The 921,422-nt window shown below is 39.8% G+C and overlaps 2 protein-coding genes, 3 long non-coding RNA genes and 1 pseudogene across 25 annotated transcripts; 4 read left to right on the forward strand and 2 right to left on the reverse strand.

Moving 5' to 3' along the window:
• The first annotated feature begins 66,086 nt into the window (after nucleotides 1-66,086).
• LOC309864039 lies at nucleotides 66,087-80,965 on the forward strand. Its single transcript, XR_014311350.1, has 2 exons — nucleotides 66,087-66,137; nucleotides 80,644-80,965. It is a non-coding gene; the product is annotated as an uncharacterized lncRNA (long non-coding RNA).
• A 9,278-nt stretch (nucleotides 80,966-90,243) lies between these two features.
• On the forward strand, nucleotides 90,244-94,849 carry LOC309864038. The gene is made up of 2 exons (XR_014311349.1): nucleotides 90,244-90,281; nucleotides 94,637-94,849. It is a non-coding gene; the product is annotated as an uncharacterized lncRNA (long non-coding RNA).
• A 214,658-nt stretch (nucleotides 94,850-309,507) lies between these two features.
• PKHD1 (PKHD1 ciliary IPT domain containing fibrocystin/polyductin) lies at nucleotides 309,508-795,309 on the reverse strand. Of its 20 annotated transcripts, none has more exons than XM_082729339.1 (70): nucleotides 795,142-795,309; nucleotides 787,893-788,117; nucleotides 787,010-787,136; nucleotides 785,367-785,444; nucleotides 784,605-784,749; nucleotides 781,414-781,522; nucleotides 776,970-777,027; nucleotides 773,027-773,105; nucleotides 771,693-771,767; nucleotides 769,116-769,180; nucleotides 768,561-768,600; nucleotides 767,592-767,662; nucleotides 764,115-764,216; nucleotides 763,168-763,263; nucleotides 760,457-760,598; nucleotides 756,941-757,055; nucleotides 755,660-755,938; nucleotides 754,358-754,447; nucleotides 754,165-754,255; nucleotides 753,328-753,470; nucleotides 751,599-751,729; nucleotides 750,414-750,589; nucleotides 747,685-747,823; nucleotides 744,571-744,698; nucleotides 742,140-742,324; nucleotides 741,129-741,251; nucleotides 739,835-739,949; nucleotides 738,841-739,116; nucleotides 727,206-727,336; nucleotides 725,118-725,253; nucleotides 720,657-720,852; nucleotides 719,873-719,940; nucleotides 716,878-718,485; nucleotides 714,134-714,277; nucleotides 708,482-708,701; nucleotides 701,279-701,429; nucleotides 653,647-653,803; nucleotides 635,140-635,352; nucleotides 611,175-611,385; nucleotides 610,634-610,791; nucleotides 608,114-608,305; nucleotides 604,908-605,033; nucleotides 602,685-602,741; nucleotides 602,311-602,432; nucleotides 592,622-592,734; nucleotides 591,251-591,356; nucleotides 586,806-586,940; nucleotides 573,861-573,996; nucleotides 571,564-571,810; nucleotides 559,015-559,192; nucleotides 557,449-557,644; nucleotides 546,679-546,744; nucleotides 540,492-540,620; nucleotides 512,177-512,254; nucleotides 505,953-506,090; nucleotides 488,570-488,683; nucleotides 486,042-486,129; nucleotides 467,221-467,375; nucleotides 465,649-465,801; nucleotides 457,546-458,424; nucleotides 456,694-456,862; nucleotides 454,538-454,695; nucleotides 375,128-376,139; nucleotides 364,394-364,529; nucleotides 363,375-363,462; nucleotides 355,908-356,015; nucleotides 349,560-349,718; nucleotides 345,065-345,184; nucleotides 320,699-320,775; nucleotides 309,508-311,158 (listed from the first exon to the last, which is right to left on the reverse strand). In XM_082729339.1, the coding sequence occupies exons 3-70, from the start codon at nucleotides 787,059-787,061 to the stop codon at nucleotides 311,129-311,131; spliced, it is 11,961 nt and encodes a 3,986-aa protein (XP_082585465.1). In that variant the 5' UTR covers nucleotides 787,062-787,136; nucleotides 787,893-788,117; nucleotides 795,142-795,309; the 3' UTR covers nucleotides 309,508-311,128. The 20 variants fall into 20 exon arrangements, with proteins under 20 accessions (XP_082585465.1, XP_082585467.1, XP_082585466.1 ...); XM_082729341.1 differs by having other exon boundaries at nucleotides 309,508-311,710; XM_082729340.1 differs by having other exon boundaries at nucleotides 309,508-313,523.
• Nucleotides 395,564-410,744, forward strand: LOC309864035. Its single transcript, XR_014311347.1, has 3 exons — nucleotides 395,564-395,883; nucleotides 397,366-397,493; nucleotides 410,607-410,744. It is a non-coding gene; the product is annotated as an uncharacterized lncRNA (long non-coding RNA).
• A 72,455-nt stretch (nucleotides 795,310-867,764) lies between the features above and the next one.
• On the reverse strand, nucleotides 867,765-868,777 carry LOC309864130 (olfactory receptor-like protein OLF4; annotated as a pseudogene). The gene has a single exon. The product of its transcript is annotated as an olfactory receptor-like protein OLF4 (transcript).
• A 21,194-nt stretch (nucleotides 868,778-889,971) lies between these two features.
• On the forward strand, nucleotides 889,972-894,006 carry IL17A (interleukin 17A). Its single transcript, XM_082732141.1, has 3 exons — nucleotides 889,972-890,107; nucleotides 891,540-891,736; nucleotides 892,929-894,006. The coding sequence occupies exons 1-3, from the start codon at nucleotides 890,081-890,083 to the stop codon at nucleotides 893,164-893,166; spliced, it is 462 nt and encodes a 153-aa protein (XP_082588267.1). The 5' UTR covers nucleotides 889,972-890,080; the 3' UTR covers nucleotides 893,167-894,006.
• Nucleotides 894,007-921,422: the final 27,416 nt, after the last annotated feature.

Consider the following 921,422-nt stretch of genomic DNA (forward strand, 5'->3'; position numbering starts at 1 on the left):
ATTCCAGTGAGGATATATTTCCACTACGTAAAGTACCTCTTGAGGAGTTCTTGGTCTTGTGATACGCCATGACTCCCTTGATCATTCTTCAGAATGAGAGAAGTTGCATTTCTTCCAGTCTGCCAAATGCAGAGCTGTGGAGTGGTGTCCTGATCCAGACCCACGACACTCTTCCTATTGTAGACTGTGCCTGCAATCACAGAAAGAGCAATAGTGTTGCATTGTTCACCTCAGGTATTGATCGAGCAAATCAATTAGATAAATAGTAACCTTTTTTTTAATGTGCATCCTGGGTCTTAGGAATATTTGGAATGGTTGGAAGTATGAACTCAGAAAAGCAAAGTCATTGACTTAGAGCAAACTCATTTTTCTTAGCTAGATTTTCAAATGGTGATCTCTGATGGTGTAGCTTTTATTGATGTTGTCTGGAAAAACATGGGTGAATAACCTGAAAAAAAAAAACAACACAAAATTTATATAGGTTACAGAAGACCCTAAGAAGCAGGTGTTTTGGTAATATTATACTATTGAAAGTATGTCTTGACTCCTATCTTATTGGTATGCCTGTGTTTGAGAAAGAAGGAAAAGAAAGGAAAGGAGGGAGGGAAGAGAAGGAAAGGGAAGGAAAGAAGTAATTGCTGCAAATAATAAACAGATTTACATTTCCACAGTTCCTTAGCCTATCAAAATATTTTCATAAGCGTAATTTCCTTTTATCCTTAAAAATAATGTGTGAATTAGCAAACATAAGCTTTGTTATCCTCAGAAGTAGATGGGAAAGGTAAAAAGTCATGGATTTGGGAGTTCTATAGGTCTTGTTTTGAATCCGGACTCTATCACTTAGTGATTTGGGTCTTTGGATAATTTATTTAAGCTTTTTGGATTTTACATTTTTCATTTGTAAAATGTGGAATACAAATCCCTACCATATAGGATTATAGCGAGAATAAAATGAGATAAAGGAAGAAAAGTGTCAGATAATACAGCAGGTGGTCCATAAACGCTAGTTCTCTTCCTTATCCAGCGTCACCCAGCTGCGGTGGAACTGATTATACTTTAGGACTTTGCTGCTTTTAAGCAGGCAAGTAGAAAGATGTTAAACTAAGAAGAATCCTTCATTCATAGACTAAATCTAGAGTATTCAAACAAGAAAAGGTATTTTCCAACTCCCAATGAAGACTTGCTGTTTTGATAAGAGTGAGTACAAGACGTAGTTCATGCATGGATGTATTTTTTTAAGATTTGATTGACTGATTGATTGATTGATTGATTGTTTTAGAGAGCTCAAGTGGGGGGGGAGGGGCAAAGGGAGAAAGAATCCCAAGCAAACGACCATCAGCATGGACTGACACTGGGCTTGATCTCACAACCCCGAGATCATGACCCGAGCCGAAATCAGAAGTCAGACGCCTAAGCTGACTGAGCCACCCAGGTGCCCCTGAATGTATTTTTTAAATAACTTCACCCATATTTGTTGTTTGCTACTGCTTACCTCTCCTCCCTCAACATTTATGTTTTAGTTTTAATTGTTTTTGAAAGCTCTCATTGGGCAGGGAGATATGCACCAGAAGTTTCTTTGAGGGTGGAAGCCTAAGAACAGGCCACCTCTTACCTGGTATCAGAACACTTCAGTTCATGTGAGGAATTGCTTCAAGCTGACACAGAAAGACAGTACCTAGAAGAATCAGAAATATTTTAAAATTCTTTTTCATCATTTATATTGAAAGATGAAAGAAGTAAGAGAAAGAAAGAAAGAAAGAAAGAAAGAAAGAAAGAAAGAAAGAAAGAAAGAAAACAACCCAAACAAACACTGAACAAGACACTGAAGTGCTTTTGTTTTCCCAAGGATTGTTTTCTATACAGAGAAACACTTCATGAAATGATAAGCATCTTTTGGGGTTTGATTCAGAGAAGAGTGGTAGTCTCAACTCCTCACCATGAATCCCTGTGCTCTTCCCAGAGACATCAAGGACACGCACCTGACTATGTGTGTGAGAGTTATTAAAACCATCCAGGGACCAAGAAGTGGTTTCACTGAACTAGTCCTGGAAGAGCAGAGCAGACCTTGTCCTCAAGACACAAAGGTGCCTCACCAGCCTCTCAGGTACAAGATCCCAAATGTTGTTGATCATGTTGACCCACTTGGTCCACTTGCCAGTGATGAAGAGACTTGAGGAGGAGCAAATTTTAAAAAAGGAAATAAGGCTACATAGCAATTATCCATAAACAAAATGTTAAATTATAAGATAAGATATGGTAAAACTGATAAAAGGTAAAATGTTCACAGGAAGTCTGTGATCTTTTTCAGCATAATAACAGCTGTAATAGAAAAGTATGTCTGTTCAGGATTTCAAACTGTTCTTCACCCAAAGTTTGTGTCCTTCTCATGAATAAAGGAGCCATGCAAATAGGTGAGCAATGATTGGTAATCTGAGGTTTTAGCAGAAGGCTGCATGAGGAACTTAATAAGCCTGAGTCATGTGTTAATTCAGGTTTTTGAAAAGCAAATTTTAACAGCACATAATAGCTTACTTAATAGGTTAGTAATAGTTAGCCCTGTATTGTATGGAAAAATTAAAACCTACGAAATTGAACTGTCTGCAAGAATTATTAAAGAAGTCCCATTTTAAAAAATCAGAACTTATCAGGAGAACCTTAACAATCCCCTAGTGGGCCACAGATCACACTCAATACTATTAACCTTAACAGTATTAACATTGACTATGTGCATTAGCACGATTTGTATAATAAGATACGTTTCATGTGTCTATATTTTATTTAGTACAGTATGTGCATATTTCAAGACTACAGACCTAATGACAGCAATGCCTCTTTAGCAGAAAAGAGCAACAGAATGTCTAATTAACATGCATGTTTGTACTTCTGTTTCTAAAGCCAATCATTTGTTTAATTCAAGGTGGATGTTTTCTTCATACATACACAGTCCAGTTGGGAAAAAGCCATCTTAAAAAATGCCCCCCAATACAGGACATCCAAGAATTAGTACCAAACAAGCTGTAGACATTTGTAAAGAAGTGATATTATCCTGAGGTAAGTTAATATCTTTGGGAAAAAAAGTTTGTGTCCTTCTCATGAAGGACATGTTTCTGAGGAAACACTCAGAAGAGAGGAGAAGTTGGAAAATCAGGGAATTATGCAGTCAGAGGACAGACAAAACAGTGGAAATTTTCCACCTCATGTTTCCAAGAAGCTAAAAACAATGAAAAATTCACGTTTGAAATTAAATGGTTAAGGAGTAGGAATTGAAGGCAAAAAATCCAGAGGGCAACGTGCAGATTGCTGGACATTAAGGATAGAAGGATTGTCAAACTGCAAATAGCACCATTTGCTAGAAAAGCTTCTGAGTGTGGATGAGATGAGATGAAGAAAGGTGTATTTTTTGGAGCTTTATTGATGTTGTACCCCATCCCCCCCACGTTGAACTTGAATCTCTCTAAATCTGTTTGCACTTAATGAATCTATGCTTTATTATTTTAGAAAAACATTTCTAAGCTTGTCTGATCACAAGATTTGCTGGGCAGGTATTAAAAATATAGATTCCCAGGCCACCCCTTAATGGAGTGAACTGGAAGCTCCCATGACAGGTCCTGGAAATGTGTATTTTTATAAAAGAGATGCAGGTAATTCTCATGACTAAGTTTGAGAAATATTATATTAATCCATGAAGTGATATCAAAAGGGTGCCTTTTCTACTATTTAATTAAGAATTTAAGTGTATATAATTTGTATCGAGTTTATATAAAGAGTATATAATTTGTTAAGAGTAGATAATTTAAGAATTATACAATTCTTGTGGAAATAGATTGGGCCTTATATTTTTTTGTATGCCATAGGACAGTTATAATGTCATATTAAAATAGAGGGACATAACTGAAGCATGTTGATTAGTTGAATTTCATCACATAGAAGTCTATATTATTTATCACATCAGTGATTCCGTAATGGAGGTTTTTGAGCCTATCTGTATCACTGATTCCTTATAAATTCAGTATGGTAAGAACTATGTCGCTTCCTGATGGCTCTAATATTCTATGAAAATCTTCGTATGAATTATGTGATGAGATTGTGAGAGTGAACTAGAAGACAAGCCCTCTCAGAGTTGGGCACTCAATCTATTTTTGCCAGGGAGTTAATCCCTGCTTCTGCTTCTGGGAGGAAAAAAGCCAGATTTGGAAATGTGTTTTTTCCATATTATCCAGATGCACTGATTATACTGATCAGATCCCTGAGGCAATTATTCAGCTATGCACAGCCCCCCTTCCCCTGTTTACATGTGTCTGTTCAGGTGAAGGAGGGTATTATTACTCTTAGCACAACTCACCCTGCAGAAAATTTACAATACTCTGTGATCTCTCTGTTTTCCTTCACTCAGCACATATTTACTGAGAAACTATTATGTTCCAGGCATATTCCTAGGTATGAGAAAGAGAGCAGGGAGCAAAAGAGACAGAGTGCTGGTTGTCATAGAACTCACATTCTGGGTGGAGAGATCGTCAGTAAACCCACAACTGAACAACGACAGTGTGCTAAAGGAACAAAAACAGGGTAGGGGCAGAGAGAACGAGGAGGGCTCTTCTAGATGACACAGTCAAGGAAGACCTCTGTAAGCAGATACCTGAGTGAGTACAGTTCCACAGCCTTGAAGAGCCCTGGGGGAGGAACAATCTGGCAAAAACAGATAGAAGTACAACTATTTTAGGCTGGGAGGGTGCTGGACCTGGAGAGCAGTGAGTGATTTGGAGATAGGAGCGAGATGATTCCAGAAGGGAAATGGGGTGAAAAAACAATATTAAGGGCTTAAAAATAATAGATGACATTTATATCTCAGGTAGTTCAAAGAATTCCTTAGATGTTTAGTTATTCCACACTAGCAACAGCTCTATGAGTGTGCGCTACTGTTAATCTTGATTTCAGTGATGAGGTGCCAGAGAGTTCATTTCCTTGGCTAAGGTTACGGTAGCTAAGTTTACACAGACAGTAAATGTTTCGGTTGGGATTCGAAGCCCCAGCTGCACCTCATTTATTCTACTGGCCTTCAAATAGTATTGAAGGTATTTGTACCCCCTTTCCCATTCTACCCTTGCTAGTAGAAAGTAAATAGAGATAACATATGTAAAGAAATAAGGTATCTAGATATTTTTTACAAGATCTCATCCTCCTTATCAACTCTCAATCTTACTGGGAAGATTGGAAAGATCAAGGAAACTGGATTTTTGTGGTGTGTCCCAATGTCAAGTTTCAGGCTACAGAAATGTTATTTTCTTTCATTTTCCTTATGCATTGCCTCCCTTACTTTCTATTTGATTATTGATCTGGAGTCCATGACTTAGGTGCTCTGAAGATAGAATTTATGTATTGATTTAGCCTGAGAGACACGTACCTTCAACACATTACTTCTGAGAGGGGTTATTATGGTCAACGGGGCATGGGAGCTTTACCCACAGCCATTTCTTTGATCCCTTTTGGAGACAATTCATGTTCCTTGTCAGTCCAGTCCTGCCGCTGCAGATGATAGTATTAAGAGAAGCATCTACAGATGTAGCTGCAAGTAAGGAGCCTCTTATCCCATAATGTCTCCACAGTTTGTATTTTCAGGGGTAAAAAACAGAATTTACTAGAGAGGGAGGGGGCTGGAATTTCTTATCAACTCAAATGTTTATAAAGAATCTCAAGTATCTCCTGCTTCTTCTTGGAAGATAACTAGAATCTGCTCACTGGAATGAAAATAGAGGAACATGATTGAGGGTACGGTATTGGAGGGCATTGGTTGGAGAAGGACAGAGATAGTGACAAAGATCACCCATTCTTCTATGGCACAGCATACCTAGGAGACAGAGAAAAGAATTTGAAAAGTTCGGGGTGTCTGGGTGGCTCAATCACTTAAGTGTCTGACTCTTGATTTCAGCTCAGGTCATGATCTTAGGGTCTTGAGACTTAGCCCACATCAGGTTCTGGGCTTGGTGTGGAGCCTTTATAAGATTTTCTCTCTCCCTCTGTCCCTTCCCCACCCTTCTCTCCCCCCTAAAAAAGGAAGAAAGAAAGAGAGAGAGAGAGAGAGAAGAGGAGGAGGAAGGGAGGGAAGAGTGGGGAAGGAAGGAAGAAAGGAAGGGAGGGTGGGAGACAGGAAGGAAGGAAGGAAGGAGAGAAGGGTCCAAAATGTCTGAGAATAGAAAACAGAATAAGGAGGAACATTCCTTTGTTCCTTGGTACCTATGGGTCCAAAATGTCTGAGAATAGAAAACAGAATAAGGAGGAACATTCCTTTGTTCCTTGGTACCTAAAAGAAATGGAGTGGAAACCGGAGTGGAAACCAACTGGATGACCTTACATAAGTTGTTTAGATGTGTGGGCTCACTATAGCTAGGACCGTAGGCAAAGTACCTCATCTTTCTGTGACTTAGTCTTTTCATCTATAAATGTCAGTAATAATAGCATCTAACTTTGGACACCTGCTTAGCTCTTTCATCCTGCTTTCCTTGCATTCAGAGATGTTTTCCTTATTATTTTTGTTTTGTTTTGTTTATTCAGAGAAGTCCTTCTTTTGTTTCAAAAAAAATGTTATCTTTAGTAATAGCTCTTTTCCTGGTATGGCTTCCCTATCTAAATTTTTTTAGGCAGTTAGTGGGAGGTTAAAAGCTCCTCTCGAGTTTGTTTCGCCTTGATTGTCTTTGGTTTAAAATAATCCATGTGCCAAATTAGCACATTCTGGGTGGCCTCCCTTGAACCCCATTGGTTCACTCCTCTAAAACTTCCATGGAACTTTCACATATTAAAATCTGATACATTTCTCTATAAATACTTGAGTTGATCACTTAGTCTTGAAAATATGTCAGTTCTACTAAATGGCTTTGTCTCATTTAAGGAAGCAGTGATATAGCTGGGCTCCCAAAGTTAGCCCTGAATTCTATAAGGAATCAGCTATTTAATAAGCCATTTCTATGGAAATAAAAGAAAAATGATGGTTAGTGATTGAAGCAAATTACCAACCAGTTTCTGAGCTCTAAAGGTAGCCAGTTGAGAAGATTTCTAGATGTCAGACCAAGCATCTTCAGATGGAGTGAGGGCAGGCAGTGGTAATCTGAGAGATTTTCCTGTTTTGCAATTTGATTATCCCTGGATCTTTCTGAGTGGTCCACACAGCAATACATGGAGACTGTCTAGACAGGAGCTGTTGTAGTGATTTTTCTCAAGTTTATATCAAACTTCAGAAAAGCTTGCATGGCTTTGGGAAAGGTCAGATTTAGTTCTCAATGTTTCTATGGTGAGACAAATATTGGAAATGTTAATTTAGAGAGTTGAACCAAATATTGGAGACAACTGGGAGAATTCAGTATCTAGTTCAGTTTACAGGTCGGAAACAAACCCCAAAGTCAATTAGCAGAACTAGAATCTAATCTCCACAAATGTGTATTATAATTTCTACTGAAACATAATTTAGTCTTTACCATCACCCTCATTTCTATCAAAGGTAACTGTAGTAAGGCTAATTTGTTTGCAAATTAAAATCAGTTTCAATAAACCTGGCTTGATTATTTACATAAGTACAGGAGGAATAACATTTGACTATATAGAATTTTTAATCTGCTGGAGCATTTTGTAAGGAATTTCAGTTTGGACTTTTAAAAGTCTTTTGAGACCAAGAAGCCAAGAACTTGCCCTTAGACTTCACCTATAGTTCCACTAGACTTGGGTTAATTCCTCTCTTCTCAAGGTCTCCAAAGTATATGGAGATTCCTGCACCTGCTAGGAAGTGAACTTCAGCTGCTGGGAACCCTTCAAGCAAGGTACCAAGCTGGTTTTGCCAAGGAGCTTTATTGGTTGCATAACGTCAACCTCAGTTCCTCAAAGCTGTTCAGTCATCTCTGAGTCTATGCATGTCTCTCTCAAATATGACAGTCCATTCAAAGCCTTGATAATATAGCCAATATTTCCAATTGTGTCCTGTTATAAGAACAGATTTTTAGTGAACATTTTCAAGTGACTGTATTGCCGTAAAATAAGAATATTCACCAAGAGTTTCTGAATTCTGGAGGGATCAGGTAGTGAGAAAAAGATAAATGTCTCTCTTTTATTCACAAAGAAATATTTCACCAAATTTCTCTAAGTTATAGGTAGCTTAAGATAAAGGAAAAAATGTTTCTTTAATCTGGAAAAAAAAACATTAAAAAAATCAGCAGTATTTTTTAAAAAGTCATAAAAATTATAATTATCTTCCTTACTTCATTCAACCCTATGTATTTGTTCTGATTGAATTCAATTTTTCCACTAGCTCTGAAAATTCCTACTCAGTTTAGTTTTTGTTTTGTTTTGTTTTACTTAAAGTTATCAGAATTGAATACCTACCACGATCTTCTTGAAGATGAAGCCATTTTGTAAATCCTTTGTAAAATCATCAGAGTAAATTAATAACTGTTTGTAAATGACAAAAGGCTTGAAAATGGCCAGGATTAAAGATCTGAAGAGAGTTCATTGCAATGCAATTAACAAGAAAGTTTGCTTATTTCTGTGACACATACATAACCTTTTAAAATAACTGAAATTATGACTGACAACATTATTACCAGGACATATTACATTTCAAGGAATTTCACAGAACACTTACACTTATTTCACAGAACATATAACATAGAACATAAAGAAGGCTTAGTATTACTTTTCATTTGACAATCTTTCCCTTGTAATATAATATGTCAAATAAACATAATTAGTTTAACACATCCTATTAAATAAAGAAAGAGAAAAAAAAGCTTTGAATTATGATAGGGACCCTCTGGAAAATCCCAAAATTAGTTCAGGGGCAAAAAAGACTATTTAGAATTTGATTTTTGAGATTTTTTAAAAATATCAAAAGGCTTTAAAACATTCAAATAAGATTATAGGTCACTAAAAGACAATACTTTTTCATTTAACTATTGTGACAATTAAAGACTTTGTAGGCAAATTTAGAAATTAAATAGTTGTAACACACACACACACCCCTTAGCTCTTTTAATAGAGAAGACTCAGCTTTTTTAAGTAATCAAGACTTGATAAAGAAATTATTTTGAGAGGACATAAAGTCTTTGTTTTCTAGGCGGATTATTTTAAAGCATATGTTTGATAATTAATGCCTTAGTATTTTATTATTTGGAAATGATCTAGGTATTTAATGACTTTTCATCATTTAATTTAACTTAGCAGAATTATAAGGGTGGAAGTTACCAAAGAAATTTGGGAAACTATTTTTTAAGTAGACACATTATAAAGAAAAATGTTTTATAATCTTTTATCAAGAACAGATAGTTTAAGAAAAATCTTTTCCTTTTAACTAAGAAAAACACAAATTCTAATTTTACATTTATTTTGATATTAAAATTCATTTAACTTAATAAATTTATTATAATCTTAATAAACTTGACTACCATATTAAAATGTCTTTTCAAAGAATCATTTCTCTAAATCCTTCTAGAACTTTCTATTTTATTTCAGATTTTGTCCTGTGTTTTCCCTCTTTCCTGTTTTGAAATAATTGGCCTTCCTTTAGGACAAAGTTACTTTCCTTTCCTTCAACGAAAATGCATTTCCATTCCTCATACCTTCTTTTGCTGAAAACACACATTCTGCTTTCTATACATTCAGAGATGTTTTCCTTATTATTTCTCGTGGCTTTAATTATATATTAGAATTTAACCCTTAAAAACCTTAATCTTTAGTGAAACCAAGGACATAAACAATTATGAACTTTCTTTTATATTAGCATTCTGTGGCTTGGCGAATTTATATGTATATATTTTTTTAATTTCTAGAAACATGTTTTCCCAAAGCAAATTTTTCCGTATGGCATGGGACATTTTTACCAATGGACCAAATATCTTTGGTTCCTTTGTAAAAGGAAATGTATGTTTAATAATTAATGCTTTAGTATTTTATCTTATTTGGAAATGATCTAGATTCTTAATGATGTCCCATCATTTAATTTAACTTAGCAAAATTATAAAGGTGGAAGTTACCAAAGAAATTTGGGAAACTGTTTTTTAAGCAGACATACTATAAAACAATCACTGAAAAATTCACCTAAAAATTTTTATCCCACTTACATGTACTTAATTTATTTCTTTTCAACAATCATATTTAGATTACTCATGAAAATTTCATGAGACATGAAACTCACCATTATCGTAAGTTATTTTTCTTGCTGATAAATTTTTAAGAGAGATAGCATAAGCTTATTTGACTTTTCAATAAACCTATGTAAAATAAAATGATTATACTTAATGACAATAACGCTAAAGACATGCCTGTTTTAATTAAGCCAACAAACTTAAACTAGCTTTTATTCACCAGAAATACCCTGGATTGTGTGAACTTGAGAAACATTGAGTTAGTTTTGCTGATATTTCTGAGACTTACAAATACTTAATTCCTAAGTGCTTGTTTTTAAGCCTATTAAATAGAGCTCTTTTACAAATTTATTTTGGCACCACCATCTGGGGGTAGAAAAATACCCTAGTGATAATATACATATATAGACATACATAAACATACAGAGCGACACAAACAGCGATTCAGAGTTTTCATCCCAAAATTTTCAACACGACTCAGGTGCAATACAAGACTTGCTAGTTTATAAATAACTGTGTTTGGAAAATGGGAAAACTTAAGGTGAACTGCTTAAAAGCTTTTTGCTGATATTTGTGGAGAAGACTTTTAAGATTTGTCTTTGTCCTTGACCAATCTTGAAGAGGCTGGGTTCTAGAGTTTGGGTAGGGGTGCCTTGATGGCAGTTTTGTTTGTTTGTTTTTTTAAGCAGTTGGTATTTTTAAAAGCCCTCCCCTTTTTAACTGTCTTGAGCCCCTGTTTTAGTTATCTCCTGGGGGGGAGGGAGTTACATTTCAAAGACATGGCAAGATTTACATCTTTAATGGACAGAGGAAAGTGTAGGTTTTCTCCTAGGAGTTTTGGGTTTATTTCTCTGTCATCTGAAGTCTAAAGTAATCAGTATTGAAATTTTTTCCTTCCTTTTTTTGAGTGCAGGACAAATGTACTTTCAGTGTCCTGGTTTTTCACAATATCTTTAGATATCTAGAGGCAAATAGGAAAGGCCATGAACAGACTTTAAGTTGCTCTCTGAGGTATGCTTTTGTTTCTCTAAAGATTTAAGTTGCAAATCAAGTTTAATTCTCTCTCTCTCTCTCTTTTTCTCCCTGTATTCTTACAAGTTATCCTCAGAGTTGAGGAGCTACTTTTGTTCTAACACTCATAGGCTGACTACCCATTGAACTACATTATTTTGAATTTGCCTCTTTCTAAAAGAGAGAAAATATCCTACTACGGCAGAAGTTAAGATTCCTGTGCTCTGGAGCTTCTGGATTTAGTGTAGTATGCCTTAGAAAAAGTTGTATAAAGCATTCAACGAGGCCTTTGGACACTATTCTTCTCAGTGCATAATTCATCCTTACACCAGTTCACTTTGAGGGGAAAGCCTTTCATACCTCCCCCAATAAGACTTGATTATAGGCCTCCAGGGGAGCCATTTCCTGATCATTTGCAGGAGGGGCTGGGAGAACTTCTGGCCATCTGTTTTTTCTGGTAGGGGTGTGTCTTCTAGGGGCAGTCTAGCTTGTATCATAACTCACAGCATAATCTTGGGAGGGAAGAACACCTCAAAGGAGGTCTCTGTGAATGAGGTTGTGGATGGCCATTGATCTTTCTAATTCCTCTCTAAATTTGGTAGGATCTCCTAAAAGTGGAAGTAAAAGGGCTTTATACTTTAAAAGATCTGCTCTGCCCAGGAGACGTGAATTCTTTGTGGTAGGGTCCAATATACCCAGAAAGGATATTATATATGAAGGCCTACAGCTGGCAGGGCCTGATTACAGAGTCCTGGAAGGGAGTAGGAGTTACAAGGGACAGTAAAGTGAGCCTTACCGCATGTCCCAGGTGCTTCTGTTAAATTCACTTCCTGGCATTCAGCATTTATGTAAGGAACCTATATAACCCAGGCCTAGAAGTGAGGCCAGAGTGTTTCCTGTACATCTTGCAGGGAAATGGAAGCTAAAACAGGTCACTGGGTGTTTAACGGACTTTTCTGGGGAAGTTGGAGTTGTTTTGAAAACTAAGGGAATTTGCTGAGGCATGGAACCTGTGTTTGGGGAAAGGAAATTTATGCTGGAGGTGAACTTTAATTTTTGTTCTAATTCTTTTTCTCCTTAATCTTGTTAAGGTGGTCCCTAAGGCTAGACTTCTTTGTAGCCACCTTTTAATTTACTCTTTCCATAGATACCAATAAGACAGTTGTTTAGGATGAGAGCTCTCTAAAACAAATTTTGTTTTTCAAATACAGAATTTTTTTTTCTAGTTTGTCTTGGACTCCCAGTCTATTTGACTGGTTACCAGATGCACACCAGGGTATGCACCTTCTGGATGGCAGAAGCCAGAGAGACTATTCTCATTGGTGATAAAGCCAAGCTCTTAAGACATAGAACGAGATGGAAGGAATACCTCATTTGTTTTTTTAAATTTATTTATTTATTTGTTTTTAAGATTTTTATTTATTTATTCGACAGAGATCATAAGTAGACAGAGAGAGAGAGGAAAGCAGGCTCCCCGCTGAGCAGAGAGCCCAATGCAGGGCTAGATCCCAGGACTCTGAGATTATGACCTGAGCCAAAGGCAGAGGCTTAACCCACTGAGCCACCCAGGCGCCCCCTCATCTGTTTTTTAAATAGGGGACTACAGCAGTTTGTCTCACCCTGAACTCCCCAGTCTGTGAGGCTGTCTCAAATGATAGGCTTAACAGAACCTATGCCTATGTTCTACCCTGTCATAGGGTTTTTCCTCCTCAAGTCCAATGACACACAAAAAAACAAAGACAAAAGAAAACGATGATCAGCTCTTGGAGGAACAAGATCAATAGAAATCAATAGTACTCATAACAAACCTTTACCAAAGTTGCTATACCCAAGGAACTCGTTCACACAGGTATTTTCTCCTGCTAATTTAAATGGAGAAAAAGAAAGGGATTCTCAACGATTTTTGCTTCTAACAGCCCCTATAGGCAAAGATTCAGGAGGCTGATATAAGAATCTGAGCTTCTGTGTCCCTGCAGCTGCCTGGGTCTAGATAGTGTCCAGGCAGTGCAGAGCCCATACTGGCACCAAAACTACAGGGAAGGAAAACTTTCTCCCCTTCCCTTCTAGGTTCCTGGCTGGCCTAATAATTAAACTGACATAAAAACAGATTAACAAGAGAGAAACAAATTGAATCATTACATATGGGAGCACCACAAAGATGTTAGAAGCTCAATGACCTTCAAACATTTGAGGCTTACATGTCATCCTGAGCTAAGGAGTAGGGAGTAGAGGTCTGAGGCTTCAAAGGAAGGAAGACAATTCACAGGAAGATGAGAAGAGCAAATATTTGGTAAACAATGTTTGCTATGTCACATGGAAAAGTCTTTCTTATGTTAAAAAAAAAGTTCTCTTTGGTAATTGTTCTATTTGTGATACAGACGCCCTATCTGAATTCTTTTTTTTTTTTTTAAAGATTTTTTATTTATTTATTTGAGAGTTTGAGAGAGAGAGACAGTGAGAGAGAGCATGAGAAGCGAGAAGGTCAGAGGGAGAAGCAGACTCCCCATGGAGCTGGGAGCCTGATGCGGGACTCGATCCCGGGACTCCGGGAACGTGACCTGAGCCGAAGGCAGTTGTTTAACCAACTGAGCCACCCAGGCACCCCTGAATTCTTTTAGACAGTTAACTAGAGGGTAAAATCTCTTCTTGAGTCTCTTGGGCATTAATCACCTTTAGCTCAAAATAATCCATGTGCCAAGGTGTCACATTCTGGCATGGCCTGTCCTGAACTACCTATCACTTTATAAAATGGAAAAGAGCAGCATGAAATGAAAAAGCAAATTCTTCCTTAAATTGTATTTAAGAGATAAATGAGGAGATGGATTAAACGTTTCAATTTGATATCACACAGTTATGGAGTATTTCTTTGAAATTAGTAATCTGTGAAGAATCTGATTTTTTTTCCTCTCTTTTCTTTCTTTTTTTTTTTTTTCAAGATTTTGCTTATTTATCTGAGAGAAAGAGAACAGAGGGAGAGAGAGAGAAGCAGATTCCCCACTGAGCAGTGAGCCTGATATGATGCGGCACTCAATCCCAGGACCCTGGGATCATGACCTGAGCCAAAGGCAGTCGCTTCACCACTGAGCCACCCAGGCACCCCAAGAATCTGATTTTCCCCGACCTGTAGTTTCCCTTACTACAGGGGGAGCTGGGAACTGCATTTAAATCTGATAGATATAAATCCATCCTTGGTAGGTATTTATGGACTACTGTTATGCATTTGACCCCATTCTGAGTGGAAATGGAGGCTAGAGGAAATGTATAAGATACTGATCCTGTCCTCAAGGTGCTTATAATTATGTCCTCTAAAGTAGGTCAAAGAAATAGAGCCAGCATACATAACTCAGTACTTGTTAGAATATGTTGTTTTGCTAAATTATGTGATGCAAAGTACTGAAGGAGTTTCAAGGAAGGGAGTTAAAGGAAAGCCAGTGGTAGAAGGAAAGGATAGGTGTGATTCGGCCAAGGGAAGGGAATGCCAGGCAAAGAGAAAAACAAATGTGAAACCCCTGAAACAAAAATAAGCTTGGGGTATTTGTCTGAGGGCAGCAGACACCAGCCTGCAATGTGGCCTTGCTGGGGGGAAGGGAGAAATCAGGGTGAGTAGGTTTCATGGGAGAAAACTATGAAAGAGATTGCTTAAAATCCTTCAAGTCTTTTCCAAAAAATACCATTCTATTCTGTGATTTGGAGTAGCACGTAACCATTTGATCCCTGATTATTTAAACAGAAGTTTTAACACTTTGCACGGGCAAACTAGTCCTATCTTAGCATAGTTTTTCAATTTCCTTTGTTCAATCATTAACCTGACCTTTTGCCGCAAGGAGGTGACTCTCTCACATGGGCACCACCCATGCCTGGGCCTGAGCAGGGGACACAGATAGAAAGCAATTGTCCCATTTGGGCAGTGGGTCATCAGTCATCAGTGCAGCCTCTAGCAGGATATCTAAATGCAGTGCCCGGAAACAGCTTTTTCAGAGCCCTGGGATCTCGAACACTGGGATGATAACCAAGGATCCAGGATGGAGGAGGAGGAGAAGAAGATTCCTCTCCCTGTGAAACCTTCTATAGGCTAAGAAAAGAATTGGGAAGTCTATTCCATCTTTAAAGGCATATGCCTCAGACTGTATTTTCCCCCAACTTTTTCGTTGACTAAAGAGCAATTGGGCTTTCTACATCAACTGCCCACTTGCTGCTAATACTGCCAGTGTAAGTCAGTTTCATACCTTCAAGGAGACTATGTGTACTTGGGGGTGTTTATGTGTGCTAATGGACCTGTGTTTGTTTCAGGTAGAGCAATGAGCAAAACAGGCAGGACCTTTACCCTTGTGGAGCTTATGGTCTATCAGAAGAATAAGACATTTAGCAATGAGCTGTTCACCTATAAATTTAATAGGGTCTTTAGAGAAATATAGTGTATGAAGGGAGTTTGCCAAAATGTAGACAATGCTCTGGGCACACCCCATAGCAAAGCTAATTGATAAGTATAAATGAATGGGGGTTTTGATTTCATACCTCAGTTTCCTAACCATGTTTATGAACTGGTCCTTAAAAGAGGGAATAGCTCACCACGCAGATGTGATTGGAGGTAATAGTAGGATATGCCCTCCCATAGGGCTTCTTGGGAAGTGGCCATGCTTCTTTTCCTGGGCTCAACTTCTTCAAGTGCAGCAGATGAATCAGCCCTTTCTCTCCGTATCTGTACTTATGAATGAGGAAAGAGAGTTAATGTGCTTCCAAAAAACTACTGCCAACAAAAGTTAAGAAAGTATTTCTGGTCAAATAAATTAATTTTAACATTCAGATAACCAACGTCTACTTTTCTCTCAATATTTTGGTTGACTTTGGCTGAATCACTTCAAAGTATTGGTCCCCTGAAGAGAGTGGTGACTGAATAATTTCAGGATTAAGGAGACATGAATTTTTTTCTCGTTATTAAAATTCAATGATTTTTTTTTTCTAAAGCCATACTTTTCTTATAAAGAAGTTGGAAGAGTTGAATCTTTGTCTATGAAATTAATATTCTATCAGGAAATTTGATAAAATGACCAGAAAGGATTCATCTTTCAAACTAGTTCTGAATGTTGCCTGTGAATATCATTATTAAACATCGAAATGTTGCCCCTTCCTTGATAGCAAAGTGCTATCTCTTTCTAGAGATGATACAACATTTGAAGAAGGGTTTCACTTGTTGCTGAAGTGTCATTTTAGCTGACTTTAGTAAAAGGTTAGTTGGAAGACTTGGCATTACAAAACACATAGGTTTTTATTTTTTATTTATTTTTTATATTAAATTAAATTTTTCCGGTGTTCCAAAATTCATTGTTTATGTACCACACCCTGTGGTCCATGCAATACATGCCTCCTTAATACCCACCACCAGGTTCACCCAACCCCCCATCCCTCTCCCCTCTAAAACCCTCAGTTTGTTTCTGAGTCCACAGTCTCTCATCATTTGTCTCCCCCTCAGATTCCCTGCAACTCACTTCTCCTCTCCATCTCCCCATGTCTTCTGTGTTATTCCTTATGCTCCACAAATAAGTGAAACCATATGATAATTGACTCTCTCTCTGCTTGACTTATTTCACTCAGCAGAATCTCCTCCAGTCCCGTCCATGTTGATACAAAAGTTGGGTATTCATCCTTTTGGATGGAGGCATAATATCCCATTGTATATATTTATAGAAGACAGCACAAATCCAAAAAATATATATTATAATTGGCTGCAGCCAAGAGGCAACCTTCTTTGACTTGGATCACGTTAAACATAATTTGGAGACAAAAATTAACTCTTGGGTTGGGGTGTGTGCTCTTTGGTCTTCCTCCTCTCCACTCCATCCACTCATCCATATTGGACTTTATTTCCTTATGTTTTCTGTGGCTACAGAAATAAATTATCACAAATTAAGAGGATTAAAACAACAGAAATTTATTCTCTCACAGCCCTAAAAACCAGAAGTCTGAAATCAAGGTGTCAGCCGGCCCACACTCCCTCTGGAGGCTATAGGAGGCATCATATTCCTTGCCTCTCCCAGCTTCTGGTGATTGCTGCATTCCTTGGTTTGAGGCTACATCACTGCAATCTCTGCCACATCTTCACATTGTTTCCTCTTCTGTGTCTTCTCCTCAATGTGCCAGTCTGTTCCTCTTAAGGATGCATGTGATGGCATGTAGGGCCCACCTGAGATAACCCAAAATTATCTCCTCATTTCAAGATCTTCAACTTAATCACACCTGCAAAGACTTTTTTTCCAAAGAAGGTAATATTCATAAGTTCTAGGATTTTATGTGGACTTCTTTGGGGGACATTTCTCCACTTGTCACACCCACTACCAGGAGTTGATCCTCTTTTATGTGGGTATATATATAGTTCCTACAAGAATGGCAACTTCTAGATATTAGAGAGAAATACATTTTTTTAATCCTTTGTTGCACCTTGTACAATATTGAGCCCATACCGAAGAGTTAATTCTTGCTATATGGTAGTCAATATTTGAAATTACATTAGATTACATATGAAGAAAATTGACTTTTGGAGGAAAAGAAAGTTGCTCATGACTACAAGTCCAAGAACAAGTTGCCAGAATCAATCATCTAGGCTACATATAGCATCATCACCAACCTGTACCAGAAATGAGGTGCCAAGATATTCAAACGCAGTGGATAGAACTGAACTGTCCTTATTCCAGCCATGTTGCTTCTCCCAGTTCCCCAGCCACTGCCCCTCATTCTAGAGTGAATCCATCTTCCCATTCAAATGAACTTTCTGCCCTGGGCTCATCACATCTATGTACCCCACCACTGAAACTTATCTAACCTGACTCTTGGCTGCTTATATCTCAATTAGCTAATGTAATAAGCTAGTCTTTCAGAACATCTCATTGATCCCACTAATCAGCTTTGTTAATAGGAGCTTCCAAGTAACATATGCTTTTTAATTGTGCCCAACTTGGAATAATAGTGCTCTAATGTTGAAATCGGGGCTCAGAGGCTCAATGGCAATGGAGTGTCTTAAATGGGTTTCCTAAAATACATGTCTAATAAATGGCAGAACTGGGGCATGGGTCTATTGATGCCAAATCTCATCCTTTTTCCGCTTTAGTGCAACTATTTCTAACCCATCAGCACCTCAGAGGGTGACATTAATCTTTTCCCAGACCCGACCACATTTACCCCTAAATTAGCAGATGGTCCTACTTCCAAATTTGGGGACATTTAATTTTTTTGACTCAAATCTATTTTCTTCTTTCTTTAGGGGATTTTAAAATTTGAATTGGACATGGCTCTGTTTCTTTCCTTTGGCTTTTCAAGTATAGAGGAGAAGAAATGGAGTTGGACTCCCGCATCAGTGGTAAGGACCTTTATCACCACACAGTTTCCGTAATCTTAGACTTTAGAAGTACAAGAGGGAAACTTTTAAAAGTTTATTTTATGACATTTTATCCTTTTCAGTCATATAACTTTAAAAATGCTCCAACCAATTTATTTATTTAAAAAAAAAGAGTAGTAGAAAATTCCCTTCTGGACTTATTTTCCATGTGCCGAGTTAGAGCCTGGAGCACATTTTTACTGCTGGAAATAGGGGGTTATAATGAAAATGCTGACACAACCTCAACCATAGAGGTGCTAGCAGGCACGGCTGTAATAAATAATGTGGGAAATATTTTACACTTCAAGGCAATTACATGTTCAGCCATCTTTAGGATAGCTGGCCCATGAAGGGTAGGGATTAGGTTTCTGTGACAAGTGTAAAAGACCCATGACTCATGAATGCCGGGAGGTACGAATGAATTACAAGAGCTGAGTGAAAGCCACATAATCACCTATCATAGGTAAAAAATATTCTGTTTATTTGCAGGGGACAAGAATAGCAAAATCCAGCCCCGGGAATGTCTGCCAAGTTTGGGCTCTGACCAATGAGGCTGGAGGTGCCAAAGTTTGGGCCATGCTCTCTATGAACTCAGTGGGCACTGCCATGTGCACAAAGAAGCTGATTTTTATTCTTAACCTTCCCTGCATATAAATATATGTCCAGTGGACAGGCAAGTGATGACTTATGCTCCTGGAAGGATGAGAGTGTCTCTGTACCTACAGATAGTAAGGTGGCCTGAGAGGCACTGGAGATCGTGATGGGGCGTTCACTCCCCCAGTTCTGCTCAGTCTGTGTTCTCATCAGCGTGCCTGGTCTTGTCTCTGGATTGCTACATTCTTTCCTTCCCCTGTAGCTGAGCATAATGGCAGCTGCTGTACAGGTGCTTCTTCCCAGGGGCTATTCACCTGTAGGTACGGGAAGTTTGCTTTTACTTCTCTTCCTCTCTAAGTGCCCTAAACAAATCTGGGGGTAATGAATGAGGTGGCAGGAATTACGAGTTCCTCTGTGTCCTGGGGTCTGTGTTAGGCACTCCATAACAGTACCTAATTCCCCAACCATTCACTTAGTGCACTGTATTTTCACCGCTTGTTGCTTGAATGCATCTTTTCTTTAGACTATAAGCTTTATGAGGATAGAAATTGCATCTATCTCCTTTGGGGCTGTACTCCCAAAGCCTCACACCCTGCCCAGCACATGGTAGATTAATTAAACAAAGCCTTATGGGTTAAGGCATTTCCTATAGCCATCCATTTAACAAACAGTAGTGTGCCTGATCCAATGTGCAGGCATTGATTTAGTCGTGTTGGTGTAAGTGAATCATACTCCTTGCCCTAGGGGGGCTCCCATTTTAGGAGGGAGCTTAACTGAGTGAGTAATCGCAGTATAGACAAAGACTATAGAACAGTGGCACAGACCAGTCTTAGAGCTGGCAAGAGGGAAAAGGGACTGGTTCAGCATATATCACTTACTAACTGCAGAATCGGAGAATAGTTGGCCTTGCATTAATTGTTTTCAGCTTACTTATGTGTTCGATTACTGCAAATAATCATCAAGTGTATCTCCCACATATGTGTAACTTCTTCAATACTTTGTACGGAACTTGTTCTGTCCAGATAATTACTGAATAGGACATTGTGATAAGAGTAGACAGACTGAGAACAGCAGTCAACAACAATCCTCAGCTACTGAGGATTGGATATCTTGCTACTAACTGGCTTGCAACCAGGCGCTCGTTGTTAAGCCTTTGTTACACCTTTCTAAGCATCAGTCTCCTTGTCTATAAAATGGTATCCCACAGTTCTGTTTTGAGAATTGGACAAATAGTAACTCAATTTCATATGTTTAGTAAATGTGGTTTTTCCTTTTGCATCTAAATAAATACCTGTCAGTTTGTGGATGGTCATGAGATAAATGCTGAACGAAAAATATAGATGGTTAGAAATTGTGCATGGGGGGATTTCCTTGAAATGGACTAGAATTTTAGGGCATTCTGTAGGTTAGCAGTGCTTAGTTGAGGTTGCATCATGTCACAGAATAAATTTTGCTTAGCTCCAGTATCCATGGGTTTATTTGGGTGTGTCTTTGCATGTCATTGTGTCTCAGCAAAACTGCCCAACTTATACTTTAAATATCGACTAAAAGCTGTTGGAGTGCAGTAAGAGTGGAAAGTCATCACCGTCCCTCATCACTTTGCTTCCATTATTTTTTGTTCTTCCCAGGTGGGAAAGTGTAGATAATGCCAAGGCAAAAGAGAGAGCTCTCATTTCACTGACCAAATTCTTTAAAATATCTGGTCAGATTTCAGCTTCTGTGTCCACGTTTCCAATGGAAGAGCAAGTGGGAACTGGGCACTTGTGTACCTATGTGTGTGCCTGTGTGTGTGTGTGTAATTGACAGTAGCCAGAGCACTTGCAGTGAATAAGAAGTTACTACAATAGCTTCAACAACATATTTTACTCTGCGTATCACTTTGGGTCACATGACTCTAGGACTTTTTCATTCTGGGCCATGCAGGTGGAAACTGACCCAGCCGATCCCTCATGAGAGCCATTTTGTGTTCAAGCTTGTCCACTCTGGCAAAGAATAAGAGAAAGCCTTGGGACCACAAATTTATGTTTATTATATTTTAAATTTTAACTTTAAATTTTAACTTGGATAAATGTGGTACCCAATTTTGACTAAAATTTGATCAAATAATTGCCAAGTAGTTGCTTTGACACACAGATTTCCCAGAATGTACTACTTTTGATACTAGAGACCTCAGTGAAATTAAATTATTTTAAACCCATCCTTCTGCTGTCTGAGATGTGAGTAGATACCTTTATAAATACTGTATTTAATTTTTGCTTAATAAAAATGTAAAAGTGAGCCACAGTATCTCAGAGAGGTTCTCTTTAAATATTTGCAAGGCTATATTAAGGAACATAATAAAGTACACGTATTATTGCATATGTATACATTTTTCATTCCCAGACAAAGCCATGATTATTCAAGAGGTTTAAAATAACATGCACTAATTTATTGTCACTGGTTATAAAGACTTTAGAAGGGTGCACTGAACATTATGTTAACATTGATGTGTCAATCTTTTAGTTGAAGGATGGCACATCTGAATCCCAGAACAGCCTTAATTAACAGAAAATAATTAGCATCATTTCCCCAGCAGAGAATATGAGGGTTTTTTTTTTTTTTTCCAACAGAATCCATTGATTGATAATTAAGGAGGAGTTAGTTGTAATAAAACTCCCAGTATTGCAATTTCTAATTGGCCTTTCAGGACATTTTACAGTTACAGTTACTTTGTTCCAGGCATTTTCTGCCTTTTGAAGAGTTTTAATAAGAATCTTTCCTCTCCAAAGCCAAGGCTCTGCAGGTGATGAAGAAAAGGATGTGGTGACACACAGGCATGCATTAGTGTCAGGTGGGCAAAGGGGTGGCTGGAGCTCTTCATTTCCTTTTAAGTTCTCATGGACACCATACTTTCCCCCTTCAGGGCTAAACTTGTTGGTGGCACAGGTGGGATCTGCCTGAGGGTTTCTCTCTGCAGGAAGTGTTCTGCAGTCTGAGACTGTTTCTTCCTTCTACATGATGCAGAAATCTCTGATCATCTCCTCTTAAAGCACTTACAGCTTTTCCTGAGGACATAAGCTTGATTAAAGCCTCCTATCCCACCACTATGAAATCCCCCTTTTTGTTAATTTCCTAACTTTCTATCTGTTTGCTTTTTTGTATGCAGGATACAGAGAGGAACAATTCTGATGTGCACAGTGTAGGAGGATTGGAAACTATAGCAAACTAAAGAAGAAAATAAAAATGCATTCTGCTGAAGGTACTTTGATATAACCGCTATAATTTGGGGGTAATTACAAGTGGTCATTTTTTTTTTCTATGCACTTTTTTTTTTTTTTTTTTTAACTTTTTATTTTTTATAAACATATATTTTTATCCCCAGGGGTACATGTCTGTGAATCACCTCTATGCACTTTCTTAATTTTTTAGGAAACATGCATTTCTAAAATTTTAGTTTTGTTTTCTTCAAAACTTGCAAAGCTGTGCTAATTTCTGGACTGAGTCGAATTAGCTATTTGCTGTTCTAATTTATTATTTGATGACTTACTTGGTTGAGTGTTAAGAATACTGCTTTCCTTTCAGACAATATTTTTATATTTATTTGCCTTTATTTTTGATATAAGAATGAAATTAGCCCTCACTTTTTCAGTAGTATAGCCTGTAATTTAGAAGAATAAATTAATCAAGTTAGATAAATTACAGGAAGAACTATGACAGATTAAATAATAGTAAATATTTGTTGTTCATTCGAACTAAAATACAGACATGTGATGTAACAAGCCATAGATTTTTTTTCTTTCCTTTGTGAATATTGAATCACCCTTGCATCCCTGGAATAAATCCCACTTGGTTGTGGTGAATAGTGTTCTGGTTTTTTTTAAATGTATTTTTAGTTTCAGTTAGCTAATATTTTATCTAGGATTTTTGCATCTTGTGCATTAGAAATATTGGCCTGTACTAGTCTTTTTTTGGTAATGTGTGTAGCTGGGTTTGTATCAGGGTAATGCTGGCCTCATAGAATGAATTTGGAAGCTTTCCTTCCTCGTCTGTTTTTTTGAATAGTTTGAGAAGACTAGGTATTTACTTTTCTTTAAATGTTTGGTAGAATGTACCTGTGGAGCCATCTGGTCCTGGACTTTTGTTTGTTGGCAAGCCATAGATCATTTTAGTGACTTTTGAAAAGATAATAATCATTCCACAGAAAGCAACTGAAAAGAAGGAAAAAAGAAATTTTAAACTTTTGCTACTTTGCTTGAAGATATATTTATTCATAAAGCTTCCCACAGGTTACAGCAGATGTTCACTTTAAAGAAAACCAGATGAGAATAGGCATTTCTGTTTTTTATTTTTTTAAAATTTTATTTATTGATTTGAGAGAGAGACAGAGAAAGAAAAAGCAGGGGGGAGAGGGAGAAGCAGACTTCCCACGAGCAGGGAGTCTGATGTGGGGCTCGATCCCAGAACCCTGGGATCATGACCTGAGCCAAAGGCAGACGCTTAACTGACTGAGCCATCCAGGAGCCCCAAGAATAGGCATTTTTAAAATCAGAAGAAATATGCACTAAACAAACAAAATGTAAAATAAATATATTCACTTAGTATATTTGGTTACATTTGCATTGCTTTCTATAAATATTAACAAACATGGGAAATATTAAGTGAACATAAATTGGAAGATTTCTATAAAATGGAAGATATGAATACAATGAATGTCCAATGTTTTTATTTTATTAGTTTTATAAATAAAATACAGTTCAACAGAATGTTGATTAGAGTGTTCAGTTTGAGACACAAAATATCACTAAAAATGTTTAAATGTCTACTGAATTAAGAATGCACGTGTATTACTTGAGTCCTATTCCCCTGCTTCTTTCAATACCTCCTATGTAGTATTGAGGGTTTTTTCCCCTACACGTTAATAAGTAGTTGATATCTCCAGAAATATACATAGTGGGGTACGGGAACATGGTTTGATTTAGGGCAATATTCATTAGGATGGTGTTAGCAATTGTTCTCTGGAGCCACAGAGACATCACAGTAATTTTCCTTTACGGTACTAGCCTCGAGTTGCACAACTTCTTGCTGAATCTACAGAGCGAATTGATCACAAAAAGTATCCCCATACAATTGAATGAACTTACTGACCATCATTAAATAGGAATCAGTTGCATTTTAGAGAGCACACTTACCCTCCAAGTACCAGATCATTGTAGTCATTTCTACTGACTCTTATTTTTGGAGTCTCAGCTAACTTCCCATCTCTGTTACCCAGAGTCAAGAGAATTAAAACTTAGGTGTTGGTTTTACCATTTAGATTAGGAAGAAGTGATTAGAAAGACAGGAAAAATAATTATAAAGTTCCTTTATTTTAACATTAGTATATATTACTATCTCATTTAAGGTGTTCTTAAAAATGTATTTGTGCAATGTGTGAGTGCACATGTACACAGACACACACACACACAGAGACACTACACTACAGAGCACTATTCTGATAATGTTTCCTGCTGTCAGTATAAACCAAGCTGACAAGAGTTGGCCTTCTTAGAACATAGAATTCTCAGGTCAAATCTGGTGAGTTTCTCGGTTGCAGTCTTCCAGCTGGTGAGCACTAGACCTCAGTATCTGATTTCTGAATGATCCCCTTCTGTAGCTTCTTGTCTTTTTGCCCTTTGTTTCAGTTATGTCAGCTACCTCAGACCATAGGATTGGCATAATTTTGCATGTAACAGTTTGAGCCCTGCCCTGTATTTCTTAGGGCTCGGTTGCCCAGTGTTGGAAAACTCAAAATCATAGAAATTTAAATAAGACAGAGTTTAATTTGTTCTCATGTGAAATTACAGAGGTGTGCTGTCCAAGGCTGATTTCACATGCTTTTTTTTTTTTTTTTTTTTTTTTTTGAACAAAGTCTTCATACTCTGGACTCTGTTTATCCTCTCCCTCTGTCATCCCTGGAGTGTGGGTTTCGTCCTCCTCACTCAGGATGGTGACCCCATTCTAGGCAGCAGACTGGGTAAAGGAAGGAAGAACAGGGGCAAACAAGGCACACATCTAGAAAGAAAGTTAACTCCCTGAATCTACCAAAGACATCTCTGTTTATTTCCCACGAAACAGAAGTGAGTCTCACAGACTTATCAAGCCTGCATGGGAGGCTGGGGAGTGTAACTGTTCTAGGAGGCCATATCCCCGGATAAAAGTAAGGGAGAATGGGGCTTTGGGGGCAACAAAATGCTTCAAAGAAACAAAGGAAGATACTTATCTTAGATCAGATTCTTTAGCAACAGAGCTGAAAATAGGCTTTCGTGAGCATTATGATTAGTACAGTGAACACTTGCAGGAGAAACGGGTAGGAGATGAGATGAACAGGACAGGCGAGGAAAAGAGCTGCAGCGAAGTGTGGTTTCACAGCACACTGACACATAGGGGAGCTTGGCAGCATGCGTTGGCTGCCCATCTCTCCCACCTAAAACAAAGATAAGGAAACAAGGGAGAGGAGCTTTTGGAATCCCACTGCAGATGCTCAGTGGTCATGGGCCACTGCTTATTTTTCCTTCCTCTCATTTATAACAAATTAATTGGCTTTCCCATATTTGGTGGTGCCATCGGGGAGGGGAGGAAGGAAGATTGGGAGGGTAGGATATGGCTGGGTAGAGGTCTCTTCGTTTTTTGGAATTATAACATCTATATCAGAAATTTGAGATTACTTACTCCGTTAGTTATTTGATTATATAATCTAGAGAAAAATCTATTTACCATAGCATCTCCACACATTTACCTTAAGTATGAACAAATGAACAGTCTGCTATAAGAGTTTCAAAAACAGCTTCTGGCAAGAAGATTTTGAAACAACTGATGATCTCTTGGGAAAAATAAATACACTTGAGTATGTGTAGTGTTTGGTATCTTTCCGTCTTCTTTTTTTTTTTTTTTTTAACCCCTCTGTGTTTGCTTGTTTGCCTTATCTTTGATGCCCACTTAAAAAAGAAGAGCTCAAATGGTTTATAACTGTTAGAATTTTTTCCCCTCAAAACAAAATAGAAGAATAGTACTCTTGTCCATAAGGCCATCAAAAACCAGTAGGAACATTTGGTGCCATCAATCTATTACAAACCAATTTTATAGCTATATAATGAGATCTAATTGCTGCTTTATTAGTCTGGCTAATATTAAAAGTGTCAGTAATTGCTTTGCATTTAAGTTGGTTTTCCGATTTAAATTGCATGTCCAATACATTACCATTAACTTATGTACTTCTTTTATTTAATAGATTTTTTCCTTTCTGGTCCACATTTATAGGGTTTCCTCTTTATAACTAATTCAAGTGGGGAAAGGAGAGAAAAGAGACGAATGGTAGTTTTATATAGTAAATGCTTATATTTTTGAGATGCTATAATATATTTTTCATACCACTAACCCAAATGGGGTTCAGACAGTCTGAAGTGTCTCTCTGGCCATTGTCCCAACAGTATGCAAAGAAAAGCTGAACAAATGAACTGTTTAATCATGGAGCATACAAAATGCTACTATTAATTGAAATAACTAGATTAGCCATTTCTAATTCTTTTCATTCAAGCATATGAATTGATAGATCAAGGTATTATTTATTGAAGTCACTCAGTGATTGGTTATTGAGGGAAGTCAAACAGATCAAAGGGAATCAAATAGATCATTTATGCAGTTATTATAAACCACTGTGGCAATGTAGCCTATACCCTGAATGCCAATCATCAAATTCTGTGACTTTACACATTGCAAAAATCTTTATTTTCTAAAAACAATGTGTATTTACTTTATTGGTCCATACCACCTTGAGATCAATTATGTGAGCTTTCTGTGGTAATCACCAAAAGCCTAGTGCTAATTGTGGAGAAAATTTTGTTTCATGAAATTCACTGAATGTGAATTTTTACATCAAAGACTGTGAACCAAAAAACAAAAGTCAACCAAGGACGGAGAACAAACCCGGCTCCTGTGAGCTGTAAGTTTGAGGCAGAAGGGCTAATGGATTCCTCTCCTTTCTCCACTGTGAGATCAGTCTCGTCCCAAATATCTCTCTCTCTAGCACATGTGTCTGTGGGAAATAGGTCAGACTTGAGACTGAACTCTATAGTCACTACTGATGTACTATTTATTGTGATCTGAATGTGGTGGACATTAAAAAAATGAGTGTTACTTGTTACATTCTGAAAGCCTAGCACTGTGCCTGGCAATTTTAGATACTCAGTTATATTTGTTGAAGTCATCATTAATTAAGGCAGAGAATAAATTTATGTGTGGAATGGAGACCGTTTACGTTGGAACACCAGCAGTTTACTCGAATTGTAGCATCACTGTTCTCTCTTACCCCAAACAGTGGTGACTGAAACCAATATGAGAGGTTAGAAGATCAATATTTTTCATTTTTTTCTTATTCTGGTCTTCTAAATGCCTTTATCATTGAAAAAAGCCACAGAGAAGAATCAAGGATGGTTAAAACTGCACATTGAAGATAATTAGATTCTTTCTCTCTTGACTCCATCATCCGCTGGGTCCTTGGAGTCTGTCAATGGGGAGAATCTAGAAAGAAATGGAGATTTTAAAAGAGTTACTTGGCTTCATGCAGAATTTTGAAAGCAACAATTTGGGGCTTTTTTTCCTCTTTTTTCTCTGCCTGGTCTGGGCTCGAATCTCCATCCAACATGCTGTGATGCTGGTAATTTGTTAAGTATCGTGCAGATCTTCAGCTCTGAGGGAGGTTTTATATCTTGCACATGTTGGGTAGTAATTGGGGATTTGTACTTTCCATGAGGAAATTTATCTGAGTAGTGAGGTTTGTTTCTTTTTTATGAAAATAATGCTTTTCTTTTCTTTTTCGTTCTTTCTTTCTTTTTTTTTTCCTGGATTGGCTGTTGTGAACTCAGATTTTTTTTATAGGGGATGACCTGTGCCCCCTCAGTATGGTGATTTTGAGTTCTAATGCTGATGATTTGTTGCTTCGGGCAAGGGATGCCAGGGTTTTGCCCTCCAGAAAGGAACATTTCAGGGACCTTAAGAAAGTGAAGTTTTGGCTTTTATATAGCCTCAAACTAGAAAGAAGTAGACTGGTCTTCTTTGTAATAATTCTTGGAGAAAAAAAATAAATACTTATATAATTATTTTTTAAATGTTCATCTTCCTTGCTAGACTTTAAGTTTTTTTGAAAGGGCCAAGTCTTATTAAGAATGCAGTATGTGCCTGGATGCTTAGAAAAAGAAAAAATCCACATCCTTCTTTTGGCTCAAATTCAGGCCTCCCTGACTTGGCTACAGGAGGTTCTCAAAGAGAGGATCCTGGCCCACATTTCCCATTCCCCAAAAGGAAAGACAGAGGCAAAGGATTTTGTTCAGGTGGTTTATTTGAAACTGATACCAAGGAATAGAAGTGAATGACAAGGAAAGAAGAATGGGGGAAGGCAGGAAAACTACTGTAGGAATGCATTGTTGAATTGACTACTGCTGTGGGTAGCTGGTACCCATTGCCTTGGGACCACCTGAGAAATAGTAGGGAATGTATTTCACATTAGTCAGTCCAGGATCAAAAGGAAAATGAATTTATGCCCTGCCATGCTCCGTTGGCAGAGGGTTGCCAAGTTCAAGTGCCCTGTAGTTAAAAATTGTGCACATGCAGATGCCAAATGGGTTTCAACAGGTGGTGTTCCAGATGGGAGTGAGAGTCCCATTGTTCTTTTTAGAGACAGATACCGTGTCTGTGCATCTAGAAGATATGTGTACAGAACCATTTACTTGTTATGACGAAGCTAAGAGAAATGTGAGGTAGTGCAAGACATGTTGCTTGATGACAATAATCACTCTTTCCATCTAGACAAGTGCGTCAATGTAGAAGCGAGACCACATATGGCCTGTGAGTTGATGGTTCTCATGTCTGCCTGATATACACGGTGTTAGCCTGCTTCTATTTAACAAGAATAACCACAAAGGATTAATTCAATCCCACATTCCGGCATGTTAGGATGGTCTTGTCCATCGGTATGGGACTGGAATTTCTTAGTTCCATAACTTCCATGGAACCCAAAGTAGGAAGATGCCCAGTGCTGTGCAGATAAATACAGGGAAAAATAAAGCCCTGATTTGTGGTCTAGCCCATTTCCACAGTATAAATACTTAGACTGTGACCAGTTTTGCAACCAATGTGATGTCACTTAATGAAAATTGGGAAGAAACATGAACAATCGGCTCCTGAGAGTTAATACCACTCCACTCCAGAGCACCAATGAGGGGGTCATAGGTACCCAGTTAATCAGAGCAGGAGATGCTATAGCAAAGTGGTTAAAATCATAGGAATTAATACCTGAACACAGGTTTAAGTTCTGACTCTATTACTTTGTGCAACTTGAGAAAATTTCCTATACTCTCCATGCCTTGATTTTCCTTCTTTTAAATGGGCACAATAAAGTAGCATCTCAGAGTTGCTGTGCAGAATGAGACTACCCAGAGGAAGCATTATCCATTTATCCTGGAGTAGTTGGCATGTGGTGGGGGACAGAAGAGGTGGTGTGGACACATAAATGAGTTGCCAAGTAACAGGGAGGAGTTTAAATGACATTTTTTGCTTGCAAATAATAAAAGTAACTGAGAATAGTTTAGAAATATTGTAACTCTAGTCTTCTATTCCACTGACACTGGGCAGAGTATAAAATTAAAAATCCCTTCTGTAAAATGTCTTTATATTTAAAAAGGGGCAAAGAAAACTTACACTCAATTTGTAGGAATATTATACTATACACTATAATGTAATCAAACTAATATAAAATTTTTCTATGGGTCATCTTCTAAAGACCAGGATAATATTTTGTTCTGAGACAGTTTTGTAAGGCTTTTATGGATATGTCAGCAGTATTTTTTTTATCAAGAAAACAATAAAGAAAGCAAAAACATAAGCTTGTTTAATAGTGGAATTATTTAGTAGTCTCGTTTGCATTTAAACAGTGGAAATACTCATCTTAATATATGTATTTATTAGTACTTCTGTAAGAGTCCTTAATACAGGCAATACTTCCTTCTATTAAGAGCTTAGTACTTGTCAACTTACTCTATGAACTTGTTTTACTAAAATTATATTTTCTTCAAAACACCCTTTTTAATTGAGACTTTTCTTTAATTCAAAATAGTCTCACGACACTTAATTTGCCCTAATTAAGGTTTTATTATGTGACATGCCACATAAAGAGATAGTATGTAGAGTCTATAGCCTTCTAACTAAGCACATTTTTCAAAAATGATCCAACAATGATTTTAACCCTAACAATCTCATTTTCTCTAGTAAGTTTGGAACCTTGAATCAGTCTTGGTTCCTCCCTTGTTCTCTACAGTTAATCTCTATAACCAATTCGGTTGATCTTAAATATTGCTTCCCTCATAAGCTTGTTGTGAGCATTAAATTAAAAAGTACTCATAGGGTTTAGAATAGTGCTGACACGTTGTAAGCTCACTTGTTATCTCTCTATCTACCTATCCATCTCTCTAGCCTTCTATCCATCTCCGTTATTATAATGGGCACCATCATAATGCCTATTGTGTGCAGCTCTTTGTGTTTTCACTGAGCTCCACCCTTTTCTTTTTAGTCTGGAGTACTCCATGAACCTTAAACTTGTATACCTGGCTACAATTCCTGTCCTCTACAGGCTGCAAGTGAAAGATAAGGATTCAGTGTTTTCTACCATCTAGCCTTAAACTGACATTTTGGCCCATCTCCCGTGATGTGACTTGTCAAGTAATTCTCAAGATCATTACCTTCCGCTTTTGTGATTTTTTTTTCTTTTTTACATGATACTTTACAAACAGGCTAGAGGAAATGTAAGGATTAACTAGAGAAGGAGAAAAATAAAGACTAAAGAAACAGTAAAGAACATGGCTTGTTTTTTTCCCCCACAGTTCACTGGCAGAACAGTTTGAAATATCTAGGGGAATCTAATATCAAGGGGAAACAATTTCTTTTGATAGATCTTTTTCAAGACACAGGGCACTATACCTACTAGGTAAGGGAAGTACATGTATACGATGATTGGGGTAAGGGCCTAGAAGTCTAAATGTTAGGTTCCCTTGCCTTATCTGCTCCAAATGCAGGGAGGGAGACTGAGAAAATGAGTTGCCACTAACTGAAAAGAGCTTTTTTATCTGACGGTAAAATGCAAGCTCATTTAGACCATAATCTTATCCAAAAATGAGGACTTAGCTAAAATCCAAACATAATGCTTAATTAAAAAAAAAAAAAAAAAGACTGAGTATTCCTTTGAGTCAGTTTTCAACTGGCATCTGTGTATTCAAATATTTTGGAAGTATTGTGGATTTCGGTATGGTATCCTATAAAGAACTGAGACAAAACACCATTATCCTGTAACCAGTAAATAAACCATCTGACACCGGTAGAACAAGTTATTTGGATTTTTAAAAGGAACTGGAGTAACCTACCTCTCCCAGCATACATTCTGTATAAATTATTACACGTCCTAGAAAACCAACGTTAAACATGAATATTTTTGAGGCAGTCTGAGAAATTTAGTGAATACACTTAAATGCTTAGAAATTCTTCTTTTTTTTTTTTTTTGAGTAGAGTATAAATAGCTTAGAAATTCTTAAGTAGTATGAAAATAATGTTATGAAGGTGTCAATGCCCTCCCCAATACAGACTCAAAAAAAAAAAAGTGGTGTAACTAGCAGGATTATTTTGGATCATGGGAATACAGATGTTGAAATGGGGGTTTTTAGGTTTCTAAGGGAAAAAGAGATTTTTCTATTACTCAGTGTATGGGGGAGCACTTTGTGTTTGATAGCAGGCACTTGGCATTCGGTTAGCCCCAGTTTTTGCTCTGGAGTAAAACCATATTGAGTAAGTTGACCCTCTTACCTTAAAGGTTACTATTGCTTAACACATTGCAGATTTTTAACCTGGGGCCACAGCATGAGCTGGAAGAAGGATTTCAAAACCTGTGCCCAACAATACAATCAGCTCCATTATGTGCTGTGTTTCATGTTACATCCATGCTTTATTGAGTCCTGCTCCTGACACATTCGTTTTAAAGGGATTTGTGTGTTTGCTTGCTGTTTCTCCCCTCAGAAGGGGATATACGTGTTTCAGAAATAGTTATTTTCCTCCTCTCTAACGCATAGATCGATCTGGAGAAGTTGATTTTCTGAGCACCAACATAGTGTTAACTTTGAATTGTTGAAGGCCAATTAGAATTCAGAAAACTTAAAAAATCCAGAGCCCACAGAACGATTCCCTCTTTAGGAGAGGATGAGATGCTTTGGGAGAAAGATCGAGTTGGTGAAAGTGACACAAACCATTTTGTTCATAAGTCTATGCAAGTGATTATAGCATTCTCTGCCTGACTCCCATCTAGCTGTGAGATTCTTGACGGCAGAATCCAATTATTATCCATCTCTGCATCCTCAGCCATTCACCTGGCACACAGAGGGTGATCAATAAATGTGTGAGTGGATAAAAGAAGTATAAATTACTTGACCTCCCCTTTTGAGCTCTCAAGAATACAGCAGCACACATCTTCGTGGAAGGTGTCCATTTCTGTTCAATAACCCCCACTCCAACGAGTTACAAGAGTGTTATCACTAAGCAAGGCTCCCTTTTATAAACATTAATCAATGATTCCCAAACCCTTGAGCCCATAAAGCAATGGAAAAGCTGAAGCCTATAGTGCTGTACAAACAAGGTGTGTAGCCTCCAAGAAATGCCTCCATTTTCTTGCCAAGAACATAAGCTGGTATCAAAGTGAGGCACCCTTGGTAGCCATCTAACGTAAGAGATGACCTGGGGCCACTGTGGTGCCTAGAACATCCTTGAGAAGTAACTCTTCAATTATTCATGCAGTGAACAAACACATATTGGCTATTGGGCATTATGCTAAGTACTAGAGAAGACACAAATTAAAATAAAAACATGTTCTCTGCCCTCAAGAGGTCCACAGTTGAGTGCAAAACATTTAGACTTTTGTTTCACCAATACTATAAATGAATTCACCAGTAAAATAAATAAACATTAATTAATGTTACAGTTAACACACGTTGGGCATGACTCCAATGAGCATCAAATTTGCGTCCTAGTCCTAGAGACTTTGATGTTTATTTGCACTTTTTAAATTCAGTGTTTAAGGTGTTTTTGTCACTGTCGGTATAAAAATGAAAATGATCTTTGCCTTCAAGGTCTCACAAGGTATTGGAATCATCAGCATAAAACACCCAAGCAAGGTCTACCAAGACCCTGATGTGGAAAGTGATTAGAGAAAGGAGAATGGATCAAGAGAAGTGGACATTAGAACTGGGTCTTTCCAAACACCATGTATTTATTACTTCAATTAGTTCAGTGTGGTTCCTTAATAGGGACAAATATAATTTTCTTCACAAAAAGCTTCTTGTGGGCAGAGAAGAATGTTCTGACTCCACCAGTCACTGGCTGTATGATCATGGGTAAATATCATCTGTCTGATTTTTACTTGAGGTAGAGCAACTCTAAGGCATTTTGAAATTCTAATGATAGGCCAGAATTCATGGACACATCATCAAATAACCCTGGAACCACGCAGAACAGAATGTAATGAAATCCTAAAGTGACGCTCAGATCCTGGAATGAAGCCCAGACTCAGAATCTCAGATAACGTCCGTGATATAAGCCAAATTGAACTTTGACAAAAGAACATGTTAACTCAAGGATATTACTCTGTATAATTTCTTGATGAGATACTTAATTCAGGAGAAAGCACAGGTAATGTTAGGGTACCAACTTTTGCAATTTTCCTTAGATGTGAATCAACATTTAGTGCATTCCATTCTGAGGATTTGGAAAGCATAAGAACCATTATATCTCTAAGTTGTGTGGAGAATCACCTTTTTTTTTACACACATGGCTTCTTTTTTTGGGGGGGGGGTTAGAGATTACTTATTTATTTATTTGACAGAGATCACAAGTAGGCAGAGAGGCAGGCAGAGAGAGAGAGGAGGAAGCAGGCTCCCTGGTGAGCAGAGAGCCCGATGCGGGGCTTGATCCCAGGACCCTGAGATCATGACCTGAGCTGAAGGCAGAGGCTTTAACCTACTGAGCTGTTAACATTGTGCATTAACCTGTAAGTAACACAGGATCTGCAAAGAAAAGAGAGTTAGCAGTGCCAATTCTATGGCATTTTCCTTCCCAAGAATTGTCTCCTAAGCTCTTACGTACTCCATGTAGTTTTGGTTTGGGATGTTTTTCCTCCCCTTGCTTAAAGCAATAAAGGTTTGACAGATTATTTAGTACAAAAGAAGTTTCTGTGTTCTAAGTAACCTCCATTTCTTGTCCCCATACCCCAAATAAAAGGGGTCCTGAACTGCATTGTTTGAGTATCTACAGACTTGTCAGGTTATTATCAATCACTGGGAAAAAAATGCTCAATTTACTCTCAGTCTACCTACTTGACACCTTTACTTTAAGCCTTTTCCACCCTCTCCTCAGAAAGTAAGAAAAAAATTATAGTGACTTTGCATTTAGTATGAGAATATCTTCCACACTTGCCTGGCCTAACGATACTCACCTGGCCAACGATACTCACCTGACGATGCTAACACTTAGCCTAGTAACTTGATGGACCAAGACATTGAGGGTTGTTGGAAGGATGTGTTTTCTGTGAATTTCAGCTTACATGCCTTTGGTTAATTGTGCCAAAATTGTGCCAAGGATTGAGGCCATGTTTAATGAATTATACTTTCCAGAATTATCTTTCTCTTCTCTGTGAGCCTTAGGTGAGTATTTGGCTCTTTTCAGTTTATAAATAGAGTTTATGATGGAATCACAATGGTCACAAATGTTTTTAGGCCTTTAAATGAAAATTCTGGTGTTCAAACACTATCTGCCACATAGACTATAAATTTTAGAGGATGAGGGTGAGAAAATGCAAGCAGTTGGTAATCTGCAAATTTACTGCTTTGCTCTCGGGGCCTTTACCCACCCTGATCCTGTGGCTCAGTTTTCTCCCTCCCTACCTCCTCCACTATCTCCCCATGTACATGAGGAAATTTACTCACCTTTCAAGTTTCCACTTGAGCTGCTTGATTTATCCCCAAAATAAATTTCCTACTCCCATCCCTATGTGCCCTATTATACTCTGTAAATACCAATAATCTGGAACTTTTAATACCTTTTCAGTCAAACTTGTTTATACATCTAATACCTCAGCCCAGCCCATCTAATTCTGTGAGCTTGATTAGACCAGTAAACTTGGTTTTCCTAAGAAGACATGGAAAAAGAAAGACAGAGATGAAGTCTGTTTTCTCAGAGTCACAGTATCTAACACATAGAAGGCAGTAAAACTTATTAAATGAAATTAGTGAAATTCCGCCTCAATACCCATGCAGCCAAGATCCAATAAATACTATAATCTAGCTGCTGTCTTTTCCTTCATTCTCTTCACCTGAGTAAGTAGGAGTAACATTAACTTTCTGAAGGTGATAGAGACATAAATGATACAGACCCTAGATTTGACAATGACACTGCATTTTAAACTGTGTCAGGGATCTGAGCCCAGAGGAACCCTGTCTGCTTCCAAGTGGTCACCTTGGAGAGTTCGACATTTGGCCCAAAACTGTTGCCATTGTTCAAAACAACAGTTTTCAAACTTCTTCTTCGCAAAATTGTTCTTCCAACCTAGATGTCCATCAACAGATGAATGGATAAAGAAGAAGTGGCATATATATATACACACACAAACACACACAATGTATATTGTGTGTATACACACACACACACACAATGGAATACTATGCAGCCATCAAAAGAAATGAAATCTTGCTATTTGCGATGATGTGGATGGAACTGGAGGGTATTATGCTTAGTGAAATAAGTCAATCAGAGAAAGACAATTATCATATGACCTTCCTGATATGAGGAAATGGAGATGCCATATGGGGGGCTTGGGGTAGGAAAAGAAAAAATGAAACAAGATGGGATCAGGAGGGAGACAAACCTTAAGAGACTCTTAATCTCACAAAACAAACTGAGGGTTGCCGGGGGAAGGGGGGTAGGGAGAGGGTGGTGGGGTTATGGACACTGAGGAAGGTATGTGCTATGGTGAGTGCTGTGAAGTGTGTAAACCTGGGGATTCACAGACCTGTACCCCTGGGGATAATAATACATTATATGTTAATAAAAAAAAAAAACTTTAGAAAATTGTTCTTCCAGTCCTTTTTGAAGATCTTCCACAGGGCAGATATTTATTTTGGAGGTCAAATTAGATGTCTAGAATTAGTCATAAATTTTGGGCGCCAGGGTTGGCTGAAGATGGGAACACACAAGCCATGTCATGTCATTTTGGTCTGTGTTGGTATACCCAGCTTCAGAGAAAGGTGCCTTTTATAATTTTAAGTTGCCTCCACTGGGGAATAATACAACAGATGGCTCGCTTCCTCTCCTCTTCAGAATTCCATCTTGTGTGGTCTGCTGTGCATTGACTGACCTGTTTCTACAGAGTTAGTTAGTAAACAATTGCTTTTCATGTTACTTTTTTATGATTAGAAGATTCTAATACACACACACACACACACACCCCTCTGTCTTATTCATGGAAGTCTGCTCTTCATGCTCAGGATGGCAGCCCTGCTATTTACTAGCTATGAACCTTTGGGTTAGTGACTGAGCCTCAGTTCACTTAACTGTAAAATGTACGTTGTTATCGAGGGCCTACATGTCTCAAAGAATGGTTGGAAGAGTGTGCGGGAAAGGGAATGTGAAGGCACTGTGGTCCACTGTGTATGTGCAGAGCCTGTAAGGCCACATGACGATGTAGATGAGATTCCCTACACTGGTATCTCTTTCTGACCTTGGTAAGATCCCATGTTTATCTTTAAAATCACTCCCTGAAATCACCTGCCAGGTAAAGACAACGCTAGCATCCTGATGAAACCCAAATATTACACCCGGTACTTAATTAAGCAACAGGTTATTTCTGGAGAACAGCACAAGACCCAGAAGCCTGAGCTCATACTTTCCATATCCTATTGTTCTGTCCTTTACCCTTCTAAATGCCACAATGCAATTTGTAGATGAAAACAATTCTTCAAAGCCGATTAAAAAAAAAAAAAGCCAATGGTTTCTACATTTTTCCACCTTTGAAAGGACCAAAGTCTTATTTGAATATAGACCATGTCTGTATTCAAATGTTGCCTCTTCCCCCACACTGCCTTTGGTGAGAGAGAGAGAGAGAGAGAGAATAAGGGCAGAGGGAGAGAGAATCCCAAGTAGGCTCCACCTAGGGCAAAATTGACATGGGGCTTGAGCTCACGACCCTGAAATCATGACTGAGCTGAAATCAAGAGTTGGATGCTTAACCTCAGATACTCCTCAAATGTTGCCTCTTTATTAATAGGAATGAGGTGTGTCTGCATTTTTTAAAGACCAGTCCCATTCCTGGGCTTAAGGTCCTACACCATCTAACATTCTTCAGATCTTCCTTTAGCGACCATCATCAGTTTCTCCCTCTCTACAGTATCTTATCTGACAGCAAATCAACTTACTATTTCATCTACAGCTTAAAAAATTTCTCTGTTCATCCACATCTCCTTCCAACCACCTCTTATTTCTTTACTCCTCATTCACTACAAAACTTACTGAAAGAGGGGTGCCTTGGTGGTTCAGTTAAGGGTATGCCTTTGGCTCAGGTCATGATCCCAGGGTCCTGGGAACCAGCCCCACACGAGGCTCCCTGCTGAGCAGGGAGTCTGTTTCTCCCTCTGCCTCTGCTCCCCCTGCTCCTGCGTGTGCGCTTCTCTCTCTCTCTCTCAAATGAATTTCTGGAAAGATTGTCTGCAGTCACCAAACCTACTTCCATACCTGTCTCTCTACATCTGACTTAGGCTGGGCTAATCATAGTCATCACTGTGTTGCCAGTCTCTTCTCTTTTTAATTCTACTTCTTCTCTACTAGTCTTTCTAAACAGTTGACATCCCCTCATTTTTAATTCCTGTGGGTTTTTTGTTTTGTTTGTTTTGTTTTGTTTTTGATTCTATGATACTATATTTTCCTGGTTTTGTTCCTACCTCATTGGCTATTCCTTTTCTAACTCCTTTGCTGCTTTTTCCTCCTACACTTATCTATTAGTGTTCCAGATTGTAACCAGGGCCTTCAGTTTTCCAATTACATGACTAGACATTGTAGTTTTTGTTTTTGTTTTTAAGATTTTATTTATTTATTTGACAGATCACAAGTAGGTAGAGAGGCAGGCAGAGAGAGAGAGAGCGAGAGAGAGAGGAAAAGAAGCAGGCTCCCCGCTGAACAGACACCCTGATGTGGGGCTTGATCCCAGGACCCCGGGATCCTGACCCGAGCCAAAGGCAGAGTCTTTAACCCACTGAGCCGCACAGGTGCCCCGATAATGTAGTTTTTAAACTCCTCTCCCTCAACACAGTTTTTTCCCTTGTTTTCAATGTTTTTATTGCAGTAATATACTTATAACAGAATGTGACATTTAACCATTTTCAGGTGTACAATTCAGGGAAATTAATTACATTCACAATGTCTGTGACCATCATTACTATTTCCAAAATTTTTAAAATTTTAATTCCAGTGTGATTAACATATAGTGTTTTATTAGTTTCAGGTGTACAAGGTAGTGATTCAGCAATTCTATAAACATTTCTAAACATTACCATTAATCCCCATCATGGACTTTACCCATCCCCCCACCTCCCCACCTCCCAGCACTTTTTTTTTTGGTAACTTGAATTGTGAAAGCAAAAACTGTAACTATAAAGTCCCTCTAAGAGATCGGGAAACTCTAGTTTTCGTTTTACTATGTTGTGCTCCACCTTTTCCATCTTTACAAAATGGAGAAAACACTTTGTTTGCAGAGTACTTTGAGGTCAGGAGTGAAGGATCTGCTAAATCTATGGCGTTACAAGTACAATGTGTTTAAAGTGGCCTAAGCTGTTTGCACAAGACAATAACGTTCTAATCCATATAAGGTGCTTTGTAAGTAGTACTATCTCATGCTTAATCCACCTCCTTATGCCTAGGTAGTGAAGCATAGAGGGTTTTAGGTACCTACAATTACTGACTGATAAGGTACACTGACTACCAAAAGACTGATTAGGCACCAGCAGTTTGAAGAAAGCACGTCCACCCTGTGATCCATCACGTGACACAGAGAGGGCTGGGATGGGCGGGGCATATGCTGAGATCATACAACTTAGTATAGAGTCTGGTCTGAACTTGCCTAAATTGCCCATAAGACCAAGCCACCAAATAGGCTAGGTTCATGATTTGCACTGAGTGTTAGGCATTATGGAAGCTCCCAGACACTCGAGCCAGAAATTTGTCTTTTCAGGTGTTCATTACACACCTACTAAGTTAATTTTTCTCAGTCTTACAACCCTCAAAGAACTGCCCCAAATATTTTATGTCCAAGGCCTCTGTCTGGTGTTTAGCATCCATCTGGTATGTTCTATCTATTTAAAACACAAAGCACCCCTGATCCTGTCCTGGATCAAGCTGGAAGAACTCTTATTCCTTAGGATCTGTCCAGTGATTGACTTAGGGTGTTGGCCAGCGACTCCACAGTGACAGTCCCACTGGATGCATCTGGAACACAGACAATACAATGAGATAAACTCAGTTCTGCATGTCCAACAGGTTACTGGGCCTTCTACCTGCATGTATGTGCTACCATTTTCCTTTGTAAATTCCAAACCAGTCAATATTCTCTATGAGATGCAAGGAACCTTCAAATGTAACTAGTAGTTATTATCTCCTTGCAAAGAAATCTATGAGGAACAATAGGAAATTATTTGCTGGTTATCTTGACCATTTTGTTTGTGTTTTACTTTTTTAAAAATAATTTGTTACAATCCAGTCAGCATAAGGTCTGTATAGACCACTGGTTACTTTTTGTTGTTGTTGGCTTTTAAAGAAATATTTTAAGGTATTAATTAAAAACTTTACGTGGTAGTCATCAAGTATGGCCATCCAATATTTGTTAGTTTATTGTTATATATTTCATAGAATGTACTCAAAATTTAATGTGAAGATTTTGTAAAGGTAGGATTAAATTTTCTCATGTCTTGGCATCTGAAGAAAGAGTGAGTGAATTATGGGCTGTCATATTTTATTGCAGATAGGAATTTTTAAGACCTTATAAGTTGTTTCACTGATTTGGTATCTTGTATAACTCAACATTTCCAATTCTGAAGTTTGAGTTTTCTCCACATTCTCCAACTTTGAAGTGTTTGCTTGTCAAGTTGAGTACGTAAATAAGATTGTAGACCAATGATTATTGTTAATTAAACTGTGGTCTTTTACTGATTTCCCATGAGACTGGGAGTGCCACTTCTTGGGAGGTGAACGATGTTTAGTCTGAGTTACTCTTTGCCTTGTGTGTTTGAATGAAATGTGGTGTAACGTGATTCAGACTTTATATGCATGTGTGGTAAGGAAGGACGTTAGTTTAATTTAATACTCACACACATAATAGGAATACTATGAAAGATTTTTGATGCCACAAAAACTTTTCAGGTGTGGTCACTTAAGATGTTCAGGTTCTCCAGTTGGGGACGTGGGGGTATTCTTGGTGAGTATGAGGAACAGACATAGGTAGTACGTATGTGTGTATGTGTATATGCATGTATATTTATTTATTGTTTATTTTTATTATTTTAGGAATCCTTACAGCAAAGTTTTTATAGTAGTAAAACTGGATTTGAACAGTTTTATGGCCTTCTTCTAAACCTCCTGGATTCTGGCATTCACATAGGAGGGATTTTATTCACCTTCCAAAACTTCCTATCCTAGTTCTTGGGGCATCTCATCCTTATAAGGTAAGTGTACTATTATGTTTAGGAGTGTAAATGCATAGTGGGATTGGGTGCATTAGTATTCCACTTCCCCATTAGGGGGCTCCTTTCTGTCCTGCCAAACTTCTTGGGTATACGCATGCACACCAATGCTTTTCCACGGTTATCGGGAGCTTCCCTAAAAAGGAAGCTAATCTGGGCAGGGTCATTTGCTCCATATTTCCTATTTCTCATTCCCAGAAAATGTCTGTTTTATGTCTCATATCTTACCATTAGCTAAATTCGTAATTACATCCAAAGAGATGTTAGGAAGTTCTAGGCTGTGATGCTTCTCCTCCTCCTGATAGTGTATATTTTAACAAGGACCTTGTAGAGACAATGGCAGGGGGTTGATGTGACAGGATAGACTGGTGAAGAGATCTTTTGATCTCTTCTAGCTCTCACAGCACACCATGTGGAAATGGGACACCGCAGGTTAGACGTCAGCCTGGGAAAAGTCACGGTTTTGTCCTGAATGGGTGCCATTAAGAACAGAAAGTACTTACAGAGGGCAGAGGTGAGTTCCGGGTGGGATATACACTTCCTTCTAGATCCTGGTAATTGTTTTTAACCAAGGCTAATTGGACTGGAATTGACACTGCATTCATAATGGAAGACAGAATGACAGTAATAGGATGAAATTCGGCAAGAATGTAGGGGGATTGATGAGATGGTCATTGTTAGGAATTTAAGCAGTGCAAGTTGCTGTGAGAGCAGTGTGTCCCTTGTTCTCAAATTTGTGGTTTTTTATTCTGCTCACAACTTCTTTCTTGTGCTTCATTATATCTTAGCCTTAGTTCAATCAAAGAAATGTTTAAGTGTTACATACCAGTGGGCTGCATCCTGGTAAAGCACATTTTGATAAGGAGTTTCTGTAGGCAGTTGCCTTCACTGCGATATTTTTTATACTTTATACCATGAGGGTAAAGTTTTCATGAACATAGGAGGTTGGTAAAAGATCTATTTGAGGTCAGAGCCTTATGCTACCCTCATATCACACTGTGTTGGAATGGGGCAGGTGAGTTTGGTAGTGGGGCCGGGCAAATAGTCTGTCCCGAGTGAGTACCATTTTCAGCACACAGCACTTCACAGAGGCACGGATGCGGCAGCTACAATTCTTAGAGGTGGTGCTAACGTACAAGGAGTACCAGGCTAGGGCTGCCATTGTACTCATAGTGCTAATCAGTGACTCTGGGAGATGATCAGCAAGAACTTGGAGTCCAATGGGTAGTGACCATTGGTGGTTATCTGTGCAGCGCAAGTCATGAGGAGGGAGTATCTTGAGTTTAGGTCAAGCTGGACAATCATGGGAGGGCCATGATATGCCTTGCTCTTCACAACCTGTGATAGGGTGGGGACATTAGCAAGTCTCTTGTCAGTCCACTTCTATGGCAGAGTCACAACACACCTATGGGAATGGCCAGGGCATGGTTCCTGGTGCACAGTTACAGTGATAATGATCAGCTGGCTGATTATGGAACTAAACTCTGAGAAGCCAATATACATGCCAAAAAAAAAAAAAAAAAAACAACAAACCAACTACTCATCAACTTAATAGACAGTGCAATATGCTGCTTTTATGGACTAGACTCCTCACCACAGGGAGGTGGTGGTGGTGAAGCGCTTATCCTTCGGTAAGCAAATAAATGGAAATGTCCAGATCACTCTGATTAGCAAAGTTTCCCTTTTATGTCTATAATGTGGAATGGTATTGTTATAGTAAGCTATTACAGAGTTCCCTTGCAAGCTTATTTTTGTCTCCAGTATTATTGCAATTTCAATTTACGGTACATTAGCATAAATGATTATATTATAAGAGAGAGACATACTGTTTAGCTATTGTCCTACACTTAATTATCCTTTAATTAGGCTGGAAACCACCATACTATTATTAGTACAATTAAAAAAACATTAAATGAATGTTTTAGATTTTCAGCATTAAAATATACAAGATATTTTGGGATGGAGTTTTCATATTATCTCTTGGTTTGAAGTGTATTTTAGGGCGTGCCTAAGATTGTGTGGAAGAATATCAGAAGTAGTTCATGTTTGTATTTCCCGAGTTTTCCCATTTTCTGTAATGGTGTTTTCCCCCTCCACGGAACGTGCTATCTGAAGGGCAGTTTTACAGATGGTGGCAAAAGCCTGTGGCAGTCGTTAGATTTGATTTGTGTATCTAAAATAAAAGGAAAGGATAAAAGAAAAACGTGAAGCTATTAATACCATCAGAAGAATAATACCCTTAGGTTAAGGAAATTTTAAATAAACACAAATGTTTAATAAGATGGAATGCGGGCATAGAATGTGGTACTCGTAAGCCAATGAGCACTCACTCTATAAAGTTTATGACGATAGAAAAAAGTTAAGATGGCATCACTTCCATTTGGAACTTTCCATGCTGAACTTGAAAGGACCTCCCAAACTTTCTAGGTTTTGGGGGAAGGGGGATTAAAACTTGATACTGTTCTATCCAATATTTTAAAATTTACATTATGACTGCTGTGACTTATATCACCTGTCTAAGAAAAATTATTGTATTTGAAAGTAGTTTTAATCCTCTATAATTTTTTTTTTCAAAAGCCTTCAAGAGCTTATACTTTTCTGTAAATTGACAAGGGGGAATATATGGAATAACTAAGGGACTTACACTCTATTTTTACCCACTTAAGGTACTGGGAAGATGTAAACTACCCTGTTTTTTTCCTAATCCATTTGAAAAATATCTGAAAATAAACATATTTCTGTTGGCTGATGTGTAAATTCTAAATCTGTTACCAAAAACAGATAGATGTTATCTAGAAATGTTAAAAATATCCATATTACTATGACCCACAAGAAATTGCACTTCAAGATGTATATAACCTACAGCAATTTTTCTCAAACTTCAGTGTACATCCAGATCACCTGGGGATCTTGTTAAAATTAAAATTCTAGGAACACCGCAGTGGCTCAGTCAGGTAAGCCTCAGCCTTCGGCTCAGGTCATGATCCAGGGTCCTGAAACTGAGTCCTGCATTGGGCTCCTTTCTCAGTGGGGAGCTGCTTCTCCCTCTCCCTCTGCCTGCTGCTCTCCCTGCTTGTGCTCTCTCTCTCTCTGACAAATAAATAAAATATTTAAACATACATACATACATACATAAAATTTAATTCAATGGATTTGTGGTGGGGTCTGAAATTCTGTATTTCTAGGGGTAGAATTCTATCTCCTTGGTGACACCTTTGATGCTGGTCCATGGACCAACTTTGAGTAGCAAGAGCCAGAGCAGTGGTTCTCAAAGTGTATTTCCCAGACAAGTGGCCTGGCATCACCTCAGGAATTAGAAATGTAAATGCTTGGGCCCCACCACAGGCCTAACTGAATCAGAAACTCTGAGGTCCAGAGATTTGTGTTTTAAAAAATCCTCCCTGTGATACTGATATGTGTTTAGGTATATTAGGGAACACATAGAAGAATGCTGATAACAGCACTGCTTTTAAAAGCTCAAACCAGAAAAAAATAAAACATCTACCAGAAATTGATTAAATAATTTATGATATTGTTATATAATGGAATACTACGCAGCAATGAAAAGAAACAAATTCCAGTTATCTATGATATGAATGAATATTTGTCAACAAATTGAGCATAAGAAGCAAAGAATGAAAGAATATACATGTATTGTTCCACCTATGTAAAGTTCAAAAGCAGTTACCATAATTTTAGGAATGCTTGTACCAGGGTAAAGTTATAAAGAAAGTGAGAAAGGGGTCACCTTGAAAGTCAGGGAAATATTACCTCTAGTTAAAGTGAGGGGGTGGTTTTGTCATGATGGGTGGACCTCTGCAGGTCCTACAGAGCTGGCCATATAGTATGTTTTGACCTCATGGTGATTATATTAGTAGTTGTATGAATTCTTGTTTTGTAATTATTAATTCACATAATTTATGTTATATGCCCTTCTAAAATTTGCATAAAATATAGGAAAATAATAAAGCATATTTCTACCCAGATGTATTTTACAATGATGATTTTCATTGTGAATGACTGAGGAAGTACTCTGATGAGAATTACTCTGTTGTCCACAAAAAGTTATTCTTATAGCAAATAGAAATTCAGTCTCATGTCTCAGGGTATAACATAGAAAAGATATATTTATGGGTTGAACAAACTTACCTGTAACATTTTACTATAGAATACATACTGTTTGGTAGCAATTGATTATAATATTAGAGGTAGTTTTGTTTCTTTATATGCTTCTATCCTTGGTTAAAAAAAAAATTTGAGTAGGGGCACAATTTACTTGTTAAAGTCAGTATAGGATGTTTGCCTAACTGTTTCTTTTCTGTGTGAGAACTGTGTCCTTCCCATGTGGTTCAGGTGAGACTGACATTCCCAGTGCCATCCTACCCTTACGAAGGTGGTCATGTGATCTAGACCTGCCCAATCATGGGGCCTTGTTTTTCCTGTCCACAGTGATGAATCCCTAGGCAGGTCTCATCTTTCTGTTAACTGTGTTACATGGGGAAGTCGAGTTCTTTCTGTGTGTCAGGGTTAATGATTTTAAGGACTACGGAAGACTGAAACCCTGATGGGCATTTTCCTTCCACTTGGAAAGAAGAGACTTGACAATGCAGTGCACAACAAAGAAACTGAGTTGAATGCTGTTAGAAATAGAAGGGCGATTTTTTTTTTTTTTTTTGAGTATGTGGACCAAGCCATACTTCAATCCTGTAAGTATCTATTTACTATAAGTAAATTATCTTCGCCTTGTATTTTGTTGCTTGAACTACTTTGAGTTTAGTTCCTAGTACTTACAATGGAGAAAGTCCTGCATAATTTATAAACACAGTTTAAAATATTTCCAGGATTCACAGCTGAAAATTGCAACATCTCTTTTTTTTTTAAATTTAATTTAATTTATTTATTTTCAGCATAACAGTATTCATTATTTTTTCACCACACCCGGTACTCCATGCAATCCGAAAATTGCAACATTTCTTTGGGTGCTTTGGCCTTTTGGTCCACTTTTTTGAATAACAGAGTTAACTCACAATTACCTGGGCTAATGTAGGTCCTAAAATATGAGGTGGTTGCTTCCTGGGTGACTGACCACAAAGCTTGGCTATGGCTGTTGGGTCCCAGGAATTGCTTTCTCTGCACTAATACCAAATTGGAGAGAGATTAAAGCAAGAAGGTCTGCCCTAGCGCATAATGAGGGGACGTCTTCAGAAGGTTTCCTTTGCTCTCACTCCATAAACTTTGACGATGTTCACTAGTCAGTCTCATCAACTGAAAGGCTGATCCATGGCACAGGAAATGAACACACCGAGTCCGGATGTGCAACCTCACGCCACTCGTGTCTCCATGGTCACAAGCGTGTTGTGAGGAAAGCTTCACCCAGAAGGACTGTAAAGAAGTGACTGCATATTTAATCACCTGGAGAACTTTATGAAATATAAACACTTGGGTCTCACCTGAGAGAGAGATTGATTTTCTGGTCTAGGGTATGACCATGGCATCAGGATTTCAGCCCTCCCCCCCACCAAGTGATTCTGCTGTACGAAGTTGAGAAATGCTACCATGACGAGACCGCGGAGCATGCGCGGCCTGATGTGTAGTGAAGTCTTGGTCTCAGGTCATCCACTGTGAAGGATTTGGACTAGTTAGTGTCAATGGAGAGACTGGGAGAAGCAAAGAGCCCTATCTTTTGGAAGATTTGGGGGTTCTTCTCAGATGGCTCACACCACAGTGGCCTTGCGTGACTTGGGGTGCCTTACCTTGATATTCAATCCTTACAAGGTCCCCAGAGTGTGCTTCTCAGCTAATCACAGGGAATCATGCCTGGGCCTACTCTCATTTACAGCTTGCTGCTGAAATCACTCCCCACAGATTTCAAACGCCTTCCCTCAGAGCTCCTTATTCCTTCCTGCTCGTTAGAAAAACAACAGCAAAAAGCAGAAACCAGAGAAAGCTACATGGGAAGTTCTTAGCCAAAGATTCAGAGACCCTCATCCGCAGATGTGATCAATTTAGGAGAAGCTTATTTGTGAAGACTTTTTAAAAAATATTGTCTTCCCATTCCTCCGTATCCAGTATCTATCTATTGCTTCAGACTCAGGTAATTTCCATAGGTGATTCTGATAAGGCCTACCTGGTAGAACATTCCACTGATAACATGGTGCCTGGATGGATGTCAAGAGCTTCATGGACTATGCCCTCCCTGCAAATGGAAAGGAACCCTTAAAGCTTGTGACTTTAGTTTGTGTATAGAATTAAAACATTTAAAAATTAGATTATCAAATGGGCCTATAGCCTTTCTTGTATTTAAGAATCCTTTCAATACACTAATAATATAAATCTTGTTAAAAGATTATTTATTTTTACTTTTCTCATAGAGAAGGTGATACAGTGCTAGCTAGCCCTTATCAACAAGACCTTCTAAGTAGATGAAGCTTGAAATTTACTTTTAAAAATTTTGCTTCAGTTTAATAATTAGACATTAATCAATACCAGTCATTTGTCACACATTTCTCTATAGGTCTGAGAGGACACGGCTGTCTTGGTATTTAGGAACTTTCAGTACTTTAGGTTTAATTCAGTTTAGCCATAATTCCCTCAATGTTTTATTAGAACTCAATTTTGAATTTTTTTACAAAAATGTACTTGTAAAATAATTTTCTACTTCCTCTATTCCCATTCCCTAGAGATGGGCACTATGAATAGTGTTGTACTATCAGACAAGTATGAATACATACTAACTAGTGCACGTGTGTGTGTGCAAGTGTGTGTGGCGTGACTGTGTAACCTTTAACTCATGCAACTATGTAATTCCACTTGCTTTTCTCACTTAGCAGTAGATCTTGGATATTTTTCCAGGGTGCAAAACTGCTTTTGAAGGAGTATGCGGAGTTATTTTCTGAAAGCATTAGGTTCTCTTATAAGGAGCATCCTTTCTGTCAAATGGAAATGGAAATAGAATCTTTGAATGTCAAAGTCAACCGTTTTCATCAAAGCAGCCCTTCTCTTCACCTGCACACACTCCGCTCTCTGCGGCCCCTCACCCTCTTTCACTCACGTGGGTGAGGACAGAGCCCTGCTCCTGCTCACCCTGGAGTCACATATTCTGAAATGTGAAAGGATGTGAAAGTCACATCCTTTCAGAACCCATTCGAAGACTCTGAGGAGATTCATGCATAAGTTTGCTTCTTTGAATACAGATTTCATTCAGAACCCATTCTGTCAAACACTGCATGTTTCCCATTGTGAGCAAAGAAAAATAGATTTAGCGCTAAAATATACCATCTGTGTCAATAGGTGCTGGCGTAGATTTAAATCTGAGCACATTTGTTGGCTTTCATTCCAAAGCATCAAGCTCTGCAGTCATCGTTTCCTGTAGCCCTCAAAAAGAAGGATCTTCCTAGGGTCACCCAATCCTTTCTTAGAAGTCAGGTCAAAACATCTGCCGAGAAAGACCTCTCTTGGGTAGAAGCTACTAGAACTTTCTGGCTGGGCTTGTTCCTTGAGGCTTTTTCACCAGAAACAGCCCTGGGTGAAAGGCCTTTGAGAAAACAGTTAAAAGTGGACTCTTTTTATCTTCCACACCGCAAATCCTCTCTCGGTTGCCTCATGCTTTACATTATACCTTGTTGCAACACAAACATTGAAGATTAGTTTTGTACCTCCTTTCCGCCCCCACATTGAAAAGGTTCTTCCTACTTGGAGCCAGGATACCAAGAATGTGGAAAAGCCAGTGAAGTTTTAATTGGATTAAACTCTGTGTGTCCTTCTACCCCCAACCTCCTCACTGGTAACTTTCTTGACAGCTTAACTAACAAGAGAATACGCAACAAAGAGATGTAGCCTTCAGCTGGGCCTCTTGCCTTCCCTGGGGGGAAGACACCTGGGCCTGCTGGGAGTCGCAACACAAGAACAGGTAACTGACAGCAGCCCCTGTTCTGATACTGTCACCAGCTCCCAGGCTTTGTGCATTTCTGAGATGAAATTCAAACCTGAAATTTTAGCTGCTCGGAGTGATTGGATTCAGCCAGGCCCCTTCTGAATTTGTGGCGGAAGTGCCAGAGGGGGGAGCCAAGCCACTTTCCTGGTCTTTAATTCCCTCAGCCAAGAAAAATCAAAATCTGTCCACTTGGCACGTTTGCGAGGGAAAAGGGGCAATACAAATTTTCCTTAATAAAATAATGCTGGCTATTAAAGAGCAGTCTTGCTGATGTCCCTTGACGCCCTTCTCCCACAGGGCTGGCAGGCAAGAGGCCAGGGTGTGGGGACTTGCAATTGGAGACATTAGTCACACCACCTTAGGTATGGTAGCAAAATAATATTTGATAAATGAAAATAAATCCAGGCAGATACAATTTCCAAATAGTTTTTAGAAGTACCTGTCACTTCCAGACTCTCTTCTTAAGCGTAACCCTTGGTGAGCGAATCCATTTTACTGCTTCTTCCAGGCAGAAAATTTCAGCGTGCCCTAAAAGGATTCAGTGTTTCCAGAGGACAGTGACAGTCACATTTTCATGAGACTTGGGGACTCTCTGAGAAGGTCTTACCTGAAACTTGGAGTAGGGGGGTGGTGGGGAGCCTGTGCTCCCATTTCAGAAGTCCTGGGAAGAATCAGATGGCAGTCCCCACCAAGGTATTGCCCCCCACTATCAGAAGAGTTGATATATCTAATATCTTTCGCAAGAAGATATGCCATTATTAAAGTAAAAAGGTGAATGCCCTTGAGAGGGGTAGATGGACTTCAGAATCCCCACTAAGGTGTAAAGGGCTTCTAATTGATGCCACCCTAAGAGCAGGTTTTGACACTGGAGAAGATAAAAGGGTGAGGCATAAAAGGAAGGGGTGAGCTGGGGATCCAAAGATAAACATTCAGTCTTAACTGGGTTTTTTACTTATGTGCAATAGTCCTGACAATTTGGGGAATACTGAACCCAGAGTTCTAGTGACTAATAGAGGAGGAGGCAGAAAACAAAGATATTAAAATAAATTTAAAATGACCTCAGAGGGTCTAATTTGACATAGTTAGGGACAGCATAATCTTTTGACTTTTCTATGTTATAGGCTCACTGTACCCAGTAATTCTGAGGCCAATTATTGCATATGTTCTGGAAAACCTGATTGCATTGTCAGAAGTGGCACAGTGGAAAGGGGCCAGGATCCCTGGGTTCCAGGTTTAGTCTCATAATTATGAGAGCTTTGATTCAACAGTTAAAATAGGGAAAGTGCCTGCTACATTGTGGACACCAAATTATGAACTTCCAAATATTCATTCTGTCAGTCCATGTGGGAGGGTGCATGTCATGCGGTAAACAGCAATCAGTAATCAATTTTATCAGGGACTAACCCTGAATTATTCGATTATGTCTAAACACACTGCATTCTGGTAGGAACTGGGTGTAAGAGGATGGGGCTCGTCACTATACCTTATTTTCACGTTGGTCTTTAAGTGTAGGAATTTGGTCTTAAGATCACCTTCAAGGACAAGACACAGTATGAGAAGCAGCGATGGATGAAGAAGCATCCTGCTCCACTGAGGCAGCTGGTGACATGGTTCATCCTGACACAGGCTATGGGCAGGAACAACTGGTCACCCTTGTGCTATTGAAAAACTGCCCCAACTCTCAGCTGCTGGGCTGGCCTACTGCCATCTTAAGAAAACAAGCTCAGACAGTTCTGCTTTGGACTGCCCGAAGAGCTTCGTGTCACACACACACACATACACACACATACAGACACTGTCCAACCAGGAAAAAACAAACAAACAAACAAACAAACAAAATGAAAACAATCTTCAGCCCTTGAAGAACAAACCTGAAACAAGATCTGTTTTCATTGACGGTTCTCAAGTCTAGAAAGCCAGACCTTAGTAGAAGGCAAGGAAAGGGTAGTTCATTGTTACCTCACACTGTGAACTTTTAAAAAATTAACCGAGATGCCAGGAGTCTGATCGATAACAGTTAATATAAAGAAAGAAAAAATACTTAGAATTATTTACCCAAGTCCGTGAACTCACAGCAGGCCCATGGACTGAGACTTCCAAAGGGTTAAGAACCCTGGATTAGAGAACAGTACACTTAGGTTTATAAATAAGGATGGTTATCTTTTTTATCTTCATGTTGCACAAGAAAGTTCCAGAGGGCCCATATAATAACTCAGTATCTTGGCAAGAGAGACACTAAATCTCCCTTTCTTGAGAGCCAACAGGAAGTAAGGGAGTAGGAGGTGCCCCAGGTCCTGGCCATGGCTGCAGAGTGTGACTTGCTTTGCTTGGGTTAACTGACTGTCAGAGCTGTCTGGGGCAAATCATCCAAGAGTGGCCATAAGTTTAACCTGAATGTGATCGGGATTCTCAGAATCTCTCCCTTTTCCATCAGAACACATGCCCCCACCCCACCGCCACCCACACCGCCACCTTGTACTTGCAGAGGAAGCCACTGGTTTAAAGTTTTCTTTCAGTTCATGTCTGAACTTGAGACACATTTTGTCTGCCCCTCTCCGTTGGTCCCCAAGAAGCTGGAGTAACTCTGTGAATGGCTCCTCATAACCCTCTCCCATCCTGGAGACCCACCAGGAGCAAGTGAGGAAGGACATACTTTATGCAAAGTGGCTTATGCTGGAGACAGCATGGAAAGCCTTCCTTCATATTCAGATCTCTCATTAGCAGAGGTTACGTTGATCATGCCAAGACTCTGCAAAACACTCTACAGACATTTTCCATTTTATCCCTATAACACCACTGTAAGATTGGTATAATTATCAGTTTGCAGACAAGTGAATTAGGGCTCAGAGAAGTTAACTTGAAATGCATGCCACGGTGTGTATAACTTCAGAGCTCAGGCTCTTAAGTACTATTCTGTGATAATAAGTTATTTCTATTAGATTGTAAAGTATCCTACAGTTTTGCTTATCTGGTTTATTTTGAACAAAAGTACAAATGTTTGGTTTGAAAGTATCTTCCCTGAACACAGGCTGCCTGCATGTTCCCTTGATTGAAGAAATCAATCCTTCTGCACCTCTCCATTGTGAGTTACGAGCATAGGTACCCAAAGGTAGGAAACATCAGTGAACAAAGCAGGCTGGATGGTACTGGGAAATGCTGGCACAGATGCTCTTTGTATCAGCTGGAATCATATTTAACAGACAACAGAATAGCTGAGAGTCTGCAACCTAAGTAAGCAAGGCCTTGTATTTTCATGCTTAACAAAATGTAGGCAGGTAACCCATGGTAGGTATAATAGCTCAGATTTGCCATCAGAAACAAGCCTCCTTCTGTCTTCCTGTTTCACCATCCTCAGCCTCTGGTTTCTGTCCTCATGTTCATAAAATGATGGCTGTACCTCCAGCCATTATTTTCAGTATAAGAAGGAAGGGCAAAATGCAAAAAGAGCACAGAGTGCACGCAAGACCAGTCGTCCCTAGACCCACTTACATGGCAACTCCTGGCCTAGGAAAACTAGGAAGGTGAATAATGGTGTGAGCACATCACTATTCCAAACAAAGTTGATGCTCTGTCAGTGAGGAAGAAGGGGAGTAGACCTACTGGATAGACAATGATGGGAGCAGCAGCATTTCACAAAGGGGAATGGCCTCAAGGCTCCCATTTGCCATAGATGCAAGTCAGTGTCACATGAGGTCCATCACTTCACACTACATACCCTAGAGGAAAGCCTAGCTGGGATCTGAATATTTTATGGCCCCAGGTTTCTGTTGTATGCTGTGCCAGATAGAAGGAATTTGCTCAAGAAACTTGGCTCAGTGTGATACAACTGTGAAAGCAAGGGCTTGAGTTTAGAAGACCCAAGTTCAAGTCCCTCAACTGCAATGTGCCTAGATGACCACAGGCAAGTTATTAACTTCAAGTTCTTTATGTTAAAGTCTGTCTAAGACATGGGCTACTGTGAGGTTTAAATGGTATGATGCATGTGGTTACTATGGTTTTCCATTGATTGGCACTCTTTGGTTACTTAATTTGTTTTGTAATGAAAGTCATTTCATTTTGACACACTTAACATTTAAGTCTTTCCTGGCCACAAAGCATTGTTCTATGCACTGATGCTGTTGGGAGAGGAATCTGTGGACTTGTAGTGAGCGTCCTTGGAGAGCTTGCAGCTCCCAGTGCTGACCTTCCCTTCAGATATGCCCAGCCCCATCTTCTCCTTGGAACAATTCTTCGGAACTCAACTCAGAAGCATCTACTTCTGGGGCTTTCCCAAGTCCTCTGTGGTCCTTCCACTCCACTGGCTTCCATGACATTGCACCTTCCTGATTCTTTGCTAATTATTCTTCCTTCTTACTTTTGTTTTCCCTTTCGTCTCTTTCATGCCCCCCCCCACTAGTGCCTGGAATATTGAGATTCCCAGATTTGGGCTGGGTCTCTGGCTTAATAAATCTACTTCATGGATTATTTTCAACTGTATGTGTCATTTTCTCCATTTCAGTGTGCTCACGAATCTGTATGTGGGGTTTAAACTGTCTCACACTTCAGACCATACACCCTATGGCTTCCTGGACATGTCTCCAGCAGGTGTTCTAAACCACTGCAAATGTAAAATATTCAAAATAGAGCTCTTCCTCATCATGTGGACTCTGTCCTCCCTCTATATTCTCTATTTCAGGTAGCCCCACAGTTTACCCAGCCATATAAGCTAGCAAACTCCTGAGTCCTTGTCCCTTTCTATCTTCTCTCCTACCTGCAATCACTTACAAAGTCTCTCCCGAGCTCTAGTTTTTTTTTTTTTCTTTTCTCTCTCTCTCTCTCTCTCTTCTTCACCATAATCACCTCTATTGGTTTGAAAACTCTGACTCCCTGCTGTCTAGAATGCCTTAACAGCTTCCTACTTCACTCCCACTGGTGTTCGACTAACCACAGTTTCAGGAGGAAGAGTAAATAACTAAAAAGAAATTGATCAAGTCACTTAAAACCCTTTGACAGCCTCTTGTGGTGTCTACTACTCACCATGTCCACTACTCACTGTCCACTGCAGAAACTTTAAACTCAGGGCATCCATGACTTGTGTGGGAGTTCATCTAATGTGGGACCTCTCTCTCTGTGGCTTATGTGCAGGCATATATCAGAGATCCAATGTCCCACAGCCTCACAACATCTCCCTTCCTTGGTCTAGGGCTCAGTCTAACAGGCCACACTCAATATTCCATATGTATTTTTGTCAGATGGTTTAGATTGATTATTTTCATCCAACAGTTAAAATAGTCAGTAGCATGTTTAACACTTAAATGATTTCACTGAAGTCAAAGTTTGTGAAGACTGGGTCTTTCTGTCACTCATATTCTGTAAACCCTGAGTAACACTCCAATGTCCAACCAGGCAAGGACATGACAATTAGGAGCTTGATCAGAATTCCTGAGCCTCCATCAAGATTTTTTTTTCTCTCACTGATGTAGGAGAACCCATTAATATGGAAGCACCTGAACAGTTAAAATTAGTCACTCTTCAAGATTGTGGGTAGGAAAGTAGGCCTTTTGATGTTAACCTTGCTGAAAGGCACAGATACCCTAACTACAAGTATGGTGACATCACCCCTTTGTGTTTGTGTAAATGGGCCAGATTAAGAAGATTAAGAAGGGAGTTGGTCAGAGGTAAAAATGATTGAATGGCGGTGGAGAGGAGGTAGCAAATCCCTCCCATTCTCCGAAAACCACCATCACTCATGTCTGTACATGCACTGAGGGCAGAAAAGAAAGTAGATTTCTGAATCATCACCTCTGCTCTGGGATCTGAGTTCAGTTTTTAGCTCTGACTCCAGCAAACTGAGGACAAGACTCGTGACCACATGGGGGTCTTGTTTACTTTTCAGTCAAAGAGGAAGGAGAACCTTAAGGCCCTTCTCATAAGATGACCTAATAAAGCTTATCAAATGCCTTTGCATATAGTGAGGGGGAAAAGACTGAGGCCCCCTAAGCTTAATGATTAAGGCATGATGTATTAATTCATCCTCCTGTGACAGTGACAGGACTGACATGCTAATGGATAGTTCTAGCTTTTTTTTTTTTTAAATTTTAATAAAGATTGTATTTGTTTATTTGTCAGAGAGAGAGAGAAGGTCTGAGAACACAAGGAGGGGGAACTGCAGAGGCAGAGGGAGAAGCAGACACCCTGCTAAGCAAGGAGCCTGAAACAGGGTTCCATTCAAGGACCCTGTGATCATGGCCCAAGTGGAAGTCAGATGCTTAACCACCTGAGCCACCCAGGCATCCCAGATAGTTCTAGCTTTCATTTCAGGTTTTTCGATACCTAGGGCAAAAGGATATGCATTCCATAGAGTCTATAAGAATGTCAGCTTTAATTATGATGTTTTCTAACGTTTAAGAAGTTACCAGAATTTATGGATGTCCCTTTCCTCAATAGAAGTGTTCCTGTCCAGTTCTCGGTTCATTACTACAGCCAGTATGAGCCATCAAAAACTCTATCCATTGGGGCACCTGGGTGGCTCAGTGGGTTAAGCCTCTGCCTTCAGCTCAGGTCATGATCTCAGGGTCCTGGGATTGAGAACCACATCAGGCTCTTTGCTCAGTGAGGAGCCTGCTTCTCCCTCTCTCTCTGCCTGCCTCTCTGCCTACTTGTGATCTCTGTCTGTCAAATAAATAAATAAAATCTTAAAAAAAAAAAATCTATCCATAGCATTCTCTGATTTGAAACCTGTCAGTATCTATAGGATGAGTTCCAAACCTGATGTATGAAATCCCTTACCCTCTGGGCTCTGAGTATATCTGTCTACACTTACTTCTCCCTCATACCCAATTTTTTGTCTATACCACATACAAACTGTCTACACACACACATGCAAAGGCACCTACACACACAGGCATGTGCACATGGGCACACACCTCACCCAAGGAAACACACTGTATGTGCACACATATCCAGAAGGACCTATATACACACATAGGTAAACATAGAAGACACACGTGGGCACACATATAAGACCCACAGATACATATAAAAGCCCATGCACACAAGCATGTACACAGGCACATATACAAGGGTGTGTATATACACACGCACATACATGGACATACCAGAAATGCACACAAGCACACAGAAGGATACATGTGTACACACAAATATATACACACACGGGCAAGTATTCATACACAGGTGTGCATACACCCGTGGGTCACATAGAAGGACGTACACGTGGATATGTACACACACACAGACACAGACACACACACACACACACACACATATACCGAGTTGGGTGGATGTCCAAAGACACACCCCCGATACTCCACCTCATGCGAATCAATTCCAGCAAGGTGGCATAGGCTTTCATTTGGTTCATGAATGAATCAGGCTTCTTTTTGTTCCCAAAAGCACATTAACGTTACCCTCATTTTAGCTGATTCCTAAAACAACTGGCTCTTTGTCTCAGCAACCACATATAAATCCTCTAAACAGACATTTGTCAAGAAGCATTGTTTAAACTCTCCACTATTCAGAAAAGGTCTTCATGGATGATTATCTCTAACCTTATGTAGCCTATACGTTCTTCTGGATTGGGGATGTCCAAAAGAAATACAAGAGCCACAGGTGTGAGGCACACATGTAATTTAAACGTTCCTAGTAGCTGTGTTGAAAAATAAAAAATAAAAAAGAGCAAGTAAAATAAATTTGGTAATGTATTTTATTTCATCTATCATAAAATATTATTGCAACATGTAATAATTATAAAACTATTAGTGAGAATTTTACCTTATTTTTTGTGTGTATGCTGGTCCTTGAAAATTAGTGTGTATTTTATACTTAGCAATTTGGACTAACTGCATTTCATGTATCACAGTTGCGTGGGGCTAGTGACTACCATATTTTACACTGCAGCAGAGACTTTGCAGAATCCTCTCTGGATCCCATCAGACCAGTAGAAAGCCAGGCGTTGAAAAGGCTAGGAAGCTTGCAGACAAATGTGTGGCCGTTTCTAGAACATCTTTGTGTGGAACTTTAAGGCATGCCTTACATAAACCTAATACCAGCATTGACCGTGTTTCCTCTCTGCTTAATTTTTAGAAGTTGTTTTTCATGTATTTTTCTCTGCTGTATTAAATACATTTTTATAAACCATTTCCAGTCCTTTTTTGCTTGTTGTTGTTCTTCTCATGAGACAAGTTGAAAAGAACGGAAGAAGGAGAGACTCGTGTCCTTCCACACTGCAGTGATTCTCCACATTTGTCTGTGTGGAAGGCCATTCCTGCACCTTCTCTTCTCTCCCCCAGGGCAGGAGCTCCTCTTTATGCCCTCAGGGGCTAGCTCTTCAGTCCATTCTTCAATAATGCTATGTATGTTCCCCTAACAATCACTATGCTAGGCAAAAAAATCAAGCTATGAAAGCCATACGATTTACAGGGACTGTGGGATTAGGGACAGGGCCCGAACTTGAAGTTCATGAAACTTGAACTTGAAGTGACGCATCAATACAAAAACAAACAAAAAAAGAGACTGAATGAAAACAGCAGAGCAGTTCTACAGTTGTAAAATGGTTAAGAGATACATAAATACTGCAGTAAATATGGCACTTGACCTTGAATGAGACTCAAAGTTTGTTGGTGGAAGTGGGGGTCAGAAGGGCTCAGCTTGGGACGTCTGTGTGACTCAGTCAGTTAAGAGTCTGACTTTTAGTTTTGGGTCATGTCTTCATCTCATGGGTCATGGGACTGAGCCCTGTGTCAGGCTCTGTGTTCGGCAGGGTGTGGTTCTGCTTGGATAGTCCCTCCCTGTGCCCCTCCCTCGCTCACTCTCTCTCTCAAATAAATAAATATTTAAAAAAAAAAAAAAGAGAAAGAAAGGAAGGAAAAAGGAAAAAAAAGGAAGGTTCAGCTTGTAAATTGGTGTGAGGAAGGGAACTGAAAGCTGAAGGATTATCGTAATACCAGAGATGGTATGTGGGGCCCGGGACCCACTCAGTGAGCTGCGGGGAAGGATGTGTAGGTGTGTGTGATTGTGCATGCGCGTTATGTTTTGGATATTCCTACACGGCTCAGTTCATCTGGGTGCCGTTTTCTCCATTCGCCTAGTGTTTCCTGCAGGTGAAGTGCATATAATCAGATGCAAAATTCACATGATGCTCAAATCATTCCCGAATATAACAAACGTTAGAATAAATTTGTGTTTTTTGAAAATAAGCATTATAGCATAACTGCCTGTGGTTATTTCTATTATCACCACATTTGCATCTGTTTATTTTGGGTTGCTTTCACATGGGTCCTCGGCTCTCTGGTCTGACTGTAAACTAACTTGAAGTAAGAGGCCTCTCATCTGTGTATCATCTGTCCTCCAGAGCCCAGTACCTGACACACAGAGGTACGTACTCATGGTATCATTCAGATTGTGTTTATCTAAGGTATAGTGGGCAGCCTTGTATCAACTTTTGAATCCCTCAAGGGCAAAGACCACACCTTACATACATCTTCAAACCACCTTTCTGTTTGAAACTTAAGTTCAGAATGGAGTGGAGGATAGAAGCACGTGCAGTGGGTACACTCTGGTGCCTGGACCCTCTCCTCCACCACCCTCTGCCATGCCCTTATCTCTGGGAGACTTAGCCTGTCCTAAGAAAATGTCAATGGTTTAGTCAATGGGTTCAGTGTCTTTATAGAGCAGACTAATGGGAGCCAAAGCAGCCTAAGGAAACAATAGTCAGCGTTGTTTTTCCAGTCCTTCTCTGTTCCCTCCCCCAGCGTGGAAACTCTTCCAAGCTGCTTTCCAGATTAGGACCAAGCCCTCACTGGCCCCGTGGAAATGCTTTTGCGCATGATCGTGGTAATAAAACCAGTGAAAACAGAATTTTTTTCACAATGGCTAGGCCAGGATCATTCCTCACCGTGGGTAAATGGGCAAGTGGAAGTTTGAATAGAACACCGGGTCACTGAACCACACTGGAAACACCCAGTGGAGTCGGAGGTCCTTTCTACACATATAAATTGTATAGACACAGCAGTAAGAGATGAAAGAAGCAGCTAAATACAGAAAAGTCACTTTATTTTGTTTGCATAATACCAAAGTGTGTCTCACTTTTTAATTTATGGTTGGGGAGTCTTCCAAAAGAATCTGAATATCATCCATGTGTGTCATTGCCCTCTACTGGATAAATTGGGCAACGTTGTTGTTTCACTTGGGTCCATATATTATAGAAATGTTTCAAATAAAAGCTCAGACTTGCCTAGCATTTGGTCTTTTTATTTTTTAATATGTGCTCACCTATAGCATTTTAACTTATTCTGATAATAATGCTTTGAAATAACTGAACTGTTTTTATTCCCATTTTACAGATGAAAAAACTGAGGCCAAGAGTTAATTTACTCATTCAACATAGATACTTTCAAGAAGCTATATGCAAAGAACTATGCTAGGCAATTTACAAAGATGGATAAGATAGGATCTTTGCTCTGGGAGCTTATGCTGTATTATAGACAAAAAATATATATACACATAACTATAATGAAAATGAAAATTGTGATATATGAATAAGTGAAAATAGGATTTACTGATTGCGCACTCTATGCCAGGTGTTCATATATATGTTATCTTAATTTTTCTTCGTAATCAGTATATATTATGTGTCCTGTTGTGCAAATGACAAAATTTAGGTTGAGGGCTTCTTTGCCAGATGCTCACAGCAAAGAAAACCACAGGAAATGGGGAGAAAGAATTTACAACTGTTGCAATCTGAACAAGTCTTTGTGAAGGTGGTGGTGTTTGATGGAGGGCTTGAAAGATGGGTAGAAGCAGGCAGATGTTTCGGGGAAGCTGTGAGCCAAGTGTGGGGCTTATTTGGGGGTGACAAGTCCTGCAGAGAAAGAGAGAGAGAGAGAGAGATTAGGCTGCCAGAAAGGAGCTATTTCTGGTACAGAATGTATATCCAAAGGAAGGCTGCCAGGAGTGAGCGTTAAAGCCACGGCAGCTCTGTGTCTGGTCCACGGGGTGGTGAGGACAGGACCTGGGAGTGAGGATCCTGGCGCTGGCCCCGTGCTGGCAGGAGGTGGCCATGCCTGTCTGCATGGGCCGTGAGGCTGCGGGTCGTGGGGCCCGGCCTCTGCTGCTTATGGATGTGGTCACAGGTCAGTGGGAGGCTGGTGTGGGAAGCTTGAGCAGGCTATGACAGGGTGTGCTCCTGGGAGTCAGTAAGGAGTGTCACCTGACAAGGGAAAATCGAAAAATCATTCACTTTCATGTTACAAGTTTCAGAACTGTGGCACCTTCTCTTTCCTTCAGCAACCCCGAGCAACCTAAAAGAGCAGCATGTAAAAAAGAACAAACAAACAAACAAAAAACCCAACCAACTGAAGAAACTGTAGCAAATTAAACAGGGCTCTCTTTGTCCTTTGAACGTGATGACAAGCCTCATTTAGTAGAGGACGTGGGTGATTTTTGCCTTGTGTTTTCCTTTTATGCCCAACAATTTCTCAAGCAAGCCCTCCAGAGTAAATCCTAACCACCTTCCCCGTATTCTGTTCCTGGTGGCTTACTAGAGTCTCTCAGGAACAGAATAGATGACATGGACCACAGAGGGTTCTCAGTGCCTACTGGGCCACGGCCCTCCTGCCAGAGGACTGAAGGGGTTGGGTCTGGGTGCGGGAAAAGGAACACAAAGAATGGAAAAGCTAAGCCATGTTACAGGAATAGGTCTGTCCTTTGACAAAGGAAGTACTAAGTTAGGATTTTTTTTTTTTCCTCTGAAACTCTTCTGACTCCTTCATGTCACTGAGAAAGGCAGCCAGAAAGACAGGAGGGAGGGAAGAAGGGGGTAGGGGAGAGAGACCTAGAGACAGATAAGTAGGTGGGGTAGGTAGATAACAGATATACCTACACAGACAGACGGAGACAGAGATGAGAGAGACAGATGTATAGACTAAAAGGAACCTTGAATAATCATGACACGACTACAACTTTTTCTAAAGAAAGGGCAGCACGTATTGTCTCAGTTTTGACCCTGAAATAATGCACTGGACCAAGACAGTATGTTCAGTACTTTATGTCATGCATAATTTTAAAAATAAGATTTTATTTATTTATTTATTTGAGAGAGAGAGAGCATGATCGGGGTGGGTCAGAGGGAGAAGCAGACTCCCGACTGAGCAAGGAGCCCAATGCGAGACTCAATCCTGGGTTCATGACCCGAGCTACACGCAGACACTTAACCGACTGAACCACCCAGGCAACCCTATTCCATGCATACTTACTGGAAGCCTACTGTACCTCTCTCTTTATTTATCTGTTTATCAAGAAGCTCTTATGTGCCGACTCGGTGCCCTAACTGTGTTGGAAGTGGGGGATATAAAGGCAAATAAGCAAGATCTTTCCCCTTAACTAGCCCAGAGCCTCTGTCTCACTGGGGCCACACGTCCAACGTGTTGAGGTGTTTGACAAATGTTGGATTGGGTTGTTGCCTGGTGTTGCCTCCTCTCCAGGAGGGCTGGCACCTGGGATTACCAGTTCTGCCGCTTCACTGGCATTACCAAGACAACACACAACCACAAGTCAGATGATATTATGTGACTCTTTGTCCTTGTTAGGATCTATCCAAAGCTTCGAGTTTGGGAGAGGGAAACATGCTACTGGCATAAAAGATGTTATGGCAGGAAAGTCCAGGTTCTTGCCTCTCTGGGAGAGCAATAAACTTTTCTCACCTGCAGTTCGCCACCGTCATTCCTATCACTGCTCTGTCTTTACTATTAGCCAGACCCGCACAGTGACTGTCTCTCGTGTGACTTCCGTCTCTTCCCCGTTGCTGATAGAGGTCCAACCTTCCTCTCTCTGTCCTGCCTGATACATGTTTTGGGAGAAGTGAACATGGAGCTAACTGGGGACATTGAGGCAGGAGACCATGCAGCCTTACATCATCAGGAAAGGCAAACTGAGTGGAGGGGTCTGTGTTTTTCCTTTAAAGTAGAAAAATAAATGCCTTTGGAGAAATAGTCCTTTCCTGTTGGTGCACTTACTTCACCAACACTTTTGTCTTGTTTTCATTGAAGCGGCTTTCATTCTTCACCTCATGTAAGATGTCTAAAGGGGATTAAGTTACAGGGAGGTCACAAAATGGGGTATTTTCCCATGGCTTGAGCAATTTGCTTAGAAAATGTGGAGGGAGGGGTGTTGGAAAAGAGTATAGAACTAAAACTGGGGAGATGCTATAAGCTAAAAAAAAAGGCAAAAAGCTTCCAGAATTTTGTTTGTCCTTTAAAAAATCTGCTGAAAGTCGGTAGCATTTTTTTGTATCCCCAAATTCTGTGCACAGACCGAGATCAAATTGTCTGTCCAATGAGTACTTCCCAGACCTTAGGTTTCAAACACTGTGTAAAAGAAAAATTCCAAACAGTATACAAGGAACTGACACAGAGCCCCAATTTTGAGTTTTATTTTCTAGAACAAAAAGAATTTGGAAAGTCATAATGCTGCCATCCACTGGCACTATCGTTTTCCAAATGGGTGTTTAATAGCAGAAAAAGAAGAAAGGAGACAACTTCATATATAAACATGGTCCCTTCAGCCTAATCCATATCTAGTTATGAAAAGCTCCCAAGATTGTCTTTGTGTTTTTCATTTTGTCCAGGAGCCAGGGATGGGCATCACAGACCAGCTGTGGGCCAGCCTGTGGCCACCCCTGGCCTGAATTACAAGTTCAGTGGTTTCAGAGAAGGCAGTCTGGTGTGACGAACAGCCCTACATGGGTCTCCTTAGATAGAATCCTGATCTAGCAGCAGGGGAAATGTATCAGGTTCCTCATTTGCAAAATGAGGTGCTGCTTTTGCCTTGGGAACTATTATGATTGTTCCATCAGTTGTGGGCTACAGTGCTGAACAGAAGGCTTTGTCTCAGGCCCCAAACGAGATTATTTCCCTAATCTTCTTCCCCTTCTTTACAACATGACCTGAACCTTACTCCTTTTATCTCCTGAGACAGCTGGCAGAGGGCCCTGAAGTTAGGAGGTACTCAATAAAGGTTTGCTGAATTGAATTTGTATGATATGACTCATAACATAGCATTCGTTACAAGTCACCTTATTTAGTAATTGCTCCTTGTCCTGCCTCTTTTCCAAATTCTGTACACCTTTTTTGGGTTAGGAGTAGTACTGTCCATTTTTCTACTATTCCTCTCTTCCCACAGTGCCCAGGACAGCACAAGTTACATGCTAAAGGCTCTGTAAATACTTGGTAGCCCATCACTGATGAAAGCAGACAGCCTACCCCCTTCTCTGGCTGCACTGAAAATCTCTAAGTAGTGTGTGTGTATGTGTATGAATGTGTGTGTGTATGTGTGTGTGTGCATGTTCCCATTCTCATGGGCCTTTTATTTCTAGAAATCTCAGACCACCTTGGAACTCCAGCGATAATTCTGAGTTTACAGACATTCAGCAAGGATGATCAGATTGCACTTTTGGAAAAATCTATTTCAAGCGTGATAGCTTATGTGCCAAGGGCAAGGGTTCTTTCTTTTGCTACTAATAACTCAACAGGGACAGCAGGCAGTAGCCCTGCTTACAGGTTCTTCATTCTTCACAGGTGGAGCAGAATTACCCTGGATAGGCAACTACATTTTACTTACTTAGTGGTGATCTGATTACCTTGATCTTAAGCATTTTAACTTTGTGCTATCCTTGCCCACAGAGAGTTGGGCAAAATGAGAAGGGCCTGTGGAAATACACATCTAATTTCATATTGCAGTTGTGTTGGTAATTGCAGCTTAACCAGCTTTCCTGCTAGTTCTGGAGGGAAGTAAAATTACATGCAATAATAAGATTTTTGGAGAAATGGATATGATACGTAACACAAGAGCCTTTCTTGATGAAATAGCTAATACTAAGTACATATATGGAAGTCTAATAAATAAGGGTTTTATTAAGGATAATTTGTTCAGTAGTCAATAACAAAGTAACTAGGAAGGACCATCCAGGGAGAATGTGCTATGTCTCTACTTCTTTCTGAATTAAAATGGTGTCTTTCCCTTTAGTGTATCTTTGGGGGAAGGGTTCATAGAGACTGTGATGGGAGGGAGAAGGAAAACTTAATATACTTCTGTAGACCTTCAGGACTGACAGTCTTCATAGCAACCTGTACCAAATCAAGTCAATACTAGGAAATGCTTAGGGAACGATCCCATGATATTGGTAAACTGAACTTGGTATTAAGATCAGCATGTTCTTTTTTAATCATCTCGGATACCTTAGTTTGATCAAGAAGTTTTGGACAAACAAGTTCAGTGATTTATAGCACGGGTGTTGAATCATATGAGGCCCACTGCATTTATGAAAGTGTCTTCTGTGGTCCACGGGAAAAGTAACCACATTTTCCATCTTCCAGTTTATGGTTCTGTACTATTTACAAAGTGTCAGTTATGTCCTAGGTACATCTTGATTTACTGTTACTAATCTCAAAGGCTTAGCCCTAGTGCCCAATTCTCATTCAACATAAAAGGGGATCAAAATACAAGTAAAAAAGTAAAGTGTGTGTGTGTGTGTGTGTGTGTCTATGTGCAGATGGAAGCAGCCAATGAAATCTGACTAATTCCAATTAACCCCTCATTCAGCTCTCAGTCTTGGGACTAAAGCACCTTTCAGGAGGAGAGGACAGTTTTCCCTCATGCAAAAATGATGGATGTGCCCTGAACCAGTTTAATTTGCTATTAACAATTTGTTATGCAGCTCTCATCTTTGAATTTATCTAAGCCCTTCCTGCTCCTATTTTTACTTTCAGCTCATATAAATAATTGGCATAATAAATTCCACATGTTATTTCATTTGCAGTTAAGAACTTCCTCTCAAACTTCAAGAATGTTCCTCTAAATTCACTCTCATGGGATGGAGGGGAAGATACTTCTAATCATTAACCCATCTTGATTTCCATCACTTTCAAATTGTAGCTTTATACTCTTCAAAGCCAGCTCAGCATTGAAAACAACAATAACAACAATACTTCACAGGGACTTTGCCTTAAAAGATAGCATTTTCTAAATGCTCAACTCAGCCGTTACTCACGGTGTTGATACTGGCGGCTAGGCAAGGAGATGCAAAGTAGAATAAAATGTAGCTCCTGTCTTCCGGGAGCTCTCAGTTGAGCCGGAGAGACCAGACTATAAACTGGTGAGTATAATGCAAACATGATTGAGTTATTTAAAATGTTATGGATGGTAACACAGTTGGGGGAGAAATTGATCCTGAGAGACAGTCTTCCGTGAAACCTGCCCCATAGAACAGACACTTGCATTTTAAAGGGAGAGGAAGCCTTCTCTAAAAAGTAACAGGTAAAAAGCAATAAATACAGGGATTAAGAACACGGAGTTTGCAGTCAAAGAGAGCTGGATTTGACTCATTTTTTTCCCGTTGCTTCATAGATGTGTGACCTTGGGCAAATTGCTTTACCTTTTAAAAACCAGGTTTCCTGTGAAATAAAATGAAGCTAATGTAGCCGCGCTCCCCCTTGGAGCGTTATCATAAGGGTCCCCTGCTAGATTGCGTGTCCAGCCCTTGGCACAGTGCCTGGTACACTGGGAGCATTTATGTGGTGACTGCCGTGCTTCTGATCATCCTAATAGAGATCTGGGTTGGGGCTTCATCCTGTCTTCAGAGAAGCATCCAGGTGTTCTTTCCCCTTTGAGGATCCAAAGAAAGCCTGTCTAGAGTCTTGGCTTTGTGAAAGGTGTTATTGAGGCATGGCGGCAGGGTGAAAGAGCCGGGGTAAAGAAAACACTAGAAAGCTGCCACAGAATGTGGTGCTTGAAGTGTAGGTTATGGACCCTATATCTATAAATCACTTGTTCAGATGCAAACTCATGGAGAAACCCCTTGCTCCTACTAACTGGGGATAAATTTCAGCATTTCTATTTTATAGGCTTTCTAGGGGGTTGTGAATATACACTAGCATATGGAAATCCCTTCCTCTGCTGATTCAGCACCAGTCTGCGGAAGGTTCTGCCCTCCAGGTTTCCTCAAAAGCTCTGGCATTCCTTTCCCCCCAGCTCGTCAGCATAACTTCCTGCCCGCTCCATTTCGAACTGCGGACAGTCTCCCTGGAGTACTCCCCCCCCCCACTAATTTGATGATTTAATTATGTAATTTTTAATATACATTAAAATAAGTGCATATTAAAATAAAACCATGAGGAGCACCTCTAAAGTAATTACTACTATTCCTTTAATTAAAAAAAATTTTTTTTTTAAATTTCTTTCTGGCGTAACAGTATTCATTGTTCCCTGGAGTACTTCACTACCCTCCGCGACAGGTCAGTCTGAGGGAGATTTCGAATATGTACACAGTACATAGTCTGCTTTGTTTCACACGTGTACGCATCCAGCTCAGCCCCTGTCTACTTCTCATTTCCCGGTTCCTCCTTTTATCTCCCCCCACCCCATAGTCTTAACTGAAAAAATGCAGGAAGTCATGGATATGGACATGGAAAAGCTGGCTAGATGCTGACCATCCTAGCCTTCCACTTGACCCTTTCTATATTAGGGACTGATTATTGGCCAGATATTTGAAGATTTACATCCAATCCATTTGTATTGGATTTGGCTTGATGGATGCTTAGACTGAGAGGTATTAATATTTCTGAGGGAATGAAATAAAAATGTGTAAAATAAATAGGCACAGGTACAAAATCCAAGACATCAACTTTGAAGGCCTTGGGAGGGGAAACCAAGAGGTGTAGTAAAAGAGATTTGAATCAGAATCAAGAGACTAGAGTGCAAGTGTGGCTTCTCCTCTAATTAGCTGGGAATGAATTGAATTCATTCTGCATTTCAGGGCATCAGAGTGTCATGTCTGTACGTCAGGAGTTGGACCAGATAGTGTTTAAGATTCTTTCCAGCTTTATCATTCTTTGTTTCTACAAGTTTATAATTCCTCCTTAAAACATTCTGGGATTTGAATGTCATGGTATTTTGGTTGAGGGACACATTCTTAGTATGCATCCTCAAATTGCTGTCTATGATTTTATATGTAGTATAATAATAAATAATAATATATGTTTTGCATCATATTTATATATCACTATATAGCTTTTTACATTTTTACATACACTGTGTCATGATCAAAACAACTCTCTGAGACGTATTTTGCACAAGTTATTGTCTATTTTTCAAATGAGGACATGGAAGCTAAGAAAGTTAGATGATTCATCCCAAGCCACATTGTTACTACATGACAGAGATGGAACTTAATTCAGTACTTTTCCCCATAATCCACAAGCCGCTCATATTTAAATAGAGAAAATAACTTTTCTGTGAGCCTTAAGTAAGCTTAATAACTGTGAAACCAAAACTTTACCCCAAGCAGCACCTCAATGAACCATAGGACCTAATGATGTTAAACAGTAACTGTGACAATCCATGGCTCTCAGGAAGATGAACATATCTCTTTGGGCTACTGGTTTGTGAGATGAAAATGAAAAGATCTACTATTTGTATATAGCTTTATCGTTTTCTTAAGACCAATGTTTTACTATAGAAATATTTTTTTGAAGACAGGTTAAATTATAAAAGATGGGAAACTGAAGGCAGGTCAGATAGATGCCATCAGATAAAGAGCAACAGAATCAGATCAGATCCAGCTTTTCTAAGTCCTAGACCCAGTTCCAACTCCGCCAGATAGCACCCTATCTGAGCTGCTGTCCTGGTTTGCCTGAGCCTAACCGAGTTCCTAGGTTATGAAACTTTCAACATTATAACTGTAAAATTTGCAGGCAAACTGGGATAAATTGGTCCCTTTACCACCATGTTGCTCAAGTTCTGTTGCCCATGTTGCCACAATTCTGATTTTGTCACCAGGCAATCAATGGTTAAGTCAACAGGTCTCTGGGATCACTAAGTGACCCATCTTGTTATCAAGATGAAATGGGAATAATAATGATAATTGTGTAACCAAGATCTTGATTATGATACTAATCAAAACATTTGCCATAACAATGTCAATTATCATTAAATAGCATTTCCTTACTTACAGTATGGGAACCAAGCCAACAATATAATAAACCACCCACGATGGAGTGCAGGGATCTTGCCTTTGTTCTAGAAAAGGACCACATAAAATAAACTCTGTAGAATTATTTATAAACTGATGCGATAATTTGTTGTTTTTTTTTTTCGTTGTTGTTGTTAAATCCTATAAGTGCACTTTTGTTAATCCCAAAACAGGAAAGTGTCTTTCACCAGAACAGTAATTGATTATAAAATACAACATTTAAAGAAATGGTACTCTCTTCAGTCATAAATAGAAAACAACCACGTAGCATTCTTATTTCTGTTACTTCACTCATGGTGTTCTATGTAGTTACCAAATGCTTTAGAACTACCATCAGGCTGTGGTTGTATTTTTGTTGTAGTCTGATTCTGATATCACTGGTGAATTCATTCCAGTACTGAGCTCTTTTTACTCCTGTCAACTTAGATTACATCAAATTAGTTCTCATTTCAATATTGACCAAGATTTTGTTTGACAGCAAGAATGACCTCTGGTTTCCTCCCAAGGACATCTTATCTATAGCATGAATCATAAACTCTGAGAGGATGACTGAAACATGGATGTGTTTCTATTCAAAGTGAGTCAGGGTTCAAAAGGGAAAGGGTTTAAAATCACGGTGTGGGACATCCACGTTAGACAAAAGGAAGGGCTGCCTGGTTTAATATTTGGGGAACCCTGGGACTTATTCCTGTAAGTCAAGGAGTCCCTGTAAGTGGAAACTTTGAAGGAAATGTATAACTAGGTTGATTTCAAAACAGTTCTGACCCAGGTTATAATGAGTGATAAAGTTTGGTGGGAAGGTGAACAGTGAAGTAGGGATAAGATGCTTTATGAGAAGAGGAGGGCGTGTCCTCCCTTGTAAGGAAGGGTTATGATGCCATGAATCCATTTCTGTTGTGAATCTAGACTCCTAAAGCTGGAAGGCATCTCTAATACAGCTTCTTTCAGTCAGGCGGCTGAATTTGTTAGCTTTTGTATCTTTTATAGGAGATAATTTTCCTTCTGGTTCTTTAAGACAATATAACATGTAAGTGAAAAGAGTGATGGGTATTAACAAGCTGAATGTCTTTCTTTTACAGCTGAGGCGGCTTAGGCTCAGAAACGTCAAGGGATTTGCCCAAAGCAACACAACTGGGAATTTGCAGGGTATCCTAGAATATAGGCTTCTTGCCTCCTCTTTCCGTGCTTATTCACTGCTCCTTTCGTCCAGCTCATCTGCTACATTTAAGAGGTATTTTCCTTTCACTGTGTGGTAGTCTAAGCTTCTACAAGTACTCTGGCAGGTTGGTGAACTAAAAAGAAGCTAAGTCATCTGTCCCTACATGTTTCCTGTTCTAGGTTGGAGTCCCGAGCAATGCTCAACCCAATGGTTCTGCCTCTCTAGTCTGTCAGATCCTTGATGCCACTGCCAATGTTCACGTCATTTCATTTGATGTCAGAGTGAGGGGACCACTTTGTACTTCAAGGCCATTTATTCAGGAAATAAAATGTGTGCCCTAAAATAAGGCTATGAAGCATATTGTGTAAACAGATATAAAGTGTGACCATAACATAATAAAATTGACTTCTAAAGAGATACAACAGCAGGTAAAGGTTTTTAAAGAAACATTATTCTATGTATCTATTCTAATGAGGTTTGACACATTTCTGGAGCTCCACTCTAGAGGAGGTCCTCAGTTTCACTTTTTTTAAGGCACCTGGGACTGTCAGTTTGAGAAATATAGTCACATGTAAATTTTAGCAAAGAAATTTGTTATCCACAAGGATCATCCATCTTTTTGCAAATTTTTTTCTTCCTTGTCATCTCTATCCTGTCACAAGATGTGACCAATGTATTTTTTATCTAATTCAATCAAATCGAATGTTACAGACTGAGAGCTGACTCTAGACCACTCCTCACAGAGGGTACATTTGAAGGTATTGAAAGGAATGTACCAGGTTCTGGAAACATTTGCAGAGAGGAATGGCAAATGTATCTGAAATAAGAGGGACATATTATTGGAATGCGTGTGTCAACTTCAGAATGATGATTTTAGAAGGTAGTATTTTGTGATGTGAAAGTTCTGGTGTATTTGTTGAAACCTCAGACTGTAGGGTCTGCATGAGATCATTTACCAATCATTTGTATAAAAATGTGATGGTTTTGGTATCAGAGTTAGAGACATGTTACCAAGCTCATTAGAATAATTCTAGCAATGACTACTAATTAAAGATTTTGTGAGATTCTCTTGTTTTCGATTCAGATATTCTTAATAATGGGGATAGATATATTTGATTAAATAAACTCAGACAAATGAACTGTTTCTTAATTAATACTTTATTTGCTAGGCAGAAATCATCCACCTCTAGAGTTGAATCACCACGCTTTTCTAAAGGGTGTGTGTAAGTGCTTGGGGAAGATGAATTTTTTCTGGGCAGAGCTGTCCCATGCATTGCATGATGTGTGGCATGTGTGGCTACAAACTAAAAACCAGAGGCACTCAGGCAAATGTCTATAAAATAGAAATGCTTCACACATTTCCAAATGCTCCTTGGGGGTAGGAAAGGAGGTGTTGCCTGTGGTTGGAAACTTCGGATCAGATAAAAATAATATAAGTAGTGATAAAAAGAAAGTAGAGCTTATTAGCTGTGTGGCCCAGAGCAAATTACTTATCCCTGGGCCTCAGTTTCTTCGTTTGTGTAATGAAAGTTATAATAAGGAAAGTCATAAGATTATCGTTAATGTGATTATAATTAATGAATGTAATAATGCATATGAAGTTCCTAGTGAATCACCTCATGAATGGTAGGAAACAGTCTGTAATTAGCTTCTATTCATTCTTTCTCTACTTAATATAAAATTTTCCTTTCATCAGAAGGGCTGGACTTGATTTCTGGACAACCAAGGCTATTGTGATGGAGATGTCTGGCCATGAAACAAAGGACCTCAGAAAATCTGTGTGGGGTTGTAAATATTCCAGAAATGGAATATAATATGTAGTGCAGAGTTGAGGATCTCACTTGGTTCCAACTTACAAGCATAGTTCACTTACCTGAACATTTAATTTTCACTTCAGTAATAAATTTGTCACATTGTCCAGCAAATCAATTTCCTATGAATGAGTTTTATCTGTTGCCGACCAGCCTGTGACTAGCAGGAACCTCTAAGGAGTAGAGGTGACTCTCAAATTTTCTCATTTCAGACAATGGATAGGTTACCAATCATTTTCCTGAAAAGTTGGCTTCTGGAGAACCAGAAAGCATTTTCTCTAAGTCTCCCCTATGTTGGTTACTTTGAAGCATTGTATATCCTGGATTCTCTCCAACTCTCCATGTGTTTCTAAAGTACAGTATCATATACTGGACATCCTGGAAATATCTTTTTTTCAATGTCATTTAGTTTGTTGTAACTTTTTAACCTGAAAGCAAGCTCGTCCCAGAGAATCCAAAGTGTTTATAATTCCAGTGCCCCAATTCTTTACTTCTCTTGAAATGCAAGTCCATAAAAAAGTTGAAATGGAATTTTACACCACACCCAGCTTTCAGTGTCTCCCTCCTTGGAAATGGGCAGCTTCCCAGAAAAGAGAATGTTCAGTACAAGACCTATTGTTCCCAAGATTAAGTAAAACTTACCTGAAAACCCACTAGTGCTAGTCCAGGGCCAGAGAGACTGAAACTGAGTAGCATGGACAGTCTAATGACATAGATTAAGGGTAATAATAACAATGGCTGCAACAGTAATGTTTATTGATTCAAATGTTCTAGGTAGTGTTTGAGAACATTAAAAGTATTAACTAATTTAACTCTCATAATAATTCTATGAAAAGTCACTATTATTGTCTCTTTTTTACAGAGACAGGAAATTTGAGGCTTAGAAGAGTATCATGGCAGACAACCAGTGAATGGCGGAGCCAGTGTTAGAATCCAGGCTACCTGGCTCAAAACTGTAGCTCAGAGAAGGGCATGCTTCACTGTCTGGAAGACTAGAGGAAAAGACTTCACAGAACAGCTGTCTTTGGAGCCACGTGTCAAAAGATAAATGGGTGTTCTCCAGGCCGGTAAGGCAGGGAATGGTTTGCTAGGCAGAGAGAATAAAATCTGAATGGGCTTAAAAGCTTTTAACACTAAGTATGATATGACATAGTCAAAATGGATAATTTTAGAAGTTGAATATAGAGACAAATTTAATAGCATGAGTGAAGTTTAAGGAAACCAATAAGGGGTGGGCCGAGCTATTAATGTCAGGATATTATTCCCACCCCAAGGCCTACAAGAGGCAAAGGAGTGAGGTGAGGGCATGACGATCCAGGGCCATATAAAGTAACCACAAGGAAATAGGATTAGGACAGGAGTCTTTGGTAGAGGGATGTAGCCAGCCTACAGCAACTTAGCATAAATGGAGCAGGGGATGCATTCCCAGATTCATGTTCGTCTCACCCTCTCAGCTTATACCTCTGCTGCACTTGGGCTGAAACCAGCTAAAAAGCCCTAGGGCAAATGAATTCATGGATGCCGTCCAGAATGGTCAGCCTCCCCGGGTACAGAGAAGACTGGGAATATTGGACAGTAGGTCCAGAGGGGCAAATGGACAATCTCCAGAACACAGAACCAATACATTATGAAAGAGTTTTGGCATACTTCTGAATGGTTTTGGACAAACTTAACTTTTGAGTCATTTCCAAAGATCAAGTATGCTGACAGTAGGATACCTATCTCTTTCCCTAGAGAAAGAAGATCATAAAGCCATGGTTATATTTGATGGGAATCTTTTCCCAGATGTTTCTGAAACCTGACCCCACACGAATACAGTAGTAACTTAATACCGGTTTGCATTGAGCAGGCTCAGAAGTCACTTTTTTCAATTGCTCCTAACTTAATTAATATTTTCATAATTAGCCAGGAGACTTCCTGAGTGAGGATGAGGTACTTGGATACTTTCAGCTATTAGTGAATTATCTGGGCACAAAAACAACCCTATATTTCTTTCAGGCAGAAAAATAAAATAAGTTACTTTCATCTGCTTCTAATTCAAAAGTAGACAGAGTGAATTTGATTCAACATTACAAAAAAAAAAAAATCACCTTTTGGCTGAGATCATGCATGGAAAAATTCAACCCCAAAGGACAGAATTTTGGAACATAATACTCAAACAAGAAAGTGAGTTGGGTAAAAAGGAAGGAAGAATATTCTAGTTGAAATCTGTGGATAAGATGAGCTTACCTGTTAATGTTCACTTTTGCAAATAATCTAAGAGAAGGATTATAGTGCCTACCACCAAGGAAGACAGAATACCCACTCCTGTGGAGAAACTGAGCAGGGTCAGGATAATTGAACTGTTTAGTAATAATTATTAACATTTGTATTTATCCAGCACTGTAATAAGTATACCTATTTAATCCTTTCTCTATAAGGTAACTTTTGTTATTAGGTTCATTTTACATATAAATAAACTAAGAGTTTTAGAGGCTAGATGATCTTTTCAAGGTTCTGTATCCAATCAGTGACTTGGTTGAGGCATGGAGTGGGGTCTTCTTGATTCTATAGGCCAACATCGTTGTGTTTTAAAAAGAGTAAATGTCAAGATAACGCTGCAATAGGCATACTAGTTTCCAATGATTCAAATTAATTGATTACAATATCTGGTAAACTTGAAAAAGAGCTGATGACCTATGACTCTGTGGGTAGATGTACAGGGTCTTTCTTCACTTTATTTGTGAATTCCTTAAGTTTCCAGAATAGAGCTCAGACCACTCTAAACCTTTAGAGCTGTTAAGATACCAAAGCTAGGCCAAAGCACAGAATATTCTTCTATAAAGGATATATGAGCAGCCATGACTAGTCCAAGGCTGACCTTGGCCTCCTTTGTGTTTCGGAGAAAGGTGCCTCAGGAACTTTGTGCAGTAGGATCTGTGTTTGTCCTGTGGGCTAATAGCATCATAGGTTGGTATTATTCCCTGGGATGCCTGTTCTTAAAAAAATGGTGCTCTATCAATTGATACAGGTAAAAATGTATATATATTCAGTAGCTTTGGAATCAATCAACACAGGTAAAATATGTGTTAAGTCTATTAGATTTTCTGACTAGCCCATCTCTTAAGATTTGTGTATTTACATTTATTGATGTTTCTAAAACTAGGAATTTTATGTATTGGCTTTTCTGGGATCAGGTACATAAGTCAGGCATGTAAAAACCCCTCAACGAGTTATTCACTTCCATGAGATAAATGTTTCCATGCTCGCGCCAAACGTATTTTTATAATGGTTGGCCTCAATTAGCTTCCCATTTAATTTCTATCTTTGTATATTGAAAAATACTTATTAACACAGAAAGGATTTCCGTGCCAATAAAGTGACACGTGAATCTCTCCTCTTCCCCACTTCTGCTCTGGGATCTGTATGACTGCTCTTGGTAATGGAGGCAGAGGTAAGGCTGCAGTCTGTGAAGTGGGATTGTGGTACATAATTATTTAGCACACTTATATTAAGAGGGTCTGGAGAGGCACATGGACAACCTGTCAGAGATCTAACCTCACCAGGAAATGCTGGCAGAGAAGGAGGGAGCATCCTATTCCCAACAGGTCATATTCCTGGAACCTTCCTAGGTTCATACATTGAGGCAAAGCCCCCTCTCCCTGTCTAGGGAGGGTGAGGCAGTGTAGGATGCAAGGGAATCCTTTGGCCCTGACCTTGGGTCTACTGGGCTGCCTTGCTATGTTTTCTATTGTATTACATGAAAATCCACCTTTGGGAATTTGAAAAGCAGAGGTATTATCTCCAGATGATCCCTCACTGGAAAGCACACAGTGTTACCTGGGAAAGAAAGATGGATCTATGGTCTCTCAGCAAATATGAGGTGCTTTTTTTCAGTTTTATGCACAGTGCCTCAGGTCTAGGAGCTTGGGAGTAGGGCGGAGTCCTTGCCTTGGGGGCTTGGGGCTGCCTTGATGGAGACAAGTGGAAACTGTGGAGGGAGCTGAGGCTGGCATAGGACAAAGCCTTCAGACAAAGAAACAAACGTAGTGGTTGTGGGCATGGAGGCTTTGCACCATAGTTTAGAAAATAGAAAAGGAATGAATTAAGGGAAGATCTGGGTGATGTGACCAGACCGGGGAAGATCCCCAAAGAATAATTAAACCGTTGCCAGTTTACCTCTTGGTCAGCTCTAACTGTAAGGGCAATGTGGCCTGTAGTAATTTACGACTATGTGTTTCTTTACCCAATATTATATATTTATGCAAGGAGGTTGACGTAAAGAGACAGGAACTCAAGCGCTATTTTATTTCTGTCAGTAATTTTAGGACTTTGAGTTTGATCACTGTCTCTACCTACACCTTTTTAAATTAAGTTTAACATCTGTCCTACCTCAATTTTGCAATGGTTAAAATCTTAAGTGACTTTGAGAAATATGAAATGTTAGATCAGTGTAGTAATAGGTATGATAAAAAATTATTCTTCAAAATCTTTTATGATTTATTTAGGACTATATGATCACCATACATAGATTTCTAATTCTATATATATGTGCATGTTATCTGCATATATATATATCTGTATATATATATATATATATATCTGTATATGTATATCTGTGTATATACACAGATATATATATCTATCTGTATATGTATATCTGTGTGTATATATATATCTGTATATGTATATCTATATCTATATCTATATATCTGTATGAATACAGATATACATAAGCATTTAGCTTCCTCTTTCTTCTCATTTTATAAATCATTGTTACCAACTTATAGAAAAATACCAGAAAAACATTTTGTAAGATGTCAAGTAACAAGATGTAGAAAAGTGAAAAGATAATGTATGAAAATAAAATAAACCATGAAAGAATTTTTTTGTAAATAAGAAACTAATTAGCAGAGCAAGTATTGTTAACATGTCTCTTCTACCCAAAGCAATCTATAGATTCAATGCAATCCCTACCAAAATACCAACAATATCTTTCACATATCTAGAACGAACAATTCTAAAATTTGTATGGATCCACAAAAGACAACAAATAGCCAAAACAATCTTGAAAAAGAAGAACAAAACTGGGGGTATCACAATCCCAGTTTTCAAGATATACTACAAAGCTGTAGTCATCAGAACAGTGTGTTCCTGGAACAAAAATAGACACATTGTTCAGTAAAACGGAGTAGAGATCTTAGAAGTAAATCCACAATTACATTGTCAGTTAATCTTTGATGAAAGAGGCACTGATATACAAAGGGAAAAAGACAGTCTCTTCAACAACGGATGCTGGGAAAACTGAATAGCAACATGCAAAGGGATGAACCTGGACCACTGTCTTACATCCTACACAAACATAAGCTCAAAACAGGTTGAAGACCTAAGTGTGAGACCTGAAACCATAAATGTCCTAGAACAGAACACAGGTGGTAATTTCTCTGATGTTGGCCATAGCAACATTTTTGTAGATTTGTCTCCTGTGACAAAGGAAACAAAATCAGAAATAAACTGTTGGGTCTACATCAAAATAAAATCTTATGCACAACAATAGAAACAATCAATAAAACAAGACAACCTATTTAATGGGAGAAGATATTTGTAAGTCACATATCTGATGAAGGGTTAATATCCAAAATCTATAAAGAACTTATTCAAATTCAACACCTAAAAAACAAATGGGCAGAAGACATGAACACACATTCCTCTAAAGAAGACTAATGGTTAAACAGACACATGAAGATGTTCAACATCCCTCATCATCGAGGACATGCAAATCAAAGCCACAATAAGATATCACTTTATGCCAGTTAGAATGACTAAAATCAAAAACACAAGAAAGAACAAGTGTTGGCAAGGATGTGGAGAAAAAGAACCCCCTGTACACAGTTGGTCGGAATGTAAACTGGTGCAACCAGTGTGGAAGACAGTATGGATATTCCTCAAAATATTCAAAATAGAATTAGTATATGATCTAATAACCCCACTACTGGGTATTCACTCAAAGAATACAAAACACTGATATGAAAATATATATGCACCCTTGTGTTTATTGTAGCTTTATATATTATAGCTAAGGTATGGAAGCAATCCAAGTGTCCATCAGTAGATGAATGGGTAAAAAAGATGTGAGTGTATATATAATGAAATATTACTCGACCATAAAAAAGAATGAAACCTTGTGATTCACAACAACAGAATGGATCTAGAAGGTTCAAAGCTAAGTGAACTAAGTCAAGCAGAGAAAGACAAATACATGATTTCATTCATATGAGGAATTTAAGAAACCAAACAAATGATAATAGGGAAAAATAGAGGCAAGACAAGAAACATACTTTTTTTTTTCATTAACATATAATGTATTATTTGCCCCAGGGTTACTGGTCTGTGAATCATCAGGCTTATACATTTCACAGCACTCACCATAGCACATACCCTCCCCAATGTCCATAATTCGACCACCCTCTCCATATCGCCCTCCCCCAGGCAACCCTCTGTTTTGTGAGATTAAGAGACTCTTATGGAAGAAACAGACTCTTAACTATAGAGAACAAACTGACGGTTAGCAGAGGGGAGGTGGGGGGGATGGGTGAAATAGGGGATGGGGCTGAAGGAGTGTACTTGCTATTCGGGTGTTGTATGGAAGTGTGGAATCATGATATTGTACACCTGACGCTAACATAACACTGTTAGTTAAAACAGAATTAAAATGAAAAAATTGACTTTTTTAATTAAAAAAGACAAAAATTTGCAGAAATTACATTATGTTTATACCTAAAAAACAAAATAAAGAACTGAAACCTAAGGCACTTATAAGGTATTTACTTTGATGTTTTAGAGTGGACAACTTAGGAAAGTTTCTTTTTTCACTTAATTTCTCATAGCATCTCTATATAGGAAATAATTTGGTCAGCCTAGAGATTATCTTTTCTGTAGATTCAAGACTCTTCTGTTAAGTCTGTAGGAAAACTGTCTCACCAGCAAACTATGAATAACCACTTGGATTTTCCTCACTATGATCTGTTCCTTACCGCAAGCTCATGTAGTATCACATGTGGAAGCAACGGTTGGCTTAGATAAAATTGGAGAGGCAGGGAGCTAACCCACCTCACCCAGTCTCAACCTGCTGGCTCTCAGCAGTCCTGTACCCATGTATGGTGTTTTAGAGAAGCTCCCTCAGAAATGATGTAAAATGATTTGAGTAAAATAGGGTGTGTGCAAGGAGTTTTTCTTTGAAGAAAGTAAAGCAATTAATAGCACGGGCATGAATTTTTTAAAAAGACTTAATTGAAGTTAGAATTAGAAATAATCTATTATAAATTTGGTATCTGGAGTTGGGAAAATAATAATATGCTTCTAGAGATGAAGTGTTCCAATAAGAAAGCAAGTGCCTAGGGAATGATGAAGCTGAGAGAGTAAGGAAGGTAGGCGTTCAAGAAAAGGAGCAACTATAGAGTAGCTGGGAGACCCCTGCAGGTGCAGAACCTAAGGCTGGGTGTGTATTTATGTATACTCAATACATAAATTAGCTCTCCAAAACAGAAGTCTTTGGGGGACCAGGACTCTCAATTAAATAACACTATGACCTGGCTAATGGGACTGCCCTTTAATTGGGTAAGCTTATTGGACTTCAATATAATAGGCTTACGACACCCTCTTCAAGTTGAATTGGCTATGCATACTGTTAGGTTAGCTCTACATACGTGGTTAGCTGTGCATACTTAAAGGTTGGGAGAATTACTCATGTCTTGGCAGCTGCACTGTTGAACGCCAGGCAACCCTTGATAGGCGTCAACACTCTAGCCAACTGGCCCTATACCTAGAGAGGCTCCAATGTCAATGGGACCCTTCACCAGTCCATGTACTAATAGTGTGTGGCTGACCCCTGTTGATGACAGCATTGTTCCTCTCCTGCTGGGAGAGAAAAAAAATATATAATTTGTTAGGACGCATAAGATTCCAGATGAATGCTACATCCTTTTCTACCATATTAAGTATACTTTCCTGCAGAAAGACAAGTGACGGTAATTCCTTATTTCCTTTTATGGTAGTGATCCTTCCCCATTTTTCCCTACTAGATCTTAGGAACCCGAAGGTGACATTAATGCTTGTGGTTTTCTGCCCTTACATTGTCCAACTTTGTGTACAGTCACAGTTATTCAAAGGAAAAGAATCTGCTTGTAAATCTGTCTCTGGATTAGAAAGTTAATGCATGCCCTGCTAAAGTATATTTATCAATTGGTTACACTGTAGAAACTGAACCATTGCTTTAGGAGATTAAAACTAGCATTTTGCTACGCCATCACTATTCAGTGTTATTGGGGATCCTGTGGTAGGAATTTTCATGCTATATTGGAGTTGGCTTTTGGCAGATTTAGGTTCCACTATTTATTTTTTCTTTGGCAAGTCATTTAACCTAAGCTGGACTGTGGATTCATCAGAGTTACGGGAATGATAATAATAGGTATTATATCAGGAGTTCTCTTGGGAATCTGTGTGGTGCTAGTGAATTTGTTTTGTTAGCTCTGAAGGCCTCTTAAGCAGAAAAGTCATTCTAAAATGACCTCAGTGATTTTGTTCCCCTTAAATGCATAATATCAATCAAGGTTTGCACAATTTATATGTCATAAAACAAAAATGTTTGTAGCTCAGCTCCTCCTGTGTTATTTATCTTCACAGATTGTCTAGAACCATTCAGTTCTTTTAACTGTAGTTTTAACAGCCTTTTTAAACACACATTAGATATTGTGTGCCAGATAAAGCTATGAATGCCTCTGATGGTTCCATTTTGACAAGTCCCACTGGCAGCACATAATGAATGCTCAGTGAGTATGTTCTGAGGAAATTCTGGGAACACAGCAACTAGAACATATGGATATGGCTCTCATTCCTTGCTATTTTAGTCTGTAGCATGGGGCATCAATGAGGGGGAGCTGGTAGACCTGGAGGGTTTTAGATTTCATTTATAGGGAAAGAGCAGGTCCAGGATTAGTTCTATCTAGGAAAGAGTCAGGGTACCATTGTAGAGGAAATCTTCTTTGTCCCTGAGGACTGAAGCGAAGTCTACAATTTTGTACCTGCCAGACTGGTCAGCTGACATTTCTTCAACATTTTCTTCAGCATTTTCTTCAGCAAATGTTGCACCATTCAATTTTCTGTCATCTCGGAAAGGCTTGCCTCATCCAGCTGGCCCTGGAGGACAAGGGTTGGAGCAGTTACACGGGTGCATGGAGTTGCTCCCAGTTCCTGAGTTTCAGAGAGAGCTGTTACATGTTGCTAGGTGGTCCAGGAGCAGAAAGCCTTGGCAAAGGGTGAACTAGTTGCCATTTTCTGACTTTTTATTCTTCAAAAGAACTTACAGCTTAATTGGACTTCCCAAAACATACTGAGACAAAGAGAGGTTACAACTCAAAGACATTAGCAATCTGAGAGGGGAAAACCAATCTGATTGTCTGGAACAAGCAGCCCTCATTGAGGTAGGGATAATAAAAAATGTCAATTAAGATCTTTCATAAAAAGCACTAGGCTCTCAAGTGAGTAAAGTTGGAACACAAGAAAGGACTTCTGTTTTGAATTTAGGAAACATGGTCCATGACTTAAAAAGTCCAATAAAGGATTTGAAAAAGAAGATAGACCCTGTTGAAGGCACCTGGGTGGCTAAATTGGTTAAAGCGTCCGACTCTTGGTTTTGGCTCAGGTCATGATCTTAGGGTCATGGTCTCAGGGTCATGAGATCGATTCCTTGTATGGGGCTCTGTGCTCAGTGGAAGTCTGCTTGACACTCTCTCTTTGATCTCTCCCCCCACATAAATAAATAGGTCTAAAGAAGAAGAGGAGAAGGAAGAGGATGAGGAAGATAATAGACCCTGTTGGAAACAGAAGTGTGGGAGTGGAAGATCAGCTAAAGAAACAGCTCATCCCGCAAATAGGCAAGATACAGAAGCCAGAAGGGGAAAGCAGGAGGTAGAAAGGGCAGCTTCAGGACCAACGTGCAATCAGCGGGAGTTCCAGAGACAGGAAAAGGGTTACTTACCTAGACCACAGAAGAAAATGTCTCTGAGTTCAGCAGAATTTGAATGAGGAGATGAACTGAGCTGATGTAGTCTCAAGCAGAATTAAATAAAAGACACACCTCTAAAGGATAAAGAGAATGTACATAAGTTTCTACCCAAAAAGAACAATTCACTTACATAGAGGAAGGGATTCTAGTAGTATAAGAGTTCTTATTTATAGTTCTGGAAGCCCAAAGATCATGAAATAACAGTGAACAAAAAGAGAAGCACAAAAGGAGAAAAATTAAATGAAGATCTCATTTACCTAGGGAAAAATACACAAAAATATTTTAAGTAATCAATGATTAATTTGTGATGACAAAGCAAAAATGGAGAAAAGTGAAAATTTTGTTAACCAGCAAATCATACAATATGTAAGTTAATATAAATGGCTGAGAAGTGTCTCAGAAAAAAATGTATTTGTTAAAGATTTTTCTTTTTTTTTAAACAGAAGAGGCATTCTGTTGTGGAAGAAAACAAAGCCAATAGCCTAGAACTAAGGTTTATCTCAACAAAATCTAAGAGTTGGGAGTAAGGATGGGTCATAGGAAAATGACTCTGGAGGGAATATTTGATCTTGTTGAGCTGCAGCACAATAGGAAGAATTAGAAGATTACTTCCCAAACTCAAATATAATAATAGAAGAATAAAAGTTTGCTATTGTAGGAATGAGAAAATAATAACTATTCACATTAAAAAGCAATTTCCAAATTATTAACAGAGAGGAAGGAAATGAATGGAGACTTAAGCCAAAAAGATATTAAGAACGGGAAAAGAGGAAATGATCACAAACCACAACACACATTAAACATAACACGGAGGGAGTAAAATCACTCAGTTAGTTATTCCATTAAATGTGAATGGGATGAAATCCTCTCTCCCAGTATAGGTTGCAGGAAGAGTGGTCAAGGAATATTGATCTCCTACAATGAAGATAAGGACATAAATATTTTGTCAAATGAATAAGTTTATATGTGCAATTTTCTAGATTTATTGTCTCAGTTTAATGAATATATTCGCTCTGTGATACAACTCCTTTTGTGAGTGTAGCTAAATATTTCTGTTGTGTGTCATCTCAATAGCAGGGGTCAGCCCTTTGTGGTAGACCTTATTCTCTGGGTCAGCCCTTTGTGGTGGACCTTATTCTCCCTGCACCAGTCCACAAGTGGGCCTAGGGGCCATTGGGCACAGGTATCACACATGAATTATGGGGTCAGGCCTCAGTTCCAATTCTGTCTGTGCCCTCCTCCTGTTGTGTAGTTCTAGGAGAGTGACTTCACCTTGGTGAGGTTGGGTTTCCTTACCCAGTGATGCAAACATTGATCTTGAACAGTCATCATGAGTCTTACATTTGTTGGTATATGTAGAATTCTTTGGAAATTTCTGGCAGCACATAGCAGGTGCTCAGTGAATATCAACTATTTTCTTTTTCTTTTTTTCTGTCCTCTAGACTCAATGTGATACATCTTCCCAAACAAAATTCACAGAGTGGGGTGAGCCATGTAATTCAGGCTTGGCATAGCCAGGAAAAGTAAGGAAAGACAGAGGATCATAGAGATTCCAGAAATCTTCCCACACCATAGGTTGTTGTGGCTCTGGTGATGCAAGGGATAGCAGAAAGTGCACCTGTTAAAACAATGAAAGCCATGCCAAATCAAATGTATCCAAGGACAAAATATCCAATTCAGTAGTATCTGTTTAGACTACCTTTAACGTTCACCGGAATATTCTGTTTGGTAGCCACCTGAACTCCATTTTTAAGTATAGCTTTGACAATAATTTATAGCTTGTAGTTTTATTTCCTACACGCCATTACTTAAGATCAGTGAATAATTCAAGTTCATCCATCTCTCTCTCCTTTGCTGTGTCTTTCAAAATTGTCATTTTGAATAAATCCTTAAAAAGCCTGTTTTAGAATTTCAATTTAGAGTATTTCCATAAATATTTAGAAGATGTTTATTTGGCATTGGACCCTACACAGAGCAGGCTTTCTTTTTTCTTTCTTTCTTTTTTTTTTTTTTTAGATTTATTTGGCAGACAGAGATCACAAGTAGGCAGAGAGGCAGGCAGAGAGAGAGGAAGGAAAGCAGACTCCCTGCTGAGCAGAGAGCCTGATGTAGGGCTCGATTCCAGGACCCTGGGATCATGATCTGAGCCAAAAGCAGAGGCTTCAACCCACTGAGCCATCCAGGCGCCCCCAGAGGAGGCTTTCAAAGGCAAATGAAGCTTGCTCCCTGACCTCACAAAACTCAGCATATAATGAGAACATAAGCAAGTAAATAAACAAATCAGGTATAGGAGGTACTAACATGCATAGACAGGAACCTGCCATTCCAGGAGAACAGGAAGGAGAAGGCTTTCCCTCAGACATGAAGAGTTAGGGAGAGTGATCTGTGAGCCTCGTCTTAAAAGAGGGTTAGACTCAGGACAGTAGATTAAGCGCAGTAAAATGGAGGCCATCAGAGGAGTGACGAAGGAGAGCAAAGGCAAGGTAGGCATTAGCAACACTGAAATCGTGGAACCAAAAGGCCAGGGGTCATAGAGAGCTCTGTCAAATGAGTGCCTGTGAACATTGACTAAAGAAATAATACTAACAACCTTTACTAGAACTTCATGGCAATGCTTATCACAAAGACATGGGCTCTGTGATTCCTTGACTCCTTCTTAACCAGATTGTGTGATTCTGATTCCACCTGACAAAGTTCCTGAGGATTTTGTTGTTCAGACATATGTTCTCCTGAATAGAGACTATTAGAATCTCTGGAATGGGTAGAAGCACATGAAGTTTTGCCAGCATCATGTTGTTATTCTCTCCATTGAGAATCACTGCAGTAAACGGAGGTGTCAGGGTTCCTCCCCCTCTGCCTTCAAAACCAATTACTGAATCGATCCAAATCCTCCAGGCGTCCAGAGGTTGTCTCTTTGCAGGAGTCAATAGACAACCCCCTTCTAATTTCCTGGATCCACTCTCTCAGCCACCTTCCAGTTCCGAAAATCTCCACTCTGTGAGCACCATGGAAAAACTCTTGTTTTTATTTGTCACATAGTTTCTAGCCCAAATTTCTACACTTCTGCAAAAACTCATTCACGGACATAAGAGACTTTTTTAGGCTTTTAGACCACCTGTCACGATCAGAAGGAACAAGATAGTTATGCAATCAAAACACTCATGGTTTGTCTTTATTTTGAGGTGTCAATACCAGTTTATTTAGGGGTGAAGTTTTTAAAGTGGCAGGGAAGGAAGAACATAAAAGTGAATTTCAAAAAAATTTTTTTTTTAGTAAGTGGATTTCATTAAGCTGGTAATTTTGCTAAAACTATATGTGCTTTTATGCAAAGACAATGTAATTTTTGTACACAGAAAGTATCCATTAAAGTGTGTACGTGTGTGTAACGCACGCGCACGCGCACGCATACACACACACACACACACAAACACACACGCACACATGCCCCAGAGTGAAAAAATGAGCAAACTCTTCTAATATCAGACAACATTCAAAGTACAGAAGTATTGTGTGGGTTTTAGAAATCACCCATAGATTATTTTTAAAAAGAAAAAACTTTGCTCTTTTTAAAGTTAAAATTTAGGATCTTAATATGTATCTAAATTTAATTATGTAGCTCTTACAGTAGTATTCTCTTTGTGGGAGGAACCCACAATTTCTCCCTTTGTCTTAGGTATTTTAGCAATGGTTCACATGCCCTGAAGCATCAGAACTCTTATCAAATACATTTTTGCATAAGACCAGAGTCAATTTCATCATAGTTGGGGAAAAGAATTTTGTTGTTGTTTTGGTAGAGTCTGTCCCCCTGTTATTTCTTTCATCTCTTTAATCTGATTCTAGTGAAGTCTGTAAGGCCAATCCATTAGCGTTCTCTCCTACAAAGTCCTGGGAGCAGGGCTGGTAAATTCTTTTATTTTCCATTGAGTTGTGTTGTGATTTGATAAAATGGGAGATTTGTTTCTTTACTCATCCTGGCTACAGGAAAGAAAAGGCAGGAGCACTGAAATTCCAATTCCAAAGGCCTATTTTTTTTTCCTTTTTATGCCTCCATTTCTCCTGGTTTTTAATCTTCCAGCATTCATCTCCCCCTCCCTCTGAAAACCCTGTGTTTACTTTTGAACAATGATCAGCCAGTAAAATCTTAAACTTGGCAGCAGATCAAGCTGTCCCTAAATGAGCAGGGCAGCTCTCCACAACCCAAAGAGGGGCAGGTGGCTCTTACAGGGACACTTCTCATAGGCTTTACAGGAGATTATAACTTTATAGATCGGCATTAGGCCTGTAAAGCAATGATGATTCCCAGAAGTTGGAAAAAAAGAATGGGGAAGTATGTTGAATAAGCCTGGATTGTTGCCACTTTGAATGAAGCCTTCTTAAATTCAGAGCCCAGCAGCTCTCTTGTCGTTTTGAGATTCCTATCAGTGAAGATGATGTGGTTATACTGATCAATGATAAAACAAGATTTCAGGGTAGAAATGGTTCTTATTGAAAAAGGGGTGTTTTGGGAATTGAACTCTTCAAAGCCCTCCTACCTTGTCAAATAAATAAACAAATAAATAAATGAATGAATAAGAAAACATTCTGGTTGAAGGGCAATTCAGTCAAGTTACCCTAACATAGCCTGTATTTTTGTCTATTCAAATGTGTTTGCCCTGGAGCCAAACAGCCAGCTGTGTTCTGTTGGGTGATGTATGAAGCAGAAAGAACACTGTCTAATTTTTATATCCAGTTGAGCCTGAAGTACCTTGAGATGGGGAGGGAAGTAGCACATCTCACTCCCACTCAGGAATTATTATTCATGCAAGAATCACTCATCAGCTATCCTGGTAGTCCTCCCTAATTCCATTAACCCCTCAACCACTGGGAGGTAAGCAGGAGGGGCTTGTGGTCTAATTAAAATTAATTGGTTGCATGTTGATTAAGGAGGAGCTTTCTGAGTTTTTTTTTTTTTTTTGGAGGGGCTGGCTGTGTTTTGTTTATTTAACATTTCCTTTTTAGACAGTGGTGGTAAATACCCTCTAGCTCTCTTCCCATATATTTCTTTCACTTTTAATTTCTTTGGGAAGAGTCACCAACTTCACTGGGGTTAAGTGTTTATGCAAATAAAGGAATGTCACAGACTACTTATTCAGTGATCTCCTCTGGTAGAAATTCTCATTGGAAGGTCTCTGAACTTGGGCAGTTTAGCTCAGTTAATATCTCTTGGTTTTTATGTGATTCTGAGATGTTATTGTTTAGATGTTTACTTTCCCAATGACTCCACAAAATATCTATCTAGAACCATCTAGAAATGATTTCAGAAATGAAACCAAGTGCACAAGGAAATGAACAGAGGACTCCTTGCTTTTGACAAAGACCTAACAGAGAATTGGATACAGAATTATCTGGCTAAACTCTAGATAATTATTATTTTCATAGTACCTTTACTTGTGCAGCTCACTGAAATTAGATCAAAAGTTGTAGCATTTGTAGAGTTAAAAGGAAGACTGAGTATATCTAACCTGTGAAATAAATTAAAATTCCAGCCCAGTTGTTACAGTGTACTTAGGCTGCTAAACCAATAAATAGGATTGCAGTATGCTTGCTCTGGTTGTGATGCAAGGTATTAAAGATTGCATAAAATACTTAATAGGTACTAAAAAAGTCTGTAAATTTCATAGCCATCTGTAGATAAGAACTTGTGGAAACTCAGATGTTAAAAGAAAAGTGACATATGGGTTTCAAAACGACACTGCTGCTTTCCAGCTCATCAGCCACCAGGATCACAGCGTGTCTGAGACACGCCTCCCACCATATCAGGAGGTGATGGTGAGAAGGAAGAGTGTGCCACATTCCAGCTTTTTTGGGGATGCCACACACCACTTATAGAAATGACAAGTTCTTCACGTGCAGTTGTAGTTCCAAATAGACTTTATTTGCTGCATTAGGAAACTCTATCAGCTAAGGGCATGGATTTCGGAGCCAGGCTGATTATGTGTGTCCATCCCTGTGTGACCTTCAGCCAATAGCTTAACCTCTCTGTGCTCCACTATCACCACCAGTAAAATCATGACAGCAATGGCACCTATCTCATACAGTTACCCTGTGGCTTCAGCGAGTTAATATTTGTAAGGAAACTTGTACACAGTAATACTATTTTTTACACTTTTTATTTTGGAAGTAGTAATGCCCTTTTAAGAACTGGGTATATCTTGTTTTGTTGTTGTTATTGCTGTTGCTGATTTTAAGTCAATGTTTTATACTCAGTGAAATGCCTCTAGTTCAAGACACATCTCTTTTGTAAAGAAGTCCCCAGTCAATCTATACCCCGTTGATCTCCCATGTCTCTGACCTGGAAAGGGAATGAACATTTGCTGAGTACTCACATCATGCTTACATTATATGTATATTACATCTGTCCCTTTCACAATAAACCTACAAGGTATATATGATTAGTTCCGTTTGGTAGATGAGCAAACTGAGGAAAACCTAATGTTACCTCTTCTCTTAGTCTTAGTTTGAGCATATATAAAATGAGGAGATTAATCATTCCGTCTCAGAAAATCCAACTAAAGTGACCCATAAGCCATAAAATCCTATGACTTTGTAGTTCTGAGAAGGAAATATCACTGTTTTTGTGAAAAAGTTAGTCTAAGAAAAAAGAAAAGTCTAGCCTTGTGGAGGGTCTCTGATTCAAATAAGCTACAACAGTTCCTACATGTAGAAGATATATATAATACATGGCATATGCCCTTTCCGGCGCCCAGTTGGTCAGAGCAGGTCAAAGCATAATTAGTTGCCAAGGGCTGCCATGGTGCTCTTCTCGGCAGCAACCTCTCTACAGAGTTAGCGCTGCCTCATGGCTTCTCTGCAGTGATCACAAGAGTAGCCCCCAAAGGATCTCTGTCCTTAGGCAAAGAAAGTTGTTAGAGGATAGAGTGGTGTGATAATCGTAGTTCTGTTTCCCAAATATTTCCAGTCCTCCTCTCTAGCATGTGGTAGGATTAGTACCTGCACTCTTGAGGTGAGGCGTGGCCAGGGGACCCTCTTTGGACCATGGAAATTGATACATGTCACCACGATGACAGTCATGTGGACGAGAAGGAAGAAATCTGGTTGTTTTAGGCCACTTACTTTTGGGTTTCTGTCAGTACAGGTTAACCCAACCTATCCTGACTGACACAAATGAGAAACGAGGTCTTCAATTAGGTGTACTTGGAAGTTTTTATACTATGAGAGTAGTTACTTTTGAGATCTGCCAGTCTGGGCTGTAGCAGTGGTTGGAGACAGGAAAATAGAAAGGAGAGACAAGAGGAAACAAAGTGTTCCACGGCACCCTGCCAGGTCTGTAGTGGCCACTCTGGCTTGAAATGAGGTGCTGTTTCTTTGACAAGCATTTGCCTTTGATGCATAGCTGGGAGCTTGCCCGGGAAGCCACCTACTCTCTTGCGTCCCCCTTTTTTACTACTAGCACAGCATTTGGAAGAATGAATGCAGGGCATGTGGTGGGCAGTGAGGACACGATGAAACACGAGGCCTCATTTCAGTCTGGTCACAGTGAAAGAGAGACCTAGGATAGGATTGCTTCAAATCACTATTGCCAAAAGATTGATCTCAGGGAGTAGCAGAGCACTTCAGAGTGTCAAAGGAGCCAGTGTTATTTAAGAGAGATTGTTGAATGTCCCTTACCTCTCATTTTCCCCATTGTGTCAGAGTTAGCTAAACCTTTAAATATATAATGGAGCTGTAAAGAAAAGAAAAGAGGAAAGAAAGGAATGGAAAAAGAAAGCGAGCAAGAGAATGAAAGAAAGAAATGCCCTTTGTGTCACAAATGGAAAGGGAAATGAAAGCCAGAACACAAATCTCATGAACTGATGTCATCAGTGTTAAGAGGGATATCAGATTGGAGAGGGGCTTTAAGGCCAAAGGAACTGGGTTTGAACACCCAAATAAGGCCAAGAGATGTGGCCTTAGGCCTGTGTGAGGTAGAGAAGTTGAACTAACATAAAGTCAGAGCCCTTAAGTAATAGCACTAGAAGGATTCTTCCCACCAGCACCGGGGAGTGACCTGAATGTATTTTTCTGCCTTGGGCTATGGGTGGATAAAAAGTCTTCTATGAGAAATTTAAAAACTAGGCTTGCCTGCACAAGCTGTGGGTGTGGGCTATAATTTTCACTACATGCATTTTCACTACAGGACTTTTCTCTGGGGTATAAATTAATGTAAAATGGATCCTGGACCAGAGAAATTCCTAGAGCGCCAGCAAGAAACACTTGCAAAGTTCTCCATGGCAAGACTACCACAATTTCCACCTTCCCAGGAGGGAATAAAACCTGGTAAGGTAAGCTCACAATAAAAATTATAAATCACATGAGGAAATGATGGATCCTAAAATATCGAGATAGTGGGATAATCCAAAGAGACTTTAAATAAGGATGTTTTAAATAATTAAAATAGCATGGAAGCCATAGGGAAGAGAACCCATTATGAACTAGAAGAGGGATATTTGAAAAAGATCCAAATAGAATTTCTAAAAACAAAAAGTACAGTCTTTAAAATCATATAAAACCTAATTTGATATGTTAAATATATGGATTAAACTTAGATAAAGCATTAATGAACAGAAAGACATAGTTTGGTAATTATTCAAAATGCAGCATGGAGGGGCACCTATGTCGCTCAGTCGGTTGGGCTTCCAACTCTTGGTATTTGGCTCAGGTCATGATCCCAGGGTCATGAGATGAGCCCTGCATTGGACTCTGTGCTCAGTGGGGAGATTGCTTGAGATTCCTTCTCCCTCTGCCCACTTCCCTCCAGGTCATGCTCTCTCTCCCAAATAAATAAATAAATCTTAAAAACAAAACAACAAACAAACAAAAACCCCAAATGCAGCAGAGAGAGAGAAATACAGAATGATATAGAAGCTGAGGCATAAAATGAGAAGAATCAGAAACAGAAAATAAAGGTAGTGATCAGACCACATTTAATTGAGTCAATAATGAGTGAAAATTTACCAAAGCAGATGACAAAATGAACTTTAAGTACCACAATGAGAAGAAAAAAAAAAAAAAAGAACCACAATGAGTACCAAGCAGGATAAATAAAAATACATCCATACAAAGACTTACCTTGGAAAAATTGCAAAACACCAAATATGAAGTAAAGAAGGATCTAGGAAGGAGCATTTATATGTAGAAAGGATTTCTCATCAATAACATGAGGGCAAGAGGATAATAAGAGGAATATATTCATAGAATTGGGTGGGGGAAAAAAGGGCATCTTTAGAAATCCATTTAGACAAAGACTGGGTGGTGCCCATTCACAGAATGTTGCTGAATGAGATATTCTAAAGTAGGTCAGTAGGAAATTAAACCCAGAAGGAAACAGATCAAGATGCAGTGGTGAACCAGGAACTGGTAAGCAGTGAGCCAGATGACTATCTTGCCTGAGATGTGAGGCTGGGATCATGACCTGAGCCAAATACCAACTGACCAACCTCAGGTCAGTCTCCATCTCTCAGAGGAGAAGATCTGAACATGTAGGGCACAGGGAGCTCAGTTATTCTGCAAGGGATATCCTCTTCAATTTTCAAGAGGATTTTTAATTTAATTTTGAAAGGTCAACTTTTAAGCCTTGATATGCAATAAACACTAATTTGCTGGAGGTCTCAATGCTCAGCCTTCTGATCTCTTTACTTTGCTTTGAGTTGTGTCTGTATGAGGAAGAGACCCCATGTCACATTCTTTTTTCTGGATCCTGGATCAATAAGACCTTGGACAACAAACCAGTCCTTACAAAATTGTGCATCCTGTCTTGTCTCTTTAACATTCCCTGCCTGTCTTAGTTGCCAGTAATCTCTAGACCTTGGGTTCTTGATATTTCATCTGTTTGGTTTGGGCCATGCATTTGCCCATACGCAGCTCCTGACCTTGACTCATTCCCACCTGGATTCACTTTCTTCATGCTTAACTCCCCACCCCCACTTTCACCAGCCCTCTTCTCCTCAAATCCACAATTTGATCCTGGCCTTTCCATTTGTTACCTGTTATTCCAGATTGGGCACTGGCATCCCAAATGACCCAACTACAACACTTCACACTCTTTGCTTATCCACCTCCCTGCCATAAGTTCTCTCTTCGTTCTCATTGGTTTAGGGCAATCATAATCATATTTAGGACACATGAGAATCCCATGGAAGAATAGTTAAAACAGATTGGTAGGCCACATCCTAGAGTTCCAGATTCAGTAAATCTGGAATGGGGCCAAAGAATTTGCATTTTAACAAGTACCCAGTTAATGCTGATGCTGCTGGTCCAAGAGCCACTGGGAGTCCCTATTCTGCTGTATTCCCAGTTTGCCCTTTTTTTATGCTTCCTCAATATTTTGTTTATACTGTTATTGTGGTGTTATATTATATTTTTAAAACATAACTTGTGGGAGGTATTTGCCAATACCTTCTTCCAGAGAACAGTCCTTTATCTAGGTATATCCAGGTATTTTACAAGGATGAGTCATGTCCTTTAATTTTTATTCAAATAATTTGCAACCTAGTGTCTAGCTGCTGGGGCTATAGGCCTGAGGTAGAGATTTTGTTAAGGAAGCTACTACCTAAAGGCCTCACAGATGATAAGTCATGTAATCACAACTGAAAGCCTGGTAGGAATAAACTCAATGTCCATGGTCTTGGCCATCATGCTGTCTTGTCTCCACCTCCTTGTCATTTCATAAAACTCCATTGGGAAGAGTCACCATGTGACTAGTCATTGGCCACACATACTGGCCACTCCTGGAAAGATGAGGTTCTATCAGGCATAGGGGTCAAAGTAAGGCATCAAGATGATGATTGGAATACATACTACCCTCTACTTTACTCAGAAGAGTGCGCAGCTAGTGACCTTCAAGGATAGGATGTGACTAGTCACACCCATTATCCATTAAACTCTCAGTGAGGAAGAATGTTTGGGCTTCTCAGAAGATGATGTCTTTCTAGAAGACTGCATAATTTTTGTAGCTAGTATATACCAGGACGCAAGTGGTTTCTGCAAGTGGTTATGAAGAAATGTTAATGCACTTTAATCACCCCGAGTTATTGTCTTTGGTGAAAACATCCCCCTTGGTGTCAGTTCCAAAGGAATCTACTGTGTATCTTTCTTGGCCTGGTTTATATTAAGGCACTGTGAGGTCCAGCTCTGTCCACCAATATGCATAACTGCTAAGTGATTTCTTTTTTTTTTTTTTAAGATTTTATTTATTTATTTGACAGACAGAGATCACAAGTTGGCAGAGAGGCAGACACAGAGAGAGAGGGGGAAGCAGGCTCCCTGCTGAGCAGAGAGCCTGATGCGGGGCTCGATCCCAGGACCCCGAGATCATGACCTGAGCATGACCTGAGCCGAAGGCAGAGGCTTAACCCACTGAGCCATCCAGGCGCCCCTGCTAAGTGATTTCTGACAGAATTGAGAAATAATTTTTGACTTGAAACAAAGGAATTTCCATTTCCCCAGGAAAATTGCTGCATGCATCGTTCTCTGTATTTCTCTTCTCTTCCCTTCTCTTCATTTCTCTCTCTGTGTGTCTCCAACCAACCAACCAACCAACCAACCTTTCTGCCTTCCTTCCCTCCTTTTCTCCTTCCTTCCTTCCTCTCCTGTTCTTATTAGTTTTCACCTGCAATTTTTTTTTTTTTTTAAATTAGAGAACCTCCCGTGAGTTTCTTTTACATTAATTCAGCCTCACTTAACCTCTTCTCAAAGGCAGGGGGAGAGTTATCTAATCAAATAGTGTTGATACAAACCATATGTTGAAGAAGTTGAGCTCTCACCCATTAGTTAGAGAATTAGATAAGGCTGGTCTTTATATCAATAGTTAACAGCTTAAGGAATAGCAAGAGTCCCGTCTCTCAGATTGCTAACACTTGACATTTCTTTAAGGCAATGGTTGTAAACCCTGCTTGTTCATAGAATCACATGAGCTGCTTAAAAAACAAACAAACAAACAAACAAGAACAATTAATGCCCAGTACTTGCCCTCTTCTCCAAATTCTAATTAAGTTAGTCTGGACTGGGATGTGGAAATCAGTATTTTAAAAAAAACAAATTAAAACAAACAAACAATAGAAAAAGTATTCTAGATGATTACAACTATCTTTTTCTTATCCAAAACACTTGTGATAACCAAAAAACTTGTGATAAATGAGACACTGACCTGAGGACTCATGAGTTTCACAGAAGTCAGGATAGGGTGTGGACCAGAATAGCTTAGCCCAATGGTTCTCAATGTGGTCCCTGGACCAACAGCATCAGCATTGTCTGAAAACTTGTTGGAAATACAAATTCTTGGGCCTGACCCTACAACTCTGGGAAGGGACAAGCAATCTGTATCTTAACAAGCCCTTTAGGGCATTCTGATACTCAGTGACGTTTGAGAACCATTATGTTGGGGCCTTATGACTAGTGTGCTCCAATCTGGGCATCATGTCAGAGCTTGTTCAGAAATGCAGCAAGTCAGACCCTCCTCTAGACTTACCAAATGAGAACCAACATTTTAACAGGACCCCTGATCAATTTTATATATTAAAGTTTGAGAAGCACTGTATTAGAGAAAGTATATGTATTTTTAAAATTTCCACTGATCCCTTTTTAAGATGGATTTATGAAGACAACCCTAGCCGTTAGGATGGATAAATACAGAACTCTGTGGCTAAACATAACATAAACTTATTTCTTGTCCAACTTAAGGTCTGGTCAGTGATGGAGGGGAGCTATGTTCACGCAGTCAGGGAGAGGCTATGACAGAGACTACTCTTTTCAAACTGGGCTCCCAAAGTTACTCTGAGTATATCAGCATCCAGTGGAAAAGTGGGGAGGAAAGAGTGGAGGGTCTGCGGGAGGTTTTCTGGGTCCTGGCTTGGAAGTGCCATGCATCATATCCCCCCACATTCCACTGGTCAGCCCCCAACCATAGTGTTTTGCCAAGATAAAAGACTGGGCTGAAAAATTTAATCCCAGGCCCAGGCTGCTATCCAACCGCACCTCCACCCCACGCAAGGGAAGTCTGGGTCTGTAGCAATGAGTTACCAACCTTTGCCACATGATGGGTCCCAAAACTGACCACCTAGGAAGAGAAATGGGGGGCTGATCCCACTTACCCAGAATCACTCTTGAGGGGAAAACTCCATCCTTTTGAATTACTTATACATACTTTGGTATGGATTATAGACAACTTCCCCTGGTTTTTAAGTTTAAGTCTCCTTAGATATTGGATTCAGAAAGTAATTATCATAGAGATTTAGGTCTAATGAAAATATGGGTAGAAGAATATGTAGGATACAAAGAAAAGGGGAGAATGGATTGACCAATAATGTTCACTGAGATTAGTGTTTACAAAGCACGTTCATGTTTATTATCTTTTAGAGGCAACAACCTTATTAACTCAGTATTATTGTCTATAGTTTTCATGAGTCCTAGAGAGGTTAAGAAACTTTTCTGGGGTTATAAAACCAGTAGATCTGAAGCTTTCATGTTCAAAGTGTATCTCTATAGTGAAATATTACACAGTCATGACAGACAGACCTGAAGGTGCCCTCCATCATTTCTGACTCTTGGTGTTCGAGAGCTTGCATAAATCACTCTCCTTGAGTGTGGGCAATACTTGCAATTTACATACAAGTAACAGAAAATAGCAAAGGTGATGGGATTATGCTATGTTATAGAGACTGTCTTGCTGGAAGACTTGCTGAAGAGTGTCTCTCTCTCCATTGCTGGCTCTGAAGAATCAAGCTGTCTCGCACATCGCAGACACAGAGAAATAGAATCTGCCATTGAACATGGGGAGCACAGAGGGGGCCTTCTCCAGTTAAGTCTCTGGTGAGATCCCACACCTGCCTGCCTTTTGCGCCTCTGCAGAGGACATAGCTTTGCTATGCCACGACTTCTGAATCACAAAAACTGTGAGGTAATAAAAGTGTGGTTTTTTTAAGCCACTACATTTTTAATGTTCAGCTTTCAAATGCTTTTGTAGTTTTAGGTACTTTAGGTGCACGTGGCTTTTGTATGGCCCAATGAACTAACCTGACAGTTACTTCCCCACTCACACTATATATATGCAGTAACCTTTTCTGCGTCCAGTTATTTGGAAAGCATGCAAAATGACAGCTCAAGAGTGGATAACTCAATGGATTTTTTCCAGTTGCTATATCTCTAATAACCCAGGTATCTGGCATTTCTTCAACAGGGGAAAAGGATGCCCTGATATCCTTTATTACAGTTTCTTGGCTCAAATTTTCAACAAACCCAAAGAAATTAGTAGAATTATCTTCTGGGAGTAGATTCTGACTCTTGGATGCTGTTGTCCAGTTCATTTTGATCTCGTCAATCAGAAACATTGGTTCATTTGTAGCAGCTCCTGTAGCAGCAGCATCTTTGTATGCATAAAATTTCATGGAATGTTATGGGTCATTCCCTGTGTGCTCTGTTATTATTGTAGAGCCTTGATAGGATCCTTTTGACTGAATAATTGAAGTATAAGGGCTTTGCTCCCATCATCTGAGACTTTCCCTACATAAAGAGTTCATTACTTCTCCGTCTTGGAGGCTGTGAAGAAACCACGAGGAAGGGCAGGACCATGCAGGACACGGGGAGGGCAAAGAAGGATGAAGAGTTCAGAGCTCCAGCTGGAATCAGAGAAAAGGGGGCACAACCCTCTTTAGACTCCTTTCCTCCAGCCTACTCTGGATATTTTGCTGTACCTAGAAGGAGGACCCTGAGAAGGATGGATGAAATTAATCATGCTCTTTTAAGATAGAAGACAAAGTCTTCTATTTTCTGCCGTCAATCACCTCTAAGCCGAAGACAATACTGAGGCAGTACATATTTGTTTAAATGTCTATAAAAATGTACTTATTTTTAATAGTCTATTTCCTTTGTTGCAAGTTTCCATTTTAGGGTTCCCTTAAAGAGTATCTACCTCAGCATACAGGTAATTTTTTTTTTTTGCATATAAAAATCAAAAAGTAAATTTCATTTTTTTAAGTTACTATAAGTTTAATTAATGGGGTGCTATCTGAGCCAAGTATGGCACTAAGATTAAGATTGGGGTCTTGTTCCAGATTGTTCATTCATGCATTATTTCATTCATCCAGCTGCTATTTGTGGAGTGCTTCCTATCTGCTACCTGCTACCAACATGCCTTAGAATGGGGACTTGAAAACTATAGTCCACAGGCCAAATATAGTCTGCTACCTTGCTTCTGTGTATAAAGTTTTATTGGACCACAGTCACATATTATTTGTGGCTGTCTCTTTCACTAGAGACCGCATGGACCACAAGGCCAAAAACATTCACTAACTGACCGTTCAGAAAATGTCTGTGACCTCTGGCCTAGAGAATCAAGGATATTTTCCCTGGCTTATTTTCCTGATCTGAATATTAAGGCCATAAATGTCTACCTTGTCTGACTTAACAATGTTCTTATGTGTGTAGAAAAGTGGTCTTTAAACTATGAAGTAACCATAGCTATTGTTTATGGCAATTCATCGTGAGTCAGGTGTTTAGCTCAGCCCTTTATAGGGGCCATCTCCCTGAATCCTCAGAAGGTCGTCCCTCTCATGGGTTCCATGCGACAAATGAGGAAAGCAGGACCTCAAGACCTTGGTTAACAAGGCTTGAGTGACAAGGCCAGCAAGTGCTAAGCCTGGCTTCCAGCTCTGGAAGATCTGTTCTCAGATCCCTTGTCTGTCTGGTGAGGATCAAGCTCCTCTCTCAGCAGGGCTGGAGTTCAGACTGGATGCCATGCGGAAGACCGTGTGAAAGGCTGGCACAGTGACGCGATCATACTAGATGGTTTTAGAAAAATCATCATTAAGGCTTATTTCACCAGAGCTCCCCAACAAATGCACTTAAATGTATTTAAACACTTACTCACTTTGAGCCTATTGATTGTTCCGAGCATTTAGTTCTGGTGATATAAAGAGCCTTAGAAAGTATATGTAAATGATGTTAATTCATATACTGTTGGCTGTAGCATTTGGAGGTCACAAATTCAGTGACTTCCCACATCCTGCCGCATGCGTCTAACCAAGTATTGAAGGCTACGCACTTTCTGAAGAATGCTCAATGTTAAATGCTCCGCTTTACACGTTCTGTACATCTTAAAATGCCATTTTCCCTCTGTGGAGAAGGAAGCAGGTAGGTAAGTAACCACCCTAAACGATGAATCACTGTGTGTTTCACTGCTGTTCCGTTAATTTAAGTGACATTTTGACAATAGCATGCTGTCAGTCCAATGGTTTGACCTATACAACAACCTCTAATTATTACTAATTAAATAATTAATTATTCATAGAAGCGCATCCCATTAGCATAGTAGAGATGTGTTGGAATATGAGTTATATGTGGTTTATGAATCTTCAGAAAATAGATTCTTTAATAAATTAATAAAGGGGCTCTGGGGTTTCATTAAAAGGTGGCTGGAGGGTGTGCTTGCCTGTTTCCAAGGAGACCACAGGTGGTTCGTTGCTTTTTTTTTTTTTTTTAAGTTAAACTTGTTTGGGCTAGATGATTTTTTTTCACCCTTTTCTCACTGCTCTGTCCTCAGGCAGAGTACGGAACATTTTAATGAAACCCCTGTTGTCTTCATATCACTTTGATCCCCCTGTGTTCTCTCCAGTCTACACATTGGCCAGTCGGATGAAGGGTTTCAGATTTTCCCCCTAGTATTAAAAACTGTGGCATGCCCTCCATGAATAAACAACATTTCGGTGGAGACCCAGTGAACAGAAAGGCAGAGCAAACAAAGGGATGAAGGAAAATGCATAAATTCAAATGACACGGGCCTCATTTACCTACTTAATTACCCTGACTCCTGACTCTGTTAGCCACTGCGATTATTTTTCCAGTTAAGCCTGATTTAAAGAACTTAGAGAAAAATAGGCTCATCCATTTTCTTCCCCCTCGACAATCTCTTTGCCACATGGAGTTCCACATCTTCGTTATCTCACTGTAATAATGATCATGGTAATATTAATATCTTCCAGCACTGCTCACTAAATAGCGATAAAAATAGTAATATTAATGTTTTCTAACATCCATTTTTGATGCTCTGAGGCGCATTATAAATTCTGTCTTTGTTTAAGCAGTGGGGAATCCACAAAATATCATTACAGTTATCATTAGAACTCAAGGGCACTCTCTGAATCTGAAACCTAAGTGGGGCGATGTCAGCAAGCATTCCAGGACCATGGATGGAACAAAAAAATGAATAAAATAGAATTTTTTATACTGTCTCAACATTTGACCTCTTTTGGAAGAGATTACTTTTTTTTTTTTTTTTTTTTTTTAAATATCTGCTGATTATTCTCACCAAAGATAGAGGAACTTGTTTTTCTGAAACTAGCCACATTCAGCCCTTCAAAATCACCAAGGCTCAATGCCCCCGGGTTTGATTTTTCTTCTACTCCCTGGTCCCGTCTTCTACAAACAGGAGGAGAAATGGGTTCCCCCACCCCACCCGCAGCACCGGCGACCTGCTCTGTAGGAACCACACTACTCTTTCCCCGGGTGGTGGCCTGCAGTTCAGGTGAGGAAAGGCAGAGAGAAAAGGAAACCTCCCAGGACTGAACCATGAAGGCCAAAGGGGAAATGCAGAATACGTTTTCATTACTAATGGGGCCTGCTAAATGAGAAAAAAAGCTTTCCCTGGAAACCTATAAACGAAAACACCCTTCAGTAGCGGGATTAATTTTCTGACATTTCCTTTTACCTTCATCTCCCTGATATGAAGAACCAGCTGTGGGCTTTAGCCTGGCTCAACCACTCTGCTGATGGCCATTAGTCACCAGGAGACCAGAGAGCCCCCTTCTGCACATGTGGGGCCTGATGTTAGCCAACCCTGACCTCTGTCCAACACCGTGTGGCTTTCTTCTCCTTTCCCAGCTCCTGGCTTTGATGGGATTTTATTTGACTTGCATGCCTGCCTACCTGCCTACCTGCCTCCCTCCCTTCCTCCCTTCCCCCCTTCTCTCTCTCTCTCTCTCTCTCTCATTTTAAATTCTCTTCCTTTTCTTCTCAGCTCGAAGGTATCTGCTAAACAAGCAACTATATTTGGCTTTCTTTTTTTCTTTAAACTCAGTAAAATGTATAGATGGCTCCATTTACAAGTATCTGGACTGGAACCTACAATCAAGAAAGGTAAAATAATATCAAGCCATTAAAGTTAATTACTAACACAAACGGATGTTTACTGATACTTATGCGAATACGAACAATTTTAGGAAAATATTATCAAGCCCATAGGCATCCAAGAGCTCCACCCCTCTTTCTAAAAAAATGGACTCAGGGATGATTAAAGCCTTAATTAAACACATACTTTATTTCTGTAGTTAGTTTTCACGAACGACATCTTTTTAATATGAAACTGACATTCTGGCTCACTCACATGCCCAGGAAAGTCAGATAATCAACAACAGTTTATAATAACATTGCACCAGAGTAATTAATAACGTCTGAAGTATAATGAAAAGAAATGTATGTTCCCCAATAACACAATGAGGAGACATTCGTTTTCATGTGCGATATTTAGAAGGTTTGAAGCTCGGGAAATTAGAGGAAGAAATTAAGTATTTGAGGGCTTGCCCTAACTTTGCCCACTCTATCCATTTTCGTTTTTTATCTTTCTTTAATATAGATTATATTTTTTATTTTATTTTTGCTTAATTTTTAAGTAATCTGTACACCCAACACAGGGCCCAAACTCACGCCCCGGAGGTCAAGAGTTGCATGCTGCACTGATCGAGCCCATCAGGTGTCCCAGTTTCCTATCTTTCTTAACTCTTGTTCTACTTTCTCCCCCTCCTCCCCCCATTTCACTAGATGAGATTTGGCTCTTACATGTGCCGGTTTTCAAAAGTACACAGATCCTGTAGCAAATCTGAACCATGTTAACATCAAGAGAAAAATGCTGGTTTTCTATGTTATAGTCTAATGCTTATTTACATTCTTAAATATAGATAATTGTCTATTAGATCCAGCTTCATAAAAAGAATGGACTAGGTGATCTATTGAATTCTTTGCAGGCTTTTGCGTCCATGATGAACTTACCGGCCCCATGGTAATGTCTGTGCAAGCCCACAGACATTTGATTTTTCTATAAAAATCAAAGCAAGAGATTAGTACCTCCAAGTCCAAGTGTCAAAAACACTAAGTGAGGGACGCCTGGGTGGCTCAGTTGGTTAAGCAGCTGCCTTCGGCTCAGGTCATGATCCCAGGGTCCTGGGATCGAGTCCCACATTGGGCTCCTTGCTTGGCAGGGAGCCTGCTTCTCCCTCTGCCTCTGCCTGCCTCTTGGTCTGCCTGTGCTCGCTTGCTCTCTCTCCGTCTCTTACAAATAAATAAATAAATAAAATCTTTAAAAAAAAAGAACAAAAACACTAAGTGAGCTTTTAGAGTCACTGTCCTTTTTTATCTAAGGCGGTTACTAATATTAATTAGAAATCCTGATTATAGCTTTTTTATCCATTGATCCATCCATTAAAACTTTACAAAGTGTTGCGAGAAAGTCAACATTCTGAATCCTATTTGTGGACCTAGAAAATGGTAGTGGAACTTAAAGATGAGAGCATTGTATGGTTTAGAATGCTTTGCTGAGAGGCAACTTCGAAGGATCTTAACCTTGGCCTTGAAACGTTGTCACCAACCTGCTCTTTAAAGCAGAGTCCCCTGGCTCTTCTTAAGGCCAGATATTCTGTGTGTTGTCTTCGTGCCCCCATGTTGCCACAAGCAGAGGGCTGATGGGAAGTCGAGTTCCACGGCTCAGATTTCCCTCTGGCATGAGTATGAATCTTTCAGCTACCTCAACTCCTGCCCCTTTCCCCTCCCCATTTTCGTTTTCTGTCTCCTTACCACAAGCACACATGCTCTCTGCTGTGCTAGAGCAATTCTGGAGAGTAGGGACTGTGTTGCATTTTATTTCTAAAATGTCCACATTTAACATGTTGATGAACACATAACAGTAAACTTTTGTTGTTGAATAAATGGGTCAAATCAAGATGAATAAACAACACAGAACAGGAACATGTGGGTGGAACAGAGGGGGTTTTATGGGCTGTTACGAAGATATTACCCTTGCCAAGGACAGACCCAGATAAAATATTAGATGCATTTTATTTCTGACCCCAATATCCTCATTTTTGTGTTCTTTTCTTTAAATTACTCCTTCACATCCCCCCTCCCCCAGCTTCTAGGTTTTCTGTTTTCATAACTTGGGAATCTCTTCTGTTCTCATTCCTCACCTTCCCCGGCCATGACCGTGTTCCACTTTCCTCAAGGTGATCTGATCATGGTGATCCATACCATCAGGTATGTTCCAGATCACATTCCTCCAGGAGCCTACTCCAAGGCATTTACCTCTCTGAAAAAGATGTTTACTACTCTTGTAGTGAATCTTATTAATAACAGTGATGGTTTACAGTTATACATTCATCAACCTCTCTCTATGGTGCTAATAACTGGTAGGTGTTAATGCACTTACTTTCTCAGAGGCATTTGCCTTTTAATAGAGTATTACCTTTATGAAAATGAACTGTGTAATAGTGCTGTTTCACACATAGCAGGGGAGATATTTTTTGACAGGGAAGTTTCCACTGTCCCTCAAATTTTGCACATACTGGTTTTTTTCTTGGCCCTGTCAGGTACTGTGTGATTGATCATTATATCCCAACTGAGGGAGAAGATCCTTGGACTGGATCCCAAAGAGGATTTGTATTGTGTTATTAGTTTCCTGTTGCTGTCATGAAAATTTTCACAAACTTAGTAGCTTAAAACAACACAACTTGCTTCTCTTACAGTTCTGTAGGTCAGAGGTTCAACAGAGTTGTCACAAGGCTGAAGTCAAAGTGTCTCTGAAGACTCTAGGGAGGGACACAGTCCCTTGCATTTTCCAGCATCTAGAGGCCACCCAGAGTCTCACAGCCTCTTTCCTCAATTTTCAAAGCCAGCAATGTTGCATATCTGTGACCTCTCTTCCATAGTTACATGTCCCTCTGAACACAGCCTGGAAAGGTTCTCTGCTCTTTAAAACCCATGTGGTTATATAGGGCCGATCCAAATAATGAAATGTCCTCATCTCAGTGTCTGTATCCTTAATCGAATCTGCAAAGCCCCTCTGCCATGTCAGGTAAGATGTTCATAGATTCTGTGGATTAGGGCTAGACACGTTTGGGGGCCATTGCTCTGCCTACCATAATCATTATACTGATGAAATATTTCACAAAGACAATATCGTTTAAAAAAAAAAGAGAAGATCAGAGGCATGGATACTATATCATTGGGGTTGAAACAGAAGGAGACGGCACACACAAGCTACAATGGAGGTTAATTTAATACAGACTATTTGAAGAGATGAGAGGAGGAATAGAAATACTACAGCCCTTCATGGCCAAGTAAGAGCAGGGGGCCATTACCAACCTTCAGCTGAATGAGCGAGAGAAGCGATCAGTTACCAGAACCTACAGAGAAGACAGCATGACAGACACTGCAGCTTTTGGTATATGCAGGAAGTCAACCTGGCGTGATTTAGCAGGAAGAGAACTGGGGGAACAAACGCCCAAACACCACTCTCCTCCCACCCTCCCATCCACCTTCAGTCCCCTGCCAGAACGACTCCAATCCACGCCCCTGCCTCCACCTATGTTGCCCGAATTCAACCAGCAGAAGCCAGAAAGTAAGCCCACTGATGTAGTCGTTGGGCAGCGAAGGATGGATAGGAGTGAAAATTGGACTTGGAATGGCCAACGGAAAACAAGACATCATGTGGAATGATCTGGGCACAACTGGAGAAGATGAGGATATTCAGAGGCAAAAACAAAGATTCAGCTACAAATGATAAAAATAAATGTTTACAGGCACTTATTCTAACATCAGTGACCACACTCACTTAAATCACATATGTCCCTGGTTCCAATGGGAAAAACAGGTCCTTAGTAACCTAAAGTCCTACCAGACCAAAGTCATGCTTGATGAATATTGCACTGAAATCTGCATATTTCTTTGGCCAGGTTTGGCCATTTCCCTAGATTCCATCAGGTCCTAAGTTGATGAGGCACTGATTGGGCATTAATATTTATTGAGCACCTTCTATGAGTTTGGCATTTTGTGTATTTTATAATACAAAATGCTCATATAAAGCCGAGGGTGGTGTTATTGTCCCCATTTTACTGATGAAGAAATGGAGGCTTAGTGACATTCAGTCATCTACTCACATGTTCATTCAGACTAGAACTGTTTATTGAGTGAGTGCCTATGGATAGACAGGTACTCCATGGAAGTTTTTGCATACAAAATTAAGGCACAGTCTCTGTTTCTGTTCTGTCTTAAGCAGAAAGAAACATTTTGACAGACAATTTCTACAAAACACAGAACACAAGAAGGAAACGTATGTGAAACCCACCTGGATCCTTCCTTTCCCTAGGGTTCATGCTCTCACCATGTGGAGTATCAGCCCCAAGCCCCTGCATGTGGTTCGCCCAGCCATGTCCACCTCTGGCAGCAGGAGTGTCTTCCACAGGCACACATTGCCATGTGAACCAGGAGACCTCTAGGTAACAGAATTAGAATCCAGTCAGACAATAACATATGATATGTGTTTCAATTTTGTTTATTTATATCCTCTCTCTGAGTAAAGAAAAATGAAAAGGTGCTATCCTTATATATCATATATAAGGTTATATGATATTAGTTTCAGAATATTATGTCAACACGCACACACACCCACACATGCACCTCTACACAGCTTGAGTCTAGGTTCAGGCTTCTAATCCTTCTCAGCTGAGTTACAGGCAGCCATTTCCAGGAGGTCAAAGTAGTCTGTGAAAAGCATTTAGACTAATGCAGAGTCATGGAACAGTTGGAACTACACAGGTGAATGCTAGGACTTTAATATGGTCATGATGTGCTCATAAGGGTAGGATCTCTGGCTTTCAGTAAAATGTCAAAGAACTTGTTGATACCTTTTGCTGTATCCCTTCTCTTTGGACCCCTCATTCCCAATTTGACTGCCTGGAAGACCAAATGTGAGTGATCTAAGGATTTGACATCCTCTAAAGGTTTGATCATTTCAGGTTAATGATTAATCATCCAGCTTCAGCAGTTCTTAATAATGTTTTCCTCGCTCTGCCTGGGTCACTCGGTTGGTTAAGCATCTGACTCTTGATCTCAGCTCAAGTGTTGATCTCAGGTTGATGATGAGTTCAAGCCCCATGTTGGGCTCTACTCTGGATGTACAGCTGACATAAAAATAGTAATAATGTCTTTCTCCTCAGGCTCCTTGCTGTGGTCACCTCTAAGCAAGGATATCTTTGAACGCCAGGATAATAGGAGGGTAGAATACAACCTAGAAGCCCTCCCTAAGCCTTTGAGTTGCAAAATCTCTACTTAGTTAAGGCTAAGAGTCAAGGCAAAAGAATAGGTCTAGGCCTAAATGTATCTTATAGCTTTGACTCGGCTGCGACTTGACTCATTCAAAGACTTCCTCAGCCTTAGTGATCTGCCTAGAAATCCTATTTTCTAACTGTTACCAGATGAAGCCTGAGAGGACAATTTATAGCCAACCTCGGGGCTAACTTATGGAGGAGAATTATTGGTCCGCTGGATGGTCTAAAAGCTGAGTCACACTTAGCATCAAGCCTCATGAACAGGAATTAGTTTCTTGTATATGATAATGCAGTGACTTATATGCCAAGATAAGGAGGTGGGAGATCCACATGGTGTCTGTCAATTGGCAGAATTTCTGAGGAGATTGGGAGCCAGACTCTGTATAAGCTCGCACTCCCACGAGGGCTTCTGGGCCTGTTCCACCTCTAGTATATTTCAATGAATTTATATCTCTAATTTCTCTAACTCTTGCTCTTTCACTGTGTCTTTGGGCACTTCTAATGCTAGCCTTAGCTGGATATAAGAAATTGAATTATGTGCAAATATGAAAATGCAAATGAGAGTCATGGATATTTCTGGGCCTTTTGCCTCTGGCTCATACCTACAAATGGGAAAGGATGGGATGTAAGCAAACCAGCTAGAATGTTCTAGTTTCCAACGCGGCTTTGGTCATGTTAATGCTGATGAATCAGTAAGTACTGTATTACCTCATTCATATAATTGCTGTTTTTTTCTTCTCAAATATTTCTAGACTTGTTGAATCTCATTTGAAGTATACTCTGAAAATACAATGGGTTTGCCCATTTGAGGGAGTGATTAGATTAAATAAACATCACAGCAATGCCTCTCCAGATATTTATCTTCACAAAAAAAAAATGTTCTAGATATTCTTCCCTTTATGTTATATAATATGTGAAAGATGAATATAATATAGGAAACATATGTAACATGAAGGTAGAAAGCACTTATACTCATAAACATGCACATGTATGAGGCATACAACATGTGTGTATTTAAATAATCAGTCACAGACCTGTATGGCACATGTGTGCATGCTAACTCACACACACATGTAAAATGCATGCAACAGGCATGACATGCATATGATATATATCCTTGTGCATTATAAGATGTGTACATGGTGCACAAATATATGCATAATATAACATGTTTATGTGTGTAGTTAAGCATATAACATGTAACAAATGACTTGCCATGTGCACATAATATGCGTGATTATATATGGCTTATTTACCTGTAACATGTAACATATGGACCTAATACTATATGATTTATATATAAGGCATAAAAATATATAATATATGAAATATAAGACATTTCAGAACCCACATTTATGACACATATGACAATATTATAAAATGTTTTTATAATATGTGTATAATATGTTTTAGAACACTACATCAAAAACTAATGATATGCTGTATGATGACTAACATAACATTAAAAAATATTATAAGTATGCTCTTCTTTTAATTGTAAATTAAAATTCATAAATATAAAACATGACTTTTCATATAATTTAAATATTTAATAAAATGTCCTTTCTGAAGGAGAAATAGAAAGAAAGCAATTGATAATAAAATAATGGGTATTTCAGTTTGAAAAATCTTGGACATGACTATACTAGAAGTTGTGATGATGAATTAGGGTTTTTTTACCCACTTAAAATGACTAGCTCTGGATTAAGAGCTGTAAAAAGATCAGAAGCCATTCCAGTTAAGCTACACAGGAAAATGAAAGAACAGAGGTATAAGCAAAGACTAAACTAAAAACTAGCATTAGGCAACATAATAACAGACAAGATTTATTAGCATATTATAGCAGGAAGAAGGAAATAATTCTAGCTCATGTAGGAATAACATGCCAATCACATTACCAGATCTTTGTATATATGGATGTCCAGTGGGATACAAAAAAACATCATGAGGGATGTAGGACAAATTTTCATTGTGTCAGATTGTCCACCCAATGCAGGGTGTTAACAATCTTAGATCTCATCCACTAAATTCCAGTAGCACACTCAATCACTGGGCAAACAAAATTACCCCTGCAAACTTCCAAAGCATATTCAGGGGTTGGACCTTTCTCATTGACAGCCACTACCGTGGAATTGGACTAAATATTGTTCTTATTCATGTCTTCACACTCCAATTAATGGATTTGAATGAGCGGTAGTGTGCTATTTAAAACTTGTTGCTCTGAGATTCCTCTTTTTTTTTTTTTTCTATCCACATTTAAAACAACTTTATAGGTTCCCATATGATGATACTTTTTTAGCTTTCATTTCAAATATGTAATAATTTAGATGGTTTTAACACATTTGGTACGTTCGGTCTTCTCAAGGCAATCTAAAAACATGTGAGCAGTACAAGGGGTTAGCCCTTCCATCCATGAGATAACTTGAGCTCTAAGGACATGACCACAGTAGTATATATAGATCTTTTTGCACAGAAAGCAGCCTCAATAAGTAACATCCTTGTAGTATTCAATCTCGTGACTGATGAGGTTCACCATGGCATGATAAACATTTGTACTTATGGAAAGTACATAAAAAATAAAAGAAAGGACGACTTTCAAAAGGAAAAACTCACTAAAGCTTAATCCATAATCTCAGGGATGTCAACAAAGAATAATCTTTCATCTTTGCTTGGTGATTTTGGGGTGAAATTCATAGAACGATGATGAATGATTCACAGACCTTTTATTAAGACTCATTTGCTTTCCCTCAAGGTCATTGACCAGATGTTACCAAAATTCCAAAAAATGGGTACTGGAGTGACCATCCTGATTCACTGTCTCCTTACCATAACTTTGATTAAACAGCAGAAAGAGTGAATAAAGATTTCATGACTGGTACCTTTGTCTCCAGCCTTGGTGACAAGTTACATTCAAATGCTTCAAGGTCATAGAATAGACTGTATGATTTACATTTTGTTCTGAACAAAATTTTAGGATTTATGTAAAGGGAGAAACTCATGTTCAGAACTACTACATGTCTTATCTGCTTGTGGAATATCTTAGGTGACAATGTATGGGGAGATGCTGGCGCTCCAGTTGATAGTGATTCTTTGATAAGAACACCAAGCATTTTTTGAGCACTAATGAGGTGCCAGCCACTCTTTACCTTTAATCTTACCAACATTTAAAACATTTAATCTTCCCAACATTATTCCATGGTACTTTGCAATATTATTTCCAAGTTATATATGAGACACAGAGGCTCAGAGAGGTCAAATAACTTCCTCAAGTTTACACATTAGTGAATGATAGAGCTAATCTAAATCTATGAGGTCTGTTTCCCGGGTCTTCTGTTTTAACCAACATACTCTCCTGACTCCTTAACTCATTTTTTCCTCTCCTTGAAATGTATCGGCTGCGTTTTAAGAATTAAAGAGAAAAATTTGGTGATTGGCCAATCTGGTGTTGATGCCTGATTGTAGAAAGATAACTGTAAGAATTGTCCAGAATCTTCCCCTAAAGGAATTTCAAACTATCTCATTAGCCTTTAAAAAACATTTGTTTAAGATCAGCCGATTGCCCATCTTATGAAATGTCTACCTTGTGTAACGGCAGAGAAGTTCATTCTACTGCTGCTCAGGAAAACTAAAGCTAATTGGCATAATATCTTTGTGCTAAAGACTATAGAAAAATGTGTTCTTTTGGTCACCCAATCTGGTGTTCTGTTTGCATCGCTCATCACCCTGCCTATTTGTTTGACTCCCAAAGATATTAGAAAGTAGAAGCCTTGCACACTAAATCTATCTTCTCTTTTATATCCCCCACCTTTCCCCTGTAGATAACATTAACTATGGGGAGATTTCATTAGAGATTTTCCAAGTGGCTGGGCAGGTTGATCCACTGGGCCTTTCCTTAGTCAACCCAGCTCCTCCCCTCCTTCTCCTCCTCCTGCTTCCCTCATGATGGAACACACCACACCCCTCATCTTTTTGATTGTGTGTACTTTTCCTTTTCATTGCTGCTAAAGGCTCTGAATGGACCGCTTGTGTGGAAGGAGAGACAATGGTCCTCATTTAGTGAGATTATTTACAATCTCAAAAATAGCTTTAAAAAGAGAATGCAGGAGAGATATTTCCAGCGAGAGGCCTGTCTGTGAAGCCACTCCTTATGAGAAGTCTGGCACCCTCTGCACCTTTTCCAGGCCATCTGCCGAGCTCTCCTCCACAAGAGAGTGGCCCTTGCATTTTGGTATGATTTCTGTATGATGTTGCAGCAGCAGCCAGGCTCTGTGGAGTGACTCATTTCCGCAACGGGAGGGCTCCGGTACATTAACAGCTCTGTCTTCTTTGATCAAGTGACATCAGGGCATCCGTTCCCGTGGCCAGCGTTTTCAGATGATTAGTCTTTTCCTGGGCATTCTGCCTGGAGACCAGAGCTCTGGCTGTAGATGAGAGGGCTTAGCCTGACTCTGTAGGCTGAATGTGTGCTGGACACGTGAAGAAGCAGAAGCTTAGGCCCAGGGAGGGCTCTTAGGAGAATTGGAGAATCCTGGCCTCTGCAGGCCATTAGATTAGAAAAAGCTGCCTCCTCCCAATGGCCATAGCCCTCCTTCCCCATGCTGGGGTTCACAGATCACAAATCCAGAGCCTTGTGGGACAGCTTGAACAGGCTGTGATACCTCTATCAGACGTTTGAGAGAAAGTTGATGTGAGTGGAAGGGAGTATAATTACAGGGGTCATGACTACACAGCCACACTGCATTGGGAATTTGAGTCTTGGGTTTATTGTTCATGAGCTGTGCAGTTCTGTTACCCTGGACAAGATATTTAAATGTCTTGGTTTCTTCATCTGTGAAGTGGCTATGCAGTAATGGCATCTATCAGAAGTCATTCGGAGGATTAAGTGAGAAAATTCATAGCATGTGAAACAGTATCCAGCAAAAATGAAGCTTTCATGAAATGTTGCCTGATACTATTTATTTATAGCAGAGTGCTAAGGTCACCTCAGCAAACATAGAAAAGAACTAGTGTGGCCTCTAAGATTTCTAGCCTCCTCCTTCTGCACATTTTCTCTTAGTCTTGAGAATTCTCCCCACTGTTGAGTAAAAACCTATAATGTTAATAATGACTGACTTTTATTGTACACTTATCATATTTCAGGCCTTGTGTTTAGTACTTTGCAAATATGATATTGTTTAATCATCCCAACATCTTTCTAAAATAGATTTCTCCTTTAACTCCACTTTTTAGATGAAGAACCTGGTGCTGACTGATGCTAAGCAACTTGTTCGAAGTTTAAAAGCCAGCAAGTAATTCTGGGGACATTTGGGAAAACCTCTTATCTCAGGACCCTAACTACTCTCCTCGCTACTGATATCTGCTTTAATCTGCATAAATTCATTACCCCAGTCTGTCTTTCCTTTCCCCTTTTCATGTCCTTAAAATGTATATATATTTTCATGTCCCTGCTGACTTCATTCTGGAAGAAGAGATCATGATATTATGGGCACTTGAGAGGTCATACGAACAGATTGGTACAACTGCCTTATTTATAAGCAAAATGGAAGTGATGAACTTACACATAAAAAAAATCCTGTCCATCCTATCTAACTTAAAAATAAAGCACAATGTATTGTCCCTCCCAAGGGGTAACTTAGCAGAGGATAGAGGAATCAATCATGTCCTCTCAAATGCCAGTGAGGCTGTTGAAGATGGGGTGGGCTCTGGGGGACATCCCAGTATCCCAAGTGCCCTTGAAATCACAACATCATCAGCTGCAACTAATTTTATCTATTTTTTTAAGTCTGGTTCTGTCCTGTGTACTGGCTAGCTTCTCAAATGATGCACTATTATTATTATTATTATTGTTACTATTATTATGTTTAATGTCAATGACTTTGCTAATAGACTAATTTTTTTCCTCATTCCTTTCTTGAACTATTGTTTCATTTGTCTCCTCTTTATTTTATTTATTCAATTTTCTTCAAATTGCACCGTTTGTTACTTGGCCTCAGGGAACCCTGGCTATTAAAACTACACTAATAATTTTAATTGACTTAAAATGATGTAAGAATAGCACAACTGCCAAGAAATACAGGGCCTCCAAGTAGGTGCTCCAGCAGGAAGGAGACATTAAATAAAGCAAGGTGCTTGCTTCATCTCTGAACCCCAAATTCAGCAGGATGTTACCAAAGAAGTGATGTTCTCATCAGGAAGCCCATGTGGGTCCCATTACAATGCAGCTCTGCTCCTACTTCGGTACACATTATACTAGAAAATGTGAGTTTCCAGAACAAATCATTGGGGGTCGGAGGTGCCATGAGGTATAATTATTCACTGTACAGAAGTCTTCTCTATTGAATAGGCCTTTAGTGTATTTAAAATGGGGTTAAAAGGACTCTTCATATATAAGCATTCAAATGCCTATCTTTGTCAGAGCATGAGATGAGTCTATACTTACCTTACCCCCAACCAGTCCTTTTCCAGCATCAGAGCCAACAAAGAGATTTAAAAAGGAAAAAGAAAAGAAAGCAGAAGTGGTTGGCCAGCATCTATTTCAGAAAAGTAGATTCTACCTGGGCCCTTGAGAAGCAGTGGAAAAGAGAGTTGCCTTTTAAGGGGTATTGGGTGACAGTCATGGCCTCTGTTTTCTCTTCTAAAAACATGAGAACATGGCTAGCCGCTCCCGCTGGCTGTGCAAGTGGAAAGAGATGAGCGTGAGAGAGAATTCTGACAGTCACGACACACGCACGATGCAGTTATGAGTAATTACATGGCCACGCTTTGGGGGAAGTGTGTTAGGGTCAGCTCCCAGGAAGTGGAGTCCCCCAGCAGGATAACCTCAGCCCACAGGAGGTAATCCTAGCCATGCGGTGGTGGCGGCCCTTTGTGCTGCTTTAAAATTAGGCCAGAGAGAAGTAGTCATACAGCCTACTAGAAATCTTAGAGATTATCACATCCAACTCCTTGTTTTACACTAGGAAAAAGCCAGAGATTCCCAGAAAAGTAGTTATCCACTGAAGATCACCACCTAATTCTAGGCAGAGGGAGTACTAGAGCTCCTGTCTCTCAGTGACTCCTCATGTGGACTTCCTTGCACTTATCACCGTCACCACTTACAAGTTGTGTGAAGATCCCACTCCCTCACATTGCCTCCTCCCTCTACCCCCCAACCCAGTTCTATTGTCGTTGAGACTTATTTGCTGCTTTCCTTTAGAGGGCGCAGTTCATTCGTGTGCTGTGTCCATCAACGGGGTAGTCATTTCATTCAGAATACGGGCTCAATTGCATTGTAGCCTAGTAAAGAACGGGTACCTATGGGCTTCTCAGAGATAACTGATATCACAGAAGTGCAATACTTTTGGATTTAGGTTTCAGTCCTGACTCTGTTACTACTTTCCAATCTCAGTCCTCATGGAAAAGTCCCACATTCTCCTTCCTAATGTCATTCAGCAGGCAGGTAGAGCTCTCCTGCTTCACTCAGTATCTCCATCAGGTCTGCAGCTAAGATTTATTATTGTGTCTCTGAATACCAGCACAGAGGCTGAGATCTAATAGGTACTGAATAGGGAAAGAACTAATGAATGAATGGACTGACTCGGGAGCTCTGGCCTCTTGTCTGGGATTGAGGTGGGATATAAGTCTTGGAAGGTCATGGTGAATCACAGAGGTCTGGATCAGTCCAAATTACTGGCTGAGGTTGGGGGATTGATCACACATGGCAACACGGTAAGATGGACTGGGGAGTCACAATCAGGCATGACCAAGTCCAGACACTGGAGGTTGGGGACAAGAGATTTCCTCAACTCCTCTCCTGACTTTTAATTTGTAGGAAATTTTCCATAAAAAACATTTCCAAACAAGGTTTGGTTTGGTTTTGTATCTGAGAAACTAGGTTTATAGAGAGATTAGAGCCAGAGTAGCAAACCATGCTAAATTTGGGGGTTAACTCCATGCTATGGCAGTGCCAGGAAGAGGTCCCTGTCACAGCTGGTGCTTCTCTAGGAGTTGGTCATGGAGACATGCTGGTATTTGGAGGACCCTTGAGGATTCCCCTATTGACTCTTGGGCCTGTGAACATAGTCTTCTTCTTATTTGGAGGCTCAGGCTTGTTAGGATGAGTCCTGCTCCTCTACTCCAGTGCTTTCCTCTCACCTCCATCCCTTATAGTTTTGTATCCATTGGGTCCAAGAGTCATAGATGCTCTGGGCGGGCTGGGGGCTTAAGGTTAGAAGATTGGTTTCTCTTGAGTTGGATAAGGAATTTTGCTTCTTTCTGCGGAACCTTCTTTATTCAACTCTTTCTTCCAAGGACCCTTCCTAGGGCGTTGAGAACTGAACTCTTGGTTAGAGCCTTGGTAACAACTGGCTGCTGATACATGACTTTAGGAAGATGACTCTGCCTTTGTGGTGCCCAACTCATTGTCTTAAAAATAAATTATCTGAATCAGATTTGAAGTTCCAGAGACATGTCTCTACTCCTCCCTGTGCCAGTGCAGACTGAGCTAATCAATCTTGCTATTTTTGATGCAGAGTGCAGATTTTATTTGAAGATTCTTCTCAAAAGCAATGTGACAATCAGTAACAGTTGGCCCTCCATCACATAATTTTGAATTTCTCTTAAATGAGTATGGTAAAAACCAAGTGTATAAATTCTTACTTCTTATGTCTTACAGATTTGCCTTTGGTCACAAAATCAGGTGACTGAAATTAGACTATTTTTCAATATAACTTCAGGCTTGAAATGATTATATCTGGTTTTCTACATTTAAAATTGAAAGCATGCCATACAGTCTGTCAAAGTTATCTATTCATTCAGACATTAGTTTAATGAATATTTAACTGTATTGCGTCCACCCATTTGCTGGGTATATAAAAAACTGAATTGGCCAAACACCTTGCCCTTTTGGAGCTTTCAGTCTGGTAGGGGATATAAGGGATGTTATGTAGGCAGGATGTGATAAATGAAACAGCTGAGGCACAGATTAAATGTAAGTTTAGGAAAAAAGAAAAAAAAAAGTCCTGGGTGTCAAGTATGAAAAAAAAAAAAAAAGTAGACATCAAGAAATCTATCAGAAGCTCTTTTTTCCCTGGATGATCTAAGAACTGGCTTTCACAAATGACAACAAGAGTCTACCATTAGTCAAGGAGAGTGATTTGATGGTCTACACCAAGCCTGGAAATGTACTACTGACTTTCCTCCTGTTTCCCATAAACTCAGAGGGACAAAGCTATGTGAATGACCTGTTGTGCAAGGTTACTTGCTACAGCTTGAATTTTATGGGAGTTGGCATTAGAATACAGAGTAAGCCATATAGCTGAGAAGCAGTGAAATGTGGTACATTTGTCTTGGCCTCTAATAGGCATGCAGCAATGGAAGTGGTGGGCATTTCGAGGCGGGGGACTGGGTGTTTTTGTTCTTTCTGCCACTGAAAGGATTAATGCCAGATTCAGTCTGACACTTCTGTAGTACTTCTATCATTAAAACATCAAAACTTCTATTACTGTGCCATTTGAGAAACTTGACATAAGCTTTATCCTTTCAATGAATACACATACAGAGAAATCAGATGTATTTTCTTAATCAGATGCTTACATTTCATAGGACATCTTGGACCAGAAAGCATAATCCTCAATCTTCCAAACTATCACAGTCATAATTTCTACTCTTAATTAGTTTTGTCTTTTCATTAGCTTAATTCATCCACCGTCCTCCACCACCACCTGACCCAAATCCTTCGGACTCTGTGGAAAACCTTGTTCAACAATTACTGATCAAGCCACATTGTAAAACGACATAATACGCATAAGCATTAGAAGAATTGTGCCAGAGCCAAATCTGTTATTTTGACTTGTGCTATCTTTCCCCACCTAGAAAGTGTCAATTATAGAGTGTTTCAAAGGGGGCCCCATAATAGTGCTATTAACAGGTTGATGATTGGCTGTACTAAACTGAAGGTTACTTAGGGACTATTTGAAATTGCTTTCTGTATGCAGTGAACAGGGTAAGACCTAACTAGATTGCTAGAAGACTGCTTCTGTTTTCATTTTCTTTAAAAAGGGAGGAAAGCACCGTGTTAGCAATGTTTTTGAAGAGATATAGTTTCTTGAAAATTAGTATCTATCTCTTCCCTTTAAAGTAAAAACTTTTCTTGCCAGTAACATCTCTACGTGTTGGAGATGGATATCACATCCAATTTCTCTATGCCTATGAAAGACACCTCCAGATACACACACACCAAAGAGATACAATTTCACAAATGTAGATCAATCTACATAGATATGAAAGGGAGAGAATTTACAATTATAAAAATACATGGATAGATTACCTCTTTTGTTAGGGATAGCATAGAATTCTATAGATTGCACCTGGTGCCTTTTTTCTGCACCTGCAACCCACAGACTGAGCAAGAAAAAAATGCAAATGAACAAGAGGAGGAGGAGAGGGTGTGGCAGAAAAAGAAGTGTAAAAATGCCTGATTTCATGCCTGTGCTCTAAATAACTCCAGTTTCAGTCTTTTCTTAACATATTAGACAATGGTGACATTTCTGGAAAAGCACATATGTTTGGGCCTGAACTAATAAAATTACTGTGTGTAAAAGGAAGAGGCCAGTGTGTTCTTAGCCCCTTGACATTTTCTCCCAATGTCCTAATTCCCTACTGTTCTCTTTTTTACTTTGTGGCCATTTAAATTGATCCAATTCAGTAAGTATTTACTGAGAGTGTGTGTGTGTGTGTGTGTGTGTGTGTGTGTGTGTGTGGTGTTGGACTTGGTAATAATAATCTAGAAATTAACAAGATGACATCCATGCTTCCAAGAAGCTCAGTTGTATGAAGAGACAAGTCTTACCTTGCTGTAGTGCAGCTAAGAATGGAAACCTAATCCAGGGGCGCCTAGGTGGCTCGGTGTGTTAAGCCTCTGCCTTCGGCTCAGGTCATGATCTCCTGGGATCAAGTCCCACATCAGGCTCTCTGCTCAGCGGGGAACCTGCTTTCCCCTCCCTCTCTGCCTACCTCTCTGCCTACTTGTAGTCTCTCTCTCTGTGTCAAATAAGTAAATAAAATCTTCAAAAAAAAAAAAAAAAGAAAGAAAGAAAGAAAGAAAGAAGAAAAAGAAACCTAATCCAGAAGGGGTTGGAAATAGGAAGTGGAAACAGTTGTTAGTGTCAATGTTTCCAGACAGGCAGATATATGAAATAGGTGTTCAGGGATGGCAGATACTTAATGGGAGGAACAGGGAGCCAAGTGCATTCCAGAAAGGTAGAAAGTAGGGAGAGAATCTAATTTTCAAAAGGATATATAAGTAATCCAGTGAAGCCATAATGTAGATTTTAAGGCCACAGATGCCAAATGATGAGCAGAGAGAGGAATAGGGGATCAAAAAAAAATGAATAGAACAATAATTTTGAAAGGTAGTGAGACTCTACCTTTCCTATCTTCTTTCTTTAAGCCCTCTGTCCTTAGTTTCCTAAAGACCATATTCGATTAGAAAAAGAGAAGGGCAGAAAAATATTTTGTTTTATTTTGGGTACATAACAGAAAGAAAGCCACAGGCTATTAGAGATGACTCTTGAATAGATGAGAGGTAAAAAAGTAAGTTAGTGAATATGACTCTCTTCCGTCTAGATTATATCTCATGTGAATGGTCACAGGTCCAATTGAAGGTTGAATGGATTATACATATGACTCATATAACTTTTAAGGATGTTTAGGTTATTTATAATTACAATTAATTAAAAAGAAAAATTGAGCATGGCCTACACCTTTATTCATACATTCAACAAATACGTATTGGACATCACCATGTGTCAGACCCTCTTCTGGGGATATGGAAGTGGGTAAGATTGATAAGGCCACTGCTCTAATGGGAATCAGAGTCTGGTGCTGGCACCCCAAACTAAACAGACCAATGGACAAGATAGTTTCAGATAGTGATGACGTGGTGATCAGTGAGTAGATCATAGTGTGTGATCAATTAAAGGGGGTGGCTAAAGAATGTCCTCTCTGCAGAGACATTTTCAGAGAAACTTGCATGAAGTGAAGGAATATGAGATGTGTAAAGATAAGGGTGGGCAGGTATAGGCAGTAGAAATTGACAAGGCTATAAGACGGGCATGAGCCTGGATTGTTGGAAGAAAAACAAAAAAGTCAACATGGCTGTAGCAAAGCGAGAAAGGAAAAGATTGTAAGGAAAGGAGGTCAGAGAAGCTGGAATGGAGCAAACCATAGAGGGCTCTGCACACTGTGAGAAGTGTGAATTTTTTTCTCAGTGTAATGGAAGCATTGGTTACTTTTAAATGGTTAGGTGGCATGATCTCATTTTTATATTCCCTTTGAGATCATAATTTGTGGCCACATCAATGTGCATGGAATCCGCACCCATTATGAAGGATCTACAGACTGTATTTAGCACACTCAAGACCGAAACAGTGACTTTGTGGGAGTTGCAAAGATGATTAGCATCAGTTCCTTTCTTCTTCACGTGTACTTGCTGCTTCATGTCCAGATAGAGTCCTCAATTCGCCTTGAATTGAGACTGGACTTAGTAACTTGCTTGAACAATACAGTGTGGCAGAGGTGATGATTTGGTACTTCATGTGCTAGGTCATTAGATTTCTTAGTCTTCCCCTGAAACTCTTGAAATGTTGCTTATTGGAATGTTCCCTCTAAAATCCCAGCCACCACACAACGTGAAGCCAAAGCTACGGAGAGAAGTCATGTGGAGCTACCAGCTAGGAGGGAGCCGCCCTGGACGGCCGATCTAGTTAACACTGGAGGTAACTGTAGTCCCAGCCAATATCCAATTGGAATTTCATGGAAATCCCTAAATAAGAGTCTTGATGAGTACTGTCAGTTTATGGAAGTGTGGTACAGAACAAATTCTTGTAAGCCTCAAAGTTTGGGGAGGCTCACAATGCAGAGTAGTGAACCACAACAGTCTCTTTTGGCAAAATGTCTGCTGTCTCTTACAACCATTTTCCTGGTGCCAAACTGGGTATATTAGGAATCACTGATCACTCACTTATTGTTGGTTTTTCTCTTTGCATTTTCCTAAATTTAAGGTCCCCCCCCCCTTCCTTCCTTCCTTCCCTCCTTTCTTCCTCTTTTTCTTTTCTTTCTTTTGTTTTCTTTCATTTGTTGTTGTTTTTGCAGAATAGAAGCAGGCACAGTTCCCACCATACACTTGGCTCAAGTTCAAGAATAAGTCACCTCATACAGTTCTGGATGTTCCAGAGCTGAGCTCAGTGATCTCTCCTAAGAGCTATGAAGGATGCCTGATCAAGCATTATCTTCTACACCTCTCTCTGTCAATGCTTGCCTTCCTTTTTGCAGTTTTCAGGCATTTTCATATTAGTATTTTCTTGTTGCTGTTAATCAAGAAAATGAGTTTCATCTTATTAGCAGACAGTTGGTGACTGCTTTCTTAGGTCACCATAATTCTGTAGATATGTATGTTACATCTAGGTTAGTTAGCTATTCATGACTGTAAGACATGTGATAGTTCATTGATTAATTGATCATTGCAGAGTGAGGGCCCTTTTTCTTAAAAGGCCAGAATGACCTTAGTTTCATTGTCTCATTCATTACATACACATTAATTTTGGCAATAGTGCATATTCAATATTAGGTCATTGCTTACTGCTTGAGTATCTGGTAGCAAAAACTGTGGCTCTTTAATCTTATTCTGAATGAGCAAGACAGTAAGTTTATAGATAAGCATGGCTATGAATCTAGGTCTTTTCACATGAATAAACATGAATAAAGAAAGGATTATGTTGAACAGAAAATAAAATAATACCCCTGACTTCATCTAACATTAAAATCTTTTTAGAGTAAGGGAAGAAATATAGAATGGATGTCCTGTGGAACCTTCATGCCCATCAATTCAAGGAAGTAAAAGGCCGAAACTATGGAAAACATTTTGACTTGGAATTACAGTGACTTAGTTTAAGTAAACAATTAGCGCCAGTAGTCTCTTGGCTCAACCACCAATGTGGAAGTCAATCCTGAGAAATTATTTTCCATGATCTTTTTAATCTTATACAAAGTAACTCTTTATTATCTAACTAGGTTTTTTTTTTTTAAGGCTCTAAATAGCTATCAATTAACTTTCTATTTCCTGTTACAAAACGTGAACATTACAAAACTTTTGAGTCACCCGTAGACTCAGGGAAAAAATCACTTCAGTCATACGACCTCCTTTCTTTCCATGGGGCATAAATGTAGTCTTTATATGTTATTAATCATAAACACAATGGAACTAATAACATTCTGATACCAAGTTTAAATTGAGGAATTAGAAGAGTGCTTTTTATTTTCAGTCTTCGGAAATCTTGCACAACCAAGAAATTACTAAGAGAAAGTCTTCTTTCAAGGGACTGGTTCTGGCAGGAATGAGTCTGTGGAAGGGGCCTTCTGTGCTTGATAATGCTCTTGTGTTGTTTCACATGTTGCTTTTGGAAAATATTGAAGTTTTTTTTTTTTTAATTATTTTTCCTAATGATGAAAAACAGCTGAAATTCATGAATGTTGTAAATTTAAATAGCATCACACCATTAGTCATAAATATCTCAATAATAAAGCAGCATACTACCATTAACATTTAAAATGATCAACAAACTGCTCAGGCTACGTTTGTTTCACTGGACAAATTTATCATTATGAGGTTGGCTCCTGTCATTGTGCCTTGTCAATCCATTTCATTTGGCTGCAAGATACATGGACATATTTTGTTGTGAATAACTGCTGCTTTTTATGCAGTGATCTATTTGGGAAGGAGGTGGCCAGAGGGAGGTATGGGGAAATCAAGTTAACCTAATTACAATATAATGTTGTTGTTGTTTTTTCTTTTTAGTAATTTATGCAGGATGTCTTGAGCTGTCTCTTTTTGTAAATGTAATGTCATAAATGTAAAGAAAATGTAGGTTTTTCTTTATCAGGACAAAGTAAATGAAGATGTTGATTGATTTGAAACAAAATTATTTGGGTTCATTTTCCTTTTTGATGTTTGGAGGAATCGTGTTCTTATTCACACACAAATGGCACAAATCTATCTGTTAAGACTATTTTGGTTAAGCCATCTAAGTTTTACAAAGAAGGCTGGGTCCTAGGAGGCCTTGCAGAAAACGCAGGGACTAGTGTTTCCCTGAGGCTGTGACCACTGTGAGTTTCTCTGCCTGATTTCCCTTCCCCCATTTGACTCCTTGGGCAAGAACTTCCCTCCCTTCTGTCAGCATCTGCTCAGAAGCAAATGCCTGTGTGAAACCTTCCCTGATATGTTAAGGTTTTCAGCTCCCAAAGTCCCTGTAGCATATCTCTAATAGTCTGCTCCTCTCATAGTGTTTACATATCTTTATCAAATGCCATCTACTTTTCTGACCAAAAAAAAAGAAGAAAAAGAAGAAGAAAAGACCGCAGCTTTCCTCATGTAGAGGTTATATCCTATTCCTCATGGTAATCCATGGGCTTGGGACCTAGTATCTCATGGGCATAGACAATAGTACTGGCTGATGCCAAGCCAAAGTGCTGTCCCTAAGTCAATGCCATTATAGAAGCAGGATTCTCGTTCAAACGTTACAGTAATGCCAAGAAAGTCCTGAAGTGTCTTATCTTTTAAACCAATAATTGATTTGGTTCTCTTGTCTGTAGTGGTTAACGTTGGTCCGCGAGATTAAAAGGTTTTAGTGCCCATGAGATGCATGAGTTTCCTAAAATAGTGAGTCTCTCCTCCCTCAGGTTGAGGGAACAGAATAGTTCCAAACAGGTAAATACTAGTTCTACTTCTTTGGTTACAGGTGCAGGAAAGCACTCATAGTTATTTAAAATAAGGAATGGTGTAGGTAAGGTGTTCTTTTGTGTGTGGCAAGGTGGCTGAAAACTTATTAAAAACACAAATTCTGATTTATCAGATCTTGGGTGGAGCTCTGGCATCAACAGGTATTTTTGGGGTTTTTGTTTGTTTGTTTGTTTGTTTAATTGAAGTCTAGTTGACAATGTTCCATCAGTTTCAGGTATATAGCACGGTGACCTGATAACTCCATGCATTATTTTGTGCTCACCACTCTTGTCACCACATGATACTGTTTCAGTACCATTGACTGTATTCCCTATGCTGTGCCTTGTGACTTACTCATTCCAGAATACAAGCTGAGGTTTCAACAAGATTGAAGAGGCACTGCTGTAGATGTAGAGATCAATTTCCTAAGAACCAGCTTTCACTGGGGTATCTGGAGGGCTCAGTCAGTAGAGCCTGTGGATCTCAAGATTATGAGTTCAAGCCCTGTGTTGGGTGTAGAGATTACCTAAAAGTAAAAAATCTTAAAAAAAAAAAAAAAAAAGAACCAGTTTTCACATATCTTTCCATGTATGTCTACATGATCTTTTTTTTTATTTTTTTCCCTCACTTAGAATATAGCATCAAATGCCTGGCCTTTGGCTTTTTTTACTCCATTGCACTGAATATAGTGTCCTACCCTCATGGTGTTATCAGAGCAGGCTAGACAGACTCTCATTCCTGTTTTCAGTTCCTAAGAGGCTAGGAGAAAGGGTGGAAACTGCGGTGGCTAACAAGGCACAGAGGGCTTCACTTTTATCAGTTGTTGTGTGGATATTTTTGATCTTTAATATCTGTGCATACCAACAGGGCAAAGAACAGCAAGTCTTTGGGAGTCAACATACACTAGTACCTATCATCATCAAATGCTCCCACCTCAGTCAACCACTACATTTCTTGATCCAACATCAACCCACTGATGTTCATCACTGTCCTGCTTAAAGGCTGGCATGGCTCAACCTACCTCTAGGAATGAGTTTAACCCTGAACCTGACTTTTAGACTCCTCATGAGCTGGCTCCTATCTTCCTTTCCAGAGTCCTCCATATCATCTATCTCAGATACATGGCACTCCAGCTGATAGGGCTACTTGGAGTTTCCCTAAGGTTGTAATAGGCTGTTTCACAATTTCCACATACATGTCATCTCCTGTCTAGAACACCTTCATACCTTTGACTTTCTGGTTAATGCCCGCTCAGTCTTTAATATCCAGCTCAGCTATCTATCATCTCTGATGGGAAATCTAGAGTGACAAAGCCAGCTAGTCTAATGTATTTAATTTCTCTGTTTTCATAGGTTCATCAACTTCATAAAACAAAAGGCTAACATGAGCTACCTCAAGTATATTGAGGTTAATGAGCATACATACTCATTTAATCATTTTAGCATTTAATCACTTGACAAACCTATGAGGCATTTTCCCATTTTATTTTATTTTTAAATTATTTTTAAAAATATTTTCTTTATTTTTTTGACAGAGAGAGCACATAAGCAGGAGGAGCAACAGGCAGAGGAAAAGGGAAAGCAGGCTCCCCACTGAGCCAGGAGCCCAATGCAGGACTGGATCCCGGGACCCTGGTGACCTGAGCTAAAGGCAGATGCTTTACTGATGGAGTGACCCAAGCACCCCACATTTTCCCATTTTATAGTTCAGAGAACCAAGGACCTGAGAGGGGAAGTAACCTGTCCAAATTCACTCCATTAGTAACTGGAAGCATTATCCTCTCTCTCGTTGCATGCTCTGAGCCTTTACACCATAACCAAGCAGCCTTTTACTCATAGATTAGGAATTCCTTGAACACAGGAGCCATGTTCCCTGGATTCTACTTTGCTAACAAACTGCCCAGTCCACAGTAGATATTCAGTTAACATATGACTGGGTAATTTCTTTCCTGGGATGACAGGTCTTTGCCTTGACAAAGGTTTCAGGAATAGTGGAAGCCAGAAAAAAGACCCACCTAATTGAACCATCCAACCAGAGCCCATTAAAAACTCCCAATTATAGCTGTAGGGACTACATAAGGATTTTTGCTTTCTACATCAAGCTAGAAATTAGTTAAATGCAACAAAATGCAGCGATGATTTATTTGCAGTTAACTTCTGGAGACAGAGATGTGAGTTAAGGATGACTTGTTCTTTCGGTCTCCTGTAGCTATTTCGGGATTTCTTTGTGGCAAGGGACATTAGTTTCACCTCATGTGGTGTGGGGCAGTGATGGGCCCAGTGATCAAAGTGCCCATGGTGCTTCGTGCTCAGGGGCCTCTGACTATCTCTCCTTCCTGTCTGTGTTCCCAGATAGCACAGACCAACTGAACTGTGGAGCAGTTTTGAGCACGTGCCTAATCTTGAAGGTGTTTTATTAGTTGTCCCATGACCTGACCAATGTCAACCTTAGCCAAGCACATACTCTATACTTTGGGTTCAGACAAACCTGCATTCAAGTCACATCTTTACTTTTTTTTTTTTTTTTTAATCATAAATGATTTCAGACAATGTGTTTGACTCTCTAAGCTATAGTTTCTTCCTCTCTAAAATGGGATGAATAAGAGTACCCACTGAATAGGGTCATGATGAGGATTCAGTGGCAAAATGTGTATCAAGAATTACCATCATTTGTCTCCTGAAGCTGGGTTCAGGAAACGGGTTCTGGTCCTCTGATTCCAGAGCCTGAACTCCCAGCCATTGGCTTCTCAAAGACATGCTCCATTTGCTCGGATATTCCCTTTCTTTACTCATCTGCCCTTTCACTACTGCTAGCCTATGGGAAAGAGTACCGGAGGAGTGCCAGGGAAACATTCTGCCTACCAGGCCCCAAAGTGACACACGTCACCTCAGACCCCATTCTGTAGTTAGATAGACTAATGGTGGTCAGATAAAGAAAAGAGGAGAATGTGGACTTTTCTTAGCTAGCACCAACTTTCTGTCACATCTAGGGAAGAAAGTCAAAACTGCTGTTAACTTAAAATTTCTCTAGTACAAGGGCCGTGTTCCTTTCCAGCCCTTTCTTGAACCATTGCTGCAATTTCCCACCGCACTGCCTCTGCCTTACCAGACTGTCCATTCTGACTAAAGGCTCAAAATCGCTCCCTTTCACATCAAAAACCCTTTCAGGCAAGGCACAATGTAACCTCTTTCCCTAGATTTCTCCCACCCTTCCTCTCAGAAGACAGAGGACAAAGGTGACAGCAAACTCTTGTGACTTTAGATCACCTGAGATCAAAACACAGAAGGCTGACGCAGAAAGAGGCCCCAAGAATGCTTAGTCCAGAGTTTTCTTTGTATGGAAGCAGAAGGTAAGAAGATCTAGGGAAAGGAAGGCATTGATCAGGGCTGAAACCTAGTTCATCAGATTCCACTCCTTTCTCTATCAGTACCTCAGGGTACCTCTTCTATGATAAAGAACCAGCCTCACAGGACAGTTTAATTCTTCATTATTTTGAAAATTTCTCCAATGAACCCAATGTGCATATTTTTTAAAATTTATTCATTAAATTTATTCATTAATCATAACAAGTCAGATTATAAAACCATTCTTTTTTTAATTTATTTTTTATCTTCAGCATAACAGTATTCATTATTTTTGTACCACACCCAGTGCTCCATGCAATCCGTGCCCTCAATAATACCCCCAACCTGGTACCCCGACCTCCCACCCCCCGCCCCTTCAAAACCCTCAGATTGTTTTTCAGAGTCCATAGTCTTTCATAGTTCACCTCCCCTTCCAATTTCTCCCAACTCCCTTCTCCTCTCTAACTCCCCATGTCCTCCATGCCATTTGTTATGCTCATATTAAAAGAAATATAGTTTTAGGACTTAAAAAATTAATGCCAGGAAATCTTTGTTGTATGGACTGACAGATTAAAAATATTTTTCGTAGTCCTGTTTCAGAATCCTGTAAGGTTTGAAAATCACTTAGTTTTTTCCTAGTGATTGTTCAAATTTGAGCAACAAGCTATATATATATATCTTAACTCTTGGCAGTTAAGTCTAGTGATAATTGTTTTTGTGCATTAGTCATAATCACTTTTTAAGCAGCAAAGCCTATTACTGTTCCAGAGTGAGTTTCAGATGCCCTGCAGATTTGAGTAATTTTGGGTAATGCAGCTGTGTGTGGTAAAAAGATTTTACAACGCCTATAAAATGTTGCCTCATGACATGTTCAGCAGTGAATCTGTGGCACCATATAGCAATTTCAGTGCTTTTCATTAAATACCAGAGACCATTTACATGGTACAGTTTTTAAACAAGAGCCATCCTCCGAGATCAGAAGGGTCTGCGGATTGCAAGGCATGTGGGAGTCCCGGTCCAGGTGGGAGGGTCTGAGTCAGTCTTCTGGAGACAAACACAAAACAACAAGCAAACAAGCAAAAAATGTTGCACAAGCGGGATTTGCATCTGATCTACATTGGTCTTTGCTTCATTTAGGAGTGTTTGTACCTCTCCCCGCTCCTCTCATCTTCCCACCAAAAAATGAGGAGATCTGACTTGCAGCAAACAGTTTGCATGAAAATGCAGTTTCCCATGAAAACAGAAGAAAATAAGGAAACCACAGTGAGCTGTGTTACAGTTCGTGTTACTTGGAATCACCGCTCTTCAAAAGAGAGATAGGAGGGCTTCAAAAGCCTTTTCTTGTTGTTATTATTGTGATTGCAGCTAAGAGAACAGATATAATTATTAAGCGCAGGCATTTATTCATTCAAACAACTTACACTTACTTTGCCCTGATATATGCCAGGAAAACGGAGAGGGGTCCAGCATAAAAGATGGCTACGAGAAAACAGGATGAATTTTTAAAAATAGTTTTTCTCTCTAAGAGATCACAGTGCTATAGCTTGAAGCTCTGGTTTCTTACCTAAATAGGGGACCCAACTGATTGTTTACACTTGGATATTCTAGTATCTCCTAAATGCAATCAGTACGAATCGAAATTCATCATTTTTGTCTAAACCAGCTTTTATCTTTGACTAAAGGAAATTCCTGTGTTCTGTAGCAGCAAATCACCATGCAAAGTGTTTTCTTTGTGTTAGAATTATTCTCTGCATTGGTAATTATCTCAGAAACACACAAAAATATGGTTTTGGGTGCATCAACCTTCTGGTTCCCAAGTTCTGTCAAATAGCCCAGCCTAAGATCATCCTTTCTGGAAGGTTAGGCTTGTCTCTCAGTGTCTGCTGCCTTCATTAGTCTGTCTTCCCTTCTAATCTGGTCATTATTCTTTCCTGTGCTGTCCAGTTTCTCGGGCGCTGTGGTGTCATTACAACTAGGTCATAGACTCTCGGAATTCAGAGCCTGTATCTTAAGCCTCTCTTCTCAGATGTGATAATGACTGAGCCCAAGTTTGGATCCAAATCATGAGTTCAAACCCAGGTCCTGACATTTAACCAGCTGTTGCAACCCAGTGAAATGTAAACGACTTTCAAACCTCAGTTTTCTCCTTTGTAACACCAATAGACAAATAAGGCCCAACTCACAGAGTTGTACTGAAAATTAAAGAGAAAGTAAACAAATACTCGAGTCATTGTAAGTATAAACCCAAATGTAAATCATTATTATTATTCCCCACAGTCCCTGGTTCAGCACAATACATATGAGTAGATTAATTTATTTGTTGATACTAAGTGAGTTTCCTGAATGTACTAAGACCGTAGAACATTTAATACCAAACATTTGCTTTTATAATTTGAGGATAAACCTTTGCAGCCAGTCCTTTTGCTTTCTGAACAGTGTGTTCCCTGGAGAGAAACTCAAGATTCACAGCATGCATAAGCCTGATGAGGCTTTCGCCATGTGTTTCCTCGAGTTTTGCATTGGATACCATACTCATAATGCTGAGAGTTCGTTTTAGAGCTCGGTTAGGTTGCAGGACATAGGAGAAGGAGCATTGGGCTTCATTCCTTTTTACATCCACTTGACTAGAATTTGCTGAAGGTTTATGTAGGTGTATGCAGTGTAATGATAGACCTTGGGGATGCACAGGTAACTTGGATCCATGATCCATGTCCTCGGGAGCATCCAGTCTGGTGGAAGGCAGGCAGGCAGGAAAATTAAAGTTGCAGCCTTCCTGGCCTCCATAGGCCTTCTTTACATTACATGCCATGTGTGATATGCATGTCGCTTTAATGCTCTGAACCGAAAATTGCTTTAATTGTTAAATGTGGTCTCTTTGTAGAGCTAGCCGTGTGTCTGATACACGGTATCAATTCTTTTTCTTCCTACCTAATTCCATGTTAGTTAGGCCCAAACTACACACTACTACTACTTCCAAACTAGTAGGCCCAAACCACTCCCAGTTTGGAGGAAGAACATGGCCAAGAATTCAGGCACCATTCTAACAAAGGGCACAGTTTTATCCTTGGTTCATGGTGTCCCCAGTGAGATCATGTCTACCATTCATTGACTAAATGGTGTGTTAGGGGTTTTACACAGGATCTTTTATTTGTGTGATAAGCCCAACATGTAGAGATTATCTACATTTTTGCAGGTGACAAAAGGGACTTGGAGAGCTTATGCACAGGTAGGGGAGGGAGTGGGCTATAAAGGCAGAGCTGCTCAGGTAGGAAGCCCCGTAGTGCCCTTGCTTGCTATGGGACTAACCTTGGGTGAGGTTTTTTTGTTTGTTTGTTTTTTTGTTCTTCCCTTAGTCTTAATTTGTTCACCTGTAAAATGGGAATAATAATAGTTCCTTCTTCCAGACAAGAATAGTCTTCCATTTATTTATTGAATTGCTGTTAAACGGTGACACTTCTAAAAACTACCAGCTAGACAAGACTTGTGTTCTTCTGAGTTCTTACTTTGTGAAAAATGTAGGTGATACATACATAAGCACATTAATAAGAATTTTAGAGAGGGAAAAGTGATATGAAGAAGGAAAAAAATGTTGAGCACTTCTCATGATTGGAGAGTTCCTCAAGCCTCATCTAACTGATTGACATTAAAACCTAAGCTGATATACTTTCCCAATCATCTCACCCCCACTGAGGTTCTAAAGATTTGTTGAATAATTTCCCAACCAAAGTGTTTACAATTATTCAAAGTAAATTTTATTTAATCTTTTAAAAAAGTAGGCCAGTCCTATAATATAATGATTTCGTTTTACAGATAATTAAAAGGGAAAAGCCTCCTTCTGCCCAGATGATCTATGTAAACCAATAAAAGTCACTTTAGGGCCTAGATAATTATCTGGATAATTATCTCAACCCTTTTAACTCTGCTGTTCTGAGATCATAGCAGACATTCGATGGGAACTTGTTGACTGATTTGCTTTTGACTATGAAGACTTGGCCCAATAATTCTTTTCTTTCCCCCATATTTAAATGAGTCTTTCTTTTAATTTAATGATATTGTACAATTAAAATTTTTATATATTTATGGTTTACAGTTGGATGATTTGATATACATGTACTTTGCAAAATGGTCACCAAAGCGAAGCTAATTCACATCCCTGTTCCCATAAATGATAGTTGCTATGTGTGTGTTAAGAACACTTAAGATTTATCCTCTTAGCATATTTCAAGTATACAAGAAACTATTGTTTACTATAGTTACATTGTCATACATTAGGTTATCGACTGAATCATTTTACAAAACTGAAATGTTGTACCCTTTGACCAGCATCTCGCATGTCTCATTTCTTCCCCTCTACCCCCTGCTGGCTCCTGGTAACCAACATTCTACACTCTGCTTTATGAGTTCAACTATTTTAAATTAAACGTATAAGTGAGACCATGCAGTATTTGTATTTTTGTGTTTGGTTTATTTAACTTAGCATAACACCCCTGATGTTCATCTATGTTGTTGTAAAATGGCAGGATTTGTTTCTTTTAAAGGCCATTTTATAAGTATATCTTTGTAATAATTTACACATATATGTGTAATTTGTATATAAATTAATAATTTATGTTACACACACACATAAACTCTGACCTAATGATTCTGAAGGCCACATGCCTTGAGTATTAAAGAAAAATATATTTATTTGTCCTTATTTATGTTAGAATCATAAAACTCTATAGAGATTAAAAACTGCTCTAATCACTTTTTTTAAAATGAAATAAGGTACACATTTACCCAGTTCAGAGTGATGTGGAAAGACACTATACTTGCTATGGTAATAATTTCTGTTGTCTTACATGCCAGTGGATCAAAAGTTCTCTTTTATGCATATCCCCAGAAAACACTTAATATGATTACTATTCTCTGGTTGGTACATTTAAAGTTTGACATTCTCCTTACCCCCCATTGACAAATATAAAGAGAAATGAGTTTTTATCTTCTGCTGATATGTTTAGAAGTTCACAATGGTTCATAATACTTTGGATTTTAAGGATGTAAAGAAGAGGTGATATCTATTTTGAATTAAATTAGAGATGTAAGGATATGTGCTCTCTTTGAAATTTCTAATGGTGCATGAGGCAAATTCTTTGGTATGTCCATTTTGGACATTAGACTTCAATTCACTTGGTGGTGGCAATTGATGTGAAAAGTTAGCATTTCATTTCAAAAAAAAAAAAAAACCTTAGTAGAAATAATCATACCTTATTTTTCAGTGTAATTTTGAGGCATCATTTACATACTATAGAGTAAACAGATTTTAAGTGCTTACCTAGATGTTGATACATATTTTCTTTAATGAAAAAGTTCCCTGTGCCTTTTTCCAGCCAATTTTTAACTCTTCAGTGCTAACCATATTTTAGTTTTGACTTCCACAAGCCATTTCGCCTGTTCCTGGACATCATATGAATCTAATCTTACAGTATCAAAGCCCTCCTTCTGCACTTAAAATTTACAAAGCACTTGTACCTTCATTACTCCTTGCAGCCACAGATTGAAGATCCCACGACATAAATTTTTACAGATGGAAACACCAAAGCTCAGGAAGTTTTTATGACTTGCTTAAAGTCACACAGAAGAAGGTTTCAGAGGCAGAATTCCGTGTTCTGATTCTGGGTCCAGGATTCCTTGCGTTGAATTCTAGTGGATCCTGGAAAAATACCTGGCCTCATCATCATCATAACAACAGTGATTAGTTGACCACCCAGTTGAAGGTCCATGACTGGGCTCTCTGTTCTGTTCCATTGATTTATGTGTCTGTTTTTGTCCCAGTGTTATCCTGTCTTGATGACCACAGCTTTGTAATAGAGCTTGAAGTCGGAATTGTGATGCCACCAGCTTTGGTTTTCTTTTTCAACACTCCTTTGGCTATTTGGGGCCTTTTCTGGTTCCATACAAATTTCAGGATTATTTGTTCCATTTCTTTTTAAGAAGTTGATGGTATTTTGATGGAGATTGCTTTAAGTGTGTAGATTGCTCTAGGTAGCATAGACATTTTAACAATATTTGTTCTTCCAATCCATGAGCATGGAACGTTTTTCCATTCCTTTGTGTCTTCCTCAATTTCTTTCATGACTGTTCTATAGTTTTCTGAGTACAGGTTCTTTGCCTCTTTGGTTAGATTTATTCCTAGGTATCTTATGGTTTGGGGTGCAATTGTAAATGGGATTGACTCCAAATTGCCATTCCTTCTGTGCATAATTTTCAGTATGTTATTTGATTCTTTTCAGGCTCAGTTATGTCATCTGTAACTTAAAGATTATTAATATCCTCATACCTGGACCTGACACTCTTTTTTATACTCCAAGACTAAGTATTTCTTCACTCTTTCTGTTGGAGGCCCAATGTTGAGGTGTAAAGTGCAAAATGGTAAGCTCCTTGGAAATAGCGGCCAGTTCTTGTACACTGCTATTTCTCAAGTGTTAGTACACTGTCCATCCCAGGAGTGATGTGTGCTGTAAATTCACTGAATCTGTTACAAGTAATGGGAAATAAGGACAGGCCAAAATCTTTTAGAGAAAGGGCTGGCTTCTGCCTTTTTTGTCATCACTCAGACTTGCCGGAGTGGGTCTCCCCAGATGGAAACCATGTATCTGTGACTTATGTAAATAGCACTGCACCTTTCAGGGGAAAATTCTTGGGCTCAATATTTAATAAAAGGATATGAAAAATACAATGAGTTTATTTGTATGACCATGTTAAAAATATTAAAGCACTGCGTAAATCTCCAAGTCACTGAATTCTAAAGTAAATCAACAGGATCCATTACCTTTTGGAGTCCAATCCCTTTAAAGGCTGGGGAAGGACCACTCTGCCTAGTGCATACTTCCTCAGCTCACCACCTACTAATTCCCTAGCGCTGCCTTTTGCCAGCTACCTATTGTTAACTGCAGTGCTGTGGTGGCATTAAGGGAAACAATAATGTCTGCTAATGCTGTCAACACCTTGGCAATATCTGCCTTTCTTCAATTACTTTTGTTTACAAATTACTCCTAATTTTGTTCTTAAAAGCTAGTTAAGAACAAATGCTGCTAGGATTGATGGGAAGCTAACTGCATGATTAAGTAATTACGTTTTTAAAGCTTGCCTTACACTAGGACTAATGATATGTCACCCAGTAGCAGAAACCCCAGATAATGAATGAGAAATGTTTATATGTACTTAGTTGCTTTTAAATCTCCCTTCACGCTAGAGCTGGTGCTATGCATGGGGTACAGGAATGAAGAAAGGGAGTGACAGCTCAGCCTCTGAAGCTTTTGTGCAGAACCAAAAACTCCCACCAAGGGCTCTTTTCTATCCTCGTTGATGCTTTATTTTTTGCAGGGCTGATTGTTCAATTGGTTCACTGATGAAAATGCTACATCGTTTCATTGAATAAAGAGCTGAATGAATTTAACTAGTAGGTGGTTGTCCTTTCACTGTAGGGATCAGATTTAGAGCTGATCTTTTGAGTATGTAGAATAGAATTAGTGTCAGGCCGTAGGGTCTCTCTCATCCCTCCTCTAACTGGGGGCTTATACCAAGAGAGTGTTGGAGAGGTGGGTGCTGGTTGAGCAGGGAGCAAGGGATGGGAGAAAGGAGTTCCTTTTATACCTGGGGCCTCTCAGGTCATTCTTAGGGATGCATAGCTTCTAGACTGTAGATGACCACTCTACTTTAGGGCTACAATCTTGGAGGTGGAGTCAGAACTCATTTGCAGTGAGGGGGTAATGTTTCCTCCGCTATAACATAGGTTCTCCAACTGCCCAGCAGTTTCTTTTCTAGGTAAGGACCATGGGAAAATAATTTTGTATCTGCATGCATGTATAATATAATTATCTTAATTTATTTCATATGTAATTTTATGGGTAGATGATATATGTGAATGCATTTATATATAATTTATATTTATATATTATTTAATAATGTTTATATGTAGTTATGTGTAATACTTGCTTACAAAAAGCATAGCACAAGGATTAAATATGATGCTATAATTTTATGTATACATTTGTTGCTATAATGCATGTATATATCTCATGCATAGCAAGCATAGAGGTATATAATAGCTGTATTTGCCCACAATACCCACAATAGGGATATGGACATACTGCATATCTATACACATATTCTCAGAAATATACAATTCAGCAATAATGTCAGAAAATGCATGAGTTGGGACGCCTGGGTGGCTCAGTTGGTTAAGCAGCTGCCTTCGGCTCAGGTCATGATCCCAGCGTCCTGGGATCGAGTCCCACATCGGGCTCCTTGCTCAGCAGGGAGCCTGCTTCTCCCTCTGCCTGCCATTCTGTCTGCCTGTGCTCGCTCGCTCCCCCCCCCTCTCTCTCTGATAAATAAATAAAATCTTAAAAAAAAAAAAAAGAAAATGCATGAGTTAATGGATCTTCTCTAGTGTGATAAGTTATCATCCATTGGCTTACACTGAATGGTGAGAGATCAGTTCTGAGTACAGATCTAGGCTCACGCTGGCCAGTTACTTTGCTTTCTTAATATCTTTCTCAGTATCCTGTACTGTAATGTGTGCATTTTGAATACCAACCTTACAGGTCACTGTGAAGAGTAAATGAGACCATAAAGAGGATTCATCCAACTGTCTTGCACATAGTAGGTACTCAAGAAAAATTAATTTCATTTAATAAGAGCTGCAATTTCTTTTATTCAAACATTGACTAATAGTGACCCCTGAGAGAAGCAACAGACTATGCAATTTTCTCTACTTGTGAAATTCAAACTAGTTATCTCTTACTGCCAAGTAATAATGACTGTAATAAACTGAGGAGATTTCCGTTTAAATAAGTGGATGATTTTAGCTGACTCTGGAAATGTAAATGGACCCTAATTAACGAATGCCTTAATCGTTCTTCCTGTTTCTTCTTTATAGACACATTATTTCCTGCCCAGGGGTGAATATATTCAGTGTACATACGTTCAGATATGAATACACATATGCATATACGTTTTCAAGGTACCAGCTTTAATGGAGAAGAACAAAGGCTATCCATTAATTAGGGCTACAGAAATTTCTTCAAGCACTTCTATTTGCATCAGAATAAAGTCTATCTTCCTTAGTCTAGCATTCAAGGTCTTCTGAATCTGACTTCAACTCTGTTTCATGAGATGCTCCATTTTCCCCAAGAAACTAGCTCTCTCTCTTCTGAATTTCCAGAGGACACATACCCAATTCTAATCACTTGCCATTTTATCATTTTATGGCTCTATTTAAAAAGTTTTTGGTATCTCACTTCTCAGAGCAAGGAAACGATTGAATTTAGCTGGTGAAGAATTTTCCTATTACTTAGATATACATATAATTTTTTTTTCACTATAAAATGCTACCAGCTTGTGATAGAAAATTAAAAGAAGTAGCATGGTAGAAAAAAAAATGACCTAGGATTCCATCACAGACATATTGCTTGACAACACCACACGGGATACTGGTTAAGTTCCATTCAGGATTTTCCCCCACTTGAAGAATAAAATAGATCAGGCTCAGATTATTTATATACATATTTCATGTAGTTTTTTACAATTTAGGATTGTTTTATGTATATATATATATTTTTATTTTGCATTATCATTAATATGGATGCTTTTATAATTTTATAAGATATTACCTAGAAATATTTTTTAAAGATTTTATTTATTTATTTGACAGACACAGATCACAAGTAGGCAGAGAGGCAGGCAGAGAGAGAGGAGGAAGCAGGTCCCTTGCTAAACAGAGAGCCCAAGGAAGGCCTCAATCCTAGGACCTCGAGATCATGACCTGAGTCAAAGGCAGAGGCTTTAACCCACTGAGCCACCCAGGTGTCCCTACCTAGAAATATTTTTAATAACTCTATGCAAACCTTATAGGAAAAAGTAGCATAGTTCATTTATCCCATCCATTAATTTTTGGTTATTTTCAGTTATCACACTTTTTTTTTCTTTAACTAACCATGATGAGCTCCCTCTCTTTATACCCAAATCTGGTCTTAAACTCTGATTCCACACTCAAGGTAGATTTTTTTCTAAGTTTAATCTAAAGTTTTAAAAGTCTTGACATATAAATGAAATTGTTTTCCAAAATAGTTTACACCGCCTCCAACAATATTGAGTACCTCTCTCGTTGTCACTGTAAACTTTGGGAAGCCTTGTTTTTAAAATATTTTTTGGCAACATATTTCATTATAAACTTCATCTCTCTGTTTACTAGTAACACAGAATATTTTTTAAAAGAGAACTTTTTCAGTCAGAGAGAGAAATCTGAGATTAACCTAAAGTCATTTATTTCTTTTTTTCTTTGGCACTGAGGAAAAGTCAGTTTTCCTTAGATATATCTCTTTTCTCAGTGATTTTACTCTGCAGATTCTCACTCAGGGGAGGTGATTATTAGTCAAGGATATTTAAAAAGTAATCTGTGGTCTCCTTTTGCTAGATATCTCATTAGAGCTCTCCCATTGTCTTTCCTGCCTCTGTCCCATCTCAGCTGGATGCACATTTCAGGAGGCTGGCTAGGAGTATTCATGACATTTCACTCCTGATCAGCACAGGTTACATGTCAGAGTCTCTCAAAGAGGGACCACAACAGAGGTCCTGATGGCACTGGAAACAGAGGACTCAAGAGGGAAGTCGACATTTCTGAGCCACCTGAATCAGTGGATCAGTCCCAAGCTAATTTGTTGATAGTAGAGCCTGGTTCTCTGACATAAGTAAATTTGGGCGGTGTGGGCAAGTATGAAGGACAGGCACTGAAGGCTTGTTTAATCCTTTACCATCTCTTACCTGTTTAGCTGAATTACTTTGCTTTATAAGTTTTGACATGAGCTGGTGACCAAGATTATCCATGCAGTAGTTGAGTAGAATTCTTCCACAAAATTGGTCTGATGAAAAATTTGTGATATTACTTATTGTTCTGTTTTCACAGGTAGATGAAAATGAATAAGGTACATATTTCTAATCATGACCTAGGTATATCTTAAGCAAAAAACTTTTATATTTGGGAAAACCTTTTATATTTGGAGAGTATCTCAGTGGCAATTATGTTTCTCAACTTAACTTGTCGGTCCCCACAAGTAAGAAGTAAGATGGCCATTCTACCTAGAATAAATAGCCTATTTCATTATTCACGTTTTAAAATTATTATTATTAAAAAATACAAAGCAGAAATTATGGTTTGTTGATGTTTAACTCTTGAGTTATAATTTTGCTTTCAATTCCTAACACATTAACACATGGTTTCACTTGTATGTCCCTGTAGCCATTACTATTGGGCAGGTTCCTTAAGGTGGAGAGTTGCTTAAGGAATCGGTTATAGTGAAATGATTTGAAGTCCCTTAACCCACCTTGACCTTGTGCACATATCTTTTCTCTCCTGGCCTGTAAAGCCACACAGAAGGAAGATGTAAGTTTTAGTTTTCATTGTTATTCCACTGTGTTCAGAGCTACTGAAAGATAGCTACCTGCATTGTGGAACTCCATGGGGCACCCCAAACAATGAAAAGTTCATCTATCTATCTTTACCAGTTTATTAATTTAGTTACCACCTGTCATATCCATCTAACCTACTTACTGTATTTGTAACCTCATTTCCCATGTCTGCATTATTTTCAGTCTACATGAGAGATAATGTTTGAAATGTAAATAACCCTAGGAAAAGTTAAGGTTAATAAAGTTTTGCTAAGGGAACAACATCTCTTGGATCCTTCTAGGAGACAGGTTTTTTTTTTTTTTTTTAATTTATTTTTTATTTTCAGCATAACAGTATTCATTATTTTTCACCCCACCCAGTGCTCCATGCAATTCGTGCCCTTTATAATACCCACCACCTAGTACCCCAAACTCCCACCCCCCACCCCTTCAAAATCCTCAGATTGTTTTTCAGAGTCCATAGTCTCTCATGGTTCACCTCCCCTTCCAATTTCCCCCAACTCCCTTCTCCTCTCTAACTCCCCATGTCCTCCATGCTATTTGTTATGCTCCACAAATAAGTGAAACCATATGATAATTGACTCTCTCTGCTTGACTTATTTCACTCAGCATAATAATCTCTTCCAGTCCCGTCCATGCTGCTACAAAAGTTGGGTATTTGTCCTTTCTTTTTTTTTTTTTTTTTTTTTTTTAATAAACATATATTTTCATCCCCAGGGGTACAGGTCTGTGAATCACCAGGTTTACACACTTCACAGCACTCACCAAAGCACATACCCTCCCCAATGTCCATAATCCCACCCCCTTCTCCCAAACCCCCTCCCCCCAGCAACCCTCAGTTTGTTTTGTGAGATTAAGAGTCACTTATGGTTTGTCTCCCTCCCAATCCCATCTTGTTTCATTTATTCTTCTCCTACCCACTTAAGCCTCCATGTTGCATCACCACTTCCTCATATCAGGGAGATCATATGATAGTTGTCTTTCTCTGCTTGACTTATTTCGCTAAGCATGATACGCTCTAGTTCCATCCATGTTGTCGCAAATGGCAAGATTTCATTTCTTTTGATGGCTGCATAGTATTCCATTGTGTATATATACCACATCTTCTTGATCCATTCATCTGTGGATGGACATCTAGGTTCTTTCCATAGTTTGGCTATTGTGGACATTGCTGCTATAAACATTCGGGTGCATGTGCCCCTTTGGATCACTACATTTGTATCTTTAGGGTAAATACCCAATAGTGCAATTGCTGGGTCATAGGGCAGTTCTATTTTCAACATTTTGAGGAACCTCCATGCTGTTTTCCAGAGTGGCTGCACCAGCTTGCATTCCCACCAACAGTGTAGGAGGGTTCCCCTTTCTCCACATCCTTGCCAGCATCTGTCATTTCCTGACTTGTTGATTTTAGCCATTCTGACTGGTGTGAGGTGATATCTCATTGTGGTTTTGATTTGTATTTCCCTGATGCCGAGTGATATGGAGCACTTTTTCATGTGTCTGTTGGCCATCTGGATGTCTTCTTTGCAGAAATGTCTGTTCATGTCCTCTGCCCATTTCTTGATTGGATTATTTGTTCTTTGGGTGTTGAGTTTGCTAAGTTCTTTATAGATTCTGGACACTAGTCCTTTATCTGATATGTCATTTGCAAATATCTTCTCCCATTCTGTCAGTTGTCTTTTGATTTTGTTAACTGTTTCCTTTGCTGTGCAAAAGCTTTTGATCTTGATGAAATCCCAATAGTTCATTTTTTCCCTTGCTTCCCTTGCCTTTTGCGTTGTTCCTAGGAAGATGTTGCTGCGGCAGAGGTCGAAGAGGTTGCTGCCTGTGTTCTCCTCAAGGATTTTGATGGATTCCTTTCGCACATTGAGGTCCTTCATCCATTTTGAGTCTATTTTTGTGTGTGGTGTAAGGAAATGGTCCAATTTCATTTTTCTGCATGTGGCTGTCCAATTTTCCCAACACCATTTATTGAAGAGGCTGTCTTTTTTCCATTGGACATTCTTTCCTGCTTTGTCGAAGATGAGTTGACCATAGATTTGAGGGTCTATTTCTGGGCTCTCTATTCTGTTCCATTGATCTATGTGTCTGTTTTTGTGCCAATACCATGCTGTCTTGATGATGACAGCTTTGTAATAGAGCTTGAAGTCCGGAATTGTGATGCCACCAACGTTGGCTTTCTTTTTCAATATCCCTTTGGCTATTCGAGGTCTTTTCTGGTTCCATATAAATTTTAACATTATTTGTTCCATTTCTTTGAAAAAGATGGATGGTACTTTGATAGGAATTGCATTAAATGTGTAGATTGCTTTAGGTAGCATAGACATTTTCACAATATTTATTCTTCCAATCCAGGAGCATGGAACATTTTTCCATTTCTTTGTGTCTTCCTCAATTTCTTTCATGAGTACTTTATAGTTTTCTGAGTATAGATTCTGTGTCTCTTTGGTTAGGTTTATTCCTAGGTATCTTATGGTTTTGGATGCAATTGTAAATGGGATTGACTCCTTAATATCTCTTTCTTCTGTCTTGCTGTTGGTGTAGAGAAATGCAACTGATTTCTGTGCATTGATTTTATATCCTGACACTTTACTGAATTCCTGTATAAGTTCTAGCAGTTTTGGAGTGGAGTCTTTTGGGTTTTCCACATATAGTATCATATCATCTGCGAAGAGTGATAATTTGACTTCTTCTTTGCCGATTTGGATGCCTTTAATTTCCTTTTGTTGTCTGATTGCTGAGGCTAGGACCTCTAGTACTATGTTGAATAGCAGTGGTGATAATGGACATCCCTGCCGTGTTCCTGACCTTAGTGGAAAAGCTTTCAGTTTTTCTCCATTGAGAATGATATTTGCGGTGGGTTTTTCATAGATGGCTTTGATGATATTGAGGTATGTGCCCTCTATCCCTACACTTTGAAGAGTTTTGATCAGGAAGGGATGCTGTACTTTGTCAAATGCTTTTTCAGCATCTATTGAAAGTATCATATGGTTCTTGTTCTTTCTTTTATTGATGTGTTGTATCACATTGACTGATTTGCGGATGTTGAACCAACCTTGCAGCCCTGGAATAAATCCCACTTGGTCGTGGTGAATAATCTTTTTAATGTACTGTTGAATCCTATTGGCTAGTATTTTGTTGAGTATTTTCGCATCTGTGTTCATCAAGGATATCGGTCTATAGCTCTCTTTTTTGGTGGGATCCTTGTCTGGTTTTGGGATCAAGGTGATGCTGGCCTCATAAAATGAGTTTGGAAGTTTTCCTTCCATTTCTATTTTTTGGAACAGTTTCAGGAGAATAGGAATTAGTTCTTCTTTAAATGTTTGGTAGAATTCCCCCGGGAAGCCATCTGGCCCTGGGCTTTTGTTTGTTTGGAGATTTTTAATGACTGTTTCAATCTCCTTACTGGTTATGGGTCTGTTCAGGCTTTCTATTTCTTCCTGGGTCAGTTGTGGTAGTTTATATGTTTCTAGGAATGCATCCATTTCTTCCAGATTGTCAAATTTGTTGCCGTAGAGTTGCTCATAGTATGTTCTTATAATAGTTTGTATTTTTTTGGTGTTAGTTGTGATCTCTCCTCTTTCATTCATGATTTTATTTATTTGGGTCCTTTCTCTTTTCTTTTTGATAAGTCGGGCCAGGGGTTTATCAATTTTATTAATTCTTTCAAAGAACCAGCTCCTACTTTCGTTGATTTTTTCTATTGTTTTTTTGGTTTCTATTTCATTGATTTCTGCTCTGATCTTTATGATTTCTCTTCTCCTGCTGGGCTTAGGGTTTCTTTCTTGTTCTTTCTCCAGCTCCTTTAGGTGTAGGGTTAGGTTGTGTACCTGAGACCTTTCTTGTTTCTTGAGAAAGGCTTGTACCGCTATATATTTTCCTCTCAGGACTGCCTTTATTGTGTCCCACAGATTTTGAACCGTTGTATTTTCATTATCATTTGTTTCCATGATTTTTTTCAATTCTTCTTTAATTTCCCGGTTGACCCATTCATTCTTTAGAAGGATACTGTTTAGTCTCCATGCATTTGGGTTCTTTCCAAACTTCCTTTTGTGGTTGAGTTCTAGCTTTAGAGCATTGTGGTCTGAAAATATGCAGGGAATGATCCCAATCTTTTGATACCGGTTGAGTCCTGATGTAGGACCGAGGATGTGATCTATTCTGGAGAATGTTCCATGTGCACTAGAGAAGAATGTGTATTCTGTTGCTTTGGGATGAAATGTTCTGAATATATCTGTGATGTCCATCTGGTCCAGTGTGTCGTTTAAGGCCTTTATTTCCTTGCTGATCTTTTGCTTGGATGACCTGTCTATTTCAGTGAGGGGAGTGTTAAAGTCCCCTACTATTATTGTATTGTTGTTGATGTGTTTCTTTGATTTTGTTATTAATTGGTTTATATAGTTGGCTGCTCCCACGTTGGGGGCATAGATATTTAAAATTGTTAAATCTTCTTGTTGGACAGACCCTTTGAGTATGATATAGTGTCCTTCCTCATCTCTTATTATAGTCTTTGGCTTAAAATCTAATTGATCTGATATAAGGATTGCCACTCCTGCTTTCTTCTGATGTCCATTAGCATGGTAAATTCTTTTCCACCCCCTCACTTTAAATCTGGAGGTGTCTTCGGGCTTAAAATGAGTTTCTTGGAGGCAGCATATAGATGGGTTTTGTTTTTTTATCCATTCTGATACCCTGTGTCTTTTGACAGGGGCATTTAGCCCATTCACATTCAGGGTAACTATTGAGAGATATGAATTTAGTGCCATTGTATTGCCTGTAAGGTGACTGTTATTGTATATGGTCTCTGTTCCTTTCTGATCTACCACTTGTAGGCTCTCTCTTTGCTTAGAGGACCCCTTTCAATATTTCCTGTAGAGCTGGTTTGGTATTTGCAAATTCTTTCAGTTGTTGTTTGTCCTGGAAGCTTTTAATCTCTCCTTCTATTTTCAATGATAGCCTAGCTGGATATAGTATTCTGGGCTGCATGTTTTTCTCGTTTAGTGCTCTAAAAATATCATGCCAGCTCTTTCTGGCCTGCCAGGTCTCTGTGGATAAGTCAGCTGCCAATCTAATATTTTTACCATTGTATGTTACAGACTTCTTTTCCCGGGCTGCTTTCAGGATTTTCTCTTTGTCACTGAGACTTGTAAATTTTACTATTAGGTGACGGGGTGTGGGCCTATTCTTATTGATTTTGAGGGGCGTTCTCTGAACCTCCTGAATTTTGATGCTCGTTCCCTTTGCCATATTGGGGAAATTCTCCCCAATAATTCTCTCCAGTATACCTTCTGCTCCCCTCTCTCTTTCTTCTTCTTCTGGAATCCCAATTATTCTAATGTTGTTTCGTCTTATGGTGTCACTTAATTCTCGAATTCTCCCCTCGTGGTCCAGTAGCTGTTTGTCCCTCTTTTGCTCAGTTTCTTTATTCTCTGTCATTTGGTCTTCTATATCACTAATTCTTTCTTCTGCCTCATTTATCCTAGCAGTTAGAGCCTCCATTTTTGATTGCACCTCATTAATAGCTTTTTTGATTTCAACTTGGTTAGATTTTAGTTCTTTTATTTCTCCAGAAAGGGCTTTTATATCTCTCGAGAGGGTTTCTCTAATATCTTCCATGCCTTTTTCGAGCCCGGCTAGAACCTTGAGAATTGTCATTCTGAACTCTAGATCTGACATATTACCGATGTCTGTATTGATTAGGTCCCTAGCCTTTGGTACTGCCTCTTGTTCTTTTTTTTGCGTTGAATTTTTACGTCTTGTCATTTTGGCCAGATAAGAGTAAATGAAGGGGCAAGTAAAATACTAAAAGGGTGGCAACAACCCCAGGAAAATATGCTTTAACTAAATTAGAAGAGATCCAAAATCGTGAGTGGGGAGAAAGGGGATAAAAAGAGGTTCAAAAAGGAAGAAAGAAAAAAAAAAGAAAAGAAAAAAATTTTTTTTTAAAAAAAGAAAACACCTGAGAAAAATGTAAAAAAGAAAAAATATATATATTAGATAAACTAGTAAAAAATCGTTAAAAAAGAAAAAGGTAACAGTTAAAAAATAAAAAAATTTACCCGAAGGCGAGAAGCAAAAGAAAAAAAGAAAAAAAAAATGAAAAAGAAAAAATTAAATTAACTGCAAGACTAAAAAAAATCACAGGAAAAAAGCCATGAGTTCCGTGCTTGGCTTTCTCCTCCTCTGGAATTCTGCTGCTCTCCTTGGTATTGAAACCGCACTCCTTGGTAGGTGAACTTGGTCTCGGCTGGATTTCTTGTTGATCTTCTGGGGGAGGGGCCTGTTGTAGTGATTCTCAAGTGTCTTTGCCCCAGGCGGAATTACATCGCCCTTACCCGGGGCCAGGGTGAGTAATCCGCTCAGGTTTGCTTTCAGGAGCTTTTGTTCCCTGAGCGCTTTCCGTAGAGTTCCGGAGGACGGGAACACAAATGGCGGCCTCCTGGTCTCCGGCCTGGAGGAGCCGAGAGCCCAGGGCCCCACTCCTCAGTGCGTCCTCAGAGAACAGCGCCCAGTTACTCCCGTCTGCCTGACCTCCGGCCGCGCTCAGAGCTCACCGAGCCTGCGATCGGTTCAAGGTAACACCGAGCTGTGAGCTTACTGTCGGCTCTGTCTCTGTAGCCGGCTTTCCCGTTCCAATACCCGCAAGCTCTGCGACACTCAGACACCCCCGATCCTTCTGTGACCCTGCGGGACCTGAGGCCACGCTGACCCCGCGTGGGCTTCGCCCCGGTTTAGCCTCTGGACTGATGTCCCTCAGCGGAACAGACTTTTAAAAGTCCTGATTTTGTGCGCGGTTGCTCCGCCGCTTGCCGGGAGCCGGCCCCTCCCCCCGGGGTCTATCTTCCCGTCGCTTTGGATTCACTTCTCCGCCGGTCCTACCTTTCAGAAAGTGGTTGTTTTTCTGTTTCCAGAATTGCTGTTCTTCTTCTCTTCGGTCTGCCGATGGATTTGCAGGTGTTTGCAATCTTTAGATAAGCTATCTAGCTGATCTCCGGCTAGCTGAAGCAGTCTCAGCTTGCTACTTCTCCGCCATCTTGACTCCTCCTAGGAGACAGGTTTTGAGGTGTGGACTCAATCCTACATGAGAGATCGAGGCCATGGGAGTGGAAAGAATGAACTCACTTTGGTCTTTGTCATAATCTTGATCCACCGCACCCGCAACCTTCTGCACCCCTGAGTTAGAAAATGTAAATCCAAACAAGGAAAAAGTGGGAACTCCTGCCTCCGTTAAAATGGAAATTAGACATTAGAAGGTACCTGCCATTTTTAACATCTGTGGGTCTGGATCACCTCCACATGAAAAGGGCAGCATGTTGGTATTATTGATTAAACAGCTCTAGGGCACCTTTCCTCTCAGATGCCCCAAGTTCAAATTGGGCGAGGGTCAAAGTAACCCTTGTTTGGCGTTAATATTAACCTCCAGCTCAAGGTTAAGGGTATTAGAGAGGAAGGGGGTGAAATGTGTGTCAGAACCAAGTGACTTGTTGGATGAAACGAGATAATTCTTTTTTTGTTTGTTTGTTTTGTTAAGATTTTATTTATTTATTTGTCAGAGAGAGAGAGACAGCACAAGCAGACAAAGTGGCAGGCAGAGGCACAGAGAGAAGCAGGCTCCCCACCAAGCAAGGAGCCTGATATGGAGCTCAATCCCAGGACCCTGGGATCATGACCTGAGCCGAAGGCAGTGACCTAACCGACTGAGCCACCCAGGCATCCCCAAGATAATTCTTTTAACCTTGCTTACCTATAATAAAATAAGGTTTGAGCTCCTTGGACAATATAGATTTATAGTGTTATTATGGTAAAAATTATACCCATTTTCCAGGGTCTTCATTTTCAATCCTCTCCTGCAGGGGTTCTCAATAACTGCTGTATATCCGAATCCCCTGCAGAGACTTTAGGCCTTGTTGATGCCCCTATGACCACCACCCCGCCCCCTCGTACCCATCCCTCCCAGCGTGCCAGGCCATATATGCTCAGGTGATTCTACTGTGAAGTCAGGGTCAAGAATCCCTATTCCAGTGGTACACAATGCCAGTGATTTTGTAACTTCTATTAAATTGGGGTGGGCATGCTTGGGGAGGGGGTAGTTTTCCCAATCCATGACTCCCAGCTAGCTCAGTCTCTTTGCACAAAGGGCATCTTTAAACAGAAATCAAGTAAAGTCAGCATGAGTCCCCTGTCATTTCTCTGGCCATTATAAGTGACATATCTGTGCCTGGTATTTCAATCCCACACATGTCCCTGTTTTCATGTCATGACTCTATTCCATGTTGCAGGGATCACTCCTGTCCACTCCCATTCATCTGGAAGGGTCAGGCCCACACGTAGAACCGGAGGGCCCGAGACTGCTTCCGACAAGCTCTGTCACAAAGCGGCTGTCACCAGGCCTAGCACACATGGGCTTCAGTCTCCTGCCACTTCAGACCATGGTCAGTTGGTTGTTAGGATTTCACCTTATCAGCCACTTCATCTGACACTAGACTAAAAATAAATGGCAAAGTAAATCACTTGGGGGAATTGAGAGACTGTTGGACTTTTGGCCAAGTCACCCAGAGGTGATTTATAAGTTTATCTTGGCTCTACCAGATCATCTCCAAGGGATAAAGCATAGACACAGAAGGGCTGATAGAGAATCTTTAAAGTAGTCTTGCAGAAATGTTCGAAAAATCCCTTGGCTGTTTATTTTCCCAGGTAGGTAGTAAAAGTGGAACTTGGGAAAGGATCCCGGGGTTGGAGCAGAAGCCATGCCTAGAGGTGTGTACACTGGCATCCTCTTCTCTGTCTTGTTTCCCTCTAGTGGGGATGGGAGAAGTGGAAGGTATTTAAGAAGGTAAGCAATGACTGTGCATTGTTTTCTATTTAATCATCTTGTTTTCACAATGCCCATAGGAGGTGATTACAAGTAGAAAGTAAGGAAATAGTATGGATACTTACAGATCATCAGGGTACTGTTTAATGTTCTGTTTGGAAATGATCTCGTTGTACATGAAATTACATGGGGAAAGTTGGGACTCACTTTGAGAACAATGCCAAGTTCTGTCTCCCACAGCATGCCAGTCCAAATCACACATTCCAACAGCTTAGAGAAGGGTAACAGTGGAAGAGTCACCCAAGATTGCCCTCTACTGAATTCTCAAAGATAAGATTATCCTCTACATTGAATTCCAGTTTAAGGATACTTGTTGTCAGTGAAGCAGGTGCTGATGCCTCCCAAGGTTTATAGAAAGTAGAGAACCACGATAGGAGGAACAGTAACACTTTGTAATATCTGAGAAATTAGAGAATAAAAATTTTCCATTGACTTTTTCAGTCTAATGTTGTCAGAACTGCAGACTTGATAGGCAAATCCCATGAAGTCCAACAGATCTCCAGGGACATAGTAATACATGTATACTCCTGAGGGAATATCTTGAGTTCATGTGAGTTATCCAGTTGTCTGCCTACTACCTGGCATATTTATTAAGAAGATAAAATCCGCAAAGGCAATATACTAATAAAGCAGAATGCACTTGGAGTGGAAAGTCAGAAATTTTATTGTGTTTTTCCTTACTAATTTCCACATGGGAAAGTTTCTCTAAAATCGCCGTGAAAGTCAATGGCAATATGTGATCCTATATACAACCTTATCTTTACTCATTCATTTTTTTCAGGAAAAATAGACCTTGAATGTCATGATCTATATAAGGATATACTCACCATCTCAAATAAATTAAACCCACTAAAAAGCCTGAATTCAAAGTGTAGATATATAAAAAATACTCCTTAGCTTCTGAGTAAGTCGTTAGATTTTCAGAGAACAGATCAATGTCTTGTTACTTGACTTAATGATCATATACAGTAAAATTCCCATTCTTCTAATGATTGCTCCTTTCTCAACTAGGCAACTACTTGGGATGGCATCATATAATCTACATGTTCCAATACACTGTGCACAACAAATTCACTTGAATGGCTACTCATTGCGACACATACACAATTTCCGTTACCTTCTTTTGGGAGATATATTAAAGGGAAATTTAAACTATCCATAATAATAGAAACTGGAAATTGAGAAGTTGAGTATTCAAACCTTGTGAACACCAAAGACCAAACACACTTAGAATGCATGTACCTGGCATACCAGGGTTTCTCGTTGGGGAGAGAGCTGACCCCTCCTCATAGTCCCTCGTGTTCTCTGGGCAGACCCAGATTTCTCACTTGTCACACAGTGTTCAGAAACACTTAAACAAGTGTCTTTCTAAGGGCCATGGAGCTCCAAGAGTAAATACTTGAGTCTTGACCACCACTGAAGTTTAAATGTACACACATGTCAGCCCATCTCAGCAGGAGGTGGGAGGATTGATTGAATCCAGAATGCAGTGGGATAATAGAGGAGTCAAGAGGGAAAAAATATCCACTCCTTGGCACCGTGTATCTGCAAAGTGCTTTAGACTCAGTAGCAGAGTCAGAGGATGGGGACAGACAAATGATTCAGGATGTATGTGATCAGGGAAGACTTCTGACCCTTCCTCATCCAGCCCCTTCCCTCATAAATATGTACTGTGCTAAGACTGTGTGCTGGAACATACTGAAAGATCTGATGACTAGGGACCCTAGAACTTCTGCTGTGAGCATCCCTTCTGAAGGGGCTGAGTACTAGAAGAGAGTGTGGTTGCCAAGGAAAAGGGGAGCATTGGAGACCTGGAGACACCCAAGAGGTGGCAAGGAGTTCCATAGAGTGACAGCAGAGAAATGAAGAGACTAGAATGATGCTGGCCAGCAGATTATGAAGCATCGGAGTCCTACTTTGGGCTGATCCCACTGGGTGAGCAGAAAAAGTGGGCAATTAAGCCTCGAAAATCTATAGCAAGATGGCTTCCTCGAAGGCATACAACAGAACCGCTGTGGCCAAGGCTGAGCGTGGAGACTGTCTGTGGCCTCTCTCCTCTCCCATGCCCTTCCCCTTTAAGGGCCTGGAGACTGAGGACAGCTGGTATTGGGGAAAGCTGCTGAACTGTCACATGGTCGATGGAAATGTTGATCAGCACACCTGTAGACAAACCGTGAAAGTGACCTTGCCTTGGAATGTAGGGAGTGGGGCCTAGAAAACATTTGGCTTATCTTGCTGGCATGGGGAACTTCTACAGGCCTAACACAAACACCTGCCATGTTTAATTAGCAGCTTATTTTCCAGTGTCTCCAAAATCCACGTAAAAATTCCTCATGTAAATAATATGCAAGCGTTCTGTCACCAGGTTAGAGACTCCCTAGACTGTCAAGTGCAGGTACCGTGCCTTCTGGGTCACTGTGTCCTCAGTCACCTGCATGCACACGAGAGTGCTCAAGAAATACATAGAAAGAATAAATAAATGAATAGACTCAATGAATGACTAAGTAACCCATCAGTTTCTGCCTGGAATGAAGATCCACAGAGCTACATATGGAAATAGGCAATATTTGGCACACAGCTTGTGCAGCATAGATCAAGGAGTACATTTGATTAATTTCAAAATTACACATGTATTTATGGATGGGTTTCTCAGTAGTCGAAAAGCATTTGCCTTGAATGCTTTATTAGGGAGCTGTTCCTTTTCACTAGCCAGTGCTAATGCATGGAAATAGATGGAGGCTGCATGAGTTACCTGCAATTGTCAGTGGCCCATTAGGAGTGTGCAAGTGATGTGAAACCAGAAATCCTTCAACTGTCTTCCTCAAGATTCCAAAACAAGTACAAGATGGTTATTTTTTCTTTTTTTTTTCCTTTTTTTTAAAACTATTTCTACCCTTCTACCCTTGGTATAGAAATAAAAGCCCTTATTTTTTATTTTCTCTAGTGTTTTACATTCTCAATAGTGAGAGTTGCTCCCCTTTTAGGATCTTTGCTGAGAGGAACTTGTACATCAGTGGGGAGAGAGATGACTTTGTTGTAAGAGGTGAGGGCTGAGAGATATTGTGGGTTTGTAGTTGTTAGCTACACTCTTTTCTAGATGTTCATCTCACCAATATGCCAGACTGTATACTCACTTGAGCTATGTACGGGGAGGCCAAATATTTTAAAGCTGTCCTGTCCAATATGGTAGCCAGTAGCCATATTCTATCTGCTGAGCCCTGGAAATGTGGTTAATCTGAACTGGATTTTAAGACTTAGTATGAAAAGAGAGAAGAATGCAAAATATTGATCATATGTTAAAAATGTAATTTGGGGGTTAAGCAAAATATTGAATTAACTTTGTTTCCTTCTACATTTTTTTAACACAATTTCAAGAAAATTTAAAATTACATAGCTCACGCTGTATCTACACTATGCTGTTTTAGAGGGGTGATTAGATCAGAAGATATGCATAGTTGTTTTTTATGGGTATTTATATTCAGAGAGTTATATTCAGAGTTTATTGAGTTTCTATTACATGCCAGGCACTGGACAAGATGTGGTTTTAATGGTAAGCAAAACACACCAGTATATACATGGCTACACTTGCTTCTGGTGCCTCAGTCTGCTTGCTCCCTCTTTCTCTCTCTCCTTCTCAGTTGCTACTTCAGAAAATTCTACTCCTTGCCAACGTTGACCCACACCCAGGTGCCCAGTGGTCCTCATCTGCTACTCTGGCCATGGAGTTGGGGAGAGGGCTGAGGGAGAGAGAGTAGGAAGTGTTAGAAATTTTCTAATATCCAGCTCTGTCTTGAAGGATCAGCGGAGGGACCCATAAAGGTACTTGGACCCCTAATAACACAGTTATTGGTTTTTACTTCTAAGTTCAATCTTTATGGAGTTTGGAGTCTGATAGGGAAGTATGGACATTAATTAAATAATCACACAACTTAATGTGAAGAAAGGGCATCTGGGTGGTTCAATTGGTTAAGTGTCTGACTCTTGATTTTAGCTGAGATTATGATCTCAGTTCATGAGATTGAGCCCACCATGGGCTTCATGTGTGATGTGGTGCCTGCATAGGATTTTCTCCTTTTTCCCTCTGGCCCTTCCCCACATGGGCATGTGCTCACTTGCTTGTGTGCTCGCTCTCTCTCTTTCTCTAAAAAGAGAGAGAGAAAAAAAAAAAGAGATAAAGACATGAATATAAATTGTGTTAAGTACTGTGAAAAAAAAGTACAGGCAGCAGAATGGGTAAGGAGGTAAATTCTAAGGTATGACTAAGGGACCAGGGACCTGAGAATTGGGGGTGGGGAGAAAAAGGAAGACAGAAGAAAAACTCTGGGTAGAGGAAAGAACACATTCAAGGCTTGAGCTGAGAGGGGTCATGCTGACTTCAAAGAATGGAAAGGCATCCACTGTGGATAGAATACAGAGTGATAGTGGAGGGACTCCTGAGGTGGTGGTCATCTTAGGCCCTTGCTACTTAAAGTGTCATCTGCACACCACCATCATGGCCTTGCCGGAGCCCAGCCTGACCCACCGAATCAGAATCAGCATTTTTAAAAGATCTCCAGGTGGTGTGTTACACATTAAAGTTCAAGAGACATTGACCTAAAATTAATTAAAGATTTGTAGTCAGTACTTAGAGCAATGGAAAGTTATTGCATGATATTTGCAGGTTGGTGAAATGATCACATTTATTTATTTTTGAATTATTGCCCTGGCTGTCATGGGGAAGAAAAGACAAGAGTGGGTAGGCAGAGTAGAATGACCAAGGACCAAAACCAAGATATTGGTGCAATAAGGCAAGAGCAAACAGTAATGTGGGCCAGAACAAACACATGACCTACAGTGGCAACACTTTTCAATGGCAAAATCACCAGGCCTTGCTGGTGGGGAATTGATACAATGGGCAAGAGATGCCCAGGATGAGTGCCAGACTTTCAGCGTCATGAATAGGGACATTTTTCACCAAGAGAGGAAATATTGGAGTAAGATCAGATGTGGGGCTGTTTGGTAAACATAGTGAGTTTGGCTTTAGCTATATTGAGTTTGGAATGTTTTTGAGACATCCAAATGGAAATGTGAAGAAGAGCATTACCCTCTTCTACACAAGCACAGACACACAACACCCCCCTCCCCGCCTCCACTACTCTACTGCAACACTGAAAACTTCACTCCCTTCTTTAGAGTCCATCTGCTTCCTCTCAACTCAAGTGTTTGAACATGTTCTTCCCTCTGCCTGGAAATATTTCTCTCTCTCTCTCTCTCTCTGTCTTTGTTTTTTGTTTGTTTGTTTGTTTAATCTCTTCTGCTCCCCATTCCCACAACTTTTGTTCACCTGGATTACTTATGTGTGTCTCTACATGTAGGACAAGTTCTGAATTGGCAACATATATATGACTTTGGGGGAATGGAGGAAATCACCCAGGTAGAGATGGCCAAGGATGCAAGTCTTGGTCCAACCTCTGCTGTGGATTGAGTACATGAATTTCTAAAAGTCTGTAATCTGAAAAAAAAAAAAAAAAAGAAGAAGAAGGAGAAGGAGAAAGGGGGAGATGGACGAGGAGGAGGAAGAGGAAGAAGGAGAAGGGTAATAACAAATGTTTTACAATGCTATGATGGGAGCAAAAATAGATGTGTATAAACATACTTTGAAAATATGAAGTATATTAAATTGTACTAATATTATGGGACATTTTGTCCAGGGACCATAAAAAGATATAAAATCATGTTGTCTATTATAGAGTCTCAGTTTTCTCATTTACTGAAAGGAGTTGGAGGAAATTAGCTCTAAGCTACCTTCCAGCTCTGTCTAGGTCTAAGTATGAACTATTTTCTCAATTGTGCAAAAGTAATTTTTTTTTCAGTAGCTTTGGTTCTGTAGTATAGAGATTAGGTTCCTGATCCTTTTGTAGAGATGTTCAAAATCTTACACTTTTCCTTTCTTTAGTTAAAGTGGATTCAGGAAATAGAATGACAGTATCCATGTGTGTTTAAAAGGAAATTATCAAACATTTATTGAAGGCTGTGTGCACCATGAAAGGCAAAGGGAAGGCATGCTTATTATGTAACTAGGAAAATAAAGCATTAATGTATAAAATGATGCTACCAGAATAAAATAACAATAAATAAAAAATACAGAAGTGTTTTGGGGCAAAACATGACTTACTCTCCTGGTACTGGGTGGAGAGTTTTTTGAAATGCTACATAGGCTAAGGGCACTGAGGTCAGAAAAAGCAGGCACCGTGGTCGACTGGAAAAGTCTGGTTGAGAAAGGTAAGATATTCACATGATAAGAAGAGGTGGGGAGCGTGTCTTCGGTGAAGGGAATTGTGTGTACAAGCCCAGCAATGGGAATGTGTATGCATGTCTGCAGGGTGTGTGAACAGAAGTCTAATTACAGAGGAAAATCCATGTAAGGAAACAAGGAGGAATCAGGCTGAAAATAAATATCGCATATAAAATAAGAGGAGGACATTAATAACAGGCTAAGCAGTTTGAACTAAGAGATATAAGGTGATTTGTTGTATTTGGGGAAAAAATATCGCCCAAACTGCAAGGTCTAAACTATAAAACCCGAACAAAGAGGTAGCTTAAAAAAAATGACCCAAGCTGTTCTTTGCATTACAGTTTTTACTTCCCCCTTTTCAAATGAACAGAGCAGGTAATATTCTTCATACTGTTCAATTAGGAACAATTAGTATATTGTATATGTAGAAATTAGTATAGTCAGAATACAGAGAACTATTTAAATGGGAGGACAAGATATTATTGGCTCTAAATGCCTTTCATCTAGTTGTTTGGATGAACTAATTTCCACAAATCATCAGCTGTTAGAAGATAGGGACCAGGTGAAATGAGAGGTGTGTTTATTTCACCTCTCCTGTGGGTCTGTAAGCTTGCTCATGTGGAGGGGAAGAGCTAGAGAACAAGGTGTGGGTTTTCTTTTAATGCCAAAATCTCTTGATATGAAAGAACATCCTGACCTCTGACATAGATCTCATATTTCTACAGTGTGATGGGCCATCGTCCCTTCTGTGGTATTAAGGGGGGAAACTATTTCTGTATAAACAAATGTAAGCTGGCAGATATCATGGTAGAGTCAGTGTTCCCTTTCTCCAACCTATCCTACAACCAGACCCCATAATTGCAGAAGCCTGTGACCAGCAGAAATCCACACCAAAGTTTTTCTGGGTTCGCCTTCCCCAAAGCAAACTCCACTTAAGAAAGTAACTGACTGTTTTTAAAAAACAAACACCATCTCAAGAACTGTATGTGATAATTCATTTCCAGTATATCAAAATACTTGCAGCCTGGGAGATTTTGTCAGACAAAAATCCTAAGGTATTTTTCTTTTTGTTTTCCTGCTACAGTTAGATGTCACTGTCCTTCTTCCAGCATGAGGAGTAAGGCCACTGTTTCAGTCTAGTGTGCACTGGGAATCATAAGACCATTTCATTTTGAGATATATCAATTTTATGTATTAAACATATATGTGTAAAACATGTTATATAAATATAAACATATTTGTATAAACTACACGGTATGGTTCTGGGATCAAGAGGAAACCCCAAAAGGCCCGCTCACCCTCCAGGGATTTACAGCCTCCTCGGAGAGGGGCAAGCCATTGAGGCTATCACTGATATTTGGAAATCCGGGCTGTTCACCTCTCAGGCCAGAAAAAGAGCCTTAAGCCACGGGGTCTGCATAGATGAATGACAGGCTGGAATCCTGGGGCACGCCTTCCTGGAAGTGCCTTCAGATGTAAAGAGTAGACTCTGAGTAGGCCCAGAAGAGCAAAGGCGAGTGGCCCAGGATGGCGTTGTAGTGACGCTGCGGGATGGAGTCCTGAAATCAAGTTCCCTTTATCACAGCATTTTCATCGAACTGCAAGCGAATGGCCTCTCCCCGCAGTTTGCTAAAATTAGCCAGACTGCCTGCTTATGCTAAAATCTTCTCCCAGGTATGGCAGGTTTCCCGTAGGATGAAAACGAGAATGCCAGTGCCTCCCCCGTGCCGAGTGAGACCAGAGAGCCAAGTGGGAATCAAGTCCAAGCGAAGGTTTTCACTTGACCCTCCTTCATCTACCTCCTTCATCTGCGCACACCATAAGCCACGACCCCTCCAGGGAACATCAATGAGTCCTCAGGGTCCCTGGATCTCACAGTCTTTGCAGCTTCTCCAAGCGTTTGATCTCTAACCTGTATGCGGCTCTATCAATTTGAAAAAAGCAAAACCAGAAATCAAAATGGCAACAAAGTTTCTTGCATGGTCCCATTGTTCAACCCGATGCAAAAGTTAGTTTCTTTTCCTGCTGTGCTGTTTTCCCTTCCTTTTCTCTCTTGTACATTAAGTGCCCATTGTAACTAGAAAGCACAGGCAAGCCCGTGCACGTGCCGGTGCACGAACGCGAGCACCCGCATGCACGCCGGCGCGCACCCCAAAATTTGGATTCTGCCCTTTCTAATTACAAATCACCACCTGTGGTAAAATTATTGAAAAACAGATGAGCTTTTCATTCCAGCAATAGCCTTAAAACAAGCAGCAGTTCCAACTGCCAGTGTGATGTATAGACACGACGGAGGGCAGATGAGGGATTAATTAGGTCTGTCCTCGCACATTGCCAGGGGAGCACTTCTGTAGAGGTGATTGAGAACTAGAAAGAGTGGCATTAGTCTTCATTGTTGGTTAAAGGCAACAAAAATAAAGATGCAATTGAGTTGACAAAGCTTCAAGGTATGTGGCTGAGTCATTTGGAGGTGTCAAAATGATCAAACCATAATTAATTAGCTAAAGTGCTATATTTAATCCCTCAACTTTAATGAAGAATTCTGAATCCAGGAACTAATAGCGAAGGAGGTACCGCTGGTTTCTGATATTGCTTAGATTGGGGGAGAGCAGTCGTTGAGGGAGAATTAAAATTTTTCTCCGGCTGTAATGATCAACACCCCCTGCTTTTTAATCTTATTGTCATTTCCCTTTCTCTCATAGAACAGTGGTGGTGTTCTCTGCATTTCTATGAGGGGGAACAATTATAGGCATACAACATTCCCTGCAGTTTGTCAAGTCTTTTTAAGGAGGCCTGGAACTTGGACTGGGGTGGAGGGGGTCTTGGCTTTTGACCACTTGTAGATGGTTTATACAATGTTCTACCAAGTCGTGGGTCTAATTTAGAGCTTTAGGAATGTAGCTCTGGGCCAAAAAATCATAAATAATTCCTTTTTTTTTTAAGATTTTATTTATTTATTTGACAGAGAGAAATCACAAGTAGACGGAGAGGCAGGCAGAGAGAGAGAGAGAGGGAAGCAGGCTCCCTGCTGAGCAGAGAGCCCAATGCGGGACTCGATCCCAGGACCCTGAGATCATGACCTGAGCCGAAGGCAGCGGCTTAACCCACTGAGCCACCCAGGCGCCCCTCATAAATAATTCTTAATTATAATCGGGGAACATTAACTGAACGTCTACTCTGTAGAGTACTGCTTCCTTACCTCTAAAAATATTTACATATGGGACAAGCACATGATGCAAAATATTGTCTATAACGATGATGATTTCATTTTTTTCCTGTTGTCTGTAAACTTTTTGCCTACATTATTATTTTATAAATTGGTTTCTGAGCCCAAGGGAGCAGAAAACAGGTCTGTGTTGTTCTCTTTGTATGGGACCTAACTTGAGCCCCTAATGGTTCCTTGATGAGGCTCATGATTCAACCAGCTCTAAGTGAAGGCAGAACAGAAATATATTAATATTTAGCATTATAATGAATTGCCTATAAATTAGCAGACTTCCTTCCTACTATTATGTAGACCTCGTGTTTACTAGCTGTAATTTAGTACTGGTTACCTTTTACTTTTTTTAAAAAAATAAAGTGCTTTCTTTTCTTTATTAGAAATTACTACTCAAAAAACTTAGGAAGAACACAAACCTTTTATAAAATAAAAGAAACACCATCAAGGACAAGATAATCAGTATTTGAAAAAGCCATTCTTTTTAGCCTTTGAGCCTTCTAAATTATTAAAATATGCAGAAACCTCTTAGACTGAGGATGGTGTCATCTACTACAGATTTCATGCAAAAATAGTGTCCCCTCTCTTTTTAAGGTTCTATATTAAAAATCACTGTTTTAGTAACTTCAAATATAAGTCACTGTTTAAAAGGAAGGAGTTGTACCATGTTGGTAATTATGCCTGGGACAAGTATTAACTCAAATATATTAATTAGTTAATTAAGTAGTTTAGATATTTATTCTCTATAAATATTCTCTTGCCTAGAGTAATAACATAAAACAGTATAATCAGAAAGGAGTCCCTTCTTTTCTTCCTCTCTCAACAAGTAAAATGTAGAAATTATGCATTTAGTATCTGAAAAGTGGAGATTTTCTCTGGGAGAAGAGATATTTATCGCCAGAGAAATGTAGAGATTCTGTCCTTACCGTCAAAGAAATAAATGTTTCTAATTAAGAATGTTCCCAAGGAGAAATCACTGGGACATTAAATAAAGAGCAGTCTTCCCGTTTCTTTACTCTTCTTCCGGATCCTACACATTAGCCTTGCTCCAGTCCCCAAGATTCGAATTATCTATTTTCTTGTTTCTTTAATATTTGCACTTGAACTGCTCATATCTGTGTCATAATTATCTGTCTTCAATATTAAGTCCCTTAAGGACTGGTTTGGGGCTCCTAAAAATTATCAACTGGAAAATGTCACAATAGTAAGCAAAAGTTTTAACTAAGAGGGAAATGCGCGGCAGTGTTCTGTGACCTTCCACCCTCTTCAGCAGTTTCCTTGGCTCACGTGGTGAAAACAAGCCCAGGGCTACAAATAACCTGGGGCGCTTCATGTGATCAAGGTGGTGAAGGCTCTTTAAGAACCGAATGCAATTAAAGAATCACCACATACTTGAACAACGTTGACAGGTAACATCGGAGAGAATGTGCTTCAGAACATCACCCGACTTACTTACATTCCACATCTCTGATCTGATGAAATAATGCACTAGACACTGAGCTGCTATTTAAACCAATAATCATTGTTGTTAATAACATGTTACATTTAAATGTCATTTTTATATTTTCGGAATGCTTTCACAGACCATCACATTTGATCCTCAAAGCATCTCTGTAAGATAATTGATATTACTCTGTTTTACAGATCACTCAGAAATAACCCACGCAATTTCTTTAGCTTTTGTCTTAACCAAGGGCAGTCGCTTGTCTTCTTTCCATCGCTGTTGAAAGCAAGTTTGGGAGTAAACATCTTGCCTTGTTTAAATCCCAAGCGCCACTTCCCTTTATAGTTGTTGTCAAAATTACTGTTAGAGTGAAAAGTATTTTTGTGAAATCTTGAGGTGTTTACAATGCATGTGTTGCTGCTCTTTCATTTGGAGGCAGAGGAGTTGGGCTATGACTTTAGTTTGTAAGTGCCTGAAAATCCAAATAGTGTCTTCTCTTCTCTGCCCCGGGAGAGCTCCAGCCACACTTTGGGGACTCCTTCGTGGCCTCAATGTGGCTGTCTTTGATTCAGAAAAGGACCTTGTACCACTAATTATTAGTGAACAGCAAAATGCACTGGTAGCGTTTGGAATTAGGGGGGTTGGGGTTGGGAAGTGCTTATTTCTAGATTCCTCATGCACAGCAAGGAAAAGACATTGGCGAGGAATGGCTGATCAGTTCATTCCAAGTCCCAGGAAAGCTCCCACAGAAGGCAAGCCTGGTTGTGGAACCAGCGGGGTGCCCTTGGTTGATGCTGAAGCGATAAGCACACCGCATTCTCTTGCAAGGAGTAAGTGACTGGCAAATGACAGGGAGAAAGGGAATCTTTCAGGGATCTTTCAACACATGGGTGGAAAATATTTTAAACTAGCTATCTTTCTTGTCTCCATCATCCTCTCTTCCCACCATCCTATTTCTGCTTTCCTTTCCCCAGACTATGAGCACAGGCAACGTGGGGATGTCTAAAGGCATGAATTCCCAAATATATTATTCCCCAGACTCATCTAAGTCTGGTTCTTAAGAAAAAGGTGAGACGGTAAGGACAACTGTGAGGGTACTATTTCAGTGCCTAGTGCAAAAGCAGGGGGGAAACAGTAACATATTTCTGTAGCTGACATGTAACAACACACCCCTGAAGAGGTCTGGGCAAACTACTGAAGTATTGAACAAAGTTACCAGTTAATGGAGGGTATGCATGGCACACATTTACCTCCCTATGTATGGCTCAGAACAGTGCCCGCATTGGGGAGGTGCAGAGTGCGGGCAGAAATCCAGTCCAGTTTAACCAGTTTCATATTCTTGCTCAGATGGTGTGGCTGGGCCATTTAGCTCTTTCTTCCCCCTGAGTTATGGAAGCTGTTGTGCAATAATTTTCTTTGTATATTTGCAGCACTTTTCTGTTATTATCTTGACATAGTCACTCATAATAAAGTTTAAGTGCCAGTCAATCATAAGAGAACACTGTATCTATTTATTGTCCTAGAGTTCTGAAAGTACACAGCTCTGTTTGTGAGGCCGACATCCTTCATGTCTCTGATTTCCTCCTTGCCTGCTCCAGCTGTTAAACTATGGCTCTGAGTTACTACTTCCTGCTGCAGGGGTGTTCCTTTTTGGCCGGATTTCTGCTATATCCATTTTTTTTTTTCTGGATTTTTTTCTTGAAAAAAAAAAAATATATATATATATACACATATATGTTTAATTAACCACTGGATGCATGTTATCGTGTGGTCCATCTCAAAGACATCACAGATCAATAGACTTAGAACCTCAAAAACTCAAATAAAAATAAATGCTAGTACCCCAGTTTCTGTTTCTCAATCCCAGGGTACCACTAAAACCCAACATATCTATCCATAGCTCCACGCAGGGGTCGGAGACCAGAAAGACCAACACTCATTACAGATAACTTGCAAGTTAAGTAAACACAGCACAAAGTGCCACTCCCTTGCTCTCTGGGAAACTAACACAACTAACACATCTTCCACTGGTGTTCTTTTCCCAAATGGCTTAAAAAGGACAGTGGGTCTCTCAGTTGGGCTGATGGCACCACCCCAGGCTACATTTCACAATGTCTGGCGACATTTTCTTGTGGCAAGTAAGACTGTGCTCTTTGCACGTGGTGGAGACTGTGCTCTTTGTACAAGAATTCTGTTGAACAACCTAAGAAGCACAGAATAGCCCTTAAATGAAGCATCATCCTTCTGAAAGTGTCCAAAGTATTGAAGTTGAGAAACCTTGCTCTGGATCTAGTGTATGAAAATAAGAATTTAACTGATCAAGGGAGACCCACATTTATCTTCCGTAAGATTTTTTTTTTTTTTTTTTAATCCATGTAGTGTTGACTGATGAGTCACTGCAGTTACTAACTTGGGTGTATATGTTTGGGAGAAATATGAGAAGATGGGCTAGAGGTAGACAAACAAACCGAGTCCAGAAAGACACCGGACATGAATTGTCAAGTCATCTCCAATCATCCTCTCAAAGCTGATTTTTTTCCCCAGTAGGCTCTTTAAAAAAAAAAAAAAAAAAGTCAGCCTTGAAAATACCTTCAGTTTTTTGATCCTCCTAACTAAAGGCTTTCTTAGGCATGCTCAAAGCGCGTTGCTTTGCCCTGTCTTAGAAGTCCGTCCACGTAAGGAGCGTAGGCATCTACACTTTATCCAGAAGTGGGGTTCTGGGGATAAATGGCTGGCCCCCCATAGTTCGTTTTTACTGATTATATAGATCTGATCAATAAAAAATAAGTTCAGATTTCAGGACCGCTGGAGTGAGTGAATAAGCAACACCAGCCTTATAATGCTTCTGTGGATGATGGAAGGTAACGACTAATAAAGGATCTACCATTTGTTGCATATGTGCTCTGTACCTGGCATGGTTACTCTGTTGTGGGCAAGGGGGCTGGGGCTCAGGAAGGGGAATCCCCCTGCAGAAGGACACACAGCTGGAGGAGCAGAGACACATTTCAGATCTTGTCCTGGTGACTCCCAAACCTGTATGGGTCCTATGTTGGAGGTTTCAGATGTGCCTTTGCTGGAGCATGGAGAGGTGGGGTGACACTAGTCAGAGAGTAAAAAGCTGTTTGCTCAGAGCTCCTGGTCAAAGAATTACAGACTCCCCCAGCCAATAGGTGCTTCAGAGGTCCCCCCCCCCCCACCACCAACACACACACCTTTTAAGCTACAGGGAAGGAAATCAGGTCCAAGGAGGAAACCCTGGTGAGCCCTGCCCCCAGATCCTCTGTCTTCCTATTTGTGTCACCAGATTAGTCCCCCGGGGGTGGGTGGGATAAAGAAGTCGTGGGGAGACAGCCTCTCTCCCTGTTCCTGCTGGAGCAGGAAAACTCTGCCTGCTCTGTTGGCCAATGTCCCTGCTTTGCATTTCAGGGAACTGGAGCCTTTTCTCTGGAATTCCCTTGCTCTCCATTTAGACAAAGCTCCAGATGATTTACCTTTAGGACACAATACAAAGCAGTCCGTTTTGTAGGAGAAACACACACTTCGTGGACTTGCCTTTCCTCCTTCTCAACTTTGCTGGTTAAAACTCACTCTGTGCTAAATCATAATACCAAGGGGTTAGGATTAATTGTGATGTTTATTTTGGTACATTTGCCTGAGGAGCTGATGTGTGTTTTCACAAGTCTAACAAATACTTTTACCTAGAATACCAGACACTGTTCAACAACCCGTCCCCCGCCCCCGTGCCCCCACCCTTTAGCCATGGTTGGATTTGAACCAGTGACCTAGAGGTGAGAGGCCGCTCATCACATTACTGCTGCCCCAGGCTGTGGAGTTCACTTGCTGGCTATTTCTTTAATGTAATTGCCAACAGCAAGATCGGCAGTGGGAATTCTCCCCAGTACGTAGATCCTAAGGTCTCAGAAATTCAGCATTTGCAAGCTCCTCTTTTTGCTTTGGAGTTTGGACCTATTAACGAGCAACATTGCTCGACAAACTGCAGAGGGCTAAAGGATGGTATACGTTCAGCACTGTTCTAAAGAAGGAGTAGGCTATCAGGTTATAACCATCTGATTTCCTGTCAGGCTGGTTGATGGCTCAAGTCACCAATGCCCGTGTTAAAGGAAATATTCGAGAGCATTAATGATTTGCCGGTACCAAGAGATGCGATGAACAGTTTAAAAATACTGCCCCTCGATGGGAGAAAATGTATTTCTATTAAGGGACCAGAATTGTGCTACGCTTGTTGGAATTTTTGCTTGTGCACAGGAATTTAGCTCGAGGTCTATGTCTGTCACTAAAATTGACAACTGCCCGTGGCTCTGCACAATTGAAACGTAGATCTTAAATTTCACATCATTATCCAAATAAAATATATCTGCCAAGGGGGACTGGTATTACACAGTTAGAGAACTGTGATACCAGTTGTCTGATTAACATATTGAGAGGAATATAAGAATTTCTCACCTATTTTCCGGAGGGAGGCTGGCTGGGAGCTCCTGTTAAATGGACTAATTGATCAGGCTCCCCGTGCTATGTACAGAGATGCCCAACACTGTGTCTGACTGGTCGAGGCAGGGTTTTCCTGTGATGTGTAATATATGTAACGTGTGAAAAAAGGGACAGAGCACACACCAGATGATCCCGAATCCTAGCTCCTAAAAGGGAAAGATGGGAAACCATTAGCCCCCCCCCCCATGTCCTGGTTCCTTGCTCTGGGGCCTCAGATTTGCTCAGCATTGCTCAGAAGGAGGACACTCGCCTGAACTTTCTCTTCTCAAAGCTTGTTTTCATGAGGTCCAGCATCCTCCTAATTCTGACTTCGGAGTAGTCATGAAAAATGCCCAAGTCATGGAATACATTTTTTTTAAAAAAAGCATCTCTAATTCAATAATTTAGAAAAAGGAGGAGGGGAGTTGATTACTCTAAAAGACACGGTAGCCCTCGTTAGCATGGGTTTGTCTCCACTTGCTCTGCATGAGGTCACATGTTTTGAGGCTTAGCACCCCAAAAGGCTCTGATGTGCTGGTTAATCTCAAATGTATGTAACCCATAGGATCAGATCACAGCACGTAAGAGAATCTCAGTTGAACTCAGTTTTTCAAACTGGGAGTAACCTTAGTGATCGGTGTTGGCGCAGTTTTTCATTGTGGCAGATAAGAAAACTGGGGTCCAGAGTTGAAATGACTGATCTCCTAATGAGTTAATGACATTGATAATGAGCTTGAAAATCTAAACACTGGCAGATACCGGCTATCAGGAACTCAGGGCATCTGAGTTCCATTCTGCGGTAGTTCAGCCTTGCAGAGGGTTTGCAGAAGGACCATCCCCCAGTAATTCAACGGCTCACAGTCCTTTCTTATACTTACTGGTGTATTTATGGCATTTCATTCAAAATAATCCAAATACCTATCTTACAACAGTGGTTAAACTCATGTCCCACTCATCAGTTTTTTGTAACGAAGTTACTGTGGTTTAGACCTTGGTCTTCAACGTGGTAGTGTGTGCAGTTGGGGTTTCAAAACCTAAGGGTGTGAATTCCAATCCGGCTTTTTTTGTAAAGTTACTGTGCAACTAGAGACAAGTCATGTCATCTCTCTCTGCTTTGGCTTCTTGACAGGAGGTACAATTTCTCATGTATTTCTCGGAACTGTACTGAGCAAAGATGAGCAAACACTCTTACGTGAGTTACCAAGACTTCAAGGAGGAAGGCAAACAACGAATAAAGAATACTTTGTGTTGGGGGCACCTGGGTGGCTCAGTGGGTTAAAGCCTCTGCCTTCGGCTCAGGTCATGATCTTAGGGTCCTGGGATCGAGCCCCGCATCAGGCTCTTTGCTCAGTGGGGAGCCTGCTTCCCCCTCTTTCTCTGCTTGCCTCTCTGCCTACTTGTGATCTCTGTCTGTCAAATAAATAAATAAAAATCTTAAAAAAAAAAAAATACTTTGGATTGGATTGGTCTATCCCTCCCGAGTCTCAGTTTCCTACCTGAAACAAGTGAAGAAAACAATCCCATGGCCTCAGGTTCATGTCCAGGATTAGATGAAGCTCTTGGCACACTGACCAACACCTGGGGATACTCTACTATCCTTTCTACTTTACCAATCACTCCTACTCTTCCTGGATTTCAATACAATGCATTACCAATACCCTTACCTAAGACATGTTTTTTTTTTTTTACCATTTCTTGTATTGCAGTTAGGGGTTAGTTAATTCCTTAAAATCCTAACCAGATTGTAGATTCTGGGGGAATCTAGAATTTGATCTCATATACATTTGTTTCTTTACAGAATCAAGCCTGATGCCTTACTCATATACATGTCCACTGCAGTCTTTCTTGATTTGCCAGTGAATAGAAAGATAGATGTGGGCTTATGGGATAGCAGTCTTCTAGGTAGTAACATTACAGATGAAAGATTAATTGAAGAGTTCTACTTTGGATTATATTAACTATACAACACTGTGTGGATTTTATGTTTGTATCAAAAACCAAGGAGGCATTTTTCTCCACACCTAACCTAATAGTCCATGAGGTAGAAAGGGGTTGGCAAATTATGGCCTGTGGTCAGACTACCATTTGTTTTTATAAATAAAGTTTTATTGTAACACAAAAACATCCATTTGTTTACATATTGTCTCTGGCTTCTTTTGCACTACAAAGGCAAGGTTGAGTAGTTTAGGCAGATCACACATGGCCTACAAAGACTGAAATAGTCTCTGGACCTTTTCTGAAACTTTGCTGACCCTGATAGGCCAGGGTAGTCTAGACTGGATAAACTGGACTGTGCTGTACTGGAATTTCTTGCTGCCATTGAGGAAAAGAACATAAAACAAGTGAAGAAGTCATACTTGTAGCTTTTTATTTTCTTGTGGTTGATTCAAATGAGTTAAGATTGGTGTTTATCAAGGGGTGCCTGGCTGGCTCAGTTACAGCATGTGACTCGATCTTGGGGTTGTGAGTTCAAGTCCCATGTTGTGTGTAGCAATTACTTAAAAATAAAATTAAAGAAAGATTAATGTTTATCAATTTCTCCTTTAAAGGTGACTATAAAATGAAATCTGTATATGGTCAAGCACATACTGAAATTTATTGTTAGATATTCCAGTTTTCTTTATAAGCAGACAAGCCATAAGGTAAAAGGGACAAGCATATCATGATTTCTTGGGATTCACAAATCATCTGAGATATGAGTTTATATCCATGTCCCTTCTTGGCACCTATTCCACAACCACATTACACCGCTGTATCTATATACAGGGGTGAAATCAGATAGAACAAAACATTTGAATTGCTTTCTCTTGCCAGGAATCCCTAGGACAGTCTTGGATTCCAGGAGCCATGTCCCAATTCCCATATTCATAGGACTAGATGGAAGGAGTTTGTTAAATTGGTCCAATAAAACAGATTCTGTACACAAGCACAGCCTCCTTTGTTTACTCTGCAAGCTCACTGATTGTCATTTTTGTTGTTGCTACAACCTTGGGAATTGTATTCCTCCCTGGAGAAATGTTGGAAGGGCGGGGGCTTCCAAAGTTAAGAAAAAAAAAAAAAAAAAAACAGAGAAAGTGAGAAATGAGAGAGAACTCCACTCCCCTGGGCATTCTATTTACTTTGCCTTAAAAAAAAAAAAAAAATTACACTGGTCTTTACTGAAATTCATCAGCACTTTTTCAAATCATAAAGTGTGTTACCGTGTTTGGACCCAAAGCATTTTATAGTACACACATCTTCCCTGTGGGTCTTAAATTTAGTCTCATCAGTATTCATCATTCCTCTGAAGAACAAACAAAAACAGAGTCCCACTGGGAAGACAGAAAATCTCAAGCGTTGAATTGGACTCCTTTTGTTCTTTTACTCTTTCCTTCCCTTGAATCCATACCCCAGCTCTGTCAAAGTAAAACAACTAGCAAGTGACATGAAACAAAGCATCAGCCTTTCAAAACTTCCCTAGGAAAAGGAAAGTAGTGGGATTAGGAACAATTTTGAACTCTTCCAGAAAGCCTTAAAAATATTTTTTTAAAGACACACCAAGATGGATGAGAATGAAAGGGCAAAATGAACATGAGAAACAAGCAACAAATTAAGGATTTGAAATAGTTATAGATTGACCTATTAGAAATTAATTTTGGCAACACAGTCTATCAAGTACCTTTCTTCTGAGGGTTATGAAAAGACAGAGAGAGGAAAAGAGGAAGACACCTGACCGACCATGTATAAAAGGTAAAGAGTTTGGCAACATACTATTTTGCCCTGCCAATAAATTAATTGAAAAATGGAAGGAAGAGGAGTCCAGAGCAACTAATTTCCTTTCCCTGATTGAGTCTGAACAAGAGTCACTTCCCCAGATCATTCACCTGCAGTTGAAGACCCTAAGAGAGATTGTTTTATCCTCTGGGCCTCCCTCATCCCTTACACCCACCACCAGCTGGGTGGGGAATTGAGTTGGATAGACCTGGAATAATTCAAAAATTCATTTTTGAATTTTTTTCATCTTGCCTTCAGAATTCTTAGGTTACTATTTGATTTTCAAAGGTATCAAAGGAAATCACCTTCCTTGATTGACTAATTTATACTTTTAATGAGCTGGATTTGCTCAAAGATTTATTTTTAATTTTTATGGTCTTTCACTGCAGATGTTATGTCTCCTTCTCTTATCTTTTTTTTTTTTTTATTTGACAGAGAGAGATCACAAGTAGGCAGAGAGGCAGAGAGAGAGAGGAGGAAGCAGGCTCCCTGCCGAGCAGAGAGCCCGATGCGGGACTCGATCCCAGGACCCTGAGATCATGACCTGAGCCGAAGGCAGCGGCTTAACCCACTGAGCCACCCAGGCGCCCCTCCTTCTCTTATCTGAGGTGGAACCAGAAACCCTGTGAGGACTATCTCTAGCACTTGCAAGAGGAGAAAAAGATGGTTCTAGTCGGGGTCCTCATGTTCCTCACAGTATAAACTAAATATTCCAGCATGGTCCAGAAACATCATTAGAATGCTAGGGTTGCAAGGAAATTGACTTCATATAATTCAACATATCAACCAGTTTCTATCATAACTTTTTGTTCACACATTATAGAAAGACAGGTTCACTCCTGTCAACTGTAAGTACCATGAGTATTGCTTGGTGTGATGGAAAGCATGTATGGGGGATTCTGGTGATCGGAAATTAAATTCTAACTAGGACATTTAAAGTTAAAGGATGGTATACTTATCTTGAATTTTCTGAGCCTGAATTTCCTAATCTATAAAGTGGTGATAACAGTCTCTTTTCTATCTACTACTTATGGTTACCACATGGATAGTATGAAGAAATGAATGACGTAAAGCCAGTTTGTAAACTTTAGGTGGGCTGCCATATAAAAACAAGGGCTTATTCCATTCCATTTCATAGAGTGGCACGCCATAGGGAACAAGGAATTGGGGAAAGTGAGTCACGACTTTTATGTAGGTAATAGCACAGATTGCTTTCTCCTTCAGACAGAAATTAAGTATGTTGTGCTCTTTACTAGGGAATGGTTGGGGAGGAAAAGAGGGTCAGAAGCATTATAAAATTAAGTTCCTTAAGGCCTCATCTGATAATTCCAACCTTGATGTACCAAAAAATTCTGTGTTTTATTTTATACCCCTCGGGAAAACAATTATATCCTTCTCAATCTTATCTCAGAAATATTTATCTTATCTTGTACCTGACTTATTTTAAATCTGTTTAAGTGTAGGATTTATATTCTGCAACAGCTTCCACAGTATACAAAGCTACAGTATCTCACACTGGAGAAAAACTATGAATAGGGTTGATGGCACAGTCAGGAAAACTAAGCTGAACTCAGAGATTATGCTACTCTTTTCACAAAATTTTTCTTTTGAAAAATGTCATAGAAATTGTACTTTAATTTCCACATAACCAATAAAAATATAAAAATTATGAAAACTAAAGATAAAAGTGGATTAAGAAATTGAAGAGCTGGCCTGAAGAGATACATAAAATATATATTGACTGAGACATATTGCCTAATTAACTAAACCCTGTTTTTTTGTTGTTGTTCTTAGTTTCAGAAAACCTGGCCTCTGAGTCCTGTATTTATTCCAAAATGAATGTTGCATAAGAGAACAACTTTCTGTCTTGTTCACAGCTCTGATCTGTGCTACAAGCATCTAAATGAACTAAGAACCTTCTAGGACTCTGACTGGTCTGGCTTGATAATGAAACTAACATCAAATATCGGGCTTTGAGTCAACTTTCAAGCTGTCCCCATCACAGCTACAGGAAGCTCAGCTTCCCAGGAAAAAGTCTGAGGAAAAAGTGGGAAGAGTTTTGGCTATGTGATAAAACCATCAAAAGACTTGAAATCAGCTAAGTAAACTTATGGTTTTACTTGTCCTGACAAATTTTGAAGTTTTTAGTTACTACAGAACACCAAACATAGAAAACCCCCAACACCTTGGGACGACTAAACCAACCGTTAAGCTCTAACTGCTGTCTCTTCAGAGAGAGGCACCATGGCTGTACCCACATAACCTGGGCTTTCCGAACATCTTGAGCCCGTCACCAGTAATCAATCTTCACTCTACTGCTTGTATTAGGACACAATTTACAAACCCATTGATCTGGTGGAAAGAATGCCCAGTTCAGAAACCCGAGTACAGAGTATTCTTTTAGCGAGTTTCAGGTCGAGTGCTCGTAAAATAAAGCCACACAGTCTTCCTCATCTCCACTTAGGTAGCAGAGCAACAGTAAACTGAGTGGAATGGTTTGTCTCATCTGAGTTGGATTCTGAGTTTGAAACCTGAGAAGCCATCCGTAACATTAAGCCTTTGTATTAAAAAATGATTCCGCATATTGTTAAGCATGTAGAATTTCACAGAGGAACTAGGAAGGCTCTAAGTCATGTTAAGCTGAGAATTTTGTTTGCCTTTGCATCTGTTAATGGTGTGAAGCTGGCTTCAAGATCTATAAGCTGGGGCGCCTGGGTGGCTCAGTGGGTTAAGCTGCTGCCTTCGGCTCGGGTCATGATCTCAGGGTCCTGGGATCGAGTCCCGCATCGGGCTCTCTGCTCAGCAGGGAGCCTGCTTCCCTCTCTCTCTGCCTGCCTCTCCATCTACTTGTGATTTCTCTCTGTCAAATAAATAAATAAAATCTTAAAAAAAAAAAAAAAAGATCTATAAGCTGTGACAGTCAAAGAGCAGCCTATGAGGTCTTAATTCCAGATACATCAAGCCAGCAAGCCCATGCAGTAAAGCATAGAAGTCATATCAAGAAATGGGCATAGTTATTTTCCTGGAAAAGCCATTTTCAAAAAAACCCAAAAAACAACAACAACAAAAAGAATGCCATGTGATACATGCGATATGGTTTTAATTGATGCTGTATCAGGAGGCAACAATTGTAATGATAAGCTTACTACCATATATTGAGCTTCTACTCATTGTCTTTTATGGGGAATTTGCATTCCTTATCCTGAGAAATAGAGTCTTTGACTCCCATTTTAAAGATGAGCAAACAGTAGGCTAGAGAGGTTAAATAACATCTTCAAGTGTTTCCAGCTTGTGGATGACTAAGTTAGGGGTCAAAGAAAGAACAAGAGGATTATGTGTTCAGGGGCAGTTTACCAGGAACCAACTTCCCTGAACACAAAATTTTGATTCCCTCTCATCTTACTTTACATTCATCTCATTTCAGCATTTCCACTTTACTCTCTCATTCACTCACTGAGCTAGACTGAAACCATTGAAAAGAGGAAGAAAAAATTTGTTTCCCCAAAATTGAGTTTGGTGGAAAGTCAAACGTAGGAGCTATTGGTGATACATAGGAGAACTCCACTTAGCCTTTGAGATTATAATCCCAATTTTCCCATATACCAAGAAAATAAGGTAAATTGAGTAACTGTCTGGGGCGTATGAAGAACATTTCTGCTTACTCTGACTAAAGGTCAGGGTATGGCTGGACCATCGAGTGCCTGGAGCTTAGAAGAGCATGGACTTAGGCCAGAAAGTGATGAACTGGAGAGGGAATTTCTTCATATTTCTTGACAGACGATGTAACAACAGATCCTTGAGCCCAGTAGCTCCCGGTGGTGGTGAGTTAATGCCCCGTACAACTCTTCCGCATGATAACTTCATCAGATATCTTCAGAGAGGATTGTCATAGGTGAATCAAGCTACATGATCTTAGCTTCATCAGAAAGTGTTGTGCTCGTCCCAGGTAGAAGTAATGGAGGGAACAAGTTATTTTCTATGTCCTTGATATTGGACCTCTCCAGTATTCTTTAGGAACATTTTGGTGGTGGCATGCATACTATCAAACCCTAAATTAATTTTCCTTTCCTGTCTGGCAGATATCTCTGGCAGAGATAGGGGAGAAAACGTTTTGGGGAGCTGGGACCTGGGTTCACTTTAAAACCTGGAATGGTGGAACTATGCTGTTCTTGTTCCTCATTCCATTTACAAGGATCACAATACCAGACCCACACAAGCCATATAATACGCACCAGTTACACGAGGAGGCTGTTCAATCTAATGTTATGATACTTTTCTAATTTGTCCTCCTCAAAACAACCCATTAATACACTGTTCTATTTTTAATTTCAGGAATCCTTTTAGGCAGATGAGAAACTGATAACGTTTATAGTTGAGAAAGTAAAAGTCAAGTGTCAGTAATAAATCAGTTGTTTCTGAAAGGAACTCCTCATGAAACTCCTCCATTTCCACCCACGATGTAAATGTTTATTTCGCAACCTGATGGGGAAGAAAACCCCTAAAAATTGTTTCATGTCTTTAAAGAATTGAACCCAGACTTATTTGGGGGTATTTATCAAGAGTGAAGTTTCGCCTGGGTTCCCATCAAAATCATGGCACCAGAAGAGAGCTGTTATGTTGCCCTTCATAGACTAATGCTGTGGAGTTATTGTTTATTTTGATTGGAATGGACTTGTTATTAGAAACAATATTTTCTCTCATACCAATTACATGCAACTACTTCCTTTTGAGAGACAAAATAAGGTGCTTCAGGAAGACCCACGAGCTCCTATTTTCCTGCCTTTTTGTCTCAGGATCCTGATAGAAATCTCATCCAGCTGTGAGCTTTCGCGATGCTGTGTCTCCTTTCCCTGTTTTCTGGTCGTTAGTGTTCACATTTCCGCTCTCCCGTTTGGGCTTGCTGTTGCCCCCTGAAACCTTTTCCCCACAACTTCAGATTAAGCTGAGTTCCTCCTTTCAAACGGAGCCCCCATGTCCACCGGAACCATCAGCAAAAGACGCCCCAGAGTGTGCTGTTCCTCCCTGAAACCCGAGAGTTTGCCTGTGCTACCTGCCAACATTCCTAAAAATATACACCACGCCCAGCGCCAAGAAACCCACAGCGGCCTTCTCACTAATGGGTGAAATCCTGGAACATCGAATTATCTTGAAAGCGAATGGTAATTAAACACTCTTCCTAACCCTGGGAAGCCGGGCGGGGAAGGAGAGAAAGCTAGGGATTGGAATCCATTATGTGGCCGAAGCTTCTGTCTGGTCGATTTAAGCAGATTGAAGCCCAGGCAGTGGCACATGATGGCCTCAGGTGAGGGAGCCCAGTGTTCCTGTGGGGTTATCAACCCGGCCAGGCCTTGAAGGCAGAGCAAAGCCCTTCCACTGGGAAGTTCTTCCTAAGTGCTTGCGTGGCATCTACGGGATTATCCCACCCCACTCACACATCATCTGGCTTTAAACTTCAGGCCCTCTGGCAAAGAAGAAACGAAACGTTCTATTTGAGCCCTCCTCCCTCTTATCCCATGGTCCTGCCTTTCCCCGTCCTGTCTCCTAGCAGCCGCTGGCTGAGTCCTGCCCTTCTCTGCCAAGCACCAGGCTGGATTAGCTGCGAGCCAATAGCTGGGGGTCAGGATTAAGAGGCCAGTGTGCACTTTAATACAAGCTGCCTATAATTAATGGCATTATTAATAGCTTGACTGAAAAATTCATTAAAAAATCCATTAAAAATAAATACCCTTTTACAAAAGGCATTGCCTTGGGTAAGAAAAACAGAAAAAAAGATAAAGGAAAATTGATTGGTGGCTTTCAGTTCACAGAAAGACAGACCATAGTTCAAACTGATTAAAATTGAACATTTTAGATTAAGTACCCTTGCCAAAATATTCTCTGTAGTTACCCAATATGAAAATATTACGATGGGTCACATATTTATTTATTTATTTTTTTAAATGTATCAAGAGTCGGGATATAAGACATACAGGTAGCTGCTTGAAATAACTTTCTTCAGACTGAACATTCTTGACCTTCAGGAATCACAGAACGTCCCCTGAAATGCCGGTTAACCGTATCTGATTAACTCAGACACAATGGATGTGCTGAGAGGTGGATTTTTTCCCCCACAAACTCAGGACATGTTTAGTGACCGGACGATCATCTGTGTGAGCACAGGTTCTTTTTCTTTTCCTTTCTTCTCTCTCTCTCTCTTTTTCTTTTGCATTCATACCACAGCTCTCCTCCTCCGTATATCTGGCTCTGCAACTTGGAATCGATCTTATTGAGTTTTGCCCCAGCCCAAGTAAACAGCGTGGATGGTGATTGGAATGTCTGTGGTTCAGATGTCTGCTCCGAGAAAAGTGGAGACGGGAAGGCAAAGTGCTGGTGGGTGTGCAGCCTCCCCCTGCTTTCTCCTCTGTAAAGATTTGTTTGTGTTGATACTAAATCTGATCTTTTGGGTCAACTTTGCTCTGGGTCTAATCTGCTCATTGGTGTGAGATGATCATTGTCTTCCAGAGGTACAGGCGACCATGCCCTCTCAGAAAAAGACCCCATTCATGAGCGTATTGGCTTGAAGAGAGCTTTTATTCACTTCACCTGTTATGTTGTGCCTATAGAGCACAAAGCCAAGTAGAGATTAGGCAATTATCTGGTTAATAGGATCAACATAGACAAGAAGTTCATTCAATAGGCATTTCTGACTGCACACCACGCACAGCTCAGCAGCCTTCGATGCGAAAAGAGGCACAGGGTGAGGAGGAAACACGCGGCTGCTTAGTTCGTAACATGATAAAGGAAATGAGACATAAACACAGCCAACAACTGACGCGCAGTTTACAAGCAGCGGCAGAATTATGTGGGATCCTGTGTGTTAAAGTTGAGAATATAACAAGTTAAAAATTAGAGGAAGTGGGTAAACCTGGGTAAATTTCTTGGAAAAGGCAAATCGAGGTTTCTGTATATTCAGAGATCTCCAGCTCACCACTTTTAAACCAAATAATTTCAGACACTGTATGTTTTTTTTTTTTTTCACCTTTTAAAATGCGTTAAATCCCCTTTGTTGCTCCTCCAGTAAGTTCCCACAATTTTTTACTGAAGATTATATTGAATTCCTGGAAATGCTGAGAACGTTGTTTTTATCCGGGATTCACGCACTTACCCGCAGATGTTGTGTTAAGATTCTGGCATTGTTCAAGCTCTCACTCTTCCCTTCTTAATCACTACATGGCACTTGCAAAGGTCTTCGAAGTTACGAGTGCCGTGTAATGGACCTTTGTGGAGAGGTGGGCTTCCCAGGACAGAGATACTGATGAGAACTGTCCTTGCTCTATTGATTGTCACTTTTTGTTGTTGTTGTTGTTAATAAAATACAGCCCTAGTTAGGACTGTGCTGACCAATTTCCCTAATGGGAGGTCTTGGGCTACCGGACTACTCAGCATTTACATTCTCTTCCGTCTTTTTCTAAAACTTTCATTCATGGTGAATCGTCCCCAACGTACAGCATTTGCACTTTTGTGAGGTTCTGAGACTTAACAATAGATTCTTTGGACTGAGGCTCTGTAGCCTACCACTTCTGGACATATAGTCCCCAGTGGGTAACCACTAAGTTAAGAGGCAAATGTGCACCACTGGTTGAAATTTTTAAAATTATGTTGCCTGGCTCTTTTGTTCACGTGTACCAAACACATCTCACTAACAATTTAACAAGATTCTGATGGACTCAAACAGATGTGTTAATGTGTATTGAAGAAAGGCTGCATCTGGGTGATCTAAACAGAAGAATAAGGAAGGAAGTGAGGATCCCAAATGAGAGAGGTCCTACAGGAATCTAGCAAGATGGACAGTGAAAGGCCCTTGGGGAGATTATATCACTGCCCTAATGCTTCCCCTAACACCTGACAAGTCCTTCCTGGGGTAGATTTGGAGTGACAGGAGACATTGGTTTAAAAAAAAATTTTTTTTTGAGGATTTTATTTGTTTGTCAGAGAGAGAGAGAGAGAGAGAACACAAGCACAAGCAGGGGGAACAGCAGGTAGAGAGGAGACTTCCTGCTATTCAAGGAAACTGATGCTGGACTTGATCTCTAGTGGGATCATGACTTGAGCCAAAGACAGATGCTTAAACGACTGAGCCACCCCGGCGTCCTGAGTTTTTGGTTTCAGAAAGAAAGGTCTTGGCAGTTAGGAAAACAAGGTCTAGCAAAGGCTGGCGTAGTTACTAATTCCTTCTCTCTCTCTCTTTTTTTTTTTAACCAAGCTGTAACTCTGATGTCTGGATTTGCTAGGAAGGTTGCAAATTGCAAGTGTCTGAGGACCAACTTCTACCAAAGAGGAATCAGATAAGTACAGAGTAGGATAGAAAGAATGTACCTGAGATACAAAGAGAAATTGGCAAGGATTCGGAAACGAAAAAAGTTTCAGTAACACCATCATTAACCCTTTCCATCTTCACCAAGCTCAAGCAAAACCTGGCATGGAGGATTTAGATGTCATTTCAGATTCTAGATCATTCCCTCATTCAGCATTCACAGCAGTGTATAGCTCTTAAAGGTGGAGCTCTTAAGTATTGATGGTAATACTTTTCCCGAAGTTATACATACCTCAGGTCATTGCATGGTAGCAAATCCACACAGAACTTGAATATGTTCCTAATAACCAAATGGAACCCAATGATCAAGGTATGTTATAAATCCAACCAAGTACTGAGAATCTTTGCTTTGGGTCTTGTGTTGGTGGAGGCCGCCATCATTCAATGGACAGTTTTCTGAATTTGGTGTGATAAATTGAATGGATTTGGGGGTTGTTCATTGTAAAACCTACTCAGTTTCATTAAAAAGTAACTGCCAAAAATGTTTCATGCACAAAATGCTAATTTTAATACTCTCCTGTGTGACATACATGTGGAAGAACATAGGGAAATCACTCAAATCTGTCCTTGGAAAGGTGTGTTAGAGTGCGAATCAGTTGAGGGTGCAATCTTGTGGGGGATTTTTTGGAAATTCCTTGTGAAAAAGTTTTTGAAATTCTTTGTTTAAAAAAAAAATAAAGCCCTGCTCTATGCAAAGAAGGTCTTTTCCATGACAACTACTGTGTTCACAGTAGTAGAAAAGGGTCTGGCATCAAGTGCCTACTCAAAAGTTATTTCCCGAATATGTGGTAAACAGTGCCATGCAGTGAGGCACCCTGGTTGATAAACAGTGTTCTGTGAGCCATCTGAGTTCCTGGCCAGTAAAAAGCATTCAATTTGTGGATAAAATGGATGAATGATCACTCGTTACAGGCAAGATGTATGTGGTTTATGAATCACCACATCTGAGCCATGTATTAAAACAAGAGACTTTGGAGGATGACACCAGCAGTCTGACCTGGAAGGTGGAGCTATCGGAATAAAAGAATATAATATGGCTCTTGGATTGCACTGTCCTATTAGAATGCCTCTGATTCTCTGAGTTAATCATATATTTGTTCCTATTTGTTATCTCCTTCAAGGTTAGAGCTGGTGTATGGCAGGGGGCAGGGCATCTTCATGGGGAAAATACCATAAAGTTACCATTTTCTCAAGCAGAGACCGTATGGATGGAGAAGAGTAACTGTCTGCCTCGCACGATGTTTTAGGTCTTGATTAAGCTTCTCTCCCCCTGACCCTGTTCCCCTGTGTTAATTCCTAAAATTCACAGTAAAAGTTCCAGTCTTTTCTCATATTCTTAAATATGGTGTCTGCAATGTGCTTTCTTTATACACAGATGTCATCTGTCATTTATTCTTTAGTGTAAACTAAAATCTAATATTTAAATAAATATTTTTGTAATGAAGAGACAAATAGAAAGATGAGGGGCTGAGATAAAGCATACAGACACAGGGAACCTGAGAGGGGCATCATTGAAAGGAGGAGAAGTACATGATGGAGAGGTGAAAAGACAAAATTCTGAAACCAGCCCTTTCCCCCCAGGTGGGAAAGTGAAAGATACTTTGATACACTGAAGAAACTAAATTAACTAAATTAACTCTTCAAAATCTAGGTACCCTTCAGCTTATGATTTTGGCTTTCTTTTTTGGTAGGACTCCAAAGAAGTCCAATCAAATTTCCTCACCACTTCTTTGGTTGCTCGTGCTGAAAATTTCAGAGCACCCTTCCAGACCCTTCCTGGGGCCTGTGTATCTCAGCTCAAGGAGACTGGGCTAGGGAAAAGCAGGGAAAGGGTCTACCTGAAGCTAGACATACTTTTCACTACCAGATGGTTACCCTCTAGCATAGAATTCCCAAGGGACTGTTTACAATACATCAGTGAGCAGTTCCTTTTCTCATTGATTTCATCATCTTAAGCTCTGGCTCAATGCCAGGCCTGTGTATCAGCAAGACAATCACATACACATGGACAAAATCTAGTGCCAAGGAGGCTTGGAATGATCAAACCAGCCCTGGGAATCCAAAAAGCTAGTATCAAAGAGGTAACTCTTGGCACCCTCACAGATCTTGGATTTAACAGGGAATGTCATCCAAAAGAGAGAAAAAGAACAACAAAACAATGATAGTGAATTGCAACTGCCAAAGGAACAGAGCAAACGCTGAATAGTGCCATGAGGTGACAGAGGGTTAGGCTTTGCTGGTGTGGGTTCCAGAACTGTTTTCCTCAGAGATGCATTTATGTGGATGCAACCAAAAATACCTTTCTGAGCACTGGGGAAAGATGGCATATTCCAAGGGAGAACATGTTTTTGTTCCATCCAGATCAAAATGTATTTCTACTGACTCTCAAGAAGCCATCTGTATGCCTTTATAAGTCCAGAATTTGACTGTAGAGAATTTTGCTTAAAGTCGGTGAGCAAAACCTAGGAGTAGGGTATGGAAATCTCCGTCCACAGAAGTCTGTTGCGTCAGGATGTGACAGGTAATCATGCAGAGGTGGGACAACTTGACTTGTGGCCTTGACAGTTAGTCAGCCATATCTTGATGTGGAGCTGGGGGTGAAGAAGGATGGGGGATATTTTTAGGAGTTTACAAAGCCTGATTTTCCCAGGCATTGGGAAGGCACCAATATAGGATACCTCCATGAATGGAGAGAATTCTGTTCACATGTAAAGAAAGTGAGATTTAATTTTTGACTGAGTAGAAAAATCAGGACATGTATTTATTGGGGACTCCCAGAAGAAGAACAGAAGACAATGCCCAGGGCGCTGGCAAGAACTTTTAAGGAAACAAGAAAGAGCACCACCTCGACTTCAACATGCTGAGACAAGAGGAGGAGGCCAAGAATGTTGACTTTCAAGTGAAACCAAGCCAGAAATCTTCAGAAATATGAATTAAAGAAACACTGGAAGGAAGAGAGCAAACTTTTTCTAATCATCTCAAAACTAGTTATGAGGTTGCTTTTGGGGAACATAGAGGACCACTTTTTCTCAAAGTGAACTTTCCAGCGAACGGTTCTGAGCAGGCAGTACTAAGGCCCAGAATGTCCAGAATGGCTCACAGAGGGAAGGGTTTTGCTGCATTTTGTTTAGGCAGTGAGTCCTTCAGCTGTCCACTTTCCTCTCTATAATCGACTCTGTTCCACTCTGCACTTGCCAGACAAACACATCAGTTCTGATGGCATGTGCCCTGCTCTGTATGCAAAAGATATCCATGAGTATTAACTAAGTTTGCAAGAGGAATTAAGATCCATAATAAATGCTTTAGCAAAGAGGCTTTGGGGAATAAAAATGTGTCTTCAGGCAAAATTCTCATAAACCAGACATCATCTTTGATTTACAGTTTATAGTATTTTCCTCACTGTATCCGATATCCCCAGCTTGAGGGCTCTTGCTCCATGGGGCATGATTGACTGCCCAAGGTGGAAAGGTAGTCCTAGGCACTGAAGTTAAGTCAATGGAATTAGAAATGGGAAAAAACACAAAAGAAGCAGAATTTCAGATTTTTGTTTGTTTGGGTTTGGGTTTTTTTGTTTTTTGTTTTTGTTTTTTGTTTGTTTTTTTGCATTTTTAGTAGTTAGGATAAAAGTCTTTGTCTACGAAGCATGAAAATATTTTAAAAACTTGGCTGCTGTTTTAGAAAAGGTGATTTCCTGCTTTCTCTGTGATACGAGACACAAGATGGTGACCATAATTGGGGAAGTGTGCTATCATATTTTGTACCGTGTACATCAGAGATTCGTTTACCTAGAATCAAACATGGAAAAGAGACTCCTTGAGTCCAGATGGATGGTGGATTTTTCATTTCCCTCAACTCTCTATCAGATTTTAAGAATAAACAAAAAAGGAGAGGAAACGACATATGGTAAACAAATTGAATTTGCCATCATTTCTGTACAAGGCACTGTACTGAGCACACTGGCAGGTTGTGCGAACCTAGTAATTTAATGACATAGATTGGAAATCAGACCAATATCTTCTAAATGTACAAAGGGAGCTAATAATCATTAACTAATAAGACATGGGGATGACATAAAGGAATCATAAATATTTGAAAGAAAATTTTAGCTTTTTTGAGCCACATATATATTCAGCATATAAGACCATCAGAAAAATGAACTTAAAGACACAAGAACATTCTTCTACAGAACCACACCCATAAAATGGATAGGAAAATAGTTGGTATACATACTTAGGGCACTTTGGCAAATGAGTGCATGAGTACTCATGATTTATGAGCTCCTTAGCATTTTTTTACTTGGAGAGATGGTCAAAAGCATCTCTGAACATATTTCACACTAATCATTTTAATGTTATTGTTATTAAGCAATTTATAAGCTAATATATAGTTTGAGAATAGGTCTGAAAATAATGATCTTGTCTCTCTTTTCCACACCTCAAATATTATTTATAATTGGCAAAGGCCATGGGAAAACACGTGATTATTTCCAACAAGATGTTCTTGTGTCTGTAGGATATAAGCAGTATGTGAAAAAAAAAAAAAAAAAAAGGAAAGATAGAGAATGTGCTGAAATAGTAGTATTCTGTGAAATCAAAGGTTCTTTCAAGAAACCAATAAATGGTTGGTGGAGCTATCAGGCAGTAGTTCTTGGGAATTTTGAGACATATACTCCAATAGCATGAGTTAATGCAGATGGGCAGAACAAAATAGTTCCATAAGGGAATTGCATAAGCTCCCCAACCCGCCCTCCTGCCCCCTCCCACAGAAGGCTGAAAAATTTTTATGGTAGCTTTGCACCATGTTTTGAAAGGACTTATGTGACTATAGTATGTCTATTGGTTCCAGATTATTAGCTCCATTTCTGGATTTGAGTTTTGTCATCTCTAAAAAATGTTCATGAATTCCTGGGGGAAATCCCTGCTCTCATGAAATCTGGGTTTTCCGTAAAGTGGATACACCAATACCCTGACCAAAACTTCATATCTATTTCTTCAGAGGCTGCTTCCTCAGGAGACACTATTTTTAACTTCCTTCGTCCAACTACACTTGAAAGGACCACAAACGAGACCCTGTGCGTATTCACGTTCAGCATTTACTCTTTTCACCACTTCGTATGTTTTTACATCTCCCAGCAGCATTATGTCTTTTGTCTCCACCACTGGGTCACAAGTATTCTCTATTTTAATGAAAATCTTGTTAATACCAAGAAAAAAACCCAACACATTCTGTGGGAAACCTAAGTGAGTTAAATGTCACTCAACAGAAAATTGAATACCCTGATTTCAAAAAAATGTCTGGCACTAAAAGTAATTGAAGTAAATATTAAAAGCTGGTGGAGGGGGGTAGAAGAAAACAAAATTCTTATTTTTCATTTTCCTATGGTAATGTCTCAAATGTATGCTATTAAGATTTTGTCCACTGGGACGCCTGGGTGGCTCAGCCAGTCAAACATCTGCTTTTGGCTCAGGTCATGATCCCAGGGTCCTGGGATCAAGTCCCACATCAGGTTCTCTGCTCAGTGAAGAGCCTGTTTCTGCCTCTACCACTCACCCTGCTTGTGCTCCCTCTCTCTCTCTCTCTCTCTAACAAATAAATAAAACCTTAAAAAAAAAAAAGATTTTGCCCACTGATTCATTTTGGTAGTGGGCATTATGCAAGAAATAGGAGATGTCGGGTAAAGAAGATAAAGCCTAGTGAGATGGGAACATTTCTGAGTGGGCAAGTGGACTTTAGTGTGTGCTCAGACTTAAGATACATGACACCTTTGGAAACAAACATACATAGTCAACTGTTAGCCTAAGAGGAAACTGGCCTCTAAGCAGCTCATTTTCAAATCTTAAGTTTTTAGCCCCATTATTTCTGTGAAGAACGAGACAGCCTTATTAGAACATAAGGATGTACCAAACTCCTCTACTTTTACACATGTGGTCTCCTTTTCAGCAGAAACGATGGGGAATCTTCCCTTCTCGTTGCATGGATACTGGGCTACATGAACAGACGCTGAAGCCGGCGACGATGTGTGCCTGTGGGGATAGGTTCCCTCCATTTCCTCCCGTAAGCGTTATGATTTAACCAGCAGAGAAAAGGTACAAGAAGGATGAAGGTTCTAAATAATATAAGACAATATGAAGAAATTAGAAAAATGTGCCAGATTTCTGCTTTTATATCTGGATATGGGTGAATCCTGGTCTCTCTGACTCCTTCAGCTGTCCCCCACCCATGGCCCCTGAATACCACCACGACCTAGCCAAAACACAAAAACAGAAAACAAAAACAAAAAGTCCTACTCCGAAGATTTTATTTTTCCCCTTCCTAAAATTAGCCATCTCAGGACTTTTCAAGAATCCATTGAACTTTCTTCTCCCAGTCTCCCAGTTGAGCCCTCCAAATGAAGACAGACAAGAGTTAGGGCTACGATTCTGGTCTTTCTGAGCTGGCTTTTGGCCTACGTGCAGCAGCTGATGTTGCGAAGTTGGCGTCAATAAAGGAGGTGCCCTCCCTGTTTGTATTGTGTGGGTGTGCTAATCTACCACCCATGTCAAATTGCCTCAGCACTAAGTGTGTTTGAAAGGTTCAGCTTGTGAGGTGGCTGAGGATTTGGGGGAAGGGTAGAAAAAGCTTGGCTTTTCTTATCTCATTCAAATTGGTTTGTCCTTCTCTGCTACCATGTGTCTCACAAACATCAAGATGGGTGATCTCCTGGGGGACTTTCAGTACATTCCCCTCTGTCAGTTGAGGATTATATCCTACAATCTGTCCCCTAGCGCTTTTATACACACCCATTTAAAATAACTCCAGTAACAGGATCTTTAATTGACTCAGGGGATGGTGGGGGGGCTTCCCAGTATGATTGTCGTTTTGGTTCAAAGGAGAAGAATGAAGTTGATTCTGTGCCTTGTGTCCGAGTAACAATATGTGAAAAGATTCATTTAGTCCTTAATCCTTACAGAGGATCTGAAAGGAGCTGATCGTTTAACAGGCACACACTGTTCTGCTTTCGAGCTGTTTCTCTTATTTATGTCTTGGTTGTTAAAGCTCGAACCATTCCCTTTATTGTCCAGTAAAGAAAAAAGAAAGAAAGAAAGACAAATTGGTATTAGCAATTCATAAAGCAATGACTCCACACTTAGAAATGAAATCTACTAAAGACTTGCAGGGAAAAAAAAAGTTTGGTTTGGAATATTTCATGAGTCATTAGAGAGCAGAGTCCTCCTGCATGACACCTGGTTCTTCTGGAGAAATACGGAATGATGAAACTGGGTGGAAGAAAACAAAAAGTGATGCATGAAGTGAGCATCGATCTTTACCCCATCTGGGTCTGGTCCAGCCATACTGCCTTATGTGGACACAAACGAGTTTTGAAACGGGTGTGGGATTACATCAGTCTAAGAATTTATAGCAAAAATATTGGACAGCCTGAAATTTCCCTAATTTAGCTTTTGGGGGCAGGATAGGTAAAAGTTACCCTTTCAATTGCCCATTTTTTCCAACCCATCCCTAGTAGTAAATCAGGCTAAGAACACCTCATTACAAAAAGGGGGAAGTGGGAGGTAAGGGATTATGCAGGCTAGCTGCTATAAGCAAAAGGAATAGGGTTGCTTTTTATTCGTAACAAACACTGCTTGTGTGTCCCCATCTGTTCTTGCCAGGTTGTACTGCTGTTTATGTCACCTAGCAAGCTAGCAGGAAACAAGCTAAACAGAAGATCCCCAAATTTCCTAGAATGGAGAACTGTGGGGGCTGAAGGAAAGTATGCTACCAGATACCATATTTTCTAATTGTATTCTGGAGTGTGAGAGGCCCACCCACTCATATCATTGTGACTCCAGAGTTTAGTGTATGTGGGACATGGGTTGAGAAACCTAGTTTGGCTGGGATCTGAATATTTCTTGCTATATTGATCATGATTCTGGGTATCTGCATAAAGATACATCCTGACACAGAGCAGCCCAGGAAGATAAATACATAAATCAAAGCCAGGCAAACAGAAGTGATATATTTAATTAAAGTAGTAGCACAAAGTGCATTGAGACAAGGAAGATGCCTTGGCCAAGGCACACAGGAACAACATCTGAATTAATAAAAGAAACATAGGCGGCATCTAATACCTACTAATTTTTTTTTTTAATCAAATTTCCTTTTTTTTTTTTTTTTTAATGAGAGAGCACACATGAGTGGGGAAGGGTGGCGGGGGTGGAGGAGAGAGAGAGAATCTTAAGGAGGCTCCATGGCCAGCACAGAGTCTGACACAAGTCTTGGTCTTACCACCCTGGGATCATGACCTGAGCTGAAACCAAGAGTCAGACATGTAACCAACTGAGCCATCCAGGTGCCCTTCACCTTTCCTTTTTTAAAAATATTTTTTGAGAGAATCAAAAAATTTGGAATTCAGTGTAGTGAGATCAAATTTCAAAGAAAATGGGACATCTAAGAAGAAAATATTTATAAATGAATGTAGCCCTAAAACCAAACGAAATGACCTAAAAGTAATTTCTCAGTTGAAGAACCTCCAAGTTATTATTGAAGTAAATTCTTGAAAGACAGTTTTGAAAGGCAATGTCAAGCTATAACTCACCACTGAGATGTAAAACTTGGCTACATTAGTAAACATCTAGCCAAGACAACAGAGGACCAGAGGCTCCTCATGATCTCTAGTGAACAAACTAAATGACCACTTGGTTCTTTCCCACAGGAAGATTGTATTATTTGATTAATATTATAAGAGCAACAAACCCATTTTTCACTAGTGGTAGGTGCTATTATCAAAGAATATAATATGGAGGGAAAATAATTCAAGTGTGGTATCTTGCCTGACTTACCTCACGACTGTCCTACATTGATATTCCAGAGTCCATAACTAGACACAAGATTGTGTATAGTAAGTGCATTGCCTTTAGTATGGGGTGTCAAAAGGAGGTTCTTGGCACAGAAATATCTTCTTGAAGAGTATTGGGCACCCCCATGCTCATAGCCTCTCTGCGACATAATTCTTTAAAATAAGATAGAAGTATTCCTGAAAATCGTTGCTCTCCTTTTCCTAGTGCCATGGGAAGGAGTTGTTCTCATGTTGTTGTTGTTGTTGTTGTTTCCCCTTCCAAGTTAGATAGTAACAGGAAGAATTCAGTTTTTGTAGGAATTGACCCTGAAATTAATAGAGTCAACAGAGGAAGGAGAGGAGTGGGGACGAACGCATCTCATAATTAGAGTGCAGTTGTCAACAAGGATTTAGGCTGAGTCTCCTCAAAGGACTGTTCTGATATTTGATTTACCTAAGTATTTTCGTATGTGTTGTAATCCATTTTTGTTGAGCAATGAATAGAAGATTTTCTATGTGGCAACTCCCCAATCTTACAGATCACTTTGACAAACAGACCAGAGCTGCCCTTACATTTTCTTTAAAAGAATCCATAAACAAATCCTTAAACATAAATCCAAATGAGTTCTTTAAAGCAGTATCATTCTCTGTCTAGGCATGGTGACAGTTCTGTCTAAAGAGGCTCTGGACACATTAAGTATGTGACACAGTTTCTAGCAATTTGAAGCATCATAGACATTTAGAATAAACATTCTAAAAATGAGATATTTCTTTTTCTTCAAACTGGAGTAACAGAGACTTTAGATTGGCTTGATCTTCCTCTCAAATCTGTAGTTCCTAATTGTGTATGTCTTCAAAGTCATCCATCCTCAGTTCCTAAGAAATGTTTTCCATACTTACACAGCGGTACAAAAGTTGTGTAATCTCCCTAAAGGTACAGCTCTGTCTTAGCTTTCGTTATGATCTTATACGGTCCCTTTTACCATACTTGTACGTAGTAGGCTTGTAATATATTTGCTGATTTTAGGTTTTAACACCCCCTAGGTAGCATAATAATAATAATAATAATAACAATAACAATAATAATAGTAAAAAATACAAAATTGAGGTAGAAAAGCTTATTTGCGCTTTTGAGTAAAGCCATCACCAGTGAAACAGATGAAGGGAGCTAGGTCGAGTATTAGCAGGAAAATAAATGATTAGTGTTTATACCCTCTGAACATGCAAAAAGATGTGTTGGCATAATGCTATAATTAACATACAGCAAATTGCCAGCAAGGCAGCTTCAACATAGCCAAAGGAGTGAAGACTAGAGGATTCAACCCAGACAGCCACAGCCAAAATGGCCTCCACAGAACAGGCTACTCAGCTCACATTTTCACTCACCATGCAATGTGTTCTAGACCTTGACCCAACGCTGCTCTCTTTTGATTTGGTGTCTGTGAACTGGCAGTCACCACAGACATTGTACCATTGCCAACCTAAGATATCTTGTAGCAGACAATGGAACAATAATGAGTGTGGTCACTGAAATGAAAGCATGAGGAAAATTGCCTACATTTTACATTTTTTTTTTAAGTCACAAAGACAAAACTGATTGACTGACTGACCAAACAAAACTAGTTCATGTTTCAGTAACACCAAGAATGCTCATAATGAGAGCTGGAAAAATTCTTGATGTTTGATCATTGTGTTTGATTCTGTACACGATGCGTCTCTTCATCACAAGATAGTTGAGCAATATCACAGAAGTCCTTGGATCTCCTGGATAGGAATGCTGAATAGTTGAAAGCCACTGAGCAGTTCGTTATCACTGTTACAGACTTAGTGCCAGTCATAGAAATCAGCTCTGATCTCCAGCTGAAATGTTTATTTTTAGTATAATACAACTGCCTCTTGCCAAGAGTCTGATTTATTTTAGTCTTCATCAGGCTTTATATATAAATGTTTAGGGCTTGCATGAACTAATAAACCTTCACATTCTTTGAAAAACCATGATGGATTAAATGTTTGGAGAGTGTATTCTTCCTCAGAAGGATAATTAAAAGCTTATTCTTTTCCTGTGTGCATCGAAAAGCAGAACTAGATGTGCTTTCTAACAATCAAGAAATGAACTACCAAGACTTGTACCATACTTTACAAGTGTTAATCTTGAGGAATAAAAACAAGTTAATAAAATAAATAAAAACAAAACACAATCATTTATATATACCATAATTGTTATAGATAGAAACATATAAGGAAACTAGATTCAGTTTATCAAATACTTTAATCCTCAAAACAACCCTGTCTGGGACTGTTATGTCCCTTTACAGATATAAAATATTAAATAGTTTGTCCAAGGATTCAAACTAATTCTTTTGAGTTTCCAAGTCTAGTTTTTTATTGTAGCTGTTTGTTTGTTTAATAATACACATTTTAGTAGAGACTGTCCATAGCCCTGGAGCATACCAAGCAGGGATGTGGCAATCAGATATTTGTGTTCCCCTAGATTCATGTTGAACAGGTATGATGGGAAAGATATGGCCCCCAGAGATGCTGATATCCTAACCCCCTGAAAGTGGGACTGTTGGATTACATGGCTATGGTCAGTTAAGATTGCAGATGGAATTACGTTGCCAATCAGCTGACCTTAAAATAAAGTTTTCTAAATTATCTGATTGAGCTCAATGAAATCACAAAGCCTCTTAAAAGTAGAAGAGGAAGGTGTGACTACAGAATAAGGGTCAGAGAGTGCAATGTGGCTGGCTGTGAAGACAGAACAGGGGGTCGATGGGTCAAGGAATGTGGGCAGACTTTAGAAACTGGAAAGGCAAGGATATGGATTCTTTCCTAGAGCCTTCAGAAAATGAACATGCCTGGCCAACATCTTGATTTTAGCCCAGTGAGACCCATTCTGGACTTTGGACTTCCAGAACTATAAGATAATAAACTTGTATTGTTGAATCCACTAGATTTGTGGTTAATTTGTTACAGCAGTAATAGAAAATTAATACAGCTGGTATATACAACACTGGCTCCTACATTTACCTCTGTTGGCTTTGTACCCAATTCATAATTTCATCTGCCAATATGACCTCCTACTAGCTACTGCCACTGGACGTTGAAGCTGGTAGAACATTGAAGATCATCTCTCTTGAATTCCGCCAATGGGCAACACTGAGAAACCCTAACCTGGAAATCTAGGACCCTAGGACCCGCTTTTCTTTCAGATTCCAATTCCAGGGGTCTGAATGCTAATGATGTAATGCTAGATCATTCCAAAGGTTGTATTGTGAGTCAAGGTAAAATAGAAATTAAATTATATGCTTTGAAAAATTCATACCTTATATAAGGATGGAAACAGTTTATTAAATTCTCTAGTCTAATAATCTTATTTCAAATCCTCATTTTTCAGATGAGGGGAGAGACTCAGAAAGGGTAAGTGATTTGGCAAAGATCTTGCATCTTATTTGTGACAAAGCTTGATCTCGAACAAATTCTCCTGATTCTGAGTACAAAGCACTTTCCTGGCCTTCACTCAACCTGAGTTTTATCAACCTGGTGAAATAAATTGCTTCTTTCCCCCAGGACTCTGAGGATGGCCTGATTTCCTTAATCCTAAAATTCCATCCAAGTTCTTCTCTTAACCTACCACCATTAACTTCATTTTCCTTCAACCTCCTCCCTCAGTCCCCATCATATGTAAACCCTGATTTACATCTGAACAGGAAACACACTCAAGATATATTCCTCAAGTGTTTACCCAACAGTGCTCCAGGCAATACCAGTAATGAAGAACTAAACGATCATATATTATGTTTTTTTTATTGATCGTGAATATTTACTTTATGACAGAATCCTAATCTACTCTCAAAGGTTAGTAAATTCACTGGAACTCTTTACTGGAAAGAGTTTCAGTTTTCAAAAATAATTCACCTTTATTTCAGTCCCACAAAATTAAGTCTTCTCTTGGCCTTTAGCCGTGACCTCTCATTGAAACTGGAGTGGTCTGTAATTAAATAATGAAAGAAAAAGTTTGTTTTGAAGTGATCATTATCAACCAAGTTGGCACTTCAACTGCTATCTTCAAACGATCAAGCACATTACAAACTCCTTCCTCCAGTGATGTACATATTTGAATTAAGCCCATAATTCTAAGCACCAGATTGGCTCCTGTCTTGTTTTATTTTATGTCCCAGATTCCCCACATTGATCTCACTTAGGAATTTCTACTAGTTCCTTGACTCCACTAATTTGTGTCTCAATGCCTTTGCCTTTACTGATCACCTTCCCCATAACTATACCCATCGACCTCTCCATTTACGGCATCCGTATGTGAGGAATGAGGTGAGGTGCTGGCGTGGTCATGGGCAAAGCACAAAATCCATGAATTAATAGAATGTAAGAAATAGTCAAATAAAATAGCAGTTACAAAAGCACATGACAGGGCACCTGGGCGGCTCAGTGAGTTAAGCATCTGCCTTTGGCTCAGGTTGTGATCCCAGGGTCCTGGGATCCAGCCCTAGTCAGATTCCCTGGTCAGCGGGAAGTCTGCTTCTCCCTCTCCCACTTCCCCTGCATGTGCTCTCTCTCCCTCTCTCTCTGTCAAATAAATAAATTAAATCTTTGGGTGTGGGGGGAAGCATATAACCTAGGTATTACAGTAGAATGACTCTAGATGCACGCCTGGGAAAAGCACCTAAGCCTGCATTTGTAGATAGGGTCTTTCAAGGGAGAAACGGTGGTTTTTATCATCACTGCAAGCTTGGAAGTGACTAGCATACAATTCACCCTCCGTATATGTTGATAGAATTAATGAGTGCAATCTGCGGTAGGCTGCCTCCTGAGACAGAGTTACTATGATTCCTCTGCTTGCAGATGACTTTTCATCATAAACATTTATTGTCTGACTGGCTAGAGTTCATCGGAGAGTGGTAGACATTACTTGGGTATTTCAGGTTTGTAAATTGAAACGTTTTTTGTTATTTCCCCCATTGAATTTCTCTGAATTTGCCTGTTCAGACTGACTGAGCAAATTCAGTCATTCCCAGGGCGAATAAAAATTTGGAGATTAGATAGATCACGTTTTAAATCCCAGCTTTGCCACTTCCGTGTATGTGATCTTTGGCATGTCACTTAAGCTCTAGCCTATCATAAGCCCCGTCTACTAAATGGGTCTAATGATGACATCTTATAAGAATAAAAATCAGTCACATCGAAGGATCTGGAAGAGTGACTGCTACCTGGTGAATACTCAGTAAATGTTGTTAGTCTCCTTTGCATCTGCCCCCTAGCTTTGTTGATATAGTTTTGGCATACATTTTTAGAACAGCTGAAGTAGGTTGAATTAGGCACAAACAACTGAATTTCTATCCCATATTTGGCACAGTAGTCCGTATCCAGTAGTAGGATAAAGAATCAAGAATTGGAGCTATGTTAAGTAAATGTCCTGTCTTTCCTATCCCTTATAGACTACCAACTCTCTATTGAACAACAGGAAAAATATTGTAGGATTACAGGATAGATCTTAGTCTATCTCCATAATGCTCTTGGATTTTTAAAATTACACAGAGTCTCAAACAGCACAGTGGTATCATTTGGAAATTCAATTACATTGGAAATTTGATGGTGTGAGGATATGTCATGTAGAACTCTAGGGGACCATCAAACCTATCTTCCCTTCTTTTGGGGCCCCCCATGAGCCTGTATTTTCCCATCTCTGTAGCATCTAGATTTGGCTATGTAATTGACTTCTACTCAGTGCAATTTGAATGTCTGTGAGGTATGCTACTTCCTGACCTGTCCCATAAAATTCTCCAGGCATGATTCTCCATATCTTCACATCTTCTAGGTGATAGGAAAGGATAAGCCCCTGAGATGAGCTTGGAGAGATGGCTGAAGCACAGGATGGAAAAAGTCCTAGTCTGTGAATCCCCCACTTGGAGAGTTGCCCAAATAAACATCCTTTTTGATTACTAAGTGAGAAATAACTTACGTTTACACTAAGCTGTTGAGATTCAACTCTGCCTCTTTTGTGGTTTTTAGCATTATTCCTTTCTAAAATATGACCTAAAATATAATGCCCAAAGACTTTAGTTCCTGTCCTCTCTTTATTAGCAATTAGCTTCATTTTAAATAATGGTTTCCCTTCCCCAGGTTTTAGATCAACTGTTTAAGGTGACAAAACACTTCTTTGCTTTTTTCTTGCTCTCAGCTCATAACCTAGTGCCTAGAAGAGAGCAGTTGCTCAATAAAAGCTTGATAAATAAAAAATTCAGTAAGCAATTTGTTTTGTATGGAGAGACATCTGTCTGATACAGTGTTTATATGCATAAACTCTCCAGTCAGCCTGCCCTAGTTCAAAACCTGGCTCGGGACACCTGGGTGGCTCAGTTGGTTGAGTAGCTGCCTTCGGCTCGGGTCATGATCCTAGCGTCCTGGGATCGAGTCCCACATCGGGCTCCTTGCTCGGTGGGGAGTCTGCTTCTCCCTCTGCGTCTGCCTGTGTTCACTCTCTCTCCCTCTCTCTCTGACAAATAAATAAAATCTAAAAAAAAAAAAAAAAAAAAAAACCTGGCTCAAACACTTAATGACTGACTTTGGTAAAATTTCTGACACTCTGTGTCTCAGTGTTCTCATTTGTAAGTGAGGGTAAAAAGATAAAACTCCCTTGAAATTAACCCCCTCCGTGATGGGAGTTACAGAGTCAATAGATGTCAAGCTTTTATTCATTTTAATTTAATTTAATTTTTTTTTTTAATATACAATGTTACCCTGGTTTCAGATGTCAGGCTTTGAAAACAGAGCCTGGCCATATTGAGACGTCAGGAAGATGATCCTGTTCGGGGTATTTCCGTGTGCCAGACAATGTTCTAGCATCATTGCTTCACTAAAGACTAGAGCGTATGCTTCCTAGAGTCCATGCCTGGGTTTCGTGGTGATGGACTAGAATCCCACCTGAGTGTATGTTTTATGCAGCACAATTCAGGCTGGGTGCCTAAAACCGAGGATTTGTTGCAGGAATATTGTTTGGAAGAATTGGGAAGACAATGAAGCTTCAGTCTTCTGAAAAGGAGTTTTGTAATGCCAAAAGCTACCAAGAAGCTGCCTTAACACCTGAAATGATTGCCCCAGCCTGGCTGGAGGTTCGAATCTTCCCAGCGCCTCACGGCTCTGCTCAAATATTACCTCTTCCTCAAAGCCTTAGCTAAGGGCTCCACAAGGATGATGGGCTCCTCCGTGACTTTCATATTTTTTATATTCCTCTACCTTGAACTGCACTTACGGTTGTGCTTTCGCTCTCTCCCATACTAAAATAGAAACTTCCTGAAGCATGGGAGTCCATGTCTTACTGATTTGGGCATCCCCCAAATCCCCTCCTGACAGCAACCTCCAGTTGAAAGCATGGAGCACAAAGGCAAACAGAACAAACAGGACATTTATCCCGCCCTTGAATTCTGAGGCTTTCCTGAAGGAACATCAGAGACTAGCCCACAGTATTCAGTCCAAGATGCAACTCTGTAAGAAAAATTGCTGTCCTTACTTTAAAAAAAAAAAAATTATTTAGAGTGATTTTGAAGTAGAATACGGGAATATTTTCACAATCACCTCTAGGAGATTTTTTTAAAGTAAGACAAAAGGAAGAGCTGAAGAACCCCTGCTGTGGGGATTCCCAGAGCAGCACTGGCTGCCTCACAGCCCTGGGAAGAAATTTAAAATCATCCGGTTCTACCTCTGCAGCAAACCTCCTCAGTGGCTGGGGCTTTGCAGTCCTGTACCCATGGGCCACCTTGCAACTTCCAGACCAATGACAGGGATCAATGATTCATATAAATGCCGCCAGCAGATAACTGGCCCTTTGGGTTTAAAGCACCAGCCTTGTTGCTGAAGTAGAGACACCTGCCCGTGAAGGAAGAGACTCTTTTTGGCAGATTCTCAACGGTGGAGCTCTGATGGGTTAGGTCAGCATTGACAGTGGAACAAAGTGGTAGTCTGGAGGCCAGGAGATTTGAACTCTGTCCTTGACCTAGCAGAGGGTTTGGCACAGATGAAAGGGACGAACGCCATCGAATGGCTCTGGACAAGGCAATGAACTCATCTGGGCCTGGGTTATTTCTTACCGAGAAATGAGGAGGGTGGACCACATTCTGTTTCGTGAGATGACTTTTCACAGTGCCAGAGCGAAAGCTGAGGTCCCTTCCCATATCATTGTGAAAGACAAGAGATAAAGTGTTTTAAGTCCCTCTCTCCTCCATCAAGGACAGGTACAGGTGTGTGCAGGTGCACAACCCCTCCGTCCCCCTGACATCATTTGTACAAGGAATCTAAAAGACAAAACAAAACAAAACGAAACAAACAACAGAACGAAACAAAAAAAAAAAAAAAAAAAAAAAAAAAAAAAAGAAAAGCAGCAATTTACAGAATCTTCTTGTAGGAGTCGGCTGTGGACAGCATCTCCCCAGGTGTGGTGCTGACTATACTGGATCCCTCCCACCCCTGGGTGGGTGGGGGCGGCTAATGCTGCTGGCAGTGACTAGCTGACTTTGAGAAAATGGCCCCTAACAGTTGCTATTACTGATCAGATCATCAGGGCTGGCTGCAAATATCACTTCAGTAAAAATCGCCATATAGCCCAAAGATTTCTAAGCCTTATGAATGCCTACTTAATGTCAGGTATCCGTTCAATTAGAATATTCAGCTGTGCCTTGAACAGCCTGGGCACTCTTAACTACTTCTGATGAACCCTTCTTCCCTTGGGTTGAAAGAAATATCTAATGGGGCTTTTACCAATCTCGAGATTTCAAACCCCAGGGTTGTATTTCGTTTTTGTTTTTATTTTTTCCCCTAGAGCACTTATGTTTTTACCAGCTAGAAAAACTGGTGAGATCATAGGCTATTCTTATTGGCCATTTATTGAGTAGAGAAAACCGAATAAAAGGCAAAGAAGGAGGCTTCATCCCTCACACACATGCACACAGAAAGGCAACTGCCTCCTTGTCCCACTTCGCAGCCCCTCCCGTGCGGACCCCTGCCCGCATTTGCATTGAACAGGACAAATGGCCTGTTTTCGATCAGCTGGAGTCAGCTGCCTCCCACGTGCCACTGCCTCCCTGACTCTTCATTGTTCCTGGGGGTCTCCAGCAGCAGGAGGGAGGGGACATGTGGAGCCGCTCTCACCCTCTGGCCTCTTTCATCACACCACAGACGGAACCTTTCCAAGAACTTGAATGGGCATCCACAACCTCCCGTCCGATTATTAATCTGCCCCTTCACACATTCCTCTGCCTTTTGGCTGGCCTGGCCCATGCCCCAGGAGGATAATATTCGGAGTGGAATCCCTTCTTTTGAGCAGTAAGTCTAATTCAGGAAGGCAGGGCCGTCTAATAGTGACTGAGGGTTAGGTCTCACTGGGCTCCCGCGTCTCTCTGGCATGGGTTACGTGCCGGGAATGGGAACCGTGCGAGGAGCCGACGTGTGTGCGCTGGGAGAGGGCTGTGAGCAGAGCTCAGGGGGCGTCTGGTGGGGATAGAAGGAGGCGTTTCCAAGATTGTCCTGGCCTTGAAGAAGCTGCCCTTCTAGTTGGGAAGATAAAACATGACCCCATGAAGAGGAAGTGAGCGAATTGCAACATAATGTAACAGTGTGGGAGGAGGGAAGGTGAGTGGCCAAGCCGGAAGGCTCCTGAAAATCTTGAAGGAGGAAGAGGGATTTGATCTGAGCCTGAAAGGATTGGCAAGCTTTATGCAAATAGAGTGGAGAGAAGGCCAGGAACAGGGCAAGGGGGAGGAGACCCTTGCAGTTGGCACTGAGCGCTGGAGCAGCCAGGCAGAGGGTGGGCCCAGGGGGTGGGGAGTGGGGGCGGCAATCTGTGGACTGGAGCCGGGGTGGGGGGAAGAGACCTTCATTCCCTCCTGCGGCTGCTGTCGGACATTCGCCGGCTATCTGCTCTTTCCCAGATGAGACAGGCACCCTTCCCGGTATTCCCTCACGGTGATGTTTGCATGGGTGACAGAGACATTGTTTGTAAAACAGTTAGAAATAAGCAGCCTGTTTAAAATAAGAAAGATATTGCCTTATTATTTCAAACCGAGTTTTCTCTGTTCAATGAAGCAGCTTCTCACCTAAGCTGCTCCCTGGGTGTTCACCAGGCAGTTTAGGAAGCAGTGGGAAGTTCTTGCCAGGCCCTAGGCTACCATTTAGCACACTGAAGCAGCAACTTCTGGAATGGTCCTGCAGTGGCATGACAGGGTCCTGCTCTCCACGAGGTGTCTGTCCATCTGACTCCCAGGGAAAGGGCTGCATCGACAGTTATAATCAAGCACGCAGGACATGTGAGCTGCTGCGCAGAGCACAATGCCTAACGCAACCCTGTTACGTCTTGTGGAGTAGAGAGGAAGTCTGCGCATAGGGGCGGGTTGCTGGGGATCCAGACATCTCGGGGCTGGGGTCTCTCTGGCACCAGGAAACATCACCAGGTGGAGTCAGCACGCCATACACTTACATGATTAGGGCCACAAAATGAGGATCTCTATTTTGACCCCTCCTGGCACCCCACGGCCCACGTGACAACTCATACTTCCAGAATCGCAGGTGTGCCGGTTCTTCTGGAGGGGGTGCATATGCAGACGCTGTCTGCCTTGCTCTGTGCTGAGTGTGAGGCTATTGGCTCATCTGAGCACTGCAACCCAAGCAAAACCATCATATTCATTTGCCCTTATTTTAAAAACAGAAAACAAAATACCCACACACATCTTAAAATAGAGTTTATGAGGTCATTTCCTCCACACTGCCATTCCCTCTTATTCCAAGAACCATCATAATGGTAATGGTTTTAGTGAGAATAAAGCTCAGTTTTGAGTAGAACTGAACAACACTTTTCACTCTCACTCCACGGACATGTGTGTACGGCGCGCACACAACTAACGATATCTTCTTTTCACCTCGGGGTCTGAGAAATGTGAGTTTACAGTGGGAGTTCTCCAGGGGAACAATGGTAAGAACAAATGAAGATTCTATAGAGAGCTGCGGAGAACAGTTCCGATAAAGGCATTAGATAAGTGTAGGGGGTCGCCCCCCCTTTTCTCCTACCAGTGGTTCAGGAAGGGCAGGCACTGAGCCCTCTGATCTCATGGTGGAAGGACCCTTCCTTCTCCCCTGCTTCTGGGAGGCAGCGGGTCTCCTTCCCACGATGCCCCAGGAGAACTGGTAGGTTGACAAAGAGAATCCTGTACCCAACACACATGGATCTTAGAATGTGTAAATCTTGGTTAATGTTATTGTGAAGAAGATGAGGGGTGGAGGGTGGAAAGAATTCTACTATATGAGCTTCAAAATGATGAGACTCCCTGAATGGCCTCCCTTCTGAAGTTGGGGCTAAGAAGAACTAACTACAGAATGCCAGAAACTGACAGATGGAACCATTCTTTAGAATTTGTTTTTGTTTTTGTTTTTGTTTTTGTTTTAATGTAAGCTCCACACCCAGCATGAAACCCAATGTGGGGCTCGAACTCATGACCCTGAGACTGGGACCTGAGCCCAGACCAAGAGTCACACGTTTAACCCACTGAGCCACTGGGGTGCTCTTAGAGATCTTCTTCAATGGCCTTCTTTCCTCTCTCATCCCTTTTCCCCACCTACTGACAACATAGAGAAATATTGGACTAATGAGCTCTTTGTTTATTTTTTCAGGCAGAGAGAAGGCCCCCTGTTGACACCACCAGTACTTTCAAAGGTGAGGACTAGCACAGATGCCAAACAAATTGAGAGGTCGGGTTGCATTTATCAAAAGTCTCAGCTGCCGCTGTCTCATCCCTGTGCTTTCCCCTGAACAATATTTTGTTTTGTTTTGTTTTTATTTTCAGTGCTCCAGAATTCATTACTTATGCACCACACCCAGTGCTCCATGCAAGACGTGCCCTCCTTGATACCCACCACCTAATAAGGAGACTCTGTTAAAAAGCCACAGTCCCACCTGGCTTGATGTTCGAGCTTATAAAATTGGGCTGGGGTCAGAGGGAAGGGCTCCCTCGTCTGTAGATTCCTTACCTGGCTTCCTAACGGAAAACTTTTGGAGGTTGCTGTTCATTTCCCAGAATTCCCAAATGGGCTTAACCTGCTCTGAGGCATCCCGAACTCTTCTTGGGCTGTATTTTCAAAACAGGGAGCAGCCCATCGATGGAACTGATTAGCAGCAGTGAAAAGTCACAGAGACAGAGAGAGAGAAAAACAAGAAGTGGGGGAGTATAGAAAAATTATGTTACATGTAAAGAGGGCGGATGTTGTTTAGTGAAACATGTTTTTGTTCTACAGACACGCAAACACACTTGTGAAGATGCACGTGTGTGGGGCGTGTCCTGGGTTATTCTTTAAAATCTGTTTATTACTGAAAGTCTCACATAAAAAGGTTTGAAAGACACAGCTCTGGGGTGAATAAAATGTCCCAGGGAATCACGGCCTAAAAACAGGCCTCTAACTAACTCAGTGACACACTCCTACTGGGCCTCAGGGTGCCATTTTGTACTCTCCTTGAGTTTCTTCTACAAATGGCACCCCAGTGCCCCTAATCTTAACGACTGAACTATTTAATCACATGTTCTTTATCCACATTGACTGATGCCAAAATCAAGTATTTTTCCTTTTACGTGGGTTCCATAAAAAGGAACAAGACCAGTCCACATTTGATAATGCTGCTCTTTGAAGAGCTCAGTAGTCCTTGTGATTAAAGTATTTGTAGGAGGTCAGAGGACCGCCTAAGCACACGCTCTGGGCTCAGCATTTTCTTGTGTGCCAAGTTCCTTTGGTTCCCATCAGTCCCCGCAGGGGTGCCAGTGTGAGCTGAACCGAGGAGTCCTGACATACCCAGGTAGGCTTGCTGAAATGGCGGGGCCAAACTGCCAGAAGTTTATTGGTGTAAGGGGCTGAGAAAACATCAGGGGAAAGAACCACCCCGTATAAATGGGGTTTGTCAAGATGAACTCAACCAAGAAACAAAGCTTGGGTCATCTGAATGCGACATGGTTGTCCTTCAGCCTTGCCTTTGGGACAGAATCCTATGAAGCCAGAGTGGTCTAGGGGGAAGCGGGAGAAGTGACAGCAACTGAGAAGAGTGGGTTGAACTAAAGCTCTGTGCAAAGCAGCTGTACCCTGGCAGCCTTCCAGCAGAGCATGCCATCGATGGGGTATGAGAACCTTCCCCACACTTCCCCTCCGGTGCTTGTACAGCCTGTATACCATTAGACCTCCTGTGCCTTGGTAGCATTACCCAGGAGGAATCTGTGGTATCCAGAGGAAGATGGCAGTGGGCCGGGGACAAGCAGGTGCCTAGACGAGGTGGCGCCTGGACAGGGTGGCAGTGGGACCTGTGCAGAGCAGCGGGTGACATCTCCTTGAAGGCACAGGTGAGACACCCCCAGAAAACTCCCCAGTTTACTTGAAAACTGGGACTTTGGAATGGGTGGTGTTCTGCGTAGAACAGGGAAAGAAATAGCCAGAGAAATACTGGCTACTCATATTTGATATGTAAGTATTAAATGGCAAAAAAAAAAAAAAAAATCCTGAATCACATGTTTCCTTCAAGTGTCCTTTAGAGAATACAACCTATCATATTTTAGCTACTTGTTTTTCTAAGTTACTAATAAGGACTACACAGCATGTACAAGGAGATGCTCTACATAATTGGAAGCTAGATATAGACACACAGATCAGAGAATCTGGGTCACAAAGGAGAAAATGCTTCAGACTTCCTGGGCATGCACTAAGGAAGATACATTGCTTCAGGCAAGCTCTGATAAGAAGTTACTAAGGAAAGAAATATGAATTGATCATTTCTAGATTCATAAGTTTACAGCTGACTCCAAAGGTGCAGAGAGGTGTCAGAGCATTTGAAAATTAAAATGATCAAATATTAGTTTTTTAAGCTCTGGCTGGAAGGAATTTCAACAATGTAAGATATCAAAATGAGATATCTAGTTTGCTTGCTGGAGTGTTCTCCGTTTATCTACAAACAAGGTAATATCTTGATATTAGATAATGGAATATTTTTAGTCACTTTCCTAGTTTTACTTTCATGTCATTTCCCAATTTTAAATGAGAACTACTTTAATCTTATGGTGGGGAGGGGAAAAATGCCATGATTATTATTTTTTTTTTCACACCTTCTTCTGTTTTAGGATCTCGTGATCTGAGGCTATCAGTGTGGCAGTTGGAACAATTCGCATCTGGAGAGTAAGCTCATTTCCTGATGTTTACGTCTGGTTTTTGATACATTCTTCACAAGTAGAGCAATGGTTACCAAATAGGAGTGAACGTCACAAGAAACCTGGTCCTCAGAATTTTCAGCCCGGAGAATGGTGTTGGGTAAAGTGGACAAGAGAATTGTTCTTCTGTTTTACAGACACAATGAATGTCAAAATTTAAAAAGCATGCAGGCGAGTCTCTTAAATATTAAATCCATCTCTGCTCAAAACCATTTCTTAAGCACTAACCTACACAAGGCGCCATGCCAAATGTACTACCAAAAAACTGGGTCAATATTGTTGTGTTTTGGGGGGGCATTTGTGATCAGTAGAGATCAGGTAGAGCATACCAACTGTGATTATAAGACAAATTATAGGGCACCTGGCTGGCTCAGTGGGTTAAGCCTCTCCCTTCAGCTCAGGTCATGATCCCAGTGTCCTGGGATGGAGCTCCACATTGGGCTGTCTGCTCCGCAGAGAGCTTGCTTCCTCCTCTCTCTCTCTCTGCCTGCCTCGCTGCCTACTTGTGATCTCTTTATAACTAAATGAATAAAATCTTTTTAAAAAAGACAAATTATAAAAAGTTATGCAAAAATTTTACAAGGGCTCGGTATATAAGTAAAAGAACCAGGATAGCACCGAATGACAAAAAGTAAAAGAGATGTCAGTAAAGGAGCCAGTATCCGAAATAATGAAATGCTTCAGAAAATTTAAAGTAGAAAAAGCAAAGAAAGGTTTTTTGTTTTGTTTTGTTTTCTAGTTGTATTCCATTCCTCTTTTACAAATGAGGAAACTGAGATGTAGAGTTAAAATAACCTGTTTAGGCTCATATTGCCAAAAATGGGATACCCAGAATTTAAACACATTTATTTGACAATAAAGTATGGATTTTTATGAAATATTGTGAATCATGCTGAAGTTAATCAGAAAAAACTGCAGAGGACCAAATCAACATTTAAAAAAAAGATTTAGTTATTTGAGAGAGAGAGAAAAGGGGAGAGAGAGGCAGAGGGAGAGAGAGAAACTTAAGCAAACTCTGTACCGAGCCCAGAGCCCTACATGGGGCTCGATCTCAGGACCCTGAGATCATGACCTGAGATGAAATCAAGTCACATGCTTAACTGGCTGTGCCACCCAGGCACCCCAGCTTTTTTTTTTTTTTTTTTTTTTTTGACTTCCATCAATAATTCTTAGTATCCTGGAAGCTAGAGCAGAGGAAGTAATTAGGGGATTAACCCAGGATTAGGAAAATGGCATAAGTTCAGAAACTGAGAAATCCAGTGGAGGCTTTAAATGATTAAAATCTAATGATTTAAATGGCTGTTCCCAGGTTGTAAAATGGAAGAACAAGCAAGAAAAAGTATGATGACAAAATTGAGTGAGTATGTGCTGTGGTTGGGGCTTTCTGTAAGGATCAGGACAGAGTTGAACAGGAGTGAGAGAATGCAAAAGGCATACTCAGGGAGCGCTATTTCAGAGTTTACGATCATATAGACGGAAGTGCAGAGTGATGAAATCCGACACGTAGACATTCAGGCATCTGTGGAAATAGAGTAGGGAGGTCACTGAGTTGGAAGAAGTGAAGTCAGGGCACTAGGAGTGATGTAATGAAACTCTAAAATCTACATGAGCCATTCAGAGACGTAGGTTAGACATTACTCCTACACTGAACATGCCAAGAAGCTTCCTGTTTTCCCTGCATTAGGCAGTAGGATAAGTTTAGGAAGTAAACTGGACACATGGAACTCTCTTTTCTCTGGTTTCAGCCCATGTATCTTATGGCTGGATTGGGAGGATTAGGAAGAAGAAGAGCACCCATATTTCTGTTGTCCTTCATCGGTTAATTCTGAGTGATTCATTTCACTCATTTCAGCTCACATAATCATTTTATGCTTTCCATGAATGTATGGGACAAACTGAAGCACAAATCCAGAAATTCAGTCACAGAGAAACTGCGTCCCTTTACAAGAACCTTAAGCCCGGTTTTAAAGTGGACCTCTTACCTCTTTGTTTCCAGACTTGTCATTAGAGCAAAATTCTTAGAAATATAGACTAACTCAGAGAAAAAGATGTTGAGCACGTCCTCTGCGCTAACAACTTTATGTGATATGACAGGTTCTAAAATAGCTTCCAAAGACCTCCACTCTGTGGTATTAATGCCAATGTTTAAATCCTTCCCACTTGAAAATGGGCAGGATCTGGTGATCTACTTCTAATGAATATACTATGGCAAAAGTGATGGGAAAGCGTTTTTGAGATTAGGTTACAGAAGGTTATGATTTCTCTTCTGCTTGCTCTCTTGCCTCTCACTTGGTCACGCTGATAAAGAGAGCCGCCATCTTGTAAGCAGTCCTATGAAGAGACCCACAGAGCAAGCAACTAGAGGTGGCTTCTGACCAGCACCCGGGGAATAACTGAGGTGGTCATCAGTCTAACAGTCTGCCAGTAGCCACGTGGGTGAGTTTAGAAGTAAGTCCTTTTCTATTTGAGCATTGAGATGATCCCTGCACCAGTCAACACCTCGTTTGCAGCCTTGTCAGAGATTCTGAGTAAAGGAACACAGATCGGCCTTGGCTGGGTTCCTGACCCACAGACACTGATAGAACACATGTTGTTTTGAAGCCACTAAGTTTTGGAGGAAGGGGTAATTTGTTTCGCAGACATAGATAAATAATACCTGTGGAGTATTTTGGTTAGTCTTCATAATAATACTATGAGAGAAGTAATATTATGTTTTTTTAAAATTTTTTTTAGAGTTTATTTATTTATTTCACAGACAGAGATCACAAGTAGGCAGAGAATGAGAGGAAAGCAGCCTCCCGCTGAACAAAGAGCCTGATGCGGGCCTCGATCCTAGGACCCAGAGAACATGGCCTGAGCTGAAGGCAGAGGCTTTAACCCACTGAGCTGCCCAGGTGCCCCTATATTATGTTTATAGGTAAAGAAATCGAGGTGCACAAGTATTAAGTGATTGCTCAAGATTACATGGTAAGTGGTCAAGCTGAGATACCAATTTAAAAATGTTACTTTGCTAACACAGTGCCTGCAACATAACTAGGAGTGGGTGGCATAGTTATAAAAAACACATTGTAGCAAATTTATTTTCCTGATTTTATGTTATTTTGTGGTCAATCTTGACTCTAATACCCCAACAAGACTGAAATAGTTCATCTTAAGACAAACTATCATAGTGCAAATTTTATGGTTTCCAAAAGTATTCAGCTCCTTGAAACTTTTTTTTTTTTTTTTTTTTTTTAATGGCAGGGAGGACTAAATTGCAATTTCTTTAAAAAGCCCAAAGATTGTGGTAACTTTTCATTTCAAGCTGTGGTAGGAAAGATGTCACTCAATCACCCAATGACCTCTGGGAGATGAATCTAATTGATGAGAAATGCAGTTCACTGCAAAATGTTGTCAAGAGTTTGGTTTTCTGTTGAATCTTTTGATGTCAAAAACTCAACCCAAAATCTTGACTGTTTTCCTCACAACACTTTTATTTTTTAAGATTTATTTATTTATTTTAGAGAGAGAGGGAGAGCATGTAGTTCAGTACACCAGGGCTGGGGACGAGGGGAGCAGAAGGAGAGGGAGACAGAGTCTTAAGCAGACTCCACACTGAGCACGGAGCCTGACATGGGGCTCAATCTCACGATCCTGAGATCAGGACCCGAGCCAAAACCAAGAGTTGGGTGCCTAACCAACTGCACCAGCCAGGTGCCCCTGTTTTTCTAGTAACTCTTAAGATTATTCTGTGTGGTCTAATTTTATATTTACCTGGGAAAAGAGATTTGAATTCTCTATATGTTCAGACAAGATTAGATGTATTGAAATCCATGTCTCCCTCCTAACCTCTGACTTGAAGTATTTTGCTAAAAGCTACCATTTCCTAAAAGCTCACTGGCATGGAAGATTATGGTTATTATTTTTTTCAGAAAAGATTTTGTTTTGCCTTGTTTTTAACAAGTGTGAGAAAATAAAGCAAACCTTAATTTACTGTGAGAAACAACTCCTTGGAGCTGGTGTCTAATGACTGTAATGTTAAAGTTTCTTCAATACAATAAATACTGATGCCAAACATGGGGTGTAGGGTGAGTGTGTGTGTATGTGTGTATGTGTGTTTATGTGGTGTGTATGTCTGTGTATGTGGTGTGGGCATGTGAGTGTTTGTGTCCATATGTGTGTGTTAACACTCAGGTGCTTCTGCAGACCTTTGGCTCTACTTACTGTCTTTACAATCTCTACTTTTGACTGCGCCAATTTTCCTATCACCCTTTATTCTTCAGACATCTTCCCCTATCGTCCATGAAATATGCAAGAAAAAATTAAAGTTGGAAGGTAGATAAACTATTCTTCCATAAACTCCATTTAAAAAAAAATAAATGAGGTTCAGAGAGGAGAGGCTGGCGTTGGATTGGGGACCAGAAATGGCAATTGTCATTTGTTGAGCTAAGCACTGTTCTGAGAGCTTCCCCTGTGTCAACTCATGTGCTTGCTAAGACAATACTACCAGGAGGTACTAGTAGTATCCCCATTTTGTAGATGAAGAAACTGAGGGACAGAATAGTTAAGTAATCTGCAAAAAGTCACATAGTCTAAGGGAGAGAGCCAGGACTGAAGGTCAGGGTCTGAATGTATGAATACTAATCCTGTGGACATAACCTTTCCATTCAGAAAGTACGCTAAAACATTTTCTTTTTCACAGTATCAACTCCCTTCATGTGAATCTAGACAAGATCTCTATCCTTTAGCGCCACATATTGACTGTGTATTTAATCTTGAGGAGGATTCGGAAATACTGGCACCTGTTTCTTTTCTAATCCAATAACTATATTGTATGGGTTCACAACAGCATATTATAGACATAAGAGCTTTTCTATAATACTAGCTAAAATGTTGATCTTAATACTTAACCCTAATCCACATAGTATAAACATAGATCATGTGTCTCTCTGAAAAATATACACATACTTTACCTGTGATATATAAACCACAACCTACACAGTCCAAAATGACACCCTAAATGCCTCTGTAGAGTAATAAACACAATCATATTTGATGTTACTCTCCATTCTGAAATCCCCATATATCACTTTTCAAAGTCTGAGAACATAAACATTATTTGGAGAAAAAAGATGATTTCAGTGTGATGAAAAGTAACTTCATTCTCTTAACATATATATATGCACACATTATTAAATCCTTTATTTGTGTTCCCCAAACTCATCTTTCTTCACATCTCTGGGAGTCATCTATGTCTAGGCTCTGCAGCCTAAGAAATATTTGCTATCTGATCTTACAAGAGTTTATACAGTGCCTGAAACTTGCTATGTCACAAAATTACATGTGAGACCAGAAGGTGTTTCTTGAGAACTATTTGATGAGCATGGAAAAAGAGAGCCTCTATTCCTTGAGAGGCCAGAGGAACATATGATAACCCTAGCTCACTTTTAGGTTTTGCTCACTGTGCAGGCACACAGTGAGTATTTCCTGTTAATCACATTAGTATTAGTATAATTGATCCTAATTCTCTGATCAGAGATGAAAGGCTAGAATTCACAGTCTTGATGAATTAATATGAGTGGAGAAAGCAGATAATCCTCTAAGTCAAGAGTTAGCAAATGTTTTCTCGAATGGGCCAGTTAGCAAATATTTCAGTGTTTACCAGCCATATGGTCTCTGTCGCAACAACTCAACTCTAGCACTGCAGCACAAAAACAGCCATGAACAAACATCAGTGAGTATGGCTGTGCTCCAACAAAGCTTTTTTTTTTTTTTTTTAAATAGGCACTAAGTCTTCTTGTCCTGCTTTGCCAATCTTGCCTTAAGTTATAGGTTTACTACTCATTTCAACATGTATTTAATAAGTTCCTAAATTGTGGAAGGCATTATGAGGAATATAAGAAAAAATGTCTGACAAGTTCACTGCATCCAATAATTCAATCATTTGGGGGGATGGGGTGCCTTGGGGGAATTCAGCAAGAAGCAATTGTAAGATCATATGCAAAACAAAAGGGCTTATCTGACTTCTGCTTTCTTGAATGGACTGTCATAAGGTCACAGACCTAAAATGGATGGGGATCTCAAGAGAGTTAACCCCACCATCATTCAGCCATTTGTCAAATACTGTGGAATGCTTCTGCGCCAGACGCTCTGGAAGGGTCAGGGAGACACGGATGAAAACCTCGCAGGGTAGCAGCATAGAGACATGCCAACAATCAAAGCACGACATGACAAATACTAAAGGCAGTCTGCGGTCCCATCCTTGCCTTCCGATAGACTCGTTATTTTTATTGCTATTCCCATTTTGTAGTTGAGAGAAGTGAGGTGCAGAGACTTTGCCAAGTCCCTATTTAAGGAAGTTACTCTAGATTCTCTAAGAGTAAGACAAATGTCTTTCCCCCATATTGCCTCTCTTGAGCATTATCTTCTGAGCCACCTCTGACCTGCTTGCATCTGTGCTATTATTGTTCAGACCTGCGAAATGGGAGGAATGACACAGTCTTGTCTTACTTGTGTTTTGAAGTTGAACCTGATTTGTTCTGGAAATGCTGACTCCTTGACTATTCAGGATTTGTTGTGTCGGTTTCTTTTTTTTAAAATATTATTATTATTTTAAGTGAAATTATTTACTAATCAAGGAGGATTAGAATCCCCAAATTTTGTCCCCATGATCAAGCCCACAGACCTGTTCCTTCACTTCTAACTCTGCATAATGAGATGAATATTGAATCACCAGTATCCATAATGTTCCCAGGACTGGCTGCAGGGTGTGACCTGAGCTCTCTGATACATTTGATGTTTGAGTTTCCTAGCAGATAAAGAAATAAGTTGAAGATTCACCCTAGGTAACAGTTCATTTTCTGGGTTCTAAGACTCAAGTCCTCTCCCCTCCTCTTCCTCCTGGAGTCTGAGAAGCAAGCGGCCAGTTTATAAGCCACTAGGCAGCCCTTCATAGCCACAACACAAATCAAAAGACAATCTAGGGAATTTTACCTACCCACTGAAGGAGATGTGTTTATTTTCTAATTGGAAAGGTAGGAAAAGATAGGAAGTTCTGAAAGTGCTCTTTCAGCCTCTGATCTACAATCTCCTGTCAGGCAAACAGGATAGGGAGACTGGATTGCCACCAGCTTTCCAGGAGCAGGCAGAAAACCCCAGAAGCTATGGTTTCCAGCTGTGAATCTCTCACACCCACAGAGGCCCTGGAGCGAGACATTACCTTTGCCTGAGGTCCCAACCCCACTTCAATCACAACCTGGAAGAAATACGAAAAGAAGACGGTGTAAGACAGAGTTCATTTGTCCACTATTATACTCTCCTGCCATATCTTCTTTGGGAAGTTCGATGTCATCTTTCTGGGGCCAAGGAAGTCAGGTGTTTCTTGGGTCCTTGGTCTCCTTCTGAGTGCCTGAGGGTTAATGCATATCAAGAAGCACTTCAAAGTGGGGATTGGGGAAAACAGCAAGGTAATTAAAAAGGCAGCCCTCACTATTCTTGCAGTGTGGCACACAACACGTAAAAACGAAGCAATTTGTAAAAACCTGTCCTCATGTTTGTATAATCAAAATACTAAATTAGTATGGAATGACTAAAAACCAGAAGCATTTAGGGTAGTTTTCACTTTGGGCTGTTCTCAGCATACACCATTTGTTGTAATAAAGGGCAGACAAAGTTGAATAGAATCAGATGGTGATTTAATTCCAGTCTTGAAGAAGAAAGAAGGTTTGGAGTGAGGAGGAATTTTTTTTTTCTTGTTTCAGTTTCTGAAACTCCTGTAATTATGCGCAATTACCTATTATGTCGGAAATTGGTTCTCAAAGATGTAGAACCTACTTTGTGTTCTTAAAAAAAAAATTGTAAAAAATATGCAGTTTAAGAAGGGAACAGTTTGAGTGTGGAGAAAAATGAGGCTACAGCTGTAGGATTTTGTTATGCTTTTAGTACCAAATCACAAAACCCATTAAATTATTTATCCTACAGGCAGGCGTTGTGCTGCAAACGTTGAATACAATTGCGGATTCCAGGAAAAGAAATGCATGCATTTTAATTGCGTCTGATTTAAACAACCTCTAATTTCATTAGCCTTAATTTTTTTTTCCCTAAGAAATAATAGAGTTCATTTTTGGTACTAGGACACAAATGACACTAATATTTTTTTTTTCTTTCCTTAAAGAAGCAGTCTATTGAGGATCAAGCCGTATAAGAACACATGTCCATATACACACACAAGGAAGCTGCATACACATGCCTGACAAGTTCTCCTATATATACGTCTGCGATATACCCCAAAGAATTCATGGGTGCACCTATCATGTTCTTTGCTCCCCACGCATGCATATAGACTGACTTCCTATGTTTCACTTCCATTGTTTCTCCTGCTGCGATGTTACAAATGAAGCTGTCCTCCAGAAGTCCTGCTTAAACAGCAGATTTTTGTTCCCAGATGCAGAACACAGAAATTTATCAAAGGTTGCGTAATATGGGGGGGAGGCCCTCTCAAGTCATATTTTGGGTTCATTTGAAAAATCTTGGCTTTACCATCCTCTGTAATTAAAACTCTTCTGTCTTAAGATTTATTGGTGCAGTAGTGAGTGCATTTTCAAAATGTTTCTTTACAGCAGCTATTGGAAATCTCTAACTGTGCCTCAGGCAGGATGCCGCGGCTGCTGTACTTTTTGGGGTCTATTCTCCCCATGATAAATGAGCTTAACTTCAAAGATAAGTTACAATAATTCTCAGAGGGGAAACCCTTATTACTGTTAATATACGTTACTCTCTATCATTGCATTTCAAATACGGTTGCATGGAAAAGAAACCATACAAGACTGCTCACATCTTCCTTTGTCAATAGAGTCAGGGTATGCATATGTAAAAATTTAATTGGAAAATTGGATAATTATCCCCCCACCCAAGTTAGGGTATTTTTCTTTGTGTGTTGGAAAATGGGTATATTGAATAATATAGTCTAGTGATACCACTCATACACATATGTGAGCAAATCCCAAAGTCAGGATGGTAACAGTATTATTTATTATCTGATTCAATTGCTATCATGCCAACTTGACCCACCTGAGATTCCTTAAAATGAGATTTTTTAAAAATTTCACTCAAATGCTACATGATCTCTAAAAGGATGTGTGATTTTAATGTGATTTTGATCATTTCAAATTTAAGAGTGCATTTCTGCCTTTCGGAGCCCTTATATCCAGATTTCTAATACTCTAGCCCTTTCTCTTAAAGTATGCTTCCTGAAGTTGTTTACAGATGAGAATCAGGAGTAAAAGTGAAACTTGAAGGTGTTTTGCAGTTTGGTTTTACTGAGTTAGTAATACCCTCAGACACCCCCCCCACCCCATCATTTCACTGTGCTCCTCAGCTGAGAGTGGATTTTGTCTCCGGGCTAATGAGTTTTGACTCTTCTTCCTGGGTTGTTCTCAAAGCAACACATAGATGGATGGGTGTGAGCAGATTGGAGCCTGGTCCTTTCTCCTTTGAAAGGGTTAAGTGGAAAGGGGGCTGTTGAAAGTAGGGAGTCAGGAGGGTGGGGGCATGAGGGAAAAGGGAAAAGGAAAAAGAAAAGGTTAGTGTTTTCTGTCCATTAAAGAGAGTATTCTGTTCTGAAACCAAATTGGTCATGCATTCCAGAAGCGTTTCCTGGTAGAGTGGGGTCTGACCGGAGCACCTGCCTCACTATTGTGCTGGTCTGCGCCGCTCTCCTCTGGCCCTTTCCTTTAGCGAAGGCAGAATCTGTCACTTATTATAGACAGATTGCTCGTGGGCCCAGAACGGCTATGTGCCACCGTGGGGATGGGGAAACACTGTGACCGCCTGCATCTCCACCCAAGCCATCGGGTATACAGAGCTTTGTTTTTCCTCTTAGAGCCCTTAAAGAGCAACAATGTGAATTCTTAATGACATCATGTTGAAGTTCACCAAACAAATGACACCATCTGAACCCAAGATACAGATGGGGTAGTATCCCAAGCTAAAGAGTAAGAAATACAAAAAAAGGGTGAGACCTAGGGATTCGACATTTCAGGACCCTGGAGGAAAAGGGGTGTCATGGCCAGCGTGCGGCAGGTGGAATCCATTAGCGCCGTTAACACTGTAGGTAAATGATCGGACTTGCTTTGTGGATCCTGGGGGCAATTCCCCAGGGTCCCAGCTGTGTTTTTCCTGTTCCACACAGACTACCTCTGTGGATTTATGCCCTGGACAACCTCAGCATGGACGAAGAACACCTTATCCAGAAATGATGTCATAGCCTTACTCCCTCGTGTTTCAACTCGTTATTTTCTTTAGGCGTGTTGCTTAAGAGGTAAACACACTGCAAACATTTTTTTAATGCATACTGGAAGGGATAAGTTGGTTCCTCTTTCATCTAATCATTTTATTTTTCTCTTCATTCAAGAACTGCATAATGAATAGAAGAGGAAAAAAAGAGAAGGTTATTATTATTACTATTATTGCATTCTTTTTAATGTGCGCACATCCACAGGAACTTGGTGTGATAAAATCCAGTCATGGAGGATTCACATTGCCCTGTGGCTATCTGTTTGGATTAATGAAAGGTGGCCTTTGTAACCAGATCTCCTAACCCTACGGTCACCATCTCTGTCCTCTCTACAACTGTCCTGCTGAACAGTAGACAGAAAGACAGACCCTAAGTATGTTGGACACTGACGTCTTTGCTGATGTCTCTGGACTGATGTTAATTATAAGGAAAAAAAATGTGAGTAGAAGTGTGTATGGTATAGAAAAAAACCTACTAAAATTCAATTTTTATAAATCATAGTTTAAGTCAAAATGTTTGGTTAGGGAGAATGCCTGGCGAAGCTTTACACAGAGCACCCCTACCCCCTTGTGGCACAGCGGTGCTTGCAAAATGGAAATGTCATCCCTTTGTAGAAGTGTTGAGACTTTTGAACTCAGAAGCACCTGAACGGGGCCTTGAAGCACTGCCAGTTCTGTTGAAGATCAGAACACTGGAAAAGAGGGTGACTGTTGAACTCTCGGGGAGAAGGGAAAAGGTCTGAGGGATTTTGCTTTTAGATTATTTTGATTTTTATTTTGGTTCCAAGTTATAATGCATTAAAATCTGTGTGGCCCATGGAATCATCACCATTCTGGCTAAAGCTACGTCATTTATTTATATACATCATCATTTATTTAGTTAAATACTTAATTGTCCTCATCAAAATAAAGAAGACTTCATAGTTTATAAAAAGCTCTGACAACCTTTCACTAATTTGTTGCCTCCAATCGCTTCAGGAAACATGGCTGTTCTCCTTTTGCAAATGAGGAAACTAGAACTCAGGAAATTAAGTGCCTAGCCTGAGTTGACATCACGCTGAACAGAACTATCATAGGGTAACATTCCTGGTCAAAGAGGAAGCCAGGACTTAAGTCCAGGTTTTCAAATACTAAAGCTGGGAGTCTGTGGCATACCACCCTATATCTCATAATTTTAGAAATTTCCCAATGCATTTAGCTCAAAGAGCTCTCCTAGATGGTCTTCCGCCCCTCCTCAACTTCAAGATCTTCATCTACTTCTCTGTCCAAACTTCTGCTCCTCCTTGAAAACTCGGTTGAAATGTTACCTTCTCCATGAAGCCTTTTCTGGTTTCCATAAGGAGTCATTCATTTTCTCTTCGGTTCTCTCTACATTCCACTCATTCCTCCATTTTAGCAGTTATGTTTTGTATTGGCATTATCATTTTACTCATCTGTATCTCCCCCTTAGAATGTTAGTTCCCTCCAGGAGAGGTCTTGACTCATTCATGCTTGTGTTTCAACATTTATGGTGGAACCTGGCACATACTATCTATCAGGAGACGTGTGAGACTCCATATGACAGGGTGAATCCCCCTTACTTGTCCCTTGTCAATAATGTTGGTGTCCAGGAACTCTAAAATGGCCTTCCTGTGAATAAGTTCCAGGACTCTTTCTCAGTCCCCACCTGGCTTTCCCTTGTTTATCTGTCCTTAGTAGCAGACACCAGAATGGCTCTGGTTTCAATTCATTTGTTTATGTATTTAACATTTACATATTAATGCAACAAATATTGAGTACTTGCTCTAGGGTAGGTGCTTTTCTGGGTGCTAGGAGGACAGAGCTTAAAAAGATAAAGGAAAGAAATAGCTACTGACCCCAAAGAAACCCAAAACATAAAGGGAAAGACAACAAGCAAACATCATAATGGAAGTAAGTCGGGCACAGATTTCCGTGAAGCCAATTCTAAGGGACAGAAGATAAGTAGGAAGACAAATATATAAAGTTTCCCGGGAGAGGTCATGTCTAAGTAGTGTTTTGATGCATGAGTACATATTAACAGGACCAGAGAGTAAGAGCAGAGCAAGGAAGATTTGGGCACAGTGCCATAATCAGAATGATTAGAGCAGGATAATCTCAGAGATTCTGAGAAAATACAGCACATTCAAGATATTACAAGATGTTCAGTATGGCAGTTCTGGCGTTAAGGGGGACAGCAAATGATGAAGCTGGTGAAGACAGCAAGAAACCCACCGTGAAATACTTAAAACTTGAACCATACAAAAATTATTATTCTGGAAATATGAAAACAACGAGGAGCCATTGATGGACATTAAGGAGGTGAGTATTGTGATCACGTTTCCTTTTTTTAGAAAATTCACTTCAATAGAAGGGCGGAGCACACCAGAAAATGTAAAACTTAGAGGAAGAGAATCTTGCGGGAAAAGATGAAATCGAAGGCAAGGAAACAATTGGGAAGTTACACCAACTTGGGAAACAATTCAGAAAACAAATTGGTGAGGGAAAGAACCAAGAGCATAGGAGTTCCAAAATGGATTTAAAAGATCTCATTTTATAATAGGGGATAAAGAGGGGACTTCTGGGGGAGAAAACTAGCAGAAGAAAGTAGTTTAGAGGGAGAAGAGTGGGAATGAGAAGACAGGCCACTCAAAATAAGCCTGCAAACTAAAGTTCCCAAACTTGGAAAATCAAGTACAGATAAGCAGAAAAATTAAATCCAGATAAATTCATGTTTGGAATTTTCAAAGACATAAATGAAAGTATAAGTTCCATTAAAAAAGAAAGGAACAAGGGGCTTCTGGCTGACTCAGTTTATAGAACATGCAGCTCTTGATCTCAGAGTTAATGAGTTCAAGCCCCACATTGGTTGTAGAGCTTATTTAAAAATAAATAAATAAATAAATAAAGAAGCAAGAAATGAACTGGAAATAGGTAGAAATTAAATGAGAATCAGTTATGAAAAGGGAACAATTGAAATCTTACAAATGAAAAATGTAAGTAGTAAAATAAAAAATAAAATTTAATAAATAAAATGAAATCTGGGTTGGAATAAAGAAAAGGTAACTATACCAAAGTTAACACAGAACTAATGCAGAACTAACACAGAAACTGACACCAAGAGATCAGAAGATAAAAATATGAAATGTCAGTTACTGTTTACTGAGTAAAGATGGAATGGCTCCAACAATTGCTCAAGACCTCCCATAGAAGAAATGCCAAGAGTGACTGAGAAGTGATAAATACTATGGAATATTCCAAAATAAAAAAATATACATCAAAATCAAAAGTGCATTGCAGTCATTGAATAGGATAAATAAAAATAAAACTACATCTAGACATATTGCAGTGGAAGTGTAGTCTATCAAAGACAAAGAAAACTCCTCAGAAGCTACCAGAAAATGTATATTGCTTAAAAATGAATAAAGATTAGGGTAACTGAAGACATCCTATAAGCGACAATAAATGTTAAAGCCACCGGAATAATGTCTCCAAGCCACTGAGGAAAAGCATTCTATATTCAAATATATTATCATTTAAGCTTGAGGACAGAAAAAAAAAATCTTAAAACAGTAAAACTAGGAAAGTTTTACCACAAACTCACTCAAACCATCCTTAAATGATATTCTTAAGCAGGAAGAAAAGAGGTCAGGTAGAAGGCAAGATTAATAATAACACCTAAAAGTTACTTGCGTATTTATTCTCTGTCAAGCACAGTTCTGAGTGATTACATTATTAATCAATTGTTTAAAAATATTTATTTATTTATTTATTTATTTATTTATTTATTTATCTGAGAGCGAGTACGAGTGGGAGAAGGGCAGATGGGGAGGGAGAGGCAGAGGGAAAAAATATCAAACAGACTCCTGACTGCAGAACCCCACCTGGGGTTTGATTTCAGGACCCTGAGACCATGACCTGACACAAAACCAAGAGTCAGACGCTTAACTAACTAACTGACCCTAACCAGGCGACCCTAGTTTAATATGTTTTTATAAATTCGATGTTAGGTACTATTATTGCCCTCTATTTTATGGTTGAGAAAACTGATTCACAAGAAAGATACATTAACTTTCCCAGCGCTAGAAACCTGGAGACCTGGGGTTTGAACCCGAGCAGTCTGGCTCTAGGAGGTTCACACTCAACTACTACACTCTGTGCCCCAACAGAAGACAAAGATGAGCAAGACATCGATGCGGTGTATTGCTAAATGTAATTGTTAGACGTGAAAGTAGCCATTTTTATGTGTGTAAAAATACCTGGACGTGGCAAAGATATGGCAACTGAAGATCGCTCTTGCTGGATAGAGAATGGTGAAGGGGAGATACAGAACAGAAGCCTCGACTTCGGTATTTGTGTGTGGAATGGTTCTTAATAGGGGAGCAGGCTGAGGTGGAGAGGAGAATGTAGATGGAGCAAGGCATCAGAGGCAGCAGGAGGAAGGGAGACTACCGCATAGGAAATTTTCCTTGATTATTCCTCCACTTTGATCTCTCCTCTTTGGATTTCTAGAACCTTTAGGACCTTAATCGCTCACACTGGCAGGCCATTATAGACTGAACATTCTATCCTCTTCTTCTTCTTCTTTTTTAAAAAATCTTTTTATTTATTTATTTATTTATTTATTTATTTCTCTCTATCTCTCTCTCACACACACACACACAGATCACAAGGCTCCCCACTGAGCAGAAAGCCCGATGCGGGGCTTGATCCCAGGACCCTGAGATCATGACCTGAGCCAAAGGCAGAGGCTTAACCCATTGAGCCACCCAGGTGCCACCTGTCCTCTTCTTATTCCCAAGTAAACACTAAGCTTCTTGAGGTGAGGAATTATGTTTTATAGTTCCTTTAGCCCTTCAATCATCTAGAACAATTCAGTGAGGGGAAAAAGAAATCATTACAACTGAATGATTCATTGATCAATTATGAAGTTGCAGTCCATAGATGGGAATTGCATATTTATCTGCTTATTAAATACATCAAGTAAGGAAAGCAATATTTTCCAAATTACTTATGTTTTTATAAACACTATGTATATTTCAAGAAACTTAACAGTGGAAGCCTTGGAAATACTTATGTTGAGTCTCTAAGACCAACTTAATTCTTTGGGGTTAAAGAATTTATTTCCTCTGATAAATGTCTCCACAAGCTACAAAATATACAGTAGAGCTTGCTTAAAACATAACACTGTTTCATTCGTGGATATTCTTCCACTCCTGAGTAGCTTCCATTGGCTATAATAAACCTAAACGTTGAGATCCCAGAAATGAGCCTGTCGGGGTGGGGGGGATTCCCTTTTTAAGAAGAAGATGGGCACTTCTTTCAGTTGAATCACTTAAAAAATCATCTGAGAATTGTTCTGAGCTAATAGTCTCTTATTCTTCACTCTGCATTCCCCGGCTCAGGCAGCACTCCCTTACTCTCTAACATATAGTCCTAAAATATTACTGTTGAGTTTGAGGTCAAGAGAATCTGCTCTGGAGGCTTCAATCAAACCTCTTGGTCTCTTTCCCTTTTTACTAACTTTGGTAAGATTACCTCTAGAGGGGATCTACTTCAGTCTCTAAGGTCTCTTTTGAGGCTCCGAACAAGATCCCAAATGGTTGATGTGTTCCTTTCCTTTTCCCTTTTTTCTAAAGTTTTAGCTTGTGCTCCTATCCCACAGTTGTTTATTGGTGCCTTGGACCTGCTTGGAGTGACTCAGTTCACGGGAGCCCCACTGACCATCTCGGTCCCATTATCCGAAAGCCCTACTCAGTGGCTAGTAAAGAAACGATTCCTTTCACTTTCTCCAAACTCCTCCGTTGGATCTCTCATCTGACCTACCAAATGCGTTCAGGTGGGGAGTCGGGGCCAAAAGGGAGGACCAGTGATATGTCTCAGAACTAAAAAGTTTGTTTCTACAACCCACTAGCACACATGAATAATGCCCCAAATGTTCTTTCTGAGATCCAAAGACATGGTGGCAAAGTGTCTCTCAGGATCCACTGGCACTTCCCAAGACCCACTGGTGAGTACCCCACAGGACTTCAGATTCTTGGAAACGATATGCCACAGCCCTCTAGATGTCCCGTGGTCTCTACGAGCATTTCCCAAAGGTGCCTGTGGGATTCTCAGGCTTTTTGTTTTTTCCAGAGTGGCACTGTGCCTAACCAACTATTCTGATCATTGTGCCAATTTGTCAGGAGCTCAGCTGAGCTGGAGAGAGCTGAACTACCAGGTGTCAGAGTAGCTGATTACTACAAAAAGCCAGAATGAAAGTAATAATGAAGACTTTAATCACTCACTACAATAGCATAAACAAGAGGTTAAACCAGACAAAGTACCGACTCATCCATATTTCATCACTCCCCCAACCCCACCTCCCGTCATTGAATGTCATCTCTAAAATATCAGGTGGATCAGTACAGACATGGAGATAGTCTGGCAGCCAAAAGATCCTCAAATTAAAGGCCTCTGTGGACCTGGGACAGAATGAAGAACTCTAGATATGCCTAAGACTATGGCTAGCCAGAGGAAGGAGTCCTTGACTGTAACTCCCTTCAGACAGCCGTCTACTGGCTGTACACCAACTCTGGTGCAGAACAACAGCATTCTCTATGAGGTCTGCTAGGTAGAGCCTTTGTCATTGTCTTTGATAGAGCCTGAAAAATCATACATAGGCTTTAGTCAGGATCTGGACTCCTCACCTAGCACACTGTCCTTTGGAGAAGGACATCTCCTCTCCATGGGGCCCTGGTGAATTTGGCAGCCACCATCACCATCTCCTTTCTCTGTCCTCTACTCCTGCAAGTGTCCAATTCTGGATCAGTTATAGTATTTCACTTCCCAGAGTATAGTGACTGGTCTGAGGTTGGAAATGGAGTCCCAGCTCAGCACAGGGGAGTCCTTATCCAGAATTTTCAAAAGTTTGTATGGGAGAGAGGGTATGGGAGAGAGTAATTAACTCTTCTTCTCAGGTCATGAGTTCCTAGGGTTGCCAGAGCCAAGCAATCCTGCCAGTGTAGAGATCTTGCCTGGGAATAAAGTCAACATACAGTGAGAAGACAAGCCAAGTGATGGAAAGAGAGATAAAGTTCTAGTTTGAATGGCCCTTGAACTTTCCAGTCATAGGAAACTATAAATCCCTTTTGTTTTTTTGTTTAAAGGGGGGAGGTGGTTTTTCTGTCACTTAAAACTAAGCAGCCCTCACCACTGCTTTATATTTTGGTGGTCCCTTTAACCATCAGTGCCTGCTCCTGCTTGCACTCCCAAGCTCTCCTCCAACACCATTCCACACGCCATCCTCTCGTTCATCCCGGACACAGACTTGCGTCCGTATACCCTAAGACCCACTTTAAATCTGTTGTCAACCAGTGCAGGGCAAGGCATCTGTTCACGTGAAGTATCAGCTTCGAAACCCAAAGGAATATAGGCTCAATCCCACTCTTGGACTGGGAGGATTATTTTGAGGACAAGAGAAGTAGATTGACTTTGTAGATGAAAAAAAAAAAACCTGTCATTTTGAGGGGAGGGAGTAAATGTCTTCCTATCAAATTTTTCATTTGATTCTTAAAGTAGCGCTATATGATGGGTTTTGAAAGGTGATCCACAATGGAATTATCACATAGAATTAGGCATTCCATGAAAGTAAGTGTATAGACACCCAACAAAGCAGTGACAGGTTTGACTTGCATTAAGTCCCAGGACTCTTACATATTAGCATACACTAAACCATGAAGATGTGAGGATTATATGGATATTATGATATACATTATGAATCACTAGAGTCCCTTTGAGTGGAAAGTTACTCTCAGATTTAAATTTTCCACCTACTGGGCTTGCTTTGGCAGCCCATATACCAAGTTTTCCACCTACCGAGTTTTGTTGGATTATTTAAGTATAATAACGTTCAAAGTTAATCTAGTATTTCTTGTGTCATTTTGAGCAAATCTTTAACTGGCTTTTATATCTCTCTAGGAATAACCTTTCAAATGAATACCATTATTAAACTTATACTATGTGGTAAACTATGCAGAAAATGAAAAACATCACATGCGCTGTTGCTAATCCACCACCCGTGAGATAATGGGCTGTATACTTTTCTGACTTAAGTGACGAAATGCCATTTATTGACAAGGGATATCACAGGGGCATTCCTGGGAACCCTGGTAGGTTAAGACAGTGACTTGAGCTGAAGGGTCTGCCTCCCCCAGGGACAGTTGAGAACACCTGAATTTTGATGGGCTCATCTCTTTCTCCTGCTTTCCAACCCAGCCATTCACCAAAAGCAATTTCTATCTGCTAGAAGGCAATTTGGGGGTCCCTGAGAATGATGCTATGCCCTAAAACCACTTCCCTCAAGTCCAGTATAGGGGTACCTCCTTAGAAAGTTCTGGGGCTACTACTTCAGGGTCTGGGCTCAGCACTTGGTGGGGAGTCTGCTTCTCTCTCTCTCTCTTTCTCTCTCCCCCTATTCCCCCCATACCCTCTCCCGGGTTCTCTCTCTCTCAGATAAATAAGTAAGTCTTAAAATGGTATTTTTTAGAAAAGCTCAGTGGCTCTAAGTATGGTAACTGTATTGTTGAACACCTACTTGGGAATCTGTTCTGATACGTGTAATTATCATGTATCAATTTAGCAATTTACAAACTGCCCCTGAAATACATGATCATAGGATTCCTAACATTCATTTTATCTGTGGTCGATTTAATGCACTGCTCATCCAATTTATTCAAGTCCTGAACTGTTTTCCCATCACACAGGTGACTATTTAATGAACTGATGGGCAGTGGAGAACACACTTTGGTTTATGTGGTGCTAGATGATCTCTACAAGACACCCGCCCCTGTTTAGTTGAGAGGGCAATCATATGAGGTTAGTACTTTCATTACACGGCTTTTAGAACTGAAGAAACTGAAGCATTAAGAGTGTTAGCGCAGGGCAAGGTCATGTGGCTAGTGCAGGGCATGTTTGGCTGTAGACCTAGGAAGTCTGACTCCACGGATCACATTCTCAATTACTACACTGTGTGGCCTCTACTATTTCCTGACTGCTGCTTATGCATTGAACACTCACCATGATGACCCACATAGAAATGCTTGAACGTAAATAACCATACCGTTTTGGGTATTTTTACAGAGCTGATATCCTGCTGCAGAGCTCATTGGCCAGGCCACCACTAACATAACACCATTAGGTGTGACTCCCGAGATCATCAGGTCAGTATCCTGCTCTGTAAACTGGCTATCGAGAGAAGCAGTCCCTCGCAGAGGATAATGGCAGAGTGAATCAGGTTTACTGGCCTCATAAGCTCTTCCCTGGCAATAATCCAAGTGCTTGAGGAAGCTGAATGGTCCCTTCAGTCCATGAGGACAATCTGGGGTGTTATCACTCCTCTGTCCTAAACGTTGGTCTAGCAGACGCAAAGCCTGACACCCGCCCTTTCCAGGTAACACTCCAAGCCTCTGCCCTCCTCACCTCTGTGATAACAATGATAACTGTGGTAACGGTTTCCACACGGGAGCTCACGCCTAATAAAAACCCCCTGATCAGGGGGGTTTTTGTTTTGTTTTGTATTGTTGTTAACTCCTTAAACATTAAAAACAGTCTAAGAGTAAAGCAAGTTTGTGTTAGGATCTGCCGGTTTTGTTCTAAATCTGACTTGCATTTTTGAATACTGCAACACATTTTGTACTTTGTTCATCCACTCATTCACGAAATACGCACTGAGAGTGCACTGTGTGCGTGAAACTGACAGCTACCTTGAGACCCGGGGACCTCTGACTTGGAATTTTTAGGGAGGAAAAACCTAATCATCTGTTCGTTTTGCAGGAGTTATGAAACACCCAGTGTGTGTGTGTTTGTGTGTGTGGTTTTTAAGATTTATTTATTTATTTTAGAGAGACAGAAAGTGCTCAAGAGCGGGAGCAGGGGAGGGTTGGAGGAAGAGAATGCCCAGCAGACCCCTACTGAGCACGGAGCCCAACACGGGGCTCCATCTCAGGACCCTGAGATCACCACCTGAGCTGAAATCAAGAGTCCTACACTTAACCGACTGAGCCACCCAGGCGCTCCAACACTCAGCATATATTTTATTTGAATTTTGTTTTATTTTTTTATTTGAGTATAGCTGACAGTCCGTGCTACATTAGTTTTGGAGGTACAACACAGTCATCCAGTAAATTTGTACCTTAGGTGACACCACAAGTGTAGCTCCCGTCTGTCACCATACCAAGTTATCATAATACCATTGACTCTAGTCCTTATGCTCTACCTTTCTTCCCCATGACTTATTCATTCCATAACTGGAAGCCTGTTCTACCCTTCACTATATTGCCCATTCCCCACCCTGTCCCTCCAGTCTATCTCCCACCCCCAGTATATCTTTTAACTTATTTTTAATAGTATAGAAAAGAATTTACAGTCAAAGAGAAATGACTGGGTTAGGCTAATAAATCCTTTACGTATAGCAAACCCATAAACAAGGAAATGAAAGAGCAGAAATTAAGAAGGCAAACACAAAGTCCCATGGCTAAGAAAGGATGAGCAGTGTGTCTCCAGAAGCTCGTGCTCCTGTCTGTAGCTAGAATCTCCTCTCCATTCCAGTACTGAGGACAACTTGTTCATAATAATTGTCAAAAAGAGCCACTGAGGAAGTGGTAATCTGGAACCCTAATACAAAAAACCGGGGAATTGCCTTTAAGAAAACAGGCTGTGGAGCTGTCTATATTTTAACTCCATCCTTGGAGAATGCATTTATCAGGACTTAGCCTTGCCCAACACTGAATTCGTTTCCCAGCAAGAATTCAGAAGATGAGGTTGCCCGAAAGAGAGAGAGAGTGGTGTCAGAGAGCTGTGGGAAGCCATGGGAGGAGAAAGACATAATTAAATTCGGGAAAATAATTGGATGTTTAGACTTAGACATGATTTGGGAGGTTCGCGCACTGAACCTCCCTGAATAGCACACATTCTCCAAGGACGTGCCAGCCCAGGGATAGGACAGAGCAGTAGTCATCTGCTCTCTCAGCACCTGCATTTGTTATGGGGGAAAACACCTGTTCCACTGTTTCTGGAAGGCTCATACACATCTCACCCTTATTACCAGAAGTCCCCTTCAGAAACTGTCAACCTCCATGGATTCCAAGGGGTCCACCCTCCATGAAGCCCCATGAAGTCCCGCCCCCCAAACACGGCTACCCTTGCCAACCCCAAACTCAGGCTGCCTCTTGAGACCCCATCCCAGGCAGAGGAGCAAGAATAGCCCGTTGCCCAGGGAGAGTGGGGCGAGTCGGGCACTCGATTTTTGAAGCCACAGTCCCCAGAAGTCGAGAGACTTCTAAGAAATGTATCAGGCCATTCCCAAGATCGCACAACGAGCTTCTTTACTTTGTCTTTGACAAACAACTCTGTGTGTTTAGGGAGAAGCTAAGGGTCACAGAGAATACCAATATTAGAGCAGGCATCAGAACCCTGAAAGTCAATGTTTACCAGGCATGGGATGTTTAGTCTCTACGACACACACATTAACTCCTGAGTGCTGTGCTGGTATTTGCATACCCAGGGCCTAGTATCCAGACACTTTTCTCTATAGCTCACATTGCTGGTCAGTCATCAACATCCTATGCCTTATTTCCAATAATTTTTTTCTTGTGGACTTTCAGAGTGACAACCGTGTCTCCTTTTTATCATTTGGCCAAGAAATTTTTAAAGCCTCATGCAAGTGTTTTCTGCCGCTTCTGGAACTCGGAGCATCCTTTTGGAACGTTTTGCTCATGGCGCCATGAGAAGCGGATGGCACTTAGGAGGCAGAAAAAGGAGGAGAAGCTGCAGGAACAAGGATGAGTCCACGAGCCCCCAAATCCTTCAGGCCAAGGCATACCAAGGCAGGTGAGGACAAACATGGGGAGGAGATGGGACAGTCCATGTGCTGATTTTGTCAAAGCTCTAAGGGAGAAAGGTCATCTAGGCAAGAAACCACAAGTCAGGAAATCTGGAGAAAGACTTGGAATTATCAGGCTCATGGACACCACACCTTCTATAGGATGTCATTTCATCTGTTTTTTTTTTTAATAGCCAATAACTACTTGTAAGTTAAGTGGGAAAATACAAGCGTTGACATCTGAACACAAGGGTTTGACTCCCCAGGCTTTTCCACTGCATCTATAAAAGCAGACTCCCTGGGGGGCAGATCAGTGACAATGGGATCTACAGTATAACAATTTGTGTAACAGATTGTATATATATTGGGAAGTGGTACCCTGGACAACCATGGGTGGCAACATTTCATTCCAATGTGTGGTATCGTCCTCCCTGGCTTCTAGGTTCTTTCCATAGCACCGGGCAGCTTGGGAATCCCCAATATTACATTAGTTAAAATTGTAACTGGGCTCTCTGTTTTTAAACTAGCCTGGTTAATACTTGACAGGTGGCAGTGTTCGAAGGCTGCCTTCTGAGAGTGGGTTTACAAGAGCACCCCAGGCACCCTCTGCAGAAGTATTTGTGCTAAATTCACAATCACTTTATTATTTTTTTTTTCCTTTGGAGTCGGCTGTAGTTTACATCTGTTTGCCCCATGAGTCCACTCGTAAAACAAGAGTAGAATTAACAGTTTCTAAGGATTCTTAGGGACTTTATATGTTTGTGAAAATGAAACTAATTCAGCCTAACTCCAACATAACTGCTGCTACACGCCGCGCACAGTGCCCTGCATCCCAGTGGATTCTGCTAATGGTTGTTGACTGACTGATAAACAAGTTCCGGGGTTCTAATTGGCCATGGCCTCCCTGGCTGCTTGGATGATACATGGCTTTGGGTGGAAGATCCAGCCTATATCACTCAGAAACGAGCAAAACAAAACTAAACAAAAAAGATGTGCTTGCATGGGTGAAACTTACCAGATGTTGTAGCCTACGCCAGCTCCTGACTCCCTCTCCTTCCTTAGGCAGCCCCGGGCTGGAGGCTGTGGGCACTGGACGATGCCCTCAGACCCAGTGAGGATGGGTTGGTAATGCAAGCCCAGCCAGAGGAGCGGGAGCCACTGGGGGAGTCCCCAGAAGGAAGAGTTAGTTCCTACAAAGGAGAGTGTTCAAACTCACCAAACTCATCAAGTAACTTTGGGCCAAGTCAGACACTGGAAATAGGGCTTTAAAAAGCACATTCAAAAAAAAAAAAAATTTTTTTTTCAGTAGGGTAGTAAACAAATATATAATTATGGGACTGTGTGCTAAGTGCTATTTGAGAATTACATATAGGAAAATGCCTTGGAGGGTCACCGAGTACACTGGGTGGTAAGGGTAGGGAGGGGAATTCAGGAAAGCTTTCCTGAGCTGAGATTTATGTGTAAAATAGAAAGGATCCTGGCAAAGGGTTCCTGGGTGGCTGAGGCATTAAACTTCTGGCTTCAGTTCAGGTCATGATCCCAGAGTTCTGGGATTGAATCCCATGTCAGGCTCCCTGCTCAGCGGAGAGCCTGCTTTGCTTCTCCCTCTCCCTATCCACCTGCTTATGCTCCCTCTTTTGCTATGTCCTTCCCTGTCAAATAAATTTTAAAAATCTTGAAAATATAAAAATAAAAATCTAAAAAAGGAAGGATGGATGGATCCTGGTAAAGATGAGGAGAGCCCAAGGAGGAGGGCAAGAGAACAGGTATAGGAGAAAGCCAGGACAGCGTGACTGGCCGCGTAAAAACTCACATGTGTGCTTGTTGTGTGGTTTGTGAAGGGCCTATAGAAACTGCTCGACCTCTGCAGTATCTGGAGTAGACTGTCACATTAACCTTGAGACTCTCTCTTCTCTGGGTCTGTGCACCACCTGCTCTTTCCAGGTCTACCCCCTCTGTGAGATTTGCCACAGTAACTCTTTTGTGGGCTGGTTCCTCATCCCCTATACCCCTGTCAGGCTTGGGGTACCACCTCCATTTATGCCTTGTCCTCTGTGGTCTCATTCAGAGCCCTATCTTATAATTTTATTTTTTTTATTTTATTTTACTTAATTTATTTGAGAGAGAGAGAGAGAGAGAGCACAAACAATGGGAAGGGACAGAGGGAGAATCAGACTCCCAGCCGAGCAGAGAGCCCGATGTGGGACTCGATCCCAGGACCCTGGGATCAAGACCCGAGCGGAAGGCAGACACTTAACCGACTGAGTCACCCAGGCACCACCAGGGCCCTATCTTTTAAAGCTATGTTTAGGTAGATGAATTCTCAGTCCTCCAGCCTGACTTCTCCTCTGAATTCCACATGTTGGAAGGTGGAGGAGAGATAGTAAAGTATCTCCCAAATTGATATGGCTCTTTGAGACCAGAAAACAAAACAGGCTATCCCACCGAGTTTACAGAGTTTTACTCAGGGTAACTTACTGACCAGGGGATTGGATCGGGCAGAGGACAATCTATAGTTATGCTCTGTAAAATCCAGACCTTATCCCCAGATTTTAAAGAGCAAAGGTCACGGAGAAGGACACTGTAGTGAAATCAAAGGGCTTGCACATTATCTCAGTAACAGCTAATCTTTGGTTAGATCTTGTGGTACCACCTTGTACATCGGGAAGGGGAAAGACCATGCTATCTCTAACATTCAGGGGAGGCCAACACAACCCTCTCCCCATCCCAGCCCTGGCGGGCATATCTAAGGTATGTATGTTCATCTCTAAGGTCCCTGAAACATGTAGCCCAGGAGCGGTCACTGAGCAAATGTGAACAAGATGAAGGGTAAAAGACGGAGTCGCTATTGGACTGACTGTGTCCGCATGTCCTGCTGCAGAATTCACATCTCTACTCAGACCGCAAGCTTAGCATGGTGAATACAGAATTCCTACTGCCCTTGAGTCTCCCAGCTGTGCTTCTCCAAGTCTTCCCATTTCAATAAATAGCATCACTAATCACTCAGCGGCTTAAATAAAAAACCTGTTTCTCCCTTACCCTCGCATTCCCCATCTGAACCAGAAACAGTTGCCTCGACTCAGTTCCAAAATACATCCTTATTTATTTATTTATTTTTAAATAGTTTATTTATTTACTTATTTGAGAGAGAGAAAGAGAGAGAACAAGAGTATGAGTGAAGGGGGTAAGCAGGGAAAGGGAGAAGCAGGCTCCCCACTGAGCTGGGAGCTTGATCCCAGGACCCAGGGATCATGACCTGAGCTGAAGGGAGATGCTTAATGGACTGAGCCACCCAGGCGCCCCTAAATCATCATTTTTTTTAAAAGATTTTATTTATTTATTTGACAGACAGAGATCACAAGTAGGCAGAGAGGCAGGCAGAGAGAGAGAGAGAGGAGGAAGCAGGCTCCCTGTTGAGCAGAGATCCCGATGTGGGACTCGATCCCGGGATCCTGAGATCATGACCTGAGCCGAAGGCAGTGGCTTAACCCACTGAGCCACCCAGGTGTCCCCCTAAATCATCATTTTAAATGCTTCTTAGTGTCTCAACTTCTAAAACTCTGGTTGGAGAACTATCATTTCTTGTTTGATCCACTGCAATAGCTTTCTTTGGTAGTTATTCCTAATCTTTGGGAATCTTTTTTCATATTTTGCTCATCTTTTCAAAGCGAAATCAAACGAAAATCTTTCCTCCTTAAATGACTCAATGACTTCCCATTGCAATGAGCCTAAAATCCAAAGTTCTTGTCACAGCCTGCAAGCCCCTTGTCATTTCTCTGCCTTGTCTGCCCCCTTCACTCTCTCCTCAATTTCTAATGTTGCAGACCCCTCCATCTTCCTTCTGTCCTCAGTCACACCAACCCTTTCTGGTCTCAGAGCCTCTGCACTCACTGTTGTCTTGGCTTAAAGTGCCCTTCTTCATTACCCTGGAATGGTACCTCCCTTCCTTTGGGGTTCAGTTCAAATGCACCCCTAAGAAAGTTTTTTTCTGATCTGAGGATCAGCAGTCACCTCCAACCCCCTCTCCTCTCCCCCCCCCCATTTTTTTAAAAAGAATTTATTTATTTATTTGACAGATGGAGATCACAAGTAGACAGAGAGGCAGGCGGAGGCAGGGCTGGGGGAAGCAGGCTCCTTGCTGACCAGAGAGCCTGATGCAGGACTCAATCCCAGAGCCCTGAGATCATGACCTGAGCTGAAGGCAGAGGTTTAACCAGGCACCCCTCGATCCCTTTTTTATATTCCTCACAAATTGTGTTGCTGTCTAAAACTGTCTTACTGGTTTGTCTACTCACTTATTGTCTCTCTTCCTGTTGAGAGAACAGGGACTTTGATTTGCTCACCTCTGAATCCCTAGTGCCTAAAATGGAGTGTGACATGTAGCATGGACCCACTAAATACTTGCCAGTGACCTCATGAATATCTGAACCAAGGGTGATGGGGTGTGAGCAGCCCCCAGCGAGAGCTCACCTGGTCCAGGACTGTCATCACTGTATTGTGATGGGCTGGACCCACCGATCTGATTGTTTCATTGTGGATTGGAGACACCAGGAGTAAGGCTGTCAGTTAGCACCAGGGGCAGTGGAAGGAAGCACAGATAGAAGTGATATTGCTCTACTGGCCGCCCATCAGAGTGGTAGGAAGTGGAAATGAGCTGCTGGGAAGACAGCAAAATTATCAGAATGCCAAAATGCTGCAGGGTCTGGAACTTCCCATGATTTCCTGGGAGGCCTCACCTGGCAGCTTGCAAGGTGGTTGCCTGCTCTTCCATATGTCATCATTAACTACGTTGGCCTGAATGTGTCTCTGTTCCTTACACCTTGCAAGTGACTGACTAATGGATGTTCCTTATTGTCTCTTCACTTCAGCTGAAAGCATGCTGGATGTAGAGGGAGGGACGGAGGAAGAGACTTCCCCAAGATTGCAGGGCTGAATTGGGCTTGAACTTTTCCACTGTATCAGCTGCATCCAGCTGTCCTAGGAGATAGGAAGGAAATGAACTACCCCGAGAAAGAATCTCTCATCTCTTAGATAATTTGCCTGGAAGCTGGATGACCACCTATAGGGAATGCCTTAGGGAGGTCCATGCTTTGGATTGACAGGAACTAGACTCCATTGGCTCCTTAGAAAAATTCAAATCCTGGGACGTCTCCGTGGCTCCGTTGGTTAAGCGGTTGCCTTTGGCTCAGGTCATGATCCCGGGTCCTGGAATCGAGCCCCGCGCTGGGTTCCCTGCTCCACAAATAAATAAATAAAGTCTTAAAAATAAAAAAAAATTAAAAAAAAAAAAGGAAAATTCAAATCCGGAGAACCTCCAATTGCCATATTAGAGGATAGAGAAAACACGGGTATGACTCGAGGGGTCTCACCCACACTGGGTTTTCCTTTCCACAGTCCTGTGGAAGGTTTGTTCATTTGAAGATCTTGGTAGGGTAATTCCTCTTCAGGAGTTTCAGTCACCAAAACATTCCCCTAGTTAAATTTCCATCCAGGTCTAAACTCTCCAGATTTCTTTATCATCTGGATTTTTTGCTGTAACCCTTCTGGTCAATGAAGTTTTGAACTTCTGATCCATTATACCCTTAGTGACAAGAAGCAGCTACAATTCCTGGGACTTGCCTTCCCCACTTCCCCATTAACAAGGCAACAGTCCTTTGAAAAGGATGCAGCCACTACAGCACCAGTAGGGTCCCTCCTTGTGAGGGAATTCTGTGTTTTTATAAGGACAGTGACCCAACACCATGAGAAAGGCCACTCTCAGCCTAGAATTCAACCTAAATCTTAAAGTGCTGTGAGTCCAGCTTTCCTCAGAAAGGGTAATCATGTCTGACCTGATCTAACCCTACCATTGTCCAAAGATCTCCATCGTGACACACAGCATCCCTTTCCTCATAGTAAGCTATAAAATCTGGAGTGCAAAAAGTCAGAAAGATTTGTTCCTAGGTTTGTTTGTTTGTTGTTTTGTTTTTTTGGGTCCCCCCCCCCCCCGTTGAGTCATTGAGAATCATAGACAAAAGATTTGGAACTCACTATGATGTATTTCCAAGTATCCGCTGCTATCTGGGAAGGGCTATATCCTAGATATACCTCTGCTGTTTGGAGGATTAGTGGTGCCTAGAGGTTGGCATCCCAACAAACGTAACAAAGCATCTGGAGGGTTCTTATTTGCAAGGCTTTGAACATGTAGACACATATTCCTGGGAAATTGCCACAAGCAAACCATCACACACCAACCTGTGGAAAGCCCGGGTGGGGTCGACTGACGACTAGTCGGTCTAGTCAATTTCTCAGATAGAAGAAATTGGAGCCATGGACTTGGATATTCTCTATTTCTCTGACACCTACACAAGAAGAAATGGGCAAACCAGGTCATAGCAAAAATGCAGGCTTTCAGACCAGCTTTCTTATGGAGGTTTTACACCTTACAGGGTTATATAAGAACATTGAATAAGTCATATCATCCATGAAATTGTTAAAAAAAAAAAACGGATCTTAAAGAAACCAAGTACAACAATGTAATATTAATTAAAAAATGAGAAGATAGAACATCGACCTTAATGTACTGGAAATGTACTTCAAATTAGTGGTACTACTACATGAATCAAATTCTTTTGATGGCAAGCATATTTACTGCCTTGAAGGCTTTTTGAACTAGTTTATACACCTAATAGGTGCTGGTCAACCTGGAAATTTGGGGGCCTGTTTTGCCCAAAGGGACAGAATGAGGGACTTAGAATATCGGTCTCCCTGGGATTCTTTCTAGACATACATGAAGCCACTAAATTCAAGAGACAAATACCAATTGTGTACATTCCATTAATCTGTACTGATTGAGGACCTCCAGGACATTAGCCAAAAAGGAAATCAAATATGCCATGCCCGCCCAATATTCCTGCCCCACCCCCACAGTGCGTTAGGAAAAAAAAAAAAAGTCCCCCAAATAAGCAAAGGGTAGAGACCATGAATGCTGTGCAGTAGTCATTCAGTGAAAAACCAAATTAACACTAATTATATTCTGGCTTGCTGTGGTGCAGCCAGTGTGACTTCACAAGGGAAAATGGCCTCCTTGGCACTAGGTGGCATCATTCTGACACATTTACAGACCATTAGCCAGAGCTAATATCATTTCTAAGGGCTGGTGTCAGAGTGGGGAGGGCACCCGAGGAGTGCCATTCAGTGCTGTGTGATCTGTGAGTGAAAACTGGGGGCACCCAGTAGAGAGGAAAGGCTTACACTAAGGGCTGGGGTCCCTGCCTAGCTTACCTGGCTCCCTCAATGTAGGTCACTCAGGGCAGGTTGTGTCCTCAGGCATATAAAGAGCTTCTAGAAACTTCTCCACTTTGGGAGGGGGGCGGGATGAGGGTCTTGACAGTAAACGCTCTTGCCTCATTAACTCATAGAAAGATGGAAGTGTTTCCTCGGTGCCTGAGACAAATGGCCACATGATTCAGATGCTTCCTGGGTGAAAGTGGTAGTTTGTTCCTGTAATTGGAGTTTCAGAAGTAGGTCCTTTTTCGCCTAGCAGGCTTCTACCAGGGGGAGGTGGGTGGGTTGACTGTGACCTAAAGACTGGTGGGGAATTCAGAAAACATGCATGGGTTTCAGACAACTAGGGCAGGAGAACCTGCCACTCACAGCATGGTCCATGACCAGTAAGCAGGGCATCCCTGGGGACCTGTTAGAAGCGCAGTGTCAAGCCATGGCTCTTCTAAGTCATAATCTACATTTCAATAAGATCCCAGAGTGAGTCTCCTGTGCATATTAGCATTTAAAAAGCAGTGGTCTGGTCTATACCCCTGCCCCCAAGGATGCTTTTTAAGAGAAGGGGATTTTTTTTTTTTTTTTAATGAATTTCTGCACTCAAAGCTCTTGGACTTCCTTGGATCCAAACAGACCTCTACCAACTGTCTTCTATCTGCCTTATGTCCTCTTTTAAATCTATCCCTCTACCTCCTTCTACACTCTCAGCTCATATGCGCTGCCTTCATGGCCATCTGAATCTTGCCAGCCCCAGACCCATTCTGTAGTGACAGTGGTTGATAAGTAGAAAACGCGCCCAATGTAGATCACAAAAACTGAATCCAGACCTTAGTTCTGCAGAATCCTGAAAAGTGAGTCTTTCCACTTCTCTAATAACACCCTGGATGTTTTCCTGGATGCAGAGATGAAATCGTGTATGCAAAAGAAATTTATGAGCTGTAAAGCATTAAAGATAAACCTAAGGTCATGTTCCCCAAGGGGCTATTTTTGCACATACGCTATTATAAAGGGGGCAATATTATGTAAAGGTTAAGGGCGTGGGCTCAGAGCAGATAGCTGGGGCTCTAATCCTAGAGTTACCACTTCCTGGTTTGAACACATTTGACTCTGTTTCCTTATTTGTCATGGTACCTACTTATTACCATGATAGGGCCCTTGTGGTGAGTGAAAGAATTAATGTCCATGACATACCTAACATGACTTATAAATGTCAGCTATGATTACTATTTGTCCCTAAATGCCCATAATATTTGTAAATATCAGCAATGATTAGAGTGCGAGTAACTTTATGTCTAGAAACTTTATATATGTATCATCTGTAAGGGAAACAGTGAGACATGGAATAAATGAACAGAAAACAAAAACTCACAGGCATCTGGGAGTGGGGTTTAGAGAAGGACAGAGGCAGACAAACAGAAATCCAGAGCTATGAGAGTATACAGGAATACATTGACTAAGCAAGAAGCAGTCCTAGGAAGATAAAAGGGTAGACTTTATATTAGTCCAGAAAAATAAGCATGGGGGGGATATCACTGCAAACAATCGTTTGTCATAGTCCAGAGCCAACAGAGACTAGCGTCCTGTTGGGTGCTTGACTACCTGCAGGGACAGAACTGACACGACTGTGCATGGAGACTAATTCTGCATATTGCACGAATACATCATCATACCAGGCCCTCACTTAAATAAGCCCAAGTTAAGGAGAACATGGTTTTACGCAACGCAATAAGATTATGGAAATGCGTTGAAATGCACTTCCTGTAGATCTCCAGAAAAAGTTTTATATGCCTTAGATCTCCAGAAAGAGCCCTTCATGCCATCCCTCTTTGTTTCACTTTTGGTCACTAAACCAGAGCCCTGCCATTAACAGTTCCCTCCCTGCTGCATAAAAGGCCCCAGGATTCTGTTATATCCTGCCATGGCCCTTTTCCTATGGCCCTGGGAGCTCCTATTCCAGCTACTGCTCACATCTGCTCTTTCCTGGGACCTTTTTCTGTCCAGTCTCCTTGGAGGGAGAGTTCATGGATCGCTGTTTTCTAGACAGCTCGCTCTCCCTCTGTTTCCTCATGCTCTTTAGGCTCGTTGCCACCTGTGCTGGTATCCTGACCTGGTCCAGATATGGGGCTTCCCCTCTGGGGCTTGGGACAGCCTCCCTCCAGTTCCTTGTGCAATTGCCCTGGGCTCATGGACATCACGTTAAAGACTGCGCTCTTGAATGATCCTTCTTGAGCACAGAACTCTTCTTTTCACTTTCAGGTTCTCTTCCCTTCTGCCAATGTCCTCGTGGTGTCCTCTGTTGAGCCCAAAACCCCACCGTGGTATTCGTCGGACTTGCTGTCTGAAATCCTGCCATTGGATAGTCTCAATGTAAATGCCTCTCAGAGGAGTACCCTTAATTAAGCGTTAATGAACATGTAGGGGATGTTTGCGAATGGGGATCCAACACCTTCAAGTGTTTAAAATTTGACCAGATGGAACAAAATGGTACAGTGTGAGGAAGTTCTTCTTGGAACAAATGTCACTTCGGCATGAGAGAAGGTAAGTGGGCTCTCGTGTCAGGGCGTAATTCTTGGGAGGGGGCTTTTTGCATTAAATGAGATATAATAAGATGGTGTTCTGAGAAAGCATCACTCTGTCTCTGTTATTCTCAGATGTTAATTATACCAGCAAGATCATTTCCAGAGTTCTTTAAAAATAATTATACATATGAAATTCCATGAATTTGTGTTCGAAGTATTCAGATCTTCCTGGAATCCAGAAGACTTCACAGCTCCATTGAAAATTCAGTTATCATCCTTGCCCACTGACAACAGAGTGCTGGATCGAGTGGTATTAAAACACGTGCTTTGGGGCACCTGGGTGGTTCAGTCCCTTAAGCATCTGACTTCAGCTCAGGTCCTGATCTGAGGGTCCCCCAGACTGAGTCCCCTGTCCTTGAGTTCCCAGCTCAGTGGGGAGTCAGCTTGTCTCTCTCCCTTTGCCCCTCCCCCTGCTTGTGCCCTCTCACTCTCAAATAAATAAATAAAATCTTCAAATAAACAAAAACATGTGCTTTGGCAAGGAGTAATTTAGTTACTTCTGCCTACGTTTTCCTACAAAAGTTCTGGGAGACAGTTTCAAATCTGCTGGTCCAAGATGTGCAGTATTGTGCCCAGAGGGAACTTAAAATAATCAGCTAATAAAAATGATTGGGATAAATGATTCTTTTTCTTCCTCCCATTCATGAAAATCCTTTCTCTGAGTGGGCTCAGTGTATGTAGAGTACAGACTCACGAATGAGAAGAAAGGGACAGAGGATGAAACTGTTGAGAGGCTTGTCCTTTGATTCTTAAACAATCTCCAATATCCATTGATTACAAGCAATTTCACATGTACATTTCAAGGTATCAGTGTGGTTTTTTATTTCGTTCACATGCGTGCCCTCCCTGTCTCTCTGCTACTCCCCATCTCTGACTCTCTTGAATTATTTAATGTTTTTCCCCAGTTAATCTAAATTAGAGGGTTTTTTTAAGGGGGGGGGATGGGAAGACACTAAAAATAGTCACCGAAGCCAGGATATATTACAGCAACTGCTTTTGCCTCTGGTGGTTACTGGAGTTTCCTTTGTTGTCTTGTTTGATTGTTTCATTTATATGGTAGGTTAGACAGCAACAGACTTCTGTTATTGCCTTTTCTCAGTGGTGGATTTTTTAGGCTCAGATTCCCCTGAGGCAGCCACTCCCCATCCACAGCTGGTGACAAGAGGTGCTGTTGCTCTCAGTACTTACACCTACTGGAGAAAGATCAACAGAGATGCTATTAAGTGGCATAGAGTGTCTCCATTTTTAACTGCTTAGGCTTTTGTTGAGAGACACATGCGTGCACACACACACACATACACACATACACAGAAATTGGCAAAAAAAAAAAAAAAAGCTAAGAGAGAGAGATCACTGGACCAGTTGCACCTTCTAGATTCTTTCTGTCCTGCTTCTGCAGCTATTCGATTGCATTTTTCTTTGTTCTTGTCTTCCCATCCCCAACCTCCATTCTCTCCTTTAAGGACATCCCAATATTTGCTGCCATTTTTCAATAAACAAATAATTTTCTAAGCTAATTGGGACAGAAATACATTAAAGTGAAGAAGACATTTGTAGGGCCAGGGTTTCAAAACACAGTGAGAGCACCAGGATCAGAAACTCAGACCTCGGGGCTATGTTTTAAAGTTCTCTCAGGAAACTTGGGGTTGTTAGTTCCTCTCTAACTTTCCATTACTCTTTTAGTTAATGCAGTCACAGAGTCATCCTTGGCATAAAACTGGGAAGGAGGAGATTTATGGAGAAAAAGGAAGTGAAACTTTATGAAATTAAACAGATTAGATGGTTCTGGTAATACTTCGGGCAATAAATTAGCACTACAAATTGTCAAGAGACCCAAAGGAATCTTCACAGTTAGGAGAGGGTTCCTGCCCCCAGTCTTCAGGCACGTTGGCTGCCTTCTTATTCCCACCGAAGTCCATCCAGCAGGGAGCCAGGGTACAGAGTCTCCAAGTACCTTCTGTTGTTTTGGTGGTGGTTTTTATTTTCTGTTATAAGCATTATAAGAAAGGTAAGGTAAGGAAACAAAGGATTAGTCTAGTCTAGTCTTAAGCGGATGGCTGAAACCACCTTGATCACCTATACTATGTACATAGCACTGATATATGGCCATACTCCAAAGGAAACATTCAAAAACTGTTGAAATCCTGGGAGACCCCAGAGCAAGCACCTAAATTTAAAACCATAATATAAAGGATGGCAAATATCTTTTTCTTCTTTTTTTTAAGAGAGAGAGTACCGATGTGAGTGGGTGCCTGCACGGGGCTGGGGGAGATGCAGAGGGAGAGCGAGAGAGTCTTAAGCAGATTGAGCGGACCCCTGCGTGGGGCTGGATCTCACGAGCCTGAGATCATGACCTGAGTATCCAGAGTTGGATACTTAAGCAACTGATGTGCCCCGAGGATGGCAAATGTCTTGAAGGAGACTATAAGAGATAGACAGTAGTCTCTGCTTTAACAACAATGCAAGTCATCAGGGGACTAAGAGGCCAGGTTACGCCCTAAAGAAGATCAAGGAGGCTAGAGTAATCAGAAATAGCCGGGCCGTGGTGAAATTGTCATTGGGATTTGAAAAAATGAGTATTATTTGGACAAGAAGAATGAGTAGGATTTGGACAAGAAGAAGCTATTTTAAAATGTCTCCCTTCTTCCATAACCACAAACTTGGTTTGTCTTGTCTTGTCTAAAAGACAGCTAACTTGGCTATCTTTTAGAAAATGTCCAGAGTCCTGGCTATTTTCTCATTGGAATAAACAAGGTAGGCTCCTATAGATATCATGAACCCACCCCCTGAGCAAACCGAGTGAAAATTTGGTGATGTCATATCATAGGAGAGCAGCATGAGGAAAACCTTCAACATTCTGTGACTTCAATCTCTTTTCTATTCTTCATTAGTCTAGAAAGGGATTTTGTTTAAAAACTGGGAATCCTTTTCACAAAAACATAATCTTGAGAACACCATGAGTAGTTTATAAACCATTTCATAAATGTTGCGTGGCACAGGAGAAGGAAATTTTAAAATTAAGATATATTTTATTTAAGTACAGTCTATAATTCAAAATTGTCTGAAACATTCCAATATACTATTTAATAATATTTATGACATATAAGAGTTAATTTTTACTTTCCCCATTTAACACATTTGCACTATTTAACTTACTATTTAATTATGTAAGAAAGAGCATTTTTGTGTATAAATTAATTTTTAAAAAATGTGTTGAATTTGGTTTGGGGGCATCTGTATTAAAATATGCATTAAAAATTAACTATTTTACAAGATTAAAATCTGTAACAAATGCTATTATAACTTCTTGTTTGGAATTTGTGCACTTTGTTCTAAAGTAATTGCTATTTTTAAGATTTTTTTTCTCATGTTTCTGAAGGAAATGAAAATGGAGAAGGATTTGGGCTACTATTTGCACTGCGTCTTTGTAAATTATACATCTTAGATATGGATGCTTTTATTTCCAAAGAATGAACAGCCAAATTGATCATAAGTGCTATGTTTCCAATATGTGTTTTGCAGAGCTGGAGACAAGGTAATATAGGAACTCTGATCAGATAAATGTACACTGTGGGTTCTGAGGAGCCTTTTCAGGGAGAGCTAGCACAACGTGATATTGTGAAGAGGACCCTGGAGTCAAGCACCTGAGTTTAAATCCACCTTTCCCACATTCTAGCTGTGTGACCTTGAGCAAGTGACTTAACCTTTCTGTGCATTAGTTTCCTCATCTGTAAAATTGGGATAATAATAGTGTCCACCCACCCTATGAGATTATTAAGAAAACTAAATTAATTAGTATTTTTTTTACTATTTTTTTAAAGATTTATTTATTTATTTTAGAGAGAGGAAGAGAGAGGGGGGAAAGGGCAGAGGGAGAGGGAGAGAATTCCAAGCAGACTTCCCACTGAGCATGGAGGCTGATACAGAGCTGGATTTCATGACCATGAGATCATGACCCAAGCCCAAATCAAGAGTCGGTTGCTCAACCGAGCCACCCAGTGCCCCTAATTAGTATCTTTAAAGAAATTAGAACAGTGCCCAGTATATGGTGCACACTATTCAGATATTAAATAATTTATATTCTCCTCACTAAGCTGTATTACAATTAAAGCACCAGTGTTTTCTTTATGTTTATTACTTGTATAAATTGTATCCTGATGTCTAAGAGTAAAAATGATTTTAAAGTGTGTAACGGTTCACATATAAAATGTGGCTGGATCACATACAGACTCATAGAATCAATCAGTCAGCATGAAAATTATGTCCTTTTTTGCATATGTTCAAGATCCTCCTTCTTTAAGGGAAAACATTTGGATAATTATTTTTTAATTGAAATTGAAACTGACATCATTACCACCTTTTAAAACAGAAATTTCCCAGAACATCTTTACAAACCCCATGATTTGGAAAAGCAAGCCAACAGTATATCTCTAGATCTGAAGGCAGCTCATAGTATCTTTGTAAAGCTTGCTTTGATTTTTGGCTCAATATAGGAAGAAGTTTTAAGCTTATATGCTCTTAGGGTTGCTTGTACAGATGTGCAGGCTGTAGACTGCACATCTTCAGGGCTCCTGAGCCATTTCTGTGTGAGCTGCCTTGGGCGCCCTACTCCCTGTGTGATCCATTGTGCCATTTAGGACCTATGTTGTCCCTCTGTCACATGGCAACTTCCCTTCAAATACTTGGAGATAGTGATCATATTATTCCAAGTCTTTTCTTTTCCAAGTTAAATACAATAACTTTCATCAGCCCTGCTTCGCATGGCACGTTTTCAAATTCTAAATGTGTTCATTCAACATTGAGTCTTGACTCTGTCAGATGGTATGTTAGGCTGCAGTGATATCACTCTGAATAAGGTAGAGTCTCTCCCTTCAAAGACCACATATTCCATGCTTTATTCTTGTCCATGCTGAATTTCATACTCTGAGACTTAGTCCATAAGCCCCAGTTATGAACATGTAAAAAATATTTGATATGTTCATTATCATTCTAAATAAAATGACATTTAAAAATGTTAGACAAGGCAGAGTTCCTGATGGAGCCCTGCCGCCCAGTTCCATTCCTATCTGTTAATCAGCCCCCCATGGCATCTGCTGTTTGCATGCTGATGGTTTATGCTGTGGGTCCTCAAACTTGTCCACAAAGCTCTCATGCGAGGCTTTTTCAACTTTTCCCCCTGAAATCTTGCTTTTATGTCGATTACATTTCCCTCATTCTTGGTCTCAGGATCCTATCAAAGGAAGCACTAGAGACATAGAAACTGCTTGTTTTGGGTGACCCCGTGTTGGTTCTTCATGATCATACTACTTTCCCCCAGGATGCTTAAGCCAGCCCTTTAGCAAGAAGTCCTGATGCTCCTGGAAGGAGTAATTCTAGAATTAAAAGCCTCAGCAGGTTGTTTGCCAAATTTTCCTTTATTCCTCTTAAAAATTACTCTGGCAACTCCTGGTCATCCATTCTGGCATCCCTCTTGTTCTCTAAGAATCTTCTAAGATCAAGGATTACAAATTCAGCCATCTGAATTGCAAATCCTCTCTGCAGAGCTAAAGGCCATGGTAGAACTCTCCGAAGCTGGCAGGAAACATCCCTTGCCTCAGACAGGATCATCCTAATTAATAATAATCACAATAATATTGTGCTTTGCATTTTATCCAGGGACACCTGAACAGCCGAATGCTTTATGAACACTATTTAATTAAGCCTTATGACAATCCCGTGAGGGGAACCTGGAAACTGAAAGATTGGTTTAATCTCTGCGTAGGTAAGGAGACCCGTCAGGAGGAGCAGGGCAATAGTGCAGGAGGAGACAGGCTGGGAGGTTAAATCGAGAGGGGGATTGATGGCAGATGTGCCCTGAAACCTTCCTAACCAGCCACCAGCCACCAGCCACACACCTGGAGGAAATTCACACCACCGTGTCTTTCGGAAATGCTCTGGTGGAGTTTTACGTTTGTCCCTCCAAAATAATAACAATGCTCTATGTGATTCACTCTTTTGATGCGAGTTTAAATCTATGGGAGAAAATGCTGATTAACACAATGTTTGTATTTCCTCTCACTCTCTTGCTATACTTCCCCTCTCTCTCTCCTTGGTCACCTCTCGGGGGCTCAGATTTGCCCGCCGCAAGACTAAGGCCGCATTAAGGAAAGCAGATGACCACATTAACTGTCCATACCCAGCCCAGACCCTGTTCCAGCCTATCGCAGTGGGCGGAGTCTCAAAGTCTAGCTGGTGAAAGCTATCCCAGATTCGTCAAGGGCAATTCCACTCTTGCCCAAGAGGTGCGGATGAGCGCACAGGTGCACAGCCCCGGGCATGGGTCGGTGTCTGCTCTGCCCTGGGAAGCCAGACTCTTTAAAAAACTTTCCTAGTCACCTCAAACAAAACCAGAATAAACAGTTCAACCTCTTCTTTGTGAAGCTTCCCTGAGAAATAAAGTCTGTGTGATATTGAGTAATGGGAAAAAAAAAAATAATAACTTGAGACTTCCTATCTTGACTTAAACATAACACGCAGGGACTATTTTTTTTTTTTTTTTAATTCTGGGAAAATTTTAAATAAAACTTTTACCTCTCTAAGAAGTACTTGCTAAGTTAAGTTGTCTAAACTTTGCACCCAACCACAAAACCAAGATGTGCTGAGTTGAGTTAAAATACATTTAACTGAAGGCTCTTTTCCATCTGAGTTTATTGTTTTCCTTCACACCGTGTCACCCCTCAGTACTCACATTGCTGAGAAGTCTCTCTGTAGGCTCCCCTGGCTATGGTTTCCTTCCCTGAGTCACAGCTCACAGTACTCCGCCCCCCCCCCCACCCCGCCCTGGGATGGACAAAATGATGGCAAGAAGAAAGCAGAGACATAAATAACTGGTTGCTGAGATGAGCATCAACCACTGATCATTTAGGTTACTCTGCTTCTCTGTTGAAAATCAGTCTGGGCTGCCATTGCCTGCGCTCTGTGGAAAGTTGCCCTAATTTTCATGTCACTTTTCTGTTAGGGAATGAAGCCAGTACAGCAGCCATCACCGGATTCGGCACAGTTAGAATCGCTTACACCTATTACTGTTATTTACTCTGTGTGTCTGTGTGTTTGTGTGTGTCTGCCTCTCTGTCTCTGTCTCTCTCTCAATATCTATAAATGTATATACACATACACAAACATGGACAGAGAAAATATGCACCCGCTCAAATATGCACGAATAGGAGACAGAAATATTTATTTATGTATCTGTACATCTATAGATTCTTTTCCCGTCCATTCACTGCCGACACCAATTGCTTCAGAGATGAGGAAATGAAATGCTATTTTTAGAGAAAAGACGGATCTTTCATGGGGATTGTCCAGAAAATGACGCAGCCTGCCACCCATTCAGACCTCAAGGCATTCAAGTGCTGCTTTGTTCCAATGCTCACTTCTATTCAAAGTTCATAGTCTAAGATTAAATGAGCTTCCCTCAGCCAAAAGAAAAGGCCCCACCAGCATGGCTACTGATGCCCTTCTTTCTGTGTCTGCCCTACACGGGAGAAAGAATGAACTCAGGCTTTTCAAAACTAGCTGCCCAATTATATTTTTTAAAAAGATGTTTTGCTGACATCTAGAGGCATTGGGTAATAACACTTATTAATAATGATTCTTTCCACTTCTAGGGTGTCTCGCGTCGTGCGAGCCCCCAGCTCTTTACACACATTAATTAATTACGCATCACAGCACCCCTGTGAGGTAGAGTAGGTAAGCATTATTATGTGCAAAGGATTTATTGATTTTTCAAAGCAATATATAGCTGAGGCACAGAGGGGAAAACCATAGGAGCATGAATTAAGGAAGGAGAAAAGAGAGATACAGTGAATGCAAAAGAAAACAAATAAAACGAAGAATTACCCCCACTGTGCTCCTTGGAAAGGAATGATTACTTCACAAGTTGCCAGGGCCTGAGCATTAACTAATTTGGTTTGTTAGCAACTTATGCAAAAGGCAATAGAAAAGTGGAGGGAGGGAATCGTCAATAAAATGTCCAAGTCTTCTTTTCCAACCCCATTCTCAGTGCTCCCTGCTATGGGTGCTCCTCACCTGGGTGCTTCCAGTAGTTTGTAGAGGGCTATGGTAGTGGGACAGCCCTCTGACTTCCGATGGAGGCATTTTGTTTGTGGCGGTGGAAGGTGGGGTGCAGGATGGGGTGCATGGAGGAGGAGGGAAGAGAAACTACAACCAAGTTTCTATGCAAAAATATGCTTGGAGGCTCTGGAATTTAAACTATGCCATGGAGCCCAGCTATAAATTGACTACTTTTTGGAATTCTTCTAGTCTTGTTTTATGGTAGTGGCTCAGCTGCTCTTTTTTAAAAGTGATAACGATTTTAGGTTCTTATTTTAGGCATGATTCTTATTTATTTCCATGGAGCAAAAACTTCTGGGGCTTCCTATTCATTTCCAAGCTGAAAGGTAATATTCTACTTAAAAAGAAAAGTGTCATAAAATCACTAGCTTGCAGACACCGAGACATGATAGAAGACGCAAGAGAGGTTTATATTCTTCATATAAGTTATTGTAATGCTTTGTTTTTATGAGGATAACAATAAGTTGCCTTTAAAAGAGCTTATTTTGTTCAAAACTCATACTCATCAGGCTTGAAAAAAACATAACAACAAAGTAAAGTGAACGTAAGTGAGCATAAATGGCTCTTAGGGACTTGGGGGTGCTTAGCTTTGAAGTCGACACTGAAATTAAAAATTTCCACCTTTCCATCCACCTCTTGTGCTCTCTTGTGCTCTTTCCCCATATTCCCAGGCACTTGGAGCCCACATCTATCACCATAAATACTGCCACCTCTGTTGCATCTCTGTGGAAAACTGAACCATAGAGCGAAGTTCAAAATTAGAGAGAGAAGATATTCTGGGGAAAGCGAGGCTCATCAGGAAAACATCACTTCCGGGCACAACTTTCCAGTGGACTTCCTTCTTCCTTTCTTTACTAATGTGAGATTGTTTTTTCCCTTCATGTGGCCATACTGACAGAAATTATATAAACCCTAAATTTAGTAGCATAAATTCTTTTCTTTTCTTTAGACTTCATACACGACTGCTTTATCAATCATTCGTTCATTGGAATGAAGTCTTTTGATCACCGTGCCTCCCAATGTGTCATTTTCACCAGCTATCTTGAAAAAGGTGGAGTTTTGTTTGAGGGGGAGGTGAGATGAGTCATTTGACATTGTGGCTCGCATCCAGGAGAGGCAGGTGAGAGAGGGTGACATGATATTAGACAGGGAGGAGGGCTGCTGCGTAAGAGAAAGAGGTGTCTATTAAAAGACAGGAGGTACCTCACAGATCAATCTCTAAAAGTTGCCTGGGTTTGTCTCAGTGACTGAAAGAGGGAAGAAACCCTTCTTCTTCGTCTTCCTTCTTCTCCTTCCTGCCCTTTGCCTGACTTGGGATTCCCAGACCTCACATCTTTGCTATAATCTAACCACCTTCTGGGCCAAGAAGGCTTCAGGAGCTCATCTGGGAATTCAAACATCAATAATCTTGTTTTTCAGGGAAAAGGTCTTTAAAGTTCCAAATTATGGGATGGAAAGACACTTTGGGAAACCATCCCCTTCAAAAATCAGAGCGTGCTTTCCTGTCATCACACAAATAGTGGTAAGAGAGTGGAGGAGTCCCCATAGTCACCTCTATGACAACATGTTTCTTTTAGTTTCAGGACCTGGTTGAGTTCATACATTCCATGCTTTACTATCAACCTTTCTGTGCACATTCTTGTCCTACAAAGAGATATGCAGCCACTTGCCCAAGAGAGCAACAATTTATACCAAGTGAATATTAGCCAATAGTCACTTCTTTCTTATGGTTAGATGCCTCCTGGGTGATCAGCAAGCTGGGTTGTTAAAACATTGCCATGCACTAGTAACATATGCCCATTTGTGAAGCAGCTAGTGACACAAAAGAGAACATGCTTGGGTTCTAAAAATCAAGGGGTCTGTGAAGAAAGAGTTTTATTTTTAGGAACTGGGGCTTCTTGGAGGGTCATTTTCAGGTCTGTATTCTTTTAAGCAAAGTGTTATTTCAATAAAACCTTTGGAGTTCGCGGAATCAGTGAATGGAGGTTGATAAGGATTTTTTGCTGTCTGGGTTCATCTTAAATTCTGGATGATTTAGGGAAGGAGTTAGGAGATAAGGAGGAGAGATGTGTTATTGGTTATACTGGATCATCGGTATTAATTGCAGGGAGCAGGAAGGTCTCTGCCTTATTATCACTGCCTCTCACCACTCTCAGGACCTTCATTTTCTTTTTATGATCACAGTAGCAACTGCTTGGTTTATTCTTCTGACTGTATATACTGATCTCTGGTTCAAATGATTAAAATACACTCAGAAGCATCTCTCCTTTGTCTAACCCCCCCCCCCCATCTCCTATATAGCAAAAGCCAAAATCCTGACCACAGCTGACATGTTCCTAACTAGTCTGTTTTCCCTTACCCCTCTGATCTCATCTCCTATACTATCCTAGTTACTCATGCCACTTAGGCTTCCTTGCTGTTTCTTAAGCACTTCAGAAACTCTCCTGCCCCTGGGCCTTTGCACTTGACATTTTGTTCTATCTTCTGTTTCCCTGGATATTTACATGGCTCCCTTTTTCATTTCCTTTAGGTCTTGGTTTCAGTTTCATCTCAGGGAGGTCTTCCTTGGCCTTTATCAACTTTTTCAAATCTCTTTACCCTTCTCAGACTATGTATTATCTCCATCCTTAACCTCTTCCCTATTCTTCTTATAGACATTTTGATAAGCACAAAATTATTTGTAATTTCCTTCTTTATCATTGGTATCCTCAAGCAGAACAAAAGCACATAAGGTCACATATTGTAGCCTCAGGACTGAGAACCATACCCACCACTTAGTAGGTGCTTAATACACATGTATTTAAATGAATCTGGGGGAGAGTCCTAGGGATCAAAGGCGGAACTTGTTCATAGACATCTGATGTGTAAATGTGGGAGCACTAGGCAGTAAATGTAAACATGCAGAGAAATTAACTTTCTTTAAAGTGGCCAGTTGAACAAATTGAAATCACAGACCAAATGATGCCAGCAAGCCTTTAATGAAGCTGCCACAAGTTCATTCAGGGCCGCTGAGATGATTTCAAAAGCAACGTGGCAGAGTGTGTCTATTTCAGAGTGATAAACGCACGTTCCACTGCTAATGTTTCTTTCAGAAATCTTGTGTAGCTTCAGTGAAGCTAATTTATAAACCTTAACTACTGTAGCTAATTTAACTCGCTAATTTTAGACATTGTATTGAATTAAAATCTGCATTTTATTGTGTATCATTCTGTCTACTGCTAACATTAATATGCATTTTGTAATGTGGAACTACAAATGTCTTAAATACATATTTATGTGTTAAGAAGCATTTGCGTTAACTAGATTTTTTTTTCTTTTGTGTATTTTAAAGGCTGTCCTGTCAGATCATACATCCTCCAGGCAAGGCCTCACATGCTTAGGCCCAGATGGAACGAGTCAGGAGGGGATCCCAGACTGGAAGGCCTAATAGGAATTCGGTAAATTCTTCCTTTTGTTTCTCTTTCCCTATTGGAATAGCAAGAAAATGCAGTCTGGGGAAAGATGCCGAAAATATTGCAATTGATATCCACATGTAACCACTCAGATGGGGCAGCTGTATTGCCAAAAACAAAACAAAACAGAAAAGGATGTTATTGGCAAATAGACTCAAGGCGATCCAATGTAACTCAGAGGGTCTATACACATTTTGAAGAGTGAATATGCATTGTAATCCCTTTCTTTACTCTTTACTGTCCTGTAACCTATCTAAGTTGATAAAATGTTAAAAAAAAAATTTCCACCTGTATTCAGTGCATGCTCATTCTTTCTCCCTTGCGAGCTTGTCAAATTCAGATCAGAACTTTATTTATGATTCTTGCCTCCTCCCACTATCCCCAAGACACATCATCCCTTCCCACACTGACACCTTCTGGTACATAAAGCAGCTCTATGTATGTAGAAATAATCTGAACAAATCACTGTTTATAGAAACAAAATAAATCTTAGCTCTTTGCCTATGTGTGTGTGTGCACACCCATTCATTCTGGCCTCTGTAGAGAGACATAAGCACACTCTTATCTCTACAAGATTACCATATCCCCGGAGTGGAGACAAACCATTCTTTCTCAGGCAGCTTTAGAACTATTAAGTTACACACTTTTTCAGGGAAAGGCCGTACCTTTTTCCAACTTATCCTGCTTGTGAGATTGCAAGTATGCATTTACACTTACTAGTAATATGGGCTTGTGCTATGCCATGCATCATCACAGAAGATTTAGAATAAATGTTGGGAAAGAGTGGTTCCGTTATTTGCAGGGAAGTGTGCTTCCCCATTTTGAAAACAAGAAGGATGAGGAGTAACATTCCTTTTCCCTCTTAAGCGTAATTGGCATTTCCTTTGAGTTAATATCTATAAAGTACCTTTAAGGGACTGGTCCAAGTTTTAGTAAAAGTAATGAATACATGAAAGAAAAAAACTTGCATGTAAGATGTGACTCACAGCAGATCTTGCTGGAAGACAGCAAGGGATAGTAGAAAGAGTGAGGACGTTGGTAAATCGTGGGTTCCCCACTTACAAACTGTGTGCCAACTTTAGGATGGTAGCACTGACTTTTATTATTATTATTTTTAAAGATTTTATTTATTTATTTGACAGAGATCACAAGTAGACAGAGAGGCAGGCAGAAAGAAAGAGAGGAAGCAGGCTCCCCGCTGAGCGGAGAGCCCGATGGTGCGGGGCTCGATCCCAGGACCATGAGATCATGACCTGAGCCAAAGGCAGAGGCTTTAACCCACTGAACCACCCAGGAGCCCCAGACTCTTATTATTTTTTAAGATTTTATTTATTTGAGAGAGAGAGATTGAGAGAAAGAGAACATGGATTGGGGGGAGGAAAGAGCAGAGGGAAAAGAAGCAGAAGTCCGGCTCAGCAGGGAGCTTAACACGGGGGCTTGATCCCAGGGTTCTGGGATGATGAGCTGAGCAGAAAGCAGATGCTTAACTGCTTAACCACTTAACCAACTGAGCCAGCCAGGTGCTCCAGCATTTACTAATGTTTAAGTAAGTACTACCATCCTCATTTTATAGATGAGGAAACAAAGGCTCAGAGGGTTTGCAAAAGAAAAGTATCTAAGTAAAGTGCTTAAACGTAGGAGAAACATGATGTATGTTAACTCACTAACAGTAACAATAAAAACATTACCTGCATTTATGAAGCCTTAGGATGTCCGGGATCACTTTGTATCACTTCATTTAATTGTCACAACATCTTCTGACCCTTTTTGTAGGTGGAGAAACTGAGGCACAGGGGGTATACACACACACGTGAGCACTATGGCTTTCCCTGGGGAAAGACCATAGCCACCAAGCATTTGCCAAGACCCTTTTGCAGCACAAATGGTGAGACTTAGCTTTCCCAACTTGTTTTTTGTTGTTGTTGTTGTTGTTTAGTTTTTTATTTTTTATAAACATATATTTTTATCCCCAGGGGTACAGGTCTGTGAATCACCAGGTTTACACACTTCACAGCACTCACCAAAGCACATACCCTCCCCAATGTCCATAATCCCACCCCTCTTCTCCCAAACCCCCTCCCCCCAGCAACCCTCAGTTTGTTTTGTGAGATTAAGAGTCACTTATAGTTTGTCTCCCTCCCAATCCCATCTTGTTTCATTTATTCTTCTCCTACCCACTTAGGCCCCCATGTTGCATCACCACTTCCTCATATCAGGGAGATCATATGATAGTTGTCTTTCTCTGCTTGACTTATTTTGCTAAGCATGATACGCTCTAGTTCCATCCATGTTGTCGCAAATGGCAAGATTTCATTTCTTTTGATGGCTGCATAGTATTCCATTGTGTATATATACCACATCTTCTTGATCCATTCATCTGTTGATGGACATCTAGGTTCTTTCCATAGTTTGGCTATTGTGGACATTGCTGCTGTAAACATTCGGGTGCACGTGCCCCTTTGGATCACTACGTTTGTATCTTTTTGTTTTTTTTGTTTGTTTTTGTTTTAATCGCAGTACAAACGCAACCCTTAAATTCTCTTTGTACTACAAAGGGTAATTACACACTGTGTCATCTTTTCAGATATTTCAAAATAAATCACACGTTTTCCTGAGCTAAAATGTACCATTTTTAGTTTTGAAGAGTCTAATCTTAGGTAATTGCCTACATTGGCAAGTTCATTTTCTACAGCTGTGGACGTTTTCCCTAAGTTCTGTCTTTTCTGAAATAGTAAAGGAGTAAGATACTTGGCCTTATAGAAAGGTGTGTTTAGCTCGTGTTAAGCTAAGACTACTCGAGAGAGAGAGAGCACTAATGGTAATTATGAGTTTCATAGTAGCTAACAGTTGGTTAGCGCTTTGTAGTTGACATAGGATTGTCCCAACTATCACCTTCAAGCCTCAGCAAAACCCAGCGAGATATCAGGGATCCTTGCTCTACTTTGCAGATGCGGAGGCTGAAAGCTCCAAGTTGAGAGAATCCAAGAGGAGTTTGGAGCTTCAGGCAGGCCAACTGCAGATACCACCTCCAACCATCAGGACAACCTTGCACGGTCCAATATCGCATCCCCACTGTACTGATACGGAGAAAGAAGTCAAGCAAGTTGGCTGAAACTCGAGCTGACCAGTGACAGAAAGGGAATTTGAGCTCAGACTCTTGGTCTGGCTTCCAGGCCGTTGCAGCAAGGCATGCTTACTTCCCCAGACCTTTCCTTCCGCTCTTTACTTAGCTTCTAGTTATATATTTTTGGTTTCTGCACACTGTAAGCCAACCCCAGCAGAGCTTTGCTAAGGATCACACGTAGGAATGGTCATTTAAGGTCCTTAGATAGGTATCATCTTGGGTTCCTAGAAGGGCTGAAAATGTGTGGAGACAAAACATCAGTGGTCGCTGTTGGTAAGCGATTTCTCACAGACGACAGGAAAGTGAAATCTGGCTAAAATACCTGATGAAAGTCTATAAAATTCAAAGGCGGGAGCAAGAAGATAGGCACCCTTTATAAAACATGTCAGCAAGACCAAAAAGCACATATGTGAGAAGAGCTTCTGGACTCGCTGCCTCAGATGACCATTGCATTATTCTGTGTTTTGTGTGTTCCTCTTCCCCACGTGTGACATATAGGCCTTTTGTCATATCTGAACAACAGATGTTTATTGAGAACCTACCATACAAAACATAAGGAAATTGAGGTATGACACAAAAAATTGTGTTTCCAGTTCCCCTTGAACCTCAACAGTGATCTCAAATCGCTTACAAATCCTATTTTGTTCCATTTTCTTAAGCTTCCTAATTTAATGAAATTTAATGAAAATCAGCTCAAGATTATTAAGACCCTTAGCCCATGAACTGGAGTGGAGTGTGGCCGTGTATCTACTTGTGTGTCTCTCCACATCTCTATGCATCTGTCTGTATGTCCTATGTACCTATCTGTGTATCTATCTATACTCACCCATACACATATATATGTATGCATGATTAAGACTTCCTAAAAATGATAATGGCCTTGTTTTGCAGAGAGCTAGGGAAACATCCTTACAAGCCAAAAGCCTTAATTTCATTGTATCAGACAGAAGGATAGGCTGTGAATACACAAACAATTCTGCCCTTCCCTCTCATCCCACTGTGTGCTCCCCCTCACACAACTTTCCCTTTCCTTCCTCCTGTTCTTCCTCTCTCTTGTCTCTCCCTCTTTTTGCCTTTAATAGGGAGTCTTTGTGCTTTAGCCAGAAGCAAGCCTCCAGGCAATACCCCATGTTCTAATAAAGCAGCCCTTTTGTCAATGGCGGTAATGATGACCTCTTTTGCAGCTGTCCCCGGGGTTGCATTTTGTAACACAATTTGGCCTCTTTGGGCTCTGGTTAGTCCTATTTAACGTACTGCAGGGGTTCCCTGTTTGATCTCTAATTGATATAATTGACTGGGAATAATCGGGAAGGCTTTATAGATGTTTATTGATAGCTAATTTTCCTTCATCCATTGTTTAATTCGATAAGAGCATAACCTAATTTATTGTCACTCCAATAGGGATCCATTACCCCTTTGATAAATGCTTCTGGGGCCAACTTGTCAGTAACTGATTTCAAAGAGCTGTTTAGCCCACAGAGTCCATCATTAGTTAATGGCAGTTTAGAAAGCTAATGATGTTATAAATTACAATCAATAAGAACATGGAAATTACAGTTGTTGGGCAAGATAACACTCTATTATTAAACCAACACCAAACCACATCTTTGCCTACTCTATGTGTGGAGAGTTTGCGCAGCCATTTACTAAACTTCATGATTAACCCAGAAAGCCATGGATCAGGAGGGAAATTGTGGGAGTAGTGGGACTCGCTCTTACTGAACATTGCAGAAGGAGAAAGGAATGACACTGTTCCTCTATCATGGAGATGCTCCAAGGGTCAAGACAAACACACACGTGTCCTCAGCTCCCCATCTTCTCAAGTCTTTAGTATGAACCTATCGCCCTTCCTCACAAATCATGACTTAGCAAAAGTAACACCTTGAATTTATCATCGCAGGTGCTTAATTGACAAATCCTTGGAGTTTCCAGATAACATCATCTATTTGTCTTGCTGGCAAGCAGCAGTTTTCCCCTTTTGAGAGAACTTCACTGTAGTCTTTTATCAGCTGTGTCCAGATACTTTCCTATAAATATACATGGGAAGAGGCACGCAGGCTACGCAAACATCTAGACACGCATTTAACTTCTTCCATTAATAGCACCATCCATCAGTCTTCTAGGACTTTTGGTGCTCAAAGTTGCAAACTAGCATGAACAGCCAGAGTTGATTCAGGACATCATGCTGTATCTCCACACTTACCAGTGTGATGGCCGTCTTCCTTGCTGACTTCTTAATGGTCAACTTTTTTAGCAATACAGATCACTGGTAGAATTTTTTGTTTTATTCTCTGGGCCTCTTTTGTTCCTGGCAGTCACTTATCTCCCTCCACAGGTCATCTGAGTAATAGGGGAATAAGTGTTGGTTCTTCCAATTATGTGTTTCACTTTCCTTGTCTTTATACATGGATAACCCATCAATTTTCTGAAGGGGGGGGGATTGTTTTCTACTAATATAGCAGTGGGCAGAGTGAGGTCAAGACAGAGACTGAATTACCAGCAGAATCTTTTTTTTTTCTTTTTTAATAGGTTTTATTTATTTATTCATGAGAGACAGAGAGAGAAAGACAGAGGCAGAGGGAGAAGCAGTCTCCCCACTGAGCAGGGAGCCTGATGCAGGACTCGAACCCAGGACCCCAGGATCATGACCAGAGCCAAAGGCAGATGCTTAACTGACTGAGTCACCCAGGCACCCCAGAATCTCTCTCTATATACTAATGCTTTACTTTTCTAATTTTTTTTTTTAAAGTCTTAGTTGCGTAACATAAAGTTAGAAAAACTAATGCACTATGGGTAGATAAGTCTCAGTTGAAAATGGAATTGTCAGATGGTAGAAAATAAGACTGTAATTCTGAGATATTATTCTCAATAATCAGATAAGATAAAGGATGAAAACTCCTCTCAGAATAAGGAACTTGTTACCTGAAGAATGAAAGCAGGATAAAATACCACTACTTGAGGATATGTCATACTTTGTAAGTCTTTATTTCTTAAGAATCTATAAAACCTGAGGCTGCTAAGTTTTGCCCTTTAAATCCTTCCTAGAACTCCTTGAAGTAAATGGGGGAAATTATGTATTAAATATAGGAAAGAGCTTCTTCCTTTACATGAGTTATTTTTGTCTCTATATGGTCATTCTTATTCTTAACATTTCTAAATGTTATCTTGTGGAAATAGCCAACTTTCAACTAAATTATTATTCTCTGTTGATATGCTATTTAGATCTCAGTAAAGCACAAACATTCATCATAAAGTTTACGAATGTTTCAATGATTAAAAGTAATGTTCTCCAGAGGGAAGAGGAGATGGGGAGTTACTATTTAATAGGTACAAACTTCCAGGATAGGATGCTGGGAAAGTTTTGTAGACCATGGTGATGATTGCACACCAATATGAATGTGCCTAATGCCACAGGACCGTATACTTAAACATTGTTAAAATGTTAAATTTTACCAGACATCCATTTTACCACAATATAAAAGTAATGCTCCCTAAAGCAAAGCTTACCTTTGCTATGATAGTTGGGATATATTAACACTCAATAATCAGAAATTTAATGCAGACAGGAAACAAGAAAAAAAAGTCCTGTCATTTGGAGAAGGCTTAAAATGCAGGTGGTTCAATCTGTGTTCAATCATCTGCCCCATTCCTATGGGGTACCTCAGAAAATTTAACAAACCACATGATTCTTCCTTCGGTTTTTGGTTCTACAGCAGATAAGAGAAGGGCCAGCAGGACTAAGTGATTCTTGGTATACGTGGAATGATAGCAGTTTAATCAATAGTTCTCATGGAGATTTTCAGAAGGCAGACCCAAACTTCAGGACTTCATTTCTTTGTCTGTTTGTGCATTTAACAAGAATGTATTGAGTGATTATCATGGGCCTCGTATGGGAGCAGGTATGAAAATATTTTTCCTGAGTCAATCTAATTCTGATTGCAGAGTGAAAACACAAAGTGCAAGTAAAGGGTAAAAACAAAATTGAGCTAATGATACGAATGCCAGCGTGAGATTATCCCAAGCAGACTCAGACTATTTGCCACATGAGCTATAAACTTAGGGCCATGAAAGGTCATCTGATGCTTGGATCAGAGATAGCTTTTTAAAGAAGGCAAGGGAGCGTGGATGCATGAGCCCATTCAAAGAGAAGGAGTACAGGGAGGGGAGGGTGGGAGCATGAGCAAAGCTAAGGAGGCAGCAAGGGATACGGTACATCCAGCAGGCGGTGGGAGAGCTCCTTCAGCCAGGATGGACCTTAGGGAGATGCACAGTCACACCACAGTAAGTGTCCACATCTCAGATGACAAATCCATGAAAGCAAATGGGGTGAGCTAGGATAGAAAGGAGGGACTCTCAACACCATTTAGAGTGGAAGAATTGAGATTAGGTAGATTACGGGATGGGGTTAAGCAAGGAAGAACTCAATGCTATAGTGACAGTTGAGGATCTTTGTTAACTATGAGAATATACACGTGTACGTACATGTACACATATATGCACATATATAATATTGTATTCTCATATATATTCATGTATAAGCATATATTCCATATAAGTATACAAGCTTACTTATATCTAGTACTGCTTTAAGAAAGCTGAAATGGGAAAAATGATTGGCTCCAAAAGATAACATCAATATCTAAGAGAGGGGTTTATGTAAATATGTAACAAAATACCACTTGCAATTTGAACATCTTCCTTATTTTATTCACTCCATAAAAATGCAAGGGTAAGTCTGTGTTTGTCTTATTCACTACTGTATCCTCAGCACTTGGAGCTGAGCACCTAACACATAATAGATGCTCAGGAAATAAGTTATGGACATGTTTGTTAAAGGACATCTTGCAAAAATACACATTGAAAGCAACCGTCTACACTATCCCTGTCCCAACAAGGTGGAATAGTTCTTTTTTTTTTTTCATTTATTTATTCAACATCTATTTAATACTTAGTATGTGCTCAATGAGAGTACAATGATGAAAAACGCTAAAATAGTCCCTGCTCCCTGAACAATATATTCTAATTAGGAAGACAGATATTAAGGAAATAAACAAACAAACAAAATAAAATGTCAAACTGTGTAGTAAGAACTATGAAGGGAAAGTTTAAGGTTCTTTGAGTGTACGATGAGATGTGGGTCCTTATGGTGACCTCAGGAATTTAAAGAATCATAATTATCTCAGATTTTTTTCCTTAAGATTTTTTTAAAAAGATTTTATTTATTTATTTGACAGAGTTCACAAGTAAGTAGAGAGACAGGCAGAGAGAGGGGGAAACAAGCTCCTTGCTGAACAGAGAGCTGGATGCGGGGCTCCATCCCAGGACCATGGAGTCATGACCTGAACTGAAGGCAAAGGCTTTGACCTACTGAGCCACCCATGTGCCCCTGAATCTTAATTTTCTTAAATCCCAAAAACCAGGACTTGCTTATTTTTGTTTTTGTTTTTGGCATAGCATTTAGGATAAGTTTCTGTACATAGGAATCAATAGATATGTGATCAATAGATCTATTGATCAATAATAGATCTGTAGATCTATTATAGATATGTAATAGATCAATAGATCTATAGATATATATTGAACTGAGTTATTTTCAAATAGGTGGTCCAACTATTTCACTCATTAATGAAAAGAGTCAATTAGCCAATTACCTAATCTTTCTAGATAAACAGGTAACTTATTTATTTTTCCCAGAAAAAAAAAGAAAGAAAAAATTACATGCACAATTCCCCTCATTATATAATTTACATGGTGTGAAGTTAAATGCAAATCAAAAGGTATGGAAGTTAGTTATTTCCTGTTCATATTGGTTTTTTTTCTCATTATGCCGATTTTAGTAATTGGAAGGACCAGGCAACTCTATTCAGAACTTTGTGGAGGAGACGAGGGAACTCTACTCAGTGATCATGTGTGAGGTGTATGTAACGTGTGATGTCTACCATTTCTAAGCTTTGGATTTTCACTGAACCATCGCATCAAAGAAACTCTTTTTTAACACATTTTTACTGTACAAAGCATGAATATACTATTGTGCATATTTTATGTTTCCCTAAGGCTTCACATTCAGCCATATCATACAGAATCTCCATTTGGGGGCAGAAGGAGAATGGGGAGGAGGAGGGGGTTCCCACCAAAGCCTCTTCTCTTCCCCCCTCTCCGCTCCTTCCTTGGTAGCATCAAAATCATTTTCAAAGAAGCCATTCGTAATCTTGCAAAAATGAATTGTGATTTTGGGGATGGGGAGACACAGCAGAGCGGATGAAATCTTAAAAAATAAATGAAATATTCTACATCCAGACATGGGCCATTAACAATAAGCAAGGGAAGCACCGTGCCAGTCCCAGAGAGGGAGGAGATCCGGGGCCGACTCCGCATCTGTCTTCTGTGAGCCATTGGCTGCCCCTGCACTGTGCTCCCTTTGCTACTCCGAAGACCCCGCAGAGGGGGAGCGAGCCGAGGGAGCTGCTTGCAGATTGATTTCCTTGCTTCAATAGCTACTTGACATGGCAAAGTTTGGCTCCATTCTGTTTTCAAATTGAAAATTTATACAGAAATGAGAAAAACCACCACACCCAACAATGAATTAATAAGAGCTGCCAACTAGCTGCGAGGCCCATTATATTCATGATGCTTCCCGATGCCGTTCTCATTGCCTGCGAAAGAGAATTTGTCCTTAAGCTGCTTATTTCCAAACTACATGTGAAGACAACAAATTGTATGGCATGTTTATCCAATAAGGCATAGCGAGGAAACGAAAGAATCAGATGGGAGGGAGTGAAAAGAAATAGAAATGGAGCAGCTAGCCAGCCTGAAATAAAGCAGGCAAGATTACAAGACACATGTACATTCTCCACGGTCCCTAAAGTCTCTAGCGGAAAGGTAGAAATGAACTAATTTATTAGTAAAATCACATCAGGGGCAGTAATTTCATGTTAGTGAATTTACATGTAATAACATTAGGCTCCCCACCTCCATTTCACCAGTGTGGCCCTATCCGATGATGAATGAGGTGCCTAAAGAAAGATGATAGTTTGATTGTTTTCACAGCAAACAGATCAGCATTTTAATTTCTTGCCTCTGTGTTTATTGCTTATTTGGCCCCTTGCTCGGCTTGTAAAAACTTGGCTAAATGGAAATGAATAAATGTAATTACTGCGGGTGACAGTGGTAATCTGTGTGGGTTTTTCATATTGGCTTTGCCAGCGTTAATCTAATCACCGGAGAATATGTGTCACCGCACAAATGCACTGACAGAAAGCAGAGCTCTCAGTCAGTGCCGAGTACACACGCAGGCTGGGAAGCACAGATGCAGGGGGCTGCTTCTGTCCCCACCGCCTGTTTCCCCTCTGCTGAAAGGGCAGAGGCTTCCCAAGTACCCTGCAAGGTGGATGTGTGTATGTATGTATGTAAATGCCCCGTACTTCGTAGTTGGGGGGGGGGACCCCAAAGGAGGCTGAAGCCAAAACAAATGGCCACCCATGTTTCGGTGTCCTGGGGCACGGGGCTAAAGGAAGACTGAAATTCTCCATTTCTCCCCAGCACTAAATGGCTGGGAGGGCTGGTTAATAAGTGGCTTCACCTTTCAGGGTTTTGTTCTCCATCCAGAAGAGGGACATGGGGCAAGTCAGATTGTTTGATGTTTGCATCACGGGAGAAACAGCAGGGGGTGAACCAGGCAATCAGTGTGGGGTAGGAAGGATGAAATGAGATAATGTATGTTCAAGTGTCTTGAGAACTACAAAGCAAAGCTAAATGGAGCAGAAGAGAGTCCTTCAAAACAGACTTTATTATATACAAGATTTATTTTATCAAAGCAGCAGGGAAGCGAGGGATTATTCAGTAAATGGTAGTTGAATGGCTGCTTAGCATTTCAGGAAAAAAATAAAAAAAGTCAAGACTTGAAACTCTGAATGCTGGTCAAAAGTAATTCCAAGTTGGATAAAATAATTAAATATGAAAATAAAATGTTAGAGAAACCAGATGAGGAATTTAATATGCCCTGGATTTGGGAGATTTGAGAGAGGACTGAAAAATAGTAAAAGAAATCATGAAGGAAGAATAAACAAGTTTGATGCCATGAAAGCTACAAACTTCTGCAGTTGAAATAAGGTATCCCAAATTGGGAAAGTGCACAATATTTTCAGCAAATAAGGCAAGTGCCAATAATTATGTTATATGAAAAGCTCCCGCATATTTATTGAGAAAAAGAAGAAGACCCCATAGATAGTTGTCAGAAAGGAAATAGATGGGAATTGTCCAAAGAGAAATACAACTAAAAGATGTGAGAGGGAAAATGTTCCAACTTGCCAAGAAAAGCACATTCAAGCAAATTAGTAAAAAGGGATAATGCCTGGTTCTTTCCAAGGTGTGGACAGACTGAAAATTTCTAGACTACCAATGGAATGTGAAGTAAGTGTAAGCCTTTTGGAAACTAAGAAACATAAAAGTTGTCTTGTTTTGACCTAGTAGTTCCACTTCTGGGAATATAATTTAAATACTACTTTAAAAATCAACAAGACAGTAAACAACAAGTATTGGAGAGGATGTGGAGAAAGGGGAACCCTCTTACACTGTTGGTGGGAATGCAAGTTGGTTGCATTTCCAGCCACTTTGGAAAACAGTGTGGAGATTCCTTAAGAAATTAAAAATAGAACTACCTATGACCCTGCAATTGCAGTACTTGGTATTTACCCCAAAGATACAGATGTAGTGAAAAGAAGGGCCATTTGTACCCCAATGTTCATAGCAGCAATCGCCACAGTCGCCAAACTGTGGAAAGATCCAAGATGCCCTTCAACAGACAAATGGATAAATAAGATATGGCCCATATATATACAATGGAATATTATGCCTCCATCAGAAAGGATGAATACCCAACTTTTGTATCAACATGGACAGGACTGGAGGAGATTTTGCTGAGTGAAATAAGTCAAGCAGAGAGAGTCAATTATCAAAGGATTTCACTTACTTGTGGAGCATAAGGAATAACAAAGAGGACATTGGGAGATGGAGAGAAGTGAGTTGGGGGAAATTGGAGGGGAAGATGAACCGTTAGAGACTGTGGACTCTGAGAAACAAACTGAGGGTTTTGGAGGGAAGGGAGGTGGGATTTGGGTGAGCTTGGTGATGGATATTAAGGAGGGCACGTATTGCATGGAGCACTGGGTGTGGTAAATAAACAATGAATCTTGGAACACTGAAAACAAAAATAAAATTACAAAAAAAATTTTAAAAACAATAAAAGCCTATCCTTTAAAAATATGTATAATCGTGAAAAATTAGAAGTAATTAAATGGTGCAGTTTATTGCTCAACATTCAAGTAATTAAGCAAATTAGCTATTCTTCCTATACAAATATCTTTTTTCTTTCTTTCTTTCTTTCTTTTTTTTTTTGTAAATAAAAATGATGAAGTCTTTTCCAAAGCATTATTTGGTAGACAGTTAAGTAAAAAAGAAATTCTGCAAAATTGTGCTTTCCAGAAGCCCCTATTGGACTTCTCCAACTTCATAGGCCAGTACAAGGTCACATGCCCATTTCTAAACCAGTCATTAGCAAACAACAACAATAACAACAAAAACCTGAAATAACCATGACTGACTTAGAATAATCACTTTGGAGAATGGATATTAGGCAATACTATAGAAAGGAAAGGAATAAAGACTACCAAATTATATTCTCCAGGCAAAATAGACACTAGACATGTCGGGGTAGGGGAAGAAAGACATGGTATATAAGAAGTAGATATTACTTGTATGTGAAAAATTGAAAGATTAGGGGAATAACTGTGGTTTCTTCCTTTTTTTTTTTTTTTTCCAAGCATTGTATTTACTTATTTGACAGAGAGAGAGTGCCCATGCCCAAGTAGACAGGGCAGTAGGCAGAGGGAGAGGGGGACTCAGCAAGAAATCTGATATGGGGTTAGAACACCCCAATGTTCAATGGACTCTGAGAAACAAACTGAGGGTTTTGGAGGGAAGGGAGGTGGGATTTGGGTGAGCTTGGTGATGGATATTAAGGAGGGCACGTATTGTATGGAGCACTGGGTGTGGTAAATAAACAATGAATCTTGGAACACTGAAAACAAAAATAAAATTACAAAAAAAATTTAAAAAACAATAAAACAATAAAAGGATCATGACCTGAGCTGAAGGTAGATGCTTAACTGACTGAGCCACCCAGGTGTCCCATAACTGTGATTTCTTAAGTGAGATATTAAAAATAATCTTGTTCCAAATTTTAGAAAGAAGGAATAAAGAAAGGAAGGAAGGAAGGGGAGAGAGAGAAAGAAAGAAAAAGAAAAAAAAAAGGCAAACAGACAAAGAGGAGAGAGATGGGTGGGGGGAGTAGAGAGAGAGAATGGGAGGAAGGGAGAGAGAAAGGAAAAAAGAAGAAAATAAGATAAAGAAAGGAAGGAATAAGAATAGAGAAAGAGAGAAAATCCCTTCTATAGAATATCAGTCTTGGGAAAAGAAACCCAGGTACCTAACCCTTCTATGTAAAACAAAGACTTTTACTGTCCTACTTTAAACCTGCAGTTGGTATCAGTGATATAAGGCCTCAGACAGTCTGCTAGGGAGGTGGCTGAAAGGCTTAGAACTTTTTTATGAAGCCTAAGAAGTGTGATGAAACCAAAGCAAGGCCCTCTCTGAGGAAGGCAATACAAGGTTGAATCTGACCCAAAGTAGAGCAGGTAGACCCTTCACTCTTTTACAACGCAGTGTGTGAACCAAGTCATGATAACAGACAGCAAACCGGGAAGTGTAGCAGTCAGTCAGACCTCTCAACAAAGAGCATCTTCACTCAAGAGAGTTAAAGTTAAAAAAAAAAAAAAACAAAAACAAACAAAAAAAAAACCAAAAAAACCCCTCAAGGAATCTCAGGTCAAAACTGCTACCCTGCAGAGACAGAACATCAGAGACCGGGACAGACATGTTTGCAAAGTGCCTCTTGTTGGCAGTCTATTCACAGGTGATAATTCATGTTAAGGTCCTTCCACTAGCCCACATCTCTAGGCTGCATTGAAATGAGTTTAAATAGGAGAGCACTACAGGTGAGGAGATCACTAGGAGAAAGAGTCTAGATCCAGGAGTCCACATAAAGCCTTCTCCCCTGGCTTCAGGGAGGCTGTGGAGCCATCTTTCCCAGAAGAGTTTATAGCTATTTTTATAGAGAATCTACATAATTCTTTCCAGATCAGGGAAAAACAGGCATTGAACCTTTCAGAAACTGGATTTTCTGGTTCTGTAAGTCAGTGATTTGGATTCTCATTGTGTCTGGCAATCAGAGATGGTTTTCCTCCATTGACACCCAGAAAGCCGGAACCAGTGATCCCAGGGGCGAGATTTCAGAGCTCTGGCTTTATACCCTCAGTGTCTCAACTTCACTACAAGGGAAAGGAAATCAAGTGGACCCACTGTCCCGAGTTGGGGAAGCCAGAACTAAAGTACAAATGCAGTACTCTCATTTGACAAAAAATAAAGATGGGGAAAAGTTTCTTTTATGTTTCAGGAAATTATTACATTTTGGTGAAGTGCTTAGAGGTATAATATGAGCTGGATAATTTTCACAGCATTTGATGTAGCGAATGTTGTGGGGCTTTTCCATGACACATAATCAGTATTAAGCCAACATTTATAAAATAAAAAATGAAACCAAGTTTCTCACCAGGAAAATTGGTTTCCCTTCAACAAGATGTCCTACGGCAGCCTTATAATTTTTAGGTTTCGGCTTTCAGTACTTACTTTTACCACAAGGGATGACAGTTAGAAAATAAAGAATCCTAGGTGTCCCCTAAAAGGAAGTGTACCAAAATATTAGGAGAGTATCTGACCCCAAGTAAATCAATATTTAATTATAACCATTAGTTTGAAACTTCTTCCTACCCTCTCGCTATCATAAAAACCACCAATATTGCTGCTTTCTTTATGTTTCTCTTTTGAATAACTTTACAGATCAGCCCTCTTCCTAATATTGCGCTTAGCATAAAAAATTATTTTGACATGTCTAAGGGGAACTACATAAATAAATTAGTCCTATTGTCTTTTTTTCTCCTTTTTTCTTTTTTAAATTTAGGCTCAATGCCTAGCATGGAGTCCAGTGTAGGGTTTTAACTCATGACCCTGAGATCGAGACCTGAGCTGAGTTCAAGAGTGAGTGCTTAATTGACTGAGCCACCCAGGTGCCCCTAAATTAGTGCTATTAATATTGATTAATATTGTTTAAATTTAAGACATTCTATAACCTAAATAGCAGTATAAGATACAATCCCTGCCCTTTAATAGCATATCATTGAACAGGGAAATAAAACATACACACTTATAAAACTAACAAATACATGAAACGTCACATTGAAACTTCTCAACACACAATCTATATCAGACACATTTAGTATGCTTGTTAAAATGCACATGCCAGAGGCCCATCCCAGATTTACTGAGTCGGAAATTCATGGGAATAAGGCCTTGGGAGCTGAATTGTACAGCACTCCAAAGTTTGAGACTATTTGCATTATATGAAACTCCCAGAAAAGATTAAGTTATCTAAGCAAGCAGCAGAAAGGGGAGATTATATCTAGTTGAAGTGGTCAGGAAAGGTAACTGAGAATGCAAGATTTAAACTTGGTGTTGAACAATGAGACGTATTTTTCAGTGGTGGGAAGACAATATGAAAGATAAGGAGGTAACATTTGAAAAATGCTGAAGGAGACAGGCCAACTGGTTTAGGTAACATTGAAAAGTATTTGGAGAGAAGCTGGAAAGATAATTTAAGAGTTCTTGAATGTCTAGCCAAGATCTCTGGACTTTCCCAATTTTTTTTTTTTTTAAATAGTAAGGTAAATATTTAGTTACAAATAATGCAATTACACTAATAAAATGCTGTCTACTTTTAAAAGTACACACATTTCTGAGTTGTTGAGATAAAGATGACCTCAACAGAACATCCACTATCTTAAAAACAAAATAACAAATGTGAAAAATCCCCCAAACCATCTTTCCTAAGTACTGTACCAGCCCCAGAGAAACTGAGTTTTGTGAGAATTATAAAAATAATTTCTCCTTTCCATTAACTGCTATAATGGCCCACTGCTTCTCTGTTTTCTATTTATAATTCAAGGAAGCTACTGTATGTCCTAAGCTCTTGTTCAAATGCATTTTCTCTCTTCATATGTGGAAAAAGAGGATCCCTCTGGAAGAATCTATTCTGATCCCCAAAGCCAAACTCCTATTCCCCTGGTGGATGAGGAAAGGAAAACTGGATGAAAAGTCAACTGTTGGAAAATCTGTCACAGGATATTCACCCTACTCTGCCTTATGGATAAATAGGTGGATTCCTACAACTGCCTTTATCTGCAAAGATGAAATCTGGTGGGCATCGCCTACCCTTCTGGTGCCCCACTGGTGGCAGCAGGGGAGTTAGCTCAAATTCACAGGTACATGTCAGGCATACTCAGGTAAAAGCACCTGACTATTGAGAGATCTGGCCCCTGGCTGGGGATGCTGCTCTCACTCTGTAAAGACTTTCTCCTCAGGGGAAAAGCAACAGCTGAGTCAATGAGGGAGGGAAAGAGAAAGAAAGAGATTGTGACATTGCAAGAACAGAACAGAATGCAAAAGTTAAACTGGGAGGGTGCTGTAAGCCCACCATTAGAGCCATGATTAAGAAGAGGTCATGCACTGTTAGGTCCCTGTAGGATGGAGGATCCCATAAGACAAATATATATATATATATATATATATATATATATATATATGGCAGTGAGGTTTAACTTACAACGTTGAGAATATTTCTGTGCAGCATTTTCTTCCTATTAAGGTGAAGCATGAGAACAGAGAAGCACGCAAAGTGGCTTGGTACCTGATACAAAACTAGAGGCTTAAAATTAAAGTCAAAGAGGCAAATGAGGTAAAGAATAGGAATGGGCAGGAACTTAAGATACTAAGGGAAAGGGACTTAGTAAAAACTGAGGGTGGGTGGGAAGGACAGTGGGGAATCAGGAGATTTCCTAGTAACAGGTGAAGCAGCCTGAGGGAAATACAGAAAATGCTGATGAAGAAAACAGCCAAGGGAAGGAAGGAAGGAAGGAAGGAAGGAAGGAAGAATTTTCCCTGTGCTGGAACACATGGGCATCGGGCTGACAGTGTCTTCTCCTTCTGCAGCCCCCACTGTGAATCCAGCCCCATCTTCTGCTGCTTTGTCTTTCCTCACATCCTCTGAGATCTATTTGCAAACCTCTGACCGTCATTCTCACCTGCAGAGCCAGGGATGGTGGGAGCAAGGGCTCCTAGCAGACCTTCTGTGCATTGTTTTTCAGACCTACATGTTCTGCAGAATCGTCTTCACACTTAATATTTCTTGATTGATAGGTATTTCAGATACTACATCATGTAGATTTAATGTGTACATGTTAATTTGATACCTTTAGATAGTAAAATTATGAATGCCTACAGCATCAATTAGCACCTTTACCACCTTACTTAATTGTCATTTCTTTCTAGTGGTTGGACATCATTATACTTTTTATTGGAACATGTTACTCACAAATAAGGGGCAGGTTGAGAATGACAATTCTTTGTCCTGGACTTGTGTGTGCTGTTTTGTTCCTCTGCGTATTTAAACTTGAGTCTTTCCTTCCACAAAAGAAACAAGCAAACAAAATGCTCTTGAATTTGCTCTCATTTTCTCTGTGGGACACAATGTAGATGAGACTTTTAGTAATAGTGAGTCATTATATCCTGAATCTTCAAATACTAGAATCATTATTATATTATGTTTATATTATGCAAGTCAAGTAAAATGATTATAAAAACAATAGGTAATCATTTTTAGATCTCACTATGAGCCAGGCACTGCTGAAGCTATTTTTCATGTATTAGCACTTTAAATCATCAAAATAAAAGTAGGAGGTAGATGCGACCATTATCCTCATTTTACAGATGTGAAGACTGGATCATAAAGAAGTTAAGTGGTTTGCTCAAGATGACACAAGTAGGAAGAGGTGAAGCAATAATTCTAACGCCTGAGTTCACCAACCTTAAATCATAATAACTTCAAATGACTTATTAACTTTTAAAAAATAGTAAGTGGGATATATTGCCTAAACATCCCACACTCACAGGCAACAAACACATAGAAGGGTGATTTATGCAAAATGAGCATTCTGCGTGTATCCAAGTGAAAGGGTTATAGAGAACACAAGCCCAACATACATAATCATAAGGGACTTAATAAGTCTGGAAAAGCCAAGTGCTGAAGATATGGCAATAGCAACCAAAGAATCAACAAAGTGTCAAAGACCATGTTTTCTTGTGGGGTGTGTGTGTGTGTGTGTGTGTAGCTCTGGCCTGGATGGAAGCTGTAGGTGTTCGTGTAGGCAAACATTGGAATGAAGGATACACTGTACAAATTCTCCAAATTGGAACATTGGAAGGGAATCCACTTGATAAAGGAGAAGCAAGTTGGTGGGGGTTCTCCTGCCTGAAATGCCTCCGAAAGGTCCTTGAAAAGAACCTTTGAGGAGGGTTCACAGAACTGGGGCTGGAGTATCACTGCAAGCCTTTTGTTCACCTGGACCCACCACTTCCTGCCCACTCCGCTGCCCCGCTGTCGGTTTCTGTGCTTTCACGTGTGAGTGAGTACAAGAAATGACCCTGGGAATAAACTCTTGCACTGATTTTCTATGTCCATTGGCAGTTGTCTCAAGCCTTCCTCCCTAAGGTTTCAATTACAGAAGATAGTGTTAACTTTTCACTGGCTTCAATTTAACATCTGCTCCTGCCAGGTTTATTTCATCTGGCCTGGGAGAAACAACGGAGGGAACACTTCCCTTCTCTCCTGCTCTGCCTGATAAAATGGGACATAAAACATGTTCCTCTACCTTTGTCAGATTAAGTCTTCAGAAATTTAGGGAAGTATTAAAAAAGACTTAGGTGGTAGAGGAAAGGATATCAGATGGTTAAAGAATATGGGTTCCATGTCACTATGCAACCATCATTAGCTCCCTAGTCGATAACTGTACTAAAGAGGCTACATTAAGGGGGCTTGACACAAGAAATAAAAATAGTAACTACAAATAAATCTAACAGATGCAAAACTTTAGTATCAAAAGACAGAAACTCTATACTATTTCTTTAATCCTTATTTATTTCCGCTAAACATGATAGGAAGTTTTATTATGCATCTTTTAGAGATACATGGTAGCACCCCATGGATGTCAGACAGAGGCACATAGAAGGGACTCTTGCTGATTTTACTGTCTAGACTAGGGCTTACATTGATTAGTTTATATAAAAATAATGAAAGAACTGGCCAATAAAAACAGAATTAGCTAAAGAAAGGCTTCTGGACCCAAGTGTAAGTCAAATGCCTGCAGCTCTAGGAAGAGAATGGGTTATTGGTTATTTGATTTTTTTGTTGTTGCCTGCCCATAAGTAAAAGAAGTTAGTTTGGGTACATCCTTTAACTTTAAGCCACCAAGGTTTCCCCCAAATATTATCTCTCAAATTGTATTTGTTGAGACAACACAAAGGCTTTCTATTTTTCTTTGTTGGTATAGGGCTGCAAGGACAGGAAGTAAAAGTAGAGGTGGTAAACGAAGAATGGACATCTGACATTTTCTAGAAAACATACTAATTGGACTTTTTAAGTCCTTTAACAAATGCAAAGAAGAATAAAGTTTTAGATCAAGAAAGAGTTTAGCATTTTAAAGAAATAACCTTGTTCCTCTGGTTCTGGAGTCATTCCCTACAATAAAAATGTCAAGCCAGAAAAATCACACTGTCTTGTGAAATTCAAGTACACTTGCTCTGAAGGAGAGGCTATGTAATTATGTGAGACACTGACTTAAATTGTTATGCAAGTTACTATAAAAAACATAACCTCAATAAATTAATTCAATGTATTTGTTAAAATACATTGCTCCCATATGTCACTACATATAAGACATCCATATAAGAATTTGGTTCTAAGCTGGGATGCAAAATAAAAAGAGAATACTTTGTAAAAGGTTTGCACCAGTTAGAGGCACTCTGAATAAAAACAAAATTTTGATATCTATAGTACAGGTTAACAGCCTGGTGAATATCACCCAAAGATAAGAGAGAATCTTATAATGTCAACATTATTTTTAAGGTAGATAATAAATACATAAAATTACCACAAGGTGAAAACTGATTACCTGTTGTATAATCAAGAAATTATAAGCTGTACATTGTTTTTTCCCATATATTTAGGGAATTCCCATATAATTAGAAAATGTTACATGGTAATTATATTACTAATTATGTAGTAATTATATTTACGTACTCATTTTGAGAAAGAGAAAGAGGAGTGGCAGAAGGAGAGATTCTTATACATAGACTCCCCATTGAGTGAGGAGCCTGATGTGGGGCTTGATTCCACGACCCTGAAATCATTACCAGAGCATAAACTTAGTCAGACACTTAACCAGCTGAGCCACTCAGGTGTCCCATAGTAATTACATTTCTTTAGATCAGTAACATTGAAAAAATTTATTAAAATTTGTATCATATGTAATGGTATTCCAAGAATAACATACATAAGAATCTATAAAAATACATGTAAAACTTTTTTAATGTGGAATCTTATATACTTTATTGAAAAGCATTTTTAAACATCTAAATAAATGGAGACACACACTATGTCCATGAATACAAAAGCTCAATATCATAAAGTCAAGTTTTCTCAAATTGATGCACAATTTTAGTGACATTTCAGTGAAAATGCTTGAGTTTCTTTAAAATAAGAATTGACTAGATGCGTCCTTATAAAATTTAAATGGAAGAGAAAAGCATTAAAAAAAAAAAAGCCAAACACTCCTAAAGAAGAAAAAGAACTAATGTATGGCATGAGAGGTATAAGATACACACTAACAATGAGAAACTACTTTTTCTAAGAATATTTTAATATTGGCTTAGGAATATATAATTAAAAGGGACCAAGGAAATAGAAATTAAGCCACAAAACAGTTCCATGCCTATTTGGAATCTTGATACATAACAAAGTTCACATTGCATATATCATTGAGCAAAAGATGGGCTACTTAAAACAAGGTGTGGAAGAAAAATCCAAATATTGGGGGGAAAAATTAAACTCCTAGCTTATACATCACAAAAACCAATTCCAAATAGATTAAAGACAGTTTCACTCAATTTGAGACTATTTAACAAAAGATACCATTAAGCAAACAAAATACTTGGAATATGTGTAACAAAAGGATTAGTATATAGAACATAGAAAGAACTCCTATAAATCAGTAAGAAAAAAAATGTATAATAGCCAGGAGCAGGCATTTGACTTATAAGGACACACAATTGAACAATAAACATAAATAGAGATCAATCTCATTAATTATAAATGAAGAACAAATTAAAGCCCAAGTGCACTAGCATTACATGTCTTTTAAATTAGAACACAAATCGAAAAGCATAGAAATGCCTTAGCAAGGATTAATGCAATAAACATTCTCATCTTTTGCTAGTGTCATTCAGGAGCCAAGTTGAATAAATACACTCTCCAACACTCAGTAACTCTACTCCTAGGTATACACTTGGAAAAGTACAGAATGAATGTTCATGGTGATATTATCTGTGATAGCAAAACCTGTAAACTATCTAAGTGATGGTTGGTGTAAAATGAGTAAATTGTGGTATATTTATTCCAAAATTCAATATCAATAACAATGGATACTTATTCATAAAATGAAATATTAATGAAATGAATAAATGAATAGAGTCAACTACGAGTTTCAACATGGAAGAATCACAAAAATATGTGAGAACATAATTGGTTTATACAAAATCAGAGCAGACAGAACCAAACAATATATTATCAAAGGATAAATATAAAAATACAAATTAAAAATGTCTAAATGATTAACGCCAATTCAGGATTGTCATTATCCGGGGAGTAAGGGGGTGCAAAGGTTCATGAGTGGTTAGCAAGGGTGATGGGGAGGACACATAGCTGGTTGGCAATTTTGTATTTCTTAAGCCAAAAGGTAGATATATAGTATTTATATTAACCTTAAAATAAATGAAAAGGTAATAATTTATATATATTTTAATTTTAAAAATTGTTCACACATAGTAGAGTTTCAAAATGAGTCTAAAATACATTCATCGCTGGGATTAAGGTAAGTTTAGAAATTTCTGGTAAACTGATTTATAGGGAGTGCAGAGGTCTTTGGGAGATAATGCAACCTTAAAGGAGCTAGGTGTGTTATCTCAATACTGGGAAATATTAGAAAATATAAAGGATGGATCCTTAACAGAAGCTGGAGCTCCTATTACAGTTGAGAGTTAATAGAAAATTTTAGGATATCCACATGCATATTACCTAATCCTGTAAGAACTCTTTAAGGTGGGTATAATTTTCTCCATGTTGGGAAATTGGACTTGTGATGCATTCCACAGAGAAATGGATACAATGGTGTAATTTGTCCTACGGTCACATCTGAGTCAAGAGATTTGAATTCTAATCCAGGAGTCCCGTATCTTTTTTCCTTAAGCCTAGTATTTCTCAACTTTTACACTATCAACATTTTGCAATAGATCTTCCTTACCATGGGGCCTGTCCTGTATCCTATGGGATGTTCAGTTTCCTCTCTGGACTCAGCCCTCTAGATACCAGTAGTACTCTGTTCCCCTACCTCTCCTCAGACTTGTTATAACCAAAAATGTCTCCAGATATTGCCAAATGTCCCTTGGGTGGCAAAACATTCTTCACCTCATCTTCTGATTGGGAATAGTTCAAATGAGACCATGATTTTAAATTTGTATGCTTCTATCTCTATACATTCTTATAATAGTGATTTACTTTTTCTTTTCTTTTCTTTTCTTTTTTTTTTAAAGACTTATTTATGTATTTGAGAGAGAAAGAGAGAAAGAGAGAGCACAATCGGGAGCAGCATAGGGAAAATGAGAGGGAATCTTAAGTAGCCTGAGCCTGAGCGTGGACCCTGACCAGGGGCTAGATATCATGACCCTGAGATCACCGCCGAGTGTAGGTTGCTTAACCACCTGTGCCACCCAGGTGCCCCAGTAGTGTGTTTCTGAAAGCAATTTGTCTTATTAAACCTGTGTCTCTAGAGTTCACAAAAAATACTTGTAAATAGTATTTATTAATTTTGAAAATCTAAGTAAATGTGCAGAGAAATACATCTGTATAGATAATCATAAATATAGGAAAAATACCAGATCATGTCATTTTTAAATGCTGAGATAGGGAGTCCTTTTTAAAAAAGATTTTATTTATTTATCTGACAGAGAGAGAGAGAGAGGCAGGCAGAAAGAGTAGCAAGCTCCCCACTGAGCAAAGAATGTGATGTGGGACTTGATCCCAGGACTGTAGGATCATGAACTGAGCTGAAGGCAGATGCTTAACCAACTGAGCCACCCAGGTGCCCTGAGAGTCCCATTTTTTTTTTTTTTATTTCTGTGTCAAAAATTTTAGATCAATTAAATTCAAATCACTTGAAATAACTCCTGACAATATGAAGACAAAACTAAGGAAATAAAAGTGATGGCTGATGCATACATTTACTACATCAATAAATTAGTCATTTATTGATTGTTTGATTTATTATGACAGTAATTATTTACATACCAATCTGGAGATGTTCTGTTATCTGTATCTATGGTAACATCATTAACAGATTCAAGGTGTCTTGTAATTTGTTAAATTGCAAATTAGAAAATTCATCTCCCTAAAATTCCATGGAAGGAGGTAATCAGAAAAATTATCTGAAAATTGAGAATATAGTCTTTTCAATTGTTAAAAAATATTAACACCTATTTAATATTAGGAACTCTACTAGATATAAAGTAGATGTGTGATGAAGATATTTTAAGATTAATTCAACCATGCTTATGAAACTGTTCAATCTATGGGTAGGAAAAATAGCAGAAAAATTTGGTTAGTTTTGTTATGGAGTAAAAGACTGGCTTCTTGGAAAATTACAATAGCATACATGTGTTTTGAAGCCTAGAGGAAAAGAGACTTTGAAATCTGTTAATGATCTCTTTTACACTGTGCTTAATTAAGACTTCAGTATTGTCATTAAAAACAGAGGAAATATTACTCTTTTATCTAGTCTCTACAGCTGAACAATTTTTATCCCACTGAAAGGAGAAGACTGAGAAAGACATCAAGCGTACTGACAATACTTTCATGCAGTGATTTCTCTTCATCTAACATATCTTCAATATGACTTACCTATATTTTTATTTTATTAGTGTATACATATGACAGAATTTTCTGAAGGAGTCAGAAAGATAAGAAAAGTCTCTTATCTGGGGTTTATTATATCTTTTAATTTAAATTCCTTTTTAAGTAAATCATTTTTCATTGAGATAAAATGGACATATAACATTATATTAGTTTCAGGTAATAATTTGATTTTTTTATGTACTACAAAGTGGTCACCACAATAAGTCTAGTTACCATCTCTCTTCATATAATTAATCATCTTCAGTTGTTTCAACCACCACCAACCCCTTTCCCCTCTGAAAACCACTAATCTGTTCCTGTATCTATGAATTTTATTTTGTTTACTCATTTGTTTTGTTTTTGGATTCCACATATAAATGAAATCATATGATATCTGTCTTTCTTTGAGTTATTTCACTTAGCAGAATGGCAAGGTTTTTTTCTTTCCATCCAAAAAATGGCAATATTTTTTCTTTTTTATGTATGGGTAGTATTCCAGTGTGTGTGTGTGCGTGTGTGTGTGTGTGTGTGTGTGTGTGTGTAACATCTTCTTTACCCATTAATAATATTAGTATGATAGATTAATAATAGATAGATTACCCATTAATCTATCAACTTCTGTTGCTTCCATATATTGGTTATTGTAAATAATGCTGTAGTGAACTTAGGGATGTATGTATCTTTTCAAATGAATGTTTTCATTTTCTTAGGATAAATACCCAGCAGTGGAATAGCTAGATCATCTGGTAGTTCTATTTTTATTTTTTTAAGGAGTCTTCATACTATTTTCCATAGTGGTTGAACCAGTTTACATTCCCATCAACAATGTACAAGAGCTTCCTTTTCTCTACATCCTCTCCAACACTTCTTGTTTCTTGTCTTCTGATAATAGCCATTCTGACAGATGTGAGGTGATATATCACATTGAGGTTGGGTTTGCTTTTCCCTGATGATTAGCAGTGTTGGACACCTTTTCATGTGCCTATCAGCCATCTGTATGTCTTCTTTGGGAAAATGTCTATTTAGATTTTTTGCCCTTTTTTTAATTGAACATTTTGTTTGCTTTGTTTTCATTTTGTGATTGAGTTGTTTGAGTTCTTTATATATTGTGGTTGTTAATCCCTGGTTACATAAAAGGTGTACAAATATTTTCTTCCATTCTGTAGGTTGCCTTTTCATTTAAAAAACAATTTTTTAAAAATTTTTTTTGAGAGAGAGAGTATGAGTGTTGGAACAGGGGCAGAGGGAGAGGGAGACAGAGAATCTTAAGTAGGCTTCATGCTCAGCACAGAGGCTGATGCAGGGCTTGATCTTACCAACATGAGATCACAATCTGAGCTGCAATTGAGAGTTGGACCCTGGGACACCTGGGTGGCTCAGTCAGTTAAGCCACTGCCTTTGGCTCAGGTCATGATCCCAGGGTCCTGGGATCGAGTCCTGTTTTGGGCTCCTTGCTCAGTGGGAAGCCTGATTCTCTCTCTGCTACTGCCTGACATTCTACCTGCATTTGCCTGCTTACTCTCTCTCTCTCTGACAAATAAACAAATAAAATCTTAAAAAAAAAAAAAAAGAGTTGAACCCTTAACTGACTGAGCCAACCAGGCACCCCTTGTTACCTTTCACTTTGTTAATGATTTCTTTTCTATGCAAATGGTTTTCAGTTGATGTATTTTCATTTGTCTATTTTTGCCTTTGCTTTTGAAGTCTCATCCAAAAGTTTGACACCAAGGTGTATATCAATAAGATTATTGCTTCTATTTTCTTCTAGGAGTTTTGTGACCTTAGATTTCACAATCAAGCTTTAATCCATTTTGAGTTAGTTTTGTATATGGTGTTAGATAGTGGTTTAGTTTCTTTCGTTTCTTTCTTTCTTTTCTTTTCTTTCTTTCTTTCTTTCTTTTTTTTTTTTTTTTTGCATGTGGCTATCCAGCTTTCTTATTGAAGAGACTGCCCTTTACTGCCTCTTGACTCTTATGTCAAAAATTTATTTACCTTCTGTGTGTGGATTTATTTCTGTGCTCTCATAATTCTGTTCCACTGATCTATGTGTCTATACCATACCATACCATTTTTATTACTATAGCTTTGTGGTGTAGTTTGAAATCAATGAGTTTGATACTTCCAACTTTTATCCTCTTTCTCAAGATTGCTTTGACTATTCAGGGTCTTTTGCGGTTCCAAACAAATTTTAGGATTATTTGTTCTAGTCCTGTGAAAAAATGCCATTGGGATTTTGGTAGGGATTGCATTAAATCTATAGATTGTTTGGGTAGTATGGACATTTTGATAATATTGATTCTTCCAAACCATGAGCATGAGTATCTTTCTTTTTCTTTCTTTTCAATTTCTTTCATCAATGTCTTATATTTTTCAATATGCAGATCTTTTGACCCCTTAGACAAATTTATTTGTAGATATTTTAGTCTTTTTGATGAATTATAAATGGAATTGTTTCTTAATTTCTCTCTTTGATAGTTCATTATTAGTGTGTACAAATGCCATAGATTTATGCATATTGGTTTTGTTTCCTGCTACTTTACTGAGTTCATTTATTAATTCAAACAGTTTTCTGGTGGAATCGCTAGGATTTTCTATATATAGAATCATGTCATCTGCAAATAGTTATAGTTTTACTTCTTCCTTTCTGATTTAAATGACTTTATTTCTTTTTCTTGTTTGATTTCTTTGTCTAGGACTTCCAATTCTATGTTGAGTAAAAGTGGTGAGAGTGGGCATCTTTGTATTGTTCTGGTGTTGAGTATGATTTGTCTATGGGTTTGTCACATATGGCCTTCATTATGTTGAGGTACTTTCCCTCTCTACTCACTTTGTTAAGAGTTTTTATCATAAGCGGGCACTGAATTTTGTCAAATGCTTTTCCTGTATCCATTGCAATGATCATATGATTTTTATCTTTCATTTTGTTGATGTGGTGTGTCCTGCTGATTGATTTGCAGATGTCAAACCATCCTTGCATCACTGGGATAAATCCCACTTCATCATGCTGTTTGATCCTTTCACTGCATTGTTGAATTTGGTTTTCTAATATTTTGTTGAAAATTATTGCACCTATACTTAACAGGAATAAACCTCTATGTTTCTTTTTTCTTTTCTTTCTTTCTTTCTTTTTTTTTTTTTTTTTTTTTGTGGTGTCCTTGTCTGGCTTTTGTATAAAGGTAATGCTGGCTTTGTCAAATGAATTTAAAAGTATTCCTTTCTCTTCAATTTTTTGGAAGAGTTTGAAAAGTTGGGCATTACTTTAAATGTTTGATAGAATTCACCAGTGAAGCCATCTGATCCTAGACTTTTGTTTGCTGGGAATTTTTTGATTACTGATTCAATCCTCTTACAAGGAATCAGTGCATTCAGATTTTTATTTTTATTTGGTCTTGGAAAATTGTATGTTTGTAGGAATGTTTCCATTTCTTCTAGGTGTCCAATATCTTGGCATATCATTGTTCATGGTGGCATCTTATGATACCTTGTATTTCTGTAAATTCTATTTTTGTAAATTCTCATTTATTTATTCTATTTTAGCCTTCTTTTTTTTTAGTGAGTATGGCTACAGGTTTGTCAATTTTATCTTTTCAAAGAAACAACTCTGGTTTCATTGGTCTTTTCTATTGTGTTTTAGTCTCTATTTCATTGATTTTTTTTCTCTAATCTTTATTATTTCCCCCTTTTTCTACTTTTACTTTGTTCTTCTTCTCCTAGTTTTTTTTTTTTTTTTTTAGTTGTAAAGTTAAATTGTTTATTTGATATTTTTCTTATTTCTCAAGGCAGTGCTCTATCATTATGAATTGCCTTATTGGAATAGTTTTTGTTGCATATCATGGATCTTGGAAAGTTCTATTTCAATTTTCATTTTTCTCAAAATATTTTTTATTTCCCCTTCTATTTCTTTGTTGACCTATTGGTTGCTTAGTAGGATGTTGTTTAATCTACAAATATTTGTTAATTTTTTCCAGTTTTTTTTCTTGTAATTTATTTTTAGTTTTTTATTATTGTAGTTGGAAAAGATGTTTGGTATGATTTAAATATTCTCAAGTTTATTGAAACTTATTCGGTGGCCTACCATAATCTGTCTTGTAGAATGTCCCATGTGCTCTTGAAAAGATTGTGTCTTGTGCTGACTTTCCAAGGGATGTTCTGTACATATCTATTAAGTTATCTGGTACAATGTGTCATTTAAGACCAGTGTTTCCTTATTGATTTTCTGTCTAGATGATCTATTATTGTGTTGATATCAATTTCTCCCTTATGTCTATTAACTATTTGCTTTATATACCTAGCTGCTCCTATGTTGGGTTCACAAATATTTACAAAATGTTATATGCTCTTATTGGATTTGCCACCTATCATTATATAATACATTTTAGTGATGATGAACTCGTTTAGTTTTTGCTTACCTGGAAAACTACATTTCCTTCAATTCTGAATGGTAGCATTAGCAGGTAGAGTATTCTTGGTTGGAAGGTTTTTGTTTTGTTTTGTTTTGTTTTGTTTTTCTTTTTGCACTTTAAATATATCATGCTACTCTTTTGGCCTAAAAATTTTCTTAAAAATCTGCTGATAGCCTTATGGGGGTTCCCTTGTATGTAGCAAATTGTTTTTCTCTCACTGCTTTTAAGGATCTGCGTGAAAGCCTTTTAAGAATAGACTTCCTATTCCCTACAGCCTTTTGAGTCTTCTGGAGTAAGCTCTGTTGCTTTTCACAGCGAGAGATATTGGGGACCTCATTCTCTAGTGTAGTTCTCAAGTACTGGGGTGCCTCATATGGAGTATGAATCTCTCACTCCTCAGGGAAAAACTTTGTTTGATCCCTCCAGATTATGGGTCACTGCATGGGGACTGGGGTTTTTGATGAGACTGCGTTACTGCCTCTCCTACCAGTCTTAATGTGCCCTCTTTATCCTTTGTTATGGAAGAGCTCTCCAACTAGTTTTCAGGTCTTTTTAAGAGGGAATTGACCCATATGTAGCCATAGATTTGGTAGATCTGAGGTGAGTTCAGGATCTTCCTACGTCACTGTCTTGAACCACCCTCCTCTTTTATTGTTTTTCCTTAAAGATTGTATTTATTTATTTGGTAGAGAGAGAGAGAGAGAGAGAGCAAGAGAGTGCACAAGCACAGGGAGCAGCAGACAGAAGGAGAGGGAGAAGCAGGCCCCCCACCAAGCAGGGATCCTGACATGGGAGTCAATCCCAGGACCCCAGGATCATGACCTCAGCTGATGGCAGAGACTCAACTAACTGAGCCACCTAGGCATCCCAAACCACTCTCCTTTTATCCTGGTTGTAAAAATAATAATTACCTTTATTTCCTGCCTAAACTTGATTAATGTATCCATTTGATTCATAAATGTGTGACTGTGTGAATCAATACTGTGAAGAGAGATGGATTATCTGGTTGACAAATTGGTTTGTTACACAATCCTATAATTACTAACATGAATACAATTCCCCCCTTTCAAAAATCTCAACACTCAGAAAGTGAGGGAGATTCCTCATTTTTCCAATCTTCTAAAGATTAAAGACCTAGATTTAATTTCAAAAATTATTCTGGATCCTTAATTGACAGTAAGTATTTTAAATGTATCTATTAACTGGGAAAACATACTTTAAAAACTATAGTTCTAGGGGCGCCTGGGTGGCTCAGTGGGTTAAGCCGCTGCCTTCGGCTCAGGTCATGATCTTAGGGTCCTGGGATCGAGTCCCGCGTCAGGCTCTCTGCTCAGCAGGGAGCCTGCTTCCTTCTCTCTCTCTCTCTGCCTGCCTCTCAGTGTACTTGTAATTTCTCTCTGTCAAATAAATAAATAAAATCTTTAAAAAATAATAAAAATAAAAAATAAAAACTATAGTTCTATGAAGTAATGATTTAAATAAATTTACATTTTATTTATTCTAACATCTTGAAAACAGTAACTATATGTGACAAAAAGTGTTAAGTTCATAGAAAATGTCTGACATGCAAAAGGAGTTCCTACTCTGCAGTTGTTCAGATATCAACAAATATAAGAAGGAAAATACTGGAAGAGATAAAGGACATGCAATGAATTACTCTCCTGGATCTTGGGAAAGACAAAGCCAATCAGACACAGAACCAACAGGGTTCTTAGAGACTTTCAAGGTGTGAGTTTCCTGGGGACAATATTTGTCTTCATTCATTTCAAGAAAAGTTTGGCAAGTTGATATTGAATAATTATAGACTAAGAAATCATTGCATGATAAAGGAAATCTTATTTTTTAAAATTATTTTAGCCTAATTTAATTTAATTAAATTAAATTAGCCTAAATTTAGGTGCTTTTATAGAAATCCATGTAAAGTACTATTTTCCAGCAGTCTGTGACTCACCACCTCCAATTAGATTAAAAATTTCTTTGTTTCTCTTTTAATATAAAATCCACACTGAATGTGAATCCCAACAAGGGGCTTGAATTCATGACCCCAAGATTGAGACCTGAGCTGAGATCAAGAGCCAAATGCCTAACCAAATAAGCCACTCATGCACTCCTAGACTAACAATTTCTAAAAGAATTTTCAGTATCTCTACATAGCCCTTTTGTTCATAATCCTCCAAGTACATACTATTTGTAAACTAGATGTCAAGCAGAGTCTTCTTGCCCCGTGAGATCTTGGTTCAGACTTTGTCTGTCTTGTGAAAGTTCAAAAGCCTCAGAAAGGGTCCTGTAAGTTCTTAGGGAATTTAATGATATTTCTCTCCATTTTAGCGTGTGTGTGTGTGTGTGTGTGCACATGTGTGCATACATGCATGCTTATTATTCTGTGCTACAGCCACTTCTCTAGTTTTTACAGAATAATTCATTCATACAACACATTCATGCATATAAGAGGCTTTTGCAAGAAGTACTGGTGTGGAGAGGGAATAGCGTTGGGCTTATAGCCCAACCATGAACAACTATAAATGGAATATTAGGCCTTGTTGTTTGTGTAATATCCATTGGCTACCCTGTTATTGGGGAACTGTCACTGGTTTGACACTGTCACTTTCCCAGTTTTTTTAATTGGTGAATTTCTCTCTTCTTCCTCTTATCTATGGTTTGGAGATGGCCCTATTGGTTGCCAACACAACATTCACTTCCCTGTTTTTCCTACAAAAAGAACCTTATTTTGATTAAGTATCCATACCTCTCTTATCAAGAATGTTTCAAGAAAGAAAGACCACATCTAGCACAGACATTCCCCTACAGCAGACTGTAGTCCATTGTAAGTCATTTAAGTGGAAAGGAAGGATGCTTGAAGGAAAGATGTTCTTTCCCCTCTTAGTCAGAAACAAGTTCTGAGGATGCCAGCTGCCATCAAAAAGAAGCTGTGAGTGGCAGAGCAAAGAGACAGAAAACACCTGGTTTAATCTCTAGCACCTGTACCATGCTCTGTGTTTCTTGGGGTACAAGATACTGCTACTTATATTTACTTGAATCAGATTCTTATTACTAAAAGGAAGAAATATCCTAACTGATTACAATCCTCTTTTCGATTGCCCTTCTTCTTAGGAATAAAACAACCTACTTTTTCTTTCTTTTTAAAAATTCACATAAAACACTTTAGTGACCGTTTCTTGTTTAGACCTGTGTGAATTTTCACAAGCATGGAGCCTCACACTGTTCCAAGTGGATTATCAAGATATTTTTCCAAAGACCGTTTCCATTCCAAGAATATGACAATATTTGTTAAGAACATTACCATTTCCTTATTATACATCCATCAACTACTGTTTCTTCTCAGGTCTGCCACAGACATCAAGGGTCTTTCTACTCCCAGTGAAAATACCACTATGCACCCTCCCTGCGGACTACTTCATGATCTTGCTATCAGAGAGCCTAGGAGAGGGCCTCTATTTACTCCTAGCTTCTAAGAAAGAAATCTCCTGAAAATACTTCATTCTCTTCTTGACTGCCTTACCACCTGCAGCTTCAGAGAGAGTAGATAACCAGTCACCCCATTTAATTCAGCCAGAGGGGGTTACCCACTGTAATGCATGCTGCATCCTATTACCCAGATATCCCTCTGGATTGAAGGACCTGCAGAAGTACAAGTTCACCATTCAGCCCTCTGCTTTCTGCTCTTTCCAGGAATTGCCTTCCACTGAAGAGAGCTGCTTGACCCAAAGTTTTACCTTTTCCAGGGCGTATCCTAGATCCGATGACGGACAACAAAGGACTAGTCAAACCTGGTCAAACCTGAAGGACCATCTTGGCTACAGAGCTCCCCAGGAATTGCCTGAGACCACTGTCATCACTGTGTCTGCACTATAGCTCAACTTCTCACCCACTTGTACTGCTTTTCTTTCTCCCACAGGTGTGCAATCCAAGAGCACTCTCTAAGAAACCTTCTGTAGACAAATCACCCCCCAGGGGTCTGTTTTTACTTCCTGGGGAATCTGACTGTTAACAGTTGGTACCAGAAGTCAGAAAAACCAGATTCTGACATGAGATTCTGGAGCTGGCTCACCTGCCTGCCAGTGGGCATGAGTTCCCTATCACTGGTGGAAGGTGGAGCATGCATAACTTGGCACAAGGCAGTAGTGAAGTTAAAACTTCCATCCGAGGTGAATTGTAATGGTACACTGGTGGAAGGAAACATGCTAGTGGTTGTAGTGTATTAAGTGTTTGAGAAATACAGAGATAATAATAACTACAGGAACAATGAAACAGAGTAGGTTTGCTAAGGATATTTGACTCTTTGGAAAACAAATCATGAAAAGCTTGGAGTTATTAATCAGAAATTAAAGGCTAGGGATGAAAGCCAGAAGATCCCCTTGGCAACATATAAAGTTAGATCTACCTTGCACAGTTAAAAAGCAGCACAACCTAAAGACCAGCCCTATTTAATCATAAAAATGGCAGAATTCCAGAGAACCTGAGCTGGTCTTCTATGCCAAGATCAGGGAGCTGGTTAGGAAGAATGAGACCCTGAGATAAGTGATGAGCTATCAAGCATTATGTGTTGAAAACCACAAAACTCCAAGTTTCCTTAAATTGGAATTTCTCAACCTCTGCTTCCCCCTGCCCCCCACCCAACCTCTGCTTTAATGGCATATGGGACCAAATAGTTTTTTGTTGTTGGGAGGGGTCAGAGAGGCTGTCCTGTGCATCATAGGGTATCTAGCAGTAACCCTGATCTCCAACCACCAGAAGACAGCAGTCAGTAGCTTTCCCCCTGCATTTGTGACAATCATTGCCAAATGTCTCCTCGTGGTGGGGGGCAAATCCACACGTTGGTAACTGTTGCTGTAAATTCTCAGTGCTAGCAGGATTGACCTAATCCTCCTTTTTAGAGACTAGGGCATATCTTTGCTTAGAGATAGTGCAGAGACTTCGACTTCTCAAATCAAATAGTGCCCCACTCAGGGCATACTCTCACCTTTCCTCATAGCCCTTAAGCCAATGGTTAGGTTTAAGTCGCATACTAACCCATCTGGGTTATGGTAATGTTATGCCGTCAAGGGGGAGTGGGTAGAGGACTATACCATAAAGAAGCTCTAGGACCTAGCCATCATACTCCAACAGGACCCTGGAGAGCTCACATAGAACTGGATCCTGAAAATGTTGTATTAAAGCTGACAGGATATGATGATGGATAAGGAAGAGCAATCTCCCACAACACAGGATTTAATATCCTGGCAAAGACCCCAAGAAATAGTGCCAACGTGTTGCTAGAATGGCTTACAGAAGCTTTGTACAAGGTCAAGTGTAAAATCCATAATTTCCGTGTCTGATGGTGGAAGAAGGAATCAAAAAGCTCAGAGAAAGAGCCACCTGGGTGGCTCAGTTGTTAAGTGTTTGCCTTTGGCTCAGGTCATGATCCCAGGGTCCTGGGATGGAGCCCAACTTTGGGCTCCCTGCTCAGTGAGAAGAATGCTTTTCCCTCTCCCACACCTCCTGCTTGTGTGTCCTCTCTTGCTGTCTTTCTCTCTGTCAAATAAATAAGTAAATAAATAAAATATTTATTTAAAAAAACAAGCTCAGAGAAGTAAGTATACCTGTGTGGATGTACTGTGTAAGGCTTCAAAATGTACTAGAAGATTATAATCCTATAGGAGGGTCTGGCAGATGCTTCATTTGGTAAAATAATGGAAAACATGCTGATGAGTTGGGCACCAGAATCACTGAGGGCCTTACAATAGGAGATGGGGGATATTCCTCTAAAACTGGGCTCATAGGTAATGGTGGGGATGACTGGGTCCAGCATTAACAGAGGCCTGATCACAATGAGAATTGGATGGCTTAGATATCCTATAGAACATCACACTGGTCCACTTTATTGATGGCATCCTGCTTATTGGACCATAGGAGCAGGAGGTAGTATATGCAGTAGTACACATGTACTCCAAAGGGTGAGACATAAAGTCTGGGTACTCAGGCCCTGCATCACTGAAATATTCATGGAGGTGGTGGTTCAGAACATGCAGGAACAGCTCATCTAAAGTGAAGCACAGGTATTACATTCACAATGCCCACCTTGAAAAATAAACCAGAATGTCTGGTAGGCTTCATCAGGTTTTGGAGGCAGCATATTCTATACCTGGGAATACTTCTGAGATGATACACTGATGACACGGTTTGAGGTGAACACTGAATAGGAATGGCTCTGCATGTGCCCATGCTCCTTGGGCCACATGATCCAGTAGGTCCTATGAGCTTGGAAATGTATATGGTGGGAAGGATATCATGTTGTGTTTGCTAGAAGCCTTAATGGACTCACAATATAGACCCCTAGGTTTCTGAACAAGGCAATGCATTGTGCACTGGAAAATTATGCACCTTTTAAAAATCACCTTCTAGTGTGCTACTGGAGCCTGGTTAAGATGAGCCCACAAGCCACAGACTACCCAGTGACCATGCAGGTAGCATCACCCATCATGAGCTGGGGCATTTCAGGACCACTAAGTCATATGGTTGTCCAAGCTCAGCAGCAATCCCAGATAATGAGAGTGGCTTATCTAGGATAACACGTAAGCAGGACCAGAGGGTCCAAGTGAGCTGTACAAGTAGGCAGCCCAGACTCTCCTATTATCTGTCACTGTTGCATCACACAACGTGGTTCATACCTGTGGCCACATGGGGGCATACTCCCTCATAACCAGCTGTCAGAAAAGAGAAACAAAAAGTTTGGTTCATGAATGATTTGGCTTAGTATTAGGATATAAACTGAAAGTGGATTGCCCTATACTACAGCTTAGGTAAGTCCTCATAATGAAGGGTCCACTTGGCCATCTACTTCTTGTGGACTCCAATGGGAGCAAGAACTTTGTCTGTCTCCTTCAACTCTGTCTTTTGAGTACCTATAAGTTTGCTCAGAGAGAAAGAGGTACTCAGTATATATTTGTTGAGTCAACTCAATATTCATTGAGCACAGACTTGGACCCAGGAACATAATAATGGTTGGGGGCTTATGAATTAAGACCCTTGTTGATGTTGTGCCTGGCACAGCAGATAACCTACATGGAAACTAGGATTTGTGCAGAACCAATTTTTAAAGAACAAGGGTTAGCTGTTGAGTCTTTACTGAAGAGAGATTTCATGCCTGAATAGCCAAGACTGGGGAGAAAACACAAGTAGAGACAGAAACATGGGGCAAGGGACAGGTATTATCTGATACTATTTTCCACTCACATCTCTCTAATTCTGAAAGTTAAGAAGTGTTTCACTTATTTTAAGCTAGATGCACATAGTGTTCTTGCACTTTTTTGGAAGGAGGATTACCGTTCCCAGTCATTATTCCATGTTATATGATAACCCTAGCGTTTATAGATTCCTGCTGAAATGGGTTGAATTTAGTTTGGCAAATATGCAGAAAAGACAATGAAACAAGGAATAGTTTGAAGAGTGGTAAAATGTAATTGATTAGATTGATTAACATGTGGCAAATGTGTGCAATGGTTGACACCCTGCCCATGGTCTGTAATATGAATAATGTGCACACATATGTGTCCTGTCCCGGTTCTTGCAAAACTTCTGTTCAAAATTCCACATGTAGAAATAAGACTATGATCCAGCAAGTATGCTGCTTGGAATTTCCCCAAATGAGCCCATGAACAAAGAAGAGAGCCCAATGATGTGAGCTGTTATTAATTTATTTAGGCATGGTGAATTTAACCACAGCATCTGACTCTCCTAATCACATCTAATACACATGCACAAACATAACTATGCCAGGTGACTTATGTTCTCCTGAGCAGGGAACTATTCTGGGTGAAAATAACTTTTTTGGAAATTGAGTTGAAATTAAATATGCATATAGCAGGGTCCTTGATTTAGCATCAGTTTTTCAGAGTTTTGGAGTACATGTATATGTGTTTTAATTTATACCTAAGTGGGAGCTGAATTAAGTCAGGGTACTGTCTATACTATCTACCCTTCAGATATGTACCACTGATATGCAAAGATTTGAAGATACCAGCCACATGGGACATGGTGTCTGTTCTTTGGTACTTTTCATTTACCCAGGCAGGCAGACTGAAGACGTGAAAGCAATTAATAAGGCAAATTTCCAGTTCTTCCTCCCCAAGTATGTGATTTAGATCATGGTAATTATAAGATGTCAGAGAAAAAAGAGAAGATGGCTTCTTACCATTAAAATTTGTTTGAAAATGGTGCCTGGGTGGCTCAGTTGGTTGAGTGACTGCCTTCAGCTTAGGTCATAATCCTGGAGTCCCAGGATCAAGTTTTGCATCGGGCTCCCAACTCCATGGGGAGTCTGCTTCTCCCTCTGATCTTCTCCCTTCTCATGTTCTCTTTCATTTTCTCTCTCTGCCAAATAAATTTTTAAAAATATTTTTAAAAATATAAAATAAAATTTGTTTGAAAAGTGGTGAAGTTCCATCTCAAGTTTAAGCATATTAGTATTCATTAGACAAAAATGAAATGTGAACTTTCTCCATTCAACTACACAGTAAGTGCTTGACAGGACACATTAAATTACCTGCAAACATAAAAAGGAGTAACTTGCTAAAACCTTCTTTTTAAAAAAATTATTTATTCACTTGATAGAGAGAGAGCCACAGAGAGAGAGGGAGAAGCAAACCCCTGCTGAACAAGAAGCCCTTGTGGGACTCGATCCCAGGGCTCTGCAATCACGACCTGATCCAAAAGCAGATGCTTAACCCACAGAGTCACCCAGATGCCCTCATCAAAATCTGCAGCACAGAGTGAAATGGCACCTGTAATCTGCAACTCTTTGATACCTCTATACATATGTATAGACTTGCCAACATAAACTTGTTGACTGTTTATGAATCTGTTGAACAAAACAAATCCCATGTTAGATGTACTTCCTAATATCTGGGTCTCTTGGAATTATTGTGATGTCTATTTTTTATCTTTGGTGTTAAATGTTACAGTGGTAGCTACTTGACACCTCATTTTAATATATTTTTAAAGATACATCGTCTTTCTTTAGTCAAAATTTTGACGGACATTATGTAAGAATCACTGTCTAAAATTTGTAATAGTCTTCACTATTAAAACCCTGGTCACTCAGTCATATTTTGTTCTTGTAATCAGTAAATATTTACTGAGTCCTTAATAAATAGTAGATACAATACTCATCCCTCCAAATCTGGTAGGGAATAAGACAAATACAAATTAATGAGAAAGACTGGCATTAACTAAATCATTCCAAATGTGAACAATGTTATGAAAGAGAACCTGTATAGACTTTGCGAGAGCGACCTAAAGCTAGTTCGGTGGGAAGGCATGTGCTAAAGGTTTCTGTCCTTTCTCCATAATTCAAATGTGAAGTGTTAGATTATCAACCTTTGAAACTCTCTTTGGTCAAGATAAGATCAGATAATGGTAAGTTCCAAAAGCATTCCATTCTGGGGGCTGGTAGTTTGGGCCTTTGCCAACCTCACACCCAAAACAAATAAGCAACGAGACCCATCTATATGCAGCTGTATTGAAAATTGTATTCCATATGTGACAACATATTATTAAAACAGCAAAATCATAGCTTCCATCTGCCTGTTGAGATGCACAGCATCACTCCTTACCCTGTAATGTTAGACTTTATTGCGTTTGTCAGCAGCATATTCCATTTTAATATTTGATAAATAGATATAGGAGGAATTGTTTCAAGCCACGATCCTGTATGGCTTCAGCTGTTCACCTCCTTTTGGAAGCAAACTCTCTATCCTCAAACTAATATCCCCCCAAAAGAAAAATCAATTTAAAATGACTGTGAAAATGTGTTTATTTTTCTACCCTCAGGATTAAAAAGCTGAGAAATGATTAATAATAATTTGTCTAGAAAGATAATGCAGGCCTTTTAAGGGGGGTAGTGATTTTGCATCTTTAATTTTCATCAGTTCTCACATTTTATCATTAAAACTGCATGAATATATAGAGAGTGAGATAAAAGCAAACGAGAGAGGTAGTAATACTTTATATCTCTTAGGCGGTGTTTCCTACGTTTCAGATTTCTACGTTGTCTGACCCCATTTCAGTCAATTTTCCATAGCCTGCCTGTCTCATATCCGCTGAGGGAACACACTAGTGCTGTGTTTATGCTAATTTTATGCTCTCTGAGTTGTGTCTGTTATTCAAAGCAGTTGAAGCAGTTATTGCCAGTAATCTTATTTCTGTGGGAGCCCCAGGGCAGACGAGGCCTCAAAATCAGGCGTGCAGACCGAGGCAAAGCCATCACAGCCTGCTGGTAAATGGCAGTTCTTTCCCTCCGAATCTGATATCAGTTACTTCGCAAACACAGTAATAAAATGAAACAAATCAGATTTTCAAGTAAATAAACCAGACTTCAGTGAGAAGCAACAATGGTCAGGGCAACAGGAGTTTAATAAGTGATACATAGGGGGAAATACAAAAGCACTGTGGCCTGTTCCTCTACTCTCTTTATTTTAAAGCAACCTCCTCCCCACCCTCCTTGACACTGAAAAAAAGGAGGTCGTTTAAACCCAAAAGCAAGAAAAGGGAAGGAGAGTCAAGTAAAACAAGCAGTAAAATTGATATGGCCTTCCTCTTATCTAAAATCAAGCAAAAATACTGAAAATTGTATTATTTACTACTGAAGAGTTGTTAGGGATGTATCAACAAAAGACTCCCAAAGACAATGGATTTGTCTGTTCTTCTCACCCACAACCACTAACAGCCTTTTAGAAATCTCAACAAAATGGAGACAAAGTTAATCAGTACAGTCTCCTGATGAAGGAACATTTGTCCTCCAGGAACACAAAGCAATGTGGGAGCTATGACGTAGCAAGAACAGTCACCGAGGTCTCTTTGCTAGATCAAATAATCATGGACTCTGGGGATCATTTATTTTTGGCAACTTCTTGTTTTCCAATACGTTCTTAATTCTATTCATTCTAAGCTACTTCCCTGCTCAAGCCCCATCTCTCTTTATCACTTGTTTATTGTAAATAATTCAAGTGTTTCCCAAATAATAAAGAATAAAATGAGGAGTGTCTAAATCGAAGTTAATAGAGTGATAGAATTTTCCAGAAACCAGCTGTGAATATCTTTGATGAATTTAGATTGTGTTGTGTTAATAAACTTTATTTCCATATTTTTTCTTTCATCTCCAATAACGTTTGCCAATCCTGCCCAATAGCCATCTCATTCATTAGTTCATTCATTCAGCAAACATTTATCTTCCTATTTTATGCCAGGAACTGTAATAGGAACATGGAATATAGATTCAGATTCCAGTGAAGCAGGAATTATAAAATATTGTAACTCTTCTCATTCACCTAACTGCTGTGAGTGATCCACATAAAAGACACTGTGGGGATACATAGAAGTACTCATGGTTGGAGATGGGCTTCTTGAGAAGGTGACTTCTGAGTTGAATTTTGTTAGAAGACTAGACATTTACAAGTCAGGGAGAAAGAATACAGTATATTCTTAGTGGAGAACTGAGTAAATTCACTTGGAGAGTATCAAGGAGATCAATACAAATGGGGCAATTTCAAGGAAATGATCCAGAAAAAGTCTAGGAAACTAGATTCATGAGACACTTATTATATCAATTACAAATTTCCTACTGCTAATGAACTTAAGGGTTTTACACAAGGAAGTTACATTTTCAGAATTTGTTTTTGTAATGATCACTTTTCTAAGCAGTGTGGAAGATAGAAATGACTTTAGCTGGAAATAAAAAAGGTGGCAAACAAAAAAGGAAAGATAAAACATAATGGAATTAGACAGAAGTAAAGGAGGGGATGGATTGATGAGTTATTTGTGTTGAAGATGTTTTGTTTAATATAGCATATCAAGCACATGATTTTATCTCTGCATCTCCCAGAAAGAATACTAAAATGACAATAGAAGAAGAAAATACTTAAGCATCCACATAAACAAAGTAACAGCAAATAACAAAGTTGTTAAGAGAGGAGAAATGTCAAGAAAAGTTTGAAATGGAAAGTGGATTATGTGTGTAACTGAATTAGCAGAGCAAAGACATTGAAACTAAACTCTGTGGGGACGCCAGCTGATTTAACACTTGCTTCAGAAACCCCAAAAGGTCTAGGAGTTGAAGGAGCCAGTATATCTGAAAGATGAACAATGGTATGTGGTTAGAAATGAGGAGGATTTGTTGATGGTGTGTACAGGAATAATTGAGCCCTTAGAATCTTTTCCCAACTGCAACAAAATACAGGGGGTTCACTTTCTAGAGAGATTGAGTTAGAGAAAGTTTGAATTCAGGCATGCAAGTGGATAGAGTGTAGAGCTACATCCTAGATGCTGAGAATTTCTTAGTATTCTTTCTCTAGTCAGTTCTTAGAACAATAGCATCTCTGCTCATAAATCTCAGGTAAAGGCCAGTAGAATTTCTTTTAGAGGAACTGACCACATTCAAAATGGAAAAAAAAAAAAAAGCTACAGATGTTAATAAATTAGGAATCCAATGCAATAGTCAAATCACAGATTGATCGACCTGTAGTAAGCCTTATGAGCTCACTTGTGCATAGAGAACTTCTACAGTCACCTTTTATTGTGTCATCTTAAATATAAATGTACAGCCAAAGATAACCAGAATTTTAAGATATCAAAATAAACCAAAATAAAAATTAGAAATTAAAGGATAGAGAACTTTCAAAGAAAAGTGTGTGTGTGGGTGGGTGTGCGTGCGCCCATGCACCCGTGTGCACATGCACGAGAGAAAGAGAGAGGAAGAGAGAGACAGAGAGAGAGAGAGTGTGTGTATGTGTGTAGGGGTGTGTGTCTCCTATCTTAGGAGAATGAAGAAAAGAAGATATTATTTTCAGGCCTTCATGAAACAAGAACAGGATACTCTAAGTCAGGAATATTCTAAGAATAAGATCTTAGAAATGAAAAATGTGGGAGGAGAATTTATTTAAAAAATATAAGAATTGAATGGTATAATAGAGGAATGTTCTCAGAAACTAGAAAGAATACAAAAAGATGAATTTTTAAAAAGGCAATAAAATTCCAGGAATGTGTGGCTCAGTAGGTTAAGCAGCTGCCTTTGGCTCAGGTCATAATCTCCAAGATCAAGCTCCATATCTGGCTCCCTGCTCAGTGGGGAATCGGCTTCTCCCTGTCCCTCTCCCTGCTTTTCTCTCTCTCTCTCTTTCAAATAAATAACTGAATAAATAAACAAACAAACAAATAAATAAAATCTTTTAAAAAAAGACAATAAAAATACAGAATTTATATTGAACATTCAACATTTAACAAAAGGAAGTACCAAAAGGAGAGAAGAGAAAAAATAGAAAAATTATTAAAGACGTAATTCAAGAAAATTCATCAGGCCTGAAATTCATTAACTTCCAGACTGAAAAGGTCTACTGACTGTTGAACATAGTAAATAGGAAAAGAAGTTACACACTAACAAATTTCAAGGTAACACTGATAAAGAAATTATTTTTTTAAAACCTCTGAAAAGAAAAAAAATGAGAATCAGAATAGCATCAATTTATGCTAACAATAAGAAATAGAAGATAACAAATATTAAAAATCCTAGGGAAAAGTGATTTTCAATCTAAAATTCTACACCCACTAAAATTATGTATTAAGCATGAGTGTAGAATAAACATATTTTCAGATATATGAGATCTCAAAAAACTGATCTCTTCATATACCCTCAGAAAGTGACTAAAGAATGTGTTCTACCAAAACAAAGGATTAAACCAAGAACATGGAAGGGACAAGTTCCAGGAAACTAGAGGTTAAACACAAGAGAAAAAATATGTATCACCACTCTGGGAAAATAGTGTATATATGTCTCAAGTACTGTACCGGTACAGGCCTATAGAATAATTAATCTTAATTGGAGAAAGAGCTTCACAAAGTATGGTTTCAAAATAATGTGGAAATAAAAGATACCTAATTGTTTGACCAGAGTGAAAGTACTTTACAATTTTACTGGAAAGTTTAGAGCTGGGTTAGTGAGAAGAGTATAAAAACTAAGCTAATAAAAAGGACAATTATTAACTTTTAGGTAAGAAATAATAGTAGAACATATATTTACTACAAATTAGAATAATAATAATCATGGCAGAGCATTAGTTTGAAGACAAGAAGTAATATAACAATGCTAATAATTAAGTTTCATTCAAGTGTCTACTATGTGCCAAATACTCTACTGAATGCTTAATTTGGATTAGTTCACATTTAATCCCTAAAGTAATTCTAAATGACTTCCATTACTGGTCTCATTCTACAGATAAGACAACTAAGGTAAAATGCCTTATCCAGATGCTATTAGAAATGAGGGTTTGGCAGAAAATGGACCAGATAAAGCAAGAGAAAATGATTTTTAGCAAAAATTACCTTCTTTGTCAACATGCCACAAAATTCCAATGTAGAGGATGGGAAATCATACCACTAAATAATTTCAGTAGAAAAATTATACCAATAAGGAACACTTTGCTGGCTCAGTCAGTAGAGCATACAACTCTTAATCTTGGGGTTGAGTTCAAGCCCTATGTTGGGAATGAAGATTACTTATAAATAAGTAAATAAATAAAATAAATGAACAAACTTCTCCTTTTCCTGCTCTTCCTACTACAAAAACTCTCCCCCCCCACAAAAGGATCTCCCAAATTATACATACCTATTGTGTCTATGAATATAAAATATCTCTTTGAAGAATTATTATAAAAATTCCAGTTTCATGTTCATTGATTCAGAAAAATTACACCAAAATATAATCCATTCATTTACTATTCTAAGAATTAGTGTACTATTGCAATTATACTATAATTCATGATTTATAAGATAAACATATTTTCATAAAATAATAACTCAATTGTTAACCTAGTCTTAAATCAATTTTACCTCTGTACTCAGGATTATTATGCCAAATAGGATAGATTCCATAATATGTAAAATATATGTACATGTCAGAGTCTTGGCGATATTAGTTCTTTCAAATGAACAGGGCCTTACCTTAGAAGCATGTATGGGCTAGGCTTGAAGACATACTGCACTAAAGACTCAACTCTGGCTTCCATACCAAAGCAAAGTGAAATTAAAAATATAGAGTTCAAGAACACTCAGTGCTGTAACAAGTATGTTACATTTATTACCTTTGTAAATGGTGAGGTTGAAAGTAGTAGAAAAGGCTTCTGAAATTATGAGTTATTTATTTGGAGGCCAGTACTATTGAAGTCTTATAAAAGATGTTATGTAAATGGTAAACTTTTACCAAAAGTTGTTAACCATCCTAAATCTTCCATTTTGAAGCAGGAGTAACAGATTATCTTAATTTAACTCTGAAAATAAACGTGCTATTGTTCATGTGCTAATAGTCCAAAAATCTAAAAATAGATATTTTTTTGAAAATTATTTTTCTTTCTTAAGTTGGCTCCACACCGGGAAGAGAGCAAACAACATGGTGCCTGAACTCACTATCCTGAGATCAAGACTGTGAGATTAAGATCCTGCGATCAAGACCCAAGCTGAGATCCAGAGTTGGATTCTTAACTGACTGAGCCACCCAGGAGCCCCAATTTAATACTGTTTTTTATTATTATTTTATTATTATTACTATTTTTAATAATAAATAGCAATATTATTTAATATCATTATTAATGCTGTACATATAAATATATCATGTAATATCAACAAAATATCAACAAAATAAAAATATATTTAATATTAATATTTAACGTATTGTAGTATATTATTGCTTAACAATTTATTATATTATATTAATCATAACAATGATAAATAACATATAATGAATTATTTGCTTCAGGGGTACAGGTCTGTGAATCATCCGTTTTACACAATTCACAGCACTCACCATAGCACATATCCTCCCTGATGTCCATAACCCAGTCACCCTATCCCTCTCCCACCACCCCCCAGCAACCCTCAGTTTGTTTCCTGAGGTTAAGAATCTCTGGAAACATGGTTTGTGTCCCTCCCCCCAAAAAATGGTTTGTGTCCCCCTCCGGTCCCATCCTGTTTCATTTTTTTCCTTCCTTCCCCTATGATCTTCTGTCTTGTTTCTCAAATTCCTCATATCAGAGAGATCATATGATAATTGTCTTTGTCTGATTTACCCATAATACCCTCTAATTCCATCCATGTATTTGCAAATGGCAAGATTTTGTGTTTTTTTCTGATGGCTGCATAGTATTTCTATATAATATATATTATACATTATATATAGAATCCAATATTCTATATTATATAGATTGTGTATATAATATATTCTATACTTTATATATTATATATACATATATCATATATATATAAAATATCACATCTTCTTTATCCATTCATCTTTTGATGGACATCTACATTCTTTCCATAGTTTGGCTATTGTGGACATTGCTACTATAAACATTTGGGTGCATGTGCCCCTTCAGATCAATACATTTGTATCTTTAGGGTAAATACCCAGTAGTGTGATTGCTGGGTTGTAGGGTAGTTCTATCTTCAACTTTTTGAGGAACCTCATGCTATTTTCCAGAGTGACTGCACCAGGTTGCATTCCCACCAACAGTGTAGGAGGGTTCCCCTTTCTCTGCATCCTCACCAACACTTGTCGTTTCCTGACTGGTTAATTTTAGCCATTCTGACTGGTGTGAGGTGGGATCTCACTGTGGTTTTGATTTGTATTTCTCTGATGCCAAGTGATGTGGAGCACTTTTTCATGTGTGTTGGACATTTGGATGCCTTCTTTCCAGAAATATCTGTTCATGTCTCCTGCCCATTTCTTGATTGGATTATATGTTCTTTGGGTGTTGAGTTTGATAAGTTCTTTATAGATTTTGGGTACTAGCCCTTTATATGATATGTCATTTGCATATATCTTCTCCCATTCTGTTGGTTGTCTTTTGGTTTTGTTGATCATTTCCTTTGCTGTGCAAAAGCTTTTTATCTTGATGAAGTCCCAATAGTTCATTTTTTCCCTTGCTTCCCTTGCCTTTGGTGATGTTTCTAGGAAGAAATTGCTGCAGCTGAGGTCGAAGAGGTTGCTGCCTGTGTTCTCCTCAAGGATTTTGATGGATTCCTGTGTCACATTGAGGTCTTTCATCCATCTTTAGTCTAATTTTATGTGTGGTGTAAGGAAATGGTCCAGTTTCTTTCCTGGTTTTTTGAAGATTAGTTGACCACAGAGTTCAGGGTCCATTTCTGGGCTCTCTATTCTTTTCCATTGATCTATGTGTCTGTTTTTGTGGCAGTACCATACTGTCTTAATGATTACAGCTTTGTAATAGAGCTTGAAGTCTGGAATTGTGATGTCACTAACTCTGGTTTTCTTTTTCAACATTCCTCTGGCTATTCGGCATCTTTTCTGGTTCCATATAAATTCTAGGATTACTAGGAATAATCCTTTTAATATACTGTCTGATCCTTTTGGCTAGTAGTTGTTCCATTTCTTTGAAAAAATTGATTGGATTTTGATAGGGATTGCATTAAATGTGTATATTGCTTTGGGTATCATAGACATTTTCACAATATTTGTTCTTCCAATCCATGAGCACGGAATGCTTTTCCATTTCTTTGTGTCTTCCTCAATTTCTTTCATGAGTACTTTATAGTTTTCTGAGAACAGATTCTTCACCTCTTTAGTTAGGTTTATTCCTAGGTATCTTGTGGTTTTGGATGCAATTATAAATGTGATGGACTCCTTAATTTCTCTTTCTTCTGTCTTATTGTTGGTAAATAGAAATGCAACAGATTTCTGTGCATTGATTTTATATCTTGACACTTTACTGAATCCCTGCTTGAGCTCTAGCAGTTTTGGAGTGGAGTCTTTTGGGTTTACCAGATAAGGTACCATATCACCTGCAAAGAATGAAAGTTTGACTTCTTTGCTGTTTCAGATGCCTTTTATTTCTTCTTGTCTGATTGCTGAGACGAGGACTTCTAGTAATATGTTGAATAGAAGTGGTGATAATGGACAGCCTTGCTGTGTTCCTGACCTTAGTTCTCAGTTTTTCCCCACTGAGAATGATATTCACGGTGGGGTTTTCATAGATGGCTTTGATGATATTGAGGTATGTATCCTTAATCCCTACACTTTGAAGATTTTTGATCAAGAAAAGATGCTATACTTTGTCATATGCTTTCTCAGCATCTATTGAGAGTATCATATGGTTCTTGTTCTTTCCTTTATTTATGTATTGTATCACACTGATTGATTTACAGATGTTGAACCAACATTGCAGCCCAGGAATAAAACCCATTTGGTCATGGTGAATAATCCTTTTAATATACTGTCTGATCCTGTTGGCTAGTATTTCGGAGAGAATTTTTTGCATCCATGTTCATCAAGGATATTGGTCTGTAATTCTCCTTTTTAAAAAACAAAAGATTTTATTTATTTATTTGACAGAGAGAGAGACCATGAGAGAGGGAACAGAAGCAGAGGGAGTGGGAGAAGGAGAAGGAGGCTTCTTGCCAAGTAGGGAGCCTGATGAGGGGCTTGATCCTGGACTCCAGGATCATGACCTGAGCTGAAGGCAGACACCCAATGACTGAGCCACCCATGTTCCTGTAATTCTCCTTTATGATAGGGTCTTTGTCTAGATTTGGGATCAAGGTAATGCTGGCCTGATAAAATGTGCCTGGAAGTTTTTCTTACATTTCTATTTTTTAGAACAGTTTCAGGAGAATAGGTATTAATTCTTTAAATGTTTGGTAGAATTCCCCTGGGAAACCATCTGGCCCTGGGCTCTTGTTTGTTGGGAGATTTTTTGATGACTGCTTCAACCTCCCTACTGGCTATGGGTCTGTTCAGGTTTTCTGTTTCTTCTTGGTTCAGTTTTGGTAGTTTATATGTCTCTAGGAATGCATCCATTTCTTCCAGATTGTCAAATTTCCTGGTGTATAGTTGCTCATAATATGTTCTTATAATTGTTTGTATTTCTTTGGTGTTGGTTGTGATCTCCTCTTTCATTCATTATTTTGTTAATTTGGGTCCTTTCTCTTTTCTTTTTGATAAGTCTGGCCAGGGGTTTATTAGTCTTATTAGTTCTTTTGAAGAATAAGCTCCTAATTTCATTGATTTAGTCTACTGTTCTTTGGTTTCTATTTCATTGATTACTGCTCTGATCTTTATGATTTCTCTTCTCCTGCTGCATTTAGGCTTTCTTTGCTGTTCTTTCTCTAGCTCCTTTAGGTGTAGGGTTAGCTTGTGTACTTGAGACCTTTCTTGTTTCTTGAGAAAGGCTTATAAAGCTATACACTTTCCTCTCAGAACAACCTTTGCTGTGTCCCAAAGATTTTGAATAGTTGTGCTTTCACTTTCATTTGTTTCCATGAATTTTTTCAATTATTATTTAATTTCCTGGTTGACCCATTTATTCTTTAGTAGGATTCTCTTTAGCCTCCATGTATTTGAGTTCTTTCCAACTTTCCTTATGTATTGGAGTTCCAGTTTCAAAGCATTGTGGTCTAAAAATATGCAGGGAATGATCCCAATCTTTTGGTACAGGTTGAGACCTGATCTGTGACCCCAGATGTGATATATTCTGGAGAATGCTCCATGTGCATTAGAGAGAAGATTGTGTATTCTGTTGCTTTGGCATGGAATGTTATGAAAATATCTGTGATGTCCTTCTGGTCCAGTGTATCATTCAAAGCCTTTATTTCCTTGTTGATCTTTTGCTTAGATGATCTGTCCATTTCAGTGAAGGGGTGTTAAAGTCCTGTACTATTATTGTATTATTATTGGTGTGTTTCTTTGATTTTGTTACTAACTGGCTTATATAATTGACTGCTCCCATGTTAGGAGCATAGATATTTAAGATTGTTAGATCGTTTTGTTGGAAAGACCCTTTAAGTATGATATAGTATTTTTCCTCATCTCTTATTATAGTCTTTGGTTTAAAATTCAATTTATCTGATATAAGGATTGCCACTCCATCTTTCTTTTGATGTCCATTAGCATGGTAAATTGTCTTCCACACCCTCACTTTAAATCTGGTGGTGTCTTTGGTTCTAAGATGAGTTTTTTGCAGACAGCATATCGATGGGTCTTATTTTTTATCCATTCTGATACCCCTTCTGATTGGGGCCATTTACATTCAGGGTAACTTGAAATATATGAATTTAGTGCCATTATATTGCCTCTAAGGTGACTTACTGTATATTGTCTCTGATCCTTTCTGGTCTGTTATTTTCAGGCTCTCTCTTTGCTTAGAGACAGCTTTCATTATTTCCTATGGGGCTGGTTTGGTATTCTCAAATCCTTTTAGTTTTTGTTTGCCCTGGAAGCTTTTTATCTCTCCTTCTGTTTTCAATGATAGCCTAGCTGGATATAGTATTCTTGGCCGTATATTTTTCTCATTTAGTGCTCTGAATATATCATGGCAGTCCTTTCTGGCCTGCCAGGTCTCTATGGATAGGTCTGCTGCCAATCTAATATTTCTACCATTGTATATTACAGACCTATTGTCCCAAGCTGGTTTCAGGATTTTTTTGTTTTGTTTTGTTTTGTTTTTTGTTACTGAGACTTGGAAGTTTTACTATTAGATGACAGGGTTTTGACCTATTTTTATTAATTTTGAGGGTTGTTCTCTGTGCCTCCTGGATCTTGATGCTTATTCCCTTCACCAAATTAGGGAAATTCTCTGCTATAATTTGCTGCAATATACCTTCTGCTCCTCTCTCTCTCTTTCTTTGTCTTCTTCCAGGATCCCATCCCAAGTATTCTAACATTGTTTCATCTTATGGTCTCACTTATCTCTCAAATTCTCCCCTTGTGGTCCAGTAGTTGTTTATCTCTCTTTTTCTCAGCTTCTTTATTCTCCATCATTTGGCCTTCTATATCACTAATTCTCTCTTCTGCCTCATTTATTTTAGCAGTAAGAGCATCCATTTTTTTATTGCACTTCATTAGTAGCTCTTTTATTTCAACTTGATTAGATTTTAGCTCCTTTATTTCTCCAGAAATGGATTTTATTTCTCCAGAAAGGGATTCTCTGTATCATCCATGCTTTTTCTGAGCCCAACTAGCACCTTGATAATTATAATCTTGAACTCTAGCTCTGACATCTTACTAATGTCTTTATTGATTAAGTCCCTAGCCATCAGTACTGCCTCTTTTTCTTTTTTCTGAGGTGAGTTTTTCTGCCTGGTCATTTTATCCAGATACAAATAGATAGATGAAAGAACATAATACTAAAAGGGTAAAAATTACCCCAGAAAAATATACACTAACTAAATTGGAAGAGACCCAAAACCTGGGGGAGAAAGGAGAGAGGGTAAAAAAAAAAAAAAATATATATATATATATATATATATATATATATATATACACATATATATGTACATACATATATATGTATTAGTGAATAGAACTAATATATATATACACACATATATATGTATTAGTGAATAGAACTAATATATATATACACACATATATATGTATATGTATTGGTGAATAGAAGAGAGCTACACACTTGATTTTGAGTGTATTTTGGTCTGTTAGAAGAAACTGCCTCCCAAAATTTAAAGAAAGAAAAAAAATATATATATATATGTGTGTGTGTGTGTGTGTGTGTGTGTGTTTGTGTGTGTATATATATAAATATATATACACAAAAATAAAAAGACATATATTGAAACATATATATAACATACAAAATTATATATAATATACATATACAAAAGACATATATACAACATACAAAAATTATACATACATGCACACACACACACACATATACACACACACATACTTACACACAAAGTACAAAAATAATATACAAAAAGAAAAAAAGGAAAGAATGTGATCAGGCTGCAGACTAGAACAAATCCATGCACTAGATTTAGGGTATATTTTGAACTGTTAGAAGAAACTGAATCCCAAAATTTTAAAGAAAGGAAAACCTATATGTATACAAAAAATAAGGTTAAATGCAATGAAGGGAAAGAATATGACTCTAACAATGAAAATTTTTAAAAAGATTTTTAAAAAGGTGTTGATAAGACAAAATAGTTTAAAAAGATTAAAATAGGAAAGAAGAAAATAAAAAAAAATAATAAAAAAATTTTTAAAAATTTAACATTGAAAGACTGAAGAATCAGGGGAAAAAGCCATGAATTCTATGTGTTGCCTTTCCCTAGCTCTGGAGTTCTGCAGTTCTCATCAATCAGTGCACTTGGTCTTGGCTGGATGTTCTTGCTAATCTTTTGAGGGAGAGGCCCGTTGCAGTGATTCTCAAATGTCCTTGCCCAAGCCAGAATTGCACTGCCCTTGCCAGGGACCAGACTAAGTAATCTTGTTCTTGGTAGCTTTTGTTCCCTGATTATTTTCTGTAGAGCTTTGGAGGATTGGAATGAAGATGGCGGGCTCCCAATCTCTGGCCTGGAGGAGCTGAGAGCTGAGGTCCCCACTCCTCAGTGCACCCTCAGAGAAAAGCAGTGAATCCCTTCTGTTTCCCTGGTCTCCAGCTACACTCCATGCTCACCTGGCCTGTGGCTGAGCATTTCTATCTCTGGCAGTTGGCACTGTTTGAAGTCTCCAAACCCAGTGGATTCCTGGAGTGTGCTCCTGTGCTGCTTTTCCTGGAGGAGGACAGAGGGGGTCTCCACTTGTGGGGTCCCAGCTCAAAGACCAGTGGTCCTACTGTGCCTCGGATCATGGTTTAAGGTAACCTGGAGCTGAGGGCCCCTTCCCTGGCTCCACCTCTGCAGTTAGCTTCCCCAGTATGATACCTGGGAGCTCTGCCATACTCAGACACCCCTGGTCTTTCTGTGACCCCCGCAGTCCTAAGACCACACTATCTCTGCGAGGCCTCCACCCCTCCGCTTAGCCTCTGGAGTGACATCCTTCAGTGGAGCTGACTTCTAAAAGTTTTGATTTTGTGCTCTGCTGCACTACCACTTGCCAGAAGATGGCCCTTCCCATATGTTGCCTTGGATTAACTCTCCATACGTCCTACCTTCCAGAGAGTGGTTGCTTTCTTATTCCTAGAATTGCTGCTCTTCTCTTTGATCTCCTGTTGAGTTTGTAGGTGTTCAGAATGGTTTTATAACTATCTAATTGAACTCCTGGGATCTGATGATATTTAGGTCTCCTATTCCTCTGCCATCTTGCTCCTCCCTGTTTAATACTGTTTTTAAAGGAAATCCACTCTGTGTGTGGTGACTAACATAAAAAAAATAAATCCAGTCTATTGCCTTTTAAATTTTATTTTTAAAATGATCATATCATAAAAATCAACCTTTTTGTACAGTTTTTGCAGAGTTCTATAAATTTTATCACGTGTATGTATTCATATAACCATCACCACACTCAGGATGAGCTCCATCATTCCACAACTTCCTCTTGTTCCATCTTTACAGTCACATCCTCTCCCACCCCAGTCTCTGACAACTACTGATCTGTTCTCCATCACTGCTTTTCTGTCTTTTTAAGAATGTCATGTAATTGGAATCATACAGCATGTGACATTTTGAGACTGGCTTCTTTCATTCAGCACAATGGTCTTGAAATCCTTTCATATTGCATGCATTAGTAGTTAGTTCTTTTTTATTCCTGAGCACTATTCTGTCATATGGATGTACCATAGTTTGTTTATGCATTCATTGAAGGATATTTAGAGTTCCCCCCTTCCCCAAATTTGGGGCAATTATGAACAGAGTTGCTATAAACATTCATGTATAGATTTTTGTGTGAACTTAAGTTTCATTCTTTAGGGTAAATACCCAGGAGGGGAATTTTGGGATTGCATGCAAATATGTGTTTATTTTTATAGGAAACTGCCAAACCAGCTCTACAATGGCTGAGTGATATTTTTATTCCCTCCAGTAATGTATGAGATTTTCATTTCCTCCATCTTACCAGCACTTGGTATTATGCTAGCATTTTTTTTATTTTAGCTACCTGAATGGATATAGTGGTTTTAATTAGCATTTTACTAATGACTTACAATGTTGAACATGTTTGAATGTGTTTATTTATCATCTTTGGTACTTTTCTGAAGTGTCTAATCAAGCCATATGTCCATTTTTTAAATTAGGTTGTTTGTTTTACTGTTGTGAAGAGCTCTCTATTGTATTATTAATACAAGTCCTTTGTTGGGTATATAACTTGTAAATTTTTTTGTCAATCTGTAGCTTGTATTTTAATTATGTTAGCAGGGACTTTCACAGGAGAATTTTTAAAATTTTTTATGAAGTCCAATTTATCAACCTTTTTAAATGAATTATGCCCTCAATGTCTTGTCTAAGAAATTTTCACCTAATATAGGTCATGAAGATTTTCTCTGTTTTCCTCTAAAAATATTATACTTTTACATTTCATTTTTAAGTCTGTGATCCATTTTGAGTTACATTTTATATAAGGTATGAGTTTTAGGTCGAAGTTTACTCTTTTTTAACCTATAGATGCCTAGTGATGTCAACATAATTTGTTGAAAACTCTGTTATTTCTTGATTGTCTTTTCTTTTCATGTTTCACAAAAACTAATGGCTCTATTTTTATGGATCTATTTCTGGATTCTCTAAATTTTGCCATTGATTTATGTATCTATGCTTTTGATATTATCACACTGCCTTGATTTGTAATTTGTCTAGAGCTTTGTAATATAGTAGTGTAGTTTAACTTTATTCTTCTCTTTTAAAACTGTTTTATTCTATATTTTTTAATCTTCCATGTATATTTTAGAAACATCTTGTCTACATCTATACAAAGTCCTTCTGAAAATTTTTACTGATATTGTGATATATCTAGAAGTTAATTTGAGGAGAGTTGATACTTTATTATGATGACTCTTGCAAACCAAGTGTAACTGATGGTCCTCCATTTAATTAGGGCTTTTTAATATTACTTTCATCAACATTTTACAATTTTCGGCTTACAGCCTTTGTACATGCTATGTTAGACTGATACCTAAATATTTAATTTTCTGGACATTTTTGTAAATGTTTGTTGGAGAAGGTCATTGAGAGGATGTGAGTGCTAGTTGACTTGAGAGCTGGACCCAGGCAGTTGGAGGTCCCTCACTCACTCCCTCCGCATCCTTGGAATAGATGTTCCTCCCTAAATAGTTGGAGCTATTTCAAAGATATAGCTTTGAGAGAGTAAAATGTTGTTGAGACCACCTCTATGGTTGAAATGACTGAGCCCAGTTAATACCTCTGTATAAACTTTTAAGATTCTTGAGACTGGGTGTGAGGATCTACTCATCTTGCAGCTGCTCAAGACAAGCTTTGTATTTAAATTCCCTTGCTTATTAAAACTGCCTCTTACCAATCTGGAGTGGTCTGCTGCTTTCTTCAGCCTCTCCTTGCCCTTGTTCACAGGGACCAGTATCAGATTTCACCTGGGAAACTCACAAGACTTCAAAGCAATAATGTTTTTGTTCTGTTAAATTTTATTTTCAAACTGTATGTTACTAGTATGTAGAAATAATGATAGATTTTTGTGTATTGATCTGCTATCTTATGACTTTGTTAAACAGTGTTTGAAACTACCTTGAGTTTTACAACATCAGAAATCATATTTGTGTGTATAAAAACAGTTATATTTCTTCCTTTCCACTCTGTATGCCTTTTAATTCTTTCACTTGCCTTATTTCACTGACTAAGAGTAGTGTAGAAGCTTTAAGGGTGAAGATTCGTGCCTAGTTCTTGATATTAGGGGATAAATCACTCAGTATTTCCCCAACTAAGTGCAATGTTTCCTGCAGGTTTTTTTTTTCCCAAAGATTTTATTCATTTATTTGACAGAGAGAGAGAAATCACAAGTAGACGGAGAGGCAGGCAGAGAGAGAGAGAGAGGGAAGCAGGCTCCCTGCTGAGCAGAGAGCCTGATGCGGGACTCGATCCCAGGACCCTGAGATCATGACCTGAGCCAAAGGCAGCGGCTTAACCCACTGAGCCACCCAGGCGCCCCTTCTGCAGGTTTTTTGTAGACACCTTTATCAGGTTGAGAAAATGCCTTCTATTCTTAGTTTGAAATAAGCTTTCATCATGAATAGATATTGTATTTTATCAAATGTTTTTTCTGCATCAAAGGATAAAATCACTTGGTTTCTCTTACTTTTATCATTGATACAGTGAAATATATTAATGTGTTTTTGAATATTCAACCAGTCTGTATTCCCAGAATAAACCCAGCTTGGTCATGGTGTATTATTTTCCTTATATATTACTTTCTGGCTTTGATTTGCTAATACTGAGGATTTCCACATTTGTATGCATGAAGGGTATTGGTCTGTATTTTTCTTTTCTGGTAAAGGCTCTTATCTGGTTTTGGTATCAGATTAATGCAAGTCTTATAAAATGAATTGGAGTGTGTTATCTCTTCTTTTATTTTCTGTAAGGTATTCTCCAGTATTGCCATTATTTCTTATTTAAAGATTTGGTAGAAATATCAGTGAAACCATTTGAGCATGAAAGATTCTTATTCAGAGATTTTTAGACAAGAAATTCAAGGTTATTAATTATTTTGGATATCTATTTGGATATTTAGGTTATCTACTTCATTTGGAGTAAGTTTTCATAGTCTGTAGATTTGGAAGAATTCATTCACTAGTCTGTGTTTTTGGAGGAACTGGTCCAATTTGCATTGAGTTATCTGTAGTTTTCTCTTACTATGCTTTATAATATAATTTGATTAATAAATATAGTACAATACAATGGAGTCTAAAGCTACATTCTGTCTTTCATTCATGATGATGCTATTTTGCATTTTTCTTTTTTCTGTGTCACTCTTGTTAGAGATTTATCAATTTTACTGACCTTTTCAATGAACCAATTTTTGCTTTCATTGATTTTTCTCTATTGGTTTTTAATTTTTAATTATATTGTCTTCTGCTATTTCTGCTATCTTTATTATTTATTTCTTTCTATTTGGCTTGGCTTTATTCCTTTTGTCTTTTTCTAATTTCTTAGGATGAAAGTTTAGATTGCTGATTTGAAACATTTTCCAATTCTTTTTTAAAATTGAAGTATAATTAATATACAGTGTTATATTGGTTTCAAGTATACAATATAATGATTCAACAATCCTATACATTACTAAAGTTCATCATGGTAAGTGTATTCTCAATTTACTTTGTCTATTTCTCCCATTACTCCACCCAACTCCCCTCTGGGAACCACCAGTATTTCTCTGTATTTAAGAGTCTGGTTTTTGCTTGTTTGTTTGTTTGTTTTCTTTCTTAAATTCCACATATGAGTGAAATCATATGGTAGTTGTCTTTCCCTGACTTATTTTACTTAGCCTTATGCCCTCTAGGTCCATCCATATTGTTGTAAATAACAAAATATTATTCTTTTTATGGCTGAATAGTATTCCTTAATAGGAGTATACCACATCTTTATCCCACTTATCTATTGGTGAACACTTGGGTTTTTTTCTGTATCTTAGCTATTAGAAATAATGCTACAATAAACATAGGACTGCATATATATTTTCAAATTTTTGTTTTCATTTTCTTTAGGTAAATACCCAAAGCAATCGACAGATACAATGCAATTTCTACCAAAATACAAACACCATTTTCACAAAACAAGAACAAATACAGTATGGTGGTGGCACAAAAATACTCACATAGATCAACAGAATGGAATAGAAAACACAGAAATAAACCCATACTTACATGGTCAATTCATCTACAGCAAAGGAGGCAAGAATATTCAATTGGGAAAAGGCAAGTCTCTTCAGTAAATAGTGCTGGGAAGGCTGGAGAGCTACATACAAAATGAAACTGATCACTTTCTTATAGCATACACATAAAAAATTCTCAAAATGGGTTAACAACCTAAATGTAAGACTTGAAACCATAAAACTAGAAGGGAAATTTTTTTATTCTAATGTAAGCATCTAACTCTATAAATTTCCCTGTAAGCATTGCCTTAGCTGTATATTAGAAATTTCAGTACATTTCATATTCAATTTCAGTAAGTTCAAAATATTTCATAGTTTTCTTTGAAACTTCCTTCTTTGGCCTCTGGATTATTTAGAAGTATGTTGTTTAATGTCCAAGTGTTTGGAGATTTTCCTCTTAGTTTTTATTATTTATTTCTAAGTTAATTCTATTGTGATCAGAGATCACGCTTTGACTTCAGTTTGTTCAGTTATATTTTATGGATATGAATATGAATTTAAATAAAAATATGAAGATGTATACTTGGAAAAGTACTGCTGCTGCTGTTGTATTTGATGTTCTATGAATGTCAGTTAGTTGATGGCATTATTCAGTTCTAGATTCTGTCTAATTTTGAAGGTCTGTTGTTAGATACATACACAGCATTAGCATTAATATTAGTATTGTTATATCTTCTTGATGAATTAACCCTTTATCAATAAATAATGTCTCTTTTCTCCCCGTGTAATTTTCTTTGCTTTGAAAACCAGTTTGTCAGAAGTTAAGACAGCAATTTCAGCTTTCTTTTGATTAGTGTTTGCACTATATATCTTTTCACATCCTTCTTTGCTGTGAGCATATCATTATATTTAAATAAATTTGCTCTAGACAGCATATAGTTTTGTCAGTCTTTGTTCACTTTTTTCCAATATCTATCTGTCTGTTGAGATTAGATCATTTTTATTGATCTGTCTTCAATTTCACTAACTCTTCTGCTCTCTATTCTGTTGTAGAACCTTTTGAGTGTGTTTTGCTCTAGTTACTGCATTTTTCAGTTCTAAATTTTAATTTGTTTTTTAATCTCTATTTTTTGTTGACATTTATAATTATAATATTTAATTCATGTGTTTCCACTTGCTCATTTGTATATTTTATGAGTTGTTTTAAAGTCTCTGTCAGCTAATGCCAACATTTGTATCATCTCTTTGTTGGTGCCTATTGATTATGTTTTCCCATGGTTGATTCTGGTTGGTTCTTTGTAGGCTGAGTGATTTTTTTTATTGTAGCCTGGACATTTTGAATATTATGTGATGAGACTCTGAGTATTGTATTAACCTAATGGAGAATGTTGATTTAATTTTAACAGCAACTGACCTGGTTAGCTTTAGACTACAGGTTCCAATCTGAGTGCAGGGGCTACTATCAAAGCTTTTGAAGTACTGTTCAGAGTAGTCCCATATATATGATAGTCTTGGACCTGAGCCAAGTTCTGTTCATTAATACAATTGTCAGAGTCTTTGTTATGTTAATTAGTATCAGATCCATCATGCACAGTTGGGAGAGAGCCCTTGAGTTCACAAGGAACTTTTCTAACTCTTCCCCATTTCCCATATCCCAGTACTTTCCATTTCCTGGGGTCTCCCTTTTATTTTTGGTCCTCTGGCCAGAAACTGCCCACTTCCATGATTGTGATATGTCTGGTGCCAGTCTTCAGGAGGACACACAGAGAAAAACCTCACAAGGTGACTATCATTTTTTGAATGATATAATAATTATACCAAGAAGGATCATGTTACAGGACTTATTAAATGTAACACTCATTCCTCCATTCCCCATAAGGCATTAATAGAATAGACTTAAGATCCTAAATTGACGTGAGACATCTACCCACATGCAGAATTTATAAATGAAATGTATCATAACAAGTTTCATGACTCTGGGGCTCCTCTACTAGAAACCCCTTGCTCACAAGAAAATGAAAGGATAAGGATAGATGTGTGAGTACTTTTCTTCAGAGAAAGCTATTGCCATTTCATGAGGCCAAATTTAGGAAGTGATGGGACTGCAGACTATGAAAATGACTTTTGTCAAACCACTTGGAGAACTTGAAATAACCTGCCTTTCAGTGGAATGTGAAGGATTGGTGCCTGACTCGTGCCTAGGAGAGCTAACGTGGCATATGTCAACACTAGAATTGGCTTGCATTTGCAAAGTTTGAGCATGTATGCCTTAGTAATTCCTATGTACCAGATGCTGGCCACATGGGAGAAAGAGCCATCTTGGAGCTTTTTAGTTCTATTCTTCTAAGAGTGAATACATTTTAATAAGCAGAGTCTGCATAGTGTGAATTTATGGAAAATCAGGTATTGAAAAGGGAGTAGGGAGTTACAGGGAATGTATTGCCTATGAGATTGGAAATCTAGTATAGAGGTTTTCCAAAACAGAGAATGCTGAGGATCCAAAGAATATCTCCTGGACATAATTTTTAAAAAATTAATTAAATGAACAAAAACAACAAAATGAAGATCTCCTTGTTAAGAATTGTGAAAGATTTGAGATTTTACCCTTTTATAAGCTAGTTTCATGAATGATGGTAGAACAAGACTACTAGGTCAGAAACCAATGACTTTATTACTCACATCAATAGCAATACTCAGAGTATCAGAATTTTCTTGTGCTAGTTTCCCAAGCCCCAGTTTCTACAGGGATTTGCAAACAGGGTCAGATGAAAATCCATGAGCAGTAGGTTGCATTACAGCAGAGGAATGCTGAGCTAAGGAAATCTAAATCTTTTATATTGGAAAGCAAATATACCCATCAGTTTCTTTGGAGGGAAACACTGCTCCTGTTTTTGTTTTTGTTTTTGTTTTTGTTTTTTTTTTAAGCATGTCAATAATGTAAACACTTTTGAAAAGATAGTCTGGAACAAAGTCAGTCAATTCCTCTGCTCATGAGAAGCTCAGAAACAGAAGAAACCCACCAAGGTTTACCTTCCAATACCACAAAATCATCTTTAAAAATCTCCCCAATGAGAGTGGACCTGGAAGAGTACAAGTCAACTTCCAGTTTGTTTTCTCGAGGGGAGGTGGGTGGGTGGGGGGATAAAATAGATAAAGGGGATTAGAAGATTATCTTAATGAGCATTGAGAACTGTATAGAATTGTTGGATCATTATATCCTACATCTGAAACTAATATAACACTGTATGTTAATTATACTTCAATTTTAAAAAAGTCAAAATCCGGGGGCAACTTGGATGGCTCCGTGGGTTAGGCCTCTGCCTTCAGCTCAGGTCATGGTCCCAGGGTCCTGGGATCAAGTCCTGCATTGAGCTCTCTGATCGATGGGGAGCCTGCTTCCCCCCACCACCTCTGTTTGTCCCTCTGCCTACTTGTGATTTCTCTCTCTGTCAGATAAAGAAATAAAATCTTAAAAAAAAATAAAGGCAAAATCCTTAAACAGGGAAGAAAAAAGTAAACTTCCAGTGGTATCTCTTGCCTGGCCAACAGGTACTTTCTTTTTTTTTTTTTTTTTTTTTTACACCTTTACTTCTTTTTATTTTATTTTTTTTTTTAATTTTTTATTTTTTTATAAACATATATTTTTATACCCAGGGGTACAGGTCTGTGAATCACCAGGTTTACACACTTCACAGCACTCACCAAAGCACATACCCTCCCCAATGTCCATAATCCCACCCCCTTCTCCCAAACCCCCTCCCCCCAGCAACCCTCAGTTTGTTTTGTGAGATTAAGAGTCACTTATGGTTTGTCTCCCTCCCAATCCCATCTTGTTTCATTTATTCTTCTCCTACCCACTTAAGCCTCCATGTTGCATCACCACTTCCTCATATCAGGGAGATCATATGATAGTTGTCTTTCTCTGCTTGACTTATTTCGCTAAGCATGATACGCTCTAGTTCCATCTATGTTGTTGCAAATGGCAAGATTTCATTTCTTTTGATGGCTGCATAGTATTCCATTGTGTATATATACCACATCTTCTTGATCCATTCATCTGTTGATGGACATCTAGGTTCTTTCCATAGTTTGGCTATTGTGGACATTGCTGCTATAAACATTCGGGTGCACGTGCCCCTTTGGATCACTACATTTGTATCTTTAGGGTAAATACCCAATAGTGCAATTGCTGGGTCATAGGGCAGTTCTATTTTCAACATTTTGAGGAACCTCCATGCTGTTTTCCAGAGTGGCTGCACCAGCTTGCATTCCCACCAACAGTGTAGGAGGGTTCCCCTTTCTCTGCCTCCTCGCCAGCATCGGTCATTTCCTGACTTGTTGATTTTAGCCATTCTGACTGGTGTGAGGTGATATCTCATTGTGGTTTTGATTTGTATTTCCCTGATGCCGAGGGATATGGAGCACTTTTTCATGTGTCTGTTGGCCATCTGGATGTCTTCTTTGCAGAAATGTCTGTTCATGTCCTCTGCCCATTTCTTGATTGGATTATTTGTTCTTTGGGTGTTGAGTTTGCTAAGTTCTTTATAGATTCTGGACACTAGTCCTTTATCTGATATGTCGTTTGCAAATATCTTCTCCCATTCTGTCAGTTGTCTTTTGATTTTGTTCACTGTTTCCTTTGCTGTGCAAAAGCTTTTGATCTTGATGAAATCCCAATAGTTCATTTTTGCCCTTGCTTCCCTTGCCTTTTGCGTTGTTCCTAGGAAGATGTTGCTGCGGCAGAGGTCGAAGAGGTTGCTGCCTGTGTTCTCCTCAAGGATTTTGATGGATTCCTTTCGCACATTGAGGTCCTTCATCCATTTTGAGTCTATTTTTGTGTGTGGTGTAAGGAAATGGTCCAATTTCATTTTTCTGCATGTGGCTGTCCAATTTTCCCAGCACCATTTATTGAAGAGGCTGTCTTTTTTCCATTGGACATTCTTTCCTGCTTTGTCGAAGATTAGTTGGCTGTAGAGTTGAGGGTCTATTTCTGGGCTCTCTATTCTGTTCCATTGATCTATGTGTCTGTTTTTGTGCCAGTACCATGCTGTCTTGATGATGACAGCTTTGTAATAGAGCTTGAAGTCCGGAATTGTGATGCCACCAACGTTGGCTTTCTTTTTCAATATCCCTTTGGCTATTCGAGGTCTTTTCTGGTTCCATATAAATTTTAGCATTATTTGTTCCATTTCTTTGAAAAAGATGGATGGTACTTTGATAGGAATTGCATTAAATGTGTAGATTGCTTTAGGTAGCATAGACATTTTCACAATATTTATTCTTCCCATCCAGGAGCATGGAATATTTTTCCATTTCTTTGTGTCTTCCTCAATTTCTTTCATGAGTACTTTATAGTTTTCTGAGTATAGATTCTGTGTCTCTTTGGTTAGGTTTATTCCTAGGTATCTTATGGTTTTGGATGCAATTGTAAATGGGATTGACTCCTTAATTTCTCTTTCTTCTGTCTTGCTGTTTGTGTAGAGAAATGCAACTGATTTCTGTGCATTGATTTTATATCCTGACACTTTACTGAATTCCTGTATAAGTTCTAGCAGTTTTGGAGTGGAGTCTTTTGGGTTTTCCACATATAGTATCATATCATCTGCAAAGAGTGATAATTTGACTTCTTCTTTGCCGATTTGGATGCCTTTAATTTCCTTTTGTTGTCTGATTGCTGAGGCTAGGCCCTCTAGTACTATGTTGAATAGCAGTGGTGATAATGGACATCCCTGCCGTGTTCCTGACCTTAGCAGAAAAGCTTTCAGTTTTTCTCCATTGAGAATGATATTTGCGGTGGGTTTTTCATAGATGGCTTTGATGATATTGAGGTATGTGCCCTCTATCCCTACACTTTGAAGAGTTTTGATCAGGAAGGGATGCTGTACTTTGTCAAATGCTTTTTCAGCATCTATTGAGAGTATCATATGGTTCTTGTTCTTTCTTTTATTGATGTGTTGTATCACATTGACTGATTTGCGGATGTTGAACCAACCTTGCAGCCCTGGAATAAATCCCACTTGGTCGTGGTGAATAATCTTTTTAATGTACTGTTGAATCCTATTGGCTAGTATTTTGTTGAGTATTTTCGCATCTGTGTTCATCAAGGATATCGGTCTATAGCTCTCTTTTTTGGTGGGATCCTTGTCTGGTTTTGGGATCAAGGTGATGCTGGCCTCATAAAATGAGTTTGGAAGTTTTCCTTCCATTTCTATTTTTTGGAACAGTTTCAGGAGAAAAGGAATTAGTTCTTCTTTAAATGTTTGGTAGAATTCCCCCGGGAAGCCGTCTGGCCCTGGGCTTTTGTTTGTTTGGAGATTTTTAATGACTGTTTCAATCTCCTTACTGGTTATGGGTCTGTTCAGGCTTTCTATTTCTTCCTGGTTCAGTTGTGGTAGTTTATATGTTTCTAGGAATGCATCCATTTCTTCCAGATTGTCAAATTTATTGCCGTAGAGTTGCTCATAGTATGTTCTAATAATAGTTTGTATTTCTTTGGTGTTAGTTGTGATCTCTCCTCTTTCATTCATGATTTTATTTATTTGGGTCCCAACAGGTACTTTCTTGTCCTTACTTATCACTTTGGCCTCAGCAGCTCTTAAGAGAAGGAAGGGGAGTGAGCAGAGTAAGAAAGCAGAAGCCATCCACAGCGATTTTCTCAAAGGCAAACTGTCCATCAGTGCAAACTGTTTGGAGGTGGGAAAGAGTTACTTTTCAATGAAGTTGAAATGTTGATTGGTAGCTTGAATGGGATGCTTTCTTTTTCAGAATAAAAGCTGTGTTTCTATACCATAAAATGAACACAGAACTATGTAATACTTGTGGAAGAACGGAAAAATCATGGGGTCTGCTGATTTTTCATCCAGTGGCAGGGGAAAGGTATTCTTCACCCAGAACAGTTAAAAGGATGATAAAAGATAAACATGAGTTGCTCTTTGGTTGTTACATATTCCAAGCTATTCCATTTATTGATTACAATGATAGTAATGGTTACCATATTTTGAATGTTATCAACCTTAAGCCACATTCTTATTCTTTTTACGTAGGTTAACTGATTTCAACTTATAACAATGCAAATGGTAGTTGTTACAATTACTCCCATTTAACAGAAGAGAACAGTAAGGCATAGAGAAGTTAAGCAACTTACCCAAGGTTGCAGAGCTGGTAAGTGATGAAGATTGAAACCACAATAGTTGACTCTGGAACCTCCCTTTCTTTTCTTTTTTTTTTTTTTTAATTTTTTATTTTTTATAAACATATATTTTTATCCCCAGGGGTATAGCTCTGTGAATCACCAGGTTTACACACTTCACAGCACTCACCAAAGCACATACCCTCCCCAATGTCCATAATCCCACCCCCTTCTCCCAAACCCCCTCCCCCCAGCAACCCTCAGTTTGTTTTGTGAGATTAAGAGTCACTTATGGTTTGTCTCCCTCCCAATCCCATCTTGTTTCATTGATTCTTCTCCTACCCCCTTAAGCCCCCATGTTGCATCACCACTTCCTCATATCAGGGAGATCATATGATAGTTGTCTTTCTCTGCTTGACTTATTTCGCTAAGCATGATACGCTCTAGTTCCATCCATGTGGTCGCAAATGGCAAGATTTCATTTCTTTTGATGGCTGCATAGTATTCCATTGTGTATATATACCACATCTTCTTGAACCATTCATCTGTTGATGGACATCTAGGCTCTTTCCATAGTTTGGCTATTGTGGACATTGCTGCTATAAACATTCGGGTGCACATGCCCCTTTGGATCACTACATTTGTATCTTTAAAATGGTGCTGGGAAAATTGGACAGCCACATGCAGAAAAATGAAATTGGACCATTTCCTTACACCACACACAAAAATGGAACCTCCCTTTCTAACCACTAAGCTGGTTTATAGCACCTGCCTGTGTTAAGGTAAGGACAGGTGTAAAGGACCAATTGAAGAAGATAGGGAGGGAGAGAAGTTGCTTTAAGGTTGAAATCTTTATAAAATTTCAAGAGCAGCCTAATGGTTTTTGAAAGCCACCACTAAAACTGTGTGAGTGAATAAGTAGAAGGCTTACTAATCAGGAACTTTTAAATTGTTTTTGTTTCTTCGAAGAATTTAATGATTTAATCTATTAAATCTGATTTCTTATCTTCAATACAAATGTATTAGATGGGAAGAATTCTTAAGTTCCTCACAATTCTTTAAGTCCATTACCTTGTGACTCTATCATGGCAAATCAAAATGCCTATAAATTCAAACTTAGTAGACAAAAGGAGAGAAATGTACTTAGAATTATTTACAGTAGAAACAAATACAGAAATTAGAAATCGAGAAAGTATACAGCCACATAAATAGATGGTATATATGTTTCATTTTGTGGAGCAAGGAAGTTGGCATAGTTTCAAGAAAGTGTAAAACATACTTTAGTTGAGATCTGATCTTGTCCCAAATGGGTATCATCTTGTAAAAATATTTAGATAATACAATTTTCTTCCTGGAGTAAATTTTGGATCATGTCATGTAAAAGTGTGCCCCACAGACCAAAAGGATGACTCAGGGTTCTGCACCTTGAAGAAGCCACACCTGTGGTCTGACTTTCTGGGTGGGATAGCATGGTTCATCTCCATGAAGCCACTTAGAAGAGCTAGCCTTGAGAATGACTTGACTTCCCTTTAGCCAAAGCACTGGTATCTTGGAGTTTCCTAGTTTTAAAGTCAGAAGACCAAAATGTATTCAAAATTCGACTAGTTCTAATATGTCTTATGTTAGAGAAATCACTTTACATTTCTAAGCTTCAGTATTCTCAAGAGAAAACAATAATTAGAGCAATACAATCCTCACATTGTATAACTTAGAATTGATAAAAGTCTATTTATTGAATGGGTTTTGTGTTCAGAGTGGATCAGTTTAATAAAAGTCAATATTAGAATTATTTCTCTTTATGGACTATAAAGTGGTGATGCACATTTTAAGAATATACTTTTTTAAGGCTGTTTTTGTGACACATTATATTTAATAAAAATTCTTGTATTCAGAAGAAAATATAAGCTATCTGGTGTCCTGGAAAGGCAGCAAAGCAAATCTCAAGTGACATAATTTTTTTCTGAGATGTATACTACCTTTACTTAAATCTACTACTTTGATCATCTGAAAAGTAGGAATCAAACTATCTTATTAATATATTTTCCTCATTGGAAAATGTTTGTATCACTACAAGCTCTAATTATTATTTCTATTGTTATTAATACAAAAGGTTTTTTTTTTCCAAGAGAACTATATACTTGTCAATTATCTTTTACCTTGCATATTCTGTTTCAAGAAATGTAATAAGTTTACTGTATTCATATAAACATTTAGAAAGAGTAACAAGAAAAAAAATTCATAGAGGCAATCTAATTATCACCAGCAGCTGTAACCTGTTGCATTCAATGTTGGAACTACGAGATAGCTGCTTTAACCAAATGTTCAAGCATTTAAAAGACTCCTTTTATCTTTTCTTGGGATTCAAAAGCAAATTACAGAGGAAAAGCCCTATGTATGATACAAATGTGTTCTCTACCAACAGAAAAAGTCTAACCTATCTTCAATTAGCTTTGATATTTTTGAATTATGAGTTCCCTCACCTCTCAAAAAATTAATTTCATCTCTGAGAGATAAAGAGAAGTCAAGTATTTCACACCACAGACTTTCCTTTTTTTTTATTATATATCCTTTTAAAGAAGATATTATTGCAGGTTGTCTTAGTGTACAATGATTGGAATAAATTGGCATGGTGTTTCATAAGAGAATGATCTCATTTTAAATCGATGTGATCAGATGCTTGGATGGCTCAGTTGGTTAGGTAACTGCCTTTGGCTTTGGTTGTGATCCTGAAGTCCTTGGATCCAGTCTGGCATTGGGTTCCCTCCTCACCAGGGAGTGTGCTTCTCCTTTTGACCCTCCCTGTCTCATGCGCTCTCTCTCTCTCTCAAATAAATAAATAAATAAAATCTTAAACAACAACAACAACATGATCAATAAAAAAATTCAGCTTTGGGCTGATTATATGTTTTGTTTGAAAACCATAATTTATTTGAAAAGCCTTATTTAAAATAAGTTGCCACAATTCATTTAGATGGTTTGATCGATACACACGTACACAATTCACGTTGTCCTTCTTAACAGCTATTATTTTGTGAAGGGAAGGATTCATCTGATGAATGGGAAATCAAGTTCTATTTCATTTCTTGACTTGCAATATGTTGTGTCTATTCCCTTAAGTATATCCTTGTAAATAAGCTTACTTATGGCATATGAGTGGTAAACTAGTAAAACTTCTTACCAAAGATTCTTCTTAGTATGAATGATGCTCTACATCCTTTAATATGAGAATTTTCCTCATTCACATGATGGGAAAAGAGTAAAAGCAGAAAGAAGCTTGAAAATGAAGTGTAAGAAGAGAAAAGTATGAGAGACAAAAATAATTAAGGCTTCTACAGACCATTCTTTTACAGATTCTGCAAACAACATGCAGAAAATGGTAAGAGATCTTGTCTTCCTCTGTTTTCATTGAAGCAAATTGTGATTTCTTTTTCTGGCAGTTATCGGATTTGGAAGCCTTAATGATTTGTTCTACAGATTTTGAAAATTGATTATTTTCCTTTTTAGTTCCCTGTAATTTTTGCTGAGGGTGTGGTAATGGAAGTATTTTGTCTGGTGACCTGCCCCCCCCCGCCACCCCCGCTTCTTTAAAATAAAGTTTATTGCCTTTTCTATCCCTAGCAATGGAGAAAAACATATATTATTGAATTTATTTTTTAAAAAAGAAACCTCAAATGTTGTGTGTTCAAACGTTTCTCCCCTCACATAGAGGCTTGGGAAGAATTTAGTGCTAAATAAATGCAGCCTCAAACCAGGCAAGATAAAACATAAATCATTGCATTAAAACCTCTAACAAGTCTATCTGCTTTTTGAAATGACTGGAAGATGAAAGCGAGGAGTCTCATTTAAGAAGGCCCAGCGGATCAGTTCTGCATTTATATAGCTGTTATCAAAAGCAATTCATTTGGAGATCAAATAGACTGACAGATAGGACAAGCAGGGGATCACCACTGCCTTCAGGCAGCCCAAAGCCAGGACGGCTCCCCAGCACCATCACTAATATTGAGTCTAGTCAATGCTCCTGTTTATTACCCTTCCGTCCTTTGCCAGCTGCTCAGTACTGCACACTTCTTCCGTTCCTTCCTAGTCAGGCAGCTGTAGGGAGCAGAGTAGCAAGCATGATGTTTCCCTACTGGGTCTGGTGGAAACACCTCTGCAATGAGCAGACTGAGGTCACCCTAATTTTGGAAAAGGGTGAGGACAGTTAAGAGGAACAATAACAAAAAATAAGAGGGGCTTACCAAGGGGCCTTGGGTGCCATGACCCCTTCCCAGCTGCAGATTATGCTCTGTCCTCTCCAGCTGATTGTGGGGCAAGAGGGAAGCATGTCAGTATAAGGGAAGGCAAGGGAAGGCATTTTCAAGGATAGCATGGGAGCGACTATTTATCACCTAGGAAGTTGGGGTCTCTAGTTTTCTTGTAAAGAAAACTTACTGGTTTTTTCTTTTTTAAACCTCATTTGAAGAAGGCAACATATTAATTGTTGAAAGTCTGGATAAAGCAGGAGAAAAGAAAAAGGAAAGAAAAAAAATTTTCAGTGATAACGCCTATTAACACATACATGCACATATATGGGGCATAAATGTACATGCACAAATTTATGTGAGATTATACTCTGTTTGCATGCTGTATATTTGACTTTAATATTAAAATAAAGATTTTATGCAATTATTTGGGGACATGGTTTTTATGATTCAAAATCTTTAATTAGGTGGATATATGAATCTTGATTTAATTACATCTCTTTTGTCAATAATTTAGGGAATTTATTGTTGTTTGGGCATTTGAGTATAGTATACATTTTGTCTATTTTTCAATAGACTATTTAGTTAAATTTTTGTTTTATAATTGCTCATACAAAATATATGTACATTTTAAAGTCTTTTGATAATGATCAAATTGCCCTCTATGAAGTTTCCACCAACTGATAGCCATACCAAGAATACATGAGTATGGTCATCAGACTGTATTTTTACAAACATTAAAAAGTGCTCCCATATACTGAGTTTTATCATTTCTTTAAATGTTTGCCAAATGGATGGGTGAAATGTGGCATCACTTTTTTGTAATTTGCATTATTATTGAAATGAATGTTTTCACAGGATTATTTGCTTGTATTATTTTCTATTGGAAGTAGTATGTTTGCCAGTTTTGAGGAGAGTTAGCCCTGGTTATTTTCTCCTAAGGAATTTTAAAAGCCTTTTAATTATTACAATTTGTTTTATATGTTACATATTATTTTATCTGGTGACCAGAGCTTTGAGGTAGCATTAAATTAAAAATCTAAGAAGGAGGTAATAATGAAAAAGATACATTATTGACTTTCAGCCAGTGTATCTCTACCAATGTTTTTTAAAGCATCATGTGATTATATAAAACATAGGTTTTATTTTTTTTTTTTTAAAGATTTATTTATCAGCTACCCACTTAAGCCCCCATGTTGCATCACCATGGGATTGGGAGGGAGACAAACCATAAGTGACTCTTAATCTTACAAAACAAACTGAGGGTTGCTGGGGGGAGGGGGGTTCGGAGAAGGGGGGGGTTATGGACATTGGGGAGGGTATGTGCTTTGGTGAGTGCTGATTCACAGAACTGTACCCCTGGGGATAAAAATACATGTTTATAAAAAATAAAAAATTAAAAAAAAAAGATTTATTTATCGGCTTTAGAGAGAGAGAGAGAGAGTGCCCTTGGGGATGGTGTAGGTAGGGAGATGGGCAAAGGGAGAGGGAGAGAGAATCTTAAGCCGATTCCATGCAGAGCACAGAACCTTCTGCTGGCTTGATCTCAATGGCCCTGAAATCACGACCTGAGATCATGACCTGAGCTGAAACTAAGAGTCCTATTCTAAACCAACTGTGCTACCCAGGCACCCCTAAAGCTTAAGTTTTAAAACCATATTTACATATAGTTTATATATAAAGTACTTGGGTTTTTGTTGTTGTTGTTTTGTTTTGTTTTTACTTTCTGTAAAGTATTTGTTTTTACTTACAATATGTAAGAACAGAGTAAAAGAGAAAAAAATATAGGAAGCTCCATTCTAAATTCATTTTACACTTAAAACTCCAACCATTTAAATACAGAATAGTAAAACAACAACAACAACAACAAAACACATTAAGCCAGCTAATGCCATTAAAGTGAACCCAGAATAATTTTCCTTCTAAATAGGGCTTAAGTTATCAATCAATCAACAAATATTTAACCGACTGAGCCACCCAGGCACCCCTCAATCAACAAATATTTACTGAGCACCTACTCTACTTCTGATTGCCTAGGAGAATCATTTATTTAGAATATATGAATAAATATATGAATAATAAATAAATAAATATAGAATAATAAATAATAAATAAATATAGAATAAATATAGTATAAATAAAGTATATATAGTATAAAGAATAAATAAATATAGAATAAATATATGATTTAGAATCATATATTTAAAAATGTTTATTTATTAATATGTTAAAAGCACAGATCTTGCCGTCAGTCTGATTTAAGAAAACAAATTTTTCCTATACTCCTTCATTCAACATTTGGATTCACTCTTGTTATTGAGTCACAGTGTTAGGACAGTGACTCCTGCTATATTAAGAGTGGTAGAGAATTCAGTGATACAGGATACATGGTCCTTGCTGTTGGGGGAAATAGACATTCTATAAAATGCCACCCGTCACTCATCACCTAGGCATGGGTTTGTATTGTAACGAGGGCAGCATAGACCATCTCAGGAAAGGAAGAGCTTACTGGGGCATGAGACACCAGAATTAGACTCTGTCTGGGCTCTGAAGAACATATAGAACATGAATTGTGAAAGGAATGGAGGGGAAATTACATTTATGAAGAAAAAGACAAGTATTCTTTCCTGTAATTTTTTGAGCTTCAAAATATAATCCCATTGCTCAAAGATCCAATAGGCTCAGTGACTTTCATCTTTGTATCTAGGTGACTTTCTTTAAGCTTCTGTACCTCTACCCCAGTAGCACTGAGAGGGGACCTTGGAAACAAGAGGACAAAAGGGCTCACTCTATGACCTCTCCATTCTCCCTACCACATGGACTATAAAGGTGTATAGAGAGGTAGTTACCATAATGAAGGACTCCATCCTCAATTCCCAAATTATACCCTCAGCTGAATGTAGGATTGTCATTACTATAGTTTTTCCTTCCTACAGAGCCAACCTCACACATAGGCATAAACAACCAGTGAAGATATTATTTGTGGTAGGCTGAGTGGTGTCCACTCCAAAGCTATCCCCACCCTAATCTCTGGGACTTATAAATGTTACCTTATATAGGAAAAGGGACTTGCATGAATGATTAGGTTAAGGATCTTGAAATGAGAAGATTACTCAGGACTACCCAGGTGGTCCCTAAATGTGATCACAGGGTTCCATAGAGAGACAGGAGATCAGAAAAACCCTATGAGATGTGAATCTAGAAGTTGGAGTGACGTTGAAGAAGTTGGTAGATGCTGGAGAGATGCTTTAAGACACAGAATGGAGCATGATCCAAGCAATACAAGGAGCAACCAGGACCTGAAAAAGGCAAGGAAACGGATTCTCCCCTAGAAACTCCAGAAGGAACCATCTTGACTACTTTTTTTTTTTTTTAAAGATTTTATTTATTTATTTGACAGAGAGAGATCACAAGTAGGCAGAGAGGCAGGCAGAGAGAGAGGGGGAAGCAGGCTTCCCACTGAGCAGAGAGTCAGATGCGGGGCTCAATCCCAGGACCCCGAGACCATGACCTGAGCCAAAGGCAGAGGCTCAACCCACTGAGCCACCCAGGTGCCCCGGTTACATTTTGATTATAGCCCAGCAAATCAGATACCAGACTTCTGACTTTTACAACTTTACTAGAATGAATTTGGGTTGTATTAAAGCCCAAGTTTGTGGTAATAGCAGCAATAGGACACAAGTACATTACTTAAGGTAACTCTCCTAAAATAGCCTTCTCCAGTAATTAGAATTCCAACTTAGAAATATTCTTTTAGGCCATGCTTGAGAAATCTGTAAAAATAAAAACACTCCTAGCAGATATGATATATTTAAACATCACAGCATTTTTGGGAACTACAGTGTCAATTATTCTGTGAAACTATCTAGAAATTCTGGAAGAAACAGGTCACTGAGTAGACTAAGTTCGATGGGAAGGATGTAGAAAGGTAAGTCTAGAGCTTGAAACACACCTGGGATGAGCTTTTCTCAGCACTGAAGATTTGGAGACTGAAAATGGAAGTAATAAAATAGGACAAATGTCAGGGCACACCCGGAACACACATGTTAATAACTCCACAGTTTTGCCTCAACTTAGTACTGCTTTCATGCTCTTTACACATATAATTTATACCCATTTCTAAAATAAAATACTGTTTTCAATAATTAGCGTACAAAAATACTAAAAAGGAAGAACAGTTAAAAATTAAATGTGTTTAATTAAGCATCCAAGGACTGTGGATTCTAAATGCAATAATTCAAGTTGAAATTTCTACATTACCATATAAACTTTCTTCTTGTGCACAAGGGAGCATGGCATTATTATTATTTTTTAAAATACTTATGTAGCACCTACTATATCAGGGGCCAGACCTCTGCTAGGTGAGAAATGTTATAGCCCCTTTGGGAAGTGAATGCATTGTTCAGCCCAACACTTGATTTACATTTTTGGATCTTGAATTCATTAATGCATCTAAACTGTGTTCTATATTATAAGCAGAGACTTTTTTTAATGCAATATTGGTTGTTCTAGCAATCCTAAGTATCTGAAAAGCAGACTCAAACTCTGTATGTGGACCACAGCTGTATCAGGAGGCATGTTTTTTAAGCTTAACCACAGTCAAGGAAAGTAGAGTCTAGGAATGCCGCTTTTCAGATACCCGCAGTAATGCTTGAGCTGCAACCCTACATATTTTGGAAGTCTGAACACTTATCTACCAAGTTTGAGAACATCAAGTTCATTTCCGGACACAGCTACAAGTTTATTTAGCTCAAGACCATTTTACAAAAATATAGTTGATGATACTAATAACTTATTACAGTAGAAGAAATTAATGTTTTTCATCAATTATGATGGTAATATATTAGGGTGACCAATTCATCCTACTTTGCCTGGGACTTTCTGGGGTGTCCTGGTCTCAGAACTGACAATCTCATATCCTGGAAAACCCCCTCAGACTTTGGCAAATCAGGACAAGTGTTTATACAGGGGGTAAATACCTGACAAAATGTCGTTTCAACAATGGTTTACTCACTTAAAATAAGCCAATTAAAAAGAAAGTACACTAAATAATCTTCTTTTCTTTTGACACAGAGCAGTAATTAGAATTTTTATTTAATTTTTTTTCAGTGGAATATGCAGACATAGAATGTGTTTCAAGTAGCGGCAGTGTTTTCAATGTTCATTATTGGCTCAAATTTTACTTGGTCTTATTTTTACTTCAGTGAGCAATCAAGGAGCAATCAAAATGTGCTTTTTTCGTTTTGAAGTTAATCACACTTTTCAGGTTCCAAATCAAGGTTTTTCTCTGTACACAGTCAGATGCCACCTGTCAAAACCTCAGACAAGCTGGTAATTGTCCACATATTCACACCCAGAATGAAACATCTATATTTCTAATACTATTTCAAGGCAGTGTATCTGATTTAAGATCTTTATTATCTCTGAGACAGGACAGCATGTAGATAAATGCGCTGAGAGTCCAAGCTTTCCAAGAATGTCTCCATTTATTCCGTGGCTATGCGTCCTTGCACAGGCACCAGACATGACACAGCTAAATGCAATTCCGTCTTCCCAATTCTCTTCTCCTTCCCATTTGCTCCCCAATTCTCTCTTTTCTCTTTTCTGTTCCCTCTTTCAAATGTTCATTTGAAGATATACTTTTTCCTGGGATTAAAATAGGGTTTGCATTTAAAATTTTCATTCACCAAACAGAAAAATATTTTACTAGAAGGGAATGGTATTAAGGAGAAATGATTTTCCGTGTGCCCCGAGGCCTGGCATAGACAGGATTTGATTTGCTATGTTCAGCTGGAATCTGGATTGATACGCAGAGATGAGAGGGGGTGTTTAATAAAATTTACATTTCATTTTCTCACTTGACACCGGTCTCCTGTCACTCAGGGAACTGACGGGAGTGCTGCAAATATCCTTCGTGAGACTCTAGTTGGGGAAGCAGACTGGGAAATGAGAAGACAGAAGGAGAGGGAGGAAAGAAAAATCTGGATTGTTTTTGCCTTGTGCTTCCAGTGATGGGAGCAAATCCACCATGGCTTGAGGACCTGAGAGCTGGCAGCTTTTACACAGAGGGAGCGTGTGTGCCAGTGGTCGACCTTGGAAAGCCACTTGGGGACTGATGGGATGCAGCTGCCCACGGCAGGCCGCCATGATGTTGGACAGGAGTTTCTGGACCGAAGGAGGAGTTTAAGTTCTGGAAAACTGAAAGTGATTGATGTCAACTAATAAGGAGATCAGGAGATATCCGAGCAAAGACAAGAGAGGAGGACTAAACTCTCCTTTTATTCCATGAAACCCTGGTGTCTTTATCAGTTTTCTATTGCCATGTGACAAATTACCACACATGTAGTCACTTAAAACAATAATCACAATAAATATTATTCAGTCTTAGAAAAGAGGCAAATCCTGCCATCTGTGACAATGCGATGGACCTGGGGAATATTATCCCAGTGAAAATAAGCCAGACCTGGAAAGATAATAAATGTTTGGTCTCACTTATATGTGGAATCTAAAATAGTCATCCTCACAGAAGCAAAGCAGAGCATCGTGATGGCCAGAAGCTAGGGGAAAGGGAAATAGGGAGATGATGATCAAAGTGTACGAAGTTTCAGTTCTGGAAAATAAGTTCTGAAGATCTATTTATTCAGCATAGTGCCTATAGCTAAAAGTACGGTATTGTATACTTAGACTTTTCTAAGAGATGAGGTCTTACATTACATGTTCTTACCAAAAATAATAAAATAATAATAAGGTGTGAAGAAACCTTGGGAGATGATGTATATTTCTATGGCCTCTATAGTGGTGATAGTTTCACAGGTGAATACTTATTCCCAGTCTCATGGCATTGTATACGTGAGATGTGCATACAGCCTTTTAAATGTCAATTGCATATCAATAAAACAGTTGCAAATAAAATATAGTACCTATTTATAAGCTCTCAGCTCTGTAGGTCAAAAGACAGGGACACTCAACTGAATTTTCTTCTTAAGGTCTCACAAGGCCAAAACCAAGATGTTAGCAAGGCCGAACTTTTATCTAGAGGCTGTGGGAAAGAATCAGCTTTCAAGCTCATTCAGGCTATCAGCGGAATTCATTTCCTGGTGGTCATAGGACTTGGTCTCTATTTCTATACCAGCTTATCTGTGGGCCACACTGGTAGCTCTCAGAGGCTACTTGGATACTTTGCCAGGTGTTCTGCTCCATTTTCAAAGCAGCAATGACACAGACTCCTTCTCGTGTTTGAAATATCTCTGACTTCCTCTTCTACCACCAGCCAGAGAAAACTGTCTTTTTAAAAAGGGTGCACACATATATTTCACTATTTTATTATTTTTTATTTTTTATTATTTTTAAAATATTTTATTTCTTTATCTGAGAGAACATGAAAGTGATCACAGAGGGAGAGGGATCACAGAGGGAGAGGGAGATACAGACTCACCGCTGAGCAGAGAGGCAGATGCGGGCTTGGTCCCAGGACTCTGTGATCATGACCTGTGCTGAAAGCAGATGCTTAACTGACTGAGCCACTTAGGCACCCCTATGTTTTAACATTTTAATTATGTATTTGTCAGAGAGAGAGAGAGAGAGAGAGCGCAAGCGGGGAGAGAGGCAGGCAGAGGGAGGAGCAGTGTCCTTGATGAACAAGGAGCCCAATGCAGAACTCGATCCCAGGATCCTGTCATCATCACCTGAGCCAAAGGCAGAGCTTAACAAACTGAGCCACCTGGGTGTCCAAATTTCCCTATTTTAAGGCCAAGTGATTAGTAAGCCCTATCAAAACTGCAGTATCACTTTTGCCACTTACTTTAATCATGGGTGTGATACCAGATGACTGAGATAATGGAGGCTATTTTAAACTCTGCCTATCATATTGTCATATGTGTGATCCATGGTGCAAGCCCAGGGTAGACAGAATGGTTGCTGAGGTGAGCTGGTGGTTTCTGAGAAGTCTGGAGATCCAGAAGGCAAGGCATCAAGCCAAAAGATATTTATAAATGTCTTAATCTGTGTCCTTCTTAAGGAAAACAAAACAAAACAAAACATTGAAGTTACAATTACTTGGTACCGATCTGAAAGATAATATCAATGCTAGTTTGGAACATTTCTCAGCATTAATTCCTAGTGGTTATTCTTCCACTAGATTTGATGAGACAAGCAAAGGAGGATTCTGAACAGCCTTTGGATATGCTGGCGGAGGGCTCAGGGCTGTTTGGACAGAAAGTTCAGTCTTGAACACTCAATGAATGGTCTAGCAAAGGTGGGCATGGTGTGTGGTAATCACAACATCTTGGACTCATGGACTCTCTAATTATGGAGGAAGGCATCTGGGGATGAGGGGAGGTCAAAATGGAGCTCTCTAGAGCCTAGAGCCTGGGTAAACTCTTCTTTAATGAGTCTATAGGCAGTTTTGGCGGGGTGCCATATTTCTTTGATCCAAACTTTATTTGATAGGTGAGGAAATAAGAATATCTAAAGGTCATTTACTCCATGATATCCTATTATATTTATTTAATTAGACTAGTAAAGTGGCATTTAAACATGCCTCAAAAATCTCAACAGAGTAGGATGCTGAAATAATTGTAGTATTTACTGATTTTTTTTTCTAGGCAATATTTTTTCCCCTAATGCCTCATCTCTTCATATATGGTGGGTATCCTTCCATCTAGCCCAATTTAAGTTGAAATCACTTCTACCGTCTTTTTAATATAATTTCACATGTTTAAAATGGTTATTAATTATTCATTCAGGCTTTTGTTTCCTGTGTTCAACAGCATTAATTCATTCTTTGAACAATCCATGATCTGGAGATAAGTAACTCTTACAGTCCAATTTATATATTTCCCCTTACCTGGAATGTAAGGGGAAATATATAAAAAAATTATTTAAATCCTATTTATTTTCTGAAGACTCACTTAAATTTTCCTTCCCTTTAAAGCTTTTCTTCCCTTATTTCAAAAATCATTATCTTCTCTTTTCAGTGATTATTCCCAGTATACAAAAAGACTTATATATGGAGAGAATTTTCAAAGTGTTTAAAATAATTGTAGAAAAAAGATCTTATGCTCCTGCCAAGCAGAGAGCCTGATGCGGGACTCGATCCCAGGACTCTGAGATCATGACCTGAGCCGAAGGCAGAGGCTTAACCCACTGAGCCACCCAGGCACTCTTCTTCTTTCTTTCTTTTTTTTTTTAATATTTTAATTTATTTATTTGACAGACAGAGATCACAAGTAGGCAGAGAGGCAGGCAGAGAGAGAGAGAGGAGGAAGCTGGCTCCCTGGTGAGCAGAGAGCCCAACTCGGGGCTCGATCCCAGGAACCTGGGATCATGACCTGAGCCGAAGGCAGAGACTTAACCCACTAAGCCATCTGGGCACCCCTGAAAACCATTTTCTAAGACAAATGGGCTTGGAAAGTTACATCCCACTTATCCGTGTATCAGTTCTCAATCCTATAATTCAAAAGACTGGGAAGACTCAACTGGATTTTCTTCTTAGGGGAATCACAAGATTTGGAATCAGAAGCCCAGCTTTGAGCCTTCATTGCACTGCTTACTGAAAAGGTGTCCTCAGTGATGTAAGAGGGAATCAAGGAGAGGAACTATTACAAAAGCCAAGAGAGGAAAGTGATTAAGAAAGAGGAAGAGAAAGGTTGGGTTAAATGCTCCTAATATGTCACAAAAGATGTGAATTGTTCTTTAGAACTGGCAATATGAAGATCACTGGGTTTGCCCCAGGAGCAATCCCTGTTCTATAGATGGGTCAGAAAGCATCCTGGAATGCCTGGTAGAATGAATGAAAACTAAGAAAGTAATGGAATGTGTGAACAAAACTCTTTTAAACAATGTTACTGGAATAGGAGTAAAAAAAGTGAGAAAGAGAACTGAAGGGGCCTATAGAATCAAAGAATGTTTTTTCTTTTCCTTTCCTCCCCCACCCTGCCATTTTTTTTTTTTTTTAAACTAGAAGCCACTTAACCATGTTGAATAGCCATGGGAATAATCCAGTAGATGGGGAGAGATAGATGTTGTTGAAAGAGAGCTGATAATGGAGGCAGTGACATCCTTAGGAACAGAAAGATGATATGTGGAAAAGAATTCTAAAAAGAAAACTTGGTATTACTAGACTTGTAGTCCATGTTTATAGCACCTCTAGTTGTATAAAGTATAGAAAAACATACAAGATTTTTTATTCATTCCCAAATTTAAGAAAATTTTAGAGCATCTTATTTCTCAGGCCACATCTATGATTTGCAAATTAAAGCCCACAATCTTTTTACTTAAGATTCTATCACAAAACATTGAGTCTCTGGAATCTGCCTAATAAGGGTGCTGTGATAGCTGCTACCAAGAGTCACCTCTTTGTGTTCAGGTCTTAATACCACGTGGTGTGGATTTACAATAAATGCTATGGAGCTGGGCTGGAAGAAGTGCACAGTATGGCACTGATCTGAGAGGGAGAGAGGCATACTACTCAATGGGCATTGTGTTGGGTCTGCTCATGACTTAGGGTGAGCATCTGTTTCTACAATGTTTCCTCCATAAGAGTGATGGAAAGGTTGCTCTTTTATATTTGAATCTTACTGAGAAATGCTGAGTCCATAACCATCTTCAGGTCTTCCTTCTAGGCCACTTATATAGATGGGACCTTATGTGGCATGCCCTGTATGACATTCCAGGGATACAGTGGTAGAAATGCAGATTTGTGAGCGCCCTAGTCTTTGTCCACCAAGGAACATTTCTTTCTTCAGTTGAAGACTTTCCCATATTTCCCTTTCATTCCTCTTTGGCCCCTCTTTCTGACCCAATCATCATCTCCACCATCTTGTCCTCCTCCTGTATATATAAGTCTTCCATTAAGAGCTAAATGCATTTTACATAAGCGAGTCCTACTCTTGGAAGAGAAATAAAGAGATTGCTAACCACCAGTCAACCATAAGTTGCAGAAAATGTTCTTTAAATTTTATATTAATAGTAAAATGTCTTATAAAAACAATGAAATACAAAAAAGATACAAAATCTGAAGTGCAAACCTGCTTCATTCCCTAAAGATAATTATTATTTTCAAAAATTATACACCATTGCTCCATAGTTTTTCAATATTTAAGTAAACTAGAGGAAAAGAGTAATATACACATTGCTTTGCAATTTTATTTCTTTTTTTTTTTTTAGCCTAATAGTATATCTTGTATAATTTTCTACATCAGTCATTCTACTGGATGGATGCACTGTTACATGAGGACATTTTAGAAAGAATCAGATATAGTCCAGACAAATTTCTAATTTTGCCATGGACTACTGCAAGAGTTTGACAATTGACGGCAATTTCTTCATCTATAAAGTGTATAGAAGTGGCCATTTCTCATATTTTTCAAAAGGAAATTGACTCTCTTTCCCCTTGTTAAAGCTACTAACTTTGAAATAAAATAGGTAGTGATAATAATAAATGAATCATTATTTTGAGACTGAAATAAGAAAAGAGAAACAATTCTTCAAAACACAGTAAATTCTAGCAAGACCTCCAAATGCATTAAGTCAATCTTCTGTCTCAAAAGATACCAGATTGATGGGCAGAAAATACTCTCTTATTGAGTTGTTCCAAGCACAGAGAATGCTGGTCTTTTTTCAAGTATAAAAATAACAAATGTTAGAAGAATATTTGTAAACATACAAATATCAATATTCTACCACTGAAGTGTCATTTAACTTTGTAAAAATGATTTGTCCCTTTTAAAAGATTACATTCAAGAAATGTGATCTGTTTCTCAAATATATCTGCAATTAGTCACGGTGCTATCATGTAGGTTGAAATCAACTGTTCTGCACTCAGTAGTAGAGTAATTCCTTCTGTTTATAGCTCTTTCAAAATTGACACTGAATATATTATAAATTCTGGAAACAAAATATGGAATAAATGCATGAATTTTAAATGACAGAATTAATTAAAATCCTTTACTGTTATTGACATGTACAATTTTATAGAGGCTTGGTTGAATAATATTTGCATGTGATTTACATTCAATTTTCCCCATACTCATCTTTGCATAGAGTTTGCATACATTTCAAAGTATAGTAATTTCATACATTTGGATTTTAGACTGCTGGATGGAAGAGAGCTCTTCACTAAGTAATCCTGGAAAGGTTTGAGCCTCTCGGTTCTCAGTAGCCTCAATGGGAAACAATATGGGCAAATCTACTGTGGGACACAACCCTGGTCAGATTGGATCATCCATCACTCTGACTGAGGGAGACTCAAAGTTCTGTCAAAGTCTGGTACCTTCTCTGAACAGAATCCCTCAAACTTGAGAGATTGTGGGAACTACCCTAGTTCTCTGCACCCTTACTTCTTGATTTTACCATCCAGAAATATTTATAAATATTTTTGAACTCTTAAGAATTTTAGTTTGTTTAGTATCTTGAGGGAAACGAATCTACCATGTATAGAAAATCAGAAATGAGAAGCAAGAAGAGTTTCTTTGAAATAACAGAAGAACATGACACTTTTTAATTATTTATTTTAATAAAGAGTAAGCTCTGTCACTGCCGGGAAGTATCTTCTGGGCCACCTGTGTTAATGGTCTGAATAAGTTTAAGGGTGGCTGATAGTGGTGCTTTATCTACCAGCTCATCTCCAGACATAAATGAACTAAGAGCTACTGTCTTGGCTTATAGTATTTGCCCAGTTCTCCCATTTTCTGAGGAGAAAAAGAGGACTGTCTTAATTATGGATTAGAGGATTCTGACTAGACTCTGAAATTCTATACCACATATTAGAGCCCTGCAAGTTATTCTGGCTATTTCTGGCTGCTCTTAAGGTCCAAAGAGTCCATTTTGGCCTCCAGGATCCCAAGTTGATTAATTATGGGTCAAACTTGCCTTCCAGAAAGATCTGTCTTGTGGCACATGGAAAATTTGTAAGAAGCTAGTAAAGGTTAAAGGAGTAGGAATAGCAGCTGGTTGGGTGGAGTAAGATGGAACATGAAGTCTGGGTTGACCTCTAGATGTCCAATCAGAGTGCAGTGATGTCATGTGTTATGTTAGGGCAAGCATGAGGAAAAGTCGGTTTTAAGGCTATGTTAGCTTCACAGTGGCCATAGGATAACCTAGTGGCATAACCCACTGGGATATCCTAGTGTGATAACTTCAGTAGGCAGCTAATTCTATGATGTAGAGCTCAGGAAAGAAATCTGGGCTGGAATTTGTGGTGGTAAAAGAAGTCATCAGAGTGAGAGGGAGAATGTATAGACAAATCCACAGCAGTAGTGCTAAGACTGCCATCACTTCCTAATTCTTGAAAGCCTTAACTTCTGAAATGCTGTTGTACAAATACATTACAGATCTCTGATGACTCAATGTATATACTAAGGATTGTAAATAAAATAAATTCATAAACCAGGAAACTAGAAAAAAAGAGATAAAGGACAGGTTATAGTGGGGACTAATTAAACTAGAAAAGGCATAATCTGCCCAAACCAAGTTATTTTTTTCTTTGTTATATTTTTAAATACTGTTAGTGCCCAAATAGCACACACACACACACACACACACACACACACACACACACACAAAAGGATTCAGGGAGCCAGTTTGACCTCCAGAGTAAATTTCTATAGGCCAGATTGCCCGTCAATGCCCTTTTTTTTTGTTTTTTTTTTTAAGATTTTATTTATTTACTTGACAGAGAGAGAGACCACAAGTAGGCAGAGAGGCAGGCAGAGAGAGGAAGGGAAGCAGGCTCCCTGCTGAGCAGAGAGCCCGATGCAGGGCTCAATCCCAGGACCCTGGGATCATGACCTGAGCCGAAGGCAGAAGCCTTAACCCACTGAGCCACCCAGGCACCCTGCCATCAATGCCCTTCTTAAACACAGATAGCCTGGACTGAAATTTCTTGGAGAACATTAATTTTGATACTTAATCATTATCTTCCTCAGAATCCAATACTGTGTCACAGAGAAAGTTGCCTCACTCCTTTCAAGGCGGCTTTCAGGTTTGAGATGTCCATAATACATCTAAAGAGTGGACAAAAGACTGAGAATGTTCCCAAAAACTCTTGGTAGAGCAAGACATACTTTCCCATTGATGCCTTGAGCCATGATGACTTCCTGCCTGTACCTACTATGGGACTAGTTCCAGAGCATCATTATTTAAAATTCTGCAAAGGAAGCATTTGTTTCTTTTCTCTGTTCTAATTCAAAATAGGACAGCCTCTGAATCTCTCAGAGATTGGTAAGTCCTGATTTATATTTAGGGAAAACTGAGAACAAGTTGTTTCTGGAGATTCTCCTCGCCTCTGCCATCTTTGTTTTACTCCCTTGGAGTGTAAGTCCTTTTGGATTCAGAGCCAAGGACACAATCAGGCTGCTTAAAGTGTCCAGTTTGAACACTAATGAGCACTCTTCAGATGTTTGAATTAAGTGAAACTGCCTTTAGCATCCTTACACAACTCGATACCAGTTGACCCTTTACTCTGGTCTTCATTAGAACCCCTCGCACACAGACTGGAGAGGTATATTCAATATAATCTCTTCCCTCCTTCACTAGACAGGTGTACACATTATCTTCTCCAAAAATCAGTGCTCTGAAAAATGAGTTCACTAATAATCTGCTTCGGCCCTTGGTTATCTCTAGTTTCCCCAAATAGTTTTCTTCTATTCTTAAATTCAACCCAGCTACTAACAGGAAGAACTGTTTAAAAAAAAAAATGTAACTTTGGTCCATGGACAATTGCTTTCTCCAAACGTAACTGTTTTTATATCTTTGTCCTTAATGCAAGTCTCAGCAAAGCCCATGAGCACATCAATTTTCATGTGTCTATCACAGCTGTTCCTGAATAGTTTCCAGGTGTACAGAATGAGGACAGAATTCCTGGGTAGCACCACAAGAGGCTTTCTTCTCTTGAGAAAGCCCCAAGTGGCTTCTTGCCTGGCTCAATGGGGTCTGGCCCTGCATCTGCTCCCTTTCTTGGCTGAGGTCTGGGCAAAGCAGCAATCTCTGATCTTGACCTGCCATTTGGTATCTGACCAACTGCTCTTGGGCCTCCTTCCAGGTCCCAGTCTCTTGAAGGTACACCTGCTGAGCAGGAGAGCCTGGAGCACAGGTGTGACCCTGGGATGTGACGCCAGTAATACTGGGAGCAGGTGCAACCACCTCTTCTCGGCGGCCACCCTCCTCTTGGGCAGCGCGACGGCCCACCTTCCTTCGGGACACTCCATTCAGGGACTGGTGGGGGAGCTGGTTCAGCCTGTCCACAATTACCTTCATCTTTATCTCTGTGGGAGAAAAGAAGTTAGGGAAGAAATGGATTTAGTTCTCAAATCAGTTAAGGTTAAGAAGCCTCACTTGACATACTTTGCATTCCAGAAACGATACTGTCAATTAAAGATTGAGTTGTATCAGTTTATTGATCTACAAATGCATTTAGAAATATATTTTTAACAAAAAAAGCCACTGTATCCCATGCCCAATGTATAATTAATATTAATTATCTAATAAAGATTTGATAGGGGCACCTGAGTGGCTCAGTCAGTTGAGCATCCAACTCTTGACCTCAGCTCAGGCCTTGATTTTAGGGTTTTGAGTTCAAGGCCTGCATTAGGCTTCATTAATAAACAAAGAAACAAACAAATAAATACAAAAACTTGATAATATAATTTCCCCCAAAGAACACCTTTTATGATATGGATAAGTCAACAAGAATTTCTCCTTGTAAGCACAATGGCTTAAATACAAAAACCACACTACAGTCTGATCTTACCAAGCAGGCCAACTCACATCTGTATTAAGAAATTCGAGCTCTAGTGGTGCCTGGGTGACTCAGTTGGTTAAGGGTCTGCCTTTAGCTCCGGTTATGATCTCAGGGTCCTGGGGTTGAGCCCCACGTTGGGATCCCTGCTCAATGGCGTCTACTCCCTACTTCCCCCTACTCTCTCTCTCTCTCTCAAATAAATAAATTAATAAAATCTTAAAAAAAAAAGAAATTTGAGCTCTAAAAGCCAGTCTTAACACTATGGTTTTTATGACAAACTCACAATTTGATTATCTTTGATTTTATGACATGAATTTAAACATATGTAGAGATAACATAACCATATCAATAAACATGTATCCATATGAGTGTGTACATATTGGGTTGTGTAATAGTGGAAGGAGAGAAGGAGCACTAGACTGGAGTAAAAAAATGTTCCCCTTTCTTGCTAGCTGGCTCTGTGACTTTCATCTTGTCTCTTAGCCTCTCTGGACTTCAGTTGTATAATTTCATATTACTCTCAGGTACTACTTTGCAATTTACTAAAATGTATTTCACTTTAGCAGTCTTATTTTAATTACAGTTTTCTTCCCTTGACATTTCATTTGTATTTTATTTTCCTACTCAACGGAATAAATATTCAACTCAGAAGAGTGCAACATTGGTACTGCCACAGTAAACAGATGATCTGGGCACTTTTGCCCTAATCTGTCCCAATTCTTTGCAGGATGTATTATATAAGCCATAACACTTCCAGCCTTTAAAATGTGATCATGCCATATGTGAATAAGCTAACTAACCTATCATATCATTGGGTAATACATAAAGATGAACTAGAGCTATATAAAGTTCTACTGATGCAGTCAAGTAAAACCTACTAAAACAGATGTTTATGGTATTAAATATATAAGAGATGGTCCCTAGAAGCAACAGAGCAAAAAAGCTAAGAGTACAGGCTGGGAATCAAACAAATGTAGTCAGATATCCAGTTTGGTGTGGATTGTACTTATTTTCCATGTGCTTCAGTTTCCTCATCTGTAAAACAGTTATATTGATGGTACCTACCTCATAGGATTGTTTGAAGGTCAAATAAGATGATTTATGCTAAGAACTACCCAGAATCTACAATGTGGTAGACTGGATAAAAAATATTCACCATAGGGGTACCTGGGTGGCTCAGTGGGTTAAAGCCTCTGCCTTTGGCTCAGGTCATGATCCCAGGGTCCTGAGATCGAGCCCCACATCCCAGGGTCCTGAGCAGGGAGCCTGCTTCCTCCTCTCTCTCTGCCTGCCTCTCCACTTCCTTGTGATCGCTCTCTTTCTCTGTCAAATAAATAAATAAAATCTTTTCAAAAAATAATCACCATAATTCAAATTGCTAATGCTTGGAGAGTTCTCATCCCTGCCAGGCACTGTTCCTAACGCTTTACATTCATTCACTCACTTAATCTTCATAGCCATCCCAGAAGGCTAGTCCCATTATTGTCCTCATTTTACAGATGGAGAAACAAAGGTACAGAGTGTGGAATTACTTGCCCTAAGTTACAAAGCCTCCAAATAAAGATATGAGATTTTAACTTAGCTAGCCTGGTCTTTACCATCTAACATAATAACTTAATAGGATTCCATATACATCTTTTTTTTTTTTACTCTGTCTACAGTTTATCTTAATAAAAAATGTACCCTAAATTAATAGCCCTCTAGATATCTTTATCTTACACAGATAGAAACATTATAGAAATTCACATCAAAATGAAAAAGCAAGCACCACCAACAAGAGAGACCCAAGATGTCTAACTTGGGATTATCTTTTTCCCCAAGTTTGCTTATATATTTCCATTCTCATCAATTTTTTAAATGTCACCTCTTAGATTTGCATTTATTTGCCAAATATCTTGGTTGCTGAAGGTTTGAGACATTTTTCACTCTGAAGTTTCAAAAGTGCCTCAGATTTAATATCTCTGAAGAATGAAGTTGTCAAGTCCTTCTCACATTCTACCTTTTATTTGCCCTCTTTCATTCATGCAATCCCTTTTCAGGTGCTCAGACTAGGTTGTAGGAGGACTCATTTGGAGCCTGTAGAGATTCTTCATTGGAGATCTCATCTATTTTCTCACTGGCTTATTAGTTTCTTTCTCTCTCCCTTTCTCCCGCCCTCCCTCTCTTTCTTCCCTGCCCTTTCTTTCTTTCTTTTTTCCTTTCCTTTCATTCACTCATTCATTCATTCATTCATTTTCTGAGCACCTACTATGTGGTAGGCCTAGAAATACAGCAATGAACAAGAAGCAGTCCTAATGTCATGCGTTTATGTCTGACATAAATCATAAAATGCACAGAGCTTGTATTAGGTCCTACGATAACAAACGTCCTGGGAACATGTCCCCTGCTCTCCAGGGGCTCTGGGAAACAGACCTCTAAGCTGATGAAGTTGAGAGCCTTATAGTGAGTGTGTATAGTGAATATGTAAGTAAAATACTAGAGAAGACAAAAGAGGAATTGCTTAACCCTGCCTGAAACATTAGAAAGACTTCACAAAGGATATGACTCAAGTTTTGAGGCATAATATGTTAGAAAGACATTCTAATATACAGGATGGCACATGCAAAACCAAGTCAGTAAAAACAAACAAGATGCGCTGGGGACTCTGAAAATAGCTCCAGACACGGAGAACTGAAGTTGTATATATAGATGTGGATGTAGGGGGAGAGTGGTAAAAGAAAAAAGTTATCATACTTGATAGAGGTCATAAATAAACAAGGGGTCTTGAAAACTCAACTAAGGAATCTGGAATTTATATCACAGAAGATGAGGTGGTGGTTTTAGAGTAGAGCAGTGACATATTATTTTCATCTGGGGATGAAGAGCCTTTCTATAATGAAGACAGTGAACTGTGGGGGAGAGAAGGAGGTCAGTTGAAAGACTACTACAATAGTTTGAGCAAAACATAACAAAGAAGAGTAGGCCAGAGTCAAAAATATTGGACAGCCAAGCAGACAGATTCTGAGTGCAAGATGGAACAGTGGTGGGGAAGAGAAAAAGGCTAACATTTATTGAATATCTAGATATGGGTCAGGGACTTAAGAACTATCCCCACTTATAGTTGAGAGATTAGAAAACAGAAGAGATCTTGTAATCTAGAGAAAGCAAAACAGAATATATTTCTATTGCATCAGAAAAAACTACAAAACATTTTTTGGTGCACATGAAAATAAACCAATTGAAAATAAAAATATCCCACTCAGACTGTATTACTGGTGGCTGTCCAACTTCCTGGTGGCTGTAGGTGCTAATGAGTTTTTCTTGAATGAATACTATAAAATAAGGGCATTAATGTATTTTACATTTCCCCCCAAGAAATTATAGCCTCCTTGAAAACATGGGCTTGCTTTTACTCTGCTTTTATGTTCTACAGAAATTATCTCACTGTTAACTGAACACTGATACTAGTTTCCTTCTCTGTTAAGAAGAATGTTCAAGAAAGTGGGAAGTTTTTTCAGATGACACATATGGAAAAGCATTTCACAGTAACAAAGTCCCTAATTTCACATTCTGGCTACTGCTCACTGTGTGTGTGTGTGTGTGTGTGTGTGTGTGAACATGTGCATGTGTATATGTATGTGTGCATATGTGTGCATATGCATGTGTGTACTCATACATGACCTCAGGGCAGGTGGTAAGAATACAAGGACTACTAAACCTATTAAACTTATGTCGGGGTTTACTAGGAAAAGTAATTGACCCTTTGAAGTTCAGTTTTCCTTTAATGATATGGGAAAATTTGGTCTGCTATCTTCTAAAACTTTCATGAAAGCAGATGAGTTACAACATGGTTTGGCACCTTGTAAACTATGAAGGACCCTATAAAGCTCAGCTGTTGTGTTGCAGTTGGATTATTACTGCGATGATGATAACTTCAGGAAGAAAAAAAAGAACCATTCATCTGAGTGTTTCATGGAAACTTAATGTACATACTGGCTTACAAATTATAAGCATTATTTTCAGAAATTATACTCCTTTCTAACTTTGGTAACTTCAAGTTTCTAGGGCCAGCTGTTCAAATCTGATTCCTTTAAAGTACTTGATAGACACATAGTGCTCAGTCTGGCTGCACCCTCCTCTGAGCCCAAAAGTCTGAGCTCTTCCCCTAATCACCTCATCTCCCACCTGTAGGAATTATCTTAAAATATCCTAGCCTTGAAATCTTTTTTCATCCTATCTTCCAACACTTTCTGTTTTTTATTTATCTCCCCCAATGCCTTACTTCCTTCAGGAAGTACTTCCTAACTCATGAGTTTCTTATTGTCACAACACATTATGTATTGAGGGATGTATCATTCTATTTCTTATAAACATCAAGGTATCTTGATTTGATTAAAAAACATTTTATTAAATTATAGGGTTTTTAACCAATTAAAAGAAATAAGATTGTTCAGTTAGTAATGCCCTTATTCATTTGTATTCTAGGACTTGTCTTTTGAAGAGGAATGGGCTAATTATTGAAAATAACACTTAAATAACAATTATAGAGATTAACACATGTTGGGCACTAAATACACATATATGTAATTTAATACTTACAACAACCCCTGAAGTAAGTGCTATTCTCCCTTTTAGAAGGGAGGCCACTGATGTACAAAGAGGTTAAGTAACTTCCCAAGACCACATAAAAAGTAGTGACAGATCTTACTTACTTGACAGAATTCAAGATTCTTGGCTCCAGAGTCTGTACTCTAAGCACTACATAATACTGTGTAGAGTTGAGGATAGAAGTGGGGAGTTAAGAAGAATGTTGGCTTGGATACATGCATGGAAATATGGCATGCATGCAAATGTCTTCTTTTGTGGGCCTTACAGTGAAAATAAAGGTTGAGAACTATCCTAAATTCCTGGGACAGGGGAGTGGGGGTGGAAGTTTGGGGGGTAAGCGGAGGAAGGGTATGTGACAACACTGTCATTAACATTTCCCATGCCTGTTTTTCTTATATCTCACTTCCAAATTCCTTAACCACTCTTTGATATGTAATATAAATGCTAATTTACTAACCTGTATATTATCTCCTCTCTCAGTTTCCCAAGAGTTGTTTTGATGTGCATTAGCAGACAATGATCATGTCTGTATCACACTCTAACAGACAGTATTGGGAAAAAGTATACCAATTTTCCACGTCATTTTAATTTACTAATGAAGGGGAAGTGATGTGAGGAAAGGGAGAGTAATGACATAATATAAGTGTATGTGATATAATTTTGATTTGGAGCAGGCAAGTGAGATAAAGAAATCATGTTGTTTACATTGTTTCTGTGATGCGTCAATTAATGTTCTGCTGAACTTATGCTATTCCTGTCTTCTCTCTCCTTTCCCACAGTCCTTTTCCCTGGCATATATCTGCTATGGGATATGACCTAACTATGGGATGATTCTCTTGCTTAGAGCTATGAGAAATTTCAGGTATCCTTGTTTCCGTATGGGATCTTCAGATCCTTCCAGAACCGTTCCTGGACAGCTTAAACCACATTGATTTATGCCTCAATACTTGTTGACTAAAGTTTCTCATTTGACTTGGACAGCTGTTTCTATCATTAGTTACCTTTCCTTGTATGACAGTCTCATCTTCCTCTTGGGAGGTTGAGTTTCTTCCAGGAAGGAACTTTTTGTGCCATCAACCTCGTCTTCCTATTATGCCAAGTCCTATGCCAACTACTGAGTTTGGTGTCATTTCCATAATTACTGCTCCCACCAGAAGGAAAAGACATAGTTTACTGAGATCAGCAAATAGCCAAAGAACAAGAATAATACATTGTTAGATAGAAGCAAACTTTAAAAAGAAGGAAAAAGACTTTGAATGTTTATCCCTTGGTAAAACCAACACCACTTCATAGAAGAGGAATCAAACATGACAAGTCACCTATTTTCAACCCATTGAAGATATTGTTATCTTGTTTTTGAGAGACCATCATTGGAGATCTGTTCCATCTTGTTCTTCAAGTCTGCATCTATTCATAAAAGACTAACACAAGCATATCTTTCCTTTGCAGGCCCCAAAACATTTAAAAATCTCCCATGAATTATTTACATGGAAGCTCCAATCAGCAACATACCTGACAGACTCCCTAGTTGAAATGAAAGTGCACTGTGTAAAGGTGCCCAGGGAGCCTGGCTGCTTCCCACTGTGAGGTTATAGACAGAACTAAGTCAGTACACATTATATGTCAGCACTGACATCAGAAGGAATCAGATCCTTTGATCTTGGACCTCCACAGGAAGCTTAGATCTCAGACAAATTAGATAAAAAATGAATTTATAGTAGATACGTGTCCTAAGGCATTCAGCTGAATGTTTGGGTTTTAGGGAAGGAAGAATAGTGAATATCAAAACATATGAATTGGCATGTCTCTCTTCTACCTCCACCTTGTTGGTAAGTCCCCATTAAAATGGAGAGATAAGATATCAAATGGCCGCACCATGACACCTAGAGTCCCATTGGTGGGTTTGATCGAGTTTCAGGAAGAATGGGATAAAATATGGAAACATATATCCCTTTTCTATGAAAAGGAAGACTCGATGGTTTTGGATCTTTTCAGCTAGTGGTTTTGGGTCCAATTCATCATAAACAGCTATATCTTTTCCAGCTATCCTTTACCTCTTTTGTTTTCCAAAACTTTCTTGGGCAACAAGTATATGGTGTTCCTGTGACTACTTTAAATTTGTATGGGTACTGCTACTGGCTCCTTTTGTAAGGGGAACATTAGCAATGAATCTCTCCTCCCCCTCCCACCACCCTCACTGCTCATTTTTCCCAGCCTAGTCTCCATGTCCTGCATTCTGTGTCGGATGAACTGGTTTCAGCACAGAAGTTTAAATATAATCACCTGGAGCTGAAGTAGGATCTGAAACAGACAGAAGGATAGTTGACCAACCAACAGAAAGAATGCACTCCACTTGGGTTTCTCATTTGTTAATAAGGGCAACAGTCCTGTCCACATATTAAAGAAGGCATATGTAATAATTAAGATTAGTTAATCTAGATTATTTATTTCTTTAAGTGAAAATTTATCATATATTTTTAATAAGAAATGTATGGGAAATCAGAAAGTATGGAAATTTTAAAAAGTTGAAGGGAAAAATGCATTTAGTCCCATATTATATTATGATTGATTTCCATTTTAGTGTTTTTATAATATTCCAGCAATGGATATGCTTCAGTAAACCTGATTTAACTCATTAATCCATATGGAGTTTACTTTGGTGTATTTTTTTTTTTTTTTTGAGAGAGAGAGAGAGAGAGAACAAATGCCAGTGAAGGTGGGGAGGGGCAAAGGGAGAAGAAAAGAGAGAATCTCAGGCAGAGTCCCTGCTGAGTGTGGAGCCTGACCTGGGGCTCAATCTCATAATCCTGAGATCACCTGAGCTGAAACCAAGAGTCGGACACTTGTGACTGAGCCACCCAGGTGCCCCACACTGTTGTATTTTTTGAAGTGTGAACCTAGTTTGAGAAGTGTTCTAAATAGTCAAATTTACTAACTCTGTTTATAGACTAACATTTGTTTTCCTTTATTTTCATTATTTCTTTTATCATGTTATACTTGTATGTCTAATATTTATATTTAGTTGAATTTTATTTGCACTAATATCTCCAAATATTCTTCTGTCAGTATCACACTGCCTTAAAAGTAGCAAGCTAAATATTATTCCTTTGAGCTACCCATCACTGCTGCCATAAAAATCAATTTCTTATAAAAAATTGGCTTTATGTCATTGATCTATATTTTCTTTTTTTTTTTAATTTTTTTTTAAATTTATTTTCAGCATAACAGTATTCATTGTTTTTGTACCACACCCAGTGCTCCATGCAATCCGTGCCCTCCATAATACCTACCACCTGGTACCCAACCTCCCACCCCCACCCCTTCAAAACCCTCAGATTGTTTCTGAGTCCATAGTCTCTCATGGTTCACCTCCCCTTCCAATTTCCCCCAACTCCCTTCTCCTCTCTATCTCCCCATGTCCTCCATGCTATTCGTTATGCTCCACAAATAAGTGAAACTATATGATAATTGACTCTCTCTGCTTGACTTATTTCACTCAGCATAATCTCTTCCAGTCCTGTCCATGTTGCTACAAAAGTTGAGTATTCGTCTTTTCTGATGGAGGCATAAGAGAGAGAGACCACATCTTCCTTATCCATTTGTCCGTTGAAGGGCATTTTAGTTCTTTCCACAGTTTGGCGACCGTGGCCATTGCTGCTATAAACATTGGGGTACAGATGGCCCTTCTTTTCATGACATCTGTATCTTCAGGGTAAATACCCAGTAGTGCAATTGCAGGGTCATAGGAAAGTTCTATGTATAATTTCTTGAGGAATCTCCACACTGTTCTCCAAAGAGGCTACACCAACTTGCATTCCTACCAACAGTGGAAGAGGGTTTCCCTTTCTCCACATCCCCTCCAACACATGTTGTTTCCTGTCTTGCTAATTTTGGCCATTCTAACTGGTGTAAGGTGATATCTCAATGTAGTTTTAATTGAATCTCCCTGATGGCTAGTGATGATGAACATTTTTTCATGTGTCTGATAGCCATTTGTATGTCTTCATTGGAGAAGTGTCTGTTCATATCTTCTGCCCATTTTTTGATACAATTGTCTGTTTTGTGTGTGTTGAGTTTGAGGAGTTCTTTATAGATCCTGGATATCAACCTTTTATCTGTACTGTCATTTGCAAATATCTTCTCCCATTCCATGGGTTGCCTCTTTGTTTTCTTGACGGTTTCCTTTGCTGTGCAGAAGCTTTTGATTTTGATGAAGTCCCAAAAGTTCATTTTTGCTTTTGTTTCCTTTGCCTTTGGGACATATCTTGAAAGAAGTTGTTGTGGCTGATATCGAAGAGATTACTGCCTATGTTCTCCTCTAGGATTCTGATGGATTCCTGTCTCACATTGAGGCCTTTTATCCATTTTGAGTTTATCTTTGTGTACGTGTAAGAGAATGGTCAAGTTTCATTCTTCTACATATAGCTGCCCAGTTTTCCAGCACCATTTATTGAAGAGACTATCTGTATATTTTTTCCTGTTTTGTCAAAAATTATTTGACCATAGAGTTGAAGGTCCATAACTGGGCTCTTTATTCTGTTCCACTGGTCTATGTGTCTGTTTTTATGCCAGTACCATGCTGTCTTGGTGATCACAGCTTTGTAGTAAAGCTTGAAATCAGGTAACGTGATGCCCCCCATTTTATTTTTGTTTTTCAACATTTCCTTAGCCATTTGGGGTCTCTTCTGATTCCATACAAATTTTTGGATTATTTGCTCCAGCTCTTTGAAGAATACCGGTGGAATTTTGATCGGAATAGCATTAAAAATATAGATTGCTCGAGGCAGTATAGACATTTTAATAATGTTTATTCTTCCGATCCAAGAGCATGGTATGATCTTCCATCTTTTTGTGTCTTCTTCAATTTCTTTAATTAGTGTTCTGTAGTTCCTTGAATACAGATCCTTTACCTCTTTGATTAGATTTATTCCCAGGTATCTTATGGTTCTTGTTGCTATAGTAAATGGAATCAATTCTCTAATTTCCCTTTCTGTATTTTCATTATTAGTGTATAAGAAAGCCACTGATTTCTGTACATTGATTTTGTATCCTGCCACGTTGCTGAATTGTTGTATGAGTTCTAGTAGTTTGGGGATACAGCAAGGGCGGTCCTAAGGGGGAAATACAGAGCCATCCAAGCATTCCTCAAAAAAATTGAAAAATCCAGAACACACCAGCTGTCTCTACACCTTAAAGAACTAGAGAATCAACAACAAATCAAACCAACTCCACACTAAGGGAAATAATTAAGATTAGAGCTGAGATCAATGAGATAGAAACCAGAGATACGGTAGAACGTATCAATAAAACTAGAAGCTGGTTTTTTGAAAGAATCAATAAGATCGATAAACCATTGGCCACACTAATCCAAAAGAAAAGAGAGAAAGCTCAAATTCATAAAATTATAAATGAAAAGGAAGAGATCACAACAAACACCAAGGAAGTAGAAACAATCATCAGAAGTTATTAGCAACTGTTATATGCCAATAAGCTAAACAACCTATATGAAATGGATGCATTCCTGGAAAGCTATAAACCCCCAAAATTGAACCAGGAAGAAATTTACAACCTGAATAGACCAATATCTAGTAACGAGATTGAAGCAGTGATCAAAAACCTCCCAAAAAACAAGAGCCCAGGACCTGATGGATTCCCTGGGGGATTCTACCAAACTTCCAAAGAAGAAATAACACCTATTCTGTTTCAAAAAATTGAAGCAGAAGGAAAACTTCCAGACTCTTTCTATGAAGCCAGCATTACCCTGATCCCCAAACCAGGCAAAGACCCTACCAAAAAGGAGAATTTCAGACCAATATCACTGATGAATATGGATGCTAAGATTCTCAACAAGATCCTAGCAAACAGGATCCAACAGCACATTAAAAAGATTATCCACCATGACCAGATGGTATTCATGCCTGGGCTACAAGGATGGTTCAACATTTGCAAATCAATCAATGTGATAGAACAAATTAATAAGAGAAGAGAGAAGAACCACATGATCTTCTCAATTGATGCAGAAAAAGCATTTGACAAAATCCAGCATCCCTTCCTGATTAAAATGCTTCAAAGTATAGGGATAGAAGGAACATTCCTGAACTTCATCAAATCTATCTATGAAAGACCCACAGCAAATATCATCCTCAATGGGAAAAAGCTTGCAGCCTTCCCATTGAGATCAGGAACACGACAAGGATGCCCACTCTCACCACTCTTGTTCAACATAGTATTAGAAGTCCTAGCAACAGCAATCAGACAACAAAGAGAAATAAAAGGTATCCAAATCGGTAATGAAGAAGTCAAACTCTCTCTCTTTGCAGATGACATGATTCTTTATATGATCTATATTTTCTGAAGAACTTCAGAATCATCTTATGCTCTTTTATTCAGTATAAAATGAGTATAGATGCATTTAACCAAAATTAATTTAGGAACTACTGATGTCTTTGTAATATTAGTCAATCTAGTTAGAAACATGTTGCAATTTCTTATGTAATCAAGTCTCCCCTTTAAACAATTCAATAGAATATTGTTTATTTTTTATATAAGTCCAATATATCTCTTTTTAAGATTGTTTTCCCAGACAGCATATTTTTTAGTTGCTATTATGCATTTCAGTATGTTTCATAACTATACCACTGGCTTATACAATATTATTTTTCCATAAACTGACATAATTTTTGAGTAAGCTACTCAAATAACTTATAAATTACAGCAGTTAATCATTGAAATCTTTTAAGTTACTATTGAACAGTTATATCAATTGTGAACCATCACATATTTTCTCTAACATTGCCTTAATTTTGTTTTTATACCTGCATTTTCTAGCATTCTAAAATATATGTTATGAAGTTGTGGTGTATTCATGTTAGTAGTACTGCTTCTAATATTCCATTGTTAAACATGATATTGGATCTTGATTGCAAAGAGCATTGGAACTCTCCATCTTATTTAGCAGGAAGACTCTTATTCCTGGTATTTTAAAAAATATTCCTATTTTAAAAGTTTTCTTAAGGAATTAAGTGCTAGACTTTATTTATTTTTTATTTTCATTTATTTATTTATTTATTTCAATATTTTATTTTCATTTGCTCATATTTTTAAATTAGGAAGTGTTCATATATTTTTAATTATATGACATGGGTATGTTCTTTATTAATAATTTCCAAATATGGTTTTACCTTCTTGGAAACTTGGGACAATCTGTAGTCCTGAGCTGCTTTGGTTTTCCCTACTTCTGGACATCCTGAGACCATCTCTCTTCTCCCTTCTCCCTGTCATTCTTACAGATTTGTACCTATAAAGGTAAACTGACAATCTGTTCTATTTTACATTCACAAAATATACCATCTATAGTGAACAGGACTCTAAAGTGGGAGACATAAATTCCTGAAGTTAATGGTTATACTCACACATCCTTAATATCTTGCCATTTTTACATGTCAATTTTCAATTCCCAACATTGGGTACATGGATTTCATAAAAAAGAAAAAAAAAAAAGGTGGTCAGTGGCCAAAAATCGATGTTTGCTCAGGAGAAGGCAACACTGAGTTCTGTAGTGGTAGCTGTCCCATAAAGACAAAGGCAGTAGCAAGGAAAGCAAAATGGCCCTAGAAAACATTTTCTCTGGAAGTTAGAAGTCACATTTTCCCTATTGTTAGGACCCCAAAGATGTATAGTCATTATCCTATTGTTAATTTTGTGAACCCAAATAAACTGTCCACATCTCTTTTAGAAGAGATAAGGGGACTTTTTTATAGCCATTGAAAAACTGCTAGAATCCAGCATTCTCTAAAGAGGGGGAAAGGCAGGAAGGGGTCTCATTTCCTCTCTATCTTCATTGTTCACTCAACAACAATAATTATAAGTGGTTTAATATCCTAATGCCCTATGGTAACAGTGTTGCTAGAATTAGAAGAGATACAAAACTTTTATGAATATATATATATATATATATATATATATATATATATATATATGGTGTTAAGTGAACAAGATGGAAATGTTATCAAATTTGAGAGAAGGGGATTATTCCTTCCATCTAAGAAAAAAAAAAATGAAAAGGAGAAGAATTTGATCTGGGATAGGAAGGAATGGAGACTTTAAATGTGTGGATACATTGAAGAAGGTCATTTTGAGGCTGGGAAAACTAATTGTGTATGGGGAATATTGTCCTGGAGGGAAAAGAAAGAGTGAGAGGGGGAAAGGTTTTTACTCCCCTACTTTCACAGGAACAATTCTGCAGCCTCAGAGCTCTGTTTGACCAATTGAATTTGGGAAGGGATTATGAAAATAGATAACCAGGGACTCAGGAGTCAAGATGGCAGAGAAGTAGCAGGCTGAGACTACTTCAGCTAGCAGGAGATCAGCTAGATGGCTTATCTAAAGATTGCAAACACCTGCAAATCCATCGGCAGATCAAAGAGAAGAAGAACAGCAATTCTGGAAACAGAAAAACAACCACTTTCTGAAAGGTAGGACTAGAGGAGAAGTGAATCCAAAGCGACGGGAAGATAGACCCCGGGGGGAGGGGCTGGCTCCCGGCAAGCAGCGGAGCAATGGAGCACAAAATCGGGACTTTTAAAAGTCATAAGTGACTCTTAATCTCACAAAACAAACTGAGGGTTGCAGGGGGGAGGGGGTTTGAGAGAAGGGGGTGGGATTATGGACATTGGGGAGGGTATGTGCTTTGGTGAGTGCTGTGAAGTGTGTAAACCTGGTGATTCACAGACCTGTACCCCTGGGGATAAAAATATATGTTTATAAAAAATAAAAAATTAAAAAAAAGAAAAAAAAAAAAAAGTCTGTTCCACTGAGGGACATCGCTCCAGAGGCTAAACGGGGGCGAAGCCCACGCGGGGTCAGCATGGCCTCAGGTCCCGCAGGGTCACAGAAGGATCGGGGGTGTCTGAGTGTCACAGAGGTTGCGGGTATTGGAACGGGAAAACAGGCTACAGAGACAGAGCTGACAGTAAGCTCACAGCTCGGTGTTACCTTGAACCGGCCACAGGCTCGGTGAGCTCGGAGCGCGGCCAGAGGTCAGGCAGACGGGAGTAACTGGGCGCTGTTCTCTGAGGGCGCACTGAGGAGTGGGGCCACGGGCTCTCGGCTCCTCTGGGCCGGAGACCAGGAGCACGCCATTTGTATTCCCGTCCTCCGGAACTCTACGGAAAGCACTCAGGGAAAAAAAGCTCCTGAAAGCAAACCCTAGCGGATTACTCAGCCCGGCCCCTGGTAAGGGTGGTGCAATTCCGCCTGGGGCAAAGACACTTGAGAATCACTATACCAGGCCCCTCCCCCAGAAGATCAACAAGAAATCCAGCCAAGACCAAGTTCACCTACCAAGGAGTGCGGTTTCAATACCAAGGGGAGCAGCAGAATTCCAAGGAGGAGAAAGCAAAGCACGGAACTCATGGCTTTCTCCCTGTGATTTTTTTTAGTCTTGTAGTTAATTTAATTTTTTTCTTTTTCATTTTTTTTTTCCTCGCCTTCTGGTAAAAAATTTTTTTTAACTTTTACCCTTTTCTTTTTTAACGTTTTTTAACTAGTTTATCAAATATATATTTTTTTCTTTATTCGTTTTCTTTTTTTAATTCTTTTCTTTACTTTCTCTTTTTTCTTTTCTTTTCTTTTTTTTTTTCTTTCTTCCTATTTGAACCTCTTTTTATCCCCTTTCTCCCCACTCACGATTTGGGATCTCTTCTGATTTGGTTAAAGCATATTTTCCTAGGGTTGTTGCCACTCTTTTAGCATTTTACTTGCTCCTTCATATACTCTTATCTGGACAAAATGACAAGACGGAAAAATTCACCACAAAACAAAAGAACAAGAGGCAGTACCGACGGCTAGGGACCTATTCAATACAGACATTGGTAATATGTCAGATCTAGAGTTCAGAATGACAATTCTCAAGGTTCTAGCCAGGCTCGAAAAAGGCATGGAAGATATTAGAGAAACCCTCTCGAGAGATATAAAAGCCCTTTCTGGAGAAATAAAAGAACTAAAATCTAACCAAGTTGAAACCAAAAAAAGCTATTAATGAGGTGCAATAAAAAATGGAGGCTCTCACTGCTAGGATAAATGAGGCAGAAGAAAGAATTAGTGATATAGAAGACCAAATGACAGAGAATAAAGAAGCTGAGTAAAAGAGTGACAAACAGCTACTGGACCATGAGGGGAGAATTTGAGAGATAAGTGACACCATAAGATGAAACAACATTAGAATAATTGGGATTCCAGAAGAAGAAGAAAGAGAGAGGGGAGCAGAAAGTATACTGGAGAGAATTATTGGGGAGAATTTCCCCAATATGGCAAAGGGAACGAGCATCAAAATTCAGGAGGTTCAGAGAACGCCCCTCAAAATCAATAAGAATAGGCCCACACCCCATCACCTAATAGTAAAATTTACAAGTCTCAGTGACAAAGAGAAAATCCTGAAAGCAGCCCAGGAAAAGAAGTCTGTAACATACAATGGTAAAACTATTAGATTGGCAGCTGACTTATCCACAGAGACCTGGCAGGCCAGAAAGAGCTGGCATGATATTTTCAGAGCACTAAATGAGAAAAACATGCAGCCAAGAATACTATATCCAGCTAGGCTATCATTGAAAATAGGAGAGATTAAAAGCTTCCAGGACAAACAAAAACTGAAAGAATTTGCAAACACAAAACCAGCTCTACAGGAAATATTGAAAGGGGTCCTCTAAGCAAAGAGAGAGCCTACAGGTGGTAGATAAGAAAGGAACAAAGACCATATACAGTAACAGTCACCTTACAGGCAATACAATGCCACTAAATTCATATCTCTCAATAGTTACCCTGAATGTTAATGGGCTAAATGCCCCAATCAAAAGACACAGGGTATCAGAATGGGTAAAAAAACAAAACCCATCTATATGTTGCCTCCAAGAAACTCATTTTTAAGCCCGAAGACACCTCCAGATTTAAAGTGAGGGGGTGGAAAACAATTTACCATGCTAATGGACATCAGAAGAAAGCAGGAGTGGCAATCCTTATATCAGATCAATTAGATTTTAAGCCAAAGACTATAATAAGAGATGAGGAAGGACACTGCATCATACTCAAAGGGTCTGTCTGTCCAACAAGATGATCTAACAATTTTAAATATCTATGCCCCCAATGTGGGGGCAGCCAACTATATAAACCAATTATTAACAAAATCAAAGAAACACATCAACAATAATAGAATAATAGTAGGGGACTTTAACACTGCCCTCACTGAAATGGACAGATCATCCAAGCAAAAGATCATCAAGAAATAAAGGCCTTAAGTGACACACTGGACCAGATGGACATCACAGATATATTCAGAACATTTCATCCCAAAGCAACAGAATACACATTCTTCTCTAGTGCACATGGAACATTCTCCAGAATAGATCACATCCTCGGTCCTAAATCAGGACTCAACCGGTATCAAAAGATTGGGATTATTCCCTGCATATTTTCAGACCACAATGCTCTAAAGCTAGAACTCAACCACAAGAGGAAGTTTGGAAAGAACCCAAATACATGGAGACTAAACAGTATCCTTCTAAAGAATGAATGGGTCAACCGGGAAATTAAAGAAGAATTGAAAAAAATCATGGAAACAAATGATAATGAAAATACAATGGTTCAAACTCTGTGGGACACGACAAAGGCAGTCCTGAGAGGAAAATATATAGCGGTACAAGACTTTCTCAAGAAACAAGAAAGGTCTCAGGTACACAACCTAACCCTACACCTAAAGGAGCTGGAGAAAGAACAAGAAAGAAACCCTAAGCCCAGCAGGAGAAGAGAAATCATAAAGATCAGAGCAGAAATCAATGAAATAGAAACCAAAAAAACAATAGAACAAATCAACAAAACTAGGAGCTGGTTCTTTGAAAGAATTAATAAAATTGATACGCCCCTGGCCAGACTTATCAAAAAGAAAAGAGAAAGGACCCAAATAAATAAAATCATGAATGAAAGAGGAGAGATCACAACTAACACCAAAGAAATACAAACTATTATAAGAACATACTATGAGCAACTCTACGCCAACAACTTTGACAATCTGGAAGAAATGGATGCATTCCTAGAAACATATAAACTACCACAACTGAACCAGGAAGAAATAGAAAGCCTGAACAGACCCATAACCAGTAAGGAGATTGAAACAGTCATTAAAAATCTCCAAACAAACAAAAGCCCAGGGCCAGACGGCTTCCCGGGGGAATTCTACCAAACATTTAAAGAAGAACTAATTCCTACCTGAAACTGTTCCGAAAAATAGAAATGGAAGGAAAACTTCCAAACTCATTTTATGAGGCCAGCATCACCTTGATCCCAAAACCAGACAAGGATCCCATCAAAAAAGAGAGCTATAGACCAATATCCTTGATGAACACAGATGCGAAAATTCTCAACAAAATACTAGCCAATAGGATTCAACAGTACATTAAAAGGATTATTCACCACGACCAAGTGGGATTTAGTCCAGGGCTGCAAGGTTGGTTCAACATCTGCAAATCAGTCAATGTGATAAAACACATCAATAAAAGAAAGAACAAGGACCATATGATACTCTCAATAGATGCTGAAAAAGCATTTGACAAAGTACAGTATCCCTTCCTGATCAAAACTCTTCAAAGTGTAGGGATAGAGGGCACATACCTCAATATCATCAAAGCCATCTATGAAAAACCCACCGCAAATATCATTCTCAATGGAGAAAAACTGAAAGCTTTTCCGCTAAGGTCAGTAACATGGCAGGGATGTCCATTATCACCACTGCTATTCAACATAGTACTAGAGGTCCTAGCCTCAGCAATCAGACAACAAAAGGAAATTAAAGGCATCCAAATCGGCAAAGAAGAAGTCAAATTATCACTCTTTGCAGATGATATGATCCTATATGTGGAAAACCCAAAAGACTCCACTCCAAAACTGCTAGAACTTATACAGGAATTCAGTAAAGTGTCAGGATATAAAATCAATGCACAGAAATCAGTTGCATTTCTCTACACAAACAGCAAGACAGAAGAAAGAGAAATTAAGGAGTCAATCCCATTTACAATTGCACCCCAAACCATAAGATACCTAGGAATAAACCTAAACAAAGAGGCACAGAATCTATACTCAGAAAACTATAAAGTACTCATGAAAGAAATTGAGGAAGACACAAAGAAATGGAAAAATGTTCCATGCTCCTGGATGGGAAGAATAAATATTGTGAAAATGTCTATGCTACCTAAAGCAATCTACACATTTAATGCAATTCCTATCAAAGTACCATCCATCTTTTCCAAAGAAATGGAACAAATAATTCTAAAATTTATATGGAACCAGAAAAGACCTTGAATAGCCAAAGGGATATTGAAAAATAAAGCCAAAGTTGGTGGCATCACAATTCCGGACTTCAAGCTCTATTACAAAGCTGTCATCATCAAAACAGCATGGTACTGGCACAAAAACAGACACATAGATCAATGGAACAGAATAGAGAGCTCAGAAATAGACCCTCAGCTCTATGGTCAACTAATCTTCAACAAAACAGGAAATAATGTCCAATGGAAAAAAGACAGCCTCTTCAATAAATGGTGTTGGGAAATTTGGACAGCCACATGCAGAAAAATGAAATTGGACCATTTCCTTACACCACACACAAAAATAGACTCAAAATGGATGAAGTACCTCAATGTGCGAAAGGAATCCATCAAAATCCTTGAGGAGAACACAGGCAGCAACCTCTTCGACCTCAGCCGCAGCAACATCTTCCTAGGAACATCGCCAAAGGCAAGGGAAGCAGGGGCAAAAATGAACTATTGGGATTTCATCAAGATCAAAAGCTTTTGCACAGCAAAGGAAACAGTTAACAAAATCAAAAGACAACTGACAGAATGGGAGAAGATATTTGCAAACGACATATCAGATAAAGGACTAGTGTCCAAAATCTTTAAAGAACTTAGCAAACTCAACACCCAAAGAACAAATAATCCAATCAAGAAATGGGCAGAGGACATGAACAGACATTTCTGCAAAGAAGACATCCAGATGGCCAACAGACACATGAAAAAGTGCTCCATATCACTCGGCATCAGGGAAATACAAATCAAAACCACAATGAGATATCACCTCACACCAGTCAGAATGGCTAAAATCAACAAGTCAGGAAATGACCGATGCTGGCGAGGATGCGGAGAAAGGGGAACCCTCCTACACTGTTGGTGGGAATGCAAGCTGGTGCAGCCACTCTGGAAAACAGCATGGAGGTTCCTCAAAATGTTGGAAATAGAACTGCCCTATGATCCAGCAATTGCACTACTGGGTATTTACCCTAAAGATACAAACATAGTGTTCCGAAAGGGCACATGCATCCGAATGTTTATAGCAGCAATGTCCACAATAGCCAAACTATGGAAAGAACCTAGATGTCCATCAACAGATGAATGGATCAAGAAGATGTGGTATATATACACAATGGAATACTATGCAGCCATCAAAAGAAATGAAATCTTGCCATTTGCGACAACATGGATGGAACTAGAGCGTATCATGCTTAGCGAAATAAGTCAAGCAGAGAAAGACAACTATCATATGATCTCCCTGATATGAGGAAGTGGTGATGCAACATGGGGGCTTAAGTGGGTAGAAGAAGAATCAATAAAACAAGATGGAATTGGGAGGGAGACAAACCTTAAGTGACTCTTAATCTCACAAAACAAACTGAGGGTTGCTGGGGGGAGGGGGTTTGGGCGAAGGGGGTGGGATTATGGACACTGGGGAGGGTATGTGCTTTGGTGAATGCTGTGAAGTGTGTAAACCTGGTGATTCACAGACCTGTACTCCTGGGGATAAAAATACATGTTTATAAAAAATAAAAAATTGCAAAAAAAAAAAGAAAGAGTGAGAGACTAGACATCAATAACGGGGTTATTAGCTGAGACTGAATGGTAGATATGCTGTGAAAGGGAGTGGGATAAGGTGGAAACCAGACATTGCAGAGGAGAAATTGGCTATACTTGGTAAAAGAGCACAGGGTGGTAGGGGGAACCCTAGGAGGTAAAGATAACTCTGAGGTATCTCACCTGGGAGATCTGCCCCCTATCAACCAAATTAGGGGACCAAGGGAATGGTTGAAAAGGAATGGTACAAAATTGAGCTTTGACAGGGCAAAGCTCCCTCCCTGGCATTTCTATAAACCATTTCTATAAAACTGGACAACCGAGCCCTTAGCAAATGGGATTTGAAACAGTGTGATATGATTTAGGAGCTAGAGGGAGTAAACATGTAACTTAAGATAATGATATTCTTTCTCTCTTGGAGCGTTCTCTCCCATCCATAAATTCTTTGTATACATATTGTTTGCTTAGATTGCTTTACATTTAATTGCTTGTTGCCTAGAATTGTTCTTTCATTTTCCCCCAAATATTGGTTTTTTGTGTCAACCTGCATACTGCAAACTCATCAAGGACAGGGGACCAGATATCACCCCTTTGCAACTATACAGAAAAGATCTCATAAGGTACTAAATAAATATCAGGAGGTAAATAAATACTTACTCAATATTTACTCGGAGACATAATCTAACTGCATTTATTATTATGTCATTCCAGCATCTCCCATCTACAAGTTACAAAGACAAATAATAGCTTCTGCCAGGGTTTCTCAACCTTAACATTATTGACATCTTAAGCCAAATAATCTTTATTGTGGGGTAGTCCTGTGCATTATAAGATGTTTATAATGCCCCTGATCTCTTCTCACCAGATTCCAGCAGTATCTCCCCCTCCCTGTGACAACTGTGACAACAAAAATGTCTCCAGCACCTAGGGGTGCCTAGGTGGCTCAGTCAGTTGGGTATCCAACTCTTGATTTCAGCTCAGGTCTTGATCTTAGGGTCCTGGGATCAAGCCCTGTGTCTGGCTTTGGACACGGACCTTGCTGAAGATTCTCTCTGCCCCTCCTCCCTGCACTCTCACCCATGTGCTTGCTCTCCCTCTTAAAAAAAAAAAAAAAAGTCTCCAGGCATTGCAAATGTCTTCTAGAGATAGAATGACCACTGTCCCAATTTGTCTGGTACTGAGGGAGCTGCTGAGACATAGGCTTTTATTTTTAAAAGTAGGATAATCAGGATCAGGATCAGGAAAATCAAGAAAACCAGGATGAGATTTTCATCCCAACTGGAAGCCAAAATTACCCTGGCTAGGAACTGCTGTCCTGGGGATGCCTGGTGGCTCTGTTGGTTACGTGTCTGCCTTTAGCCCAGGTCATGATCCCAGGGTCCTGAGATCAAGTCTCACAATAGCTTCCTGCTCAAAGGGTAGCCTGCTTCCCCCTCTGCTTGGCACTACCCCTGCTTGTGCTCTCTCTGTTTGACAAATAAATAAATAAATTCTTTAAAAAAAAAGAAAGTCACTGGTCTGTGGGAATGGAGAACCACCCATAACTTCTAAAAAATATGAGTACTACCATGGAAGCACACATTCAATATTCTTGACACACAAGGAGGAAAATACTAATTTTTAATGAAGTAGGAGGGATTGGGGAAGACTATATGTATGTATACATATATAAATAAATATACGTATAACACAACACAACAAAAACCACAGTTAACTGATGCTTAAAAGTTTCAGAAGGTTTTAACAGGTGAAGACAAGCAATCCAACTGGAAGAAACCATGCAAGCTAATGGGTGGGAAGGTCTTAGACAAGTCCCAGAATGAGTGAGTTAGCATGGGGTGGGGGGTATGAGCAGGCAGCAAAAAGGTGAATTGCAGTGTAAGATTACAAGGATAGGATGGAGTCAGGCCTTGGAAGGCTCTGTCTTTTAAATAACAAGAAGAACCAACAACAGATAACACATATGTATTACATACAATATGCCAGGGATTGTTCTGCACACTTTAGTGATATTAACTCACTCAATTTGTACAACAACCATATGTGTGGGCAGTATTAATATGGGAACTTTACCAGGGAAGGATCGCATGGGCACAGAGAGGATCGTTCGCTTCCTTGAGGCCAGGAGGCAAGTCAACGGGTGAGTCAGGGTTAAACTAAGTCTGCCTGACTCTTGGTTTTTATGCCGTTAACAGTCCCATTCTTCAGCTCTCCAGCTAACACTGGCAATTCATTAGATCTTCTCACTGGCAGAGTGACAAGGCCTGATATGAATTGGAAAAGCTAGCTCAGATGGCTGGTAACAATAAAATGCAAGGGATATATGCACCACTCCTTTCTTCCCCTATTGTAACTCTATTATCACTATTGCATCTATGTGATTTTTAGTAAAAGCTGCAACATGATGAGTTTACAGTCTGAACCTACGGGACAGTGGAAATGCTCAATTCCACCAGCTGAAAAACTTTAGTGCCAGGTGGTACTTAGTGAATGCTATGTGCTCAGGAGAGACATAGCCAATCCCAAAAGTTTAGAAAAAGAGGCAAAAGGGAGACTGAAGAGCCATGGAAATAATGAAATAAAACCAAACTTATCTGAAGCCAGCAGTAACCAGTTGTTTTATAGCTGGTAATAATTTCTGAAGAAAAGTAGGAGATGTGTCATTACTTGCCTTGAAGATGCTCTTCAGACTTGGACAAAGCTTAGAAAATAAGGAAACAAATCTGCTATGACCCCTAGGGGAGGATTTGGATACAACACAACTTTCTATTTTTAACCTGGATGTCCAAATAACATGGCCTTTGATACACCCATCTCTTCAATCTAAACTTTTCCACAGGAACCTTGTCCCTTATCTCATTCCTGATAATTTATTAATAAGGCACCAGATAAAAAATGTTCCTTAATAAAACACCCAGGCATTGTGGACTGCTTAATATAGTTAATTTAAGTGGGGCAACTGAGATTCATGTAGATAGCCATATTAGATTAGGGGGAGATTAACATCACTCTTGCTGTTTGCTTAAGAATGCAGCTAAACATGCTGTTCCTTGAAGTGCTGAGTTCAGATGAGCATTTTCAAACACTTGTTCTGAATTTGCACGCAGTAATATGGACAAGAGGTCTCTAGAAACCAAAATTAATGTAGTCTTAGATGGAATCCAGAAGGAATTCCTGTCCATTTCTCTCTGTCTTCATTCTTCTCATACCCACCCACTCCAATCCTACCACCACCTTCCAGTATAGGGTCAGGCTAGAATGATTCTTACAGGAATCATTCATTGGGACATTTCTAAAAAATAAATTCATTTCCTCCAGCGGGAAAATTCAAACAGGCAAACAAACTGATATTTACACATGCACACACACAGGTAGACACAGACACAGACACACAGACACACAGACACCAGACACACACACACACACACACACACACACACAAGCCAAAGTCCATTGAACTGGTTAGAGGAAGAACAACATTGAGTTGATATTTTTGAGTTAAACCTGATGCTAGAACCATTAAGATTCATATCCCTTTCTCAAGCAGACAATATCATGAATATTGACTACTGCTTAGAATAAATAGCAGTATTATTCTCTTTAGAGTGTGCTTCAAAGCATTTCAGATCCATGGAAATTATATGACTATTTTTCATACACCATATCCACATGTGGCAAATCCATCTTGTGTTCTGCCAACAGTCTTCCTGTCTTCTGTATTTTAGAAGGACACGGGGAAAGCATTGATCTGAAGTAAATGCCTACCTTTTCTTTGCTTGGCACTAAGTCCAATGGCAATTAAAAATATAACAAGCAAAATTATCTAGGTTTTATGTACAATGTAAGCAAATAATACATTTTTGTTAAAAGTATGACTAAACAACAAAGCAGAGCTTAACAAAGCTGACTCATTTCTTAAGGGCTCCATATTCAATCTAATTTGCATAGTTGGTATTTGGCAACTCTACTGTCTTATTTCCCAAATTCAATAGTGTTGCCAGACTGGCAGCTTTGCAATAGCTAAGGGAAAGATTATATGCCTATACTTTGGTTTTCCCTTTCTCTATGTAATAAACTCAAATGTTAAACCAATTATCATCTACTAAGAAAAAAATATAAATGCCAACTTGAAGACTTGGTTAATAGCTGAGTGAATCAGCTGGACTTGTGTACCCCTATGCTGGGGTGTAGTTCCCTTGAGAGGAAGTAACAAAGATGAAAGAAGAGGTTAACAACTAAACTGACCCAGAAACTGACAGCCATGGGGAGAGGGAGGCCACAGCTCATCTAGGATGGATGTCTCTTACGGGAATCATCCCCACTTTCCAACCTCACCTTCTCCCATCATGGCGTCTTCCTTTTTAGTCTCTTGTGATCTTGGGTGTTTGGATGAGATGTGGATATGATTCTTCTGGCTGTTAGTCTGGAATTCAGAAATATCTTCACTTTTTATTTCTAGATTAATGAGAAAAAGATGTGACTGTTTCTTGTTTTTTAGAATAAAACATTTTATTTGTAAACTGGTCCTAAGTGACAACATGCTTCTCTTGTATGCCCCCACAAAATGATTGTGATACACGCATATGAGAATGCATATAATGTATTCAGAGATTAAGAAATAAGGAAATACAACTCCATATACTGACCAGCAACTTTAAGGTATAAAACTATACTATACAATAGCCATAATATATGGCTATGGAGCACTTGAAATATGACTAGTTTGAGTTAAGATGTGCTGTAAGTGTAACATATATACCTGATTTTAAGAACCTGTAAAATATCCAATATTTTTATATTTATTAAATATAAATGTTGATATATTAGGTTAAGAGGATACTAGAAAATTGCATCATGTGCCTCACATTTGTGGTTCATGTTATATTTTTACTGGACAGAGCTGGTATAGAGTTTTACAATACTCTTTAACCTTTTATTTTGAAATAATGATAGATTCACAGGAAGTTGCAAAGAAATATACTAAAGGATTCATGCATCCTTGTCCAGCCTCCCCTACTGTTAACAACTTATATAATATGAAATGAAAACCAGAAAATTCACATTGGTACAATCCATAAAGATCGTGCATATATGAGCTCTTGATTGAAGATTTCCACTTTTGACTGATGATTTTTATATTCTATTCATTTATTTATTAAATATCTTTTTTTTTAAAGATTTTATTTATTTATTTGACAGAGAGAGATCACAAGTAGGCAGAGAGAGAGGAGGAGGAAGCAGGCTTCCTGCTGAGCAGAGAGCCCGATGCAGGACTCGATCCCAGAACGCTGAGATCATGACCTGAGCCGAAGGCAGCGGCTTAACCCACTGAGCCACCCAGGCGCCCCTATTTATTAAATATCTTAATCAAAAATGTATTTACATTGCTTATGTCAGAAACTGTCCTAAGCAATGGAAAGACAATAAGTAAGAAAGACCTGGTCCTTGCTCTCAGAGTTTTATTTCCGTTTGAATGGCAGAGGATAAAAAAAAATTCGTAATGTAAAATCAAATGACGCCAGGCCATGGCATATGATAATTTTTCTCAAGGAAAACACTTTAGCAATTGAGTTTAGCTAAAATCCTGATTTTTCATGGAACAACATTTTTTTTAATTTATTTTCAGCATAACAGTATTCATTATTTTTGCACCAGACCCAGTGCTCCATGCAATCCGTGCCCTCTCCAATACCCACCACCTGGTTCTCCCAACCTCTCACCACCTGCCACTTCAAACCCAACATTTTTTACATTGAAGGAACTTGGAAGAATAAAAGATAGATTCTGGTTATTCCTATTGGGTACTTGGTAGGTTTTTTTAAAGTGAATGAAGCCAGCCTATAACTTCCATGAAACAAGTGACCATAGTTTCTTCCAGTGATAAAATTCAAGCTTTCATGGGAAATTTTAAATTTTGGACAACTTTTATCAACTATAAGTTTTAGAGATATTGAATTCTTAAAGTTTAATGTTGATATTAACAAATGCAGTTTTTAAAAAATTATAGAAAATTATGGAAAATTTTTATAACTCAGTGAAACAATATTTTTCCAAATGGCTAAAGCATAATATTTCAAAATCATGCATAAGTAAAAGCTCCACTCAAAGTCCATAATAGATTAGTGGTTTTTCATATACAGAGTATAGAACGTATATTGAAATGTACTTGTAAGTAACTATCTCTTGGCCAGGCTGGGTGCAGTATCAAAGAAGATGATCCACAATTATCTGTGAATGTTATTAAAATACTCTTCCTCTTCCACTTCTACTTGTACTTGTGTGAGGATAGATTTTCTTCACATACTTCAGCAAAAACAATACATTGCAGCCAATGTAATGTGGAAGCTGCTAGAGAATACAGCTGACTTTTCTTAAGACAGACATTAAAGAATTTTATAAAAATGCCACTCTTTTCATTATATATATTTGGAAACATCATTTTAAATAAAAAATTATAATTATGTTAACATATAATGCATGTATTACTGTTATTTTAAAGAAAATAAGTAAAATTTTACATTTGCTCTTTTAACTTCTAATTTGGAAGTATTAGTAGATAAACATACATTGACAAAATCTCTTTGGGGTTTTCAATAATTACTGAAAGGGGAACAAGGTCCCAAGATAAAAATTTCATACACTACTGACACAGACTGTGTAGCAATGGAGAATACTGTTCCATGAGGAAGATGGGGAATGATATTTATTATTCTAAAGTAATGAATGCTAATCCTAGAAGTTTGAAAAACACAGAAAGATTTAAAGAAGAAAATATAAATTACTCATACAGAACTGGTTACTCTACCTTTTTTACCTTTTTTTTTTTTTCATAAAGTGTTTCCTGATCTCTTTTTATTTTTATAAGAAAGTTAGAAGTCTACATCCAATCAGGAAAATACGTGAATTTAAATTTTTTAAAATTTTATTTATTTATCTGACAGACAGAGATCACAGGTAGACAGAGAGGCAGGCAGAGAGAGAGAGGGAAGCAGGCTCCCTGCCAAGCAGAGAGCCTGATGTGGGGCTCAATTCCAGGACCCTGGGATTACGACCTGAGCTGAAGGCAGAGGCTTTAACCCAGTGAGCCACCCAGGCAGCCCGGAAAATATGTGAATTTAATAAAGAGAAATGTGTCCACAGATATTGAAAAGTTGAAAGAGTGAAAAAGAGAATACCAAGGTAATGAATGGTATGTTAGACTGCAGGAAGAAGCTTCCTCTATAAGTTGGAGAACAGAAGGAAGGAGATGGGTGAGCAGAACTTAGTGGGGGTTCCTCCATTGCTGGTAGGCTTAGCGGTAAAGTGGAGGATGAGAATTAAGTAGAATATATCACAGAATTGCATGAAATTAAAAATTATGAAATGTCTTTGCTTTCAAACCAAAAATCAACACACACACACACACATACACACACACACAAATGCACACAAACGCACTACTTGAGATGTAAAAACAAAGACCAAAAGACAATTATCATATGATCTCTCTGTTATGAGGAATTTGAGAGGCTGGATAAGGGGTCATGGGGGAAAGAGAGGGGAAAAAAGTAAAACAAGATGGGACCAGGGAGGGAGACAAATCATAAGAGACACTTAATCTCAGGAAACAAATTGAGGGTTACTGGGGGTAGGGGAGGGGGAGGAATAGGGTGGTTGGGTTATGGGCAATGGGGAAGGTATGTGCTACAGCGAGTGCCGTGAATTGTGTAAGACTGATAATTCACAGACCTGTACCCCTGAAACAAATATTATATGTCAATAAAACAAAACAAAACCAAAACCAAAAAAGAACCCCAAAGACCAAAACCTGCCTTCCACAAATCACAGGCAACAACTCAGGATGAGATCCCATTCTTCTTGAGAAAGACAAGGTACCCTTGAGTTTCCCTGCAGTTTGGCCAGCCCCATCAGGACAGGGAGAGAGGGAAGTATATCACACTGCTGCTTGGTTCAAAATAAAGAGTGTACGGAGCTTCCCTCCCCCAAGATCTCTCAGGAACCCAAGCACTGTGAGTCTTCAGGCAGTGGCTCCATGCTTCTTCCTCTTTCCTTTCTTTATTTTGACTTCTCTCTTTGCCTCACTTCTTTTGTACTCACGTTTGTTTGAGCACACAAGTGTTTCATCCACTAATCTGATGAGGGGAGTCAGGGACTTGCCAATACTTGGCCTGCCCCTCTATCTCCCTCACTCTAAGAGCAAAGTAGAAAGATAGAAAGAAGCCTCCTTTCCAGAACTTCTTTCCCTCAGTGATGCTCCATGTCCCCAGTCTAAAAGATATGATCTGCTTCTGGGAAGATGTTCAAGAATATAGTTTCCATGCTCCTACGAGCATTTGGTGGGAAAAAAACCCACCAAACATTCTCTTCCCTCTTCTGAATCCCTTTCCCTTCTTTCTTAAACTTACTTTTTGGAGGATTACTTGGGCAGTGGAACATAGTGTTTTAGAGAGTAGCATCTGGAGCCAAACTGCCTGACTTTTTCTTGATTGTGTGACCTTGGGCAAGTTACTTAACCTTTGTGTGCCTCATGCTACGCCCATAACACAGATCCTACTTCAAAGGGTTGTTATGAAGATTAAAAAATCCATGCATATAAGGTACTTAGAACCTGGCCCACAGTGAATATTCAATAAATACTCTCATCATTATCACTATTATTAGTTAAGGTTAAGCAATCTTTGTCTCTATTGTATAAACTGAATAGTTTGGTTCCATATGTTACAGTTTCATAAAAAATTTATCTTGGGGAAAGAAAAAGAAATGTTAGTGTATTATACATTATAACATTTCCCCACTGATATTTTCATTGCCCAAAGAAAAATCTACATACTTCTGCTTTTGCTTTTCTTTAACCAACAGCACACCAGACAGCATAGAGCCAGCCATGAGGCCACTGAGCACAGGGAAGCAGCCAAGATGATGGTTGACTTCTCTGACCTGCGCACAGGTAAGACAGTGAATGACCTTGATCGAGCTGTAAAATTGACACCTGTTTAAAAAAAAACAGTAATAACATATTAATTGGATAAAAGATGTTGATGTAATAAAAATACTGTGGAAGAGATATGTTTACAACAATACCTGTCACTTAGTAGGTTCAATAAATACTTATCGAATTAAGTGATTAAATGAACTAATATTCAATTGAAAATTTGTATTTCTGAAGAACTAAAAGAATCTAGTTCCAACAATAACATACAATTGTTCTTTCCAATTCTGTCCATTACCAATGGGGCATTCTTCCAAATCTCCCCTTTCATTCTCAGACTTACCTTTTCCACCAATGCAAAATTTCAATTTCACTCTCATGTTCCACTAATTAGAATAGAAATGCTCTCAGCTCTAGAATGTGTGAAACTACTTGCTCTGACCTATGTCTCCTGTTTTTAAAAAATGGTATGTAAGACATCAAAACAGGGAACAGGGACTCCTACCACAGAGCCAAGAGAATTTTCTAACATCCATGAGAATTTTGTTATCTGGGAAACTGAACCAGATTATTAGTAGGAAAGTAGCAACTGCGATGACCATCAAAGGTATTATGCTAAGTGAAAGAGGTCCATCTCTGAAGGGTACATATTTTATGATTCCATTTATATGACATTGTAGAAAAGACAGAATTATAGTGATAAAGAACAGGTAAGTGATTGCCAGGGATTAGTGATAGTGGCAGGGGGAATGTGAGGACAGAGGAGCAGAATAAGGGAGATTTTTTGGAAATGTTCTATATCCTGACTGTGGTGGTAATTACATGAATCTGTTAAGGTATTTGAATCCACAAAAACACATGCAAAAATAAATTTTACTGTGTATTATTTTTTAAATAAAAAAATTTAAATTTACCTATAATTTTGAGGGTAACAGATATGTTCATTATCTTAATTGTGGGGATGGTTTCATGGAAGTATATATTCATCAAAATCTACAAAACCGTGTGTTTGAAGTATTTGTAGTTTATCATGTGTCAATTATACCCCAATACAAAAATGAAAATTTTTTTTAAAAAAGCGCTTGCCTACAAGCATGAGTTAGAGCCAGAGATTTTTAAGTAACACATCCAAATAAACCAGCCTACACCAAATCTCTGCAATCATCTGAATAAATGTAGGCAAAAACAGAGTTTTTATTTTTTCTATTCAAGGAAACATTGTGCTATTCTTTGCTGTGCTTTCCTTGGGCTGAACCTGATTTTATATATATATATATATAGTTTTGATTTAAAGTCACTGTCAGGTTTTCAGTCTCTTGACTCGTTGCTGACTTGGTCCCAAAGCTACCATAACAAAATTAGCTAGAAATGGTTCTCCTGTGTACATCTTATGCTTGAGACATACTTAGCTTGTTCGTTATTAGTTGCTTTTTATGAACATCTGAATAAGATAAATCAAGCCCAGAGAGGGGGGAATGGATTTTACTGGTGATTTTCAGAAGTATAACAAGATTCCTCATTCTTTTATCCATTTTCCAATGATTGCTCAGTGATTGTTTACTTTGCTAACTGAATAAGTCACTGTTCTCATTCTGAAGAGATTTACAAGCTAGTAGATAAAATTACACACACACACACACACACACACACACACACACACACACACATCAGAATGTGACACATGTCAACAGAATAATGCAATCAATTGCTCTGGAAGGATATTTCCCATCAATATGGTCAGGGAAAGCATCCAAAAAGAGAATATTTAAGTGGGGCTTTGAAGGCTAAGCAAATAAAGGCAGAAAGGAGGAAAGAGCAATTGTTTAGGAAATTAGTGCAAAAGATAGTGGGAATTAATGCTGGAAAGCATTTGAGATAAATTTTGGCGGGCAGTAAATGTCAACCCAAAGCTTCTTGACTATATCTTGAAGGCAATGAGGTGTCATAAAAGGAAAAATTCTGAGCTGGGAAGTAGCATATATCAAGTGGGATACAAAAGATCAGGCCATGAAAGTGTTTCGGACACAAATAATGGCAGAGGGGTTGAAGTCAATTAACTGATTTATAAGACCAGAGAAGTACCTGGGTCTAAGGGTAGAGACCACAAGCTTTTAAATATTTATAGTAGCAGAACATTACAAAGCTACAATCTGAGACATCATCTCAATATCCTTACTTACTTATAAAGAAATGAGCAGAAGACATGAACAGACACTTATTCAAAGAAGAAATACAAATGGCTAATAGACACATGAAAAATTGTTCATCATCATTAGCCATGAGGGAGATTCAAGTCAAAACCACATTGAGATACGACCTAATACCAGTTAGAATGGTCAAAATTAACAAGACAGGAAACAACGAGTATTGAAGAGGATGTGGAGAAAAGGGAACCCTCTTACACTGTTGGTGGTAATGCAAGTTGGTATAGCCACTTTGGAAAACAGTGTGGCGATTCCTCAAAAAATTAAAAATAGAGTTACCCTATGATCCTGCAATTATACTACTGGGTATTTACTCCAGAGATACAGATATAGTGAAAAGAAGGGCCATCTGTACCCCAGTGTTTCTAGCAGCAATAGCCACAATTGCCAAACAATGGAAAGAGTCAAGATGCCCTTCAATAGACGAATGGATTAAAAAAAAAAATATGGTCCATATGTACAATGGAATATTATGCAGCCATCAGAAAGGATGAATACCCAACTTTTGTATCAACATGGATGGGATTGGAAGAGATTATGCTGAGTGAAATAAGTTAAGCAGAGAGAGTCAATTATCATATGGTTTCACTTAGTTGTGGAGAATAAGGAATAACACAGAAGACATTAGGAGAAGGAAAGGAAAAGTGAAGGAAAGGAAAAGTGAATTGGGGGAAATCAGAGGGGGAGTTAAAGCCCAGACTGTGGGCTCTGAGAAACAAACAGAGTTTTGGAGGGGTGGGGGGTGGGGGGTTAGGTGAACCTGGTAGTGGGTGTTAAGGAAAGCACGTATTGCATGGAGCACTGGGTATGGTGCATAAACAATGAATCTTGGTACACTGAAAAAATAAGATTAAAAATAGTAGAAATGGTTGTGCCTATGATGTTCCAAGTTTTTCTACACTCCAAAGATACAGTGCTGAACTCAGCATAAATCCTGCCCCTTTTGGAACTTAGGTTTGAATGGGGGTGGCTGGGGGGCAGAACACAGGCAGTAGACAAACAAGCAAATACACTGATACCCTGGTCCCATGTGGCAGTAAGTGCCGTGAAGACCAAAGTGAGGTTGGCAGACAGAGAATGACTGGCAATGGAGCAGGACTGGGAATGGTGGTGGGGTTGACTGAGTGATGCAGAAAAGACGTTCCCGAGGAGGTGACATCTGGGGAGAAATCTGAGTGAAATGATGATTGAGTCATATGAATTTCAGGAGGAAGAGTATCCCATGCATGGAAATGGCAGGGACAACAGAGCCAAGCCAGATTTCTCTGGATTTTGTGGCTAGGAGCAGCCTGGGTTCCCCCGGTCTCTTTTCAGCCCAGCAGCCCCTGAGAAACCCCTACGAGCTACAGGGCTGCAAAGAATGGACAGAGAAACCACAGCCAAGTCATGGGGATGATAGGGAAGGAGGAAAGGCTGGCTGGGAAGTCAGCAGAATTAAACACACAGAAACCCTTCTCTTTTGGTGGCATCTCAGATGTTCCAAAATGAATAAGTGAGCCAGATTAGTCAACATATTAGAAAGACTGGTGAGGGTCCCATACACATCTGGTTGATTTCTCAGCTCCTCAGTTTCTACACTTCTAAAATACTGTTCTTCTTTCTAAGATATTCATTCTCTATCTTCCATCTATTCTCTTCTAATTTAAACTTCAGAAATCTCATTCTGAGATTTAATGAGCCTCGCCTCATTGACATGGTTTGAAAACTATGAAGAATAATTTAAGGGAAATTGCTGAAGAAAAAATTTTCAAGATAATTCCCCAGCCTCTTTTACAAGTTATAGAGAAGCCTAAATGAAAGCTGTAGTCTAATAAATGTGAACAGTATGGCTAGCTCAAAATCATGAAGTGTTACTGAGAAGTTTTTGTCTACACCACGTTTTACAACTGGCTGTATAACTTATTCCTCAAAATAACCTTGATGAAGTATTTGGTTAGTCTTGGTTAACTACTGAGGAAATTGAAGGACAAAGGTCCTTTAAATAACCCGACAAGTCTGGGACAAAATATCCAGCTCTGCATGGATTGTCCTTCCAAAATATATATACATGGGGATCCCATGGTCCAGAACACTGAACATGTATCTCCATGGATCTGTCTTACATAAAGACACTTCCATAGGTACTTAAAAGATATTTGCCCTGCAAAATTAAGATTAATGATAATATAGTTGATTCTCAGAAGTCAGGTGCAAAAAAATTGTCCAGGACTTGGATAAAGGGAAAAAATGATTATAGATCTGATCGATGTCATACCATAGTATTTTCAAACAGGCCCATTCAAGGTTTATCAAATTATCTGGAACATAGTATACATATGCGTATATATATTTATATAGGTAAACTGCAAATGATTTTTCTCCATTCAGATGTAAATGGTACCTGTACACATGTAACACCAAAGATTACAGTTTTATGGCCCTGTATCCAATGTGGCAAACTTATTTCAGCTGGCTGTGTGATGCACGTCTCTCAAATGCTCTTCTCTGTAATGCTTATCTTTTCATTGTGGCAATCTTAAATACTCTTGAAACCGTTTGCGTCTTTGTGGTACACTCAACTAGTGAGTTAAAGAAGTTGTTGACAAATGCTCATTCTATACTTTCCCAAGAGCTACAGTTTTCTCTTTTTGAGAAGTATCTTATGACAGTTGGAATTCAAGTTTCATAAGGAGAACTAATATGTGGCCTTAATTAAACAGTTGTTGTTGGGCTTCAGATATCTCGCATCAAAACACGAGATTTCCTTGGTTGTTTCCATTAACTAACTGGTTTAACTCTAGTGATGATTATTCGAATGTGTTTTTTTAAAGATTTTATTTATTTCTTTGAGAGAGAGAGAAAGAGAGAGAGAGAGAGCATGAGAGGAGAGAAGGTCAGAGGTAGAAGCAGACTCCCTGGAAAGCAGGGAGCCTGATGCGGGACTCAATCCTAGGACTCTGGGATCATGACCTGAACCGAAAGCAGTGGCTTAACCCACTGAGCCACCCAGGTACCCTATTCAAGTGCATTTTATAAAACTTTGCATCATCACATCCGTGTACTAACTGCTTTCCACAATTGTGTGGCTTTAATATCAGACTAATTTTCTGCCCCAAATTAATAAGTGGTTATAAATATCTACTTCTTTAGTTCAAATGTGGTGTCAGCATTTTTAGAATTCTTTTAGATGCTCTGTTAGTGGAGGAATTTTTTTCTGGTAAATCACAATAATGAATGGAAAAATTAAATCTTTTTTTCTTTTTTCTTTTTCCGGTATCTCTATGAGAGCTCAGTATTTTAAAAAACAGGATGCCAAAAACTACACTCTCAAAAGCAAACAAACAAACAAACAAAAAACACTCTTTTCTCACCACTCCTTGGTAAGAGGAGACCTGGCTCTACCCTTCATGGAAATGAGAGGAGGATTTTGCATAGATTCCTTAGAAGTTAAATTAACGTGCTATCTACTTCAAACTTACTGAGTAGTATTACCCTCTAATATAGCAAAAGTTGTCAAGAATGTTGCAGAAGGGAGAAGACCTTTTTTTCAAGGTTTCCTCAAGATGAGTTGGAGCATATGAGCAATTTACAGACACCTTATATCTGTTCTTCTAAAGTGCCAGGACTTTGAATGGTTATGGAGCTGGGGGAGGCACTGGGTGAGGAGGGCAGAATTGAAATATAAAATTTCACAGTACTTAATATCCCATGACTCTCTTTTTTAACCTTAAAATGTTCTCGTTAATATACAACCAAATGCCACCACATGTCAAAGAAAGAATAAGTAATAACAATAATAAAAAGCATTCAAAGTAAATTTTAACAACTAGAAGAAAATGTATATTTGGATGCTTGCTTACCAGAATTCTCCAGGGACTTAATTTCTATATGAGTTCTTGTTTCTCATACCTTAATGATATAGCCAAGTGATTTTTTTCTCTAAACTGTGATGACTTCTTATTCATGATAGGAGCTATTCCCATTATAAAGGAGAAGGGGCTGTTTTTTTTTTTTTTTTTTTTTTTTTAAGGAACACATAGTAAAAACACACTCCTGCTACTATTACCTGGAGGGGAAGTGACAGTAAAAAGAAAGTGCCAATTTGACCCAGAGATCAAAACTGCCAAGTTGGAGAAGCTCACATAACCATCTTGACTTTCTGCCCGAGTACACCCTACAAACAAACACAGAAACAAAATGTAAATGTTAGTTACCCACTCAAGGCAGTTTCTTTAAGTCTTCTCTGTAAAGAGGCAACTGGGAACGAATGGAAAAAAAGATTTAATGAAACAGATTATAAAATCCATCAGGCTTTTCTTAGATGAATCGTGGAACCAAATAATCCAAGAAAGAATAATAGTAACAGTAATTGAAGTTTGCCATGCCAGATGCTGTGCCTTAGATACATGATTTTAAATAAACTGTACAAAAGGCAATAGATAACCTTATGAAAGGTGAAATTACTTGGTGTGGGGGTTATAGCCCCACGTCTGCCTGATTTCCAAGTTGACATTCTTAACTATTACGATATGTTGACTATTTCATTATTAAATATCTGCCAAGAAAGAAAATCTACTATCTTATAGATGGTCGTTTCTAGGCTCTGCCTCTCTTTTATTCAAGGGATCTGTAGTTTATGTGGCAGCAGAGTTAGGCCAATAGAGCAGGACCACAGCTATGCATCAAATCATGACTGATAAAGGCTACCCTGATTTAGCAACTTGGGTTGCCTTGGCTATGGTTCCCATGAATAAAATGAAAAAAAAAAAAAAAAAAAAAAAAGCAAGTTTACATCTTCTAACAATAGGCCATCCATTTTTAAAGTGAAAGAAGGCAACTTAACTCAGGATCACATTCACAACGCCATTAATTAGTCTTCTGACTCCACTACCCTCAAATTACTTTGCTAATTAACAGCTGCTACAGTTCACTCTGGAAATGTCATGATGATTGATATGATGGACAAGGAGTTGGGAGAGTGGTCTTAAAGTTTATAAATTGGTTTGAGATCTTTAAGGCTGAAAGGTATCATAAAGTTATAATATGCTTAGTGTTAACATTTTTCAATTCAATTGCTTAATCCGTTTTGTGGAAACACTGTCTTTCCTCATCAATTTTGCAGAGCTAACTAAAACTTCTTTTTCAAAAGCATCTTTTCCTTCATCTCTTCAGCATCCCAAAATAAATAAAATGCCCAGAAAAATGGAAATAAATAAGCCAAGACTCAAATAAATGATAGGCGCCCAAGATAAATGCAGTTTATACACTTTAAAACCTATATGCATCAAAATTATGGTCAATAAACTCTTGCAAACAATGAACTGCAGAGTACAGATGTTCAACATGAAATCGTTTGCTGCAGTTTTTCCTTTGACAAACGTCCTTATTGTTCCCATCTTTGGAGGAATACAAAGCAGCATTTAATCGAAATGTGTCCGTCGAGCACAGTGAGTCTGGCTCATAGAACAGCCGCCAAACTGCCTAATGGAAAGTGTTTTAGCTCCAAATGGGTTTGCTTTTGTGTTAAATACCAGCTTGCCTCAGAGATCTCTACAAAGATTCCCATATATATCTATGATATTCTCAGATTTGAAGCATATGTGCCCAAAAGCTGAGGCAGTTGCTGCCAAGTACAGTATATTACTCCAGGGTTCATCATATCTCTAGAATGGTAATTGTAAAATATACAAATGCCAGCGACAGGCTCCCTGATCAAGCTGGTATAAGCAGTGTACTGGCCGGGGGAACTTGGGATGAGGTGGGGTGCTGGGCTTGAAGCAAGATTGAAATCGACCACGTGACTTAGCAGCGAGTGCTACCTGAATGGGTTTCTCTGGGGCATATGGTTTCCAAAATACCCAATTCTCCCCCACAACTATCCTTCTCATCCCTGGCAATATTAGCAAACTGGCATATCATTAATGTTGAGACTGTATTTTTTTAAAAATTAAGTACATATTTTTTCCTACAACGAGGATCTGTCATTAAATATGAAAGGGTCTGTAGGACCCTTCAATAATTATCTTCCAGTACATAAATTTACTTTTTTTGTTATTTGATTATAACCTGCTTTTTTACTGAGGGGGCTCTATTGAGATAAGTATAAAAGGTTTAGACTAGACATACATATATGGTTTCGTTGTTATTGTTCTCCTCCAGGAAATACTTAGAATAAGCTAGGTCATCCATCCCAAATAGTTTTAGTTCTACTCTTTCTGTAGTTAAAAAGAAGTATTTCATGATGGCTCCAAGAGCCATATGAAAAAAGCTGTTTTGGTGATGTGGACATTCTAAAAACACAAAACTCCACAAGCTCATTTTCCCTACTTCGTGACACACACAAAAATGTGAGCATAGAAATGACTTCAGCCCATTCCTTATGCTTCCTCAGTAAATCTTCCAAGGAAAATAGTTCTGACAATACTAATCTAGATGAGTCAGCAGGCTGAGTATGATGTGGTGCATTAAATAAAATAGCAAACAGTTTCATTCATTTTGCATAGTCACAATATGATTGTAAGCTAGTCAATGATGATATATTTGGAATAACTGAAAGAGAAATAATGAAGGATTGGGGGAGGGTGTGAGGACTGGGGCAAAGTGAAGCATGGAGTCTGAATAAGGTATGGTCCAGAAGAAAGTACTATGGATGGGGAAAACAGAGAACATGGATATGGTGGTAGGTATGGGTAGTATATGAAGAATGGTGAGTTATGAATTATGAGCAAGATATAGAGTATGGGTAAGGTACAAAATATGGGTAAACATATGAGGTAGGAATAAGGGAAGAGTGTAGGTAAATGAACTGCACATGTAAAAATGGTTATGACAGCAAGTTAATGCTGTATGTATTCTATCACACTATTTTTTATAAAAGGAATATGGAGTTAGGGTTAGGGTTATAGAGTAAGTTATAGAGTATGGGTAATGGACTGAATGTTTGTGTCCCTCCAAAATTCAAATGTGGAAACTTAATCTCCATTGAGCTGGGATTTGGGGGTAGGACTTTTGTGGAGTGACTAGTGATAAATGCCCTTATAAAAAAAAACTCCAGGGTGCTTGGGTGGCTCAGTGGGTTAAAGCCTCTGCCTTCAGCTCAGGTCATGATCCCAGGGTACTAGGAACGAGCCCCACATTGGGCTCTCTGCTCAGCGGGGAACCTGCTTCCCCCTCTCTCTCTGCCTGACTCTCTGCATACTTGTGATCTCTCTCTCTGTCAAACAAATAAATAAAATCTTTTAAAAAATTAAAATTAAAATTAAAAAATTAAAAAAAAAAAAACTCCAAAAAGCTCTCTTGCCCCTTTTGCCACATAAGGACTTAGTGAGAAGATGGCCATCTATGAATCAGGAAGAATGTCTTCTCTGGATGCCAAGTTTGCCAGCACTTTGATCTGGGACTTCCTATTCTCCAGAATGGAGAGAAATAAATTTCTTTGTTTACAAGCCACTCTGCCTGTGGTTTTCCGTTATAGCAGCCTGAAAGGACAAAGATAGGTATGAGTGTGTGTAAAATCTGGAGTATGGATAAGTTATGGAATCTGGGTATAATATGGAATAGAGGATGGGGTAGGTGAGCTTCAGTTTCCAAGTGAGGTAGTTGATGTACACATTACTAAAATATGAAAAAAAGCTGAAAATTTATATTTTTAACACTGTTGTCTTAAGATCAGAGAGTAAACAAATTACTATTCTGTCTTATGAATCTCATATCAAAATGTCAGTAACAGCTAAATGGTATTGACAGAATGACATCATCAAACCAGGCAGTTTAAAACTACCTCCTAATACAATTTTGAATGTTTAATTTTTACTGGCCAATGTTGGGTAGCTTTGTTTAATTATCTTACTTTCTTAATGATGTGGCTTGTTTCTGCAAATTTGCACATCCCCATCACATTGGGCTGTCCTCTTTCCTTGGGATTTTAAACCCAAAGAGTTTCAGGCTTAACTGCTTTGGTAAAGAAATGACCAGGAAGACAAAAATAGGAGTCAGAAATATGGGTGTTACTTTCACCAAAGTGAGTAAGATACATTGTTAGGACTGGAAGAATGGGAAACATGGAGTCTATGAGGTGAGTCTCACAGAATAAGAAGCATTTCCTGGGCCTTTAAAATTGGATTGTACAAGCAGAAAGTAGACAGACAGAGTGCTCAGGAGAGTAACAACACTGTGGAAGTTTGGGAAAATAATTTTTGTGTACAGGCTGAAAAGATTTAGTTTATGGATAAGTAAGTAGATAGGGTAGGGAATTTATAGGCCACAATAGTTGAAATGCAAATTAGAAAGAGATAGCAGACAAATTTATAGCTCTAATAAGAAAGGAAGAGAGTGACACAAGCATGAAACAGTAAAGGGTTTGAAGCTATGAAATATTTAATCATGAAATGTCAATTGCCTCCTCAGGAACATTTTTTTAAAAGATTTTATTTATTTACTTGACAGACAGAGATCACAAGTAGGCAGAAAGGGAGGCAGAGAGAGAGAGGGAAGCAGGCTCCCTGCTGGGCAGAGAGCCTGATTTGGGGCTCAATCCCAGGACCCTGAGATCATGATCTGAGCTGAAGGCAGCGGCTTAACCCACTGAGCCACCCAGCTGCCTCCTCACCCTTTTATTAAAGATTTTATTTCAAGAACATTTTCAGAAGGGACTAATTCTGTTTTCTGGAATTGATGAGGGGTACCTCTACAGGAAAACAAAATATATAAGCTAAATAAAACAGTGATATAAAACAAATTCTGGGACTAATTCATTAAAAACTGTTTTGAGTGATAATTCACTAATTTGGAAACTTTATCATGAAAATTGTGTATCTTTCCTTTTTTTAAAGATGTGTAACAAAGAACGAAGAGACAATATTATCAGGAGAGACAAGTGCTATATATCAGATGTTACTAACAGTTTAGGCCAAAAAATAAATGCAACTAACAGGAATGGCAAGATTTAGTATTTCTACAATGGTCTTACTCCTATACATTTTGGCATATCATATATTTTACAGAGTCCCTGTGAAGGAGCTTAGGCTCACAGCCAGAGTAGAGCAAGAAATAACAGTAAAGTCATGGCTTATTTTTGGAATCCAGTTACTTTATGGATAGGCTGATATTTTGAACTGGTAGATGAGTCATTTACAACAACCCAAAACCAACAGAAATGTCCTAGCCAATTCATGAAGTACATAGAAATCTGATAAGCTGATTTTTTAAAAGAGTTAACAATATATCTTTTACCTTGCTTTTAATGGTTGCCTGTGTGTTTAATGCCATCAGCGTCATCTGATGTCCCTGGTGAAATCATTGCCACGACCAAGGTCAAGAAACTTGCTTTTCTTCTAGGGGTTTTATAGATTCAGGTCTTATGTTTGAGATTTTAATCCATTTTGAGTTACTTTTTCTTCAAGGTGTAAAATAATGCTCCAATTTCATTCTTTTCCAGGTGGATATCTGGTTCCTCAAAACTATTTGCTAAAATGTCTATATCCTTTCCCCACTGTGTGTTCTTGGCTCCCTTGTTGAATATCAGCTGGCCACATATGTGTGGATTTATTTTTAGGCTCTTTATTCTGTTCAGTTGGTCTATACCTCTGTTTTTAGGTGAGTACCATACTGTTTTAATTTTTGTAGTTTTGTAATATACTTTGAAACCACAGAGTGTGATGCTTTCAATTTTGTTTTTCTTTTTCAAGATTGCTTTGGCTTTTCGGGATCTGTTGTGGTTTCATATACATTTTAGAGTGTTTTCTCTATTTCTATAAGAAATGTTATTAGGATTTTGATAGAGATTGCACTTAATCTGTAGATTTCTTTGGGTACTGTGGACATGTAAAGCAAAGTTAGACAAGTAGCATTATATCAAACTAAAAAGCTTCTGTGCAGCAAAGCAAATAATCAACAGGGTGAAAAGGCAACTTACAAAATGGGAGAAAATATTCACAAACTATATATCTCATAAGATGTGAATTTCTAAAATATGTAAGAAACCCCTACATCTCAATAGGATTAAAAAAAGCTAATAACCTGATTTTAAAAAATAAGCTAAATATTCAATCAAACATTTCTGCAAAGAAAACCTACAAATGGCCAACATCGATAGTATATGAAAAGATGCTCAACATCACTAATCATCAGGGAAATGCAGACTAAAACTACAATGAAATATAACCTCATACCTATTAGGATGGCTATTATAAAAAAGAGAAAAAGAGAGAGAGAAAGGAAGGAAGAAAGAAAGTGTTAGTGATGACGTGGAGAAACTGGAACTCTCACACACTGCTGATGGGAATGCAAAATAGTGCAGCCACTGTGGAAAACGGTATGGAGATTCCTCACAAAAATAGAAAAATAGAAATTCCTCACACACACACAAAAATAGAAAATAAAAATAAAAATAGAAATAGAATCCAGCAAGCCCACTTCCAGTTATTTATCCAAAAGAATTGAAATCAAGATCTCAAATAGGCATCCAAACCCCCATGTTCATTGCAGTGTTATTCATACTACCTAAGACATGGAAACAATCTAAATGTTCGTCAACAGATGAATGGATTTTAAAAATGCAATGTGTACATCAATGGCATACTATTCCATCTTAAATAAAGAAAATTCAGAAATATGCAACAACCCAGGTGAATCTTAAAGACACGATGCTAAGTGAAATAAGCCATTCACAGTAAGACAAATACAGTATGAATCTACTTACATGTAGTATCTAAAATAGTCGAACTCATACAGGCAAAGAATGCAATGGTGTTTTTTTTAATTTTTATTTTATACGCACAACTTCTGGGAAAGTAAATGAAACTAGCAGTGGTACTAGGACCGAACAGGAAGGCAACAGAGGACAAAGCAAGGTAGAGAGGGGAAAGTAAACTCTGAGGACCTGCTCTGGACCATGTGCTTTGCATTTGCCATTGTATTTTTTCTTCATAACCCTGAGAGTGTTTCTATTTCCCCATAGAAATCACATCATAGGGGTGCCTGGGTGGCTCAGTTGGTTAATCACCCAACTCTTGATTTCAGCTCTCAAGGTCCTAAGATTGAGCCCCTGTGTGGGTTTTGCACTCAGCACGGAGTCAGCTGGGAATTTCTCTCTCCCTCTCCCACTGTCCCCCCACCTCATGCCCCTGCTGTCTACCTATTTGTCTGTCTTTCTCTCAGATAAATAAATAAATCTTATGGGAAAAAAAAAAAAGAACCATATCATACCTGTGCCTTGCTCTCTGAGCCAGTCGATGATACTGTACCAGAATCATTTGTCTTGGGGGACATGCCCTTTTTCTTATGTCATATTGGGGATATGGTTATGACAAAAATGCTACTTCATCACGCAAGGGGAGAAGAGGAGGAGGCTCCTTAAGTATTGGCTGCCAGTCTAATCTTGCTTTTCACAGATATGGCATTGTAGACTGGGGATAAAGGAGACCTTCCAAATTACCCAAGACACTATTACCAACCTTGCTAGGAATTCTAACGGCTGCAAACATTTTCTTGCAGATGTTGTAGTGACAGGTGTCCGAATGTCACAAGGACCTACCTTTCAACACTGAATCTGATGTCCCTTCCAGGGAAACAGAAATAGTCCAAGGCTCTGAGGGGGGGCCCAAGGACTCTATTCTCCGATTCTGGAAATAGAAAAAACAGGATGGGAGGAGTTGGATTGAGAAGAGAATTTTTGTGAAGGTATCTAAAACAGAAAAAAAGTCAGACTCTTTTATGAAACAAAACTCAGTAGAGACAGGCAAAGGAAGGAAAGTGATGAATATTTTCTCTCTTGTCTTAAAATATATCAAAATTAGCTCATCGAGAAAAGAGAAAGGAGATTATTGCAGGAGAAGTTGAGGCAGGTTAATGAGGAGGAGAAAGGAAAGCTAACTTTACAGAAGAGGAGAGTGGCATTACATGTTGAAGATTAACAAGGAAGCCATGCTTGAGAAAAAGAAGCAGGACCAAGCCGGATTGCCAGATTACCTCAGAAGGGCCAGGTTTCTAAGTGTGGACCTCAATCTTACAGGCTTCCTCCATGCACAAACATGTCAGGGGTGCATTTTTATGACAAAGAATGGAAAGCTGATTTAACTGCCATATTTCCCTTCCTTCCCCCCATGACTTGAGTAAATACAGAAAAGGTAAAGTAGAATCAGAGGGCATGGCCACTAAAATCAGAATTAAGCACAGGCGCCTTCATTGATGATTGACTTAACCACATATAAGAGAAATCATTTACAATAACATTTAACTGTAATGCAGATGTGATAGCAGACATTCTTTCATTAGCATACGAAATGACTTCTTTGGAAAGGCTAGATTTCCAGAAGATACAAGAAACCCGCTTCAAGGATTTGCTGAGGAAAAGCATTAGACTTTTATTTTTACTCTTTATCACTCATGAAAGTGGAAGGAAGTCAGCTGTGAGGTGGACGGCAGATGACAAAGTCTGTAGAGGTTCTCAGTGCAGCTGTTAGTACTTGGGGGCTACTCGGTATATGAGGGACATGTACCCGACAGGACATGCTCCCAGCTCTCAATAGACACTGTTCCCCACGAACCAGTTACCTGCTTATCCAGAAAAACGAGCCGTGGTTGGACTGTAAGCTCTTTTCCCACTTCTCCATCTGAAGGCTGGACCAGGACCGAGAGAGCATACGGCCGAATATATATCAAGTTCTCAGTTTTAGAACTGCTTGTATTTCTGGCATGTGTTGACAAAAAAGAGAATACATCCATAAGGTTACAGTTGTCATGGCAGGAACGATTTCTAAAGTGCATTATTACCCAGTGAAAATATTTGCATTTGCTATTGTTTCTAGAAACTTCGTAATGTGGTATATAGAAAATATGACCTTACAACTCAAGAATAATTAAATGTTTATTTTTTATGTTTGCTTAGCATTGGTAAAGGATGGACTGGGTATGCAGGAGGGGTAGGAAGAAGCACAAATTATAAACTTAGATTTTTATCACCATTCATTAATATCCACCCCAAAAATGCCGTATCAGACTAAAATATTTAGAAGGTGCCGATATGTTCACTAGTCTGCTCGTAAACCAATTCTCCCCAAAAAGGCTCTGATTTTTTATGTTTTCCAGTTTTTATGGGATAAAGGCTTTGAGGATGCCTGATTCTGTGGTCCAAAGGATGTCACCGAAAAGAACTGGAAGAGATGCCTAAGAGCAATTCGGGCAACAACACTCATTTACATAGAATAGCTCACGTAACCCTCACAACAACCCTCCACATCGTGCTTGCACTGAATAGGCTACATAATTATGGAATTGATTGATTAATCTGTTTTAATTGAATGAAGCCCTTAGGGCGAATAATAACTTAAAATTCATATATGCTGAGCGCTTACTGTGTACCAGGTACTATTCTAAGCTTTCCACATGTAAACCCATTGAATCTTTAAAATGACACTGTGATTTAATGTACTTCTTAAACTTGAACTTAAACTTGAAGAAACTGAGACCCCCAAAGGGCTTAAGTAACTTGCCAAAGGTGTGACTGATGGTTAAATGTATGAACAAGGTCTAGAGCAGTTAACCAGGGGCACCTGGGTGGCTCAGTGGGTTAAAGCCTCTGCCTTAGGCTCAGGTCATAGTCCCAGGGTCCTGGAATCAAGCCCCGTATTGAGCCCCGATTCGGGCTCTCTGCTCGTCAGGGAGCCTGCTTCCTCCCCTCTCTTTGCCTGCTTCTCTGCCTACTTGTGATCTCTGTCTGTGAAATGAATAAGTAAAATCGTAAAAAAAATTTAAAAAAAGAGAGCAGTTAACCAATGAGTTATATTGTTTCTCACCTCTTTCAAGCACATTAATTGCTGATGTGACTTAGCAATAAAATACAATAAATACAAAATAAAATAAATGGTTCATGATACCTCAAAACATCTTTTTCCCCCAAGTTTTGGTATATTTGATGAGCAACCTAGCTTTATTAAAGAACACATGGGTTATATATCTACTGTCTTATTAAGCCTATTGTGTGTTATACATCACAGGCAATAGATTTTTAGCAATTACATGGAAATATACAGACATCACATATCTCATGTATTACCCTATTATAGAGCACCCATTGTTGACTTACTCTCAAAACAGCTTAGGTCAGTTCTAACAAGGTTTTGAGTTTTTAAAAAAAAAAAAAAAAAAAAAAGGTAGCCTACCCTGTCCCAATTAAATACTCGTAGTACTTTATCCCCCCAACTAGTTGTTTTTTCCTCTCTCATCTAAGGAGAAAAGGATAAAATATTTATTTAGTATGGAAGGTGTATATCAGGCAAAGACGACAATTATTCCTAAAAAGAGGAAAGAGTAGCAGAGCAAATGCTATAGATCACGAACTATGGAGTTTCTGTAGGGAGCACTTTCTCTCTCGCTCCTTGGAGAATCCTGGGAAATGGAGACAGGGTGGGAAGATGTGGTCCTAAGAATCCCCTTTGGTCGTCTATGGGTTACGGCAGGACCTCTGCACTAGAATCACTCACTGGGAATTCAGCAGACAGCAGCCTAATCATCATTTATTAGTTTGCTTAGCCTGAGTGAGAAAAGCCTTTCTTTTATCTCCTTTCTTTCTTTTTTTTTTTTTTTTTCTTCTTAAGGGGAACAATTTAAATCAGATTTTTTAAAGCCATGCTGTTAATTCTATTCTTCCATGGCCCCAGTTATTGGAAAATTCTAACATTGCTACCGGATCCTATTTCCCCCCTAACTCATTTCTTAAATGCTTTCTGATGTGGGGTTGGGTGCAGGCTAGCAATGGGCTTAGGGAAGCCAAAAACTCCAGCGGAGATCCTGACATAAGCACATCGATGTCTAGAGACGAAGACATGGGAGCCAACTGCCTGAAAAGGTGCTGAAAGGCCTGTCCCTGACACACTTTAAAGTTTATTGTGAGCAAACATCTCTTATTAAATGTAAACAGCATCTCACTGGAGGTCAGAGACTTGCTGCTACAGCATATCCCAAGGTAATACCACTTTAAGCTCCACATAAACTCTTAAGCAGTTTCTATCCTAAAACCTGACCGTAGGTGGTACAGTTTTTTACGATATGTTATAATAGTGCAATAAATCTGTTAGCTTAAAATCGAATCTCCGTGGCCTTTTAGAGAAATCATCATTAAATGCAGGGTCCTGTTAATGATGCCATCGAAGTGAAATTGTTTAATCTGCTAAGGGGGTGAAAGGTCACCAAATGAATTTTTTATAATACATCAACTTGACACGCAATAGGGAAAACTGTAATAGATAAAAGCAAAGGAAAAGGGCACTGTCTTCTTCTGATAGGTCAATAGCAGCCAAGAGAGTCACTCATCCACTTTCCTTTCACGATGGAGCTCCTTTTGCATTTAATATGGACACCCAATTAATACCTCAGCACCACAGACAACCTCATTTTAGGTGACTTATAGCAATTTCTCCCCCTTCCCTGAAATGAAAGTGATCACAATACATCATAGCATTGTGCGAATTAACGTTAATTGATTCAAGTTACCAAGCAATGATGGGCCACTTATATAATCTAGGCGTTATTGGGTGCTAGAAGGGATGGAGGGAAGATTAGATTCCAGTGTCCGTTGCTGTGACGACGGGAGTCACCTGACGCCTTGTTAGACAGTTGTAAGGTTCTATTGCTGGCCCCAGTGGGGTCGTCAGTAAACTGGAGTGATGTCCAAACATCATTATACGCTGCTCCGATATTAAAGCAAAGGGATTAGCAACTTATTGCAAGCAACCTGGATTTGTCATTGTGCTGTCGTTATCCAATTTCCAACTGCTAATGTGACTGTAGCCTGCGGGCAGAAGGACCTCCAGCCAAACTTGAAAGAATGGGGGAGGAAAGTTCCCTCCAACCCTCCCAGTTTTAACCACTATTTAACGGCTTCCAATACCCAGTCGGGTATGTGAAAGAATTTTTTTTCCCCTTCAATGCTTAAGTATAAGCTAAACAACAACAACAACAAAAACAACAACAATAACAACAACAAACAACAAGAGAATGCAGACATTTTTCCAGTTCGGAGATCACCACTGTTCATGCCAGTTCTTGCTTTTCAATCTGCCAGATCCTGAACCGCTTACTCTGCAGAGGACAGGATTATTTCTATTTGCATGGCAAACCTAGCAAACAAAGAAATAAAGCCTACTGAAAACTGGCTCTGGGCAAGACCCAGGGGGGTGGGCTGAAGGTAGGGGCATTAGAGATCCTTCCTTGTTCCTTCTTCAATCTTCGTCTCCTCAAAGGGACTCACTCAGGTTCCTGTGAGAGTGCCCCATGTTTTGATTAAATGGGGTCCTGCATTTTCAATCAGTCCTGTTTTAACCAGGCTAGATAGGGCAGAAGCTTAATGAGCCACGAGGGGGCTTGAATTCCAAAGAAGTTTGCAAGATTTCATACCCTAGAAGAAGAAAGGAAGTTCTCCAGTCAACTCAGTTTAACAAACACATTAACCCTTCTACTATGGACAAATGTTCTAGGTACTGTGAATGTGGAGAGATAAACAAAACACGATGACCTCTGTCCCTCGGGAACACAGTCCCCTCTTCTCACACATCCCCCCACCCCATATAGTTGGTAAGACAAGAATGACTTTCCTGGCTATCTCTCAGAGTATACGCATGCCATTTTACTTATATTTCCCAGTCCTTATGCTCCCTATTAAATTTAGACAGATGCCTTTAGCTGCTGTCAACTCCTAGGGAGAGAAGAGGGGAGAAATGTCTTGTGATCAGATGATTTCCTTCTGGCACGATAAGGAAGTGTTTCCAAACCCAACACCCTGCAAGAACCCAGTGCATTTTAGTGTAGTAACATGATAACAAATCAGTACCACCATGTACTTCCTCTGCTCTTAGGTCTTTACCTGCCTCTGGAAAGCCACTATCTATCTTGGCCTGCCCAACTTGAAGTTCTGGTATACTCCTCATTTGGTATGCTTCCTGCTCTGCTTTAATACTTATTATTAAACTCTGTGGTTCTTTGAAATTCTTCATTTTGAATTGAGGCTTGAGCCACCCTAGGTGTAGGCTGTAGTAAATAGGCAGAGAAATGGGCAGAGAATAAGCCTGGCATGTCTTCCAACAAGGTCAACTCAATGGTTAAACCTAAATATTTTAGATGGAAACTCATTTAAAATAATATTTTATAATAAATTTATCATGACTATCTTATCTGGGATAATGGAAACTCTGAATACATTCTTTAGGATCAGAGACAAACTCTTCAAAATGTCCTGTTTGCATTAGGGTGCTGTAGCAGTCACACGGTGGCCGGGAAATGCAGAGCCAAGATTTATTTGATGGAAGAGATCTAATACACAATATTGTCTACACAGGAGTATCAGAACAGCAGAGAAGCCAAACAGGTTACATTTTCACTGTTTGCAACAAATATTTAATGATCATTTATTGTGCATGACAGTGGGCTTAGGCCACTCTTGGGAATATAATGTAAGTTGAAGTATTGACCTAATAATTATTATAAAAATAAAAATATACTAAAGTGAATATAACTGAAGTTAATTTTATGAAAAACTAGACTAATGGTGAAGCAGGTTCATATTGAATTAATTACTTTGCAATTATATATAGGATTAGATTTAATATAATATATTCTTGTTAAATATTTGTCCAAATGTTTTTTTCTCTATTCATTAATTTTTAGATCTCTAGATTTTCAACAGAGCCATATAATTTTTTGGACATGACAGCTGTTCAATGACTGTTTGAGAAATCCGAGACGTTGAAATGTGAGTTTGTATGAGTCCTTATTATATTTATCTACAACTTCACCATCCGTACAAAGACCTTAACTACTTGGTTTTGAGGTAGCAGGGTTCAATTTTGGAACTAGAACTACATGTGAATGTGAATGGGGACTGGCTAGATGTAAATATGTTAGCTGCAGCAATGGATTAGATTAACATCTTGTTCATAAGGAAATAAGAACCTGCAGAAATAAAACCTGCAGAAGTAGAATCAAGGACTTAGTGCTCTGGAGCCATGATCCCTAAGGGTATCACTGCAGAAACAGGACTGTGAAATAAATGATAATTTTAATGATGACCATGAATCATCAATAAAAATGAGAATGGTTTACATTATTTCCTGTTTAATAAGTCTGGATAATAAGTTGTGGCTCTTTTTCTTGTTTGTTTTCAGTTTAAGGGACAAACGCTTTTAAAATGTAGTGATAAAAGCAACAGTTTTTAACTAAATGGGAAAGTTTGACTAAGCAGAGCATCTCATTTTCCCACAAAGCCAGATATATGAAATACCATTATGACAATTTTGCCATTCACCTAACAACAAAGCAACAAATTTGTATTGTACCGAAAGGAAGTAGCACAGAAACATTCTTCAATGGCAGGTCAGTGGTTTTGCCATGAAGGTGGAAAGAGACAAGCTGGTAATACCGAAATCTCTTCCAGAAAGAACATTCTGCCAGTCTTGGGAAGAATGTCCTCACATGTTGTTAGGAGATTCTGTTCTTGTATACTCCAGACAACTGTGTCCTAGAGAGCAGGTGCCTACGGGTATGGAGAGCAGGTGCCTAGGGATATGCAGATGTTAAAGGAGACTGTCAGTTGGCTGTTTGTTGTTAGTCTCACAATGGTCTCAGCTAGCTCTCCTCTCTCTACTAAGGTGATGGGCTCAAGAACACACAGACCCTCCTACAGTGTCTTGCTCACCCTCACTACGTCTGTTTTCAGGAGCCAAGGATCCTGGCAATGTCATTAACAGAGAACCTTATTTGAGACAGCATATTAGATTTTTATTGCTGTGTAACAAATGACCACAAATTTAGTGGCTTAAAATAATACAATTTATTATTTTGTTAATAAATAATAAATTATTATAAATAAATAATAATAATAATAATAATAAATTATTATTTATTAAAATAATACAATTTATTTATTATTTATTTTAATATTGATTATTATTATTATTTCCAGACCGGCTTGGCTAGGTGTACTGCTAGAAGCTCTCAGGGAGAATCCACTGCTAAACTCATTCAGATTGTGGGTGGAATTTATTTCTTTGTGGCTATAGAATGAAGGTCCATGTTTCCTCATTGGCCATCAGCCAAGGTCCATTCTCTATTTATTCTACCTGCTTTTTTTTTTTTTCCCCATGTAGTCTCTTCCATCTTAAAAACAGTGACATGTCAAGCCTCTCACACCTTGAATCTCTCTGTGTTCCTCTTCTGCCAAAGCAGGAGGAAGCTCTCATCTTTTAAGGGCTCACGTTATTATTTGGGCCAAACTTGATAATCTTGGAGAGTCTGTCTTTGGGTCAACCGTGCCACAGAACATACTGTATTTAATGAAGTGCTATGGGACCATATTCACAGATTCCTGGGACTAGGGCAGCCCATCTTTGGGAGGCCCTTTAAAAATTGTGCCAACCGTAAAGAGCTTTGGTGTTTCAACATTTAAACATCTATAAAAGACCCAGATACATTTAATTTATTAAAAGGTATTTTTAAAATTTTGTTTATAGTGAAGCAGGGAAAAGGGAGAGAGAAGAAGAGAAAGGAAGGAAAAAAATTTAAGAGAGCAAAAATCAAGTTCCTACTGAAACGAAGGTAAGCAATACAAAATATGTCCTGCCAGGATTCCAGATAAAAGACAGAATATAGAAATAAGGCTCCTGTGCAGAATGTCCGGTTTAAAAAGGGCAGATTGAAATTGTGTTTATCTCTGTGTCCCCTACTCCACTGAAATTACTTAAAAGAATACAAATAAATAAAAATGGTGTAAACCAACAAAGACGTTAAGAAGGCAGGAGAAGAGAGAAGTATTGACAACAGAGGTCAATGAAGTTTTGGAAGATGGAAAACAGGTTCATGGAATTGACTTAGCCTAGCAGACAGAATTTAAATCCACATGTCTCTCGAAGAGGATAAAGATCAGGAGAGGCCAATTCACTTTGCATTATTTAATTAAAAAGTAGAGAGAACTCCATTTCTACCCGGACCCCCTTTAAAGAAGTTAATAACTTTTGGAAAGCTGGTAGTATGCCCCTTAAAAAGTAAATGCCCGATATGGCCTCAGTTTGTTGAAACACCTGCAAACCCATTATATTAACATGAGTGAACCTCTCAGGAACATCCTTGGTAGTTTTCACTGAAAAGGCCTGCATCCTGGGGCTGATTCTGCTGTGTCAAGGTCAGTTCATTAGCTTGTCAATGGCTCTGCACTGGGTTCAATGGAAGCCCCAACTGACGCTGATCAAAGTTGAAAGAAACAGGGCTGGCCCCAGGCCTGCACAGGGCTCCAGGGCTGTTTAGCATATTGTGCAATTCTTTGGACCATGGGAAGCCTTGCTAATTTTCATTCTATCCCTTAGGACAAAGCATTTCTCATTCTGCAGAGATTTATTCAGATGTACTTAAGAAGCAGCTTTCCTTATCTTCAGAAGATTTACTTTTTGTCTTATGTTTGAAATCTCTCTTAAAATATGAGAGGGACAGAGAGAGATGGGGGAATAGAACACATTCCAACAGAAAAATCGATGCTATAATATACATGTTCGGCAGCTTCACATTAAATCAGAGATATCTGAGTCGAAAGTGAAAACATGATGGCAATGATGGATGGTGGGCCATAAAGGTGACCTCCTCTCTGAAGCTGTGTCGCCTCTTCATAATGGAGTGCTACCCCCACAGATATGTGTGTGTACCTTAACTGGTGTCGGACCCACTCTTTTTGCTAGGTTTCCTCTGCTATACCTCTATTGCTTCTACTCTTTGACTCTTCTCTCCTTCTACATAAAGGCTACATATTCATGGAGTCTCTTTTTATATGCAACACAAAAATCAGTTATTTGGGAATGATAACCTATTAGAAAAAGCTCAGTAAAATCTAAATAATATTTAGTAATGGATTGGCCCCTTTTCTCGCTAGTCAGCCATGCATATAATATATTTATAAGAACTCAGTGGGATCTAAATGATATTGGGGTAAAGAATAAAGATATATAAATACAAGCTAAGGTGCATTGGTATCATTTTTTTCTGGTTCTTGATTCTTATATTATGATGCATTATTGCCTAATGACATCAATAACATGGTGACAGTCTGGTGGTTGATAAAAATATCCAAGATTTTTAAAAAATTTTATTTTATATTTATTTGATGGAGAGAGAGAGAGTCAGCAAGAGAGGGACTACAAGCAGGGGGAGTGGGAGAGGGAGAAGCAGGCCTCCTGCTGAGCAAGGAGCCCCAAGAGGGGCTCGATTCCAAGACCCTGGGATCATGACCTGAGCAGAAGGCAGACTCTTAATAACTGAGCCACTCAGGCACCCTAAAAAAAAAAAAAAAAAAAAAAAATCCAAGATTCAACAGGTTCTGAGCAATCATGTAACAAAGAGTGCTTTTTAATTCTAAGATAACAATTCCTAAAGCCCTTCAAATCAATAAGAATTTAGGGAAAACAAAACTGCTTGAGTTTTCTTTTCATATCTCCTATACATATCAATGTACTGTTGGGAAAAGGAATACCTAACTACGTTGTAATTCAGGTAAAAACAGATACAAAACACTGGCTAAGCTTTCATTAGGATATATTGCTCTGTGTTTAAAAAGGAAATCAATGTACTAGTTAAATATGCCTAATGATGTGAAGGTGTGTCTTTCTGTTTTTACTCTCATTTTATAGCAAATCCCATATCCATAGAAGATGGTAACCAGAAGTAACTAATATCCATTAAATATCAATTATTTATTTATTAGTACTACCACAAATAAGATGAAAAGACAACTATCACATGATCTCCCTGATATGAGGAAGTGGTGATGCAACATGGGGGCTTAAGTGGGTAGGAGAAGAATAAATGAAACAAGATGGGATTGGGAGGGAGACAAACCATAAGTGACTCTTAATCTCACAAAACAAACTGAGGGTTGCTGGGGGGAGTGGGTTTGGGAGAAGGGGGTGGGATTATGGACATTGGGGAGGGTATGTGCTTTGGTGAGTGCTGTGAAGTGTGTAAACCTGGTGATTCACAGACCTGTACCCCTGGGGATAAAAATATATGTTTATAAAAAATAAAAAATTTAAAAAAAGAATAATCTAAAAAATATAAATATTCTAAAAATTTCGTTGAATAATATATCTCAGAATCTAAATAATTTTACCTATTTCAGGGACCCAGTATCAACTGAAAATGCACATGGGTTGGAGTTTATTTTCCAGTAGCAATGACAACTTTATAAAAAGATCAGCTATGCTGCCCACCTTCAGTACTTTATAACCAGCAGTGTTCATCTGTGAGATGGTTGGTTTTATATATGTTCCTTAAGTATTATAACAAGTTCATCTTGTCTCTTAGACTAGGCTATCATTTTTGGTTCTTTGGCATCTGATAAAAATTGGATCTTGGGACTTATAGTCTGCACATTATGAGAGACAACCTTAGATGAACGTGGGTTGGTCAATTTATCCTTTAGCTAACACAATCTATAAAATTGAAAGTAATTTACACTTGCCTTCCCTTATTGTATACTTCTCATGCTTCTCCATGTACTAGGCTCAGAAAAACATTCAGGTAAATTTAATTCTGAAATGTCTATTGAACAAAAATCTGGTGAAGGACTCCAAAACATAAGCATTCACAGTCAGAATAACATAGCACAAAGGAGGTTACAGATCTTACACAGGTCTCTGCCATAAACATAGCTTACAACAGGGGTATTCCTGCAGCATACAATTTGACAAAGGCATCCTCTCAAGGGCTTTATAATCCTAGGCTAAATAAAACCTAATGAGAGTAATTGTGTTACCCTAGTAAATGACTAGTTATCCCTCCAAAATTTTCCTAAACATAAGTCCACTCCCAAGTTCCCGTAGGATGAATTATTATCATCCTCCTCAGTACTCACCTTTCCACATGTAGCTCATTGGAATTATGATGCATTGTGTTTCTGTTCCTTAAGGCAAAGATCATATCTGTTTCACCTTAGCAAAGCCTATTACTTAAATTTATTACATGAATAAAAGAATGGACAAATGAACTAAAAACAAACTGCTTTGGAAAAATTTGTTCCTACATGCTTTTCACCTTAAGGTACCAAAATATAACATCTTCAAACATCCAAGATATAGAATAGTCATGAAGAATATAGATTTAATTTAAAAAACTTCATTAATTTAAGTCTCTAAGTGACTCTCTAAGTTTTTATTCTTATCTTAAGAAACAGACAGGTTATATGATTCAATGGAAGTCAGTGACATATGCACTCAAGAAATCAGTCCTTGTTTAGAAGATATTATAATTAGTACTCACCCATAGCCAGTGACTCCCTTTGACTGAGTTACCAGTAAGGCCCCAACAGTCATATTCAGAACATTCTCTAGTACTCCAGTCTGCTGAGCAGTGATAATCTGGTGAGCCAAATTTTGTAATTTGTTACTTGATAAATATGAAATCAGTCCAGTGCTCTTTATTGTTGGCAGATCACCAATTTCAATGACTATCACTTTTGAGACAGTTTCCACAGTGGTTGGTGGGACACTATATGAACTCATTTCCATCATGAGAGGTTTACGTTGACCAACTCTGTAATGACTGGCACAACTCACAGTTGGGCAATTGCGCTTTCTCTTTGCTTTATTGTCAGCAATGGCCTTTAAAGTTGCTTCATTGCCAGACATCTCATAAATAAACCTAATTTGGTCTTGGCGAACTTGCAACAAGTCTGTTAGTCTTTCAAGGATAATGATTTCCCAGCCCTTTTCTAGTACTGAAAATGTCACAGTGAGGGCCAAATGAATGGAGACTCCTGAGCGTATTTCAATGGGCTCTGGTCCTTGTAGGACAACATACAAGAGGTTATCCAAGATGCTAAAGTAGTTAGAACCAAGAGACTCATCCAGCAATGAGGAAGTTGACTGAACCAGAATGGGTGGAATGAAACTTTCCCCTATGAAAACACGGGGGCTCTGGAATTCATGGTAGAATATAGCCAAGAGAAGCTTAGAGGCACTTTTGTTTCCCAGTAGAAAAAAACGCAACACTTGGGGAGGCTGTTCCACAAAGCAAACCTTGGTGATTTCTCTGGTGGGTAAAATGGAATAGAAAGTAGATACAGATCCTGAAGCAGAACATGGAGTATTGAAATTTACACCACTAAATGTGTCAACAAAATCACGAGTAATGGATACAACTGGATATAACTTCCTCATGGCCCAGGTGGCATCAACATTGTCAAGAATTAAGATCACTTGGTCAGTCTGTTTGCAAATGTAGCCTTGTATCAGGGCTCTGTATGTGCACTTCTGTTCTTCTCTAAATGTACCTATAAAATAAAAGAAAGTAAGTGATATATGAACCACAACTTCTCAAAGATGATTTGCAAACAATCATTCTTAGTATCACCTGTAACCTTATGAAACATTTATTAGACTTTTAAGTGTGCTTAGATACTGAGTATGCAAAGAAGTCTGGGTAAAATACGGAAGGATACATATATTAAATAACAGGATACATATATTAAATAACAGTTATTAATAACAAAAATATGTAATATGCATTATATAAATGTAAAAATGGACATAATAGCTAAGTGAAAAAAATATTTGAATAAGTCATATAATTAAGGAAAAGGAATAATCACTAAGGCCTTCATAATGGAAAAAGGATGTGAAAGGTTGTGAAAGAGTTTGGATGTCAGACTATATAATTTTCTTGTTCTCTCTTTTCTTTAAACACAAAGAATTAGAAAAAAGTATAAGAAGGAGAAAAAGAAGAAAGTAGTAATTTGGGGAGTATTGTCATTAAATAGAGCACAAGTTGAGGATTATTAAGGATAATCAAGAATTTAGAGAAAAAGCATTATTCATTATTTTTACCATTCTTAGTCCTCCTGTCTATGAAACACAAGCCATTCTTGTTCTAAATCCATAGGGATATTTTAACTTCCAACAAACAGAATCCCATTGATTTAAAATTGACATTCACAAAGTTATCTTGTATTATTTTCAAGATATTTTAATTTGCCTTTAACTTCAAGGTCATCAAATTAGCCTCAGGACTGGAACCAAAAAATAAAATTACTATATTTGGACATGATATAGCCTCCTCCTATATCCTTCCTTCCATATGATATGTTTAGAAATCTGTGCCAATGCTGTCTATGACATCAATAAATTTAACTACCAAAATGTTGCTTTGGGAGCAGGCCACATGGTTTACTTGTGCCTCAACAATAATAATAATAATAGTCAAAATTATGAGGGAAATTATAAAATATTTCAAGCTGAATAATAATAAAATTCTAGCATGTCAGAATTTGTTAGATGCAATGAAAACAGTGCTATGAAGGAAAGTTATAATGTTAACTGCTTATATTACAAAAGAAGAGTTGTCTGAAAGTAATAATGTTCTGCCTTACAAATTCAGAAATTAAGCAAAACAAATCCAGAATAAATAGAAGAAATGAAATAATAAATAAAATAGCAGAAATCTATGAAATAGAAAAGAGGTAAAGAAACAAAAAGAGAAAGAGTGAACAAAGCTAAAATTTGATGCTTGGAAAATATCAATAAATTGTTTAACCCCTTCACTAGACAGATCAAGATAAAAAGAGAGCACAAATCACCAGTTTCAGGGGTGAAAAAGGTTATTACTACAGATCCTACAGACAAAAATTGACTACTACAAACCACCTCATGCTAACAAATTCAACAACTAAGCTGAAATAGACAAGTAGAAAACAAACACAGGATAAAACGGAAAATTCAGATTGTTCTAACTCAAAGAGATAGAATCACCAAATTGAATACTAAGTTATTAATTTAAGTAGAGATTTAGGGACACCCGGGTGGCTGAGTTGGTTGGACGGCTGCCTTTAGCTCAGGTCATCATCCTGGAGTCCCGGGATCGAGTCCCGCATCAGGCCCTCAGCTCCATGGGGAGTCTGCTTCTCCCTCTGACCTCTCTTTCTCATGCTCTCTCTCACTGTCTCTCTCTCTCAAATAAATAAATAAAATCTTTTTTAAAAAAATAAAAATAAAAATAATTTTAAAAAATAAAGATTTAATTATCAAAATAAAAGAAGAGTTATTTTTACATAACATGTTTTCTCCGTATGGTCATATAATACGGAAACACTAATGTTAAATCAACAGTTGTTTCCAAAAGCATGGAACCAGTATGAAGGGAATTAATTCCATGATCTTAACACACATGTACTCTGAGATTCTGATACAACAGTCTTTACTACAAATATGTCCTTTTGAAATGAGATAGTTAGGTGGGCTTCTCTCATAAAAAACCCTGACACTTACCACTTCCCTTTTTCTAAACTTTACCTTTCACTCTCCTTCTTTTTTACACATTTTTTAACACATTTTTTTTCCAGCCATGCTGATTAATTGTTCACATTTCATCCAGGTCTATAGATTTCTAATTTTGTTTCTCCTGCTTCTGAATCAGGAGATACAATGTCTTTTAAAGTGATCCCTGAAGACTGCTAAATTTTTGGAGCTCTCCCTAAATAAAATAAGCACTCTTACTTGATATGATTCTCAACCACTCTGCTACTAAAGAAATGTGTTTTGATAAATTATGTAGAATTTATAGGTTTTGGTGCCCTTAAAGGGTTATTTTTCAAGGCCAGGAATCATATCTCCTATTTAAACTACCACAGGGATTAAGAGCCTACCACAAACATAGTAGATGCTTCTTAATATGTATTAATTGCTTGATGTATCATGTTCTTTGCAAGACTCTTATTTTTACATATTTTTGAAAGATGTTATTTATTTAACTGACAAAGAGAGAGATAGAGTGAGCACACAAGCAGGGAGATCTGCAGAGGAGAGGGAGAAGCAGACTTCCTGACGTGGGGCTCGATCCCAAGACCCTGGGACCATGACTGATTGAGCTGAAGGCAGACCCTTAACTGACTGAGCCACTCAGGGACCCTTAAAATAATTTTTATTTATTCTTCCCAGGTATCTAGTTATAAAATTATTATTCTATAGCTTGAATACATTTTAAACCAACTTCTGACAACAACAACAGAACATACTACAAAAAGTTATTATGAGATCTGTTCCCTGAATTGACTCTAATATATGATAAAGTCCAATACTTTGAGAAATTCATCTATTTCAAATGAAAGCACAAGATTGAAATTATAACTGATTATATTAATAAGAATTTTCTTATATTCCTAAATCACATAATTGATTTGTCTATAAAAGGGTTCTGTTTTGACAAAACATTTTTTTCTTAACTAAGTCATTAAATAAATACACATGTAGAAAGGTGAGTTTCTATTTATTTCTATTCGTAATGGCAGGTGTCTTCCAAAGCTAAAATAACAAAAGTAGGTGATTTATAATGTGATTAAATATTCTTTTAAACTAATATGACATAGGAGCTATACCAGTAGAATGCATACCTTCGAAGTAGTGTAGTATAGAGTTCTTTTCATTCATTCATTTATTCTTTTTTTTTTTTTAATTTTTTATTTTTTATAAACATATATTTTTATCCCCAGGGGTACAGGTCTGTGAATCACCAGGTTTACACACTTCACAGCACTCACCAAAGCACATACCCTCCCCAATGTCCATAATCCCACCCCCTTCTCCCAAACCCACTCCCCCCAGCAACCCTCAGTTTGTTTTGTGAGATTAAGAGTCACTTATGGTTTGTCTCCCTCAACATCTTCCTAGGAACAACGCAAAAGGCAAGGGAAGCAAGGGCAAAAATGAACTATTGGGATTTCATCAAGATCAAAAGCTTTTGCACAGCAAAGGAAACAGTTAACAAAATCAAAAGACAACTGACTGAATGGGAGAAGATATTTGCAAACGACATATCAGATAAAGGACTAGTGTCCAGAATCTATAAAGAACTTAGCAAACTCAACACCCAAAGAACAAATAATCCAATCATTCATTTATTCTTACATGTGACTCCCAGAAACTAGTCCACCAAGAAAGCTGGACCCCCAAGACACTCTACCTGCAGGATCCAAAGCTCCTTATTTCACAGTGACATTGGATGGAGCAGAATATGACTAACAAACCATGTTGGAGGCAAGATCTTTTTTTTTTTTTTTAATTTACTTATTTGATGGAGAGCCAGAGAGAGAGAGCAAGTACACAAGCAGGGGGAGCAGCAGGCAGAAGGAAAAGCAGACTCCCTGATGCAGGACCCAATTCCAGGACCCTAAGATCAGGACCTGATCTGAGCTGACCTAACCTGGGCTGCTAAACCCACTGAGCCACCCAGGCACTTCTGGAGGCCGGATCTTGAGAGGAAGAATAGAATGAGAGAGGAAAGAAGTGTTTGTATAAGAAAGGGTCGGAGAAAGGGTGAATGAGTAAGTTCAAGAAAGCACAACCTGTGTGGAATGCCTGTGTTGCAAACCATAAGTATACCCTGGAGGGTCCAGGACTCATGTACATGACAAGAAGAAACAAGGTGATAGTGATAGAGTAGAAGTCATTGTCAAATCTTCATAACTGGTCAGAATTTTGTATGAGTTAGATTATGAATCCTAAAAACCAGGCAAAAAGTTCAATAAACATTTACTGAATGCCTTATGCATGCTTAACCTGTTAGCAGAAAGGAGATTTTGTTACTATGTCACTTTTCACCGTTAGGAGTGAGTTGCCTTTTTGTTATTCTTAAGCACTGTGATGTGATAAAGATAAAATGCCAGACACATACAGCTATTTAAACATGCAGAAATTATTTACTTATTTAAACTAAATAACCTTTCTTTTTCAGGGTAGCTAGTGCAATGTCCATTACACACATTGTTTCTATTCCTAATGTATTCCTTTTTTTGTGTTTTGAAGCTGTGTGTGTGAACATTTTACTATAAAAGGAACATATGCTTCCAATCCAGGAGCATGGAACATTTTTCCATTTCTTTGTGTCTTCCTCAATTTCTTTCATGAGTACTTTATAGTTTTCTGAGTATAGATTCTGTGTCTCTTTGGTTAGGTTTATTCCTAGGTATCTTATGGTTTTGGGTGCAATTGTAAATGGGATTGACTCCTTAATTTCCCTTTCTTCTGTCTTGCTGTTGGTGTAGAGAAATGCAACTGATTTCTGAGCATTGATTTTATATCCTGACACTTTACTGAATTCCTGTATAAGTTCTAGCAGTTTTGGAGTGGAGTCTTTGGGGTTTTCCACATATAGTATCATATAAATATTGTGAAAATGTCTATGCTACCTAAAGCAATCTACACATTTAATGCAATTCCTATCAAAGTACCATCCATTCTTTTCAAAGAAATGGAACAAATAATTCTAAAATTTATATGGAACCAGAAAAGACCTCGAATAGCCAAAGGGATATTGAAAAAGAAAGCCAACGTTGGTGGCATCACAATTCCGGACTTCAAGCTCTATTACAAAGCTGTCATCATCAAGACAGCATGGTACTGGCACAAAAACAGACACATCGATCAATGAAACAGAATAGAGAGCCCAGAAATAGACCCTCAACTCTATGGTCAACTAATCTTCGACAAAGCAGGAAAGAATGTCCAATGGAAAAAAGACAGCCTCTTCAATAAATGGTGCTGGGAAAATTGGACAGCCACATGCAGAAAAATGAAATTGGACCATTTCCTTACACCACACACAAAAATAGACTCAAAATGGATGAAGGACCTCAATGTGCGAAAGGAATCCATTAAAATCCTTGAGGAGAACACAGGCAGCAACCTCTTCGACCTCAGCCACAGCAACATCTTCCTAGGAACATCGCCAAAGGCAAGGGAAGCAAGGGCAAAAATGAACTATTGGGATTTCATCAAGATCAAAAGCTTTTGCACAGCAAAGGAAACAGTTAACAAAATCAAAAGACAACTGACAGAATGGGAGAAGATATTTGCAAATGACATATCAGATAAAGGACTAGTGTCCAGAATCTATAAAGAATTTAGCAAACTCAACACCCAAAGAACAAATAATCCAATCAAGAAATGGGCAGAGGACATGAACAGACATTTCTGCAAAGAAGACATCCAGATGGCCAACAGACACATGAAAAAGTGCTCCATATCACTTGGCATCAGGGAAATACAAATCAAAACCACAATGCGATATCACCTCACACCAGTCAGAATGGCTAAAATAAACAAGTCAGGAAATGACCGATGCTGGTGAGGATGCGGAGAAAGGGGAACCCTCCTACACTGTTGGTGGGAATGCAAGCTGGTGCAACCTCTCTGGAAAACAGCATGGAGGTTCCTCAAAATGTTGAAAATAGAACTGCCCTATGACCCAGCAATTGCACTATTGGGTATTTACCCTAAAGATACAAATGTAGTGATCCAAAGGGGCACGTGCACCCGAATGTTTATAGCAGCAATGTCCACAATAGCCAAACTATGGAAAGAACCTAGATGTCCATCAACAGATGAATGGATCAAGAAGATGTGGTATATATACACAATGGAATACTATGCAGCCATCAAAAGAAATGAAATCTTGCCATTTGCGACAACATGGATGGAACTAGAGCGTATCGTGCTTAGCGAAATAAGTCAAGCCGAGAAAGACAACTATCATATGATCTCCCTGATATGAGGAAGTGGTGATGCAACATGGGGGCTTAAGGGGGTATGAGAAGAATAAATGAAAGAAGATGGGATTGGGAGGGAGACAAACCATAAGTGACTCTTAATCTCACAAAACAAACTGAGGGTTGCTGGAGGGAGGGGGTTTGGGAGAAGGGGGTGGGATTATGGACATTGGGGAGGGTATGTGCTTTGGTGAGTGCTGTGAAGTGTGTAAACCTGGTGATTCACAGACCTGTACCCCTGGGGATAAAAATATGTTTATAAAAAATAAAAAATTATATATATATAAAAAAAAAGGAACATATGCCGGGCACCTGGGTGGCTCAAATGGTTAAGCCTCTGTTTTCTGCTTAGGTCACAATCTCCAGGTCCTGGAATCAAGCCCTGCATAGGGCTCCTGGCTGGCTTAACAGGGAGTCTGCTTCTCTTTCTCCCTCTCCCTCTGCCTTTCCCCCTGCATGTGCACTCTCTCTGTCTCTCTCTCTTAAATGAAAAAATAAATTCTTAATATAAAAAAGGAACACATGTTTTCTGATGTCTGAGACATTTGTTTGAAGACTTACCACTCTGACCTTCATGAAGTCAATAATTAGTATCTCCTAAGTTAAATAAAAAAAAATAGTTTCCTAAAACATTGGTTATTATAAAATACTATCCCCATGCCTTCCTTCCCAAATCCCCATAAAATGGAATACATACCCATTTGATCCAATGTAAGTATAAAGAATAGTTAAATTACTTCTTTGTTTCAGGTCTTTTTGACAAAATATAAAACAAACAAAACACTTTTTTTCTCCAAAATCATATACACTACTTTCTTGCTATCTTAGAAATAACACCATAAAAAATCTGTAATAAATAACATATTAATTATATCTGCAGACTGTCCAGCTTATGTGTGTTTTTCTGGCCCACATGCCTCAGAAGTCAGCGCTGAGGTGTCTTTGACAGTAGTGTGAAAATGATGATTAGGATGTGATTGTTCCCACCTCTTTGTAAAGGAGATAAAACTGCATACAAGTAACCCACTGGGAAAAGAAATTATTTACATGGTGTACACGTTATTATAGTTAACTAGCAAATTCTTCTTTATAAAGGAAGTTAAAACACACAAAACCAAGACCAAAATAATTCCACTACAGCAATATACAGTCATCTCTGATAGAACAGGTTTACGTCTAGCAGGAATTTCTACTTTAGAATTTTGACAATAAGAATTCTATATAAAGGAAGTGCCCTACGTGAGCTGAAAAGTAGGTTCTTTTATAATAATTAATACCTAATTTTATTGAAGTACTTTGGTCTGGCACTCAAGATGAGATCATGAAAAGCAGCTAGAGCATAACTATGATAATTCAGAACCTTATAACGTGTAATAGGAAACCAAAGTCAGATCGTTGCATTTAGACAATAGCTGAAATTCTGCAGGTAAGAGAGAATCCATAAAAAGGGAGAGACTGGCATTGCGGGAAATGGGTGAAGGACAGAGTAAACTCCTTGAGGGGCTAAGGGAGAATGGAGTCCAGAGCTTTCAAAAATGGGTGGACTATGATGGTTCAAAAATTCCATGTCTCCTGGAGTAGGAAGGACAGAAAGTGTGCAGGTAGGTCAAGGTGAGAGGCAGGCTGAAGGCAGTCATCTGCTGGGACATGTGAGGCAAAACAAGGTCATCAACTGGAAGTCAGGCGTGAGGATATATGCTGGCGGCTGGAATGTAGGGAGAGATGATGGGTGGAATGTTTGCGGATGGATGAAATGGTGGGAAACTGTCATTGTGCAAGGGGAGTGAACCCGGTCTCTCAGATTTTAGTGCTTATACAACCTTGGGGAACCATTCTGTAAAAGTAAATACAAAACTGTGAATTCAAAATGAGTAACTGTTAGTTAAAATGAGAAAAAAGTCACAACACAGTTAAAAATGTAAACTTTATAAATACCATAAACATGATAAAATCTAGGGAAAATTAATACTGTGAATTAGGTACACAACATACCACCGTATGCTTTTTTAAAAAATTTCTTCTTGTATGCTTTTGTGTTGCTTTTTTATATGACAACAATGTTGTAATATTTTCTACAGGGGGGATGGAAAGGTGATTCAGTCTTGCCTTTAACCTGGATGACTGACATTTATTTTCTACCACTGGTAGTTTAGAAAAGTTCCTTTTAGCTTCACAACTTGTGATTGGTAACATATAAATGTTCAGGACTGTCAAATGTGGGAAGTTTCTTACAAAGTCTTCCTCATGTATGAGTTGTAATATTTGAATAACTTTTATAGAGTAACTTCTGTGGCAAAGTCAACCAAAAACTTACTTCTCCTCTACTTCTCATTACCTTTGCATGCCTTAAGATACATTCACAACATGTGAGACCTAGCGTCTGGCTCCTGTGAGTCACAGCATGGGTGAGATGACATAAATGGCTAGTAGGAACTTTCATTAGCAGTGATCTTGTACCACAAAAACCACACCCTCTTAAACTCATAACAAATGCATGTCCAGCTCAACTCCCCCTTAGCCAGATCCTAAAAATGCTGTGTCCATTGCCACCCATCCCGACAGTACTTATGATGAAGGAGAATTTAGAGCAAGAAGAGGGTTGTTATCTTAAATTTTGGTTAAAGTGTCTCCAATTTGCAAATTTTACAAAAACATAGGGCCATGCAAACACACTGCTGGCATTTCTTCTGGAATCTTGGAAGTGGCCTGTGTAAGCAAGAACCTCAACTCCATCACCTTCACAGTAAGTCAGCCTGGGTTGCAGAGAGAGGATGAATAGATGCCCTGGCTATAGTAAGATGTCATGGGAAGACAGAAGACAAAATGGCTGGGTTCACTGAACCTTAGGTTTTTGTCTATGACTGGGACAAAGGGGCAAAGGGTCACAGCTACTAAAGATATTTTCAAAGAACCAATTGTAACGAAGCATAGCGTATCTCAGCTGCATAAGGAGGGAAATGATGCAAGGAGATATATCTAGTTATAGATATAGATATAGATATAGATATAGATATAGATATAGATATAGATATATTGATATGAAAGGACCCTTGACTAAGTGAGCTGGAAAGACATGAACCTTGGTCTTTGAGTAGGATACTTGAGTTTGTGATTTTGAAAGTTGGTGGCGATGTGATTCACATGCTCTATGTCATATCTGTTAAGGAAAGCACCACCTTTTTAAGGAAAAGTTACTTGGAAAAAATGATGGCAGAGTTAGAATGGAGAAGGAAACTGTGAAATAGTTTCAGTGTCTTTCAGGGGATGAAAAGTAGTGCTTACTATGTCAACATAAAACACATCAAGTAGAGAGAGCAGGTCATGAGTGTAATGTCACCAGCCTCAGAGAAGCAGGAGCTTTTCCTTAATAGATATGACATAGAGCATGTGAATAACATCGAAATGGAGAAGAACTGAAGATGAAGAAGAAGGTTTGAAGGTGTGACAATAGATAGGCTTGAGGTAAAAGTGTTCCAGAACACTCTATGAAAATAGACAGTAGTATCCTGATTCTAATTTAAGAGTTCCACACAGAATCAGGAGCAAGATTTGGGGAAAGAGTGTCAAAGCTTGAGTGAACCCATGAATAACCAGACAAGAGATGCATATTCAGGAGATGTAGATAGTGGACTTGCGGTGGTGATTTCAGGAAGCAGTGATGGTAAGCAAAATATGCTATACCCTTATACTCTCTAATATGGTATAGAAGTTGGACACTATCAGAGGCATCCTATGGATTTCACAGCTTATTGGGGGGGGGGGGATGGCTGTGGTTACTGCTTACATTGGTCTTAGGTGGACAGATGGTGACCATTCATGGTTGCTGCAACTAATATAAAATAGTTGCTTAGGAGAGCTTCAGGTATAGAAATATCTGACAACAAATCCACAGACTAATGGAAGTGGTAACTGGAAGGGGGACAGGATGGGATAAGGACTAGAAATCAGAGGAAGATGTCCTCAAGCCATCAGATTGGTGGTTCTTCCTTCCTTATTTCTTTCCTTCCTTCTTTTTTCCTCCCTTCCATCCTTCCCCCTTCCCTAACCTCCTTTACTTAAAACTTCTTCATGGCAAGTTTAATTATCCCTACTTCATAGGTAGAAAACTGACTCACAATTTCAACTCACACAATTACTTAGTAATGAGGAAAGGGGAGAAGCAAAAAGCAACATAATCCAAATAACTTCACTTTGAGTTGTAGTCAGCTACGATGGGTAATACTGGCAGAGAAGTGCTATGGTCATCAGGGGTTCTCCCTACAAAGTCCAGCAAAAGCAACTCAGGGAGGGGTTTTGGGTTATTTGCAGTTATTTGTCAAATCATACATTTGGTAAGAGTCTGCTTGCTTTTTTATATCACTTGGCCTTCTTAACATTTTAGCATCCTCTCCCAGAAGTCTAAACACATAGCTACACGATTAATAAAGGCACCAATCTAAAGATTATCAGCAAGTAACATTGATTATTCCATTTTATAGCAAAACTTAGAGTCTTAGCGTTCATAAATAAGAAATATTATTTTTATTTCTCCAGCACTTAACAGTGACTAAGAGACAGGGTGGTTTATCATTATCTTTCCATCCACTCTCCTATGTCATCTCCAGAGTAATCAGTTCTAGCATTTTCATTTTGATGGGAGGCAAAAATAAAGCACATGTAGGCAATGCAAGAGGGTTCCAGAGCAGCTAAATAATGTGGTTCTTAGTTGTGCGAGAGGACACACACTACTTAAGAGAGGAGTGTGAACATGGCCAGCAGACGTCATCATTGACTGTCCTGGCCACAGCTGGCAGAAGCCCATGGTGACAATCTAGCTTCCTTTCGAAACAGTGTTCCATCTTTTCTTCCTGTGGATTTCTTTCCCTCTTGCTTCTCTCAGTTGGGGAAGATTTAGCTTTGAGTAATGATTATCTTTCTCACTTGTTTCTGTCTTTTCTTTTTCCCACTTCTCCAAAAGGCCTTATCTGCCAGTCACGATTTTTGTGGTCTGCAATTCTGATCACTTTTAAATGAAACCCATGCTGGCTTTGGTAATCATAATGTCATTTACAATTTACCACTAAACACGTTTATTCAGTTAGTAGCACACTGGAGAAAGAGAACTCCATATGAACTCACCGTGAAAGGCCTAATCTGATTATTTCCTCATGAAAATCCAGGCAGGGGTGCTTGTAAGAGGGGCTGAGAAGAGAAGGGGAAAAAAAGCAAGGTCTGGCCACAGCTGACTTTCATAATCAATGTGAAGAGATAAGTGACACAGCCTGTCAGGACCGGCCGCCCAGTCACCCGAGGGCATTCCTCTCAAACAGGCAAGAGTGGACAGGACTTAATAAATGCTGAGTGACCAGTAAGTATTGGCTTGGCATATGCTATTGCATTCAAGATGGACAAGCACAGTGATAAAGTCCAGAAGCTCTTCTCTAAGTGGGGGAAATTAGATTAAGCAGGTTGTATTTGTGTGTGCATGTGTGCACATGAACATTTGCTTTGTGTATACTTTAACATCCTAGAATATCCCAGACATACAATATGCTCCATCCACCTTTCCCTTGACCGGAAACCGCAGACCTAAAAGCTAAGAAAGGAAGTGAGTTAGGTATGTCTGGTGAAGGAGGAGAAAAAGGAGAAGGTGTGTATGCGTGTGAGTGTGTATATGTATACTCAGGTTGCTTCCAGGGTTCTAACAAATATTAACTTTGTGTCAATATTTGTCCTTCCTGTCGTGAAATGAGGATTTTCCACCTCATTTCACATTTGAAAAGAAAATATGCCAAAGGGGTCGTCTTTGCTAGGAAAAAAAAAAAAAAAATTAAAAGAAAAGGGAAAAAAAGAAACAACTTCTATCCTTTATTTAGAAAAATGGGTCAGGAGGAAGGAAAAAAAGGTATTTTTAAAATAAATGTTTTGACTCAAAGGCACACAGAATCCTTCCATCTTCCTCTTTCAACAAAAGGGAAAAATTTATATGTTTAAAATTGAATGAAATACATCAACATTAATGATTTTTTTCCTTGAGGTTAACATCACCATTTCCCTCAATAATTTTTTTAGCCATTTTGTGATAGATTTCCCAATTCATGGTACAGTAAAGCATAGGAGATTTTGACAAAAACAAAATATATAATCATTCTCTTATTTTCACAAAATGAAAGGAAATCATTTACAATTCTTTTCTGTCAAACAACATTTACACCTCATTATTTCTAATTTAACAAATATAAATGGTCACAGATCAAATAAAATGTAGACAGGTTGAATTTACCCCCATTTATAGATGTTGTTGTAGACCCTCAGGCTATGAAGAGTGAGACTCCAAAATCTCAAAGCTGTGTTCCTAAATACACAAAGAGAGTAACTGAAATCTTGGAAAGAAATATTAAAGAAAACTTCTTGGCCATACTAGAAATAATAGACAAAAACTGTCCACTTTCTTAGACTGAGGAATTCTAGCTAAGAGGTCTTTTTTGTAAACTTCAAAAATAATGGTTGTGTGTTATATCTGTAAGGTGACTTGAGAAGGATGCTCTTAGGTGGCATAGGTTCAGTGTGGATGACAAAAAACACAGTTTTGCTAACTTGTCTAGAGGTCTGTAAATTCTGCTGAGAGATCACAATATGATAGTACTAGTCATTATAAAAGAGATAAGATAGGCTTATACATACACTCACATACACAGATGGCATTATAAGATAATGTAATTTGGGAAATTGAAAAGTTCATTAAATTGAAAAATTAATGTATTCAAAGTTCAGCCCTGAGAGCTTCAAAATTAAGGTATTTCCAGCTTCACTTTCATAATTCATTGAACAGTGGTGTTTAGGAGCAGAGTCTCTTCTGGCATGATTCTTACTGAAAAAAACAGCACTCTTACAGCTGGTGATTGGCAGGGTGCAGTGGCTTCCAATGCATGGGAGTCATGAGGGGGTGGAAAAGAGAAGTCCCAAGTGTGGAGATAGCAGTATAGAACCCAAGATACCACACAAGAGCAGAAAGCGGCAAGATGAGAAATACAAGCTTCTGAAAGTATGGACTTCAGGGGCTCTAGATTATAGGATTTGCTACAATTTCTTGAGAAATCTCACCAAAGTTCTTGAACTTGGGTCTATTTTGGACAGAAATACATTTCCAAACCAATCTGAGAAAAATGGAACATTATATAAAACCAACCATCACATGAAGCAAGAAGGCCTTCTGTGGAAGGTCTTTCTGTCTTGACTAAGTTCTCTTGATGAGTATTTCCAAATATTTGTTTCCTTTTTAGAGAAGTGTTAACTTTGAGGGGAAAAAATGATCAGGAGAGGAAAGTGATAAAATAACAATGAAGTTGAGGGAAGAGCATCGGATACGTATCATATAGACCCTTCTTCTGAATCAAACTATTTTTGTTTTGTTCAAATAAAAAACACATATTTTTATGGATAAAGTCTATTCAAACAAATGCCAGAAGACTATGTTTGTATTTTTTTACTGTGTTGAAATATCATCTATATTTTGCTTAAAAGAAGTAGCTTAGAAAATGTTTTTATGTTTCTGTTATTTTGTTGATTATGGTTTTCCCTGTGAACACCAATGGGTATGGTCTCAATTATGACTTTTATTCTCTGACTACTACATTGAAAACAGCCAAAGCAAATGCAAGTTCAGGAAGTACAGCTTGGCGGGTAAGAGATCAGGTGTTCTAGCCAGAGAGATTTGCATTGCACTTTCTACCTGTAAAATCATGGGCAAATTACTTATCCTCTCTCTCTGACCCAGTTAACTCATTTGTAAAAGGGATTGAAAAGCTGATGGACAGAGTTACATGAAGTGACGTATGTACAGAGTCGGGAACAAACTTGTGCTAATAAATATAAGTTGCTACATTAGCCATAATCAAAAAAGGAGTAGTTTTTAAGATACTTTGCACTCTTCTTTTGCCTTTTTGGCACCATTGTCATCTCAAATCAATAACATTTGCCTTGTAGTCTGAAACAGCACCTGTTAAGTGCTGCAAGCATTCATAATTAACAGTGTTAAAAGAGACAAGTTACAGGTGAAGAAAATGCTACAATGTAGACATCCTGTCTATGATTTTAGAAAATATGTGCAAGAAAGAAATACACACACACACATACACACGTCTATAAGCAGGATGTGTATTTTTTCCACAATCAAGAAATCAATATAAACTTCCAAAATTCAAGATGGTTTCAACCCTTTCATCTAATCTTAACATTCCCCCTCATTCCTTTGGTAATACTCTCCACCCCACTCCCCCTTTCTCTCCACCTTCCAATTTCCTTTTTGCTAGCAAACGTTGCCTTCCATCTTTGACTACGGTGAAGTTCCTGGGTTAGATTAAAGGCAGGGCAGCCAACAGCCTTCTTTACAAATACAATCTGAGCATGCTCCTTCCCCAGAATGATAAACTTATCACCTCTCCAGCCCTCAGTTGGAAGCTGCAGCAGTAATTCTGTTGGATGCCAGAACTAAAATGAATGTGACTAGGCCATGCCCAGCTCTGAGCTGTGGTCGTAATGAGATTTGAATGGGAAGCCCCGGACACAATAAATCTGCGCCATATGTGACCATTTCCTGTGTCAGTTCCTTTCTCATAACCAGTGGAGACTTTTTTTTTCCCTCTCATGACCCCACACCATGACTCTGAAATCTTTCATGGCTGCTTATGGGCCTCGGGCTTTTTACAGCAGTTGTATAAATAAATGAATTTGACAGCAAACATCATAACAGTTAGCAGTAATGTGTGTTCGCCACAAGTGCCTATACTACTCACTGGAGAAATGGCAGAGGAAACAGCTTGTTTTGTTACCTAAACAAAAGTAGTTTCGTTTGACAAGTGGTGAAAGAATTAGTCAAATAAACTTGAAATCCACTAGGACTGTTTTTGCCAACTCTCCCTGCCAGTGAAATGTTCCCAGCTCCTCAATGCCCATGACTCACAAGAGATAAATTTCCCTCTTTGATTCTGAGATAAAGATCTGGGCTGGGAATACAAAACCTTTGCCTGATATTTTATATTCATCTTCTTCGCAGGGCAAGAATGTTATGTAGGGAAACTCAGGTAAGGCAAAGAGTTTCCAAAGGAACTTGTGGCAGAAAGGCCAAGGAAGGCAATTTAAAGGAAAGGGGGAGGTTGGTGACAATAATGACCCACCCCATTGATTACTTGGGGACAGCAAACTGAAGCTTATGAGGGCTTCCTTCTCTTTCATGTTTCCTTTATTTAAGAAAGGAAACTTTCTACATCAGACAGTTGCTGAAAGAAAGGTAGTTAGCATCTCCACACTCCCAGCAACATAAGTGCTGTTGTCTGTATTGGGGGAGTCTGTGGTCAATTTAGATAAGCACCAAAAAAGCACAGATTTTGCTCAGTTACATGGATTAGTTGTTTATAAGTCCTTACCTTTTTTCTGCTCCTCTACGGGAATCTCAGTAACAACTCCATTATTCTAGCTGTGAAAGAAAGATGTTATAGCTCCGTGGTTGTTCCTATGGACTCTGGTCCAAACTGCCTAGGTTTAAATCCTAGCTCTGATACTTACTCTCTGTACGATTTTAGGCAAGCAACTTATCTTCACTGTGCCTCAATTTCCACTTGTGCAAAGTGGGTATGAAGCTCATAAGGTTGCTATAAAATTAAGTGTATTTTAAAGGGCTTAGGAATATAAATGATAAATGAGGACATTATGTTAAGTAAAATAAGTCAGTCTAAAAAAATAATTACTGTATGATAATGTTTAAAAGAGGTGTTTACAAGACTCAAATTCATAAAAGCAGAGAATAGAATGATGTTTGCCAGAGGCTAAGGAGAAAGGGAAAAAAGGCTCAAAAAGTGGCTGGGTCTTAATAAGTATTGCTGTTGTCATTAGTATTATTCCGAACAAAGAAACTTGGATAACAGCCTATTTGAAAACACTAGAGCTCTTCTCTAGGATGCTTTGCTATTAGCAGCTGATCTGGGAAATAAAATTTAAAACCTGTGTGGGGAAACCATAATAGCATTTTCACCAAAGTCAATTACAATTACTTACAAGATATAGTACATCGTCAATAAAAATATCATCTGGACCTTGAAAATATTTTTTTAGATGAAGATTATTTTCACTCTTTTGAAAGTAATATTCTTTGTCATGGTCAAGTAACCATTGCCTCTAGTATCTTCTCATACTCACAAGAAGTATCACTATTTGGGGGAGTCGAGAGCCATCCCCAACTAACAGATCTTAGAGTCTATATTCTGCTGTTTTTATCTCTTTAAAATTTATTTTAATAAATAGATATCTCAATCTATTGAGTCTACTATTTATACAATAAATTCCTAATGTCTGTTTTAACTGACTGACAGTTTAAGTGGTTAAACATACATTTTTTTCTATATCTAGTCAACTATTTCTACAGAGAAAGTCAGAAATGTAAATGAATTGAATTGTGTGAAATTAAACAGATTCTTTAAGTTGTGTTCTTAGAGCAGTTCCTAAAAACAGAAAGAAGTGTGTCAACCAAAACTAAGGAACCATTTGACCTTTTAAGACAATAAAGAACCAGGAGGGAGCAAAAATGGGGTTGGCTGTGATTTAGGAAGGGTGGGTTTTGCTCGAAAACCAAATACAGAAAGTGACACCATTCCGTGGTAAAATAGGCTTAAGGGAGACTCAATATATAGTAAAACAAACTGAAAACCCCATCTCGTCATTGTTCCTGGTGTACAGGCTCTAATGCTACATCTAGAAAATGTCTCCAAAGTCAGTCTGTGAGAAAATGACTGTGCCCTTCACTATGAGGAATGTCATCTGACAAAACCCCTCCCTCTCTATGTTCCAATCCTTTCCCAGGGTCTGCTCCTAGGATGCATATCCTAGTTCACCATCAGAGTTGCAAATGTGAAGATTTCATGCAATGGATACTCCAGCTCTTCACACCCTGTACGGCCATCAAGGCTGAATAAACACAGCTGAGCAGTGTCATTTCTATTTGACTGGTCACTCCTGGTGCCTCTTAAATAACAAAGGAACACCATGACCTTGCAAAGTCTGTTTTGCTGAGTTAAAGAGAAAACTGAGGGAGCAAAGAAATTGTGAAAAAGCAGTAGTTTCATCAAACATTGTGAAGCTATGGATATAACCTGTCAAGCCTTTCTACATCATTTTCTGGGTATGTGTGTGAATACCTACACAGGCTGAGGTGATCTCAGGAAGTGAAAGGCTTGTACTTCCCCATCCTCTTATTGTTGAGTAGAATCATTAGTCATCAATTATTGAGCAGAGGAAACAAGTGTCTTTTTAAAGATATTAAAGTTAATTGAAAGAGCTGACAAAATATAAGCCATAGGACAAATCCAGCCCACTGGCTGCTGTGAATAAAATTTTATTGAAACACAGTCCATAGTCATTTGTTTACATAGTATACGCTACTGTAAACTGCACTTTGGTACCGCAATAGCAGAGTTGAGTAACTGTGACAGAAACTCTATGGACTTGAAGTTGAAGCTGGATATATTTACTGTCTGGCCCTCTATAGAAAATGTTTGTCAACACCTGCTCTAAAAGTTCAAAGTTTGTCTCTGAGGCTGTGAGCACCAAAGTACAAGATGGAGACTTATCTCTCAGCCTGGGTCCCACCAAAGACAGACAAGAAGAGTAAGCAAGAAACAGACCTTTGTTGTTTTACGGTATTGAGATTTCCAAGTTGTGCATTATGGCATCTTAACCTAGCCTACTCTGATGGATACAGCACCTTTCCTCTTGTGTATCTTTCTCTACACATACATAATATATCCTGCTTTAGGGAAGGGAACAAAAAGCATAAAAGGACTTTAATTCCCTTCCTCCCTCCTTCCTTCTTTCCTCCCTCCCTTTCCTTCCCTTCCCTTTCCTTTCCTTTCCTTTCCCTTCCCTTCCTTTCCCTTCCTTCCTTTCCCTTCCTTTCCTTTCCCTTCCTTTCCTTTCCTTCCTTTACCTTCCTTTCCCTTCCGTTCCCTTCCTTTCCTTTCCTTTCCCTTCCTTTCCTTTCCTTTCCCTTCCTTTCCTTTCCTTTCCTTTCCCTTCCTTTCCTTTCCTTCCTTTACCTTCCTTTTCCTTCCCTTCCCTTCCTTTCCTTTCCTTTCCCTTCCTTTCCTTTCCCTACCCTTCCTTTCCTTTCCCTTCCTTTCCTTTCCTTTCCCTTCCTTTCCTTTCCCTACCCTTCCTTTCCTTTCCTTCCTTTACCTTCCTTTCCCTTCCCTTCCCTTCCTTTCCTTTCCTTTCCCTTCCTTTCCTTTCCCTACCCTTCCTTTCCTTTCCCTTCCTTTCCCTTCCTTTACCTTCCTTTCCCTTCCGTTCCCTTCCTTTCCTTTCCTTTCCCTTCCTTTCCTTTCCTTTCCTTTCCCTTCCTTTCCTTTCCTTCCTTTACCTTCCTTTCCCTTCCCTTCCCTTCCCTTCCTTTCCTTTCCTTTCCCTTCCTTTCCTTTCCCTACCCTTCCTTTCCTTTCCCTTCCTTTCCCTTCCTTTACCTTCCTTTCCCTTCCCTTCCCTTTCTTTACCTTCCTTTCCCTTCCGTTCCCTTCCTTTCCTTTCCTTTCCCTTCCTTTCCTTTCCTTTCCTTTCCCTTCCTTTCCTTTCCTTCCTTTACCTTCCTTTCCCTTCCCTTCCCTTCCCTTCCTTTCCTTTCCTTTCCCTTCCTTTCCTTTCCCTACCCTTCCTTTCCTTTCCTTTCCTTTCCTTCCTTTACCTTCCTTTCCCTTCCCTTCCCTTCCTTTCCTTTCCTTTCCCTTCCTTTCCTTTCCCTACCCTTCCTTTCCTTTCCCTTCCTTTACCTTCCTTTCCCTTCCTTTCCTTTCCTTTCCTTTCCTTTCCTTTCCTTTCCTTTCCTTTCCCTTCCTTTCCTTTCCTTCCTTTACCTTCCTTTCCCTTCCCTTCCCTTCCTTTCCTTTCCTTTTCTTTCCCTTCCTTTCCTTTCCCTACCCTTCCTTTCCTTTCCCTTCCTTTCCTTTCCTTTCCCTTCCTTTCTTTTCCCTACCCTTCCTTTCCTTTCCTTTCCTTTCCTTTCCTTTCCTTTCCTTTCCTTTCCTTTCCTTTCCTTTCCTTTCCTTTCGCTTCCCTTCCCTTCCCTTCCCTTCCCTCCCCTTCCCTCCCCTTCCCTCCCCTCCCCTCCCCTTCCCTTTCGCTTCCCTTCCCTCTTCCTTCCTTTCTTCCTTCCTTCCTTCCTTCCTTCCTTCCTCTCTTTCTCTTCTTTCTATCTTTGTTTCCTTTTCTTTTCTTTCCTTTCCTTTTCTTTTCCTCAAGATAGAGGATTAGGACATGAAATGTTTGAGTTCTCATTCAATATTTGGACTGGAATTTTTCCCTTTCTAAACATAAATTTTATTCATACAGTTTATTTCAATATTTGCTTCATCTAATACCTGAACTTGTCTCACAGATCTCTACAAACCTACCTTCCTTGCCATGTAAAGATGACATTTCCTCAATATATTGTGCACAGAAGTTTACTGAAGTAATTAAGGTAAAAGATTTCTGCAAGCCCAGAAGAGACATGCTGAAGTGTTTCAGAATGAGTTCTTATGTTTGGGCTTTGGCAGTTCTAATATAGGTAAAAAACGCATACAGCTGTCTCTACTTTTGCTATGTCCAGATCTTCTCCTTTGGAGGAGAAAAAAAATGGTCCATTTTTTGGCAGAAATAGCACAGTCTCTTTCAGCCTCACAGAAAGGCAAGTTGACTGGACAGTCTGCCAATGATACGATTTTTGGAAGGAGGAAGTGATGGAGGACATCATGAGTGCATCGTGTTCCTGGTGAGCCATTAAAGGGAAAGAAAGCCAAGGGGTATCTTGCCAAGATTAGTGCTGTGATCTAACGGACAGGGACACAGTTTGAAGATGGCAATTCCAATGTATTTTCTTCCTACTACAAATGACCATGGACAACAGACCACCATGCACCTCAGTTTCTTTATCATATGATACAAAGCAATATACATGGATAGTTACCTATAAAGAGATTGCATAAAAGTTAACTGCACTAATGTCTATGAAATACAGCAAGGGAAAGAGAATTGAAGGAGGAGGCAGTCACCGAAGCAATCTGCTCATGGAGGCCAATACCTGCAAGCCAGAAGGGAACATGGATGGCAAGCATGATCAATTAACCAGGCATCATTCAGTCATTTGAACAAATGATTTATTAAGATTTTTACAAATAAGTTATTGAGCCAGGGGATCCCAGGGATGCTAATTCCACATCATCTTTCAAGTTCAATGGCTCCCCTTAAAAATGGGTACAATGCAATTCAGCAAGGTGAAGGGGTTTTAAAGACATTTTGAAACTCAACTTGGAGGAACAAAACATAGCTAGACTACTTAGATGCACAACAGGCACCAAACTTCCAGACACAATGGCTTATTTGTGGCCAGGGCTCTACGAACTAGAGGCAAAGTAGTGTTATAAGAACAGCTACTGCAAAATACATCTGTAGATGCCGGCCAAACATTACCTACAGATTTGACATGAGAAAAAAATAACTGATGAGCAAAATTTTAGTTCTACTCAACTATATATAAGATTTAAAAACTATTAACAGTTTGTACTATGTTTACATGTGCTATGGTTTACATGTAGGGATACTTCAAGATGAACTCTTAATTTGGATAAAGTCTGGTATAGAATCAGGAAATCCATAGTCATTCTATGTATTAACTTAGCTTCTTGAATCTTTGTAAATTCTTGGGGAAGGGAGAGTGATGAGAGAAAACAGGAAATGAGTATCATTTTCTAGCTTCTTCATTGTATAGTTCTGCCATTTTAAGCACTGATTCAACTCTATATTTTGAGCACTTATCATTATGCTGATAGTGATCTAGACTCTAGAAATATGTAGCTAAAAATAAAAGAAGAGTCACAATGCTTGCCTTCATGGAACTTATGTAGAGTCAAGTTTCTAGTTTAAAAATATGCCTTCTAAAAAAAATATATGCCTTCTTTTTCAGAGTGAAACTCCTGAGCAATCTGAGTACAAATATCTGCCTTACTCATCTTGGCAACTTTTGCTCTTGTCCCAGTGCCTCAGACAGTCAGAGGGAAGAAATATCAAAATTCTGTGTGTCCTCTACAACAGGTACTACAAGAGTCATTCAATGTGTCTCATTTTACTTAGTCATCATGCCAAGCTGAGAAGTACATTTTTATCACCTCCTTTTTCCAAATAAGGAAACTGGACTTGCAGCTGGTTATAGAGGACCCCAAAATGGCAGAGGCAAACCCGAAGCAGCCTAGATCCCTGAGTCACCACCAGGAGCACAGCTGCCACAGGAGCCACTCAGTCTTCTTTAGGCTGAGATTGGGGTTGGGGGGAATTGTCCTTTTTTTTGAACAATTGAGATTTGAGGGTTATCTGCTAACTGGAGTTAGTTACTCTATCACACAATATCCATGTTTTATATCAGCAAATGAGTAAGTACACAGACATGAAGAACAAACAAGGCTATGGTCCAAGTTGGTTTAGAAGCAGTATCAAGAGGAAAGGCTGAATGCCCTTTCTAACCTAGACTATACCTACCGTTTAAGTAGAGGCTCCATTTAGGGACACCTGGGTGCTCTGTTGGTTAAGCATCTGCCTTTGGCTCAGATCACGATCCTGGGGTCCGGTGATCAAGCCCTGCATTGGGCTCCCTACTCAGCAGAAAGTCTGCTTCTCTCTCTGTCCCTGACCCTGCTTGTGTGCTCTCTCTCAAATAAAAAAAATTTAAAAGTGGAGGCTCCCTTTAGTGAAAGTGTTGCTCTCTCTTGGAAGTTCACTGAGAACTGGCTACAGACGAATTTGCCCTCTAGGTGATCTCTGCTCGGTGTCCAGCTCAAAACAAATTGGGGGGCCCTTAAAGACAGCTAAAAATTCAGTTTCACTAAGATCTGGAATACAAGAACGCAAGCAGCATACTGCATGTCAACAAAGTCAGAAACTACAATCAAAGGGCAGGTGCATACTTATAATTCCTTAGGGATAGCTCATGTGCTTCCAATTGTACCTGATATGTGTCAAAGGCCAATTTGCATCCAGTAAAATACATTAAGTTAGTTATATGAGCTTTGTGTTTACAGAAATTCACACATTAGGTCAAAAGCAAAATCAGACCATATCCACCATTGGGGAGTTTATCATTCCACCAACTACAAAATTCTTTTTGCTTGGAATCAAGGCTGATTTCTTTTGTAATAGAGAGTTTTCCAGATAAAACTAGCCACTGGTCTTTCAAGAATGGTTTTATAGGTTAATAAGAGCTGCCTCCTGAGAAAAACTACATCCATAATGCATCTGGCCAGTTCTTTGGTGCCATTCAAATTATTAGGGGTAAGAGTGGGAGAATTCCTTCCCTGTCCTCTGAGACGATCATTTTATGCCCCAAAGCTTCAACCTCATTATTCTTATCTTAGGGCATAATTACAATGTTATTATTGGTCATAAAATTAACCAGATTTTCCTCTCTTTTCTTTTCCTCTTCAGCATTTGACTTCCTGACCTCCCCCAACAGAAAAGTCTATGGACTGATTATATGCTAAGTGTAGAAGTATTTCCTTTTATTTGTTTAAAATTTTCCCACTGTTAATTTCATTGAGAGCATACTGGTTCTCATATGAAATGAGGTAAAGAAAAAAATACAAGGATTTTTACCACTCTTGTAAAATGTGAACATTTTTATTCCTAGATCTCAATGCTTTTGAGACTGTTCACTTTTGTTACTTTATGTTCCAGAAATCCTGCTCTCCATTTACATCAACCTGTGGGTACATGGTTCACCTTACAACTTGAGATCCTTGAGATCCTTTGCCAATTGCCCCCCTTGTACTCTGTGCAGACTTCAGAGTAACTTCTTTGTCCTAGCTAACCAAAATAGCAGAAACATTTTACTTCTAGGGCTGGTGCCTGTCTGTGGTAGTGGCTGCTACAGTAATGTCTTAGGAAAGATTACAAAACCATATAAGGACTCAGTAGCAAAGTGCTATGGTCAATTAGCAGTCTACTGGGGTGAGGAGTGGTATATACAGTGGAGTCTTAACAAAACTTGCTGTCAGGACAAACACCACTGTATCTGTTATACAAACACCTCTTATGTATTATGTAAGCTTTCCGTGTTCACATATCCAAATTCTATGCATAGTCCATTATCCAGATTTCTGTCCAAATTCCATCACCAATCCACATCTGATATTTTTTAAGCTCCTTTTAAATTTGTTATTTATTTTTATTATTTTTTAAAGTATTTTATTTATTTGAGAGAGAGAGAGAGAGAGAGGGCATGAACTGGGGAGGGAGGGGCAAAGGGAGAGGAAGAGAGAGAACCTTAAGTAGGCTCCATGCCCAGCATGTGATCCCAACATAGGGCTTGATCTCATATCCCTGAGATTATGACCAGCCCTGAAATCAAGAGTTGGATGCTTAACTGATGAGCCACAGAAGCTCCCCAAAGGTGTATATTTAAAATCTGTAAGGAAATCTCTCTAAAAATGCTTTCCAAAATGTACTGCCTATCTAGGTTGCCATATGTCTCTCAAGTATCAGATATGAGTTTTCTCAGACACTCCATTTTCCCTTCATTTTCAGAAAAGCTGATGCTCTTAGCTTCCTAAAATCCTAATACCACAAATGAACATATAAGCTATCTCATTGCACAAAGTGAATGAGAAGGAGAGAGACAAACAGAAGCAAGGTAGAAATAGATGATAGTATTCCCAAGACTTCCCCTCCATAGAGAGGAATGAATTAAACATGAGGCAAGAAAGTCACTAAGTTTGGTGCAGGATTTCATCAGATTGTCTGAATTGCAACAATAAGGTAAAAGGAGGAGAAAACTTTACATTTGTATTGTACCTTTTAATACCCAAATAATTATAACTTCTGCTATTATATGCAAATATAGATCTCTTTAAGTAACAGATACATTGTATGCATTACATATTTTTCAAATGAAGAGGCTGATGCTCAGAGACGTTAAATAACCATAGACACCTATCTCCTCAGTGGCACAGTGAGCATCTGAAGTCATATTTTAGTTGCCATTCCATGTACTTTGCCACCATTCTACCTACCATCATTCGCCCTTCACAATAGCTATAAAAGATAGATACAGGAAAGTATTTCCCTTTGCCTGATGAAAAAACTGAGTTTCAGATAGTTTAGTACTTGCCAAAGATACCGTGAATTGATCAGATATACTATTCTGACAGCTTAGTCCAATAATCTTGCCGCAACCTGATGGTCTTTGTGTTGGCTATAAAACTAATGTTTTACCCAATAGTCGCCCAAAGCCACACAAATAGTGGGTGAACTTAAGAATGAAAAAATCAACTTGATTCTGTCATCTCCAAAGTGACCCTGAAATTATTTTTATATTTTCAAACATGTGCATTAATACTCAAAACATTTTTAATTAGAACATAGAGGGTAACTGAACTATCAGACCGAATTCTATAAATAGTATTGCCTTGAGGTCCATCCACTTGAATTAACCAAAAAGCACCACTAATTAGCTAGACTTAAACAAGGGCTGGTGTTAGGCAATGTGACCTTTTTATGTCACATATCAGCGGGATTACATTTTTCTCTCTGATATACAAGTCATTGGTCATAGAAGGCTGCCAGAATTTGACACCATAGATTTATCTGATGAAGTGTGTAGGAAGTGTGTATATTGGTTTGTTAATTTCCAAGCACTATCTAGAGTCATTTTGTAATAGTGTGTCCTCCTTTACCGTGTTTTAAGTATATAACTGTATAGTTAATTAAACACAGCTCCATATAGAAAAAGGGGGAATTGTGTTCTACTACCACTTTTACCAAAATCCACTGGTTTTTTTTTTTAAGATTTTATTTATTTATTTGAGAGAGAGAGAGGGAGGGAGCATGCATGATTGAGGAGATAGCAGAGGGAGGGGAAAAGAAAGAATCCAAGCAGACTCCAGGCTGAGCACAGAGCCCAATGTGGGGCTTGATCTCAGGATCCTGAGATCATAACCTGAACCAAAATCAAGAGTTTCCAGCTTAACCAACTGAACCTCCCTGGGCATGCCCCCATCCCCCAAATCCACTGTTCTTAAATAAGTTGCCTTAGTTTTCAGAACTTCAAACTTACCATCGAAATCTATTTAGATTAGACTAAATAAGTTATCATCGAGATCCAATTCAACATTCAGCATGAGAATGATTTTATCACTTAGAAACCATGCCGTTAGTCCCCACTCTAATTCCTGGACCCTGGCCCTTTCATTTCTCCAACTCTGCCATCTTAAAAAAGAAAACTCATCTCTCCAATACAACCTTCTGCTTTTTGATTTTAAAAAAGTTTGTATTTGTATATGTTCCTGCTCTATCTGTTCCCTTACTTCACTGATACTTGAGTCTTGGTCCACCAGCCTTCTCCTGACTTCCTTCCTTTACTCATCTAGGGGCTGTTTCCTTCCATCACTGCCTTGGACCCTCTCTCTCATCAGTATTCTCTAATGTCCCATTCTTTCATTTTTCATTCTCTGTCGATGTCCACATATAAAATCCTTGATTTGGCAAAGCTCTGTATCCACTTCCATCCCTTTTACTCCTGGGAACTCTAAGAAGTCTATTGAAAATCAGATAATTAAAAAGAAGAAAACACTGTATAACTGTGAACTGGTCATTTGGTGCTATCACAAATACTTTATCTCCAACCTCCATCAAACCTTCCATGTTAATCAGCCCATCTTCCATTCATCTCTAGTACAAGTGTTCTGTTTTTTTGTTTTGTTTTGTTTTTTGTTTTTTCAAGAATTTATTCATTTATTTGACAGAGAGAGATCACAAGTAGACGAAGAGGCAGGCAGAGAGAGAGATAGGGAAGCAGGCTCCCTGCTGAGCAGACAGCCTGATGCGGGACTCGATTCCAGAATCCTGAGATCATGATTTAAGCCGAAGGCAGCGGCCTAACCCACTGAGCCACCCAGGCGCCCCACAAGTGTTCTGTTTAAGGCTTTGGTGTTCCCTAGCTTTCTACCTGCATGACCAAGTCATGGACTTCACAAATACGTTTGCGGACATGGAGAATTAATCCTCCCACTTTTCTCCTGATGTTTTCAAATATTCACTCTTTCTTATCTCCTTCTCATCTAACTCAAAGAAATGGATATCTTTCTTATTTCCGAAGCTAACCTCTACATGGGTGAACTCATCCCTGTCTCCTTCTGCTTGAACACTACAAATTAGCCTAATCAATCACTGTCTGTTTCTTAGATCTTAAAAGTTCTTATAAAGCATGCATAAGTTTCCCATATTATAAACACCACCTTTCTTTCTTTCCCTTTACTCTCAAGTTCCTCAAAAAGATAGGTTTTCTTTTTCTTCTGATTTATCTTACTTATTATTTTGTTTTTCTCATCTTTTAGACAAGTCTCCATCTCTTGAAGTCTACATGTTGTCCCCATCACTCTACCAATGCTACTGCCTGGGATGGTACTAGAAGCCTGAGCTTCAGGTCCAGTTCTAAGGCACAGTTGCTTTTTTTCTGATTTAATCACATTTGACATAATTACAGCCTTTGTTAATTGCTGTTCCTGAGAGGCTCTCTTGCCTTAATTTCTAGGACATCATTATCTCCTGTTTCTCCCTTACCTCTGCTCCTCCTTAACTGTTATCATTTTATTGGGTGCCCCCGCTTCATTCAACCTTTTAAGGAAAGATGTTCTTTAGGATTTAGTGCTTTGCTTCCTTCTCCCAACAAATATGCCCCCTGTACAAGCTCACACACACAAGAAAGATGGAGAGAGAGAAAGAGGCACAGACAGACAATAGAGAGACAGAGAATATAAAAAAGAAACAGAAAGCATGAAAGACCAAGAAAGAAACAGATATTATAGAGAGAGATAGAAAGACAGAAGGACAGAGACAGAGAGCATGAGTGGGAGAAAGAACAAATCAATTCATATGCTAATGGGCCCTAAACTCATAATCTCTCCTGAATGACAACACCAGAGCATCAACTACCCTCTCTTCTAGGGCATTTCACACACATCTCCAATGTACCCACTTGCCCACAGCCCCTCCATACTTCAAGAGAAACCATGTGTGCTCAAACCTACTTACTTCAGAAATGATTAGATTTAAGAGACCCACAAAGTCAATAGCTTACTTATTCCTTCTCATATAGGTAAGTTTATGAGGAGAGGTTCCAAGAGAGAGGCTTCTAACACTGAAGCACAGAGCACATCCCTGACACTGCATGGAGAGGTCATACAAGGTTTGTAGCAAGTCTAACCTAGCAAGCCTCTGTTATTTTTATCTTCATCTAAAGATGTAGAGACCAATTAAAAAGAAGTTCAGAAATCTGCCGAACAAGTAAGTGATAGAGATAGGGATCCCACCGAGCCCATGCCTCTGTGCCACAGAGGCATACTCTTACTCCCACTTCACAGATGAGGGAGATGAGGCATACATGGCTTAAGCATCTTTTCCATTTTTCAGTAGCTTGAGGAAAGTGAACACTAGGCAGTCTGTTCCAAAGCCCATGTCCTTGACCTCTAAGCTGTACTCTGTTGCTATGTAAGCACTTTGCGTGTTTCTGCAAGCAGCACCAAGTGTTGGTGCTGCGTCCCTTTCTTCACTAGCACAACCACACCACCTGGCTTTGTCCCAATAATTAATTGCCTTGCTGTTACCATACTTATTTTTTCTTTCTCCTCCTCCCTGTTCTGGCATATTAGTTGATAATGTCTGCAAATGTTTTCTTTCTCAGTCCCCCCAGAATCCTACCACATGTTTCATCCTGAATAATCTAATTTTACCAATCATTTTGCAAGCTACACACAAACTCTATCATAAAAAATAATTCCTTGAACCATTACCACTCTCTCCATATAGCCTTCTAAGTTTGGAGTGACCATGTAACTTATTGTTTAAACCAAGACACTTGGAGAGTAGCCCTATTCCAGCAAGTATGGACTTGGGTTGTCCTGGGCAAATAGGAGTTATGGTTGCCTCAATTTAGACCCACAGAAGACTCGATACAGCTGCACAGCCACGTTGTTGACTTAAGGGATTTCCTAGCTACAGCTTCCCACTGACAATGACATCATAGCTTCGTCCAATAGCACTGACTACACAAGAACTGGAATTCTGCTGGGCCCTTCCAATAACAACAAGCACAAAGAAAACAATCTTGCCAAAATTTTAAAACAGCAAACGAAGAATAAAAGAATATGATTTAAGGCTCTAAGTCTATATAACCAATGGCAAGTAGACAGAACTGAATAAAAATGGACTTAAAAGTATTTAGTAATATTTCTTTAAATCAGCAGGGTTTAAAGAACAGAGACCTTACGTCTTAAAGTCTTTCCAATAAAATCCTTGGTTTAATCTCATTGAAAACACTCATTTCTTGTTAAACAAACATTATCTAATGAACAAAGGATTTTCACAAAATCCCTTCATATCTTGTTATTCTCAAGTATAAATTAAAGCTTTTAACTCCTCTTTTTAATGCAACCTCAGTCTCAACCCTCTAACCTTTCTCTATAGCATTTAATATTGTTATTTCTGAAAGATAAATACCAACCTGCCAAAGTAAGGATATAAAATGAAATCTTAAAGTGTATAATCTATTATATTATTGGTGATCAATATATTCCCCTTATATTTTTATTTTTAGGGTTCCCCTTAATTTTAGGGTTCATTTCTATAGTTCTTCAGCTTGAACCAATGTTACATTTACCTGAGTCTCAGAAACTGATACTCAACAACATTCTTTCCCAAGGCTATGAAATTGCTAACTGATGGCTACTTATTATCATTGGTTTAAAACAATAACACTGTGGATAGATGTGTGCATCTCTGGGCAATACACTAATTACAGATTCTTGGGTTTTATAGAGACTATAATGTGCACAAGATTCTGCTATGGAACCGTGAACTCTAGAATGGAAATCTTAATTCCTTCTCTTTCCTGCCTTACTATCTTGTATCTGCTGTACATCTGGATGTGAAGAATAGAAGAAAAATGGCACAAGCCCAAGGTGAAATTGTGAAATCGGAAAAGTTTGCCTCTGATGGCCTTTTGGTTCTTGGAAAAACAACCTCTCCTACTTTTGACAACAAGCACAAAAATACCCTCTATTCCTACAGAAGAAGAAAGAATCCTTTATCCTTTTTGAATTTTGATGAAAACTTGTTTTAATAAGCTAGCAGTCCCAGTTTCCATTTACAAGTTTGAACTTTTAAACTCTCCAGTAGATTTAAAAATCTATCGTCAAGTAAAGAAATGATAAGCACCAAGTTTCAGGCAGTACTATGATTTTTAGAAAGGGATCTTTCCTAGTCTGCAAACTCTTAGGATTCCAAAGGCTGATCTGAAGCCAGTTCTGCTTTAAGAATTTGGCAGGGATGAACAGACACGAAAGGAGCCAAGAAAGGTTGCTGGTCTATACACAAGCCCATAGATGCATTATTGATCTCCAGGAAAGGAGAGAATGGGGCAGATAATTTTAGAAGACTAGCTCTCAGGAGCAGCATAGCAAGATTCATAAAATCCCCTTGACTAAACAAAAATCTGCCCAAATATCCTGAAAGTGGTTTTCTTTAGTCCCAAAACAAAGACTGAGACCCCATCCTGTCCCCTATGCATTCTTCCCTAGACAGCTAATTATTTATTTAAATTATTTTCTGGTCAAGACATCTGACTATTGGGGCATCTGGGTGGTTCAGTGGGTTAAAGTCTCTGCCTTCGGCTCAGGCCATGATCCTAGGGTCCTGGGATGGAGCCCCCCATCTGGCTCTCTGCTCAGCAGGGAGCCTGCTTCCTCCTCTCTCTCTTCCTGCTTCTCTGCTTACTTGTGGTCTCTGTCTGTCAAATAAATACATAAAATCTTGAAAAAAAGAAAGACATCTAACTATTGACTATCTCCTTATAAAGAGTGTATTTTCAAGATCCAGAAGTCAGAGAGAGAAAGAGAGAAATCAAAAGGATTTCCTGCTCCCAAATCCTTCAAGTTTAAAGATCAAACAGCTACACAGAGAATTACCAAACTAGAAGATTAGAAACAAAACCGAGAACTGCAGCCCTGGAGAACCATCCTGGGAGCCAGGGAACCCCAGCTAGTGATGAGGACCCCAGAAACTGTGTGTCCTTGATAGGAAGAGATGAGGAAAAACTGATGACTGATCCTTGCAAACTAAGAGAATTAAATCCCTGATAGAGAGGAGAGGAAAACAATGCTTATGCGCACAGGTTAAAATACTATACTGGTAATAGTCCTCTTAATGAGCTGTGTTCCATGTGTGACTAATCAAACATGCTACAAAATAATTATAATGCATATCATGATGTTTGTGTTACATTAACAGTGCTTTGCAATTTGCTTGATTACAATAATACTCTCCCTCTATGCCCTGACTCTGATTTGAGAAGTCCCTTGTGAAAATCACCTCAATGTATATTCTGTACCTGCCATATTCAAGGCAATGTGCTCAATGTTAAAACAAAATTTTCTTCATTTTATGGAGTGTGGTTACTTATCCTTGGCACTACTGACATATTGGACTAGATCAGTTCTCTGTTGCAGAGTCTGTACCGTGCTCTGTAGGACATTTAGCAATATCCCTGTTCTCTGCCCAATAAATGCCCGTAAGTACCCTTCCTCCAGACTCCCATTGTCACAACCAAAGATGTCTCCAGATTTGCCAAACATTCCCTGGAGGGCAAAGTTATCTCAGTTGAGAAGTCACTACTGTAGAAAGATTCTCTATATGCCTGATCCTTAGATTACTTCCTGTTCATGTAACATAGCTGCCTTTTTAAAATTTTTTTTAATTTTTTAAAATTTAACATATAATGTATTATTAGCCCCAGGGGTACAGGTCTGTGAATCGCCAGGTTTACATACTTCACAGCACTCACCATAGCACGTACCTTCCCCAATGTCCATAACCCAACCACCCTCCCCCTACCCCCCCGACCCCCAGCAACCCTCAGTTTGTTTTCTGAGATTAAGAGTCTCTTATGGTTTATCTTCCTCCTGATCCCACCTTGTTTCATTTATTCCTTTCCTACCCCCCAAACCCCTCACCCTGCCTCTCAACTTCCTCATATCAGGGAGATCATATGATAATTGTCTTTCTCTGCTTGACTTATTTCACTAAGCATAATACCCTCTAGTTCCATCCACGTTGTCGCAAATGGCAAGATTTCATTTCTTTTGATGGCTGCATAGTATTCCATTGTATATATATACCACTTCTTCTTTATCCATTCATCTGTTGATGGACATCTACGTTCTTTCCATAGTCTTAGCCACCTTCTTACCAAGTTCTTATAAATTTTTTTATTGAGATTTTTTAATGTATTTATTTGACAGACAGAGATCACAAGTAGGCAGAGAAGCAGGCAGAGAGGAAGGGAAGCAGGCGCCCCGCTGAGCAGAAAAGTCTGATGTGGGGCTCTATCCCGGAACCCTGGGATCATGACCTGAGCTGAAGGCAGAGGCCTCAACCCACTGAGCCACCCAGGCACCCCTCAAGTTCTTAACCTCAGCTAGAACTCTGCTTCTAAACAACAACAAATATTCTCACTGAGTAGAATGCCTATATTCCAATGCAGGGGTGTTTGCAGAAGAGTTTCTTTTGCCTGGCATTTATTAAAAAAAAAAAAAAATCTTCATTAGAAAGCTGTAGATGCTAAATAAGTTGCTACTGGCCCCAAAACAGTGCCTGTACATTTAATCTACCTAGGAGATGGGAAGGCAGAAAAGGACCAAATTATATTCGCCAATTAAACTGTTTCATTTTTTTTTAAAGATTTTATTTATTTATTTGACAGAGAGAGATCACAAGTAGGCAGAGAGGCAGGCAGAGAGAGAGAGAGGAGGAAGCAGGCTCCCTGCTGAGCAGAGAGCTCGATGTGTGGCTTGATCCCAGGACCCTGGGATCATGACCTGAGCTGAAGGCAGAGGCTTTAACCCACTGAGCCACCCAGGTGCCCCTAAATGGTTTCATTCTTAAGGAATCAATATATCAGAGAGAAAATGGCAAAAAGTAACTAAAAACTTATCAGTCTGATAACTCCTGGGAAGAGTTGGAGAAGATGTTCTGAGACCATAGTACATAAAACAACGAACAGGGCGCCTGGGTGGCTCAGTGGGTTAAGCCGCTGCCTTCGGCTCGGGTCATGATCTCAGGGTCCTGGGATCGAGTCCCACATCGGGCTCTCTGCTCAGCAGGGAGCCTGCTTCCTCCTCGCTCTCTGCCTGCCTCTCTGCCTGCTTGTGATCTCTCTCTGTCAAATAAATAAATAAAAATCTTAAAAAAAAAAAATTAAAAAAATAAAAAAATAAATAAATAAAATAAAAATAAAAATAAACAACGAACAGTCATATTACCAATATAGACCGGCTTATTTGCTTTTCATCTTATAAACTATGGGACTTTGAATGTATAAAATCCATTAAATGAGATAGAAATTGTATATAGTAGTTTTTGCAGCCTTGTAATAGAGTAGAAAATCAAATGCTTGAGAATTAGATCAAGTGTATCACATCATTTCCTGTTATTTGGGATCTCAGCAGTATCATCAAATAGTTAAAATAAAGTTAGCTTTTAAAAAATATAAAAGCACTTAGTTGTATTATAATGTTTCTCTTTAACCCAGCTTTCTCATTTACATCTCAGCAATGAGAATCAACAGTATTTGAAACAATGGTCAATGCTTTATAAGGAAGATTTAAATGTCCCTCAAAAGCATCAGATAATTACCTAAGCCAGAAGCAAGATGTTAGACTAGGCAGACTAATGATGTGATCTAGGATGGTAATTCCCATGGTTCTTAAGGAGCATGAACATCAATCATTTAATAAATACGTGGTTTCCATTGGACTCCAGACTGGGTGAAAAAAAAGAAAATCTCAGCAGTGAGAAAATTGCCCAAGTTTTCCTGGCATATCAATATGCATGTCCCTTAAAGCAAGGCTATGTCTAACATAACACATTTCTAATCTTTCTTTCAAATTCTGTTATATTAATTAATGCCAGAATAAACACCAGAGGGGGAAATCTACATAACTGGGCAACAAAGTGATGGGTTCAAACAAGATTCCACAACTTTGCTTCAGATTTTGAATAATTATAGGAGAGTTTCCTTTTTGAAAGTAGTATTTTATGTCTTCTTGAAAAAATTATTCTAGGGGCATCTGGATGATTCAGTTGGTAGAGCATGCGATTCTGTCTCAAGGTTCTGAGTTCAAACCCGTCACCGGGTACAGAGTTTAATTTAAAAAAATAATTTAAAAAATTATACTATAGGGCACCTGAGTGGCTCAGTGGGTTAAGCATCTGCCTTTGGCTCAGGTCATGATCCCAGAATCCTGGGATCGAGTCCCACATCAGGCTCTCTGCTCAGCGGGAAGTCTGCTTCTCCTTTACACTTCCCCCTGCTCCTGATCTCTCTCTCTCTTTCTAAAATAAATAAGTAAAATCTTGAAAAAATAAATAAAAACTTTAAAAAATTATATTATAGCTGACTTTCTACCTTTCCACCTCTCAGAAAACTAGCCCATGGCTTTCAAAACCCACAGTCTCTAGTTGTATTGTGTCTGAGAATTTACCACCTGACCATTAAGTAAGTCTCAGTTGTTTAAACAATTACCTAAATTTTATGAGATGAGAGATTTTATTATTTTACTTTTTTTTAAGATTTTATTTATTTATTTGACAGACAGAGATTACAAGTAAGCAGAGAGGCAGGCAGAGAGGAGGAAGCAGGCTCCCTGCTGAGCAGAGAGCCCGATGCGGGGCTCGATCCCAGGACACTGGGATCATGACCTGAGCCGAAGGCAGAGGCTTTAACCCACTGAGTCACCCAGGCGCCCCCTTATTTTACTTTTAAAATTATCATATGGTGGCTTTTTTTATTCTGGCGATCATTTACATGGAGTTCAATAATGTATCCACAATTAAGATACAAAACAATTACTTCATGCTCCCCAAATGCTCTGTGCTATACCATTTGTAGTGGTATTCTTAACCATACTCAGACCTCTGGCAACCACGACTGACCTTTCCTTTGGCTTTCTAGTTTTCTTTTTTCGAGAATATCATGTACTTGAAATCATACAATATGTAGTCTCTTCATATGGTGTCTCTTACTCCCACAGGTCTTTGAGGATTATCTCTCTACATGTATTAATATCAATAGATATCAATAATTTGTTCTTTTTTACTTCTGAGTAGGAGTCCATTGGATGGATATACCATGGCTTGTTTTATCCGTGCCACTGTTAGAGGACAGTGTTTCCAGCTTCTGACCACCACAAATCAAGCTGTTCTGAACATCTGCCTCTGGGATTTAGTGGGAACATAAACTTTCATTTCTCTAGGGTAAGTGACCAGAAGTAGGATTGCTGGGGAATACGTTAAGTAAATGTATGACTTCATAAAAAACTGCCAATCTGTTTTCCAGAGTATCTCCATAGTTTTGCTCCTACCAGCAGTGTATGTGAGTTCCATTGGCTCCAAATCCTTTCCAACACTTGGAACTCTAGGTTGATGGTTTCCATCTAAGAATGCTAGAATGACTTTATTAAAAAATAACTTTATCAACTGCTATAAGATAGTATATGTTTACTATAAAGCAACTAGCTCTCCAGTTAGGAAATAGTATTATTTCCTAGTAGAAGTAGAAGTACTTTGATATCAAACATTGGAAACCATAACACAATGTTGCATTCCAACTATAAGATCTTCTAAAATCGTACTATGTAATTTGTCAGGAGAGCTTTAATTCTCCTGAACTACTTATTTTATTCTTTTTGTGTTTATCATAACTATAAAGATGGCCTCTGTACTGTTGAAGCTGCTGTAAAGACCAGAACCACATTATTAGTGCGACAAATATTTGGTAAGAGCTATTTTCTGAGGAGTAGTCATAGATAGGACAGACTTGGCTTCTGTTCTCATGAGGTATATATATACACCTCATGAGGACAGAATATATATATATTATATATATATATATAATATATATATAAGAGCTATTATCTGAGTAGTATAGAATACACACACACACACACACACACACACACACACACATAATTATAACTAACTGCATGAGTAATCAACCTAAAGATCTACATAGGAAATATTAGCTGAAGGTGTTTTAAGAGAACTTGGTCTTGGTTTGATAAGTATTAGATACTTACTCATAGGAAGCTGTGCCTTCATTCAAACAATGAAATTACATAGTATTCTGAGAAATTAGTGCATATTTAGAAATTAAAATATAACACAAATTGTGATAACCAAACAAAAACCTTCAAGTGTCCATTAAAAAAAACAAACAACAACAAAAAAAACCTCCAATTGCAAGATTCTGGAAAAAGCAGTTCTAGAATGCAAACAGAATGAAAATTATGAAGGGTAGTTTAAAATATCAAAACTCTTTTGATAGGGACGCCTGGGTGGCTCAGTTGGTTAAGCGGCTGCCTTCAGCTCGGGTCATGATCCCAGCGTCCCGGAATCGAGTCCCGCATTGGGCTCCTTGCTCCGCAGGAAGCCTGCTTTTCCCTCTGCCACTCTGTCTGCCTATGCTCACTCTCTCTCTGACAAATAAATAAATAAAATCTTAAAAAAAAAAAAAAACTCTTGATAAATGGAGATCACATTTTTAAAAAAAGATTTTATTTATTAATTTATTTTAGAGAAAGCGGATGGGAGAGGGAACAAGCAGACTCTGTGTTGAGCGCAGAGCCCAATGTGGGGCTCGATCCCACGATGCTAAGAGTACTACCTGAGCCAAAACTAAGAGGTGGATACACAAACAACTGAACCACCCAGGTGCCCCTGGAGAGAACATTTTAATGTCATCAACAGCTAAAACTTAATTCTCCCTTCCACTGAAAAGAGTCACCATACTCTATCTCCTTTCCCTCCACTTCTTTCCCTGAACATTCTTTCTCTTGTCCAGATTCCCAGTGTCCAGCTCATTATAAAGGATCACACCAGGGTTCTTATTTTCTAACTCCTCTGGATTGCTGGCTCCAAATCAGATCTGTAACTTTCTGGTGTCAGAGGACAACCAGCCCATGAGGGACTGCATTTGCCCCTACCTCAGACTCCTAATTACCTGCACCCAGCCCCTCTACTGGGGCATCCAGAGAGGGAGCCAGACATTAATAGCGCATTTGTGATTCACTAAGGAAAGGATAATATGCCAGAACCAGTCTTTCGAATGCACTTAACATTGCTCCCTTCGGTAAAATGCAGCCCATTACCTGAAAGCCCTGTGAAATTGGCGGGGAATTGAAAACCTCATGCTTATACAGAAGGCTGACTTGCTTCCTAAGGGTTAGGCAAGGAACTCAGAGAGCTCTCTCGCTAACAAGATTCTTCAGAAATGAAGCCGCCTGAACATAATCAGTTCACCCTAATTGATTGCATACAGTTTTATTACATAACTGATGGTTTTAAACCCCCAGCCAATTAGTTTGTCAAACAGAGGTTAAATTCTTGACTGGTTTATTCAAACTAAATTTAGGCAGGATTTACAATACAATCCGCCTTATCCAGGCAGTGGAAAATACCCTCTTTTAACGAGTGAAAATTAGCAAGGACTTCCCTGGAACCAAAAGGGAAAAAAGAGAAGTTTCACTTAAATGCTAACCTGAACTAACCAAGGCATTTACTCTGGGTTTTATTTTACCCGATGCAATTCTTTTGCTATGTAGTTACCTGATTTTGAGATCTTTAAACATATTTGTGTGGTTGATATCACTGGTAATGTTGCATTTGAAATGATTAAATTAGAATTAAGCAAAAACCCGCCCATTTGGCCTGATGTCTTAATTCAGAGGAATCTCTTGGGCTATCTGAGTTATCACTTGTAGCCCTTCACAGGTTTCACCAACTTCTTATGTTTGCCAGAAAGTTAAGTCTCTCTGAAGATCCCAGCGTTTATTTCTGAGCATATCCCTCATCGTCCAGCCCGGTCATTTAAACTAATCCTCATTATAAATATCTGTGTTTACATTTCATTTTTAGGATTCCATTAATTTAAATTCTAATAGGATAAGGCAAATTGTTTTCCTAAAACTGAGCAACTAGAGAAATAAATTAATTAACCACTTTTTACTAAGTACCCATTATGCATTCAGCCCTATGCTAAGTCAAATAGGATACAAAAGAAGGGTCAGACAGAAATGTAGATGAGAAGCAGAATTCAAGATTCCAATGTCCATGCTAGTGTTAGAAGGTTACATGAGGGAAACTTTTAGAGACTAATTGTTTTTTAAACTTATAAAGTATTTTAGAGAACAGAGGTCAGATAACCTTTCCTGTAAGTACTTTAGATGTTGCAGACAGAGACAAAATTGAGAATAGTATATGTGTATATTTACATAATAAGAAAGAAAACAAATTTCCACCATCTTTTTTTTTTTTTTTTTTTGGATGGACAGAAATCACAAGTAGGCAGAGAGGCAGGCAGAGAGAGAGAGAAGATGAAGCAGGCTCCCTGCAGAGCAAAGAGCCCAATATGGGGCTCAATCCCAGGACTCTGGGATCATGACCTGAGCTGAAGGCAGAGGCTCTAACCCACTGAGCCACCCAGGTGCCCCCCCCACCATCTTTTCTTGATGAGATTCAAAACTTGTGTCAGATTTCCATATCTCAGATAATGTAATTAGCAAGTAATGGCTATATAGTTTATCTTCCACAACCCCAAAAAAGAATAGAGAATTCAAATGTAGCAAATTTTCTCTGGGACTCAGACTTATCAAAAGTTTTTTTTGTTTGTTTGTTTGTCTTTTCCTAGGATCTGCCTTTGCTTAAATAGGTATCAATTAAATATTTACTATGATTCTCATGGAATTTGTGCTAGCTAATGAGGACACAAAGAGAAATGCCTCCCTAACTTCAAAGCACTAAAATTCAAGGGGAGACAGACAAATAGACAAAGTACTATAATGGCATATAATGTAGTGCTGCAGTAAAAGTAGGTATATAGTGTTACATAAACATTTGTATAAAGTGTTACATAAACACAGATGGAGGGCTTATGAAAATATTATTGGAAGTTTTTCTAAAAATGCATATTTCTCTCCTTGCAATCTTAGTAATAAGGACATTGAGCCTGCAGCATATTTAGTGGAATAGGAATCACAGTGTCGCTTCTGAATAACCATTTTGACCCATTTTCATTGTCTAACATCACAGAGGTGGGCATTCCAGGTAATTTTCCTGAATTAGAAGAGACAATGAGGACAGAGTCAAGAAGCATTTTTTGTGTGTGTAATAATGTTTTTACTACACCTATCACAATGTTTTTTTTTAATCCCGACAATTAAGATTCTGATTATTTAAGGGTTCTGATTAATGGAGAATGTTCCCCGAGAAGTCTCAAAAATTAAAATGAAGATAAGAACAAACGAACAAAAATCTAGGTTATTCAATATAAATCCAAGCCAGAAGAAAGAAGGGAGATAGTTTTAATATTATTATTATTTTTTATCTTTCAAACCAATGTAGCATACAACACACAATAAACCAGCAAAGCCACATACTTATTTTATCAAGTCAGAAGGAAACCAAAGTCTACTGTGTCCTCTCTCCTGGGGAGGACAGTGAACTACTGACATGTGGTAACAGGTCTGGTTGATGAAGTATAGGGAATTTCATAACCTTTTCCTCTTCAGCTATCAGTCAAATGACAGCATCAGCACATCCTTGAACTACCCCAAAAGGTCCAGCTTTGTTTTAAATCCTGGAAAGTTTATCCAACAATAAACATAAAGAGAAGGGTCTAGATTAAGATGTACTGTTGTTTCTGAGGAATGGAGGCTATTCACATCTCTGTTCTGATGGTCCTGGTTTGGAGAATGCCTGGGACATCGCTGAAGTTATTTGTACCCCAGAGTGAGGCTAGTCAGGCTGTTGATGAGAGGCAATAGTAAACAGATGAGAAATGATACATGCTCTGCCCTTCCTTATCATTCCCTGACATGCACTTCAGTCAATCCACACCTATAGAAAGGGAGTTCACTCCACAATTCCTTTTAGCATAGAGTCTATTTTCTAGATCGGTAGATAAAACACAGTCATGAAACTAAGAATGATCCAAAAGAACATACTGTCCAAAGGTTGTACTGTGAAAGGATGTGGTACCTGAAGAGGAAGCCAGAGTCTTGTGAAGGTGGTGGTTAAGTCACAAAGTGCATCAGATGTTATGTTAATGAACCAAGAGTTTATTCTGCAAAATAAAGGGAGCCCGGTCAGCAGGTTTATACCAATGTTTACAGATCAGATTTGTCTTTTAGAAAAAGCACTTCCTCCTTGTGCAAACGCTAGAATTATAGAGGTTTAAAGTAATAAAAGGGAGAACAGTTCTTACTGCTCTTGCTCAGATAAAGGCTCACACCAAGGCAGTCGTGAGAAAATGGAAGAGAATGAAATGAACATCTATTAAGGAAATAGATTTAGCAACTCTTTGGGACTGTCTGCAGAAAGCCATTCAGAAGGCAAGTTGGCCAAGAATGACTACTAATTGGGGAGACTGGATATGGGGTGGAGGGCAGAAGATAAGGCATTCTAAAGTAGGTCGAATGGAGATAATGTGATAGGTTGTTGGAGATTCAGATCTGGAAGGGAGGTGAGCCTAGAATAGAAGTAGAAATTTGGGACCTTGCAGTCAAAAGCTAAGGCATTGGTCAGGTCAGGATGGAAGAAAGAGGAAAGGAAGGTCGTTATTGATGAAACATTAGTGATCGCTAACATTGGAAGTATGGGTTGAAGAAGACTGAAGAGATGGAGAATATGCAGAGGAGGCAATGCCTGGGCAGTGGTGACTCCAAATTTTCTATTTTGTCAGGGTCCAGACCAGCAATCAAGTCAAAAGGGGGCTTGAATAGTTGTTTGCATAGTACTTGATAGAAGATTTGAGAAAATTCAATTGTCCATATCAAGAAACAGGGAACGCTGCTAGATACTATGTTTCCCCATCCCCACCCCCAACCCCTGGTCCACTAGTTCCTCTAGAACTGAGAGGTTGCAGAACCAGGGGTGCACATCGCCCTGCCAAGAAACCAAAGGAGGATAGGATTTTAAGAATCAGGAAGAAGACTCAGAGTTAAATTCAGCAGAGATCATATATCAGAAGAAAACATCCAGTCAATTTATAATTGCTGATGTTCCTTGGTGCAATTTCCATGAAGTAATGGGGGAAGAAGCAACAATGAGCAGGCAGAGAAGGAGTGAGAAATAAGAAGTCAATGAGGGCAGACTTCTCTCTGAAGACATCAACTATGAAGAGATGAGGAAAAACACAGCAGTAGCCACAGGGGGATGCAAGATCAAGGGACCTCAAGAATAGTTTGAAGACACAAGAAAAGACCCATCTCAGAGCAAATGCTCAGGACCCCATGCGACAGGCCCGCACTGCCCACAGCACAAACTCCTGGCTGCCCTTCTCCAGAGAACGCCTCTCCTGCAGGATGCCATTTCCAACTAAAATCCTATGGGGAAAGAATTATCTAGTAGGGCCTTGAAGGCTTTCCCTTCCCCAGCAACTTTCTATTAAAGTGCAAATACCGAAGTAACAACTAGAAATGAGGCCAGGATAGATGCCTAAAGTAGAAAGAGGAAGTAAGAAGTCAAATGCCAAAGAAAATCTTTGCCTACCTCACAGTTTTGCCTGAGTTGGCCCCAAATTCAGTCACTAGTAATGCTAGAAAATTACATATGTTCTGTAACGGGCAGAGAACACATAAATCACAGATACTTTTGAGCTGAAATTATCCTCCATGCCCTACATACAGGGATGCATCATACATAGATTATCAATCTCTAAGAATAAAAATTCAACTTAATTAACTTAATACTAATTTAGATCAAAATGAAGTCTCTTAGGAGATACAGATGGTGCTTAAAAATGTTAAATGCCCCAGGGTCAAACTTATAGGAATCAACTGCAATTTTCCCTCATTAGAACCACAGAAGTGAATTAAGGATGGGGGGAGGGGATCTAAGTCTGACAGTGGTTACCAGCAGACTTTTGAAAGGTAGCAGGATATGCCTCCCCCCAAAATGCCACTTTGGCATGTTGTTTATACTGAACTGAAGGCAATTAAGAAGTAGCAGAAACAAGAAAAGCTCTCTGCATACCCCCTCTTTGCCTAAAGATAAGAGATAAATCTTTAAAGATGAATCCTCTCCTCTCCTTCCCAGGAAGGACTGAAGTTCACCCAAGACTATAGGCCCCTATCAGCCCAGAGATGATACCAGAGGAATCTACATAATAAACTTTGCTATGTAACCCTTGTCTACTATTAAATTCTCTACGTATTTACCTTCCCACAATTTACAACCCCTAGAGGCTCAAAGTCCCTTTATTTGTCTTGTTACTTTTCCACACAATTCGTTTTCTTTGCTAACATGCTATATAAGCTCAAGTTCTAACCACTCTTTTGAGTTACTCGTCACCAAGTTCTCCATGTATATGGGTGATTTACATGTTAGTAGACTTCTGTTTGTTTTTCTCTCATTAATCGGTCTTATGTTGGTTTAATTTGCTGGACCCTAGCCAATGAAACTAAGTGGACAGAATTTTTCATCCTCTACATACCCCTTTCTTGATATTTCTTCAACAATTGAAACAACTCACTTATATTTGTATCTATTGTGTCTGTTATCCCATCCTGAGTTCTCCATCTATGGATCATAGATTCTTGTTTTATTTTCTTATACATTGAAGAAAGGTCATTCACAATTATTTATGCCTAATGTATAAATGTCCCTATGTGCACATGAGCAACTGGAAAAAACACTTTTCCCTTACATAAGAGGCACCGCAGCCCCAAGAAGGACCTTCCTCTCTATCTGCAATTGATTATCCTTTCTCATCCCTATGAAGGACAACTTCATTAACCATCTATAATTCCCATCTCACTCCAGGATTGACCTATATTGGTAATAAATATGTAGCATTGCTGGTAAAAGAGAAAGAAGAAGGAAGAAGAGGAGGAACGTGTAGAGGAAGAGGAACAAGTGGAATAGGTGGAAGAAAGCTCATTTAAACACCAGAAACCACCTTCCAGCTATTCAATCATGACACTCCTCTTCGGTCCCTAAACTCTGTCCCATGTTAAACTGTCCATTCATGCCTTTTCTCTATAGTCCTATCCTCGGCCAAACTCTTATATGAAATGCCTAGGAAAATATGAAACTGATTCTCTTCTGAAATAAAAATGAATTTCACTTTCATTCTTTGAAAGTCAAGGAAGTACTATTATCTTTTACATGTGAGATTACCTTTACTAAAAGCAATAGTTGAGCCCAGGACCTTGGCTTGTGGGTCTGAGCTATAACTAAGTTACTGTAAGTTAAATTATTATTATCAAAATTATTGCAGAGAATCTGAGGATTCATATGCTAACCAAGCACTGTATAGACTGGAAAAGTGATATTTGACACATAGATTACCAACTTCTTAAAAAATTTACATAGCTGTATGGTGATTAAAAGATTTGCTGAATATATAGTACCTTTATGTCAACATGTATTTTTCCAGTATCAATAGATAATTAATAAATGATTACTATTATGACAGTCTTCTAAGTTTTTGACACTGAAAGTGGGGGCAGTCTCTCAGTTAAAAAGATCGGGATTCACAATAAGGAAGAATATTGAACTGTCAATTCTGTCTGAAAAACAATTGACAAGCATCTTCATGCATCTTTTCTGCTTTCTATTGCCTCTTTTGTGATGCTCCTATTTCTGTATAAGGCTACCTCTAGCCCAAAGGGTACAATTTGAAAATATGAACAAAGAACTCCAGTATGATTCAGCCCTATGCCAGGAAGAATGTTTTAGTGGCCAGAGCACAAGCTGGTTGGCCCCACTGGCAATCTTGTATTCTTCCACCTGTGCTCTGAATCCTACATCCTCCTGGTTTCTCAAATAAGCTTGCTCCTCTAGCCTTACTTTATTTCTATTAACTTTTTCTCATGCACATTAAAACATGTTCAAGACCTCCCCTATTTTAGCAAATCCTGTCCCCATTCTCACATCCAGGTTTAGCTACCATCTTGTTTCCTTTTTTTCCTCCAACCTTTTAACTTGTTATGCTTCTCGATAATAGGTTTTACTTTCACCATGTCCATGTACTCTCACTCACTCCTCGACCCGAGGCTGTCTAACTTCCAACCCCGCCATTTCTCTGAAACTGCTTGTATCAAGATCAACAATGAAGTCTATGTTACTAGGTCCAGTAATTTCTTCTCCAACCTGATTGTGTTTTCCCTAGCTGTAGCATTTACTAGAACCATGCCATCCATTGTGAAATGCTTTCATTCCTTGAATTTAGTTCTCTACAATATTCCAATTTTCCTCCTACATATCTGTGTATTCTTTCTTGTATACTTTGTGAGATCTTCCTTGTCTAACCATTCCTTCAACTTTGAGAGGCTTTTCTTATTCAAAATATGCAATTTCATTCAGTCCTGTGGTCTTAGTTCCCATCTATAAGATGATCTTCTCTCTGACCTCTCCTGTGAACAAGAAAGCTGTACATCTAACTCCTTATTGGGTATCACCTCTTGGATATCTAGCATATACCTCATACTTAGCATGCCTAAAACTACAATGTTATTTTCCAAAACTGTTCCACTTCTAGGGTTCATTTTCAGTCAATGTTGCCATAAGCCACCAACTTGTTTAAGGAAGAAAACTAGTTTAAGGAAGACCCGGGAAGTCATCCTTGCCTCATTTCGCTTCCTCATCCCCTACATTCAATCAAACAACAGATCCAGCCAATTTCACCACACAAACTGCACTGAACCCATATATTTCTCATATCATCATTCCAGTCTTTGCTGCCTCTCTCCTCTGGACTTCTGCCACCATACTGGACTCCTTGCTACCTCTCTTGCCCCCATGCAGATCCGATCATGATACCCCTTCATGTAAAATCCTTTGTGAACCTGTCTAGACCATTAGGATCTAGCCTAAAATCCTTAACATGGATTATAAAACATTCTAGGAACAGATCTCTTACATCTCAGTGTCATCTCTCACATCTCAGCCAGGTTGGTCTTCTTTTGATTCTTTAAAGATATGATACAGTCTCTGGTCTCTGCACTTTACACAAGTGATTCCTCCACTTCTTCCTACAATGCTCTATCTGGCTGGCTCATTCATTCATATTCCAAACCTCAGCTTGCATGCCACTTGCTCCAAAAAGCTTTCCTTATCTCCTAGATAAGGCACTAACAAACTATGGCCCATGGGCAAAATTAGCTTATGGCTTGTTTGGTTACAGGCCTCAAGCTAAGAATGGTTTTAAAACTTCTAAAGGATTTTAAAATGAGAAAAAGAGGAGGAAAAGGAAGATAGGGAGGAGGAGGAGAGAGAGGATATATGACCCTTAAGGCCTAAAATAGTGAAAACCTACCATATTTGCTAGACCCTTTACAGAAAAATTTGCTAAGCCCTGCCTTAAATTATTAGCTGAAGACCCCCTACTAGGTACTCCCTTGACACCCTAGACTTCCTCGGTTATCACACTCATACATTACTGCAATTATTTAATGTCTCCATCTCATACTAGCCTCCAAGTTCTGCAAAGTCAGGTAACCATGTTGTTTATCACACTATCCCCAGATATAGTAGATACCCCAGGTATAGTAGATATCCCCAGATATAGTAGATCTATGCAGTAGATCCCCAGGAAACATTGATGAATAACTACAATGAAAAATGAATATAAATGACAGCTTCCATATTACTGTGTCTACAAACAGGCCATGCACTTTGAGGGGCATATGACTAGGACAACCATACATCCTTGTGTTCTTTCGACAATGATGATTTATACTTGTCATCACAGAAAAATTATTAGTAGTTCCCTCTTTCCCTCTCAAAAATGTCCCACTTTGGAGTAAATTAGGGTACCTGGAAAAAGGTCCTACTCCCTGGGAAAGAGGCTTCCTAAGACCATTGGAGCAGAAACCACAGTGACCTTTGTATCAATTGGCAGAACTCTTCCTGTGGGGAAAAGAATCCTTATAACACAGTATTCAAAATCCAGTAAAACTATTAGTAAAATACTGAGCTTGCAGAACATCATGATTAAAAGAGGCTTTTGTTTTGACCCAGAAATCTGACTTTTTTTTTTCCCCTAACATAATCATTGTGTGAAAACACATTCTATATTGGAAATGACAACACAGGGATATCAATGCACCTTGAATTTGGAGCACTCAGTATAATTACATTTAATGACTATGTTTACCAGAAGGTCTTTTTTCATCCATGCCATATATAGGTAAGTCACTTTGGGAGAGGGACATGACTGTAGAACAAGATATTCTGACTAATCAATATTCAGGAATGATAAAATAAGTTATTCTGGAATCAGAATTTAAGAATTGAAATTAATTTTAAGAATGGTCTAGTTCAACACCCTTATTTCATGGAGGACAAAGGTAGCAAATATTTCTGCAGCACATAAGTCTCTTTTGGGGTCAGTGACAGGCCTATTTAAATTTTCTTCCCATAAATTTAAATATAATTAAACATACCTAATAACAAAATATCTTTTTTTTATATTGTACTCCTTTTTTTAATGATTTGGAGTAGCTGGATCTTCATGCTTGAGAGTCATCTTAAAGAATAGCAGTCTATAATGTACTTCATGTGTATAGGAATCATAGCGATCCATTGAAAGGTATGAATCCTACATCTCTTCAAAACTTCCTTTTCACTTCTCTGTGGGGCACCTGGATGGCTCAGTTGGTTAAGCATCTGCCTTTGGCTTAGGTCATGATCCCCAGGGGTGCTGGGATCGAGTACAGAATGGGGCTCCCTGCTCAATGGGAAGCCTGCTTCTCTCTCAACCCCTTTCCCCTGCTCGTGATCTCTCTCTATCTCACATTATCTCTCTCAAATAAATATACAAAATCTTAAAAAGAAAATTTCCTTTCACTTCTTTAAATAGAGCTTTGCCACCATTGATTTGAGCTGTAGACCAAATTCATCAAATATATGTTTAATATTAATACTATTAAATATCATGATAGAATTTATTGAGTATATACAATGTACTAGGCATGAAACTTATGTGACTTATTTACTCATCTCAACAACCATATAAATGCCATTAATTAATAAATGAGAAAACTGGAGCTGGGAGCAAATGACTTGCCCCAGATACATAGCTGGGAAATAATCCAATAATCCAGATGGGGCCTCAATTCGTATCTTTCTGAGTTAGTTCTGAACCACAACCCTATAATTACCATTTTTTGAGGAGGGCTTATGTTGGATAACTCCATATGCCACTTCAAATCTCCATGGTATTAAGTTTTTCTCCAGCTACTGACACAGCTCTCAGTTCTAAGTACAAGAAATCCAAAGAGAGATCTACTTGCCTTCTGACTCCAGATTTCTCTGATGCTACTTCATGATGCACCATTTTGCAATCATACGTGTGCAAACAGAACATGTTTGAGTTGGAGCTACTTTTGACCAATCAGAGACATGAACCTGTGTCTTGTGTGTTCTGTCTTTGCCCATGGTTAGTATTGAGATACATTTCATAAGTTCTCAGAAGGCCTCACAAGATCAAATATCTCCCATAAGCTCCATCTTGAGTTGCATTCCCTCCTTCATTTCACTACTCCTGTCCCCCACATTTGTTTCCTGGAATTACCTCCCAAATAAATAACCTATGTCTCAGGCTTTGTTTTCAGGGGCATCCTGGATAAGAAGGGGCCATTTCCCCCACCATCTGAGAGCATCTTGTCTCTACTCCTGAGTTTTATATCAGTAATATGCAACAGCTAACATACTTTATCTGAAGAGGAAATCCCCTGTCTCTGATGGACCTGACTTCTTCATTTCCTGTGAATAGCAGAGCTATCTGCATCTGTAGGGTCTCAGGACAGCACTGAGAATATTTGTCTACCTCTGCTGGAAGCCCTTCTGATTAGTCAGGCTCCTTGAGTTGGAAACATAAGGATTTATAATGAAAAAGAATCACACAGTAAAAACAGAAAGAATGAAAAGAAAACAAACCAATAAAGAACCTATCCTATCATAACATTTGAGGTTCTGGTATTTGCTGGCTTTGGAGGGAGTTCAAAATAAATGAAAGAAATGTGTATTTTATTAAATGCTAATATTTAGAAGATGTGGTGGGGAAGGAAAGATAAATGCTTCCAATCATATTTGCAAATACGAGGCATCTCCTAGCTCCTTCAAAATGCTTAGATGTTTTCCTTGCATTTGAGCCACCTACTCAGTTTTGGAAGTAATGCCTGGGACAAGCAGAAAATTGTGTGAGGAGTAGCAAATTTGCACAAGCATCCAACCAACAGAGATGGGCACTGCACTGTGCTCTCAGCCTGGACTGTAATACAATAACTAGGCTTTTTTAGCCAAACTGCAGCTGCCCATCCGACTTCCTCCACAGGAAGAACCTATTGCTTCTGACCCCACATAGATCTGCCTATAAAAAACTCTATTCCTCCCTTACAACATCTGCTATTGTTAACATGATCTCTGTTTGTCTTGAAGTATAAATAGGCCCCAAATTTCAAGAGTTCAAAATACACTGAACCATAACAGCCTAGCTTCTTCCTTTTCTTCTTGGTAAGAGTCTTATCCCTCTCTTGGGTTTTGGAATTCATTTTAAGAACAACAATGAAATCAAGGGGAGAGGAAGAAGATTTGGAAGGATCAGGAGTACTCAAGGCAGTCAGAATGAAGAGTTGCCCTTTGTTTTTGATTTTTCTGTATTTACAGTAATACAGATCAACTGTCAATTTGATCCATTTTCTGTACACACTTTTCTCCATACTAATGTTAAGAGTCTGGGGCAAGAGAAGAAACTAATTTAATTATTAACTAGTACCCAAGGTGTTTTTGCAAGGTTCAGATTTACCAATTTAAAGTTAAAAGTTTTGCTTGAGCAAGACATTTTATTTTCTTTTTTTTTTTTTAATTTTTTATTTTTTATAAACATATACTTTTATCCCCAGGGGTACAGGTCTGTGAATTACCAGGTTTACACACTTCACAGCACTCACCAAAGCACATACCCTCCCCAATGTCCATAATCCCACCCCCTTCTCCCAAACCCCCTCCCCCCAGCAACCCTCAGTTTGTTTTGTGAGATTAAGAGTCACTTATGGTTTGTCTCCCTCCCAATCCCATCTTCTTTCATTTATTCTTCTCCTACCCACTTAAGCCCCCATGTTGCATCACCACTTCCTCATATCAGGGAGATCATATGATAGTTGTCTTTCTCTGCTTGACTTATTTCGCTAAGCATGATACACTCTAGTTCCATCCATGTTGTCGCAAATGGCAAGATTTCATTTCTTTTGATGGCTGCATAGTATTCCATTGTGTATATATACCACATCTTCTTGATCCATTCATCTGTTGATGGACATCTAGGTTCTTTCCATAGTTTGGCTATTGTGGACATTGCTGCTATAAACATTCGGGTGCATGTGCCCCTTTGGATCACTACATTTGTATCTTTAGGGTAAATACCCAATAGTGCAATTGCTGGGTCATAGGGCAGTTCTATTTTCAACATTTTGAGGAACCTCCATGCTGTTTTCCAGAGTGGCTGCACCAACTTGCATTCCCACCAACAGTGTAGGAGGGTTCCCCTTTCTCCGCATCCTCGCCAGCATCTGTCATTTCCTGACTTGTTGATTTTAGCCATTCTAACTGGTGTGAGGTGATATCTCATTGTGGTTTGATTTGTATTTCCCTGATGCTGAGTGATATGGAGCACTTTTTCATGTGTCTGTTGGCCATCTGGATGTTTTCTTTGCAGAAATGTCTATTCATGTCCTCTGCCCATTTCTTGATTGGATTATTTGTTCTTTGGGTGTTGAGTTTGCTAAGTTCTTTATAGATTCTGGACACTAGTCCTTTATCTGATATGTCCTTTGCAAATATCTTCTCCCATTCTGTCAGTTGTCTTATATTCTGTTAACTGTTTCCTTTGCTGTGCAAAAGCTTTTGATCTTGATGAAATCCCATTATCACCACTGCTATTCAACATAGTACTAGAGGTCCTAGCCTCAGCAATCAGACAACAAAAGGAAATTAAAGGCATCCAAATTGGCAAAGAAGAAGCCAAATTATCACTCTTCGCAGATGATATGATACTATATGTGGAAAACCCAAAAGACTCCACTCCAAAACTGCTAGAACTTATACAGGAATTCAGTAAAGTGTCAGGATATAAAATCAATGCACAGAAATCAGTTGCATTTCTCTACACCAACAGCAAGACAGAAGAAATAGATATTAAGGAGTCAATCCCATTTACAATTGCATCCAAAAACATAAGATACCTAGGAATAAACCTAACCAAAGAGACACAGAATCTATACTCAGAAAACTATAAAGTACTCATGAAAGAAATTGAGGAAGACACAAAGAAATGGAAAAATGTTCCATGCTCCTGGATTGGAAGAATAAATATTGTGAAAATGTCTATGCTACCTAAAGCAATCTACAAATTTAATGCAATTCCTATCAAAGTACCATCCATCTTTTTCAAAGAAATGGAACAAATAATGCTAAAATTTATATGGAACCAGAAAAGACCTCGAATAGCCAAAGGGATATTGAAAAAGAAAGCCAACGTTGGTGGCATCACAATTCCGGACTTCAAGCTCTATTACAAAGCTGTCATCATCAAGACAGCATGGTACTGGCACAAAAACAGACACATAGATCAATGGAACAGAATAGAGAGCCCAGAAATAGACCCTCAACTCTATGGTCAACTAATCTTCGACAAAGCAGGAAAGAATGTCCAATGGAAAAAAGACAGCCTCTTCAATAAATGGTGCTGGGAAAATTGGACAGCCACATGCAGAAAAATGAAATTGGACCATTTCCTTACACCACACACAAAAATAGACTCAAAATGGATGAAGGACCTCAATGTGCGAAAGGAATCCATCAAAATCCTTGAGGAGAACACGGGCAGCAACCTCTTTGACCTCTGCCGCAGCAACATCTTCCTAGGAACAACGCAAAAGGCAAGGGAAGCAAGGGAAAAAATGAACTATTGGGATTTCATCAAGACATTTTCTTGTTCTTTATAACTAATGCCCTTGTTTTCAAGAAGAGAAAAAAGGTGAGCATTGGTCCTTTCTTCCCATGTAGAATATGGACAAAAAGCCATATCCTTTAATAAGACACTGAGGCCCAACAGCCCTAGATTCCTAGCCTATACTCACCATTATGTAAACTGACTTCATTCCTCTAAACCTCAACTTACTCATCCATAAAATGAACAGTGCTTTTATTTCAAAGCACTGTTAAATTATTAAATAAAATAATGCATGTGAAGTGCTTGATAAATGTGCTTACTATAAGATGATAATGATTGTCCAGTAGGTGTAATTTCTATCTTCCAGTGAGACTCCAAAAATCTTATGGTTCAGTTTTCTGAACTATCTCAGATAGTGAGGAATCAGTTCCATATGTATCTCCAGCTGAGGGGTTAAAACAGATAAAGTGCTCAGAAGAGTACCTAGCAGGCTGTAAACCCTTGACAAATGTTAGCCATTAATCACCATCACTATTAATGTATCATTAATAATGTACAATTATCCTTAGTATTATAATCAGTTTATTGAATGAACTAGACTCTGCAGGTGCAAGAGAGAAATTTAGGGTTTCTAACCAATTCTCATTTAAACTCATGCTATCAAATGATTTTTCTCAGGTTCTAGATGAAACCCTAGGCAGATGACATGACTTTTCTGATTGCTTTCACATATGAAAAATTCCAGTCCAATCCAATACAATCTCAAATTCTTTTTGAAAACGTTTTCCTTCCCTCAGCTTGAGTCTTCCTCAGGCTGAGAAATTTGTGATGGAAAAGAATGTGGTTGGCTTTGCACCATTTCTCTCTCTTGATTCTTCTTCTTCCACTCACTAGGAAGCCACTGGTCCTCCAGGGTTGAGCCTGGAGCCTGGGGTCAAGAGAAGGAAGAGCAACATAGGAAAGAAGAGGTCTTCCTTTACCAAAACATTTAAAACCTAGCTCTGATATTGTCTGAGTATTTCAGATTTCTAAAACAGTCTTTTCTGAGTTAGGTCTTTCCGAGGGTTCCACAGGGATTTATACTAAAGATGTGAACTGCCTGCCTGGCATGGTGATGCCTATTCCTGCTGATCACTTAAGACTTTACTTTTTCGGTAGCCCCTGTTGTCTGGTGTCTTCCTCTCACCTGAGGAGAGGGTCTCCTTCTTCTTGGGTGGGTCTCTGTTAGAATGATGCATGATCCTCTCCTTGGGTGGGTCTTGGGTGGGTCTCTGTTAAAATGATGCTTGATCCTCTCCTCTAAGAGACCCATACCTGGTCTACTGTTGGCCATCTTTGCTCAGCAAGCTGGGGGAGACGATCCCTCTGAGTAAGCTGCTTTAACCAGTCTTTCATATGTTAGGTAGGCAGAGGTGCACTACATTTTAACTACTTGTTCTGCAAGATCAACATCTACCGTCTTAATCTTCACTGTCTGACACAGTACCCACCAACCACTTGTGGTTCTATACATTTACCTTTAAACTGACCACAGTAATAAAATACAATTCAGTCCCTTGATCTCATGAGCCATATTTCTAGTGCTCAATACTCCAGTATACCATACTGGATAACACAGATATTGAAAATCTCCATTGTTGCAGAAAGTTCCATGAACAGAGCTGGAACTCAAGCACCTTGCTTTAGAAGGTAAAGCTTTTGTCATTATTTTTTTGTTGTTGTTGCAACAACAAAATAATGTTGTTTTGTATTCCCAGGCCTTGGAGCCTCTCCTGAAGCTACAGTACAAGAGAGAATTCACATTTACCTCTTTTTTTACATAATCAGTAAGTAGATAGATTTTGACATCTGGATTCAGGACTAGGAATATGTCAAAGCAAATGAATATAAGACAATTTCTCAAATACTAAAATCTTACATTAAATGGAAATAATTAATTAGAGTTCTCGTGATTGAGCCTCAAGTCTAAAAAATATTTACTCAGGCAAAATAAGCATGTCCATCATTTCTGCCTGCATGATGGGAAACAGAACAGTGTCCACCAAAGATATTATCCTTTATATTTATGGTGTTTTTACAGTTTATGAGCCACATGAATTAGTCTCACTTTTTTTTTTTTTTCTAGAAGCAACTGTGAAAAGTAGGCAGAACAGGTATCATTGTACCTAGACTAAAAGTACATAAATGACCTGCCCAAAGTCACAGAGCTACTAACTGGGACAGCCATGTACCCCAGCTTCTTCCACTTCATTATGCTTGTTCCTGGAAGGCCAGACAATTCAAAAACAATTCTTACTACACACAAAGAAAGCAGGAATTCAGAACCGAATCACTTTCAAAGACTTCCACAGTTTTGACTTATCTGGATGACCATCCAGATATCTGGCATGCTTAGAATTAAAATTAAATGTTATTCCATTAGCAGGATGTTGAGAAACACCTGGTCTGATAAGGAACACGAAAGACACACATTAGAGATATTCTCTCTTCCTCAGCAAGCTTGGGACCTGGGTTTTGTCCTTGAGCACATTCCTGCTTTGCCTCTTTGTAGCTTCGTGTAATTTACTCAATAATACTGATAGAGTTGATGTCAATTCCTTGGGAGGATGACCTAGTATGGAAAGACATTTGAACACAGCCAATAACAGGGTGAGAAATGCCACTACTACCGGTATATTTCCTTGTGGGGTAGAAGCTTGTTTATTCATTCTTTTGTAACTAAACTTAACTAAAGAAGAAAAAGTATGAAGAAATACATAGGAATAAGAAATACCAAATTCAAGATAGTTATCTCTGGGAGGGGCAGGTAAGGAAATTCAATTGATATAAGGGAGAGGCCTATAGGGACCTCAACTAACTTTGTAAGTTTATAATGTTTTATCCCTAAAGATGGATGGTGGGTATGTGGGTGTTCATTATGCTTTTTAAAAAAACAAAAAACCATTGAATAATAAAATCCTTCAAAATCAAGTTTCAGTAATAAAAAAGAAAAGTTAGTAAAGGCCCACTTGCTGGAACACAGATTATTTTTATAAGCCTGTTGGTCTTAAATTGAAACACAATACTCAACATTGTTTGAAACATTTTGCTATAACAAGGCTAAAACCTAGAATGTCCTCTGAATAGGGCTGGCTTCACCCAAGAGGGCTGATAATATGTGGCATGGAGTTGAAATGACTTTCTGGTCATTTAGCCTGACCACACCCTTCATACCAGTCACTAACACACTCTGGAATCTAGGAGGAAGAGCTAATGGGAGATACAGCATTTATCTGAAAACATTCCAAGAGTATTAACTTCAGCAAGCTTGGAGTGTCAAGATAGGTAAATACACAAATCAAATTAGTGAATGGTTCAGATTTATTGATAGGCAGAGGCATGGGGGAAGGGCACCCACTCCTACTGCAGGGTCAGGAAAAGCTTCACCAAGCTTTTCCTCCTCATATGGGTCTCCAGTTTGGCGGCCCATATGTCTTTGCCCCTCCACTTTCTCCAGGTAATGGATCCTGACCTCTGGCTAAGAGTGGATCCATAACCAAGCTCTGTCCAGTCCTATTCCCCCATTCCTTTGGATCCAATAATTGGTTCTCCAAGAGACATAAAGGCCAAATAGGAATTACCAGTCTTTCCCTAGATTTGCTATACAGATACCAGGAGAAAACAAAATTCCTTTTCAGCTGGAATTACTAAGCTGAACTATATGGAAAATGTTCCTCAGCATCAGAGGGGAATGAGGCCAAGAGTCACAAGGAGCAGAGACAAGCAGCAAGAGCAGAGAGAGGGGCTGGCTGCATTAAATCCTTGGTCCCAACTCCTGGCAGGCCTCATGGCTCAGATCTTCCTAACTCTTTATTCCATTGTGTCAGGGATCCCAATATCCTCCTTGGGGGCACAAATGAAATATTCACACATTGCTTAAGGTTCCCAAGTAGTGACTCACTCCCTCACCCTGATTGGTATTTTGAGTCAGCAATCACCTGAGGCAGGGCAGGGAAGGGGATTTTGAGAACAGAGTGGAAGGGAGACAGATGTGACTACTAAGGCAGTGTTAGAGAGGGTAGACTGGGCTCAAGGTGACTGGATAATAAAGTCAACGTGGTAGGCCAAGTTCAGACAGAGAAGACAGTTACTTGTTTTGACCCTCACTGCAAGTACCTACCACATGTGTCTCATTTCCAAAGGTCACAATACCTCATCAAGGAATTCCAGGGTAGAAACCTTTGGTTAAATGAGCTAAGTAATTTTTTGCTACTGGTTAAAAATTTCTGCTACATCTCAGAGCACTGACATCTTAAGAGTGGCCTGCTCAAGATAAGAAATTCTTCACTATGTTTAATGATCAATCTTTTCTATGGGAACGCAGTGCCTGAAGGCAAGTGGGCTATGTTGAAGGTGGAAGAGGGAGAGGAACCACTTGTGGGGCCCTTCAGATCATGTCGGCCGGACTGCTGTCCGCTTGGCCTATCTGCATACTGCACCCTTTCTCAGTAGCTATTTTCCTTCCTGTGTATATGTACCTCACTACATCTGCCCAATGATGTGGGCCATTCTTCTGGATTCTAGGAACCACAGTTGTTATTCTCTGATGCCTACTTCCTCTGGGGGGAAAAAATGGGGTAAATGTTGTCTTCATGGAACAGAATCACAAAATACTGGCATTAATGTTCACAGCCTAGAAATGTGGGCCTAGTCACTATTGCTTAGGAGGTTAAAATTTCTAAAGGATACATAAATATACTAAAAATTTCTCTGCAGATGATCTACTTGAAGTTTAAGCAATAAGGGTATGACTGGTGGGATTTGAAATTGAGCACGGAGAGATTATACTATGTCAGATCCATTAAATAACATTTGTTATCTGTCATCTGATCTATAGATAAATAGAGATAGTCTCAGTGAAAGTGATTGATGATATCTCCAGCCTCTTTCACATAAAATGGAGCAAGGATAAATGGAGATACAATCAAATAAAAAAACCTGGCAACAGCATTTAAAGTTGGTAACATAGTTCAATATATGGTGCACCCAAGTGTACCACATCAAGACAAAGGGAAATACAAACGCAATGTTCATGTGTTTGGAGTTGATTTCTTATTTATGCTGTGGGAAATTATCATTGAAGTAGTTAAAATACAGTACGAGGGTTATACTACTTTTGTGCTTATGCTGTTGGGACATTTCATTGTCTTATTTAACTATTTAATATTATTGATAATTATATAATATAAATATTATACAATTATGTAATCATTTAAATCATTAATTATTTAATTCAGTATATATCCTACCTGGCTAGAATGGCCATGTCTTAATATATTGACATGGCTGCTTCATAGAAATGCAGAAGAAGTAGCCATTTGTAACTATGTATATGAATACAGATTTAACTTAAATATCAGACAGATACTAACTAACTAACCACAGACTTGGAGGATCATTGTGAGAATAAAAAGAGGTAATATCTGTTCCTATCTTTCTAAAGGGTAAATTCTGTTATAAATAGTATGTTTCTTAGACTAGCAGAGCTAATTTCCCAATCTTTTAATTGGACTGATTGTACTGTGCAATAAGTGGCATTGCTCTCTTATAGCAAAAACTTCACTATGCCCTTGACAAAATTCATAAACAAAGCAAGATCTGGCAGCTCGTCAAGCACAGATTTTTATTTTTTAATTCACATTTGCATCCCTAGGATCTAATATGGCTCTTGTCATGTCATTATCACCATAAATTTTTGTGAATTTAAAAAAAAATTCTTAAAAGAAATATGACTATGTATATTTTAAAGAATGACTTAACTTCAGTGAATCTCAATGACTGACATGTATGTGGCGTTTCAAATACTAGGAAACCTTTCAGACACGTGTGTGGAGTCAAGGTGTGGGAGGCATTGCTGAAGAACAAAGCACTCTTAATCAATTCTATTACCAAACATACTTCTGGATCTTCTATTAAATGTTTTCCAAATTATCAAGAAAATTAGCAGATCTTCACTGCTACATAAGCAGCCCATGCCACCATCTTTTATCACCTGGATCCCTGCAGTAGAAATGCTAATTTATCTCTGTCAGCCATCCTTGCAAATCACCATTTATTTTTTCCAAACTTAAAAATGCAAAGTCAATTACATGAGTTTCCTTTGCAAGTGGAATAAAATCTTACATTTCTCTTCTGTTTTAAGATTTTATTTATTTGTTTGTCAGAGAGAGTGAGGGAACACAAGCGGGGAGAGCTGCGGGAGAGGGGGAACCAGACTCCCTGCCAAGCAAGGAGTCCTATGTGGGACTCGATCCCAGGACTCTGGAATCATGACCTGAACCAAAGGCAGATGTTTAACTGACTGAGCCACTGAGGCATCCCTAAAATCTCATGTTCTTATGTCCCACAAAGTTCCTCAGAATCTGGCCTCATCCATCGTCCAATCTCATCACAGGCTACCCTTGTATTTGTGCCCCCAGCATTATTCAGTCCCTCTGGTCTTCCTGCCTCCAATGTTCTGCTCCTTCTGCCTTGGGATTTCTCTCTGTCTAGAAGGCTTTCCCATCCACACATAACCTGGTGAAAGCCAATGCAGTTTCTGTCTTAGCCTGACTATCACTTCTAAGAGTCACCTTCATTGACTCCCCTTCACCCATCTCTACCTTTTTAAAGTATGCTGCACTACGACACTCTTACTATGGCATTTATCATGAATATAATTATATATTCACTTGTTTGTATGTATATATTTGTCTTTTATTGTTTACATTCCCAAATAAGATGAGGGCAGGAATTATGTCATTTTGCACACCTAGCTCTATGTGCCAATCACAATATGCCAATAAATATGTGCTGAATAAAGGAATGAATGAATGTATGTTTAATCTTAAAAATGACTTTCTGAAGGAAAACCTCTGGCAGCAAAGATAGCAGTTCCAGGGGCACCTGGGTGGCTCAGTTGGTTAAGCATCTGCCTCCAGCTCAGGTTGTGATCTCCAGGTCCTGAGATCGAGCCCCACATTGGGCACCCTTCTCAGCGGGGAGTCTACTTCTCCTTCCACCTCTGCCTCTCCCCTCTGCTCATGCTCTCTTTCAAATGAATAAAATCTTAAAACACACACACACACACACACACACACACACAGAGAGAGAGAGAGAGAGAGCGCGCCACTCCAGGCTAAAAAGGAGAAGGCAGTATAGGTAAGGGAAGTATTTACAGGGTGGCAAAACCTGGGGTGAGCCAATCCCCTACATCATACTGTGTCTGCGTCTATTTCCTCCATCACAAGACCAGCCCAGTTTCTCCTCCTGCCGGATGATACTTCATCCCATCTTTGTCCTGTAAGTACCCCAGAAGCCAGCAAGTAAGCATACAATGAGAGCTTGCGCTCCCACGGTGGGTAGTCCTATCTTTGGGCTTTCTTGTCTCTGTAACAAGCCGTAAAATATCACATATCACTCATCTGCTTGCACACTGTCAAACAAAGGCTCTCCTCAGTGCCATGCATTCTTCAACACTCTGGCGTCAGTTTATTTGCTTTCTCCCTTCGTTGGCATCGTTTTTTCCCCCTAATGTTACACCAACCTCTTAAGTCCAGCTAAACTTCAATTTTTATGTCTAGCTGCAACTTATCTCCCAATCTCTAATCCTAGAGATTCCAGCCACCAGCTGCATATGTGAATAGTTCCCATCCCATACAGTGGGCACCCCAAATTCAATAAAGGCAAAAGCATGGGCAATCATCCTCTTTATCTTACTTCTCCACATTTGCTGTTGGAACCTCCATTCCCCCAAAATATGCCATGTTGACTTCCTCTCATCAGTCCCCGGTGGTCAGGAGTAGGGAAGCCCCTTCTACTTCCTCTCTTTTGCCCTTCTTTGATCTATACATCCTCTCCATTCCCACTGCCATCAATCTCTTTCAGATCTTCAATGCATTTCCTCCAAACCTTAACAATTGAAGGTGTCCTAACAAGTCTTCCCATTTGTTCCCTCCTCCAACTCAATCTTCACCTTGCTTCCTACAGCCTGAGTAATCTTTATAAACTACAGCTTCTTATAGGCCCCTCCTCTATTCTGAAACCTTCAAAGTACTCCCCCCCAACACCACCATCCCCCTGTGTAGCTACTGAAGTAAACAGAAGTTTATGAAAATACCTATACCCTGTGTTATCTGTGTCCTTTATTCATGCCCCAGTGTGAAAAGTTCTTGGTTCTTCTGTTCAAAACCCCACCCATCCAGTCTGCTCCGAGTACTCTTCAGATATCTGCAGGTGCTTATCTTATTTTGCTCCAGATTATAGTTAGACACTTGGACTATTATAGTAAAGGATCTCCTTCAGGGTCAAAGATGAATCTCACATATAATTCTTCAGAAAGCCTCCATATAGAAAGAGTCATGGGCATCAAGAGAAAAAATTTAGGCATTGAATTCAGCCAGATTTGGATATAAATCTGGCTTTAGCACTGGACATAGCCTCTTAAACAAAGTCCCTAAACTCTGAGAGCCTCAGTTTCATTCATTTCAAATGATGAAAATGAGGCTTACTTTGCAAAGTTATTGTAAAGATATGATATATAAAGCACCTAACACAATGGCTGGCATGTATAAGACACCCAACCACTACTTCTCCATAAATGGAAGCTAGCACAATAGTAGTATCTGTTATTACTTTGTTTTGTGTTGTTTTAAGGTTTTTAATTTTTTTTATTTTTTATTTTTTAAAAAATTTTATTTATTTATTTGACAGAGAGAGAGATCACAAGTAGGCAGAGAGTCAGGCAGAGAGAGAGAGTGGGAAGCAGGTTCCCCACTGAGCAGAGAGCCTGATGCAGGGCTTGATCCCAGGACCCTGAGATCATGACCTGAGCCTAAGGCAGCGGCTTAATCTACTGAGCCACCCAGGTGCCCCAAGGTTTTTTATTTTTAAGTAATCTCTATACTCATTGAGGGGCTCAAACTTTTAACCCCGAGGTCAAGAGTCCTAGACTGTACCGACTGAGCTAGCCAGGCACCCCTATTATTACTTTGTAATAGAAAATCAACACATATTGGTTGAACAACCACAGTTAGCATAATAAATCTGTCCTGTCCTCCAGGAGGTTATAATCAGATGAGATCAGGCGGGTTTAGGGTGGTATGGCCGTAGACCAGGAGGTTATAATCAAATGGGGAAAAGAAGTCACCACTATATGCTAACATGATTAAGCATTCTCAACAAAATATAACATGAATAATTGTAAGAGTAGGCAGTTAGGTTCTAACAGGATGCCTGGAGGCCAGCAAAGAGGAAGTCATGGCCAACCATGAGGAAGTCAGAGGCCTATCCTAGCAGCACTCCAAAACAAAACCATAAGAAAATGGATCAAACCAGACAGGCCGAAGATGGCTGACAAAACAGGCCAAAGTTCACATTGTTCTTTCATTATACTCCATTAACACACTCAAATCTCCTTCCTGGGGCACCAGGGTGGTTCAGTGGGTTAAAGCCTCAGCCTTCAGCTCAGGTCATGATCCTAGGGTCCTGGGATTGAGTCCCACATCAGGATCTCTGCTCAGCGGGGAGCCTGCTTCCTCCTCTCTCTCTGCCTGCCTTTCTGCTTACTTGTGATCTCTGTCTGTCAAATAAATAAATAAAATATGAGATGGGAGTTGGGGGAAATTGGAAGGGGAGGTGAATCATGAGAGACTATGGACTCTGAAAAACAATCTGAGGGGTGTGAAGTGGCAGGGGGGTGGGAGTTTGGGGTACCAGGTGGTGGGTATTACAGAGGGCATGGATTGCATGGAGCACTGGGTGTGGCGATAAAACAGTGAATACTGTTATGCTGAAAATAAATAAATTAATTTTTTAAAAAATAAATAAATAAATAAATGTTTTTAAATTAAAATCTCCTCCCTAATGGTGCCATGACAGGAAACCTCTGACCAAATACAAAAGAAAAAGCACATAACCCTGCTTCCCAGAAATCCCACCTCAAGCCATGAATATGCCACCCTTTGTTAACAACTGTCAATAAAAGATAGAAACCCAAACCACAGGGGGCAAGCTCTCCCTTGAGCTCACCTGCTCTCACTTCTTGAAAGTATAGTTTCACATTGCAATTAAGCTTCTTCCCTTATACTTTACTCGGACTCCTCCTTGAATTCTTTCTTACAACAGAGTCAAGAACCTGGCACGGGGTTTCTGAGCAGAAAGACTTCCTTAGTTCTGGAGAAGGGAGGACGTCCTCTTGAAGGACAGGTAGGAATTTTTGGAAAGATGTAATAGCTGCAGTAATAGGCATACTCTGAACAGGAAAGGGTTACTCTCAATTGTTTTTTTCTTTTTTCTTTTTTTTAGGAAAAAAAAAATGAAGCTTGTTTTAAATGAGCCGTTAATCATTTATTTACTTAACTAATTACTTTACTGATTTATTTTTTAATTAACTTTTTGTTAAAAGACATTCTATACAGAGGGAAGAATTCTGGCTTGAAGACTCTAAGACTGGTCTAATAGGTTATCCGATTATAAAGGAATCATTTTGCTCCTGGAACCTTCATGAGAGCAGCTGCAAATAGCAAAATGTCAGATATGCTCTTAGCAGGAAACTAGAAAGAGTGAAGGGATGACCCAGCTGGTTATTTCCTTCCTTAAAAGGAGAATATGGGGAATTTAGTAGCCTTTCTAGTGACTGAATACTATCATACAGACCAGTGCCAGAGTTCACACCTACAAACTGATGGGTTATTCAAGAACAATTTAGGTTCAGGTGGAACAATTTTGAGAGAGGTGGGAAAATCAGTGCTTGAGAATATCAAATGGTGATGATAAACCCACCTCCAAAATTGGAAGTGAAAAATGTTCAAGTATTAAAAAACAACTGATGGTTATTTTGGATCTGTTGTGAAAGTATCTGTGTGTGAGAGAGAAAGAGAGAGAGACTGATTTAGGCAACTCAGGATATTTTCTTTCCCCATTCTCCTTCATCTCTATCAAGAGGAGAAAGGGAAAGAAAATACCCAAAATTGCCAAATCTGGACTTTCCAACCAAATTGAGATATATATACACACACACACACACACACACACATACTATACACACACACACACACACACACACACACTATACACACACGTATGGAACAAATGGGAAGAATTATGAGGACACTTTCAATTGTTTAGATTTGGAAAAAATGCATTGAAGATCAGAAAGAGACTGATGGCAATGGGAATATATATGAATATATATACGAACCCACACATATATATGTGTGGGTATGTATGTGTGTGTGTGTATATATATTTCATCTTGGAATCTTGGAATCACCAAGCATTTTTAGTGCTTGAACAATGGCTGCAAGATATCTATGTCTTAATTATCAGACTCTGTGAATGTTGCCTTCTATGGCAAAAGGTACTTTGCCAATGTGATTGAGGGTCCTAGGTGGAGAGAGCATCCTGCCTTATCCAGGTGGACTCTAAACAGAATCACAAATGTCCTCACAATTGTAGAGAAGCCAGAGAAGATTTAACCACAGAAGAGGAAAGGCAATGTGACCACAGAGGAGAAATTAGAGGGATGCAGTGACCAGGCAAACAGCAAGAGGCAAAATGGAGAGCAAAACACTCCAGTCACACAGTAAAGGAAATGAAGACAAGCCCCATGTCTGTCTCCTGCTGTGTGGCTCAGCTCATCTTGGTTGAAGCTTTCAGCTCTGAAGTTAGAGTAGGTCCTTGGGTAAGGGGAAGCAGGCCACAGTTAGGCTCCTGGGAGACGGAGGGGCCTGTGTGTTCCTGCAGGAGAAGGACCCCTCCCCAGACCAGTGAAGGCACCTCACCACTTCCAGCGGTTGGCTTCTCCACATTGGTTTTTCAGCCACCAGCGTGGGAAGATTGATGCCTACTCACTCAAATAGGCATTTGGACTTTTTTTTTTTTTTTTTAACAAGCCTAAACAATTGCTCCTTGTTTTACAAACTTCTGTTTCTGTGGCTCTTTTCCTGTCCAAGCCAAATGAAGAGCCAGGTTGAGGATCAGCAATCGCACCCTTGCCCATTTCAGAAGAAATGTCACTCGGGGCATCCTGCAAAGGAATTCCCACCAGTACTCCATGATGTCCCTCTTCCTTTTGGAGAAATGGGAGAAAGAAGGGGGAAAAAAAAAAAAAGAGGAAAATAAAGCAGGAACATGGGGGTAAGAAAGTCAGAGAGAGAGAGAGAGAGAGAGAGAGAGACCATCGGGTGCTTGTGCGTGACTCTCTTTCACATGGAATTAATGGTGGTTTAATGGGGTATGAAAGAATGTTTCACTGGAAACAATGAGGAACAATTGTCTAGCTCACGTTTCATTTCACAGGTCATTATTGCATTAAGAAGTAAATCGACCAAGTCCGGTAAATAACAGTGTGCGTATTGCCGAGAGCTTCAAACCAACAATTTTAGCCATTGCCAACTAATATCTCTGTCATTTTAACCCTTGCAGGGTAGTGCTAGGGGGCTAAACAATTACAGTCTTCACCCAGCTCTAGCAGGTGAGCATAATTCATTGCCCCTCTAGTCCCTTCTTTTGCAAAACCCAGGAGGCCATATTTTAGCATTGTTGTTTTGTTGATGAGCCAGCCTGAGCCCACTGCAGCTCTTGAAAAACAACCCCCATTTTAGCGAGTGCTGCAGGCGTCTTTAAACAGACTGCTTTCTCTGCAAAATTAATTGCTGCAAAACGCAATGCTCCCTCACCGAAGCTTTTGCAAGCTCATACTCAGCTATTTAGGTGGGCCATAGATGTGTCTGAGAGAGCCAGGGAAAATGAGCTGCTTTCCTTTATTATAGAAGTTCACATTTGTGTCGCTGAGCATCATCAGGCACCGGACATCCAGGAGTTTCTAATGCCTAAATTCTGCTTCCCTTAACTCAGGGGTAATTGGTGGAGGAAGCATATGCCAGCATAAGAAATAAATGCATCAAAGGTGGGTCAGGGCAAACAGTTGAAGTTAAAATACAGGTTCTAAAAGACATATTTGAATGCATACCAAAATAACATGTTCTTGCTTCAACTTAAAACAAAAATGAGACAAAAATCAGGTTACAAATCATAAGGTTACATGATCACACCAAATAAATCAGGTTACACTGGTAATTTTTCCTTTGAAACTTGGTGTTCACCCAGCAGACAAATATGGAATCCTCTGTGTGTCTATAATACCTCTGAAGCAAAACAGACGAGGTCTTACTCTTTCCCCGTAAGAAAAGAAAGCTTTCAAAGATCGCATCAGTGTTCCAACTTAATATTTCTTATGTCTGATTTTTTCACCTTTTACAACAAAAATTAAGACCTCACAAAGAACTATCATAGGCTAAATAATAACTTCTCAAAGATGTTCATGCCCCGACTCTGAACATGTGAATATACCAGAGGGGCTTTGCCACAGTGATTAAGGTGATGGATCTCGAAGTAGGGAAATTATCTGGGTGGGCCAGATCTGATCCTATAAACTTTTTTAAAAGTGAAGAACTTTCTCTGTCTAGAATCAGATGTAGCAGAAGAAAAGACAAGAGGGATTCAAAGCATGAGAAGAACACAATCCACCATTGCTGGCTTTGAAGGGTAAAGAGCCACAAGTCAGTGAATGTGGGCAGCCTTAGAAGCTAAGCATGACATCCAAGCCTAAGAGCAAAGAAATGGGGACCTTAGCCCTGCAATCCCATAGAAGTGAATTTGGCCAAGAACCTGAGTGAGATTGGAGTGGATTCATCCCTAAATACTTCAGAAAAGAGTATAGTCCTGCCATGCTTTAATTTGGTCTTTGAAAGCCTCAAAGCAGAAAATAAGCTAAGTCTAACAGACTTCTGACTTACAGAACTGTGAAATGATGCATGGGTGTTGTTTTAAGCCACTAAATTTGTAGTAATTTGTTACAGCAGCAATAGAAGAGTAGCACACAAGAATCGTTAAGACATGATGCCCGAAATGCTCAAGTCATTGCACCAGCCAGAGCCATGATAAATGGTGGCAACAGAACAGTGGTCACTAGTATTTACTTTGTGCTTATCCCAATCCAGGCTTGGGGCTAAGTATTTTATATGCATGTGTCTTTTATAGCTCTAAATTCTGCTCCTTTGCTTAGAAAGCATTCAAACAGAGATAATAGAGCCTCGATGTAGGGATAGTCTGGTTTCCACACTGGCAATGCTCAAGGAGAGCTGCATCCTACCAACATTACCCAAAAAGGAAGAGATTATCACCCATGGCCACTTTAAAAAAAAAAAAAAAAAAAAAATCAGCTTCACCTTCCTTTCTCCATGGCAATTACTTTCAGGAACTTACATTCAATTTTTATTAATATTTCTCCTGTGAGAGAGTTAAGCAAATTGGAATTGGGTCCTATAGGGAGTCCCTAATTCCATAGTAAAAAGATTGGCTTCTAGGTCTACGAAAATTTCTTTCCTTCTGTGTCCTTTTTCTTGACATGCTTTACATAATAACCAACTCATTTTTGAGGAATCCTTTTGTTATATAAATGAGTTTTACTATCATTATTCTAATTAAAATAATAAGTAATAAATATACATGATTTTTTAAATATGGCAACTTTCCAGTTGTTCCCTCTGAGCAGTAGTACTGGAGATCAGGATAGCAGAGGGCTAAGAGGCAGGGAGTTTTCTTTCTCATTGTGTGTTTTAATGTTTTGTTTATTCATTCAACAAAAATGGGTGTCTTAAAAGTGGAGTTGCTGAGTCAGAACTTTTAAATTGTTAGCAGATGCCAAAAGGCTACATCAAATGATATTGGAGAATAAAGTCTGAAAGTCTAAGAACTCTTTCTGTGACATTCCCCAACATGGAGATGATCACACTTTTTAAGTCACTGCCAAGATAAGTGCTAAAGCAATAATATTAAGAGTAATTATAGTAGCAGAGGTCACCACTGTTTCAGTTGTCATAGTGGATACTTTTGTTGAGTTTCTCTCTTTTAATCCTTACAATAATCTTGAATATATAATATTGATGTGTCTTACTTCCTAAATGGGGAAACTGAGGCTCAGAGAGCATAAGAAACTTGATTGGAGTTGCACACCTAGTAAGTGAACACCATCCAGGCAGTAAGACACAGTATAAAAGCTTTTTCTTTTTTTTAAATAAAGATTTTATTTATTTTGACAGAGAGAGCACAAGCTGAGGGAGGAGCAGAGGCAGAGGGAGAAGCAGGCTCCCTGCTGAGCACAGGGACCCATCCCAGGACCTGGGATCATGACCTGAACCAAAAGCAGATGCTTAACTAACGGAGCCACTCAGGTGTCCCAGTGTAAAAGCTCTTAACAAATGCTTTGATTATGAGAAAAATTGTTTTTTTTATATGTTTACTGGCATTTGTATTTCTTTCTCTGTGAAATACAATTTGGAATCCTTTGACTCTTTTTAAATATTAGTAAATATTTAGTCCTTAAATATTAGTAAGAATTTTTTGTTATTATCAGGTAATTAACTCTTTTCTCTGAGTTGTAAATTTTTCCTAGGTTTTTTAATTTAGCTTTTGATATTCTTTGCAGAACTTTTTAATTCTTAGCCAAATTTATCAAATATTTATTTTATGTTTCCTGGATTTTGATTTGTGCTAAGAAAGATCTCCATAATGAGAAAAGTATAATCTCACCCATATTTTCTAGTAATTCTACATATTCAATTTTTTCCTCTTGAATCCATATGGAATTTATTTTTATAAAAAGTATGAATTTCTCAGTTTTTCCCAAGAAAGATCACCATAATGAGAGAAGTATAATCTCACCCATATTTTCTAGTAATTCTATATATTCAATTTTTTCCTCTTGAATCCATATGGAATTTACTTTTATAAAAAGTATGAATTTCTTGATTTTCCCTAAATTACTACTTAAATGTCTCAATGACATTAATTGAATAGTTTCTATTTTCCCATGATTTAAAATGTCATCTTTTTTATAAACTGATTTCTCAAATGCATTTAGATCTATTTCTGACCTTTAAAAGTTTTTTGTTCCTTTGACACATCTATTTTCAGGATATTTTTAATAATTACAAAATGGCATTAGTTTTTACATTAGTGAGTGTGCAGATACATGGAGAAAAAAACAGAGAACCAGATGGTCTGAGTCATGAACTTGTTTAGTTCCTATTGGTAAGGCACAAGTGTTTCATTTAATGATGGGACTGTTCAAGTATCCCCTTCCATTAAAATGCACATGTGCACAACACACACACACAAACATACATAAGAATATATAAAATAAACAAAAAAATTCCATCCACCTTAGGTGTAAAATAAGCTAAAGTTTGAGCTTCTGCATTCTAAATCTTTCAATACTATTGTACCGAAAGATTGAACAGAGCAAAGCAGAATTCTTTCATTATTAAAATTTGAAGATTAGGAGCACAGTTTACTATTCAATGAAGTCTGGAAATAACCTGGGGAGATGGAATAGGGAGTGGTGGCAGGGGCAAAGAAAGAAAGAGAAAAGTAAAGAAAACTAAGAAAAAAGAGAGAACCAGGATATTATTGCAGCAAAAAGTCAAGTAACTTCATTTAGTTACAGATACTCAAAAATAGTCCCTCTCGTGGAACATTGATATTATCGATCTTCTCATACAACAAAGCATAGCAATGCGAAGAGACTTTTCAATAAAGGGTCCTTAACTTGAGTAGTAAAATTCCTAGTCTCTGAAAACCTTGATGCTTTATTGGAGGACTGGGTATTTAAGCAGTAGCTCCTTAAGAGATAATTTTGATAAGCTTCTTTCTTTTACTGACTGGGTTATATGCCCAGAACTAATTAGGTGGTCTGTAGAATGGTTTCTAGTTTGGGGCTTAGTGTCCAATCCAAAGAAACCCAAGTTACAATGAATGACCTATAAAAGTGACTTATAAAAATGAAATTTAACAGAGATTAATAGTCTACTACATAGGTTAAAAAAAAAAAAGTCAGTTCTTTTTCTTTGACCTTCCAGAACTAAGGAAGAAAAATACCCATATGGTAACCATAGCTACAGGTAGTTATTTAGCCCTTGAACTATGAGTACAGCAACTGAGAATTAAATTTTAAGTTGAATATAACTTTAGTTATTTATAATTTAAAGTGTATTAGTGATTAATTGTTGGAAAATATTTAGGTATATTTGGAACAACTTGTACATGTGAATCTACTTTTTCAAATCAAATCCAGATACACATAAAATATTTCTGATGAAAATGTTGTTTCTGAATTGAGATACCTTATGACTATGAAATACAAACTAAATTTCAAATACACAACATGAAAAAAAATGTAAAATATCTCAATAGTTTCATATTAGAATAATCTTAAAATGGTAATGGTTTTAATATATTGGATTAAATAACATGTATTATTAAATTTAATTCCAATTCTTTTTCCTTTTTAAAACTGCCCACTATAAAATTTAAATTCTATTGGGATTTGCATTATTATCTGTATAGGACAATGCTAGATAATGTTCTGGTTTCTTCATTTTGGAAAAATCATCAACAAATTGAAGAATATAAAAAAGCAGCCAGTTTAGAAAGTGAAGACCTGGAAACAATCTGTCATATGTTGGCTAACAGAAGGAATTTGGAATTTCTTTGCTTGATAGAGGGATATTGGGTTATTATAAGATCATTGTTTTGCTTATTTGAATATGTAAAAGGCTATACTATGGAGAGATTAAACCTGTACTTTTATACCAAAAGGTCAACTAGGTCATGGCTGGTGGAAATCATAGAAAGAATCTTCATAATTAAAATTATTCAAAATATATTTGGTAGCCCTGGAAGGGAGTGAATTCCAACTTCCTGAGAAAGTTAAAGGTAGAGACTATCTATGAATTCAATATATCTATTGAGTTTAAGGTGGAACATATTAACCTCCAAGGAACCATCCAAACTAAATATCTTATAATCCAATTTCTTTCCCATTGGCATGTATCCCTACAAACTAATGAATTAACATGAGCCGGTATTTCCCAAAATGCATTCTAAAGTACACTAATTCCAGCGAACATTAATGTGTAGTCTGAATAAGTATTCACAAGTTAAGAAGTTTGAGAAATATTGGATAATGCAAATTTAAATAGCATTTTTAAATTTAATTGCAGAACTTCTCAGAGCCTTTAATATCTTAATTTACATGATGAATCTCCAAAATTTGAATAGTCAGAGTTTTCAAAATTTAGCCACAGACCACATATTCCACCATCTCCTGAGATGAGTGAATAGGGAACATTCTTTGAGAAAGCTTAAACAAATTATATATTAAGTAAATCTGTAAGATTTAGTTTGTGGAAGAGTTGACTGGACCTAAACTTGAATTCTTGCTATTTCGCTCATTTAGTCACCCATTTACTCATTTATTCCTTCATTCAGCAAACATTTACTGAGCATATATTATGTTCCAGGGATTATACTAAAAATTCAAGGATCTTGGCTGTCAAGGTATTCACAGTCTGGTGAGATGAGAAGCTTGAAAGATGATGGCAGGAAAGCATCAGACGTGCTATAATAGAACTCATTGATAGGTAGAGCAAGGACAGAAAGACCCAGAAGAACCCCATCTGTGTCTGGAAACCAGGGAGCATTCCACTGAGTCTGCTACTTCACAACACCCTCTTTGCCTGGCTTCTTTCATGCAGGATTTTCAATGCTTTACCTGATGTTCTAGGGTCACGGCAAACTCCATTTCCTTCCTAGAGCCCTTGTCTAGATCCCCAGGTATACATGGACTCTCCAGCGTACATGCCAATTTTATATTAACTCATTTTCTCCAACTCGTAGCCTGAACCCCCCACACCCATGCACGAGGGCAAGGATGGCTTCTTATCTACCTTGCTGTGTCCTATTTAGGATAACCCGATAGTACATAGTGCTTTGCTCTCAATGGACTCTCAAGAAACATCTAAGTTGGTATGGGGAGGGCATACCTCAATCTATTGGGAGAAAAGGGAGGCTACAGAAAAATTACCATAAGAAATGTTTAAAAGATTTTATTTATTTGAGAAAGAAAGAGAATGAGCAGTGGGGAGGGACAGAGGGGAAAAGCCAGAGAGAGAAGAAGATTCCTTGCCTGAGCAGGAAGCCTGATACGGGCTCGATCCCAGGACTGGGGGATCATGACCTGAGCTGAAGGCAGATGCTTAACCAACTGAAACCACCTAGGTGCCCCACCACAATAAATTTTGATCTCATGATCAAAGCCTCTACTTTGTACTGCTCTACTGTTGTCACACAACTTCCAGGGGTTAATACTGGCAAAATGGGTTTCTTGGAGGGGACAGAGTCCATTTACTTCATACACGGGAAATGGCCATCTACACATGAAGAAGAACTAAGTGACAATTTTTTTTTGTGGTCATTATTACCATTGCCTTTCAGAAATGTTATAGTAATTGAAAATGTTTTTAAATTTAAAAATCGATTCGTTACCATGTAAAATGGAAAAATGTGAATTCGTTGGTGAAATATCTCTCTGTGCAGCTCCCCACCAGATGATTCAGACCACACGATGATAATTATCTAAAAGTGGTTCCAAGCCCAGATTTTGGAATCAGACAAATATAGATTTAAATCTTGGTTCTGCACATTCTAAGTGCAGAACCATGAAAAATTAGTTAGCTTCTCCAAACCCTTATTTCTTTGAATGCTGAAAAGGGATAACAATCCCTACACATTAAGGTTGTTGAAAGCATAAATGGGAATGCTTATAACCCCCTTAGCATAATGCCTGGCACAGTGAATATGCTAGATATAATGGTAACTATTATTACTGCTAGTTGGGGTGGATAATTGCTAGAATAATTGCACAGTCTCCGTTTGCTTTGCTCTGTGTAGAAAGGACACTATGTGAGAAAGTTGATAGATCTAAGAGAGCTAACACTGGAGAATGTAGAGGAAAAAGGAAAAAGGAACTTAGCAAGAGGGTATATCACACATAGTGTGAAAAACACGGGTTCAGTTCGGAAACTTCCATTCATTAGTTTATGGCTTGGGCAAGTTACCTATATCTCTACAATAGTTTCCTTAGCTATAACAGGTAGGGAATAAGACCATCTACCTCAGAGGGTATATTCTGTTGACGGGATTACATGAGATAACTCATCTGAAGTTCTTAGAACCGTCAGAAACATGGCAGATACTTCAGGAGTACTGGGTGTTAGCGGAAGATCTGAGAATCAAGGCATCTCGGGAATTACAAAGTGTCCAGACTGAGGAGCGGCAACAGAATTATTCCCATGGCTCATATGCCTTCTCATGTCATCCTTTACAAGTCTCTTGCGAAAAGCATTCCAACTCACACTCTGGGCGATTTCAAAACACAGTCAAACACTGTCACTCCATTCAGCGCTTGGAGATGCGGCGAGTCATGCGGGAGTGAGAGAATCAGGTGAAGGAAAGGTGCTCTCACAAAGGATCACAGAAAGCTTTGCCCTCTTCCACTTGGGAGAAAAATCCCTGCAGCCATGCATCCCCAAGATTCTAATATTTTCTGAGACTCTACTGTGACTTTATATTTTAATACCCTGACATCTGGAATCCTAAAAGTCTAATGTTTAACCATAAATATCTGCTGAGATTAAAGAGCTATATACCAAGTTTCAATCTTTGGGGCCTATAATTGCTTGGGAAAAGAGAATGGTATTTCCCCCTCTAGCTAGAAGAAAAAGACCTCTGCAAGCATAGATATTGGCAGACAAACCATTTCCTCTCTCCATTCTGTCCCCTCATTTTCTCCCTCCCTCTCCCTTCTCCCATTTTATAATACCATCTTGCTGTCATTCCCAGGACAAATGGGAAGAAAGAGAAGCCTGGAAAGCTTAAAGAAAAGACGCATTTTGAGATCTAGCAACAAAGGGTTGAGACGATGCTAGCTGCTCTGTCCGCAAGCAGCTGACCGTGCGTCTCCTGGGTTGCGGGAACTTTCCCATTATTTGGTAGGAAACTACTTCATCACTCCGTGGGCTGACAGTCAAATGCCAGCTTTATTTTCTTTTTTATCAACCTCATCTTTTATGTTTGATTTGAGGCCAGTCACTTTTAAGGTCTCCATAATGGTTTATAACTTTCTCAAGAAGCAACCAAGAAGGAACGCCATTTGAAAAATGTTTCTTACCCTCTCGTGGCAAAGAATGGGAAACTCTCACCTGTCCCAAAGATGGATTTGGTCAGAAGTCCTGGTCAGACCACAGGACTTTGCTGGGAATGACATCAAGGAAAGTGTGGGAAAAGCTTATCATGAGTTTAATTTTTTTAATATAATGATGCAATGTAGAATTTAAAAAATAAACTTTGCATTGAACTCACTTTTATCCAATGCTTTATTATTAAAGTGTCATTTTGAGGTCATTCAACTCACTTCAGTCCTAGCAAAAATAATCTACATTTTAAAAAGTTTAATATATTCTTATTATCTGAAGACTTAATTTAGATTGTGAATACTCCTATACCTTTTTAGTTCATGTCCTATTCCCTTTCTGGAATATATCCAGTGTGTATATAAGCAAGTATATTTATGCCTATGGTATTTGGCACAGGGAGCAAATGTTGGATTTTTTTGTGAGAAATTGAGACTGCTCACTTTTTAAATTAAAAACGATGTCTTCATAACTTCCTGTCTATTTACTTCAAAGGAAACAAATGACTCTATTAGTTAGTGGTTCTCAAACCTTAGCACAGCAGAATAACTCAGGGAGGCTGTGTTTATGAGTCAATGTGTACCTGTGTCTATGTGTGTTTAAACACAAAGGCCTGGGCCTCACACATACCTTTTGACTCAAAATCCCCAACATGCAAATGAACGTTTAATGTCCTAGATAATTCTGATGATAAGTCAGCTACAGAAGCCACTGTCCCAAGCACATCAAATTTACCTCCTCAACTGAAAAATATTTGGCAAGAGAACAGGGTTTTTGTTTTGTTTTGTTTGTTTTTGTCTATTTTAAAATTTCCAGGCCATTGAGGACCAAGACTTTAAAAATTATAAATTAGGGATGCCTTGGTGGCTCAGTCAGTTAAGCGTCTACCTTCAACTTGGGTCATGATCTCAGGATCCTGGGATCAAGTCCTGCATTGGGCTCCTTGCACTGTAGGGAGTCTGCTTCTCCCTCTGTCTGCTTCTCTCTCTGCTTGTGTTCTCTCTCTCTCCCTCTCCCTCTCTCTTCCTCTGACAAATAAATAAATAAAAACTTTTTTTTAATTTTTTAAAAAATTTATTTATTTGACAGATAGAGATCACAAGTAGGCAGAGAGGCAGGCAGAGAGACAGGAGGAAGCAGGCTCCCCGCTGAGCAGAGAGCCTGATTTGGGGCTCAGTTCCAGGACCCTGGGATCATGACCTGAGCCAAAGGCAGAGGCTTTAACCCACTGAGCCACTCAAGCACCCCATTAAAATCTTTAAGAAAAAAAAAATTATCTGACCAATTAGACATACAAAATAAATCCCAAAATTTTCTTTCTAATAAATTAGAGTCAACAGACATAAAATTACTCTGTCAAGTTGCTATGATTCTAAGTGATCAATTCCTGTCATTATTTCACTGTCAGTGAGTGTAATACTTTGCAGGCCAGCGCGTGTCAGCAGATGGCCTGTGGGGTGTGGTGCATTCCTAAGCCCCCTCCTAACTGCACTGCCTGCTCCCAGTCTGACTCCCACTCCCTATACATTTATTCCATGGCTGTAGGTACCATGTTTTCAGAGAATGAACATCATCCTCCAACCTCTGTCCTCCAACATCATCTTATCAAATTGTTCTGGCCTAGGAAGGAGCAGCTCCTGGCTACCTGTGACTACTCCCATTCCCATTAATTACACACCAGTAGCACTGATCACCTTCTCACCCACCTCTCAGACACGCAGAAACCATTCTTGGCTCAGAGGTTCTGTTCTGGCGGCTCTCTGTCCCTACAAGTCTCCTCCCTCTGCTCTGAGCAGTGACCCCCTTGTCCCTCATTCAGGTCTCCTTAGAAATGTACCTCTGTTTCAAATAGCCACTCCCTTACCCACACCTGCATGGACACACACACCCTTCAATCTACCTCTCTAACCCAAAACCCTATACTCTTTTCTTCATACCTCCCATCACTATTGGAATGTTTTTATTTGTTTATGTGTCTCTCTCCACTGGAACATAAGCTTAATGAAAGCAGGAGTATTGTTTCGTTCACAACCAGAGCTCCCATCCTTAGAAGCCTTGGTAGACCGTAGGAGGTCAAAATGTATTTGCACAATGAATGAAAATGCCAACTTCAGCATACGGCATGCGAAAGTTGCTCAAGGCGGGTCACCTTCCATGTCACACCCCCTTTCTCCTTTCTTCAGAGAAAGTAGACGGCTCAGAAACTGTAAAATGCCATTGGAAGTAAAACTCTGACTTCTTCCAGTCTTCTCTCAACCACACAGGTACTCCACGTGTACAAACTGGTCTGGGAGGTAAAGCTACCCATTTGGAGTCTGGGACAGACTGGAAATGACTAAGAAGCCAGAGAAGGGTGCTCTGGCACTGGTCTAGTCCCACCTGACTTGGTTTTTCTCCATGATTTTGGATCTTCAGATCATCATCTGCTTCCATAATCAAAAGAAACCCTTTCCAGAATAAAATGCAAATGGTCCTCAGAGGATCTCCTGCTTTGGATTAGCGGCTTAGCGCTCTATTGCCATGCATGTTTCAGAGTTGGCTGCAAATGCAAACTTACAGATAAGTACAAATCACAATTAACAGCTCACTTTTCCCCTGGCTACACACCCTGCATCACACAGATAGCAAAACCCACTGGCACAGTATTCCTTATAGCTGATCCACATGGATAATTCTTGCTTCTAATGCTAGAATATATGACAATACACCGGGACCTGTGGATATCTGTCTGGGTTGGGTAGCTCCACTGTGAACATATATGGGCAAATACAGTCTGTGCTTTTCAAATTAAAAATAACCCTCAAAGACAAGGAACTCCAAACCATTTATTAATAAAGTTGAGAAAGAACACAAGGGTGTGGCACACTCAATGCCACTTGGAATAAAAATGAGAGCTGGTTCCAGTGGTCTCCATTTTCATTTCCTCTTCCTATTCCACAGAAAATCATAGATTCTTGTCTTGAAGAGGAAAAATACAAAATAGACACTCCTCTTCAGATTAAATTTGTGCTTTTTCTCATCTATCAGATTGTGTACAGGAATTGGAAAGTGGCATACAAGAGAATGCTTTAAAATAGAAAGGGATGGGTCCTGCGTGGCTCTGTCATTAAGATCTGCCTTCGGCTCAGGTCATGTACCCAGAGTCCTGGAATGGAGCCCTACATCGGGCTCCCTGCTCAGCGGGGAACCTGCTTCTCCCTTTCCTATCCCCACTCCCCTCTACTTGTGTTCCCTCTCTCCCTGTCTCTCTCTGTCAAATAAATAAATAAAATCTTTTTAAAAAATAATTAAATAAGAACTAAAAAGAGACTTGGATTAGGGAAGGAGGATCTATTCATATTTTGGAAGTCCAAGGAAAACCCTACAATCCTGTCAGCACTTGGAAGACACCATTTACACTATGTGCTATCTCCTTCACTGCAGGAAGACAGATTGTGTTTTCAGCACAGTAAACAGCAGGCTCTACTGTGGAGATCCTTGCAGTTGGTACCTATAGCAACCTCATTTAAAATGTTACAAAGCTTTAAAACATCAGGAGTTGAAAGCAGTCAGTCATATACACCTTCCTATATACATTCAACCACACACACACACACAAACATTCACACTCACACTTATGCTTGTCTACACACTGACAGTAAGTGGAATGTTCTACTGTAATATCTGCTGGAGTTTTACTACTGAATCAGATTTTACAAACACACCAGAAAGTTAAGAAACAAAATATACAACAAGCCACAAGAACATGTCTATGCCTAACCACTATATTTATACCATATGGCAAGCAACCATCTGAGTTCATCCAACCACCCCATTACTTACATATGGAGCATTTTTTTTAAAGATTTTTTAACCTGTTTGAGAGCGAGAAAGAGCATGCATGAGGAGGGGGAGGAAAAGAGGGAGAGGGAGCAGCAGACTCCCCGCTAAACAGGGAGCCCAATGTGGAACTCGATCCCAGGACACTAGGATCATGACCTGAGCTGAAGGCAGACACTTAACCAACTGAGCCACCCAGAGGCCCTTACACATGGAGTATTTGATCAACATTTTAGAGCTCCAGTTTGTCCCAGACATTTTCAGTGTCACAGGTATATGTTTTCAGAACTCACCTTCACCCACCAAAGACTGCTAATGGAACCTACCACTTCTTCTGAGAAAGGTTTGTTCCTGGCCACAGGTAAGAGCACAGTTGGCCTTTCTTCAGGGACAGCCGAGAGGATAGAGAGTTAATTTCCAGAAGAATCCTTCAACCAATGACAAGTAGGGATTTGAATATAAATACCTTGGCTTCTTCATAGCTTAGCAGGGATACATTTCAGTCACGGGCCCAGGGTCTCCTGGAGCTCCCCTCAAAACTTGAGCTCCAGCTCTCTAGGGTAGAGATCAGTTTGATTCCATCTTTCCTGGCTTCACCTCTTTCCCTGTCTTACGTCACTACTTCTCTACTTTCCATACTTACCTCCTCCCGTAAAGTACTAGAGTCTAAGCCTTACATCCATGGCTATCTCTGGAGCCACCCAACTAAGACACTCTTCAGCCCTTATTCTTTTCTGAAATGTAATTTCCATTAATACTCTGGGACCCAAGTCCCTCGGTACTGATTCTCAACAATGATGTCCTCACCCAAACCACAAGTGTAGAAATCCCTCACAATTATGCCTGTACTTTGTTTGAAAGTAAGATGCTTTCTCCATGGTATTTATGTAATAGTGGGGTAACTCTTAAAGCCAACAGAATAGCTTACTGTAGAAAGCTATCTGAATACATATAGTAGTAAATAAGAGAGCCGCTGCCTATCTTTTTTTTTTCCTTTTGCTATGCTGCATGTATTTTCTCAATATATACTTTCTCTGCATTTTATTCCTCTGTGCAAACAATGTATGTGCTAGTTATATTCAACAGATATGACCAACTTATCAAAGTGAATATTTACTTAGCATATTCCAAGTACTCAGCACTGACTTTTTAAAACCTATATCATAGCCCCCACAACTTGTCATCCTGTTGCAAAGATAAGACTTCAACCTATAAAAATATTTAAGAGAAATATGAAAAAGTGGTGAGGCATGAAATTGTATGGTAATTAAAAGACCTTTGTAGAAACTTCTGTAAATCCCAAATGCTAAAAGTAGCAGTGGTTCAAAAGGTAATAAGGTGGCTACAAGGAAAAAGAGACTGAGGAAAGTCTTGGTTCCAGATTTTCTACTATGGGTAAATCCTTAGACCCAGGACCTAAATTGAAACCTCAGTTTCTTCTACACATTCTTGAAGGGTTTGGGGCAAACAACTTTAGTATTCTCCTTAGCTATCAACAATTCATTCCCTTGATCAACCCATCAACTACTCTTCGTTGAACATTCTCCAAGTAGACAACAATGAACAGGACAAAACTCTTGCTCTAAGTTTGCACTTTAAAAGGCAAACAGTGAATCGACCAGTAAACAAGTGTGTTTGCAATTTAATTTCAAATAGTAGAACTCTGATAAAAAAGAAAGCAGGCATAGTAGAGTTAGAGAATAATGGGCCCATAATTTTTTTGGACAGGGTGACCAGGGATGGCTTCTCTGAGGAGCTATCATTTGAACAGAAGGAGCAAGCTCTGCAAAGAAATGAGAAAAGGAGATTTCGGGCAGAGGAAACAGCACATGCAAAGGCAAGCCCTGGGGTAGGAGTAAGCCTAGCATGTTAAAGAAATCATAAGACTATGATGAATAAGTAAAAAAGGTGTCACAGGTAGTCAGGGACCAGATTCAATAAGACTTACAGGCTTGTAGTTTGGATTTCATTCTAGAGGAATGGAAAACTATTGGAAAGTTGAAAAGATCACTCTGGCTGCCATGTGAAAAATAGATTGTGGGGTTTAAGAACAGAAGAAAGAAGCCCATTCCTTTGTTGGGTGAGAGATGATGATGGTTTACAAATGAGAGAATTTATATCAGAAAAAGGAATAAAGGATCACTCCTAGATGTTTTTACTTAAATAATCTCATGAGTGATGATACCAATTATAGAGGTAGGGTCAACTAGGCAAGAAGCAGGCTGGGGAAGCAGGCAGAGCTCAAGAATCCATTTAGGATATGTTGAGTCTGAAATGCTGATTGAACTTCCCAATGGAGTCAGTTGTATATATCAAACAAAAGTTCAGGGCTGGAGATATAAACTGGAAGTCATCAGTGGTAGAAGATATTTCAACCTTGAACTTAGCAAGATTAGGGAGAGAACAAAATAGATCTGAGAACATAGTCCTGGAACATTCATTCACTTAGAACTTAAAAATGGAAAGAGAGACTAGAAGAGAAGTCTGGAAAGAATCCACCACTGAGACAAAAAGAAAGGTGGGGAAATTCTTTAGATTTATGTACAACAGTGTCCACCTGACCTCAAACAGAAACTCAGAGTCCCATTGTTTGTGGGCGTAGAAGACCGATGATCTCTCCAGGGTTATGGCTATGAAAACTGGTCCCTAAATGGGCTCTGGTTGCATCAGCAAGAAGGAATTTTGAGTAGAGCCCCGCCCTCCCCAAGGACAATGAACAGATAAAGGAAAGGAAGAAAACCGCATGACATCTCCTTCACCACCCTCCCCAGACTGAGAGCCTTTCAGTCGGGAGGTAAGAGAACTGTTGACTCAGAGGACAGAGGAGCTGGTTCCCTGGCTGACTGTGGGGCAGGGAGCGGTGAGAGTACTGCTCCAGGAGCAGGTGAGCGTGCTGGTGAGAGGAAGTACTCACCTGGGGACAGAGCTGCATTGTGGGAATCTGTGCATTATACAGAGATGTAAGTGATCTTGTGGGGGGATAACAATGCTCTAATGGCATCTTTCAATCCTCAGCATTCCTTCAGTAGCACAGACTCCACCTGGAACTCAGCTCCTCTCCTGGTGATTCGGTTCCCACTAGAGGACCCAGCCAAACCAGCTCCTTCACAGGCATACTCCCTCTGCTGGAGGCATCAAGTTCAGATACAACTAACCTGTGTTGAAGAAGGATCCAGTCCATTCTGCCTCCATTTTAGGAAACACTGACACTGGTGGTGGCAGACCCAGGGCTCTCCCATCCAGATCCTTAAAGAGATATTTTCTTGGATTTTCACAATCTGATTCAGGGCAGACCAGCATTTCTAAACCTTTCCTGTAAAGGCAGACAGAAAGCACCTCTCTCATTCCATGATAAGCAACACAAAGAAAACAGGTATTGGAAGCGCTGACATGAAAAAGAAATTCAGGATGCCTGAGTGGTTCAGGCAGTTAAGATCTGACCCTTGGTTTTGTTTTGTTTTTTTTTTAAAGATTTTATTTATTTATTTGACAGACAGAGAGATTACAAGTAGGCAGAGAGTCAGGCAGAGAGAAGGGGGAAGCAGGCTCCCTGTTGAGCAGAGAGCCTGATGCAGGGCTAGATCCCAGGACCCTGAGATCATGACCTGAACCGAAGGCAGAGGCTTAACCCACTGAGACACCCAGGCACCCCTGACTCCTGGTTTTGACTCAAGCCATGATCTCAGGGTGTTGACGTAGAGCCCCCCATGCCAGGCTCCACACTCAGCATGGAGTCTGTGCCTCTCCCTCTGTGTCTCCCCCTCCAAATAACCAAATAAATAAAATCTTAAAGAAAAGAGAGAAAAAAATTCAACAGGATTTTATTACTAATAATGTGCTACACAAATACAAAATAAAACGCTATAGAAAATGTTATTTTCTCATTATATGAGCAAAAAGAAAGACATTATTGTAACCAAATAGTCTAGATATCTGAATATAAAATCTTTGCCTCAATTGCTAATTTTGTAAGAAGCAAGATAAAATAAAATTTTCCTCTAATATCTGAAGAACATAATGTAATCATTTCTTTATGAAACTTTGGGGCCTTACAGGACTTTAAAATTATTATTATAAATATCAATTCTATTTGTGCTATATACAAAGTAAAAATATATATTTTTATTTAACAAATATCTATCGAAAACCTACATTTATATGTTGGGGAATACAGTGGTGAAAAAGACAAACATGGTTCCTATACTTTCAGAACTGAGAGTCTGGCAGGTTATATAAACAAGTTATAAGCAATTATAGCATTGAATTATAGAGCATTTATTTGATTTCCCCTGGTCTAATAATTTTAGGTACCATCGGTAATAATATTAAATATTTATTGTATGCCAACCGTATGTCAAGTATTAATAATAAAAGAATCAGATGTTAATATCATTTAGCTTTATAACTATTTCATTCCATAAGTAGGACATGAACCTAAGGAAAACTGGGCAGGAGAAAAGATGACAGAATAATACAAATTGCAAAGCTCATAATGTTTGGGTACCAAAAAAATGGCTTAGGGATGGGCATTAAGAAGAGATTGGTGTTGAGCCAAACATATTATTTTCTAATTAGGGGAATTTTTCTTGATTCTTTTCTTTTTTAGCTAAAGGAGTTTTCCCTAATGTTGTGGGGAAAAGAAAGTAACCCATTATTCCTGCTCCTAACTTCCCTACTCCCTTTTATGACAAAAAGAATTCCTCATCTAGTTTTCAGATCCCTGTATAAAATTCCCAGATTGCATGTTCAAGAACAATAGTTACACAGGGTCTGGCTGCCAATATCTGAGACACTTCATTCAGTGCAGGGATTCTTGGCAACAGACACAGTCTCCTTTGACTTCCTAGTCCCTACACAAGGGCTCATGAGCCTTCTTCTGAAAACTAGTGACATCATACTCCATGGAAGATTCAAGACTTAGGGTAAATTTTTTTCCCAATGATTTTGAAAACACCCAAAGAAGTATCTCAAATAAAGATAAAACGATGAAACAACATTAGTAAAATTTGCATTCTATCACTTTTTGTTCTCTTTTTTAGCTAGAAAAAGAGAGAAATGGAGAAATAATTCTCACGAGAAAAATAGAGTCTCTGCCTCTGCTGTAGGAAAGATTGCAAAAATCTTGTATTGAAGAGCATGAACATAGGGTAAAGAACTTGAGCCATTCAATCAATCTACCGTAGCTTTCCAGAAAAACTTATTTCTATTGACATCAATGATTTTATTCTTTTTTTTCTTAACATGTTTAAGGATTTGAGAAATTGCCAAATACTTCATAAACATAGCTTATTATAAATACTAAAACTGGTACCTAGCTTGTAAAGGAGGAAAGTAGAACTTATTTTTGTCTTTGATCTTTAGCATCTTGGTCCTCTCTGCTATTATTGGGTGCATGATTCCAGTGTTCTCCACACTGGGCAGGATGCAGACATCTAGGTCATCACTATAGCAACTCTTCACAAAACTAGAAAAGGTGACATCTGAAGAAAAAAAATTTAAGATATCAAAACATTAGCTCATAGAACCTACCAACAACACATATAGATCACACAACTAAATATTCTTACACCAACGCATATTTGGTAGTAAATTTAAGCTATCCATGGTATTTCCAGGAGTTAATATAAATCCCAATTTATAATGTCAGTAGTTCTTTAAGACCTGGACATTGTATCAAAAGAGAAGAATATTCCAACACATTAAAGTCTTAAGAGTAATACTTTTCAGCAAAGTTTTGATCATGATCCAGTGGAAGTGAGTACAGTAGCACAAAAGAGATCTGATGGAAGATTAACATCACAGGTTGTGGTATAACTGGTTCTAATCCAGGCTGCCCCATCACCTACTAAGCAACTTCAGTGAAGCACAATTTCTGCATTTGTTTTCTCATTTTCATAATAGGAAAAAAAAAACCACTTACCTAGAGAATTGTCATATAACCAAATTAAATAATCACTGTGAAAGTTCTTCAACATAAATAAAGCAGTGACTTTTTAAGGAGCATCTCCCTGTCATTATAAATCACCATTGTGCTTATCAATAGCCAGAAGGTTATCAATTGGACGGTAAGCACCAGACTACATCATACCCTCTTGCTGATATAATTTCTGAATGCTATTGAAGATCCTATGCACTACATTGCTTGGAAGCCAGAACCTCCTACCTTGAAGTTTCATCATTCCTGAAATTGAATGGCCATTCCTCACTCTGTGCCATGGTTCCTGAGGCCAGCGATTTGGTTTTGAGGTGAATACAGGCCACAAAATACCAACTCGACCCCCTCTTGGATTGGAAGGAGCTCGATCTGTTGATGTCAAATTGGCAGAGCGAGGCTTAACTCTGTCCTGAATACAGTCAAAAGAAGAGCTAGTGGCCACAATGACTGAATTCCTGAGTGTAACCTGTACATTTTCAGTGTGACCCTGTGGAGCAGAAGACACATACACCACTGCCAAGAGACCAATAGTATTATCCACCAGAGTGATGTTCTCCATCTCCACACTGTTCTCCACATGGAGCATAGCACCATAGTCAAAGTTCTTGAAAGCCAGGAAGCCAGAGATACCAGTACAGTGGTCAAACCCATTTTCCTTATAGAGATGAAGGCCATGAAGGCTTGAGTGGGCCACATTGTCGGACCAGAGAGCTTCAGGAGAGGAACACCTGTGGCCTCGGATGTGAAAGCCGAGTCGCTCCGATCCTGCCACAACATTGCCGTCAAGGCTGATGTCCTTTGCCTGGTTCACTTTGATTCCTGCCACCCACATGGTAGACCACGCTGATTGTGTGATCAGAACCACAAGGTTATTAGAGAGGGTAAAGTTCTGACCCTGCAAATCAATGCCATGGCCAACTGCACCAAACACCAGATTGTCCTTTAAAATAATCCCATGACTGGCAGCCACACGAATGCCCCCACCGCAGCTCTGGTGCAGAGTGGATGATATTATCCAGGTTCCTGCCGATGCATTAAGGAGTTCAACAGCTGAGTACAAAGGTGATCCAAAGTTCTGAATTTCCACATTTGAAAGTTGAAGGACACCTGCAAACAAAATGCAGATCTTCCGGTTACTTTTTCCTTCTCTACAAAAGGCAGAAGGATGGCCCGTTTACGGGCTCTGGGAGATGTAAAAAAAAAAAAAAAAAAAAAATTTAATGTAATAGTGTATTCTCAATACCAGCACTGTATTTCACAATATGAGTCTCACTAACATAAGCACCATTTGAAATATCACATGAATGCCTGCCAGAGTTTCATGTTCAGACTGAAGGGTCTGACAATAGAATGGAGGAGAGGAAGGACAGATAGGGAAGAGACAGAGGCTCTGGAGAGAAGCACAGTAGCTGGCAGGGTCCGTGTATTTTTCTGCTGGACTAGTCAAAGCCCTGGATAAGAATGAAGGAAGTACAGGTTCCTGGCGACTCCCCTCAATGCCATGTCTCCACTCAGCAACCCCATGTGAAAGGTCTATTACCATCCCCCACAAAGATATTACAAGAAGAACTATAATGGTCATTCACATAAAACATATTTTTAAATCATTTTAAAGACCCCATAAAATCTTTTCATTTTTTGTATCCCAGCCACACTGTGGTCCTTGCCTCATTTTCAGAATAAAAAGCTTCTCTACACCTTCTACATCAGGAGAGGATAGTGAATTATTTAGTCTTATCAAGGAATGTATTTGTACTAATTTAAGTAGATATTTCAAAAATACAGTATGAACTACAGCCACAAGATTGATTTAAAAATATAATGAGCACTAATATGTCAAGTATACACTCTCAATAAAATAGATAAGAACACAATTATAGGAAAAAATGAGGTGAATTAATAACTTTAGCACCTACTTCTCACATAGCACTCATTAGGTACCAGGCACTGTTCTAAGTCATATCTCAATAATGCATATGTGCTTGTGTATAGATGTGTGTGTGTGTGTGTGTGTGTGTGTGTGTGTGTATAAACTCTTAACTTCACAAAAATTCTATGAGGTAGGTATAATTATCATCCCCATTTTAAAGATAAGGAAACTGAGATAGAGAAGGTTTCAGTAACATATTACACAAGAATGTAAACAAATGTATGCAGATGAAGTACAATTAACCCCCGTGGAGGCATACTGTGGGGAATGGGAGATGTAGTGGAATACAGGAACAGCTTTGCATTGGCATTCAGTCGACTGGGCTACAGCTAATGTGCCAGGAATTAGTCATGTGCCCTTAGCTATGTAGGTCACAACTTTATCCCTCACGTTGCTTCTTTCTTCTTTCTTTTCTTTCTTTTTCTTTTTTTTTTTTTAATTTATTTATTTACTTGAGAGAGAGCACACAAGATGGAGGGACAGGGGGAGAGAGAGTCAGAAACAGAGCCCTTGCTGAGCTCGAAGCCTGTGTGGGGCTCGATCTCAGGACCCTGAGAACACAACCTGAGCCAAAACCAAGAGGTGGACGCTTAACTGACTGAGCCAGCCAGTTGGCCCTTTTTTCTTTCTTTTTCTAAAGATACTGCCAAAGGTGAACTATAAAGTTATTTCTCATTAAAATTGGAGGGAGCTATAGTGTTTCAGTAATAGTATTTAAAGTTCAAAAGAGTTCAGCCTAAACCCCCACCTTCCCAACTCCCTTTTTCACAGAGAAGAAGCTAACACCGGGCTGCCATGAGGACCAACCATGGCCTGGAGGACAGATGAAGCGAGAGATACTGTATGTGGGACGCCTGGGTAGCTTAGTCTGCTGAGCACCTGCTTTTAGTTCAGGTCATGATCTCTGGGTCTTGGGATCAAGTTCCGCATAGGGCTCCTTGCCAAGTGAGGAGCCTGCTTCTCCCTCTACCCCTCCCCTTTGCTTATGTTCTCTTTCTATCTCTCTCTCTCTGACAAATAACCTTAAAAAAAAAAAAAAAAAAGGAAGAAAGAGGATGTATGTCTTTCAGGGGTACCTGCGTGACTCAGTCAGTTAGGCCACTTACTGTGTGGACTTTGGCTCAGGTCATGGTCTGGCTTCCCGGGATGGACCCCATGTGGGACTCCATGCTCAGTGGGGAGTCTACTTCAGAGTCTCTCCCTGTTCCTCTCCCTCTGCCCCTCCCCCCATTCATGTTCTTTCTCTCTATAAAATAAATAAATCTTATTTAAAAAAAAAAGACCATGTGTGTCTTTCTTTGTAACCAGATGACAGGATTCCAATACATCTAAACTTCTCAAATGACACCTATTAAAGAGGCACTGGTAGATGGTGTAGAAATATTCACTGAATGATAAAATATCCAAAAATTTTGTCAGGTGATGACATTTTTGACAGTTCCCTCACCAATAGCACACAGCTGAAAGAGCTGTTGAACCTGTCTCTATAGAACTATGACCCAAAGGCCACACCAAACGTTAGCTTCCACACGTAAGTAGCTTATTTTGTAGAATAGAAAGTGGTTCTAGAATCTCAGTCAACGTAATGTTATCAGTATTATTTTAATTTGTGGGGCTTTTTAATGTCTTATACTTACATGGCTATAATTCATAGTTTTAAATCATTCAAGAACTTTTTTACTCCTGTGCATATTAACTAGTGGCTGAAAGCCAATCAATAATAGTAAATACTTAAAATGTCTTGAGCATTTAAGTGAAGAATTAAACAATGATTACGTTCATGACTACTATCTTATTTCTCCTTTCAAAAATCACAATTCTAAGTAAAAATTGCTGGATATTATTGGTCAAAAAAAGAATGACAGGGGCCTCCAATTTAAAAGTAAGAATTGGGGGCACCTGGGTGGCTCAGTTAGTTAAGCATCTGCCTTTAGCTCAGGTCAGCCTGATGCCCCACATCACGCTCACTACTCAGCAGGAAGCCTGCTTCTCCCTCTCCCACTTCCCCTGCTTGTGTTTCTTCTCTCTGTGTGTCTCTGTCAAGTGAATAAATATGAAGGAATGAATGTAGGAATTGTAACTCCTGGCTTGATTTTCTACCCTATAGCACCCATAGCTGGCATTCTTGACCTGCACTTGCTGATTCCACCCCATTTAGGCTCTAAAGTATATTTGCAGAAAATTGCGAGGCTTCTTAATTTAGTATGGGAAACTGGATTAAATTCTAGAATGAGAGGGACATTAGTGGAAAAACTGGTAGAATATGAATAATATCATGAATTTAGTTAAGAGTAAGGCACCAATATAATCTTTTTGGTTTTGACAAATGTAACAAATATGTCTGATATTAACAACAGAGAGCCTGGGCAAAAGGTATACAGGAACTCTCTATACTATATTTGCAACTCTTCTCTAAATCAAAGATGATTAGCAGATTATTTAACAAAGGCTTTTAACAAAAGCCTATTTTAACAAAAATTAGCAGATTATTTAACAAGGGCTTCATGATCAGAGCTGAATTTGAACGTTAACTCTGCCACTTTCTAGCTGGGTGACTTTTCTTACTCTTCACTTTCTTCATTCCCATTTATGGAGCACTTAATACTAGGAGTTATTACACTAGAAAAACAGTGATGAAAGATCCAACCTTACCCTTAAGTTGTTCACAAGCTCATAAGTGAGTTTCAACATAAGAAGACAATTTTATTACAGACTCTGCTTCTTCATCTATAAAATGTCTCTCTCATGAAGATACTAGGATTACATGAGATAAAATAGGCATGAAAATCGGCATTAGATTGCTGGCAGGATGGCACAGGAGTAGGAGACCTAAATTTTGTTTGCTCCTAGGAATTCAGCTAGATAGTAATCAAACCATTCTGAACACCTACAAACTCAGCAGGAGATCAAAGAAAAAAATAGAACCAATTCTATGAATAGAAAAGCCACTACTTTCTGGAAGGTAGGACATATGGAGAACTGAATCCAAGGTGATATATGGAAAGATAGACTGTGGGGGGAGGGGCCAGCTATCAGCAAGTGATAGAGCAGCAAAGCATAAAATCAGAACTTTTAGAAGACTGCTCCACTGAGGGATGTTGCTCCAGTGACTAAGCGAGAAGTGGAACCATCACTGGGACAGTGTGGTCTCAGGACCCTTGGGGTCACAGAAAGACCAGCAGTGCCTGAGTGTGGCAGAGCTCCCAAATATCAGAGGAGGGGAGCTGGTTCCAAAGATAGAGCCAAGAAGCGGGGTCTCAGCTCAAGGTTGTCATAAACCATATTCTGCAGCAGAGTTGGGACCCTACTCTTTGAGCAGGAGCCAACAAATGGCAGATCCAGGAAGACTCCCCTTCTTCCCCCAGGAGGAACAGCACGGGAGTGCACTGCAGGAATCTGTTGGGTTTAGAGGCCCCAAATGGGGCCATGTCCCAGAGAGAGAAATGCTCCATCACAGTTCAAGTGAGCTCAGAGTATGCCTGGAAAACCAGTGAAAGAGGAATGATTGACTGCTTTTCTCTGAGGGCTCAGTGAGGAGTGGAGCCCTGAGCTCTCAGCTTCTCCAGGGCTGGAGATTGGGAGACCACCATTTTCATTCTTATCCTCCAAAGCTGCACAGAAAACTTTGAGGGAACAAAAGCTACCAAGAGCAAACCCGAGCAGATTACTAACCCTGGCCTTATATCAGATAAGTTAGATTTTAAGCCAAAAACTACAATAAGAGGTAAGGAAGGACACTTTGTCATATTTAAAGGGTCTATCCAAGAAGAAGATCTAACAATTTTAAATATCTATGCCCCTAACATGGGAGCAGCCAATTATATAAACCAGTTAATAACAAAATCAAAGAAGCACATCGACAATAATACAATAATAGTACGGAACTTAAACACTCCCTTCACTGAAATGGACAGATCATCTAAGCAAAAGATCAACAAGGAAATAAAGGTTTTAAATGATACACTGGACCAGATGGACATCACACATATATTCAGAACATTCCATCTCAAAGAAACAGAATACGCAATCTTCTCTCTAGTGCACATGGAACAATCTCCAGAATAGATCACATCCTAGGTCACAAATCAGGTCTCAACCGGTACCAAAAAATTGGGATCATTCCCTGTATATTTTCGGACCACAGTGCTTTGAAACTAGAACTCAATCACAAGAGGAAAGTTGGAAAGAACTAAAATACATGGAGGCTAAAGAGCATCCTACTGAAGAATGAATGTGTCAACCAGGAAATTAAAGAAGAATTTTAAAAATTCATGGAAACAAATAAAAATGAAAATACAACTGTTCAAACTTTTGGGGATGTAGCAAATGTGATCCTAAGAGGAAAGTATATAGCAATACAAGGCTTTCTGAAGAAACAAGGAAGATCTCAAATACACAACCAACCCTATACCTAAAGAAGCTGGAGAAAGAACAGCAAATAAAGCCTAAACCCAACAGAAGAGAAATAATACGCAAGCTGGTGCAGCCACTCTGGAAAACAGTATGGAGGTTCCTCAAGAAGTTGAAAACAGAGCTACCCTATGACCCAACAATTGTACTACTGGGTATTTACCCCAGAGATACAAATGTAATGATCCAAAGGGGCACCTGCACCCCCATGTTTATAGCAGCAATGTCAACAATAGCCAAATTATGGAAAAAGTCTAGATGTCCATCAGCAGATGAATTAATTAAAAAGTTGTGATATATATATATATATATATATATATATATATATATGAATATTATGCAGCCATCAAAAAGTGAAATCTTGCCATTTGCAATGATATGGATGGAACTAGAGGGTATTATGCTAAGTGAAATAAGTAAGTCAGAGAAAGGCAATTATCATATGATCTCACTGATATGATGAATTTGATAAACAAGACAGAGGATCATAGGGGAATAGAGGGAAAAATGAAACAAGATGAAACCAGAGAGGGAGACAAACCTTATGGTTTTTTAATCCCAGGAAACAAAAAGGGTTGCCGTAGGGGAGGTCGGTAGGAGGGATGGGGTGGCTGGGTGATAGACACTGGGTATGTGTTGCGGTGAGCACTGTAAATTGTGTAAGGGGTACAGACCTGTACCCCTGAAAGAAATAATTCATTATATGTTATTTTTTTTTAATTGGCATTAACCCTGTTCTAGAACATCCCTTCCCCTGGGATGATTTAACAATCCTGAATCAGTAATACCAGAAGTTTGGGATCCTGACAGCATGACAGTCTAGTCTGGCCCTGTCTAAACTGACCTTCTATCCTGTGATGGTGTTCTAGTGCAGACTGCAGGTTTTGGTTAAAAGAGGCCCTTTTCCTAGTCCTGTTTCCAGAAGAACAGGACTCAGCCTGTGTCTCAATGCTCTAAAGCATGGCTTCTCAATCTCAACACTACTGACATTTCAGACCAGAGAATCCTTTCTTGTGGGAGGCTACCCTTGCATTGTAGGATATACTGTAGGTTCTTTAGCATCTCCTGACTAGATGCCAGAAACCCCCCAAATTGTGACAAGCAAACTGTCTCAAGATACTGGCAAAAATGTCTTTTGGGGAGGGGGAGGAACAAAGTCACTTCTCTTGAGGACCTGTGGGACATCGGGCCTATGGAAAGAGAGCTTGTTCCATGGGCCAGAAATCCTGAACTTTTTATTTAAGTTTGGTAGGAATACTGCCCTTTACCATACTGGTAGAACAGATGTGCCAACAAAAAGTGTTTCATGTTCAATATATTTGGGAAGTAGTTAGATCCTTTATTCCAGGCCTTCTCAGAGCCTTTATTATATTCATGTACTCAGTGACTTTCTAAGATGGAGCTACAGTGATATCCTTACCCAAATATATTTGACCAAGAGATAATTTTGGAATACTATTTAAGGAATACAAGTTTAAGAACAAGTTCCTAATCAAATAATGTTACAGCATTCCAAAAGAGTTAAAGCTTGAAAGAAATGAGAAAGATTGAACTGATCCTTAAAATAGTCTAGAATATGGAAATCATTTTTATTTAAATTTATGCCATTAATTTATAGCATGAGCTGAGGCCTGCCATCAGATATAGCATGCTACTGGGAAAGAGTAATAGAAATTCAGGAAAGAGATAAAATTCAAGTGGTCATTAAATCATCTATAATTTCAAAGCAGAGGAAATTTCACATCTGCTGAAGATGTTTTCTTTGAGGTAAAAATGTGCATATGTGCTGATCGCTAGTATATTATTTTAACATCAGACTGATAATTAAGCACAGATTAGAACTCAAAATTCAGAGCTTCTCAGAGCACAAAGGAGCCATCTAATTTGAACATTTTGTTTTATACATGAAAATTCTCACAGTTGGAATTTCTGAGTGTCCCAGATGAATAGGCTTCAATGGGTAATGGTTAGGAACTTAAAATTCCATTTACCTGAAAACTCCTCACTGCTGGACTTTCTGAAGGACCCCACAAGTAGTCTCACCCTGCATGATATATCAGGCTGGATTTGTATATTTCGGGTCAAAAGTCCAACCTCTGCAGCCAAACGAATGGATCGGCCATCCTCCATGACATGGACGCTTCCTAGGGCAATAGGAATTGGGCAAGGAAAAAAAAACCTTAAAAACCTATTTCGGAAATTGTCAGCTGGGGACCCAGAGAACCTGACAAATGAAAACACTCCTCTCCCCTCGGAAGTCCTACCAACATTAAGGTTGCTTTTCCTCGGGCATTCTCCACAAATGTCAGCTGAGAAATGAAAAGCTCGTTCACTTATCTCTCTTTGGGATCAGAGTGAGAGTGTTTGAGCAAGAATTCATTTCTCCTTAATAACTGTGGGTACTGGGACAAGAAAGTCAGGGCACACCCGTCCAATTAGTGGGGTCCCCAATGTCCTTCCTTAAATTCATAGGTGTGAGACTTGAGTGTTTGGCTGTACATTGTCCATGGACCTCTCTGATGAGAGTGAAAAATCTCACACTGACTAAGGTGGTGACAGAGCTAAAGTAGCAATGTATAGGAGTAAAGCGACAAAGAGCAGAGGCAGTGCCCTCTCAGGATGGACCCGGTCTTAAGCTCACCCCTGCCTGAAGGAGCCTCCTCAGGGGTGGGAATGGAGTGCCCTGCAGATCTGATTCACTGCCCTCTGTTTACACCACACCTCACATCCTATGAGCAAGGACTGCTGGAGAGTTCTCCTTTTTCCTCCACTTTTTAAAAAAGAAATCGTCCTTGGAATTATTACTTAGAAACAACTTTAAACATAATCCTGTTGAATACATGTATGTTCCTCTCCCATATCAGAAACAAAAAGATATTCCCTACTCCATTTCCATGTTTTATTACTTATTAGTTAGAGTTCTTGGATTAAATATATTTATTGGACTGAACTAGGAAACTCATAGTTATTTATAATTTATGTGCAATATACTTGAACTGTGCATAGTGTATAAAAATAGTCACACTTTTTTTGTTAAAAAGGTATTTGGCTTTTTATCTTTCTTTTTTTTTTAATAGTAGTAATAGTACATAAAGTGTTAGGAAGGACACATTCCTGAGCATGGAAAAAGAAGCCATTATTTACAATAACTGCCAAATTCGAAGTGATTTCATGATTCAGTGTGCCAAGGAATGAACTGGAAATTCAGCTCCCACGAGGTTTATTGTGGCTTAATGATGAAAGTGACCTTGAACAAGATGCTTAACCTTTCTGCTTGCTTGAACAAGATACTTAATCTTTCTGCTTGTTTCTAGACTTGCCATTATATGTAAAAAGCAAAAATTAAACTAACAAAAATTCCTTCTCATCTCAGTATAATTTAAAAGTTAGGCAATACAATTAATGATGGGATACAGGTAAAGACTTCTAGGATGAGTTTAGGGAGCAGCAAGGTATTATCCATTCCCTCTGAACGGCCACTGGACACAAGATCCCCAGGAAGGTTTCTGAACACATTCTTTCTGGCTCAACCATTTCCCTTTCCCAACAAACCAAAGCCTTACCAACATGCCGGTGTTTGAGCCGTTCATGGATCTTAACATGGTGAGCCTGAGCTTCTTTCACAGTGAGGACCTCTGCTTCATGAGGTTCATAAGAAGAAGAGCTAAGGACGATTTTGTCATGGGGTCGCCAATCCACTGTGTCCTGTACTATAATTCTGTAACAGCACAAAAGTGTCATTAAGTCTACTGGCCGTGCAACCCAGAACACCTACTAACTCCAAAGAGAAAAGGAAATCCCCTGCAACAGCCAACTCCCACCAGATTGACTTAGAGATAACAAGTCAAGACAGAGAAAAAAGGCTTTTGTGAAAAGTTTAATTTTCATGGGGTCAATGGTCTGGCTTATGTGTATGCATCACAAGGATTACAAAGAGATTCTGTAGCCCTAAGTACAAGACAAAGAGTAAAAGTTCCAGAGTTTACTATATGCCAATGACACATGGTTTCTTAGAAAAGGCATCTTTCTCCCTGATTGGGAAACAGCTTGAAAAGTAAAAGTGGTTCAAAAGAAATCTTTTCTCACATTTTCTAAAGAACTGTTATGCCATTTTGGGGGGCAATTTATCATCATATATTAAGGCTCCTACCTTCTTCATGGTCAGACAGATATAACATGGATCCTAGAGATGTCACTTACCAGTTATGTGACCTTAAGAAATCTCCTTGCTGAGTTTCTCATCTTCATCTGAAAAATGCCAATATTGAAAGCTTCCCTCTGACAACCCTATGTTACTGCAGGCACTAATTGGATGCATTTCTTGAGTGTGCTATGTTCCAAACACTGTTTCTACTACAATATGAAACAATGATGGTTTGTTCCTTTTCATTTTTTTAACTCACATTTAATAAAACTTCTGTTCAGTCTTTCACTGCTGCCTAGCCTTTCCTAGTGAATATGTGTGCTTTATTCTTCATTTGCAGTCATTACCAACTTCAATGGCATAAGTCTATTTTAATAACCTGCCTCTTTTGCTAATGTCCACATTTTAGCAAGCTTTGACAAGAGATTCTCCTCTACCCATAAATCTTCACCCAGGGAGTAAGTCCATGTGAAGGCTATTCAGTCATGAAACATTTATTGATTAAACAACTGGTAAGCACCAGACACTATAGTAGATGCTAGAGGCACAGTGGTAAATAAAACATATTCATTTGCATTTTTTAAAATGGCAACTTATATTTTGACTAGTAGACATCCTTAAAGAGTTCACTCCAAGGGAGATGAAATATACAGGTTTTAATATAATATTAACATAAAAAAACCCTCAAATAAATTACAGGGGATTGTTTGTGGGTCAATGGTACAAGTCTACTATGAACCAAAGATCACTAATTCATGTCTGCACACCTGAGCTTAGATGGAGAGGGAGAGTACAGAAAAAAAGACTACTGTCAATTGCTATAATTTTAATGAAAAAATTTATTCTTACCTTAGTTCCTCATTTGTCGTGACATCCTACATACAGAATATTAAAGTAACTGCTAGTTTTTAAAGGCAAAGTAACTAAACTCAAAGAGAGGAAATAACAAAGGTTAACACTAGATCATGGAATGGAGCCAGAGGTTGGATTAGGACAAGGGAAGTTTAATTAAGTCCAGGTTCTTTCCACTAAATAACATTGCCTCACCTGTCTGACTCATAGTCCTTCCCCAGCTAAATGGTAAAAAAAAAAGAAAAAGAAAAAAAAGAAATACCAGGGAGCCTGGGTGGCTCAGTTGGTTAGGCATCAACTTTGGCTCAGGTTGTAATTTCAGGGTCCTGGGATCCAGTTCTGCATTGGGCTCTGCTCTCAGAGGGGAGTCTGCTTCTCCCTCTCCTCAACCCCACCACTTGTACTCTCTCTCTCAAATAAATTAATAAAATCTTAAAAGACCCAATACCCCCACATCTCAGAATGATATCAAGATAATCCACAAAATTATGAAAAATCTGTGAACCATACAATGGAATACCATACAGTCATTTAAAAAGTGCATTGTAGCAGAGCATAAATTACAAAACATTGTGTTCATGATGTGCAGATTGAAAGAACAAGGATATAAAACAATATGACCAATTTTTTTTTTAAATAAAAACAATGCACGTAGAGAAAACAGAAGACAGGAAGGATGCACAGTAAAATATTAGCCCACCTATGGATGGTGAGTTTATTAGTGATTTTCACTTAAATGTAAATTTTCTAAATTAACAGATAATACATCATAGTAAGAAAAAATACTTTTTTAAAAAGAAAATGAATATAAAGGCACACCAAAGTCAATTGGCAGTACAAATGAAACTGATCCTTTCCTTCATGTTAAGTGTCATCTGGATAATCTTTTTATTATTATCTGTACTGCTGAATAAAGTTCTTCAGATTATAGGCACTATAATGTTCTGAAAAGTTTCTTATTAAATGAGTTAAAACTCATTTCTTGTGGTCATAGGGGATTTTTAGGGCAGAGGCTTTGAGATATACAGAAAACCCTAGACTAGTGGCCACAGTGTGGTCTCTGCAGGACAGAGTACAGTGCTGCCATGAGATCTTTTTCCCAGACACAGCCCATGGGGCACGCTGAGGGCTCCTTGGAACTTCCAGAGAGCTCCACCCAGGCAAGAGAGCCCCTGGCCCAGTGTTGGGTATGATGCCAGGGCCCCTCCATCTGTGTCTTAGGAGGCTTGCCCCATACTCCCTCCTGAAAGGCACACCTTGATGGAACCAGAGTCTGCATGGACAACCATCCCCAGCTGGTCCTACTGGGACTGGATCCATCCTCTACCCCGAAGGTTCTGGTTACAGCTGCTACTTGTACTTGTGAACAGATTTTTGTCTACACTGGGAAAAGGCATGTACAACGTTGGTAGGAGATAGAGTCCACCCTCCATGCCTGTCCCAGACATTTTTTTTTTTTTTTAGAAAGAAGTCCACATTCTTTAGTGTTATATGAAAAAAAAGTGGGTAAACCCAAAAGTAAATTTAACATTACCACATTTGTTTATACTACTATCTAGACCTTCATATTATCTTTTCTGTTCAAACAACAGAAAGTAGGTAGCAATTTGGGGATTGAAAAAGAGATCAAAAAACAAAAGATTCTTTTTGACCACATTTATTCTACATCGTGTCTATACCATGTGCTCACAGAGATAGCTTCTTTTACTTCACTGTACAGGAATTCCAGTGTATATAAAACTAAACCTGCTCAGAAGCAGAGGGACACTAGAAATGATGGGTCCATCTCCTGGCACATTGTCATACAGTTCAAACAATGATGCAGCTACCAGCTTGTAATTTTTGAGGACTGCAAACAAAGCAGTATATGATATGATAAAGATGGATGCATGTCATCATATCAAAACTGACAGAACGTACAACTCAAAGAGTGAAATCTAATGTAAACTAAAATGAATGAAACCTCATTCCCTAACTTCCTTAAATAAGGTTTCTGTTCCAACCAGATGAATCTGTTCTCTCTCCCAAGAAATAGCTATGTGCTTCTCACCCATTACTTAAAATATCATTGTCTTTACTCTGCCCTTCAGTCCACTCATTCTTAAAAACTGACTGAAGTTCCTTTGCCTTTAAGAAGTCTTCCCATGGGAGTCTCTTCCCCATGGAATACCCAATCCCCACCTCTGTTCCATCAAATTTTGACACCATAGATACTGCTGCCTTGCAATTGATTTTGTCCTCTTGCTTTCTGTGGCTATTCAACTTTATGTTATTTTCAATAAAAATATGGCTACCTAGCTATATAAACCCTATAGCTCATAGCAGTGTTCTTGACAGAAAAAAAAGAACTATGAAGTCATTAGCCCAAGTTTTATATGAAAAATACAAATGAAATTAAGTTGACTTTTTCCATTAAGGCTTCTGAAACCTTGCAGGCTCATGAAAATTAATCTCTCCCCTATGCTCCTGAAGCCTTGGGAATCCATATGTCACAAAGGACTATATACATATGGCAAAGGAATATGGCCCCTTTCATTTCTGTGTCCATACAGCAAAAGTGGTAATTTCAAAGAAAATCATGGCCCCCGTTATCAAGAATTTAGATGGTTCTGTCAGTCAAGTATCAGTTTTCTTTAATTGCAACATCCACACTTTCCACTCACAGGCTTCTATTATTTGGTTACCCTTCAACCATTTCAAGAAATCCTATCTTCAGAACTGCTTGAAGCCCAGCTGTCTGCTTAACACTAGTGAGACTCTTATAGCTACAGGGGAGAGGATAGACCTTTTTGTTCTGAGCAAAACACACCTAAAACAATAAATAAACAAAAAAATTAAAAGAGCTGTTTGCAACATAACTGGACCTAAATGTAAACCATATGAAAAGAGAGGAAACTATGAATAATCACTGCAAAATCTCCTGAAAGAAAACCTTTAAAAATATATAAACAAGATGTCAGCACAGTTTTCTTTATTTTGGCACTAACATTTTATCTAGTTCTGAGAAAATATAATACTTTTGGTCAAAAGAACATAATTACATAAAAGGAAAAAAAATATGCTTTCCTATTCGATTCAAAAAGTTTTTACAACCATGCACAAGACATCCATATATAAACAGCCGCCACTTAAATGGATTTGTTAACTAAACGTTGGGGAGGTCTTAATGATGACGGCTGCATCTGACCACAGGCTCAGAGTGTCTGGATGCCAAGATGTTTTCTTCCCAGGAATAGGGATAGCCATAGATTTCCGAATTCTACCAATACCGAAGGCTTGTTTTTAAACTTCAGTTTAAACTTTTTTTCATTTTTTTCAGCGCCATTGAAAGGTACTGCAGATTCTCAGCCTGCATTGTACTGTGGGAGGTACTGAAGAAAGGGGATGGTTGCAGCGATGTCAGCATTGATGATGATAAGAAGAAGAGTTATCATAAGTGTCAACTATTCGTCTAACCGGGCTCCTTTCTCCTTTCTTTCCACAAAATCCACCACAGCTTTTCTTTCTTTCTTTCTTTCTTTCTTTCTTTCTTTCTTTCTTTCTTTCTTTCTTTTTTTAGGATTTTATTTTTATTTATTTTAGAGAGAGAGAAGAGTGGGGAGGGGGGCAGAGGGAGAAGCAGACCCCCCACTAAGCAGGGAGCTCGATAGGGGGCTCAATCCTGGGATCCCAGGATCATGACCTGAGCAGAAGGGAGACAGTTAACCAAATGAGCCACCCAGGAACCCTCACTACATCTTTTCTGAGAACTGCTCTCCTTAACAACCATCCTAATTCTGTGTCCTACTGAGCACTGCTGATTATAGTCCCACAGTCCCTTTGTGAAACGGTGGGTGAGGAATCCAACCTGCCTTTGTCTGTGAAAATCCTTCCCTTGGACTTCATGGTATCTGTTTTATTGAGGTATAATTGACTAATAAAACATAAGATATTTAAAACACACAATGTGCCGATTTGATCTATATAGATGCTGTGAAAAGATGGCCCTCATCAAGTTAATTGACACATCCAACACCTCACACATTTACTTTTTGTGTGTGGGAGCATTTAAGTTCTATTCTCAGAAGATTGCAATGATTCAATACAGTGCTATCAATGACAGTTGCCTGGACTTTTGAATTGAAACTAAGGAAAGAGAAAAATTTACCCTCCAGTGATAAAGCTAGGAAAAGCCTGACAGGTCTGGTTTACTTGTCTCCTACAGAATGTAGAAATCTTTTCTTCCATAGATGCACATGAGGTCAAAATATAGAAATAAGAGAGATTGGGGGAGGACCTGCCACAATTTCCCAAGTGGATTGAAAAAGTCTACTTTTACATATTTTTAATATAACCACAATCACCAGCATGTGTTAAGGCTTACTTGTGCCTGTATATACATTAATTCACTTAATCTTTCTAACTACTCTATTAGCCAGACATTTTATCCTTATATCACAGAATAAGAACTTCAGGGTCAGAAAGAGCAGTTTGCTCAAAATTACACATTTAGCTAATTGCACAGTTAGAATTATTACAGTTCTACCTTCCCTCAAAATTCAAGCTCATTTTCATCATAGCATACTGCTTCCATCCTGTGTTCCTACCTCAGGTGCCTTTTCTCAGCATGGAGACAAAAGCCAATCTGAGACTAGAACTTACTAGTTCACTGGACCAGACAGAACCATCTTCTTTTGCAGGCTACATACGTGATCCCAAACACCTGCCAACAATTGAATAAGACCACCAACTCCATATTGTAATACTGCTTGAACAAAATTGTTATAGTAGAGTAGTGAACTTTGAGCAATGAGCAAAGTAAATTTTAGTGGTTTTAAAAAACAAATGTGAGATTCTTATTTATTAGATGTTATACCACTGAATCAAGAGGCTCAATGAGTTCTGATTTCCAGAAAAGATACATCCATTCAAGGTAGCAGGCATTTATTAGAAGTCTTTTTTGAGTTCTGCTGTGTACTAGGTGCTTAATAATAGAAACAATCCATAAAACACAATATTTTCCTGCTCTGGTAGAAGCTACTTGGAGGAAGGACAGAGACGCCTCAAGTAGCTTAGGAGCAGTCACCAAGAAGCATATTATTATTAAAACCATGTGGTAGATTTTCAGGATAAGCAGGGAGTGTCAAGGGAAGACACGATTCAAGAGTACTGAGTACCTCTTTATTTTACTTATCAAGTATTTAGGGAGCTTCGTAAAAATAATTGTTATGGACACACATGGGTGAAGTGGGAATATATCAGAAAGAAGTACCCAAAGTACAGCCAAAGTATACCATCACGAATCTGATGCAGGAGATGGCAGGATAGATGATGTCAGCAATGATGTCAGTGTGGAAGGCCAGGGTCCTCGGGCAAGGTTGAGGTGACAAATGATTTGCTGTTTAGTTCAGAGTTCTTTCCTCATAAATACCAGAGTGAGTTAGGACAGAACAGAAGAAACAGAAAATGACAGGACAAAGGGACTGGATAAGGCTCTCCACACTGTCTATCTTTAAAAAGTAAATGAGAAAAGGAATAAGAAAAAATATGAGACCTTTTGAAGAAGGCTCTCCTAGTTCCCACTTCTCAGTAAACCAGAGCAGTCCTCACCCAGCTGCTCAGGTGAAAATTTTTACAGTAATCTCTGATTATTCTCTTTTTCTTTGACCCAACCCATCAGCAGCTCATGTTTCCTCTGTCTTCAACAAGTACTTCACCAGTCCGTCCTCCTTCACGACCACCCTAAACCAGGCCACCAGCAGGTGTCACTTGTAATGTTAGTGCACTGTTCTAACAGTCTGTCTGCTTCTGCCTTGTCCCCACCAACAGTCAACTCTCCACACAGGATGAACCAGATTACAACATGAATTGGACCTTGTCCCTGCTCTGTTTAAAATCTTGCCATGACCTGGATAAAATCTAAAACTTTTACATAGGATTGATCAAGTAACCACTTAACTTCAAAGAACACATGGTCATGCTTACATGATTCACAGTAAGACCTCTAGTTAATATTTATAATCAGAAAAAGCCAATTTCTTTCAATCTAAGTATAAATCAAAGTATAAGTTCTCTTGACTTTTCTGAAGTCCAAAAAATCCAACATGTTGTTCATCAGTCTCCCCCAAAGTCAACTGAAGCAGAGCAACAATGAAGAGTAACTTAACTCAGAGATCAATTTATATTATAATGTGGAACAAAAGAAAATAATATTGTTTCAAACATCTTGTTAAGACTACTTTGAATGAGTCAATGAGTTAAGTCTATAAACTTCACAAGAAATTTTTCCTCTGAAGGTTTCACTTCAATGTTTTTCATAAAATAACTCAATTAAACACAAATAAATTCAGATATGTAATTTTGTTGGTAAAAATCCTTAAGGGGGTCTGAGTAAAATCTGTCTCCATAACAATGCATTAGAAAGACTTATTAAACTGACTTTTAACAAAAGAAGACTATAGAGAAGTGTTTAAAGAAATGGTTTGAATAAGTTCTATACTTCAGTTATACTAGACTAATATCTACTTGCTAAATTTTATGTCTAGGTTATGAAATATATTATCATGGAATTCTGAGTAAAGTGTCCATGAGAACTCCACTATTTTTGCAACTTCTTGTGAAGCTTCAATTATTTTAGATTTTTTTAAAAGGTTAAAAAATGAATGCTCTCCATAAAATGGATGCACTAAGGTAATTACATATTATTCATATAAACTCATTAAAAACTCATCAGGACTCATACTGAGAAATTTTGTTTTTTAATATTTTTATTATATAGAACACAAACAATGGGATCAGAAAAACCATAACCAAAAAAAAAAAAAAAAAAAAAGGCCCCAGGAACTCCAAGCTTTATAAACTTGTAAATTTTACTCAACTTTTCTACCCTCAGTTTTTATATCTGTGAATGCAGATTACATAGCACGGAGAGATTTAAATGAGATAATGTATATAGAATGCTTGGTAGATGCCTGACATACAGTAAACACACAGGATAAAGAACTCAATAAATGGTATTAGTTTATAGTTTCCATTTACAAAATTGACTTTCTTTCAAAAGAGCTTATAGTTCTGACTCTGAAGGAGGTTTTTAACACATTCATTAAAGAAAAATCCATTCTTATGGCTCTTGCCAAATTTCAGCTTGCTAGTCTTATAATTAACGTTTTGTATATATCCCTGCTTGAACTGCCTACTTCACAAATCTGTATGGGTATCAGGTACTTCAATATTAATATGACCAAATCTGAACTCATAATCTTTTCCCCAAAATTCAGTCCTCTTTTAGTAAAAGGCACCAACATCAGTATCTGCAATCCAGAAACCAAGAGAGTGCCTCACATCCAACACATCTTACAGACTCGTATCTCCTGTCTCTGTGTCTGCCCACTTCTCTCCATGGGCACTTCAGCTCCCGACAACAGGTTATCCTATCTCTTGTTTGGACCTCCTAAGTGGTGTCCCTAGATCCATTTTTGATTCTTCCTGTTGTCTGCATTATACTTCAAATGGGTCTTTTTTTTTTTAATATAGGAATGTGATTATAAGTTCTACTTCCCATCCATACTATCCTCTTAGAAACTTAAAACAGTAACACAATGCTCCTGAATGGTAAAAACTAAAATTCTTGATATTACCAGTGAATACACTCTGACCCCTAACTACTCCTGAGAACCCTATTGTGCTGGGTCCTTGATCTTCACGTCAGCCAACCTAGCCCTCCTCTAAGACCCTCATGGCTGTCCGTTCTTCCTCCCAACACAGAATCAGCTCTTAGGCCTCTGCTTCTCCATCATCTCTTCTGACTCTATCAACTTTGAAAGAATTAGATTGGCCCCAGTCTCATTTCCAGGCTCCAATTTTCTCTTCTTCCTGTCTTCTTGATCAGTGACGTTATCTGCTTCCTAGATGGCCAGCCATCGTTTTCTACCTGAGTCCTAATCTACATATCTAATTATCTTCTTAACATCTCCACTTGGTGTCTCCAAATTAACATTTCCCATCTTCCACCCTGACAAATCTGTTCCTCGTCCAGTCTTCCCACCTCAGTGCTTGTTACCGCCATCCACCAGGATTCTCAGTCAAAAAATCTGAAGCACTTCCCTCAGCTCAACTTTCAGTCCATTGGCATGTCGAGACAGTGCCATCTCTTCTCCCCATCCCCACTGCCTCCTCTAGAGTCCTGGCCACCATGATATTTGGCCTCAAATGGCCTCCTAACTCATAGCCCAGCTTCTGCTTTTTTCTCCACCGCTCTTCATCTATATAGCAGCCAGAGTGGTTCTCAAAACACAAGTCAGAATCCCTCAATCTATCAATTGCCCTCAGAAAACCCCTCAGTGATTTTCCCTCTGACCTCTCACACCTAAACAAGGTACCACTTGACTTGGTATCTACCATATCATACCACTTTCCCCTTTGCTCACTCTGGTCCAGCTATAGTGACCTTCTCTCTGTCTTCCACTCCCCAAAGGCCACCTGAGAGATAATGCTGGACCAGATGTCCCTCCTTCACTGAGCACCCTAGCCCATTCTCATCAGAGAGCAGGATGCCTCTTACCATTCAGATCTCAGCTCAAACTTTTCTTCCCCAGAGAGGTCTCCCCTGTCTATTTAATTAAAAGGGTACTCTGTATATTCCCCAACTATTTTCAATTGTACCGCCCTGTTTATTTCCTTACTAGAGCATTTTATAATGTACAACTATGTTGTATATATTTCTGTATTAGCTTTTTATTGTCTCTCTTTCCATGAAGATATAAACTCCCAGAGGACAGTGATCTCTTCAGATTTGCCTCTACATCCCCAGGACTTACAGTCACACCTGGCACATAGTAAGTACCTATCAGATATTTGTTGAATGATTGAGTGCTGTTTGCTCTTGCTGGAGTGCTCTTTCCAACCCCCCACACCCCACTTTGCTTTTAATTAAGGCCCACAGATGGTTTAGTTCTCACCTCTGTAATCATTCTGCAGGGAAACCTTCTCTAACCTGCCTCAAGATCCTGTATTCATGTTTTCAGAATCCTATAAACCTTCCTTCATAGCATTTATCCCATATGTAATTTTACATTTATTTTATATTTATTTCATTAATGTCTGGGTACAGAGACCATGTTGATTTTTACTTTTTATTGTATTTCCAGGCTATAACTCAATGTTTGACATAGGGTAAGAATTCTCAAAAATTGTATTGAATAAAACAATAACAATGTTCAAAGGTAATAACTACTCTATGAAGAAATTCTGTACATAGAGAAAAACACACCGAAGCAATTGCCATCTAACTTCTCTCCCACTGGGATCCTTGCTGTGCTGTACGTCCTTCCAGACATTTCTTTTATCCACATATATGCATACCTGAATGTTATTTTAGTTTATTTACAGAACTAGGCTAATACATAATATTAGCTGAATGCCCAGATCTCCATCCTTTTGTCAACATGGAATTCAATCATCTTCCCTTTTGGTAATTGAATATTTTAAAATAGTGCTTCATTTTGTTTTAATTAACATTTATTCTAATTCTAGTAGGGAAGAATATTTTTCCATGTGTTTATTAGTCAGATGTATGTTTTCCTTTGTGGCTCATGTATTCAAACTCTTTAATGTTTATTCTTCTAGTATGTTCATATTGTCTTCTATTTATTCCTAAGCATTTTTTACATATAAAAAATATTAGCCCTCCATCTGTACTATCAAAAATTGCAATATTTTCCATTTTAATATCTGCCTTTGCATTTTGTATTTGGTATGCAAAAATATTAATATTCTTAAATATTGATTTTTTATGTTGTCAAATCTATGACTTCTTACTATTATAATTGTTACATTTCTTATAAGAAATGTAATTTAAATTACATGTAATAAATATAATTTACGTATGTAATAAATGTAATTTAAATTACATAATATTTATTTAAATGTTCTTCAAATAATTTTATAGTTTTATTTTTTTACATTTATTTTTTAATCTACCTGTAATTTTTCAGGGTGAGGTACAATTTGAGAATCTAATTTTATAGTTTTCCAACGTGTTTACCAATTACTCTAGCACAAGTCTGCAACTAATTTGAAGCGCTAATTTATTTAAATTCTAAGTAATAATACATACCTGAGTCTATCACTAGGCATTCTCTTCTGTTTTGGTGCCAACAGCAATAGGTAATTATTCACATGAAAAGTGTGTGTCTATATATATGTGTGTGTGTATATATATATATATATATATATATATATGTGTGTGTGTGTGTGTGTGTGTGTATGTACATATATGTATATATATATATATATATTTTAAAGATTTATTTATTTATTTGAGAGAGAGAGACAATGTGGGAGTGGGAGGGGCAGAGGAAGAAAGAGCAAGAATCTCTAGCAGATTCTGTGTTGAGTTCCAAGCCAACATGGTGCTTGATCCCAGAATACTGGGACCATGACTTGAGCCGAAACCAAGAACCAGACACTCAACTGCCTACACTACCCAGGTGCCCCAAGGTATATATTTTTCAAAAAGTAACTGGTTGGCTATCTTCAAGTGTTTATTGTTCCAAAAGATTTAGAATTAGTGAATCTGATTTCAAATGCATGTATATGACTTGTTATTAAAGTTGCATTAGATTTGACATCTTTAAAATATTGAGCCTTTCCATTGATATTATGCATCACCATTTATTCTAATCTCCTTTTATGCCTCTTACTAGTGTTTTATTTATTTATTTATTTTATTTCATTTTTTAAAAATTTTATTTACTTGTTTATTTGACAGAGAGAGACACAGTGAGAGAGGGAACAGAAGCAGGGGAAGTGAGAGAGGGAGGAGCAGGCTTCCCACTCAGCAGGGAGCCCAATGAGGGTCTCGATTCCAGGACCCTGGGATCATGACCTGAGCTGAGGTAGCTGCTTAACTGAGTGAGCCACCCAGGCGCCCTTACTAGGGTTTTATAGTTTTGTTTCCATTCTTCCTGTAATTTTTCTTAACTTTATTTTTAGATATTTTAAATTGAAATTTTAAAAGGATATTACATTAAAATATTCAAAACTAGTAATTTGTGCAATTACTGAATGAATGCAATAATGGTTTTTCAGATGATTCTCTAGTGTCCTAGGACAAAATATATATAATCTACAAAAAAACTGACAGTTTGGATTCTCTAATGCATTATTTTTCTTGGCCCAATATATTGGCTAACTTTAATAATAATATTTAATGGTTATTGTAATACACAATAATTTTTAAGGTCAGTTTTTCCATAAAATAGAAAGATGCTTGTTTGAGAAGGATTTTTTTTTAAGATTTTATTTATTTATTTGACAGACAGAGATCACAAGTAGGCAGAGAGGCAGACAGAGAGAGAGAGGGGAAAGCAGAGTCCCCGCTGAGCAGAGAGCCCAATGTGGGGCTCAATCCCAGGACCCTGGGATCATGACCTGAGCTGAAGGCAGAGGCTTAACCCACTGAGCCACCCAGGTATTATTATTTAAAGCAGTGATTCTCAACTAATGGCTAAACCATTCTATTAAGAAACATTGATTTAAAGGAGTATCACTAAAAAATAAAAAATATTTCTGTAGTCTTAATTTACTGTTTAAGAATGCAAGCTTAATTTTATTAAATGTGTTTCTGTTTTGTATCACGTTGATCATGTTCTTAGGCTATATATATTGCTTTGATAATATTATAATAAGGAATTATTTTAAACTGTCCTTCTTACTTGAATAAATCACACTCAACCATCATTTTTTTCCCTAATATATTACTGGATTTCATTTCATTTCCTAATATATTACTGTTTTATATAGGATTTCATTTTTTAGCATTTTTTTTTATTTAAAACATTTTTAAAATTTATTTATTTTTTTCAGCGTAACAGTATTCATTGTTTTTGCACAACACCCAGTTCTCCATGCAATCCGTGCCCTCTATAATACCTACCACCTGGTACCCCAACCTCCCACCCCCACCCCTTCAAAACCCTCAGATTGTTTTTCAGAGTCCATAGTCTCTCATGGTTCACCTCCCCTTCCAATTTCCCTCAACTCCCTTCTCCTCTCCATCTCCTCTTGTCCTCCATGCTATTTGTTATGCTCCACAAATAAGTGAAACCATATGATAATTGACTCTCTCTGCTTGACTTATTTCACTCAGCATAATCTCTTCCAGTCCCATCCATGTTGCTACAAAAGTTGGGTATTCATCCTTTCTGATGGAGGCATAATACTCCATAGTGTATATGGACCACATCTTCTTTATCCATTCGTCCCTTGAAGGGCATCTTGGTTCTTTCCACAGTTTGGCGACTATGGCCATTGCTGCTATAAACATTGGGGTACATATATTCTCCTGAAGCTGTTTCAAAAAATTGAAGCAGAAGGAAAATTTCCAGACTCTTTCTATGAAGCCAGCATTACCTTGATCCCCAAACCAGGCAAAGACCATACCAAAAAGGAGAATTTCAGACCAATATCACTGATGAATATGGATGCTAAGATTCTCAACAAGATCCTTGCAAACAAGACCCAACAGCACATTAAAAAGATTATCCACCATGACCAGGTGGGATTCATCCCTGGGATACAAGGATGGTTCAACATTCGCAAATCAAACAATGTGATAGAACAAATTGATAAGAGAAGAGAGAAGAACCACATGGTCCTCTCAATTGATGCAGAAAAAGCATTTGACAAAATCCAGCATCCGTTCCTGATTAAAACGCTTCAAAGTATAGGGATAGAAGGAACATTCCTGAACTTCATCAAATCTATCTATGAAAGACCCACAGCAAGTATCATCCTCAATGGGAAAAAGCTTGCAGCCTTCCCATTGAGATCAGGAACACGACAAGGATGCCCACTCTCACCACTCTTGTTCAACATAGTATTAGAAGTCCTAGCAACAGCAATCAGACAACAAAGAGAAATAAAAGGTATCCAAATTGGCAGTGAAGAAGTCAAACTCTCTCTCTTCGCAGATGACATGATTCTTTACATGGAAAACCCAAAAGACTCCACCCCCAAACTACTAGAACTCATACAACAATTCAGCAATGTGGCAGGATACAAAATCAATGTACAGAAAGCAGTGGCTCTCTTATGCACTAACAATGAAAATACAGAAAGGGAAATTAGAGAATCGATTCCATATACTATAGCACCAAGAACCATAAGATACTTGGGAATAAACCTAACCAAAGAGGTAAAGGATCTGTACTCGAGGAACTACACAACACTCATGAAAGAAATTGAAGAAGACACAAAAAGATGAAAGACCATTCCATGCTCTTGGATCGGAAGAATAAACATTGTTAAAATGTCTATACTGCCTAGAGAAATCTATACTTTTAATGCCATTCTGATCAAAATTCCACCAGTATTTTTCAAAGAGCTGGAGCAAATAATCCAAAAATCTGTATGGAATCAGAAGAGACCCCGAATCACTAAGGAAATGTTGAAAAACAAAAATAAAACTGGGGGCATCACATTACCTGATTTCAAGCTTTACTACAAAGCTGTGATCACCAAGACAGCATGGTACTGGCATAAAAACACATAGACCAGTGGAACAGAGTAGAGAGCCCAGATACGGACCCTCAACTCTATGGTCAAATAATCTTCGACAAAACAGGAAAACATATACAGTGGAAAAAAGACAGTCCCTTCAATAAATGGTGCTGGGAAAACTGGACACCTAAATGTAGAAGAATGAAACTCGACCATTCTCTTACACTGTACACAAAGATAAACTCGAAATGTATAAAAGACCTCAACATGAGACAGGAATCCTTTTTTTTTTTTTTTGCATTTTATTTACACTTAGATGTTGCCCCAGGTTTTCTTTTTTTGAATTACCTTTAGCAGCTGTTTTCGAAAATTATTTTATGAAAATAAATAAAAAGTATTTTATGCTTGTTTCCTAAAATTAATTGAAAAATTCCCCATATTTTCTTATACTATGGAACATATTATACAACATAAAAAGTACCCCTGGGGATAAAAATATATGTTTATAAAAAATAAAAAATTTAAAATATAAAAAAAAAAGTATTAGATATTTGAATGACTGAAAGAATATGCCATCAATTTATTTAAACCAAATGTATTCTTGGGAACAAATCTTTGATAACTGTATGTCTTTTGCTATTATTGGTTCTTTCAGTTATATTCTTCTCTAACCAATTATGATAATTTATATTCTTACATATAATTTATTTTTTAGACTTCAGAATGGCACTCTATAGACCTATTCAGTTTATTATACTTCTAATCTCTTTGTTATCTGTTATATTTGAATTCTCATTTCTTAGTTTACATATTATTTTCCTTGTATAATTAATGTCATTAAAGATTAAACCATTATCTCAAAAAAAATTTCAAGTCTACTAATTTCTTATTTTCTAATTCACCAATTTCTCCTTTTATCTTACACAAATTAATTTCATTAGATTTATGGTTATTTTGTTTCTGGTTTCTCACATTGACAGCTCAGTTTGTTTATTTTTGTGTTTTATTATTTGACAATGAAAGCATTTAATGTGATTGCATGTTGGCCACAACTCATGCAATATTACTATTTTGCTAGCATCCTACTGCTGGAGTTTCCATCTCCTCTCTGATACAAAAGTTATTTAGAAGGTTTGTTTTTTTCTTTTCAGCTCTTCTATCTTGTATTTTCCTCAAGTAAAAAAAGTTGTGATTACATGTTGATTTCCTACCCATTCTTTTCCTATGTGTGGTCATTTTTAACGATCATATTTTCTTTATTTTTTATTTTATTATTTTTATTTTTTATTATGTTCAGTTAGCCAACATAGAGTACATCATTAGTTTTTGATACAGTGTTCAACAATTCATTAACTGGAAAATTTATTCTTATTTTCTCACTTCTATTGTCTATACCTTTTTTTGTTGCTTTAATTCTCTTACTATTTAACTTTCTTCTCCTTTTGTATTTTACTATTTATTTTATGGTTTCTTTCATTCTTTCTCTCTGGTAATTTGGAAGTAAATACCCTATTTTAAATCCTGGTAGAACCAACCGATTCATCTTTGCTTCATATGCCAGTCATGTCCCATTATCATGGTCCAGGTTGTAAACCCAGAATTTTATCTGAGAATAACGATCTGTGATGGTTAGTTTATGTGTTAACTTGGCTAAGCTGTAGGGCCCAGTTATTCTATCAAACACTAATGTACATGTTTATTCGAAGGTATTCTGTAAATGTCGTTAATATCTACAAGGAATTGACCTTAAGTAAAGATTACCCTCAATAATGTGGATGTGCTTCAGCAATCATTTGGAAGGCCTTAAAAGCAAAACTGAAATTTACCTGAAGAAGCAATTCTGTCTTGAGACAAGGTTCAAGACTTTACAGTCCACCAACCTGCCCTATAAATTTTGCACTTACTGTCCTGCCTAAGAATATAAGCCAATTCCCTGAAATACATCTCTTTATATATACTACTATATATACACTATATATTATACATATACACACACATAACCTATGGGTTGTATGTATTAATATAAATAGAACCCTAACTGATACATTAACTTTTCAAATTCTATGTAGTTTCTTTTATAAAATTAGACTTTGTTTTATTTTAACAGTCATATTTACAACATTTTATTTAACTTATTCCAGTGTTTACCTTTAAAATAGTTACTTTATATACCTTTACAGTATTCCTAAACTTTATTCATAAATTTTAAATCAGTTTAAGCTCTTTATCAGAATACATTTTTGCATTTTTTCAGTTCTTACAAAGCAAAAGATATCTATATCTAGATATAGATACAGATACACACACACACACACACTTTTTTGCCTTCACATGTAAACATCAATTTTAGCAGGGTGTCCAATTCTTGGATTGAAACCACTAAACATGTATATATTTTTCATCACTAAACATATATATATTTTTTCCTAAATGTGTATGTATTTTACACCATGTTCTTCCTATATTTAAGTGTAGAGAATTCTAAGGTTAAGAAGCTTTATGTAACCTTCTGTTTTTTATTTTGTTCACTGCTTTTTCTTGTACTGTGAGGATATGTAGTGATCATTATTCTTGGTGTTGATCACTTCAAATTAAATGTAAGTACTTGGGGCGCCTGGGTGGCTCAGTGGGTTAAAGCCTCTGCCTTCGGCCTAGGTCATGATCCTGGAGTCCTGGGATCAAGCCCCGCATCGGGCTCTCTGCTCAGCGGGAAGCCTGCCTCCCCCTCTCTCTCTATCTGCCTCTCTGCCTGCTTGTGATCTCTGCCTGTCAAATAAATAAATAAAATCTTTAAATGTAAGTACTCTCAGGTTTATTACGTGTATTTTAGGTGGACTTTCCATTATTCTTTCTTTTGTAATTACTGGACTCTTATTAAAAATAAGCAATTAGGGACACCTGGGTGGCTCAGTGGATTAGGCCACTGCCTTCGGTTCAGGTCATGATCCTGGGGTCCTAGGATCAAGTCCCACATTGGGCTCCCTGCTCAGCGGGGAGCCTACCTCTCTCTCCACCTTTGCCTGCCTCTCTGCCTGTTGTGTGCTCTCTCTTTCTGATAAATAAATAAATAAATAAAATCTTTTTAAAAAATAAAATAAAATAAAAATGAGAAATTAGTTATATGTGCATTACATTTTCTGTTTTCTATTTCTAATACCTTCTCTTATATGATTTTTATCTCCTGATCTTGTCTTCCATGTTCAGGTAGATTCCATCAGTTAGCTCCTCATGGTGCCTGTTGACTTTGAGGCACTGGCATTCTCATTCTACTACCCCCAGTGCAGTACTGAATTCTGTTATTACACTTGAAATTCCATAAGATTCTTCATATGCTTCAACTCCTATTTTATTTCTACTTCCTTGTCAGCTATCATCTCAACTCAGATGATTATGATATTGCTTTACATTTCATTTATTATTTCACAGAATTCATATTTTTAAATATTTACTGATAGCAGTGAACATGTATTATCTAAACTTTCCTTGTTATATAAACTATAGACTCTTCTGCCTGTGGTTTGTTTTGTTCTTTTTCTATTATGTTACAGAGGTTTTTAAGAATCCTTTCTAGTCCCTTATTTTACCATTTATTCATCCTTGAGCTTTGAGTCTTTTATTTTTTTTTAAGATTTTATTTATTTATTTGACAAAGAGAAATCACAAGTAAATGGAGAGGCAGGCAGAGAGAGAGAGAGAGAGGGAAGCAGGCTCCCCGCTGAGCAGGGAGCCCGATGCGGGACTCGATCCCAGGACCCCGAGATCATGACCCAAGCCAAAGGCAGCGGCTCAACCCACTGAGCCACCCAGGCGCGCCCCACAATCTAAAATTTAATTTCATGTTATAACAAAACCCAAAGCACCAGCAAACTAAACAAGCTAACACATCCTTAACTTACTCTCATTTCTTACCTCTCATTGCCTGGGGCAATGTCAGCTGCCAGACGGGTCCAGGATTTCTTAGGACAAGCCCCATGAAGCTGGACTTTCCCATATATTCCTGAAAGGAAAAGGAGCATCAGTGGGATAAGAAATTTTCAGAGGAATTAAGGCCATCTAAGTAAAACTCACTAGAGAGCTTATTGTGCAATATCTGTAATATGGAAACTATATATCAAGCTGTCCACCTTATCAAAGAATACTTTTCTCCATTTTCAGCAGGGTGAATATATATCACATGGTTATGGAACTTACTCTTGTTCTCTCCAAAGCTATAAAGAAATGAATACTACACCACATCTAGTAATCCAAAAGTTGGGAAATAGACCATTCCAATGACTAACTAGTTAAATTCTACCATTAAGTGACTCTAAACCATTTGTAATTCTGTTGGAAGTTAGCTGGTTTTGATATTTTATGTTACAGCCTTCATTTTCCAAAAGGCAAGGGTAATTTTATTCCCTGAGGAAAGAGATTTGGTGCTATTAACTTTGTTTTCAGTGGTTGGACCTCATATTTTTTTATATTACAGATATCAAAGGAGAGATCTCTAGCTCCTTTGTTTCCAAATATAATTTATTTCAGACTCATAAATTAAAGTCGTACCAGGGACATGCTTGATGCAGTCCAGTTTTATTCCTTCAGGTCTTTCCTCTTACATGTTTTATTGCCATTTAAAATCACATGAAGCACAATTCCTCATATTCCAGTGGTCTCAAAATGTTTTGAGCAAGAACCCAAATTATGATCATGCACCCCTAATGCATGTGTATCTATTTATTTTTAGAAAAACATACATACATATGAATATGTTCACATATGTTTGAATAGGGATCTAATATTTTCTTCCTGAACCCAGATGCATTGTCTGCATACCTCTGGATTGGCACATACCAGTTTTTCATATCACTAATCTTGATATCTAAAGCCTTTGCAATTTTTAGCAGAAAACATGTGAACAGAAGAACCGAACACCACCCATAAGGTACAAATACTATGCCTTGGGTTTTAATCCAATGTGAACAACAACAAAAAATTCTTAATCAATAAGAATTTAACCAACTGTTTATGTTACTACCTATATTTTTCCATATTTTAATTCAAAAAAAAAGTCATAGAACTTAAATTTGGATCAATGGAAATGTAAGAAATATTCTCACTTTCCAGACATGTACTGGAATAATCAATCTTTCGTAATAATAGTCATATAGATATGACTATTACATATATATATGTTTCATATGATATCATCATCATCATCTTAGAATAATTTCATCTTCTTTACTACTGGCTAAATAAAATAGGAAGGGGAGGAATGTGAGATAATGTAAAGAAATTTCCAACAACAAATATTTTAGCAAAAACCAGATAGTTTCCTTAAATTTGGGTTATGCAGGAAATTCAACTGACCAGACAAGTAGATTTCTTGATCATTTCCAATCATCAAAGACCTCCTGTAAAATTATACTGTTCAGTTGTTTCCAGATAATAATACTTAAAGAAGTGAAGATCTGTCATTTACTTACAATGTCACAAAATTTCAAGCATGCAGTGAAATAAATATGTCATTCTTTATTCGATTTACTATCAGAGAAAATTTTAAAAACACTGGCTTGGCCAGTTGGAGTAGAAGATTAAGACAGGCACCCTCGCATACTCCTAAAATAAAGTTTAATCCAACATTGTGCTGCATAAAACAATGTGGATACCACAAGTGAAAATAAATGGAATGTTCCTGTTCTCTATTTAGTTTGTCAACTTGAAAAAAGTAAAAATATTCTTGAACCTCATATTCTTAGAAAGAAAAAAGCATGGATGAAAAATCCTCTGGAAACAATAAAGCCTTGTCAAACTATAGTATTATCTGGTAATGGGTATACATTATGAAACTATGTTATCAACCTTCACACTATCCCAACATGATTGCTTCTATTTTACTGGGTTGCTGAGATCTTAGAAAATTAGTAATGCCATAGAGAGTAAAGTGAGAAAATGCTAGAATAAACAGCCTCTTATCCCTATCCCTTAAAATGGAGTTAGTGAGGCTCTCACATCCTGGTTGTGCAAGGCTGGTCCCAGATTCTGTGCTCCAGTTAATTTTAAAAGAGGATTTGGTGCTGTGACAGTAGTGAGGAAACTCTCAACACTAAACGTTTCTTTGTAATCTATAGATCTATCAATTTAAAAATATCTTACAAACCACCTAGCATTTACAGTTGATAACAGACCCTTAGTCCAGGCTTCGGCATCTGACCAATCTGGATATAAATCTAAGCTCTGACACTATAAAACAGTGTGGCCTTCTGCATATTGTTCATCATCCCTGAGTCTTATTTTTGACAACTATGAAATGGACACTGGACACTGTTACAGGAGCCCTAGTAAGTGAAATAATAAATATAAATTGTCTGGAATTTAGTAGATGTTCTATGGATGATACTTCGATATCAGAAACACACATTTCATTTCATTTTGAATAAAAAACTATATTATACTCTTACCAATTGTTCCTGGATCAATAAGAATTCCATTGAAACGGTCACAAGAAACTCCCTCTGATGCTCTAAGGAGAATCAGAAGCTTTTGTTCTTTTTCTAAGGGATTTTCCAAAGTACCTGTTTATAAAGAAAAGTATATTGTTTACATTAATTTGAAATTATAAGAGAGAGAAGGAAATTGTGATGTAATTTAGAGAATGCAAAGTAGATGCTATCATCTAGGCGACATGGACAAGAGCCAATGGTCAATAGATGAAATAAGGGATGGGAAGAAAATGGGATAAAGTAAACTTCTCAGAGGTCGACTGGATTATTGCTCAGCAAATATTCACTGTTGTTTCTCCATTAGGGGAGGGTATACATTCCCGACTTACTAAAATTTAGCCTGGTCATGTGACTTGTTTTGGCCAATGAAATTTGAGTAGAAGTGATAGTAATACAAGTTCTGAGTTGATGCTTTCAAATACTTTGACAGTTTTCACCAGGTCATTTGCAATTATTTTCCCTGTCATGAAAGGAGAAGTCCTTAAATAATACCTAGTGCCTCAATGAAGAGATGTAGGTAGCACACCTAAATAAAACATGTAAGCTGGAACTGATGCTAGCGTAAATATTTGTGGTTGTAAGCCACTGAGATTTGGGAGGTATTTGATACACACTATTACAGCAAAACCTGGCTGATACACCATCGGTGGCTGGATCTCCAAATTGCTTTACATGTATTTTTGCATTTAATCCTCACAGCACACCTGAGAAGTAAGCCTGATTCTTATCTCAGTTTTAAATATCCATACATAACAAAGCTTAGAGGTTAATGGACTTGTCCAAATTTCTCCAGCTAGTATGGAAGAGTCTGAATTTGAACAATGGTGAATTTGAACAATTTATGCCAAGCGATTCATTAAATAAGTACTAGGTTCTTTTCTAAGCCTAAATTATTTTAGCAGCATAAAGAGACAATCCATTCAGGCTATGAAGGTCAGCATTACTTTTGACTTCTGACTTCATTCCACTGATGCAAACAGAGGAGTTTGGTGACTTTTACAGCATGCAAATTGTTTGGGGAATTCTGCTGCGAAGTGTACGTATCGACCTAACAAAGGGGTTATTTTCAGCAGAACATACATCTTAAGATACAGAAAGTATTATAAAAACTTCGTTTCTCAAGAAGCTACTACTGCAAAGATAGTTCCCAAATTATACACTGGCTCAAAGAGGTTGAAAAATAACATCTGTTAGCAAACAAGAATTTTCCAGTTTGGAAATTCTTAAAAACATAACCAAAGCTGTAGTTGCCAAATACAGCACAGAATCATGGGCAAACTGAAAATTGCCTGGTTGTCATTTTGGTTAATTGGTCTTTCAAAGGGCATAAAATCATTCTCCTTGGCTGGCATTTATATATATATATATGTATATATATATACATATATATAATATAATAACATAAACATATGTATATATGTTTATGTTTACACACACACACACACACACACACACACACACACATATGCATACACCTGGTCAACCAAAAGCTTCCCATGTGTGTTGTGAGTTTGCAGCTTGCTACATCTTTACAGTCTAGCCTTCATAGCCATTAGTCCACAAGGCCATGTTGAATGTAAGCCTCAGAGAGGTAAGGAAATCTGCCTTGAGCCATACAGCAGGTCAGGGGACAAGGATCAGCCCCACAGCCCATGTATTCCCAAGGGACTGCTGAAGTCCGCTGCTACTCCACGTGGGCAATGGCAATCCTCAGCTGAATGACTAATGTATCCTCTTGTCCCAAACAAAGATGTGTTAGAGCAGGAAGAAGGAAAGCAGGGGAGGAGGAGAATGTTAAGAAAAATGTGTGTGGTGTAGCTCTTATCTGGCAGCTTTAAGTCTGTCCAGTAAGCCGTTTTCCAACTGTGATTTCATTTATTTCACGGAGGGTAGTTTAGATTCTTGGGGGGGGGGGGGAATGGCCTAGCACTAAACAGATACCAGAGAGAAAAAAGTAGGACAGTTTTTGCCCTAGAGAAATGTATGCAGAGTCCCACAAAGAGAGTTCGGCATTCCTCTAAAATCTGAGATTAAATCAATTATGCTACCCCAAACTGCAGCACATGTGAGCTTTTGCAGAAAGTCTGAGCTAAATTAGTCTCTGGCGTGATATTTTGGTATCTGAAGTGACCAGAGTTTGAATTTTTTTTTTTTTTTATGGTGATGTGGGGGAAGGGAACTGTAGAGGATAGGGACTGAGTAGGAGGAAGACCAGAATAACCTAAAAGGGGGAAAAATGTGCTGTTTTCACATTAAAATGAATCACCTCTTGAATCTGTTAGAGATGGTGAATGGGAAGCCTTAAAGGTCAGGCTCCTCTTTTAGTCTCAAATCTGCAATCAAAAAGAGATGAGGATTCTCACCAGCTTGGGCTTTAACATCTAAATGACCCTAAATGACAGTGGCCACTTCTGAGAGAAAGCTCTCAAGATAAGGCAATTCCTCTCTGGGTTTCCTTTTTCCAGCTACTTCAAGCTGCTCTGAACTGTATCAAAAGGCATTTTCCAACCCGGATTAATTTAGATACCAGTGATGGAGGGAAATGGTTGCTGCTGCACTGCAGACATGCCAGGCGTTTTGGCATACGTGAACTCATCTCATCGAGTTCTTCCAACGTCTGATGGATTATTGTTGAGGTTCCCATGGGGGAACTGAGACAGAGAGGTTAGTCAACTTGTCAGAAATTACACAGCTAACAAGTGCTGAGCCTCGGCTTAGACTTAATAGGTACCATCCTAGGACATTTAGACATAGGGGAACAGGAAAGATGGGAAGGGAGGTTGCCATTACTTAGTGTGATGGTGGGCAATGGAGGGGAAACAGAATCTATTCCAGGTGCTGAAATCATCTTGGGAGATGGAAGAAAATAAGTTCTGGTATATGAAAAATAGTTATCTTTCATATACCAGAACTTATTTTCTTATAATGATTTGAGGACTACGGTACAAATGGATTCCATGAACCTCAAAGGTAAGGAAAAGGGAAAAGAACATTACATTATTTTATTAACTAAAGCTCTTTGATGGAATCAAGTATAAACCTAGTTTACACTTAAGCCCACTCTCTCAGCATGACTCCCCACACCTTGTAACTAAGCCAACACACACTGAATTATTTACCATTCCCTCCACACTCTTCCCTCTGCACGGGAGAGTCCCCAGGCTTCAATATCTCCACCATTGTCCTAACTCCTAATCATCCCTCAAACTTGGCTCCACTGTTATTGATTTCTAACAGCTTTCTATGATTTTGAATTAGATACTCTCTTTTGTGCATAAAAATGTCCACACCCATTGCTGCAGTAATTCTTCCCCAAGTGCTTGTCCTAAGGAAATAGTTTCCTTGACATGCTCAAAAGCTGAGTCACCTAAGTCCCTAAACAAGCCCAAAGTCAACTCTGATGCCACCTCTTTGGGGATCTTCATTTGTCAGCTAAGACTAGGTTAAGTGGCCCTCAATGGGATGTCACAACATAACATGGCTTGTCTCTGTACTTCTAAACAATGCCCTAAGTGCCTTCCCCCAATGGCCTTCTGTTTACAGTGAGTGAATCGAGAGAAAGGACTGTGTATTGACAACAGGATTCACTTATATTTTATCATAGAAATGGTGAACCAGTTATTTTTACCAATCTTCTTCCTTGCAGAAAACAATTAGAAATAAAGAGAAATACTCCAGAGTAAAAAAATAAAAATAAAAAAAATAAAAAAATAAGACCCATTTCACCTACATTGGAATAATCCTAAGTACCTAGGTGCCTAGCATCATTGCTGCAGAGTAAATAAAGCAAAAATTAACAGAATCATAAGGAAACTAGATATAATAGCAGTGGAAAGTAAAACATAACAACTCACCGAATAAACAAAAAGCAGTGAGCATGCAGCAGTTTTGAATAATATGATTGGCAAATCTCACCTAATAGAGATGAAAAACTGAACCCACGAAGAATATGTCTCATCTTCGGACATGCACAAGAGAGTCACAAATACTGATCCTATGGTGACCGTAAAGCAAGTTTAACAAATTTAAAAGGACTGGAATCATATAGCATGAGCTTGCTGACCACAGTACAATCAAGATATGCAATTCTTATCAATAAAGGTTTATAAAATGATCTACATTGAAATAAAGACTTCCAATTTATCTAGAAATACCATTAAGAGAGTGAAGAAGCAAGCCACAGAGGGGGCCAAAACATTTGCAATAATATAACCAACAGAAGGTATTTTCTACAATAAATAAATGATATCAATAAATCAATATGAAACAGATAATGCACCATTTAAAAAAGGGCAAGAGAATATTTTTTCATAAAATAAGATCTCAAATAGACGATAAAAAATTTTAAAGTGCTCAGTCACATTAGAAATGAGAGAAATGCCAATTAAACAATAATGAGATCCCACGACATACCCAGTATAATGGACTTCTATTTAATTTAGCTGTGTATTTTTTATCTCATAAACTTTCCTGAATATGCACATCATATTTCACAGTAAGTAAAACTTTATTTATTATTATGTTTCAAGGACACTCATCCATAAGTATTTGTTGATCAAGAGAATAGAAACTGACCAAATTATATTTGTTTTACTGCTTCTCCATCCCATTATTATATTTACAGCTTTATTGAGATACAACTGATATGCAAAAAAACTGCATGTATTTAATGTATACTGACTAAAATTTTAGACATATCTTTTTCAGATCCTTTTCATTGAATCCAAAGCAACAAACTGTTTCTAAATAATTTGTATTTCTACCCAAGTAAATGAAACTCCATAAAATACTATGATGGCACATGAAAGATAGGTTAAGAAATTACCACCCAAAATCAATTCTGCACATTTTCTTTTCTCCTCTGAAGTAGGTTATATGGTGATGACTTTGGAAGTTGAGCTTCTAACTGGAGCACAACTATTTTTCTCATGTCTTGCTATAGCTATTTTCTTCAGAGAAGAGCCTCTAGAACATTCTTACTATCAAACCCAACTGACAAATAGTGCTAAACCAATTAAATTGTGAAGTAGATTTTATTATGAATTAGCTTTTAATTTCTAGTGTCAATTTGACCCACCTATCCCTAAAACACTCCTCCCCCATAAAATCAAACCTGGGTGAAAAAAAAAAACAAAAAATTAAAAATTAAAACAAAAACAAAACGCAGGAGAGAGGGGTTTTCAGTCCAAGGAGATAATGAATAATCATAACAGTAACTAGTAGGCACAATCAAATGAGAATCTCTAACTCCTGTGAGAGTGATTGTATTCAGACTGATAAATTATTGTCATTGAGGCCTGTAATTTTATCAAAGTCTGATAGAATATTAAAATAAAAGTTAATATATAATTTATTCATTCACATACTGGAAAAATGTATAAAAACCCTTAAAACTTTATAAACGAGGGTGGGCTTATTCACTCCTGTAAGCCTTGATTTTTGCGACTAGAAAATGGGCTTACATGTACTGAGAGTTAAAAGATGTATTACATGTTAATGATACATGGCCCAGTGTCTACATATAATAGAAAATGTTTGAAGCACTTTTAAAAAGGTTGGCTCCTAGTAGTAATAATAGTAAAAAATAGTAGTAGTAACAATGGGGAAATGACACATTTTAAAATTAACATTTAAACTTAGAAATTAAGAAATAGAAGGCAAGCCCTCCCCAATTAGAAATGTTCTGTTTCTAAAGTGCTAGAAAGTAGACATTTTAATGGTTAAAAATATTAGGTGGTTACTTATTTGAATGTCCAGCCCAAGGAACTGTAGCAAATACAATTAAATTTATCTTAAACTCAAATATTCTGGTAATAGATTGCTAAACAAGAAAACAAGTTACTCATTCATTCAGCCACCTGTGTGCCTAAAATAATTTGTTTTTCATGCAAAAATAATTAAATAGGGGCACCTGGGTGGCTCAGTGGTTTAAGCCTTTGCGTTTGGCTCAGGTCCTGATCCCAGGGTCCTGAAATCAAGCCCCGAAACAGGCTCTCTTCTCAGCAGGGACCCTGCTTCTCCCTCTCTCTCTGCCTGCCTCTTTAACTACTTGTGATCTCTCTCTCTCTCTCTGTGTCAAATAAATAAATAAAATCTTAAAATTAATTAATTAATTAATACTTAAGGATTATTTTATTATATAATTCACTATTTAAATCATTTATAAATAACAAATTTATAAGGCATTTTATATTATTATAACAGAAGTTCAAAAATCCAAAATATAGTTTGGGAACATTGACTTAGAAAATATTAAAATATTAAAGGAAGGTGGCTACTGTTTAGTAGAAACTGGTAGCCTGACAAAACAAAAGAATCATTTCTTGTGTTAGTGTTTTACTTTAAAATACATATATATTTAAATATAAAGTGATGTTTATCTGTCAGAGAACTAATATCCATATGAAATAAAGAGATATTTTGGTGCTTAATTTCATTTTGAGATACGTATTAAACATTGATGGTCAGTTTGCTTCAAGACTCACAGAAATGGAGTTTAATGTTTTCCTGAAACTGTAGAGAACAAAGCTTTTATGCTTTTGTCCTTTTAGTTAAATAAGTACAATATTTAAAAGAACATTCCTTTTGTGCCACTTTTTTATTTCATCAGCTAACACATAGTTTAACTAGAGAACTGCCACTAAGCAGAAACTGATTTGTTGACTGATGATTCATATTAGCTAATGTATAAATGATCTATTGTGCAGACATCTATGTATACTTGTAACCATATTTACACATTAAATGTGTTCATTTTTTTATGATTTTCTAACCATAGTTAAGCTTGAAGGAGGATATATATTTTTTTAATTTAATATATTATTTTTAAACATCACTACAAGATTCTCTCTGGCTACCCAATGAGTCTAACTACTGGGTATTGTGGCTTTAGGCTAGAGGATATGTTTTAATCTACACTTTTCTCTGGTTTGTCTCCTTTTTATTACTTAATCATCCAATGAGCCTTACAGAACTGTCAGTTTGGAAGGCAATAAACTGTGTATGGATTTTTCTTCTTTAGGATTGAGAAAGCCCCAATCATGGAAGCAATGAAAGAAACTTCCATACACCTAGTACTTCATTTCCTGACAATCAAAGTCATGTGCTAATGATGACCTTAGGCTCCTGGCTACAAATGTGAGACAGGGCTGACAAATACCCATCACTAGCTCTGCAAAACAATATGTGACAACTTTTAGGATAAAAACCCTGTTCTTAGCATAATTACTGAGCAACTAGGCAGCATGTCATGTGACCTGGTTGTGACAGGCCAAACAAACAATGAACTGCCATGTCCTCAGGGAAATTGATGTACAGGGCATGTCCTTGCTTACCTAGGGATCAAGGAGGGTTCTATTAACTTTTAAAGACACTAATTATTACTGGTAATCCCTCTCTGAAATCCACCTACAAACTGTCAGAACAGAGGTGTCCATTTGCAATTTGAGAACCATGAAATTAAAATACTCTCTCCTGGGGTACCTAGGGAGCTCAGTTGGCTAAACATCTGACTCTAGATTTGTGCTCAGGTCAGAGTCTCAGGGTCATGTAATTGAGCGCCATGTTGGGCTCTGTACTGGGCGTGAAGTCTGCTTAAAATTTTCTCCCTGTCCCTTTCCATTTTGGCACTCTTTCTCTATAAATAAATAAATATGCAAGTGAGCAAATTTCTCCATTGAGTTGAACATTTGGATGAATAACATGTTAACATTACTGATATCTAAAATAACAAAGACCACATTTTAAGGTATAAGAACGATGTCTCCTCTAAGAAGAGACACTGATGAAAAAGATGAGTTCAAACAGCTATTCAAGGTCAAAGAAATAAAAAATTTAAAGCAATCAGGAAACCAATGTTTATTAAACAGGCTTTGAGTTGGGCATTTTTGTGAGTTTTCTTCTCCTAGACTGACTAAAAATAGAAAATACTTTGAATTGGCAAAATATCATCAACTTTTCCAACATGTCTCACCACTATTTTATACCTTTCATTCGGGGCAAAACCATTGCAGTCATTTCCAAATTAACATTATAATTCCTTCCTTACAGATGTAGACATTTAAGTCTAGGGATACTGAATATGTTACAAGAAAAAGACATCGAGCTAAAAGATCTATCCATCCATTTATGTATACACTAATCAGTCACACAGCACAGTATCAGAAGCCTACTACGCACTAGGTACATATGTTACGAAATGTCTGAAGAATCCTATTATCTAAAACACAGAAGGAATTCATGAAAATATACCATTTCATAAAAACAAAATGAATGTAATAATAAAAATATGGACTATTGAATGGACCAGAAAAAAAGACAGTGAAACCTAGTGAATGGAGTGAGGAAGTACTCACAGTAAAGATAGTCCTTTGGCACTGGCTTCTAGTCTGAGTATTTAAGGTACCTAAAATAGCCTCTGATCCTGGTCCTGGTCTTTATCAGCTAGGAGTCCTGGAAACAAATCATTAATCCCTATGGAGCTCAATTTCCTTATCCAGGCAATGAGACAGATGATTCACAAAATCACTGAAGTATGTGATATTACTGTTATAAATCTATTATTAAAGAATTTTCCAGAAGTTATGAAACAAGTTGCTTAACTAGAATTATAATACAGGTGTCCAGAATTGCCATATTTATGAGAATCTTCAACTAACTTCTGTTTTGTTAAAGTTATACTCATGAGATTATGAAAAAGTAACAACTTTCAGCACAGTTTGGGCTCATTTGTGTCTTTAATACTGTAATAAGCAAAATTACATTGCTTAAATCCAGTCTTCTTCATGAAATTCATGTCTACTTCTCAGTGTTCTCCAGCAATTAGGCTGCCATTCTGCTTTACAACTGCGTAAAACACATTCCCGCTCTGCCTTGGCTCTTTTGCACTAGATCTGCCTTCTGTTTGGAAACCAGCAGTCCAAATCTTTGCAAGTCTAGCTTCTTCTTGTATCTCTGGTTTGAGGTCACAGTGGCTTTTCAGAAAGGCTCTTATTAACTACCTAATCTATGGTGTGCAGATCCAACCTGGACTTTACTTTATTTCATTAAAAAGGAATCTTATCTGTCTTGCTTACTGCTAAGTACTCAAGTCCCAGGAAGAATTTTTGGCACTGAGCTGGAATTCAAGGAAAGAGAAAGAAAGGGAAAGAAGCAGGAAGAGGACAGAGACAGGGACAAATCTATAAATAAAACCAGACAGTCATCGTATCAGAGAAATTATTTTCTCTTTAGTATTTACTAATTTGCCACATTTTCTCATCCAAAAGAAAGTTATTCATGAGCACATATAAAGGTTTCATGACATCACTCTTAATGTGGATAACTGTTCATTGTTAAACATGAGATTTAATATGTTCAGTTGTACTTAAGATTATATTAAAGCCAAAAAATGAAGTTGTTAATAGATAAATAGTATTGAACTCATTAAAAGTTACTGTCTCTCGGGGCGCCTGGGTGACTCAGTGGGTTAGGCCTCTGCCTTCAGCTTGAGTCGTGATCTCAGGGTCCTGGGATAGAGCCTTGTATCAGGTTCTCTGCTTAGCGGGAAGCCTGCTTCCCCTGCCCTCTCCGCCTGCCTCTCTGCCTACTTGTGATCTCTCTCTCTCTTTGTCAAATAAATAAATAAAATCTTAAAAAAAAAAAAGTTACTGTCCCTCAAATAATGGACTGAATTTTTTCTTTGTTTCACATGCAAAATAACATTTCGTATCAAAACTATATTAGATACCCATTATTAAAAACAAAACAAAACAAAACAAAAAGCCATAATATGATGGCTGGTTTCCCTTCTTACTTTGTTTGCTCTCCCCTCAATATCTTACATTAACGACCACTCTCTCTTTCTTATAAATTCCCTCTTGTGTTTCAAGATATTACTTTTTTATCATTTAATTTTCCTTCTACCTGCACTGCTGTTTCTTTTCTATCCTCCTCCCTGAACTCAGCTTCCCCTACCACTCTTAAAAGGTCAGTGCTCCCCCAAATTTTAGCCACTTACACATTCCATTGAAATCTTATTTTGAGGTATATGCATCTATGTATTCAACAAACAACAAACAACACATAGGCTGGCTTCCTATGTGCCTGACACTATTCAAGCACTTTAATAAATGCTCATTCATTTAATTCTCATAAAACTCCATAAAATAAGAACTATTATTCTTCCCATTTTGGAGATAAGGAAACTGAGACAGAGATAGATCCTGTAACTTATCTATAGTCACTCAGCTAACAAGTGGTTGAAAGGTAATTCATCCTGGCAGTACCATAGACCCAGATCTCCCAACCTGAAATGTGGGATGTATTCTTTTTTTTTTTTTTAATATAATTTTTTATTTTTTACAAACATATATTTTTATCCCCAGGGGTACAGGTCTGTGAATCACCAGGTTTACACACTTCACAGCACTCACCAAAACACATACCCTCACCAATGTCCATAATACCACCCCCTTCTCCCAAACCCCCTCCCCACAGCAACCCTCAGTTTGTTTTGTGAGATTAAGAGTCACTTATGGTTTGTCTCCATCCCAATCCCATCTTGTTTCATTGATTCTTCTCCTACCCACTTAAGCCCCCATGTTGCATCACCACTTCCTCATATCAGGGAGATGATATGATAGTTGTCTTTCTCCGCTTGACTTATTTCGCTAAGCATGATACGCTCTAGTTCCATCCATGTTGTCGCAAATGGCAAGATTTCATTTCTTTTGATGGCTGCATAGTATTCCATTGTGTATATATACCACATCTTCTTGATCCATTCATAAACACCTTCTCACCTCACATCAAAATTGCCATTAGGTTCTTCATACCCTTAGTATTTCTGCAATTCATTCCTTCTCTTCAATTCCAGTGCTTTAGTTCAATTCCTTTGTTCTCCTGGAACACAATGGCTTCTCACATTTCACTGTGCCCCTTCCAATACACCACCCACTCTGCCAGGAGTGATCTTTCCAAGACCAAATTTAAGTATGACACTTCCCTACCTAAAACTATCCAGTGACTACCCACTCACTGCCTTCACGATAAAATCTAAACCCCTTAACATAATGTATGAAGCCAAGAAGCTTCTCCAGCTACCATAATTCCATAAATCCTGCAATTCAGACTATTCCTACAACTTCCTGAGGGTATAATGTATTTCCACAAAGATGTGTCTTTTCAGATCTCTTCCTCTATCTTTACACTCCCTCCAGGTTGGAAGATGGGACTCCTCTAATTATGTTTTTCCTTGTTTGACCCCACTATTTTACTGAGACATCTCTTGCAAACTAGGATTGGTGACTAATATTTCTGTACATCCAAGTTCTCCCATAGTACTTGGCAAACAATAGGCAATGAGTAAACACATGATGAAGGAAAGAATGGATACACAAATGAAATACTTTAAGCTTATCCCAAGTGTGTTATCAAGTTAATGTGACGATCACTGAATGATGAATGAGAATGAGCTTGGCATATGATATGCAGCTATAACCCTCTGAGCAAAGCTTTGATCTTAAACATCCCTTCTAATTCTATAGCATTCTCCCCTTCCACTCTACTTTCTACTCTACTAAAAGTCGGTTGGTACCTTTTGCCAGCACCAGCTGACTTAAAAGCAGAACCACAAAATATAATTCTACAATGTTAGGACTTGGATTGGATGGCATCAGACAGCAGACATACTCTGGCAGTGCTCTGTGCCAAGGTCCACATCTATTAAGTCTGTTTACTAAACAGTCTTATTATTTATTTCATGTTGGTATTTCTTTTAGGGTGTGGTAGAATTAGACGGAAGGGTTGAAAGTCTTCCTTCAGGCATGATACACATAAAATTGGGCAGATGGGTCCTAGTAATCAACCTTGTCCATGGAACACATGGACAAAGCAGGGAGAAAAATAATACACCATTGTCTACTAATAGGTAAAAATAAAGTTGGGAATGGATAAATTTTAAAATAAGATTTGAAATATATAAATCAAAAATGGAAAATTTCTGTGTCACTTCCCTTGAAAGATATATTTTTTCAGGCAAAAAGTTTTTATTATAGTGATAAGTGAACACAGAAGCCTAAAAAACAACTTAAAAGTAGAAGACTAATCTTAGCAATAGGTGTCAACCTAAAATACATTTTCTAGTCAAAAGAAAAGGTTCAGTTTTATTAAGTATTTATATCAGTTAGCTGAATGAGGATTTTATAGACTATTAAATAAATTAACAAATTATATTAATCTGGGAGGAAAAATCAGAACCTAAAAGGATTTCCCCACTGTGAAAAAAATTGATCAAAATGATAAAATAAAGAAATAAATAAAAAGTATCACACTTACACCCCCTAAAACTCAGGGAAAAACAAAATAATCCTTACTCGAGTGTACAATGTAGTGATATGAAATGCAAAGGCAGCACATATAAAAAGAATAGGAATTAGATTTGACAACATACTTGGCAGGACCAATAGCATGAAGGGTTGGACAGAGAAGTTAGTTTAATGTTTCATCATATTAATAAAAGGATGATATGTATTGAAGTTCATTTTAAACTTGCCTGTCTTTCCTCTCTACTCAGTTCCCCAGAATGCTGCTGACCTGCATGTACAACATCAAGTTCTTCCTTACTCAGAGCTTCGGTTTAGCCGGATGATAGAACAAGAAAGAGATAAGGTAGAAAAGAAAGTGAGATCAAGGTATTTTTTCCCATAAGTCTTTCCCTGTACTGAGTGTCAGATACACAGAAGGTCATGGCACTGGCAATCACCTCCACACACACACACACACACACACCGCTCCATCTCTAATTCTAGCAATGACTTCTTTTTTTTCACTCCTTTAAAGCAAGGGGTAGTAAGGATGTTCTGCTGTTACTAGCCCTTAGGGAAGCCTCCGTGCCATTTGGACTTTTGTGAATATTTCCTTCATTAACATCTCCTCAAATTGTCCAATTCTGTATGGCATCTATTTTTTTTCAAGCACCCTGACAGATAAACTTTCATCAAATACCTATTACATGGCAAGCACGTAAAAAGAACTGTTATATTTAATGGTTTTAACATCCCTCCAAGGAAGTTTCTATTTTGCCATATACTTTACTGATGAATAAATGGATGTGTCCAGAGGGTGATTAGCTTAAGGTCAAACATCAAGTAGGTGACCAAGCTGGATTGATCCCAAGCCATTCAACTTGGAGCCCATGCTCATCATTATACTCATTTTACTCTGTTCAGAGTAAGTCAGGGTCCACCCAGGAAAAGTTTTTTCCCTCTGGCTTCATACTCTCAGAGGAACTGAACAAAGTGGTGTTTAAAGGTGATGTTAGAGAGTATGAGGATCTCATAACTCTGAGATATGTGAAGTAAGTACAAATTTGTAAAATCTTTCTGAAAAGCAATTTAACAGCATGTATCAAGGACCTTAAAACATCTACTTATATGAATAGAGAAGAAATACAAAAACAACCATAAAGCAAGTAACAAAATGACAATGAGCACATACCTATCAAGAATAACTATGAATGCAAATGAAATAACTGGTCCAATCAAAAGACATGGAGTGATGGAATGGTTAAAAAAGGAAGACCCAAGTACGCTACCTATAGGAGACTCATTTCAGACCTAAAGACACATGCTGGTCAAAAGTGAAGGGATAGAAAAACATTTACTGTGCAAATGGAGATGAAAAAAGCCAGGGTAGCAAAACAGACTTTTATAAAAGTCTATAACAAGACACAAAGAAGGATACTATATAATCATAAAGGGAACAATCCAACAAGAAGATGTAACAATTGTAAATATTTATGCACTCAACATGGAAGCATCCAAATACATAGAGAACTTATTAACAAATACAAAATAAGTAAGCAATAGTAGTAAAATAGTAGTAGAATTTTACACCCCATTTACATCAATGGATAGATCATCCAAACAACAAATCAAAAAGGAAACAATGGGTTTGAATGACACTTTAAATTCACAGATGGATCTAACAGATATATTCAAAATATCCTATTCTAAAACTGCAGAATATACATTCTTTTCAAGTGCAACATGGAACATTCTCCAGAACAGATCGCATATTAGGTCACAAATCAAGCTTCAACAAGTTCAAAAACTGTTAAGTCATACTATGCATCTTTTTCAACCATATTGCTATGAAACTAGAAATCAACCACAAGAAAAAATCTGGAAAAAGCACAAATACATAAATGTTGAATAACATTCTATTACTCAATAAATGGACCAACTGAGAAATTGAAAAGGAAATTAAAAAATACATGGAAACAAATGAAAATGAAAGCATAATGGTCCAAAATATTTGGGATGCAGCAAAAGCTATTCCAGGAGGGAGGGAAGTTTGTAGCAATACAGACCTATCTCAAGAGGCAAGAAAAATCTTAAATAAACAACTTAGTTTTACACCTAAAAGAAACTAAAAAGATGAACAAACAGAACACAAAACCAGTAGGAGGAAGGATACAATAAAGATTAGAGCAGGAATTAACAAAACAGGAACTTTAAAAAAACGATAAAGCAGATCAATGAAACCAGGAGTTGGTTCTCTGAAAAGATCAACAAAATTGATGACTTTAAGCAGACTCTTCAAAAAAGAGAATGACTCAAATAAACAAAATCAGAAATTAAAGTGGAGATATAACAACCATTATAGAAGTACAAAGTAAAATAAGAGACTATTATGAAAAACTATAATTCTACTATATGCCAAAAAGTTGGACACACTAGGAGAAATGGATCAATTCCTGGAAAATATAACCTCCCAAAACTGAATGAGGAAGAAATAGAAAATTTGAACATATCAATTACCAACAATGAAATTGAAAAAGTCATCAAAAAAATCCTAACAAGCTAAAGTCCGGACTAGATGGCTTCACAGGTAGATCAAACATTTAAAGAGTAGATACCTATTCTTTTCAAACGATTCTGAAACAATAGAAGACAAAGGAAAGCTTCCAAATTTATTCTAAGAGGTCAGCATTACCCTGATACTAAAATCAGATAAAAGTACTACAGAAAAAGAGACTACAGGCCATTATCTCTGATGAACAGTGATGCAAAAATCCTCAACAAAATATTAGCAAACTGAATCCAGCCAAAAAAAAAAAGAAAGAAAGAAAGAAAGAAAAGAAAGAAAGAAAGAAAATCATTCATCATCATCCACTGGGATTTATTCCTGGGATGCAAGGATGGTTCAGTATTTGCAAATCAATCAGTGTGATACATCACATCAACAAAAGAAAGAATGAACATCATATGATCATTTCAATAGATGCAGAAAGAGCATTTGTCAAAATACAACATCCATTCATGATATAAGCTATCAACAACAAAGTAGGTTCAGAGGGAACAGACCTCAACATAATAAAGCCACAGATGAAAAAATCCACAGCTAGCATCATACTCAATGATGAAAAACTGACAGCTTTTCCCCTGAGGTCAGGAACAAGACAGTGATGTGCACTCTCACCACTTTTATTAAACACTGTATTGGAAGTCCTAGCCATAGCAATCAGAAAAAAAGAGAAATTTTAAAAGGTACCCAAATTGGTAAGGAAGAAGTAAAACTTTTACTATTTGTAGATGTCATGATACTATATATGGAAAACTCTAAGGATGCCACCAAAAAACTACTAGAACTGATAAATTAATTAGTAATATACCAGGATATAAAATCAATATACAAAATCCCATTGTATTTCTATATACTACTAATAAAGTACAGAAAAAGAAATTAAGAAAATATTCCCATTTAATTGCACAAATAATAATGAAATACCTAGGAATAAACTTAATCAAGGAGGTAAAAGACCTATACTCTGGAAACTATGAAATCATAAGGAAAAAAATTACAAATGACACACAGCAATGGAAAGATATCCCATGCTCATGGATTTAGAGAACAATTATTGTTAAAATGTCCATGTAACTCAAGGCACTCTCCACATTTCATGCAATCCTTATCAAAATACCAATAGTATTTTTCACAAAAGTAGAACAATTAATCTTAAAATTTGTATGGAACCACAAAAGACCCTGAATAGTCAAAGTAATCTTGAAAAAGAACAAAACTGGAGGTAACACAATCTCAGATTTCAAGATACACTACAAAGCCCTAGTAATAATAATAATAAAAAAAAAAAAGTATGGTACTGGCATAAAAACAGACACATCAATCAATGGAACAAAATAGAGAGTCCAGAAATAAACTCACAATTATATGGTCCATTAATCTTCAACAAAGCAGGAAAAGATTATGCAATGAGAAAAAGACAATCTCTTCAACAAATGGTGTTGGGAAAACTGGACAGCTACATCCAGAAGAATGAAACCAGACTGCTTTCTTACACAGTACACAAAAATAAACTAAATAAGGATTAGGGACCTAAATGTGAGACCTAACACCATAAAAAATCCTAAAAGAGAACAGAGGCAGCACCCTCTTCAACATTGACCATAGCAATATTTTCTAGATATGTCTCCTGTGGCAAGGGAAACAAAAGCAAAACTAAACTACTGGAATGACATCAAAATAAAAAGCTTCTGCATATCAAAGGAAACAGTCAACAGAACTAAAAGGCAACCTATTAATGGGGGGAGATATTTGCAAATGGCATATCTGACAAAAAGTTAATATCCAAAATATATAAAGAACCTAAAACACTCAATATTCCCCAAATGAACAATCCAATTAACAAACGGTCAGAAGACATGAACAGACATGTTTCAAAAACAAACAAACAAACAGATTCTTACCTAGACAGAACAAACTGGTGGTCACCAGAAGAGAGGTAGGTGGGGAGAGAGGTCAAACAAGTGAAGGGGAATTAAGAGCACACTTATCATGATGAGCGCTGACTAATGTATAGAATTGTTACATCACTAAATCATACACCTGAAAGGAATATAATACTGTTAGCTCTACTGGAATTAAAATTTTTTTTAATGTTTTGGAACTAGACAAAGGTCATCGTTGCATGACAATTGATAATTTGTTCCTTCTGAAAGGGTGGGCCATAGGTAAATTCTTGTACAAAGGACCAAAGGCCAGAATTGATCTGTGGCCTGGAGGAAGCCAGGAGCCCTGCCATGAGAGGCAACATGGGAACCATAGAGCCAGAAACATGGCCTGATGACAGTGGGTGGACAAAAGAATGACCCATCAAAGTCACCTCTGTCTGTGTTGTCCAAAGCTTGTATAGGAAAAGCTTTATCAGTAAACTCACCCCCTTCCCTTAACCCTCTCCATACTCTGTTAACCAACCTGCTGGATGATACCACCTATTCTCAAGAACTTTCTCACAGAGTTAATTCCCCTTAAGTTCCCAATCCTTGTGCCCTGTACTTACCAACTTTCAGCTCCCCGCCAGCAATGACCATGCACGCCACACTCAGAACATTGCTTCTGTCCACAGGGAATTCTAAAGTCCCCATCACATAAAGGCCTCTGAGGACTGGGAGATTTGTATCCACAAGGACCGTTCTGTCTGCAGAAGAAAAAGAAGTTGAGCCGACATATAACCAAAACAAGAATCGCATTCTCCCCTCCAGTGGTTTACTCTGTGGTTCCCCAGGTGATTCAGGGGCCGCTCACACTGCGTCTCATGCCAGGACAGGTGTAGCAACTAGAAGAACAAATAGTTTGTTAAAGACTAGGTCTTAATAAGGAGCAGGAGGGGAAAAAAATACTACACAATTAATAAATTCTTCCATTGCCCGACAAACCAAGTGTTAAGGCCAAAAGGCAGTGTTTATGCCCTAAACCCCCAAGCCTGTATATATATATATATATATAGAGAGAGAGAGAGAGAGAGAGAGAAAGAGAGAGAGAGAGAGAATCCTCAAGCAAACTCCCAGCTGAGCACAGAGCCCAAGGTAGGAATCAATCTTCCAATATTGAGATTATGACCTGAGTTTAAATCAAGAGTGAGATGCTTAACCAACTGAGCCACCCAGGCACACACCCCTTCCACCCCCTCACCCACCCCTTGCCAGTCCTACTTTAGTGCAAATACACTAAAATTTCCCTATCTTTTGTCCCTTCCCTTCACTTTGGCCATAGTTTCAGGGAGGTAGAGAATCACAGATATGACCTTGGCCTCTGAAGTCAAATTATTTGGATGTGAATCTCTGCTCTGCTACTTATTAACTGTGTGAACCAACACCTTTATAGCTTTGCACCTCAGTTATCTAATCTGTGAAATGGGAATAAAAATACCTGCTTCACTCCTAGGGTGTTTGTGAGGCTGAAATGAGTTCATAGATCTAAAGTGCTTACACAGTACTAGTGAGTCATTCTCAATCTCCCAATTTCCCGATTTACATTTCTACCACACAAAGTAAAAGTCTGGTGTGTGCTCAAGAAATGCTGGTTATTTCCTGGTACCTGGGTGGCTCAGTCAGTAAGCCTCTGCCTTCAACTCAGGTCATGATCCCAGGGTCCTGGGATCAAGCCCTGCATCAGGCTCCCTGCTCAGCAGAAAATCTGCTTCTCCCTCTCCCACTCCCCCTGCTTGTGTTCCCTCTCTTGTTGTCTCTTTCTCTGTCAAATAAATTAAAAAATCTTAAAAAAAGAAAAAAAAAAAAAAGAAAAAGAAATGCTCAGTATTTTCATTACTGGCACTGTTCTCAATTAGTTTGGCGTGCTTGTAGACGTCATTAGACAACTTAAAACTATTGTTCTTCATCACTCTTTTTATAAAGTTTCCATATAACTTCAGAAGAAAGGAATCATAGATTTTTGTCTAAAAGTAACAATAAGGCGATACATGAATAAAAATTCTCATTTAAAAGAGTAAATATTTCATGTATGCCAAAGTATTAAGTGTTACTTTCTGAGGCTTAGTAGTAATTCAGCACAAATTAAAGATCTCAAATAAAAGTTCCCGCTTGAATTTCAAGTACTGTAATCACTGACACATGTAAAGGTTTTAAGGAATTTTGTTAACATAATCTCATGTCTCATTCCAGGAAACAACGTACCCTGCTGTTCTTAAGGACCTACCCTCCAAATTAAAGTCTCAGAGGCCATCTTTCCTCGTTCCCAACAAAGACTCTATGATTGTAAACCAACTATTTCCTTTTTCCTCCTGAGTTCACAGTTAGACTATCTTTTCTGGCCTCGTTTGTAGATAGACAAAGCCACATGACTAGCTGTAGTCTATAAATTGTAGACAGAATTGAAGTTGACATCTGTAGGCCTAGTCCATAAATTCTCCAGGCGTGGCTGTTGTCCAACAGCATCAACACCACCCACTCACCCATCAGAATCAACCCAAGTTCTAGCTCTGCAGGTAAGACATTTCCTGTCCACTCCCCACTGGGCCCACCACTGCCCCCATGGAAATCTCTCTACCTTCTGATAACAGAACATTAAAACATATTATCATAAATACATCCATAATTAGTGTATGTAAAGAGGTAACTGTCACTGGGCTGTTCCTCAGTGCAATTATACTTTTCTCACCTGCTGTAACTTTCTTAGGGGAAGAAAGCATCTGTTCAAAAAATCCCTCATGCCTACTGGACATCAAAGATATTTTTGTGTTAAATAAACCTTGCTCAGATCTGCTGAGTTTACTTCGCTACACACCTTAAATTCAAGAACACATTAGGAACTAATACAAAATGAACAAACAGGCTAAACAGATAAAAATACATATTTCAATTTCATTTCAGGTACTTTAAAAAATTCAAACAAAAGACTTAAATATCAAGAGTATGTTCTAGGTTTAACACACATTTTGTGACTTCATGAGTTTTATATGATTTCAAAAGCAAGATAGAAATTATTTCAAGTCAGCACCTTCAAAACAAAACAAAAACAAAAACAAAAAAACACTAGAGTTCTAGTTTCTAGTTTCTAGGCCTTTATCTCTTCCAACATATGGCCCAAACTACCAATGTTTGGCTGCTGAGCTTGATTGAACAAAATGATTAAGTTGCTTCAAAAAATGTTTTCCTTCATTCACAGAGTACTCACACACCTAAAAGCATGATATTAGGCTTCTTTTTAACAAACTTTCCAAGTAAAATATGACGATAACACAGAATCTAAAATTTTCCTTTTGGTCTTTATCACATAGCCTTCTTAGAAGAAATTTGTCCTTTTAATTGCTTTACCCACTCCAAATATACCAACAAATTTCACACGAATCATATATAGCCTAACTATTGTAAGCTCCATGAGAACAGAAACCATAGCGGCATTCTCACTTTTATTTTCTGAGGAACTTGAACTATAGATATTCATAAATAACACCAAATAACACACACACACACACACACACACTCCACACATAAAATCTAATACCTATTCAAGGGGAAGTATAGGATGAAGACAAGAGTAGAAACATTGTTCTTACTGCTTTCAGTGTCACCTTTCACTTGGAAATTTCCTGTCTCGGGGAACCTGGGTTGCTCAGTTGGTTAAATGTCTGCCTTCAGCTCAGGTCATGATCCTAGGGTCCTGGGATCAAGCCCCACATCAGGTTCTCTGCTCAGCGGGGGGCCTGCTTCTCCCTCTCCCTCTGCCTTCTGGTGCTCACATTCTCTCTCTCTCTCTCTCTGTTAAATAAATAAATAAAACCTTTTTTAAAAAGAATGAAATTTCCTGTCTATTCATTTTTCTCCTTTCTTTTCCTTCCCTGTGATGTGTCAAATCTTGTTGGGTGGGAGGAAATTGGACATGAGTAAGACATGTATCCTATCATCAGATAAGGACAGATAAACAAATAAGTATAATGTGATATACTTGAAATGATAATACAGTTGACCCTTGAGCAATAGGTGTTTGAACTGCATGGGTCCACTTATACACAGATTTTTTTTTTTTTTTGTAAATATAGTACAGAACTTCCTGCAAATGTCCTCATCTCCCTTATGATTTTCTTAAAACATTTCCTTTTCTCCAGCTTACATATTGAAGGATTATAGGAGATAATATATGTAACATACAAAATATATGTTAATCAACTATTAATGTAATTGGTCAGGCTTCTGGTCAACAATAGGCTATTAGTAGTTACATTTGGGGAGGATCAAAGTTATATAAAAATTTTTGACTGCACAAGATATAGGATCAGCACCCTAACTCCCATATTGTTCAAGGTTAATTATTTATTTTTTCATTATATAGAGGTTGATCTCATCTTTACTCCCAACTACTTCAAAATGGAAAGTCTATCAATGTGCCTAATAACAAAATTCTGCTAAGATGAAAGAACCATATGTCCCATAAATATTTCTATAAAGGAATTTTCATATCACTGTAGCAGACTACAGCTATCATTGTAAGTAACAAAGGCAGAAAAATTCATTCCAATGTAGGCTCCACAGCAGATCGGCTGCAGGTCCAAATTGACCAACCTCCAACTATATAATGACAGCTTATAGTGGATGTTTCTCTCTTCCAGGTGTATAAAAATAGGATCAATATGCCACTTTCTCTGAGCAGCTTCACTTCCATGAAATTACTCAACACATTCCAGAAAAAAAATCACCCCGAAACAGTTATTTATACAACCCACTTAAAAACATGAACAATAGGCTACCTCTAAATTAACTGTGGCTCGCTGCTTTCCATCTTGCCTTGCTTTGACCAAGGCTGTTCCATCCTACTCTGTCAGTGGCCAATCTATTCTACTTGAGAGAATGAGCACGGGCATATGGAGGGAACCATCTGGAATTTCTTTTGCTTGATGGGAGGCTGATGGGGGAACAGATCTGGGAAGAGACTCCAAAAAGAATTAATGAGTACCAGATGTAATTAAAGACTGCTTTTTCCCCCCAAAGGAACTCAGGACCAGCCTTGGGGTGGCACCTCTTGGTTCCAAATTATACCCCCTTTCCACTTGTTCATCTATCAAGCGTTAAACATCCTACCATCTTTATTTTAACATCTTTTGCCAAGCAGTGTTTTCTTTCTCCCTTTAAGAGTTGTATTTTGACAATTATAAGGACAAAGCTTTAAAAATAGTATCTGGAAAGTTAACACTAAGGAGGAATCACCTGAATTTCCCTGTGTATCAAATACAACAACAACAACAACAGAGAGGTTTTAGTCTTCTCTAAAGGCATGAGCTACCCTTATAACCAGAAAGCCTGAACCAAATCAAAAGGCAGATGTCTCTGACAGAGGCCTAGAGATTCTTCTGTGTCAGGACTAGTCTCGTTACAAAGCATTCCATGTCATTTCAACACTAGATTTAAACTCATTTTTTTTTTTAAAGTGAAGCCAGGGAGTCAAGGTCACTATTGTGTAGCATTCCAAGGGTCTGACACTTGTCTAAATCCTGTAGAAATGAGATCAAGGGTGAAGGGCACAGATCCTGGGAATAATGATGGGGTCACATTAACAGGCATAATTTAGGGTAGGCCGACCCACTGCTTGTATGTTATTCACTGTATCAGGCCCCATAACTTAGGTGGTGAAGACAGTTTCCATTACAACCATGCTATTGTCAGAAACACAGCTTACAACCAACTATGGACATAGGTCAGACTTCTGAGGGAGCATGATGGCATGCAAGGGCAGAGCAGGACATACAAGGATTATTTGAGGGCTTGTCATTTTCCTGTACCTTCCATACTTAGCAGTTAAACACAATTGTTTTCTACATTCACCCTTACCCATAACACTTTCCCATATATATACGAAGCAATGGAAAAGTAAGTCTTTGAAATAGTGATTGGTGGTGTTTCCTTTCCTTTGTAGTCTTGCTTAACTTTTGGTGAATCTAACGACTTACCCAATATTCTGTCTATACAATTTAAGAGAATGGCTGTTGCATTCAAAGAAAGTACTCCTAAAATAGAAGGGGATTCTCATACATAAATAGTTCACAGAGATGAAAATTAAGTGTGATTGAAAATTAGTGTCAGGTAGACTAATTTGCACAGATGATGGTATTAGTTTATCAAGAAGTCATTCTATTGTAGAAAAATCAGAACAAAGAACTGCTAGAAGGTAAGGATGCTTTCTTTCTACAACAAAAGTATTTTCAAAGAGCTGGTAACTTTATAGCCTACCTTTTTATCAAATCCACACAGGTGGTTTCTTTATTCTGTTCTATCATTTTTTTTTCAACCTGGTCTTAAAAATAGGCAGAAGAGGCAGTTTTCAAAGTGCCCAGAGGCACATGATTCGAGACTGAAAGCTAGCTTCCCTAACACCTTGAAGAACAGCCATCTGCCTGCCTGCATGTGGGCAAGGTGGGAGGGGGTATTTGGGGGAGGGGCAGGTTTAACTTTGGATAATAAATACCCATCCCACTCCCCCTGCACACTCTCTCTCTGTCTTTCTCAGTCACATACAGACATGCATAACTCTTAGCGTAGAATCAACATTTTAAATTATGATATTTTAATTGATCAATAAAATGTTTAACATACAATGTTTATCTCTTCCTCTAGTCTATACCATCTGTTCTTCAAAAATATTTTGAATCTATTTAATAGGAAGGTCTTTAAGTAAAATTACCAACTGTATCAGATCAATCCTCTGAATCCCAAATTCTGAAAGGAAAATGCCAGAAGGTGCTCTGTTTTCATAAAAATAGAAAAAAATCTGTACCTTCTCTCATTCCAGGCTTTCTTTGTTTTATTTTTTTAATCTTGAGATGGTGCTGTGCTGATGTTCTCTCCATTAGACCTTAAAGAAGGCAGAGTGACCAACCTGGTGTTGCCTTTTTTAAAAAACAACTTTAATATTTAAAAATATTGATATATAATATCAATTGATATATAATCATCCTACAAAAAGTTGTACATATTTCATGCATACACCTTAATGAGTTTGGAGATAGGTATATATTCATGTACCTGTCACCATAAATCTCTCCATCCTTTCCAAAAGTTTCCTCCAAACTTTTTTTTAATTTATTATATTATTATTTTGTGATAAGAACACCTAGCCTAATATCTACCCTCAAGGAAAATTTTTGATAAAATACTGTGAAATAACACAGCATTGTTTCCTGTGGACACTGTTGCACAGACGATCTCTAGGATCTATTTATCTTGAAAAACTGAACTTTGCACCCTTTGCCTACTGCCTCCCCATATCCTCCTCCTCCCAGCCCCTAGAAATCACTCTATTAAAAAAGAAAAATATCATCTGCGAAGAGTGATAATTTGACTTCTTCTTTGCCGATTTGGATGCCTTTAATTTCCTTTTGTTGTCTGATTGCTGAGGCTAGGACCTCTAGTACTATGTTGAATAGCAGTGGTGATAATGGACATCCCTGCCGTGTTCCTGACTTTAGCGGAAAAGCTTTCAGTTTTTCTCCATTGAGAATAATACTTTTTCATGTGTCTGTTGGCCATCTGAATGGCCAACAGACACATGAAAAAGTACTCCATATCACTCGGCATCAGGGAAATACAAATCAAAACCACAATGAGATATCACCTCACACCAGTCAGAATGGCTAAAATCAACAAGTCAGGAAATGACAGATGCTGGCAAGGATGCGGAGAAAGGGGAACCCTCCTACACTGTTGGTGGGAATGCAAGCTGGTGCAGCCACTCTGGAAAACAGCATGGAGGTTCCTCAAAATGTTGAAAATAGAACTGCCCTATGACCCAGCAATTGCACTACTGGGTATTTACCCTAAAGATACAAATGTAGTGATCCAAAGGGGCACATGCACCCGAATGTTTATAGCAGCAATGTCCACAATAGCCAAACTATGGAAAGAACCTAGATGTCCATCAACAGATGAATGGATCAAGAAGATGTGGTATATATACACAATGGAATACTATGCAGCCATCAAAAGAAATGAAATCTTGCCATTTGCGACAACATGGATGGAACTAGAGCGTATCATGCTTAGCGAAATAAGTCAAGCAGAGAAAGACAACTATCATATGATCTCCCTGATATGAGGAAGTGGTGATGCAACATGGAGGCTTAAGTGGGTAGGAGAAGAATCAATGAAACAAGATGGGATTGGGAGGTAGACAAACCATAAGTGACTCTTAATCTCACAAAACAAACTGAGGGTTGCTGGGGGGAGGGGGTTTGGGAGAAGGGGGTGGGATTATGGACATTGGGGAGGGTATGTGCTTTGGTGAGTGCTGTGAAGTGTGTAAACCTGGTGATCCACAGACCTGTACCCCTGGGGATAAAAATATATGTTTATAAAAAATTAAAAATTAAAAAAAAGAAAAAAGAAAAATAGGTGAGTCGGTGAGATCTCACACATAGAATTTAAGAAACAAAAAAATCATAGGGAAAAAAATAGAGAGGCAAACCAAGAAATAGATTCTTAACTCTAGAGAACAAACTGATGGTTACCAGAGGGAAGATGGGTGGGGGATGGGTGAAATAGGTAAGGAGGAACGGAGGGCACTTGTGAGGAGCCCCGGCTGTTGTATGGAAACCCTGAATCACTATTGCTTTATTGTACACCTGAAACGAATATCACAACGTGTATTAACTAACTGGAACTTAAATAAATATTTTTTAATTTAAAAAAAACTTCAAATTAAAACATGGACAAAGGAACTGACGAAACATTTCTTTGAAGAAGACATACAAATGACAAGTAATATAAAAAGGCACTCAACATTATTAATTAACCATCAGGGAAATGCAATCAGACCCACCATGAGATATCACTTCATACCTGTTAGTATGACTTAAACACACACCCACAGACACACACACACACAAAGTTTAAAAGTATTGATAAGGGATTAAAGAATAGGGTGCCCTGGTGCACTGTTGACGGGAATGGGATCGGTACAGTCACTCTGAAAAACAGTGTGCAGTTTCCTCAAAGAATTAAACTACCCTACAATCCAGTGATTGCACCTCTGGGTACAGACCCAAAAGAAATGGCAGCAGGTTCTCCGAGAGCTAGCTACATTCCCATGTTCATTAGTGGTGCCATCTGAAACAAGGTCCATGGTACTCTGATTGCTTAGATGTCTGAGTCCCGAAAAGAAATCTAGACCTTTTAATCCCCCGAAGACCTAAAAGTGAAAAGTATACATTTTGATAAACTTGAGATCAAATTTAAACTATAGTTTGGCTTTACCCACATAATTTTATTACCTCCATAGATCAGTGATGAATCTATACTAACCATAAGCTGGTGGACAAAATCCCTCTTCAATCATTATGGTGAATGATAGATATATATGTGGAAAGGCATAAACGGGTAACTCTCAGGCAATGGAATCATTACATTTTTACATGTTAAAATTAGTGTCAAAGCCAAAGGAGGCACGAAGCTTATTTTCTCGTCGGGTTTTTTGTTTGTTTCCTTACAAAATAAAAATGAGACTCATTGCTAGTTAACAAATATATTTTCATACTTTAACACTGAAGAAAAAACATAAATATCTATAAAATAAAGGATTTGTTCCTGAAAGAAGCTATACAGACATAGGCCTATGTAGCAAACATTCAATTCATTGAGTTTATTTCCCCCATCAAATATTTTCTTATTTGAAAATAAACCCTTTCTGTCTCTGCTTGACCTGAAAGAAGGCAATATGTGCAGAAGAGGGTGAGATTTTCATTTTTTTATGTTTCTTTTTTCTCAAGCTTTCAATTGTTTCTTCTGACTGGGGGTGAGGGGAAGCCCCAAACTCTAAAATATTATTAAATTTCTTAAAGAAAGTGTTTACATCCATTTTGTTAAAAAAATTATATCTGTTATTTCATAAATACATAATTAATGCTTAAGATGGAGCTTATAATATAGTACCTGACTAATAAATACTGAGTAAATAACCTCTATTCTACATTTTAATATATTGTATCAAAATTTATATTTTTTGGACAAACTAGTCTATATTTTATTTCCTAAATTCATAAAGTACTTATGTTCTATAAAATGCAAAAATTACTTCTGTAGACACTTCTCTGTTCTTAACGGTCCCATAGCTTCCATGGTTACATTTTCTAGAAATTCCCAAAGTCTTTAAGAATGTTTTAATACATTCCAATAAATAATTATATTTATTCAATGCAGAGAGTTCTTGCTTGAGGTTTCCAAAATAAGTTTTTTTTTCTTTTCAGCATAACAGTATTCATTGTTTATGCACCACACCCAGTGCTCCATGCAATACGTGCCCTTCATAATACCCACCACCTGGCTCCCCCAACCTCCCACCCCCTGCCCCTTCAAAACCCTCAGATTGTTTTTCAGAGTCCATAGTCTCTCATGGTTCACCTCCCCTTCCAATTTCCCTCAACTCCCTTCTCCTCTCCATCTCTCCATGTCCTCCATGTTATTTGTTATGCTCCACAAATAAGTTCTTTTCCCCTTAAATTCAAATACTGTCCCAGAGACCATGAACTTTCCTAGAACTTTTACTTACAATGCTAAGTATTTCAATAATAATATCCAGATCTTCCAATCTCTGCCAAAAGTCCAATGCTCTAAAATATCTCCATGTTGCCTGGCAAAGGTACTGAAATCCCCATCTTTAGAGTTAACCCCTTTTTTAAATCACATACCTAGAAGTTCCTAAGAGAACAATGATATGTAAAGAAAAGCATTGTTATTGACCAATAAATATATGCGTTCATCCATTCATTCACTTAGCAAATATTATCAAGTTGCCTTGCCAGATACTGACCCACGCTAATGAAACAAATATAAATAAAACAAGGCTCTCACCCCACATAGAGGAATGAGTATTTTCATGAGATTGATCGGGTGGAAGGAAGTTGACCTGAATGATTTTTAGTGTTTATTTCTGATACCCACTCAAATAATCATGGCAAGGCCCAGGTAATGCTTCTTTGTTTTGTTTTGTTTCTGTTTCTGTTTTTCCATTTCATTTTATTTTATTTTATTTTATTTATTTTCAGTATTTCAAATAAGGAAGACTGTATCTGTTTCTCTCTTCCGTCTAGTGCCCATCCATCCCTGGGAACTCAATGCCCTCATCTGCTCCTACTCCCTATTGGTGAGAATCCCACTGATGCCCCCATCTATCCACACCACACACATATCTGGGTTCTAAGTGGTTCCAGTTTCAGTATCTTCTCAAAAGTGTCCTCATTCTTTCCAGGCTCCATTCACTGATACCTGACTAATAAAGAATTAGTGTAGGACAAATACACAGGCTGATTCATCTCTTACTATTTGCTCCAAAAGCAATCTGGTATAATAGAATGCTCACCAGACGAAAATTCAGACAGACCAAAGTTGGAATCCCCAGTAAGTCATTCCTTGAAAAAAATTGCTTAGCTTCTCTGATTTTCCATTCCTCCAGTGAAAAATAAGAGAAATAATACCTCATGGAGGGGATAGTAAGGGTTAGATGAGATGCCACATATAAAAGTATTACAGTGCTTGGCACATAGCAGGCATAAATGATTAGCTATTGCCTGTCTTGTATATCCAATACATATTTTGAGTACCCATTCTATGTACCTGTTGCTCTGCTGTTTGGTGAACCAGAGAGGCATAGTCCTTGCTCTTGTGATATAGAATATTCTAGAGAAAATTGACATTTAACCATAATCACACACGAATAACAATATAGCACAAACTGTGGTAGTGATAAGAAGGAAAATGCATGACGCTAGGGTATAGCATGCTCTAGAAAGAGAATGCAGTAGACATGAAAAGTGAGAGATGGGAAAGAGCCCCATACATTGAAAAGACAGAAAATCCGCAGGAGTGCCTGGACTATAGACGCTGAAGGAGAGCAGTGAGCAGTGAGACAGGAAAGGTAGGTGAGCAAGCAGAGCAAGCAGGATTTTGGAGGCTCTGTAAAGATTGGAGACTTTATCCTAAGAATGACATTAAGCCAGGAAAGGCTTGTAAGTGGAGAGATTACATACACAATTCTAAGTAAGTTAAAAAGATCACTTTGGTTTCAAGATCAGGAGGAGGAAAACAGGAGGGATTCCAGGGATTCACCTAAGAGGCGATAATGCATTGAGTAGGGTGGTGAGAGGAGAGAAAAGAAAAACAGTCAGATTTGACAAAGAGCTAGGAACAGAATGCACAAGACTGGTCAAAGTATCAAGAATGACTCAAAGCAGTCGATAGTGGAAAATGATGCCAGGTACCAGAATGGGAAAAGCTAGAGGACAAGTTGACATCTGGGACTGGCAGCCTCAAGGGTGGAAGTGGATATATACAGAGAATTCTCTCTGGGTTGTTCAAGTTTGAGATGCCTTTAAGTCATCCCAGTAGAGATTTCAAGTTGACAGTTGGACATATGGGTTTGATACTTAGAAAAAGCAAAAAGATCTCACTGACTCCCAATGCTATCTTAAGGTTGATGACTATCAAATTTAAGTTCTCAGGAGTCACCAAAGAAGCAAAGATAGAATGAGGAGAGAATAACCAGAATCTAGAAGTTGATGAGCGCTCAAGGGAATAATTTAAGTCATATAGACATATAAAAAGGTGGATGTATGCTGCTAGATAGTATCTTGAAGGAGGGAAAGCCTGCAGACAAGGAGCGAAGAGACACATGAGGTACCTAGAAAGAAAGACTGGCATTGGATACAGAGGACACTATGTGACACCAACCATTGAGAGAAGGTCAGGCACTTTCTCCATTAGAACGGGAGAGAAGCATGTGCAGTCCATACGTACTCACCTCCTTTCAAGAGGAAACTAAGGCTTGGTATGAAACATAAAAATTAAACACCCTGGGAAAATGGTGAAGTTAGGACACACTTCAGCTTGCCTTTAAATCAGGTAATAGAAACATTTGACTCCACCACCAGCAACCAAGCAGAAATGACCTCTACTACGAAACTCTTTGTGTGAAATAAATCTATATACCAGGGTATTGGGCTTAGTATCGCCCCAAGAAACTGTGCTACCTTAGCAACATCTGAAGGAGATTCTTTTTAAAAGTAATTGATGAGAATTAATACATAAATATGAGTGACTGCTATATAAATACATGAAATTCTTAGTGATTAATGCATGCATGTACACACCCACATATTAAACCGAACATATATTTTATACGCGGGGTCTTTTTAGCCAACCATCCATTTCTCAAAAAGAGACTGGTTTCTTACTACAACATGGATGAACCTCGAAAATATTATACAAAGTGTAAAAAGGCACTGTATAATTACATGTATATGAAATTCTAGAACAGGCAAATCTATAGAGACAAAAAGTAAATTAGTGGTTGCTTGGGGCTGAGAGAGATAGAGGAATTAGAGGGTGATTGCTAAGGAGTCTGGGCTTTTTTTTTTAAAACTGGGTAATGAAAATGTTCTAAAACTGAATAAAGTGATGATTGCACAACTCTCTCTCTCTCTCTCTCTCTCTCTCTATATATATATATATATATATATATTCTATCTATATATACCAAAAGTCATTGAATTGTACACCTTAAATGGATGAATTGTATGGAATTTGAATTATGCTCTCAATAAAGCTCTTTAAAAATAAAAAAATAATTAATGTATTAATATTATGGGAAAATCTTCAAATAATACCTTTTAAAACAATATACAATACAGTTTATAACGTGCTATCATTTATGTAAAGAAAATGGTTAAGGAAAAATATATGTATATGTGTGTGATTTAAAATTATTTTTGTATGTCTCTGGAAGGATACCCAAGGAATTAGTAACATTGTAGCACTGCTGTTTTTAGGAAATGAAACTAGATAGATGACAGGATGAAGGAAGAATTTTCAATGAGTATTTTTTGTGAGTTCTTTTTTTTTTTAATTTTGAACAATATGAATGCACTATTTTAAAATATTTTAAAATTTATAACCAAAGTTAAAAATAAACTGGTTATATCTGTTACTTTCTGTAGGCAAAATTGTAGTCATGTGTATATATGTATGTGTCTGTGAGAGAGAGAGAAAGAGGGAGAGGGAGAGAGATTGAGTCTTTTCTCAAACTCTCTTCTTGTCTTTGCCAGACTTACAAATTTTTCCCACTGCTTACCAGTGTCTGGAGGAAAAGAGTTAGTTATGCAGTCTCTTATGTGACTTGCCTTTTTTGACTTTCTATTTCTAGTGTCTTTAGTTTACATTTTGGTATGTAGTGCTCCTTTCCCATTTATTTCCATTTTTGCCACTTTTATATGCAGGTATTTGTGAAATGCCTCCTATTGCTGAGTATCTGTGAATCCAGGAAAGTTTGACTCTGCCACGAGGATTAGAGTTTGGTACATTTAATTTGTTCTGACTTCAATTTTTGCTTGCTAAATTAATATTTGGACAAAACCAAACTCCAGTACCTTGCAGAGGTTATACTGCTTTTCAGAAAGTTCTCAATATTGTAATTTTACTCACCCAGAGTCACTGGAGACAACTTAATAAAACAAGGACTCACCAGTAGGCAAACAAGGAATTGTAAACACAAACATAAACGGAGAACCATAAAAGCTACTGAATAATCAATAATCAATTTAATAATCCCAAGAACCAATACCAAAAGACACAAAACAAAGCAAATAGAAGGGTCTAGTTTGAGTATATTTCCAGAGATATTTTAGAAACTATATCCATGGGGGGGGAGCGCGCCTGGGTGGCTCAGTGGGTTAGGGCCTCTGCCTTGGGCTCGGGTCATGATCCTGGTGTCCTGGGATCGAGCCCCACATCAGGCTCTCTGTCCGGTGGGGAGCCTGCTTCCTCCGACTCTCTGCCTGCCTCTCTGCCTAACTGTGATCTCTGTCTGTCAAATAAATAAATAAAATTAAAAAAAAAAAAAGAAACTATATCCATGGGAAATAAAAAACCCAATTAGATATATGGTATTTTTAAAATTATCATACAAAAAATTTTTATTGAAGTATAACTAACATACAGTGTTATATCATCAACAATATTTTTAATCATTAGACTGAGTAAATAGTACAATGGATAGTGCTAGAAGTTTGAAATACAAAATCAAGAGATTCTACCCAAAACAAAAAGAGTAAAAAAGATAGAAAATAGGGGGTGGGGGAAAGCTTATAAAGCAATTAATATACCCTAAAGACCTAACATCAATCTGTTTACATGTTTCAAAAGGAAAAAAAAAAACTAGCAAAATATCAGGAAGAAAACCATTAAGGAAATAATTTATCATGGTCAAAGAAAGATATATCCTCATAATAAAATAGTCCAGTGGGTAAGAGGAAATCCTTTAAGTTTTCCAAAGATTAAAACAAATTACCTACAAAAAATAAAAACCAAATGGAATTCAGTCTTGTGTGCTAGAAAACAATAGACAAGATCATCAAAGTTCTTCAATTGTTCACTGAACGAATTACTAGAAGAAACGTGTCAGCAAACAAAAAGTAAATCCAGAAAAGTGGAAGATGTGTGATATAAAAAAGGTAGGATGCAGAGAATCAAGTACAAGTTATAGATTTATAACTGTTAATGTATAATGTTAATAATGGAACAGTTTCAACTCAACCCTCATCTATAAAGTATGGATAATAATCATACATATCCAATATATCTAATAAGATTATTAGGAGGATAAGAATGTCAATGTATAAAGCACATAGATAGCAAACAGCAATACACAGTAACTGCTAACTTTTATAATCTCAGTAATCTGAGCTAATCTGGGAGCCAAAAAAGGATAAAAAGGATATCTAACTTTATTTTTTCAAAGATTTTATTTATTTTTTGAGAGAGAAGGAGAGAGCATGAGCAGGAAGGAGAGGAAGAAGCAGGTTCCCTGTGAACAGGGAACCCGATGCAGGACTTGATCCCAGGACCCTGAGATCGTGAGCTTAGCTGAACTCAGATGCTTAACCCACTGAGTCATCTAGGCACTCAATACCTAACATTTTAAAATTAACATTCTCCTGATTAGTAGTGAGGTTCAGAATTTTCTTATGGTTTTTTTTGGCCCTTTTGTTCATTCATCTGTGGTGGTACTTAGTGTTTTTCTTTTTTTCAGAAAAAATGCATAGGATTTCTTTGTATATTGTAGTAATATGTATTGTCATGTACTGTGAATTGCAAATACTTTGTCCTCATCACTTGAATTTTAGCTTTGCATGCAATTTTTTTGATCATAGGGAAGTTTTTAATATTTATGTAACCAAATTTTTCCATCTTTTCTTTTCCTGCTTCTAGAACAAAGGCCTTACACAGAGTATGAGCGAGACTATAAAAAACAGTCTCCGGATACTTTTTGCTACTATATTTTTTTGTAAAAGCAAAAAACTGAGAAAAATAAAAATCTTCAGTGTTTATCAGTAAGATCATTTTACATTCCTAATCTGGAATATCATGCAGCCATATTAAAAGGACATGATAGCTTTCTTTTCACTGATATGACAGGATCACCAACACAAATTATTAACTTTTCCAAAAGTCACGTATGAATACTTAGAACATAGCTTCATGCTGAAATGAAGCCATCCTTAGCATGGCACGTAAGATCTCCAGTCAGACTTTTGGGTCCAAATATTATCCCTCTACCAATGAACTTTACAGTCTTTAAGTCTCAGCTTGCTAGCCTGATAAAGAAAGATAGTAATAGTGCCCAATAAGATGATTATAAGAGGGTTACAAAGTGTATTCATCTTAAATGCTTATGATGGGAAAGATTTGTAGCAGTAATTTAATAATAGTAACAGTAATTTCAGTACAATTTTAGTAATAGTATTACTAGTAATAAGGTGTCCTTTAAAATAACAAGAAAATAATGGAAGTTCAGTTTTTTTTAATGTGCCAGCCATTGCATTACTATTTTATATCACTGAACCTTCATAAAGATGCTGTGATATCAGCATCTAATTGTAGTAGCAGTAATTAATGTATGGTATTAATAGTAACATTACTAGTAATAATATTCCCATTAAAATAATAAGATAATAATGTGAATTCAGCTTTTTTAATGTGCCGTGCATTGTCTTAATAAATATGCATATCACCAAAATTTCATAAAGATGCTCTGACATTGGTACCACGTTTTACACACAAGGCAGCCAAGACAGAGAGCAGAAGTTCTTCAACCTGAGCATGTGTAAGAATCTCCTGAGATTGTGTTAAAATACTAGTGCTCTGCATTTTGGGTGAATTCTGCAATTAGTAATAAAACAGGGTGTCCATGGACCTCACTTATAGTAACATTCCTGACTTAAAGTAACATTCCCTAGACTTATAATAACATTCCCTAGACTACACAACCAGTAAAGACTGAGTTAGGACCAAATCCAGATGTGTCTTATTTCTGCTGTCTTATCCATACTTTCCTTCCTACCCTTTGTACCCAAATAAAGGAGTAATACTTTCCTTTCTTTCCTTACACACCCAATTTCATATACTATTGGACCTCCTTACAGTTAGTTTTGACTTCTGTAAATTTTTTCTTTTATAAAAAGTTTAAATAATATGTGAAAAATCTTTCTTGTGCAAAATAATATAAAAATACACAAAGCAAAATATCAAAGAATTCCTTAACCCCTTCCTGTTGCCCTCTCTTGGATAACTGCTATTCTCAATTGGGCTTATATTAATCTTTCTAATGTGTGTTTTTACTTACATAATGTATAGCTTTTCAAAACTATTGATGAACAGGGCACTTTGTCCTATGTCAAAAATATTCTGGCTCTGGGCTCTGAGTATTGTCAATGTGTCCTATCTTTCTAGAGCCTTGTATTTACATAACTCGTGCTCTTCTCTGGCTCAAAAAATTAAATTTAAATACCTCTGCTATTTTCTACGACATTTCTTGTTGATAATTACTTATGGCTTTCTGGTTTTAACTAGACTCTGACCACTCTTCTTCAAATAACCTGAGATCTTGAAGGGCATGTTCAGTGCTTGGCACCAATAATCTGGCATGTTCCTTATTAACGTGATTGATTTGCATCTGCCTGTGATGGGCGATGGTGGAATTATATGGGAAAAGAGAAGATAGTGAAACAACAGAGTTTATAAAAATTGCAGTGAAAGTTTTCCTCCCAGAATGAGCTGAACTCAGCCCCGTGTGGCAGAGCTGTTACCAATGAATCTTCTATTTTCTGAATACCAACCCGCCTCTCCCTTCTTTTTGTCACCTGAAAAACCTTGGCATGAAGATATGGACACCTTTGGTCCTAATTCTGCTCTTCCCTGGGGTGGGGGAGGGGAGAAATGCACATTTCTCACACAGCTTTGGGGAAGAGACTCATAACAGTACTTTATGTATAAAAGCTGTGATTTCCATGCAAACTGCTGCTCTCCCAGAAAAATGGAAGAGTCCTTTTTAGCAGTTTAAAATCCTTTAACTATTTCCTTCCCTTCTTACTTGAACTGTGGGGCTGGTTTGCTCTGCCTCATCTCAAGTGATACTTCCAGACGAATAAGATAATTCAAGAGGTGTGAGAAGCCACTTTAATTCATTTAGACCCATAAGACACCATTAAATACACGCCAGGCACAAACGCGAGGAGCATAAAGGACTCATGACACCTCTCTAACCCCCCAGTTACAAGTGACTCCCTCACCAGTACCACGATTAAGACTTTAACTTTTGGACAAAGAGCAAAACTTGGGTTCTTCTGCAATAGCCACTGTCCAGGCTTTAATTGGGCACCGGCGTGTTCTTACACTCTTCCTTTTGTAGTTTCACCGGAAAAGAAAACAAACAAAAACAGGTGCACGCACACAATGCAAATGAGGAAAGGTAACCTCTGAAACTCTTTCACAGCAAACAGAACATCCTCAAGCTGCTCGCTCGCTAAAACCACAGGCGGTGTGTCAACCACCTAGATGCTAAGCCGCGGGAGGCCTGCAGGCTGGGGAGGCTGTAAATCCCCAGAGCGCTCCTAGCTCCTGATTGGCAAGCCGCACCAGGCCCCTCCCTCCTCAGGTGTTGATCCACGGGAGGCCCATCAACCGTTCAGGTGGAAGGTGCAGGAAGGAGGGAGGAGGCAAGCTGTGCGGAGGAGCAGCTTGAATGAGAGGCCACCGGCTCCCCGGGGGAGAAGAGAAATGGGAGGCACCTACTGGGAATAGTAGAGTTGGGGGAACTCCATTAAGAAAAGGAATGAGCACGAACTCTCTTGCGACTTCGTACCTGTGGGAAGCCCATTTCACAAAGAACAAGTGTCTGGCTCACAGGTTCTAAATGAATCCTGGCGCTGAACGGTTTCCAGACTGGGTTCCTTGGCAGACCACGGGGGCTCCCCAACATGGTCAGCACCTCCCAGTCAGTTGCTAAGGTTCTTAGGGACCCACCAGCCTTCACCCATCCCTTGTTTGACAAGATTCTCAGCATGACAGTCACATCTCTCTGTGGAAAGGGGAGGGGAGCCAAGAGGGGAGGTGGGGACAGCTAGGAAAGGAAAGGAGAAGTAGCTGACCCACCCCAGAGGGGTAAGCAGATAGGTGTGATTAGGCCACTAAGGCACATGGGGAAGTGGTTGGTGATGAGGCCAGATCACAGTGGGCTCTGTAGTTGGAACTAGTGATTTCAAGATCTCCCTTGAAAACACTCAGAAGCTTCTGAAATAATATGCAAAATCAATACAAAAGACCCAGGCCTGGGGACACCTGGATGGCTCAGGAGGTAAAGCCTCTGACCCTTGACTTTGATTCAGGTCCTGATCTTAGGGTTGTAGGATCAAATCCCGTTTCTGTTCCACACTCAACACGAAGTCTGCTTGTCCCTTTCCCTCTCCTCCTTCTCTATCACAAACAAAACCTTATAAATAAAAAAAAAGAAGAAGAAAAAAAGAAAGAAAGAAAAGAAAAGGAAGACCAAGGCCTTAGGAAAATTGAAACTTGATGCTTTTGACCACTTCAGTTTTCCAGATTTCCATAAAGGTTAACTTAGGTTTAAGCTTCTTGAAGTCAAATTTCTAATTTTATATTCTATAACCTAATTTTAAAAGCTTCTGTAAAACTATATACATATTGAATAATGTGTGTCATATACAGCCCATATTTTACTAGTAAGTACTTTTAAAGAGGATTCTTACTATAGTTATTAAATAGTACTGTGGTATTAAAATTCAAATAAATGCCAAATACTCCTGCTCTAAATGAATACAATTTTAATCACCTGTTCTCAATATTTACTTATAAATTTAATGATAAATTTATAATGTAATACATATTATCTACATCATCAAACATATACAAAGGTAAAACTTGCAAGGGATAGGATAAAAAACAAATTAAAATAAAGGTTTTAGGATTTTTCTATCTGTTTTTCCATGGATTGACTTTCATGCCCCATTTTGGAAGCCACTCCATTAGACAGCTAACGAATGTGTGGACTCACCTCCCCTACACTCATATATATGCATGTAGATAAGATGTCCATATACCATTCACAAAAGCAAACCAACTAAATGAAGGCAAACAGAGATAAGGAGAGTAATCACAGATGGTGATGATGTAATATACTCCAGTCCAGCTAATCTCTGTGTAGCTCATAAGAGATTGAGGCAACAGATCATAATTTGACACCTTTTCTCAGCCATCTGGGGTCATTATCAAGCTTGAGGCTAGCCCAAATTATGAAACAAGCTCTCCATCCCCCTATAGCACAAGGAAAGCAAGCCAGGTGATCAGAGGACTCGAGGCAATATATTTCCCCTGAGGACTGAGGGGGAGTCATGGGCTTCCAGGAGAGCCTCTGCCCTCATACTACCAGAACTCTAGAATCTCTGAGACAGATCTGTATTTCTAGGAGCTGGTTTTCCAGTTGTCCCTCAGGAGGATCTATCTAGGTGTTAGCATTCTGGGACCCACTCTACGTCGAGGAACGTGGCTATATTTCTCTGCCAGAGTTAGCACGGATGAGCTTGAATCCTACTCCCAGGATCCTGCCCACTTCCCTTTTCCCTGGGATTTTGGAAAGAAAAACTGCCACCATGGTGAAGACTGGAATTATAAACACCTGTGTCTGTGAGAGGAGACTGTTCTAGACTGTCATTCCCTAGGTGTCTCGAGAAGAAAGCACTTCCATACCCTACACCTGTGTCTGTGAGAGGAGACTGTTCTAGACTGTCATTCCCTAGGTGTCTCAAAAAGAAAGCACTTCCATACCCTGGCTCCTGCCCTGTGATGGGCTGAAGGGAAAGGAAGGGATTTGGCATGTGGGGTGTCCACACTCTGATTCAGAACTAGAGCCATGTCCCCCAGGACAAACAACCAAGGCATTTGCCAACAAGCGACTCCTCCTGGTGATCGATCCCACATCCAGTAGCTGCACCATCACTATGGATGGAAGAGAGGGCCTGGGATTTAATCAGAGTTCATCCAGTTCGCTAGTCACCTACTCGCTCCCTCATCCACTGACTTAACGAAGATGTGAAGAGCACACACACTGTTCTGGGCTATCCTGGACACTGGGAGACACTGATGCCAAGTTCTTGTTGGTACCAACAATGGGCCCCAAGACAGCAGAGCGAAGCTGCCCCGGGTACTGCCGAGCACAGCCCAGCCAGTCCTGACACAGCGCAATGAGTCTGCCACCTTTGTGCAAACCCTCCACGCTGGCCTGATGGCCACGTCTCTCCACCCACTACTGAGAAATGCAGTCAGAGGGATTAGCCACTGTGGTTAAACCAGACAAAAAACTGCTCGATCTAAGTAAGAGGGAAGTTTTTTAATCCAGACACTAAACAGCCATCAGGTGATGCTATCATGTAAATAAAGAGAGGCAAACAGATGGCTTCAGACAGGATCCAGGGCTGGCAGAGTGTCACTGATGTTACAAATGAAGAAAAGTGAGGACAAGCCATTTGACGCTGGGCAGGCACACAGCAGCCTGACAAATTGAGTCCTGGTCTTAATAATACATCCATTGTGAGATGCAGTCACACCTCGCTTACAGACTGGGTTAACCAAGTGTTGCTACTTTCTAAATATGGGGATATGCCTCTGATATATTCCTACCTTTCCCTTGAAAATATACTTGACAGTGTCTTTATCTCTTTGGATCACCAGGTTTAGACCCGGTATCTGTGTATACCACATTCTTTCAAAGGCTCTATTTTGATCCCTCCCAAATGTGTAAATAGGGGTAGAGTCATGAACTAGAGAGACCCAAGGAATCTGGAGGTTTGGATTTGAATCTGTGCCATCTCTACGATCTCTGAGATTTGGGGGGCACCCCTTTTGGGGTCCATTTTTCTCAGCTGTAAAAGGAGATGACCAGCTGATTCTTAGTATTTCCCCTCTTATTCCTTAGTAAAAAACAAAAACAAAAACAAATTAAAAACCCCCCAAAACAAAAAACCTCTAATTTTTAGCTGAATATCTTGTTACCTAGTCAAAATATTACATTTCCCAGCTTCCTCTCCAGTTAATTAAGTTTTGGCCAAGGTAAGTTTTGGCCAACAATATGTAAGAAGAGGTGTCATGTGTGACTTGTAGGAAAAATCCTTTTATACTGCAGCTCAGAATGTGGTTGCAATGACTGGAGCTCCAGCAACCATATTGGACCACAGAGTGACTTTGGGAATGAAAGCCACACATGGTGAAACAAGAAGATAAATGGAGTCCAAGCCCCTGACTCTGTAGAACAGACTGCTTTTATTAAGAAGATTTAAACTTCTATTTCAGGTCTTTGTCATTCACAGAAGACCTAATCTTACCTAATACAAATGAATATGCAACCCCATGGAGTCCTTGCAAGGATTAGATCAAATGTGAGATTACTTTGTACTCAGAGTATTCCCCCAAAACTCTGGCATCAGAGCTGCTATATGAATAAAAGGATTACATGCTTAAACATCTTTGAGAAATAGCACATACTATTTCCCTTCTGGAAATTACACAATCCGTATCCCTATATAAAAAGGCTTTGAAAAGACCAGATTCAAAGAAGTTATTCTTCAGTGTTTAGTCCAAAATTTTCCAAGCTCATTTGACTTTGTTATCTTTCTCCCATGTGATACTTATAAAAGAGCCAGTTTCACAGGAAACAATTTGAGAAATTCTGGATTCATTTATTATTAATAATAATATACAAATGGTTGTTTTTAGCCTTACAATATGGTCTACCTACTTGAATTCCCTTCCTTTTCAGTCCAGGCCCTCATGATATATGGTTTCAGAACTTTCTAAATGTTTCATACAGAACAGTTGTTAATTTTATGAGTTTATAATTGTATGTGTGATTACATTTCTGTCTCTCATACCAGGCAGTAAGTTCCACCTAGGTATTACAACCATTTTGCATACCATTTTATCCCCATTATAAGGCCAAATGCCTGGAACATATTTGTTCAATATATTCATTCAGTAAATATTTGTTCAATATATTCATGATTCCTGAACTCTGCTTTAGTATCAGGCACAGTGTGCAAATGGCATAACAGAATAAGTGTAAATCAATTTGGGGGAAAAAAGATCCAATGTTGACTTTCAGGGGAAGTTTTTTTTGTCACTTTTTGCTCCCTTGGATAGCATGGAGGCCATTAACTCCTCTAGGGCCCATGTGGAATCCTAATGGACAAGACCTTATTTAACCCTACAAGAAATCCTGAGTAATATTGGCCCAAGGACAAAATAGGAGATTTTTAATGTGTTTTCAGATAAAGGGGAAAAAAAATTCTATCACAGTTGTCAGCAGGACCCCACGATGGGGCTTAATTGGCCTGGTTATCCAAGATGGATCACAGATGTGGCTGGAAATTGGTGTTGCCTACAAGCTAGCATGTATTTGGGGCCAGCAATCAGTGTGAAAGACACGGCCTTTCCACATGATCTGGAATTCCCATAGCCTAAGCCTAAGGGATTGAAATGGGAGCATCCCAACAGCAAATAGGACATTCAGGCAAAAAGATCTTAAATAAGGGTTCTTGTGACCTACCCCCGATAGTCCCAGGAAATCAGTTCTACTACGTTCTATTGGCCAGCTCAGATTCAAAGGGAGAGGAGTGAGCCCCGACTTCTCCAGGAGAGGAACAGCACACAATTATAGGGAGAGAAGGAATATATGGCAATGCTTTCTGAAGAATAGCTACAACAATATTTAAATTATGATAGTAATCAGAATCAGCACTAGATATTATCATTTAATGCTCTAATAAAGAAGCATAAATATCACAAATTTTATTTTTTAATATTTTGATAGCAATATAAATATATAACTGGTTTCATTCATAATCCTATTTTTTAAAGACTGTATTTATTTGAGAGAAAGCATGAGCAAGCATAAGCAGGGGGCAGGGGCAGAGGCAGAGAGGGAGTCAGACTTGGGGCTCAATCCCAGGACCCTGAGATCATGACCTGAGCCAAAGGTAGACACTTAACTGACTGAGCCACCCAGGTGCCCCTATAATCCTATTTTATCTTATGCATGAAAAATATTATTATGAGAATGGATGTAGGTTTCACCAGACTACCAATCAGACCTGGAGCACATGAAAAGTTAAGAACTCCTGGATTGGGGGCACCTGGGTGGCTCAGTCGTTAAGTGTCTGCCTTCAGCTCAGGTCATGATCCCGGGGTCCTGGGATCGAGCCCCACATCGGGCTCCCTGCTCAGTGGGAAGCCTGCTTCTCCTTCTCCCACTACTCTGCTGTGTTCCCTCTCTTGCTGTATCCCTCTCTGTCAAATAAATAAAATCTTTAAAAAAAAAAAAAAGAACTCCTGGATTGCATAAAAGCATGGTGACTCAGGAGTTGACAGCAAGCTCCCTATGTTCTTTCTGTCCTGCGGAAGGGCCTCCTCACTGGACACACTTCTTTTATGTATAAAGCTCTGCATATGAAGAAACTCCAAAAGCAACCTCAAGAAACTATAATCAACTCAAGAAATGGCAGCTATACCTACTAAATCAATAGTTGGGAAATCATGAATTATTTAATTCTACGTTCCAAGAATATCTGCATGGGAAAACAGACCATGAAGTAAAGAGAAAAAAGATGTAATTCAATTAGAGCAAGTGAAAAAAAAAAGCCCTGCTCTATATTAAGGACACCATGGCAGCCGTTCCTTACTTGGCTCTACTTCCCCAACCCCAACCAGGAGGGCAAAATGCATATGCAATCATTCAGATCCCTTTCGCTTGTAAGAAATTCCTGTGTCTCTTCAAAGAATATTAATTCCATGAGACAAATTTCCTGAGGGAATAAAACCAGGTAAAATATCAGTTTACTTATTTAAAGCATGAAAAGCTGCATTAATTCTCATCAAATTTGTAGAAAGGCAAATGACAGAATATGGGGTTGGTAGGAACTTAAAAAGTGATTTCTTAGTGGGCTGACTAACCCATCCTACTTTGCCATAAACTGTCTAGGTGTTATCACCGAAAGTCCCGGATATATAGCTGGTCATTCTATTTACTAATGACTTTAAAGAAATTTGTTCCTAACATCAACACCTGAAAATAAATATCAAAATCTCTGGCTGCTGCTTTCAGTATCCTGAAGTTGAAAAGAATTGGAGGTTCTCTGATGATGCTATCTGGCTTAAATATGACCTTCAACTCTTACCTCCAGAATGAAACTCATCATAAGAATTATACACAATCCACTAGATATTTGTAAAAAATTGTCTTTTGTCCTATTCTCTGTTTCTATAATACTATACCCCTTTAGGAAATGACAGTTGATATCATAGAGATTATCATCTATTTTCCCGACCTGACTGAACTGTACAAATTGACCTATTCTATTGTAATTAACCTATCATAGGAGCCTATTAATTTAGAACACTTAGTATTCTAACCAAAGCATGACCAGGAACAACTTGTTTGCCACCCTAGAAGTGCTGAGAGTGATTGCTTTTAGTTTTAACAAAGATATGGGGGTCCTTAAAGACACTGATCTCTACAAGGGTTTCCACAGGGATCCAATGTAGATGTGTGAAAGTGTAAGACCAGACAAGCATTAGATTTTGCATTTCACTTGTAGCAGCTCCCAAGGAGCAGGCAGTTTATCCTCAGGCAATTTCTAAATGACCAATCCCCCTTGTCCTCCTTGGAACATTTACTGTCAACCACCCCCACCATCTTGTGTTGCTCTTTCCTTGCCTTCTGCTATCTTAGCTCACGTCCTAGTTTCACGATTGCTCCTTCTCTGGTTTCTTTTCCTGCCACCTAAATTAGAATCTCTTCTAAGATGTTGTGTCCTACCCTCTCCTTGTAGCCATGTGTGATGGCTCTCCTATTGGCTCTAACCCTAGTTCAATCCCCAAGGATTCCTCAGTCAACTCTTCTGAGGATTATCATATCTAAGTCTAGATTCCCAACCGGCTTCCCTCCCAAACTTCTGGTCCACATTTCCAGTTACCATTCAAGGCATCTGCACATCAAGTTTAGTATATGTCTAAGGGACATACACTAAATCTATTCCTTCCCCTGCATCCTCTCACTTTATTGATGGCATCCCTAGCAATTCACACATGCACAAGAGCTCTGAGTACTCTTTTCAGGCTCATTCTTTCTATTCTTCACAATTAATAAAAGGCCAAGACCTTCCAGTTCTGCTTTCCACCACAGTAGCATGTTTCCATAGCAACCACCAATGCACGTATGCTACTATGAAGCTGGTAGTTTATACTGTCAAGGTCAAAGTATACTTAAAAATACTTAGGAAAATAATGCACAGTATTTTTTAAAAAGTACTATGATACTATGCACAGAGGTATGCAGAGATTATGGAGGAGAAAGAAGTTGTTATAGCAAGAAAGATATCACATCTATTGAAATTGAAGGAAAAGCACCATGGTTGTTTTATAGGCATACCCATTAGATTGAAACAGAAGGTGCCTGGAAAGGTCCCACTTCTGGAAGCCTGGAGTCAGGAGTTTGTAAACTGATAAAAGCAGTGGTTCTCCAGTTGGGGATGACTACCAAAATAAGCCCTGGGCCTCTTAGTACCTCACACTTATCAATACCACCCTTCCCCTCCCCCAAATTATGATCTGCAAACCCTGAGGAAATATATCCCCTCCTAAAAAATCGCTATGATGCTAATACTAATGGGCTATGACAATGAGTATGTTTCTCAGGTGAGTAATGACAGCAAAGGGCTTGAAAAACCACTCAGTTCAAGTAGAACTCTCATTAGTTCCAGCAAGTTAGCAAGCCATAAAGAGTATAAGGGCCTGCATGACTTTGGGTCCCAAGAGAAGATTCTAAGTGAGTTCTAATTAGCCCAGAAACAAATACCATGAGTCAAGCAGAGATTGACAAACTGAGATTAGGAAAAGGAGATCAACTTATTTTGACTTATTTTTTTGAAATAATGCTCCTTTTGTCTCTTACAGTAAGTAAAAATTTCTATGCTGCTGTTATTTTAACTGGACTTCAATTTTGATGGAGAAAACCTAAATAACCATAAAAATACTTTTTTTTTTTTTAAATTTCAACTCCTGTTTGGAATTGTCCACTCCTTGAAAGGGCACTCTGTTATAGGCTTTAGTCAGTAGTTAGGGTACTACTACTATTAACTCATAAGAAGCCATCCGAATCATGGTCATTGCAACTAGAAGGAACTCCTGAGGCTACAACTATGTCTTGGAGATGTAATCCTATTTTAAGGAAACAGAAATCTAAAACAACAAATAAAGCAACAATATCCCTTCTTATAAATTTCAGGAGGCAATTTACAACACTGGTTTGAGAACAAGGAGACAGAAATTCTGCTCTTATGCTTGGTACAAAATACCACAGAACTCTGGGCAATAATAATGCATTTCACAGCATTTTACAGTTTCTAAAACACTTGCATTACCTTAGCTCTTTTCAGTTGAATTAGATAGCCACTAAATTGCCTAGCAGCTTCGACAATGCTATGTACCCATATTTTACATATATATTAATATTTACTTAATATAAGTAAATCCACATAAAGACACCTCAGAATAAACCAATTCCTAGATGATCATTCAGTTCATCAAAGGACTCCATATTGCAAAGGATTTTACACTTAAATTGCCTTCAAGAGTGAGCTTCTATAGTACATTCTTAAATTGATGGATGTATGAAAAGCCAATGTACATTCAATATTTCAGAATTATTTGGGGAGGTCTGTGGAAACACTTGCCCCATGAAACCTGAGATTTGGAGTTTTCCTTCTTGTGGGAAGAACATGGCCTTAATACCCTTTACCATTAATCAACGTTCACCGTCTATATTCTCCTTCAAGTAACTGCCTAAAAGGAAGGAGATTTATACAGTATCTAAAGATCCTTTGATCCCTAGTTTCAGATTTTTTTTTATTTATTTGGTAATAATACTGATTAGTTTCTGTGTCAAAAATACCTCTTAAAAAATCATATTCATCTGTTCTTACCCATAAAATCTTAAAGAATAGCTTTCCCATTCATATTCCATATAAAGTAAAAGAAAATCCTGTGTTCCCTGCGCACTTTTAATTTCTACCCTCAAAGAAATAAAATGTTCAAAACATTTGTGCTCTGTTCCTCCCCTCTGCCCAGCACAACCCTCTCTCCCAAGAAGAGGCTTCTGGTTGTGCATGTGAAAATATGGATAAATGCTCCAGTCCAAACATTGTCATCCAACCCCCCGCCCCTTGAAGTGAGCAGTCCCAGGTCAGGGGCCCACAATTCTGTGCAGAGGGTTGAAGAATTTTACTTTGGGGTGGCAAAAAGGCAATACCAGACCACCAAACCTCATAAGTTGTAAAGAATAAAGAAACTAAAATCTTTTGGACAGTCTCTCTCCTGGTGTTCTTCAATTTCTGATTCAGGTAAGCTAACAGAATCTAAATAAATTCTTCCCAGAGAAGAAAGACAGTACAAATTTAGCAGACCCTAAAACCTCAAACCTTTTGAATTAAGTCAGGTACATCTGCTCCTAATTACATGCCTGCACACACACACTCACATACATAAACACATACACAGCAGTGAGATTAAAGACAGCTGCAAGTTCTTTGCTGGTCCTCCCATTGAGGGGCAGAGCCCAAGTCTCCTCCCCTGTATCTGGACTGCCTTTAGTGCCTCACTTGACCAAGAGAATGCAGTAGTCATAATAATATTCTGAGGCTGCTAAGGTTGACTTAGAAGACATGCAGCTTCCACCCAGGTCTCTTGGACTGCTCACACTTAGAGAACTCCCTCTTAGACTGCTCTTTCTTGGAATCCAGCTGCCATGCTGGGAGAAAACCCAGGAAGCTCCACAAAGAAACTGAGGCCTCTCAGTTGACAGCCTGGACTGAGCTCCCAGTCCATAATAACCAACACAGATCACCAGCCATGGGAGTTCGCCATCTGAAATCACGCAGCCCAACCTGAGTTTTTAGATCACTACTTTCCAGCCACCATCTCTCTGTAATGCTTGGAAGATCCCAAAGAGGAATACTCCAGTCTTCCCCACAAAATTATGAGCAAAATAAAATGTGGGCTTTGAGCTATTAAGTTTCCAGGTGGCTTGTTAAATAGAAATAGATTTCCAGAACATGTCAGTCACCATTCTAATGCCATGCTTCATAAAAAGACCCCAGTAACTTAAGCTTAAATTTCTTCCCTTTTCCATTTGCCACTAATCCAGAACAAATGGGGTGATGGTTTGCAAGACTCTTTGGTTTCATCCAAATGGGTCAAGGTCAGAATATTGAAAAGTACTCAAGCTACAGGGATGTAACATAATAGGTATTATATCTGATTTCTAATTGATTTTGCATATTTAAATCTCTGTTACATGTATCTTATCCTCAACTAGTTATAATCTCAAGTAAGAAAAAAGTAAATCAAACTAATAATGCTATGATTACAACATTCTGCAGCAATTCTCCCCCCAATATTACTTTCTGATTTATGATCATTTCACCTCATATCACCAACTTTAATGCCTTGTGATTTAACAAAGCAATGCATTAAATATTGCCATCTTTGAACATCACATGGCTTTGATAAGCTTCTCTGCCATTTAAAATACCCAAGTATTGAAAAATCAGAACAAACAGAAGAACTATTATAAAGGAAAAACAGTATTCTCCCATTCATTTCTTCAAATAAGGAGAGTTCAAAGTGATACAGAAAAAGGAACACAGTGAATAATATCTCACACACACACACACACATACACACACACTGTGCTGGAGGCTATATGATATCATATCTGTACCCTTCAGAACAGAATCCTATCACTTGGAATTAAAACATATTTTCCTTTCATTACCCCTCCTCTGTGTGAAAAGGGTATCATCCTGTCATGGCTGAAATTCCTTCAGAGAAAGCACTGGAAGCAGCGTATACAAATCCTCTCAGGTCATTTCAGGACAAAACGTGAAGTACAGGTTAGCAGGACTGTTTCGTCCATTGACCGTTCATGCTTGCGAAAGTGCAATTTGTATAATATGGCAGATAGAACTCGCTTCCACTCTGTAAGATGTCTAGAATGCATTTATACCAATTCTTTCATATTTAGGAGGCAAAGACAATCAGATATACTTGTTTATGGGAAGCAAAGTTATCATAAACTAAAATGCAAAGCAAATTCTTCATGATTACCTTAGCTGACTCCATATAATACCACCGAGAAGAATTTACAGCTTTTTCAAAATCCAATGTCTATAAAGACAGAACGCTTTGGAGGAAAATGGTATCATACTTAAGATAGTGATATCTTTTATTAGTACAGTAAAGTCCTATTTTTATGGAATAGGATGGGTCTGAGGTCATTCCATAAAATTGATTTCCCAGAAAATGGAAATAGGCAATTTACCCTAAGAATTTTATTGAAAAATTATGCTATTCTATTTGAATAATGATGGGAATGTTCTACACGTTTCCTTTATTAATGAATTAAAATACACAAAACACCATAAAATTATATTAGAGGTTCAAAAGTATCACTTAAATCTTCTTTACCAGTCACTTTCATTTTGTAAAATCAGCAGTTCCATTAAAATCGTATTATGTAAAAATGGGTTTTTACTGTAATAATAGTTATTACCTATTTAGCTCCCAAGGATGTTGTGAAAATTAAATAATAAGCCATTGGAAAGCAAATACAAAGTGTCGCTAATACCAGAGGCCAACGGGGGCAGCCAGATGGAAAAATGAAGGAAAAGAGCACCTGATACATTAAAAATCACGGCTTTCATCTCTAATTCCATTACTGCCAATACTCTATGCAGTGGTCATATGTACTGACATTATCTCATTTCATCTTTTTAACACCATGACATCCATATTAATTATAGCCCTCATTTTACAGATGAGGGTCAGAGAAGTTTAAAACTTGTCCAATGCCACACAATTGGTCAATGTCAAAATACAAATGTGAACCCAGGTTTATTCTAGTCAATAGCCTGTCCTCATCTCCCGAAGCATCACTAACTCCCCAATAGGTCTTTGTGTCTCTTAACAGCCCCTCAGATCCCTACTCCATTTTTCAAGGTCCTCTTCTGCCACGAGGCCATCTCTCTTCCATTCACCAGAGACATTTTGATTCAAAACACTTCTATTGCTGATTCCAGTCATTTGTTGTATTATTATGTATCCTGTGTTTTATTGACTCAGCTAAATCCCTAGCTAGTCTAGGTCATGGTGTATCTGACTTGCCTTTGGAGCCCCACGTCAGCAGCACCTGGTACAGTGCCTCAAACACTGTGTGTTCAGTATACGTTGGAATTGGAAAAAAGTGTTAACTTGAAATACAGCTACATTTGCTGCCTGATGTAAAGCACACGCTTTTACTAAAGGCTTGTTACATCAGATACCTCTTTGAGAAGTTTCGCCAGTTTCCTCAAGTGTCTGTACCTAAAGGGGATGTGGTAAGATTGAATTCTTCCAGGATCTCACATATGCTAGGTACTCAATAAATAGCTGGGTTATTTTTTTCCCTTTTTAATTCTGAGTGAAGGAGACAATGTGAACAATAAGCAGAGAAGTTTAAATCCTGTATAATACGTAATCTGATTTGGATGAATCAGTACAGGCAGGGATGATAGTGAGTTTAGTTTAGTTTTGTTTTGTTTTGTTTTTTAAATAACACTATAAAAAGGCTCTGGAATTAAACTGATTTCTTGTCTCAGCCTCTTGATTCACTAGTTGGATGAAACTTAGGCAAGTTACTTAACCTTTCTGCGTCTCAGATTCCTCATCTATGAAACAGAGGACAACAGCAGGATTCACTCATAAACTGGTTGTGAGAATTAATTGTGAAAAACCATGTAGAATATGCAGAGTGTAGGGCACACACCAACACTCAAATTATATCTGTTGCTATCATCATCAACAGCATCATCATAAAAATCTTAATTCATAGGTGTCTGCTCAAAGGAGAATTATTTTTCACAGACCTGCACAGTCTTACAGTTGTGCTGTATCAGACCCATCAATCTCAAAAGATTTAACTCTAATATTAAATTGTGGGTGGCAGCACTAAGATTGTACACTTCACTCAAGCAGTATTTGTTTGTCTATTTTGGGCCACACATGGGTGAACAAACTTACTTGATTCAATGAAGACTGAGAATGAGTGAAACCAGGAGAACTAGACAAAAGTCGAGGATACAAAACCACAAGTAGAAAGAGAAGGTGAATTTAAACTAAAGTCCATCAAAAGTCAAGATATCAGGGTTTTCCAAAAACCTGAAAGGAAAAGTAAGCCAGAAATCTTCTATGTGAGACCCCAAACGGAACAGAACAACAGATTAAAATGTTGGCCACTGTAAGATCGCCTGTTGGAGTTAAAAGAGAACATAATTATAAGGGAAGGGGAAAAAGGCAACAGAACAACAAGGACTTCATCTATTACATATTACACATCCGTTTTCATTCACTTATCTTTCCATTTGGAAACCAGAAATAATGAACAATAACTGCATGGTTAAAAAATCTTAATGTCTCTGATTCTCGAAATAAGAAAGATACTTTACACAGCCAGTGCTTGGGCCTCTCCCCTCATGCCCCACTTTTTCCCAAAGCACTGATCTGTGCTATTTTATCTATCTAGTCTGTGCTACTTATGAGCAGCTTCATGGAGAATTCAGGCCCATCTTATGAATGACCACACACAAACAAAGGAAGCATGACAGACAATGCTGGGGGCTCCCCAAAGTCAGGACGATACAGTCAACTGCAGTGCCCAGCAAGAAAGCCAAGAGGACTCCTCTCTCAGCGTAAAGGTCCCAAAGGATACAAAAAGCTTGGCAACCTTCAAAAGCTTCGCTTGCTTCCTGCATGGGGTGGGGGGAAACAGCTTGCTCAGTGGGAAAAACCATAGCCCAGGGCCAATCCGCTGGCTACGTTCATCAAAGAAACGGCTGAGACAAGAACAGATTTTTCCCTTCCGTATGGGAATGACTCATGAGATTGTTTATTCAAAAAGTTACATTCTCCATTGAAAGAGGTGGATGATAGGGGAGTTGGATGATAATAATAGTTGAAGTTCCTACTGGTCAGCCCACCCCCTCCTTGTCCTCCATCTCTCTCTGCACAGCTCTACCAGCACACCCCCATGCCCAGAGGTGCTTACCGTGTTTTAATCATCCTGCCTTCATTTTTTTATCCTAAATAAAACAAGCAACACAACTACAACTACACAACACAACTACAACTGCTCCTCCCTCTGCCATAAATGAAATTAGGTCTTTTCAGAAAGGGAATGCGTTTGATGGGTTAAGAATAAGGCCTTCGAGTCAGACTGCGGGGGTTAAAGTCCTGAGGCTGAACTTCAAACTGCAGGAATCTGGGCAAGTGACTTACCTGTCCTAGGCCTCTGTTTCCTGGTCAGTAAAAATAGGCATGATGGGGACACCTGGGTGGCTCAGCGGCCCAGCAACTGCCTTGGGATCCACTCATGGTCTCAGGGTCCTGGGATCTCAGACTTCCCACCCATTGGGGGGCCTGCTCCTCCCTCTGCCCCTCCTCCCAGCTCAAGTGTGCATTCAAATAAATAAATTAATTAAGCTCTAAAAAAAATAGGGATGATAATATCACTTATATCACAAAGAAGTTCTTCTCAGGGTTGAATTTTTTTAACATGTGGAGAATCATTCCTGCCCTGTTGTTAGCTGTCAATGAACGTTCAATATTATCATTGTTAGCCCTTTGCAGATGACCCAAAGTTCTTTTTCCAGTGTTTTTTGAAATTCAATATTACCTTAGGAAGTTCAAACTGAGCCATAAATGAAATTAGGTCTTTTAAGGAGAATATATTTGTTCTTTGAAGAACATTTTCTTCTAAGGGTAGGGAGATTTTCTGGGAGTTTCAAGAACTTGCTCTTAAGAAATGAATTTTGAGGGCACCTGGCTGGCTCAGTTGGTGAAGCAGGTGACTTGATCTCAGGGTGGTGAGTTTGAGCCCCACGTTGGCAATAGCGATTACTTAAAAACAACAATAATAATAATAAAAATCTTTTAAAAAAAGAAAGAAGAAATTTTTAAGTATGGGTATGTGTTTCTGTTTATCTGAAGAAACATCTTCCTCCATATGTGTCTATGTGGGAAGAAAGTGTCAGACAGATCATACATACATACATACGTACATACATATGTACATAGACTATTCTTTTTCTGTTTAATTCATCTATTTCCCTTTCCATCATCTTTGAAAAATCATGGCAACAGAAGAACTTATTCATCATTTTTTCTGTATTTGAAAGATTCTATACTTAAAGTTTAAAAGTTCTGTATTTAAAAGATTCACAAAAGGCAAAAGAAAAGAAAGCATTTGCAAATTGCTTCTTTCCAAACACTTATGTCTTTCCAACATAAGGACACTAAAACTTTCTGCAAATCTGTTCTCTTCCACATAAGAAAAATATCCCATTAGTGAATTATTATAATTCCTTGTGGTATTGTGACTACTTAGTTCACCTTTAATGAAGGTTAGCGGAGCGAATTTTTTCTGGATTTCATAAGATTATGAAATTCTTCACCTATAATAATTCAGAAAAGAAGGTTGTAGATGTGAGTGCCTACAAATAAGATTGCCCACATTCTGTATCTGTACCATATATTTAAATGACAAATAATCCCCAACTGGATTGTTCTGGTTTAGTCTGTCTGTGATTATTTCATTTGCATACTGTTTTACTCACTGGGTAAAATCAGGACATCATCTCCAGGACCTGGAATGGTATGGTTGTGTCCTCCCCAACCCTCTTCAATCCCTGCCCATGCTTCAGGAAGGGACCATTTAAAAGCTGACTCAGGTGCAGAGGTAGAAGCTACAAAACAAAAAGGAAAACAGCAAAGTAACTATGAAAATCTGGTTCACTATAATAACTTGCAAATTGTATCCTCATTTTAGGATATTGATGATATTTTTACCTCCCAAGATAGCTGCCTTTTGATATTTTATAACCTAAAAATCATTTTATCAGTGTAAAGCAAACAATTATTCAATCCTTTGATTACCTCCACTTCTAGGGAAAACATGTTCTACTTTTGTTATTAAACATTTGTGCTTTGCTTGATGTAAATATGGCATATGTTTGTCATGAAACATTTGAAAAGTGCAAATATAGAAAGAAAAATAATAACAATAATAGTCTATAATCTCAACCTACTGATAACTGCCATTGAACTTTTATTTGCATTTCTTTCCAGAACTTTTCAGCATTTTTATATAATTGAGTTACAACATATATATGCAATTTTATATTCACTTCTTTTTCTACTTAGCTTAGCCATTTTAATATGCATTTCCTAATGTTGTTAAAACTCCTTGTCAACATAATTTTAATGGCTACATAATATTTTATCATATAAGAAGTGTATCATTTACTCAAACCTTAATGTTTGGTATTTAGGATCTTTCCACTCTCTTTTAAAATTGTAAGTAATGCAGTGTTAAATATCTCTATACAAATCTTCCAGTAACAATGATTTCTTCTTAAAATAGAATCTCAATAGAATCACTGAGTCAAAAGGTATAATCTTCTCATAGCTCTTAATGCTTATCAGTAATCTGGACACTTCTCACTGCAGTAATTTACATACAGTTCATATGTTCTACCTGGTTTTTATTGATTCTGTCACTGATGATCAAATGGCATTTTCTTTTCAACCAACCCACTGGCCTCTTCATCAGGAATTATAACATAAATCTAATAATTTCTAGTGGAAACCGCACAGTATCCAACACACACAACATCATGTTGAACTGCCCCTTGCACGTTCTTTTCTGGGGTTTGATCTCTATCACAGAGAGAGAGGACAGAGAGAGTCTCTCAAAAGAGGATGAAAAGATTCACAGATGACTCCAAACATTCTTTGAGTTTCAAGAGCTCAAACGATGTGGGATCTCACATGATTGGGGAGTGGAGGCAAAATCCCATCTGTTACACTAATTTCACAAGCAGAAACAATGAGTGCCTTCCCTACAAAAATCTCCTAAAAAGTAAGGATAGAGAAAGGAGAAAAATGACATTCTTGCCTGAAAGGAGCTAATAATGGTGTGTACGTTTCATAAATGGATATTGGGAGGATAATACTCTAAAGGGAGTTTTAATGGTACCCAACAACAAGAGAAAGTGAGACCTTGCCAGGGGAGGCTTCCTGCAGAGGAAACATCTGAGCTGCATTTTGAAGACTTGGGAGCTATAAAAGTAAAGGGGACTGTGGTGAGGGTTTGTACTCCAGACAGAAAGATGATCATTAGTAATGGCAAGAAATAAGAGATTAAGTGGTGAGTCTCTAAGCAGTTTGTTGCTGAGCCACAGAGCTGGAAGAAGGCAAGTGATGAGAATGGAGAAATAATCAGAGAACCAGGTGTGATGGGTTAAAATGATGGAAAAGCCAAAGATGACCCCTGGGTTTCCAGCACATCAGTGGTAATGGGCAGAGATGTCCATTAAGATAGACATCAATGAATTCAGTTTGGGCCATAAAGGATTTGAGGTATCTTTGAAAAGACCTCCAGGTGGAGGTACACAGCAAGGAGGCATTAGATATGAATCTGAGGAATGGGAGAGAGCTCTGAGTCAAAGAGATGGGTTTTGCGGTAATATTTGAAACTCTAAGGATGGTCGTGATAGCTCCAAAGGATGACAATGTGAAAAGAGAAAATTCCTGAGGTCAGAACCTTGAGGAGCACCCAGTTACTTTGTCTACAGGAACCTAACTCCCTCATAATCATAGTCTCATTAGAGCCTGGGGATAACTGAAAACTATGTAGATTATAGTCAAGTAGAAATCCTAGGCAATTTAATTAGCACAAAATAGACACCACACCATGGGAATTGGGCACAGGTTTCACTCAGGAGCTTTATATTTTACAAACACCAAGATGAAAATACCTAGTTTCCTCCAAATTTTGCCTTCTTTCTAACACTATACTCTGAATATTCAGGTGGGAATGGGGTAGGGGCTTTGTTGAAATGGCCACTAAGTAGCACCACAAACACCAGACAGAGATATTCTGATGCTTTATTTCCAGTGATATTTCAAAAGGGCAATGACCAGGCTCTTCAAATCCACATACCAGGCTTAAAAGCCTCTTTATATCACAGATGTTGGAAACAAATTCTTCACTTTGCCATCTTCACCCTTATTTATAAGGGGGCTGAAACTATCTTTAACTGAACAAACCAAATCTTAAAATGACTATTCTAAGTTTTTATGAAGGAATTTGATCATTCTATACATTCTGCCTTAAAATAAGAACATTTAATAGAGAAGAAAACATGTTTCAGTCTCTTGCAAAGTTACCAGATTTCTATAATTAATATCCAGCTTCTGTATGGCTATCACTAATATAGAAAAGTAGGGAGAGAACAAGAAGCCTACAAGGTTTAAAGAAGAAGCAGAGATGTACAAGAACCAGGAAAGAGGAATGTCTTAGAAGCCTATAAAATAGAGCATGTCCTGAGGGCAGACGTGATCTTGTTAATAGTGAAGTTCTGATAAGAGAGTGAATAAGGAGTGACTATTGAATTCAGGAAACAGAGCCCAGATGATCCAGATGAGAGTGGCACCAGTGGAATGGTTGAGATGGGAACCAGTGTGATTACAGCAGATTGAGGAATGCAGGGAAGGAAGGATTGAGGAAGGGAAGACACTGGGTCCGACCGTCCCAAAATCTCACTGAGAAATGAACAGCCTTAGGGATTTGAGGCATACAGGCTTTGATCTGTCTTCCCAGTCTTTAGATAAATGAGTCTTACCTTGAAATAGGATTCCACATATTTTGGTCAGGACCAATATTTGTGAGGAAGCCTCACCTTGCTGTCCTCTACAGATCTGTCACTCAGCAACAGCTATGATTTAAGGCAGCCTCCAACTTGCTATCTGAGCCAAATATTGTCCTCTCCACCTTGATCCTTCATCCACCCAGCTTTTTATGGCTCTGCATCAAGAGACTAGTCTTTTGAGAAGTTTGCAGCAGAGATATCAACTAGAGGAAGACTCAGAATTCATGAATTTTGTTTTGTTTTGTTCTAAATGAGAGGCACTGACCAGAAGGAACTAGTAAAGGAGAGATCAGCGACACAAGACCGAATCATTTATTGATAGGACAAAGTTCAGAAGATGCTAAAAAGGCTGAGTTGACTTCAAAAAGAAGAAGGGCTGACAGATGCTCAGAAACCTGAGGAAAAGAAATAAACTTAGCTCTATGGGGAAAGGATGGCAAATTTAAGAAGAGATTATCTGAGCATCATAGCCCCATATGACTATGTGCCATATTTCCATAGCCCCCCCGAAAAGACAACATCGACGAGGTAAAGGCTCTTCAGAAATATTTTTCTCTTCCCCGAAAGTGGGTTGTCTTGCCCATTTTCCCCTCTCGCATTTTTTATAAAGCCTTACGCACATTGAGAGGAAACCAGGACAAACACATTGTTCGAAGAACATGAACCACCTGCACTGTGGTGTTAAGAAACCTGGATATCCTCTTGACTCAAATTAGCATAAATCCTCACCACAAACCCACTGAGCATCCATCCAACAACCTACATCACCACCACCTCCTCTGCTTCTCCTCAACACTGGACCATATATACCCTAATTTCTGCTGGTTCTGAAGTTTCCTGTGTGCAATAGAAATTGCATACAGTGTGCAGCACCATCTTGTACACTCAGAATAAACCTACAATTGACTCAACTAGGAGACTGTCTGCAACAGAACACCCTAACCCAAAATGTCTCATCTGCATTACACACTGATACTGAATCTCTGAGTGGGTTAACATATAGCTAGAACTCCATTAATCATTCCATTGTTGTTTTGGCAAAGAATTTTTTTTTAAGATTTTATTTATTTATTTGACACAGAGAGATCACAAGTAGACAGAGAGGCAGGCAGAGAGAGGAGGGGAAGCAGGCTCCCCGCTGAGCAGAAAGGCTGATGTGGGGCTCAATCCCAGGACCCTGAGGTCATGACCTGAGCTGGAGGAAGAGGCTTAACCCACTGAGCCACCCAGGTATCCCCGTCAAAGAACTTTTGATACTGTAATAATTTTTCTGTTTTTCATAGAGATTTTTCATTAAGCAAAATACACACTCACATTTAAATTTTGACATCAGCACATATGTCTCCCATGGGAATCAAGGAATGTCTCAAAAATATATTAGTATTTGAAATATCTTTCTGATGAATGGTAATGTATGAATTCTGTATCTCTGTGTTTAGGATTGTTTTCTGTTGCAAATTTTATCAGCTAGGAAAACTGACTATATACAATTAATTTTACTCTAAGGCATAAATTAATATGTGCCCCAAAAGGTACTTTGAACATCTTAGAGTTTATATGGTATAGCAGAATGAACACCAGGCTGAGTTGGGTAACCTGAGCTCTCATCCAAGTTCAACCACTGACTAGGTGTGACTAAGTAAACTATATAATCTCTAGGCTTCCATTTCCTTATTTGTAAAATGAGGCAATTGGATAGGATAGCCTGTCAGGTTCTTTCCCTTATTAATATTCTATAACTCCCTGAATTTTTCTGTTTATTTAGCATGTTGTCATTGATAGGCCAAATGAAACATCTTCCGGTAAAACTGACACCTGCTAACAAGCCCAGGGGGCCGGCCACACACAGTCTCCTTCCAGAGAGTCCTTAATGCAAAACTCTTCCTACTAGGTCCTGAGTGGCACGGCACCTTGACTATACAGCTCATTGAATGAGGACTGGCCACCCATAAATAATGCAGTATCTTCTTAGGGGAACTGGCATGAGAACTACCCTCAACCGATATGTCCTCTATAAATGGCAACTGACCCAACCAACTGGACATTTGAACACAGAACTGTCAGAGAAGAGAGAACTGCAAGATACTTTTCTTGGGAGCAGTTATTTTAAAAGAGATCTATTCATTGATTATTTAGTTAGTCATTTAATCGACATCCCCATGTGACCATAAGGCCCCATGGAGTCAAACATCATTACTCATTGTATCCTCTTGCATCTTGCACGAGAGGCCCTCAATAAATAATGCATCATGAGCCATCTGAAAGAAAGGAGAGATAAAGGACAGGGGACATAAAGAACAAAATGTATGGTAACCCAGAAACAGTTCTGAAAACAAAGAACCATGTTCTTCCCAGTGCAGTAAGCATGGAGTAGTAGCCATTAGTACATCCAGTTTCTAGCTTTAGTCTAGCACCTTTACTTCATTTACGTATTAATTTAAATGGAGCAGTTAGATCATTTTCTGATTAACATGGGCTCTGCTCTGACATAACACAAAAATGCCACTGGAAATCAAAGGAAAACTTAGCCTTTGGAAAGATTTGTCCCTGACGCCAATGCATAGTTAAATTGGCTCAGGATAAACAAAAACAAACCATGAAATGCATTAGAAGGTGCCTAGGAGTCTTTTAGTCGTGGAGAATTTGACTTTTATGAGTTAGAGAGATTTCACAGAGCCATCTGACTTTTGGGAAGGGTTTGTTTACCCTGATGTCCTGAAATTACTGGGAACAATTAAAGTTTTGAGAGACCCTGAATTTTTCTTTCCATTTGGTAGAGGCCTAATGGCCCATGTGCAGATCTGGACTTCTGTGTGCACATATGGTCCATAATTTATGAAATGTGCTTATTTACATGTTTTAATTCGTACTTCCCGATGTTTTGAAATGCACCCTTCTTATAGCTTTCTTTGAAATGCAGGCACATAGTTCAGCTATAGGGTGAGACAATAGGGAGTTGTTAGGCATGATAGCATTAGGGCTGTTGCCTACCTGCTTATAAACAATTTGATGGAAGCAATCTATAGAACTATTATTGGAGGGAATTCAGCTATACCAGGCACTTCTATTCGGTGGGTGGGTTAATACTCACCTGAAATAGTTGGAGGCACACCTTCCTTTACCTGGAGAGTCACTTGAATGTGGCCTTCACCTGAAACTGAATACAAAAAGCCACAACTTGGATGGGATGCAAAGAGCATCTTAATACAGAAGATAATTATATGTGATAAAGATAGCTTTATGCTAAATTCCCCCCAACCTAACTAAATTTTCAAAATAAAAAAAATGAAGTTCTTGTTAGTTAGTGTAACAATTGATTTCCAACATTTAATTTTGATTGCTTTTATTTGATTAAACTTAATTGCGATTAGGGCTCCAAGAGAATTGGCACATAAATAATTAGGGGGGGGAACCCTTTAGCCATATGTTCTTTGGAGGCCAATACTGGTCAGCAGAACACACCTCTTATCCTATTTCCTCTCCATCATTTTGAAGGCTTAGCTTTTAGAATTCATGTGTTTTTCAATAGAGTTCAGATCACCCATGAAATGTATTTGCTTTACCTTTATCCAAACAAATTGTCCTTTTAATGAAGGCTTTCTTCCACCAACCCCCCCGCCCCTGCTTTCTCCTCCATCTTCCAAACCAACTGAGCACATTTAAAAGGCCTGGGGTTCATTAATTTTAAGTGTTCAATAAATTAGTGGAAATAATCAAAAGGCCTGATTCTTTCTGATAATGACAATTTGATGTCAGTATAAACCAGGAGATTAAGCTGGGAACATATGCTCCTTTACCAAGAGAGGCTGGCTGCTATCATTAAATAGTGAATGCATCTACAAGGTGATCTCACGCCTGATTAATTAGTAATCAGGTGCGCCAACTCCACTTTTCAGTAACACCTTGTCTCTTATTGGCTAATTACCTTTCTGCCTTATCAGATATCATGTGAGCCAACGCCTCTCACCACTGGAGGGCCCAATGCTGTAGCCTGAAGGACTTGTCAAACTCATGTTCTCCATTTGCCTTTCCATGGAACCTAACCCTTTTCCTCCATCATAAGATGGAGGAGACAAGGGTCATTTTTTTCTACTTACAAAGGATAAGCTTCTAAATATTATAAAATAATAACAATGTTATTACATATCATCACCATCATCTCCAAACGGACCCATGATGAGAACCCCCCTATTCCTCTATTCTTATTTTGATAATTACTCTCATACAATCTTTTCCCATTATAAAAAAGTGGCTTTCCCTTACACCGTGCATATTTTGAGACCAGGTTCAATGATCAACATGTTCTCTATGTGTTCTACTGTATCATGACTTCTGAGGCTTCATTATATTGTTTCTCTATCCTGTTGCATATTTTATCTACTTTTCCATCTCAAGTAAATAAATAAATATAATGCCAGAAGACCAGCGTTTCATCTCTCTTTTTTTTTTTTCTATGATGTCTAATTTACCTTTTTGTGCTCATACTGATATTGGTGATATTTATCCTAAGCTTGCTCTCAACTTAACAAATATTTATCAAGCACCAAATGTGGTAAATTTCAGATTGCATCAGTCATGAGCTCTGTCCCTAAATCTTGGAGGGAGGGACTTTTCTCATATACCTTAAGGACACAGGACCTTGCTAGACATGTAGACACTTACTATACATGAACTAATCTAGAAATCCTAAATTTATAGGGCTCTATTCAGAATACCAGTACTTGACTGATAATTTCAACCAATTGAGCAAATAGAGGCAGGAAATAACCCTTTTAAAGGAACCAAAAGAAAAAAGAATAAAATGGTCTCAACTGAAAAGAAAAGATGACATCTAAAAGCATGCAAAAGGCTAGCAATGGAGTCCTCTTCCATATGAGACAGGAATAAAATATTATCATAGAATCAAACTCTAAAGAAGGTAAATTAGAAAAAAAATCCATGAATCATTTGGAAAGGGTTATTAGTTCATTTAAAGATTTTATATAAATCATCCTTGTTAAGAGCAGCTTCCAAGTAATGGTAGACTTCACTACATCTGTTCCCTCTTCCTTAAGACAGAGCCCCTGGAGTAAAGAGAGTTAAAACATAAAGTCCCATGTGACAAAGTCTTTTTCAAAACCATTGTAGTCAGTTTATAATGCCTCGTGCATTATAGCTATCATGGTGATGATTAACCCAGAGACTGAAAAGGCTAACCCCACCACATCCAACCCCCACAACAGACTCTTGCCTTTCCATTGAGGAAGTCACTTCACCCAGGCCCTGTTCTTGGTCAGCCAAGGCCTCCTCGTCAAGGTGCTGTCACATCTGTAACTCTACACTGATGGTTTCTGAACCGCATGGCCATTGAACTTGTTCAGCCTCTACACACGCACAGATGTCTCCCACCTCCGGGAGAGCCTCTTCCTCAAAACATACATTGAAAGCTACTGTTCCTTTTATTAAAGCAAGTGTGAGAATACCATTCAATCTGAGAAAAGGAGTAGTTTTGGTATCCAGAGAAATGGAGAAAAGTTACCAAAGGCAGGAAAAACTGTAAGAGTCTATTTCCTTCACCACCACTTATTCATGGCCTTCTGCAGGCTGGTTCTGAGATGTGAGGGTGGGTCAGAGGGCTGTTCTTCCCACACACCATTTCCACACCCTCAGACAGGAGCCATGGGGAATCAGGAAGAAGAGTGCAGGTGCTGAATGAAGTCAGTTAATGTTAAGCAAGGTCTAGTATCCAACAGCCTGGGTTTGAATCCTTAGTCTTCCAGTTCTTTGATGTGGGCAACCAACAAGTTCTTCATCATTTCTGAAACCCACCTCCTTCCTGTGAGAAATGGAAATAGTTGTCCTGTCTACCTCATAGCATGATTGGGAAGAAAAGATGAGATATTCCCTCTAACATGTTTAGCACAGTGCTTGGCCCAGAAATGCTAGTCATTACCTACACCGTTATTACAGCATGCTCCTTATTCTAGCAGCCAGTCAACAAAACCCAAAAAATACACTTCTATTCCTTTTACCCTTTTTTACAGCTGTACCTAATCTTGATGGGCCACAATATTCAGAGTTGGAAGCAACTTAACCAGATCTGCTAAAGTTTGCTAAGTGCTTTGACTCTATAAAAGACAGTGTAAATGTTAAGCATCAGTTCCCCTTTGGACAAACACAAAGAGGGATGAAAATTATTTGAGCATAAAGGTATTGACTCAGGAAGAGTTTAAAAGCCTTACATGAGCTGTGATATTATACATATGTCTTCTCAGTGCTTATGAATTCTGAGTGTGTGTTTGTAATATGAGAGTGGTTAATCTACTTTGTTTATAAATGGAGCCTCATTGCAGTTGATCCTTCCCAGGTTGTGAGAATATCTGGTTGGTCCTCAAAAGGAAAAGAAGCCTTTGGGTAAATTAGAGGCAAATTATTCTGATGGCTGCTATATGACGTAAGGCTGTTATAAACACAGAAAGCTAGGAAAAAGCAAGAAATGTGCCAAGGAGGAAAAAGAGTTACTCAGCCAAATATGATACCAGTGTCTTCCAGAAATTTGTATTGTACCTAGCCAGTTTGGTCCTCACTAGGGCACTAGGGAAGAGAAAAATTAATACTCCCCTTGAGTAGGTCCATTCTCTCTTGCAGTTTTGAAGGAAGAATTAAGTACCTTTCTATATAATAAATAAATAAATAAATAAATAAATAAATAAAAACAGGTGGCATCTCGACTCCTTTCCTATTTCATTCTTCCCCCATATTCCCATTTGCACTTCACCATTGAGGTTTAGCACATATCCAGACCTCTCATTCAATTCACATTTACACAGTGTGCGCCAGCCTTTGGCTAGACACGGAAAGAATCTGAAACAGCAACTGCTATCTGTGTCTGCAGATTTCTCCCACTCTCTCCCTGTCACACACCTTCTCCCTCGATCTCTGTCTGCCTTGGACCCAGGTTCCTGCTCTGTCTTCATGAGCCAGCTATTGGCTTTGGTCCCCTCTCTCTGCATTGCAGCTTAGCTTGCCCTATCTTCTATGTCTACTGCTTCTCTCAGATCTGTCTCACACACCTATACACTCCTGCTCTGTTTCTCCCTCCCTGTTCAGTGAACTTGATCTCACTCCCCAGAAATCAGCCTTTTTCACATGGCCATTGAGAATTACTGGGAAGCTAATGCTTGATTCACAGGACCATACTTCCGTCTGATTCCAGCTTCGCAGGGGCGGCCACAGAGTCAGCTTGACCCTCGTAACACAGGACCTTTCAAAGTCCTTCACAGAAGCATTACATGAAAATCCTGTGATCATCATTTAGTCTTCCAGTATCCGCACTAATATTCATTCATGGAAGGGTATAAATTATTTTTTGAGGTATAAGAATTATGAATTCATTCAAGGCACTGACAAATATACCTACATTAACTTCAGTCCTGAGAGTTCAATTAAACCTTGTTAATGAACTCAGAAAACAGTAATGATTGTTATTCTGACTCAGGGGTGTTGACCCCACTTGCACTTCCTGTGAAAAGTGGGGCATCTTTGCAGATTGACAGAACCAGAACTTCCAAGGGAGCGGCCAGGGAACAAGCATTCCAGTTGTTTGTCCAGGAGGCACATTTAAAAAGCCCCAAATTGAGGAATTTTACAACTTTTTCAAGAATGTGATTTGTTCCATAAGAGACTCTTAATCTCATAAAACAAACTGAGGGTTGCTGGGGGAGGGGTGTTGAGGGAGGGGGGTGGGGTTATGGACATTGGGGAGGGTATGTGCTATGGTGAGTGCTGTGAGTGCGTAAACCTGGTGATTCACAGACCTGTACCCCTGGGGCTAATAACACATTATATGTCAATTTTTTTAAAAAAGAATGTGGTTTGTTAATGGAATATTACGCAGCCATCAGAAAGGATGAATACTGACCATTGACACAGGTGGAACTGGAGGGCATTATGCTAAGTGAAATAAGTCAGGCAGAGAGAGACAATTATCATATGATTTCATTCATATGTGGAACACAAGAAATAGTACAGAGAACCACAGGGCAAGGGAGGGAAAACTGAAGGGGGAGAAATCAGAGAGGAAGACAAATCATGAGACAAAAAAAACAAACAAAGAGAATGTAGTTTGTTCTCAAGGGCAGGTGTTCATAGCAAGTGAGGAAAGAGATCCAGATTTAAAAAAGAGAGAGAACCCTGTGCTCACACGTCTTACTTTTCATCAACTACACCAAAATCTTGCAGACCACATTTTATTCCCAACATATACACTGGGAGGTGATGATTTTAGTGCCATTAATGTTTTATTTTTATAGCAATGGATGTTAATGTATTTTAGAAAAAGCAACTAGGTCATTAAACCCATAATTATGGATATTATTGCTTACAAAAAAGTTAGGTTTTGAAAATAAGATGCCGTGGGAATTGATTTAAGAAAAATCTTAGGTAAATAATAGAACAGGAGGCATAGCAGGTGACAAGGAGTAAAGCTGGTATTCAAATATCTAAAGTTTAGGAAGCACAGAGCCTTCAATAAGCTCAAGTGTTTTCCGTAAATGGAAGGAAGAAGAACTGGTTTACAAGGGTATATACATAAGTTTGGATTTAAGCAAGCCAAAACACCAGTATACTAGAAAAAGTACTGAGCGAGGGTCAGAAAGGCTGAGTCTGAATGCTGGTTGTACTCGCTGTGCTCCACATAAAGTAGGGTCGGCCGTCAGCATCACTCAGAATTACCTCCTTAAGCAGGGTACTTCCTAGAAAAAATATTTGATCCTGACTTCTAAGTTTTCCTTCCTCCCTTCTTTCCCTTTTTTTTTATTTCCTTCCTTTTCTTTGCGGGAGAGAAATTGCTTGCCACCAAGAGGTACAATTCATTTTCCCATCGCCAGGTCCTGTTCCATTCTCTCTTTGCCATAAAGTTTAGCGCAGTTCCCCAAAGCCAATCCTCTAAATTTCTGACAAAAATCCTTGGGGATCTTTGGGGAATGAGTTTTCTATAAGAATGTAAATTAATTTATTAACTAGAATGCTATGGATTGCCTTAGAGGGCCTCAGCATGGGCATGGTGGCAGTTTCGAAGGATTATGATTCTGCTCTGCTTATCAAACCCTCCCCAAATGCTCGGGGCAGCCGGTTGAGTCCTCTCTCCTGCACAGATGCTAGCAGAATTCCTTCCCGAGTAGCTGACCGGGTCTTCTGGACCAGCTGAACGACAGAAGGCTGGAGGCAGCAGCCTGCCCCTACTCCACGCCCTGAGCACTTTGGAGAAAAAGAGAAGCTGCAGGCAGGACCCGAGAGCTCCTGGCCGCAAACTCAGGAGAGCACTCCTTGTTTCCAGGATGTCCCAGGTTAACAGCATCTTTTCCGGGCCTTCTGTGTGACACGACCTGACTTCTTGCAGACAATGAAGTCCATCTGTTCCTCTATCTATGGCCCTCTTGCCCTTGTGGAAGACGGCTCCGGCTTCGTGCCAAACAGCCTGCCTTTATCTTGGTGACGGGGCCATTTGGAGACAGGCACTGGCCAGCCTGGCTAGACACGTCTTTTTTTTTCCCCCAGCCGGATCACAAGAAGGTGGTGGGCAGGAGCCTCCGCGCCTCGCAGGCGTTCGCTCAGCTGCCGCCCCGCACAATATCCCGGCTTGGCCGCGTCTCCGCGGCGCGAGCAGGGCTGTGTGAACCCGGGAGGGCAACCGTGAATGGCCCCGCATCTGACATGAATTTATCACCGGCTGCTGGTTGGGTGAAGGAGAAAGCACGGGGAAGGGGCTGTGGGTGTTTAATGCCCCCTGCCACAGCCCAACAGTTTGCCCTCAAGAGCCTTTTCCTGATATAAAAGGACAGGGTCAAAAGTAAGTTGACCCCTGACAGAATGTACAATTATTAGGGGAGGACTGTGCACGAGCAGCTGCTGGAACCCCACTGGCTCCCCATCGGGCTTCCAAGAGTCAGAATATGAATAATCAACTCAAGATTGTTTCCTCCACCCCATCAACCCCCGTCACCACCCCCCCAACCTTCTCCTCCTGTGTTGGGCAAGTCCTATTATCTTCCTACAGGAAGGAGCAGAGCCCTCGCTGGCAGCTGCAATAATTGTGTTCCTATTGTGATGAAGACCTCCTCCCAGCCACCCCCCTACAAGTGACCATTGTGAGGGGAGAGTCAGTGATTATACGCTCCGCCTGATGCTTTGGGGGACCCAGCTGCCTGAGTGCTGACACACGAGCGTGCGTGCGGACGTCCAGGGAGGGGGCCGGTGGAGGTGGAGGCTAGAGGTGGGGGGGATCCCGCGTCTGTGAGACGGGACCCGGACACACCAGACCTTTTTTATAAGTCAAGCCCAGAACAAATGAGGCTTTATCAGGCCCCAGTGATGAGGGGGTCTCATCTCCCTTTGAAGTGGGGCTGCGCATGGGGCCCAGCAGCTTTTCCTCCTTTGGACCAAGCAAACATCCTTCTTTTGATATGCTACATGCTCATTATCTCTGCCCCATTTAATGATTTTTGATTGAAGGGTGGCGGCTGGGATGCCGAGAAGATCGTTAGAGAGGCTCCGTCCAGCCAAGCCTGCAAGAAAGGCTTTCCTTGTGCCCGGGCCTACATTTGGAATTTCTTAACAGTGTGCGCTTGTTCTTAGAGGCAGATAAGGGCTGAGCGTGAAATTCTTAATTAAGCAATAAATAGAGAGTGGGGTGTCAGCAGATGTAGCCAGTAGCCATGGCAACGGGAATCACATGGGCAAGAGAGCTGAGACTAGATGTAGGCCTCGGGCCTAGGCCTGACTGACAGCTGAAGAATCCTACAAAGCTTGTAAACCAGATTAATTAGCTGACTAATTATTTCATAGCGTTAATGTAACTAAAAAATAAAAATAGTTAACCATGAACTGAAACATCCCTGAAAAAAAAAAAAAAAAAAAGACAGCAGGGAAAGAGGCAGTGAGTGGGGAAGGCAGAGGCAGAAGCCGCTACCAGTTAATCAAATTGCATAAACAGAAAAATGGGCTCGCTGGATTTGACTCCGACTCAGAAAATATAAAAGAACACTTGTCCTGCAGTCCTGCCCGCTCCCAAGCATGGTGTCGAAAGTTACAGGGTGCAACTGGCACTCGTGATCACTTCTCACATCAAACGCTGCTCCTCCTGGGTCAAAGGAGATCACAGGAGTCCTTAGCTGTGGTTGGCTCTGCCGGTGGCTTCTTAGGCAAAATTCTCAGGGGCTTCCAAAAGGCAACCTGAACCAATCTTCTTAAGATATTTTTAAATGAGTGAGATGATCATATTCTGTGGGCAACAACTGCTTCCGTGGTATTACATTTCGGTCATGGAAACCATGTATCATATATGTCATGTTATCACGAATCTCAGTTTTCTTACAAAATCCAGTCAAGGAAAATAGAAGGAGACCCTTTTGGAAAGGTTAGAACATGCACATTAAGTTCAAGGCATGTGACACTGTTCATCTTCTGAGGGGGGAAAAAGAACAGATCTAGAGAAATAATCTACTGGAAAACCGTGCAATAAAGTAACAGGGCATACTAATCCCATTTGAAGATATTTCAGGGTTTTGTACCACAGTTCCAAGAGATAAGTGGGTATTCTTAACCTTGTGGTAGAGATGAAGTCACTGAGGCATGGAACATGTATAATTCCATGCCCCAGGTGAAAAAGTCAGCCAGCCACCGATTAAAACCTAAACTTTAAGCTCTGGCCATGAACTTTCCAAAAGAACCTGCATCCCATAAAGACATTTGCTAAACAAACAAACAAACAAAAAAGACAAAACTTGCCTTGGTAGAGAAGAGGAATATTCTCAAAACATTATATGTATAGGATTTTTTTCTTTGTCACTGGGGATCAGTGAAAAGTTTTCTCTCACAACCCTACCTAGCATCCCCCTCACACACACACCCAATTTGGTCAGTGATCAATGATTGTTTAGTGGGCAGCACACTCTAGTGGGGAGATCCAGAGCCAGGAGCTAGAATGCCTGGGTTCTGGTTTTTTTTTTTCCTTCTCAGGGGGGATCTAAGATAAGTCAGGTATCTTCAATCCCACACAAAGTAGCCAAATGGAGGAAACAGAGATAATTGTGATTTTGGTTTAAACTTCCTATCCTGGGGGATGTGGTAAAGTTGCAAACAAACAATACAAAAAAGATGGTCCACTTAGAAGTGGTCAACAAATTAATGAAACACAGCCAATTACCAGTGAAGCAACACTCTGAACAAAAAGCCAGCCAGTAATAGGAGAAGGGTCTCTCCATCCTCCATCCCTGAAAGTCTGGCAGGAAATTCAATGGCCCTGAAACAAGTCAAGCAGTCTCCCTACGATAAAAATGAAACTTCTGTATACACAGCTCTCCCCATTTTTTTTTTTTTTAAATCTTAGGACTATGCCCACATAGACTGTGAGGTCTTGACTTACGTTCTTTTCTTAGAGTAAATGTATTTTATGTAAATTACCTTAGTAGCAAATTTATAAAGTCACATGGTCAAAAAAAGACAATTAAGTGAAAGTAACAAACTAATCAATATGTAGAATGCAGGGCAGAGAGCTAGAACTCAACAGCTAGGGTCCAGTTGAGGTACCCACTGCAACTACCTCACTATCATAACGACATTATGAGCCTTCCCAGGGATGTTGTAAACCTGACACAGAGTATATCCAAAACCATAACCAAATCTACCCAGTCCAACACAACTGCATGAGATACCACCATCGAGGAGCAATGCAAGCCTCGGTTTCCCCTGAATCCTCACGTCCTCACTGTACCAGTCCAGGAATGAGCCATTCACTCAGATACTGGAGACACAAATGACCTCAGAAGCCAGTACATGGAGCACTGGGACTCGTCTTAAGGAACAAGGGTCTCCAAGTTCATTAAACAGCCAACCAACCCTCTGATTTCCTGGTCCTTTTCCAACTCCTCTTATCTAAAGGCAGAGATAGTAGGACATTCTGATACAAAGAATGATTTCAATTAATAAAGGCTATCTGCCTAATAAAAATGTTGTATACTGAAAAATGCCTCTATATCATATATATGCTCATCTATACCTACAGATGTACATCTATATATAAATACACAAATTTAGATAGATATGCATTTCTATCATATATGTGTGTGAATAGTATAAGGTATAAAGAGTAAAACTTGCTATTATTCAATAAATAATGATAACAAAGGGGAAGAAAATCTGTAGCTGTATGACTTGATTTTTTTTTTTCTTTATGTGACAAATGTTCCTTTACCATGCTTAGCTCATGCAGCCATTTAAGTCAGGTTGCAGTTCATGAACGAAATCATACCAATGGACAAGACAGGCTCTTCACAAGCATGCCAAGTAATAGGAGAACAATTTGAAATTAAAATTTTGTTCTAGGAGATATATCAAGTGAACAGTCAGAGTTAATGACACCTCTTGGTTTTTACCTAATAGCTGCATTTGGCTCTAGCAGCAAAAACAGTCTCAGGATTTTTGTCCATCCTGAGTTTTTATAATTTTAGGTTACCTTTGTGGTTGATCAAGTCAGAAATAAAATTTGAATGGTACGATTCAGTGCAAATAAAATATAAAACAATCCATTTGGCAAAGACTCAGCAATACCAGGGAATTACCATATTTTCCTCTCCAGTGCTATTAAAATTTCATAATTGCAGGGCTCTGGTGTGGATCAGGCTCAGGTGACATACGGCTGGCACAAGGGAGAGGGACAAGGAACTCAGGACAACTGCTCTGTCTGATTTCAGAGCCCAACCATTTATTCGTAATCACACACCTCTCCCCTTCAGGTCCTCATCACTTCATAGCACAAATGTTTGGAATTCAAGAGTGAATGGTGGCTTCCAACTATTCAACATTCTCATCCAATTATACTTACCCAGATAGGTGAGTTGCCTCAACTGGGTATTGAAGAACCAGTCACAGCCTTGGTCCCGACCAGGTGATGGCAGAGATGGAAGGGACCGCCCCACCTGATTCCCACACCTTACATGGATGTCAGGGTAAGGCCACAGGACTGTGTGCACCAGCAGGAGGTAGTTCCCAGGAATAAAGCTGCCAAATGTTGCTGAGTACTTGGAGTGGGAGAATAAAACAATAATTCTCATTGAGTAAAGAAAGCTTTTGCCCGAAAAGAGCTACAAAGAATGTAGATGGAGTACTTTAGAAATATGGCAGTTCACACCAGACTACTCTTCTTGTAGGAAATGGGCTTACTAAATCCACTCCCTGATAAATTCATAACCACACCTCCAGAATCATAGAACGTGAGGACTCAAAGACTCCATTGGTTTCTCTTGTTTAACAACCTCGAGTAACAGAGGAGAAAACCCAGATGAGTAAGTTGACTTGTCCCAGTTCAAGCAGCTAGGAGGGCCAGAGCCAGATCTGAAATTCTTTTTCCATTTTTTCCCATAATTCAAAGAGGCAGGCAATGACAGGAAGTCCATCCATTTGTAACAGTAATAGCAGCCCTGTTGGAGCATTGGTTACATGCTCAAGTTCTATTCATAGCAAAGCATTCCATCCTCCAAAGATTCCCTGGGATTTTTACTATCACTGCCCCAATTTTACAGACAAGGAAGCTGAGGCAGGCGGAAGTTCAGTAACTTGCCCCACACCAAAAGCAGGGGAGTACTGAGCCAAGGTAGACACTAAGGTCTCCACCTCTACTGTCATCATTCTGATGACTTCACCTTAAAAACTCCCCCCAATACTCATGGGAACCTCAAGGGAAGGAAAGAACTCTCCTTTCTGAGAAGGGTAGTTGAGAGGGTCGAGGGAGCTTCTGCCTTGAACTATATCACACCTACAACCCATTCTCATGACTTTAAGGAGAATGTGAAGGAAGAAAGAAATGCATTAAAAGGAAGAGGAGAAGCTTGAATAAATCCACTGGCTTGTCTCCCCCCACCCCCAATAAAATGCACCCACTTTCCACATGGCTGTTCCTATATTCAGGGCCCCTAACCATTTGACTCCAACCGATTCCAATGAAGGTCCAGACCTTTATTTGCAAGTTAATCTTTGACCACAAGGTGGCAGTATGCAATGTAAAAATGCTTTGTTAAGACATTTTCTCTGGCTACAAACACTTTTCTAAGGGGTAAGTTGGTCCTTAACCCACAATCTAATAATGTAATTCTGTAGAATGCTTAGAAGGTATTTTTCATTGTATTAATAAATTAAAATTTCAGGCAGAACAACTGTGTTATTCAAGACAAAATTCAAACAGATTCTAAAATTTCCTAGTTAAAAAAACAACTAAAATAAAAATAACCGTCATAACTTATATTCAGATTACATCAATCGGACCAAAATGTTGTGGCAGTTTTCTTTATCAGCACCAGAAGATGCTAATTCCTGCAAATTGCTATTTCACAGGTGGAAAGATAAGAGCTCCTGGGGAAAAAGATCATAGCTGTGAATGAATTCCTGGGGTTACCTGCAGAGAACTGTTGATCCAAGGGGTGTCAAACTGCAGTGAGTAAGTCTCTTGATCCAAAAGCAGAGCCATCCAGCCATAAAGGTTAGACAGTGTGTCATGTACATAATTGACAGTGGTTGTCTTATTTCTGCTGTCAGTCATGGTTAAATCATAAGAAACATCTGGAACATTAGCTCTAGGATGATTTAAAAAGAAAAAAAATATGGGTGGTAAGTTACTTGTCTATTTTGGATCTAATCCACTCCTCTGCCATCCATGGTAAGTCATTTTCTCTTCTTTCCATCTATGTCTTGGGCCATCTTGTCTGTGTGTCTATAGCGTTTTAGCAATCACTGTGTGGGTCAAACAGCCCACGTGGTAAGATGTCATTGGATCATTTGTCATTCCACTGATCTGGTGGGTTGAAGGTAGTAACTCTGAGATCTGAGACCACAGATAAATGCCATCTTAACGAGTTCATACAGGCCAGGACTATCTACTACTATTTTAATAAAGAAATGTCCATGTCTGGAATTTTGCCATAGACCAATTTTATCAACATCAGAAAACATATTATGGGAAGCAAAGCCTGACACTAAGAACTAATATGTCTAGACTCTCAGAAGCCCACCCTCAACAGTCAGGCAGAAATGACTTCAGCGGCCTTCCCTAGAATGAGGAGGTAACCTGGCTCCTCCTACCACCACACCTGGTATCAGCATTTTTGTTTATTAGTATAGATTGTGAGATCTTTGAGTTAGAAATATTTTGTGCCTTCTGCTCTCCTCTACCCTGGCATAGGAACAGCACATAGTGGGCACTCCTACCATGTTTGTTCTGTGAAGGATGAACTCTCTCTCAAACAGCTGGTGCCCATTTCCTCATTTATGGAACACATTTCTAGAAGTGCATTTTAGCAAATGAGGAAACTGAGGCAGAGAATGACAAAAGCATGGTGTGAATGTCATAGGACAGAACTTGAAATGTATTAATTTCCACAAATTACATAACCCACCCCAGAAAGTGATTTTTAAGACTTCACTAGAACAAACAGATTTAGCCACATGCTAAGACCCTAAAAGAAAGTCAAAGTAGACAGAAAATAAAAGACCAAAAAAAAAAAAAAAAATCAATACACATTATGTCCTTCCCCCTTTGGTTTGGTTTTCCTGAGAATCTTTAACTGTGGCATTTTGCTGCAGGCAGATAATTAAATTCTCAAAGTAGAGGGAAATGAGAGGAAGGAGGATGTTGGGTTTTCAAAGTGAGGTGTGGCATGAGCATATCCAAAGCCAATTTACAATCCAGTGCATTTTATAAAAAAGGAAATGGTTTTTAGCATGAAATTCTTGGGCACTATGGTCCGATGGGCAAAAACTGGAAATCTGTATCTGCATACACGAGGTGGATGCATTTGGGTAAATTACTGACCCTCTTTAAGCTTTCATTTCCTTTTTCAAAAAATAGAGGTAAATAGTATGTATCTTACATGCATGTAAAACTGTGAAATTCAGTAACCATACCAAGCCCAGTTAACATCTATCCACAGCTCATTTAAGAACAAACCTCAGGGGGTGCCTGGATGGCTCAGTAGGTTAAGCATCTGACTCTGGGTTTTGGCTCAGGTCATGATCTCATGAGTCCTGAGATCTAGCCCAGAATTGATTTCTGTGCTTGAGATTCTCTCTGCACCTCCCCCAACTCACACATTCTCTCTTTCTCAAATAAATAAATAAATCTTAAATAAATTTAAAAAATAAAAGGGAACAGACCTCAGATATGCAAGATTTGCCATTCTGTACTATTTATTTTAATGTTTACAGTTTATCCACGATATTTGGTCATTTAACACACACTCAAAACCCTTGGTACAAATACAGTATTTGATACAAGCCTCTTGTAAGAATACATGCATTTCTTCCATTCATTAATTAATAAAATGAAAGGAATGAAAAAATCTTCAGGTCATTTGGGAATTAAAGAAAAAAAGAAAAGCCTATTCTTTTCCCAGATTTCTTGATGCAACATTAACTTAACCTTTAGAAACTCTGGGATGGGATACTTTCTCTAATTGGGCTTGGGATACTTTTGCGTTTTTCATATGTGTATCAGGATTTACACTGGAACTAAAGAACAATCCTAAACTCATATTCTTAGAGCCAGATGGACATGAGGGTTATCTGTTCCAAATTCCAATCCACTATAGGAATTCCCTCCACATTTCAACCTGTCTCTTCTTCCAGTTATGGGATGCCACATAGAAGACCACTCACACAGAAGACCATTGCATTTATGGAGCTTATTTTTACATTTGAATTTTTAGACAATCATTAGAAAGAGAAATTTTCTTCCTTGTATTTTCTATCCATTTGTCCTCAGTCATCATGGTTCCCTTTTCCTCCAACTAAAACCACACGTCCCAGAGTCCCAGGAGATGATCCAGCACAATTTGGCCCAACTGATAAATTTTAAAATTAGCCTTCCAAGAAATAAATGCAAAACAAACATGTTAAAAAAAGATAAAGTTGGAACCAAGAAATACTAAAGAGGTCAATGGGTTGGCTAGCATTAGGTATCTCAATCAGTACGTGAAGTGGGACTCCTCAAAGTTCAGGGAATGAGTATTTCAGATCCTGAAAGTATATCCTACCAGTTTTCACAGAAATATATGGACCCAGGAAAATGAATCACAAGAACTAAATCCAGGAGAGACTCATAGATAAATCAAAATTCCCACTTAAAAATTCACAATAAGAAATAGAGCTGCCTTTTGCATAGCAGGTAATTGTAACTATTTGTTGAATGAATGAGTGTCAAAATGGATGAATACACTCCAAACTCATACTTGGAGATGTTTTTCCCCAACAGGGAGTCTACGTGGAAAACCCACATGAGGGTCAGGAGATTTCTTATAAACTTATCAATTGAAGAAGATAACCAATTTGATCATAAGTTATCAGAGCCTGATACACTCAACCACCATATCAATAGGATATTTGTCATGAAGACTTCAACATTTATATATAAAGGTCAGAAAACCTCTCCTGGACACATATAAGCAATCTATACTACTAATAAGCCCTGGTTTAAAAAATGCTAAGGAAAAAATTAAAATGTAAAAAATGCTAAGCTTTCCTTATGAACTGTTATTTTTTTAATCCCTATGAAGTATTCTCAATTAAATCACTTTCACATTTTTTTAAATATAGACCAAAAGATGTATTCAAATCCATCTGTCTACACTTTTTCCTCCAACCTATATTTTGTCACTTACATTGCCTTAGCAATCTGTTTGTCACTCTTTCGAGCTATCATACATGCCATCTTGAAAACTATGAAAATATTACCTCAGTATGTCACAATACAATCAACTGGATAGATAGTCCCAGAAATGCTCCTTAATTTCATCAGTGTGGCTCCAAGAATCCTCCAGGTCATTTTGACACTACTTCATTGTTTCTCAAATTTCTATCAGCTTATAAATCAATTTTTAGGGTACAAATTCTCCTGGGTCCAGTTTCTATGTATTGTTGACTTCAATTATTGAAGGAGCCATTTTTTCAGACCATATGCCTCAGTTCCTAAAAGCTCTTATAAACATGACCCCCTCTTCATATATTGTAAAACCACCTAATGCTAACTTCATTCAGTTCTATTAGTCTCCGAGACTATGATTATCTTCCTTTTGAAGCCCTTCATCTTCCAAGCAGAATCCAGCAATCTGATGTTAACCCCCGATCAACCAGAGACCCACCATAGCACATTATGATCCTAACTTATCCTTTCTTCTTCCTTCTGCATGCATTGCCCTGACCCTATGAAGCCATCCTATCCATGTCAACTAAGGTTTATGTGGGATGCAGTTTTACAGGTCTTCATGTGCAGCACCAGCTTTGTGTAATTCAATCCCAGTAGAGAAGGAGGTTATCAAAGAGGCCTTCATTACAGCTGGTAGTGGAAAAGGTGCATTCTGGAAAGAAAATTAAAATGTAAAAGACCCATGTCCCCGTAGGCAAGATGCCTTGTGCTGACCATCACCGGGGGCCAAAAATCCAAAGTCAAATCAACTCTTCTCCTTCTAGGCCAACTGCCAGCAGTGACAATGGTGGGCTCTTCTGAAAAGTACCAAAAGAACATCAAGTCTCGAAGAACACCATGAAGAGAATTTACCAACCATAATGACTACAATTTTCACTTGCCCTAAATAGCCACCAATTTCCCTGTGCCCTAAATAGCCACCAATCTCCCTCTCTTTACTGTTAATGAAGCAAAGGAGCACAAAAGTATTTCTAATTTGGAGGAGCCAAGGGAGTCTGCATGGGCCATTAGCAGCAGAGAGCTTCATTACTAGGGGAAGAAGTCTCTCCCTGAACTTCTCATGGCTTTATGTGCAAGAAATCAGGAGGCAACCAGTCCATTTTAAATGTTAACCCTTCCCTCTGCATCAGCAAGAGCTCTGTAGATAATCAAAAAGACGGAAAGACACAAGCCTTTCCTTTTCTTTCCCTGTTCAAGGGGGTGCCTTAATTTTTTTATTTTATTTTTTTAATAACTGAGCTTGTTTTTAGTTAAGGGAGGTTTTCCTTCAGAAAGACAACATTATCACTTGATAAAACTTCTTAGCCTAAGTATCAATTTAAGTTACCAGTTGCATAAATAGTTATGTAATTTAGTGCCCATATACTGTGTGGAACTTTTGAATGCATACTGCCCACAAAGGATTTGTTAGGCAATCAACAATACCAATGAGAACAAATATTAACTCCCTGGTTTGTGTTTACCATTAGCTTACTTTTCCTGAGGGTCCATATCTCTGTGCATTAAGACAAACATTGCATTGAGCTCTAAATGCTCTCAATTCAGAACAATTGTGAAATAAACCCTTTATAATTACACATCTCCTAAGCCAAACACATCCTAATAACTAGCTTTAAATGCTGTTACATTTCCAGAATATTAGTGTTTGCTGCCGTCACTCTCTTCTTTTACTGCACAAAGAGGACGGAATCAGAATTTCAAGCACAGCCAACAAATTTTTGTGGCACAGCCTCACTCAAACAACCTTTAAAATACCATGTGCTCATAACAAGTCCTTGTTAGAAAACCATAATCTTACCTCTGACCTGCCACCGGCCGGTACTATTTTCTATGTATCAATAATTTTTATGTCTCCTTATTGCTTAAGAACTCTTATAAATACTTCTCCTTCTGAGTAAGACACCTAAAAAGAGGAAGAAATCCACGACACTCAGTCTTTCCCCCAAATTCCTAACAATCCTTAAATTCATGTACAAAACAGAACTGGTAAGCAGAGAGGAAGACATATGATTTAATAAGTGTTTCTGACAGTCACACCCACACATCATTCCCCCCCATGACTTAGCAGGTATCTCTCTCTGTGTTTATCTTTGTTCAGAGTTGGGTAAAGCAATAATAATTTATTGTAGAGAAGTGCCAGAGCCAACCTAGCACCTCCTCAAAGATGGGGGTCTATAATTTTGGCAGTACACTTGGGACAATACTTCTGGATTATTATATCTGAATCCATGAAGAGAAGCAATGGATGTCTAATGTCTGACCTAAGATAATCCTTTATACATGACTGTATCTCTTCCTCTTGATCTGTTGAATCCAGCTGAATGACTACTTCAGAATATGAGAATCTCACCATTGCAGTTGTGCCCTCAGAAGGCAAACAACTACATCTCAGGGATACTGAAAAACAATTTTATGCATCAGGCAGGGAGTTAGATTAAGAAACACATCTTCCGGGGTGCCTGTGTGGCTCAGTGGGTTAAGCCTCTGCCTTCAGCTCAGGTCATGGTCTCAGGGTCCTGAGTTAAAGCCCCACATCGGGCTCTCTGCTTAGCGGGAGCCTGCTTACCCCTCTCCCTCTGCCTGCCCCTCTGCCTACTTGTGATCTCTCTCTGTCAAATAAATAAATTAAATCTTTAAAAAGAAAGAAAGAAAGAAAGAAAGAAAGAAAGAAAGAAAGAAAGAAAGAAAGAAAGAAAGAAAGAAAGAACCTCATCTTCCCTTCTACACACACACTCACACACCCCCTCTGGTGTTATGACTGAGATGAATGACACCTACTCACTAGCTCTTCGTAATGTGTTCGGTGACAGCATGATGGGAGCCATGAATAGGTCATATAAGAATATCATCACACAGAATTGGGCAAATACTACAAATCCTAGAGAGGTAGTTGTTAAACATGTACCAGCTCGCTACTACGGCCCTTTATTATTCATGAAATTTAATAACCATGTAATATTGTTGATATTCCTCAATCTGGGGTCCATTTAGATCTTTTTCTACTTTCCTTCTGTAACTCTGATGACAAGATGGATAATACTCTTGGAATTTTTGTGTCTCACTTTTTTTTTTAAGGACTGAAAAGATACCATTAGTGATGCTATGCCTTTATCCCTAGGAAAGAGAGTTAGGCGATTATTAAAGGAAAAGCTAGGCCAAAATTTCCATTTGAACTCTTCTTTACTTTTGCTTTCACAGAGGCAGGGGGTGCCTCATACTTTGAACACTGACACATTAAGAGCAGTTACATAGGTAAAAACTGAACGCAAGCACTACAGGAGAGGATATTAAGCAAGATCTAAGAATCAAGGTGATCAACAAGAACATTAACCTTTTCTTTTCCAGAAGTAGGAAGAAAGAAATAGAAGGTATTAGAGCACAAGGAATCAAAGACTGTCCTGAATGACTCTATATTCTATGATTAGCTTCATGGGGGGTGGGGGGTAGGTGCTGGATCGGTATAATGTCATGTGACCATGGGGAAGTATTCCTTATTTTTCAAGAATTAGATTAAGCAGCTTTTGAACTTACTTAACTCCCTTGCCAGGCATTTGTTCCTCAGAAACATAAAATCTAGAGTACTTTATTCAATTAGTAATATGTTCATATGTTGCTTTATAAATCACAGCTGTAAAATAGAGACTTTTTAAAGAAAACATTTATTAAGTACTCACTATATGCCAGACAATGACCTTGTGAGATAAATACCATTATGTCCATTTTATTGATGTGAGAACTGAAGCAAAAATAAATAAATAAATAAGATGACGCAACTTGTCCAGAAAAACACCCCTTAGGGAGAGGGGGTTATAACCGGTACCCACAAATAATTCTTACTTATTTCTTTATTCTTTAGTCTTTGAAAAATAATTTCAAATATATGCATGTGTCCTGACTATTTTATGTACATCCTAGAAACTTGGAGGGACTGGGTGGCCAACCTACAACATCTTATAAACTTTTCATTTCTCCCATGCTCAATATAGCCAACAATCAAAGAGACCAGGGTTTGATTTACTGATACTTGAATAAGTCTAAGACAACTGAAATACCTACAGAGTGTTCTAAACTACTACTGCTACTACTAATAATGACAATAATAATAATAATTCCCAGACGGTAATGGTGAGGGTTGAGTTCTTATTCTCTCCCATCACAACTGGTCCATTTGAAACCACCAGGGAAGGAAAGCAACTGTGAATGCTGACAAACTGCTAATTCAGTAGGGGTGGGATGGGGCAGAGTGAAGGAGTCAGCTATTGGAATACACCATCTGGTCAACTGGGAGCCTCAGGAAGCAAAAGCCCAGAGGATACTATAAAAGAAACTTCTTGTATCACATGTCCCTAGGAATTTTAGAAATAAAGCCAGGATACTATCTCAATCTTGGGTCTTCTAAACAAACGTGGAGTGCCATGAACTCCACACAAATACGTCCTAACAGAGAAATGGACAGAAAGAACATGAGAGGAAAATCTGGGGGAGTCCACAATTTTTTTAATTATATTCATTTATTAAATACTAATTTTATTGAGTTGCTATGTGTTCAATATTGGGTACTGTAAATCAAACAAACAAATGAATACACCCCATCCAGGCTCTGCTTACCACCTACAAGAGATGGACAATTTATAGAGCTATACTGGAGCTTTGAGTATTGGGTAGAGCAAATATGTAGAGAGCTGGCACACAGCAGGGCTTCCAGAACCTATGTAGGAAACTCAGGGAAGCTTACACGAGAAAATGATCTTCATGCTGAGCTCATGGAAACTGAACCTTATGAATGGAAAGACACAGAGAAGTTGAACATGGCTGAGAAATGGGATGCAGGGAAGGGAGGGGAGAGCACTGAGCAATGAGGTTGCAACTATAGACAGGGAGCAGGTCATGGAGGGCCTGTGAGACATGAAGAATATGGGACTCTCTTTGGAAGGCACTGGAAACTCTTAAAAAGTTCCAAGCAAGGGAAGGAGTTCATGGCAAGACAAGATCTACATTCACAAAGATCAAGGATGTAGTCACAGCAAGGCAGCCAGCTAAGAGGCTATTGTGGTCCCACAGGTGAGAGGACTAGAAAGGGGAAGATGGGAAGGAGAGAAGTAGAAAGATGCAAAGATTTTTTTTTTTTTAATTTTATGAGAGAAAATAGACAGGACTTGGTCAGTGATATATGTGGAAATAAGGTAAAAGATCAGTCAAGGGTGACTCTATGGTTGTGGTTTTGATAACTGAAGCATTCACCTGAACATTCGGGAATTCTCAATACCCAGAGAGCAAAGCCTATGGATAAAGAACTTAAACGCAGATTTGACAAATCAAGATTGAGGTGGCAAGTATACATGCTAGTGGAAAACATTGCTGCTCAGTAGAAATATAATGCAAGTCACAAAGGCAAGCCACAGGTGTTAGCTTAAATTTTATGGTAGCCACATTAAAAAAGTAAAATAAAAGAGGTGAAATTAATCATAGTAATATATTTAACCCAATATATCCAAAATATTACTCCTTCAACATAATCAAAATAAATGAGTTATTGAGATACCTCATTCTTTTTCCTACCGCATCTGAGAAATATGGAGTATAATTGATACTTTAGCACATCTCAGTTGGGACTAGCCACATTTTAAGTGCTTGGTAGCTACATGTGACTAGTGACTACAATATTGGACAGTGCAGATCCTAAGGGCAATTGGATAAATGGGTCTGGAATTTAGGAGCACGGTATAAACTAGAAGAAACAAATCTGGAAGCATCACTGTATGTTAACTGAAGTGGTGGAATAACCCTGATCATCTGGGAAGAGTATGACTTGAGAAGAAAGGAAAGTGCTTCACAGAACCCTAAGGAATGCTAGTATTTAATTTATTTTTTTCAGACAATCTCTGCACCCAATGTAAGGCTTTAACTCACAACCCCGAGATCAAGAGTCACACATTCTACCAACTGAGCCAGCCAGGTGCCCCAACATTAGCATTCAAGAGACAGGGAGAAGAACCTATAAAGGAGACGCAGAAGGAGACACAAAAAACTCTTGGTAATATTATCTTTGTTTCATGTAATTATTCCTATACAGAAGAAGATATCTATCTAAATTTGGGGGAAATCCGTAAATCAATGAATTATGTGAAGCATGTTGTCATTATGGGATCTCTGGAGAAATACGGTCATGGACATATTTTTCTGAAATAAGGTCCTGACTTATACAATAGGGCTACCGCCGCCCGCTCCCCCCACCTCGTCTTATCGGGAAGGATAGAGTCGGTAGAATGACACTTGTAGTAACAGGAGGTGGGACAAGAACACTGTGAGGAATACCTGTGGCTCCTACAGGAAGAAAATGTTTTTACCATGGCTGAGTGAGAGAGAAAGATAAACAGCACTCATACGGATTAAGCACATTGCCATTTTAAAACAAAACATGAACTAGACTCTGTCTTGCAGAAGACGGGAATTTTTCTTCACCTAAATATTAAATATTATTACCCAACTTCGAATACTCCAACTATTACATTTGGAGTCAGAAGGATGCTATAAACAGGCAATGCCACAAATATGGGTACACATCAGACCTAAATAAGGTACTGAGGGACAGATACAGAAGGTCTCCAGTGTCAAATAAAGAACTCACAGTGAAATTGGACTATAGTGGGGGCTCTCCCAGAAAGAAATCTCACTCCAACCACTTGGTTGTTAGCAAAGGGGGGGAACGGATGCCTTGTTTATGCAGCTCTGTGAGGCCTCACACCCTGCCCTTGGGGGGCCTCGTGCTGGGGGAGGGAGGTAAGAGCTGAAAGTGAAGACAGCAGGGTGCTTGCGCCATATCCGATCTCCATCAACACACAACCCCAAAAGACCATGACTGTGGGAGCTTTGTAAATCAACTCTTAGGGTGCTTGCTCCAGGGCAAATAGCACAACAAATTAATCCTTTCTCCATGAAATGCAGCAAAGTTTGTATCTATGCTGAATTCAAATTGCTCATTAGCTCTGACATGTTTCTAATGAGGTTATAATGCTCTGGGACAGAGATCAAGTCACTGAGCACAAAGAGCTAGAGATAGAATCATAGAAAAATAAAGTTGAAAGGACCTTAGAGCAGTGCTTCTAAAACTTGAATATCAGTCACCTAGAGATTCTGATTCAGGAAGTCTGGGATGGAATCTGAGATGCCCCACATCGAAGGAGCTCCCCCATAATGCTCATACACTCTGACTAGCAAGGCCCAAGGGATCATGTCACCCAAGGATCTGTCACCTTTTCCTAGAGGTAAAGATGCTAGGGCCAAGAGACTTATCATCGGGAGTGTGCGGCAACTTCTCTGAGAATTATTTTGGGATAGCTGAGCATTTGTCCATAGACCTGTAGGTCCACCTGAAGTTTTTAAAAATAGAAGTGTAGGGAGTAGGGTGGCCAGACATCCTGGTTTCCTCAAGGCTGGCATATGAGATTTTCTATCTTAAAGCCAGGAAAATGCCAACCAAACCAAGACAAGTCTTTCATCCTAATAGAACCCCTTTGAATCTCCTCACAATATTATATAAGGACTATTATTATTTTTACCTTGTCAGTCCTTGAGTGCGGGGATCATGACCTACTGCTAAGGTAAGCACATAAGTATCCAGTTCTGAAGTTCTCTAAGAACAGATGCTTTGACAAGGTTACATCTGCAGAGCCTTTTACCACCACATCACTAATTACCTTTCATTTTTAATTTTAATTTATTTTTATTTAAGTAGAGCTGGTACACAATGTTACATTAGTTTCAAATGTATAACATAGTGATTCGACAACTCTATACGTTATTTTCACCTTGGGTGCAGCTGTCATCTGCCATCATACAATGCTATCAGAATACCACTGACAATGTTCCCTATGCTGTACTTTTTATTCCCATGATTTACTCATTCTATACCTGGAAGCCTACCTCCTAGTTCCCTGCTAAGTCACTTTCTAAGAGACAGACTGCAGCTTTCAAAGTAGGGCATAAAAAGGAGTATCAAGAACACAAAGGAGTAAATATACAAGCATATCATGTTCTTTTTAATGACACAGATCTATTTTAATTTTCCCCCATTTGAAAACAAAAAGTATCTAAGAAATAAAGCACTAACTTCTATAAGTCTCAGAGATTCACTAACAATATCTTTGGTAAAATCACTAAAATAACAGTAATACTCAGGATGAATCCCTGATATTGAAAACAAAAAGGATACTGTACACAGTGGAAAATGATTAGAAATGAAAATCTCTCTCCACATTGTTATTTTGCTTACTAGAATTAGGCCCCTTAACATCTGGAAGAAGAATAAATAGTTGAGAAAGCAAAAGTGGAAAGTTTTCAGACGAGTCAATGCCGGAGTGTATTGCTATGGCTTCTAAAAGAGAATGTCAGGATACTGATTCTATACGCAATCAAAATGCAGACGTCGCACAGTCTAATCCCATTGATTTTCCATGGCGTTTACCTGGTTAAATAAGATGCCATCATAGTCTGGCTGAATCACTTGACTTAATATTCATGCAGTTAGGACACTTGAAACAATGGAAGGAAAGCAGTGTGGCTAAAGATATGCAATGCATTTGAAATAGGTAAAAGATAGAACCCTAGACACTCAGCAATCATTACCTGGAAATTAAAGAGGGCAGAAGCAATCCTATTATGCATTATAAACAGCCTAGCTCCTGACTTAATGGTGGTTTGACTAGCATAACCAAGGAGTCCTTGCTCCAGTATTAATAGGAAATGTATTGTACGGATCCAATAGTTCATGAAATTAACAAGGAAAATGAACTGGAGTGGAGCAACTTTGCAAGTAATAGGAAGGCATCAGCAATTGCTTCCCCAGAGCATATTGAACACTTAAAAAGAGCTTGGGAAGAGTACATGTATATAAATGAGAATGGACGTTATTGGAATTTTTTTAATAATACTTCTAATTTAAATACTTCCCAAATTCCCTATTGGTTGCAGGTCTTTCCAAGATGCAGCCATTCGCCCAAAATGTCAAAAAGAGGTCAAGGGCTATGGGATCTTGCCCATTGATACTGAAAGTTAGCTGCCATTTGAATCAGCCTAAAATGACCATTAAAATTATGATTTGACAGCTGTCAAAAATATTCCTGAATCATTTTTATGGAACTAAATACTTCTAATAAAATCTTAAAAAGTTGCCCTTCTATAAAGCCCAACAGCTTGAACAAAACATGCATGCTCATTGGCAAGCTGAAAAGTATGGTGAAGTCAACTTACAAACCAATAGACATTCGATGAAAGAGAACATCTTCCCCACAGACGCTGCCATGAACTATCTGACTGAAGCTTTCATTGACCAAACAAGAAGCTGGAAGGGTTTCCATAGAAGCAAGAATATGACTTCTGTTTTTCCCAGACAGAGACCCATCCAAGTCTTCCAAAATTGCTGCATGAGGAAATGGAAATGCTACTAAGTTTGGAGAGTTTATAAATTTCAGTTGGTTGGTCTTCACAGTAAATCCACCTATAAATTGGAAAACGGAAAGACCGTTACACATGGCACAAAACACTATTATAACAAATGACAGCTGAATTCATTGGAATGTTTTCAGTACTTTATACTGCATGTGTACACAGTTACGATGCCCTTGGTTATTTATTCAAGGAAAAAAATCACGAGTGTTTGCTATGTGCCGGGCTCTGTGGTGTGTGCTAGGGACATGGAGGGAAACAAGGGCAGGACTGGCCTTGCCTTCATGCAGCCTTATTCTAGGGCAGTGACTCTCAGCCAGGGTAGGTTTGCCCTCTAGAAGACATTTGGCAATGTTTGGAACCATGGTTGGCAGTCACCCTCAAAAGCAACATTCAATCAACCGTGTGGGGAAAGAGCAAGTACTTTTAAGTACTTGCGGTAGGACTACACTGTTCGCAGTCTTTCTCTCACCCTGCCTACCTGCGATTCATCAATACGGCCGCTGGTCCAGCTGCCCAGACCTTCTAATTCCCAGAACCCCATCATTAAAATGTAACAACTGAGTATACACAGGACCTCAGTACATATGCTACTATATTTCTGTGTCATATATATTGTAAAATATACCCAAGAGGAAAATAAAAAGGGTAAGATACAAATAATTAGTGGCCTTGATGTTTTCATTCCAGATCCCAGTAGAATCCATGCAGTGAGTTAAGCCATGCATTCCAGACTCCAGGATTCCATCCTTTGCAATTTCTATAGTTCATCAACTACCGCAACAACCCACCACTCTACCATTTGGTCCTACTGGAATTTCAATTTTTGCGTATGTTGTTTCTAATTCCTAGAAACCTTCCTCTGCCTACGCCCCTTTGCAAATTTCTATTCGTCTTTCAAAGCCCTGCTCAAGGGACACCTCTACAAACTCTTGCCTGACCCCTTTCTTGTTGCCTTCACTGACCTTGTTTAGTCCTCTAGGATTATACTCATCACATTTACTACAGTGACTGACTTAACATTTATTTTTGTGCCTAGATCGAGAGCTCCTGCAAGGGAAGAATGATGTGTTTCTTCATCTTTGTATGCCCCAGTTCCTCAGACAGACCTGGGAATGAACCATTTTTAAGCAAATGAAAGAGATAACTTAGCCCAGATCATTCAGTGAGAAGAGATTCAAGGTCATGAGGAATAGTATGCTTTTCTTCAGTGTCTTATGAATGATATGAAATAGGGAAGCTATTAAAGAACTGAGGGATTGTAATTTGAAGGGAATGCCATAAGGCATTTTTTATTCCTATGATTATTTCTATAATCTTAAACTCAAATGCCACCCAAATAAAAACAATGTTTGACTCTGCCTATACAGAAAAAAGAAAAAAAAAAAAGTAAAGTGGAGACTTGCTGATTATTCATTTAATTAAAAAAACAAACAATTATCTAAATTGGTGATTCAAACCACAAGAGCATATTTACTTGAATTACTTGGTTTGGCTGTTTACAATGATCAAATCAACTAGATTGCTCTCTACTTCTTTTCACCTTGGCCCATGAGTCCTCCAAGGTATTTCTCACCACCTCAGAGATGTGGTTAACAAGTGAACGAGAATTCCTATGGTTCTCTTTGTGTCTACAACAAGCCTAAGGCTGTTGAAAACATAAAGTACTGAATTCTGGCTCTTTGAGGAAAGATTGCATGTGTGTTCGTTTATACCCGTATGTCTATCCACCCAACTCCATTTATTCAATCAATAAACTGCCCAGTAGGCACCAAGCTGCTGGGTACTAATGATAAACCTCTGAACAGGAGAGACCCAGTCCCTGCCTTTATGAAGCTCAGAGTCCAACAGAGACATGGAACCGTAAAGATGGAGGATGGCAAATGCCATCATAGGGAAAGAATGGGGGAGGAGGGGTGGCTACAAGAGTCACACTGGGGGCACCTGGCCTCCTCTGGGATTTCTTTCAGGAGATCAGAGCAGCAGTTTCTACTGATGCAATCTTATAGTGAAAGAAATCATAAAGGTTTTATCACTATTTATTGCATTTACTTGAATGTTGGCCTTCTTTAGTGCCTGTCTTACCTCTTCAAACAACTTACCCTGTCCCCGGGAACAGCCCGCACAGGTCCTGATGGCCACGCAGTCAGTGAGATCAAAATTAACAAAGGTTGTGTTAGATATTATCAGTTCCCATCTTTTGGGAGTTTTGATCCCAGCTGACATACACAGGCTTCCCTGTGATTTAGAAAGAGAAAAAAAGAAGAAGAAGAGAACTGGTCACATGAAATACAATTTGTAATGCACAAAAACAGGAGAGTAAGACAAGTTACAAAGTGGGGAGAAATATTTATGAATCACAAAAATGACAAAGGATCACAAAAGGATTCACTACACACACATTAGAATGATTAAATAAAAAATAGTGATGACAGTTGTCTTTCTCTGATATGAGGAATTTGAGAGGCAGAGTGGGGGGTTTGGGGAGTAGGGAGGGAAAAAATGAAACAAGATGGGATTGGGAGTGAAACAAATCATAAAAGACTCTTAATCTCACAAAACAAACTGAGGGGTACTGGGGGGAGGGGGTATGGAGAGGGTGGTTGGGTTATGGACATTAGGGAGGGTATGTGCTATGGTGAGTTCTACGAAGTGTATAAGCCTGATGATTCACCGACCTGTACCCCTGGGGAAAACAATACATTATATATTAATAAAAATAATTAATAAAAAAAGATTTAAAATTAAATTAAATTTTTAAAAATAGCGATGATAACAAGTGCTGATCATTTCCATAGTGGCCACTATCACTATGGAATATAGGTTGGCACTTTCTTATCAAGTTAAACAAACTCTTAACATACGACCTAGCAATTCAACTCCTAGGTAAATAAAAATTTATGTTCATACAAAAACCTTGCACAAATGATTATGACAGTTCCATTTGTAATCACCCAATCTGGAAACAACCGAAATGTCTTTAAACAAATGAATAGACTAAACACACTGTGGTACATCCATAGAATGGAATACAACCCAACAATAATAAGGAATAAAAGCCCGTTTCTTGCAACAAGTTAGGTAAATTCCAAAGGCATTTGATAGCAGAAGAAGTCAGTCTCAAAAAATTGCATGCTATCTGATTCCATTTAGATGATTATTCAGAAGAGAAAACTATAGTGACAGACAATGAATTAGAGATACCCTGAGGCAGGGCTAGGCTTGAGAGGAGGACATGGCTGCAAAGATAGAGTCTGAGACAGTTTTTTGGGATTAAAACAACTGTTTTGTTTTATCTTCATTATGGTGGTAGTGGTGGTGTCTGCACTAATGGTTACACTATTCTACACACATGCTTAAATCACAGAACGGTACATCAGAAAAAATCAGTTTTACTATATGTTAAAATCAAAAATAAAAATTAGAAAATCTAAAAAGAAACAAAAACTGCTTTCACTATTCCCCTCAAAATCTCTTGAACAAACTCCATCCAATCAAGTTGTTAGTTTTTTACTCTTCTACTCTTAAAAATAATTATATGCCTGAGAACCACCAGAAACTTAACAGGGCCCACCACCATGAAAGATAGTGCTGAAAAGAAAGAAGAAAAGCAAACCAGTGGAGACAAAGCCAGTATAGAAATCAGAAGAACACTTAAAACACCAACATTGAAACAAGAAGCCCGCAAAGAGATTTTTCAGTAAAAGAAAAAAGAACAAAAATGAGAGAACAGAGATAATCAATTGTATAAGAAAAAATTGAAGAACTACCCCTGAAAATAGAATAAAAAGACGGGTGACAAATCAGAGAGAATATTAAGAAAAGCAGAAAAGAAATCAAGGAGGCTCCATCTCAAAATAATAATACAGAAGGAGGGAAGGAAGGAAGGAAGGAATATGAGGAGAGAATTATCAAAGAAATGACTGAAGAAAACATCCCAGAAGGGAAAGATGGGTTTTCTAAACTGCCAAGCCCCATCCAGTGCCTGACACAGTCATTAGAGCAAAAAGCTACATGAGGGACATCATTCTGAAAATGCAAAATACTAGGGACAGGATTCTGAAAACTTCCAAAGAAGAAAACCTAAAAGGTAAATAACAGACCTAGAATCATAGTATCTTAAAATATTCAACGTCAGTGCTAGAAGCTAGGAGACAATGGAGTATTGTCTTCAAACTGTCAACGCAAGGGGGTGGGGGTGGGGCACCTGAGTGGTTCAATCAGTTAAGCTTCTGCCTTTACCTCAGGTCCTCTCAGCGGGGAGCCTGCTTCTCCCTTCCCCTCTGCCTGCCACTCCCCCTGCTCTCTCTGTCTCTATCAAATAAATAACTAAAATCTCTAAACAACAACAACAAAAAAAAAAACCAAATTGTCAAGGCAAAATGAACTCCAACCTGCTATTCCATAACTGACAACCTATAAATAAGGGGATCCCCATATTATCCCTCAAAATATTTACCTTTTGTAGACCCCTACTTGGTTAAGAAGATTACTATAGGCTATATTCTAATAAAATGAGGACTTAATCAGAAAGGAGGAAAATGTGGGAATTAGGAACAATAGCCCCAATACTAGGACAACATGCAGGAAAATTCTAGGATGTTGGTCAAGAGAAATTTCAGGGTACAGTTATGAAACCCTTCTCCAAAACTGCTGGTGCAAGTGTAAACACTTGGAATTGTTGTCTGGCATTATTCACTAAAGCTGAAAGGATATCCTCTGAGCCAGCAATTTTATAATTTGGCATAAATTCAAAAGAAGTACATGCACATGAACACAAGACATATAGAAGAGTGTTCATGACATCATTACTGGCAGTAGCCCAAAACTAAAAACAATCAAATGTCCATCAATACCAACATGCCTTTATTTTTTTTTTTTTTTTTTTTTTTTAACTTTTTATTTTTTATAAACATATATTTTTATCCCCAGGGGTACAGGTCTGTGAATCACCAGGTTTACACACTTCACAGCACTCACCAAAGCACATACCCTCCCCAATGTCCATAATCCCACCCCCTTCTCCCAAACCCCCTCCCCCCAGCAACCCTCAGTTTGTTTTGTGAGATTAAGAGTCACTTATGGTTTGTCTCCCTCCCAATCCCATCTTGTTTCATTTATTCTTCTCCTACCCACTTAAGCCTCCATGTTGCATCACCACTTCCTCATATCAGGGAGATCATATGATAGTTGTCTTTCTCTGCTTGACTTATTTCGCTAAGCATGATACGCTCTAGTTCCATCCATGTTGTTGCAAATGGCAAGATTTCATTTCTTTTGATGGCTGCATAGTATTCCATTGTGTATATATACCACATCTTCTTGATCCATTCATCTGTGGATGGACATCTAGGTTCTTTCCATAGTTTGGCTATTGTGGACATTGCTGCTATAAACATTCGGGTGCATGTGCCCCTTTGGATCACTACATTTGTATCTTTAGGGTAAATACCCAATAGTGCAATTGCTGGGTCATAGGGCAGTTCTATTTTCAACATTCTGAGGAACCTCCATGCTGTTTTCCAGAGTGGCTGCACCAGCTTGCATTCCCACCAACAATGTAGGAGGGTTCCCCTTTCTCCACATCCTCGCCAGCATCTGTCATTTCCTGACTTGTTGATTTTAGCCATTCTGACTGGTGTGAGGTGATATCTCATTGTGGTTTTGATTTGTATTTCCCTGATGCCGAGTGATATGGAGCACTTTTTCATGTGTCTGTTGGCCATCTGGATGTCTTCTTTGCAGAAATGTCTGTTCATGTCCTCTGCCCATTTCTTGATTGGATTATTTGTTCTTTGGGTGTTGAGTTTGCTAAGTTCTTTATAGATTCTGGACACTAGTCCTTTATCTGATATGTCGTTTGCAAATATCTTCTCCCATTCTGTCAGTTGTCTTTTGATTTTGTTAACTGTTTCCTTTGCTGTGCAAAAGCTTTTGATCTTGATGAAATCCCAATAGTTCATTTTTTCCCTTGCTTCCCTTGCCTTTTGCGTTGTTCCTAGGAAGATGTTGCTGCGGCAGAGGTCGAAGAGGTTGCTGCCTGTGTTCTCCTCAAGGATTTTGATGGATTCCTTTCGCACATTGAGGTCCTTCATCCATTTTGAGTCTATTTTTGTGTGTGGTGCAAGGAAATGGTCCAATTTCATTTTTCTACATGTGGCTGTCCAATTTTCCCAGCACCATTTATTGAAGAGGCTGTCTTTTTTCCATTGGACATTCTTTCCTGCTTTGTCGAAGATGAGTTGACCATAGATTTGAGGGTCTATTTCTGGGCTCTCTATTCTGTTCCATTGATCTATGTGTCTGTTTTTGTGCCAGTACCATGCTGTCTTAATGATGACAGCTTTGTAATAGAGCTTGAAGTCCGGAATTGTGATGCCACCAACGTTGGCTTTCTTTTTCAATATCCCTTTGGCTATTCGAGGTCTTTTCTGGTTCCATATAAATTTTAGCATTATTTGTTCCATTTCTTTGAAAAAGATGGATGGTACTTTGATAGGAATTGCATTAAATGTGTAGATTGCTTTAGGTAGCATAGACATTTTCACAATATTTATTCTTCCAATCCAGGAGCATGGAACATTTTTCCATTTCTTTGTGTCTTCCTCAATTTCTTTCATGAGTACTTTATAGTTTTCTGAGTATAGATTCTGTGTCTCTTTGGTTAGGTTTATTCCTAGGTATCTTATGGTTTTGGATGCAATTGTAAATGGGATTGACTCCTTAATATCTCTTTCTTCTGTCTTGCTGTTGGTGTAGAGAAATGCAACTGATTTCTGTGCATTGATTTTATATCCTGACACTTTACTGAATTCCTGTATAAGTTCTAGCAGTTTTGGAGTGGAGTCTTTTGGGTTTTCCACATATAGTATCATATCATCTGCGAAGAGTGATAATTTGACTTCTTCTTTGCCGATTTGGATGCCTTTAATTTCCTTTTGTTGTCTGATTGCTGAGGCTAGGACCTCTAGTACTATGTTGAATAGCAGTGGTGATAATGGACATCCCTGCCGTGTTCCTGACCTTAGTGGAAAAGCTTTCAGTTTTTCTCCATTGAGAATGATATTTGCGGTGGGTTTTTCATAGATGGCTTTGATGATATTGAGGTATGTGCCCTCTATCCCTACACTTTGAAGAGTTTTGATCAGGAAGGGATGCTGTACTTTGTCAAATGCTTTTTCAGCATCTATTGAAAGTATCATATGGTTCTTGTTCTTTCTTTTATTGATGTGTTGTATCACATTGACTGATTTGCGGATGTTGAACCAACCTTGCAGCCCTGGAATAAATCCCACTTGGTCGTGGTGAATAATCTTTTTAATGTACTGTTGAATCCTATTGGCTAGTATTTTGTTGAGTATTTTCGCATCTGTGTTCATCAAGGATATCGGTCTATAGCTCTCTTTTTTGGTGGGATCCTTGTCTGGTTTTGGGATCAAGGTGATGCTGGCCTCATAAAATGAGTTTGGAAGTTTTCCTTCCATTTCTATTTTTTGGAACAGTTTCAGGAGAATAGGAATTAGTTCTTCTTTAAATGTTTGGTAGAATTCCCCCGGGAAGCCATCTGGCCCTGGGCTTTTGTTTGTTTGGAGATTTTTAATGACTGTTTCAATCTCCTTACTGGTTATGGGTCTGTTCAGGCTTTCTATTTCTTCCTGGTTCAGTTGTGGTAGTTTATATGTTTCTAGGAATGCATCCATTTCTTCCAGATTGTCAAATTTATTGCCGTAGAGTTGCTCATAGTATGTTCTTATAATAGTTTGTATTTCTTTGGTGTTAGTTGTGATCTCTCCTCTTTCATTCATGATTTTATTTATTTGGGTCCTTTCTCTTTTCTTTTTGATAAGTCGGGCCAGGGGTTTATCAATTTTATTAATTCTTTCAAAGAACCAGCTCCTACTTTCGTTGATTTTTTCTATTGTTTTTTTGGTTTCAATTTCATTGATTTCTGCTCTGATCTTTATGATTTCTCTTCTCCTGTTGGGCTTAGGGTTTCTTTCTTGTTCTTTCTCCAGCTCCTTTAGGTGTAGGGTTAGGTTGTGTACCTGAGACTTTTCTTGTTTCTTGAGAAAGGCTTGTACCGCTATATATTTTCCTCTCAGGACTGCCTTTATTGTGTCCCACAGATTTTGAACTGTTGTATTTTCATTATCATTTGTTTCCATGATTTTTTTCAATTCTTCTTTAATTTCCCGGTTGACCCATTCATTCTTTAGAAGGATACTGTTTAGTCTCCATGTATTTGGGTTCTTTCCAAACTTCCTTTTGTGGTTGAGTTCTAGCTTTAGAGCATTGTGGTCTGAAAATATGCAGGGAATGATCCCAATCTTTTGATACCGGTTGAGTCCTGATTTAGGACCGAGGATGTGATCTATTCTGGAGAATGTTCCATGTGCACTAGAGAAGAATGTGTATTCTGTTGCTTTGGGATGAAATGTTCTGAATATATCTGTGATGTCCATCTGGTCCAGTGTGTCGTTTAAGGCCTTTATTTCCTTGCTGATCTTTTGCTTGGATGACCTGTCCATTTCAGTGAGGGGAGTGTTAAAGTCCCCTACTATTATTGTATTGTTGTTGATGTGTTTCTTTGATTTTGTTATTAATTGGTTTATATAGTTGGCTGCTCCCACGTTGGGGGCATAGATATTTAAAATTGTTAAATCTTCTTGTTGGACAGACCCTTTGAGTATGATATAGTGTCCTTCCTCATCTCTTATTATAGTCTTTGGCTTAAAATCTAATTGATCTGATATAAGGATTGCCACTCCTGCTTTCTTCTGATGTCCATTAGCATGGTAAATTCTTTTCCACCCCCTCACTTTAAATCTGGAGGTGTCTTCGGGCTTAAAATGAGTTTCTTGGAGGCAACATATAGATGGGTTTTGTTTTTTTATCCATTCTGATACCCTGTGTCTTTTGACAGGGGCATTTAGCCCATTCACATTCAGGGTAACTATTGAGAGATATAAATTTAGTGCCATTGTATTGCCTGTAAGGTGACTGTTATTTTATATGGTCTCTGTTCCTTTCTGATCTACCACTTGTAGGCTCTCTCTTTGCTTAGAGGACCCCTTTCAATATTTCCTGTAGAGCTGGTTTGGTATTTGCAAATTCTTTCAGTTGCTGTTTGTCCTGGAAGCTTTTAATCTCTCCTTCTATTTTCAATGATAGCCTAGCTGGATATAGTATTCTGGGCTGCATGTTTTTCTCGTTTAGTGCTCTAAAAATATCATGCCAGCTCTTTCTGGCCTGCCAGGTCTCTGTGGATAAGTCAGCTGCCAATCTAATATTTTTACCATTGTATGTTACAGACTTCTTTTCCCGGGCTGCTTTCAGGATTTTCTCTTTGTCACTGAGACTTGTAAATTTTACTATTAGGTGACGGGGTGTGGGCCTATTCTTATTGATGTTGAGGGGCGTTCTCTGAACCTCCTGAATTTTGATGCTCGTTCCCTTTGCCATATTGGGGAAATTCTCCCCAATAATTCTCTCCAGTATACCTTCTGCTCCCCTCTCTCTTTCTTCTTCTTCTGGAATCCCAATTATTCTAATGTTGTTTCATCTTATGGTGTCACTTAATTCTCGAATTCTCCCCTCGTGGTCCAGTAGCTGTTTGTCCCTCTTTTGCTCAGCTTCTTTATTCTCTGTCATTTGGTCTTCTATATCACTAATTCTTTCTTCTGCCTCATTTATCCTAGCAGTTAGAGCCTCCATTTTTGATTGCACCTCATTAATAGCTTTTTTGATTTCAACTTGGTTAGATTTTAGTTCTTTTATTTCTCCAGAAAGGGCTTTTATATCTCTCGAGAGGGTTTCTCTAATATCTTCCATGCCTTTTTCGAGCCCGGCTAGAACCTTGAGAATTGTCATTCTGAACTCTAGATCTGACATATTACCGATGTCTGTATTGATTAGGTCCCTAGCCTTCGGTACTGCCTCTTGTTCTTTTTTTTGCGTTGAATTTTTACGTCTTGTCATTTTGGCCAGATAAGAGTAAATGAAGGGGCAAGTAAAATACTAAAAGGGTGGCAACAACCCCAGAAAAATATGCTTTAACTAAATTAGAAGAGATCCAAAATCGTGAGTGGGGAGAAAGGGGATAAAAAGAGGTTCAAAAAGAAAGAAAGAAGAAAAAAAAAAAAAAAAAAAAAAAAAAAAAAAGAAAAAAATTTTTTTAAAAAAAGAAAACACCTGAAAAAATGTAAAAAAGAAAAAATATATATATTAGATAAACTAGTAAAAAATCGTTAAAAAAGAAAAAGGTAACAGTTAAAAAAAAAAAAAATTTTTACCCGAAGGCGAGAAGAAAAAGAAAAAAAAAAAATGAAAAAGAAAAAATTAAATTAACTGCAAGACTAAAAAAAAAATCACAGGAAAAAAGCCATGAGTTCCGTGCTTGGCTTTCTCCTCCTCTGGAATTCTGCTGCTCTCCTTGGTATTGAAACCGCACTCCTTGGTAGGTAAACTTGGTCTCGGCTGGATTTCTTGTTGATCTTCTGGGGGAGGGGCCTGTTGTAGTGATTCTCAAGTGTCTTTGCCCTAGGCGGAATTACACCTCCCTTACCCGGGGCCGGGGTGAGTAATCCGCTCGGGTTTGCTTTCAGGAGCTTTTGTTCCCTGAGCGCTTTCCGTAGAGTTCCGGAGGACGGGAACACAAATGGCGGCCTCCTGGTCTCCGGCCCGGAGGAGCCGAGAGCCCAGGGCCCCACTCCTCAGTGCGCCCTCAGAGAACAGCGCCCAGTTATTCCCGTCTGCCTGACCTCCGGCCGCGCTCCGAGCTCACCGAGCCTGCGATCGGTTCAAGGTAACACCGAGCTGTGAGCTTACTGTCGGCTCTGTTTCTGTAGCCGGCTTTCCCGTTCCAATACCCGCAAGCTCTGCAACACTCAGACACCCCCGATCCTTCTGTGACCCTGTGGGACCTGAGGCCACGCTGAACCCGCGTGGGCTTCGCCCCGGTTTAGCCTCTGGAGCGATGTCCCTCAGCGGAACAGACTTTTAAAAGTCCTGATTTTGTGCGCGGTTGCTCCGCCGCTTGCCGGGAGCCGGCCCCTCCCCCCGGGGTCTATCTTCCCGTCGCTTTGGATTCACTTCTCCGCCGGTCCTACCTTTCAGAAAGCGGTTGTTTTTCTGTTTCCAGAATTGCTGTTCTTCTTCTCTTCGGTCTGCCGATGGATTTTCAGGTGTTTGCAATCTTTAGATAAGCTATCTAGCTGATCTCCGGCTAGCTGAAGCAGTCTCAGCTTGCTACTTCTCCGCCATCTTCCCAACATGCCTTTAAAAAACTGTGGTATATTGGGATGCCTGGGTGGCTCAATTGGTTAAGCATCTGCCTTCAGCTCAGGTCATGATCTCAGGGTCCTGGGATCGAGTCCCGCATCTGGCTTCCTGCTCAGGGCGGAGGCTGCTTCTCCCTCTCCACCCTCTCCTCCCCCACTTATGCTCTCTCTCGCTATCTCTGCTTCTGTCTCTCTCTCTCTCAAATAAATAAAATCTTCAAAAACAAACAAAAAAAAACATATATAGTCATAAAGTGAAATACTACATAGTGATTGGGAAAACAAATTATTTCAACATATAAAAAATATAAAAACATACATGAATGTTACAGACATAATGTTGTGCCAAAGAAGCCAGGCACAGAAGAATTACTACTCTGTGATTCCATTTATATAAAGACTGAAAACAGAATTCAAATTAATCTAGGTCTATAGAAGTCTATGTAATGGTTTCCCTTTTGGCTGGGGTCTAGAAGAGGGGTTGGGTGGGAGGAGGCATGAAGGGATTCCAAAGGAACAGGTAGTGTTCTATTTCTTGATCTGAGTGGTATCTTATGGTTTTTACTTTATAAAAATCTATTGAGCTCTTCACTTGTGATTGGTGCACTTTTCTCTATAAATGTTATACTTCCATGAAACATTTATTTTAAGAAGTGGAACAGATAACAAGAGAAAAGTAACATACAAATGGGAAGGAAGAAAGAAGTTAAAGGAGTTTAAGGTCCTTGCATTCATTGCTCAGGTAAAGTTCAACAGTGCTGTTGTAACTTAAACCTCATTTAGACGAGAGGGAATCTTGAAAACTAAAATAATCATAAGAAAATGAGTAATTTTCAAATAAGTAAATATAAAAAAGATACTCTTCAATGCAAGACAGATCAAGTTTGAAGAGTAGGAAAGAAAGAAAAAAGAAAGAAAGAAAGAAATGAGAGGAAAGAGAGAAAAGAAAACTGGTTGCCAACTTAGGAGCACAAAGTAAGACGGTAGAAATAAATGCAAATGTATGGGAGACATCAGCATGGGGATGGTAATTGAAACCACTAGAGAAAATGAGATTTCACCCAGGGAGAGCAAGTACATTGAGAAGAGAAAGGGCCCTACAACAGAATTTAGAGAAACAAAAGGTTGAAAGGTCTAAATTAAGGAAGGCAAATCCACAAGTGAAAATAGGAGCTAACCTCCCCACCCCCACTCCAAGAAATAGTAGGAAGAATGAAGCCATCCATCAGCATCTGTCTGAATAAGATACATGTTAAAGTATTGTCATCTGTTCAAATTAATGTCAATAACAATGAGAAGGCAACCATCTCACAGAGACTTCTCAAAGTAGGGTGACCATAATTAGTATCCAAATCAGGACACTTTTGAGAGTGAAAAGAGATGCTAATGAAATAGAATGTTAGGACAACAGGCATAAACAAAATAGCCAGACTGGGGTACACAGTGATAAGAGAAGGCATCTCTTTCTCTTGTGTATTAAAGCCATCCTCCCTCAATATAAAGTAATGTTGAGTGTGAGGGTACCAGCATATACACAAATAGGCTTAAAGGAGAAAAAATCCTTTTAATAAAAAGTTCTCCTGGAAACTAATGTTTGTTTTAGGATAGGACTCGCTGGTAATTGTGTGCTACCAGTTACATGTGGGTAGAAGGTCAGAGAATGGATAGACCACATTCTCTGAAAAATCTTAATTCCTAAAGGGATGGCAGGCATGAAAGAGAGAAGCTAAAATCAAAGTTCCACAACCACAGAAGGCCAGGCATCCTTTTTTTTTTTTTTAACAACTGACATAGTTTCACATGGCAATAGAGTGGTTCCCAAATAAATCTGAGCAATCTTGCATTAAGTAAAGATTCGTAGATGTTTTTCTTTTTTGTTTTCAACAGTAGAACTTCACGGAGCCTTTAAAGTATGAATATGCCATGTGAATGTCAGGGAATGGAGGTATTGTCAACAGTATATCCTAAATGTAATTAACCTAAGAAGCCTGCTTTTCTCAGACCCTCTCTTGGGACTAGACTTCCATGACAAACACTTTAGAAAATACTGGAGTGGGCAATGCTCATTGCCGAAGCTGTTTTCCATGTGCAATTGAAAGAGTGTTTGGCCAGGAGCCAGAGGATATGCTGGTCCTAGCTCCACAACACTAGGCATAGATCTTGGGCTGTCATTTGACTTCCTAAATCTTCCATCACTTTACCTGTAAATTCAGGAGTTCTAACTAGATCAACTCTCAGCTAATAGTTAGCTCTAAAGTTCCATGGTTTTATGATCTGGATGCTTAACCAGGATCTAGATCTCTCCTAGAACAAACCACTTAAAATCATCTATTCAAGGACTTTCATCCTACACTTTCTTAAGAGACTGAGAGATCCTCTTTTGGCTGCATTGCATTTGTGATGAATCACACCCCCGGGGTGGGATTATGTTTTATTATATCATGATAAGCACCCTTTTTCATAATTTATATTTTAATTTGTGTCACTCTCTAAATAGACATTATGATGTCTATTTAATATCCATTAAGATGTTGTGACATTAATTTACCAGGACAGTTAGTGACTCAGCTTGATGGAGATGTTTTTGGCATCTTCTCTAAAGTTATTCCTAAAGAATTTAAGGGCTTTTGATCTATCAGTATCAAAGAATCTAAATCTGGGTTCCATTCTTTCTTGAAAATTCTGCAATCTAAGAAAAGATTCATGTCTCACGGTGGTAATCCTTTTAGAGAAAAGGAAAAACTGGCAGGTATTTCCCTCCTGAAAAGGATGGTTCAAAAAAGACTTAACTAAGTTTGAGAACCAAACATAGAAAAATGAAGCTTAGTATGAAAATTATTTTTTAAACTTAATATTTATATCTATACCTGTAAAAATAAGCTCCAAGGGAAGTACAAAGGGTTATGATTATTTAAATTTCAATTGGTCAAAACACTGAGGAACAGACTAAAGAGAAAACTCCTTCCTTGGTATTCAAAAGTACTATAGGTCTCTGCCATCTCTGTTATGACAATGTGATATGAATATACATGTAACTCCTTCAAGAACAAGAACTTGGGAGATCCATTATAGGTCTGAAGGCTACTAAAACCAATGGCAGTCACGGACTTATCTTAAGGGAAGCCAGTAGTTCTAGTTCCACACCTGAGAAATTTTTTTTTCTTCATCTACATTCTGCTACTCAAGCCACACAGTGGCAGAGAAGCATCTATAGTCTGCACTTATCATGTAGAAACCCACACTTGGGCAAATATTAGGGAATCATCTAAGAAGCCCTAGTATACTATACAATGTAAATTTATGTTACCTCCTTCAGGGAGGAACTCTAAATAGAATAAAAACCCCATAAAATGTTGATGTTGAAACTTAGCAAACCATAATACAAAGAGAAAATGTAGAGTTATGCTATTCCATAATCCTTGTGAGGTTAGAGTAAACTAACCCCAAATTATTTAGTTTGTTATTGAATTGGTATGAAAATAATGCTAAATAGCAACCAAGTAAGAATTCTTCAGGCTACTCATGACTTTTATGATTTATATGGACCCATAACATTGAAACCTTGTGTATATTTGAATTTTATCATGAACTTCACCATGGTTACAAAAAAAAAAAAAAAAAAAAAAACCCTCTTCCAAATTTGACCAACTAAAAACAAGATTCACTGAAGAATGCTATTAAAATTACATATCCTGGATCACCAGGGAACCTAGCACATATGATTCTGTTTTGATGGACAGCCTAAAACAACTACACTAAGGCACTTACCTTGTGGGCAAAATGGCCAAGTAATAAGCTGTCAGTAATTGAAGTATTTGCATCACTTTCTAAGATGTCAATTCCAAAATCTCTGCATGAATAAACTTGGAAGTTTTTCAGGTGAAGATTACTACTTCTAAAAATCTATAAAACAACAGCATATGTTACGGCAAAGGTCTGAGGCTTGATTTTTCTTGCAGAATTCCTATAGCTTCTTTAATTATTGATTAAGTATAAATAAGCATGCTATTCCATGTTTAAGCAGCTTTTGTTCACCAATATCCATACAGACATCCCAAAGTTGCCATGAGGTCAGTGTTAACTATTCCCCTTTGGCAACATCCCCTCTGTACTTTTCATTTCTCCTCATAATAACTGTTACATTAAAAATGTCAATGTAAATTTTTCACATATCTAAAATAGGCTTGCAGTTGTCAAATCACACAAAATTAATGGAGAAAAACAGAGCATCCAGGAACTCTAGTACTTAATCTTTTCCTCAGTAGAGTATACCTTAACTAATATTATCAGAAAATTGCAATATGAAATAAGTAATTCAGCATGACTACAGACACAAAATATGCTATGTACATCTATATTCATGACAATGTGGGTTAATGGGCCCAAACAGGGGTTGAGTATTAGCAAAATTAGCTTGTTAGAGCTGAATGAGTCCCTTTAGTTTGGGGGACAGAGCTCTTGGTTTTGAGCTAGCACTGATAGGAACTAACTACATGATCTTAGGCAAGACATTTCTTTTCCTAGACTTCAGTTCAACAAACATCAGGATGTAGGTCTGGACTAGCAATTAACCTAACACAGTCATTCCTTTATTTATTAAATAGGGTCATATTCACAATCGTATCTTCAAGTAGATGTTTCCTATTAATTAAGGCTTAAGTAGCCTTGACTGATTGATTGATCAATTGATTTTTGGTAGCATTGATTTATCATAGTATCATGCTTCTGCCCATCAATGAGTCTTTGTGTTTGAACTTTCAAGAATCGAACAGCTAGCATATCCCATTATGTATACACCGACAGCTTTTATAAAATGATAGATCTTTGAAGACACAAAGGTTTATTTAAACAAAAAAGGTTATGATCTGAACTGTTAACAACAGTTGTGACCTACTTACAGGCATCAGCCCAAATTCTGGCAAATACACTCATATTTTAAAACAACGAACACCCAACATTATTTAGAAAACCTGGTGATTTTAAAAGAAAACCAAGATACAACAGCAAAAATTACCTATTTGTGGTGTGAATACCTTCATAATGTACTCTCATCTCTCACTCTCCCTTTTCTAAAAGAATCTCTTTGTGTCTAGGAAACATGGTGAGGAGAGGGTGTTCTTCTCAACTCTTATTACCATGCACACACAAAGGCCAGATACCTGAGTCGGAATCCAGGAATTCTGAACTATATGACTTTATCAAGTATTTTAACCCTTACCCAGAAAGTTTCCTTTCCTTCAAAAAATAGTGTAATAGTGACGCAGCTCCCTCAAGTTTATTAAGATGATTAAATAAGAAAATATCCCCAAATGTTAACTACCAAGCTATCAATATCATCAAATAAATATAAATTTATATTTAGACACAATTTTACCCAGTGGATTCTTCTGGTCAAGTATCTATAAACACGATGCTTGTGCCTAATGACTAGAGTAAAGCCAGATATATCTAACAATGAAAGTTTATCAAATTTAAACACAACACATTTTTGATGGATACAGAAGGCATTTCTCAATGTTAAAATTTGCAGAGACATTATTGTCGACACTGATCTATCACTACATACTCCACAAACATCCAGGCACTCTTCTGGACACTTTGCATGTGGGCATGTAATTAACTCTTGAAACAAACTTATCCTTTCAGATAAGTTATAACTTATCTTCCCATTTTACAAATGAAATAAGAAAAATCATGGGATTTGCCCAACATCACAAGGATAGGACTTGGCTCCTTTCACTGAACATAATGTTTCCGGGGTTCATTCATGGTGTAGCATGTTTTGGACTTCATTTCCTTTTATGTCTAAGTAATAGTCCTTTGTTTTCATTTACCACATTATATTTATCCACTTATCCAATGGTGACTATCTGGGTCGTTTCTACCTTTTGGCTATTATGACTAACGCTGCTTAGACATTTGAGTATAAGCTTCTCTGTGAATCTATGTTTTATTTCTCTTGGGTATATACCTAGGAGTAAAGTTGATAGATCACATAGTATCTTTGTGTGTAATCATGTGAGGAACTGCCAGACTGTTCTCTGAAGGACCTAGACCATTTTAAATTTCCATCAACAATGTGTGAGGGTTTTAGTTTCTCTACATCTTCATCAACATTTGTTATCATTTTGATTCTAGCCAACCTAGTGGGTGTGAAGTAGTAGTTCACTGTGTTTTTGATTTGTATTTCTCCAATAGCTAATTATGTTGAACACCTTTTTACATGCTTGTCGCCATTTGTGTATCTTCTTTGGAAAAGCGCCTATTCAGATACTTGGCTCATTTTTTAAATTGGGTTGTCTTTTTGTTGTTGAGTTGTAAGAGTTCTCCTATATTCTAGATACAATTCCCTTATCAGATATACCATTTGCAAATATTTCATCCCATTAGATAGGTTGTATTTTTACTTTCCTGATGAGGAGCTTTGAAACATTGAAATTTTCAATTTTGACAAAGTCTAATCTATCCATTTTTCTTCTGTTACTTATATTTTTGGTGTCATACCTAACAATCTTTACCTAAATCCAAAGTCATAAATATTTACCCCTTTGTTTTCTTCTAAGAGTTTTATAGGTTTTTTTTTTCTAATGTTTAGGTTTTTGATCCATTATTGAGTCAATTTTTATAAGTAGTGTGAGGTAGGGATCCAACTTCATTCTTTTGAATGTGGTTATCCAATTATTCCAGCACCATATGTTCAGAAGGCTAATACTTCCCCCACTGAATGGTTTTGGCATCCCTGTGAAAAATCAGTTGTGTGGGTTTATTTCTGGACTCTCAGTTCTATCCCATTGATCTATATTTCTATCCTTGTGTCCATACCACACTGTCTTGATTACTATTGCCTTGTAGTAATTTTTAAAATAAGGAAGTATAAATCTTTATTCTTTTTCAGGATTATTTTGGAGGGAGTTACTTTTTAAATTCCCTGCTATTATGTTAATTACTTTCCTTTACTCTTTTCATCAAAGCAAAATTCCAAAAGCATTCTCATTATTTGAACTTTTTGACTAATTAAACTTGAGTATACAAGAGTTTCATCTTTAAAGATCTGTGTTTTCTTTCATGGGTTTAGCACTTCTGACTGCAGAACTTGAGAAAGCTGACTCATGACCACCTTTTAATATGTCCATATTATTAGGTTATTTCTTTTAGAAAAAGGTTATTCAAGAGCATGAAAACAGAGTATAAGTCTCTGTAAGGCATGAATTTCTTCTCTGCTTAAGACAGGACTCAACCAATGTTTCTGCTGGATTTGTAACTCCTTTATTCATAATGTTTATGGGCAACAAAGTACTTTATAAAGTTAAGTAAGAACAAAACCCTAAATAAAATTGGTATTCTTCCTGTTCCTAATTATATATTTTTGGGCTTTTCCCATCCACAATCATCTTCCTCTTGTTGGATATGTGAAATACATGTCTAACGTTCTTAATGTAACTTAATTATATGTTTTTATTCTGCTTCCTGAATGCCCTGTAAACCTATTTCTTCATCTACATATCTTACGCTCCAGATTGCTAAGTGGCAGGGACCAAGTGTGTGTAATTTTCTCTGTGTAGCACCAAAGAGTGACCGTGGAAAATTTTGTATGTTGCTGTTAACTGTGAGCACCCAAAGCTTCCTTACAAGAAATCACTATGTTCATGAAAAGTGAATGATTGAATGTGAACTTTTTCCTTTTTGAAGAAAATGTGGTTCATTGATAAAGATAAGAATGGCATCGTGAGCTGGAATTTTTCTTTCAATGAGGAACATCATTATTTTCTTAGGATTGAAGCATGCATTATTCAGGATATTAAGATATCAAATGCACAGCATTTGGTGTCTGGGTTCTGCACCAGGCTGTGCTATTAACTAACTATGTGACTTTGGCAAATCCCTTTAGTTTCTGAGCCTTCATTTCTTATCTCTAAATAGGCATGGGAGGTGAGGAACGGAGGACCTCTATGATTCCTCCTGCTTATAATTTCTATGATTCTGTTGTTTCCATTAGAGCTGCTGAAAAGTCACCAGAGTAGAACCAAACTGACCCTGGCTTCCAGAGTAGGAATTCATTCAACAATTTTCCCACACACCTATGATGTTGTTTGCTCCTTAATACTGTGATAATATTGTTATGGCTCCCAAACCATCCCCCTTTAAATAGAGACACATAATAAACTACCCTCAGAGAACAAATGACAATTTAATGAAAAACTAACATAGCTTACCTGGGCACCACCTGCACTTCCCCAAACTGTGAAGTTCTGGAACAGGGTGGGGCCCCTGCCATTATCCCAAGGTGGCTGAAACTGAGGGTAAATTAAGAGACCAGACCTTGAAAGCAAAACAAAGAGTGAAAATCAGCCACTTTCTGTGTTCCAAATGTCCCACTTTTTCTCACTGGGAAATATAAAATGAAGGTAATGGATAAGGAGAGTGGAGATGAGGCCTATGAGCCTTCTTCCTGTCCAGCATTGCCCACCCCTCAGCCTTCCCTCTCTGTGACCCTCCATGACCTGCTCCCATCTCAGCAGATGCAGATTGCCAAAATCTCAGTCTTTCATCCCAGCCTTTCTCTAGGTTCACCCCTTCCTAGCAGACTGGACACCTGTGCCTAGCCCATTAGAACACACTAGGAAAGTGGATACGAGCACCGTTACTCCCTCCAACTTTTGTTCTTCTCCTTGAAATGCACTACCTTCACAGGACTCTGGGTATCTTCTTTGCTCATATCGCGGAGCTGCTGAGAGCATCTTGGTAAAACTTCATAATCTTAATGATAAATTCATGGCACATGTGCTAATTCTAGACTTAGCTCTTTCAAGATGGCACAGCAATCATTTTGAATCCTTATTCCACTCTCCTCTCACTGTCCATCAGAGCAGTATCACTATACTATTACTATCATAATTATTGATAGCTATCAATTACTGAGTTCCTACTATATTCTAGGTGGTCCTTTAGGTGCATCATAGGAGTCATCTCTAATTATCACATCAAACTTCCACAAATTTGTGTAATTCCATAAATTACACAAATAAGGGATCTGACTCTTAAAAAAAAAACAAGAAATAAGCAAACAAAAATTTTCTAGTCGAGCAAGATTTGATTCAGGGCCTGAATGACTCTGAAGTCCACATTTCACCCATGTTCCCACCATGCTTCCCAGCTCTTGCTCTTAGCAGATGATCTGAACTTCATGTACCAAAACCTTGAACAAGTCCCCTCCCCTCTTACCAGAGTACCTGTCCCCAGCCAAGAGCCTTTCCCCAAAGACTTCTCACCCTACTCAGATCCTGAGCCCAGGCATTCTCACCTCCTGGTTTCTTCTAATCCCTTGGAAATTTAATTGCTCTCTCTATTGAATTTTATTTCTCCATATATGAAAGACGCACTCTGTCCCGCTGCCTTCTCCAGTGACTTCCCTATCCCTTTCCTTCCCTTCACCACCAAACTTTTATAATCCAAAATGCTTATACAGGTGCATCATAAAATCGTACATGGATGCCCCAGATTACCACCTCTCTGAGAGTGTTGTAAAAAAAAAAAAAATAGTTAAATCTCACACCCAAAATGTAGATGAATTTACCCAAGTTTACCTTGTACAAGAATGTGCAATATTCTGGGTAAAGGAGAGAAGTGGAGCTTGTGATGTTTGGCTGGTCACCAGATGAAAAAAGTATCCCAAACCAGCAACATACACCCTGTTTCCCTACAGAAATTAAGGATAGTTAAAGAATAGTTATTCCAGATACTATAAGGTTGCCAGAAAGAAAGACTTTTCTATGTGGTCATTCTGCTTCTCTTAATTTACTTCCTGTCCAAGTATATTGATACTTTCATGGCTCATGCACTATTCACACACCCCAATCCTTCCCCCTGACCCCAGGAATCAGATAGACTCTCATTTTTCTTCCTCAGTGCAACTCAACTGGGCTGTAATTTATTTACCTTAGTAAGTGGTATCTCATGTTAAAGTAGTCTTGTAGGATTCCACAGTGAAAGGCTTCCTTCTTCATCAGTATGTGCCCTTCACTTTGGTGTTTGAAATAGTACTGGAGCCAAAGGCTTACTTTAAAGCCAAGTCTATACAAGGTGTCCTCTCCAATCCTTCAAACAAATCAATGATTTGGCTATAGGTTGAAGACCACTGATTATACTAGTTATGCCTTTGTTCTGAGACAGTTATGCACTGAGACACAGTGTCTGAGATCAAATACCAGCTTGAATCTCCTCAATGTCCTCTTCTTCTGATTAGATCATTTTAATCACCTTATTATTTCTTTATAGGATTTCCTACCTAAATAATTTGATGTCTTTTATACACTGATATAAAATCTAAATTCTCCATTGGACCACATGAGATTGGTGCTTTAATTCTGATCAAACTGAAAACAATGGATTCTCTTTATAAACTCAATAAGATATTGACATAGACTCATCACTGTGTAATATATTTTAAGAAAGAGTAGAAAATTAATTCCCTAAAGAGTCTTTTATTATATATAGAGGTATTCTGCTTGGCCTGCCCAATGTTTATAAAAACTGTGACTTTGTTTCTAGTATTTTACAATTGGGACACTTAATATAAAAATTTAGACTCTCAGTTTTTTAACAATACAAAGTGCAAATTCCTGTGGGGGTAGCCATGGACCAGCTGGGGTTATGAAGTGCCTGCCTTCTTGGATTATGGTTATTCTGGCATAGTCCCTACCGTTCCTGTGTCACTCATTTATGATACCAGGCAAGTACCCATGGGTATTTGAATTTGCAACCTCTAACTCCAGGCAGTAAGGTAAATGGTATATTGGCTCTTCCATGTTCCAGGAGGAGGACTGAAGGGCCAAGAGACCAAACTGCTGGACTACTTCCTAGGCAATTATGTGCATCTCTCTCTCAGCCTCAGAGGCTGGTCTGAGGCCAAGATGCCCATGTCTACCTAGAGAATAGAAGTCAAGAAACAGGACACTCAGTCAGCCTCAGGCCCAAGCTTTGTGCTCCAGGGACAAATGGAAATCCAGAGGCTACTGCATAGCTCTTCCCTGATCACCTGGGGGGTTGACGTGGCCTGGCTGGTGTGACAATAAGAAAACTGCCTTATTCCTACGAGCAACTCACCTCCTGGGAGCTCATGCTATGGGACTGGGAAAGCTCATCCCAAACATTAGGATCAAGTCACAGAAGAGAGAATTAAAAGCAAAAGGCACTGTGATGCTGTACAACCCAACAAAACATTGTCTTTCTTTAAAACAATACTTCAGTGCCATAGTTGCCTCTAAACAGGGCTTGGTAGGACTGTGTTGTGAGTCTTTTGCTAGAACAGTTTCTTAAATTTTAGTGTGCATGCGGGATAGAGCTATAAGATTTAGCAAACAAAAAACACAGATGCCAAGTTAGATTTAAATTTCAGATTTGAAAAAAACAACTTTTTTTCTAATATAAGTATATCTCAAATATTATATAGGATATAGTTACACTAAAATTTATTAATATTTCTGAAATTTAAACTTAGTCACATATGCTGCATGTTGTCTGGAAACCCTAACCTGGAGCATATAAAATACAGATTTCTAGGTCCCCACCACTAGTTATTCTGACTTCACAGGTGCTGAAGTTGATGGTGAAGGGTTGGAGGACAGTACTCTGCACTCTTGAGCACCACAGGTGGGTCCAATGTAAGTGATCTTTGACCTCATTTTGATAACTACTGCTCTGGAGGTGACTGAGATACTAACACTGTACTGTCTATTCATCAGAGGGTCCAGGAGATGTTCAAAGAAGAGAGAAACACTGGGAAGAATTCACTTCCTGGTAATTTTGCCAAGAGCTGCCTTAGGAGCCTATTGCACTTGGAGGCCACTACAGAAAACTGAAGGAGAATAGAGACCTAGACAATCAGGGCCCCAGGAGCTATCTGTTCCCAGGATCCCAGCAAAAAGGTAGTCCAACTCAGTGCAAGTTATATTTATGTCAAGTTTTTCTTTCCCTTAGAAATATTTATCTCATTCTTAACTTAGAACCAAACGTGATAATAATATTCAGAGTAAAGATTTTTAGAGAAGTTGCTATTGTCCAGGTACCAGATTTTATTCTCATTTACTTTCACAACAATCCTGAGTTATATATTATTATCACAATTTCACAAAGAAACTGAATCTTGGAGATGTTGAGTAACTTCCTCAAAGTCACAGAGCCCATAGCATAGTGTTTGGATGTTGCTACCTGAATATAGGTTTCCTCAAAATTGGAGAGCATTTTTCAGGTCAGATTTAACTAAAGAGTTGTTCTGTTCACCCAAATTCCAGACAGTATAAAATCCCTTCCATTCCCACCAAAGGGGAAAATGGCAGTTCAGAGGGCCCAGAGTAAAACATGGGTGTGGGATTGAGCCAATCCCCACTAGTGAGCAGGGAAAGACATGACATTTTTGAAGAGTATGTTAGGATTAGGGTTCTGAGACTCCAGCATGAAGGGATTGAGCATTATCAAGGTGTAGACGTAAAGTTAATGAGGACTGGCTACTGATGGGCTTTTTGAACAACAGAAGAAAAGATTGAGACTGCCGTAATGTCTATTGAATGCTGATACAGAGAGTGAGGAATATAGATATTAGAACAGGACACAAAAAAAGGGTTAGAACTCATGGAGAAAGTTCTGGCTAGTCAGGGCAGAGCTCTCTCATATTCTCTCACATGGCTCAAGGAGTTTTATTCCATTCTGAGTGAGGGAGGACTGATGGTAGAGACTCCAAACACATTCTTACTTATAGCTCTTCTCTGTTTATCCTTAGGTTGAGCAAAATCATTTCAGCCCACACAGCCCCAGTCATTCTAGACTTATACTTTCTTATACTTAATTCCTAAATGAGAAGATTTTAGGTGCTATTAAAGGTAGCTCTCTGAATCAGAGAGGACCACCAGCCGCCATTAGATAGCAATTCTCCTCACAGAAGGGAACTTTAAAGAGACTTGTCCTGGGATGCCTAGGTGGCTCAGTTCGTTAAATGACTGCCTTCAGCTCAGGTCATAGTCCCGGAGTCCTGGGATTGAGCCCTGCATCAGGCTCCCTGCTCAGTGGAAACTATTACTCCCTCTCCCTCTGGCTGCCACTCCCCCTGCTTGTGCACTCTCCCTAATCTCTTTCTCTCTTCAAATAAATAAATAAAATCTTAAAAAAGAGAGAGAAAGTCTTGTCCTCTCTGGGTGTTCCACATACACGCACACACACACGCGCTCACACACAGAACCAAGTAAAGTCAATATTAATGAAAAACTGAAACAGGTTGTTTTAAAACCAGCAACATTCAACTTCTGCCTCATGTGAGAATAGGAACCAATGCTCCAATGCCCTGGTCCCTAGAGGTCTCCTGGTTCTGCAGAAGCATCAGTGAGGACCAGAGTTCACGGCTAGTGGAAACCTGGCCAGCAGACAGCAACAAGGACTTCATCGGGAAGCCAACACAGGCTGACAAAATCAAGGTGCTGTTTCCTTAACTTTTAGCTTTTTATTCACTGTATGCCAGAAAGCTCTCTCATCCTGGGTATTTGTAATTAGCCCGCCATTCCTCATTTTTTACTCCATTCCAGAACATGTTCTTTCTTTGTGGACCAGCAGCCCCTTTACTCCTATACTTCATTATTTTGGATTCCAAGCATTTATCCAATTTTCTGAAGCCATTTAAAATTCTAAGTACATATCTCACCTACCACACGGAACTTGGCACAAGTAACTTTGGGACATCATGCAATATGAAATTGAATTACTATTCAATATTCTAACATGACTTCAGGGAACCTGGGCCATCTCTAAGACTCCAGTCATCTTGAGGTGGAATAGTCTAGAGCTGGAGCTGTCAATCAGAGATGATTTTGTTTCCCAGGGAGCATTTGGAAAGCTTTAGAGATGTTCCCAGTTGTCACAACTGAAAGGGAGGGATGCTACTGACCTTAAGGGTAGAGAAGAGGAATGCTGCTGTACACAAGATAGCTTCTCACCACAAAGAATTAGCACCTAAAATACTAATACTACCATGACTGAGAATCCCTGGTCTAGACTGGTGCTATGCATTGTTGAAACAATTCCTGCTTTCTAGTAGCCCATCTCCAGATTTTGATGGAAAGACCACCTAATATAAAAACATGGTTAATTACTATAAGAATACATTGACAGTCTTTACTGGGAAGGTATTTATATCTTTTAAAAAATTTAAATCTGCCATCAGGTATTTCCCAAAAGAATACTTACTAGCACCAAAAATCCCAATTCTTTCTACATGCTAAGAAACAGGAAATACGCTCATGGTTCTAAGTTTTAGGAAGGATCACTGTCCCTGGGTTGGCAAATACAAGTGCCCAATATACACTTCAGTCCTCACAGAAACACAAGGAAGTAACATGGCTATTAATTGTTATGATTACACAACTGGAACCTTCCTTAGGGAAGTCCCTGTAAATTTCCACCTTCCACTTAACCTTCGTGGAGTAGCTATGTCTCTAGCATATTTGAGCCATGGGAAAAGCACTGAGACTTAGGGAAGGAGGGGTTTCTGAAACACCCACCTTTTCTGCAAGTATATAAACAATGAGAAACGTATATCTCACTGGGACATACAACTCGATATCATTACCAATGAAATGCTCATTCATCACCAAGACTCTACCGGGAGGGAAAAGATTCACATATTTCAAGAATGTATTCTACGGACTATCCCGTATTCATCACCTTGGCCAGACAGGTGCTCAGGGAGTACATATTTTGAGCAAATGAATAGATTTGTGGAATCACTTGCCCTGGTGTCATTAACATTTATGGAACATCTGGGTGAACATATATAAATATAAATGCTTTCCAAGTGCATTTATAGTTGGGCAGGATATTATAACTTTGGTCTTCTGTTAGCTGGTAAGGCTCACTTTTCTTATAAAAGAAGCACTTGAACAGTCAGATCACATTACTTCCTGGCCCTTTTTACTCTCCATTCCAATTGGGTATGCTACAAATGATTCATGAGGAAAAACCACATATTTATGCAGGCAGCCGGCGGCTTGTGGGGAAGGGTTTAAGGCAAGCAGGGAATTTTGTGTGGAAATCAATTCTTTGCGGAAGTCAATGTATTATGGACATTCAAGCAAGAGAAATTCCAGAGAGAAATTAACTGCCCAAGTAAGCCAGCTCCTTGAGGTGTGCATCTATAATCACTAGAAAAAAAAGTGAGTTAACCCTTCAGGCAGCTCTTAAATATACATTAGCTATTGAGTGGGGAGAGCTAGAGAACTGAAATTGGCCTTTAAACACAGAATTCCTTACAAAATTGATTCACAAACCAGAACAAATTCCCCTCAAATTAAATGGATGTTTCCAAAGGGCTTGTCTTCAGGGTTTTTCCACAGACTATCCTAAACAGGAGTCTGGTCATGGAAAATTTCCAGTGCCTACATACACATGGGATACTCTAGAGTTTTGGAAGTGAACAGGCCCTTGCTGTTTGAGAGCAAAGACTCTCCAGCCTGAGGTTGACAGAGGGTATGTCTACTGAAAACATGGAGTCACGGAGCCTTTTAGACAGCAAGAGATCTTCATCAACGGAGTCATAGTCTCAGACTCTGGAGAGTCGAGGGAAGACTGCCTGGAAAGGGATGCTGTCAATGCCATAGGTGAGGCACAGAAGAGCAACCACCAATCTGTTTTTTGAAAAGCATGGCAAAGGCCTACCTAGGGAGTATTCGGAGGCAAACCGCAAGTTCCTCAGACACTCAAACAGGAAGAGCATGCTTGAGTATCCTATCCCTAGCAAGAAGACACAAAGCTCAGGTTTCACTTCTCACAGAAACTGTCCTGGGCTTGGCTCAGCTGCAGCCTGGGTCAGGAGACAGACCACTTATGCTTAAGAAAACTACAAAGGAATATCACACTTGAAATCCCCTCCTCCTGTGCAGGGTTGAAGATGAGGATGCTGTCCAAGTGGCTGACGAGGAGCCAAGGTGATTTCTGTACACTATGACAGAGCATTGTGTCCTAGGCTCTGGATCAAGGCAACTGGGAATAACATGTCACCATAAATCCCCGTAGAATCGACTGTTTCTTCTCTGCCTGCCTGCCTGCCAAGCCAGAGATATCAAGGTCAGACTCCTGATAAGAGTGGAAGAGTCAAGGCTTTCAGAAGTGGTAGCCCAGACACTAAGATTGTGTTGCCTTCTTTAAGTCCAAATGAGGGCTTTAGTTCCAATGACAACGTCCTGGTTTCGATATTGCTACAGTGACAGCTGTTATATGGTGATGGTTATGGGGATGGTATCACTGGAGGATGCTAAGGGAAAGGCCCACAGGGACTCTTGGTTATGTTTTTGCAACTTCTAAACCTAAAATTATGTCAAAATTTAAAACTTAAGGAAACAAAAATGAAAAATCCCAATAAATTATACAAATACAGTGACTTTAAAAAATATTTTTCCAGGGGCACCTGGGTGGCTCAGTGGGTTAAGCCTCTGCCTTCGGCTCAGGTCATGATCTCAGGGTCCTGGGATCGAGTCCCACATCAGGCTCTCTGCAGAGAGCCTATTTCCTTCTCTCTCTCACTCTCTCTCTCTCTCTCTCTGCCTGCCTCTCTGCCTACTTGTGATCTCTCTCTGTCAAATAAATAAATAAAATCTTAAAAAAAAATAATATTTTGCCAGACTGCTAGAAAACATCAAAGCAAGGCAGAAGAAAAGGATACAAAAACTGAGCATACCCAAGACTTGACTACCTTCTCTTTCAGGATAGTCTGACTCTCTTTCAGGTAGAGTAGGACATAGAAGCCACAGCCCATGAAACAGTTGCATAGAGTACAGGAATGTCTCTCTCCTGAATACCAAAAATACCCTGGGAGATGGCAAATTTTTCTAAATCCCTTCCTGTTCCACAAATCAATTACACACACACACACACCCATCTTTGTTATCATAGCTTCCTTATCATCCTTTTGGAACTAAGGCATATTTCTAAAATAGATTTTTCAAAGTATTCTGTGTATCTCCCACATAGGACACGCTTAATAAACTTTAACTTAGTGTTTACTCAGTAACTGAAATGCCTAGGATCAAGAGAAGTTGATAATTTTTAGGTTTTGCCACATACAAGAGTTATCACCTACGACTTTAGCAGTGATACATTCTAAACAACAGGATATAAAAGGGATAGCACAGTAGAACAGCAGTGACATGCAGCTAAAAAACTGGCGTGTGTTGTGCAATATTTAATAGAGAAGTCCCATGGGATTTAAATGCTGCTTCATATAAATGTTTTATTTTTCAGTCATCAAAATGATTGTGGGATCTTGGAATCTATTCTTTACTTTTCTCTTTCCTCCCTCCATTCTTTGATTATGGAATTATACTTTCATTATATTCAATTAATTTTTACTGAGCAACTATGTTTCAGATACTATGCTAGGATCTAAAAGACTAATAAACTAATGAAAAGAAAACCACAGACCTTGAAGGTCATCAAAGAAAATGTTAAGAACACCTAATAAGTATGCTTAATGAATCTACACTACCAGCTTAAACTAAAGCCTCGTTCTCAAAACATATATGTTGTATTTTCTTTCACTTTTGTAAAATGAATATAAGAGGAAAAAATAAATGAAATAGAAATAGGAAACATCTAATGGGAAACAAACAGCTTGCTTTCGATTCAGTTTTTTCATTGCTAATTTGGTACTATTCACAGGTCAGTCTGCAAAAGCTCAGGTAAACAATCAGCTTTTTAGATGGCCCTGTGGTTTTCTGCGCCTCTAGTAAACTCGATATGCCAATAGACAAGAGGCCAGGACCTGTGGCCACACTCCAGTGTGCTACCCAGTGAAGCAAAGTCAGATGGACATTACCCCTGGCATTCAATGCAGGACTTAGATCTATTCCAGCCTCAGGCAGGAAGATGAACTGGACAAAGCTGAGGACCTACTTTCGTCTGGGCTTTTCAGTGTAGTCAAGTCATGCCTTCTGAGACATGCAAGAAACACAGTTCTTTAGGCCTCAAGGCTGCGGGCATAAGTGCCCAACCAGCCCCAACGTCACCTACACGTTAAATGCTGCTCTTGTTGCCCTGGCTGTGGAGTTTGGTTTCTTTCAGTCTAAAGCAGTTCTGCTTCCTTTCCTAACTGGCATATTAGCTGCCCCTATTAGGCACCTAAAATGGTGTGTAAGTGCTGTGCTTGGAATAAGCATAATTAAGAGTCTGGAGGAAGGTTGAGGAGACAACCATGACTTTTATTAGGGGTGACTCAGCTGAAGGTAATTAAAAACAGATGATCAGAGAGAGACATTCATTCTCTCGGTTCCTCAGAAATCTGGCATAATTGCCATGAAACAAGAGATGTCAGACTAGTGTCCCGGAAGACTGAGGCCCTTAACCCTTTGGTAGATGATCCATAGGATAGACTCATTAAAAGAGGAAACTAACTGGCCTTTCACTACTCTGATGTAACTCTTCAATCACGATCTACCATTAAACGGTACTGTAAAAATTTAATTTCTTAAAGTATTTAGAGGTAAATTTACCAAGGAAAAGTAACATTAAGTTGTACTAAATAATTGGACAAAAAAGGCCATCAGAGTGTGCTTTATTTGTTTTGGAATCTGACATGATCTCATAGACCTCGTGACTTTGCTGAATCTTAGTTCTTTTTTTTTTTTTTTTAAGATTTTATTTATTTATTTTAGAGACAAAGAGAGCACACACAAACATGAACAGGGGAAGGGGGAGAGGGAGAAACAGACTCCCCACTGAGCAGAGAGCCCATTGCAGGGCTCAATCCCAGGACCCTGAGATCATGACCTGAGCTAAAGGCAGATGTTTAACCAACAAGCCACCCAGGGGCCCTGACCCCTAGTTCTGAATACTCTTAAAGGGCAACAATATGACCACATTTACAGAGGAAAACAATGAAGACTTAATAAGTAATTATTATTGAAATTGGGACAAAAATCAGAAACCACAGCAGACAGCTCAGGAAGATATTATAGTTTGTGTTAATCTAAAGGACCAGAAAATAATCAATATCTCCTTTGTTTTGCCACGGGTAGATAGATATTGCTTCAAAGAGTGTTCACAGAAATTCTGAGAGAATAATTACATTTATACCAAAGCACTTGTTTAACATAAAATCATAAAGTTGTTTTTCAATACCAGTGTGCCACCTAGTAAACATTTTTATGCCATCTTATTCTTCCACTCCTCCAAATAACTTCTGGAATGAATTTTATGGCCTCTCAAGCTCTGACCTTCCTAGTGGAGCTACAGGTCTTACCTCTATAATGTTGGTTGGATTACGGATATAGATACCAGATGGTGTCAAGGTTTCAGGACTGGACAGTCCCTCGGTGCCAGAAACACTGATGATCACATTGTTTCTTATGATATTTCCCTGTTCTAATTTAAGAAAAGATAAATCAAACCCAGGAGAGCCACAAACATAATTAATATTTACATAATTCAACAGTCTTGCTTCTACTAGCATACATCACAGCTTACATCATGCTTATATAAATAAATATATTTAAGAAAAATTTAGTAGTTTCCACAAATTTAAGATAGTTAACATTTTGCCATCGGATGTGTCCATAAAATACACGACAACTTAAGTGGAGTATAGCTTGATTTAAAACCAAGTTATATACTTACCAATTGTTTTTTCAGGAGTCGCTTCCCAAGACATGTATTTTATGTCCATGTCTGTACCTGGGAACAAAAGGTCATGTTACCTCATTCAGTTCATACCCAGGAAAATGAGAGATATGGCCTCACTATTTCTTCTTCTGGGTATGGTTTATTTTAAATTTCTTTGTGTATTTTTAATTCATAGACCAGACAAAGAGATACAGATTATATGTGCTTTTTCATTCTAGAGTGTCATAGTGAGTCAGAAGTTCATTTTAAGCAGAATAAAGAACAAAGAAACAGATGTATTCTTTTACTTCTTAGGAAGAATTTAAGTGTCCCCACAGTCAAATGCTGCATATGTTTGTGTCTACTCCAACCCCTTCCCTAGCTGTTCAAATTGGCCACCAACTATCTGCAGTGGCCTGGAATATAATAGAAGAAAATAAATAAAGAATAATAAATAAGAAAATAAATAAGGATAAAATGGGCCATGCCACAGAGACCAATTAGCCATATACGTAGCATCAGTAAAGAACAGCCCCACAGACCCTTCTCCTTATTAGGTATTTAGGTATATGAGTTTCCCATGTCGTTTCATGAACTGGGTTTACAAACCTATTTGGCATGAAATTAAATACTTTATCTATAATGCACTAACAAACAAATATTCTAATTTCATCACCTGCAGTATAATCGATGTCAAGAGCCTCCAATTCATAATAAGCACTAAAGGCTAAATTCCTCCTGCAGGTTTTCCTCTTTGCCTAGTTAATGTCTATCCCATATAATTGTTTTCTGCTAAATTAATATTGTTATGGTACCTTCCTGAATTTCTGCTCTGGGTTTCAGCAAACTTTTCCCTTACACCGACAAAAGTAGGAATAAGCAAAGTCAATCTTCCACCTGTGAGTTTAACTGCTCTGTAGCAGTTAAATTTACAATCCCCGTCCAATCGAAAGATTTCCCTGATTGCCACAACTGTCCTTAGTTCTTTGTCTTTCAGACCTGGAGTTTGTTTTAACCCAAGTTTATATGATCTGTGTTTTCTCACTAAACTGTCTCCCTCTCAGGATTAGGACCTTTTAACTTTTTTCCCAACTGATCATTCTTAAATGAAACACATACATGTTCCCACTGATGGTATCACAGAATTGATTTAAATATGCAACACCATTTAACAAATATAGTCTGACTTTCAGTGAAAACCTCTGATTTGCTTTTGTATTGCAATATATTCAAAGATCTTTTGTTCACTAATTCATTTACTTCTTTCAACAAATATACGTACAAAGGACCAGTTAATGTACTAAATGCTAAGGAAACAATGTTCACATGAAATCTGGTGGTACAAACAGTCATTAATCAGATGATCAGAGACATGATATGTAATTTTAAATCAATAAATAATGACTGGTGCTCAAAGAGCTTAAATAGAAGGACCTCACTTGGGAGTATGGAGGAGACAACTTTTCAGGAGGACAGCAAGCAGTATTAGTAGAGGGAAAGAGTTTGTGCAAAGGCCTTTAGGAGGCAAAAAAAGGTGGCTTTTTGAAAGAATTAAAACAGCTCAGCATAACTAGAGTACAGAGGAATAGAAAAAGAGCAAGACAAGTTCACAAATGTTAACAGAGAAAAAAAAAATCACTGAGGAAGACTTCTAAGCCAGGTTAAGGATTTAGGATTGTAGTCTAAGAGCAATAAGAAATTCTTTGAGTTTTAAGGATGAGACTGATAGGATGTAATTTGCATTTTTTTAGGGATAATTCTGGGTTCTGCAAGAGGAATGAACTTTCAGAGAAAAAAGCGGATACAAGTGAACAAGCAGAAGATTCTGAAACATGAACTTCTCTAGCAAGCCATAGGAGAAGCTAAGAACAGAATTCAGGATTTTTAACTTCTTGTCCAACATCAAGGCTTAACATTCTATAAGTCTATGCAGAGATTTATATATGTGACCTTAAATTATTGTGAAAATTGCTGACAGTAAATTTGAAAAACTCCCATGTCATGTTTATTAACCTCAATTGAAATGTCACCTTTAAAAGATCAGTTTCTTTGTGATACAGTTGAGGAAGCTAATTAGTGATAGGTAACTTTAAATTCAGAATTTTAAGCTATGGCCTATTTATAATGATCAGAGGCTAAGGTTTTTGTAGATTGGGAATTCAAATTGTGGGAAAATTCTTCTTGAAAAACTATTTGTCCTACTCAAGAATGCTAAAATTAAACAAGTTCATCACTTACCCATCAGCAGTGCATGTCCTAAAATATTGTAGAATACATTACTGTCCACCTTCAGGCCCAAGGTCCTTGACATGCTAAGGCCTCTACTGAAGGAGCTCCACACTGTGCAACCCTGTACATAGGAATCTGAAGAGGAAAGAGTACAGCAAACATTTGAAGTGAACCTTGAGGGTTCCTCAGATTCTGTTGATCATTTCCAAAGCAAGTTGTTCTATAACTGAGAACATTCCCCCCCACACACACCCACACACAGTAATGAAACTAAGGAAATGAGGAGTTGGAAAGAGAAATCGAATCAAGAACCTGGGCAACTCAGGCCAATGTACCTCAGAGATACCAAGGCTAAGCAAGGTGGAATCCAAGAGTCGGGTGCTAGATAGGAAACCATCTGAGGAAGAGACAGTATGGCCAAACCACCAAAGAACGAACGGCTGTCGGGATTTCCAGTTGGCCACCCTCTTTGCTATCCTTATCCCAATATGGCAGACAGTGGCTAAAGAGAAGTGATGCGCAGCATGAGGAGTACTACTGAAGGACCAAATCTGATCTTTGAAAATCACATCTTCCATGTGGAGATACAGTCACTATTTCTTCAGGCTGTGACATAATTTATTTAATTTGTCAGGCAATTATATTCTTGGCCCGAGATAGCCAGAGATTCTTATTCAAAATGTAAGCAAAACCAGTGGTTGACCTGAGGATCATAACTCTCACATTTGAATATGGTAGATTTATGAAAGTGAAAGGTGAATACTCTACTATGTTAAAAGAAATTGACATTTAGGAAAATCATTACCCTGTTTCCATGGGCATATTTTATGCCCTCCCCATCAAGTTATGTCAACTGGATCAGTCAATAAATAAATATTTACTGAGTATCAACTATATATTTCAGGAATTGGGCAAATAAAACTAAGCAAATTCTGCTTAGTTGGGTATCTTCATTCTGGCATAAGAAACTTACATTAAAATCATAATGGAGGGGCACCTGGGTGGCTCAGTCAGTTAAAGCCTCTGCCTTCGGCTTGGGTCATGGCCCTCCAGCCCCACATCAGGCTCTCTGCTCAGCAGGGAGCCTGCTTCCCCCTTTCTCTCTGTCTGCCTCTCTGCCTACTTGTGATCTCTCTCTCTCTGTCAAATAGATAATAAAATCTTAAAAAAAAAAAGTTTAAAAAAATTCATAATGGATAATTAAATGATAAATCCTGATAAAGGAGTTTTATATTATTTCCAGATAGTGAGAAATATTATATATGTATCAAATGCTTGGAGTACTGAAAAAAACTTTGGTTTATGGAAGAATTTGACTTTAAATTGGAGTTATCCAAAAAATTCTCAACCATAGTGTCACTACTGACATTGAGCCTCTGCATTGTCCTTGACCTCAGCTCCTCTAGTACCAAGTATCCTCACCTTATTCACCTGTAAGTCAACCCATCCACACTCACCTCTGTAGGAAACACTGCCTGCTGCAGAGTTTTCCTGTCTCCAGAACTCTACATATCATTCATTCAGTATAGTCCTGAGCATCTGAACAATAAATAATTACTAAACGATAAATAATTACTAATGTATTTTTGGAATTATTATGGGTGGAATTCAGGAATTTTCCTGTAAAAGCAGAAAAGATTCCAACACCTTCTAACTCTAGTATTTAGGGGCAATTGACCAGACAGGGTACAAAGACCTTCAGGGCATGAAACAATGAGAGATTCTTTGGCAAGGAAGCCAGAAGTTTCGTACCCCTCCTGGGAAAGAAAACTGGTATTAATTCAGTGATTTTCAAACTTTTAAAGCTCTGAAAATTTTCAACTAATATGAAATTTAATAAATAAATAAAAGTGCAGCTATTTTGAAACAGGTTGGTGGAGACAGACTGACTTTTGAGCAAGGGAAGATTTTTATTACATTTAATTGATAAGACTCATATGTGACTGTTATCCCAACTGCTACAGGAGCTGGTCCCACAGCAAACTTCCTGCAGCACAGTAAGCACCAGGAGACTGAAGAACAAGAGAACAGGGCTCAAAGATACTGATCATCCCAGTGTGCAGGGAAGGAGCCATGTTAGGAACCATCTCCTTAACTAACTGTATGTCAAAAATAAATAAGGTGGTGGGCGGAAAATTAGAATAAATAGTTGTCTTTGGTGTGCAGATGATTTGAGATGACGAAAAAAAAAAAAAAAAAATGCTGCCGGTGCCAGGATTCTGCCTTCAAGGATCACAAGGATAACTTTGTCATTGGCTGCTGAAATCCTAGCATCTCTCTAGACCTGCCTGAACCACCAAGGATGTCCTGATACTCCGTCAAACATCACCCCCAGAGCACAGCTCCTTTCTAAGAAGGCAAAGCTTGAACGTGTGGATGTTGGAGGAGCTGGGGGTGGGGAGGGTGATTCAAAAAGGGAGATGCTGTCCTCATTACTGAGCATCTCTTGTTCTCTGCTCATCCGCATCCAGAATTGGGGTTTTACCCTGGTATGCTCTTGTGTCTCTCCAACTTTGGTTTCAGAACCTTTATCTACATCTGGTCATATTCTTCTTCTCTGGTTCTGATCTTGTTTTTCACCTAGTTTTTCTCACCTGCATTTGGTATTTCCTGCTCCTTTCATGTGCCTTTAGCTCAGCCCAAGATCTGCAGTCTGCCTGCTCCATGTGCCCAGGAAAAGCACCTGGTTCTCAGCCCATTCTCCCCCACTTTCCCAGGCAGAAGACTCCCCTGAGTTAGAACCACTTCGTATGGAGAGGCTTTCTGCTGTGCCTGGGCTCTCAGAGCACTGATTATTTATACTATTCAATATCTATTTGCCTGTGATCACAAAGCTAGTAAATGACAAAAGCAGGATTCAAAACACAGATTTGTGTGGTTCACCCTGTGTCTATTGTACCTATACTGATGTTTCCCACAGTATACTCCTTAGAACTACTTGTTCCAGAATCACAAGACCTCCTTTTAAAAATTCAGATTGCTAGGTCTACCTTAGACCAGAATTTATCAGAGCAGAGTCTATAATCCTAAATTTTAGTGAGTCCCCCGAATAAATTTTTGTTAGGCATACTAAAATTGGAGAACCACAGATCTAGGTTATAAATTATCCACCTTTGAACCTCCTATGTCCCCATCTGTCACCTCTCATGGCCCCTGCATGTAGCCTTGAACAAGAAGAGAGAAAAATGGGAAGTCATAGGCCTGGACCTGCTTACCTCTCATAGCTCCCACCAGAGTCAGTGAGCTCAGATGCTTACGGAAGGCTTGCCCCAATGCCCGAAACTGCACTCCCTTCAACTGGACCCGGCAGGGTTCCTCTGCGAAAGACTGAACAATGACTCTGGCCCCCAGATCCCTGGATCCCAATATCTTCTCACTCTTGGAATAGAAACAGTCCTGCAGATTCCCTGAAACACAGAGAGAAGTCGGGGGGACCTGAAGCACGTGCAACGTGCTTCTAGACAAATCATCTGGTATGAAAGGTACTGTCGGCACAAGGGACAAACCATTATTGTTTGTTTCATTTAATAATCTTATTTCCCTTTTACTTTGATTCTCCTCTTTGGATTATTAATTAAAACATCCGATAACTAGGACATGATGTTGCCTTCACTCTATTATTTCCAGAAGCCCCCAAATCAATCACCTTAATTACTGTCACAAAGAGGCTGACTAGAAGCCACAAAACCAACCGAAATAGATGCTTATTTCAATCCAAAAGATCCCCTGGAGGGAGTGTGCAATAAAATGACCTTCTCGTGGTTGATAATTGTAGGGAAGAAATGTGAGCGTTGAATGTAATCACAGCTCTTTTTAGTCTTAAGCTGTCCAATGGGGTTTCCCCGGGGTTTTTTTTGTTTTGTTTTTTGTTTTTTTTTTGTTGTTGTTGTTGTTGTTGTTTGTTTTGTTTTGGGTTTTTTGCTGCTTTGTAGTTTGGGGACTGAGCAACAATGCCGCTGCAGATATGGCAAAGGACTCCAGACAAGAAGCTGAATTCCCCTATCCCCACCCCCAACACCTCCTTCCAGTTCCTAGTGAAGACAACAAACAGCACCATCCTAGTACATTCAGCAACCAGTGCACCAAAGTACTGTGACCTCAGGATCCAGGGCACTTTCTGAGGACACATGGCAGCTGGTGGTGCGAACTCACCTCAGAATGGATAAGAAATCATCTTCTGAATTCTTTATTTTCCATGTTAATAAACCAGACTGCCGCAAATACAAAATGATATATCATTCCACAGTGAATAATTCACAGTAAATTTGCTAACACCCAGGAATAAATATATAAGAGGTAAATGAAGAGGTGTTTTGTATTTGTACGGTTTATCACAATTTTGATTCTTTCTGCCAGTAATCCATAATATTTTGAGTGGCCAGGCTTCATATTATTTATTTGGCTACCTCATTTCCACTCTTCTGCCCCACACAAAGAAAGGGAGAGTGATACGTTCTTTCTTTTTTTAAGGAATGTCTATGAATTTATCTTGAGAAATTTGTAATAACTTTTAAGAGTTGTGATGAAATCAGAGATTGTTCCATTCGGTGCCAACAGATTTATAATGGCCCAGTGCTAGAGGCACAGTCTCTCTAGCAGCACAATCAAATGCAGTATTTTAGACAATATGATCTGAGAATGCCTAGATGAGGACTACAAAGAAAATCTGAATAGAAAAAGCAGCTCCCATGTCAGCAAAATTGTTAAATCTGACAATCTTTGGATTTTAAAACATAGTATCCAAACCTCCCTTTCAGAATGATAGATTTGTGAACCAGGTGATGGGGTGGTGGAAGGTAGAATCCAGGTCCCTCTCACCCAACCACATCCGAACATGGCAACCACATGTATCTCTATGTAGACATGACTCAAATCTCTAACTCCAAACACTCCCAAGCACCTCTACTCAGGTCCTGGCCTGGCGTCTCTCTCGGCATGTATAAAATTAAAGTCGTGATCTGTAGCCTCCCACTCCAAAAGCTGTTCTTCTTCCCATCTCACTAAATAGGCTCATCATCCATCCAGAGCTCATGCCTGGGAGTCATCCTTGACACCCACACCATCCTAAACCAAAGTTGACAAATGATATCTTCACAACATGTGAAAGCCTCATAATCTACAGCCTGGGAAACCAAAACATAACCTACTAAACTAACCATCCCTGAAATAGATGTTTAATAGGCACATCAGTGTGATTCAGTGCCTGTTATTCTTCTAGAAGATAAATTGACTTTTTCAACCACTTGCTTAAAGTAGGTGGTAGTTCACTCAGAAAACAAACTCTAAAAGTAGGGGTGAGGCAGGGGGATTGCAGGGGACACAAGAGCCCCATCAGTCTAATCAGTAAGGAATGTGCTGCCTGGGTCTGTGATTCTGGCATTAAGCTGTTTTCCTGAGACTTGTAGAAGGGACCTGGAATCACAGTTAAAACTTCCTTATAAATTTCCTTGGATAATTAATCTGATTCTCCAGATTTTATTATTTAACGGGATTTTTTTTCCCCCAGAGAAATAATTTCACAAGTGAAAACCTGTTTACCTCGTTTACAAGGTCATATAGAAGGCAGGAGACAAAACGACAATTTATCAAGAGCGTCCTGAAAACTAAAGAATATTATGGACATGCAAAGGCTAAGGGTTTATTCCATTTTGAAAGAAGTCGCCATTACTACGTCTTGTTTGACAGGAAGAACATTCTTTTTCACTCATTGACTTTCCAGCAAAATACTTCTCTACCTTCTGAAGCACTGGCCTCCTGGCATAAAGCAAGGTGCTTCTTCCTCTCAGCAGTGAGATTCCCTTGTATGGTGACCCTCCTACTGAGCAGCACTACCGTGACCTTTAAAATATGGCGTTCTCCAGCCACCCAATTCTCTGTGAAGTTGTGAGAATATCTGAAGGAAAAAAAAAATGGAAAAGACACATTTGAAGATATTACTCCAAACCTTATTAAAATAGTAAGCCCCAGATTAGCCTAATTCTCCCTTGGGAGTCTATTTCTTTACAAACTGAGGTACAGAAGAGTTGAACTATGGGCACAAGCATGTGAGAACTAGGTGCTTTGCACCATAAGACGGAAGTTCTAGAGTCTTACAGGAAAAATGTATTCAATGTCTAAATCTTTCAAATGTTTCATGCATTGTAATTTTCTTATCAACACATCTAACATTGCTTAATGTCAAAAGACGTCATGGAAAGACAAACAAGTGTCCAGACACCAACACAGTTAAGACGGCCTCTGCTTCCGTCAAATCGGAGCTAAGTTGACATTCAGTACCTCAAGGGTGACCTCAGGTGGAGGTCTGTTTTGTGCACTGCTTCCACAATGACAATCTCTTCTGTGGGTTTGGCACCTTCGAAACCTATTCCACTGATGATGACAACTTCATCTCCAGGGCACCAGTCCACAGCATCCTCCAGAGCCAACACTGTGTCCCGGGCAGAGGCAGCTGCTCGAAGATGGGTGATAGTTACTTCTGGGAGCAAACCTAAAGCCGAATGAGGAAAATTTGCCTTTAGATATATTAATAATTAATATGAATTTGATGTTATTCAGCCAAAGAATACTATGAAGTAAGAATCTGGGAAAGCAAGCTTCAGGCTTGATGAGCACCAATGCATTTATTTTATTTTTTTTTTTGATATTAGTTTTCTCATCTGTTACATGTTGCAATAAAAAATAATGCAGGATTGAACATGGCATGAGGTGAAAAATACAGGAATTGCAGCCAGACTCAACTGACAATTAAATCAGTTTTGCTATGTTCTAACCAAGGGTAATGTACTCAAGGATGACTCCGTTTTTCTCAGATACAAAGCAGAAGTAGCGAGGCCTTTCCCCACAGAGTGGTAAGAGGATTAAATGAGAGAACAATGAAACGTCTAGCTCGGACCTTGCACATAATAGATCTAAAACACATTTTAGTGTTTTCCTTCCCGGCATCATACTGTTTTGAGAATGAAATATTACCACTTCTTTCTTATTCTGAATAAAAACAAACGACTATTAGACTCTCCGATATAAGTTTGTAACAAATCTCTAACCTGAAGACTTCAGCTCAGTTTATACAAATGGGTTAGTAGTGTAGAGACTCAAAATTACCTTGGATTGGTTGTCCTAAGTCTTAATGGTCCCTTCAAATTCCAAAGTGGGTGCCACGTCCAAGTTGGCTTTGCTAAGCCAAGTTGAAGGTGGGGGAACTTGAGACTCTAGAGTCTTGGTTTGTGTCAGACTCCTGCTCATCCACCTGATCCTCCCCATGCCAGAAGGCCACTCCTTAACTATCCAAGATTCAAGAAGGTAGTCTGTCTCAAAGAGCTTATTCTGGCCTTTCCCAACCAGAGTCAAGGCAAAGACTTTTTTCAAGCCATTATCTGAAGCAACACTTCAGAAAACACATGACTTACTCCCAACTCCTTCTTCTTTCCTCAGTACATTTCCTTCCTCCTTTGCAATAGATCATAATTTACCTTTAGCCCACAGCAACTTACTGTCCTCCCTTGTTGCACTAAAGTAAAGTAATAATACTTGAATCTCCAACTACAGAGGTAGCCGACAATAAATCATTTTCAAATTATTTTAAACTTCCCTCTTTATTTATGTGTCTGTGTGTGCACGAGCACTTGTACCAATAATGTTGTTCTAGGCTTGGAAAGGTCCCTAGGTTAATGATGTAATTTCTGAAGTTTACTTGGGCAATAATTTTATCTTGAAATAATTTACAGAGTTCAGAATTTCTAATTATAGGGCAGGTGGAAATTAAGACATAAATCATCCCAAAAGAAAATAATTTTAATTTTATTCCTTGTTTGTATGTTTTAACCTTTGGGAACAATAAAATAAAATAAGTCTCTTTATATGTATATGCATATATATATGTGAATTTCTATGATCTTTTCTTGAATGTCTATATGGAAAATTTTCTACCAAGCATAAAAAATGTTTATTAAAGACAAAAATGCTTTTAAACTCTGTGCTCAGTTGTGCACAATACTAAACCAATATGCAAAAAATACCTACTCTGCACCTACCACCTTGCAAGCTACAGGTAGCAGAACAAAGGGTAGGGACACCAAAGGTATTTCTCAACTAATCATTCTTATAATAGTCAAGTCAGAATGAATGAAAAAAAATCACAGAGAATCTTTGAAGTGCATTTTTACCTATTAACATATGTCCTTTCAATTGTTGACAGAGCTTTTAGAAAGCAGGAATATTATCTCATAACTTATTCACTCTCATGGCAAAATAACACATGTCAATGTGTATGACCAAAGCATCAACCTTGGGCATTTCATCAGTGCCTGCATCGTATTTCCACCTACATGGTAGATGTTGACATTTGGATGAGCTATTGTTACCTCAAACTCACAAATGTCAAAATAATTACAATAATCACTTGAGCTAGACCCTTTGCAAACACCTTTTTCTCTTCTTTCTGCCTTATTCTAGTTTAGTTATATCCCTTCTTTGTTTTTAATCTCTAGTGTCTGCCTGCAATACTCAGTAACAAAGCCCCAAATTCCCTTCCTGACTTTTAAGACTCTCCAGATTCTTTGACTCTGTAATAAACTCTCTATTCCAGGAAATCCAGTCTGTTTACCTCTTCTGGTTTGACAGGTTCATTCCTTCCTCTATCCCTTTACCCATCTACCCCTTTCATCTAGGTGCCTGGCCTGCCTTCCCTCATCTATTCTTCCAAAATGCAGCTCAAGCCCTGCTTCTTCCACTGGATTTCAGGGAGAATTTCAGCCCATGCTGACGTCCACCTCCTCCTACAGACCTTCTAGTGATGTGTGGTTTATACTGAAACAAAAGATCTGTTTACATCTGGGATTTGGGCATGCCCAGGTTTGTGGATATACTGTGGGCCATCTTGGGGAGGAGAAGCTTACACAAAGGAGTAGATAGAAAAACAGAGGATGACAGGGTCTGGCTCAGATATAGGCCCTCTTTCCCAAGTTCATGGACCCATGACTGAACCTGTGATAAGGACCTGAAGGAACTCTCCAGATGGCTTTTGCCCCTGATGTTCCTCTGCCTGGAATTCTAGCTGCCTCATTCTTCAGAATGATGTTCAGCTTGGTTCCTCAGAGAAGCCTCCAAGACCTCCTGACTGGGTCCAATCTTGTGTTATAATTTGTCCCGTCACCCTGTTCCTCTCCTTTCTAGCATTCAACACACTGCAATTTGACCTCTTACTGTAATTCTGTTTGTCTTCCCTACTATACAGGACAGTAGGAACAATGACCAAGAAAGCCAAAAGAGGAGGTAAAGTGCACAAAGAAAGCCTCATGGTGATGGCAACAGACAGATGAGTTGATGAACTCACATGACATTTGTCATGCAACACCTATAAGAAGCAGGCAGGAATGCTGAAAAATGCTGGAGGTTCTGGGAGAGCTGGGGGAGAGGGGTGGCAATAAATTTTTCTTGTCACTGCTGAAATACACACAGGCTGAGAAGACTCGCCAAGGGGGTTAGGGCACAGGGGAGACAAGATATGTAACCTGTAGACAGTACCATATATTTCAGAATTAAATTATTCCATAATTATCACAGTGCCTATGTCTTATCTCCCACCTCAATATTTACTACCTGAATTCAGGGACACTGCTTATATGTTTCCTTTATATATGTTACAATCCTGGGATTGCAATTAGCATTCAACTCATAAGGATTTAAATTAATTATTTTGAATATTGCCTTCTGGACATTCACTTGCAAACTCCCATTAGACATATGCTAAGGAACGCCTGGGTGACTCAGTCGGTTAAGCACCTGCCTTGGGCTCAGGTTATGATCCCAGGGTCCTGGGATTGAGCCCCATGTCTAGCTCCCTGCTCAGTGGGAAGCCTGCTTCTCCCTATGCCTGCTCCTCCTACCTAAGCTCTCTCTCTCTTTCTGACAAAAAAAATAAAATCTTAAAAACAAAAGATATATGCCTAAATGACTATATAATATTCAATGTGCTTGAAAGTAGAACAATGCAAACATTTATTAAGAACTTAGAATAAACCCAACGTAGGCTAAGCAATTTCACTTGAAATAAGAACTGTTTGTTTCTTCTTGTTTTTCTTTTGACGGATTGAACAGATTAGGAAACCAAAATGCTTCAGGGACAATATTTGACAGTCATGAGACATCAGCACTGAGTTCTGAAACTGGGGCTTCTGAGTCCAGAACCAAAGAACTGGACACATAATCGAATTGCCGGACTCTGGAAATAATTCTAAATTAACTGTACCCGGAAAGCTTTGGTACTCAAAAAATTATTCTCCTCACTTCATAAATGTTACTTAATGGCTTCACAAGGCAACACAGCCAGCTTCTGTAATGAAGAAAGCATTGCCCACACTATAAACGTGAGTCATTTTACTTGAAGAACTCAGAAAACCCAAGTTGGGCAGTTCCCTTCCTTTCTCTACCACAAATCAAAAAACATAAAAATACAGTTTGAAAAGATCAATAATTTATGAATATGCTCAAATGAAAAAGGTTAAGCTCTTAATGTGTAATTTAATACAATGTTTAACCACTTTGGGCTTTCAACATTGACCTGTTAACCAACAAACTATTCATTTACTCCCACTAATGACTTTGACTCATAATTGTATTTCCTACAAATTATTGTCCAAGCATTTCAGTGCCATTCATCCATAATTACACCATCTCAGAGAAACATCTTAGCAAATGGGCAGGGGGAGAAAGAAAATAATCTTTGTGGGTTAACACACTTAAAATCACTAATTGTCCCCTGTTTATTTTGTAGGACTTCAATCTTTATTCCAAGTGAATAACTGCCAAGATCTTTCCAAATCACTGGGGGCAGGGAGTTTGTGAAGGATGAGGAGAGGAAGGAGAGGGAAAGAGAGTGAGGGGAGGGGAGAAAGGAAGGAAAGAATATTTCATTAAACTAATGTTCACGTCAGAATACAAAGATAAAGCAACTCACAAAAGAACTAGAAATCTTTCTGAAATACGTGCAAATGATTTCCCCCTATTTCTGCATACAGCTAGCTTCACATTATGCATAGCATATTGGTGAATGCTGTCGCGAGCACGCGCGTATCTATGTGTGTGTGTGTGTAGATAAATATTTTTCATGCACTGGAAAGACAGACATGGAAGGAACAGAGTCCCTGTCTGACCAGGATCCATGACCAGTACAGGAAATGGACAAAAATCACAGATGTACCATGTGAAGGGTTAAGACAGAGGGACATCTGGTGTCTCCTAGTGCACACACATGGAGGACCTCACTCACGCAGAAGGAGGGGTTCTTTCTGGGATTGCTTCCCAGAAGAGGTGATGACTGAGCTGGATCTTTAGGGTTAAGTCCTAGTGGGCCAAATGACAGAACAGGCAAGGCACTCCAGGCAAATGCAATCATGTATAGAATGGTATGGGCCAACGTGACACATTTTAATTGTTGCTGTATGCAGCATGGGCAGAATGCACACACACGGGGGTGGGGGGGAGGTTGCTGGTGAGAGTGCACCCAGCAAGGTGAGCAAGACCCACTCAGAAAGGGACTCTGGGGTCCTCCCAAAGAACGAAGAGTTTATTCCAAAAGTAACCACCAAATGAATACTTGAGATAGTAACAAAGAAATCACACTTTTGTGAGACTAGTGATATTTTAAGACCATGAATACACAAATCAAATTGAGGGGAGAGAATCCTTAGTGAGAAAATGTAATCACTACATATTTGTGAGAATGAGAAAAAACCTGACTCAAGTCCTAAGATGAACAAGAGCCAACCAGGGGGCAAGAGGGAGCTCAATGTGTTCCAGAATCTAAATGGAGATAGGAGGTTCAGGAACAGATGAGATGGCATGGTGTGACTGGACAAGATGGCACAGGACCTTGCTGGCATGTTTTCAAGGACCTTAACTCGGAATAGTTCCGTGATCAAATTTCTGTTTTTAAAGTTCTCCCTGGCTGTTGACTGAAAAGCAGGGGAGGCAAAGTAAAAAGTCTATGTAGCAGGCTGCCACAGTAAATGAGAAAGGATGAAGGTAGTGGTTCAGACAATAATTTTGGTAAGTTTGACTAAGAGTCAGGCAATGCATCTGAAGAGAAGTGTAGAAATTTGAGCTCTCTTTTGGAGAACGAAGAGAACTGATGTCGGATCTAGAGGTAAAGGAGAAGATACCGATGATGCCTCACAGGCCCAAGAAGAAGCAAGTCAGTAGATAAACAGGGGCATCTAGGGAAGAAGATAGTCTATTGAATAAACATTTACTGAGCACCTACTATGCTATGTTCTGTGTGCTCTTCTAGCCACTGGGAATACACTAGTGAGCAAAACAATCAAAAATCCCTGCCTTCATCGGTTTATATTCTAGTGGCCTTCACTTTTAGAAATACTACCCTTTAGATCACCATTTTATGCAGGTTACATTTTAGATATTAAAGAGGATATTCAAGGGAAAATTCTGGAGCTCAGAAGAGATGTCTGAAGTTAGATAAATAAATATATAAACAGATTCCAATCCATGGAAATGAGTAGGATTACTTGGGAGAAAGTATATAGTTATAAATGAAGAATATCTAAGCCTGAGCCCATGAGAACATCATCATTCCAAAGTTGAATAGGTGAGGAGAAACCTAAAAGAAGCAGTAGAAGGAAAAAAAAAACAAAAGATGAAGATAACACACTTGCCTATAACTAAACAAAACAATGCAGTGGAGAGTAACTCATTCCTCCCCCATTTCTTTACTCTTTAATTATTGGTAGGGTCTGGGCACCCCACCCAGTGTCCCTTACTTTTGAGTCCGATTCCCCCTGTTCATTTCATCCCTCTTCAGACAGAGTAGCAGGATAAGAGCTTTGAGGCGAAAGAGATGGAGAGAAAACCCAGTCCATCTACCATTTCTCATTCCTCCCTTCCTCCTGGCAGCAGCTGGCCCAAATTCTCCAGTCACATACTATCTTTGACAGCAGGAGGAGGTGATGAGTAACCAGAGAAACTGGGGAAAGGCTGACAATGACTTCTGATTCCACCTTGCATCTGAACTGGTTCTCTCTGCTTCCAGAGACTGCACTATGCCAAAAGTTGCTTCTGGGCCATAGAAGCCACTCTGAGGGCAGAGGGACTGAGCACACCCTTTGTTACTAGTACTCAATAAGAACAGAACTAAGATAGTAGAGCCCAAATGGAGAGAGATGTGTCCCTGGTATTCCATGGCAGAAACGGACCTACACTCCCACACAATTAGTCTTATACTCCATGGCCAGCTGCACTACTCCCGCTAGCATCAGACAGCGAGGAGATTTAGATGAAATTGCCTGTTGAGGGCTCACCTGGGTCCTTAACTACAAGGTTATCACCACTTCTTTGAGAAAAATGCATCTTAAGTTCCAGAAAGCCATCTCACAAAGGGAACTCTTTGAACTCAAAGCATCTGTGAATTGGAGGCAATCCAATTTACCATACTTCAGAAGAGGAGACTGGGACATTAGCATTAATAGAAGATTATCTGGCAGACCGAAGAGATGGAATGGGGCATTTTTCATGTACCATTTCCCTCTGCCCTCGAGAAGCCACTCGCTGTGATATCTTTGCTGGCTGAAGACAAAACCTGGCCCAGGAATCCCATATGTGCTTAGCTCTGTGTCTGCACTGTGAGCCTTCTGCATTAGTACTGGCTCATCTTTGGTGACAATGACAGAGCAGGGAACATGTGCCTGCAGGAAGAAGAAGGCTCAGCGGAGCAATCCTTTAAATGTGCGGATCAGCTGGCTGCATCCACAGCTGAGCAGTAAACATTTCTATACTGTGATGAAAGGGAATTGGGCATGGTCTGTTCCCAATGCTGAGAAAAAGTCTACCATTTTGTTGGCACAGAGGTTTAGACCAAGGCTAACCAAGGTTACTCAGATGGTGCAGTGAGCCATGCTTTGATTGAAGGCCTTTTCTAAAGGCTAGCCTTGGTTTCTACTCAATCTGAGCTTTACTATTGCTACTGTGATTAAGAACAAGTAGACTTGTTCTTGAGAAGACTATAAAGATAAAGACTATAAAGATAAAGCTCAACATACCCAGGAAATAGTGAATTATAAGATACGTGGAAATATCTGTAACACTGTTCCTAGATGCTTCAAAGATTTCAGGCCAATTTTAACAAATAGCATTCTTGGGCCCTGTAGAACTGTACTGGCCAGTCCTTTACTCACCAGGGCAAAATCTTGTTGTTCAGAGCAAAAGGCTTCTATAACATGTTTTTAATTCCCACTCCTTTTCATTGCCCAAAAATATTTACAAAACTTCAGGTATACTTCAGACCAGATAGTATTTTTAATAATCATTGCTACAGTTTATGGTTTAGAATGGAGACAGCAATGAGGGAAAACGAGGCTAATTTTTAACAGGTTAATTTCTTTTTAGAAAACCAATCGATAAATATTATATAAAATATATATATATATAAAAATATAGAGAAGCTAAAGGAAGATAATAAAAGCATCTACAATCTTACGACAATAGATTAATAAGTGTCTTTTCTTTTCCATCCTTTCTATCCTATGTTCACAAGCTGACAAAATTTCATATATAAATAATACTCTACATACTATAGAATTATGCTGTAATTCTTGACATACCATTTTTGTAAATTCTTTTTACTTAATATAGTAAAATTGATAGAGTAATACATTTAACTAATATGACATATTAATATATTCTTTTTACTTAATATTACACTTACTAATAGCTGTATTATATATTATTTAACATCATAGTGGTATCACAGTATCCCAATTAAAAGTGGTGCATTTTATACAGTAATCCTGTAATTCTTTATACTCTGTTTATTCCCAATATTTTTCTCTCGTGAACAATGCAGATGTGGACATTCTTGAGCATAATTTTTATGAATGCTCATGGTCACCTCCTTAGAACAAATTCCTAAAAATGGCATCACTATATCAAGGCATATACCTAGTTTTATGCCGATTACTATAATTACCAAATTAACTCACAGGAAGACTCACAACTTCTATATACACTAGCAGCATTCATGAATACCAGTTGCACAGATTTCTACTACTTCTATTTTTGGTCTTGGTCAATTTGACTGTTAAGGGAAAAAAAATCATTTTTGTTTTAAAATGTCAGGTGAAGGCCATTATTTGACATCTTTTTTACATTTTTTAGTATCAAAAGAAATTCAACATTGCTAAGTAAATGGAATGCTACATGGGCTGGAGCTTGTGATTTTTCCTTCAAAGAGAATTCTTCCATACATATCATCAAAGCAATACTATTAATAGTATTGCTTTCAGCCTGGCCATGGAGGAAGAGTATCGTTAAATTGGACATTATATTCAATATTTGTTAAAATTGGATTTTACCTAGATCCTGGCACTTCATAATTTTCAAAACTGCTTCCCATTCTTTCCTCTCATTTAACTCACAACAACTCTGCAAAGTAGCAAAGACTGGAATTATTACTTTCATCTTACAGAGAATGAAACTATGCCCAGACACTCATTCCATCTTTTTCATCCATTTAACACACATACGGCTCACTTCTATATTGCATACACATAGCTGGTGTTCATCTCTGGCAGAAAGACAAACTGAAGACACTCCTTTCAGGTTTCCAGAACAATCCTCTCAAATTTTTCAGGTTCTTTTAGGATTCCAAGTGGGGCCTGGACCCCTTTGGCTCCCTTTGTAATATTCTTTTTTCCTCCTTTGTAATATTCTTGATAGGAACATAAAGAACTTGCTTCTTTCCCAGTTATTTAACTTCAGTATTTTTATGCCATTTTCTGACCTGTATAATAGTAAGTCTATAAGTATTTTTTAATACTTTGTTTCACACTTAGAAAACTCTTTCCTTTTTTTTTTTTTTTTGAGAGAGGGTAAGTGAGAATCTTAAGCAGCCTCCACACCCAGTGTGAGCTAGACAGTAGGCTTGATCTCATAATCTGAAATCATGACCTGAGCCAAAATCAAGAGTACACTTAACCGACTGAGGTCACCAGGCTCAGCCTGATGTCAGCTGATGTTCCTGTTCATCTAAGAAGTCTCCATCTTCATGTATAGAAGTCATCCCTGTGCTTCCCAGTCAATGCCAACAGCGCCTTGTACTTGATCTGATACAAGGTCTTGGCCTCAGGCCAGCTGTGGTTGTTGAGTTCCTCACAGTGGTTCTTGACCTCAGCGATAATGCCATCCAGGTCCAGGGAGTGGCTATTGTCTATAGACAGCACGAGGGGCATGTCTGTGATCTGGTACCACAGGTCCCGGAGCCCCTCTCCATAGAGCTGCCTTAAAAAGATGATCTCATGAGTCAGCCCTTCCCATGAGGCACTCCAGCTCCATCATGTTCACGTCAACTTCGTTCCTATCCTTGATGAAGACAAATTTATTCCCCATATCTTCATACTCTTTGATCTCTTCCTCATTTTTATTCTTGAAGCCCCCACTGGCCCCCACATGTTGTCACGTTCCAACTTCAGCTTCAGCTCCTCCTTGCCTACCGTGTGTCCGGCTGTCCCGGGGGTTGTTGATGTAACTCTTGAACACACTGTTCCTGTTACTCCGAGCATTTTTCTGCTGCTGCAGGAGGCTCCACTTGGACTCCAGGATTTTTTCTCCTGTTCCAAGTGCTGCAGCTTGTTGCTGGAAGGAGGCAAACTTGTGGTTGAGAGTCTTGATCTGCTTCTTCTCCTGGATGTGCATAGCCTGGATATTCAGGTTCACTTCCAGCTTGAGGGGGCTCAGCAGGCTCTGGTTCAATGAGACAACGATTCCTCTCATACCCCCGTCCCTGTCATAGCCTCCAACCACCTCATGCTGCTTCTCAGGCCACCCAGAAGCTGCTGCCCACCCAGAAGAAGGTGGAAGAGCTGATGCGTGCACCCGGCACTCTCATGAAGGAGCAGCTACTGAAGGCTTCGGGGCTGGAGGCAAACATCTTGTAGGACTTCTAGGTGACCCGGATGGTCATGGTGGAGCCTGGAGTGGAGGCTAGGGTGGAGGAGAGAGGCTGAACCTGACAGAGGTTTGAGAAGGAGCCAAGAAGCTGTTTCTAGGTTGAAATGTTTTTGAGTCATCTCTTGTTTATAGATCTAGAAACTGCAACACTGAGGAACTATCTATTTCAAGTTCCACCAGATCAGGGATAGAGATAGTATTTGAACCCAAGCAGTCTACTTTCAGAGCCCAAACTCCTGACATTCATCAAAAGGAAGATGAATGATTGAATGTTCTAGAACCAAGTCAGAATAAGCTCAGTGAAGATTCTCCTGTGCCAGCAGGAGAGAGTAAACTATAGAAATCTTGAAAGGAAGCTAACAGACTATGTCCTCTTGGAAAGCTGTGTGTCAAGACCAGAGGCTTGTTATCTTCCTGAATTATGTGTCTAAGATATGATACAGAGTCAGTTATAGAAAATGGGATCCTGTGATAGTTAACTGTGTATGTCAACTTGACTGTACTAAGGCCAAAGACAAACATTATTCTGGGGCGTCTCTGTGAAGATGTTTCTGTATGAGATTAACATCTGAATCCATGGACAAAGTGAAGCTGACTGCCCTCCCTGACGAGGGTGGACCTCATCCAATCCATCAAAGACCCAAATAGTATGAATAGTACAAAAAGCCTAAGTGAGAGGGAACTCCTGACCAACTGCTGAGCTGAGACTTTTCCAGCTTTCAGATTTGGATTAAAACACTAGCGCTTCTTGGATTTCAAAACCTGCTGGCTTTTGGATTGCAACTGACAGCATTTGTTCTCTTAGTTCCCATGCCTTTGGACTCAAACTAGAACTATATATATCAGCTCTCCTGGGTCTCCAGCTTGCTGACTCCAGATCTTGGGACTCCTTAGTTTCTACAATCATATGAGCCAATTCCTTATAATAGAGCTTATTATAATCTACAATATTAGAGTTCTCATGATAAATAAAATGAATATGATCTATTTATCTACCTATCTACCTCAACTGTTGATAAGATGAAGTAGTGAAAATAGTACCAAAGGCCTTAAATTTCCTATCAAAATCCTTATGGTTCCAAAGATTTTCTCTGAATTTTTTTTTATAATGTTACTCAGGAATGAATAAGTCACTGCATTAGTCAGCGTTCTCCAAATAAATAGAACCAATATGATATATGTATCCATGAAAAAATTTTGGAACTATAGGGACTGACATAGGAAATTTAAGGCCTCAGGTATTATTTTCAGTACTTCATTTTATTAACGGTTGGTATTTTAGAAGGAAGTAGCTCATGATTTAAAAAAAAAAAAAAAACAATTGTTCTAAATTGAAAAATACCTTCCCAATTTATCTTTGTGGGGTCTGAACATTCTACTATAGTACCAGTATTTATAACATGTCAACGCCTAGCTTTTGATAAGAAATAATAATTTCCTTAGTAGCTAAGAAATACCTACAGCTCTCTTCCCTGCCTCCCCACTCAGACCCTCAAAGAGGTTGCTATCAAACAATCATTTCTAGGTTATACATGGCAGAGTCCTAGGGAACAGAAAATTCACCAGGCTAAACAAAGGAAAGTCTCTGTTTTTACCCTTTTCTCCCTCACAGGGATAGGGAAAAGAGTTCAGGAGGCAACTCCTTCAAATCTGCCTCTAATCTAGAAAAGCCTAAAATAGATAGGCCACACAGGTTCTCCCCTGAACATTAAGGCAAGTCTGTTCTCTTCTCTTCTTGAACTCACTGGCCACACTGAAGTTACCTTTTGTTAATCAGCAAAGTCCCCAATGTCTTATGTGGCCTAAGGAGTAAAGAAAGAAGCTTCTTGCCCATCCCCTACTAGCTTAATCAAGAATAATTAGTAACATGATACATCATGGTTCACTAGAGGTCCTCTTTTTGGCTTAAGCCAAGTCTTTATTATAGAGTTCAGCCTTGAACAGCATGGGTTTGAACTGCACAAGTTCACTTATTATGTAGAATTTTTACACTACAGTACCATAAGTATATTTTATCTTTTATGATTTCCTAAATAAGATTTTCCTTTATATCTGACTTTATTGTAAGAATACAATGTAAAATATATATAATATACAATACATGGTTAATTGACTGTTTAACTTATTGATAAGGCTTCCTTCCAGTTAACAGTTGGCTTTTAGGAGTTAAGTTTTGGGAGGAGTCAAAAGTTGTACACAGATTTTCAACTGTGCAAGGGATCAGTGCCCAAGAGCCCCACATTGTTCAAGAGCCAACTATACTTAGGACTGATGACTTTGCTGGCCATTGCCTTTCATGTACATATTTATACAAAAAAGTGACCAATCCAAATCAAGAGTCATGTGGTTCTAGATCCCTAACTGAAAACTATCTTAAAATCAACCTCTTTCATTTACTAATACTCTCTAGCCATAATCAAATATAAAAAAAACACAGTGCTATTATATATTCCTTAATTCTAAATTTTCTATTAGTTGTGTTTCTAACAACTGTGGCTTTGGTTTTTGTTTAGTGAAGCAACTGGTTGGTTGGGATTTTTTCCCAGCCAAACTAAACAAACTGGAATTTGTTTACTATCCAGTAAAATCTTATTAATTTGTAATTTCAAATTAGTAAAAGTAATAAAAATGTTATATTGTCAAATGTTTATAAAGTAGATAAGCCATTGTTTTTACCTGTCCATTCTCTTACTCTGTTTAAATGACACATCTCTAATGTTAATAAACCATCCATGCTCCACCTCAGACAATGTAGTTCTGGGTGGTTGTCCACATACTTGCTCCCTCTTGACCAAAAGAATACCACTTCCCTGGTTATAGTACCAGTTTTAGTGATAGACCTCTGACCCAAACAGGGTCAAAATTAATCCTGAGGTTTTTGCTCAAGTTTTTCGTTCACACACATACATTTGCTCAAGTCGTTCACACACATACATTTTTTGATAGCTTACTACAAGTCCAGTCACTGTTGTAGGCAATAGAGATATTGTAAATGAATAAAAACAAACAAAAAAAAAACCACAAAAACAAACAAACAAACAAACAAAAACCCCAGGAACCTCCCTGTCATTGTGATGTATACATTCTACTAAGGAAGACTTTAGCACAAGTACAATAAATATGATAAATAAACTGTATATAATACATTAGTATTAAAAGCTAAAGATAAAAAACAGGAGAGAGGTAAATGTTAATAGAGGGAAATGTTAGAATTTGCTCAGGGGTCAAATAGCCATTGGAAAACAGCCGCTTTTCCACCTGGAGCTGCAGAGACCCATTTCTACCTCCAGGAGAGGAGAGCTGGATAGGTACCTGCGTGGCTCAGTCACTTAAGTGTCCAACCCTCAGTTTCAGCTCAGGTCATGATCTCAGGGGTGTGAGATGGGACCCTACACTGGGCGTGGAGCCTGCTTAAGATTCTCTCCCTCCTCTTCTGCCCCTCCCCCTGCTCAAGAGTGCATGTTCCCTCTTTTGCTCTCAAAAAAAACATGGGAAGGAAGGAAGGCAGGAGGGAAGGAAGGAAGGAAGGAAGGAAATGAAGTCAACTCAAAGGAAAGCAGAGCCTAGAGTTCTGGTGAAACAAAATCCTAATGACTTCATTGGAGCACCTGGACTCAGCTGTGCCTCCAATTTTTGTTTTGTTTTGTTTGTTTTGTTTTTTGTTTTTTCAGTTATATGAGGCAATAAATACCCTTATTTCTTTCTAAATTGGGTTTTCTGTCACTTGCAACCAAAAAAGATCTGACTAATGCCAACACTTTCAGGTATATATAGAAACTTAAAGTACCTTACAATGTGTTTCTAAGTGGGGTTCCTGCTGTACTTGGATTATTGAATAGCTAGAACTCATTTCTAATTAGGAGTATGCATTTACATGTAAACACCTAAATTCCTAAAGACCTTAAAAACAGTAGGTTCTCTTTAACGTGTTTAAACAAGTTCCTTAAAGTGTGGTTTATACCCTTAATTTAAGAAACTCTTTCATATAGACTATTTCAAGGTCACTGTTGTCCAAATCAGGAATTCCAGATTCTAAGCTATGTCAGTTTAAAAAAAAATCAATTTGATTTTACCAGAAATATTTCTGCCTTTGTGCATAGGATAGTTGTGTTTTGGACTTCTTTGAGGCATGATACAGAATAAAGAAAATTCTCACCTCACCTTCCACTGGAGGTGTTGCTTATGTTTTGAGACCCATACATGTAGTTGAGGACCAGTCCTCATCTTCTTTAAAGGAAGAACCAGTCATCCATCACTGGCCATCCTACCATGCTAAGGGTTCCAACTTAACTTGACCACATAATGATGATCAGTCACAATATATCAGCTGACCAAAACCCCAACACTGAATTGAAGCTTGTTTGAGTTAAAGATTATAGAAGGAAAAGAACAAGTGTTAAATTTTCCTCATCCCTCTTCCTCCTTTTCTCCTCAATTTGATCTTGCTTCCCATCCCAAAATCAAAGTGAATCACAGCAAAACACACACAGACACACACACACACACACACACACACATATCAATGGTTGCTTTCCCTTTCAACCCAATATCTCTTGTGACACCCTTTCACATAGGTGCAAATGTAGCAAATTCTGAAGCAGAACTTCTGCTCCCTCAAACCAACCAAGAGGACCCAAGCAGGAAACAAAGAGAAGATAAAGGCCCCACACTGTAAGTGAGCCATGAACAGCTAGGGAGCAGACATTTCCTTGGGGCTTACAGAAAGGAGACTAATCTAACTCTGTCATCTGAGACATCCCTGTACATATCCTACCTCAGGGTATATGTGAAACAAAAAGAGGACATTCAAAGGAATTCTCAGAAATGGGAGTGAGTCATCAGCCTGGGTAAACAGGCCATCGTCTTTTCCTCTCCTTCCCATGGAGGGAAGTCTGAAGGTCCTCTCTCCACTTAAAGAAAGAAAAAACAGTGTGGAGATTCCTCAAGAAATTAAAAATAGAACTTCCCTATGACCCTGCAATTGCACTCCTGGGTATTTACCCCAACGATACAGATGTAGTGAAAAGAAGGGCCATCTGTACCCCAGTGTTTATAGCAGCAATGGCCACGGTTGCCAAACTGTGGAAAGAACCAAGATGCCCTTCAACGGGCGAATGGATAAGGAAGATGTGGTCCATATACACTATGGAGTATTTGCCTCCATAAGAAAGGATGAATACCCAACTTTTGTAGCAACATGGACCAGACAGGAAGAGATTATGCTGAGTGAAATAAGTCAAGCAGAGAGAGTCAATTATCATATGGTTTCACTTAGTTGTGGAGTATAACAAATGGCATGGAGGACATGGGGAGTTAGAGAGGAGAAGGGAGTTGGGGGAAGTTGGAGAGGGAGGTGAACCATGAGAGACTATGGACTCTGAAAAACAATCTGAGGGGTTTGAATTGATGGGTGGGTGGGAGGTTGCGGTACCAGGTGGTGGGTATTATAGAGGGTACGTATTGCATGGAGCACTGGGTGTGGTGAAAAAATATTTAATACTGTTATGCTGAAAATAAATAAAAAATAAATTTAAAAAGAAAGAAAGAAAGAAAGAAAGGCTTCAGAAGTACCAGGCATAGGGCTACCAGCAAAAATAGGAGACTGGCTTCTTTTCCCCAGGTCAGATGTCTACACATGCAGCATATTTGTGGGGCTGCCCATGCCTATTGAATAGGAGAAAGATAATTTGAAAAGATAGCTGAGCAGGAAAAGGGGTGGTAAGTAGAACACCTTTGGTGTGCAGACTGTTAACTTTCTTCTTGAGCCAGTATTCTGGTACTTTACCCAAAATGGGCCCTAAGGCGGTATCTAAGGGCACTGCAAATCCAAGGCAGGGGGCGGGCAGCTCTATGCTAGAAAACAGTGGGTAGGTCTCCTACAAGGCTCCAAAGATCTTATATAGAAATCTTTGGAAAAAGAATCAACAGTCACCCAGTAATATCCTGAGAGGCAGCCACACCTCGAGGAGGATACAAGCACACACTTCAAGAAAGCCTTCAGTGAGCCTTCTTGCCTCACCTCTTCTATCTGTTCCAGCACCAATAATATATGAGTAAAAAGGATGGATGGAAAAGCAAAGGAGCAAGCCAAACCCCTGCCCCTCCAAATGCTCCAGTCCAGGGGCTCGAGAAAAAGAAAGGAGTATTAAATGAGAAGGAGACTTAAGTTTTAAAGTGGTAAGTTGATGGGGGTTCCTGGGTGGCTCAGTTGGTTAAGCATCTGCCTTTGGCTCAGGTCATGATCTCAGGATCCTGGGATCAAGTCCCACAATGGGCTCTCTACTCAGGGGGAACCTGTTTTACCCTCTCATTCTCCATCATTCTTTCTCTCTCTCAAATAAATAAATAAATAAATAAATAAATAGAATCTTTTTTTAAAAAATGAAGTGGATGAGTTGGAACTGGCCTTTTTTAGTATGTTAAATCAACTGGAAAGCTATGGTGCCCAAGGTGGTATTGTTAAAGGAAAGGGAAAAAAGACCCATCAGAATATGGATGAAGATAGCAATTTAGAGGAAAATAAAATCTGTTCTGAGTCATATTTCTGTCTAGAAGGTTCAGGTCTCTCAAACATCCCTAAAAAGTCACTTGCTCCATTTGCAAAGACCAATGGCCAATTTATACACCACACCAGCTCCAGATTCCCACAAGATCTCAGGTAACAGTTTGTGGTTAAAAAGTGATAGGGAAAAACACAGAAACTCTTCAATATTGAGAAAATCCAAAATCCTTGAAAAGGAGGAAGGAAAACTATAGCATTTATACTAGTACCACCTTATCTGTAAGGGTTACATTCCAAGACCACCAGCGGATGCCTGAAACCACAGATACTTCCCAATACTATGTATCCTATTCTTTTCCTGTTCATCTATACCTATGATAAAGTTTAATTTATATATTAGGCACAATAAGAGACTAATAATAATAACTAATAATAAAATAGAATAATCATAATAATACGCTGCAATAAAAGTTATGTGAATGTGGTCCCTCTCTCTCAAAATACCTTATTGTACTGTACTCACCCTTTTCTCCTTCTTGTGATGATGTGAGAGGATAACATGCTTATGTGATAAGATGAAGTGAGGTGAATGGCTCATAGGCCTTGTGACATGGCATTAGGCTACTCTTGGCCTTTTGAGGCTCAATCAGAAGTGGATCATCTGCTTCCAGAGCTCTTTTCTTTGGACAACCAGAGTCCACATGAAACCAGAAAACACAGTGGCCACACAGATGTAGCCAGTGAGGAACAGGAGCCAGTGAAGCCAATACATGCACAGAGATGCAGACATGAGACACTATGAGTTGAGTCCTGACAGGATGGGGCCTGGAGGCAGTCATCCTCAAGGCCCATGGTCTTCCTGTCCACCTTGAGCTTGACCAAAAACTCATAAATCCTGTGTTCTAAGTTTGTTTGCCCTGGGTGTCTGCCCCTGAAAACCAAGCATTTCCAGGGGAGTAAAGCTACACACAGAAATGCCATGCCACTGCAATGGTTTATAGTCCAGCCCAAAGGAATGAGAGACAAAAATGGAGAGACTCATAGTCTAGAAGAACTAGGTAAGAGGTGGGAGCAAGAAGGGATGTGATGGATGTAAAGGAGACCGAACTGGACGTGGCTGGTCAAGTGACAAAAGAGCAGAGATCTGACAACCTATTGGTGGAGGAACAGTTCTAAGACAAAACAGGCTCTGGAAAGTTACATCCCACAACAAAGAGCACATGGTAGGAAAAGTCTCCAAGCTCTATCCATCCTGGGGAAAGAAGGGATCAGATGGAGAGGCGCCCTGAACTCCTCAAAAGGATCTACACACCACAGTTAAAAGGATGAGCTAGTAGAGTTGCTTTTAATCACTCTTTGGGCAATGGAACTCTTTCTTCCAAGGAAATATCATGCAAATAGATAGGCAATGGATTACTTGAGCAATTTAAACCTTTATTGCTTGGCCCCCAAACACTTCATTGTCTTAGGAACCCCTGAAGTTCCTCCAGGAAACATCTGGATTTTGTGGAGCAGAGGGTGAAAGCCAGAAACACGGTCCCATAGCGTGGGTGTACTCTGTGCACCCGGAACCGTGCTTCAAGACAGCCCGATGCCCTTTAGCAACTCAAACAGTGCCCGTGACACCATACTTATAAAAAGCATGGAATTTAAATAAAGATACTCGGTACTTTTAGAAGGAAAACAAACCATATCTAAACTCGCCTGTTTAGACTCATTTTTTTCCTTATTTGTTCCTACCAAATTCTTATATTCATAACAATCACACTAGTGTTTTCCTCAACCACACTCCCACGTACCAGCTTTGCTCAGAAACTTCCATGTATACTTAAAGCCAGTATCTTGTAATTTCTTGAGAAGGACAGAGACAGAAGTCCATTCAAGGCCATAAGACTGTTTTTTTCTCCTAAGAAACTGCCAGCCAAATTTCTCAGGGAGGAACTGGAAATGAAGTGAGAGACATTGATAAATTTCCCTGCTGAACAATCAATAAAACCCCCACCATCCTGTTCAGACTCCCACTGTGGAAGCAAGGGCCGTAATTACATTGTCAAAAATTCAAGTTGCTCAGGCTGACAGCAACCCCCTTAAAAAGTGACAAGTGATTGGCACTCGGTTTGGGGTAGTGAACCTGGATTGGCAGACAGAGTGGGGAAAGAAAAAGGCACTAGTGAAATTTCCTTATTGACCACGACCTGCCAGACCCCAGATGGCCACTCTGGAGGCATCCTGAGACCCCAGAGTCGCATTTAGAATCCCAGTGAGCCGCTGACAGGACCTCTGAGGCAATCTGAACCCCATCAGAGATTCTGAACAGAATAGCCCTGCCCCAATCCACTCCCAAACCCCAAGAAAGAGAAAGATGGCCTTGCATGTGTGTGAGAGTATTCCTACATTAAAAGAAAAACATCAAATGTGCTTTCAGCTCCATCATTCCTCATGACAGCTGAATAGCAAAGCCTGTTTGCTTAGCGATATGAGAGAAATTAGCTGGAGCAGAAGCGTTCCAGGGGGTAGCAATGAAGAAGGAGACGGGGGAAGAGAGGGTGGGAAAGCCATTGTCCCCACATGCAGACGACTTGTGTGATTCTCTGTGACCCAAGCTGGAGCTAAATTAGTACCCGTCAGTCAGTCCTGTCCCTCCTGGATGCACGGGATAAAATGCGTCCAAAAGGCCTCATAGCTGGGCAGTGCTCTGCTTCTGCCTATTCTGGGGCCCATGCAGACAGTTTCCAGAAGACTCTCTTGTAACCACACCCAGGAATGGTGGTTTTCCACTGCTGGGAAGCAGCAGCCACACCAGAGATTAAAATCAAAAGGTGTTCCTTGGGTGGTGGGAACAGAATAGAAGATGCCTGGGAATGTTGCTAAAACCTCTCTCTTGCTCTGATCAGAAGAGGTAGACAAGGAAATTAATATGGAGAAAAATCTCTAGGCAGGGCTAGCCTCATGCCAAATTTTGAGATAGAAGCCCCTCTTGCTCTCCCTGCTAAAAGAAAACATGAGATAATTGGCCCTGGGTCCTCAGTGCTCTGGGGCTGAGGGGGGATGGGGAGGGTGTTAAGATATAATAAAATGGCCATAACTAACTCTGCTTGAGTGTCAATGTGTGCCAAATACTTTGGAGTGGTTCTCAAGCAGTAAATCTACAAGGTGAGGACCATGTTTTCCAGTTCTGTGGAGCTTCATTTGCCCAAGGTCATAGGTGATCTGTGCCAGACCTGAGCAGAGTTCTGATTCCAAAACTATTAACCACTAAAAACAGCATTTCTCCGAGTAGTCAGTGAGCCACATGAATCAGATCACCCACTGAAATGCACGTTTCTAGGCCCATTCATAAGGCCCACCAAGTCAGACTGTGGGGGTGAGGCCTAGAAACCTGTATATTAAAAAAAATCTCCTAGAGAAGAGTTTTCTGTACACTAGGCGGTGAGTCTCACTCCATCATACCAGGAAGCCGAGTGAATGCTGGGTCATTAGGGACTCTGGGTGCAAAGCAGTGAATCAAGTGGCTCACTGTTTTGCATACTTGACAGCAAAAGAAAATGAGTTTTTCCCTAAAGCCCCAGTGTCACCAGACCCATGCCTGGCCCTGGGAAAAGGCCATTGAAATTACGTAATGATTTTAGCCATGCTATAGAGCACTGCCAGAGGGGAATCTCAGACCTCAGAGGTGTAGGAGACAGGGAGAAGGGACTCGGGAGCTCAGGCTGGCAGGGAGGAGGGGAATTCTCTGCCAGACACTGGGGGAAGGTTCAGAACCCTTGCTCAGTGACTGTGCTCTTTCCCATACAGTGTTTCCTTCAAATGAATGAGATGTGGCGGCATCATTTCAGAGAGGAGAATAGCTTGCTTTTGCAATTGTTCACTGTGCAAGCTCTGTGGCTGCCCAGAGATCCTAGCTACTCCCATGTTGGTAGCACTTTGGGGAAATGGGTAAACCCATTGGTGAGGACAACCTAATCCTGGGAATGCAGGAAACAAGATGAGGAGGAGGTGGAGGGAACAGGAGAAAGAGAAGGACGGGAGGGAGGGAGAGGATATCCAGTAACATCCAATACCCAATATCCAGTATCCAATATCAGTAACATCCCAGGGCTGAAGCTGTAACACTGATTTGTAACTTTCACAATTCTCCAACCACATCTGAAACATCTCCTTTGCTTTGGCTGGCCTGCACTGATTGATTATGAGCAATGGCACTAAGGATTTCTTAACTTGACAATTGTTTTTTTTTTTTTTTAAAGATTTTATTTATTTATTTGACAGACAGAGATCACAAGTAGGCAGAGAGGCAGGCAGAGAGAGAGAGAGAGAGGGAAGCAGGCTCCCTGCGGAGCAGAGAGCCTGATGCGGGGCTTGATCCCAGGACCCTGAGATCATGACCCGAGCTGAAGGCAGCAGCCCAAACCACTGAGCCACCCAGGCGCCCCACTTGACAATTGTTTTAACACAAACGCTTAGGAGCACAGGATCCTTTGAAAAGGCAGGCACATAAAGGTTTATTTATGAGCTGTTTTGATGACCCTTCCAGATAGAATGTGAACATGAGTAGAGTTGGAATGAAAGAAGCGGGGTAGAATAATTAGGTGTCTTCACCCTCTTTCATGAGTACGTCCATTTCTAGCAAGAGCTGAACATTTGCCTTGTATAGGACAGTGACCATCAATCCAGAGGACCACTGTTAAGCATTTTGACGGTCTATAGCAAAAATTGACCTGTGCCCTCTTGTTCTCCAGCTGGGTTTCTTCAGTGGTAAAGAGCAGCACATTGGGTTAGAAGCCTAAGTGGCTGCTGGACCACAGCAAACATCTGAAGACAGTTGATGCGCAATAGATAGAAACCCTCATGGATGCTGAACAACAACATCAATGTAAGTTCTTGCTGATAAAGAGAGGAGGAAAGAGTCCTCCGTAAAGCAGAACATAAGAATCAATACTGTAGGCATTTTGCATTTCTGTCCAGATAGTTACGGGTTTTTTTTAAGCCTTACAAAATATATCCCCCATATGTAGCAGTCTGGCTGGCCAAAGTCAACACTTTATAAATGCCTGATGAAAAGATTTCATTTCCTCTCATAGGAAGCCAAAAGAGGCAAAAGACTGCATTTTAGTGAACTATGATTGAGGCCCACAGACTAACTAACCTCCCTCCCCCTTATCCGTGGTTTTGCTTTCTATGGCTTTAGTTACCCATGGGCAACTCTAGTCTGAAAACAGATGATCCCCCTTCTGACCTGGTCAGAAGGTCACTAATAACCTAACACTACGTCACAGTGCCTACTTCCTCCCACTGTGGAGGCATGTTATCATCTCGTGATCACAAGAAGGGTGAGTACAGAATGAGAAGATCTTTCAAGAGACCACATTCACATAACTTCTACCACCTTGTATCATTACAGTTGTTTTATTTTATTATTGTTGTTGTTAATCTTTTATGGTGTGTAATTCACAAATCAAACTTTATCATAGGTGTGTAGTTATAGGAGAAAACAGAGTGTGTATATGTGTAGTTGGTACTATCCACAGTTCCAGCATCCACTGGAGGTTTTAGAACGTGCCCCCCACAGATAAGGGAGAACTACTGTGTAATACACAGAGCCTTAACAGAGCAAAATGGTAGACCCCTCAGCATAGCTCTATGACCAATTTATGTTGTCATGCCAATATAGAAATGCCAATGTCGATGATATCAAGTTTTTTGGAGACTGGGCCACCATCTGGAGCCAACATTTTGACTTCCCTTTGGCTCATGCTATGTAACTGAAAGTATATAAGTATCCACTGAAAGACATTTGAAGCTCATCATTTTATACTTACACATTTTCCAGTTGATACTGAGGATTCTCCTGGTACACTTAGTAATATCCTGAATCTCCAGGAAAATAAAAATGTCCATTTTTGTAAAGTGGGACTAAGTGATCAGAAGATGATAAAATGGCAACAGAAACACATGTAGCCTAATTCCTGTTTTCTTTTCTTTTCTTTTCTTTCCTTTCTTTTCTTTTCTTTCCCAGAAATCCATAAGAACCCAACCCCCCAGTGACAGGATTCTAAGTAGAACTTTAACCAAATCCTGCTCCCAGGAAGGGAAGACAGCCATGACACAACAAAATAAAATCATATCTATTTGATTTGTGATGCTGCCAATGTAAATGGCCCATCAGTCAGTTTGCACTATGCTATGCTGCTGTTAACAAACACCGATCCCAGTGGTTTCAGTAGACAAAGATCACTCCCCATTCACTTTCAGGATTGCAGCAGGTGGGCTGCAGCTCCACCCCGCCTGTCCTCATTCAGGTACCCAAGCTGAAGAATATAGCTGTCCCCCTACATGGGACAGGCTATTCTCCAGCAGAAGGAATGGGACAAATGGCCAAAGCAGTGTAACAGCTCCTAAGACTTCTACTTGGCCATGCAGTCATCATTACTGCTCACATTCCTTGACAGAAGCAAGTCCATGGCTAAGTCCCATCTCCCAGTGGGACAGAGAAGTATGGCCCACCCCATGGGAGGCACTGAAAGTCACCTTGCACTTGGTGGAGGCATATAATCCTCTTACAGGAAGGGGAGTACATAATTGGGAACCAAATATACTCTGTCTGCCACAGGAACCATAACAACTAATATTTCTTATTTAAGGAAATAGTGCCCATGCTGTAATTAACTTTGTTGTCTCAGCAACGAACAGCCAAAGATTCTTAAGGGGTTTTACCATTTGCCTATCACTGTCACATTATCTAGATACCATTCTACCTCATCTCTTCTGGTGAACTGTGTCACTCACCATGCAGGGAAAGAGTTCCATTCCTCACCGCCAGGAACTTGACACCATATGGAAAGAAGGGAGTAGAGTGGGAACTCCCGTAGAGTTTGATTTCAGCTTTGCCTTGGAAGGGCTTATCCTCGGATCCAATCCAGAGCTCTCCACCATCGGAAATGAGGATGGAGTGTGCCCTAAGCTCAATGGGTCCTGGATCCATGAAAATCAGCTTGCCTCCTAATGACCAAAGAGAAGATTGTCAATCCTTAGAAGAATAAGGTTCACCTCCTTTTGACAGTTCCAATGTCTGAGGAAATCCTCTGCATTTATATACTTTTGCAGCAATTTAGACTTATTTTGTCTCCCCCTCTCTTCTAGAAGCTCAGTAGAACATGGATTGGACCCCCAAAGGTAGAAGCACTAAACTAATCCAGTTTAGGTTAGCTATCACTATTCATTGCATTTTTATTTATGTTCTTTTTAATGGCAATATTCTAAATGCCCAGTAATTTAAGACTGGTGAAATAAGGGTTGAGAGGGTCACCATTTTAGCCATTGACAGCAGAAAAAAGCAGCACATAAAATTAAGTTTAGAAACACTAAGAAACATGTGAATGAGAAATAGGAATAGAAGAAAATATGCCAAAATTATAAGACTGATGGTAATGGTAAAAGGAAATGTAATTAGGACTACCAGCATGGCATCCACAGCACTTTAGCTGGCCAGTGTCCATTTTGCTTTACTTCTGATAAGAAACCCAAAGTTCCTTAAGAAATTGCTCTGTGCCACTGAATACAGTTGAGTGGGACTTTCAATCATCATATCCCATCCTACCATAGCCAAGCCAGACTAATACCCAGGCTTTATATGGAAATTTGGAACAGGAGGGAACAGAACACTGAAAATGTTTAGTGGCATCTAAATGAGCCTGAGAAGAGCTTCTGTTTCTGAGGGCCACTGCCACCCCCCACAAAGCTCCTTCAGAATGCCCTGATCATTATCACTTCTAGACCTGATTTTCCAGACTTTTCCTTCAATTATGTAAGTGACCCAACATAATCTCAATAAATTTCCTTTTGTAAAAGAAAGTCGGTTTCTGGGATGCCTAGGTGGCTCAGTGGGTTAAAGCCTCTGCCTTCGGCTCAGGTCATGGTCCCAGGGTCCTGGGATCAAGCTCCACATCGGGCTCTCTGCTTGGCAGGGAGCCTGCCTCTCCCTCTCTCTCTCTCTCTGCCAAATAAATAAATAAATAAGGTTAAAAATAAAAATAAAAAATCTAAAAAAGAAAGTCGGCTTCTGTTATTTGTAATCAAATAATCTTAACTGCTACAAATGTTTTCTCTAATATCCAAATTTTCTGTAACATAGGAATATTATTTTATAATAAAATTATATTGTGAGAATAAATACTTAAGATATTAAAACATACTTTCACCTTTATAATACTTCTCTTTCAAAGGATTTAGAACAGTTGCATTCCATGCAGAATTTTCTCTGTAATGCCAACATTATTAAAGCAGCCCATGTAAACAACCACATTCACCTGCATAAATTCCTAAATCTACCTCCCTCCACATGTGGTTTGCAAAAGTACTGGATAGGACTCTTCTAGCCTATAACAAAGTGGTTAGACTTGTGACTTCATACTGGAAAAGTCAGGGGTCCTCTTTTCTAAACCCTATGACAACGTCTCATCCCAGTCAGAATAGTCAATGTCCTGATGCTGGGCCCAAAAATGCCCTTCATGATTCACCACCCACCCACCTCCAAGTCCACTGCAACATTATCTTGTAAGCCTCATGCCTTCCCTCACATGCCCTGCACATACTGGTCCCCTTGTCAGTTCTCCAACAGGCCTCAGTTGCTCCCTTACCTGCAGTGTTCTTCTGTCTAGCATCCCTGTGACTCCCTCTTTGCTGTTTCCAATCAAATCTTGACTTCTCACTGAGGGTCTCCCTCTCTGGTCTATATAAAATAACATGCTCTAGCCCCTTACCCAAAGACGTTTTTCTTCATAACACTTACCATGAGGCATATTATTTATTTACATGCTTATTATCTGCCCACCTGCCACTAGAAGGCATGCTTCGTGAGGGCCCCTCTCCATTTTGTTCACCTTTGTGTTGCCAGGGTCTAGAACAGTGACTGATATAGGTGGTTTGCACTCACTATGTAGTTGTGGAGTAAATAAGCAAATGATTATATCATTTTAGAAGAGAACCTGTTTTAAGTATCTGAATTTCCTTTATGGACACACAAATACATACACACACCCTCTCATTTTCTCAGAGAGGATGTTGTTATTGCATGTAATCTATAAATCCATACATGTCTCAATGAGCCAAAGGTAGGCAAAGGATGTGAAGAGGCAACATGTCAGAAAAGAAATGGCTCAAAAGGCAGATCCTTCTGTCGTAAGGAGGGTCTCAGTGAGTGAGCGACAGTGAAGGTCAAGACTCTTCAATTGCTAAATTTAGTCCTCCATCCAGTGTTCCAAGTTTCAAGTCAAATTGTTGTTCTCCAGAAATCACAACTGGAAAGTCTCAAACATGTACTGGAGGAATGAGGAGGACCTAAGAAAAAGGCTATTTTTGTTTATCTCCATCTTAGTGCAAACATAGTGACCCATACACATTTGACCCCATAGTCATGTGTGGAGGCCACCTCGTCCTTGACCTTCAGCTCCAGCACTGCTCTTTGACTCTCCTCAGCTGCCTTCATGGAGCCTTCGAGTCTTGCCTCCTAAACCCAAGCTGCACACCATCAGCAACAAGCCTGGGATGTTGACATGGATTCAACCATTGAAATTGTTCTCTCCTTGCAGCCACAGTTTAGAACAGTGTACCCCACATGGTATCCAGTTTATCCCTCAGTAAAATGTACATGGTAATAGATCTTCCCTCAAAGGGCTATGATGAGATTTCTTGAAGTGATACTTGTAGATCCCAGGTCACGGGTCTGACACCTGTTAGACACTTCATGCAGTGCTGGCGGTGGCTGCTGTCACCCTCATCATCTGCACGCCCCCCCACACTGTTGACATTACTACTCATTTACAGAGTTACTCCATCACGCAAACACTACTGGACCACCTCCTTCCAACAACTCGCCATCGGCAGGCCCACCTTTCCTTCTGAAACATGACACAGCAATCACACGCTCACGGAAACTATAGGAGAGGCAAGAACTCTCCTGTGATCTATAGTCTTGGTGCTGGAGCAGCAGCCCATGGCTTCCAGACTTCCAAAGGACCTACTGGCGATCTTGATTTTAATTTTCCCTTCCACTGATGTTCCAATGACAAGAGTAATCATTAGAAATGCAATAATAATCCTTAATCCTGCTCTGAATGAAACGGAAAAAATGTGACCTGTTTCCTAAAACTTTTCACTCCCAGCCACGTGTCATTAAGGTTCCAACTAATTCTCTTCAACTGGAGGACCATGGACTTGCATAGCATGCGCCCTCCATTACAAACAGGCAGGAAATCCGAACTGACCTTGATGACAAAGCGTTAGAAGCAGAGGGCAGACTATTGGCCTCTGAAGGACTCTCCGTAAGTCCCATAAAATTGGTGGCCCTCTGATAACCCATTTCCAAATATGTCCCACTCCATGCTGGGTATGGTCTGTTTTCTCATCATGTACATGCAAAACAGAACCATGTGTTCACTGAGACTCCTTCCAGCTCTAGAACACTGGACATCGACATCTTCCAGAATGTGCTCAGCCATGCCAATACTGATAGAAACATGAAGCTTGTGTTTTCCTGACACACCCATGCTGCAGTGGACTTTGAATTTCACTTGAGAAAAGCATCCCATACGCAGTCAGAAATCCAAATACTACTACAGGGAAAACAAAGCTGCTAACACTTACTGAGCACCCACCTTATGTCAAAATCTTTAGACATGTTGTCAGAAATGACCATCAAAACCAGCCTATGAGGTTGATATCATACTCCATATTTTGCAGACCAGAGAGCAGGCTGGGAGAGGAGGTCTGTCTCAGCCTAGAATAAGCCAAGCAAGCACTGGAGCCCGGGACCACCTGCCAAAAGAGCTCACACCCTATCCACTTCGGCAAACCCTCCCAGGTTACTTTTTTATTAATTAGAATGATCATGGTTACCTTTAAGGAAAAACACATGCTAGCCTAAGTTAAGTTTGCCGGTGGCTTATTTATATATTATTTATTTTCACTTTGTTAAGGCAGCTATACCTCGCCTCATTCCAAACAGGATTTGAGGCAGATTACAAGAGTTAGTGGGTGAATTTATAAACCTGGGCTCTGTTCCTTGTATCTAGCAAACTATTAAACACACTAAAACAAATTGGCAGAAATTTAAAAACGTCATTTACTGATGGGAACTAATAATGACGCTAATGAAGGGAGAAATCTCAGCCCAAAGAAAATGAATGATTTGTGTTGGCAAGAGTACTAAAAACAGGATTAATTAATTAATGTGATAACCATTATTCCCAGCTAAAAAGCCTCCCCTCCTTCCTTATCAGCAGCAAGGATAAGGAAATCTAGGTAAATTAAGAAGAGAGTTTGATGAGGAATTCAACTCTTTTTAATTGAAATAATTAAAAGCGATAACCAAAATGAAAGCTTCTTAGTGGAAAGGAATGTAAGGTTTACACTCAAGCTAGCTGTGTGCCGAGCCCCCAAGTGTTGTATCCTCACACTTTATTAGCTTTAAACAAATAGCCAGTGGGCTGCTGTGGAGCGTGGTGGCTTTGGATGGGAGGATAGAGGGAGGACTTTATTCCTTCACTTTATAAAGCTTGACCACATTTCTGAACGCTGAAATGAAGTGCAGGGCTGAAGGTGGCCTGTGACCATGACCCTTCAATGGCTTGTTCATGAAAGCCGAGTCTGTCCCACAAGTGACCTTGGGTAATTTTATAAAAATCAATCAACCATCATGATTGTTACTTCCCCTCTAAAATAAATAAATGAACACAACTTTTTTTTACATGTAATCACTTCTTTCCATTAAACATCCCTTTTATTTCTTTTAAAGGGAAGTCAAAGAGACTTTTAGCAGCTAGCTAATGTTTGCAAAGTACATCAAAATCTGCTTTGGGCTAACCCTACAATTAGCCATCCTCTGTAATAACCTCAAAATGATTTGTTGTATGTGTTTGGGGGGGAAAAAAAAGCCCCACTGTTCCAGCTATTTTCCCCCTCACAGTAAAAATTTAGAATCTAAATATTTTACTACCCAGTAAGTCTCTGAAAGAGCCACTCTACCTTCCATCCTCAGTTCTTTCCCTCCCTTTCCTTGAGGGAAAGGCCCAGCTGGACCTTTGCGCGGACAAGTCTATCAGACCTGGTCCTGGCAAGATCACGATGGCAACCACACCGCTGAATCCAAGGTCTGATGCTCTGTTCTCACCTGTCCTGAGTGGCCAGTACTCTCTGACATACTTGGTCATTCCTTCTTTCTTGAAACTCCTTCCCGTCCCTTGATGGTGCTGGTTTTCCTCCTTTCTACTCGCCCCTCAAGCCTTCCCTCCCAGCCTCCTCTACCTGATTCCTCAGGATTGTCCCAATAACTGGCACATCTCCACCCCTTTGCCTGTCATTCTATGAACTGTGCATTGGTTGTCTCACCTTGTCCTCCCGTTTTAAACACCATCCCAAGCAAATTGCTGGTGACTCCCAAATTTCTATCTCCAAAGCCCTCTTCTACCTCTGTCACTCAGACTCATATACCCAAGGACCACCCAACATCTCTATGTAGGTGTCTCACAGGCTCCTCAACTTGGCACTCCCAGAACATCCAATCCTCGCCTTGCCCCACAGGTCATCCCACAGTTCCTGCAGAGGTCACAAATGGCAACTCCGTTCTTCCAGGTGCTCAGCCTAAAAATCCTCAGGTCAACATTGCAATCACAGCCAATCTTCCAGGAAATTTTGTGCCTTCTTCCTTCAGACGATCTCCACAATCCAACCACTTCTCACCACTTCCACATCTCCCACTGGGAGTGGGAAACTTAAGTCATTCTCATCTCATCCTTGGATGACTGTAACAGCCTTTCAACTCAGGTCCCTGATGCTATCCCCACCTCCACCCCAGGGTTTACTCCACAACAGCACCCAGTGCAATTCTTTTTCTTTCCTTTTCTGTTAAACCTTCTTAGGCCACCTCTCTGCTCAGAGTGTCCAATGGCTCCCACCACACTCGGAGTCAAAGCCTATTAAACCCTACAGGGTTGGCCCTCTCTGACCCAATCACACTCTTCTCTCCCTAGGGCTCATAGTCCTCCTGCTGCACTCATCTTCCTGCTTCCCCTGCCTCACAGCCTTTGCCTCACCACGTGCAAATACCCCCAGCCACCACCAGGCTCCCTCTCCACCTTCCCTGCTGTATTGTTCCCCCTGCTGCTCTGGAAATCTCACAAAAATTATAACCTGCTCACTTGACTACTTCTTTATAGAAATAAATACTATGAGAGTGAGAATTTTGGTCCATTTCAATCACACCCATAGCCCCTGTGCCTAGAATAGTGCCTGACATATGGGGGACATGGCAAAAGGTCATTAGATACGGGTTGAATAAGGAAGAGTTGAAGTTATAGACATGAATAAGGTCTCCATGGAGAGGGCGTACAGAAGAGAGAGAAGAGAAACAAACTGTCAAATATTATTCCTTAAAAACTAGAATAACGGGACGCCTGGGTGGCTCAGTTGGTTAAGCAGCTGCCTTCGGCTCAGGTCATGATCCCAGCGTCCTGGGATCGAGTCCCACATCAGGCTCCTTGCTCCGCAGGGAGCCTGCTTCTCCCTCTGACTCTTCCTTCCACTCTGTCTGCCTGTGCTCGCTCTCACTCTCTCTGACAAATAAATAAAATTAAAAAAAAAAAAACTAGAATAACATGAGAAAAATAGCAGGATTCTTGGGTGTCATTCAAAGAATTGGGTGAATGAGAACATTTGCAAGGTCGTAGTTCTAGGAAGAACTTTAAGAAGTGTGAAGGTGGTGGATGAAGATGTCATTATGTCATTTTTAGGAGGTTCAGAGGAGAAGGTGTGCAGAGCAAGAATCCACTTGTTTAGGTGAATCTGCGGCAGGTGATAAAATGAACCCAGGGAGAGTAACTCCAGGGTTAAGCAGAGGGAAAGCCAGAAGTGAGCAGAGGTAAGATCCAGGCAGGCAGATTACTAGTTAACTAGCTCAATCCATAACCCAAACTAGATCACTCACTGCTCAAAGCCTGAACTGCCTAAATTTGTATATGTAAATTATCCAGCTTACTTATCCATGATGATTAATCCCCGCTCAGGTTTTTGTATCAACCACAAATAAATCCTTAAAATGTTTTGCAGCCTGTTTCTGGTTACCTTTCCAGTTGTTAGGCAATCAAATAGATAGGGAGGCTTGCGGAATTTTCTGTCCCTGGAGAATGAGAGATGACTATCCATTCAGGATGGACAGATACCCCCTCTGCCAAGGTGACAAGGGCTGGCCGAGGGATCTGGGCACATTGCCGCACCCTCCTGCACCACATTGTTGTGGATGTGGGTGGCAGGAGAAGGTGAGGAAGAGGGGGAAAAGGTAGTAATGGGGGAAGGCAGCCACAGCCCGAAGCCTGCATGGTTGGGGATGCACACAGCTTCCTTTGTTGGCAAGATCCGGATTAGGCTTGTGCCTGATCCACTGGAGCAGAGCCTGGAAGCCTTCGAGGTGGGCTTGTCCCCGGCCAGAAAGGCGGAAAATCAATTTGGCTGGCAAACGAGAGCCCCCAAGAGCTCAGTGCACGCTCCATAATCCTATCCACTAGCAGCTCAGGAAATAGATGCCTGAGCCCTCACATATTCATGGGAGATGTGAGGCATAAATCAGGCTTTAAGGATTGGGGGCAAAGGGAATGGACTCTCTGGCTGGCTACTAATTAATCAAGCACAGAACACCTAAACCTAGCAACCTGGGAGCCAGCCATACACACCGGCATTGGCTGCTGCTGCTGCTTTTCCTGATTTTTTTTCCTTTTCAATTAAAATAGATATCAAATGAAATTTCCCCCCTTAGCTGATGCTGCTTATGCATCCCCCTGTTCTTCCTTTAATTAAAAAACATGCTTATTGCAATACTTGCCAGAATCACTTTAACGGTATTTTAATTGTAATGTCTCTGCCTGATTAAAAAAAGAAAATATGAACTAGAAAGTGTGGGCAAGAAAGGTTCTCGGGCTGCGGGAAAAGAATCACCCACCTCCCCGAAATGGATGCTGCTTACAAATTCCTTAATTAGCCTGGTACCCCCATCAAATGGACAACGTAGACAGGGAAAAATATATCTAAAATAAAATCACCAAGTCAGAGCCACAAACAATAGCAGTTGGGGAAAATCATTTTCAGCAGCTCTGATTTTCCTGGCAGGACAGAGAACTACATCTAACAAAACAAAACAAACAACAACAAATAAACCCGCTGTGCTCCGGACTGGCCCATGCAATGTGCCCAGCCAAGTTTCCATTGCTCTTTGCAAAGGGTCACATAGCCTTTGGGAAAAAAGTAGCAGGTCTAGGTTAATTGGCTTCCGGTCCTGACAATTCTATGTGGCTCCCTCTATTGTTTTAGGCGCGCAGTTCTCAAACTTGAGCGTGCATCTCAGTCCCCTGGAGGTCTTAAAACACAGACTGGCGGGGCTCCACCCCAAAGCAGGTCTGCTGTGGGGCCCCAAGATTTGCATTTCTCACAAGGTCCCAGGTGATGCTGCTGATCAAGGACCACACTTTGAGAACTGCTACTCTAGGTCAATGGAGCAACTGATCTAGGTGTCCATAGCCTTGTGCTGTCTGCTCTCTTCCAAAATAGGTGGGGAAATACAAGATAGGATTGCAGAGTAACTCACTTCGCCATCCAACCAATATGTGCCGTTACTTCCCAGCCTTTCAGCCAGGTGTTGAAAGAAAAAAAAAAATGTGAAAAATACAGGCTCTACTGCCACAAGGTCAAGGTGAAGTTTAAATCGCTCCAGGTGAATAAAAATACCTTCGTTTTAGTGCATTGGCCAACTGTACAGCCAATGGAGAAAGGTGATAAAGATTGTGAGTCAGCGTTCACTTTTTCTGTGACACATGAAACTCATTAAATTAATTTTATAAATTGATTAACTCTATATTAATTATAACATTTAAACCTATTTGTGGAAAACTATATAAAAAATATTTAAAGGAACTGAAACACAGATACCAAAAATGCCTTTGTCATTATAGCTACTATTATGAATTGTTACTTAACTAAATCTTGGTTCCTTTGTTTTTTTAAGATTTTATTTATTTATTTGACAGAGAGAATAAGCAGGGGGAGTGGCAAGCAGAGGGAGAAGCAGGCTCCCCACTGAGCAGGGAGCCTGATGTGGGACTCAATCCCAGGACCCTAGGATCCTGACCTGAGCCGAAGGCAGACACTTAATGACTGAGCCATCCAGGCAACCAGCTTGGTTCCTTTCCCTCTCCAAAAAAATCATCCCATCTTTTTACCAACACAGGTTCTGGCATTTAAGGATACAGGCCCTTGGCTGGTCCATGAGTTTCTAAAACGTCGCTTAAGACTTCAGAACAAAAGCTATTTACAAAGAGAAACAGAAAAGACCAGGAAAAAAAAAAAAGAAAAAGAAAAAAACACACAAAACAAACCAACAAAAAAAAAAAAAACCTACCTTTTCTTCAAAGTCTGTTCCAGGCAGGTAAAAATCTCCCTCACTACCAAGTTACTCATTCATTCAAATAATCTTCTCCCTCCTACCAAAGTTCAAATAAGCACCCATCCAATCACATTTTTGAATATCCCTCCAATTTGATACATTTCTCTAAGCAATTAGAAAGGTTCCAAATATAATTGTTCTCTGAATATTGTAAACATAAATTGGCTGTAGCATACTAACTTCACGAGGAAAAGGTCACAGTTGTTTCCTCATTGGATTTGTTTATTTAAAAAGTGAGAACACCTCCTACCTTTTCCTGACCTGCAGGAATATTACAGTACATGAGAAATACAAGTGACAAAGGGCTTGGTCTCTGATATGTTTTTATATGCATAAGAATCCCGGATACATAAACATCCCAGAGTTCTAGTTCTGTTTTCCATCTGGATAAATAGGATATGGAAATCATTAATCAACAAGTGAGATAAAGAGGTAAGGAGAGACCAAAAAACCCTGAAGGACCCCATAAGCCATATTAAGTAGTTTAGGCTTGATCTCAAAAGCTAACAGAAAGCCAGTAAAGGGTTTTAAGTAAGGAAGTTTAAAATATTTATTTTTCATTACTGAAAATATTATAGCTTCTGTGCTAGGAAAGGACTGGTCCCTTTCAGTAGCATTTTTCATGTTACAACATTCAAGTTGTCAAAACACAAAACTGTAAATTGTTTAATATCTATCTATCTGTCTGTCTGCCCATGTATGGAAAGCATGTCCTTTCTCATAGCAATGGCTTATCTTTCATTTAAGGCTAATCAAGTGTGTCTGGGACTGTTCTCTGGAGGTAAATAATGTAAGTCATTGTCTGATTGGGAAAAATAAGGGGTTTCAGAGCCAAGTGTCCCCCACAGTAAAAAGCCTTTGTCTCTGATCTCCTGATACACAAATAGTAAATGAAATTGGTCACTGTCTGGGCTAATCCACTAACATTTAAGAATACCAGGAAGGACTCTGATGATAGAAAAATCCACAACTAACATTAATCTGCTTCTTTAGGTCAGAAATTCATTCATTCGTTAGCTCTTTCAACAATTATTGAATACCTACCGTGTGCCTGAAGATATAATGGTCCCGTAATACAAACGTGAGCAAACACGGACCTGGTTCCTGCTTTCTTGAGCTTAGAGCCTTATGCTGCACCTTCTCCAAAGGTAGAAGGAATTAAAAACACAGCCCTCCTACCATACTTAAATATGTAATCCCCAGGAAAAGACACCACACAGAGACACACGGGGTCAAGGAAGTTAAGGGTGGATTTCAAAAAAAGTACGGTTATTTCTCTCTGATGCTGACTTCTTCATCAGGCTTCCTCTTCTGCCTACTGCAAAGCCCAGCACATTCTGGAGCACCATGCTTGAAATTATGAGGAAGAAAGTACATTTAAGCCCTTCACTGCACTTCGTTCCTACAAAGGGGAGAGAGGCACCGTCATTTGTATTTTCCATCTTGATTTGAGGTCCGGTGGCTTACTGAAAGCTAAAGGAGAATCTGGGACTGCCTTGAATTTCAACTCAGGCCCCCAGTTTCCTGACCACAATATATTAAGCCCACCTTGCTGCAGAGTCTACACCTCCTGATCTCCCCTCCTGCCCTGAAGGGTCGCTATGGCTCAGCTGGAAGAGGAGATAACTCAGTGGATTTCCTTTTCCAACCAACTTCCAGATAAATTACTTTAAACTGACCAATTTGTAACAAATGGGACCTACCCCCCAAACTCCCTCACGCTGACCAAAATACTATATAGTTGAGAAAGTAGTAATAATGCAGAGTATTTCATTTTTAGCACAACTCCAGCCTGCCCGCAGATATAGATTTCTTTTAAATCCATGCTGACATCTGTGAAGTGGAAATTATAGGCAGAGGGTAATCTGCCCAATGACTCCCACAGACCTGATGCCCAGAGAAACCACAAGTCATGTCCCAGGGAAGTTGTGCTTCGTGGCATTCCCAGATCATGGGACCGCAAAGAATTATCTAAAGCATACACCTCTGCAAATGAGTCCGACTCCCTACTAACTAGTAGGAACCAACTGGAATATCCCTGGGGTTAAAAAGGCTGTGTTGGGGACAGCCCTGAACACCTCACTCTGAACTCCTCAAATCCTTGCCAAGGATGAAGAAACTCTACAATGAACTCGAGAGTGGTTCAAGAAAAGGTGGTTCATCTCAATGAGCTAAGAATATTCATTTGCATGCCCTAGACACCCCAAAGATAATGGACAAGAAAGATCTGAGTATCTTCAAAACTGGAGACCATTAAAAAAAAAAAAAATTGGAGAAAATAAGACCCTATGCCAAATGGCACCAGGAAAACATGGCTTCCGTGAAGTCAAAATAACAAGGAAAATGGGGACAACCAAATGGATAGACTCTGCTGCTGCCATCTCTGTATCTTTCCCTCTCTTGCCATAGAAAGAAAAGCACTTCAATATGTATTCCAAAGATAACAGAGGCAAAAAGCAATCCAAGGTCCTTATTACTAAGCTAATTCTTTCAGTAATCCAGTTTGCTTTGTACATAGAGGCAGCCACTATCTGTAAATAAAATTGCAACTTAGGCCTGATATTTCAGCCATCTCTTCTGTTATCCCCATCAGTCCGGAAACAAAACAAAACCTATCATTAACTGGATGTTTACTCTGGACCAGGCCCTGTGCTAAGAGCTTTACGAACATTCCCTCACCTAAGAATACTCAACACATCCATCTGATTTGGGCAACACATTGCAGACTTGCCCCACAACAGCAAACAATAAACGTTAGCCATCACTGTCACTGTTGCTGCCATTAGAACAGGCGTGACCCTCATGAGGTGAAATGTGAGGTTTATGGAAGCTGGGCCAGTTGTCCAAGGTCACAGGGCTAGTAAGAAGAAGAGCCCAGATTCAGACTCCAGCCTCTCTGGCTCAAAAGCCTGCCAAGCACTGAACTGCCTTGGTATACAACAGCAGACCAAGAAGTAGAAAATCACATTAAAAGAGCCCCACGCTCTATTCAGCAGCCACAGACACTAGAAAAAAGTCTGTCCTCAAGCCCTGGAAAGGGAAGGCATTGTAAGTAATAAACTGAAATGCCTTCCTTTTCAGAGCCCAATGCCATGGAAGAGGGGTTTCTAGGGTTCATCCTCCCCCAGCTGGCCCTTTTTTTTTTTTTTTTTAAGAATCTGAGAGAGAGAGAGCAAGAGTGAGAGAGCAAAACATGGGGGAGAACAGAGGGAGAAGGAGAAGCAGGCTCCTCGCTGAGTAGGGAGCCCAATGTGGGGGCTCGATCCCAGGATCCTGAGATCATGACCTGAGCTGAAGGCAGATGCTTAACTGACTGAGCCACCCAGGTGCCCCATAACTGGCCCTTTCTTAATCATTATCGCTAGGCCACTTTATGTCAAACTGCTTGGCCACAAGAACAGAGAGAAATTCATTGCTTCATTCAGAAAACATAAATGTTTCTCCAACTACAGACCGCAAACTCAAGTTCCTTGCCCAGGATGTATAAGCTCTGACAAGAGGGTAACGTCCCTCCTTTGTTATTATGGCTCATCATAATTACTTGGGAGAAAAAAACAAATTTTAATTCAGCAATGCCTATGGCCGTTGGGCATCTTAACATAAAAGAACGGAAAATATAATTAATTAAATCAAAGCAATATGCCTATCTCCATCCCAGCTCATTAGTATTAATTGATTGGGTTAATTCTCTTTTGTGTTTAACAGTACCCCCAAAAAAATGATCTAAAAAAAGAGAGAGAGAAAAATGGAAGGAAGAAGTAGAGATGGTAAGTAAATGGAAGTTCTGAATATCTTGCTAATTAAGGTAAAATACTAATAAATATAGCTGAAGCTCTTATGGTCATGAAATTAAGATGCCATTTTTTAATAAAGTTCAGAAATTGGTACATACAGCCTCATAAAAAATGGCAAAAATTTTGCCTCAGAGAAATTTATAACCCTCCTTTCTACTATATAAATTGTACTAATAAGAAAAGAATGTCAGTTCTATTTTACAGATAGAAATACAAGCAAAGCACCGAGAACTCAAGACTCTTGAGGGCCATACATAGAAGTACTGGTTTTCCCGATGTAGAAGCCTCCACTTCTACATATTGGGAGGCTGGCTTCCATGAATGGAAAAATAATATAGAGGATGCAATATTTTCATAAAGTACTTCTAAATATAGTTGTCAAGGGATCTAGTTTCACTGTTATGTAGCACGAATCCTTTCAAAGTCTGTACCATATTTCCTGTGGAACATCACCTTTGGAATACTGTGAGGATGGCTGAGAAAGTGCTCCCACTATCACACTTCTGATTTCATTTGTTCAAATCTTTTGAAGAAATTATTTTTGGGCTTGAAACTGTTTGTCCTTAATCGTGGCCCCACATGGTATCAGAAAAAACAAAGAAAATTCCACTCAGCTACTTTTCTGATACCATGAAAGGGTATGAAAGAGAGAGACAGTAACAGATTCAGAGATTGAATTACTGCTGCTGCTGCTGATGATTCAATCTCATATTTGAAAAACTTGTTATTATCTCTTAAGAACTTTCACACATATTATAGACAACAGAAGACCTTAAAGGTTTAGAGCTATGCTAGGAACCAGATTTTTGAGAGTTGGAGTCCTTTACCAGTTTCAAATGCCTTTTAGAAATGGAAAAGTAACTTAATAATAGATTTTATATTTCTCACAACTCATAATTGCATACATTTATATATGGTATGTGTTTGTATACATATATGTAAAAATATACACACATTTATAAGTATACATATGTGCATATATACATGTGTGTTTACCTGTGTACCTATACTGCATACATATGTGAGAATGAAGGACAGTAAAAGTTAATTTGTCAGGAAAAGTAATAATGAACAAAGCAAGAGGTTAAAAATTACACTTCTGGATGCCTGGGTGGCTCGGTGGTTTAAAGCCTCTGCCTTCAGCTCGGTCATGATCTCAGGATCCTGGGATCAAGCTCTGAATCGAGCTCTCTGCTCAGCGGGGAGCCTGCTTCTCTCTCTGTGTGCCTGCCTCTCTCCCTGCTTGTGATCTCTGTTTGTCAAATAAATAAATAAAATCTTAAAAAAATAAAAATAAAAATTACACTTCTTAAATTTCACCCAAGATCTGAACTTTGCACCATTTTACTTGTCCATCAACCAGAAACACATGGTTTTATTCAACCATCAACATGTAAATTCGATGTCCTAGACATTGAAGAAATAGTAGCAAATAAATTGCTGAGGTCGTTTGCCTTTTTGAGCTTATTCTAGCAGAGGAAGCAGACTGTAAACAAACAAGGAAATTCATAATATGTTCTGTGGTGATAAGTGTTATAAAGAAAAGTAAAGCAAAGTAGATAAGAAGTGATTGCAATTTCAGAAAAGATGACCAGCAAGGCCTCTCTGATAAATGGACATTTTCTCAAAGAGCAAAGAAAAAAGTGAGCCACATGAATATCTGGAGGAAGAATATCCCAGGCAAAGGTATTATGGGCAAAGCCTGAGGTAGGTGTGTACGCCTGGTATATTTATCAAAGAGCTGGAGCAAAGCAAATAAGAAAGACAGGTCAATGAAGAGATCAGATGTTTGATAATGGTTAAGGTCAGATTTTACTCCTAATGAGATGGGAAGCCACTGGGGGGCGTTACAGGAACGAAGTACAAGATCTGACATGTTTTTTGAAGGATGTGGACAATAAACTATTGGGTTGTGTTTTGGTTTTTGGTTTTTGGTTTTTTTTGTGGGTTGTTTTGTTTTGTTTTGTTTTTTGTTTAGTATGTGGCATAAAAGTCAAATACCATGACTTAAACGTGTGAAATATCTTCAGAGATGGGCTGGCCAAGGTGCCATGCTATTAAGGTAACTCCAGTGTCATCAGGGTCCTGGGTTTCTCCCATTTTTCTGCTTTCCCATTCTTAATGAACCACCTCATTGTCCAAGATGTCAGCTAAAAATGGAACAATCACATTTACATTCCAAGAAGTAAAGAAGAGAAAGAAGAAAGGACAAATAGAGCATGCCTCCTATTGGGTCCACTCTACTTCAGGACACTTCCCAGATGTCCTGTACCCTACCTCCCCTTATATCTCATTGACCAGCTCTTAGCCACAAGGCTATGTCTAACCACAAAGAAGGCCAGGAAATATAGCATTTTAGCTGGATACACTGCTGTCCTAAATAAAAATTGGGGTCTTCTTCTAAGGAAAACAAAGAATCAGAAACATGGGAACCAACTACAAGGCCATTTGAAATGGTCCCAACCAAAAATTATGTTGGTTAGGACTAGGTTGGGACCAATGGAGATGTTGATATATGGACACATGTCAAAGGTTCAGACAAAATTCAGTAATGGATTGGTCATGGGAGGTGAGAAAAAGAAGTCCAGGATGATTCCAGGGTTTTTGGCCTGAACCACTGGACACGTACAGTTCCAATAAGCAACACTGAGGGGAAGTTCCTCAAATTTAGATTCTCTCTGTATATGGATGGTCAAAACTTGTCTCATTCATAAATAATAGGCTCTTCACCTTCTCTCCACCACCCAGTTCTAATCTCAACCTTCCATACCCTGAGTCCTCTGGACCTTATTCTGCCTCACTGCTTGCAACACAATTTTTAGAATCAGAAATTTTGCTTTTCTTTTTTTCCCAAAGATTTTATTTATTTATTTGACAGACAGAGATCACAAGTAGGCAGAGAGGCAGGCAGAGAGAGGGGGGCAAGCAGGCTCTCCACTGAGCAGAGCCTGAAGAGGGGTTCAACCCCAGGACCCATCTGAGATCATGACCTGAGCCGAAGGCAGAGTCTTAACCCACTGAGCTACCCAGGTGCCCCAGAAATTTTACTTTTTTAATATTTGCTCTCTAATTAATTTCTTTAGTTATATGCATATTACTGACATTAAGTATTATTCTTCACTTTTTCTCATATCTCATACAAGTTCCTAGGCCACTTACTAAGTATCAATAAGTCACTGGCTGAATCAAATATGACCTGTGCCTCTTCCCCGTTCTCATTCTTTCTAGAAGTTATGACCCATACACATATGACAAAACACTCAATTTTATTCCAAGCAACCCTGTTTCCTGCCAACACCTCCTGTACCTACATGTACAGAAACTGATGTCTACTATTTACCCTTACATTCCTACCAATGTCTCTACTCTCCAAGAGAAAGATGGGATCCTTTAGATAACTCCTCCCTCTCCACAGGGTAAGGGTTTGCTCTTCCAAACCTGGCTCTCTTACTTCAAATAATTTGAGAATGAAATATATTGCCTGGACTAGGAATATTAATAAAAGCCACTTTTGAAAGGTGACAAGTATTTTCATTATTTAGATCTTAAAATCTCCAAGAGTGAGAAACCAAGTGTATATTCCACATGTCCTTGTTTTTTTCTTAGCCTTTGTCCCCTTTCTAATGCCTCTTTCCCATCTTCAGGCTCTCGCTCTATCAACACCTTTTCTTGATTGAATACTGACCTGGAACTAATGGGACATCCAGAGACTCAGTTGGGCAAGACTTTGAGCTGGGACGTTCTCCCAAATGATATCAATAAAAGGCAAAGACCCTGAGAGCCTAAAGGTCATCCCATCCCCCAGCAGCATTTGACCCCTGGTTAAAGGTCTACAAAGAGCATCTTTAAGCTAAGATTTTAAGTCTGTAGTCTTCCTGTGTCATTGTTGATCTTTACGTAGTTGATGTCCATTGATAAGTCAGCATCCCCCAAAGCCACTAGTCACATACGTACACACACATACACACAACCCACAAAGAGGTCAAGATCCCAAACTGACAGACCATTTGTCCTAAAGGGTACTAATTAACTGATTTGCCTGAAAACTTCTTCCTTGCTACCGGGGTGGGGTTGGGGGTGGAGAGGGTACTTTCTAACTTCTTAAAATACAAAATGTAAAACACCTAATCAGAAAAACCTGATTATGTCTATATGAGACAGGTATCAATATTACATTGGTTTATCCCCTTCAAAATATTTGCTTTTCCCTTATGTAGCCATGCTCTTACTTTAACAAGAGCAAATGCCCCTGTAAGTGTTAAATATATTTTTAGTAAAGAGTACTGTTTCAGTGCAGAGTTTTATAGCTACCCATAACTAATCACATTTCCAAAGCTATTTTCATTTGCCAATGAAGACAGTCACTTTGATAACCATTCCTTATTATCAGCCACTGAAGTAGGCAATGATTTTTATTCTCATTTAGCAGATAAGGAAACAAATGCTCAAAGAGGTGAAATAAGTGACTTAGTCATTTGGTGATGTGGTGGAGGAGTTGAAATTTGAATTCTCAGTCTCGTCCAACTTCCCAGACCCTAGAGCTATGTGGCCAGCTTTGCAATAAGGAAGCCTATTTATATGACTTTCCATGGGACCAGGAAGTCAAAACCACAACAGGGTAAAAGCAGGAAGACATTGCTTTCTTGGCAGAGAATTTCAAAGGCAACAGCCTTAACCAGTTTCAGAGCATTTTGCTACATTGTGGGGGCTACCCTGGACAAGCACGACTACAAAGTGCTGGAATAAAGAAGCGTATTCTTTGATAACACTGTTAACCTTCTTGTGTTTGGAAAAATAAAATAATTAAACTCTGTGCTTACAATAGGCAAAAGACAGGGCCTTCATTTTTAACCCTCTGACCACTTCTTCCTTTTATGGTAAAATTTCGATTTGTTCCCAGTATAAGTTGTCAATGAAGAGCTGGAACTTATCCAAAATGTTCCCCTCCATCCTGCTCCCCCAAAGTGGTAGAATTATACACAGTAATGCCACCACCAGTCTCCACACTCCACAGACCTTTAACGTGCAGTAAGCTGAGGATGCTTGTGTTGGTATCAAGCAGCAGGGAATGGCCGTTCTCCACCGTGACGTTGTCGCCATCTTGTGGCACTCTTTCAGGAAACCAGCTGTGAGCTCTGGACCACCTCCGGCAGAAATGAAAGGAAAAGCTGCCCTGGAAAAGTTTTAATGTTTTGTGTTTTGTTTTGTTTTAAAGCAGGATAGTAGGGGGATCAATCTAAATGGAAACTTCTTAAACTAAAGTTGATTAACATATAATGTCAAACGTCTCAATAAAATCAGTCACCCTCTCTTCCTCATACCACCAACTCAAAAAGGGAAAAATACAGAAGGGGCAAAGTTACACTTGAAATGTCTCTGTGTCGGCCACTGGAACTCTCCAACAGTGTCATGTTGCTAATGTTTTCTTACCTTTTTTCCTTTTTTTTTTTCCTAGAACAAGCCCCCTTCTACCTAATAGACAGGGTCGAATCCATTTTTTATTTTTACAGACACGCATTGAGTCTTGAACAAAAAGTCATAAATAGCCTGGAATAAAGAGAATTAAAATGTTCTGCTTGATGGGTGGCATTTTGCTTTATATAATTGGTATCATTTTTCACTGGCTGTACTGCCAAGTGTCCCTGTTTTATAGGAACATTCCTCTTTCCAAGTGTTCTGATCCATCCTCCTACTTTTTTTTTTTTTTTTTTGGAAATTATTGTTGCCTTTCCCTTTGAGCTTGGTGCATCCATGCTGAAAATGAAATGTATGGGTGAAATGCCCACTGCCTTCACATGATAGCCCGGAAACTTTGAATGAGGGGCTGGGAATGAGGCTGCAAGGAGCCCAAATAAGGAAGCACCCCATTCCCACCCAGCCTCCAGTCTCCCTCCCAGAACCATTAACTTTCCTTTTAATTTATGGTCATACTGAAGTCACATGTTTTCAAAAAAAGAATGTGAAAACCACAGAAAGCAGTACTCAGTTCATGGAAGAGATCGAGAACATGTCTAAATGTCTTGAGCAGTTATGGGACTATAATTATGATTAGTATAATAAAATCAGAATCGAGAAGGTGTTTCCCTCAAGGTAGTACATACAACATATGTCTGCCTCTTTCCACATGCTTCTTCTTCCTGCCTAGATTCCAACCTAATGTGAAGTCTGAGTTTCTATAAAAGAACTGCCTAGAAGATCCTCTTGTGAAGGGTTAGAGACAGATGGGAGAAGATCATTAGGAAGGAAAGGCCTGTTTATAACACCAGTAACTACACCTACACAGAGAATAGTACCCTGCAGTCGTTCTGAGAGAGAAAATGGAAAAATGTGTAGCCAAAAGAGCCAGGAGAGTGTACAGACCCCCCAGCTCAATAGTCTTGAGTTGTGTACCCAACCCAATCACCAACAAGCCTTTGGTATAAGGAAAAGCAAGATCTTTTCATTCTCTATACCTACAAATGAGAAAAAAGCCAGGGACTCCTCTCAGTTTAAGAGATGGAAAAGCGTAAGGCATAGTAATCAGCAGCGCCAACACCATGAAAGGAAGAAGGGGTGGTATGTGAGCATCTTTGTGAGTTGTATGAACCATAGCCCCACGAGAACCATCCGTAGACTCAAAAAGTGGGAGAGAAGGTTCGCTCTCTACTGATTTCACACTGGAGCTAGGCAAAGGGAGGTGACATTCCACAAAGTGGTCCTTAACAGGCTGTACACATGATATGTTCTTAAAATCCCTTCATTCACTCCCATAAAATCCATAAAGAGGAAAGGGAGGTGAATAGGAAGAAAATGGAATGGAATCAAGTGGTGAGAAGCTGGAAGAGGCTGAACTGGATGAAGATGGTAAAGTCAACAGCAGAGAAGGTGAACCAGAGGACTTTCGAAAAAGCCTAAGTTCCTAGAAGATCAGAAATGGAAAGACTCTAGAGAAATCCCGTCCCTTCATTTTAAAGAGAGTCACTCAGAACTGTAAATAAGGTGCAGAGTCCCTCAGAGCCACCAGGATGGAATCAGAAACACAGGAGGTGGGGCCCAGGGAACGGTCATGTTCATGATCCATCAGATAACACTTCTGCATCAAAGTCTGAGGATGAACTAGGGGCGAGGGCTAGGCGGAGGGAGATGTATCCCAAAAAAGGGACCCAGATGTTTCCTCCAAACCAGCCCCTGAAGCTCAGGTTCTTAAGGAAGGCCAGTGAGCCCAGCCAGATGGGAGTGTGGATGAGTTGTAAGGGCTCTGAAGGATTCAGCAGCACAGCTCTTCCTGAAACATCAACCAGGTGATCAGGTCCATACCCCAGCTACAGAACGACCAAAAAACCAAGGTTCTCGGGGTGGAAAGATCTAGAACAATTAGACATCAATTAGGTATGAAAGAGGGTCAAAGGAAGGCCATTCCATGGTATCTTCCATTACTGAGAACATCTTAACACTTAGAATTAGCACCGATACCTGTTATCTAGCTCTAAGTGAACTTTTAAGACTTCCTCTCTTGCTCTGACGCACCTGTGTGTGTACACATTAGCTGTCCTCCATGTGTTACATAACATCTTGGCCCAGCCTGGCCGCCTTCAAAAATTGCTACACTCGGCCCCCACCTTGGCAAGTGGAAAGGTTAAATATTGTTATCTCCTCCTCATCCTTGGGAAAACAAAGGCTCAAGGAGTTTGAAGGTTGTATCAGAGGCCACAGTGGTGAGGACAGAAGGACAGAGGAGGCTGCCAACTCATATTTTTTCACTTATCTTAGCCTCTCCTGGAACTCTCTTCCTCAAAATATCTGCTGGCCCCCTCCCCTACTTCATTCAGGTCTCTGAGCACATAATAGCACCTACCCTATCTCCTTAATAAAATAGCATCTCCAGTCACTCCTTCTCCCAAATACTGCTTTATTCTGGGATAAAATATTTAATTCTGTGTGTTTTTCTCACCTATTGAGCTGACCAAACAAAAGCCAGGACTTTGTTTTGCTTGTTTCTACATCCCCACACCCCGAAAAAGTATCTGACACGTAGCAGTGCTCAATGAAAATCGATGAAATAATCATCCTAAGTGAATCATCCAGCTGCTAATTCCATCCACACATTTACAGATGTTACACACACACACACACACACGTGACTCCAACCACCTTCCTTATACAGCAGGTAAACAAATAGGCAGAAACCCAGAATACTTATAAATCTGCAGCCTACGGGTTTGAACCACCGGGATTGGCCCACATGCTTTCACATTGCTTTCTACATTTTCAAGCTCTATTTAACTTAAACCAAATGATGGTGAGTGTATCTAAATGAAAACCCCAGACTCAAATTCCATCCCCCTTGTGAAATCTTTTGCCATTTTTTTCTTCCACCTTCAGTGTCTCTAGTCAGTGTGGTAGATTTGAAATGGATGTAAATGTTAAGTATTGTAAGTTTCAAGAGACCTAAGCTTCCTTCTTGCCCAAACTTCTCCTTGGCATTATAATGATATCAAGAGATGTGTGCATTTTAAGGGATGCTTATGCTTTAGTACAAAACAATGACTAAATACTAAAAGTTCTAAAAAAATGAATGTGCCTCAACTATCCAGCAGCCATCTGGGGAAGTGAAAGAGAAACGTATGGCCATAGTTGCAAGTTGTCCTTGAGCCTGTCATTACAAACACAAGCTCTTAGCTCTTGACTGTTTCATATGACACACTGGTAACATCATTCCCTGTGCCAGTGGTAGTCCTGTGATTACCAGGGCAACACTCCAGGACACAGTGGGAGTGGCTCACTTTCCAATGTCCTTATCTTCTGATCCCTATCACTTTGATCCAATTAAGCAAAAAAGAATGTTTAGGGGATTTTTTTTAAAGACTTATTTATTTATTCATTCATTCATTCATTGAAGAGACACAGCGCATAGGGGTGGGGAGAGCAGCAGAGGAGGAGGAACAGAGGAGAAGGAGCAGAGAGGCAAGAGCAAAAGGGAAGGAGAAGATGGGGAAAGAGCCCAGGGAAGGGAGGGAGAAAGGGAGAGAATCCAAGCCTACTGGGCTGAGGGCAGAGCCCTAGGAAGGGCTCCCTGGATCTCAGGGCACTGAGATCATGACCTGAGCCTAAACCAAGAATCAGATGCTTAACCCACTGAGACACCCAGATGCCCCTACTAAGGGTATTTTAAAAGACATCTTGTCAATATACCAGGGAGCCTCTCAGCTGATACCAACATGAGGTATTTGGTGACAGCCATGTTTCTTGTTACCAACCCAACTCATTGGTCAACGCATGTTTCACTTCCCCTGAATATAAGCTCTTTCCCCTGTATTCCCCAAGGTGCTCAGCCTTTAGCTTTCATTTTCTCCTTTGAGATAAACAAATGACTCATTCCCATCCCAAAACCATTTCTTCACAGGCCTATGGGGGTGGGGGTGAAAATAAAGATTTAAGAACTATCCAGAACATGCCCTCATCTTTACTTCAGTACAAACAACTCCAAATAAATCTGTATATATAAACTTATGTATATGTGAGCAAATATATATATGTGTGTGTGTGTGTGTGTGTGTGTGTGTGTGTATACGCACACACACACAAACTTTCCTGTCTCAGCGAGGAAGCTTATGCAATCTGTTTTCTTCTTATGGCGCGTCAGCACTTCTGTGAACTTCACGGAATGTGCAGTGTCTGCAAATCTTACATGTCACCTTAAATGTACTTGCAACACCACCAGAGTCATCTTGAAAGAAGTCATTGATCAGCAAGTTGGAACACCAAGCACAGCAGAGACCTATTTGTGAGCATCTGTGTCAAGCTGGGCGGGTGAAGGAGGTAGAGTGGGGGCCTGTCTCCAGTCACAGTGTCTCCTACGTGACAAAGACAAGGAAGACCAGTCTTGACACCTCACCAGAATGCCTTCTTGAGCATGCAGGCTCAGGAAACAGGAAAAGACAGGTCCCTGTGACCAACATTCTCTCTACCCCTGACTCTTCTTCATTTTCTACAAAGCTTTTGTCACCACAGAAACACAGTATACTTGTTTATAGCCCATCAACCTCCAATAAAATACAACCTTCATTAGAGCTTCTTGAATTTTGGCTATACCCCCAGTTCCCATAATGTCTGGCATGTAGTAGGCACCCCTCAAGTAGATTTAAATGATCAAGTCTTATTTGGGCTCTTAATCATGATGCCATCACTTAATAACTAAAATAATTGGCTAGGAAGCTACAAATTTTTTTCAATGCTCTTTCACGTGGAAATTTTTTAAGTTTGATGAAAACAAACATATTTATATTTTCTCTTGTGACATCCTCTTATTTTATGCATAGGACACCCTTTTTTCATTCTGACATAAATGTCACTTATATATTCTTCTTGATTTGGAGGGTCTTATATATGTTAATCCTCAATGAATTTAGAATTTATGATGGCGAGAGGTTTTCCATTTTTCCTTGTTTTCCCCTCAAATAGTTAACTGTCTTCACATCATTTATTAAATAACACCTGCTCTCCCACTAATAGTCTTGGCTATTTTAATAATAGTATTATAATGTTGGATGACATTTAACTTGCCAGCCAATTGAAATCCCAAACCTTTTATATTTGAGCTGATGTAAAGGCAGCTCTTGTAGGTGCATGTGCCTCATCCTTGTTCTTAAGGTGCTCATATTGTCATTGAGGAAAAGATAAATAGCCAGATAATTAATATAAAGTATAATAACTAAAGGGATGACCAAGAGGCTATGGGAGGTCAGCAGATTAGCTGACTGACCCTGGCCAGGACTGCCTTAGAGGTGAAACCCAGCTCACTAATCACCTTTTCTTTCTTTCTTTCTTTCTTTTTTTTTTTTAATCTGGACACTGCAGATAAATTAACATAGGCTAAGATTATTTCAGATGATTATGAAACAAAAAATGCTTATTTTAGGAAAGTCAACCATCTACAATTCCAGGATTACAAATAGAGCCCCCGACCTATAATCTAATAACTCCTTAGGGAACAAAAAGGAAATTAAATTAGTTTGGCATAATTTGTTCTTACTGAGCTCATGCTGGCTCTAAGTGATCCCTTTCTTTTCTTGGTGCTTATAAACCCTTCATGATTATGCGATAACATGAGAAAGCCCTTCTGTACAGTCCAACCCATTGACTCCTCAAAGAAATGGCAACCATACCTTTTGCCAGAGGCGTGTGCCCAGTTCAAATTTCCCCATTGTCCCTGCTAGAAAACAAGGCAATTTACCAGCTTACCTCTGGGTTCTATACACATCCTAAACTCCCATTATTTCACAACGAATATTGATATTAACTGAATGCTTCTTGCACGTAAGTTATTTTCACACTTTTGAGCTTCAGGGGACTATTAACAGTCTGCAAACAGAACAAATTTACAGAGCCTCTCTTTATCTTCTCTTCCATGTGAATCTTCAGATCTCCTCTAACAATGACTCTTCTGAATTACAAACTGGAAGATCATTCCACTTGTCAGAGAAAGTAATAATGACAATGATAGCTACAGACCCTTCTGTTCCTCTCCTTTCCCAGGCACCACGCTACACATCTTACTTACAGTATCAATAAACCTTCACAACTGAAAAATACACGTATTGCCCTCCCTACTTTAAACTGAAAATTTTTCAAATTTTAAAAAATTCATAGTAAGGGCTCCGTATGTTTGCACGCACCTTAACCAGCATAATCCCACTTCCCAATCCCAGGCTCTTTTCAGTTTTCTTGCCTGGAACGACAAAACAGATGGACCTCTGGATTCAACAAAATTTATGGAGCACCTGTTACCTGCCAGACACTGGTCAAGGCACAAAACAAAAAAATCCCTGACCTCATGGAGTTTATATTTTAGGGAGATAAAGTCAAATACATAAAATAAATAATGTGAGGGACACCTGGCTGGCTCAGTTGATAAAGGGTCTGTCTTCTGCTCAGGTCATGATCCTGGAGTCCTCCTCTCCCCGCCATGGAGCCCAGCATCAGGCTCCCCGCTCAGAAGGAGACTGCTTCTCCCTCTCCCTCTGCATCTCCCCTCCCCACCCAGCTTGCATTCTCCCTCTCTCTCTGTGTCAAATAAAGAAAATCCTTAAAATAAATAAATAAATAAATAAATAATAAAGTGCTCTGGAAGAAAGAAAGAAAGAAAAAAGAAAAGCAGGGTGAAACGTATCAGAAGTGCCAGGATAGAAGGAGCTATTTTTTATCTAGTGATCAGGGACCCTGCCTCTGATAAAGGACTGGGGTTGAGGAGTGGAGTGTAAGCCAGAGGCTATCTGGGAAGAGCCTAAGGAAGGAGCATGCGTAGAATGCCACAGGCTCAACAAGGAGGGCAGGTAGGACAGAGGTCCGAAGGAACACTGCCCAGCTCTATAACCTTCCTGCTGGTGCACTGGGACATTTGTTTCTTCTTTAAGCCACTGCATAAAGGCTTCAAGTTCTTTATATGCCATAGAGAAAAGAATCATGTAAAATATTCAGTGATATAGAACCAGGTCAGCAAACTATAGTTTACATCCGGCCCACCTACGTTTTGGATAAATAAATTTTTATGAGAACGTGGCTTTGACCATTTATTTGCGTATTGTTTACAGCTGCTTTGAGTTTGTGACAGAGATGATACTGCTCACAAAACCTAATGTATTTATGATTTGGGTCCTTGCAGAAAACGTGTGCTGACTCCTGGCACATTCCAACTCATACTATCAGGTTAGTAATAAGATCTGATATTGCCCGTGTACCTAGAATACGCTCAGTACAGTACACCGATATACTCCATCAATATTTAAATACGTCCAAGATGAAACTTCCTATTATTTAAAATAAATAAGTATATAATACAGCTATTTAAGAGTGTGGAGACTAACAAACCAAAAGATCTTAGTGAAGGATACACTTCAAAATACTGGAAACTGGTTCAGTTCTCCTCATTTTCCAATAAGCAAAAATCCAGGTCCCTGAAGGCTACATAAATGCAAATAAAAGTGTGGGCAAGAGTGTATGTGTGTGCGCAGGCCACACACATGCCAGTGCACACATACACTCATAGAGCCAAACCAGAAGATTGACAGATACATGCTAGCCTTTTCCACAGAGCTGACACGCTGCCATTTAACCAGCGAGCACAGAGCATGTGTTTCTGTTCCCAGTCACTAGTAAGAGACAAGGTTAACATTTTAAGTGATGGACTACAGCACGTTATTTCCCCATGCAATGGACCCATGACTGCACCGCCTTTGAAAACACTTAATTTCAGTGATTGAATACACGGGAGTACACTTTCCCTGCTATGAACCTTTGACAGCTCCTCCGTTTCATACACCAGGGGAACCTTTCTTCCCCTCCTTCTTTTTTCCTCCCCTTTATACCTGAAGGGAAACAAAATGAATATGTGGTGGCAGAGGGAAAAGAAGGAAGCCAGAGAAGGAAAACCCATTTATAAGCATCAGTGTATTTTACAATAGAAGTATTCACTGCCATCTGCTCTAATTACTTTTAATGTTTGGGCTACCATCTTCATACAATAGAAATAATGATCTCCTTAAGGGCAAAAAGAAAAAAAAAATTTTTTTTTACAGAAACAAACAAAAGTTGATTACATTCAGCTCCCAGGCTAAAGAATCATCAAGCTACTTTGTAGTGAACAATAAATTAAGAAAGTGGGTAGGTCTCTGATTAACACAAACAAATTGGGCTCCCTTTGTGGTTCTTCCCACTCTCTCCTTTTCCCACCTCTCTGGAAGAGCTGTGCCCACAGCTCACAGAGGGCAAGGAGTTGGTAGGCGCATTTCAGGTTTGAGGTTATTTCATACTAGTTCCTTACATTTGGACCAGAACCAGAGAAATCCAGGTCTTCTGCCAGCCTTCTTGTTGGCAGAAGACATGCCCTGCCTTTGAGAAAGACTGAATATAAAGATGGATATTCTACTAAGAGTAAAAGCATCTCATAGAGTGAGCTCCTGGGAGGCCCTCCTACCTGAACCCCTCATGGGAAGCTAGAACAAACAGCCTCATGAAAGTCTCCAAAAATAGAATTTACACAGACTAGGCCCATTCCTTGGTAGTCCAGGACAGCCCAGGACTAGGTGCAATAGGCAAAGGCCAAGAAGACTTGAATGGATCACCGCAATGCCAGCAGAACCTTGATTTTCACAAAGGCAGTGTCTAAAGACCTTCTCAAGTCCCCAAATTCAAGCATACTGCCTGTATTACAGAAGACTCCTGAGGTGGCCCCCAGAATTCCTGCACCCTGTGTACAAGCCCAGCATAATCTCCCCGCCTTTAGTAGGAACCAAGCTGGTGAATATAATGGGATATCACTACCATGATTAGGTTGGGACAATGGTGAAGGAAATCTGCAGGTGAAATGAAGTTCAAAAATCAGTTGGCTTTGGCTTAATCAAAAGGGAGATGGGATTCACCTATTCAGGAGAGTCCTTAAAAGAGAGATCACCCCACTAGCCTTGAAGGAGCCAACTGCCATCTCACAAAGGGGACCACGCAACCAGGAACCAAGAACAGCCCCTAGGACTTGAAAATTGTCCCCATGCAATAGCCAACAAGAAAACGAGGACCTCAGTCCTACAGCTGAAAGGAAGAGACTTCTGCCAACAACCTGAATGAACTTGCAGGAAGACCTTGAGCTCCAGATGAGAAGGTAGCAAGGCTGACTCCTTAATCATTTCAGCCCTTGAGACTTGAAGCAGCCCAGACTTCTGACTTCCGATCTAGAGAAACTATGAAATAATTAATAGGCATTGCACTAAGTCACTGAGATTGTGATTACTTGTTAAGCAAGAGGAAGTGAATATGGCCCCATCATGGCCTTCTCTGGAGAGTCATTTTCATTTGTTTGCAGTTGGGTTCCCCCCCTTCATTGGACACACCTCTTAAAAGGGTGAATGACAACACACCAAGCTGGGATGGTAGTCGGGCCAATGGCCAGGTTGTTCCTTCACTGACCCCTCACACACACACAAGGCATGGAATACAATTTATTTAAATTTATAATGCCAAGAAGTTTGTTCAGCAAGAGCAAAGACTACTGAAGATAAACAGCAAATGCTGTCTCCACAACCGCTCTGTCTTGAAGCTGAAGAAATGCAAAACCTTCCTGATCCTGAAAACAGCCAAAATGTATGCCCTTTGTGAGGTACCAAAAATATTTAAAAGACTATATTCTGACTTGACTTCTGAGAATAGTATTTGAATATAATTGGCTTTAATAGCACTACTCTTTGGCTTGCTTTGTTCCTTAGGAAAGAAGATCTGACAGACTTTTTGTTACTCCCTCACAAAAAAATAAAAAAGAAAGATTATAAATAAATAAGAAAATTGGAAAGAAAGAAAGGAAGGAAGGAAGGAAGGAAGAAAAGGAAAGAAGAAGACAACTTTTCAGGGGAAAACCAAGTTCAGAAACCAGAGAAATCCATCCTGTACCTGGTATCTTCACTGGTCTTGACTAAATAAATTTTCCCTCATTCTTTAGGTTTCAGAGCAGAGATTAATAGACTTCTTGGGAAGGACAAAGGGAATGTTCATTTAACTCTCCTGATACCAAAATAACGTCATGTTTTATCTTTGAGCATTCATGCCTATATTGCCTGGAATTTAATGATGCAAAGGGTTATTTACTTTGAAGCTAATACTACAAAATTATCAGTCCTACCTGAGGAAGGAGAAAGATGAAATGTTTCAGAGCTGGGATGAAATTTCAAGTATCTGGAATTTGGGGAACCTGCCCAGGCACTGCAGTGCAGATGCCTTCTTATATATACAGACTTTGCTGATTAAAATCCTCACCATCATCTTCGAGAACATTCACTGGGTGCTCACTAGGGACCAGGCATTGTGGTACCTACCCCAGTACCCATGAATGCATAATTGGATTTCTAAGCTCTTAGAGCCCAGTTTCACGTGCATTGTTCCCTTTACTCAAACACATCCGCCACACATTGTCCCTTTTCTGCCAAACTCTGCTTATTGGTTCCAGATGCAATGAATCATCTACTGACTTGAGTGACATTAGAGGTAAACACCAAGGTAAAATGTAGAGATAATTGAATAACACCAACTACCAGTAACAGCAGTCCAGGCAAAGGAGGAAATAGACCCAGAGATTTCAGATAGGGCAGTCTGATGGAAACCCTCCACTCTCAGGATCAAAACCACATGCCATTTTGACATGATGGAAAAATATCTGTGTTTTATTTTTCCAAAATTTCATATGCCAGCTATCAGTATGGGTAGTGGCAAGCAGGTGGTGACATAATCTAAATGTCCCTGTGATTAAAAATAAAATATCCAAAAATCAACTGCCATCTATTTAGTATATCAAAGCAGTATGCTTTAAGCTATCTTTAAAATACATATATAATTTATTTTTTTGACCGCTGATAAATAAGATTAATGAAATTTATGCATTTTCCTTTCTAACAAACTCTTCTTCAGAGAAAAACCTCATAAAGCAAAAATGTTTCAAAGCCTTTTCAAAAATTCATAAAGCTCAATATAATTTCCAGATAGAAAAAAAATGCACTTTAATCATTTGCTTTACAGTCACCTGGAATTCATTGTATACAGTGCACATAATGTAGAAACATGGGCCTATTACATATACACCTAAGCTTATATAAATATTTGAAAAACCTTTATTATATATATATTTATATATATATAATATATATATATATAAATATATATGGCAGAAAATTCAGAACCCTTGGCAAATACCAAACAATCTGCAGACATAGTCATTTCCTAAGAAGATCCTCAAAGTTTAGAAGTTTGAAAGCCACAAAGACCACTATGAAATGAGCCTGAAAGCAACAGTGATCAGCTATAGAGGGATTCAAGACCAGACTGATTCAATAAGCAATACAGAGAGTGATCAGAGGCCATGCCTTTCCCCATTTTCCCAATCAGAAGAAATAAAGCTCTCTGTTAAGTCCCTCTATTACCTCAGAGTTGCGGAAAGCTTAGATATCTGTTCCAGTGCAGTGGTCTCCCCTTGACCGTGGGCAATATGTCCTAAGACCTCACATGAATGTCTGACACCACAGGCCTAAGAGTGAACCTTAGAGATACTGTGCACTTTCCTATAAATACATACATTCATGACGTAAAATTTGGCAATGATTTCTTAGCTATGACACCAAAAGCACAGCAGCAACAACAAAAATAGATAAATCTGGACTTCACCAAACTGAAAATTTTGTGTACCAAAGGATACTAACAGCAGAGTGAAAAGGCAACCCATGACATGGAGAAAGTTATTTGCAAATCATGTATCTGATAAGGGATTAATATCCAGAATATATAAAGAACTCCTACAACTCACTGACCAAAAAAAACAAACAACACTGTTTAAAAATGGGCAAAGGAGGGGGCCTAGGTGGCTCAGTTGTTAAGCATCTGCCTTTGACCCAGGTCAAGATCCCAGGGTCCTGGGATTGAGGCCCACATCAGGCTGCCTGCTCTATGGAAAGCCTGCCTCTCCTTCTCCCACATACCTTGCTTGTGCTCCCTCTCTCTGAGCCTCTCTGTCAAATGAATAAATTTTAAAATTCCTTAAAATAAATAGGCAAAGGACATTTCTCCAAAGAAAACACATAAATAGCTAATAAGCATATGAAAAGCGGTACAAGGTCACTAACCATTAGAAAAATGCAAATCAAAACCATAATGAGACCACTTCACACCCAACAGGATGGTTATTAGTAAAATAAATAAATAAAAATAACAGGTTTTAGTGAGAATGTAGAGAATTGGAATTCTTATGTGTTGTTAGTAGGAATGTAAAATGATGCAGCCACTTTGGAAGTGATATAGCAGTTCCTCACAAAATTGAATACAGGATGGGGTTCCTGTGGGGCTCAGTTGGTCTAGCACCTGACTCTTGGCTTCCGCTCAGGTCATAGTCTTGGGTTGTAGGTTCAAGCCCCCTGTCAGGCTCCATGCTCAGTTGAGTGTGCTTGGGATTCTCTCTCTCTCTTCTTCCCTCTCTTCCTCTGCCACCCCCCCCCCCGCCTGCTTGGGTATGCATGCATCATCTCTCTCTCCCTTCCTCTTCCTCTCTTAAATAAATAAATAAACATTTCAAAAATAAATTAAACATCACCACTTCCTCATATCAGGGAGATCATATGATAGTTGTCTTTCTCTGCTTGACTTATTTCGCTAAGCATGATACGCTCTAGTTCCATCCATGTTGTCGCAAATGGCAAGATTTCATTTCTTTTGATGGCTGCATAGTATTCCATTGTGTATATATACCACATCTTCTTGATCCATTCATCTGTTGATGGACATCTAGGTTCTTTCCATAGTTTGGCTATTGTGGACATTGCTGCTAAGGGTTGCTGGGAGGAGGGGGTTTGGGAGAAGGGGGTGGGATTATGGACATTGGGGAGGGTATGTGCTTTGGTGAGTGCTGTGAAGTGTGTAAACCTGGTGATTCACAGACCTGTACCCCTGGGAATAAAAATATATGTTTGTAAAAAATAAAAAATTTAAAAAATTAATTAATTAATTAATTAATTAAACATCGGATTACTATATATCCCAACCTTTTCAATCCCAGGTATATATCCAAAAGAATTGAGAGCATGTGACTCAAATATTTGCACAGCTATATTCACAGCAGCATTATTTATATTGGTCAAAAGTTGGAAGCAACCCATGCCTTCATCACAATGATTGAACAAAGAAAATGTGGTATATGCAAACAAAGAAATATTATGCAGCCTTATAAAAGGAAGAAAATTTTGACACATGCTATAACACAGATGAACCCTGAGGACATTATGCTAAGAGAAACAAGCTAGCCACAAAAGGACAAATACTGTATGATTCTACTCAGATGAGGTACCCACGCTGTCAAATTCATAGAGACAAAAAGCAGAATGGTAGTTGCCCGGGGCTGGGGACAGGAGACATGGGAAGTTATTCTTCAATGGCTATACAGTTTCAGTTGTGGAAGATAAGAATGTTCAGGAGTTAGACAGTGATGATGGTTACACAGCAATATGAATGTATTTGAACTATATTATACAATTTAATAGAGTTCAAATGGTAAATTTTATTTTACTTATTTTATCACAACTTAAAAACTGGGGAGGTAAAGGACTTTTTGGTTTTTATTTAAATCACTCAACTTCTTGGGTTCTCTAGACCAAAGCGACAAATTAAAAATGAAACTGAGCCAGTTGTTTTGGTTCCTCTAGAGCCTTGCCAGGGATTGGTGAATTTTAGAACAGCCAGTCTCCTCATGTTTCAGATGAGTCCACTGGAGCCCAGAGAAGTTAAATGACTTTTTCAAGGTCCTAAGTAAAACCAGATGAATGAACAAAAAAAAAACAAAAAACAAAAAAAAACAAAAAGAAGGCAAGTGTCAGCATACAGGTTTGCCTTTTGCTCTGTGGCATGTGGGTCTGCAAACCGTTTGTGTGAGTGTGTGTGTATGCCCATGTCCATACGCCCTCTCTGCTCTAGTCCCTCTTCCCCTCTCCAGAGGTGTTACCCACAAACTGTGCCAAATGAGAAGTATTTCAAAGGAACCAATGGGAAAACATAATGGAAAAGGCACTAGCACATTTGATTTGCACCTGCAAAATCTACAGGTGAGAAACTATGGCTAGAGCTGTCCATGGCCAGCAGAAGGGGGAAAAGAAGGCACTGGGTTGGGAGCAAGCTGTGTTTCACTGCTGGACAAACAAAGGTGAACACAGGTCCCATCAAAGGGAACAGATCTGAGGTGATATAAAGGGAATTTTTTTCCAAGATGTGGACTGGACCACTGGTGGAGAGCAAATCCTCCCACCCCATAAAAGCAACAGGCCAAACATTCAGAGACAGTTGCAGTTCAAGGACATCAGCAGAAGGGTTTCTGATGAGCCTACAAAAAAGTTCATGAGAGAACAAATAACTGTACATCTCCCACCCACCAAACACATGTTAACATGCCTTATAGCAGTGCCTGCCAAGTGTGATGTGTCCTTTTACCCTTACCCTCCCTTGCCCTGAGTCAATGCCTAGAAATAGTAGGAAAGGAGATAGAAAGAAGAAATAACCAACCCCCAACGGAGACTTCCAAGCCATCTGGAGATGGGGGAGCTTTAAAGATTGACTAAAAGCTTAAGGCTTTGAAATTACACGGGGCTGAATTGGACTTTGGTGATAATTAGAACCCAACAAGACCAACACATTCCAAAAGCAGGTCGTAAGGACTTAAACGTAGTTCTTAATCAGTAGGAGGTTACAGAAGGATCTTGACCAGGGCCATTTCAGTGCTGAGGAGCTGTCAAAGCCAAGATGCTTGAAGGGAAAGATGGAACAGAGGTCTGGAACTGGAAACAGCCATCGGGTTACCCATTCAACAAGCGTGTCTGGAAGGAAAGGAGTAAACACCCACTTTGTAAAAGGAACCACACGGTCCAAGGAAGATTAGGGAAAATTCAGAGTTCTTTGCTTAAGATTGAACAGTTTATCTACTGAGAAAAATGAGCTAACTGAACAAGAGACATTGAAAATGGAGAAAAGGGGGGGTCACTGAGGACGTTGAGTGGTGCTGAGGTGGGAGAGGAGGAAGTCTAGAACACACAGCCGCCTTCTCTGTTCGTCCTACAAACACTGGTGGTCCCCACCCATCCATCCCCTTCTTCCTCATCTGACCATTCTTCCTGCATATTGACACTATCTCCCACGGCCTCTATTATTGTCCACCTTACAATTCTCAGATCTATATCTCAAACCCTGAACCTTCTCCTCAATTCTAAACAGCGGTGTATCAACACCTATAAGTTAAGTAAAGCACACAGCCACAGCATATGTAAACCTACATTCATGATTTCCCTCTTTCCACACACTTCCACACTCAGCTATCAGTATCAAAATATCACTTAATGATGCCACCATCCACCAAATTACAGAGACCCCCATACCAAAAATACATCCACCTACAACTCCTCCCATTCATCACCTCTGACATCCAGTAATTTGCCGAGATGTGACCATTTGCTTCGTAAATGCCTCTCCACTCATTGTTTTCCTTTCCGTGTGTGGGCTACAGGAGCTGTTCGTCTCTCACCCAATATTCTTGACTAGAAGCTCCATGAGGGCAGAGAGCAGGTTTGTTTGCACATGTAGAGCTTAGCCTAGCACTTGGCCCATGGCAGTTTTTTAAGGAATACTTATTTAACGAATGGATGGATGGTGAATGAATGACCATTGACTGTAATAGCTTATCTGATCTGTCTGCTGTCGCTCTGCACACATCCTTCCACTCCTCTCCACTGTTAATCATGCTAACATTGTCTTCCTAGGAAAATGAACATCATTAATTCATGTTCTCTCCACCCAATCCTCCCCCACACACACAAGTGTGCACAGGCACACAAACCTGGCCTGCCCCCCACTCCAACACTGAGAATACACAGGGGTGAAGCCTAAATGAAACTGATTCCCAGTGTCTAGACCATAAAGTTCAAATTCAAATCAGTATATACTCTCTGCCCTATAACATAACCCTCACCCCATAATTGGTCTCCCCAGATTCATCTCCCTCTCCTCCTGATGCCCTGCCTGGGACATGTCCCATCCTCTAATAATAGAAAGCACAGCACCTCTTAAACATATCGTGACTATGCTTATGTATATGTTCCTTCTCTTGTGAACAAAAGAGTCCTCTTTCAAGATCTGGCCTCATTTTAAATTCCCCTGCGATGACTCTGTGAAGGCTCTTGAGAAGCTAATTTTTTCCTCAGCACCTGCCCTGCACTCTGCTCTTACTGCTTTTGAGGTCCGTATTTACATCGTGCTCTACCTTGCCAGATTGTAAATTCTCTGGGGCATGGTCCCCTTTGCGTAACAGGTCACCAGTTCAGCTCATGGCACATAATGGGTACTGACCAAGGTAATGATTTTTTAAAGATTTTATTTATTTATTTGACAGACAGAGATCACAAGTAGGCAGAGAGGCAGGCGGCAGGTAGGGGGGGGAAGCAGGCTCCCTGCTGAGCAGAGAGCCCGATGCAGGGCTCAATCCCAGGCCCCTGGGATCATGATCTGAGCCGAAGGCAGAGGCCGAACCCACTGAGCCACCCAGGTGCCCCGGGACCAAGTTAATTAGAGCCAATTCATGAATTAGTCCAGCTGTGTGGAACAGGCAGCCAGCAAACAGTGGACTGCAGAAACCCCAAAAGCTTTCTCTTGCTTGGAATTTTACAATTGCTTTGTCTTAAAGTTATTTCATGCTTTTGAAAAGATGACAGAATATATTCATCAAGACATAACTCACACTATGGGCATTGTGTCTACTGGCAGATTGTCTCCAGAGGTGCTTCAATAAATTGAAAGCACTTATTTGTAATTTGCAACCCCCATTTGCATGCAAATAATTAATGTGCTAGAGTCCATAAAATTGATTTTTCTCTTAAGTTAAATATTCCACCTAGAATCTTGTTAGTGTATCAATTAATGAAGTTTTACTATATTCAACCAATAAACATTTATTGAGCCAGGTACTGTGGTAGGCCCTAAGGATAAAATGATAGATAACCTAAATCCTTGGTCTCAGGAAGCTCACGGTCTAGAAGAAACCAACATAGAAGTCAATTCTTACAGTACCACACACACACTTGCTTTTTTTCTTAAAAGGGCAAACACTGGCTGTTTACAGGAAAAGGTAGAGATGAAAAAAGCTGAAAGAGTATTCTTAGGAATACTTCCCCAGACTATGATCCTACTTGCAGAAACATAATCACTTGGCTTAAAAAAAAAAATCATTCTAACTTTTAGTACTCTGAACAATATAGGTCACTCAACATGATCCCATATTATTAAACCTTTATCTGTGAGCCAAATCTCATTGAAATCTATAAACAATAACTGAACACACACCCATTTCAAGAATGTAACTAGATTCCTTTCAACAGCAAGATGGTATACTGCTTCCATTTAATGACCTTTGGTAGCATAGCAACATTTGTCCAAATCAGTCTGCTTCGTTACAAATCTAAACAAACTGTTCTCTTGTTTTGAAGAAAAATGGAAAAAAGCCACAGGGCTCACAGACCTCTGTTTGAGACTCTTGCTTGCCTCCCCCTCCCCAAGAGAATCAGCATAATGCCTCTGAAGAAATCCCCAACACAGCTCCATCCCCCAATACACAGTCCCTCTACATACTCTCCCCATGACCCTCAACCTGTACTCGGATCAGAGTCACACAAAATCCCAGTGTGACCGAAGCCCAAGTTCCTCGAGACAACTATGGCCACAAAGCACAGGAAGAGAAGCTCCAAGATATCCACGCCAGACCACCTCTGAGGCATCTGCTCAGCTCCTTAAACCCACCACTCCACACCCTGATATCCAGACCTTCCTTTCTCTGTGCCCAAGTTGCCTCACAGGACTGAGGAAAGAAGCACAGTCCAGTGAGCCACAAGCAAGACCCAGAATCCAAAGGGAGGCCAAACTGATGTCAAATTCATCCTTGGCAACTTAAGTATTAATTAGTTTAATTAATTTCACCTGGATGGCCAGCCCACAGTCACGACAGCACAAGTACAATTCAGAGCAAGTTTTAAAAACATTTGTTTTTGTCTGATTTTCCAGGTAGTCGCAGTGGTGAGAACCAAGCAGGCTATGAGGACCGGGGGTGCTTGCTTGTATCCTTATCGTGTCAACGGAATCTCTTCGTGCATTTGTATTCAGATGAGGCTGGAAACAAAGTCTGAACACATAATCACATCACAGTGCGGTTCTCCCGCTCCAAAGCTGAAGCTTCTACCTTAACACTCTCCCAGTCTCCTCCAGGCCTGCTTCAAACAGACAAAACACTCCTCCTCAAACTCAAAGAAACATCGCAACACCTTTGTAATAGGCCTGTTTCCCAAGGGGGGGATAAAAGGACAAGGCAAATTAAGGGAAATGCAGAATATAAACTTCAAGCCTACTGTCAATAAAACCCAAAACAAACTCAAAGCGGAGGTGAGGAAAGCAGGGGGAGGAAAAGCAATGTTAAATGGTCATCTTTCTTCTCGTTTTATTTGAGGAAGTTAAGTTTGCACAGCTCCTTACAAGCTGTCTTTGGCTAAAATCACTATTAATGAGCTTTGACATTTGAAATTTAACTAAGCATGAGCTAACAGCTTCCAGCACTGCACCTCCCAGGAAGGCAACTGGAAATATTTTGCTAGGGCCTAACAGTGTGTTTATTGAAAAGACACAGCTTTCAAGAGAAAGTGTTTATAGCAACCACTTTACCTGCTATCCCCGCCCTGTGATGTCTGTTGGGTTTCAGGGTTTGGGGGCTTTTCTTTAACTCCTTCCAGTCATTGCCCTAATTGTTTTTCAAGTCCAGCAGGAAAACATTAATGAAGTTCTTTGCTCTACAGCAACCTGGATCCCAAGGACAGATTTGAAAACTTTGAGTTTTGACAAAGGGGCGGGCCACAAGTCAAAAAGGAATGAACTCATGGAGAGACTTCAGCAGGCTCAAAAGGCAAAATGAAAAGACTTTTTTGTTGTTGTTTTCAATAGCATAAAGAAACATTCTTTTCGGAAAGAGAACACAGTGAAGAGACTGATGAGGCTAGGAAGTTGCCGTGGATTCTACTTGGGTGAAATTCTGGTTCAATGAATGGAAGTGAATCCATCATTAACCCAGTAATTTCCCCAAGAGAAAGGCCTAGAAGGAAGCTATTTGCTTTACTCTTCACCAAAGAAGGCTGTAGGGACAAAGGAATACAATGAAAAAGAAGGAATGAGCTACAAATAAAAGTACCCTCACACACACCACGCTCTTGCTCAGAGCTCCTACGTCATCAGCCTCCACTTCCGTAACGCATTAAAACAGAGTGGGAACCTGACTCAGAATCTCATGCTGCAGTCCCAGGAACATTGTCATGTGTCCAGTGACCCTGTACAGATTCTTGACCTTACACGTGCCTGAATGCCAATATCACTATGAAGCTCAGGACCACCAACCTTCCCCTGAAGCCAGTGTTATGCTGCAGAATTTAGGGGTATCCTTTGCTGGAGGCATTCCTGGACCAAGGGAGAGTAAAAGTACAAGGAGAAATTAGACCTTAATCTGGAATGCCTCTGAGGAATGCAGATGGAATCTCAGTTACAAAGAAAAGGAAGTTCAGAATCTGCGAACTAGAAAGCACATGGGATTTCAAGACTTTCATTCACCAAACCAAGGCTGGGCCACCCCTACAACACAAGGGAGGAAATGCTCAAGGATGAAACCAAATCATGAAGACAATTCGTGGGTCACAAGTAAAGGAATGAGGAGAAAGCAGGGAAGGTGGGCTCTGTGCCCAAAGATATATTTGTCCTACAATTTTTTTTTCATAGAAAAATCAAATAGTATTCAATTGTAGTTATTTTAGAATACCATATAGAATCTTTGTTATATGTTCCCTTATTATCACATGTTAAAAGACTTCTAAGTTGTTTCTAAAAGTTATACAATGGGCAGCTTTTAAAAAAATAACTTCTAATAATCCTTAATCAGAGTGCACTTTTGATAGTTATGGTTTAACAGGTAAAATTACCAATTTATTTTTCATCTTAGCACATTTCCAGTTATGAAACTGACAGAGTGAACTAAAAACTTAATGACAAACAGGAAGAATTCTGTTTTGGAAATGTGTGTAATTATAATTACCTTGTATCTTATGTTAAAACAAAACTATAAATATAAGTAACATATAGCATTTGGCTCTGGTTCTATAGGAGCACTATACTAGGTCTTGATGCTAGAGAGGTACAGAGCCAAAGCCTCACATCTTCAGTCCAGAAGATGACTAATGAGAAGTGGGGGAGGGGAGGAGACTATGGCGTAGTATTTGCACACTAAACTCATGCAGTTCTACCAGAAGTATCTTTGAAGGCTGCACTTGGAATCTTTTCACTCTGATTCTGCACATGTATCAATTAAGATGCTGTTACCTTGTTCCTTGGTGAAGAAAAGACCAGAAGATAGATTAGAAGGAAATGGAAGCTGCTAATAGCAACCAGATGTGACTCCTGACCCCCGCAGTAGACAGCAAAGGAAGGGCCAGAACCTATCAGCACAGTCATGGGCCATTTAGTGAAGAGAACGCACGTCCCTGCAGTTTCAAAACTGCCTAGGGTAGAGGCATTATTTTTGAGAGTAAAATAATGATGTTTATGCAAATGATGCAGAGGCATCAAGAAAACATTTTATTCTACTGCCTATACTCAGTCAAAAAGGCAGCACCTTTGCTGCTTTGTAACATAATATACAAAATAAACACGGTTGGTATTTCAAGGGAAATTTTTTGGTTGTCTGGAAAACAAACTCCCACATGACTCATCATTCCCCAAAGAAAATAGAAGAGTAAGGAATGAAATTTGCAAATGTCACTTATTCAACAAATAAGGCAGCACTCACTAAACTCCAGGCACAGTACTGGGTGCTCAGACTAACCCCCAGGGGCACATGTTCTAAAGGAAACAAGTATATTAGCAGGACACAAAAGCCCTCTGCCACTGGGGGCAAGCATATGTGTGCCACAATCTCAGGCTCCAGTTCACCCTCTCACTCAAAGCCCCCCATTTGGGTAGCACTTGAACTTGATCTGAGTTTGGAAAGTATCAAAATAAAAACCAAAACAATTAAAATGCTCAGGGCTGAAGGCATGAGGCTGGGAGGAATAATAATTTTAACAATAAAGGGAGGAATGATAATTTTAACAATAAAAACAGCAAACATGGGTTGAATTTATTAGACACTGGGCCCTGCACTAAGACCTTGACTTCTATAACCTTATTAAAACCACCTGAGGGATCTGTCTTGTCCACCTTCTTTACAGATGGGAAAACAGAGGCTCACCAAGGCCAAACCCAAAGACAAAATGCTGAAAGGGGAGGAGCCAGGATTTCAGAGCTCTCTTTTCAGGCATTAGGAGCCTATGCTCTAAGGAACAATCTAAAGCAATATAAACACTTGTCTCAATAGTGGTAAAGTTTCCAGAAAGCTGAAATTATGAGAAAAATATAGCCCCAGAAAAGGAAAGATCTCAAATTTGACTGAATTGCCAATCACAGGTTATACCCCATTTTCTCCCCTCACGAGGGAGAAGTTCTTTTTCTTCAGACTTTTTTTCCAACAGATGGGGACTTTCAGTGTCTCTGATTCTGTGGAAGAGCCATTGGTCCCCAAACCATAGGGGAAAGAAAGAAAAGAAAAACTGTTTTTTGTTTTTTGTTTTTTTTTTAACCAGTTGAGGACAATAGATTTTGGAGTCAGCGATACAAATTCAAGTCCCACTTTCACCTTTACTGTGTGCCCTTGGAATTTCCTTGAAGCTCAGATACAGGTACAGATATGGTCTCTCAACCATAAAAGGGAGACTTTTCAAGGGTCATTATAACGAGGGAGCTAATTAAGTGAAGACTCACTCAGTGCCTGATTAAAAAAAAATAGGTGTTTGCTGTCATTGCTTATTCCTTGTTTTTCTCATATTTCTTAAATAAACAATAACAACAACAACAACAAAAAAAAACAGAAAAGATAGCTCTCACAAGATTCAGTTGTTACACTACCATTTATGGCAAAAATGTAAAAAAAAAAAAAAAACAGTGAAAGCAAAATCAACTCTCTTGGTTCTACACCTTAACTGGAATGTGGGCTTCACAATATATGTATTTCAATGAACTACATGCTTTCAAGATCAATGCATTTTATTATACATCATTTATACCTCAATTTTTATAGAGATAAATGCTTGACAAGATAAACTTTTGCATTTTAAATTTAGTACCTCAAACATATTCATTCTATGAGCTAGCTGAAGTACACAGCAGGTAATGTATATCGCCAAACTAGAAACTAGTAAAAGCCCCCAAATCCACACTATATATTTTTCATCTAACCCTAAAATTTTATTCCTCCACCTTGCTCTTACTTTAATCAATCGTATGGAAATGTCCAAGAACCACTGTTTCACTGCCTTATAATGCAAATGCCGCATTACAGTTTTCTATGCAGGCCCTTGGCCATATTACAGGCGACCATCATCACAATAGGCCACCAGAATCCACATTAATAGAAGAAATGTCAGAGTTGAACAGGGCCTTGATGCTTTCGGAAGGCTTTCACTTCTGTAGACTCATTTAAGTCCTCAAAACTTTGCAGGAAGATAGTATGAGGCAGTACTGTGATTGCATACATGAGGGGAGGGCAATTAGGGTTCTAAGAACCTAAGTCATTGAGTTGGGGCCCCTTAGTAAGGTGTTGGCAGGGGCTAGAATCCAAGTCTTCCACAATCAAGGCTCATGCTCTTCCCTTACTCTAATTGCCTCTGGCAGAGGAAGGGATGGCAAAACCAAAGGGAAGCCCTCCAACTTGTGCCGATTAAAGATAAGCCTGCGCAGCACGGGCTGGTGAGAACCAAGGACGTAGGCTAGGGGGGCTCACATCATTAAACTCTTCTGGTCTTAGAAAAGGAGAGAACTCTGCCTCAGATATATTTCTCTACTCTTTCCAGAGTTGTTTCTGGAGACCCATAATTTTATATCTGACATAACTGTAATCCTTTGAGAGTATAGATCCACTCCAGCCCTAAGATCCCTTGCCCAACAATCAACATTTTACCTTCTACAAACACTCTGGGGGTGGGGGGGGGACCTGGATTTTTCCAGGTCAAATTAAAAAAACACACACACTAATTAAAGCCATATTCTTTTAGACAAAAATACTAAGTTATTCCTTTTCTTTTTCCCCTGCAAAGCTTGTTTCAAGGCTAAAAGGAGTCAATTAAAGTTTCTATTATCATGAAACAGAATTCTGTTGATGCAGCAAATACTGAGCAAAAGCAATTTTATTCCTGCCTTTCCGAAAGGGTGCATAGGTGCTTGTGGGGGGAAAAAAAAACAACAACTATGCGGGGCACCTGGATGGCTCAGTCAGCTCAGCATCTGCCTTTGGTTCAGGTCATGATCCCAGGGTCCTGGGATAGAGCGCTACATAGGGCTCCCTGCTGAATGGAAAGACTGCTTCTCCCTCTCCCTCTGCCTGCTGCTCTGCCTCCTTGTACTCTCTATCTCTCTGTCAAATAAATAAATAAATAAATAAACAAATCTTTTTAAAAAAGAAAGAAAAACAACTATGCATGTGGGCACACCTGCAGTTATGCGTGTGTGCATGACAGGGAAGACAGGAGAGTTATTATACAATTGAATTCCCATATCCACCACAGATACATTAACAGTAACATTATAAAGGCATATTTTCCTATTATCTACAGGAATTTCATTTTATTCATTTTGGATCTTTCACTCTTGAATTATCATTATTTTACAGACCAAGTGCCAGGCTAATTAATGTGTTTAATTTCACCTCTCCGAGAAATTAAGAAAAAAAAAGAATAAAAAGACTTAATCTCAATTAGTCCACTTAAAAAGTTCAAGAGGCAAACAAAGACTCTGTAGCTCCATCGCTAAATTCCCCAGAACAGCTCAGGGTTTCTCTTAATTTGAAAGAAAAGGGGAGAGAGAGGGAAGAGTGAAGAAGGAAAATAGAGAGAGGAAGGAAGGAAGGAAGGGACGGAGGGAGGAAGGGAGGGAGAGGAAGGGAGGAAGGAAAGAAAGAAGGGAAGAAAGAGAAAGAAGAAACAGCCATTTTACTTATCCCATCCATGCACCTAGTGCTCGCTTTTATTGTTATTTATTTATTTCCTCCCCTTTTGAGCTAGATCCTTTTTTCTCATTTAGTCCGACAGAGATTGTCCTCCTGGAGTGACCTTTTATTCTTTCCTTTTCCTTCACCCCTCCGGGCTATTGCCCTCATGCCAGTAACTAGATAACACATTCTATCAAAGATTTTTTTTAAAAAATCATTGGAAGGCACTAGGGCTGATAGTGGCATCAATCGTAGCCTGACACGGGCTGGGGTCAACCATTTATCTCTTCACATAGCCTGTGGTTACTTTGGCGGCCATCTTGACTTGCTACATCTTAACAACCTTGTGCAGATGTTGCCTCTCCCAGCACTGATAATATCTGTTCCCAAGTCCTTTTCTTTCCTTGTTTGGCATATTTCTTTGTTTTATTCCTGTGGACATCCATTCATACAAAACCAGGGTAGGAAGCCCCTGCCTTCTCTCAGAGCCTTTCCACATTCCAGGGCCAGGGCTGCAATAAGCATCTTGCTTTTTTGTGCCAAAATTTCCAAAACAAAATTGAAACACTTTTGTCCCTTAGTAAATACAGTCATGTCCTTGAACTTAAACTGTATTCACGTAGCATTGTTCTAATTTTATGAGACATGAGGCTTTATTGATTTTTTTTGATTAACTCAAATTTATTTTCCAGACTGCTCCATCCTCCCCCCATCTCATTCTCTCCACACCCCGACATAGCATTTGCTATCATTTTTAGTAACTTATATGGCAGGCAGCATCACGGTTAAGAGAAAGTGTAACACTAGGCAGACTGTATTTCACAATCCCTGCTCCAATATCATTAGCCACGTGGCCTTGGGCAGGTCTCTCAGCCTTCAGAAGCATCCATTTCCTTATCTGTAAAATGGAGCTAATAATATATACACCAGAGTGCTGTGAAAATAATGTATACAAAATAGTTATATGTCATGTGTCAGCTACATATAAAAGCTTAATATACATGAGTTACTATTTATTCCCTGAAAGTTACTGAATAGTCAGTTGCTAAGGCAATGGAATTTAATGGGGGACCAAGGAGGCCCCATACCATATGCAAAAATGGTCTTCACTGCCTATTTTGCTGCCATTATACCTTCAAGTATTTGGGTCTCCAGAATTCTGTATTAAAATGCAAATACACCTGGAGAGTTTTAGACCTCAGCCTTAAAGAGGAGTTGAAGTTGAATAGAAATGAAAGAAACAAAAGAAAGAAAAAAATAAAAGGGGCTCAAAGCAAAATTTTGCATATATATATGAACAATTTTAGCCTAAACCCCAGATGCCTCGTTGTTCTATAAATGCCGGTAAATGTGAAATACAGTGATCTTTTCACTCTGTCTATATTCTGTATAAAATACAAAACTATGAGAGAGCTCTGGATTAAAAATTGCCTTTATCCTTAAAATTACTATTAGCAGATTCCCTTTTCAAAGATAACCCATATAAAAGAGTTTTCAATTAAAAGTTTAAAAAGCAAAAATAAATAAGGTGATAGCTGTTGAAGGTGGGTAATGAGTGCATGGGGTTTGTCATGCTATTCTCTCTACTTTCATATGGAGTTGACTCTTGAACAACATAGGTTCACTTATAGGCAGATTTTTTTTATAGTACAGCACGTAAATGGATTTCGTCTTCCCTATGATTTTTTTTTTTTAAAGAATGTATTTACTTACTTGAGAGAAAGCAAGTGAGAGAGAAAGAGAGAGCGCAAATGCAGGGGGGTGTAGAGGGAGAGGGACAAACAGACTCCCCCTTAGTAGGGAGCCCAACATGAGGCTCAATCCCAGGACCCCAGGATCTTGACCTGAGCCAAAGATGCCTAACCAACTGAGCCACCCAGGTATCCCTCTAGCTTCCTTTATTGCACTAATACAGTATGTAACACATATAACTTACAAAATATGTGTTAATCAACTGTGTTATTAGTAAGGTTTCTAGTCGATGGGAGGCTGTTAGCAGTTAAGTTTTGGGGAGACAAAGTTATACACAGATTTTCGACTCTACAGGGGGCCAGTTGTTCAAGAGCCAAATGTATTTTAAATTGTTTGTGGAAAAAGTTAGAGATAAATTAGGCCCTAATAAGTATATTACCTTAAATAGACCAATTGTACTGTTCTTCTTCCAGTTTTACCACAGAAGACATTCCAGTAAAGAATAGGGTCAATAGGCCATGATTCTGAAAGGGATAGTGTCTTAAGATGGAAAGCAGAAGTCTTCAAAATTGTCTTAATGATGGATTTTCTGGGTAGATATATAGTCATAGACATAAACACATCACCATGCATTACCAACACAGCTTATGACCCTTCCAAATATGGAGAATATCTTTTAATTATTTCACCAAATTATCATACTTCTACACTCAATGTCTATAGACATTAAAATCAGGAGTTGCTGTCTTTCAATTCTCCACCTTAAAAGTTACAAGGTGAAGGTGCCAAGAAATGATAAAATGGCTCTTGACATCCACATTCCTTGGCCAGAATCAAAGCAACTGGACGCAGAAATGATGAAGGGTAATTTTTGTCTCTTTCTATTATCTCTTTCTAAATATTCTACTCCAAGCATGTGACATTTTTGTAATAACATGAAAAAGTTGTTTTCTCTTGTTTTACATACTAAAGTACTTAAGTGATATTGTGGAGAAACCAAAATGATAGGAAGAGTGAGACTGGAATTCTGGGGCAACATAAAATTGGCAAGTGCCAATTTATGAAACTTCTGTGTCTCCCACACCAGCCCCCCTCCTCCTTACTTTACAAGATGTACTGTCCCACTCTCCAGAAAATGTAAAAAGGAAGATTAAACTGAACATCCTGGAACTACAGATCTGTTCTCCCACTACTTCACTAAAGTAGCACAGCGAAGAAACTATGAGGTTCTCTCTATACTGCAAAGTGAGTAATTTCTACTAAATACTATATTATCAAGACGTAGCGAAAGAGTTGAGAAAGATATCATGAAAAAAATCAACTATGTCAAGCATATCTCCACCTCTGCAACCCATAAGAAAACCCAGGTAGCAAATCGTAAGACTATTATAGTCCTAGAGGCCAAATGCCTTCCTTTGACATGGGAGGGGCCTTCTGAGTAAAATCGCCCTTTGTATAACATTTCTTTGGTAATAGTAGGATTCTTTGGTGTTTCCCAAGGTCTACAGTCTCAAAACAATCTCTGAATGTTTGCAATGGAAGTTTTGAGAATTTCAGTCTAGTGACCATCAACTTTAATTATGTTCCTGCATGTATTCATTCAGTAACAGTCTTGCAGTCGTCACAAAGAAAATAAAAATACTAGGCCTTACATCACATACTACCCCACCAAGATATATGCGTAAACACACACACACACAGGCAATTTCACTCAACTCACTGTCAGAGCAAAAGGGTAAGGGAAGCAGGAAATCTCATTGGAAGGACCTGGAACAGAAGTGGGAGGCTAATAAGAAGGCAGAAGCTGTGGTAGGTGAAGTGGCCAGAATTATACCCATGCTCAGAGCTGAAGTCAAAGCTCAGGAGGTAAATTTTAATATACTTCTACTTTCTCCACCAGCCTGAGATCTACTTCCACAAATCAATGTTATAATGTCACATATTTATTTTGGGAAATGTTGACAAAAGAGAACAGATTTTTCTCTTCTTTTTTTGAAATATTTTTTCAAAAGAAAATTAACAGTAATAGTATGGGCTCTAGAGTTCTTTTATCTTTGAGTCCCCACTCTGTCTCTTACCAAAGCTTCGGGTCCTAAAATCAGCCACAAACCTTTCTGGGCAGTTACTAATCTGTGAATTGGAGATGGTAACAGCAATCACTTCACAGCTTCATGTTGAGGATTAAGCGGGTAGTTGGAATCAAGGGCTTCACTCAGTTCCTGACAAGATGTAAGTACTTGGTAAATATTATCACTTTTTTTTAGTAGAGGTAGTGTTTCTTTACAATAAAATACAGAATATACCTCTCTACATGGCATCAGGCCCAACACGGAAGTGCCTTCTCATGTTTTTTCTCCCACTTTCTTCAATCTTTTACCAAAACCATAATTAGATGTTGGGCTGTTTCTTTTCAATATGTGGAAGCTACTGGTTTATCCAGGGGAAGTGATGAATTCTAGGAGAAGAGATTCTGCAAAGGATGAAGAATTACCCTCTGATGGAGTGGTCCTGGATTAGATGGGGTCCAGCGTGAAGATAATTTTAATGCCAGAATAGCTCTCCAAGAGAGCTCCCACAGTCTCCTTTTCAGAGAAGCTCCCAGCCCAGGAAAGGTTTAGGACAATCTGACGGAGACAAGGAGCTGGGAACTGTTCCCCCATATGTTTTCAAGGCTCCCACAGAATGGGTCTTGAAGGCTTCCATCAGCATGAGGCCAGAGGACCCGAACTGTACCCCAAATTGCATGCCACCTGGCAGGGTGAGGCTTTTTTTCCAGGAGCACTGCATCGTTAGCATATAAGAAACATTAATAAATTCCTCTCGCAAATGTGAACAAAAAGAGAACCAGCTTGTCCTCTCGCTGCACTGTTCCAGCTCTGGGTTAAGAAGGTACAACTTTCAGTGCTGCTGGTACCAGGGTCCCAGTACAAACTGCCAGTCCCTGCCCCCATTAAAATTTAAAACCAGATTCGACCCATCACGGAGTGGCACCAGAGGATTGCAATTTCATCCAGCATGATTTTTATTAGCCTTGCAATTTCTTAATGGGCTCCCCTGAGGGCTGGCTGGTAGAATCCTGCTCTACCAGTCCGGGGTTGCTACAGGCAGCTTAATAAACATGGCATCTGCCCCGTGACAATTGTCATAACATCCGACCAGGGTGCAGAAGGCAGAGCTAAAGGTTAACAAAACCACCGCTCAGGTGGCAGGGAGGTGAATGGGGAAAATATTGGAAACCGTAGTCTGAACGGGGAAAAAAGGCCTCTTGCCAGATCTGCAGTTCTTCCCGCCTGGCCAGAGTTCCTGGGAGCTGAGCAGGCAGCCCGCTGCCTCCTGCAATCAGCGTGTTTCACACATCTCATCAGTGTCACCACTCCTGACATCTCATTATGCACCAGAGGTAGAAGTGGACAGGTAGGGAACACCCGAACTTTTCCTTTTCTTATTATTTCTGCGGCACACCATGAAGCTGGGAGTTAATTAAGTCCTGTGGGACCGGCAATCAGTGTCTTTTTTGCTAGGTTAAATTACATTATATACAGATGCAAAAGAGAGAAGAAGAAGAAAAATAATCCCTCAGCTCTTTCGTGGTTAATAGAGTACGTTAGAAATAGGACGGTTCCAAACTGGAAGCTGAAGTTGATAGGGCCGTAGCATATAGGCTTGCTAATGAAGTCACGTGGCAAATCCACCGGGGATCTTCTCCGTCAGAAGATCTCAAAGCACTTTAAAAGACACTTTAAAAGAACTTTTTGCCTCAACTATGAGACAAAGTTGATTGGGGGACGATGGTAAGTCCTACATTATAGGTAGGAAAATTCACTCAACCAGAGTAGAAGAGACTAATTCCTTTGGATCTGTAAAATCCTAGAAACCTGTGGTTAACCCACAATCAGAGAACATGACAATGAGACTTTTCCCTTACAATGATGGAATTTGAAATTCCCACAGGGAGCCAAAAGGGGTTGCACGGAAAAAAATAGCTAAAATCCTCATGACCAAAGAAGTCTGGGGAAGGTGAATTCGACATTGTAAAACTGCATCCCTTTCTGCAGGACTCCCCACGCCTCTAACATGTCACTGAGCGTCACGACTCCCAGAGTAGAGTGGTGTCTGCAGTGTTTCCCTTACTTACTTGACCAAGACCTTTTTCTCCAATGGGACGTTCTTCGTGGCTGATTGTCCATGGAACTCACATTGGAAAATGCTGATTCCATCCCATTCCTCATTACAGATGAGGAAACTGAGTTTTTCCTTAGGACTTGCCTATAATTTTACAGGTACATATTACCCATATGTGGAAGGCAGAACCTGACCAGAGACTCTCAGACCACTATAGCATTCTCTGTAACTTACCAAGAATCTGGAATACCGAGGAGTATCCCTAAGCTTCCTCTCATTCCATACGTCATTTAGCATTTCTCTGTTCTTCCTTCAGAATACCCATCCTCAACCCTCTCAGCTGCAGCCTTAAGATACCTCATTTCCTTACACCCTCGCCTCAGGACTGACCTTTGTCTAACTGCATCTGAGCCCCAAGAGAACAACAATTACCCATGTTGGAACTAACCTGGCATCAGGCCACACTTGAGCCAGACCAGCATTCTGACTCTGATATGAGCTCTAAGGGATATTTTATGAGACAAATTGGTGGCTATGAAATTTATAAAGCCTCAAATAGCTCTACTGTTCCTCCTGGAGGGAATCCACACTCCTTAGCTCTACATCAAGACCATTCATGTTTCCCAACCTTTGTTTCCAGTCACTCCCTTTCCCATTACTTTCTTCCAAACCTTACATTCCAGTCAAATATAATTACTTCTATATAAACCCTGTGTTCCCACTTCTGGGACTCTGTAATAGTTGTGTTTTCACTAGTATACACCTTTGCTCCTTATCTCCTCTTAATCCTTGTAAAACCCTCATAAACGTCAGCCTGGATATAATGCCACACCTTCCAGGGAATTTCTAGGTGATGATTTTTCCATCCGGATGATCTCTTGGCCTTCACAGTACAACACAAATACCTTTATTATCACGTTCATGACACTTAGCTCATAGTCCAGTTATTGGGGTCTTATACCTCTCCCATCAAACAGTACCCCACAAGGTAGGGGTTGTATCTTACTCATCTGCATAGTTAACACAACCCTTCCAAAGTTGAACACAAAATTTCTTCCAAGCCCTTCATCGTTCCAGTCTCCTGTCATGTCTCACAGTAACCCATACAGGGACTAATATAATACTTCAACTGGAACCTTGGGAGTGAGCTGTCAACACCATGTGAATAGGATTAAAGGTCAATAATTTCACTTTCTTGGTGCGGGAGTAGCTTGCCCTCCCTGCTGATCATATTCTTCCATTCATTCAATGTCTGAGTAGAATCTTCAGGTAGTGTCCTTCAAACTCATATTAATCAGTGCCAGGCAGGAACAGAAAAAAATATATGGGCTTCTGCTTGGCTGTGCAGAAGGGAAAGATGTTGAACGGCAGTGCTGTTAGACGACTGGTACTGGAGCTGTGAGCCCAGGAGTCATGGTCCTTGCTCTGACATTCATTCATGGAGGAGCTTTAGTCAGTTGCCTCTATCAACTTCTCTCCACATAAATAGATATTTGTTGTAAAGGGACAGTGAGAGCTTTAGTTAATCAGTATTTGTAAAGTGTCTGGGAGGACCCGTTATGAGAAACAAACACTGTAACAGACCATTTCTTTCCCTAGATGGCTCTTTTCTCTATTTTTAGAGGAGGGCTGTCTCACATAGGACTGAATGATGAGCCACCCCCTTTGGGAGCTGGTACATCATAAAAACAATTACTGTCATTTTGGATCAGGAAGGTTGCACATCAGCAAAATCATAACTGATTTTGAGCTCCTGCACGCTACTGAAGGTATATGTGTTTTATGTGCTCATTATGCTTTTTTTGTTTGCTTATTTATTTGTTTGTTGAAAACAGACACTTTATTGAATTCTAAGGGAAATTTACCGACTTTATGTGTCCTTCTCAATTAGCCAATTTTAATAGGTAGCACTTGCCAAATATTTTTTATTTGAGATCAATTAATTAACATAGAGCGTATTAGTTTCAGAGGTAGAGCTCAGTAACTCATCAGTTGCAGAGAATACCCAGGGCTCATTCTATCACATGCCCTCCTTAATGCCCATCACCTAAGTCCTCTACTCTCCCACCTACCTCCCCTCCAGCAACCCTCAGTTTGTTTCCTAGACTTAAGAATCTCTTAGGGTTTTTCTCCCTCTCTGAATTTATCTTATTTTTTTTCCCTCCGTTCCCCTATGTTCATCTGTTTTGTTTCTTAAACTCCACATAGGAGTGAAATCATATGATATTCATATTTCTCTGGCTGACTTATTTCGCTTAGCCTAATACCCTCTAGAGCCAATTCTTTTATATGGAAGTGCTTTGTTTTCACACCTGTCAAAATGCCATTCAATGGCACAGCATTAAGTTATCAAAAAAGATCAGTGAGGAGGACCAGAGAAAGAGGCCTTAGTTTAAAGCCAGTAAGAGAAAAGTGAGGCCATTGTAGGCAAGCATTGGCTGATCCTCCCAATTTCCATTCTCTAGCTTCCCTTCATCAACAACCCCAAGATTTTCCTTCCAGACATCACTGCTGTCATATTCTTACCGAGGTGTTGGGGTGGGATTAGGTCTATTTTAAGGTCCACAGTGGATACTGATTCGCCAAAACCACCACCAAATTCTATCTCCCTGTGCACAAGGCAGTGTGGTCAAGTAACTCAATTGGGACCAATGAGTCATGAAGAGACATTTGGTGGCATGTTCTAGGAAAGCAGCTTCCTCCTTCTCAGACTGTACCCATAAAAGACCCTTTCATTCCCATGCATTGTGAAGACAGATGAGAGCAAGTAGGCTTGGGAGTTGCTGGGCACCAAGGAGCCATCTTGTAGGCACAGAGAAGGCAGCCTTAGGTTGAGTCTGACTCTCTGGTAGGGAGGACCATCCCATTAGTGGGCATTAGGCTGATGGATCAAGCCATACATGATTTCGGAGATTTCCCATTCTGTGACCCATTCTGGGAGTTTCTTTATCATTTAAGTCCATTTGAGTTGTGTTACTTCCCTTTGTGATTGAAGTCCTTAATTCAAATTTTCTTTTAAAAAAGTAAAATTTAAAGATACAAATAAAACAACATGAGCTTTGGAGCCAGAAAGACTCTGAATAGCCAAAGAAATGTTGAAAAAGAAAACCAAAGCTGGAGGCATCACAATTCTAGACTTGAAGCTGTATTACAAAACTGTAGTCAAGAGAGTATGGTACTGGCACAAAAACAAACACATAGATCAATGGAACAAAATAGAGAACCCAGAAATGGACACTCAACTCTATGGTCAACTAATCTTCGAAAATGCAAGAAAGGAATCCAGTGGAAAAAGGACAATCTCTTAAGCAAATGGTTTTGAGAAAATTAGACAGCCACATGCAGAAGAATGAAACTGGACCACCTTCTTAGACCATACACAAAATAAATTCAAAATGGATGAAAAACCTAAATGTAAGACAGGAATCCATCAAAACACAGGCAGCAACCTCTGTGACCTCAGCCACAGCAACTTCTTGCTTGACACATCTCCGGAGGCAAAGGAAACAAAAGCAAAAATGAACTACTGGGACTTCATCAGGATAAAAAGCTTTTGCACAGCAAAGGAAACAATCATCAAAATTAAAAGGCAACCTAGAATGGGAGCAGATATTCACAAATGATGATTCAGATAAACGGTCAGCATCCAAAATCTATAAAGAACTTATCAAATTCAACACCCCCCCCAAAAAAAACAAAAAAATCCAGTCAAGATATGGGCAGAAGACATGAACAGACATTTCTCCAAAGAAAACATACAGAAGGATAGCAGACACATGAAAAAATGTTCAACAGTACTTGGCATCAGAGAAATACAAGTCAAAACCATGATGAGATACCACCTCACACCAGTCAGAATGGCTAAAATTACCAACTCAGGAAATAACAGATGTTGGCAAGGATGAAGAGAAAAGGGAACCCTCCTACTCTATTGGTGGGAATGCAAGCTGGTGCAGCCACTCTGGAAAATGGAATGGAGGCTCCTCAAAAAGTTAAATAGAACTACCCTATGACCCAGCAATTGCACTACTGGGCATTTATCCAAAGGAAACAAACATAGTGATTTAACGGGGTAGGTGCACCCCAATGTTTATAGAAGCAATGTCCACAATAGCCAAAATATGGAAAAGAGCCCAGATAACCATCGACAGATAAATCGCTAAAGATGTGGTACACATATACAGCCAAACTCCCCAAGTTTGCAAAAACATTATCCAAGAAAGTGATTCATTTCCCAACATGAGAAAATCCCATGGATCTTCAGAGAATAGGAACCATGAGTGAGGATGGAAGCACACCACCAGTGAAAGGGAAGAAAAATGGAAAACAAGAATATAGAAAGAAGCTGGTTTTATCCCTCTAAATCCTGTCAGTCCATCATACCTGTCATCTCATAGTCAGCTTGTCACACCTGCCACTAACATGAACCAGGTATGATTCCATGTGGTCAGAAAGAATTAAAGACACCTTGTGGAGGACAGTGGTTAAGTCACAAGGCTAAGGAAAAAAGACATTGTGATTAGTCAGCATCTAGGGCTGGCTGAATTATATGCAATAACAAATGGTCTCCAATCCCACTGGACACAAAACAATAAATGTTTATTTCATGCTCAATGTCTGCTATAAATGTTGGCAACTCTCCAGGGTAAAACAACTGTCCTCTATACCTTGTCCAGCCCGTGCTCTGAGCCATTTGGTCATAATGGCAAAGGAAAAGAGAGGGCTGGAAAGTCAAGCTCTAGAAATGGAATGCCTCCACCCACATTCTAAGCAACTTATATGGCCCATCAGACCTTAAAAGGGTGGGAAAGTGCAAAGCTTCCTTGTGCTCAAAATAGTTGAGAACTGGATATTAGAGATGGCTATCGCAGAGGAGACTAAATGCAGAACTGTGCTATATTCTCTTGATTAAAACAGAGAGACAGTTCTGGAAAATCACTTAAATATCCATTAATCGTAGGAGGTTCCTAGCACTTAACTGGAAGTAAGGAAATACTTAATACTGATTCCTTCTTAATTATATCTGCATCTCCCATCAAAAAGAGAACCTGAAGAAATCAGGACAGTGATTATCATATCCTAGAAAGGCCAGAAGTTTCTTTGGCAAATCAACAGAACTAAGACATGCCTTTCCTAGTTTTTCATTTTTGATGGTTTTTAATGTATAAGCTCCTTATGAGCAACTTATTCCTTCATTAAATGGCTGCACCTACACAATTCCTTCCTTCCTCCTTTGGAAAGGACACATTTCCCTCATTTTAGTAAAGCTGAGGTGATCTCCTGGTGTACATTTTATGGAAAAGCTTCCCTCATGTACATATTCTTCCCTTGACTTGCATTTATGATGGTTCCATAGAGAAGGGGAGCTAGAGAAAGAACTTGGACAATTGTTGGCGTCAGATACTTCACCATGCCCAACAGTAGCCTGCCGGCAGCTAACTTCAGCCAAGAACAAAGGGCCAAGAGAGATCTTAACTGCCCTACTAGGGGCCAAAGCAATCCATGAAGACAGCAGGACAGCAGTAACTGAAGGAAATATTTAGTGGAGTAGGGCATATGTCCGCTCCAGTGATCTGCTCAATGACATTAGTTCAATCCTCTCAAAGCTGAAATGAACCAGTAGGAAAAGAAGCAGAAATCCAAATTTATGCAGGAAAACCTATGCCTGAGACAACCATTTCATAGACCCCAAACAAATGAACATCAATCAACTCCTACAAATGACAATGCTATAAAGAAGATCTCCAGCTCCATAACAGTTTTTATCAAAAAGCAGATCAGTAGGCTCTTAATTCTACCCAACACCCCTGCTGATCTCCTTCTGGCCCCCTTTCTCTCCACCTCTAAAGCCAGCCCCTGAGAGATGGGAGTTCCTTCTCTCTGAGCCGATTGTTCAGTTATTGAAGTCAGTTTCCATGACACATTCAATGTTTGAACAACCACATTCTCCCTCATCCAAAATGAGACATCCTTTCTATCATTTTTACCCAAATTTCATAACCCTCAGGGTTCCAGCTCATACTGTAGCTAGCTAGACAAGGCTCTCCACATGCCTCTCCTAAAGACGTGCATTTTAGAGACTGTACTGTGTGGCTCTTCAAAGACGAAGCAGACCTCACAGACATGACAGTGAAAGCAACAACCTTGAAAAAGAACTTAAATGACTGAGCAAAAAAAAAAGATTTGGGGGGGTGGCAAACAAGATTTCTATGAAGACATCACTGAGTAGAAAGGCCCAGTTTTCCAAACTGAGTTGACAGTTGTATTTCAAGACTGGAATGATTATTTGCTGTTTCAAATAGAAATGCTATATATATTAGACTCAAAGCTGATGACCTTTCATAGCTTTTAGCAAAATTTTTTTTAAAATGTTTACCATGCCTAGTAAGAAGTCATATATCCAAACACTTGTGAAACTCAGATTGTTACTTCCATCAACACAAACATCACTACATCGTTTACCACACCACACCACACACACACACATGCCCCTAATCTATATCTAATTTCTGAAATCCATTCAACTGCTATCTGAAACCCTTCATACCTGGGAAGGAAGCCTATTGATCGTTGGGTGCTCTCTTTCTTCCTCATTGGGTTCAGGAAGATGGTGATTCACTACAAGTCTCCAGGAAATGAACTAATAAACCTCTGAAAAAGCAAGCTTTTCTCTCAGATGAAGGATTCAGGATACTGATAACATAACATATTCATATATCACAGTTCTCATACTTCATTGCTAAGGGCTTCCATATAATTCACCTGGGCCACAGATAGGGAAACTAAAACACAAGACTAGAAAACTAAGTTGTCCCTGGTCACCAATGTGTTGGCAAACCAACTTGAACATTTCTGGTTCTTCATTCACCAAGCCCCAATACCCCTGTAGAATCTGAAGAACCCTAATACAGGGCCATCCTACCACCCAAAAAAATTTCTTAGCACCTACGCCTATCTGCAGGCTAGCTAAAGACTCATATTTGGGAAGTCTCAGAAGAAATCTGATCACTACATTCCCATAATCAGACCCAAAATGAGCCCATGTATTTTTGCACGAATATTAGTTTCCCTGAGAAAATTCCTCACAGTATTTATTTAGACCAGAACGGTTTCCATTTACGAAGCTGTACTTCAGAAGGAAATAATCATGTCATGTCCCAATGGGACTGCCCTCTGCCTGTCATTAATAGAGTCATTTTCACAGGGCTAATAAAGCTCACTGTTTTCCAATGAGAACAGAAACTATTATTTTAAGATAAAAGTTAAGAACAAATTTACCTAAGATGATTCAAACTCCTGTAAGGTAGTGTAATAATTACTCAGTGATATTATAATACCTAAGAATGATAAGAACATTTTTTGGCCAAAATATGATAGAGTCTTTGAAACCATAACCTCATTTGTTGTTAAAATACCTTGCTGGGAAAGGAACAGACAGATGTCATGAACTCATTTAATACAAAGAGTCCTTGAGAAACAGAGAGGGACAATTAATTTGTTCAGATGAATTTAAGCCTACATTCAGGCTAAACATTGCCTGAATTCCCTCTTCTTAAAGAAAAAGCAAAAGAAAGAAGCCTTCAAAATCTTGGGCTCAAAAAAAGTGGCCAAGCCTCTTTTTCACAGCCAGTTCTGGTTATGACAACACCACAATAAACAATGCCACAAATTATAACAGCTTCCCCCAATTCATCACAGTTTGCAGAACACCTTGCAGAGGTGGTAATATCCAGCACATTACAGTGGCCTCCTATGAGCGAGATGTTGTACTCAGTGCTCTACACGTATGAGGTAGAACTTAACAGACTGAAATTAAGAAAGTTTGTTCAATGTTATATACTAAGTAAGTTGAAGGCTCAGCCTCAAGCCCAGTTTCTATTCAGAGCTCAAGATCATCTTGAATTCTTCATTTCCTCCTATTACTATCCTTTTATATGAATTTCCTTCCTCTCTCCACTACTAACCTTAATCAGGTAATACTAACCTTAATCAACTGAAAGGTTAAGTGAGTTGCACACAATCCAAATCAGACAGGACCTCTCGAGAACAAAAGCCAGGTCACAGGAATCCTGTTCATCATGTATCTGTCTCTGCCATCTGCCTAATCATCCTAAGGAGGGAAATTCTCTTTCAGATATGAAACCACCTGCCTTCTCAACTCACACCACGAGCCCCCAACCACCCTCACGACAGGTAACTGGTATACCTTATGGGCCTCACTTCACAAAGATACTACAGGCACAAGGGATTCCATAAATTTCCTCCACATCAGAGAAAAATGGTTGAGTTCCTACATCTTCGATCTCTGGCCTAACAACCAGCTCAACCCTGCTTTCAGTAGGACCTACCTTCACAGCCACACAAATCTGATGACACACAAGGAATAAAAAGAATAAGAAGAGAAGAGAAGTAAAAGAGGGAAGGGAAAGGGAGAGAGATAACAGGAGGCCGAGGAAGAGAGGGGAAGGAAAAAAGTAAGAGAAGAAAAGAAAAAATAGGGAAGAAAAATCAAAAGGAGAGGAGAGAGGAAGAAACAACAGCAGAAAAGTATTTTTGTGTTTCAGTACCAGGAGGAAAACAACCAATTAGGGAATGGAAAGTCATTTCAAATTACCCTCTATCTAGCTACACACATTATTTTTAAAATGTAAAGTCTGGCACATTGCTCTATGACACCAATCTGCTAGGAGAATCCCCTTCAACAAAAATTAAAGATCAAATTAAGCAATGTGACTTTGCTTTTTAAATAACAATCCTGTGCAGGGGTGCCTGGGTGGCTCTGTGGGTTAAAGCCTCTGACTTCGACTCAGGTCATGATCCCAGGGTTCTGGGATCAAGCCCTGCATCAGGCTCTCTGCTCAGCCGGGAACCTGCTTCCCTTCCTCTTTCTATGTGCCTCTCTGCCTACTTGTGATCTCTGTCTATCAAATAAATAAATAAAATCTTTAAATAATAATAATAATAATCTAGTGCAAACATATACCTTCATTAATCTATCCATCAAAGAGGAATCCAATATGGATCCCACTCTCAGAGAATTTAGTGTCTAGTTGGGAGAGAAGATACTTTAATAAATATACATAATTTAAATAATTTAAAAAGATAAATTCCTGATACAGTACTATGGGATTCCCAAGAGAAAAATCCTTCAATTTTAAGGAAAATACAATCTTCCTGAGGGAAACGTGCACTAAAGGGCCCAGGTAAATTTAAAAATATAGGTATTTCCCAAAAGATGGTGGTGATTTGGCCATTTGACATCAGGGTTGTGTGGGAGCTATTCTGTGGTCACTAGATGAATGGATATTGTGAGAACCCTGTGGAGTCCTGGTCTTGTCAAGTTGAGTAACACACTTGAAGACCATAGCTTTAATCCAAGCACCTTTAACTAAAGAAACCATCCCTAGTACTAGTGATGGTGATAAGTCTGGGCACAAGGAAGGTGCTGGCCAGCCATAATACTCATCTACATCCTTCTTTTCTCTTCCTGCGTGTCACTACCTCCTGCCTGCATTTCCTTGCCACTCCCTAACCCTCCAAAATCTGGGTTTTCTTCCCACCATACTGTCCTATAGCCTCAAATGTTACTAAGGATCTCCTGGTTATTTTATTTTGGGTACACCTCATCATACTGACCTTTAGTCATTCCTTTCTCCTGGGTTTCATAATGCTGTGGCAAGAGCTTTCAAACATACATTTAGCAACAGAACCCTTCTTTCAAATGAGATCATAATGCGCCAATCAATTATCAGAGCTTTCCGATAAGACTTGAAATCAGGCAGTGTTAAATCCTCAAAATTTGTTCTTTCTAGAGGAAGTTTTGGCTATTTATTGTGTTTCCATAAAATTTTTAAATCAGCTAGAAATTTCTACCAAAGAAAAAACAAGAAAGAAAAAAAGAAAGGAAGGAAGGAAGAAAGCAAGCTGTTGGGATGTTACTAGAATCGAACTGACTCTTAATATTCATTTAGAGTATAGAACTTACAGAAGAACTAACATCTTAACATTACTGAGAACTCCAATAATGGATCTCACTCATTATGTTTCCTCTGGTTTGGATCCATTAATCTTCTTATATTTATGGGTTTGTAACTTTCAACAAAGTTGGAAAATTGGGAGTCATTATTTCATTAAACATTTTTCTATCCCTCCTACTTCTACCTCCTTTTCCATAGCAGCTCCCTACATAAGCAGCCCTGAACTTCAATCTTGGACTGCTCCTGCCAGTGAAACTACTTCCCTCTTCTCTCTGCTTGGGTTCTATTTCCCAGCGCACTGTGTCTGGAGTTGTGCTCCCAGACAGAAAACCACTCTCCTGCTGTGTTCCCCTTCTCTCAAGGATCAGAGCCTTGTGCTGACCATCATCTGATACATTTTGACTAGTTATGTAGTTGTGTATGGCAAACGGTGGTTTAAAACTCCTTATTCTCTCAGGGCCAAAACCAGAATCCCACCTATTCACATATAAGAGCAAGGTGCGAAAAACCTAAGTGGATGATCTGTGAAGGCAGGACTTCGTGACGCTTCCAATTTCAAAATCTGTGGATCTTTACTGTGATTTAATCTCTCCAAAGAAGGACCTTTGTCTCCTTTCTAGAAGGAAAACTTGGGTTGCAGGATTCTGACCTGGGCAGAGAAAAGCATTTAGCAGGATCCGAGGAGGTTGACCTCTCTCTAAACAGCGGGTAAACTTCCCATTCATCTGCCACATTTCAATCCCAGTTTCCATCTCCCTCTCCCTGTGAGATATTAATACCTCACTAATATCTTACTAATTCAATTTGCCCACAAATTTTGCCTCTTCATCCTGGATGGAGGGGTAGGAAGGGGTGTCTGGTTGGCTGAAGCAGGAGCAGTGTCCTGGGTTCTAGACAGTCTTTATAGGGGATTTCAAAGAAACTCCCACACATATATCTTTGAGCACCGTGCCTCAGACCTATTTCCTGGTACTTACATTTCTCTAAACCTAAAGCTTCTTTAAGGTTCTTTGGGGCCAAACTGTCTTGTTTTTTATCTAAATTTTCCTTTGCAGGAACTTACAAAGTTTTGACTCACCTCCACCCGACCCCACCAAACCATTTGCGCCTCTCTTACTTTTCATCTTCATATAATGCTTCTGTTATACATGTCTTCTCATTTTATCAAAAAAGAGATTTATGCCTCTGATTCTTGTTCTCCTTTTATTATACCTACATGAAACAGGTCCCCGACTCTGGTTAAGAATCCGTTCTTAGCTATACTGAGTTTCACAGCCACGTTTTCAACAATGTTTCAACAATATTCTATGTTTTTTGCTGTTTGGGGGGCTACTGGTTCATTACTGGTTCCTGTGCCCCATATCATCTCCATTCCTGGATTCCCTTTGCAATTTGCTAGAGTATGTCATTTTTCAGAGTGCACACAAAGGTGATAAACATTCTGAATTTTGTATAGCGTGTATATCTTCATTTTGTTCTTACTCCAAATAGTATGTGAATGCATATAGGATCTAGGTCTAAAATCATTTCCCAGATAACTTTAACAGAGCTGTTTTCAGACTTCTTTTTCGACTGATATGGCAGATCAGATGTTCAGAGAAACCTTTTCCAGTTATCACAACTGAAATTGCTGGGTAAAACATCTGGATGAGTCAAGAGAATTTAAAGGAATTCCTTGGAGGCAGAAATGGAAAGGATGTTGTGCTCCTGCCCCTCCCCCCGCCTTCCCAAGAGTTTCAGAGCTGCCTGGGTTTAACTGAGTTTAACAGTGGTGCTAACATCCACAGTAGACCAAACCTAACTCCTGCTCCCAAACAAATCATTCTTCTTTGTTTTATGAGCTACTCTTAAGACTTCACCTTGAGAGCCACAGGTCCAACCATTTCCTATACAAAGGGAAAGAGGGAGGAAGGAAGGGGAAAGAGGGCAGAAGAGGAAAAAGGGAGGGAGAGAAGGAGTAAAAGAGAGAGAGAGAGGAAGTGTCATCCCAACAATTTCTTCAACCAACCTCTTCGCTAATTACCCTGCCTCAATGTCTGCCCTGACTCAAGCTTGGAATTTCTCCCAGAGCGCCAAAGAAGAGTATGGCTGTGTTCTACCAGTTCTCTCTCTGACCTCACTTTGCTTTGTGTATACTCTGCTGTGATTTCTCTACCCATCCAACCCAATATGTCCTTCAGAAACAAGGTCCCTCAGAACTACATATAGTCTTACAGCACCTTACTATGTCTTCCAGCATCCTTTCAGATTCCTCGTTCTAATATATTTCCTCATTTCAGTGTATGACAGTGATACACAGTAGGCATAACCAATGTCTTCTGAAGAAAAGAAAAATGTACCTGAGCTAAAATGAAAAGAAGACCATGGTTATTCCTTCATTTATAAATCTACTCATCCATTCCATAATTGTTAATGAGATCTGCTGTGTGCTAGACATACTTCTAAGCATTTGGAAACAGCAGAGGCAAAACAAACTTCCTCTGTATTCAAGAGCTTATATAAAGAGTTCCATTAGATTTTTTAAAAAATACAAGTTGAAAGGGGGTGGGATTATGGACATTGGGGAAGGTATGTGCTTTGGTGAGTGCTGTGAAGTGTGTAAACCTGGTGATTCACAGACCTGTACCCCTGGGGATAAAAATATATGTTTATAAAAAATAAAAAATTAAATAAAAAAAATACAAGTTGAAGAACAATGTAAATAACACAAAAATATCTTTGTGTGCAAATGTATGTGTGTGTACCTGTGGGTGGGTGTGTGTGTGTGTGTGTGTTTCCTTTCAGATGCAGTCTTCGGAGGATAGGATTCAAGAAGCAACATGTGACTCGGCTTCTTCTAACTATCCTTATTTGTATTTCTATATTGTTCATTAGTACTGTTCTAGCTACTGGGATATACCAGTGAACAGACCAGGTAAACATTTCTGCCTTCTTGGAGATCATATTCTAGCAAGAAAAGCCAGACACTAAACAATAAACATAATAAATTCTTAACTTATGTAGTACGCTGGAAGGTGGAAAGGACTACGGGAAAAAAGAACAGAGTAAGGAAAATTACAAGCACGATCTATGGTGTGAGCAGCCCTGGGTTGCAGTATTAAATAGGATCGTAACTGTTGACCTCAATGGGGAAGTAACTCCTCGGCAAAAAGCTAAAAGTGAAAGGTGGTAACTTTAAAAAAAAAAAAAAAAAAAAAAAGGAGGAGGAGGAAGAGTATTCAAGCAAAAGGAACAGTAAATGCAAAGGTTTTGGTGTGGAAGCAAGCCTGGCATCATCCAGGAACAGCAAGGAGCCAATGGCTTGGGACAGAGCAGACAACGGTGACAAAAATCAGTGATGAAAGCAGAGAGAAATTGGAGGAGGGAGTTGGTGCAGAGAATGGCCCATTAGGTAAAGGTCAGGACTTGGTTTTTAACTGAGAAGAATTCAGGAGCCACAGGAAAGTTTTTGAGAAGAATGAAGTCATCTGACTATTTTGAAATGATCATTAGGGCCCCATTAATATAAACTGAAGGGAGGCAAGGGTGAAAGCCAGGGGCCCATTTGGGCGAGGCTTGCAATGCTCAGCAAAACATGATAGTGATGATGATAGCTTACTTGCTACAAAGCCAACATACTTTCCTGACGGATTTGATAGAGAATTTGGAGGATCAAGGATAGCTCCATGGCCTGAGCGACTGAGAAGACAGAGCTGCCACCAGCTCGGTCTGGGATGGTGGGGGACGGGGGAGTAGCAGGGACAAGCAGCAGCAATTAGGAGTTCAATTTAGAATCTGCTAGACTTGAGGTGCCACTCCCATATCCAAGTGAAGATATCAGTAGGCCTTAGGATTCAGGAGTCAAAAGTTCAGAAAAGCTCTGGGTTGGAGATTACAATTTGGGAGTCATAAGCACATATATATACATTTCAAAAATTTGCAAAGATCATTTTGGAAAGTCATCATGTCATTTTTCTACTTTCCCCATTTCATTTTCCATAACTTTGAACACTTTGACTAATACAAGGTGGCAAGTGTGAATTACTGTGCGTGTTCATCCTCTCCATTCCCTCCATCACTTCCTTAGTTCAGTTGTCTCTATCCCACCTTCTCTGGATTCTCCAAGGCACCCCACACCCAGCAACCAGATCAATGTGACTAAAGCACACCGGTGATCCTGCGGAGCCTCCTTGAAGGTGACCCGTCACCTGATGAATTCAAGGGACAAACCCTTAACCTGCCACTCCATCCCAGCCTACCTTCCCACACCGACAACTCCTTCATCCCCTTCACATACATTATATTCTTTTCACTATTCTCATGGGCTTTTGCCTCAGTGACTTGTACATAGTGGTCCCTCCACCAGAAACACCTTCCCTCTGCAACACTGAACGCCTAAACCCTGGCCACTCTTGAAGGCAAGACACAAATGTCACCTACTTCAGCAGACCTAGACAGCTGCCCCATCAGGAAATAATCTTTCCCACCTCTGATCCCACACTTGATGGTAGGGGAAGAGCATAGCATGAGCAACATTTTCCAAAGTGAGAACAGCTGGACAGATACAAGCCTCAATTCTGAAAATAAAGTGTTCCATGAACAAACAAGTTTGGATAATACTCCACACAAAAACCGTCTCTTGGAAAGTCACATAATGTCTTACATGTGGAATGCTCTCAAATATCCTTTGGTTAAAATATAAATTATATATAATATCCATACACACACACACATACACACACACACACAAACACACATATATAAAAGTTTGTTTAGCCCAGCTTTCACAAATGTATTTGACTCTTATATCACAAAATACTTATTAACAGTCTATGCAATGTGTGTTCCAAGGTTCTCACCTAGTACTTAGACCTGGAGACCTGAATTCTAGTCCTGGATGACCCCTGTCAGCACTGGTTTTCCCCAGCTCCAAGTCTAGATAAGGCAACTGTACATGCCAACACAAGTGACACGTCATCCCCCCACACCTGAGCAGGGAGACCAGACATCCCAACTTCTCTAAGGGCAACCAGACATCCCAGGACTGGAGCCTCCTAGACTCTGGCACTAGCCTAGAAGGTTTTGACAGACATGGCTTCTGGTGTCCAAAGACGGAATGGCTTACTTCCCCCATAGTGACTGACAGCCACACAGGCTGCTAGGATACCCAATTACTAGGTGTGTTACCGTTGTCATGTCACCTCTTTTTAAGGACCTCAGTTAATGGAGCTCTTGAAGGAAGGGGCTTGTCTGGAGGTGCGCAACCTTCCCACCAGCTGCGATGAGTTGACTCTATGTGTCCTTCCTCAAACCTTGCCTACTTCCTATGGCCTCTCTTCCCATGTTACTCTTTCTAGTCTCCTTCAGAGCGTGGCAGAGAACCTTGAACATGGCTACAGCTCAATAAATACATGCAGTATAGATATTTAAAGAAGACTATGGCATTTAAGCCTCTGGGGGAAAAAATTCAAAATTATTCTTTGAGACAATGAGAAATTAAATGAAATCTAAGAAATAAAACGATCTGGTCAAAGCAGCACGAGCCATGGTGAAATCAAGCCGTATCGTTTTTTTAGCTCTACTACTTGCAAACTAGTGCTCCCAGTAATGACTAACAGTGGACGTTCACTCAGCAGGTAGAGCCTTTTCAGTGGCTCCTCTTAGGTGGGTACTAGTATTATCCCTGCTTGACAGATGAGAATACAGAAGCACAGAGGTGTTAAGTAACTTGTCTGAAGTCCACCAGGTAGCTAGTGATATGTCCAAGTCCCCACAGTCTAGCTCCAAAGCCCACCCTTCAGCACCGAGCAACCTAACCTGCCTCCCCCTCCTTTTCAGTGACATCGCTCCCACGGGCGACCCAACAACTCACATCATTGCCCAGGCAGAAACTGAGGCTCAGGAAGGTGGAGAGACTGTGTGGTGTCCCAGAACTCTCATTCCACAGTACAAACTGATACACAAATAGCTCCACAGACCTGTGGCCCCGTGATAAACATCTGAGACGTCGCTGGGAGCCAACTGCAGGAAAGGAGCACGGGAGTGACGTGGAGTCTAGGATCTGAGGACTGGAGTCCCAGAGATGATAAAATGAGCAATGAATGGAAAGGAAAAGGTCTATTCGGGGGACACAAGGAGGCCAGAAGTGACAGGCTGCTGCAGACTTCCCGGAAGGGAAGGGGGAGGGGTGTGAGGAGCCTGGGAAAGTGAGGACAGGGAGGCCCTGGGGCCAAGGTGGGGGGAAAGCTAAGGAAGGACAGAAAAGTTATGTTATTTGTAATTACATACATTTTTGACACTAGTCAGAAATTATTCAAAAAAGAAAGAAAGAAATGCGTACAGACCCAGGAAGTATAGTTTGGATTGCGCAGTTTGGACTGAACGAAGCAGCATTCGCTGGAGAATCCCGTGTAGTGTGTGGCATGTAATCGGCGCTCCATAAATGTTTGTTCCAAATAAACAAGACAAAAAGAGGAAAACTGCGAATTGCTTTCATAATGAAAAAGGCACCTAAGGGAGTAGGTGCTCGATAAATATTTTTTTTATCTGTGTATCACGAGAAGCCCAGAGAGTTGTAAAAGATTATCTGATATATTTCCAAAGAGCCCTCAGCCTCTGATTCTGATTCTCGAAAATTCCCTGGGGAGGCTGTGGAATCTCTCATGGGGGACTGTGAAGAGCACTTTCTTTGGGGAGCCACTGGGAGGAGTGGTTTAGATGATATCAAAACGGATGAATTAAGGTAGAGTCCCAGCAGTGCTTTGCCGTTCTGATTTCCACGTAATCCCCTGAAAAGCCGAAGCTTCCACTGGGCTCGCCGAAGAACCGATGAGCCGGGTGGACCAGCAGACATCACCACCCCACCGACTGAGGACGGCTGAGTGATTTGGAGACCTTCCAGAAGGGCCTGGTTAAATTGAGGGCCATTTATTTCACGAAGAAACAAACCAGGGAAAGCCGCTTTCAAACATGCACGCGGAGAGCAGGACAAAATGCTGAAGAGATTATCTGCTCAGAATTTGCTTTAAGAGAGCCCGGGCAGCACTCATTTGTTTTTGAGAAAATATATGATTAACCATAGTTAACTATGAATTCAGATGTTGTGCATTAGACCAGCTTCTCAAACTTTGAGAGCATTTAATATTATATATCGCTGCCATTTGGACTAAATTGTTTTTTTTAATGTACACAATATTACAAATTTAATTTGAGCTGTTTGAATCAGTCTGTAAAAAAGATTTGATTATACCTGAGTGTTCTGGCCCCGGCTCTTCCGTATCTCAGTAATCTTGGCGGTAATTGGCTGATTAGGCGTCTCACACTCCATCTTTGCCTCAGTTTCCATGGCAATGTTACAGGAGCTATTATAGATGAGAACTTCATCTCTTTCCACTTTAGGGCTGAAACGAGAGGGGAGGTTAAATGGGGTGTCATCAATCTTAATGAAATGCAATTATTTTTACTCTTATTAATCATTGCAAGCCATTAGCTTGTGGCAACTACAGGCCACCATTTGTCAAATTTTGCAAATTTCTGTAATTTTGTTTCCATTCTTTTATTGTTTATTTGTTTTCCTTTTATCTGCACACTCTGCAATGAAAATGCACATGGTAAATATCTTTCACTGAGCCCTTTCTCTCTTCCGCATCTATTAGGAACATTAGCAAAAGCTTCTCCAAAGCGTAACTTAACAAGCAATGCGCACACAATGCGCAGTTCCAAAAATGGAAGCAAATGTTGGGCAGAGGTGGTTTTTTCTTTTTTTTTTTCTTTTTTTCTTCTTTCCCCCTTCCCTCTTTCTATTCTTACTCACACTTAGTGTTGGGGGAGTGAATTGCCTGAATTCCCCCGGGGGGCAGATGGAGAAATTGGAAAACCCACACAACTGGCTAACTGGTCCCTAATTCCAACTGTGAAAAAATGAGCTCATTTAGGCTTTCAATTCCCTCTCCTCAGCTGATGGCAATGAGGCTCTGTTGCTAGCAGTGGAACATTAACTTAGTAAATTAATTAAACTTACTTAACAGCCCAGACTAAGGAGATTCGATATATGTGCGTTACACTTGCAGCCACTTGCTTTAAAAGTCCTCTTGCTTTAAGGAGAGAAAGAAGCCAGACCGGATTTAAAATGAAAAACAGCAGTGCAGCATTACAGAAAGTCTAAAAATATGCTATCGAGAGGAGGTAAAAGTGTGGCTGTTGCAGGCTATGGTCCCCAACAGGTGGGAGTGATATTTATTCAACAATAATGCTGGCTTTAGGCATTGTCGCAACTAACTCAGAGATTATTAGTAACAAGAAAGCATGACGTCTCATACTTTTCAACAGTTTCATCCACGTGATCTCATTTGGCCCAGTAAAGTAGATAGAGGCATAAAAAATGTAACGCAAAGGGATCAGGAGGTTTGCATAAAGCCAAATGCAAAAGTAGGTCAGCTCTGAGATTAGAACCCAGGTGTCCTGGGTCCTGGAGCAGGGCTTTCAAGTTTTTGAGATGCTGTTTGAACATCAGCACAAAGAAGGCAGATCCCAGGGGAAGACCAGCAAGGACCATGGAAAGGACAGAGGTCACTGCTTGAGAAACTATAAATCATGTTGAACTAGAACATTTCTTCTCAAATCAGTGTCAAAATGGTTTCTCCCTCAATTTGCTAGAAACACCAAGAAGGAGAACTACCACATCTACTTAGTCTTCTCTTCACAGTAAAATATTCCCAGCATCGTACCCCCTAAGTCAGGTCTCCCATACCCACTGTGCTCCAGACCTGTTAGAGATTGTCCATAATTGAACATCACGCAGCCCAGAACTAAACACACATAGCTTGAGCTGGGTCCTGGAGCCGTGGTCTCCTCTTATCTGAGTCCTACTTCCCATGACATCTAACACTGTGCTTGGCTTGTAGCACCGCACCAAAAGTAAGATGGCGGTAAACTCAGAGTCTCGGAGCCACAATGACTAAGGACTTTGCCTTATTCTTCTTGATTATTTCTTCTTGATTTTCTGAGAAGCATTAGTACGCAGAGATTAGACTCAAAACAGACCAGCTAGATTTAGATCCCCAAGCAGATATTTGCTTTCTATAGGACATTAGAAGGATTCAGTTTCCACGCTTATAAAATAGAGTTATAATCATCAGGTACCTATTTTACATAGGCATTGTGGGGTGGGGTGAAATGAAGCCTACAAAGTGATTTGCAAGGAATTTGACACACAGCAGGTGCCGATAAAGGCAGAGTCTTGTTACAGTTTTTGTGGTAGTAGTGTTGGCGGTATTATTGTTGAAATGTAACTGTGGGAATTACATGTCATCTCACTGATATGGACCCATTGCTCAAACGCATTTTGAACCTGGAGCTTGCAACTACAAATCAGTTTAGCTGAGCCATGATCCAGGGGGAAGACAGAGTCATGGGAAAATACAAAGTTCAGTCCTGAAGTGTTACTCATACTCAGAGTTTCAGAAAAGAAAAGCGAAGTAGCTTAGCTTGTAAATTAAAATGTAATGGAATGTTTAGAAAAATATGGAAACACAATTGAATGGAATGCAAAGTCCACATGGATTTTTCAAATAAACCACCTGACTTCAAAGCCACTTGAAGCTTGCAGCAGACCACTTTGGGCTTTGCAACTAGAACCTTCCTTTTGCTGTTAGGGGTGGGGATGGGAGTTGTTAGAAGAGTTTGAGAGGCTCTCTCTATGTATTTCCACCAGAAATCACTTATAATTATATCAAGAAGGAAATAAAGTTAGTTTACCCCACCACCACATTCCTTATGAATTGGTACCCAGATAAACTACTGATGGTCCTTGAGTTGCAATGGTCTGACTTATGATGTTTTGACTTGATGATAGTGTAAAAGTAACAAGCACTTAGTAAAAACCATACTTCCACTTTTGAATTTGGATCTTTTCCTGGACTAGGGATATAAGGTATCATCCTCTCTCATGACTCTGGGCAGCTGCGGCTCCCGGACAGCCACACCATCATGAAAATAAACAACCAATATGCTCATCGCCATTGTGTCCCCATACAAGCATTCTGCTTTTCATGTTCAGGACAGTAGCCAAGAAAGTACATGAGATATTCAACACGGTAGTATAAAATAGGCTTCGTGTTAGATGATTTTGCCCACCTGCAGGCTCCTGTAATGGTTCTGAACACGTTTAAGGGAGGTGAGGCTAAGCTAGGATGTTTGGTACATGAAGTGTATTAAATGCATTTCCAACTTATGGTATTCTCCACCTATAATGGGTTTATCAGGTCATAACCCCATTGAAAGTCAAGGGAGCTCAGCACTTCTATTTCTGAAAGCCCACAAACCATATAATTAATAATTCATTGTAGAATTTTTGTCAGGGATAACACAAGCTTAGGTGTCTAAATTTCTAGAATTCCCTTTATCCCTTCTTAGGCAAGTGAGGGAGTATTAAGCCATCTCCCCTACCTGTTGTGTGCCCCCTCTCACGTTCACTACCAGCAATGAACGATCCTCAATCCTACAAACAGGTATTTTGTACTCAGTATATAAATGACTTGGGATATAGACTTGAACTCAAGGAAAGGAGTGACCAACTTCTCTACAACCTTTCCTGGTCTTGAATTTCTACCCTGCTGATGAGCCTTCTTCTACTCTCTCTAGGCTCTTCGTCAGCAAAGACTAGAGGAAAGTGGGTTAAGTCACCCAGCAATCCTCTCATTTTGCCAGTGGCAATGCACTGTCCACACTAACCATGTTCTTCTTGCTCTGAGTTAAAACCACTTGTGAACTTAGATTTTTTTACAAGCTTTAGATCATATTTCTTTTTGTATTTTTCCCTGGTAATCTCACTAGAGGTTATTTTTCATTAAAAACCCATCATCAGGGGTGCCTGGGTGGCTCAGTGGGTTAAGCCGCTGCCTTCGGCTCAGGTCATGATCTCAGGGTCCTGGGATCGAGTCCCGCATGGGGCTCTCTGCTCAGCAGGGAGCCTGCTTCTCTCTCTCTCTGCCTGCCTCTCCGTCTACTTGAGGTTTCTCTCTGTCAAATAAATAAATAAATAATCTTAAAAAAAAAATAAAAAAAAATAAAAACCCATCATCAAACTTAGCAGAGACACCAGGATATCAAAAATAGACTAAAATTTAATAAATTTCAATGCTTCCTAATAGCTGCTATTCCATGTTTTCTTCCACAATAATCCCATATATTAAGTATAAGTATAAATGTAAATATATGTGTTCATATAGACACATATAAATGTAAATAATATAGTTGTGCCTGAACACACATGCACATAAATATTTATTTTGAGGGAATGTGGTAAACATTTTTGGTTCAAATGGCCAGCAAAGAGACTTCTAACACCTAAGTCTCCTAAGTCCTAATCTGTGGCTCTTCCAGTTGGTCTGTAAGCAAGTAGTCATGTGCACACTCTTTAGGACAGGCATCAAGAACACTTGGAGTATTTATGTTTCCCTCACTTAGCCTGAAATTGCTTCTGGTGGTTCTGGAATCTCATTGAACCACACACCTCAGCCCAGGCTCTCATCCCTATTGCTGAAGGCACATCATTGTGCCAAGTACACTGTCAGCCAGGGGACTGGGTTCCAGTCCTGACAATGCCAAGGCTGGACTGTGTGACTCTGGAAAGATACTTAATGTGTTCTTCAAATAGAATCTAAACTCCTTACTAGAGCCTCCAAGACCTCAAATAACTCCTGGAGCTCCTGTGAAGAACTTTCCTTCCCTCCTACTCTACTCCTGTCTTTCTGGTCGTTGACAGTTCATAAAATGTGATGGGGCCTTTGCACTGCTGCCCCCACTGCCCGACCATCCATGGTGACTGCTGCTTCTCCTTAGCTCAGCAAAAGACTCCAGAGAAGTCTTCCCTGAGCACATTGTATACGGTAGTCCCCCATGACTTTCTATCCTGTTTTAGCCCCTATCACATGTGATCTTGTTTATTGCACAGCTCCCTCCTCTACCCTTAAAGGCAGGGATTTTGCCATCTTGTTCCTCACTAAGTTACAACTCCTCACACAGTATCTACAACACAATGGACAGTTGATAAACTCTGGATAGATGGATGGGTAGATGGACTGATGTACGGACAGATGAATGGGTGGTGGATGGATGGATGGATAGATGGATAGATGGATGAACTGGGCATGTTTTTGCCACATATACACACATCTGCCTTTGCCAAATGACATCAGATCCATAGAGGTAGTGGCTGACAAGGGGATAGGATAAAGCATTTAATGAAAATGGGTTCCTTGCAAAGCTAATGGCAAGTAGTTCTCCAGGTTCACAAGGGTAATCTTAAGAGGAACCAATCAAGCCATTTGGCATATAATTCCCCCTGTTTAATTATAGTGTGTTTTCTGGTTATTAAATTAGCACATGTTCACTAAAAAAAAATACATAAAAACTCAACAAAAAATTATAAGTAACACTCCAGTCACCTAGGGTAGGCGCTCAACATTTAAGAATACATCCTTCTAGTCTTTTTTCTGATCACCTACTATATGTGTATAGAAACCTATGTACTATACGGGGATATCTGGGTGGTTCAGTCGGTTAAGTGTCTGCCTTTGGCACAGGTCATGATCCCAGGGTCCTGGGATCAAGCCCCACATCAAGCTCCCTGCTCAGCAGACACCCTGCTTCTCCCTCTGCCTCCCATTCTCCTTGCTTGTGCGTTCGCTCTCTCTCTCTCTCTCTCCGACAAATAAATAAATAAAATCTTTTTTAAAAGATTAAATTGATACACTATTTTATGACATGTTCCTTTCACTTCCCAACATTTTTTAAGCATTTCCCTCTTCAGTTAAATATTCTTTGTCATGATCTTTAAAGGTTTCCTAGGATATTAGTATTTAGATTCGTCTTTCATTATTAAACACTTCATTTCAAATTTTTTGTCATTATACCTAAAACTTCAAAAAATGTAGCTTTTCACCAATATTACATCTTTCTAACTGCCTTCTTAAAATCCTAAAAGTGAAATACTAGAACACAGGGAATGGGGAATTTTATGAGTGCATACTGCCAAATGATATCATTAAGAAGGGAAGGACATCATTTTTAACAATCCCTTCACAAGGTCAGAAGCTCTTTCCTCAGTGACTTCCTGAGTGGAGAAGAACACGGAAGAACTTCAAAGAGGAGCTATGGGGATTTCGTGAAAAGTCTTCAAATTCAGCGGAGCTAGGATCTAACGTGTGCCTCTTGGTATCCAGCATTCGTGAGTTCTGAAATCCAGTCCTGCCTGAGTGCAACCTCCAGGACACCATTCTCTGTATGACCTAAACAAGGTTCTTCATGCTTTCTAGAAAGCAACCAGCCAAGGAGGCCCCTCCTTTCCTCTGACAAAACATAAACCTCTCTCCCATGAGGATGATGAATTTGTCCTAAAACACAGGCTGTCTTGAAAAAGTACTGGTTATCTCTCTCATTCTGGGTAATGAGTCTTGTTTAGTTTTAATTTTGAATGGGAAGCTAGGCCTTCATTAAAAAAACAGGTGTGGGGACGCCTGGGTGGCTCAGTGGGTTAAGCCGCTGCCTTCAGCTCGGGTCATGATCCCAGGGTCCTGGGATTGAGTCCCGCATGGGCTCCTTAATCGGCAGGGAGCCAGCTTCTCTCTCTGCCTCTGCCTGCTTGTATGCGTGCTCTCTCTCTCTCTCTCTCTCTCCTTCTGCCTGACAAATAAACAAATGAAATATTAAAAAAAAAAAAAAAAAAAAAAAAAAAAAAAAAAAACAGGTGTGATCACTCTATCTCCATAAGAAAGAAGAGAGCAGGGCAACATTCAGCACTGAAATACCACAGTCCATGGGAAAAGAACTGCTGTTTGAAATGAAGGCTGCTCTGAGTCATCTATAGGATCACAGGTTTTCCTTGAATGTGTTTAGAAAAGGGAGTTTTACCTGGAAAGTGGCAGTATTGATTTCGTTCGTTTGTTTTTTAAATTCAAAAAATCTTCGCAAGCTTATGGCTTCTAAATCCTAGATCTACCGTAATTCTGCCTGCACATCCCCCCTTCTTTTGAATAAACATTGTGCAATCTGCTGGATTTCTCTATGACTTTTTTTCATATTTGTGAATCTGTTTGGAAAGAAAAGAAAAAGGAAAAAGGAAAAGAGCCTTCTGTTTTTCATAATGTCTAATCTTTTTCCCCATTGGCATTCACCAGATGTTGCTTTGGACCAGAAGATAAATATTAAAATCTAAGCAAGAACAAAGCGAGCTGTTTACTGGGCAGATTTTTCAGATGTTCTCTCAAACACTTGAAAAGACAGGAGATGCTTTGATATGCAGGCTGGCTGGAATCCACAATGGAATGGTCCCTCTAACAAGAGTGGTAGGCCCTGGGGGCCATGTCCACCCAGCCTGCAGTTCCTGATGGTTCCATCTGTCCACTAACCATGGATGTGTGCAGAAAGTCAGGGAGGGAGGGGACAGGCTTACCTGAGGAAGAGGCCTGAGAACCATGGGAAGGCTGACTCTGTCCAATGATCTGGTGCAAAGAGGCACTGGGGGCTTTCTTCACAAATGTAGAGGTAGGGCCATGACTGGGGCAATGTCTCTGTCCCCACAGCGAATGTCAAATCACACTGCACATAGCTGCTGCTGGAGGCTTCGCAGCTCTCCTCCGCATGCTTCAGGCCACACAGGAAAGCCAAGGACACTGCGGGAAATACTCACTATTAGGTTAGGCAGTAACTACAGAAAGAACTAAAGGCCTCACACGGTTACATAAATGCACTTCATGTGTGGTCCCTTGACCACAAGGGAAATAAAGTTATCAGTTGACTTTTCTTAAACATGCATGATATACACAAAACACACAGAAGAATATAAGTAACATTTCTATAAAATATGAATCATCATAATAAGAAAAACTCATATGACTCTACAAGCCAACATAAGCTCTAAAACTACTGTGATGCTCTCAAATCTTTGTCTCTTCGTCAAGCCCATCATCTTCCTCCTCATCCTCAGAAACAATCCCTTACACTATTTAAATCACTTTTTCACATGGGTTTGTATTCCTAAATGACAGAATGTTGCATTTCACTTCATTTTGAATTTTATGCAATAGAATACATGTCAATTTTTGGACCCACTTTTTTCCACTCAGATTACAGTTCCAATATTTATCAAGGACCATATTATCACATAAAACTTGGGAATACCTTTTCACTGCTGTTCAATACTGCATTGTGTAAAATTACTACAGTTTGTCTATTCTCTTACCAATGGACTTTGGCTATTTCCCAGTTTTTGCTACTACAAACACATACTAAATTTCCTCTAGGGTATATGCCTTAAAGAAAATTACTTGTTCATAGGGTAGCTACCAGTTCAACTTTAGAAGATAGTGCCATTTTGGTTCCAAAGTGCTTGTGCCATTTTACTATAGTCTACCAACTATGGTCATGAGTTTCCATTATTCCACATAACTGTCAGCACTTGGGATTATCAGACTGTTAATTTTGACAAGTTCGGTACAAATACAATGGCATCCCTTTGCAAGCTCAACTTGAATTTGCATTATTACTTCTTAGGTCAAACAGCTTCTTATATGTCAGAACTCATATTTCCTCATTGGTGAAATTCCTCTTCCTGTCATTTGCCCTTTTTTTACACTGGAATGTTTGTCTTTTTCTTAATGATTTGTGCTCTTTATATATTTTGGGTACTAATCCTAGAAGGTTATATGGTTGCTCATACCTTCTCAGGTTCTTTTCTTGATGGGATCTCTTGATTAACAGAAGTCCTTGATTTTTACATCATTTTGACAATTAACATTTTATGAAGGAGAAAAGCAATTATTGAAATCATTTGATCTTGAGACTACTTCTTTCTCAGTCAAGAGACACAATGTGAAAAGCATCAACAAGACAGACTGGCAATTACCTTTAAGAGGAAGATAAACAAGTCTCTACATGAGATGGTTTAGGAACTGCTCTGTTTGAAAACTTTAATAAAGTAAAAAAGAAAAAAAAAGAAAAATCCCTCCAGCTTTCTACCTCCACAGCTAACCTGTCAATACAGGTTTGCAACAATACTACCAAGGACTGTGGGCTTGAACCCAGGCTGCTCTACCTACATCCCAGCACTGCGTGCAGCAAGGGGCACATGAGACAAACACATGTGAGAAGGTTTACAGTTGTTCAGTCACATCCAAATAGTATTATGGTTGCTGGTACATTCCAAAGCACCTGACACATAGTGGGTTCTCTGTGAATTGAATATATTCAGGATGAATTACAGCCATAAAGATGGCTGACAATAGGACCCTTGGGTGGATAGACAAAACATAAGAACTTTCCAGTTAGCAAGCCCTAGACCAGACATATGGTCAACACCTATTTTTAAAAAAAGAACTCATTATGGGTGATTAGGTGGATGCAGAGTGACATGGTGGACCCTGAAAAGTACCCAGGGCTGGGGTCAGAATCGAAGTTTCTGCCACAAAATCAAACAGTGTGACCTTTAATCACTGTAGCTTTTCACGCCTCATGGAAAAATTAAAGTTCCCATGAAGAAGTCACTCCATGTAACTCAAGGTACAAATGCAAACACCATGAACATCAAAGATTTTGTTGATTTTTTTAAAAAATATGAAGTATTTTCATTTCAGTGAACAAGATGTTTTTAGCAACCCATCAAATGAAAGAGTAAAATTCTTCTTTCGTTAGAAGCACAAATGGGGGGGGGGGGGGTAAAGACAGATGACACCAAAAGCACTTCCTCAGAGCTCCCCTATTATCGCCCCTGCCCCATCGATGAGAGAAAACCCATGAGCAGTGAGCAGCCCTGTGGCAGGAGACCAAGGAAAGCGGTAATTAGGGAGGGTAGAGTTCTAGGCCCTCTTCCACAGCCTGGAATGAGAAACACCACTGTCTTTAGTGTGCAAAGTCACACTAAGGAATAAAACTCAAGAGTGTGGGTCAGAACTCAAAGTGACGTTAGTAAATTAGGGAAATTACAGAAATAAACCAAAAACCAAATGAAAATAGTAAGGCAGTAAACCACAGGGGAAAAAAAATTAGAAAACTCATGTAAATATCAGATGAGGAATGCCCAGCTGTGCACAAGCATGTCAGGAAAAAGAAGAAGAAGAAGAGGAAAAAGAAGAAGAGGAGGAGGAGGAAAGGAAGAAGAAACATCCTTGGAATAATCGTAGGTAACAGCATGATTATAAAGACAGCAAGACAGCAACATGGTTGTAAAAACAAAGATGGTGCCAGGCTCTACGCAGGCAGTCCTCTGAAGACCCCAAGAAGACCAGAACACAGAGGAGCTGCCTCGTTGGAGGCTTCAAATTAGTGGGGGAAAGGTAGGAATTCACAGAGGGCTCAGAAGAGAAATGTCAAAATGTTGACTTGTTGGCAAGTTTCTGATTCACTCAGTTGCCCCAAAATTTGCATTTCTGACAAACTCCCAGGTGCTGCTGCTCCAACAACAACATTAAGATGATATTCTCAGGGCACCTGGGTGGCTCCCTCCATTGAATGGGCCACTCTTGGTTTTGGCTTGGGTCATGATCTCAGGTCCTGAGATGGAGCCCCACATCAGGGTCCATGCTCAGCATGGAGTCTGCTTGAGACTTTCTCTCCCTCTCCCTCTGCCATTCCCTTTCTCCTTCCCTCTGTGTGTGTGCATGTCCTTATAAAATAAACAAATCTTGGGGCGCCTGGGTGGCTCAGTGGGTTAAGCCACTGCCTTCGGCTCAGGTCATGATCTCAGAGTCCTGGGATCGAGCCCCACATGGGGCTCTCTGCTCAGCAGGGACCCTGCTTTCTCCTCTCTCTCTGCCTGCCTCTTCTGCCTGCTTGTGATCCCCATCTGTCAAATAAATAAATAAAATCTTTAAAAAAAAATCTTTTTTAAAAATAATATGATTTTCTCAATAATAATGTAATTCTCAGTAATAATACCACTGAGAACCACGGTGTTAGGAGGACTGAAATTAATTCAGCATTCTGAAAGGTTGATTAAGTCTGAAAAAAGGAATACAGGGAAGAATCAGTTAAGTAAAGGATGGACTGCTCTGACAATAGCAACTGAGAAACACAACTTACAGTCCACTTCAAAAATCTTTTGAAATGTAACAGTTTCTTAACTAAATTGGTTATATGTAATCCTATCTGAAAGTAGAGGAATTATTAGCAGTTTCTGACAATTAATGAAACACATCCTGTTTGGTCATTTGATCTCCATTACAGAGCTACTTTCTAGAGAAAAAAAAAAAATACACAAACATACTCAAAATGTTTTATTCCAACTCAGGAAGTTGATAGAATCCATGAATACCATCTGAGGTCTGAAGTAAGAAACCAATAGAGTTAGATTTCTCCAGTTCTTCTCCATTTTTAGACACTATAATTAAAAGTCCTTAAAAAGACTTTTTTTTTTTTTATGAAAGAGGAAAATAAGTCCAATTATCCATTTCCCAAGTAAATGAGCCACTCTTGCACAATCAGTGGGTGTTTGGTGTCACCTAGTGGCAATCGTCAGAGTTACAGCTTCCTGTTTCTGTTTTCCTTTTTTAAAAATCAAGGCATTTTGAGAAGTCCGTTTCTAAACTTAAATCAAATCTTTTAAAATATAATAGTTTCTATTCCTCTTCTTCTAGGAGTTGTCAAACTTCCAATATCACAATTTACCTTCCCCAAAAACCTCAATGATTTTTATTTTGTACTTCTAATTGAAATTGTGTCTTGACATAATACCAAGGAACTTTAAAGAGTAAATTAACTTAAGCTGCGTATGTGTGAAAGCCTTTTTAAAAGACTGTAGCAGTATTAGTGAAATATTGGAACCTAGAAATATGGATCCTTGGTTTTCTGTTTCCCCAACTTCCCAATTCATTTATTCTTTCATCAAGCATTAATTTTGCATGTTCCCTGTGCCAGCCCTGGTCTACGCAGAGGAGGGCGATTGGAGAAGAAAAGAGGCAACGTCTTAAACTTAAATCTTCCACTGTATCTTAAGTTTCTTATTGTGGAATCTCCAGTGGAATAGATCTCTCTTCCATAAAGCTCTGCTTATATATAGGGTGGTAATAGGAAACTCCATTTCTAGTTTGTATTTTTTTTTTCTAGTTTGTATTTTAAACAAGGATCATCACTCCATCTCTCTCTCTCTCCCTTCCCTTCCTCCTCCTTCCCCTTCTTGGATAAGACAATCTAATATAAACTGCCATCACCAGGTACACATTGTGGAATTTTGGTCCAAGCTCAGATAAAGTGATGCTTTGATCACTTTGTAAATCCTTCACCCACATTCAAGTTGCAGACACAAGTTAAGAATATCATCAAAAGCACTCTTCTGAAAGCATTGCACAAATTGTTTCTAAGCACATAGTACAAAATCTATGATTGCACAAACAAGTTCATCACCTGACTAAGCTGGTCCTCTACAGATAATGGCAATTTCTTCCCTTTGACTTTTTTTCCTGAAGCTCAGAGGGTAATCACCCATTGTTAGAATGGGATTATCAAAGTTTTTTACCTTTCTCTAACAAAGACATAGCTTCCTACACCTCAATTTACATGATGTGACACTTCAAGCAATGAGAAATCATGGTGTTCTACTGAGTAAATACCTGGGCATTACAGAATGAGAGGGTGGTGTTCATGTTGGTTCTTTCACCTCTAACAAGAATTCCAGAACTGGGCACATCAGGCAAATATGCAAGAGATATCCAGCTCACTGCTCTGATCCCTACGCTAGTACTTCCAATAAGCAGAAGTTTTCACAGTTCTACCTCAGAACAAGGCCAAGAGACTGTCTTCCCCATGATGTCTAAGGCTGTTGTTGAAACTAATATTCAGAACTCACAATTACCTTCTCCACCATTGTATGACAACCATCAAGAACATGGGTAATAAATTTTCCATTGCCATGAATATGACAAAGGTGAATACGAACCCTTTTAATAGGCAGTCCCATCTAACATTTTAGGTGGGGAACAGAGAAATCCCCTTCCCAAGAACAGATAGAAAAATTGGGAGTCAGTACAGCATTGATTACAAAAATGCAGTTAACTGGAGAATATCATTTTTAGATACACTCTTAATAAAGTATATATGTGGCATTTGTACAGACCATCCAGGGGCGGGACCAAGCAGCTGAAGGCTGACACTGTAGCATTAGCCAAGACCTGGCAGGGAGCGCCACACACAGCAGCTGAGATGTTCCCTGGAGAAAATCCTCCTCCGAACACATGCACAAGGCTTCCACCCAGGCAGCCTTCAAAACAAAATACAAGCTCATGATTACAGATGCAAATCTCTCTTTCTTTACTTAACTCTAAATTCAGACCTATGCTTTCTTGCTGCCCCGTCATTCCTTTTAAGCCCTCTAGAATCCACACAATTGTCTCTAGGTTTTGATCTCCTAAGCATCTTCCCACTAAGCTCTGGCCTCCAGAGCATAGAGTCCTTGTTCTGTCAGATTCCTGTCATATTCAACAATCTATTAAAAATGTAATGACTTTTGGGGTGCCTGGGTGACTCAGTCCTTAAGCGGCTATCTTTAGCTCAGGTCATGATCCGAGGGTCCTGGGATTAAGCCCCGCATTGGGCTCCCTGCTTGGCAGGAAGCCTGCTTCTCCCTCTCCCACTGTCCCTGCTTGTGTTCCCTCTCTTGCTGTGTCTCTCTGTGTCAAATAAATAAATAAAATCTTTCCAGAAAAATGTAATGACTTTTATACAGATAAGTAATGCTTACTTATCATTCTTACTCTTTTTAATTCCAAAGAGTATACAATGAAAGTAAAAGTCCCACTAAACCACCTAGCTCCCTCCCAGAGGTAGCCACATTTAATTTCTTGTGAATCCTTCCAGAATTTTTTGATCATCTCTATTTTTATACAAAGAAATTTTTTCTAGGGGCACATGGGTGGCTCAGTCAGTTAAATATCTGACTCTTGATCTCAGCTCAGGTCTTGATCTCACAGTCATGAGTTCAAGCCCCAAATTGGACTCCATGCTGGGCATGGAGCCTATTAAAAAAAAAAATCTTTCTACACATATTCTTCTACTACTTGATTTTTTCATTGAAGATACAGCATATACAATTTCCCAACTATGTGTACATGTATGCATACTACTTAGAATTCCATTATATGCCACAATTTATTTAGCAATTTTCCTATTGATTGATTCTTTCCTTATTTCTCCTCTCTTGCTATAATGAATGGTGCTGAGGAATTATACATTTATTTGCATAAAACTGCTACAAACTGTTAGAAGTGGGATTTCTAGGTCAAATGAAAAATAAGGTTTTAGATTTGAAGGATATGGCCAAACTTCTCTCCAAAATAATCTTGTACCAGTTTACACTGACACCGGCACTACAGGGCAGCACCTGGCTCTGATGGGTGAAAGTATGACCATTCTAAACAAACACCATGTTTTGCTTCAGTCTGAGAACCAAAAAAGGTCAATATCACCTGGACTTCCAGATATGTGGCCATCTCTAGTCCACACTAGAGTGTCTACACTTCTAGTGTCTATTAACCTCAAGTCAAGACTCAGTGGTTCCTACAGTTGCCTCACAAACCCAAGAAGAACATTTTGCTTAGGAGGCATTTCATAGCCCTGCTCTCTCATTAAAAATAAAAAAAAATAAAATAAAATCATTGAAGGGAGGGACATGAGAACATCCAGCCCAAATCCCTTTATCTGTAGAAAATGTACCCAGATAAGTTACTATCACACTTAGGACCAAAATCCCAATTGCCCAATACCTATAGCATTCTACTTAGCCAAGGCCAGACAAATTTGTTCTAAAAATTGGCTTGGCTAAAACTATGGGAAGAGCCTAGACATCCATCAACAGATGAATGGATAAAGATGTATGATACACACACACACACACACACACACACACACACACACAGTGGAATATTACGCAGCCATCAAAAATGATATCTTGCCATTGGCAACACCGAGGATGGAACTAGAGGGTATTGTGCTAAGTGAAATAAGTCAATCAGAGAAAGACAATTATCATATGATCTCTCTGATATGAGGAACTTGAGAAACAGGGAGGGGAAGGGAGGGAGGGAGAGGGAGGGGAAAATCAAACAGGAAGAAACCAGGGAGGGAGGCAAACTATAAGAGACTCTTAATCTCAGGAAACAAGCTGAGGGTTGCTGGGGCTGGTGGGGAGAAGATGGGGTGTCTGGGTGATGGACATCGGGGAGGGCATGTGCTATGGTGAGTGCTGTGAAGTGTGTAAGACTGATGAATCACAGACTTATACCCCTGAAGCAAATAATACATCATATATTAATTAAAAAAAAAAAAAAGAATTGACTTGGCTAGCACTTCATCAGTGTAAGATTCAGCTCCCATAATTTCCTCTGTACTTTCTGTATCACGGTCAAATTTGAGTTGTCTCAAGTGCGGTAGGGCGCTACCTGAACAGAAACCAAAACCATCACTGGAAGAAAAGGCAGGACAAATTTCAGTATATCTATATAAAAGAAGAAAACAGTTCACCCAATGCAATCATACTATGCAATTGGCCTCTTATTGCTGGGGTATAGATTCATCTGTGAAATAATTCCAAAATGATAAAAGCTAATGATATTTAGTAAGTTTAAAATAATTCAGGTTGGCATAGAGGTTTAAAAAGAGATGAAGGCACCCATATATTACTTACTTGATCAAATTATGAGCTCTTCGAGATGGAACTATTGAAGACCCAAATTAAATCAGGTTAAGGAATCAAATTAAAATAAAATCACACTTCTGGAATCTGCAACTGATTTCCTACCTTTTACAGTGGATTACATAAAGAGAAAGAGAGAGGGAAAGATCTGTCTCATTTGCTTGACTTACCAAAGTTCTCAGTCACTGCCGAAATAGTGACTGTGGATGTGAAGACCAGGACAGATGAGGCCCACCCCCTCATGCGGTCGTACCCTCTTACTGGGTACTCCCCAGCAGGAAGGGGTGGGACCACACACTGGAGAACTGTGTAGTTGCCAGAGACACCCGCACAGGGTGACATCCCAATAAAAATGTCAACATTTTTAGCTCCTGAGACCTGGGCCACCACCATAGTTAAGATGTCATCAGTCTGAGAAATAGAGAGTAACTGTGGAGTGAAGGCATTGCTGTACCCAATGACTCCCATCCGGTATGAAAGTCCATCTACCTCGATGACCAGGCCCCCAGAGCCATTTCCTGCAGGAACAATGCACTGGATGAACTTGGAGCTGATGCTCACTGTCAGGCAGGCCTGCTGTCCAATGAAGACTAGTGTGCTGTTCTCTCCACGCAGAGCTATGCCCTCCATGGACAAGAGGCTTCCACCATGGATGCTGAAATTCTTGGGAAAATAATGAGACACTTCAGGCAAAATGTGGAAGTGCCTGGAAACATTACCAAAACAAGCATATCCAATTCTTGTATGAAAAATGGATACGTAGTGCAGTCCTGGGGTCAAGTCACTTATCCGGCATGCCACATGGCTTGCATTAAAGAAAGTTACAACACAGGGAAGGTGATTGTCCACAAACACCATTGGCTCATCTGTTGTGATGTCTAATTTCTGACCCCTAATCAGCACCATGGTCAGAGACCCACTGACGTTAGTGGTTAAGGAGTCCACGATGGGAGTTGTTTCTTCCCGCAAGGAAAGAGTGCAAAGGCCCTGACACTCACTGGGTATCCCATTCACCAAGACTGTGATGTTCAGGGTGAAGGAAGCATTAGGCAAGGGGGCATCCACTTGGCTAATCTGGCAGAGGACTGTCTGGTCCCCCAAGCTCAAAATCACACAAGAAAATGGACCCGACAGGTGCACTTGAACTGACCTCTTCCTAGAGTTGAGAGCCAGCCCTCTCACTGTGAGTATGGTCCCACCACAAGCAGACCCACGTGTCGGCAAGATGGCCATTATCCGGGGTGTCATCACAAATTGTTGGGGCACAGCAGACATGTTAGCAAACCCCATCTGCTTTTGACGTACTTGGAGAGGATAGGTGCCTGCCTCCAAACTGTGAAGAGGAAAGGAGCACCCAGACAGGCTCATGTTGTTCCATAAAGACTGCATCTCCAGATCACAGTTTAAGAACCCCAGAAGGATCACTGAGTTGGGGAGGTTATTTCCTTCCACGGAGAGCCTCAGGCTGTTATTGGTCATTTCTCCTTGCACAGCAGTGACCACTGGTGTCCTTGCTACTTCATACATGAAAGTAAAGCCCTTCCCCACCAAGCTGGGTAAGGGTCCTCGGACAAAGGATGCATTGCCAGCCCAGACCTCCACGGGGGCTGGGACAGTGGGAACATCTGCTTTGGGCAGCAGAGCTGAAGGTGGGGTCTCACACCAGATGACAGTGTCTGTTGAGTTCACGATGTCACAGGTCCGATTACCCACAAGCACCCACACCAGATCGGGGTCCCTGCTGAACCCTACTCCCGAGACAGTGAGGATGGTTCCACCTAAAGCATGAACATCAAAAAGAACACTTACAAGTTGATATTCAGAACGAGGAACTCAAGGCACCTGTGCAAACCCCAGGGCAGTTTAAGTGGAAGGTGGGGTGTTGAAACCTCAGCGACTTCCACTCACCCCCGCAATGTTAAATCTGTGATCATTTTGGCAAGCATTAGATGGGCTACAATTCACATAATAGTAAAACAGTGTAGATTGTTGTATAAAGGAAGGATGCTTACAATACTTCAGACAAAGTTTTCAAATATATTTCTAGATCCTAGAAGCCACTTCTATCAATTTAGACACTAATGAAAAATCTCATTTCTGGAAGTGTTCTTGTCACTGCTATGTTCCCTGGCATGTTAATCTGTAATAATATGTAGGGAGAGTATATGTGTAACATCTATGTTAATGGAAAATCAAATTCCTTAGTCTTCTTGTCATTTGCCATATGACGATCTCACATATTCCCCATTATTCTATACGTTATAATATAGAGGGTTCTGTATATAGTCAACATAGGCACTGATAAAAAATGTAACTTCTTGAAGTATGACACTTATCTTCTGTATTATTCTATGTGATAGTTGAATGGTCTGTGTATTATGTAGGCTTATGTCTCTGTGTGTGCATGTGCATGTTTTGAGATATCTCAAGAGCCAGGGAAATATCAAAACATTCTTGTGATCCTGCTGTTTTATACCTAGACTTTGTCTCTCTAGCTGAGGGACACTCAAGCCCCATCTTCAGGACAGGGGCTAGAGCAAGGTACCTCATATCATGACCAAACCTGTGGTCTAGGAAAGCAGCTTTAAAAAGGATTTTACTATACTCCAAAAGGATAAAGCTCTGTTGCACACATTACCACAATGGTGATCTACATGCAGATTTATAGCTTTCCTTTTTTTTTTTTTTTTTTTTTTTCTAAAAATGACCAGTTTTCCAGATTTTCCTGTCTTGTCTCCCATATTGATATTTGTGTTTCTGACTCCTTGTGGGTCTTTCATCTGTACCCTCAGAGGAAAGGGAAGACACCAGACTCATTCTTTCCCTCCTTCCCCCTCCAGGATTTAAAGGGATAACCTGGGAAGCTCTTCCCCTTGTTTTTCTAACATCCTCTAGAGATGTGCTGTCCACTGGATATGTCAGCCTCTTTTCATCAGAAAAACAAAACTGGGCACATCTTCTTATCATAAAAACTCATTCATTTCCTGAGCTCATGGGAGCTCACTGGTTTCCATACTCTTCCAAGTACATCACTCAGTTCCCAGAGCACAGGGAAAGCTCCTCTCCCTGCTGCCCCATCTCTGGTCTCACTGGTTCAAATCCAAGAAGAAAACCTGAATATCCAGAGAGCAGGCCTGCCAAGTAAATGATATGAGAGACTCTCACCCAGAAGGGACCCGCAGCAAGGCTCAATGCTGAAAACATCTGTGACATACTGGATATGAAGATCAACCCTGCAGAGAACGGGGAGATGGTTATAAAATAACTGAGTTAGAAAGAGAGAAAGGGAGGAGCAAGAGAGAGACCCAGGTATCAGGGAGAGAAGCGCAGATCTAGGGAGCAGTGATAGAGAGCCGGTGTGAATGGCATCACCTCACCGAGGAAAAAGAAAAGGACACCGTGGGAAGAAAATGTTGTGTGGGACATTTTCCTGGGCCAACACCTGTGGTGGCATCAGCCCCATACAGTTTAGCTAACTTTCTGGAATGAGCAGAGGGAACTTCTGGAGAAATACAAGGAGGAGGGACTTTGGGACAAAGAGGATCTGAACACAGCTTGGACAATAATTTTAAGTCATTTGTTCAAAGCCCTAGACACAATCTTATTAAAGGTCTTCTTTAGTCACAGACTCTAATTAAAGCACAGAACAGTACCCCAATACATATAAATGCTCACCCTACCCCACCTTAACCAAAAGCCATGACATCCTAGTTCCAGTAAGTTCTCTCTTCCCCAACTAATAAGCCTAAACATTGCCCTTGGATTGGTCTTGAGAGCGAATCATCCTGTAGGGTCTCTAAGATTTCTTCAACCTGTAGGACTCCCATGTGTTTATCTCCTGACTTCAAAAGAGGGGGGGAAGCGAAGATCTGACTCAAAGCCAGAATTCCTCAAAAGAATCACTAGATCATGCAATAGACCTCAAATGAACGGCAAGCCTCCACCTTACCATCGTGAGCGAATGCTGACCCCATTGATGGAGACAGAGATTCTGTGGAGGCCAGGGGGCAGTGGGGGCAGCACCACCTCCAGGCTGTGGGGCATCTGCACATGAGCCGGAACCAGAGTGTCCTGAACGTGAACTTCAACATCCAAATCAGAGTAGTTCCCCAGAAGTGCCATTGTGATGGAAAGGGTCTCACCTCCTGCATTGAAAAGAATCCATTAGCTTCCAGTATGGGTTTGCGGCCTCAACCGCTTATGCAGTCTAAACCTATCTTTCGGGATAAACTACACGGCCAGCCCTGCGCACACCACCCTAACTGAGCACTTCAATACCAGCTGAATTGTTTCCATAAAGCTTCAAGCAGCTCCTAAGATCACAGAGCCACTGCCCACTATTTTTTGCTTGCATAAAAAGCAAAATTGTCTGGTCAATCGTATGCCAGAGGCACTAACTTAACTCCACAGAAAAGCAAATCAAGATGCAGAGACAAATCAAGGGGTGGTTTTGAGGGCTGATGGTCTTCACAACCAGCAGCCAGCACCCCAAGTTTTTTGAAGATGTATTTATTTATTTTTGAGAGAGAGAGAGTGCACACAGGTGTGTGCCTGAGCAGTGGGAGGGGCAGAGGCAGAGAGAAAATTGTGAGCACACTCCCTACTGAGTGTGGAGCCTGACCCAGGGCTCGATCCTGGGACTCTAAGATCATGACTTGTGCTAAAACCAAGAGTCGGGCACTTAAATGACAGAGCCACCCAGGCGCCACCTCCCCCCAAGTCCTTTCCTTTAACTTCTTCTTTCCTGCTGAGTGGAGTCTAAAGCTATACTTGGGGTACACTGAACTCCTTAATAATGCTGTATAGGAGTACAGCTCCACAGTGCACTGACCACTTACACACGTGCCATCCCATCTTGCCCTCACGCTGTCCTCATGGCATAGGAAGAGCAGGGAGGAGCACTGGCACTTAGCTTTTGAGGAAATAAAGCTCCAGAAGCCAATGTTTAATAGCTACTTAAGGGAAATACCAAGGCCGAAGCCCAGTTCTCTCTTATATTTCAATACATTTGCAGTTAAATTAGCAACTTTACTAAAATGTCATGTGTGCTATTGACCCTCGAATTCAATTCCTTTTACCTTAAATAGTTATTAAGTACCATGAAGAAGATGTCACAAAAAGCAGAAAAATAAGTTAAACACAGACCAGGCCATTGAAGAGACCTCAATGGTAGTAAAAGAGGTATTAAAAGAGCTTCAATACAAGACACACTGTAAGAGGTGAAAATCAAGCGATGGGCCTGTTCCAGCCACAGCAACATTCTGAATATCAAGAAAGACTTCATGGGCAAGATGGTGCTTGAAATTCTATATGAAAAATAAATCACAAGAGGAAGTGATAAAGAATAGGGGGTTTACAATTCAATTCTAAAAACTTCACACTTTAATCCAAAAATCTTTTGTATCAGTTTCTCATTTAATCATCCAGTATCCATGGCTTGGAAAGAAGGAAAGAGAATTGAGTGACTCTCTGGAAGACCAGATACATGTACATAGTCACGGACTCTATGGGACTAGGTCAAGTTGATGGTGGGTGTATGACTGAAGACAAAGAAAGCAATCTTAAGGGGTCTTTACCTAATTCAGTAGGCAGCAGAGACCTCCAAAGGTTTCTAAGCAAGAAAAGGATGCAATTGAAATGTTCTTCCAGTCTGTTAGATTAACTGGAAAGAGAGGGTAGGAGAAATCTAATCTTCAGACAACAAGAGCCAGAAACCAAGCCTGCAATGGCAAGAATGGAAATAAATACACATACCTCTCCTGTGTCTCAAAGAGATGCAACTCAGGCTAAAGCATCTCTAAAACACCTGTAGCAGCTAACATTTGAAAACTACAGAGCTGGCCATTACATAACAGCACAATCAATCACGTGAGGAGGAGAAGAGGCTACTTGAAAGAGAAAAGTCAAAGACTATGGTTCTGGGGTGTTGGGAAAACTGACTCTACATTCAAATCCTTGTTCCACCATTTTCCTACCCATGTGAGTTTGGATGACTCACTTTGGATTCTCAAAGCCTTGGATTTTTCATCAGCAAGATGATAACAAAACCCACCTTGCTGTAAGGATTAAGTTAGACAACATAGGACAGTCTCTCATACAGTACATCATTCAAAAGCCCTCCATTAACTTCATTTTCTGTCTTGCTGCATGCTCTCTTTACTCTTCATGTCTTCCCAACCTCATTTCTACTGTGAAGTCTGAAGCTTCAGTGAAGTGACTTTGAAGGATTTCAGGGTTGAGGAAGAAAAAAAGACAGGACCATGAGGAGGCAGGAACACAAAAAAATGAGTTTTATATGGGTGGTCCTTTGACAGATTTGCATGGCTACCAAAATCTCACTGCATGAGACTTCCCAGAGACAACAATAGGAGACCACTACCCAGAAGGGTAGGAAGGCCAGGGAACTCCTGGGGGAGGAGAGGGGATTATGTGTTTAGATGATGTCATTTAGCAATAGTCTAGCTTGGAGATCTCCAAAGGGCATCAGTAGCTTAGAGTCTTTTATAACCCTCAAGTTTATCTTACCTGTTGCTGGGAGATGTTAGATACAGTTTTTCAGAGTATGCAAAATGGCAGGCTCTAACTAAAAATCTGGGGTTTTATTGCATGGGACCTTATTTTAAACAACTGGTTATGTAAAAATTTGAGTTTGATGTTGGCATGTTTTTGAGCAAATGGGTCTCAGCTTGCTTTCAAGAAGGAAACAATATAGGGCCAATATACACAGGACATCTTTGGCTTATCTATATAACACTCAGTATCTAGCAGAATGATGCCACTCAACAAAGCATTTGTTTAGTACTTACTCCATGTTGGTTCCTAGGTTCAAACTTTTTACCTACTTTACCTCCAGTTTTCACAGTAATCTTGAAAGTATTATTCCCACCTAGCAGTTAAAGACACTAAAGAGAGAGGAAGTTAACTATCTTGGCCAAGGAGTGGTTGAGCTTGGAGTCATTCAGATCCAGCATTGCCCAACCACAAAAACCACACGCATGGTTCTCTACATCAAATCCTTCCTCCCCCTGCCCCTGTCTCCCCTCATCTCTTTCTTCAATTTCCTCTTGGCTTCACTGTTATCATCAACATTCTCATTTCCTGGGTGGAGATTTATAGCATTCCAACTTTCAAAAGAGACTTTCCCAGTAGGCTGCCGCTCTTTGGGGATTTTATAACATGTTCTACTTTATTCTGCCTGTAGAAAGATTTAAATGTGAGTAGAAATTCTGAAAATCATGCATCATGTTGTATACATCAAAAACATAAACTCCTTGGGTTCTTGGCCAATTGTCAAGCTAATTCTAGATGCCTCTGGGGCACTGATGTAATATACTAATTCTTTTCATCATAGACAGGAAATTGTACTAAAAGCCAAAATCACTGAAATCTGAATAGAACACAGAACTCCCTCTTCTCTTTCCTACTTCATTAGGAAGAATCCATACCACTAAGAAATTTTACATACTTTGGCTGTATGAGGCACCAAATTCTTCTGCACTAACTGAGCTGAATACTACTGAGAAGCTAAAGGATACTCCCCTTTATTTATGTCCTCTTGAGCAATGGAAAATGAAAATAGTACCAGAAAAATTGAGTCCAGTCTTTTTCTTTGGGAAATGTGTTGGCCTTTTGTAATAAATCCTTAGATATGGCTGCCATAAACTCTGTTATCTGGCATTCAATTAATCAGAAAGGCATGTTACCTGGTACTTTTCCAGATCGGTATGGTATGACATAATAATAAATTGTTTTAAGTCCATCCTGTCATATTATCTGACTCATCAATGGAAGATTAAATTGCTTCAAGTCATTCTATGCTAAATGAGTCCTTCTTTTTATACAAAGTATGTCTTAAGGAATAAGAATGAGAGAACACCTTATTCTCTAATCAGATCAAATAGCTCTACCATAGAACATGATGCCAAATAAATTATATTTTACAATAAACTAAGAGTGGTTAAGTGCTTAAAATCTGAAACCAGACTGCTTGGATTCAAATCACAGATCTGTTACTTACTAACAGTAACATCTTAGATGAGTTATTTTAGTTCCCTTTTCCTTAGTTTCTTCACTTATAAACTGAGGATAATAATCCTGTAAATTAATGGCAGGGATTAAAGTCTATTAGCACAGAGTAGGTGCTCAATAAATATATTTTGAATTGTTACTTTGAATTCTCATGTCATTTTCCATGATGGAAATGGTCCCAATTTTACAGAGGAAATAATAGATATAAAGAGATTTACTCCATGATGGCTAAAATGAAAATAGCAGTGTTCCAGTTTTCTGCAAAATAATTTCCATTCAAAATATAATGCTATCTTCAGTATAATTAAGAGACCGTGGTTTGCTGTCTTTATAGGATCAATGGTCTAAAAATAAAAAGATGCTTCAGTATCATGTATTTTACCTGCTATGTTGCTCCTGTTTCTGCTCAGAGAAATGATCACTGGATTTAAAGAGGAATCGTATGTGAATGCCATGGGAAGAACTGCAGAATGGTCCCCTGTAATCACAGTCAAATTCACAATGGGTCCATCTTTCCCCTGAAAAATCAGTTTTTAAAATAAAACCTCTGTAAATAATACTGACTTGAGAGAAGTCCTTATAGAATTAGTTTAAGAGGTTCCTTATAAGAAAATTATTTTTTTAAGTATATTGCTACTTTCAAGTCTCTGACTCACTCTCTTTCCCTTTCTCACATACTCACACATACACACGTTGACAATTACTTAGAATAGGCAAGTATGGTTTCCAACTGATTGAAGAGTAAATAATAATGATTTGCAATTAATACACCAGTTGGTTCTGTTAAAAAAAAAGGCAATTTCAAATAAATCTATACCTAGCTAAACTAGCCATCAAGTTTGAGAATACTTTTAAATAAGGAAAAACACAGAAAACTTCCCTCCCACATATTCTTTCCTAGGATATTTATTAAAGCTATGACCTCATAAACAACAGCCCCCCCAAAAAAAAGATATGAACTCCAAAAGACAGTGACTCTACCCAGCACAGCAACCAAGGGAAGTGCTAGGATGAAATGTGTAGAATAAACCAAGAAAACACCAAGTTAGGTTGAAGCAGGAAAACAGACAGCTTCAAGGAAAAAGAGTAATTGATGTGATAGATTTTTTTTTCAGATAGAAGTTTTTTATTATGAGGAAAACATATTAAGAAAAAGAATTAGAAACTCTATGAAAAAAAACTATAAAAGAAAAAAAATTACCTGATTCTGCCCACATCATTAAAATAGTTGTAACAATGTAAACATAGTCTATTTATTTAATAAAGAAACGGTACTGCAACTATATTCAAAATAATTAAAAGTAGCTGTTTCAAAAAAAGGAACTTGGAGAAGGGCACAGAGGGGTAGGAGAGCAGGATCGTTTTACTATTTTAATCATTTTACTTTTAATCTTTGCATGTATTACTTGGACCAAAACTTTAAAAGTTTGTTTTTTAATGTTTATTCTCCCTAGCAAAAGAAATCTGAACCATGCAAATTTTACCAAAAGAAATTTCAGATAACTGGATACTACATATCAGAACTTTGGAATTTAGATTCATTTATCCTGAGAAAAGTAAATATGCTCCAAAATGTAGTTGGATGATCAAATTTCTGCTGTTTAAAATAGGATATTTTGAAAATTATCTTAATGTCCAATAATAGGGAAGAGTTAAACTACCTTACAATTACATACTGGAATTCCATACAGTTTTTATGTAAATGTGAAAATTTCACAATATTTTAACAACTGAATAAAAAAAATGTGAGGTCAGTGATGAAAGAGGATTCTGAAATTTCTCTTCCAAGGGTCTTTATTTGTTCAGTAAACAGTCGTCCTTCAGGGTCATGAATGTGCTGAGAATGTTCATGATACTGAACTGTGAATAGATAGTTCACCTTCCACTGTGAGCATGACTCTCACCAATAGCACCATGGAAGAATGTGGACTCAAATCTCCTAGTAGGCTATGAAACAGCACTAATTGAAAAAGAAACAGACAGCTAAGGGACTTGTTTTTAAGGGAAAAGAGAAGCAGAAGGTAATAATTAGGAAGATATTTTATAGGAACCATACATTCTAGAAATTTCTAAGTCCCGCCATTCATATCCATCCCAGAAAACAAAACTGCTAGTGTAAACTACTTGCTTAAGAGAGAAATGAGATGATAATATATGTAAGTTTTGCAAATCAATATCCAGGATATACACTAGATAAATTCATTTATTCTGCAGCATTATTATTCATTGAGAGTAGGAATTGGGACTGCATTGTTGTCTTCTTTTAAAAGAAGTCAACTGATGTTAATTGCAAGCCCATTGGTGGAGTCAGCTTCCCACTTTATTGCAACATAGACAATATAGAAAATATTAGCATACTCTCATGATGGTAAGGTCATGATAGTTAATTAAGTTCTAAGAAAAGATTCATGAAAACCTTCACACTACATGTTAATAATGGCCACTAACCCAGAGAGGAGATTCCACTTACTCTGGGTGGAACTTTGCATTGAATTCTTTGTGAATTGCTTCTGGTGATATTGATGGCACAAGACCGAGATCCAAATAACACCAGGCTCACATCTTCCAAACCAGAGCCTTGGATGGTAGCCCAGAGACCTCCTGCAATAAAAAAAAAAAAATGTTTCAGATGGAATTAAGAGCCATACAGGTAGACAAAAATTAATTACCCACAGGAGAGAGAAAGTGAAATTAAAATATGAAGCTCCTTAGTCAAAAGATAACTCCTACTCAAACTGCAGAAAAAGATTGATGCTAAATATATAAACTACTACATAAACAGAGAGAAATGGTGAGTAGAGGGCAGAGAGGAGGAGTAACACATCCTGGGGATATTTAATAATAAAACATAGATAAATATTGCCAAGAGTCAGGTAAGTAAAGTAGTTAGTCTCTGAAAACTCTCCCTGCCCTAGAGTTTAAATATCATCCCCACCAATCCTATAGAGCTTATTCTCTTTCTGAGAAATCAAGTATAAGAGAGGATCATGGTACAAAGAGCTGGGGCCCAGAGTCAGGGCCACAAATCATGAGGCCACTTAAAGCAGATCATTTGTAGCACTGTCCCTGAGTTCATTGGTTCTCACTCCCTCATCTTTGAATGACAGCTTTAAACCTTCCAGCTTCATGATTTGATACCACACATACCAGTTTCTAGTCTCCATGAGGCTGTAGAAGTGGCTGACATCATCACCCACCACCATCAGGATTTCTATACTAACCATTGGAGAGCAAACACAGAAACTTCTGTCTCCTTGCTGCAGACATTGGTAGGAAGAGGTATGGCACCAATCATAGTGATCTTACGCCACACATTTGGAGGACCAGCCCTTGATCAAGCTAATGAACAGAAGACCCACTTATTCTTCCTGAGAGCAATGATTCCAGTCTGTCATCTCCCCAGAAGGGGATATAAGAGAGGCAGGGAAGCCACCAAATAGGGATACACATAGACCTTGAGAGTAGGAAGTGGGTGCAGGAACAAAGTTATATTGCCCAGGCATGTTAGGGTGAGACAGCAGAACTTACCCAAACTGATGAACATCTATCAGGAGAATATGACTAGATGGAACTATACCCTGAAGTTAAATATATGATTTTTCCCTGAAAAGTTAGAGCAAGCCCACAATAGTCTTCAGAGGTAGAGAATAAAATTGAAGATAAGATATCCAAATGGCCAACAAACACATGAAAAAGTGCTCAAATCACTTGGCTTCAGAGAAATACAAATCAAAACCACAATGAGATACCACCTCACACCAGTAAGAACTGCTAAAATTAACATGTCAGGAAAAGACAGATGTTGGCAAGGATGCAGAGAAAGGGGATCCCTCCTACATTGTTGGTGGATATGCAAGCTGGTGCAGCCATTCTGAAAAATAGTATGGAGGTTCCTCAAAATGTTGAAAATAGAACTATCCTACAACCTAGAAATTATACTAGTAGGATTTACCCCAAAGATACAAATGTGGTGATCCAAAGGGGCACCTATACCCCAATATTTATAGCAGCAATGTCCACAATAGCCAAACTATGGAAAGATCCTAGATGTCCATCAACAGATGAATGGATAAGGAAGATGTGGTGTGTGTGTGTGTGTGTGTGTGTGTGATGGAATATTACATAGCCATCAAAAAATGAAATCTTGCCATTTGCAATGATGCAGGTGGAACTAGAAAGTATCATGCTAAGTTAAAAAAGTCAATTAGAGAAAAACAATTGTCATATGATCTCACCGATATGAAGAATTTAAGAAACAAGGCAGAGGCTCATAGGGGAGGAGAGAAAAAAATGAAACAAGAAAAAACCAGAGAGGGAGACAAACCATAAGAGACTCTTAATCTCAGGAAACAAACTGAGAATTGCTGGAGGGGAGGGTGGTCAGGGCATGGGGCTGCTGGGTGATGGATGTTGGAGAGGGTATGCATTGTGGTAACCGCAGGGTATTGTGTAAGACTGATGATTCACAGACCTATACCCCTGAAACAAATAATACATTATATGTTAATAATTTTAAAAATGAATTACAAAAATAGTAAAGAAATAGACAAACACATAAAGGGCTTATATCCACAATATATTTTTTTAAAAGTTCTTAAAATCTGTGAAAAAGAAAAATAATCCAACTGAAAAAAAAAGAGGGCTAAGGAGATGGACAGGTGATTGAAAAGAAAATGCAATGCCTCTTAAACTTATGAAAAGATATTTAATTTCTCTCTTAGCAAATTAAAGGCAAAGAAAAACTACAATGAAATGTTATTTTTCTTCCATAAAATGAGCAAATATCAAAAAGTTTGGTAACACGCTGTGTTGGTAAGATGGAATAAGTATATGGTCATATATATTGCTACACAGAGAATAAACTATAAAACCTCTGAAGAGGATATTTTGGTATTATCAAAATTTTAAATGTATATGACCTCTTGACTCAGCAATTATACTCCTAGAAGTTACATTATTTTGTCCACATATATGTAAAATGGAACAACTGCATATCCACGTACAAAAGAATGAAGTTAGACTCTGTTTTAGGTTGAAATATCCACCCCCCGCAATCCTACCTGCCAATACCTCAAATTAGGTGACCTAATTTGAGAAGAGGGTCATTGCTGCTATAATCAGTTAAGACAAGATGAAGTCACACTGGACTGTGGGTCCCTAATCCAATATGATGAATATCCCAGTTAAAAGGAATAATTTGGGGCGCCTGGGTGGCTCAGTGGGTTAAGCCGCTGCCTTCGGCTCAGGTCATGATCTCAGGGTCCTGGGATCGAGTCCCGCATCAGGCTCTCCGCTCAGCAGGGAGCCTGCTTCCTCCTCTCTCTCTCTCTGCCTGCCTCTCTGCCTACTTGTAATCTCTCTCTGTCAAATAAATAAATAAAATCTTAAAAAAAAAAAAAAGGAATAATTTGGACACAGAAAAAATCAAGGAGAACACCAAGTAAAGATGAAAGAGGAGATCAAGGTGATGTTCCTGCAAGCCAAAGAACACCAAAGATTGCCAACAAACCACCAAAGACTAAGTGAGAGGCTTAAAACAGATTTTCATAAGCTGGTTCAGAAGGAATCAACACAGTTTACACCTTGATCCTTGACTTCTAGCCTCCAGAACTCTAAGACAATAAATATCTGTTGTTTAAGCCATTCAATTTCTGAAGCCCTAGAAAATTAATACAGACCCTTACCTCAAACTATAAGCAAAAATTAAATCAACTACTTAAATGCAAAAGCCAAAACTATAAAACTTTCAGGAAAAAACATACATAAATCCTAGTGACAGTGAATTAGGAAATTATTTCTTAGATATGACAGCAAAGCGCAAGTACTAACAACAATAGGACAAACTAGACTTCACCGATATTAAAAACCACAAACCATGCTGCACAAACCATGAGAGAGGTGAGCAAGAGAAGAAAGGATTAGAGAAGATCTATAAAAACAACCATAAAACAAGTAACAAAAAGGCAATAAATCCATACTTACCAAAAATTACTTTGAATGTAAATGAACTAAACACCCCAATCAAAAGACACAAGGTGATAGAATGAATAAAAAAAAGTAAGACCCACCTCAACCATGCCTACAAGAGACTCATTTCAGATCTAAAGAAACATAGATTGAAAGTGAAGGGACAGAGAAATATTTTCCATGCAAATGGATGTCAAAAGAAAGTCAGGATAGCAATACTTGTATCAGAAAAAAATGGACTTTAAGACAATAACTGTAGCAAGGGACAAAGAAGGACACATAGAATAATGAGGAGAACAATCCAACAAGAAGATATAACAACTATAATTATTTATGCACCCAAAACAGGAACACCCAAATACGTAAAGAGTTAATAACAAACCTAAAGGAAATAACAGATACTAATACAATTACAGTAGGGTATTTTAATAGCCCACTTATATCAACAGATAGATCATCCAAAAATCAATGAGGAAGCAGTGTCTTTGAATGACACATGGGACCATATAATTCTAACAGGCATATTCAGTACATTCCATCATAAAACAGCAGAATACACATTCTTTTCAAGTGCACATGGAACATTCTCCAGAACAGATCACATAATAGGTCTTAAAACAAATCTCAACAAATCCAAAAGATTGAAGTCATACCATGTATCTTTTCTGACTACAACGCTATGAAACTAGAAATAAATCACAAGGAAAAATCTAGAAAGACCACAAATACATGGAGCTTAAATAACATGCTACTAAACGATGAATGTGTCAACGAAGAAATCAAAGAAGATATCAAAATTTGCAAATAAAAATGAAAACACAATGGTCCAAAAATCTTTGGGATCCAGCAAAAGCAGTTCAAAGAAGGAAATTTACATAAATACAGGTCTACCTAAAGAAGTAAGAAAAATCTCAAATTGACGATCTATCCTTACATCTATAGGAGGTAGATAAATAACAACAACAACAAAAACTAAAACCAACAGGATGAAGGAAATAATAAAGATTAGAGCAGAAATAAAAGAAATAAAAACAAACAAACATAAAACACAATAGAACAGATCAATGAAACCAGAAGTTGGTTCTTTGAAAAGATTGGCAAAACTGATAAACCTGTAACCAGACTAGTCAAAACAGAAAGAGAGAGGACTCAAATCAGCAAAATCAGAAATAAAAGAGGAGAAATAATAACTGATATCACAGAAATACACAGAATTAGGAAAGAATATTACAAAAAATTATATGCCAATTACTGGAAAACTTAGACAAAATGAATAAATTCCTAACACCAAAACTAAAGCATGAAGAAAGAGAAAATTTGAAGAGACAGTAATCAAAAAATTCCCAAAAAACAAAGGTCCAGGACCAGATGGCTTCACAAGAGAATTCTACCAAACATTTAAAGAAGAGTATATACCTATTCTTCTCAAACTATTCCAAAAAATAGAAGATGAAAGAAAACTTCCAGATTTATTCTATAAGGCCAGCCTTACCCTGATACCAAAACCAGATAAAGACACCACAGAAAGAAAGAACTAGAGGCCAATACTCTGGCTGAACACATATGCAAAAATCCTCAATAAAATATTAGCAAACTGCATACAACAGTACATTAAAAATGTTCACCATGATGTAGTGGTATTTATTTCTGGGATGCAAGGGTGGTTCAATATTTGCAAAGCAACAAATATGATACATTACATCAATAAGAGAAAGGATAAAAGTAATATGATCATTTCAATAGACACAGAAAAGTATCTGGCAAAGCACAGCTCAATTTAAGATTAAAAACCCTTGATAAAGTAGGTTTAGAGGGTACATACCTCAACATAATAAAGAGCTTATATGAGAAACCTACAGCTAACATCAACATTACTAAAAAGCTAAGAGCTTTTCCCGTAAGGTCAAGAGCAAGACAGGGATGTCTACTCTTGCCATTTTTATTCAACATAGTATTGGAAGTCCTAGCCACAGCAATCAGACAAGAGAAAGGAATTAAAAAGGCATCCAAATTGGCAAGGAAGAAATAAAACATTCACTATTTGCAGATGATAGACTCTATCCTAAAAAATACTGAAACTGATAAATAAACTCAGTAAAGTTGCAGGATACAAAATCAATGTACAGAAATCCATTGCATTTCTATACACTAATAATGAAGTAACAGAAAGAGAATTTTTTAAAAAAATCCCATCTACAATTGCTCCAAAATTAATAAAATAAATTTAACCAAATAGGAGAAAAAATCTATACTCTGAAAACATAAAATACTGATGAAAGAAACTGAAGATGATACAAACAAACAGAAAGACAGTCCATGCTCATGGACTGGGAGCCTGGTGGTGGGTATTAAGGAGGGCATGTATGGCAAGAAGCACTGGGTGTTGTACATAAACAATGAATCTTGGAACACTGCATCAAAAATGAATGATGTATTTTATGGCAACTAACATAACACAATAAAAAAATTGTTGAAACATCTATACTACACAAAGCAATATACAGATTTAATGCAATCCATATTAAGATACCAAAAGCATTTTCACAGAATTTCAACAAATGATCCTAAAATTTGTATGGAACCACAGAAGACCCTGAACAGCCAAACCAATTTTGAAAAAGAAAAAGTAAACTCGAAGTATCACAATTCTAGATTTCAAGTCATATTGCAAAGTTGTAGTAATCAAAACAATATGGTACTAGCATAAAAACAGACAGAAAGATGAATGGAACAGAATAGAAATCCCAGAAATAAACCCACAATTATATGGTTAATTAGTCTTCAACAAAATGACAAGAATATGCAATGCGGAAAAGGCAGTCTCTTCCACAAATGGTGTTAAGGAAAACCAGACAGCTACATGCAAAAGAATGAAACTGGCCCACTCGCTTACAGCATACACAAAATAAACTCAAAATGGATTAGGGACCTAAGTGGGAGACCTGAAACCACAAAAATCCTAGAAGAGAGAACAGGCAGTCATTTCTCTGACATTGGCTGTAACATCTTTCCAGATGTTTCCTGAAGGAAACAAAAGCAAAATAAACTATTAGGGTTACATCAAAATAAAAAGCTTCTGTATAGCAAGAAGCAACCAATAAAACTAAAAAAACAACCTACTGAATGGGAGAAGAAATTTGCAAATGACATATATGATAAGAATTAGTATCCAAATTATATTAAGAACTTACACAGGGGCACCTGGGTGGCTCAGTGTGTTAAGCCTCTGCCTTCGGCTCAGGTCATGATCTCAGGGTCCTGAGATCAAGCCCCACATCAGGCACTCTGCTAAGCAGGGAGCCTGCTTCCCCCTCTCTGTCTGCCTACTTGTGATCTCTGCCTGTCAAATAAATACATAAAATCTTAAAAAAAAATAAGAACTTATACAACTCACATCATAAAGCAAATAATCTAAATTAAAAATGGGCAAAAGATATGAACAGACATTCTTCCAAAGAAGACACACAGACAGCCAACAGACACATGAAAAGATGCTCAACACTTCTCATCATCAGGGAAATGCAAATCAACTCATACCTGTCAGAACGGCTACAGTCAAAAACTCAAGAAACAAGTGTTCATGAGGATGTGGAGAAAACAGAACCCTCATGTGTTATTGATGGGAATGCAAAATTGGTGCAGCTACTGTGGAAAATAGTATGGAGGTTCCTCAAAAATTAAAAATATACATTACCTACAATCTAGTAATCGCACTACTGAGTATTTACCCAAAGAATATGAAGACACTAATTCAAAGGGATACATGCACCCCTATGCTTATTGCAGCATTATTTACTATAGTAAAATTATAGAAGTAACCCAAGTGTCTATCAATGGATAAAGAATGGATAAAGATGTGAGATAGGTAGATAGATATCTCAGGATATTATTCAGCCATAAAAAATGAAATCTTACCATTTACAACAACATGGACAGAGCTAGAGAGTATATTCCTAAGTGAAATAAGCCAGTCAGAGAAAGTCAAATACCATATGATTTCACTCATGTACAGTATTTAAGAAACAAAACAAATGAACAAAGGAGAAAAAAGATAAATCAAAAAGCAGTCTCAACTATAGAGAATAAACAGTTACCAGAGGAGAGATGGGTGGGGGAATGAGTGAAATAGGTAAAGGGGATTAAGAGTATACTTATCATGATGAACACTGAGTAATATATATATAATTGTTGAATCATTGTATTTTACATACAATACTGTATGTTAACTACACGAGAATTCAAATTTTTTAAAAAATTAAAAAACAACTTTTGTCCTCTAAAGAATAATATCAAGAAAATAAAGACAACCTACAGAATAGGAAAAATACTTGCAACTCATATATCTGATAAGAGACTCATATCCATAATATATAAAGAACACTTAAATTCTATAATAAAGGGAAAAATAACACAATTTTTTGAATGGCCAAAGATACACAAATGGTTAATAAGGACATGAAAAGATGTTCAACATCATTAGTCATTTGGAAAATCAAAATCAAAATCACAATGATAATAGGTTCCAATTCAAGACGGCAATTTAAGAAGACTCTGAGCTCGCTTCCTCCACAGAACATACCAAATTACATCTCTTAATAGAACAATTCCTCCTGAAGAAGAACTGAGAGCAAAGTGAATAGCTATTAAACAACCAAAGACAGAGAGAATGGCAAGAGAACAGAAAGAGATATAGAAAGACAGTAACAAGACCTCCACCCCAACACTGCAAATGGTTGGGGCGAGGAATACTGAAAAACCAGGAACAGTTTTGTGTCTCTGGGGACACAGAAAAACCTGCAGTTTAAAAGAACAACTAGCATATAAGAGACAACACTAAAACTCTGCCAAGTGGTTGGTGCCAGAAAGTTCTTCAGATCACAGGGACTGGAGAAGGACACATCTCACCTTCCTACCCCACAATAAAAGCCTAGACCAGAGTAAGGTCCAGACAACATAGCTGGAATGTTCAGTCACCTTGGCAAGCTTGTAACTTCAGCCAGCCCAGGGTCCGTGAGCCAGTGCCAGCCATCCTGTGGTGCTGGGGCACAGAAACCAGCTGTGGATTTGTGCAGGGGGCGGGGGTTAATTTATACTGCTTTATTGTATTTTTACTTTTGAAAATTTGTCTCTTTTTGTTGTTTTGTTCTTTATTATTCTTTTTTTCTTCTTCCATTTTTTTAAATTTTTTATTTTTTTAATTTTATTATTACTTGTTTCTTCATTCTTTCTGTAAAAAGTCATGGTTTAAAAGAGTAACTACTCTGTCCACAGCTCCTATCGGCAAAACTCCAAGCACACCCAGTCTGCGTAAGGGGTATCATACCCAACTCCACAGAGTTTTGCCTGATCCCTAGAAACAAACATAGAAAGTCATCCAAAATGGGGAGACAAAGGAACATGTCTCAACAGAAAGAACAAGAAAAAAATGCAGATTAAAGAATTAAGTGAAACCCAGATAAGTAATATGTCTGATAAAGAATTTAAAGTAATGATCATAAAGATACTCACTGCACTGGAGAAAAAAATGGAAAAACTCAGTGTGAGCTTCAGTAAAGAAATAGAATATATTTTTAAAAACGAATCAAAGTTGGATACAATAACTGAAATTTTAAAAAATCCACTAGGGGGAATCAACAGATTATAGGATGTAGAAGAATGTATCAGTGATCTGGAAGACAAGGTCATGGAAATTTCGGCTCAGGTCATGATCTCAGGGTCCAGGGATCAAGCCCCATGTCAGGCTCTGCACTCAGCAGAGAGTCGGCCTGAGGATTCTCCCTCTCCCTCTCCCCCCACTCCTCCCCTCCCACGCTCTCTCCCTCTGTTAAAAACAACAACAAAAAAAACCCTTTCAAGTGTGCTTCTGCATATGGGCCAGTGGTGATTTCGAATGTTACTGATTATATTACTTTATGTGTTCATTACATATAAAGCTATTCTGTAAATTCTTCATGGTAGGCCTCGATATGGTCCTCCTTAAAGTCCCCAAGCAGCATTTCTCAAACTGTACTATTCCTAGAAATTGCCTGAGGATGCTCTTAAAGTGCAAATTGATTCAGGAGGTCTGGGGTAGAGCCTGAGACTGTGTTTCTAAGTAGCTCCCAGAGGATGCAGATACCTCTGGTCCAGAACCATGCTTTGAGAGCCAAGATCTTCAGTATGGAGCACAAGGTGTTATAATGTTGATTGATTAGTTGATTGACTGATTGATTGCCACTGGTTGCTACTAGGTAGGCCACAGGGCAGAGGAAGGGTTAATAGGGAAAGTTTACAGCCCATAGTTAGAAAACTAAGAGCTAGAGCGTCTCTCTCCCTCCTTCCCTTTCCCCCCAGTCTTACTAAAAGCTCACCTGCACCCACCAGACACTACCCCTTCTTGGAGTTTTCCATCTTTTACAAAAGTATTGAAGGATGAAGCAAATTCTCCCGGACAGATCCCTGCACTATGGACAGATTGCTGGTGCAGCACATCGAGAGGGTGATCAACTCACCCTGCTTTGCCTGGGACCTTCCGGAGTTTCAGCACCAAAAGTTCTACAACCTCATTTTAAAACTGAAAGTCTCATGTCCTTGGAAACCCTCAGTCCCAAGAAAACAGGAGAGTTGCCCCCCCACCCCCGCCTGTACAAAGCACTCTGCAGAGGGGAAGTGAGGATGACAAAGTGGGCGCTGGAGGTCTGTGCAATCCGGTTGGTGGGGGATGGAGAGGAGCTGGAGCAGCTTAGTGTGACCTGAACTGCAAAAGCCAACCTTCTCAGATGAAAGCCCCTTATGAGCCCCCAAAGACACTATTTTAGGCCCTAAATTCAAACCAATAATCACCGAGTTCAGAGAGAATATGCTCTTTTACCCCAAGCACCCCCCATATCATCTGGCCCCTGCTTGAAACCACCGAGAAATTTAGAGCAAGCTTGCCCTGTTTCTGTGCAGAGATGAGGCAAGCAGGGCCTCCCAATTCAGTCTGCTGGGCAAAGTGAAGCCAGAAGTGAGCTGTGCCTTTGAGCAATGAGCCTGTGGCAGGAAATGCTGCTTTTAAAAGAATGTTCTAAGCCACAGTTCTTTGACCAAGAAAATAAAACTATTTATGACAAAATGACAAAAATCCAAAACATTAAGGAAAGTAGTTTTATGCTCTAAAAATCATATATTAACACATATAAGCATGGGTGTTCCTGACATTGTTACAACCTGGCTGGGTTGTTTTTAACTGGTTGCGTCCCTCGGAAGGCATGGAGAGATCCTTGGTTTCCATGGCACTAACCTACAGTCCATGAGGTCAGTGTCGATCAGACCCACTGCTCTCGGTCTACCCCACTGCTTAGACAGTAGTTGGCTTTGCCTGCTGGCCAAGGACCCAACTGTACATCACTCCACAAACATTTGTGTACGTAAGACCTATGCTTTGCATTTGCAAATGTTTTTACTTTTCAAGGTACTTTCCCATCTGTTGGCTCATTTTAATCTCACACAAAAGTAGAAGGCTGGTGAATGAGGCATCATTAGGCCCACTGCATAGCTAAACAGCAGGATAGCATAGAAGAAGCAGGAGGCTGAGCTTCTGAAAATCCCCATTTGTATCCAACTCTACCTCTTCCCTTTGGAAAGCCTTGGACAAGTCACTCCTCTTCAAACCACCATCATCTCACCTCAAAAAACTAGACAGTAATTCCATCTTTGGGGCAGCTCTAGACATTTAGGGAATGCGACTCCCCAGATGAGGTACTCAATAAATGATACCGGGCCTACCGTCATTGTTATTAGGAAACTGCCTCCCATAAAAGTAATCGAGACTCCTAAGGTCACACATCTGACTTCCGCAGGACAAAAACCCAGGCCTATGTCCTAATTCCCAACCTAGTGTTGTTTTCCCTGGACCAAACTGTCCCAGTGTCTCAGTGACTGACCCAGTTATGCCTGACACCCTCAGCCAACTATGATCCTTTATGTGGCAAGTGACCTCATTTAAGGGCTCAGAAGTCTGTAGGTCATTAGAAAAAAATGTTGATGACCGAAAACAAAAACCTGTGACCTGCAGGGGGTATGGAATTTATCACGCCACACGACTGCATTCCTGCATCTCCGCAAGCATGCTAGAGCATCGGAGGGTCAGGTGCTGGGTGGGGCGCTCCCCAGATTACCAATCTCTGCAGCTCTGGAAGGTTCCACAGCAACCAGTCTGGGCTCCACATTTAGGAAGAGGGCTTCTCCACTGGCGTTGATGGCACGACCGGAAGGCCTCACCACCATGGAGAGCCGATGCATTCCGACCGGCAGCAGGTCTGTCTGACAGACCACGTTCGTTTCGTTTGAGAAGAGAACTCTGCAGATCGTTTTGTTCACCGTAACCTGCACGGCCTGGGGGTCCCCAGAGAAACTAGTTCCAAAAATATAAACCAGCAGGTTGATGTCACCATCTTAAAGAAGGAAAAATAAATAAATAAAAGAACAAAGTCATCTCTCAATGCTATAACTCCATTTAAGAGAATTCTGTCTAATGTCAAATGTTCATTCCCTCTCACCTTCCCCTCCCAAAATTCAAGGAGTTGGATGATGACTCCAATATTGGGCATCTATATTTATTATTGCAATGTACAGCCCCCATCTGAAGTTTTCTCAAACTAGGAATAAGAGAACACTACTCAACTCTAAACAAATGAAAAAAAAATCAAAATAAACATTTCAAAACAAGGGACAAAGAGAATAAAACATTTTAGGCCATCAAATCTCCAGGTGTCTCAGGGCACCTGGGTGGCTCAGTTGGTAAAGTGTCTCACTCTTGGTTTTAGCTCAGGTCATGATCTCAGGGTTGTGAGACTGAGCCCCACATTAGGCTCCACGCTCAATATGGAGCCTGCTTGGGATTCTCTCTCCCCTCTCCCCTGCCTCCCGCCCTTACCCTGCTCAGGTGTGCAGTCTCTTTCTCTCTCAAAAACAAAAAACAAAAAACACCTCCACCTGCCTCCATTTCAAACCATAACCATATTATTTAGATTGAACAAAAAATATACTTTCTGCTGTATCACTTAATATCCACCCCATGAATGGATGCTCCTCCTGTTCACCCATCACCAGGTACATGGCCTCTAAGAAATCACTGAGCCTGAAGTCATGACCATCTCAATGCCAACTCACAAATCATACCCAGGGAATACCACACCAAGTGGACCTGGGGAGTTGACTCTTCGAGGTACTGGAAAGAACAGGAACCTGAGCAATGGGCAGGTATGTCATTCACACGCACAACCACCTGAAAAAAAGGCAGAATAATTAAAGGCAAATGTATGCATTTCAAGTGCTCAAGAGTACTCAGAAAGCACTTGTGAAATTTGTCCAAATTAACATGTTTAATGACTCTTTCTTCTATTTCTCAGTAACAAACTCTAATGAATGATTCAAAGCATATTAGGTTTTCTTAAAATGATGGTTGTTATGCTGAAACTTAACATTTCTATAATCAAATATGCTAAATCTTGAGTAAATTTCCTCTCTGTAGTAAATTTAAGAAAATTCAAACTATTCAATGACTTTTATCACTCTAGATTATATTCAACTAGATATCTGTGAAAAGTCTTTTCTTTGCTGGTACATGCCAACAAAACAGGCACCTTCCTTGCATTGTAATACATGGATATGCAACTGGAAAATAGTCTACCTGGGCCTTTGGTTTGGGGTCTTTTTGTTCTAAAATGGTAGGCCCCCAATAAGAGACTACATGACTCTTCCTTTCACCGTTACGTTAAACTGGTAGAACTCTACCATACTTGGAGATGGAGAAAGCAAAAAAAAAAAATAGGGTTTGTTTGATGCTCTACATATAAAATATGGATTAAAAGCACACACTCTATTTATAATACTTTTGCTTATGGAGGGAAAGGTTGTGGGGATGGCATGAAGGCATACCTGATAAAGAACACTTCAATGTTACTTCTCATGTTCTCTTTTATTCATAAATACACACAAAATATAATCTATCGAAATGTTGGCAATTATTAACCTTTGGTTTGGATACCCAGGTGTTGGTTACATTATTCTTTATAGTTTTCACATTTTAAAATTTTCTCAAATTAAAAGCAGATGACCTATAACAGGACTACAGGCAGACGGAAAAGATAAAAGGACATTTTAAGGAGAAAAGGCACGGACTTAGCTCATTTACTTTCCAGTGCCACTGGTGGAGGTAACAAATCCTATGTGGCTATCAACGTTCGCCATTTTGGGGACCATAATTACAGTATCAATAATTATAATAATAGGATACTGTGTTTACAAAGCGCTTCTATTTTCCAAGTGTTTTTCATGCACCGTGGAAGTAAAAAGGGGACAGCCATAATTGTCTCTGTTTTATGGAGTGGAAAACTGATCTGGGATACTGGGTGGAGACCCTTGGAAGTGGTGCTTGTACTCTGGGTGGCCCATGCACTCTCACCTGAGTGTGTTGGTTGGCAGTAACCAACATGTCTCCAAATATGGGTCCAAGAAAAACTCCACCATCATACACCACACGCATGGCTGCAGCAGGGTCCACTCCAGTCAGATGTGCATCAGAGACCTGAGAGGGTTACATTTTTGGTGAATTCTTTCAAGGAACAGAAGTCTAATCTAATAGAAGCCAAACCTCATGCATGATAAAGGGTCTCTTCACATTTCAGGTAACTAGATGCTAGAAAGTGAAGGTGACACTGGGGTGAAGCCTAGAACCCTAACTGTAAGTAACAGTCAATGAAAGCCCCAGTAGACTAGAGGAATATTTATGTGCCAATAGAGCTGCCAAAAAAAAAAAAAAGGCACAAAAAACAATCTTCTCTCTCTGTCTTGAGATATTCTGTTTCTATATGCTTTTCTATTTTATATGTTTGCAATCCAAAATAATAAAATAAAAGGTAAGGGGAAAGGTGCTATGAGATGACTCTCGTCCATCCTCCTTCTCTACCCCAGTATTCTGTTTGAAAACCAGATGACCCACAATACCATATAACGGGGATAAAATTTTATCTTGGGTTTCATTTTATAATAACCAAATGCTAGATGATCATTAGATTATTTTTTAAAACCCTAAATATGCAAGAGCATCTGGTTTTGTCATTATCCAGAGACAGCAAATCCTTTTCGAAACTTCCTTCTGTTGTGCCATCTGCCTCCATGATAATCTAAGTCAATCACATCTGCTTAAATTATCCAATAACAGATGTAGAATCATTGTACGATGGACACTGACCAACAACTTCTACCTACACTGAGTTAGGGAAGAAGACATTGGGTTTAAACTGCTTTATCAGCAATTGAATGTATGCGATAAAAAACATGCCTTGAAAACTTCCCGAATATTTGAATATTTCAACAAAATTAATAATTCATGACCGTTTTCACCCATATAATTCTGATTTTCTTTTAACAAAATGGCTCCTGGATGCCAAATCCACAGCACTAACATACATACCCTAATAAAATTGGGCAAATCTCCAACTTGGGTAGACCAGGAGAGGGTCCACACATGTTCGTAGCAAGACTTTAGATCCTCTGTCACAGCGAAGTCGTTGACATTGAGGTACCTAGATGTGAAGTTATCAGCATTGTTTTGTAAGAGCTTGCGAAGGTCACTAGCTGATACATGCACGGGGATATCTGTGGAATAAGGTTTTGATATAAAACATACAAGATACTAATTACTCCACCGCACCGGGTTTCCTCATTAAAATAACAGAGAATAAATGTCAAGAAGCCCACTAATTGTAGAGGAGACCCTCAAGTTCAAAATGTGCCTTTGAGTGAAACCCCAGCCCAGTTAACCATGTGTTTCCTAAGGCAAACACAAGGAGATGTCTACTTTTTATATTGTGATACCTTTAATCAGTATCCCATCTCATAGCATGCAGAGAGCATCGTCACATCAGACAAAGCCTTCTCCACTGTCAACTCCAAATATACACTCCAGACACCTTGGTAATGCCTGAAACCTTAATTAAATGGTGGGTTTTCCCTGGAAAAATTTAGCTGGCCCTGTGAACAGAGAAAAGTTGGCCACCTTTCACAGGGAGTGGGGGAGGCTCACAGCAGCTGACACCCATAAAAACTTAGCCAACCCAGCTGAGGAATGTTGGCATTGAACTTTGGTTTCTCTATTAGAATTCTTTTAAGCCCAACCACCTGCTTCCCCATTCCACATCCCCACAGAAAAATAACAGCGCTCTGTGCTTAAGCTCTGCTCGTGTTTGAACCCTGGTTCTTGCTTTACCAAAAGTTTCCATTTCATTAGCTACTCCCAAAAGTCCCGGGAGGTGGGCCATTTAGGTATCCTAATGCCTACTTTAGAAATGAAGAAAATGAGACCAAACAAAATTCAGAAGCTGGCCAATCAAGCGAGACGGGTTTTCACTTAACCCAAAATGCCTTCTAACTCCTCAAGGGTCTTCTTCTTGAAGTCCACACAGCCTGGGAGGGTTAAGAAAAGACCACTTTCTTTCTAAAATGCAAACAAAATTCTTCTCCTTTTAAAAAAGGTTGTTCCACATTTAGATAATGTGAGGCCATTACCATTTCCCAAGTCCTAGTTAAGGCTGAATTCCCTGGATTGTTTGGCAGTGATGTGAAGGGCGTCACAACAGAACACGGTGGCAGGAAGAGTATCTACAGACAAGCTGCAGCTCATGAGAAGGGAAGCATGGCCCAGGGATGGACTTCAGAGACACAGGGCGCTGTCACTTACTCACCCACATTTATCAGACTCCAATAGCCCACGGCCTTCAGTTTGTCCTAAGTGGCCAAATTGGAGTTAAAACCCCATTCTTCCCACCTGAGGAGATTCTTGCAAGCCCAGCCATCATTTTTCTTGGGAGGAGAGAAGACTTTTGGGCCATGTTCCAATTTTTATAAAGCCACCCTTGACCTCTCCTGAGCCTCCCTTCTGATTCTCCTAGGGTCTTACCAAACAAATAGTGCCATCACCTCTATTCCTTATCCTTTGTGAAATGTGTGTATTCTTAAGGATTTAGAAAAGGTTCCACGCCAATTACATCTGAAAGCTCTTTCTACACTTTTATGACCACTCAAATTCTCAATAGCATATGGTGTCACCATGCAGTTTGACTTGGAAGGATGATGTCTACCATGGAAATTGGCCTAGGAAACTCTAGAGAGAAGAGGATTGACCTAATAATCAAATACTCGAGTTCATACTCAGACCTGTCATCAACTGTTTGTGTGACCTCTGGGCAAGCTCCAATATACTGGGCCCCATGGGCCTTCAGAAAGAGACATCCGTGTCCTAAAACCTGGAACATATGACTATTTCCTTATAAGGCAAAAGAGTGTATCTTATATTACAGAAGATGTGGTTAAGAATCTTGAGAGGAACAGCTTATCCTGGGTTATCCAAGGTAGGCCCTAAATGCAATCCTATGTGTCCTTATAAGACAGAGACAGAGGAGTCTTTGAGACAGAAGAGGAAGAGTGATGTGGCCACGGAATATGGGCAGCCACCAGAAGCTGGAAGAGCTGGGAAAGAGATGCTCCCCTAGAGCCCTCGGGGTGGTGGGGTGGGGGAGTGTGACACCGCTGAAAACTTGATTTTGGGTTTCTGGCCTCCAGAAATTCAAGAAAACGGATTTCTGTTGTTTGAACCCACCAAGTTTGCAGTGATTTGTTATGACAACCCTGGGAAGCTAATCCACTCAGTTTCCACATCCCAAAGTTGGGATCCTTTTCAATGATATGGTATCATTATTGTACAGATCTTTAATTTTAACAAGGCCATGTTCAAACGCTGGAAACTAAACAAAACGGCTTTAAGGCTGTTTCTCAGGATACTGTTTGCCTGAGAATGCCCCTAAAAATGAAAATGAGACATTGATGCCCTCCAATTATCCCTTTACCAGGAATCTCTGTGGTAGGAAGTTGGATGCGGAAGTATCCTCCTAAAGGTGGGCTTGTCTTCTGTATCCTCTGTGTTGTCACCTGGACCACCCCAGATCCTTCTTGTCCTCCTTCAGTGGGCACAGAGCTGTGGCAGGTCAAAAACAAAGCCTTAAGCACAGTAACCATCCAGAAGTGCTACTCCAGACAGAACTTAACCCCAGCTCAAAGAACATGCAGTCAGCCATGTTTCTAGGACACAATCTCAACCTCCCAAACACTGGATACCCTGTCCCATCATAGCAGAAGAGGTGCAGTGGAAATTTTAAGATTCTTTATTTAAAAAAAGATTTTATTTGGATGCCTGCATGGCTCAGTCGGTTAAACATATGCCTTTGGCTCAGGTCGTGATCCCGGGATCCTGGGTTCGAGTCCCACATCAGGCTCCCTGGTCAGCGGGGAGTCTGCTTCTCTCTCTACCTGCCTCTCCCCTGGCCTATGCTCTCTTTCTCTGACAAATGAATAAAATATTTTTAAAATTTTTTAAAATATTTTGTTTATTTATTTGAGACAGAGAGATTTGGGAACACAGCAGGGGGGGAAGGGCAAAGAGAGAAGCAGGCTCCCTGCTGAGCAGAAAGCCCAATGTGGGGCTCGATCCCAGGACACTGAGATCATTACCTGAGCTGAAGGCAGAAGCTTAGCCAACTGAGCCACCCAGACGTCCCAAATATTTGGATTCTTACAGAATGTTCCACCCGGTCTCTGTACTGATCCTGGGAACACAGGAACCCAGAATAAAAAGTGATGACCCCAGCCTCCAGCCTCCACAGCTTTGGCCCTGAAGCACAGAGTAGACAGAACGTGGTCTTCTTTAACCCATTCACATCATTAAGTGAGCAGACAGTCCCCTGTTCCACAGACGCTTCCCCACTCTGTATCCGTCTGACACACAGGCCACTCCTTCTGGCCAACTTCTTAGCTGGTTCCTGTGTGCAAACACACTGGCCTGCCTAATCTTGCTTTTAATACAATATATGGGTCAAATAAATCACGACAAAGATGGACTATCATTCAGCCAATGAAATCATATTTTAGAAAAATCATACCATTCCCCATCAGTGATATGGGGAAATATTCAATTTAGGCCATTAAGTGAAATGGGCATGTTACCAAATATAGTGTGTAATGTATGGTCCCAATTTGAGGTTTAAAAAGTAAATATTATACATATATATATGGGTATATGTATACAAAAACTGCTTAGAAAAAAGGGAGTTAGAATATGGATCTAACATGTCAGTACAAGTTACCTCCAAGCAGAGGGATTATGAGTGACTTTTTAACTTTTCCTAAGTCTTTTACCATATTTTCCAAATTTTCAACAATAAATACATATGACCCTTATCAATATTAAGAACTACATATTGATGGGGATGCCTGGATGGCTTAGTGGGTTAAGCATCTGCCTTCAGCTCAGGTCATGATCCTGAGGGTCCTAGGATCAAGCCCCGGATCGGGCTCCTTGCTCAGCAGGGAACCTGTTTCTCCCTTTGCCTCTGGCTCCCCCTGCTTGTGCTCTATCTGACAAAAAAATAAATAAAATCTTTTAAAAAAGAAAAAGAACTACATGTCGATGCACTTAAATACAACTATACAGAAAGAGAATGATGGCATCTGTGTTGGGGGATGAAGTTAGCAGAGGCCAGCCCAAGGGGGTCCTGTGTTGCTGAGGCAGGCGGCTTCCAGAAGGAGTTAAGGGACTTGAGGAAATAGGAGAAAGGAAGGTTGCCAGGACCCTTCTACTGTGGACCTGTTCAGAGTAACCCAAATCACCCTCTAGCATTTCTGAGTTGAAGGGTTGGCATAGGGAATGCAGGACTGCAGGCTGGCTAAGATGGTGGCTCCTCCTCCCCCACCGCTGCTCCTTCACTCCTTGATCCTGTTGATGGTCTGCACGTCTTTCCTGCCCAGCGGGCCATGGAACACTAAGGAGAGCAGACCACAGACTCAAGCTCTCTGCACCTGCCCTTTATACACGGCCCCAGCCATGTATGAGCAGAACTCATCTTGGCACATGTTAGAAAAAGACGGAAAGAAAAATGTTAAAGGCAGCGCATCTCAAGTCTTTCATCCCTATTGGGGTTTAAGTGAATTAGAGCACATGTGTGTTCCAGGAGTTGGGTGGATGGAGCCTGATCCTCTGTTACTGCTTTATAAACTGCGCCTAGACTGTTGACTAGTAAGAAGCAACGCTTATGGGCCTCTAGTGCCATCTGGTGGTAAATTCTTAGAAACAGCTCTTTTTGTTGTTTTTTATTAACATATAATATATTATTTGCTTCAGGGGTGGGTACAGGTCTGTGATTCATCAGTCTTACACGATGTACAGTTCTCACCATAGCACATACCCTCCCCAGTGTCCATCACCCAGCCACCCCATCCTTCCCACCTACCCCCTTCCAGGAACCCTTGGTTTGCTTCCTGAGATTAAGAGTCTCTTATGGTTTGTCTCCCTCCCCTGTCCCATCTTGTTTTTCCCTCCATAATCACCCCTGCCCTGCCTCTCAAATTCCTCATATCAGTGAGATCATATGATATCTGTCTTTCTCTAAAGACTTATTTCCCTTAGCATAATAACCCCCCCCCCCAAAAAAAAGAAACAGCTGGGGTTTTTTTTCCTTAGACTATTTCATTTCGCCTCGAAAAATTCCAATTAAATTAATATATGGGAAATGGAATGCGGCAAGTAAACAGAATACAGTGGTAATGGGAAGCTCTGAACAGCAGAAAAATACAACTACTTAAAAGCAAATTTACTAGAAACTAGCTCTCAAAGTGTAGACCCCAGACCAGTAGAATCAGCATTGCCTGGGAACTCATTAGAAATGCAAAATCTCAAATTCTCAGGCCTCCCCTCAAACCTACTGAGTTAGAGACAGAGCCGTTAGGGCCCAGCAATTTGTGTTTTAACAAGACTTCCCTGGTGAATCCGTTCTGCATTGTTAAGACTCAGAACCGTGGTTTTAAGCAACAAGTCAGATATCTCTTCCTGATAAAAGTCCCACCTCTGTGTCCCCCAAGGGCAACTGACAACCCTAAGAAGGGACCAGCGAGCAAAGACCTCTCCCTACCTTGCGGTGATGAGTGGGAGCTCCCGGCCGCACCCCACCAACCAGAAGCTGACGTTGTAGACTGGAGGGGATCCCTCCACGCAGAGCGACTCCACCAGGTTGCCCCCGGGGCGAGCTGTTTCGGAATCTGCTTGAGAAACTAGAGACCAATGATCCCATCGTCAGCAAGCAACTGGTGTCTGGCGGAAAATCCCCACGGCAGACGCTGAGTTGCTTAGTTCTCAACCCCCACTTCAGGCAGAGATTCCCACCTGTCTGCCACCATGAGAGCAAAGGAAAAGGAGGCAGCAGGACTTCAGACCAGAAGGAAAATGGGAGGTCATGGTTGAGGGAGACAAACGCTAATTCCATAGCTAAGTTTAATAAGCCCCACACCAGGCCAACGTTCCTCTCAACGCTCTGGGACGCACCCCCACACAGCGAGGACCTACTGCAGCGTGGACTGCTACACCTTCCTCCTTTCCTCCCCAAGGCCCCTGGCAACTCCGGGAACCTACAGCAGATCCCCTTCAGAACACTGAGCGCACAGGCGCCCTCTAGGGGTATGTGAGCGCTCATTCACAGAGCGGGCTCAGCACATGCGCAGAAACAGGGCAAGCCTTCAAACCGACTACTGCGCAAATCCTGATTTTCCACTTGTATTAGGTAACCATTTGGCTGATCAACATAACCTAAGACTGTTTCCTCATTGGTTAAGTGGGAATCATAACACATCAATCTGCATGGCACAGGGAGTTTAGCGGGATGGCAGATTCAAAATGACCAGCACAATATATTTTTAGATTCTCTTCCCCAGGGTAAGGGACACGTCTTCCCCAAAACTGTATGATCAGAACAGTGGACAGTGTTCTGATCCACTGTTCTGTGGACAGTCAAAAGCGCAGCATCTTTGCATGACCCCTGCTAATTTAGCATAATACTAAGCACACAGTAGGTGTTCAATAAATGCTTATTTGCTCACCTAGGCACAGAGTCATTGAAGGCTTGGCTCCGGTGTCCAGATGCTAACCGCCCCCCCATCCCAGCTGTGTGATTTGGGGCAAGATATTCAACCCCTCTTAGTTTTGGCTTCCTCATCTACAGAGTGGAGATAATAGGAGCACTTTATGGGCTTCTGAGATCTCAGTGAGAAGTAAGTGATAGGCACCATTACATACAAGGAATGTTCATAGAGGAGATGAGATCAGAGAACATAAAGTGTGAAGCTGATCAGATAAATCTCAATTAACAATGGCTATCGGTTCATCTTGCCATTAAATCATCCTCAAAGCAAAGTCATCACCAGCAGGGAAACTAGACAAAATGGGAAGGGGGTTATTTCACCCAAGCCACTCCTCCCTTTCCCCCTCCCCCTCACCTCAACCCTAGGTGGTCCCACATACTGGAATATTTGATGGCTAACGGGTGGGGCAGTGAGGAGGGACTCTGGCTCCTAGACTTCAGGGGTTTAGAGAGAGTGGAAACAGAGTTGATCATCTAGTCCTGAGTTCCCAGTCAACGGTTCAAGTGCATGAAATATTGATCGCCTCAGCACTCCGGGAATCCAGATAATGCTTGGGTGGGGGGTGGGGAGAGCAACAAAAGGTCCAGCCAGTTGTCTTGGGCCCCAAGAAATTCAAGTGGTTACCCCAGCACTCCATTTGAATATTATCATCACCTAATTACACCATAACATGAACAGGGTTTGAAATCAGTCAAAGCACAGATGCCCCCAAACACTTAAACCGGTGAACCAGGTAAGAAATGGAATTTTGATGAGTATCCTAGAATGAGGAGATTTCAGGGCCGAAAGTGAGACCTCTTGCCACCATCCCCCAATCTCTCTTGCCCTCAGCTCTATAAGTTTCAGACAAAAGACTATAAAGGGAAAAGGGAGTGTGAGCAAAAGTTGGAAGCCTCGAGGCCCAGGGACAGACTGCCCCATTCTGTCTTGGCTGTGGGTTTCTCTTCCCCTGAGTGCCCATCATAGTTGGACAGTCTGATGAACTCTTTGTCCCTAGCCTCATGGACAAGCAAAGCTAGGGGAGGTTGCTTTGCCTAAAGGAGATCAAGGGGGAAGATCATGGAGGAAAGGGCTAAGCTTGAGCTCTGAGTAGGAGGAATGTGGATAGGCAAAAAGCAGGACAAGCCTTTTCTCATAAAGACATGGTTAACTCTCTCACTTTTCTGAGTCTGCCTTGAAGGTGTAAATGAGACCTTTAGCCCATTTACAGGACCAGATATTGCCTTATTCCTTCCAGCACTTTGCATGACAGATATAAATTCATGGACAGGTGTAGAAGTCCTGCTAACCTAACAATAATCATGATAATAGTAATAATAACAGTTTATATTTATTGAGCACTTCCCATGGTGCAAGACCTGTGCTGACTTCATTACATTCTATTCTTCAGTTAACCTTCACAGTAATTCAATAAGATGGGGTCCTGCTTATGCCCATTTTACAGATAAGGAAACAAAGCTTCTCAGCATGAAAGTGGTAAAATTGGGGTAAGAGCACAGAAGAGCAAGCATTGGATAAATGGGGGTGGGGTGGGGAAGGAATTAGCTAGAAAGATAGGGGGACCAAGAGCACACAATCCCAAACCAATCTTCTTTCCAGGACCAATCAGACAAGATGGGGAGCCACGTGTTTCCTCTGCATTAAAAGAAGAACTTCCCCAAGCAGAAAAAGCTGAGGTCAGCACTAGATAGACAGGCCCCTTACAGAGAGCAGATTCGATTATCACCTGTTATGTTTGTGTCCGCAATAATAATTTCATCCACATAGAACCCACGGGTCTCCTGAGACAGAGGGAAGAGGTCGATCTGGGAAACCAGCACAGAGGAGTTTGCCAGAGCTGGCTGGAGACCCACAGAGCCACGCACACAGGTCTCCCAGAGGTCCGTGCAAGTGAACCGCCAGCTGAAAAACAAAGCCCCCAGCAGAACTGGGCCTCTCTGTGTGCACCTGCAGCCCCTTCGCAGAGAGCCGAGTTCACCGGCCTGAGGGCCTGCAGACTGTGCAGTCAGGAGAGACACCCCAAGAACCCCTGCACCCCAGCAGTCCTGTGTGCCACAGGTACAGGCCTCCCATCCAAGACAGGCTCAGCGTGTGGAATCACGTGGGTGAGGCGCCCTTCAAGGCGGTCATTCGCTCATGACAGTGTCGGCAGCATTTTCAGATGACAGTATAGTTCTGCATCTTCAGCAGGTCATATGTTAGGCTCTAACCACAGAGAAGATTAATACCCCTAGACTCACTCAGGTTTAAGACCACTTACAAAACCCGTAAGACCATTATGGAAAGAACACCAAAGCAAGGGAGCAAGAGGCCTGAGTTTCATTGCAGAGTCTTTATTTACTTGCTATATAAAATTTTGGTGACTCAATAATTCTCTGGGTTGCAGTTTTTCCTATCAGTAATGTCAAGGAACAGTCTCTAAAATCTTTCCCACATAAGAGGTTCTATCATTCTATCCCCAGGTAAAGTGTCAAGGGTATTTGCAAAAAGTATTATATTCCTAACAACTAACTACTCTTAAATCAAAATTCTTAGTTGACTAAGATGTGTTCAGAATCCCAAGGGAAGGGGTGCCTGGGTGGCTCAACTGGTTAAGAATCCCACTCTTGATTTCAGCTCAGGTCATGATCTCAGGGTGGTGGGTTCGAGCCCCACATCCAGCTCCATGCTCAGGAGGGCGTCTGAGCCTGCTTGAGACTGTCCTTCTGTCCCTCTCCCTGCTTATGTACATGTTTTCTATCTCTAAAATAAATAGTTAAATTTAAAAAAAAAAAAAAAAAAAAAGAACCACAGGTTAATATCTGAGGCCCAAAATAAGAAATCGTCGGTACCTCACAGGGGCCCCTGTCCCCAAGAGAGCTAATCATCCCAGCCGGCGGAATTGCCACCACACTCCCCACAGATTAGCTACCTGTCGGGACTGGTCCCCACAAGACTCCAGTCACAGGTGATGTTCTTCTTAATGAAGTTTTGAGAGTCGGTTGTGAAAAATACGGTCACCTTCAGGATGTTATTCTTGTGGCCTTTGTATGCGAGGCACAACTATGGACACCGGAGAAAGGTATGAGTTCGATTAGTGCAAGAAGCAACGTGTCATCAAGAGGGTCCCGTCCCTAGGAAACTCCCTCATGCTGTGAGAGTTAACGTCAGTCCAAGTCCCATTGTCCTGGAGCTTACTAATCTCACCAGAAAGGCAAACAGAATAAATTGTCATTGACTCCGCGGAGAGTCATGAAATGCCTACCACTGTGCTTGGCAGTTAGGACTTTGGAGTATCTCAGTTAGAACAGACTTGTTCTGACCCAGTTACCTGTGTAACCTTGAGCAGGTCACTTCACCTCTCTGAGTCTCAGTGCCTGAACTCTAATGAGTTTCATTTTTGCTTCATTTCTGAATGAAGCAAAATTCCCAAGAAGAATTTATTACAGGATTTTTTTTTTTCCCCACAGTTGGCCTTTCGAACTGTATAATTCTTTTCTGGTCGGCAGGGGGGCGGGATGGGGTTGTCCTGTGCATTGGGGGATGTTTTGCAACATCCTTAGAAACTGCCCATTAGATGCCAGTAACACTTCCCAAGTGTAGCAACCAGAATCATCTCCATAATTCCAGACTTGCCCATGTGGGCAAATGGCCCCTTGTTGGGATCCCGTCCCGCAGAGAGCACGCTGGAAGATGGACGGGACCCCAACCTGACATGCCTAATCCCAGCTCTCCCAGGAAGTTCCACTAAGAACTGACTGAACCCTGAAACACAGAGGAGATGGAATTTTGAGGAATATCAAAGAATGATACAATCTCAGGCCTGAAGGAGAGTCCTCTAGTCACCCACCCCCAAACACTGCCATGAGTTCAGCCAGCCCGTTAGGCTCCCTCTAGCTCCCAAAGGGCAAAGAGGCTGCTCTCTTTTTATGAAAGATGGCTGTGCTAGTCAACCCATTAATTAAAAAAAAAAAAAAAAAAAAAAATAGGGGCACCTGGGTGGCTCAGTGGGTTAAAGCCTCTGCCTTTGGTTCAGGTCATGATCCCAGGGTCCTGGGATTGAGCCCTCATCGGGCTCTCTGCTCAGTGGGGAGCCTGCTTCCCCCTCTCTCTCTCTGTCTGCCTCTCTGCCTACTTGTGATCTCTGTCTGCCAAATAAATAAATAAAATCTTAAAAAAAAAACATAATAAATAACAGTGACTAGCATTTAACAGAGTCCTAACCAGTGCACACATTAGTAGGTTATCTCATTTAATCTCCACCACAATTCTAGACCATATGACTACCCATTTCACAGAGGGATAAACTAAATCGAGACCCTGAGGACATGTAAGGGTAGAGTCAAAATTCAAAATCAAACAGTCTGACTACAGTGTCCACGCTCTTCCCCAATGAGCAAAGAAGATCCTGGAGCATGTAAAAACATCCATGGATCTACAGCTAAGACAAAAGCATTTCCATGGAACCACTAACTAATGAAGGACCAGAGGTATCTGTTCACCACTTGAAACAGCAGCTAAGAAACCCAGAATCTCAGCCTGAAACGTGCATGGAGCAGATCCCAGCAAAGACTCCTTTGTATTTCTGCTTCCTCAGTCTCAACCCCAGAGCATAACCTTCCCTACCCAACCTACCCAGGAGGGTGAGGGCTGCTACTTACGTGTGTGTACTGATCTAGCTGGTAGCCCTCCTGGGAAGCCGGGGGTATTAGGACAAGGTGTCGAGGCTGGTGGAGGCTGAACCTCCCACAGAAGGGCTCTGTCCCACTGGTGAGGTCCCCCTCAAAGCTGGAACCTTCTGGGCCTGGAGGCAGATAAAACAGGAAGACGGGCATAGAGATTGATAAGACAGAGCTTCCCAACATGTGTCACGGGGTTGGGTTATGAGTTCACCGTGTCATCAGCCTTTGATCCTTTGGGTTAGCAGAGCTTGAGCTTGAGCTTGAGCTTGAAGGTTTGAAGTCTCCTGACAGCAGAGCCCCATTCTGTCTGCCACAGAGCATCAAACATTGATGACAATTTTCTCTGTGTACCATGGCATCAAAAACTATTGAGAAGCAGAGACAAGGAGCTCTGTCTATAACTGAGCTCACATTAGTATCTTAAAAAGTGGCCCTCGCATGTTTACAATTTAGTAAACATGTTTCATGTGACAATTCAACTGTTTCGTGTAACAATTCCTTTATTTGGCTACAATTTGAATTAAATAAGATACACTGTTGTAGTGTTTTCATTTCCTCCTGTATGGTTTGCCCTTTCTCCCATGGGCAGCATGGGGAGCACTAGGCTCCACCCAAGAGCCCCAGGGGAATGGCTTTTCTTTCTCTGAAACCCACACCAAGTGACCTCCTCCTACGTGTGTCATCACTCTCGTGGCCACTGGGTGTCCAAATCCAGCTTCCGTAACTTTTCTTGACTCTGGTAGCAGGAAATGAAAAAGATAGAGAGAAAGACAATGGAGAAGAGGATCAGCATTTGCCAAGCCAAGGAAAGCACACCTTGTTCAAACCCAAGCCAGAGTAGGCTGCTGGCCGAAAGGGGTTCCAATTTGCATTTGACGGCAAGTAACTCCTCAATGGCTCTTTGAATCTGTTTTTAAAAAACAAACAACAAACTCAAGAATGTACACCATAGACATAAAGACCTCTCCCCCAACTCCTCCACCTGTCATTATTTGAAGAAGGTTCCCACCTGATGGGCTGTGACATTTCCAGGGATTGGCTGACTGGTGACATTGTCCCAAGTAAGGACGAAGCTCCCTCTGCCAGACACGGTCAGCATCTGTCGAGAGTGACAGGAATAAGTGACGCGGGCTAATTAAGTCAGAGAAACTCGGGACACATCTCCTCCACTGTCTATTTCCTTTTATTTGTAATTTCAGTTTTATCTAAACTCACTACCATCTAGAAATATCTGTGAACCCAAGTGTCAGCACTGAAAGAAAACTCTTCTAGGTCGATCTCCCTATTCACCCGTGTCCCCCACTTCTTGTTAGGGTGTGAGACGTCAGTGCAGCCCCTGAAGGACCCCTTTCAGCCCTTCTCGCCTTGCGCCCTCTCCCAGGGGTGGGGTGGGGCCGGAGGGCAGGAGCAGAGTCTTATTCCGTATCTGCTTGGCTCCTCGCATGCTCCCTGACAGGCGCACTATATTTTAGTTACAAAGGAAGATCGGTCATTTCCATCACTTGCTCTTTTCTACCTTGTTCTATGGTTATTTGCATACATGTGTTACTATTAGACTCTAAACTTGAAAAGCAGAGTCCATAGGGATTCATCTTTGTACGCCAAGAAGTGAGCAACTGAAAGGGCACTGATATTGTTCAACACAAGTATGGGGCACCACAGAGAGACCCAAAGGCTTTGACCTGTACAAAGCAGATGGAGAAAACACCATGAGTGGAGAGAAAGGACCTGCATCAGTAACAGCAAAGGAATCACGTGTGTGCACACTCATGTGCTTGCATACGTGGGTCTGTTTGTTTGCAGGACTTTATCTCTACTCCAGAGAACAAGATTCTAAAAGAGAATTTACCTGGAAATTACTAAGACCACAAATAAAATTATCTTAATAATAAGATTTGGCGGGGCACCTGGGTGGCTCAGTGGGATAAAGCCTCTGCCTTCGGCTCTGGTCATGATCTCAGGGTCCTGGGATCAAGCCCCACATTGGGCTCTCTGCTCAGTGGGGAGCCGGCTTCCCCCTCTCTCTCTGCCTGCCTCTCTGCCTACTTGTGATCTCTCTCTCTGTCAAATAAATAAATAAAATATTTTTTTAAAAAACTAAAAAATAATAATATTAGGACTTGGCATTTGTTTGAGATGTCCTCACAATCCTATTGGATAAATACCCTATTCCTTTGGCAGCAGAATCATCATTACAACTCAAGCCTCCTGGCTCCCAGCAAGTGATCCCTCCATCCACTAGGCCAGATGATGTTCCTTCCAGCATTCAGCCCCTAAATCCAACCCCACAGGATGGAGAACAACCACACACCTGGATTTCTGGAAGTCTCTGGGCATGGATTCGGATTTGCTGCTTTTCTCGGAGGTAAGTGCTGACCACATCAGGATTCAGCCAGGTATTGTGGATCTGGACGCCAATTCTCATTCCCCTGCTGGGGGCTCTCCCACCATGCTCTGCTTCCAGGTAGTAGCTGGTGCCACCAACCAGCTCCAACTTCGGGGTCTTCCGTTGCCAAGTCCCGTCATGCCCATTCTGCTCCCAAGCGTCAAACCAGTCAGCAATGCCCACCTTGATGGAAGCCACTTTCACCTGGGGCCCAAGAAGCATATCACAGTCAATACTACGAAGCTTATGGGCATTTACTTCTCAAATAGCAAGTGCCTGAACAGCTACTGACAGGGTCTTTGGACTGGTCTGCTTTTCCAACAAGTCAGCTCAATCACACACCTGTGGTTGTGTATGCTTCTCTGCCCCTCACTCTATCTCTGTCTCTCTATTAAACTGTATTCGGATGAGGCTGAATGTCCATGTTTAGAGCAGAAACAGGCAACCTGAAACCCTGACTTTACATGATACTATGAATAAAATAATACTAAGCCACCTGAGAAACCTAGAATGACTTGACTGCACCAAGATCTACAATGTTTCTCTAGCAACTAGCAAAATAATTTTATAGAAGCATGTTAATAATTTGAGGGCAAAAGTGGTTGTCAGTGCTGCTAGTGAATCTTGGCTTTTTGTTAAAAGCACTTTTTATTATCCTTCAAAGCTGACCAGGAAATACCTAAATAAGACTGCCTACATCTCTGCCCAAAAATCAGGGGAAAATGCACAAGTTTTAGAATCAGACAGATAGTGTCTGAACTCTAACTACCATGCCTCCTCTGATCCAAGTGGCCTTCGATTGGCCATACAATCTTTCCAAGCCTCCATTTTCTTATCTGGAAAATGGAGATAAATATAATTAGCTCACAGAGGTGCTGTGAAGATCAGAGACAAGGTACATAAACGATGTTGCTTAACACTGGGCTTATAGTAAGTAAGTGCCCAATAAATGTGCCAACACATTCAACCAAATTCTTTTTCAACAATTAAAATCATGTCAATTATATCTCAATTTTCAAAAAATTTAACAAAAAATAACCCCCCCCACTCCCCCAACAAAATGAAACTTTAAAATTCCTAGTGTCTTAGTGACATGTTACAATTACAAGTAAAATAATGAGCACTTTGATGTTTATTCTTTTTTTTTTTTTTTCAGGAGTAAAGAACTAGGGACAAGAAAAAAAAAAGTAAGAGGAAGGCGAATACCTTGGTCTTTGGGTCCTCTGAATGACTGAAGTACAGGGAAGCTTGGTTGTCAGCCTGGATCCAGAAAGTGTAATTATTTGTCTCCGGAGCCACAAAGAATCCACTGAGCCGTGCTCTGGAAAGGAGAGAAACAGAGAGAAGTAAAAACAACCAACACCCGGATCACTAGACCCAACAAATGAGTGTTCTTGCACTTTGTTTTTCCTTAAAAAAAAAAATTAAATTTAATTTAAATTTAAAAAATATATTTATTTATTTATTTTTCAGAGTTTCACAAGCAGGGGGAGCAGCAGGCAGAGGGAGAGGGAGAAGCAGGCTTCCTGCTAAGCAGGGAGCCCAATGCAGGCCTCTATCTGAGGACCCTGGAATCATGACCTGAGCCAAAGGCAGACACTTAACTGATTGAGCCACCCAGGTGCCCCACTGTACTGTTTTTCTTTGTGGCAAGGAGGAAGAAATACTTGACTCTGTCATGTGAGTGGCCATGAAACAGCTATTCCTACAGCACCTGCTAGTCAGTATCTCAACCCATCCCTTCACAATGGCCACAACTCCCTTTGTAATCAAGGTGTCTTTGAGAAAGTTGTAGCTGCAGCACAGGGTTGTCTGAAGGCTTAGACCTTTAGACCTTTAGACCTGTACCGCTGAAATAAATTATATGTTAATTAAAAAATTAAAATTAGGGGCGCCTGGGTGGCTCAGCGGGTTAAAGCCTCTGCCTTCTGCTCAGGTCTTGATCCCGGGGTCCTGAGATCGAGCCCCGCGTCGGGCTCTCTGCTCAGAGGGGAGCCTGCTTCCCACTCCCTCTCTGCCTGCCTCTCTGCCTACTTGTGATCTCTCTCTCTCTCTGCCAAATAAATGAATAAAATATTTTTTAAAACAATTAAAATTTAAAAAATTAAATTAATTTTTTTTAATTAAAAAAAAAAAAAAGAAAGAGAAATATAGGCACCTGGGTGGCTCAGTGGGTTAAGCCTCTGCCTCCAGCTCAGGTCATGATCTCGGGGTCCTGGGATCAAGCCTCACATGGGGGGGGGGGTCTCTGCTCAGCAGGGAGCCTGGTTCCTTCCCTCTCTTTCTGCTAGAGATCAACAACTGAAATGGCCCCAAGTGATATTAAGAGAAGCTTCTATTTTGTCTCGCTCATGGTAGATATTAACTTCACAAAAGGTGTTTCTGGGGGTCTCACAGACTGCTGTGTCTCTTTAAAATATCATATTCCTATGGGTGAGAAAGGAGGTGTGCCATAATGTGGTATAGGTAGACTTCTGGAGAAATCACAAGACTTGCAATCAGAAAAATTCAGATCTTAGTTCTGATGCTTGATAGTTGTATAACATTAGAAAAACACTTTACCTATGGTTCCTCATCAACTAGACCTGGTCTAGTTGGGTATTTCTTCAGTTGTTGCTTCTCATGAACTAACTTGTCTTCGAAGGTCTGGAACATGGTAGTAAGTCAATACATAATCTGTTGAACTAAATAGGAAGTTCAGGAGACACACCGCATATGTGGAGGAAGATCAGTCCTTGCTGTCTGACTTTGCTCTGTGGCTGTACATGCATATGATAAGGCTGGTCATTCCCCAAGATAATGACCTTGCTCTCTACCTTCTGAACACAATGTTGTGTGTAACGTAGGTGATCAGTAAATAGTTTTTAATTATTTGAAGGTTTACTAATTGAACATTATCTCACAAAAAGGGTGGGGAGTGATTTGCTCTGAACCTACTAATTACCTCAACACCTACAGAGATTATTTTTCCAGTTAAAAATATTATAACCCACAGAGAAAAGTCAATAAAATGTGTCAACAACTTCAAATCAAAAGACACATCATACAACTTCAAAGATGCAGGCAATTTTATGAAACACTCCAAAAATATGACCATATATTTTTTAATGTTTCAGATCAATTCTAGTGACCTTAATATTAGAGACAGATATGGCTAAGCAAATGATTAAACTATCTCAATAAACACCAAGAATATTTTCTTTTTTTTTTTTAAGATTTTTATTTATTTATTTATTTGACAGACAGAGATCACAAGTAGGCAGAGAGGCAGGCAGAGAGAGGGGAGGAAGCAGGCTCCCTGCTGAGCAGAGAGCCCGATGCGGGGCTCAATCCCAGGACCCTGGGATCATGACCTGAGCCGAAGGCAGAGGCTTTAATCCACTGAGCCACCCAGGAGCCCCACCGAGAATATTTTCTGAAAATCATTTTGAAAATAACTATTTAAAGGCCCACCAATATAATGATTTATCAATTAATTAATAAATACTCTAATTTTTTTTAATTTAAAAATTTTGAATTTTAAAGAAATGAAGGACAGAGAATGGGAAGAGTTACTGTGGTTTTTAACTCCTCCAAATGGCAGTTAGAGACATTCCCTGCTGGTGGTACATATAGCCAAAATTCCCTTTTGTATTTTGAGGTGGTCTGACTCCTTAACACTTCCCTACACACTGAATATAGCTGAAAGGTCTTCCTTTGAACATGATTGATGGTTCTCAAAAACTATGATAAAGATGTATCATTAGGTGCCACAAAGGACCACCATGATTGCCACTTTAAAACTATATATTGGTGGTTAAATACCTAGTTAGTTAGGCATCTGGGACAATAGAGACTACTCTTTTCTGTTCACAGATTTCCTTCCTTCCTTGGCTTCTTTGATGTCTGAAATTCCCTGAACAGGGAACAAAGTCTTTCATTCCACAATTGAGTTGAAATTTTAAATGCCCAAATCCTTGGAGGAAGTCACGAAATGGCTGGAATTCACAGCCAGAGGTCATGACCAACCTCTTTTGAGAAGAGGTTTGAAAGGAGAAGAGATTCGTCACACAGTAAAGAATCCATCCCTCTGTATATACGCTAAGGGCACACGAAGAAAACAGTATGTCTAAGCAATTCTCAACTTTTTATATTTTTAAGACCACTTCAGAAAACTAGACATTCTGGCCATGTCCTTGAAGGGATTAAAAATGCTCAGAACCACTAATAGGAAAACCATACTCACACTGCCATCACTGCTATGGAAAACAATGTCTCTCAGAGCCCACAACCGATTCCCCTGCTAGGCGCCAGCCACTGGGTTGACCTTCGGCACTGGGTGCTTGTTCCATATGACCAAAAGACATATTCTTGCTTCTTTCTTTGGCACCAGCCAGAGGTTGGTTTCAGGTCTTGGCAAGTTTTACCCTGCTCTCTACCAAGCGTCCTGGCTTATCCAGCTCAGTGTTCCAATTAATAGTGATCTCCTGAAGCAGTCTGTAAACTGACTCATAGAAAATTTAAATTTTACCTATTTGATCAAAAGTTTGTGTGCACCTACAGAAGGCTTGTGTTGCACTAACATGACTGACACTGGTTGAGAACAGTGGTCAAACTGTTGTTGAATTGGTGGATGTTCCAATTTCTCCCCCTGGAAATCTCATTGCTTGTTGTCTCCTGGTCTCACCTAGGCCAGTAAAGAAAGACACTTCTGACAGGAACTCTGCTTTTCCTACAGCATACCTGAATGGCAGCCCTTCTTTTGACCAAAATCCAGGTGGTGAACTGGCATTCGGGACAATCTGCCACTGGTACCCTGGCATGCCTGAGGTGAGATCCAAGCCCTCGACAGCTTCTCCAACTTCAAACAGAAGCCCTCGGTTCCCTGTAAAACATGCATACCTCATAAACATCAGAGGCCATTCGTCCCCAAACTGGGGAAGTACTTTACCTCAGATAACAGAGTGAAGGTGATCCAATACTCTCTACAGAGGTAAGTCAACCGAGATCCCAATGGAGTAGTCACGTGAGAGGTTCTACAGATAACACAAATGTTCCAGAAAGCAGACAATATTGCGGAGTGTCGGACTGAGACTCTTGGAAAGAGATACTTGATAAGGAGCAGTAAGGGGAAATATTTTCAGAGGACCACAAAAAGGTAGGGAGCGCTTTTTAATGGGAGTGTCCGGGAAAGAGAAGCCAGTCATGGAGAGAACTGACCAACCAAACAAATGCTATGATTGAGTAAGGGAGGGCAACATAATTGTGTGCTCTGACTTCTCTTGTTCAGGAGTGAACTTCAGTATCTATTTTATTTTATTTTATTTTATTTTATTTTATTTTATTTTATTTGAGAGAGAGTGAGCACAAGCACAGCAGGGTGGGGGCATGGGGGTGGGTTGGGTTAGAGGGAGACAGAGAAGCAAACTCCCTGCTGAGCTGGTAGCCCCATGCAGGACTTGATCCTAAGACCCTGAGACCATGACCTGAGCTGAAGCTTAACCGACTGAGCCACCCAGAGGCCCCCTCAGTATCTTTTAAGGTCTAGTTCAACCTGGGAATTCTATTCCCTTTTTTCCCAGAAAATCAGCAATCTTTAAATTCTATATATGTCATGGCCCCAATGTGTGGATTCACCCATGGAACAAATCATGTGGCATGTTGCCGTTACATGATATTTTCAATGATATTGTACTGATTACTTTGTGTTTCATATTAAGCAAACCTTGACACCAAAGGTACATGTGCAATCAATATTACATGATTGCACCCTCGGACCAAAGGTGCAGCTAAAGAATTGTCCATTTGTGGATTCAGATTCCAGATCTGCCACTTCCGACATGTGTAGCTTTGAGCAAACTGCTTAATGCCTTCATTTTCTTGTGCAACAAAATGGAGACAATAATAAGTAGAGATCATGCACTAAAAACTAAGGGAGATGGTGCTATATGTCCATTGTATCTCAGTAAGGCTGTTGGGGGGTGGGGAGGCAAATGAGTCCATTTAATAATTCTGGCAAGAAAAAAAGGGGAGCGTGAAATATATACACAAAGAGCCTGAAATATGTAAGTACTTAATGAAGGATTGCTGCAGTAATTATAATTATTATTTTAAGCTACTACTGTCGTTCTTTGTGAAATCCAAAAAAAAAAAAAAAAAAAAAGGCAGTACATAAGGAACAAGCAGAAAAGTAAGAGCATATTTTAATATAGTACTCAGATTACTGGAGAACTGTTCTGATGCCTGTCCTGAGCATGGAAACAAGTCCTGGGCACCTCCCCTCAGGAGAGGCCAGCCGCAACACCCCCTCCATCTCCACGGGACCAACCAGCTGTTGCCAAGCACCCCCCAGTGGGCCCTGGAGCACTGCTGCCTTACATAGTCTTCTGCCCTCCTTTCATAGGAGAAACTTCAAAAGGTCTTCATAAAGGACATTAACTTTCAAGAACAGCTGCATTCAGGAAATAATCCTACCATTACCCAAGCAGCTAACGCAGGAACCACTCGAAGAAGGGACAGCTCTCTATTTCCTGACAGGAAACACAAATTCTCTCTACCACCTGCTTCAGTAGTTTTGTTTGCTTGGATGGGAGCCTTCCCTGAGTAAAAATGGCAGATCTGGGACCCAGAGAATGCTCAAGCCAAAGCTTTGCATGCATTTTCACACCTGAATGGTCTTTCTTTAGAAAGGCTTCTCCCCCTGCTGGGTTACTTCCCCTGTAAGTGCAGAGCTTCTGGAGTTAAGCTCACTATCTGCACTTGAACCATGAAGTCAGCCCCCGTGGGGCAGGTAAGGAATACAGACGCGCAGAGCCCGTGGTTCCAGGCTACGTAACATGCCAATGGCCCTTCATCCCTAATGACACCTGAGCTTCCAGAAAAGTGCTCCAGGGCCTTGCTTTTCATCTGCAGCAAAGAACAGGTGGACTGTTCCTCCCGGCCTCCCCCATTTCAGCCCACTTCAGGCATAAACTTGAGGCAACAACACATCCTTACTTTCCAAAGAAAAAGAAATGGCATTTAAATGCACCCCACCATGCCCCACTCCCTGGCCTTGCCTGCTGCTGTCATTATGAGCACAGGAGAGGGCCCTTGAATGCTCTGGTCTTCTCAGACAATGGACTCCCAACTGACCCATGGTGTGGAGGGAGGCAGCTTAGGGGTTTCCACCAGTGGCTACAACAATGTCTTGACTGTAGTTATGCTTTCCAGATCAGGTCTCCCCTGAACCTCACTGGTCATTCATCAGATTGGGGCTAGAAGTGCAGTGTGGTGAAACACCAAAACAAAGCTAAGCACCTCTCTGAAAGGAAAGCCCTGACAGTGGTGTCTGGGGCCTGGAGCTCACAGAGCTAACCAGTCAAACAGCTGAGGGAGCAAACACTCATTTCTACTTCTCCGTCCCTCGCGGTTGTAACGAGTTCGCTGAACAGCCGTGGTGATGACTTCCTTACCTGCCTGAGGGGCAGTGAGCCTTGCACTTTTTCCTGGAGCCCTGGTGGTGCACTCAATCTTCCTGGGAGACACATCTCTAATATCACATGGAATACCTGAGGGGAATTTTTTAAATCAGATAAGTGGACAAAGAAAGAGAGAGAATGAGGAAGAAAGAGAGATAGGTATACTGAAGTAATGGCAAGACAACACAACCACGCTGAAGTAGACAGGCTCCTATTCTAAGGCAATGAACTGGATGTGGGTCATGCAGCAAATATTGTCCCCCAAAATGCAGGGGGCCAAGAAAGGGAGTGGGGTCAAACACCTTATGGCAGGTGTGTGACGAGTCAGAAAAGGCAGGGCAATGGGACAGAGGGCAGCTTATAGTAATCAGAAAGCAAGCCAGGCAAAGCAATGCCATTCACTGAGGACACACCCCACCACTCAACTGAGCATGGGAGGACAGGTGTGACGTGAGATGGTGAGGACATGTTCCCGCATCCTTGGCGTCACCAACTGGAGGAGACGTCTACCTGGCAGAACAGAAGGTGCTCAAAGAGTCCCACAGAAGGATTAGCCTAAAAGACATTCCAGAAGAATCTACATAGCAAATGCCTATCTACTCTAGCTTATAGAGAAGGCTGAGCAAGGAGGGTGAGGAGAGAGGTTGCCTTTCAGTAGGAGTAAACCTTTGTGAAGAGGCTGCCAGACTTTTCCCTTCTCCTCATTCCCAGGATGAAGACCCTGACGCAATTGCCCATGAATTATGAGTGTGTCCGCAGAACACCCTGTTCCTGCAGGACACCTGGTCTCCACAAAATGGGTCAAACACCTTATGGCAGGTGTGTGACGAGTCAGAAAAGGCAAAAATTGCTCCCCCCACTCTTTCCATGCCGTAAGAGGTATGTAATCTCCTACAGCATTTAAAACTATGAACTACTTTCAGCCATTTCAACTTAGTTACCTGCTATGGTAACCTGGACAGGATTGTCAAAGAAGTCTCCTGTAATTGTGATGTCTGTTCTTCCCCCAAGGCTCCCAGTGTCTGGAAACACCGATAGTATTTCTGCAAAAGAAAAAAAAAGTAAGCTTCCGAATATAGACCAGAATGTGACCCAGATAATAATATAATAATAGAAGGTTACCAATAATGTATTCTTTTTTAAAATATATTATTTATTTATTTGATAGAGAGAGGGAGAGAGCACAACAGGAGGAGCAGCAGCCAGGAAGAGGGGGAAGCAGACTTCCCACCAGGCAGGGATCCCGATGTGGGGCTCGATCGCAGGACCCTGGGATCATGACCTGAGTTGAAGGCAGACGCTTAACAATTGAGCCACCCAGGCACCCCTCAATAATGTATTCTTTTTTTTTTTTAAGATTTTGTTTATTTATTTGACAGGCAGAGATCACAAGTAGGCAGAGAGGCAGGCAGAGAGAGAGGAGGAAGCAGGCTCTCCGCCGAGCAGAGAGCCCAATGTGGGGCTTGATCCCAGGACCCCAGAATCATGACCCGAGCCAAAGGAAGAGGTTTTAACCCCCTGAGCCACCCAGGCGCTCCAATGTCAACTTTTCTAAGATGAGCAACGGCTGGAACTTTTTCTGGTAATAGTCATTCAAAACGCATATAAGGACTCATCTATAGCAGTATGTATAATACCTATAGGATCAATATTTGAAAGTCACTCATGCTATCAGCAGAAATCCCTACATACCATGATGCTTTCTTAGGCAGTCTGTCACCAGACCTCAAGTACTCAATGTACAAGTCACAGAACATGTAATGTACAATGTATATGTATGTTACAGAATATGTAACATATTACTTATAACGTAATGTAGTATGTTATAAAGGAATCAACTTCGGATGCACCAAGCAAGGCCCTGTTCACCCATATGAGTCTGCAGTTTGCACTAAGCAAAAGAATGAATCCCACTACCGTCTTCAGGAGACTTGTCCTCTTCCCCATCTTGCATGCTCCTCTCCCGGTGTGCACTCACCCCTCAATCCTTCTGTGCTGCCTCCTGACTGCTTCAAAACCCCACTGTCAGATGCCTCATAGTCCCCAGATGTAAGATTTTCTGGTCCTTTCCTCTCTATGATCCAATTTTAACCATTCTAAGTTCCATTCCCTGCAGGGGAAGACGAGTTGTGTTCTCCAGTAAACCGAAGATACAAAGGAGCTAATCATGAGTTGTTGTGGAGTTTATCGGGGCATTTCTTACATAACGCTCCTGTCCATGAAACAATATAATTGTGACATCCTGGGCTAGTGAAATTAAAAAGAGTACATGAAAGTACACAGGGGAGGTTTAGGAGTGAGGGCCTGGTGGACTACAAAGAAATTTCTAGAAATGACTCTGGAGCTGAATCTTAAAGCATTAGTTAGAACTGGCCAAGTGAAGGAGAGAGAGAAGGGAAAGGGTGTTTAAATAAAACAAGTGATAGGGCGCCTGAGTGGCTCAGTTGGTTAGGCGACTGCCTTCAGCTCAGGTCATAGAGCTGGAGTCACCGGATTGAATCCCACATCGAGCTCCCTGCATGGCGTGGAGTCTGCTTCTCCCACTGGCCTCTCTCCTCTCATGCTCTCTCTTTAATAAATATATAAGAAAAATATCTTTAAAAAAATAAAAAATAAAGTGATAGGCTGAGTATGGAGAGAAGTTGTGTTTCAAGTCCATTTCAGTGTTGCTGGAAGGTAAGAGGGAACAACGGAGCAGGAGAAGCTGATGAGGAGAAGACCAGAGTCTGAGACCTGTACCGTTTCCTGTAGAGGGCAGCCAGCAGGAGAGAAGCATCAGGTGTGTATTTGGTGTAGGGCATGGCAGTGGCGATGTTAAGCATGGAAGCAGCAGAGGACAGATGGCAGATAGGGGCCCCTGGGGGCCATTGTGGCAAGCTGGGCAAGAGATGATGGGGTTCTGAATTGAGGCAGTGGTCGTAGAGATAGAGTAGACACATCATCTTTAAGAAATCGATGGGAGGTCTAATTGCAGTAAGTAAACTAAAACTGTACCTTGAAACCAATGGTAGGTAAAACCAACAGAAACTAGTAACTGAATAAATTAGAGACTAGAGTTGGGAGGAAAACTGTAGATGAATCCCCAGATTCTTCCTCAACTCCTTTTTTTGACAGTTTTTAGAGTAGGACGGACACCATTTTGTCCAGTACATAGGTATTTAATTACACCTCAGAAAGACTAAATGACTTAATAGAACTCAACAAATCACTGAATGTTAGCCCTCAGAGAGCTCTGCTGGGAACTCTCTGTCACCGTTCACAACATGTCATTGTCCACATTCCCTCTCCCATAACCTCCTCTGCTCTGAGCTTCTCTGGCCTGAGAGTCCTCATCCCAAGAAGACATTGGTGCCAGAAATATGAAATAGCTATGTGATTGGAGATACCCGCCAGCCTGTAATTGTTCAGGGTTCAAGAGCGTTGGTCAACAAAGCTTGTGGTCAGGTGGCCAGGAGAGTGTACTTCCCATTGTTTATTACTTTTGTGTGTAAGATTTTGAATTTGGATTTGCATTTTCTAGCACTAGGAACTTTGGTTTCTTTGCCTTTCTGGGTCTGTGTCTTCATCTGAATTAAATAAACATTGAGCTCACATGTAAAACACTCAGCAAGCTCCAGCCCCACTTCTCTTGGCCCTCATTACCACCATCCCCTCAGAGGTTTCTTCCAACTGACTCCCAAAGAGACTAGTTACACTGTGTAAAAAAAATAAAGGCAAGGGTCAAAATTCAGCTTTTTACACAATTATATCCCCTCTACAGAGTGAATAGAGTGAATGACATTTGCCCCACCACCTACTATATTTCTTGCACTTTTGGCAAAGGTAGATCCTGCTGTCCCTGGAATGGGTTCCTCCCTCACAGTCGCGTCTACAATGGTTTTATGATCATTGTCAAGACTCAAACCTAAGCGCTCTTCTTCAGTGGTGAACTTCCTACTGCCAAATTGGGTTCACAGTTTCATCCAAGTTTCCAATTTTCAGCATTCATTTTTCAGCATGGAAGTTTACCCTTCAGAGAGCCACACCATCGTTGAACATCAATATTAGCAAGTCATAAATTGTTGGGTGAATGTTCAGATGGGGCATTAAAGTAACCGGAAAGATACACTTTTGTACTTTTGGGGGCCACTGCTTTTCTGTTATTTCTCAGAACACAGAACAAGGATGACTTCCTTTCTTTCATTCATTTTTTATCCACAAACTCTGTCTATGATCAAGCCTCTTTTAATATAGCACACACACAAGCAATTTTTTCTCACCCAAAACCTAAGAGTCACCCATCATTATGGGGGGTAGGGGGACAGTTTCAGGTGCTCCTGGTTTTAGAGAAATGGCACCAGGAGAAAGGGAAGAAGAATCCAACATTGAGCGAGGTGTGAAGGAAGGAGTGAGGAGTTCAGGGAGAAAGGCATTAGTACCTGAGTGTGTCTGGTACAGGAAAAGTTCCAGTTTAGCACTGATCATCCATGCATTCTTATGTACTATGGACCTGCCAAGACAAAGGTTTGCTTTAGATGGGAAAAAAAAAAAAAAAAAAAGCATTCGAGATTGCATTTCTTAAATCAGCTGCCTACAACAAAGATCAAGGGCCAGCCTCCCCTGATCTTTTGAACAGTCTGGATACCAGCTCCCTTTGATGAGTAAAGAATGATACCCATGGGGAAACTTGTGTTTTGTGATTTTGAAAGTTTTTGATAATAATACCTACTTCCAGGGAGTCCCAATAATACCTACTTCACAGAACATCACAAATGTTAGGGAAAGATGAATGTGAAAGGGCATAGTAACAAAATGGCCTATAGTAGATACCCAATAGATACTAGTGTTATTCCTTCCTAAATTTGAGAAAAAGAGGGAGAGAACCTCCATTCTTGGGACTGGGAGCTGTAGGTGATATGCCACTATCACCACAATGGGATGAATGTCAGCTAGAGAGTATGCTTTTCAGGAAAACCCTTGACAAGTTATATGGTGTCAGAACATTAGCTAAGGCATGCAGAAACCATTCCAAATCATAATCTCCTCTCCAAAACTCTATGAAATCTGGACCCTTTCTATCTTGAGGAAGGCATTTCTTAGAATGGTACAGTGCATTTTATGGAACAATGTCCTGTTTTAAATTTATGAGATTACTGAAGATCTAATTACCACCACTTTGTGCCATCATCACATTGAAATATTTACATTACCTCAAGATGAGTGTGTAAGATACAATTATATTCACCTAAGTCAAAAAAATCAGGTAGGTACACAAGGTTTCATTAATGCTATTTTATTCCTGTATGTTTAGAATTTTCCACTATAAAAGATTCCAAAAAAATAAGCAAGACCAGAAAGAGATCAATAATATAAGGTGATGATAAATTTGCTTGCTTCCAGTTACTTACTTTCCTTTGTTAAATACTGAGAAACTAACATTCTGGGAGCCTGTAACGAAAAGAAACAGACATTAACACAGGAGTCTGCCTGTGTCACAGGGACCAGGTCCTTGCTACCATAAACCCAAGGACTCCAGATAATCACCAAGTTACCACCCAGACCTGTAATTTCTTTAACAATGCCCAAAATAAACACCTCTGAGACTCAGCACAGTCACTGTTGACTTCCAACAATAAAAGGATAGATGTGGTAGCACATAGCAGCTCAGAGTCCGGGCTGAAAGTCACACTAAACATGGTAAATCCATAACCAGCTGCCCTGGTCACTAGCTGCAATTTTCTCTCCTCTAAAGTGAAAATAATTCCACCAGCCTCACCAATCCACTCACTGTGATGATTAAATTAATTTCTATTTAAGCTCTTTCATATAGATTTTAAAGCCGTTCTCAACAGCTGGTAGTGACTATAATCATCCTTGTGAGAAGCAATCCTTGAACTAGTATTTTTCTGATACAGAAAAAGAAACACATAGAACTTTCAACTTATGTTACTTCTTGGACAGACCGATGTAGTTGCCTTCTACACGGCACTGCAGAGTCCCAAGACCATGGTCTTCCTGAAGAGGATAGCTAGAGAAAGAACCAAAACCAGTGGTGAGAATTCCCAGACAACTCAATTCAGTAGTTCTGCTCTTTAGCCAGGAAAATGAAATAAAATAAAATAAAATAAAATGCCAGCTAGTCAGTGAAAATGGCAGATTCAGAAGGCATAATGAACTCATTGGAGAAAATATGTAGAATAGTACTAACTAGAGTTCTCATCAATAAATGTGCTATCAGTTAAACACATGGTGTAGAGACAAAATTTCACTCTCTTCAGACCTCTCCATTCTTTCCAAAGCCTTTACAACAAGGACACCAAAACTCTTACTAAAAAAATCTATTATTAAGTGTGAACCCCCTACAGAATGAGAGAAGATATTTACAAATGATATATTTGATCAAGGATTAATAACCAAAAATCTATAAAGCACTTGTCAAACTCAACACTCAAAAAAATAAACAAAAAACCCAGTTAAGAAATGGGCAGAAGACATGAATAGACATTTTTCTAAAGACATCCAGATGGCCAACAGACACATGAAAAGTTGTTTGACATCACATTTCACCAGGGAAATACAAATTAAAACCATGATGAGATACCACCCCACACCTGTCAGAATGGCTAAAATTAATAATACAGGAAACAACAGATGGTGAGGAAGCAGAAAAAGGGGAACCCTCTTACACTGATGGTGGGAATGCAAGCTGGTGCAGCCACTCTGGAAAACAGTATGGAGGTTCCTCAAAGTTAAAAATGGAACTACCCTATGACCCAATAATTGCCCTAGCAGGTATTTATCCAAAGGATACAAAAACACTGATTCAAAGGAACACAGAGAGCCCAGTGTTTATAAAAACAATATCAGGGGCGCCTGGGTGGCTCAGTGGATTAAGCCGCTGCCTTCGGCTCAGGTCATGATCTCAGTGTCCTGGGATCGAGCCCCGCATCGGGCTCTCTGCTCAGCAGGGAGCCTGCTTCCCCCTCTGTCTCTGCCTGCCTCTCTGCCTACTTGTGATCTCTCTCTCTGTCAAATAAAATAAATAAAATCTTAAAAAAAAAAAAACCAATATCAACAATAGCCAACTATGGGGGTGCCTGTGTGGCTTAGTTGATGGGTGACTGCCTTTGGCTCAGGGCATGATCCCAGGGTATTGGGATTGAGTCCCACATCAAGCTCCCTGCTCAGTGGGAAGCCTGCTTCTCCCTCTCCCACTCCTGCCTTCTTATGTTCCTGCTATCACTGTGTCTCTCTTTGTCATAAATAAATAAAATCTTAAAAAAAATAGCCAACTATGGAAATTTCCAACTGTGGAAAAAGCCCAAATGTCCATTGATGGACGAATGGATAAAGAAGATGTGGAATGTAGCTACAATGGAATATTATTCAGCCATAAAAAAGAAGGAAATCTTGCCATTTGCAACAACGTGGATGGAACTAGAGGATACTATGCTAAGTGAAATAAGTCTGCCAGACAAAGACGAATACCATATGATCTCATTCATATGTAGAATTTAAGAAACAAAACAAATGAACATAGTGGAAGGGTGAAAAAAAGAAGGAAGCAAGCCATAGAGACTCTTAACTACACAACAAACTGAGTTTGCTGGAGGAGAGGTGGGTGGAGGATGGGCTACATGGGTGATGGGTTAAGGAGGGCACTTTATTGAGCACAACTGGTGTCATCTGTAAGTGATGAATCATGAAATCTCCTCCCAAAACCAGTATTACACTCTATGTCAATTAACTAGAATTTAAGTAAAGATTTTGGGGGGAAAACTGTCAACCCAAAAAAGAAGGATCCTGAGCAAGCAAATTGAAGACAATAGGAGGAGATACATTATAGAGTTTGGCCCTATAAAATGTCAGTCCTAAAACACTAAGCGATAGAGTATAATTCTTATGATGGCCTCAAAAGATGGTTAAATTTACTCAATCCTGAGTGAAGTGAAATCCAGCAAAATTTGGTTAGCTAAACTGTTAGCATGTAGACACTCTTTTTAAAAATTCACTGTAATACATAGACAAATTTTAGTTGTTTTTTTATTCCTTTGGCTGGTCGTTACAGCAGAGTGGCTAAGAGCACGAACTTGGAGGCTAGCTAGTCAGCCCAGGTATTCATTCCAGATCTGCTGCTTTCTCTTTGCAGGGCCTTAAGCAAGTTACTGGACCCTCTGTGCCTCAGTTTCCTCAGCCATAAAGCGGGACTAATACCCATAATGTCTTCACAAGGATATCAGATAACCTAAATGTGAAAGTGTTAGACAGGGTCTGGCCTAGAATGAACACTTAGTATTAGCTATTTTTTTTCAAGATTGGTTTCAGAATCCACTTCAATTTGCATTTTGAATCAATTACCATGTATTTTCCAGTAAGTCTAAAAATAAGGTAGTCAGCAGTTATGGGTGATCTATATTAAAAAATAGATGTGTGTGTGTATGTGTGTGTGTGTGTGTGTGTGTATGTGAGAGAGAGAGAGAGAGAGAGAAACCCACATGGAAGAAACTAAAAGCATGTATGTAGGCAGGAAAGACACTCACCGGCTTCCTGTCTGCCTGTTTACAAGAGAGCAGGCTGTGACCCATTTGTCTCCTTGAGCTTCCATGATCAATGGGCTGGATAAAAAATGGGGGAGAAGACATGAGATAATAGCGTTAGGGTCCCAGTAAACATTCCTGGCAAAACTCACAGGAAACATTGTTCTGAGCATTCTCCTTTGGATTTATGAGAAATTCTGCACGTGGCCCAAGCCTGTCCCCTGAGGAGACATTGAATCAATTCTCAGCCTACAGGTAGGAGCGCACAGCACTGTTTCATGGTCTGCATTTTCACCGGCAGAAGGAGCCTTTCCCTTTTCCCCCCCAAATCTTCATCATGTCCACATTGGCTCTATTGGGTCTACCCAGAGTCTATGCCTTTCAAATACTGTATCCCAGACTCAGGCTGACATGGAACCAAGCAGTGAATGTGGCATATTATTAAGGATGACCTTGGGGCTTCCAGTCTCCACAGAAAGAGTGATTTCCTTTCAAAACAAGCTGACCATGAATTAATGCCAGAAATGTAGATCCTGAGTGTAGCCAGATCATGTCCTCTTCAAGTAGGGCAGAATCACAGAGAGGGAACAGAACAGAGGAAGATACTACCATCCTCTCGAGGAGTACAAGGACAATTAGACCCAGTATACAGAGTCTGCTCAGCTATAGTAAGACTAGGTTCCTTCTACCTCATCAGTCCTCGCTCTAACTACTTCAGAGGTTGCCTAATCAGTGGCTTAGAGCTTCCGCCAAAGACTACAACTTCAACACTTTCCCTCTGGTCCTCCTCTTTCCCTGGCACACCTGATTTAAAAGTAACACCTTCTATTCCATGAGCCTCTGGTGAAGAAAGTCATGTTGGCAATCCCAATCATTCCCAGCAAACAGTAAAACTCAACAGCTCTCAGTGCTTTCTCCCTTCCTCCCATCACACTAATGGAATTTCTAAATGCACAAATGCATACCAACCAAACAGGGAAGTTATAATGGTCTTCTGGGTTCATGCGTCATTTTATAAAAAATTTATTTCAGCCTCAGAAACAAGGGGGAGAAGGGTGAGAATCGAAAAAGAAAACCCACGGATGCAATTACAGCGCGATTCACGCTGAGCCCAGAGTGACTAGTTGTCAGTATATAAATGGACCAACTTAATCGACCAGTTGCAATGACATTAACAAAGTTTGCTGAAGCCCAGCTCACCAGGGACCATAAACTACAAAGAGGAAAACAGCAGTTCTGTGCCAACTGCTCACAATTTATTGCTATTGGGGAAGCTGGGCTCAGGAAGCAATCCAGCATATTTGTAACTAGTTGAACACCCAGATGAACATTCTTACCTCTCAATGTACTCAGCTTCAAAATCAAAGGTTTCTGATCTTCCAGTGATAATCCATCCATACACATGTATTAGTTTTCCTGTTTTAAGAGGATTTTTTTTAAAAATTACACAGACTTAGCTCCAACTGTAAATTACAACATAGACTATTTCTTTTTGGTTACATCTATTTAATATGGTCAAACTGGTCATGAGTCAGAATATTAATGCCTTTTTACAAACCATACAAGAAAGGAGCCCCAAATATGATCCTGTGATCAATACTACACGTTGGAAAGTCTAAAATAACCGATTATTGTAATCACAGGCTTAATCATCTAAATATGAGGCACAGAAGCAGTAACAGGTCTTCCTCACAATCCCATGAAGTATGAGGCTTTCAGGAGCAAGGGGCTGGTTTCCACATGCTGCCTTGCTCTACCTTTTTGGCTGTGTGTAGACCATCATGGGATTTAAGAACAATGTCCTTGGGGTGCTCCACATTTCATGAGACTTTCCTCTGGACACTTGCTAATATGAACCACCCAGGAGAGGCTGGGTATTCCGGATGTTAAACTTTTTTCCATATCTCAGAGTACTAAAGATTAAGTGTCAAGGATGACCCAAATGGATGGAAACTAAGAAAGGAGGGGATGAGATGAAATAGAACAGTGGCAATGGGCAATGACCTATCTCCTTCATTCAACCAATATGCTAGTCTTCAAAGATAGGGCAAATTGGAGATCTGCAAGCAGTTCATGTCCACCTAGTCCACTGACGAATGGATGACTTCTACTGCTGCACTCCTCTGTGTGACTCACAGGGATTTCCACTGGGTAGCAAACGTTTCCTTAATATTCCCCTCTTTTGAGTTCAAGTTCAAGAGGAAGTGCAGGCATCAGCAATCCCCTCTCAGCAAGGTGCCCTCTCGGTACTGCCCCGACCCGCTCTGCTCACCAGAGGTGAGAAAGGAATCTGATGTAACTCTTTCTCGATAACAGTTTGGGGGCCCCTCCCGGATGTTACATGAGCCGATTTCTTCTATAGTTGAAAACACCTAAACTCAGCTCTGTGCAACTACATAAGGCAAAGTTTTAAACAAACACACCACAGCAAGGTGATGTAGTTCAGGCTCACCAGACAACCCCAGGACCTGGAAATGCGTGCCTTCCAGATAATTAAAGAATTTACCCATCTGTGCTGTAGTCTCACAAATGATGTGAAGAGATGAGAGAGGTTTTGGTTAGTAAATAAAACCTCAGGGTGCCTGGGTGGCTCAGTTGGCTAAAGCCTCTGCCTTCAGCTCAGGTCATGATCCAGGGTCCTGGGATCGAGTCCCACATCGGGCTCTCTGCTCAGCAGGGAGCCTGCTTCTCCCTATCCCTCTGCCTGCTGCTCTCCCTGCTCATGCTTGCGCTCTCTCTCTCTCTCTGTCAAATAAATAAATAAAATCTTTAAAAAGAAATAACTAAAACCGCAAAGATGGAAAAGAAAAGAGCACCCGTGGGGCTCATGAGGCCACTGAATGCAGAGGACTTAGAATCTTTTCATGGCCACATTCAAAGTCCCAAAAGAACATGACCAAGAAGGTATTCCCTTCACACTGTGCCTGTGTAGTAGTTGTATGAGATGCTTTCAGATGTGGTCTTTGGATGACTGGCAGTGAAACCATGGGACCCTTCCAGGTAGTACGAGAGTCACTGTACAGTGAGTGGGTAGAAAGGGAGGGAACCTAATGCCTTAGACAAAGATCACAGACATGAAGAAAGCCTAGAGTCTGCAGTTCTCTGCTCCTGTTAACAACTGGCAAAATAATTTCCCTTCGTTTCAATAGAGCTAAATTATTGATCCCTAGCTCTGATGGGCACAATTTTAAAAACTGGTAACAAGTTATAGAAATTGGGAATTCTGTGACTTTCTGACTTGTTCCTCAACAAAGCAACCCAACAGAGGCTAAGAAGTGGCTAAGCCTGTCCATGGTGCTGGACAATTCCACGTCACCGTGGAGGACAGTTCATCACAGGTAGAAAGTCAACTGCTAATGGAATGTCATCTCTCCTGTCTCCACCACCTCCCTCATCTCCAGGGCTGCCACTCTGGGCAGGTTTCCCAAACCTAGTGAGAGTAATTGTCTGGAAAGTGACTTCAAAGATGTTGCTGCATGGATCCTGCCTGGAGGGACCCCTCCATTCTAACCAGGCCAGCCAGCGATCATTCCTCCAGAAGGTGGAGAAGACAGGGTGCTGCACTCATGCTCGGTGAGAGAAACGGGCCTGACAGATCTGGGTGAGCCAGCATCCCATTTCACACCTCTGACGGCAGGCTCCCTCCTCAGCCCTCGCCCTGTGGACTTCTGCCATTGAAACAAGAGCTCTCTAACACCCCAACAGCAGGGACCCAAACGTCGGCCTGTGATTTTCAGACCGCATCTCTTTTTAATAAAACGTGATCATGCCTTGGTTAATCAGACACATGGAAAGGAGAAGATCTCTGAATAACCTGCATATATAAAATCAGGCCAAATTCATAGTCTTCAGGATATCATTTAAATACACACAATGTAATCTGAGTCTATACACATACACAGAAGTGCAAACACTTTCCAGCAACTCGGATACCCACTTTGACATTCTTGAGCAGTCAAGCCATTCAAAACGAGATCAGTTTATGCATTTAGACACAACTACATATAAACAGTTAGCAACTTGTATTCCCGTAATTACACCATCTGGAAAGCCTGAACAAAGGAACAATCTGAAATAGACATAGGAATTTGCCAAGAATCAGACAGTGAATTATATATAATCCTCGCTGTGCTTACTACTTAGTTGTAAGACAGGCTTAGCCATTCTTGAATCTAATTCTTAGCTGCCATCCCTTCTTTTATGAAAATCTCAGCTTTCTCTCTCTTCTCCTCTTCTAGCCTCTGGCTCTTGCATGTGTGCATGTGCCTTCTAATTAAAAAAAAAAAAAAAACGGGGTATGTATCAGGATTGCTGGCCTTCCGTGTGGTACAGGACACCACCCCTCAAAACAGAACAAAATGTTGGCTATATCTACCCACTCTGGATTCTGCTTGCCTGGGTTCAGATCCTGGCTGTACCCTCCCTAGCTGACTTTAAGCAAGCTACATAACCTTTTAGTATTTCGTTTCCTCGTCTGCCGAGAAGAATAATAATAGTCCCTATGTCCTCAAGTTCTTGTGAGGATCTAATAAGACAATACACACCAAAAGCTTAGAACAGAGTGTGGCTCACAACAACGTTCAATAAAGGTTTGCTACAAAGTGGATGATTAGCAGGTTAAGGGCAATGATGATTTATATTTCCTCCATTCTCCAGCAGGACCTGGTCTGATTTTGCTAGCCTCTTTTTCTTTTTGTGTTTGGATTCTTTAGTTTTCAGCGAAGTAACAGAGCAAAAGTGCCCAAAGGTGAAACCAAACCTGGTTAAAATTAAACCAGAGGTTGACACTTATTTTTAAAACAGCATCAGAGAAGAAGCTCAATGATCCCATTTATAGAGAGCACCCACCTGGAGAGAAGAGTTTGCAATAGCCCTGGCAAAGGGATCCGTAATTGCTCCTATTTTAATAGGGGATTTCTTTTTTTTTTTTTTTTTTTTTAATTTATTTTTTATTTTCAGCATAACAGTATTCATTATTTTTCACCACACCCAGTGCTCCATGCAATTCGTGCCCTTTATAATACCCACCACCTAGTACCCCAAACTCCCACCCCCCACCCCTTCAAAATCCTCAGATTGTTTTTCAGAGTCCATAGTCTCTCATGGTTCACCTCTCCTTCCAATTTCCCCCAACTCCCTTCTCCTCTCTAACTCCCCATGTCCTCCATGCTATTTGTTATGCTCCACAAATAAGTGAAACCATATGATAATTGACTCTCTCTGCTTGACTTATTTCACTCAGCATAATAATCTCTTCCAGTCTAATAGGGGATTTCTTACCTGGAGCTCCACTTGGTGGTGTCACTTGATAAACAATGGGTGTCTGTGCCCTGGAAAACTGTTCAGGAAAGGTCATCACAAGGAAGTGATTCATTAGCGTATCACAACCACAAACAAGAAGCAAAAGTCATTCCCCATCAAATATTAGTCTAAGGTAGCAAATGGTTACATTTCCTCACATCAACTTTCATCTGTTTCTCTTTATCCCCGTAATCTATCTGTGAGGCGAAGGTGACAGATGTTATTATCGTTTTTCCATAGAGGAGGTAAAGGAAATTTCATCGAGGTCACATAGCTCTCTCTGCCCTGCACTGCACTGTCCAAACTTTGGCAAGTCTCTTTCTCCCTGCCCACCTGCCATACCCGGGAGCACATTTTACCAGAAAGAAAGTAGGTAGGCCAGGCTTAAGAATTCCATTATTGTAACTTGTTATCTTGGAATCTTGAAGGATTTTTTAATTTTCCTAGACAAGAATTTGTTTACTTAAATTGAAAGGATTGCAACTTAAATTATCAGCCAACAGCTAGGCAGGAATTAGTGAGCTAAAGAAAAAAAAAAAATGGAAGTTGGGTAGGAACACAAATGAGTATTTGTTGGGAAAATGGACGGTGCCTACTGAGAGAAAAATGATTCAAATTATTCAAGGAATGGGAAGCAACCTTACTCTTTGAGAAGGAGGAAACAGCACTGATGGGAGAGGTGAAAGCCTGGTCATGGCACACCAAATCATCTTTCTATGCCCCTCCCCCAAAGCACATTCTCTGTTAATTATAAGCTCCAGAAAGGCAGGGACAATGCCAGACTCAGTCATGGTCATATCCTTGTGCACAACCTGGGATAGAGAAGACATTCAAATCTCTGTGAAAAGATAGAGTGGCCTCCTATGACATGTTTATATCAATCAATCATGATATGGTACCTTGAAGTAGAGGAGAGAAAAAGACAACTCTGGAAGTCCTGTCTCACCTATAGGCATCTGGGTTAGCCCAAGATTAGTGCATTTCATGGTCAGGGCCAGTGTCAAGAGAGAAGCAGAAGAATGCACTGACCAGGCCAAGGTTTGACCCATGAGCTGATAACACTCAGGAAAAGAACCTGGTCTCCACCTTCTGACACCCTCACTCCCAACCTCCTCTAGACGCTTAGACTGCCTTCAGTCCCTATAAACTACACTGCTTCCCACTTGCAAATCCAATGACGACAGATCGTTTTGCTTGGTCCGCTTCCAGCCAGAAGTCCATCTTCCCAGGGAGAATATCACCAAAGAATAACTCCATTGTTCAACGACAGCCCTAAGCAGAGGGGAGAGCCAAAGACATTTCAACAAAGCTGACAGTGGCTTGGCAAGCATGGGTTTTAGGCATTGATCCACACGGCTGAACAGCCTGCCATCAAGGCTAGTTTCCTCCTTTGTAAAAGAGAGGGTTAGAGAATAGGTCGCAGAAAGTATGTACAGTCAGAAGGTCAAGGTAAGAATGTAGTGACCTCACCATTTGGGATCTGCTTCTGATCTCACCAAAAGATAAGGATTAATGCAATTCCACACACACACCTGCCAAATTGCACATCCGACCCTGGCCGCCCAGCTTCTTCCTGCACCCTGGCCTTCACCTCTCACTGGGGCGCCCTCCATACCATTGTCATTTCCATTGGAAGTATACCCTGGGAGCTTCATGAGGAAGAGCAGGGATTACCAGTCCTTCTCACAGATGTTAGAAACTGAGGCAAAAGAACAATCGAGTCCAAACCAAATACATGGTTTGTATGGTATTGTAACCCAGAGACATGCCTCCGGATTTCCAGCTTGCAGTGTTAAGACCTACCACTCACTCAGCCTGTGAGCCATCCACCAGAAACGAGGGGGCAAGAGAGTGACTCCTCGACCACTCCCTGCTGTTCCTCGTCGTGCTGGGGCGCTCAGAGTTAAACCTCAGAAAGATTCTCCCTTGTGATTCCCCCTGAGCTGACACGACAGAAAAATAGTACATTTCTAAGGAGAACAGGCCCCGCTCACCCAGCAAGCTAGAGACATGACAAAGTGAAAAATTAATGAGCTTCCAAATCAAGCTTCCCTCATGCCGATCCCTGAGCCCCGGCGAGGTCAGTGGCAGCAAGATGGGAGAGAGGGAAAGCATCAGATTAGGAGAGTGAAGCCACAGCCACCAGCTGCTTGATAAACCTTCTGTGAGTTGTTCAAACTTGTCAGCGCCCGCAGCAGGCTCTTTGAAGTGGACTGGCGAGATGGAATTAATTTTTAATACTCACAGTTCCCCCCAGTCCCAGTCCCAAAACAAAGAGACACACCGTGTTTTATTTAGCTTGGAATGCCTCTCATTAACTGCGTCCCCTGGTGATTTTCCATCAACTCGCCAAGCTAGGCGAAGCACTCAAGGACTTGTTTCCTTTAATGTGCAATTTTAGGAAGTGCTTCTCCTCTCTCCCCGTGCTCTCCTCTCCGATCTTTAATAAGTAGGAATACTTACTATCTGGGGTGAAAGGAACATCAAAACCAAAAACAGCATGGTGACCAGGGAGGGTGCCCGGCCATCCATCTTCTGCTACATTCACGGAGACAGGGGAGAGGTGGGCATGTGGGGCTTAATAAGAAAGAATGATCTTTTTTTCCTTTCTGCTGCATATGTACAGAAGCACAATTACAAGATTCTCTGGGAGGGAGAAGCAAGTTGTTAAATGTGAACTGACAGCAAATTCCAAATTTGTCGATGAATTGCCTGTATGAAATGTAAATCGCAACAGGGATGAATTTAAGGGATGAAGTCTTGTTCTAAAGAAGCATTAATTAATGACCGAGACTTTCATGAACAGCCCTTCAGTGGGGTCACCCTGTGGTAAGGACAACCATGACAATGAGCTCCGTCAAACCTCAAGGCTTTTATGAAACATCTCGGAGCTATCCTTTCAGAGGTTAGTGGAAAACTAACCTGAAATGGACAAGAGGCTGAACCAAACACAGAATTAAAACCAAGTATGCGTATTGCTTCTCCAGCATAAGTTAGGCATTAACTCATGAACTCTCGCTCTCTCTGCTTCCCTTTAGATCTGCGCTTGAAGGAGAATACCACTAGCAAATGCCCTTTCAGTCTAGGATTGGAAAGAGGAGCAGCAATCAACCATGAAGCAGAGGGCAAGGTAGAACTTGGGTCTCTGAGTCCCTTCCCCCTACTGAGATGTAGGAGAACTGCAGCTCTGACATGAAACATTGGCCAAAGATAATCTTTGTGACTTCACATGGGCTTCAGTTTAGATGAAGACTTAGAATCCAATGCACGGGGGTGCCTGGGGGGCTCAGTCAGTTAAATGTTTGCCTTCAGCTCAGGTCATGATCCCAGGGTCCTAGGATCGAGTCCAGTATCTGCTCCTTGCTCAGCAGGGAGTCTGCTTCTCCCCCTCCCTCTGCAGCTCCCCTTGCTTATGCTCTCTCTGTCTCTCCCTCTCTCTCCGACTCTCTCTGTGACACATAAACAAAATTTAAAAAAAAAAAAATAGAATCCTCAATTCAGGTTCAAATCTCAGTTCTTTTAGATTCCACATGTAAGTGAAATCATACAGTATTGGTCTGTATCTGTCTGACTTATTTCATTTAGCTTAAGACCCTCTCATTATGTCCATGTTGTCACAAATAGCAAGATTTATTCTTTTTTATGGCTAACTTTCCATCGTGTATATATACCCCATCTTCTTTATCCATTCATCTGTTGATGGACACTTAGGCTGTTTCTGTAATGTGGCTATTATAAATAATAAACATAAGGTAGCATATACTTCTTCCAATTGGTGTTTTCATTGTCATCACATAAATATCCTGAAGTGAAGTTGCTAGATCATATTTCTGTTTTTAATTCTTTCCTTACTGTTTTCCACAGTGGCTTCACACAATTTACATTCCCACCAGCGGAGGGAATATAGTTAATAACATTGTAATAACTCTGTATGATGACAGATGGCCACCTAGACTTATCACGGGGATCACTTTGTAATGTATAAAAATATCAGATCACTATGATATATACCTGAAACTTAGAGGACATCATAAGTCAATACAAAAATTAAAAATTAAACTAATTTTTAAAAAATTGTAGTTCTGCCATTTAGTACCTGGAGGACATAGGCAAAATTATTGATGAGATGGGCACATTATTTCATCTCCCTGAGCCATAAGTCCCTCATCTGTAAAACCAGGATAATAAATAGCTACCCCATAAAGTTGATGTGAGCATCAAATTAATGCACATAAATCACAGAGTCTGACAAGTGTGCCACACTTAACTTTCATTGGTATCATCTCAGACACCTCACAACTACCATCCACCTTTCTTCTTACCCTGACAAAGCAGACTCTGGCTGACTTATAACTTGCTGGTTGATAGCACAGGCCTACCCTCAGACAAGGTAAATACACATTCCTCCATCCTCAGAACCCACCTTGAACGTACAGTTGTCTCGTGGTCCTGGACTGGGGCTGCCCACCACCTGTCCCCCAGAATGCACCTCCAGGTAGTAGAGACCCTCGTGTGCTTCAGAGAGCAGAGATCTGAGGGCAGAAAGTGGAAATCCTTGTGAACCAAAAACTGTGAACTACCAAAGCCCACAGCCCCATGAGATCACTCCGAATTTCTTCCAGCACCTGTGAAGCAGAGCTAAGCAAGGATTCCTATGTTTCATTTTCTACAGTCTAGATCCACTTACCCACAAGACTTTAAAGATTGGATCCTACACCAACGTGTTATAACTGTTTTATAGAAAGCCCTTAAAATTAAAAAAAAAATCTATCTTGCAGAATTGTAGGTTGACGGGACTTCAAGACTTGGAACAGACATTGATAGATAATCTAATCCTAGTTTCCATTAAAAAAAAATGCTGACAGTTCCAAAGAGATTAAGAAAATTATATGTGCAAACATCACGGGTCAAGGGTGACTTGGGCTTAAATCCTAGGCTCTTTCAGGAAACAAAGACATTGATTTCATTCATATGTTGCCAAAAAAGTTCTTGCCTTCAACATATTCAAGCAGCCCATAAACACTTCATGTATGCCTCAAAAGAATCCTGGATGCCCTCTCCTCTTTTCACAAATATCACAATGATTTATTTGCCTTTTTGATGCTCCCTTCATGTTGACTTTTGTAAGAGAGGGAATAGGATGACTAAGGAGCTAGAATTAAGAAGTGCCTCCCCTCCACGCTTTTCTCACCAAACTCTTCAGCATGAGTTTAATTACTTAAATTGCACCATCCAATGTGCCACCATTAGCCATACGTGGTTACTGAGCACTTGTGATGCAGCTAGTCGCAAATACAATATGCTAAGTGTAAAATCCCTGTGGATTTTGAAGACCTGGTGTGCAAAGAATATATAAAGTATAGTGTTAGTAATTTATATATTGATTATACATGAAATAATTTTACATTACATTAAATAAAAATAATTAAAATAATTTCACTTGGTTCTTTTGACTTTTTAAATATGGCTACTGGAAAATTTTAAATTACATTTGTTGCTAAGGTAGTATCTGGATTAGACAGTGCTGATTTAGAGGCTATAGTGCCTGTCCTGGTGAAAGCAGATATGTCTTTATGTTAATGAATATGATGGTATTTCACTGATGATAAAATGTACATTTTTTCACATTTGAGGGTTAACTGAACTGGATATTCATCTTCCAACCCATGAGTACATGTACGAGGACAGTGTTTCTTTCCTCTAAAATAGATTATATGGTACATCTCAAAATAATTAATATGTTGGCATTGAGGGAAATAGAACATACAAAACTTCAGAGTTTTGATCTATTTCAGGGCAAGTTCCTGCAGGAACCCTATGCCCATATCCACTATAAAATGTGAGGAAGACATACAACCGAGTTTTAAAACCAATAGCAGGTGGGAGGTTGGGGAAACCAGGTGGTGGGTATTAGAAAGGGCACGGATTGCATGGAGCACTGGGTGTGGTGTAAAAACAATGAATACTGTTATGCTGAAAAGAAATAAAAAAATTTAAAAAAAAAAAGTACAACCTGTGGGGTATCAACGTGGGGATGGCTATCAGACCATCAGAAATGTGGGTCTGGAATTCAGGAGAGAGATCTGGCCTGAATACAGATTTGGACATCACTGGTATATTTCTGATGACTGGGATGTGGAAACAAGTGAGATAACACAATAGGAGTAGAAGAAGAGAAGGGGATAAATCTCCGGGTATTGCTAAGGATATGCCTGTCAAATAAAATTTTATTAGAATCTAGAAGCCAATTATTAGCACTGCAAAAACTAGAATCCTTTTTTATGTATGTGAGAGATAAAAATAGTAGATTTTAAAGGCAATTACACTACCAAACAGCACCCATCGATGGTAAATCTAAATCTAAGTTGTTTTTTCTATGTTTATGATAGCACAATGAAAAAAATTTTGCTAATGAGAAATCTACAGCGTTTTAAGGTTTCAGTTATCAAAGAATAATGAAATTCATCCAATGTATTCTACTGATAAAAGAAGGATACTGAGTAGAGAATTTTTGGAGGATTATTTCTATATGTAATAAAAATACTTTTTCCTTTAATTATTTAATTATTGTCATTTGTTTAATCAATAAAGCAATCAATTTGTGAAATAAATAAATAAATAAAACCAATTGCAGGAGGGCTGCAAGAAAGTTCAGTTCAAGAGTCATCTAGAGAGCCACGCCTACTCACAAGGTGTTGTGCTAAGTACCATAAGGACAACAAGGGTGGTACTAACATATCCCTTGTCCTCAGAGTACTTCCTTCTAGGATGAAAGTGACAAGTGAACAATAACCTAAGCGTCATGAGAGACACAGGGTTGAGAACACGGGGCCACTGCGCTACACGTGCCATGCCTCTTGTAAATTACAAAACGTGCTCCTTCCTCAAAGCTGTGGCAAGCATCACCTAGAGGTCAGTCTCTATCCCCCCCCCTTTCAAAGAAGAGCAAGATTACATCTCAGTTGTATGTTCAGGGAAGAGCTGACCTTTGCACGTTAGATTTCAGGAGGCAGAGATGGAAGAAAGGGAGGCTTCCTGAAGGGGAGAACAGAAAACAAAAGGAAATGATAATTTCTTGTCCTCTTAAGCAATGATCCACTTTCACACGGGATCTCTAAGACATGAGAATGAACTTGTATGAAACTTCATAAGCCATCAAGAACTTGAATAGGACGGTAGGTGACCTGGAATCCTGTACCAATCATACCAAAAAGGAAATGGGCTGAGGACGAAAGCAAATTTCCTTTCTAATTGGTCTTGGGTTTAGGCACAATCACTATAATTATACCTATTTCAAGAGTTGAGTTCTTTAGATGGGGAAATGGCACCATTTATTGAAATCTTAATAGCGATAGAGCTCCTTGCAAACAACAAGAAAGCACAGCTGGAAACACAATCCAACCCCTCCTTATAAATGTCTCAAAGTTCTTTCCTATCTTTTCATCCTCCCTTAAGCCTTAGTGCCCTTTGCAGAAGCGTATTCATGTGGAATATTTTTAAAGCTATAGCTGATAACTACAGTCCTAGAGGGAGTTGCTCTAATGTGCCACCCCAAATTACAGCGATAGGCAAAGCACTGGCCCTGTCTGATCTTCTCCTACCCAGACAGGTTACCTGGTCCTGCACATGACCACCGGCAAATCCAAGAAGACAGGAGAGACATCACAAGGGATGCTGGGCAGGGAGGGCTCAGCCACATTCACCAGGTGTATCTCCAGCTGAGCGCCATTGGCAGGATAAAGGAACTCCGACTCCAAACCTAAACACAAGGGAAAGGGGAATCTCAGGCTGAGCAGAGTTGCAATCCACACTGGAGAATATAAAAACATGGCTGCACAGGGCCGTGTGACATGCTGAGCTTGTCTGAGGATGAAATGACTACTCCTCATTTCCAAATGCATTTATGACTCCAGTGTAAATGGATGGTCTCATTTATGAGTTTATAAGAAGAATTTTCTCTCTTTGAGTCCATCCACTGAAATCCACTTTCAGCCATCACAATTACTCTCTACCCTGGTACAGATGGGGAAGCTGAGCTGTAGTTTCGAAGTTCCCTCATGTAGAACCATCTGCAAGATTCTGGGGAACACATTGCCAAGGACTCTGCTACATGCTTCCATATGTGTCACTTGGGGTTCCTAGGGTCCCATCCCACAGCTTGGGATAAGAAAGCAGGCACGGGCATATGATGGTGTGATGGACTCTCCTTCTGTGACATCAGCAAGCGAGCGTCTGGAAACACAGAAATCAGTGTGAGTGGGTCCAATGCCCTTCGGGCCTTCTTTTACACCTGTCCTTAGCCAAAGCCTCATGTATTATTTAGGATTCATACTACCAGTAAGTAAGAAACTTGCTTTTGGTAAGAGCCAAACCTACCATCAAAAATGACTGTGATCCACGTTCCCCCTGCAAGACTACCTTCTTCAGGTTCAATGTGGAAACTCCGGGAAGGCACTGTCGATGAGTAAGAAAAACAGTGAGTTTGAAGTTCAGAGTCAATACACCTGCTTCCCTAATGTTGTAAAAACAAAAACTAGCATTCCTCCGAATCACCAGAAGGGCTTGACAAAGCACGGATTATTGGGCCCCACCCCTGGAGTTTTTGATAGAGTCGGTGTAGGGGAAGGCCCAAGAACTTATAGTTCTGACCAGGAGCTGCTGGTGTTGTTGGTGCTATGGGCCTGGGGATCACATCTTCCAAACTTCCATTTTAACGAGAGTTCTGACTAATCCTCTTATTTTGGACCTCCAAAAACCCACAGTTCACCAGAACATTCCTACATTTCTACGTCATTTGGGAAGGGCCTCAAGACACATTTGGTTCCTAATTAAACACATATTATCTGTTCTCTCTGTCCCACCCCTGAATTAGGTAGTCCTATTTTAGCTGTAAAGCCACTATTTATTTCTTGTAACTCCACTTCCCAGAGAAGAGGAGAAACTTGTAGAAGCTGTCCCTATCTCAATCATCCTTCTCAGTGTACCATCCTCTGATTTCTTCCTTTTGACTACGTGACCAGAATGACTCCCCAATGGACACAAAATTCTGTAGATTGTTTTGCCTTGCCTGCTCAGAGAAAGGCTGAAGCATGCATCCGTGCTGGAATTTCCTTGAAAACAACAACAACAACAAACTGTAGACAACACACATATAGGCTCTCACAAGTTAGGTTCTTGCATTGAGACCACTGGCTGAGCATAATAATAAAATCCTTATCTTTGAAGACACTCCTGGACATGCCTTAGCTAAGACAAAACCAACTCAAGGAGCCATCAAAAATCAGTCAGCTCCTCAGCAAGATCATAGATAGCAAAAGCGTGATCTACAGAACACTTTATATTTCCAATATCAGAAAAGATAAAATATAATCCAGGCCGTGCTAACTCTGGTTAGCCCAGGCTTTCCATGTGCATTTACACAGGGGGCATGATGCATTGCCAAAGGTGGTGGGGAGTCATTCGTACCAACACAATTACTCATGGCAGCCCCGGCCAGAGCAGCCCATGCTTACCCTTCAAAAGTGGATTAGATACTTCAACCTAAAGTAGGTCCCAAACAAATGCCATAAAAAGATGCCAAGGACAACCAAAATTACAGAGAAAATTAGAGACATGATTTGGGAAACGAAGAGTTTGATACAAGCACTTATTAACCACTAAGACAAGATAAGCTATTCCCTTTGGGAAGATAAAGCAATAAAATCTAAAAAGAATTACATCATATGGCTCAAAAATGAATTATAAAAAGAAGGCTATAAATTATGATTAGAAGCTTTAGACCATAACAGCACCCTCCATTGGCCATTAAAAAATAGAATTATATATTCATAACTTATATATAGCCTCAACAACTAAACAGGAAAAAATAACCTTTAAGTAGAGAAAGTAGAGAAAATTTAAACCCAGAACAGATGCTTCAAGACTATCTTCCCGAAGAATATTTCAAGTATCTATAAACTAATTCTCAAGGTACCTTGTTGTGTTCTAGCTATAATCCCTTCAGAGCACATCCCACTCACCTGCCAGAAGTAGTATTTCCATACTCATCAGAGAGATCAGCCAGACAGTCATCCTGTCCACTTAAATCAATCCTCTCAAAATTGCTCAGACATTACAGGCATTTTCAATTTTGCAGGAGCAGTGTAGCTTTTGCATTTTAAAAAAAAATGAAAAATTATCATCATTTTTTGCTCACATATTATTACTTGACTGTGCTAAAATTTGGGAAATTAAGGCAGTGATACCAACATGGCTCTTGAGCCTTCTAAGGGACCTGCCATCCTCCCAAGCTCAGGAGAAAAGGATAATCTAAGAATCTTCTATAAAATCATCACTATTCCACCCCCCCACTCTCCCACCAACTTATTTTATGCATGTTTAAACTGGGTAAATAAGAACAGCCTCATTGATTAATTCATTATTGAGCAAAAGTTTAATCTAAAAAATAATAAATTCTAGATATTAAGATACAAGTTAATAGTGGTTGTGGGGTGGGGGGAGGGGGAGGTTATTTTGTTTTGTTTCGTTTCTAGAAGAGTCTCAGTCCTCCAGGAAATCAACCAACACAAAAAATAAATAAATAAAATTAAAAGTTTAACAAAGCAAGTGTTAAGTATGGTACTGGGTTTAAAACAAAATGGTACTAATGGGAATTTGGGGTAAGGGCAGGGAACTGTCTTGTCCTCACAGCAGAGGAGGAAGGAAGGAAAGAAACAAGAAGAAAAAGCTGCACCCTTCAAATTAGACACCATGATTTCAGGGTCTCTTTATCCCTTTTCCTTGGAATGGTGGCCCAGTCCTCAGGTCTCTCTTCCCTAAATACTGGCTTTTTTGTGCTATTGTTCTGCTTAGTGCTTTTAATTCAATGCCAAACCTCCATCATGCATAAAATGATAAGAATACCTCTCAGTGGGGTCCTGGGCAGCTCCACCCATTAAGCCACCCACTCCTGGTTTTGGCTCAGGTCACGATCTCAGGGTCGTGGGACTGAGGCCCCTGCTGGGATCTACGCCCAAGACTGGAGCGTAGTCCGTAGTCCGTTTGAGATTCTCTCTTCCCTCTGCTCTCCCCGCAGTTCGCACTTGCTTCTCTTTCTCTCTCTCTAAAATAAATCAATAAAATATTTTCCTAAAAAAAAAAAAAAAGATTACTTCTCAGAATCTTTATCAACAGTAACTGAGGGGATATATGCAAAGAAATTAACACAGGGCCTGGAACAAAAGAGACACTGTGGGGCTGTTAGTTTTCCTTTCAGGGGCTATTTTCAGGGCAAAGCCCCATCTCTGATTACTCCATGGGCCAGGATCTGAGCCCCTCTCTTTCCAACTTTTCCCTGCCGTGGCTCTCCAAAGCGAACCTTCTCCTCGTCACCTCTCAGAGAAGCCTTCATCCTGTCAGCCCCTTCCTTGTCTCCTGTGGGTGCCTTCTGCACTCCCCAAACTCTCTCATGATCTAATGAAATCCTGGCTTTCCTTCCCAGCCCTGCTACCTCCAGCTACCTCCTCCCTTGAACCTCCTCCCCACCCTCTGTTTTGGTTTGTCTGCTGCCCCCTTACCCAGAGAGCAAGGAGAGACAGAGGAAAGCGGTAGACAGGCCTCTCTGGACTGGAAGGCGGCAGGTTCAACGAGCAAGGAAACGTACCTACAGGCTTGTCCTGGGCACCCTCGGGATGAGTAGATCTCCACACCTGCCTGCCTCAATCTTAAACGTTTACAGAGAGGCCTCAGCTGGGTTCAAACTATACCAAGCGAGTAGTCTCAGCACCACAGTGCTCTCTCAAGGCCGTGCCCTTGAAAATGGTTGCCACTGTGGGAAAGGTGGGCGGAGTGTACATTTCAAGGACGGAGTGGCAGTGGGGAGTGAGGAGCCTCCAATTGCCCAATTGTCCAGGTCAGCTCTCTGGTCAACTGGAGGTCACATCCTCTCCATGACCCCTCCTCCCAATACTCCACCCCTCCTAACCAGTGCTTATAATCTCATGAGCCCCTTTTCTGCAATGTGCCCTGAACAGTCAGCAAGGACTTCCGTCGGCATCAAGGTGGCTCATTTGGACGCTACCCGGCTGCACTCAGAGGCAGATAGCACAGCAACACCATAGCACGCGCAAGGAAAAGCATAGACTAAGACCAGGATCCCCAAAATAAGTAATAATTAATTTTTCCATCAAGAGCCCCATGACCCCAACCATTCATTGACTAAGTCCCCTAGGATAGGGGTCGAATAGCTCAGGGCATTCACTTGTGTCTCGGTGATTTAATTAGCAGACTCTCACGTGTGTGAACATAGAACATTCTGTTTGGAGAAAGGCACAGGTGCCTTTTTGAGGCAATAATAGTGTCCAAAGCCATCCTGTTTGGGAGGATAGTTTTTCTCACTGAAGACATTTCGGTGTTTGGTAAGGACAGACTTTCCCGGCTATCGTTTAAAGCTTGCTGGGTGAATGTGATCAGGGTTTCTCTGTGTTTATGATGTCCTTCAGGCCATTGGAGGGACAAAGATGGTGGCCAAATTATTGTACCAGTAGGAAAACAGAACATGCTCCCAGCCTTGAGGAGAGGGAAGTGGGCAGCTGTAGGAACTTGACCTGGCTGTGCACACCATACATACTGGCCAGCAGAGGTAGATGAGAGGAGATGAACTAAGGCGGGGTGAGGGATATGCCAGACCAGAACCCTCACCTTCTCCCTCTTTCAGTGGTGCATGTTCCATTCCAAACACAGTGTGTTTCAGCAGGTCCAGCTTGCCACGGGACAACTGGACCCAGAGGAAACAGTACCTCCCATTTACTGGGGACAGGAAGTAATTCACCCTTTCCAGTAGGACACCCCGTTGTAAATGCCATAGATATTGCCTTTCCCAGGTATGATGGGGCTCGGTGTTCTCAGCAGCATCACACCCTGATCCACATGAGACATGGGGCAATGGCTGTTTTCCATGATTTCCATATCTTTGCCAATTTGGTTGTCTCGGTAGATGTCCCCAGTGTGGTGCATGGGGTTAGGGGTCCTACTGATATATCATTCAAATGTATTAATTGCCACCCAGCCAAATGATTTTGCTTGTTAATAATTTCTGTTATTCAGTTAATAAATCTGCTGCTTTAATACCCCTTTCGTCCTTTCTACGAACCCTGCTGCTTGCAGGTTCTGGGGGAGATGTAACCTCCACTCGATGTCATGTTCTTTCGCCCCGTCTTGTATATCACGACCTTTGAGATGTGACTTCCCATCACTGCCCACATGCACTCTATATAAAATAAATAAACCTTAAAAAAAAAAAAAAAAAAAAACTTGTATTCTGGTGGAGTTGAATGCCCAATTTGTAGTGTCAAAGTGAGCTTCCTGACTGTAACTGTTTGTCCTCTATAACCGCCAATGGTGCTGAGGGCACCAGGAAACTTCTGAGGGTTACCTGTATCAGGGTGCATTCAGCTCCAAAAGCCACCAGAGCCCTCACCTTTTGATAGTCTCTGGGAGACCAGTGAACAGTGAGCTGAACATGAGGCTTCCAACCTTCTTTACTGGCCCTAACCTGGAGGCGATCCTGGGCTGCATCCTATATGGGAAGTGTGGAGGGCATCCACCCAAATAGGACCATGTCTCCATGGCCTCCGCTGGAGCATATGGGGAAGGAAGGATGACAGGGGCCAATGGAACTGATCTGAACTGTTGTTTGGACTTAAGGTTTTCCATAGGGCGACCAACAGAGCATGGATTTCCAGTCTATTTCTTCAGGTGGAGCCCTGGCAGCAAGGGCGTCAGACCACAGTGACATCCTCATTACTTTTATCAGACCCTTTCCACCCAATTGAAAGAGATTTTCAGCTTTTTTGAGCTCCCTCTCTGTACCAGGTCTTTATCACGGCCCATACCCACTGCCAGGATTTGTCAGTTTCGCGTAGATCAGTGATGGATTGTCCAGCGTCATAAATGTCTTGTCCCACAGCTGGACTCAGCATGGATCTCAGCGTCCCATACCAGGAGCTGAGGGCACACTGCAGTATCTTGGCTTTCATTCTTGTGGTGAATGTAGCCTGAGCAGGGCCTTCAGGGACAGGGGCATCAATTCCCTGTCTCATTTCCAAATCCCTAAGAATCTGTGGTACCCTCTGTATAGATTTCCATGACCCCTTGTACCTAGGGAGAACCCCCTTGCTGTGTCAAGCCTCCCTACAGGCTAAAATAATCCAGTATACAAGGAAGTGGGTCCCTTGAATGCCTGAACATCACGCAGGCACTGCTGGGGGATGGGGGCAGAGTATGTGGGAACATTGCTCGTCTTCTCAGTCTCCTGCATTTCAGAGAAATGACACGCCCCTTGTATCCATCCCATAGCCAACTAACTGTGCCTGGATACTTACCTTTGGATGGAAATTGACATCTGTATCAATAAATTCAGCGGGAGTGTGTTCTCTCTTCCAGAATGTTTCCTGAACTGGCAGCTGCCCCAGTTGGCTGGGGTTGCTGTTGCTGCGCCTTTTTCTTTCCTTTGTATTAGGGATGGGATGGCACAGGGCGCTTTGTCTGTTTCACAACACCCCCCTTTCCTCATCCTCCTTGCTCTCCTCACTTCCTTGGGGCTTCCACTTCTTAACATCCCAATCAGGCTTTGGCGTAAGTGTTGGGGTCTTAAGCCGCAACATTTTATGTCCTCCTCGCTTTGCAAACCAGCACATGAACTTCTCCACCTGATTATCCTGCTCTTTCCACCTGGTCTGCCAGCCCCAGAGCCAGTAAAGTAGTGGACACCTGCACGTCTTTCTCTAACATTAGCTCTTCTTCCAACTTTCTAGCTTTGAGCTTCAACCTCAAGTGGGGCATCGGGGTCTAGCCAAATGGCCCAGAGCAGAGGAAATCTTCATTTTCCCTCTTGGCCACCAGGCACTCTGAATAGTTCCTCCAATAAGCACATGGGGCCAGCCGGCATTTTCTTGGGACCCGGTGCTCACATGGCAGTCCACGAGCATCTCACCTCCAGGCCACCCCTCCCTCCCCACATGGAGGCCACCGGCCAGCACAGGATTTCCCCTGCAGATACCTCTTTCCTAAGGACTTTTCCTTTGGTCTCCTGATTAGATGATCAACAGTTGGCTTGCAAATGGACTCCTGTACGCAGACAGCAGGGAAAGACCAAAGAAAGAGGCAGGCTGCTCCAGATTGGTAGGTAGCAGAGATAATAAGGAAGGGAGTTTACACACAAGGCTCATCTTGGACATCCCCAATAAGAGTACATCTCCGTATCTGCCTGCCAGAATCGTAAACATCTGTATAGAGGTCTTAACCGAAGTTAGACATGTAGGACATCCACAGAGCCTCAACAACCCATCACTAGCTCAGGGCTGTCTCTTAGAATAAATCTCGCTCTGTGGGAACAGGAGGACAAGGGAGGGGCTGAGGAGCCTCCAGGGGTCCATGTCCAACTCAGATCAACCAGCAGTCACATCATCTCAGGGACCTCGTCTAACACCCAGCCATTCCGATTCTGGTTGCCCTCTGCTCTCTGAACCTCCCTCTTACGTCTTGGGAAGCCTGGGCCACATACTGCATATATGCCTCTTCTTTTAAATTATCCCTTCCTCGGGGCACCTGGGTGGCTCAGTAGGCTAAAGCCTCTGCCTTCGTCTCCAGTCATGATCTCAGGGTCTTGAGATCAAGCCCTGTGTTGGGCTCTCTGCTCTGCTCTCTGCTCTGCTGCCTCCTCTCTCTCTCTCTCTGCCTGCTTTCCACCTATTTGTGATCTCTGTCTGTCAAATAAATTAATTAATTAAATCTTTTAATAAAATAAATAAATAAATAAATATTCCCTTCCTCAAAGAGATCCAGGGCCCAGTCTTCTATGTCCACAAACATCTCTGTGCAAAGGCCCCACGTGGTATTCAGTAAAAGAATTCTAACTGGTGGGACACCTGGGTGGCTCAGTTGGTTAAGCAGCTGCCTTCGGCTCAGGTCATGATCCCAGCGTCCTGGGATCGAGTCCCACGTCGGGCTCCTTGCTCAGCGGGGAGCCTGCTTCTCCCTCTGCCTCTGCCTGCCATTCTGTCTGCCTGTGCTTGCTCTCTCCCCTTCTCTCTCTCTCTGATAAATAAATAAAATCTTTAAAAAAAAAAAAAAGAATTCTAACTGGTGAATATATATTTTTAGACTCTCTGCCTGGTTTACCTAACCTGAAAGAAATGGTTTTCACACATGTGAGATGAGAAGAATCTATGGAAGCCTAGCTGAAAAAAAAGCCATATGCCTTGAGTAACGTCCTGATGACTGCTCTGGAGAGGCCCCCGGGGCACCCCAAATCACAGAACACAGAAAAAATCCTCTGAAAAATACTGGCTGTGAAATTTTCTAAAAGTTAAAAAAAAATTCTACTGGATATTTACCTAAAGAATACAAAAACACTAATTCAGAAGGATATAAAAACACTAGTTGGGAAGGCTATATGCACCCCTATGTTTATTGCAGCATTACCAACAATAGCCAAATTATGGAAGCAGCCCACATGTGTCCCCTGATAGAGGAACGGATAAAGATGTAGTATATATATGCAATGGAATGTTACTCAGCCATAAAAAAATATGAATTCTCGCCATTTTCAACACGGATAGACCTGGAGAGTATAATGCTAAGTGAAATAAGCCAGTCAAGAAAAGACAAATAACATATGATTTCACTCATGTGTGGAATTTAAGAAACAGCAACAACAACAAAACCCAAAGGGGTTAAAAAAAAGACAAGCCACCAAACAGACTTTTAACTACAGAGAACAGAGGGTTACCAGAGGGGAGGTGAGTGGGGGGATGGGTGAAGTAGGTGAAGGGGATTAAGAGATCCCCTTGATGAGCTCTTGATCAGCAAATGAATTGTGATTCAACAATTCTGCATATTACTCTATTGTTCAACAGATTTGCTGGATCAATATGGTACACCTGAAACTAATAGAACACTGTGTGTTAACTATAATGGAATTAAAATTAAAATTAAAATTAAAAAATAATAATAAAAAATAAAAGTTAAACAAGTTGACAGAACTGAATACGTATATGTATTACTAAGTATACATTTAATTTGTATTTTTAAGAAAACACTGAAACTAACAAAAACAGTTATACCCTTTCAGAAAATATAAAAGCCACAATAAACTCCAGAAAAAAAAGAATATATGCACGAAATTTAGAATAAGCTTATAGGAATATCCTGATTAAGACAACCCAATAAATGAAATAATCTATATTTAATTAAACTCCACAAACTTTTATTATATTCCTAGTATATGCTGGGCACTGTGCTAGGAGCTGGGAAAACAGAGTCAATCTGAGTACATGCCTTCATGTACTGGTAGATGGGGTAGGGATGGAGGCTCCTTACATTTATGAAGGGAAATCTATAATACCCAAGTGGATTCAACAAATGTTCCTTTAAGTTGCAAAACTCTCTATATTTTACATCTATTTGGAATAGAATTCAATTTTAAAACATTTAATTTTCAGAATTACATCTACTGCATAAAGAAAAGTACCCAGGAGTGTTTGCTACTCAGACCAAGGACCAGGATCTGACTTGTCTATTATACCCAACAGAATATTCTCAGCACAGGAGAGTCTATTTTCAGTCTGGCTGCATGATTTCAATCTTCATCTCAATTCCTGCTTCCCAGCTTGGAACAACAGAAATCAGTAATTTTAAATGATCCCTTCCTCAAAGGGTTGGGTTTGGTTTTCTTCAAGTTCTATGCTCAGACCTGCATCTTCCTCCTCTAGTATAGAGCAATCAAATCTTTAATAAGTGTAATTTTTCTTAACATGATTAATCTACGAATTCTTCCTAGGAATAAACTCAGCCTCCTCGTAATTCTGCCAGCCAGATAATTTCCAACCAAACAAGAGCTGTGTGCATTTAGTCAAATGTCCTCTCAGCACCTCTCTATGCTCCCATTCCTCCCCTTCCTCTTCTCCTCCCTCGCGTGTCACCCCCCCACACACACTCCCCCACCCCTCCCCACCACCCCACCTCAACCCACCCCCGGGTCCTCTGGAATTCAGAGACAGAGTGGCAAGGTTGTTAATACGGATCCTCCATTTCCTTTTGTTGACCTGGACTTCAGCAAGAAATGCAATACCTACAGAATAGAGAACAGAGACATTTCTGAATCATACAGTACCTTATCTGTTTCTGTCTCGTTGTGACTCAAGGGAGAGCTTGTCTTTCCTTTCTATGTGATCTCGTTTCTCTCCGATGGTGGAACTGATGGCTGTGTCACCTGCCCAGCCCGTAGCTACGGTGTATGTAACCCACTCATGTTGGACTGTAACTCACCTAACTCGTTTGTGTCCTGGCCAAACACGCACCGAAGTAAGAGTTCAGAACTGACCATAGGGCAAGTTTAATGATTAACACAAGCTACTTAGGCTTTTTTCTCCGGGACTTTCATTAATGAGCAAGGAAAGAGTTCTTACATTTTTCACCACTTACTGCATGTGCCCCAGACAAGAATTTTAAAAGTCCACACAGTGAGACAAACAGGCATTCAATGATTGAAAGAATTTTCCAGTAAGTCAGTGACCAAACACAGGGCCCAGGACAAAGGGCCAGCGAAGGGTTGGTCCCCATTCAGCCTTTTCATCAAGAGGAAGGACTCCTGAGTTCCCTGCTGTGGGCTGACACTCTCCCTACAGGCTTGTGTGTCTAAAGAAGCAGAGAAAAGAAGTGACTTCTTCAAAATCTTGTTAAGAAAGGACCCACTAAGCCCTCTTTGTCATTTTACTTTTCTCCCTCACTTCTGACCTCGCTTTTTTGACCAAGATGAGGCCCTTGACTTGTCCTCATCACCTTCTAGCAGGACCCAGACTATGGGTCTCAGTCATTGGTTTGACCCTCTTGATAAAGAATCGCAGGCCCAGGAAGTCAGCAGCAGCCACCTTTCTCATTGGTTCTTGTCTGACTTTTCTATCTCTGTCCCACCACCCAATCCAATTTATAGCACCAGCTTCCCAATCATGTCAGCCTATGCCCATTGGTTCCTGACCAGAAGAAATTCTCATCTTTTCCTGACCTTTCCTCTGGGAAGGGAAACTTTCCAGTAGAATTTGATAGTCCTGGGTCTCCCCCTCAAAGGACCATCAGGAGACCTGGGAAGCAAGCATCCCCCATAAGACTAGTTTTAATCTATGGGCCTATAGCATAACTCTGAAGATAATAGTGAACCTACCATCTGCACAGTATCAGAGATTACAGCAAATCTGCTGTGTAGCACAGCCTGCAGCCAGCGACGAGCAGGATGCTTTTCCTAGTGCTGCAGCCAGCAGTTTGGAAACAGGGTGCCTGGCCAGGTTGGCCAAGTAGAGAATCAACCGCCCTACCACCCCACCTGCCTGCTGAATATCAATTTCCACTCTGGATCCCTCAGTTTGGTCAACAAGCACCCTTTGAGCCACCCTTGTGTGCTTGGTGCATGAGGAGTGGGAAGGAGAGGACAGGCCAGGTGGGAGGAGATAATCAAAGGGGATTTCAGAATTATTGGTAATTTTTTATTTTTGTAGAGGAAACCATATTCATGGATCACTTAGCTGATGCAAAATTATTTTTTTTTCTTATTTTTTTTATTTGACAGAGAGAAATCACAAGTAGATGGAGAGGCAGGCAGAGAGAGAGAGAGGGAAGCAGGCTCCCTGCTGAGCAGAGAGCCCGATGTGGGCCTCGATCCCAGGACCCTGAGATCATGACCTGAGCCGAAGGCAGCGGCTTAACCCACTGAGCCACCCAGGCGCACCAATGCAAAATTATTTTTTAAAGAATATGACACAGTTTCTGCCCTCAAAGGGCTTGCTCTCTGACAAGGGGAACAGAAACATGATCAGATTAGATTACTATAGTATAGTAAGTCTCCTGGTAAAAACTTAACCCCTGTTTCATTTCTTGCTGCTTTAGCAAATGGTTTCCAGAAATTAATATCATGTATTCTTGGGCAAATAGCCTATAAGAGATATTCACAATTCTCTTTGCCAGCCTAACTGTCAAGATTTTAACCAAAAGCACCCCCAAATTTCTTATGGGTAGATTTACTTCTCCATTCTTAACCACAAGAATCCTAATGACTTTGGCTTCTGTGTTCTAGGAACTTCCTGGGGGGCAATCAAGCTCTACTGTTGAAGAAATGAGGAGAAACAAGCCATTTAATGTTCCAGAGCCTAAAAGAAGTTGGAACTCTATAGGGAGTGATATGCCACCTGAAACCTTGGTGAGCTTCAAATACTCCCCTCTGTGAGTTCCCTTGTGCACCTCAAGACCCCCAAATCTAGGTACAGATCTAAGTTTGCCAAGCAAACACAGCATATAGACATCTAATCATACTCCAAATACCCTCTCATATAGGAAATCTAAATAAAGCCTTGAGTTCAGGTCTCTGACCCAATGATAAGGACAAACGTTCCTCAGAAGGTAGCCTGACCATGGTTCCCCTGCCACACAACAGAGACAGCCATGCCCACCCCCAACGTTGACACCGGTCCATAGGAAACTGTTTCTATGAGAGTTTATGAAAACTTGGCACAAAAATTTTTGCTCAGGGCTATGAAGCAAACTTGGTCAAGAAAAACATTCTCTGACCCCTTTTTCTATGATTCTAACACCACTCTGAATTCTTGGGGACTAGCAGCTTTGGGAAATGGAGGGAGAGGGGCACATGAGAATGCACCTCACAGATCCCCAATTACGGAAAGCATAATCAAATAAGGGTCTAGCCGTTGTACTCTGAAGTTCATCACCACATTTGGCCAAGACTACACTCTATGGGCTGCTCCCAAGGAGTGAATGGGACAGGGCTAGCAAGGCACAGGACTGCTCTCATGAAGACCGTGTCTCGAAGGCTCCCCCCTCAACCTTGCAGAACCTTCCTTAGACTATACAGTTGCCTAGGATGCTTCTACCCACCTCTCCCTCACTTGGGGTCAGTCTGACAGCTCTCCCAGCCTTGCCAGCTCATCCCCCTTTTCTCTATTCAGCATTTCCCCTAGTCAAAGTCCTTACATTTAATTCTGCCTTAGCATCTATTTCACAGAGAACTCAGACTAACACAGATACACTGGAAGAGAACACATTGGCAAGAACTTTAGACATTTTATTAGTCACCCCGGGAACAGTGTCAACAGGGAAAATCCTTTAGATCATTTTGCAGGATGTGGATCTTAAACAAAGGAAGCCAGAGCTAAAGAGGAAGGACAAAAGGGTATCACCTTAGAAACTCTCTGAAATCAGTGAGCTTGACATCTTCCATCTGACCCTCCAGATCTACTCTCTGCCTTCTCTGCTCTTCTCTGTGCCCAGGAAGAGGAACCCATGAGGACTGCACCAGTGTGTTTCCTTGCCCATTGGCTTCTGGTTGGTTTCACAAATGGAGGACACAACCAGAGCTCAGGGGGAGGTGCAAAGGGGCAAGACATGATAAGGGGGTTTCCTCCCCCCCCCAGTTACTTTCCTATTAATCTCGGCTACCGACAAGGCACCCTTTCCAAATAGAGCGCTCTCTCTCTCTCTCTCTCTCTCTCTCTCTCTCTTTCTCTCTGTGCAAGTTTTGGTAGCCCTTCTCTTTGTCCCTTCAGGCCCAAGACTAATAGCTTCTATCATTACTAGCTTGCATGTACCACACCACGCCTTATTGCTTCTCCTTAACCTTGGCCACAGTTCTTACTATAGCCCCTCTATTAATTTTTCAGCCTGAATGTTCCATCTGCTTCCTACTGGAACCCTAACTAATATATAAGCTCTCAGAGTCTAAGCTCTAAGTTCCCAAGTGGGAAAATGTAGAGTTCTGAGTCATTAAAAATTGGATGCTACTATAAATGTGACCTCATGAATATGCACCGGCTGGCAAAGCCTGGCAACATTTGACCTGTACATGTCATTCCCAAACCAGATGCTACATTTCTTTGAAAAGAATTATCTTTATTTCTCTGTAGCTCCAGAACATTTTACATTGTACCTTGTAGGTAGCGTAGGCATGATAAAATGCACAGGAATGCCTTGTAAATCCATCTCAGAAAAAATCACTGAATGGATGAAGGCCACAGAAGCCAAAACTAGATTTTAAATAGAAACCAAGAATGCTCAATGCATTTTGCTTTTTCGCTTTCTCTTCAGCAAACTTGTTTTTTATATGCTCTTCAAATTATATGCATGTTTCTGATAGATGGCAGGGACAGACCACAGAGCAGGATATTCACATGGCCCCTTTGTCTAAGTAAGAACTTCATCTTACTTACAGGAATAAGACGGGGAAAAGGAGCTCTGAAGCAAGCTTTGCTCTCTTTCTCCAGGGACATGTCCTCTGTGACCAGCCATGGAACTATGGCCCGGGTATGCTACTCCTGTGGTTGGCAGAATCCTCCCCAAGCAATTCCCCTTTCACCTGTCTAAAGTAGACCCAACTCATCCTCTTTCCTTTTCCCCAAGTCTTCCTAGTATCTCTTTTCCATGGAGAAACAAAACTAAATCAATGTTATTTAATATCATATTCCTAATTAAATTAAAAGCCTGAAGATAAATGAATACAGGCACTCCAATTTGGGGAGAAACAAATCTGTTCCACCACAGGGTCTAAAGTATGAGTAACACACCTGCTTCATAATTTCTTCAGAAAAGTTATCTTTCCCACTAAGTAAAATTATTCAAAATTAATTTGTCATGATTGCCTCTATCCTGCGTCAGTTTTGCTCGTTAAATTATTTTGACAAAAATGACCCCACTTATCCAGAAGCCAAACTGTAGTGACCTCTATCACCTTGATGAGAGTCCTAAAAATCAACAAGGCCCCTGAAGGGCTCAGACGAAAACAACTTACACACCCTGCACACTTGGGAGAAACATTGAACAGTAGGTAGTTCCACACACGAATGAGCAGAGCTGACGAGCAACTCTCCCATCACAGGGTCTGAAGGCACATGGTGCTCTATGCTTAGTCATCCTGAGGGCATCACTGGATTATAACATTCAACACAGCTGTGTTCCTACCAACAAACCAGAGCAATCAGAAAGCACTGAAATCAAGTCCATATCTAAGTGTAGCGTGGCCATCTCTCCCAGTGTACCCTGCCTAGGACCATTCCCAGGATGTGGGACTTCCAGTGCTAAAACAGGGCAAGTCCCAGACGAACCAAGATGGTTGCTCATCCTACATCTAAGAAAACAGGGAAATGAGTATAATACATGTTCAATCTTATTCTAGAAAAATTAAATATTTTATAAAATACATTGGCACTCAAAGGGGGTAGACTTCAGTTGCTCATAAAATTCACTTATGTGGAGTAACTCTATTCTTGCCATGTTGGATAAAATAGATGTTGCGATATCTGATGTCTTGCAGACTGCAGAAACATCCTTTGCTCTGAATTTGGAGCATCTGTGAGAGATGGGGGTGAAACAGCGTATGTCAGTTTCTAAATTACAGTAAAGCTCCTTCTCCCTGGGTTCAGCGGAATTTAAAATAAATCATACCAGCAGGGAGCAACAACACAAAAGCAATTAATTTTTTTCTAGTTTGATACCCTGTTACTCTCTGAGTCCAGAAGCCCAGCTGAGATTTCCCAAGTATATCTCACACTTAGTTGTGAAATTGTGAGTGACACTGAAGTCAAACATTTCTGCAGCCCAGTAGAATGCTTGCTTTAGCAACAGAATGTTTAGGATACTGTCAAGTTCTATATCTTAGAGGAAATTGTTTTTAAAATGGAAGAAGCATTTGCCCCTTCTCTGGCATATGTTGCACAGATGATAAAACAGCACAGAGAGCAATTCCTAATACGAGGGACATAGAGGTGATAAACAGGAGGGAATCACAAGAAGATCAAGACACACAAGAAGAGTGCCTTCAGAATTCAACAATAAAAATAGCAAGTTAATGGATCAAATTACTCAGTAAGATTTAATGCTGTTCATGTATCTGAAGAAAACCTTTCAGATGGCCTATTTGTGAAGGCATGTGATGTGGAAGTTCTACAAAAATGGTCACAAATTCTTTGTCAGCTATCTCACTGGAAGAAGACCCCATGTCTCCCTCCTCCTGAAGCCAGAGGGGCTTGTTGCTCACTTAAAACTAATAGAAGGCGTCAGAGATGATGCTGCCTGACTTACAAGTCTCAGTCAGAAAACACAATGAAGTTTCACCTTGTGCATTGGAACACTGGTGCTTGGAGCTCTGAGTCACCCCCGTGAGAAATCCAACTACTCTGGGGCCGCCATGTTGTGAGGAAGCCAAGCCACATAGAGAAACTTCTGTAGGTACTCCAGTCAGCAGTCCCAGACACCACACTCATGAGTAAATGGCTCTTCTCACCATTTCAGACCCCAGGCATCCAGTCCCTGCCAACATTTGTGTCTTCCTATCTACAGCCTCACACATATCACGTAATAGAGAGAAGCCATCCCTGCTACGCCCCTTCCACAGTCTTGATTCACACAACCTGTGAGTATAAGAAAGTGCCTGCTGTCTATGCAGCAATAGTAACCAGAATCAGCTTTGAAATAGGTGAGCCCAGGGATAAACACTTACTTGATCCTCAAAGCTCTGAACTAAGAACCGCCCCCCACTCCTGTTACCTCATTGTTAATTCCTAGTCATCCTCAGATCTCCAGATGACTGTCCCACAGACAGTTTTCCTTCTAGATTAGATGAGGTTCCCCCATTCCATATACTTGTTAAATCTTCACTTCTTCATTATAGCATTTAATCCGATTATACTTGAATAATTCTTGTGGTTGTATTAAACTCTGTATGCATTGTTATTGGTGTAGGTGAAACAGATTTCTTTTTCTCCAGTCACACAGCATCTCTTTTTATTGCTTTTTAACAAAGGCATATCTCATAGCTTGCAGGTTATATCTATTTATTAAAACAAATCCAGTCCAGGTTAAATGTGAATAAAGTGTGCAATTGAGTTAATAGTATTATATTAATGCCAATTTCCTAGTTTTATAAAGGTTCTATAGTTGTGTACAATGTTACCATTAGGGAAAGCTGGATGAAGGGTACACAGGAACTCTGACTTGTGGAATTTCTTGTCTAAACTATTCTGTAATTGTCTAAATTACTGTATAATTTCTTTCTAAACTATTTCAAGATAAAAAAATATATATATATAAAAAATCCAGGGGCGCCTGGGTGGCTTAGTGGGTTAAGTCTCTGCCTTCGGCTCCTGTCATGATCCTGGGGTCCTGGGAGTGAGCCCTGCATCCAGCCCTCTGCACAGCAGGGAGACAGTTCCCCACTCTCTGTCTCTGCCTGCCACTCTGCCTACTTGTGATCTTTCTCTGTGTCAAATAAATAAATAAAATCTTAAAAAAAATCCAGTCCATCTTCATGTGTTCCACTAAACATTCAAATCCTATTTCCAGTCCCCAAATCTGACTCCATGACACCAAGCAAACATTTGGGCTCTCAGGTACAGATGTAAAGGCCGAGCTACACCAGCCAGGATCTGCCATACCACAAGCAAATCAATGAGCACCGGGGGTTTACAGAGCAGTCCCTTAGGTTTGATGAAGGAAAACTCACCTGAAAAATGGAGAGTCCTCGCTATGCCAGCCAATCAGGTTTCTGAACCACGCTTCATCCAGAACTTGGATAACTTGCCTGGGAGACTACTGCTGCCCATGAACACTTGTCTGAATGCCAGCCAGTCTTGCACAGGTGGGACACCCAGTCTCACCACATGCTGAGGGAGCCTTTTTATTTTGGTACACTGTATCTGATACACCATAGGCATTCAACAAAGAAAATAATGGATGACTGAATGGATGGAAGGATAGATGAATAGATAAATCAATGAAGTCACAAACCATGAGCAAGTTTTACAGCAACACATTCGCTATGCAGACTATGTCTGAGGTACTGAGGTGTCATGCTGGGAACATTCCCATCCGAAAAATAATGCTGGGGTTTTTTTTTGTTTGTTTGTTGTACTTTTTCAAGATTTTCATTTTTTTTTCCTCATACATTAACTCATATAATCCTTACTACAGTCCTATGGGTTATTGTACCCATTGATTGTGACTCCCAGAAATAGGAAGCAAGTTCTTCTAAAGTCACAGTTAATTAATGTGGAATAAGGACTGGAAACCCAAATCCCTGAATCACAGACTCCAATGTGTTCCCCCAGTTGAAACTGGTATGCACCTTCCCCTGTGAGAACTGGTAGGCACCAATGACTTAGGCCATGAGGTAGACCTAGGCCAGACATGGTGGAGTGAGATACACTTAGGGAGAAATTTCTTCCCTGACCTCCTTGAATATCCCCAAGGCAGATGGACACTCAGCAGCAGTCCTGAAGAACTGGGAAAAATGTGCTGTCATTAATTGCAGCTGTTGATTTCTCACTTAACAAAGAAACTAAACTGGGAGATGGAACATCAGAAATACTTTTTTTTTCTTTTTTTTTTTTTAGATTTTATTTATTTTGTTGACAGAGAGAGAGAGAGAGGAGAGAGATGCAGGGTCCCTGCTTGAGACCAATGCAACGCTTGATCCCAGGACTCTGGGATCATGACCAAACTGAAGGCAGATGCTTAATGACTGAGCCACCCAGGCATCCCAGAAATCAGAACTTGCTGTAATTCGATCCCACTAAGCTAAAAAAAGCAAACATTGATTGAGTACCTGTGTTGTTATGGTAAATGCTGGAAAGTCACAGTGTAGCTAGCCTCTGACTTGTGGAATTTCTTGTCTCTGCCCTCCAGAAGCTTTCAATCTACTTAAAAAAAATAGAACAAGGTGACATAGGTAGGATGTTGGAAGCACCCTAGAAGAGGAATGAGTGATAAATCCAGAATTATCACTTCAGGGAGGCCTTTGGAGCCTCTGACATCTACGTGGGATACAGAAGGACAGTCCGATTTCTACAGATAGAGAGAGGAGAAAGACTGTTTCTTTGAAAAGACCTGGAAACCCAAACGTACAGTTGAAAGCTACATAATGATAAGCAAAGCAAAACAGAGCTGCGGGGCTGGGGCGGGGCCGGCTGGTCTCGGGAGAGGCTGCAGGGCAAGGTTGAACCTATGGCCGCGGAAGCTCACTGGTGTGGGGTGGACATCCACACCACAGTCCTGTGCTCTGTCAATGATTTCTATGGTCACATCCAACAGCTACTACAGCTACAGCTACATGACAGCGACATGTGCAGCAAAGAGGAACGAAAGATCTTTGTCTATGGGGGGGAAAAAGCAACTTGTATTACATTTCTAAATAGTAGGTTGATGTATGGAGAAACAATGACTGAAAAAAAAGAGAAAGGTGCAGTTTAACCGGATGCAGCTTTGGCTGGCTCCCTAAACCTGGGCGAAAGACTGTCCCCTCGGTCTCCACAAACCTGTTCCCTTTGTCCAGCTGTCTGTGCTGGCAGACTTAGTAACTCAGCCCACTCCCGGGTAAGGCTGCATTTGGGCAGCTCCTGGGGCACTGGGCCTGCACTCACATTGGGCAGCGTCTCCCACCTTATCCTCAGTGTCATACCCTGTGTCCCTCAGGCAGGCCCACCCGCTCCTAACCAAAGTTGCAGGGAATTAGTTATATATGGCTCTTTATTTTGTTATTACCTATAAGTAGCCATGGCATCGACTTGAGAAATAAATTATTACCTCCATTATCTTTTCAATTTAGACCTGGATAACCCCATTTGGAGCCCCAAAATAAGCTGAATAAAATGGGTTCATTGTGGGAGTAGAAGCAGAGCCTGGGAAGATTCAAAATAGACAAAATTCTGATCATTCTAGAGTAATCTCCAACTTTTTCATATTTAAAAAAGAAGTATGCAAATAAAACTCCCCCCCAACAGAGGGAGAGTGGAGAGGGGCAGAGGGAGAAGGAGAGAGAGAAACTCAAGCAGGCTCCACCCCCAGCCTAGAGCCTGATGCAGGGCTTGATCTGAGGGGAAATGAAGAGTAGGATGGTTAACTATGGGTATTTACCCTAAAAATATCCTAAGGGTATTACCCTTAGTAATCCTAAGGGGCACGTGCACCCAAATGTTTATAGCAGCAACGTTCACAATAGCCAAACTATGGAAAGAACCTAGATGTCCATCAACAGATGAAATGATAAAGAAGATGTGATATAGCTATACCTATACATAGATATATAGATATATAATGGAATACTACACAGCTATCAAAAAGAAAAAATCTTGCCATTTGCAATGACATGGAGGGAACTAGAGGGTATTATGCTAAGTGAAATAAGTCAATCAGAGAAAGACAATTATCATATGAGCTCTCTGATATGAGTAGTTTGAGGGGCAGGGCCCAGGAGTTGTGGTGGGTAGGGAGGGAAAAAATGGAGTAAGATGGGACAGAGGAGGGAGACAAACCATAAGAGACTCTTAATCTCAGGAAACAAACTGAGGGCTGCTGAGGGTTGTGGAGGGAGGAATAGGGTGGCTGGGTGATGGACACTGGAAATGGTATGTGCTATGGTGGGTGCTGTGAATTGTGTAAGACTGATGATTCACAGACCTGTACCCCAGAAACAAATAATACATTATCTGTTATTGTTGTTTTTTAAAGAGTAGGATGCTTAATCAACTGACCCCCTTCCCAGGTACCCTGCAAGAAAATAAACTGTAATCAGATAAGGCACTCATTGATTATTTTCAGTTAAAACAGATGGAACAGATGAGAAAGTGGAGTCCATGCCATGGTAACACATTTAGAACTTGGAATTAAAACCACAGCTTCCAATCCTGGTATCCTGGTTTTCAGGCAGTCCCTCAGAAATGGACAAATTATCCATATCAACCTGAAAAGTGAACCTCTGTGCAAAACCATCACTCCTCATTCATCAATTCATCCAACAAAAACTTGGTGGGTGTCTGGGGGAGATGAGCACTTCAGTGCGACTCAGGGGTACCCCAGAAGGTTGAAAGAGGCACAGACAGATGGGTGAGATGGTCCACCTTGGGAGCAGCCTTTTTGGCCATTCTACAGAAACAATCATTTCCTTCTATAGGCTTTGAAAGCAGCTGAAGTTTTTCGGGCGTCAAATGACATCAACTGACACAAAGGATAACTGGCAGCTGTGTAGACTGGCCGAGGGGAGAAATGGATGTCAGAAGAGTTGTGATGAGGCCTTGGGAATGATCTGAGGAAAATGCACTAAAAGGAAAGGAGTGGTTGCCGCAACCCCAGCAGCAGACAGAGGAGAACAAGCAGAATTTCTGCCACAGACCCAGGAGAACTTGAACAATGACATAATATATCGGAAAGAGATACCAAAGAGGAGTGTGGAGTTTCTAGTTTGGGTTGTTTGACAAAAGGCCATCTGATGATTGAGATGTAGCCTGGAGGCTGTTGATGCCCAGCTCAGATTCTCTTCATCAGGTTGGTGCCCCTGGCCCTCTGGTGCTGAGTGTAGGTTCCCTTGTACCTGCCCATCTCCAGAAAATCACCCTCAGCGCTGGCAGCCACCTTGCCTGGAATGCCTGGGAGATCATGCCATCCCCCTGAAGCAGCCCAAAGTCATTGACTGATGGAGGTAGAGTTAAAAAGGGCAGCTTTGGAGGGATCAGGCTCCCCTACATCTTTGCCTGTTTTCCAGGATCCTCAACACCATTCCTTTACACGTATCTCCTGAGGTCACCCTTCAATAAGCACCTTGCCCAAGGGTGTCACAGGCTCTGCTTCTTGGGAACCTGACCTGAGACAGGCAGCCAGATAACTGGAAGGAGAAGATAAGTTATAAGCAAAGTGGTTATTTCTGAGATGTTTCCAGAGAGCCTAGTATCTACAAGAAAAAAGAAATCTGGTAACAAGAATCAGACAAACGTGGCTCCAGTCTATGACTTCCTAGTCTTGTAGCTTTGGAAAAGTTGAGGTGTGCTGAGGTCTCGTCTGCTTCAGGACACTGCTGGCTCATACCTGGATTATGCATACCTCAGCAGCTGCAGACCAAAGCCCGTCACCATCACCTTGAGCAGCTCTATTGTTTTACCTCAGGGGGAAGTTCAAATGTTACCACTTTCTATGTGTGCTTAGGAGTGAAAAATTGGAGAAAGCACTGTATAACCTCCCTGCAGCCCTGGCTCTCCATTTGTGAAATGGAAATTCTTACACTCCCAATTCCAAGGGGGTAGTCATGAGAACGTGATGGGAAAACCTAGAATATTCAAGTCAAGAGTAAGCCCCAATAAATACAGTTATCATTAGTGTTAGACCCCCCAGAGGGTCGTCCAGGAGGCATGGCTGCTCAGGGAGCATCTGAATGGTTGTTGGCTACTGGGCTCTTATCCAAATGCTCATTTCTTTCCTCTTCCTTCTTGTTAAAAAGAGGCAAGAGAGAGTCTGCCAAGTGTGACAGAGCTTTGATTATTCTCTCTGGGGCCTTCATGTATTTTTTACACACAGTTGGAGGTGGAAAGATAGAGGAAAGGTGGGGGAAGACGAATGAAACCAGGATCTCTCCCTAACGTTGCCCTGCACCTCCAGTGTTCTCACGCCCTTCATCTCAGAACTCCGATGGCACTGGGCATGCCTTATTTATGGACAGCAACTGCTACAGAACTTCAAAGGGGGCACCCAGCCAAGCCAGAGATGTGGAGGGCATACTCTGAAATGCAAAGCTCTCAGATGCGGTATGGAGGGGACTGTACACAGCGACTTCTGGGATCCAGCTCTGAACCATGCCAAGAATGTCCAATTGTCCGCCCCTCCTAACCCTGTATAGAGATGGCCAAACCCTGTAGGTCAGTCCCAGAGGGGCACCTTTCAGCCAAGGCAGGTGATGCAAGAGAGCTTTCTTTGACTTTCTGCCACCCTCTGACAAACTCTCATATTTATCAGATTAATCCATGGTCTTCAGAGATCGTGATTCCAGAAAATACAAAATACCTAATTCTTACTTTAAGTTCTAAAAAAGTAAAATAAAAAGAAGCAGAAGAAAGAAAAAGCCAGGGTGGTAGACAGAATTGATTGAATAACATCCTCCCCCCAGGATATCCACACTCCCACCCCCAGAACCTGGGGCTACGCTTCCCTACAGAGCAAAAGGGACTTTGCAAATGTCGTTGAGAATACTGAGATGGGGAGGCTCCCTTGGACTATCCGTGTGGACCAGATGTTCACCAGGGTCCTCCTAAGAGGAGGGCAGGAGGACCCAAAGGAGTCAGTAGTAGAAGTGACAGTGGAAGGCAAGTGGATATGACAGCAGAAAGGGCCCCTGAGCTAAGGCATGCAGGTGGCCTTTAGAAGCTGAAAACAGCAAGGACACAGACTTTCCCCTCAGAACCTCCAAAAGGGACAGGTGCTGCGAACACCTTGACTTTTGTCCATGAGACTGATTTTGGACTTCATACCCACCAAGCTGTAGCCAATAAATCCATGTTGTTTTAAACTCCTAGGTTTGACCAGGAGTGACTCCTAGATGTGACTGCTACAGCAGCCACAGGAAACTCACACAGTGGGGAAGGGAGTCTTTGGGTGCTGTTAAAGTGTGTTCTTCTTGGGAGACGTTGATGCAATTATCCACAAAACGGTAGTGAGATTATTTAACTCCTGAATTACCCCTTCAGTACTTTACCCTCTCTCTCCTCCTGCCTCCTTTGTATTTTTTAAGGCTTTATTTATTTGACACAGGGAGAAGGCACAAGGAGGGGAAGAGGCAGGCAGAGGAAAGGGAGAAGCAGGCCACCCACATGGCATGGAACCTGCTGTGGGGCTTGATCCCAGGACCCTGGGATCATGATCTGAGCTGAAAGCAGATGCCCAGCGACTGAGCCACCCAGGTGCCCCAGCTCCTTCCTCCTTTAAAAAAACCAAAAAATATTCAAGGAGCAGCTTCTCAAATGACATTTAAATGAAACACACACACACACACACACACACACGGGCTAGAAAAAGTTTTGTCTGTTAGGAACAGAGGAGGTATGAATTTTTATGTAACATATAAATAAAAAGGACTAGAAGGATATGCATGCTAAAGACTAATAGTTAACTTTTGAGCATTAAGATTATGGGTTTTCTTATTTTCTTCATTTTGTTTACCTAAATATCCTTAATCCAAAACAAACACATATTGTTGTGTCATCAAGGTTTTTAGGTGATATCCCAGATGAGAACAGTATTTTTTGTGTGTGACTTGAAAAGATTTTGTTTTGTGGAAACTGCCAAGATCATATCCCAAGTTTTGCACAGAAAATCCAGGATCTAACTGGACCCACTGGGGGGCAATATTGAGCCCTTGAAAATTAACACAGAACCAGACTGCTGGGAGCAAATACCAATTGGGAAAAGACAGGCTTTCAAAATGTAAAATTTCAGGCACCTCAGTGCCCAACCTGGCCCAAAATATCTTCCCACCAATCAACCTCACAGGGCAGCATTAGAGAAACTTCTTTAATTTGAAAAAGACTTAAAAAGGATATTCTGTGCACCTGAATAATTTAGAAAGACAATTCATTTAAAAAAAAAAAAAAAGGTCAGTGAACAAATGAGTTTGGAAAATGCTAAGAGCTATTCCCTTCCTTAAAAACGTACAAAGTAGATTGAGTTATTAAAGGCTCTGAGAATTCCTGCAGAAAGGAATCCTTTATTTATTTATTTATTTATTTATTTATTTATTTTTAATAAACATATAACATATTTTATCCCCAGGGGTACAGGTCTGTGAATCGCCAGGTCTACACATTTCCAGCACTCATCATAGCACATACCCTCCCCAATGTCCATATCCCCACCACCCTCTCCCGTCCCCCCTTCCCCCAGCAACACTCAGTCTGTTTTTTGAGATTAAGTCTTTTATGGTTTGTCTCCCTCCCATTGCCATCTTCTTTCGTTTTTTCTTTTCCTACCCCCAACACCCCTACATTGCATCTCCACTTCCTCATATCAAGGAGATCATATGATAGTCGTCTTTATCCGATTGACTTATTTCGCTAAGCATAATACTCTCTAGTTCCATCCACATTGTCGCAAATGGCAAGATTTCATTTCTTTTAATGGCTGCATAGTATTCCATTGTGTATATATACCACATCTTCTTTATCCATTCATCTGTTGATGGACAAATAGGTTCTCTCCATAGTTTGGCTATTGTGGGCATTGCTGCTATATACATTCGGGTGCACGTGCCCCTTTGGAGCACCACGTTGGTATCTTTAGGGTGAATACCCAGTAGTGTAATCGCTGGGTCATAGGGTAGCTCTATTTTCAACTTTTTGAGAAACCTCCATGCTGTTTTCCAGAGTGGAACTTGCATTCCCACCAACAGTATAGGAGGGTTCCCCTCTCTCCGCATCCTCACCAGCATCTGTCATTTCTTGACTTGTTAATTTTAGCCATTCTGACTGGTGTGAGGTGGTATATCATTGTGGTTTTGATTTGTATTTCCCTGATGCCGAGTGATGTGGAGCATTTTTTCATGTGTCTGTTGGCCATCTGGATGTCTTCTTTGCAGAAATGTCTGTTTATGTCCTCTGCCCATTTCTCAAATTGATTATTTGTTCTTTGGGTGTTGAGTTTACTAAGCTCTTTATAGATTTTGGATACTAGTCCTTTATCTGATATGTCATTTGCAAATATCTTCTCCCATTCCGTCAGTTGTCTTTTGGTTTTGTTAACTGTTTAGAAAGGAATCCATTTTAAGACATTCAAGTTTCTCACAAATATTTCATCATAGATCTATTATTTTGCTTGAAAGTAGGATTTCTGAACATCCTTGGGAATTTCTGGTGTAATATTGTGATTTATAACAAGAAATACATATTTGGGGGGACGCCTGGATGGCTCAGTCAGTCAAGCACCCAACTCTTGGTTTTGGCTCAGTCATGATCTCAGGGTGGTGAGATTGAGCCCCACATCAGGCTCTGCATTCAGTGTAGAGTCTGCTTGGGATTCTCTCCCTCCCTCTGCCCTTCCCCCCACTCACAGACCCCCTTTCTCCCTCTCTCTCTCTCTCTTTCAAATAAAATTTTTTTAAAAAACTTTTTTAAAAAAGAATATATATTTGGTCTTCTTCCCTCTTCTGGCACAGAGCTCCTAAAATCCTTGGAATTATCTCAGTAAGAAAAGCAATAAAGGTCATTTGATACTCATAACAAACCTGTTTCAACTGCATCTGACTTGACCTTTCCAAGATAACTTTTGGAAAGCACCTAGGGATGGGGGCAGGTTTGCCAAGGGAACCAAATTCTGATTAGAAAGTTGAAACTGCCGGCTCCATTCTCCTGACATCCAGGAAGGGGAGGAGGCTGGGCTGGAGTTCAATCACCATGACCAATGATTTAATCAGTTGTGCCTAAATAATGAAGCCTCCATAAAACCCCAAAAGAACAGAGTTCAGATAGCTTCTGGGTTGGTGGAGATATGGGGGAGAGGGGTGCCCTCAGACAGAACATGGAAGCTCCCTGCCTCTTCCCACAGACTTGCCCTATGCATCTCTTCCATCTGGCTGCTTCTGAGTTATGTCCTTTTATGATGAATTGGTAATTTAGTAAGTGAAATACTTCTCTTGAGTTCTGTAAGCCACTCTAGCAAATTAATTGAACCCGAGGAGGGGATCATAGGAATCTCAGACTTATAGCCAGCCAATCAGAACTACGGAGAATAACCAGGACTTGCAATTGACATCTAATGTGGGAGTGGTCTTGTGGGACTGAGTCCTTAACATGTGGGATCTGACACTATCTCCAGATAAGTAGTATCAGAATTGAGTTCAATTGTAGGACCACCCAGCAGGTACAACAGAATTGCTTGATGTGGGAAAAACCACACATCTGGTGTCAAAAGGGAATAGTGTCATAGTGAAGTGTTGAGGGTAAGCACCCAGGAGAACGTTTTCCCATCCATCTGGTGTAGAGAGGTAAATGTCAAAAGCCCCGGTATGTTCCTTGAGAGAAGCAATGTATTCCACAAACACCAGCTGAGATTTCAGACATTGATTTTCCCTAGTTTGGTAGAGCTTCATTATTTCTAGGGTGAGGTACCCAGTCCACGCCTACCCTTCTGACTGCTCGTGTGTCCTTTATTTACCAAAGAACTTATGAGGTGTGTTAGGAGTAGAGAGATTTAATCTTCAAAGTCCTGGCTTGCAAGACCACAAGAGCTACAGACATTCTGGGAAGTAGATAATGGCACCATTGTTTTCTACAAATTGGACTCTACTCATGGAACTCTAAGCCGAGGGGACCCCATGTGTTTTAAGTATATGTCTGCAAAGAGGTGATCAAATAAAGGTATGCTGGCTCCTGTGTGTCTCTTCAGATGGTCCTTCTCCATCACTGAGGGAAAGTAAGGCCAGCTTAGCAAATGGAGGGAAAGGAGCCAGGAGTATGGAGGCGAGGAAGGAATCAGGGAGGTTGTGAAGCAAAAAGTAGTCAAGGGTCAGGGCACCTGGTAGGCTCAGTCAGTTAAGCATCCGACTCTTGATTTCAGCTCAGGTCCTGCTCTCAAGGTTGTGAGACTGAGCTCCGTGTTGAGCTCCATGCTGGTTGTGCAGTCTGCTTGAGATTCTCTCCATCCCTCTCCCTCTGCCCCTCCACACGCTCTGACACTCTCACGCGCCCACCGTCCCTTTCTCTAAAAGTAAGTAAATAAATATTAAACAAAAATATAGTCAAGATTATTCAAAATCAGAGAAGTGACATCCATATAGATTAATAGATTATAGATTATAGATTAATAGATCCCAGCCTGATCTCCTAGGCTGGAAGGCCAGAAGATATTTGAATTGTCAGTCTATCGGTAATCAATATGAGTATTATTACTATCAATCACCTAGTCCAATCCTCTCATTTTAATGATGAGGGAAATGAGGCCTGGAGATAGCAAATGACTCACCCAAGATCACACAGCTGACAAGCAGCAGAGCCAGGCCCAGCCCAAGGACTTCCCATAGTACTTTACTTTATCTTGAACGAGCCCCCTTCCCTATCAGAGGCACTTGGCAAATGGAAACTCTGAGGCACACTGGTAGTGATTTTTCTTAGGCTTCTTTTATAAGCCTGAGCCTCAGTTTGCCACCACGCTTTAAGGGGAGCTGTTTTCCCCAATTCTCCATCTCAGAGGCAATGAGACTTCATTCTAATAGCTGAGATATCAGGAGAGGGAGCAGACCATACTGAAACCAAGGCCCCTCATCTCAAGCCCAGCTGAACCCCAAAGAAGGGAGCCCAGGCAAGGCTGGTTCCCTATAGTGGAGTGTAAGGCCCAGAACAAATCATTCTCTCAGTTTCCCCCTCATTGCTCCAAACCCCCACCCCCAACAATATGTTTCTGCAGGTGAAATATCATCAAACGAGCTCCAACTCCCAAGCTAAAGTACCCAAGGACACATGAAACAGCAGTCAAGGGGAATGCGTGGCTGGTTTATCTTGATGATTGTGGGCTGTACAGGCGGCGTGAGGAAGGAAGTGGGCCTAGAGTATTGTTAGCATTCCCCAGGGGTCACTATCTGTGTGTTTTGATGTTTATCTCCAGCCGGCTAGAGCTACCTCCTTGAGGACACGCTCCCCTGTTCAGGTATGAGATCTAAAAGAGTCACCTGATTTGAGGGAGGTGACTGTAACAAAGGGGTTGGGGCTGGGCCAAGTAAAGAGCCACCCAAAGTCTCCTGGGCAGTGATTGAAGGTCACTGACCTAATTTAGGAACTAGACAAGGTTCACATTCTGACCTCCCAGCCCTATCTTCCTCTTCTTCCTACACACTTGGCCCCACACTTGCCCTAAAATAGTCTGCCAGCTAGAGGCTTTCCCCCAGGGTCTTTTAAAAGATATGCATCTTTAAAAAGAGAACACCTTCTAGAAAATGACGTGTTTTTTTTTTTTCACTCTATCCCACTCTCCGCAGGACCCTCTTGGGGTCTGATCCACTCTGCACATTTGGAGGCAGGGAAGCTACTGAAGAGAAGACAGAAGATCCTACTTGGACTCCTGCTTCAGCGTGAACATAGGAAAATCTCTCGATCTCTCTCCCTTCCAGCTTCTTCCTCTGCCAGATGAAGGTGATGTTTTTTCTTCGGAAGATCGGGTTCGAAAATAATTGTGATACATTTTGCAAACTGTAAAGTGCCCTCAAATACAAAGAATTGCTGTTACTGGCGTGTTTTACTAAGATGAATTCGCCCTTGTGTGTGTGATTTTAAAAAAGAGAGCGATTGATGGTCCTAGGAATGAAGATATTAATGATATGTTTCAAAGCAAAAGGACAATTAGAAAGAAAATGACTACAGTGATATTATTATGTGTTTAGTTAATTTTAATAAGCTATTAAGTGTAAAAAGGTTTATAATTGAAATTAGGAAATATTTCCTATTCTTTCATATTTCATATTTGTGAAATAGTATTCATTGATATAGTTCCTAATTCAAATTTAAATAAATCTCATATATTTCAAATTGGATTGGAAACTAAATTGAAGTGAAATTAAAATGTCTCAAGGAAAAGGAAAAATAAGATTAGATGGAACAAATAATTTTTTTCAAGTGTGAGTTGTTATCATTTTGATAATTCACCTCCATGGAAAGTTGAAGTGGAAGCTGGAGTTATCTGACCGCACTCCAACCGCAACGCCCCCAGAACACCCCCCTTTCACCCCAGTGCCTTGTGACTCATCACTTCTCTTTGGAGCCTTCTCATCCCCTACACACACTTGACAGCCATTAGCGTGGCTTCTCAAGGGCGACACAAGAATCCTGAAACGTGACCCCAGCTCGCTGTCCTGGGACAGTTGTTCACAGTGGAAAAAATCTCCCTGTGGTATTCAGTCCGATTGGCAGCCTCTGCTGAGGAAGGGGGGAAATTTGCAAGGGATTTGGTGGCATGTGGCCCTCTTGGCCCCCACCTGCTCCCACTCCTCCCAAAGGAGGGCAGCTGTCTGTTCTCCGGGCACACCATCTCCTGCCCAAGAATTAAGATCTGATTGTACTCCCAGGTGCTTTTCAGTCAAAAGCTGCCTAGAGAAGCCACAGAGAAGACCCCAGCACAAGCATGATATCATTCATGGCAAACAGCTGCTACAAGGAAACCTGAGTGGAACCAGAGTGAATCAGGCCAAGCTGTTGAACGCAACCAAATTTGAATTTAAAACAAAATTGAACAGGACAATCCATTGAACCAGTTGAAAAAGAAAAAAGGGGGGGGTGCTAAGAGGATGAAACAAGACTTGCATTTCTCACTTCTACACTGAACTTTTTACAATAAATACATCACCTTTTAAAAAATACTTTAAATAGAAGAAGGAGGAAAGAAAAAACAAGCCAAAACCAAATGCATAGTTTCCTACAACTGTTCATCCAGAATGGAACAAAGACACAGTGATATCAAAATGTTCATCATGCAAGGGGTGCCTGGGTAGCTTAGTCATTGAGCGTCTGCCTTCAGCTCAGGTCATGATCCCAGGGTCCCAGGGTCAAGCCCCACATCAGGCTCTCTGCTCGGTGGGAAGCCTGCTTCTCCCTCTCCCACTCCCCCTGCTTGCATTCCCTCTCTGGTTGTCTATCTCTCTGTCAAATAAATAAAATGTTTTTTTTTTTTTTTAAATGTTCACGGAACTGTAACAAGATTTATCTGGGTTCAATTTAAGGCATTTCCATTTGCCCTGTGCACTTCACTTCTTGCGCTATGTGTCCCTCTGCCCCCATGTAACAATGAATGAAACTGTGGTCGGAGCACAGATCCAGAAGCTTCAAGAAAAAATGTTTCCACTTGCAGCTGAGTTAGGTGACTGTCACCATCCCCTCACATCTTCTTCATGGCCAGGTCTGTTGGGGGAAGGCTCAGAGGTGATGCAGCGGGGAAACCTGAAACAGAGCTCAGTCAAGACAGAGCTGCAGTGTTCAGTTTTGGGGTTGTTGGTTTTTTTTAAGATTTTGTTTATTTATTTGGCAGAAAGATAGCAAGAGAGTGAACACAAGCAGGGGGTGGTGAGAGAGGGAGAAGCAGACTTCCCACAGGGCAGGAAACCCAATGCAGGGCTCAATCCTGGGACCCTGGGATCGTGACCTGAGCCAAAGACAGACACTTAACAACTGAGCCACCCAGGAGCCCCTACAGTCGGGTCCAGATTAACCCTGGTGGAAAGGTCACAGGTAGGACTCAACAGAAATTTTAAGGCTCCGGCTGGAGATTGAGAGTACTCTGACACTTAGTATAGAAGTAACTTAGCAAACAAGCCTTCCCAGCGAGAAACAACCATACTTGCTAAAACCATAAAAATCATAAACATGTTCGATGAACTTTTGGTCTCACAGGTGCAACTTGATACTGGTTTTTGTTTATAATCTACTGCCATGGCTTCATGTACTATCTGTGTGCCGATGACTCAACTATTCTGAGATCCTGACCTGAATATCCAACTGCCAACACAGTATTTCCACTCCTCTATCTCCCAGACATGTGAAACTCAGCAAGTCCAGATACTTTGAGCCCTTGATCTTCTGCCTGAAATCTCTTCCTTCTCCAGGATTTTCTGTTTCCAGGAATAGAACAACCATTCACACAGGTACTTACACTAGAAACCTTAGATTCGTTCTCGACACAGGTCAGCTTCCCATTTTCAGTCAATCACTGGTGGTTATACATTCAGCCTCCTAACTGTCTCAAAGGCACCTGTTTCTCCATCCCCACTGCCACAGCCCTAATCCAGGCTACCACTCTCTGTCCCCCAAACTACTACCACAAGTTCCTCCCACCCGGTCACCCAAATGTCACATTCACTCTCCTCATCTTTCACAAATCTCCAAAGCAATCTTTTCTCAGTGGAAATCTGACATTCAGCTTCTTAAAATCATTCAATATTTTCCTAGTAAAGTCCAGAATTTGTAATGGAAACTACCTACTCTTCCTTTTTTTCATTCTCTCAACAAATGTTTACTGAGAATGACTGTGTGCCAAGATCTACCCAAGGATGTGATAGAATAGTGAACAAAACAGGCAAAACCCTTACCCCCTTAGAAACTACAGTCTAGTGAAGAGAGGGAAAATAAGCAAGGACTGTGAGTAGAATATACAACAGGTTAGATTGCGTTTAGTGCCAAGGAAGAAAATAAGGAAGGAAGAAAGGAAATGTCAGGTCAGGAACTAAAATTTGTGATAGGAAAGAGAAGGAAGTCTCCAGATGAAGACACAAAGAATGACTAACAAGCCCACAGATGGTTTAGTTGAAAGATTTGCTCCCATTAGAGGAACAGCGAGTATAAAGTCCCTGAGAGAGGCATCTACTTGGTCTCTTCAATGTTTAAGATTTATTTATTGAGAGAGAAAGAGCATAAATGGAAGGGACAGAGGAAAAGGGAGAAAGACTCTCAAGCAAGCTCTGCATTGAACATGGAGACTGGTACAGGACTCGATCTCAAAACCCTCAGATCATGACTTCAGCCAAAACAAAGATTTGAATGCTCAACCAACTACACCACCCAGACACCCCCTATCCAACGTTTAGTGAGTAGTCCAGTGAGACTAGAGTAGAGTAAGAAAGATGAGCTCATGAAAGTGGTGGTTTGGGGACAGGGAGGTGTGGCAAATGGCATAGGACCTTATAGGTCAGTCAAAAGCACAAGACCTTGACTTCCCTAAGATGGGAAGAAATAAAAGGTCATGAGCAGAGGAATGATTTATGAACACCCATTATGTACCAGCATCCATCATAGACACCTGGGATTGAGAATGAAATGAGATAATGTCCGTGTTCCCATGAAGTTTACATACTTTTGGAGGAAGACAGGCGAAGTACAAAAAAATAATAAGTGAACAAGATGACTTCATATAGTGAGAAACCTAAGTAATAAAAATTTGAACAAGATGGAGTGTCTGGGTGGCTCAGTCAGTTAAGCATCTGACTTCTGATATCAGTGCTGGTCTTGATCTCGAGGTCATGAGTTCGAGCCCCACTTCAGTCTCCATGCTGGGCATAGAGCCTACTTAAAAAAAAAAAAAAAAAAATTGAAAACGAGACAATGTAATGGGGGTGAAAAGGTTGCCTAGAAGCTTTAGGTATCCAGGGAATATTCTGAGGCAATGATATATCAGCAGAGACCAAAACGTCCAGAAGGAGATGGCTGCGAGTGCAGAAGATTCCCCATAAAGGAACAACAAAAACAGAGGGTCTAAAGTGGGCACAAAGAGGAATGTTGAAAGAATGGAAGAGAGGTCAGAATAGATCATTGGAAGAACTAACAGCGATTGGCATGAGACAAGCTGGGGGTTCACATAAGCTATAGAAAAGGTCATGGCAAGGCCTTTAGATTTTATTTTAAATAAAATGGAACTCTATCAGGGGAGTTTAAACCATAAAATAAAATATTCTGATTCATGTTTTTAAAAATCTCATGACTAATTACATTCAAATTGATCAAAGGGAAGCAGGAGTGGTCATAACCCAGGCAAGACATACTGATGGCTTGGAATATGTTGGTGATGCAATAGAGGAGACAAATATGGAATGTATTTGGAAAGGCTCACTGTAAGTGAAGAATGAAGAAAAAGAGAAATCAAAGATGACACCAACCTGGAATTGGGGCCTGAATGTCATCTTCCGAGGTGGAGAAGAGAGAGGGAAGAGTATAAAATGGAGGGGAGCATTAAGAGTTACAATTCAGCCATGTTCAATTTAAGGTACTTCTTAGATACCCAAATGGACAAGTCGAATGGGAAGTAGGGTATATGAGGTAAAAGGTTAGGGAGGGGTAAATCTGGGGTCATCCACATAGGTGGATACGAGGTCAAGCAACAGGGCTGTATAGGATCACCTCAAGAGAGATTGCAGCCAGAGAAGAGTTGGGGGCCAGCAGGGTACTCTAGTGTTTACCCACCAAGTGAAAGACAAAGAGGTGACATAGTAACTGAGAAAACGCAGCAAGGAAGCAAGTGAATCATGGCTCCAGAAATGCCACATGGGATCTAGAAAGCCATCACTGAACTTGGCAATGTAAAAGTCATTAGTGATCTTGCAAGAGTTTCGCTGCAGAGAGGAAAAATGTCCACCTGCCAAGAAGAGAAAAGAGTAAGAGGTAAAAACATGGGAAGGCGACAAGAGACATCTTTCTCAAGACGTTTTGCTAAGGCGGGTTTTTGTTGTTACTAATGGTGATCCTGGAGCACACCTGTATGGCAACAATGGAAATGATTCAGGAGAGAAAGAAATTGATTCTCAACAAGGGTCATCCCTCTGTGTTCAGGCCTTGTCTGAATTAATTTCAGACAATTCCCAAAATTATATTCCTACCCTCAGAACCACAGTCTGTGACTCCAGCTATGGCCAACCACCTGGGAGAAGACTGTCCTTAGCCACTGGGGAACTGGGTGCCAGAGTATGGAGGGATCAACTCAAACCCATTAGCTCGACTGGGAGAGAATTCCAAATGCAGGCATGAAGAGCGTGGGTCAGCAGCAGCACCAACGTCATGGGGGGCTGGGTATTGCTCACCGGCACACCAAACAAGTCTCCTTCTGGATTTAGGGGATGCTTTCAATACATAGCAAGTATAGACAACTCCTCGAGGATAGGAAGGGCTCTTAATTCATTTCAACATCCACAGCACCTAGCACATAGGAACTACACAGTAACATTTGTTGGAGGAAGGTAGGAACAAAGGAAGGATGGAAGGAAGGGAGGCCATAATTATGTAAGATGCAAGATGGCTGCCCTTCTAGTTCCAAGGACCCGTGTACGTTTCTGTACGTCTCCTTTCTTTAAAACAGGAATTAAACTAAAACGTATTAAAATTCAAATGTATGAATAAGCCATCTCTTCTCAACACACACACACACACTTTAGATAAAAATGCACAATTTATATATGGCGTATGGCCCTATCATAGAGTCAGACACAGGACCCCTTTTGAATGGCCATACAAAGTGCCTACAAAGTAATACTTTGTAACATACAAAGTGCAGATAAATTTACAGGATTGTTCTTACTCCTGTCTAAAAAGACATGTACTACACCATCATGAGCCCCTGCAAGGCCCAGAGAAGGGATGCTTTGTTATTGACCTTACAATGGGGAGGCTCTTCCATGCTCTCTTGGAAATGGGACTCAGCCCGGTGTTAGAACTACTCACCAGGATGGTGGGGAAGACAAGCCTGACAGAGGGAATCTAAAGAAAAATACTCCCCATGGATTTTTTTTTTTTTTTTTTTGTCTCCAAGAAAAAAACTGGAATCCTGTAGCTCTGAACCAAATAAGAAAACCAAAGGGAACCCTATCACAACCATAGCTGCTCCTGTTTCACTCCCTCCCCTGAGTCTGCTTCTACAAGCAATTTATGGCTCATGCAGCTGCTTTGACAACAGGTTTGGGCCTTCTTTGGTTTCAGCCATCAGCTCAACCCCGTGCAGCCCTCCTATGTCTACAGGAGCTTAGGAGGTGTGCTCTTGGCCACCCCCATCACAAGGACAGCAGATGTTCTGCATGTGGGGAAGGGTGAGATTAATGGGTCTCTCCCTCTCCACCCTTGCATCCAACTAACATGAAGTATGAACTTGGCTTTCTGCAGCCAAGGCCAGGAAGAAGCTGAGATGATGGACTTATACACCACTCAGTGGCATGGATACTAGTGGTCACATGTTGGTTTATTTTGACACAAATGCATGGAAGCAGAAGAAAGAACCAGTCAAATTCCTCGCCTTATGGTAAAGTGAAGATGTTACTGATTCCTAAACATTCATCTTCAACAAAGTTCTCTTTCTCTTATGAATCAAACTATTTATCATTATTCATCATCACTCGATGCCAGAACTAAACCCATAGTCTGTCCTCAAATCCCCACACACACTCACCACATGGTGAATCTTGCTGAATTTCTCCCTCTTCCCCAACCCCCCAACAGCAGCCAAGTCTGTGAAGTCCTCTTCCCTGTCTCTCAAGCCCAGCCACCTCTCACCTTTCCTCAGCCATTTCCTCACTCAGGCACCATTACCTTCTGCTTCAATTACCCTCACTGCTTCTTAACTAGACTCATTTCCTCAAGCCTTGTCTCCTTTCGACTCTGTCACACGGAGGGTGGTGTGTTCTCTCTAAGCACACATAAGATATTGGGGTCTCCCACTTCCAACCTTTCAGCTGCCCTCAGGTTGAATCCCAATTTCCCCAAAATGGCACTTGTGCCTTCCCCATTAGGGCTTTAACTGTCTATCCTCTTCTCTGTCACTGGCTAATTTCTACCTGAATGTTAGTTCTCTGTGTCACCGTTCCTTCCCTGTCCCACTGAGGTCTAACAGCCCTGCTCTGTCACTCCTGGTGCTCTCCACTCCCACAGTCTCTGCACTTGTCAGACTGTCTGAATTTCCTGTTTACCTGTCTATATCCCCAACCAGTAGACAGCAAAATGGACACACAGTATTTCTTAAATGAATGCATGTATTAACTATTCTACCTATTCTCCACAGTCCCCCAAACCAGAAAGTGTCAGAAAGGCACACTCATCTCAGATGTCTACCACCTCCTGGTCAAAACTGGCAAGAACAAAAAAGAGTAAAGAGTTTCAAAAATATAACACCCCAAAACACCTTCCTAAAACCCAAGTGTCATGATATTCTGCTCTTAATCCTACAGGCCCCTACTTTCTCCATTAACCGTGTTCTAACAATTACCAAACTGTGTGCTATAATTAACTGTGGAGTTTTGGTTTCTTTAAAAAAAAAAAAAAAAAAAACAATTCCCAGAACCCACACCAGATGCATTAAGTCAGAATCTCTGGGAGTAATGTGCCATTGGGAATATGAGCCTTGAATTTGGCTTCCCTTTCCAGTATCTGCAGACTGATTCCATTCCGCTTAGAGCCATGCTCATATCTCATCTCTAGTGAGGCAAAACTCTTCCTTGTTCCTATGCTTTTTCCCTTTTAGAAAGGAGGGTAGGAGACATTGTTTGTTTTTATATTGTTGAATTTTGAGAATTCTTTACATATTTTGAATATAAGTTCTTTAGGAGATACAAAATTTTTCAAATATTTTTCTTCTGGTACCATACCTAATAAATATTTTTATAACCCAAGGTCACAGAAATTGTCTTGCATGTTCCTTCTGCAAGTCGTGTAGTTTTAAGTATTACACCGAGGTCTACGATCCATTCTGTCCCAACACCGCTTATTGAAAGACTATCCCCTCTCCACTCCATTGCCTTTTCATCCTTGTCAAAAATCAGTTCTGTATACATGTCTGTTTGTTTCTGGACTCTCTGTTCTGTTCCATTGTCTATCTTAATGCCAAATACCACACTGCCTTGATTATTATGGCTTTATAGTAAGTCTTTATTGTAGGAAGTAATATAGGTATATTAAAAGTATGTCAGGCAATGTCAGGTCTCCAACTTTGTTCTTCTTTTTCAGAGTCATTAAGACTTGGCTCTTGTAAATTTAAGAATCAACCTGTTGCTTTCCACTGGGATCCCTGTTTGCAGATATCTGGCTTGGGGTTGCACTGAATCTGTAGATCAATTTGGAGAGAATTAATATCTTAACAACACAAAGTCTTCCAACACATGAACAAAGTATATCTGCCCATTTGTCCAATCTCATCTAATTTCTCTCAGCAGTGTTTTGTAATTTCCAGTGAAATTGACCTTGGTCTCCTAGGATTCTTAGTGCTGTGTCCTCAACTCAGAGAGTCTGCTGGGCTCCACTTGGTCTCCCCCTTCCTGCATCACAGCCTTGAGACTGTCTCCAAGCAGTAAGCTGAAGAAATCTCAAAATAAATTTCCTTTGTTTCCATCTCTCAGAGATCACTGCACATGATATCTGGTTTCCTGAAAACCGTGCTTTATGTATTTGTCTGGGTGTTTTGTTTTGTTTTTTCCAGGCAGGAGGGTAAGTCTGTCCCCTGTTACCCTAGCTTAACAGAAGCAATATTTTCTACAAAGCTGATTTCTTGTCTCCCCAGCATACTCTTCTGTTTCCTGCTTTCATGCCTTGCTCACATTGTCCCCTCTTTCTGGAGTGCCTCTGTCCCCTGATTCACCTGAGAAAATCTTGCTTAGCTCTCAAAACTCAGTCAAAACGTGTAACTTCTCTAAGGACATCTTCCATGTGAGTGACACTCTTCCTCTTCTTTTGCTTTGATATTATTCTGGGAATGTGGCTGCCTCCTCTTCTAGAACTTTCTATTCAAATTATATGTTCATATAAACTTCTTACCCACTTGATTATAAACCCCTCAAGAGAGGAGGGGCTCCTGAGTGCCTGGGAAACACCTTGGCACATAGTAGGAACTCCATAAATACTTGCTGAACTACATCTTGGAGACAGAAACAATGAACAATGAGTGAAATGACTATCCTCCCTTAGACATTATAATCTCCAGGGATGGAGTGGGGTAGGGTTGGGTGTCTCCTTCTGAACCCAATTAATTCACTATCTCTCAGTGGAATAAGCTGCTTCTAGAAGCTGGGTTGCTGGGTCAAGGAGTATTTTTTAAACAGATAGTTACTGCCAAATTACTTTCCAAAAAACTATCAATTTATGCTATTAATAATGTATGACAGTTCTCACTCTTTCCTTCCTCACCAATACTAAATAGCATATTTTATTTTAGTTTTCCCAGTCTGATATGAGAAAATAGTATCCTGTTGTTAAAATTACATTTCACTGCTCATTAATGAGGTTGTGTTTTAAATAAATTAAATATTTATTAGATATTAATGTTTAAACTGTGAGTTTCTATTTATGACTATCCAGGTTATTCTCTATTCCTCCAGCCTACCACAGACCCATTCTTTACCCTACTATGCCCTGCTCCACTTGTCTGCTCAGCCTCGGATCCAGGATCCAGGACCTATAGGGACCCCCAGCTCTTTCCAAGCTTCAAGAAGCCTTTCCTTCTCTTTATGCCCCAGACCTAGGAGTGGTAATGGCTTCCTAATTTCGGTAGTACCATTGCTGTTGTCCTCAATTCTGGCCTCATCTCTGTAAATAGTCCCTTCTTTAAACTTCATTGAAGTCTTTGAATGTTTTTCAACAAGCCATTGTTTTCTGCTAGGAAGTGACCAAAAAAATAACCTTCGCCTGTTTTTATATTGTAATCATTGATTTATAGGAGCTCTTTATATATTATGGGTATTTTATTTCTTGGACAATATAGATGTTACAAATATTTTCTCCCAATCTATAATTTGTCTTTTAAGGTTGTTTTTGTATTTCCCCACCACGCATAAGATTTTTTTTCTTTTTCTCCCCTAGATTTAGCCTAGTAGTTGCAACACTAAGCTTGAGTTAAAAAAAAAAAAAAAAAGGGACGCCTGGGTGGCTCAGTTGGTTAAGCAGCTGCCTTCGGCTCAGGTCATGATCCCAGGGTCCTGGGATCGAGTCCCACATGGGGCTCCTTGCTCGGCAGGGAGCCTGCCTCTCCCTCTGTCTCTGCCTGCCATTCTGTCTGCCTGTGCTCACTCTCTCCCTCTCTCTCTGACAAATAAATAAATAAAATCTTTAAAAAAAAAAAAAAAAAAGACACATTCACACCCAGAGTTGACTTGACTCTTTCTTTATATATCATTCTTAATTATTCTCCTGTGACCAGGTTAGATCTCTCCTGGAGCTAATATAACCTTCATTACATAAGGCTAATTTAGCACCAAAATTCTCCCAGTCTTCTATACATAGATTCCTTAGAAAGAGTTCACAGGGACGCCTGGGTGGCTCAGTTGGTTAAGCAGCTGCCTTCGGCTCAGGTCATGATCCTAGCGTCCTGGGATGGAGTCCCACATCGGGCTCCTTGCTCAGCAGGGTGCCTGCTTCTCCCTCTGCCTCTGCCTGCCATCCTGTCTGCCTGTGCTCACTCCCTCTCCCTCTCTCTCTCTGATAAATAAATAAAATCTTTAAAAAAAAAAAAAAAGAAAGAAAGAGTTCACAGACTACCTACTAGGCCTTCTAGTCATCTATAACTCCTCTCTCTTTAGTTGTCCACTGGTATACATAGGAAAGATATAACTTCCCTGAAAGACTATAAATTCCAGAAAGGCAGGAATTTTGTCTCGGTTTTACCACTGCATCCCCAGCTTCTAAAGAATAGTGTTTACCACAATAAGTATTTGTTGGATGAATGAATGAATGAATGAATGAATGAAAAAGGAGAAGGAATAGCATTTTCTCTCTGCTTTCCTGCTCCTGAATTCTGTACCACCATGTGATATGATATATCCATGACACATCAACGTGACTAATACTGAGCCAAGTGTTCTTCCTTAGGAATAAAGCTTTTTCACTTCTTCTACCCATTAAAACACCCCTTGAAGAGCATCTATGTTCCCTAAAAACCTTTAGCAATGCAATACAGGCTAAGAACACACAGACAGGAGTATTCGGACTTCACACGCCTGTAATTTATTTGCCCCAGGACAAGTATCCTGATAGAGTTGTGGGGTTTTTCCCTCTTTCTTCATGGTGAAACAGTAAAGACAGCTCCCCTTTGGGTTGGGTATATTTAGGGATTGGGACTGCTACCTTAAGACAGAAAACAGGAATGTTATCAGTTAGAAAAGAATCGACTTTTCATTGAATTTTTAAGTGGGAGAAAGCTAAGATGAGGAATAAGGGAGCCGTGACCGGAAGGCCCAGACATAAGATGCTGTGCTGGCTTCAGCCATAGCTGGGCTGTCCATCCCATCATATGAATAGAGCCATTCATTTAACGTACAAATGTTCTAATCATTCAGGACATATCCATGAACAAAATAAGGAATTTACATTTTAGCTCTCATCTGTTCTGTGCACATAAGCCCTACCTATTCACTCTCTAGATATGGCCTCTGTGAGATCTACAGGAAAAAGTCCTCAAAGAACTATTTATTTGTCCAGCTGTGGGGCCAACCCTGGATACACCCCAAACATTTATAATCCTGAAGGGGACTATGTCTAACTCCTAGCAGAGTAGGAAAGGAAGGATGAGGGGTCTGCTAAGGCACTCCAAGCTGGAGAGGAAAGGGTACAGACACATGCTCTTTCATTTTTACCAAGCCATTCCAAATTTATTTTGGTAGAACCCTCCATTGCTTCCTCTCTCAGATCATAGGCTGAATGTCAAACATTTACTTGGGTTTTTTTCTCTTGCTGCCCACATTAACCACATTTGATAAAAATTTCCAAACATTCTTCCAGGGTAGTTGGAGCTAAGTAGTGATTTCTGTATCACAAAAGAGCTGAGAGGATGCCCTTTCTCAGAAACCACTTGGACTGACTTCTCCATTGAACATGCAGCTGCTCGGTAGACCCAGCTCACAGCTAATCTGGTGGTCTGTGTTCAAAGGGCCCAAACCTCTCTTCTGAACAGACTGGTGTCTGGGTTCCGCTAATCTACCCAGTGCCCCCTCCCCTTACCCTAAAATTCTATGCTCTTACTCAGAACCTTATTTTTTTTCCTGACCTAAGCTCTAATAATATCCTTCCCTGAGAAATTAAAATGCCATCTCATCAGAAGTTATTTAGGATTACACATCTAGTGTTCTCTGCCTAGGAAAGTTTTGGAAGGGATTTCAGCATAAAGACCTTTTGTCCTTTGAAAGAATTTCTTTCTGTTCAACAGGTTTTTGTTTTAAACATTAACTAGGCAACTTGCTGATCTTGGGCTTTAAATTAAGGACAGGGCTAAGCCAAGGGAACAGGTGGGAGTGCTGGTTTCTGTCGGTGGAGCAAGGCCAGGCACTCTGTACTAGTCATTTTGCTGTTGCTATTGTAAGGACCACCCCCTCATTTCTCCTTGAAATGTTTCCCAAGAGGTCTGGGGATCCATCTTGACTTGGTCTATCGGAAGGCTGAGACAGGAGATTCCGGTTTTTCTGTTGGAAAAATAGTCAACAAGAAAAAGACTTACTTCACCCCAAATCATTACCATGATGGTACTTTTCAGGCTGTAGCCTCTTGCGGAACTGGTGGGGGAGGCACATGGGATGTGGTAACTCAGAGGCAGCTGATAAAAACGAAGGAAGGGGTTTCAACAGCTATCACTCAACAAGAACTCAGGTTGTTATCTGTAACTTGACTTTCCTCTGGACAGCCACATACATGGAGCAAAGGGGGTGTCATGAACTTAAACGTCATGGGCCTGGCCCTTAGCTTTGTGCTTATCGGGACTTTAGCTTCTGGATTTTCCCCCAAGTTTATCAACATTTCTGAGACACCTCAGGGAGGTTTTTATTTATTTATTTGTTTATTCACAAATAAGTTTTCCTTGAAAACTACAGAGTAAGAAATGGGTGCCAGACTGCCTTGTGTACAATATAATTTAATACCCCCCCAACTGAACCATTCTCCAAACTTTTCTTTTTTTGTTCATCATACATAAATATTAATAAAACTTAGAAAGATAGAAATATGGTTTATTTATACATGGCTGACAAGTCTCCCAGATGGAGTCAGTGATATGTGAAACTATAATTCTGTTCCTGAAAGAAAAAGTATAATTCAAAACAGTGCAAGCCAATCCTTTATGAATAAAGCAGACTTTTCATTGTAATTGAAAAATGCAGGGGTACCTGGATGGCTCAGCTGGTTAAGCACCCACCTCTTGATTTCAGCTCAGGTCATAATCTCAGGGTTGTGAGATCAAGCCCTGCATTGGGTTCCACACTCAGTGTGGAGTCTGCTTGGGATTCTCTCTCTCCCACTGCCCCTCCCCACCACACACACACTCTCACTCTCTCTCTCTCTTTCTCTCAAATAGATAAATAAATAAAGTTTTTAAAACAAGAAAAAAGAAAAATGTAGTCACTTGGACTTTCTCTCCTGTTTAGATTTCTGCCTGCTTTTGTACCCTTAAACAGTTTTCCTACGGGAGTGAACTTCTTTCTCCATTTTTATATGCAAGTACATTTAATTCTGTAAGATCTGTGACTCTCAAATTTTATAGGCTATAAGGATGATTGACACTTTCTTCACTGAGCCCCATGTCATAATAGCATAAGCTTTTCACTTGGAAGAAGTCAGCCTATGGTACTATGAATACAGCCACTTGATTCCTCAACCCTTCTTGTCCCCACCTCAACCCTAAGCAAACCCTCTTCAGCTGGCTAGAACAGAGGTCTGAAAATGGAGGTAACCAAAGACCTTCTGATAGGGATATGGACATAGAAAGTTCTAGGGAACCACTTCCAGATCCTTGGCTTCCACATATACTCTTTGCTAAATCTCAACTCTTCTTACTACCTCAACCCAGTTCTCCTCTTCTATTACTTTCAGAACCCTATTTCTTGTATTCAACAAAAAGACATTCTGCCTTTAATCCCATCTGATTCTTCCTAGAGCAAATTTTTCTGAGGCACAAAAACAAACAAACAAACAAACAACAACAACAAAACCACCACAGGGTGACCAAATAAGGGGGCATTTGAAATGTTAGAAGACTACAAAACCTGCTTCTATCAAGGCCCCATGGAACTGCCATAGAGCTGCCTCTCTTTCTCTTCTTAATTTATTTCTGTTACTTTATTAGAAATGAGCACTTGGACCAGTATGCAGATGTGTTGAATTTAGATACAGAGCAGCCCGATGATGCCAATTTTATCTTAATGTCCTCTCTGATCCCCTATTATCAAAAAATACATTGCTCCTGATGGAGAGTTTGTGACACTAAAGACTAACAGTAGTATGAAACAATCTTGCAATTTCTTCTTTTCAAACATCCAGATTTGAAAAATAAAACTACAAAGTTTTTGTTGATGAAAACTGAGGGTACTGGCAAAAATGTAAATGACTTTAATATTTTCAAGTAGTCATCAAAGTCAACTTTGGCTAACTATTACAAATTAGCACTGTTCATTGAAAAATATGGAAAGTGTTACATGAGTGTTAAAAAAGTCATAATTTCTTGGTACACTGGTGCTAGCTACAAAGTTACAAGAACTGGGTTTTTTTTTTCTTAAGATTTTATTTATTTATCTGAGGGGGGGGGGGAGAGAAAAAATACAACCAGGGGAGAGTGGAAAAGGGAGAGAGAAGCAGGTTCCCCTTGAGCAGGAAGCCTGGTGTGGGGCTTGATCCCAGCACCCTCAGATTATGATCTGAGCTGGAGGCAGACATTAACCAACTGAGCTACCCAGGTGCCCCCAAAGTTTATGGAACTGTAGGTAGCTAGTTGCCAAGAGCATCATTCATTAGTTCAATGAATTCATCCACTCATTTATGATTCATTAGTTCAATGATTCATCCACTCATTTATTCATCCAAAAAAAAAAAGAACCTACTATGTTCCAAGCACTACTTAGGGTAGTTAGGATACATTAGTAATAAAACAAAGATTTCTGCCCTGGAGTTTATATGCTAGCAGGGAAAAGTACAGAAGATAAATTAGTTATCTAAGTAATAAATTACTCCCAAAATTTAGTGGCTTAAAAGAACACATTTTTTAATCTCACAGTTTCTGTGGGTCAGAAATCTAGGCACGACTTAGTTGGACCCTCTGCTTCACAGTTGGCCATAAGGCTGCAATCAAATTCAATACAGGGTCTGTGGTCTCATCTGAAGGCTTGACCAGGGAAGGATCCAATTTTGAGTTCCCTCAGCAGTTGCTAGCAAAACTCAGTTCCTGGCAGGCTGTTGGACTGTGATCCTCAGTTCCTATCTGGCTGCTGACAGAGTGCCCTCCGTTGCCTCAGTTGATGCCACACACACCTCTCCTACAGGGCAGCTTCTGTCATCAAAGGGCAAGTCAAGAAGACAATCAAGAAAATCTGCTTGCAAGACAGAAGTCAAAACTGTTTATAATCCTATCATGCAAGTGACATTTCCTCAACTTTGCAAAAGTCTATTAGTTAAAAACAAGTTACATGAAGGAAAGGGATTACCAGAGGTCCTGAATACCTGGAGGTGAGGACCACAGGGGCCATCTTAGAGGCTGCCTGCCACAGGGTAGAAAGGGTAATTGGACAAACTAAGCCAAGGAATATGAGTGGCAATTTTTAATCGCACTCTCAGAGTAGGCCTCACTGAAGCGACAAGTGAACAAGGGCTTGAAGGAGGTGAGTGGGTCACCCATATGAATATGTGTCGAAACCAGCTCAGGCAGAGGAAGTAGTGAGAATGAAACCTCCTCCAATGGGACTATTCTTGGGGTACAGAATAAACATCAAGGAGCCCACTCAGTGCAGGGTATGGAGAGGGCAAAAAAGAAGAGTAGTAGGGGATAAGGTGAGGGGATATTAGGGATAGGGTATGGGGAGGGACCATTATAAAGATAATGACTTTATTCTGGATGAAAGGGCACCATTGCAGGACATTAGGTGGAAGATGGACATAATAGCATGTAGGTTTTTAAATGATCCCTTGGGCTGCCATGTTGAGAATAAACTGTAGAGCGTCATAGGTAGAGCAGGAAGAATAGTTAGGAACCTACTTGCAATAGTATAGACCAAAAAAGGATAGTGTCTCCAAATAAGACAGAGACTGTGGAAGTTGGGAGAAGTGACCAGACTCTGGATGTATTTTGAAAACCATCCTATAGGATTTCCATCAATTTGGTTTTGGGGTGAAAATGAAACAAGATTCTAGACTGACTCCTAGGATGGATTTTGGCTCAAGCAACTAGAGTTGCTTGCAAACTGGAGTTGCTGTCAACGAGATCAGGAAGCCTGAGGATGGAAACTGATCTTAGAATTGAAAATTAGTTTGCAGTGTCTGTTGGAAATGGGGAGGGAGATATTCAGCAGGCAGGTGAACCCATGGTTCAGGAATTCAAGAAATAGCATTCCTACAGAGCGTCTATTCCGATATTCTGGTACTTCACTGAAAAACCATCCAGCAGATCATGGTGCAAACTGCAGTAGATAAAATATTTACCTTACAGGTTGGTAAACCCAGGGACAGTTCCAGCCACTTCCAATTAGTAATATATACCCACTGTTATAACAAAAGAAACAATATTGTATTTAACAATATTCTTCAATGTTGCAGCACTCAAAGGCTTTTCTAAGTTCATAAATGAAGATGTGATTTTCAAATTTCCCTACTTTGATTTGTGTTGATTTGGATTTTCTTTGGAGAGAATGAACAAGAATATATATCGATGGAGCTGCTGCAATGTCCAGGCACAGGGACTTCAGTGCTCAGATCTGTGCTTTAAACCTTAATGAAACACTGTTTTATTCATGAATGAGCTTGACTCGCCAAATGGTTGAATCTGAGTTCTCCTGGAACACTGGGTGTTGCCTTTAAGATAGCAAATGTTACAAAGTTAGGGGCACTAACTTCCATCATTTTGAGATGTTTGAGATAATACCAGCTTGAGCCATTTGAGATGATTTATTGCTGTGTTCGGAAATAAAATGGGAGTCCTGGAAAGGCATATTAACATGTTCATTTGTACTGGAAAAAATAAAGACAGATAAGTAACTTTGAGTAAGTTTATCTTAGCTGATTGGTTTGACTGGGGAGACTGGATTTGCCAATTAGGTTATGATAGCAGAGACTCCCAAAACTTGAACAAATCACATCTGTGGCTCCAATTTTTTTTTTATGGTTCCAAATTTTTCATGAATGTGTATTCAAAGTACATGATAAGATTTTCAGAGAGTTTTTCAAAAATATTGTATTGACAAGTGTATATTAAAGTTAACAATATTTAGATTTTTTTTTCCAACACTTCGTTTGTATTATAATAATCAGGGTACCCCCATGTGAAACAGTAACTGCTATAATTAACAGTCATTCAGTGAGCCAGGATAATGCCTTCTTGGTAGTGTTCCCAGAAATTAAAAACATAAATATGTCACGGTCTGTGAAGGATCTGGGATCTTATCCTACTTCAAAGTTAATGAACTAGTCTGTGAGGGTTTCATGGTGGCAGACAAAAGACATGAAACTTGTGGGTCAGAGGCTATTTCCTGTGTCCTCCAAGTCTCCTGGAGGGAATGTAAGCCAATGGATGGGCTTAGGGACATGCTGTGTATACAAGCATGTGGGTTTGTATCACGCTACGCCTGGGAGATTCAACACTTCTATAGCAAGCAGAAGCAAGCCTGCTCTCTATCTGGGGAGAGATGTTACTTCTTCTCAAGGTTGCTCACTGCCCTGAGAAATGGCCAGGATAAAAGCAGCCAGAGCCTTGCATTCTTGGCAGACTCAGCAAGAATGTGCAGGGACACTGAGCCCATGTGGACTGCCTCTCCCAACAGAATACTTTCATAACTGGATAACAGGTTCTATTGCAAACTGGGTAGGTCACATTTCTCTGCTTTCAACAAAATTGAAGGAGAACCTCAGCAAGTTGTGAGTGATGCGTCATAAATGAGAATTTTTATAACAGAACACTACATAGTATCTGGCCTAAAACTCAAGTGTAGGTCAAAGAATTTTGAGAAATTGCCATCGTAAAATTCCTTCCCCTCCCATTTTCTTAGTTATGCAAACAAGCACTCTCAGTATGCATATCTATAAGTGGAAAAATAGAAGAGTTGATGCCAAACCTCGGCCTAACAATTGGTAATATCCATCATGGATGTATGAACCCGTGGAAAAGTTTGGAAAGTTTTTAAAGCCTCATCAATTTCACGAGGTATATTTCCAATAAATATTAATTTTTATGTTTAGTGATTACTATTTGAAACACATTTATGCTATTTGAGGAAGTATGTACTAGTAATCATTGTAATGATAATCCAGAGAAAAACATTAAATATTCAGCAGTGACAGGAAAAAAAAAATTTTCATTTTCATTTTTTTAATTTTTTTTAAAGATTTTATTTATTTATTTGACAGACAGAGATCACAAGTAGGCAGAGAGGCAGGCAGAGAGAGAGAGAGGGGAGGAAGCAGGCTCTCTGCGGAGCAGACAGCCCAATGCGGGGCTGGATCCCAGGAGCCTGGGATCATGACCTGAGCTGAAGGCAGAGGCTTTAGCCCACTGACCCACCCAGGCGCCCCTCATTTTAATTTTTAATTAAAAGGTTTTAACTTGGGCCACCTGAGTGGCTCAGTGGGTTAAACACTGCCTTCAGCTCAGGTCATGATCCCAGAGTCCCAGGATCAAGTCCCACGTCAGGCTCCCAGCTCCATGGGGAGTCTGCTTCCCCCGCTGACCTCCTCCCCCCTCATGCTCTCTTTCACTCTCCTTCTCTCTCTCCCAAATAAATAAATAAATAAATAAATTCTTTAAATGAAAGGTTTTCATCTTAAACTTTAATTTCAAGCTTTGTACATATATTTGTAGCAAAATCTGATAGAGTAATATAAAATACTTTCAAACGTAATACACTTTTTAGGATAAAATGTATTGTAAGAAAAAAATTGAGTAACATAGGTTTCAGGGAAACAGAATGAATATTACAGAATTTCAACTTTTAAAAGAGCTTGCATTTGTAGTCCTTTAATGAAAGATGATGAGTGTCAAATTGCCATGGATTAGATTTCACTGGATACATTTAAAATAATGATATGGGCGCCTGGGTGGCTCAGTTGGTTAAGCAACTGCCTTCAGCTCAGGTCATGGTCCCGGAGTCCCGGGATCGAGTCCCACATCAGACTCCCGGCTCCATGGGGAGTCTGCTTCTCCCTCTGACCTTCTCGCCTCTCATGCTCTCTCTCACTGTCTCTCTCTCAAATAAATAAATAAAATCTTTAAAATAATGATATAATATTTGAACTTAAAATATAAATATTTATGATGGACCAGAACATGAGTCTTTTATATAACTATAATTTAACATTCCAAATATAAATTTTAAAATGTATTTGAGAATATAACCTTTTTCAAAATTGTTTTAGCTAGTGTATGGACAAAAAAAAATAGGTTACATTTTTAAAAATAATAATCTAAATGCAGAAAGCCAGGACAGAATGTGAATGACAAAGGGAATTTAGCATGTCTTTGGGATAAACAGTTTTGTGAGGATTAAATGAGAAAAAGTATGGAAAGGACATGAAGTTGTCCCAGGCCAGGGACATGTTTCCTTCACATGTAACTAAAAGAAAAGGGTTTTTTCTGCACTGAAATCACATGCTATAAAACGGGGGTGGGGGGATCATGTGACTGGTAATCAACTTTTTAACAACTCTCTCTAACCTAAAGAAAGTTAAATCGCTTTTCTAGTTTCTTTTAAGTTCTGGACAAGCCTCAGATGTTAAATTTATAAAGAAAAGGAGAGAGAGAGAAGGGAGGAAGGGAGGGAAGGAAAGAAAAAAGGAAAAGAAGGAAGGGAGGTAGAAAGGAAAGGAGGAAGGAAGGAAGGAAAAGAGCGAAGAAACAAAGAGAAACCTTTCAAACACTGCATGCACTGTCTTCCCAAACCAAGCAATCGGGATAACCTTTGTGTTGGTTATTCATCTAACCAAATGAATGTCCCATTGTTCCCACCTGTTTCCCAAACAGCTTCAACTGTTCTGCCTTTGACCTGCTTTGGCTCCATCCTATATGGAATCCACACTCTTGGAATCCCCCACTCTGAGCTTCTACACCACAGAGCTGGCCCTCGCAGCAGCTGGGAAAACCTTCTGGGGAACAGCTGGTGTCCAAGGCCCCACATTTCTGCCATTATCCAGGATGAAGGGTCATTGTCTTCCATATAGGGACATGGGGGACACATTCCATTAAAATAACACTTCACATTGATGTAGTAGTATTTCATGGACAGATAACTCTTGTAGGCATTTATTGGTCTCTCTTGAACAAACCTGGAAGACTGTAACATTATGAATCAGGAGACCAAGTTCTGTGCCTTGGTTCTGACCCTAGCTCTGGATGCTTACTCCATGAACAACATGGAGGGGAAAAAAAAAATCGCTCTAAGACTCAGGACTTTATTTCTTTAATACAAGAGGAGAAGACTATCCTAGATGATCTCCTCTTAAAATAAACATTTACAGACACATGCCTCAAAGCATATTCCCCACCCCCTCACCCCTCACCCCAGCCTTATTGATCCCATCCACCACTGACTGAAATTCAAACTGACTACTTACTTTTATCACACCATAAACTGTTTACCCATCCCGATATGACTAAAGCCAACCAACCAAGAGCCACTTTGGGATAGTGCACAGCAAATAAGCTACTTCATTTAAGCCTCTCTACAACGCTAACGAGGTAGAAGTAGTTCGGGCATTATAAAATCTAACTTTTAGATGAAGAAATTGAGGTGAGAATCGGGGGGTTTCTACCAATCACACAGAGAGTAGCAAAGTCCTACCTTCTAGTTTTGAGGAAATCAAACCATCTTGAGAATGAAAAAGTTAACAGAACATTACTGCTAATTACCACCTTCATGGGTATCCAGACTCCTCCATGATGACCACTGTCAACTGCTCGGGTGAAAACAGGGCGATCAACAGGGACACCTGGTATCTTATGGGATCGCTGATCCTCGCAAGCCAGCTCACAGGGCCGTAAATGCCTCTCTATCGAACTCGACATTTTGAGCACATTTTCAAATTGCTAATTCCTTAAGGAATGGTGTCTCAACTGAAACCTTCACCTCCAAGTGGCTTTGCCCTGTGTGTGCCCTGTACATCCTTGTTGATTTGTTTCTCCCGTAATCAGGGTGGGTCTCTCCTTGACAACTGGGGGCCACATTTAGCCAAGCAGCTGCCTGTTGGCATCTAAAGCTTGTGATATGGAGTTCTGGCAACATCTCAAAGGATTTATTATTATCATCCCATGATTTCATTATTATTATTATCATCATCCTTATGAAATTCGGTAGCTAAGCCCACTACAAAGCATTAGATCCATGTTTAATATGGAACACTCTTTTCTGCCTTTTCCCCATGGTTGTGGGGTTTCCCCTCGTTTCTCAATGGTGGAAGTCTCTAAGAGGTAACCTGCAGTCATAAACAGGTCATTCTGAGTATTGCCTCCGCCACCACTTCCCTGTCCCAGTGTCACCTGGGGGATTGGGGGGTGGGGGACAACTCTCCAAGGGCTCTTTACCAAACAGGAGGCAATAAGAATGTGATAGAAAGAGCACAGACCTGGGGTCAGGAGGTGCTCCTTCCGTGACAGAGGGCAAGTCTCTACTAACTGAGCCTTGGTTTCCTCATGTATTAAATGAGGTAGCTAAGTGCAAAGATCCTGAAGATTGATCTTGGATACAGTCTTGCTCAGATCAGCTCTAATTTTACCCTTTTCCTGGCTTCTGAAGATCTGCACAGGGAAGAGCATCCCATTAAGACAGATCCCAGGAAAAGACCTTCTCCAACCCTCAATGCAGCCTCTACTCACTCATCAGTTTGCCTGGTTAAAAACCGACGTGTTTACCGGAGACTTTAAGGAAACAAAAGTAGCTCCTTATCAGAGAAATCAGAATTCCTCACCTAAAATGGGCTAAGATTTAAAACGAGGGTGTGGATTGACTAGGAGTTTGAGGACTTGGGTTTCATCCCAGTTTTTTCAATAATTAGCCACTTAGCCCTCAGCAAATCCGCTAACTTCTCTGACTCTCTGATGGCTCACCTCCCACAATCAAGTATCAATAGTCTCTGCCCAACCTCAAATAGTCTTTGAGGCTCGCAAAAATGTAACTTGAAAATGTAAAGTATAGCGGTGCCTGGGTGGCTCAGTCAGTTAGGAATCTGCCTTCGGCTCAGGTCATGATCCCAGAGTCCTGGAATCAAGCCCCACATCAGGCTCCATGTTCAGCAGGGAGTCTGCTTCTTCCTCTGCCCCTCACCCTGCCCATGCTCTCTCTTTCTGATCTCTCTCTCTCTCAAATAAATAAGTAAAACCTTTAAAAAAAAAAAAAAGAAAGAAAGAAAATGTAAAGTATAAGTTCACATGGAGATAAGCCGTTAAATTAAGACCACTTCCCTCCTTGATCCTAGATAAATCTCAGAAGATCTAAAGGTTGATACAACATTAAAAAGATGTTTTTCTTCCTATCAGTGGGGTGGCTGGTAGGTTTATATTTTGTTGTAGAGCTTTAGCAAACCTCTTTATGTGATTTACTTAACAAATATTTATTAGGCGCCCACTGTGTGCCTTATACTAAAGACAAGGGAAGAAATCAAAATGAGTATAAACCTGACTTCCAAGAGTTTATAGTCTTGTGAATTCAAGACTTAAACATACACACAAAATATTGTGAAACAAATTTTAAAATGGTATAATGGTGGCATAGTCAGTGAGGTGTCCACCTTCAGCTCAGGTAGTGATCCCAGGGTCCTTGGATTGAGCCCCGAGTTGGGCTCTCTGCTCAGTGAGGAGTCTGCTTTGCCCTCTCCCTCTGCCCCTCCCCACTGCCTGTGCTCTCTCTCTCTCTCTCAAATAAATAAATAAAATCTTTAGAAAAATAAATAAGGGGTGCCTGGGTGGCTCAGTTGGTTAAGCATCTGCCTTTGGCTCAGGTCATGATCCCAGGGTTCTGGGATCGAGCCCTGCATCGGGGTCTCTGCTCAGCAGGAAACTGCTTCTTCCTCTGCCTGCTGCTCCTCCTGCTTATACTCTCTCTCTCTCTCTCTCTCTCTGTGTGTGTGTGTGTGTGTGTGTGTCCAATAAATAAATAAGATCTTTAAAAGGAAGAGAGGGAGGGAGGGAGGGAAGAAGGGAGGAAAAGTATAATGCTAAAGTGTATATAGACCTAAAACAAATACTTAACCCAGGTATGTTGGGACTGAGTCTTCCACAAGAGTAAAGATGATGTTGACTAATGTTTGGGACAAGCTATATGAATAAGGCAGAATTGGAGACAGACTGTGAATGAGTAGGATGAGCAGTTTTAACAACAGACCTTCACAACAAATGCCAGAATTAAATAAGAAACATTTTAATATTGGGGTTAGAGAAAAATGTTTATTTCTTTCTATATTCTATAGCAACAGATTTCAGACCATGGTTTTCCAGTTGATGATTATCAAGAAACCCAAATTTACATTTATTTAACTTGTAGAAATCATACCAACATAAAAGTACTCTTTTTTTTTTTTTTAGCATTACTCTTTTTAAATTAGGCTACCTATAAATGTGTGCTCTAAAGGACCCTTTAAAAAAAAAAAAACAAACAAATGAACAAACAAAAATCCCTGATATTTCCTACTACGAGTGTGTTCTCTCAAAATGACTGCTTTGTGCCCATGGTATTCCCCAGGGTGACCCCTCTACAAAGCACTGGATCCAGCCACAGGTTAATAATCAGTATTTCTGGAACACTATGGACATTCCAGCTTCCATGCCTTTGCTCTAGCTCTTCCCCCATCTAGGAAAGGCCCTCCCTCACCCTTCGAGGTATGCAAGGCCTCTCTATCTTTAGGTGACAGCTGAAACCCAATGTCACTCATTAAGCTGTCACTCCCTGGGTCACCGCTCAACCATCTCTGCTTCTGAATGTTAATCGTGCTTATTTTCCGCACTATCATTTTGCGATTGTCATATTCTTTTTTTTTTTTTTCCTAGATAGAAGTTCTAGTTCCGAAAGAACCCGATTACGTCTCTCAAGAAGGGGAACATGGACAGGTCCTTGCGTTTCCAGTGCTCAGCATGGGACATCAGGATTGGCAGGCGCTCACTAAATAGATGCTACTGAATCTAGTCGAGCCCCAAACGAGCCGTAGTTTCTAGAACTTCACTGCAGCCACCCTCCCATTTGAAAAATGGCCAAGATAAGTTACAGGCAGACTGAAATGACTGTGTCTGAAACGGGATGTATTGACACAGCCTAAAAGAAACCCAGTATAAAAGATGGGGATTCATTCACTTGGGGAAGAAAAAAAAAATTGACATTCTCACTCTTTAAAATAATACATGCCTCATTTCAGTATATTCCATTAACAGAAGCATTAACATAGATTTGCCTATCTGAAAAGGGATTTAGCAAAAGACATTTATTTCTCCTTGTCGTGGGACAGCTGAAGAGGTGTAATTTAACAGCCTTCAGACGCCCGTCACTGTGGTGATTGAGGTGGACAAAAGGCATGGACATGACCAAGGCCCTTAAAAGACACAAACAGGTGGAGAGTGTGCTGGGGGTGGGCAGAGGGCTGGGGAGTACAAAAGGAGGAGGCTCGCTTGGAGAGCAGGGACAGGAGCAGGCAGAGGGTGCGGCTGGCAAGGAGTCGGGGGAGAGGAAGGGGGAAAAGATGCAGGCCTCAGCTAAACAGGACACGAGAGGACGTAAGGCAACAATAGACGACAGACCTGAGAGAAAGACAGACAGACGAGTGGACAAAGCACAGGCGTGAGATGACAGACTGCTGGGGTTGGGGGTATATGTATAGGAAGACAAAGATGGTTCCTCTGTGTGTGACTAGGATAGCGATTAAAAAGAGAAGAGTAAAAGGAAAGAAAACTCGGAGTAAGTGAGGAGACAAAATAAGGAAGAAGCACACAGGTACTAGTTAAATGCTTCGAAAATCACCAGGCTGTTAGGCTGAGCTGGAAGAAGCCCCACAGCCATACCCAGGAGGGGACCATCAGTAAGACAGAGGCAGGCAATTTAAGTAGCTAGCTACTGAGGTAAAAATGAAAAAAAAGAAAAAAAAAATAGAAGATGGAAAAGGTGAGAAGCAAGAGAAGGAAAACCCAAAGGAGACACTGGCCCAGAAACCTTTTTAACTTTCTGAAGAATCTTCAAGGCCCCAAACTAGGCCAAGATTCTGACTGACATTTCTGAGCTCACCAGCTGCTGTTTCCTTGAGAGAATTCTGACAGGAAGGCATAGAAATGCAAGCCAACACTGCCAGCTCTGAAAAAAAATAATAATAACAACCCATGCTCTAAACACCTCAATGGGACTGAAGCTTGCCAGGGAAGAAGGCACACAGAGGAGGAGGGACCCGCCTGCAACTTTTCCCCAGGTATGTACTGAGCTGTTCCCCGTGTTGCTTTCTCCTCTAATTGTCCTCTGGCCGTTCCTGCCTTGCCCATCTGTCTTGCTTTCTTTGTGAATTTTTGGGAAGCCCTGCAGGCGATCTGCTTCTGTCATCTGAAGCCAGCACGGCAGTGTCTATGCAAGCAGGTGAAGCTCCACATTCTGCTTATCACATGGGGGGCGGGGGGGGGGGCGCTGGAATCCAAGCCCATCAGGCAGAGCTAGGTGAGGGGAAATAAACGGGAGGTATCACCCCTACCCACATTTTCAGTGCGTACGTAGGAATGATGTGTGGGCTCTGCTGTGTTTCGGGGGGGTGGGGGCTCGAAGCAAAGGCAGAGGGAAAGAGGGTGGGCGTGGAGGCAGGAAACACAGCTCAGCTCGAGGGGAGAGATCTGGCATAATCGCCCTAGGAGCTGGTCAATTACCTAAGGAAGAGCTTGGGTTTTCAGAGTGATGTATGAAAATCTGACAGCACATGACCTTGAACTTTCAGCTTGTCTTTTCAGTGCCTTGGTAATACCCCCATTAAAACAGTGCCTTGGAATGTGTGTTGAAATTTCCTTCAAAGCAACTCAAAGGACTTTATTCTTAATACGTAATTTATCTCAAATATTCCGTCACTGAATGAGAGCGGTTTCTTCAGATGACCCCAAAGACATCCCCCATTAAAACAATGTGAAGTGTTAAATCTTTTTTAAAAACCGAGAAACTAAGTCCCTGAGCAATGTATTTCTTTGGAAAACTAGGACAAGAACCAGATTCTCTGACATGTCCCCTGGACCTTAAGTAATTCTTACTACTCTCACTCAATGTAATATGTGCACTTTTTCAAGAGTTTTTGGATCTAAAGAGCTTTATCATTATTCGGTATTATTACATTATGTTATGTTATGTTATGTTATGTTATGTTATGTTATGTTATATAATCATTATGATCCCTCTGCAAATGTACTATGGGGACCTGTGACTCAGTGAACCTCCTGCTGGGCTGTCTTTCCCCAAGAAAAACATTCATTTCATTTTATATCCGTTCTTCACCATACTCCACTTAAGGTTTGTTGGTTTGTTGGTAAGATCTGGGAGCCAAAAAGGCAATTCCCAGTAGTGTACAAGCCCTCCAGCTGAAAACTCTTAGTAATTTAGTAATTTGGCTACTTTGTAACTTTGCACACAGGGGGCTTCCCTTCCTTCCGAGTGTTGACCATCAGTCTATACCCTCATGGGTGAAACTTCTTACAATCCTACCCTTAAAGAGGACTTACATTTTCCTGGCCTTTGTGTGGCTTTACTCCTTTTCCTTACCTCCGAATTTTGAGGAAGCTCAGCACAAAATGGCCAGTGCCTTGTGCTTGAACTGTTCAGCATCAGAAACATTAAACAAGATGACTGGTTCTCAAAGTAGTGTCCCCAGACAAGTAGTATCACCTGGGAATCCATTAGGAATTCAGATTCTCAGATCCTCCTCCAGAGCTCCTGAATTAGAAACTTGGGGGTTGGGGCTGGGCTTTCTGTGCTTGGGCAAGCCTGCCAGATGACTCTGATCCGCCCAATCAGGACATTACAATGTTTTGTTTTGTTTTTTTAATTTTTTTTAAAGATTTTGTTTATTTATTTGACACACACAGAGAGAAATCACAAGTAGGCAGAGAGGCAGGCAGAGAGAGCCGGGAAGCAGGCTCTCCGCTGAGCAGAGATCCCAATGTGGGACTCGATCCCAGGACCCTGAGACCATGACCCAAACCGAAGGCAGAGGCTTAACCCACTGAGCCACCCCCAGGACATTACAGTGTTTTTAAGTGCTGTTTCCCTTAACACACAGAGCTCAGATCTCCTACAGGTGTGACTCCACTCCCCTATAGAGATATCGCTTCCGGGGAGACCCTTCCACAAATAACCACCTCTCAGCCAGTGCTCTGTGTCCTTTGTCTGCAAAATAGGAGTATTTCTAATATAAGTGACTTGTGACAGCCCTGAGAACAGTACCTGCAGAGTGTTAAGTGAGGGGGTGGTGGCCATGGTTTTCTCTGTTCTTGCCTTCCCATTCAAAAGGCCTTCCCTGGGTAGTATAGGGAATCAAAAAGGAAGTAGTCAGGCGCCTGGCCCAAGGAGAGGAGGTGCGTGAATCTGAGGTACACGCAATGGGAACAGCAAAGTAAGATGGGATAGGTGCCTAAGCACAGATCCAAACGGTAAGAACGAGAACAAGAAGAGAACAAGAGAGAGCTAGGAGGAAACTTTGCAGAGGATGTATCTTTTGAACCGGGGCTTAAAGAGAGAAAAATTTTAACTAGTAAAGATGGGCAAAGAGAAAAGAACATTCCAGGTGGGAGCTGAGCACAAGGAACCCTGGAAAGATAAGATCTTAGTGGGCTGGTATAAGAAAGAGTTATTAATGGGTGAGCCTTTCCTGTTGTAGAGAGGCATCACCTTGTATCTGGGTCTAACCATTTGTCACCGTGTTTGTGAAAATTCTTCCTTTAATCCAAATGATACAATTTTCCTTAGACTGTTACAAAATGAGTCTTTCCAGAATTAACAATTTTATTACTTAAGCATCTCTCTCTCTCTCTCGAGCAGTATTAGGTCAATGTTTCTCAAACTCCTCTGCCCACTAACAACAGAATAAATTGGAAGTGGTTGCAAAAATGCAGATTCTTGGACCCTGGCCCAGGTGGCTTATTTCGGTATTTTTTTTTTTTTTTTAGATTTTCTTTATTTATTTGACAGACAGAGGTCACAAGTAGGCAGAGAGGCAGGCAGAGAGAAAGGAAGGGAAGCAGACCCCCCGCTGATCAGAGAGCCAGATGTGGTGCTCGATCCCAGGACCCTGGGACCATGACCTGGGCCGAAGGCAGAGGCTTTAACCCACTGAGCCACCCAGGTGCCCCTTATTTCGGTATCTTTGAGAGTAAGACAGAAGAATCTGCATTTTAACAAGCTCCCCTGTGATCCCAATGTCCACTCAAGTTTGAAAGAGATGTTTCTGGAGCTCTTCTTTGCCAAATTTGCTAAGCATCACCTGGGAGTGCTTGTTAAAAATATGTACACCTGGCCTCTCCCCATGGAAATCCCAAGTCCATGGGAGTGAGGTGGAGGGAAAAGGGTTTTAATAAGTGCCTCTGTGACACTAAAGACCAGGCAAGGTTGGAAAACAGCGTGTGTTAGAATGAATGTGTGCTTTGGGTGAGAGAGGAACTCCAAGTCGTAGGTCAGCCATTTACCAGCTGTGTGATTTGGGTGAGCTTCTTAACCACTCTGTGCTTCCAAAATACTTAACCTGCTGGAGAGAGTCTTATCTTGTGTAATAAAATGTGCTTCACGAAATTACTGATTGTAACTGCTTTTAGTATAACATTGGCTCCCTCTCTACCCCTTGTTCATCTCACTTATAGTCCCAGCTCTGGCTCTCGAGTTCCGCTGAGAAGCCAGGCAAGGGCAACAGTGATGGTGAAAGGCCACTAGGACTAACCTCTGCAGAGAAAAAAGTGGCAGGATGCCTGCAGGGAGAGGAGATGGGCTCTTGGAGCTAGCCTTGCTCTTGGCTGCCCTAGGAAGTTCAAATGGGACTCATGCCCATGACTGAATCAACATCCAAAACTGGCCGGTCCTCTAAAAATAGCTAGCCGTTCTGGCTGAGCCTTAGGAAAAATAAGGTCCTATCCCGACATACTGCCCCATGCTTGCCTTAAAAGGAGGGGTCTCTGCTTTATTTCCTACTGCCTCAGCCAGATGATGGTAAGCCCCAAATAACTTGGCTTGTACCTTGATGAACTTGCTTCTGTTTCATGGACTGCTACTGAGGACAGTGTTAGTGATACCCGTGCCTAAGGTCACAAGTGCTCAGTCTGGAGAGCGGACGTATCTGTGTAGACCAGCCCTCCTACAGACACTAGCAGGATCCTAATCCCCATAAAAGCAAGCACTGCTGGTTATATTTTAAGGAAAAAGAAAGAAAAGAAACAGTTACTGATGATTTACAACTTACAAGCTTGATGGTGGGGCAGAGAAGATATAGGGAAATCTAAGTTCCAATATCAGATATTCAAAGCATGAGACACAGGCAGTTTTTCTGCAGAAAGTCCTGTTTTCCTTCCAGCAAAGGGCCGAATGACTAAGGATCTGTTGACAGAGGGCCAAGGCCTTGTGGCCAAAAAGGGAACAGTCTGGGCATTTCACTATATTCCTTTTTCCATAAAAATCCTAAAAATGAGACTGGGGCCCCGGATGTTCAGAACCTATGATTGTTAGCAGAAATGACACTGATGAATCCTCCTCCTTTGCAAATCCTTTTCAGACATTTAAGAATGTCAAAAATTGTTTTTAAAAAAACAGGTAAACCAAAATTGCAGGGAGAAATATTTTTGATAATATTTAAGCCTTCTCAAGTATCTTAGAACTTTCCTAATAACAATTATTAGGCTAATGAAACTCTGGAAAGTCAAACAAATATAGGGATTCCCATGCAGTGGGTAGTTTGGGTTGCTGTCTTCATAGTAAGCATATATCAAATACTGGTAATCATATAAGGGACTAATCATTTATTAGACTTTCAATACTGCATTCACAGCCCTGTACATCAATCTCTTTTATTGAAGACTCCTGTTGAGGAAGCATTATTATTCTGACTTTACAGATAAGGAGTTGCTCAAGGTCACAGAGCCAGAAGACACAGATGCACAGATGCCCACACCGTGGTCTTCCTCCCTACAGCCCTCTGCCTCCCAGAAAGATGACATCATGTTACTTATATTAGTTAGTTACACTGTATTCTCCCTCTCCTAACCCTTCCCAGATTTGTCCCAAATCCGAAAGTCTTTCTGCTGATGATTAATGGGAAATCCCCATCCTCACTTCTCCGTAAAGCTGTGTCTGAGTCATTTATGTTCAAATGCTGCCCTGCTCAGTGAAAGAAATAAGGGGGAAAAAACTGTGATTGCGGCTTATGCTTTTGATGTTGTTTTTACTGTTACTTAAGTTCTAAAAGCTTTAAAAGGATGCTTGGCTTCCCAGGAACTAGGGAAAGGACAATTTACTAATTTAAGGCTTTGAACAATTATTTGATTACAGGGCAGAGTGAGGGAGAAATAAATCTTTTTTTTAATAACATGTTGAGTGACATTTTCTATTGTCATCAGTCTGTTCTCCTAAGAAACTCAAGACTCTCCCATGTGTTATCTCATTAATCTTCAACCCACCCTGTGGTGGGCAGATGGGGTTACACAGCTGTTTGCAGATAACTGGCATGGGATCTGATACAGGGACGAGGGACAGAAAGGTCACCAATATCATCCAGCACACAAGTGGCCTAGATGACATATCCTCCCTCCCCATTCTTCCTTCCCCTGACTTCCAAAGTCAGAAGATTTGGACAGGTAGAACACTCAGTAAATAATGTGAAAAAAACCTACATCCAATTGCCGTATCAGTGCCCTTTGCCCTGTGCAAAATTCAGAGACACGTGTGTTTATATTCCCCATCCTAGATTTTTTTTACTTCTAATCCTGCTGGGTCTGAAACATTTTTTTTTTAAGATTTTATTTTATTTATTTGACGGAGAGAGAGATCACAAGTGGGCAGAGAGGCAGGCAGAGAAGTGGGCTCCCTGCTGAGCAGAGCTCAATCCCAGGACCCTGAGATCATGACCTGAGCCGAAGGCAGAGGCTTAACCCACTGAGCCACCCAGGCACCCCATTCCGAAACATTTTAATTCTATTGCAGTTATTTCTTTCACTTTGTCTTTCCAGCCTACCCTGTGCTCCAACTTCCAATCCATTCCATGCATTCATTTCTTTCCTTGCATGATAAGTTAGATGATCAGGGAAAGTGTCATGAGGGTTTAGACAGCACATTCCAGTTTCAAACCTTCCCTTCAGGTTCAAATTTCTTTGTGCGTTCTAAGTTGAAAGAATTTAGTTTCCTGGACTCAAGAACAACCGAGTAACTGGTTATCCAAAGCTTTTTGTTATTATTTTTTCCTGTAGATTTTGAAGAGAACTTTTAAGTAACCGTTTGACCATATAAGGTCGGGTATGATAAAGACAAAGAAATTCACACCCCCATGAATTTAGCACTGGGTGAGCACTATCTTGGTTATCTCCCGTTGTTTCTCTAGAAATCTGTTTCTTTCACAATCTTACATGAATTAATCACCTTCTGGATCTCAGCTTACTCACGAAAGGCAAGTCTTTTAAAACGGGCTCTCTTAAGTTCTCCGGACTGAAAACCCTAGTGGTCTTCTCTTCTGTGCAAACCCTCACTCCGCAAACCTACATGCGGAACACTTTGGAGGATCTTGATCTGACAGATTTTACCAGTTACAATGAAACCTTCCTCAGCTCGTCAGTTCCCTGGTTCTCAGGAAGAGACCGGACTTCCTCCTCTCAGCCACATCTTCTCCTTGGCGCTGCTCTCCCTTCTCCCATAAGCTCTCTGATTGACCACCACCCCACACCTGCGGGAGGAAGAGGGACCCCACCTTCTCGCTCAGATGAAGCTTGCCTTTCACTCTGGGGGACAACCATGTTTTCCAAGCAGGAACTTGTATAGCCATTGGACTGGATTAAATGGATGCCTCCCAAGACCAGCCAGGAAAGATTTTTGAATGGGGTGCTTAGGACATTTTCCTATTTTCCTGAGAAAAATGATGGTTTCTAAGCCGTCACTGTCAGCGGCGGCAGCAGCAGCCCAAGTACACCGTTGCAGAGGGATAAGTGTGTGCAGAGTGCAAGGCCCATAGTGCTTCTTTCCCTCTCTTCTTTCTCAACCTGTACCTCCCTGGCCTTTCTTCATGGGTTAATCAAGACTGTCGCTCTAAGCAGATCAGTTTTTTTTCTTTTTTAGGGATTACCATGTACATATATGTAAACCAATTTGTCTCCCTGACCCTTACCTGTGAAGCCAGATAATACTAGCTTCTTCATAGATTAGCAGCGAGGGTTTCAGGAGATTATATTTCCAAAGCACAGAAAATTATCCCTGTCACAGGGTATACTTGGGCGGGTGGGGGTGGGGGCAGGGGGGGCAGGGAATGTTCTTATGTTTAGTACTTGTATAGTAGAGTTCATTAACTGCCTTTGTCAGTGCTGAGAGCCTCTAAACTTCTTTGGGGTACAATTCTACTTAGGACATCCTCCCCCTTTGCCAGCAGAAAATGCCACGAAGCTAAAAACCCCATCTCCTTCCAGCCAGGGTGGCCTGTCGACCAGAGCAGCAAGACAGCTGCAGGCGTCCCTCACCCTTCCGCGGCTCAGGCCTCCCAGGCGGCAGGGCAGGTGACAGGCTAGGGGGAGCAGACGCCCCGCAGAAAGATCCTTCCCACAATGAACAATCGTGCTTGGAATGCTGCTCCTGGCAGCTGCGGCCCATCCTCGCGTGCCCACGACAACTGTAGAGTAGGTTGACACAGGACAGCCCACTGCGTTTCCACGCGGGAGACACTCTCCGTGCACGTGGAGAACAGTTCTCTGCTGGATTCTCACCCTCTTTAAAAAAAAAAAGTTTTTCCTTCGTGGGATTCCAAACATGAAAAAAAGAATCCTATTGACCTATATAAAGCAGCAGTGATTCAAATAGTGAATAGTAGTAACAATCACAAGAACTTAACGGCACCAAAATAACCCAGGGACACCACTCAGGTGCTTTTTAGTTCCAGGCAGTGAGGGAAGAAACTGGGCCCCCAAAGCATTGCCATTCCTCCCACCACACTGTTCGAGGATGGTCTGGGGGCCACGATACCAACCGTACAGGTGGTCCCACCTCTGTGCGTGTCCGTTTCGCAGGGGAGGGGAGGTGGACGGGGCTGCATCTGGACAGAGGACTGGGGAAGCCAGGCGGGGGCCAGCATTGCTTCCCGAGGCCACATGCTTCTTTATATCCCCATATGGATTACGTTGCTATGGAATGTAAGGAAGTGTGTGGTTTCGCGAGTGCCTCTTCCGCAGGCCCACCCCAGCAGCCGGCGCAGGTTTGACTTCCTTCCTCACCGGGCTTTGCCCCCACAGGCATTCCCCCATGCGTTCTGTCGGGCTCCTGTCCCACAGTCCCTCCCAAGGCTTCATGGCTTGGCCCAGCTGCAGGTCTGCTCATGGTTGTGCAGACCTTCCAGACCCCACTGCTAATGACCGTTGGCAGCAAGAGGCCACAACGCCTAGAGGTTTTCACACAGGCAGCCCTCACCCTCCAAGTTCCTCCCTCCAGTCATTTTGCTCCTGAAGCGAGAGTTTTCTGCCAACCAAACTGAATTGTGATGCCTTCACATCCATCTGTATTGCTTACTTCCCTTTAGAACTGCCATTGTCTCTGGCACTTGGTGCAGCTCAAGTCCTTTCCCTGGAGGCCAGCAGGTGCTGGGAGACTCAGGGGACAATCACCTGGGTCCCCGGAAGTTCCCTGCTCTGCCACCTTTTCCCCTTCACATCCCAGCAGCGCTGGGTGAAGCTGCTTGCTGAAAAGGTCAGAGTACTCAGAGAGCGATCCACTCATCGAATGGCTAAGTTCCTCTCTCCCCTCTTCCCTGAACTCCTGTGTTCTAGTTCTGGCCCTTAGAGGCCCTGAACCCACCCACAGAAGGAGCTGGACTTGCAGAGTGAAGCTGGGGCATGAGTGAAGCTGGGGTGACACAGCAGTCACCCAAGGCTCCGGCCATCACATACCCCAGCATTCCAGAATGAAAGCACAGGCCGAAAAGATCCTCTCCCTCACTTAACCCCAGCTGCAGGACAGCCTTGTGCCTTCCATGGCTCTGCTTCCTGCTGTTTGGGTGCGTTTGTGTGTGTGTGTGTGAGACAAGGGCTGGGCCACCCTGAATTTCTACCATGAGTTCTTAAGCAGAAGCACGGGATCTGGCAGATGCCTGCAGAGATGAACAGGATGTAGAGGAGGGGGCTGTGAGATAGGACTGAGAAGCAGCAAGACAGGGCACGGGCAGAGGAGGACACGGAAAGATGAACAGAGTGGCAGGAGGCAAAGGGCACCATCTCCTCTGACTGCTGCCGTGCAGCTGATGCCCCCCACTGCCTCTCCCAGACACCAGGCAGGAACCTAATGGCCTTCAAGGGCAAACAAAGAAACTGGGGACCGTTGTGCAGGTGAAGCAGGATGTGAGTAAAGATAGGAGAGACGTGAGGAGTATCGTCCTAACTTGCAGAAATCGCCCTGCAAGAGGTCTCTTCCGATTTGATGTGCAGAATATAAGTACAGCCTGTCTGCCCACCCCCACATCCCACAGCTGCTAGTCCCTTGCTCTCCAGGAGGAACAAGGACAAGGTTAGCCAGAGGAGGAGCTGGTGGGCGTAGCCCCCAAGACTTCCATGTCATTGACTGGAGGTGGAGACAGAAAGTATGATGCCTGAGCACAGAGCCAGCAGAATGCCTGTGAAGGCAGAGGGGACTCCGCACTGCTCCCCCATCCCCCTCCACATTGTGCTTTTTTCCCTCAGTTGCTGCATCTACGGGGCCTTGTTGACTGCACTGACTTCTGCCATCTCTCACTTATTTCAGACAGAACCCCCAAGCTGCCGTCCATTTGGCAGAAGTCCACTTGGCAGGGTAAACCAGTTCCTGATCGGTGGTTTTTATACCTTAAGGTTTGAGATGAAAGTACTTGCAGCCGAGGGAAGGGAAATAGGGGAAGAATGGCCCGAAGTTGAGAGTGAAGCTTTTGGCCTCAAAAGCAGGCACGCATCTGCAACAACATGGATGGAACTAGAGGGTATTATGCTGAGCAAAAAAAGCCAATCAGAGAAAGACCATTATCATATGATCTCTCTGATATGAGGAATTTGAGAGGGGTTGTTGGGGAGTAGGGAAGGAAAAAATGAAACAAGAGGAAACCAGAGAGGGAGACAAACCATAAGAGACTCCTAATCTCAGGAAACAAACAGAGGGTTGCTCGGGGGAGGGGGTGGGAGGGATGGGGTTGCTGGGGGATGGACATTGGGGAGGTCATGTGCTATGGTCAGTGCTGTGAATTGTGTAAGCCTGATGAATCACAGACCTGAACCCCTGGGGCAAATACTACATTGCATGTTAATTAACAACAACAAAAAGGCACAATTGTCTCCAGGACTTTCCCACAATGCCTGGACGTGTGTACTGTGCCAGGCACCTCACAGGTTGAGCACCTTTCTCAGGTTACCATTAAGTCTTACATGAGGAGACAAGGTATGTATGCTCCCCCACAGTACAGGTGTAGACACTGAGGTTTGAAGAATTTTTGTAACTTGCCCAAAGCAAAAGACCCAGGAAGCCTCAGTGGGATTTGAACCCAGATAAGTGTGGCTCCCAGCCCACATGCCTTCCTCTCTATTACTCTTCTCATCAGGGAAAGGAAATTAAAAGAAGGCAAGACTACCCCAAGGGAAGAGGACAGCCTTCTGGCATTCTTCAAACTCCCCTCTCTGCCTGCATCTTCCTTTCCTGCTCAAGTACCTCATGACAATTGACAGGTTGCCTGTCTGGGGAAGGTCTCCTTCTCAATCAGTGCCCTGCCCGCTTGATCACACTTCCCCAGAAAGAGGCAGAAACCCGTGGGCACCTCTGTGACTCCAGGGGTTTTCAAACCTCAGAGAATCACCTGGAGGGCAGGTCCCACCAATGTCTGTGCCCACCCCCAGGGTCATAGCCAGGTAAACGTCACTTCCTCCACAAGGCCAACGTACAAGTTCTCATGCCCTGGAATCCAGACTTCTTCTTTAGAAACTTCAAGAATCAAGGATTTCCCCATCTCCCTTGAAAAACTCTTTTGTCACTCCTAGCCATTTATCACACCAAACAATGCCTATCACTAGGAGAACGAATAAATACATTGTAATATATTCACGGAGTAGAAAGCCATCAACAATGAAAATAAATAAGTTATAGCTGCCTCATCAATATGGATGAATGTCACAAATATCATTTTAAGTGAAAATACCAAGTCATAGAGGAATGCCTGTGGTATGGTACCATTTTACAAAAAACAAGCGATATATTGTTTAGGAATAAATGCATAAATGATAAAAACTATTTAAAAAACACTTAAATTTTTTTTAAAAAGGAATTCAGAATAAGAGTTGCCTCTGAGGGGAAACTAAAGAGATAAACTGGAAAATGCATTCGGGAAGCCTCAATAGCATTAAGGAAGATCTTTTCCTAAGGTAGACAGTTATTTGTGGTCTCTTGGGTAGATGGTTGATTTATCATTATGTGTCATAGCTTACATATGTATGACATGTATTTTACAAATACATCATATTTGAATTAAAAATTCAAATTTTATTTTAAAGATTAAAGTGTAATCTTACATTCAGAAGAATATAGGCCAAAATGTTACATTTATTTTAGAAGATGGGAGGAGAGAGAATTATGGAAGGCTTTCATTTTCCAAATTCTATAATTCGATACCATTTTAGTTATTCATGGTGTTTATATTTGAAAAAGTATAAGGATCAAAGGCAGAAAATGAAACAAAGTTACTTGATGCAAAGTACAAATTACATTGTAGCTTTCACAAGCCCCATGGAAGAGTGTCCTGGGTGTGGCAGGCCACCAGGATTTGATTCATGCTAATGCTGATTCTCTCTGTTGCAGGCTGGCACAACCAATGCTTGGAGGTACCAAGGGATCCTCACACTGGAGGCTACGGTCACCTCCCAAGGGAGCTGCCCCCTGCTCTGGCTGGTCAAACGGAACCAAGTCCGTCTTCCTGAGAGGTTTGGTCCCCTTCAACCAGCTACAGCAGGGCTGGCAATGTCCAGTCCTTGGAGAGACAGAAGAGGTTCACCTGAAGCTGAAATTATTTACTAACGCTTTCCTTAGGGAAATGACTCTGATTTTGTCACACACTCTCGTGCTCCCAGGAAGGGAGAAGAGAGGAGCCCAGGGTTCCAAAGTGAGCAAGATTTTCATGCTCAACACAGAGAGCTCTGTGCCCTTATACCCACAACCAGACCCACTCTTGTGCTCTTGACACACACAGTCAGTAAAGATTTGGAGGAGGGAATTCGTGCCAACCAAAGGAAGAGTATGGGACCTAGAAGACAGGGCTCCTGCTTACATGGGGCTAGCAGTCTAAGTAAAGAAATTAGACATACAAATACGTCACAATTCAACGGAATCACAAGTCCAAGTTCAGCTAGTTCCAAGACACAATTCTTCTCACGTAGCCCACCAAATATGCCTGGCACATGGCACGCTGTCAAACCTCCACGCATCCATTCAGCCCAAGATACCTATTCATGAAGCAATATACACATGACTCAGTTTCCTGATCTATAGAATGGGGATAAGAACCAAACCACCTACAACATACGGCTTTGTGTGGAATGCAATGAGAATACATATAAAGGAGTTAGAAAACTCTCAATAATTTCTGCCTGTTATTAAGGGGAATATCCTGATGTGTCTTTCTTTCAAAATTTGTCTTTGACAGGGCACCTGGGAATGTGCCTGGAACTTAGCTGGAGCTCAGTAACATTTGTTGTTTGAATTCCAGAAGCAGGTGTGTTCACATGTTGTGCTCTGACACGGTGTGTGCCAAGAGGCCACCACGCCTCCACACAAGGGATGTGGTGATTATCTGCACATGCCTTGGGGTTAGGGACACCCAGGTTCGGATCCTGCCCCTCTCACTTCGTTGTTCTGCAACAGCCTCTCTGAACTTTAGTTAACATTGAAGAAACCTTAGTTTCTTCATCTGTAAAACGGGGACAAGTATACTTAAAGTTGACTGAAGGATTTGAAAGGTAATGTTTACAAAGGGCCAAATAGAAGGCCTCAAGAAATAGAAGGTGGTATTGTTTTGCTATTGTAGTACGTGGCAGTAGCTCAAGGACAAAATTGCGTCCAAAGGTGCCTGACAAGGGGAAGATGAGAGTTTTAAAAACACAATTAAAAAGAGTTCAAAAAATACATAAAACCTCGTGATAGGGTCTTCTTATTTTCCAACAATTCTACTATCATGTAGCGTGTATTCATCTTTACATGTGTTACAAGTATGTAAAAAAGAGTTATTTTTAAAAAGTGCTTCATACATGAGACCGATACTCTTATCTTAAAGAAATATGCTGCCTGGAAAGCCTTCATCTCTGAGCAGCGCTGAGATGCTGTCTGTAACCACGTGTCCCCTGGAGTATATGTACTCCTCTGGAGTGCGTTTAGACGGAAGCACGGGAGCCAGAGTGCCTGGGCTCAAATCCCAGCATTCCTGCTCACCTTCCTGCCCCACCAGCTGTGCCACTTTGAGCTGGTTGCTTGGCCTCTCTGAACCCCCATTTCCTCCTCTGTAGAATGGAGATATCAATAAGGGCATCTACCTCATAGAGCTTTTGTGAGAATGAAGTAAAAATACATGTAAATGTATAAAACTAGTGCTGGGTACATAATAAGCTTTAAAGGGTTTTTATCTTTGACAATGTACCTGAAATGTTCCTGAAACTAAATTGGTGTTCAATAAACACTTCTTTCACAAATCCACCCTCTTTTTTTTTTTTTTTTTTTTTTTTTTGTATACTAAACATGAACTATGGGATCATATAATTTCTGGTTCAACTATTTCTAATTATCTCTTTTTTCTTTAAGATTTCATTTATTTATTTGGAAGAGAGAGCATGAGAGGGGAGAGGGTTAAAGGGAGAAGCAGACTCCTCACCAAGCAGGGAGCCCGATGCAGGACTCAATCCTGGGACTCTGGGATCATGACCTGAGCCAAAGGCAGTCGTTTAACTGACTGAGCCACCCAGGCGCCCCTGTTTATCTCTTTGAAGATAGCACCCTGGTGCAGACCAGTAGTAAGGGGTGAGATGCCGGCCATCCCTGTCTCTCCAGTTCTGCGGTGTGATAGGGCTGCCCCGCCCCCGAGCTAGATGCATGCTTCTGGGGGGAGCACCGGGGGATATCTGAAGCACAGTGATAAACTTCTGAAGCAGACACCCAGAAGAACAGAAGGGTTAAATGATGTGAAAATCAATATGACAGAGTCAAAGACTCGATGCACTTGACAGGAAAGAACCTTTCCCTGTGGGAGAGCAGAGGTCCTGTCGGTACATTTGAGATGATCCATGGCAGGCCCAGGTGGTAAGGAGCTAAAGACAGAGCCACTTTCACATTTGGGATTTTATGGCTGAACTACCTGATGAAACTGGACAGGACCATGTAGGTCTAAGATAAATAATGTCTTCCTCTATGTTAGGAAGAAGCAGTCCACATATCTTGACTTGAAAACTCCTGACCACCCCCACCTAACTGGGTGGTTTGGGAAGCAACTCTGTCCCTATGGCAGGTCATAGGTCTTCTAACAAGGGTCAGAGGACCCAGGGTAAATATGACCATCCAAATTCCCACAGCCTTGTCCCTGACCACCCCACAGGATGAAAGCAGTTCTAGCCACAGCCCGCAGCCAGACCCAAGATGCCATACTGGCCCCATGTCTCCAGCCCCAGGAATACATCTGCACTGCAAGCTTCTGTCTGATTTTCAGAAAACTAGAAGAGACACACAGGTATCTCCGCTCCTGCTCACCACGGAAAAGAAAGGCAGGACCCTTAAGAAAATGGGTATTTTCTGCCAAGTTTGAATGTTCCTGATAACGTTGCCTCAAGCTCCCATAAGACCAAACTCTGCATTTTAGTCAAGGATCCAGCTCAGTCACAGAGTCGGGGCATCGCACCCTAGGTTCACTCTTGCTCTTCCTGCCACAGCAGAAATCTAGGTTAAGCCACCCAGCAGGGCATGTGGTTTTCCTTTTGCTGCTGTGTCCCTTCCTGAGCATTCCTGTAGAAACATCATTCCTGTGCCAGGAAGAGGCAGCGCATGACCTCACGGTGGCCATAACTGACTAGTCTGGGTCCCCTTCAGAATGGACCCCACCCCCACATCTGGCATGCGCTATCTCAAAGAGGGAAAAAAAATGATAGCATGAAAAGTGCGGAAGGAGCTCTCCCCCAGTTCCAGGAGTTGGTGGAAACAGCGCTGGGGCTCTCTATCTCGCTGAAAGTCAGAGCACACAGGAAAATGCCCTTAGCTTTCTTTTTTCTTTTTAAAGATTTTATTTATGTATTTGAGAGAGAGAGAGAGAGCAAGTGAGCATAAGCAGGGGAAGCTGGAGAGGGATAGGGAGAAGCAGGCTCCCCGCTGAGCAGGGAGCCCAATGCAGGGCTCCATCCCAAGACCCCAGGATCATGACCTGAGTCGAAGGCAAACATTTAACCGACTGAGCCACCCAGGCATCCCTAGCTATTTAAAGTTTTTAATGAAAAACAGTAGTGCTCTGCCCCATCCCCAGTTTCTACTCCAAGAATGGCACCCATGTCTAAAGCAATCCAAAAGATTTTTTGGAGAAAAACATAGGTCATTGGATATAGGTCCTTGGAAATGCAGTGTGGGAATGTTCTGTGAGTCAGGGCATCCTTGCTGTGAACATAACCATTACTTAGGGCAAAGCCTGATGGGTCCTCAGAAGGCAGGGCTGAATCCTGGTACTGACTCCCCACCCCCACCCCACCACCCCCTGTGGAGGAACCCTTGAATCCCTGCAGGCAGAAGGAACTAGAAGGGGGGTGGGTGGAGTCACTGCAGAGGCCTCTCTCTCCCTCTCTGTCCGAAGCCTAATGTGGACCTTGCTGTGACCATCCTACCTCCCAAGAAAAGAAGCTTCAAACACATTCTTGACAGAAAGTTGCTATTGAAAACTCTTCGTCCGGTCCCCCCGAAATCACCCCTACTATGTAAACCCATTTCCTCTCAAGTTTTTCTCTGGAGAAACCAATAACAGCTGCCTTTCCATCCAGCTCCACCCCCAAATTTTTTAGTTCTTTCATCATAGAAGGCTAATAAGTAGGTCTTACATACTTATAGACTTTTCACCTAAAATATTGGAATTCTTGTTCTCTTCATAGGAAAACATATTGTTCTAAATAAAAAGTACATTAATGAGAGCACACTTAGAAAATACAGGAGCACAGGAGTGCACAGCCCGTATTTCTGGATAATTCCATGGTTTGTCTCAGGGTCTATGCCCAAGCAGTATTTTCCCTTGAAATGTAAATCCTTCGACGGGCTTTTTCTGTTAGCAAAGATGCGAGGTCATTTTTCTTATAGTTCTTGGGGGGCAGGTGGAGAGCAATGTGAGAGAAATCATTTTATATATCTTGAATGTTGCCATTTAAGATTTTTCACATTAGCCTGAGTCCCTCACATTTTACTATGGTCATTCTGAAGCAGCTTCTTTGACTCCAGTCATGTTTGGATGCTTAATGCCATTTCATGACTTTTTAAGAACAAACTATTAAATAAGTGATCGACTTTTCCTTACTTCCAAGTTACGTGTATAGCCACACTCACCCCTCCCTGAACCTCACCCTACTCCAGATCCTACCCTGTCTCTGAACTTTCTCCAATCCCAGATTTCTATCCACCCCTATGGAGTCATTCGGGGAAGAGGGATGCAATGAAGGTGATGTAGGCAGGTTTCTTGGTAACTTATTCTTCTAAAAAAAAAAAAGTTAAATGTTGAGGGTTCCTCTTTCTTTTCTTACTGGAATATATCAGTGGCCACATCAGAATGGTTTTTCAAAATATTCCTTTAGTCAACACATCCACAAGGGGGATTAGGGCAAAGGGCCACAGAAGGTACCTGAAGGAAGAAATCCCAATGTTGTTAGACAGCAACTGAAGTCTGCATAGTGGTATCCCCCAAGGGAATCTGCGTACCTTTTTCCCTTTAATTTTTAGGTTTTGCGGAGAGACTACTGGTCAGAAGAAATCTACCCAGTGACCTACCATGAGCTCATGGTGATGTCCTTGTTACTGCCTGACCCTGCCTGACTCATCTGTTGAGCATATGTAGTGGTCCTCACGACCTCTGTCTCTCCCATCCGCCCCCCACCTCCACATCCTCTTCCCAAGGCAGCAACTGTGAACACCTTAGAGAACTGGAAAAATGCCATCCCGGAAGAACAACCAGCTGTCGACTGCCTTTTCTGAATGCAACCCCCCCAGGAAAGGGCACTCGGTAAAGCATGTTAGTCAGAGCGACCCACTGTTCTGCTTGACTTGTCCAAACTGGACTGCCACACAGTGACAAAGGGCATATGCCAAAATAAAACACTCACACTCTGCAACAAAGTAAACCTTTCTCCCCTGCATGTGGCATGAGACTAGCCCCCCTGACCCCAACACACACGAGCACACGCATATATAGTGTAGAGAAATAAAGTCCAGAGATGAGAAGAGAAAGGGAATCCTTTAAAAAAAAAAAAAAAAAAAAAAAAAGCTTCTTGTGCTACAGACATTCCTTTGGCTCATAGCCTTTCCAAGTGACAAATGACACCTTCAGTCACTCTCTCCTGAAGCTCATTAAGGTGCTTTAGTCATCACCGTGGACATGCATGGGAGGAAGGAGAGCAGCGGGTGGGAGAGGAGGGTGTGAAGGGAGGTACAAAAGAATGAAGAAAGGACAGAGAAACAATTGGAGGGAAAAGAAAGGGACTTTTTTTTAAGATTTTTTTTTTTTTTTAAATTTTAGAGAAGGCAAATCTCAAGCAGGCTCCACATTCAGTGCAGAACCCAATAGGGGGCTCGATCTCACAACCTGAGATCATGACCTGAGCCGAAATCGAGAGTCAGATGCTTAATAAGCTGAGCCAACCAGGAGCCCTGAAAGGGATGTATTTTTAAATACTGAGAGCAAACACTGTATTCCTGGATTGTAGATCTTCCAAATACATCACTGCACACTGGTTCCTAAGCGGGAGGCAGTAACACTTTCTCAAAACTCCAATTCTCAAATTGCTACAGTGTAGCATGTTTTGATTTGATCCACAGAAGTACTTCTTGATAGAGAAGGATTTCTGAAAGATCTCCAGGGAAATGGACTGGGGTGGGGCGGGGGGACTATGGAGAGGCACACACTTAAAAAAGGAAAATCCAGTTGAAGAGTAAACACTAAAAACTGTCATATAGGTTACTTGCATTAGATATTTCTTTTACCTTATTATCTTTTCTCACTTCTCTTCCCCACTCAGTGCCTCTTCCTCATTGTGTTCCCCTCTCTGGACTAATGAGACCCCCTACCCCCCACTCCCCATCCCCCACCCACCAACTCCACCCCATGACCCCACCCCACAGTAGCCTCAATCCTGCAGTCTGAGCCTCACCCCCAGGTTCCCACAGAGCCCTCGGTCCTGCAGTGATGTGCAGGAATGTCACCAAGCTTCAAACCCACCACCAGAGTGAAGCTGAGCCAGGAACTCTACCATCTTATCAGCTTAAAGGGGAAGGAGGGCAAATAAGGCTAGATCAGGAAAAGCCAAAAGTGTCTGGGGAGTGAGAGCTAAGCCGAGCTGAGCATTAGCTAGGGCTTCTGCAGAGCACCCGTTGTTTCCATGGCCCTCAACAGAGACATGTGTTTGCTTATCATTTATGCCATTTCAGCTTCTCCCAGTGAACACATGCAGTACGTCCTTGAGTTTTGCAGTTTGGGTTCTTTGTGAGCAACTCTAAAAGTCCACGATGTAGTGATTCATAGCTCTTCTGAGACAGGAATTTGCGCTCCCTCTCTGAGGCTGGTGTATGGAAGTGAGTCATTTAGGAAGTGAGTAAGAGCCAAGGGGCTTCCCTGCACCTGCCCCATCAGCTTGGGGGTTCTCATTTCTTCCACAGTCTCATGTAATCCTCACAACAATTTAGGTGTCTTTCTTTCCATTTAAAGACAATGAAATGGCAAAACCAGGTACTTGAGATTTAGGTTGTCTCACAGGTGCTGGACAGTTCAAGACAGAGTCAGAGCAGAGTGTGGGATCTGAAATGTGTACACAAGAGAAGTAACCCAAACCGGGAAAAGATGGTCACTGCCATCGGGCATTGAACTTCACCAGGAGCATCCTCACAGCCAAGGTCATGGGGAAATATGGCACAGTTCAACAAACTCAATAGCCTAACATTTCAATCATCAATGCTATTGCTTAAGGTATCATACGTATTTGCCTGGTAGACAGAAATCTGCTGAAAGAAATTCCTTCATTGTCTCCTCTATTTTTAGGACCTTCCATTACTTTTTTTTTTCCCTCTCTCTCTTAGGTAGGCTCGAACTCGCAACCTCGAGATAAGACCTGAGCTGAGATCAAGTGTTGGACATTTACCTGACTGAACCTCCCAGCTGCCCCCAAGAAATTCCTTCGATGAGCTGGGACACCATCAGGGTTCAAATTTTTCTGACTCACTGGAATCTGGCAGGCCAATCTCCCACTCCACCTCATGCTAATTGTGTAAGGTTTTACAGGCGAGATACACACAACACCAGGCAAGATGGGCGCAAGGCAAGGTTTATTAACGGCGCCCTACGGTGCCCTCATGAGAGGTTCCCCAACTCCAGAAAGGAGTGTGGGGGAAGTTGCACCCGAGAGGGGGTCCAGTGGGTTTTTTATTTGGGTTAAGAGCGCATAGGTTCACAGCCATATAAGGGAAGGTATTCGGGGCGTGGGTTCACAACTACATATGGTAAGGTATTTGGTGCTTGGAGGGTTGGGGGAGTCCTGATGTTCCTGTTTCCTGCATAGGTATTGGTGTACTTATGGTGACATTTCCTTGGCATACGTCCTTGCGGCGGGAGAGTCATGGGTAAAGGAAGACGGCATCCTGGAAGATGACGGCCCGGCGGCCATTTTTATTGTTCCTCCTGCATTCCCAGAGCTGCCAACCCAACAAATACATCTATAACACCAGAATCTACATTCTCAGATTTATTGAAAAGTACTAATTTTTAGTATTATTTTCCTTAAAATAAGAACAGAATGGTTTTCAATATACCAAAAAATGTGTATCTCAATAGAGGGCCAAGAAAAGAAACAGGACAGTTCACCAATATCCAACATGATAAATAATTACAAAAATCTCCAAGAAGCATATTCTTCTTATGAATACATTTTTTCTTATAAACATATTTGTACTAAATATAGTCATGAAACAAAAAAGTAGTAAGTAAATGTAAATGGAGGTCTAAGACCACCAAAAAGCCCAGAGCTTCTACAGGTGAGCAATACAAAAACAGAATTAATATTCACTTTAAAGTTGCCCAGAAAATAGGAAAAGAGAAGAACAAATGTTACCAAGTTCGTTTTATGAAACTAGTGTAATCTTGACTCTAAAGCTATTTATGAACAATACAAATAAAATTCTACTTCATTTATGACTATGGATAATAGTGAGAATAGTGATAATAGTGATAACCTTGGGTAAAATATTAGCTAAACAAATGTAAAGAGTAATAAAACAATAACGATATATTTTTTAAGGATTTTATTTACTTATTTGACACAGAGAGAGAAGAAAGAAGCAGAGGAGTAATAGGCAGAAGGAGGGGGAGAAGCAGTCTCCTCACTGAGCAGAAAACCTGATGTGGGACTGATCCCAGGATCCAGGGATCATGACCTGGGTCAAAGGCAGACACTTAACCAACTGAGCCACCCAGATGCCCCAAACAATAATAATATGTTACCTGGGGGCGCCTGGGTGACTCAGTTGTTAAGTATCTGCCTTCAGCTCAGGACATGATCCCAGAGTCCTGGGATAGAGCCCCGCATTGGGCTCCCTGCTCAGGAGGAAGCCTACTTCTCCCTCTCCCACTCCCCCTGCTTGTGTTCCCTCTCTCACTGTCTCTCTCTCTCTCTGTGTCAAATAAATAAACAAAATCTTTAAAAGTAATAATGATATGTTATCTGTCAGTTATATCTCTTCCCTTCCAATTCTTAAACCTCTTCTTTACCCTTCTATGTTGTCTGGGGCCTCCAACGCCACGTTTGATGGTAGTGATATGGGGAAGATTCTTTACCTTGTTACTGGTCTTAAAAGATATACACTGAAGTTTCTCCATAAAGTATTGTTTCTATTGTTTTTAAATATAAAATTGAAATATAACTAAGTTTATTAAAAGTTGTTTTTAAAGTTATAGTGATGAAATCTACCCAATGCCTTTTCTGTACCTATTGAGATAATCAGATAATTTTGCTATTTTACTGTATTCTGCAGTAAATTATACTGATAGGTTTTTTTTGATGTTGTACTATGCTTACATTCTTTAGGGGGAAAATATGCCTGTTCATAACATATTATTCCTTCCTATTCAGTAAGGAACTCCATTAATGAATGGACAATAGAGTCACAGAAGTCCCTTGCAAACTATAAAACAAGTATTGCAAGTTGAAAAACTAATACTTACAGTTTACAAGAAATCCTACCAAGCAGTAATAAAACGAAGAAATTAAAAAGTTAACAAACCTGGGCGCCTGGGTGGCTCAGTGGGTTAAGCTGCTGCCTTCAGCTCAGGTCATGATCTCAGGGTTCTGGGATCGAGTCCCGCATCGGGCTCTCTGCTCAGCAGGGAGCCTACTTCCCTCTCTCTCTCTCTGCCTCTCCGTCTGCTTGTGATCTCTCTCTGTCAAATAAATAAATAAAATCTTTAAAAAAAAAAGTTAACAAACCTAAAAAAGAGATGTTCAAAGTTGTAGTGATCACAGAAATGCTAATGGAAACAACAGTGAGAGATGACTTGACTCAGAATTAGATTTGCAAAGCACTTGGCTCAGCACAGAGGAACCTTTGTGTTCTGGAAGAAGTAAAGGCTGAGGAGAGTGCGGGCAAGTCTCAGTAAAACCAATACAACTATGCCCAATGATTCAGAGTTTCCACTCCTAGGTATAGAGCCCAAAGAAATTCCCACCCAGGTGTATACAAGCACAAGGTCAAGAGTATTGTTATTGCAATGGGACTTGGGTAGAGAAGGAGGGGAGTTGGCTGCAGCCTGGTACCCATCACTGGGAGAGAAGCTGGATGAAATGCGGGCCAGCTCCCGCGGGGGTAGAAACACTGGTCAGGGTGTGCTGGTCATAATTTGAATAGCTTTAAAATGGAGTCCGAATGAGTGAGTCCGAGTAAACAAGTAAGATCTATAACATAGTAACACTTGGGTAAGTGAAAAATATATACTACAAAAAAAGACCCAGGCTGCAGGAACACATAAAAGCAAAAAGATACAAATTAAGCTCGTTTTAATGCTTGCCTAGGATGGTGTGGGGGAAGATGAAAGGAGGAAGTGGGAATAAAATGAAAGAGGGAGAAAAAGAGACACGGGATTCGAGCCATTCAATGATAATGCTTAATAACTTGAGAATCCTATGATCCTATTATTTCCAAAGAAGGGGAGGAGAGAATATATTCATGATGAAACATTAATATACTCTTGAAAATAAAGATTCTTTACTGTCTTTTGTCAATGAATGAGCCCACTTCCACCACCCCACCACCCCCCAACCCCAGTGTCTCCATTCATCTTCCACCTCCCTCTACACCACGGCATCTAACTGCAGCAGCAGGAGCTGGGGCAAGAGAGAATTTAACACCCCTTAAAACAAGTTATGAAAGTAGGTCAGCCAAAACTGAATATTTAAAAACAAGTAAATGTGGTGCTTTGATCAACTGATGAATGGTTTTCAGGAAGTTGATTTTTGGAAAGTTGACATTGAGCCATTAGGAAAACCTAGGTTCTGATTCTCTTTAAGCAACTTCCCATAACATACTGGAACACTGCCATGTTCCTGGCATCAGTTCTGTATCTATAATATTGAAGAAAGCAGGAAATGGAAAAAAAAAATCGATTTTATAAGCCAGTGAATATTCAGTAGCTGAAAAGCCAAAGATTTAAATCGTGTAGCTTCAAATCTAGCGTGTTCTTTCATGTAAGGACAGCAGTATTCCTTCAACAGTATCAGAGACCTACTATATCCTAGGTACTTTGGTAGGGATACGCACAGATTTCAACTTTTGACATAAAATCTACTCCTAGGACCAAAACTTTGGAAGACTATATATCTTATACGCATCATTGCTTATAAGCATCAGGATAGCATCATAGAGGAAATACTACATAAAATAAGATCCAAATATGTCTATAATTATTAATGACATAAATATGTTTATAATTATTCATATGTTTTTGGTAGGCAAAAAATTGCCAGAAACATCAAGACAAATAGCACATGATTTGTTTTGTTTCTTTTCTCCTTCTATTGAATTAAACTCTGGCCCCCTCCACACACACTGCAAAGAAAAAGCTTGTAAGAGGTCTTCGAGTAAAAGTTTTGCCTTTAAATCTGCATCTTATTCCAAATGTAAGTCTTCCTTTTATGTCCTTTCCATAGACAAAAATTCTTATAATATTTTGAGCATGTTATAAATACATATTTTTTTAAGTTTTTATTTATTTGATGGACAGAGATCACAAGTAGGCAGAGAGGCAGGCAGAGAGAGAGGAGGAAGCAGGCTCCCCACTGAGCAGAGAGCCTGATGTGGGCCTCGATCCCAGGACCCTGGGATCATGACCCGAGCTGAAGGCAGAGGCTTTAACCCACTGAGCCACCCAGGCGCCCTATAAATACAGATTCTTAACAGTCCGTAGAAGCAACAATATTTCAGTGTGTTAGACAGGAAGCATGTACGTAGGAATGGAACTTCTGTTGCTTCTCTCCTGAAAATCAAGGGAATTTTGTTTCTGTGACTCTCCCCAATTGTCTCATAAATTGTTTAGGCATGTTCTGTCTAGTCCCACAATTGTCTAGGCATGTTCTCCCCACCCAGTATTTCTCAGAGTTCCCGAAAGAGTTTGGTCATGTTGTTTCTAAATTTTCTCTCCTGCATCACATCATTTATAGAACCAAAACTTTAACTAGAAAACTGCAGAAGTAACAGAACTGAAGGAGAGCAGTCATTGGAATGAGGGTCCCCGTCCCACCAGCCAAGCACCCCCTACCTTCTCATCCCCATCTCTGGTCTCTTCACATGTGGAACCACCAGTGCATCACAAATACCAACTTGAAAACCAATGATCCTGTCCACTTCCAGGATTTCATAGAAAAAAAAATGGGACCTGGTGAAGGGGAATGGGACCAAGGTCAGACGCCTGCTGAGGCAACTGTTTTTTCGGACCATGGGATTATTAGTAACAAGGTAGAAGTGGAGCTAAAATTCATATCCAAATTTTCTACTTCCAGTTTCTTCTCCCTCACTGTCCATCTCAGTTTACGGGTGTACTGTAAAGCAGTGGGTAAGAGCATGTGGGCAGGAATCGGGTCTCTTGGATTGCCATTCTGGCTCTATCACTTATCAGCAGTGTGATTCGGATGAATTCGTCAACCAGTAGACGCCACAAGGTGATAAAATGAATAATGATATCCACCTCATGGAAGTCTCATAAATACTAATAAGATGAACCATGAAAAGCACTTAAAACAAGTCTTGGAATCTAATACGTTTTCACTAAATATTGGTTATTACAGGGGCGCCTGGGTGGCTCAGTGGGTTAAGCCGCTGCCTTCGGCTCGGGTCATGATCTCACGGTCCTGGGATCGAGTCCCACATTGGGCTCTCTGCTCAGCAGGGAGCCCGCTTCCTCCTCTCTCTCTGCCTGCCTCTCTGCCTACTTGTGATCTCTCTCTGTCAAATAAATAAATAAAATCTTTTAAAAAAAAATAAAAAATAAATAAATACTGATTATTACAACCTAAAGAAAGATGGCTGAAGATGTTAACTTATGATAAGTGTTATCTTTGTCAAGAAACAATTTGATCATATGCTATAGGCTAACACAATGAAAATACTCGATTCACTTTGCTGACCGTAAAGAGAGAAAATTACTATGGATACTGAAGGTTTCTGCTATACCTCAAATTTGCCACCAGATGACAGCAGCTGATAATAGGAAAGACAGTTCAGACAACAAGTTGATTAATGCTTCCCTCCATTTGCAACATCAGTAAGAACACCCCTTCACGAAGCCTTATTATACACATATGTTTGTAAAGCTTTGTCAAAGAACTGTCAAATTTCCTTTCTTCTCCAGAACTTCTACTGTAAATGTAAATGCTAACAACAAAGGTTTAAACAGAACACAATCTCATTACATACATAGTGTTACTATTCAGCATTTTGAGGGAATAATGCTCATAAATATTTAGAAACTATAGAATTTACATTAAACCAGATTTTCACAGTGAATAAACTATGTCCAAGCAAAATGAACAGTTGTTCACAAAATGAGATTCCAGGCATCAGGGAAAAAAAGGCACAGACTCCAGCCCCGTGTGACTTTTTTTTTTTTTAAGAATTTATTTATTTATTTGACAGACAGAGATCACAAGTAGGCAGAGAGGCAGGCAGAGAGAGAGGAGGAAGCAGGCTCCCTGCTGAGCAGAGAGCCCGATGCGGGGCTCACTGTCAGGACCCTGAGATCATGACCTGAGCCAAAGGCAGAGGCTTTAACCCACTGAGCCACCCAGGCGCCCCCATGTGACTTTTTTAACTGAAGCACTGAACGAGGGGTTTCTGTAGAACAGAGGGTTGTAGGAGTCTCATTAAACCCAAAGAACCGAGTAAATCCAGATTGTGCTCAGTCCTCCCAGCCTGAATCATGCTGCCCGTGGCTACCTGCAGACCTCAGGGAGTAAGAGAGAAGGGGCCCGGAGGACTGATTGCTCCAGAGAGCTGGTATGCAAATTAGCCGCCTGAGTCCATGGGCCAGACAGGAGAAATTTTAGCCTACAAGGTCCAAGGTTCTCCTGGAGGGCCCAGATCATGGAGGAGACGAGCCCATCCCTTGAGAGTATGAGTTCAGAGTCAGACCAGTTGGGTTCAAATTCTGGCTTTGCCATTTGCTCTCTGGCTGTCTTTGTAGAGTCTATTCTACCTACCGAAGACTTCATTCCCAAAAACGTGGAACTGAGGACTATGTGAACTTTAATTAGTGAGCAGTCGATAAATGTCAGCTTTCATTCATTATTATTTTTATCATTACCCAAATACTATATGCCAAGTTCTGAGGATACAGTAGAGAACAAAATAGAGATACACCTTCACAGATCAGATATAGACAGGCAAATAAATACATACTGAGTGTTATAAAAGGGAGAGAAGAGGGTGCTGTGGGAGCCAGGGAGAACAGTTAAACCCAAGCAAGGGGACACTTCCCTTTCAGAAGTAAAATCTCCACTGGCAACCGAAGGATGGAAAGCTTTATCCAGGCAGAATATCTGGAACAGAAGGAACAGCATCTGCAAAGCCCTGGACTTCAGACATTGCATTTAGCTTATGTGTAATAATAATGACAGCTAACATTTCCTGAGAGCTTAGTATGTGCCAAGCACACTTATAAGGACATTACACATATAAATGCATTTGCTCTTCATAATAACCATGAAAGATTATCACAATCCCCATTTTACAGATGAAAAGACTGAGGCAGAACACCAATTAGGTCACATGCCTGAGGGTATAGAACCAGTAAGTGGCATAGCCAGGATTTGGCTCCAGAAACTTGACTTTCAAGGAACTCCTAGGCTCTATTGTCTGGGAAGAATGAGCTAGAATGGAGTGCTCTCTACCAAAAGTTTGGAAAGACTCAAAAAGAGCAACACAACCTAAAATACAGATCTCCAACCCCTTCCAAGAGCACTCAAGAATCAATGTTATCTCTTTGAAGTCCTCAGATCTGAGAATGAACCAGGGATTGCCCAGAAACCCTGGGGCATCTACAGATCAGACCAGCCCCAAAGGAAATGGCAAGAGCCATCTGTCACCACAAAGCCCTCTCTCAAAGAGTTCTTGAAAGCTCTGCTCTCTAGGACAGTAGCCACCACCTAGGTGTGGCTACTGAGCTCTCGAAACGTGGCCTATGGTACTGGTAGAACTGCATTTCCCTTTAACCGCTGCATCAAATAAGACATTGTACAGTAGGACATGTGTTAGCAAATATTGTCTTTTCTTACTTCTTAGTAATTTTTATATTATTGCGGGTTGAAATTATAATTTTTTAGATATACTGGATTTAATAAGATATATTTAAAATTCATGGTACCTTTTTTTTTTTTTTACTTTAAAAAAATTTTTAAATTACACATGTGGCCCACATGTTCTCTCTATTGAACAGTGCTGGCCTAAAGGACCCCTAGAGGTTCCATTCAGAGTCACCATCCCAACATCAGGGAAGGGTCTGAGATGGACGATTTGGCCCCTCACACTCCAGGCGCTATCCCCTTGTGCTTTGAATGCATGAGTTGCTTGAGCTTGAATTAGAACAAGTCACAAAAATCAGCTTAAAATCTCTTAGCACAACTGGTTAAATCCATGTGTTACAGTAAAAAGAGCACTGACTAGGACATCAGACCGCAGGAAGCTCATAAATTAGTCTTAGCCTTCACCAAATTCTTTTTTTTTTTTTTAAGATTTTATTCATTTAGGGGGCCTGGGTGGCTCAGTGGGTTAAAGCCTCTGCCTTCAGCTCAGGTCATGATCCCAGGGTCCTGGGATCGAGCCCCGCATCGGGCTCTCTGCTCAGCAAGGAGCCTGCTCCCTCTCTCGCTCTCTCTCTCTCTCTAGCTGCCTCTCTGCCTACTTGTGATCTCTGCCTGTTAAATAAATAAATAAAATCTTTAAAAAAAAAGATTTTATTCATTTAGATAGGCAAGCCTGGTGGTGAGTATTAAGGAGGGCACGTAATGCATGGAGCACTGGGTGTGGTACATAAACAAGGAATCTTGCAAGACTGAAAAAATAAAAAAATAATTTATTTTTTAAAAGATTTTATTCATCTATTTGACAAACAGAATGTATAAGCAGGGGTGAGGGGCAGAAGGAGAGGGAGAAGCAGACTCCCTGCTGAGCAAGGAACCTGACACGAGGCTCGATCCCAGGACCCTGTGATCATTACCTATGCTGAAGTCAGACACTTAAACTGACTGAACCACTCAGTCACCCCCACCAAATTCTTTTCTTTAATACTCGCTATGATGTATTTTGTTGAAGAATAAATGCTTTTTAACAGATCCATGTAGTCCTTTGAATAAGTGAGAATTTTCAAATATTCCACATCCAAGGTTAGGAATACTATTGAGAGTAGGAAAATGACAAAGGGACAATCTCTTGGATATCAAAGATATCACAAAGCTGAATAATGTAAGTTACATAAATTATACATAGAGGGCAAAATAAAAAACAAAAGAAATATAAATTCCCAGAAAAATATTGAAAAGTCATGTTCCACCTCTAGAATCAGATCAAGAAATGTCAACGCTCGGCTCAGGCTAGGGGCTCTGAAATCCAGTGCAATTTTTCACCCCCAGGATGACTGGCCCTTTTAGAACTGCTATCCCAGAGAATCTCATCAGAGCCTCCTTTATGTCTATTCCTTAGGCTGTATATATGAAGGGATTCAGCATGGGCATGGCCATGTTGTACATCCCACTTGAGTGGGAGCTCTGAGTAGCAGCAGAGCTAAGATCTCTCCTAGCCTCAGAGAATAAAATAAGGAGACAATGGGGAGGTGAGACGCACAGGTGAAAAATGCTTTATACTTTCCCTGAGCTGATGACATTTTATGTATGGAGAAAACTAACTATATTTGAGCAGGAGTAAAGGATCTCATTGAAGAGACTACCAGCAACATCACTGCAAAATAGATCACTAAGTTATTGAGAAAGATGTCAGAACATGCAAGTTGTATCATCAGAAAAGGTGGGGGACTGTGCAGATGGATAGTTGCAACACCACTGATGTTTGGAACAAGGAATGCAAGACACTCAGGACCCAGAACACCAGAACCAGCAGTCCCCAGAGTTGGGGGACTCTATAGTTGACCATATAGTTCAGGAAGTGACAGATGGCCACAAAGTGGTCATAAGCCATCACAGTCTAGAAGTTAGAAGTTGTCTAATCCTGCAAAGAGCATGAAAAAATACATCTGGCTGAGGCAGCCTTCATAAGTGATCACTTTGCTCGGAGTCTGGATGTTCCACAGCATCTTGGGGATGGTGGTGGAGGTGAAACAAATGTCTACAGAGGGCAGGTTGGAGAGGAAGAAGCACATGGGTGTGTGGAGGCTGTTAGAGCTGACAGCCAGGATGATGAGCAGGTTTCCAAACACAGTGATCAGGTACATGGAGAGGAAAAGCCCAGATATGAGGGGCTGCAATTCTGGTTCCTCTGAATATTCCAGAAGCTGTAACTCTGAAATTCCTGTATCATTTCCTGGGTTCCCATGGTGGAGGTGACTTTCCCATAAGGAATGTAGAAATAGTACCCAGAAATTCCTATTCATAGCTTCCCATCACCAACTTCTTTAATCTCTTCACACCTGATGGTGTGATGGGCTAGATGTTTATTCCAGATGGGCTAGATGTTTACTAAGGTCTGAAGACATTGAAGACATGGTTTCACGATTAAACCAAGTATCAGGATCCATCCTGCTCCAGATCAAAGAAAAATCAGTCCACAATCACAAACTCAGCAAGATTAATGTTCTGGAGATGCACTTGGCAGTGGAGGAGGAGAGCATGGACAGAAAGTGGGAAGGCCAGCCCAAGACCTTCACCCACTCGGGGGACAAGGTATGCACCCATCCACTTGCAGGCTCACACACCTCTCCCCTCCCCGACACACCCTCATTATCTGAACACGCACAGATATTAACCCAACCCCCAGCCAAAGACCCACTGAAAAGATGGCACTTGAGACCATTCATTCATTCACCTCGCAAGTATTTTGTGCCTTTATCCTGTCCACAGGCACATGACAGATGCTAGCGATAGGATGTTAATAAGACTGAAAAATGCCTGCCCTCGGGGAGCTTAAATTCTGGTAGGAGAGACATTTAAGAAAGCGAGGCGGGGATAATTATTTAATTTAGGACAAAGTAGGAAGAAGAAACACTAGATGTGAAGACGGCTTAGAACAGGGGTCTCGATGATATTTCTGACACGCTGGGCAAGCCAATGCAGCTGAGTGGTGAAGAAATAAGACTCTGGGTGCAGTTCAGTTCAAAGCCCAATCAGACTATTAACGTCAGCACTTTTCTTCTTTTAGTGTGGATTGCTTATGATAACAGTGCTAGCAAGGATTCAATTCAACTCATTCATTTCATTCAATAAATTAAATAATGTGTACTCTCCTTGTAGTAATAGAAATGGAACCCAGGTTTTCAGAAAGTAACTTGACCATATGTAACATGATTTCTGAAAATGTTCATACCCTATTAATTTCACTTTTAGAGTCCGAAGAAAATAATCTAAAGTGGAGACAATGATGTTCATTCTGTTATTATACAGGATTCTAGAAATAGTCTAATTACCCAATAATATGGAAACATTAAACAAATGATGGTATATATTTACAAAAAGAAATTGGGGGAACTCATTAAAAATATTCACAAAGATTTTTAATCATATGGGGAAATATATATCAGAAAATTTTTAGTTTTTTTAAGTGTCAGATATAAAATTATATATCCAGGCTAATTTCAGCCACATATGATGATAGACACAGAGAGATATAAATGCTGTGATGCTTCCGAGCTGATGGGATGATTGGTGGATTTTTTGTTCACATGAATATTTTTCTGCCAGTTCCTGTTAGAAGTATTCTTTACCTTAATGTTCTTCCAAGCTGGTAACAAGAGGTAAGGGCATGTGACTGGAGATTTTCAGGAAAGTAATTGGAGCCAAATTGGAAAGAGTAGCTACAGGTTATGGAGCGCCTAAATCAAGCCTGCAACTCCAAGATTTAGGAATACGAAAGACAGAAAATTTATCATTTGCCCTTTCAATATTGTCTCTGCACCCCTCCTTATCCTACTCTTACTCCCCGACTTCCTCTCCTGGCTTCCGGGATGCCCTTGGAGTACCAGGAAAGACTCTTTGAAAGTAGCGCCCACCACCGTGTGTTTAATTTCAATAAAAAGAGTTTCAAAGAATGGGCAAAGCTTGTAGGCAGAGAAATTTACCTCCGACAGTGACACTCCAAGCACTACTGTGACTGCCTGGTGACAGAAACGTGATGACCAGACCATGTTTCAAAGACGTGCATTCAGTCTCCCCAAATGCAAATGAAGCCCTGGGCTGTGGTATCTGGAGCTTTATAAATTCCAACTCCTTTCCCTGTGGACAACAAGAAGGTTTCACTCACCCACACGGATTTTCAATCTCAACTCTGATCCTTAAGACTCACCCAAATGTGGAGGGAATCTCACAAAAGAAAACCCAACAGTCTTGGTTTTCCTCAATCCCCAACCCACTTCAGGCTCATTCTTACAGCATCACACCTGAGATCCGTGTATCTAATCAAGCAAATCTGCAACAATTTTCATTCATCATCTGCTACATGAGAGTAACAAAGGTGGGTGTGGCTTTCCAAGAGGGTCCTTGTATCTCTGAAGATTCTTTTTATTATGGAAGCCTATATTCTGATAACCATGAATGCCAGGGGTAAACCCAGACTCAGGCCTGGCAGCCCTTGGCCCAGTTGCCTGAAGAACATACAGGAGTACCCTCAGCTTCCTAATGTGTTACAGGCAAGAAAGAGGATTGTTTTTTCCAGGGTTGTGCTAAAATGCTGGTACTCTGCAAAATCTTACCTCAAAGGCATCTGAAGAACAAAGCACACAATTGCATCCATTTCTATGAAAGAGTCTTAAAATTTTGGACAAAATGTTGTATCTTCTGACCATTTTTCCCTTCCATTTGTATCAATTGATATTAAATTAAAAAACATTTTAACTTCTATTAGAGATGGATCATAAAATCTTTACTGTTCTAACAGGGAAAAGTTCATTTCAATTAAATTCCATTCCTCCTCATATTTCCAGCATTTATCTTTGATGTGTTTTCCAAGCTATCTTTTTAAGTGCTATTTTGTTGGAAACATAAATTCAAAATCATTAAAATCTTATTATTCAATATATCTTTCCCATTACATGCTGTTTTTCTTATATTCAAAAGTCTTGAAATCTTCTAAACCATCTGCTAACTTTTCATCAATGCGTATCTTTTTATTTCATGTAGGGAAGGAATTGTCAAATTTTTAAATTTGGTCAGAAAATTTCTTTGTACAGAAATTACAGTCCTTTTACCTCTCTCATTCTGTCAGTTGGTCATTATTGAGCTATGATCTCTTTCATTTGCATAGTTTCTGTAAGTAAACTTGAAACTTTATTTTCTTAGAAAATAGGTCATAAAATCATCTTAGCTGATACAGCCATTTCTCTAACCTTCAAAGATTGACTGCTGTTGTAATTTGGTGGTTTAAATTATAGTATTAACCTATTTTGTTAGCTCAGCAACATTTGATCTTCCTGCTAGGGGATATAAATCATGGATCCTTCTTCCCTTAATAACTTTAATAATGCCTCTCAACAAAGAAACTTTATTTACTTCTCCTTGTCCTTATTTAGACTTAATTGCCTGAAACCTGTTAGCCATTCTCCTCTTATACCTTATAGTTCTAACACAGGATCTAATTTACTAAAGAATTCCACTTAGTTCATTCAGATTCATTTATTTCTTAACTATCTCTTCTCAAAAAAAAAAAAAAAAACCTTACTTTTTTATATTTAGTAGATGGGGAAATTAGAATACATTATTTCTACACTATTTCAGTTTAAATATACACTATTTCAAGGTATATTGTTTTAAGTATATGTAAATTTTAAGATTTTATTCATTTATTTGACAGAGAAAGTGAGCATAAGCAGAGGGAGGGGTGTGGAACTCGATCCCAGGACCCTGGGATCATGCCCTGAGCTGAAGGCAGAGGCTTAACCAACTGAGCCATGCAGGCATCCCTAAATACTACCAACTCATTTCTTCTTAGTATCTTGTATTTTTAAATGTTTTTTTGTTTTTATTCATTTGAGAGAGTAAGAGCAGGGGGAGGGACAGAAGGAGAAGCAGACTCCCTACCGGGAGCCCCATGCGGGGCTCTATCCCAGGATCCCAGGAGCCGAAGGCAGACGTTTAACTGGCTAAGCTACCTAGGTGCCGCAGTGTCCAGTATTTTTAAATGCTCATAATGAGCTCGTCGCACTACCATCTATTAGCACTTAATCAATTATAGATGAAGAACCATAGTTTAGGAAGTTTACTTACTTTACGTCAAATAGCATAAAGAGGGCGCCTGGGTGGCTCAGTGGGTTAAGCCGCTGCCTTCGGCTCAGGTCATGATCTCAGGGTCCTGGGATTGAGTCCCGCATCAGGCTCCCTGCTGAGCAGAGAGCCTGCTTCCTTCTCTCTTTCTCTCTCTCTGGCTGCCTCTCTGCCTACTTGTGATCTCTCTCTGTCAAATAAATAAATAAAATCTTTAAAAAAAAAATAGCATAAAGAGTGGAAGAGCCAGGATTTGACCCATGTGTCTGATTCCAACAACGCTGTAAGAACTTAGGGTTTTAGAGGAGAAAATAAACCACACACAGATAAATGTCAAATCACTTTTTTTTGTTTGTTTGTTTTTGTTTGTTTGTTATTTCTTTTCAGTGTAACAGTATTCATTGTTTTTGCACCACACCCAGTGCTCCATGCAATATGAGCCCTCCTTAATACCCACCACCTGGTTCCTCCAAATTCCCACCCCCACCCCACCCTCCCCTTCAAGACCCTCGGGTTGTTTTTCAGAGTCCATAGTCTCTCATGGTTCACCTCCCCTTCCAATTTCCCTCAACTCCCTTCTCCTTTCCATCTCCCATGTCACTTGTTAAGCAAAAGATACACATAATGCGTGTCCTCAATTGAATTATGTGGTGAGGGTTTATTTTGTAAAACCTCCCCACTCTATTTTATGGTGAAGAATCACTGCTCTAGGAAGAAAGAGGGCAAGAGATTTGTCAGAGGCTCAGTGAGGCGTTATAGCCTCATGGATTTGAATATGACAGAAGGACAGTTAGGCTATAGGTGGGTATCTGAGGTGGGAGAGCTGTACGTGAAGGACATACATGGAGGGGAGCTGCAGGAAAAGGGCTCTCCTCCTAAATGCACCACGTGTTTCCCATCACCTGGCTACAACAGTACCTCTCATCCACCCCACTAAACCGTATCACCTTCCTAAGTTTCCTGCCCTCCAACCTAACATCGATGCACATCTTCAAAACGTCTTTAACAAACACTAGAAGGACAAATTACAATAAACACAAGGAACACAAAGAAAAAAGGTTGAACATAGAAGATAACAAGAAACTTAGGAGAGCTAAACTTAGGAGAGCTAATCTCTTAATCGACAAAATGTTCTACATACAGAGGTCACTGTTCTTCTTTCCACCTACAAGGATACTCCCACCTGAAACCATTCCGGTTGGCCCTGTGAAGAAGGACCTCAGTGCCTTCCAGAATTCAGTTCTTAATCTTTTGAGCATATTCCACGGGGCCCCTGCTTCCTCCAACCAGAATTCCCATCCTATCTCCAAAATCTGTGCTCTGAAACAGACCCGACTGGGTTGCCTAATCTCTAATTTCTGTAAATGAGAAAATCCCCTTTCCAATCTGAACCTAAATCTTGGGCACTCTGACACTCAGGATTTTCTAGGATCATTTTTGTACGGATTACTCCTGGCCGGTGCTAATGACTGGCTTGGCCTTTAGTGACACTTGGTTTCTGCACCTTGAGTTTCTCCACAGTATCCAAGCAAAGACTTCATCACCATGGTGTGGGGCGAGGTGACAAGCTTCATTTTGGCAGCATTCAGTCCCAACTTCACCCTACCTTCCTTCAGCCAGTCAAACCCCTAACCAAAGCTGCTTCTTGTTGAACATCCTATTTCTCTTAATGAAAGTGATGGATCCTCGCCCCTGAAAACACATGCACATACACATGAGTCTTGCAATTTTGCAAGTTCTCAGGTCTCCTGAATCCCGTCCATAGACTTCCTAGAAATCCATGGACCCTAAATCAAGAATCCCCATCTCAGAACTTCCCACCTTGCCCAGGTCCTAGTCTGAGAAAGACACACAGTTCTCAGCTCATGTGTAAACAGTGATGACTGCCATCCCTCAACCCTGTCATCCATTTCCCTCTCAACTCTTCTCTTCCATAATGAATTGTTAGGAAAAGTTTATACATTTAGAACTCAACCATTTTTAAGCCATTTAGCCATATGATAGTCAAAAGGTAAGAGGTTGTCTAGATTCTTCAGAAATGATTTACAGGAGCAAAGATTTGCTGAAAGAATGGGAGCTCTATGTTTGCAAGACAGAAAACTGTCAGGGAAGCAGTTCTGGAAATTAGAAAAGACATAGATAGAGGAGGGGAGTCCCTCATGTGGAGGATCTTGATGTACAACAGAGAAGTCCACACTTCATCTATCCTGTAATTACTTTACATAGGAAAAGTTTTGATTGGAGCAATGGTTAAGGAAAATGGATGTGGTTTTGGTGAGCAAGACAGGCTGCAAGGAGGAAGGTCCAGAAACAGGGAAGTCCACAGTAGGAGGCCAAGACTGTTCAAACAGCATAGGGAACCAGTGGTCCAAACAAATGTGAAAAGAACTTCTCCCACTACATGGCAGAATGATACCAGAGAAAAATAGAACTCAGTAACAAATTGCAGTTGGCGACAGGACTGAGAAGAGAAGTAGCAAGGAAAGAGAAAAAGGCAATGAGAAGTCCAAGACAATGAAAAATTGTGGACCTCATTAACTTGGAAGATATTCCTTAAAGATAAAATGAAACAAATTAATAGAATTTATAAATGTGGGGAGTTTGGTTAGAAATAAGAGTAGGGGCACCTGGGTGGCTCAGTCGGCTAAGGGTTTGCCTTCAACTCAGGTCATGGTCAGAGGGTCCTGAGATGGAGCCCTGAATTGGGGTTGCCTGCTCAGCCAGAAGCCTGCTTCTCCCTCTTCTACTCCCCCTGCTTGTATTCCCTCTCTCGCTGTCTCTCTCTCTATCAAATAAATAAATAAAATCTTGGGGGGAAAAAAGGATAAATTTTAAAGGAGTTATAATTTCTCTCTCTCTCTCTCTCCCTCCCTCGCTCTCTCTCCCCCACCCCCTGAATGTGTTTAGATAAAGCATAGATACTTAGGCAAGTTTTCAAGAACACCTATTGATAGGATAAGCTCTCTGGATTGTTTCCATTTTCCATTCTGTAAGTCTGAGTCTAAGGCCATGTTTATATGCTGTCCATCTCTTCAGATGCAAAATGAAAAAATTAACCCATCTGGATACAGTAGTAGAAATAAAGTTATATTTGGCAACATATAAGCAAAATATTCTGATAATCTTTTCTTCCTTCAGGTGTCTTGTTATTTTATGGATACATCCTACATGAAGCAATTTCCTTAGAATGAAACTTGTGGCAGGCAGATCTTACCTTCTTTCTATGTACTTCACAACGCATAAAAGTTTGAGCTCCTATAAGAATTCATTGTGGCTGATGACTAATATGATTTTGGTGGTTAAAAATAATAATACATAATATTTGTAGGTCTGTGCAAAAAACATTATATGCAGTATCTCTTCCAATCCTTACAATGACTTTGTGATGTAAGTGTTATTATTACTGCCATTTTAAAGAATATTAAGTAACTTGACTAAGGTCACAAATGAGTCTAACTCAAAGCTTTCCTATGTATCTGTGAACTCTGAGTGTGTCCCAACCACTGCTTCTTCTAAAGCTAATTCTTCCTGCTTTTTATGTAATAACAGCTCAGTAAGTGTTTAATAGAGGATAGATGGGATGGGTGGATGGATGGAGACATTAGATAAATTAGGACAACCAGTGGGCAATATATTTCTGCTGGATCTCTGCTTCCAAAAAAGAACAGCATTTCTAGAGCCTTCCTATGTATACACGAGGCATCCTGCCAAAGTGTCTTTTCTGGCAACAAGCACAAAGGCAGATAAGTTGAGTTTCTTACCTCGGTCAAATGGTCTGTCAACCACTTCCTTGATGGCTGTTTACTCATCACATCTAGCAGCTGCTCTGTTGAGCCCACATACGACCCTGGTTCCTGCTGTCTCACTTTCAGGTATTAAGCTCACCACATTTGGTCTCCATGTTTAATGCAGAAGATCTTATCAAAAAAAATTTAAAACCACATAGGTTCATCAAGATCTACAGAGACTTATATAAAACATATCATTACTTTTAAAAGTGACAGATAATAGGTCTGCATCTAACCTTTTCAAGCAGGGAGACGATCCTGAGAAGATAACAAACAGGCTTGTGTTAAACATCTACCATATATGTTTTATTCAATGCTGAGAGCTACAACTTAGTAAGTTTAAGTCTCACGAAAATAGATCAAAAATATTTTATATATAAAATATATATATAATATATGGATATACACATGTATATGTATAAATATATAATATATAATATAGCCAAATTATGGAAACAGTCCAAGTGTCCATTGATGAATGGATTAAGAGGATGTGAGATATATGTGTGTGTATGTATATATATATGGCATACATATATATAAATGGAATATTATTCAGCAATTAAAAAAGAATGAAATTCTGCCATTTGCAACAAAGTAGATGGAACTAGAGGATGTTATGCTAAGCGACATACATCAGTCAGAGAAAGACAAATACTATACGATCTCACTTGTATGTGGAATTTAAGAAACAAAATAAACAAGGAAAGAGTGAAAAGCGGGGGAAGCAAACCAAGAAACAGACTCTTAACTCTAGATAATGAATTGAAGGTTACTAGAGGGGAGATGGTTGGGGGATGGGTCTAATAGGTGAGGGGGATTAAGGAATACACTTGTGTGATGAGCACTGGCTGTCCTACAGCGGTGTTAAATCACTGTATCATACACTTGAAACTAATATTACACTCTATATTCAAATAAAAATTTGAAAAAAATAATAAAATTGTGATGCCATCAACAAAATAAAAACAATCCTTATCATTCAGGTTGAGCAGGAATAATAAAGCTGAAAGAACCAAGGGTATCTGGGTCAAGATTTATCACCTACATATGTTTTTCCTCTGTCTTAGGAGGAAATTTACTTAGAGTACACACACCAGTTAGAATGTGTTCCCAATCCATAGCCCTTTTCTTTAAGAATAGAGAAAACTGAACTACAAGGCTAGACCTGCCAGTGGCACTGGTTTTACCACATGATCCTTCACAAGCATAGCTGATTGGACACAAGACTCAAAATAAGCCAATCAGACCCTCCTGAGACTCTGGCTGGCATCAGAGAAATGCCTTTCAGTGGACCTGAGAATATGTGAACATGGAAAGCCAACAGTGTAGAGAAAAAGTATCCAAAGAGAGAGTAATGGCATCGTTTAAGGAGAGGATGGCTGCGGGACCAATTGCTTGACTCTGTTTTTTAGCTCTTATGTGAGTGCTCCTAAATGCTTGTTGTAATTCCTGCCCTTGGTTTCCTCAAGCCACCTTTATATTCTTACAGTTGTTTCACGTTTTTGCTTCAGCTAGCTCAACTGATTTCTATTGTGAAGAAAGAAACTATGTAGTCTGCACATTTTCTCAATAAAATGTAGACAATAATGCAAAAATTTGTATATGTCCTATAATAATAATAACATGTAGTTGAGCAAAGATGTAACTAATAATATACTTATCACTATATTAATAGTGAATAATTTGAAATGAATTTAAAGTGAATTAATAACAGACTAAATAAAAGAATAATGGTATATAAATAAAATTGAAATTTGACCAAGCATGTTTAATAATATGTACATCAGACATTTTTCAAAATCAGTTGTTCTTCATCTACTATCATCTTACACATGACATTGGGTTCATGAGGCTTAACTCAATACAAGTCTAATGTTTTAAACCCTGACTCCTGCAAAGTTTGTCTCCATAGTTGAAATGCATAATGACTATAATGTTCTAGTTCTTCAGATCAAACAGAAAAAAAAAATCTGATTTACAATCAACATATAATATGCAGTTCTCATGCTTAAGTTCTACTTCTTCCGATGCCCCCATTTTTAGGGAAAAGGAAAAGCAAATGTTATTGATCTGCTAATCAGAAATTAGGCCAGGGAATTGAGCACTGATCCTCTCACCTGCATTGTCAGTGAAAGACAGAAATATAGACACCTCTCTCTGCTCCTCCCTTATTTATTTTTATGGAAACCTGCACCTTGAGGGGAGTCTATATGTTAAAGGTATCTTAATCTAGACGTGGTCATAGCACTAGACACTGAAGGATTGTCATAAAACAGATATAACAGACAATGGTAAATGGAAGAGGGTATACCTGCAAATAGGTGAACAAAAGATAATTTAATAATGTTTAACTCTTCACAATTTTTAAACTTCAAAAATAACAGAAAGTCACTTTTAGAAAGTAGGAAAATTTGTTGCAGAGTAAGTTTTTGTCAAGTTTCAATACCAACAAGTGTTGGTGAGGATACGGGGAAAAAGGAATTCTCACACACTATTTGTGGGAATGCAAACTGGTACAGCCACTCTGAAAAACAGTATGGGGGTTCTTCAAAGAGTGAGAAATAGAATTACTATATGATCTAGTAACTCTATAACCGGGTATTTACCCAAAGAATATGGAAACACTCATTTGAAGGAATACATGTACCCTATGTTTATTACAGTATTATTTACAATAGCCAAGATATGGAAACCATCAAGTGTCCAATGATAGATGAATGGAAAAAGAAGATGTGGTACACACACACACACACACACACACACACACACACACAGTGGAATATTATTCAGCCATCAAAAAGAATGAAATCTTGCCATTTAAAACAACATGGATGGTCTATGTGTCTGTTTTTATGCCAGTACCATGCTGTCTTGGTGATCACAGCTTTGTAGTAAAGTTTGAAATAAGGCAACGTGATACCGCCAGTTTTGTTTTTCTTTTTCAACATTTCCTTAGCAATTTGGGGTCTCTTCTGATTCCATATAAATTTTAGAATTATTTGCTCCAGTTCTTTGCAAAATACTGGTGGAATTTTGATCAGAATGGCATTAAAAATATAGATTGTTCTAGGCAGTATAGACATTTTAACAATGTTTATTCTTCCAATCCAAGAGCATGGAAAGGTCTCCCATCTTTTTGTGTCTTCTTTGATTTCTTTCATGAGTGTTCTGTAGCTCCTCGAGTACAGATCCTTTACCTCTTTGGTTAGGTTTATTCCCAGGTATCTTATGGTCCTTGGTGCTATGGTAAATGGAATTGATTCTCTAATTTTCTGTGTTTTCATTGTTAGTGTATAAGAAAGCAACTGATTTCTGTACCTTGTCTTTGTATCCTGCCACATTTCTGAATTGCTGTATGAGTTCTGGTAGTGGACCCTCAACTCTATGGTCAAATAGTCTTTGAAAAATCAGGAAATAATATACAGTGGAAAAATGACCGTCTCTTCAATAAATGGTGCTGGGAAAATTGGACAGCTATATGTAGAAAAATGAAATTTGACCATTCTCTTACACCATACACAAAGATAAACTTGAAATGGATAAAAGACCTCAACATGAGACAGGAATCCATCAGAATCATAGAGGAGAACATAGGCAGTAACCACTTTTATATCAGCCACAACAACTTCTTTCAAGATATGTCTTCAAAGGCAAAGGAAACAAAAGTGAAAATGAACTTTTGGGACTTCATCAAGATCAAAAGCTTCTGCACAGCAAAGGAAACAGTCAACAAAACAGAGGCAACACACAGAATGGGAGGAGATATTTGCAAATGACAGTACAGACAAAAGGCTGATATCCAGGACCTATAAAGAACTTCCCAAACTTAACACACACAAAATAGATAATCATCTCAAAAAATGGGCAGAAGGGGGTGCCTGGGTGGCTCAGTGGTTTAAAGCCTCTGTCTTCGGCTCAGGTCATGATCCCAGGGTCCTGGGATCGAGCCCCACATAGAGTTTCCTGTTCAGCAGGGAGCCTGCTTCCCTCTCTCTCTCTGCCTGCCTCTCTGCCTACTTGTGATCTCTGTCAAATAAATAAATAAAATCTTTAAAAAAAAATGGGCAGAAGACATGAACAGACAGTTCTCCAATGAAGACAACAAATGGCTATCAGACACATGAAAAAATGTTCATCATCACTAACCACCAGGGAGATTCAAATTAAAACTTCATTGAGATACCACCTTACACCAGTTAGAATGGCCAAAATTAACAAGACAGAAAACCAGAGTGGATGTGGAGAAAGAGGAACCCTCTTACACTGCTGGTGGGAATACAAGTTGGTGCAGCCAATTTGGAGAACAGTGTGGAGATTCCTTAAGAAATTTAAAATAGAGCTTCCTTATGACCCTGCAATTGCACTACTGGGTATTTACCCCAAAGATACAGATGTAGTGACAAGAAGGGCCATCTGTACCTCAATATTCATAGCAGCAATGGCCACGGTCACCAAACTGTGGAAAGAACCAAGATGCCCTTCAACGGATGAATGGATAAGGAAGATGTGGTCTATATACACCATGGAGTATTATGCCTCCATCAGAAAGGATGAATACCCAACTTTTGTAGCAAGATGGACGGGACTGGAAGGGATTATGCTGAGTGAAATAAGTCAAGCAGAGAGACCCAATTATCATATGGTTTCACTTATTTGTGAAGCATAAGAAATAACACAGAGGACATGGGGAGATGGAGAGGAAAAGGGAGTTGAGGGAAATTGGAGGGAGAGATGAACCATGAGAGACTATGGACTCTGAAAAAACAATCTGAGGGTTTTGAAGGGGGTGGGGGTGGGAGGTTGGGTGAGCCTGGTGGTGGGTATTATGGAGGGCACGTATTGCATGGAGCACTGGGTTGATGCATAAACAATGAATTCTGGAACACTGAAAAGAAATTAAATTTTTTTAAAAATACATGGATGGATCTAGAGTGTAAAAAGCTAAGTAAAATAAGGCAGAGACAAATACCACATGATTTTACTTATATGAGGAATTCAAGAAACAAAACAAATGAACAAAGGAAATAAAAAGAGACAAACAAACAAATGAAAAGCCAGACTCTTAATTATAGAAAACCAGAGGGGAGGTTGGGGTGGGGGGTGATGAAATAAGTGAAGGGGATTAAGAATCCACTTATTTCAATGATCACTGAGTAATGTATAGAATTGGTGAATCACTATATTATATAACTGAAACTAATATAACACTGCATGTTAATTATAATGGAATTAAAACTAAAAAGAAAATAGCAAAAAAAAAAAAAAAAAGTCCTTCTATCAGTGTTTTGTTTGTCACAGTGAAGAGACCACAGCCTTGAGAATCCGCCATATCTGTGACCCATCTCAGGCCCACCACCGGCAGACTAGGTGACTTTTAACTAGTTGCTGAAACCCACCAAACCTTAGTTCTCTTTTCTGTAAATTTGGATAGTAAAATCCTATAGGATTGTTGTCGAAATTAAATAAAATAAATGAAGGATAAATATCAAAAAAATCTTGTGTAATGTTACAAAGCATATACCATTGACATTCATTTGACACTTACCATATGCTGGGCCACTGGTTTTCATACTCATATGCCTTTCTGTTCTCTGTTTTTGTTGATGTCTTTAATGGCTATTGCCTTCGTAATAATATTACTTAGGATTTTTTAAAAAGATTCCATTCATTTATTCGACAGAGAAAGAGACAGGGAGAGAGGGAACACAAGCAGGGGGAGTGGGAGAGGGAGGTTTTCCCCGAGCAGGGAGCCTGATGTGGGGCTCGATTCCAGGACCCTGGGATCATGACCTGAGCTGAAGTCAGACGCTTAATGACTGAGCCACCCAGGCACCCCTACTTGAGATTTTTAAGAAGCTTTATAGATATCTGCCAATTTATCTTCAACATTATTATTATTATTATTATTATTATTATTATTATTATTATTATTATTATATTTGACTGTCATCCACCTGTGAATAGATTACCATACATTAAATTCATGTTTGTTTAGACAGGACGGCTTACCCTCCATACTAAAGCTGTTAACATCAACACAGTTTCTATTTATTTTATCAAGCAAATATTGGTAAGGAAGTATTCTGACACCAAATATTCACTCCTATGTCCACCATGGCAAGTACAAGTAAGAAAATTGCAACTCAGGGATGTCTGAGCAAATAAATCCTTTCATGTAATGATTTATCTGCCATACCATTAAAATAGTGAATAGGTCCCATTATCATTACACTTTTCGAACTCGCGTAACTACCGAGAAAGCTTTGTTCTCTGAACCTGTACTGTTGGGCCTCGTCGATAAGCTGTTTCTCTTTTTTGACCTTCAGCTGGGCTTGCTTCCTTCTGAGTCAAGCCATCATCAAAACCATAAGTGACTCTTAATCTCACAAAACAAACTGAGGGTTGCTGGGGGGAGGGGGTTTGGAAGAAGGGGGTGGGATTATGGACATTGGGGAGGGTATGTGCTTGGGTGAGTGCTGTGAAGTGTGTAAACCTGGTGATTCACAGACCTGTACCCCTGGGGATAAAAATATATGTTTATAAAAAATAAAAAATTAATAAAAAAAATGAAAAAAAAATAAATTTTAATTTAATTTAATTTAATTTAAAAAAAAAACTATTGTAACTTGTCGGCATTAGGAATACCCAAATGTCACCCTACTTTCCCAACCAAACATGTGTAACCCTGTTGGTCTTTCTCTTTCTCTGCTTTTATATCCTGGTAACATTGCTCATCAGCCAAATTCAGCGACTTTGGAAGTGCAGAACTCCACGGGAATTCTACTGAGCTAGAATTTATATTTATTGTATTGAACTAAACTCAGAGCTGCCATCCCATATACATTTATATATTTTCTATCTATCCATCTATCATCATATACCTTTCTACACACAGACTAGGTTGTCCCTGCTCTGGGGTGGGGGATGATATAGAGAAATCAAAGACATAATTAAAACTTAGAAGCCACTAAAATATTCAACGATCAACAACTGGTTAAATGGTCTGCTGTTACCTCATTTCTCAGGAGGTTAGTTGGCAAATCTGTTTCAAATACATGCACAGACAAAAAGAAGCTTACCAGGACAAAATGTTTAGAACACATTGTGAGGTGAGAAAACAGGTTACAAAACAGTATTATAATATGGCCCAACTTCATTAAATATTTATACTTTCTTAACTATATTTTTAAAAACTAGAACAATACACCTTAAACGGTCACATTTTGTAAAATTACAGGAGCAGTATATTCCAAAACTTATTTCTAAGAATTGGGATTATGGATTGATTTTGATTTCTTCTTTTTGCTTTTCTTCCTTCCTTCACCCCACTTTTTGTATAACAAATGAACATATATCACATTCATGGTCTGAAAAAAAACTCTGTGCGTGTGTGTGTGTGTGTGTGTGTGTACGGGTGTGTGTGTATACAGGTGTAGAAAAGTATATGATGATTGATGGATGGATAGATAGAAAATATGTAATATATATGGGATGGCAGCTCTGAGTTAAGTTCAATACAATAAATATAAATCTTGAAATTCCTTTATTGTCAGCATAACAATATATAAACCAGAAGGACAAATTAATAATTTGTAGTGAGAACTACTCCCTTGTACTAATCAGAATGCCTGTATCCACCATCCAGGGCACTTGTTTCCAGGTTATCTAAGTATCTAAGAAGGCTACTTCATTATTAGCAAACAGTTTGGTAAGCACAAAACATGAATACGGGGTCTGAATTACCCTAGATGTGAACCCCTTCTACCCTGTTGTATCCCTAGAGTTCAGCACAGTGCCTGGCATATAACGAGTACTCAAGAAATATTTGTTGAATGAATGGCTATTTCATCCAGACCATTATGGAACCCTGAAGAAATTCCTCTACTTCCTCACAGAGTAGACATTCAAACGATCAGACAACTAGTATCCCTCAGAACCAATGGCTTTTTTCTCAAAAAAGTTTGACAAAATCTGACAGAGTCTCATGCCCTGACATTCTGATAAAAGTTAACATTTTAACAACATTCAGTGAGCATTTAATACACATATATATTACCTCCAAACAGTATCTAATTCAGTCCTCACTACTCTTTATGAGTCATGTTTTATTGTTATCTCCATTTTGTAGGGATGGAGACTGAGTTACAGGTGATATAATTTTCCCAAGGACACACAGCTACTAATGTGGAGCTGGAATCTCATTATGGGAATGTCTAATGTCAAAAACTTGTCCTTAACCAATATACTGAACAAGGGCCTTTTATAAGCCCCAGATGAAAACTTCCCTTCAAAATGTAACGATAAGGGGCCCTGGGGTGGCTCAGTCAGTTAAGTGTCTGGCTTTGGCTCTGGTCATGATCCCAGAGTCCTGGGATCAAGCCCCACATCAGAGTCGCTGCTTGGTACAGAGCCTGCTTCTCTCTCCCCGCTGCTCATACTCTCTTGCTAATTCTCTCTCTCTAATAAATAAATAAAATCTTTTTTTAAAATGTAACAATAGGAAAAACATCTCCTTTAAGAAATTAGCAAGCTTCTTCCTTTTTCATAATGAGAACTACGTAACTGAGCATAACTACTTTTTTAATTCAGCTGCCAGGAAGCTCAGAGGCAAATGTAAACCTCAACTAGAGTAATTACGTTGGGTTTTTTTGGACTTATGGACTGTGAATTTGGGTTTTCTTTTCCTGGAACTTGACGTTTGAATCTGCATCCCCTGGGCCTGATTTATATTTTTCTCTGCTTTATTCACTGAGTTTTTGTTGTAAGAGATTTTGGAATAAGGAATACAGCACTCTCATCTACTGATCTTACTGTAGTTCCGAGTCACGAGTCACCGAGCCTCCACGGGTCCATACCATGCTCCGTACTGTATCCCACGGAAAAGAACCAAGTATTGGTATCTTTACCAAATACCAATCTTTACTTGGTATTTTCCAATACCCATTATTGTATCTATCATTCCCACATTCTGTGGTTATCTCTAAATCACATTAGCTTCAAAATACCTGAAAAGACTATAAAGGTGCTCTCTTGGTAGGCCACACAGTGTGCGGTTTGTGCTGCTTATTTAATTTTAGACCTTACTTTAAGTGACATCCGTTTAGACTTGAAACTTCAGTCATTTGCTGACCTTGATTCTCAGGGTATAAGATGAAGTCAGCATTACCAAAGGGAAGGCCACCGTAAAACAAATTTGCATGTGGCTGCTAATGTATAGTTACAGAATTCTAAATTTATTTGTTCGTCAAAGAAATGGAAAGTTTTCTGACCCACTTTAAATCACTGTTTCAGTAAAAGACTAATGAGAAACCCACCTAAGGAAGAGGCTTGGTTTCCATGAGGTTAGTAGTTATTACTCAAAGGAGAAATTGACACACTTGTATGATGTGTTTGATTGTGGATTCTGATGTAGGGATTGGGGAAACACTGGTAGACTGCCATTGTTTCCAGATAATGTGATGTGAGATATCTCCTTTCAGAGCTTTCAGGCATTATCTCAGTTCTTTGAGGCTGGGAAAGATGTGTAAAGAGCACATCATTTATGAGACAAATGATAAAAGTCATTATGCACTATTTGGAAGTTACCAGGGGCAGAATCAAATATCTCACATGGATAATGTAATGATTGTTTGCTGTTCTTTTGACCATTTGGTTTTTAAAGATGTTAAAACAGTTTTATGATCTGATTTTATCACATAAAAATAGTCTGGTCTAGACTACAGAGAGGGTAGCATCAAAAACCAAAAGTAGAAGAAATTAAGTTACTCAAAGGAGCTGTTCCCACAGGTCTTCGTCAGGAAGAACAACCTACCAAGAACTAGAACGACCAATGGAGAAAAAACAGAATCTGAATGTTGAAGAGGATTCTGCCTCTCACCTGTCAGCCCTTACCAGCCCATTAACAATCACCCTGTTCAGATATCCTCATTGTCAATCAATCCCTCAATCCAGCATGTCATCTGAGGAAGAGAAATTCCTTCACCAGGGATCTCAGAGGAAGCATCTCCCTACCCCTGCTGTATTCCCACCCAACAATTCACCGTTCAGGATGGCCCTCAGAAACACAGACCATCGTGAATCCCTAACAGTGTTATGCTGGAGAGGAACAATGATACGATCAGGCTGACATTATGATTGATGCTTCCTATTTAATAAATTACATTAATTTCATATATAGTAAATCCTGTTTCTCAAAAGACAATAGTTTGGACCTCAACGCTGAACCTCTGGTACATAACACCATTAATATTTTGAAGTTGGGAGTAGATGATCTAGATCTTGATAAATCGAATCTAAATCTGGGTCTCAGTTAAATCCTGACTTTGGCAATTCTCCAAGGCCTTCCAGATGACTCCCTATTACAGACATTCTCCTCCCTTAATATCATATCTTAATTTAAAGTGTCTGATGTTGCTTGCTGTAGGCTAGCCCATTTCAAAGTATCGGCCTCCTGATTTAAAACTCAAGAGGAAAGTGACATGGGTGGCTTGGTTGGTTAAGTATTTGCCTTTGGCTCAGGTCATGATACCAGCGTCCTGTGATAGAGCCCTGCATTGGGCTCTCTGCTCAGCAGGGAGACTGCTTCTTCCTTTCCCTCTACCAGCTGCTCCACCTGCTTGAGCTCTCTCTCTGTCAAATAAATAAATAAAATCTTTTTTAAAAAAGTATTCCCTGCAGCTACTATTTCCTTCTATTAGATCAAAAATCAAGAGAAAAGGAGTCTTGCTATTGATGTTCATGGCATTAAATAAAATGGCATGCTTGTCTTTTTACAGCTATTGCCTTTAAATGATAATACACACTGATCACTAATGATGTCACAGTGTCACCTCCTATTGTTGTTTTTTATTTTAAAACAGACTATTGTTATTTTTTATTTAAAAAGGATGTAAATGGGGTGCCTGGGTGGCTCAGTGGGTTAAAGCCTCTACCTTTGGCTCAGGTCATGATCCCAGGGTCCTGGGATCAAGCTCCACATAGTGCTCTCTGCTCAGTGGGGAGCCTGCTTCCTCCTCTCTCTCTTTCTGCCTGCCTCTTTGCCTACTTGTGATCTCTGTCTGTCAAATAAATAAATAAAATCTTTTAAAAAATAAATTTAAAAAAGTCTGTAGAAAAGAAATTAAAATACAGTATCAGGAAGATGATTTCATTGTGGTAAGCATAGCATGATATATAAACTTATATAAACTTGTAGAATCACTATGTTGTACACCTGAAAGTAATGTAATGTGTGCATCAACTATACTGAAAGAAAAAGAAAGAAAGAAAGAGAGAGAGAGAGAGAGAGGAAGGAAGGGAGGGAACAATAGTATTTCAGCGGTAACTTCACAACCCAAGCAAGATTTTTTTTCAAAATTAGCTTATTTATTTATTTTGGTGTTTTTTAATGACAGTCTTAATTTTCCACTACATCAAGACAAAAGACTCCACAATACTCTCTCCTGAATGCAAAAGGAAGAAAATTTTCTTCTATCTCTCACACTGTTCTTTATTATAAGTAGAAAAAAATAAAGTTTGGTGTCTTAATAATGCCAAGGAGCCTTTAAAATCCTTTCCCTAAGTCAAGAAGCCCACAGACATTTCACCAGTATCATCCAGTGAAATTCACCCAGGATTTTGGCTCCCAGAAGTATATCCTGGTCTCCAGCAGAGGACCTTCTCCTCATCCAACTCCCAACGCCCAGTCTGAAGTTCCCCGTGTCCTATAGACATCTGTTTTCCAAGCCCTCAAAGAAGCAAGAGTGAGAAGCCTGAGGAAAATCACAAAGTAAAATAATGTGCTATTCCTATTTGCTCTCCCACTATTTTTTTTTTGAAAATTCATAAATAATCAAAGATTACCTGATGCAAAAAACCTCATTCTATCATGAGAGAATCTGTGACTCAAGGACATGAGGTACCCAAAGGCATGGGTAGTTAATGGCAGAACCACAATGAACTCAAACGTGCCTTCTTGTCCAGCGTCCCAGGCATCCTAATTCTTAATCCAGCGTTTCCAGCCCACCCACCCCACCCCATTTCAACAGGTACTCAAACCTGAGCGAATTGCTTCCATAGACAACTACAGAGAAAGAACCTCACCACTCTTCACACCTCCTTTATACTTCTGACCATTCCTCTAGGAGGCACAGGCTTCCAGCTCAGGTGTGCATCTGGGAAACCACACCTATTCAAGTCTGGGCACACCCCACTCTGACCACCACTTCAAAATAATCATTTTTACACTTTTGTGAAAACCCACCACATTTCCCCAGACTTATTTTAGGGATTGGCATTTCAAAAGTTGGCACACAGGCTGGATTTCACTGGTATAGGAGGCAGGCAATAGGGAGAACCAGACTCAGCTTTCCCCCCCTGGCCATCAACCAAAAGAATTGGCAGCAAGCACATTCTCCTCCACCTCATCCTTGCCTGAAAGCAAAAGGCAAGAAATTCTCCACTCTGGGGTGGTCCAAAATCAGCTGTAACCTTGTCATACAACAAAAGGATCAGGATGGAGAGTCAAGGCATTCAATCAAAATGGTTATTGGAATACAGTTGGGTCCCAAAAAGAATATTCAAGATTCTGAGCTAACTAAACAATATTCATACTGTCAATCAGTCAAAATATTGAGCACTTACTGTTTACTAGACGTCATGTTGAAGGATTATAAAAGAATCTAAAAATGGAAATAAACATATGTCTTAAATATGCTTTCTCCAGCCAAACAAAATAGAGTACAAAATGAAGCAGAAGAGGTAGGTATAAGCTATGTGTTATGGGAGCTGTTTGTTCCAACTAAGAAAATCAAGACAGACCACCAGACCTAGAAGACACATTCAAACAGGTTCTGGAAGAACAAGTAACATTTAACAAAAGATCATTTCAAAGATAGTACCTTAGCAAAAGGCATGGAGGCATTAGAGGAAGGGGAATGGGGACCCATGAGTTCAGGTCATACAACACGGTCCCCTCACTCTTTCATTTCCATCTCACTCCTCTTGAAGAATGGCATGAGTTAACAAGTTGCTTGGTAACATGACTTTAATAGTAAACCTCACATCTCTTGAACTTAGTTATTAGTTTTTTAAGCAGAGTAAACATCTAACAAAGCAGGTGTTAATTCAGTGAAATAATATACCTTCACATCATTATATTTTTACTCACTTCTCAATTGTTTCTTTATATGGAAAGACCTTAAATAGTTTCTAGAATGGACTCCACAACATCTTTCTAGAGAGTCTGGTGAGGAACGGAGTTATCCAATGGGAAATCAAGGTACATGCATAAGAAGACTTGAACATTATAACAAACTTCCACTTCCCCATGAGCCATTGGAACAGAGCATAGCTCTTATGACATCTTCATATGTGCCCATAACTAAATGATATTAGCTCATCTTAGTCAGCTTCTGATAAGTAATAGTTCCTAGAATAATGAAGAAAGGACATCGTCTTTCAAAACATGAATTTCTGCCCTGTCCATTTTCCTTCAAAGTAGATACTACCTGTCACGAAGGGGAGGTTCTTTTCTGACCTCATTTGAGGATGGAACATTTAACTAAAATGATGTCTTTCCTTTACCCACCTCAATACGTCAACGTAAGTGACCACAGAGGAGCCAAGTCTTATAAAAAGGGGCAAGTTAGCGCTACACTCTGTCCATCTTGAAGCAGGCACAGCCGATTCATCTCCAGTCATCTGGGAAAGATTACAATGGCTCCTGTGACAACTTCATCCATGGTGAGTCCTGCACTAATGTGCAATACTTCTGTTGATTTCTGGACTGCAGGCATGAAATTCTGGATTCTAACTATGGAGATCCCAGAATGCTGCATACATAGGATAGGATGCTAAGGCTTTGGTAGATACTCCTCATTTTATTGCATTTTCAAGAACTGATACACATCAGTTTGAACAATGAGATTAAAACTGAAAGATAGCTAGATTGGGGCTAAACCACATGGAAAGTGTCACATGATGCTGTGCAGTGAGAAAGAATGCTTATTGAAAATCTGATTTTCTGAGTACAAGGGATTTAATATGATTCTCCAAGAGCATTTTTCTTTATTCCATAATAAAATGGTACATTATCCTTGAGGATTTAATTACTGGCAACACTGACTTTCCTTTCCATTATCCTATTATTATACCACAAGCTTATTTTTAAAAATTTATTTATTGGGGCACCTGGGTGGCTCAGTGGGTTAAAACCTCTGCCTTCGGCTCAGGTCATGATCCCAGGGTCCTGGGATCAAGCTCCGAATCGGGTTCTCTGCTCGGCAGGGAGCCTGCTTCCTCCTCTCTCTGCCTGCCTTTCTGCCTACTTGTGATCTCTGTCTGCCAAATAAATAAATAAAATCTTTTAAAAAATAAATAAAATAAAGATTTATTTATTGATTTGGGGGGGTTGGGGAGGGGAAAAAGGAGAGAAGAGAGAGAATCTCTAGCAGACTTCCTGCTGAGCATGGAACCTGATGCAAGGCTCAATCTCACAACCCTGAGATCATGACCTGAGCCGAAATCAAGAGTCAGATGCTTAACCACTGAGTCACCCAGGTGCCCCTATTATACCATAGTCTAATACACCAAACTCACTTGTTCTAATAGAGATATGTGTAACTATGGTTTAAAGTAGATGGTCTTTATATTTTTAGAATATTTAATTTAATTGATTACAGAATCAATATGTGTATATACGTAACTTTAGAAAAACTGTAAAATATACATAAGAAAACATAAGGTGGGGGACAAGTTCAGGGTTGAACGTCTGCCCAGCATTTCTCACATGAACATGGATATGATATGACATGCATTTTCTACAGCCCTTTCTTCTAAGGTAAACATTTGACTTCACATAGGGTTTCACAGAATGCTAGGACAGAGACCGATGACTTGCCATCTTTACTAAAATTACTGCCAACTAATAAAAAAAGGTGTCTCTCCTAATTCAAAAGAAGAATGTTCAAGACTAATAAACACTCCATGGTCTTATTTCAGTCATTATTTTCATCATATAACCAGTCTGTCATCGAACTGATCCAAAAATTTATTATAGAGCGTCCTGGAACATAGTATGTTCTCCATGATTAGCAATACAATAATCTTTACAATTTGTTAGCAAAAACCACATGCTAATGCAATATCCTACCTTCTTTTCCCCATTCGTTTCCAGGCACTGCTGCTGCTGCTGAGCCTGATGGCTATTGCGAAGGCGGGAATAGCATTCCCACAAAATCCAGGATGCCCAAACACTGAGGACAAGAACTTCCCTCAGCATGTGAAGGTCAATCTGAATATCCTTAACGGGAATACGAACTCCAGAAGGCCCTCAGATTACCACAACCGATCCACGTCACCTTGGAATCTGCAGTACGTAATGGCTCCCAATAAAAATCTCTGTATTGTTCCAACTTTCATGCAAAGGACTGCCAGTTAAGTCACCTGGAGGATGATTTTACTCAGAATCATCCATCAAATCTGGAAGGGCTATCGTGCAAAGATTCTCAAATTTTATTCTACAGACTTCTTTGATGTACAGGACCACCTCTCCCCCATACTACCTACCCCTTAGGTCTCACTGTCACCGACACCAGAAACCCACTCACATTATTCATTATTCCAATATTTATGATACCCCAAGTCTACTGGAAATTTATTTTTTTTTTATTTATCTTGGGGATTAATGCTTGAATTCTCTTTAACAGACCTACCACTGAGATGATTTGTTGAAAATAAGTAGTAATTAACTGGGGTTTTTGTGCCTTTCTTTTTTGGGTCATATTAGCAGTGGGATAATATGGTTTGAAACCCAGTGAAGGAAATATCATGTTGGATATTTGCACCCCTTTTTGAGTCAGACAGCCTTGATCTATATCACCAACAGACCTATATCTGTTGTGCTCTTAGTACAGCTAATATTTAGACCCCATCAAGATTAAATATAAAATGGTTTTTAGTGTTCTGATTTTATGCAAAAACAAACAAACCAAAAAATCCCTTCAGTTATGTGGTGACTATAGCCTCCCATTACTAAGAATAGTTCAAATAAATCAAGTCAAAAGTCAAAGCTAGTCACTCACTCAGCTGGAGGAGAGAGGGAAGAGAAGGTTATAGGGGGGCTTAAGCTTTTGTTTCGGGCCCTTTGTGTCAGCTCTGGGCTCTATCCCATGACTGTGCTGTCAGATAAAATTTTGATCTCTTCCCTGCTTCAAAGGCAGACTTCATTAAGTCAGATTAATGGCTATCGTATACCTACATGATTCCCTTGGCCTTTCTCTATCATATATACCTTAAGAAATTGTCCTTTGTATCAAACTAAAATCCCCTCTGCAGTCTCATCTACCTTATTTGGCTCATTCTTCAAAGAAATTGGGAAAAACTGATCATTCTCTTCTATAACATTTCACGTGCCTACAATTCCGAGCTTCCCCCAAACTTTGAGAATGTGCAATGCCCATGCTCTGTCACCCTGGGAATGTGCCTTCCTTTGTATATTCCTGTCTGATTTCCTCCCCGCTTTACCACATACTCACTTTCTCCCTCATTTTTGTCCCCCCTGCAGCCGCAACAAGGACCCTGAGAGATACCCCCCTGTGATCTGGGAGGCCAAGTGCCGCCATCTGGGCTGTGTCAGTGCTGATGGGACCATAAACTACCACATGAACTCCGTCCCCATCCAGCAAGAGATCCTGGTTCTGCGGAGGGAGTCTCAGCACTGCCCCCACAGCTTCCGGTTGGAAAAGATGCTGGTGGCCGTGGGCTGCACCTGCGTCACCCCCATTGTGCGCCATGTGGCTTAAGAGCTTCTGGTCCCAGCTCCCCAGCACCGTTGCTCTTTCTGGGGAGTACACCCAGCCCCATTTCTGACCAAACTCAATAGGCTTCTTCATCTAGTTCATCCAACTGAAGTTTCAGAGAGAACACTTTTTGTGCAGAGATAGAATCTGAATGATCTTTCCCTCTCTACAGAGAGGAAAGTTTTGACTGAGTACCAATTTGCTTTCGGTGTGCTTTTCTAAGGGCTTTAAGCTATTTATGTATTTAATAGACCCTGAGATAACTTTGGGGCAGAAGATTTCATTTTAATGAATTACATGCTTTATTTTGTATTTTTTAAAAGATTTTATTTATTTATTTGACAGAGAGAGATCACAAGTAGGCAGAGAGGCAGGCAGAGACAGAGAGAGGAGGAAGCAGGCTCCCTGCTGAGCAGCAAGCACTATGTGGGGCTCAATCCCAGGACCCTGAGCTGAAGGCACAGGCCCCAACCCACTGAATCACCCAGGTGCCCCTTTATTTTGTATTTCTTAGGACACGATTCCAGACTTGAGAACTTTGTTATTTAACCAGTAAGCCTATATTTATATGAACTATTTATGGATCTATTTATGTATAAGTCTTTAGAGAAAGGTGAAAGAATGTGATTATCTGTTCTGCCTAGGGAAATCCTACAGAGAATTTAGTGGCGGTCGAAAATTCTGTCTTAGGAGTGCATGACATGGCTGTAAAAAAGACTAAACTTTGTTTCTTATTTATTAATTCTGTAAATTGTTGAGGTTTCATGAGAGAGATGTCAAGTCTAACTCTACTCTGTTAAACCCTCATAATAAAAAAAAAATTGTAAAAAATTTTGGAAAGAAAATCGGTTTCCTTATTTTTTTTCTCACTTAAAGTCCTTCAGAGAGCCCAGCTCTTACCTATTTGAAAGAGTATGCAACTTTGCTGAAAGAACAAAACAGGGATGCCTGGGTGGCTAGGTGGGTTAAGCATCTGCCTTTGGCTCAGGTCATAATCCCAGGATCAAGTCCCTTACTGGTCTCCTTGTTCAGCAGGGAGCCTGCTTCACCCTCTGCCTGCTCTACTTGTTACTCTCCCTGCTTGTTCTCTCTCTCTCTCTCTCTTTCTCTGACAAATAAAAATAAAATCTAAGAAAGAAAGAAAGAGAAGGCCTTGAGTCATAGCACTCCACCCCAAGTTTACATACTCAATTTTATAAGGCTTCCAGACAATAGAGGACCAAGGCTGTCATACTATTGGCCCATGCTGTGAACACAAGCATCCCAAAACGAACTAAGCAAATATAAAGGAAGGCCCTCGGGATACGGTTCATCATTATTAAAGACGCTACAGAGAAAAAACAAGACAATCCCAAAAATGTGACCTGAAGTTTGACAGGAAGGAGGAAAAAAGACATTATTTTCAAACTAGAATGTCCAGCCTCTCTCCAAACTCAGGCTTCTTTTGAAGATTAATGCCAACTGGAGATCTAGAGAGGAACACTTTTTTTCCTTCCTCAGGCTACACCCCAGGACTACCCCCTCCTGCTCCTGGCCTTGTATCCCATTCTCCCCAGGACAGAAAAAAAGAGCTACTGAGGCAAAACAAACTTAAAGTATGAGAAATGTTCAGCCCAAGTGAAATAAAAACTGAATCATATTCAATTCCAGAGTAGTTTTGGGTTTCGAGTCATAACCTGTTCCCCCACCATGGCCCAGCACACTCGCTTGCCCTACTTCTGGAGGGCCCTGGAAATTCTCAGGCCAGTCCAACCACCCCTTGCGTGGTGAAATGTATCCTGCGGGCTCCTTCATTCTCCTTTCCCCTCATGCTCCAGCCCCACTCAGATACCCATGGCTTCTCTCTGCTCCTTTTCCAATTCCAAACCTAGAGGTCCTTCCTTCTGGTGTCATCTGTGGACTCTCACGGATTCTTGCGGCCGTCTCCTGTCCTGGTCCTTGCACAAGAGCTCCCCAGGCGGCTGCCGCTGGCCGTTTCTTACCACCTTCCTGCTTTACAGACTTGTGTTCAAATCTGCTCTTCATTTCCCAGTTTGCCCTGAATGGTGGTGGTGAAAATAAAAATCCGTTTCTGTTTTGGGATGGAGGATCGGAAACAGGCAAATATACCCACAGTCCTGACTTACTCTTTCCCAAGAGACGGTATTCCTGGGAATTTTGTGGGTGGAGAGCAGCAGTTACCTTCCCCATCTCCCTCCAGGAGGTCCTGCTTTTATTCTGTCTTCACTTTGCCCCATTAGCACCATCATCTGCCCAGTCCCCTAGAAACCTGGGAGGCATCCCTGACACTTCCCTCTTCCTCTTCTCAGTCCTAATGTCCACAAATCACCAAACTCAGTAAGTTGCACTTTCCGGATGTTCTCCAATTAATCCCAGGTTCAGGGCGTCATCTTTTCTCATCTCTCTTACTTTATTACAACAGCTTCCTGCTTGTTCTGGTGGCTACAGCTCCTGTCCTCCTCATCCTTCCTCCAGCATCTGTCTCTGGCACAAAAGCAGACTGGACAATAGTCACCTGCCATAACCTGGCCCTCCTGCTGTGCCTGCTTTATCTCATGGGCTTCCTCCGTGATGTGTACCCTGTAGCCATTGAACTCCATGTCTGTGTCGTGCGGCCCCTTCTACCTTGAACGCCTTTACCACCATCTCCCTCCTGTCCCTCCGTTCAAACCTTGTTGTTATGGTCTGAATGTGTATGTCTACCCCAAAATTCATACGTTGAAACCTAACCCCCAGCATGACGGGATTAAGAGAGGGAGTCACTAGGGGTGATTAGATCATGGAGGCAGAGCCCTCAAGAATGGGATTAATGTCCTTGTAGAAGAGACCTCAAGAACTCCCTTTCTCCTTCTGCCAGGTGAGGATACAACAAGAAGTCTACAACCTGGAAGAAGGTCTTCATTCAGCTTTGGACCCTCGATCTCCGACTTCTAGCCCCCAGGACTGTAAGAAATAAATTTCTGTCATTTGTAAGCTACCTAGTCCATGGTATTTTTCTTTTTGGCAGCCCAAATAGCCTGACACCTGCCCTGGCCCCCTCCCCTACCCCACTGCTCCACCCATGTTTTAAGACTCCAAGACGTTTAAAAAAAAAAAAAAAAAAAGGCTCCTATAGGTGTCATTTCCTCTCAAGAGCCTTGCCAGACCCATCACTTCTGAGTAGGTCCCTCTCTTCTGAGCTCTAAGAGCACTTTGGGTATTGTTTATCACCACTATTAAATACTATATTAGATTTATCTATTTAATCTTTAAGAGTCCTTTGAAATCCAGACCATTTGCACCTGACCTGGCATGTAGCAGCCAATGCTGAAGTAAACTTTGAACCATTGTCCACAGGCACCTCAAAGTCAACAGGGACTAAACTCACTAGCTCTACTCCCAAATTAGTTCTCCTGATGCCTCTCTTATCAACTCAAATGACATCATCTACTTAGTCATCTGAGCAAGAAATCTGAATTCTCTCTGTCACTCATTCCTCTCATCCAATCCGTGACAAACCTGTCATCAGTTCTCTTCTGTCTCCTCACTTCTCTCAAACTCCAAAGTTACTATGAAAGTTGCATTGTAATATGATCCTAAATGGCCTTTCTGCCTTGCTTCTCACAGTTTATAATTCAATGATTCTCAAACTTCCAGGGGACCTGGTCAGTGTAGGTCATTAAAAGCTATTGCAATAGGCAAAGCTCAAATAAATGAAAGTTTATTTTTTGTTCATGTTACTATCCAGCAGGGATTCTCAGGGAGCTTTGCTTCATTCATATATTCAGGAACTCGGGCTGACAGAGGTTCTACCTTCTTAAAGCAGCAGCATCTAGAACTGCACAGTCTCAGGGCACCTGGGTGGCTCAGTTGGGTGGTTAAGCATTCAACTCTTAATTTTGGCTCAGGTCATGGTCTCAGGGTTGTGAGATCAAGCCCCATGATAAGCTATGCACTGGGCCTGGAGTCTGCTTCAGATTCTCTCTGTCCTCCTCCCTCTACCCCTTCCTGAGTGTACATGCTCTTGAAGAAGAAGGAGGAGGAGGAGGAGGAGGAGGATAAGGAGAAAGAAATTCTGATTATCAGGTATAGTTAGAGCTGCATTGTCTCATACAGTAGCCACTAACTACATGTGGCTATTGAGCACCTGAAATGTGGCTGATCCTAATTGCATTGTGTTGTGTGTAAAATATGTACTTATTTCAAAGAATTGTTTTGTTATTTTTGCGTGCTGTTCTTTGCAAGAATTATTAGTTGTGGGGATCAATTATTAGTTATGAGGGTCATGATTAAATATGTGGCTCACACAGAGAGGATACTACCAGTATACTTAGCATGCATTCTTCCTAAGTACAAAGCATGAGCAATCTTATTACAGTCAGACAGAATATGAGATATGATGGGGTCTGTGGCAAATACTCCTAATATTTTGAGGGAGTTGGGGCAGTGGGACACTGCAATTATTGTTTTTCATTTTGGCTCCTTAGTCCTGGGGATTCTAGTATTTTTCTCCCTTTTTTAAAAATTGAGATATAATTGACATATATTGTTTTAGTGTGAGGTGTACAACATTATGATTTGATTTATGTATATGGCACAAAATAATTACCACTGTAAGTTTTGTTAGTATCCATTGGCACACATAGTTACATTCTTTTTTCCTTATGATGACAACTTTTAAGATCTACTGTCTTAACAACTGTCAAATATATAATACAGTATTGTTAACCCTAGTCACTATGCTGCACATTACATCCCCAGGATTTATTTAACTTGTAAGTAGAAGTTTGTACCTTTTGACCACCATCACCCATTTCAATATTTTTTAAATGTAAAATATCTTGCTGACTTTTATATTAATAAATGTTGAAATAATAATATTTTAGATGTGCTGGGTTGGATAAATATATTAAAACTGAAATTACTAGAAATTCCCCTGTTTCTTCTTTGTTAAGATTTATTTATTTATTTATTTATCACAAGAGATCACAAGCAGTCAGAGAGACAGGCAGAGAGAGAGGGGAAGCAGGTTCCCTGCCTAGCAGAGATCCCAACATGGGGCTCGACCCCAGGACCCTAAGTTCATGACCCAAGCCGAAGACAGAGGTTTAACTCACTAAGCCACCCAGGCGCCACTCACGGGTTTATTTTTACTTTTTTATTTTATTTATTTATTTTTTTGAGAAAGAGAGTGCAGGGGGTTGGGATAAAGGGAGAGAATTTAAAGTAGGCTGCACATTCAGTGCAGAGCCCAACGCCAGGCTCCATCTCATGACCGTGAGATCACGACCTTGAGCCAAAACCAACAGTCAGATGCTTAACCAACTGAGCCACCCAGGTGCCCTTTTATTTTTTTTTAACATGGCTACTAGAAATTTCAAATTAATATGTGCCCAGCACTATATTTCTCTTGGACATGTAGCCAAAGAAATTAAAGAGAAGGCGGAAAACTATATATGCAGGGTTTTTTAAAGACTTTATTTATTTACTTGAGAGAGAGAGATAACGACAGAGAACATGAGCAATAAGGAAGAGGGAGAAGCAGACTCCCCACTGAGCAGGGAGCCCTACATGGGGCTCCATGTCAAGACCCTGAGATCATGACCTAAGCTAAAGGCAGACACTTAACTGACTGAGTCACCCAGGTGCCCCTATATGTGCCGGGTTGTTTTTTTTTTTTTTTAATAGATTTTATTTATTTATTTGAGAGAGAGAGTGGGAGAAAGAGAAAGCACAGGCAGACAGAGAGGCAGAGGGAGAGAGAGAAGAAGACTCCCCACTGAGCAGAGACCCCCCCCCAACATGGGGCTCGATCTCAGGACCAGGATCATGACCTGAGCCAAAAGCAATCACCTAACTGACTGAACCACCCAGATGCCCCTCTCTATGGGCAGTTTTTAAGAGCCAATCTCATTGGTCAAAATTCAGTCATGTAGACCCAAATTAATACCAATGAACACTGAGAAATGTAGTCTTTTTGCATATTCAAAAAAAAGGAAAATGTAATGGGATTTGGTGAGACAGAGTGTTACCTCTGCCACAGGACATATGAACGAAGGCTCATTCATGACATACTCCCAGTTATACAATTCCAAACACTGAGCTGTTGCGTGGTCACTTTCTAGTGTTAGAAAGTCTAGGTTGCACTTGAAAGTGATACTATTCTAGGAATAATCTTGAATCTAATTTTTTTAAGAAATATTCTTTACAAATTTTGGTATTTTAACATAGTACAAAACAAATAACTTTGTTGTAATGCACCTTACAACCAACTGGCGCACACAAGATGGCATTGTTACCATTGCAGCAACCATTGCTCTGTTTCCTTTCTCTCCGTCTTTCAAGGGTGTTCTTTCTAAAACACAGATCTGATCCCATAACTGCCCTGTTCACTCTTAATTCCCCCATGCCTTATGATAAAGTGCAAACTCTCTCGCATGACATAAATATCCCTCCATGACCTTGCCCAGGCCACCCCTCACAGTGCCCCAGACCACTTGATCCCTCTCCACCATTGGCACTCAATGCCATGCATAACTGCATAACTCTTTCCCATGTCTGGGGTTTTGCTTATATTTCTTGTTACTCTGGAATTTTGTTCTTGGTCACCCCATTTCTCATCACCTTTAAATGGGTGTAAATATCTCTGGAGATGGCATTTAAGAAACTATTCTCTTTTTTTTATATTTTATTTATTTATTTGACAGAGAGAGATTACAGGAAGGTAGAGAGGCTGGCAGAGATAGAGAGAGAGAGGGAAGCAGGCTCCCCGCTGAGCAGAGAGCCTGACGTGGGACTCGATCCCAGGACCCTGAGATCATGACCCAAGCCGAAGGCAGCGGCTTAACCCACTGAGCCACCCAGACGCCCCTGAGAAACTATTCTTAACAAACTCCCCAAGTAGTGCATTCTGTCTGGTAACCCTCTACAGACCATCCTTGGGGAGGACTATTAGAGAGGACCAATTTGAGATGTTCTCTGAATATAGATGAAGAATACAAAGAAACGAAGAGATGATAAATACAAACTGATAGGAGATATAAAAGTCAGTGAGCAGAGATGAAATATATAAACAACAAATAAAAAAACCTGGGTTAAAAAGAAAGAAAGAAAGAACAGAACAGAACTTGGATAAATCAAAGAGATACAATAAAGAAAGTTATAATAGGATAAAGTATTCCATGGTTGTGGAATTGTTTTTTTTTAAAGTGAATCTAGGGGGTGCCTGGGTGGCTCAGTGGGTTAAGCCTCTGCCTTCAGCTCAGGTTATGATCTCAGGGTCCTGGGATCAAGCCCCAAATCAGGCTCTTTGCTCAGCGGGGAGCCTGTTCCCCCTCTCTCTCTCTGCCCACCTCTCTGCCTACTTGTTATCTCTCTCTCTGTGTCAAATAAATAAATAAAATCTTTTTAAAAAAGTGAATCTGGAAAGTACATTTAGACCAAACTAATTAAAAGAGACCACAGTCAAACATATTCACCAGTTTTTCTTTTTTAATTTTCGGAATGAAAAAGATATAGGACTCACAGTCAGGAGGAAAATATAAAATACCCAATCAGGAACCAAAACTATATTGATGTCAGACTTCTCCACAGCAAACACCAGGAAGTAATGGAGTAAAATCTTCAAAATACTGAGGGAGATAAAGTGACCTCACATTGTGCCTGCTTAGGTAGGACTTCTTTGATAACTGAGTGATAAATTTGGGAAATTTTATTGACTTGTACACTTATGAGTTGTACACTTCTCCATCTGTCTGTAATGGCTCAATACAAATTTTGCTTAAGAAAAAAGAACAATAGGGGCACCTGGGTGGCTCAGTGGGTTAAAGCCTCTGCCTTCAGTTCAGGTCATGATCCCAGGGTCCTGGGATTGAGTCCCGCATCGGGCTCTCTGCTCAGTGGGGAGCCTGCTTCCGCCTCTCTCTTTCTGCCTGCCTTTCTGCCTACTTGTGATCTCTGTCTGTCAAATAAATAAATAAAATCTTAAAAAAAAAGAAAATAAAAGAAAAAAGAACAATGTTTAGTACATGTAGGTTCCCAATAAATATTTGCTAAATAAAAGAATAAATGGTTCAACCAAAAATTCCTTATGCAATAACATTCTGTAAGGTCAACAGAAAGACTTTCTCAAACACGTCAGGATGGAGGAAATGGGGGCACCCTTCTAAGTAAAAACAATATTCGGAAATATGCTTTAGCTGATTGAGACATGAACCAAAGCTAGGGATTTAAGAATGGGCACCTTTGTCCTGACATTCCTAGAGAGTATTATGCTGAGTGAAATAAGCCAGACTGAGGAAAACAAATACCACATGATCCACTCATAAGTGGAATCTTTAAAAAGTGAATAAACAAACAAAAAGCAAAATCAGACCTATGAATAGAGAACAAACTGGTGGTTGCCAGAGGGGACGGCGATGGTGGGACAGGCAAAATGGGTGCAGGGGAGTGGGAGCTACAGGCCTCCGGTTATGGCATGAGTAAGTCATAAGGATAAAAGGCAGAGCATAAGGAATTTATAGTCGGTGAGCCTGTACTAGAAATGTGATAGGACAGATGGTAGCCACACTTGCGGTGAACACAGCATCACATATAAACTTGTGAAGTCACTAAGTTGTACACCTGAAACTAATGTAATATTGTGTGTCAACTATAGTCAAATTGAAAAGAAAAATAATAACGTGCTCCATCAAAACAAGAGCATAAACCAAGACATGGAAGATGAGTGAACATAAGAAAGAGGCAAAGGAAGACTGGCAAAGAAGATGCCAGGATGGCAGCCATGCACCAGGGGCGGAGGGCACCCAGTCTAGATCGGAGCCATACGATTCAAGAGACACACCTACTGAAGACTGTTATCAGTAACAGCCCCCCTCCCACTCAGCTCTGGAATTTAAGAACGGAAGAGCCGGAAAATTATATTGCAGATTCTTTTTCGTAATTGGCCTCTCTTGACTATGAGCTGAAGAACTCCTTGCCCCACTGACTGGACTAGTTTAAAACACTCAGCTCCCTGCCACCAAAGGGTCTGTTTTGATCTACCTTTGAAAACTGAAGATTGGGCCTGGTAGTCTCAGAAATAGACGAGACAGAGCAGCCTACTCGCCATGACTCTCCTTCTGCTGGACCTGGAGAAGGAGCATTATCAGTTAGGGTAGGCTAAATGGCTGACGAACAGATCTAGAATGCTTCATGGTGGAACAGAAGGTTATCCCCACTCACATGCTGTAGACTGAATGTTTGCGTGCCCCCGAAATTCATATGTTGAAAGCTAATCCCCAGTGTGATGGGATTTGGACGTGGTGCCTCTGGGAGGCCAGGAGGTCATGACGGAGGAGCCCGCATGAATAGGATTAACGTCCTTATAAAAGAGGCCCCAGAAAGTTCCCTCGCCCTCTCTGCTATGCAAGGACACGGCCTCCAGAACTGGGAGAAATAAGTTTCTGTTGCTTATAAGCCACCTAGTCTCTAGTTTTCTGTTATAAGAGCCCAAGTGGACTAAAAGAGCACATAAGACTTCAAGTGAAACGTTCCTGGTCACTGTGCCTGCATCCCTTATAATTCTTTAAATTATACACATACATTTTATTCTTTCTTGCACAAACAGATCCATTTCACAATTAAAAGGTTTTAAAAGAATTGGGTGGTTGGGTGATGGACACTGGAGAGGGTATGTGCTATGGAGAGTTCTGTGAAATGTGTAAGCCCGATGATTCATAGACACTGAGCCAGTGTCTATTCCCTCCCATGTAAGGGTGCTGGGAAATGAGACCCCTGCATGAGCAGAAGCATCCCAGCTACAACTCTGCTCCAGATTCTGGGGCAGCTGGCCACTCTGCTTCTCTGGCCCCACCGCACACCTCTCCGGGTTTCCCAGGCCTCACTCCTGCCTGGTCCAGGTGCTCTTGCAAAGTCTCAGGAAAGCTGAAGGCAGACTCCGACCAAGATAAAGGATTCCACAGCTCCTGGGTGGCCCCCAAAACAGTGCGGATGTGGCTTCTCACCAGCTAGTTTTGTGGTTGCCCTTTGGTTTTTTACAACTAAGCAATATGTCATTTAAGGATGTAAACACAAGTGTGATATGACTATTTTAAAAAGCAATAGAAAGAGGAACATAAAAATCAGGACAGTGGTCCCTTCTAGAGGGAAAAGAGGGGGAGGGGAGGGGCACCAGGACCTCCAGTCCTGGCAATATTTCATTTCTGAACTTGGACAGCACAGTTTCAGGTGTTGGGAGTTTGTTTGTTTTTATTTAATTCTTTAAATTATACACATACATTTTATTCTTTCTTGCACAAAAAGATGCATTTCACAATTAAAAGGTTTTAAAAGAATTGGGTGGTTGGGTGATGGACACTGGAGAGGGTATGTGCTATGGAGAGTGCTGTGAAATGTGTAAGCCCGATGATTCACAGACCTGTACTCCTGCAGCAAGTAATACATTGTATGTTAATAAAAACAATTTAAAAAGAAAGGTTTTAAAAGATATGGAGGAAAAACACAAAGGAAAAAAGTGACAGATTCAGCCACAAAGAACTGTAAATCTTCTATATGTTGAAACATTAAACTGAAAGGCAAGCAACAAATTGGGAAAATATTTGTCACAAATATGGCAAGACATTAATATCTGACTTATTAATCTAAGAACTAAACACACTTCCACCTCCACACCTTTGCCCTTGCTGTTCCCTTCCCCAGGACACTCTTCCCCAAACAACTTCATGAGCTTCTCTTTCCTTATTTTAATGTTCTAACATATGTCACTTTCTCAGTGAAGGTTTCTCTGACCACCCTGTCACTCTCCCACAACTTCTCTGATTTATTTTTCTCTGTGGTGTACATTCCTCCTAACATACTATGTCACTTACTTATCCTGCTTTTGTTTCTCCTCACTAGAGTCAAACTCCTTGTGGGCAGGAATATTTGTCTACTTTGTTCACTGCTTTATCCCCTCTCTCCCCCACAGTGCTCTAACAGTTCCTAGCACGCTGCAGTAGATATTTATTAACTGATTGACTATGAAAATCTCATGTTAATTGATAAGACAATCATTAAGAACATCTGCTCAAAGGACAGAAGATGTAAACTGAAAATGTAGTAAGGGACCAAAATGTCTTTGAAACCCATACAGAAACATTTATTGTCACTAATGATCAAATAAGTTCACATTAAATAATTACCTACCTTTCACCTATCAAATTAGCAGTCAGTTTTTTAAGTCTAACTGTATTGGTAATAATGTGCTAAAATGAGCAATTATTCACTTCTAGTAAGCATAAATGAGTACAACATTCTGAAAAGCAATTTATAATTTAAGAAACTTGTGTGTGCATGCTATTTGGACCAGTAACTACACTTCTAGAAAGCTATCAGAGCAAAATAATTTTAAAATATACAAATAAAGCTCTGTGTACAGTACAAAACTATGATAGCTTATAAAATATCATGAAAATTTTTCAAATGTTTAAAATGTTATTAAACACGAGTAAAAATCAGGACAAGAGAATCATGAAAATTTTTCAAATGTTTAAAATGTTATTAAACATGAGTAAAAATCAGGACAAGAGAAAATAGTTCAATGATTTTAAAGAAAACATTAAAAAGTAAGAAGTAAATACATTAAAATACTAATAGGAATTACTCTGAATCATAGGGATGGAGAATTGTAATATTTTCTTGTAATTTCTGATTTTTTTTTATTTTATAAAAAGACTTATTCATTTATTTATTTATTTAAGAGAGAGCACATGTGAGAGAGAGGATGGTGGGGGGAGGGGCAGAGGGAGAGAGATTCTCAAGCAGACTCCCTGCTGAATGTGGAGCCCATCCTGGGCTCAGTCTCACAACCTTGAGACCATGACATGAGCTGAAATCAGGTTCCCCTATAATTTCTGATTTTAAATGAACATCTACTTCTTTTTAAAATGATGGTACCTTTGTGATCTGTAAACCGGCATTTTTTTTTTTTTTTTTTTTTTTTTTTGACAGAGATCACAAGCAGGCAGAGAGGCAGTAAGGGGGCGGGGGCTCTCTGCTCACCTCTCCACTGAGCTCGAACCCAGGACCCTGAGATCATGACCTGAGCCAAAGGCAGAGGCATTAACCCACTGAAACACCCAGGTGCCCCTGTAAATCAGCATCTTTAAAAACAGTGGTTATTTGGTAATTCAAATAAGTCATTTCCATGTTTAATGAAATAGTATAATGCATTTGATTGTAGCCAAATGGCAGAGAAGTGATATGAAATAGTATAATGAGTGGGAAATGTGAAATTATATGAAAATAGCTCTAGGAAAGAGTATCTGAAACCTGCAACTTCACATCGACAAAAACAAAAACAAAAACAAAAAAACACAAAAATAGAGAGTCCACCATGCTTGTGGTCCATTGCACCACCTTGTGGTGGTACACTCAAGTAGAGAAGCAGCAAGAACCCACATGAGCTGGGAAAAAACGACAAAATCTAGCAAATAATTCCCTATAAAAACATAGCCTCATATTCAAAACATCAGGGGAAATATCTCACCCACACAAAGCAACAGTGAGCTAAGCACATGCTTTCATCCGTTTTATGTTGTCCTATCAGTTCCCCGGAATGAAGGACACAGCAGTAGACACAGAACAGCCAACCTCTGTTAAGAACTACTTATGCTGAAGGCACAGTAAGTCAGTCTACTTAGGGCATAAACTAGCCACAGGGGTTATTTCTTCTGATCAAATTAAGGTCATCACTGCCACAGCCCCACCACTTGCTCAGCCCTGTGATGTCTCAGATGAAAAATCAATTCAGCAAGTTCAAAAAACAAGTTATGGGCAGTTTAGGCGGAGGTGGGGAAAGAGGAGGAAATTGGGTTCAGAGGAGTTAAAATATCAAAATGTCACAAGTTGAAATGCTAAGAAAGTACTAATGGTTTTCCACCTCTTACAATGGGGAAGATTTTTAAATATTACATCACCTACTCTGACCAAGCTTTCATCCCATCAATTCCCCATAATGGTTCCTGTCAGCAATGACTTCCATGTTGCCAAATTCCATGGCCATTTCTTAGTCTTCATCTCACCCCTCCCTTCAGCAACATTTGATATGTAGAAACATTCCTTCCTTTCTTTTTTCCACAGCCTTCATTCCATGGCTAACCTTGCAAGCAAGCTTTCTTCAGATTTCTCAACTGACTGAGACACCCAGGTATCTCTCTGAGGAACAATCTTGTGTTTGCTTTTGTTCATTCCTACCCTCATACTTCCAGCCCCAGGCTCTGTGTTCTGCAACAAAAATAATGACTCTTTCATTCACACTCATGGGAGCATCCATCGTGGAGATCCAAATCTCAGACATCTTGTGCTCATGTGTCTTGGTGGGGGGGTGCCTGAGGAGACAGGACTGAAGAAGAGAAGCACACAGACGGGCCCAGGCAACAAGGGCTGGAACCACATGGAGACATCTCAGAGTGTCGGTGGTGGAGCAGAGTTTGCAAAGAGTCAGAGAACAGTTGGTTTCTTCAACTGAGTAGCTTTTCCTCATTATTCTCCTCAATAGAAAACCCAAATAACCAAGCACAGTTGGCTTCTCAGTCAGTAGAGCATGCAACTCTTAATCTCAGGATTGTGAGCTCAAGTACCACAATGGACATGGAGCCTACTTAAGATTTTTTTAAAAGAGCAATATAGTTAATCATTTTACTGTTTCAATTATGTTGAGCACTTATTTGGAGCAAAACATCCTGCTAGAGACTATGGAGATAGTCAAGGATGAATAATGAAGATCCCATCCTCAAAGAACCTGTAGTCTGATAGGGTCAGGGAAAGTGGGGATAGGGGATAAGAAGGAATTGAGGTCCTGTGGCAGGATACTGACTAAATTAGTGAGACAGATTATAAGTGTCAAAGACTTTCAAAAGAAAAACACTTCACTTTAGGATAGGATGGCCAAGAAGAGCTTCACCCAGGATGAGAAATTTGAGGTGTGCCTGGGAGAAGTTTCAGAATATCTGGAAAAAGAAGTGGTAAAAGTAATGGAGGAAGAGGAAGGGAGGCAGGGAGAGAGAGAGAGAGAGAGAGAGAGAGAGCAAGCAGGGCCATGGTCCAGGTGTTTCCTATTTGTTAGACTACAGAGGAATATTTAGAATCCAGGTTCAGTAGCTCAGAGCCTGTCACAAAAATAACAATAAGAAAGGATAGTGCTAACACCAACGAGAGAGGCCTGGAGACTTCAAGAGTGGTTGTCCTTGTGCTTGCTTCCTCACATCCTCACGCACCAGCTCTCACCACGTGTACAATTTAGAGCAGAGCTGACAAAGTTAATTCTCAATGCATGTTGCTGGGAAGATAGGGGAAGTCCATATGTGTCTGTGGTTAAAAGCAAGCAGACTTAAAAGGCTCATATTAAAGGTGACCTGTATCTCACATGTCTCATGTTGGAATGCTACAGGTAGATTACTATCATGAGTTCCTGGAAGGAGTAACAAGGCACAGTAGTTTAAACATACCCTAATGTGTGCCAAATAGAGATTTGGTGACAATAATGGCAATGAAGATTCGGTCTGTAACATTTACTGAGGACACCTGTGTCATCAATCCTGCTCTACTTACTTGGGAAGACAAAGGTAAAAAGCCTGGCTCATTCACCTTTACCTATCCAGTGCCTTCCCGGAGAAGCAGGGCCTTAGCTGAATCTTATTGGATGAGTACAAGGATTATTATGAAAGTTTATGCTGGAAGAATGTTTGAATGGCCTTCTCACCTGTGTCTCTGTCAAAAGGTAGAAAAGTGATACTCTGCATAAGCAAAAACATTATAACATCAATTTTGTTTTGTTTACAAGATTTTTATCACCAACAATTTTAGGAAAATAGAAAGAGAATAAAAAACAAGAAGTATTTATAAAGGTCTTGGTTGCCAGATTGTGGTTTAACTTCATTGTAGGAAATCAAATAACATTAGCTTTAAAGAACTTCAGATATGGAAATGTCACAATCCAGTGAGTGATTCATTACTTCCAAAAATCAAGAAGTCCTGCTTATGTCCTGATGAAATCTTTGTCTTGAATTTGGTCCATGTATCATTGTATAAAAAGTCATTTCAGCTATTATCCCATGTTTGGAGGTCATGCTATGGGACAGCCAAGAAGCCATATTAAACTTACCTTTTAACTGAGGAAAAAACACAGCATTGATTCAGTGATAACACTGAATAGTGACGCCAAATAATGGCACCATAGGATAAAACACTATGTGAAATTATATTCAAGTCATTGAATCTTATACAGTGGTATTACCCTCCTGAGGAGATCTATGATAATTTGAATAAAGCAAGAACTACAAAGAAACTTCTGTGGAGAAGAATTCTAGAGCTATGAGCTTGAGTGGGATCAGAGAATAGGAACTAGTGACTCAAAGGAACTGTCAGTCCGGCTGCTCAGAGTACAGTCAGGTCATCTGGAGTAATAGGAGAGTAGACAGACCCAGGCAGGCAAGTATGCACTTGTGATGTACTGTAGGACTTAAGTTCTCTTCTGATTGCTTTTTTTCTGAATAAAATAAGAGGCTATCTAGAGGAGGAAGTATTGAGTTTTGAGGACTCTATCAATTGAGGTAGACTTGGAGAAGAGAGGCAATACATTGGTAACTGGCACTAGGAGATAAGAGAAAACACAAAACAGTTACACAGGAGAGTGGGTGGCAAACGGAAGTTTGGGCAGCATTACAGGCCCAGTTGAGGTTCGTGGTCATAAATTTAATGTGAGATTAGTCAGCAGGATTGTAGATTTTTCTCCACCCACATTCAGCAGTGTAAGTTCAAGTACAGAATAAATGGAGACTTGAATTTAACTGTGGGTAGAGTTTTACCAGTTGAATCTGACCAAGTGAGAGAGGCAAAGGATGGAGGTCATGTGCAAAAAAAGTGATTATAATAACTGACCGTGGGAGTTAAGCTTGGTAGGACGGGGAAATAATGACATAAGGGCAAGGGACAGTAAACTGATTATAGGGTTTAGCGGGGGTGAGGGAACAAATGTTAAAGACTGTTGGAACTGGGGTACTCAACTCACATAAAGTCACTACCGACTATTAATTTTTCCATTCCACCTGCTTTTTACTGCAGTATAATTTAATCTCTGTCTGATCGACATATCTTACTCCAATCCAGCCTGGAGAACGATGAATTTCATAACGTGCAGAGTAGCCAGTTTGGTGGGTGGTTGGGATGGAAGTGGAAGAAAAATCAGTTAAGATTTAGACTCCTAATATGTGGTTTAGTGAGGAAGCAGGCAAGAGGAGGTGTCCAAGATAGAATAGAACATTTGACTAGAAGCGGATACTCTCCCCCTTTAATAGTATTTTGTATGTAACACAGAGTTGCTAAATATGTTTGAAGAATGAAATTGAGGGGGTAAATGAACAGCATTCTCAGCATGGAGGAAATAATTGAAAAGATAAGATTTTTCCAAGGGAGAAAATAAGTAGTGGCTGTGGAAATGGAGAGAAGCTGTGAATTTGAGAAACATTAAGGGTAAAATCAATAGGATTTGAAGGCAAAGTTGGGGAGAAATAAGCAGAAGTGGAGAAAGACAAGGATGGCTCCAGATTTCGGACTTAGTTAATGGGTGGATGGTGATGTCTTTCAGCAAAATAAGCAATGGAAGGAAGAAGAATATTAATTTAGGGGCCAATGGAAGCAGTGGATTAATTCTGAGTTTACTGGGTTTGAGACCGCTATGGGACACCTACATAGAATGTCCAGTGAGAAAATGGAGAAAAAAGCTCAGCAAAGGTTGGAGCTTGAGGAATTTGGACAGTAAAACCCCTAGGCAAAAGCAGGTGACATCCAAAGCACTGGCATATGAATGAGTATCAGAAGCGATGTTTTCATTGGTGTCTCCAGAAGAGAAGGTACAAAGTGAAAGGACCGAACAGCTGAAGATTATACCCAATGTCTATGAAGGAGGCTCAGAAAGAGCAACCCAAACTTACTAAGAGAAATCAGAGAGAGAGAAGCCAACCGAATGGAGAACCTAAAGATGAGGAAGTAGTCAATAGAATCAAATGCCAAGAAACATCAATTAAGTTATGATCTGAAAAGTGTCTGTTAGCTATTAGAAACTAAATCACTGAGCTCTAGAGAGAGACCTGTCTTTCTTGGAGCGGTAGCCAAAACCAGATTAGAAGAGACGGAACAGAGAATGGAAGGGGAGGAAGTGGGAGACACAAGAAAGGGTCTTTTTGAAGTAGCTTGGCTATAAAAAGAAAGGTATTAGAGTGGTAGCCATGGGAACCTGTCACTTATTCGTAGTTTTTATGGTTTTGCTTTTTGAAGATTGAAAAACTCTTGGGGCGCCTGGGTGGCTCAGTGGGTTGGGCGGCTGCCTTCGGTTCAGGTCATGATCTCAGGGTCCTGGGATCGAGACCGCATCAGGATCTCTGCTCAGTGGGGAGCCTGCTTCCTCCTCTCTCTGCCTGCCTCTCTGCCTACTTGTGTTCTCTGTCTGTCAAACAAATAGATAAAATCTTTAAAAAAAAAAAAAAAAGATTGAAAAACTCTTGATTAATAAAGAGAGAAAATGGCCAGAGCTGAAAACAGAGGAGAGTTCAGGAGAATAAGGTTCTTCAGGCCAAAGCAAATGGAATCTAAAGCACAGAAAGATGTACACATCTTCCCCTACTGGAAGAAGCAAAGGATGACTCAGATGTATCTTTATGTCTACTGTGCTTATTGAAAGACATGTCTGTCCTTGTTTCTTCCACTTTCTCATTACCTGATCCTATGCATTCTGGCTTCTGCCTCTACTAATTTGTTGTCTGTCACTGCACTTTCTAAAGTCTCAAATACCCTCCCAATTTCAAATTCAGCAGCATCTTCTCGGTTCTCTCCTTCTAAGCTTCTGTGCAGGATTAACCCTATTGAACACCCTCTCTTCCCTAAAACTCTGCCTTAGTTTGGTTCCTGTGACATTCTACCTTATCAATTTCTTCTGTTTCCATGTCAGTTTCACTTCTTTGTGCCCTAAATGTGGACATGCTCCTAAGATCTGTGACTTCAGCTGTCATCTGTATAAAGATGGCATTCAAATTTACATTTCCCATCCCTATTATCTGACTTCAGCTGTCCAGAACTCCATTGTTCAGGCCTCTAGCCCAAGATTTCTTTTTTAAATGGAGCAGATCAATCACGGTCACTGGGCATTGTGAATAGCACCAAATCAGTAAAGAGAATCAATGATGACTGACCAAAGCTTTCAATATAAGACTATGGTAGAGCGACCATGGCATGAACATGAAAACCAGTATAACCCTGTATTACCTGGGTTGGATTCAGAATAAAGATAAACGCCAGTTTACCAGGAGAAAAGAGAAAGGCAAAAGGTCAACTTGTACTTATAAAGGATGAAACTGGAACCATATTCCTCACTAAAGGACGCGTGACAAGATGCCATATATTCTGTGAAGAAGCTCAAAGGAACCCTCACAAAATCGGGACAAGTTGACATAAAAGGTGAAAAATAAACTTTTCTGATAAAGAATTATCTAAGATGGAACTTCTGGTACATGGGATTGGCCACTCATGTATGCAAACCCCTGTAAATGGCAGCCCTTAAGTGAAAGGACAGAGCTCTTTAGTGTTGCAAATGTTTACATCAATATAGTATGACATGCAAATTAAAAGTTCATTGATGGGGTACCTGGGTGTCTCAGTTGATAGAGCATTGACTCTTGATCTCAGGGTCATGAGCTCAAGCCCCACACTTGACATGGAACCTACTTAAAAAGATAGATGGATGATAGATAGTTAGATGATAGATGATAGATGGACAGATGATAGATAATACGTAGGTAGGTAGGTAGATAAATCGATCGATAGATAGAAAAATAAAAGCACATTGAAATACTCCCCACAAGAGAGATGAGAATTTTAAAACTAACAATACCCAGCAAGTGCTGACAAGAATGTGGGAGCAACTGGAACTCTCATATGTTTCTGGCAGGAATGCAAAGTGACACAGTCACTTCAGAAAATAGCTGAGCAGTTAAACATACACTATCATAAGCATCAACAATCCTACTCTTAGAGAGGCTACCCAAGAAAAATGAAAAGGTAGATCACAAAGACCTAAATGTAAATTTTTTTTTTAAAGATTTTATTTATTTGTCAGAGAGAGAGAGGGGCAGAGAGCAAGCACAGGCAGACAGAATGGCAGGCAGAGGCAGAGGGAGAAGCAGGCTCCCTGCAGAGCAAGAAGCCCGATGTGGGACTTGATCCCAGGATGCTGGGATCATGACCTGAGCCGAAGGCAGCTGCTTAACCAACTGAGCCACCCAGGCGTCCCCTAAATGTAAAATTTTAGAGTAGCTAAAAACTGTAAAGTACTCAATGCCTACCAACTGGTGTAAGAATAACTAAATTTTAGCAGAGTCATACAATGGAATCCTATTCAACAATGAAAAGCAGTAAAACACTGACACCCAACAACTTGGATGAATCTTAAAAACATCGTGCTAACATTAAAGAAGCCAGTTGTCAGAGAATATACCCTCATATTACCTGTTGCTCAACTTGGAGCAGAAGCTCTGTTATGAGAAATTGTATTTATATTTGAAAACCATGCATTCAATCTACCATTTCACTGTGCCTATGATAAGCAAACAGTTTTGCCCAAGGGCAAATTTTAGAAAAGAATAGAAATATTTGCAGGTTATACCTTATTTTATAAATTATAGTTTTCTATCAGGAGTGTGGTAGCTGCCACTGGGCTTACACATCTGTTTAATATTTCTTTAATAAAGGGTGCTGGATGATCTGCAAAAGTTTCTGAAATGATAGAGGACTATACAGTACATTATCTAATTTTAACTTTTGTCCTTGAACCGATATTGTTGTTAAATAAAATATTCATAAATCTCCTCCCTGTCCCAGATAACCTAGTCTTTATCTTTGTGTCACAACCAAGGCTCCTCCCACAAGCCCTGTCCTCTCTCAGTTCTGTCTAGCTTGTGTCTCAGTGAGCCGTGTGGTTAACCAGACTGTCTATACCCTCCTGACTAGAGGATGGCTCACTATAGTGATGCTTACCACAAGAATGTGATAACCCTTTCTCTCATATCCAGACAGAAATGGGAAGAAACAAATGCATGTGCTTTCTTCATAGCAACAAAGTTGAAATTCTCATCTTGAATAATAATAGGAGTGAATCTAACACAGCCAGAAGGAGAACTACTCCAGGGCCAATCTTTCTGGAGACCTTTCCCCTTCTTTTAAGACCCTTTGCCTGCCCTCAGCATCAGCTTCAAGTCTAGCACTAAAGGAAAACGAAACAGAAAAAAACTTTTCCGTACTTTTAAGAAAAAGTTAAATCTTTCACAGCCAATCATGGCTCAACCTGAAATACTCCTGAGTTGTTACAGTAGTTGTATTTTCTCTAAATTTCTTCAAACACTGACAGATGAGCATGTTCAAAGAGGTCCTGAACAAAAAAAGAAGAAAGAGAGAGAAGGGAGAGAAAAGAAGGAACACTAGTAGAAAACAGAGTGTGGCCTTGAGGAGAGGTAGATTGGCAGCTTTAGGAACTTGACCTGGTTGTGCACACCATACATGTTGGCTAGGGAAGACGGCCTCATCAGGCATGAGGAGATGGGCTGGGGGTGGAATATGCCAGAACAGGACCCTCACCTTCACTCTCCTCCAATGGTGTGTGTCCCATTCCGGGCATAGCACATTTCAACAGGCCTAGCTTGCAGCAGGACAACTGGATCCCAGGGAGACAGAGTAGCTCCCCCTCACCCTGGGTGTGAAGTAACTCACCCATCCTAGCAGGACATCCCATTGCAAATTCTAACAGATACTGCCTTTCCCAGGCATGATAGGCTTGGGGTTCTCAGCAGCACACCCCTGAGTCCATGGTGAGACTCTGGGCAATGGATATTTTCCATGACTTCCATGCCTTTATGGTATTGGGTACCTTGGGGATCCAAAGTCTGGCGTATGAGCAACAGGTCCTAATGGATGACCTTTCAAATGTATTAAAGGCTGGGACAGTACTTAAATCCACCAGGCCAAGGGAGTTTTATCTGTTAATAATTTAATCCACTGCTTTAATATCTCATTTGTCTTTTCTACAACTCTGCTGCTTGTAGGTTCTAGGGAGAGGGAGCCTCCGTTCTTTTGCCCCATGTTATATAGCACAACCTTCAGAATGTGACTGCCTATCATTGTCTGTTCAAAAGGGTATCTGTACAGGGTGCTTAGCTTCTCTAACCCCTCATAGCGGCAGCCGGGTTTGCACAATGACTAGAGACAGCTCAAGTTAAATCAGATGTAGTGTCCACACAAACCAAGGTATATTTAAAATCCTTACTCACAAGGAGGGTGGCCAATATGATCAATCCCTTACCAGCTGGGAACTCTGATGGAGGACAGCAGCCCATTTCAACTGTTGCCTTACACATTGTTTGGAACACACAGAACATGTTGTTACTGCATTAACCAAGCCAATGTATCTCAAGGGCCATCTGGCTTCCTTGGCAAAACACCACCCTGCCCAGGCACTGTGGTGGCCACTCTTTCTAGGCACTCAGTCTGCTGTATCTACTGAAGGGTCGGTTGCTAGGGCTGGTATCCAAATGAGGGCATCAGCTTCTTGATTGAATAAAAGACCTCTAAAACCCTAATATGTATCTTACCTGACTCCCAAACTTTACGGCAGTGCCCGGACCTTGAATTTTCTGTGGCTTCATGGCACGTCTTCTCCCTCACAAGTGTTCCAGCAAAGCCTGCAGGGGGTCATCCTGCAACAAAGGTAAATATTCACATGGAAACCTTACAGCATCAACATAATGGGCCCATTGACGGATGCAGGGAAGGAGAACAGGGACACATCTGAGGCTCCCATCACACGACCTACTGTGAGGCTAGGCAGGTAGCCCTGGGGAGACATCTGAAAGGCTCATTGGTGTCCCTCCCACATGAAGGCAAATTCTTCGTAATTATCAGAAATCTGTACTTGTCAGAGTCCTTTCCATGAATCTCCTTGAAGACGAAGCACTTCTGCAGAAATGCTTTTTGCCAAGGCACCAGAAGAAAGCAAGAGCTATCTGCAAATAACAAAGGAGTTAAAAACAGCCATGGTTGATGATCTGATGAGAGTTCCTTATACTGCAATTGACAAGGGGATTTGGTTATTTCCTCAACATACATTTTCAAATGATGACTGACACCATGATACCAAGGCATATCAGATTTAGGAATTTCATACAAATATACTCTAAAGAAGGTCTATATTGCTTATTTGACAATGCTTCCTATGAAATTTAACATATACAAAAAGTCACATAATTGTGAAAAAAAACAAAAAAAGCTTATCTCTTGTAGAGAATACTCAGTTTCTTAAGCAATCAAAGACCAGATAAAAACAAAGCACAGAGTCTTTTTTTCCTAGGTAGATTCCATTAAAGGTAAAGAAAAACCTTTCTTCACAATTTCTTATCAAGAGAAGATCAATAGTCTAAGTAAACTTTGTCCTTTTAGCAAAGAAAAAAAATTTAATGCACACTAGTGTGCATTTGATATTAAAACTCTCCTTTTTTCCCTCTTGCACAAATCCACTCCAATTTTAGCTTAACTGCACATAAAATTCCTTTCTCAATATTCTTTTTCCGCACACAAATATATATATATATATTCCTTTTCCACAAACCATCTGCAAATTTCTATATCTATTCAGCTTTTGTCCTATATATTATTTCCATCCTGGAAAAATCATTTTACTGTAGGAAAAACTTACTTTCTTTTCTCCTTTACAAAAAGAAACAGGAAGAAGGAAGGAAGGAGAAGGGAAGGGAAGGTGAGAGGAAGGAAGGAGAGAAAGAAGGTATACCTGTCATAACTTCCCTTATCCAGAAAAGCCCACATCTATTTTCCTCACCTACTTATCATATATAGCCATTTTCTTTCACCCTTATTATTTCTAGTAGTTTGTTAGGGAAAAACCAAACAGACAACAAAACTACTTTAGATCTCTTACAAATCAATTTTGGTAGTACCTCTAGAGATAGGAAAATATCACCAGAGGTGACTTACTGATCTTTGATGCCCCAATAGCTGGCACAATGCTGGACCCTTAAGAGAAGAGTCTGGGGAGGATTTCACAAAAATTTAACCTACCTTACCAGCCCAATGAGTCGACCTCCTGGAGGTGTATATTTAAAAAAAAAAAAAAAAAGGCCCTCAAAAGTGATGTTTCAAAGAAAGGATTTATGCAGAACACAAAGATCTATTTTGGAGGCAAAATCCCTTCTCGTGCCCCCCACAAACCCCAGCACCTAAAAAACAGTCTGTTTTGCTAATCCTGAGACCCAGTCATAGCTGACAATCCCACATGAGGATGGAAACAAAGAATGAAAGGTTTTGGAAGTAGAGGAGACAAGTTTTCCTAAAAAACATCCCATCCACAAAGACAAATAGTGACCCACTCAGGGTTTTTTTTTTGCCCTATTGCCCTTTAATATAATAAATTCATAGAGTTTGAAAAGCCAAAGAATTTCAAATAATCTTTATAACAAATATGATTGCCATGCAGTGTTTACTTTTTTATGTTTAACCCTGCTCCGCCTCAGTAGAAGGAAGGTCATTTTGGAGGATGAATATGTAGGTCACACATCTGGGCTTAAGTTCGTGGAAGGAGCGCTGCACCGACACTGACTTCCTTCCCCTGAGCTTACTGTAAGAAGTTGCTCCTTTAGGTCAGATGGTGAGAAGCCAACTCTGGGTCCCAGAATGCTCTTCATGCATCTCCCACACGGGGTACACAGCAGTCAACCTGAAACAGCATCCTTCTGCCTCCTTTCGGACCTACCACAGGGGTGAGTCAGAGGCATTTCCCAGCCTGCACCTCTTGCTGTCACCGAAGATGCTGTTCAACGGGGTTGGCCACGAGATAGAGCAAATTGTCCGGAAGAGATGCAAAGGCAGGCCGAACGCGATGAAGTTTAGTTATTGTTCTGTGCAACAGTGGCCCGGAGATCACCGATGGGTAAATCACACCGAACAGGTCCTAACACATGCCCTCCGGCCCGGGAATACAATGCTTGGGCTCTTCAGTCACACTGATGAAGAGTTTCCCACGCAAGAACGATTTTCAAACAAGAAGTAAACAATCAGATATGCACTCTAGTAGTTTATGACCAGTGCTACAACAAATTACCGCTCACTGGGTGGCTTGAAAGAGCACATGTTTATTCCCTTACAGTTCACTGGGCCAAAGTCAAGTTCTCAGCAGGGCTGTGCTCCTTCCTGAGGCTCCAGGGAATGTGCCATTTTCAGCTTCCAGAGCTACATTCCTTCACTGGTGGCCCCTTCATCCATCTATCACATTATCCACTTCTACTGTCAAATCACCCTACTCTGCCCCCTTCCCCCATAAAGACATTCATGAGTACGTTTAGTGTCTACCATAAAAACCTAGGATAATCTCCCCATCTCATCAGCCTTCATTTAACCCCCAGCTGCACAGACCCTTTTGCCATGTAAGGTAACAATCACAGGTTCCAGGGATTTGGACACGGATATCTTTGGGAGTCAGTGTTTAGTCAACTACCCCACCCAAGACTTTCAAAGAAAACAATCAGAGACAGTCTACAGCACCCTAACACAAGGGAACTTAATAGTCTCTTGATTATTTAGAAAACATCACATAAGAAAGAAAGCAACACCTAAGATTGTTCCCATTATGAATATCGATTTACCAGATTCTAAGGTCACGAAAGTGCTTGTTAACACAAAATAAATGAAACCAGAGATTCAGCTTTCTTTGATTTCAGAAACAACATTGAGGTATGTTTTCTTCAAATAAGAGCCCCTAAAATTTGTGAAAGCTTAGTGCGAATAGTAGAATTAGGAAATCTGCATTTCCAGGTGTCAAGCAAATTTTTTTTTTGCCTTGCACAAGATGCGTCTTGAAACTCCCTACTTTTTTCTAAGAAATGCACACAATTAAGCCTTTTAATTATGCAAATATAAAGTGGAACTACTTGGGGAAGCTGTGGTTCCTGGGAATTAAATTGCCCTTTGTGAAAGGTGATTTTGAAGGTCATTTGTACTGTCGGCAGAGTCGTATCTCTACAGATTATATCCTTTGCAGAAAAAGTGCCTTTTGAATTATCAATATCTTGTGCTGTTGTTCACTGTTGCTTGTTATTATACAAATAAGCTTCTTTTATTTTATTTATTATATTTGTATTATATTTGTGAGTTTTTAATTAGTAGTTGTTGAAATAGCCAAAAATGCAGCAAAGATTCCAAGGCACAATTTTCAACTCCGGCTGGAGGACAGAACAATAAACAGAACCGGACTATAGGTATAGCCCACCCCACATAGACTCACAATTTCAGGGCTATATAAACTTTTTTTTTTTTAAGATTTTTATTTATTTATTTGATAGACAGAGAGAGATCACAAGAAGGCAGAGAGGCAGGCAGAGAGAGGGGGGAAGCAGGCTCCCCGCTGAGCAGAGAGCCCGACGTGGGGCCCGATCCCAGGATCCCGAGACCATGACCCGAGCCGAAGGCAGAGGCCCAAACCACTGAGCCACCCAGGCGCCCCAGGGCTATATAAACTTTTAAGAAGTACAAGAATGCTGAGCTATTAGAGCCTGAAATAACTGTCCTTAGGGCTGATACAATTACTGTGGCCCTGTTATAAATCACCACATATTTTCTAGTGTAAAACAACCATTTTATTTTGAACACAAAGCTTTGGGAAGGGCTCTGTGGTGCAGTTCTTAGATTTTGCGAGCAGGCTGGCTTTGTGCATGTACAACCTTGACATTGCCTAGGGACTGCTCTTAAATGGGCCCCACTCTTGGTTTAATGCTCACTTACCAGTCTTGGAATTGTGTGTTTTAATTTTTCACTGAGCCCCACACATTGTGTGGCCAGTCCTACCTATTAGCTGGGGCTGCACGACTGCTAGGCTGAGGGTCCCAGATGGCTCTTTAACTTGCCTGGGGGTTGAAGCTGGCTGTAGGCTGGGAGCTCATGGAACATTGTCAACCAGAGCATCTACACATGACCTTTCCAGCATAACATTATCAGGGCAGCTAGGCTTCTTACATGACAATTGGTTTCCACCAGAAGTAGCATGTTAAGAGAACCAGATGGAGGGGCACCTGGGTGGCTCAGTGGGTTAAGCCTCTGCCTTCAGCTCAGGTCATGATCTCAGGGTCCTGGGATCGAGCCCCACATCGGACTCTCTGCTCAGTAGGGAGCTTGCTTCCTCCTCTCTCTCTGCCTGACTCTCTGACTACTTGTGATCTCTCTGTCTCTGTCAAATAAATAAATAAATAAAATCTTAAAAAAAAAAAAAAAAAGAGAGAGAACCAGATGGAAGCTGCATAACCTTTGATAGATTAGCCTCGGAAAGTCATAAAGCCTGATAGATTCATGTCAGACCTCCTCTTGTAGGTGGTGAGGGGCGGGAGGTGGGGGGCTGGGTAGTGCGCAGTGGCAGCAGAGATTGGTTTTCCAAGGCCAGGTGATTGACTAAGGTAGTAAGCAAGCTCAGAAAACACTAGAGGGAAATGAGGTTGATGCTCAGAGATTCCCAGAAACCTCTGAGGAAGAAGGCCAGGTAAAGGACTGGAATTCCTGTGCACAAAGAAGATGAAGGCCATTACAATTTGAGGTCCTTCTGGAAGCTGGTGACGTCAAGGATCTATTGATTACATTTCCAGGAAGCCACAAAATTCTATAATTGTGTGAGTGCACACATATTGTAATTCACCTGCTCTCTCAGACCATCCACAGAAAAGGATCCTCAGAGATTCCATGGTTGAGACATATCAGTATAGGCAAGTAATTCCTGGCAGATCTCTTACACAGAGGCAATGTAGCTTAGGGAAAACAGGCAGGAGCCTACCACCAGATGACTACTGTAATCTTAAGGAAGGTATTCACTCAGTCTGTGCCTCGGTTTTCTCCTCTGTACAATCACACTAATGAATAGTTTCTAAATCACACATTATTATAATTGAATGAGTAAATATGTATGTGTATATATATGTATATATATGTTATATGTGTATATAGATGTATGTATATATGTTATATATGTGTATATATGTTATATATATGTATATATATGTTATATATATATATGTTAGAAAAGAATATTTATTATAGTAATTCAATAGGTCTTAGCTTTCATTATAAAGGGTTCTGCCACTAATGAGAGTCATTGGGAAGCCCTTGATAATCAACTTCTGTACAGTAGAAATAATTCAACCATTTCTTCAACCAGTAAACTCACTCTCAAGTGACAACTTCGATTCATCAAAATTCTTAAACCCAAATTAGAGTAGCAGGTTTCAAAAGCTAAGCAACATAGATCCAAAGGATGTGTTTTCTTTTATACTTCCTTATATTTTTTACATGTTTTCAGATACAGGAATCAGAAGTTTGGCATCCCCTACGCAGATCTAGTCCAAAGCAAGTGGCAGAAGCAAAGCTTGTTTTCTTAATGTACCTCACTTGGGGTTCGGGGTAAGCATCGAAGGCACTTTAGCATTTGACAACTGATCTGTGGGAAATCTGCGTCTTTATTCTAGATTTTAAAAGCCCAGGAGTGTAGAATTGACAGATGCCCGGGACCACAGGACACTTGGAATTGTCCACGAGCGAGGTGTCCCATCGGAGGAAGCCAGGTGCACTCAGACCCCACTCCACCACCAGGACATGGGAACCCATCCAGAGTGGTGCCTCCCAGATTTGGTCTCTGTCAAAGTCACGAGAATGTGGTTGTGGGAAATGGTTACATGGCTTCTGGTGCTGTCACCACTATAAACAAAGTCTGGTCCTTGCCTTCAGGCCATGCAAAGGGCTGTGGTGTATCACCTACAGACAGCACATAAGGAAACCACAGAGGTAAGCCAGTGGAGTAGGAAGTCTGTACGTTTCATGACAGCCACAACCCAGAACAATTCATAAATCCATCTTTGTCAAATGCACTGATTTACTTAGCTTTGAAAACAAGAATGAAAAGGTGGGAGTTTGTAGCCAGAGGCCCTCTGTGTAAGTAAGACTAATAACAGCTTAAACAGACTACAGAACAGAAACAGTAACAGTTTCAACAGACTAGCTGAAACTCAGAACTGCTCTAATGATTTATATTTATTATTTTTTTAATCTATACCAAAACTGTAGGAGACAAGTATTACTGTCATCCTCATTTTACAGTTGAGGAAACCAAGGCTGAAAGAGATTAAATAGCTCGCCCAGGTAACCTATAGATAATGAAA

This window comes from Mustela nivalis (assembly GCF_964662115.1).
Source record: "Mustela nivalis genome assembly, chromosome: 5".
NCBI lineage: Eukaryota > Metazoa > Chordata > Mammalia > Carnivora > Mustelidae > Mustela > Mustela nivalis.

Excerpts from the sequence above, each read along its gene's own strand:
- PKHD1 (XM_082729350.1), bottom strand. The coding sequence starts at position 787,061 with ATGACTGTCTGGCTGATCTCTCTGATGAGTATGGAAATACTACTTCTG. Across the intron at positions 708,702-714,133 it reads CTTGGTCCCGCCCCTGGATG|TGTCCTTGGCTTTCCTGTGT; the intron begins GTCTGTACAAAT and ends TATTTCCCGCAG. Across the intron at positions 488,684-505,952 it reads TGGCGGGGAGCTGAAAGTTG|GTACTTTGGAAAATCCCTTA; the intron begins GTAAGTACAGGG and ends CTTTATAAACAG.
- IL17A (XM_082732141.1), top strand. The coding sequence starts at position 890,081 with ATGGCTCCTGTGACAACTTCATCCATG. Across the intron at positions 890,108-891,539 it reads CTGTGACAACTTCATCCATG|GCACTGCTGCTGCTGCTGAG; the intron begins GTGAGTCCTGCA and ends ATTCGTTTCCAG. Across the intron at positions 891,737-892,928 it reads ACGTCACCTTGGAATCTGCA|CCGCAACAAGGACCCTGAGA; the intron begins GTACGTAATGGC and ends TCCCCCCTGCAG.